This window comes from Somniosus microcephalus, chromosome 6 (assembly GCF_052327205.1).
Source record: "Somniosus microcephalus isolate GS21.2 chromosome 6, FLI_Smic_1.0, whole genome shotgun sequence".
Classification (NCBI taxonomy): Eukaryota; Metazoa; Chordata; class Chondrichthyes; order Squaliformes; family Somniosidae; genus Somniosus; species Somniosus microcephalus.
This window is the reverse complement of record NC_140992.1, coordinates 175876489-177024552: the sequence shown is the minus strand read 5'-3', so window position 1 is coordinate 177024552 and position 1148064 is coordinate 175876489. Positions and strand designations below refer to the sequence as shown.

General features: G+C 51.6%; 2 protein-coding genes across 18 annotated transcripts; one reads left to right on the top strand and one right to left on the bottom strand.

Annotated features, from left to right (window-relative positions):
• The first annotated feature begins 80853 nt into the window (after positions 1–80853).
• On the top strand, positions 80854–149920 carry LOC147116224 (protein MTSS 2-like). 15 transcript variants are annotated; one of them, XM_085990991.1, is made up of 12 exons: positions 81169–81344; positions 82690–82781; positions 83621–83695; positions 99020–99177; positions 100714–100821; positions 109387–109484; positions 112543–112753; positions 117352–117471; positions 119970–120161; positions 126460–126645; positions 137873–138077; positions 141604–149920. In XM_085990991.1, exons 1-12 carry the CDS (start codon positions 81295–81297, stop codon positions 142353–142355), a joined length of 2247 nt encoding a protein of 748 aa, XP_085847117.1. In that variant the 5' UTR covers positions 81169–81294; the 3' UTR covers positions 142356–149920. The 15 variants fall into 15 exon arrangements, with proteins under 15 accessions (XP_085847107.1, XP_085847104.1, XP_085847105.1 ...); XM_085990981.1 differs by lacking the exon at positions 117352–117471 and having other exon boundaries at positions 80854–81344; positions 112627–112753; positions 137873–138038; XM_085990978.1 differs by lacking the exon at positions 117352–117471 and having other exon boundaries at positions 80856–81344; positions 112546–112753; positions 137873–138038.
• Positions 149921–415521: 265601 nt separating this feature from the next.
• Positions 415522–905657, bottom strand: il34 (interleukin 34). Of its 3 annotated transcripts, none has more exons than XM_085990974.1 (7): positions 905556–905657; positions 876980–877121; positions 744005–744105; positions 742087–742164; positions 428045–428212; positions 418585–418723; positions 415522–416519 (listed from the first exon to the last, which is right to left on the bottom strand). In XM_085990974.1, exons 2-7 carry the CDS (start codon positions 877041–877043, stop codon positions 416503–416505), a joined length of 567 nt encoding a protein of 188 aa, XP_085847100.1. In that variant the 5' UTR covers positions 877044–877121; positions 905556–905657; the 3' UTR covers positions 415522–416502. The 3 variants fall into 3 exon arrangements, with proteins under 3 accessions (XP_085847100.1, XP_085847101.1, XP_085847102.1); XM_085990975.1 differs by having other exon boundaries at positions 877004–877121; XM_085990976.1 differs by lacking the exon at positions 428045–428212.
• Positions 905658–1148064: the final 242407 nt, after the last annotated feature.

Sequence of the window (1148064 nt, the reverse complement as noted above, 5' to 3'; positions counted from 1 at the left end):
ATCTCTCTCTCTCACTCCCAGTCTCTCTCTCTCTCACACTCCCAGTCTCTCTCTCTCTCACACTCCCAATCTCTCTCTCACACTCCCAATCTCTCTCTCTCTCACACTCCCGATCTCTCTCTGCTCTCACTCCCAATCTCTCTCTCTCTCACACTCCCAATCTCTCTCTCTCACACTCCCAATCTCTCTCTCTCACACTCCCAATCTCTCTCACACACTCCCAATCTCTCTCTCTCACACTCTCAATCTCTCTCTCTCACACTCCCAATCTCTCTCTCTCACTCCCAGTCTCTCTCTCTCTCACACTCCCAATCTCTCTCTCTCACACTCCCAATCTCTCTCTCTCACACTCCCAATCTCTCTCTCTCTCACACTCCCAATCTCTCTCTCTCTCACACTCCCAATCTCTCTCTGTCTCTCACACTCCCAATCTCTCTCTCTCACACTCCCAATCTCTCTCTCACACTCCCAGTCTCTCTCTCTCACACTCCCAATCTCTCTCTCTCTCACACTTCCAATCTCTCTCTCTCTCACACTCCCAGTCTCTCTCTCTCTCACACTCCCAATATCTCTCTCTCTCTCACACTCCCAATCTCTCTCTCTCACTCCCAGTCTCTCTCTCTCACACTCCCAGTCTCTCTCTCTCTCACACTCCCAGTCTCTCTCTCTCCCACACTCCCAATCTCTCTCTCACGCTCCCAATCTCTCTCTCTCTCACACTCCCAATCTCTCTCTCTCTCACACTCCCAGTCTCTCTCTCACACTCCCAATATCTCTCTCTCTCTCACACTCCCAATCTCTCTCTCTCTCACACTCCCAGTCTCTCTCTCTCTCACACTCCCAATCTCTCTCTCTCACACTCCCAATATCTCTCTCTCTCTCTCACTCCCAATATCTCACTCTCTGACATTCCCAATCTCTCTCTCTCTCACACTCCCAATCTCTCTCTCTCACACTCCCAGTCTCTCTCTCACACTCCCAATATCTCTCTCTCTCTCACACTCCCAATCTCTCTCTCTCACACACTCCCAGTCTCTCTCTCTCTCACACTCCCAATCTCTCTCCCACACTCCCAGTCTCTCTCTCTCTCACTCCCAGTCTCTCTCTCTCTCACACTCCCAATATCTCTCTCTCTCTCACACTCCCAATATCTCACTCTCTGACACTCCCAATCTCTCTCTCTCTCACACTCCGAATCTCTCTCTCTCTCTCACACTCCCAATCTCTCTCTCTCTCACACTCCCAATCAGATCAGTTCAGTTCAGTTCAAATGCTTTATTGGCATGAAAGTTTACAGAGAACCATATTGCCAAAGCTTACATAGCAAAAAGGTACAGTTTTCCAACATTCTGTAGGTGTCAATCGATTTGACATTTGTTGGGTACATACAATATTACTTTTAAACAATATTAATTTTAAACAGTCTTTGTACTTCATTTGGTACGTTCAATATTAATTTTAAACAGTCTTAATTTTAAACAGTCCTCAGGTTGTGACATGTTGTTACATATTTGGCCCCTAGGTATGGTCTGTCTCCTTCTCCTAGGACTAATCTCAATTTTGACAGGTCATCCAATTCCTTGAAATCTGGGGTTGTTTGGCTTAGCTTGTTGAATAATATGTTTCTTGATGTGTTGAATTTTTCGCATTTTAGGAGGAAATGCATCTCTGTTTCAACCTTGCCGGCCAGACATTGATCGCATATTCTATTCTCTCTAGGCTGCCAGGATTTCTTGTATCTGCCTTTTTCAATTTCCAGTTGGTGGTCGCTTAGTCTGTACCTGGTGAGGGTCTGTCTCTGTTTTGTGTCTCTGATGGTCGTGAGGTAGTCTGCCAGTTTATATTCTCTTTTTATGGCCCGGTAACATTCTAATCTGCTTTGGCTTTCGGTTATTTTGTTCCAATGTTCCAGGTAGGTTTCTTTGCATTTTTTAATGATTTGGTTCACTCGGATTGGTGTTTGGGCGGCTGTGTTGGTCTGGGGCTGGTCAGGGTCCGGCTGAGTACTTAGTTTCCGTAGCAGCTGACTCAGGGGACTCTTTTCTGGGTTTAGCTCTTGGGTCTGAAAGGCTTTGAAATGAAGGGTGTCTGGGGAGCTAGATTTGAGGTGATTTAGGAAGTTTAGTGCTCGTTTTTGGATGTTTATTATCAGTGGGTATCTGCCTAGTTCGGCTCTGCATGCATTTGTTGGCGTTTTCCTTTGGGTGCGAAGGATGCTTCGGCAGAATTCTGCATGTAGGGCTTCTATTGTATGTTTTTCCCATTTAGTGTAGCTTTGGTGATTTAGCGGGCCCCATACTTCACTACCGTACAGTGCAATGGGCAGGATTATGCTGTCAAATATTTTGAGCCAGATTTTGATTGGGATTTGGATGTTGTAGAATTTTCTTTTTATTGCATATAGGGCTCTTCGGGCTTTTTCTTTTAGTGCATTCACTGCTATGCTGAAGCTCCCTGATGCTGTAATAGTTAGACCAAGGTAGGTGTAGCTCATAGTGTGTCCTATAGTGATATCACTGAGGGTAAACTGGTATTTGTTTTCCTGACATCTGGGCCTTTTTTGAAAAATCATGATGTTGGTTTTCTTTAGATTTACTGTTAGAGCCCAATTTTGGCAGTATTTGTCGAGTAGGTCTAGTTGTTGCTGTCTCTCTCTCTCACTCCCAGTCTCTCTCTCTCACACTCCCAGTCTCTCTCTCTCTCTCTCTCTCACTCCCAGTCTCTCTCTCTCTCTCTCTCTCTCTCACTCCCAGTCTCTCTCTCACTCCCAGTCTCTCTCTCTCACACTCCCAATCTCTCTCTCTCTCACACTCCCAATCTCTCTCTCTCTCTCTCACACTCCCAGTCTCTCTCTCTCACACTCCCAATCTCGCTCTCTCACACTCCCAATCTCTCTCTCTCTCTCACACTCCCAATCTCTCTCTCACACTCCCAGTCTCTCTCACTCCCAGTCTCTCTCTCTCACACTCCCCATCTCTCTCTCTCACACTACCAATCTCTCTCTCTCTCACACTCCCAATCTCTCTCTCTCTCACACTCCCAATCTCTCTCCCTCTCACACTCCCAATCTCTCTCTCTCTCACACTCCCAATCTCTCTCTCTCTCACGCTCCCAATCTCTCTCTCTCTCACACTCCCAATCTCTCTCTCTCTCTCACTCCCAATCTCTCTCTCACACTCCCAATCTCTCTCTCTCTCACACTCGCAACCTCTCTCTCTCTCTCTCACACTCCCAATCTCTCACTCTCACGCTCCCAATCTCTCTTTCTCTCACGCTCCCAATCTCTCTCTCTCACACTCCCAATCTCTCTCTCTCTCTCACTCCCAATCTCTCTCTCTCTCACACTCCCAATCTCTCTCTCTCTCTCACACTCCCAATCTCTCCCTCTCTCACACTCCCAGTCTCTCTCTCTCTCTCTCTCACTCCCAATCTCTCTGTCTCTCTCACACTCCCAATCTCTCTCTCACACTCCCAATCTCTCTCTCTCTCTCACACTCGCAATCTCTCTCTCACACTCCCAATCTCTCTCGCTCTCACACTCCCAGTCTCTCTCTCTCTCACTCCCAGTCTCTCTCTCTCACACTCCCAATCTCTCTCTCTCTCTCACACTCCCAATCTCTCTCTCACACTCCCAATCTCTCTCTCTGACACTCCCAATCTCTCTCTCTCACACTCCCAATCTCTCTCTCTCACACTCCCAATCCAATTCCAATTCCAATTCCAATTAAAATGCTTTATTGGCATGAAAGTTTACAGAGAACCATATTGCCAAAGCTTACATAGCAAAAAGGTACAGTTTTCCAACATTCTGTAGGTGTCAATCGATTTGACATTTGTTGGGTACATACAATATTACTTTTAAACAATATTAATTTTAAACAGTCTTTCTACTTCATTTGGTACGTTCAATATTAATTTTAAACAGTCTTAATTTTAAACAGTCCTCAGGTTGTGACATGTTGTTACATATTTGGCCCCAAGGTATGGTCTGTCTCCTTCTCCTAGGACTAATCTCAATTTTGACAGATCATCCAATTCCTTGAAATCTGGGGTTGTTTGGCTTAGCTTGTTGAATAATATGTTTCTTGATGTGTTGAATTTTTCGCATTTTAGGAAGAAATGCATTTCTGTTTCAACCTCGCCAGCCAGACATTGATCGCATATTCTATTCTCTCTAGGCTGCCAGGATTTCTTGTATCTGCCTTTTTCAATTTCCAGTTGGTGGTCGCTTAGTCTGTACCTGGTGAGGGTCTGTCTCTGTTTTGTGTCTCTGATGGTCGTGAGGTAGTCTGCCAGTTTATATTCTCTTTTTAGGGCCCGGTAACATTCTAATCTGCTTTGGCTTTCGGTTATTTTGTTCCAATGTTCCAGGTAGGTTTCTTTGCATTTTTTAATGATTTGGTTCACTCGGATTGGTGTTTGGACGGCTGTGTTGGTCTGGGGCTGGTCAGGGTCCGGCTGAGTACTTAGTTTCCGTAGCAGCTGACTCAGGGGACTCTTTTCTGGGTTTAGCTCTTGGGTCTGAAAGGCTTTGAAATGAAGGGTGTCTGGGGAGCTAGATTTGAGGTGATTTAGGAAGTTTAGTGCTCGTTTTTGGATGTTTATTATCAGTGGGTATCTGCCTAGTTCGGCTCTGCATGCATTTGTTGGCGTTTTTCTTTGGGTGCGAAGGATGCTTCGGCAGAATTCTGCATGTAGGGCTTCTATTGTATGTTTTTCCCATTTAGTGTAGCTTTGGTGATTTAGCGGGCCCCATACTTCACTACCGTACAGTGCAATGGGCAGGATTATGCTGTCAAATATTTTGAGCCAGATTTTGATTGGGATTTGGATGTTGTAGAATTTTCTTTTTATTGCATATAGGGCTCTTCGGGCTTTTTCTTTTAGTGCATTCACTGCAATCTCTCTCTCTCTCACTCCCAATCTCTCTCTCACACTCCCAGTCTCTCTCTGACACTCCCAGTCTCTCTCTCTCTCTCACACTCTCAATCTTTCTCTCTCTCACACTCCTGATCTCTCTCTCTCACACTCCCAGTCTCTCTCTCTCACTCTCCCAATCTCTCTCACTCACACTCCCAATCTCTCTCTCTCTCACACTCCCAATCTCTCTCTCTCTCACACTCCCAATCTCTCTCTCTCTCACACTCCCAATCTCTCTCTCACACTCCCAATCTCTCTCTCTCACACTCCCAGTCTCTCTCTCTCACACTCCCAATCTCTCTCTCTCACACTCCCAATCTCTCTCTCTCACACTCCCAATCTCCCTCTCTCACACTCCCAATCTCTCTCTCTCTCACTCCCAATCTCTCTCTCTCTCACACTCCCAGTCTCTCTCTCTCACACTCCCAGTCTCTCTCTCTCACACTCCCAATCTCTCTCTCTCACACTCCCAATCTCTCTCTCTCACACTCCCAATCTCTCTCTCTCTCACACTCCCAATCTCTCTCTCTCTCACACTCCCAATCTCTCTCTCTCACACTCCCAATCTCTCTCTCTCACACTCCCAATCTCTCTCTCTCTCACTCCCAATCTCTCTCTCTCTCACACTCCCAATCTCTCTCTCTCTCACTCCCAATCTCTCTCTCTCTCACACTCCCAGTCTCTCTCTCTCACACTCCCAATCTCTCTCTCTCACACTCCCAATCACTCTCTCTCTCACTCCCAATCTCTCTCTCTCTCACACTCCCAGCCTCTCTCTCTCACAGTCCCAATCTCTCTCTCTCACACTCCCAATCTCTCTCTCTCACACTCCCAATCTCTCTCTCTCACACTCCCAATCTCTCTCTCTCTCACACTCCCCATCTATCTCTCTCTCACTCCCAATCTCTCTCTCACACTCCCAATCTCTCTCTCTCTCACTCCCAATCTCGCTCTTTCTCACACTCCCAATCTCTCTCTCTCTCACACTCCCAATCTCTCTCTCTCACCCTCCCAGTCTCTCTCTCACACTCCCAGTCTCTCTCTCTCACACTCCCAATCTCTCTCTCTCACACTCCCAATCTCTCTCTCTCACACTCCCAATCACTCTCTCTCACACTCCCAGTCTCTCTCTCTCACACTCCCAATCTCTCTCTCTCTCACACTCCCAATCTCTCTCTCTCTCACACTCCCAATCTCTCTCTCACACACTCCCAATCTCTCCCTCTCACACTCCCAATCTCTCTCTCTCTCACACTCCCAATCTCTCTCTCTCACACTCCCAATCTCTCTCTCACGCTCCCAACCTCTCTCTCTCTCACACTCCCAATCTCTCTCTCTCTCACACTCCCAGTCTCTCTCTCTCACACTCCCAGTCTCTCTCTCTCACACTCCCAATCTCTCTCTCTCACACTCCCAATCGCTCTCTCTCACACTCCCAATCTCTCTCTCTCACACTCCGAATCTCTCTCTCTCTCACACTCCCAATCTCTCTCTCTCTCACACACTCCCAATCTCTCTCTCTCTCACTCCCAATCTCTCTCTCTCTCACACTCCCAGTCTCTCTCTCTCACTCCCAATCTCTCTCTCTCTCTCACACTCCCAATCTCTCTCTCTCTCTCACACTCCCAATCTCTCTCTCACACTCCCAATCTCTCTCTCTTTCTCACACTCCCAATCTCTCTCTCACACTCCCAGCCTCTCTCTCTCTCACTCCCAGTCTCTCTCTCTCACACTCCCAATCTCTCTCTCACACTCCCAGTCTCTCTCTCTCTCACTCCCAGTCTCTCTCCCTCACACTCCCAGTCTCTCTCTCTCTCTCTCTCTCACTCCCAGTCTCTCTCTCTCTCTCTCTCTCTCACTCCCAGTCTCTCTCTCACTCCCAGTCTCTCTCTCTCACACTCCCAATCTCTCTCTCTCTCTCACACTCCCAATCTCTCTCTCTCTCTCTCACACTCCCAGTCTCTCTCTCTCACACTCCCAATCTCGCTCTCTCACACTCCCAATCTCTCTCTCTCTCTCACACTCCCAATCTCTCTCTCACACTCCCAGTCTCTCTCACTCACTCCCAGTCTCTCTCTCTCACATTCCCCATCTCTCTCTCTCACACTCCCAATCTCTCTCTCTCACACTCCCAATCTCTCTCTCTCAAACTACCAATCTCTCTCTCTCTCACACTCCCAATCTCTCTCTCTCTCACACTCCCAATCTCTCTCCCTCTCACACTCCCAATCTCTCTCTCTCTCACACTCCCAATCTCTCTCTCACGCTCCCAATCTCTCTCTCTCTCACACTCCCAATCTCTCTCTCTCTCTCACTCCCAATCTCTCTCTCACACTCCCAATCTCTCTCTCTCTCACACTCGCAACCTCTCTCTCTCTCTCTCACACTCCCAATCTCTCACTCTCACGCTCCCAATCTCTCTCTCTCTCACGCTCCCAATCTCTCTCTCTCACACTCCCAATCTCTCTCTCTCTCTCACTCCCAATCTCTCTCTCTCTCACACTCCCAATCTCTCTCTCTCTCTCACACTCCCAATCTCTCTCTCTCTCACACTCCCAGTCTCTCTCTCTCTCTCTCTCACTCCCAATCTCTCTGTCTCTCTCACACTCCCAATCTCTTTCTCACACTCCCAATCTCTCTCTCTCTCTCACACTCCCAATCTCTCTCTCACACTCCCAATCTCTCTCTCTCTCACACTCCCAGTCTCTCTCTCTCTCACTCCCAGTCTCTCTCTCACACTCCCAATCTCTCTCTCTCTCTCACACTCCCAATCTCTCTCTCACACTCCCAATCTCTCTCTCTGACACTCCCAATCTCTCTCTCTCACACTCCCAATCTCTCTCTCTCACACTCCCAATCTCTCTCTCTCACACTCCCAATCTCTCTCTCTCACACTCCCAATGTCTCTCTCTCTCACACTCCCAATCTCTCTCTCTCGCACTCCCAATCTCTCTCTCTCTCACACTCCCAATCTCTCTCTCTCACACTCCCAGTCTCTCTCTCTCTCTCACACTCCCAATCTCTCTCTCTCACACTCCCAGTCTCTCTCTCTCTCTCACACTCCCAGTCTCTCTCTCTCTCACACTCCCAATCTCTCTCTCTCTCACTCCCAATCTCTCTCTGACACTCCCAATCTCTCTCTCTCACACTCCCAATCTCTCTCTCTCTCACACTCCCAATCTCTCTCTCTCACACTCCCAATCTCTCTCTCTCTCACACTCCCAATCTCTCTCTCTCTCTGACACTCCCAATCTCTCTCTCTCTCACACTCCCAATCTCTCTCTCTCACACTCCCAATCTCTCTCTCTCTCACACTCCCAATCTCTCTCTCTCTCTCACTCCCAATCTCTCTCTCTCTCACACTCCCAGTCTCTCTCTCACACTCCCAGTCTCTCAGTTCAGTTCAGTTCAAATGCTTTATTGGCATGAAAGTTTACAGAGAACCATATTGCCAAAGCTTACATAGCAAAAAGGTACAGTTTTCCAACATTCTGTAGGTGTCAATCGATTTGACATTTGTTGGGTACATACAATATTACTTTTAAACAATATTAATTTTAAACAGTCTTTCTACTTCATTTGGTACGTTCAATATTAATTTTAAACAGTCTTACTTTTAAACAGTCCTCAGGTTGTGACATGTTGTTACATATTTGGCCCCAAGGTATGGTCTGTCTCCTTCTCCTAGGACTAATCTCAATTTTGACAGATCATCCAATTCCTTGAAATCTGGGGTTGTTTGGCTTTGCTTGTTGAATAATATGTTTCTTGATGTGTTGAATTTTTCGCATTTTAGGAGGAAATGCATTTCTGTTTCAACCTCGCCAGCCAGACATTGATCGCATATTCTATTCTCTCTAGGCTGCCAGGATTTCTTGTATCTGCCTTTTTCAATTTCCAGTTGGTGGTCGCTTAGTCTGTACCTGGTGAGGGTCTGTCTCTGTTTTGTGTCTCTGATGGTCGTGAGGTAGTCTGCCAGTTTATATTCTCTTTTTAGGGCCCGGTAACATTCTAATCTGCTTTGGCTTTCGGTTATTTTGTTCCAATGTTCCAGGTAGGTTTCTTTGCATTTTTTAATGATTTGGTTCACTCGGATTGGTGTTTGGACGGCTGTGTTGGTCTGGGGCTGGTCAGGGTCCGGCTGAGTACTTAGTTTCAGTAGCAACTGACTCAGGGGACTCTTTTCTGGGTTTAGCTCTTGGGTCTGAAAGGCTTTGAAATGAAGGGTGTCTGGGGAGCTAGATTTGAGGTGATTTAGGAAGTTTAGTGCTCGTTTTTGGATGTTTATTATCAGTGGGTATCTGCCTAGTTCGGCTCTGCATGCATTTGTTGGCGTTTTTCTTTGGGTGCGAAGGATGCTTCGGCAGAATTCTGCATGTAGGGCTTCTATTGTGTGTTTTTCCCATTTAGTGTAGCTTTGGTGATTTAGCGGACCCCATACTTCACTACCGTACAGTGCAATGGGCAGGATTATGCTGTCAAATATTTTGAGCCAGATTTTGATTGGGATTTGGATGTTGTAGAATTTTCTTTTTATTGCATATAGGGCTCTTCGGGCTTTTTCTTTTAGTGCATTCACTGCTATGCTGAAGCTCCCTGATGCTGTAATAGTTAGACCAAGGTAGGTGTAGCTCATAGTGTGTCCTATAGTGGTATCACTGAGGGTAAACTGGTATTTGTTTTCCTGACATCTGGGTCTTTTCTGAAAAATCATGATGTTGGTTTTCTTTAGATTTACTGTTAGAGCCCAATTTTGGCAGTATTTGTCGAGTAGGTCTAGTTGTTGCTGTAATCCCTGTTCTGTGGGAGACAGCAGAACCAGGTCGTCCGCATAGAACAGGGACTTCACTTCTCCATCCAGGAGACGGAGACCTGGTGACTCGCTTTGCTCCAGCATGTCTGCTAATTCATTTATGTATATGTTGAACAGGGTCGGGCTCAAATTGCAGCCCTGCCGGACGCCTCTTCTCTGGGTGAAGAAATCGGTGCGTTTGTCTCCAATTTTGACCCCGCATTTGTTTTTCAGATACATTGATTTAATAAGGTCATAGACTTTGCCCCCTATTCCACACTGAAGAAGTTTATAATAGAGCCCTTCGTGCCATATAGAGTTAAAGGCTTTCTTGAAGTCGATGAAACAGGCGAATATTTTCCCATTTTTTGTTTGGTGTTTATGTTTTTCAATGAGGGTGTGAAGGGTATAGATATGGTCGGCGGTGCGGTGTTTTGGAAGAAAGCCTATTTGGTTTTTTCTGAGGATATTATGTTTGTTAAGAAAATCAAGTAATCTACTATTTAGAATACTGCAGAATAACTTCCCTAGACAACTGTTGACACAGATGCCGCGGTAGTTATTTGGGTCTGATTTGTTTCCACTTTTATATATGGGGGAGATTAGTCCTTGGCACCAGATATCGGGAAAACAGCCTGAGCGTAATATGATGTTGAATAGTTTGAGTATCGCACCCTGCATCTCCATATTGCTGAACTTTAGCATTTCATTTTTGATGTTGTCTGGGCCACAGGCTTTCTTTAGGTGGAGAGATTTTGCTTTTGTGGCCAGTTCTTTCCATGTGATTGGGGAGTCTAGAGGGTTTTGGTTGTCTTTAATTGTTGCTTCTAATGTGTGGAGTTTTTCTGTGACCTGATGTTGACTTGGGTTTGTTTTGTTTATTGGGATGTCTTTGTAGAGGTTTTCAAAATGTGTTCTCCAGATGTCGCCATCTTGGATTGGTAATGCTTGCAATTGTGTTGTACTCAGGTTATTCCACATTTCCCAGAATTGTTTTGGATTGGTGGAGTTTTCAATTTCTTCGAGTACTTTGTGGGTATAGTTTTGTGTTTTGTTCCTAATGGTGTGTTTATATCTTTTGAGGGTTTCATTGTATCTAGTACGTAGGTCCGGATTGTTTGGTTGCCGATGTTTTTGGTTTGATATTTTTCTCAGGTCTTTTCTGGCATTTTTGCATTCGTGGTCAAACCATTTCATATTTTTATTTTGTCTTTTGTGACGCTTCCTCTTCTGTTTCACGAGGTCAGCTTTTACAGCTGCCTCATGGAAGATCATATTTATATCCTCTATGGCCGTGTTTACACCATCTCTGGTGATCTCATATAGATTTTCTTTAAATTTTGAAATTTTACTTGTGAGATCAGGTGAATTTAGTGCTGTGATGAATTTATCTCCACTGTCTGGGGCCCATCTGTATGTCTGGTTTATTTTATGTAGCTTACTGTGTTCCTTTTTTGTGTCTGTAGTTTGGGCAGAAAGTTTAAGGTACACATTTATTTGGTTATGGTCTGAGAGGGGGGATTGCTGCCTGACAGTGAATGCGTTGATATCGCAGGGGTCCAGGTCAGTGATTGTATAGTCCACCACACTAGACCCAAGAGTTGAGGAGTATGTGAGTCTCCCTTGGGAGTCCCCTCTGAACCTACCATTAACTATGTACAGGCCTAAGGCTCGGCAGAGTTGCACTACCTCCCTACCGCTTTTATTTATTTCACGATCAAGGTTGTTCCGATTTGCGATGGCTGGTGTGACATCTAAAGGGGTCTGGCCAAACACATGGTTGTTTCCCTGTGGGTCGATGAAGTCAGGTTCACAACCGGTCCTTGCATTTAGGTCCCCACCTATTATCACCTTTCCTTGGGCCTGGAAATGGCTGATTTCCATGTGGAGAGTATCAAATAACTCCTCTTCGAAATATGGCGAATCTATTGGAGGTATGTAGATCGCACATAAGTAAACATCTTTTTTTGCTATTCCTATATTTTTATCTAGTTTTAGCCATACGTGTGATTTCCCCTGTTTTACCGGTGAGATGTGTTTGTCCAGTTCTCCCTTATACCACACCAATATTCCCCCGGAGGTTCTGCCCTTGCGTGTTTTAGTGTTCTTTACTGAGGGCACAATGATTTCATGGTACATTGGAGGACAGTGGGCTCTCTCTCTCACACTCCCAATCTTTCTCTCTCTCACACTCCTGATCTCTCTCTCTCACACTCCCAGTCTCTCTCTCTCACACTCCCAATCTCTCTCTCTCTCACACTCCCAATCTCTCTCTCACACTCCCACTCTCTCTCTCTCTCACACTCCCAATCTCTCTCACTCACACTCCCAATCTCTCTCTCTCTCACACTCCCAATCTCTCTCTCTCTCACACTCCCAATCTCTCTCTCTCTCACACTCCCAATCTCTCTCTCTCACACTCCCAATCTCTCTCTCTCACACTCCCAATCTCTCTCTCTCTCACTCCCAATCTCTCTCTCTCTCACACTCCCAATCTCTCTCTCTCTCACTCCCAATCTCTCTCTCTCTCACACTCCCAGTCTCTCTCTCTCACACTCCCAATCTCTCTCTCTCACACTCCCAATCACTCTCTCTCTCACTCCCAATCTCTCTCTCTCTCACACTCCCAGCCTCTCTCTCTCACAGTCCCAATCTCTCTCTCTCACACTCCCAATCTCTCTCTCTCACACTCCCAATCTCTCTCTCTCACACTCCCAATCTCTCTCTCTCTCACACTCCCCATCTATCTCTCTCTCACTCCCAATCTCTCTCTCACACTCCCAATCTCTCTCTCTCTCACTCCCAATCTCGCTCTCTCTCACACTCCCAATCTCTCTCTCTCTCACACTCCCAATCTCTCTCTCTCACCCTCCCAGTCTCTCTCTCACACTCCCAGTCTCTCTCTCTCACACTCCCAATCTCTCTCTCTCACACTCCCAATCTCTCTCTCTCACACTCCCAATCACTCTCTCTCACACTCCCAGTCTCTCTCTCTCACACTCCCAATCTCTCTCTCTCTCACACTCCCAATCTCTCTCTCTCTCACACTCCCAATCTCTCTCTCACACACTCCCAATCTCTCCCTCTCACACTCCCAATCTCTCTCTCTCTCACACTCCCAATCTCTCTCTCTCACACTCCCAATCTCTCTCTCACGCTCCCAACCTCTCTCTCTCTCACACTCCCAATCTCTCTCTCTCTCACACTCCCAGTCTCTCTCTCTCACACTCCCAGTCTCTCTCTCTCACACTCCCAATCTCTCTCTCTCACACTCCCAATCGCTCTCTCTCACACTCCCAATCTCTCTCTCTCACACTCCGAATCTCTCTCTCTCTCACACTCCCAATCTCTCTCTCTCTCACACACTCCCAATCTCTCTCTCTCTCACTCCCAATCTCTCTCTCTCTCACACTCCCAGTCTCTCTCTCTCACTCCCAATCTCTCTCTCTCTCTCACACTCCCAATCTCTCTCTCTCTCTCACACTCCCAATCTCTCTCTCTCTCACACTCCCAGTCTCTCTCTCTCTCTCACACTCCCAATCTCTCTCTCACACTCCCAATCTCTCTCTCTCTCTCACACTCCCAATCTCTCTCTCACACTCCCAGCCTCTCTCTCTCTCACTCCCAGTCTCTCTCTCTCACACTCCCAATCTCTCTCTCACACTCCCAGTCTCTCTCTCTCTCACTCCCAGTCTCTCTCCCTCACACTCCCAGTCTCTCTCTCTCTCTCTCTCTCACTCCCAGTCTCTCTCTCTCTCTCTCTCTCTCACTCCCAGTCTCTCTCTCACTCCCAGTCTCTCTCTCTCACACTCCCAATCTCTCTCTCTCTCACACTCCCAATCTCTCTCTCTCTCTCTCACACTCCCAGTCTCTCTCTCTCACACTCCCAATCTCGCTCTCTCACACTCCCAATCTCTCTCTCTCTCTCACACTCCCAATCTCTCTCTCACACTCCCAGTCTCTCTCACTCACTCCCAGTCTCTCTCTCTCACATTCCCCATCTCTCTCTCTCACACTCCCAATCTCTCTCTCTCACACTCCCAATCTCTCTCTCTCAAACTACCAATCTCTCTCTCTCTCACACTCCCAATCTCTCTCTCTCTCACACTCCCAATCTCTCTCCCTCTCACACTCCCAATCTCTCTCTCTCTCACACTCCCAATCTCTCTCTCACGCTCCCAATCTCTCTCTCTCTCACACTCCCAATCTCTCTCTCTCTCTCACTCCCAATCTCTCTCTCACACTCCCAATCTCTCTCTCTCTCACACTCGCAACCTCTCTCTCTCTCTCTCACACTCCCAATCTCTCACTCTCACGCTCCCAATCTCTCTCTCTCTCACGCTCCCAATCTCTCTCTCTCACACTCCCAATCTCTCTCTCTCTCTCACTCCCAATCTCTCTCTCTCTCACACTCCCAATCTCTCTCTCTCTCTCACACTCCCAATCTCTCTCTCTCTCACACTCCCAGTCTCTCTCTCTCTCTCTCTCACTCCCAATCTCTCTGTCTCTCTCACACTCCCAATCTCTTTCTCACACTCCCAATCTCTCTCTCTCTCTCACACTCCCAATCTCTCTCTCACACTCCCAATCTCTCTCTCTCTCACACTCCCAGTCTCTCTCTCTCTCACTCCCAGTCTCTCTCTCACACTCCCAATCTCTCTCTCTCTCTCACACTCCCAATCTCTCTCTCACACTCCCAATCTCTCTCTCTGACACTCCCAATCTCTCTCTCTCACACTCCCAATCTCTCTCTCTCACACTCCCAATCTCTCTCTCTCACACTCCCAATCTCTCTCTCTCACACTCCCAATGTCTCTCTCTCTCACACTCCCAATCTCTCTCTCTCGCACTCCCAATCTCTCTCTCTCTCACACTCCCAATCTCTCTCTCTCACACTCCCAGTCTCTCTCTCTCTCTCACACTCCCAATCTCTCTCTCTCACACTCCCAGTCTCTCTCTCTCTCTCACACTCCCAGTCTCTCTCTCTCTCACACTCCCAATCTCTCTCTCTCTCACTCCCAATCTCTCTCTGACACTCCCAATCTCTCTCTCTCACACTCCCAATCTCTCTCTCTCTCACACTCCCAATCTCTCTCTCTCACACTCCCAATCTCTCTCTCTCTCACACTCCCAATCTCTCTCTCTCTCTGACACTCCCAATCTCTCTCTCTCTCACACTCCCAATCTCTCTCTCTCACACTCCCAATCTCTCTCTCTCTCACACTCCCAATCTCTCTCTCTCTCTCACTCCCAATCTCTCTCTCTCTCACACTCCCAGTCTCTCTCTCACACTCCCAGTCTCTCAGTTCAGTTCAGTTCAAATGCTTTATTGGCATGAAAGTTTACAGAGAACCATATTGCCAAAGCTTACATAGCAAAAAGGTACAGTTTTCCAACATTCTGTAGGTGTCAATCGATTTGACATTTGTTGGGTACATACAATATTACTTTTAAACAATATTAATTTTAAACAGTCTTTCTACTTCATTTGGTACGTTCAATATTAATTTTAAACAGTCTTACTTTTAAACAGTCCTCAGGTTGTGACATGTTGTTACATATTTGGCCCCAAGGTATGGTCTGTCTCCTTCTCCTAGGACTAATCTCAATTTTGACAGATCATCCAATTCCTTGAAATCTGGGGTTGTTTGGCTTTGCTTGTTGAATAATATGTTTCTTGATGTGTTGAATTTTTCGCATTTTAGGAGGAAATGCATTTCTGTTTCAACCTCGCCAGCCAGACATTGATCGCATATTCTATTCTCTCTAGGCTGCCAGGATTTCTTGTATCTGCCTTTTTCAATTTCCAGTTGGTGGTCGCTTAGTCTGTACCTGGTGAGGGTCTGTCTCTGTTTTGTGTCTCTGATGGTCGTGAGGTAGTCTGCCAGTTTATATTCTCTTTTTAGGGCCCGGTAACATTCTAATCTGCTTTGGCTTTCGGTTATTTTGTTCCAATGTTCCAGGTAGGTTTCTTTGCATTTTTTAATGATTTGGTTCACTCGGATTGGTGTTTGGACGGCTGTGTTGGTCTGGGGCTGGTCAGGGTCCGGCTGAGTACTTAGTTTCAGTAGCAACTGACTCAGGGGACTCTTTTCTGGGTTTAGCTCTTGGGTCTGAAAGGCTTTGAAATGAAGGGTGTCTGGGGAGCTAGATTTGAGGTGATTTAGGAAGTTTAGTGCTCGTTTTTGGATGTTTATTATCAGTGGGTATCTGCCTAGTTCGGCTCTGCATGCATTTGTTGGCGTTTTTCTTTGGGTGCGAAGGATGCTTCGGCAGAATTCTGCATGTAGGGCTTCTATTGTGTGTTTTTCCCATTTAGTGTAGCTTTGGTGATTTAGCGGACCCCATACTTCACTACCGTACAGTGCAATGGGCAGGATTATGCTGTCAAATATTTTGAGCCAGATTTTGATTGGGATTTGGATGTTGTAGAATTTTCTTTTTATTGCATATAGGGCTCTTCGGGCTTTTTCTTTTAGTGCATTCACTGCTATGCTGAAGCTCCCTGATGCTGTAATAGTTAGACCAAGGTAGGTGTAGCTCATAGTGTGTCCTATAGTGGTATCACTGAGGGTAAACTGGTATTTGTTTTCCTGACATCTGGGTCTTTTCTGAAAAATCATGATGTTGGTTTTCTTTAGATTTACTGTTAGAGCCCAATTTTGGCAGTATTTGTCGAGTAGGTCTAGTTGTTGCTGTAATCCCTGTTCTGTGGGAGACAGCAGAACCAGGTCGTCCGCATAGAACAGGGACTTCACTTCTCCATCCAGGAGACGGAGACCTGGTGACTCGCTTTGCTCCAGCATGTCTGCTAATTCATTTATGTATATGTTGAACAGGGTCGGGCTCAAATTGCAGCCCTGCCGGACGCCTCTTCTCTGGGTGAAGAAATCGGTGCGTTTGTCTCCAATTTTGACCCCGCATTTGTTTTTCAGATACATTGATTTAATAAGGTCATAGACTTTGCCCCCTATTCCACACTGAAGAAGTTTATAATAGAGCCCTTCGTGCCATATAGAGTTAAAGGCTTTCTTGAAGTCGATGAAACAGGCGAATATTTTCCCATTTTTTGTTTGGTGTTTATGTTTTTCAATGAGGGTGTGAAGGGTATAGATATGGTCGGCGGTGCGGTGTTTTGGAAGAAAGCCTATTTGGTTTTTTCTGAGGATATTATGTTTGTTAAGAAAATCAAGTAATCTACTATTTAGAATACTGCAGAATAACTTCCCTAGACAACTGTTGACACAGATGCCGCGGTAGTTATTTGGGTCTGATTTGTTTCCACTTTTATATATGGGGGAGATTAGTCCTTGGCACCAGATATCGGGAAAACAGCCTGAGCGTAATATGATGTTGAATAGTTTGAGTATCGCACCCTGCATCTCCATATTGCTGAACTTTAGCATTTCATTTTTGATGTTGTCTGGGCCACAGGCTTTCTTTAGGTGGAGAGATTTTGCTTTTGTGGCCAGTTCTTTCCATGTGATTGGGGAGTCTAGAGGGTTTTGGTTGTCTTTAATTGTTGCTTCTAATGTGTGGAGTTTTTCTGTGACCTGATGTTGACTTGGGTTTGTTTTGTTTATTGGGATGTCTTTGTAGAGGTTTTCAAAATGTGTTCTCCAGATGTCGCCATCTTGGATTGGTAATGCTTGCAATTGTGTTGTACTCAGGTTATTCCACATTTCCCAGAATTGTTTTGGATTGGTGGAGTTTTCAATTTCTTCGAGTATTTTGTGGGTATAGTTTTGTGTTTTGTTCCTAATGGTGTGTTTATATCTTTTGAGGGTTTCATTGTATCTAGTACGTAGGTCCGGATTGTTTGGTTGCCGATGTTTTTGGTTTGATATTTTTCTCAGGTCTTTTCTGGCATTTTTGCATTCGTGGTCAAACCATTTCATATTTTTATTTTGTCTTTTGTGACGCTTCCTCTTCTGTTTCACGAGGTCAGCTTTTACAGCTGCCTCATGGAAGATCATATTTATATCCTCTATGGCCGTGTTTACACCATCTCTGGTGATCTCATATAGATTTTCTTTAAATTTTGAAATTTTACTTGTGAGATCAGGTGAATTTAGTGCTGTGATGAATTTATCTCCACTGTCTGGGGCCCATCTGTATGTCTGGTTTATTTTATGTAGCTTACTGTGTTCCTTTTTTGTGTCTGTAGTTTGGGCAGAAAGTTTAAGGTACACATTTATTTGGTTATGGTCTGAGAGGGGGGATTGCTGCCTGACAGTGAATGCGTTGATATCGCAGGGGTCCAGGTCAGTGATTGTATAGTCCACCACACTAGACCCAAGAGTTGAGGAGTATGTGAGTCTCCCTTGGGAGTCCCCTCTGAACCTACCATTAACTATGTACAGGCCTAAGGCTCGGCAGAGTTGCACTACCTCCCTACCGCTTTTATTTATTTCACGATCAAGGTTGTTCCGATTTGCGATGGCTGGTGTGACATCTAAAGGGGTCTGGCCAAACACATGGTTGTTTCCCTGTGGGTCGATGAAGTCAGGTTCACAACCGGTCCTTGCATTTAGGTCCCCACCTATTATCACCTTTCCTTGGGCCTGGAAATGGCTGATTTCCATGTGGAGAGTATCAAATAACTCCTCTTCGAAATATGGCGAATCTATTGGAGGTATGTAGATCGCACATAAGTAAACATCTTTTTTTGCTATTCCTATATTTTTATCTAGTTTTAGCCATACGTGTGATTTCCCCTGTTTTACCGGTGAGATGTGTTTGTCCAGTTCTCCCTTATACCACACCAATATTCCCCCGGAGGTTCTGCCCTTGCGTGTTTTAGTGTTCTTTACTGAGGGCACAATGATTTCATGGTACATTGGAGGACAGTGGGCTCTCTCTCTCACACTCCCAATCTTTCTCTCTCTCACACTCCTGATCTCTCTCTCTCACACTCCCAGTCTCTCTCTCTCACACTCCCAATCTCTCTCTCTCTCACACTCCCAATCTCTCTCTCACACTCCCACTCTCTCTCTCTCTCACACTCCCAATCTCTCTCACTCACACTCCCAATCTCTCTCTCTCTCACACTCCCAATCTCTCTCTCTCTCACACTCCCAGTCTCTCTCTCTCTCACACTCCCAATCTCTCTCTCACACTCCCAATCTCTCTCTCTCACACACTCCCAGTCTCTCTCTCTCACATTCCCAATCTCTCTCTCTCACACTCCCAATCTCTCTCTCTCACACTCCCAATCTCTCTCTCTCACACTCCCAATCTCTCTCTCTCTCACTCCCAATCTCTCTCTCTCACACACTCCCAATCTCTCTCTCTCACACTCCCAATCTCTCTCTCTCACACTCCCTATCTCTCTCTCTCTCACTCCCAATCTCTCTCTCACACTCCCAATCTCTCTCTCTCACACTCCCAATCTCTCTCTCTCACTCCCAATCTCTCTCTCTCTCACACTCCCAGTCTCTCTCTCTCACACTCCCAATCTCTCTCTCTCACACTCCCAATCACTCTCTCTCTCACTCCCAATCTCTCTCTCTCTCACACTCCCAGCCTCTCTCTCTCACAGTCCCAATCTCTCTCTCTCACACTCCCAATCTCTCTCTCTCACACTCCCAATCTCTCTCTCTCACACTCCCAATCTCTCTCTCTCACACTCCCAATCTATCTCTCTCTCACTCCCAATCTCTCTCTCTCTCACACTCCCAATCTCTCTCTCTCTCACTCCCAATCTCGCTCTCTCTCACACTCCCAATCTCTCTCTCTCTCACACTCCCAATCTCTCTCTCTCACCCTCCCAGTCTCTCTCTCACACTCCCAGTCTCTCTCTCTCACACTCCCAATCTCTCTCTCTCACACTCCCAATCTCTCTCTCTCACACTCCCAATCTCTCTCTCACACTCCCAGTCTCTCTCTCTCACACTCCCAATCCCTCTCTCTCTCACACTCCCAATCTCTCTCTCTCTCACACTCCCAATCTCTCTCTCACACACTCCCAATCTCTCCCTCTCACACTCCCAATCTCTCTCTCTCTCACACTCCCAATCTCTCTCTCTCACACTCCCAATCTCTCTCTCACACTCCCAACCTCTCTCTCTCTCACACTCCCAATCTCTCTCTCTCTCACACTCCCAGTCTCTCTCTCTCTCACACTCCCAGTCTCTCTCTCTCACACTCCCAATCTCTCTCTCTCACACTCCCAATCTCTCTCTCTCACACTCCCAATCTCTCTCTCTCACACTCCCAATCTCTCTCTCTCTCACACTCCCAATCTCTCTCTCTCTCACACACTCCCAATCTCTCTCTCTCTCACTCCCAATCTCTCTCTCTCTCACACTCCCAGTCTCTCTCTCTCTCTCTCACTCCCAATCTCTCTCTCTCTCACACTCCCAGTCTCTCTCTCTCACACTCCCAGTCTCTCTCTCTCACTCCCAATCTCTCTCTCTCTCTCACACTCCCAATCTCTCTCTCTCTCTCACACTCCCAATCTCTCTCTCTCTCACACTCCCAGTCTCTCTCTCTCTCTCACACTCCCAATCTCTCTCTCACACTCCCAATCTCTCTCTCTCTCTCACACTCCCAATCTCTCTCTCACACTCCCAGTCTCTCTCTCTCTCACTCCCAGTCTCTCTCTCTCACACTCCCAATCTCTCTCTCACACTCCCAGTCTCTCTCTCTCTCACTCCCAGTCTCTCTCCCTCACACTCCCAGTCTCTCTCTCTCTCTCTCTCTCACTCCCAGTCTCTCTCTCTCTCTCTCTCTCTCACTCCCAGTCTCTCTCTCACTCCCAGTCTCTCTCTCTCACACTCCCAATCTCTCTCTCTCTCACACTCCCAATCTCTCTCTCTCTCACACTCCCAGTCTCTCTCTCTCACACTCCCAATCTCGCTCTCTCACACTCCCAATCTCTCTCTCTCTCTCACACTCCCAATCTCTCTCTCACACTCCCAGTCTCTCTCTCTCACTCCCAGTCTCTCTCTCTCACATTCCCCATCTCTCTCTCTCACACTCCCAATCTCTCTCTCTCACACTCCCAATCTCTCTCTCTCACACTTCCAATCTCTCTCTCTCTCACACTCCCAATCTCTCTCTCTCTCACACTCCCAATCTCTCTCCGTCTCACACTCCCAATCTCTCTCTCTCTCACACTCCCAATCTCTCTCTCTCTCACGCTCCCAATCTCTCTCTCTCTCACACTCCCAATCTCTCTCTCTCTCTCACTCCCAATCTCTCTCTCACACTCCCAATCTCTCTCTCTCTCACACTCGCAACCTCTCTCTCTCTCTCTCACACTCCCAATCTCTCACTCTCACGCTCCCAATCTCTCTCTCTCTCACGCTCCCAATCTCTCTCTCTCACACTCCCAATCTCTCTCTCTCTCTCACTCCCAATCTCTCTCTCTCTCACACTCCCAATCTCTCTCTCTCTCTCACACTCCCAATCTCTCTCTCTCTCACACTCCCAGTCTCTCTCTCTCTCTCTCTCACTCCCAATCTCTCTGTCTCTCTCACACTCCCAATCTCTCTCTCACACTCCCAATCTCTCTCTCTCTCTCACACTCCCAATCTCTCTCTCACACTCCCAATCTCTCTCTCTCTCACACTCCCAGTCTCTCTCTCTCTCACTCCCAGTCTCTCTCTCACACTCCCAATCTCTCTCTCTCTCTCACACTCCCAATCTCTCTCTCACACTCCCAATCTCTCTCTCTGACACTCCCAATCTCTCTCTCTCACACTCCCAATCTCTCTCTCTCACACTCCCAATCTCTCTCTCTCACACTCCCAATCTCTCTCTCTCACACTCCCAATGTCTCTCTCTCTCACACTCCCAATCTCTCTCTCTCGCACTCCCAATCTCTCTCTCTCTCACACTCCCAATCTCTCTCTCTCACACTCCCAGTCTCTCTCTCTCTCTCACACTCCCAATCTCTCTCTCTCACACTCCCAGTCTCTCTCTCTCTCTCACACTCCCAGTCTCTCTCTCTCTGACACTCCCAATCTCTCTCTCTCTCACTCCCAATCTCTCTCTGACACTCCCAATCTCTCTCTCTCACACTCCCAATCTCTCTCTCTCTCACACTCCCAATCTCTCTCTCTCACACTCCCAATCTCTCTCTCTCTCACACTCCCAATCTCTCTCTCTCTCTGACACTCCCAATCTCTCTCTCTCTCACACTCCCAATCTCTCTCTCTCACACTCCCAATCTCTCTCTCTCTCACACTCCCAATCTCTCTCACTCCCAATCTCTCTCTCTCTCACACTCCCAGTCTCTCTCTCACACTCCCAGTCTCTCAGTTCAGTTCAGTTCAAATGCTTTATTGGCATGAAAGTTTACAGAGAACCATATTGCCAAAGCTTACATAGCAAAAAGGTACAGTTTTCCAACATTCTGTAGGTGTCAATCGATTTGACATTTGTTGGGTACATACAATATTACTTTTAAACAATATTAATTTTAAACAGTCTTTCTACTTCATTTGGTACGTTCAATATTAATTTTAAACATTCTTACTTTTAAACAGTCCTCAGGTTGTGACATGTTGTTACATATTTGGCCCCAAGGTATGGTCTGTCTCCTTCTCCTAGGACTAATCTCAATTTTGACAGATCATCCAATTCCTTGAAATCTGGGGTTGTTTGGCTTAGCTTGTTGAATAATATGTTTCTTGATGTGTTGAATTTTTCGCATTTTAGGAGGAAATGCATTTCTGTTTCAACCTCGCCAGCCAGACATTGATCGCATATTCTATTCTCTCTAGGCTGCCAGGATTTCTTGTATCTGCCTTTTTCAATTTCCAGTTGGTGGTCGCTTAGTCTGTACCTGGTGAGGGTCTGTCTCTGTTTTGTGTCTCTGATGGTCGTGAGGTAGTCTGCCAGTTTATATTCTCTTTTTAGGGCCCGGTAACATTCTAATCTGCTTTGGCTTTCGGTTATTTTGTTCCAATGTTCCAGGTAGGTTTCTTTGCATTTTTTAATGATTTGGTTCACTCGGATTGGTGTTTGGACGGCTGTGTTGGTCTGGGGCTGGTCAGGGTCCGGCTGAGTACTTAGTTTCAGTAGCAGCTGACTCAGGGGACTCTTTTCTGGGTTTAGCTCTTGGGTCTGAAAGGCTTTGAAATGAAGGGTGTCTGGGGAGCTAGATTTGAGGTGATTTAGGAAGTTTAGTGCTCGTTTTTGGATGTTTATTATCAGTGGGTATCTGCCTAGTTCGGCTCTGCATGCATTTGTTGGCGTTTTTCTTTGGGTGCGAAGGATGCTTCGGCAGAATTCTGCATGTAGGGCTTCTATTGTGTGTTTTTCCCATTTAGTGTAGCTTTGGTGATTTAGCGGGCCCCATACTTCACTACCGTACAGTGCAATGGGCAGGATTATGCTGTCAAATATTTTGAGCCAGATTTTGATTGGGATTTGGATGTTGTAGAATTTTCTTTTTATTGCATATAGGGCTCTTCGGGCTTTTTCGTTTAGTGCATTCACTGCTATGCTGAAGCTCCCTGATGCTGTAATAGTTAGACCAAGGTAGGTGTAGCTCATAGTGTGTCCTATAGTGGTATCACTGAGGGTAAACTGGTATTTGTTTTCCTGACATCTGGGTCTTTTCTGAAAAATCATGATGTTGGTTTTCTTTAGATTTACTGTTAGAGCCCAATTTTGGCAGTATTTGTCGAGTAGGTCTAGTTGTTGCTGTAATCCCTGTTCTGTGGGAGACAGCAGAACCAGGTCGTCCGCATAGAACAGGGACTTCACTTCTCCATCCAGGAGACGGAGACCTGGTGACTCGCTTTGCTCCAGCATGTCTGCTAATTCATTTATGTATATGTTGAACAGGGTCGGGCTCAAATTGCAGCCCTGCCGGACGCCTCTTCTCTGGGTGAAGAAATCGGTGCGTTTGTCTCCAATTTTGACCCCGCATTTGTTTTTCAGATACATTGATTTAATAAGGTCATAGACTTTGCCCCCTATTCCACACTGAAGAAGTTTATAATAGAGCCCTTCGTGCCATATAGAGTCAAAGGCTTTCTTGAAGTCGATGAAACAGGCGAATATTTTCCCATTTTTTGTTTGGTGTTTATGTTTTTCAATGAGGGTGTGAAGGGTATAGATATGGTCGGCGGTGCGGTGTTTTGGAAGAAAGCCTATTTGGTTTTTTCTGAGGATATTATGTTTGTTAAGAAAATCAAGTAATCTACTATTTAGAATACTGCAGAATAACTTCCCTAGACAACTGTTGACACAGATGCCGCGGTAGTTATTTGGGTCTGATTTGTTTCCACTTTTATATATGGGGGAGATTAGTCCTTGGCACCAGATATCGGGAAAACAGCCTGAGCGTAATATGATGTTGAATAGTTTGAGTATCGCACCCTGCATCTCCATATTGCTGAACTTTAGCATTTCATTTTTGATGTTGTCTGGGCCACAGGCTTTCTTTAGGTGGAGAGATTTTGTTTTTGTGGCCAGTTCTTTCCATGTGATTGGGGAGTCTAGAGGGTTTTGGTTGTCTTTAATTGTTGCTTCTAATGTGTGGAGTTTTTCTGTGACCTGATGTTGACTTGGGTTTGTTTTGTTTATTGGGATGTCTTTGTAGAGGTTTTCAAAATGTGTTCTCCAGATGTCGCCATCTTGGATTGGTAATGCTTGCAATTGTGTTGTACTCAGGTTATTCCACATTTCCCAGAATTGTTTTGGATTGGTGGAGTTTTCAATTTCTTCGAGTATTTTGTGGGTATAGTTTTGTGTTTTGTTCCTAATGGTGTGTTTATATCTTTTGAGGGTTTCATTGTATCTAGTACGTAGGTCCGGATTGTTTGGTTGCCGATGCTTTTGGTTTGATATTTTTCTCAGGTCTTTTCTGGCATTTTTGCATTCGTGGTCAAACCATTTCATATTTTTATTTTGTCTTTTGTGACGCTTCCTCTTCTGTTTCACGAGGTCGGCTTTTACAGCTGCCTCATGGAAGATCATATTTATATCCTCTATGGCCGTGTTTACATCATCTCTGGTGATCTCATATAGATTTTCTTTAAATTTTGAAATTTTACTTGTGAGATCAGGTGAATTTAGTGCTGTGATGAATTTATCTCCACTGTCTGGGGCCCATCTGTATGTCTGGTTTATTTTATGTAGCTTACTGTGTTCCTTTTTTGTGTCTGTAGTTTGGGCAGAAAGTTTAAGGTACACATTTATTTGGTTATGGTCTGAGAGGGGGGATTGCTGCCTGACAGTGAATGCGTTGATATCGCAGGGGTCCAGGTCAGTGATTGTATAGTCCACCACACTAGACCCAAGAGTTGAGGAGTATGTGAGTCTCCCTTGGGAGTCCCCTCTGAACCTACCATTAACTATGTACAGGCCTAAGGCTCGGCAGAGTTGCACTACCTCCCTACCGCTTTTATTTATTTCACGATCAAGGTTGTTCCGATTTGCGATGGCTGGTGTGACATCTAAAGGGGTCTGGCCAAACACATGGTTGTTTCCCTGTGGGTCTATGAAGTCAGGTTCACAACCGGTCCTTGCATTTAGGTCCCCACATATTATCACCTTTCCTTGGGCCTGGAAATGGCTGATTTCCATGTGGAGAGTATCAAATAACTCCTCTTCGAAATATGGTGAATCTATTGGAGGTATGTAGATCGCACATAAGTAAACATCTTTTTTTGCTATTCCTATATTTTTATCTAGTTTTAGCCATACGTGTGATTTCCCCTGTTTTACCGGTGAGATGTGTTTGTCCAGTTCTCCCTTATACCACACCAATATTCCCCCGGAGGTTCTGCCCTTGCGTGTTTTAGTGTTCTTTACTGAGGGCACAATGATTTCATGGTACATTGGAGGACAGTGGGTCGGCATGTCCTTTTGGCACCATGTTTCTGTTAACACAATTATATCAATGTCTTTTATAGCTTTTAGGAATTCAGGGTCTGTACTCTTCATCCCAAAATTTGAGGAGCGGAGGCCCTGGATATTCCAGCAGCTTATGTGGAAAGAACGCATTTATATAGTTCAATAAAACGAAATAAAATGGACCTATTTTGTGGGATGAGTGTGGAAACACTATTTTCTATAATGCTAAATGATGATTTAGTATAAATTTCATGAGGCATGCACATATATCTATCTAATAATAGTAATAATACTGATAAGATAACAATAATGATAATGATAAATAACAATATTAATAATTTCTCCGGCTTTCTATCAGGCTGTTCAGCATCGTCATGATCTTTCTCAGTTCTTGGTCTACAGTCTGTGGTCTAGAGGGGGGTCTTGGGTCAGGTATAAAAGCACGGTTCTGTTGTTGGTTTTGTAAAGGGGGGTGGGGGACATTGGTGGTCCTGTTTGGGCTCCCAATGGTAGAGGGGGTGGGAGGGCTGCGTCTTTTGGCAGTGTTTATGAGGTTTCTTGCGAAGACCCACATCCGCTGTTTGAGTAGATGTATTTCGTCATAGAGGTCCCTTGTGTTGATGTTTGGATGATGGGCCAGGGAGACGTTGGGGAGGACAGAACATCTCGTGTCGATCTCCCTGTTGGTGTTGTGGATTATTTTGGCTGGGGTGTCCTTTCTGGGCAGTAGTGTGGAGATCACGATCCGCGCCTCGGGGAATTCCCTGCTGGCCTTTTCTGCCATCCTGCTCACCGCCCAAGCCGTGCCTTCCTGTAGGGTGCGTAGGTCGTTCGTGCCTGTGTGGATCACAATCCATTTGGGGCTTCCAAGGGATTCTTTGTTCAGGATCTTCATTGCTTGGCCTGTGTTGCTGCACCATTTTTTCAGGACTTGATGGTCTGGGAACAGCCTCTGGGGGTCCAGAAACTTTCCGTTGGAGTCGGTCAGCAGGACCGCCTGAGGGGCTGGTTTTTCAGACTGGGTAACAGTAGTCTGGGTAGGGCTCGCCTGGTGGCTGGTTGTTGGCTGGGTTTCTGGGATATGTTGTGTGGCAGGAGCGGGGTTTGGGGCTTTCGGTGTGTCATCGTTTGGGGGGGTATCTGTCGGTTTTTGTGTTCCTGTGTGTGAGGACTGGGTAGCAGTAGTCTGGGCATGACTCGACTGAGGGCTGGTTGGAGCGGGGTTTGTGGCTTTCGGTGTGTCTTCGTGTGGGGTGGCATCCGGCGGGTTCTGTGTCTTTGTGTGTGTTGTTTTTGTGTCCTCAGGTTTTTGGACCTTAAGAGGTTTGTGTTGCCTGCTGAGCCTTTCTACGGTCTCCTTCGTTTTGTTTTGTTGAGTACGGAGTTCTTTGATCTCATTTCTTTGCTCCTCTATGGTCTTTCTCATCTTGTGGATGGTGGACTCGTATTCCGTTTTTAGCTGTTTGAATTCCTCCTTCAAATTCTTGGCCAGTGTTTCTCTGTATTCGTTGAAATCAAGTTCTAGTTTGGCCAGATTCTCTTTCATCATTTTGTTTTCGTTGAGAGGTGTGGGGGGGGTGGAGATGTACAGGGAGGTGTTTTCCTCTGCTGGTCTCTCTTCTTCTTCCTCCACTTGGCTCTCATCATCCTCTGTTCGACTCTCTTTTGCTTCCTGTCCATTGGTCCTCTTTGTGTCTGCCTTAGTTTTCAACTGGGGGAATTCCTTTTCGAAGGTGTCCAGATTTTCCACATTCCCCTGTATCATGATCTTTCTATTTTTGTTGTAGTAGCTTATGGTTAGCAGGGGGTCATCTTTATCTAGGTTTCCATCTTTACATATTTTCAGTCTGCCTCCACTGCCAATACCTTCGCTGGAGACGTATGTGTAGTGTTTTTGTAAAGTCTCCTTCCAGGAGGTGACGTATTCGGTGTAGAATATGAGGTTGTTCTTCAGCTTAGTCCCTTTGTGTGTGGTATAGTCAACGTAGAGGATTTCTGGGTTATTTTTTAGTGTTGTGTACTTGTATTTTTCCTTTGCTTTATTTTTTGTGCATTGCTCAGGATATATCATTTCCCTGCTCATTGTAGTCGTTTGTTTTTTGTCTCAGATAGATAACTTTTTTTTTCTCTTTTTTGTGTCGTGTTCCACCTTAGCCCACTTTTAGGTCCAAAATTGGGAGTTTTTCAGGGGTTCATCTTTGATATAGCTGCTCTTAAAGGTTTATCTTTCTCTTTTTCTCACAGGCTCTTGGTTCGGGTAGTTTATCGTTTCTCTCGGGTTTCTATTCCTTTTCCTCGCGGGTTTGTTGTTCTTTTTTCAGGTTTTTTTTTTTTTTCGAGCTAAATTTAAATAAAATTAAACTTTTTCCGAACTAACTTTAACTAAAATGAAACTTAGGTAGAGTTAGGTAAAACTTATTTCTCCGGCTTTTTCTCTCCAGCTGGTGTTTCCTCTCCTCTCTCTCTCTCACGCTCTCTCTGTCTCTCGTTTCCTTCTCTCTGTCTCTCTTTTCCTTCTCTGTCTCTCTTTTCCTTCTCTGTCTCTCGTTTCCTTCTCTCCGTCTCTCTTTTCCTTCTCTCTGTCTCTCTTTTCCTCCTCTCTGTCTTTCTTTTCCTTCTCTCTGTCTCTCGTTTCCTTCTCTCTTTCTCTCGTTTCCTTCTCTCTGTCTCTCTTTTCCTTCTCTCTGTCTCTCTTTTCCTTCTCTGTCTCTCTTTTCCTTCTCTCTGTCTCTCTTTTCCTTCTCTCTGTCTCTCTTTTCCTTCTCTCTGTCTCCCATTTCCTTCTCTCTGTCTCTCTTTTCCTTCTCTGTCTCTCTTTTCCTTCTCTCTGTCTCTCTTTTCCTTCTCTCTGTCTTTCTTTTCCTTCTCTCTGTCTCTCGTTTCCTTCTCTCTGTCTCTCGTTTCCTTCTCTCTGTCTCTCTTTTCCTTCTCTCTGTCTCTCGTTTCCTTCTCTCTGTCTCTCTTTTCCTTCTGTGTCTCTCTCTTCCTTCTCTGTCTCTCGTTTCCTTCTCTCTGTCTCTCTTTTCCTTCTCTCTGTCTCTCTTTTCCTTCTCTGTCTCTCTTTTCCTTCTCTCTGTCTCTCTTTTCCTTCTCTCTGTCTCTCTTTTCCTTCTCTCTGTCTCTCGTTTCCTTCTCTGTCTCTCTTTTCCTTCTCTCTGTCTCGCTTTTCCTTCTCTCTGTCTCTCGTTTCCTTCTCTCTGTCTCTCTTTTCCTTCTCTCTGTCTCTCTTTTCCTTCTCTCTGTCTCTCGTTTCCTTCTCTCTGTCTCTCTTTTCCTTCTCTGTCTCTCGTTTCCTTCTCTGTCTCTCTTTTCCTTCTCTCTCTCTCTCTTTTCCATCTCTGTCTCTCTGTTCCATCTCTCTGTCTCTCTGTTCCATCTCTCTGTCTCTCTCTGCTCTCTTTTCCGTCTCTCTGTTCCTTCTCTCTGGGCTGGATTTTCTCAATGGGGGCGTGTTGGGGGTGGGACTGCTGGTTGTTGGGTTTTAGTCCTGCCCCCAACGACATCCGGCCAACCCACGCTATTTTCCCTTGATTGACCTTAGCTGGCCAATTAAGGGAAAGCCGGTGACAGAGGATGTCAGCATATGACGTTTCATCTGTCAAAAATTTTTGACAGATGAATTGTCAGCATTTGACAGCTTTGAGAAGCTGTCAAACACTGACAATCTCTGTTCTAAGGTGAGCCCTTGGACTGAAGACTCACCAAACCTCTCTCCTTAGCAGAAATCAGATGGCTGCTGCATCGGAGAATGCAGCAGCCATTCTGTCATCTCTGCCGTTGAGATGAGGCACCTCCGGATCCCCAAGGGTTGAAGCCTGCAGAAAGAAACAAAGGTAAGTAAACTTTTTCTAACACTTTGCACTCAACTCTCATAATTACCTGTCCACACTTACACCCATCACTCACCTCCACTGCGCACTTTTCGATCCCTCTCACCCCTGCAGACCCACTGCTCGCCTTGCTGACCCTGGCGAGGTTCGCAGCCGTCGGTATGCCCGCACTTGCGTGGGTAAAATGGGGATAAGTCTCTTGTTAACAGGTAGTTAAGTGGTTGTAATCACCTTCCCGCCCCAAGGAGACAGGTCTCTGCGCGAGTCAGGGACACGCCTCCTGGGAAGATGGCACGGAGGCGGGTTGAGAGTGGGGTTGGTACCGGCAGTCCCGTCTCCATACCCACCTCCCCAGGGCTGGCAAAATTCCCCCCCTCTGTCTCTCTTTTCCATCTCTCTTCCTACTCTCTGTCTCTCTTCCATCTCACTGCTCTCTCTTCCATCTCACTGCGCTCTTTTCCTTCTCACTGCTTTCTTTTCCTTCTCACTGCTCTCTTTTCCTTCTCTCTGTCTCTCTTTTCCTTCTCTCTGTCTCTCGTTTCCTTCTCTCTGTCTCTCTTCCTTCTCTCTGTCTCTCTTTTCCTTCACTGTCTCTCTTTTCCTTCTCTCTGTCTCTCGTTTCCTTCTCTCTGTCTCTCTTTTCCTTCTCTCTGTCTCTCTTTTCCTTCTCTCTCTCTCTCTTTTCCTTCTCTGTCTCTCTTTTCCTTCTCTCTGTCTCCCTTTTCCTTCTCTCTGTCTCTCTTTTCCTTCTCTCTGTCTCTCTTTTCCTTCTCTCTGCCTCTCTTTTCCTTCTCTCTGTCTCTCTTTTCCTTCTCTCTGTCTCTCTTTTCCTTCTCTCTGTCTCCCTTTTCCTTCTCTCTGTCTCTCTTTTCCTTCTCTCTGTCTCTCTTTTCCTTCTCTCTGTCTCTCTTTTCCTTCTCTCTCTCTCTCTTTTCCTTCTCTGTCTCTCTTTTCCTTCTCTCTGTCTCTCTTTTCCTTCTCTCTGTCTCTCTTTTCCTTCTCTGTCTCTCTTTTCCTTCTCTCTGTCTCCCTTTTCCTTCGCTCTGTCTCTCTTTTCCTTCTCTGTCTCTCTTTTCCTTCCCTCTGTCTCTCTTTTCCTTCTCTCTGTCTCTCTTTTCCTTCTCTGTCTCTCTTTTCCTTCTCTCTGTCTCTCATTTCCTTCTCTCTGTCTCTCTTTTCCTTTTCTCTGTCTCTCTTTTCCTTCTCTGTCTCTCTTTTCCTTCTCTGTCTCTCTTTTCCTTCTCTCTGTCTCTCTTTTCCTTCTCTCTGTCTCCCTTTTCCTTCTCTCTGTCTCTCTTTTCCTTCTCTCTGTCTCCCTTTTCCTTCTCTCTGTCTCCCTTTTCCTTCTCTCTGTCTCTCTTTTCCTTCGCTCTGTCTCTCTTTTCCTTCTCTGTCTCTCTTTTCCTTCTCTGTCTCTCTTTTGCTTCTCTGTCTCTCGTTTCCTTCTCTCTGTCTCTCGTTTCCTTCTCTCTGTCTCTCTTTTCCTTCTCTGTCTCTCTTTTCCTTCTCTGTCTCTCGTTTCCTTCTCTCCGTCTCTCTTTTCCTTCTCTCTGTCTCTCTTTTCCTTCTCTCTGTCTTTCTTTTCCTTCTCTCTGTCTCTCGTTTCCTTCTCTCTGTCTCTCGTTTCCTTCTCTCTGTCTCTCTTTTCCTTCTCTCTGTCTCTCTTTTCCTTCTCTGTCTCTCTTTTCCTTCTCTCTGTCTCTCTTTTCCTTCTCTCTGTCTCCCATTTCCTTCTCTCTGTCTCTCTTTTCCTTCTCTGTCTCTCTTTTCCTTCTCTCTGTCGCTCTTTTCCTTCTCTCTGTCAGTTCCAGTTCAGTTCAGTTCAAATGCTTTATTGGCATGAAAGTTTACAGAGAACCATATTGCCAAAGCTTACATAGCAAAAAGGTACAGTTTTCCAACATTCTGTAGGTGTCAATCGATTTGACATTTGTTGGGTACATACAATATTACTTTTAAACAATATTAATTTTAAACAGTCTTTCTACTTCATTTGGTACGTTCAATATTAATTTTAAACTCGTTTCCTTCTCTGTCTCTCTTTTCCTTCTCTCTGTCTCTCGTTTCCTTCTCTCTGTCTCTCTTTTCCTTCTGTGTCTCTCTCTTCCTTCTCTGTCTCTCGTTTCCTTCTCTCTGTCTCTCTTTTCCTTCTCTCTGTCTCTCTTTTCCTTCTCTGTCTCTCTTTTCCTTCTCTCTGTCTCTCTTTTCCTTCTCTCTGTCTCTCTTTTCCTTCTCTCTGTCTCTCGTTTCCTTCTCTGTCTCTCTTTTCCTTCTCTCTGTCTCGCTTTTCCTTCTCTCTGTCTCTCGTTTCCTTCTCTCTGTCTCTCTTTTCCTTCTCTCTGTCTCTCGTTTCCTTCTCTCTGTCTCTCTTTTCCTTCTCTGTCTCTCGTTTCCTTCTCTGTCTCTCTTTTCCTTCTCTCTGTCTCTCGTTTCCTTCTCTCTGTCTCTCGTTTCCTTCTCTCTGTCTCTCTTTTCCTTCTCTCTGTCTCTCTTTTCCTTCTCTCTGTCTCTCTTTTCCTTCTCTCGGTCTCTCGTTTCCTTCTCTCTGTTTCTCGTTTCCTCTCTCTGTCTCTCTTTTCCTTCCCTCTGTCTCTCGTTTCCTTCTCTCTGTCTCTCTTTTCCTTCTCTCTGTCTCTCGTTTCCTTCTCTATGTCTCTCTTTTCCTTCCCTGTCTCTCGTTTCCTTCTCTCTGTCTCTCGTTTCCTCCTCTCTGTCTCTCGTTTCCTTCTCTCTGTCTCTCGTTTCCTTCTCTCTGTCTCTCGTTTCCTTCTCTCTGTCTCTCTTTTCCTTCTCTCTGTCTCTCGTTTCCTTCTCTCTGTCTCTCGTTTCCTTCTCTCTGTCTCTCGTTTCCTTCTCTCTGTCTCTCGTTTCCTTCTCTCTGTCTCTCGTCTCCTTCTCTCTGTCTCACTTTTCCTTCTCTCTGTCTCTCTTTTCCTTCACTGTCTCTCGTTTCCTTCTCTCTGTCTCTCTTTTCCTTCTCTCTGTCTCTCGTTTCCTTCTCCCTGTCTCTCTTTTCCTTCTCTCTGTCTCTCTTTTCCTTCTCTCTGTCTCTCTTTTCCTTCTCTGTCTCTCTTTTCCTTCTCTGTCTCTCTTTTCCTTCTCTCTGTCTCTCTTTTCCTTCTCTGTCTCTCGTTTCCTTCTCTCTGTCTCTCGTTTCCTTCTCTCTGTCTCTCTTTTCCTTCTCTCTGTCTCTTTTCCTTCTCTCTGTCTCTCATTTCCTTCTCTCTGTCTCTCGTTTCCTTCTCTCTGTCTCTCGTTTCCTTCTCTCTGTCTCTCGTTTCCTTCTCTCTGTCTCTCGTTTCCTTCTCTCTGTCTCTCGTTTCCTTCTCTCTGTCTCTCTTTTCCTTCTCTCTGCCTCTCGTTTACTTCTCTCTGTCTCTCTTTTCCTTCTCTCTGTCTCTCTTTTCATTCTCTTTCTCTCATTTCCTTCTCTCTGTCTCTCTTTTCCTTCTCTCTGTCTCTCTTTTCCTTCTCTCTGTCTCTCTTTTCCTTCTCTGTCTCTCTCTTCCTTCTCTCTGTCTCTCTTTTCCTTCTCTCTGTCTCTCTTTTCAGTTCAGTTCAGTTCAGTTCAGTTCAAATGCTTTATTGGCATGAAAGTTTACAGAGAACCATATTGCCAAAGCTTACATAGCAAAAAGGTACAGTTTTCCAACATTCTGTAGGTGTCAATCGATTTGACATTTGTTGGGTGTATACAATATTACTTTTAAACAATATTAATTTTAAACAGTCTTTCTACTTCATTTGGTACGTTCAATATTAATTTTAAACAGTCTTACTTTTAAACAGTCCTCAGGTTGTGACATGTTGTTACATATTTAGCCCCAAGGTATGGTCTGTCTCCTTCTCCTAGGACTAATCTCAATTTTGACAGATCTTCCAATTCCTTGAAATCTGGGGTTGTTTGGCTTAGCTTGTTGAATAATATGTTTCTTGATGTGTTGAATTTTTCACATTTTAGGAGGAAATGCATTTCTGTTTCAACCTCGCCAGCCAGACATTGATCGCATATTCTATTCTCTCTAGGCTGCCAGGATTTCTTGTATCTGCCTTTTTCAATTTCCAGTTGGTGGTCGCTTAGTCTGTACCTGGTGAGGGTCTGTCTCTGTTTTGTGTCTCTGATGGTCGTGAGGTAGTCTGCCAGTTTATATTCTCTTTTTAGGGCCCGGTAACATTCTAATCTGCTTTGGCTTTCGGTTATTTTGTTCCAATGTTCCAGGTAGGTTTCTTTGCATTTTTTAATGATTTGGTTCACTCGGATTGGTGTTTGGACGGCTGTGTTGGTCTGGGGCTGGTCAGGGTCCGGCTGAGTACCTAGTTTCAGTAGCAGCTGACTCAGGGGACTCTTTTCTGGGTTTAGCTCTTGGGTCTGAAAGGCTTTGAAATGAAGGGTGTCTGGGGAGCTAGATTTGAGGTGATTTAGGAAGTTTAGTGCTCGTTTTTGGATGTTTATTATCAGTGGGTATCTGCCTAGTTCGGCTCTGCATGCATTTGTTGGCGTTTTTCTTTGGGTGCGAAGGATGCTTCGGCAGAATTCTGCATGTAGGGCTTCTATTGTGTGTTTTTCCCATTTAGTGTAGCTTTGGTGATTTAGCGGGCCCCATACTTCACTACCGTACAGTGCAATGGGCAGGATTATGCTGTCAAAAATTTTGAGCCAGATTTTGATTGGGATTTGGATGTTGTAGAATTTTCTTTTTATTGCATATAGGGCTCTTCGGGCTTTTTCTTTTAGTGCATTCACTGCTATGCTGAAGCTCCCTGATGCTGTAATAGTTAGACCAAGGTAGGTGTAGCTCATAGTGTGTCCTATAGTGGTATCACTGAGGGTAAACTGGTATTTGTTTTCCTGACATCTGGGTCTTTTCTGAAAAATCATGATGTTGGTTTTCTTTAGATTTACTGTTAGAGCCCAATTTTGGCAGTATTTGTCGATTAGGTCTAGTTGTTGCTGTAATCCCTGTTCTGTGGGAGACAGCAGAACCAGGTCGTCCGCATAGAACAGGGACTTCACTTCTCCATCCAGGAGACGGAGACCTGGTGACTCGCTTTGCTCCAGCATGTCTGCTAATTCATTTATGTATATGTTGAACAGGGTCGGGCTCAAATTGCAGCCCTGCCGGACGCCTCTTCTCTGGGTGAAGAAATCGGTGCGTTTGTCTCCAATTTTGACCCCGCATTTGTTTTTCAGATACATTGATTTAATAAGGTCATAGACTTTGCCCCCTATTCCACACTGAAGAAGTTTATAATAGAGCCCTTCGTGCCATATAGAGTCAAAGGCTTTCTTGAAGTCGATGAAACAGGCGAATGTTTTCCCATTTTTTGTTTGGTGTTTATGTTTTTCGATGAGGGTGTGAAGGGTATAGATATGGTCGGCGGTGCGGTGTTTTGGAAGAAAGCCTATTTGGTTTTTTCTGAGGATATTATGTTTGTTAAGAAAATCAAGTAATCTACTATTTAGAATACTGCAGAATAACTTCCCTAGACAACTGTTGACACAGATGCCGCGGTAGTTATTTGGGTCTGATTTGTTTCCACTTTTATATATGGGGGAGATTAGTCCTTGGCACCAGATATCGGGAAAACAGCCTGAGCGTAATATGATGTTGAATAGTTTGAGTATCGCACCCTGCATCTCCATATTACTGAACTTTAGCATTTCATTTTTGATGTTGTCTGGGCCACAGGCTTTCTTTAGGTGGAGAGATTTTGTTTTTGTGGCCAGTTCTTTCCATGTGATTGGGGAGTCTAGAGGGTTTTGGTTGTCTTTAATTGTTGCTTCTAATGTGTGGAGTTTTTCTGTGACCTGATGTTGACTTGGGTTTGTTTTGTTTTTTGGGATGTCTTTGTAGAGGTTTTCAAAATGTGTTCTCCAGATGTCGCCATCTTGGATTGGTAATGCTTGCAATTGTGTTGTACTCAGGTTATTCCACATTTCCCAGAATTGTTTTGGATTGGTGGAGTTTTCAATTTCTTCGAGTATTTTGTGGGTATAGTTTTGTGTTTTGTTCCTAATGGTGTGTTTATATCTTTTGAGGGTTTCATTGTATCTAGTACGTAGGTCCGGATTGTTTGGTTGCCGATGCTTTTGGTTTGATATTTTTCTCAGGTCTTTTCTGGCATTTTTGCATTCGTGGTCAAACCATTTCATATTTTTATTTTGTCTTTTTTGATGCTTCCTCTTCTGTTTCACGAGGTCGGCTTTTACAGCTGCCTCATGGAAGATCATGTTTATATCCTCTATGGCCGTGTTTACACCATCTCTGGTGATCTCATATAGATTTTCTTTAAATTTTGAAATTTTACTTGTGAGATCAGGTGAATTTAGTGCTGTGATGAATTTATCTCCACTGTCCGGGGCCCATCTGTATGTCTGGTTTATTTTATGTAGCTTACTGTGTTCCTTTTTTGTGTCTGTAGTTTGGGCAGAAAGTTTAAGGTACACATTTATTTGGTTATGGTCTGAGAGGGGGGATTGTTGCCTGACAGTGAATGCGTTGATATCGCAGGGGTCCAGGTCAGTGATTGTATAGTCCACCACACTAGACCCAAGAGTTGAGGAGTATGTGAGTCTCCCTAGGGAGTCCCCTCTGAACCTACCATTAACTATGTACAGGCCTAAGGCTCGGCAGAGTTGCACTACCTCCCTACCGCTTTTATTTATTTCACGATCAAGGTTGTTCCGATTTGCGATGGCTGGTGTGACATCTAAAGGGGTCTGGCCAAACACATGGTTGTTTCCCTGTGGGTCTATGAAGTCAGGTTCACAACCGGTCCTTGCATTTAGGTCCCCACATATTATCACCTTTCCTTGGGCCTGGAAATGGCTGATTTCCATGTGGAGAGTATCAAATAACTCCTCTTCGAAATATGGCGAATCTATTGGAGGTATGTAGATCGCACATAAGTAAACATCTTTTTTTGCTATTCCTATATTTTTATCTAGTTTTAGCCATACGTGTGATTTCCCCTGTTTTACCGGTGAGATGTGTTTGTCCAGTTCTCCCTTATACCACACCAATATTCCCCCGGAGGTTCTGCCCTTGCGTGTTTTAGTGTTCTTTACTGAGGGCACAATGATTTCATGGTACATTGGAGGACAGTGGGTCGGCATGTCCTTTTGGCACCATGTTTCTGTTAACACAATTATATCAATGTCTTTTATAGCTTTTAGGAATTCAGGGTCTGTACTCTTCATCCCAAAAGTTGAGGAGCGGAGGCCCTGGATATTCCAGCAGCTTATGTGGAAAGAACGCATTTATATAGTTCAATAAAACGAAATAAAATGGACCTTCTCTCTGTCTCTCTTTTCCTTCTCTCTGTCTCTCTTTTCCTTCTCTTTCTCTCGTTTCCTTCTCTCTGTCTCTCTTTTCCTTCTCTGTCTCTCTCTTCCTTCTCTCTGTCTCTCTTTTCCTTCTCTCTGTCTCTCTTTTCCTTCTCTCTGTCTCTCTTTTCCTTCTCTCTGTCTCTCTTTTCCTTCTCTCTGTCTCTCTTTTCCTTCTCTCTGTCTCTCTTTTCCTTCTCTGTCTCTCTCTTCCTTCTCTCTGTCTCTCTCTTCCTTCTCTCTGTCTCTCTTTTCCTTCTCTGTCTCTCTTTTCCTTCTCTCTGTCTCTCTTTTCCTTCTCTGTCTCTCTTTTCCTTCTCTCTGTCTCTCTTTTCCTTCTCTCTGTCTCTCTTTTCCTTCTCTGTGTCTCTTTTCCTTCTCTCAGTTCAGTTTTTTTTTTCAGTTCAAATGCTTTATTGGCATGAAAGTTTACAGAGAACCATATTGCCAAAGCTTACATAGCAAAAAGGTACATTTTTCCAACATTCTGTAGGTGTCAATCGATTTGACATTTGTTGGGTATATACAATATTACTTTTAAACAATATTAATTTTAAACAGTCTTTCTACTTCATTTGGTACGTTCAATATTAATTTTAAACAGTCTTACTTTTAAACAGTCCTCAGGTTGTGACATGTTGTTACATATTTAGCCCCAAGGTATGGTCTGTCTCCTTCTCCTAGGACTAATCTCAATTTTGACAGATCATCCAATTCCTTGAAATCTGGGGTTGTTTGGCTTAGCTTGTTGAATAATATGTTTCTTGATGTGTTGAATTTTTCGCATTTTAGGAGGAAATGCATTTCTGTTTCAACCTCGCCAGCCAGACATTGATCGCATATTCTATTCTCTCTAGGCTGCCAGGATTTCTTGTATCTGCCTTTTTCAATTTCCAGTTGGTGGTCGCTTAGTCTGTACCTGGTGAGGGTCTGTCTCTGTTTTGTGTCTCTGATGGTCGTGAGGTAGTCTGCCAGTTTATATTCTCTTTTTAGGGCCCGGTAACATTCTAATCTGCTTTGGCTTTCGGTTATTTTGTTCCAATGTTCCAGGTAGGTTTCTTTGCATTTTTTAATGATTTGGTTCACTCGGATTGGTGTTTGGACGGCTGTGTTGGTCTGGGGCTGGTCAGGGTCCGGCTGAGTACTTAGTTTCAGTAGCAGCTGACTCAGGGGACTCTTTTCTGGGTTTAGCTCTTGGGTCTGAAAGGCTTTGAAATGAAGGGTGTCTGGGGAGCTAGATTTGAGGTGATTTAGGAAGTTTAGTGCTCGTTTTTGGATGTTTATTATCAGTGGGTATCTGCCTAGTTCGGCTCTGCATGCATTTGTTGGCGTTTTTCTTTGGGTGCGAAGGATGCTTCGGCAGAATTCTGCATGTAGGGCTTCTATTGTGTGTTTTTCCCATTTAGTGTAGCTTTGGTGATTTAGCGGGCCCCATACTTCACTACCGTACAGTGCAATGGGCAGGATTATGCTGTCAAAAATTTTGAGCCAGAATTTGATTGGGATTTGGATGTTGTAGAATTTTCTTTTTATTGCATATAGGGCTCTTCGGGCTTTTTCTTTTAGTGCATTCACTGCTATGCTGAAGCTCCCTGATGCTGTAATAGTTAGACCAAGGTAGGTGTAGCTCATAGTGTGTCCTATAGTGGTATCACTGAGGGTAAACTGGTATTTGTTTTCCTGACATCTGGGTCTTTTCTGAAAAATCATGATGTTGGTTTTCTTTAGATTTACTGTTAGAGCCCAATTTTGGCAGTATTTGTCGAGTAGGTCGAGTATCTGTCTCTCTTTTCCTTCTCTCTGTCTCTCGTTTCCTTCTCTCTGTCTCTCGTTTCCTTCTCTCTGTCTCTCTTTTCCTTCTCTGTCTCTCGTTTCCTTCTCTCTGTCTCTCTTTTCCTTCTCTCTGTCTCTCTTTTCCTTCTCTCTGTCTCTCTTTTCCTTCTCTCTGTCTCTCGTTTCCTTCTCTGTCTCTCTTTTCCTTCTCTGTCTCTCTTTTCCGTCTCTCTGTCTCTCTTTTCCTTCTCTGTCTCTCTTTTCCTTCTCTGTCTCTCGTTTCCTTCTCTCTGTCTCTCGTTTCCTTCTCTCTGTCTCTCTTTTCCTTCTCTCTGTCTCTCTTTTCCTTCTCTCTGTCTCTCTTTTCCTTCTCTCTGTCTCTCTTTTCCTTCTCTCTCTGTCTCTCTTTTCCTTCTCTCTGTCTCTCTTTTCCTTCTCTTTCTTTCTTTTCCTTGTCTGTCTCTCTTTTCCTTCTCTGTCTCTCTTTTCCTTCTCTCTGTCTCTCTTTTCCTTCTCTCTGTCTCTCTTTTCCTTCTCTCTGTCTCTCTTTTCCTTCTCTCTGTCTCTCTTTTCCTTCTCTTTCTCTCGTTTCCTTCTCTCTGTCTCTCTTTTCCTTCTCTGTCTCTCTCTTCCTTCTCTCTGTCTCTCTTTTCCTTCTCTCTGTCTCTCTTTTCCTTCTCTCTGTCTCTCTTTTCCTTCTCTCTGTCTCTCATTTCCTTCTCAGTTCAAATGCTTTATTGGCATGAAAGTTTACAGAGAACCATATTGCCAAAGCTTACATTGCAAAAAGGTACAGTTTTCCAACATTCTGTAGGTGTCAATCGATTTGACATTTGTTGGGTATATACAATATTACTTTTAAACAATATTCATTTTAAACAGTCTTTCTACTTCATTTGGTACGTTCAATATTAATTTTAAACAGTCTTACTTTTAAACAGTCCTCAGGTTGTGACATGTTGTTACATATTTAGCCCCAAGGTATGGTCTGTCTCCTTCTCCTAGGACTAATCTCAATTTTGACAGATCTTCCAATTCCTTGAAATCTGGGGTTGTTTGGCTTAGCTTGTTGAATAATATGTTTCTTGATGTGTTGAATTTTTCACATTTTAGGAGGAAATGCATTTCTGTTTCAACCTCGCCAGCCAGACATTGATCGCATATTCTATTCTCTCTAGGCTGCCAGGATTTCTTGTATCTGCCTTTTTCAATTTCCAGTTGGTGGTCGCTTAGTCTGTACCTGGTGAGGGTCTGTCTCTGTTTTGTGTCTCTGATGGTCGTGAGGTAGTCTGCCAGTTTATATTCTCTTTTTAGGGCCCGGTAACATTCTAATCTGCTTTGGCTTTCGGTTATTTTGTTCCAATGTTCCAGGTAGGTTTCTTTGCATTTTTTAATGATTTGGTTCACTCGGATTGGTGTTTGGACGGCTGTGTTGGTCTGGGGCTGGTCAGGGTCCGGCTGAGTACTTAGTTTCAGTAGCAGCTGACTCAGGGGACTCTTTTCTGGGTTTAGCTCTTGGGTCTGAAAGGCTTTGAAATGAAGGGTGTCTGGGGAGCTAGATTTGAGGTGATTTAGGAAGTTTAGTGCTCGTTTTTGGATGTTTATTATCAGTGGGTATCTGCCTAGTTCGGCTCTGCATGCATTTGTTGGCGTTTTTCTTTGGGTGCGAAGGATGCTTCGGCAGAATTCTGCATGTAGGGCTTCTATTGTGTGTTTTTCCCATTTAGTGTAGCTTTGGTGATTTAGCGGGCCCCATACTTCACTACCGTACAGTGCAATGGGCAGGATTATGCTGTCAAAAATTTTGAGCCAGATTTTGATTGGGATTTGGATGTTGTAGAATTTTCTTTTTATTGCATATAGGGCTCTTCGGGCTTTTTCTTTTAGTGCATTCACTGCTATGCTGAAGCTCCCTGATGCTGTAATAGTTAGACCAAGGTAGGTGTAGCTCATAGTGTGTCCTATAGTGGTATCACTGAGGGTAAACTGGTATTTGTTTTCCTGACATCTGGGTCTTTTCTGAAAAATCATGATGTTGGTTTTCTTTAGATTTACTGTTAGAGCCCAATTTTGGCAGTATTTGTCGAGTAGGTCTAGTTGTTGCTGTAATCCCTGTTCTGTGGGAGACAGCAGAACCAGGTCGTCCGCATAGAACAGGGACTTCACTTCTCCATCCAGGAGACGGAGACCTGGTGACTCGCTTTGCTCCAGCATGTCTGCTAATTCATTTATGTATATGTTGAACAGGGTCGGGCTCAAATTGCAGCCCTGCCGGACGCCTCTTCTCTGGGTGAAGAAATCGGTGCGTTTGTCTCCAATTTTGACCCCGCATTTGTTTTTCAGATACATTGATTTAATAAGGTCATAGACTTTGCCCCCTATTCCACACTGAAGAAGTTTATAATAGAGCCCTTCATGCCATATAGAGTCAAAGGCTTTCTTGAAGTCGATGAAACAGGCGAATGTTTTCCCATTTTTTGTTTGGTGTTTATGTTTTTCGATGAGGGTGTGAAGGGTATAGATATGGTCGGCGGTGCGGTGTTTTGGAAGAAAGCCTATTTGGTTTTTTCTGAGGATATTATGTTTGTTAAGAAAATCAAGTAATCTACTATTTAGAATACTGCAGAATAACTTCCCTAGACAACTGTTGACACAGATGCCGCGGTAGTTATTTGGGTCTGATTTGTTTCCACTTTTATATATGGGGGAGATTAGTCCTTGGCACCAGATATCGGGAAAACAGCCTGAGCGTAATATGATGTTGAATAGTTTGAGTATCGCACCCTGCATCTCCATATTACTGAACTTTAGCATTTCATTTTTGATGTTGTCTGGGCCACAGGCTTTCTTTAGGTGGAGAGATTTTGTTTTTGTGGCCAGTTCTTTCCATGTGATTGGGGAGTCTAGAGGGTTTTGGTTGTCTTTAATTGTTGCTTCTAATGTGTGGAGTTTTTCTGTGACCTGATGTTGACTTGGGTTTGTTTTGTTTTTTGGGATGTCTTTGTAGAGGTTTTCAAAATGTGTTCTCCAGATGTCGCCATCTTGGATTGGTAATGCTTGCAATTGTGTTGTACTCAGGTTATTCCACATTTCCCAGAATTGTTTTGGATTGGTGGAGTTTTCAATTTCTTCGAGTATTTTGTGGGTATAGTTTTGTGTTTTGTTCCTAATGGTGTGTTTATATCTTTTGAGGGTTTCATTGTATCTAGTACGTAGGTCCGGATTGTTTGGTTGCCGATGCTTTTGGTTTGATATTTTTCTCAGGTCTTTTCTGGCATTTTTGCATTCGTGGTCAAACCATTTCATATTTTTATTTTGTCTTTTTTGATGCTTCCTCTTCTGTTTCACGAGGTCGGCTTTTACAGCTGCCTCATGGAAGATCATGTTTATATCCTCTATGGCCGTGTTTACACCATCTCTGGTGATCTCATATAGATTTTCTTTAAATTTTGAAATTTTACTTGTGAGATCAGGTGAATTTAGTGCTGTGATGAATTTATCTCCACTGTCCGGGGCCCATCTGTATGTCTGGTTTATTTTATGTAGCTTACTGTGTTCCTTTTTTGTGTCTGTAGTTTGGGCAGAAAGTTTAAGGTACACATTTATTTGGTTATGGTCTGAGAGGGGGGATTGTTGCCTGACAGTGAATGCGTTGATATCGCAGGGGTCCAGGTCAGTGATTGTATAGTCCACCACACTAGACCCAAGAGTTGAGGAGTATGTGAGTCTCCCTAGGGAGTCCCCTCTGAACCTACCATTAACTATGTACAGGCCTAAGGCTCGGCAGAGTTGCACTACCTCCCTACCGCTTTTATTTATTTCACGATCAAGGTTGTTCCGATTTGCGATGGCTGGTGTGACATCTAAAGGGGTCTGGCCAAACACATGGTTGTTTCCCTGTGGGTCTATGAAGTCAGGTTCACAACCGGTCCTTGCATTTAGGTCCCCACATATTATCACCTTTCCTTGGGCCTGGAAATGGCTGATTTCCATGTGGAGAGTATCAAATAACTCCTCTTCGAAATATGGCGAATCTATTGGAGGTATGTAGATCGCACATAAGTAAACATCTTTTTTTGCTATTCCTATATTTTTATCTAGTTTTAGCCATACGTGTGATTTCCCCTGTTTTACCGGTGAGATGTGTTTGTCCAGTTCTCCCTTATACCACACCAATATTCCCCCGGAGGTTCTGCCCTTGCGTGTTTTAGTGTTCTTTACTGAGGGCACAATGATTTCATGGTACATTGGAGGACAGTGGGTCGGCATGTCCTTTTGGCACCATGTTTCTGTTAACACAATTATATCAATGTCTTTTATAGCTTTTAGGAATTCAGGGTCTGTACTCTTCATCCCAAAAGTTGAGGAGCGGAGGCCCTGGATATTCCAGCAGCTTATGTGGAAAGAACGCATTTATATAGTTCAATAAAACGAAATAAAATGGACCTTCTCTCTGTCTCTCTTTTCCTTCTCTCTGTCTCTCTTTTCCTTCTCTTTCTCTCGTTTCCTTCTCTCTGTCTCTCTTTTCCTTCTCTGTCTCTCTCTTCCTTCTCTCTGTCTCTCTTTTCCTTCTCTCTGTCTCTCTTTTCCTTCTCTCTGTCTCTCTTTTCCTTCTCTCTGTCTCTCTTTTCCTTCTCTCTGTCTCTCTTTTCCTTCTCTCTGTCTCTCTTTTCCTTCTCTGTCTCTCTCTTCCTTCTCTCTGTCTCTCTCTTCCTTCTCTCTGTCTCTCTTTTCCTTCTCTGTCTCTCTTTTCCTTCTCTCTGTCTCTCTTTTCCTTCTCTGTCTCTCTTTTCCTTCTCTCTGTCTCTCTTTTCCTTCTCTGTGTCTCTTTTCCTTCTCTCAGTTCAGTTTTTTTTTTCAGTTCAAATGCTTTATTGGCATGAAAGTTTACAGAGAACCATATTGCCAAAGCTTACATAGCAAAAAGGTACATTTTTCCAACATTCTGTAGGTGTCAATCGATTTGACATTTGTTGGGTATATACAATATTACTTTTAAACAATATTAATTTTAAACAGTCTTTCTACTTCATTTGGTACGTTCAATATTAATTTTAAACAGTCTTACTTTTAAACAGTCCTCAGGTTGTGACATGTTGTTACATATTTAGCCCCAAGGTATGGTCTGTCTCCTTCTCCTAGGACTAATCTCAATTTTGACAGATCATCCAATTCCTTGAAATCTGGGGTTGTTTGGCTTAGCTTGTTGAATAATATGTTTCTTGATGTGTTGAATTTTTCGCATTTTAGGAGGAAATGCATTTCTGTTTCAACCTCGCCAGCCAGACATTGATCGCATATTCTATTCTCTCTAGGCTGCCAGGATTTCTTGTATCTGCCTTTTTCAATTTCCAGTTGGTGGTCGCTTAGTCTGTACCTGGTGAGGGTCTGTCTCTGTTTTGTGTCTCTGATGGTCGTGAGGTAGTCTGCCAGTTTATATTCTCTTTTTAGGGCCCGGTAACATTCTAATCTGCTTTGGCTTTCGGTTATTTTGTTCCAATGTTCCAGGTAGGTTTCTTTGCATTTTTTAATGATTTGGTTCACTCGGATTGGTGTTTGGACGGCTGTGTTGGTCTGGGGCTGGTCAGGGTCCGGCTGAGTACTTAGTTTCAGTAGCAGCTGACTCAGGGGACTCTTTTCTGGGTTTAGCTCTTGGGTCTGAAAGGCTTTGAAATGAAGGGTGTCTGGGGAGCTAGATTTGAGGTGATTTAGGAAGTTTAGTGCTCGTTTTTGGATGTTTATTATCAGTGGGTATCTGCCTAGTTCGGCTCTGCATGCATTTGTTGGCGTTTTTCTTTGGGTGCGAAGGATGCTTCGGCAGAATTCTGCATGTAGGGCTTCTATTGTGTGTTTTTCCCATTTAGTGTAGCTTTGGTGATTTAGCGGGCCCCATACTTCACTACCGTACAGTGCAATGGGCAGGATTATGCTGTCAAAAATTTTGAGCCAGAATTTGATTGGGATTTGGATGTTGTAGAATTTTCTTTTTATTGCATATAGGGCTCTTCGGGCTTTTTCTTTTAGTGCATTCACTGCTATGCTGAAGCTCCCTGATGCTGTAATAGTTAGACCAAGGTAGGTGTAGCTCATAGTGTGTCCTATAGTGGTATCACTGAGGGTAAACTGGTATTTGTTTTCCTGACATCTGGGTCTTTTCTGAAAAATCATGATGTTGGTTTTCTTTAGATTTACTGTTAGAGCCCAATTTTGGCAGTATTTGTCGAGTAGGTCGAGTATCTGTCTCTCTTTTCCTTCTCTCTGTCTCTCGTTTCCTTCTCTCTGTCTCTCGTTTCCTTCTCTCTGTCTCTCTTTTCCTTCTCTGTCTCTCGTTTCCTTCTCTCTGTCTCTCTTTTCCTTCTCTCTGTCTCTCTTTTCCTTCTCTCTGTCTCTCTTTTCCTTCTCTCTGTCTCTCGTTTCCTTCTCTGTCTCTCTTTTCCTTCTCTGTCTCTCTTTTCCGTCTCTCTGTCTCTCTTTTCCTTCTCTGTCTCTCTTTTCCTTCTCTGTCTCTCGTTTCCTTCTCTCTGTCTCTCGTTTCCTTCTCTCTGTCTCTCTTTTCCTTCTCTCTGTCTCTCTTTTCCTTCTCTCTGTCTCTCTTTTCCTTCTCTCTGTCTCTCTTTTCCTTCTCTCTCTGTCTCTCTTTTCCTTCTCTCTGTCTCTCTTTTCCTTCTCTTTCTCTCTTTTCCTTGTCTGTCTCTCTTTTCCTTCTCTGTCTCTCTTTTCCTTCTCTCTGTCTCTCTTTTCCTTCTCTCTGTCTCTCTTTTCCTTCTCTCTGTCTCTCTTTTCCTTCTCTCTGTCTCTCTTTTCCTTCTCTTTCTCTCGTTTCCTTCTCTCTGTCTCTCTTTTCCTTCTCTGTCTCTCTCTTCCTTCTCTCTGTCTCTCTTTTCCTTCTCTCTGTCTCTCTTTTCCTTCTCTCTGTCTCTCTTTTCCTTCTCTCTGTCTCTCATTTCCTTCTCAGTTCAAATGCTTTATTGGCATGAAAGTTTACAGAGAACCATATTGCCAAAGCTTACATTGCAAAAAGGTACAGTTTTCCAACATTCTGTAGGTGTCAATCGATTTGACATTTGTTGGGTATATACAATATTACTTTTAAACAATATTCATTTTAAACAGTCTTTCTACTTCATTTGGTACGTTCAATATTAATTTTAAACAGTCTTACTTTTAAACAGTCCTCAGGTTGTGACATGTTGTTACATATTTAGCCCCAAGGTATGGTCTGTCTCCTTCTCCTAGGACTAATCTCAATTTTGACAGATCATCCAATTCCTTGAAATCTGGGGTTGTTTGGCTTAGCTTGTTGAATAATATGTTTCTTGATGTGTTGAATTTTTCGCATTTTAGGAGGAAATGCATTTCTGTTTCAACCTCGCCAGCCAAACATTGATCGCATATTCTATTCTCTCTAGGCTGCCAGGATTTCTTGTATCTGCCTTTTTCAATTTCCAGTTGGTGGTCGCTTAGTCTGTACCTGGTGAGGGTCTGTCTCTGTTTTGTGTCTCTGATGGTCGTGAGGTAGTCTGCCAGTTTATATTCTCTTTTTAGGGCCCGGTAACATTCTAATCTGCTTTGGCTTTCGGTTATTTTGTTCCAATGTTCCAGGTAGGTTTCTTTGCATTTTTTAATGATTTGGTTCACTCGGATTGGTGTTTGGACGGCTGTGTTGGTCTGGGGCTGGTCAGGGTCCGGCTGAGTACTTAGTTTCAGTAGCAGCTGACTCAGGGGACTCTTTTCTGGGTTTAGCTCTTGGGTCTGAAAGGCTTTGAAATGAAGGGTGTCTGGGGAGCTAGATTTGAGGTGATTTAGGAAGTTTAGTGCTCGTTTTTGGATGTTTATTATCAGTGGGTATCTGCCTAGTTCGGCTCTGCATGCATTTGTTGGCGTTTTTCTTTGGGTGCGAAGGATGCTTCGGCAGAATTCTGCATGTAGGGCTTCTATTGTGTGTTTTTCCCATTTAGTGTAGCTTTGGTGATTTAGCGGGCCCCATACTTCACTACCGTACAGTGCAATGGGCAGGATTATGCTGTCAAATATTTTGAGCCAGATTTTGATTGGGATTTGGATGTTGTAGAATTTTCTTTTTATTGCATATAGGGCTCTTCGGGCTTTTTCTTTTAGTGCATTCACTGCTATGCTGAAGCTCCCTGATGCTGTAATAGTTAGACCAAGGTAGGTGTAGCTCATAGTGTGTCCTATAGTGGTATCACTGAGGGTAAACTGGTATTTGTTTTCCTGACATCTGGGTCTTTTCTGAAAAATCATGATGTTGGTTTTCTTTAGATTTACTGTTAGAGCCCAATTTTGGCAGTATTTGTCGAGTAGGTCTAGTTGTTGCTGTAATCCCTGTTCTGTGGGAGACAGCAGAACCAGGTCGTCCGCATAGAACAGGGACTTCACTTCTCCATCCAGGAGACGGAGACCTGGTGACTCGCTTTGCTCCAGCATGTCTGCTAATTCATTTATGTATATGTTGAACAGGGTTGGGCTCAAATTGCAGCCCTGCCGGACGCCTCTTCTCTGGGTGAAGAAATCGGTGCGTTTGTCTCCAATTTTGACCCCGCATTTGTTTTTCAGATACATTGATTTAATAAGGTCATAGACTTTGCCCCCTATTCCACACTGAAGAAGTTTATAATAGAGCCCTTCGTGCCATATAGAGTCAAAGGCTTTCTTGAAGTCGATGAAACAGGCGAATATTTTCCCATTTTTTGTTTGGTGTTTATGTTTTTGAATGAGGGTGTGAAGGGTATAGATATGGTCGGCGGTGCGGTGTTTTGGAAGAAAGCCTATTTGGTTTTTTCTGAGGATATTATGTTTGTTAAGAAAATCAAGTAATCTACTATTTAGAATACTGCAGAATAACTTCCCTAGACAACTGTTGACACAGATGCCGCGGTAGTTATTTGGGTCTGATTTGTTTCCACTTTTATATATGGGGGAGATTAGTCCTTGGCACCAGATATCGGGAAAACAGCCTGAGCGTAATATGATGTTGAATAGTTTGAGTATCGCACCCTGCATCTCCATATTGCTGAACTTTAGCATTTCATTTTTGATGTTGTCTGGGCCACAGGCTTTCTTTAGGTGGAGAGATTTTGTTTTTGTGGCCAGTTCTTTCCATGTGATTGGGGAGTCTAGAGGGTTTTGGTTGTCTTTAATTGTTGCTTCTAATGTGTGGAGTTTTTCTGTGACCTGATGTTGACTTGGGTTTGTTTTGTTTTTTGGGATGTCTTTGTAGAGGTTTTCAAAATGTGTTCTCCAGATGTCGCCATCTTGGATTGGTAATGCTTGCAATTGTGTTGTACTCAGGTTATTCCACATTTCCCAGAATTGTTTTGGATTGGTGGAGTTTTCAATTTCTTCGAGTATTTTGTGGGTATAGTTTTGTGTTTTGTTCCTAATGGTGTGTTTATATCTTTTGAGGGTTTCATTGTATCTAGTACGTAGGTCCGGATTGTTTGGTTGCCGATGCTTTTGGTTTGATATTTTTCTCAGGTCTTTTCTGGCATTTTCTCTGTCTCTCTTTTCCTTCTCTCTGTCTCTCTTTTCCTTCTCTGTCTCTCTCTTCCTTCTCTCTGTCTCTCTTTTCCTTCTCTGTCTCTCTTTTCCTTCTCTCTGTCTCTCTTTTCCTTCTCTCTCTCTCTTTTCCTTCTCTCTGTCTCTCTTTTCCTTCTCTCTGTCTCTCGTTTCCTTCTCTCTGTCTCTCGTTTCCTTCTCTCTGTCTCTCGTTTCCTTCTCTCTGTCTCTCTTTTCCTTCGCTGTCTCTCGTTTCCTTCTCTCTGTCTCTCTTTTCCTTCTCAATTCAATTCAATTCAATTCAATTCAAATGCTTTATTGGCATGAAAGTTTACAGAGAACCATATTGCCAAAGCTTACATTGCAAAAAGGTACAGTTTTCTAACATTCTGTAGGTGTCAATCGATTTGACATTTGTTGGGTACATACAATATTACTTTTAAACAATATTAATTTTAAACAGTCTTTGTACTTCATTTGGTACGTTCAATATTAATTTTAAACAGTCTTAATTTTAAACAGTCCTCAGGTTGTGACATGTTGTTACATATTTGGCCCCAAGGTATGGTCTGTCTCCTTCTCCTAAGACTAATCTCAATTTTGACAGATCATCCAATTCCTTGAAATCTGGGGTTGTTTGGCTTAGCTTGTTGAATAATATGTTTCTTGATGTGTTGAATTTTTCGCATTTTAGGAGGAAATGCATTTCTGTTTCAACCTCGCCAGCCAGACATTGATCGCATATTCTATTCTCTCTAGGCTGCCAGGATTTCTTGTATCTGCCTTTTTCAATTTCCAGTTGGTGGTCGCTTAGTCTGTACCTGGTGAGGGTCTGTCTCTGTTTTGTGTCTCTGATGGTCGTGAGGTAGTCTGCCAGTTTATATTCTCTTTTTAGGGCCCGGTAACATTCTAATCTGCTTTGGCTTTCGGTTATTTTGTTCCAATGTTCCAGGTAGGTTTCTTTGCATTTTTTAATGATTTGGTTCACTCGGATTGGTGTTTGGACGGCTGTGTTGGTCTGGGGCTGGTCAGGGTCCAGCTGAGTACTTAGTTTCAGTAGCAGCTGACTCAGGGGACTCTTTTCTGGGTTTAGCTCTTGGGTCTGAAAGGCTTTGAAATGAAGGGTGTCTGGGGAGCTAGATTTGAGGTGATTTAGGAAGTTTAGTGCTCGTTTTTGGATGTTTATTATCAGTGGGTATCTGCCTAGTTCGGCTCTGCATGCATTTGTTGGCGTTTTTCTTTGGGTGCGAAGGATGCTTCGGCAGAATTCTGCATGTAGGGCTTCTATTGTGTGTTTTTCCCATTTAGTGTAGCTTTGGTGATTTAGCGGGCCCCATACTTCACTACCGTACAGTGCAATGGGCAGGATTATGCTGTCAAATATTTTGAGCCAGATTTTGATTGGGATTTGGATGTTGTAGAATTTTCTTTTTATTGCATATAGGGCTCTTCGGGCTTTTTCTTTTAGTGCATTCACTGCTATGCTGAAGCTCCCTGATGCTGTAATAGTTAGACCAAGGTAGGTGTAGCTCATAGTGTGTCCTATAGTGGTATCACTGAGGGTAAACTGGTATTTGTTTTCCTGACATCTGGGCCTTTTTTGAAAAATCATGATGTTGGTTTTCTTTAGATTTACTGTTAGAGCCCAATTTTGGCAGTATTTGTCGAGTAGGTCTAGTTGTTGCTGTAATCCCTGTTCTGTGGGAGACAGCAGAACCAGGTCGTCTGCATAGAACAGGGATTTCACTTCTCCATCCAGGAGACGGAGACCTGGTGACTCGCTTTGCTCCAGCATGTCTGCTAATTCATTTATGTATATGTTGAACAGGGTCGGGCTCAAATTGCAGCCCTGCCGGACGCCTCTTCTCTGGGTGAAGAAATCGGTGCGTTTGTCTCCAATTTTGACCCCGCATTTGTTTTTCAGATACATTGATTTAATAAGGTCATAGACTTTGCCCCCTATTCCACACTGAAGAAGTTTATAATAGAGCCCTTCGTGCCATATAGAGTCAAAGGCTTTCTTGAAGTCGATGAAACAGGCGAATATTTTCCCATTTTTTGTTTGGTGTATATGTTTTCCAATGAGGGTGTGAAGGGTATAGATATGGTCGGCTGTGCGGTGTTTTGGAAGAAAGCCTATTTGGTTTTTTCTGAGGATATTATGTTTGTTAAGAAAATCAAGTAATCTACTATTTAGAATACTGCAGAATAACTTCCCTCGACTTCCTTCTCTCTGTCTCTCTTTTCCTTCTCTCTGTCTCTCGTTTCCTTCTCTCTGTCTCTCTTTTCCTTCTCTCTGTCTCTCGTTTCCTTCTCTCTGTCTCTCTTTTCCTTCTCTGTCTCTCTTTTCCTTCTCTGTCTCTCTTTTCCTTCTCTCTGTCTCTCTTTTCCTTCTCTGTCTCTCTTTTCCTTCTCTGTCTCTCGTTTCCTTCTCTCTGTCTCTCGTTTCCTTCTCTCTGTCTCTCGTTTCCTTCGCTCTGTCTCTCTTTTCCTTCTCTCTGTCTCTCTTTTCCTTCTCTCTGTCTCTCTTTTCCTTCTCTCTGTCTCTCTTTTCCTTCTCTCTCTGTCTCTCTTTTCCTTTTCTCTGTCTCTCTTTTCCTTCTCTGTCTCTCTTTTCCTTCTCTGTCTCTCTTTTCCTTCTCTCTGTCTCTCTTTTCCTTCTCTCTGTCTCTCTTTTCCTTCTCTCTGTCTCTCTTTTCCTTCTCTCTGTCTCTCTTTTCCTTCTCTCTGTCTCTCTTTTCCTTCTCTGTCTCTCTTTTCCTTCTCTCTGTCTCTCTTTTCCTTCTCGCTGTCTCTCTTTTCCTTCTCTCTGTCTCTCGTTTCCTTCTCTCTGTGTCTCGTTTCCTTCTCTGTCTCTCTTTTCCTTCTCTCTGTCTCTCTTTTCCTTCCCTCTGTCTCTCGTTTCCTTCTCTCTGTCTCTCGTTTCCATCTCTCTGTCTCTCGTTTCCTTCTCTCTGTCTCTCGTTTCCTTCTCTCTGTCTCTCGTTTCCTTCTCTCTGTCTCTCGTTTCCTTCTCTCTGTCTCTCGTTTCCTTCTCTCTGTCTCTCGTTTCCTTCTCTCTGTCTTTCTTTTCCTTCTCTCTGTCTCCCTTTTCCTTCTCTCTGTCTCTCTTTTCCTTCCCTGTCTCTCGTTTCCTTCTCTCTGTCTCTCGTTTCCTTCTCTCTGTCTCTCTTTTCCTTCTCTCTCTCTCTCTCTTTTCCTTCTCTGTCTCTCTCTTCCTTCTCTCTGTCTCTCTTTTCCTTCTCTCTGTCTCTCTTTTCCTTCTCTTTCTCTCGTTTCCTTCTCTCTGTCTCTCTTTTCCTTCTCTGTCTCTCTCTTCCTTCTCTCTGTCTCTCTTTTCCTTCTCTCTGTCTCTCTTTTCCTTCTCTCTGTCTCTCTTTTCCTTCTCTCTGTCTCTCTTTTCCTTCTCTCTGCCTCTCTTTTCCTTCTCTGTCTCTCTCTTCCTTCTCTCTGTCTCTCTCTTCCTTCTCTCTGTCTCTCTTTTCCTTCTCTGTCTCTCTTTTCCTTCTCTCTGTCTCTCTTTTCCTTCTCTCTGTCTCTCTTTTCCTTCTCTCTGTCTCTCTTTTCCTTCTCTGTCTCTCTTTTCCTTCTCTCTGTCTCTCTTTTCCTTCTCTCTGTCTCTCGTTTCCTTCTCTCTGTCTCTCGTTTCCTTCTCTCTGTCTCTCTTTTCCTTCTCTCTGTCTCTCGTTTCCTTCTCTCTGTCTCTCTTTTCCTTCTCTCTGTCTCTCTTTTCCTTCTCTGTCTCTCTTTTCCTTCTCTGTCTCTCGTTTCCTTCTCTCTGTCTCTCGTTTCCTTCTCTCTGTCTCTCTTTTCCTTCTCTCTGTCTCTCTTTTCCTTCTCTCTGTCTCTCTTTTCCTTCTCTCTGTCTCTCTTTTCCTTCTCTCTCTGTCTCTCTTTTCCTTCTCTCTGTCTCTCTTTTCCTTCTCTGTCTCTCTTTTCCTTCTCTCTGTCTCTCTTTTCCTTCTCTCTGTCTCTCTTTTCCTTCTCTCTGTCTCTCTTTTCCTTCTCTCTGTCTCTCTTTTCCTTCTCTTTCTCTCGTTTCCTTCTCTCTGTCTCTCTTTTCCTTCTCTGTCTCTCTCTTCCTTCTCTCTGTCTCTCTTTTCCTTCTCTCTGTCTCTCTTTTCCTTCTCTCTGTCTCTCTTTTCCTTCTCTCTGTCTCTCTTTTCCTTCTCTCTGTCTGTCTTTTCCTTCTCTCTGTCTCTCTTTTCCTTCTCTCTGTCTCTCTTTTCCTTCTCTCTGTCTCTCTTTTCCTTCTCTGTCTTTCTCTTCCTTCTCTCTGTCTCTCTCTTCCTTCTCTCTGTCTCTCTTTTCCTTCTCTGTCTCTCTGTTCCTTCTCTCTGTCTCTCTTTTCCTTCTCTGTATCTCTTTTCCTTCTCTGTCTCTCTTTTCCTTCTCTCTGTCTCTCTTTTCCTTCTCTCTGTCTCTCGTTTCCTTCTCTCTGTCTCTCGTTTCCTTCTCTCTGTCTCTCTTTTCCTTCTCTGTCTCTCGTTTCCTTCTCTCTGTCTCTCTTTTCCTTCTCTCTGTCTCTCGTTTCCTTCTCTCTGTCTCTCTTTTCCTTCTCTCTGTCTCTCGTTTCCTTCTCTCTGTCTCTCTTTTCCTTCTCTGTCTCTCTTTTCCTTCTCTGTCTCTCTTTTCCTTCTCTCTGTCTCTCTTTTCCTTCTCTGTCTCTCTTTTCCTTCTCTGTCTCTCTTTTCCTTCTCTCTGTCTCTCGTTTCCTTCTCTCTGTCTCTCTTTTCCTTCTCTCTGTCTCTCTTTTCCTTCTCTCTGTCTCTCTTTTCCTTCTCTCTGTCTCTCTTTTCCTTCTCTCTCTGTCTCTCTTTTCCTTCTCTCTGTCTCTCTTTTCCTTCTCTGTCTCTCTTTTCCTTCTCTGTCTCTCTTTTCCTTCTCTCTGTCTCTCTTTTCCTTCTCTGTCTCTCTTTTCCTTCTCTGTCTCTCTTTTCCTTCTCTCTGTCTCTCGTTTCCTTCTCTCTGTCTCTCTTTTCCTTCTCTCTGTCTCTCTTTTCCTTCTCTGTCTCTCTTTTCCTTCTCTGTCTCTCTTTTCCTTCTCTCTGTCTCTCTTTTCCTTCTCTCTGTCTCTCTTTTCCTTCTCTGTCTCTCTTTTCCTTCTCTCTCTGTCTCTCTTTTCCTTCTCTCTCTGTCTCTCTTTTCCTTCTCTCTGTCTCTCTTTTCCTTCTCTCTGTCTCTCTTTTCCTTCTCTCTGTCTCTCTTTTCCTTCTCTCTGTCTCTCTTTTCCTTCTCTCTGTCTCTCGTTTCCTTCTCTCTGTCTCTCGTTTCCTTCTCTCTGTCTCCCTTTTCCTTCTCTCTGTCTCTCTTTTCCTTCCCTGTCTCTCGTTTCCTTCTCTCTGTCTCTTTTCCTTCTCTGTCTCTCTTTTCCTTCTCTCTGTCTCTCTTTTCCTTCTCTCTGTCTCTCTTTTCCTTCTCTGTCTCTCTTTTCTTTCTCTGTCTCTCTTTTCCTTCTCTGTCTCTCTTTTCCTTCTCTCTGTCTCTCATTTCCTTCTCTCTGTCTCTCGTTTCCTTCTCTCTGTCTCTCTTTTCCTTCTCTCTGCCTCTCTTTTCCTTCTCTGTCTCTCTTTTCCTTCTCTCTGTTTCTCTTTTCCTTCTTTCTGTCTCTCTTTTCCTTCTCTGTCTCTCTTTTCCTTCTCTCTGTCTCTCGTTTCCTTCTCTCTGCCTCTCATTTCCTTATCTCTGTCTCTCTTTTCCTTCTCTCTGTCTCTCTTTTCCTTCTCTCTGTCTCTCTTTTCCTTCTCTCTGTCTCTCTTTTCCTTCTCTCTGTCTCTCGTTTCCTTCTCTCTATCTCTCTTTTCCTTCTCTCTGTCTCTCTTTTCCTTCTCTCTGTCTCTCTTTTCCTTCTCTTTCTCTCGTTTCCTTCTCTCTGTCTCTCTTTTCCTTCTCTGTCTCTCTCTTCCTTCTCTCTGTCTCTCTTTTCCTTCTCTCTGTCTCTCTTTTCCTTCTCTCTGTCTCTCTTTTCCTTCTCTCTGTCTCTCTTTTCCTTCTCTCTGTCTGTCTTTTCCTTCTCTCTGTCTCTCTTTTCCTTCTCTCTGTCTCTCTTTTCCTTCTCTCTGTCTCTCTTTTCCTTCTCTGTCTTTCTCTTCCTTCTCTCTGTCTCTCTCTTCCTTCTCTCTGTCTCTCTTTTCCTTCTCTGTCTCTCTGTTCCTTCTCTCTGTCTCTCTTTTCCTTCTCTGTATCTCTTTTCCTTCTCTGTCTCTCTTTTCCTTCTCTCTGTCTCTCTTTTCCTTCTCTCTGTCTCTCGTTTCCTTCTCTCTGTCTCTCGTTTCCTTCTCTCTGTCTCTCTTTTCCTTCTCTGTCTCTCGTTTCCTTCTCTCTGTCTCTCTTTTCCTTCTCTCTGTCTCTCGTTTCCTTCTCTCTGTCTCTCTTTTCCTTCTCTCTGTCTCTCGTTTCCTTCTCTCTGTCTCTCTTTTCCTTCTCTGTCTCTCTTTTCCTTCTCTGTCTCTCTTTTCCTTCTCTCTGTCTCTCTTTTCCTTCTCTGTCTCTCTTTTCCTTCTCTGTCTCTCTTTTCCTTCTCTCTGTCTCTCGTTTCCTTCTCTCTGTCTCTCTTTTCCTTCTCTCTGTCTCTCTTTTCCTTCTCTCTGTCTCTCTTTTCCTTCTCTCTGTCTCTCTTTTCCTTCTCTCTCTGTCTCTCTTTTCCTTCTCTCTGTCTCTCTTTTCCTTCTCTGTCTCTCTTTTCCTTCTCTGTCTCTCTTTTCCTTCTCTCTGTCTCTCTTTTCCTTCTCTGTCTCTCTTTTCCTTCTCTGTCTCTCTTTTCCTTCTCTCTGTCTCTCGTTTCCTTCTCTCTGTCTCTCTTTTCCTTCTCTCTGTCTCTCTTTTCCTTCTCTGTCTCTCTTTTCCTTCTCTGTCTCTCTTTTCCTTCTCTCTGTCTCTCTTTTCCTTCTCTCTGTCTCTCTTTTCCTTCTCTGTCTCTCTTTTCCTTCTCTCTCTGTCTCTCTTTTCCTTCTCTCTCTGTCTCTCTTTTCCTTCTCTCTGTCTCTCTTTTCCTTCTCTCTGTCTCTCTTTTCCTTCTCTCTGTCTCTCTTTTCCTTCTCTCTGTCTCTCTTTTCCTTCTCTCTGTCTCTCGTTTCCTTCTCTCTGTCTCTCGTTTCCTTCTCTCTGTCTCCCTTTTCCTTCTCTCTGTCTCTCTTTTCCTTCCCTGTCTCTCGTTTCCTTCTCTCTGTCTCTTTTCCTTCTCTGTCTCTCTTTTCCTTCTCTCTGTCTCTCTTTTCCTTCTCTCTGTCTCTCTTTTCCTTCTCTGTCTCTCTTTTCTTTCTCTGTCTCTCTTTTCCTTCTCTGTCTCTCTTTTCCTTCTCTCTGTCTCTCATTTCCTTCTCTCTGTCTCTCGTTTCCTTCTCTCTGTCTCTCTTTTCCTTCTCTCTGCCTCTCTTTTCCTTCTCTGTCTCTCTTTTCCTTCTCTCTGTTTCTCTTTTCCTTCTTTCTGTCTCTCTTTTCCTTCTCTGTCTCTCTTTTCCTTCTCTCTGTCTCTCGTTTCCTTCTCTCTGCCTCTCATTTCCTTATCTCTGTCTCTCTTTTCCTTCTCTCTGTCTCTCTTTTCCTTCTCTCTGTCTCTCTTTTCCTTCTCTCTGTCTCTCTTTTCCTTCTCTCTGTCTCTCGTTTCCTTCTCTCTATCTCTCTTTTCCTTCTCTCTGTCTCTCTTCCATCTCACTGCGCTCTTTTCCTTCTCACTGCTCTCTTTTCCTTCTCACTGCGCTCTTTTCCTTCTCTCTGTCTCTCTTTTCCTTCTCTCTGTCTCTCTTTTCCTTCTCTCTGTATCTCTTTTCCATCTCTCTGTCTCTCTTTTTCATCTCTCTCGCTCTTTTCCATCTCTCTCTCGCTCGCTCTCTGTTCCGTCTCCCTGATCTCTCTCTTTTCCTTCCCTCCGCTCTCTTCCATCTCACCGCTCTCTTCTTTTCCTCTGTCTCTGTTCCATCTCTCTGCTCTCTGTTCCATCTCTCCTGCACTTTTTCAGCTCCGCCTCTCTTTTTTCTATCTCTCTGGCTCTCTCTGCGCCCTTTTCCATGTCTTTCTCTGCCCTCTACCATCTCTCCATCTCTCTCTGTGCTCTTTTCCATCTCTCTGTCTCTCTCTTTTCCATCTCTGTCTCTTTTGCATCTCTCAGTCTCTGTTCGTGGTCGCTACCCTGTCTAATCAGCCTTCCTTTACAACGTAACCGAAACAAGGACCTGCATACACTGGTAGCTTTGTAATGACATGCCCCTTTGCTGAAGTATATTAACATTTCATGATTTCTGAGTTTGCTGAACAGACTGTGAGTGAAGTTGATGTTTAAAAGAACCGGATAATTCTGGTATGAATAATATATAACTGGATGCTCACGTTTCTTGGGAGACAAGCAGCAAAACAAATACAAGAGGAAAGTAATTAAAAAGTGTCCCCTGCAGGAGGGAGCTGGTGTATTGTAGGGGCAATTAGTGCAACCAGGGGATTTTCATGGCTTTCAAATTGGGTAAAGTGAAAAGTCAGCTGTTTGTGAAGTTGGGCCTGTCTGGGGCACAGCCTCAATTTTGAAGGCCCCTGTGCAGATTTGTACTCCTGTTACCATGGCGATGGCTGTCCCTAATTGTGTTGCTCAGTATTTTCAGCTTTTTTTGGGTCTTCCTTAACCCTTAAAACACTGAAATAAAAACAGAAAATGCCCAAAAATGTACAGGATGTCAATGGGCCTGCTGCTAGCTTGTTTTTGTGCATTGAGCGACAGCTACCTCACTCCATTCAGTTGTAACAGCATCTCAACTATCACCTGGGGTTGCCAACCCTCCAGGATTGTCCTGGAGTCTCCAGGACACTGCTAAGAGCAACCCAAGAGAAAAATCATAGGGACATTAAAAAAAGGTGTGATTTTATTTTTTAATTTTCTTTAAACACTTTCAATTATTAGTTATAAATATTGGAGACGAGATAAAATGGCTGTTTGGGTAATTAAAAGCCTGTTTGCTTTTCAAATGTGGTGGGAAGATGATGCACTGCGAGGATGAACATGTCGGCCGACCAATGCCGTGGGAGCAGGGTGGTGGGGCAGGAGAAAGTGTCATGAAACCTCCAGGAATACATCCAACCAGAGTTGGAAACCCTATTTTCAGCTCTTGATGAGTCTTCCCTGACAGTTCAGATGAGCTGGTTGGGTTAAAAAAAAAAATGAGGAAAATAACTGCTTTTAAAAAAAATTACTTCTGTTTGTTTCTTTGCTTCATTGAGCTTGAGGTAACCACATTGAAGGTCAACGGTTGCACGTTGTCACGGCTACAGACTTGATTGGGAGGTTCACAAAGTGATTGATTTCTTGGCTATTGAGGTGGTGTTTGGATACATGAAGAGAATGGAAAATAAATTTGACAAAAGAAGGATGCAGAGTTTCAAAAGTAACAGTGGAGATAAAAACCTTCAGTAAGACCGAGGTCAACGATTCGTACAGAATGTGACATCGCCTCTTGTGCATGTAGAAAACTGGACCATAAGTCTTTCACAGCCCCATGCCCCACCCACTGAAATTAGAGAGCCCAGCTCCTCAAATTCATTGGCTTGTATTTCCTGGAGTATTTCAGATTGTGAGGGGTGATCTAATCGAGGTGTTTAAAATGTTAAAAGGATTCAATAGGGTAGATAGAGAAAAACTATTTCCACTGGTGAGGGAATCAAGAACAAGAGGCATAATCTTAAAATTAGAGCTAGGCCCATTCAGGAGTGAAATCAGGAAGCACTTTTTCACACAAAGGGGTAGTAGAAATCTGGAATTCTCTCTGTGGATGCTGGGGGTCAACTGAAATGTTCAAGACTGAGATTAATAGATTCATCAACCTGAAACGTTAACTCTGTTTCTCTCTCCACAGATGCTGCCTGACCTGCTGAGTATTTCCACTGTTTTCTCTCTTTATTTCTACAGATTTTTGTTGGGTAAGGGGTATCAAGGGATATGGAGCAAAGGCGGGTAAATAGGGTTAAGGTACAGATCATCCATGAACTTAATTGAATGGCAGAGCAGGCTCGAGGGGCTGAATGGCCCACTCCTGTTTCCATGTTGATGGCTGTTGTGTGAAATCCTAGCGGGTGAGCCTGCCCTTTCTGTATCCCCAGATTATGTAGCGCGGTAAATCCATACTAAAGCAGTGACCCGACACCAAGAACTGTTAAACCAAGTTGTTTCAAGAAGACAGTGGGGTTAAGTCTCCACGAGCACCTGTCAGGCCCATTAGTTTCAACAACACAGTGCAGAGCCCCCTGTCAGCATCCCTGCTCACTCACTGTTAAAGCAAAATGGATTCTCCAAATGGAGCCAGCCACAAGCAGAGTAATATAAAGTGTTGAAAAATAGGCCACTGAGCAATTTTGTGAATTTGCCCAGGATTTCTAAAAGGGCCAGCACCCTATCTGAAGGAGAAGTTATTATAACTGAGTTTGGAACTGGTGTTTCTAGCTGGGAGGGCAGGAAGCTTTATGTTGTTACAAAAACTTTTTTTTAATGTTTAGTCCCCTATTTTCAGGTTTGTCCTGGGATTCATGGGAGTGAATATATTTATATAATGAATCTATGATTCTATTTTTTTTCACTCATTTTGGTCTGGAGTCTCTTCAGTAATTCTGGGGTATGGTTCCCCAGGAGGCCCTCGGGTACCTCACCCAGGTGGATATTATTCGCATGTGAGGCTGGGGCAGCGAGTGTTGGTGGGCTGCTCGACCACTGGGGCATCGCGTGCCTGATCCCGTTTTCACCTGATATCCATGCATGCTCACTTTCCAGCAGAGGGTCACTGAAAAGAATGAATAAAGAAAGACCTGCATTTATATACCACCTTTCACGATCTCAGGACGTCCCAAAATGCTTCACAGTCAATGAAATGTAGGAAATGCGGCACGCAAGGCCCCACAAACAGCAGTGAGATTGTAAAGTCCGCGCCTCAATAATACACGGACTTCGGGAGAACAGTTTAACAGGTACTTTACTGAACAAGAGGCAGCTTGAAACTGAAACTACAGAAGACTGCGAGGGCCTTTTATACAGGGGTGGTCACTGCCGGTACTGCAGTCTAAGACCAGTTATTCCCTTAAAGGTACATACACAACAATTCCTCCCCTTTTAGATAAACAGTACATAACATTCATTTAACAACTAAATAATAACTAATTACAATTACAATTACAATTTTCTCAGTAATATATACATCAACTGAAATAGTCATTTATAAGTTCAGTCTTTGAGGAGGCTTCCTGATCCGGACTGGATAGCGCCTTTCTCGAGTATCCTGTTCTGGCGGTGGAGTCAATTCTGGCTCATTGTCATTGGTTGGTTCGTCAGCTTCCAATGCCCCTGCTTCTGAGGTAGACGCAATCTGTACTTCGGGCTCATTACCAGGTGCACATGCTTGTGGTACAGGTTTGGCTTGTTCCTGTGACTCTAGAATCTGGTCAGCATGGCGTCTCACGATGCTCTCTCCAACGTCCACTGTGTACATTAGTGGTCCCTGCTGTGTGCATATCGTGCCTGGCTGCCATTTTTCTGTTCGGTAGTCACGGGCCAAGACTGGTTGCCCTATCTTGAAGCTCCTGGTTGGCTTCTCATTTATGTGCTGGAACTGCTTATCCTCAACATCTCGTCTTATGTTTGGTTTGAGCAAATCCAAGCGACAGCTTAGTCTCCGTTTAAAAAAAACAGTACGGCTGGAGTTTGGTTGGTTACTGCATGTGTTGCATTCCGGTAAGCAAACAGGAAGTTATCCACCTTGTGTTGCAGTGGTATGTCGTCATTATTGTTGTGTATGTAACCTGTTCCACCTTAAGAGAGCTTAAGCCTGTTCCACCTTAAGAGATGTACTACTTTCTCAGGCTGCTGTAGACGTAATACCGGGGGTGAACACACCGGTATATAAGCACTGTGCAGTAATCTTGTATTCAGTATAGTCCCTACCTCCAACCAGTAAAGACCTGTTTTTATTGTTACTCATTAGTCTGTTTTAATTAACTAAATAATTCACAGACTTAACACTGGCGACGAGTCAGGTTCTTACCCTGCGGCAGTTATTCCACGGCAGTTGAAGAGAGGTTTCAAACCTCACCACTCACCACCCCACTGGAAGTGACAGGCATTAGGACCCTGAAGCCTCCATCAGCTTGTGAACCGGAGTAGAAGACAGGACTGGGGGAAGAGAGAGGTACAGGGCGATAGCGATCGGCAGATAAGGGCCGGGCCGCTTTGAAGTGAGGGGCGCAGCCGGGCCATCGATCGCATCCGCTGATAAGGGCAGCACTCGGGGGCTGAAGGGAGACGGCGTCGGGGGACGGGTGAAGACCGCCAAGCGCGGGAAAACCGCCATTTTGTGGGCGGAGGACGACGGCAAGAGCGGGAAGCCGCCATCTTTGATAACAAGTAAAGAAAATAAAATCTGAGAAATTGCAAATCTACAATGCCTAAACACGGGAATATTAGCACCTTTGATAGTGACCTCGAAGATTGGGCCATATATGTTGAAAGAGTAAAAAATTATTGTAAGGCCAATAAAATTCGTGACCAAGATAAAGCTCTAACATTATTAAATTTAATGGGTGCGAAGACATACGGGCAATTGAAACACCTGTTATCACCAGATGAACCGGCGGATAAGACGTTCGATGAGATTGTTACTGTCCTGAAAGATCATCTAAACCCCACGCCGCTGATGCTAGCGGAACGATTTAAATTTTACGACAGAAGGCAGCTACAGCATGAAAGCAATGCTGAATATTTGCTGGAATTGCGTAAATTAGCGAAATATTGCCAGTTTGGAACGGGACTGACAGAGGCACTTCGAGACAAATTTGTGTGTGGTTTATTTAAACAGGATACACAAAAGCGACTGCTCGAGGAGAATGAGCTGACGCTTGAGAAGGCGGTCACTATGGCAGCAGCACACGAAGCCGCAGCGAGAGGCACGGCAGTAATGCAGCTACGGTCACCGGAGCTCAGTGCACACAAATTGGGTGTGAGTTCTGGCAAATGTTATCGTTGTGGAAAGACAACGCATGATCAGAACCAGTGTTGGTTTAAAAACCAAGAATGTAGAACTTGTGGTAGGCTTGGACATATAGCTAGAGTATGCAGGTCAGCGAAGAAGACCAGCAACAAGAAGTCACCGCAAGGGAAATACGCAAAGGTACACAAGGTGGCCGAACAGAAGTCCGATTCAGACGCAAGCAGTATTGAACTGGCTAGCTTAAGGGTACTCAACGTTGGTAAGGGTGCAGACCTCCAGACAATTTGGGTTACTCTTCAGATAGAAGGAGTCCAAGTAAAAATGGAATTGGACACTGGATCGGCATTGTCGGTCATGAATAAGAAAGATTACAGAAGGTTATTCCAACATATTCCCCTACAGGATACGGAGATTATATTGACAACCTACACGGGGCAGAGAGTGTACCCCATTGGGACAATAAAGGTTGCAGTGGCCAACAAGGGCGAAGGAAGTCAAATAATGGACTTATATGTGCTACCGGAGGGCGGTCCACCACTACTAGGCCGGGAGTGGTTTAGAAACATAAATATGGACTGGCATTCGCTAAAAGCCATAAAGAGTGAGAACTCGGTGCAGATAATCAGCCCAGACTCTAGAACTGATGATGGTAAGACCAACCCATGTGCAAAAGACAAAGTTTCAGCACAGAATTCCACTGAGCAACAACAACATAGTTTAACAGAGAATTCTGAGTCTGTCAAGTCTACTGATATGCACATTTTTGAGGGACACTGGGCTCGAACTCAACTCCATTTCAAACTACAACAGCAATTAGAACAAATGATTCGCCGTTTTGAGCAAGAGATGAATGAAATAAAAAAGTTCTTTGTTACAGAGTGGGAGAATCTGGAAAGTCAACAGAAGCAACTGATGGAGAAAATGGAGCAGGAGCACACCAACCATCTGCGCGAGGAGGCCGAACGAATCAAAGCTGATTCAGGTTCTGAAGGTGCGTGCCATAATCTGGTGTCAGAAGAGTTAACGGTCAGCCAACTCCTTCATATGCTGAGGGACAAGACTCTGAAATGGGAAAAACTTGAACACGAGCTGCGATCTTCAAAGGAAAAGGGTTCGGAGCTCTCAAAAGTCATTGAGATGGCTGATGTGACGACACAGACTGAAACGACTGCAACAGAGCAGCCATTGGATGCCAAAAGTACGCTGACTCACGTCAATGTAGAACAACAGACCGTTGAAACAGCTGCTCCGGTAGAGGGATTGCATAGTCCGATCAATCAATCTCCAAAGGAAGTTGAAGTATTAAAATCACAAATGAGGTCACTAGTAAACGACTTGCTGAAAGCCCAGAAAAAGCTGGATGCAGAGGTACACATGAAGAAGTCTCTTCAGGAAAGATGTCTGGATTTGGAACAAGAGCTGGCTAACGTCCAGCTGGGTATGGAGGAAATAGACGACCCTCTCACTGGTCTAGCTCAGGACGACACCGAATATTACCATGACCTGGTGGACGACACCGAATATTACGATGTCCTGTCCTGCCCAGCTTGTAACTTCGACTCCCAAAGTGCAGAAATCATGGAGGAGCACCAAAAGTCTACGGAACATCGGGAGAAGCTGGCTCTACGACGGAAACAGGAGGAAGAGAAGGAGGAACTGCGCATGCAGCTGGCAGCTGTGGCAGCTGACAATGGAGCCCAGAGAGTCTCCAAGAAGCAGAAAAGGAAAAGTAAAAACAGAAGATGACCCATCTGAACCATTATCACCTCTACCAGATCACACACGTGGTCCCTCCGAACGGAGCCAAATCAGTTCGGAAGTTCAAGCTGTTAAATCCATGAAAGGACTATTGAATGAGTAACGTGAACCGACTACACCACAGAGATTGAATCTGTGAACTGTTTTCCGCAGAGACTGAATCTGTGATATGTTACGTTAAACATGAAGTTATATATGAATATATGTTATTACGTTATGTTAAATGGGGGGGATGACTATAAAGCTAAGAAGGGAGGAGTGTTGTGTATGTAACCTGTTCCACCTTAAGAGAGCTTAAGCCTGTTCCACCTTAAGAGATGTACTACTTTCTCAGGCTGCTGTAGACGTAATACCGGGGGTGAACACACCGGTATATAAGCACTGTGCAGTAATCTTGTATTCAGTATAGTCCCTACCTCCAACCAGTAAAGACCTGTTTTTATTGTTACTCATTACTCTGTTTTAATTAACTAAATAATTCACAGACTTAACAATTATACATTGCCTTTATGGCCTTTTTAAAGGTCTGAACAAACCTCTCAGCCAATCCATTTGTGGCTGGATGATATGGGGCAGATGTGTAATGTTTCACCCCATTATTCTTCAAGAACCTCCGGAAATCCTCAGACACAAACTGTGGGCCATTGTCGGAACAGATCTGTTCTGGCAACCCATTCCTGGCGAAGATGGTTCTTAGGACTGCAATAGTTTTCTCCGTGGTGGTGGAGGACATTTTAATGACCTCTGGCCATTTCGAATGGGCGTCCACAGCAATTAGAAACATTGAGTCCATAAATGGACCAGCGAAATCAATGTGTACCCGTTGCCATGGAGATGAGGGCCACTCCCATGGATGTAGCAGGGCCTGTGGTGGAGCGTTTTGGAACTTCTGGCATCCTGTGCATCTCTTAGTCATATCCTCGATTTCTTTATCGATTCCCGGCCACCACACAAACGCCCTGGCTAGGCTCTTCATTTTTACGCCTCCCAGATGACCCTCGTGAAGCTCATTGAGTACTCTATCTCTCAACTTGGGTGGAATACCACTCGGGATCCACACATCAAGGTTCCCCGGCACACTGACAGCTGTTCCCTCCTTGGCGAGAATGCTGGCAACAGTGAATCGCCATATGCTGGCCATCCCTTCACCGTCAAATCATAGACCCGAGAGAGTGTCGGGTCATTTCGGGTTTCCTTCTCAATACTTGCGTTTGTAACAGGCAAACATTCGACTATGGTCGCATGGAATATCTCCACAGGGTCCACTGCAGGTGCTTCTTCCATCGTAGGCAACGGTAGGCGCGACAGCCCATCAGCGTTTCCATGTTGTTTCGTACCTTTGTACTCTATGTCATACTGATGTGCCCCTAGAAAAAGTGACCATCTTTGCAGCCGTTGCGCCGTCATCACCGGACCGCCCTTCTTTGGGTTAAAAATTGAGACCAGGGGTTGATGATCAGTCAGTAGGGTGAAATTTCTGCCCGTGCAGATAGTGATTGAACTTCTTCACCCCCCACACCAGGCTGAGGGCCTCGCTGTCAATCTGGGCGTAGTTACGCTCGGCTGAGGTTAGCGAGCGCGATGCAAAGGCTATTGGCCTCTCTGAACCGTCACGGAATTTGTGTGACAACACCGCTCCAATGCTGTAAGGTGACACATCACATGCCAACCGAATCGGTAGTGTTGGGTTGTAGTGGGCCAATACTTCTTTTGAAGTGATTTGGCATTTACATTCCTGAAAGGCACGCTTACACTCATCACTCCATTTCCATGTTACACCAGTTTGAAGGAGGGCGTTCAGTGGGTGCAGAATTGTAGATAAATTCGGCAAGAACTTATGGTAGTAGTTCACCAACCCGAGGAACGACCTCAGTTGCGACACATTTTCTGGTGCTGGAGCCTTGACTACAGCCTCAATCTTGTCTGGCGACTTATGCAACCCTTCCTCATCAATCATGTGGCCACAATACGAGATTTGTCTCCTGAAGAACTCGCATTTGGGACGGTTGGCTCGTAGCCCACATTCCTGCAATCTCGTGAGCACCTGTTCCAGGTTGGCAAGGTGTTCATTGTCATTTTCGCCCGTAACCAGGATGTCGTCCAAATAACACTGGGTCCCCGGGATCCCTTGCAGGACTTGTTCCATTGCCCTCTGCCACATAGCCGGGGCCGATGCTACCCCAAATACCAGTCGATTGTACTGGTAAAGGCATTTGTGAGTGTTTATCGTGAGGTATTTCCTAGATGCTTCTTCCACCTCCATTTGTAGATACGCTTGAGCCAGGTCAATCTTTGTAAAACGTTTCCCTCCAGATAGCGAGGCGAAAATATCTTCTAGCCGCGGAAGCGGATACTGTACTGTGTGCAGGACTGGGTTCACAGTCACCTTGAAGTCCCCACAGATGTGAACCTTCCTTGGCTCCCCAGGCGTGCTGCTCAATGCTTTCTTCATTACAGGAACGATGGGTGTGGCCCACTCGCTCCAGTCCACCTTAGACAGCACCCCCGAATGCTCCAGACTCTCCAGTTCAGTTTCCACAGCTGGGCGTATCGCGTATTGTGGTGTATGTAACCGTTCCACCTTTAAGAGAACTATTTTAAGAGATGCACTACTTTATCTTGGCTGCTGTATACTGTAATACCGGTGGTGACCACACCGGTATATAAGTGCTGTGTAATGATTTATTGGGCAGTTCAGCCTGACCTTCGACTAGTAAAGACCTGTTGAATTTATTCTTGTGGTCTGTGTGCAGTGATTCTTATTAACAATAACTAGAACACACAGACTTAACAGTGGCGACGATGACGATCTTACCCTGCGGCAGAGATATATCCAAGGCAGTTTAACGGGCGTCGAGAAGAGGCATCCGCCCTCATCATCCTGCTGAGAAAAGACTCGGGTCTGAAGAGCAAGGAAGAATCCTGACACGAAGCCTTCCATCAGCAACAGGCAGTGATCATCCCTTCTACCACGGTGGTGGGTAAGCCGATCAGCGACGAGCAGCAAGTCGGCCACGTTGGCTGTGAAGTAGGGGAGGGAAAAACGGAGGATATAAGGGCGGAGAACTCGACCACGGCCGGGGAAAAGAGCCGGACAGAAGTCGGGGCCAGAGGCGCTGAGACTGGGACAGCGTAAGGCACGGGAGCCGCGGTGAATGCAAACGCAGCCGGTGTAAAAGACCGGGCTGCAAGCGGGCTGGGAGACGCAACAGCGTCGAGAGAGAGCTCGACCGCGACCGGGGAAAAAGGCCGGGCAGCTACCGAGGCCGCGAGGCGCGGGAGAAAATAAAAATAATTTTAAAAAAACGCGGAGAACTCAGCCGCAGCCGGGGGAAAGGACCGGACTGCAAGAGGGGCTGGGAGGCACGATTTGAGAACCGCTGGGGAGGGCGAACGCAGCAATACGGCAATTGCCATTACAGCCAGCGGGGGAGAAAGGCAAATGCGGGAAGCCGCCATTTTCGTAGGCGGGGGAAGAAGACAAGCGCGGGAAACCGCCATTTTGAAAAAAAAAAAAAAAAAAATTCTTTTTGTTTCTCAAGAAGATTGCGAGGATGCCTAAGCGTGGTAACATCAACGATTTCGATGCCGATGTTGAAGATTGGGCCACGTATGTAGAACGCATAGAGATTTATTGTAAGGCAAATAAAATATCAGATGAAGATAAAGCACTAACCTTACTAAACTCAATGGGTGCGAAGACATACGGGCTATTGAAGCATCTTCTATCACCAGCTAAACCGGCGGATGAGGCTTTCGCTAATATTGTTGCTGTCCTGAGAAATCATTTGAACCCCACACCGCTGATGTTAGCGGAACGATTTAAATTTTATGCGAGAATGCAACTGAAAGAGGAAAGCAACGCGGAGTATTTAATTGAACTGCGTAAGCTAGCGAAATACTGTCAGTTTGGGGAAAGACTGACAGAGGCACTGAGAGACAAATTCGTGTGTGGATTGTCGAAAGAAGGAACACAAAAGCGGCTGCTTGAAGAGAATGATCTTACACTTGATAAGGCTGTCACTATTGCAGCATCGCACGAAGCCGCAGCGAGAGGCACTGCGGAAATGCAGCTGAAGGCAGCGGTACTCAGCGTAGATCAAATGGCTTTGTGTACAGCGAAATATTATCGTTGTGGAAAGACAACACACGATCAGAACTAATGCTGGTTTAAAAATCAGGAATGTAGAAAATGTGGCAAGCTTGGTCACATAGCTAAAGTATGCCGGTCAGGAAAGAAGACCAGCAACAAAAAGTCACCGCAGGAAAAGTGCAGAAAGGTACATAAGGTGGCTGAGAAGAGTTCGGATGAACAGAATTCGGATTCAGACTCCAACAGCAAGGAACTGGGTAGTCTGAGAATTCACAATGTGAGTAAGGAAGCTGACCTACAAACTATCTGGGTCACACTTCAGATAGCAGGAGTCCAAGTGAAGATGGAATTGGACACCGGATCGGCGTTGACGGTCATGAATAAGCAAGATTACAAAAGGTTATTCACACATATTCCCCTACGGGATACGGAGATAGTATTGCAGACATACACGGGGCAAAGAGTATACCCCATCGGAAAGATAAAAGTCAAGGTGGTACACAAGGGCAAAGAACACCAAGGAATGGACTTATATGTACTACCTGAGGGAGGTCCACCACTTCTGGGACGGGAGTGGATCAGGAAAATAAATATGGACTGGCACTCCCTAAAAGCAATAACGGTAGATTCCGGAAAAAAAGATGTCAAACCTGAACGATTGTCCAGAATATTGGATGAGGCTAAAGAGGTGTTCCAACAGGGACTGGGAACACTGAGAGGAATTACGGCAAAAATCAAGATTGCAGAACATGCAAACCCAAAATTTTTCAAAGCCAGACCGGTACCTTATGCGATACGACCTGCTGTGGAAGCTGAGCTGGAAGGGCTAGAACGTTCAGGAGTACTGTCTAAGGTGGACTGGAGTGAGTGGGCCACGCCCATTGTTCCCGTCATGAAGCGTTCATCGAGTAACAAGCCAGGGGAACCGGGGAAGGTCCGCATCTGTGGAGACTTCAAGATCACGGTTAATCCGGTGCTTCACACGGTGCAATATCTGCTTCCGCGGATTGAGGATATCTTTGCTTCATTGTCTGGCGGGAAACACTTCACCAAGATAGACCTGGCGCAAGCGTACTTACAGATGGAAGTTGAGGAAGAGTCGCGCCAGTATCTCACAATCAACACGCACAGAGGCTTGTATCGATATAATAGACTGGTTTTTGGAGTGGCTTCGGCTCCAGCAATTTGGCAGAGGGCCATGGAGCAGGTATTGCAGGGAATTCCAAGCACTCAATGTTACTTGGACGATATCCTGATTACAGGAGATGACGATGAGGAACACCTTGCAAATTTGAAACTGGTGCTCACCAGATTGAAGGAATATGGACTTCGAGTTAATCGCCAGAAATGTGAGTTCTTTCAGAAACGGATCTTGTACTGTGGTCATGTCATTGACCAGGAGGGGCTGCACAAGTCACCTGACAAGATCGAAGCTGTTGTGAAGGCTCCCGCTCCGGAAAATGTATCCCAGTTGAGGTCGTTCCTAGGGTTGATTAACTATTACCATAAGTTTCTGCCAAATCTATCCACGGTGCTGCACGCGCTGAATGCTCTTTTGCAGAAAGAAGTACCATGGAAGTGGAGCGAGGACTGTAAGAAGGCCTTTCGCAAAAGCAAGGCATTGATCACCTCAGAGGAAGTGTTGGCTCACTTCAACCCAACGCTACCTATTCGTTTAGCTTGTGATGCTTCTCCTTATGGTATTGGAGCAGTACTCTCACACAAGTTGCCAAATGGCTTGGAAAGGCCAGTCGCATTTGCATCCAGATCATTGACCTCCGCTGAGCGCAACTATGCTCAGATAGATAGGGAGGCTCTCAGCCTTGTGTGGGGAGTAAAGAAGTTTAATCATTACCTGCAGGGCCAGAAGTTTACACTGCTGACAGACCACCAGCCGTTGGTATCCATTTTTAACCCTAAGAAGGGTGTTTCGGTGATGACAGCACAGAGGCTCCAGAGATGGTCCCTTTTCCTAGGGGCACATCAATATCAGATAGAATTCAAAGGTACAAAGCAGCATGGTAATGCTGATGGGCTGTCGCGCCTGCCACTACCTACTGAGGTGGAGGCACCGACGGTTGACCCGGTGGAGTTATTTCACTCGACCATCATCGAATGTTTACCTGTCACCAATGCAAATATTGAAAGGGAGACTAGGAATGATCCGACACTGTCCCGGGTCTACGAATTGACAGTAAAGGGATGGCCAGCCCATGGTGATCCACTGTTACCGGCATTCTCAGCAAGCCGAGAACAGCTGTCCATCTGTCAGGGAACATTGATGTATGGAACAAGGGTGATTATCCCTCCTAAGTTAAGAGAGAGAGTTCTAAAAGAACTACATGAAGGTCATCTGGGGGGAGTCAAGATGAAAAGCCTTGCTAGGGCTTATGTGTGGTGGCCGGGTATCGACCAACAGATAGAGGATCTGACGAAAAGCTGCTCAGGGTGCCAAAAAGTCCAAAATGCACCTCCAATTGCACCGCTGCATCCATGGGAATGGCCTTCAACCCCATGGCAACGTGTACATATTGACTTTGCTGGTCCATTCATGGACTCCATGTTTTTAATTGCGGTGGACGCACATTCTAAATGGCCAGAAGTGATTAAAATGACTACCACTACCTCGGAGAAGACGATCGCGGTGCTAAGAACGATATTTGCAAGAAATGGATTGCCAGAGCAAATATGTTCAGACAACGGACCACAGTTCGTGTCAGAGGAATTCCAGAAATTCCTGAAGAAGAATGGGGTGAAACATTATACCTCTGCCCCATATCATCCAGCTACGAATGGGCTGGCCGAGAGGTTTGTACAGACGTTCAAAAAGGCAATAAAGGCCATGAGCGAAGATCAGATTCCACTGCAACACAAGGTGGACAATTTCCTACTGGCATATCGAAACGCCACCCATGCAACAACAAACCAAAGTCCTGCCCTGATGTTCTATAACAGGAGGTTGCGGTCCAGGTTGGACTTGTTAAAACCAAATGTGCGGAGGGAAGTTGAAAACAAACAGTTCCAGCATATCAATAACAAGCCCACTCGGAGTTTTGAAATAGGACAACCGGTGTTAGCCAGGGACTATAAAAATGAGAAATGACAATCTGGAACAATTCGGGCCAGACAAGGACCCCTGATGTACACGGTAGATGTTGGTGAAAATGTAATGCGACGTCATGCTGACCAACTGGTGGGATCGAGAACAAGGGTCGAGCCCATGGTTACGACAGAGACAACCATGGAGGAAGTTAGTGAACCTGAAGCATCTACCTCAGAAGTGAATATACCTGATGATGATGTCCTATCCATAGGGGATCAACTAGATGAGTCACCCCAACAACGAGAACCAGAGACCCCTGAAAGGCGTTATCCGTCTCGGATCAGGAGGCCTCCTCAGAGACTGCATCTGTGAACTGTTTTTACATGAAGTTGTGTATATATGTTATTATGTTATGTTAAATGGGGAATATATACCGTTAAGCTAAAAAGGGAGGATTGTGGTGTATGTAACCGTTCCACCTTTAAGAGAACTATTTTAAGAGATGCACTACTTTATCTTGGCTGCTGTATACTGTAATACCGGTGGTGACCACACCGGTATATAAGTGCTGTGTAATGATTTATTGGGCAGTTCAGCCTGACCTTCGACTAGTAAAGACCTGTTGAATTTATTCTTGTGGTCTGTGTGCAGTGATTCTTATTAACAATAACTAGAACACACAGACTTAACACGTATGGCACCGGTCTGGCTTTGAAAAATTTTGGGGTTGCGTTATCCTCAATCTTTATGGTTGCCTTTACTCCTTTTAGAGTCCCAAGTCCTTGTTGGAACATCTCTTCCGCGTCAGATAGAATTTGTGACAGACGTCCAGGTGCGACGTCATCATCTTTTTTTGTCAGTCACAGTTAGTGCCAGAATGGAATGCCAATCCAATTGTAGTCTTCGGATCCATTCACGTCCCAATAATGGTGGTCCTCCATCTTGTAGTATATACATGTATAGTTTCTGTGTTTCCTTTCCGTTATATTCAACTGGCACCCTTATTTTCCCTCTGTGGTAGACCTTTTGCCCCGTGTAAGTCTTCAATACAATGGACGTGTCCTTTAAGGGTATGTGTGAAAATAGCCGCTCATAGTCTCGTCGATTCATGACAGTTAGGGCTGATCCTGTGTCCAATTCCATCTTCACTGGGGATCCTGCTATCATGAGAGTGACCCAAATGGTTCGGTGATCTTCTTTTGCGATCACATTGTGTAACTTTAAACAACTTAGTCGCCTGCTCCCGGAGTCCTTATCACTCTCCTGATCTTCTGAACTACTATCTGTCAGTTTCTTTACTTTCCTGTACTGTTCCTTAGTAGTTCTTGTCGTGTTGGTCTTCTTTCCCGACCTGCAGACTCTTGCTATATGTCCCATTTTCCCGCATTGCCTGCATATTTTGCCTTTAAACCAGCAGTCCTTCTGCTCATGGGTTGTTCTGCCACAGCGATAGCACTTTTCGGCTCCGTACGCCATTTCGTTAGCGCTGTATTCTTGTGGTTTCTGTTGTATTTCCGCAGCTCCCCGTGCTGCTGCTTCGTAGGATACTGCCACGCTGAAAGCCTGTTCTAGCGTCAGGTCCTTTTTTGAAAGTAGTCGTTTCTGGGTTCCTTCACTCTGGAGCCCGCAGACAAACTTATCCCGTAAGGTGTCTGCCAGTCCTGCTCCGAACTGGCAGTGCTTCGATAACTTGCGTAGTTCCGTAAGATAGTCAGCATTGCTCTCATCTTTGTGCTGGTTTCTTTTATGGAACTTGAATCTTTCTGCTATCAGTAGTGGTGTAGGGCTTAGGTGTTCCTGTAAGATATGAACAATCTCCTCAAAACTTTTCTCCATTGGTTTAGCTGGGGTAATTAAATTCCGCAATAGGCCGTACGTACTCGCACCCATCAGATTTAATAATACCGACGCCCTCTTTCCATCAGCCACCTCATTTGCCTTGCAGTACACTTCAATTCTTTCCACATACGTGGTCCAGTCTTCTACCTCATTGTCGAAAGCAGTGATACTGCCACTTTTCGGCATCTTGGGCGATTTAAAATGGCGCCTCCCGTGCTTTTGCTTCTTCCCCAATGGAATAAAATGGCGCCTCCCGCGATTTTGCTTCTTCCCCAACGGGATAAAATGGCGCCTCCCGCGCTTTTGCTTCTTCCCCTTACTGCCACGCTGCTCCTAGCGTTCTACGGGGTAATGGCAGCGACCCGCAGCTTCGGCGCATCTCGCTTTCCTTCCCCCCCGTTTAGTTTCTCTCCGCTGTCCTGTTCTCGAGCACCGACCGCGCCCTGTGCGCTCCACCCTCTCTCTCTTGTTTTCTTTTCCCAGCGATGCTGCGCGGCCCGATTTGTAGAGCCGCTCGATCGAGCTTGAGCCCGCCGCAGTCCGGAAGGGTCAGCGCGCTACCTGCTACCAGCACGATTCGCTGGAACCACAGTCTCTCCCGCAATTCTCCAAACACCGATGGATTCTTTGGGCAGTTGCCCTCGGTCGACGCCCGTTGCTCAGACTACGACCTTCCAGGACCTTCCTTTCAGGCGAGATCCCCGTGAGATGATGCCACACTGCAGGTGAGTTCGAACTTACTCGTCGCCACTATAAAGTCCGCGCCTCAATAATACACGGACTTCGGGAGAACAGTTTAACAGGTACTTTACTGAACAAGAGGCAGCTTGAAACTGAAACTACAGAAGCCTGCTAGGGCCTTTTATACAGGGGTGGTCACTGCCGGTACTGCAGTCTAAGACCAGTTATTCCCTTAAAGGTACATACACAACAGAGATAACGAACAGATAATTTGTTTTAAGTGATGTTGGTTGAGGTATAAATATTAGCCAGGACACCGGAGAGAATTCCCCAGCTCTTGTTCGAATAGTGCCGTGGGATTTTTATGTCTACCTGAGAAAGCAGACGGGGTCTCAGTTTAATGTCTCATCCAAAAGACTGCAGCTCCGACAGTGCAGCACTCCCTCAATACTGCACAGATATGTCAACCTGGATTATATGCTCAAGTCCCTGGAATGGGACTTGAACCCACAACCTTCTGACTCAAAGGCAAGACTCCTGGCCAATATTAATCCCTCAACCAACATCTAAACCAGATTATCTGGTCGTTTATCTCATTGTTGTTCGTGGGAGTTTGCTGTGCACAAATTGGCTGCCGTGTTTCCTACATTACAAGAGTGACTACACTTCAAAAGTACTTCATTGGCATTGTTCAAGTAAAGCGCTTTGGGATGTCCGGAGGTTATGAAAAGCTCTATATAAATGCAAGTTCTTTCTTTTTAAAATAGCCACAGAAGTGTAAGCTGCTCCCAACCCTGTGGGTGCACCGTGGATGTGGTGAGCTAAGCCGGTCTGGAACAACTAGACCGTAATCCAACTACTTGAAGGTCCTTGAAATGTGGGCTAGAACTCTCTTCAAAGGGACTGCATTTGTATCCTGAAGGGTTGGGGTAGGGGTAGATGGGGGCGGGGGGTGCAGGTGGAGTTGAGGAATGATGTAAAGAGGAAAAGCAAACAGAAGTTCAATAATTTCAACAAACTATTTTGAGTTTTGCGGTGTTTCACTGGGGAGTTGGATTCTTTTTGAAACAATGACTAGGATGGTGGGAGGAAGCAGCAGGTGGAATGTGTTTGCTCTCCATTCAGTGCTGTGTAAATCCCCAGATAGGATTCTCTCTGTGAAGTCACTTCTCTGTGACCCGTTTGATTATTTTCCGACCCTTTGGAGATTTACTGGCCCGAGTCTGGGGCTCTAAGATGCTGCTAAAACTCGAAAGAGGCGTCTCTCTTCCTTTCTGATGGGTGGCTTCAACTGGATTTATATTGTCTTCTCCTCCCTCCCCCAACACCTTTCATGTTATTGGTCTCTCCTTCATAATGCGCAGTTGGACAATGCACAGAGGGAAGTTTCACTCCACTTGTGGCTTCAGAAGCCAAATTTGTGGCATTCAGCTTTGGAAAATTGAATGCACACCACAAGGATAAAACAAATGCAGTGCCTGTTAGCTGCTGGGTGTGGTACGGAGCCCTACAGAGCAGGAGGGATCTGGGATCAATGCTCAGTCAGCCCTGAGTTAATTGATCTTAGCTGGGGCTCTAGTCAGGGGCCCTCAGCACCACTACACCACAGAAGGATGAATTTGGCCAGATATCCATGGAACTGTATCCCAGCACGTCTCTCACTGTCTTCATCTGCTGGCCCGTCCATCCACCTTCTCTTACTACCCCTCTCTATCTCTCGCCCTTCCTCTCTCTCTCTCTCTTCCCCTCTGTCTGTCTCTCCTCTCTGTCTCCATGGATTTGAAATATGCTGAGGGATCTTAGCAAGTACTGAAGGATTGTGTCTGACATTCTTTCCCTTGCTATTTTACATAGAAACATAGAAGATAGGAGCAGGAGTAGGCCATTCGGCCCCTCGAGCCTGCTCCACCATTTAATGAGATCATGGCTGATCATCCAAATTCAGTACCCTGTCCCTGCCGTCTCCCCAGATCCCTTGATCCCTTTAGCCTTAAGAAATATATCTAACTCCTTCTTGAATATATTTAATGAATTGGCCTCAACTGCCTTCTGTGGTAGAGAATTCCACAGGTTCACCACTCTCTGGGTGAAGAAATTCCTCCTCATCTCAGTCCTAAATGGCTTACCCCTTATCCTTAGCCTGTGACTCCTGGTTCTGGACTCCCCCGCCATTGGGAACATCCTTCCTGCATCTAGTCTGTCTAGTCCTGTTAGAATTTTATAAGTTTCAATGAGATCCCCTCTCATTCTTCTAAACGCTAGCGAATATAAGCCTAATTGACCCATTCTCTCTTCATACGTCATTCCTGCCATCCCAGGTATCAGTCTGGTGAATCTTCGCTACACTCCCTCCATGGCAAGAACATCCTTCCTCAGATAAGGCGACCAAAACTGCACACAATACTCAAGGTGTGGTCTCACCAAGGCCCTGTACAACTGCAACAAGACATCCTTGCTCCTGTACTTGAACCCTCTCGCTATGAAGGCCAACACACCATTTGCCGCCTTAACCGCCTGCTGTACCTGCATGCTTACCTTCAGCGACTGGTGCACAAGGACACCCAGGTCTCGTTGCACTTCCCCTTTTCCCAATCTATTACCGTTCAGATAATAATCTGCCTTCCTGTTTTTGCCACCAAAGTGGATAACCTCGCAGTTATCCACATTGGGCAGATGCATGGCAGATGCAGTATAATCACCCAGCCTGTTCAAATCATACTGGAGTTTCTCTGCATCCTCCTCACAGCACACATGCCCACCCAGCTTTGTGTCGTTTGCAAGCTTGGAGATATTACATCTAGTTTCCTCGTCTAGATCATTAATATATATTGTGAATAGCTTGGGTCCTAGCACCGATCCCTGCGGTACCCCACAAATCACTGCCTGCCACTCGGAAAAAGACCCGTTTATTCCAACTCTTTGCTTCCTGTCTGCCAACCAGTTCTCTATCCAAGTCAGTACCTTACCCCCAATCCCATGTGCTTTAACTTTGCACGCTAATCTCTTTTGCGGGGCCTTATCGAAAGCCTTCTGAAAGTCCAAATACACCACATCCACTGATTCTCCCTTATCTATTCTACCAGTCACATCCTCAAAACATTCCGGTAGATTAGTCAAGCATGATTTACCTTTTGTTAATCCATGTTGACTTTGTCCGATCCTGTCGCTGTTTTCCAAGTGCTCTGCTATTACATCTTTTATAATGGACTCTAGTATTTTCCCCATAACTTCTACCCTTTGTATTCCAGCCCTCTTGAGATAAAGGCCAACATTCCATTCGCCTTTTAAATTATTTTTTGTACCTGAACACGAGCTTTTAGTGATTTCTGTCTATGAATCCCTAAATCTCTCTGTACATCCACAGTTCTGAGCTTCTCACCATTTAGAAAGTACTCTGATCTATCTGTTTTGGGTCAATTGTGGATGACCTCATACGTCCCCACATTGCACTCCATCTGCCACAATTTTGCCCACTCACTTAATCTATCAATGTCTCTTTGCAACTTTCCAATTCTATGTTCCAGAGGGGAAGAGAGATGGAGAGGAAGGAAGAGAGAGAGACAGGTACTGAGAAAGAAGTGGAGGAACAGACAAGCAGATGGATCAACAGTGAGAGACGTTCTGGGGTATAGTTCCATGGGTAGCTGTCCAAATTCTTCCTTCTGTGGTGCTGAGGGCCCTTGACTGGTGCCCGAGCTGAGATCAGTTAACTCGGGGCTGACTGAGCATTGATCCCAGGTCCTACCCAGCAGCTAATAAGTGTCCAATATGCTGAAGCAGTAGCTGGGCTAACATACCTGGAGAACCGGGTGTTGGTGATTCCTGGGAGCCAGGCTGGATTGTGTGAGCACTGTGCCCGTGGGGATCTGTCTTTCCACATATGAGCTGTGTAACACAAGTGAATAGAGAATTCAGGAGGTCATAAATATGGGTAAATGACCCTTGACTTGTGAGCAGGGAGACTTTATAATTCATTCGCCATCTCTCTTGGCAATTCACATCAGTTCCTTCACTGCTTGTCAGGTAGGGCGGGGTGGATCTTTTCAAATTCAAAGATTAAAAATGCTTTCTCGCATGTTCTTTGAAACTTCTCCTGGGTGTGGAGGGAATGCTTTAGACGCAGGAAGAAATTAAAATAACGCAAAGCTCCAATAGATAAATGAGCAGCCTCAGAGATCCGACTTGTAAAGGAAGAAAGACTTGCTTTTACATCGCGCCTTCCACAACCTCAGGACGTCCCAAATCTCTTTACAGCCAATGAAGTACCTTTTGAAGAGTAGTCACTGTTGTAATGTAGGAAACGTGGCAGCCAATTTGCACTCAGCAAGCTCCCACAAACAGCAATGTGATAATGATCAGATAATCTGTTTTTAGGTGTTGGTTGAGGGATAAATATTGGCCAGAACACCAGGGAGAACTCCCCTGCTCTTCTTCTAAATAGTGACTGTGCGATCTTTTACATCCACTTGAGAGGGCACTCAGTTTAACGTCTCAACTGAAAGATGGTACCTCCAACAGTGCAGCTTTCCATCATCATTTCACTGAAGTGTCAGCCTGGATATTTTGTGCTCAAGTCTCTGGAGTGGGGCTTGGAATCCAGACCTTCTGATTCAGAGGCGAGAGTGCTACCACTGGCCCAATTTAATCGGTTAGCTCTCGGGTATCCACTGCTCACTCATCAGATCTGCTTTTGGGCGGGAACTGGGTGCTGGCCAAATATTGGCACTGAATCTCAGGACTTGACGTTCAAAAGGACCTGGGATACCTTTACACAGCGAGGGTCGCTTTCATCCCATTGTCACGTAATCCGAAACGATTGCAATAAAATGTGAGATACTTGGACACGTCCTTTAGATCAGTTTTACTCCTCATCAAGGTGAACGAGATCGGTGCTGGAAAATGGACCACTTTCCATTACAACAAACACTCCCAGGACAGGTACAGCACGGGTTAGATATAGAGTAAAGCTCCCTCTACACTGTCCCATTAAACACTCCCAGGACAGGTACAGCACAGGTTAGATATAGAGTAAAGCTCCCTCTACACTGTCCCATTAAACACTCCCAGGACAGGTACAGCACAGGTTAGATATAGAGTAAAGCTCCCTCTACACTATCCCATTAAACACTCCCAGGACAGGTACAGCACGGGTTAGATATAGAGTAAAGCTCCCTCTACACTGTCCCATTAAACACTCCCAGGACAGGTACAGCACAGGTTAGATATAGAGTAAAGCTCCCTCTACACTGTCCCATTAAACACTCCCAGGACAGGTACAGCACGGGTTAGATATAGAGTAAAGCTCCCTCTACACTGTCCCATTAAACACTCCCAGGGCAGGTACAGCACGGGTTAGATATAGATACAATGGCCAAGACGCGTTCGTCTCAGCAACTTGAGTTATACGTAGATTAAGGAGGCTATGGATTTAAACTTTACTTGTGGCTCTCGAGGGTCAGTGATAGACACCTAAACAGACATAGAACTCGGGTAACCCTGTGCTACAGGAACTGCAGTAGTTTTGTCGCCAGTTATATTTAAACTTTTTTTAATGAATGCCACTGCTTATCTGGCTGTTTCTAGTACACAACGCCTTTGAATGATTTGGTTGAGATAGTAGCAGCCTGAGGCCTAACCCCATTCCTTCCCCTCCCAACATATCCTAAATCCAATTATGCATGGCGGGAACAGCTGCTTCTGATTTCCTTTGGAGTAATTCGGATCGCAATGGTTATTTATAACGTGAAAAAAAATTCCAGAATTCTTCTTCAACCACTTCCCCAGCGAATTGGAGGCACTTCCAGGAGAAGGCCCTGCGACTGCCAAGTCCCTAATTACTGACCATTTTCAGAGTGGGAGGGGCCTCGTTTTCCACATTAGCATATTCCTTTCACATCACTGAACATAGGTTTTTTACTGTCTTACAAAGCTTGTGGCAGCACATAAAGTACTTATTTAGATTTCAAGGAAAAAAGGAAATTATTCATTGTAATCCCAGCAAACGAGCCGCCACTATAATATATAAACACTCTGATCTTACTTCAGATGACCTCGATATCATCTCCAGGGGGGTGCACGAGGTATAATTAGGGATGAGAGCCAGAGCTTTGAGAGGTGTCAGGCATGGGAGTGACTGGCAGAAGATGATTGGTGTCAGAGCCAAATTGTCACAGTTGTACCTGAACTTTTCCCTCTCCATACTGACCTGTTGTCATTGGCTTCATGTACTTGGTGCATACTGGGATAGGTGAATTGTATACAGATAGAGGTATGGATAGAACTGTATATGGATAAAGGTGCAGATAGAACTGTATACAGAGAGGTGTAGATAGAACTGTATACAGATAGTGGTATATATTCAGATTAGATGCCAAAATTTATATCCATTTTGTAGAAATTTCTGTACAATGATAATAAAAACCTTTTCACTGTAAGTGAGAGGATTATATCATAGATACTGAATCGTACAATTTCCTACACACACATACATATATATGGAATTACATAGAATATACAGCATAGAAACAGGCCATTTGGCCCAACCAGTCCATGCCACTGTTTATGCTCCACTCGAGCCTCCTCTCACCCTTCCTCATCTAACTCAATCAGCATAACCCACTACTCCATTCTCCCTCGTATGTTTATCTAGCCTCCCTTTAAATACATCTATACTATTCGCCTCAACTACTCCCTGTGGTAGCGAGTTCCACATTCTCACCACTCTCTGGTATTTGATTTCTTGGTGACTATCTTGATGGCCTCTAGTTTTGCTCTTCCCCACAAGTGGAAATGCTCTCTCTCAAAACCTTTCATAATTTTAAAGACTTCTATTAGGGCACCCCTCAGCCTTCTCTTTTCTAGAACCAGCCTGTTCATCCTTTTCTGATGGGTGTACCCTCGCAGTTCTGATGTCATCCTTGTAACTTTTTTGCACCCTCTCCAGTGCCTCTATATCCTTTTATAATATGGCAACCAGAACTGTACACAGTACTCCAAGTGTGGTCTAACCAAGGTTCGATACAGGTTTAGCATAACTTCTCAACTTTTCAATTCTGTCCCTCTAGAAATAAACCCAAGTGCTTGGTTTGTTTTTGTTACGGCCTTGCTAACCTGTGTCGCAACTTTTAGTGATTTGTATATTTGTACTCCCAAGTCATGTTGCTCCTCTACCCCATTTAGATTCTTATTTACCATGTGATCTCCTTATTTTTCTTACCATAATGTATTATCTCACACTTATCTATGTTGAAGTTCATTTGCCAATATATGCCCATTCTGCAAGTTTATTAATGTCTTGTAATTTATTGCAGTCCTCCTCAGTATTGACTATCCCTCCCAATTTGGTGTCATCTGCAAATTTAGAAAAAACATTTTGATTCCAAAGTCTAAATTGTTAATATAAATTGTGAACAACAGTGGTCCCAGCACTGATCCTTGTGGGACCCCACTTTCCACCTTCTGCCACTCTGAATAGCTACCCTTTACCCCTACTCTCTGCTTTCTGTCTTGAAGCCAGTTGGGTATCCATTCTGCTACTTGTCCCCTGACTCTGCATTCTCTGACCTTATGCATTAGTCTATTATGTGGTACTTTATCAAAGGCCTTTTAGAAATCTAGATATATTACATCTACTACATCTCCCTTGTCTACTCTCTCTGTTACCTCTTCAAAGAATTCAGTGAGGTTAGTTGAGCAAGACTTTCCCTTTTGAAATCCATGTTAACTATTCATTATTATATTTTTGGTTTCTAGATGTTTTTCTGTTTTTTCCTTTAGTGGGGATTCCATTATCTATCTTACCACTGATGTTAAGCTGACTGGTCTATAGTTCCCAGGACATGTTCAACCTCCCTTCTTAAATATAGGTTTAACATTAGCAATATGCCAGTTCTCTGGCACTACACCTTTTCTAACAAATTATTAAATATGTGTACTAGTGCCTACAGTAATATTGCCTCTGCAGTCTCTTTCCTAGTTTCTTTCAAAATGCACGGATGCAATCCACCCAGACCAGGGGTTTTATCCTCTTTGAGTTTGATTAGTTTATTTAATATTTCTCCTTTTTATATAGTTAATAAATATAAACTTAATTTACCTTAAGCAATTATTTTAAAAGTTGATAAGGAATATAAGCCTAGACGTAACTGTGCAGGATATTCACACAACCTGTTTCTAGGACATTCTTTTGCCGTTTGTTCAATAGTGGCATCACCCAGTACAAGGATCACCCGTGCGTTGAAATCACACGCAAGGGATACTGGTATCAACCTTGGCTCACTGGGTAGCTCTCTGGCCTCTGAGTTAGTTCAATTCGCACTCCAGAAACTTGAGCACATAATGTAGGCCGACACTGCAGTGCAGTACTGAGGGAGTGCTGCACTGTCAGAGGTGCCGCCTTTCGAATGAGCCGTTAAACCGAGGCCTCATCGTTCATTCTTCCTTACACCAAACATCCACTTTCCAGCAGCAGTCACTCGATAAACTAACGGGTGCAGGGACCCTGGCAGATTTTCCCCTGCTGAGGCCAACTGTGACACCCGGCTGTTGCCCTGGCTGGGATCAGCTAACTCAGCACAGACTGGGTGGGAGTCAAAGCTGGGGGCTTGTGGTCTGTGTGCTCGAGCTTCTCGATGCCTTCACCAATTGAGAGGTGGGACAGGTGACTAAAAGCTTGGTCAACGATGCTGCCCCTTTAAGTGTGCATTGTATATGCACTGAGACTGTCCACACAATGGAACCATCAAGTAGACAGATTTTGAGCTATGAATCAAGTTAATTAAATCACTTTGGGGCAGTTTCTGTCTGATTTATTCTCCTTCCATAGGACTGAGGCGGTCCGTTGCTGACGTTGTCTGCTATTGCCCTCTGCTGGCCAGGGCTAGAAAGTGGACCTGCTGATTCAAATCATTTTCTTTTCCCAGGTGCCACACGGGATATCGGCTCGGCCCTGACTCGAATGTGCATGAGGCATCGGAGCATCGAAGCCAAGCTCCGACATTTCACCAAGTGAGTGTTTCATTATTTAGATTTAATGATTCAATAAATTATTTGGTCTGGGGTTCGACGGACAAAGGCTGCCCATTGTGGTACTGAGTCATACAGTAAGCTGAGTTAGTTGATCTCGGATTGGGCAATGGGTTTTACAATGGGTTTCAGTGCCTGGGGTTAGGGAGGAGTAGGGGTGCTACAATGGTTGCCCGGGGTGTTAGGGGTGCTACAATGGGTGCCCAGGGTGTTGGGGGTGCTCGGGGTGTTAGGGAGGGGTAGGGGTGCTACAATGGGTGCCCGGGGTGTTAGGGGTGCTACAATGGGTGCATGGGGTGTTAGGGGGGAATAGGGGTGCTACAATGGGTGCCTGGGGTGTTAGACGAAGTGCGATCCATACCAAGTCCTCAACGGTGGAACAGGCGGATGACGGTGGTAACTCTGAGTCACTTTGGTTCAGGGGCTGCGAGAAGCACCACAATGGCTGTGAAGGCGGAAGAAGGCTGCAGCAGAGAGGGGTCTCCAGTCGTCTCGGTTTTTCCTTGCCACTGGACCCTGGCCCCTTTTCTGTCAAGGATCGTGTGGTGGCTGGCTGTGCACCAACCACCCCACGCTAAAAGATACCACGCACAGGCGTCCTTCAGAGGGATCTACATTTACCTCTACAACACGCCAGCGTAAAGTCCTGTGGCGCTTACATGCCCACATTGTAGTAGAGTCTGTGGATCTCGGATTGGCCTCCACAGCCACCTGAAGACCCACAAGTAGATGACTGATGAAGGACATACCATACTCGAATTAGAGTGGTCGCTGATGATGATGAGGGGGGAGTAGGGGTGCTACAATGGGTGCCCGGGGTGTTAGGGGGAGTAGGGGTGCTACAATAGGTGCTCAGGGTGTTAGGGATGAGTAGGGGTGCTACAATGGGTGCCTGTTGTTAGGGAGGAGGAAATCGGTCAGAGCTCCCTCTTTCCGTTCACGTGCGTAGATGTCGGGCAAGATGAGTGTTGTATTTGACTATGATGTCCCCCATGGTTGAATAGTTGCCAATGCGGGCAAGGCTCACACATGAGGAATGTGCCCCGTAGAGAGGTGCTAGAGGGTGGCCAGCGCCCGTGAAACTGTATCCCAACAAGAGTTACATGCCTTCAGGAGAATGTTGAGGGGAAAAGAGAGATTCTCATCCTCAGTAAAAACAAAATGGTTTCATGAAAAGGTTGCACAGAGCAGCTAGGAATGTTTTCCGTATCATTGTCTGTTGGGAGCGATGTCTCTTTATAAAGTGATGGCATTGCCAGTGCTGCCAATGCTGCTTCTCTCTCCCCCTCTCTCTCATGGTCAGTACATTGCCATTTCCTTTCTTTAGTGCCCTGATGGAGAGCCTGATCAACCCTTTGCAGGAGAGGATAGAGGACTGGAAGAAATCCGCCAACCAGCTGGACAAGGACCATGCCAAAGGTACAACTGTGAACTCTCTCTCTCCCTCTCCTAATTTGTAGATTTGATCTTGGATGAGCGCCAAGATCCAAAACTTCAGCTCCTTATCGACCTCAGGGAATTCAGCAAAAGGCTGTGATGTTTTGCCATTTTCAGCCAGCAGTTGACACTGTGACGCTTTGTAAATCACTGAATAGTTCAGTGCAAAAAATGTTTGGAGATAATTTTCATTGTCTCTCCCTGGGCTGTGATCTGTGGGGTGGATCGCACGACCTTTATAGAACCCATTCCTATCAATGGACTGATTATCAGGCGGTTTCTATAAAGGGCGGGCAATCCAGAAGATGTAAAGCGACCACTTAGCTTTTGCTAAAAGCTCCCATGTAAATCTTATTTCTAATATTTGAATTTAATTTTATAAACGAAAATCCCCCATAACTCGATGCTCAATGCAGAAATATACAGTGTCTTCCTCCTCTGAAGTAGTATCCCATTCATCTGTTCCAGTGATGCAGTGTGGGCACACTTCATGAACAGCCATGGGATGGGAATTCATTGTGATATGTTATCACTCCAATCCAAATATGCCAAATTCCTCCATAATATTCCTAGTGTATAGAATCCCAATGGATTGAATCCACTCCCATTCATTCCCAGTGTATAGAATCCCAATCGATCTAATCCACTCCCATTCATTCCCAGTGTATAGAATCCTGTCTATGGAATGCCAGTCTGGGTACAAGATTTATGATGCTGATCCACGTGACACACTCTTGATGTTTCAGTGGTGTCAGAGCCCTGCGTGTTAGTCCGGACTGAACCCCTACGCAGAGTGAAACATTGCTTCTTCTCCCTCACAGAGTACAAGCGAGCTCGGCACGAGATCAAGAAGAAATCGTCCGACACCCTCAAACTTCAGAAGAAAGCCCGGAAAGGTGAGTGACCTGCTCATGGGCATCGGTCTGCCGTGACTTAACACCTGGATCAGATCCAACTCTCCAAAACAATGTCACAACTAATTTAAAGCTTGCAAACACTCGCATCATATCTGGATCACCGAAACAGTTGTAAATGTTCCTGTGCAGCTTCAAACATTATCCAGTTTCCTGATACTCAGCCCATCGCCCCTTTCTGGACACCAGACACTGCTCTATACTCAGCCCATCGCCCCTTTCTGGACACTGGACACTGCTCTATACTCAGCCCATCGCCCCTTTCTGGACACTGCTCTATACTCAGCCCATCGCCCCTTTCTGGACACTGGACACTGCTCTATACCCAGCCCATCGCCCCTTTCTGGACACTGGACACTGCTCTATACTCAGCCCATCGCCCCTTTCTGGACACTGGACACTGCTCTATACCCAGCCCATCGCCCCTTTCTGGACACTGGACACTGCTCTATACTCAGCCCATCGCCCCTTTCTGGACACTGCTCTATACTCAGCCCATCGCCCCTTTCTGGACACTGGACACTGCTCTATACTCAGCCCATCGCCCCTTTCTGGACACTGGACACTGCTCTATACTCAGCACATCTCCCCTTTCTGGACACTGCTCTATACTCAGCCCATCGCCCCTTTCTGGACACTGGACACTGCTCTATACTCAGCCCATCTCCCCTTACTGGACACTGGACACTGCTCTATACCCAGCACATCTCCCCTTTCTGGACACTGGACACTGCTCTACACTCAGCCCATCGCCCCTTTCTGGACACTGGACACTGCTCTATACTCAGCCCATCTCCCCTTTCTGGACACTGGACACTGCTCTATACTCAGCCCATCTCCCCTTACTGGACACTGGACACTGCTCTATACTCAGCCCATCGCCCCTTTCTAGACACTGGACACTGCTCTATACTCAGCACATCGCCCCTTTCTGGACACTGGACACTGCTCTATACTCAGCCCATCGCCCCTTACTGGACACTGGACACTGCTCTATACTCAGCCCATCTCTCCTTTCTAGACACTGGACACTGCTCTATACTCAGCCCATCGCCCCTTACTGGACACTGGACACTGCTCTATACTCAGCACATCGCCCCTTTCTAGACACTGGACACTGCTCTATACTCAGCACATCTCCCCTTTCTGGACACTGCTCTATACTCAGCCCATCGCCCCTTTCTGGACACTGGACACTGCTCTATACTCAGCCCATCTCCCCTTACTGGACACTGGACACTGCTCTATACCCAGCACATCTCCCCTTTCTGGACACTGGACACTGCTCTACACTCAGCCCATCGCCCCTTTCTGGACACTGGACACTGCTCTATACTCAGCCCATCTCCCCTTTCTGGACACTGGACACTGCTCTATACTCAGCCCATCTCCCCTTACTGGACACTGGACACTGCTCTATACTCAGCCCATCGCCCCTTTCTAGACACTGGACACTGCTCTATACTCAGCACATCGCCCCTTTCTGGACACTGGACACTGCTCTATACTCAGCCCATCGCCCCTTACTGGACACTGCTCTATACTCAGCCCATCTCCCCTTTCTAGACACTGGACACTGCTCTATACTCAGCCCATCGCCCCTTACTGGACACTGCTCTATACTCAGCCCATCTCTCCTTTCTAGACACTGGACACTGCTCTATACTCAGCCCATCGCCCCTTACTGGACACTGGACACTGCTCTATACTCAGCCCATCTCCCCTTTCTGGACACTGGACACTGCTCTATACTCAGCCCATCTCTCCTTTCTGGACACTGGACACTGCTCTATACTCAGCCCATCTCTCCTTACTGGACACTGGACACTGCTCTATACTCAGCACATCGCCCCTTTCTGGACACTGGGCACTGCTCTATACTCAGCCCATCGCCCCTTACTGGACACTGGACACTGCTCTATACTCAGCCCATCTCCCCTTTCTGGACACTGGACACTGCTCTATACTCAGCCCATCTCCCCTTACTGGACACTAGACACTGCTCTATACTCAGCACATCGCCCCTTTCTGGACACTGGACACAGCTCTATACTCAGCCCATCTCCCCTTACTGGACACTAGACACTGCTCTATACTCAGCACATCGCCCCTTTCTGGACACTGGACACAGCTCTATACTCAGCCCATCTCCCCTTACTGGACACTAGACACTGCTCTATACTCAGCCCATCTCCCCTTTCTGGACACTGGGCACTGCTCTATACTCAGCACATCTCCCCTTTCTGGACACTGGACACTGCTCTATACTCAGCACATCGCCCCTTTCTGGACACTGGACACTGCTCTATACTCAGCCCATCTCCCCTTTCTAGACACTGGACACTGCTCTATACTCAGCACATCTCCCCTTTCTGGACACTGGACACAGCTCTATACTCAGCACATCTCCCCTTACTGGACACTGGACACTGCTCTATACTCAGCACATCGCCCCTTTCTGGACACTGGGCACTGCTCTATACTCAGCCCATCGCCCCTTTCTGGACACTGGACACTGCTCTATACTCAGCCCATCGCCCCTTTCTGGACACTGGACACTGCTCTATACTCAGCCCATCGCCCCTTTCTGGACACTGCTCTATACTCAGCCCATCGCCCCTTTCTGGACACTAGACACTGCTCTATACTCAGCCCATCGCCCCTTTCTGGACACTGGACACTGCTCTATACTCAGCCCATCGCCCCTTTCTGGACACTGCTCTATACTCAGCCCATCGCCCCTTTCTGGACACTGGACACTGCTCTATACCCAGCCCATCGCCCCTTTCTGGACACTGGACACTGCTCTATACTCAGCCCATCGCCCCTTTCTGGACACTGGACACTGCTCTATACCCAGCCCATCGCCCCTTTCTGGACACTGGACACTGCTCTATACTCAGCCCATCGCCCCTTTCTGGACACTGCTCTATACTCAGCCCATCGCCCCTTTCTGGACACTGGACACTGCTCTATACTCAGCCCATCGCCCCTTTCTGGACACTGGACACTGCTCTATACTCAGCACATCTCCCCTTTCTGGACACTGCTCTATACTCAGCCCATCGCCCCTTTCTGGACACTGGACACTGCTCTATACTCAGCCCATCTCCCCTTACTGGACACTGGACACTGCTCTATACCCAGCACATCTCCCCTTTCTGGACACTGGACACTGCTCTACACTCAGCCCATCGCCCCTTTCTGGACACTGGACACTGCTCTATACTCAGCCCATCTCCCCTTTCTGGACACTGGACACTGCTCTATACTCAGCCCATCTCCCCTTACTGGACACTGGACACTGCTCTATACTCAGCCCATCGCCCCTTTCTAGACACTGGACACTGCTCTATACTCAGCACATCGCCCCTTTCTGGACACTGGACACTGCTCTATACTCAGCCCATCGCCCCTTACTGGACACTGGACACTGCTCTATACTCAGCCCATCTCTCCTTTCTAGACACTGGACACTGCTCTATACTCAGCCCATCGCCCCTTACTGGACACTGGACACTGCTCTATACTCAGCCCATCTCTCCTTTCTAGACACTGGACACTGCTCTATACTCAGCCCATCGCCCCTTACTGGACACTGGACACTGCTCTATACTCAGCCCATCTCCCCTTTCTAGACACTGGACACTGCTCTATACTCAGCCCATCGCCCCTTACTGGACACTGGACACTGCTCTATACTCAGCCCATCTCCCCTTTCTGGACACTGGACACTGCTCTATACTCAGCCCATCTCTCCTTTCTGGACACTGGACACTGCTCTATACTCAGCCCATCTCTCCTTACTGGACACTGGACACTGCTCTATACTCAGCACATCGCCCCTTTCTGGACACTGGGCACTGCTCTATACTCAGCCCATCGCCCCTTACTGGACACTGGACACTGCTCTATACTCAGCCCATCTCCCCTTTCTGGACACTGGACACTGCTCTATACTCAGCCCATCTCCCCTTACTGGACACTAGACACTGCTCTATACTCAGCACATCGCCCCTTTCTGGACACTGGACACAGCTCTATCCTCAGCCCATCTCCCCTTACTGGACACTAGACACTGCTCTATACTCAGCACATCGCCCCTTTCTGGACACTGGGCACTGCTCTATACTCAGACCATCTCCCCTTACTGGACACTAGACACAGCTCTATACTCAGCCCATCTCCCCTTACTGGACACTAGACACTGCTCTATACTCAGCCCATCTCCCCTTTCTGGACACTGGGCACTGCTCTATACTCAGCACATCTCCCCTTTCTGGACACTGGACACTGCTCTATACTCAGCACATCGCCCCTTTCTGGACACTGGACACTGCTCTATACTCAGCCCATCTCCCCTTTCTAGACACTGGACACTGCTCTATACTCAGCACATCTCCCCTTTCTGGACACTGGACACTGCTCTATACTCAGCCCATCTCCCCTTACTGGACACTGGACACTGCTCTATACTCAGCACATCGCCCCTTTCTGGACACTGGACACAGCTCTATACTTAGCCCATCTCCCCTTACTGGAAACTGGACACTGCTCTATACTCAGCACATCGCCCCTTTCTGGACACTGGGCACTGCTCTATACTCAGCACATCGCCCCTTTCTGGACACTGGACACTGCTCTATACTCAGCCCATCTCCCCTTTCTAGACACTGGACACTGCTCTATACTCAGCCCATCTCCCCTTTCTGGACACTGGGCACTGCTCTATACTCAGCACATCGCCCCTTTCTGGACACTGGGCACTGCTCTATACTCAGCACATCTCCCCTTTCTGGACACTGGACACTGCTCTATACTCAGCCCATCTCCCCTTACTGGACACTAGACACTGCTCTATACTCAGCCCATCTCCCCTTTCTGGACACTGGACACAGCTCTATACTCAGCCAATCTCCCCTTACTGGACACTGGACACTGCTCTATACTCAGCCCATCTCCCCTTTCTGGACACTGGACACTGCTCTATACTCAGCCCATCTCCCCTCACTGGACACTAGACACTGCTCTATACTCAGCCCATCTCCCCTTTCTGGACACTGGACACAGCTCTATACTCAGCCCATCTCCCCTTACTGGACACTAGACACTGCTCTATACTCAGCCCATCTCCCCTTTCTGGACACTGGACACAGCTCTATACTCAGCCCATCTCCCCTTACTGGACACTAGACACTTCTCTATACTCAGCCCATCTCCCCTTTCTGGACACTGGGCACTGCTCTATACTCAGCCCATCTCCCCTTACTGGACACTAGACACTGCTCTATACTCAGCCCATCTCCCCTTTCTGGACACTGGACACAGCTCTATACTCAGCCCATCTCCCCTTACTGGACACTGGACACTGCTCTATACTCAGCACATCTCCCCTTTCTGGACACTGGGCACTGCTCTATACTCAGCCCATCTCCCCTTACTGGACACTGGGCACTGCTCTATACTCAGCCCATCTCCCCTTACTGGACACTAGACACAGCTCTATACTCAGCCCATCTCTCCTTTCTAGACACTGGACACTGCTCTATACTCAGCCCATCTCCCCTTACTGGACACTGCTCTATACTCAGCCCATCTCTCCTTTCTAGACACTGGACACTGCTCTATACTCAGCCCATCTCCCCTTTCTGGACACTGGACACTGCTCTATACTCAGCCCATCTCCCCTTTCTGGACACTGGGCACTGCTCTATACTCAGGCCATCTCCCCTTACTGGACACTAGACACAGCTCTATACTCAGCCCATCTCCCCTTACTGGACACTGGACACTGCTCTATACTCAGCCCATCTCTCCTTTCTAGACACTGGACACTGCTCTATACTCAGCCCATCTCCCCTTTCTGGACACTGGACACTGCTCTATACTCAGCCCATCTCCCCTTTCTAGACACTGGACACTGCTCTATACTCAGCCCATCGCCCCTTTCTGGACACTAGACACTGCTCTATACTCAGCCCATCTCCCCTTTCTGGACACTGGACACAGCTCTATACTCAGCCCATCTCCCCTTTCTGGACACTAGACACTGCTCTATACTCAGCCCATCTCCCCTTACTGGACACTAGACACAGCTCTATACTCAGCCCATCTCCCCTTTCTGGACACTGGACACTGCTCTATACTCAGCCCATCTCCCCTTTCTGGACACTGGACACTGCTCTATACTCAGCCCATCTCTCCTTTCTGGACACTGGGCACTGCTCTATACTCAGCCCATCTCCCCTTTCTGGACACTGGACACTGCTCTATACTCAGCCCATCTCTCCTTTCTGGACACTGGGCACTGCTCTATACTCAGCACATCTCCCCTTTCTGGACACTGGACACTGCTCTATACTCAGCCCATCTCTCCTTTCTGGACACTGGGCACTGCTCTATACTCAGCCCATCTCCCCTTTCTGGACACTGGACACAGCTCTATACTCAGCCCATCTCCCCTTACTGGACACTGGACACTGCTCTATACTCAGCCCATCGCCCCTTTCTGGACACTGGACACTGCTCTATACTCAGCCCATCTCCCCTTACTGGACACTGGACACTGCTCTATACTCAGCCCATCTCCCCTTTCTGGACACTGGACACTGCTCTATACTCAGCCCATCTCTCCTTTCTGGACACTGGGCACTGCTCTATACTCAGCCCATCTCTCCTTTCTGGACACTGGGCACTGCTCTATACTCAGCCCATCTCCCCTTTCTAGACACTGGACACTGCTCTATACTCAGCACATCTCCCCTTTCTAGACACTGGACACTGCTCTATACTCAGCCCATCGCCCCTTTCTGGACACTGGACACTGCTCTATACTCAGCACATCTCCCGTTTCTAGACACTGGACATTGCTCTATACTCAGCACATCTCTCCTTACTGGACACTAGACACTGCTCTATACTCAGCCCATCTCCCCTTTCTGGACACTGGACACAGCTCTATACTCAGCCCATCGCCCCTTTCTGGACACTGGACACTGCTCTATACTCAGCCCATCGCCCCTTTCTGGACACTGGGCACTGCTCTATACTCAGCCCATCTCCCCTTTCTAGACACTGGACACTGCTCTATACTCAGCCCATCGCCCCTTTCTGGACACTGGACACTGCTCTATACTCAGCCCATCTCCCCTTTCTGGACACTGGACACAGCTCTATACTCAGCACATCTCTCCTTTCTGGACACTGGGCACTGCTCTATACTCAGCCCATCTCCCCTTACTGGACACTGGACACTGCTCTATACTCAGCCCATCTCTCCTTTCTGGACACTGGGCACTGCTCTATACTCAGCCCATCTCCCCTTACTGGACACTGGACACTGCTCTATACTCAGCCCATCTCTCCTTTCTGGACACTGGGCACTGCTCTATACTCAGCCCATCTCCCCTTACTGGACACTAGACACTGCTCTATACTCAGCCCATCTCCCCTTACTGGACACTGGACACTGCTCTATACTCAGCCCATCGCCCCTTTCTGGACACTGGGCACTGCTCTATACTCAGCCCATCGCCCCTTACTGGACACTGGGCACTGCTCTATACTCAGCCCATCTCCCCTTACTGGACACTGGACACTGCTCTATACTCAGCACATCTCTCCTTTCTGGACACTGGACACTGCTCTATACTCAGCACATCTCTCCTTTCTGGACACTGGACACTGCTCTATACTCAGCACATCTCCCCTTTCTGGACACTAGACACTGCTCTATACCCAGCCCATCTCTCCTTTCTGGACACTGGGCACTGCTCTATACTCAGCCCATCTCTCCTTTCTGGACACTGGACACTGCTCTATACTCAGCCCATCTCCCCTTACTGGACACTGGACACTGCTCTATACTCAGCACATCTCTCCTTTCTGGACACTGGGCACTGCTCTATACTCAGCCCATCTCTCCTTTCTGGACACTGGACACTGCTCTATACTCAGCCCATCTCCCCTTACTGGACACTGGACACTGCTCTATACTCAGCACATCTCCCCTTTCTGGACACTGGACACTGCTCTATACTCAGCACATCTCTCCTTTCTGGACACTGGGCACTGCTCTATACTCAGCACATCTCTCCTTTCTGGACACTGGGCACTGCTCTATACTCAGCACATCTCCCCTTTCTGGACACTGGACACTGCTCTATACTCAGCACATCTCTCCTTTCTGGACACTGGGCACTGCTCTATACTCAGCACATCTCTCCTTTCTAGACACTGGACACTGCTCTATACTCAGCCCATCGCCCCTTTCTGGACACTGGACACTGCTCTATACCCAGCACATCTCTCCTTTCTGGACACTGGACACTGCTCTATACTCAGGTGACACATTTGTCTACTATTAGAGGTAGTTTAGATATCAGTAGAACTGGACGTGACTGATGATTGTAAAATAACCCCAGCCTAGGCTCATTTGGGCTGTGGTGTTTGCAGGAGTGCGATGTTGTTTCAGAGTGCTGATACTCGATCCAATCCCGCTGTACAGGTTTGTTTTGGAGAGATGTGGTGGGGTACTTTGCCCAGATGTGCCCTCTCTTTTATGTGTCTGTTGTGACATGTCCTCAGTCACTAACACTGCTGTTCCCACTCAGGATATCTTCCTTCTCTGATGCTCTTCCTTTCTCCCTTTACTCCTCCCTGTAGAACTCCTCGGTAAGTCACATATCTGATGGACACGGCTTTTTCTCCTCTCTCTCTCATATTTGCTATTTTAATTTATTCCACCTTGCACAATCAGTGTCCGGGCAAGTGCTATGATTGGATAAACATTTAAGATCATCCTATGGCATTGAACTGATTCAATGTTGAGTGTTAGTCTCACTCGGAGAAATCGAGAGGTAATGGGTGGGGAGCAAAGTGTAAATGTGGGCTTAGTGTTTGATGGGACAGCATAGAGGGAGCTATACTCGATATCTAATTCAATCTGTACATTAGTGGGAGTGTTTGATGGGACAGTGTAGAGAGAGCTTTACTCTGTATCTAACCTGTGCTGTACCTGCCCTGGGAGTGTTTGATGGGAGAGTAAGGGGGAGCTTTACTCTGTATCTAACCTGTGCTGTACCTGCCCTGGGAGAGTTTGCTAGGACAGTGTAGAGGGAGCTTTACTCTGTATCTAACTCGGGCTGTACCTGCACTGGGAGTGTTTGATGGGACAGTGTAGAGGGAGCTTTACTCTGTATCTAACCCGTGCTGTACCTGCCCTGGGAGTGTTTGATGGGGCAGTGTAGAGGGAGCTTTACTCTGTATCTAACCTGTGCTGTACCTGCCCTGGGAGTGTTTGAATGGACAGTGTAGAGGGAGCTTTACTCTGTATCAAACTCAGGCTGTACATGACTGGGAGAGATTGATGGGACAGTGTAGAGGGAGCTTTACTCTGTATCAAACTCAGGCTGTACATGACTGGGAGAGATTGATGGGACAGTGTAGAGGGAGCTTTACTCTGTATCTAACCCGTGCTGTACCTGCCCTGGGAGTGTTTGATGGGACAGTGTAGAGGGAGCTTTACTCTGTATCTAACTCGTGCTATACCTGCCCTGGGGGTGTTTGATGGGACAGTGTAGAGGGAGCTTAACTCTGCATCTAATCCGTGCTGTACCTGCCCTGGAGATGTTTGGTGGCACAGTGCAGAGGGAGACGCAGGCTGTATTTGCCCTGTGAGTGTTTGATGGGAGAGTAAGGGGGAGCTTTACTCTGTATCTAACCCGTGCTGTACCTGCCCTGGGAGAGTTTGATGCGACAGTGTAGAGGGAGCTTTACCTCTGTATCTAACCCGTGCTGTACCTGCCCTGGACGTGTTTGATGGGACAGTGCAGAGGGAGCTTTACTCTGTATCTAATTCAGGCTGTACCTGCCCCGGGAGTGTTTGATGGGCCAGTGTACAGGGAGCTTTACTCTGTGTCTAACGCAGTCCGTACCTGCCGTGGGAGAGTTTGATGCGACAGTGTAGAGGGAGCTTTACTCTGTATCTAACCCATGCTGTACCTGCCCTGGGTGTGTTTGATGGGACAGTGTAGAGGGAGCTTTACTCTGTATCTAACTCAGGCTGTACGAGACTGGGAAAGTTTGATGGGGCAGTGTAGAGGGTGCTTTACTCTGTATCTAACTCAGGCTGTACAAGACTGGGAGAATTTGATGGGGCAGTGTAGAGGGTGCTTTACACTGTATCTAACTCAGGCTGTACCTGCCCTGGGAGTGTTTGATGGGGCAGTGTAGAGGGAGCTTTACTCTGTATCTAACCCGTGCTGTTCCCAGCCTGGGAGTGTTTGATGGGGCAGTGCAGAGGGAGCTTAACTCTGTACCTAACACGTGCTATACCTGCCCTGGGAGTGTTTGATGCGACAGTGTAGAGGAATCTATACTCTGAATCTAACCTGTGCTATACCTGCCCTGGGAGTGTTTGATGGGGCGGTGTAGAGGGAACTTTACTATGTATCTAACTCAGGCTGTACATGACCGGGAGTGTTTGATGGGACAGTGTAGAACATAAGAAGTAGGAGCCGGAGTAGGCCATTTGGCGCTTCGAGCCTCCTCCGCCATTCAGTAAGACCCTGGCTGTATCTAACTCTGATATCAAGAAATGACTGAGCACACTGGATACAGCAAAGGCTATGGGCCCTGACAACATCCCCGCTATCGTGCTGTAGACTTGTGCTCCAGGACTAGCCACAGCTCTAGCCAAACTGTTCCATTACAGCTACAACACTGGCATCTATCCGACAATGTGGAAAACTGCCCGGGTATGTCCTGTGACCCTGTCCACAAAAAGCAGGACAAATCCAATCCGGCCAATTACCGCTCCATCAGTCTACTCTCAATCATCAGCAAAGTGATGGAAGGTGTCATCGACAGTGCTGTCAAGCGGCACTTACTCACCAATAACCTGCTCTCTGATGCTCAGTTTGGGTTTGCCAAGATCACTCGGCTGCCGACCACGTTACAGCCTTGGCCCAAACATGGACAAAGGAGCTGAATTCCAGAGGTGAGGTGAGAGTGACTGCCCTTGACATCAAGGCAGCATTTGACCAAGTGTGGCATGAAGGAGCCCTAGTAAAACTGAAGTCAATGGGAATCGGGAAAACTCTCCACTGGCTGGAGTCATACCTAGCACAAAGGAAGATGGTTGTGGTGATTGAAAGTCAATCATCACAGCCCCAGGACATCGCTGCAGGAGTTCCTCAGGGCAGTGTCCTAGGCCCAACCATCTTCAGCTGCTTCATCAATGACCTTCCCTCCAACATAAGGTCAGAAATGGGAATGTTTGCTGATGACTGCACAGTGTTCAGCGCCATTCACAACTCCTCAGATAATGAAGCAGTCCATTGCCCGCATGCAGCAAGACCTGGACGACGCTCAGGCTTGGGCTGATAAGTGGCAGGTAACACTCGCGCCACAGAAGTGCCAGGCAATGACTATCTCCAACAAACGAGAGTCTTAACCACCGCCCCATGACATTCAATGGCATTACCATCGCCGAATCCCCCACCATCAACATCCTGGGGGTCACCATTGACCAAAAACTTAACTGGACCAGCCACATAAATACTGTGGAAACAAGAGCAGGTCAGAGGCTAGGTATTATGTGGCGAGTATCTCAGCTCCTGACTCCCCAAAGCCTTTCTACCATCTACAAGGCACAAGTCAGGAATGTGATGGAATACTCTCCACTTGCTTGGATGAGTGCAGCTCCAGCAACACTCAAGAAGCTCGACACCATCCAGAACGAAGTAGCCCGCTTGATTGGCACCCCCATCTACCACCTTAAACATTCACTCCCTCCACCACCAGCGTAACGTGGCTGCAGTGTGTACCATCTATAAGATGCACTGCAGCAACTCGCCAAGGCTTCTTTGGCAGCACCTCCCAAACCCGCGACCTCTACCACCTAGAAGGACAAGGGCAGTAGACTCATAGGAACGCCACCACCTCCAAGTTCCCTTCCAAGTCACACATCATCCTGACTTAGAAGTATATCGCCGATCCTTCATCGTCGCTTGGTCAAAATCCTGGAACTCCCTCCCTAAAAGCACTGTGGGAGTACCTTCACCAAATGGACTGCAGCGGTTCAAGAAGGCAGCGCACCGCCACCTTCTCAAGGGCAATTAGGGATGGACTTCTTCCAAGTGGTGTTCAACATGGAGGAGTACTGATTCATCAGCTGAGGGAAGGCGGTAGGTGGTAATCAGCAGGAGGTTTCCTTGCCCATGCTTGACCTGAAGCCATGAGACTTCACGGGGTCCGGAGTCAATGTTAAGGACTCCCAGGGCCACTCCTTCCCGACTGTATACCACTGTGCCACCACCCCTGGTGGGTCTCTCCTGCCGGTGGGACAGGACATACCCAGGAATGGTGATGGAGGAGTCTGGGACATTGGCTGAAAGGTATGATTCTGTGAGTATGACTGTCAGGCTGTTGCTTGACTAGTCTGTGGGACAGGCCTCCCAATTTTGGTACAAGTCCCCAGATGTTGGTGAGGAGGATTTTGCAGGGTTGACTGGGCTGGGTGTGCCGTTGCCGTGTCCGATGCTGAGGTCGATGCCGGGTGGTCTGTCCAGTTTCATTTTTATTATTTTGTTTCGTAGCGGTTTGTTCCAACTAAGTGGCTTGTTAGGCCATTTCAGAGGGCAGTTAAAAGTCAACCACACTGCTGTGGAGGGAGTGTAGAGGGAGCTTTACTCTGTATCTAACCCGTGCTGTACCTGCCCTGGGAGTGTTTGATAGAACAGTGTAAAGGGAGCTTTACTCTGTATCTAACCCGTGCTGTACCTTCCGTGAGAGTGTTTGATGGGACCGTGTAGAGGGAGCTTCACTCTGTATCTAACCCGTGCTGTACCTGCCCTGGGAGTGTTTGATGGGACAGTGTGGAGGGAGCTTTACTCTGTGTCTAACTCAGGCTGTACATGACTGGGAGTGTTTGCTGACTCTGAGAGCAGTCAATGGGAAAGTTTGATGGTGCTCGCTGAGGGTTGAGGGTTGTGTTGCACAACTGTGGCCATTAAGCTTTGCTTAACAGGCCCGTATTCTAGCACTTGCTCGCTGCATTGACTGTTCAATAGCGATTTCATTTGCCTGTGGACTGCTGCATCATGGGCGGACTGTCTGGCTTGCCGTTATTTTGTGCTACCCTGGTTCGTGTGGGCTTCGTGCTCTGGGGAAATCAAAGTTGTTGCATGACTGTCTCAGAATGCCTTGTGGTGCAGTGACTCTGTACAGTGTTTATAGTTGTCTTTTCAAGCTGTGAATGTGTCCAGTGCTTGTCAGAATTTTAATTTTGAACTGCTGGAGGAGTTTATGTGAGGTATTTTTGAATTGAAACCTGCATGATTTTCTACTGTTAAACGTGTCAATCTGTCCCCAGCCCAATTGGGGCTGCAATAGGAGTGTTATAATTAGCTTCATTGCCCCAGCGATGGGATGGTGGGGGCAGTCAGAACTCCACTGCCCCCTCCTGGTAGGTCTGGGTTTGTTGGTGTCGAATGAGGAGAGGACTGGCTTCTGTTGCGATGCCCTCCACAGTTGATTCGCCTGCCAGCACTCAGTGTCTGAGGTCACACTTGGGTGAGGTACACTGCTGTCTGTGGGACCGTACTCAAAAAAGGGAGTCCAGCACACCTTCAGGAGAGGAGGGGGAAAGACTGGGGAGAAATAAATAGCAAAACCTAAAAAAGATTGATCTGTAAAAAGAAAACATGAACTGAAATCCATCATCAATGAAAGAACTTGCTTTTATATAGCACCTTTCACGACCTCAGGATGTCCCAAAGCACATTACTGGACTTTTGAAGTGCAGTCACTATACTGAGGGGAGAAGGCAGTAGTGCCTGGCTGCCCCGGGGTAAGTGAGTGATAGTCAATCCATTCCCAGCACATTTAATTTGAGCCACTTTTTGCTCTTTCTCAAATTGTGATGGAAGGGTTCTGGGTGCACCAGTTAAGGGGACTGAAAGCTGTGCGTGGCTCAGAGTTGGTAGCAGCACTAGTAATGACCTGTGGGTGGCACTGCTGGCACATTACAGGGCCTCTTAATTCAAAGTCACTTAATTCAAATTATCTGTAAAATAATTCAAAATATCCAATAATTCAAATTTTGTTAGTGTAAAATACGATTTTAAATTACTGGTGGACTAAATAAATGTTCTTTCTTTTCCCTTTCCATCTCCCACCCCTATTTTTAATTGCTTGTGGTTATCTTGTTGCTTTTTCCCTTCCAATTCTCCTTGAGGAAGTTACTTCAGGAATTATTTTTAATTTTCTGACCTGCTTTTGAAACATAAAACTGTTTGATTATGATGGTGAAACATCAGCTACTGTGAGCTATATTCTCAGTGAAAATTCAACCCTGTCTAAGACCCTGTGCCATTTCCCTGCCTCTAACTGAGAGGACAGGCTGCCAGCCTGTCCCTAGGCCTCTGTTAGTGGTGTGTAACCGGTTGCCTGGGTTTTTTCAGCCCCTTCCTTCAGGGAGACCATCTGTGCTCCACCATTTTCTTCTGCGGCTGAAGTCACAACAAACATGCAGGTCCGCAACACTCCCAGGATGCAATGAGGCCTTGGTGCACACGCGCTCCGGTAAAACCACGCCATGGATAGAGTAGTTTTGGAGTGCAGTGGATTGTGGGTATTGCAGCAGCCATTGACTAATTGACGTATCGTGTGCCTTAGGGTAAGAGCATGGGGGCGGTTAGAGGCGGGAGGCCATGTGATGAAAACCACCCCCCCCCCCCCCCCCAAAATACGGTTCGACCAGATATCAAAATATTAAGGGGAACTGATAGGTTAGATAGAGAGAAATTATTTCCGCTGGTTGGGGATTCTTGGACTGGGGCATAGTCTAAAAATTAGAGCCAGATCTTTCAGGAGTGGGATTAGGAAACACTTCTACACACAAAGGGTGGAGGAAGTTTGGAACTCTCATCCGCAAATGACAATTGATTCTAGATCAATTGTTAATTTTAAAACTGAGATTGATAGCTTTTTGTTAACCAAAGTTATTAAGGGATATGGGCCAAATGTGGAGCTAGGTCACAGATCAGCAATGATCTCATTGAATGGCGGAACAGGTTTGAGGGGCTCAATGACCTACTCCTGTTCCTGCGTTCCTATTCACCCCCTGAACCCCCAGGCTGTGCACTAGCAATCCATAACAGCAGATTGGAGTGCCAGCAGATCAATTTAAACAGTTAAAACGCAATGAAAGGCCTTTGTTAAACTAAGCTTTGCATGCCACAGGGAATTGTTCCTCTCCGTATGTCTGCTGTGAAACCCTAGTGTTCTATGTTTCCGATCCAGGTAAAGGTGACCTGAGGCCGCAGGTGGAGAACGCGGTCCAGGATGTGAATGACATGTACCTGCTACTGGAGGAGACGGAGAAACAGGCTGTGCGAAAGGCCCTGATCGAGGAGAGAGGCCGATTCTGCACTTTCATCACTTTCTTACAGCCTGTGGTGGTAAGGACCTGTCGGGGCCCAGCTTGCTACTAAGGAGAAGGATTAAAAAAAACCTTTGAACAGGAAACGTTGCTCTGAATAAGCAGTGTTCATGGTCCGATGTGGGAGTTACCACATTGGCCCGTCATCTCTGAGCTGGATTCAAATCCAGCCCAAACTTAAGGGATAAAAGTCTCTCCCCTGTCCGCTGACTGCAGAGGGGCACCCATGAACTGAGCTTGACCCTGAACACAGCCTCAAGTGTGTCCCCTGGTACAGTACCGCAGTAATTTGGCACAAAATTGGCCCAGAGCGGTCATATCACGAGTGACGTAGGAATGGGAGGATATCACACTCCTAAGATTGGGACTTAAGGAAGATGTGGGAAGGTTTTCACTTGATCCCGAGGTGTAACTGAATCAGAAATCCGTTCTTTAAAAGCAGGAAATCGCCGCCTGTTAGCTGGGGCACAGTGGAGGCTGCTTTACTCTGCATTTAACCTGGGCTATAGCTGACCTGGGAATGCTCGATACTGTCACTGGGTGAAATGAGAAATGGTTCAATTCCCCAATAGTAACATTCCCCACCAATATATGAGGATTTCAGCACCTTTAATCTGACTTTGGTACCGACAGCTTATGCTAATTAATTCATTCTATCTGCCCTGACTCTCTGATCTCCCGGTCTGTAGATTATTACCCAATTACATTGCAGTGATTAAATCATAATCACCCACCCCTGACGAGATGTTGGCAAGTGTAAACCACTGACTGAAATTGGACTCTTGAGGGGTAATTGTGACATTGTGCAATAGTGTAAAACAGGTGATAGCAAGTTGGCCATTGCTTCAAGGGAAATAAAAATCAGGAGAGACGTAAAAGGGGCTGCTGACTGTCCACAAAGTCAACATTACCCCCTCGGTGTCCCCTGTTAAAGCTGCTGTCAGCAAAGGAATCAAAATGAAACAAACAATCTTCACTGTACCTTAATGAAATATTATCACCCAAATCCCTCGATTTAGATTCCAGCCTGTAACTCACCCACAGGTACCCATTATTCTATATATAAACCATCTGACCCCTCGATTAGATTCCAGCCTGTAACTCACTCCCGGGTATCCATTATTATTCTATATATAAACCATCTGACCCCTCGATTAGACTGCAGGAGATCACTCCCAGTGTACAGTGGAGATCCAATACACTGTACTCCATGCCCTAACCCTCCAGTGTACAGCGGAGCACCACTACACTGTACTCCGTGCCCTAAGAAGGGGAGGGGGGGTGGAGAAAAACCAGTCTGGTCTCCTCCTCCTGCTCGCTACTTAGGGACCCTATGCTGGACATGTGGGCATTGGGTGTGAGCAGGTTTGTTTTTGGCCATGATGCCCCCAAGGTTGAATTTATTCTGAAGTTTTGGAATGCTGCCCATTTCCATGGACATGTGCCCCTGTATGAGTCAGCATCATTGTGGGTGATCGGTGAGGGGAGGGGCAGGGTGCAGATATTGGAGTGATTTAACAAGCACTGGCAGGTTTAACCCGCTGTGTTTTTCTAGGATGGGGAGATTGCGATGCTTGGGGAGATCACACACCTCCAGGCGATCGTCGATGACCTCATTGTTCAGACCGCGGAACCCCACAAGCTGCCCCCGGCAAGCGAACAGGTAGGGAGAAACCGCAAAATGTACGGAGACCCCAGACTGTAAGCAATCCTCTCGCAACTTCCTGTATTTAACTTGTATGTTGTATGTCTGTGTATGTTATGTGTGTGTGTGTTCGATTTTAAGACATATGTGAAATGTGTTTGCAGGCTTAGCTCGGATCCGAGTGTGCGAGGGCTCACAAAACTGCCCCACGTTTGACACCAAGAGGTAGAGGTTCCACTATGGCAGGTCCTGTTTCACGCTGGGAGCACGTGGCTGGCATTGACGTAACCCCCAGCCCACAGTTTAATCAATGCCCAAACCACGTGTTCGGAGTGCGCAATTTCCCATTAAGCATCCTCCGTACGAGCTAAGGGCCGCACAACAGATGTTTTAACCCTGAATAGGCAGTCTTACTCACAGCACGGGTATGTGCGGATTGGATAGGACTCGAGGGCAGTAAGGGGGGCCCTCCTGTGCTTTTGAACAGTGTAGAGGGAGCTTTACTCTTTATCTAACCCGTGCTGTACCTGTCCTGGGAGTGTTTGATGGGACAGTGTAGAGGGAGCTTTACTCTTTATCTAACCCGTGCTGTACCTGTCCTGGGAGTGTTTGATGGGACAGTATAGAGGGAGCTTTACTCTGTATCTAACCCATGCTGTACCTGCCCCGGGAGTGTTTGATGGCATAGTGTAGAGGGAGCTTTACTCTATCTAACCCATGCTGTACCTGCCCTGGGAGTATTTGATGGGGCAGTATTGAGGGGGCTTTACTCTGTATCTAACCCGTACTATACATGGGGCTGTTTGATGTTGACAGTGGGTGCCTGAAATGGAAGCTCTTCCATTCCCAGCACCAACATTCCCACCGTGAAGAATATATAAGGTACATTATTTAGCTGCATCACCAGCCAGGAGCACATAGATACATTGGTAACACTTTACCCATGGGCTGGGCATGTGTACTTTTCAAATATCTGCTTCTAGTGGGCAGCAGACTTACTTTATAATTGCACAGGAGAATTTTTTTGGACACGTCTATAAGACATTAAATGACTTTGGTATTTTGGTAAAGCCTAAATCGTCTCTAACCTGGTGCATAACCGTGACTCACAGCACCTTGCCACCAACACCGGGGATACCAATGAATCACAGTGGTGCCAAATAATAGCACAGAATGATTTGGGCACAAATTTGGCGGAACGACAACTTGCATTTATAGCGCATCTTTAACATAGTAAAACGTCCCAAAGCGCTTCACAGGAGCGTTATCTATCTAAATTTGACTCCAAGCCACGTAAGGAGATATTAGGACAGGTGACTAAAAGCTTGGTCAAAGATGAGCGCCTTAAAAGAGGAGAGACGGGTAGAGAGGTGGAGAGGTTTAGGGAGGGAATTGCAGAACTTGGGGCCAAGGCAGCTGAAGGCACGGCCGCCAATGATGAAGCGAAGAAAATTGGGAATGGGTTAGAGGCCAGAATTGGAAGAGTGCAGAGATCTGAGGGTTGTGGGGTTGAAGGAGATTACAGAGATAGGGAGGGGCGAGGCCATGGAGGGATTTGAAAACAAGGATGAGAATTTTAAAATAATGGAGTTGTCAGACCAGGAACCTCTAGGTCAGCGAGCACAGGGGTGAATGGGACTTGGTGCGAGTTCGGATACGGGCAGCAGAGCTCAATTTATGCAGGGTGCAAAGAGAATAGCCAGCCAGGAGAGCGTTGGAATAGTCGAGACTAGAGATAACGGATGTACTGGAGCGCCACCATGTGCCCCAGCACATTGGACACAGGTTTGCTTATTGCCCTCACACCCCCTCGCTGCCCATCTGCATTCTGCCGAGCCCCTGATTTCACACACAGCACTGTGCACAACCAGCAGAGCCCAAGGGGCACGAGAGGTGAAGAGGCTGCTTTGCTGAAGGCCTGGGAGCTTGTAACAGTCTGGGGGTGTGGAAGACCATGGCCCAGAAAGGACAAGGGAGGCAGAGAAGCGAGAACAATACAAGTCAAAGCAGGTCACGTTCAAACTGAATGGTGATCTGATCAGGATACACCTTCAGTACTGTGTCCTGTTCTGCTTGCTGAGTCACAAGGGAGACATTCAAGCGCTGGGAGGTGGTTTGGAAAAAGCCACAAGATTGATCCCTCGCATGAGAGGTCTGGGGTGTGAGGAAGGACTGAAGAAACTTGGGCCTTTCAGCCTTGAAAGGAGGTCTGACGGGTGACTGTATAGAGGTTTATAAGATAGTAAATGGTATGGAAAGGTAGATCAGGAACGCTACTTCAAAATAAACCCTGAGAGTAGGCCAAGCTTCAAAATAATAACAGGCAAAGTTAGCGCTGATATCAGGAAACTCTTCTCACAGAGAGTGGTGAACATGTGGAATGGGCTTCAGGATGGAGCAGTGGAGGCAAAAACCCTCGAATCATTTAAGAAACAGTTGAATGCTGTGATGAGGTGTCTGTATCTGAATGTATGAGCTAAGATTGGTCAAATGGCCTTCTTCAGCTGTATCTGTCTTGTGATGGCAAGCTTATATTTAAAGGAGGAAAGGATAGACTGGAGGAAAGAAAGAAAGACTTGCATTTCTATAGCGCCTTTCACTACCACCGGACGTCTCAAAGCTCTTTGCAGCCAATGAAGTACTTTTGAAGTCACTGTTGTAATGTGGGAAACGCGGCAGCCAAATTGCGCACAGCAAGCTCCCACAAAGAGCAATGTGATAATGACCAGATAATCTGTTTTTGTTATGTTGGTTGAGGGATAAATATAGGCCAGGAGCACCATTTGGGGAAAGGATAGTCTGAGGGAGCACCCTGGGAGAAAAGGATAGTCTGAGGGAGCACCATTTGGGGAAAGGATAGTCTGAGGGAGCACCATTTGGGGAAAGGATAGTCTGAGGGAGCACCATTTGGGGAAAGGATAGTCTGAGGGAGCACCCTGGGAGAAAAGGATAGTCTGAGGGAGCACCATTTGGGGAAAGGATAGTCTGAGGGAGCACCCTTGGGGAAAATATAGTCTGAGGGAGCACCCTTGGGGAAAATATAGTCTGAGGGAGCACCCTTGGGGAAAATATAGTCTGAGGGAGCACCCTTGGGGAAAATATAGTCTGAGGGAGCACCCTTGGGGGAAATATAGTCTGAGGGAGCACCCTTGGGGGAAATATAGTCTGAGGGAGCACCCTTGGGGGAAAGGATAGTCTGAGGGAGCACCCTTGGGGAAAGGATAGTCTGAGGGAGCACCCTTGGGGGAAAGGATAGTCTGAGGGAGCACCCTGGGGGGAAATATAGTCTGAGGGAGCACCCTTGGGGGAAAGGATAGTCTGAGGGAGCACCCTTGGGGAAAGGATAGTCTGAGGGAGCACCCTTGGGGGAAAGGATAGTCTGAGGGAGCACCCTGGGGGGAAATATAGTCTGAGGGTGCACCCTTGGGGAAAATATAGTCTGAGGGAGCACCCTTGGGAGGAAGGATAGTCTGAGGGAGCACCCTTGGGGGAAAGGATAGTCTGAGGGAGCACCCTTATGGGAAAGGATAGTCTGAGGAAGCACCCTTGGGGAAAATATAGTCTGAGGGAGCACCCTTGGGGAAAATATAGTCTGAGGGAGCACCCTTGGGAGGAAGGATAGTCTGAGGGAGCACCCTTGGGGGAAAGGATAGTCTGAGGGAGCACCCTTGGGGAAAATATAGTCTGAGGGAGCACCCTTGGGGGAAAGGATAGTCTGAGGGAGCACCCTTGGGGGAAAGGATAGTCTGAGGGAGCACCCTTGGGGGAAAGGATAGTCTGAGGGAGCACCCTTGGGGAAAATATAGTCTGAGGGAGCACCCTTGGGAGAAAGGATAGTCTGAGGGAGCACCCTTGGGGAAAAGGATAGTCTGAGGGAGCACCCTTGGGGGAAAGGATAGTCTGAGGGAGCACCCTTGGGGAAAATATAGTCTGAGGGAGCACCCTTGGGGAAAATATAGTCTGAGGGAGCACCCTTGGGGAAAATATAGTCTGAGGGAGCACCCTTGGGGAAAATATAGTCTGAGGGAGCACCCTTGGGAGAAAGGATAGTCTGAGGGAGCACCCTTGGGAGGAAGGATAGTCTGAGGGAGCACCCTTGGGGGAAATATAGTCTGAGGGAGCACCCTTGGGAGAAAGGATAGTCTGAGGGAGCACCCTTGGGAGGAAGGATAGTCTGAGGGAGCACCCTTATGGGAAAGGATAGTCTGAGGAAGCACCCTTGGGGAAAATATAGTCTGAGGGAGCACCCTTGGGAGGAAGGATAGTCTGAGGGAGCACCCTGGGGGGAAAGGATAGTCTGAGGGAGCACCCTTATGGGAAAGGATAGTCTGAGGAAGCACCCTTGGGGAAAATATAGTCTGAGGGAGCACCCTTGGGGGAAAGGATAGTCTGAGGGAGCACCCTGGGGGGGAAAGGATAGTCTGAGGGAGCACCCTTATGGGAAAGGATAGTCTGAGGAAGCACCCTTGGGGAAAATATAGTCTGAGGGAGCACCCTGGGGGAAAGGATAGTCTGAGGGAGCACCCTTGGGGAAAATATAGTCTGAGGGAGCACCCTTGGGAGGAAGGATAGTCTGAGGGAGCACCCTTATGGGAAAGGATAGTCTGAGGAAGCACCCTTGGGGAAAATATAGTCTGAGGGAGCACCCTTGGGAGGAAGGATAGTCTGAGGGAGCACCCTGGGAGGAAGGATAGTCTGAGGGAGCACCCTTGGGGGAAAGGATAGTCTGAGGGAGCACCCTTATGGGAAAGGATAGTCTGAGGAAGCACCCTTGGGGAAAATATAGTCTGAGGGAGCACCCTTGGGAGGAAGGATAGTCTGAGGGAGCACCCTGGGGGGAAATATAGTCTGAGGGAGCACCCTTGGGAGAAGGGATAGTCTGAGGGAGCACCCTTGGGGAAAATATAGTCTGAGGGAGCACCCTTGGGAGGAAGGATAGTCTGAGGGAGCACCCTGGGGGGAAATATAGTCTGAGGGAGCACCCTTGGGGAAAATATAGTCTGAGGGAGCACCCTTGGGGAAAATATAGTCTGAGGGAGCACCCTTGGGAGAAAGGATAGTCTGAGGGAGCACCCTGGGGGGAAATATAGTCTGAGGGAGCACCCTTGGGAGGAAGGATAGTCTGAGGGAGCACCCTTGGGAGGAAGGATAGTCTGAGGGTGCACCCTTGGGAGGAAGGATAGTCTGAGGGAGCACCCTTGGGAGGAAGGATAGTCTGAGGGAGCACCCTTGGGAGAAAGGATAGTCTGAGGGAGCACCCTTGGGAGAAAGGATAGTCTGAGGGAGCACCCTTGGGAGAAAGGATAGTCTGAGGGAGCACCCTTGGGAGGAAGGATAGTCTGAGGGTGCACCCTTGGGAGAAAGGATAGTCTGAGGGAGCACCCTTGGGAGAAAGGATAGTCTGAGGGAGCACCCTTGGGAGAAAGGATAGTCTGAGGGAGCACCCTTGGGAGGAAGGATAGTGTAGGGGGAGCACCCTTGGGAGAAAGGATAATCTGAGGGAGCACCCTGGGGGAAAAGGATAATCTGAGGGAGCACCCTGGGAGAAAAGATAATCTGAGGGAGCACCCTTGGGAGGAAGGATAGTGTAGGGGGAGCACCCTGGGGGAAAAGGATAATCTGAGGGAGCACCCTGGGAGAAAAGATAGTCTGAGGGAGCACCCTTGGGAGAAAGGATAGTCTGCGGGTGCACCCTTGTGGGGAAGGATAGTCTGAGGGAGCACCCTTGGGAGAAAGGATAGTCTGCGGGTGCACCCTTGTGGGGAAGGATAGTCTGAGGGAGCATAGAAACATAGAAGATAGGAGCAGGAGTAGGCCATTCGGCCCTTCGAGCCTGCTCCGCCATTCAATGTGATCATGGCTGATCATCTAAATTCAGTACCCTGTCCCTGCCTTTTCCCCATATCCCTTGATCCCTTTAGCCTCAAGAAATATATCCAACTCTTTCTTGAATATATTTAATGAACTGTGGCAGAGAATTCCACAGGTTCACCACTCTCTGGGTGAAGAAATTCCTCCTCATTTCAGTCCTAAATGGCTTACCCCTTATCCTTAGACTATGACCCCTGGTTCTGGACTCCCCGGCCATCAGAAACATCCTTCCTGCATCTAGTCTGTCCAGACCTGACAGAATTTTATAGGTTTCGATGAGATCCCCTCTCAATCTTCTAAACTCCAGTGAGTATAAGCCCAATCGACACAATCTCTCCTCGTACGTCATTCCTGCCATCCCAGGTATCAGCCTGGTGAATCTTCGCTGCACTCCTTCCATGGCAAGAACGTCCTTCCTCAGGTAAGGTGACCAAAACTGCACACAGTACTCAAGGTGCGGTCTCACCAAGGCCCTGTACAACTGTAGCAAGACATCCTTGTTCCTGTACTCAAACCCTCTCGCTACAAAGGCCAACATACCATTTGCCTTCTTAACCGCCTGCTGCACCTGCATGCTTACCTTCAGCGACTGGTGCACAAGAACACCCAGGTCTCTTTGCACTTCCCCTTCTCCCAATCTATTGCCATTCAAATAATAATGTGCCTTCCTGTTTTTGCCACCAAAGTGGATAACCTCACATTTATCCACATTATAGTGCATTTGCCATGTTTCTGCCCAATCACCCAACCTGTCCAAATCGTACTGGAGTTTCCCGACATCCTCCTCACAGCTTACCCTCCCGCCCAGCTTTGTGTCGTCTGCAAATTTGGAGATATTGCATCCAATTCCCTCGTCCAGATCATTAATATATATTGTGAACAGCTGGGGTCCTAGGACCGATCCTTGCGGTACCCCACTAGTCACTGCCTGCCACTCGGAAAACGACCCATTTATTCCAACTCTTTGCTTTCTGTCCGCCAACCAGTTCTCTTGGGAGAAAGGATAGTCTGCGGGTGCACCCTTGTGGGGATGGATAGTCTGAGGGAGCACCCTTGGGAGAAAAGGATAGTCTGAGGGAGCACCCTTGGGAGAAGGGATAGTCTGAGGGAGCACCCTTGGGAGAAAAGGATAGTCTGAGGGAGCACCCTTAGGAGAAAAGGATAGTCTGAGGGAGCACCCTTAGGAGAAAAGGATAGTCTGAGGGAGCACCCTTGGGAGAAGGGATAGTCTGAGGGAGCACCCTTGGGAGAAGGGATAGTCTGAGGGAGCACCCTTGGGAGAAGGGATAGTCTGAGGGAGCACCCTTGGGAGAAAGGATAGTCTGAGGGAGCACCCTTGGGAGAAAGGATAGTCTGAGGGAGCACCCTTGGGAGAAAGGATAGTCTGAGGGAGCACCCTTGGGAGAAAGGATAGTCTGAGGGAGCACCCTTGGGAGAAAGGATAGTCTGAGGGAGCACCCTTGGGAGAAGGGATAGTCTGAGGGAGCACCCTTGGGAGAAGGGATAGTCTGAGGGAGCACCCTTGGGAGAAGGGATAGTCTGAGGGAGCACCCTTGGGAGAAAGGATAGTCTGAGGGAGCACCCTTGGGAGAAAGGATAGTCTGAGGGAGCACCCTTGGGAGAAAGGATAGTCTGAGGGAGCACCCTTGGGAGAAAGGATAGTCTGAGGGAGCACCCTTGGGAGAAAGGATAGTCTGAGGGTGCACCCTTGGGAGAAGGGATAGTCTGAGGGAGCATCCTTGGGAGAAGGGATAGTCTGAGGGAGCACCCTTGGGAGAAGGGATAGTCTGAGGGAGCACCCTTGGGAGAAAGGATAGTCTGAGGGAGCACCCTTGGGAGAAAGGATAGTCTGAGGGAGCACCCTTGGGAGAAGGGATAGTCTGAGGGTGCACCCTTGGGAGAAGGGATAGTCTGAGGGAGCACCCTTGGGAGAAAGGATAGTCTGAGGGTGCACCCTTGGGAGAAAGGATAGTCTGAGGGTGCACCCTTGGGAGAAAGGATAGTCTGAGGGTGCATCCTTGGGAGAAAGGATAGTCTGAGGAAGCACCCTTGGGAGAAAGGATAGTCTGAGGGTGCACCCTTGGGAGAAAGGATAGTCTGAGGGTGCATCCTTGGGAGAAGGGATAGTCTGAGGGTGCACCCTTGGGAGAAGGGATAGTCTGAGGGAGCACCCTTGGGAGAAGGGATAGTCTGAGGGAGCACCCTTGGGAGAAAGGATAGTCTGAGGGTGCACCCTTGGGAGAAGGGATAGTCTGAGGGAGCACCCTTGGGAGAAAGGATAGTCTGAGGGAGCACCCTTGGGAGAAAGGATAGTCTGAGGGAGCACCCTTGGGAGAAAGGATAGTCTGAGGGAGCACCCTTGGGAGAAAGGATAGTCTGAGGGTGCACCCTTGGGAGAAGGGATAGTCTGAGGGAGCACCCTTGGGAGAAAGGATAGTGTAGGGGGAGCACCCTTTGTTTAACGTTCTCCTCTAGTTTATAGACAGTAGTTGGCATTTACAGACCTCTTCTGTGGTGTGTTTTTTTTTGCAGAACAGGTGGTCAGAAAACTGATGTTTTTCAATAAAAAGCCTTAAAAGAGAATTTTGTTATTTAAAAAAAATGTTTTCAAATACTCAAATAAAAGGTACATTCCCTGGACTCTCCTTCCCTTTTAGGGCCTTATTTGTCCTGTATTCTCGGATGTAACTCCACCCTTTGTTTCTCATGCAGGTGATTAAAGACCTGAAGGGGTCTGACTATAGCTGGTCCTATCAGACCCCGCCATCTTCCCCCAGCAGCTCTAGCTCTCGAAAATCCAGCATGTGCAGGTATGTATGATTGACAGGTCAGCAGAGCACACCTGGTTAGGTAATATTTCCATTCCACCCTCTCTCCTTCGGGCATTTCACATCGCAAGGGCTTTGTGGTAAGCTTCATGGCTGCTCGGAGCACCAAGTGTGGAAGGGGAGGAAATCACAGCTCTTATGCTTTAGAAAGATGGCTCCCTGTGATTGGAAAAATGGGTGAGAAAGTGGTGGCTACAGTATTGCAATTAATTCACATGTGGGGATCCGTCCAAACATTTCTGATTTCTGTTGGTTGGGTCCATTTAAATATCGTACACGCGTAAATGGGGAGTTTGCTCGTGTACGATCCCGCAGGATTGCAGGAAAAGCCCGGGGAAATTCACCCCCATAGTCTGAAGTCCGAGCAGCGAGTGCCGGCATGCGATGGAATGGTGGGGAATCATTTCTCAACCAGCAGCCTCGGGAGCTCTTCACGATCAGACAGCTTGTGTCCACGAGTCCCGCGCAAGTTGCAGCATCACTGCGGGCCTTCAGAAAAGATCAGCATCTTTTCTGCTGCAAAGCTGCTGTGGTTTCAGTGGAACTTCTTACAGAAAAGTTGGCTAATTTTCCAAAAATAGAACTGAATTCTTACTGGGGGAAAGGGAGTGATAAACTTCTAATATAATCTATAAACTATTGTGAAGTGACTGAATATTTTGAAGCTTTTCCTGCATGCCAACATCAGCTAACTCTGGTCCATGGACCCTACAGTTTCCTGCAACAGACTGATCCACTGTTAGTTTGATTTTAATTGGTATACAACAACCACCAATCTAACCAATTAGAAAATGTATTCAACCCGTGGATTTTTTAAGCTAATTTATTTGGCAAGTGAGTGATAACCAGTCAATCATTTTACTGAACCACTTCCATTTGAACAGGTTACTGATTCAGTAAGAGGGCAGTTTGATTGCCTTTCTGGTTTACACCAGAAACTACAGGGGAGTGCTGCCAAATGGGGCTTGTAGTCGTGAGCGAGTCGTGGAAGTACACTAAACGTTACCTGAAGGATTCAGAGATCCATTAGTGGACAGTCCCTTGCACGACCAAGGCCCAAAGGTTAGGCTGATGCGTTGATGCCAAGCTGTGTCACTAGCCACATGCTCCACCTCCTGCAAGCTGCATTAGTTACTGCATGTTGGCTGAAGGTATTTTACTGGCGTCGATGTGCCCATCACCATTTAAAGAGCATGTTCTTCAGTGTTACATAGAATCATAGAATGATACAGCACAGAAGGAGGTAATTCAGCTCATCGTGCCTGTGCCGGCTCTTTGGTAGAGCTAGCCAATTAATCCCAGTTCCCTGCTCTTTCCCCATAACCCTGTAAATTTTTTCCCTTCAAGTATTTATCCAATTCTCTCTTGAATGTTACTATTGAATCTGATTCCACCACCCTTTCAGGCAGTGCATTCTAGATCACAACAACTCGCTGTGTAAAAAAAAAATGTTTCCTCATGTCACCTCTGGTTCTTTTGACAGTCACCTTAAACCTGTGTCCTCTGGTTACCAACCCTCCTGCCACTGGAAACAGTTTCTCCTTATTCTCCTCATCAAAACTGTTCATGATTTTAAACACCTTTATCAAATCTCCTCTTAACCATCTCTGCTCTAAGGAGAACAATCCCAGTCTCTCCACATAACTGAAGGGTGAATCTCCTCTGCACCCTTTCCAAGGCCTTGACATCCTTCCTAAAGTGTGGTGCCCAGAATTGAGCACAATACTCCAACTGAAGCCTAACCAGTGATTTAATAAAGGTTTAGCGTAACTTCCTTGTTTTTGTAGTCTATGCCTCTATTAATAAACCCCAGAATATATTTAAGAAGGAGATAGATAGATTTCTAGACACAAAAGGCATAACGAGGTATGGGGAGAGAGCGGGAATATGGTATTGAGATAGAGGATCAGCTATGATCATACTGAATAGTGGAGCAGGCTCGAAGGGCTGAAGGCCTACTCCTGCTCCTATTTTTCTATGGTGGAAAAATTTGGTTGCTTTGCGCCTCCCGTTAGCACCAAGCAACTAGCGCCCTGGCGTGGCACCAGCGCCTCCCGTGAAATTCAGCGGGAGGTTAGCGGCGGCGATAACCATTAGCGCCCCGTGGCGCTGCACCGCCGGCGATGACGTCATCACCGTATGCAGCGCCCTGGCCGCGATCTTCGGTAGCACCCCCTGAATTACCGCCGGACGCTACCTGCGGCCAGGGCAGCGCTAATTAAAGGTGAGGTGCCGGGGGGGCGGCCATTTTTGTTGCTGGCCGCCTGCCAGCACCTGCCCCCGTTGCTGACCCGGCCTCCTCAGCAGCACCCCCACGGAGTGCCGGCTGTGCTCCGTGAGCCCGGTACTTCTCTTGAGTGCTGGGCTCTTTTGCCGGCACTCTGATCCCTGGTGGCCCAGCTGGGCCCCGGGTCGCGCTGCGCAAGTCCCCTCCCCTTTAAGAAGGGGAGGAAGGCCTGCAGTACTGCGGCACGTAGCGCCGCGATATTCCCTCGCAGCGCCCCAAGAAGGAGGCTAAAAGTAGCGCCCTGGCGAAGTTAGCGCCCGACGGGGGCGCGACTCAATTTTTCCCCCTATGTTTCTAGAACATCTTCCCACCATCCCTGGGAGAGTGGGTTGGTAGCTTATCTGTACCCAGGCCTCGGCCAATATTGTTCTTTTGGACCGGGCTAGCTCTGCCTTTCTTTTCTTACCTACAAGGGAGCGGCCTGACAGGTTGGAAGAGATGACCTTTGGCGATTGGTGGCCATGGGACTGCGTTGTGCATTAGCGTTCATTTGAGATATCTCGCCAACCTGTGGAAGAAGTGTTATTTAGCTCTTGACATAAGTGGGGAGCTAAGGGAGGGGGAGAAGATAGCAAAAAAGTACCAAGTGAGAACCAGTGTGCATTGCACCAATGCTAACACCCTTGCCCACCCTTGTGTAGCCCTCCTGCTTTGTCTGTTTTTTTTTTGTAAATCTGATCTTATCTTAAATTGTCTCCCTCACCTTCCCTCCCTCACACCCTTCTACCCACCCCCCACACCCCTCCCCCCCAGCAGTGTAAACAGTACAAACAGTAGCACTTCCCGCTCCAGCGGTTCCCAAACTCACTCACCAAGTTCAAACTATCGCTACCGCAGCTTGGCCCAGCCTGCCAGTGCCAGCACCCGGCTCTCCAGTGTCTCCTCGCACGACTCCGGCTTCATATCCCAGGACGCCATGTACTCCAAACCACCATCCCCTATGCCATCGGATATAACCAGCCAGGTAAGTGCACCTTAGCTTATTGTCTATGCATTCATGCAGGTGAAATGTTCAACCGAACATAGGCCAATGTTGTCGTGCTGTGTGAAAAACATGGTTAAATGTGGGTGTGTAGATGAAATAAAGGACTTGCATTTATATAGTGCCTTTCACAGTCTCAATATGGCCCAAACGCTTTACAGACAATTAGGTACTTTTGAAGTGTAGTCACTGTTGTATTGTTAGGGAATGCGGAACCAATTGCCCAGAGCAAGATCCTACAAACAGCAATGAGATAATGACTAGATAATCTGTTTTTTTTTGTGTGCTGTAGATTGAGGAATAAATTTTGGCCAGGACACTAATGAGAACTCACCGGGCAGACTCGATTTAATGTCTTATCCAATAGGTGGAACCTCAGACAGTGCAGCACTCCCTCAGTACTGCAGTGGCGTGTCAGCCTGGATTTTGTGCTCAAGTCTCGACTTGAACCCACAATCTTCTGACTCAGAGGTGAGAGTGCTACCAACTGAGCCATGGCTGATAAATGGAATTTGTGGGGAAAAAAATTGTAACTGAAGCCACAGCAATAAGGGTTTTATCAAATAAATAATTGGTCACTGGAATAATTGTGCAATGTTTCTGATAGGCCCCAAAGGAGCAGGATCTATAAATATACGAATAGGCTGATTAGAGAAACCCACAGCTTTGGGATACAGTTTTTCAAATAGTTTAATTACAACCAGAGTCAGAAAGAACCATTTTACCAGGTCAGCTTTGCTTCATCAGGTGGTTGCCTGATAAAGAAAATTGGCGTCTAAGCTGCCCTTCATTAGGGGCAGATAGTGTGTTCTCCAGTGTTCGTTAAATTGGGACATGTATTGAAAGAAGAAAGAAAGAACTTGCATTTACGTAGTGCCTTTCACAACATCAGGACGTCTCAAAGTGCTTTACAACCAATTAACTACTGCAGTTACTGTTGTAATGTAGGAAACATTTCAACCAATTTGCGCACGGCAAGGTCCCACATCTGATAATGATTAGATAATCTGCTTTATTGATGTTGGGTGAGGGATAAATATTGCCCAGGACACTGGGGAGAACTCCTCTGCTCTTCTCCGAATAGTGCCATGGGATCTTTTACATCCATCTGAGAGGGCATAGGGTGCCTCGGTTTAATGTCTCATCTGAAAGACGGCACCTCCGACAGTGCAGCACTCCCACAGTACATCTAAGAGAAAACAGGTTAACATTTAGATAGAGATGATTCATCAGAACAGGGCTTCATCACGTACACACAGTTTGCACCATATACAGCAAGGCCATTTTGTTAAATACTTGCATATTTCTTGGAGGTAACATTACATCATATATTCACATTATTGGAACTTATCAAAAATTGATTTGAAGTGAATGTTCACAGTGCAAACATTGTAAACCCACAGCACACGATAGACAGAGAATGTCCACAGTGCAAACACTAAACCCACAGCACACGATAGACAGAGAATGTTCACAGTGCAAACACTGTAAACCCACAGCACACGATAGACAGAGAATGTTCACAGTGCAAACACTGTAAACCCACAGCACACGATAAACTGAGAATGTTCACAGTGCAAACACTGTAAACCCACAGCACACGATAAACTGAGAATGTTCACAGTGCAAACACTGTAAACCCACAGCACACGATAGACAGAGAATGTTCACAGTGCAAACACTGTAAACCCACAGCACACGATAAACTGAGAATGTTCACAGTGCAAACATTGTAAACCCACAGCACACGATAGACAGAGAGAATGTTAGAGTCATAGAGTTATACAGCACAGAAAGAGGCCCTTCTACCCATCGTGTCTGCGCCAGCCATCAAGCCTTGTCTATTCTAATCCCATTTTCCAGCACTTGATCCGTAGCCTTGTACGCTATGGCGTTTCAAGTGCTCATCTAAATGCTTCTTGAATGTTGTGAGGGTTCCTGCCTCTACCACCCTTTCAGGCAGAGTTTCAGATTCCAACCACCCTCTGGGTGAAAAAGCTTTTCCTCAAATCCCCTCTAAGCCTCCTGCCCCTTCCCTTGAAACTATGCCCCCTGGTTATTGACCCCTCTACTAAGGAGAAAAGTTCCTTTCCATCTACCCTATCTATGCCCCTCATAATTTTGTACACCTCAATCAGGTCCCCCCTCAGCCTTCTCTGCTCTTAAGGAAAACAACCCTAGCCTGTTCAGTCTCTCTTCATAGCTGAAGCGCTCCAGCCCAGGTAACATTCTGGTGAATCTCCTCTGCACCCTCTCCAATGCAATCACATCCTTCCTATAGTGTGGTGACCAGAACTGCACACAGTATTCCAGCTGTGGCCTAACTAGCGTTTTGTACAGCTCCACTATAACCTCCCTGCTCTTATATTCTGTGCCTCGGCTAATGAAGGCAAGTATCCCATATGCCTTTTTAACCACCTTATCTACCTGTCCTGCTGCCTTCAGGGATCTATGTACATGCACACCAAGGACCCTCTGATCCTCTGTCCTTCCTAGGGTCCTACCATTCATTGTGTATTCCCTTGCCTTGTTAGTCCTCCCAAAATGCATCACCTCACACTTTTCAGGGTTAAATTCCATTTGCCACTGTTCTGCCCATCTGACCAACCCATCTATATCGTCCTGTAGCCTGAGGCTTTCCTCCTCGCTATTTACCACTCCACCAATTTTTGTGTCATCTGCGAACTTACTGATCATACCTCCTACATTCATATCTAAATCATTAATGTACACTACAAACAGCAAGGGACGCAGCACCAATCCCTGTGGTACACCACTGGACACAGGCTTCCAGTCACAAAAACAACCTTCGACCATCACCCTCTGCCTCCTGCCACTAAGCCAATTTTGGATCCAATGTGCAAACACTGTAAACCCACAGCACACGATAGACAGAGAATGTTCACAGTGCAAACACTGTAAACCCACAGCACACGATAGACAGAGAATGTTCACAGTGCAAACACTGTAAACCCACAGCACACGATAGACAGAGAATGTTCACAGTGCAAACACTGTAAACCCACAGCACACGATAGACAGAGAATGTTCACAGTGCAAACACTGTAAACCCACAGCACACGATAGACAGAGAATGTTCACAGTACAAACACTGTAAACCCACAGCACACGATAGACAGAGAATGTTCACAGTACAAACATTCTAAAGCAGATCACATTGCAATAGGCTTCCACCATAAAATGTTCCATAATTCTGTTGTTGCTGGTGTGCCCCTATTACACTGCACAGTGGACTCATGACAATGCCAAAACTTATGCAAGTACAGTTACTGCAATTATCCAGGCATTTACCAGAAGAAAGGTTCATACAGGCCAGCAGTGGCAAAAGCACCATTAATTGCGTATGTTGCTTGGATTGTGTTTCGCTTATTGAAAATAAGCCTTCCTCAAGACCATTCTAAATTCCCATTAAAATATAATGTGGGGCCCACGAAAGAACACAATAGGTTATGGATTCATTCTGCTCAGACATTTGCTTTGGTTTGTTAAAACTTTAAAATATTGTAATACAGTTTGTGTTGAAACACAGCAAATGCTTCTTACAGAACATTAAGAAATGTTTATGGCTTAAGAAAGGTTCTCAACCTTTTAGGAACCCTGGCAACATGTAGGTTGATTGAAGTGTATAACATGCTGTTGCTGATTGCACTGTATAAGCCTGTATTAAAGTAGGCTGCTTCTTACCGATACCTAGTGAAACAGAGTCTTGACACAGTATTGTACACAAACTCATTTGACCCAATCCTACTGACATACAGTTGGCATTGAACCAGACTGTTTTAGCTGTGGACTTCATGGAATGGCCCCATGGTAGCATACTAAGATCAACCAGGGATGGGAATAACTGAAATTGGCCAACCTAGATAATGGCAGTGCCCTATCTTCCTCTCTGCTGTCTCCTTCCCACCTGTGACACTCCAGCTTGGTTCTGTGGAGGGCAGCGAGGTGCATAGCAGGAGCCAACATTAGCTTTAGAATTAAGCACAAAACCACTTTAAAGCCAATCCCTTCCCTACCTTTGGCCCCTCCTTTGCACTGTACAGATTGGATCTCGCAATTAATGCTTTGATGTTACATGTGATTGGTCATTTATACTCTCAATTACTGTCACTGCTCTTTTGATTTATAAAGAGGTATCTGGGAGATCAGCACGTTGACTCGGCTATTCAACTTGGAACTGAAGAGTTACCTTGGCTTCAGATATCTGATCATTAGGGCCCACTCCAGCACAGTTTTAGGATAATTAAGAGCTGAGTTGGAGCTAAAATTGTTGCAGTCGTTCGTTTGCTCGTCTCAGCTGCCTGAGAACTGGCAAAGTTGCTGAACTGATTCAACAGCTCTGAGGTAAACTCATGGCCATGTGGTTTGGAAGCTATCAATAGCCTAAGTTGTCCCCTCCCATTCAACTTGACAGCCTTCAGAACTAGAACTGTACAAACCAGCTGGTCCAGACTCTGTTCTTTGCAGGACATCCCTGCATGCTTGAAATTCTAACCAGATTTGCTCTCTTCCCCTTTTATTGCTCCTTATCGTGCCCTTTGACCCTGGATGCATGGCAGAAGTCGTCAAGCTCAGCTTCCTCTGAGGCATCGGAGACGTGTCAGTCGGTTAGCGAGTGTAGCTCACCCACTTCGGTTAGTTCTAGCTCCACAGCAGGAGCATGGTCAGGTGGCGAAAAGGTGAATCACCCATACTCATCGCCAATTCTTTCCCAACTGGGCCTGCAAAACCAGCAAGTAGAATCGTACAACATAGTCAGGATAAATGGGTTAATCTACATGCCATGATCATTTGTTTCAGTGTGTTTGGAGAGAACTTCTACTCCCCTTTTTGATACTGTAAGCCTTGAAGTTTTTGCTTTTTTAGATACGAAGGTGATTCAGTACATAGGCGAATTATGCTTCTGCCAGCACCTTGTTCAGTTGTTGCTAAACCACATTGGGCTCATTTCCTGTGAGTATCACACTTACTTCTTGTCACACTTTAGTCATCACACTTCAGAAACCACACATTAGTGTATCCACTGGTTCACCGTGGTTGATAATATGGGAGGTTTGCCGGTATTATGTTTAGAACAAAAATAAGTTTAAAAAAACCAATTGTTATTCAATTGGCAGTCTCACTCGGAGACTACATGTCAGTTGATGTGGAAAGTAAAACAGCTCTTTTGGGATTGGGACTAAATCATATTGTTGGGGTAGAGTAGAGCAAGCTTTACCCTTTAAGTGTATCATGCCTAACCTGGGAGTACTTGATAGTGACACTGGGGATATAGGAACAGGAGAAGGCCATTCAGCCCCTCAAGACTGTTCCGCCATTGATGTAGATCATGGCTGATCTGTACCTCAACTGCATTTACCTGCCTTTTCTCCATATCCCTTGATACCCTTACCTAACAAAAATCTAGTGATCTGTCTTGAAAGGTCCAATTGTCTCCCAGCATCCACAGCCTTTTGGGGGAGCGAGGTCCAGGTTTCCACTGCCCTTTGTGTGAAGAAGTGCTTCCTGATTTCACTCCTGAATGTCCATGCTCTAATTTTAAGATTGTGCCCCTTGTTCTGGACTCCTCCACCAGAAGAAATAGTTTCTCCCTGTCTACCCTATCAAATCGCTTTATCATTTAAAACACCTCAATTAAATCACCTCCCAAACGTCTAAACTCAAGGGAATATAAATCAAGTTTATGCTACCTGTGTTCTCATAATTTAACCCACTGTATCAATCTGGTGATTCTGTGCTTTATCCCCACCAAGGTTAAGATATCCTTCCTAAGGTTAAAATGTGAAGTGTTCCATTCCCCAGAACTGACATCCCTCACAAAATGCACAAAACAATCTCAAGTTCAGTCAGCTTGGAGGAAACCAAACAATTAGAGTATGCTTAGAAAAAAGAAAATACCTTACAGTGCAAGAGATTAACCGTTCAGTGAGAAACCTAATAGGAATAGCAAGTCAGACAATTGGCTTATTAGATTGGGTATGCAAATATATACGCCGTTGACTCCAACTATTTACATGCCCATTGCAAGGTTAAAGTGATGCGAGGAATACAGCTACAGCAACACATGACAGAAACATTCAGAGGGAGCCTGTTGGGTCCAAAGATTTGATCTTGGTGAATACTTTGAAAGCTTACAGTATTTATCCGTATATTTTGCCTAAATATTTCCATGGGGATGTGACTAAAAGGCTAAATACTTACAGAGCTGTATAGAGTTGGGAGAATGGATGAGCTTGTTGTTTCTCTGGTTTTGGAGGCCCAGTGCTTGTACCTGCATTTCAAGGGAATGCTCCAAAAAACACAACTTGTCATCAAAGCAAATTAAGACGGCTTTCTTATTCTGTTGCTGCGAACTGACTCAGAACGTTCGTCTCTTGTGTTGGTTTTAGTCGTTAGTGCTGTGATTGTAGATTACAGCCGCTTTGAAGGCACCTTGCTGCAATTTGCTTTAGATTTTAATACTTTGGTAGGTCGAAGCCAAGGACCTCTCGCCCTTTAGTGCTGAGAAGTCCCATCCTAGTTTGGGCATAAAATCACCCTCTGTGTGGAAGACCTCACTGAGATGCCGAAGACCTGATGTTGTGATTGAAGCAAGGATCAGGGGGTAGATTTTCAACTTGCTACCCTTGTGTAATGCTGGTGTTGCAGATTGTTTCAATGGATTCTATAATGGCGACCGTTTCTATACAATTGCAACCATCTGGCTGGAAGCACTCCCATCACTTTGTTACCAGGCCAATCATCCCTTAGTAGATGGACATATCAGTCCAGATGTCTATACCCAAGCCTGATGTGGGAGTGACCCAGGTTAACTAAGTCTCTGGGGAAGTGGGTCACTGCAGTGATGCTCACCCCTTACCCCGATAGCCCAGTTTCGATCAGGAACGTGTGTGTGGGAATTTGCTGGAAGAAACCTATCATTCAGTGACGCAGAAGGTTAGCATTTCAGTGGGTCGCACTACCGGTAAGCACCTTCTTCTACCATAAATTCAATATTTGGATTTTTGTGGTTGAACTATTGTACAGTACAAATTTGAACTGTTAGGCACTCATCCTGTGTAGGCTGTCCGATAGCTTATAATGTCATTAAGTTGTGTTTTGCTGGCATTTCCGTTGGAAACCCTCCAAAGGTTGTCCACTTATTGCCTGTGCTGATCTCGTGTTCTTCCATCTGCAGTTCATGCCTGGGTATGTGTATTGCCATATTCCTAGCGAGTGCTCTTCACCTGCGTTCTCTGGCTCTGCTCCCATCATCCCTGACACAAGGGCCTGCACTAGGCCTAACCCTGCTGTTTTCCCTGATATCCCTCCCTTTAACCATTCCCCTGGACCTGGCACTGCCCTCTCATCAACGATTCCTAGCTGGAAGGTTTGTTTTATCACCATTTTTTTTGTTAAATTTTGTTTAATTTTGGCTTGTCTCTCATCACATCCTTTTCATTAATTTGCTGTTCTTTCCGAATCATTTGCATGAATAACCTCACAATCGATTGTACGTTAACACCCCTCTTTTGGCAGCTTGTTTTACCGCGGTGCGCATAATGCAAGGCAACTTGGGATTGCATAAACCTGAAAGCTGGGACAAGGCAGAATTAACTGAGGGGCGTGGCCATTTTCAGTGGTTCGTGGTTGGGGGGGGGCGGCGCGCGATGGGGAGGAGACAGACAAAGGAAGATGCAGAGAAAAAAAAACAGCAAACAAGGGGAGAAAAAACCGAGAGAGAGGGAAAAAAAAGGTGTGGTGTTGAGATACCGCGGCAAACGTGGGAGTCGAGACCAGAGCTATTGAAAACACAACTGCTTTATTCCGACCACATGACAAACAGGAACTAGAAAAGCCCGCGCATCCACTTAAATACTTCCCAGACAGGAAGTGCTCCCGGCAGCCTGTCCCTGCGGGAAACAAGTTGCTGGAGGAAAGGGCCCCCGGCTGGGGGCTTCTGCTTAGACTGTCTGTGCCGCCGTGAGCGGATTATGTCCAGTGGTGGCGTGTCGCCACAGAGCTCCCCCCAGAATCCGCTTAGGAGGAGTGGACGAGTCGTGACGGTGGTCTAATGGTTCTGCCGCAGCGGCTCTGAGTGGTCGCCGGTCTGGTTGGTTGGGTCGGGCGGTTCGCCGCCGGCTGTGCTGGCTTGCCGGGGGGACGGCCTCTAGTTGGAGGCTGGGCCACGGGGACCTGTTCCCCTGGTTCTGTGTGTGCTGGTTTGAGCCGGTCGATGGAGACTGTCTCGACCCTGTCGCCGAGTCGCAGCTTGAAGACCTTGTCCCCGGTTTGTAGTACCTCGTACGGACCGTCGTACGGGGGTCGCAGGGGCCCGCGGTGCGCGTCGTGTCGCACGAAGACGAAGCGCGCCTGCTGTAAATTTGGCGGGACATGAGGTGCGAGTTCGTCGTGTCGGTTGACCGGAAGGGGGGCGAACTGCTGAGCGGAAGAGAAAGAGTCGAGCCGCTGCTGTTCGGCCGACCAAGGCTTGGTAGGCTCCGGAAGGAATTCGCCTGGGACGCGCAGCGGTTGTCCGTAGACTAACTCCGCTGCCGAGGACTGGAGGTCTTCCTTGACCGCGGTGCGTAGGCCGAGTAGCACCCACGGTAGGCGGTCAGTCCAGGTACTGTCCTGCAGGCCGGCGCGGAGTGAGGCCTTGAGTGACCTGTGGAAGCGTTCACAAAGTCCGTTGGCCTGCGGGTGGTACGCTGTGGTGCGGTGGAGCGTCACCCCGAGGTTGCGTGCTGTGGCCGTCCAGAGTTCGGAGGTGAACTGGGCGCCTCTGTCGGAGGTTATGTCGGCCGGTACGCCGAACCTCGCAACCCAGGTGTTAACGAACGCCCTGGCGATGTCGGCTGTGGTGGTGGAGGTCAGCGGCACTGCCTCAGACCAGCGTGTGTAGCGGTCGACCATCGTGAGGAGATAAGTTTGGCCTTGCGATGGCGGCAGGGGACCGACGATGTCGACGTGTACGTGGTCGAAGCGGCGGCTGGGTACCTCGAAGTCTCCCAGGGGTGCTTTGGTGTGCAGCTGTACCTTAGCCCGTTGGCAGGCGAGGCAGGGGGTGGCCCAAGTCCGAACATCTCTGCTGAGGCCGCGCCAGACGAAGCGCTTGGAGAGGAGTTTGACGGATGCGCGGGAACCCGGGTGAGAGAGCCCGTGGAGTGCGTCGAAGACGCGGCGGCGCCAGGTCTCAGGGACGACCGGCCTGGGTTGGCCGAGTGAGACGTCGCACGTCACTGCCGTGGCTTCGGGCCCGTGCGCGACCTTGGCTAGGCGTAGCCCTGGCAGGCTGGTAGCCGCCAAGAGGAGGTCTGGGTCTGTGAGCTGGGCCGCTGCTAGTTGTGCGTAGTCGACCGCGAGGTGATTCGCACAGACGGCGGGGCGGGAAAGGCAGTCGGCGACCACGTTGTCTCTACCGGAGACGTGCTGAATGTCCGTAGTAAACTCGGAGACGGCTGCGAGCTGGCGTTGCTGCCTAGCGGACCAGGGTTCGGTGTGCTTGGCCATCGCATATGTGAGTGGCTTGTGGTCCACATACGCGGTGAAGGGGCGGACTTCCAGGAGGAACCTGAAATGGCGGACCGACAGGTGGAGTGCGAGAAGCTCGCGGTCGAAAGTGGAGTATTTGACCTCCGGGGGGCGCAGTTGGCGGCTGTAGAAGGCAAGTGGCTGCCACGCGCCATTGACCCACTGCTCGAACACGGCCCCGACCGCGTGGTCGGAGGCGTCGGTGGTGAGCGCGACCCGGGCATCGGCCCTCGGGTGCGCGAGCAGAGTGGCGTCGGCGAGCGCGTTTTTGGTGGCGTCAAAGGCGGCTGCCGTGTCAGTGGTCCAGGCTACGTCCATCTTGCCGGATTTTCCTCGGAGGGAGTCGTATAGGGGCTTCATAAGGGCTGCGGCTCTGGGGATGAACCTGTTGTAGAAGTTCACCATCCCGAGGAACTCCTGGAGGCCCTTGATGGTTGTGGGGCGGGGGAATTGCTGGACGGCCTGCACCTTGTTGGGCAGGGGGACGGCCCCAGCAGGGGTGATGTGGTGACCGAGAAAATCGATCTCGGTTAGGCCGAATTGGCACTTCGCCGGGCTGAGGATGAGCCCGTGTTGGGCTAGGCGCCCGAACAGGATGCGAAGGTGTTCGAGGTGTTCCTGTTTGGAGGAGCTGGCCACGAGAATGTCGTCTAGATAGACGAATAGGAAGTTCAGGTCCCGGAGGACTGAGTCCATAAGGCGCTGGAAAGCCTGTGCTGCATTCTTGAGGCCGAAGGGCATCCTCAGGAACTCGAACAGGCCGAATGGGGTGATGACGGCCGTTTTGGGGATGTCCGCGGGGTGTACGGGGACTTGGTGGTAACCGCGCACCAGGTCGACTTTGGAAAAGACGGTTCGTCCGGCCAGTCGGGCCGAGAAGTCCTGGATGTGTGGCACCGGGTATCGATCGGGGGTGGTGGCGTCGTTGAGGCGGCGGTAGTCCCTGCAAGGGCGCCAGCCTCCGCCGGGCTTGGGGCGATGTGGAGGGGCGAGGCCCAAGGGCTGCTGGAGCGGCGGATGATGCCGAGTTGTTCCATGTTGGTGAACTCGGCCCGCGCGATTTCCAGCTTGGCCGGGTTGATTCTGCGGGCGTGAGCAGAAACTGGGGGGCCGGTGGTGGGGATATAGTGCTCCACACCGTGCTTGGCGGCTTTGGCCGAAAAGGTCAGTTTAGCGAGGGCGGGAAACTCAGCTAGGAGTGCCGAGTAGTCGTCCGTGGCTCTGGCGAGGAGGTAGGTCGTCAGGCCGGCCGAACGGGCCGGGGTAAAGGCGCCGGGGATGGGGGCTATAGTGTTGATGTCGACGAGGCGGTGCCTCGGAATGTCGACAAGGAGGCCGTGGGCGCGTAGGAAGTCGGCGCCGATGAGTGGGCAGAGGACCTTGGCTGTGAGGAACTCCCAGCGGTAGCGGCGGCCCGCGAGGTCGAGCGTGACCATGCGGGTGCCATATGTGCGGATTTCAGAGCCGTTGGCTGCAGCCAGTGTGATACTCCGTGTGCCGCGTTGGATTTCGAGGGCGGAGGCGGGGGTGATGCTGTGCTGGGCCCCTGTGTCGCACAGAAATCGGCGGTTGGTTCTGTCGTCAGTGACGTACAGTAGGGGCTCCTTCTGCCCCGCGGCCATCGCGGGGGCCGGTGCGGGGGGGGTTTGAAGGTACACGGTGGCGTGCAGCGTTGAGCCCTAGCGCCAAAACGGGTGTGGTAGTAGCAGTGACCCGGAGTGGTAGGGCGGTCGGGCCTAGCGGCCCGGGAAGACCGCGTGGTCGTTGCCGTGAGGTCGGGCGTGACGTCGCGAGCGGCCTGTGCAGAGAGCAGCCGGTCGGCCTTTTCGGCTATATCATTCAGGTCCGTGGAGTCAGACTCCACAATGAGCGGGCGGATGCTGGCGGGGAGCTGCCGAATGAAAAGCGTGCGAGAAAGGGCGCCGGGATTTTTGTCGTCTGAGAGGGACAGCATGTGGGAAAGCAGGTCTGATGGTGAAGCGTCACCAAGGCCGGGGAGGTCCAGGAGTTGGCAGTGGCGCTGGTAAGAGGACGTTTGAAATTTTTTAAGTAGCGCAGCCTTCAGATGTTCGTACTTGCCCTCCGTTGGTGGATTCTGCAGCGCTGCCCAAACCTTGGGGACTGTAGCGTAGGTGAGTGAGGCGACGAGGTAGTCGTACTTCGTGGCGTCGACTGTAATGCCTTTCAGCCGGAATCTGGACTCAGCTTGAACGAACCAGGCTTCGGCGAGGTTCTCCCAAAAGTCTGGTAATTTAACCGTGACTGCGTTTGTATCCGCCATGCTAGCTTAGGATTCGTCCTGAGCGTCGGGGTCACCAGTGTTGAGATACCGCGGCAAACGTGGGAGTCGAGACCAGAGCTATTGAAAACACAACTGCTTTATTCTGACCACATGACAAACAGGAACTAGAAAAGCCCGCGCATCCATTTAAATACTTCCCAGACAGGAAGTGCTCCCGGAAGCCTGTCCCTGCGGGAAACAAGTTGCTGGAGGAAAGGGCCCCCGGCTGGGGGCTTCTGCTTAGACTGTCTGTGCCGCCGTGAGCGGATTATGTCCAGTGGTGGCGTGTCGCCACAGTGGCAATGTAAAACAGCAGAGAAAATGAAGCAATAAAAGGCACTCCAGAGTAGAGAGAAAAATAAAGTGATTGTGGGACCAATGGCCAAGACTGATGGGAGGAAATTCTCTGGGGTGAAATTAAACTTTGGCGGGAGCACAAAACAGGCGTTGTTACACACGCCGCCCAATTTTCCTTTCCATTGACTTCATCCCCTCTGTCTCTGGCTGTAAGACTCCTACATGAAATAGGTTTGGACAATCTCAGCCCAGTTCTTGTTGAGAATGAGCTCAACAGAACAAAGCCTGCCTTTAATGACACCCAACGTGACCAGAAACTTAACTGGACCAGCCACATAAATACTGTGGCTACAAGGACAGGTCAGAGGCTGGGTATTCTGCGGCGAGTGTCTCACCTCCTGACTCCTCAAAGCCTTTCCAGCATCTACAAGGCACAAGTCAGGAGTGTGATGGAATACTCTCCACTTGCCTGGATGAGTGCAGCTCCAACAACACTCGAGAAGCTCGACACCATTCAGGACAAAGTAGCCCCACTTGATTGGCACCCCATCCACCACCTTAAACATTCACTGACTCCACCACCGGTGTACCGTGGCTGCAGTGTGTAGCACCTACAAGATGCACTGCAGCAACTCGCCAATGCTTCTTTGGCAGCACCTCCCAAACCCGTGACCTCTTCCACCTAGAAGGACGAGGGCAGCAGGCACATGGGAACACCACCACCTCCAAGTCACACATCATCTTGATTTGGAAATATATCGCCGTTCCTTCATCATCACTGGGTCAAAATCCTGGAACTCCCTCTGTAACAGCACTGTGGGAGCACCTTCACCACACGGACTGCAGCGGTTCAAGAAGGCGTCTCACCACCACCTTCTCAAGGGCAATTCGGGATGGGAAATAAATGCTGACCTTGCCAGTGACGCCCACATCCTATGAATGAATAACTAAAAAATAAACTTAAAAAACCCCTAAATAGCACTAACTAGTGTTTGGTTGCACCTCTCACACAATACAACATCCAAGGGCACTTTACAAGGAGGTTGGCGGATGCTTTGTTGGGAAGTGGGAGTAAAGGTCTGGGAGGTGAGGGAAGGCATGATCAGTGAGGTCAGTGTGAAAGCTCTTGCCACTGGGTGTGCAGTGGAGGGAAGGGGATGCGCAGTGTACCAGAGCTGGAAGAGTGGAGGTTGTGTACTGGGAAGTAAGGGAGGAGAAGATTCCAGAGACTGGGTGGGGTGAGGGGATGTAACATGAGGACAAGGATATTGAAGTCAATTCACTGAGAGACAGGAAGTCAGCGGGGATCGATGAGGGGTGATGGGCGAGCGGGACTTAGGGCAGGAGAGGACGTGGGTGGCAGAGTACTGGATGTCGGGTGAAGACGTTCACCGGAGCCATCTCTACTGAAACACTTTATGCAATCCCAGAATGCTGTCCTTCTGTAACTCTTCAATAGCTGCCTCGCTGTGATGTCTCAATCGAACTAAATGCTCCTCCCCCCCACCTGCTGTGAACGATTACTCTCCCCCGTCTCAACATTTCTATTCACTGGGCGCTTTCCTCGACTTTCTAGGACTGGTCGAAGCCTGGTCCTTATGACCAGCCAATGGTGAACACTTTACAGAGACGCAAGGAGGCAGCTGAACGTTATCGGGAGGCAGAGGCGGTCTCGGCCACCATGGTCTATCCGGGGATTAGCGTGGAGGAAGTTCAGAGGCCTCGCATGACAGCAGCATCACTTGCTGCTAAGGTACAGTATGTGAGTGTGCTATATTTACGGACTCCCCCCCCCATGTGCCAGGTTACATTGTGGCTTAAGGTGTCAGGATCTTGCTTTCAAGATGGACCAGTATTTATCCCTTAATATGGAATGGGATGGGCCAGTACCATTACCACAGTCATCCAATTGCACCTGCAGCACATAATTCAGCCCAGGAAATCCCCTGGAGTAAAAACATAGGAACAGAAGTAGGCCATTCAGCCCTTTGAGCCTGTACCGCCATTCAATTAAGACTACATCAGTGGCGGGCACAGAGATTTAAACTGCCTTTACAGTAACCGTTACAGCCCTGCTATTCCTTGTAGTGTGCTGCTGGTCCCTATTAGCTCTCTTGGAGAGCCCAGTCGGACTTCAGTACGCACGCCTATTTATTTCACCACCTCCATTGGCTGCTCTCAGCACCCATGATGTTTGCTGGATGACACCCGCCGGCAGTCCTTTATACAATCGGAGACCTCTGATGACAAGTTATCACGTTACCATCAGATTGGTGTTTACATTAAAATCTGGAGAAAAAAAAAACATGCCCCTGTTAGCTTCAGCCATAGAATTGTCAGATATTCCCAACCAGAAGGAGAGCATTCGAGTCTAGTTCTGACTGCCTGCTCCCGTCTCACAGTTCTAACCCGCTAAAGAGGGAAAGGATGGGCAAATGCCAATCCTTTAAAGGGGAGCAGAAAGGGCGAGTACTGGCCTCTTTAACATAAGAACATAAGAAATAGGAGCAGGAATAGGCCACTTGGCCCCTCGAGCCTGCTCCGCCATTCAATAAGACCATGGCTGATCTTGGGCTCAAAGCCACTTTGAGCCCGCTCCCCATAACTCTTCACTCCGTTATCTTGCAAAAATCTGTCTATCTCCACCTTAAATGTATTTAATGACCCAGCCTCCACAGCTCTCTGGGGCAGAGAATTCCACAGATTTATGACCCTCTGAGAGAAGAAATTCCTCCTCATCTCAGTTCCAAAAGGGCGACCCTTTATTCGAAAACTGTGCCCCCGAGTTCTCGATTACCCCACGAGGGAAAATGTCCTCTCTGCGTAGATGTTTCAATAAGATCACCTCTCATTCTTCTAAATTCCAATAAGTATAGGCCCAGCCTGCTCAACCTTTCCTCATAAGTCAACCCCCTCATCCCTGGAATTAACCTAGTGAATCGTCTCTGAACTGCCTCCAATGCAAGTATATCCTTCCTTAAATAAGGAGACCAAAACTACGCAGTACTCAAGGTGTGGTCTCACCAATACCCTGTACAGTTGTAGCAGGACTTCCCTGCTTTTATGCTCCAACCCCCTTGAAATAAAGGCCAACATTCCATTTGCCTTTTTGATTACTTGCTGTACCTGCATGCTAACTTTTTGTGTTTCATGCACAAGGACCCCCAGGTCCCTCTGAACTGTAGCATTTTGTAATCTCCATTTAAATAACAATTTGCTTTTTTATTTTCCCTGCCAAAGTGTATAACCTCGCACTTTCCCACATTATACACCATCTGCCAAATGTTTGCCCACTCAATTAGCCTGTCTATATCCCTTTGCAGGTTCTTTGACTCCTCTGCACAACTTGCTTTTCCACCCATCTTTGTATCATCTGCAAACTTGGCTACATTACATTCAGTCCCTTCATCCAAGTCATTAATGTAGATTGTAAATAGTTAAGGCCTCAGCACCGATCCCTGTGGCACCCCACTAATTACCGTTTGCCAACTGGAAAATGACCCATTTATCCCGACTCTCTGCTTTCTGTTAGTTAGTCAATTTTCTATCCATGCTAATATATTATCTCCAATTCTGTGAGCTCTTATCTTATGCAGTAACCTTTTATGTGGCACCTTATCGAAAGCCTTCTGGAAATCCAATACACCACATCCACTGGTTCACCTTTGTCCACCCTGCTCGTTACCTCCTCAAAGAACGCCAGCAAATTTGTTAAACATGATTTCCCTTTCATAAAACCATGCTGACTCTGCTTGACTGTATTATGATTTTCCAAATGCCCTGCTACTGCTTCCTTAATGAAGGACTCCAGCATTTTCCCAACGACAGATGTTAGGCTAACTGGTCTATAGTTTCCTGCTTTCTGTCTCCCTCCTTTCTTAAATAGGGGTGTTACATTTGCGGTTTTCCAATCCGCTGGGACCTTTCCAGAGTCCAGGGAATTTTGGTATATTGCAACCAATGCATCCACTCTCTCTGCAGCCACTTCTTTTAAGACCCTGGGATGCAGGCCATCTGATCCAGGGGACTTGTCATCTTTTAGTCCCATTATTTTACCAAGTACTATTTCCTTAGTTATAGTGATTGTCTTTAGTTGCCCCCTCCCTGTGGCCCCTTGATTATCCATTATTGGGATGTTGTTAGTGTCTTCTACCGTGAAAACAGATACAAAATATTTGTTCAGAGTCTCTGCCGTTTCCCCATTCCCCATTATTAATTCCCCAGTCTCATCCTCTAAGGGACCAAGGTTTACTTTAGCTACTCTCTTCCTTTTTATATACCTGTAGAAGCTCTTACTATCTGTTTTAATGTTTCTTGCCTGTTTACTCTCATAATTGATGATCTCCCTCTTTATTATTTTTTTAGTCATCCTTTGCTGGTTTTAAAAATTTCCCAATCCTCTGGTCTCCCACCAATCTTGGCAACATTGTATGCCTTTGTTTTCAATTTGATACCATCCTTTACTTCCTTAGTTAACCACGGATGGTGCTCCCTTCTCTTAAAATCTTTCTTTCTCACTGAAATATATTTTTGTTGAGAGTTATGAAATATCTCCTTAAATGTCCGCCACTGCATTTCAACTGTCTTACTCTTTAATTTATTTTTCCAGTCCACTTTAGCCAGTTCTGTCCTCATGCCATTGTAATTGCCTTTGTTTAAGATCAGGGCACTGGTTTGAGATACAACTTTCTCACCCTCCAACTGAATTTGAAATTTAACCATGCTATGATCACTCTTTCCGAGAGGATCCTTTACTATGAGATCATTTATTAATTCTGTCTCATTACACAGTACCAGATCCAAGATAGCCTGCTCCCTGGTTGGTTCCATTACATACTGTTCTCAGAAACCATCCCGGATGCACTCTATGAGCTCCTCCTCAAGGCTACCATGGCCAATTTGATTTGTCCAATCAATATGGAGATTAAAATCACCCATGATTATTACCGTACCTTTTTTACAGGCCTCCATTATTTGTTGATTTATACTCTGTCCAGCAGTATTGCTACTGTTCGGGGGCCTGCAGACAACACCCGCCAGAGACATTTTCCCTTTATTATTTTTTATCTCCACCCAAACCGATTCTATATCTTGATCTTCTGAGCCAGTATTACTTCTCACCACTGCACTGATCCCATCCTTTACCAACAAAGCCACCCCACCTCCCTTTCCTTTCTGTCTATCCTTCCGAATTGTCAAAATACCCTGGAATATTCAGTTCCCAGCCCTGATCACCTTGCAACCACGTCTCTGTAATGGCGATCAGATCATACCCATTTGTATCTATTTGTGCCGTCAACTCATCTATCTTGTTACGAATGCTGCGTGTATTCAGATATAGAGCTTTTAACTTTGTCTTTTTACCATTTCTCCTTGTTTTGGCCCCATTTTTTGTTGCATTCTTATTTTTAAACATTCTGTCCCTTCTTGTCACACTCTGGTTATTATTTCCCCCATCTCTATCCTGCACTATTGCTTTCTCATTTCTCATTAATTTTTATAAATTCCCGCTCACCTGGATCCTCTTCCCCCTCCCCTATTTAGTTTAAAGCCCTCTCTCCAGCCCTAGTTATTTGATTCACCAGGACTCTAGCCCCAGCACGGTTCAGGTGAAGTCCGCCCAAACGGAACAGCTCCCTGTACTGGTGCCAATGCCCCAGAAATCAAAACCCATTTCTCCCACACCAGCCTTTGAGCCACTTGTTCATTTCTCTGATCTTATTTACCCTATGCAAATTCGCTCGTGGCTCAGGTAGTAATCCAGAGATTATTACCTTTGTGGTTCTGCTTTTTAACTTAGCCCCAAGCTGCTCATACTCTCTCAGCAGAACCTCCTTCTTTGTCCTACCTATGTCATTGGTGCCTACGTGGACTATGACAACTGGATCCTCCCCCTCCCACTCCAAGTTTCTCTCCAGCCCAGAGGAGATGTCCTTAACCCTGGCACCGGGCAGGCAACACAGCCTTCGGGACTCACGCTTTCAGCTGCAGAGAACAGTGTCTATCCTTCCAACTGTACTATCCCCTATCACTACAACATTTCTTTTTACTACCCCAACTTGAATGGTTCCCTGTACCACGGTGCTGTGGTCAGATTGCTCATCCTCCCTGCAGTCCCTGCCCTCGTCCACACAGGGAGCAAGAATCTCGTGCCTGTTAGACAAGGCCAAGGGCTGAGGCTCCTCCATCACTGCCTCCTGGATCCCAATACCTGCCTCGCTTGTAGTCACACCCTCCTGTTCCTGACTATCAGCCAGATTGGAAGTAATTACTCTAGTGGGTGTGACTGCCTCCTGGAACTTGGTGTCCAGGTACCGCTCCGCCTCCCTAATGTGTCGTAGTGTCTGAATCTCGGACTCCAGCTCATCAACTCTGAGCCAAAGTTCCTCGAGCAGCCAACATTTGCTGCAGCTGTGGTCGCCTTGGACCTCAATGGTTTCCACCAGCTCCCACATGCACCAACAACACATTGCCTGGTCTCCTATCTCAATTAATTAATTAATTAATTTTAAAATTTGGAACACGTATATCTTTTAATCCACACCAAGGCACTTAAATTTAGAAGCCCAAGTTAGGAAAAAAAGCGAGAAATATAGAAATACTTACCAACCAATCACTTACCTGCTTTCTGGTGCCGTCACACTTCGATTACTTTTTACTTCTTTACACTCACTGGTCTGTTGCAGCTCAGCATCTCCCGCTGCTTTAATACTGCCGAACTCTCGCGCTCTCCTGGGCTCCCGCTGCTTTAATACTGCCGAACACTCGCGCTCTCCTTGGCTCCCGCTGCTTTAATACTGCCGAACTCTCGCGCTCTCCTGGGCTCCCGCTGCTTTAATACTGCCGAACTCTCGCGCTCTCCTGGGCTCCCGCTGCTTTAATACTGCCGAACTCTCGCGCTCTCCTGGGCTCCCGCTGCTTTAATACCGCCGAACTCTCGCGCTCTCCTGGGCTCCCGCCGAACTCTCGCGCTCTCCTGGGCTCCCGCCGAACTCTTGCGCTCTCCTGGGCTCCCGCTGCTTTAATACTGCCGAACTCTCGCGCTCTCCTGGGCTCCCGCTGCTTTAATACTGCCGCGCTCTCCTGGGCTCCCGCTGCTTTAACTACCGCCGAACTCTCGCGCTCTCCTGGGCTCCCGCTGCTTTAATACCGCCGAACTCTCGCGCTCTCCCGGGCTCCCGCTGCTTTAATACCACCGAACTCTCGCGCTCTCCTGGGCTCCCGCTGCTTTAATACCACCGAACTCTCACGCTCTCCTGGGCTCCCGCTGCTTTAATACCGCCGAAATCTCGCGCTCTCCTGGGCTCCCGCTGCTTTAATACCGCCGAACTCTCGCGCTCTCCTGGGCTCCCGCTGCTTTAATACCACCGAACTCTCGCGCTATCCTGGGCTCCCGCTGCTTTAATACCGCCGAACTCTCGCGCTCTCCTGGGCTCCCGCCGAACTCTCGCGCTCTCCTGGGCTCCCGCTGCTTTAATACCGCCGAAATCTCGCGCTCTCCTGGGCTCCCGCTGCTTTAATACCGCTGAACTCTCGCGCTCTCCTGGGCTCCCGCTGCTTTAATACCGCCGAACTCTCGCGCTCTCCTGGGCTCCCGCTGCTTTAATACCGCTGAACGCTCGTGCTCTCCTGGGCTCCCACTGCTTTATACCGCCGAACGCTCGCGCTCTCCTGGGCTCCCGCTGCTTTAATACCGCCGAACTCTCGCGCTCTCCTGGGCTCCCGCTGCTTTAATACCGCCGAACTCTCGCGCTCTCCTGGGCTCCCACTGCTTTATACCGCTGAACGCTCGCGCTCTCCTGCGCTCCTGCTGCTTTAAAAGCGCCGAACTCTCGCGCTCTCCTGGGCTCCCACTGCTTTATACCGCCGAACTCTCGCGCTCTCCTGGGCTCCCACTGCTTTATACCGCCGAACTCTCGCGCTCTCCTGGGCTCCCACTGCTTTATACCGCTGAACGCTCGCGCTCTCCTGGGCTCCCGCTGCTTTAATACTGCCGAACTCTCGCGCTCTCCTGGGCTCCCGCTGCTTTAATACTGCCGAACTCTCGCGCTCTCCTGGGCTCCCGCTGCTTTAATACTGCCGAACTCTCACGCTCTCCTGGGCTCCCGCTGCTTTAATACCGCCGAACTCTCTCGCTCTCCTGGGCTCCCGCCGAACTCTCGCGCTCTCCTGGGCTCCCGCCGAACACTCGCGCTCTCCTTGGCTCCCGCTGCTTTAATACTGCCGAACTCTCGCGCTCTCCTGGGCTCCCGCTGCTTTAATACTGCCGAACTCTCGCGCTCTCCTGGGCTCCCGCTGCTTTAATACTGCCGAACTCTCGCGCTCTCCTGGGCTCCCGCTGCTTTAATACCGCCGAACTCTCGCGCTCTCCTGGGCTCCCGCCGAACTCTCGCGCTCTCCTGGGCTCCCGCCGAACTCTCGCGCTCTCCTGGGCTCCCACTGCTTTATACCGCCGAACGCTCGCGCTCTCCTGGGCTCCCGCTGCTTTAATACCGCCGAACTCTCGCGCTCTCCTGGGCTCCCACTGCTTTATACCGCCAAACGCTCGCGCTCTCCTGGGCTCCCGCTGCTTTAAAAGCGCCGAACTCTCGCGCTCTCCTGGTCTCCTGCTGCTTTAATACCGCCGAACACTTGCGCTCTCCTGGGCTCCCGCTGCTTTAATACCGCCGAACTCCCGCGCTCTCCTGGGCTCCCGCTGCTTTAATACCACCGAACTCTCGCACCCTCCTGGGCTCCCGCTGCTTTAATACCGCCGAACTCTCGCGCTCTCCTGGGCTCCCGCTGCTTTAATAACGCCGAACACTCGCGCTCTCCTGGGCTCCCGCTGCTTTAATAACGCCGAACTCTCGCGCTCTCCCGGGCTCCCGCTGCTTTAATACCACCAAACTCTCGCGCTCTCCCGGGCTCCCGCTGCTTTAATACCACCGAACTCTCGCGCTCTCCTGGGCTCCCGCTGCTATAATACCGCCGAACTCTCGCACTCTCCCGGGCTCCCGCTGCTTTAATACCACCGAACTCTCGCGCTCTCCTGGGCTCCCGCTGCTTTAATACCGCCGAACTCTCGCGCTCTCCTGGGCTCCCGCTGCTTTAATACCACCGAACCCTCGCGCTCTCCTGGGCTCCCGCTGCTTTAATACCACCGAACTCTCGCGCTCTTCTGGGCTCCCGCTGCTTTAATACCGCCAAAATCTCGCCCTCTCCTGGGTTCCCGCTGCTTTAATACCGCCGAACTCTCGCGCTCTCCTGGGCTCCTGCTGCTTTAATACCACCGAACTCTCGCGCTCTCCTGGGCTCCCGCTGCTTTAATACCGCCGAACTCTCGCGCTCTCCTGGGCTCCCGCTGCTTTAATACCGCCGAACTCTCGCGCTCGCCTGGGCTACCGCTGCTTTAATACCGCCGAACTCTCGCACTGTCCTGGGCTCCCGCCGAACACTTGTGCTCTCCTGGGCTCCCGCTGCTTTAATACCGCCGAACTCTTGCGCTCTCCTGGGCTCCCGCTGCTTTAATACCGCCGAACTCTCGCACTGTCCTGGGCTCCCGCCGAACACTTGTGCTCTCCTGGGATCCCGCTGCTTTAACTACCGCCGAACCCTCGCGCTCTCCTGGGCTCCCGCTGCTTTAAAACTGCCAAACTCTCGCGCTCTCCTGGGCTCCCGCTGCTTTAATCCCGCTGAACTCTCGCGCTCTCCTGGGCTCCCGCTGCTTTAATACCGCCGAACTCTCGCGCTCTCCTGGGCTCCCGCTGCTTTAATGCCGCCGAACTCTCGCGCTCTCCTGGGTTCCCGCTGCTTTAATACTGCCGAACTCTCGTGCTCTCCTGGGTTCCCGCTGCTTTAATACCGCCGAACTCTCGCACTCTCCTGGGCTCCCGCTGCTTTAGTACCGCCGAACTCTCGCGCTCTCCTGGGCTCCCGCTGCTTTAATACCGCCGAACTCTTGCGCTCTCCTGGGCTCCCGCTGATGTAATACCGCCGAACTCTCGCGCTCTCCTGGGCTCCCGCTGCTTTAATACTGTCGAACTCTCGCGCTCTGCTGGGTTCCCGCTGGTTTAATACCGCCGAACTCTCATGCTCTCCTGGGCTCCCGCTGCTGTAATACCGCCGAACTCTCGTGCTCTCCTGGGCTCCCGCTGCTTTAATACCGCCGAACTCTCGCGCTCTCCTGGGCTCCCGCTGCTTTAATAGCACCGAACTCTCGCGCTCTCCTGGGTTCCCGCTGCTTTAATACCGCCAAACTCGCGCTCTCCTGGGCTCCCGCTGCTTTAATACCACCGAACTCTCGCGCTCTCCTGGGCTCCCGCTGCTTTAATACCACCGAACTCTCGCGCTCTCCTGGGCTCCCGCTGCTTTAATACTGCCGAACTCTCGCGCTCTCCTCAGCTCCCGCTGCTTTAATACCGCTGAACTCTCGCACTCTCCTGTGCTCCCGCTGCTTTAATACCGCTGAACTCTCGCGCTCTCCTGTGCTCCCGCTGCTTTAATACCGCCGAACTCTCGCTCTCTCCTGTGCTCCCGCTGCTTTAACTGCCGCCGAACTCTCGCGCTCTCCTGGGCTCCCGCTGCTTTAACTACCGCCGAACACTCGCGCTCTCCTGGGCTCCCGCTGCTTTAATACCGCCGAACTCTCGCGCTCTCCTGGGCTCCCGCTGCTTTAATACCGCCGAACTCTCGCACTCTCCTGGGCTCCCGCTGCTTTAATACCGCCGAACTCTCGTGCTCTCCTGGGCTCCCGCTGCTTTAATACCGCCGAACGCTCGCGCTCTCCTGGGCTCACGCTGCTTTAATACCGCCGAACGCTCGCACTCTCCTGGGCTCCCGCTGCTTTAATACCGCCGAACTCTCGTGCTCTCCTGGGCTCCCGCTGCTTTAATACCGCCGAACTCTTGCGCTCTCCTGGGCTCCCGCTGCTTTAAAACTGCCAAACTCTCGCGCTCTCCTGGGCTCACGCTGCTTTAATACCGCCGAACTCTTGCACTCTCCTGGGCACCCACTGCTTTAATGCCGCCAAACTCTCGCGCTCTCCTGGGCTCCCGCTGCTTTAATAACGCCGAACTCTCGCGCTCTCCTGGGCTCCCACTGCTTTAATACCGCCGAACTCTCGTGCTCTCCCGGGCTCCCGCTGCTTTAATACCGCCGAACTCTCGCGCTCTCCTGGGCTCCCACTGCTTTAATACCACCGAACTCTCGCGCTCTCCTGGGCTCCCGCTGCTTTAATACCACCGAACTCTCGCGCTCTCCCGGGCTCCCGCTGCTTTAATACCACCGAACTCTCGCGCTCTCCTGGGCTCCCGCTGCTTTAATACCGCCGAACTCTCGCGCTCTCCTGTGCTCACGCTGCTTTAATACCGCCGAACTCTCGCGCTCTCCTGGGCTCCCGCTGCTTTAATACCGCCGAACTGTCGCGCTCTCCTGAGCTCCCGCTGCTTTAATACCGCCGAACACTCGCGCTCTCCTGGGCTCCCGCTGCTTTAATACCGCCGAACTCTCGCGCTCTCCTGGGCTCCCGCTGCTTTAATACCGCCGAACTCTCGCACTCTCCTGGGCTCCCGCTGCTTTAATACCGCCGAACTCTCGCGCTCTCCTGATCTCCCAGTGCTTTAATACCGCCGAACTCTCGCGCTCTCCTGGGCTCCCGCTGATGTAATACCGCCGAACTCTCGCGCTCTCCTGGGCTCCCGCTGCTTTAATACCGCCGAACTCTCGCGCTCTCCTGGGCTCCCGCTGCTTTAATACCACCGAACTCTCGCGCTCTCCTGGGCTCCCGCTGCTTTAATACCGCCGAACTCTCGCGCTCTCCTGGGCTCCCACCGAACTCTCGCGCTCTCTTGGGCTCCCGCTGCTTTAATACCGCCGAACTCTCGCGCTCTCTTGGGCTCCCGCTGCTTTAATACCGCTGAACTCTCGCGCTCTCCTGGGCTCCCGCTGCTTTAATACCGCCGAACTCTCGCACTCTCCTGGGCTCCCGCTGCTTTTTTACCACCGAACTCTCGCGCTCTCATGGGCTCCCGCTGATGTAATACCGCCGAACTCTCGCGCTCTCCTGGGCTCCCGCTGCTTTAATACCGCCGAACTCTCGCGCTCTCCTGGGCTCCAGATGCTTTAATACCGCCGAACTCTCGCGCTCTCCTGAGCTCCCGCCGAACTCTCGCGCTCTCCTGGGCTCCCGCTGCTTTAATACCGCCGAACTCTCGCGCTCTCCTGGGCTCCCGCCGAACTCTCGCGCTCTCCTGGGCTCCCGCTGCTTTAATACCACCGAACTCTCGCGCTCTCGTGGGCTCCCGCTGCTTTAATACCGCCGAACTCTCGCACTCTCCTGGGCTCCCGCCGATCTCTCGCGCTCTCCTTGGCTCCCGCTGCTTTAATACCGCCAAAGTCTCGCGCTCTCCTGGGCTCCCGCCGAACTCTTGCGCTCTGCTGGGCTCCCGCTGCTTTAATACCGCCGAACTCTCGTGCTCTCCTGGGCTCCCGCTGCTTTAATACCGCCGAACTCTCATGCTCTCCTGGGCTCCCGCTGCTTTAATACCACCGAACTCTCGCGCTCTCCTGGGCTCCCGCTGCTTTCATACCGCCGAACTCTCGCGCTCTCCTGGGCTCCCGCTGCTTTAACTACCGCCGAACTATCATCCTCTCCTGGGCTCCCGCTGCTTTAATACCGCCGAACTCTCGCGCTCTCCTGGGCTCCCGCTGCTGTAATACCGCCAAACTCTCACGCTCTACTCGGCTCCCGCTGCTCTTTGTACCGTTGAACTCTCACGCTCTACTCGGCTCCCGCTGCTTTTTGTACCGTTGAACTCTCGCGCTCTCCTGGGCTCTTGCTGCTTTTTCTACCCTATGGAGGGAAATAGGGCAGCCCTGCCACCCTTAAAAGGGAGTGGAATCAGGCAGTAGCTATCTCTTAAAGGTTAGTTGAATGACCTAGTGCTGTTCCCTTAGAGGGGAGGGACATTCTGTTCATTTCCAGTAAGTCTTGTGTCTCATTTCTTTAACAGCATGGGGAGGAAATCTCCACAGCGGCCAGTGACCTGGCCATGGTGTTGACCCGTGGTCTGAGCCTGGAACACCAGAAAAGTAGCCGCGACTCTCTGCAGTACTCCAGTGGTTATAGCACCCAAACCACCACACCATCCTGCTCCGAAGACACCATTCCTTCCCAAGGTACTTCCATCAGGAGATCTCTCTGTGCCCCCTTTCCAGGTGTTTACCTTCTGCACAAGTATCACGCTAATCATCAACCGAAGACCATAGATACAGAGAACCAGGGTTGCTCACTTTCCATGTCACATGTTTCAGACATGTGTACTCTCCTAGTTCCGTACTGCAGATACTGCTGTGTGTCTGTAACCTGATGAAGAGAGATAAACTTGAATTTTGTGATCCAATGCATTGTAGCTTTATTTGTCTGGCAACACGTAATGAATACATTCTGGTTGTACTAACCTTGCTAATACTTTGTAGCTTTAGTGATCACATTAACACATGGTAGCATATTAGTGCGTTTTATGTCATTGTTGCTTTAGTGAACACACTAATGCATTGTTGCTTCAGTGAACACACTAATGCATTGTTGCTTCAGGGAACACACTAATGCATTGTTGCTCTAGTGAGCACTAATGCATTGTTTCTCTAGTGAACATGCTATTGCGTTGTTGCTCTAGTGAACATGCTAATGTGTTGTTGCTCTAGTGAACACGCTAATGTGTTGTTGCTCTAGTGAACACACTAATGCGTCGTTGCTCTAATGAACACACTAATGCGTCGTTGCTCTAGTGAACACACTAATGCGTCGTTGCTCTAGTGAACACACTAATGCGTCGTTGCTCTAGTGAACACGCTAATGCGTCGTTGCTCTAGTGAACACGCTAATGCGTCGTTGCTCTAGTGAACACGCTAATGCGTCGTTGCTCTAGTGAACACGCTAATGCGTCGTTGCTCTAGTGAACACGCTAATGCGTCGTTGCTCTAGTGAACACGCTAATGCGCCGTTGCTTTAGTGAACACGCTAATGCGCCGTTGCTTTAGTGAACACGCTAATGCATTGTTGCTCTAGTGAACACACTAATGCGTTGTTGCTCTAGTGAACACACTAATGCATTGTTGCTCTAGTGATCACAGTAATGTGTTGTTGAAAAAAAGAAAAGTAATGTGTTCTCAGAAAAAGAATCCCATGAAAGAGTTAAGAAGATGCCATAAATTGTAAGAATTTATTGTTATATAAAACTCAGCATTAGATTATTTTAATTGGAATTCTGACATGCCATAATTATTTGATAAGACTTGCAGCAGTGTCATTTTTACCGACTGAAGTTGAGAGATCTGTTGTTGCTGTCTGTGGAAGGCATTCTCTCATGTCAGGTGTCATGGCCAACAGCAATGATTAGGACACGGGTGATGACGTCCTCACTGAAGAGTTATAGTAAGCTACTGAATCGTCTGCTACTCGTGTCTCTCATGTTACCCCCGTTTTATGCATTCGGATTGCTGGTCAGTGACAGCCTGTGAGTAGCACATTTTGTAGAGGACTCTCCCTGCTGTGATATTTGACTCCCAAAAAGTCATGACCAAGCTTGGAAACATGTGATCACAACCTTGTCTTCTCTCCTACGCGTTCAACCTTGATAGTGATGTGTACTATTGGTCTTGGCCCTTCACCTAGGCTTCTCAATGTAATTTTTAAAGCACAATGAATTGTGGAAGCGGTACCTATTCATAATCTCATGGGAGATGAACTTTATGATGTCACGGCAGAAAGAAAGTCACATCAAAATGGCTACTTCTGGGTCCTGCATCACACAAAACAGTTGGCTTGGCTGAGGATAAGCGAGAGACCTAGAATTAGATTTCAACTTGCTGCCTGGGCAATGAAAATCAGGCGGTTTCTATAATGGGCAGCTGATCTGCAATGCCCGGGCAGCAAGTTGAAAATCTACCCTATGCAGTAAGAACACAGATATATCACTGAGGTTTAGAATTATGGGGCAATCCAGTAGACTTGAAAGCTATTTAAGTTTATGACGTGGTCATTGTAAGGGAAAGAGAGCAAAACCTGAGAACTATAGACCAATCAGCTTAACGTCAGTGATAAGAAAGGTGCTGGAGTTTATACTGAAAGAAGTGATAGAAGAGCATCTGAAGACAGAAAATATAATTTAAAAAACGCATGGATTCCAAAAGGCTAAGTCATGCTTAACTAACCTGATAGAATTCTTTGAAAAGGAAATGGAAAGAGTTATGTACTTGAAAGTCAGCAGATGTCATATGTCAGAGAAAAGGGTATAGAAAGATATGCTGAAAAGCTGAGATGAGGTAGATGGAATGGGAGGAGACTCGTGTGGAGTATGAACGACCGGCCTGGACTAGTTGGGCCGAATGGCCTGCTCCTGTGCTATAGATTCTATGTAATTCTAAGTAATTGCGAGGTAGCTGGATTGAATCTTTAGTAGATTAATGGAAAAGGGGGAGGACAATCTTGTTGCCCAATTCCTGGTGGCCGTGGTGGACTTCCCCTAACTAAAGCATTGAATTGAGAGGATGCAATCATCTGGTTTGATAATGCTTCTAACAGTTAAATCTGTCTGTAGGCATTTACTGGCCAGGGTGTCTAAAGATTGCCAGGTGATATTATTGTTGGCACGAGAGGTTATTAAATTGGCCCCAATTTACTAAAGATACCAGCCTCTAATTAGTGCTTGCATGGGTTCCTTAACCTTTCACCTCCTTTTCCTTCCTGAATAATCAGACCAACAAAATGACAGGAATATTGGAACCGAATACTGAGATACTTGAGACATTGGTCAACTCTGAGGGCACTCACAGGAAGATCCTTTGATGCAACATGGTTAAGAGCCAGTATTTTCATTCTTATTTTCACCCCTCTATTCTTGAAGACCCTTGCTGTGGCACAAGCCCACATGGACTGGCACCTCACCAAAGTGGCCTTTCTTCAAGTGTGAGCCAAAACAATAAAGCTATTTAACTGTGGGAGGTGTTAAGGTTCGGCCCAAATCGGTTCTCGCCTGCAGTTTCCGCACGTGCATTTACTGGAAGGGTAGTCACCGAATGGCGATCAGAAGTCAATCTCACAAGCTCAGGGTTAATAAGGCCATTTGCAGTGCCCCTTTCCACCACCCTGACTAAGATCACCCAACACTGCACAAACTGATGAAACCTGGCACCTTCCTGGACTACACGGCTCAATAATACACTGCCTGGTGGATTGATCCATTGAGCTATCAGTGACCGGAATGTGTTATCCAATCCTCCGCATACCCTCTGAACAGAAAACTAAGTGCCTTACTAGAGAAACAGGCGCCAATGGCTGAAATTGGCTTGGCGTCTGTGGTTTGTCAACTTGGGCTGGAGATGCTGGTTTCTTTTGCCGTGGTCTTTGCCCACAGTGCAGGAGGATTGGAGTTAGAAGACTAATTTGACTGTATTCATAGTGTGCCCAGCTGGTACCCGTTGTGCCCTGGTTATGGGCTTGTTTGACCACCATGAACTCATTACTGAGCTACCCAAATGTTACTGATTCTGGTTATCCATCTGTTGAGTACAGACTTGCCAGGTGAGTACTCCATCGCAGGGAGAAGTGACCAATCTTGGAGTCTGTATCTCTGGTCTCTGTGTTACCCATGCCCATTGCAAAAAAAGCTTACACATTGAAGTATTTACTGCAATGCTTCTGATGCCTGACTTAAGTATTAACCGTGCTTTTTGCGCACAGTTTCAGATTACGATTGCTACTCTGTGAATGGCGACGTGGAGGGAGACCACCAAAGCGAGTTTGACAGATCTTCGACCATACCGCGGAACAGCGATATTGCCCAGAGTTACCGGAGAATGTTCCAGACCAAACGCCCCGCATCGACAGCTGGACTGCCTTCGGGGAGCGCACAGAACGTTTCGGTTACCCCGGGTGTGGCCACCATCAGACGCACCCCGTCCACCAAGCCGTCTGTGCGCCGCGCCCTCTCCAGCGCGGGTCCAATTCCCATCCGTCCTCCGATTGTGCCGGTGAAAACACCCACTGTGCCGGATGCCCCGGGGCCAGTGAGGGTCGGCAGCGAGGAGTGCGTGTTCTTTAGCGATGACACATCGCCAAATGCCTTGGAGTACACCAAGGCCTCGCCGAAGCGGCTGAGCCTGCCCAACACTGCGTGGGGTGGCGGCACAATGGAGATCTCCGTGTACCCGGGAGGGCACATGTCGAGCGAGGAGGAGCAGCAGCTGGCTGCCAACCGCCACAGCCTGGTTGAGAAGATCGGCGAGCTCGTGGCCAGCGCCCAGGCTCTGGGTGACGGACAGTTCCCTTTTCCCGCAATGCTCCCCGGCACAGTGCCCGATGACGGCCTCGGCCTCCCGCTGCCCCCGGTGTCTCCCAGCGAGGCCCCCGAAGACATGCTCACCGCCATACGCCGAGGGGTGAAGCTTAGGAGGACCATCACCAACGACAGGTCTGCGCCAAGGATTTTGTGACAACGGAGCCGAGCTTCAAGACTGAGACATACTGAGGGGAAAGTAGGCCGATCCAGGCCGCATGTGTTATAAAATTAACTCTGTGAGGAATGATGAGAAGATTGAACCAAGAGACACTGAACTCTGACTCAACCAGGCTGGTTTCCAACGCAGTGCCATGAACTACCTTAAACCAAGCAAGAACGGCCTACTGGTGTGGTGGAGTGGAATATTTTAAATTAAGACGTGGCAGGTTTTAAATGAGTGTACTATGTTAGTTATAAAGAGGAATTTAACATTTTGTTCTTTACAGATATTCTATTGGCCATTTAACTGACTCACTGTTTTGTGGCATTTTCTTTTCAGCTTTCGTGGTATTTGGTGCACGAAAAAGTTCTATAACGTGCTGTGTGTAGCTTCAAACACCAAGGTGGTTTGCACTCGTCCTCAATGTGTGTCTCTGGCCTGCCTGACTGGGTCCTTCCTCAGCCACAACAACAAAAGAACAGGTTCCTCAAGAGAGCAGAGAGGGAGGTTTAGAAGGAAAGAAAAAGTAAGGAGTTATAGCAGGGAGAAGGGCAGGGTGATGGGATTCTTGGTGCGTCGTGCTCCTGATTTGTACTTGAGTTGCTCATTCATTCAAGTTGAAGGCGGTGTATCAAGGTTGTTTGTGAATTCCTATTCGGACTGGACAAACACTGGGGATTGGTGCTTACTTCTTGTCCTAACTACCGTTCACCCACTTTGAGCTGAAAGCTCACTATATATTTGATTATACTCAGAGATCTAACTTTCTTTTCCTAACTTCTGATCAGTGGAGTCCAGTGGCTCAGCTGCTGATACCAGATTACCACATCTCAATTGGCTCAATTCTAGTTTCCCATCTTGAAGCCACCTGAACCCCTAAAAGACAAAGTAAAGTGAGTTTTGGTGAGGGATCTTGTCGGAAACGTTAATCCGTCTTTTCTCCTTTCAGACGCTGACTTACCCTCTGCATAGTTCCCGAATTTTCTATTTATTTCAGAATTCCATCATTCACAGTTTCCATTTGAACCTGAGATATTATTGGTTAGCACTTTGCCTCAGTAACTTTAGAAGAAAAAGACATGTCCTAGAAATGATTGCAATAAGAGTGGAAGGTTGCTTAATGTGTTGATATAGAAAGAAAGACTTGCATTTACGACCTCAGAACGTCCCAAAGAGCTTCACAGCCAATGAAGCACTTTTGAATTGTACTCACTGTTATAAAGTAGGAAACGTGGCAGCCAATTTACACACAGCAGCTCCCACAAACAGCAGTGAGACAAATGACCAGATAATCTGTTTCAGTGATGTTAGTTAAACGATAAATATTGGCCAAGACACGGGAGAACGCCCCAACTCTCTTTTGAATCGCACCATGGGATGTTTTATGTCCACCTGAGAGGGCAGACTGGGCATCAGTTTAATGCATCATCCGAAAGACGGCACCTCCGACAGTGCAGCACTCCCTCAGTACTGCACTGGGGTGTCAGCCTAGATTTTGTGCTCAAGTCCCTGGAGTGGGACTTAAACTCAGAGGCGAGGGAGCTACCCACTGAGCCACGGCTGACACCAGTATCCCTTGCTTGTGATTTGAACACACGGGTGATCCGTGTACTGGGTGATGCTACTATTGAACGGCGGGCAAAAGAATGTTCTAGAAACAGGCTGTGTGAATATCCTGCACAGTTATGTCTCGGCTTATATTCTATATCAACTTTTAAAATAATTACTTAAGAGAAATGAAGTTTGTATTTATTAACTAGATATGTATGTGTGTGTAGGTAATCGTACAATTCAGTATTCATTGTATAATCCTCTAACTCGCAGGGAAAATGTTTTTAATATCTCATTATATAGGAATTTCTAGAAACTGATATAAATTGGGACATAATCTGAACAGCCTTTTAGATTTTTAAAATTCTGCAATTGAACATTTTGACATCTGTCTTTAAAGACACTTGTCTGTATTTTTGTGCAAAATTTCAAGTTTGTTTTAACGATCTAAGTCGATGCTCTTAAGCAATAATTTGAAAGGAGTATGCACCAGCAAGTTCCCAGGTTCGGTTCCCGGCCTGAGCAGAGCGGGATGATTTCAGCCAGGGTGACAGTGAGGACGGGGGAGGCTCAGGAGTGTTCCCATTCCTAATCATCATCCAGGGACTTCCCCCCCGCCCCCCGCCCCCTTCCCCCTTGCCGGAAATGCGCTATTGTGTGGGCAGAACTGAGCAATGATGGCTTCTGCAGTCGAATATCTTGCTGACATTTCCCCTACCTGAGCTCATATTCAGGCGAGCTACTAAAGAGCTGCTGCCACCAGTGACCATGCCCCAGCCCAGCCCAGCCCAGCCCAACCCAGCCCATGATGAGTTTGTCCACACTCGCCCCGGTCTAGATGACAGCACCTACTCTAATCTTAATGTGTGTTGTGTAAGGGGTACAAGTGAACCTGCATGCGCTCTGTGACATTAAGTGATGTTTTCTATTACTTTAGCAGAATTGCATAGGTCAGAAGATGTTAGAAGGTCATTTGTGATTTTAAATAACCTGCTCAGCACTTTAAAATTAATGGCTATTTAACATTTTTAAAAAATAATTCAGCGGGGGGGGAAAAAAATTATAAATGAAGTGCAGTAAAAATGAACCAACACAGGCAGGCATTGATGCAATAACTTAGTTGGCTGATCTTTGTGACATAGGGCCACTGTGATCATTTGGGAGTGAGGTGAAGCCGGTCCTTAATTAAAACTCACCGCAAGGCTTCAAATCCACATTAGCTCACTTTAAAACAACATATAGTTGTGCAATAATTTAATAAATACATCAGGATGAAAAATAATTGAGAGTTTTAGTTTGAACTGAATAGCAGCTGTTTGGAGTGTTGGAATGAAGGCACCTTGGCCCCATGGTGAAGGATTCGCTTAGGTTTTCTCTAATGGGATGTCTCCCCTGTTTCTCTGATCTAAAGCTTTGAATAATTTCTCTCAAATGTCGTTTCTCCTCCCGCTGTATTTAACTGATTCGCCCTGTTGCTGTGCTGTCATCACTCGTGGTCTCTCCGTTATTTATCAAGTTCAAATCAGGAGTGGAGTTTAGATAACCATGTACATCATCCCAAGGGAGGGCGAAGGGGACACCATGGGGGTTTGGGATGATCAGGAGAGGGGGTGGGAGGAGGAAATGAAGGAGATAGGAGGTTGAGACCGCAGTGTATCTCAGAAAGGGAGGGGAAACAGAGGAGGCACTGGGAGGAGGAATGGAGGTTGGTAGAAGTTGAGACATCACTGCCCTGGGGAAGGACCACAGAAGTGTGCTAGGTTTGAGATTCCTAGGAGGGACCACTGAGGAGAGCAGTGTTTTGAGATGGTAGAGTGTCCAAGATAAGGGCCACAGAGGAGAGCAGCGTTTTGAGATGGTAGAGTGTCCAGGGTAAGGGCCACAGAGGAGAGCAGTGTTTTGAGATGGTAGAGCGTCCAAGGTAAGGGCCACAGAGGAGAGCAGTGTTTTGAGATGGTAGAGTGTCCAGGGTAAGGGCCACAGAGGAGAGCAGTGTTTTGAGATGGTAGAGTGTCCAAGATAAGGGCCACAGAGGAGAGCAGCGTTTTGAGATGGTAGAGTGTCCAGGGTAAGGGCCACAGAGGAGAGCAGCGTTTTGAGATGGTAGAGTGTCCAGGGTAAGGGCCACAGAGGAGAGCAGTGTTTTGAGATGGATGGAAGAGAACTGGGCTCAATTGTGCTGCTGTCCATAGTTCAGTATCCTCCTGGCACTCAATGTTTGGGGAGATACATGAAAAATGGCCCCTTGGTTGAGATACTTTGGGGGGCAGTGAGAGTTACCACCTGCAATAGTAAAGCAGATAAAAACAATTTTTAAATGAAGTCTACCAAAATGCTTCCTGTAAAAACTGTACCGCCCCACCCCGTTTCTCAAACATATTTTTATTCCAGTTCTTATTTAATTTCCTTTTTGCTTCATTTGAGCTTATGAATGTGATTGTTGTTGAATCCAGCATCCCGAGACAATTGGATAGGAACAAAGTGGCATGGTGTCAGAGGTAGGGTTGGGAGAATGGGCAAGAGAGGAGTGTGTGATGGTCTCGGAGGTTTAAATGGAAGAGTAGGCAAAGGGGAAAAGGGAAAACTGTGATGGTATGGGAGAGGCGGAAGGAGCAAAGTGTGATGGATACAAGGATCAGGAAACAGGAAGAACTGCATTAGTAACTGCAGGGCCACCATCACTTCATCAAAAATAAATGTTTATGATATCACAAAACAAAGTAAGCACAACAGTTCTTCCCTCAGATTGTATGGTTCCACTTGCCTTTAAGGAGGTCCCTTTAAAAGCAATCATTAGTTTGCAGGAGCTGAACAAACCAAGTTCTGTTTTTATTATAATAACAGAAAATGTTGGAAATACTCAGCAGGCCAGGCAGCATTTGTGGAGAGAGAAACAGAGTTAACGTTTCAGGTCGATGACCTTTCACCAGAACTGGGAAAAGTTAGAGATGTAGCAGATTTTTAAGCAAGTGCAGGGGCAGGGAAAAGTGGGGGAGAGGAAAGAACAAAAGGGGAAGGTCTGTTTTTATTACATGAGATTTCAGGATTGTTGCCCGTGTTTTGGTCCATTGCCTTATTTGCGACTGGATAAGCCAGCTTTGGTTTTTATTGCACGGTGTTTTCAGGTGTTTAGGCTGTTGTGTTCTGTACAAATCGTAAATTGGTGGCCCTGATGATGAGGCCAAGCCGAACTAAAATGTGACCCATGCAGTACTGTTTCTCTGCCAGCGGTTGGCGCTGTTGTACCAGATTTGTTTCCTCACTCACCTCCTTTGAGGGCAAGTGAGCATTTAATGGAGTGAATGTTTAAATCTTTTAGCTCGCTATTAAGTGAGGATGAACACGAGGAGAAATGTAGCAGAGATAAGATAGTCTTGAGAGCTGTGTTGAAAAATACAAATTGCACCAAAATTGGCAAGGGGAAAGAAGCATAAAAGTGAGCGACCAGATTCATTTTTCTATTTAAAAGATGCATCTCAGATGGGTATGGCGGGAGAGTTTGAGGGAGGCTTCTGGTCTGCTGAGGTCAGTTCAAATTTTTTGAGGCTTGGGGAAAATACATAATTACCAAAAAAAAGGTAAAGGGCCAAACGAAACTTCAACTATCTGAAAACCCGAGCTCTGGAATTCCGTCCCTAAATCTCACATAGAAACATAGAAGATAGGAGCAGGAGTTGGCCATTCAGCCCCTCAAGCCTGCTCCGCCATTCAATGAGATCATGGCTGATCATCCAAATTCAGTACCCTGTTCCTGCCTTCTCTCCATATCCCTTGATCCCTTTAGCCTTAAGAAATATATCCATCTCCTTCTTGAATATATTTAATGAATTGGCCTCCACTGCCTTCTGTGGTAGAGAATTCCACAGGTTCACCACTCTCTGGGTGAAGAAATTCCTCCTCATCTCAGTCCTAAATGGCTTACCCCTTATCCTTAGACTATGACCCCTAGTTCTGGACTCCCCGGCCATCGGGAACATCCTTCCTGCATCTAGTCTGTCCAGGCCTGACAGAATTTTATAGGTTTCGATGAGATCCCCTCTCAATCTTCTAAACTCCAGTGAGTACAAGCCCAATCGACCCAATCTCTCCTCGTACGTCATTCCTGCTATCCCAGGTATTAGCCTGGTGAATCTTCGCTGCACTCCCTCCATGGCAAGAACGTCCTTCCTCAGATAAGGCGACCAAAACTGCACACAATACTCAAGGTGCGGTCTCACCAAGGCCCTGTACAACTGCAGCAAGACATCCTTGTTCCTGTACTCGAACCCTCTTGCTACGAAGGCCAACATACCATTTGCCTTCTTAACCACCTGCTGCACCTGCATGCTTACCTTCAGCGACTGGTGCACAAGAACACCCAGGTCTCTTTGCACTTCCCCTTCTCCCAATCTATTGCCATTCAAATAATAATCTGCTTTCCTGTTTTTGCCACCAAAGTGGATAACCTCACATTTATCCACATTATAGTGCATTTGCCATGTTTCTGCCCAATCACCCAACCTGTCCAAATCATACTGGAGTTTCACAACATCCGCCTCACAGCATACCCTTCCACCCAGCTTTGTGTCGTCTGCAAATTTGGAGATACTACATCCAATTCCCTCGTCTAGATCATTAATATATATTGTGAACTGCTGGGGTCCTAGGACCGATCCTTGCGGTACCCCACTAGTCACTGCCTGCCACTCGGAAAACGACCCGTTTATTCCAACTCTTTGCTTTCTATCTGCCAACCAGTTCTCTATCCAAGTCAATACCTTGCCCCCAATCCCATGTGCCTTAATTTTACAAGCTAATCTCTTATGCGGGACCTTATCGAAAGCCTTCTGAAAGTCCAAATACACCACATCTACTGGTTCTCCCTTATCTACTTTACCAGTTACATCCTCAAAAAATTCCAGTAGATTAGTCAAGCACGATTTACCTTTTTTAAATCCATGTTGACTTTGCCCGATCCTGTCACTGCTTTCCAAGTGCTCTGCTATTACATCTTTTATAATGGACTCTAGCATTTTCCCCACTACCGATGTCAGGCTTACCGGTCTACAATTCCCCGCTTTTTCTCTACCACCTTTTTTGAATAGTGGGGTAACATTAGCTACCCTCCAATCCATGGGTACTGTTCCAGACTCTATCGAGTTCTCACTACCTATCTCTCCTCCTTTAAGATGCTCGTTAAAATCTACCTCTTTGACCAAGCTTTTGGTCATCTGCCCTAATATCTCCTTATGTGGCTTGGTGTCAATGTTTGTCTGATAACACTCCTGTGAAGTGCCTTGGGACGTTCCACTACCTTAAAGGCACTATAGAAATGCAAGTTGCTGTTGTCGACAAAAGAAAAATAACTGCTCAGAGTAATTGTTGAGATGGGTCTAACTGACTGGGAATGGCATTTCCTGTCTGCTCAGGGGGAAGGAGTTATTTCAGATCGTGTGCTGTTTAGCGTATGTTCTGGATCATCTCTAATTCATCCTGGTTCATCTCTGGCTCGATTTCATTAACAAGAAAGTGAACCGACCGGACTCGGAGTCTCTCTCTCAGTCTCTGCTGCATTGGTTAGCCCCTTTTTTAAAGATTATCACTTGCTGGAATTAATTTTTTGGGTGTGGGGGGCATTGGGTGTTGAGCTGTGCTTTGTGGAACATCAAAGGAAGTCCTGAAAAAGTATCCCATAAGCGATGGCGAAGAAAAAAATGAAATAGCTATTAAATCTGTGCATAGACGCTTGTTAAACTAAGCAGCAACTTGCACTTGTAGAGTTAGAGAGAAAGACATCAGGGGGATGGTTGTGGCAGAAGGATTGGAATCAAGTGGGCAGACACTGCCAGGTAGCAGGCACACTGAGAAAGAGGCACAAACCTCCTTTTTCACTGCACATTTCTAACCCCCACTCACCCCACCCCCCCTCCCCTCACCCCACTCCTTTGTAACCTCTCTGTGATGTAATCTCAAGCACAGGTCGTTCCATGTGTGTATATATATATATTAATAAAGAGAGTCGATGATCACCAGTTGTGCAACTTGCTCTTGATTCCACTTTTATTGTCCAGACATTGACAAAGAACAGAAGATTTCTTTGCAATCACAGCATTCATTTATTCTCTCCCTCCTCCCCACCGCCCCTGCACCCTTCCATTTTTTTGTACAGACAAAAAAAATTGAGAAACGCTGAAGTGAAGTAATGTTACTGGTGCTGTTGGTAACTGTCATTTAATTTATTTTCAGTGCCTCCTCCCCTCCCGCCCACTTTTTGTAATAGTATAATCATGTAAATTTGTTTACTCTCTCACCGCCTGAAGCCTCAACGCACTGTGATGTTACCAGTATTAATAAAGCTGTACTGTACAAAACTGCCAGCCTATGTCTCTTCTCACCCATTGATGCAGCCATTGTTTGCTTTCCAAATCCGATTTTCTCTTCTCTCCTCTACCGCTCTCTTCTCTCTCCTGCAGGAGCATGGGTCTTGCCAATCTGCACGCAACTTCTCTGGGGTGAGGTAAGTGGGCTGTACCCTACAAGGTGATTTTGAGTCCACATCAGGCAACCACACTTTACTTAACATGGATTTCTCAATAGTTTGGAGACTCTTGAGCACATTGATGGGTTTCAGCATGCGCCAGACACCTGGTGGACCAAATAAATCGGAAGAATGTATCAGGGATAGATTTATGGATGTTGGCACTAACTGTTACTGAGATAGACCATTGGGCACTGGCACTGACTGTTCCTGGGATAAAGCCATGGACACTGGCCCTGGCAGTTACTGGAGTAGATCCATGGACACTGGCATTTCCTGGGGTAGATCCATGGACACAGGCACTGACTGTCCCTGGGGTAGATCCATGGACACTGCCACTGACTGTTCCTGGGGTAGGCCCATGGACACTGGCACTGACTGTTTCTGGGGTAGATCCATGGGCACTGACACTGACTTTTCCTTGGGTAGATCCATGGACACTGGCACTGACTGTTCCTGGTGTAGATCCATGGACACTGGCACTGACAGTTCCTGCGACAGATCCATGGACACTGGCACTGACTGTTGCTGGTATTGTTGCATGGACATTGGCACTGACTGTTCCTGGGATAGATCCATGGCCACTGGCACTGACTATTGCTGGGGTAGATCCATGGGCACCGGTACTGTCTGTTCCTGTGACAGATCCACTGGCACTGACTGTTCCTGGGAGAGATCCATGGACACTGGCACTGACCATTGCTGGGATTGTACCATGGATATTGGCACTGACTGTTCCTGCAATAGTTCCATGGACAGTGGCACTGACTGTTCCTGGTGTAGATCCATGGACACTGGCACTGATCGTTGCTGGTGTTGTTGCATGGACACTGGCACTGACTGTTCCTGCGACTGATCAATGGACACTGGCACTGACTGTTCCTGATGTAGATCAATGGCCACTGGCACTGACTGTTCCTGGGATAGATCCATGGACACTGGCACTGACTGTTCCTCAGGTAGATCCATGGACACTGGCACTGACTGTTCCTCAGGTAGATCTATGGACACGGGCACTGACTGTTCCTGATGTAGATCAATGGACACTGGCACTGACTGTTCCTGGGGTTGATCCATGGACAGTGGCACTGCTGATAACGGGGGTAGATCCATGGGCACTGGCACTGACTTCCTGGGATAGATCCATGGACACTGGCACTGACTGTTCCTCAGGTAGATGCATGGACACTGGCACTGACTGTTCCTCAGGTAGATCTATGGACACGGGCACTGACTGTTCCTGATGTAGATCAATGGGCACTGGCACTGACTGTTCCTGGTGTAGATGCATGGACAATGGTACTGACCGTTGCTGGGATTGTTCCAGGGACACTGGCAGTGACTGTTCCTGGGTTAGATCCATGGACACTGGCACTGACAGTTCCTGTGACAAATCAATGGACACTGGCACTGACTGTTCCTGGGGTAGGTCCATGGACATTGGCACAGACTGTTCCTGGGGTAGATCCATGGACACTAGTACTGATTGTTCCTGCGATAGATCCATGGACACTGGCACTGACTGTTCCTGTGATAAATTATGGACACTTGCACTGACTGTTCCTGGGATAGATCCATGGCCACTGGCACTGTTGTTCCTGTTACAGATCTATGAACAGTGGTACTGAATGTTCTTGGTGTAGATCCATGGACACTGGCATTGACGATTCCTGCGATAGATCCATGGACACTGGCACTGACGGTTCTTGCGACAGATCCATGGACACTGGCACTGACTGTTCCTGGTGTAGATCCATGGACACTGGCACTAACTGTTCCTTTGATAGATCCATTGACACTGGCACTGACTGTTGCTGGTATTGTTGCATGGACATTGGCACTGACTGTTCCTGGGATTGTTGTATGGGCACTGTTACTGACTGTTCCTGGGATAGATCCATGGCCACTGGCACTGTCTGTTCCTGGGATAGATCTATGAACAGTGGAACTGACTGTTGCTGGGGTAGGTCCATGGACACTGGTACTGTCTGTTCCTGCAAAAGATCCATGGACACAGGCACTGATTGTTCCTGGGGGAAATCCGTGCACACTGGCACTGATTGTTCCTGGGGTAGATCCGTGGACACTGGCACTGATTTGCTGGGATTTTTCCATGGACACTGGCACTGACTGTTCCTGGGGTACATCGATGGACACTGCCACTGACCATTGCTGGGATTGTACCATGATTATTTGCACTGACTGTTCGTGCGAAAGATCCATGGACAGTGGCACTGACTGTTCTTGGGATTGTTCCATGGGCACTGTTACTGACTGTTCCTGGGATAGATCCATGGCCACTGGCATTGACTGTTCCTGGGATAGATCCATGGTCACTGGCACTGACTTTTCTTGGGGTAGATCTATGAACAGTGGTACTGACTGTTGCTGGTGCAGATCCATGGACACTGGTACTGTCTGTTCCTGCAACTGATCCAAGGACACTGGCACTGACTGTTTCTTGGCAAAATCCGTGCACACTGGCACTGACTGTTCCTGGGGTAGATCCATGGACACTGGCACTGATCATTGCTGGGATTGTACCATGAATATTGGCACTGACTGTTCCTGCAATAGATACATGGACAGTGGCACTGACTTTTCCTGGGGTAGATCCATGCACACTGGCACTGACTGTTCCTCGGGTAGATCCATGGACACTGGCACTGACTGTTCCTGGTGAAGATCCAAGGACACTGGCATTGATGGTTCCTGCAAAAGATCCATGGACACTGGCACTGACAGTTCCTGTGACAGATCCATAGACACTGTTACTGACTGTTCCTGGGATAGATCCATGGCCACTGGCAGTGATTGCTCCTGCGACAGATCCATGGACACTGGAACTGATTGTACCTGGTGTAGATCCATTGACACTGGCACTATCTATTCCTGTGATAGATCCATTGACACTGGCACTGACTGTTGCTCGTATTGTTGCATGGACATTGGCACTGAGTGTTCCTGGGGTAGATCTATGAGCACTGTTACTGACTGTTCCTGGGACAGATCGATGGCCACTGGCACTGAATGTTGCTGGGGTAGATCCATGGACACTGGTACCGTCTGTTCCTGCAAGAGATCCATGGACACTGGTACTGACTGTTCCTGGGAGAGATTCGTGGACATTGGCACTGACTATTCCTGGGGTAGTTCCATGGACACTGGCACTGACCATTGCTGGGATTGTTCCATGGACACTGGCACTGACTGTTCCTGGGGTAGATCCATGGACACTGGCACTGACCATTGCTGAGATTGTACCATGAATATTGGCACTGACTGTTCCTGCGACAGATCCACGGACACTGGTACTGATTTTTCCTGTGATAGGTCCATGGGCACTGGCACTGACTGTTCCTGCAATAGTTCCATGGACAGTGGCACTGACTTTTCCTGGGGTAGATCCATGGGCACTGGCACTGACTGTTCCTGCAATAGTTCCATGGACAGTGGCACTGACTTTTCCTGGGGTAGATCCATGGACACTGGCACTAACTGTTCCTTTGATAGATCAGTGGACACTGTCATTGACTGTTCCTGGTCTAGATCCATAGACACTGGGACTAACTATTCCTGCGATAGATCCATGGACACTGGCATTGACTTTTCCTTGGGTAGATCCATGGACACTGGCATTGATGGTTTCTGCAATAGATCCATGGACACTGGCACTGACAGTTCCTGTGATAGATCCACGGACACAGTTACTGATTGTTCCTGGGGTAGAGCCATGGACACTGGCACTGACTGTTACTGGGATAGATCTATGAACAGTGGTACTGACTGTTCCTGGTGTAGATCCATGGAAACTTACATTGACAGTTCCTGTGCTAGATCCATGGACACTGGCACTGACAGTTCCTGTGACAGATCCAGGGGCACTGGCACTGACTGTTCCTGGTGTAGATCCATGTACACTGGCATTGATAGTTGCTGCAACAGATCCATGGACACTGGAACTGACTGTTCCTGGTGTAGATCCATGGACACTGGCACTAACTATTCCTGCGATAGATCCATTGACACTGGCACTGACCATTGCTGCTATTGTTGCATTGAAATTGGCACTGACTGTTCCTGGGATAGATCCATGGCCACTGGCATTGAATGTTCCTGGGATAGATCTATGAACAGTGGTACTGACTGTTCCTGCGATAGATCCATGGACAATTGCAATGACTGTTCCTGGGAGAGATCCATGCACACTGGCACTGACTGTTCCTGGGGTAGTTCCATGGACACTGGCACTGACCATTGCTGGGATTGTACCAGGATTATTTGCACTGACTGTTCGTGCGAAAGATCCATGGACAGTGGCACTGACTGTTCCTGGGGTAGATCCATGGACACTGGCAGTGACTGTTCCTGGTGTAGATCCATGGACACTGGCGCTGACCATTGCTGGGATTGTACCAGGATTATTTGCACTGACTGTTCGTGCGAAAGATCCATGGACAGTGGCACTGACTGTTCCTGGGGTAGATCCATGGACAGTGGCACTGACTGTTCCTGGGGTAGATCCATGGACACTGGCGCTGACTGTTCCCATTGTAGATCCATGGACACTGGTACTAGCTTTTCCTGTGACAGATACATGGATACTGGCACTGACTGTTCCTGGGGTTGATCCATGGACACTGGCACTAATTGTTCCTGCGATAGATCCATGGACACTGGCACTGACTGTTGCTGGTATTGTTGCATGTACACTGGCACTGACTGCTCCTGGGATTGATTCAAGGGGAATTTTACTGACAGTTTCTGGGATAGGTCCATGGCCACTGGCATTGACTGTTCCTGGGATAGAGCAATGAACAGTGGTACTGACTGTTGCTGGGGTAGATCTATGCAATCCGGTACTGATTGTTCCTGGGGTAGATCCATGGACACTGGCACTGACCATTACTGGGATTGTACAATGGATAATAGCACTGACTTTTCCTGCAATAGATCCATGGACATTGGCAATGACTGTTCCTGTGATAGATCCATGGACACTTGCACTGACTTTTCCTGTGATAGATGCATGGACACTGGCACTGACTGCTCCTGCTATAAATCATGGGCACTGGCACTAACACTTCCTGGGGTAGATCCATGTACACAGGCACTGACAGTTATTGCGAGAAATCCATGGACACTGGCACTGACTGTTCCTGATGGAGATCCATGGACACTGGCACTGACCATTGCTGGTATTGTTGCATGGACATTGGCTCTGACTGTTCCTGGGACTGTTCCATGGGCACGGTTATTGACTCTCCCTGGGATAGATCCATGGCCACTGGCACTGTCTGTTCCTGGAGTAGATCCATGGCCACTGGCACTGAATGTTCCTGGGATAGATCTATGAACAGCGGTACTGACTTTTCCTGGGGTAGATCCATGGACATTGGCATTGCCGGTTCCTTGTTTACATCCATGGGCACTGTTACTGACTGTTCCTGGGATAGATCCATGGCCACTGGCATTGACTGTTCCTGGGATAGATCCATGGTCACTGGCACTGACTTTTCTTGGGGTAGATCTATGAACAGTGGTACTGACTGTTGCTGGTGCAGATCCATGGACACTGGTACTGTCTGTTCCTGCAACTGATCCAAGGACACTGGCACTGACTGTTTCTTGGCAAAATCCGTGCACACTGGCACTGACTGTTCCTGGGGTAGATCCATGGACACTGGCACTGATCATTGCTGGGATTGTACCATGAATATTGGCACTGACTGTTCCTGCAATAGATACATGGACAGTGGCACTGACTTTTCCTGGGGTAGATCCATGCACACTGGCACTGACTGTTCCTCGGGTAGATCCATGGACACTGGCACTGACTGTTCCTGGTGAAGATCCAAGGACACTGGCATTGATGGTTCCTGCAAAAGATCCATGGACACTGGCACTGACAGTTCCTGTGACAGATCCATAGACACTGTTACTGACTGTTCCTGGGATAGATCCATGGCCACTGGCAGTGATTGCTCCTGCGACAGATCCATGGACACTGGAACTGATTGTACCTGGTGTAGATCCATTGACACTGGCACTATCTATTCCTGTGATAGATCCATTGACACTGGCACTGACTGTTGCTCGTATTGTTGCATGGACATTGGCACTGAGTGTTCCTGGGGTAGATCTATGAGCACTGTTACTGACTGTTCCTGGGACAGATCGATGGCCACTGGCACTGAATGTTGCTGGGGTAGATCCATGGACACTGGTACCGTCTGTTCCTGCAAGAGATCCATGGACACTGGTACTGACTGTTCCTGGGAGAGATTCGTGGACATTGGCACTGACTATTCCTGGGGTAGTTCCATGGACACTGGCACTGACCATTGCTGGGATTGTTCCATGGACACTGGCACTGACTGTTCCTGGGGTAGATCCATGGACACTGGCACTGACCATTGCTGAGATTGTACCATGAATATTGGCACTGACTGTTCCTGCGACAGATCCACGGACACTGGTACTGATTTTTCCTGTGATAGGTCCATGGGCACTGGCACTGACTGTTCCTGCAATAGTTCCATGGACAGTGGCACTGACTTTTCCTGGGGTAGATCCATGGGCACTGGCACTGACTGTTCCTGCAATAGTTCCATGGACAGTGGCACTGACTTTTCCTGGGGTAGATCCATGGACACTGGCACTAACTGTTCCTTTGATAGATCAGTGGACACTGTCATTGACTGTTCCTGGTCTAGATCCATAGACACTGGGACTAACTATTCCTGCGATAGATCCATGGACACTGGCATTGACTTTTCCTTGGGTAGATCCATGGACACTGGCATTGATGGTTTCTGCAATAGATCCATGGACACTGGCACTGACAGTTCCTGTGATAGATCCACGGACACAGTTACTGATTGTTCCTGGGGTAGAGCCATGGACACTGGCACTGACTGTTACTGGGATAGATCTATGAACAGTGGTACTGACTGTTCCTGGTGTAGATCCATGGAAACTTACATTGACAGTTCCTGTGCTAGATCCATGGACACTGGCACTGACAGTTCCTGTGACAGATCCAGGGGCACTGGCACTGACTGTTCCTGGTGTAGATCCATGTACACTGGCATTGATAGTTGCTGCAACAGATCCATGGACACTGGAACTGACTGTTCCTGGTGTAGATCCATGGACACTGGCACTAACTATTCCTGCGATAGATCCATTGACACTGGCACTGACCATTGCTGCTATTGTTGCATTGAAATTGGCACTGACTGTTCCTGGGATAGATCCATGGCCACTGGCATTGAATGTTCCTGGGATAGATCTATGAACAGTGGTACTGACTGTTCCTGCGATAGATCCATGGACAATTGCAATGACTGTTCCTGGGAGAGATCCATGCACACTGGCACTGACTGTTCCTGGGGTAGTTCCATGGACACTGGCACTGACCATTGCTGGGATTGTACCAGGATTATTTGCACTGACTGTTCGTGCGAAAGATCCATGGACAGTGGCACTGACTGTTCCTGGGGTAGATCCATGGACACTGGCAGTGACTGTTCCTGGTGTAGATCCATGGACACTGGCGCTGACCATTGCTGGGATTGTACCAGGATTATTTGCACTGACTGTTCGTGCGAAAGATCCATGGACAGTGGCACTGACTGTTCCTGGGGTAGATCCATGGACAGTGGCACTGACTGTTCCTGGGGTAGATCCATGGACACTGGCGCTGACTGTTCCCATTGTAGATCCATGGACACTGGTACTAGCTTTTCCTGTGACAGATACATGGATACTGGCACTGACTGTTCCTGGGGTTGATCCATGGACACTGGCACTAATTGTTCCTGCGATAGATCCATGGACACTGGCACTGACTGTTGCTGGTATTGTTGCATGTACACTGGCACTGACTGCTCCTGGGATTGATTCAAGGGGAATTTTACTGACAGTTTCTGGGATAGGTCCATGGCCACTGGCATTGACTGTTCCTGGGATAGAGCAATGAACAGTGGTACTGACTGTTGCTGGGGTAGATCTATGCAATCCGGTACTGATTGTTCCTGGGGTAGATCCATGGACACTGGCACTGACCATTACTGGGATTGTACAATGGATAATAGCACTGACTTTTCCTGCAATAGATCCATGGACATTGGCAATGACTGTTCCTGTGATAGATCCATGGACACTTGCACTGACTTTTCCTGTGATAGATGCATGGACACTGGCACTGACTGCTCCTGCTATAAATCATGGGCACTGGCACTAACACTTCCTGGGGTAGATCCATGTACACAGGCACTGACAGTTATTGCGAGAAATCCATGGACACTGGCACTGACTGTTCCTGATGGAGATCCATGGACACTGGCACTGACCATTGCTGGTATTGTTGCATGGACATTGGCTCTGACTGTTCCTGGGACTGTTCCATGGGCACGGTTATTGACTCTCCCTGGGATAGATCCATGGCCACTGGCACTGTCTGTTCCTGGAGTAGATCCATGGCCACTGGCACTGAATGTTCCTGGGATAGATCTATGAACAGCGGTACTGACTTTTCCTGGGGTAGATCCATGGACATTGGCATTGCCGGTTCCTTGTTTACATCCATGGACACTGGCACTGACTGTTCCTGGTGTAGATCCATGGACACTGGCACTAACTGTTCCTTTGACAGATCAATGGACACTGTCAGTGACTGTTCCTGGTCTAGATCCATAGACACCTGGACTAACTGTTCCTGCGATAGATCCATGGACACTGGCACTGACTGTTCCTCGGGTAGATCCATGGACACTTGCACTGACTTTTCCTGTGATAGATGCATGGACACTGGCACTGACTGCTCCTGCTATAAATCATGGGCACTGGCACTAACACTTCCTGGGGTAGATCCATGTACACAGGCACTGACAGTTATTGCGAGAAATCCATGGACACTGGCACTGACTGTTCCTGATGTAGATCCATGGACACTGGCACTGACCATTGCTGGTATTGTTGCATGGACATTGGCTCTGACTGTTCCTGGGACTGTTCCATGGGCACTGTTATTGACTCTCCCTGGGATAGATCCATGGCCACTGGCACTGTCTGTTCCTGGAGTAGATCCATGGCCACTGGCACTGAATGTTCCTGGGATAGATCTATGAACAGCGGTACTGACTTTTCCTGGGGTAGATCCATGGACATTGGCATTGCCGGTTCCTTGTTTACATCCATGGACACTGGCACTGACTGTTCCTGGTGTAGATCCATGGACACTGGCACTAACTGTTCCTTTGACAGATCAATGGACACTGTCAGTGACTGTTCCTGGTCTAGATCCATAGACACCTGGACTAACTGTTCCTGCGATAGATCCATGGACACTGGCACTGACTGTTCCTCGGGTAGATCCATGGACACTGGCACTGACTGTTCCTCGGGTAGATCCATGGGCACTGGCACTGACTGTTCCTGGAGAAGATCCATAGACACTGGCATTGACGGTTCCTGCAATAGATCCATGGACACTGTTACTGATTGTTCCTGGGTTAGATCCATGGACATTGGCATTGCCGGTTCCTTGTTTACATCCATGGACACTGGCACTGACTGTTCCTGGTGTAGATCCATGGACACTGGCACTGACAGTTCCTGCGCCAGATCCATGGACACTCTTACTGATTATTCCTGTGATAGATCCATGGCCACTGGCACTGACTGTTACTGGGATAGATCTATGAACAGTGGTACTGACTGTTCCTGGTGTAGATCCATGGAAACTGACATTGACAGTTCCTGTGACAGATCCAGGGGCACTGGCACTGACTGTTCCTGGTGTAGATCCATGGACACTGGCACTAACTTTTCCTGCGATAGTTCCATTCACACTGGCACTGACCGTTGCTGCTATTGTTGCATTGACATTGGCACTGACTGTTCCTGGGATTGTTCCATGGGCATTGTTACTGACTGTTCCTGGGATAGATCCATGGCCACTGGCACTGAATGTTCCTGGGGTAGATCCATGGACACTGGCACTGACCATTGCTGGGATTGTACCATGATTATTTGCACTCACTGTTCGTGCGAAAGATCCATGGACAGTGGGACTGACTGTTCCTGTGGTAGATCCATGGACACTGGCACTGACTGTTCCTGGTGTAGATCCATGGATACTGGCATTGACTGTTCCCATTGTAGATCCATGGACACTGGTACTAACTTTTCCTGTGACAGATACATGGATACTGGCACTGACTGTTCCTGAGGTTGATCCATGGACACTGGCACTGACCGTTGCTGGTATTGTTGCATGTACACTGGCACTGACTGTTCCTGGGATTGATTCAAGGGGTGTTTTACTGATGGTTTCTGGGATAGATCCATGGCCACTGGCATTGACTGTTCCTGGGATAGATCCATGAACAGTGGTACTGACTGTTGCTGGGGTAGATCTATGGAATCCGGTACTGATTGTTCCTGGGGTAGATCCATGGACACTGGCACTGACCATTACTGGGATTGTACCATGGATATTGGCACTGACTGTTCCTGCAAGAGATCCATGGAGGGTGGCACTGACTGTTCCAGTGGTAGATCCATGAACACTGCCACTGATTTTTCCTGGGGTAGATCTATGGGCACTGGCACTGACTGTTCCTGGGGTAGATCCATGGACATTGGCAATGACTGTTCCTGCGATAGATCCATGGACACTTGCACTGACTTTTCCTGTGATAGATCCATGGACACTGTCACTGACTGCTCCTGCTATAAATCATGGGCACTGGCATTAACACTTCCTGGGGTAGATCCATGTACACAGGCAATGACAGTTATTGTGACAAATCCATGGACACTGGCACTGACTGTTCCTGATGTAGATCCATGGACACTGGCACTGACCGTTGCTGGTATTGTTGCATGGACATTGGCTCTGACTGTTCCTGGGACTGTTCCATGGGCACTGTTATTGACTGTCCCTGGGATAGATCCATGGCCACTGGCACTGTCTGATCCCAAGATAGATCTATGCACAGTGGTATTGACTGTTCCTGGTGCAGATCCATGGAAACTGGCATTGATGGTTCCTGCGATAGATCCATGAACACTGGCACTGACAGTTCCTGTGACAGATCCAGGGGCACTGGCACTGACTGTTCCTGGGGTAGATCCATGGACACTGGCGCTGACTATTGCTGGGATTGTACCATGAATATTTGCACTGACTGTTCCTGCGAAAGTTCCATGGACAGTGGCAATGACTGTTCCTGGGGTAGATCCATGGACACTGGCACTGACTGCTCCTGGTGTAGATCCATGGAAACTGGTACTAACTTTTCCTGCGACAGATACATGGACACTGGCACTGATTGTTCCTGGGGTAGATCCATGGACACTGGCACTGACCATTGCTGGGATTGTTCCATGAACACTGGCACTGACCTTTACTGGGGTAGATCCATGCACATTGGCACTGACTGTTCCTGCGATAGATCCACGGACACTGGTACTGATTTTTCCTGTGATACATCCATGGACAGTGTCACTGACTTTTCCTGGGGTAGATCCATGGACATTGGCATTGAGGTTTCCTTGTGTACATCCATGCACACTGGCACTGACTGTTCCTTGGGTAGATCCATGGACACTGGCACTGACTGTTCTTGCTGAAGATCCATGGACACTGGCATTGACGTTTCCTGCAATAGATCCATGGACACTGGCACTGACAGTTCCTTTGACAGATCCATGGACACTGTTACTGACTGTTCCTGGGATAGATCCATGGCCACTGGCAGTGACTGTTCCTGCGACAGATCCATGGACACTGGAACTGATTGTACCTGGTGCAGATCCATGGACACTGGAACTGATTGTACCTGGTGCAGATCCATGGACACTGGAACTGATTGTATCTGGTGCAGGTCGATGGACACTGGAACTATCTATTCCTGTGATCGGTCCATTGACACTGGCACTGACTGTTGCTCGTATTGTTGCATGGACATTGGCACTGACTGTTCCTGGGATAGATCTATGAACAGCGGTACTGACTGTTGCTTGGGTAGATCCATGGACAGCGGTACTGACTGTTCCTGCAACAGATCCATGGACACCGGCACTGACTGTTCCTGGAAGAGATCCATGCACACTGGCACCGAATGTTCCTGGGGTAGATCCATGGACACTGACACTGACCATTGCTGGGATTGTACCATGAATATTTGCACTGACTGTTCATGCGAAAGATCCATGGACAGTGGCACTGACTGTTCCTGGGGTAGATCCATGGGCACTGGCACTGACTGTTCCTGGGGTAGATCCATGGGCACTGGCACTGACTGTTCCTGGGGTAGATCCATGGACACTTGCACTAACTTTTCCTGTGATAGATCCATGGACACTGGCACTGAGTGCTCCTGCTATAAATCATGGGCACTGGCACTAACACTTCCTGGGGTAGATCCATGTACACAGGCACTGACAGTTATTGCGACAAATCCATTGACACTGGCACTGGCCGTTGCTGGTATTGTTGCATGGACATTGGCTCTGACTGTTCCTGGGACTGTTCCATGGGCACTGTTATTGACTGTCCCTGGGATAGATCCATGGCCACTGGCACTGAATGTTCCTGGCATAGATCTATGAACAGCGGTACTGACTGTTGCTGGGGTCGATCCATGGACAGCGGTACTCACTGTTCCTGCGATAGATCCATGGACAATTGCACTGACTGTTCCTGGAAGAGATCCGTGCACACTGGCACTGACTGTTCCTGGGGTAGATCCATGGACACTGGCACTGACCATTGCTGGGATTGTTCCGTGGATATTGGCACTGACTGTTCCTGCGATAGATCAATGGACAGTGGCACTGACTGTTCCTGGGGTAGATCCATGGATATTGGCATTGACGGTTCATGGTGTAGATCCATGGACGCTGGCACTGACTTTTCCTGCGACAGATACATGGACACTGGCACTGACTTTTCCTGCGACAGATACATGGACACTGGCACTGACTTTTCCTGCGACAGATACATGGACACTGGCACTAACTGTTCCTGCGATAGATCCATGGACACTGGCACTGACCGTTGCTAGTATTGTTGCATGGGCACTGTTACTTACTGTTCCTGGGATAGATCCATGGCCACTGGCATTGACTGTTCCTGGGATAGATCCATGGCCACTGGCACTGTGTTCCTGGAGTAGATCCATGAACAGTGGTACTGACTGTTCCTGTGTAGATCCATGGAAACTGGCATTGATGGTTCCTGCGATAGATGCATGAACACTGTCACTGACAGTTCCTGTGACAGATCCAGCGGATCTGGCACTGACTGTTCCTGGGGTAGATCCATGGACACTGGCACTGACTGTTCCCGTTGTAGATCCATGGACACTGCTACTAACTTTTCCTGTGACAGATACATGGATACTGGCACTGACTGTTCCTGGGGTTGATCCATGGACACTGGCACTAATTGTTCCTGCGATAGATCCATGGACACTGGCACTGACCGTTGCTGGTATTGTTGCATGCACACTGGCACTGACTGTTCCTGAGATTGATTCAAGGGGAATTTTACTGACAGTTTCTGGGATAGATCCATGGCCACTGGCATTGACTGTTCCTGGGATAGATCCATGGACACTGGCACTGACTGCTCCTGCTATAAATCATGGGCACTGGCACTAACGCTTCCTGGGGTAGATCCATGGACACTGGCACTGACCATTGCTGGGATTGTTCCGTGGATATTGGCACTGACTGTTCCTGCGATAGATCAATGGACAGTGGCACTGACTGTTCCTGGGGTAGATCCATGGATATTGGCATTGACGGTTCATGGTGTAGATCCATGGACGCTGGCACTGACTTTTCCTGCGACAGATACATGGACACTGGCACTGACTTTTCCTGCGACAGATACATGGACACTGGCACTGACTTTTCCTGCGACAGATACATGGACACTGGCACTAACTGTTCCTGCGATAGATCCATGGACACTGGCACTGACCGTTGCTAGTATTGTTGCATGGGCACTGTTACTTACTGTTCCTGGGATAGATCCATGGCCACTGGCATTGACTGTTCCTGGGATAGATCCATGGCCACTGGCACTGTGTTCCTGGAGTAGATCCATGAACAGTGGTACTGACTGTTCCTGTGTAGATCCATGGAAACTGGCATTGATGGTTCCTGCGATAGATGCATGAACACTGTCACTGACAGTTCCTGTGACAGATCCAGCGGATCTGGCACTGACTGTTCCTGGGGTAGATCCATGGACACTGGCACTGACTGTTCCCGTTGTAGATCCATGGACACTGCTACTAACTTTTCCTGTGACAGATACATGGATACTGGCACTGACTGTTCCTGGGGTTGATCCATGGACACTGGCACTAATTGTTCCTGCGATAGATCCATGGACACTGGCACTGACCGTTGCTGGTATTGTTGCATGCACACTGGCACTGATTGTTCCTGAGATTGATTCAAGGGGAATTTTACTGACAGTTTCTGGGATAGATCCATGGCCACTGGCATTGACTGTTCCTGGGATAGATCCATGGACACTGGCACTGACTGCTCCTGCTATAAATCATGGGCACTGGCACTAACACTTCCTGGGGTAGATCCATGGACACTGGCACTGACAATTACTGGGATTGTACCATGGATATTGGCACTGACTGTTCCTGCAATAGATCAATGGAGAGTGGCACTGACTGTTCCTGTGGTAGATCCATGGACACCGCCACTGATTTTTCCTGGGGTAGCTCCATGGGCACTGGCACTGACTGTTCCTGGGGTAGATCCATGGACATTGGCAATGACTGTTCCTGCGATAGATCCATGGACCCTTGCACTGAATTTTCCTGCAGTAGATCCATGGACACTGGCACTGATTGCTCCTGCTATAAATCATGAGCACTGGCATTAACACTTCCTGGGGTAGATCCATGTACACAGGCACTGACAGTTATTGCGACAAATCCATGGACACTGGCACTGACTGTTCCTGGTGTAGATCCATGGACACTGGCACGGACAGTTCCTGTGACAGATCCATGGACACTGTTACTGACTGTTCCTGGGATAGATCCATGGCCACTGGCACTGTCTGTTCCTGGGATAGATCTATGAACAGTGGTACTGACTCTTCCTGGTGTAGATCCATGGAACCTGGCTCTGTCAGTTCCTGCGACAGATCCATGGACACTGGCACTGACTGTTCCTGGTGTAGATCCATGGACACTGGCACTAACTATTCCTGCGATAGATTCATTGACTCTGGCACTGAACGTTGCTGGGATTGTTGCATGGACATTGGCACTGACTGTTCCTGGGATTGTTCCATGGGCACTGTTACAGACTGTCCCTGGGATAGATCCATAGCCACTGGCACTGACTGTTCCTGGGAGAGATCTATGAACAGTGGTACTGACTGTTGCTGGTGTAGATCCATGGACACTGGTACTGTCTGTTCCTGCAACTGATCCATGCTGGCACTGACTGTTTCTGGGCGAAATCCGTGCACACTGGCACTGACTGTTCCTGGGGTAGATCCATGGACACTGGCACTGACCACTGCTGGGATTGTACCATGAATATTGGCACTGCGTGTTCCTGCAATAGATCCATGGCCAGTGGCACTGAATGTTCCTGGGGTAGATCCATGGACACTGAGATTGACGGTTCCTTGTGTACATCCATGGACACTAGCATTAACTGTTCCTGTGACAGATCAATGGACACTGTCAGTGACTGTTCCTGGTGTAGCTCCATGGACACTGGTACTGACTTTTCCTCAGGTACATCCATGGACACTGGCACTGACTGTTCCTGGTGAAGATCCATGGAAACTGGCATTGACGGTTCCTGCAATTGATCCATGGACACTGGCACTGACAGTTCCTGCGATAGATCCATGGACACGGTTACTGACTGTTCCTGGGATAGATCCATGGCCACTGGCACTGACTGTTCCTGCAACAGATCCATGGACACTGGCACTGATTGTTCCTGTGACAGATCCATGGACATTGGCACTGATTGTTCCTGGTGTAGATCCATGGACACTGGTACTATTTATTCCTGTGATTGACCCATTGAAACTGGCACTGATTGTTGCTCGTATTGTTGCATGGATATTGGCAATTACTGTTGCTGGTGTAGATCCATGGACACTGGTATTCTGTGTTCCTGCGACAGATCCATGGACACTGGCACTGACTGTTCCTGGGAGAGATTCGTGCCCATTGGCACTGACTGTTCCTGGTGTAGATCCATGGACACTTGCACTGACCATTGCTGGGATTGTTCCATGGACACTGGCACTGACTGTTCCAGGGGTAGATCCATGGACACTGGCACTGACTGTTCCTGGGGGAGATCCATGGACAATGGCTCTGACCAATGCTGGGATTGTTCCATGGACACTGGCACTGACTTTTCCTGGGCTAGATCCATGCATATTGGCACTGACTGTTCCTGCGATAGATCCATGGACACTGGTACTGATTTTTCCTGTGATTGATCCATGGACACGGGCACTGACTGTTCCTGGGGTAGATCCATGGACACTGGCATTGACGGTTCCTGCAATAGATCCATGGACACTGGCACTGACAGTTCCTGTGACAGATCCATGGACACTGTTACTGACTGTTCCTGGGGTAGATCCATGGACATTGGCACTATCTGTTCCTGCGACAGATCCATGGATACTGGAACTGGTTGTTCCCAGTGTAGATCCATGGACACTGGCACAGAATATTTCTGGTGTAGATCCATGGACACTGGCACTGACAGTTCCTACGACAGATCCATGGACACTGTTACTGACTGTTCCTGGGATAGATCCATGGACACTGGCACTGGCTATTCCTGGGATAGATCTATGAAGAGTGGTACCGACTGTTCCTGTTGTAGCTCCATGGAAACAGGCATTGACATTTCCTGCAATAGATCCATGGACACTGGCACTGACAGTTCCTGCAACAGATCTGGGGCACTGGCACTGACTGTTCCTGGTGTAGATCCATGGACACTGGCACTGGCAGTTGCTGCGACAAATCCATGGACACTAGCACTGACTGTTCCTGGTGTAGGTCCATGGACACTGGCACTAACAGTTCCTGCGATAGATCCATTGACACTGGCACTGGCCGTTGCTGGTATTGTTGCATTGACATTGGCACTGACTGTTCCTGGGATTGCTCCATGGGCACTGTTACTCTCTGTTCCTGGGATAGATCCATGGCCACTGGCACTGAATGTTCCTGGGATAGATCTATGAACAGCGGTACTGACTACTGCTGGGATTGTACCATGAATATTGGCACTGACTTTTCCTGCAATAGATCCATGGACAGTGGCACTGAATTTTCCTGGTGTAGATCCATGGACACTGGCACTGACCATTGCTGGTATTGTTGCATGTTGTGGTAAACCACTTTTATCGTTCACTATCGTTACACTATAGTTATCACTGTTATATCGTTATCACTGTTCACACTGTTGTATCACTATACGAGGTCGCCTCTTGTCACGCTGTTATACCTGGGCTGACCACTGCTGACTCCGCCCATGGCTCCACCTACCTGCCCAGGTATAAAGGTGGTCGACTGGCTGGTATTCCTCCTTGTTGGATCCGATCACCCACGAGGGTGGGCTCTGTTATTTAGCCAATAAAAACCTATAGTTACTTTCTTAACTCGTCGCTTTTCATTGGATGAATTGATAGGTATATCAATTTTATTGGCTAAATTTTAAAATGTCGACAACTGAGCAGTCAAACGACCAGCCAAGCGACCAGCCAGACGCCCAGCTACAACAGCCACAGCAGCCGGCCTGGCTGCGAGCCCTCAGACCACCGTACCTGGATCTAAACCCACAGGCAGCAAACTCAGCCCTCGACTTCGAACACTGGCTGAGCTGCTTCGAAGCCTACCTGGGAGAATCCGGCGTGCCTCAGAAATCCATGCTAAGAGTTCTGAACACCCAAGTGAGCCCTAAAGTATTCGCACTCATCCGGGACCTTAAAACATACGAGGACGCCATCAACCGGCTGAAAAGACAGTACCAAACCCCGGTAAATTCCATGTATGCCAGACACCTCCTAAGATCCCACCCGCAACAGCCAGGAGAGCCCGTGGAGGAATTTTTACGGGTGCTACAAGCACTCGGCAGAGACTGTAACTTTAAAGCGGTAACGGCGGCAGAAAATACTGAAGACAATGTCCGCGATGCCTTCGTGAAAGGCCTGCGGTCCGACTACTCACGGCAAAGACTACTGGAAGCAAGGGACCTCGACCTGGACAAAGCTGCAGCCCTCGCTCTCTCTCTAGAGGTGGCCCATCGTGACCTCGAGGCATACTCAAGGTACTGTAACTCGCGACCCTGGGACTTGGGACCGACCCCGACCGCGATACCCCCCGCAGCAACCCCCCTGGGACCTACCTCAGCGTCGGCGTCCCGGACCCAATCGAGACCGCCACCCCCGGTACCGGCTCCGACATCGGACCCCCGCGATCGGGCCGCCGGCTGCTTCTTCTGCGGCCAGGCGAAACACCCGAGGTCGCGCTGCCCAGCCAGGAACTCTACCTGCTCAAACTGCAGGAAGAAAGGCCACTTCGCTAAGGCCTGCAGAGGTGGATCATCAGAGGCCAGCAGTGCCTCATGCGAGCTGTGGGGGTGGCCATCTTCCTTCAAGGCAACAGAGGCCAGCATCCCCACATGTGAGTCATGGAGGTGGCCATCTTTGATACAGGCAACCGACACCAGCAGTGCCTCATGTGAGTTATGGGGGCAGCCATCTTCTCCGCCATTTTGTCCAACCTCGTGGGAGACGCCATTTTACCCACCACGCCCGACCGCCACCGTGCCTCTAGACCCGACTACCGCCTCAACCGCAGACTACAACAACTCGCTCAGCTATACACTAGCCTCCGTCACACTGGACCAGGCCCGCCCGCATCACCTGTCCAAGTCGATGATGGACATCAAAGTAAACGGCCACGCCACGACCTGCCTGTTCGACAGCGGAAGCACGGAGAGCTTCATCCACCCAGACACGGTGAGCCACTACTCCCTCCCTGTCCTGCCAATGCGCAACCGGATCTCGATGGCATCGAGGTCACACGCCACAGACATCAGCGGCTACTGTGTTGTGACCCTGTCGGTTAAGGGTACGGAGTATAAAAATTTTAAACTCCTCGTCCTGCCCCAGCTATGCGCTGCCGTCCTACTAGGCCTAGACTTCCAATCCCACCTCCAAAGCGTCACGCTAGCATACGGCGGACCCCTCAGTCGACAACCAGCAGATTTTAAACCGCCCACCGCGTAACACCTGCGGCCTATCCACCCTCAAGGTCCCGCCACCTTCCCTGTTCGCTAACCTCACCCCCGACTGCAAACCCGTCGCTACCAAGAGCAGACGGTACAGCGCCGGGGACAGAGCTTTCATTAGCTCTGAGGTGCAGCGTCTCCTGAAGGAGGGCATCATCGAGGGGAGCACCAGCCCCTGGTGTGCCCAGGTCGTGGTCGTTAAGACCGGCAATAAAAACCGCCTGGTCATCGACTACAGCCAGACCATAAACAGGTACACCCAGCTGGACGCATACCCCCTTCCCCGCATATCTGATATGGTCAATCAGATTGCGCAGTACCGGGTATTCTCCACCATCGACCTTAAGTCGGCCTATCACCAACTCCCTATCCGCCCCGAGGACCGCCAGTATACAGCCTTCGAGGCGAACGGCCGCCTCTACCGCTTCCTTAGGGTTCCCTTCGGCGTCACCAACGGGGTTTCGGTCTTCCAAAGGGAGATGGACCGGATGGTTGACCAGAACGGGCTGCATGCCACGTTCCCCTACCTAGATAACGTCACCATCTGCGGCCGCGACCGGCAGGACCATGACGTTAATCTGGAGAGATTCCTCCGTACGGCCCAACGGCTGAACCTCACCTACAATAAGGAGAAATGTGTGTTTAACACCTCGCGCCTTGCCATCCTTGGCTGTGTAGTAGAGAACGGAGTCATCGGCCCCGACCCCGAAAGAATGCATCCCCTCATGGAGCTACCCCTCCCCCACTGTCCAAAGGCTCTGAAGAGAACCCTGGGGCTCTTCGCCTACTATGCCCAATGGGTGCCCAATTATGCAGACAAAGCCAGACCCCTCATGAAGTCCACATCCTTCCCCCTTACGGAGGAAGCGTGCGCAGCCTTCTCCCTCATTAAGGGAGACATCGCCAAGGCCACAATGCACGCAGTGGACGAGTCCATCCCCTTCCAAGTGGAGAGCGATGCATCCGACTTCGCCCTAGCCGCTACCCTTAACCAGGAGGGGAGACCAGTGGCCTTCTTCTCAAGGACCCTACAGGGCCCTGAGATCCGACACTCGTCGGTCGAGAAGGAGGCCCAAGCGATTGTGGAGGCGGTACGACGCTGGAGGCATTACCTGGCAGGCAAACGATTTACCCTCCTCACCGACCAGCGTTCTGTCGCTTTTATGTTTAATAACAAGCTGAGGGGCAAAATCAAGAATGACAAGATATTGAGGTGGAGAATCGAACTATCCACCTATGATTATGATATCTTGTACCGGCCAGGTAAGCTGAACGATCCCCCTGATGCTCTGTCACGAATTACATGCGCCAGCGCGCAAAGTGATAGACTTCAGACCCTCCACAACGACCTCTGCCACCCCGGGGTCACCAGACTTTACCACTTCATTAAGGCCCGCAACCTGCCATACTCCATCGAGGAGGTCAGGACCGTGACCAGGAACTGCCAGACCTGTGCCGAGTGCAAACCGCACTTCTTTAGGCCGGACAGAGCAAGCCTGATCAAGGCCACCCGCCCCTTCGAGCGCCTGAGCATCGACTTTAACGGGCCCCTCCCGTCCTCTGACCGTAATGTGTACTTCCTCAACATCGTTGATGAGTACTCCCGTTTCCCCTTTGCCTTCCCCTGCCCAGACATGACCAGTACCACGGTCATCAAATGCCTGAACGACCTCTTCGCCTTGTTCGGGTTCCCAAACTATATACATAGTGACCGGGGCTCCTCCTTCATGAGCGAGGAACTCCGTCAGTTCCTACTAGCGAGAGGTATTGCTGCAAGCAGGACCACCAGCTACAACCCCCGAGGGAACGGCCAGGTAGAAAGAGAGAACGCGACGGTATGGAAGGCTGTCCTCTTAGCCTTAAAGTCTAAGGGCCTCCCAACCTCCCGCTGGCAGGAAGTCCACCCGGCAGCCCTGCACTCCATCCGGTCACTACTTTGCACTGCCATTAACGCCACCCCCCATGAACGAATGTTTGTTTTCCCCAGGAAGTCGACTACGGGAACCACACTACCAACCTGGTTGACCTCCCCGGGGCCTGTCCTGCTGCGAAAGCACGTGAGGACCCATAAAACGGACCCCCTGGTCGAGAAGGTGAACCTCCTGCACGCCAACCCCCAGTACGCCTATGTGGCTTACCCGGACGGGCGGGAGGACACAGTCTCCTTGCGCACCCTCGGGCATTCCGGAGACACCACCTTTACCCCCCCCACCCCCCCCCCCAATTCCAGCTCAGGTAGACGGCCTGCCGGAACCCCACGAGCCTTCGCCGACCACGCAGACACCAGCATCAACACCGGAGAATGCAACACCGCCGCTGCGACGATCAGAAAGGCTTACGAGGCCTCCGGACAGACTGACTTACCAGAACTGGTAGTACACTTCACCCCGCCGGACTCAAATCTAAACAAGGGGTGAATGTGGTAAACCACTTTCATCGTTCACTATCGTTACACTATAGTTATCACTGTTATATCGTTATCACTGTTCACACTGTTGTATCACTATACGAGGTCGCCTCTTGTCACGCTGTTATACCTGGGCTGACCACTGCTGACTCCACCCATGGCTCCACCTACCTGCCCAGGTATAAAGGTGGTCGACTGGCTGGTATTCCTCCTTGTTGGATCCGATCACCCACGAGGGTGGGCTCTGTTATTTAGCCAATAAAAACCTATAGTTACTTTCTTAACTTGTCGCTTTTCATTGGATGAATTGATAGGTATATCACATGTACACTGGCACTGACTGTTCCTGCGATTGTTCCATGGGCACTGTTACTGACTGTTCCTTGGATAGATCCATGGCCACTGGCACTGACTGTTCCTGGAATAAATCCATGAACAGTGGTACTGACTTTTGCTGGGGTAGATCCATGGAAACCGGTACTTATTGTTCCTGCGACAGATCCATGGATAGTGTCACTGACTCTTCCTGGCAGAGGTCCGTGCACACTGGCACTGACTGTTCCTGCGATAGATCCATGGAGAGTGGCACTGCCTGTCCCTGTGGTAGATCCATGGAAACTGGCACTGATTTTTCCTGGGAAAGATCCATAGGCACTGGCACTGACTTTTCCTGAGGTAGATCCATGGACATTGACAATGTCTGTTCCTGCGATAGATCCATGGAGAGTGGCACTGCCTGTCCCTGTGGTAGATCCATGGAAACTGGCACTGACTTTTCCTGTGATAGATCCATGGACACTGGCACTGACTGCTCCTGCTATAAATCATGGGCACTTGCACTAACTCTGCCTGGGGTAGATCCATGGACACTGGCACTGACAGTTATTGCAACAAATCCTTGGACACTGGCACTGACTGTTCCTGGTGTAGATCCATAGACACTGGCACTGACTGTTGCTGGTATTGTTGCATGGACATTGGCTCTGACTGTTCCTGGGATTGTTCCGTGGGCACTGTTATTGACTGTCCCTGGGATAGATCCATGGCCACTGGCACAGTCTGTTCCTGGGATAGATCTATGAACAGTGGTACTGACTGTTCCTGGTGTAGACCCATGGAAACTGGCATTGACGGTTCCTGCGATAGATCCATGGACACTGGCACTGACAGTTCCTGTGACAAATCCAGGGGCACTGGTACTGACTGTTCCTGGTGTAGATCCATGGACACTGGCTCTGACATTTCCTGCGACAGATCCATGGACACTGGCCCTGACTGTTCCTGGTGTAGATCCATGGACACTGGCACTAACTATTACTGCGATAGATCCATTGACACTGGCACTGACCGTTGCTGGTATTGTTGCATGGACATTAGCACTGACTGTTCCTGGGATTGTTCCATGGGCAATGTTACAGACTGTCCCTGGGATAGATCCATGGCCACTGGCACTGACTGTTCCTGGGATAGATCTATGAACAGTGGTACTGACTGTTGCTGGTGTAGATCCATGGACACTGGTACTGTCTGTTCCTGCAACTGATCCATGGACACTGGCACTGACTGTTTCTGGGCGAAATCCGTGCACACTGGCACTGACTGTTCCTGGGGTAGTTCCATGGACACTGGCACTGACCATTGCTGGGATTGTACCATGAATATTGGCACTGACTGTTCCTGCGATAGATCAATGGACAGTGGCACTGACTGTTCCTGGGGTAGATCTATGAACAGTGGTACTGACTACTGCTGGGATTGTACCATGAATATTGGCACTGACTTTTCCTGCAATAGATCCATGGACAGTGGCACTGAATTTTCCTGGGGTAGATCCATGGACACTGGTATTGGCGGTTCCTTGTGTACATCCATGGACACTGGCACTGACTGTTCCTGGTGTAGATACATGGACACTGGCATTAACTGTTCCTGTGACAGATCAATGGACACTGTCAGTGACTGTTACTGGTGTAGACCCATGTATACTGGCACTGACTGTTCCTCGGGTAGATCCATGGACAGTGGCACTGACTGTTCCTGGTGAAGATCCATGGAAACTGGCATTGACGGTTCCTGCAATTTATCCATGGACACTGGCACTGACAGTTCCTGCGACAGATCCATGGACACTGTTATTGACTGTTCCTGGGATAGATCCATGGTCACTGGCAGTGACTGTTCCTGCGACAGATCCATGGACACTGGCACTGATTGTTGCTGCGACAGATCCATGGACACTGGCACTGATTGTTCCTGGGGTAGATCCATGGACACTGGCACTATCTATTCCTGTGATAGTTCCATTGACACTGGCACTGATTGTTGCTTGTATTGTTGCATGGATATGGCACTGACTGTTGCTGGGGTAGATCCATGGACACTGGTATTCTGTGTTCCTGTGACAGATCCATGGACACTGGCACTGACTGTTCCTGGGAGAGATTCGTGCACATTGGCACTGACTGTTCCTGGTGTAGATCAATGGACACTTGCACTGACCGTTGCTCGGATTATTTCATGGACATTGGCACTTACTGTTCCGAGGGTAGATCCATGGACAGTGGCACTGACCGTTGCTGTGATTGTTTCATGGACACTGGCACTGACTGTTCCTGGGGTAGATCCATGGACAGTGGCACTGAATTTTCCTGGGGTAGATCCTTGGACATTGGCACTGACTGTTCTTGGGGTAGATCCATGGACACTGGCACTGACCGTTCCTGGGGTAGATCCATGGACATTGGCACTGACTGTTCCTTGTGTACATCCATGGACACTGGCAGTGACTGTTCCTGGTGTAGATCCATGGACACTGGCATTAACTGTTGCTGTGACAGATCAATGGACACTGCCAGTGACTGTTCCTGGTGTAGATGCATCTACACTGGCACTGACTGTTCCTCGGGTAGATCCATGGACAGTGGCACTGAATTTTCCTGGGGTAGATCCTTGGACATTGGCACTGACTGTTCTTGGGGTAGATCCATGGACACTGGCACTGACCGTTCCTGGGGTAGATCCATGGACATTGGCACTGACTGTTCCTTGTGTACATCCATGGACACTGGCAGTGACTGTTCCTGGTGTAGATCCATGGACACTGGCATTAACTGTTGCTGTGACAGATCAATGGACACTGCCAGTGACTGTTCCTGGTGTAGATGCATCTACACTGGCACTGACTGTTCCTCGGGTAGATCCATGGACACTGGCACTGACTGGTCCTGGTGAAGATCCATGGAAACTGGCATTGATGGTTCCTGCAATTTATCCATGGACACCGGCACTGACAGTTCCTGCGACAGATCCATGGACACTGTTACTGACTGTTCCTGGGGCAGATCCATGGACATTGGCACTGTCTGTTCCTGCGACAGATCCATGGACACTGTGTAGTGTATGTGCCTTTAAGAGCCCCAGGTATGCTGTAATGCCGGTAATTGCCACTCAGGCTATATAAGCCTGTATATTGTGTATATCCATTAGAACCCCCCCCCCAGACTTTGCTTAGTAAACACCTATGAACCAACTCCTGTCTTCAGTGTCTTTATCAACACACGGACACTACAGTGGCGATGAAGTGGAAACGGACTTACCTGCAATTTGGCAGCACCTCAAGGACATAGATTCCTCGGGCGTCCAGAAGACTCAAGAAAGTGAGAGAAGCTGTGGTTTCACCAGCTGGCCAAGCTGGTGGCAGGTACTGCGCTAATCCTTCCTGGGCGTCAGGCTGGGGCTCCAGCGGCTGGCTCTACAGCTGAGACAGGCAGCGAAATCGGAGGCAAGCAATAACGGACTGGGAGGGAGCACTCGGGAGACGGCCAGCACGGCAAGCAGGTCAGCGTTCAGAGCTGGAGAGAAAGTCCGGCGGGAACGAGTCTCCAACTGTAAATAAATAAATAAAAAAAAGAACGGAAACCACGGGAAACAGCGTTGTCATCGGCAGCAGCGGCGGGAAGCACCATATCTTTGCTGCAGAAAAGAAAGAAAAGCGCGGGAAGCGCCATATCTTTTCTGAAATGCCTAAGTCTAGCAATATTGATGCTTTTGATAGCGAAATAGAAGATTGGGCCACATACGTGGAAAGAGTAGAGGTATATTGCACTGCAAATGGAATAGAAGATGAAAAAAAAGCTTCAGTACTGCTGAACCTAATAGGCGCAAAGGCATACGGGCTGTTACAAAATTTAATCACTCCAGCCAAACCAAAGGACAAGAATTTTAAAGAAATTGTTGATACCCTGCAGGAGCACTTAAACCCAACACCGCTGCTGATAGCGGAATGATTCAAATTCTTCAAGAGAAATCAACACAAGAATGAAAGTAACGCTGATTACCTAACCGAATTAAGAAAGCTATCACAGTACTGCCAATTCGGGGCAGGACTATCAGATTATCTTCGAGACAAATTCGTTTGCGATCTCTTAAGTGAAGGAACACAAAAAAGGCTGCTTTCTGAAAAAGATTTAACATTGGACAAAGCTTTCAGTATGGCTGTATCATATGAAGCAGCAGCAAGAGGAGCTGCAGAGATACAACAAAAGACACAGGACTTTGGCACCCATGAAATGACACAGGGTTTCGAAAGATGTTATCGCTGCGGCAGATCCACCCATAACCAGAGGGACTGCTGGTTCAAGGACAAAGCATGCAGGCAATGCGGAAAGATTGGACACATTGCACGGGTATGCCGATCTGGACAAAATAAATCCACAGACAGAAAAAAAAAATCAATAAGGGAAAGTACAGGAAGGTACAAATGATGACGGACAGTAGCTCCGAAGACCAGAAGAGCGATAGGGACTCCGAAAACAAGAGACTAAGCTGTCTCAAATTACATAATGTACTTGCCAAAGATGATTACCAAACCATTTGGGTTACCCTCACGATAGCAGGGTCCCCAGTTAAAATGGAGCTAGATACAGGATCAGCTCTAACCGTAATAAATCGACGGGATTACGAGAGGCTATTTTTGCATATACCTCTAAAAGACACATCCATTATCTTAAAAACATATACGGGGCAGAAAGTATACCCCAAAGGAAAAATAAGGGTGCCTGTTGTATACAACGGCAAAGAAATACAAAAGTTGTATTTATACATTCTACAAGATGGTGGTCCACCGTTGTTAGGACGTGAAAGGATCAGAAAGATACGTTTAGACTGGCACTCCATTCAGGCACTGATGGTGACCAGTAAGAAAATAAACAATGATGACATCATACCTGAACGATTAAAAGACATCTTGGCCAACGCCAAAGAAGTGTTTCAAGAGAAACTAGGAACCTTGAAAGGCATCACCGCCTCAATAAAAGTGGAAGATGCAGCAATTCCCAAATTTTTTAAGGCAAGACCGGTGCCATACGCAATTCGTCCAGCAGTCGAGGCAGAGCTGGAGAATTTGGAAAAGGCAGGCGTATTATCCAAAATAGATTGGAGCGAGTGGGCAACACCCATCGTTCCAGTCATGAAAAAAGCATTGAATAATGATAAATCTGAAGAACAGAGAAAAATTTGCATCTGTGGAGACTTCAAGGTGACTGTAAACCCGGTCCTTCACACAGTACAGTATCCTCTTCCGAGGATAGAAGATATTTTCGCCTCACTATCCGGAGGGAAACGTTTCACCAAAATTGACTTGGCACAGGCATATCGACAGATGGAGGTTGAGGAGGCCTCTAAAAAGTATCTCACGATAAACACACACAAAGGCCTGTACCAGTCCAATCGACTGGTTTTTGGAGTAGCATCAGCTCCAGCTATCTGGCAAAGAGCTATGGAGCAAGTCCTGCAAGGGATTCCGGGGACTCAATGCTACCTAGACGACATCCTTGTAACAGGATAAAACGACAACGAGCACCTTGCCAATTTGGAGCAGGTGCTCACTAGGCTGAAAGAACGGGGCCTACGAGCAAATCGCCCCAAGTGCGAATTTTTCCAAAATCAGATATCATATTGTGGCCACATAATTAATAATGAAGGGTTGCATAAATCACCTGAAAAAATTGAAGCGGTCATAAAAGCCCCAGCACCTGAAAATGTTTCACAATTAAGGTCGTTCCTGGGATTAATAAATTACTATCATAAATTTTTACCGAACTTATCAACTCTTCTACACCCTCTTAATGAACTTCTACAAACAGGAGTGATTTGGAAATGGAACGAAGACTGTAAACGTGCCTTCCATAAATGCAAAGACTTAATCACATCCGAAGAAGTTTTGGCTCATTACAACCCATCACTGCCAATCAGACTGGCGTGCAATGCATCCCCTTACGGCATAGGAGCAGTATTATCCCATATATTCCCTGATGGCTCAGAATGGCCGATAGCTTTTGCGTCACGCTCATTAAACTCAGCTGAGCATAACTATGCCCAAATCGACAGGGAAGCACTCAGCCTGGCATGGGGAGTGAAGAAATTCAACCATTACCTACACGGACAAAAATTTACCTTGTTGGCTGACCATCAACCCCTCATCTTCATATTCAACCCTAAAAAGGGTGTTCCCATTATGACAGCGCAAAGGCTACAGAGGTGGTCCCTTTTTCTAGGGGCACACCAATACAACATAGAATACAAAGGATCAAAACAGCATGGGAATGCTAACGGTTTATCGCGCCTACTGTTGCCAACGGTAGAAGAGGCACCAACGGTAGATGTTCCACTCTACCATCGTGGAATGTCTACCAGCAACAAATTCTGCCATTGAAAGGGAGACGAGAAATGACCTGACTCTCTCACGGGTCTACGATTTAACAGTGAAGGGATGGCCAGCACATGGCGAACCACTGTTGCCAGCATTCTCGCAAAGAAGAGAACAGCTGTCAGTGTGCCGAGGAACCTTGATGTGTGGATCCAGAGTGGTGATTCCACCCAAACTCCAGGATAAAGTGCTAAAGGAGCTTCACGAGGGGCATCTGGGTGGAGTGAAAATGAAGAACCTAGCTAGGGCGTTTGTATGGTGGCCAGGTATCGATGGAGACATCAAAGAAATGACCAAGAGCTGCCTAGGATGCCAGAAGGTCCAAAACGCTCCACCACAAGCCCCTCTACATCCCTGGGAGTGGCCCTCATCTCCCTGGCAAAGGGTGCACATCGACTTTGCTGGTCCATTTATGGACTCAATGTTCTTAATCGCGGTTGATGCACACTCCAAGTGGCCGGAGGTAATAAAGATGTCCTCCACCACCACGGAAAAAACCATCACAGTATTAAGGACCATATTTGCCAGGAATGGGCTGCCGGAACAGATATGTTCTGATAATGGACCGCAATTTGTGTCCGAAGAATTCAGAAAGTTCTTAAAAAACAATGGGGTTAAGCACTACACGTCCGCCCCAAACCATCCCGTCACCAATGGATTGGCTGAAAGGTTTGTCCAGACCTTCAAGAAGGCCATAAAGGCCATGGGTAATGAAGACATAAAACTTCAGCACAAGGTGGATAACTTCTTATTCGCATACAGGAATGCAACACATATGGTTACCAACCAAACTCCCGCCATGATGTTCTTCAATAGAAACCTAAGATGCTGGCTGGATTTGGTCAAGCCCAACATCAGAAGGGACGTGGAGAACCGGCAGTTTCAAGGCATGAATGAAAGGCCAACTAGAACCTTCCAGATAGGTCAACAAGTTTTGGCCCGGGACTACCGTACCGAGAAATGGCAGCCTGGAACTATCTGCACACGACTAGGACCACTGATGTATACTGTGGACATCGGAGAAAGCATAATACGGCGCCATGCTGATCAAATCATAAAGTCATCCGAAAAGGGACAACGTACACCACAACTCTATACATCTAACGATGAAGTAGAGATACCCATATCTACCTCCGATCTGGTGATACTGGAACACGATGAACCCGACACTGGCATTCAAGCCGAATCAGCCTTGCCAAAAGAACCTACTACACCACCAGAAACTATTACACCCCCGAGGCGTTATCCGGACCGAGTCAGGAAGCCTCCTGAGAGACTGACTTATAATTAATTAACTACAGCAATGTGTATATTATTTTTCTTATAACATGTAATTAATAATTACTTAAAATATGATGTACTGGTTAGCTAAAAGGGGAGGAATTGTAGTGTATGTGCCTTTAAGAGTCCCATGTGTGCTGTAATGCCGGTAATTGCCACTCGGGCTATATAAGCCTGTATATTGTGTATATCCGTTAGAACCCCCCCCAGACTTTGCTTAGTAAACACCTATGAACCAACTCCTGTCTTCAGTGTCTTTATCAACACACGGACACTACACACTGTTACTGACTGTTCCTGGGTTAGATCCATGGCCACCGACACTGACTGTTCCTGCGACAGATCCATGGACACTGGCACTGATTGTTCCTGCGACAGATCAATGGACACTGGCACTGATTGTTCCTGCGACAGATCAATGGACACTGGCACTGATTGTTCCTGCGACAGATCCATGGACACTGGCACTGATTGTTCCTGCGACAGATCAATGGACACTGGCACTGATTGTTCCTGGTGTAGAGCCATGGACACTGGCACTATCTATTCCTGTGATAGATCCACTGACACTGGCACTGATTGTTGTTCGTATTGTTGCATGGATATGGCACAGACTGTTGCTGGGGTAGATCCATGGACACTGGTATTCTGTGTTCCTGTGACAGATCCATGGACACTGGCACTGACTGTTCCTGGGAGAGATTCGTGCCCATTGGCACTGACTGTTCCTGGTGTAGATCCATGGACACTTGCACTGACCGTTGCTGGGATTGTTCCATGGATACTGGCACTGACTTTTCCTGGGGTAGATCCATGCACATTGGCACTGACTGTTCCTGCGATAGACCCCCGGACACTGGTACTGATTTTTCCTGTGATAGTTCCATGGACACTGGCACTGACTGTTCTTGGGTTAGATCCATGGACACTGGCACTGACCATTGCTGGGATTGTACCATGAATTTTTGCACTGACTGTTCCTGCAATAGATCCATGGACAGTGGCACTGACTTTTCCTGGGGTAGATCCATGGACAGTGGCATTGCCGGTTCCTTGTGTACATCCATGGACACTGGCACTGACTGTTCCTGGTGTAGATCCATGGACTCTGGCACTAACTGTTCCTGTGACAGATCAATGGACACTGTCAGTGAATGTTCCTGGAGTTGATCCATAGACACTGGGACTAACCTTTCCTGTGATAGATCCATGGACACTGGCACTGACTGTTCCTCGGGTAGATCCATGGACACTGGCACTGACTGTTCCTGGTGTAGATCCATGGACACTGGTACTGAATGTTCCTCGGGTAGATCCATGGACACTGGCACTGACCATTGCTGGAATTGTACCATGGATATTTGCACTGACTGTTCCTGTGATAGATCCATGGACAGTGGCACTGACTGTTCCTGTGGTAGATCCATGGACACTGGCACTGACTTTTATTTGGGTAGGTCCATGGGCACTGGCACTGACTGTTCCTGGGGTAGATCCATGGACATTGGCAATGATTGTTCCTGCGATAGATCCATGGACACAGGCACTGACTGTTCCTGTAATGAACCATGGGCACTGGCACTAACTCATCCTGGGGTAGATCCATGGACACTGGACTGACAGTTATTGTGACAAATCCATGGACACTGGCACTAACTATTCCTGCGATAGATCCATGAACACTGGCACTGACCGTTGCTGGTATTGTTGCATGCACATTGGCACTGACTGTTCCTGGGATTATTCCATGGGCACTGTTACTGACTGTCCCTGGGACAGATCCATGGCCGCTGGCACCTACTGTTCCTGGGATAGATCAATGAACAGTGGTACTGACTGTTGCTGGTGTAATTCCATGGACACTGGTACTGTCTGTTCATGCAACTGATCCATGGACACTGGTACTGACCGTTCCTGGGCGAAATCCGTGCACACTGGCATTAACTGTTCCTGGGGTAGATCCGTGGACACTGGCACCGACCGTTGCTGGGATTGTTCCATGGACACTGGCACTGACTGTTCCTGGGGTAGATCCAGGGACACTGGCACTGACCATTGCTGGGATTGTACCATGAATATTGGCACTGATTGTTCCTTCAATAGATCCATGGACAATGGCACTGACTTTTCCTGGGGTAGATCCATGGACACTGGCATTGATGATTCCTTGTGTACATCCATGGCCACTGGCACTGACTGTTCCTGGTGTAGATCCATGGGCACTGGCACTAACTGTTCCTTTGACAGTTCAATGGAAACTGGCACAAACTGTTCCTGGTGTAGATCCGTGGAAACTGGCACTGACATTTCCTGCGATAGATCCATGGCCACTGGCACTGACTGTTCCTTGGGTAGATCCATGGACACTGGCACTGACTGTTCCTGGTGAAGATCCATGGACACTGGCATTGACGGTTCCTGCAATAGATCCATGGACACTGGCACTGACAGTTCCTGTGACAGATCCATGGACACTGTTACTGACTCTTCCTGGGATAGATCCATGGCCACTGGCAGTGACTGTTCCTGGGATAGATCTATGAACAGTGGTACTGACTTTTGCTGTGGTAGTTCCATGGACACTGGCATTGATGGTTGCTGTGATAGATCCATGGACACTGGCACTGACTGTTCCTGGGGTAGATCCATGTACACTGTTACTGACTGTTCCTGGAATTATTCCATGGGCACTGTCACTGGCTGCTCCTGGGATAGATCCATGGCCACTGGCACTGACTTTTCCTGGGATAGATCTATGAACATTGGTACTGACTGTTGCTGGTGTAGATCCATGGAGAGTGGCCCTGACTGTTCCTGTGGTAGATCCATGGACACTGGCACTGATTTTTCCTGGGGTGGATCCATGGGCACTGGCACTGACTGTTCCTGCGGTAGGTCCATGGACAATGGCAATGATTGTTCCTGCAATAGATCCATGGACACTTGCACTGACTTTTCCTGCAATAGATCCATGGACACTGGCACTGACCATTGCTAGGATTGTTCCATGGACACTGGCACTGACTGTTCCTGCAACAGGTCCATGGACACTGTTACTGGTTGTTCCTGTGATAGATCCATGGACACTGGCACTGACCATTGCTGGGATTGTTCCATGGACACTGACACTGACTATTCCTGGGGTAGATCCATGGACACTGGCACTGACCATTGCTGGGATTGTACCATGAATATTGGCACTGACTCTTCCTGCGATAGATCCATGGACAATGGCTCTGACCATTGCTGGGATTGTTCCATGGACACTGGCACTGGCTGTTCATGGGGTAGATCCATGCACATTCACACTGACTGTTCCTGCGATAGCTCCACGGACACTGGTACTGATTGTTCCTGCGATAGATCCATGGACACTGGCACTGACTTTTCCTGCAATTAATCATGGACGCTGGCACTGACTGTTCCTGGGGTAGATCCATTGTCACTGGCACTGACAGTTCCTGTGACAAATCAATGGACACTGGCACTGACTGTTCCTGGTGTAGATCCATGGACACTGGCACTGACAGTTCCTGCGACAGATCCATGGACACTGTTACTGTCTGTTCCTGGGATAGATCCATGGCCACTGGCACTGACTCTTCCTGGGATAGATCTATGAATAGTGGTACTTACTGTCCCTGGTGGAGATTCATGGACACTGGCATTGACGGTTCCTGCGACAGAGCCATGGACATTGGCACTGACTGTTCCTGGTGTAGATCCTTGGACACTGGCACTGACAGTTCTTGCGACAGGTCCATGGACACTGGCAATGAGAGTTGCTGGTATTGTTGCATGGATACTGGCACTGACTGTTCCTGGGATTGTTGCATGGGCACTGTTACTGGCTGTTCCTGGGATAGATCCATGGCCACTGGCACTGACTGTTCCTGGGATAGATCTATGAACAGTGGTACTGACTGTTGCTGGGGTAGTTCCATGGACACTGGCATTGACGGTTCCTGTGATAGATCCACGGACATTGGCACTGAGAGTTCCTGGTATAGATCGATGGACACTGTTACTGACTGTTCCTGGGTTAGATCCATGGAAATTGGCACTGACGGTTCCTGCGATAGATCCATGGACACTTGCACTGACTGTTCCTGGGGTAGATCCATGGACATTGGCACTGATTGTTCCTGGTGTAGATCCATGGACACTGGCAATCTCTATTCCTGTGATAGATACATGGACACTGGCAGTGACTGTTCCTGGGGTTGATCTATGGACACTGGCACTGACTGTTCCTGGGTTAGATACTTGGCCACTGGCAGTGACTGTTCCTGCGACAGATCCATGGACACCGGCACTGATTGTTGCGGGTGTAGATCCATGGACACTGGCACTATCTATTCCTGTGATAGATCCATTGACACTGGCACTGACCGTTGCTCGTATTGTTGCATGGACATTGACACTGACTGTTCCTGGGATTGTTCCATGGGCACTGTTACTGACTGTTCCTGGGATAGATCCATGGCCACTGGCACTGACTGTTCCTGGGATAGATCTGTGAACAGTGGTACTGACTGTTGCTGGGGTAGATCCATGGACACTGGTACTGTCTGTTCCTGCAACAGATCCATGGACACTGGCACTGACTGTTCCTGGGAGAGATTTGTGCACATTGGCACTGACTGTTCCTGGGGTAGATCCATGGACACTGGCACTGACCATTGCTGGGATTGTTCCATGGACACTGGCACTGACTATTCCTGGGGTAGAGCCATGGACACTGGCACTGACTGTTCCTGGGGTAGATGCATGGACACTGGCACAGACCATTGCTGGGATTGTACCATGAATATTGGCACTGACTGCTCCTGCGATAGATCCATGGACAGTGGCACTGACTGTTCCTGGGGTAGATCCATGGACACTGGCACTGACTGTTCCCGATGAAACTCCATGGACACTGGCATTGACGGTTCCTGCAATAGATCCATGGACACTGGCACTGACTGTTCCTGGGTTAGATCCATGTCCACTGGCAGTGACTGTTCCTGCGACAGATCCATGGACACTGGCACTGATTGTTCCTAGGATAGATCTATGAACAGTGGTACTGTCTGTTCCTGCAAAAGATCCATGGACACTGGCACTGACTGTTCCTGGGAGAGATTCGTGCACACTGGCACTGACTGTTCCTGGGGTAGATCCATAGACACTGGCACTGACCGTTGCTGGGATTGTTCCATGGACACTGGCACTGACTATTCCTGGGATAGATCCATGGACACTGGCACTGACCATTGCTGGGATTGTACCATGAATATTGGCACTGACTGTTCCTGCAATAGATCCATGGACAGTGTTAATGACTGTTCCTGGGTTAGATCCATGGACAATGGCTCTGACCATTGCTGGGATTGTTCCATGGACACTGGCACTGACTGTTCCTGGGGTAGATCCAAGGATATTGGCACTGACTGTTCCAGCGATAGATCCATGGACACTGGTACTGATTGTTCCTGCGATAGATCCATGGACACTGGCACTGACTGTTCCTGTGGTACATCTATTGTCACTGGCACTGACAGTGCCTGCGACAAATCAATGGACACTGGCACTGACTCTTTCCAGTGTAGATCCATGGACACTGGCACTGACAGTTCCTGCGACAGATCCATGGACCCTGGCACTGACAGTTGCTGGTATTGTTGCATGGATATTGGCACTGACTTTTCCTGGGATTGTTGCATGGGCACTGTTACTGTCTGTTCCTGGGATAGATCCATGGCCACTGACACTGACTGTTCCTGGGATAGATCTATGAACAGTGGTACTGACTGTTGCTGGGGTAGTTCCATGGACACTGGCATTGACGGTTCCTGCGATAGATCCATGGACATTGGCACTGACAGTTCCTGGGATAGATCCATGGGCACTGGCACTGTCTGTTCCTGGGATAGATCTATGAACAGTGGTACTGACTGTTCCTGGTTTAAATCCATGGACATTGGCATTGACGGTTCCTGCGATTGATCCATGGACACTGGCACTGACAGTTCCTGCCAGAGATCCATGGACACTGCTACTGACTGTTCCTGGGTTAGATCCATGGAAATTGGCAATGACTGTTCCTGCAATAGATCCATGGACACTTGCACTGACTGTTCCTGGGGTAGATCCCTGGACATTGGCACTGATTGTTCCTGGTGTGGATCCATGGACACTGGCACTGACCGTTGCTCATATTGTTGCATGGTTATTGGCACTGACTGTTCCTGGGATTGTTCCATGGGCACTGTTACTGACTGTTCCTGGGATAGATCCATGGCCACTGGCACTGACTGTTCCTGGGAGAGATTCGTGCACATTGGCACTGACTGTTCCTGGGGTAGATCCATGGACACTGGCACTGACCGTTGCTAGGATTGTTCCATGGACACTGGCACTGACTGTTCCTGGGGTAGATCCTTGGACACTGGCACTGACCATTGCTGGGATTGTACCATGATTATTGGCACTGACTGTTCCTGCGATAGATCCATGGACAGTGGCACTGACTGTTCCTGGGGTAGATCCATGGACACTGGCACTGACTGTTCCCGATGAAAATCCATGGACACTGGCATTGACAGTTCCTGCAATAGATCCATGGACACTGGCACTGAGTTTCCTGCGTTAGATCCATGGCCACTTGCGCTGACTGTTCCTGGGATAGATCTATGAACAGTGGTACTATCTGTTCCTGCAACAGATCCATGGACACTGGCACTGACTGTTCCTGGGAGAGATTTGTGCACACTGACACTGACTGTTCCTGGGGTAGATCCAAGGATATTGGCACAGACTGTTCCTGCGATAGATCCACGGGCACTGGTACTGATTGTTCCTGCGATAGATCCATGGACACTGGCACTGACTGATCCTGGGGTACATCCATTGTCACTGGCACTGACAGTGCCTGCAACAAATCAATGGACACTGGCACTGACTGTTCCCAGTGTAGATCCATGGACACTGGCATTGAATGTTCCTGGTGTAGATCCAATGGACACTGGCCCTGACAGTTCCTGCGACAGATTCATGGACACTGTTACTGACTGTTCCTGGGATAGATCCATTGCCACTGGCACTGACTGTTCCTGGGATAGATCTATGAATAGTGGTACTGACAGTTCCTGGTGTAGATCCATGGCCTCTGGCATTGTCGGTTCCTGCGATAGGTCCATGGACACTGGCACTAACTGTTCCTGGTGTTGATTCATGGACACTGGCACTAACTGTTCCTGCAATAGATGCATTGACACTTGCACTGACCATTGCTGGTATTGTTGCATGGACATTGGCACTGACTGTTCCTGGGATTGTTGCATGGGCACTGTTCCTGACTGTTCCTGGGATAGATTGATGGCCACTGGCACTGACTGTCCCTAGGAAAGATCTATGAACAGTGGTACTGACTGTTGCTGGGATTGTGCCATGGATATTGGTACTGACTGTTCCAGCGAAAGATTCATGGACCTTGGCACTGACTGTTCCTGGGGTAGATCCATGGACATTGGCACTTACGGTTCCTGGTGTAGATCCATGGACAATGGCACTGACTGTTCCTGGTGTAGATGCATGGACACTGGCACTAACTTTTCCTGCGATAGATCCTTGACACTGCTGGTATTGTTGCATGGACGTTGGCACTGACTGTTCCTGGGATTGTTCCATGGGCACTGTCACTGACTGTTCCTGGGATAGATCCATGGCCACTGGCACTGACTGTTCCTTGGATAGATCTATGAACAGTGGTACTGACTGTTGCTGGTATAGATCCATGGACACTGGTACTGTCTGTTCCTGCAACAGATCCATGGACACTGGCACTGAGTATTCCTGGGAGAAATCTGTGCACACTGGCACTGACTGTTCCTGGGGTAGATCCATGGACACGGGCACTGACCATTGCTGGGATTGTTCCATGGACACTGGCACTGACTGTTCCTGGGGTAGATCCATGGACACTGGCACTGACCATTGCTGGGATTGTACCATGAATATCAGCACTGACTGTTCCTGCGATAGATCCATGGACAGTGGCACTTACTGTTCCTGTGGTAGATCCATGGACACTGGCACTAACTGTTGCTGTGACAGATCCGTGGACACTGGCACTGACTGTTCCTGGTGTAGATCCACGGACACTGGCACTAACTGTTCCTGGGATAGATCCATGAACAGTGGTACTGACTGTTGCCGGGGTATATCCTTGGAAACCGGTACTGTCTGTTCCTGCGACAGATCCATGGACAGTGGCAGTGACTGTTCCTGGGAGAGATCCGTGCATACTGGCACTGACCGTTCCTGGGGTAGATCCATGGACACTGGTACTGATTGTCCCTCGGGTAGATCCATGGACACTGGCACTGACTTTTCCTGGGGAAGATCCATGGGCACCGATATTGTCTGTTCCTGTGACAGGTCCATGGACAGTGGCAGTGACTGTTCCTGGGAGAGATCCGTGCACACTGGCACTGACTGTTCCTGGGGTAGATCCATGGACACTGGTACTGACTATTCCCGGGGTAGATCCATGGACACTGGCACTGACTTTTCCTGGGGAAGATCCATGGGCATCGGTACTGTCTGTTCCTGCGACAGATCCATGGACAGTGGCAATGTCTGTTCCTGGGAGAGATCCATGCACACTGGCACTGACTGTTCCTGGGGCAGTGTCAGGGTTCCAGCTACACGTTCCTCTGCTGACCGCCAGAGGTCAGGCTAGGAGGCCTCAGTACACTGCTGCCAGTTCTCTGTACCTCTCTCCTCACCTGTGTCTCATTAGAGTAATTGTCTCATCAGTGTAATTAGGCCTGTTATTTAAGCTTCCTGTTTCCAGCCCCAGTGGCTCAGTCTTGAGTTCTCATGCTTGCAGGTCGCTATGTTTGGGAAACCTTCTTTTGGGTTTTGCTCCATCTTGGGTCTCACCCTCTGTTTGGGGAACCTTCTGGAGAAGCTCCTTTTGGGTTTTGCTCCATCTTGGGTCTCACCCTCTGTTTGGGGAACCTTCTGGAGAAGCTCCTTTTGGGTTTTGCTCCATCTTGGGTCTCACCCTCTGTTTGGGGAACCTTCTGGAGAAGCTCCTTTTGGGTTTTGCTCCATCTTGGGTCTCACCCTCTGTTTGGGGAACCTTCTGGAGAAGCTCCTTTTGGGTTTTGCTCCGTCTCGGGTCTCACCCTGTGTTTGGGGAACCTTCTGGAGAGGCTTCTTTTGGGTTTTGCTCCATCTTGGGTCTCACCTTGTGTTTGGGGAACCTTCTGGAGAAGCTCCTTTTGGGCTTTGCTCCATCTCGGGTCTCACCCTGTGTTTGGGGAACCTTCTGGAGAGGCTTCTTTTGGGTTTTGCTCCATCTCGGGTCTCACCCTGTGTTTTAGGGTTGCCTTCTGAAGAAGCATCTTTTGAGTTTTATGCCATCTCAAGTCTCTGGTTGTCTGTCTGTGCTTGGGTCCATTACCACAATCGTAACAGGTAGGTCCATGGACACTGGCACTGACCATTGCTGCGATTGTACCATGGACACTGGCACTGACTGTTTCTGTGACAGATCCATGGACACTGGTGTTAGATCCGTGTATCTTGATGTTATGTCCTTCAATAATTAGACAAGAGACTGCAGGGAACGATCAACAGGTGTTTACTGAATGAGGGTTACTCTAGAACTAATTGTACAGATCCCTACTCAGGGTTTATATACAGGTGTGGTCACTGCCGGTACTACAGTATACAGGAGCTGTAAAAAGTAGTTCACCCCTTAAAGGTACATACATTACAATTCCTCCCCTTTTAGATTAACAGTACCATAACACTCATTTAACAATTAAATATCAAACTAATCACAATTAACACTTTTAACATGCAACATTAGCTGAAAATAGTCTATTTATATATTCAGTCTTTGGGGAGGCTTCCTGATCCTTTCTGGATAGCGCCTTTCCCGAGTGTCTTGCTCTTGGTGCGGAGGCGATTCTGGCCCCCTGTCGTCGGTTGGTTCATCAGCTTCCGATGCTACTGTTTCTGTGGTAGATGCGACCTGTACATCGGGTTCATCACCAGGTATGTATGGGCGAGGCATGGGGTTGACTTGTTCCTATGACTCTAGGATCTGGTCAGCATGGCATCTCACAATGCTCTCCCCAACGTCCACTGTGTACATTAGTGGGCCCTGCCGTGTGCATGTCGTTCCTGGCTGCCATTTTTCTGTTCGGTAGTCGCGGGCCAAGACTGGTTGCCCTACATTGAAGCTCCTTGTCGGCTTCTCATGGATGCACTGGAATTGCTTACTCTCAACAGCTCTTCGCACGTTTCGCCTGAGCAAATCCAGGCAAGATCTTAACCTTCGGTTAAAGAACATCATGGCTGGGGCCTGGTTGGTGACTGCATGTGTCGCATTCCGGTAGGCGAACAGGAAATTGTCCACCTTGTGCTGCAGCGGAATATTGTCATTGCACATAGCCTTTATTGCTTTCTTAAAGGTTTGTACAAACCTCTCAGCCAATCCATTTGTGGCTGGATGATACGGGGCGGATGTGTAATGCCTTACCCCATTCTTTTTCAAGAACCTCCGGAACTCTTCGGACACAAACTGTGGTCCGTTATCAGAGCAAATCTGCTCTGGCAAGCCATTCCTGGCAAAAATGGTCCGTAGGACTGCAATAGTTTTCTCCGTGGTGGAGGACATTTTGATGACCTCAGGCCATTTCGAGTGCGCATCCACGGCTATTAAAAACATTGAGTCCATGAATGGACCAGCAAAATCAATATGCACCCGTTGCCATGGAGATGAGGGCCACTCCCATGGGTGTAGAGGGGCCTGTGGTGGTGCATTTTGGACTTTCTGGCATCCTGAGCAGCTCTTGGTCAGGTCCTCGATTTGTTTATCGATTCCCAGCCACCACACATAAGCCCTGGCTAGGCTTTTCATTTTTACCCCTCCCAGATGACCCTCATGAAGCTCATTGAGCACGCTATCCCTTAACTTGGGTGGAATTACCACTCGGAATCCACACATCAAGGTCCCCCGGCACACTGACAGCTGTTCTCTCCTTGTCGAGAATGCTGGCAACAGTGAGTCGCCATGTGCTGGTGATCCCTTCACCGTCAAATCATATACCTGAGACAGTGTCGGGTCATTTCGGGTTTCCTTTTCGATACAAGCGTTAGTTACCGGTAGGTATTCAACTATAGTCGAATGGAATATTTCGACAGGATCCACTGCTGGTGCTTCCTCCACAGTAGGCAGTGGCAGGCATGATAGCCCATCAGCATTTCCATGCTGTTTCATGCCCTTATATTCAATCTCATAGTGGTGCGCCACTAGAAAAAGTGACCATCTTTGTAGTCGTTGCGCAGTCATCACCGGAACGCCCTTCTTCGGATTAAAAATGGAGACAAGAGGCTGGTGATCAGTCAGCAAGGTGAATTTCTGCCCGTGCAGATAGTGATAGAACTTTTTCACTCCCCACACTAGGCTGAGGGCCTCCCTGTCAATCTGGGCGCAGTTACGCTCGGCTGAGGTTAGTGATCGTGACGCAAAGGCTATTGGCCTCTCTGAGCCATCCAAGAATTTGTGCGACAGCACCGCTCTAATGCCGTAGGGTGACGCATCACATGCCAACCGAATTGGTAATGCTGGGTTGTAATGGGCCAATACCTCTTTCGATGTGATTAGTGTTTTGCTCTTCTGGAAAGCTCGTCTACATTCGTCACTCCACTTCCATGGCACTCCAGTTTGCAGTAGGGTGTTCAGTGGGTGTAGTATTGTAGACAAATTTGGCAAGAACTTATGGTAGTAGTTTACCACCCCGAGGAACAACCTCAGTTGTGACACATTTTCCGGTGCTGGAGCCTTGTCTACTGCCTCAATCTTCTCTGGGGACTTAGGTAACCCCTCTTTTTCGATAACGTGGCCACAATACGAGATTTGTTTTCTAAAAAACTCGCATTTGGGGCGGTTAGCTCGGAGCCCATATTCCTGCAATCTAGTGAGCACCTGCTCCAGGTTGGCAAGGTGATCACTGTCATTTTCGCCCGTGACCAGGATGTCGTCCAAATAACACTGGGTTCCTGGGATCCCTTGCAGGACTTGTTCCATTGCCCTCTGCCAAATAGCCGGAGCTGATGCTACCCCGAATACCAGCCGGTTGTATTGGTAGAGACCTTTATGGGTGTTGATTGTGAGGTATTTTTTTGATGCTTCTTCTACCTCCATTTGCAGATACGCCTGGGCCAGATAGCGAGGCGAAAATATCTTCAATCCGCGGAAGTGGATATTGTATGGTGTGAAGGACCGGGTTCACTGTTACCTTAAAGTCCCCACAGATGCGAACCTTCCTTGGTTCCCCAGGCGTGCTGCTCAACGACTTTTTCATCACAGGAACGATGGGTGTAGCCCACTTGCTCCAGTCTACCTTGGACAGTAAACCTGAACGTTCCAGACTCTCCAGCTCTGCTTCGATGGCTGGGCGGATCGCATAAGGTACAGGTCTGGGCTTAAAAAAATTTGGGCTTGCGTTGTCTTCAATTTTAATCGTCGCTGTCATGCCTTTTAGTGTTCCGAGTCCTTGCTGGAATACTTCTTTCGCGTCAGTTAGGATCTTTGACAGTTGCCCAGGTGTGACGTCGTCATCCTTTCTGTCAGCCACAGTCATTGCCTGTATGGAATACCAATCCAGTTGTATTTTCCGGATCCGTTCACGTCCCAGTAATGGTGGTCCTCCATCTTGCAATACATACAGGTCTAGTTTTGGTGTTTCCTTACAGTTATATATAACGGTCACCCTTATTTTTCCTTTGGGGTAGACTTTTTGCCCCGTGTACGTCTTCAAAATAATTTTTGTGTCTCTCGGGTATGTGTGAGAATATCCGCTCGTAGTCCCGTCGGTTTATGACTGTTAGGGCTGATCCTGTGTCCAATTCCATCTTTACCTGGACTCCTGCTATCTTGAGAGTGACCCAAATGGTTCGGTGATCCTCCGTTGTGATCATATTATGTAGTTTCAGACAACTCAGTTCCCTGCTTTCGGAGTCGTTATCACTCTTTTGTTCGTCTGAACTATTCTCCGTTATCTTATGTACCTTCTTGTACTTTCCTTTGGTAGGTTTCTTATTGCTGGTTTTCTTTCCCGACCTGCAGACTCGTGCTATGTGTCCTACTTTTCCACACTGTCTGCACACTTTGTCTTTGAACCAGCAATCATTCTGGTCGTGTGTTGTTCTGCCGCAGTGATAGCACTTCTCTGTTCCATATGACATTTCGTTTGTGCCATATTCTTGCGGTCTCTGTTGTATCTCTGCAGTGCCCCGTGCTGCTGCTTCATATGATACCGCAATGCTGAAAGCCTTTTCCAGCGTAAGGCCCTTTTCAGATAAAAGCCGTTTCTGGGTTCCTTCACTTTGAAGCCCACACACAAACTTGTCCCTTAAGGTATCTGCCAGTCCCGCTCCAAGCTGGCAGTGTTTCGATAGTTTGCGCAGTTCTGTTAAATAATCAGCATTGCTTTCATCCTTATGCTGGCTCCATTTGTGAAACTTGAATCTTTCTGCTATCAGCAGCGGTGTGGGGTTTAAATGTTCTTTTAGTATCGTTACTATGTCTTCAAAACTCTTTTCCATTGGCTTCATTGGGGTTACTAGGTTTTGTAATAAACCATACGTCTTTGCACCCATTAAATTTAACAATACCGACGCTTTCTTGTCATCTGACACCTCATTTGCCTCACAGTACACCACTATTCGTTCGACATATGTAGTCCAATCTTCGACTTCATTGTCAAATGCGTTGATACTGCCACTCTTCGGCAGTTTGGGTGTGGTTTAAAATGGCGTCTCCCAATGGCTTAAAATGGCGTCTCCCGTGCTTTCCTTCCTCCCCCGCTGCTGCCGACGCCGCTCCCGGCAGTTCTCGTGGCAATGGCGGCGCCCTGTAGGTTTCGCGCGCTTCTCTCTCTCCCTCTCTCCAACGCTGCCCGGCCCCTGAACACCGGCTGCACCCTGTGCGCTCTGCCCTCTCTCTCTCTCTCTCTCCCCCATCGACGCTGCTCAGCCCTTTGCTGTGCCGCTCGGTCGGGCTCTAGCCCACCGCTGTCCGGGAAGGGTCTGTGCACTACCTGTTGCCAGCCCGTTTTGCTGGACCACCTCGACTGGAAAGCCAAGCCTGGCTCTCGACAGCCTGCCCCGCAATTTTCGAGTCTCTGCTGGATGACTGGGCGGATGCCCATGGTCGACACCCGAGTCTCTGGCCTTGACCTCCAAGCTACTGATCTCCAGGAATGAATCCCCGGGAAGTGATGCAGAGTTGCATGTCGGTTCGAACCTGCGTCGTTGCCAATGTTACATCCGTGTATAAGAAGACACAGACTGCGGAGAACGATACAATAGGTGTTTACTCAACGTGGCTCAGACTGCAACTGATCTGTACAGATTACTACTCAGTGTTATATACAGGTGTGGTCACTGCCAGTACTGCAGTATACATGAACTGTAAAACATAGTTCTCCCTCCTTAAAGGTACATACATTACAGGCACTGGCACTGACTGTTCCTGAGGTAGATCCATGGACATTGGCAATGACTGTTCCTGCGAGAGATCAATGGACACTGGCACTGACTGTTCCTGTGATAAATCATGAGCACAGGCACTAACTCTTCCTGCGTAGATCCATGGACAATGGCTCTGACATTTCTTGCGACAAATCCATGGACACTGGCACTGACTGTTCCTGGTGTAGATCCATGGACACTGGCATTGACGGTTCCTGCAATGGATCCATGGACAGTGGCTCTGACTGTTCCTGTGGTAGATCCATGGACATTGGCATTGACGGTTCCTTGTGTAGATCCATGGACACTGGCACTGACTGTTCCTGGTGTAGATCCATGGACACTGGCTCTGACAGTTGTTGCAACAAATCCATGGACACTGCAGTGACAGTTTGCAGTGTAGATCCATGGACACTGGCATTGACGGTTCCTGTGATTGATCCATGGACATTGGCACTGACCATTCCTGCGACAGATCCAGGGACACTGGCACTGACTGTTCCTGGTGTAGATCCATGAACACTGGCACTGACAGTTCCTGCTACAGATCCATGGACACTGGCACTGACAGTTCCTGTGACAGATCCAGGGGCACTGGCACTGAATGTTCCTGGTGTAGATCCATGGAAACTGGCATTGACGGTTGCTGTCTGTTCCTGGTGTAGATCCATGTACACTGGCACTGACAGTTGCTGCGACAGATCCACGGACACTGGCACTGACTGTTCCTGGTGTAGATCCATGTACACTGGCACTGACAGTTGCTGCGACAGATCCACGGACACTGGCACTGACTGTTCCTGGTGTAGATGCATGTACACTGGCACTGACAGTTGCTAAGACAGATCCACGGACACTAGCACTGACTGTTCCTGGTGTAGATCCATGAACACTGGCACTAGCTATTCCTGCGATAGTTTCATTGACACTGGCACTGACTGTTGCTGGTATTGTTTCATCGATATTAGCACTGACTGTTCCTGCGATTGTACCATGGGCACTGTTCCTGGGATAGATCGATGGCCACTGGCACTGAATGTTCCTGGGATAGATCTATGAACAGTGGTACTGACTGTTGCTGGGGTAGATCCATGGACAGCGGGACTCACTGTTCCTGTGATAGATCCATGGACAATGGCACTGACTGTTCCTGGGAGAGATCCATGCACACTGGCACTGACTGTTCCTGGGGTAGATCGATGGACACTGGCACTGACCATTGCTGGGATTGTACCATGAATATTGGCACTGAATTTTCCTGTGATAGATCCATGGACAGTGGCACTGGCTGTTCCGAAGGCAGATCCATGGACACTGGGATTGACTGTTCCTGGTGTAGATCCATGGACACTGGCACTAACTGTTCCTGTGATAGATCCATGAACACTGGCACTGACCGTTGCTGTTATTGTTGCATGCACACTGGCTATGACTGTTCCTGGGATTGTTCCATGGGCACTGGCACTGACTGTTCCTGGGGTAGATCCATGGAAACTGTCACTGACTGTTCCTGTGATAGATCCATGGACACTGGCCCTGCCTTTTCCTGGGGTAGATCCATGAGCACTGGCATGACTGTTACTGGAGTAGGACCATGAACAGTGGCACTGACTGTTCCTGCGATAGATCCATGGACACTGACTGTTCCTGGGGTAGATCCATGGACACTGGCACTAACTGTTCCTGGGGTAGACCATTGACACTGGTCCTGACTGTTCCTGGCATAGATCCATGGACACTGGCCCTGCCTTTTCCTGGGGTAGATCCATGAGCACTGGCATGACTGTTACTGGAGTAGGACCATGAACAGTGGCACTGACTGTTCCTGCGATAGATCCATGGACACTGACTGTTCCTGGGGTAGATCCATGGACACTGGCACTAACTGTTCCTGGGGTAGACCATTGACACTGGTCCTGACTGTTCCTGGCATAGATCCATGGACACTGGCACTGACTGTTCCTGTGATAGATCCTTGGATACTGGCACTGATTGTTCCTGGGGTAGATCCATGGTCACTGACAATCTCGGTTCCTGGGATAGATGCATGGAAAGTGGCACTGACTGTTCCTGCAATAGATCCATGGACACTGGCACTGACTGTTCCTGCAATAGATCCATGGATACTGGCACTGACTGTTCCTGGTGTAGTTGCATGGAAAGTGGCACTGATTGTTCCTGGGGTAGATCCATGGACACTGGCACTGACTGTTCCTGGTGCAGATCCATGGACACTGGCCCTGAATTTTCCTGGTGTAGTTCCAGGGACACTGGCACTAACTGTACCTGGCATAGATCCATTGTCACTGGCACTGACCATTTCTGGGGTCGATCCATGGACAATGGCTCTGGGGTCGATCCATGGACACTGGCACTGACTGTTCCTGGGATAAACCCATGGACATTGGCACTGACTGTTCCTAGGGTAGATCCATGGATACTGGCACTGACTGTTGCTGGGGTAGATCCATGGACACTGGCACTGACTGTTCCTGGGGTAGATCCATGCGCACTGGTATTGACTGTTCCTGGGGTAGATCCATGGACACTGGCATGACTTTTCTTGTGAAAGATCCATGGGCACTGGCATGACAGTTACTGGGGTAGATCCATGGACACTGGCACTGACTGCTCCTGCAATAGATCCATGGACACTGGCACTGACTGTTCCTGGGACACATTCATGGACACTGGCACTGACTGTTCCTGCGATACATCCATGGACACTGGCACTGACTGTTCCTGTGATAGATCCTTGGACACTGGCACTGAAAGTTCCTGGGGTAGATCCATGGTCACTGACAATCTCTGTTCCTGGGGTAGATCCATGCACACTGGCACTGACTGTTCCTGGGGTAGATCCATGGCCACTGGCCCTGAATTTTCCTAGTGTAGATCCAGGGACACTGGCACTAACTGTACCTGGCATAGATCCATTGTCACTGGCACTGACCATTTCTGGGGTAGATCCAGGGACAATGGCTCTGGGGTCGATCCATGGACACTGCCACTGACTGTTCCTGGGATAAACCCATGGACATTGGCACTGACTGTTCCTGGGGTAGATGCATGGACACTGGCATTATCTGTTCCTGGAGTAGATTCATGGGCAGTGGCACAGACATTTCCTGTGGTAGATCCATGAACAATGGCACTGATTGTTCCTGCAATAGATCCATGGACACTGGCAATGACTGTTCTTGCAATAGATCCATGGACACTATCCCTGAGGTAGATTCATGGAAACTGGCACTGACTGTTCCTGGGGTAGTTGCATGGACACTGGCACTGGCTGTTCCTGGGGTAGTTGCATAGACACTGGCACTGACTGTTCCTGTGATAGATCCATGGACACTGGCACTGACTGTTCCTGCGAAAGAAACATGGACACTGGCACTGACTTTTCTTGTGATAGATCCATGGGCACTGGCACTGACTGTTACTGAGGTAGATCCATGGAAACTGGCACTGACTGTTCCTGGGATAGATCCATGGACACTGGCCCTGACTTTTCCTGGGGTAGGTCCATGGACACTGGCATGACTGTTACTGGAATAGAGCCATGAACAGTGGCACTGACTGTTCCTGCGATAGATCCATGGACACTGACTGTTCCTGGTGTAGATACATGGACACTGGCCCTGACTATTCCTGGGGTAGTTGCATGGACACTGGCACTGACTGTTCCTGTGATAGATCCATGGACACTGGCACTGACTTTTCCTGTGAAAGAAACATGGACACTGGCACTGACTGTTCCTGTGATAGATCCATGGACACTGGCACTGACTGTTCCTGTGAAAGAAACATGGACACTGGCACTGACTGTTCCTGTGATAGATCCATGGACACTGGCACTGACTGTTCCTGTGAAAGTAACATGGACACTGGCACTGACTTTTCTTGTGATAGATCCATGGACAATCGCATTGACTGTTCCTGGGATAGATCCATGGACACTGGCCCTGATTTTTCCTGGGGTAGATCCATGGACAGTCATGACTGTTACTGAAATAGAACCATGAACAGTGGCACTGACTGTTCCTGCGATGGATCCATGGACACTGACTGTTCCTGATGTAGATACATGGACACTGGCCCTGACTGTTCCTGGGGTAGTTGCATGGACACTGGCACTGACTGTTCCTGTGATACATCCATGGACACTGGCACTGACTGTTCCTGTGAAAGAAACATGGACACTGGCACTGACTTTTCTTGTGATAGATCCATGGACACTGGCATTGACTGCTCCTGCGAAAGAAACATGGACACTGGCACTGATTAGAAACATAGAAACATAGAATATAGGAGCAGGAGTAGGGCATTCAGCCCCTCGAGCCTGCTCCGCCATTCAATGCGATCATGGCTGATCATCCAAATTCAGTACCCGGTCCCTGCTTTCTCCCCATACCCCTTGATCCCTTTAGCATTAAGAAATATATCCAACTCCTTCTTGAATATATTTAATGAATTGGCCTCTACTGCCTTCTGTGGTAGAGAATTCCACAGGTTCACCACTCTCTGGGTGAAGAAATCCCTCCTCATTTCTGTCCTAAATGGCCAACCCTTATCCTTAGACTGTGACCCCTGGTTCTGGACTCCCCGACCATTGGGAACATCATTCCTGCATCTAGTCTGTCCAGTCCTGTCAGAATTTTATAAGTTTCAATGAGATCCCCTCTCATTCTTCTAAACTCCAGCGAGTACAAGCCCAATCGACCCAATCTCTCCTCATATGTCATTCCTGCCATCCCAGGTATCAGCCTGGTGAATCTTCGCTGAACTCCTTCCATGGCAAGAACATCCTTCCTCAGATAAGGCGACCAAAACTGCACACAATACTCAAGATGTGGTCTCACCAAGGCCCTGTACAACTGCAGCAACACATCCTTGTTCCTGTACTCAAACCCTCTAGCTACGAAGGCCAACATACCATTTGCCTTCTTAACCGCCTGTTGCACCTGCATGCTTACCTTCAGCGACTGGTGCACAAGGACACCCAGGTCTTGTTGCACTTCCCCTTTATTACGTCCGTGAATGATTGAGACACGGACAGCAGGAGCTGAACAAAACAGCTCTTTACTGATGGAAGTCAATAGTGAAACTGAAACAACAGAGGCTCACTAGCGCCTTTTATACAGGGGTGGTCACTGCCGGTACTGCAGTCTGAGACCAGTTATTCTCTTAAAGGTACATACACAACAATTCCTCCCCTTTTAGATAAACAGTACATAACATTCATTTAACAACTAAATGATAACTAATTACAATCACAATTACGGTTGCTAGATACATTGGTTAAGTTTAAGCAATTATAAGTTCAGTCTTTGAGGAGGCTTCCTGATTCTGTCTGGATAATGCCTCTTTGGGGTATCAGGTTCTTCTGGCAATGTTGAGTCGGGATCAATGTCGTTGTTTGGTTCATCTGCTTCCAATATTACCGGTTCTGCGGTAGCTGCAATTGGTACGTCGATTTCATTACCAGGTGTATCAGATCGTGGTGTGGAGTTGACGTTTTCCAGTGACTCTAGAATCTGGTCAGCATGGCGTCTTACAATGCTCTCTCCAACGTCCACGGTATACATGAGAGGTCCTTGCCGTGTACAAATCGTTCCTGGCTGCCATTTCTCAGTGCGGTAGTCCCGGGCCAAAACTGGTTGACCTATCTTCAAACTCCTGGTCGGCCTTTCATTCATATTCTGAAACTACCTGTTCTCCACATCTCGTCGGACGTTTGGCTTAACCAAATCCAAGCGGCATCGTAGTCTTCGATTGAAGAACATCATGGCTGGAGTTTGGTTGGTAACCGCATGTGTCGCATTCCGGTAGGCAAACAAGAAGTTGTCCACCTTGTGTTGTAGGGGTATATCTTCATTACACATTGCCTTGATAGCCTTCTTGAATGTTTGGACAAACCTCTCGGCCAATCCATTAGTGGCTGGATGATATGGGGCAGATGTGTAATGCTTAACACCATTGTTCTTTAAGAACCTCCGGAACTCTTCAGACACAAACTGTGGTCCATTGTCAGAGCAAATCTGTTCAGGCAGCCCATTCCTGGCGAATATGGTTCGTAAAACTGTGATCGTTTTTTCCGTGGTGGTTGAGGACATTTTTATTACGTCTGGCCACTTTGAATGTGCATCCATCGCAATTAAAAACATCGAGTCCATGAAGGGACCAGCAAAATCAATGTGCACCCTTTGCCATGGAGATGAGGGCCACTCCCATGGATGCAGAGGAGCTTGTGGTGGGGCGTTTTGGACCTTCTGGCATCCTGCACAGCTCTTGGTCATCTCTTCGATTTCTCTATCGATTCCCGGCCACCACACAAACGCTCTGGCTAAGTTTTTCATTTTTACCCCACCCAGATGACCCTCATGAAGCTCATTGAGCACTCTATCCATCAACTTAGGTGGAATTACGACTCTGGATCCACACATGAAGGTTCCTCTGCACACTGACAGCTGTTCTCTTCTCAGCGAGAATGCTGGCAGCAGTGGTTCACCATGTGCTGGCCATCCCTTCACTGTTAAATCATAGACCCGTGATAGTGCCGGGTCATTCCGTGTTTCCTTTTCTATGTTTGCATTCGTCACAGGGAGACATTCGACTATGGTCGAGTGGAATAACTCCATTGGATCCACTGCAAGGTCTTCTTCTTCCACCGTCGGCAATGGTAGGCGTGACAATCCATCAGCATTTCCATGCTGTTTAGTTCCTTTGTCCTCGATGTCATATTGGTGTGCCCCTAGGAAAAGGGACCACCTCTGCAGCCGTTGTGCTGTCATTATCGGTACGCCCTTCTGAGGGTTGAAAATGGAGACAAGAGGTTGATGATCGGTTAGTAGAGTAAATTTTTGACCGTGCAGGTAGTGATTGAACTTCTTCACCCCCCACACTAGGCTGAGGGCGTCTCTGTCAATCTGAGCGTAGTTACGCTCGGCAGAAGTTAACGAGCGTGACGCAAAAGCTATCGGCCTCTCTAAACCATCAAGGAATTTATGTGACAGTACCGCCCCAATGCAGTAGGGAGACGCATCACACGCCAGTCTGATCGGCAGTGCTGGGTTGTAGTGAGCCAATACTTCCCTTGAAGTGATTAAGTCCTTACTCTTCTGGAAAGCCCGCTTACAATCATTGCTCCATTCCCATGCTACTCCCATTCGTAGCAGGGCGTTCAGTGGGTGCAGAATTGTCGACAAATTCGGCAAAAACTTATGGTAGTAATTCACCAATCCGAGGAATGACCTCAGTTGCGACACATTTTCAGGCGCTGGGGCCTTAACAACCGCTTCAATTTTGTCAGGGGACTTATGTAACCCCTCTTCATCAATCACGTGGCCACAATACGATATCTGTTTCTTAAAAAACTCGCACTTGGGGCGGTTGGCTCGCAGCCCATGTTCCCGTAGTCTAGTGAGCACCTGTTCTAGGTTGTTAAGGTGTTCACTGTCATCTTCACCTGTCACAAGGATGTCGTCCAAGTAACACTGAGTCCCCGGAATCCCTTGCAGGACTTGTTCCATCGCTCTTTGCCATATCGCCGGAGCCGATGCTACTCCGAATACCAATCGATGATACTGGTAAAGACCTTTGTGAGTGTTTATCGTGAGATACTTCCTAGAGGACTCTTCAACCTCCATCTGCAAATATGCTTGTGCTAGGTCAATTTTTGTAAAACGCTTCCCTCCAGACAGTGAGGCGAAGATGTCTTCTATCCTTGGAAGAGGATATTGTACTGTGTGAAGGACTGGGTTCACCATCACCTTGAAATCCCCACAGATGCGAATCTTCCTTGGCTCCCCGGACTTATTACTTAACATTTTCTTCATGACAGGAACGATGGGTGTCGCCCACTCGCTCCAGTCAACCTTAGACAACACGCCCGCCATCTCCAGATTCTCCAGCTCTGCCTCGACGGCTGGGCGAATTGCATATGGTACCGGTCTTGCTTTGAAAAACTTGGGAACTGCATTCTCTTCTATTTTTATCGAGGCGGTTACGCCTTTAAGCGTGCCCAGTTCTAGTTGAAATACCTCTTTGGCGTTAGCTAAGATTGTTGACAATCGTCCAGGAGTGACGTTTTCATCTTTTTTACCGTCCACCGTCATTGCATGAATGGAGTGCCAATCTAAGTTTATCTTCCTGATCCATTCCCGTCCCAATAACGGTGGTCCACCATTTGGCAGTATGTAGAGATATAATTTCCGTATTTTCTTGCCGTTGTATTCGACAGGCACCCTTATTTTTCCTCTGGGGTATACTTTTTGCCCTGTATACATCGTCAAGACGATGGATGTCTCTCTCAAGGGTATGTGTGAAAATAGCCGCTCGTAGTCTCGTCAATTCATGATGGTTAGCGCTGATCCTGTATCCAATTCCATTTTAACTTGGGACCCTGCTATCGTGAGGGTGACCCAAATGGTTCGGTGATCCTCTTTTGCGATTACATTGTGAAGTTTGAGACAGCTTAGTCTCCTGTTCCCAGATTCACTATCGCTCATCTGGTCTTTGGAACTACTGTCCGTCATCTTTTGTACTTTCTTGTACGGTTCCTTAGTAGCCTTTTTGTTCTCGCTGGTCTTCTTCCCAGACCTGCAAACTCATGCAATGTGTCCCATCTTCCCGCATTGCCTGCATATTTTGTCTTTGGACCAGCAGTCCTTCTGGTCATGGTTAGTTCTGCCGCAGCGATAACATTTTGCAAATCCCCGTGTCATTTCGTGGGTGCCGTATTCCTGTGGCTTTTGTTGAATTTCTGCAGCTCCCCTGGCTGCTGCTTCATACGATACTGCCACACTAAAAGCCTTATCTAGTGTCAGCTCTTTCTCTGATAGTAACTTCTTCTGTGTTCCTTCACTCAGGAGTCCACAGACAAATTTGTCCCGTAGGGTATCTGCCAGTCCTGCTCCGAACTGGTAATGCTTTGATAGCTTGCGTAGTTCCGTAAGGTACTCAGCATTGCTCTCACCTATATGCTGAGTTCTCCTGTGGAATTTAAATCTTTCTGCTATCAACAGCGGTGCAGGGTTTAGGTGTTCCTGTAGGACAGCAACAATTTCGTTAAAACTCTTTGCCTTCGGTTTGGCTGGAGTAATCAGGTCCCGCAATAGGCCGTACGTTCTAGCGCCCATTACATTTAGCAATATCGATGCCTTTTTCTCCTCAGTTATTTCGTTTGCCTCGAAATATACCTCGACTCTTTCCACATATGTGGTCCAGTCCTCTATTGTATTATCAAAAGCAGTGATACAGCCAGTCTTCGGCATCTTGCAAATCTAAAATGGCGCCTCCCGCGCTTTGCCTTCTTCTCCGATTTAACAAAATGGCACCTCCCACGCTTTGCCTTCTTCCCCGCTGATTAAGATGGCACCTCCCGCGCTTTGCCTTCTTCCCCGCTGTTGCTAGCGCTGCTTTCCGCGGTTCCCGTTGCAACCTGCAGCTCCTCGCGGTTTCTTGGGTGTTTAATATTTCTTCTTTTATTATTTTCCCGTCGTGGAACAACCCTGTGGAACTCTTGCCTCCCTCGTCGCGGGGCTATACGCAGCCCGGCTTCGTAGCACCGGCCGCGCCCTGTGTGCTCCACCCTCTCTCTCTCTTCTTCCCGACAACGCTGCTCGGCCCCGCTGCAAACCACCCGCTCGAGTTCGCGACCGCCGCAGCCCAGGAAGGATCTGTGCACTACCTGCCACCAGCCCGATTAGCTGAAGCACCGTCGACAGGAACCAGGCCCCGCTTCCGACAGCTTCTCCAGCAATCTTCAACTCCGCAACACAGGGCGGATGCCCACGGTCGACGCCCGTTTCTACTGCTTCTTACTTTTTTTTCTTTTCTTTCTGGCCTCGACCTCTGCTCACTTCGCTGTAGGAATGGATCCCAGGAGGTGGTGCAGACTGTAGGTAGGTTCGTATCTGCTCGTCGCCAGTATTACGTCCATGAATGATTGAGACACGGACAGCAGGAGCTGAACAAAACAGGCCTTTACTGATGGAAGTCAATAGTGAAACTGAAACAACAGAGGCTCACTAGCGCCTTTTATACAGAGGTGGTCACTGCCAGTACTGCAGTCTGAGACCAGTTATTCTCTTAAAGGTACATACACAACACCCTTCTCCCAATCTATTGCCATTCAGATAATAATCTGCCTTCCTTTTTATGCCACCAAAGTGGATAACCTCCCATTTATCCACATTATATTGCATCTGCCATGCTTCTGCCAAATCACCCAACCTGTCCAAATCATCCTGGAGTTTCTCGGCATCCTCCTCACAGCACACACGCCCACCCAGCTTTGTGTCGTCTGCAAATTTGGAGATATTACACCTAGTTCCCTTGTCTAGATCATTAATATATATTGTGAATAGCTGGGGTACAAGGACCGATCCCTACGGTACCCCACTAGTCATTGCATGCCACTCGGAAAAAGGCCCGTTTATTCCAACTCTTTGCTTTCTGTCTGCCAACCAGTTCTCTATCCAAATCAATACCTTGCCCCCAATCCCATGTGCCTTAACTTTACATGCTAATCTCTTATGCGGGACCTTTTTGAAAGCCTTCTGAAAGTCCAAATACATCACATCCACTGGTTCTCCCTTATCTATTTCACCAGTTACAGCATCAAAAAATTCCAGTAGATTAGTCAAGCACGATTTAACTTTTGTAAATCCATGTTGACTTTTTCCGATCCTGTCACTGCTTTCCAAGTGCTCTGCTATTACATCTTTTATAATGGACTCTAGCATTTTCCCCACTACCGATGTCAGGCTTACCGGACTGTAATTTCCCATTTTCTCTCTACCACCTTTTTTGAATAGTGGGGTAACATTAGCTACCCTCCAATCCATGGGTACTGTTCCAGATTCCATCAAATGTTGGAAGATGATCAGCAATGCATCTACTATTTCTAGGGCCACTTCCTTAAGTATCCTAGAATGTAGACTTTTCTTGTGATAGATCCATGGGCAGTGGCACTGACTGTTACTGAGGTAGATCCATGGAAACTGGCATTGACTGTTCCTGTGATAGATCCATGGACACTGGCCCTGACTTTTCCTGGGGTAGATCCATGGACACTGGCATAACTGTTACTGGAATAGAACCATGAACAGTGGCACTGACTGTTCCTGTGATAGATCCATGGACACTGACTGTTCCTGGTGTAGATACATGGACACTGGCCCTGACTGTTCCTGGGGTAGTTGCATGGACACTGGCCCTGACCGTTCCTGTGATAGATCCATGGACACTGGCACTGACTTTTCTTGTGATAGATCCAAGGGCACTGGCATTGACTGTTCCTGGGGTAGATCCATGGACACAGGAACTTACTGTTCCTGGGGTAGATCCATGGACACTGGCACTGACTGATCCATGGATAGATCCATGAACACTGGCCCTGAATGTTTCTGACGTAGATACATGGACACTGGCACTGACTGTTACTGGAATAGATCCATGGACACTGGCCCTGACTCTTCATGCCATAGATACATGGACACTGGCATCTGACTGTTGGGGTAGTTCCATGCGCACTGGTATTGACTGTTCCTGGGGTAGATCCATGGACACTGGCACTGAGTTTTCTTGTGAAAGACCCATGGGCACTGGCATGACTGTTACTGTGGTAGATCCATGGAAACTGACACTGACTGCTCCTGCAATAGATCCATGGACACTGGCAATGACGCTTACTGGGATAGATCCATGGACACTGGCACTGACTGTTCCTGGGACACATTCATGGACACTGGCACTGGCTGTTCCTGTGATACATCCATGGACACTGGCATTGACTGTTCCTGTGATAGATCCTTGGACACTGGCACTGAAAGTTCCTGGGGTAGATCCATGGTCACTGACAATCTCTGTTCCGGGGGTAGATGCATGGACACTGGCACTGACTGTTCCTGCAATAGATCCATGGACACTGGCACTGACTGTTCCTGGCATAGCTGCATGGAAAGTGGCACTGACTGTTCCTGGGGTAGATCCATGCACACTGGCACTGACTGTTCCTGGGGTAGATCCATGGACACTGGCACTGACTGTTCCTGGGGTAGATCCATGGCCACTGGCCCTGAATTTTACTTGTGTAGATGCATGGACACTGGCACTGACTGTTCCTTGATTGATCCATGGACACTGGCACTGACTTTTCCTGGTGTAGATCCATGGACAATGGCACTATTCATTTCTGGCATAGATCCATGGACAATTTCACTGACTGTTCAAGGGCTAGATTCATGAAAAGTGGCACTGACTGTTCCTGGGGTAGATGCATGGACAATGGCACTGACTGTTCCTAGGGTAGATCCATGGATACTGGCACTGACTATTACTTGCGTAGATGCATGGAAACTGGCACTGACTGTTCCTGCGATAGATCCATGGACACTGGCACTGACTGTTCCTGGTGTAGATCCATGGACACTGGCACTGACTGTTCCTGGTGTAGATCCATGGACACTGGCACTGACTGTTCCTGCGATAGATCCATGGACACTGGCACTGACTGTTCCTGGTGTAGATCCATGGACAATGGCACTGACTGTTCCTGCGATAGATCCATGGACAATTTCATTGACTGTTCGAGGGGTAGATACATGAAAAGTGGCACTGACTGTTCCTGGGGTAGATGCATGGACAATGGCACTGACTGTGCCTGTGGTAGTTCCATGGATAGTGGCACTGACTGTTTTCCGTTAGATCCATAAAACTGGCAATTACTGTCCCTCAGGTAGATGCATGGATATTTGCACTGAATTTTCCTGGTGTAGTTCCAGGGACACTGGCACTAACTGTACCTGGCATAGATCCATTGTCACTGGCACTGACCATTTCTGGGGTAGATCCATGGACAATGGCTCTGGGGTCGATCCATGGACACTGGCACTGACTGTTCCTGGGATATACCCATGGACATTGGCACTGACTGTTCCTGGGGTAGATGCATAGACACTGGCATTACCTGTTCCTGGAGTAGATTCATCGGCAGTGGCACAGAGGTTTCCTGTGGTAGATCCAAGAACACTGGCACTGATTGTTCCTGCAATAGATCCATGGACACTATCCCTGAGGTAGATTCATGGAGACTGGCACTGACTGTTCCTGGGGTAGTTGCATGGACACTGGCACTGACTGTTTCTGTGATAGATCCATGGACACTGGTACTGACTGTTCCTGGGGTAGTTGCATGGACACTGGCACTGACTGTTCCTGTGATAGATCCATGGACACTGGCACTGACTGTTCCTGCGAAAGAAACATGGACACTGGCACTGACTTTTCTTGTGATAGATCCATGGGCACTGGCACTGACTGTTACTGAGGTAGATCCATGGAAACTGGCACTGACTGTTCTTGTGATAGATCCATGGACACTGGTCCTGACTTTTCCTGGGGTTAGTCCATGGACACTGGCATGACTGTTACTGGAATAGAACCATGAACAGTGGCACTGACTGTTCCTGCGATAGATCCATGGACACTGACTGTTCCTGGTGTAGATACATGGACACTGGCCCTGACGACTCCTGGGGAAGTTGCATGGACACTGGCACTGACTGTTCCTGTGATAGATCCATGGACACTGGCACTGACATTTCCTGTGAAAGTAACATGGAAACTGGCACTGACTTTTCTTGTGATAGATCCGTGGACAATGGCATTGAATGTTCCTGGGATAGATCCATGGACACTGGCCCTGATTTTTCCTGGGGTAGATCCATGGACACTGGCATGACTGTTACTGGAATAGAACCATGAACAGTGGCACTGACTGTTCCTACGATAGATCCATGGACACTGACTGTTCCTGGTGTAGATACATGGACACTGGCCCTGACTGTTCCTGGGGTAGTTGCATGGACACTGGCACTGACTGTTCCTGTGATACATCCATGGACACTGGTACTGACTGTTCCTGTGAAAGAAACATGGACACTGGCACTGAATTTTCTTGTGATAGATCCATGGACACTGGCATTGACTGTTCCTGCAAAAGGAACATGGATACTGGCACTGACTTAGAAACATAGAATATAGGAGCAGGAGTAGGCCATTCGGCCCCTCGAGGCTGCTCCACCATTCAATGCGATCATGGCTGATCATTCAAATTCAGTACCTGGTCCCTGCTTTCTCCCCATACCCCTTGATCCCTTTAGCATTAAGAAATATACCCGACTCCTTCTTGAATATATTTAATGAATTGGCCTCTACTGCCTTCTGTGGTAGAGAATTCCACAGGTTCACCACTCTCTGGGTGAAGAAATTCCTCCTCATTTCTGTCCTAAATTGCCTACCCCTTATCCTTAGACTGTGACCCCTGGTTCTGGACTCCCCGACCATCGGGAACATCCTTGCTGCATCTAGTCTGTCCAGTCCTGTCAGAATTTTATAAGTTTCAATGAGATCCCCTCTCATTCTTCTAAACTCCAGCGAGTACAAGCCCAATCGACCCAATCTCTCCTCATACATCATTCCTGCCATCCCAGGTATCAGCCTGGTGAATCTTTGCTGAACTCCTTCCATGGCAAGAACATCCTTCCTCAGATAAGGCAACCAAAACTGCACACAATACTCAAGATGTGGTCTCACCAAGGCCCTGTACAACTGCAGAAAGACATCCTTGTTCCTGTACTCAAACCCTCTCGCTACGAAGGCCAACATACCATTTGCCTTCTTAACCGCCTGCTGCACCTGCATGCTTACCTTCAGTGACTGGTGCACAAGGACACCTAGGTCTCGTTGCACTTCCCCTCCTCCCAATCTATTGCCATTCAGATAATAATCTGCCTTCCTGTTTATGATGCCAAAGTGGATAACCTCACATTTATCCACGTTATATTGCATCTGCCATGCTTCTGCCCAATCACCCAACCTGTCCAAATCATCCTGGAGTTTCTCGGCATCCTCCTCACAGCACACATGCCCACCCAGCATTGTGTCGTCTGCAAATTTGGAGGTATTACATCTAGTTCCCTTGTCTAGATCATCAAATATATATTGTGAACAGCTGGGGGCCAAGGACCGATCCCTGCGGTACCCCACTAGTCACTGCCTGCCACTCGGAAAAAGGCCCGTTTATTCCAAGTATTTGCTTTATGTCTGCCAACCAGTTCTCTAATCAAGTCAATACCTTGCCCCCAATCCCATGTGCTTTAACTTTACACGCTAATCTCTTATGCGGGACCTTTTCGAAAGCCTTCTGAAAGTCCAAATACCACCTTTTTTGAATAGTGGGGTAACATTAGCTACCCTCCAAACCATGGGTACTGTTCCAGATTCCATCAAATGTTGGAAGATGATCAGCAATGCATCTACTATTTCTAGGGCCACTTCCTTAAGTACCCTAGGATGTAGACTTTTCTTGTGATAGATCCATGGGCACTGGCACAGACTGTTCCTGGGGTAGATCCATGGAAACTGGCACTGACTGTTCCTGTGATAGATCCATGGACACTGGCCCTGACTTTTCCTGGGGTAGATCCATGGACACTAGCATGACTGTTACTGGAATAGAACCATGAGCAGTGGCACTGACTGTTCCTGTGATAGATCCATGGACACTGACTATTCCTGGTGTAGATACATGGACACTGGCCCTGACTGTTCCTGGGGTAGTTGCATGGACACTGGCACTGACTGTTCCTGTGATAGATCCATGGACACTGGCACTGACTGTTCCTGCGAAAGAAACATGGACACTGGCACTGACTTTTCTTGTGATAGATCCATGGGCACTGGCATTGACTGTTCCTGGGGTAGATCCATGGAAACAGGAACTTACTGTTCCTGGGGTAGATGCATGGACAGTGGCACTGACTGTTCCTGCAATAGATCCATGGACACTGGCACTGACTGTTCCTGGCATAGTTGCATGGAAACTGGCACTGACTGCTCCTGGGACACATTCATGGACACTGGAACTGACTGTTCCTGCGATACATCCATGGACACTGGCACTGACTGCTCCTGGGGTAGATCCATGGGCACTGGCACTGACTGTTCCTGGGGTAGATCCATGGACACTGGCACTGAGTTTTCTTGTGAAAGATCCATGGGCACTGGCATGACTGTTACTCGGGTAGATCCATGGAAACTGACACTGACTGCTCCTGCAATAGATCCATGGACACTGGCAATGACTCTTACTGGGATAGATCCATGGACACTGGCACTGACTGTTCCTGGCACACTTTCATGGACACTGGCGCTGACTGTTCCTGCGATACGTCCATGGACACTGGCACTGACTGTTCGTGTGATAGATCCTTGGACACTGGCACTGAACGTTCCTGGGGTAGATCCATGGTCACTGACAATCTCTCTTCCTGGGGTAGATGCATGGACAGTGGCACTGACTGTTCCTGCAATAGATCCATGGACACTGGCACTGACTGTTCCTGGCATAGTTGCATGGAAAGTGGCACTGATTGTTCCTGGGGCAGATCCATGCACACTGGCACTGACTTTTCCTGGGGTAGATCCATGGACACTGGCACTGACTGTTCCTGGGGTAGATCCATGGCCACTGGCCCTGAATTTTACTTGTGTAGATGCATGGACACTGGCACTGACTGTTCCTTGAATGATCCATGGACACTGGCACTGACTGTTCCTGGTGTAGATCCATGGACAATGGCACTATTCATTTCTGGCATAGATCCATGGACAATGGCAATGACTGTTCCTGCGATAGATGCATGGACAATTTCACTGACTGTTCAAGGGGTAGATTCATGAAAAGTGGCACTGACTGTTCCTGGGGTAGATGCATGGACACCGGCACTGACTGTGCCCATGGTAGTTCCATGGACAGTATTACTGAATGTTCCTGAGGTAGATCATGGGCATGGGCACTGACTGTTCCTGGGGTATATCCATGGATAGTGGCACTGATTGTTTCTCTGTTAGATCCATAAAACTGGCAATTACTGTCCCTGGGGTAGATGCATGGGCACTGCCACTAACTGTACCTGGCATAGATCCATTGTCACTGGCACTGACCATTCCTGGGGTAGATCCATGGACAATGACACAGTGGTCGATCCATGGACAATGACACTGGCACTAACTGTTCCTGGGATAGACCCATGGACATTGGCACTGACTGTTCCTGGGGTAGATGCATGGACATTTGCATTATCTGTTCCTGGAGTAGATTCATGGGCAGTGGCACATACTTTTTCTGTGGTAGATCCATGAACACTGGCACTGATTGTTCCTGCAATAGATCCATGGACACTGGCAATGACTGTTCCTGCAATAGATCCATGGACACTATCCCTGAGGTAGATTCATGGAAACTGGCACTGACTGTTCCTGGGGTAGTTGCATGGACACTGGTACTTACTGTTCCTGGGTTAGTTGCATGGACACTGGCACTGACTGTTCCTGTGAAAGAAACATGGACACTGGCACTGACTTTCTTGTGATAGATCCATGGACACTGGCATTGACTGTTCCTGTGGTAGATCCATGGACACTGGCACTGACTGATCCTGGGATAGATCCATGGACACTGGCCCTGAATGTTTCTGGCGTAGATGCATGGACACTGGCACTGATTGTTACTGGAATAGATCCATGGACACTGGCACTGACTGCTCCTGGGGTAGATACATGGACACTGGCCGTGACTCTTCATGCCATGGATACATGGACACTGGCACTGACTTTTGCTGGGGTAGGTGCATGGCACTGGCATTGACTGTTCCTGGGGTAGATCCATGGACACTGGCACTAACTGATCCTGGGGTAGTTCCATGCACACTGGTATTGACTGTTCCTGGGGTAGATCCATGGACACTGGCATTAACTTTTCTTGTAAAAGATCCATGGGCACTGGCACTGACTCTTACTGGGATAGAGCCATGGAAACTGGCACTGACTGCTCCTGGGACAAATTCATGGACACTGGAACTGACTGTTCCTGCGATACATCCATGGACACTGGCACTGACTGCTCCTGCGATAGATCCATGCACACTGGCACTGACTGTTCCTGGTGTAGATTCATGGATATTGGCACTAACTGTATCTGGCGTCGATCCATTGTCAGTAGCACTGACCGTTCCTGCGGTAGATGCATGGATACTGGCACTGACTGTTCCTGGGGTGGATCCATGGACACTGGCACTGACTGTTCCTGCAATAGATCCATGGACACTGGCACTGACAGTTCCTGCAATAGATCCATGGACACTGGCACTGACTGTTCCTGCAATAGATCCATGGACACTGACTGTTCCTGGTTAGATCCATGGGCACTGGCATTGACTGTTCCTGGGGTAGATCCTTGGACACAGGAACTGACTGTTCCTGACATAGATGCATGGACACTGGCACCGACTATTACTGGAATAGATCCATGGGCACTGGCATTGACTGTTCCTGGGGTAGATCCATGGACACTGGCCCTGACTATTCCTGGCATAGATGCATGGACACTGGCACTGGCTGTTACTGGAATAGATGCATGGGAACTGGCAATGACTGTTCCTGGGGTACATCCATAGACACTGGCACTGACTCTTCATGGCATAGATGCATGGACACTGGCACTAACATTTGCTGGGGTAGATCCATGGACACTGGCACTGACTGTTCCTGGGTTAGATCCAAGGGCATTGGCCTTGACTGTTCCTGGGATAGGTCCATGGACACAGGCACTGACTCTTTGTGGGGCAGATCTATGGGCACTGGTATTTACTGTTCCAGGGGTAGATCCATGGCACTGGCACTGACTGTTCTTGTGCTAGATCTATGGGCACTGGCACTAACTGTTTCTATGGTCACTGGCACTAACTGTTTCTATGGTAGATCCATGGACACAGGCCCTGACTTTTCCTGGCGTAGATGCATGGACACCGGCACTGACTGTACCTGAGGTAGATTCATGGAAACTGGCACTGACTGATCCTGCGAAAGAAACATGGACACTGGCACTGACTGTTCCTGTGGTAGATCTGTGATAGATCTGTGGACACTGGCACTGACTGTTCCTGGGGTAGATCCATGGACACTGGGACTAACTTTACCTGGCATAGATCCATTGTCACTGGCACTGACCGTTCTTGCAGTAGATGCATGGAGACTGGCACTGACTGTTCCTAGTGTAGATCCATGGTCACTGGCAATCACTGTTCCTGGGGTAAATGCTCGACACTGGCACTGACTGTTACTGGAATAGATCCATGAACAGTGGCACTGATTGTTCCTGTGATAGATCCATGGACACTGACTACTCCTGGTGTAGATCCATGGGCACTGGCAATGACTGTTCCTGGGGTAGATCCTTGGACACAGGAACTGACTATTCCTGGCGTAGATGCATGGACACTGGCACTGGCTGTTACTGGAATAGATGCATGGGCACTGGCACTGACTATTCCTGGGCTAGGTCCATAGACACTGGCACTGAATCTTCATGGCACTGATGCATGGACACTGGCACTGACCTTTGCTGGGGTAGATCCATGGACACTGGCACTGACTGCTCCTGGGGTAGATCCATGGGCATTGGCCTAGACTGTTCCTGGGATAGGTCCATGGGCACTGGCACTGATTGTTCCTGGGGCAAATCCTTGGGCACTGGTATTGACTGTTCCTGGGGTAGATCCATGGACACTGGAACTGACTGTTCCTGCGATACATCCATGGACACTGGCACTGACTGCTCCTGTGATAGATCCATGGAAACTGGCACTGACTGTTCCTGGGGTAGATCCATGGATACTGGCACTAACTTTACCTGGCGTCGATCCATTGTCAGTGGCACTGACCGTTCCTCCGGTAGATGCATGGATACTGGCACTGACTGTTTCTAGTGTAGATCCATGGACAGTGGCACTGACTGTTCCTGGGATGGATCCATGGACACTGGCTGTGACTGTTCCTGCAATAGATCCATGGACACTGGCACTGAGAGTTCCTGCAATAGATCCATGGACACAGGCACTGACTGTCCCTGGGATATATCCATGGTCACTGGCACTCACTGTTCCTTGGGTAGATGCATCGACACTGGCACTGATTGTTACTGGAATAGATCCATGAACAGTGGCACTGACTGTTCCTGCAATAGATCCATGGACACTGACTGTTCCTGGTTAGATCCATGGGCACTGGCATTGACTGTTCCTGGGGTAGATCCTTGGACACAGGAACTGACTGTTCCTGACATAGATGCATGGACACTGGCACTGACTATTACTGGAATAGATCCATGGGCACTGGCATTGACTGTTCCTGGGGTAGATCCATGGACACTGGCCCTGACTATTCCTGGCATAGATGCATGGACACTGGCACTGGCTGTTACTGGAATAGATGCATGGGAACTGGCACTGACTGTTCCTGGGGTACGTCCATCGACACTGGCACTGACTCTTCATGGCATAGATGTATGGACACTGGCACTAACATTTGCTGGGGTAGATCCATGGACACTGGCACTGACTGTTCCTGGGGTAGATCCAAGGGTACTGGCCTTGACTGTTCCTGGGATAGGTCCATGGACATAGGCACTGACTCTTTGTGGGGCAGATCTATGGGCACTGGTATTTATTGTTCCAGGGGTAGATCCATGGCACTGACACTGACTGTTCTTGTGCTAGATCTATGGGCACTGGCACTAACTGTTTCTATGGTAAATCCATGGACACAGGCCCTGACTTTTCCTGGCGTAGATGCATGGACACCGGCACTGACTGTACCTGAGGTAGGTTCATGGAAACTGGCACTGACTGATCCTGTGAAAGAAACATGGACACTGGCACTGACTATTCCTGTGGTAGATCTGTGATAGATCTATGGACACTGGCATTGACTGTTCCTGGGGTAGATCCATGGACACTGGGACTAACTTTACCTGGCATAGATCCATTGTCACTGGCACTGATCGTTCTTGTGGTAGATGCATGGAGACTGGCACTGACTGTTCCTAGTGTAGATCCATGGTCACTGGCAATCACTGTTCCTGGGGTAAATGCATCGACACTGGCACTGACTGTTACTGGAATAGATCCATGAACAGTGGCACTGACTGTTCCTGCGATAGATCCATGGACACTGACTACTCCTGGTGTAGATCCATGAGCACTGGCAATGACTGTTCCTGGGGTAGTTCCTTGGACACAGGAACTGACTATTCCTGGTGTAGATGCATGGACACTGGCACTGGCTGTTACTGGAATAGATGCATGGGCACTGGCACTGACTATTCCTGGGGTAGGTCCATAGACACTGGCACTGACTCTTCATGGCATTGATGCATGGACACTGGCACTGACCTTTGCTGGGATAGATCCATGGACATTGGCACTGACTTTTGCTGGGGTAGATCCATGGGCATTGGCCTTGACTGTTCCTGGGATAGGTCCATGGACACTGGCACTGACTGTTCCTGGGGCAAATCCATGGGCACTGGTATTGACTGTTCCTGGGGTAGATCCATGGACACTGGCACTGACTGCTCCTGTGAAAGATCCATGCACACTGGCACTGACTGTTCCTGGGGTAGATCCATGGATACTGGCACTAACTGTACCTGGCGTCGATCCATTGTCAGTGGCACTGACCGTTCCTGCGGTAGATGCATGGATACTGGCACTGACTGTTTCTAGTGTAGATCCATGGACACTGGCACTGACTGCTCCTGTGAAAGATCCATGCACACTGGCACTGACTGTTCCTGGGGTAGATCCATGGATACTGGCACTAACTGTACCTGGCGTCGATCCATTGTCAGTGGCACTGACCGTTCCTGCGGTAGATGCATGGATACTGGCACTGACTGTTTCTAGTGTAGATCCATGGACAGTGGCACTGACTGTTCCTGGGATGGATCCATGGACACTGGCACTGACTGTTCCTGCAATAGATCCATGGACACTGGCACTGACAGTTCCTGCAATAGATCCATGGACACTGGCACTGACTGATCCTGCAATAGATCCATGGACACATGCACTGACTGTCCCTGGGGTATATCCATGGTCACTGGCACTCACTGTTCCTTGGGTAGATGCATCGACACTGGCACTGATTGTTACTGGAATAGATCCATGAACAGTGGCACTGACTGTTCCTATGATAGGTCCATGGACACTGACTACTCCTGGTGTAGATCCATGGGCACTGGCAATGACTGTTCCTGGGGTAGATCCTTGGACACAGGAACTGACCATTCCTGGCGTAGATGCATGGACACTGGCACTGGCTGTTACTGGAATAGATGCATGGGCACTGGCACTGACTATTCCTGGGGTAGGTCCATAGACACTGGCACTGACTCTTCATGGCATTGATGCATGGACACTGGCACTTACCTTTGCTGGGGCAGATCCATGGACACTGGCAATGACTGTTCCTGGGGTAGATCCATGGGCATTGGCCTTGACTGTTCCTGGGATAGGTCCATGGACACTGGCACTGACTGTTCCTGGGACAGATCCATGGGCACTGGTATTGACTGTTCCTGGGGTAGTTTCATGGACACTGGCACTGACAGTGTCTGGAGTAAATCCATGGACAATGGCACTGAATGTTCCTCGGATTGATGCATGGACACTGGCAGTGACTGTTCCTGTGATAGATCCATGGACACTGGCACTGACTTCCTGCGAAAGAAACATGGACACTGGCACTGACTTTTCTTGTGATAGATCCATGGGCACTGGCACTGACTTTTACTGGGATAGATCCATGGAAACTGGCACTGACTGTTCCTGTGATAGATCCATGGATACTGGCCCTGACTTTTCCTGGGGTAGATCCATGGACACTGGCATGACTGTTACTGGAATAGCACCATGAACAGTGGCACTGACTGTTCCTGCAATAGATCCATGGACACTGGCTGATCCTGGCGTAGATACATGAACACTGGCCCTGACTGTTCCTGGGGTAGTTGCATGGACACTGGCACTAACTGTTCCTGTGATAGATCCATGGACACTGGCATTGACTGTTCCTGGGTAGATCCATGGACACTGGCACTGATTTTCTTGTGATAGATCCATGGGCACTGGCACTGAATCTTACTGGGACACATTCATGGACACTGGCACTGACTGTTCCTGCGATACATCCATGGACACTGGCACTGACTATTCTGGTGATAGATCCATGGACACTGGCACTGACTGTCCCTGGGGTTGATTCATGCACACTGGCACTGACTGTTCCTGGGGTAGATCCATGGACACTTGCACTGACCATTCCTGGCATAGATCCATGGGCACTGGCACTGACTGTTCCTGGGGTAGATCCATGGACACTGGCACTGACTGCTCCTGTGATAGGTCCATGGACACTGGCACTGACTGTTCCTGCAATAGTTCCATGGAAACTGACACAGGCTGTTCCTGGTGTAGATCCATGGGCACTGGCATTGACTGTTCCTGGGATAGATCCATGGACGCTGGACCTGACTGTTCCTGGTGCAGATGCATGAACACTGGGATTGACTGTTCCTGGGGTAGATCCATGGCCACTCGCCCTGACTCTTCCTGGTGTAGATGCATGGACACTGGCACTGACTGTTCCTGCGATAGATCCATGGACACTGGCACTGACTGTTCCTGCAATAGATCCATGGACACTGGCACTGACTGTTCCTTGAATGATCCATGGATACTGACATTGACTGTTCTGATGTAGATCCATTGACACTGGCACTGTACATTTCTGGGTCAGATCCATGGACAATGGCACTGACTCTTTGAGGGGTAGATACATGAAAAGAGGCACTGACTGTTCCTGGGGTAGATGCATGGACACTGGCACTGACTGTGCCTCTGAGTGTTCCATGTACACTGGTACTGCCTGTTCCTGAGGTAGATCATGGGCACTGGCACTGACTGTCCCTTGGGTAGATCCATGGACACTGGCACTGACTTCCTGCGAAAGAAACATGGACACTGGCACTGACTTTTCTTGTGATAGATCCATGGGCACTGGCACTGACTTTTACTGGGGTAGATCCATGGAAACTGGTACTGACTGTTCCTGTGATAGATCCATGGACACTGGCCCTGACTTTTCCTGGGGTAGATCCATGGACACTGGCATGACTGTTACTGGAATAGCACCATGAACACTGGTACTGCCTGTTCCTGAGGTAGATCATGGGCACTGGCACTGACTGTCCCTTGGGTAGATCCATGGACACTGGCACTAACTGTACCTGGCGTAGATCCATTGTCACTGGCACTGACTGTTCCTGGGGTAGATGCATGGTGACTGGCACTAACTGTTCCTGGTGTAGATCCATTGACACTAGCACTGACTGTTCCTGCAATAGATCCATGGACACTGGCACTGACTGTCCCTTGGATATATCTATGTTCACTGGCACTCACGGTTCCTGGGGTAGATGCATCGACACTGGCACTGACTGTTACTGGAATAGATCCATGAACAGTGGCACTGACTGTTCCTGCGATAGATCCATGGACATGCCTCACAGCGCCAGGGACCCGGGTTCGAATCCGGCCTCGGGTGACTGTCTGTGTGGAGTTTGCACATTCTCCCCGTGTTTGCGTGGGTTTCCTCCGGGTGCTCCGGTTTCCCCCCACAGTCCAAAGATGTGCGGGTTAGGTTGATTGGCTACGATAAATTGACCCTTAGTGTTAGGGGGATTAAATATGTGGGGTTACGGGGATAGGGTGGGATATGTGTTGGTGTAGGGGTTACGGGGATCGGGTGGGATATGTGTCGGTGCAGGCCCGATGGGCCGAAATGGTCTCTATCTGCACTGTGGGGTTTCTGTGTGACACTGACTGTTCCTGGTGTAGATCCATGGGCACTGGCATTGACTTTTCCTGGGATAGATCATTGGACACAGGAACTGACTGTTCCTGGTGTAGATGCATGGACACTAGCGCTGACTGTTACTGGAATAGATCCATGGGCACTGGCACTGACTGTTCCTGGTGTAGATACATGGACACTGGCCCTGACTCTTCATTGAATAGATGCATGGACACTGCTACTGGCTGTTGCTGGAATAGATGCATGGGCACTGACACTGACTGTTCCTGGGGTAGATCCATGGACACTGGCACTGACTGTTCCTGTGATAGATCCATGGACACTGGCACTGACTGTTCCTGGGATAGCTCCATGGACACTGGCACTGACTGTTCCTGGGGTAGATCCATGGACACTGGCACTGACTGTTCCTGTGATAGATCCATGGACACTGGCACTGACTGTTCCTGGGATAGCTCCATGGACACTGGCACTGACTGTTCCTCCAATAGATCCATGGGCATCGGCACTGACTGTTACTGTGGTAGATCCATGGCCACTGGCACTGTCTGTTTCTGGGATAGATCCATGGAGACTGGCACTGATTGTTCCTGCAATAGATCCATGGACACTTGCACTGATTCTTCCTGCAATAGATCCATGGACACTGGCAATGACTCTTACTGGGATAGCTCCATGGACACTGGCACTGACTGTTCCTGGGACACATTCATGGACACCGGCACTGAGTGTTCCTGCGATACATCCATGGACACTGGCACTGATTGTTCCTGTGATAGATCCATGGGCACTGGCACTGACTTTTCTTGGGGTGTATCCATGCACACTGGCAGTGACTGCTCCTGTGATAGATCCATGGACACAAGCCCTGACTTTTCCTGGCGTAGATGCATGGACACTGGCCCTGACTGTTCCTGGTGTAGATCTATGGGCATTGGCATTGACTGTTCCTGGGGTAGATCCATGGACAATGGACCTGACTGTTCCTGGGGTAGATCCATGGACACTGGCACTGGCTATTCCTGGGATAGATCATTGGACACAGGAACTGACTGTTCCTGGTGTAGATGCATGGACACTAGCGCTGACTGTTACTGGAATAGATCCATGGGCACTGGCACTGACTGTTCCTGGTGTAGATACATGGACACTGGCCCTGACTCTTCATTGAATAGATGCATGGACACTGCTACTGGCTGTTGCTGGAATAGATGCATGGGCACTGACACTGACTGTTCCTGGGGTAGATCCATGGACACTGGCACTGACTGTTCCTGTGATAGATCCATGGAAACTGGCACTGACTGTTCCTGTGATAGATCCATGGACACTGGCACTGACTGTTCCTGGGATAGCTCCATGGACACTGGCACTGACTGTTCCTGCAATAGATCCATGGGCATCGGCACTGACTGTTACTGTGGTAGATCCATGGCCACTGGCACTGTCTGTTTCTGGGATAGATCCATGGAGACTGGCACTGATTTTTCCTGCAATAGATCCATGGACACTTGCACTGATTCTTCCTGCAATAGATCCATGGACACTGGCAATGGATCTTACTGGGATAGCTCCATGGACACTGGCACTGACTGTTCCTGGGACACATTCATGGACACCGGCACTGACTGTTCCTGTGATACATCCATGGACACTGGCACTGATTGTTCCTGTGATAGATCCATGGACACTGGCACTGACTTTTCTTGGGGTGTATCCATGCACACTGGCAGTGACTGCTCCTGTGATAGATCCATGGACACAAGCCCTGACTTTTCCTGGCATAGATGCATGGACACTGGCCCTGACTGTTCCTGGTGTAGATCTATGGGCACTGGCATTGACTGTTCCTGGGGTAGATCCATGGACAATGGACCTGACTGTTCCTGGGGTAGATCCATGGACACTGGCACTGGCTATTCCTGGGATAGATCCATCGCCACTGGCCATGAATCTTCCTGGCGTAGATGCATGGACACTGGCACTGACTGTTACTGGAATAGATCCATGAACAGTGGCACTGACTGTTACTTGCGTAGATGCATGGACACTGGCACTGGCTGTTCCTGCGATAGATCCATGGACACTAACACTGACTGTTCCTGGTGTAGATCCATGGACACTGGCACTGAACATCTCTGGGACAGATCCATGGACAATGGCACTGACTGTTCAAGGGGTAGATACATGAAAAGTGGCACTGACTGTTCCTGGAATAGATGCATGGGCACTGGCACTGACTGTTCCTGGGGTAGCTCCATAGACACTGGCACTGACTCTTTATGGCATAGATGCATGGACACTGGCACTGACTGTTGCTGGGGTTGTTCCATGGACACCGACACTGACTGTTCCTGGGGTAGATCCATGGGCACTGGCCTTGACTGTTCCTGGGTAGGTCCATGGATACTGGCACTGACTGTTCCTGGGGCAGATCCATGGGTACTGGTATTGACTGTTCCTGGGGTAGATCCATGGACAATCGCACTGACTATTCTTGTGATAGATCCATGGGCACTGACTGTTACTGGGGTAGACCCATGGCCACTGGCCCTGACTCTTCCTGGCATAGATGCATGGACACTAGCACTGACTTTTACTGGAATAGAGCCATGGACAGTGGCACTGACTGTTCCTGGGGTAGGTGCATGGACACTGGCACTGATTGTCACTGGGGTAGATCCATGGACACTGGCACTGACTTTTCCTGGGGTATTTCCATGGATAGTGGCACTGACTGTTCCTGGGGTAAATCCATGGCCACTGGCCCTGTCTGTTTCTGGCATAGCTGCATGGACACTGGCACTGACTGTTACCGGCGTAGATGCATGGACACTGTCACTGACTGTTACTGGAATATACCCATGGACACTGGCACTGACTGTTCTTGCAGTATATCCATGGACACTATCACTGACCGTTCCTGGGATAGATCCATGGACACTGGCACTGACTGTTCCTGGGATAGCTCCATGGACACTGGCACTGACTGTTCCTGGGGTAGATCCATGGACACTGGCACTGACTGTTCCTGTGATAGATCCATGGACACTGGCACTGACTGTTCCTGGGATAGCTCCATGGACACTGGCACTGACTGTTCCTCCAATAGATCCATGGGCATCGGCACTGACTGTTACTGTGGTAGATCCATGGCCACTGGCACTGTCTGTTTCTGGGATAGATCCATGGAGACTGGCACTGATTGTTCCTGCAATAGATCCATGGACACTTGCACTGATTCTTCCTGCAATAGATCCATGGACACTGGCAATGACTCTTACTGGGATAGCTCCATGGACACTGGCACTGACTGTTCCTGGGACACATTCATGGACACCGGCACTGAGTGTTCCTGCGATACATCCATGGACACTGGCACTGATTGTTCCTGTGATAGATCCATGGGCACTGGCACTGACTTTTCTTGGGGTGTATCCATGCACACTGGCAGTGACTGCTCCTGTGATAGATCCATGGACACAAGCCCTGACTTTTCCTGGCGTAGATGCATGGACACTGGCCCTGACTGTTCCTGGTGTAGATCTATGGGCATTGGCATTGACTGTTCCTGGGGTAGATCCATGGACAATGGACCTGACTGTTCCTGGGGTAGATCCATGGACACTGGCACTGGCTATTCCTGGGATAGATCATTGGACACAGGAACTGACTGTTCCTGGTGTAGATGCATGGACACTAGCGCTGACTGTTACTGGAATAGATCCATGGGCACTGGCACTGACTGTTCCTGGTGTAGATACATGGACACTGGCCCTGACTCTTCATTGAATAGATGCATGGACACTGCTACTGGCTGTTGCTGGAATAGATGCATGGGCACTGACACTGACTGTTCCTGGGGTAGATCCATGGACACTGGCACTGACTGTTCCTGTGATAGATCCATGGAAACTGGCACTGACTGTTCCTGTGATAGATCCATGGACACTGGCACTGACTGTTCCTGGGATAGCTCCATGGACACTGGCACTGACTGTTCCTGCAATAGATCCATGGGCATCGGCACTGACTGTTACTGTGGTAGATCCATGGCCACTGGCACTGTCTGTTTCTGGGATAGATCCATGGAGACTGGCACTGATTTTTCCTGCAATAGATCCATGGACACTTGCACTGATTCTTCCTGCAATAGATCCATGGACACTGGCAATGGATCTTACTGGGATAGCTCCATGGACACTGGCACTGACTGTTCCTGGGACACATTCATGGACACCGGCACTGACTGTTCCTGTGATACATCCATGGACACTGGCACTGATTGTTCCTGTGATAGATCCATGGACACTGGCACTGACTTTTCTTGGGGTGTATCCATGCACACTGGCAGTGACTGCTCCTGTGATAGATCCATGGACACAAGCCCTGACTTTTCCTGGCATAGATGCATGGACACTGGCCCTGACTGTTCCTGGTGTAGATCTATGGGCACTGGCATTGACTGTTCCTGGGGTAGATCCATGGACAATGGACCTGACTGTTCCTGGGGTAGATCCATGGACACTGGCACTGGCTATTCCTGGGATAGATCCATCGCCACTGGCCATGAATCTTCCTGGCGTAGATGCATGGACACTGGCACTGACTGTTACTGGAATAGATCCATGAACAGTGGCACTGACTGTTACTTGCGTAGATGCATGGACACTGGCACTGGCTGTTCCTGCGATAGATCCATGGACACTAACACTGACTGTTCCTGGTGTAGATCCATGGACACTGGCACTGAACATCTCTGGGACAGATCCATGGACAATGGCACTGACTGTTCAAGGGGTAGATACATGAAAAGTGGCACTGACTGTTCCTGGAATAGATGCATGGGCACTGGCACTGACTGTTCCTGGGGTAGCTCCATAGACACTGGCACTGACTCTTTATGGCATAGATGCATGGACACTGGCACTGACTGTTGCTGGGGTTGTTCCATGGACACCGACACTGACTGTTCCTGGGGTAGATCCATGGGCACTGGCCTTGACTGTTCCTGGGTAGGTCCATGGATACTGGCACTGACTGTTCCTGGGGCAGATCCATGGGTACTGGTATTGACTGTTCCTGGGGTAGATCCATGGACAATCGCACTGACTATTCTTGTGATAGATCCATGGGCACTGACTGTTACTGGGGTAGACCCATGGCCACTGGCCCTGACTCTTCCTGGCATAGATGCATGGACACTAGCACTGACTTTTACTGGAATAGAGCCATGGACAGTGGCACTGACTGTTCCTGGGGTAGGTGCATGGACACTGGCACTGATTGTCACTGGGGTAGATCCATGGACACTGGCACTGACTTTTCCTGGGGTATTTCCATGGATAGTGGCACTGACTGTTCCTGGGGTAAATCCATGGCCACTGGCCCTGTCTGTTTCTGGCATAGCTGCATGGACACTGGCACTGACTGTTACCGGCGTAGATGCATGGACACTGTCACTGACTGTTACTGGAATATACCCATGGACACTGGCACTGACTGTTCTTGCAGTATATCCATGGACACTATCACTGACCGTTCCTGGGGTAGATCCATGGACACTGGCACTGACTGTTCCTGGGGTCGATCCATGGACACTGGCACTGACTGTTCCTGCGATAGATCCATGGGCATTGGCACTGACTGTTACTGTGGTAGATCCATGGTCACTGGCACTGTCTTTTTCTTGGATAGCTCCATGGACAATGGTATTGACTGTTCCTGTGGTAGATCCATGGACACTGGCACTGACTGTTCCTACAATATATCCTTGGACACTGGCACTGATGATTCCTGGGGTAGATCCATGGACACTGGCACTGACTGTTCCTGGGGTAGGTCCGTCAACATTGGCAATGACTTTTCCTGTGGTAGATCCATGGACACTGGAACTGACTGTTCCTGGGGTAGAGCCATGTACACTGGCCCTGACTCTTCCTGGCGTAGATACATCAACACTGGCACTGACTGTTCCTGCAATAGATCCATGGACACTGGCACTGACCGTTACTGGGGTAGATCCATGGGCACTGGCATTGACTGTTCCTGGCGTAGATCAATGGATACTAGCACTGACTGTTCCTGCAATAGTCCCATGGACACTGGCACTGACTGTTACTGCAATAGATCCAAGGACACTGGCAGTGACTGTTACTTGGATAGATCCATGGTCACTGGCACTGTCTGTTTCTGGGATAGATCCATGGACAATGGCACTGACTGTTCCTGGGTTAGGCCCGTGAACATTGGCACTGAGTGTTCCTGCGATAGATCCATGGACAATTTCATTGACTGTTCCTGGGTTAGATCCATGGACACTGGCACTGACTGTTGCTGGTGTAGATCCATGGACGCTGGCACTATACATTTCTGGCAGAGATCCATGGACAATGGCACTGACTGTTCCTCCGATAGATCCATGGGCAATTTCACTGACTGTTCGAGGGGTAGATAAATGAAAAGTGGCACTGACTGTTCCTGGGGTAGATGCATGGACAATGGCACTGACTGTTCCTCCGTTAGATCCATAAAACTGGCAATTACTGTCCCTGGGGTAGAGGCATGGATATTTGCACTGAATTTCCTTGGTGTAGATCCATGGGCACTGGCACTAACTTTACCTGGCGTAGGTCCATTGTCAGTGGCACTGACCTTTCCTGGGGTAGATCCATGGACAATGGCACTGGGGTCGATCCATGGACACTGGCACTGACTGTTCCTGGGATAGACCCATGGGCATTGGCACTGACTGTTCCTGGAGTAGGTGCATGGACACTGGCATTATCTGTTCCTGGAGTAGATTCCTGGGCATTGGCACAGACTTTTCCTGGGGTAGATCCATGGACACTGGCACTGACTGTTACTGGAATAAATCCATGGGCACAGACACTGACTGCTCCTGCAATAGGTCCATGGACACCTGCACTGACTGTTACTGCGGTAGATCCATGGTCACTGGCACTGTCTGTTTCTGGGATAGATCCATGGACACTTGCACTGATTGTTCCTGCAATACATCCATGGACACTGGCATTGACTGTTCCTGGGGTAGATCCATGGACACTGGCAATGAATCTTACTGTGATAGCTCCATGGACACTGGCACTGACTGTTCCTGGGACACATTCATGGACACCGGCACTGACTGTTCCTGCGATACATCCATGGACACTGGCACTGACTGTTCCTGTGATAAATCCATGGACACTGGCACTGACTTTTCTTGGGGTGGATCCATGCACACTGGCAGTGACTGCTCCTGTGATAGGTCCATGAACACAAGCCCTGCCTTTTCCTGGCCTAGATGCATGGACACTGGCCCTGACTGTTCCTGGTGTAGATCCAAGGGCACTGGCATTGACTGTTCCTGGGGTAGATCCATGGACACAGGACCTGACTGTTCCTGGGGTAGATCCATGGACACTGGCACTGACTATTCCTGGGATAGATCAATGGCCACTGGCCCTGAATCTCCCTGGCATAGATGCATGGACACTGGCACTGACTGTTGCTGGGGTAGTTCAATGGACACTGGCACTGACTGTTCCTGGGGCAGTTCCATGGGTACTGGTATTGACTGTTCCTGGGGTAGGTCCATGGACAGTGGCACTGACTGTTCCTGTGATAGATTCATGGACACTGGCACTGACTGTTCCTGGGGTAGATCCATGGACACTGGCACTGACTGTTCCTGCGATAGATCCATGGGCATTGGCACTGACTGTTCCTGTGGTTGATTCATGGACACTGGCACTGACTGTTCCTGCAATATATCCTTGGACACTGGCACTGTCCACTCCTGGGGTAGATCCACGGGCACTGGCACTGACTGTTCTTGCGATAGATCCATGGACACTGGCACTGACTGTTCCTGGGGTAGGTCCATCAACATTGGCACTGACTTTTCCTGTGGTAGATCCATGGGCACTGGCACTGACTGTTCCTGCGATAGATCCATGGACAATTTCACTGATGTTCGAGGTGTAGTTACATGAAAAGTGGCACTGACTGTTCCTGGTGTAGATCCATGGACACTGGCACTGACTATTCCTGCAATAGATCCATGGACACTGGCACTGACTGTTCCTTGGGTAGATCCATGGGCACTGGCATTGACTGTTCCTGGCGTAGATCAATGGACACTAGCACTGACTGTTCCTGCGATAGCCCCATGGACACTGGCACTGACTGTTACTGCAATAGATCCAAGGACACTGGCAGTGACTGTTACTGGGATAGATCCATGGTCACTGGCACTGTCTGTTTCTGCGATAGATCCATGGACAATTTCACTGACTGTTCCTGGGTTAGATCCATGGACACTGGCACTGACTGTCCCTGGGGTAGATCCATGGACATGGGCACTGTGTGTTCCTCAGGGAGATCCATGAACAGTGGCACTGACTGTTCCTGGGGTAGATCGATGAACACTGGCACTGACTGTTCCTGGGGTAGATCCATGGGCACTGGCATTGACTGTTCCTGGGGTAGATCAATGGACACTAGCACTGACTGTTCCTGTGATAGTCCCATGGACACTGGCACTGACTGTTACTGCAATAGATCCAAGGACACTGGCAGTGACTGTTACTGGGATAGATCCATGGTCACTGGCATTGACTGTTCCTGGGGTAGATCAATGGACAATGGCACTGACTGTTCCTGTGGTAGATCCATGGACATGGGCACTGTGTGTTCCTCGGGGAGATCCATGAACAGTGGCACTGACTGTTCCTGGGGTAGATCGATGAACACTGGCACTGACTGTTGTGGGGTAGATCGATGAACACTGGCACTGACTGTTCCTGCGATAGATCCATGGACACTGGCGCTGACTGTTACTGGGGTAGATCCATGGACACTGGCACTGACTGTTCCTGGGGTAGGTCTATGGGCACAGGCACTGACTTTTCCTGGGGTGGATCCATGGACACAGGAACTGACTGTTCCTGGGGTAGATCCATGAACACTGGCACTGACTGTTAATGGAATAGATCCATGGGAACAGACACTGACTGCTCCTGCAATAGGTCCATGGACACCTGCACTGACTTTTCCTGTGGTAGATCTATGGGCCCTGTTACTGAGTGTTCCTCCGATAGATCCATGGACAATTTCACTGACTGTTCCTGGGGTAGATGAATGGAAACTGGCACTGACTGTTCCTGTGATAGTTCCATGGACACTGTTGTGGAAAGAAACCACTCGGAGTCTCGGGTAGGCTGCGATATGAGAGAAACTTTTTTACAAGCATGCAGTGGAGAGCCTTCAGCGTACCAAAGTCTCTCAAATTTACAATGGCTGTCGCAGTATATTTATATCCATAATCAATCTGCTACCGATAATTGTTCAACCGTTAATTACTGGTTACGTAGGCTTTGGCAGATGCTTCCCGCTATCTCAACTGTCCCAGACCCAAAGTCCTTACATCTGCCTTTCTGCAGTTTTGTTTATCTTATCTAGTCTCCAGTTACCATTATCTTTGTTCATTTTTCCTGATTCAAGGTTTCGTGGAGAAACTTTATTACAACTACTGCTACTGTTAAATGCTGACAATGCGCTTTGGTCTGGTTTTGGTCAAGCTTCCCATCATGCCTTGCAGTGACGTTACATTTTAATAGCATAGCTTCTAACGCAACTACAATACACATTTAAAGGTTATCAAAACCTACAGGTTACCCTATCAGTCCCTCCTGTTGGCCCCTGGTCAGACCTCTTCTGATCCAGGTAGGACATACCTAAATCCTTGAATTCTCTACCTGCTGGATTGTCCAGGGATCCAACTGGACTCCCACAAGTGTCAAATCCATAAATTATATGGTCCTCTTACAGCCTCACCGATGTCCCAGTGACATTGGCTGTGCTTGGGATCTAGTCTGCCAGATTTATATCGCAAACCCGTCCCACTTTCCCCCAGTCTCTGACAGTGGCACCTTGGCTACTGACACTGGGGCGTTTCCCTATTTGACATCTTCACTACTTGCACCGCTTGGGATATCATCCATTTTAGATAGCAACAGATGCATATACTGATGATAAGGACGAGCATGGAGGTGATGGCGGCTGCCATTCTACCTATGTCTCACCAGTCAGGCTGTCTTTGGCCTGGGCCTATAGCTGAAGGTCCCTGCCTTTTAGCTCCAAGCCTTCTAGCCATTCTTTTGGCCAAGTCCACCTCCACTCTTCCCCTTGTGATGACCTGTTTACTCCATGCAATGTATTCCATTGTGGTTTTCAAGGTCTGTTCCACCGCCACCCTAGCAGCCCTCCCTGGTGTATCATCCACACTCAACTCATCATCTCACCATGGGCTGAAGACCAGGCCAGCGAGAGTTCTGCCTGGTAGATGGAAATCTCCCAAGCTGAGAGAGTCTGAAACTTGAAGGCAAAACTGTAACATTTGCATATTGAATTATCATTGGCCCGCAGGCATCTGTAAGGAATACCTATTATATTCACATGTGATCACATGCTGAGTTGTCATTGGTCTGCAGGCTTCTATAAGGACTACTATTGTTTTGAAGACCCAGGCCAGGGGTTCTAATGCCAGGCTTCCCCCATGGTGCTGTTATGAGTAAGGTCAGACCTAATGCTTAATAAAAGAGTTAAACTCAGTTGTCCTGCAATTTATTATTTTTGTACAAAGTGTGCAAAACAAGACATGGTGTCAGAAGTGGGATTTGAAATGGACATCGTTGGAGCTTCCTTGCCTCGAATGAATTGGGAATCTTTGAACTTACCTAGAGAATGGCGCAAGTTCAAGCAACACGTGGAGTTGATGTACTCGGGTCCGCTGAAAAGCAAAGGGGAGGAAGAAAAATGCAGCTACCTACTCCTGTGGATCGGAGAAAAAGGGAGAGACATTTTTAACACATGGTCTCTCACCGCGGATGAAGCAAAGGTACTGAAAAGTTATTTTGACCGTTTTGAATCATATGTGATGCCCAAGACAAATATGCTATTTGGCAGGTACAAGTTTCAGGAGAAAGTACAAGGAGCTAGTGAGTCATTTGAACAGTTCGTGACTGAGTTATAACTGCTGGTAAAAGACTGTGAATATGCAGATAAAGATGAGATGGTCAGAGACCGCATCGTGTTTGGAATACATTCAGCTAAAGTGAGAGAGAAACTTTTGAATGTTGGGTCCGGGCTAACACTGGACAAAGCTATGGACATAGCTAGATTGCACGAGATAGCCCAAGCACAGTTGAAAACCTTAACCAGCACCACGAGCAGCTTGCATGAACAGACAGTGCACGCAGTTAATAGACACACACCAAAGAACACTGCCCAGAGAGCGTGTTTCAGAACAGAAATAACAGAGAGAGTTCTAAAAATGAGCGACACAGACATAAAACGCTTCAAAAACTGTGGATATTGTGGAAACAAGATGCATGGGGAAAAGGAGCACTGCCCTGCCAAAGGAAGGCAATGTGCTAAATGTGGTAAACGGAACCACTTTGCTAAAGTTTGCAGGACTGGCAATGTGCTAAATGTGGTAAACGGAACCACTTTGCTAAAGTTTGCAGGACTGGCAATGTGCTAAATGTGGTAAATGGAACCACTTTGCTAAAGTTTGCAGGACTGTTTATGTAATAGCAGTACACACAGTGAGTGACAGCCAAATGCCAGATAGAGAGCCAAATGCAGAGGAACTGTTTATTGATTCTGTGTCACAGAAAAAACAGATTTCAGAGACTGAGCAAGCCTTTGCAGATATTGAGATAGGAAAACAGGGCACAGAGCTTAGGTTTAAACTAGACACTGGAGCACAGGTTAATGTAATTCCTCTGAGTGAGTATCACAGCTTGAAGGATGAGTGTGAGCTACAGCCCACCTCACACAGACTGACCAGCTATGAGGGTGAGCAGCTCATTGTAAAAGGCACACGCGTGATGAAATGCAAGTACAAAGAAAGCGACATGATGTTGGACTTTTACACTATTGACACTCGAGCACCTCCAGTGCTAGGTCTAAAGGCATGTTTAGACATGGACCTCGTCAAGCTAGTGCTATCATTGACAGCACCAGTTGAGAAGTAAACAGTCATGGAGGAGTTTGCTGACGTTTTCAAAGGAATCGGACTATTCCCAGGTGAATGCACTATTCACCTTGACCCAGCAGCAACCCCTGTGGTTTGCCCACTGAGAAGGATACCCTTTGCTCTACATAGTCACCTGAAGGAGGAGCTGCAGAGCATGGAGAATACAGAAATCATCGTCAGGAAACAGAACCGACAGAGTGGGTCAACGCATTAGTAGTGGTTGAGAAACCGCGTACAGGCAAGCTCAGAGTCTGTCTCGACCCCAGAGATTTGAACAAGGCTATCAAACGCCCTCACTACCCTCTACCAACACTAGATGACATCACACCCAAGCTAGTGGGAGCACGTTACTTCAGTGTAATGGATGCACGATCAGGATACTGGACTATCAAGCTCACGGAAGAGTCATCTAAGCTAACAACGTTCAGCACACCATTTGGACGCTACCGATTTCTAAGTTTACTATTTGGTCTTAACTCAGCTCAGGATGAATTCCAGCGGAAGATCGACGAAACCTATGAAGGCCTCGACGGAGTAGTCGCAATCGTAGATGACATCCTCATCTATGGCAGGAATAGAGAGGAACATGACAGGAACGTCCATGCGATGCTACAAAGATCACTGGAGAAAGGCATCCAGCTCAACCCCGAGAAAAGCATAATCGAATCCACCGAGATCAGTTGTTTCGGGCATCGCCTCTCAACTGATGGCATTAAGCCGGATCCAGAGAAAATCTCCGCTATCAAGAAGATGGAGCCGCCGAAGAACCGCGCAGAGCTAGAGACAGCACTAGGCATGGTTAACTACTTAGCCAAGTTTGCCCCGAGCCCCTCCGAAATCAATGCACCCATGCGTCAGTTGCTCAAACAATCCAATGAGTTCCTGTGGGACAAACAACACGACACAACGTTTCAGAAAATGAAAGACCTAATCACCAGAGAACCAGAACCAGTTCTTGCCTACTTTGACCCCAACAAAGAGCTCAGACTACAAGTGGACGCGTCAAAGTACGGACTAGGTGCAGTATTACTGCAAGAAGGAAAGCCCATCGGCTACGCTCCCAGGTCTCTCACAGACAGTGAAATCAACTATGCTCAAATCGAGAAAGAGCTATATGCAATTCTGTTTGGATGTATGCGTTTCCACTAGTACATCTATGGCCGACAAGTCATTGTGGAATCCGACCACAAGCCCCTCGAGTCAATCATGAGGAAACCACTAGCCGCAGCCCCACCAAGGCTACAGAGAATGATCCTTCAGCTACAGAAGTAAGACTTCACAATCATTCACCGTCCAGGCAAAGACATTCCTGTTGCAGACACGCTCTCCAGAAAGTCTCTTAGCTACCAGGACAGCAGTCTCAGTGAAGGCATGGATGTGCAGGTGCACATGGTGTACAACAGCTTACCTGTGAGTGACTCAAAACTGAAGGAGATCCGAGCAGGAACAGAGAAAGATGCACAACTCACACTGCTGAGCAAAGTCATACATGAAGGATGGCCTGAGGAAAGGAGGAAATGCCCTCAGAGCATATCTGAATTCTGGAACCACAGAGACGAACTGTCACAAATCAGCAGAATCGTCTTCAAAGGGGAGAAAATCATCATTCCTACCAGTCTCAGAGAAGAGATGTTGACAAAAATTCATGCTGGACATATGGGCATGGAAAAATGCAAACAAAGAGCACGTGACATTATGTTTTGGCCCGGAATGTGCAAACACATTGAGGACATTGTTGGAAAATGTTCCATTTGTCTAGAACGCCGCCCATCAAATGTCAAAGAGCCCATGATACCTCACCATATCCCAGACAGGCCCTGGCAGGTCACGGCAATGGATCTGTTCACATGGAACAACGAGGACTACATAGTGACTGTTGAGTACTACAGCAGATTTTTGAACTGGACAAGCTTCACAGCACCACAGCTGCAGCTGTGATCCACAAGCTAAAGGCAGCCTTTGCCAGGCATGGCATGGTAGAGACTTTAGTCTCAGACAATGGCCCCCAATACAAATCAAAAGAGTTCGAGTCGTTTGCCAAGGCATGGGATTTCACACATGTCACATCAAGCCCACATTACCCTCAAAGTAATGGCCTTGCTGAAAAAACTGTCAAGATTGCAAAAACACTCATGGACAAAGCCAAAGCGGACAAAAGAGACCCCTACATCAGTCTCCTTGAGTACCGCAACACTCCGGTTGATAACTTCAAGTCACCAGCACAGCTGTTGATGAGCTGCAGACTTCGCTCAATCCTTCCAAGCACCAACCAGCAGCTGCAGCCAGAGGTCATCAGCTGCAAGCAAGTGCATGCAAAACATGTACAGAGACAGCAACACCAAAAGAGATACTATGACAGGTCAGCTAGACTACTGCCGCCGCTGCACAATGGAGAATCCGTCAGAATCCAGGAGCATGACTACTGGAAGCCAGCAGTCGTCATCCAGCCAGCTGACACTGAGCGATCGTATCACGTCCGCACCCCAGAAGGACAGGTGTACCGCCGCAATCGCAGGCACCTCCTGAACATGAAGGAACAACACCGTCATTCCGACGAGAGGATCAGTTCAACAGAGTGTGATGAACAGAGCAATACACAAAACACATCATATGTACCTGAACTTAAACCTGAACTTGAATTGTTGACCGATTCAGGAGCATGCAAAGTTCATACCACACAAGGTCGGGACAAGAGGTCAAGCCTAGAGTTATCCTTGACTTGTGAACTGTCAAAGGGTGTAGGCGGATCGCTGCCCTAAAAAAAAAACTGTACATCGTTATTGAAACATTGAGATGTTTTCAGTGCTAGTTAAATGCTAAGTTTACTTATATGTTTATGCTACCGAGAACATTATGTAGAAGAAAGGTTTAAAAGTGATGCATAACATTTTTCTTTTAAAAGGGGATGTAACATTTGCATATTAAATTATCATTGGCCCGCAGGCATCTGTAAGGAATACCTATTATATTCACATGTGATCGCCTCTCTTTCTCCCTCTTACCCCACCCCTCGTCCGCACCCCCCCCCACATATTCTGACCCCTCCATTCCCCGGCACTCCGACCTGCCATTCTCCTCCATTCCGATCCTCCTCATCGCAAGTAAAAAAGAAATAAAATTGCATCTTTAAAGGCCTGGTCGAGAACTGGATGAAGGCTGGTGCTGACCAGGGCTTGGACTCCCCCTTTGGTTTGGAGGCCAGCTCTCTGGTCGGGGAGTGGGGGGGGTTTGCTTTGACAACAGGCCGGGTTCCTCTAAGGTGCCATGTCCTGGAGGCACGATTGGTGCTCGAGGCTCGTATTATAGCTGTTCCCACTAAATATTCCAAAGCCTCATCATCATCCTGACCACTCCCAACCCCTCATAATTTAAAAAGATGTAAATATTTACAATGTTTCCCTTCACTGTTAATTGGCTGCACAGTTACTTCAGTGGGAACAAATTTGATGATTTTTTTCAATTTTTGCCTCTCCCCGTGTTCCACAATTCGTTATCTCATCGCACCAGTTTTGAAATTGAAGCTGTGCTAATTGGCCAAAGGGTGGATTGGGAAGGGTGTTGGCGTGAATCACTGGCGAGGCGGGCCGAAGCTCAGGTTTTTTTTCCTGTTTTTCTAAAATCGCAGAGTGTTGTGTGTTGAAGTGGCAGTAATGTGAGTGGATGTCCACTGGGTGGCAGTGTGGTCACAGCCTGCGGAGTAACTGGCGGCTCCGTACCACTGGGTGGCAGTGTGGTCACAGCCTGCGGAGTAACTGGCGGCCCCGCACCACTGGGAGGCAGTGTGGTCACAGCCCGCGGAGTGACTGGCGGCCCCGCACCACTGGGTGGCAGTGTGGTCACAGCCTGCGGAGTGACTGGCGGCCCCGCACCACTGGGTGGCAGTGTGGTCACAGCCCGCGGAGTGACTGGCGGCCCCGCACCACTGGGTGGCAGTGTGGTCACAGCCCGCGGAGTGGCTGGCGGCCCCGCACCACTGGGAGGCAGTGTGGTCACAGCCCGCGGAGTGACTGGCGGCCCCGCACCACTGGGAGGCAGTGTGGTCACAGCCCGCGGAGTGACTGGCGGCCCCGCACCACTGGGTGGCAGTGCTGTACATAAACCAACGCAGGTGCAGTTTAAAAGGTTCAAATCACCTTGTTTTTCAATGAGTTTTTAAAGGCTATTCCCACTAGTTGATGGTACAAGGACTAGGTAGGGGACACAGATTTAAGGTTTTGGGCAAGAGATACAGGGGGATGTGAGGAAAAGCTTTTTTCTGCAGCGAGTGGTGAGGACCTGGAATTCGCTGCCGATGGAAGTGGTGGAAGTGGAGACACTCAATGTTTTCAAGGGGAGACTGGATAGGTAATTGAGGGAAATAAACTTGCCGGGCTACGGGGATAGAGCAGAGGAATGGAACGGACTGGATTGCTCTACAGCGAGCCGGCACGGACTCGATGGGCTGAATGGCCTCCTTCTGTGCCATTATGACTCTGAATGCTGAGTTGTCATTGGCCTGCAGGCATCTGTAAGGACTACTATTGTTTTGAAGACCCAGGCTAGGGGTCCTAATGCCAGGCTTCCCCCATGGTGCTGTTATGAGTAAGATCAGACCTAATGCTTAATAAAAGAGTCAAACTGTAGTACTCAGTTGTCCTGCAATTTATTATTTTTGTACAAAGTGTGCAAAACAAGACAAAAACGTATGATTATTTGCACATACCAATCCTCCGTAGAGGTAGTTCTTCTCGTCGGTCAGAAAACACCACTGAGTCGGAGATGCCTGAATTGCCCTAAAGGCTCCTTCCAGAGCCCCTACCATCACCACCACTGCTGAGCCCTCATTTATCAATTTCAGGGTGTTACAGGTACACACTATGTCGTGCTCCGACTCAGTACAGCACTCATCCGTGGTCATCAGGAGGGTGCCATTCTTGCCAGGTGCTACGTATCCGCGGGTACCCACCCGGTACGCCGATTCACCTCTGACCACTCCCAGAGACTCTACATCCCCCCTGATATGTCCCATTCTTGTGCCCCTGTGGCACCATCATTAGAAATCTAAATGCATTCACAGCCCCCCCACCTGCTGGTTGGGTTACCAAGATCTCCTGTCTATCTTCCTCCCAGTTAATCAGATTGAGACTGCTGACTTGCTTCTGCGCATGCCGGGGCACTATCCCAAACCTGATGTCTTCAATGTCTGATTCAACATTATCAATCAAGTCCCAAGCCAACATGTCACATGCTCGGCCCTTGGACTGTAAATCAGTCGCCTTTATTACGGCTTTCCCTAGGACCTCTATACCTCTCTGTAACCCGGTTCTAAGCGAATATTCCATTCCCTGAGCTGTGAACCGCAGGCCCTTGGCACTTTCCTGCACCACCCAGGAAGCATAGCTATTCAGGCCTGTGATTTGCCATGAATTTAGGACCGAGTTGTCACTTCCAAACAAGCCCCCCACTTCCCCAAATATACTCCGTCTCCATGTCCCTTGGAGGCCCCTACTTCGGGGGCTATGTGGTCCTTATAATCACTAAGTAATCGCTGCAATTTATGCTTTGCCCAAGTAATTGATGCTGGGTGATCACCACAATTGGCCTCTAACGCCAGCACTATACTGCTCAGGTTATAGGTTACTTCTAAAGTGACCATAGTTACATCATGTAAGAGTGCCTTCGGGTCCCCGGCCCTGATCATGCCATCCGTTGGAGGTGGCACTGTGGTGGGACATCGCGACGGCTTTTGATATCCACATGTTGTTAAATCAAAGCATCTTATATCAGTACATCCCAATCGCTTAAGAACATCGCTACACAATTCTTGGCAATATTGTCCCTCAAGTCCTGGTTCCCAAATGAATGCGGGTAATTTAGTCCACTCTGCTATAATATTGACGGTACTGATCACCAAACCTATTGTTTTTCTGCGCTGCCCCTTGTGTGGCGAGCAGGAGTACAACCAACGTCTGAGTCCCGTGGCATCATCATATATGCCCGTGACCGTTATATCTTCATCAGTATCCACGCTAGTTTGTAGTTGTGCATAATTGTCACTTCTGGGTTCGATAACAGGGATCCAGACTGAGTTGAAAGGATCTGCTTGCGTGGTGCCGGGACGGACCTCAAGTTCATATGACCAACCGCCCGGGGCGCCGTACCCTGATCTTTCCCTTTGTGATGGGCAGGGAGGCCGTTCCAGTCGGACTGGTTGTCCGGGGGTGGACAGTTCATGGTTGCTGCCACAGATAGGGTCCCACTATCCTTGTCCCATATTTCATTTGGGATTTATTTTCCATACCTTGGTCGTATGGGTACGTGCGGTGACCCGGTCCATGATCCATATATTGGGTTTCTTTACCCATTCCCCTTTTTCCACCTGTGGCAGTTGCATGTATTGTCATGGATGCAAGCAAGTATTTTTATCGATGTGCACGTTGGGCGCCTCCCACGCTCCCGTAATTGTCAGGAGGGTGATCGCCATCACGGCCGTCCACCAGGCCGCCATTGTGAGGTAGGTTTATCTGAAGCAAAGTAATTAAGAGATCTGCTGCTAGCTTTCCTGTTGGTAGAAACAGAATGTGAGTCATACGGCTTAACCTGGGACCAATGTTTCCACCTACCCCCCTTTTGTATGTCCAAACACACACACGTATCGCTGGCCATTTTGACCGTGTAAGGGCCAGACTACCGAGGCACCAGTCCCGGTTTGGATGGTACCCCTAATTGTGGTGTATGTGCCTTTAAGAGCCCCTGTGTACTGTAATGCCGGTAATGGCCACTCGGGCTATATAAGCCTGTATAGTGTCTTGTATCTGTTAGTTCACCTCCAGACTTTGTTCAGTAAACACCTGTGAAACCAACTCCTGCCTTCCGTGTCTCCATTAACACACGGATACAACAGTGCCGACGAATTGGAAACGGACTTACCTGCAATTCGACAGCACCTCAAGGAGATCGATTCCTCAGACGAAAGTCGAAGAAAAACAAGAAAGGAAAGAGAAAAGGGAAAGACTGTGGTTTTGCCGGCTGGCCGAGCTGGTGGCAGGTACTGCAGTGGTCCTTCCTGGGCGGGCTGGGGCTCCATCGGCTGGCTCTGCAGCGGGGCTGAGCAGCGAAGGCGGAGGCAAACAGAGACAGAGGGGGGGAGCACTCGGGAGATGGCCGGCACTGCAAAGCAGATCGGCGTTCGGACCAAGCAGAGGCAGGGAAAAGTCCCAGAGAGTCCGGCGGGAACGAGTCTCCACCTATTGAAAAAAAAAACCTATGTAAATAAAAACTGCGGAGAACAGTGTTGTCAGTAGCAGCAGCGGCGGGAAAGCGCGGGAAGCGCCATTTTTTTTCTGCAGAGAAGAAAGGAAAGCACGGGAGGCGCCATTTTTTTTCAGGATGCCTAAGGCTAGCAATATTAATGCTTTCGATAGCGATATAGAGGATTGGACCACATATGTGGAAAGAGTGAAGGTATATTGCACAGCAAATGAAATAGAAGATGATAAAAAGGCATCAGTACTTCTAAATCTAATGGGCGCAAGGACATACGGGCTGTTACGAAACTTAATCACTCCCGCCAAACCAAAGGACAAGAATTTTAAGGAGATTGTTGATACCCTACAGGAGCACTTAAACCCAACACCGCTGCTGATAGTGGAACGATTCAAATTCTTCAAGAGGAATCAGCACAAGAATGAAAGTAACGCTGATTACCTCACCGAATTAAGGAAGCTGTCAAAGCACTGCCAATTCGGGGCAGGACTGGCAGATTCTCTTCGAGACAAATTCGTCTGCGGTCTCCTAAGTGAAGGAACACAGAAAAGGCCACTTTCTGAGAAAGATTTGACACTGGACAAGGCTTTCAGTATGGCTGTATCATACGAAGCAGCCGCAAGAGGAGCTGCAGAGATACAGCAAAAGCCACAGGACTTCGGCACCCATGAAATGACACAGGGTTTCGAGAGATGTTATCGCTGCGGCAGATCCACCCATGATCAGAGGGAGTGCTGGTTCAAGGACAAAGCATGCAGGCAATGCGGAAAGATTGGACATATTGCACGTGTATGCCAATCTGGACACAAAAAATCCACGGACAGGAAAAAAATCAATAAGGAAAAGTACAGAAAAGTACAAATGATGATGGACAGTAGCTCCGAAGACCAGAAGAGCGATAGCGACTCCGGAAACAAGAGACTAAGCTGTCTTAAATTACATAATGTAATTGCCAAAGAAGATTACCAGACCATTTGGGTTACCCTCACGATAGCGGGGTCCCCAGTTAAAATGGAGCTAGATACAGGATCAGCTCTGACCATCATAAGTCGATGGGATTACGAGCGGCTATTTCTGCATATACCTTTGAAAGACACATCCATTATCTTGAAAACATATACGGGGCAGAAAGTATACCCCAAAGGGAAAATAAAGGTGCCTGTTGTATACAACGGCAAGGAAATACAGAAGTTGTATTTATACGTTCTGCAAGATGGTGGTCCACCGCTGTTGGGACGTGAATGGATCAGGAAGATACGTTTAGACTGGCACTCCATTCAGGCACTGACGGTGACCAGTAAGAAAAAAACTGATGATGACGTCATACCTGAACGATTAAAAGACATCTTGGCCAATGCCGAGGAAGTGTTTCAACAGGAACTGGGAACCTTGAAAGGCGTCACCGCCTCAATAAAAGTGGAAGATGCGGCAATTCCCAAGTTTTTTAAGGCAAGGCCGGTGCCATACGCAATTCATCCAGCAGTCGAGGCAGAGCTGGAGAATTTGGAAAAGGCAGGCGTATTATCCAAGATAGATTGGAGCGAGTGGGCAACACCCATCGTCCCTGTGGTGTATGTAACCGTTCCACCTTTAAGAGAACTATTTTAAGAGTGGCACTACTTTATCTTGGCTGCTGTATACTGTAATACCGGTGGTGACCACACCGGTATATAAGTGCTGTGTAATGATTTTTTGGGCAGTTCCGCCCTGACCTTCGACTAGTAAAGACCTGTTAAAAGTTACTCTTGTGGTCTGTGTAGTAATTCTCATTATAACACACAGACTTAACAGTGGCGACGAGTACGATCTTACCCTGCGGCAGAGATACATCCAAGGCAGTTTAACGGGCGTCGAGAGGCGGCATCCGCCCTCATCATTCTGCTGAGAGAAGACTCGGGTCTGCAGAGCAAAGGAAGAATTCTGACATGAAGCCTTCCATCAGCAACAGGCAGTGATCATCCCTTCTATCACGGTGGTGGGTAAGCCGATCAGCGACGAGCAGCAAGTCGGCCACGGTGGCTGTGAAGTAGGGGAGGGAAAACGGAGGATATAAGGGCGGAGAACTCAACCACGGCCAGGGAAAAGAGCCGGACAGAAGTCGGGGCCAGAGGCGCTGAGACTGGGGCAGCGTAAGGCATGGGAGCCGCGGTGAATGCAAACGCAGCCGGTGCGAAAGACCAGGCTGCAAGCGGGCTGGGAGACGCAACAGCGTCGAGAGAGAGCTCGACCGCGACCGGTGAAAAAGGCCGGGCAGCTACTGAGGCCGCGAGGTGCAGCGACCGGGTCAGCGAAAGGCGCGGGAGAAAATAAAAAATAAAAAAACGCGGAGAACTCAGCCGCAGCCGGGGGAAAGGACCGGACTGCAAGGGGGGCTGGGAGGCACGATTTGAAAACTGCTGGGGAGGGCGAACGCAGCAATTCGGCAATCGCCATTACAGCCAGCGGGGGAGAAAGGCAAAACACGGGAAGCCGCCATTTTCGTAGGCGGGGGAAGAAGACAAGCGCGGGAAACCGCCATTTAAAAAAAAAATAATAATAAAAGAAAAATTTCTTTGTGTTTCTCAAGAAGGTTGCGAAGATGCCTAAGCATGGTAAGATCAACGATTTCGATCCCGATGTTGAAGATTGGGCCACGTATGTAGAACGCATAGAGATATATTGTAAGGCAAATAAAATATCAGATGAAGATAAAGCACTAACCTTACTAAACTCAATAGGTGCGAAGACATACGGGCTATTGAAGCATCTTCTATCACCAGCTAAACTGGCGGATCAGACTTTCGCTAAAATTGTGGCTGTCCTGAAAAATCATTTGAACCCCACACCGCTGATGTTAGCGGAACAATTTAAATTTTATGCGAGAACGCAACTGAAAGAGGAAAGCAACGCGGAGTATTTAATTGAACTGCGTAAGCTAGCGAAATACTGCCAGTTTGGGGAAAGCCTGACAGAGGCACTGAGAGACAAATTCGTGTGTGGATTGTCGAAAGAAGGAACACAAAAGCGGCTGCTTGAAGAGAATGATCTTACACTTGATAAGGCTGTCTCTATTGCAGCATCGCACGAAGCCGCAGCGAGAGGCACTGCGGAAATGCAGCTGAAGGCAGCGGTACTCAGCGTAGATCAAATGGCTTCGGGTACAATGAAATGTTATCGTTGTGGGAAGACAACACACGATCAGAACCAATGCTGGTTTAAAAACCAGGAATGTAGAAAATGTGGCAAGCTTGGTCACATAGCTAAAGTATGCCGGTCAGGAAAGAAGACCAGCAACAAAAAGTCACTGCAGGGAAAGTGCAGAAAGGTACATAAGGTGGCTGAGAAGAGTTCGGATGAACAGAATTCGGATTCAGACTCCAACAGCAAGGAACTGGGTAGTCTGAGAATTCACAATGTGAGTAAGGAAGCTGACCGACAAACTATCTGGGTCACACTGCAGATAGCAGGAGTCCAAATGAAGATGGAATTGGACACCAGATCGGCGTTGACGGTCATGAATAAGCAAGATTACAAAAGGTTATTCAAACATATTCCCCTACGGGATACGAAGATAGTATTGCAGACATACACGGGGCAAAGAGTATACCCCATCGGAAAGATAAAAGTCAAGGTGGTACACAAGGGCAAAGAACACCAAGGAATGGACTTATATGTACTACCTGAGGGAGGTCCACCACTTCTGGGACGGGAGTGGATCAGGAAAATAAATATGGACTGGCACTCCCTAAACGCAATAACGGTAGATTCCGGGAAAAAAGATGTCAAACCTGAATGATTGTCCAGAATATTGGATGAGGCTAAAGAGGTGTTCCAACAGGGATTGGGAACACTGAGAGGAATTAAGGCAAAAATCAAGATTGCAGAACATGCAAACCCAAAACTTTTCAAAGCCAGACCGGTACCTTATGCGATACGACCTGCTGTGGAAGCTGAGCTGGAAGGGCTAGAACGTTCAGGAGTACTGTCTAAGGTGGACTGGAGTGAGTGGGCCACGCCCATTGTTCCCGTCATGAAGCGTTCATCGAGTAACAAGCCAGGGGAACCGGGGAAGGTCCGCATCTGTGGAGACTTCAAGATCACAGTTAATCCGGTGCTTCACACGGTGCAATATCCGCTTCCGCGGATTGAGGATATCTTTGCTTCATTGTCTGGCGGGAAACGCTTCACCAAGATAGACCTGGCGCAAGCGTACTTACAGATGGAAGTTGAGGAAGAGTCGCGCCAGTATCTCACAATCAACACGCACAGAGGCTTGTATCGATATAATAGACTGGTTTTTGGAGTGGCTTCGGCTCCAGCAATTTGGCAGAGGGCCATGGAGCAGGTATTACAGGGAATTCCAAGCACTCAATGTTACTTGGACGATATCCTGATTACAGGAGATGACGATGAGGAACACCTTGCAAATTTGAAACTGGTGCTCACCAGGTTGAAGGAATATGGCCTTCGAGTTAATCGCCAGAAATGTGAGTTCTTTCAGAAACGGATCTCGTACTGTGGTCATGTCATTGACCAGGAGGGGCTGCACAAGTCACCTGACAAGATCGAAGCTGTTGTGAAGGCTCCCGCTCCGGAAAATGTATCCCAGCTGAGGTCGTTCCTAGGGTTGATTAACTATTACCATAAGTTTCTGCCAAATCTATCCACGGTGCTGCACCCGCTGAATGCTCTTTTGCAGAAAGAAGTACCATGGAAGTGGAGCGAGGACTGTAAGAAGGCCTTTCGCAAAAGCAAGGCATTGATCACCTCAGAGGAAGTGTTGGCTCACTTCAACCCAACACTACCTATTCGTTTAGCTTGTGATGCTTCTCCTTATGGTATTGGAGCAGTACTCTCACACAAGTGGCCAAATGGCTCGGAAAGGCCAATCGCATTTGCATCCAGATCATTGACCTCCGCTGAGCGCAACTATGCTCAGATAGATAGGGAGGCTCTCAGCCTGGTGTGGGGAGTAAAGAAGTTTAATCATTACCTGCAGGGCCAGAAGTTTACACTGCTGACAGACCACCAGCCGTTGGTATCCATATTCAGCCCTAAAAAGGGCGTTTCCATTATGACAGCGCAAAGGCTACAGAGGTGGTCCCTTTTCCTAGGGGCACACCAATATGACATAGAATACAAAGGATCAAAACAGCATGGGAATGCTGACGGGTTATCGCGCGTACCGTTGCCAACGGTAGAAGAGGCACCTACAGTGGACCCAGTGGAGATGTTCCACTCAACCATAGTGGAATGTCTACCAGTAACAAATTCTATGATCGAAAAGGAAACAAGAAATGACCTGACTCTCTCACGAGTCTACGATTTAACAGTGAAGGGATGGCCAGCACATGGCGAACCACTGTTGCCAGCATTCTCGCAAAGAAGAGAACAGCTGTCAGTGTGCCGAGGAACTTTGATGTGTGGATCCAGAGTGGTGATTCCACCCAAACTCCAGCATAAAGTGCTAAAGGAGCTTCACGAGGGGCATCTGGGTGGAGTGAAAATGAAGAACCTAGCCAGAGCGTTTGTGTGGTGGCCAGGTATCGATGGAGACATCGAAGAAATGACCAAGCGCTGTCTAGGATGCCAGAAGGTCCAAAACGCCCCACCACAAGCTCCTCTACATCCATGGGAGTGGCCCTCATCTCCATGGCAAAGGGTACATATCGACTTTGCTGGTCCATTTATGGACTCAATGTTCTTAATCGCGGTGGATGCACACTCCAAGTGGCCGGAGGTAATAAAGATGTCCTCCACCACCACGGAAAAAACCATCACAGTATTAAGGACCATATTTGCCAGGAATGGGCTGCCGGAACAGATCTGTTCTGATAATGGACCGCAATTTGTGTCCGAAGAATTCAGGAAGTTCTTAAAAAACAATGGATTTAAGCACTACACGTCCGCCCCATACCATCCCGCCACCAATGGATTAGCTGAAAGGTTTGTCCAGACCTTCAAGAAGGCCATAAAGGCCATGGGTAAGGAAGACATAAATCTACAACATAAGGTAGATAACTTCTTGTTGGTGTACAGGAATGCAACACATGCGGTTACAAACCAAAACTCCCGCCATGATGTTTTTCAATAGAAGACTAAGATGCCGGCTGGATTTGATCAAGCCAAACATCAGAAGGGACGTAGAGAACCGGCAATTTCAAGGCATGAATGAAAGGCCAACTAGAACCTTCCAGATAGGTCAACAAGTTTTGGCCCGGGACTACCGTACCGAGAAATGGCAGCCTGGAACTATTTGCACACGACTAGGACCGCTGATGTATTCCGTGGACATTGGTGAAAGCATAATAAGGCGCCATGTTGACCAGATCATAGAGTCATCTGAAAAGGGACAACCTACTCCACAACTCTATACGTCTAATGATGAAGCAGAGATACCCATAGGATCTACCTCCGATCCGGTGATACTGGAATCAGATGAACCCGACACTGGCATTCAAGCCGAATCAACCTTGCCAACAGAACCTACTACACCACCGAAAACTACTACACCACCGAGGCGTTATCCGGACCGAGTCAGGAAGCCTCCAGAGAGACTGAATCTGTGAACTGTTGTACATGAAGTTGTGTATATATGTTATGATGTTATGTTAATGGGGCATATATATACTGTTAAGCTAAAAAGGGAGGATTGTGGTGTATGTAACTGTTCCACCTTTAAGAGAACTATTTTAAGAGTGGCACTACTTTATCTTGGCTGCTGTATACTGTAATACCGGTGGTGACCACACCGGTATATAAGTGCTGTGTAATGATTTATTGGGCAGTTCCGCCCTGACCTTTGACTAGTAAAGACCTGTTAAAAGTTACTCTTGTGGTCTGTGTAGTAATTCTCATTATAACACACAGACTTAACAGTCCCGGTCATGAAGAAAACGTAGAATAATGATAAATCTGAAGAACAGAGAAAAATTCGCATCTGTGGGGACTTCAAGGTGACTGTAAACCCGGTCCTTCACATGGTACAGTATCCTCTTCCGAGGATAGAAGATATTTTTGCCTCACTATCCGGAGGAAAACGTTTCACCAAAATTGACTTGGCTCAGGCATATCTACAGATGGAGGTTGAAGAGGCCTCTAAAAAGTATCTCACGATAAATACACACAAACATAGAAACATAGAAGATAGGAGCAGGAGTAGGCCATTCGGCCCTTCGAGCCCACTCCGCCATTCAACGAGATCATGGCTGATCATCCAAACCCTAGCACCCGGTCCCTACACCGACAGCCATCCCACCCAAGCCCTATCCCCGTAACCCCGTAACCCCACGTATTTAATCCCCCCTAACATTAAGGGTCAATTTTTTTTATCATGGCCAATCAACCTAACCCGCACATCTTTGGACTGTGGGAGGAAACCGGAGCACCCGGAGAAAACCCACGCAAACACGGGGAGAATGTGCAAACTCCACACAGACAGTCACCCGAGGCCAGATTTGAACCCAGGTCCCTGGCGCAGTGAGGCAACGGTGCTAACCACTATGCCACCATGCAAAGGCCTGTACCAATACAATCGACTGGTTTTCGGAGTAGCATCAGCTCCAGCTATCTGGCAAAGAGCTATGGAGCAAGTCCTGCAAGGGATTCCGGGGACTCAATGCTACCTAGACGACATCCTTGTAACAGGAGAAAACGACAACGAGCACCTTGCCAATTTGGAGCAGGTGCTCACTAGGCTGAGAGAACGGGGCCTACGAGCAAATCGCCCCAAGTGCGAATTTTTCCAGAAACAAATATCATATTGTGGCCACATAATTAACGAGGAAGGGTTGCATAAGTCACCTGAAAAAATTGAAGCGGTCATAAAAGCCCCAGCACCTGAAAATGTCTCACAATTAAGGTCGTTCCTGGGATTGATAAATTACTATCATAAATTTTTAACGAACTTGTCAACTCTTCTGCACCCTCTTAACGAACTGCTACAAACGGGAGTAATTTGGAAATGGAGCGAAGACTGTAAACATGCCTTCCATAAATGCAAAGGCTTGATCACGTCCAAGGAAGTTTTGGCTCATTACAACCCATCACTGCCAATCAGACTGGCGTGCGATGCATCCCCTTACGGCGTAGGAACGGTATTATCGCATAGATTCCCTGATGGCTCGGAGCGGCCGATAGCTTTTGCGTCACGCTCATTGAACTCAGCTGAGCGTAACTATGCCCAGATCGACAGGGAAGCACTCAGCCTGGTATGGGGAGTGAAGAAATTCAACCATTACCTACACGGACAAAAATTTACCTTGTTGACTGACCATCAACCCCTCGTCTCCATATTCAACCCTAAAAAGGGTGTTCCCATTATGACAGCGCAAAGGCTACAGAGGTGGTCCCTTTTCCTAGGGGCACACCAATATGACATAGAATACAAAGGATCAAAACAGCATGGGAAAGCTGACGGTTTATCGCGCCTACTGTTGCCAACGGTAGAAGAGGCACCTACAGTGGACCCAGTGGAGATGTTCCACTCAACCATAGTGGAATGTCTACCAGTAACAAATTCTGCCATTGAAAAGGAAACGAGAAATGACCCGACTCTCTCACGAGTCTACGAGTTAACGGTGAAGGGATGGCCAGCACATGGCGAACCACTGTTGCCAGCATTCTCACAAAGAAGAGTACAGCTGTCAGTGTGCTGAGGAACCTTGATGTGTGGATCCAGAGTGGTGATTCCACCCAAACTCTAGGATAAAGTGCTAAAGGAGCTTCACGAGGGGCATCTGGGTGGAGTGAAAATGAAGAACCTAGCCAGAGCGTTTGTGTGGTGGCCAGGTATCGATGGAGACATCGAAGAAATGACCAAGAGCTGCCTAGGATGCCAGAAGGTCCAAAACGCCCCACCACAAGCCCCTCTACATCCATGGGAGTGGCCCTCATCTCCATGGCAAAGGGTACACATCGACTTTGCTGGTCCATTTATGGACTCAATGTTCTTAATCGTGGTTGATGCACACTCCAAGTGGCTGGAGGTAATAAAGATGTCCTCCACCACCACGGAAAAAACCATCACAGTATTAAGGACCATATTTGCCAGGAATGGGCTGCCGGAACAGATCTGTTCTGATAATGGACCGCAATTTGTGTCCGAAGAATTCAGGAAGTTCTTAAAAAACAATGGGGTTAAGCACTACACGCCCGCCCCATACCATCCCGCCACCAATGGATTGGCTGAAAGGTTTGTCCAGACCTTCAAGAAGGCCATAAAGGCCATGGGTAATGAAGACATAAAACTTCAGCATAAGGTAGATAACTTCTTGTTTGCATACAGGAATGCAACACATGTGGTTACAAACCAAACTCCTGCCATGATGTTCTTCAATAGAAGCCTAAGATGCCGGCTGGATTTGATCAAGCCAAACATCAGAAGGGATGTGGAGAACCGGCAATTTCAAGGCATGAATGAAAGGCCAACTAGAACCTTCCAGATAGGTCAACAAGTTTTGGCCCGGGACTACCGTACCGAGAAATGGCAGCCTGGAACTATTTGCACACGACTAGGACCGCTGATGTATACCGTGGACATTGGAGAAAGCATAGTAAGGCGCCATGCTGACCAGATCATAGAGTCATCCGAAATGGGACAACCTACACCACAACTCTATATGCCTAATGATGAAGCAGAGATGCCCATAGTATCGACCTCCGATCCGGTGATACTGGAACCAGATGAACCCGACACTGGCATTCAAGCCGAATCGACCTTGCCAAAAGAACCTACTACACCACCAAAAACTACTACACCACTGAGGCGTTATCCGGACCGAGTCAGGAAGCCTCCAGAGAGACTGACTTATAATTGATTAACTGCAGCAAATGTGTAGATTATTGTTCTTGTAATATGTTAACTAATGATTACTTAAAATGTTATGTACTGGTTGTCTAAAAGGGGAGGAATTGTGGTGTATGTGCCTTTAAGAGCCCCTGTGTACTGTAATGCCGGTAATGGCCACTCGGGCTATATAAGCCTGTATAGTGTCTTGTATCTGTTAGTTCACCTCCAGACTTTGTTCAGTAAACACCTGTGAAACCAACACCTGCCTTCCGTGTCTCCATTAACACACGGATACAACACTTTTACCATTACCCTGTCTCCCACCTTTGGGAGCCCTGATGATTCAGGTTCAGGCCCACGCTCGTGTCAATCTGTCGCTTCTTGCTGCTGCTTTACTTCCACTTTCCTCCCTTGAAGCTGTTTACATAGCTCTGATACATACCGTGTAATTCTATCCCTCAGCGGCCCTGTTTCACTACACCCTTCTATCACCCCTTCTGCTAATCTCACAGCCCTCCCAGTCATGAATTCATACGGAGTCAGTCCTATTGGCTGGTTGGGGGTTGCCCGCAACCTCATTAATGTGGTCGGGAGGACATCCACCCAGTCCTTACCCGTGCTCGCAATCGCTTTTACTATAGCCGTTTTCAGGTTTCTATTCATACGTTCCACCATTCTGGAACTCTGAGGGTGGTAAGGTATGTGGAACCTCTGCTTTACCCCCAGTAACTGACATGCCATCTTCATGACTGTAGTGTATGTAACTGTTTTACCTTTAAGAGAACTATTGTATGTAACCGTTCACCTTTAAGAGAACTATTTTAGGTGTGGCACTACTTTATCTTGGCTGCTGTATACTGTAATACCGACGGTGACCACACCGGTATATAAGTGCTGTGTCAGGATTTATTGGGCAGATTCGCCCTGACCTTCGAATAATAAAGTCCTGTTAAAGTTACTCTTGTAGTCTGTGTATTAATTCGCCATAATACCTACAGACTTTACAGTGGCGACGAGTTCGATCTTACCCTACGGCAACAATACTTCCAAAGCAGTTAAGGAGCGTCGAGAAGAGGCACCCGCCCTCGTCGTTCTGCTGAGAGAAAACTCGAGTCTGCAGAGCAAGGAAGAAGGAAGAATTCAGACACGAAGCCTTCCATCAGCAACAGGCACTGATTGTCCCTTCTGCCACGGTGGTGAGTGAGTCGATCAGCACGAGAAGCAAGTCGGCCACGGTGACTGTGAGTAAAGGGAAAATAAAAAAATAAACGGAGGATAAGGGCGGTGAACTCAACCACGGTCGGGGGAAAGGAGCCGGACAGAAGTCGGGCCCAGAGGCGCTGAGACTGGGGCAGCGTGGAGCATGGAAGCCGCGGTACAAGCGGGCTGGGAGACGCAACGGTGTCGTGAGACAGCTAGACCGCGACCGGCGAAAAAGGCCGGGCAGCTACCGAGGCCACGAGGCGCTGCGACCGGGATCGTAAGGCGCGGGAAGACATAAAAATAAATAAACCGCGGGGAACTCAGCCGCAGCCGGGGAGGAAAGCACCGGACTGCGAGAGGGCTGGGAGGCGCGATTGGAGTGAAAAAGGCCGGGCAGCGACCGAGGCCACGAAGCGCTGCGACCGGGATCGTAAGGCGCGGGAAGATATAAAAATAAATAAATCACGGAGAACTCAGCCGCAGCCGGGGAGGAAAGCACCGGACTGCGAGAGGCCTGGGAGGCGCGATTGGAAGCCGCTGAGGGAGAGACAGAGCCCGAGCGAGCGGGAGAGACAGAGCCCGAACGAGGGAGACTGAGCGAGATCCAGCCAGTGGCTGAAACTGTTCGCCGTCAACGGGTTGTACCCAGCGCCGGTTGCCCTGCCGAGAAAAGGGAACAACAGAGCCCGAGCGAGGGAGACTGAGCGAGATCCAGCCCAGCGGCTGAAACTGTTCGCCGTCAACGGGTTGTACCCAGCGCCGGTTGCCCTGCCGAGAAAAGGGAACAAGGACCGCACTGAAGCTGACGCGCAGGCTGCGAACCCCGAAAGCCAGCGGTCATCGCCCGAGGGAAAAGCTTACCCCTCCCGCCAGAGGAAGAAACGCGGGAAGCCGCCAGTAGGCGGGGAAGATGACAGAAGCGGGAAACCGCCATTTTGAAAGTGGGCGGGGGAAGAAGACAAGCGCGGGAAACCGCCATTTTGAAAAAAAAAGTTAAAGAAAAATTTCGTGTTTGTTTCGTAGAAAGATAGTGAGAGATAGTGAAGATGCCTAAGCATGGTAACATCAACAACTTCGATTCCGAGGTGGAAGATTGGGCCACGTACGTAGAACGTATCGAGATATATTGTGAGGCCAATAAGATAGCAGATGATGATAAAGCTCTCACCTTATTAAACGCAATGGGGGCAAAGACATACGGGCTATTGAAGCATCTTCTGTCACCAGCTAAACCGGCGGATCAGACTTTCGCTAATATTGTTGCTGTCCTGAAGGATCATTTGAACCCCACACCACTGATGTTGGCGGAACGATTCAAATTCTATGCGAGAACGCAATGGAAAGAGGAAAGCAACGCGGAATACTTGGTCGAACTGCGTAGACTAGCGAAATACTGCCAGTTTGGGGAAAATCTGACAGAGGCATTGAGAGACAAGTTCGTGTGCGGGTTGTCGAAGGAAGGAACACAAAAGCGTCTGCTAGAAGAGAACGATCTCACACTTGATAAGGCTGTCCTTATTGCAGCATCGCACGAAGCCGCAGCGAGAGGCACAGCGGAAATGCAGCTGAAGGCAGCGGTACTCAGTGTGGATCAAATTACTTCGGGTACATCGAAATGTTATCGTTGTGGGAAGACAACACACGACCAGAACCAATGCTGGTTTAAAAACCAGGAATGTAGAAAATGTGGCAAACTTGGTCACATAGCTAAGGTATGCCGGTCAGGAAAGAAGACCAACAACAACAAAAAAAAGTCACCGCAGGAAAAGTACAATAAGGTACACAAGGTGGCTGAGAAGAGTTCAGATGAACAGAATTCGGATTCAGACCCAACCATTCAGGAACTGGGTAGTCTGAGAATTCACAATGTGAGTAAGGAAGCTGACCTGCAAACTATCTGGGTCATGCTAAAAATAGCCGGAGTCCAAGTGAAAGTGGAATTGGACACAGGATCAGCCCTATCAGTCATAAATCGAAGGGATTACAACCAGCTATTCTCACACATACCCTTGAGAGATACCAAGATCGTATTGCAGACATACACGGGGCAGAAAGTATACCCCATGGGAGAGATAAAAGTCAAGGTGAGAGACAGGGGCAAAGAACACCAAGGAATGTATTTATATGTACTACCTGAGGGAGGTCCATCACTTCTGGGATGGGAGTGGATCTGGGAAATAAACATGGAATGGCACTATTTAAAAGCAATAATGAGTGAGAACTCGGTGAAGACAATCAGCTCAGACTCTGAAACGGATGGCGATAAGACCAGCCCAGGTGCGAAAGACAAGTTTAAAATGGACTTGCTGACTAAGGTTGGAAAAACGAAGGAGTGCATAAATGCTTATGCTTCAGAGGAGAACAAAGTTTCAGAACAGAATTCCACTGAACAACAACAACATAGTTTGACAGAGAATTCTGAGTCTGTCCAGTTTACAGATATGCACAATTCTGAGGAACACCGGGCTGGAACTCAACTCCATTTCAAATTACAACAGCAATTAGAACAATTGAGTTGCCGTCTCAAACAAGAGATGAAAGCAATGAAAAAGTTTTGTGACACAGAGTGGGAGAACCTGGAAAGACAACAGAAACAGCTGATGGAGAAAAAGGAGCAGGAGCACACAAACCGTCGGGGCAAGGAGGCCAAACGAATCAAAGCTGATTCGGTTTCAGAAGGTGCGTGCTTTAATCTGGTGGAGCAAGAGGTTCAGCAACTGAAAGCGCTTGTTAGCGGATTGCAGGCAGAAAAGACTGATTTGGTCGCCATGAACTCCGAGCTCCTACTGAAGTTGGGTGCAGCATCACCGGACGATTCAAGTGGGGAAATTCGAATGGTGGAGGCTGCGGATGATGGCGAAGTAGGATCAGCAAAGGAGCCCCAGGGCAAGGTTATAAACAGCCCTGCAGCTACTGGGAAACGTATGAGGTCAGAAGAGTTAACGGTCAGCCAACTCTTTCATATGCTGAAGGACAAGACTCTGAAATGGGAACAAATTGAACAGGAGTTTAAATCTTCAAAGGAGAGGGGTTTGGAGCTCCCAAAAGTTATTGAAATAGCTGAGGGTGCAACACAGACTGAGAAGATGGCAGCAGAGCAACCCTTGGATGCCAAAAGTACGCTGATTCACGTCAATGTTGAACAACAGAAGGTTGAAACAGCTGCTGCAGTAGAGGGATTGAATAGTTCGATCAACCAATCTCTGAATGAAGTTGAAGTATTGAAATCACAAATGACGTCATTAGTAAAAGACTTGCAGGAAGCCCAGAAAAAGCTGGATGAAGCTGAACGCCTGAAGAAGTCTCTTCAGGAAAGATGTCTGGATTTGGAACAAAAGCTGGCTAATGTCCAGCTGGGTATGGAGGAAATAGAAGACCCTCTCACTGGCCTAGCTCAAGATGACACCGAATATTACCATGACCTGTTGGACGACATCGAATATTACGATGACCTGTTCTGCCCAGCTTGTGATGAAAACTCCCAAAGTGCAGAAACCATGAAGAATCACAAAAAGTCTAAGGAACATCGGGAGATGGTGGCGCTACTACGGAAAAAGGAGGACGAGAAGGAGGAACTGTGCATGCAGCTGGCAGCTGACAGTGGAGCCCAGAGAGTCTCCAAGCAGCAGAAAAGGAAAAGACGAAGCAGAAGATGATGATCATCTGGACCATCATCATCACTACTAGATCACGCACGGGGTCCCTTCGAACAGAGCCAAATCAGTTTGGAAGTAGAAAAACTTCCCAAGGTACTCAAGTTTTTACAAGCCAACAATGCTGGTTCAGAAGGACGGAAGTTCAAGCTGTTAAGTCCAGTGAAGGACTATTGGATGAGTCACTCCAGCAACGTGAACCGACTACACCACAGGGAACTGCTACACCACTGAGGTGTTGTCAGGACCGAGTCAAGAAGCACGGAAGGCGCATCCACTGAGATTGAATCTGTGAACTGTTTTCCGCAGAGACTGAATCTATGAACTGTTTCCCGCAGAGACTGAATCTGTGAACTGTTTCCACAGAGACTACATCTGTGAACTGTTTTAACATGAAGTTGGATATATGTTATGATGTTATGTTTAATGGGGACTAAGTATGTTGTAAGCTAAAAAGGGAGGATTGTAGTGTATGTAACTGTTCTACCTTTAAGAGAACTATTGTATGTAACCGTTCACCTTTAAGAGAACTATTTTAGGTGTGGCACTACTTTATCTTGGCTGCTGTATACTGTAATACCGACGGTGACCACACCGGTATATAAGTGCTGTGTCAGGATTTATTGGGCAGATTCGCCCTGACCTTCGAATAGTAAAGTCCTGTTAAAGTTACTCTTGTAGTCTGTGTATTAATTCGCCATAATACCTACAGACTTTACAATGACCCTACCCGTAAAGTGGGTCCCCTGGTCTGAATCTATTTGTAGGGGGACCCCCCACCGGGGTATCACCTCCTCTGCCAAGATTCTTGCGGCCGTATCGGCGGTGCAATTTCATGTTGGGAAGGCCTCTACCTAGCGAGTGAAGTGATTCATTATCACCAGGCAGTAGTTCTTTCCCCTACTCTTTGGAGGAGGACCCGTGAAATCGATTAGTAGGCTTTCCCATGTTCCCTTTGGTCTCGGTTGATTTCCCATACAAACCTTTATCCCCTTTCCTGGGTTATACTGCGCACAGATCAGGCACCTCTGGTGGTGCTTTGTCACGTTCCTGCCCATGCCCGGCCACCACCAGCATCTCCTTAGTGAGTACAGCATTCCATGCTTTCCCTTGTGGCGGAGACCACATAGGGACAATAACACAATGTATAGCCAATGATGTTATATGTACCTAAACACAATTCACTATGTATAGCAATGTTGTGATATGTACATGCTGGGTCAGGTTATCGGTGCAGGGTCCCTTTAAGAGCATCGGTAGCGTGATGATGTCATGACATCAGTTGCATGATGACATCATAGCCCCTGCATGGGGCTGAGCCCTTCAGACCTTGTGGAGAGTGATTAAAGAAAGACACGTTTTGCCTTTGCTTAAACAAAAGCCTCTGCCTGTTGTTTTCTGTCGATCCCAACATTGGTGACCCCGCTGCTCTTTTGGACGATTCCAAAGACCTCATCTGAAAAGGCGACGAACGCCGTTTCCATCAAATTACCCGAGTTTTCGGAACAACAGGCTGCCGCTTGGTTCGCCCAGGCCGAGGCTCAATTTGCACTCCGGGACATCACCGCGGACAACACGAGGTATTACTACGTCGGCTCTGCTCTTGGCAGCTCTACCGCGGCCAGAGTCGTGAACCTGCTCGAAAACCCCCCGGAGCTCAACAAATACGGTATGCTGAAAGCGCACCTCTTACAAACTTTCAGACTCACCGAAGCCGAACGCGCACGCCGGCTTCTCTCTCTACCCGGGCTTGGCGACTCCAAGCCCTCAGAGCTGATGGACCGCATGCTGGCCCTCCTGGGCACACACATGCCGTGCTTCCTCTTCAACGAACTGTTCCTTCAACAGCTACCAGGTCAGGTACGGTCGGCTTTAGCCAACTCTTCCACTACCGATTTCGACGACCTGGCCAAGGAGGCCGACAAATTTTTCTCCGCCGGGCAACAGTACTGCGCGGCCACGTGGAGCCCTGCCCTCACTGATACAGCCCAATGGCGGCAACCCTCAAGCCTCTGCTTCTACCATGCGCAGTTCATCCCAAAGCCAGGAAGTGCCGGCCCCCGTGCAGTTTTCCCGCGTCGAAACAAACTAAAGACCACTCGTCGGCGGCTATGGCTGTCGGCCGTTCAGGCAGTTTGTTGTTTATTACAGACACCGACTCTGGACGTCGTTTCCTTTGCGACACGGGTGCCCAGGTGAGCGTCCTGCCCGCGTCAACCGTAGACATTCAAGGGGGGAACCACGGCCCCGGCCTCGAAGCCTCCAACGGCAGTTCCATCCGCACCTTCGGGAAACTGAACGTGGTGCTTTGTTTTGGCGGGCAGCGGTTCACCTGGGACTTTGTCACAGCAAAAGTGTCCACCCCCCTTCTCGGCGCTGACTTCCTCTGCGCCAATGGCCTTTTGGTGGACATCAAGAACTGACGTCTCATCAACGCGGAAACCTTCAGCTCGCTCCCATGTTCCCTCAGCGGGTCCAGCACGACACAGCTGTCCAGCACACTCACGGCCTCCGACGAGTTTTCCCGCCTCCTCGCCCAGTTCCTGGACCTCACGAAGCCCATGTTCTCGTCCGCCGCCACCAAACATGGGGTAGAACACCACATCTCGACCACCGGTCCGCCCGTCTACGCCTGCGCTCGGCGCCTCGACCCGGGGAAGCTCGCCATCACCAAAGCCGAGTTCGACACCATGGAGCATTTCAGCATCATCCGCTGGTCAAACAGTCCATGGGCTTCGCCCCTCCACATCGTCCCAAAACCAGGCGGCGGGTGGCGCCTGTGCGGAGATTACCGGCGCCTCAATGACGCGACGACCCCCGACCCCTATCCGATTCCACACATCCAGGACTTTTCCGCCCACCTGACCGGGAAAGTGGTATTCTCGAAAGTGGACCTTGTCCGGGGTTACCACCAGGTCCCTGTCCGGCTGCAGGATGTCCCAAAAACCGCGGTGATCACCCCGTTCGGGCTATTCGAATTTCTCCGCATGCCATTCGGCCTCAAAAACACTGCACAGGCTTTTCAATGCCTAATGGACACCGTGTTACGGGACCTGACACTCCTGTTCGTATACCTGGATGACATCCTCATCACCAGCGCCTCCAGGACGGAGAATGTGTCCCACCTCTGGACTCTCTTCGAACGACTCAGCCAACACGGCCTAATCGTCAACCCGCCCAAGTGCCAGTTCGGGCTGTCCTCAATCGACTTTCTCGGGCATCGCATCACGAAGGATGGGGCGGTGCCACTGCCATCGAAAGTGAAGGCCGTGATGGACTTCCCACAACCCCTCACCGTGAAGGTGTAGGGGGTTTCTCTTGCTCGTTCTGGTCTCCTACCAGGCTTCATGCAATAATTACCCTTGAGTGGTTCGACCCATTCTCCCCTACAGTTCTAGACCTTGGACTTAGGTGCAGGGAACTGTAGTGCAGAGAAAAACTCAATAGACCAGGTTGAATAGCACGAAATGGATGCTTTTATTATTAAACAGTTTGCAACATTATAAAATACATGTCATAAGCACAAATTAAAGTAACTACAAGCATGCACATATCTATAAACTTAACTCCATGGAAATGGGAAACACACGGCACATCGTAAAAGGGGAAACACATTACGATTACCCTTACCCCCTCCCCTAGACCTAGACTAAGTTTCGACTTGAGGAACTCGGAATCATGCTCACCACTTTCAGATTCGCAAAAGAGGGGTTCGCAGCCCCTTTGGCACAGCTTTCCGTCGTCACGTGGATTTGGAAACTTCTGGCACAGCTTGTTTTTCTCTCTCTCAGGCGATGAGGCAGCGGACACAGCCTCGATGAGCGCTCGTCATGACTGAATCCGTTAAAAGTTGTTGAAGAACTGGATGCACATGGGAAAGTCCATTCCTGGGAAGTTGAGAATGGTATGTTGAGGCACGGGAGTGCTAGGCCCGGAGTGTCTTTTATTTCTCGCTCCCGCCTGGCTCGTCGGTTTTCCTGAGGGTGTCTTCTCCTTCGGCCTGGGTCGTTGATGATCTCCCGACACCAGTACCCGGGCCACCCTCGTCGTCTTCCCGTCGTCACCGAGCCTTGCCTGGCTGAACACCGACCATGTCCTGAAAACGTCCTGGTCAAATTCCGAAGCTGCCGAGGTAGAAGAAGCGAGTTCCCGAAGCGAAGCGTAGAATCGTAGAAGAAGCGAAGCGTCCTGATGAAATTCTGAAGTGTTAAGCCTCCTGATGGACTTTTCAATCCATAGTTATACCTACTTGGGACAGTCTTATCTCCCGCCAAATCATAGTCCAGTCTTTGTAATATTTTTGGCGGGGAGAAATCTCTGCAGGGGTGCTTTGTCTTGTAACGGGAGCCGGTGATAGCTTAACTGGCCTTCCTGGCCGATAATGTCTTTTACTTTGTCACCGTAACTCGGTTCGCATATTGATCGGTCTGGAGTTTGCCCTTGATGGCTGTTAAACGGTCTTTCCTTTGTACAGTAAATGGGTTTAAGTGTTCATTCAATTGTCCGCCCATTTCTTGATGGGCCCCATCCTGTTACCTGAAACTGTCTTGTACTTAGAATCCAATTAATATGTATGCTCAGTTCCCTGAGTTTCGGTTTCCCGATACTGGCTTTCGCGGGCTTACTGTCCTCAATCCACAAGCCTGTCTGGCTTGCAGTAACCGAAATCAAATGGTCCCAGAAACTGATCACGAGGTCCGGTGGCCATTTTGTATGCCCCTTTTTATCAAAGGTTTTTCTGTACAAGCTTTCTCTTGGTCAATAAACTGTCTTATCAACCCTGTTTTGTTGCGTGATTGAATTCCTGAAAATTTCGAATCTTACAGTCCCCCCTGTGATACTGATAGCTTGCTTAAAGTATCAACAATCCTTGGTGAGCAAATTTTTTTGATTCCTCACGTCCAAACATTCCCGGTAATTAACTATCTATGACCCTCACGACACATGCAGTTCCCATTTCAGAAAAATTACCTTGTGTACAGTTGGACAATCATAGGCAGTATTACCTTATACTATAAGACATTCAGTTATTCAGATGTGAAGGGGGCCAATGCCCCTTGCACCACCTGCATACACCTTTTATTAATCAAACAAAACAAAACTTCACCAACGGCTATAACATTACCGTATTACACACTTAAATCATGCAGTGGCTGAAATCAAAAAATGGAGGGCTGCTTTAACTTTTAATACTAGCCGCTTACACTGGGGTGTCCTCTTCCCCCACTCGTACATAGCGTTCTCTCCATTCTCCTGTGTTCTCGTGCCTCTGGAGGCGTTTGCCTCTCTTGCAATGCACGAACAATAAAAATATTACAATAAAACCTGACACACTACTAGGATGTGGGATGCTATTCTAATCCAGGCCGGGATCTCTATATTGGTGAACAGGTCCCACCATGGTGGGGTGACTATGTCCAATATGTTCTTCCCTATCTCTAATGTCTTCTGCTCCAGTGTGTAGAAATGCTTCTGTGAAACTATAACGGCTTTTAAAATCTTGGTGAGGTGTTTGGGAAGAGGGGGAATGACATAACCAAAATGCACGACGAATCGCTGCAAGTCCGTGAAATTTTCTTTTACAGTGAGGTGAATGGTGGAGGGTGCAGGAATGGGGACAATCCGTTGTTGTGCCACTTGAACTTCAGCCCTGGGTTTGAAACAGAAACTGCTGTCACTGACCGGACACCACTCGTGCTGTCCGTGGCGGTAGTGAGGCGCTGCAGTGGTGACACAGTATGTCCCACCTCCGATATATGCCACCTGCGGGGGCACATGGTCCTTTGCCATTGCCTCCATGGTGCAATTTATCGGCTTCGCGCTAGCGGCTCTGAACCGGCACTGTGGTTTCAAAAAGGCATTCAAGTGCTGGGGACACAGGATGATGTGTGCTCCCCGGCTACGACACCCCGAGAGGTCGGTGCCTGTCATCGTATGCTCCCATCTGATGACATAAGGCGGGACCACTGCGTAACGAATGTGCGCACCCCCCTGAATGACTCCAATGTTTTCCACACTGTATACCGGGGCGGGCTTTGCTGCGGGACCCAACACCGGCATCCTTATCACTATTCCCATGATAGTGTGGTTTGAGCGTCCGCAGTCCACTGGGACTGGGTACGCCTCTGCAGCTAGTCTGAGCTGGCATGGGCTTAATGCGTTCTCGAAAGGGTGGAGCGCTTGCAAGTGCTTGTTGCTGATCCAGGACGGGACCAAACCTTGTTTTAAATCCTCCAGATTACTGCGGCCCTCGCCCAGTAACCACGCCCCGTATAGCACACAGGCCTCGTTCTGCGCAGCCTGATCGGCCGCATTCCGATCCTCCTTAATGAGTGCATTTACCGTTCTAGCGTGTTTCTCCAGCTCAGCAATTATTTCTTTTAAGTGTAGTGTCATGGCTTGGTCCTCATGTAGCTCAGAACCCACTACCTTATTCTCGCTTGTCAGTATGTTCCTTAACTGGGCCTTTAAACCATTGATCTGTGTCTGCAGCTCCACGTTGTCTAGAGCGTTGACAACAGACGTTCCGGTGTTAAAAGCAGTGAAAATGTCATTTACAGTACCCCTTCTTTGCCTTCCTACCCGATCCAAAACTTCCTGTGGTGTGGTATATAATTTGGCCTTGTCGATGTCGGCAAAGTCAAACTCGAAAAATTGTCTGAACATTCGGGTTAACAGGACCTGGTACAATTGTTCTGTTTCCCTGGGACACCACTCCGGCAATCGTACCTCAGTGAGGTTTAAAATCACTGAGGCCACCGTGTAGTGTACCCCTTGGTACAGCACCTGACCGGTGGGTACCAATACTAGACCGTTCCCGGGTCCCTTTGTGGTGGTGGGACACCCTTCCTTCTGGGCTAGTGCTACCGGAATCGTGGGCAGGGGCTTGCGTGGGCGGGTGATGAGTTCAGTGGCGTTTACTGGAATTGGGGAGTATGGGGCTCCGCACGCCCGAGTGCTGACATCCCATCTCATCCCCTTTCCTTCATCTTGCCACTGCCTCTGGAAAAAGATGGATACGTCCTTGGGGCAGACGCGTTTCGAACCCCACATACAGACATATATCCCTTCATCTGGTTCCCACCATTTGTCCCAACACACACGTAATTGTCCGTGAGTCCCCGTAATTGTCCGATGGGTATTGTTACCCAGTCGTTCCCACTCGATGGTAGAGTTCTTCATGTCCTTCCCCAGCTTTCGTAACCACCACCATCTACTTAACGGTACGTTCCCATTACACACCAAACAGATCCTCTTTCCCACGGTAACGCTGACTCTGGGTGCAAGGATCCTCACCTGAGGGCACATTAACGAAGTCTCTTGGTAGGCGAAACCGAAATTGCTGGAGTATTCCGTAGAATTCGTTCCCAGCCAACCTGGCCATCTCCCTTGGTGGAAGTATGTGGCGGTTTCCTCAACCTCTCGCTTCCCTGTCCCATCCGTCGCGATGGGGGCTGTGTCCCCGGAACATCCGAACACGATGACATCCTTGGTGCGGCCCCGGTAGGCCAGCCCGCACCCGATCGCCGTGAGCATCACGAGAATCCTCTCCATCGTATCCCTGGTTTCTGTAATCGATAAGATGATGTAGCCAGGCTCCCAACAGGTGCTGGCTTAATTAAACGGACGCGCGGATCCCTTGACCCCGCTTCCAAACAAAACACACATACTGGGCAGACTTCGAAAACTATCTTTTAAACATCCCCATCATCTTAAACTTTACACACCTTAAACTATCATTACAATTACCTAACTTAACTTATCATTACCTAACACCTATGTACAGCGCCGCCCTCCTTCGGGCGGCCTACCTAATTCCTGTGAGGGCTGTAGCGTGCCGCTTCCTGTGGCGGGGCTGCACTGACCTTCGACTTTGATCCCCCGCAGCCTGTCGCTGCTGAACGGGAATCGTGCCTTTCTCGGGCTGCTCTGTACCGAGGTTGGGGAAGATAGGGAGAATTGGGCCATTGCTTTCTGGGCTGGGGTGTTCGAGTCGACCTACGAGGGGCTGCCTTGGGTGAGGCTCCCAGGGCTGACGGACCGGGGGTTGGGACTTTCATCGTCACAGCCTGTGGTCCCACCACAGCTGCCGGCTCCGGCTCCCTTCCCTCAGGCTCTGCCCCCCCGGGGCCGGGATTTGTGGCATCCGACTTCACCTCACCTGTCCCTACAGGTAGTGAGTCTCCGCCCCCAATCCCTACCTCCCCTAAGCTTGAGTCGAGGGCGGGATCTTCGTCCTCTGACTCATCCTCCTCCGTGATCGGGTCAAGAGCGGGGTCGAGCTGTTCGGGCTCTTCCTCGTCCGAATCCCAAATTAGAGGGGAGACCTCCCACTCCATTGGGATGACTCCTCCCTTCACGCAGGCCACTGTTCCAGCCTGTGTGGTCTGTGACTCTGTCGCAGGCTGAGGATTTTTGTCCTCAGACCTGGCCACTGTTGTTGGCCCTTGTGCACCCGACTTAAACAGTTTACACTGGTTAATGTGAAACCATTTAGTACGTCGGGGCACCTTCACTGCATAAACCATGGGGCTGGCCTTGTCTACAATGCTGTAAGGCCCCATGTACAGTGGTTCAAAACTCCCCACCCAGGCATAGTTCCTAACCATTATCTGGTTTCCAACTTCCCACTCTTGTTGCTTATGAGGTTCCAGCAACAGTCGATTTCCCTGATGCTGTCTCCCCATGTTCCCAGCCGCCTGCCCATAAATCTGTTTCAGGCGCTCCAAAAGGGTTTGGACGAACTTGTCTCGTTTCACCTCTTGGAGCTGGCCCTCAGTGAGCACCGGGGCTAGTACATGGGTGGGTGTTCACATGATCCTTCCAGTCATTAATTCGTGCGGGGAGTACCCCGTACTTTTGGACTGGCTGGCCCGGATCCCCATGAGGACTAAAGGCAGGACCTCCGCCCATTTCTGGGGCGAGCCCATCATCTCTTTCCTCAGCTTTTCCTTGAGGGTCTGGTTCATGCGTTCAACAATCCCGGATGACTGGGGATTGTACGCTACGTGCCACTTCCCTTCAATGCCCAAGAGCATGAGGGTGTTCTGCATCACTTGACCGGTGAACTGACTCCCTTGGTCGGACTCAACAAAACGGGGGAGTCCCCACCGTGAGAACACTTCCCGGATCAAGATCTTGGCAGTACCCAGCGCCGTAGCTGTTCTGCACGGGAAAGCTTCTACCCATTTGGTGAACACATCCACCAGGACAAGGCAATACTTATAGCCGCCCTGGGCGGTGGGCAGGGGCCCTATGTAGTCGACCTGAATCGACTGCCATGGTCCCTCTACCCCCTCCTGATGTGTCCCATGGGCACTTTCCTTTTCTGGGGGTCTGGGTTGTTTGCAGCGCACACAAGACAGCTCGCACAGAACTCGCGGACCTTGTCTCTAAGTCCCGGCCACCATCCTGCCTGCTCTACCCGTTGCCAGGTAACCTCAGGCCCGGGGTGTCCTGCCCCTGGACCCTCATGGGCCAGTTGAAGGAATTCCCTCCGGTGCTGCTGCGGCACAACCCACTGTTCCTCTCGGAACAGCATGCCTTCCTTGACTGCGAGGGCTGCCGTACTGTATGGACCCTCTACCTGCTTGCCCTCAGTAATGGCTTTGAGGACTGTTTTAAGGGCGGGATCCAGGGTCTGGACGGTTTTTAGGTCCAGGGGTAGTGTCACCCCTGTGTTCCCTGGAGTTCTCTCCCCATCTCGGATCGCTGCCACGGGTCCGGGTCCATAGGGGTCCCAGAAAATGCCGTTGCGGGCACCCTCCCTGGCTAGCGCATCCGCCTGCTGGTTGCCCTGACTGCGGGGTTCTGTGGTGGAATGAGCCTTCACCTTGTGGATGAACACCTCCCCTTCCTCCCCTACAGCTGCCAGGATCTTTTCCAGCAAGGGCTTAACTGTTAAAGGCCGTCCGTCCGCGGAGGTATATCCACGGCGGGACCAGATGGCGAGGTATTCCGTACACGAATTGCACGTGAACATGCTCTCCGAGCAAATCGTGTATGGGGTTGGGAAGATCTCGGGGTGGGTAACCACGTACGCCACCGCGGACAGTTCAGCTTGCTGTGCGCTCATAGTGCTGGGGAGCTTAATTGCCAAGGCAATGTTTGCCGTAGGGTCATAAACTCCACACCCTGTGAGTCGTTCGCCAGCAGATACCGTGCTGGAACCGTCTACATAGATCTCACGGCCTGTGGGGTGTATCCCGGCCCGTAAACTTATGTTAACCTCCCATACCCCTTCGACGGAACACCGATGGGCTGTTCCGGGATATACCATGTTGGCTGCGAGCTTCAGCTCGCAGAGACCTTTAACTTTGAGATCCATCTGGGAAAGGAGGAGGGTCCAGCGCGCAATCCGGGCGCTGCTTACAGTCCCATCCTTAATCCTTCCATCCAGAAGCATCTTTGTGGGGGTGTGATGGGTGAGGAGAGTGATGGGAGAGGTTCCTGTGAAGATCACTGATCTGTTCACAGTCCAATGCGTGGCCAGGAGATGCCGTTCGCAATTGGAAAAACTCCTCTCCACATCTGTAAGCACCCTGGAGGAATAGACCACTGGTCTCAGCTTGCCGTGTCGCTCCTGGAGCAGCACAGCACTCAGGCTGTCCCCACTAGCGGCTACTTCCAGGAAAAACTCCTCCCCCCCATCTATGGCCCCTAGGGCTGGCGCGGTCTGCAGATCCCTTTTCAACTTCTCGAATGCTGCCTGACAACCCTCATCCCAAGACCACTCGACTCCCTTGTGTAAGAGTCGGAGTAGCGGGGCTGCTGTGGCTGCATAGTCCTCGATGAAATCCCTGCAGTACCCGGTCAGTCCCAAAAAGGACCTCATACCCGTTACTGTGTTAGGGATCGGTAGATCTTGCACCGATTCCCGTCTAGCCTTATCTATGGCTCTTTCTCCAGCGCGGATGGCCAGACCCAGGAATTTCACCTCCTGCTGGCCGATCTGTGCTTTCTTTGGGTTTACTTTAAAACCCTTTCTTTCCAGCAGCTCCAATAATTCGGCTAATAGTGGGCCGTGCTCCTCCCTTGAGTCCGTGAACAGGAGTAAGTCGTCCACATACTGCACTATCTGATTGGGCTGGCTAAATTCTTTTAAACTTCCCGCCATACATTGATGGAAAATGCTGGGGCTGTTGTGAAAACCCTGTGGCAAGCAGTTCCAGGTGTACTGTTGTCCTTTAAAAGTAAAGGCAAACTTGTACTGATCCTCCCGCCGCAGCGGAATGGACCAGAAACCGTTCGAGATATCCAGCACCGTGAACGTGGTCGCGGATGCTGGAATACTCCCTATTAGGTCGGCAACTGCTGCTACCGTGGGCGTGCAGGCTGGGATGTTACTGTTGAGGACTCTATAGTCCACCGTGGCCCTCCACGAATTGTCCGGCTTCTTTACCGGCCACAATGGGGAGTTCACGTGAGTGGCTATTGGTCTCAACACACCCTGCTGCACCAAGGAAGATATTGCTGTCTCCATGTCGGGTTCTGCCTCCTTGGGGAAGTTATATTGTTTTTGGGGTCGGATCATGGGGTCCCCGTCTACGCTGACCTCAAACCCGGTGACCCTCCCACAGTCGTGCTTGTGGGTGGAAAACGCGGTCAGATTGTCCGACACAAACGCTTGCAAGTCCGTTGGGACGTCCGCGACCAGAAGTTCGAGGTCGTAACCCCCTGACGGCTTCATGGTGCACAGGGTCCCCTTTTCTCCCTTCCCTGGGATCACAACTACCTTACCTAACCCATTCTCGGCTCCCCAGAGACAGTGATTTCTAAGGTCCACGAGGATTCCGTGTTCCACCAAGAAATCAGCCCCGAGGATGCCTTTCCCACCCCCCTCATTCCATTTCAATAGGATGCATGTCCATGTAGTGTGGAGTGCCCCCAAATGAATGGAGAGCGGGATGGAGTACGCGCCAGCCTGTTCTCTGCCTGTGAAACCCGCTACTGAGAATGGAGCCTGGGTAGATAGAGGTGAGGCAAAAGGCTTAGCTGTGTGGATCACGGTGCATGATGCTCCCGTATCCAACAGGTAACTACCCTTTTCCTTCTCCACCTCCATCTCCACAACGGGTCTTCTCCACGCGTCATAGCGGAGCGGACACAGGTAGACGGGCTGCGCGGGCTTCAGTCATTTGGGCATTTCGATTGGGGTTGGGGAAGCAACAGGGCTGTTGACGACTGCCACTTTCCCCTGCGAGGTCATTAGAGACCGCATTGCCTCTAAAACCGACTCGATCGTATCGGGATGGATCGACACATCGGCTCCCCTCTCCCGGATGGGCGCTTGGGCTGGGGCTGGGGAAGTTTTCCCTTTTAAATCCTTCCAGGGATTTTTACAGTCTCGGCACCAATGACCCTCCTTTCCACACCCGTAACAACTGCTCTTGGCTTGGGGGGCGCGATTCCCCTCCTGATGCCATTCCTTTTTAGCAGGAGCTGCTGGCCTTGCCTCATGCACCTTTCCCTTTGAGGAAGGCACATCCCTACTCTTGTTGTTCCTGTAACTTATCGTGAGCTGATCAAGTACTACGTCCTCCGTGGAGCGGGGGTTAGTGGGGTCAAACCATGCTTTGGCCTGCTCCCTCACCGGCGGCAAGCAATTGGCGACCAGACACCGGAGCCAATGAGCCCTTTGGTCATCATTTAGCGCGTTCCGGTCCGGTCCTCCCGGGCAGCTGCGCTGGTACACTGGCCACAACCTTCCGGCGAAAACCCGTGGGGGTTCTCCCTCTAGCTGTACCGTCCTTTCCAATCAGAGGAACGGAGTTCCGTCACCCTCCCCTATAATCTCCAGGATCTCGTCCCGTATCTCCTCATACGTCTTGCGCCCTCTCTTGCTCTCGTCAGGGAGACACTGGAGGAGCGAGCTGTCCAGGGAGAACAGCAGCATTTTGGACAGTTCGGCCCCGTCGCAGTCATTAACTGCTGCGGTTTGCTCCACGTCCCTAAAATGCACGGAGGGATCTCCTGACTCGGAGAGTTTTGGAATGTTACTGATCATTTCCCTTAGCTGTCGTGCGCTATGGGGCATTATGATCTGATTCACAAGGGGTCCGTCATCACCATTCTCTTCGTTCGGACCGAGCCTCTGGTGTCGCGTGGGACACATCGGCGCCGGTCCCGACCCTACTACCTGGTGTTGCTCTACCTCAAGAACCCCTGTGTCTGACTTCTCTGTTTCCTCCCCTGGAGTCCAAGACTCGGTATAGGCGGGAGGTGCTGAGGGCTCGGGGGTTGGTACCCTAACTGCCTCCTGTGGAATTGGTCTTTTTGATTCCTTGGCTAACAGTAACTGGCTCGCTGGCGGGTTTATGAGACACACCAAGCCAGTTGCCTTTGCTAGGGCCATTCTCAGGTCCTCTAGCTCCCTGTGGCAAGCGCTATGATCGGTGTTCTCAGACCTATCCTCCATGGCCATCTTATAAGCTGCCCTGGCCCCCAAGATTCTTTCCTCCTGTGTCGCTATCTGCTTAGCTAGGCGGAAACACCTCTCTCTCATTCTACCTTCACTGGCCTTGGCCTCAATGACCTGACATTCCAAATACTCTATCCGGGTCTCATGGCGGTGAGTTACGGATTGGCGTTCCTGATTCAGCGCGTTAAGCGATTCAATCAGTTTCTGACCTCCCGCAACCTTTTCCTCTACTTCTGTCAGTAGCTCTTTGATCTGGGCTGTCTGTGCTACAACGACCTGGTCCAAAAGCTGGACTTGCTTCTTGTAACACATCAGCCAGACCGCCTTTTCTACAGATCTTTTGTGCTCTTTACTTTCTGTCCACTTGATGGCTGCGTCTAGCGGGTGCCTATCTCTCAATAGGTCAGATATCCACTGTTTTGTAAGGTTTACCTTCCCAAAAACATAATCCGCTATCCTCTCATCCATTATATTTCACTTATTCAAACCTTGATCGAACACGCTACATTCCTGCTGCCAAGGTCCTGCCGCGGTTGCCATCTCTGTAGGGGGTTTCTCTTGCTCGTTCTGGTCTCCTACCAGGCTTCGTGCAATAATTACCCTTGAGTGGTTCGACCCACTCTCCCCTACGGTTCTAGACCTTGGACTTAGGTGCAGGGAACTGTAGTGCAGAGAAAAACTCAATAGACCAGGTTGAATAGCACGAAATGGATGCTTTTATTATTAAACAGTTTGCAACATTATAAAATACATGTCATAAGCACAAATTAAAGTAACTACAAGCATGCACATATCTATAAACTTAACTCCATGGAAATGGGAAACACACGGCACATCGTAAAAGGGGAAACACATTACGATTACCCTTACCCCCTCCCCTAGACCTAGACTAAGTTTCGACTTGAGGAACTCGGAATCATGCTCACCACTTTCAGATTCGCAAAAGAGGGGTTCGCAGCCCCTTTGGCACAGCTTTCCATCGTCACGTGGATTTGGAAACTTCTGGCGCAGCTTGTTTTTCTCTCTCTCAGGCGATGAGGCAGCGGACACAGCCTCGATGAGCGCTCGTCATGACCGAATCCGTTAAAAGTTGTTGAAGAACTGGATGCACATGGGAAAGTCCATTCCTGGGAAGTTGAGAATGGTATGTTGAGGCACGGGAGTGCTAGGCCCGGAGTGTCTTTTATTTCTCGCTCCCGCCTGGCTCGTCGGTTTTCCTGAGGGTGTCTTCTCCTTCGGCCTGGGTCGTTGATGATCTCCCGACACCAGTACCCGGGCCACCCTCGTCGTCTTCCCGTCGTCACCGAGCCTTGCCTGGCTGAACACCGACCATGTCCTGAAAACGTCCTGGTCAAATTCCGAAGCTGCCGAGGTAGAAGAAGCGAGTTCCCGAAGCGAAGCGTAGAATCGTAGAAGAAGCGAAGCGTCCTGATGAAATTCTGAAGTGTTAAGCCTCCTGATGGACTTTTCAATCCATAGTTATACCTACTTGGGACAGTCTTATCTCCCGCCAAATCATAGTCCAGTCTTTGTAATATTTTTGGCGGGGAGAAATCTCTGCAGGGGTGCTTTGTCTTGTAACGGGAGCCGGTGATAGCTTAACTGGCCTTCCTGGCCGATAATGTCTTTTACTTTGTCACCGTAACTCGGTTCGCATATTGATCGGTCTGGAGATTGCCCTTGATGGCTGTTAAACGGTCTTTCCTTTGTACAGTAAATGGGTTTAAGTGTTCATTCAATTGTCCGCCCATTTCTTGATGGGCCCCATCCTGTTACCTGAAACTGTCTTGTACTTAGAATCCAATTAATATGTATGCTCAGTTCCCTGAGTTTCGGTTTCCCGATACTGGCTTTCGCGGGCTTACTGTCCTCAATCCACAAGCCTGTCTGGCTTGCAGTAACCGAAATCAAATGGTCCCAGAAACTGATCACGAGGTCCGGTGGCCATTTTGTATGCCCCTTTTTATCAAAGGTTTTTCTGTACAAGCTTTCTCTTGGTCAATAAACTGTCTTATCAACCCTGTTTTGTTGCGTGATTGAATTCCTGAAAATTTCGAATCTTACAAAGGCCCTGCAGGAGTTTTTGGGCATGGTGAACTTCTACCATTGTTTCGTCCCCCGAGCAGTTCAGCTTATGCGGCCCCTTTACGAGGCCCTCAAAGGCAAGCCCGACAAACTCGCCATCGACTGGTCCGATGATATGGCCAATTCTTTCACAGACACGAAAAGGGCCCTGGCTAACGCGACCATGCTGGCGCATCCGTTACCTGATGCGCCGATCGCTCTCACCACCGACGCCTCAGACTATGTGGTCGGTGCCGTCCACGAACAGTGGGTCAACAGCGCCTGGCAGCCGCTCACCGTCTTCAGCCGGCAGCTCCGCCCCAATGAGTGGAAGTACAGCACCTTTGATCGCGAGCTTCTCGGCCTCTACCACGCCGTCCGACACTTCCGTTTCCTGCTGGAGGCCCGCCCGTTCACGGCGTTCGTGGACCACAAGCTGTTGCCCTTCGCCATGGCCAAAACCTCCAAGCCGTGGTCGGCCCGTCAGCAATGCCAGTTGGCCTTCATCTTGGAGTTTACAACGGACATTCAGCATGTTGCTGGGAAAGACAACCCCGTCGCCGACTGTCTCCCGAGCTGTCGCCAGCGCCGTACACCTCGGCATCGACTACACCCGCATGGCGGCCGACCAGGCCTCCGACCCGGATGTCCAGGCCTACAGGACGGCGGTCACGGGCCTTCAACTAGCGGACGTCACGTTCGACGTTGCTGGCGCCACACTCCTGTGCGACATCTCCATTGGGCAGCCATGTCCCGTCGTGCTCGAAGGGTGGAGACGGCAAGTTTCCGTCGCCGTCCATAATCTTTCCCACCCGGGCAGGAAGCCGTCACAGAAGCTGGTGGCGGCTAAGTTCGTCTGGCACGGGCTCAGGAAAGACGTTCGCGACTGAGCCAGCACCTGCGTGGTATGCCAACGCTCGAAAGTACATCGCCATACTAAGGCCCCGTTGGCGCCTTTCACGGTGCCCGAGAGGTGGTTCGACCACGTTAACGTGGACCTGGTGGGGCCCCTGCCGCCCTCCCGCGGGTTCACCCATCTCCTCACAATGGTCGACAGAACCACCCGATGGCCGGAAGCCGTCCCACTGTCTTCAACGATAGCCGGCGATGTGGCTCAGGCGTTCATCAGCACTTGGGTCGCCCGGTTCGGCGCCCCATCTGACATTTCCTCCAACCGGGGGCCCCAGTTCACGTCAGAGCTCTGGAACGTTGTCGCCCGAGGCCTCGGGTTGAGACTCCACCGCACCATGAAGGCCGCGCTCCGGGCCAGCCTCTGGGATGACAGCTGGATCGACAGACTCCCGTGGGTCATGCTGGGACTCAGGACCGCTCCCAAGGAGGACCTCCAGTCCTCGTCCGCTGAGCTCGTCTACGGACAGCCGCTACGGGTTCCCAGGGATTTTATCCCCAACACAACGGAACCTTAGTCCGCAGCCCGTCAGCGGCCCGACCTTCTGGACACCGCCAAGGTTTTCGCGCCGGTGCCCACGTCCCAGCACGGCCTCCCGCAGTCCCATGTTCCGCTCGACCTTCGTGAGGCGGAGTACGTTTTCGTCCGCCACGACGCCCACCGGGGACCTCTTCAGCCACCCTACGAGGGATCATTCCGCGTCCTGGAAACCTAGTGGATGTTGGCGGTAAGCCTGACTGCATTTCCGTGGACCGTCTTAAGCCAGCCCACCTGGATCTGGACCGACCCGTTGTGTTGGCACAGCCCCCGAGGCGGGGCCGACCTCCAGTTTCCGCACCCTCAGTCCACCACCGAGCGCCCGAGGTCCCTCCAACGAACCCCCCGGTACCCGCCCCGGAACTGAGGAGCCGTTCCGGCCGTGTGATCTGACCCCCCCAACAACTGACATTGCCAGTGCTAGTGAATTCTGGGGGGACGTAGACCACATAGGGACAATAACACATTGGGGCAGTAATTCCTCCCCAAACGCGTGAGTACGGAAGGGGTACTCACGCGTCTGGCCGGAGGAAATGCCGGTTTTCAGCATGCACAGCGCTTGCGCTGAAAACCGGCATTTCCTCTCCTAAACCCAAGAGGTGAAGAGGCTAGCGCGTGCGCTGTAGGGGGCAGCGTGTGCGTCTTGGATTTCCTCTGTTTTGGGGGATTTGCGCATGTGTAAAGGCCTCCGGTCTTTACGCTTGTAAAAAGCACACGTAAGTATTTATTTTTACACGTAAGTGGTGTTTTAGTGTAATTTAGAACTTTTTTCCCCACAGGTTTATTATTTTAAAGAATCTACAATAAGGTAAGTTTAGTTTTAGACCCTTTTTATTAAAAATTTATTTTTTTCAAAAAAAAAAATTATTGTTTAAATTCTTTTTTTAAACTTATTTATACTTAATTTAATGATTGGGATGTTTTTTTAAATTTTTATTTAAAGTATAAATAGTGTTTTGGGCCCCCGTAGTTTTCATGAGTTTGACAGTTCTTACTCTCAAACTCATGAATGAACCTTCCCCTCCCCTGATTGGTTGTACAGTGCTCACCTGATCCCAGCTGGCACATCGCACCAACTACGCCGCTGGATCAGGTAAGCACTGTGCGCTGACATCTGAACCGGGCCTGTGACAGGAAATGCAAGCAGGCCCGGGCTTCAGATGTCAGCGCGCAGGGTGAGTGCAGATCGGGGGCTTGCACGCGCGGCAAGCCCCTGACACCAAGTTCTGGGCCAATGTATAGCCAATGATGTTATATGTACCTAAACACAATTCACTATGTATAGCAATGTTGTGATATGTACATGCTGGGTTGGGTTATCGGTGCAGGGTCCCTTTAAGAGCGTCGGTAGCGTGATGACATCATGATGTCGGTTGCGTGATGACGTCATAGCCCCTGCACGGGGCTGAGCCCTTCAGACCTTGTGGAGAGTGATTAAAGAAAGACACGTTTTGCCTTTGCTTAAACAAAAGCCTCTGCCTGTTGTTTTCTGCCGATCCCAACACCCTGATGTATATCCCCGTGATAGATTTCGAGTAAATTCTGCCTGATACACTCGGGGGCTACCACCTGGTCTGCCCCTCCTAACTTCCGTACACCAGTCACATCTTCCTTTGCCCCGTGACTCTCCCATACCCCAGTCACATCTTCCTTTGCCCCATGTCTCTCCCATACCTCTCTCTCTTCCTTTGACGTATCTTTGGGCAGTTGCACCATATTTACTTCCTCTGGTCCGCTAGCGCAAGCTGCCACCGGGCCCGGAGAAGGGGGCATATTTTCAGCGGCCTCTTTGGCTGCCATATCAGCCCATTCGTTTCCTTTCTGTATCCAATCGTCCCCTTTCTGATGTGCTTTTACCTTGACTACTGCTACCTCCAGTGGGAGCCCTGCAGCCTTCACCAGTGCCTTTGCTAGCACTTCATGTTTAATGTGACCCCCCCGATGATGTTATAAACCCCCTTCGGGCTCATGAGGCCTTATAATCGTGGACTACACTGAACGCGTACCGACTATCGGTGTAAATATTCACTCGTTTCCCTTGACAAGCCCGTAATGCTTCAATAAAACCTACCAGTTCCACTACCTGGGCGGAGTCCCCTCCTTCCAGAGCCCCTTGTCGGACCACCCGACCATCCTTCCTCACAACTGCCCATCCCGTATGGGGTGTGTACCACTTGTAAGTTTCCTAGAACCATCGACAAACATTACTTCATATTCCCCTTCAAGTGGGCTATCTTTTACCCCACAACTTTCCTCATCCTCTACCGCTAGTTCACACTGATGTTCTTCTCCTTCCGTCAATATGCCGCCTGCAGGGTTTAATCCACCGTCTTTAACAATCTGTACAGACTTATCCTTTGGGATAAGTATCACTTCCCATGCTGCTCTTCGGCTATCTGATACTGCTCTTAACCTTCCAGTATTAAGTAGCTCTACCAGAGTGTGTTGGGTGTGCAAGATCAATTGTCCGGCCATCACCACCGGTTCACTCACCTAAGACCGCCCAAGCGGTGCAGTCCAGTGCTGCCATGCAGCGGGGGAATCCCGCCCCTACCGTGGATTGCCGCATTGAGTAATAGGCCACGGGCCGCCAGCAGTCACCGTGGGTTTGAGTCACTACTGCATTATAAAATCCCCCCTCACCATTGCAATGACTGTGAAAGGGTTTTGACATATCCAGGAGACCCAGTGCCGGGGTCGAGGTTAGAGCGAGTTTAATCATTCTGTATGCCTTTTCTTGCTCCCGTTTCCAGTCCACTGATTCTAGCGGGGCCTTACCCCCTTTTATCAAATGCTGTATTGGTGTCATCATCGCCGCAAAATTAGGTATAAAATTCCTACAGTAGTTGAACCTTCCGGACCCCCCTTACATTAATTGGACCAGGCATCTCACTAATTGCCTGTCTCCGATCTTCCGACATAGATTTGAGCCCTTGTGTAATTGTGTGTCCGAGGTACTGCACTGTCCCCTGCCTGATTTGTGATTTCTTTGGACTTAATCTTCAATCCTTGTTTCTGAAGGGCCTCTAGTATGCACACCAAGGCACCACTGTGCCTCTTTTTGGAGGTAGACGCGATCAGTAAACCATCCACGTACTGGAGCACTGTACTCCTGTACAGGGTCAATTCCACTCTGGCCAAAGCTTGGGCCATTGCTTTGTGGAATACAGTGGGACTCTTTAGAAATCGCAGGGGTCTTCTACCCCCAGAGAGACACCCACTAAGCTCTCTCCCCCGGCCTTCACCTGGCCGTCAGCGAAACCTAAACTCGCGGGGGCCTTCTGCCCCAGAGAAACACCCTTTAAGCTCTGTTGTGTATGTACCTTTAAGAGAATAACTGGTCTCAAACTGCAGTACCGGCAGTGACCACCCCTGTATAAAAGGTGCTAGTGAGCCTCTGTGTTTTTAGTTTCACTATGGACTTCCACCAGTAAAGACTTATTTTGTTCACTCCTGCTGTCCGTGTCTCAATTATTCACGGACGTAACACTGGCAACGAGTAAGAAACGAACTTACCTGCAACTCGGCAGCACCTAAGACGACGTTATTGAAGGTCGAAGCCAGAAGTAAAAAAAATAAAAAATAAATAAATAAAATCCAAAGAAACTCGAGAAATGGGCGCCGACTGTGGGCAACCGCCCTCCAAATCGTCGGATTGAAAACTTGCAGGAGAGACTGTCCAGAGCCAGGCTTGGTTCCTCGGTCTGTGGTTTCCCAGCTAATCGGGCTGGTGGCAGGTAGTGCACTGATCCTTCCTGGGCTGCGGCGGGCTAGAGCTCGATCGGGTGGCTTTTCAACGGGGCCGGGCAGCGAGTCGGGAAGCAAAGAGAGAGAGAGAGGGTGGAGCACACAGGGCACGGCCGGTGCTTCGAAGCCGGGCAGCGTTCGGACCTAAGAAGAGGGAGGGAAGTGTCCCAGAGGGTCCGCTCCACGACGGGAAAATAATAAAAGAAAAAAAATCAAAATTAAACGCGCAAGAAACCGTGGAAAGCAGCGCTAACAACAGCGGGGAAGAAGGCAAAGCGCGGGAGGCGCCATTTTGTTAAATCGGGGAAGAAGGCAAAGCACGGGAGGCGCCATTTTAGATTTGCAAGATGCCGAAGACTGGCTGTATCACTGCTTTTGATAATACAATAGAGGACTGGACCACGTATGTGGAAAGAGTCGAGGTATATTTCGAGGCAAACGAAATAGCGGAGGGGAAAAAGGCATCGATATTGCTAAACTTAATGGGCGCTAGAACGTACGGCCTATTGCGGGACCTGATTACTCCAGCCAAACCGAAGGCGAAGAGTTTTAACAAAATTGTTGCTGTCCTACAAGAACACTTAAACCCTGCACCGCTGTTGATAGCAGAAAGATTTAAATTCCACAGGAGAACTCAGCACAAAGATGAGAGCAATGCTGAGTATCTTACGGAACTACGCAAGCTATCAAAGCACTGCCAGTTCGGAGCAGGACTGGCAGATACCCTGCGGGACAAATTTGTCTGTGGACTCCTGAGTGAAGGAACACAGAAGAAGTTACTCTCAGAGAAAGAGCTGACGCTAGATAAGGCATTCAGCGTGGCAGTATCGTATGAAGCAGCAGCCAGGGGAGCTGCAGAAATTCAACAAAAGCCACAGGAATACGGCACCCACGAAATGACACGGGGATTTGCAAAATGTTATCGCTGCGGCAGAACTAACCATGACCAGAAGGACTGCTGGTCCAAAGACAAAATATGCAGGCAATGCGGGAAGATGGGACACATTGCACGAGTTTGCAGGTCTGGGAAGAAGACCAGCGACAACAAAAAGGCTACTAAGGAACCGTACAAGAAAGTACAAAAGATGACGGACAGTAGTTCCGAAGACCAGATGAGCGATAGTGAATCCGGGAACAGGAGACTAAGCTGTCTCAAACTTCACAATGTAATCGCAAAAGAGGATCACCGAACCATTTGGGTCACCCTCACGATAGCAGGGTCCCAAGTTAAAATGGAATTGGATACAGGATCAGCGCTAACCGTCATGAATCGACGAGACTACGAGCGGCTATTTTCACACATACCCTTGAGAGAGACATCCATCATCTTGACGACGTATACGGGGCAAAAAGTATACCCCAGAGGAAAAATAAGGGTGCCTGTCGAATAGAATGGCAAGAAAATACGGAAATTGTATCTCTACATACTGCCAAATGGTGGACCACCGTTATTGGGACGGGAATGGATCAGGAAGATAAACTTAGATTGGCATTCCATTCATGCAATGACGGTGGACGGTAAAAAAGATGAAGACGTCACTCCTGGACGATTGTCAACAATCTTAGCTAACGCCAAAGAGGTATTTCAACAAGAACTGGGCACGCTTAAAGGCGTAACCGCCTCGATAAAAATAGAAGAGAATGCAGTTCCCAAGTTTTTCAAAGCAAGACCGGTACCATATGCAATTCGCCCAGCCGTCGAGGCAGAGCTGGAGAATCTGGAGAAGGCGGGCGTGTTGTCTAAGGTCGACTGGAGCGAGTGGGCGACACCCATCGTTCCTGTCATGAAGAAAACGTTAAGCAATAAGTCCAGGGAGCCAAGGAAGATTCGCATCTGTGGGGGTTTCAAGGTGACGGTGAACCCAGTCCTTCACACAGTACAATATCCTCTTCCAAGGATAGAAGACATCTTCGCCTCACTGTCTGGAGGGAAGCGTTTTACAAAAATTGACCTAGCACAAGCATATTTGCAGATGGAGGTTGAAGAGTCCTCTAGGAAGTATCTCACGATAAACACTCACAAAGGTCTTTACCAGTATCATCGATTGGTATTCGGAGTAGCATCGGCTCCGGCGATATGGCAAAGAGCGATGGAACAAGTCCTGCAAGGGATTCCGGGGACTCAGTGTTACTTGGACGACATCCTTGTAACAGGTGAAGATGACAGTGAACACCTTAACAACCTAGAACAGGTGCTCACTAGACTACGGGAACATGGGCTGCGAGCCAACCGCCCCAAGTGCGAATTTGTTAAGAAACAGATATCGTATTGTGGCCACATGATTGATGAAGAGGGGTTACATAAGTCCCCTGACAAAATTGAAGCAGTTGTTAAGGCCCCAGCGCCTGAAAATGTGTCGCAACTGAGGTCATTCCTCGGATTGGTGAATTACTATCATAAATTTTTGCCGAATTTGTCGACAATTCTGCACCCACTGAACGCCCTGCTACGAACGGGGGTAGCATGGAAATGGAGCGATGATTGTAAGCGTGCTTTTCAGAAGAGTAAGGACTTAATCACTTCAAGGGAAGTTTTGGCTCACTACAACCTAGCACTGCCAATCAGGCTGGCGTGTGATGCGTCTCCCTACGGCATTGGGACGGTACTGTCACGTAAATTCCTTGATGGTTTAGAGAGGCCGATAGCTTTTGCATCACGCTCGTTAACTTCTGCCGAGCGTAACTACGCCCAGATTGACAGAGAGGCCCTCAGCCTAGTGTGGGGGGTGAAGAAGTTCAATCACTACCTGCACGGTCAAAAATTTACTCTACTAACCGATCATCAACCTCTTGTCTCCATTTTCAACCCTCAGAAGGGCGTACCGATAATGACAGCACAACGGCTGCAGAGATGGTCCCTTTTCCTAGGGGCACACCAATATGACATCGAGTACAAAGGAACTAAACAGCATGGAAATGCTGATGGATTGTCACGTCTACCGTTGCCGACGGTGGAAGAAGAAGACCTTGCAGTGGATCCAATGGAGTTATTCCACTCGACCATAGTCGAATGTCTCCCTGTGACGAATGCAAACATAGAAAAGGAAACACGGAATGACCCGACACTATCATGGGTCTATGATTTAACGGTGAAGGGATGGCCAGCACATGGCGAACCACTGCTGCCAGCATTCTCGCCGAGAAGAGAACAGCTGTCAGTGTGCAGAGGAACCTTGATGTGTGGATCCAGAGTAGTAATTCCACCTAAGTTGATGGATAGAGTGCTCAATGAGCTTCATGAGGGTCATCTGGCTGGGGTAAAAATGAAGAACTTAGCCAGAGCGTTTGTGTGGTGGCCGGGAATCGATAGAGAAATCGAAGCGATGACCAAGAGCTGTGCAGGATGCCAGAAGGTCCAAAACGCCCCCACCACAAGCTCCTCTGCATCCATGGGAGTGGCCCTCATCTCCATGGCAAAGGGTGCACATTGATTTTGCTGGTCCCTTCATGGACTCGATATTTTTAATTGCGGTGGATGCACATTCAAAGTGGCCAGAGGTAATAAAACTGTCCTCAACCACCACGGAAAAAACTATCACAGTTTTACGAACCATATTCGCCAGGAATGGGCTGCCTGAACAGATTTGCTCTGACAATGGACCACAGTTTGTGTCTGAAGAGTTCCGGAGGTTCTTAAAGAACAATGGTGTTAAGCATTACACATCTGCCCCATATCCTCCAGCCACTAATGGATTGGCCGAGAGGTTTGTCCAAATATTCAAGAAGGCTATCAAGGCAATGTGTAATGAAGATATACCCCTACAACACAAGGTGGACAACTTCTTGTTTGCCTACCGGAATGCGACACATGCGGTTACCAACCAAACTCCAGCCATGATGTTCTTCAATCGAAGACTACGATGCCGCTTGGATTTGGTTAAGCCAAACGTCCGAAGAGATGTGGAGAACAGGCAGTTTCAGAATATGAATGAAAGGCCGACCAGGAGTTTGAAGATAGGTCAACTAGTTTTGGCCCGGGACTACCGCACTGAGAAATGGCAGCCAGGAACGATTTGTACACGACAAGGACCTCTCATGTATACCATGGACGTTGGGGAGAGCATTGTAAGACGCCATGCTGACCAGATTCTAGAGTCACTGGAAAACGTCAACTCCACACCACGATCTGATACACCTGGTAATGAAATCGACGTTCCAATTGCAGCTACCGCAGAACCGGTAATATTGGAAGCAGATGAACCAAACAACGACATTGATCCCGACTCAACATTGCCAGAAGAACCTGATACCCCAAAGAGGCGTTATCCAGACAGAATCAGGAAGCCTCCTCAAAGACTGAACTTATAATTGCTTAAACTTAACCAATGTATCTAGCAACAGTAATTGTGATTGTAATTAGTTATCATTTAGTTGTTAAATGAATGTTATGTACTGTTTATCTAAAAGGGGAGGAATTGTTGTGTATGTACCTTTAAGAGAATAACTGGTCTCAGACTGCAGTACCGGCAGTGACTACCCCTGTATAAAAGGCGCTAGTGAGCCTCTGTGTTTTTAGTTTCACTATGGACTTCCACCAGTAAAGACTTATTTTGTTCACTCCTGCTGTCCGTGTCTCAATTATTCACGGATGTAACAAGCTCTCTCCCCCGGCCCTCACCTGGCCGTCGGCGACCACAGCCACTTTGCAACATTGCCCTCTCTCTCTCTCACATGACAGCCATTCTGACTCTGTATTGTTCGAGATCCCTGATAGTCCGAGGGACCGCTCCGTGCTAACAGACCTAACTACTGGGTGGTATAAATTAAAGTACTCACTCCAATTTGTCTGTTGGTCCCGGAATGGTGTCCTTCTTTCAGTACTAGCAGCGGATCCTGCCGACTACGTCAAGTTGTTGTGGAAAGAAACCACTCGGAGTCTCGGGTAGGCTGCGATATGAGAGAAACTTTATTACAAGCATGCAGGGGAGAGCCTTCAGCGTACCGAAGTCTCTCAAATTTACAATGGTTGTCACAGTATATTTATACATAATCAATCTGTTACCGATAATTGTTCAACTGTTAATTACCGGGTACGTAGGCTTTGGCAGATGCTTCCCGCTATCTCAACTGTCCCGGACCCAAGATCCTTATATCTGCCTTTCTGCAGTTTTGTTTATCTTATCCAGTCTCCAGTTACCATTATCTTTGTTCATTGTTCCTGATTCAAGGTTTCGTGGAGAAACTTTATTACAACTACTGCTACTGTTAACTGCTGACACTACGCTTTGGTCTGAGTTTGGTCAAGCTTCCCATCATACCTTGCAGTTACAGTTACATTTTAATAGCATAGCTTCTAACGCAACTACAATACACATTTAAGGTTATACAAACCTACAGGTTAACCTATCAGTGACACAGGAACTGACATCCATGGACAATGGCCTTGACGGTTCCTGTGATAGATCCATGGGCACTGTTACTGACTGTTTGAGGGGTAGATACATGAAAAGTGGCACTGACTGTTCCTGGGGAATATGCATGGACACTGGCACTGACTTTTCCTGTGATAGTTCCATGGACACTGACACTGACTGTTCCTGGGTTAGGTCCATGGACACTGGCACTGACTGTTCCTGGGGCATATCAATGGACAGTGGCACTGACTATTACTGAAGTAGATCCATGGACAGTGGTACTGACTGTGATAAAAATAATAACTTCCGGGAAGTTATGTCATCACTTCCTGTGAACTGTGAACTGTGAACTATGAACTATGAACTGTGTACATACCTCACTTCCTGTCATATGTCACTTCCTGTTGGACTGGTATAAATACTGGTCTGTTCAGTATTGTAAGAGGCTTCTACCAGAGGCATGGTAAAGACCTCTCTTGTATATAGTGTGTTTATAAGTTACTTAAAGCTTACTTTAAAGTTACTTGATGGTAAGTCTCCTTTTTCTTACATCAATTTAAGTAACTTAGTATTTACACTGACAAATACTAGACCTTCAGACAAACTCGGAAGTTAAGGATCCAGGGAACCACCCATCATGGAGAAAATCCTTAGACCTATTCGTCTGGACTTGGACCCGAATACACCAGCAGCTGGCAGGGTATGGAAGCATTGGTATCGTACTTTTGAGAATTTTCTGGATGAATGTAAAGCAGATGCTCCTGCTAAATTGAAGATACTTGTCAATTATGTGACCCCAAAAGTGTTCGAATATGTTGATGAATGGGATAATTACGAAGAGGTGATTCGGGCACTTAAGAAACTGTATGCGAAGACCCCAAATGAGGTCTATGCTAGACATCTACTGGCCACAGCCCGACAAGGGCCAGGGGAATCAATTGACGAATTCCTGCAAGAACTTCGCAGGCTCAGCGTAGATTGTAACTTTCAGGCAGCCTCAGCTGAGCTGTACCGCCAAGAAATGATTCGTGATGCTTTCATCTGCGGGATTGCCTCTCCATTTATACGCCAGCGTCTACTAGAAAGTAAAACACTTGAGCTACAAAAAGCTTTTGACCTAGCTTGTTCACTGGATTTGGCAAAGAGAAATGCAGACCTCTATCAGCTGCCCAGATCTCGATCTGCTGCTATAGCTGCAACCAGACAATTCAAGCGGTCTCAGGTGAACCCTATCATGGGGGAATCTAATTCTGATAATTCTGATGAAGAAGAGGAGGACGACCCCACTTTAGCAGCCTCTTGGCAATCTAGGAAGGAATGCTTCTTTTGTGGAGATGCTTTTCACCCGAGGAAAACCTGCCCTGCTCGCAATGCAATCTGCAGTTATTGCGGGAAAAAAGGACACTTTGCTAAAGTTTGCCTATCAAGGGCCTCTACGAGGGCCAATCCAGCTAAGGCCTACCGAACTGCCCCAATTAGGGCCTATCAAGATGCTCCAGCTAGGACCTATCAAGCTTCCTCTCGAGCTCTCTCCCGAAGAAGCACACCGAGAGTTTTAGCCACTCTCTGTGCAACGACACCAATTACAGCTGCTTGCCCACAGAACCTGTCTCATGGAGCCACAAAAATTTCAATTAAAGGGCATACCTTAGATGCCTTAATTGACTCAGGAAGTACTGATAGTTTCATTAAGGAACAGATTGTTGCGAAATTGAAACTACATGTCTTCCCATCGGACCAGGCAATTGCGATGGCCCAGTCATCACTTAATACCAGAATCTCCGGCTTTTGTGTTGTTGATATGACACTTCATGGTCGTATGTATCCCTCCACCCGACTTTCGGTGCTCAAGGACTTATGTAGTGATCTCCTCTTAGGGCTGGACTTCCAAAAACAGCATAAGAAACTCACCATTGAGTTTGGTGGATCCAAACCCAGACTTACTATTTCTAATATACCGTCTAAATTACCATTTTGTGCATTATCAGCAGCTTCACTTGATGAACCCTCATTATTTGCCAGTATTCCGCCTCAATGCAAACCGATAATAACGAAATCGCGGCGCTTTAATCAGGAAGACCAATCTTTTATTGCGGCTGAAATCTCTCGACTTCTAGCAGAGGATATCATTGAACCATGTTCGTCGCCCTGGCGGGCTCAAGTCGTCATTGTCAAGAACCCTCTAAAACCTCACAAACAGCGACTATGCATCGATTATTCGCAAACCATCAATCAATATACCGACTTGGACGCCTACCCATTGCCACGCATTGATGATATGGTTAATAAACTGGCCGAATACAAAGTGTTCTCAACTTACGATTTAAAAAGTGCCTATCATCAGTTACCCTTGAAGGTCTCAGATAAGCAGTACACAGCCTTTGAGGCTAATGGACGGCTGTACCAATTTCGTCGCCTCCCATTCGGGGTTACTAATGGAGTGGCTGTCTTTCAACGGGCAATGGATGGCCTGGTTAAGCAGGAAAACCTAAGGGACACTTTTCCCTATCTTGATAACATTACCATTGCAGGTCACGATCAACAGGAACACGACTCCAACCTCCAAAAATTTCGGGATGCCCTCCATCGCCGTAATTTGACCCTGAATGAATCCAAATCTGTTGAGTCGCAACCGACCATCAACATCCTTGGCTACTGCGTAGGCAATGGTATCATTAAGCCAGACCCAGAAAGACTTTGCCCGCTCCAAGAGCTCCCGTCACCTAAGAATCCGGCTTCTTTACGTCGGGCTCTCGGTCTGTTTGCATACTACGCGAAATGGATTCCTCATTTTTCGGACAAAATCCAACCCTTGCTGCATGCTAGATCATTTCCACTGGGAACAGCGGCTGTTGCAGCCTTTAACCTTCTCAAAAAACAGTTGGAGAAAGCGGCTCTTCACTCCATTGATGAGAATCTCCCTTTCATGGTTGAATGTGATGCCTCGGAGGTGGCGATCTCGGCTACTCTGAATCAGGAAGGTCGTCCTGTAGCATTTATGTCCAGGACCTTACAAGGTGCCGAGCTACATTATCCTCCGGTTGAGAAAGAAGCCACAGCCATCATAGAGGCAGTACGGAAGTGGAACCATTTTCTAGCTCACCAGCACTTTACATTGATCACGGACCAACGATCAGTCGCCTTCATGCTCGATAATCGAAAACGAACCAAAATTAAGAATAATAAAATACAACTTTGGAGGATGGAACTGGCCTCTTTTGGTTATACCATTCTCTATCGGCCTGGCAAGGAGAATGTGGCCCCGGACACCCTCACACGGGCATTCTGCTCCACTATGTCATCCTCCACTCTCATGGATGTCCACAATGGTTTGTGTCATCCTGGCGTTACGCGCATGCTACATTTCGTACGATCACGGAATCTCCCTTTTTCCACTGGAGATGTAAAGAAAATATGCTCAGAATGCCGGCTTTGTGCGGAATTAAAACCTCAGTTCTTCCGCCCCTCAGATGGTATACTCATACATGCAACCCAACCGATGCAACGACTTAGCATCGATTTTAAGGGCCCAGTGCCCTCTTCAACTCGGAACACATATTTGCTCACCATGATCGACGAATATTCACGTTTTCCGTTTGCCTTCCCCTGCTCCAATATGCTGGCGTCCACAGTAATCTGCTGCCTTGAGCAGGTATTTTCTCTCTGTGGCATGCCGGCTTATATTCACTCAGATCGGGGTCCATCCTTTATGTCAAGGGAACTCAAGGACTACCTCTCAGAACGGGGAATTGCTACAAGCAAAACAACACCATACCATCCCATCGGAAATGGGCAGGTAGAGAGGTATAACGGTATCATCTGGAATTCCGTACGTCTCGCTTTAAGATCTCGGGGCCTACCAGACCAGCAATGGGAAACAGTGCTTCCGGATGCATTGCACTCTATATGGTCCCTGCTTTCTACAGCCACAAATACTACACCTCATGAGTGGTTCTTTGGATTCCAGCGTCGCTCATCTCATGGGACATCACTCCCGTCATGGCTAACTACTCCTGGACCTGTATTACTCCGAAGATACGTTCGGACGTCTAAAAATGACCCTCTTGTAGACGAGGTCGAACTAACCGATGCCAACCCCACCTATGCAAACATACGCTATTCCGACGGCCGAGAATCTACCGTATCATTACGGGATCTGGCTCCCTGCCCACCAGGACCTAGTGGGACATCGGGTGATGGCATTTCACCAGGAAACTCTTGGGACCTATCGGGTACCCCTCTCCAGGATCCTGATCGGACACCAACTAGCTTGGTGCCGGTAGAACCCCGTGCTCAAGGTTGCGACCCTCCCAGTACCGCGCATGAAAGTACTGATCCACCACAGACCAGCTCTGCACCTCCCTCTGAACAGAGGCAGTCCGACTTTGAACCTATTGGGGCTCGTACTCGAAGCCATGATCTCCCCGACCCTTCACAGGGCAATCCAGGCCACACAGACTCTGACCAATGGCCCACTGCATGTAAGCGGACCAGCGACCCTCTACGACGGGAATCCAAACGGGTGCGACTCTTCCTTGTTCGGTGGCTGCGGACCAAAAGGTAGACCACAGCCTCCTAATCCTGCAGGAGGGAAGAATGTGATAAAAATAATAACTTCCGGGAAGTTATGTCATCACTTCCTGTGAACTGTGAACTGTGAACTATGAACTATGAACTATGAACTGTGTACATACCTCACTTCCTGTCATATGTCACTTCCTGTTGGACTGGTATAAATACTGGTCTGTTCAGTATTGTAAGAGGCTTCTACCAGAGGCATGGTAAAGACCTCTCTTGTATATAGTGTGTTTATAAGTTACTTAAAGCTTACTTTAAAGTTACTTGATGGTAAGTCTCCTTTTTCTTACATCACTGACTGTTCCTGGGATAGATCCATTGACACTGGCACTGACTGTTCCTGGGGTAGATCCATGGACACTGGCACTGACTGGCCCTGGGGTAGATCCATGGCCACTGGCACTAACATTTCTTGGGGTAGATCCATGGTCACTGGCACTGACTGTTCCTGGGGTAGATCCATGGTCACAGGCAATGTCTGTTCCAGGGGTAGATCCATGAACAGTGGTACTGACAGTACCTTGGGTAGATCCATGGGCAATGGCATTAACTGTTCGTGGGGTAGATCCATGGACACTGGCACTGACTGGCCCTGGGGTAGATCCATGGCCACTGGTACTGACCATTTCTGGGGTAGGTCCATGGCCACTGGCACTGACTGTTCCTGGGGTAGATTCATGGACACTGGCACTGACTGTTCCTCGGGTAGGTCTATGGACAGTAGCACTGACTGTTCCTGGGGTAGATCCATGGTCACAGGCAATGTCTGTTCCAGCGATAGATCCATGAACAGTAGTACTGACAGTACCTTGGGTAGATCCATGGGCAATGGCATTAACTGTTCGTGGGGTAGATCCATGGACACTGGCACTGACTGCTCCTGCGATAAATCATAGACAATTGTACTGACTGTTCCTGGGATAGATCCATGGACAATAGCACTGATTGTTCCTGCGACAGACCCATGGACACTGGCAGTGACTGTTACTGGGATAGATCCATGGTCACTGACGTAAGAAAACTACTAGGCACTTGGTCTAAGCCTTAAACAAAGCTTTCATCAACTGTTTTACAACATGGCGGTCTAGTTGTGTCCTTCACTAGTTCCTGTTAAGAATGTCCTGCGCAAGCTGGGCCCGTGCCAGAATATTTATACACTCCCTGGACAGTGCCACCCATAGGCCGCTCAGTATTATTTGATAAGTCTTTCTTTCATTAATGACTGATTCATGTCAGTCACTGGCACTGACCGTTCCTGTGGTAGATCCATGAACAGTGGCACTGACTGTTCCTGGGGTAGATGCATGAACAGTGGCACTAACTGTTCCTGGGGTAGATGCATGGACATTGGCATTGACTCTTCCTGGGGTAGATCCATGGAAGCTGCCACTGACTATTCCTGGAGTAGATCCATGGACGCTGGCACTGACTGTTCTCTTTAATTCATTTTTATGGGATGTGTGCATCGCTGGCAAGGCAAGCATTTAATGCCCAGTCCCAATTACCCTTGAGAAGGTGGTGGTTCCTGGGATAGATCCATGGGCACTTGCACTGAATTTTCCTGACGTAGATCTATGGCCACTGTTACTGACTGTTTCTGGTGTAGATCCATGGACACTGGCACTGACTGTTCCTAGGGTAGATCCATGGTCACTGGTACTGTCTGTTTCTGCGATAGATCCATGGACACTGGCACTGACTGTTCCTGGGATAGATCCATGGACACCTGCACTGACTGTTCCTGGGATAGATCCATGGACACCTGCACTGACTGTTCCTGGGATAGATCCATGGACACTGGCACTGACTGTTCCTGCGATAGATCCAAGCACACTGGCACTGACTGTTCCTGCAATAGATCCATAGACACTGGCACTGATTGTAACTGAGGGAGATCCATGCACACTGGCACTTACATTTTTTAATTGATTTTTAAGGGATGTGGGCATCGCTGGCAAGAATATATTGCCCATCCCCAATTACCCTTGAGAAGGTGGTGGCTCCTGGGATAGATCCATGGAAAATGGCACTGACCGGTCCTGGGATAGATGCATTGACAGTTGCACTGACTGTTCCTGGGATAGATCCATGGACACTGGCACTGACTGTTCCTGCGATAGATCCAAGCACACTGGCACTGACTGTTCCTGCAATAGATCCATAGACACTGGCACTGACTGTAACTGAGGGAGATCCATGCACACTGGCACTTACATTTTTTAATTGATTTTTAAGGGATGTGGGCATCGCTGGCAAGAATATATTGCCCATCCCCAATTACCCTTGAGAAGGTGGTGGCTCCTGGGATAGATCCATGGAAAATGGCACTGACCGGTCCTGGGATAGATGCATTGACAGTTGCACTGACTGTTCCTGGTGTAGATCCATGGACACTGGCACTGACTGTTTTTTAAATTCATATTTATGGGATGTGGGCATTGCTGGCAAGGCCAGCATTTATTGCCCATCCCCAATTACCCTCGAGAAGGCGGTGGTGAACCGCCTTTTTGAACCGTTGCAGTCCGTGTGGTGAAGGTACTCCCACAGTGCTGTTAGGGAGGGACTTCCAGGGTTTTGACCCAGCGTCGATGAATGATCGACAATATACTTCTAAGTCAGGATGGTGTGTGACTTGAAGGGGAACTTGGAGGTGGTGGTGTTCCCATGCACTTGCTGCCCTTGTCCTTCTAGGTGGAAGGGGTCGCTGGTTTGAGAGGTGCTGCCGAAGAAACCTCGGTGAGTTGCTGCAATGTATCTTGGTGATGGTGCACACTGCAGCCAAAGTACGCCGGTGGTGGAGGGAGTGAATGTTTAAGGTGGTGGATGGGGTGCCAATCAAGCGGGCTGCTTTGTTCTGGTTAGTATTGAGCTTCTTGAGTGTTGTTGGAGTTGAACTCATCCAGGCAAGTGGAGAGTATTCCATCACACTCCTGACTTGTGCCTTGTAGATGATGGACAGTCTTTGGCGAGTCAGGAAGTGAGACACTAGCCTCTGACCGGCTGTTGTTGCCACAGTATTTATGTGGCTGGTCCAGTTAAGTTTCTGGTCAATGGTGACCCCCCCAGGATGTTGATGGTGGGGGATTTGGCGATGGTACTGCCGTTGAATGTCAAGGGGCGATGGTTAGACTTACGCTTGTTGGAGATAGTCATTGCCTGGCACTTCTGTGGAGCGAATGTTACCTGCCACTTATCAGCCCAAGCCTGAACGTCGTCCAGGTCTTGTTGCTTGCGGGCATAGACTGCTTCATTATCTGAAGTCATCAGTGAACATCCCCATTTCTGACCATTTGTTGGAGGGAAGGTCATTGATGAAGCAGCTGATGATGGTTGGGCCTAGGACACTGCCCTGAGGAACTCCTGCAACGATGTCCTTGGGCTCTGATAATTGACCTTTAACCACCACACCCATCTTCTTTTGTGCTAGCTATGACTCCAGCCAGTGGAGAATTTTCCCCCCGATTCCCATTGACTTCAGTTTTACTAGGGCTCCTTGATGCCACACTCGGTCAAATGCTGCCTGATGTCAAGGGCAGTCACTCTCACCTCACCTCTGGAATTCAGCTCCTTTGTCCATGTTTGAACCAAGGCTGTAATGAGGTCGGGAGCCAAGTTTCTTGGCGGAACCCAAACTGGGCATCAGTGAGCAGGTTATTGGTGAGTAAGTGCTGCTTGACAGCACTGTTGATGACACCTTCCATCATTTTGCTGAAGATTGAGAGTAGATTGATGGGACAGTAATTGGCTGGATTGGATTTGTCCTGCTTTTTGTGGACAGGACATACCTGGGCAGTTTTCCACATTGTCGGATAGATGCCAGTATTGGTTGGCAGAACTGCTTGGCTAGAAGCACGGCTAGTTCTGGAGCACAAGTCTTCAGTACGATAGCCGAAATGTTGTCGGGGCCCATAGCCTTTGCAGTATCCAATGCGCTCAGCAATTTCTTGATATCACGTGGAGTCAATCGAATTGGCTGAAGACTGGCCTCTATGATGGTGGTGACCTCAGGAGGAGGCCGATATGGATCATCGACTCAACACTTCTGGCTGAGGATGGTTGCAAACTCTTCAGCCTTGTCTTTTGCACTCACGTGCTGGGCTCCACCATCATTCAAGATGGGGATATTCTTGGAGCCTCCTCCTCCCGTTAGTTGTTTAATGGTCCACCACCATTCACGACTGGATGTGACAGGACTGCAGAGCTTTGATCTGCTCCATTGATTGTGGGATCACTTAGCCCTGTCTATAGCATGCTCCTTCCACTTTTTAGCATGCATGTAATCCTGTGTTGCAGCTTCCCCAGGTTGACATCTCATTTTTAGGTACACCTGGTGCTGCTCCTGGCATGCTCTTCTACACTCCTTATTGAATCAGGGTTGATCCCCTGGCTTGGTGGTAATGGTAGAGTGAGGGATATGCCGGGCCATGAGGTTACAGATTGTGGTGTAATACATTTCTGCTGCTGCTGATAGCCCACACCGCCTCATGGATGGCCAGTTTTGAGCTGCTAGATCTGTTCTGAATCTACCCCATTTAGCACAGTGGTAGTGCCACACAACACGATGGAGGGTGTCCTCAGTGTGAAGATGGGACTTCGTCTCCACAATGACAGTGCGGTCGTCACTACTACCAATACTGTCATGGACAGATGCATCTGCGACAGGTAGATTGGTGAGGACGAGGTCAAGTAAGTTTTTCCCTCATGTTGGTTCTCTCACCACCTGTCGCAGGCCTAGACTGGCAACTATATCTTTCAGGACTCGGCCAGCTCAGTCAGTCGTGGTGCTACCGAGCCACTCTTGGTGATGGACATTTAATTCCCCCACCCAGAGTACATTCTGTGCCCTTGCTACTCTCAGTGCTTCTTCCAAGTGGTGTTCAACATGGAGGAGTACTGATTCATCAGCCGAGGGAGGGCGGTAGGTGGTAATCAGCAGGAGGTTTCCTTGCCCATGCTTGACCTGATGCCATGAGACTTCATGGGGTCCGGAGTCAATGTTGAGGACTCCCAGGGCCACTCCTTCCCGACTGTATACCACTGTGCCGCCACCCCTGGTGGGTCTGTCCTGCCGGTGGGACAGGACATACCCAGAGATGGTGATGGAGGAGTTTGGGTCATTGGCTGAAAGCTATGATTCTGTGAGTATAACTATTTCAGGCTGTTGCTTGACTAGTCTGTGGGACAGCTCTCCCAATTTTGGCACAAGTCCCCAGATGTTGGTGAGGAGGACTTTGCAGGGTTGACTGGGCTGGGTGTGCCATTGTCGTGTCGGTAGCCGGTGTCGTGTCTGTATGTTGATGCCGGATGGTCCATCCGGTTTCATCCTTATTATTGTGTTTCATAGCGGTTTGTTACAACTGAATGGCTTGCTGGGCCATTTCAGGGGGCAGTTAAGAGTCAACCACATTGCTGTGGATCTGGAGTCACATACCAGGTAAGAACAGCAGATTTCTTTCGCTAAAGGACATTAGTGAACCAGATGGGTTCCTGGAGTATATCCATGGACACTGACTGTTCCTGGGGTAGGTCCATGGGCACTGGCACTGACTGTTCCTGGGGTAGATCCATGGGCACTGGCACTGACTGTTCCGGGGATAGATCCATTGGCACTGGCACTGACTGTTCCAGGGCTTTTTCCGTGAACACTGGCACTGACTGTTCCTGGGATAGATCCATGGACACTGGTACTGACTGTTCCTGGGGTAGATCCATGGACACCGGCAATGACTGTTCCTGGTGTAGATCCATGGACACTGGCACTGACTGTTCCTGGGGTAGATCCATGGACATTGGCACTGACTGTTCTTGGGGTAGATCCATGGACACTGGCACTGACCGTTCCTGGGGTAGATCCATGGACATTGGCACTGACTGTTCCTGGGGTAGATCCATGGACTCTGGCACTGACTGTTCTTGGGGTAGATCCATGGACACTGGCACTAACTGTTCCTGGGGTAGATCCATGGATACTGGCACTGACTGTTCCTGGGGTAGATCCATGGACACTGGAATTGACTATTACTGGGATAGATCCATGGAAACTGGCACTGACTGTTCCTGGGGTAGATCCATGGACACTGGAATTGACTGTTACTGGGATAGATCCATGGACACTGGCACAGACAGTTACTGGGATAGATCCATGGGCTCTCGCACTGACTGTTACTGTGTAGATCCATGGTCATTAGCACTGTAACTGGGGTAGTTGTATGGACTCTATGATGTCTTGCATTTTCACTCCAAGTATTCCTGCCAATAATGAGTTTTTTCCAGCTTGCATTGTAATGTTAATTTGCAGGACACCAGTTGCTGCTTTCCTTTGCAATATTTTATAACATTTTATATAACACACTTAAGCACCATGCCGAGCTATACAACTGGATACTTCAGTTTACAGTATGAGCTATACCAAATACAAGAATGAAAACTGTCCACATTTTCACAGGATTTGATCTCCAGTTCTCTATCAAATTAGGAAACATTAGCTTGTTGTTGTTGGGCATGTTAGTGCGTTAAGAGTTAATAATCAAACTGAACTGGTCGATCGATCAGCAGATTGTCTGTGAAACACCAAGAAAATGAAACATGAACAAAGGGGTCTTGTTCCTTCTTCTCTTCTTAGGCAGTCCCTCGGAACCGAGGATGACTTGCTTCCACAGTAAAAATGAGTTTGCAGGTGATTGATGAGTCCAATACGGGACCTACAGTCTCTGTCACAGGTGGGGCAGACGGTGGTTGAAGGGGCAGGTGGGTGGGGTGCTTGGGTTGACGTGCGCTCCTGTTCCACTCCAGGTGTCACAGGAACATAAAAACAGGAATAGGCCATTCAGCCCCTCGAGCTTGGTCGGCCATTCAATGAGATCATGGCTAATCTGTATCTTAACTTCATCTACCTGCCTTGGCTCCATACCCCTTAATACATTTGGCTAGCAGAAATCTATCAATCTCAGATTTAAAATTATGAATTGAGCAACCATCTGCTGCTTTTTGTGAGAGAGAGTTCCACACTTGTACCACCCTTTGCAGGAAGAAGTGTTTCCTAACTTCTCCCCTGAATGGCCTGGCTCTGATTTTAAGGTTATGTTCCCTTGTCCTAGATTCCCCACCAGCAGAGAAAGTTTCTCTCTATTTACCCTATCAAATCCTTTCAAAATCCTAAAAACCTGAATCAAATCACCTCTTAACCTTCTCTATTCCAGGGAATACAAGCCTAGTTTATGTTATCTCTTCTCATAATCTAACCCTTAGAGCCCTGGTAACATTCTGGTAAACCTACACTGCACTCCTTCCAAGGCCAATATATCCTTTCTAAGGTGTGATGCCCAGAACTGTACACAGTACTCCAGGTGTGGTCTGACCAGGGTTTTGTATAGTTGTAGCATAACTTCCACCCCTTTATATTCTATTCCTCTAGATATAAAGACTAACATTCCATTCGCCTTTTTGATTATTTTTGTACCTGACTACATTTTAGTGATCTGTGTACAAGAACCTCTAAATCTCTTTGGACCTCCACTGTTCCTAGCTTTTCACCATTTAAAAAATACTCGGATCGATCCTTTTTTGGTTCAAAATGCATGATCTCACACTTGCCTGCATTGAATTCCACCTGCCACAGTTTTGCCCGCTTACTTAATCTATCAATGTCTCTTTGTAATTTTATTCTCGCGTCTACACTACTTACTGTGCCACCAATTTTTGTCTCATCGGCAAACTTGGATATAAGGCTCTCTATTATGTTATCTAAGTCATTAATAAATATAGTGAATAGTTGAGGCCCCAGCACAGATCCTTGTGGGACACCACTAGTCACTTCCTTCCAATTCGCGTGCATACCCATTATCCCTACTCTCTGTCTTCTACCGCCTAGCCAATCTCCTAACCAGGTCAATAATTTTGCTTCAATTCCATGAGCTTTAATTTTAGCTATCAGTCTCTTATGTGGAACCTTATTGAATGCCTTCTGGAAGTCCATATAAATTACATCCATAGACATGTGTTAACTGCTTTAGTTACTTCCTCAAAAAATTCAATTAGGTTAGTTAGGCATGACCTACCCTTTACAAATCCATGCTGGTTCTCTCTAATCAGCTCAAATTTCTCTACGTGCTCAGTCACTCTGTCCTTAAATTATAGATTCCAATAACTTTCCTACAACAGATGTTAGACTAATAGGTCTATAATTTCCTGGTTTCTCTCTCTCACCTTTTTTAAGTAATGGAGTTACATTTGCAATTTTCCAATCTAAAGGGACAATTCCTGAAACGAGAGAGTTTTGGAAGATGATGGCAAAAGAATCTGCAGTTTAATCACCTACTTCCTTTTAAAAACCCTGGGGTGGATGCCCCATCTGTTTTTAAAGGGATCTCATTACCCTTGACTACCCTTTCTCTTCTAATATAATTGTAAAAACATTTTGGGAGAAAAATTCAGTTGCTTTGCGCCTCCCGCTAGCGTCCTAATGGGGCACAAAGCAACTAGCACCTGGGCGCGATGATGTTTGCGCCACTCGTGAAATTGACCAGACATTTTGCGGGGGTGCTAAACACTACCGCCACGATCTCCTGTGCCCACAGAGCATGATGTCAGTCGAGCGTGCAACACCCCGGTAGCACCACGGACTGGATATTGAGTGGCGCCCCCTGCCTTACCGCCTGCCGCTAGCAATGACAGGTTGAGGGGAACGTTTTGCAGTCAGGAAGGGACTGGGGGAGTGCTATTTAAAGGCGACCGCTTCCTGCCTTTTTTTGTCGGCGACATTTTTGCACCACGCATTCTGAGAGCGAGAGAGAGAGAGAGACTTCTGGAGAGATTCAACGCTGTGTGAAGGTGTTTTGGGTACTGAGCAGCACTTTGCAGGTTCATTTTGATTTGACCTACCTTGTATCGATTTAGAAGAGACTGTGGGGGCTGCACTCTGAGCTCTTTCCCTGGGTCTCTCCATTGTTCTTTCCAGCAGATTTGATGTACAGGTCTCTGCAGGCCGAGATTCAAGGCTGCAATGACCAGGGTGTGGATGGAGAGCAAGCTCAACCCTCCCCTTTAAGAACTGGCTGGCACCAGTGTGTCTGTGTTCCATTGCTGACTGACATCACATGAGCTTCGCCAGCGCTCTGAGGTAGCGCCTCGCTCCTCGGCGTTAGCGCCTTAAGACAGGTGTGTAGCGCCTGATTTAGTGCTCCAATCACCTCCAGGGGTGATAGAAGCCAAGTTTGCAGTCGGAGGCGATAATTAGCGCCAGGCACTAAACTTTGCACCCGGCCGATAATTGCGCCCCAAATGGGGCGATACTGAATTTCTCCCCCTTAATATCCCTCGCAAGTTTCTTTTCGTATTCCCTAATTGCAGCTCCTACTATCATTTTTGTCTTCCTTTCCTGTTCTTTGTATCTCTCCCAGTCCTTGGGATCCACAATATTCTTTTCACTTTTTCATGCTCTTTCTTTTAGTTTTGTTATCTCACCTCTTTTGTCGACCATGGCTGCTTTATTTGGTAAAGTAGTGCTCTTTCCCCTTATGGGTATATACTGGACCTGTGTTAAGCTACATTCTTTTTTGAACACCTCCCACTGTTCATCTGCAGTTTTACCCAATAACACTTTTGACCAGTTTGCTGTGGTCAGTCTCCCTCACCCTGTTAAAGTTAGCCTTACCAAAAGTTAGCATCTTGGTAACTGTGTTAAGTTTCTATTTTTCAAACCCAACATTGAATTTGATCATATTATGATCACTGTTAGATAAATGTTTGCTTCTCAACTGGAATGCAAGGGTATGCTGGCTAGAATGTACATTGACCATGAGTAATTAATGTAGAACTATAGTCCATAGTATAGATGCTTTGAAATAAACAATCAGTGTAATCATAAGTCGGGGGGTATCCCATAAGGGAGTTAGAAGGAGTTGACAGTCCGAAGGTCTGTCTATGCATGAAATATCATCTTGTGGTAAACAGTCAGTGTATAAAAGAGGATGAGGTTGCAGGGCTAAGTCAGGTGGTTGGAGCGAGAGGAGGCCGAATTGCCTCCCTTTGTACTGTATGGATTGATCACCTATACTGTATAAATAAAGTCTGTTCCGTACACTCAGCTGTCTGGTGCTTACACGAAGTGTGCTGCCAGGGAAGGAGGTTGACTAACAGTAATTTGGAATGGTGCCAGGAGAGTTGCCAACATAACATTATGTTCAGAAATAATTAAAGCTGCTTCTGTGGCAGAACCACTGAATGACTTTGGCTAACTGTATATAATTCTCTTTAACGATGTTCTAACACCAGCCTAAACCTGCACTATTGTGTTAGGCATTACTGTGTTTTGTATATAGAGTTTGCATGTACGGGGCATGGCCCCTTTAAGAGCGCGGGAAAACGCGGGTAAATGCGATGACGTCACTTCGCAAACCACGGGACTGCCCAGTCAGTCCTCGTGGCATCTCCGTTGAGTAAAGACCCGTTTAATTGTTCTCTTGTGTCGATCTCCGTTATTCGTAGGAATTAGTTAATTCCTACATTGGTGATCCCATTTTTGTGAACGTTTTCACAAAAGAAGAGCACAGCATGGAAGCAAACGTCGTTTCGCTAAAGCTACCGTAGTTCTGGGAGCAGCAAGCGCCCTCGTGGTTTATTCAGGTCGAGGCCCAGTTCGCCCTGAGGAACATCGATGCGGATCAGACTAAGTACCTTTATGTGGTCTCCACACTCGACAGCTCTACCGCCTCTCGGATCATCAGCCTCCTTGAAAACCCCCCAATGGAGCGCAAGTATGAAACCCTCAAAGCGCGGTTACTGCAGGTTTTCGGGCTCACAAAATCGGAGCGCGCCCGTCGATTACTCGCTATGTCCGGGCTCGGGGACTCCAAGCCTTCAGAGTTGATGAGCCAAATGCTCACACTCCTGGGCTCAGAACGGGAATGTTTCCTATTCCGCGAGATTTTCCTCAGCCAACTGTCTGAACAGGTACAAGCTGCCCTGGCCAGATCTGACATTGAAGACTGCGCAACACTCGCTGCGGAGGCTGACAAAATTTTCGCTGTAACTCGGCAGTACTGCGCCGCCACGAGGCACCCATCCCCCGCAGACGCCGCCCCAGCTCGTCAGCCTGCTGGGCTGTGTTTCTACCACGCACAATTCGGCGCGAAGGCGAAGCGTTGCCGCCCTCCCTGCAGTTTTCCCCAACAAAACAAACAACAACTGACACTGCGACCACCGAGGAACGGGTCTAACGGGCACCCCGCGGCCGCGATGGCGATCGGCAATGCGGGAAAATTGCTGTTCATCACTGATACTCTCTCTGGTCGTCGTTTTCTGTGCGACACCGGAGCGCAGTGCAGCATTTTACCCACGTCCGCCCTTGATGTGCAGACGGGGAATCATGGCCCCACCCTTGAAGCGGCCAATGGCGGAACAATTCGGACCTTCAGCAGACGGCGAGTGGAGGTGTGCCTCGGGGGGCAACGTTTTCACTGGGTGTTTGTTACGGCCAAAGTTTCCCAGCCCCTCCTCGGCGCGGATTTCCTGTGCACCAACAGCCTCCTGGTCGACGTTAGGAACCGGCGGCTGATCAACGCAGCAACTTTTAATTCTCTTCCGTGTTACCGCAGTAACACTACATCGCGCACCGTCTCCTGAGCGTTCCCGACTCCTGATGAGTTCGCTCGCCTGCTCGGCGAATTCCCCGACCTGACAAGACCCACGTTCTCCTCCACAGCCACAAAACATGGTGTGGAACACCACATCACCATCAACGACCCCCGGTCTACGCGCGGACCCGGCGCCTGGAACCTGGCAAGCTGGCGGTCGCAAAGGCGGAGTTCGCAACCATGGAACAGTTAGGGATTATTCGCCGGTCAAATAGTCCCTGGTCTTCACCCCTCCATATCATCCCAAAGCCTGGTGGTGGATGGCGGCCATGCGGTGACTATCGACGCCTAAACGACGCCACCACTCCTGATCGGTACCCGATCCTCCACATTCAGGATTTCTCTGCCCATTTGGCAGGGAACACCGTGTTCTCAAAAGTTGACCTCGTCCGGGGCTACCACCAGGTCCCAGTTCATCCACAAGACGTCCAGAAGACTGCAGTCATCACCCCATTCAGCCTCTTCGAGTTTTTACGAATGCCGTTTGGGTTAAAGAACGCTGCCCAGGCTTTCCAACGCCTGATGGACTCCGTGCTGTGGGACCTCAAGTTCCTCTTCGTCTACCTAGATGATATTCTAATTGCCAGTCCTACTAAGGAAGAACATACCTGTCACCTACGCACCCTTTTTCGATGCCTCAGCCAACACGGCCTGATTATCAACCCGGCCAAGTGTCAGTTTGGCCTGCACCAAATTGACTTCCTGGGGCATTGCAGCACCTCAGAGGGAGCGGTTCTTTTACCTTCGAAAGTAGAGGCGGTGACATCCTTTCCACGCCCGCAGAACGTAAAGGCCCTGCAGGAATTCCTAGGCATGGTAAACTTTTACCACCGTTTCGTGCCTAAGGCGGCACTACTCATGCAGCCCCTGTACGAGGCCCTCAAGGGCAAGACTGGCAAGAACCCGGTAGACTGGATGGATGACATGGCCCGAGCGTTCGCCGACACCAAAAGCGCGTTAGCCAACACGGCTATGCTGGTGCACCCGCTGCCAGGAGCCACCATCGCCCTCACCACCGTCGGACTACGCAGTCGGTGCCGTGCAAGAGCAGTGGGTGAACGGGACGTGGCAGCCATTGGCATTCTTCAGCCGTCAACTACAGAATAACGAGAGAGCATACAGCACGTTCGACCGGGAGTTGCTCGCCCTTTTTCTGGCCATCCGCCATTTTCAGTTCCTACTGGAAGGATGTCCTTTCACCGCCTTTGTGGACCATAAGCCGCTAACCTTTGCAATGGCCAAGACCGCTGAACTGTGGTCAGCCCGACAGCAGCGTCAACTGACCTACATATCCGAATTCACCACGGATATACAGCATGTGGCCGGTAAGGACAATCTGGTGGCAGACTGCCTCTCCCACGCGATCGTCAATTCATTTGGGCATCGACTACGCCCTCATGGTAGCGGACCAAGCCTCAGACCCGGAAGTCCAAGCTTACAGAACGGCCATCACTGGCCTTCAGTTGGCTGTCGTCAAGTTCCATTCGGCAGCTACCACGCTGTTGTGTGACGTCTCCATACAGGATCCTCGCCCTGTCGTGCCAGTCGTCTGGCGCCGCAAAGTGTTCGACGCCATACATGGGTTGTCACACCCAGGAATGAAGGCCTCTCAGAAACTGATGTCAGTGAAATTTGTATGGCATGGCATGCATAAAGGTGTCCGCGACTGGGCCAACACCTGCGTGGTCTGCCAAAAGGCCAAGGTACAGCGCTACATCAAAGCTCCGTTGGCCACCTTCACAGTTCCGGAGCGACGTTTTGACCATGTCAACGTGGGCCTGGTAGGACCACTCCCACCCTCCCATGGTTTTTCACACATCCTGACCATGGTTGACCGCACCACCAGATGGCCGGAGTTGGTCCCCCTGTCATCCACTACTGGCCAAGGCGTTCATTTCCTCCTGGATCGCCCGTTTCGGAGTGCCCGCAGATATTTCGTCAGACAGGGGACTGCAGTTTTCCTCCGAACTCTGGAATGCAGTGGCCCAAGGACTCGGTGTCAAATTGCACCGCACCACAGCCTACCACCCACAGGCGAATGGCCTCTGCCAATGCTTCCACCGGTCAATGAAAGCCGCCCTGAGGGCCAGTCTCCAGGACACTGGATGGGCAGACAAGCTACCGTGGGTCCTGTTGGGCCTTTGCACGGCCCCCAAAGAAGACCTTCACTCTTCATCAGCGGAGCTTGTGTATGGTCAGCCGCTGCGGGTCCCAGGGGGCTTCCTACCAACATCGACGGAGCCATGGTCCACGTCTGCCCAGCTTGCTAGTCACCAAGAGGCGGCCAGATGTTTCGCACCGGTGCCCACTTCGCCTCACGGGCTGCAGAGATCACACGTTCCCACGGAGCTTCACAAGGCTGAATACATTTTTATTCGCCATGACGCACATAGGGATCCGCTCAAGGCCCCATATACCGGTCCCTTCCGTGTGTTGGAAGCAGGGGACAAAACCTTCACGGTAGATGTCGGTGGTAAGCTGGACCACATTTCGGTCGACCGCTTAAAGCCAGCACATTTAGACCTCGACCGCCCCGTCGAGACAGCACAACCGCCGAGACGGGGTCGGCCACCCGTCGTCGTTACGGCAGACCAAGTGCGACCGGCCGCCAGACCGCCAGCCGACCAGCAGCCTCCGCCTCGAGAGTACAGGAGTCATTCTGACAGGCTCGTCAGACCCCCTCACCATTTGACTTTGTCCGTTAAAGCGAATTCTGGGGGGGCGCATGTGGCAGAACCACTGAATGACTCTGGCTAACTGTATATAATTCTCTTTAATGATGTTCCAACACCAGCCTAAACCTGTACCATTGTGTTAGGCATTACTGTGTTTTGTATATAGAGTTTGCATGTACGGGGCGTGGCCCCTTTAAGAGCGCGGGAAAATGCGGGTAAACGCGATGACGTCACGTCGCAAACCACGGGGCTGCCCAAGCAGTCCTCGTGGCATCCCCGTTGAGTAAAGACCTGTTTAATTGTTCTCTTGTGTCGGTCTCCGTTATTCGTAGGAATTCGTTAATTCCTACACTTCCAAATTTTCACAATGTGGCAATTGATCGTATGTCCCTCGTGGACCGCAACTCCTGAATGCCTTTTATCAGCACTTTATACATCTCCCTGTGAACACTCAGCAAGTTCGATACCATCCAGGGCAAAGCAGTCCACTTGATCAGTATCACATCCATCAGATTAAACATCCACTCCCTCCACCACCGACGTACCGTGGCTGCAGCGTGTACTATCCACAGGATTCACTGCAGCAGCTCGCCAAGGCTTTTTCGGCAGCACCTCCCAAACCCATAACCTTCATTTCCTAGAAGGACAAAGAGAGCAGGTGCATGGGGACTCCCTTCAAGTCACACACCATCCCGACTTGGACACATATCGGCGTTCATTCATTGCCGCTGGGTCAAAATCCTGGAACTCCCTACCTAACGACATTGTGGGAGTACCTTCACCACACAGACTTTTCTTTTTATAAAGGCCGAGGACTACAGTGGTTTAAGAAGATGCCCCACCTTCTCAAGGTCAACTAGGGCTGGGCAATAAATGCTGGCCTTGCCAGTGACGCCCACATCCCGAGAATGAATGAATAAAAATAAAGGCTGCCCTTAGTGAGACCACCCGGTGTAATTAACAAGATTTGTAGTGGCACCATCTTGAAGTTAGAGGACAATAATCACCCAACACTTTGCCTGGAATCTGTAACTTGCTTTAGTCAACAGTACCGGGGTTTACTCATCGAATCATAGAATGATACAGCGCAGAAGGAGGACATTCCGCCCATCGTGCCTGTGCCGGCTCTTTGAAAGAGCGATCCAATTAGTCCCAGTCCGCTGTTCTTTCCCTTTAGCCCTGCAGATTTTTCCCCGTCAAGTATTTATCCAATCCACTTTTGAAAGTTATTATTGACTTTGCTTCCACCGCTCTTTCAGGCAGTGCATTCCAGATCATCATAACTCACTGCATAAAATAGATGGAGGTGGGTGATGTGCCAGAGGAGGAAACAGATGGCTTGGTGGTGGCTAGAGGTGGAGTTTGAAGCAGAGCTTTGAGTCAGTCGGGACATTGAGAATACAGACCATTGGGCTCAGCCTGATCAATCGGGACATTGAGAATACAGATCATTGGGCTCAGTCTGATCAATCGGGACATTGAGAATACAGACCATTGGGCTCAGTCTGATCAATCGAGACATTGAGAATACAGACCATTGGGCTCAGCCTGAACAACCGAGACATTGAGAATACAGACCATTGGGCTCAGCCTGAACAATCGAGATATTGAGAATACAGACCATTGGGCTCGGTCTGATCAATTGGGACGTTGAGAATACAGACCATTGGGCTCGGTCTGATCGATCGGGACATTGAGAATACAGACCATTGGACTCGGTCTGATCAATCGGGACATTGAGAATACAGACCATTGGACTCGGTCTGATCAATCGGGACATTGAGAATACAGACTATTGGGCTCAGTCTGATCAGTCGGGACATTGAGAATACAGACCATTGGGCTCAGTCTGATCAATCGGGACATTGAGAATACAGACCATTGGGCTCGGTCTGATCAATCGGGACATTGAGAATACAGACCATTGGGCTCAGTCTGACCAATCGGGACATTGAGAATACAGACCATTGGGCTCAGTCTGATCAATCGAGACACTAAGAATACAGACCATTGGGCAAAGCCTAATCAATCGGGACATTGAGAATACAGACCATTGGGCAAAGCCTAATCAATCGGGACATTGAGAATACAAACCATTGGGCAAAGCCTGATCAATCGGGACATTGAGAATACAGACCATTGAGCTCGGTCTGATCAGTCAGGACATTGAGAATACAGACCACTGGGCTCGGCCTGATCAGTCAGGACATTGAGGATACAGGCCATTGGGCTCGGCCTGGTCAATCTGGACATTGAGAATACAGACATAACATAAGAACATAAGAACATAAGAAGTAGGAGCAGGAGTAGGCCATACGACCCCTCGGGCCTGCTCCGCCATTCAATAGGATCATGGCTGATCCGAATCTAGACTCACATCCACTTCCCTGCCCTCTCCCCATAACCCCTAATTCCCTTATCTGCTAGGAAACTGTCTATCTCCATTTTAAATTTATTTAATGTTGCAGCTTCCACAGCTCTCTGGGGTAGCAAATTCCATAGATTTACTACCCTCTGAGTGAAGAAGTTTCTCCTCATCTCAGTTTTGAAAGGGCAGCCCCTTATTCTTAGATTATGCCCCCTAGTTCTAGTCTCACCCATCAGTGGAAACATCCTCACCGCATCCACCCGATCAAGCCCCCTCACAATCTTATATGTTTCGATAAGATCGCCTCTCATTCTTCTGAACTCCAATGAGTAGAGTCCCAACCTATTCAACCTTTCCTCATACGTCAACCCCCTCATCTCCGGAATCAACCGAGTGAACCTTCTCTGAACCGCCTCGAGAGCAAGTATATCTTTTCTTAAATATGGAAACCAAAACTGTACGCAATATTCCAGGAGTGGCCTCACCAATACCCTGTATAACTGCAGCAAGACTTCCCTGTTTTTATACTCCATCCCCCTTGCAATAAAAGCCAAGATTCCATTGGCCTTCCTGATCACCTGCTGCACCTGCATACTAACTTTTTGTGTTTCATGCACAAGGACCCCCAGATCCCTTTGTACTGTAGCACTTTGCAGTTTCTCTCCATTTAGATAATAACTTGCTCTTTGATTTTTTCTGCCAAAGTGCATAACCTCACACTTTCCAACATTATATTGCATCTGCCAAATCTCTGCCCACTCACTTAGCCTGTCTATGTCCTTTTGCAGGTTTTTTATGTCCTCCTCACTCACTGCTTTCCCTCCCATCTTTGTATCGTCGGCAAACTTGGATATGTTGCACTCGGTCCCTTCCTCCAAATCTTTAATATAGATTGTAAAGAGTTGGGGTCCCAGCACTGACCCCTGCGGAACACCACTAGTTACTGATTGCCAGCCCGAGAATGAACCATTTATCCCAACTCTTTGTTTTCTGTTAGATAGCCAATCTTCCACCCATGCCAGTATATTACCATTGGGCTCGGTCTGATCAATCGGGACATTGAGAATACAGACCATTGGGCTCGGCCTGAACAATCGAGACATTGAGAATATAGACCATTGGGCTCGGCCTGATCAATCGGGACATTGAGAATACAGACCATTGGAATGGTCTGATCAATCGGGACATTGAGAATACAGACCATTGGGCTCGGCCTGATTAATCGGGACATTGAAATTACAGACCATTGGGCTCGGTCTGATCAATTGAGACATTGAGAATACAGACCACTGGGCTCGGTCTGATCAATCTGGACATTGAGAATACAGACCATTGGGCTTGGTCTGATCAATCAGGACATTGAGAATACAGATCACTGGGCTCGGTCTGATCAATCGGGACATTGAGAATACAGGCCATTGGGCTCGGCCTGATCAATCGGGACATTGAGAATACAGACCACTGGGCTCGGCCTAATCAATCGAAACATTGAGAATACAGACCATTGGACTCGGTCTGATCAATCGGGACATTGAGAATACAGACCATTGGGCTCAGCCTGATCAATCGGGACATTGAGAATACAGACCATTGGAATGGTCTGATCAATCGGGACATTGAGAATACAGGCCATTGGGATTGGTCTGATCAGTCAGAACATTGAGAATACAGACCATTGGGCTCGGTCTGACCAATCGGGACATTGAGAATACAGACCATTGGGCTCGGCCTGATCAATCGGGACATTGAGAATACAGGCCATTGGGCTCGGCCTGATCAATCGGGACATTGAGAATACAGACAATTGGGCTCGGCCTAATCAAGCTGGGAAGGGATGGAATTAGGGGTTAGGGCATGGAGATTTGGTGGAGGCCAACCAGGATGCTTAGGTATTGGCGACGTGAAACATAGAAGATAGGAGCAGGAGTAGGCCATTCGGCCCCTCCAGCCTGCTCCGCCATTCAATGAGATCATGGCTGATCATCCAAATTCAGTACCCTGTTCCTGCCTTCTCTCCATATCCCTTGATCCCTTTAGCCTTAAGAAATATATCCAACTCCTTCTTGAATATATTTAATGAATTGGTCTCTACTGCCTTCTTTGGCAGAGAATTCCACAGGTTCACCACTCTCTGGGTGAAGAAATTCCTCCTCATCTCTGTCCTAAATGGCTTACCCCTTATCCTTAGACTCTGCCCCTGGTTCTGGACTCCCCGACCATCGGGAACATCCTTCCAGCATCTAGCCTGTCTAGTCCTGTTAGAATTTTATAAGTTTCGATGAGATCCCCTCTCATTCTTCTAAACTCCAGCGAGTACAAGTCCAATCAACCCAATCTCTCCTCATACGTCATTCCTGCCATCCCAGGTATCAGCCTGGTGAATCTTCGCTGCACTCCTTCCATGGCAAGGACATCCTTCCTCAGATAAGGCGACCAAAACTGCACACAATACTCAAGATGTGGTCTCACCAAGGCCCTGTACAACTGCAGCAAGACATCCTTGTTCCTGTACTCAAACCCTCTCGCTACGAAGGCCAACATACCATTTGCCTTCTTAACCGCCTGCTGCACCTGCATGCTTACTTTCAGTGACTGGTGCACAAGGACGCCCAGGTCTCGTTGCACTTGCCCTTCTCCCAATCTATTGCCATTCAGATAATAATCTGCCTTCCTGTTTTTAACACCAAAGTGGATAACCTCGCATTTATCCACGTTATATTGCATCTGCCATGCTTCTGCCCAATCACCCAACCTGTCCAAATCATACTGGAGTTTCTCGGCATCCTCCTCACAGCACACACGCCCACCCAGCTTTGTGTCATCTGCAAACTTGGAGATATTACATCTAGTTCCCTCGTCCAGATCATTAATATATATTGTGAATAGCTGGGGTCCAAGGATCGATCCCTGCGGTACCCCACTAGTCACTGCTTGCCACTCGGAAAAAGAGCCGTTTATTCCAACTCTTTGCTTTCTGTCTGCCAACCAGTTCTCTATCCAAGTCAATACCTTGCCCCCAATCCCATGTGTCTTAATCTCTTACGCGGGACCTTATCGAAAGCCTTTTGAAAATCCAAATACACCACATCCACTCGTTCTCCCTTATCTATTTTACCAGTTACATCCTCAAAAAATTCCAGTAGATTAGTCAAGCACGATTTACCTTTTGTAAATCCATGTTGACTTTGTCCGATCCGGCCACTTTTTTCCATTGGGTTGAAGAAAAAGTCTTTTTTGATGTTAGATAATCAGCTGGACAGCAGAGTGGTGGTCCTGGAGTCAAGGGTACTCAAGCTCGGTGTCATTAGCAGATGGATAAAGGCTGACCCTATGTCTATCATTGATGTCGGAAAGGGGTAGCATATAGTTGAGGAAGAGACCGGGAAAGTGTAATGTATATACCTTTAAGGGGGGAACTATCTTATACAGCTCATGTATACTGCAGTACTGGCAGTGACCACACCTGTATATAGCACTGAGTAGTAATCTGTACAGATCAGTTCCCATGTGAGCCACGTTGAGTAAACACCTGTTGTACCATTCTCCTGCAGTCTGTTTCTTATTATACACGGACACAACATTGGCGACGAGGCAAGTTCGAACCTACCTGCAACTCTGCATCACCTCCCGGGGATTCGTTCCTGGAGATCGGTGGATTGGAGGTCAAGGCCAGAGACTCGGGCGTTGACCACGGGCAACCGCCCAGTCATCCAGCAGAGACTCGAGAATTGCGGGGGAGGCTGTCGAGAGCCTGGCTTGGCTTTCCAGTCGAGGTGGTCCAGCGAAACGGGCTGGCAACAGGTAGTGCACAGACCATCCCCGGACAGCGGCGGGCTAGAGCCCAACCGAGCGGCACAGCAAATGGCCGAGCAGCGTCGACGGGGGAGGGAGAGAGAGGGCAGAGCGCACATGGCGCAACCGGTGTTCAGGGGCCGAGCAGCGTCGAAGAGAGGGAGAGAGAGACGTGCATAAACCCGCGAGGCGCTGCCATTGCCACGAGGACCGCCGAGAGCGGCATTGGCAGCAGTGCAGGAGAAGCACGCGAAACCTACAGGGCACCACCATTGCCACGAGAACCGCCAGGAGCGGCGTTGGCAGCAGCGGGGGAGGAAGGAAAGCGCGGGAGACGCCATTTTAAGCCATTGGGAGACGCCATTTTAAACCACACCCAAAATGCCGAAGAGTGGCAGTATCACCGCATTTGACAATGAAGTTGAAGATAGGACTACATATGTCGAACGAATAGAGGTATACTGCAAGGCAAATGAGGTGTCAGATGACAAGAAAGCGTCGGTATTGTTAAATTTAATGGGGGCAAAGACGTATGGTTTATTACGAAATCTAGTAACCCCAACAAAGCCAATGGAAAAGAGTTTTGAAGACGTAGTAACGATACTACAGGAACATTTAAACCCCACACCGCTGCTGATAGCAGAAAGGTTCAAGTTTCACAAACGGAACCAGCATAAGGATGAAAGCAATGCTGATTATTTAACAGAACTGCGCAAACTATTGAAACACTGCCAGTTTGGAGCAGGACTGGCAGATACCTTAAGGGACAAGTTTGTGTGTGGGCTTCAAAGTGAAGGAACCCAGAAACGGCTTTTATCTGAAAAGGACCATACGCTGGAAAAGGCTTTCAGCATTGCGGTATCATATGAAGCAGCAGCACGGGGTGCTGCAGAGATACAACAGAGACCGCAAGAATATGGCACAAACGAAATGTCATATGGAACAGAGAAGTGCTATCGCTGTGGCAGAACAACACACGACCAGAATGATTGCTGGTTCAAAGACAAAGTGTGCAGGCAGTGTGGAAAAGTAGGACACATAGCACGAGTCTGCAGGTCGGGAAAGAAAACCAGCAATAAGAAACCTACCAAAGGAAAGTACAAGAAGGTACATAAGATGACGGAGAATAGTTCAGATGAACAAAAGAGTGATAACGACTCCGAAAGCAGGGAACTGAGTTGTCTAAAACTACATAATGTGATCACAATGGAGGATCACCGAAACATTTGGGTCACTCTCAAGATAGCAGGAGTCCAGGTAAAGATGGAATTGGACATAGGATCAGCCCTAACAGTCATAAACCGACGGGACTACGAGCGGCTCTTCTCACACATACCCTTGAGAGACACAAAAATTATTTTGAAGACGTACACGGGGCAAAAAGTCTACCCCAAAGGAAAAATAAGGGTGACTGTTGTATATAACGGTAAGGAAACACCAAAACTAGACCTGTATGTATTGCAAGATGGAGGACCACCATTACTGGGACGTGAATGGATCCGGAAAATACAACTGGATTGGCATTCCATACAGGCACTGACTGTGGCTGACAAAAAGGATGATGATGTCACACCTGGGCGACTGTCAAAGACCCTAACTGACGCGAAAGAAGTGTTCCAGCAAGGACTCGGAACACTAAAAGGCATGACAGCGACGATTAAAATTGAAGAAAACGCAAGCCCAAAATTTTTTAAGGCCAGACCTGTACCTTATGCGATCCACCCAGCCGTCGAAGCAGAGCTGGAGAGTCTGGAACGTTCAGGTGTACTGTCCAAGGTAGACTGGAGCGAGTGGGCTACACCCATCATCCCTGTGATGAAAAAGTCGTTGAGCAGCACGCCTGGGGAACCAAGGAAGGTGCGCATCTGTGGGGACTTTAAGGTAACAGTGAACCCGGTCCTTCACACCGTACAATATCCACTTCCGTGGATTGAAGATATTTTCGCCTCGCTATCTGGAGGGAAACGCATCACTAAGATTGATCTGGCCCAGGCATATCTGCAAATGGAGGTAGAAGAAGCATCAGAAAAATACCTCACAATCAACGCCCATAAAGGTCTCTACCAATACAACCGGATGGTATTCGGGGTAGCATCAGCTCCGGCTATTTGGCAGAGGGCAATGGAACAAGTCCTGCAAGGGATCCCAGGGACCCAGTGTTATTTGGACGACATCCTGGTCACGGGCGAAAATGACAGTGATCACCTTGCCAACCTGGAGCAGGTGCTCACTAGATTGCAGGAATATGGGCTCCGAGCTAACCGCCCCAAATGCGAGTTTTTTAGAAAACAGATCTCGTATTGTGGCCACGTTATCAATAAAGAGGGGTTACATAAGTCCCCAGAGAAGATTGAGGCAGTAGTCAAGGCTCCAGCACCGGAAAATGTGTCACACCTGAGGTTGTTCCTCGGGCTGGTAAACTACTACCATAAGTTCTTGCCAAATTTGTCTACAATACTACACCCACTGAACACCCTACTGCAAACTGGGGTGCCATGGAAGTGGAGTGACGAATGTAGACGAGCTTTCCAGAAGAGCAAAACACTAATCACATCGAAAGAGGTATTGGCCCATTACAACCTGGCATTACCAATTCGGTTGGCATGTGATGCGTGGGCTTATGTGTGGTGGCCGGGAATCGATAAACAAATCAAGGACCTGACCAAGAGCTGCTCAGGATGCCAGAAAGGCCAAAATGCACCGAAATGACACCGACTCCGACTCCGGCACCGACTCTGACACCGACACCGACACCGACAGTGACAGCGACTCCGACACCAACTGCGACTCCGACACCGACTGCGACTGCAACTCCGACACCGACTGCGACACCGACTGCGACTCCGACACCGACTGCGACTCCGACACCGACTGCGACTTTGAAACCGACTGCGACTCTGAAACTGACACCGACACCGACACCGACTCCGACACCGACACCGACTCCGACACCGACTCCGACACCGACAGCGACTCCGACACCGACATCGACAGCGACTCCGACACCGACTGCGACTCCGACACCGACTGCGACACCTACACCGACACCGACTGCGACTCCAGCACCGAATCTGACACCGACACCGACTCCAACAATGACTCCGACACTGACACCGACACCGACACCGACTCCGACACCGACTCCGACACCGACTCCGAAACCGACTCCGACACCGACCCCGACACCGAAACCGACACCGACACCGACACCGACTCCGACACCGACACCGACACCGACTCCGACACCGACACCGACTCCGACACCGACTCCGACACCGACTCTGACACCGACTCCGACACCGACTCCGACACCGACTCCGACACCGACTCGGACACCGACAGCGACTCCGACACCGACCGCGACTCCGAAACCGACACCGACTCCGACTCCACCGACAGCGACTCCAGCACCGAATCTGACACCGACACCGACTCCGACAATGACTCCGACACCGACTCCGACACCGACTCCGACACCGACTCCGACACCGACACCGACACCGACTCCGCCACCGACTCCGACACCGACACCGACTCCGACACCGACACCGACTCCGACACCGACACCGACTCCGACACCGACACCGACTCCGACAGCGACTCCGACACCGACTCCGACACCGACTGCGACTCTGAAACTGACACCGACACCGACTGCGACTCCAGCACCGAATCTGACACCGACACCGATTCTGACAATGACACCGACTCCGACGCCGACTCCAACTCCGACACCGACTCCAACACTGACTCCGACACCGACACCGACTCCGACACCGACACCGACTCCGACACCGACACCGACTCCGACACCGACACCGATTCGGACACCGACAGCGACTCCGACACCGACTGCGACTCCGAAACCGACACCGACTCCGACACCGACACCGACTCTGACTCCACCGACAGCGACTCCAGCACCGAATCTGACACCGACACCGACTCCGACAATGACTCCGACACCGACACCGACTCCGACACCGACTCCGACACCGACACCGACTCCGACACCGACTCCGACACCGACTCCGACTCAGACACCGACACCGACTCCGACACCGACTCCGACACCGACACCGACTCCGACTCCGACACCGACACTGACTCCGACTCCGACACCGACACCGACTCCGACACCGACTCCGACACCGACTCTGACACCGACACCGACTCCGACACCGACTCCGACTCCGACTCCGACTCCGACTCCGACACCGACTCCGACTCCGACACCGACACCGACTCCGACACCGACTCCGACACTGACTCTGACACCGACACCGACTCCGACTCCGACACCGACTCCAACACCGACACCGACTCCGACACCGACTCTGACACCGACTCCGACTCCGAAACCAACACCGACTCCGACTCCGACACCGGCTCCGACACCGACACCGACTCCGACACCGACTCCGACACCGACTCCGACACCGGCTCCGACACCGACACCGACTCCGACACGGACTGCGACACCGACTGCGACACCGACACAGACTCTGACACAGACTCTGACACAGACTCCGACACAGACTCCGACACAGACTCTGACACAGACTCCGACACAGACTCCGACACTGACACCGACTCTGACTCTGACTCTGACACCGACACCGACTCCGACACAGACTCCGACACAGACACCGACTCCGACACCGACTCTGACACCGACTCCAACACCGACTCCGACACCGAAACCGACACTGACACTGACTCCGACTCTGACACCGACTCCGAGAACGACACCGAATCCGACACCGACACCAAATCCGACACCGACTCTGAATCAGACTCCGACACCGACACTGAATCTGATTGCAACACCAACACTGACTCCGACTCCGACACTGACACCGACTCCGACAGCGACTTCGACACCGACACCGACTCCGACACCGACTCCGACTCCGACACCGACTCCGACACCGACTCCGACTCCGACACTGACTCCGACACTGACACCGACTCCGACACCGACTCCGACACCGACACTGACACCGAATCCGACACCAACTCTGACTCCGACACCGACACCAAATCCGACACCGACTCCGACACCGAATCCGACACCGACTCTGACTCTGACACTGAATCCGACACCGACTCTGACTCCGACACCGAATCCGACTCCGACTCTGACACCGAATCCGACTCCGACAACGAATCCGACACCGACTCTGACACCGAATCCGACACCGACTCTGACTCCGACACCGACACTGAATCCGACACCGAATCCGACACCGACTCTGACTCCGACACCGAAACTGAATCCAACACCGACTCTGACTCCGACACCGAATCCGACACCGAATCCGACACCGACTCTGACTCTGACTCCGACACCGAATCCGACACCGACTCCGACACCGACTCTGACTCCGAATCCGACTCCGAATCCGACACGGACTCTGACACGGACTCCGACACGGACTCCGACACGGACTCCGACACGGACTCCGACACCGACTCTGACACCGACTCCGGCACCGACTCCGGCACCGACTCCGACACCGACTCTGACACCGACACCGACTCCGACACCGACACCAACTCCGACACCGACACCGACTCCGACACCGAGTCTGACACCGACACCGACACCGATTCCAACACCAACACCGACTCCGACATGGATTCCGACACTGACACCGACTCCGACACCGACTCCGACACCGACACCGACTCTGACACTGACTCCGACACCGACTCCGACTCCGAAACCGACACCGACTCTGACTCCGACACCGAATCCGACACCGACTCCGACACCGAATCCGACACCGACTCTGACTCCAACACCGAATCCGACACCGACACCGACTCCGACACCGAATCCGACACCGACTCCGAATCCGATACGGACTCTGACACGGACTCCAACAGAGACTCCGACACAGACTCCGACACAGACTCCGACACAGACTCTGGCACCGACTCCGGCACAGACTCCGGCACCGACTCCGACACCGACTCCGACACCGACACCGACACCGACTCCGACACAGACTCCGACACCGACACAGACACCGACACCGACTCCGACACTGACACTGACACCGACTCCGAATCCGAAACCTACTCCGATTCCGACTCTGACACCGACTCCGTCACCGACTCCGACACCGACTGACACCGACACCGACTCCGACACCGACACCGAATCTGACACCGACTCCGACTCCGACACCGAATCCGACACCGACTCTGACTCCGACACCGACACCGAATCCGACACCGACTCTGACACCGAATCTGACACCGACACCGAATCCGACACCGACTCTGACTCCGACACCGAATCCGACACCGACACCGACTCCTTCACCGACTCCAACACCGACTCCGAAACCGACACTGACTCCGAAACCGACACCGACTCCGAAACCGACACCGACTCCGAAACCGACACCGACTCCGACACCAACTCCGACACCGACTCCGACACCGACACCGACTCCGACACCGACACCGACTCTGACACCGACTCTGACACTGACTCCGACACCGACTCCGACACTGACACCGACTCCGACACCGACTCCGACACTGACACTGACACCGACTCCGAATTCGAAACCTACTCCGATTCCGACTCCGACACCGACTCCGTCACCGACTCCGACACTGACTGACACCGACACCTACACCGACTCCACCACCGACACCGAATCCGACACCAACTCCGACTCCGACACCGAATCCGACACCGACTCTGACACCGAATCCGACACCGACTCTGACTCCGACACAGACACCAAATCCGACACCGACTCCTTCACCGACTCCAACACCGACTCCAACACTGACACCGACTCCGAAACTGACACCGACTCCGAAACCGACACCGACTCCGAAACCGACACAGACTCCGACACCGACTCCGTCACCGACTCCGACACTGACACTGAGTCCGACACCGACTCCGACATGGATTCTGACACGGAATCCGACACCGACTCCGACACCGACACCGACACCGACTCCGACACCGACTCCGACACCGACTCCGACACTGACACCGACTCCGACACCGACTCCGACACTGACACTGACACCGACTCCGAATTCGAAACCTACTCCGATTCCGAATCCAACACCGACTGACACCGACACCGACTCCGACACCGACACCGAATCCGACACCGACTCCGACACCGACACCGACTCCGACACCGACACCGACTCTGACACCGACTCCGACACCTACACCTACTCCGACACCGGCTCCGACACCGACTCCGACACCGACTCCGACTCCGTCACCGACACCTACACCGACTCCGACACCGACACCTACACCGAAACCGACTCCGACTGACACCGACTCCGACTCCGACACCGACTCCGTCACCGACACCTACACTGACTCCGACACTGACTCTGAATCCGACTCCGACTCCGACACCGACTCCGTCACCGACACCGACTCCGACACCGACTCCGACTCCGACACCGAGTCTGACACCGACACCGACTACAACACCGACACCGATTCCAACACCAACACCGACTCCGACATGGATTCCGACACCGACACCGACACCGATACCGATTCCGACTCCGAAACCGACACCGATTCCGACACCGAATCCGACACCGACTCTGACTCCGACACCGAATCCGACACCGACTCCGACACCGAATCCGACACCGACACCGACACCGACTCCGACACCGAATCCGACACCGACTCCGACACGGACTCTGGCATGGACTCCGACAGAGACTCCGACACAGACTCCGACACAGACTCCGGCACCGACTCCGGCACCGACTCCGGCACCGACTCTGACACCGACTCCGACACCGACACCGACACCGACTCCGACACCGAAACCGACACCGACACTGACTCCGACTCTGACACCGACTCCGAGAACGACACCGAATCCGACACCGACACCGAATCCGACACCGACTCTGAATCAGACTCTGACACCGACACTGAATCTGATTGCAACACCAACACTGACTCCGACTCCGACACTGACACCGACTCCGACACCGACTTTGACACCGACACCGACTCCGACACCGACTCCGACTCCGACACCGACTCCGACACCGACTCCGACACCGACTCCGACACCGACTCCGACTCCGACACTGACTCTGACACCGACACCGACACCGACTCCAACACCGACACTGACACCGACTCCGAAACTGAATCCGACACCGACTCCGACACCGAATCCGACACCAACTCTGACTCCGACACCGACACCAAATCCGACACCGACTCCGACACCGAATCCGACACCGACTCTGACTCTGACACTGAATCCGACACCGACTCTGACTCCGACACCGAATCCGACTCCGACTCTGACACCGAATCCGACTCCGACAACGAATCCGACACCGACTCTGACACCGAATCCAACACCGACTCTGACTCCGACACCGACACTGAATCCGACACCGAATCCGACACCGACTCTGACTCCGACACCGAAACTGAATCCGACACCGACTCTGACTCCGACACCGAATCCGACACCGAATCCGACACCGACTCTGACTCTGACTCCGACACCGAATCCGACACCGACTCCGACACCGACTCTGACTCCGAATCCGACTCCGAATCCGACACGGACTCTGACACGGACTCCGACACGGACTCCGACACGGACTCCGACACGGACTCCGACACCGACTCTGACACCGACTCCGGCACCGACTCCGGCACCGACTCCGACACCGACTCCGACACCGACACCGACTCCGACACCGACACCAACTCCGACACCGACACCGACTCCGACACCGAGTCTGACACCGACACCGACACCGATTCCAACACCAACACCGACTCCAACATGGATTCCGACACTGACACCGACTCCGACACCGACTCCGACACCGACACCGACTCTGACACCGACTCCGACACCGACTCCGACTCCGAAACCGACACCGACTCTGACTCCGACACCGAATCCGACACCGACTCCGACACCGAATCCGACACCGACTCTGACTCCAACACCGAATCCGACACCGACACCGACTCCGACACCGAATCCGACACCGACTCCGAATCCAATACGGACTCTGACATGGACTCCAACAGAGACTCCGACACAGACTCCGACACAGACTCCGACACAGACTCCGACACAGACTCCGGCACCGACTCCGGCACCGACTCCGGCACCGACTCCGACACCGACTCCGACTCCGACACAGACTCCGACACCGACACAGACACCGACACCGACTCCGACACTGACACTGACACCGACTCCGAATCCGAAACCTACTCCGATTCCGACTCTGACACCGACTCCGTCACCGACTCCGAATCCGATACGGACTCTGACACGGACTCCAACAGAGACTCCGACACAGACTCCGACACAGACTCCGACACAGACTCCGACACAGACTCCGGCACCGACTCCGGCACCGACTCCGGCACCGACTCCGACACCGACTCCGACACCGACACCGACTCCGACACAGACTCCGACACCGACACAGACACCGACACCGACTCCGACACTGACACTGACACTGACTCCGAATCCGAAACCTACTCCGATTCCGACTCTGACGCTGACTCCGTCACCGACTCCGACACCGACTGACACCGACACCGACTCCGACACCGACACCGAATCTGACACCGACTCCGACTCCGACACCGAATCCGACACCGACTCTGACTCCGACACCGACACCGAATCCGACACCGACTCTGACACCGAATCTGACACCGACACCGAATCCGACACCGACTCTGACTCCGACACCGAATCCGACACCGACACCGACTCCTTCACCGACTCCAACACCGACTCCGAAACCGACACTGACTCCGAAACCGACACCGACTCCGAAACCGACACCGACTCCGAAACCGACACCGACTCCGACACCGACTCCGACACCGACTCCGACACCGACACCGACTCCGACACCGACACCGACTCCGACACCGACTCCGACACCGACTCCGACACCGACTCCGACACTGACACCGACTCCGACACCGACTCCGACACTGACACTGACACCGACTCCGACACTGACTGACACCGACACCTACACCGACTCTGACACCGACACCGAATCCGACACCAACTCCGACTCCGACACCGAATCCGACACCGACTCTGACACCGAATCCGACACCGACTCTGACTCCGACACAGACACCAAATCCGACACCGACTCCTTCACCGACTCCAACACCGACTCCAACACTGACACCGACTCCGAAACCGACACCGACTCCGAAACCGACACCGACTCCGAAACCGACACAGACTCCGACACCGACTCCATCACCGACTCCGACACTGACACTGAGTCCGACACCGACTCCGACATGGATTCTGACACGGACTCCGACACCGACTCCGACACCGACACCGACTCCGACACTGACACCGACTCCGACACCGACTCCGACACCGACTCCGACACTGACACCGACTCCGACTCCGACACTGACACTGACACCGACTCCGAATTCGAAACCTACTCCGATTCCGAATCCAACACCGACTGACACCGACACCGACTCCGACACCGACACCGAATCCGACACCGACTCCGACACCGACACCGACTCCGACACCGACACCGACTCTGACACCGACTCCGACACCTACACCTACTCCGACACCGGCTCCGACACCGACTCCGACACCGACTCCGACTCCGTCACCGACACCTACACCGACTCCGACACCGACACCTACACCGAAACCGACTCCGACTGACACCGACTCCGACTCCGACACCGACTCCGTCACCGACACCTACACCAACTCCAACACCGACTCCGAATCCGACACCGACTCCGACACCGACTCCGTCACCGACACCGACTCCGACACCGACTCCGACACCGACTCCGACACCGAGTCTGACACCGACACCGACTACAACACCGACACCGATTCCAACACCAACACCGACTCCGACATGGATTCCGACACCGACACCGACACCGATACCGATTCCGACTCTGAAACCGACACCGATTCCGACACCGAATCCGACACCGACTCTGACTCCGACACCGAATCCGACACCGACTCCGACACCGAATCCGACACCGACACCGACACCGACTCCGACACCGAATCCGACACCGACTCCGACACGGACTCCGGCACGGACTCCGACAGAGACTCCGACACAGACTCCGACACAGACTCTGGCACCGACTCCGGCACCGACTCCGGCACCGACTCTGACACCGACTCCGACACCGACACCGACACCGACTCCGACACCGACTCCGACACCGAAACCGACACCGACACTGACTCCGACTCTGACACCGACTCCGAGAACGACACCGAATCCGACACCGACACCGAATCCGACACCGACTCTGAATCAGACTCCGACACCGACACTGAATCTGATTGCAACACCAACACTGACTCCGACTCCGACACTGACACCGACTCCGACACCGACTTCGACACCGACACCGACTCCGACACCGACTCCGACTCCGACACCGACTCCGACACCGACTCCGACACCGACTCCGACTCCGACACTGACTCCGACACCGACACCGACTCCGACACCGACTCCAACACCGACACTGACACCGACTCCGAAACTGAATCCGACACCGACTCCGACACCGAATCCGACACCAACTCTGACTCCGACACCGACACCAAATCCGACACCGACTCCGACACCGAATCCGACACCGACTCTGACTCTGACACTGAATCCGACACCGACTCTGAATCCGACACCGAATCCGACTCCGACTCTGACACCGAATCCGACTCCGACAACGAATCCGACACCGACTCTGACACCGAATCCGACACCGACTCTGACTCCGACACCGACACTGAATCCGACACCGAATCCAACACCGACTCTGACTCCGACACCGAAACTGAATCCGACACCGACTCTGACTCCGACACCGAATCCGACACCGAATCCGACACCGACTCTGACTCTGACTCCGACACCGAATCCGACACCGACTCCAACACCGACTCCGAATCCGACACCGACTCCGACACGGACTCCGACACGGACTCCGACACGGACTCCGACAGAGACTCCGACCAAGACTCCGACACAGACTCCGACACAGACTCCGACACAGACTCCGACACAGACTCCGGCACCGACTCCGGCACTGACTCCGGCACCGACTCCGGCACCGACTCCGACACCGACTCCGACACCGACTCCAGCACTGACTCCGACACCGAATCCGACACCGACTCCAGCACTGACTCCGACACCGAATCCGACACTGACTCTGACTCCGACACCGAATCCGACACCGACTCCGAAACCGAATCCGACACCGACTCTGACTCCGACACCGAATCCAACACCGACACCGATTCCGACACCGAATCCGACACCGACTCCGAATCTGACATGGACTCCGACACAGCCTCCGACACGGACTCCGACAGAGACTCTGACACAGACTCCGGCACAGACTCCGGCACCGACTCCGGCACCGACTCCGGCACCGACTCCGACACCGACACCGACTCCGACACAGACTCCAACACTGACACTGACACCGACTCCGAATCCGAAACCTACTCCGATTCCGACTCCGACACCGACTCCGTCACCGACTCCGACACCGACTGACACCGACACCGACTCCGACACCGAATCCGACACCGACTCCGACACCGAATCCGACACCGACTCTGACTCCGACACCGACACCGAATCCGACACTGACACCGACTCCGACACCGAATCCGACACCGACTCCGACACCGAAACCGACACCGACTGACACCGACACCGACTCCGACACCAACACCGAATCCGACACCGACTCCGACACCGACACCGACTCCGACAACGACACCGACTCTGACACCGACTCCGACACCTACACCTACACCGACTCCGACACCGACACCTACACCGAAACCGACTCCGACTGACACCGACTCCGACTCCGACACCGACTCCGTCACCGACACCTACACCGACTCCAACACCGACTCCGAATCCGACACCGACTCCGACACCGACTCCGTCACCGACACCGACTCCGACACCGACTCCGACACCGACTCCGACACCGAGTCTGACACCGACACCGACTACAACACCGACACCGATTCCAACACCAACACCGACTCCGACATGGATTCCGACACCGACACCGATACCGATTCCGACTCCGAAACCGACACCGATTCCGACACCGAATCCGACACCGACTCTGACTCCGACACCGAATCCGACACCGACTCCGACACCGAATCCGACACCGACACCGACACCGACTCCGACACCGAATCCGACACCGACTCCGACACGGACTCCGGCACGGACTCCGACAGAGACTCCGACACAGACTCCGACACAGACTCTGGCACCGACTCCGGCACCGACTCCGGCACCGACTCTGACACCGACTCCGACACCGACACCGACACCGACTCCGACACCGACTCCGACACCGAAACCGACACCGACACTGACTCCGACTCTGACACCGACTCCGAGAACGACACCGAATCCGACACCGACACCGAATCCGACACCGACTCTGAATCAGACTCCGACACCGACACTGAATCTGATTGCAACACCAACACTGACTCCGACTCCGACACTGACACCGACTCCGACACCGACTTCGACACCGACACCGACTCCGACACCGACTCCGACTCCGACACCGACTCCGACACCGACTCCGACACCGACTCCGACTCCGACACTGACTCCGACACCGACACCGACTCCGACACCGACTCCAACACCGACACTGACACCGACTCCGAAACTGAATCCGACACCGACTCCGACACCGAATCCGACACCAACTCTGACTCCGACACCGACACCAAATCCGACACCGACTCCGACACCGAATCCGACACCGACTCTGACTCTGACACTGAATCCGACACCGACTCTGAATCCGACACCGAATCCGACTCCGACTCTGACACCGAATCCGACTCCGACAACGAATCCGACACCGACTCTGACACCGAATCCGACACCGACTCTGACTCCGACACCGACACTGAATCCGACACCGAATCCAACACCGACTCTGACTCCGACACCGAAACTGAATCCGACACCGACTCTGACTCCGACACCGAATCCGACACCGACTCTGACTCTGACTCCGACACCGAATCCGACACCGACTCCGACACCGACTCCGAATCCGACACCGACTCCGACACGGACTCCGACACGGACTCCGACACGGACTCCGACAGAGACTCCGACCGAGACTCCGACACAGACTCCGACACAGACTCCGACACAGACTCCGACACAGACTCCGGCACCGACTCCGGCACTGACTCCGGCACCGACTCCGGCACCGACTCCGACACCGACTCCGACACCGACTCCAGCACTGACTCCGACACCGAATCCGACACCGACTCCAGCACTGACTCCGACACCGAATCCGACACTGACTCTGACTCCGACACCGAATCCGACACCGACTCCGAAACCGAATCCGACACCGACTCTGACTCCGACACCGAATCCAACACCGACACCGACTCCGACACCGAATCCGACACCGACTCCGAATCTGACATGGACTCCGACACAGCCTCCGACACGGACTCCGACAGAGACTCTGACACAGACTCCGGCACAGACTCCGGCACCGACTCCGGCACCGACTCCGGCACCGACTCCGACACCGACACCGACTCCGACACAGACTCCAACACTGACACTGACACCGACTCCGAATCCGAAACCTACTCCGATTCCGACTCCGACACCGACTCCGTCACCGACTCCGACACCGACTGACACCGACACCGACTCCGACACCGAATCCGACACCGACTCCGACACCGAATCCGACACCGACTCTGACTCCGACACCGACACCGAATCCGACACTGACACCGACTCCGACACCGAATCCGACACCGACTCCGACACCGAAACCGACACCGACTCCGAAACCGACACCGACTCCGAAACCGACACTGACACCGACTCCGACACCAACTCCGACACCGACTCCGTCACCGACTCCGACACTGACACCGAGTCCGACACCGACTCCGACATGGATTCCGACACGGACTCCGACACCGACTCCAACACCGACACCGACTCCGACACCGACACCGACTCCGACACCGACTCCGACAGCGAGTCTGACACCGACACCGACTCCGACACCGACACCGACTCCGACACCGACTCCGACACCGACTCCGACTCCGACTGACACCGACTCCGACACCAACTCCGTCACCGACACCTACACCGACTCCGACACCGACTCCGACAGCGAGTCTGACACCGACTCCAACACCGACACCGATTCCAACACCGACACCGACTCCGACATGGATTCCGACACCGACACCGACTCCGACACCGACACCGACTCCGACACCGACTCCGACTCCGAAACCAACACCGACTCCGACACCGAATCCGACACAGACTCTGACTCCGACACCGAATCTGACACCGACTCCGACACCGAATCCGACACCGACTCTGACTCCGACACCGAATCTGACACCGACTCCGAATCCGACACCGACTCCGACACGGGCTCCGACACGGACTCCGACACAGACTCCGACACAGACTCCGACACAGACTCCGGCACAGACTCCGGCACAGACTCCGGCACCGACTCCGACACCGACTCCGGCACCGACTCCGACACCGACTCCGACACCGACTCCGACACCGACACCGACACCGACTCCGACACCGACTCCGACACTGACACTGACACTGACACCGACACCGACACCGAATCTGACACCGACACCGAATCAGACACCGACTCCGTCACCGACTCCGAAACCGACACCGACACCGAATCCGACACCGACACTGACTCCGACACCGACACCGACTCCGACACCGACTCCGACACCGACTCCGACACTGACACCGAATCCGACACCGACTCCGACACCGACTCCGACTCCGACACCGACTCCGTCACCGACTCCGACACCGAATCCGACACCGACACCGACTCCGACTCCGACACCGACTCCGACTCCGACACGGACACGGACACCGACACCGACTCCGACTCCGACACCGAATCCGACACCGACTCCGACACCGACACCGACTCCGACACCGACTCCGACTCCGACTCCGACACCGAATCTGACACCGACTCCGACTCCGACACCGACACCGACTCCGACACCGACTCCGACTCCGACACCGACTCCGACACCGACTCCGACTCCGACTCCGACACCGAATCCGACACCGAATCCGACACCGACACCGAATCCGACACCGAATCCGACACCGACTCTGACTCCGACACCGAATCCGACACCGACTCCGACACCGACACCGACTCCGACACCGACTCCGACACCGACTCTGACACCGAATCCGACACCGACTCCGACTCCGACACCGACACCGACTCCGACACCGAGTCCGACTCCGACACCGACTCCGACACCGACTCCGACTCCGACTCCGACACCGAATCCGACACCGAATCCGACACCGACTCCGACACCGAATCCGACACCGAATCCGACACCGACTCTGACTCCGACACAGACTCCGACACAGACTCCGACACAGACTCCGACACCGAATCTGACACCGACTCCGACACCGACACCAACTCCGAATCCGAAACCTACTCCGATTCCGACTCCGACACCGACTCCGTCACCGACTCCGACACCGACTGACACCGACACCGACACTGAATCCAACACCGACTCCGACTCCGACACCGAATCCGACACCGACTCTGATACCGAATCTGACACCGACACCAAATCCGACACTGACACCGAATCCGACACCGACACCGAATCCGACACCGACTCCGTCACCGACTCCGTCACCGACTCCGAAACCGACACCGACTCCGAAACCGACACCGACTCCGACACCGACACCGACTCCGACACCAACTCCAACTCCATCACCGACTCCGACACTGACACCGAGTCCGACACCGACTCCGACACGGATTCCAACACGGACTCCAACACCGACTCCGACACCGACTCCGACTCCGACACCGACTCCGACACCGACTCCGACTCCGACTCCGACACCGACTCCGTCACCGACTCCGACATCGAATCCGACACCGACACCAACTCCGACTCCGACACCGACACCGACTCCGACTCCGACACCAACTCCGACACTGACACCGACACCGACTCCGACTCCAACACCGAATCCGACACCGACTCCGACACCGACACCGACACCGACTCCGACACCGACTCCGACTCCGACACCGAATCCGACACCGACTCCGACACCGACACCGACTCCGACACCGACTCCGACTCCGACACCGACACCGACTCCGACACCGACTCCGACTCCGACTCCGACACCGAATCCGACACCGAATCCGACACCGACTCCGACTCCAACACCGAATCCGACACCGAATCTGACACCGACTCTGACTTCGACACAGACTCCGACACAGACTCCGACACAGACTCCGACACCGACTCCGACACTGACACCAACTCCGAATCCGAAACCTACTCCGATTCCGACTCCGACACCGACTCCGTCACCGACTCCAACACTGACTGACACCGACACCGACACTGAATCCAACACCGACTCCGACTCCGACACCGAATCCGACACCGACTCTGATACCGAATCTGACACCGACACCAAATCCGACACCGACACCGAATCCGACACCGACTCCGACACCGACTCCGACACCGACTCTGACACCGAATCCGACACCGACTCCGACTCCGACACCGACACCGACTCCGACACCGAGTCCGACTCCGACACCGACTCCGACACCGACTCCGACTCCGACTCCGACACCGAATCCGACACCGAATCCGACACCGACTCCGACACCGAATCCGACACCGAATCCGACACCGACTCTGACTCCGACACAGACTCCGACACAGACTCCGACACAGACTCCGACACCGAATCTGACACCGACTCCGACACCGACACCAACTCCGAATCCGAAACCTACTCCGATTCCGACTCCGACACCGACTCCGTCACCGACTCCGACACCGACTGACACCGACACCGACACTGAATCCAACACCGACTCCGACTCCGACACCGAATCCGACACCGACTCTGATACCGAATCTGACACCGACACCAAATCCGACACTGACACCGAATCCGACACCGACACCGAATCCGACACCGACTCCGTCACCGACTCCGTCACCGACTCCGAAACCGACACCGACTCCGAAACCGACACCGACTCCGACACCGACACCGACTCCGACACCAACTCCAACTCCATCACCGACTCCGACACTGACACCGAGTCCGACACCGACTCCGACACGGATTCCAACACGGACTCCAACACCGACTCCGACACCGACTCCGACTCCGACACCGACTCCGACACCGACTCCGACTCCGACTCCGACACCGACTCCGTCACCGACTCCGACATCGAATCCGACACCGACACCAACTCCGACTCCGACACCGACACCGACTCCGACTCCGACACCAACTCCGACACTGACACCGACACCGACTCCGACTCCAACACCGAATCCGACACCGACTCCGACACCGACACCGACACCGACTCCGACACCGACTCCGACTCCGACACCGAATCCGACACCGACTCCGACACCGACACCGACTCCGACACCGACTCCGACTCCGACACCGACACCGACTCCGACACCGACTCCGACTCCGACTCCGACACCGAATCCGACACCGAATCCGACACCGACTCCGACTCCAACACCGAATCCGACACCGAATCTGACACCGACTCTGACTTCGACACAGACTCCGACACAGACTCCGACACAGACTCCGACACCGACTCCGACACTGACACCAACTCCGAATCCGAAACCTACTCCGATTCCGACTCCGACACCGACTCCGTCACCGACTCCAACACTGACTGACACCGACACCGACACTGAATCCAACACCGACTCCGACTCCGACACCGAATCCGACACCGACTCTGATACCGAATCTGACACCGACACCAAATCCGACACCGACACCGAATCCGACACCGAATCCGACACCGACTCCGTCACCGACTCCGTCACCGACTCCGAAACCGACACCGACTCCGAAACTGACACCGACTCCGACTCCGACACCGAATCTGACACCGACTCCGACTCCGACACCGACACCGACTCCGACACCGACTCCGACTCCGACACCAACTCCGACACTGACTCCGTCACCGACTCCGACTCCGACTCCGACACCGACTCCGACACCGACTCCGACTCCGACACCGACTCCGTCACCGACTCCGACACCGAATCCGACACCGACACCGACTCCGACTCCGACACCGACTCCGACTCCGACACCGACTCCGACTCCGACATGGACACCGACACCGACACCGACTCCGACTCCGACACCGAATCCGACACCGACTCCGACACCGACACCGACTCCGACACCGACTCCGACTCCGACTCCGACACCGAATCTGACACCGACTCCGACTCCGACACCGACACCGACTCCGACACCGACTCCGACTCCGACACCGACTCCGACACCGACTCCGACTCCGACAACGAATCCGACACCGAATCCGACACCGACACCGAATCCGACACCGAATCCGACACCGACTCTGACTCCGACACCGAATCCGACACCGACTCCGACACCGACACCGACTCCGACACCGACTCCGACTCCGACTCCGACACCGAATCCGACACCGACTCCGACTCCGACACCGACACCGACTCCGACACCGAGTCCGACTCCGACACCGACTCCGACACCGACTCCGACTCCGACTCCGACACCGAATCCGACACCGAATCCGACACCGACTCCGACACCGAATCCGACACCGAATCCGACACCGACTCTGACTCCGACACAGACTCCGACACAGACTCCGACACCGAATCTGACACCGACTCCGACACCAACACCAACTCCGAATCCGAAACCTACTCCGATTCCGACTCCGACACCGACTCCGTCACCGACTCCGACACCGACTGACACCGACACCGACACTGAATCCAGCACCGACTCCGACTCCGACACCGAATCCGACACCGACTCTGATACCGAATCTGACACCGACACCAAATCCGACACTGACACCGAATCCGACACCGACACCGAATCCGACACCGACTCCGTCACCGACTCCGAAACCGACACCGACTCCGAAACCGACACCGACTCCGACACCGACACCGACTCCGACACCGACTCCAACTCCATCACCGACTCCGACACTGACACCGAGTCCGACACCGACTCCGACACGGATTCCAACACGGACTCCGACACCGACTCCGACACCGACTCCGACTCCGACACCGACTCCGACACCGACTCCGACTCCGACACCGACTCCGTCACCGACTCCGACATCGAATCCGACACCGACACCAACTCCGACTCCGACACCGACACCGACTCCGACTCCGACACCAACTCCGACACTGACACCGACACCGACTCCGACTCCAACACCGAATCCGACACCGACTCCGACACCGACACCGACACCGACTCTGACTCCGACACCGAATCCGACACCGACTCCGACACCGACACCGACTCCGACAAGGACTCCGACTCCGACACCGACACCGACTCCGACACCGACTCCGACTCCGACACCGAATCCGACACCGAATCCGACACCGACTCCGACTCCAACACCGAATCCGACACCGAATCTGACACCGACTCTGACTCCGACACAGACTCCGACACAGACTCCGACACAGACTCCGACACAGACTCCGACACCGACTCCGACACCAACTCCGAATCCGAAACCTACTCCGATTCCGACTCCGACACCGACTCCGTCACCGACTCCAACACCGACTGACACCGACACCGACACTGAATCCAACACCGACTCCGACTCCGACACCGAATCCGACACCGACTCTGATACCGAATCTGACACCGACACCAAATCCGACACCGACACCGAATCCGACACCGAATCCGACACCGACTCCGTCACCGACTCCGTCACCGACTCCGAAACCGACACCGACTCCGAAACTGACACCGACTCCGACACCGACACCGACTCCGACACCGACTCCTACTCCGTCACCGACTCCGACACTGACACCGAGTCCGACACCGACTCTGACACGGATTCCGACACGGACTCCGACACCGACTCCGACACCGACTCCGACTCCGACTCCAGCACTGACTCCGACACCGAATCCGACACTGACTCTGACTCCGACACCGAATCCGACACCGACTCCGAAACCGAATCCGACACCGACTCTGACTCCGACACCGAATCCAACACCGACACCGACTCCGACACCGAATCCGACACCGACTCCGAATCTGACATGGACTCCGACACAGCCTCCGACACGGACTCCGACAGAGACTCTGACACAGACTCCGGCACAGACTCCGGCACCGACTCCGGCACCGACTCCGGCACCGACTCCGGCACCGACTCCGACACCGACACCGACTCCGACACAGACTCCAACACTGACACTGACACCGACTCCGAATCCGAAACCTACTCCGATTCCGACTCCGACACCGACTCCGTCACCGACTCCGACACCGACTGACACCGACACCGACTCCGACACCGAATCCGACACCGACTCCGACACCGAATCCGACACCGACTCTGACTCCGACACCGACACCGAATCCGACACTGACACCGACTCCGACACCGAATCCGACACCGACTCCGACACCGAAACCGACACCGACTCCGAAACCGACACCGACTCCGAAACTGACACTGACACCGACTCCGACACCAACTCCGACACCGACTCCGTCACCGACTCCGACACTGACACCGAGTCCGACACCGACTCCGACATGGATTCCGACACGGACTCCGACACCGACTCCAACACCGACACCGACTCCGACACCGACACCGACTCCGACACCGACTCCGACACCGACTCCGACACTGACACCGACACTGGCTCCGACACCGTCACCGACTCCGACTCCGTCACCGACACCTACACCGACACCGACACCTACACCGAATCCGACTCCGACACCGACTCCGACACCGACTCCGACTCCGACTGACACCGACTCCGACACCAACTCCGTCACCGACACCTACACCGACTCCGACACCGACTCCGACAGCGAGTCTGACACCGACACCGACTCCAACACCGACACCGATTCCAACACCGACACCGACTCCGACATGGATTCCGACACCGACACCGACTCCGACACCGACACCGACTCCGACACCGACTCCGACTCCGACACCGACTCCGACACCGACACCGACTCCGACACCGACTCCGACTCCGACACCGAATCTGACACCGACTCCGACTCCGACACCGACACCGACTCCGACACCGACTCCGACTCCGACACCGACTCCGACACCGACTCCGACTCCGACTCCGACACCGAATCCGACACCGAATCCGACACCGACACCGAATCCGACACCGAATCCGACACCGACTCTGACTCCGACACCGAATCCGACACCGACTCCGACACCGACACCGACTCCGACACCGACTCCGACTCTGACACCGAATCCGACACCGACTCCGACTCCGACACCGACACCGACTCCGACACCGAGTCCGACTCCAACACCGACTCCGACACCGACTCCGACTCCGACTCCGACACCGAATCCGACACCGAATCCGACACCGACTCCGACACCGAATCCGACACCGAATCCGACACCGACTCTGACTCCGACACAGACTCCGACACAGACTCCGACACAGACTCCGACGCCGAATCTGACACCGACTCCGACACCGACACCAACTCCGAATCCGAAACCTACTCCGATTCCGACTCCGACACCGACTCCGTCACCGACTCCGACACCGACTGACACCGACACCGACACTGAATCCAACACCGACTCCGACTCCGACACCGAATCCGACACCGACTCTGATACCGAATCTGACACCGACACCAAATCCGACACTGACACCGAATCCGACACCGACACCGAATCCGACACCGACTCCGTCACCGACTCCGTCACCGACTCCGAAACCGACACCGACTCCGAAACCGACACCGACTCCGACACCGACACCGACTCCGACACCAACTCCAACTCCATCACCGACTCCGACACTGACACCGAGTCCGACACCGACTCCGACACGGATTCCAACACGGACTCCAACACCGACTCCGACACCGACTCCGACTCCGACACCGACTCCGACACCGACTCCGACTCCGACTCCGACACCGACTCCGTCACCGACTCCGACATCGAATCCGACACCGACACCAACTCCGACTCCGACACCGACACCGACTCCGACTCCGACACCAACTCCGACACTGACACCGACACCGACTCCGACTCCAACACCGAATCCGACACCGACTCCGACACCGACACCGACACCGACTCCGACACCGACTCCGACTCCGACACCGAATCCGACACCGACTCCGACACCGACACCGACTCCGACACCGACTCCGACTCCGACACCGACACCGACTCCGACACCGACTCCGACTCCGACTCCGACACCGAATCCGACACCGAATCCGACACCGACTCCGACTCCAACACCGAATCCGACACCGATTCTGACACCGACTCTGACTCCGACACAGACTCCAACACAGACTCCGACACAGACTCCGACACCGACTCCGACACTGACACCAACTCCGAATCCGAAACCTACTCCGATTCCGACTCCGACACCGACTCCGTCACCGACTCCAACACCGACTGACACCGACACCGACACTGAATCCAACACCGACTCCGACTCCGACACCGAATCCGACACCGACTCTGATACCGAATCTGACACCGACACCAAATCCGACACCGACACCGAATCCGACACCGAATCCGACACCGACTCCGTCACCGACTCCGAAACCGACACGACTCCGAAACTGACACCGACTCCGACTCCGACACCGAATCTGACACCGACTCCGACTCCGACACCGACACCGACTCCGACACCGACTCCGACTCCGACACCGACTCCGACACCGACTCCGTCACCGACTCCGACTCCGACACCGACTCCGACACCGACTCCGACTCCGACACCGACTCCGTCACCGACTCCGACACCGAATCCGACACCGACACCGACTCCGACTCCGACACCGACTCCGACTCCGACACCGACTCCGACTCCGACACGGACACCGACACCGACACCGACTCCGACTCCGACACCGAATCCGACACCGACTCCGACACCGACACCGACTCCGACACCGCATCCGACTCCGACTCCGACACCGAATCTGACACCGACTCCGACTCCGACACCGACACCGACTCCGACACCGACTCCGACTCCGACACCGACTCCGACACCGACTCCGACTCCGACTCCGACAACGAATCCGACACCGAATCCGACACCGACACCGAATCCGACACCGAATCCGACACCGACTCTGACTCCGACACCGAATCCGACACCGACTCCGACACCGACACCGACTCCGACACCGACTCCGACTCCGACTCCGACACCGAATCCGACACCGACTCCGACTCCGACACCGACTCCGACACCGAATCCGACACCGACTCCGACACCGACACCGACTCCGACACCGAGTCCGACTCCGACACCGACTCCGACACCGACTCCGACTCCGACACCGAGTCCGACACCGAATCCGACACCGACTCCGACACCGAATCCGACACCGAATCCGACACCGACTCTGACTCCGACACAGACTCCGACACAGACTCCGACACAGACTCCGACACCGAATCTGACACCGACTCCGACACCGACACCAACTCCGAATCCGAAACCTACTCCGATTCCGACTCCGACACCGACTCCGTCACCGACTCCGACACCGACTGACACCGACACCGACACTGAATCCAACACCGACTCCGACTCCGACACCGAATCCGACACCGACTCTGATACCGAATCTGACACCGACACCAAATCCGACACTGACACCGAATCCGACACCGACACCGAATCCGACACCGACTCCGTCACCGACTCCGTCACCGACTCCGAAACTGACACCGACTCCGAAACCGACACCGACTCCGACACCGACACCGACTCCGACACCGACTCCAACTCCATCACCGACTCCGACACTGACACCGAGTCCGACACCGACTCCGACACGGATTCCAACACGGACTCCGACACCGACTCCGACACCGACTCCGACTCCGACACCGACTCCGACACCGACTCCGACTCCGACTCCGACACCGACTCCGTCACCGACTCCGACATCGAATCCGACACCGATACCAACTCCGACTCCGACACCGACACCGACTCCGACTCCGACACCAACTCCGACACTGACACTGACACCGACTCCGACTCCAACACCGAATCCGACACCGACTCCGACACCGACACCGACACCGACTCCGACTCCGACACCGAATCCGACACCGACTCCGACACCGACACCGACTCCGACAACGACTCCGACTCCGACACCGACACCGACTCCGACACCGACTCCGACTCCGACACCGAATCCGACACCGAATCCGACACCGACTCCGACTCCAACACCGAATCCGACACCGAATCTGACACCGACTCTGACTCCGACACAGACTCCGACACAGACTCCGACACAGACTCCGACACCGACTCCGACACCGACACCAACTCCGAATCCGAAACCTACTCTGATTCCGACTCCGACACCGACTCCGTCACCGACTCCAACACCGACTGACACCGACACCGACACTGAATCCAACACCGACTCCGACTCCGACACCGAATCCGACACCGACTCTGATACCGAATCTGACACCGACACCAAATCCGACACCGACACCGAATCCGACACCGAATCCGACACCGACTCCGTCACCGACTCCGTCACCGACTCCGAAACCGACACCGACTCCGAAACTGACACCGACTCCGACACCGACACCGACTCCGACACCGACTCCTACTCCGTCACCGACTCCGACACTGACACCGAGTCCGACACCGACTCTGACACGGATTCCGACACGGACTCCGACACCGACTCCGACTCCGACACCGACACCGACTCCGACACCGACACCGACTCCGACACCGACTCTGTCACCGACTCCGACACCGACACCGACGCCGACACCGACTCCGACACTGACACTGACACCGACTCCGAATCCGAAACCTACTCCAATTCCGACTCCGACACCGACTCCGTCACCGACTCCGACACCGACTGACACTGACACCGACTCCGACACCGACACCGAATCCGACACCGACTCCGACACCGAATCCGACACCGACTCTGACACTGAATCTGACACTGACACCGAATCCGACACCGACTCTGACACCGAATCTGACACCGACACCGAATCCGACACCGACACCGACTCTGACTCCGACACCGACACCGAATCTGACACTGACACTGACTCTGACACCGACTCCGACACCTACACCTACTCCGACACCGGCTCCGACACCGACTCCTACACCGACTTCGACACCGACTCCGTCACCGACACCTACACCGAATCCGACTCTGACACCGACACCGACTCCGACTCCGACTGACACCGACTCCGACTCCGACACCGACTCCGTCACCGACACCTACACCGACTCCAACTCCGACACCGACTCCGAATCCAACTCCGACTCCGACACCGACTCCGTCACCGACTCCGACACCGACTCCGACACCGACTCCGTCACCGACTCCGACACCGACTACGACACCGACACCGACTCCGAAACCGACACCGACTCAGACACTGAATCCGACTATGACACCAACTCTGACTCCGACATCGACTCCGACACCGACTCAGACTCAGACTCCGACACTGAATCCGACTATGACACCGACTCTGACTCCGACACCGACACCGACACCGACTCCGAATCCGATTCCAACTCCGACAGTGACAAAGACACCGGCTCCGACACCGACACCGACTCCGACACCGACTCCGACTCCGACACCGAATCCGACACCGACTCCGACTCCGACACCGACACCGACTCCGACACCGACTCCGACTCCGACACCGACACCGACTCCGACACCGACTCCGACTCCGACTCCGACACCGAATCCGACACCGAATCCAACACCGACTCCGACTCCGACACCGAATCCGACACCGAATCCGACACCGACTCTGACTCCGACACAGACTCCGACACAGACTCCGACACCGACTCCGACACCGACTCCGACACCGACACCAACTCCGAATCTGAAACCTACTCCGATTCCGACTCCGACACCGACTCCGTCACCGACTCCGACACCGACTGACACCGACACCGACACTGAATCCAACACCGACTCCGACTCCGACACCGAATCCGACACCGACTCTGATACCGAATCTGACACCGACACCAAATCCGACACCGACACCGAATCCGACACCGACTCCGACTCCGACACCGACACCGACTCCGACTCCAAAACCGAAACTGACTCCGACACCGACACCGACTCCGACACCGACTCCGACACTGACTCCGAAACCGACACCGACTCCGACTCCGACACCGACTCCGACACCGACACCGACTCCGACACCGACTCCGACACCGACACCGACTCCGACACCGACTCCGTCACCGACTCCGACACCGACTACAACACCGACACCGACTCCGAAACCGACACCGACTCAGACACTGAATCCGACTATGACACCAACTCTGACTCCGACACCGACTCCGACACCGACTCAGACTCAGACTCCGACACTGAATCCGACTATGACACCGACTCTGACTCCGACACCGACACCGACACCGACTCCGAATCCGATTCCAACTCCGACAGTGACAAAGACACCGATTCCGACACCGACTCCGACACCGACACCTACACCGACAACGAATCCAACTCCGACACTGACTCCGACAACGACACCGACTCCAACACTGACTCCGACACCGACTCCGACAACGACACCGACTCTGACTCCGACTCCGACGCCGACTCCGACTCCGACGCCGACTCCGACGACGCCGACTCCGACGCCGACTCTGACACCGACACCGACTCCGACAACGACACCATCTCCAACGCCAACTCGGACTCCGACGACGCCGACGCCGACTCCGACAATGACTCCGACGACGACTCCGACGCCGACGCCGACGCCGACTCCGACTCCGACGCCAACGACACCGACTCCGACGCCGACGCCGACTCCGACTCCGACGCCAACGACACCGACTCCGACAACGACACCGACTCCGACAATGACACCGACTCCGACAACGACACCGACTCTGACTCCGACAACGACACCGACACCGACTCCGACACCGACACCGACTCCGACACCGAATCCGACACCGACTCCGACACCGAATCCGACACCGACTCTTACTCCAACACCGAATCCGACACCGACTCCGACTCCGACACCGAATCCGACACCGACTCCGAATCCGACACCGACTCCGACACGGACTCTGACAGAGACTCCGACAGAGACTCCGACAGAGACTCCGACACAGACTCCGACACCGACTCCGACACCGACTCCGACAATGACTCCGACACCGACTCCGACACCGACACCGACACCAACTCCGACACCGACTCCGACACTGACTCCGACAACGACACCGACTCCGACAACGACACCGACTCCGACAACGACACCGACTCCGACAACGACACCGACTCCGACACCGACTCCGACACCGACTCCGACACCGACTCCGACTCCGATAACGACACCGACACCGACACCGACTCCGACAACAACTCCGAATCCGACACCGACACATGACACCGACTCCGACAGCGACTCCGACACCGACTCCGACACCGACAACCACACCGACTCCGACACCGACAACGACACCGACTCCGACACCGACACCGACTCCAACACCGACTGACACCAACACCGACACCGAATCCAACACCGACTCTGACACTGACTCTGACACCGACTCCGACACCGAATCCGACACCGAATCAAACACCGACTCTGACTCTGACTGACACCGACTCTGACTCTGACGCCGACACCGACTCCGACACCAACACCGACACCGACTCGGACACCGACTCTGACACCGACTCCGACACCGACTCCGACACCGACTCCGACACCGACTCCGACATCGACACCGACTCCGACACTGACTCCGACACCGAATCCAACACCGACACCGACTCCGACACCGACACCGACTCCGACACCGACTCCGACACCGACACCGACTCCGGCACCGACGACGACACCGACGACGACTCCGACTCCGACGACGACTCCAACACCGACTCCGACTCCGACGCTGACGACGCCGACTCCGACGCCGACTCCGACGCCGCCGACTCCGACGCCGACTCCGACGCCGACTCCGACGCCGACACTGACTCCGACAACGACACCGACTCCGACAACGACACCGACTCCGACAACGACACCGACTCCGACACCGACTCCGACACCGACTCCGACACCGACTCTGACACCGACACCAACTCCGACACCGACACATGACACCGACTCCAACAGCGACTCCGACACCGACTCCGACACCGACAATGACACCGACAGCGACACCGAAAACAACACCGACTCCGACACCGACAACGACACCGACTCCGACACCGACTCCGACAATGACACCGACACCGACTCCAACACCGACTCCGGCACCGACACCGACTCCGACTCCGACACCGACTCCGACACCGACAACGACGCCGACTCCGACGCCGACTCCGACGCCGACTCCGACACCGACTCCGACACCGACTCCGACAACGACACCGACTCCGACACCGACTCCGACACCGACTCCGAAACCGACTCCGACTCCGACAACGACACCGACTCCGACACCGACAACGACACCGACTCCGACACCGACACCGACTCCGACACCGACTCCGACACCGACTCCGACACCGACTCCGACAACGACACCGACTCCGACAACGACACCGACGCCGACACCGACAACGACACCGACTCCGACACCGACACCGACTCCAACACCGACTGACACCAACACCGACACCGAATCCAACACCGACTCTGACTCTGACACCGACTCCGACACCGAATCCGACACCGAATCCGACACCGACTCTGACTCTGACTGACACCGACTCTGACTCTGACGCCGACACCGACTCCGACACCAACACCGACACCGACTCGGACACCGACTCTGACACCGACTCCGACACCGACTCCGACGACGCGGACTCCGACGCGGACTCCGACGCCAACTCCGACGACGACTCCGACGCCGACACCGACACCGACTCCGACACCGACTCCGACAACGACACCGACTCCGACACTGACAACGACACCGACACCGACTCCGACACTGACACCAACTCCGACTCCGACACCGACTCCGAAACCGACTCCGACTCCGAATCCGACTCCGACTACGACTCCGACGCCGACTCCGACGACGCCGACTCCGACGCCGACTCCGACGCCGACTCCGACGACGACTCCGACGCCGACACCGACACCGACTCCGACACCGACTCCGACAACGACACCCACTCCGACACTGACAACGACACCGACACCGACTCCGACACCGACACCGACTCCGACTCCGAAACCGACTCCGACACCGACTCCGACTCCGACACCGACTCCGACGACGCCGACTCCGACACCGACTCCGACACCGACTCCGACACCGACTCCGACACTGACGACGCCAACTCCGACGCCGATTCCGACGCCGCCGACTCCGACGCCGACTCCGACGCCGACTCCGACGCCGACACTGACTCCGACAACGACACCGACTCCGACAACGACACCGACTCCGACACCGACTCCGACACCGACTCCGACACCGACACCAACTCCGACACCGACACATGACACCGACTCCAACAGCGACTCTGACGCCGACTCCGACGCGGACTCCGACGCCGACTCCGACGACGACTCCGACGCCGACACCGACACCGACTCCGACACCGACTCCGACAATGACACCGACTCCGACACTGACAACGACACCGACACCGACTCCGACACCGACACCAACTCCGACTCCGACACCGACTCCGACACCGACTCCGAATCCGACTCCGACTACGACTCCGACGCCGACACCGACACCGACTCCGACACCGACTCCGACAACGACACCCACTCCGACACTGACAACGACACCGACACCGACTCCGACACCGACACCGACACCGACTCCGACACCGACTCCGACAACGACACCGACTCCGACACCGACTCCGACACCAACACCGACTCCGACACCGACTCCGACAACAACACCGACTCCGACACCGACTCCGACGCCGACTCCGACGCCGACTCCGACGACGACTCCGACGCCGACACCGACACCGACTCCGACACCGACTCCGACAACGACACCCACTCCAACACTGACAACGACACCGACACCGACTCCGACACCGAATCCGACACCGACTCCGACACCGACTCCGACAACGACACCGACTCCGACACCGACTCCGACACCGACTCCGACACCGACTCCGACAACGACACCGATTCCGACACCGACAACGACACCAACTCCGACACCGACACCGACTCCGACACCGACTCCGACACCGACTCCGACACCGACTCCGAATCCGACACCGACTCCGACACGGGCTCCGACACGGACTCCAACAGAGACTCCGACACAGACTCCGACACAGACTCCGGCACAGACTCCGGCACAGACTCCGGCACCGACTCCGACACCGACTCCGGCACCGACTCCGACACCGACTCCGACACCGACTCCGACACCGACACCGACTCCGACACCGACTCCGACACTGACACTGACACCGACACCGACACCGAATCTGACACCGACACCGAATCAGACACCGACTCCGTCACCGACTCCGAAACCGACACCGACACCGAATCCGACACCGACACTGACTCCGACACCGACACCGACTCCGACACCGACTCCGACACCGACTCCGACACTGACACCGAATCCGACACCGACTCCGACACCGACTCCGACACCGACTCCGACACCGACTCCGTCACCGACTCCGACACCGAATCCGACACCGACACCGACTCCGACTCCGACACCGACTCCGACTCCGACACGGACACGGACACCGACACCGACTCCGACTCCGACACCGAATCCGACACCGACTCCGACACCGACACCGACTCCGACACCGACTCCGACTCCGACTCCGACACCGAATCTGACACCGACTCCGACTCCGACACCGACACCGACTCCGACACCGACTCCGACTCCGACACCGACTCCGACACCGACTCCGACTCCGACTCCGACACCGAATCCGACACCGAATCCGACACCGACACCGAATCCGACACCGAATCCGACACCGACTCTGACTCCGACACCGAATCCGACACCGACTCCGACACCGACACCGACTCCGACACCGACTCCGACTCCGACTCTGACACCGAATCCGACACCGACTCCGACTCCGACACCGACACCGACTCCGACACCGAGTCCGACTCCAACACCGACTCCGACACCGACTCCGACTCCGACTCCGACACCGAATCCGACACCGAATCCGACACCGACTCCGACACCGAATCCGACACCGAATCCGACACCGACTCTGACTCCGACACAGACTCCGACACAGACTCCGACACAGACTCCGACGCCGAATCTGACACCGACTCCGACACCGACACCAACTCCGACACCGACTCCGACTCCGACACCGACACCGACTCCGACACCGACTCCGACTCCGACTCCGACACCGAATCCGACACCGAATCCGACACCGACTCCGACTCCAACACCGAATCCGACACCGAATCTGACACCGACTCTGACTCCGACACAGACTCCAACACAGACTCCGACACAGACTCCGACACCGACTCCGACACTGACACCAACTCCGAATCCGAAACCTACTCCGATTCCGACTCCGACACCGACTCCGTCACCGACTCCAACACCGACTGACACCGACACCGACACTGAATCCAACACCGACTCCGACTCCGACACCGAATCCGACACCGACTCTGATACCGAATCTGACACCGACACCAAATCCGACACCGACACCGAATCCGACACCGAATCCGACACCGACTCCGTCACCGACTCCGTCACCGACTCCGAAACCGACACGACTCCGAAACTGACACCGACTCCGACACCGAATCTGACACCGACTCCGACTCCGACACCGACACCGACTCCGACACCGACTCCGACTCTGACACCGACTCCGACACCGACTCCGTCACCGACTCCGACTCCGACTCCGACACCGACTCCGACACCGACTCCGACTCCGACACCGACTCCGTCACCGACTCCGACACCGAATCCGACACCGACACCGACTCCGACTCCGACACCGACTCCGACTCCGACACCGACTCCGACTCCGACACGGACACCGACACCGACACCGACTCCGACTCCGACACCGAATCCGACACCGACTCCGACACCGACACCGACTCCGACACCGACTCCGACTCCGACTCCGACACCGAATCTGACACCGACTCCGACTCCGACACCGACACCGACTCCGACACCGACTCCGACTCCGACACCGACTCCGACACCGACTCCGACTCCGACTCCGACAACGAATCCGACACCGAATCCGACACCGACACCGAATCCGACACCGAATCCGACACCGACTCTGACACCGAATCCGACACCGACTCCGACACCGACACCGACTCCGACACCGACTCCGACTCCGACTCCGACACCGAATCCGACACCGACTCCGACTCCGACACCGACTCCGACACCGAATCCGACACCGACTCCGACACCGACACCGACTCCGACACCGAGTCCGACTCCGACACCGACTCCGACACCGACTCCGACTCCGACACCGAATCCGACACCGAATCCGACACCGACTCCGACACCGAATCCGACACCGAATCCGACACCGACTCTGACTCCGACACAGACTCCGACACAGACTCCGACACAGACTCCGACACCGAATCTGACACCGACTCCGACACCGACACCAACTCCGAATCCGAAACCTACTCCGATTCCGACTCCGACACCGACTCCGTCACCGACTCCGACACCGACTGACACCGACACCGACACTGAATCCAACACCGACTCCGACTCCGACACCGAATCCGACACCGACTCTGATACCGAATCTGACACCGACACCAAATCCGACACTGACACCGAATCCGACACCGACACCGAATCCGACACCGACTCCGTCACCGACTCCGTCACCGACTCCGAAACCGACACCGACTCCGAAACCGACACCGACTCCGACACCGACACCGACTCCGACACCGACTCCAACTCCATCACCGACTCCGACACTGACACCGAGTCCGACACCGACTCCGACACGGATTCCAACACGGACTCCGACACCGACTCCGACACCGACTCCGACTCCGACACCGACTCCGACACCGACTCCGACTCCGACTCCGACACCGACTCCGTCACCGACTCCGACATCGAATCCGACACCGATACCAACTCCGACTCCGACACCGACTCCGACTCCGACACCAACTCCGACACTGACACCGACACCGACTCCGACTCCAACACCGAATCCGACACCGACTCCGACACCGACACCGACACCGACTCCGACTCCGACACCGAATCCGACACCGACTCCGACACCGACACCGACTCCGACAACGACTCCGACTCCGACACCGACACCGACTCCGACACCGACTCCGACTCCGACACCGAATCCGACACCGAATCCGACACCGACTCCGACTCCAACACCGAATCCGACACCGAATCTGACACCGACTCTGACTCCGACACAGACTCCGACACAGACTCCGACACAGACTCCGACACCGACTCCGACACCGACACCAACTCCGAATCCGAAACCTACTCTGATTCCGACTCCGACACCGACTCCGTCACCGACTCCAACACCGACTGACACCGACACCGACACTGAATCCAACACCGACTCCGACTCCGACACCGAATCCGACACCGACTCTGATACCGAATCTGACACCGACACCAAATCCGACACCGACACCGAATCCGACACTGACACCGAGTCCGACACCGACTCTGACACGGATTCCGACACGGACTCCGACACCGACTCCGACACCGACTCCGACTCCGACACCGACACCGACTCCGACACCGACACCGACTCCGACACCGACTCTGTCACCGACTCCGACACCGACACCGACGCCGACACCGACTCCGACACTGACACTGACACCGACTCCGAATCCGAAACCTACTCCAATTCCGACTCCGACACCGACTCCGTCACCGACTCCGACACCGACTGACACTGACACCGACTCCGACACCGACACCGAATCCGACACCGACTCCGACACCGAATCCGACACCGACTCTGACACTGAATCTGACACTGACACCGAATCCGACACCGACTCTGACACCGAATCTGACACCGACACCGAATCCGACACCGACACCGACTCTGACTCCGACACCGACACCGAATCTGACACTGACACTGACTCTGACACCGACTCCGACACCTACACCTACTCCGACACCGGCTCCGACACCGACTCCTACACCGACTTCGACACCGACTCCGTCACCGACACCTACACCGAATCCGACTCTGACACCGACACCGACTCCGACTCCGACTGACACCGACTCCGACTCCGACACCGACTCCGTCACCGACACCTACACCGACTCCAACTCCGACACCGACTCCGAATCCAACTCCGACTCCGACACCGACTCCGTCACCGACTCCGACACCGACACCGACTCCGACACCGACTCCGTCACCGACTCCGACACCGACTACGACACCGACACCGACTCCGAAACCGACACCGACTCAGACACTGAATCCGACTATGACACCAACTCTGACTCCGACATCGACTCCGACACCGACTCAGACTCAGACTCCGACACTGAATCCGACTATGACACCGACTCTGACTCCGACACCGACACCGACACCGACTCCGAATCCGATTCCAACTCCGACAGTGACAAAGACACCGGCTCCGACACCGACACCGACTCCGACACCGACTCCGACTCCGACACCGAATCCGACACCGACTCCGACTCCGACACCGACACCGACTCCGACACCGACTCCGACTCCGACACCGACACCGACTCCGACACCGACTCCGACTCCGACTCCGACACCGAATCCGACACCGAATCCAACACCGACTCCGACTCCGACACCGAATCCGACACCGAATCCGACACCGACTCTGACTCCGACACAGACTCCGACACAGACTCCGACACCGACTCCGACACCGACTCCGACACCGACACCAACTCCGAATCTGAAACCTACTCCGATTCCGACTCCGACACCGACTCCGTCACCGACTCCGACACCGACTGACACCGACACCGACACTGAATCCAACACCGACTCCGACTCCGACACCGAATCCGACACCGACTCTGATACCGAATCTGACACCGACACCAAATCCGACACCGACACCGAATCTGACACCGACTCCGACTCCGACACCGACACCGACTCCGACTCCAAAACCGAAACTGACTCCGACACCGACACCGACTCCGACACCGACTCCGACACTGACTCCGAAACCGACACCGACTCCGACTCCGACACCGACTCCGACACCGACACCGACTCCGACACCGACTCCGACACCGACACCGACTCCGACACCGACTCCGTCACCGACTCCGACACCGACTACAACACCGACACCGACTCCGAAACCGACACCGACTCAGACACTGAATCCGACTATGACACCAACTCTGACTCCGACACCGACTCCGACACCGACTCAGACTCAGACTCCGACACTGAATCCGACTATGACACCGACTCTGACTCCGACACCGACACCGACACCGACTCCGAATCCGATTCCAACTCCGACAGTGACAAAGACACCGATTCCGACACCGACTCCGACACCGACACCTACACCGACAACGACTCCAACTCCGACACCGACTCCGACACTGACTCCGACAACGACACCGACTCCAACACTGACTCCGACACCGACTCCGACAACGACACCGACTCTGACTCCGACTCCGACGCCGACTCCGACGCCGACTCCGACGACGCCGACTCCGACGCCGACTCTGACACCGACACCGACTCCGACAACGACACCGTCTCCAACGCCAACTCGGACTCCGACGACGCCGACGCCGACTCCGACAATGACTCCGACGACGACTCCGACGCCGACGCCGACGCCGACTCCGACTCCGACGCCAACGACACCGACTCCGACGCCGACGCCGACTCCGACTCCGACGCCAACGACACCGACTCCGACACCGACTCCGACAACGACACCGACTCCGACAATGACACCGACTCCGACAACGACACCGACTCTGACTCCGACAACGACACCGACACCGACTCCGACACAGACTCCGACACCGAATCCGACACCGACTCCGACACCGAATCCGACACCGACTCTTACTCCAACACCGAATCCGACACCGACTCCGACTCCGACACCGAATCCGACACCGACTCCGAATCCGACACCGACTCCGACACGGACTCCGACACGGACTCCGACAGAGACTCCGACAGAGACTCCGACAGAGACTCCGACACAGACTCCGACACCGACTCCGACACCGACTCCGACAATGACTCCGACACCGACTCCGACACCGACACCGACACCAACTCCGACACCGACTCCGACACTGACTCCGACAACGACACCGACTCCGACAACGACACCGACTCCGACAACGACACCGACTCCGACAACGACACCGACTCCGACACCGACTCCGACACCGACTCCGACACCGACTCCGACACCGACTCCGACTCCGATAACGACACCGACACCGACACCGACTCCGACAACAACTCCGAATCCGACACCGACACATGACACCGACTCCGACAGCGACTCCGACACCGACTCCGACACCGACAACCACACCGACTCCGACACCGACAACGACACCGACTCCGACACCGACACCGACTCCAACACCGACTGACACCAACACCGACACCGAATCCAACACCGACTCTGACACTGACTCTGACACCGACTCCGACACCGAATCCGACACCGAATCCGACACCGACTCTGACTCTGACTGACACCGACTCTGACTCTGACGCCGACACCGACTCCGACACCAACACCGACACCGACTCGGACACCGACTCTGACACCGACTCCGACACCGACTCCGACACCGACTCCGACACCGACTCCGACATCGACACCGACTCCGACACTGACTCCGACACCGAATCCAACACCGACACCGACTCCGACACCGACACCGACTCCGACACCGACTCCGACACCGACACCGACTCCGGCACCGACGACGACACCGACGACGACTCCGACTCCGACGACGACTCCAACACCGACTCCGACTCCGACGCTGACGACGCCGACTCCGACGCCGACTCCGACGCCGCCGACTCCGACGCCGACTCCGACGCCGACTCCGACGCCGACACTGACTCCGACAACGACACCGACTCCGACAACGACACCGACTCCGACAACGACACCGACTCCGACACCGACTCCGACACCGACTCCGACACCGACTCTGACACCGACACCAACTCCGACACCGACACATGACACCGACTCCAACAGCGACTCCGACACCGACTCCGACACCGACAATGACACCGACAGCGACACCGAAAACAACACCGACTCCGACACCGACAACGACACCGACTCCGACACCGACTCCGACAATGACACCGACACCGACTCCAACACCGACTCCGGCACCGACACCGACTCCGACTCCGACACCGACTCCGACACCGACAACGACGCCGACTCCGACGCCGACTCCGACGCCGACTCCGACGCCGACTCCGACACCGACTCCGACACCGACTCCGACAACGACACCGACTCCGACACCGACTCCGACACCGACTCCGAAACCGACTCCGACTCCGACAACGACACCGACTCCGACACCGACAACGACACCGACTCCGACACCGACACCGACTCCGACACCGACTCCGACACCGACTCCGACACCGATTCCGACAACGACACCGACTCCGACAACGACACCGACGCCGACACCGACAACGACACCGACTCCGACACCGACACCGACTCCAACACCGACTGACACCAACACCGACACCGAATCCAACACCGACTCTGACTCTGACACCGACTCCGACACCGAATCCGACACCGAATCCGACACCGACTCTGACTCTGACTGACACCGACTCTGACTCTGACGCCGACACCGACTCCGACACCAACACCGACACCGACTCGGACACCGACTCTGACACCGACTCCGACACCGACTCCGACGACGCCGACTCCGACGCGGACTCCGACGCCAACTCCGACGACGACTCCGACGCCGACACCGACACCGACTCCGACACCGACTCCGACAACGACACCGACTCCGACACTGACAACGACACCGACACCGACTCCGACACTGACACCAACTCCGACTCCGACACCGACTCCGACACCGACTCCGACTCCGAATCCGACTCCGACTACGACTCCGACGCCGACTCCGACGACGCCGACTCCGACGCCGACTCCGACGCCGACTCCGACGACGACTCCGACGCCGACACCGACACCGACTCCGACACCGACTCCGACAACGACACCCACTCCGACACTGACAACGACACCGACACCGACTCCGACACCGACACCGACTCCGACTCCGAAACCGACTCCGACACCGACTCCGACTCCGACACCGACTCCGACGACGCCGACTCCGACACCGACTCCGACACCGACTCCGACACCGACTCCGACACTGACGACGCCAACTCCGACGCCGACTCCGACGCCGCCGACTCCGACGCCGACTCCGACGCCGACTCCGACGCCGACACTGACTCCGACAACGACACCGACTCCGACAACGACACCGACTCCGACACCGACTCCGACACCGACTCCGACACCGACACCAACTCCGACACCGACACATGACACCGACTCCAACAGCGACTCTGACGCCGACTCCGACGCGGACTCCGACGCCGACTCCGACGACGACTCCGACGCCGACACCGACACCGACTCCGACACCGACTCCGACAATGACACCGACTCCGACACTGACAACGACACCGACACCGACTCCGACACCGACACCAACTCCGACTCCGACACCGACTCCGACACCGACTCCGAATCCGACTCCGACTACGACTCCGACGCCGAATCCGACGACGCCGACTCCGACGCCGACTCCGACGCCGACTCCGACGACGACTCCGACGCCGACACCGACACCGACTCCGACACCGACTCCGACAACGACACCCACTCCGACACTGACAACGACACCGACACCGACTCCGACACCGACACCGACACCGACTCCGACACCGACTCCGACAACGACACCGACTCCGACACCGACTCCGACACCGACTCCGACACCAACACCGACTCCGACACCGACTCCGACAACGACACCGACTCCGACACCGACTCCGACGCCGACTCCGACGCCGACTCCGACGACGACTCCGACGCCGACACCGACACCGACTCCGACACCGACTCCGACAACGACACCCACTCCGACACTGACAACGACACCGACACCGACTCCGACACCGAATCCGACACCGACTCCGACACCGACTCCGTCAACGACACCGACTCCGACACCGACTCCGACACCGACTCCGACACCGACTCCGACTCCGACAACGACACCGACTCCGACACCGACAACGACACCGACTCCGACACCGACACCGACTCCGACACCGACTCCGACACCGACTCCGACACCGACTCCGACACCGACTCCGAATCCGACACCGACTCCGACACGGGCTCCGACACGGACTCCGACAGAGACTCCGACACAGACTCCGACACAGACTCCGGCACAGACTCCGGCACAGACTCCGGCACCGACTCCGACACCGACTCCGGCACCGACTCCGACACCGACTCCGACACCGACTCCGACACCGACACCGACACCGACTCCGACACCGACTCCGACACTGACACCGACACCGACACCGAATCTGACACCGACACCGAATCAGACACCGACTCCGTCACCGACTCCGAAACCGACACCGACACCGAATCCGACACCGACACTGACTCCGACACCGACACCGACTCCGACACCGACTCCGACACCGACTCCGACACTGACACCGAATCCGACACCGACTCCGACACTGACTCCGACAACGACACCGACTCCGACAACGACACCGACTCCGACAACGACACCGACTCCGACACCGACTCCGACACCGACTCCGACACCGACTCTGACACCGACACCAACTCCGACACCGACACATGACACCGACTCCAACAGCGACTCCGACACCGACTCCGACACCGACAATGACACCGACAGCGACACCGAAAACAACACCGACTCCGACACCGACAACGACACCGACTCCGACACCGACTCCGACAATGACACCGACACCGACTCCAACACCGACTCCGGCACCGACACCGACTCCGACTCCGACACCGACTCCGACACCGACAACGACGCCGACTCCGACGCCGACTCCGACGCCGACTCCGACGCCGACTCCGACACCGACTCCGACACCGACTCCGACAACGACACCGACTCCGACACCGACTCCGACACCGACTCCGAAACCGACTCCGACTCCGACAACGACACCGACTCCGACACCGACAACGACACCGACTCCGACACCGACACCGACTCCGACACCGACTCCGACACCGACTCCGACACCGATTCCGACAACGACACCGACTCCGACAACGACACCGACGCCGACACCGACAACGACACCGACTCCGACACCGACACCGACTCCAACACCGACTGACACCAACACCGACACCGAATCCAACACCGACTCTGACTCTGACACCGACTCCGACACCGAATCCGACACCGAATCCGACACCGACTCTGACTCTGACTGACACCGACTCTGACTCTGACGCCGACACCGACTCCGACACCAACACCGACACCGACTCGGACACCGACTCTGACACCGACTCCGACACCGACTCCGACGACGCCGACTCCGACGCGGACTCCGACGCCAACTCCGACGATGACTCCGACGCCGACACCGACACCGACTCCGACACCGACTCCGACAACGACACCGACTCCGACACTGACAACGACACCGACACCGACTCCGACACTGACACCAACTCCGACTCCGACACCGACTCCGACACCGACTCCGACTCCGAATCCGACTCCGACTACGACTCCGACGCCGACTCCGACGACGCCGACTCCGACGCCGACTCCGACGCCGACTCCGACGACGACTCCGACGCCGACACCGACACCGACTCCGACACCGACTCCGACAACGACACCCACTCCGACACTGACAACGACACCGACACCGACTCCGACACCGACACCGACTCCGACTCCGAAACCGACTCCGACACCGACTCCGACTCCGACACCGACTCCGACGATGCCGACTCCGACACCGACTCCGACACCGACTCCGACACCGACTCCGACACTGACGACGCCAACTCCGACGCCGACTCCGACGCCGCCGACTCCGACGCCGACTCCGACGCCGACTCCGACGCCGACACTGACTCCGACAACGACACCGACTCCGACAACGACACCGACTCCGACACCGACTCCGACACCGACTCCGACACCGACACCAACTCCGACACCGACACATGACACCGACTCCAACAGCGACTCTGACGCCGACTCCGACGCGGACTCCGACGCCGACTCCGACGACGACTCCGACGCCGACACCGACACCGACTCCGACACCGACTCCGACAATGACACCGACTCCGACACTGACAACGACACCGACACCGACTCCGACACCGACACCAACTCCGACTCCGACACCGACTCCGACACCGACTCCGAATCCGACTCCGACTACGACTCCGACGCCGAATCCGACGACGCCGACTCCGACGCCGACTCCGACGCCGACTCCGACGACGACTCCGACGCCGACACCGACACCGACTCCGACACCGACTCCGACAACGACACCCACTCCGACACTGACAACGACACCGACACCGACTCCGACACCGACACCGACACCGACTCCGACACCGACTCCGACAACGACACCGACTCCGACACCGACTCCGACACCGACTCCGACACCAACACCGACTCCGACACCGACTCCGACAACGACACCGACTCCGACACCGACTCCGACGCCGACTCCGACGCCGACTCCGACGACGACTCCGACGCCGACACCGACACCGACTCCGACACCGACTCCGACAACGACACCCACTCCGACACTGACAACGACACCGACACCGACTCCGACACCGAATCCGACACCGACTCCGACACCGACTCCGACAACGACACCGACTCCGACACCGACTCCGACACCGACTCCGACACCGACTCCGACTCCGACAACGACACCGACTCCGACACCGACAACGACACCGACTCCGACACCGACACCGACTCCGACACCGACTCCGACACCGACTCCGACACCGACTCCGACACCGACTCCGAATCCGACACTGACTCCGACACGGGCTCCGACACGGACTCCGACAGAGACTCCGACACAGACTCCGACACAGACTCCGGCACAGACTCCGGCACAGACTCCGGCACCGACTCCGACACCGACTCCGGCACCGACTCCGACACCGACTCCGACACCGACTCCGACACCGACACCGACACCGACTCCGACACCGACTCCGACACTGACACCGACACCGACACCGAATCTGACACCGACACCGAATCAGACACCGACTCCGTCACCGACTCCGAAACCGACACCGACACCGAATCCGACACCGACACTGACTCCGACACCGACACCGACTCCGACACCGACTCCGACACCGACTCCGACACTGACACCGAATCCGACACCGACTCCGACACCGACTCCGACACCGACTCCGACACCGACTCCGTCACCGACTCCGACACCGAATCCGACACCGACACCGACTCCGACTCCGACACCGACTCCGACTCCGACACGGACACGGACACCGACACCGACTCCGACTCCGACACCGAATCCGACACCGACTCCGACACCGACACCGACTCCGACACCGACTCCGACTCCGACTCCGACACCGAATCTGACACCGACTCCGACTCCGACACCGACACCGACTCCGACACCGACTCCGACTCCGACACCGACTCCGACACCGACTCCGACTCCGACTCCGACACCGAATCCGACACCGAATCCGACACCGACACCGAATCCGACACCGAATCCGACACCGACTCTGACTCCGACACCGAATCCGACACCGACTCCGACACCGACACCGACTCCGACACCGACTCCGACTCCGACTCTGACACCGAATCCGACACCGACTCCGACTCTGACACCGACACCGACTCCGACACCGAGTCCGACTCCAACACCGACTCCGACACCGACTCCGACTCCGACACCGAATCCGACACCGAATCCGACACCGACTCCGACACCGAATCCGACACCGAATCCGACACCGACTCTGACTCCGACACAGACTCCGACACAGACTCCGACACAGACTCCGACGCCGAATCTGACACCGACTCCGACACCGACACCAACTCCGAATCCGAAACCTACTCCGATTCCGACTCCGACACCGACTCCGTCACCGACTCCGACACCGACTGACACCGACACCGACACTGAATCCAACACCGACTCCGACTCCGACACCGAATCCGACACCGACTCTGATACCGAATCTGACACCGACACCAAATCCGACACTGACACCGAATCCGACACCGACACCGAATCCGACACCGACTCCGTCACCGACTCCGTCACCGACTCCGAAACCGACACCGACTCCGAAACCGACACCGACTCCGACACCGACACCGACTCCGACACCAACTCCAACTCCATCACCGACTCCGACACTGACACCGAGTCCGACACCGACTCCGACACGGATTCCAACACGGACTCCAACACCGACTCCGACACCGACTCCGACTCCGACACCGACTCCGACACCGACTCCGACTCCGACTCCGACACCGACTCCGTCACCGACTCCGACATCGAATCCGACACCGACACCAACTCCGACTCCGACACCGACACCGACTCCGACTCCGACACCAACTCCGACACTGACACCGACACCGACTCCGACTCCAACACCGAATCCGACACCGACTCCGACACCGACACCGACACCGACTCCGACACCGACTCCGACTCCGACACCGAATCCGACACCGACTCCGACACCGACACCGACTCCGACACCGACTCCGACTCCGACACCAACACCGACACCGACTCGGACACCGACTCTGACACCGACTCCGACACCGACTCCGACGACGCCGACTCCGACGCGGACTCCGACGCCAACTCCGACGACGACTCCGACGCCGACACCGACACCGACTCCGACACCGACTCCGACAACGACACCGACTCCGACACTGACAACGACACCGACACCGACTCCGACACTGACACCAACTCCGACTCCGACACCGACTCCGACACCGACTCCGACTCCGAATCCGACTCCGACTACGACTCCGACGCCGACTCCGACGACGCCGACTCCGACGCCGACTCCGACGCCGACTCCGACGACGACTCCGACGCCGACACCGACACCGACTCCGACACCGACTCCGACAACGACACCCACTCCGACACTGACAACGACACCGACACCGACTCCGACACCGACACCGACTCCGACTCCGAAACCGACTCCGACACCGACTCCGACTCCGACACCGACTCCGACGACGCCGACTCCGACACCGACTCCGACACCGACTCCGACACCGACTCCGACACTGACGACGCCAACTCCGACGCCGACTCCGACGCCGCCGACTCCGACGCCGACTCCGACGCCGACTCCGACGCCGACACTGACTCCGACAACGACACCGACTCCGACAACGACACCGACTCCGACACCGACTCCGACACCGACTCCGACACCGACACCAACTCCGACACCGACACATGACACCGACTCCAACAGCGACTCTGACGCCGACTCCGACGCGGACTCCGACGCCGACTCCGACGACGACTCCGACGCCGACACCGACACCGACTCCGACACCGACTCCGACAATGACACCGACTCCGACACTGACAACGACACCGACACCGACTCCGACACCGACACCAACTCCGACTCCGACACCGACTCCGACACCGACTCCGAATCCGACTCCGACTACGACTCCGACGCCGAATCCGACGACGCCGACTCCGACGCCGACTCCGACGCCGACTCCGACGACGACTCCGACGCCGACACCGACACCGACTCCGACACCGACAACGACACCCACTCCGACACTGACAACGACACCGACACCGACTCCGACACCGACACCGACTCCGACACCGACTCCGACAACGACACCGACTCCGACACCGACTCCGACACCGACTCCGACACCAACACCGACTCCGACACCGACTCCGACAACGACACCGACTCCGACACCGACTCCGACGCCGACTCCGACGCCGACTCCGACGACGACTCCGACGCCGACACCGACACCGACTCCGACACCGACTCCGACAACGACACCCACTCCGACACTGACAACGACACCGACACCGACTCCGACACCGAATCCGACACCGACTCCGACACCGACTCCGACAACGACACCGACTCCGACACCGACTCCGACACCGACTCCGACACCGACTCCGACTCCGACAACGACACCGACTCCGACACCGACAACGACACCGACTCCGACACCGACACCGACTCCGACACCGACTCCGACACCGACTCCGACACCGACTCCGACACCGACTCCGAATCCGACACCGACTCCGACACGGGCTCCGACACGGACTCCGACAGAGACTCCGACACAGACTCCGACACAGACTCCGGCACAGACTCCGGCACCGACTCCGACACCGACTCCGGCACCGACTCCGACACCGACTCCGACACCGACTCCGACACCGACACCGACACCGACTCCGACACCGACTCCGACACTGACACCGACACCGACACCGAATCTGACACCGACACCGAATCAGACACCGACTCCGTCACCGACTCCGAAACCGACACCGACACCGAATCCGACACCGACACTGACTCCGACACCGACACCGACTCCGACACCGACTCCGACACCGACTCCGACACTGACACCGAATCCGACACCGACTCCGACACCGACTCCGACACCGACTCCGACACCGACTCCGTCACCGACTCCGACACCGAATCCGACACCGACACCGACTCCGACTCCGACACCGACTCCGACTCCGACACGGACACCGACACCGACTCCGACTCCGACACCGAATCCGACACCGACTCCGACACCGACACCGACTCCGACACCGACTCCGACTCCGACTCCGACACCGAATCTGACACCGACTCCGACTCCGACACCGACACCGACTCCGACACCGACTCCGACTCCGACACCGACTCCGACACCGACTCCGACTCCGACTCCGACACCGAATCCGACACCGAATCCGACACCGAATCCGACACCGACACCGAATCCGACACCGAATCCGACACCGACTCTGACTCCGACACCGAATCCGACACCGACTCCGACACCGACACCGACTCCGACACCGACTCCGATTCCGACTCTGACACCGAATCCGACACCGACTCCGACTCCGACACCGACACCGACTCCGACACCGAGTCCGACTCCAACACCGACTCCGACACCGACTCCGACTCCGACTCCGACACCGAATCCGACACCGAATCCGACACCGACTCCGACACCGAATCCGACACCGAATCCGACACCGACTCTGACTCCGACACAGACTCCGACACAGACTCCGACACAGACTCCGACGCCGAATCTGACACCGACTCCGACACCGACACCAACTCCGAATCCGAAACCTACTCCGATTCCGACTCCGACACCGACTCCGTCACCGACTCCGACACCGACTGACACCGACACCGACACTGAATCCAACACCGACTCCGACTCCGACACCGAATCCGACACCGACTCTGATACCGAATCTGACACCGACACCAAATCCGACACTGACACCGAATCCGACACCGACACCGAATCCGACACCGACTCCGTCACCGACTCCGTCACCGACTCCGAAACCGACACCGACTCCGAAACCGACACCGACTCCGACACCGACACCGACTCCGACACCAACTCCAACTCCATCACCGACTCCGACACTGACACCGAGTCCGACACCGACTCCGACACGGATTCCAACACGGACTCCAACACCGACTCCGACACCGACTCCGACTCCGACACCGACTCCGACACCGACTCCGACTCCGACTCCGACACCGACTCCGTCACCGACTCCGACATCGAATCCGACACCGACACCAACTCCGACTCCGACACCGACACCGACTCCGACTCCGACACCAACTCCGACACTGACACCGACACCGACTCCGACTCCAACACCGAATCCGACACCGACTCCGACACCGACACCGACACCGACTCCGACACCGACTCCGACTCCGACACCGAATCCGACACCGACTCCGACACCGACACCGACTCCGACACCGACTCCGACTCCGACACCGACACCGACTCCGACACCGACTCCGACTCCGACTCCGACACCGAATCCGACACCGAATCCGACACCGACTCCGACTCCAACACCGAATCCGACACCGAATCTGACACCGACTCTGACTCCGACACAGACTCCAACACAGACTCCGACACAGACTCCGACACCGACTCCGACACTGACACCAACTCCGAATCCGAAACCTACTCCGATTCCGACTCCGACACCGACTCCGTCACCGACTCCAACACCGACTGACACCGACACCGACACTGAATCCAACACCGACTCCGACTCCGACACCGAATCCGACACCGACTCTGATACCGAATCTGACACCGACACCAAATCCGACACCGACACCGAATCCGACACCGAATCCGACACCGACTCCGTCACCGACTCCGTCACCGACTCCGAAACCGACACCGACTCCGAAACTGACACCGACTCCGACACCGAATCTGACACCGACTCCGACTCCGACACCGACACCGACTCCGACACCGACTCCGACTCCGACACCGACTCCGACACCGACTCCGTCACCGACTCCGACTCCGACTCCGACACCGACTCCGACACCGACTCCGACTCCGTCACCGACTCCGACACCGAATCCGACACCGACACCGACTCCGACTCCGACACCGACTCCGACTCCGACACCGACTCCGACTCCGACACGGACACCGACACCGACACCGACTCCGACTCCGACACCGAATCCGACACCGACTCCGACACCGACACCGACTCCGACACCGACTCCGACTCCGACTCCGACACCGAATCTGACACCGACTCCGACTCCGACACCGACACCGACTCCGACACCGACTCCGACTCCGACACCGACTCCGACACCGACTCCGACTCCGACTCCGACAACGAATCCGACACCGAATCCGACACCGACACCGAATCCGACACCGAATCCGACACCGACTCTGACTCCGACACCGAATCCGACACCGACTCCGACACCGACACCGACTCCGACACCGACTCCGACTCCGACACCGACTCCGACTCTGACACCGAATCTGACACCGACTCCGACACCGACACCAACTCCGAATCCGAAACCTACTCCGATTCCGACTCCGACACCGACTCCGTCACCGACTCCGACACCGACTGACACCGACACCGACACTGAATCCAACACCGACTCCGACTCCGACACCGAATCCGACACCGACTCTGATACCGAATCTGACACCGACACCAAATCCGACACTGACACCGAATCCGACACCGACACCGAATCCGACACCGACTCCGTCACCGACTCCGTCACCGACTCCGAAACCGACACCGACTCCGAAACCGACACCGACTCCGACACCGACACCGACTCCGACACCGACTCCAACTCCATCACCGACTCCGACACTGACACCGAGTCCGACACCGACTCCGACACAGATTCCAACACGGACTCCGACACCGACTCCGACACCGACTCCGACTCCGACACCGACTCCGACACCGACTCCGACTCCGACTCCGACACCGACTCCGTCACCGACTCCGACATCGAATCCGACACCGACACCAACTCCGACTCCGACACCGACACCGACTCCGACTCCGACACCAACTCCGACACTGACACCGACACCGACTCCGACTCCAACACCGAATCCGACACCGACTCCGACACCGACACCGACACCGACTCCGACTCCGACACCGAATCCGACACCGACTCCGACACCGACACCGACAACGACTCCGACTCCGACACCGACACCGACTCCGACACCGACTCCGACTCCGACACCGAATCCGACACCGAATCCGACACCGACTCCGACTCCAACACCGAATCCGACACCGAATCTGACACCGACTCTGACTCCGACACAGACTCCGACACAGACTCCGACACCGACTCCGACACCGACACCAACTCCGAATCCGAAACCTACTCTGATTCCGACTCCGACACCGACTCCGTCACCGACTCCAACACCGACTGACACCGACACCGACACTGAATCCAACACCGACTCCGACTCCGACACCGAATCCGACACCGACTCTGATACCGAATCTGACACCGACACCAAATCCGACACCGACACCGAATCCGACACCGAATCCGACACCGACTCCGAAACCGACACCGACTCCGAAACTGACACCGACTCCGACACCGACACCGACTCCGACACCGACTCCTACTCCGTCACCGACTCCGACACTGACACCGAGTCCGACACCGACTCTGACACGGATTCCGACACGGACTCCGACACCGACTCCGACACCGACTCCGACTCCGACACCGACACCGACTCCGACACCGACACCGACTCCGACACCGACTCTGTCACCGACTCCGACACCGACACCGACGCCGACACCGACTCCGACACTGACACTGACACCGACTCCGAATCCGAAACCTACTCCAATTCCGACTCCGACACCGACTCCGTCACCGACTCCGACACCGACTGACACTGACACCGACTCCGACACCGACACCGAATCCGACACCGACTCCGACACCGAATCCGACACCGACTCTGACACTGAATCTGACACTGACACCGAATCCGACACCGACTCTGACACCGAATCTGACACCGACACCGAATCCGACACCGACACCGACTCTGACTCCGACACCGACACCGAATCTGACACTGACACTGACTCTGACACCGACTCCAACACCTACACCTACTCCGACACCGGCTCCGACACCGACTCCTACACCGACTTCGACACCGACTCCGTCACCGACACCTACACCGAATCCGACTCTGACACCGACACCGACTCCGACTCCGACTGACACCGACTCCGACTCCGACACCGACTCCGTCACCGACACCTACACCGACTCCAACTCCGACACCGACTCCGAATCCAACTCCGACTCCGACACCGACTCCGTCACCGACTCCGACACCGACACCGACTCCGACACCGACTCCGTCACCGACTCCGACACCGACTACGACACCGACACCGACTCCGAAACCGACACCGACTCAGACACTGAATCCGACTATGACACCAACTCTGACTCCGACATCGACTCCGACACCGACTCAGACTCAGACTCCGACACTGAATCCGACTATGACACCGACTCTGACTCCGACACCGACACCGACACCGACTCCGAATCCGATTCCAACTCCGACAGTGACAAAGACACCGGCTCCGACACCGACACCGACTCCGACACCGACTCCGACTCCGACACCGAATCCGACACCGACTCCGACTCCGACACCGACACCGACTCCGACACCGACTCCGACTCCGACACCGACACCGACTCCGACACCGACTCCGACTCCGACTCCGACACCGAATCCGACACCGAATCCAACACCGACTCCGACTCCGACACCGAATCCGACACCGAATCCGACACCGACTCTGACTCCGACACAGACTCCGACACAGACTCCGACACCGACTCCGACACCGACTCCGACACCGACACCAACTCCGAATCCGAAACCTACTCCGATTCCGACTCCGACACCGACTCCGTCACCGACTCCGACACCGACTGACACCGACACCGACACTGAATCCAACACCGACTCCGACTCCGACACCGAATCCGACACCGACTCTGATACCGAATCTGACACCGACACCAAATCCGACACCGACACCGAATCCGACACCGACTCCGACTCCGACACCGACACCGACTCCGACTCCAAAACCGAAACTGACTCCGACACCGACACCGACTCCGACACCGACTCCGACACTGACTCCGAAACCGACACCGACTCCGACTCCGACACCGACTCCGACACCGACACCGACTCCGACACCGACTCCGACACCGACACCGACTCCGACACCGACTCCGTCACCGACTCCGACACCGACTACGACACCGACACCGACTCCGAAACCGACACCGACTCAGACACTGAATCCGACTATGACACCAACTCTGACTCCGACACCGACTCCGACACCGACTCAGACTCAGACTCCGACACTGAATCCGACTATGACACCGACTCTGACTCCGACACCGACACCGACACCGACTCCGAATCCGATTCCAACTCCGACAGTGACAAAGACACCGATTCCGACACCGACTCCGACACCGACACCTACACCGACAACGACTCCAACTCCGACACCGACTCCGACACTGACTCCGACAACGACACCGACTCCAACACTGACTCCGACACCGACTCCGACAACGACACCGACTCTGACTCCGACTCCGACGCCGACTCCGACTCCGACGCCGACTCCGACGACGCCGACTCCGACGCCGACTCTGACACCGACACCGACTCCGACAACGACACCGTCTCCAACGCCAACTCGGACTCCGACGACGCCGACGCCGACTCCGACAATGACTCCGACGACGACTCCGACGCCGACGCCGACGCCGACTCCGACTCCGACGCCAACGACACCGACTCCGACGCCGACGCCGACTCCGACTCCGACGCCAACGACACCGACTCCGACACCGACTCCGACAACGACACCAACTCCGACAATGACACCGACTCCGACAACGACACCGACTCTGACTCCGACAACGACACCGACACCGACTCCGACACCGACACCGACTCCGACACCGAATCCGACACCGACTCCGACACCGAATCCGACACCGACTCTTACTCCAACACCGAATCCGACACCGACTCCGACTCCGACACCGAATCCGACACCGACTCCGAATCCGACACCGACTCCGACACGGACTCCGACACGGACTCCGACAGAGACTCCGACAGAGACTCCGACAGAGACTCCGACACAGACTCCGACACCGACTCCGACACCGACTCCGACAATGACTCCGACACCGACTCCGACACCGACACCAACTCCGACACCGACTCCGACACTGACTCCGACAACGACACCGACTCCGACAACGACACCGACTCCGACAACGACACCGACTCCGACAACGACACCGACTCCGACACCGACTCCGACACCGACTCCGACACCGACTCCGACACCGACTCCGACTCCGATAACGACACCGACACCGACACCGACTCCGACAACAACTCCGAATCCGACACCGACACATGACACCGACTCCGACAGCGACTCCGACACCGACTCCGACACCGACAACCACACCGACTCCGACACCGACAACGACACCGACTCCGACACCGACACCGACTCCAACACCGACTGACACCAACACCGACACCGAATCCAACACCGACTCTGACACTGACTCTGACACCGACTCCGACACCGAATCCGACACCGAATCCGACACCGACTCTGACTCTGACTGACACCGACTCTGACTCTGACGCCGACACCGACTCCGACACCAACACCGACACCGACTCGGACACCGACTCTGACACCGACTCCGACACCGACTCCGACACCGACTCCGACACCGACTCCGACATCGACACCGACTCCGACACTGACTCCGACACCGAATCCAACACCGACACCGACTCCGACACCGACACCGACTCCGACACCGACTCCGACACCGACACCGACTCCGGCACCGACGACGACACCGACGACGACTCCGACTCCGACGACGACTCCAACACCGACTCCGACTCCGACGCTGACGACGCCGACTCCGACGCCGACTCCGACGCCGCCGACTCCGACGCCGACTCCGACGCCGACTCCGACGCCGACACTGACTCCGACAACGACACCGACTCCGACAACGACACCGACTCCGACAACGACACCGACTCCGACACCGACTCCGACACCGACTCCGACACCGACTCTGACACCGACACCAACTCCGACACCGACACATGACACCGACTCCAACAGCGACTCCGACACCGACTCCGACACCGACAATGACACCGACAGCGACACCGAAAACAACACCGACTCCGACACCGACAACGACACCGACTCCGACACCGACTCCGACAATGACACCGACACCGACTCCAACACCGACTCCGGCACCGACACCGACTCCGACTCCGACACCGACTCCGACACCGACAACGACGCCGACTCCGACGCCGACTCCGACGCCGACTCCGACGCCGACTCCGACACCGACTCCGACAACGACACCGACTCCGACACCGACTCCGACACCGACTCCGAAACCGACTCCGACTCCGACAACGACACCGACTCCGACACCGACAACGACACCGACTCCGACACCGACACCGACTCCGACACCGACTCCGACACCGACTCCGACAACGACACCGACTCCGACAACGACACCGACGCCGACACCGACAACGACACCGACTCCGACACCGACACCGACTCCAACACCGACTGACACCAACACCGACACCGAATCCAACACCGACTCTGACTCTGACACCGACTCCGACACCGAATCCGACACCGAATCCGACACCGACTCTGACTCTGACTGACACCGACTCTGACTCTGACGCCGACACCGACTCCGACACCAACACCGACACCGACTCGGACACCGACTCTGACACCGACTCCGACACCGACTCCGACGACGCCGACTCCGACGCGGACTCCGACGCCAACTCCGACGACGACTCCGACGCCGACACCGACACCGACTCCGACACCGACTCCGACAACGACACCGACTCCGACACTGACAACGACACCGACACCGACTCCGACACTGACACCAACTCCGACTCCGACACCGACTCCGACACCGACTCCGACTCCGACTCCGACTCCGACTCCGACGCCGACTCCGACGACGCCGACTCCGACGCCGACTCCGACGCCGACTCCGACGACGACTCCGACGCCGACACCGACACCGACTCCGACACCGACTCCGACAACGACACCCACTCCGACACTGACAACGACACCGACACCGACTCCGACACCGACACCGACTCCGACTCCGAAACCGACTCCGACACCGACTCCGACTCCGACACCGACTCCGACGACGCCGACTCCGACACCGACTCCGACACCGACTCCGACACCGACTCCGACACTGACGACGCCAACTCCGACGCCGACTCCGACGCCGCCGACTCCGACGCCGACTCCGACGCCGACACTGACTCCGACAACGACACCGACTCCGACAACGACACCGACTCCGACAACGACACCGACTCCGACACCGACTCCGACACCGACTCCGACACCGACACCAACTCCGACACCGACACATGACACCGACTCCAACAGCGACTCTGACGCCGACTCCGACGCGGACTCCGACGCCGACTCCGACGACGACTCCGACGCCGACACCGACACCGACTCCGACACCGACTCCGACAATGACACCGACTCCGACACTGACAACGACACCGACACCGACTCCGACACCGACACCAACTCCGACTCCGACACCGACTCCGACACCGACTCCGAATCCGACTCCGACTACGACTCCGACGCCGAATCCGACGACGCCGACTCCGACGCCGACTCCGACGCCGACTCCGACGACGACTCCGACGCCGACACCGACACCGACTCCGACACCGACTCCGACAACGACACCCACTCCGACACTGACAACGACACCGACACCGACTCCGACACCGACACCGACACCGACTCCGACACCGACTCCGACAACGACACCGACTCCGACACCGACTCCGACACCGACTCCGACACCGACACCGACTCCGACACCGACTCCGACAACGACACCGATTCCGACTCCGACACCGACTCCGACACCGACTCCGACTCCGACTCCGACTCCGACGCCGACTCCGACGACGCCGACTCCGACGCCGACTCCGACGCCGACTCCGACGACGACTCCGACGCCGACACCGACACCGACTCCGACACCGACTCCGACAACGACACCCACTCCGACACTGACAACGACACCGACACCGACTCCGACACCGACACCGACTCCGACTCCGAAACCGACTCCGACACCGACTCCGACTCCGACACCGACTCCGACGACGCCGACTCCGACACCGACTCCGACACCGACTCCGACACCGACTCCGACACTGACGACGCCAACTCCGACGCCGACTCCGACGCCGCCGACTCCGACGCCGACTCCGACGCCGACACTGACTCTGACAACGACACCGACTCCGACAACGACACCGACTCCGACAACGACACCGACTCCGACACCGACTCCGACACCGACTCCGACACCGACACCAACTCCGACACCGACACATGACACCGACTCCAACAGCGACTCTGACGCCGACTCCGACGCGGACTCCGACGCCGACTCCGACGACGACTCCGACGCCGACACCGACACCGACTCCGACACCGACTCCGACAATGACACCGACTCCGACACTGACAACGACACCGACACCGACTCCGACACCGACACCAACTCCGACTCCGACACCGACTCCGACACCGACTCCGAATCCGACTCCGACTACGACTCCGACGCCGAATCCGACGACGCCGACTCCGACGCCGACTCCGACGCCGACTCCGACGCCGACACCGACGCCGACTCCGACACCGACTCCGACAACGACACCCACTCCGACACTGACAACGACACCGACACCGACTCCGACACCGACACCGACACCGACTCCGACACCGACTCCGACAACGACACCGACTCCGACACCGACTCCGACACCGACTCCGACACCGACACCGACTCCGACACCGAATCCGACACCGACACCGACTCCGACACCGACTCCGACAACGACACCGACTCCGACACCGACTCCGACGCCGACTCCGACGCCGACTCCGACGACGACTCCGACGCCGACACCGACACCGACTCCGACACCGACTCCGACAACGACACCCACTCCGACACTGACAACGACACCGACACCGACTCCGACACCGAATCCGACACCGACTCCGACACCGACTCCGACAACGACACCGACTCCGACACCGACTCCGACACCGACTCCGACACCGACTCCGACTCCGACAACGACACCGACTCCGACACCGACAACGACACCGACTCCGACACCGACACCGACTCCGACACCGACTCCGACACCGACTCCGACACCGACTCCGACAACGACACCGACTCCGACAACGACACCGACTCCGACACCGACAACGACACCGACTCCGACACCGACACCGACTCCAACACCGACTGACACCAACACCGACACCGAATCCAACACCGACTCTGACTCTGACTCTGACACCGACTCCGACACCGAATCCGACACCGAATCCGACACCGACTCTGACTCTGACTGACACCGACTCTGACTCTGACACCGACACTGACTCGGACACCGACTCTGACACCGACTCCGACACCGACTCCAACGACGCCGACTCCGACGCCGACTCCGACGACGACTCCGACGCCGACACCGACACCGACTCCGACACCGACTCCGACAACGACACCGAATCCGACACTGACAACGACACCGACACCGACTCCGACACCGACACCGACTCCGACTCCGACACCGACTCCGACTCCGACTCCGACTCCGACTACGACTCCGATGCCGACTCCGACGATGCCGACTCCGACGCCGACTCCAACGCCGACTCCGACGACGACTCCGACGCCGACACCGACACCTACTCCGACACCGACTCCGACAACGACACCGACTCCGACACTGACAACGACACCGACACTGACTCCGACACCGACACCGACTCCGACTCCGACACCGACTCCGACACCGACACCGACTCCGACTCCGACACCGACTCCGACGACACCGACTCCGACACCGACTCCGACACCGACTCCGACACCGACTCCGACTCCGACAACGACACCGACTCCGACACCGACAACGACACCGATTCCGACACCGACACCGACTCTGAAACCGACTCCGACACCGACTCCGACACCGACGCCGACAATGACACCGACTCCGACAATGACACCGACTCCGACACCGACAACGACACCGACTCCGACACCGACACCGACTCCAACACTGACTGACACCAACACCGACACCGAATCCAACACCGACTCTGACTCTGACTCTGACACCGACTCCGACACCGAATCCGACACCGAATCCGACACCGACTCTGACTCTGACTGACACCGACTCTGACTCTGACGCCGACACCGACTCCGACACCAACACCGACACCGACTCGGACACCGAATCTGACACCGACTCCGACACCGACTCCGACACCGACTCCGACACCGACTCCGATATCGACACCGACTCCGACACCGACTCCGACACCGACTCCGACACGGAATCCAACACCGACACCGACTCCGACACCGACACCGACTCTGACACCGACTCCGACACCGACACCGACTCCGACAACGACACCGACTCCGACAACGACACCGACTCCGACAACGACACCGACTCCGACACCGACTCCGACACCGACTCCGACACCGACTCTGACACCGACACCAACTCCGACACCGACACATGACACCGACTCCAACAGCGACTCCGACACCGACTCCGACACCGACAATGACACCGACAGCGACACCGAAAACAACACCGACTCCGACACCGACAACGACACCGACTCCGACACCGACTCCGACAATGACACCGACACCGACTCCAACACCGACTCCGGCACCGACACCGACTCCGACTCCGACACCGACTCCGACACCGACAACGACGCCGACTCCGACGCCGACTCCGACGCCGACTCCGACGCCGACTCCGACACCGACTCCGACACCGACTCCGACAACGACACCGACTCCGACACCGACTCCGACACCGACTCCGAAACCGACTCCGACTCCGACAACGACACCGACTCCGACACCGACAACGACACCGACTCCGACACCGACACCGACTCCGACACCGACTCCGACACCGACTCCGACACCGACTCCGACAACGACACCGACTCCGACAACGACACCGACGCCGACACCGACAACGACACCGACTCCGACACCGACACCGACTCCAACACCGACTGACACCAACACCGACACCGAATCCAACACCGACTCTGACTCTGACACCGACTCCGACACCGAATCCGACACCGAATCCGACACCGACTCTGACTCTGACTGACACCGACTCTGACTCTGACGCCGACACCGACTCCGACACCAACACCGACACCGACTCGGACACCGACTCTGACACCGACTCCGACACCGACTCCGACGACGCCGACTCCGACGCGGACTCCGACGCCAACTCCGACGACGACTCCGACGCCGACACCGACACCGACTCCGACACCGACTCCGACAACGACACCGACTCCGACACTGACAACGACACCGACACCAACTCCGACACTGACACCAACTCCGACTCCGACACCGACTCCGACACCGACTCCGACTCCGACTCCGACTCCGACTACGACTCCGACGCCGACTCCGACGACGCCGACTCCGACGCCGACTCCGACGCCGACTCCGACGACGACTCCGACGCCGACACCGACACCGACTCCGACACCGACTCCGACAACGACACCCACTCCGACACTGACAACGACACCGACACCGACTCCGACACCGACACCGACTCCGACTCCGAAACCGACTCCGACACCGACTCCGACTCCGACACCGACTCCGACGACGCCGACTCCGACACCGACTCCGACACCGACTCCGACACCGACTCCGACACTGACGACGCCAACTCCGACGCCGACTCCGACGCCGCCGACTCCGACGCCGACTCCGACGCCGACTCCGACGCCGACACTGACTCCGACAACGACACCGACTCCGACAACGACACCGACTCCGACAACGACACCGACTCCGACACCGACTCCGACACCGACTCCGACACCGACACCAACTCCGACACCGACACATGACACCGACTCCAACAGCGACTCTGACGCCGACTCCGACGCAGACTCCGACGCCGACTCCGACGACGACTCCGACGCCGACACCGACACCGACTCCGACACCGACTCCGACAATGACACCGACTCCGACACTGACAACGACACCGACACCGACTCCGACACCGACACCAACTCCGACTCCGACACCGACTCCGACACCGACTCCGAATCCGACTCCGACTACGACTCCGACGCCGAATCCGACGACGCCGACTCCGACGCCGACTCCGACGCCGACTCCGACGACGACTCCGACGCCGACACCGACACCGACTCCGACTCCGACAACGACACCCACTCCGACACTGACAACGACACCGACACCGACTCCGACACCGACACCGACACCGACTCCGACACCGACTCCGACAACGACACCGACTCCGACACCGACTCCGACACCGACTCCGACACCGACACCGACTCCGACACCGACTCCGACAACGACACCGACTCCGACACCGACTCCGACGCCGACTCCGACGCCGACTCCGACGACGACTCCGACGCCGACACCGACACCGACTCCGACACCGACTCCGACAACGACACCCACTCCGACACTGACAACGACACCGACACCGACTCCGACACCGAATCCGACACCGACTCCGACACCGACTCCGACAACGACACCGACTCCGACACCGACTCCGACACCGACTCCGACACCGACTCCGACAACGATACCGACTCCGACAACGACACCGACTCCGACACCGACAACGACACCGACTCCGACACCGACACCGACTCCAACACCGACTGACACCAACACCGACACCGAATCCAACACCGACTCTGACTCTGACTCTGACACCGACTCCGACACCGAATCCGACACCGAATCCGACACCGACTCTGACTCTGACTGACACCGACTCTGACTCTGACACCGACACTGACTCGGACACCGACTCTGACACCGACTCCGACACCGACTCCAACGACGCCGACTCCGACGCCGACTCCGACGACGACTCCGACGCCGACACCGACACCGACTCCGACACCGACTCCGACAACGACACCGACTCCGACACTGACAACGACACCGACACCGACTCCGACACCGACACCGACTCCGACTCCGACACCGACTCCGACTCCGACTCCGACTCCGACTACGACTCCGATGCCGACTCCGACGATGCCGACTCCGACGCCGACTCCGACGCCGACTCCGACGACGACTCCGACGCCGACACCGACACCTACTCCGACACCGACTCCGACAACGACACCGACTCCGACACTGACAACGACACCGACACTGACTCCGACACCGACACCGACTCCGACTCCGACAACGACTCCGACACCGACACCGACTCCGACTCCGACACCGACTCCGACGACACCGACTCCGACACCGACTCCGACACCGACTCCGACACCGACTCCGACTCCGACAACGACACCGACTCCGACACCGACAACGACACCGATTCCGACACCGACACCGACTCTGAAACCGACTCCGACACCGACTCCGACACCGACGCCGACAATGACACCGACTCCGACAACGACACCGACTCCGACACCGACAACGACACCGACTCCGACACCGACACCGACTCCAACACTGACTGACACCAACACCGACACCGAATCCAACACCGACTCTGACTCTGACTCTGACACCGACTCCGACACCGAATCCGACACCGAATCCGACACCGACTCGGACACCGAATCTGACACCGACTCCGACACCAACACCGACACCGACTCGGACACCGAATCTGACACCGACTCCGACACCGACTCCGACACCGACTCCGACACCGACTCCGATATCTACACCGACTCCGACACCGACTCCGACACCGACTCCGACACGGAATCCAACACCGACACCGACTCCGACACCGACACCGACTCCGACACCGACTCCGACACCGACACCGACTCCGACAACGACACCGACTCCGACAACGACACCGACTCCGACAACGACACCGACTCCGACACCGACTCCGACACCGACTCCGACACCGACTCTGACACCGACACCAACTCCGACACCGACACATGACACCGACTCCAACAGCGACTCCGACACCGACGACGACTCCGACGACGACTCCAACACCGACTCCGACTCCGACGCCGACTCCGACGACGCCGACTCCGACTCCGACGCCGACTCCGACGCCGACTCCGACGCCGACACGGACTCCGACAACGACACCGACTCCGACAACGACACCGACTCCGACAACGACACCGACTCCGACAACGACACCGACTCCGACACCGACTCCGACACCGACTCCGACACCGACTCCAACTCCGACAACGACACCGACACCGACACCGACTCCGACAATGACTCCGAAACCGACTCCGACACCGACTCCGACACTGACTCCGACACCGACTCCGACACCGACAACGACACCGCCTCCGTCAACGACACCGACACCGACAACGACACCGACTCCGACACCGACAACGACACCGACTCCGACAACGACACCGACTCTGACAACGACTCTGACACCGACACCGACACCGACTCCGACACCGACACCGACTCCGACACCGACACATGACATCGACTCTGACAGCGACTCCGACACCGACTCCGACACCGACAATGACACCGACTCCGACACCGACAACGACACCGACTCCGACACCGACAACGACACCGACTCCGACACCGACAACGACACCGACAACGACACCGACACCGACTCCGATACCGACACCGACTCCGACACCGACTCCGACAACGACACCGACACCGACTCCGACACCGACACCGACTCCGACACCGACTCCGACGACGCCGACTCCGAAGCCGACTCCGACACCGACTCTGACAACAACACCGACTCCGACACCGACACCGACTCCAACACCGACACTGACTCCGTCTCCGATGATGCCGACTCCGATGCCGACTCCGATGCCGACTCCGACGCCAACACCGACTCCGACGACGCCGACTCCGACGCCGACTCCGACACCGACTCCGACAGCGACACCGACTCCGACACCGACACCGACTCCAACACCGACACCGACTCCGACGACGCCGACGCCGACTCCGACGCCGACTCCGACGCCGCCGACTCCGACTCCGACGCCGACTCCGCCACCGACTCCGACACCGACTCCGATGACACAGACTCCGACTCCGACGACGCCGACTCCGACGCCGACTCCGACGCTGACACCGACACCGACTCCGACACCGACTCCGACAAAGACACCGACTCCAACACCGACACTGACTCCGACTCCGACGACGCCGACTCCGACGCCGACTCCGACGCTGACTCCAACGCCGACACTGGCTCCGACGACGCCGACTCCGACGCCGACTCCGACACCGACTCCAACAACGACACCGACTCCGACACCGACACCGACTCCAACACCGACTCCGACTCCGACGACGCCGACGCCGACTCCGACGCCGACGCCGACTCCGACGCCGACTCCGACGCCGACTCCGACGCCGCCGACTCCGACTTCGACGCCGACTCCGCCACCGACTCCGACACCGACTCCGATGACACCGACTCCGACTGCGATGACGCCGACTCCGACTCCGACGCCGACACCGACACCGACTCCGACACCGACACTGACTCCGACAACGACACCGACTCCGACACCGACTCCGACACCGACTCTGACAATGACGCCAACTCCGACTCTGACGCCAACGCCGACTCCGACTACGACTCCGACGCCGACTCCGACGACGCTGACTCCGATGCTGACTCCTACGCCGACTCCGACGACGACTCCGACGCCGACACCGACACCGACTCCGACACCGACTCCGACAACGACACCGACTCCGACACTGACAACGACACCGGCACCGACTCCGACACCGACACCGACTCCGACTCCGACACCGACTCCGACACCGACTCCGACTCCGACTCCGACACCGACTCCGACGACGCCGACTCCGACACCGACACCGACACCGACTCCGACACCGACTCCGACACCGACTCCGACACCGACTCCGACACCGACTCCGACACCGACTCCGACACCAACTCCGACTCCGACAACGACACCGACTCCGACACCGACAACGACACCGATTCCGACACCGACACCGACTCCGACACCGACTCCGACACCGACTCCGACAAAGACACCGACTCCGACAACGACACCGACTCCGACACCGACAACGACACCGACTCCGACACCGACACCGACTCCAACACCGACTGACACCAACACCGACACCGAATCCAACACCGACTCTGACTCTGACTCTGACACCGACTCCGACACCGAATCCGACACCGAATCCGACACCGACTCTGACTCTGACTGACACCGACTCTGACTCTGACGCCGACACCGACTCCGACACCAACACCGACACCGACTCGGACACCGACTCTGACACCGACTCCGACACCAACTCTGACACCGACTCCGACATCGACACCGACTCCGACACAGACTCCGACACCGAATCCAACACCGACACCAACACCGACTCCGACACCGACTCCGACACCGACACCGACTCCGGCACCGACGACGACTCCGACGACGACACCGACGACGACTCCGACTCCGACGACGACTCCAACACCGACTCCGACTCCGACGCCGACTCTGACGACGCCGACTCCGACGCCGCCGACTCCGACACCGACTCCGACACCGACAACGACACCGACTCCGACACCGACTCCGACAACGACACCGACACCGACTCCGACACCGACTCCGGCACCGACACCGACTCCGACTCCGACACCGACTCCGACACCGACTCCGACACCGACAACGACGCCGACTCCGACGCCGACTCCGACGCCGACTCCGACGCCGACACCGACTCCGACACCGACTCCGACACCGACTCCGACAACGACACTGACTCTGACACCGACTCCGACACCGACTCCGACACCGAATCCAACACCGACACCGACTCCGACACCGACACCGACTCCGACACCGACTCCGACACCGACACTGACTCCGGCACCGACGACAACTCCGACTCCGACGACGACACCGACGACGACTCCGACGACGACTCCAACACCGACTCCGACTCCGACGCCGACTCCGACGACGCCGACTCCGACGCCGACACCGACACCGACTCCGACACCGACTCCGACACCGACTCCGACACCGACTCCGACACCAACTCCGACTCCGACAACGACACCGACTCCGACACCGACAACGACACCGATTCCGACACCGACACCGACTCCGACACCGACTCCGACACCGACTCCGACAACGACACCGACTCCGACAACGACACCGACTCCGACACCGACAACGACACCGACTCCGACACCGACACCGACTCCAACACCGACTGACACCAACACCGACACCGAATCCAACACCGACTCTGACTCTGACACCGACTCCGACACCGAATCCGACACCGAATCCGACACCGACTCTGACTCTGACTGACACCGACTCTGACTCTGACGCCGACACCGACTCCGACACCAACACCGACACCGACTCGGACACCGACTCTGACACCGACTCCGACACCAACTCTGACACCGACTCCGACATCGACACCGACTCCGACACAGACTCCGACACCGAATCCAACACCGACACCAACACCGACTCCGACACCGACTCCGACACCGACACCGACTCCGACACCGACTCCGACACTGACGACGCCAACTCCGACGCCGACTCCGACGCCGCCGACTCCGACGCCGACTCCGACGCCGACACTGACTCCGACAACGACACCGACTCCGACAACGACACCGACTCCGACAACGACTCCGACTCCGACACCGACTCCGACGACGCCGACTCCGACACCGACTCCGACACCGACTCCGACACCGACTCCGACACTGACGACGCCAACTCCGACGCCGACTCCGACGCCGCCGACTCCGACGCCGACTCCGACGCCGACTCCGACGCCGACACTGACTCCGACAACGACACCGACTCCGACAACGACACCGACTCCGACAACGACACCGACTCCGACACCGACTCCGACACCGACTCCGACACCGACACCAACTCCGACACCGACACATGACACCGACTCCAACAGCGACTCTGACGCCGACTCCGACGCGGACTCCGACGCCGACTCCGACGACGACTCCGACGCCGACACCGACACCGACTCCGACACCGACTCCGACAATGACACCGACTCCGACACTGACAACGACACCGACACCGACTCCGACACCGACACCAACTCCGACTCCGACACCGACTCCGACACCGACTCCGAATCCGACTCCGACTACGACTCCGACGCCGAATCCGACGACGCCGACTCCGACGCCGACTCCGACGCCGACTCCGACGACGACTCCGACGCCGACACCGACACCGACTCCGACACCGACTCCGACAACGACACCCACTCCGACACTGACAACGACACCGACACCGACTCCGACACCGACACCGACACCGACTCCGACACCGACTCCGACAACGACACCGACTCCGACACCGACTCCGACACCGACTCCGACACCAACACCGACTCCGACACCGACTCCGACAACGACACCGACTCCGACACCGACTCCGACGCCGACTCCGACGCCGACTCCGACGACGACTCCGACGCCGACACCGACACCGACTCCGACACCGACTCCGACAACGACACCCACTCCGACACTGACAACGACACCGACACCGACTCCGACACCGAATCCGACACCGACTCCGACACCGACTCCGACAACGACACCGACTCCGACACCGACTCCGACACCGACTCCGACACCGACTCCGACTCCGACAACGACACCGACTCCGACACCGACAACGACACCGACTCCGACACCGACACCGACTCCGACACCGACTCCGACACCGACTCCGACACCGACTCCGACAACGACACCGACTCCGACAACGACACCGACTCCGACACCGACAACGACACCGACTCCGACACCGACACCGACTCCAACACCGACTGACACCAACACCGACACCGAATCCAACACCGACTCTGACTCTGACTCTGACACCGACTCCGACACCGAATCCGACACCGAATCCGACACCGACTCTGACTCTGACTGACACCGACTCTGACTCTGACACCGACACTGACTCGGACACCGACTCTGACACCGACTCCGACACCGACTCCAACGACGCCGACTCCGACGCCGACTCCGACGACGACTCCGACGCCGACACCGACACCGACTCCGACACCGACTCCGACAACGACACCGAATCCGACACTGACAACGACACCGACACCGACTCCGACACCGACACCGACTCCGACTCCGACACCGACTCCGACTCCGACTCCGACTCCGACTACGACTCCGATGCCGACTCCGACGATGCCGACTCCGACGCCGACTCCAACGCCGACTCCGACGACGACTCCGACGCCGACACCGACACCTACTCCGACACCGACTCCGACAACGACACCGACTCCGACACTGACAACGACACCGACACTGACTCCGACACCGACACCGACTCCGACTCCGACACCGACTCCGACACCGACACCGACTCCGACTCCGACACCGACTCCGACGACACCGACTCCGACACCGACTCCGACACCGACTCCGACACCGACTCCGACTCCGACAACGACACCGACTCCGACACCGACAACGACACCGATTCCGACACCGACACCGACTCTGAAACCGACTCCGACACCGACTCCGACACCGACGCCGACAATGACACCGACTCCGACAATGACACCGACTCCGACACCGACAACGACACCGACTCCGACACCGACACCGACTCCAACACTGACTGACACCAACACCGACACCGAATCCAACACCGACTCTGACTCTGACTCTGACACCGACTCCGACACCGAATCCGACACCGAATCCGACACCGACTCTGACTCTGACTGACACCGACTCTGACTCTGACGCCGACACCGACTCCGACACCAACACCGACACCGACTCGGACACCGAATCTGACACCGACTCCGACACCGACTCCGACACCGACTCCGACACCGACTCCGATATCGACACCGACTCCGACACCGACTCCGACACCGACTCCGACACGGAATCCAACACCGACACCGACTCCGACACCGACACCGACTCCGACACCGACTCCGACACCGACACCGACTCCGACAACGACACCGACTCCGACAACGACACCGACTCCGACACCGACTCCGACACCGACTCCGACACCGACTCTGACACCGACACCAACTCCGACACCGACACATGACACCGACTCCAACAGCGACTCCGACACCGACTCCGACACCGACAATGACACCGACAGCGACACCGAAAACAACACCGACTCCGACACCGACAACGACACTGACTCCGACACCGACTCCGACAATGACACCGACACCGACTCCAACACCGACTCTGGCACCGACACCGACTCCGACTCCGACACCGACAACGACACCGACAACGACGCTGACTCCGACGCCGACTCCGACGCCGACTCCGACGCCGACTCCGACACCGACTCCGACACCGACTCCGACAACGACACCGACTCCGACACCGACTCCGACACCGACTCCGAAACCGACTCCGACTCCAACAACGACACCGACTCCGACACCGACAACGACACCGACTCCGACACCGACACCGACTCCGACACCGACTCCGACACCGACTCCGACACCGACTCCGACAACGACACCGACTCCGACAACGACACCGACGCCGACACCGACAACGACACCGACTCCGACACCGACACCGACTCCAACACCGACTGACACCAACACCGACACCGAATCCAACACCGACTCTGACTCTGACACCGACTCCGACACCGAATCCGACACCGAATCCGACACCGACTCTGACTCTGACTGACACCGACTCTGACTCTGACGCCGACACCGACTCCGACACCAACACCGACACCGACTCGGACACCGACTCTGACACCGACTCCGACACCGACTCCGACGACGCCGACTCCGACGCGGACTCCGACGCCAACTCGGACGACGACTCCGACGCCGACACCGACACCGACTCCGACACCGACTCCGACAACGACACCGACTCCGACACTGACAACGACACCGACACCAACTCCGACACTGACACCAACTCCGACTCCGACACCGACTCCGACACCGACTCCGACTCCGACTCCGACTCCGACTACGACTCCGACGCCGACTCCGACGACGCCGACTCCGACGCCGACTCCGACAACGACTCCTACGCCGACACCGACACCGACTCCGACACCGACTCCGACAACGACAGCCACTCCGACACTGACAACGACACCGACACCGACTCCGACACCGACACCGACTCCGACTCCGAAACCGACTCCGACACCGACTCCGACTCCGACACCGACTCCGACGACGCCGACTCCGACACCGACTCCGACACCGACTCCGACACCGACTCCGACACTGACGACGCCAACTCCGACGCCGACTCCGACGCCGCCGACTCCGACGCCGACTCCGACGCCGACTCCGACGCCGACACTGACTCCGACAACGACACCGACTCCGACAACGACACCGACTCCGACAACGACACCGACTCCGACACCGACTCCGACACCGACTCCGACACCGACACCAACTCCGACACCGACACATGACACCGACTCCAACAGCGACTCTGACGCCGACTCCGACGCGGACTCCGACGCCGACTCCGACGACGACTCCGACGCCGACACCGACACCGACTCCGACACCGACTCCGACAATGACACCGACTCCGACACTGACAACGACACCGACACCGACACCGACACCAACTCCGACTCCGACACCGACTCCGACACCGACTCCGAATCCGACTCCGACTACGACTCCGACGCCGAATCCGACGACGCCGACTCCGACGCCGACTCCGACGCCGACTCCGACGACGACTCCGACGCCGACACCGACACCGACTCCGACACCGACTCCGACAACGACACCCACTCCGACACTGACAACGACACCGACACCGACTCCGACACCGACACCGACACCGACTCCGACACCGACTCCGACAACGACACCGACTCCGACACCGACTCCGACACCGACTCCGACACCGACACCGACTCCGACACCGACTCCGACAACGACACCGACTCCGACACTGACAACGACACCGACACTGACTCCGACACCGACACCGACTCCGACTCCGACAACGACTCCGACACCGACACCGACTCCGACTCCGACACCGACTCCGACGACACCGACTCCGACACCGACTCCGACACCGACTCCGACTCCGACAACGACACCGACTCCGACACCGACAACGACACCGATTCCGACACCGACACCGACTCTGAAACCGACTCCGACACCGACTCCGACACCGACGCCGACAATGACACCGACTCCGACAACGACACCGACTCCGACACCGACAACGACACCGACTCCGACACCGACACCGACTCCAACACTGACTGACACCAACACCGACACCGAATCCAACACCGACTCTGACTCTGACTCTGACACCGACTCCGACACCGAATCCGACACCGAATCCGACACCGACTCGGACACCGAATCTGACACCGACTCCGACACCAACACCGACACCGACTCGGACACCGAATCTGACACCGACTCCGACACCGACTCCGACACCGACTCCGATATCTACACCGACTCCGACACCGACTCCGACACCGACTCCGACACGGAATCCAACACCGACACCGACTCCGACACCGACACCGACTCCGACACCGACTCCGACACCGACACCGACTCCGACAACGACACCGACTCCGACAACGACACCGACTCCGACAACGACACCGACTCCGACACCGACTCCGACACCGACTCTGACACCGACACCAACTCCGACACCGACACATGACACCGACTCCAACAGCGACTCCGACACCGACGACGACTCCGACGACGACTCCAACACCGACTCCGACTCCGACGCCGACTCCGACGACGCCGACTCCGACTCCGACGCCGACTCCGACGCCGACTCCGACGCCGACACGGACTCCGACAACGACACCGACTCCGACAACGACACCGACTCCGACAACGACACCGACTCCGACAACGACACCGACTCCGACACCGACTCCGACACCGACTCCGACACCGACTCCAACTCCGACAACGACACCGACACCGACACCGACTCCGACAATGACTCCGAAACCGACTCCGACACCGACTCCGACACTGACTCCGACACCGACTCCGACACCGACAACGACACCGCCTCCGTCAACGACACCGACAACGACACCGACTCCGACACCGACAACGACACCGACTCCGACAACGACACCGACTCTGACAACGACTCTGACACCGACACCGACACCGACTCCGACACCGACACCGACTCCGACACCGACACATGACACCGACTCCGACACCGACAACGACACCGACTCCGACACCGACAACGACACCGACTCCGACACCGACAACGACACCGACAACGACACCGACACCGACTCCGATACCGACACCGACTCCGACACCGACTCCGACAACGACACCGACACCGACTCCGACACCGACACCGACTCCGACACCGACTCCGACGACGCCGACTCCGAAGCCGACTCCGACACCGACTCTGACAACAACACCGACTCCGACACCGACACCGACTCCAACACCGACACTGACTCCGTCTCCGATGATGCCGACTCCGATGCCGACTCCGACGCCGACTCCGACGCCAACACCGACTCCGACGACGCCGACTCCGACGCCGACTCCGACACCGACTCCGACAGCGACACCGACTCCGACACCGACACCGACTCCAACACCGACACCGACTCCGACAACGACACCGACGCCGACACCGACAACGACACCGACTCCGACACCGACACCGACTCCAACACCGACTGACACCAACACCGACACCGAATCCAACACCGACTCTGACTCTGACACCGACTCCGACACCGAATCCGACACCGAATCCGACACCGACTCTGACTCTGACTGACACCGACTCTGACTCTGACGCCGACACCGACTCCGACACCAACACCGACACCGACTCGGACACCGACTCTGACACCGACTCCGACACCGACTCCGACGACGCCGACTCCGACGCGGACTCCGACGCCAACTCCGACGACGACTCCGACGCCGACACCGACACCGACTCCGACACCGACTCCGACAACGACACCGACTCCGACACTGACAACGACACCGACACCAACTCCGACACTGACACCAACTCCGACTCCGACACCGACTCCGACACCGACTCCGACTCCGACTCCGACTCCGACTACGACTCCGACGCCGACTCCGACGACGCCGACTCCGACGCCGACTCCGACAACGACTCCTACGCCGACACCGACACCGACTCCGACACCGACTCCGACAACGACAGCCACTCCAACACTGACAACGACACCGACACCGACTCCGACACCGACACCGACTCCGACTCCGAAACCGACTCCGACACCGACTCCGACTCCGACACCGACTCCGACGACGCCGACTCCGACACCGACTCCGACACCGACTCCGACACCGACTCCGACACTGACGACGCCAACTCCGACGCCGACTCCGACGCCGCCGACTCCGACGCCGACTCCGACGCCGACTCCGACGCCGACACTGACTCCGACAACGACACCGACTCCGACAACGACACCGACTCCGACAACGACACCGACTCCGACACCGACTCCGACACCGACTCCGACACCGACACCAACTCCGACACCGACACATGACACCGACTCCAACAGCGACTCTGACGCCGACTCCGACGCGGACTCCGACGCCGACTCCGACGACGACTCCGACGCCGACACCGACACCGACTCCGACACCGACTCCGACAATGACACCGACTCCGACACTGACAACGACACCGACACCGACACCGACACCAACTCCGACTCCGACACCGACTCCGACACCGACTCCGAATCCGACTCCGACTACGACTCCGATGCCGAATCCGACGACGCCGACTCCGACGCCGACTCCGACGCCGACTCCGACGACGACTCCGACGCCGACACCGACACCGACTCCGACACCGACTCCGACAACGACACCCACTCCGACACTGACAACGACACCGACACCGACTCCGACACCGACACCGACACCGACTCCGACACCGACTCCGACAACGACACCGACTCCGACACCGACTCCGACACCGACTCCGACACCGACACCGACTCCGACACCGACTCCGACAACGACACCGACTCCGACACTGACAACGACACCGACACTGACTCCGACACCGACACCGACTCCGACTCCGACAACGACTCCGACACCGACACCGACTCCGACTCCGACACCGACTCCGACGACACCGACTCCGACACCGACTCCGACACCGACTCCGACTCCGACAACGACACCGACTCCGACACCGACAACGACACCGATTCCGACACCGACACCGACTCTGAAACCGACTCCGACACCGACTCCGACACCGACGCCGACAATGACACCGACTCCGACAACGACACCGACTCCGACACCGACAACGACACCGACTCCGACACCGACACCGACTCCAACACTGACTGACACCAACACCGACACCGAATCCAACACCGACTCTGACTCTGACTCTGACACCGACTCCGACACCGAATCCGACACCGAATCCGACACCGACTCGGACACCGAATCTGACACCGACTCCGACACCAACACCGACACCGACTCGGACACCGAATCTGACACCGACTCCGACACCGACTCCGACACCGACTCCGATATCTACACCGACTCCGACACCGACTCCGACACCGACTCCGACACGGAATCCAACACCGACACCGACTCCGACACCGACACCGACTCCGACACCGACTCCGACACCGACACCAACTCCGACAACGACACCGACTCCGACAACGACACCGACTCCGACAACGACACCGACTCCGACACCGACTCCGACACCGACTCTGACACCGACACCAACTCCGACACCGACACATGACACCGACTCCAACAGCGACTCCGACACCGACGACGACTCCGACGACGACTCCAACACCGACTCCGACTCCGACGCCGACTCCGACGACGCCGACTCCGACTCCGACGCCGACTCCGACGCCGACTCCGACGCCGACACGGACTCCGACAACGACACCGACTCCGACAACGACACCGACTCCGACAACGACACCGACTCCGACAACGACACCGACTCCGACACCGACTCCGACACCGACTCCGACACCGACTCCAACTCCGACAACGACACCGACACCGACACCGACTCCGACAATGACTCCGAAACCGACTCCGACACCGACTCCGACACTGACTCCGACACCGACTCCGACACCGACAACGACACCGCCTCCGTCAACGACACCGACAACGACACCGACTCCGACACCGACAACGACACCGACTCCGACAACGACACCGACTCTGACAACGACTCTGACACCGACACCGACACCGACTCCGACACCGACACCGACTCCGACACCGACACATGACACCGACTCCGACACCGACAACGACACCGACTCCGACACCGACAACGACACCGACTCCGACACCGACAACGACACCGACAACGACACCGACACCGACTCCGATACCGACACCGACTCCGACACCGACTCCGACAACGACACCGACACCGACTCCGACACCGACACCGACTCCGACACCGACTCCGACGACGCCGACTCCGAAGCCGACTCCGACACCGACTCTGACAACAACACCGACTCCGACACCGACACCGACTCCAACACCGACACTGACTCCGTCTCCGATGATGCCGACTCCGATGCCGACTCCGACGCCGACTCCGACGCCAACACCGACTCCGACGACGCCGACTCCGACGCCGACTCCGACACCGACTCCGACAGCGACACCGACTCCGACACCGACACCGACTCCAACACCGACACCGACTCCGACTCCGACGACGCCGACGCCGACTCCGACGCCGACTCCGACGCCGCCGACTCCGACTCCGACGCCGACTCCGCCACCGACTCCGACACCGACTCCGATGACACAGACTCCGACTCCGATGACGCCGACTCCGACGCCGACTCCGACGCTGACACCGACACCGACTCCGACACCGACTCCGACAAAGACACCGACTCCAACACCGACACTGACTCCGACTCCGACGACGCCGACTCCGACGCCGACTCCGACGCTGACTCCAACGCCGACACCGGCTCCGACGACGCCGACTCCGACGCCGACTCCGACACCGACTCCAACAATGACACCGACTCCGACACCGACACCGACTCCAACACCGACTCCGACTCCGACGACGCCGACGCCGACTCCGACGCCGACGCCGACTCCGACGCCAACTCCGACGCCGACTCCGACGCCGCCGACTCCGACTTCGACGCCGACTCCGCCACCGACTCCGACACCGACTCCGATGACACCGACTCCGACTGCGACGACGCCGACTCCGACTCCGACGCCGACACCGACACCGACTCCGACACCGACACTGACTCCGACAACGACACCGACTCCGACACCGACTCCGACACCGACTCTGACAATGACGCCAACTCCGACTCTGACGCCAACGCCGACTCCGACTACGACTCCGACGCCGACTCCGACGACGCTGACTCCGATGCTGACTCCTACGCCGACTCCGACGACGACTCCGACGCCGACACCGACACCGACTCCGACACCGACTCCGACAACGACACCGACTCCGACACTGACAACGACACCGGCACCGACTCCGACACCGACACCGACTCCGACTCCGACACCGACTCCGACACCGACTCCGACTCCGACTCCGACACCGACTCCGACGACGCCGACTCCGACACCGACACCGACACCGACTCCGACACCGACTCCGACACCGACTCCGACACCGACTCCGACACCAACTCCGACTCCGACAACGACACCGACTCCGACACCGACAACGACACCGATTCCGACACCGACACCGACTCCGACACCGACTCCGACACCGACTCCGACAACGACACCGACTCCGACAACGACACCGACTCCGACACCGACAACGACACCGACTCCGACACCGACACCGACTCCAACACCGACTGACACCAACACCGACACCGAATCCAACACCGACTCTGACTCTGACTCTGACACCGACTCCGACACCGAATCCGACACCGAATCCGACACCGACTCTGACTCTGACTGACACCGACTCTGACTCTGACGCCGACACCGACTCCGACACCAACACCGACACCGACTCGGACACCGACTCTGACACCGACTCCGACACCAACTCTGACACCGACTCCGACATCGACACCGACTCCGACACAGACTCCGACACCGAATCCAACACCGACACCAACACCGACTCCGACACCGACTCCGACACCGACACCGACTCCGGCACCGACGACGACTCCGACGACGACACCGACGACGACTCCGACTCCGACGACGACTCCAACACCGACTCCGACTCCGACGCCGACTCTGACGACGCCGACTCCGACGCCGCCGACTCCGACACCGACTCCGACACCGACAACGACACCGACTCCGACACCGACTCCGACAACGACACCGACACCGACTCCGACACCGACTCCGGCACCGACACCGACTCCGACTCCGACACCGACTCCGACACCGACTCCGACACCGACAACGACGCCGACTCCGACGCCGACTCCGACGCCGACTCCGACGCCGACTCCGACACCGACTCCGACACCGACTCCGACACCGACTCCGACAACGACACTGACTCTGACACCGACTCCGACACCGACTCCGACACCGAATCCAACACCGACACCGACTCCGACACCGACACCGACTCCGACACCAACTCCGACACCGACACTGACTCCGGCACCGACGACAACTCCGACTCCGACGACGACACCGACGACGACTCCGACGACGACTCCAACACCGACTCCGACTCCGACGCCGACTCCGACGACGCCGACTCCGACGCCGACACCGACACCGACTCCGACACCGACTCCGACACCGACTCCGACACCGACTCCGACACCAACTCCGACTCCGACAACGACACCGACTCCGACACCGACAACGACACCGATTCCGACACCGACACCGACTCCGACACCGACTCCGACACCGACTCCGACAACGACACCGACTCCGACAACGACACCGACTCCGACACCGACAACGACACCGACTCCGACACCGACACCGACTCCAACACCGACTGACACCAACACCGACACCGAATCCAACACCGACTCTGACTCTGACTCTGACACCGACTCCGACACCGAATCCGACACCGAATCCGACACCGACTCTGACTCTGACTGACACCGACTCTGACTCTGACGCCGACACCGACTCCGACACCAACACCGACACCGACTCGGACACCGACTCTGACACCGACTCCGACACCAACTCTGACACCGACTCCGACATCGACACCGACTCCGACACAGACTCCGACACCGAATCCAACACCGACACCAACACCGACTCCGACACCGACTCCGACACCGACACCGACTCCGGCACCGACGACGACTCCGACGACGACACCGACGACGACTCCGACTCCGACGACGACTCCAACACCGACTCCGACTCCGACGCCGACTCCGACGACGCCGACTCCGACGCCGCCGACTCCGACACCGACTCCGACACCGACAACGACACCGACTCCGACACCGACTCCGACAACGACACCGACACCGACTCCGACACCGACTCCGGCACCGACACCGACTCCGACTCCGAAACCGACTCCGACACCGACTCCGACACCGACAACGACGCCGACTCCGACGCCGACTCCGACGCCGACTCCGACGCCGACTCCGACACCGACTCCGACACCGACTCCGACACCGACTCCGACAACGACACTGACTCTGACACCGACTCCGACACCGACTCCGACACCGAATCCAACACCGACACCGACTCCGACACCGACACCGACTCCGACACCGACTCCGACACCGACACTGACTCCGGCACCGACGACAACTCCGACTCCGACGACGACACCGACGACGACTCCGACGACGACTCCAACACCGACTCCGACTCCGACGCCGACTCCGACGACGCCGACTCCGACGCCGACTCCGACGCCGCCGACTCCAACGCCGACTCCGACGCCGACTCCGACGCCGACACTGACTCCGACAACGACACCGACTCCGACAACGACACCGACTCCGACAACGACACCGACTCCGACAACGACACCGACTTCGACACCGACTCCGAAACCGACTCCGACACCGACTCTGACACCGACACCAACTCCGACACCGACACATGACACCGACTCCAACAGCGACTCCGACACCGACTCCGACACCGACAATGACACCGACAACGACACCGAAAACGACACCGACTCCGACACCGACAACGACACCGACTCTGACACCGACACCGACAATGACACCGACAACGACACCGAAAACGACACCGACTCCGACACCGACTCCGACACCGACAATGACACCGACAACGACACCGACTGCGACACCGACTCCGGCACCGACACCGACTCCGACTCCGACACCGACTCCGACACCGACTCCGACACCGACAACGACGCCGACTCCGACGCCGACTCCGACGCCGACTCCGACGCCGACTCCGACGCCGACTCCGACACCGACTCCGACAACGACACCGACTCCGACACCGACTCCGACACCGACTCCGACACCGACTCCGACACCGACTCCGACTCCGACAACGACACCGACTCCGACACCGACAATGACACCGACTCCGACACCGACACCGACTCCGGCACCGACTCCGACAACGACACCGACTCCGACACCGACAACGACACCGACTCCGACACCGACACCGACTCCAACACCGACTGACACCAACACCGACACCGAATCCAACACCGACTCTGACTCTGACTCTGACACCGACTCCGACACCGAATCCGACACCGAATCCGACACCGACTCTGACTCTGACTGACACCGACTCTGACGCCGACACCGACTCCGACACCAACACCGACACCGACTCGGACACCGACTCTGACACCGACTCCGACACCGACTCCGACGACGCCGGCTCCGACGCCGACTCCGACGACGACTCCGACGCCGACACCGACACCGACTCCGACACCGACTCCGACAACGACACCGACTCCGACACTGACTCCGACACCGACAACGACACCGACACCGACACCGACTCCGACTCCGACACCGACTCCGACACCGACTCTGACTCCGACTCCGACTCCGACTACGACTCCGACGCCGACTCCGATGACGCCGACTCCGACGCCGACGCCGACTCCGACACCGACTCCGACACCGACAACGACGCCGACTCCGACGCCGACTCCGACGCCGACTCCGACGCCGACTCCGACACCGAATCCGACACCGACAACGACACCGACTCCGACACCGACTCCGACACCGACTCCGACACCGACTCCGACACCGACTCCGACTCCGACAACGACACCGACTCCGACACCGACAACGACACCGACTCCGACACCGACACCGACTCCGGCACCGACTCCGACAACGACACCAACTCCGACAACGACACCGACTCCGACACCGACAACGACACCGACTCCGACACCGACACCGACTCCAACACCGACTGACACCAACACCGACACCGAATCCAACACCGACTCTGACCCTAACTCTGACACCGACTCCGACACCGAATCCGACACCGAATCCGACACCGACTCTGACTCTGACTGACACCGACTCTGACGCCGACACCGACTCCGACACCAACACCGACACCGACTCGGACACCGACTCTGACACCGACACCGACTCCGACACCGACAACGACACCGCCTCCGACAACGACACCGACACCGACAATGACACCGACTCCGACCTCCGACACCGACAACGACACCGACTCCGACAACGACACCGACTCTGACAACGACTCCGACACCGACTCCGACACCGACTCCGACACCGACTCCGACACCGACTCCGACATCGACACCGACTCCGACACCGACTCCAACACCGAATCCAACACCGACACCAACACCGACTCCGACACCGACTTCGACACCGACACCGACTCCGGCACCGACGACGACTCCGACTCCGACGACGACACCGACGACGACTCCGAATCCGATGACGACGCCAACACCGACTCCGACTCCGACGCCGACTCCGACGACGCCGACTCCGATGCCGACTCCGATGCCGCCGACTCCGACACCGACTCCGACACCGACAACGACACCGACTCTGACACCGACTCCGACAACGACACCGACACCGACTCCGACACCGACTCCGGCACCGACACCGACTCCGACTCCGACACCGACTCCGACACCGACTCCGACACCGACAACGACGCCGACTCCGACGCCGACTCCGACGCCGACTCCGACGCCGACTCCGACACCGACTCCGACACCGACTCCGACAACGACTCCGACAACGACACCGACTCCGACACCGACTCCGACACCGACTCCGACTCCGACAACGACACCGACTCCGACACCGACAACGACACCGACTCCGACACCGACACCGACTCCGACACCGACTCCGACACCGACACCGACTCCGGCACCGACGACGACTCCGACTCCGACACCGACTCCGACACCGACTCCGACACCGACACCGACACCGACTCCGACACCGACACCGACTCCGACACCGACTCCGACACCGACTCCGACTCCGACGCCGACTCCGACGATGCCGACTCCGACTCCGATGCCGACTCCGACGCCGACTCCGACGCCGACACTGACTCCGACAACGACACCGACTCCGACAACGACACCGACTCCGACAACGACACCGACTCCGACAACGACACCGACTCCGACACCGACTCCGACACCGACTCCAACACCGACTCCGACACCGACTCCAACTCCGACAACGACACCGACACCGACACCGACTCCGACAATGACTCCGAATCCGACACCGACTCCGACACCGAATCCGACACTGACTCCGACACCGACTCCGACACCGACAATGACACCGCCTCCGACAACGACACCGACAACGACACCGACTCCGACACCGACAACGACACCGACTCCGACAACGACACCGACTCTGACAACGACTCCGACACCGACACCGACACCGACACCGACACCGACTCCGACACCGACACATGACACCGACTCTGACAGCGACTCCGACACCGACTCCGACACCGACAACGACACCGACACCGACTCCGACACCGACACCGACTCCGACACCGACTCCGACGACGCCGACTCCGACGCCAACTCCGACACCGACTCCGACAACAACACCGACTCCGACACCGACACCGACTCCAACACCGACACTGACTCCGACTCCGATGACGCCGACTCCGATGCCGACTCCGACGCCGACTCCGACGCCGACACCGACTCCGACGACGCCGACTCCGACGCCGACTCCGACACCGACTCCGACAACGACACCGACACCGACACCGACACCGACTCCAACACCGACACCGACTCCGACTCCGACGACGCTGACGCCGACTCCGACGCCGACTCCGACGCCGACTCCGACGCCGCCGACTCCGACTCCGACGCCGACTCCGCCACCGACTCCGACACCGACTCCGATGACACCGACTCCGACTCCGACGACGCCGACTCTGACGCCGACTCCGACGCCGACACCGACACCGACTCCGACACCGACTCCGACAACGACACCGACTCCAACACCGACACTGTCTCCGACTCCGACGACGCCGACTCCGACGCCAACTCCGACGCTGACTCCGACGCCGACACCGACTCCGACGACGCCGACTCCGACGCCGACTCCGACACCGACTCCGACAACGACACCGACTCCGACACCGACACCGACTCCAACACCGACACCGACTCCGACTCCGCCGACGCCGACGCCAACTCCGACGCCGACGCCGACTCCGACGCCGACTCCGACGCCGACTCCGCCACCGACTCCGACACCGACTCCGATGACACCGACTCCGACTCCGACGACGCCGACTCGGACGCCGACTCCGACGCCGACACCGACACCGACTCCAACACCGACACTGACTCCGACAACGACACCAACTCCGACACCGACTCTGACACTGACTCCGACACCGACGCCGACTCCGACGACGACGACGACGCCGACTCCGACTACGACTCCGACGCCGACTCCGACGACGCCGACTCCGATGCCGACTCCGACGACGACTCCGACGCCGACACCGACACCGACTCCGACACCGACTCCGACAACGACACCGACTCCGACACTGACAACGACACCGGCACCGACTCCGGCACCGACACCGACTCCGACTCCGACACCGACTCCGACACCGACTCGACTCCGACTCCGACACCGACTCCGATGACGCCGACTCCGACACCGACTCCGACACCGACTCCGACACCGACTCCGACACCGACTCCGACACCGACTCCGACTCCGACACCGACTCCGACACCGACAACGACACCGATTCCGACTCCGACACCGACTCCGACACCGACTCCGACTCCGACTACGACTACGACTCCGACGCCGACTCCGACGACGCCGACTCCGACGCCGACGCCGACTCCGATGACGACTCCGACGCCGACACCGACACCGACTCTGACACCGACTCCGACAACGACACCGACTCCGACACTGACAACGACACCGACACCGACTCCGACACCGACACCGACTCCGACTCCGACACCGACTCCGACACCGACTCCGACTCCGACTCCGACACCGACTCCGACGACGCCGACTCCGACACTGACTCCGACACCGACTCCGACACCGACTCCGACACCGACTCCGACTCCGACAACGACACCGACTCCGACACCGACAACGACACCGATTCCGACACCAACACCGACTCCGACACCGACTCCGACACCGACTCCGACAACGACACCGACTCCGACAACGACACCGACAACGACACCGACTCCGACACCGACACCGACTCCAACACCGACTGACACCAACACCGACACCGAATCCAACACCGACTCTGACTCTGACTCTGACACCGACTCCGACACCGAATCCGACACCGAATCCGACACCGACTCTGACTCTGACTGACACCGACTCTGACTCTGACGCCGACACCGACTCCGACACCAACACCGACACCGACTCGGACACCGACTCTGACACCGACTCCGACACCGACTCCGACACCGACTCCGACATCGACACCGACTCCGACACCGACTCCGACACCGACTCCGACACCGACTCCGACACCGACTCCGACACCGACTCCGACTCCGACACCGACTCCGACACCGACAACGACACCAATTCCGACTCCGACACCGACTCCGACACCGACTCCGACTCCGACTCCGACTCCGACTACGACTCCGACGCCGACTCCGACGACGCCGACTCCGACGCCGACGCCGACTCCGACGACGACTCCGACGCCGACACCGACACCGACTCCGACACCGACTCCGACAACGACACCGACTCCGACACTGACAACGACACCGACACCGACTCCGACACCGACACCGACTCCGACTCCGACACCGACTCCGACACCGACTCCGACTCCGACTCCGACACCGACTCCGACGACGCCGACTCCGACACTGACTCCGACACCGACTCCGACACCGACTCCGACACCGACTCCGACTCCGACAACGACACCGACTCCGACACCGACAACGACACCGATTCCGACACCGACACCGACTCCGACACCGACTCCGACACCGACTCCGACAACGACACCGACTCCGACAACGACACCGACAACGACACCGACTCCGACACCGACACCGACTCCAACACCGACTGACACCAACACCGACACCGAATCCAACACCGACTCTGACTCTGACTCTGACACCGACTCCGACACCGAATCCGACACCGAATCCGACACCGACTCTGACTCTGACTGACACCGACTCTGACTCTGACGCCGACACCGACTCCGACACCAACACCGACACCGACTCGGACACCGACTCTGACACCGACTCCGACACCGACTCCGACACCGACTCCGACATCGACACCGACTCCGACACCGACTCCGACACCGACTCCGACACCGAATCCAACACCGACACCGACTCCGACACCGACACCGACTCCGACACCGACTCCGACACCGACACCGACTCCGGCACCGACGACGACTCCGACTCCGACGACGACACCGACGACGACTCCGACGACGACTCCAACACCGACTCCGACGCCGACTCCGACGACGCCGACTCCGACTCCGACTCCGATGCCGACTCCGACGCCGACACTGACTCCGACAACGACACCGACTCCGACAACGACACCGACTCCGACAACGACACCGACTCCGACAACGACACCGACTCCGACACCGACTCCGACACCGACTCCAACACCGACTCCGACACCGACTCCGACACCGACTCCAACTCCGACAACGACACCGACACCGACTCCGACAACGACTCCGAATCCGACACCGACTCCGACACCGACTCCGACACTGACTCCGACACCGACTCCGACACCGACAACGACACCGCCTCCGACAACGACACCGACACCGACAACGACACCGACTCCGACACCGACAACGACACCGACTCCGACAACGACACCGACTTTGACAACGACTCCGACACCGACTCCGACACCGACTCCGACACCGACTCCGACACCGACTCCGACATCGACACCGACTCCGACTCCAACACCGAATCCAACACCGAAACCAACACCGACTCCGACACCGACTCCGACACCGACACCGACTCCGGCACCGACGACGACTCCGACTCCGACGACGACACCGACGACGACTCCGACTCCGACGACGACTCCAACACCGACTCCGACTCCGACGCCAACTCCGACGACGCCGACTCCGATGCCGACTCCGACGCCGCCGACTCCGACACCGACTCCGACACCGACAACGACACCGACTCCGACACCGACTCCGACAACGACACCGACACCGACTCCGACACCGACTCCGGCACCGACACCGACACCGACTCCGACAACGACACCGATTCCGACTCCGACACCGACTCCGACACCGACTCCGACTACGACTCCGACTCCGACTACGACTCCGACTCCGACGACACCGACTCCGACGCCGACTCCAACACCGACACCGACTCCGACTCCGACGACGCTGACGCCGACTCCGACGCCGACTCCGACGCCGACTCCGACGCCGCCGACTCCGACTCCGACGCCGACTCCGCCACCGACTCCGACACCGACTCCGATGACACCGACTCCGACTCCGACGACGCCGACTCCGACGCCGACTCCGACGCCGACACCGACACCGACTCCGACACCGACTCCGACAACGACACCGACTCAAACACCGACACTGTCTCCGACTCCGACGACGCCGACTCCGACGCCGACTCCGACGCTGACTCCGACGCCGACACCGACTCCGACGACGCCGACTCCGACGCCGACTCCGACACCGACTCCGACAACGACACCGACTCCGACACCGACACCGACTCCAACACCGACACCGACTCCGACTCCCCCGACGCCGACGCCAACTCCGACGCCGACGCCGACTCCGACGCCGACGCCGACTCCGACGCCGACTCCGACGCCGACTCCGCCACCGACTCCGACACCGACTCCGATGACACCGACTCCGACTCCGACGACGCCGACTCGGACGCCGACTCCGACGCCGACACCGACACCGACTCCAACACCGACACTGACTCCGACAACGACACCAACTCCGACACCGACTCTGACACTGACGCCGACACCGACGCCGACTCCGACTCCGACGACGACGCCGACTCCGACTACGACTCCGACGCCGACTCCGACGACGCCGACTCCGACGCCGACTCCGACGACAACTCCGACGCCGACACCGACACCGACACCGACACCGACTCCGACAACGACACCGACTCCGACACTGACAACGACACCGGCACCGACTCCGACACCGACACCGACTCCGACTCCGACACCGACTCCGACACCGACTCCGACTCCGACTCCGACACCGACTCCGACGACGCCGACTCCGACACCGACTCCGACACCGACTCCGACACCGACTCCGACACCGACTCCGACACCGACTCCGACTCCGACACCGACTCCGACACCGACAACGACACCGATTCCGACTCCGACACCGACTCCGACACCGACTCCGACTCCGACTCCGACTACGACTCCGACGCCGACTCCGACGACGCCGACTCCGACGCCGACGCCGACTCCGACGACGACTCCGACGCCGACACCGACACCGACTCCGACACCGACTCCGACAATGACACCGACTCCGACACTGACAACGACACCGACACCGACTCCGACACCGACACCGACTCCGACTCCGACACCGACTCCGACACCGACTCCGACTCCGACTCCGACACCGACTCCGACGACGCCGACTCCGACACAGACTCCGACACCGACTCCGACACCGACTCCGACACCGACTCCGACTCCGACAACGACACCAACTCCGACACCGACAACGACACCGATTCCGACACCGACTCCAACACCGACTCCGACACCGACTCCGACAACGACACCGACTCCGACAACGACACCGACAACGACACCGACTCCGACACCGACACCGACTCCAACACCGACTGACACCAACACCGACACCGAATCCAACACCGACTCTGACTCTGACCGACTCCGACACCGAATCCAACACCGAATCCAACACCGACTCTGATTCTGACTGACACCGACTCTGACTCTGACGCCGACACCGACTCCAACACCGACACCGACTCGGACACCGAATCTGACACCGACTCCGACACCGACTCCGACACCGACTCCGACATCGACACCGACTCCGACACTGACTCCGACACCGACTCCGACACCGACTCCGACACCGACTCCGACACCGACTCCGACACCGACTCCGACTCCGACACCGAGTCCGACACCGACAACGACACCGATTCTGACTCCGACACCGACTCCGACACCGACTCCGACTCCGACTCCGACTCCGACGCCGACTCCGACGACGCCGACTCCGACGCCGACGCCGACTCCGACGACGACTCCGACGCCGACGCCGACGACGACTCCGACGCCGACACCGACACCGACTCCGACACCGACTCCGACAACGACACCGACTCCGACACTGACAACGTCACCGATACCGACTCCGACACCGACACCGACTCCGACTCCGACACCGACTCCGACACCGACTCCGACTCCGACTCCGACACCGACACCGACTCCGACACCGGCTCCGACAACGACACCGACTCCAACACCGACACTGTCTCCGACTCCGACGACGCCGACTCCGACGCCGACTCCGACGCTGACTCCGACGCCGACACCGACTCCGACGACGCCGACACCGACGCCGACTCCGACACCGACTCCGACAACGACACCGACTCCGACACCCACACCGACTCCAACACCGACACCGACTCCAACTCCCCCGACGCCGACGCCAACTCCGACGCCGACGCCGACTCCGACGCCGACGCCGACTCCGACGCCGACTCCGACGCCGACTCCGCCACCGACTCCGACACCGACTCCGATGACACCGACTCCGACTCCGACGACGCCGACTCGGACGCCGACTCCGACGCCGACACCGACACCGACTCCAACACCGACACTGACTCCGACAACGACACCAACTCCGACACCGACTCTGACACTGACTCCGACACCGATGCCGACTCCGACTCCGACGACGACGCCGACTCCGACTACGACTCCGACGCCGACTCCGACGACGCCGACTCCGACGCCGACTCCGATGACGACTCCGACGCCGACACCGACACCGACACCGACACCGACTCCGACAACGACACCGACTCCGACACTGACAACGACACCGGCACCGACTCCGACACCGACACCGACTCCGACTCCGACACCGACTCCGACACCGACTCCGACTCCGACTCCGACACCGACTCCGACGACGCCGACTCCGACACCGACTCCGACACCGACTCCGACACCGACTCCGACACCGACTCCGACTCCGACACCGACTCCGACACCGACAACGACACCGATTCCGACTCTGACACCGACTCCGACACCGACTCCGACTCCGACTCCGACTACGACTCCGACGCCGACTCCGACGACGCCGACTCCGACGCCGACGCCGACTCCGACGACGACTCCGACGCCGACACCGACACCGACTCCGACACCGACTCCGACAACGACACCGACTCCGACACTGACAACGACACCGACACCGACTCCGACACCGACACCGACTCCGACTCCGACACCGACTCCGACACCGACTCCGACTCCGACTCCGACACCGACTCCGACGACGCCGACTCCGACACCGACTCCGACACCGACTCCGACACCGACTCCGACTCCGACAACGACACCGACTCCGACACCGACAACGACACCGATTCCGACACCGACTCCGACACCGACTCCGACAACGACACCGACTCCGACAACGACACCGACAACGACACCGACTCCGACACCGACACCGACTCCAACACCGACTGACACCAACACCGACACCGAATCCAACACCGACTCTGACTCTGACTCTGACACCGACTCCGACACCGAATCCGACACCGAATCCGACACCGACTCTGACTCTGACTGACACCGACTCTGACTCTGACGCCGACACCGACTCCGACACCAACACCGACACCGACTCGGACACCGACTCTGACACCGACTCCGACACCGACTCCGACACCGACTCCGACATCGACACCGACTCCGACACTGACTCCGACACCGACTCCGACACCGACTCCGACACCGACTCCGACACCGACTCCGACACCGACTCCGACTCCGACACCGACTCCGACACCGACAACGACACCGATTCCGACTCCGACACCGACTCCGACACCGACTCCGACTCCGACTCCGACTCCGACGCCGACTCCGACGACGCCGACTCCGACGCCGACGCCGACTCCGACGACGACTCCGACGCCGACACCGACACCGACTCCGACACCGACTCCGACAACGACACCAACTCCGACACTGACAACGACACCAATACCGACTCCGACACCGACACCGACTCCGACTCCGACACCGACTCCGACTCCGACTCCGACACCGACTCCGACACCGACTCCGACTCCGACTCCGACACCGACTCCGAAGACGCCGACTCCGACACTGACTCCAACACCGACTCCGACACCGACTCCGACTCCGACAACGACACCGACTCCGACACCGACAACGACACCGATTCCGACACCGACACCGACTCCGACACCGACTCCGACAACGACACCGACTCCGACAACGACACCGACAACGACACCGACTCCGACACCGACACCGACTCCAACACCGACTGACACCAACACCGACACCGAATCCAACACCGACTCTGACTCTGACTCTGACACCGACTCCGACACCGAATCCGACACCGAATCCGACACCGACTCTGACTCTGACTGACACCGACTCTGACTCTGACGCCGACACCGACTCCGACACCAACACCGACACCGACTCGGACACCGACTCTGACACCGACTCCGACACCGACTCCGACACCGACTCCGACATCGACACCGACTCCGACACCGACTCCGACACCGACTCCGACACCGAATCCAACACCGACACCGACTCCGACACCGACACCGACTCCGACACCGACTCCGACACCGACACCGACTCCAGCACCGACGACGACTCCGACTCCGACGACGACACCGACGACGACTCCGACGACGACTCCAACACCGACTCCGACTCCGACGCCGACTCCGACGACGCCGACTCCGACTCCGACTCCGATGCCGACTCCGACGCCGACACTGACTCCGACAACGACACCGACTCCGACAACGACACCGACTCCGACAACGACACCGACTCCGACAACGACACCGACTCCGACACCGACTCCGACACCGACTCCAACACCGACTCCGACACCGACTCCAACTCCGACAACGACACCGACACCGACACCGACTCCGACAACGACTCCGAATCCGACACCGACTCCGACACCGACTCCGACACTGACTCCGACACCGACTCCGACACCGAGAACGACACCGCCTCCGACAACGACACTGACACCGACAACGACACCGACTCCGACACCGACAACGACACCGACTCCGACAACGACACCGACTCTGACAACGACTCCGACACCGACTCCGACACCGACTCCGACACCGACTCAGACACCGACTCCGACATCGACACCGACTCCGACACCGACTCCAACACCGAATCCAACACCGACACCAACACCGACTCCGACACCGACTCCGACACCGACACCGACTCCGGCACCGACGACGACTCCGACTCCGACGACGACACCGACGACGACTCCGACTCCGACGACGACTCCAACACCGACTCCGACTCCGACGCCGACTCCGACGACGCCGACGACGCCGACTCCGATGCCGACTCCGACGCTGCCGACTCCGACACCGACTCCGACACCGACAACGACACCGACTCCGACACCGACTCCGACAACGACACCGACACCGACTCCGACACCGACTCCGGCACCGACACCGACTCCGACTCCGACAACGACACCGATTCCGACTCCGACACCGACTCCGACACCGACTCCGACTCCGACTCCGACTCCGACTACGACTCCGACGCCGACTCCGACGACGCCGACTCCGACGCCGACGCCGACTCCGACGACGACTCCGACGCCGACACCGACACCGACTCCGACACCGACTCCGACAACGACACCGACTCCGACACTGACAACGACACTGACACCGACTCCGACACCGACTCCGACTCCGACACCGACTCCGACACCAACTCCGACTCCGACTCCGACACCGACTCCGACGACGCCGACTCCGACACTGACTCCGACACCGACTCCGACACCGACTCCGACACCGACTCCGACTCCGACAACGACACCGACTCCGACACCGACAACGACACCGATTCCGACACCGACACCGACTCCGACACCGACTCCGACACCGACTCCGACAACGACACCGACTCCGACAACGACACCGACAACGACACCGACTCCGACACCGACACCGACTCCAACACCGACTGACACCAACACCGACACCGAATCCAACACCGACTCTGACTCTGACTCTGACACCGACTCCGACACCGAATCCGACACCGAATCCGACACCGACTCTGACTCTGACTGACACCGACTCTGACTCTGACGCCGACACCGACTCCGACACCAACACCGACACCGACTCGGACACCGACTCTGACACCGACTCCGACACCGACTCCGACACCGACTCCGACATCGACACCGACTCCGACACCGACTCCGACACCGACTCCGACACCGAATCCAACACCGACACCGACTCCGACACCGACACCGACTCCGACACCGACTCCGACACCGACACCGACTCCGGCACCGACGACGACTCCGACTCCGACGACGACACCGACGACGACTCCGACGACGACTCCAACACCGACTCCGACTCCGACGCCGACTCCGACGACGCCGACTCCGAATCCGACTCCGATGCCGACTCCGACGCCGACACTGACTCCGACAACGACACCGACTCCGACAACGACACCGACTCCGACAACGACACCGACTCCGACAACGACACCGACTCCGACACCGACTCCGACACCGACTCCAACACCGACTCCGACACCGACTCCAACTCCGACAACGACACCGACACCGACACAGACTCCGACAACGACTCCGAATCCGACACCGACTCCGACACCGACTCCGACACTGACTCCGACACCGACTCCGACACCGACAACGACACCGCCTCCGACAACGACACCGACACCGACAACGACACCGACTCCGACACCGACAACGACACCGACAACGACACCGACTCTGACAACGACTCCGACACCGACTCCGACACCGACTCCGACACCGACTCCGACATCGACACCGACTCCGACACCGACTCCAACACCGAATCCAACACCGACACCAACACCGACTCCGACACCGACTCCGACACCGACACCGACTCCGGCACCGACGACGACTCCGACTCCGACGACGACACCGACGACGACTCCGACTCCGACGACGACTCCAACACCGACTCCGACTCCGACGCCGACTCCGACGACGCCGACTCCGATGCCGACTCCGACGCCGCCGACTCCGACACCGACAACGACACCGACTCCGACACCGACTCCGACAACGACACCGACACCGACTCCGACACCGACTCCGGCACCGACACCGACTCCGACTCCGACACCGACTCCGACACCAACTCCGACACCGACAACGACGCCGACTCCGACGCCGACTCCGACGCCGACTCCGACGCCGACTCCGACTCCGACAACGACACCGACTCCGAAACCGACTCCGACACCGACTCCGACACCGACTCCGACTCCGACAATGACACCGACTCCGACACCGACAACGACACCGACTCCGACACCGACACCGACTCCGACACCGACTCTGACACCGACACCGACTCCGGCACCGACGACGACTCCGACTCCGACGACGACACCGACGACGACTCCAACTCCGACAACGACACCGACACCGACACCGACTCCGACAACGACTCCGAATCCGACACCGACTCCGACACCGACTCCGACACTGACTCCGACACCGACTCCGACACCGAGAACGACACCGCCTCCGACAACGACACCGACACCGACAACGACACCGACTCCGACACCGACAACGACACCGACTCCGACAACGACACCGACTCTGACAACGACTCCGACACCGACTCCGACACCGACTCCGACACCGACTCAGACACCGACTCCGACATCGACACCGACTCCGACACCGACTCCAACACCGAATCCAACACCGACACCAACACCGACTCCGACACCGACTCCGACACCGACACCGACTCCGGCACCGACGACGACTCCGACTCCGACGACGACACCGACGACGACTCCGACTCCGACGACGACTCCAACACCGACTCCGACTCCGACGCCGACTCCGACGACGCCGACGACGCCGACTCCGATGCCGACTCCGACGCTGCCGACTCCGACACCGACTCCGACACCGACAACGACACCGACTCCGACACCGACTCCGACAACGACACCGACACCGACTCCGACACCGACTCCGGCACCGACACCGACTCCGACTCCGACAACGACACCGATTCCGACTCCGACACCGACTCCGACACCGACTCCGACTCCGACTCCGACTCCGACTACGACTCCGACGCCGACTCCGACGACGCCGACTCCGACGCCGACGCCGACTCCGACGACGACTCCGACGCCGACACCGACACCGACTCCGACACCGACTCCGACAACGACACCGACTCCGACACTGACAACGACACTGACACCGACTCCGACACCGACTCCGACTCCGACACCGACTCCGACACCAACTCCGACTCCGACTCCGACACCGACTCCGACGACGCCGACTCCGACACTGACTCCGACACCGACTCCGACACCGACTCCGACACCGACTCCGACTCCGACAACGACACCGACTCCGACACCGACAACGACACCGATTCCGACACCGACACCGACTCCGACACCGACTCCGACACCGACTCCGACAACGACACCGACTCCGACAACGACACCGACAACGACACCGACTCCGACACCGACACCGACTCCAACACCGACTGACACCAACACCGACACCGAATCCAACACCGACTCTGACTCTGACTCTGACACCGACTCCGACACCGAATCCGACACCGAATCCGACACCGACTCTGACTCTGACTGACACCGACTCTGACTCTGACGCCGACACCGACTCCGACACCAACACCGACACCGACTCGGACACCGACTCTGACACCGACTCCGACACCGACTCCGACACCGACTCCGACATCGACACCGACTCCGACACCGACTCCGACACCGACTCCGACACCGAATCCAACACCGACACCGACTCCGACACCGACACCGACTCCGACACCGACTCCGACACCGACACCGACTCCGGCACCGACGACGACTCCGACTCCGACGACGACACCGACGACGACTCCGACGACGACTCCAACACCGACTCCGACTCCGACGCCGACTCCGACGACGCCGACTCCGAATCCGACTCCGATGCCGACTCCGACGCCGACACTGACTCCGACAACGACACCGACTCCGACAACGACACCGACTCCGACAACGACACCGACTCCGACAACGACACCGACTCCGACACCGACTCCGACACCGACTCCAACACCGACTCCGACACCGACTCCAACTCCGACAACGACACCGACACCGACACAGACTCCGACAACGACTCCGAATCCGACACCGACTCCGACACCGACTCCGACACTGACTCCGACACCGACTCCGACACCGACAACGACACCGCCTCCGACAACGACACCGACACCGACAACGACACCGACTCCGACACCGACAACGACACCGACAACGACACCGACTCTGACAACGACTCCGACACCGACTCCGACACCGACTCCGACACCGACTCCGACATCGACACCGACTCCGACACCGACTCCAACACCGAATCCAACACCGACACCGACACCGACTCCGACACCGACTCCGACACCGACACCGACTCCGGCACCGACGACGACTCCGACTCCGACGACGACACCGACGACGACTCCGACTCCGACGACGACTCCAACACCGACTCCGACTCCGACGCCGACTCCGACGACGCCGACTCCGATGCCGACTCCGACGCCGCCGACTCCGACACCGACAACGACACCGACTCCGACACCGACTCCGACAACGACACCGACACCGACTCCGACACCGACTCCGGCACCGACACCGACTCCGACTCCGACACCGACTCCGACACCAACTCCGACACCGACAACGACGCCGACTCCGACGCCGACTCCGACGCCGACTCCGACGCCGACTCCGACTCCGACAACGACACCGACTCCGAAACCGACTCCGACACCGACTCCGACACCGACTCCGACTCCGACAATGACACCGACTCCGACACCGACAACGACACCGACTCCGACACCGACACCGACTCCGACACCGACTCTGACACCGACACCGACTCCGGCACCGACGACGACTCCGACTCCGACGACGACACCGACGACGACTCCGACTCCGACGACGACTCCAACACCGACTCCGACTCCGACGCCGACTCCGACGACGCCGACTCCGACTCCGACTCCGATGCCGACTCCGACGCCGACTCCGACGCCGACACTGACTCCGACAACGACACCGACTCCGACAACGACACCGACTCCGACAACGACACCGACTCCGACACCGACTCTGACACCGACTCCAACACCGACTCCGACACCGACTCCAACTCCGACAACGACACCGACACCGACACCGACTCCGACAACGACTCCGAATCCGACACCGACTCCGACACCGACTCCGACACTGACTCCGACACCGACTCCGACACCGACAATGACACCGCCTCCGACAACGACACCGACACCGACAACGACACCGACTCCGACACCGACAACGACACCGACTCCGACAACAACACCGACTCTGACAATGACTCCGACACCGACACCGACACCGACTCCGACACCGACACCGACTCCGACACCGACACATGACACCGACTCTGACAGCGACTCCGACACCGACTCCGACACCGACAATGACACCGACTCCGACACCGACAACGACACCGACTCCGACAACGACACCGACTCCGACTCCGACGACGACTCCAACACCGACTCCGACTCCGACGCCGACTCCGACGACGCCGACTCCGATGCCGACTCCGACGCTGCCGACTCCGACACCGACTCCGACACCGACAACGACACCGACTCCGACACCGACTCCGACAACGACACCGACACCGACTCCGACACCGACTCCGGCACCGACACCGACTCCGACAACGACACCGATTCCGACTCCGACACCGACTCCGACACCGACTCCGACTCCGACTCCAACTCCGACTACGACTCCGACGCCGACTCCGACGACGCCGACTCCGACGCCGACGCCGACTCCGACGACGACTCCGACGCCGACACCGACACCGACTCCGACACCGACTCCGACAACGACACCGACTCCGACACTGACAACGACACTGACACCGACTCCGACACCGACACCGACTCCGACTCCGACACCGACTCCGACACCAACTCCGACTCCGACTCCGACACCGACTCCGACGACGCCGACTCCGACACTGACTCCGACACCGACTCCGACACCGACTCCGACACCGACTCCGACTCCGACAACGACACCGACTCCGACACCGACAACGACACCGATTCCGACACCGACACCGACTCCGACACCGACTCCGACACCGACTCCGACAACGACACCGACTCCGACAACGACACCGACAACGACACCGACTCCGGCACCGACACCGACTCCAACACCGACTGACACCAACACCGACACCGAATCCAACACCGACTCTGACTCTGACTCTGACACCGACTCCGACACCGAATCCGACACCGAATCCGACACCGACTCTGACTCTGACTGACACCGACTCTGACTCTGACGCCGACACCGACTCCGACACCAACACCGACACCGACTCGGACACCGACTCTGACACCGACTCCGACACCGACTCTGACACCGACTCCGACATCGACACCGACTCCGACACCGACTCCGACACCGACTCCGACACCGAATCCAACACCGACACCGACTCCGACACCGACACCGACTCCGACACCGACTCCGACACCGACACCGACTCCGGCACCGACGACGACTCCGACTCCGACGACGACACCGACGCCGACTCCGACGACGACTCCAACACCGACTCCGACTCCGACGCCGACTCCGACGACGCCGACTCCGAATCCGACTCCGATGCCGACTCCGACGCCGACTCCGACGCCGACACTGACTCCGACAACGACACCGACTCCGACAACGACACCGACTCCGACAACGACACCGACTCCGACACCGACTCCGACACCGACTCCAACACCGACTCCGACACCGACTCCAACTCCGACAACGACACCGACACCGACACCGACTCCGACAACGACTCCGAATCCGACACCGACTCCGACACCGACTCCGACACCGACTCCGACACCGACTCCGACACCGACAACGACACCGCCTCCGACAACGACACCGACACCGACAACGACACCGACTCCGACACCGACAACGACACCGACTCCGACAACGACACCGACTCTGACAATGACTCCGACACCGACTCCGACACCGACTCCGACACCGACTCCGACACCGACTCCGACATCGACACCGACTCCGACACCGACTCCAACACCGAATCCAACACCGACACCAACACCGACTCCGACACCGACTCCGACACCGACACCGACTCCGGCACCGACGACGACTCCGACTCCGACGACGACACCGACGACGACTCCGACTCCGACGACGACTCCAACACCGACTCCGACTCCGACGCCGACTCCGACGACGCCGACTCCGATGCCGACTCCGACGCCGCCGACTCCGACACCGACAACGACACCGACTCCGACACCGACTCCGACAACGACACCGACACCGACTCCGACACCGACTCCGGCACCGACACCGACTCCGACTCCGACACCGACTCCGACACCAACTCCGACACCGACAACGACGCCGACTCCGACGCCGACTCCGACGCCGACTCCGACACCGACTCCGACAACGACACCGACTCCGAAACCGACTCCGACACCGACTCCGACACCGACTCCGACTCCGACAATGACACCGACTCCGACACCGACAACGACACCGACTCCGACACCGACACCGACTCCGACACTGACTCTGACACCGACACCGACTCCGGCACCGACGACGACTCCGACTCCGACGACGACACCGACGACGACTCCGACTCCGACGACGACTCCAACACCGACTCCGACTCCGACGCCGACTCCGACGACGCCGACTCCGACTCCGACTCCGATGCCGACTCCGACGCCGACTCCGACGCCGACACTGACTCCGACAACGACACCGACTCCGACAACGACACCGACTCCGACAACGACACCGACTCCGACACCGACTCTGACACCGACTCCAACACCGACTCCGACACCGACTCCAACTCCGACAACGACACCGACACCGACACCGACTCCGACAACGACTCCGAATCCGACACCGACTCCGACACCGACTCCGACACTGACTCCGACACCGACTCCGACACCGACAATGACACCGCCTCCGACAACGACACCGACACCGACAACGACACCGACTCCGACACCGACAACGACACCGACTCCGACAACAACACCGACTCTGACAATGACTCCGACACCGACACCGACACCGACTCCGACACCGACACCGACTCCGACACCGACACATGACACCGACTCTGACAGCGACTCCGACACCGACAATGACACCGACTCCGACACCGACAACGACACCGACTCCGACAACGACACCGACTCCGACACCGACAACGAAACCGACAACGACACCGACACCGACTCCGACACCAACACCGACTCCGACACCGACTCCGACAACGACACCGACACTGACTCCGACACCGACTCCGACACCGACTCCGACGACGCCGACTCCGACGCCGACTCCGACAACAACACCGACTCCGACACCGACACCGACTCCAACACCGACACTGACTCCGACTCCGACGACGCCGACTCCGATGCCGACTCCGACTCCGACTCCGACGACGACACCGACGACGACTCCGACTCCGACGACGACTCCAACACCGACTCCGACTCCGACGCCGACTCCGACGACGCCGACTCCGACTCCGACTCCGATGCCGACTCCGACGCCGACTCCGACGCCGACACTGACTCCGACAACGACACCGACTCCGACAACGACACCGACTCCGACAACGACACCGACTCCGACACCGACTCTGACACCGACTCCAACACCGACTCCGACACCGACTCCAACTCCGACAACGACACCGACACCGACACCGACTCCGACAACGACTCCGAATCCGACACCGACTCCGACACCGACTCCGACACTGACTCCGACACCGACTCCGACACCGACAATGACACTGCCTCCGACAACGACACCGACACTGACAACGACACCGACTCCGACACCGACAACGACACCGACTCCGACAACAACACCGACTCTGACAATGACTCCGACACCGACACCGACACCGACTCCGACACCGACACCGACTCCGACACCGACACATGACACCGACTCTGACAGCGACTCCAACACCGACTCCGACACCGACAATGACACCGACTCCGACACCGACAACGACACCGACTCCGACAACGACACCGACTCCGACACCGACAACGAAACCGACAACGACACCGACACCGACTCCGACACCAACACCGACTCTGACACCGACTCCGACAACGACACCGACACCGACTCCGACACCGACTCCGACACCGACTCCGACGACGCCGACTCCGACGCCGACTCCGACACCGACTCCGACAACAACACCGACTCCGACACCGACACCGACTCCAACACCGACACTGACTCCAACTCCGACGACGCCGACTCCGATGCCGACTCCGACGCCGACTCCGACGCCGACACCGACTCCGACGACGCCGACTCCGACGCCGACTCCGACACCGACTCCGACAACGACACCGACTCCGACACTGACACCGACTCCAACACCGACACCGACTCCGACTCCGACGACGCTGACGCCGACTCCGACGCCGACTCCGACGCCGACTCCGACGCCGCCGACTCCGACTCCGACGCCGACTCCGCCACCGACTCCGACACCGACACCGATGACACCGACTCCGACTCCGACGACGCCGACTCCGACGCCGACTCCGACGCCAACACCGACACCGACTCCGACACCGACTCCGACAACGACACCGACTCCAACACCGACACTGATTCCGACTCCGACGACGCCGACTCCGACGCCGACTCCGACGCTGACTCCGACGCCGACACCGACTCCGACGACGCCGACTCCGACGCCGACTCCGACACCGACTCCGACAACGACACCGACTCCGACACCGACACCGACTCCAACACCGACACCGACTCCAACTCCGCCGACGCCGACGCCGACTCCGACGCCGACGCCGACTCCGACGCCGACTCCGACGCCGACTCCGACGCCGACTCCGACACCGACTCCGATGACACCGACACCGACTCTGTTGTTATTTCGGATTTCCAGCATCTGCAGTATTTTGCTATCGTACAGAGAGCAGAGCTAAGTCCTCAGTCTGGGCTGGGTTTGAATCTAGGCTCAATGCTCTAACCCACTGCCCCAGACAGCTCCCCGCCCCTGATTCTACTTTCTAATACACTCACTTCATTTAACAACAAATTTGATCCATGCATAAAATTCCAACATGCACACCAATTCCCATTCACTGGCATTGCTTAGAATTAACAATTCAAGCTTGGAATGTTGGCAGATGTCCATTTAGCAGTTTTTTATCCTTGGCTGGCTTTACATGTTTTAAAGGGTTGGTTTGTGTTCAGCATTGGAAGTGGATCAAGACGATCCTTATTTCAAAGGCACTTTGCATCTGTGATCCACACAGTCCAGGGCAGTCCCAGGTCCCATCATCAGGCTGTGCAGGCTTATCACATCTATGCCAGGTTGGCCATTGGGACAATGGCCCCGAGCACCCCTGGTTAGTCAGGGGGAAAGTGGCCAGGTTTTCAGCACCCCAATGTTATCTAGTAATTCCTCCTGAGAGCATGGATGCCGGTTGAGGACATGGTCAAGCTCAACTGCAAGGTCTTGCACGGTTGGATAGCTTGCCAGCTCACACATGAATAGTAACCATTGGGCCCATGGAACTGTACCCAGGAAGGGAGGGGGGATCACAGGTCTCTGGAGAGGAGGGGAGACGAAGAAGAAGAAAAGCATAGGAAGCCGATTGGCTTGGAAGAGTAATGGGCAGTGCCACAGAGGAGAAGGGTGGTGGAGTGATAGTTGGCACTCCCCATTCCCACCTCGACCAGCACCTTCAGAGAATAAGCTTTCCTACAGGAAAGGAAGAAAGGGACAAAGGGCAAAGGACAAAGGGCAAGTTAACTCTCCCCCCCTCCCCACTATAGGGATCTCTCCCAAACATCCCATAGGGTGTGTGGTAAACCACTGTAGTTCACTGTGTTCACTGTTGTTGTTGTTGTTGTTGTCGTTCACTCTTGTTTCACTGTTGTGCCTGACTATGCCTCAGCTGACTCCGCCCCTGGGCTACCGAGTATAAGAGCGGCCGCATGGCAGCTCCTGGCATTCGGTCGTCCACTAGAGGCATAGTCCTGATCTGTCTGAAGTGCAATTCAGTAGTTAATAAAAGCCTGTCGTTCTGAACTCTGCCCAGCCTTTTATTAGAATTGATAGCGCATCAATTTTATTAACTACTGAAAAAAAAAAACGATGCTGCAGATTCTTAAGATCAAGTGCCTGGAACTCGACCCGCAAGAACCGGACTCGACTGCTAAGTTCTCGCACTGGCTGAACTGTTTTGAGTCCTTTCTGACTGCATCCGGCGAGACCGTCGCCGCCGAGGCTGACAAGCTCAGGGTGCTGAACTCTAAAGTAAACCACCGAGCTTTTGCCCTTATCCGGGACGCTACGAGCTACCAGGGGGCTATCGACATCTTGAAGGAGCAATACGCACGCCCGGTCAACTATGTTTACGCAAGACATCTCCTGGGGTCTCGCAAACAACAGCCCGGGGAACCCACAGAAGCATACATACGGGCGCTGAAGGAACTCGGCCGAGCCTGCGAATGCAAGCAAGTAACAGCCACGGAACATACGGAGGAGCTCATCCGGGACGCCCTCGTGGCGGGCCTCAGGTCCACTCACACACGGCAGCGACTGCTGGAAAGTAGCGAGCTCGACCTGAAGAAGGCGATTTCACTCACCCTCTCGTTGGACATAGCCCACCGGAACATGGAGGCCTACTCCCCGGACCGCGCGGCCGCCTCATGGATGCCGCAGCCGCCGCCACCTTGGGACGCGGCGCCGCCACGGGCCCTGGCCTCAACTGCTGCAGCGATGTCCCACCCGAGCCAGAAATGTTATTTCTGTGGCCAAACCAAACACCCCAGGGTGCGCTGCCCGGCGAAAAACGCGGTCTGCTCTGCCTGCGGTAAGAAGGGACACTACGCTGGCATCTGCAGAAGTCAGAAGACCCCTACCTCCAGCAGCGCCGCGTGCGATTCGTTGGAGCGGCCATCTTGCCTCCCTCCAGCCTCGTGGGGATCAGGATCGTCATGGGCGCCGCCATTTTGTCCTTCCTCTCCGACGCCGCCATCTTGTCCGCCATTCTGCCAACGGGCCCCCGACTCACCCACCGCCGCCTCACCGGGGTTCTACAGCGACGCTACCGACTCCACAGCGGCCTCCATCACGCTGGATCAATCCAGACCCCACCAGCTAGCCAGGTCCACGATGGACATCCAGGTAAATGGCCGCGCCACAACTTGCCTTTTTGATTCCGGGAGCACGGAGAGCTTCATACACCCTGATACAGTACGGCGCTATTCCCTCTCGGTCCGGCCAACGCGCCATCGGATCTCCATGGCCTCGAAATCCCACTCAGCAGACGTCGGCGGCTACTGCGTAGTGACCCTCTCGGTGAAGGGCTCCGTATATAAAAATGTAAAGCTATTCGTCCTGCCACATCTCTGCGCTGCCGTTCTACTGGGGTTGGACTTTCATTGTCACTTTAAGAGTGTCACCTTGACATACGGTGGACCTCTTCCCCCGCTCACTGTCTGCAACCAGCAGTTTTTAAACTGCCCGCCGCGCCCCACCTGTAGTCTCTCCACCCTCAAAATCACCCCCCCCCCGCTGTTCGCCAACCTCACCCGCGACTGCAAGCCTATCACCACAAAGAGCAGGCGATACAGCACCGGGGACAGATCCTTCATAAGATCTGAGGTGACGCGGCTCCTGAAAGAGGGGATTATTGAGGATAGTACCAGCCCCTTGCGAGCCCAGGTGGTAGTCATTAAGACTGGCAACAAGCAGCGCCTAGTCATCGACTACAGCCAGACTATCAACAAGTACACCCAGTTGGACGCATACCCCCTCCCCCGCATAGCCGACATGGTTAATAAGATAGCGCAATACCGCGTTTTCTCGACCATTGACCTCAAGGCAGCATACCACCAAATCCCTATCCGCCCTGAGGACCGCCAGTACACAGCTTTCGAGGCAAACGGCCGCCTTTTTCACTTCCTCAGGGTTCCTTTTGGCGTCACCAACGGTGTCTCCATCTTCCAGAGGGAGATGGACCGGATGGTCGACGAGAATGCGTTACAGGCCACGTTTCCCTACCTGGACAACGTGACCATCTGCGGCCATGACCTGCAGGACCATGACGCCAATCTTGATAAGTTCCTCCGCACGGCCCAACTCCTGAACCTCACGTACAACAAGGAAAAGTGCATATTCCGCACAGCCCGCCTCGCTGTCCTTGGTTGCGTGGTGAAACACGGAGTCATCAGTCCTGACCCTGACCGGATGCGCCCATTGATGGAACTTCCCCTGCCCCACTGTCTCAAGGCCCTCAAAAGGTGCCTGGGCTTCTTTTCCTATTACGCCCAGTGGGTCCCTCATTATGCGGACAAAGCCCGTCCACTTATCAAGTCCACTTCCTTCCCCCTGACGGCGGAGGCCCGCTTAGCCTTTCACCGTATAAAAGATGACATTGCCAAGGCCACCATGCACTCGGTAGACGAGTCCATCCCCTTCCAGGTGGAGAGCGATGCATCCGACTTTGCCTTGGCCGCCACCCTTAACCAGGCGGGAAGACCCGTGGCCTTCTTTTCACGAACCCTCCAGGGCTCCGAACTCAGACACTCCTCTGTGGAAAAAGAGGCCCAGGCCATTGTGGAGGCGGTGCGCCACTGGCGGCACTACCTGGCTGGAAAACGATTTACCCTGCTTACTGACCAGCGTTCAGTTGCTTTCATGTTCAACAACAAGCAGAGGGGTAAAATCAAAAATGACAAGATTTTGAGGTGGAGAATCGAACTTTCCACCTACAATTATGACATCTTGTACCGGCCAGGGAAACTCAACGAACCCTCAGACGCTCTATCGCGAGGCACATGCGCCACTGCGCAGATCGATAGACTACGGGGCCTCCACAACGACCTCTGCCACCCGGGGGTCACCAGGTTCTTCCATTTCATTAAGGGCCGCAACCTGCCTTACTCCATCGAGGAGGTCAGGACCATGACCAGGAGCTGCTCAGTCTGTGCAGAGTGCAAGCCGCGCTTCTATAGGCCTGACAGAGCAAACCTGATCAAGGCCACCCGCCCTTTTGAGCGCCTGAGTATCGACTTTAAAGGGCCCCTCCCCTCCTCTGACCGCAATGTGTACTTCCTCAACATAGTTGATGAGTACTCCCGTTTCCCTTTTGCCATCCCCTGCCCGGACATGACCACCGCTACGGTCATTAAATGCCTGCACAACCTCTTTGCTCTGTTCGGTTTTCCCAGCTATATTCATAGCGACCGGGGCTCGTCCTTCATGAGCGACGAACTCCGTCAGTACCTGCTCATGAGAGGTATTGCCTCAAGCCGGACCACCAGCTACAACCCCCGGGGGAACGGACAGGTTGAAAGAGAGAACGCGACGGTCTGGAAGGCGGCCCTCCTAGCCTTAAAATCTAGGGGCCTTCTGACCTCCCGTTGGCAGGATGTCCTACCCGATGCGCTCCACTCCATCCGGTCACTGCTGTGTACAGCCACCAACGCCACCCCCCATGAGCGAATGTTTGTTTTTCCCCGGAGGTCCACATCCGGTAACTCACTACCACACTGGCTGACGTCCCCAGGGCCCGTCCTGCTGAGGAAGCATGTAAGGTCCCACAAAACGGCTCCCCTGGTAGAGAAGGTTCACCTCCTCCATGCCAACCCCCAGTACGCCTACGTGGCATACCCGGACGGGCGGGAGGATACAGTCTCCATTAGAGATCTGGCACCCTCGGGGTCCACTGACCCGCCACCATTGCCCCCCACCACGACCCCCTCCGACACGGCCCAAAATTCAGCAGACCCAATTCTCACCCCTGTCCATTCCACCCCAGTAGACGGCATGCCGCGCCCCCAGGACCAGCCGGAGTCCACTCGCCCACCCAACACCAAAGGGGACGATACGCCGGTGCTGGACCCCGCTCAAGACGCGTCGTGGGAAGCTGCACCATCGCAACCGTCGCCACGAAGATCTCGACGGCAAACGAGGCCGCCCGACAGACTCGCCTACTCGAACTTTTGATACACTTCACCCCGCCGGACTTAATTTTAAACGAGGGGTGAATGTGGTAAACCACTGTAGTTCACTGTGTTCACTGTTGTTGTTGTTGTTCACTCTTGTTTCACTGTTGTGCCTGACTATGCCTCAGCTGACTCCGCCCCTGGGCTACCGAGTATAAGAGCGGCCGCATGGCAGCTCCTGGCATTCGGTCGTCCACTAGAGGCATAGTCCTGATCTGTCTGAAGTGCAATTCAGTAGTTAATAAAAGCCTGTCGTTCTGAACTCTGCCCAGCCTTTTATTAGAATTGATAGCGCATCAGGGTGGCACTGACTGATCCCAGCAACGGGCTGCCAGTCCACTGTGGGAGTGGAAGCTAAACAAGGGAGGAAACAATGTGGGATTTCTAAATAATTAAAATTGTGACAAAGAATGTTTTGTTTTCATCTGTGTTGCACGTTGTGTCACCGAGCCATATGCCCCATAATTACCCCAGCTCCAATGTATGCTGAGTCATCTGAGGAGGCAATGATGGCAAAAGAATTGGCCTCCTTCCCCTTTGGGTGGTGGAGGGAGGGGAGTAAGCCCAAGTTCCTGCTTCTACTCACCCTCCAACAGCCTCTGCTATGTGACTGGATAGCGAGCTTGGCTGTGCTCCATTAGCCACCAATACTCATTGTTCTGGTTTATACTTGAAGAATGGATATTTGGACAAAGCACCAGAGGGTAGTTCCAGCTGAGTATCCAGCAATTTTAAAATTCCCATCCTTGTGTTCAAATCTCTCCATGGCTTTGCCCCTCCCTATCTCTGTAACCTCCTCCAGCCCTACAACTCTCTGAGAACTCTGCGCTCCTCCAACTCTGGCCTCTTGTGCAGTATGAGGCCAACCCATGAGGGTGGGCTCTGTTATTTAACCAATAAAATTGATATACCTATCAATTCATCCAATGAAAAGCGACGAGTTAAGAAAGTAACTATAGGTTTTTATTGGCTAAATAACAGAGCCCACCCTCGTGGGTGATCGGATCCAACAAGGAGGAATACCAGCCAGTCGACCACCTTTATACCTGGGCAGGTAGGTGGAGCCATGGGCGGAGTCAGCAGTGGTCAGCCCAGGTATAACAGCGTGACAAGAGGCGACCTCGTATAGTGATACAACAGTGTGAACAGTGATAACCATAGAGTAACGATACAACAGTGATAACTATAGTGTAACGATAGTGAACGACAAAAGTGGTTTACCACAAGTATCCATTCTCTTCGCCCCACCATTGGCGGCTGTGCCTTCAGCTGACTGGGTCATAAGCTCTAGAATTCCCTCTCCGCCTCTCTGCTTCCCTTCCCTCCTTTTAGAGGCTCCTTTAAACCTACCTCTCTGACCAAGCTTTTAGTCACCCGTCCTAATATCTCCTTCTATGGCTCGTGTGTCAATGTTTGTCTGATTACGCTCCTGTGAAGCGCCTTGTGGCGTTTTACTACGTTAAAGGCGCTATAGAAAGGCAAACTTGTTATTGAGTACCCGTACCAGTGACTGAATCCCCAACTTCAGCCGACGAGAGGGGGGAGAATGCTCCATTCTCCAAAGGGTTAAAGATCAGGGTTAATTTTTCAGACTGCTTGTTCAAGTTGATTCTGTTAAGTGTAAATCTTGAGTAACAGCTGAGAAACATTAAGCCAAGCCCGCGGGCTAATCTGCACATCAGGGATTCATTATGCAAAATCAATCCATTTGGTTTCAATAACTTTGGAAAGCAATTAAAGAGCTCTTATGTCTGCTGCTCTTTGCATTTTGAATGCTTGATCTGTAGCCTTTGTCAATATTTGTCCTGGGCTTTGTGAGGTGGCAGCGTGTGGGGCAGGCAGATACCACCAGAGTTAACAGTGCTGTCCTGTACAAGCTTACTGATAATTTAAAACCCCGAGCTCACTTCTTGAAAGTGTTTCCCTGTTTCTGTCTCAGAGTAAAATATCCTCATGACCGTCATCTCTTGGTGCCATCACCTCAACAGTTTCCAAGTTGGACATAAGGCTGAGCTTTTCATAGAACCATAGAGGTTTTACAGCACAGAAGGAGGCCATTCGTCCCATCTGTGCCAGCTCTTTGCTAGAGTAATCCAAAACTAATCCCGCTGCCTCGTTTTCTCCCCACAACTCGGTATCTTCCTCTGCTTCAATTAATTATTCACTTTTCCCTTAAAAGATATGCAGTGGTCTCTGCATCACCGCATTCTAGGCTTCAATAATTCTTTGCATAAAGAAATCTCCTCTAATAACTCTCCTCACGTTTAGTGACAACTTAAAATTGACCCGTCACTGATCGTCCGATCTGAGGACTCTATGGATCAGTACAACTGGTCATGGACTCAACGGCCTAGAAATTGGTTCCCGGTTAGCCTGCTGGCACAGACTGGGTGCAGGGAATAAACAGGTAGGCCTAAGGCATACCCTATTATTGGGCCTCGGGCCACATTTAAATGAGACCTGCAAGCTGCGGACACCTGCCTTGTATCCCCAGGTAGCTTGACGATGAAGAGGCTTCAAATTTTGGTCTGCAGTGTCACCAGTGACCCTACGAGCAGGTGCCCGTCCAGTGACCCTACGGCCAGGTGTCCGTCCAGTGACCCTACGGGGAGGTGTCCGTCCAGTGACCCTACGGCCAGGTGCCCGTCCAGTGACCCTATGGCCAGGTGTCCGTCCAGTCACCCTATGGCCAGGTGTCCGTCCAGTCACCCTACGGGCAGGTGTCCGTCCAGTCACCCTACGGGCAGGTGTCCGTCCAGTCACCCTACGGGCAGGTGTCCGTCCAGTCACCCTATGGCCAGGTGTCCGTCCAGTCACCCTACGGGCAGGTGTCCGTCCAGTCACCCTACGGGCAGGTGTCCGTCCAGTCACCCTACGGCCAGGTGTCCGTCCAGTCACCCTATGGCCAGGTGTCCGTCCAGTCACCCTACGGGCAGGTGTCCGTCCAGTCACCCTACGGGCAGGTGTCCGTCCAGTCACCCTACGGCCAGGTGTCCATCCAGTCACCCTATGGCCAGGTGTCCGTCCAGTCGTCACCCTACGGCCAGGTGTCCATCCAGTCACCCTACGGGCAGGTGTCCGTCCAGTCACCCTATGGCCAGGTGTCCGTCCAGTCACCCTATGGCCAGGTGTCCGTCCAGTCACCCTATGGCCAGGTGTCCGTCCAGTCACCCTATGGCCAGGTGTCCGTCCAGTCACCCTATGGCCAGGTGTCCGTCCAGTCACCCTACGGGCAGGTGTCCGTCCAGTCACCCTACGGGCAGGTGTCCGTCCAGTCACCCTACGGCCAGGTGTCCGTCCAGTCACCCTATGGCCAGGTGTCCGTCCAGTCACCCTACGGGCAGGTGTCCGTCCAGTCACCCTACGGCCAGGTGTCCATCCAGTCACCCTATGGCCAGGTGTCCGTCCAGTCACCCTACGGGCAGGTGCCCGTCCAGTCACCCTACGGGCAGGTGCCCATCCAGTCACTCTACGGGCAGGTGCCCGTCCAGTGACCCTACAGCCAGGTGTCCGTCCAATGACCCTACGGGCAGGTGTCCGTCCAGTCACCCTACGGGCAGGTGTTGGTCAAGTCACCCTACGGGGAGGTGTCCGTCCAGTCACCCTACGGCCAGGTGTCCGTCCAGTGACCCTACGGCCAATTGTCCGTCCAGTGACCCTACGGGCAGGTGTCCATCCAGTGACCCTACAGGCAGGTGTCCGTCCAGTGACCCTACAGCCAGGTGCCTGTCCAGTCACCCTACGGCCAGGTATCCGTCCAGTCACCCTACAGCCAGGTGCCTGTCCAGTCACCCTACGGCCAGGTATCCGTCCAGTGACCCTACGAGCAGGTGTCCGTCCAGTCACCCTACGGGGAGGTGCCCGTCCAGTCACCCTACGGGCAGGTGCTCGTCCAGTCACCCTACGGGCAGGTGCCCGTCCAGTCACCCTACGGGCAGGTGCCCATCCAGTCACTCTACGGGCAGGTGCCCGTCCAGTGACCCTACAGCCAGGTGTCCGTCCAATGACCCTACGGGCAGGTGTCCGTCCAGTCACCCTACGGGCAGGTGTTGGTCAAGTCACCCTACGGGGAGGTGTCCGTCCAGTCACCCTACGGCCAGGTGTCCGTCCAGTGACCCTACGGCCAATTGTCCGTCCAGTGACCCTACGGCCAATTGTCCGTCCAGTGACCCTACGGGCAGGTGTCCGTCCAGTGACCCTACAGGCAGGTGTCCGTCCAGTGACCCTACAGCCAGGTGCCTGTCCAGTCACCCTACGGCCAGGTATCCGTCCAGTGACCCTACGAGCAGGTGTCGGTCCAGTGACCCTACGGGCAGGTGTCCGTCCAGTGACCCTATGGGCAGGTGTCCGTCCAGTGACCCTACGGGCAGGTGTCCATCCAGTCACCCTACGGGCAGGTGTCCATCATGTGACCCTACGGCCAGGTGCCTGTCCAGTCACCCTATGGCCAGGTGTCCATCCAGTGACCCTACGGGCAGGTGTCCCTCCAGTGACCCTACGGCCAGGTGCCTGTCCAGTGACCCTACGGCCAGGTGTCCGTCCAGTGACCCTACGGCCAGGTGTCCGTCCAGTGACCCTATGGGCAGGAGTCCATCCAGTGACCCTACGGTCAGGTGTCCGTCCAGTGACCCTACGGTCAGGTGTCCGTCCAGTCACCCTATGGGCAGGTGTCCATCCAGTCACCCTATGGGCAGGTGTCCGTCCAGTGACCCTATGGGCAGGAGTCCATCCAGTGACCCTACGGTCAGGAGTCCATCCAGTGACCCTACGGTCAGGTGTCCGTCCAGTGACCCTACGGTCAGGTGTCCGTCCAGTCACCCTATGGGCAGGTGTCCGTCCAGTGACCCTATGGCCAGGTGTCCGTCCAGTGACCCTACGGGCAGGTGTTCATCCAGTCACCCTACGGCCAGATGCCCGTCCAGCAGTCCCACGGGTGTCAGTGCTGCACTCTATTGGCGAGTATTTAAGGACCCTATGGTTAGTGCTTATCTGCAGACCCAACGGCAAGTGTCTAGGTAAGATAGTATTTAGCCATAGTTATTTCGCCTTGATGTGCACTGAATTTTATTCATATCCGGATGTGCTAAGTGTACTTGGCTGCTGTACACCACAGGCTGAGGTCACAGCATCATTGTTACATACAGAATGGAAGACACTAGAAATATTCAGACATTTATTTTTCAGTACGTCACCTGATCACCACATACAAGAAGTAGTAAGAAGAATATTGAATGAATATTTTCGGGACAGTTAAACGTGCACACAATATCTCCTGGTCTCCGACACCAAGGCCAATCCGTTATGGTGGAAGTGGGGCTGAGGCAGGAGTGATAAACATTTGATTATCTGACGTTGAAAGAATGGAAACCCCTTGCAGTGAATTGGAGCTTGCTGAGGCGACTGAGATCAGTGCTGGAGAATGAAAATGAAGGAACTTCAATGCATTGTCTCTGGCGTCCTTGTGCAGATTTATTGGAGATATTTGCTTCAAATGGTTGAATGTTTCCTCCGTATTGTGACTTCTCCCAATACCTGATTGGGCAGACGGGGCCTTCCCACGAACTGGCCGGCCTCCAGCTCACACCCCTACATGTCATGCTCTGCCTGAGACTCTGCGTCCAATCCGAGTTTTCAACATCGTTCCCTCTCAGAGCCGCATAGCGTTTCATTTCCTCATTGCTCTCTTCCTTGTATTGTGTGCTGCGAAGACTCCAGCTGTGACACACAACTGGGTTTATTTTTTTCCTGATTTTTTTTGGGAGGGTGGGTTGGGGGGGGGGGGGTGGGTGTGGAGGGTGTGAGCTTGCCAACTGGGTTATGGATGGAAAATCGTGTGGGACTTGCCCAGGTCGAACACTCAGACAAAAGGAAAGCAACTGAAGGGTAAGAGGGAGTGAGCAAGCTGGTCGCCGTTGTCCGCAGGTATGCTTCAACATGTCCATTCTGATCCTCCAGCCAATGGCGACTCCATCCTGCATCTCTACTCACAAGGAGCTGGGTGAGAGTGGGCGATATTGTTCCGGATACTTCCGATGGCGATGAGGGAGGTGCGTGCACATGGAGAAGCAGGTGTTAGTTGCTGTTTTTTTCAGCAGCAGGCAGCAATGATGGAAGTCATTCGTCCCTGCAGAAGCCGGGTGGTCAAGGTCCCCAGTTACCTGTAATAAAGCACCACAACGAAGAAAGCCGATCACCAGGCCGCAACAACTCAACTCGCACTATAGATGATTGCAAGGTTCCAGCGCTCTTAAAATATCAATATAATCTACCAAACAAGATAACAGAGGCAAAAACCATTGGGTTCGCAATACAGCCAAAGGCTGCCCTGTCTCTCTATTTACTCGGCCTCAGCTATCGCTCTGTGGGAAGCACTCTCACCACTGAGTCAGAAGGTTGTGGGTTCAAGTCCCACTCCAGAGACTTGAGCACATAAAGCTAGGCTGACGTTCCAGTGCAGTGCTGAGGGAGTGCTGCACTGTCGGGGGTGCCGTCTTTCGGATGAGTCATTAAACCGAGGCCCCGGCTGCCCTCTCAGGTAAACATAAAAGATCCCATGGCAGATGTTCGAAGAAGAGCAGGGGGCGTTCTCCCCCGGTGTCCTGGCCAGTATTTATCCCTCAACCAGCACCACTAAAAAAGATTGTTTGGTTATGTATCACATTGCTGTTTGTGGGACCTTGCTGTGTGTAAATTGGCTGCCGCGTTCCCTACATTATAACAGTGGCTACACTTCAGAAGTACTTCAAAGGGCTTTGGGTCGTCCTGAGGTCATGAAAAGTGCTACAAAAATGCAATCTTTCTTTTCAATGATGAGCTAAGCCGCAAGGTTTTGATCCCCATCCTGTATCGTCTCAGCATTAAGGGTGCTCCATATTGGCCTCAGTGTCACAGGTTTGGGGGGAGGGGGACGGAGGGGATGAAATCAGTCGGCGTTCCCACTCCTGGTTGCTATGCAGTGACCCCTGCTGGTCATAACTTATGTGGACATCAGGAGCGTGAATAGAGCTTTCAGCCTATCGGGAATTTGGGCAGGGAGGCCAATAAAATGAATGTTGTGAAAAATCCCAGTCCCCGGGAGTGTGAATTTGTGAAAAGCTACTTAGATGAGGAAGGAACAGGCTTGGCTGTGATTCTCCCCACAGGTCAACAGCCTCACGCCCACCGGCCATTCATTTTAATGCATGACCGTGATTTTCCAAGACGCACTGCTTTCTGGGAGCATCGAACCACGGGATTCCCCCCTCCCCCGCTCCGTGTACCTCCCGAGTACACTATTTTGGAATGTTTTATACACATCCATCACAATACTCTTTGTAACTTTGAAGCGTCAAAAACAATACTCCGAGGTCTGGTCTACCTCCCCGTACATGATCCCAATCATGTGGCGGGAGGTAGATCTGACCTAGGAGTAGCCTCATTGGAGACCCTTGCTCTCACCACTACATAGAATTTTACAGCACAGAAACAGGCCATTCGGCCTAACTGGTCTGTGCCGGTGTTTATGCTCTACACGCGCCTCCTCCACCCTACTTCATCTCACCCATTCTGCATATCCTTCTATTTCTTTCTCCCTCATGTGCTTATCTAGCTTTCTCTTAAATGCATCTATGCTATTCGCCTCAACTACTCCCTGTGGTAGCGAGTTCTACATTCTAACCACTCACTGGGTAAAGAAGTTTCTCCTGAATTCCCTATTGGATTTATTAGTGACTATCTTATATTTATGGCCCCTAGTTTTGGACTCCTCCACAAGTGGAAACATCTTCCCTACCTCTAACCAATCAAGCCCTTTCAATATCTTAACGACCTCTATCGGGTCACCCCCTCAGCCTTCCCCTTTCCAGAGAAAGGAGCCCCAGCCTGTTCAGTCTTTCCTGATAGTTATAACCTCTCAGTTGTGGTATCATCCTTGTAAATCTTTTTTGCACCTTCTCCAGTGCCTCTATAAGCCTTTTTATAATATGGAGACCCGAACTGTGCACGGTACTCCGTGCAAGTATGGTCTATAATATATGGCCATAAATATAAGATAGTCACTAATAAATCCAATAGGGAATTCAGGAGAAACTTCTTTACCCAGAGTGTGGTTAGAATGTACAAGTTTAACATAACTTCCCTGCTTCCCAATTCTATTTTACACACATGTCTCTTCTTTTCAGTTCTTCAAAGAACCTGTTTGGCAAACAAATGCCTTGAATTGAGGACGATTCTGCCACTACTTACAGCGGAAGAGCTGTTTCATGACCCGGTAACAGTTATCGAATAAAGCCTTGGGCCTGATCGACTTTCTCTTGTTCTGTGAGTCCATGTCACTAATACGAGATAGTATTTCCTCCACTCGCTCGTCTTCAATATCTCCAACCTAAACATTCAAAGAAAAGAGAAGGAAGGATTCACCAAACAGTGACAGAGAAGTCGAGAAATTTGGGCAATATTTACAGTCCAGGTTTCTATTTTGGTATTTCTGGGTAGGTTTTCCAATCGGTTATACCCAATTAACTGGATGGAGATCCATAATGCCAGATTTCCGACCATTTAGCGCCTCATCCAATGCTCCAGTTGGAATTTGCGCTGGCACCAGAAGCGACCCCCTAAAATTAGGCCCCGGTGATGTCATCTAGATCAGTGTTGTCCAATAGAAAGCACTGACGATCCACAGGTGTGGCTGCAGCGAGAACGTTTTAGCCCATGCGCTAATTTCAGTGGAAAACACTTTATACACAATGCAAGTAAATGACCTTCACATGTGTATATTTACTTAACACACTTCTAGCAGCATTCAGTAACTAAGGCCGGAATTTTGCTGGTCCTCAGTGTGCGGGATTGGAGGCGGGACCGCTGTCAAAATCGCAAAGATTGACAGCGGGCAGGAAACCCGCTGTCAACCCGCCTCCAATCAATCTTCCCAAGTGTCGGATCCCCGATTTGGGCATGGACCCGACACCTAGCAGCGGGAAGAGGATTATAGCCACTTACCTGGCTGTTAACAGGTACTTGATACTTGTTAACAGGCTGTTTTTGAATTTTGCCGCTTCTGCCTCAGGTTCCCCGACATCCGGACACCAAGCCAGGCAAGTGTGGCCTGTTGTTATGTTTCTGCATTGATGACAGCTGCAGAAGTGGTGTGAAGGATCCGATGGTGCACTGGTGAGTTTCAGAGGTAAGGAAATGTTGGGAAAATCATTTTTAAGGTATTTACTCTTTTCTGGAGGTAACAAGTTTTGAATTGGCTGTCTAGTCCCACCTCATTGGGAGAACCTCTCCCACCAGTGACAGATCACTTCTGTAACCTCACCTGCAGCTGCCATCTGTTCTAGCCTAACAAGGGAGTCATTGGAGAGCCTGGGTGCAAGAGCTCAGCTTTGTAGAGACATTGTCAGTGTTTGCAGCACCTCAATGCTGTCAAACACTGAGAAATGAGCTGTCAAAGAAAAATTGTGCGTGGTCCCTTTCAGGAAACCGGCAGATGACGTGTCATCAAATGACGTCAGCTGACCGGCTTCTTCTTAATTGGCCAGCAAGCCCGCAGGGTGGGCTTAACAAGGTCAATCAACGTAAAATCACGTCCGTTGGCCAGATGCAGTTGGGGGCAGGACTGGAACCCGGAAACCGCTCCCAAGCCACATCCATTTGCAAAATCGCAGCCTAAGTGTGTAAAGCACTCACAATGTCCTAAAAACACTCACACATTCTGCTTTTTGTCTTACCATTTTACCAGCAAACACGCAAAAAGGTTAAAATATACGTGCAAACGCCGTGTATATATCAGCATTAAGATCACATGTTCAACGGTGGAGCTTATTTTTCATTTTTTATTTACTGATCAGAGATGCAATTAGCCACCTCTGGATTCCCAATTAGCCACATGTGGCTCGTGGCTAACGTATTGGACATCACTAACCTGAGTCGCAAGCTCCATTACCATCGCCTAGTTCCCCCACCCCCACCCCATCAACATCCTCGGGTCTGTTAAGTCTGTGAATTATTTAGTTAATTAAGACACAGACTAATGAGTAACAATAAAAACAGGTCTTTACTGGTTGGAGGTAGGGACTATACTGAATACAAGATTACTGCACAGTGCTTATATACCGGTGTGTTCACCCCCGGTATTACGTCTACAGCAGCCTGAGAAAATAGTACATCTCTTAAGGTGGAACAGGCTTAAGCTCTCTTAAGGTGGAACAGGTTACATACACAACACTCCTCCCTTCTTAGCTTTATAGTCATCCCCCCCATTTAACATAACGTAATAACATATATACATATATAACTTCATGTTTAACGTAACATATCACAGATTCAGTCTCTGCAGAAAACAGTTCACAGATTCAATCTCTGTGGTGTAGTCAGTTCACGTTACTCATTCAATAGTCCTTTCATGGATTTAACAGCTTGAACTTCCGAACTGATTTGGCTCCGTTCGGAGGGACCACGTGTGTGATCTGGTAGAGGTGATAATGGTTCAGATGGGTCATCTTCTGTTTTTACTTTTCCTTTTCTGCTTCTTGGAGACTCTCTGGGCTCCATTGTCAGCTGCCACAGCTGCCAGCTGCATGCGCAGTTCCTCCTTCTCTTCCTCCTGTTTCCGTCGTCGAGCCAGCTTCTCCCGATGTTCCGTAGACTTTTGGTGCTCCTCCATGATTTCTGCACTTTGGGAGTCGAAGTTACAAGCTGGGCAGGACAGGACATCGTAATATTCAGTGTCGTCCACCAGGTCATGGTAATATTCGGTGTCGTCCTGAGCTAGACCAGTGAGAGGGTCGTCTATTTCCTCCATACCCAGCTGGACGTTAGCCAGCTCTTGTTCCAAATCCAGACATCTTTCCTGAAGAGACTTCTTCATGTGTACCTCTGCATCCAGCTTTTTCTGGGCTTTCAGCAAGTCGTTTACTAGTGACCTCATTTGTGATTTTAATACTTCAACTTCCTTTGGAGATTGATTGATCGGACTATGCAATCCCTCTACCGGAGCAGCTGTTTCAGCGGTCTGTTGTTCTACATTGACGTGAGTCAGCGTACTTTTGGCATCCAATGGCTGCTCTGTTGCAGTCGTTTCAGTCTGTGTCGTCACATCAGCCATCTCAATGACTTTTGAGAGCTCCGAACCCTTTTCCTTTGAAGATCGCAGCTCGTGTTCAAGTTTTTCCCATTTCAGAGTCTTGTCCCTCAGCATATGAAGGAGTTGGCTGACCGTTAACTCTTCTGACACCAGATTATGGCACGCACCTTCAGAACCTGAATCAGCTTTGATTCGTTCGGCCTCCTCGCGCAGATGGTTGGTGTGCTCCTGCTCCATTTTCTCCATCAGTTGCTTCTGTTGACTTTCCAGATTCTCCCACTCTGTAACAAAAAACTTTTTTATTTCATTCATCTCTTGCTCAAAACGGCGAATCATTTGTTCTAATTGCTGTTGTAGTTTGAAATGGAGTTGAGTTCGAGCCCAGTGTCCCTCAAAAATGTGCATATCAGTAGACTTGACAGACTCAGAATTCTCTGTTAAACTATGTTGTTGTTGCTCAGTGGAATTCTGTGCTGAAACTTTGTCTTTTGCACATGGGTTGGTCTTACCATCATCAGTTCTAGAGTCTGGGCTGATTATCTGCACCGAGTTCTCACTCTTTATGGCTTTTAGCGAATGCCAGTCCATATTTATGTTTCTAAACCACTCCCGGCCTAGTAGTGGTGGACCTCCCTCCGGTAGCACATATAAGTCCATTATTTGACTTCCTTCGCCCTTGTTGGCCACTGCAACCTTTATTGTCCCGATGGGGTACACTCTCTGCCCCGTGTAGGTTGTCAATATAATCTCCGTATCCTGTAGGGGAATATGTTGGAATAACCTTCTGTAATCTTTCTTATTCATGACCGACAATGCCGATCCAGTGTCCAATTCCATTTTTACTTGGACTCCTTCTATCTGAAGAGTAACCCAAATTGTCTGGAGGTCTGCACCCTTACCAACGTTGAGTACCCTTAAGCTAGCCAGTTCAATACTGCTTAAGCCAGCCAGTTCATTACTGCTAGCGTCTGAATCGGACTCCTGTTCGGCCACCTTGTGTACTTTTGCGTATTTTCCTTGCGGTGACTTCTTGTTGCTGGTCTTCTTCCCTGACCTGCATACTCTAGCTATATGTCCAAGCCTACCACAAGTTCTACATTCTTGGTTTTTAAACCAACACTGGTTCTGATCATGCGTTGTCTTTCCACAACGATAACATTTGCCAGAACTCACACCCAATTTGTGTGCACTGAGCTCCAGTGACCGTAGCTGCATTACTGCCGTGCCTCTCGCTGCGGCTTCGTGTGCTGCTGCCATAGTGACCGCCTTCTCAAGCGTCAGCTCATTCTCCTCGAGCAGTCGCTTTTGTGTATCTTGTTTAAATAAACCACACACAAATTTGTCTCGTAGTGCATCTGTCAGTCCCGTTCCAAACTGGCAATATTTCGCTAATTTACGCAATTCCAGCAAATATTCAGCATTGCTTTCATGCTGTAGCTGCCTTCTGTCGTAAAATTTAAATCGTTCCGCTAGCATCAGCGGCGTGGGGTTTAGATGATCTTTCAGGACAGTAACAATCTCATCGAACGTCTTATCCGCCGGTTCATCTGGTGATAACAGGTGTTTCAATTGCCCGTATGTCTTCGCACCCATTAAATTTAATAATGTTAGAGCTTTATCTTGGTCACGAATTTTATTGGCCTTACAATAATTTTTTACTCTTTCAACATATATGGCCCAATCTTCGAGGTCACTATCAAAGGTGCTAATATTCCCGTGTTTAGGCATTGTAGATTTGCAATTTCTCAGATTTTATTTTCTTTACTTGTTATCAAAGATGGCGGCTTCCCGCTCTTGCCGTCGTCCTCCGCCCACAAAATGGCGGTTTTCCCGTGCTTGGCGGTCTTCACCCGTCCCCCGACGCCGTCTCCCTTCAGCCCCCGAGTGCGGCCCTTATCTTCGCCGCGATCGCCCGAGTGTGGCCCTTATCAGCGGATGCGATCGATGGCCCGGCTGCGCCTCGCACTTGAAAGCGGCCCGGCCCTTATCAGTGCTTGCGATCGATGGCCCGGCTGCGCCTCGCACTCCAAAGCCCTTATCTCCCGATCGCGATCGATGGCCCGCGCTGTGCACCGCGGCTCTCGCGCCTTCAATTTCTGCAGCCGCTGCCCTTTCAGCCCGAGTGCGGCCCTTATCGGTGGTTGCGATCGATGGCCCGGCTGCGCCCCTCACTTCAAAGCGGCCCGGCCCTTATCTGCCGATCGCTATCGCCCTGTACCTGTCTTCCCCAGCCCTGTCTTCTACTCCGGTTCACAAGCTGATGGAGGCTTCAGGGTCCTAATGCCTGTCGCTTCCAGTGGGGTGGTGTGGTTTGAAACCTCTCTTCAACCGCCGTGGAATAACTGCCGCAGGGTAAGAACCTGACTCGTCGCCAGTGTTAAGTCTGTGAATTATTTAGTTAATTAAGACACAGACTAATGAGTAACAATAAAAACAGGTCTTTACTGGTTGGAGGTAGGGACTATACTGAATACAAGATTACTGCACAGTGCTTATATACCGGTGTGTTCACCCCCGGTATTACGTCTACAGCAGCCTGAGAAAGTAGTACATCTCTTAAGGTGGAACAGGCTTAAGCTCTCTTAAGGTGGAACAGGTTACATACACAACAGGGTCATCGTTGACCAGAAACTCAACTGGACCAGTCACATAAATGCCGTGGCTACTAGAACAGGTCAAAGACACAAGTCAGGAGTGTGATGGAATCCTCTTCACTTGCTCCAACAATACTCAAGATGCTCGAGGCTATCCAGGACAAAGCAGTCCGCTTGATCATCACCCCATCCACTGGCTTAAACATCTACTCCTTCCATCACCGGCGCACCGTGGCTGCAGTATGTACCATCTACAAGATGCACTGCAGCAATTCGCCAAGGCCTCTTCAGCAGCACCGCCCAAACCAGTGACTGCCACCACTTAGAAGGACAAGGTCGGCAGGAGCATGGGAACACCATCACCTCCAAATCACACACCATTCCAACTTGGACGTATATCGTCATTTCTTCATCGTTGCTGGATCAAAATCCTGGAACTCCCTAACTAACGGCCCTGTGGGAGCACCTTCACCACACGGACTGCAGCGGTTCAAGAAGGTGGCTCACCACCACCTTCTCAAGGGCAACTTAGGGATGGGCAATAAACTTGCCAGCGACATCCACATCCAGCGAATTACAGTATATATATTTTTAAACACTCTTGCCCGATGTTTACAGCAGTGCAGTCCTTAGTCATCCACCTGCCCGTATAAAATGGTTGCCCAAGGCTGGGAGGGAACATTAAAGGGTCACAGAGTGTGATTTGGAGCAGTATTTTGAGGCCTTTCCTGAACCTTTTACTTTGTTATTTTCCTATTTTCACCAGGTTGATCAGGATGTGTTGTGCCAAATGTCCCAACACTGCCATTTTATTTGGCTGTCCACAATATGAAAACAATGGATTTCCCATTGGGAATCATCCTTTAGTTAGGTCTTGTTGCTCGGAGGAAGAGCAGCAAAGGGTATGCCTTCAAATTCTTTCCCACTTTCCCCACCGCCTCCTTCCAGGCATGCTGCAATACTGTCCTATGGGGTGGGTGCCCTGGTGTGGCAAACAGTGCCGCCCTCTTCACTACCATCTCATTCTGCACCACCATCCCCATCGTCAACCATCAGACAGAACAATGCAGTCTGCTTACTTCCCTGTTATTTCTGCCTCTCAGTACTTCAAAGACCTAGATCATGTTCCCTCACCATCTTTTTTCCCCCCAAACATAGGAACAGGAGTCAGCCATTCAGCCCCTCGAGCCTGTTCCGCCATTCAATTAGATCATGGCTGATCTGTACCTCAACGCCATCTACCCGCCTTGGTTCCGTAGCCCTTACCGAATAAAAATCTACCCTATCGAATCCTTTTTGATTTTAAACACCTCGATTAGATCACCCCTCAACCTTCTAAACTCAAGAATTGAGCCTGGGATTAATTTTGATGTATTTATTCTAACCTGAGCTAAAGCATCTCCACCCCTGCAGGTTGGTGAAAGCTACCAGCGCATCTACAACACCATGGAGGACTTCTACCTGAAGCTGCTCAGCAAGGGGCTCTGCGCGCTGGGGACACTACAATGGTAATCTTAAATACCTTTACCTGACAAAAATCAATCAATCTCAATTTTTAAATTTTCAATTGACCCACTGCCTCAACAACTTTTTTAGGGAAAAGAGTTCCCAATTTCCACCACCCTTTGTGTGAAGAAGTGCTTCCTGACATCACCCCTGAACGGCCTAGCTTTAATTTTAAGGTTATGCCCCCTTGTTCTGGACTCTCCTACCAGGGAAATAGTTTCTCTCTATCTAACCTACAAATTATTTAATCATTTTAAACACCTCAATTAGATCACCCCTTAATCTTCTATACTCAATGGAATACAAGCCTAGTCTATGCATACTGTCCTCATAATTTAGCCCCTTTTAGCCCCAGTATCATTCTGGTGAACCTGCGCCGCTGATACGCTTATCAATTACTCCATAAAAGGCGATGAATTAGGAAAGTAATGAAGAGGTTTTTATTAACTAAAGAACAGAGCATGCCTCTCGTGGCCAACTGGTTCCAAGAAGGAAGTGGGTTGCCGAAACACCCACCTTTATACCTGGTCATGTGGGCGGAGCCAGCTGAGGCATGCATTGGTACACAGCGCCAACCAGAGGTAACAATATGCAATAACGATAACAGTAGGATACAATAACAGTGGTTTACCACAGCCGCACAATCTCCAAGGCCAATATATCCTTCCTGAGGTGCGGTGTCCAGAGCTGAATGCAAACTTGGATATATGCCTCTCTATTCCTTCATATAAGTCATTTATAAATATAGCGGAAAGCTAAGTATAGATAATTTGGAGACACCACTGGTCACATCCTACCAATTTGAGTACATCCCCATTATCACTACTCTCTGTGTCCTACCTCCTAACCAATCCCATACCCAAGCCAATAGGTTGCCTCCAATTCCACGTGCGCTCATTTTTAACTTTAGGCCCATTTCAGTCTCTTATGTGGAACCTTGTTGAATGCCTTCTGGAAGTCGATATAAATAACATCTGTAGACACTCCCTTATCTATCACGTTAGTAATCTCCTCAAAAAAATCAATCAGGTTTGTTAGACATGACTTACGCTTTACAAATCCACGCTGGCTCTCTCTGATCAGCTCATATTTATCCGAGTGTTCAGTCACTCTGTCCCTAATAACAGATTCTAGTAACTTCTCCACAACAGACGGTAAATTAATAGGCCTATAGTTTCCTAGTTTACCTCTCCTACCTTTTGTAAATAATAGTGACATTGGCACTTTTCCAATCCAAGGGGACAATTCCTGAATCGAGAGAGATTTGGAAGATCATGACTAACGCATCTGCAATTTCCTCACCACCTTTTAATACCCTGGGTGGAAACTATCGGGCCCTGGAGATATGTCTATATGTCTATATTTAATCTCATTATTTTCTCTATTTCCATGTTTTTTCCCAGTAAGTTTCTCCCCTTGATTTATTTTTAGTTTTCCTCATATCTCTGGTACTTTTCCTCTTCCTCTACCGATACAAAGTAAGTATTTAGCAAAGAGAAATACAATTCTATGAGTCTCTCCTCGTAACTCCAGTTGCTCTGAGAGCATTAAGAGACAACCACATAATGTGGGACTGAAGTCACATGTAGGCCGGACCGGGTAGTGATGGCAGGTATGGCGCCAGCTGCAAATGACCAGATTTACTGAATTCAATTCAACTCACAACTACTTGGTTGCTAGTCCAGTACCATGACTATTAGGCTACTGTGCCCAACTAAATTGTTAATATTCACACTTGCATTCTTTTCCTTTTCCACCTTTGCTAATGCACATCCCTTCATTGTGTCCAAGTTTTCCATTCCATTGTACACTACCATATATTTATTTACATTAAAGTCCACCTCCCATGAGGTATCCCATCATTTCAAGTGCCCCAGGTCCATTTGAATGCCAATCTCTTTTATACAACAATACTTGCATTTATATAAAGCTTTTCACGTAATAAAACGTGCCAAGGTGCTTCACAGGAGCATTATCAAACAAATTTTGACACTGAGCCACATAAGGAGATATTAGAACAGATGACTAAAAGCTTGGTCAAAGAGGTAGGAGCATCTTAAAGGAGGAGAAAGAGGTAGAGAGTTGGAGAGGTTTATGGAGGGAATTCCAGAGCTTAGGGTCTCGGCAGCTGAAGGCACAGCCACCAATGGTGGAGCGATTAAAATCGAGGTTGCGCAAGAAGCCAGAATTAGAGAAGCGCAGAGATCTCAGAGGGTTGTAGAGCTGGAGGAGATTACAGAGATAGGGAGGGGGCGAGGACATGGAGGGATTTGAAAACAAGGATGAGAATTTTAAAATTGAGGCGTTGCCAGACCAGGAGCCATTGTAGGCCAGTGAGCACAGGGGTGATGGGTGAACGGGACTTGGTGCGAGTTAGGATACGGGCAGCAGAGTTTTGGATGAGCTCAAGTTTAGAGGGTGCAAAGACGGTGCACCATTCATGCAAGTACACTTTTGCAGTTATTGTTCATGTACTTCAACCTATCACAGGTCACTGTTTTGCCTTCTAAGTAGAACTTACCATTTGTTCCACATCCATCCTCAAATAATTAAACAGCGTGGAAATGCCTTGCACATAACTTCTGGACGGATGTCTTTTTGGAAGAACTTCAAGGACTGTCTCCAAGACTTGAGAATTGATATAAACCCATAACAACGTCAGGTCCATTTCAGTAAAACTTCTGTTTTTCTATTTAGAATGAAAGAAGACAGACATTATATCGGAGGGTGGGTGAATCGAGTGATCTGCATGCAAGCCTTCCAATCACCCTCATTTTTCAACAATCTCTCACACACACGTACCTCATTGCTTAATTTCCTGGGACGTTTTGTATATAACAGAATAAGTAAAGGGTTTGGGGCAGCCCAAAGCTTCTGGTGGCCTAAAGCAGCCTGAATCACCAGCAAAACTGGCACTCCTTGTGCCTTCAGGACTCGAGTATTCTCCACAATAAAACGTTCCCTCAGGTGGGTCATGTTTGTATTACATATTTGGAAAGCGCCTTATCCCTTGTCGGAAAATGAAATCCAAGTGGCCAGATTTTGAATTGCTAACGCCAAGCTGTAGGGTTAACGCGCTCGCAGTTCATCATTCCCGATAGCCTCCACGATACAAATCCAGGATCAGGAGTAAGAGGAGGAATCCCTCACTTTTATTTGAGGCACCGTTTGTCACTCAAAGTGTGGCCAGTTTAAAGGGTTAAACAGCACTGGTTTGAGGATGGAGCCACAGTCTAAATTCACCAGTCCCACAGCCAGGAGGGAGCTGCTCCTCCACTCTAGTCGGGTCCTGCCTCAGGGATGCGCCAGACTGCAGGTCCCAACTGGAAAGGCTCCAACAGGTTGAACCGCCCACTCCACTAAACTACAGATCATTATGTCCATTTCCTAAGGACGGAGTGATGCGACAGTCTATACATGTTATTGAGTGCCCCATTAATTATCGGCTTATAAGTCAAGACTCTGGAAAGCAAAGCTTGATTACCAATACTTGTACTGGTATCGCACCTTTTCACGCCAAGCCCCTGAGATCTTCACACAATGAATGAATCTTTGACTGAGATTACTGTCATGTCGGTAACAGTATGGAAGCTCCCTCAAGGACTCGTCTAATCATTTAAGTTACAGAGGAGCAAAGGCCGCAATGGTCATCCCAGCCAGGGAAAGGAGGGGAGGGTGAGATGCTGGCAGTCAGTGCCAGAGGTGTGGGCTGGCACATCTGAAGCTCGCTCCTCCCCAGCCCGCCCTCGGGTGATGGGGGGAGTGAAGCCAGGTCCGCAAAGGCGGTCAAGTCCAAGTAGTTCTGTCAGTCGGGGCCGCTGGTGAGTGGCGGAAACCTGCCCTTTATACCTTCCCATGCTGAGCTCCGGTGCTCCCTGTCTCTACCAGGTAGTAAGAGCTGGTGGATGACTCTGCCGGGGTTTCAGCTGCACTACCAGCGGGGGAACGGGAGAATCTCTGAGGACAAAGTACCGACTAAAGTTTCAGAGGCAGGGCCCAGCATAAAGGGCGCTAAAGCGGATCGAATCCCGTGCTTTGTTAAGGACAGATCTACTGACCCCCCTATAAAGTCCGCGCCTCAATAATACACGGACTTCGGGAGAACAGTTTAACAGGTACTTTACTGAACAACAGGCAGGTTGAAACTGAAACTACAGAAGCCTGCTAGGGCCTTTTATACAGGGGTGGTCACTGCCGGTACTGCAGTCTAAGACCAGTTATTCCCTTAAAGGTACATACACAATTCCTCCCCTTTTAGATAAACAGTACATAACATTCATTCAACAACTAAATAATAACTCATTACAATTACAATTTTCTCAGTAATATATACATCAACTGAAATAGTCATTTATAAGTTCAGTCTTTGAGGAGGCTTCCTGATCCGGACTGGATAGCGCCTTTCTCGAGTATCCTGTTCTGGCGGTGGAGTCAATTCTGGCTCATTGTCATTGGTTGGCTCGTCAGCTTCCAATACCCCTGCTTCTGAGGTAGACGCAATCTGTACTTCGGGCTTGTTGTGTATGTAATATGTGTGCTACTTTGAACCTATGGACAGGACTGCACTACTTGTAGGGCGTAGTGATACGCAGTACCACTCCTGGCCTTAGGGGTATAAATAGTACTGTGGGTACTGATCTCCCCTCAGTTCCCGCCTGTGGGCATGAAGTAAAGACCTACGTGTAGTCCCTACCTCCAACCAGTAAAGACCTGTTTTATTGTTACTGATTAAGTCTGAGTATTAATTACTTGAACAACTCACAGACTTAACACTGGCGACGAGTCTGATTCGGACCCTGCGGCAGTCACTCCACGGCAGCTTCGTCCACAGCCAGGACGTTGCAGAGAGGTTTCCACCCTCTCCACCCCACTGGAAGACATCCTGACCTCGGAGCCTCCATTGGCGACCGTCAGCTTCTTCTCCAGCTTGGTGGTGGGTAAGCCGTTGTCTGAGCCGGGCAGCGACGCGACAGGCAGTTGGCCGCACGAACGGGGCTGGGGGAGCTGGAGGAATAGGGTGCGAGAGCCGCTTCGAGCGGGAGGCGTTTCAACAGAGCGATCGCATCTCCTGATAAGAGCCGAGAGCCGCTTCGCGATCCAGCGATCGCATCCGCTGATAAGGGCAGCACTCGGGCGATCGCGGCGAAGGTAAGGGCCGCACTCGAGGGCTGAAGGGAGACGGCGTCGGGGGACGGGTGAAGACCGCCAAGCGCGGGAAAACCGCCATTTTGTGGGCGGAGGACGACGGCAAGAGCGGGAAGCCGCCATCTTGGATAGCAGTAAAAAAATAAAAAAAATCTGAGAAATTGCAAATCTACAATGCCTAAACACGGGAATATTAGCACCTTTGATAGTGACCTCGAAGATTGGGCCATATATGTTGAAAGAGTAAAAAATTATTGTAAGGCCAATAAAATTCGTGACCAAGATAAAGCTCTAACATTATTAAATTTAATGGGTGCGAAGACATACGGGCAATTGAAACACCTGTTATCACCAGATGAACCGGCGGATAAGACGTTCGATGAGATTGTTACTGTCCTGAAAGATCATCTAAACCCCACGCCGCTGATGCTAGCGGAACGATTTAAATTTTACGACAGAAGGCAGCTACAGCATGAAAGCAATGCTGATTATTTGCTGGAATTGCGTAAATTAGCGAAATATTGCCAGTTTGGAACGGGACTGACAGAGGCACTTCGAGACAAATTTGTGTGTGGTTTATTTAAACAGGATACACAAAAGCGACTGCTCGAGGAGAATGAGCTGACGCTTGAGAAGGCGGTCACTATGGCAGCAGCACACGAAGCCGCAGCGAGAGGCACGGCAGTAATGCAGCTACGGTCACCGGAGCTCAGTGCACACAAATTGGGTGTGAGTTCTGGCAAATGTTATCGTTGTGGAAAGACAACGCATGATCAGAACCAGTGTTGGTTTAAAAACCAAGAATGTAGAACTTGTGGTAGGCTTGGACATATAGCTAGAGTATGCAGGTCAGGGAAGAAGACCAGCAACAAGAAGTCACCGCAAGGAAAATACGCAAAGGTACACAAGGTGACCGAACAGGAGTCCGATTCAGACGCTAGCAGTAATGAACTGGCTAGCTTAAGCTGTAATGAACTGGCTAGCTTAAGAGTACTCAACGCTGGTAAGGGTGCAGACCTCCAGACAATTTGGGTCACTCTTCAGATAGAAGGAGTCCAAGTAAAACTGGAATTGGACACTGGATCGGCATTGACGGTCATAAATAAGAAAGATTACGGAAAGTTATTCCAACATATTCCCCTACAGGATACGGGGATTATATTGAAAACATACACGGGGCAAAGAGTGTACCCCATCGGGAAAATAGAGGTTGCAGTGGTCCACAAGGGCGAAGACAGTCAAATAATGGACTTATATGTGATATCTGAAGGAGGTTCTCCACTACTAGGACGGGAGTGGATTAGGAAAATGAATATGGACTGGCATTTCCTACAAACAATAACGAGTGAGAACTCGGTGAAGATAGTCGGCCCAGACTCTGGAACGGATGATGGTAAGCCCAACTCAGGTGCAAAAGACAAAGTTTCAGCACAGAATTCCACTGAGCAACAACAACATAGTTTAACTGTGGATTCTGAGTCTGGCAAGTCTACTGATGTGCCCATTTCTGAGGGACACCGGGCTCGAACTCAACTCCATTTCAAACTACAACAGCAATTAGAACAAATGCTTCGCCGTTTTGAGCAAGAGTTGAATGCAACGAAAGAGTTCTTTGATATAGAGTTGGAGAATCTGGAAAGACAACAGAAGCAGCTGATGGAGAAAATGGAGCAGGAGCACACAAAACGTCTGATGTCAGAGGAGTTAACGGTCAGCCAACTCCTGCATATGCTGAAGGACAGGACTCTGAAATGGGAAAAACTTGAACACGAACTTCAATATTCAAACGAAAGGGGTTCGGAGCTCTCAAAGGTTATTGGAAGAGCTGAGGTGGCAACACAGACTGAGATGACTGCAACAGAGCAGCCCTTGGATGCCAAAAGTACGCTGACTCACGTCAACGTAGAACAACAGACCGCTGAAACAGCTGCTCCGGTAGAGGGATTGAATAGTCCGATCAATCAATCTCCAAAAGAAGTTGAAGTAGTAAAATCTCAAACGAGGTCATTAGTAAACGACTTGCTGAAAGCCCAGAAAAAGCTGGATGAAGAGGTACGCATGAAGAAGTCTCTTCAGGAAAGATGTCTGGACTTGGAACAAAAGCTGGCTAACGCCCAGCTGGGTATGGAGGAAATAGAAGACCCTCTCGCTGGCCTAGATCAGGACGACACCGAATATTACTATGTCCTGTCCTGCCCAACTTGTAACTTCGACTCCCACCATACAGAAATCATGGAGGAGCACCGAAAGTCTACGGAACATCGGGAGAAGGTGGCTCTACTACGGAAAAAGGAGGAAGAGAAGGAGGAACTGCGCATGCAGCTGGCAGCTGACAGTGGAGCCCAGAGAGTCTCCAAGAAGCAGAAAAGGAAAAGTCGAAACAGAAGATGACCCATCTGAACCATTATTACCTCTACCAGATCACACACGTGGTCCCTCCGAACGGAGCCAATTCAGTTCGGAAGTTCAAACTGTTAAATCCATGGAAGGACTATTGAATGAGTCACTCCAGCAACGTGAACCGACTACACCACAGAGATTGAATCTGTGAACTGTTTTCCGCAGAGACTGAATCTGTGATCTGTTTTGACATGAAGTTATCTATGTATCTATGTTATTCTGTTATGTAAACCTGAAGTTATATATGTATATATGTTATTACGTTATGTTAAATGGGGAGATGACTGTAAAGCTAGGAAGGGAGGAATGTTGTGTATGTAATATGTGTGCTACTTTGAACCTATGGACAGGACTGCACTACTTGTAGGGCGTAGTGATACGCAGTACCACTCCTGGCCTTAGGGGTATAAATAGTACTGTGGGTACTGATCTCCCCTCAGTTCCCGCCTGTGGGCATGAAGTAAAGACCTACGTGTAGTCCCTACCTCCAACCAGTAAAGACCTGTTTTATTGTTACTGATTAAGTCTGAGTATTAATTACTTGAACAACTCACAGACTTAACAGGGCTCATTACCAGGTGCACATGTTTGTGGTACAGGTTTGGCTTGTTCCTGTGACTCTAGAATCTGGTCAGCATGGCATCTCACGATGCTCTCTCCAACGTCCACTGTGTACATTAATGGTCCCTGCTGTGTGCATATCGTGCCTGGCTGCCATTTTTCTGTTCGGTAGTCGCGGGCCAAGACTGGTTGCCCTATCTTGAAGCTTCTGGTTGGCTTCTCATTTATGTGCTGGAACTGCTTATCCTCAACATCTCGTCTTATGTTTGGTTTGAGCAAATCCAAGCGACATCTTAGTCTCCGGTTGAAAAACAGTACGGCTGGAGTTTGGTTGGTTACTGCATGTGTCGCATTCCGGTAAACAAACAGGAAGTTATCCACCTTGTGTTGCAGTGGTATGTCGTCATTATACATTGCCTTTATGGCCTTTTTAAAGGTCTGAACAAACCTCTCAGCCAATCCATTTGTGGCTGGATGATATGGGGCAGATGTGTAATGTTTCACCCCATTATTCTTCAGGAACCTCCGGAAATCCTCAGACACAAATTGTGGGCCATTGTCGGAACAGATCTGTTCTGGCAACCCATTCCTGGCGAAGATGGTCCTTAGGACTGCGATAGTTTTCTCCGTGGTGGTGGAGGACATTTTAATGACCTCTGGCCATTTCGAATGGGCGTCCACAGCGATTAGAAACATTGAGTCCATAAATGGACCAGCGAAATCAATCTGTACCCATTGCCATGGAGATGAGGGCCACTCCCATGGATGTAGTGGGGCCTGTGGTGGAGCATTTTGGACCTTCTGGCATCCTGTGCATCTCTTGGTCATATCCTCGATTTCTTTATTGATTCCCGGCCACCACACAAACGCCCTGGCTAGGCTCTTCATTTTTACCCCTCCCAGATGACCCTCGTGAAGCTCATTGAGTACTCTATCTCTCAACTTGGGTGGAATTACCACTCAGGATCCACACATCAAGGTTCCCCGGCACACTGACAGCTGTTCCCTCCTTGGCGAGAATGCTGGCAACAGTGAGTTGCCATATGCTGGCCATCCCTTCACCGTCAAATCATAGACCCGAGAGAGTGTCGGGTCATTTCGGGTTTCCTTCTCAATACTTGCGTTTGTAACAGGCAAACGTTCGACTATGGTCGCATGGAATATCTCCACCGGGTCCACTGCAGGTGCTTCTTCCGCCGTAGGCAACGGTAGGCGCGACAGCCCATCAGCGTTTCCATGTTGTTTCGTACCTTTGTACTCTATGTCATACTGATGTGCCCCTAGAAAAAGTGACCATCTTTGCAGCCGTTGCGCCGTCATCACCGGAACGCCCTTCTTTGGGTTAAAAATTGAGACCAGGGGTTGATGATCAGTCAGTAGGGTGAATTTCGGCCCGTGCAGATAGTGATTGAACTTCTTCACTCCCCCACACCAGGCTGAGGGCCTCCCTGTCAATCTGGGCGTAGTTACGCTCGGCTGAGGTTAGCGAGCGCGATGCAAAGGCTATTGGCCTCTCTGAACCGTCACGGAATTTGTGTGACAGCACCGCTCCAATGCCGTAAGGTGACGCATCACATGCCAACCGAATCGGTAGTGTTGGGTTGTAGTGGGTCAATACTTCTTTTGAAGTGATTTGGCATTTACATTCCTGAAAGGCACGCTTACACTCATCACTCCATTTCCATGTTACACCAGTTTGAAGGAGGGTGTTCAGTGGGTGCAGAATTGTAGATAAATTCGGCAAGAACTTATGGTAGTAGTTCACCAACCCGAGGAACGACCTCAGTTGCGACACATTTTCTGGTGCTGGAGCCTCGACTACAGCCTCAATCTTGTCCGGCGACTTATGCAACCCTTCCTCATCAATCATGTGGCCACAATACGAGATTTGTCTCCTGAAGAACTCGCATTTGGGACGGTTGGCTCGTAGCCCATATTCCTGCAATCTCGTGAGCACCTGTTCCAGGTAGGCAAGGTGTTCATTGTCATTTTCGCCCGTAACCAGGATGTCGTCCAAATAACACTGGGTCCCCGGGATCCCTTGCAGGACTTGTTCCATTGCCCTCTGCCACATAGCCGGGGCCGATGCTACCCCAAATACCAGTCGATTGTACTGGTAAAGGCCTTTGTGAGTGTTTATCGTGAGGTATTTCCTAGATGCTTCTTCCACCTCCATTTGTAGATATGCTTGAGCCAGGTCAATCTTTGTAAAACGTTTCCCTCCAGATAGTGAGGTGAAAATATCTTCTAGCCGCGGAAGCGGATACTATACTGTGTGCAGGACTGGGTTCACAGTCACCTTGAAGTCCCCACAGGTGTGAACCTTCCTTGGCTCCCCAGGCGTGCTGCTCAATGCTTTCTTCATTACAGGAACGATGGGTGTGGCCCACTCGCTCCAGTCCACCTTAGACAGCACCCCCGAACGCTCCAGGCTCTCCAGCTCAGCTTCCACAGCTGGGCGTATCACGTATGGCACCGGTCTGGCCTTGAAAAATTTTGGGGTTGCGTTATCCTTAATCCTTATGGTTGCATTTACTCCTTTTAGAGTCCCAAGTCCTTGTTGGAACACCTCTTCCGTGTCAGATAGAATTTGTGACAGACGTCCAGGTGCGACATCATCATCTTTTTTGTCAGTCACAGTTAGTGCCAGAATGGAATGCCAATCCAATTGTAGTCTTCGGATCCATTCACGTCCCAATAATGGTGGTCCTCCATCTCGTAGTATATACATGTATAGTTTCTGTGTTTCCTTTCCGTTATATTCAACTGGCACCCTTATTTTTCCTCTGGGGTAGACCTTTTCCCCCGTGTATGTCTTCAATACAATGGACGTGTCCTTTAAGGGTATGTGTGAGAATAGCCGCTCATAGTCTCGTCGATTCATGACAGTTAGGGTTGATCCTGTGTCCAATTCCATCTTCACTGGGGACCCTGCTATCATGAGGGTGACCCAAATGGTTCGGTGATCTTCTTTTGCGATCACGTTGTGTAACTTTAAACAATTTAGTCGCCTGCTCCCGGAGTCCTTATCACTCTCCTGATCTTCTGAACTACTATCTGTCAGTTTCTTTACTTTCCTGTACTGTTCCTTAGTAGTTCTTGTCGTGTTGGTCTTCTTTCCCGACCTGCAGACTCTTGCTATATGTCCCATTTCCCCGCATTGCCTGCATATTTTGTCTTTAAACCAGCAGTCCTTCTGCTCATGGGTTGTTCTGCCGCAGCGATAGCACTTTTCGGCTCCATACACCATTTCGTTAGCGCTGTATTCTTGTGGTTTCTGTTGTATTTCCGCAACTCCCCGTGCTGCTGCTTCGTAGGATACTGCCACGCTGAAAGCCTGTTCTGGCATCAGGTCCTTTTTTGAAAGTAGTCGTTTCTGGGTTCCTTCACTCTGGAGCCCGCAGACAAACTTATCCCGTAAGGTGTCTGCCAGTCCTGCTCCGAACTGGCAGTGCTTCGATAACTTGCGTAGTTCCGTAAGATAGTCAGCATTGCTCTCATCTTTGTGCTGGTTTCTTTTATGGAACTTGAATCTTTCTGCTATCAGCAGTGGTGTAGGGCTTAGATGTTCCTGTAAGATATGAACAATCTCCTCAAAGCTTTTCTCCATTGGTTTAGCTGGGGTAATTAAATTCCGCAATAGGCCGTACGTACTCGCACCCATCAGATTTAATAATACCGACGCCCTCTTTCCATCAGCCACCTCATTTGCCTTGCAGTACACTTCAATTCTTTCCACATACGTGGTCCAGTCTTCTACCTCATTGTCGAAAGCAGTGATACTGCCACTTTTCGGCATCTTGGGTGATTTAAAATGGCGCCTCCCGCGCTTTTGCTTCTTCCCCAATGGAATAAAATGGCGCCTCCCACGCTTTTGCTTCTTCCCCAACGGGATAAAATGGCACCTCCCGTGCTTTTGCTTTTTCCCCTTACTGCCACACTGCTCCTAGCATTCTACGGGGTAATGGCGGCGACCCGCAGCTTCGGCGTGTCTCGCTTTCCTTCCCCCCCGTTTAGTTTCTCTCCGCTGTCCTGTTCTCGAGCACCGACCGCGCCCTGTGCGCACCACCCTCTCTCTCTTGTTTTCTTTTCCCGGCGACGCCACGCAGCCCAATTTGTAGAGCCGCTCGATCGAGCTTGAGCCCGCCGCAGTCCGGAAGGGTCAGCGCGCCACCTGCTACCAGCACGATTCGCTGGAACCACAGTCTCTCCCGCAATTCTCCAAACACCGATGGATTCTTTGGGCGGTTGTCCTCGGTCGACACCCATTGCTCAGACTACGACCTTCCAGGACCTTCCTTTCAGGCGAGATCCCCGTGAGATGATGCCACACTGCAGGTGAGTTCGAACTTACTCGTCGCCACTGTAAAGTCCGCGCCTCAATAATACACAGACTTCGGGAGAACAGTTTAACAGATACTTTACTGAACAAGAGGCAGCTTGAAACTGAAACTACAGAAGCCTGCTAGGGCCTTTTATACAGGGGTGGTCACTGCCGGTACTGCAGTCTAAGACCAGTTATTCCCTTAAAGGTACATACACAACACCCCCGACTGCACCTTAAAGCGGTGTGTAATAATCCATCAGAATATGAAGCCAAAAGAGGGGTCCGGCTGTGTGTTTGGAAAGTTGGGCTACAAGGCCACAGGTCCTTCATCACACATCCCCTCCACTCCACTCCACTCCCCCACTCACAAATGTGCAGCACCTGCAAAGAAATTAGATGGCCTTCTGATAGGCAACAATCCAAAGTACCCATGGAATATATTTCTTTTATTCATTCATTCTCGGGATGTGGGCGTCGCTGGCAAGGCCGGTATTTATTGCCCATCCCTATTGCCCTTGAGAAGGTGGTGGTGGCCCTTCATCTTGAACCACTGCAGTCCACCTTTGTAGCAGTTTGATACAACTGAGTGTCCACTCCAGAGGGCAGTTAAGAATCAACCACGTTAAGGTGTGGGATTGGAGTCACATATAGGCCAGATCAGATAGGGACGGCAGGTTTCCTTCCCTAAAGGGAACATTAGTGAACCAGATGGGGAATTATGACAATCCGATAGTTACCTGGTCACTTTTTACTGATACCAGCTTTTAAATTTCCAGATATTTAAAAACTGAATTCCAATTCTCAACCTGCCAAGGTAGGGATTTGAACTCACGTTCTCAGGATTATTCGCCCAGTAACATAACGATTATGCTACCGAACCCACTTGCTGCTGCCCAAACGCCTCCATGTTCTGGGATTGAACACACAGCTGGGAGGGGTTCTGTGCAGGGACACCGTAGCTCTGTTTGTGAGGCCTTCTGCTCAGAATTTCTAGTGAAATTATTTGGACGAATATTAACCTTCACTAATTTGCAACAAACATATATTCCTCTAGTGCACAGAAATCCAAAAGGTAAAGTGATCCAACCATGGATAACAAAAGAAATTAAAACTAGTATTAAATCAAAGGAGGAAGCTTATAAAGTTGACAGAAAAAGCGGTCAGCCTGAGGATTGGGATCTTTTTAGAAATCAGCAAAGGGGGACCAAGAAATTGACAAAGAAAGGGAAAATGGAATATGAGCACAAACTAATGAAAAATATAAAAACGGATTGGCCCAGAAATTCGGGTCTCCACGGCTGAGTACGCACGGGGTACTCACCCGTAGGCCCAATGGAAGTGCCGGTTTCCTGCATGCACTGCGCATGCGCGGGAAACCGGTACTTCCGTTCCCCTGAACGAAGGGGTTCAAAGTTCGAACGCGTGCGCGGGAGAGGCTGCGCGTGCGCATCGAACTTAGGTTTTTTTACAGGTTTTCCCGGGAGGGTAAGTCTGCAGAATTTACACATTTAAAAAGCAGGCGTAAGGCCTACTTTTTACAAGGTAAGTGGTGAATTAATTAAAATTAAAACATTTTTTCCACAGTTTTATTATTTTTAAATACTTTAAAGCAAGGTAAGTTTATTTTTAGCCCCGTTAGAAAATAAAATTATTTTTTTCAAAAATTTAAATTGTTTAAAATAGTTATTTCATGTAATTTATAGTTTATTTTAAAAATTTGATTTAAAAAAAAATGTATTTGAAGATTTAGTGATGTTTTGGGGCCCGTAGTATTTATAAGTTTTGACAGCTCTTCCTGTCAATCTTATGAATGGAGCATTCCCTGCTCCGATTGGCTCCCCATGGCCCACGTAATCCCAGGGGCTGCATCGAACTAACTGCGCCCCTGGGATACGCAAGCACTGCGCGCCAGCAGCTGGAGCAGGCCCAGGATCGGAATTCCACGGGGGCCCACAGCTCAACGGCCGGCGCGCAAGGTAAGTGCAGGTTGGAGGCTTGCACCCGCGGGAAGCCCCCGACCCGAATTTCTGGGCCATTGTAAAAGCTTCGATAGGTATGTGAAAAGGAAAAGACTGGTGAAGGTAAATATAGGTCCTTTAAAGTCAGAGATGGGAGAATTTATAATGGGGAATGAGGAAATGACAGAAATTAAATAAATACTTTGTTTCTGTATTCACGGGGGGAGACACAAAAAACCTCCCAGAAATACAAGAAAACCAAGGGTGTGGCGAGAATGAGGATCTTAAAGAAATTATTATTAGTAAAAAACCAGTACTAGCAAAATTATTGGGACTAAAAGTCAATAAATCCAAAGGACCAGATGACCTACATCCTAGGGTTTTGAAAGAGGTGGCCATTGGGATAGTGGACGCATTGGTTGTCATCTTCCAAAATTCTATAGATTCTGGAACGGTTCCTGCAGATTGGAGGATAGCAAATGTTACCCTGCTATTTAAGAAAGGCGGGAGAGAGAAAATGGGGAACTACAGACCTGTTAGCCTCACATCAGTAGTTGGGAAAATGCTAGAATCTATTATAAAGGATGCAATAACTAGGCACTTAGAAACTAATAGTAAGATTGGGCAAAGTCAACATGGATTTATGAAAGGGAAGTCCTGTTTGACAAACCTATTGGAGTTTTTTGTCTACTCCACTAGTTGCATCCTCAAAGGGGAACTGGTAGATGAGGTGTATCTGGATTTTCAGGAGGCCTTCGATAAGGTCCCACACAAGAGGTTGGTTTTCAAAATTAGGGCACATGGAATTGGGGGTAATATACTAGCATGCATTGAGAATTGGTTAACAGACAGAAAACAAAGAGTAGAGATAAACGGGTCTTTTTCAGGGTGGCAGGCTGTGACTAGTGGGGTACCGCAAGGATCGGTGCTTGGGCACCAGCTATTCACAATCTATATCAATGATTTGGATGAGGGGACTAAATGTAACATTTCCAAATTTGCTGATGATACAAAGCTAGGTGGCAGTGTCAGTTGTGAAGAGGCTTCAAGCGGATCTCGACAGACTCAGTGACTGGGCGAGAACATGGCAGATGGAATATAATGTGGATAAATGTGAAGTTATCCACTTTGGTAGAAAAAACAGAAAGGCAGAGTATTTCCTAAATGGTGAAAGTTTGGGGAATGCAGATGCTCAAAGGGACCTAGGTGCCCTTGTACATGAGTCACTGAAAGAGAATGTGCAGGTGCAGCAAGCTATTAGGAAGGCAAATGGTATGCTGGCCTTCATTACAAGAGGATTTGAATACAGGAGTAAAGAAGTCTTACTCCAATTATATAGGGCCTTGGTGAGACCACACCTGGAGTACTGTGTACAATTTTGGTCTCCTTACCTAAGGAAGGATATACTTGCCATAGAGGGAGTGCAACGAAGGTTCACGAGATTGATTCCTGGGATGGCGAGACTGTCGAATGAGAAGAGATTGAGTAAACTAGGCCTGTATTCTCTTGAATTCAGAAGAATGAGAGGGGATCTCATTGAAGCATACAAAATGATTACAGGGCTTGATAGGGTGGATGCTGGGAGAATGTTTCCCTTGGCTGGAGAGTCTAGAACCAGGGGCCACAGCCTCAGGATAAAGGGAAGGCCATTCAGGACTGAGATGAGAAGAAATTTCTTCACACAGAGGGTGGTGAATCTTTGGAATTCTCTACCCCAGAGGGCTGTGGAGGCTCAGTCATTGGGTATATTCAAAACAGAAGTCGATAGATTTCAGACTAGTAAAGGCATCAATGGATATGGCGATAGGGCCGGTAAATGGAGTTGAGGCAGAAGATCAGCCATGATCTCATTGAATGGCAGAACAGGCTCGAAGGGCCAAATGGCCTGCTCCTACTCCTATTTCTTATGTTCTAACAACAGCAGAGGAAACCTTTAACGAATTTACAATGTCACTACACACAAGTCAGCAGGGGAATTCTTACTTTAGACTTTATTTTGAACAATACACTTTACTTCTGAAAAAGGAACAAAAGGAGTGCGACAGCCAATGCCAGGATATATCTGTGACCTGGCTCTGTGCAGTTTCGCTGACCTCTCTGTATAAAATGTCACTCCATTCCCAGGCTGTTTGAAGGCCCCATCACCAGCTGCATTCTTCGGTATAAAATATGCAAATTCAAAGCAAATTTTCTTTCCCACAAGCTCTTTCATTTGCTTTTGAGGGACTTGTCTATTTTACATTGCTGGACATCCAGCCAGCTCCCCCAATCTAACAAAGTCAGCGCGCCACAGGGGAGAGGAGGCAATTTTTTAATTTTTTTACGCAGCGAGATGTTCCGATCTGGAATGCACGGCCTGAAAGGCTCGTGGGTCAGGTTCCCAGTAATTAGGCTGGCGGTTCGGGTTCCCAGTAATTAGGCTGGTGGTTTGGGTTCCCAATAATTAGGCTGGTGGTTCGGGTTCCCAGTAATTAGGCTGGTGGTTCGGGTTCCCAGTAATTAGGCTGGTGGTTCGGGTTCCCAATAATCAGGCTGGTGGTTCGGGTTCCCAGTAATTAGGCTGGTGGTTCGGGTTCCCAGTAATTAGGCTGGTGGTTCGGGTTCCCAATAATTAGGCTGGTGGTTCGGGTTCCCAGTAATTAGGCTGGTGGTTCGGGTTCCCAGTGATTAGGCTGGTGGTTCGGGTTCCCAGTAATTAGGCTGGTGGTTCGGGTTCCCAGTAATTAGGCTGGTGGTTCGGGTTCCCAGTAATTAGGCTGGTGGTTCAGGTTCCCAGTAATTAGGCTGGTGGTTCGGGTTCCCAGTAATTAGGATGGTGTTCGGGTTCCCAGTAATTAGGCTGGTGGTTTGGGTTCCCAGTAATTAGGCTGGTGGTTTCGGTTCCCAGAAATTAGGCTGGAGGTTCGGGTTCCCAGTAATTAGGCTGGTGGTTCGGGTTCCCAGTAATTAGACTCGTGGTTCGGGTTCCCAGTAATTAGGCTGGTGGTTCGGAGTCCCAGTGATTAGGCTGGTGGTTCAGGTTCCCGGTAATTAGGCTGGTGGTTCGGGTTCCCGGTAATTAGGCTGGTGGTTCGGGTCCCTATAATTAGGCTGGTGGTTCGGGTTCCCGGTAATTAGGCTGGTGGTTCGGGTTCCCGGTAATTAGGCTGGTGGTTCGGATTCCCAGTAATTAGGCTGGTGGTTCGTGTTCCCGGTAATTAGGCTGGTGATTCGGTTTCCAGTAATTAGGCTGGTGGTTCGGAGTCCCAGTGATTAGGCTGGTGGTTCAGGTTCCCGGTAATTAGGCTGGTGGTTCAGGTTCCCGGTAATTAGGCTGGCGGTTCGGTTTCCCGGTAATTAGGCTGGTGGTTCGGGTTCCCGGTAATTAGGCTGGTGGTTCGGGTTCCCAGTGATTAGGCTGGTGGTTCGGGTTCCCAGTAATTAGGCTGGTGGTTCGGAGTCCCAGTGATTAGGCTGGTGGTTCAGGTTCCCGGTAATTAGGCTTGTGGTTCGGGATCACAGTGATTAGGCTGGTGGCTCGGGCTCCCAGTGATCAGGCTGGTGGTTCGGGTTCCCAGTAATTAGGCTGGTGGTTCGGATTCCCGGTAATTAGGCTAGTGGTTCGGGTTCCCGGTGATTAGGCTGGTGGTTAGGGTTCCCGGTAATTAGGCGGGTGGTTCAGGTTCCCGGTAAATAGGCTGGTGGTTCGGGTTCCCAGTAATTAGGCTGGTGGTTCGTGTTCCCAGTTATTAGGCTGGTGGTTCGGGTTCCCAGTAATTAGGCTGGTGGTTCGGGTTCCCGGTAATTAGGCTGGTGGTTCGGGTTCCCAGTAATTAGGCTGGTGGTTCGGGTTCCCAGTGATTAGGCTGGTGGTTCGGGTTCCCAGTAATTAGGCTGGTGGTTCGGGTTCCCAGTAATTAGGCTGGTGGTTCGGGTTCCCAGTAATTAGGCTGGTGGTTCGGGTTCCCAGTAATTAGGCTGGTGGTTCGGGTTCCCAGTAATTAGGCTGGTGGTTCGGGTTCCCGGTAATTAGGCTGCTGGTTCGGATTCCCTGTAATTAGGCTGGTTGTTCGGGTTCCCTGTAATTAGGCTTGTGGTTCGGGTTCCCAGTAATTAGGCTGGTGGTTCGGGTTCCCAGTAATCAGGCTGGTGGTTTGGGTTCCCAGTAATTAGGCTGGTGGTTCATGTTCCCAGTAATTAGGCTGGTGGTTCGGGTTCCCGGTAATTAGGCTGGTGGTTCGGGTTCCCGGTAATTAGGCTGGTGGTTCGGGTTCCCAGTAATTAGGCTGGTGGTTCGTGTTCCCAGTAATTAGGCTGGTGGTTCGGGTTCCCAGTAATTAGGCTGGTGGTTCGGGGTCCCAGTGATTAGGCTGGTGGTTCAGGTTCCCGGTAATTAGGCTGGTGGTTCAGGTTCCCGGTAATTAGGCTGGTGATTCGGGTTCCCGGTAATTAGGCTGGTGGTTCGGGTTCCCGGTAATTAGGCTGGTGGTTCGGGTTCCCAGTAATTAGGCTGGTGGTTCGGTTTCCCAGTAATTAGGCTGGTGGTTCGGGTTCCCAGTAATTAGGCTGGTGGTTCGGGTTCCCAGTAATTAGGCTGGTGGTTCGGGTTCCCAGTAATTAGGCTGGTGGTTCGGGTTCCCGGTAATTAGGCTGGTGGTTCGGATTCCCTGTAATAAGGCTGGTTGTTCCGGTTCCCTGTAATTAGGCTGGTGGTTCGGGTTCCCAGTAATTAGGCTGGTGGTTCGGGTTCCCAGTAATTAGGCTGGTGGTTTGGGTTCCCAGTAATTAGGCTGGTGGTTCGTGTTCCCAGTAATTAGGCTGGTGGTTCGGGTTCCCAGCGATTAGGCTGGTGGTTCATGTTCCCAGTAATTAGGCTGGTGGTTCGGGTTCCCGGTAATTAGGCTGGTGGTTCGGGTTCCCAGTAATTAGGCTGGTGGTTCGTGTTCCCAGTAATTAGGCTGGCGGTTCGGGTTCCCAGTAATTAGGCTGGTGGTTCAGGTTCCCGGTAATTAGGCTGGTGGTTCAGGTTCCCGGTAATTAGGCTGGTGGTTCGGGTTCCCGGTAACTAGGCTGGTGGTTCGGGTTCCCGGTAATTAGGCTGGTGGTTTGGGTTCCCAGTGATTAGGCTGGTGGTTCGGGTTCCTTGTAATAAGGCTGGTGGTTCGGGTTCCCAGTAATTAGGCTGGTGGTTCGGGTTCCCTGTAATAAGGCTGGTGGTTCGGGTTCCCAGTAATTAGGCTGGTGGTTCGGGTTCCCAATAATTAGGCTGGTGGTTCGGGTTCCCAGTAATTAGGCTGGTGGTTCGGGTACCCTGTAATTAGGCTGGTGCTTTGGGTTCCCTGTAATTAGGCTGGTGGTTTGGGTTCCCCGTAATTAGGCTGGTGGTTCGGGTTCCCAGTAATTAGGCTGGTTGTTCGGGTTCCCAGTAATTAGGCTGGTGGTTCAGGTTCCCGGTAATTAGGCTGGTGGTTCGGGTTCCCGGTAATTAGGATGGTGGTTCGGGTTCCCGGTAATTAGGCTGGTGGTTCGGGTTCCCAGTGATTAGGCTGGTGGTTCGGGTTCCCAGTAATTAGGCTGGTGGTTCGGAGTCCCAGTGATTAGGATGGTAGTTCAGGTTCCCGGTAATTAGGCTGGTGGTTCGGGTTCCCAGTAATTAGGCTGGTGGTTCGGATTCCCAGTAATTAGGCTGGTGGTTTGGGATCCCAGTAATTAGGCTGGTGGTTCGGGTCCCAGTAATTAGGCTGGTGGTTCGGTTTTCCGGTAATTAGGCTGGTGGTTCGGTTCCCTGCAATTAGGCTGGTAGTTCGGGTTCCCAGTAATTAGGCTGGCAGTTCGTGTTCCCAGTAATTAGGCTGGTGGTTCAGCTTCCCAATGATTAGGCTGGTGGTTCGGGTTCCCAGTAATTAGGCTGGTGGTTCGGCTTCCCAATAATTAGGCTGGCGGTTCGGGTTCCCAGTAATTAGGCTGGCGGTTCGGGATCCCAGTAATTAGGCTGGTGGTTCGGGTTCCCAGAGATTAGGCTGGAGGTTCGGGTTCCCAGTAATTAGGCTGGCCGTTCGGGTTCCCAGTAATTAGGCTGGTGGTTCGGGTTCCCAGTAATTAGGCTGGTGGTTCGGGTTCCCAGTAATTAGGCTGGTGGTTCGGGTTCCCAGTAATTAGGCTGGTGGTTCGGGTTCCCGGTAATTAGGCTGGTGGTTCGGGTTCCCGGTAATTAGGCTGGTGGTTCGGGTTCCCGGTAATTAGGCTGGTGGTTCGGGTTCCCAATGATTAGGCTGGTGTTTCGGGTTCCCAATAATTAGGCTGGTGGTTCGGGTTCCCAGTAATTAGGCTGGTGGTTCGGGTCCCCAGTAATTAGGCTGGTGGTTTGGGTTCCCAGTAATTAGGCTGGTGGTTCGGGTTCCCAGTGATTAGGCTGGTGCTTCAGGTTCCCAGTAATTAGGCTGGTGGTTCGGGTTCCCGGTAATTAGGCTGGTGCTTTGGGATCCCAGTAATTAGGCTGGTGGTTTCGGTTCCCAGTAATTAGGCTGGTGGTTCGGATTCCCAGTAATTAGGCTGGTGGTTTGGTTTCCCTGTAATAAGGCTGGTGGTTCGGGTTCCCGGTAATTAGGCTGGCGGTTCAGGTTCCCGGTAATTAGGCGAGTGGTTCGGGTTCCCGGTAATTAGGCTGGTGGTTCAGGTTGCCGGTAATTAGGCTAGTGGTTCGGGTTCCCGGTAATTAGGCTGCTGGTTCGGGTTCCCGGTAATTAGGCTGGTGGTTCGGGTTCCCTGCAATTAGGCTGGTGGTTCGGAGTCCCAGTGATTAGGCTGGTGGTTCAGGTTCCCGGTAATTAGGCTGGTGGTTCGAGTTCCCAGTAATTAGGCTGGTGGTTCGGGTTCCCGGTAATTAGGCTGGTGGTTCGGGTTCCCGGTAATTAGGCTGCTGGTTCAGGTTCCCGGTAAATAGGCTGGTGGTTCGGGTTCCCGGTAATTAGGCTGGTGGTTCGGGTTCCCTGCAATTAGGCTGGTGGTTCGGAGTCCCAGTGATTAGGCTGGTGGTTCGGGTTGCCAGTGATTAGGCTGGTGGTTCGGGTTCCCGGTAATTAGGCTGGTGGTTCGGGTTCCCGGTAATTAGGCTGGTGGTTCGGGTTCCCGGTAATTAGGCTGGTGGTTCAGGTTCCCGGTAAATAGGCTGGTGGTTCGGGTTCCCGGCAATTAGGCTGGTGGTTCGTGTTCCCAGTAATTAGGCTGGTGGTTCGGGTTCCCAGTGATTAGGCTGGTGGTTCGGGTTCCCAGTAATTAGGCTGGTGGTTCGGGTTCCCGGTAATTACGCTGGTGGTTCGGGTTCCGTGTCATTAGGCTGGTGGTTCGGGTTCCCAGTGATTAGGCTGGTGCTTCGGGTTACCAGTAATTGGGCTGGTGGTTCGGGTTCCCAGTAATTAGACTGGTGCTTTGGGTTCCCTGTAATTAGGTTGGTGGTTCGGGTTCCCTGTAATTAGGCTGGTGCTTCTGGTTCCCAGTAATTAGGCTGGTGGTTCGGGTTCCCAGTAATTAGGCTGGTGGTTTGGGTTCCCTGTAATTAGGCTGGTGGTTCGGGTTCCCAGTGATTAGGCTGGTGGTTCGAGTTCCTTGTAATTAGGTTGGTGGTTCGGGTTCCTGGAAATTAGGCTGGTGGTTCGGGTTCCCAGTAATTAGGCTGGTGGTTCGGGTTCCCAGTGATTAGGCTGGTGGTTCGGGTTCCCAGTAATTAGGCTGGTGGTTCGGGTTCCCAGTAATTAGGCTGGTGGTTCGGTTTCCCAGTGATTAGGCTGGTGCTTCGGGTTCCCAGTAATTAGGCTGGTGGTTCGGGTTCCCAGTAATTAGGCTGGTGGTTCGGGTTCCCAGTAATTAGGCTGGTGGTTCGGGTTCCCAGTAATTAGGCTGGTGGTTCGGTTTCCCAGTGATTAGGCTGGTGCTTCGGGTTCCCAGTAATTAGGCTGGTGGTTCGGGTTCCCAGTAATTAGGCTGGTGGTTCGGGTTCCCAGTAATTAGGCTGGTAGTTCGGATTCCCTGTAATTAGGCTGGTTGTTCGGGTTCCCTGTAATTAGGCTGGTGGTTCGGGTTCCCAGTAATTAGGCTGGTGGTTCGGGTCCCCAGTAATTAGGCTGGTGGTTCGGGTTCCCAGTAATCAGGCTGGTGGTTTGGGTTCCCAGTAATTAGGCTGGTGGTTTGTGTTCCCAGTAATTAGGCTGGTGGTTCGGGTTCCCAGCGATTAGGCTGGTGGTTCATGTTCCCAGTAATTAGGCTGGTGGTTCGGGTTCCCGGTAATTAGGCTGGTGGTTCGGGTTCCCGGTAATTAGGCTGGTGGTTCGGGTTCCCAGTAATTAGGCTGGTGGTTCGTGTTCCCAGTAATTAGGCTGGTGGTTCGGGTTCCCAGTAATTAGGCTGGTGGTTCGGGGTCCCAGTGATTAGGCTGGTGGTTCAGGTTCCCGGTAATTAGGCTGGTGATTCGGGTTCCCGGTAATTAGGCTGGTGGTTCAGGTTCCCGGTAATTAGGCTGGTGATTCGGGTTCCCGGTAATTAGGCTGGTGGTTCAGGTTCCCGGTAATTAGGCTGGTGATTCGGGTTCCCGGTAATTAGGCTGGTGGTTCGGGTTCCCGGTAATTAGGCTGGTGGTTCGGGTTCCCAGTAATTAGGCTGGTGGTTCGGTTTCCCAGTAATTAGGCTGGTGGTTCGGGTTCCCAGTAATTAGGCTGGTGGTTCGGGTTCCCAGTAATTAGGCTGGTGGTTCGGGTTCCCAGTAATTAGGCTGGTGGTTCGGGTTCCCGGTAATTAGGCTGGTGGTTCGGATTCCCTGTAATTAGGCTGGTTGTTCCGGTTCCCTGTACTTAGGCTGGTGGTTCTGGTCCCCAGTAATTAGGCTGGTGGTTCGGGTTCCCAGTAATTAGGCTGGTGGTTCGGGTTCCCAGTAATCAGGCTGGTGGTTTGGGTTCCCAGTAATTAGGCTGGTGGTTCGGGTTCCCAGAAATTAGGCTGGTGGTTCGGGTTCCCAGTAGTTAGGCTGGTGGTTCGAGTTCCCTGTAATTAGGCTGGTGCTTTGGGTTCCCTGTAATTAGGCTGGTGGTTCGGGTTCCCAGTAATTAGGCTGGTGGTTCGGGTTCCCAGTAATTAGGCTGGTGGTTCGGGTTCCCTGTAATAAGGCTGGTGGTTCGGGTTCCCAGAAATTAGGCTGGTGGTTCGGGTTCCCAGTAATTAGGCTGGTGGTTCGGGTTCCTTGTAATAAGGCTGGTGGTTCGGGTTCCCAGTAATTAGGCTGGTGGTTCGGGTTCCCTGTAATAAGGCTGGTGGTTCGGGTTCCCAGTAATTAGGCTGGTGGTTCGGGTTCCCAATAATTAGGCTGGTGGTTCGGGTTCCCAGTAATTAGGCTGGTGGTTCGGGTACCCTGTAATTAGGCTGGTGCTTTGGGTTCCCTGTAATTAGGCTGGTGGTTTGGGTTCCCAGTAATTAGGATGGTGGTTCGGGTTCCCAGTAATTAGGCTGGTGGTTCGGGTTCCCAGTAATTAGGCTGGTTGTTCGGGTTCCCAGTAATTAGGCTGGTGGTTCAGGTTCCCGGTAATTAGGCTGGTGGTTCGGGTTCCCGGTAATTAGGATGGTGGTTCGGGTTCCCGGTAATTAGGCTGGTGGTTCGTGTTCCCAGTAATTAGGCTGGTGGTTCGGGTTCCCAGTAATTAGGCTGGTGGTTCGGGGCCCCAGTGATTAGGCTGGTGGTTCAGGTTCCCGGTAATTAGGCTGGTGGTTCAGGTTCCCGGTAATTAGGCTGGTGATTCGGGTTCCCGGTAATTAGGCTGGTGGTTCGGGTTCCCGGTAATTAGGCTGGTGGTTCGGGTTCCCAGTAATTAGGCTGGTGGTTCGGTTTCCCAGTAATTAGGCTGGTGGTTCGGGTTCCCAGTAATTAGGCTGGTGGTTCGGGTTCCCAGTAATTAGGCTGGTGGTTCGGGTTCCCAGTAATTAGGCTGGTGGTTCGGGTTCCCGGTAATTAGGCTGGTGGTTCGGATTCCCTGTAATAAGGCTGGTTGTTCCGGTTCCCTGTAATTAGGCTGGTGGTTCGGGTTCCCAGTAATTAGGCTGGTGGTTCGGGTTCCCAGTAATCAGGCTGGTGGTTTGGGTTCCCAGTAATTAGGCTGGTGGTTCGTGTTCCCAGTAATTAGGCTGGTGGTTCGGGTTCCCAGCGATTAGGCTGGTGGTTCATGTTCCCAGTAATTAGGCTGGTGGTTCGGGTTCCCGGTAATTAGGCTGGTGGTTCGGGTTCCCAGTAATTAGGCTGGTGGTTCGTGTTCCCAGTAATTAGGCTGGCGGTTCGGGTTCCCAGTAATTAGGCTGGTGGTTCAGGTTCCCGGTAATTAGGCTGGTGGTTCAGGTTCCCGGTAATTAGGCTGGTGGTTCGGGTTCCCGGTAACTAGGCTGGTGGTTCGGGTTCCCGGTAACTAGGCTGGTGGTTTGGGTTCCCAGTGATTAGGCTGGTGGTTCGGGTTCCTTGTAATAAGGCTGGTGGTTCGGGTTCCCAGTAATTAGGCTGGTGGTTCGGGTTCCCTGTAATAAGGCTGGTGGTTCGGGTTCCCAGTAATTAGGCTGGTGGTTCGGGTTCCCAATAATTAGGCTGGTGGTTCGGGTTCCCAGTAATTAGGCTGGTGGTTCGGGTACCCCGTAATTAGGCTGGTGCTTTGGGTTCCCTGTAATTAGGCTGGTGGTTTGGGTTCCCCGTAATTAGGCTGGTGGTTCGGGTTCCCAGTAATTAGGCTGGTTGTTCGGGTTCCCAGTAATTAGGCTGGTGGTTCAGGTTCCCGGTAATTAGGCTGGTGGTTCGGGTTCCCGGTAATTAGGATGGTGGTTCGGGTTCCCGGTAATTAGGCTGGTGGTTCGGGTTCCCAGTGATTAGGCTGGTGGTTCGGGTTCCCAGTAATTAGGCTGGTGGTTCGGAGTCCCAGTGATTAGGATGGTAGTTCAGGTTCCCGGTAATTAGGCTGGTGGTTCGGGTTCCCAGTAATTAGGCTGGTGGTTCGGATTCCCAGTAATTAGGCTGGTGGTTTGGGATCCCAGTAATTAGGCTGGTGGTTCGGGTCCCAGTAATTAGGCTGGTGGTTCGGTTTTCCGGTAATTAGGCTGGTGGTTCGGTTCCCTGCAATTAGGCTGGTAGTTCGGGTTCCCAGTAATTAGGCTGGCAGTTCGTGTTCCCAGTAATTAGGCTGGTGGTTCAGCTTCCCAATGATTAGGCTGGTGGTTCGGCTTCCCAATAATTAGGCTGGCGGTTCGGGTTCCCAGTAATTAGGCTGGCGGTTCGGGATCCCAGTAATTAGGCTGGTGGTTCGGGTTCCCAGAGATTAGGCTGGAGGTTCGGGTTCCCAGTAATTAGGCTGGCCGTTCGGGTTCCCAGTAATTAGGCTGGTGGTTCGGGTTCCCAGTAATTAGGCTGGTGGTTCGGGTTCCCAGTAATTAGGCTGGTGGTTCGGGTTCCCAGTAATTAGGCTGGTGGTTCGGGTTCCCGGTAATTAGGCTGGTGGTTCGGGTTCCCGGTAATTAGGCTGGTGGTTCGGGTTCCCGGTAATTAGGCTGGTGGTTCGGGTTCCCAATGATTAGGCTGGTGTTTCGGGTTCCCAATGATTAGGCTGGTGGTTCGGGTTCCCAGTAATTAGGCTGGTGGTTCGGGTCCCCAGTAATTAGGCTGGTGGTTTGGGTTCCCAGTAATTAGGCTGGTGGTTCGGGTTCCCAGTGATTAGGCTGGTGCTTCAGGTTCCCAGTAATTAGGCTGGTGGTTCGGGTTCCCGGTAATTAGGCTGGTGCTTTGGGTTCCCAGTAATTAGGCTGGTGGTTTCGGTTCCCAGTAATTAGGCTGGTGGTTCGGATTCCCAGTAATTAGGCTGGTGGTTTGGTTTCCCTGTAATAAGGCTGGTGGTTCGGGTTCCCGGTAATTAGGCTGGCGGTTCAGGTTCCCGGTAATTAGGCGAGTGGTTCGGGTTCCCGGTAATTAGGCTGGTGGTTCAGGTTGCCGGTAATTAGGCTAGTGGTTCGGGTTCCCGGTAATTAGGCTGCTGGTTCGGGTTCCCGGTAATTAGGCTGGTGGTTCGGGTTCCCTGCAATTAGGCTGGTGGTTCGGAGTCCCAGTGATTAGGCTGGTGGTTCAGGTTCCCGGTAATTAGGCTGGTGGTTCGAGTTCCCAGTAATTAGGCTGGTGGTTCGGGTTCCCGGTAATTAGGCTGGTGGTTCGGGTTCCCGGTAATTAGGCTGCTGGTTCAGGTTCCCGGTAAATAGGCTGGTGGTTCGGGTTCCCGGTAATTAGGCTGGTGGTTCGGGTTCCCTGCAATTAGGCTGGTGGTTCGGAGTCCCAGTGATTAGGCTGGTGGTTCGGGTTGCCAGTGATTAGGCTGGTGGTTCGGGTTCCCGGTAATTAGGCTGGTGGTTCGGGTTCCCGGTAATTAGGCTGGTGGTTCGGGTTCCCGGTAATTAGGCTGGTGGTTCAGGTTCCCGGTAAATAGGCTGGTGGTTCGGGTTCCCGGCAATTAGGCTGGTGGTTCGTGTTCCCAGTAATTAGGCTGGGGGTTCGGGTTCCCAGTGATTAGGCTGGTGGTTCGGGTTCCCAGTAATTAGGCTGGTGGTTCGGGTTCCCGGTAATTACGCTGGTGGTTCGGGTTCCGTGTCATTAGGCTGGTGGTTCGGGTTCCCAGTGATTAGGCTGGTGCTTCGGGTTACCAGTAATTGGGCTGGTGGTTCGGGTTCCCAGTAATTAGACTGGTGCTTTGGGTTCCCTGTAATTAGGTTGGTGGTTCGGGTTCCCTGTAATTAGGCTGGTGCTTCTGGTTCCCAGTAATTAGGCTGGTGGTTCGGGTTCCCAGTAATTAGGCTGGTGGTTTGGGTTCCCTGTAATTAGGCTGGTGGTTCGGGTTCCCAGTGATTAGGCTGGTGGTTCGAGTTCCTTGTAATTAGGTTGGTGGTTCGGGTTCCTGGAAATTAGGCTGGTGGTTCGGGTTCCCAGTAATTAGGCTGGTGGTTCGGGTTCCCAGTGATTAGGCTGGTGGTTCGGGTTCCCAGTAATTAGGCTGGTGGTTCGGGTTCCCAGTAATTAGGCTGGTGGTTCGGTTTCCCAGTGATTAGGCTGGTGCTTCGGGTTCCCAGTAATTAGGCTGGTGGTTCGGGTTCCCAGTAATTAGGCTGGTGGTTCGGGTTCCCAGTAATTAGGCTGGTGGTTCAGGTTCCCAGTAATTAGGCTGGTGGTTCGGTTTCCCAGTGATTAGGCTGGTGCTTCGGGTTCCCAGTAATTAGGCTGGTGGTTCGGGTTCCCAGTAATTAGGCTGGTGGTTCGGGTTCCCAGTAATTAGGCTGGTAGTTCGGATTCCCTGTAATTAGGCTGGTTGTTCGGGTTCCCTGTAATTAGGCTGGTGGTTCGGGTTCCCAGTAATTAGGCTGGTGGTTCGGGTCCCCAGTAATTAGGCTGGTGGTTCGGGTTCCCAGTAATCAGGCTGGTGGTTTGGGTTCCCAGTAATTAGGCTGGTGGTTTGTGTTCCCAGTAATTAGGCTGGTGGTTCGGGTTCCCAGCGATTAGGCTGGTGGTTCATGTTCCCAGTAATTAGGCTGGTGGTTCGGGTTCCCGGTAATTAGGCTGGTGGTTCGGGTTCCCGGTAATTAGGCTGGTGGTTCGGGTTCCCAGTAATTAGGCTGGTGGTTCGTGTTCCCAGTAATTAGGCTGGTGGTTCGGGTTCCCAGTAATTAGGCTGGTGGTTCGGGTTCCCAGTAATTAGGCTGGTGGTTCGGGTTCCCAGTAGTTAGGCTGGTGGTTCGGGTTCCCAGTAATTAGGCTGGTGGTTCGGGTTCCCGGTAATTAGGCTGGTGGTTCGGATTCCCTGTAATTAGGCTGGTTGTTCCGGTTCCCTGTACTTAGGCTGGTGGTTCTGGTCCCCAGTAATTAGGCTGGTGGTTCGGGTTCCCAGTAATTAGGCTGGTGGTTCGGGTTCCCAGTAATCAGGCTGGTGGTTTGGGTTCCCAGTAATTAGGCTGGTGGTTCGGGTTCCCAGAAATTAGGCTGGTGGTTCGGGTTCCCAGTAGTCAGGCTGGTGGTTCGAGTTCCCTGTAATTAGGCTGGTGCTTTGGGTTCCCTGTAATTAGGCTGGTGGTTCGGGTTCCCAGTAATTAGGCTGGTGGTTCGGGTTCCCAGTAATTAGGCTGGTGGTTCGGGTTCCCTGTAATAAGGCTGGTGGTTCGGGTTCCCAGAAATTAGGCTGGTGGTTCGGGTTCCCAGTAATTAGGCTGGTGGTTCGGGTTCCTTGTAATAAGGCTGGTGGTTCGGGTTCCCAGTAATTAGGCTGGTGGTTCGGGTTCCCTGTAATAAGGCTGGTGGTTCGGGTTCCCAGTAATTAGGCTGGTGGTTCGGGTTCCCAATAATTAGGCTGGTGGTTCGGGTTCCCAGTAATTAGGCTGGTGGTTCGGGTACCCTGTAATTAGGCTGGTGCTTTGGGTTCCCTGTAATTAGGCTGGTGGTTTGGGTTCCCAGTAATTAGGATGGTGGTTCGGGTTCCCAGTAATTAGGCTGGTGGTTCGGGTTCCCAGTAATTAGGCTGGTTGTTCGGGTTCCCAGTAATTAGGCTGGTGGTTCAGGTTCCCGGTAATTAGGCTGGTGGTTCGGGTTCCCGGTAATTAGGATGGTGGTTCGGGTTCCCGGTAATTAGGCTGGTGGTTCGTGTTCCCAGTAATTAGGCTGGTGGTTCGGGTTCCCAGTAATTAGGCTGGTGGTTCGGGGCCCCAGTGATTAGGCTGGTGGTTCAGGTTCCCGGTAATTAGGCTGGTGGTTCAGGTTCCCGGTAATTAGGCTGGTGATTCGGGTTCCCGGTAATTAGGCTGGTGGTTCGGGTTCCCGGTAATTAGGCTGGTGGTTCGGGTTCCCAGTAATTAGGCTGGTGGTTCGGTTTCCCAGTAATTAGGCTGGTGGTTCGGGTTCCCAGTAATTAGGCTGGTGGTTCGGGTTCCCAGTAATTAGGCTGGTGGTTCGGGTTCCCAGTAATTAGGCTGGTGGTTCGGGTTCCCGGTAATTAGGCTGGTGGTTCGGATTCCCTGTAATAAGGCTGGTTGTTCCGGTTCCCTGTAATTAGGCTGGTGGTTCGGGTTCCCAGTAATTAGGCTGGTGGTTCGGGTTCCCAGTAATCAGGCTGGTGGTTTGGGTTCCCAGTAATTAGGCTGGTGGTTCGTGTTCCCAGTAATTAGGCTGGTGGTTCGGGTTCCCAGCGATTAGGCTGGTGGTTCATGTTCCCAGTAATTAGGCTGGTGGTTCGGGTTCCCGGTAATTAGGCTGGTGGTTCGGGTTCCCAGTAATTAGGCTGGTGGTTCGTGTTCCCAGTAATTAGGCTGGCGGTTCGGGTTCCCAGTAATTAGGCTGGTGGTTCAGGTTCCCGGTAATTAGGCTGGTGGTTCAGGTTCCCGGTAATTAGGCTGGTGGTTCGGGTTCCCGGTAACTAGGCTGGTGGTTCGGGTTCCCGGTAACTAGGCTGGTGGTTTGGGTTCCCAGTGATTAGGCTGGTGGTTCGGGTTCCTTGTAATAAGGCTGGTGGTTCGGGTTCCCAGTAATTAGGCTGGTGGTTCGGGTTCCCTGTAATAAGGCTGGTGGTTCGGGTTCCCAGTAATTAGGCTGGTGGTTCGGGTTCCCAATAATTAGGCTGGTGGTTCGGGTTCCCAGTAATTAGGCTGGTGGTTCGGGTACCCTGTAATTAGGCTGGTGCTTTGGGTTCCCTGTAATTAGGCTGGTGGTTTGGGTTCCCCGTAATTAGGCTGGTGGTTCGGGTTCCCAGTAATTAGGCTGGTTGTTCGGGTTCCCAGTAATTAGGCTGGTGGTTCAGGTTCCCGGTAATTAGGCTGGTGGTTCGGGTTCCCGGTAATTAGGATGGTGGTTCGGGTTCCCGGTAATTAGGCTGGTGGTTCGGGTTCCCAGTGATTAGGCTGGTGGTTCGGGTTCCCAGTAATTAGGCTGGTGGTTCGGAGTCCCAGTGATTAGGCTGGTGGTTCAGGTTCCCGGTAATTAGGCTGGTGGTTCGGGTTCCCAGTAATTAGGCTGGTGGTTCGGATTCCCAGTAATTAGGCTGGTGGTTTGGGATCCCAGTAATTAGGCTGGTGGTTCGGGTCCCAGTAATTAGGCTGGTGGTTCGGTTTTCCGGTAATTAGGCTGGTGGTTCGGTTCCCTGCAATTAGGCTGGTAGTTCGGGTTCCCAGTAATTAGGCTGGCAGTTCGTGTTCCCAGTAATTAGGCTGGTGGTTCAGCTTCCCAATGATTAGGCTGGTGGTTCGGCTTCCCAATAATTAGGCTGGCGGTTCGGGTTCCCAGTAATTAGGCTGGCGGTTCGGGATCCCAGTAATTAGGCTGGTGGTTCGGGTTCCCAGAGATTAGGCTGGAGGTTCGGGTTCCCAGTAATTAGGCTGGCCGTTCGGGTTCCCAGTAATTAGGCTGGTGGTTCGGGTTCCCAGTAATTAGGCTGGTGGTTCGGGTTCCCAGTAATTAGGCTGGTGGTTCGGGTTCCCAGTAATTAGGCTGGTGGTTCGGGTTCCCGGTAATTAGGCTGGTGGTTCGGGTTCCCGGTAATTAGGCTGGTGGTTCGGGTTCCCGGTAATTAGGCTGGTGGTTCGGGTTCCCAATGATTAGGCTGGTGTTTCGGGTTCCCAATAATTAGGCTGGTGGTTCGGGTTCCCAGTAATTAGGCTGGTGGTTCGGGTCCCCAGTAATTAGGCTGGTGGTTTGGGTTCCCAGTAATTAGGCTGGTGGTTCGGGTTCCCAGTGATTAGGCTGGTGCTTCAGGTTCCCAGTAATTAGGCTGGTGGTTCGGGTTCCCGGTAATTAGGCTGGTGCTTTGGGTTCCCAGTAATTAGGCTGGTGGTTTCGGTTCCCAGTAATTAGGCTGGTGGTTCGGATTCCCAGTAATTAGGCTGGTGGTTCGGAGTCCCAGTGATTAGGCTGGTGGTTCAGGTTCCCGGTAATTAGGCTGGTGGTTCGAGTTCCCAGTAATTAGGCTGGTGGTTCGGGTTCCCGGTAATTAGGCTGGTGGTTCGGGTTCCCGGTAATTAGGCTGCTGGTTCAGGTTCCCGGTAAATAGGCTGGTGGTTCGGGTTCCCGGTAATTAGGCTGGTGGTTCGGGTTCCCTGCAATTAGGCTGGTGGTTCGGAGTCCCAGTGATTAGGCTGGTGGTTCGGGTTGCCAGTGATTAGGCTGGTGGTTCGGGTTCCCGGTAATTAGGCTGGTGGTTCGGGTTCCCGGTAATTAGGCTGGTGGTTCGGGTTCCCGGTAATTAGGCTGGTGGTTCAGGTTCCCGGTAAATAGGCTGGTGGTTCGGGTTCCCGGCAATTAGGCTGGTGGTTCGTGTTCCCAGTAATTAGGCTGGTGGTTCGGGTTCCCAGTGATTAGGCTGGTGGTTCGGGTTCCCAGTAATTAGGCTGGTGGTTCGGGTTCCCGGTAATTACGCTGGTGGTTCGGGTTCCGTGTCATTAGGCTGGTGGTTCGGGTTCCCAGTGATTAGGCTGGTGCTTCGGGTTACCAGTAATTGGGCTGGTGGTTCGGGTTCCCAGTAATTAGACTGGTGCTTTGGGTTCCCTGTAATTAGGTTGGTGGTTCGGGTTCCCTGTAATTAGGCTGGTGCTTCTGGTTCCCAGTAATTAGGCTGGTGGTTCGGGTTCCCAGTAATTAGGCTGGTGGTTTGGGTTCCCTGTAATTAGGCTGGTGGTTCGGGTTCCCAGTGATTAGGCTGGTGGTTCGAGTTCCTTGTAATTAGGTTGGTGGTTCGGGTTCCTGGAAATTAGGCTGGTGGTTCGGGTTCCCAGTAATTAGGCTGGTGGTTCGGGTTCCCAGTGATTAGGCTGGTGGTTCGGGTTCCCAGTAATTAGGCTGGTGGTTCGGGTTCCCAGTAATTAGGCTGGTGGTTCGGTTTCCCAGTGATTAGGCTGGTGCTTCGGGTTCCCAGTAATTAGGCTGGTGGTTCGGGTTCCCAGTAATTAGGCTGGTGGTTCGGGTTCCCAGTAATTAGGCTGGTGGTTCGGGTTCCCAGTAATTAGGCTGGTGGTTCGGTTTCCCAGTGATTAGGCTGGTGCTTCGGGTTCCCAGTAATTAGGCTGGTGGTTCGGGTTCCCAGTAATTAGGCTGGTGGTTCGGGTTCCCAGTAATTAGGCTGGTAGTTCGGATTCCCTGTAATTAGGCTGGTTGTTCGGGTTCCCTGTAATTAGGCTGGTGGTTCGGGTTCCCAGTAATTAGGCTGGTGGTTCGGGTCCCCAGTAATTAGGCTGGTGGTTCGGGTTCCCAGTAATCAGGCTGGTGGTTTGGGTTCCCAGTAATTAGGCTGGTGGTTTGGGTTCCCAGTAATTAGGCTGGTGGTTCGGGTTCCCAGCGATTAGGCTGGTGGTTCATGTTCCCAGCAATTAGGCTGGTGGTTCGGGTTCCCGGTAATTAGGCTGGTGGTTCGGGTTCCCGGTAATTAGGCTGGTGGTTCGGGTTCCCAGTAATTAGGCTGGTGGTTCGTGTTCCCAGTAATTAGGCTGGTGGTTCGGGTTCCCAGTAATTAGGCTGGTGGTTCGGGGTCCCAGTGATTAGGCTGGTGGTTCAGGTTCCCGGTAATTAGGCTGGTGATTCGGGTTCCCGGTAATTAGGCTGGTGGTTCAGGTTCCCGGTAATTAGGCTGGTGATTCGGGTTCCCGGTAATTAGGCTGGTGGTTCAGGTTCCCGGTAATTAGGCTGGTGATTCGGGTTCCCGGTAATTAGGCTGGTGGTTCGGGTTCCCGGTAATTAGGCTGGTGGTTCGGGTTCCCAGTAATTAGGCTGGTGGTTCGGTTTCCCAGTAATTAGGCTGGTGGTTCGGGTTCCCAGTAATTAGGCTGGTGGTTCGGGTTCCCAGTAATTAGGCTGGTGGTTCGGGTTCCCAGTAATTAGGCTGGTGGTTCGGGTTCCCGGTAATTAGGCTGGTGGTTTGGATTCCCTGTAATTAGGCTGGTTGTTCCGGTTCCCTGTACTTAGGCTGGTGGTTCTGGTCCCCAGTAATTAGGCTGGTGGTTCGGGTTCCCAGTAATTAGGCTGGTGGTTCGGGTTCCCAGTAATCAGGCTGGTGGTTTGGGTTCCCAGTAATTAGGCTGGTGGTTCGGGTTCCCAGAAATTAGGCTGGTGGTTCGGGTTCCCAGTAGTTAGGCTGGTGGTTCGAGTTCCCTGTAATTAGGCTGGTGCTTTGGGTTCCCTGTAATTAGGCTGGTGGTTCGGGTTCCCAGTAATTAGGCTGGTGGTTCGGGTTCCCAGTAATTAGGCTGGTGGTTCGGGTTCCCTGTAATAAGGCTGGTGGTTCGGGTTCCCAGAAATTAGGCTGGTGGTTCGGGTTCCCAGTAATTAGGCTGGTGGTTCGGGTTCCTTGTAATAAGGCTGGTGGTTCGGGTTCCCAGTAATTAGGCTGGTGGTTCGGGTTCCCTGTAATAAGGCTGGTGGTTCGGGTTCCCAGTAATTAGGCTGGTGGTTCGGGTTCCCAATAATTAGGCTGGTGGTTCGGGTTCCCAGTAATTAGGCTGGTGGTTCGGGTACCCTGTAATTAGGCTGGTGCTTTGGGTTCCCTGTAATTAGGCTGGTGGTTTGGGTTCCCAGTAATTAGGCTGGTGGTTCGGGTTCCCAGTAATTAGGCTGGTTGTTCGGGTTCCCAGTAATTAGGCTGGTGGTTCAGGTTCCCGGTAATTAGGCTGGTGGTTCGGGTTCCCGGTAATTAGGATGGTGGTTCGGGTTCCCGGTAATTAGGCTGGTGGTTCGGGTTCCCAGTGATTAGGCTGGTGGTTCGGGTTCCCAGTAATTAGGCTGGTGGTTCGGAGTCCCAGTGATTAGGATGGTAGTTCAGGTTCCCGGTAATTAGGCTGGTGGTTCGGGTTCCCAGTAATTAGGCTGGTGGTTCGGATTCCCAGTAATTAGGCTGGTGGTTTGGGATCCCAGTAATTAGGCTGGTGGTTCGGGTCCCAGTAATTAGGCTGGTGGTTCGGTTTTCCGGTAATTAGGCTGGTGGTTCGGTTCCCTGCAATTAGGCTGGTAGTTTGTGTTCCCAGTAATTAGGCTGGTGGTTCAGCTTCCCAATGATTAGGCTGGTGGTTCGGGTTCCCAGTAATTAGGCTGGTGGTTCGGCTTCCCAATAATTAGGCTGGCGGTTCGGGTTCCCAGTAATTAGGCTGGCGGTTCGGGATCCCAGTAATTAGGCTGGTGGTTCGGGTTCCCAGAGATTAGGCTGGAGGTTCGGGTTCCCAGTAATTAGGCTGGCCGTTCGGGTTCCCAGTAATTAGGCTGGTGGTTCGGGTTCCCAGTAATTAGGCTGGTGGTTCGGGTTCCCAGTAATTAGGCTGGTGGTTCGGGTTCCCAGTAATTAGGCTGGTGGTTCGGGTTCCCGGTAATTAGGCTGGTGGTTCGGGTTCCCGGTAATTAGGCTGGTGGTTCGGGTTCCCGGTAATTAGGCTGGTGGTTCGGGTTCCCAATGATTAGGCTGGTGTTTCGGGTTCCCAATAATTAGGCTGGTGGTTCGGGTTCCCAGTAATTAGGCTGGTGGTTCGGGTCCCCAGTAATTAGGCTGGTGGTTTGGGTTCCCAGTAATTAGGCTGGTGGTTCGGGTTCCCAGTGATTAGGCTGGTGCTTCAGGTTCCCAGTAATTAGGCTGGTGGTTCGGGTTCCCGGTAATTAGGCTGGTGCTTTGGGTTCCCAGTAATTAGGCTGGTGGTTTCGGTTCCCAGTAATTAGGCTGGTGGTTCGGATTCCCAGTAATTAGGCTGGTGGTTTGGTTTCCCTGTAATAAGGCTGGTGGTTCGGGTTCCCGGTAATTAGGCTGGCGGTTCAGGTTCCCGGTAATTAGGCGAGTGGTTCGGGTTCCCGGTAATTAGGCTGGTGGTTCAGGTTGCCGGTAATTAGGCTAGTGGTTCGGGTTCCCGGTAATTAGGCTGCTGGTTCGGGTTCCCGGTAATTAGGCTGGTGGTTCGGGTTCCCTGCAATTAGGCTGGTGGTTCAGAGTCCCAGTGATTAGGCTGGTGGTTCAGGTTCCCGGTAATTAGGCTGGTGGTTCGAGTTCCCAGTAATTAGGCTGGTGGTTCGGGTTCCCGGTAATTAGGCTGGTGGTTCGGGTTCCCGGTAATTAGGCTGCTGGTTCAGGTTCCCGGTAAATAGGCTGGTGGTTCGGGTTCCCGGTAATTAGGCTGGTGGTTCGGGTTCCCTGCAATTAGGCTGGTGGTTCGGAGTCCCAGTGATTAGGCTGGTGATTCGGGTTGCCAGTGATTAGGCTGGTGGTTCGGGTTCCCGGTAATTAGGCTGGTGGTTCGGGTTCCCGGTAATTAGGCTGGTGGTTCGGGTTCCCGGTAATTAGGCTGGTGGTTCAGGTTCCCGGTAAATAGGCTGGTGGTTCGGGTTCCCGGCAATTAGGCTGGTGGTTCGTGTTCCCAGTAATTAGGCTGGTGGTTCGGGTTCCCAGTGATTAGGCTGGTGGTTCGGGTTCCCAGTAATTAGGCTGGTGGTTCGGGTTCCCGGTAATTACGCTGGTGGTTCGGGTTCCGTGTCATTAGGCTGGTGGTTCGGGTTCCCACTGATTAGGCTGGTGCTTCGGGTTACCAGTAATTGGGCTGGTGGTTCAGGTTCCCAGTAATTAGACTGGTGCTTTGGGTTCCCTGTAATTAGGTTGGTGGTTCGGGTTCCCTGTAATTAGGCTGGTGCTTCTGGTTCCCAGTAATTAGGCTGGTGGTTCGGGTTCCCAGTAATTAGGCTGGTGGTTTGGGTTCCCTGTAATTAGGCTGGTGGTTCGGGTTCCCAGTGATTAGGCTGGTGGTTCGAGTTCCTTGTAATTAGGTTGGTGGTTCGGGTTCCTGGAAATTAGGCTGGTGGTTCGGGTTCCCAGTAATTAGGCTGGTGGTTCGGGTTCCCAGTGATTAGGCTGGTGGTTCGGGTTCCCAGTAATTAGGCTGGTGGTTCGGGTTCCCAGTAATTAGGCTGGTGGTTCGGTTTCCCAGTGATTAGGCTGGTGCTTCGGGTTCCCAGTAATTAGGCTGGTGGTTCGGGTTCCCAGTAATTAGGCTGGTGGTTCGGGTTCCCAGTAATTAGGCTGGTGGTTCGGGTTCCCAGTAATTAGGCTGGTGGTTCGGTTTCCCAGTGATTAGGCTGGTGCTTCGGGTTCCCAGTAATTAGGCTGGTGGTTCGGGTTCCCAGTAATTAGGCTGGTGGTTCGGGTTCCCAGTAATTAGGCTGGTAGTTCGGATTCCCTGTAATTAGGCTGGTTGTTCGGGTTCCCTGTAATTAGGCTGGTGGTTCGGGTGCCCAGTAATTAGGCTGGTGGTTCGGGTCCCCAGTAATTAGGCTGGTGGTTCGGGTTCCCAGTAATCAGGCTGGTGGTTTGGGTTCCCAGTAATTAGGCTGGTGGTTTGTGTTCCCAGTAATTAGGCTGGTGGTTCGGGTTCCCAGCGATTAGGCTGGTGGTTCATGTTCCCAGTAATTAGGCTGGTGGTTCGGGTTGCCGGTAATTAGGCTGGTGGTTCGGGTTCCCGGTAATTAGGCTGGTGGTTCGGGTTCCCAGTAATTAGGCTGGTGGTTCGTGTTCCCAGTAATTAGGCTGGTGGTTCGGGTTCCCAGTAATTAGGCTGGTGGTTCGGGGTCCCAGTGATTAGGCTGGTGGTTCAGGTTCCCGGTAATTAGGCTGGTGATTCGGGTTCCCGGTAATTAGGCTGGTGGTTCGGAGTCCCAGTGATTAGGCTGGTGGGTCAGGTTCCCGGTAATTAGGCTGGTGGTTCGGGTTCCCAGTAATTAGGCTGGTGGTTCGGATTCCCAGTAATTAGGCTGGTGGTTTGGGTTCCCAGTAATTAGGCTGGTGGTTCGGGTTCCCAGTAATTAGGCTGGTGGTTCGGATTCCCAGTAATTAGGCTGGTGGTTCGGGTTCCCAGTAATTAGGCTGGTGGTTCGGGTTCCCGGTAATTAGGCTGGTGGTTCGGGTTCCCGGTAATTAGGCTGGTGGTTCGGGTTCCCAGTGATTAGGCTGGTGGTTCGGGTTCCCAGTGATTAGGCTGGTGGTTCGGGTTCCCAGTGATTAGGCTGGTGGTTCGGCTTCCCAGTAATTAGGCTGGTGGTTCGTGTTCCCGGTAATTAGGCTGGCGGTTCGGGTTCCCAGTAATTAGGCTGGTGGTTCGGGGCCCCAGTGATTAGGCTGGTGGTTCAGGTTCCCGGTAATTAGGCTGGTGGTTCAGGTTCCCGGTAATTAGGCTGGTGGTTTGGGTTCCCCGTGATTAGGCTGGTGGTTCGGGTTCCCTGTAATTAGGCTGGTGGTTCGGGTTCCCAGTAATTAGGCTGGTGGTTCGGAGTCCCAGTGATTAGGCTGGTGGGTCAGGTTCCCGGTAATTAGGCTGGTGGTTCGGGTTCCCAGTAATTAGGCTGGTGGTTCGGATTCCCAGTAATTAGGCTGGTGGTTTGGGTTCCCAGTAATTAGGCTGGTGCTTCGGGTTCCCAGTAATTAGGCTGGTGGTTCGGATTCCCAGTAATTAGGCTGGTGGTTCGGGTTCCCAGTAATTAGGCTGGTGGTTCGGGTTCCCAGTGATTAGGCTGGTGGTTCGGGTTCCCGGTAATTAGGCTGGTGGTTCGGGTTCCCAGTGATTAGGCTGGTGGTTCGGGTTCCCAGTGATTAGGCTGGTGGTTCGGGTTCCCAGTGATTAGGCTGGTGGTTCGGGTTCCCAGTGATTAGGCTGGTGGTTCAGGTTCCCAGTGATTAGAGTGGTGGTTCGGGTTCCCAGTGACTAGGCTGGTGGTTCGGGTTTCCGGTAAATAGGCTGGTGGTTCAGGTTCCCGGTAAATATGCTGGTGGTTCGGGTTCCCAGTGATTAGGCTGGTGCTTCGGGTTCCCAGTAATTAGGCTGGTGGTTCGGGTTCCCAGTAATTAGGCTGGTGGTTTGGGTTCCCTGTAATTAGTCTGGTGGTTCCGGTTCCCAGTGATAAGGCTGGTGGTTCGAGTTCCCTGTAATTAGGCTGGTGCTTTGGGTTCCCTGTAATTAGGCTGGTGGTTCGGGTTCCCAGAAATTAGGCTGGTGGTTCGGGTTCCCAGTAATTAGGCTGGTGGTTCGGGTTCCCTGTAATAAGGCTGGTGGTTCGGGTTCCCAGAAATTAGGCTGGTGGTTCGGGTTCCCAGTAATTAGGCTGGTGGTTCGGGTTCCTTGTAATAAGGCTGGTGGTTCGGGTTCCCAGTAATTAGGCTGGTGGTTCGGGTTCCCAATAATTAGGCTGGTGGTTCGGGTTCCCAGAAATTAGGCTGGTGGTTCGGGTTCCCAGTAATTAGGCTGGTGGTTCGGGTTCCTTGTAATAAGGCTGGTGGTTCGGGTTCCCAGTAATTAGGCTGGTGGTTCGGGTTCCCAGTAATTAGGCTGGTGGTTCGGGTTCCCAATAATTAGGCTGGTGGTTCGGGTTCCCAGTAATTAGGCTGGTGGTTCGGGTACCCTGCAATTAGGCTGGTGCTTTGCGTTCCCTGTAATTAGGCTGGTGGTTTGGGTTCCCAGTAATTAGGCTGGTGGTTCGGGTTCCCAGTAATTAGGCTGGTTGTTCGGGTTCCCAGTAATTAGGCTGGTGGTTCAGGTACCCGGTAATTAGGCTGGTGGTTCGGGTTCCCGGTAATTAGTATGGTGGTTCGGGTTCCCGGTAATTAGGCTGGTGGTTCGGGTTCCCAGTGATTAGGCTGGTGGTTCGGGTTCCCAGTAATTAGGCTGGTGGTTCGGAGTCCCAGTGATTAGGATGGTAGTTCAGGTTCCCGGTAATTAGGCTGGTGGTTCGGGTTCCCAGTAATTAGGCTGGTGGTTCGGATTCCCAGTAATTAGGCTGGTGGTTTGGGATCCCAGTAATTAGGCTGGTGGTTCGGGTCCCAGTAATTAGGCTGGTGGTTCGGTTTTCCGGTAATTAGGCTGGTGGTTCGGTTCCCTGTAATTAGGCTGGTGGTTCGGGTTCCCAGTAATTAGGCTGGCAGTTCGTGTTCCCAGTAATTAGGCTGGTGGTTCAGCTTCCCAATGATTAGGCTGGTGGTTCGGGTTCCCAGTAATTAGGCTGGTGGTTCGGCTTCCCAATAATTAGGCTGGCGGTTCGGGTTCCCAGTAATTAGGCTGGCGGTTCGGGATCCCAGTAATTAGGCTGGTGGTTCGGGTTCCCAGAGATTAGGCTGGAGGTTCGGGTTCCCAGTAATTAGGCTGGCGGTTCGGGTTCCCAGTAATTAGGCTGGTGGTTCGGGTTCCCAGTAATTAGGCTGGTGGTTCGGGTTCCCAGTAATTAGGCTGGTGGTTCGGGTTCCCAGTAATTAGGCTGGTGGTTCGGGTTCCCAGTAATTAGGCTGGTGGTTCGGGTTCCCAGCGATTAGGCTGGTGGTTCATGTTCCCAGTAATTAGGCTGGTGGTTCGGGTTGCCGGTAATTAGGCTGGTGGTTCGGGTTCCCGGTAATTAGGCTGGTGGTTCGGGTTCCCAGTAATTAGGCTGGTGGTTCGTGTTCCCAGTAATTAGGCTGGTGGTTCGGGTTCCCAGTAATTAGGCTGGTGGTTCGGGGTCCCAGTGATTAGGCTGGTGGTTCAGGTTCCCGGTAATTAGGATGGTGATTCGGGTTCCCGGTAATTAGGCTGGTGGTTCAGGTTCCCGGTAATTAGGCTGGTGATTCGGGTTCCCGGTAATTAGGCTGGTGGTTCAGGTTCCCGGTAATTAGGCTGGTGATTCGGGTTCCCGGTAATTAGGCTGGTGGTTCGGGTTCCCGGTAATTAGGCTGGTGGTTCGGGTTCCCAGTAATTAGGCTGGTGGTTCGGTTTCCCAGTAATTAGGCTGGTGGTTCGGGTTCCCAGTAATTAGGCTGGTGGTTCGGGTTCCCAGTAATTAGGCTGGTGGTTCGGGTTCCCAGTAATTAGGCTGGTGGTTCGGGTTCCCGGTAATTAGGCTGGTGGTTCGGATTCCCTGTAATTAGGCTGGTTGTTCCGGTTCCCTGTACTTAGGCTGGTGGTTCTGGTCCCCAGTAATTAGGCTGGTGGTTCGGGTTCCCAGTAATTAGGCTGGTGGTTCGGGTTCCCAGTAATCAGGCTGGTGGTTTGGGTTCCCAGTAATTAGGCTGGTGGTTCGTGTTCCCAGCAATTAGGCTGGTGGTTCGGGTTCCCAGCGATTAGGCTGGTGGTTCATGTTCCCAGTAATTAGGCTGGTGGTTCGGGTTCCCGGTAATTAGGCTGGTGGTTCGGGTTCCCGGTAATTAGGCTGGCGGTTCGGGTTCCCAGTAATTAGGCTGGTGGTTCGGGGCCCCAGTGATTAGGCTGGTGGTTCAGGTTCCCGGTAATTAGGCTGGTGGTTCAGGTTCCCGGTAATTAGGCTGGTGGTTCGGGTTCCCGGTAATTAGGCTGGTGGTTCGGGTTCCCGGTAATTAGGCTGGTGGTTTGGGTTCCCCGTGATTAGGCTGGTGGTTCGGGTTCCCTGTAATTAGGCTGGTGGTTCGGGTTCCCAGTAATTAGGCTGGTGGTTCGGAGTCCCAGTGATTAGGCTGGTGGGTCAGGTTCCCGGTAATTAGGCTGGTGGTTCGGGTTCCCAGTAATTAGGCTGGTGGTTCGGATTCCCAGTAATTAGGCTGGTGGTTTGGGTTCCCAGTAATTAGGCTGGTGGTTCGGGTTCCCAGTAATTAGGCTGGTGGTTCGGATTCCCAGTAATTAGGCTGGTGGTTCGGGTTCCCAGTAATTAGGCTGGTGGTTCGGGTTCCCAGTGATTAGGCTGGTGGTTCGGGTTCCCGGTAATTAGGCTGGTGGTTCGGGTTCCCAGTGATTAGGCTGGTGGTTCGGGTTCCCAGTGATTAGGCTGGTGGTTCGGGTTCCCAGTGATTAGGCTGGTGGTTCGGCTTCCCAGTAATTAGGCTGGTGGTTCGTGTTCCCGGTAATTAGGCTGGTGGTTCGGGTTCCCAGTAATTAGGCTGGTGGTTCGGGGCCCCAGTGATTAGGCTGGTGGTTCAGGTTCCCGGTAATTAGGCTGGTGGTTCAGGTTCCCGGTAATTAGGCTGGTGGTTTGGGTTCCCCGTGATTAGGCTGGTGGTTCGGGTTCCCTGTAATTAGGCTGGTGGTTCGGAGTCCCAGTGATTAGGCTGGTGGGTCAGGTTCCCGGTAATTAGGCTGGTGGTTCGGGTTCCCAGTAATTAGGCTGGTGGTTCGGATTCCCAGTAATTAGGCTGCTGGTTTGGGTTCCCAGTAATTAGGCTGGTGGTTCGGGTTCCCAGTAATTAGGCTGGTGGTTCGGATTCCCAGTAATTAGGCTGGTGGTTCGGGTTCCCAGTAATTAGGCTGGTGGTTCGGGTTCCCAGTGATTAGGCTGGTGGTTCGGGTTCCCGGTAATTAGGCTGGTGGTTCGGGTTCCCAGTGATTAGGCTGGTGGTTCGGGTTCCCAGTGATTAGGCTGGTGGTTCGGGTTCCCAGTGATTAGGCTGGTGGTTCGGGTTCCCAGTGATTAGGCTGGTGGTTCAGGTTCCCAGTGATTAGAGTGGTGGTTCGGGTTCCCAGTGACTAGGCTGGTGGTTCGGGTTTCCGGTAAATAGGCTGGTGGTTCAGGTTCCCGGTAAATATGCTGGTGGTTCGGGTTCCCAGTGATTAGGCTGGTGCTTCGGGTTCCCAGTAATTAGGCTGGTGGTTCGGGTTCCCTGTAATTAGTCTGGTGGTTCCGGTTCCCAGTGATAAGGCTGGTGGTTCGAGTTCCCTGTAATTAGGCTGGTGCTTTGGGTTCCCTGTAATTAGGCTGGTGGTTCGGGTTCCCAGAAATTAGGCTGGTGGTTCGGGTTCCCAGTAATTAGGCTGGTGGTTCGGGTTCCCTGTAATAAGGCTGGTGGTTCGGGTTCCCAGAAATTAGGCTGGTGGTTCGGGTTCCCAGTAATTAGGCTGGTGGTTCGGGTTCCTTGTAATAAGGCTGGTGGTTCGGGTTCCCAGTAATTAGGCTGGTGGTTCGGGTTCCCAATAATTAGGCTGGTGGTTCGGGTTCCCAGAAATTAGGCTGGTGGTTCGGGTTCCCAGTAATTAGGCTGGTGGTTCGGGTTCCTTGTAATAAGGCTGGTGGTTCGGGTTCCCAGTAATTAGGCTGGTGGTTCGGGTTCCCAGTAATTAGGCTGGTGGTTCGGGTTCCCAATAATTAGGCTGGTGGTTCGGGTTCCCAGTAATTAGGCTGGTGGTTCGGGTACCCTGCAATTAGGCTGGTGCTTTGCGTTCCCTGTAATTAGGCTGGTGGTTTGGGTTCCCAGTAATTAGGCTGGTGGTTCGGGTTCCCAGTAATTAGGCTGGTTGTTCGGGTTCCCAGTAATTAGGCTGGTGGTTCAGGTACCCGGTAATTAGGCTGGTGGTTCGGGTTCCCGGTAATTAGTATGGTGGTTCGGGTTCCCGGTAATTAGGCTGGTGGTTCGGGTTCCCAGTGATTAGGCTGGTGGTTCGGGTTCCCAGTAATTAGGCTGGTGGTTCGGTGTCCCAGTGATTAGGATGGTAGTTCAGGTTCCCGGTAATTAGGCTGGTGGTTCGGGTTCCCAGTAATTAGGCTGGTGGTTCGGATTCCCAGTAATTAGGCTGGTGGTTTGGGATCCCAGTAATTAGGCTGGTGGTTCGGGTCCCAGTAATTAGGCTGGTGGTTCGGTTTTCCGGTAATTAGGCTGGTGGTTCGGTTCCCTGTAATTAGGCTGGTGGTTCGGGTTCCCAGTAATTAGGCTGGCAGTTCGTGTTCCCAGTAATTAGGCTGGTGGTTCAGCTTCCCAATGATTAGGCTGGTGGTTCGGGTTCCCAGTAATTAGGCTGGTGGTTCGGCTTCCCAATAATTAGGCTGGCGGTTCGGGTTCCCAGTAATTAGGCTGGCGGTTCGGGATCCCAGTAATTAGGCTGGTGGTTCGGGTTCCCAGAGATTAGGCTGGAGGTTCGGGTTCCCAGTAATTAGGCTGGCGGTTCGGGTTCCCAGTAATTAGGCTGGTGGTTCGGGTTCCCAGTAATTAGGCTGGTGGTTCGGGTTCCCAGTAATTAGGCTGGTGGTTCGGGTTCCCAGTAATTAGGCTGGTGGTTCGGGTTCCCAGTAATTAGGCTGGTGGTTCGGGTTCCCGGTAATTAGGCTGGTGGTTCGGGTTCCCGGTAATTAGGCTGGTGGTTCGGGTTCCCAATGATTAGGCTGGTGTTTCGGGTTCCCAATAATTAGGCTGGTGGTTCGGGTTCCCAGTAATTAGGCTGGTGGTTCGGGTCCCCAGTAATTAGGCTGGTGGTTTGGGTTCCCAGTAATTAGGCTGGTGGTTCGGGTTCCCAGTGATTAGGCTGGTGCTTCAGGTTCCCAGTAATTAGGCTGATGGTTCGGGTTCCCGGTAATTAGGCTGGTGGTTCGGGTTCCCAGTAATTAGGCTGGTGGTTCGGGTTCACAGTAATTAGGCTGGTGGTTTGGGTTCCCAGTAATTAGGCTGGTGGTTCGGGTTCCCAGTGATTAGGCTGGTGCTTCAGGTTCCCAGTAATTAGGCTGGTGGTTCGGGTTCCCGGTAATTAGGCTGGTGGTTCGGGTTCCCAGTGATTAGGCTGGTGCTTCAGGTTCCCAGTAATTAGGCTGGTGCTTTGGGTTCCCAGTAATTAGGCTGGTGGTTTGGGTTCCCAGTAATTAGGCTGCTGGTTCGGATTCCCAGTAATTAGGCTGGTGGTTTGGTTTCCCTGTAATAAGGCTGGTGGTTCGGGTTCCCGGTAATTAGGCTGGCGGTTCAGGTTCCCGGTAATTAGGCTGGTGGTTTGGGTTCCCCGTGATTAGGCTGGTGGTTCGGGTTCCCTGTAATTAGGCTGGTGGTTCGGGTTCCCAGTAATTAGGCTGGTGGTTCGGAGTCCCAGTGATTAGGCTGGTGGGTCAGGTTCCCGGTAATTAGGCTGGTGGTTCGGGTTCCCTGTAATTAGGCTGGTGGTTCGGGTTCCCAGTAATTAGGCTGGTGGTTCGGAGTCCCAGTGATTAGGCTGGTGGGTCAGGTTCCCGGTAATTAGGCTGGTGGTTCGGGTTCCCAGTAATTAGGCTGGTGGTTCGGATTCCCAGTAATTAGGCTGGTGGTTTGGGTTCCCAGTAATTAGGCTGGTGGTTCGGGTTCCCAGTAATTAGGCTGGTGGTTCGGATTCCCAGTAATTAGGCTGGTGGTTCGGGTTCCCAGTAATTAGGCTGGTGGTTCGGGTTCCCAGTGATTAGGCTGGTGGTTCGGGTTCCCGGTAATTAGGCTGGTGGTTCGGGTTCCCAGTGATTTGGCTGGTGGTTCGGGTTCCCAGTGATTAGGCTGGTGGTTCGGGTTCCCAGTGATTAGGCTGGTGGTTCGGGTTCCCAGTAATTAGGCTGGTGGTTCGTGTTCCCGGTAATTAGGCTGGCTGTTCGGGTTCCCAGTAATTAGGCTGGTGGTTCGGGGCCCCAGTGATTAGGCTGGTGGTTCAGGTTCCCGGTAATTAGGCTGGTGGTTCAGGTTCCCGGTAATTAGGCTGGTGGTTCGGGTTCCCGGTAATTAGGCTGGTGGTTCGGGTTCCCGGTAATTAGGCTGGTGGTTCGGTTTCCCAGTGATTAGGCTGGTGGGTCAGGTTCCCAGTAATTAGGCTGGTGGTTCGGGTTCCCAGTAATTAGGCTGGTGGTTCGGTTTCCCAGTGATTAGGCTGGTGCTTCGGGTTCCCAGTAATTAGGCTGGTGGTTCGGGTTCCCAGTAATTAGGCTGGTGGTTCGGGTTCCCAGTAATTAGGCTGGTAGTTCGGATTCCCTGTAATTAGGCTGGTTGTTCGGGTTCCCTGTAATTAGGCTGGTGGTTCGGGTTCCCAGTAATTAGGCTGGTGGTTCGGGTCCCCAGTAATTAGGCTGGTGGTTCGGGTTCCCAGTAATCAGGCTGGTGGTTTGGGTTCCCAGTAATTAGGCTGGTGGTTTGTGTTCCCAGTAATTAGGCTGGTGGTTCGGGTTCCCAGCGATTAGGCTGGTGGTTCATGTTCCCAGTAATTAGGCTGGTGGTTCGGGTTCCCGGTAATTAGGCTGGTGGTTCGGGTTCCCGGTAATTAGGCTGGTGGTTCGGGTTCCCAGTAATTAGGCTGGTGGTTCGTGTTCCCAGTAATTAGGCTGGTGGTTCGGGTTCCCAGTAATTAGGCTGGTGGTTCGGGGTCCCAGTGATTAGGCTGGTGGTTCAGGTTCCCGGTAATTAGGCTGGTGATTCGGGTTCCCGGTAATTAGGCTGGTGGTTCAGGTTCCCGGTAATTAGGCTGGTGATTCGGGTTCCCGGTAATTAGGCTGGTGGTTCAGGTTCCCGGTAATTAGGCTGGTGATTCGGGTTCCCGGTAATTAGGCTGGTGGTTCGGGTTCCCGGTAATTAGGCTGGTGGTTCGGGTTCCCAGTAATTAGGCTGGTGGTTCGGTTTCCCAGTAATTAGGCTGGTGGTTCGGGTTCCCAGTAATTAGGCTGGTGGTTCGGGTTCCCAGTAATTAGGCTGGTGGTTCGGGTTCCCAGTAATTAGGCTGGTGGTTCGGGTTCCCGGTAATTAGGCTGGTGGTTTGGATTCCCTGTAATTAGGCTGGTTGTTCCGGTTCCCTGTACTTAGGCTGGTGGTTCTGGTCCCCAGTAATTAGGCTGGTGGTTCGGGTTCCCAGTAATTAGGCTGGTGGTTCGGGTTCCCAGTAATCAGGCTGGTGGTTTGGGTTCCCAGTAATTAGGCTGGTGGTTCGGGTTCCCAGAAATTAGGCTGGTGGTTCGGGTTCCCAGTAGTTAGGCTGGTGGTTCGAGTTCCCTGTAATTAGGCTGGTGCTTTGGGTTCCCTGTAATTAGGCTGGTGGTTCGGGTTCCCAGTAATTAGGCTGGTGGTTCGGGTTCCCAGTAATTAGGCTGGTGGTTCGGGTTCCCTGTAATAAGGCTGGTGGTTCGGGTTCCCAGAAATTAGGCTGGTGGTTCGGGTTCCCAGTAATTAGGCTGGTGGTTCGGGTTCCTTGTAATAAGGCTGGTGGTTCGGGTTCCCAGTAATTAGGCTGGTGGTTCGGGTTCCCTGTAATAAGGCTGGTGGTTCGGGTTCCCAGTAATTAGGCTGGTGGTTCGGGTTCCCAATAATTAGGCTGGTGGTTCGGGTTCCCAGTAATTAGGCTGGTGGTTCGGGTACCCTGTAATTAGGCTGGTGCTTTGGGTTCCCTGTAATTAGGCTGGTGGTTTGGGTTCCCAGTAATTAGGCTGGTGGTTCGGGTTCCCAGTAATTAGGCTGGTTGTTCGGGTTCCCAGTAATTAGGCTGGTGGTTCAGGTTCCCGGTAATTAGGCTGGTGGTTCGGGTTCCCGGTAATTAGGATGGTGGTTCGGGTTCCCGGTAATTAGGCTGGTGGTTCGGGTTCCCAGTGATTAGGCTGGTGGTTCGGGTTCCCAGTAATTAGGCTGGTGGTTCGGAGTCCCAGTGATTAGGATGGTAGTTCAGGTTCCCGGTAATTAGGCTGGTGGTTCGGGTTCCCAGTAATTAGGCTGGTGGTTCGGATTCCCAGTAATTAGGCTGGTGGTTTGGGATCCCAGTAATTAGGCTGGTGGTTCGGGTCCCAGTAATTAGGCTGGTGGTTCGGTTTTCCGGTAATTAGGCTGGTGGTTCGGTTCCCTGCAATTAGGCTGGTAGTTCGGGTTCCCAGTAATTAGGCTGGCAGTTTGTGTTCCCAGTAATTAGGCTGGTGGTTCAGCTTCCCAATGATTAGGCTGGTGGTTCGGGTTCCCAGTAATTAGGCTGGTGGTTCGGCTTCCCAATAATTAGGCTGGCGGTTCGGGTTCCCAGTAATTAGGCTGGCGGTTCGGGATCCCAGTAATTAGGCTGGTGGTTCGGGTTCCCAGAGATTAGGCTGGAGGTTCGGGTTCCCAGTAATTAGGCTGGCGGTTCGGGTTCCCAGTAATTAGGCTGGTGGTTCGGGTTCCCAGTAATTAGGCTGGTGGTTCGGGTTCCCAGTAATTAGGCTGGTGGTTCGGGTTCCCAGTAATTAGGCTGGTGGTTCGGGTTCCCGGTAATTAGGCTGGTGGTTCGGGTTCCCGGTAATTAGGCTGGTGGTTCGGGTTCCCGGTAATTAGGCTGGTGGTTCGGGTTCCCAATGATTAGGCTGGTGTTTCGGGTTCCCAATAATTAGGCTGGTGGTTCGGGTTCCCAGTAATTAGGCTGGTGGTTCGGGTCCCCAGTAATTAGGCTGGTGGTTTGGGTTCCCAGTAATTAGGCTGGTGGTTCGGGTTCCCAGTGATTAGGCTGGTGCTTCAGGTTCCCAGTAATTAGGCTGGTGGTTCGGGTTCCCGGTAATTAGGCTGGTGCTTTGGGTTCCCAGTAATTAGGCTGGTGGTTTCGGTTCCCAGTAATTAGGCTGGTGGTTCGGATTCCCAGTAATTAGGCTGGTGGTTTGGTTTCCCTGTAATAAGGCTGGTGGTTCGGGTTCCCGGTAATTAGGCTGGCGGTTCAGGTTCCCGGTAATTAGGCGAGTGGTTCGGGTTCCCGGTAATTAGGCTGGTGGTTCAGGTTGCCGGTAATTAGGCTAGTGGTTCGGGTTCCCGGTAATTAGGCTGCTGGTTCGGGTTCCCGGTAATTAGGCTGGTGGTTCGGGTTCCCTGCAATTAGGCTGGTGGTTCAGAGTCCCAGTGATTAGGCTGGTGGTTCAGGTTCCCGGTAATTAGGCTGGTGGTTCGAGTTCCCAGTAATTAGGCTGGTGGTTCGGGTTCCCGGTAATTAGGCTGGTGGTTCGGGTTCCCGGTAATTAGGCTGCTGGTTCAGGTTCCCGGTAAATAGGCTGGTGGTTCGGGTTCCCGGTAATTAGGCTGGTGGTTCGGGTTCCCTGCAATTAGGCTGGTGGTTCGGAGTCCCAGTGATTAGGCTGGTGATTCGGGTTGCCAGTGATTAGGCTGGTGGTTCGGGTTCCCGGTAATTAGGCTGGTGGTTCGGGTTCCCGGTAATTAGGCTGGTGGTTCGGGTTCCCGGTAATTAGGCTGGTGGTTCAGGTTCCCGGTAAATAGGCTGGTGGTTCGGGTTCCCGGCAATTAGGCTGGTGGTTCGTGTTCCCAGTAATTAGGCTGGTGGTTCGGGTTCCCAGTGATTAGGCTGGTGGTTCGGGTTCCCAGTAATTAGGCTGGTGGTTCGGGTTCCCGGTAATTACGCTGGTGGTTCGGGTTCCGTGTCATTAGGCTGGTGGTTCGGGTTCCCACTGATTAGGCTGGTGCTTCGGGTTACCAGTAATTGGGCTGGTGGTTCAGGTTCCCAGTAATTAGACTGGTGCTTTGGGTTCCCTGTAATTAGGTTGGTGGTTCGGGTTCCCTGTAATTAGGCTGGTGCTTCTGGTTCCCAGTAATTAGGCTGGTGGTTCGGGTTCCCAGTAATTAGGCTGGTGGTTTGGGTTCCCTGTAATTAGGCTGGTGGTTCGGGTTCCCAGTGATTAGGCTGGTGGTTCGAGTTCCTTGTAATTAGGTTGGTGGTTCGGGTTCCTGGAAATTAGGCTGGTGGTTCGGGTTCCCAGTAATTAGGCTGGTGGTTCGGGTTCCCAGTGATTAGGCTGGTGGTTCGGGTTCCCAGTAATTAGGCTGGTGGTTCGGGTTCCCAGTAATTAGGCTGGTGGTTCGGTTTCCCAGTGATTAGGCTGGTGCTTCGGGTTCCCAGTAATTAGGCTGGTGGTTCGGGTTCCCAGTAATTAGGCTGGTGGTTCGGGTTCCCAGTAATTAGGCTGGTGGTTCGGGTTCCCAGTAATTAGGCTGGTGGTTCGGTTTCCCAGTGATTAGGCTGGTGCTTCGGGTTCCCAGTAATTAGGCTGGTGGTTCGGGTTCCCAGTAATTAGGCTGGTGGTTCGGGTTCCCAGTAATTAGGCTGGTAGTTCGGATTCCCTGTAATTAGGCTGGTTGTTCGGGTTCCCTGTAATTAGGCTGGTGGTTCGGGTGCCCAGTAATTAGGCTGGTGGTTCGGGTCCCCAGTAATTAGGCTGGTGGTTCGGGTTCCCAGTAATCAGGCTGGTGGTTTGGGTTCCCAGTAATTAGGCTGGTGGTTTGTGTTCCCAGTAATTAGGCTGGTGGTTCGGGTTCCCAGCGATTAGGCTGGTGGTTCATGTTCCCAGTAATTAGGCTGGTGGTTCGGGTTGCCGGTAATTAGGCTGGTGGTTCGGGTTCCCGGTAATTAGGCTGGTGGTTCGGGTTCCCAGTAATTAGGCTGGTGGTTCGTGTTCCCAGTAATTAGGCTGGTGGTTCGGGTTCCCAGTAATTAGGCTGGTGGTTCGGGGTCCCAGTGATTAGGCTGGTGGTTCAGGTTCCCGGTAATTAGGCTGGTGATTCGGGTTCCCGGTAATTAGGCTGGTGGTTCAGGTTCCCGGTAATTAGGCTGGTGATTCGGGTTCCCGGTAATTAGGCTGGTGGTTCAGGTTCCCGGTAATTAGGCTGGTGATTCGGGTTCCCGGTAATTAGGCTGGTGGTTCGGGTTCCCGGTAATTAGGCTGGTGGTTCGGGTTCCCAGTAATTAGGCTGGTGGTTCGGTTTCCCAGTAATTAGGCTGGTGGTTCGGGTTCCCAGTAATTAGGCTGGTGGTTCGGGTTCCCAGTAATTAGGCTGGTGGTTCGGGTTCCCAGTAATTAGGCTGGTGGTTCGGGTTCCCGGTAATTAGGCTGGTGGTTCGGATTCCCTGTAATTAGGCTGGTTGTTCCGGTTCCCTGTACTTAGGCTGGTGGTTCTGGTCCCCAGTAATTAGGCTGGTGGTTCGGGTTCCCAGTAATTAGGCTGGTGGTTCGGGTTCCCAGTAATCAGGCTGGTGGTTTGGGTTCCCAGTAATTAGGCTGGTGGTTCGTGTTCCCAGCAATTAGGCTGGTGGTTCGGGTTCCCAGCGATTAGGCTGGTGGTTCATGTTCCCAGTAATTAGGCTGGTGGTTCGGGTTCCCGGTAATTAGGCTGGTGGTTCGGGTTCCCGGTAATTAGGCTGGCGGTTCGGGTTCCCAGTAATTAGGCTGGTGGTTCGGGGCCCCAGTGATTAGGCTGGTGGTTCAGGTTCCCGGTAATTAGGCTGGTGGTTCAGGTTCCCGGTAATTAGGCTGGTGGTTCGGGTTCCCGGTAATTAGGCTGGTGGTTCGGGTTCCCGGTAATTAGGCTGGTGGTTTGGGTTCCCCGTGATTAGGCTGGTGGTTCGGGTTCCCTGTAATTAGGCTGGTGGTTCGGGTTCCCAGTAATTAGGCTGGTGGTTCGGAGTCCCAGTGATTAGGCTGGTGGGTCAGGTTCCCGGTAATTAGGCTGGTGGTTCGGGTTCCCAGTAATTAGGCTGGTGGTTCGGATTCCCAGTAATTAGGCTGGTGGTTTGGGTTCCCAGTAATTAGGCTGGTGGTTCGGGTTCCCAGTAATTAGGCTGGTGGTTCGGATTCCCAGTAATTAGGCTGGTGGTTCGGGTTCCCAGTAATTAGGCTGGTGGTTCGGGTTCCCAGTGATTAGGCTGGTGGTTCGGGTTCCCGGTAATTAGGCTGGTGGTTCGGGTTCCCAGTGATTAGGCTGGTGGTTCGGGTTCCCAGTGATTAGGCTGGTGGTTCGGGTTCCCAGTGATTAGGCTGGTGGTTCGGCTTCCCAGTAATTAGGCTGGTGGTTCGTGTTCCCGGTAATTAGGCTGGCGGTTCGGGTTCCCAGTAATTAGGCTGGTGGTTCGGGGCCCCAGTGATTAGGCTGGTGGTTCAGGTTCCCGGTAATTAGGCTGGTGGTTCAGGTTCCCGGTAATTAGGCTGGTGGTTTGGGTTCCCCGTGATTAGGCTGGTGGTTCGGGTTCCCTGTAATTAGGCTGGTGGTTCGGGTTCCCAGTAATTAGGCTGGTGGTTCGGAGTCCCAGTGATTAGGCTGGTGGGTCAGGTTCCCGGTAATTAGGCTGGTGGTTCGGGTTCCCAGTAATTAGGCTGGTGGTTCGGATTCCCAGTAATTAGGCTGGTGGTTTGGGTTCCCAGTAATTAGGCTGGTGGTTCGGGTTCCCAGTAATTAGGCTGGTGGTTCGGATTCCCAGTAATTAGGCTGGTGGTTCGGGTTCCCAGTAATTAGGCTGGTGGTTCGGGTTCCCAGTGATTAGACTGGTGGTTCGGGTTCCCGGTAATTAGGCTGGTGGTTCGGGTTCCCAGTGATTAGGCTGGTGGTTCGGGTTCCCAGTGATTAGGCTGGTGGTTCGGGTTCCCAGTGATTAGGCTGGTGGTTCGGGTTCCCAGTGATTAGGCTGGTGGTTCAGGTTCCCAGTGATTAGAGTGGTGGTTCGGGTTCCCAGTGACTAGGCTGGTGGTTCGGGTTTCCGGTAAATAGGCTGGTGGTTCAGGTTCCCGGTAAATATGCTGGTGGTTCGGGTTCCCAGTGATTAGGCTGGTGCTTCGGGTTCCCAGTAATTAGGCTGGTGGTTCGGGTTCCCAGTAATTAGGCTGGTGGTTTGGGTTCCCTGTAATTAGTCTGGTGGTTCCGGTTCCCAGTGATAAGGCTGGTGGTTCGAGTTCCCTGTAATTAGGCTGGTGCTTTGGGTTCCCTGTAATTAGGCTGGTGGTTCGGGTTCCCAGAAATTAGGCTGGTGGTTCGGGTTCCCAGTAATTAGGCTGGTGGTTCGGGTTCCCTGTAATAAGGCTGGTGGTTCGGGTTCCCAGAAATTAGGCTGGTGGTTCGGGTTCCCAGTAATTAGGCTGGTGGTTCGGGTTCCTTGTAATAAGGCTGGTGGTTCGGGTTCCCAGTAATTAGGCTGGTGGTTCGGGTTCCCAATAATTAGGCTGGTGGTTCGGGTTCCCAGAAATTAGGCTGGTGGTTCGGGTTCCCAGTAATTAGGCTGGTGGTTCGGATTCCTTGTAATAAGGCTGGTGGTTCGGGTTCCCAGTAATTAGGCTGGTGGTTCGGGTTCCCAGTAATTAGGCTGGTGGTTCGGGTTCCCAATAATTAGGCTGGTGGTTCGGGTTCCCAGTAATTAGGCTGGTGGTTCGGGTACCCTGCAATTAGGCTGGTGCTTTGCGTTCCCTGTAATTAGGCTGGTGGTTTGGGTTCCCAGTAATTAGGCTGGTGGTTCGGGTTCCCAGTAATTAGGCTGGTTGTTCGGGTTCCCAGTAATTAGGCTGGTGGTTCAGGTACCCGGTAATTAGGCTGGTGGTTCGGGTTCCCGGTAATTAGTATGGTGGTTCGGGTTCCCGGTAATTAGGCTGGTGGTTCGGGTTCCCAGTGATTAGGCTGGTGGTTCGGGTTCCCAGTAATTAGGCTGGTGGTTCGGAGTCCCAGTGATTAGGATGGTAGTTCAGGTTCCCGGTAATTAGGCTGGTGGTTCGGGTTCCCAGTAATTAGGCTGGTGGTTCGGATTCCCAGTAATTAGGCTGGTGGTTTGGGATCCCAGTAATTAGGCTGGTGGTTCGGGTCCCAGTAATTAGGCTGGTGGTTCGGTTTTCCGGTAATTAGGCTGGTGGTTCGGTTCCCTGTAATTAGGCTGGTGGTTCGGGTTCCCAGTAATTAGGCTGGCAGTTCGTGTTCCCAGTAATTAGGCTGGTGGTTCAGCTTCCCAATGATTAGGCTGGTGGTTCGGGTTCCCAGTAATTAGGCTGGTGGTTCGGCTTCCCAATAATTAGGCTGGCGGTTCGGGTTCCCAGTAATTAGGCTGGCGGTTCGGGATCCCAGTAATTAGGCTGGTGGTTCGGGTTCCCAGAGATTAGGCTGGAGGTTCGGGTTCCCAGTAATTAGGCTGGCGGTTCGGGTTCCCAGTAATTAGGCTGGTGGTTCGGGTTCCCAGTAATTAGGCTGGTGGTTCGGGTTCCCAGTAATTAGGCTGGTGGTTCGGGTTCCCAGTAATTAGGCTGGTGGTTCGGGTTCCCAGTAATTAGGCTGGTGGTTCGGGTTCCCAGCGATTAGGCTGGTGGTTCATGTTCCCAGTAATTAGGCTGGTGGTTCGGGTTGCCGGTAATTAGGCTGGTGGTTCGGGTTCCCGGTAATTAGGCTGGTGGTTCGGGTTCCCAGTAATTAGGCTGGTGGTTCGTGTTCCCAGTAATTAGGCTGGTGGTTCGGGTTCCCAGTAATTAGGCTGGTGGTTCGGGGTCCCAGTGATTAGGCTGGTGGTTCAGGTTCCCGGTAATTAGGATGGTGATTCGGGTTCCCGGTAATTAGGCTGGTGGTTCAGGTTCCCGGTAATTAGGCTGGTGATTCGGGTTCCCGGTAATTAGGCTGGTGGTTCAGGTTCCCGGTAATTAGGCTGGTGATTCGGGTTCCCGGTAATTAGGCTGGTGGTTCGGGTTCCCGGTAATTAGGCTGGTGGTTCGGGTTCCCAGTAATTAGGCTGGTGGTTCGGTTTCCCAGTAATTAGGCTGGTGGTTCGGGTTCCCAGTAATTAGGCTGGTGGTTCGGGTTCCCAGTAATTAGGCTGGTGGTTCGGGTTCCCAGTAATTAGGCTGGTGGTTCGGGTTCCCGGTAATTAGGCTGGTGGTTCGGATTCCCTGTAATTAGGCTGGTTGTTCCGGTTCCCTGTACTTAGGCTGGTGGTTCTGGTCCCCAGTAATTAGGCTGGTGGTTCGGGTTCCCAGTAATTAGGCTGGTGGTTCGGGTTCCCAGTAATCAGGCTGGTGGTTTGGGTTGCCAGTAATTAGGCTGGTGGTTCGTGTTCCCAGCAATTAGGCTGGTGGTTCGGGTTCCCAGCGATTAGGCTGGTGGTTCATGTTCCCAGTAATTAGGCTGGTGGTTCGGGTTCCCGGTAATTAGGCTGGTGGTTCGGGTTCCCGGTAATTAGGCTGGCGGTTCGGGTTCCCAGTAATTAGGCTGGTGGTTCGGGGCCCCAGTGATTAGGCTGGTGGTTCAGGTTCCCGGTAATTAGGCTGGTGGTTCAGGTTCCCGGTAATTAGGCTGGTGGTTCGGGTTCCCGGTAATTAGGCTGGTGGTTCGGGTTCCCGGTAATTAGGCTGGTGGTTTGGGTTCCCCGTGATTAGGCTGGTGGTTCGGGTTCCCTGTAATTAGGCTGGTGGTTCGGGTTCCCAGTAATTAGGCTGGTGGTTCGGAGTCCCAGTGATTAGGCTGGTGGGTCAGGTTCCCGGTAATTAGGCTGGTGGTTCGGGTTCCCAGTAATTAGGCTGGTGGTTCGGATTCCCAGTAATTAGGCTGGTGGTTTGGGTTCCCAGTAATTAGGCTGGTGGTTCGGGTTCCCAGTAATTAGGCTGGTGGTTCGGATTCCCAGTAATTAGGCTGGTGGTTCGGGTTCCCAGTAATTAGGCTGGTGGTTCGGGTTCCCAGTGATTAGGCTGGTGGTTCGGGTTCCCGGTAATTAGGCTGGTGGTTCGGGTTCCCAGTGATTAGGCTGGTGGTTCGGGTTCCCAGTGATTAGGCTGGTGGTTCGGGTTCCCAGTGATTAGGCTGGTGGTTCGGCTTCCCAGTAATTAGGCTGGTGGTTCGTGTTCCCGGTAATTAGGCTGGCGGTTCGGGTTCCCAGTAATTAGGCTGGTGGTTCGGGGCCCCAGTGATTAGGCTGGTGGTTCAGGTTCCCGGTAATTAGGCTGGTGGTTCAGGTTCCCGGTAATTAGGCTGGTGGTTTGGGTTCCCCGTGATTAGGCTGGTGGTTCGGGTTCCCTGTAATTAGGCTGGTGGTTCGGAGTCCCAGTGATTAGGCTGGTGGGTCAGGTTCCCGGTAATTAGGCTGGTGGTTCGGGTTCCCAGTAATTAGGCTGGTGGTTCGGATTCCCAGTAATTAGGCTGGTGGTTTGGGTTCCCAGTAATTAGGCTGGTGGTTCGGGTTCCCAGTAATTAGGCTGGTGGTTCGGATTCCCAGTAATTAGGCTGGTGGTTCGGGTTCCCAGTAATTAGGCTGGTGGTTCGGGTTCCCAGTGATTAGGCTGGTGGTTCGGGTTCCCGGTAATTAGGCTGGTGGTTCGGGTTCCCAGTGATTAGGCTGGTGGTTCGGGTTCCCAGTGATTAGGCTGGTGGTTCGGGTTCCCAGTGATTAGGCTGGTGGTTCGGGTTCCCAGTGATTAGGCTGGTGGTTCAGGTTCCCAGTGATTAGAGTGGTGGTTCGGGTTCCCAGTGACTAGGCTGGTGGTTCGGGTTTCCGGTAAATAGGCTGGTGGTTCAGGTTCCCGGTAAATATGCTGGTGGTTCGGGTTCCCAGTGATTAGGCTGGTGCTTCGGGTTCCCAGTAATTAGGCTGGTGGTTCGGGTTCCCTGTAATTAGTCTGGTGGTTCCGGTTCCCAGTGATAAGGCTGGTGGTTCGAGTTCCCTGTAATTAGGCTGGTGCTTTGGGTTCCCTGTAATTAGGCTGGTGGTTCGGGTTCCCAGAAATTAGGCTGGTGGTTCGGGTTCCCAGTAATTAGGCTGGTGGTTCGGGTTCCCTGTAATAAGGCTGGTGGTTCGGGTTCCCAGAAATTAGGCTGGTGGTTCGGGTTCCCAGTAATTAGGCTGGTGGTTCGGGTTCCTTGTAATAAGGCTGGTGGTTCGGGTTCCCAGTAATTAGGCTGGTGGTTCGGGTTCCCAATAATTAGGCTGGTGGTTCGGGTTCCCAGAAATTAGGCTGGTGGTTCGGGTTCCCAGTAATTAGGCTGGTGGTTCGGGTTCCTTGTAATAAGGCTGGTGGTTCGGGTTCCCAGTAATTAGGCTGGTGGTTCGGGTTCCCAGTAATTAGGCTGGTGGTTCGGGTTCCCAATAATTAGGCTGGTGGTTCGGGTTCCCAGTAATTAGGCTGGTGGTTCGGGTACCCTGCAATTAGGCTGGTGCTTTGCGTTCCCTGTAATTAGGCTGGTGGTTTGGGTTCCCAGTAATTAGGCTGGTGGTTCGGGTTCCCAGTAATTAGGCTGGTTGTTCGGGTTCCCAGTAATTAGGCTGGTGGTTCAGGTACCCGGTAATTAGGCTGGTGGTTCGGGTTCCCGGTAATTAGTATGGTGGTTCGGGTTCCCGGTAATTAGGCTGGTGGTTCGGGTTCCCAGTGATTAGGCTGGTGGTTCGGGTTCCCAGTAATTAGGCTGGTGGTTCGGAGTCCCAGTGATTAGGATGGTAGTTCGGGTTCCCAGTAATTAGGCTGGTGGTTCGGATTCCCAGTAATTAGGCTGGTGGTTTGGGATCCCAGTAATTAGGCTGGTGGTTCGGGTCCCAGTAATTAGGCTGGTGGTTCGGTTTTCCGGTAATTAGGCTGGTGGTTCGGTTCCCTGTAATTAGGCTGGTGGTTCGGGTTCCCAGTAATTAGGCTGGCAGTTCGTGTTCCCAGTAATTAGGCTGGTGGTTCAGCTTCCCAATGATTAGGCTGGTGGTTCGGGTTCCCAGTAATTAGGCTGGTGGTTCGGCTTCCCAATAATTAGGCTGGCGGTTCGGGTTCCCAGTAATTAGGCTGGCGGTTCGGGATCCCAGTAATTAGGCTGGTGGTTCGGGTTCCCAGAGATTAGGCTGGAGGTTCGGGTTCCCAGTAATTAGGCTGGCGGTTCGGGTTCCCAGTAATTAGGCTGGTGGTTCGGGTTCCCAGTAATTAGGCTGGTGGTTCGGGTTCCCAGTAATTAGGCTGGTGGTTCGGGTTCCCAGTAATTAGGCTGGTGGTTCGGGTTCCCAGTAATTAGGCTGGTGGTTCGGGTTCCCGGTAATTAGGCTGGTGGTTCGGGTTCCCGGTAATTAGGCTGGTGGTTCGGGTTCCCAATGATTAGGCTGGTGTTTCGGGTTCCCAATAATTAGGCTGGTGGTTCGGGTTCCCAGTAATTAGGCTGGTGGTTCGGGTCCCCAGTAATTAGGCTGGTGGTTTGGGTTCCCAGTAATTAGGCTGGTGGTTCGGGTTCCCAGTGATTAGGCTGGTGCTTCAGGTTCCCAGTAATTAGGCTGATGGTTCGGGTTCCCGGTAATTAGGCTGGTGGTTCGGGTTCCCAGTAATTAGGCTGGTGGTTCGGGTTCCCAGTAATTAGGCTGGTGGTTTGGGTTCCCAGTAATTAGGCTGGTGGTTCGGGTTCCCAGTGATTAGGCTGGTGCTTCAGGTTCCCAGTAATTAGGCTGGTGGTTCGGGTTCCCGCTAATTAGGCTGGTGGTTCGGGTTCCCAGTGATTAGGCTGGTGCTTCAGGTTCCCAGTAATTAGGCTGGTGCTTTGGGTTCCCAGTAATTAGGCTGGTGGTTTGGGTTCCCAGTAATTAGGCTGGTGGTTCGGATTCCCAGTAATTAGGCTGGTGGTTTGGTTTCCCTGTAATAAGGCTGGTGGTTCGGGTTCCCGGTAATTAGGCTGGCGGTTCAGGTTCCCGGTAATTAGGCTGGTGGTTTGGGTTCCCCGTGATTAGGCTGGTGGTTCGGGTTCCCTGTAATTAGGCTGGTGGTTCGGGTTCCCAGTAATTAGGCTGGTGGTTCGGAGTCCCAGTGATTAGGCTGGTGGGTCAGGTTCCCGGTAATTAGGCTGGTGGTTCGGGTTCCCTGTAATTAGGCTGGTGGTTCGGGTTCCCAGTAATTAGGCTGGTGGTTCGGAGTCCCAGTGATTAGGCTGGTGGGTCAGGTTCCCGGTAATTAGGCTGGTGGTTCGGGTTCCCAGTAATTAGGCTGGTGGTTCGGATTCCCAGTAATTAGGCTGGTGGTTTGGGTTCCCAGTAATTAGGCTGGTGGTTCGGGTTCCCAGTAATTAGGCTGGTGGTTCGGATTCCCAGTAATTAGGCTGGTGGTTCGGGTTCCCAGTAATTAGGCTGGTGGTTCGGGTTCCCAGTGATTAGGCTGGTGGTTCGGGTTCCCGGTAATTAGGCTGGTGGTTCGGGTTCCCAGTGATTTGGCTGGTGGTTCGGGTTCCCAGTGATTAGGCTGGTGGTTCGGGTTCCCAGTGATTAGGCTGGTGGTTCGGGTTCCCAGTAATTAGGCTGGTGGTTCGTGTTCCCGGTAATTAGGCTGGCTGTTCGGGTTCCCAGTAATTAGGCTGGTGGTTCGGGGCCCCAGTGATTAGGCTGGTGGTTCAGGTTCCCGGTAATTAGGCTGGTGGTTCAGGTTCCCGGTAATTAGGCTGGTGGTTCGGGTTCCCGGTAATTAGGCTGGTGGTTCGGGTTCCCGGTAATTAGGCTGGTGGTTTGGGTTCCCCGTGATTAGGCTGGTGGTTCGGGTTCCCTGTAATTAGGCTGGTGGTTCGGGTTCCCAGTAATTAGGCTGGTGGTTCGGAGTCCCAGTGATTAGGCTGGTGGGTCAGGTTCCCGGTAATTAGGCTGGTGGTTCGGATTCCCAGTAATTAGGCTGGTGGTTCGGATTCCCAGTAATTAGGCTGGTGGTTTGGGTTCCCAGTAATTAGGCTGGTGGTTCGGGTTCCCAGTAATTAGGCTGGTGGTTCGGGTTCCCAGTGATTAGGCTGGTGGTTCGGGTTCCCGGTAATTAGGCTGGTGGTTCGGGTTCCCAGTGATTAGGCTGGTGGTTCGGGTTCCCAGTGATTAGGCTGGTGGTTCGGGTTCCCAGTGATTAGGCTGGTGGTTCGGGTTCCCAGTGATTAGGCTGGTGGTTCAGGTTCCCAGTGATTCGACTGGTGGCTCGATTTCCCAGTGACTAGGCTGGTGGTTCGGGTTTCCGGTAAATAGGCTGGTGGTTCAGGTTCCCGGTAAATATGCTGGTGGTTCGGGTTCCCAGTGATTAGGCTGGTGCTTCGGGTTCCCAGTAATTAGGCTGGTGGCTCGGGTTCCCAGTAATTAGGCTGGTGGTTTGGGTTCCCTGTAATTAGTCTGGTGGTTCCGGTTCCCAGTGATAAGGCTGGTGGTTCGAGTTCCCTGTAATTAGGCTGGTGCTTTGGGTTCCCTGTAATTAGGCTGGTGGTTCGGGTTCCCAGAAATTCGGCTGGTGGTTCGGGTTCCCAGTAATTAGGCTGGTGGTTCGGGTTCCCTGTAATAAGGCTGGTGGTTCGGGTTCCCAGAAATTAGGCTGGTGGTTCGGGTTCCCAGTAATTAGGCTGGTGGTTCGGGTTCCTTGTAATAAGGCTGGTGGTTCGGGTTCCCAGTAATTAGGCTGGTGGTTCGGGTTCCCAATAATTAGGCTGGTGGTTCGGGTTCCCAGAAATTAGGCTGGTGGTTCGGGTTCCCAGTAATTAGGCTGGTGGTTCGGGTTCCTTGTAATAAGGCTGGTGGTTCGGGTTCCCAGTAATTAGGCTGGTGGTTCGGGTTCCCAGTAATTAGGCTGGTGGTTCGCGTTCCCAATAATTAGCCTGGTGGTTCGGGTTCCCAGTAATTCGGCTGGTGGTTCGGGTACCCTGCAATTAGGCTGGTGCTTTGCGTTCCCTGTAATTAGGCTGGTGGTTTGGGTTCCCAGTAATTAGGCTGGTGGTTCGGGTTCCCAGTAATTAGGCTGGTTGTTCGGGTTCCCAGTAATTAGGCTGGTGGTTCAGGTACCCGGTAATTAGGCTGGTGGTTCGGGTTCCCGGTAATTAGTATGGTGGTTCGGGTTCCCGGTAATTAGGCTGGTGGTTCGGGTTCCCAGTGATTAGGCTGGTGGTTCGGGTTCCCAGTAATAAGGCTGGTGGTTCGGAGTCCCAGTGATTAGGATGGTAGTTCAGGTTCCCGGTAATTAGGCTGGTGGTTCGGGTTCCCAGTAATTAGGCTGGTGGTTCGGATTCCCAGTAATTAGGCTGGTGGTTTGGGATCCCAGTAATTAGGCTGGTGGTTCGGGTCCCAGTAATTAGGCTGGTGGTTCGGTTTTCCGGTAATTAGACTGGTGGTTCGGTTCCCTGTAATTAGGCTGGTGGTTCGGGTTCCCAGTAATTAGGCTGGCAATTCGTGTTCCCAGTAATTAGGCTGGTGGTTCAGCTTCCCAATGATTAGGCTGGTGGTTCGGGTTCCCAGTAATTAGGCTGGTGGTTCGGCTTCCCAATAATTAGGCTGGCGGTTCGGGTTCCCAGTAATTAGGCTGGCGGTTCGGGAGCCCAGTAATTAGGCTGGTGGTTCGGGTTCCCAGAGATTAGGCTGGAGGTTCGGGTTCCCAGTAATTAGGCTGGCGGTTCGGGTTCCCAGTAATTAGGCTGGTGGTTCGGGTTCCCAGTAATTAGGCTGGTGGTTCAGGTTCCCAGTAATTAGGCTGGTGGTTCGGGTCCCCAGTAATTAGGCTGGTGGTTTGGGTTCCCAGTAATTAGGCTGGTGGTTCGGGTTCCCAGTAATTAGGCTGGTGGTTTGGGTTCCCAGTAATTAGGCTGGTGCTTCAGGTTCCCAGTAATTAGGCTGATGGTTCGGGTTCCCGGTAATTAGGCTGGTGGTTCGGGTTCCCAGTAATTAGGCTGGTGGTTCGGGTTCCCAGTAATTAGGCTGGTGGTTCGGAGTCCCAGTGATTAGGATGGTAGTTCAGGTTCCCGGTAATTAGGCTGGTGGTTCGGGTTCCCAGTAATTAGGCTGGTGGTTCGGATTCCCAGTAATTAGGCTGGTGGTTTGGGATCCCAGTAATTAGGCTGGTGGTTCGGGTCCCAGTAATTAGGCTGGTGGTTCGGTTTTCCGGTAATTAGGCTGGTGGTTCGGTTCCCTGTAATTAGGCTGGTGGTTCGGGTTCCCAGTAATTAGGCTGGCAGTTCGTGTTCCCAGTAATTAGGCTGGTGGTTCAGCTTCCCAATGATTAGGCTGGTGGTTCGGGTTCCCAGTAATTAGGCTGGTGGTTCGGCTTCCCAATAATTAGGCTGGCGGTTCGGGTTCGCAGTAATTAGGCTGGCGGTTCGGGATCCCAGTAATTAGGCTGGTGGTTCGGGTTCCCAGAGATTAGGCTGGAGGTTCGGGTTCCCAGTAATTAGGCTGGCGGTTCGGGTTCCCAGTAATTAGGCTGGTGGTTCGGGTTCCCAGTAATTAGGCTGGTGGTTCGGGTTCCCAGTAATTAGGCTGGTGGTTCGGGTTCCCAGTAATTAGGCTGGTGGTTCGGGTTCCCAGTAATTAGGCTGGTGGTTCGGGTTCCCGGTAATTAGGCTGGTGGTTCGGGTTCCCGGTAATTAGGCTGGTGGTTCGGGTTCCCAATGATTAGGCTGGTGTTTCGGGTTCCCAATAATTAGGCTGGTGGTTCGGGTTCCCAGTAATTAGGCTGGTGGTTCGGGTCCCCAGTAATTAGGCTGGTGGTTTGGGTTCCCAGTAATTAGGCTGGTGGTTCGGGTTCCCAGTGATTAGGCTGGTGCTTCAGGTTCCCAGTAATTAGGCTGATGGTTCGGGTTCCCGGTAATTAGGCTGGTGGTTCGGGTTCCCAGTAATTAGGCTGGTGGTTCGGGTTCCCAGTAATTAGGCTGGTGGTTTGGGTTCCCAGTAATTAGGCTGGTGGTTCGGGTTCCCAGTGATTAGGCTGGTGCTTCAGGTTCCCAGTAATTAGGCTGGTGGTTCGGGTACCCGGTAATTAGGCTGGTGGTTCGGGTTCCCAGTGATTAGGCTGGTGCTTCAGGTTCCCAGTAATTAGGCTGGTGCTTTGGGTTCCCAGTAATTAGGCTGGTGGTTTGGGTTCCCAGTAATTAGGCTGGTGGTTCGGATTCCCAGTAATTAGGCTGGTGGTTTGGTTTCCCTGTAATAAGGCTGGTGGTTCGGGTTCCCGGTAATTAGGCTGGCGGTTCAGGTTCCCGGTAATTAGGCTGGTGGTTTGGGTTCCCCGTGATTAGGCTGGTGGTTCGGGTTCCCTGTAATTAGGCTGGTGGTTCGGGTTCCCAGTAATTAGGCTGGTGGTTCGGAGTACCAGTGATTAGGCTGGTGGGTCAGGTTCCCGGTAATTAGGCTGGTGGTTCGGGTTCCCTGTAATTAGGCTGGTGGTTCGGGTTCCCAGTAATTAGGCTGGTGGTTCGGAGTCCCAGTGATTAGGCTGGTGGGTCAGGTTCCCGGTAATTAGGCTGGTGGTTCGGGTTCCCAGTAATTAGGCTGGTGGTTCGGATTCCCAGTAATTAGGCTGGTGGTTTGGGTTCCCAGTAATTAGGCTGGTGGTTCGGGTTCCCAGTAATTAGGCTGGTGGTTCGGATTCCCAGTAATTAGGCTGGTGGTTCGGGTTCCCAGTAATTAGGCTGGTGGTTCGGGTTCCCAGTGATTAGGCTGGTGGTTCGGGTTCCCGGTAATTAGGCTGGTGGTTCGGGTTCCCAGTGATTTGGCTGGTGGTTCGGGTTCCCAGTGATTAGGCTGGTGGTTCGGGTTCCCAGTGATTAGGCTGGTGGTTCGGGTTCCCAGTAATTAGGCTGGTGGTTCGTGTTCCCGGTAATTAGGCTGGCTGTTCGGGTTCCCAGTAATTAGGCTGGTGGTTCGGGGCCCCAGTGATTAGGCTGGTGGTTCAGGTTCCCGGTAATTAGGCTGGTGGTTCAGGTTCCCGGTAATTAGGCTGGTGGTTCGGGTTCCCGGTAATTAGGCTGGTGGTTCGGGTTCCCGGTAATTAGGCTGGTGGTTTGGGTTCCCCGTGATTAGGCTGGTGGTTCGGGTTCCCTGTAATTAGGCTGGTGGTTCGGGTTCCCAGTAATTAGGCTGGTGGTTCGGAGTCCCAGTGATTAGGCTGGTGGGTCAGGTTCCCGGTAATTAGGCTGGTGGTTCGGGTTCCCAGTAATTAGGCTGGTGGTTCGGATTCCCAGTAATTAGGCTGGTGGTTTGGGTTCCCAGTAATTAGGCTGGTGGTTCGGGTTCCCAGTAATTAGGCTGGTGGTTCGGGTTCCCAGTGATTAGGCTGGTGGTTCGGGTTCCCGGTAATTAGGCTGGTGGTTCGGGTTCCCAGTGATTAGGCTGGTGGTTCGGGTTCCCAGTGATTAGGCTGGTGGTTCGGGTTCCCAGTGATTAGGCTGGTGGTTCGGGTTCCCAGTGATTAGGCTGGTGGTTCAGGTTCCCAGTGATTCGACTGGTGGCTCGATTTCCCAGTGACTAGGCTGGTGGTTCGGGTTTCCGGTAAATAGGCTGGTGGTTCAGGTTCCCGGTAAATATGCTGGTGGTTCGGGTTCCCAGTGATTAGGCTGGTGCTTCGGGTTCCCAGTAATTAGGCTGGTGGCTCGGGTTCCCAGTAATTAGGCTGGTGGTTTGGGTTCCCTGTAATTAGTCTGGTGGTTCCGGTTCCCAGTGATAAGGCTGGTGGTTCGAGTTCCCTGTAATTAGGCTGGTGCTTTGGGTTCCCTGTAATTAGGCTGGTGGTTCGGGTTCCCAGAAATTCGGCTGGTGGTTCGGGTTCCCAGTAATTAGGCTGGTGGTTCGGGTTCCCTGTAATAAGGCTGGTGGTTCGGGTTCCCAGAAATTAGGCTGGTGGTTCGGGTTCCCAGTAATTAGGCTGGTGGTTCGGGTTCCTTGTAATAAGGCTGGTGGTTCGGGTTCCCAGTAATTAGGCTGGTGGTTCGGGTTCCCAATAATTAGGCTGGTGGTTCGGGTTCCCAGAAATTAGGCTGGTGGTTCGGGTTCCCAGTAATTAGGCTGGTGGTTCGGGTTCCTTGTAATAAGGCTGGTGGTTCGGGTTCCCAGTAATTAGGCTGGTGGTTCGGGTTCCCAGTAATTAGGCTGGTGGTTCGGGTTCCCAATAATTAGCCTGGTGGTTCGGGTTCCCAGTAATTCGGCTGGTGGTTCGGGTACCCTGCAATTAGGCTGGTGCTTTGCGTTCCCTGTAATTAGGCTGGTGGTTTGGGTTCCCAGTAATTAGGCTGGTGGTTCGGGTTCCCAGTCATTAGGCTGGTTGTTCGGGTTCCCAGTAATTAGGCTGGTGGTTCAGGTACCCGGTAATTAGGCTGGTGGTTCGGGTTCCCGGTAATTAGTATGGTGGTTCGGGTTCCCGGTAATTAGGCTGGTGGTTCGGGTTCCCAGTGATTAGGCTGGTGGTTCGGGTTCCCAGTAATAAGGCTGGTGGTTCGGAGTCCCAGTGATTAGGATGGTAGTTCAGGTTCCCGGTAATTAGGCTGGTGGTTCGGGTTCCCAGTAATTAGGCTGGTGGTTCGGATTCCCAGTAATTAGGCTGGTGGTTTGGGATCCCAGTAATTAGGCTGGTGGTTCGGGTCCCAGTAATTAGGCTGGTGGTTCGGTTTTCCGGTAATTAGACTGGTGGTTCGGTTCCCTGTAATTAGGCTGGTGGTTCGGGTTCCCAGTAATTAGGCTGGCAATTCGTGTTCCCAGTAATTAGGCTGGTGGTTCAGCTTCCCAATGATTAGGCTGGTGGTTCGGGTTCCCAGTAATTAGGCTGGTGGTTCGGCTTCCCAATAATTAGGCTGGCGGTTCGGGTTCCCAGTAATTAGGCTGGCGGTTCGGGATCCCAGTAATTAGGCTGGTGGTTCGGGTTCCCAGAGATTAGGCTGGAGGTTCGGGTTCCCAGTAATTAGGCTGGCGGTTCGGGTTCCCAGTAATTAGGCTGGTGGTTCGGGTTCCCAGTAATTAGGCTGGTGGTTCGGGTTCCCAGTAATTAGGCTGGTGGTTCGGGTCCCCAGTAATTAGGCTGGTGGTTTGGGTTCCCAGTAATTAGGCTGGTGGTTCGGGTTCCCAGTAATTAGGCTGGTGGTTTGGGTTCCCAGTAATTAGGCTGGTGCTTCAGGTTCCCAGTAATTAGGCTGATGGTTCGGGTTCCCGGTAATTAGGCTGGTGGTTCGGGTTCCCAGTAATTAGGCTGGTGGTTCGGGTTCCCAGTAATTAGGCTGGTGGTTTGGGTTCCCAGTAATTAGGCTGGTGGTTCGGGTTCCCAGTGATTAGGCTGGTGCTTCAGGTTCCCAGTAATTAGGCTGGTGGTTCGGGTTCCCGGTAATTAGGCTGGTGGTTCGGGTTCCCAGTGATTAGGCTGGTGCTTCAGGTTCCCAGTAATTAGGCTGGTGCTTTGGGTTCCCAGTAATTAGGCTGGTGGTTTGGGTTCCCAGTAATTAGGCTGGTGGTTCGGATTCCCAGTAATTAGGCTGGTGGTTTGGTTTCCCTGTAATAAGGCTGGTGGTTCGGGTTCCCGGTAATTAGGCTGGCGGTTCAGGTTCCCGGTAATTAGGCTGGTGGTTTGGGTTCCCCGTGATTAGGCTGGTGGTTCGGGTTCCCTGTAATTAGGCTGGTGGTTCGGGTTCCCAGTAATTAGGCTGGTGGTTCGGAGTCCCAGTGATTAGGCTGGTGGGTCAGGTTCCCGGTAATTAGGCTGGTGGTTCGGGTTCCCAGTAATTAGGCTGGTGGTTCGGATTCCCAGTAATTAGGCTGGTGGTTTGGGTTCCCAGTAATTAGGCTGGTGGTTCGGGTTCCCAGTAATTAGGCTGGTGGTTCGGATTCCCAGTAATTAGGCTGGTGGTTCGGTTTCCCAGTAATTAGGCTGGTGGTTCGGGTTCCCAGTGATTAGGCTGGTGGTTCGGGTTCCCGGTAATTAGGCTGGTGGTTCGGGTTCCCAGTGATTAGGCTGGTGGTTCGGGTTCCCAGTGATTAGGCTGGTGGTTCGGGTTCCCAGTGATTAGGCTGGTGGTTCGGGTTCCCAGTGATTAGGCTGGTGGTTCGGGTTCCCAGTGATTAGGCTGGTGGTTCGGGTTCCCAGTGATTAGGCTGGTGGTTCCGGTTCCCAGTGATTAGACTGGTGGTTCGGGTTCCCAGTGACTAGGCTGGTGGTTCGGGTTCCCGGTAATTAGGCTGGTGGTTCGGGTTTCCGGTAAATAGGCTGGTGGTTCAGGTTCCCGGTAAATATGCTGGTGGATCGGGTTCCCAGTGATTAGGCTGGTGCTTCGGGTTCCCAGTAATTAGGCTGGTGGTTCGAGTTCCCTGTAATTAGGCTGGTGCTTTAGGTTCCCTGTAATTAGGCTGGTGGTTCGGGTTCCCAGTAATTAGGCTGGTGGTTCGGGTTCCCAGTAATTAGGCTGGTGGTTCGGGTTCCCTGTAATAAGGCTGGTGGTTCGGGTTCCCAGAAATTAGGCTGGTGGTTCGGGTTCCCAGTAATTAGGCTGGTGGTTCGGGTTCCTTGTAATAAGGCTGGTGGTTCAGGTTCCCAGTAATTAGGCTGGTGGTTCGGGATCCCTGTAATAAGGCTGGTGGTTCGGGTTCCCAGTAATTAGGCTGGTGGTTCGGGTTCCCAATAATTAGGCTGGTGGTTCGGGTTCCCAGAAATTAGGCTGGTGGTTCGGGTTCCCAGTAATTAGGCTGGTGGTTCGGGTTCCTTGTAATAAGGCTGGTGGTTCGGGTTCCCAGTAATTAGGCTGGTGGTTCGGGTTCCCAGTAATTAGGCTGGTGGTTCGGGATCCCAATAATTAGGCTGGTGGTTCGGGTTCCCAGTAATTAGGCTGGTGGTTCGGGAACCCTGCAATTAGGCTGGTGCTTTGGGTTCCCTGTAATTAGGCTGGTGGTTTGGGTTCCCAGTAATTAGGCTGGTGGTTCGGGTTCCCAGTAATTAGGCTGGTTGTTCGGGTTCCCAGTAATTAGGCTGGTGGTTCAGGTTCCCGGTAATTAGGCTGGTGGTTCGGGTTCCCGGTAATTAGTATGGTGGTTCGGGTTCCCGGTAATTAGGCTGGTGGTTCGGGTTCCCAGTGATTAGGCTGGTGGTTCGGGTTCCCAGTAATTAGGCTGGTGGTTCGGAGTCCCAGTGATTAGGATGGTAGTTCAGGTTCCCGGTAATTAGGCTGGTGGTTCGGGTTCCCAGTAATTAGGCTGGTGGTTCGGATTCCCAGTAATTAGGCTGGTGGTTTGGGATCCCAGTAATTAGGCTGGTGGTTCGGGTCCCAGTAATTAGGCTGGTGGTTCGGTTTTCCGGTAATTAGGCTGGTGGTTCGGTTCCCTGTAATTAGGCTGGTGGTTCGGGTTCCCAGTAATTAGGCTGGCAGTTCGTGTTCCCAGTAATTAGGCTAGTGGTTCAGCTTCCCAATGATTAGGCTGGTGGTTCGGGTTCCCAGTAATTAGGCTGGTGGTTCGGCTTCCCAATAATTAGGCTGGCGGTTCGGGTTCCCAGTAATTAGGCTGGCGGTTCGGGATCCCAGTAATTAGGCTGGTGGTTCGGGTTCCCAGAGATTAGGCTGGAGGTTCGGGTTCCCAGTAATTAGGCTGGCGGTTCGGGTTCCCAGTAATTAGGCTGGTGGTTCGGGTTCCCAGTAATTAGGCTGGTGGTTCGGGTTCCCAGTAATTAGGCTGGTGGTTCGGGTTCCCAGTAATTAGGCTGGTGGTTCGGGTTCCCAGTAATTAGGCTGGTGGTTCGGGTTCCCAGTAATTAGGCTGGTGGTTCGGGTTCCCAGTAATTAGGCTGGTGTTTCGGGTTCCCGGTAATTAGGCTGGTGGTTCGGGTTCCCAGTAATGAGGCTGGTGGTTCGGGTTCCCAATGATTAGGCTGGTGTTTCGGGTTCCCAATAATTAGGCTGGTGGTTTGGGTTCCCAGTAATTAGGCTGGTGGTTCGGGTTCCCAGTGATTAGGCTGGTGCTTCAGGTTCCCAGTAATTAGGCTGATGGTTCGGGTTCCCGGTAATTAAGCTGGTGGTTCGGGTTCCAGTAATTAGGCTGGTGGTTCGGGTTCCCAGTAATTAGGCTGGTGGTTTGGGTTCCCAGTAATTAGGCTGGTGGTTCGGGTTCCCAGTGATTAGGCTGGTGCTTCAGGTTCCCAGTAATTAGGCTGGTGGTTCGGGTTCCCGGTAATTAGGCTGGTGGTTCGGGTTCCCAGTGATTAGGCTGGTGCTTCAGGTTCCCAGTAATTAGGCTGGTGCTTTGGGTTCCCAGTAATTAGGCTGGTGGTTTGGGTTCCCAGTAATTAGGCTGGTGGTTCGGATTCCCAGTAATTAGGCTGGTGGTTTGGTTTCCCTGTAATAAGGCTGGTGGTTCGGGTTCCCGGTAATTAGGCTGGCGGTTCAGGTTCCCGGTAATTAGGCTAGTGGTTCGGGTTCCCGGTAATTAGGCTGGTGGTTCAGGTTGCCGGTAATTAGGCTAGTGGTTCGGGTTCCCGGTAATTAGGCTGCTGGTTCGGGTTCCCGGTAATTAGGCTGGTGGTTCGGGTTCCCTGCAATTAGGCTGGTGGTTCGGAGACCCAGTGATTAGGCTGGTGGTTCAGGTTCCCGGTAATTAGGCTGGTGGTTCGAGTTCCCAGTAATTAGGCTGGTGGTTCGGGTTCCCGGTAATTAGGCTGGTGGTTCGGGTTCCCGGTAATTAGGCTGCTGGTTCAGGTTCCCGGCAAATAGGCTGGTGGTTCGGGTTCCCGGTAATTAGGCTGGTGGTTCGGGTTCCCTGCAATTAGGCTGGTGGTTCGGAGTCCCAGTGATTAGGCTGGTGGTTCGGGTTGCCAGTGATTAGGCTGGTGGTTCGGGTTCCCGGTAATTAGGCTGGTGGTTCGGGTTCCCGGTAATTAGGCTGGTGGTTCGGGTTCCCGGTAATTAGGCTGGTGGTTCAGGTTCCCGGTAAATAGGCTGGTGGTTCGGGTTCCCGGCAATTAGGCTGGTGGTTCGTGTTCCCAGTAATTAGGCTGGTGGTTCGGGTTCCCAGTGATTCGGCTGGTGGTTCGGGTTCCCAGTAATTAGGCTGGTGGTTCGGGTACCCGGTAATTACGCTGGTGGTTCGGGTTCCGTGTCATTAGGCTGGTGGTTCGGGTTCCCAGAGATTAGGCTGGTGCTTCGGGTTACCAGTAATTAGGCTGGTGGTTCGGGTTCCCAGTAATTAGGCTGGTGGTTTGGGTTCCCTGTAATTAGGCTGGTGGTTCGGGTTCCCAGTGATTAGGCTGGTGGTTCGAGTTCCTTGTAATTAGGCTGGTGGTTCGGGTTCCTGGAAATTAGGCTGGTGGTTCGGGTTCCCAGTAACTAGGCTGGTGGTTCGGGTTCCCAGTAATTAGGCTGGTGTTCGGGTTCCCAGTAATTAGGCTGGTGGTTCAGGTTCCCGGCAATGAGGCTGGTGGTTCGGAGTCCCAGTGATTAGGCTGGTAGTTCAGGTTCCCGGTAATTAGGCTGGTGGTTCGGGTTCCCAGTAATTAGGCTGGTGGTTCGGATTACCGGTAATTAGGCTGGTGGTTCGGGATCCCAGGAATTCGGCTGGTGGTTCGGGTTCCCAGTGATTCGGCTGGTGGTTCGGGTTCCCGGTAAGTAGGCTGGTGGTTCAGTTTCCCTGTACTTAGGCTGGTGGTTCGGCTTCCCAGTAATTCGGCTGGTGGTTCGTGTTCCCAGTAATTAGGCTGGTGGTTCAGGTTCCCAGTGATTAGGCTGGTGCTTCAGGTTCCCAGTAATTAGGCTGGTGGTTCGGGTTCCCGGTAATTAGGCTGGTGCTTTGGGTTCCCAGTAATTAGGCTGGTGGTTTGGGTTCCCAGTAATTAGGCTGGTGGTTCGGATTCCCAGTAATTAGGCTGGTGGTTCGGGTTCCCTGTAATAAGGCTGGTGGTTCGGCTTCCCGGTAATTAGGCTGGTGGTTCAGGTTCCCGGTAATTAGGCTAGTGGTTCGGGTTCCCGGTAATTAGGCTGGTGGTTCGTGTTCCCAGTAATTAGGCTGGTGGTTCAGGTTCCCAGTGATTAGGCTGGTGGTTCAGGTTCCCAGTGATTAGGCTGGTGCTTTGGGTTCCCAGTAATTAGGCTGGTGGTTTGGGTTCCCAGTAATTAGGCTGGTGGTTCGGATTCCCAGTAATTAGGCTGGTGGTTCGGGTTCCCTGTAATAAGGCTGGTGGTTCGGGTTCCCGGTAATTAGGCTGGTGGTTCAGGTTCCCGCTAATTAGGCTAGTGGTTCGGGTTCCCGGTAATTAGGCTGCTGGTTCGGGTTCCTGGTAATTAGGCTGGTGGTTCGGGTTCCCTGTAATTAGGCTGGTGGTTCGGAGACCCAGTGATTAGGCTGGTGGTTCAGGTTCCCGGTAATTAGGCTGGTGGTTCGAGTTCCCAGTAATTAGGCTGGTGGTTCAGGTTCCCGGAAATTAGGCTGGTGGTTCGGGTTGCCAGTGATTAGGCTGGTGGTTCGGGTTCCCGGTAATTAGGCTGGTGGTTCGGGTTCCCGGTAATTAGGCTGGTGGTTCGGGTTCCCAGTAATTAGGCTGGTGGTTCGGATTCCCAGTAATTAGGCTGGTGGTTTGGTTTCCCTGTAATAAGGCTGGTGGTTCGGGTTCCCGGTAATTAGGCTGGCGGTTCAGGTTCCCGGTAATTAGGCTAGTGGTTCGGGTTCCCGGTAATTAGGCTGGTGGTTCAGCTTGCCGGTAATTAGGCTAGTGGTTCAGGTTCCCGGTAATTAGGCTGCTGGTTCGGGTTCCCGGTAATTAGGCTGGTGGTTCGGGTTCCCTGCAATTAGGCTGGTGGTTCGGAGTCCCAGTGATTAGGCTGGTGGTTCAGGTTCCCGGTAATTAGGCTGGTGGTTCGAGTTCCAGTAATTAGGCTGGTGGTTCGGGTTCCCGCTAATTAGGCTGGTGGTTCGGGTTCCCGGTAATTAGGCTGCTGGTTCAGGTTCCCGGTAAATAGGCTGGTGGTTCGGGTTCCCGGTAATTAGGCTGGTGGTTCGGGTTCCCTGCAATTAGGCTGGTGGTTCGGAGTCCCAGTGATTAGGCTGGTGGTTCGGGTTGCCAGTGATTAGGCTGGTGGTTCGGGTTCCCGGTAATTAGGCTGGTGGTTCGGGTTCCCGGTAATTAGGCTGGTGGTTCGGGTTCCCGGTAATTAGGCTGGTGGTTCGGGTTCCCAGTGATTAGGCTGGTGCTTCGGGTTACCAGTAATTAGGCTGGTGGTTCGGGTTCCCAGTAATTAGGCTGGTGCTTTGGGTTCCCTGTAATTAGGTTGGTGGTTCGGGTTCCCTGTAATTAGGCTGGTGCTTCTGGTTCCCAGTAATTAGGCTGGTGGTTTGGGTTCCCAGTAATTAGGCTGGTGGTTTGGGTTCCCTGTAATTAGGCTGGTGGTTCGGGTTCCCGGTAATTAGGCTGCTGGTTCAGGTTCCCGGCAAATAGGCTGGTGGTTCGGGTTCCCGGTAATTAGGCTGGTGGTTCGGGTTCCCTGCAATTAGGCTGGTGGTTCGGAGTCCCAGTGATTAGGCTGGTGGTTCGGGTTGCCAGTGATTAGGCTGGTGGTTCGGGTTCCCGGTAATTAGGCTGGTGGTTCGGGTTCCCGGTAATTAGGCTGGTGGTTCGGGTTCCCGGTAATTAGGCTGGTGGTTCAGGTTCCCGGTAAATAGGCTGGTGGTTCGGGTTCCCGGCAATTAGGCTGGTGGTTCGTGTTCCCAGTAATTAGGCTGGTGGTTCGGGTTCCCAGTAATTAGGCTGGTGGTTCGGGTACCCGGTAATTACGCTGGTGGTTCGGGTTCCGTGTCATTAGGCTGGTGGTTCGGGTTCCCAGTGATTAGGCTGGTGCTTCGGGTTACCAGTAATTAGGCTGGTGGTTCGGGTTCCCAGTAATTAGGCTGGTGGTTTGGGTTCCCTGTAATTAGGCTGGTGGTTCGGGTTCCCAGTGATTAGGCTGGTGGTTCGAGTTCCTTGTAATTAGGCTGGTGGTTCGGGTTCCTGGAAATTAGGCTGGTGGTTCGGGTTCCCAGTAACTAGGCTGGTGGTTCGGGTTCCCAGTAATTAGGCTGGTGTTCGGGTTCCCAGTAATTAGGCTGGTGGTTCAGGTTCCCGGCAATGAGGCTGGTGGTTCGGAGTCCCAGTGATTAGGCTGGTAGTTCAGGTTCCCGGTAATTAGGCTGGTGGTTCGGGTTCCCAGTAATTAGGCTGGTGGTTCGGATTACCGGTAATTAGGCTGGTGGTTCGGGATCCCAGGAATTCGGCTGGTGGTTCGGGTTCCCAGTGATTCGGCTGGTGGTTCGGGTTCCCGGTAAGTAGGCTGGTGGTTCAGTTTCCCTGTACTTAGGCTGGTGGTTCGGCTTCCCAGTAATTCGGCTGGTGGTTCGTGTTCCCAGTAATTAGGCTGGTGGTTCAGGTTCCCAGTGATTAGGCTGGTGCTTCAGGTTCCCAGTAATTAGGCTGGTGGTTCGGGTTCCCGGTAATTAGGCTGGTGCTTTGGGTTCCCAGTAATTAGGCTGGTGGTTTGGGTTCCCAGTAATTAGGCTGGTGGTTCGGATTCCCAGTAATTAGGCTGGTGGTTCGGGTTCCCTGTAATAAGGCTGGTGGTTCGGCTTCCCGGTAATTAGGCTGGTGGTTCAGGTTCCCGGTAATTAGGCTAGTGGTTCGGGTTCCCGGTAATTAGGCTGGTGGTTCGTGTTCCCAGTAATTAGGCTGGTGGTTCAGGTTCCCAGTGATTAGGCTGGTGGTTCAGGTTCCCAGTGATTAGGCTGGTGCTTTGGGTTCCCAGTAATTAGGCTGGTGGTTTGGGTTCCCAGTAATTAGGCTGGTGGTTCGGATTCCCAGTAATTAGGCTGGTGGTTCGGGTTCCCTGTAATAAGGCTGGTGGTTCGGGTTCCCGGTAATTAGGCTGGTGGTTCAGGTTCCCGCTAATTAGGCTAGTGGTTCGGGTTCCCGGTAATTAGGCTGCTGGTTCGGGTTCCCGGTAATTAGGCTGGTGGTTCGGGTTCCCTGTAATTAGGCTGGTGGTTCGGAGTCCCAGTGATTAGGCTGGTGGTTCAGGTTCCCGGTAATTAGGCTGGTGGTTCGAGTTCCCAGTAATTAGGCTGGTGGTTCAGGTTCCCGGAAATTAGGCTGGTGGTTCGGGTTGCCAGTGATTAGGCTGGTGGTTCGGGTTCCCGGTAATTAGGCTGGTGGTTCGGGTTCCCGGTAATTAGGCTGGTGGTTCGGGTTCCCAGTAATTAGGCTGGTGGTTCGGATTCCCAGTAATTAGGCTGGTGGTTTGGTTTCCCTGTAATAAGGCTGGTGGTTCGGGTTCCCGGTAATTAGGCTGGCGGTTCAGGTTCCCGGTAATTAGGCTAGTGGTTCGGGTTCCCGGTAATTAGGCTGGTGGTTCAGCTTGCCGGTAATTAGGCTAGTGGTTCAGGTTCCCGGTAATTAGGCTGCTGGTTCGGGTTCCCGGTAATTAGGCTGGTGGTTCGGGTTCCCTGCAATTAGGCTGGTGGTTCGGAGTCCCAGTGATTAGGCTGGTGGTTCAGGTTCCCGGTAATTAGGCTGGTGGTTCGAGTTCCAGTAATTAGGCTGGTGGTTCGGGTTCCCGCTAATTAGGCTGGTGGTTCGGGTTCCCGGTAATTAGGCTGCTGGTTCAGGTTCCCGGTAAATAGGCTGGTGGTTCGGGTTCCCGGTAATTAGGCTGGTGGTTCGGGTTCCCTGCAATTAGGCTGGTGGTTCGGAGTCCCAGTGATTAGGCTGGTGGTTCGGGTTGCCAGTGATTAGGCTGGTGGTTCGGGTTCCCGGTAATTAGGCTGGTGGTTCGGGTTCCCGGTAATTAGGCTGGTGGTTCGGGTTCCCGGTAATTAGGCTGGTGGTTCGGGTTCCCAGTGATTAGGCTGGTGCTTCGGGTTACCAGTAATTAGGCTGGTGGTTCGGGTTCCCAGTAATTAGGCTGGTGCTTTGGGTTCCCTGTAATTAGGTTGGTGGTTCGGGTTCCCTGTAATTAGGCTGGTGCTTCTGGTTCCCAGTAATTAGGCTGGTGGTTTGGGTTCCCAGTAATTAGGCTGGTGGTTTGGGTTCCCTGTAATTAGGCTGGTGGTTCGGGTTCCCAGTGATTAGGCTGGTGGTTCGAGTTCCTTGTAATTAGGTTGGTGGTTCGGGTTCCTGGAAATTAGGCTGGTAGTTCGGGTTCCCAGTAATTAGGCTGGTGGTTCGGGTGCCCAGTGATTAGGCTGGTGGTTCGGGTTCCCAGTAATTAGGCTGGTGGTTCGGGTTCCCAGTAATTAGGCTGGTGGTTCGGTTTCCCAGTGATTAGGCTGGTGGTTCGGGTTCCCAATAATTAGGCTGGTGGTTCGGTTTCCCAGTAATTAGGCTGGTGGTTCGGGTTCCCAGTAATTAGGCTGGTGGTTCGGTTTCCCAGTAATTAGGCTGGTGGTTCGGGTTCCCAGTAATTAGGCTGGTGCTTCGGGTTCCCAGTAATTAGGCTGGTGGTTCGGGTTCCCAGTAATTAGGCTGGTGGTTCGGGTTCCCGGTAATTAGGCTGCTGGTTCGGATTCCCTGTAATTAGGCTGGTTGTTCGGGTTCCCTGTAATTAGGCTGGTGGTTCGGGTTCCCAGTAATTAGGCTGGTGGTTCGGGTCCCCAGTAATTAGGCTGGTGGTTCGGGTTCCCAGTAATCAGGCTGGTGGTTTGGGTTCCCAGTAATTAGGCTGGTGGTTTGTGTTCCCAGTAATTAGGCTGGTGGTTCGGGTTCCCAGCGATTAGTCTGGTGGTTCATGTTCCCAGTAATTAGGCTGGTGGTTCGGGTTCCCGGTAATTAGGCTGGTGGTTCGGGTTCCCGGTAATTAGGCTGGTGGTTCGGGTTCCCAGTAATTAGGCTGGTGGTTCGTGTTCCCAGTAATTAGGCTGGTGGTTCGGGTTCCCAGTAATTAGGCTGGTGGTTCGGGGTCCCAGTGATTAGGCTGGTGGTTCAGCTTCCCGGTAATTAGGCTGGTGATTCGGGTTCCCGGTAATTAGGCTGGTGGTTCGGGTTCCCGGTAATTAGGCTGGTGATTCGGGTTCCCGGTAATTAGGCTGGTGGTTCAGGTTCCCGGTAATTAGGCTGGTGATTCGGGTTCCCGGTAATTAGGCTGGTGGTTCGGGTTCCCGGTAATTAGGCTGGTGGTTCGGGTTCCCGGTAATTAGGCTGGTGGTTCGGTTTCCCAGTAATTAGGCTGGTGGTTCGGGTTCCCAGTAATTAGGCTGGTGGTTCGGGTTCCCAGTAATTAGGCTGGTGGTTCGGGTTCCCAGTAATTAGGCTGGTGGTTCGGGTTCCCGGTAATTAGGTTGGTGGTTCGGATTCCCTGTAATTAGGCTGGTTGTTCCGGTTCCCTGTAATTAGGCTGGTGGTTCTGGTTCCCAGTAATTAGGCTGGTGGTTCGGGTTCCCAGTAATTAGGCTGGTGGTTCGGGTTCCCAGTAATCAGGCTGGTGGTTTGGGTTCCCAGTAATTAGGCTGGTGGTTCGTGTTCCCAGCAATTAGGCTGGTGGTTCGGGTTCCCAGCGATTAGGCTGGTGGTTCATGTTCCCAGTAATTAGGCTGGTGGTTCGGGTTCCCGGTAATTAGGCTGGTGGTTCGGGTTCCCGGTAATTAGGCTGGTGGTTCGTGTTCCCAGTAATTAGGCTGGCGGTTCGGGTTCCCAGTAATTAGGCTGGTGGTTCGGGGCCCCAGTGATTAGGCTGGTGGTTCAGGTTCCCGGTAATTAGGCTGGTGGTTCAGGTTCCCGGTAATTAGGCTGGTGGTTCGGGTTCCCGGTAATTAGGCTGGTGGTTCGGGTTCCCGGTAATTAGGCTGGTGGTTTGGGTTCCCCGTGATTAGGCTGGTGGTTCGGGTTCCATGTAATTAGGCTGGTGGTTCGGGTTCCCAGTAATTAGGCTGGTGGTTCGGAGTCCCAGTGATTAGTCTGGTGGGTCAGGTTCCCGGTAATTAGGCTGGTGGTTCGGGTTCCCAGTAATTAGGCTGGTGGTTCGGATTCCCAGTAATTAGGCTGGTGGTTTGGGTTCCCGGTAATTAGGCTGGTGGTTCGGGTTCCCGGTAATTAGGCTGGTGGTTCGGGTTCCCGTTAATTAGGCTGGTGGTTTGGGTTCCCCGTGATTAGGCTGGTGGTTCGGGTTCCCTGTAATTAGGCTAGTGGTTCGGGTTCCCGGTAATTAGGCTGGTGGTTCAGGTTCCCGGTAAATAGGCTGGTGGTTCGGGTTCCCGGCAATTAGGCTGGTGGTTCGTGTTCCCAGTAATTAGGCTGGTGGTTCGGGTTCCCAGTGATTAGGCTGGTGGTTCGGGTTCCCAGTAATTAGGCTGGTGGTTCGGGTTCCCGGTAATTACGTTGGTGGTTCGGGTTCCGTGTCATTAGGCTGGTGGTTCGGGTTCCCAGTGATTAGGCTGGTGCTTCGGGTTACCAGTAATTAGGCTGGTGGTTCGGGTTCCCAGTAATTAGGCTGGTGCTTTGGGTTCCCTGTAATTAGGTTGGTGGTTCGGGTTCCCTGTAATTAGGCTGGTGCTTCTGGTTCCCAGTAATTAGGCTGGTGGTTCGGGTTCCCAGTAATTAGGCTGGTGGTTTGGGTTCCCTGTAATTAGGCTGGTGGTTCGGGTTCCCAGTGATTAGGCTGGTGGTTCGAGTTCCTTGTAATTAGGTTGGTGGTTCGGGTTCCTGGAAATTAGGCTGGTAGTTCGGGTTCCCAGTAATTAGGCTGGTGGTTCGGGTTCCCAGTGATTAGGCTGGTGGTTCGGGTTCCCAGTAATTAGGCTGGTGGTTCGGGTTCCCAGTAATTAGGCTGGTGGTTCGGTTTCCCAGTGATTAGGCTGGTGGTTCGGGTTCCCAATAATTAGGCTGGTGGTTCGGTTTCCCAGTAATTAGGCTGGTGGTTCGGGTTCCCAGTAATTAGGCTGGTGGTTCGGTTTCCCAGTAATTAGGCTGGTGGTTCGGGTTCCCAGTAATTAGGCTGGTGCTTCGGGTTCCCAGTAATTAGGCTGGTGGTTCGGGTTCCCAGTAATTAGGCTGGTGGTTCGGGTTCCCGGTAATTAGGCTGCTGGTTCGGATTCCCTGTAATTAGGCTGGTTGTTCGGGTTCCCTGTAATTAGGCTGGTGGTTCGGGTTCCCAGTAATTAGGCTGGTGGTTCGGGTCCCCAGTAATTAGGCTGGTGGTTCGGGTTCCCAGTAATCAGGCTGGTGGTTTGGGTTCCCAGTAATTAGGCTGGTGGTTTGTGTTCCCAGTAATTAGGCTGGTGGTTCGGGTTCCCAGCGATTAGTCTGGTGGTTCATGTTCCCAGTAATTAGGCTGGTGGTTCGGGTTCCCGGTAATTAGGCTGGTGGTTCGGGTTCCCGGTAATTAGGCTGGTGGTTCGGGTTCCCAGTAATTAGGCTGGTGGTTCGTGTTCCCAGTAATTAGGCTGGTGGTTTGGGTTCCCAGTAATTAGGCTGGTGGTTCGGGGTCCCAGTGATTAGGCTGGTGGTTCAGGTTCCCGGTAATTAGGCTGGTGATTCGGGTTCCCGGTAATTAGGCTGGTGGTTCAGGTTCCCGGTAATTAGGCTGGTGATTCGGGTTCCCGGTAATTAGGCTGGTGGTTCAGGTTCCCGGTAATTAGGCTGGTGATTCGGGTTCCCGGTAATTCGGCTGGTGGTTCGGGTTCCCGGTAATTAGGCTGGTGGTTCGGGTTCCCAGTAATTAGGCTGGTGGTTCGGTTTCCCAGTAATTAGGCTGGTGGTTCGGGTTCCCAGTAATTAGGCTGGTGGTTCGGGTTCCCAGTAATTAGGCTGGTGGTTCGGGTTCCCAGTAATTAGGCTGGTGGTTCGGGTTCCCGGTAATTAGGCTGGTGGTTCGGATTCCCTGTAATTAGGCTGGTTGTTCCGGTTCCCTGTAATTAGGCTGGTGGTTCTGGTTCCCAGTAATTAGGCTGGTGGTTCGGGTTCCCAGTAATTAGGCTGGTGGTTCGGGTTCCCAGTAATCAGGCTGGTGGTTTGGGTTCCCAGTAATTAGGCTGGTGGTTCGTGTTCCCAGCAATTAGGCTGGTGGTTCGGGTTCCCAGCGATTAGGCTGGTGGTTCATGTTCCCAGTAATTAGGCTGGTGGTTCGGGTTCCCGGTAATTAGGCTGGTGGTTCGGGTTCCCGGTAATTAGGCTGGTGGTTCGGGTTCCCAGTAATTAGGCTGGTGGTTCGTGTTCCCAGTAATTAGGCTGGCGGTTCGGGTTCCCAGTAATTAGGCTGGTGGTTCGGGGCCCCAGTGATTAGGCTGGTGGTTCAGGTTCCCGGTAATTAGGCTGGTGGTTCAGGTTCCCGGTAATTAGGCTGGTGGTTCGGGTTCCCGGTAATTAGGCTGGTGGTTCGGGTTCCCGGTAATTAGGCTGGTGGTTTGGGTTCCCCGTGATTAGGCTGGTGGTTCGGGTTCCATGTAATTAGGCTGGTGGTTCGGGTTCCCAGTAATTAGGCTGGTGGTTCGGAGTCCCAGTGATTAGGCTGGTGGGTCAGGTTCCCGGTAATTAGGCTGGTGGTTCGGGTTCCCAGTAATTAGGCTGGTGGTTCGGATTCCCAGTAATTAGGCTGGTGGTTTGGGTTCCCGGTAATTAGGCTGGTGGTTCGGGTTCCCGGTAATTAGGCTGGTGGTTCGGGTTCCCGTTAATTAGGCTGTTGGTTTGGGTTCCCCGTGATTAGGCTGGTGGTTCGGGTTCCCTGTAATTAGGCTAGTGGTTCGGGTTCCCGGTAATTAGGCTGCTGGTTCGGGTTCCCGGTAATTAGGCTGGTGGTTCGGGTTCCCTGCAATTAGGCTGGTGGTTCGGAGTCCCAGTGATTAGGCTGGTGGTTCAGGTTCGTGGTAATTAGGCTGGTGGTTCGAGTTCCAGTAATTAGGCTGGTGGTTCGGGTTCCCGGTAATTAGGCTGGTGGTTCGGGTTCCCGGTAATTAGGCTGCTGGTTCAGGTTCCCGGTAAATAGGCTGGTGGTTCGGGTTCCCGGTAATTAGGCTGGTGGTTCGGGTTCCCTGCAATTAGGCTGGTGGTACGGAGTCCCAGTGATTAGGCTGGTGGTTCGGGTTGCCAGTGATTAGGCTGGTGGTTCGGGTTCCCGGTAATTAGGCTGGTGGTTCGGGTTCCCGGTAATTAGGCTGGTGGTTCGGGTTCCCGGTAATTAGGCTGGTGGTTCAGGTTCCCGGTAAATAGGCTGGTGGTTCGGGTTCCCGGCAATTAGGCTGGTGGTTCGTGTTCCCAGTAATTAGGCTGGTGGTTCGGGTTCCCAGTGATTAGGCTGGTGGTTCGGGTTCCCAGTAATTAGGCTGGTGGTTCGGGTTCCCGGTAATTACGCTGGTGGTTCGGGTTCCGTGTCATTAGGCTGGTGGTTCGGGTTCCCAGTGATTAGGCTGGTGCTTCGGGTTACCAGTAATTAGGCTGGTGGTTCGGGTTCCCAGTAATTAGGCTGGTGCTTTGGGTTCCCTGTAATTAGGTTGGTGGTTCGAGTTCCCTGTAATTAGGCTGGTGCTTCTGGTTCCCAGTAATTAGGCTGGTGGTTCGGGTTCCCAGTAATTAGGCTGGTGGTTTGGGTTCCCTGTAATTAGGCTGGTGGTTCGGGTTCCCAGTGATTAGGCTGGTGGTTCGAGTTCCTTGTAATTAGGTTGGTGGTTCGGGTTCCTGGAAATTAGGCTGGTAGTTCGGGTTCCCAGTAATTAGGCTGGTGGTTCGGGTTCCCAGTGATTAGGCTGGTGGTTCGGGTTCCCAGTAATTAGGCTGGTGGTTCGGGTTCCCGGTAATTAGGCTGGTGGTTCGGATTCCCTGTAATTAGGCTGGTTGTTCCGGTTCCCTGTAATTAGGCTGGTGGTTCTGGTTCCCAGTAATTAGGCTGGTGGTTCGGGTTCCCAGTAATTAGGCTGGTGGTTCGGGTTCCCAGTAATCAGGCTGGTGGTTTGGGTTCCCAGTAATTAGGCTGGTGGTTCGTGTTCCCAGCAATTAGGCTGGTGGTTCGGGTTCCCAGCGATTAGGCTGGTGGTTCATGTTCCCAGTAATTAGGCTGGTGGTTCGGGTTCCCGGTAATTAGGCTGGTGGTTCGGGTTCCCGGTAATTAGGCTGGTGGTTCGGGTTCCCAGTAATTAGGCTGGTGGTTCGTGTTCCCAGTAATTAGGCTGGCGGTTCGGGTTCCCAGTAATTAGGCTGGTGGTTCGGGGCCCCAGTGATTAGGCTGGTGGTTCAGGTTCCCGGTAATTAGGCTGGTGGTTCAGGTTCCCGGTAATTAGGCTGGTGATTCGGGTTCCCGGTAATTAGGCTGGTGGTTCAGCTTCCCGGTAATTAGGCTGGTGATTCGGGTTCCCGGTAATTAGGCTGGTGGTTCAGGTTCCCGGTAATTAGGCTGGTGATTCGGGTTCCCGGTAATTAGGCTGGTGGTTCGGGTTCCCGGTAATTAGGCTGGTGGTTCGGGTTCCCAGTAATTAGGCTGGTGGTTCGGTTTCCCAGTAATTAGGCTGGTGGTTCGGGTTCCCAGTAATTAGGCTGGTGGTTCGGGTTCCCAGTAATTAGGCTGGTGGTTCGGGTTCCCAGTAATTAGGCTGGTGGTTCGGGTTCCCGGTAATTAGGCTGGTGGTTCGGATTCCCTGTAATTAGGCTGGTTGTTCCGGTTCCCTGTAATTAGGCTGGTGGTTCTGGTTCCCAGTAATTAGGCTGGTGGTTCGGGTTCCCAGTAATTAGGCTGGTGGTTCGGGTTCCCAGTAATTAGGCTGGTGGTTCGGAGTCCCAGTGATTAGGCTGGTGGGTCAGGTTCCCGGTAATTAGGCTGGTGGTTCGGGTTCCCAGTAATTAGGCTGGTGGTTCGGATTCCCAGTAATTAGGCTGGTGGTTTGGGTTCCCGGTAATTAGGCTGGTGGTTCGGGTTCCCGGTAATTAGGCTGGTGGTTCGGGTTCCCGTTAATTAGGCTGGTGGTTTGGGTTCCCCGTGATTAGGCTGGTGGTTCGGGTTCCCTGTAATTAGGCTAGTGGTTCGGGTTCCCGGTAATTAGGCTGCTGGTTCGGGTTCCCGGTAATTAGGCTGGTGGTTCGGGTTCCCTGCAATTAGGCTGGTGGTTCGGAGTCCCAGTGATTAGGCTGGTGGTTCAGGTTCGTGGTAATTAGGCTGGTGGTTCGAGTTCCAGTAATTAGGCTGGTGGTTCGGGTTCCCGGTAATTAGGCTGGTGGTTCGGGTTCCCGGTAATTAGGCTGCTGGTTCAGGTTCCCGGTAATTAGGCTGGTGGTTCGGGTTCCCGGTAATTAGGCTGGTGGTTCGGGTTCCCGGTAATTAGGCTGGTGGTTCGGGTTCCCAGTAATTAGGCTGGTGGTTCGGATTCCCAGTAATTAGGCTGGTGGTTTGGGTTCCCGGTAATTAGGCTGGTGGTTCGGGTTCCCGGTAATTAGGCTGGTGGTTCGGGTTCCCAGTAATTAGGCTGGTGGTTCGGATTCCCAGTAATTAGGCTGGTGGTTCGGGTTCCCGGTAATTAGGCTGGTGGTTCGGATTCCCTGTAATTAGGCTGGTTGTTCCGGTTCCCTGTAATTAGGCTGGTGGTTCTGGTTCCCAGTAATTAGGCTGGTGGTTCGGGTTCCCAGTAATTAGGCTGGTGGTTCGGGTTCCCAGTAATCAGGCTGGTGGTTTGGGTTCCCAGTAATTAGGCTGGTGGTTCGTGTTCCCAGCAATTAGGCTGGTGGTTCGGGTTCCCAGCGATTAGGCTGGTGGTTCATGTTCCCAGTAATTAGGCTGGTGGTTCGGGTTCCCGGTAATTAGGCTGGTGGTTCGGGTTCCCGGTAATTAGGCTGGTGGTTCGGGTTCCCAGTAATTAGGCTGGTGGTTCGTGTTCCCAGTAATTAGGCTGGCGGTTCGGGTTCCCAGTAATTAGGCTGGTGGTTCGGGGCCCCAGTGATTAGGCTGGTGGTTCAGGTTCCCGGTAATTAGGCTGGTGGTTCAGGTTCCCGGTAATTAGGCTGGTGGTTCAGGTTCCCGGTAATTAGGCTGGTGGTTCGGGTTCCCGGTAATTAGGCTGGTGGTTTGGGTTCCCCGTGATTAGGCTGGTGGTTCGGGTTCCATGTAATTAGGCTGGTGGTTCGGGTTCCCAGTAATTAGGCTGGTGGTTCGGAGTCCCAGTGATTAGGCTGGTGGGTCAGGTTCCCGGTAATTAGGCTGGTGGTTCGGGTTCCCAGTAATTATGCTGGTGGTTCGGATTCCCAGTAATTAGGCTGGTGGTTTGGGTTCCCGGTAATTAGGCTGGTGGTTCGGGTTCCCGGTAATTAGGCTGGTGGTTCGGGTTCCCGTTAATTAGGCTGGTGGTTTGGGTTCCCGGTAATTAGGCTGGTGGTTCGGGTTCCCGGTAATTAGGCTGGTGGTTCAGGTTCCCGGTAAATAGGCTGGTGGTTCGGGTTCCCGGCAATTAGGCTGGTGGTTCGTGTTCCCAGTAATTAGGCTGGTGGTTCGGGTTCCCAGTGATTAGGCTGGTGGTTCGGGTTCCCAGTAATTAGGCTGGTGGTTCGGGTTCCCAGTAATCAGGCTGGTGGTTTGGGTTCCCAGTAATTAGGCTGGTGGTTCGTGTTCCCAGCAATTAGGCTGGTGGTTCGGGTTCCCAGCGATTAGGCTGGTGGTTCATGTTCCCAGTAATTAGGCTGGTGGTTCGGGTTCCCGGTAATTAGGCTGGTGGTTCGGGTTCCCGGTAATTAGGCTGGTGGTTCGGGTTCCCAGTAATTAGGCTGGTGGTTCGTGTTCCCAGTAATTAGGCTGGCGGTTCGGGTTCCCAGTAATTAGGCTGGTGGTTCGGGGCCCCAGTGATTAGGCTGGTGGTTCAGGTTCCCGGTAATTAGGCTGGTGGTTCAGGTTCCCGGTAATTAGGCTGGTGATTCGGGTTCCCGGTAATTAGGCTGGTGGTTCAGCTTCCCGGTAATTAGGCTGGTGATTCGGGTTCCCGGTAATTAGGCTGGTGGTTCAGGTTCCCGGTAATTAGGCTGGTGATTCGGGTTCCCGGTAATTAGGCTGGTGGTTCGGGTTCCCGGTAATTAGGCTGGTGGTTCGGGTTCCCAGTAATTAGGCTGGTGGTTCGGTTTCCCAGTAATTAGGCTGGTGGTTCGGGTTCCCAGTAATTAGGCTGGTGGTTCGGGTTCCCAGTAATTAGGCTGGTGGTTCGGGTTCCCAGTAATTAGGCTGGTGGTTCGGGTTCCCGGTAATTAGGCTGGTGGTTCGGATTCCCTGTAATTAGGCTGGTTGTTCCGGTTCCCTGTAATTAGGCTGGTGGTTCTGGTTCCCAGTAATTAGGCTGGTGGTTCGGGTTCCCAGTAATTAGGCTGGTGGTTCGGGTTCCCAGTAATTAGGCTGGTGGTTCGGAGTCCCAGTGATTAGGCTGGTGGGTCAGGTTCCCGGTAATTAGGCTGGTGGTTCGGGTTCCCAGTAATTAGGCTGGTGGTTCGGATTCCCAGTAATTAGGCTGGTGGTTTGGGTTCCCGGTAATTAGGCTGGTGGTTCGGGTTCCCGGTAATTAGGCTGGTGGTTCGGGTTCCCGTTAATTAGGCTGGTGGTTTGGGTTCCCCGTGATTAGGCTGGTGGTTCGGGTTCCCTGTAATTAGGCTAGTGGTTCGGGTTCCCGGTAATTAGGCTGCTGGTTCGGGTTCCCGGTAATTAGGCTGGTGGTTCGGGTTCCCTGCAATTAGGCTGGTGGTTCGGAGTCCCAGTGATTAGGCTGGTGGTTCAGGTTCGTGGTAATTAGGCTGGTGGTTCGAGTTCCAGTAATTAGGCTGGTGGTTCGGGTTCCCGGTAATTAGGCTGGTGGTTCGGGTTCCCGGTAATTAGGCTGCTGGTTCAGGTTCCCGGTAATTAGGCTGGTGGTTCGGGTTCCCGGTAATTAGGCTGGTGGTTCGGGTTCCCGGTAATTAGGCTGGTGGTTCGGGTTCCCAGTAATTAGGCTGGTGGTTCGGATTCCCAGTAATTAGGCTGGTGGTTTGGGTTCCCGGTAATTAGGCTGGTGGTTCGGGTTCCCGGTAATTAGGCTGGTGGTTCGGGTTCCCAGTAATTAGGCTGGTGGTTCGGATTCCCAGTAATTAGGCTGGTGGTTCGGGTTCCCGGTAATTAGGCTGGTGGTTCGGATTCCCTGTAATTAGGCTGGTTGTTCCGGTTCCCTGTAATTAGGCTGGTGGTTCTGGTTCCCAGTAATTAGGCTGGTGGTTCGGGTTCCCAGTAATTAGGCTGGTGGTTCGGGTTCCCAGTAATCAGGCTGGTGGTTTGGGTTCCCAGTAATTAGGCTGGTGGTTCGTGTTCCCAGCAATTAGGCTGGTGGTTCGGGTTCCCAGCGATTAGGCTGGTGGTTCATGTTCCCAGTAATTAGGCTGGTGGTTCGGGTTCCCGGTAATTAGGCTGGTGGTTCGGGTTCCCGGTAATTAGGCTGGTGGTTCGGGTTCCCAGTAATTAGGCTGGCGGTTCGGGTTCCCAGTAATTAGGCTGGTGGTTCGGGGCCCCAGTGATTAGGCTGGTGGTTCAGGTTCCCGGTAATTAGGCTGGTGGTTCAGGTTCCCGGTAATTAGGCTGGTGGTTCAGGTTCCCGGTAATTAGGCTGGTGGTTCGGGTTCCCGGTAATTAGGCTGGTGGTTTGGGTTCCCCGTGATTAGGCTGGTGGTTCGGGTTCCATGCAATTAGGCTGGTGGTTCGGGTTCCCAGTAATTAGGCTGGTGGTTCGGAGTCCCAGTGATTAGGCTGGTGGGTCAGGTTCCCGGTAATTAGGCTGGTGGTTCGGGTTCCCAGTAATTATGCTGGTGGTTCGGATTCCCAGTAATTAGGCTGGTGGTTTGGGTTCCCGGTAATTAGGCTGGTGGTTCGGGTTCCCGGTAATTAGGCTGGTGGTTCGGGTTCCCGTTAATTAGGCTGGTGGTTCGGGTTCCCGGTAATTAGGCTGGTGGTTCGGGTTCCCGGTAATTAGGCTGGTGGTTCAGGTTCCCGGTAAATAGGCTGGTGGTTCGGGTTCCCGGCAATTAGGCTGGTGGTTCGTGTTCCCAGTAATTAGGCTGGTGGTTCGGGTTCCCAGTGATTAGGCTGGTGGTTCGGGTTCCCAGTAATTAGGCTGGTGGTTCGGGTTCCCGGTAATTACGCTGGTGGTTCGGGTTCCGTGTCATTAGGCTGGTGGTTCGGGTTCCCAGTGATTAGGCTGGTGCTTCGGGTTACCAGTAATTAGGCTGGTGGTTCGGGTTCCCAGTAATTAGGCTGGTGCTTTGGGTTCCCTGTAATTAGGTTGGTGGTTCGAGTTCCCTGTAATTAGGCTGGTGCTTCTGGTTCCCAGTAATTAGGCTGGTGGTTCGGGTTCCCAGTAATTAGGCTGGTGGTTTGGGTTCCCTGTAATTAGGCTGGTGGTTCGGGTTCCCAGTGATTAGGCTGGTGGTTCGAGTTCCTTGTAATTAGGTTGGTGGTTCGGGTTCCTGGAAATTAGGCTGGTAGTTCGGGTTCCCAGTAATTAGGCTGGTGGTTCGGGTTCCCAGTGATTAGGCTGGTGGTTCGGGTTCCCAGTAATTAGGCTGGTGGTTCGGGTTCCCGGTAATTAGGCTGGTGGTTCGGATTCCCTGTAATTAGGCTGGTTGTTCCGGTTCCCTGTAATTAGGCTGGTGGTTCTGGTTCCCAGTAATTAGGCTGGTGGTTCGGGTTCCCAGTAATTAGGCTGGTGGTTCGGGTTCCCAGTAATCAGGCTGGTGGTTTGGGTTCCCAGTAATTAGGCTGGTGGTTCGTGTTCCCAGCAATTAGGCTGGTGGTTCGGGTTCCCAGCGATTAGGCTGGTGGTTCATGTTCCCAGTAATTAGGCTGGTGGTTCGGGTTCCCGGTAATTAGGCTGGTGGTTCGGGTTCCCGGTAATTAGGCTGGTGGTTCGGGTTCCCAGTAATTAGGCTGGTGGTTCGTGTTCCCAGTAATTAGGCTGGCGGTTCGGGTTCCCAGTAATTAGGCTGGTGGTTCGGGGCCCCAGTGATTAGGCTGGTGGTTCAGGTTCCCGGTAATTAGGCTGGTGGTTCAGGTTCCCGGTAATTAGGCTGGTGATTCGGGTTCCCGGTAATTAGGCTGGTGGTTCAGGTTCCCGGTAATTAGGCTGGTGATTCGGGTTCCCGGTAATTAGGCTGGTGGTTCAGGTTCCCGGTAATTAGGCTGGTGATTCGGGTTCCCGGTAATTAGGCTGGTGGTTCGGGTTCCCGGTAATTAGGCTGGTGGTTCGGGTTCCCAGTAATTAGGCTGGTGGTTCGGTTTCCCAGTAATTAGGCTGGTGGTTCGGGTTCCCAGTAATTAGGCTGGTGGTTCGGGTTCCCAGTAATTAGGCTGGTGGTTCGGGTTCCCAGTAATTAGGCTGGTGGTTCGGGTTCCCGGTAATTAGGCTGGTGGTTCGGATTCCCTGTAATTAGGCTGGTTGTTCCGGTTCCCTGTAATTAGGCTGGTGGTTCTGGTTCCCAGTAATTAGGCTGGTGGTTCGGGTTCCCAGTAATTAGGCTGGTGGTTCGGGTTCCCAGTAATCAGGCTGGTGGTTTGGGTTCCCAGTAATTAGGCTGGTGGTTCGTGTTCCCAGCAATTAGGCTGGTGGTTCGGGTTCCCAGCGATTAGGCTGGTGGTTCATGTTCCCAGTAATTAGGCTGGTGGTTCGGGTTCCCGGTAATTAGGCTGGTGGTTCGGGTTCCCGGTAATTAGGCTGGTGGTTCGGGTTCCCAGTAATTAGGCTGGTGGTTCGTGTTCCCAGTAATTAGGCTGGCGGTTCGGGTTCCCAGTAATTAGGCTGGTGGTTCGGGGCCCCAGTTATTAGGCTGGTGGTTCAGGTTCCCGGTAATTAGGCTGGTGGTTCAGGTTCCCGGTAATTAGGCTGGTGGTTCAGGTTCCCGGTAATTAGGCTGGTGGTTCGGGTTCCCGGTAATTAGGCTGGTGGTTTGGGTTCCCCGTGATTAGGTTGGTGGTTCGGGTTCCATGTAATTAGGCTGGTGGTTCGGGTTCCCAGTAATTAGGCTGGTGGTTCGGAGTCCCAGTGATTAGGCTGGTGGGTCAGGTTCCCGGTAATTAGGCTGGTGGTTCGGGTTCCCAGTAATTATGCTGGTGGTTCGGATTCCCAGTAATTAGGCTGGTGGTTTGGGTTCCCGGTAATTAGGCTGGTGGTTCGGGTTCCCGGTAATTAGGCTGGTGGTTCGGGTTCCCGTTAATTAGGCTGGTGGTTTGGGTTCCCCGTGATTAGGCTGGTGGTTCGGGTTCCCTGTAATTAGGCTAGTGGTTTGGGTTCCCGGTAATTAGGCTGCTGGTTCGGGTTCCCGGTAATTAGGCTGGTGGTTCGGGTTCCCTGCAATTAGGCTGGTGGTTCGGAGTCCCAGTGATTAGGCTGGTGGTTCAGGTTCGTGGTAATTAGGCTTGTGGTTCGAGTTCCAGTAATTAGGCTGGTGGTTCGGGTTCCCGGTAATTAGGCTGGTGGTTCGGGTTCCCGGTAATTAGGCTGCTGGTTCAGGTTCCCGGTAAATAGGCTGGTGGTTCGGGTTCCCGGTAATTAGGCTGGTGGTTCGGGTTCCCTGCAATTAGGCTGGTGGTTCGGAGTCCCAGTGATTAGGCTGGTGGTTCGGGTTGCCAGTGATTAGGCTGGTGGTTCGGGTTCCCGGTAATTAGGCTGGTGGTTCGGGTTCCCGGTAATTAGGCTGGTGGTTCGGGTTCCCGGTAATTAGGCTGGTTGTTCAGGTTCCCGGTAATTACGCTGGTGGTTCGGGTTCCGTGTCATTAGGCTGGTGGTTCGGGTTCCCAGTGATTAGGCTGGTGCTTCGGGTTACCAGTAATTAGGCTGGTGGTTCGGGTTCCCAGTAATTAGGCTGGTGGTTCGGGTTCCGTGTCATTAGGCTGGTGGTTCGGGTTCCCAGTGATTAGGCTGGTGCTTCGGGTTACCAGTAATTAGGCTGGTGGTTCGGGTTCCCAGTAATTAGGCTGGTGCTTTGGGTTCCCTGTAATTAGGTTGGTGGTTCGAGTTCCCTGTAATTAGGCTGGTGCTTCTGGTTCCCAGTAATTAGGCTGGTGGTTCGGGTTCCCAGTAATTAGGCTGGTGGTTTGGGTTCCCTGTAATTAGGCTGGTGGTTCGGGTTCCCAGTGATTAGGCTGGTGGTTCGAGTTCCTTGTAATTAGGTTGGTGGTTCGGGTTCCTGGAAATTAGGCTGGTAGTTCGGGTTCCCAGTAATTAGGCTGGTGGTTCGGGTTCCCAGTGATTAGGCTGGTGGTTCGGGTTCCCAGTAATTAGGCTGGTGGTTCGGGTTCCCAGTAATTAGGCTGGTGGTTCGGTTTCCCAGTGATTAGGCTGGTGGTTCGGGTTCCCGGTAATTAGGCTGGTGGTTCGGATTCCCTGTAATTAGGCTGGTTGTTCCGGTTCCCTGTAATTAGGCTGGTGGTTCTGGTTCCCAGTAATTAGGCTGGTGGTTCGGGTTCCCAGTAATTAGGCTGGTGCTTCGGGTTCCCAGTAATCAGGCTGGTGGTTTGGGTTCCCAGTAATTAGGCTGGTGGTTCGTGTTCCCAGCAATTAGGCTGGTGGTTCGGGTTCCCAGCGATTAGGCTGGTGGTTCATGTTCCCAGTAATTAGGCTGGTGGTTCGGGTTCCCGGTAATTAGGCTGGTGGTTCGGGTTCCCGGTAATTAGGCTGGTGGTTCGGGTTCCCAGTAATTAGGCTGGTGGTTCGTGTTCCCAGTAATTAGGCTGGCGGTTCGGGTTCCCAGTAATTAGGCTGGTGGTTCGGGGCCCCAGTGATTAGGCTGGTGGTTCAGGTTCCCGGTAATTAGGCTGGTGGTTCAGGTTCCCGGTAATTAGGCTGGTGGTTCGGGTTCCCGGTAATTAGGCAGGTGGTTCGGGTTCCCGGTAATTAGGCTGGTGGTTTGGGTTCCCCGTGATTAGGCTGGTGGTTCGGGTTCCATGTAATTAGGCTGGTGGTTCGGGTTCCCAGTAATTAGGCTGGTGGTTCGGAGTCCCAGTGATTAGGCTGGTGGGTCAGGTTCCCGGTAATTAGGCTGGTGGTTCGGGTTCCCAGTAATTATGCTGGTGGTTCGGATTCCCAGTAATTAGGCTGGTGGTTTGGGTTCCCGGTAATTAGGCTGGTGGTTCGGGTTCCCGGTAATTAGGCTGGTGGTTCGGGTTCCCGTTAATTAGGCTGTTGGTTTGGGTTCCCCGTGATTAGGCTGGTGGTTCGGGTTCCCTGTAATTAGGCTAGTGGTTCGGGTTCCCGGTAATTAGGCTGCTGGTTCGGGTTCCCGGTAATTAGGCTGGTGGTTCGGGTTCCCTGCAATTAGGCTGGTGGTTCGGAGTCCCAGTGATTAGGCTGGTGGTTCAGGTTCGTGGTAATTAGGCTGGTGGTTCGAGTTCCAGTAATTAGGCTGGTGGTTCGGGTTCCCGGTAATTAGGCTGGTGGTTCGGGTTCCCGGTAATTAGGCTGCTGGTTCAGGTTCCCGGTAAATAGGCTGGTGGTTCGGGTTCCCGGTAATTAGGCTGGTGGTTCGGGTTCCCTGCAATTAGGCTGGTGGTACGGAGTCCCAGTGATTAGGCTGGTGGTTCGGGTTGCCAGTGATTAGGCTGGTGGTTCGGGTTCCCGGTAATTAGGCTGGTGGTTCGGGTTCCCGGTAATTAGGCTGGTGGTTCGGGTTCCCGGTAATTAGGCTGGTGGTTCAGGTTCCCGGTAAATAGGCTGGTGGTTCGGGTTCCCGGCAATTAGGCTGGTGGTTCGTGTTCCCAGTAATTAGGCTGGTGGTTCGGGTTCCCAGTGATTAGGCTGGTGGTTCGGGTTCCCAGTAATTAGGCTGGTGGTTCGGGTTCCCGGTAATTACGCTGGTGGTTCGGGTTCCCTGTCATTAGGCTGGTGGTTCGGGTTCCCAGTGATTAGGCTGGTGCTTCGGGTTACCAGTAATTAGGCTGGTGGTTCGGGTTCCCAGTAATTAGGCTGGTGCTTTGGGTTCCCTGTAATTAGGTTGGTGGTTCGAGTTCCCTGTAATTAGGCTGGTGCTTCTGGTTCCCAGTAATTAGGCTGGTGGTTCGGGTTCCCAGTAATTAGGCTGGTGGTTTGGGTTCCCTGTAATTAGGCTGGTGGTTCGGGTTCCCAGTGATTAGGCTGGTGGTTCGAGTTCCTTGTAATTAGGTTGGTGGTTCGGGTTCCTGGAAATTAGGCTGGTAGTTCGGGTTCCCAGTAATTAGGCTGGTGGTTCGGGTTCCCAGTGATTAGGCTGGTGGTTCGGGTTCCCAGTAATTAGGCTGGTGGTTCGGGTTCCCGGTAATTAGGCTGGTGGTTCGGATTCCCTGTAATTAGGCTGGTTGTTCCGGTTCCCTGTAATTAGGCTGGTGGTTCTGGTTCCCAGTAATTAGGCTGGTGGTTCGGGTTCCCAGTAATTAGGCTGGTGGTTCGGGTTCCCAGTAATCAGGCTGGTGGTTTGGGTTCCCAGTAATTAGGCTGGTGGTTCGTGTTCCCAGCAATTAGGCTGGTGGTTCGGGTTCCCAGCGATTAGGCTGGTGGTTCATGTTCCCAGTAATTAGGCTGGTGGTTCGGGTTCCCGGTAATTAGGCTGGTGGTTCGGGTTCCCGGTAATTAGGCTGGTGGTTCGGGTTCCCAGTAATTAGGCTGGTGGTTCGTGTTCCCAGTAATTAGGCTGGCGGTTCGGGTTCCCAGTAATTAGGCTGGTGGTTCGGGGCCCCAGTGATTAGGCTGGTGGTTCAGGTTCCCGGTAATTAGGCTGGTGGTTCAGGTTCCCGGTAATTAGGCTGGTGATTCGGGTTCCCGGTAATTAGGCTAGTGGTTCAGCTTCCCGGTAATTAGGCTGGTGATTCGGGTTCCCGGTAATTAGGCTGGTGGTTCAGGTTCCCGGTAATTAGGCTGGTGATTCGGGTTCCCGGTAATTAGGCTGGTGGTTCGGGTTCCCGGTAATTAGGCTGGTGGTTCGGGTTCCCAGTAATTAGGCTGGTGGTTCGGTTTCCCAGTAATTAGGCTGGTGGTTCGGGTTCCCAGTAATTAGGCTGGTGGTTCGGGTTCCCAGTAATTAGGCTGGTGGTTCGGGTTCCCAGTAATTAGGCTGGTGGTTCGGGTTCCCGGTAATTAGGCTGGTGGTTCGGATTCCCTGTAATTAGGCTGGTTGTTCCGGTTCCCTGTAATTAGGCTGGTGGTTCTGGTTCCCAGTAATTAGGCTGGTGGTTCGGGTTCCCAGTAATTAGGCTGGTGGTTCGGGTTCCCAGTAATTAGGCTGGTGGTTCGGAGTCCCAGTGATTAGGCTGGTGGGTCAGGTTCCCGGTAATTAGGCTGGTGGTTCGGGTTCCCAGTAATTAGGCTGGTGGTTCGGATTCCCAGTAATTAGGCTGGTGGTTTGGGTTCCCGGTAATTAGGCTGGTGGTTCGGGTTCCCGGTAATTAGGCTGGTGGTTCGGGTTCCCGTTAATTAGGCTGGTGGTTTGGGTTCCCCGTGATTAGGCTGGTGGTTCGGGTTCCCTGTAATTAGGCTAGTGGTTCGGGTTCCCGGTAATTAGGCTGCTGGTTCGGGTTCCCGGTAATTAGGCTGGTGGTTCGGGTTCCCTGCAATTAGGCTGGTGGTTCGGAGTCCCAGTGATTAGGCTGGTGGTTCAGGTTCGTGGTAATTAGGCTGGTGGTTCGAGTTCCAGTAATTAGGCTGGTGGTTCGGGTTCCCGGTAATTAGGCTGGTGGTTCGGGTTCCCGGTAATTAGGCTGCTGGTTCAGGTTCCCGGTAATTAGGCTGGTGGTTCGGGTTCCCGGTAATTAGGCTGGTGGTTCGGGTTCCCGGTAATTAGGCTGGTGGTTCGGGTTCCCAGTAATTAGGCTGGTGGTTCGGATTCCCAGTAATTAGGCTGGTGGTTTGGGTTCCCGGTAATTAGGCTGGTGGTTCGGTTTCCCGGTAATTAGGCTGGTGGTTCGGGTTCCCAGTAATTAGGCTGGTGGTTCGGATTCCCAGTAATTAGGCTGGTGGTTCGGGTTCCCGGTAATTAGGCTGGTGGTTCGGATTCCCTGTAATTAGGCTGGTTGTTCCGGTTCCCTGTAATTAGGCTGGTGGTTCTGGTTCCCAGTAATTAGGCTGGTGGTTCGGGTTCCCAGTAATTAGGCTGGTGGTTCGGGTTCCCAGTAATCAGGCTGGTGGTTTGGGTTCCCAGTAATTAGGCTGGTGGTTCGTGTTCCCAGCAATTAGGCTGGTGGTTCGGGTTCCCAGCGATTAGGCTGGTGGTTCATGTTCCCAGTAATTAGGCTGGTGGTTCGGGTTCCCGGTAATTAGGCTGGTGGTTCGGGTTCCCGGTAATTAGGCTGGTGGTTCGGGTTCCCAGTAATTAGGCTGGTGGTTCGTGTTCCCAGTAATTAGGCTGGCGGTTCGGGTTCCCAGTAATTAGGCTGGTGGTTCGGGGCCCCAGTGATTAGGCTGGTGGTTCAGGTTCCCGGTAATTAGGCTGGTGGTTCAGGTTCCCGGTAATTAGGCTGGTGGTTCAGGTTCCCGGTAATTAGGCTGGTGGTTCGGGTTCCCGGTAATTAGGCTGGTGGTTTGGGTTCCCCGTGATTAGGCTGGTGGTTCGGGTTCCATGTAATTAGGCTGGTGGTTCGGGTTCCCAGTAATTAGGCTGGTGGTTCGGAGTCCCAGTGATTAGGCTGGTGGGTCAGGTTCCCGGTAATTAGGCTGGTGGTTCGGGTTCCCAGTAATTATGCTGGTGGTTCGGATTCCCAGTAATTAGGCTGGTGGTTTGGGTTCCCGGTAATTAGGCTGGTGGTTCGGGTTCCCGGTAATTAGGCTGGTGGTTCGGGTTCCCGTTAATTAGGCTGGTGGTTCGGGTTCCCGGTAATTAGGCTGGTGGTTCGGGTTCCCGGTAATTAGGCTGGTGGTTCAGGTTCCCGGTAAATAGGCTGGTGGTTCGGGTTCCCGGCAATTAGGCTGGTGGTTCGTGTTCCCAGTAATTAGGCTGGTGGTTCGGGTTCCCAGTGATTAGGCTGGTGGTTCGGGTTCCCAGTAATTAGGCTGGTGGTTCGGGTTCCCGGTAATTACGCTGGTGGTTCGGGTTCCCTGTCATTAGGCTGGTGGTTCGGGTTCCCAGTGATTAGGCTGGTGCTTCGGGTTACCAGTAATTAGGCTGGTGGTTCGGGTTCCCAGTAATTAGGCTGGTGCTTTGGGTTCCCTGTAATTAGGTTGGTGGTTCGAGTTCCCTGTAATTAGGCTGGTGCTTCTGGTTCCCAGTAATTAGGCTGGTGGTTCGGGTTCCCAGTAATTAGGCTGGTGGTTTGGGTTCCCTGTAATTAGGCTGGTGGTTCGGGTTCCCAGTGATTAGGCTGGTGGTTCGAGTTCCTTGTAATTAGGTTGGTGGTTCGGGTTCCTGGAAATTAGGCTGGTAGTTCGGGTTCCCAGTAATTAGGCTGGTGGTTCGGGTTCCCAGTGATTAGGCTGGTGGTTCGGGTTCCCAGTAATTAGGCTGGTGGTTCGGGTTCCCGGTAATTAGGCTGGTGGTTCGGATTCCCTGTAATTAGGCTGGTTGTTCCGGTTCCCTGTAATTAGGCTGGTGGTTCTGGTTCCCAGTAATTAGGCTGGTGGTTCGGGTTCCCAGTAATTAGGCTGGTGGTTCGGGTTCCCAGTAATCAGGCTGGTGGTTTGGGTTCCCAGTAATTAGGCTGGTGGTTCGTGTTCCCAGCAATTAGGCTGGTGGTTCGGGTTCCCAGCGATTAGGCTGGTGGTTCATGTTCCCAGTAATTAGGCTGGTGGTTCGGGTTCCCGGTAATTAGGCTGGTGGTTCGGGTTCCCGGTAATTAGGCTGGTGGTTCGGGTTCCCAGTAATTAGGCTGGTGGTTCGTGTTCCCAGTAATTAGGCTGGCGGTTCGGGTTCCCAGTAATTAGGCTGGTGGTTCGGGGCCCCAGTGATTAGGCTGGTGGTTCAGGTTCCCGGTAATTAGGCTGGTGGTTCAGGTTCCCGGTAATTAGGCTGGTGATTCGGGTTCCCGGTAATTAGGCTGGTGGTTCAGGTTCCCGGTAATTAGGCTGGTGATTCGGGTTCCCGGTAATTAGGCTGGTGGTTCAGGTTCCCGGTAATTAGGCTGGTGATTCGGGTTCCCGGTAATTAGGCTGGTGGTTCGGGTTCCCGGTAATTAGGCTGGTGGTTCGGGTTCCCAGTAATTAGGCTGGTGGTTCGGTTTCCCAGTAATTAGGCTGGTGGTTCGGGTTCCCAGTAATTAGGCTGGTGGTTCGGGTTCCCAGTAATTAGGCTGGTGGTTCGGGTTCCCAGTAATTAGGCTGGTGGTTCGGGTTCCCGGTAATTAGGCTGGTGGTTCGGATTCCCTGTAATTAGGCTGGTTGTTCCGGTTCCCTGTAATTAGGCTGGTGGTTCTGGTTCCCAGTAATTAGGCTGGTGGTTCGGGTTCCCAGTAATTAGGCTGGTGGTTCGGGTTCCCAGTAATCAGGCTGGTGGTTTGGGTTCCCAGTAATTAGGCTGGTGGTTCGTGTTCCCAGCAATTAGGCTGGTGGTTCGGGTTCCCAGCGATTAGGCTGGTGGTTCATGTTCCCAGTAATTAGGCTGGTGGTTCGGGTTCCCGGTAATTAGGCTGGTGGTTCGGGTTCCCGGTAATTAGGCTGGTGGTTCGGGTTCCCAGTAATTAGGCTGGTGGTTCGTGTTCCCAGTAATTAGGCTGGCGGTTCGGGTTCCCAGTAATTAGGCTGGTGGTTCGGGGCCCCAGTTATTAGGCTGGTGGTTCAGGTTCCCGGTAATTAGGCTGGTGGTTCAGGTTCCCGGTAATTAGGCTGGTGGTTCAGGTTCCCGGTAATTAGGCTGGTGGTTCGGGTTCCCGGTAATTAGGCTGGTGGTTTGGGTTCCCCGTGATTAGGCTGGTGGTTCGGGTTCCATGTAATTAGGCTGGTGGTTCGGGTTCCCAGTAATTAGGCTGGTGGTTCGGAGTCCCAGTGATTAGGCTGGTGGGTCAGGTTCCCGGTAATTAGGCTGGTGGTTCGGGTTCCCAGTAATTATGCTGGTGGTTCGGATTCCCAGTAATTAGGCTGGTGGTTTGGGTTCCCGGTAATTAGGCTGGTGGTTCGGGTTCCCGGTAATTAGGCTGGTGGTTCGGGTTCCCGTTAATTAGGCTGGTGGTTTGGGTTCCCCGTGATTAGGCTGGTGGTTCGGGTTCCCTGTAATTAGGCTAGTGGTTTGGGTTCCCGGTAATTAGGCTGCTGGTTCGGGTTCCCGGTAATTAGGCTGGTGGTTCGGGTTCCCTGCAATTAGGCTGGTGGTTCGGAGTCCCAGTGATTAGGCTGGTGGTTCAGGTTCGTGGTAATTAGGCTTGTGGTTCGAGTTCCAGTAATTAGGCTGGTGGTTCGGGTTCCCGGTAATTAGGCTGGTGGTTCGGGTTCCCGGTAATTAGGCTGCTGGTTCAGGTTCCCGGTAAATAGGCTGGTGGTTCGGGTTCCCGGTAATTAGGCTGGTGGTTCGGGTTCCCTGCAATTAGGCTGGTGGTTCGGAGTCCCAGTGATTAGGCTGGTGGTTCGGGTTGCCAGTGATTAGGCTGGTGGTTCGGGTTCCCGGTAATTAGGCTGGTGGTTCGGGTTCCCGGTAATTAGGCTGGTGGTTCGGGTTCCCGGTAATTAGGCTGGTTGTTCAGGTTCCCGGTAAATAGGCTGGTGGTTCGTGTTCCCAGTAATTAGGCTGGTGGTTCGGGTTCCCAGTGATTAGGCTGGTGGTTCGGGTTCCCAGTAATTAGGCTGGTGGTTCGGGTTCCCGGTAATTACGCTGGTGGTTCGGGTTCCGTGTCATTAGGCTGGTGGTTCGGGTTCCCAGTGATTAGGCTGGTGCTTCGGGTTACCAGTAATTAGGCTGGTGGTTCGGGTTCCCAGTAATTAGGCTGGTGCTTTGGGTTCCCTGTAATTAGGTTGGTGGTTCGAGTTCCCTGTAATTAGGCTGGTGCTTCTGGTTCCCAGTAATTAGGCTGGTGGTTCGGGTTCCCAGTAATTAGGCTGGTGGTTTGGGTTCCCTGTAATTAGGCTGGTGGTTCGGGTTCCCAGTGATTAGGCTGGTGGTTCGAGTTCCTTGTAATTAGGTTGGTGGTTCGGGTTCCTGGAAATTAGGCTGGTAGTTCGGGTTCCCAGCAATTAGGCTGGTGGTTCGGGTTCCCAGTGATTAGGCTGGTGGTTCGGGTTCCCAGTAATTAGGCTGGTGGTTCGGGTTCCCAGTAATTAGGCTGGTGGTTCGGTTTCCCAGTGATTAGGCTGGTGGTTCGGGTTCCCGGTAATTAGGCTGGTGGTTCGGATTCCCTGTAATTAGGCTGGTTGTTCCGGTTCCCTGTAATTAGGCTGGTGGTTCTGGTTCCCAGTAATTAGGCTGGTGGTTCGGGTTCCCAGTAATTAGGCTGGTGCTTCGGGTTCCCAGTAATCAGGCTGGTGGTTTGGGTTCCCAGTAATTAGGCTGGTGGTTCGTGTTCCCAGCAATTAGGCTGGTGGTTCGGGTTCCCAGCGATTAGGCTGGTGGTTCATGTTCCCAGTAATTAGGCTGGTGGTTCGGGTTCCCGGTAATTAGGCTGGTGGTTCGGGTTCCCAGTAATTAGGCTGGTGGTTCGGTTTCCCAGTGATTAGGCTGGTGGTTCGGGTTCCCGGTAATTAGGCTGGTGGTTCGGATTCCCTGTAATTAGGCTGGTTGTTCCGGTTCCCTGTAATTAGGCTGGTGGTTCTGGTTCCCAGTAATTAGGCTGGTGGTTCGGGTTCCCAGTAATTAGGCTGGTGCTTCGGGTTCCCAGTAATCAGGCTGGTGGTTTGGGTTCCCAGTAATTAGGCTGGTGGTTCGTGTTCCCAGCAATTAGGCTGGTGGTTCGGGTTCCCAGCGATTAGGCTGGTGGTTCATGTTCCCAGTAATTAGGCTGGTGGTTCGGGTTCCCGGTAATTAGGCTGGTGGTTCGGGTTCCCGGTAATTAGGCTGGTGGTTCGGGTTCCCAGTAATTAGGCTGGTGGTTCGTGTTCCCAGTAATTAGGCTGGCGGTTCGGGTTCCCAGTAATTAGGCTGGTGGTTCGGGGCCCCAGTGATTAGGCTGGTGGTTCAGGTTCCCGGTAATTAGGCTGGTGGTTCAGGTTCCCGGTAATTAGGCTGGTGGTTCGGGTTCCCGGTAATTAGGCAGGTGGTTCGGGTTCCCGGTAATTAGGCTGGTGGTTTGGGTTCCCCGGGATTAGGCTGGTGGTTCGGGTTCCATGTAATTAGGCTGGTGGTTCGGGTTCCCAGTAATTAGGCTGGTGGTTCGGAGTCCCAGTGATTAGGCTGGTGGGTCAGGTTCCCGGTAATTAGGCTGGTGGTTCGGGTTCCCAGTAATTAGGCTGGTGGTTCGGATTCCCAGTAATTAGGCTGGTGGTTTGGGTTCCCGGTAATTAGGCTGGTGGTTCGGGTTCCCGGTAATTAGGCTGGTGGTTCGGGTTCCCGTTAATTAGGCTGGTGGTTTGGGTTCCCCGTGATTAGGCTGGTGGTTCGGGTTCCCTGTAATTAGGCTAGTGGTTCGGGTTCCCGGTAATTAGGCTGGTGGTTCAGGTTCCCGGTAAATAGGCTGGTGGTTCGGGTTCCCGGCAATTAGGCTGGTGGTTCGTGTTCCCAGTAATTAGGCTGGTGCTTTGGGTTCCCTGTAATTAGGTTGGAGGTTCGGGTTCCCTGTAATTAGGCTGGTGCTTCTGGTTCCCAGTAATTAGGCTGGTGGTTCGGGTTCCCAGTAATTAGGCTGGTGGTTTGGGTTCCCTGTAATTAGGCTGGTGGTTCGGGTTCCCAGTGATTAGGCTGGTGGTTCGAGTTCCTTGTAATTAGGTTGGTGGTTCGGGTTCCTGGAAATTAGGCTGGTAGTTCGGGTTCCCAGTAATTAGGCTGGTGGTTCGGGTTCCCAGTGATTAGGCTGGTGGTTCGGGTTCCCAGTAATTAGGCTGGTGGTTCGGGTTCCCAGTAATTAGGCTGGTGGTTCGGTTTCCCAGTGATTAGGCTGGTGGTTCGGGTTCCCAATAATTAGGCTGGTGGTTCGGTTTCCCAGTAATTAGGCTGGTGGTTCGGGTTCCCAGTAATTAGGCTGGTGGTTCGGTTTCCCAGTAATTAGGCTGGTGGTTCGGGTTCCCAGTAATTAGGCTGGTGCTTCGGGTTCCCAGTAATTAGGCTGGTGGTTCGGGTTCCCAGTAATTAGGCTGGTGGTTCGGGTTCCCGGTAATTAGGCTGCTGGTTCGGATTCCCTGTAATTAGGCTGGTTGTTCGGGTTCCCTGTAATTAGGCTGGTGGTTCGGGTTCCCAGTAATTAGGCTGGTGGTTCGGGTCCCCAGTAATTAGGCTGGTGGTTCGGGTTCCCAGTAATCAGGCTGGTGGTTTGGGTTCCCAGTAATTAGGCTGGTGGTTTGTGTACCCAGTAATTAGGCTGGTGGTTCGGGTTCCCAGCGATTAGTCTGGTGGTTCATGTTCCCAGTAATTAGGCTGGTGGTTCGGGTTCCCGGTAATTAGGCTGGTGGTTCGGGTTCCCGGTAATTAGGCTGGTGGTTCGGGTTCCCAGTAATTAGGCTGGTGGTTCGTGTTCCCAGTAATTAGGCTGGTGGTTCGGGTTCCCAGTAATTAGGCTGGTGGTTCGGGGTCCCAGTGATTAGGCTGGTGGTTCAGGTTCCCGGTAATTAGGCTGGTGATTCGGGTTCCCGGTAATTAGGCTGGTGGTTCAGGTTCCCGGTAATTAGGCTGGTGATTCGGGTTCCCGGTAATTAGGCTGGTGGTTCAGGTTCCCGGTAATTAGGCTGGTGATTCGGGTTCCCGGTAATTAGGCTGGTGGTTCGGGTTCCCGGTAATTAGGCTGGTGGTTCGGGTTCCCAGTAATTAGGCTGGTGGTTCGGTTTCCCAGTAATTAGGCTGGTGGTTCGGGTTCCCAGTAATTAGGCTGGTGGTTCGGGGTCCCAGTAATTAGGCTGGTGGTTCGGGTTCCCAGTAATTAGGCTGGTGGTTCGGGTTCCCGGTAATTAGGCTGGTGGTTCGGATTCCCTGTAATTAGGCTGGTTGTTCCGGTTCCCTGTAATTAGGCTGGTGGTTCTGGTTCCCAGTAATTAGGCTGGTGGTTCGGGTTCCCAGTAATTAGGCTGGTGGTTCGGGTTCCCAGTAATCAGGCTGGTGGTTTGGGTTCCCAGTAATTAGGCTGGTGGTTCGTGTTCCCAGCAATTAGGCTGGTGGTTCCGGTTCCCAGCGATTAGGCTGGTGGTTCATGTTCCCAGTAATTAGGCTGGTGGTTCGGGTTCCCGGTAATTAGGCTGGTGGTTCGGGTTCCCGGTAATTAGGCTGGTGGTTCGGGTTCCCAGTAATTAGGCTGGTGGTTCGTGTTCCCAGTAATTAGGCTGGCGGTTCGGGTTCCCAGTAATTAGGCTGGTGGTTCGGGGCCCCAGTGATTAGGCTGGTGGTTCAGGTTCCCGGTAATTAGGCTGGTGGTTCAGGTTCCCGGTAATTAGGCTGGTGGTTCGGGTTCCCGGTAATTAGGCTGGTGGTTCGGGTTCCCGGTAATTAGGCTGGTGGTTTGGGTTCCCCGTGATTAGGCTGGTGGTTCGGGTTCCATGTAATTAGGCTGGTGGTTCGGGTTCCCAGTAATTAGGCTGGTGGTTCGGAGTCCCAGTAATTAGGCTGGTGGTTTGGGTTCCCGGTAATTAGGCTGGTGGTCCGGGTTCCCGGTAATTAGGCTGGTGGTTCGGGTTCCCGTTAATTAGGCTGGTGGTTCGGGTTCCCGGTAATTAGGCTGGTGGTTCGGGTTCCCGGTAATTAGGCTGGTGGTTCGGGTTCCCGTTAATTAGGCTGGTGGTTCGGGTTCCCAGTAATTAGGCTGGTGGTTCGGATTCCCAGTAATTAGGCTGGTGGTTTGGGTTCCCGGTAATTAGGCTGGTGGTTCGGGTTCCCGGTAATTAGGCTGGTGGTTCGGGTTCCCGTTAATTAGGCTGGTGGTTTGGGTTCCCCGTGATTAGGCTGGTGGTTCGGGTTCCCTGTAATTAGGCTAGTGGTTCGGGTTCCCGGTAATTAGGCTGCTGGTTCGGGTTCCCGGTAATTAGGCTGGTGGTTCGGGTTCCCTGCAATTAGGCTGGTGGTTCGGAGTCCCAGTGATTAGGCTGGTGGTTCAGGTTCGTGGTAATTAGGCTGGTGGTTCGAGTTCCAGTAATTAGGCTGGTGGTTCGGGTTCCCGGTAATTAGGCTGGTGGTTCGGGTTCCCGGTAATTAGGCTGCTGGTTCAGGTTCCCTGTAAATAGGCTGGTGGTTCGGGTTCCCGGTAATTAGGCTGGTGGTTCGGGTTCCCTGCAATTAGGCTGGTGGTTCGGAGTCCCAGTGATTAGGCTGGTGGTTCGGGTTCCCGGTAATTAGGCTGGTGGTTCGGGTTCCCGGTAATTAGGCTGGTGGTTCAGGTTCCCGGTAAATAGGCTGGTGGTTCGGGTTCCCGGCAATTAGGCTGGTGGTTCGTGTTCCCAGTAATTAGGCTGGTGGTTCGGGTTCCCAGTGATTAGGCTGGTGGTTCGGGTTCCCAGTAATTAGGCTGGTGGTTCGGGTTCCCGGTAATTACGCTGGTGGTTCGGGTTCCGTGTCATTAGGCTGGTGGTTCGGGTTCCCAGTGATTAGGCTGGTGCTTCGGGTTACCAGTAATTAGGCTGGTGGTTCGGGTTCCCAGTAATTAGGCTGGTGCTTTGGGTTCCCTGTAATTAGGTTGGTGGTTCGAGTTCCCTGTAATTAGGCTGGTGCTTCTGGTTCCCAGTAATTAGGCTGGTGGTTCGGGTTCCCAGTAATTAGGCTGGTGGTTTGGGTTCCCTGTAATTAGGCTGGTGGTTCGGGTTCCCAGTGATTAGGCTGGTGGTTCGAGTTCCTTGTAATTAGGTTGGTGGTTCTGGTTCCTGGAAATTAGGCTGGTAGTTCGGGTTCCCAGTAATTAGGCTGGTGGTTCGGGTTCCCAGTGATTAGGCTGGTGGTTCGGGTTCCCAGTAATTAGGCTGGTGGTTCGGGTTCCCAGTAATTAGGCTGGTGGTTCGGTTTCCCAGTGATTAGGCTGGTGGTTCGGGTTCCCAATAATTAGGCTGGTGGTTCGGTTTCCCAGTAATTAGGCTGGTGGTTCGGGTTCCCAGTAATTAGGCTGGTGGTTCGGTTTCCCAGTAATTAGGCTGGAGGTTCGGGTTCCCAGTAATTAGGCTGGTGCTTCGGGTTCCCAGTAATTAGGCTGGTGGTTCGGGTTCCCAGTAATTAGGCTGGTGGTTCGGGTTCCCAGTAATTAGGCTGGTGGTTCGGGTTCCCGGTAATTAGGCTGCTGGTTCGGATTCCCTGTAATTAGGCTGGTTGTTCGGGTTCCCTGTAATTAGGCTGGTGGTTTGGGTTCCCAGTAATTAGGCTGGTGGTTTGTGTTCCCAGTAATTAGGCTGGTGGTTCGGGTTCCCAGCGATTAGTCTGGTGGTTCATGTTCCCAGTAATTAGGCTGGTGGTTCGGGTTCCCGGTAATTAGGCTGGTGGTTCGGGTTCCCAGTAATTAGGCTGGTGGTTCGTGTTCCCAGTTATTAGGCTGGTGGTTCGGGTTCCCAGTAATTAGGCTGGTGGTTCGGGGTCCCAGTGATTAGGCTGGTGGTTCAGGTTCCCGGTAATTAGGCTGGTGATTCGGGTTCCCGGTAATTAGGCTGGTGGTTCAGGTTCCCGGTAATTAGGCTGGTGATTCGGGTTCCCGGTAATTAGGCTGGTGGTTCAGGTTCCCGGTAATTAGGCTGGTGATTCGGGTTCCCGGTAATTAGGCTGGTGGTTCGGGTTCCCGGTAATTAGGCTGGTGGTTCGGGTTCCCAGTAATTAGGCTGGTGGTTCGGTTTCCCAGTAATTAGGCTGGTGGTTCGGGTTCCCAGTAATTAGGCTGGTGGTTCGGGTTCCCAGTAATTAGGCTGGTGGTTCGGGGTCCCAGTGATTAGGCTGGTGGTTCAGGTTCCCGGTAATTAGGCTGGTGATTCGGGTTCCCGGTAATTAGGCTGGTGGTTCAGGTTCCCGGTAATTAGGCTGGTGATTCGGGTTCCCGGTAATTAGGCTGGTGGTTCAGGTTCCCGGTAATTAGGCTGGTGATTCGGGTTCCCGGTAATTAGGCTGGTGGTTCGGGTTCCCGGTAATTAGGCTGGTGGTTCGGGTTCCCAGTAATTAGGCTGGTGGTTCGGTTTCCCAGTAATTAGGCTGGTGGTTCGGGTTCCCAGTGATTCGGCTGGTGGTTCGGGTTCCCAGTAATTAGGCTGGTGGTTCGGGTTCCCGGTAATTACGCTGGTGGTTCGGGTTCCGTGTCATTAGGCTGGTGGTTCGGGTTCCGAGTGATTAGGCTGGTGCTTCGGGTTACCAGTAATTAGGCTGGTGGTTCGGGTTCCCAGTAATGAGGCTGGTGGTTTGGGTTCCCTGTAATTAGGTTGGTGGTTCGGGTTCCCTGAAATTAGGCTGGTGCTTTTGTTTCCCAGCAATTAGGCTGGTGGTTCGGGTTCCCAGTAATTAGGCTGGTGGTTTGGGTTCCCTGTAATTAGGCTGGTGGTTCGGGTTCCCAGTGATTAGGCTGGTGGTTCGAGTTCCTTGTAATTAGGCTGGTGGTTCGGGTTCCTGGAAATTAGGCTGGTGGTTCGGGTTCCCAGTAATTAGGCTGGTGGTTCGGGTTCCCAGTAATTAGGCTGGTGTTCGGGTTCCCAGTAATTAGGCTGGTGGTTCAGGTTCCCGGCAATTAGGCTGGTGGTTCGGAGTCCCAGTGATTAGGCTGGTAGTTCAGGTTCCCGGTAATTAGGCTGGTGGTTCGGGTTCCCAGTAATTTGGCTGGTGGTTCGGATTACCGGTAATTAGGCTGGTGGTTCGGGATCCCAGGAATTAGGCTGGTGGTTCGGGTTCCCAGTGATTCGGCTGGTGGTTCGGGTTCCCGGTAAGTAGGCTGGTGGTTCAGTTTCCCTGTACTTAGGCTGGTGGTTCGGGTTCCCAGTAATTAGGCTGGTGGTTCGTGTTCCCAGTAATTAGGCTGGTGGTTCAGGTTCCCAGTGATTAGGCTGGTGCTTCAGGTTCCCAGTAATTAGGCTGGTGGTTCGGGTTCCCGGTAATTAGGCTGGTGCTTTGGGTTCCCAGTAATTAGGCTGGTGGTTTGGGTTCCCAGTAATTAGGCTGGTGGTTCGGATTCCCAGTAATTAGGCTGGTGGTTCGGGTTCCCTGTAATAAGGCTGGTGGTTCGGCTTCCCGGTAATTAGGCTGGTGGTTCAGGTTCCCGGTAATTAGGCTAGTGGTTCGGGTTCCCGGTAATTAGGCTGGTGGTTCGTGTTCCCAGTAATTAGGCTGGTGGTTCAGGTTCCCAGTGATTAGGCTGGTGGTTCAGGTTCCCAGTGATTAGGCTGGTGCTTCAGGTTCCCAGTAATTAGGCTGGTGGTTCGGGTTCCCGGTAATTAGGCTGGTGCTTTGGGTTCCCAGTAATTAGGCTGGTGGTTTGGGTTCCCAGTAATTAGGCTGGTGGTTCGGATTCCCAGTAATTAGACTGGTGGTTCGGGTTCCCTGTAATAAGGCTGGTGGTTCGGGTTCCCGGTAATTAGGCTGGTGGTTCAGGTTCCCGCTAATTAGGCTAGTGGTTCGGGTTCCCGGTAATTAGGCTGCTGGTTCGGGTTCCCGGTAATTAGGCTGGTGGTTCGGGTTCCCTGTAATTAGGCTGCTGGTTCGGGTTCCCGGTAATTAGGCTGGTGGTTCAGGTTCCCGGTAATTAGGCTGGTGGTTCGAGTTCCCAGTAATTAGGCTGGTGGTTCAGGTTCCCGGTAATTAGGCTGCTGGTTCGGGTTGCCAGTGATTAGGCTGGTGGTTCGGGTTACCGGTAATTAGGCTGGTGGTTCGGGTTCCCGGTAATTAGGCTGGTGGTTCGGGTTCCCGGTAATTAGGCTGGTGGTTCAGGTTCCCGGTAAATAGGCTGGTGGTTCGGGTTCCCGGTAATTAGGCTGGTGGTTCGTGTTCCCAGTAATTAGGCTGGTGGTTCGGGTTCCCAGTAATTAGGCTGGTGGTTCGGGTTCCCGGTAATTAGGGTGGTGGTTCGGGTTCCGTGTAATTAGCCTGGTGGTTCGGGTTCCCAGTGATTAGGCTGGTGGTTTGGGTTCCCAGTAATTAGGCTGGTGGTTCGGGTTCCCAGTAATTAGGCTGGTGGTTTGGGTTCCCTGTAATTAGGCTGGTGGTTCGGGTTCCCTGTAATTAGGCTGGTGCTTCGGGTTCCCAGTAATTAGGCTGGTGGTTCGGGTTCTCAGTAATTAGGCTCGTGGTTCGGGTTCCCAGTAATTAGGCTGGTGGTTCGGGTTCCCAGTAATTAGGCTGGTGGTTTGGGTTCCCTGTAATTAGGCTGGTGGTTCGGGTTCCCTGTAATTAGGCTGGTGCTTCGGGTTCCCAGTAATTAGGCTGGTGGTTCGGGTTCCCAGTAATTAGGCTGGTGGTTCGGAGTCCCAGTGATTAGGATGGTAGTTCAGGTTCCCGGTAATTAGGCTGGTGGTTCGGGTTCCCAGTAATTAGGCTGGTGGTTCGGATTCCCAGTAATTAGGCTGGTGGTTTGGGATCCCAGTAATTAGGTTGGTGGTTCGGGTCCCAGTAATTAGGCTGGTGGTTCGGTTTTCCGGTAATTAGGCTGGTGGTTCGGTTCCCTGTAATTAGGCTGGTGGTTCGGGTTCCCAGTAATTAGGCTGGCAGTTCGTGTTCCCAGTAATTAGGCTGGTGGTTCAGCTTCCCAATGATTAGGCTGGTGGTTCGGGTTCCCAGTAATTAGGCTGGTGGTTCGGCTTCCCAATAATTAGGCTGGCGGTTCGGGTTCCCAGTAATTAGGCTGGCGGTTCGGGATCCCAGTAATTAGGCTGGTGGTTCGGGTTCCCAGAGATTAGGCTGGAGGTTCGGGTTCCCAGTAATTAGGCTGGCGGTTCGGGTTCCCAGTAATTAGGCTGGTGGTTCGGGTTCCCAGTAATTAGGCTGGTGGTTCGGGTTCCCAGTAATTAGGCTGGTGGTTCGGGTTCCCAGTAATTAGGCTGGTGGTTCGGGTTCCCAGTAATTAGGCTGGTGGTTCGGGTTCCCGGTAATTAGGCTGGTGGTTCGGGTTCCCGGTAATTAGGCTGGTGGTTCGGGTTCCCAATGATTAGGCTGGTGTTTCGGGTTCCCAATAATTAGGCTGGTGGTTCGGTTTCCCAGTAATTAGGCTGGTGGTTCGGGTCCCCAGTAATTAGGCTGGTGGTTTGGGTTCCCAGTAATTAGGATGGTGGTTCGGGTTCCCAGTGATTAGGCTGGTGCTTCAGGTTCCCAGTAATTAGGCTGGTGGTTCGGGTTCCCGGTAATTAGGCTGGTGCTTTGGGTTCCCAGTAATTAGGCTGGTGGTTTGGGTTCCCAGTAATTGGGCTGGTGGTTCGGATTCCCAGTAATTAGGCTGGTGGTTTGGTTTCCCTGTAATAAGGCTGGTGGTTCGGGTTCCCGGTAATTAGGCTGGCGGTTCAGGTTCCCGGTAATTAGGCTAGTGGTTCGGGTTCCCGGTAATTAGGCTGGTGGTTCAGGTTGCCGGTAATTAGGCTAGTGGTTCGGGTTCCCGGTAATTAGGCTGCTGGTTCGGGTTCCCGGTAATTAGGCTGGTGGTTCGGGTTCCCTGCAATTAGGCTGGTGGTTCGGAGTCCCAGTGATTAGGCTGGTGGTTCAGGTTCCCGGTAATTAGGCTGGTGGTTCGAGTTCCCAGTAATTAGGCTGGTGGTTCGGGTTCCCGGTAATTAGGCTGGTGGTTCGGGTTCCCGGTAATTAGGCTGCTGGTTCAGGTTCCCGGCAAATAGGCTGGTGGTTCGGGTTCCCGGTAATTAGGCTGGTGGTTCGGGTTCCCTGCAATTAGGCTGGTGGTTCGGAGTCCCAGTGATTAGGCTGGTGGTTCGGGTTGCCAGTGTAGGCTGGTGGTTCGGGTTCCCGGTAATTAGGCTGGTGGTTCGGGTTCCCGGTAATTAGGCTGGTGGTTCGGGTTCCCGGTAATTAGGCTGGTGGTTCAGGTTCCCGGTAAATAGGCTGGTGGTTCGGGTTCCCGGCAATTAGGCTGGTGGTTCGTGTTCCCAGTAATTAGGCTGGTGGTTCGGGTTCCCAGTGATTCGGCTGGTGGTTCGGGTTCCCAGTAATTAGGCTGGTGGTTCGGGTTCCCGGTAATTACGCTGGTGGTTCGGGTTCCGTGTCATTAGGCTGGTGGTTCGGGTTCCGAGTGATTAGGCTGGTGCTTCGGGTTACCAGTAATTAGGCTGGTGGTTCGGGTTCCCAGTAATGAGGCTGGTGGTTTGGGTTCCCTGTAATTAGGTTGGTGGTTCGGGTTCCCTGAAATTAGGCTGGTGCTTCTGTTTCCCAGCAATTAGGCTGGTGGTTCGGGTTCCCAGTAATTAGGCTGGTGGTTTGGGTTCCCTGCAATTAGGCTGGTGGTTCGGGTTCCCAGTGATTAGGCTGGTGGTTCGAGTTCCTTGTAATTAGGCTGGTGGTTCGGGTTCCTGGAAATTAGGCTGGTGGTTCGGGTTCCCAGTAATTAGGCTGGTGGTTCGGGTTCCCAGTAATTAGGCTGGTGTTCGGGTTCCCAGTAATTAGGCTGGTGGTTCAGGTTCCCGGCAATTAGGCTGGTGGTTCGGAGTCCCAGTGATTAGGCTGGTAGTTCAGGTTCCCGGTAATTAGGCTGGTGGTTCGGGTTCCCAGTAATTTGGCTGGTGGTTCGGATTACCGGTAATTAGGCTGGTGGTTCGGGATCCCAGGAATTAGGCTGGTGGTTCGGGTTCCCAGTGATTCGGCTGGTGGTTCGGGTTCCCGGTAAGTAGGCTGGTGGTTCAGTTTCCCTGTACTTAGGCTGGTGGTTCGGGTTCCCAGTAATTAGGCTGGTGGTTCGTGTTCCCAGTAATTAGGCTGGTGGTTCAGGTTCCCAGTGATTAGGCTGGTGCTTCAGGTTCCCAGTAATTAGGCTGGTGGTTCGGGTTCCCGGTAATTAGGCTGGTGCTTTGGGTTCCCAGTAATTAGGCTGGTGGTTTGGGTTCCCAGTAATTAGGCTGGTGGTTCGGATTCCCAGTAATTAGGCTGGTGGTTCGGGTTCCCTGTAATAAGGCTGGTGGTTCGGCTTCCCGGTAATTAGGCTGGTGGTTCAGGTTCCCGGTAATTAGGCTAGTGGTTCGGGTTCCCGGTAATTAGGCTGGTGGTTCGTGTTCCCAGTAATTAGGCTGGTGGTTCAGGTTCCCAGTGATTAGGCTGGTGGTTCAGGTTCCCAGTGATTAGGCTGGTGCTTCAGGTTCCCAGTAATTAGGCTGGTGGTTCGGGTTCCCGGTAATTAGGCTGGTGCTTTGGGTTCCCAGTAATTAGGCTGGTGGTTTGGGTTCCCAGTAATTAGGCTGGTGGTTCGGATTCCCAGTAATTAGACTGGTGGTTCGGGTTCCCTGTAATAAGGCTGGTGGTTCGGGTTCCCGGTAATTAGGCTGGTGGTTCAGGTTCCCGCTAATTAGGCTAGTGGTTCGGGTTCCCGGTAATTAGGCTGCTGGTTCGGGTTCCCGGTAATTAGGCTGGTGGTTCGGGTTCCCTGTAATTAGGCTGCTGGTTCGGGTTCCCGGTAATTAGGCTGGTGGTTCAGGTTCCCGGTAATTAGGCTGGTGGTTCGAGTTCCCAGTAATTAGGCTGGTGGTTCAGGTTCCCGGTAATTAGGCTGCTGGTTCGGGTTGCCAGTGATTAGGCTGGTGGTTCGGGTTACCGGTAATTAGGCTGGTGGTTCGGGTTCCCGGTAATTAGGCTGGTGGTTCGGGTTCCCGGTAATTAGGCTGGTGGTTCAGGTTCCCGGTAAATAGGCTGGTGGTTCGGGTTCCCGGTAATTAGGCTGGTGGTTCGTGTTCCCAGTAATTAGGCTGGTGGTTCGGGTTCCCAGTAATTAGGCTGGTGGTTCGGGTTCCCGGTAATTAGGGTGGTGGTTCGGGTTCCGTGTAATTAGCCTGGTGGTTCGGGTTCCCAGTGATTAGGCTGGTGGTTTGGGTTCCCAGTAATTAGGCTGGTGGTTCGGGTTCCCAGTAATTAGGCTGGTGGTTTGGGTTCCCTGTAATTAGGCTGGTGGTTCGGGTTCCCTGTAATTAGGCTGGTGCTTCGGGTTCCCAGTAATTAGGCTGGTGGTTCGGGTTCTCAGTAATTAGGCTCGTGGTTCGGGTTCCCAGTAATTAGGCTGGTGGTTCGGGTTCCCAGTAATTAGGCTGGTGGTTTGGGTTCCCTGTAATTAGGCTGGTGGTTCGGGTTCCCTGTAATTAGGCTGGTGCTTCGAATTCCTTGTAATTAGGCTGGTGCTGCGGGTTCCCAGTAATTAGGCTCGTGGTTCGGGTTCCCAGTAATTAGGCTGGTGGTTCGGGTTCCCAGTAATTAGGCTGGTGGTTCGGGTTCCCTATAATTAGGCTGGTGGTTCGGGTTCCCGGTAATTAGGCTTGTGGTTCGGGTTCCTGGAAATTAGGCTGGTGGCTCGGGTTCCCGGTAATTAGGCAGGTGGTTCGGGTTCCCCGTAATTAGGCTGGTGGTTCGGGTTCCCAGTAATTAGGCTGGTGTTCTGGTTCCCAGTAATTAGGCTGGCGGTTCGGGTTCCCGGTAATTGGGATGGTGGTTCGGGTTCCCGGTAATTAGGCTGGTGGTTCAGGTTCCCAGTGATTAGGCTGGTGGTTCGGGTTCCCAGTAATTGGGCTGGTGGTTCGGAGTCCCAGTGATTAGGCTGGTAGTTAAGGTTCCCGGTAATTAGGCTGGTGGTTCGGGTTCCCGGTAATTGGGATGGTGGTTCGGGTTCCCGGTAATTAGGCTGGTGGTTCGGGTTCCCAGTAATTAGGCTGGTGGTTCGGATTCCCAGTAATTAGGCTGGTGGTTCGGGATCCCAGTAATTAGGCTGGTGGTTCGGGTTCCCAGTGATTCGGCTGGTGGTTCAGTTTCCCTGTAATTAGGCTGGTGGTTCGGGTTCCCAGTGATTAGGCTGGTGGTTCAGGTTCCCAGTAATTAGGCTGGTGGTTCGGTTTCCCGGTAATTAGGATGGTGGTTCGGTTCCCTGTAATTAGGGTGGTGGTTCGGGTTCCCAGTGATTAGGCTGGTGGTTCGGGTTCCCAGTAATTAGGCTGGTGGTTCGGATTCCCAGTAATTAGGCTGGTGCTTCGGGTTCCCAGTGATTAGGCAGGTGCTTCGGGTTCCCAGTAGTTAGGCTGGTGGTTCGGGTTCCCAGAAATTAGGCTGGCGGTTCGGGTTCCCAGTAATTAGGCTGGTGGTTCGGGTTCCCAGTAGTTAGGCTGGCGGTTCGGGTTCCCAGAAATTAGGCTGGTGGTTTGGGTTTCCAGTAATTAGGCTGGTGGTTCGGGTACCCAATAATTAAGCTGGAGGTTCGGGTTCCCATTGATTAGGCTGGTGGTTCGGGTTCCCAGTGACTAGGCTGGTGGTTCGGGTTCCCAATAATTAGGCTGCTGGTTCGGGTACCCAATAATTAGGCTGGTAGTTCGGGTTCCCAGTAATTAGGCAAGTGGCTCGGGTTCCCAGTAATTAGGCTGGTGGTTCGGGTTCCCAGTAATTAGGCTGGTGGTTCGGGTTCCCAGTAATTAGGCTGGTGGTTCGGGTTCCCTGTAATTAGGCTGGTGCTTCGGGTTCCCAGTTATTAGACTGGTGGTTCGGGTTCCCAGTGATTAGGCTGGTGCTTCGGCTTACCAGTAATTAGGCTGGTGGTTCGGGTTCCCAGTAATTAGGCTGGTGGTTTGGGTTCCCTGTAATTAGGCTGGTGGTTCGGGTTCCCTGTAATTAGGCTGGTGCGTCGGGTTCCCATGAATTAGGCTGGTGGTTCGGGTTCCCAGCAATTAGGCTGGTGGTTTGAGTTCCCTGTACTTAGGCTGGTGGTTCGGGTTCCCAGTGATTAGGCTGGTGGTTCGGGTTCCTTGTAATTAGGCTGGTGCTTCGGGTTCCCAGTAATTATGCTGGTGGTTCGGGTTCCCAGTAATTAGGCTGGTGGTTCTGGTTCCCAGTAATTAGGCTGGTGGTTCGGGTTCCCAGTAATTAGGCTGGTGGTTCGGGTTCCCAGTAATTAGGCTGGTGGTTCGGGTAACCAGTGATTAGGCTGGTGCTTCGGGTTCCCAGTAATTAGGCTGGTGCTTCGGGTTCCCTGTAAATGGGCTGGTGGTTCGGGTTCCCAGTAATTAGGCTGGTGGCTCGGGTTCCCAGTAATTAGGCTGGTGGTTCGGGTTCCCAGGAATTAGGCTGGTGGTTCGGCTTCCCAGTAATTAGGCTGGTGGTTCGGGTTCCCAGTAATTAGGCTGGTGGTTCGGGTTCCCGGTAATTAGGCTGGTGGTTCGGGGTCCCAGTGATTAGGCTGGTGGTTCGGGTTCCCAGTAATTAGGCTGGTGGTTCGGGTTCCCGGTTATTAGGCTGGTGGTTCGGGTTCCCGGTAATTAGGCTGGTGGTTCGGGTTCCCGGTAATTAGGCTGGTGGTTCAGGTTCCCGGTAGTTAGGCTGGTGGTTCGGGTTCCCAATGATTAGGCTGGTGTTTCGGGTTCCCAATAATTAGGCTGGTGGTTCGGGTTCCCAGTAATTAGGCTGGTGGTTCAGGTTCCCGGTAATTAGGCTGGTGGTTCGGGTTCCCGGTAATTAGGCTGGTGGTTCGGGTTCCCGGTAATTAGGCTGGTGGTTCGGGTTCCCGGTAATTAGGCTGGTGGTTCGGAGTCCCAGTGATTAGGCTGGTGGTTCGGGTTCCCTGTAATAAGGCTGGTGGTTCGGGTTCCCGGTAATTAGGCTGGTGGTTCGGGTTCCCGGTACTTAGGCTGGTGGTTCGGGTTCCCGGTAATTAGGCTTGTGGTTCTGGTTCCCGGTAAATAGGCTGGTGGTTCGGGTTCCCGGTAATTAGGCTGGTGGTTCGTGTTCCCAGTGATTAGGCTGGTGCTTCAGGTTCCCAGTAATGAGGCTGGTGGTTCGGGGTCCCGGTAATTAGGCTGGTGCTTTGGGTTCCCAGTGATTAGGCTGGTGGTTCGGGTTCCCTGTAATAAGGCTGGTGGTTCGGGTTCCCGGTAATTAGGCTGGTGGTTCGGGTTCCCGGTAATTAGGCTGGTGGTTCGGGTTCCCGGTAATTAGGCTGGTGGTTCTGGTTCCCAGTAATTAGGCTGGTGGTTTGGTTTCCCAGTAATTAGGCTGCTGGTTCGGGTTCCCAGTGATTAGGCTGGTGCTTCAGGTTCCCAGTAATGAGGCTGGTAGTTCGGGTTCCCGGTAATAAGGCTGGTGCTTTGGGTTCCCAGTAATTAGGCTGGTGGTTTGGGTTCCCAGTAATTAGGCTGTTGCTTCGGATTCCCAGTAATTAGGCTGGTGGTTCGGGTTCCCTGCAATAAGGCTGGTGGTTCGGGTTCCCGGTAATTAGGCTGGTGGTTCGGGTTCCCGGTAATTAGGCTGGTGGTTTGGGTTCCCGGTAATTAGGCTGGTGGTTCTGGTTCCCGGTAAATAGGCTGGTGGTTCGGGTTCCCGGTAATTAGGCTGGTGGTTCGTGTTCCCAGTAATTAGGCTGGTGGTTCGGGTTCCCAGTGATTAGGCTGGTGGTTCGGGTTCCCAGTAATTAGGCTGGTGGTTCGGGTTCCCGGTAATTAGTCTGGTGGTTCGGGTTACCAGTAATTAGGCTGCTGGTTCGGGTTCCCAGTGATTAGGCTGGTGGTTCGGGTTCCCAGTAATTAGGCTGGTGGTTCGGGTTCCCAGTGATTTGGCTGGTGCTTCGGCTTCCCAGTAATTAGGCTGGTGGTTCGGGTTCCCGGTAATTAGGCTGGTGGTTCGGGTTACCAGTAATTAGGCTGCTGGTTCGGGTTCCCAGTGATTAGGCTGGTGGTTCGGGTTCCCAGTAATTAGGCTGGTGGTTCGGGTTCCCAGTGATTTGGCTGGTGCTTCGGCTTCCCAGTAATTAGGCTGGTGGTTCGGGATCCCAGTAATTAGGCTGGTGGTTCGGGTTCCCAGTGATTCGGCTGGTGGTTCGGGTTCCCGTTAAGTAGGCTGGTGGTTCAGTTTCCCTGTAATTAGGCTGGTGGTTCGGGTTCCCAGTGATTAGGCTGGTGGTTCAGGTTCCCAGTAATTAGGCTGGTGGTTCGGTTTCCCGGTAATTAGGATGGTGGTTCGGTTCCCTGTAATTAGGGTGGTGGTTCGGGTTCCCAGTGATTAGGCTGGTGGTTCGGGTTCCCAGTAATTAGGCTGGTGGTTCGGATTCCCAGTAATTAGGCTGGTGCTTCGGGTTCCCAGTGATTAGGCAGGTGCTTCGGGTTCCCAGTAGTTAGGCTGGTGGTTCGGGTTCTCAGAAATTAGGCTGGCGGTTCGGGTTCCCAGTAATTAGGCTGGTGGTTCGGGTTCCCAGTAGTTAGGCTGGCGGTTCGGGTTCCCAGAAATTAGGCTGGTGGTTTGGGTTTCCAGTAATTAGGCTGGTGGTTCGGGTACCCAATAATTAAGCTGGAGGTTCGGGTTCCCATTGATTAGGCTGGTGGTTCGGGTTCCCAGTGACTAGGCTGGTGGTTCGGGTTCCCAATAATTAGGCTGCTGGTTCGGGTACCCAATAATTAGGCTGGTAGTTCGGGTTCCCAGTAATTAGGCAAGTGGCTCGGGTTCCCAGTAATTAGGCTGGTGGTTCGGGTTCCCAGTAATTAGGCTGGTGGTTCGGGTTCCCAGTAATTAGGCTGGTGGTTCGGGTTCCCTGTAATTAGGCTGGTGCTTCGGGTTCCCAGTTATTAGACTGGTGGTTCGGGTTCCCAGTGATTAGGCTGGTGCTTCGGCTTACCAGTAATTAGGCTGGTGGTTCGGGTTCCCAGTAATTAGGCTGGTGGTTTGGGTTCCCTGTAATTAGGCTGGTGGTTCGGGTTCCCTGTAATTAGGCTGGTGCGTCGGGTTCCCATGAATTAGGCTGGTGGTTCGGGTTCCCAGCAATTAGGCTGGTGGTTTGAGTTCCCTGTACTTAGGCTGGTGGTTCGGGTTCCCAGTGATTAGGCTGGTGGTTCGAGTTCCTTGTAATTAGGCTGGTGCTTCGGGTTCCCAGTAATTAGGCTGGTGGTTCGGGTTCCCAGTAATTAGGCTGGTGGTTCTGGTTCCCAGTAATTAGGCTGGTGGTTCGGGTTCCCAGTAATTAGGCTGGTGGTTCGGGTTCCCAGTAATTAGGCTGGTGGTTCGGGTAACCAGTGATTAGGCTGGTGCTTCGGGTTCCCAGTAATTAGGCTGGTGCTTCGGGTTCCCTGTAAATGGGCTGGTGGTTCGGGTTCCCAGTAATTAGGCTGGTGGCTCGGGTTCCCAGTAATTAGGCTGGTGGTTCGGGTTCCCAGGAATTAGGCTGGTGGTTCGGCTTCCCAGTAATTAGGCTGGTGGTTCGGGTTCCCAGTAATTAGGCTGGTGGTTCGGGTTCCCGGTAATTAGGCTGGTGGTTCGGGGTCCCAGTGATTAGGCTGGTGGTTCGGGTTCCCAGTAATTAGGCTGGTGGTTCGGGTTCCCGGTTATTAGGCTGGTGGTTCGGGTTCCCGGTAATTAGGCTGGTGGTTCGGGTTCCCGGTAATTAGGCTGGTGGTTCGGGTTCCCGGTAATTAGGCTGGTGGTTCAGGTTCCCGGTAGTTAGGCTGGTGGTTCGGGTTCCCAATGATTAGGCTGGTGTTTCGGGTTCCCAATAATTAGGCTGGTGGTTCGGGTTCCCAGTAATTAGGCTGGTGGTTCAGGTTCCCGGTAATTAGGCTGGTGGTTCGGGTTCCCGGTAATTAGGCTGGTGGTTCGGGTTCCCGGTAATTAGGCTGGTGGTTCGGGTTCCCGGTAATTAGGCTGGTGGTTCGGAGTCCCAGTGATTAGGCTGGTGGTTCGGGTTCCCTGTAATAAGGCTGGTGGTTCGGGTTCCCGGTAATTAGGCTGGTGGTTCGGGTTCCCGGTACTTAGGCTGGTGGTTCGGGTTCCCGGTAATTAGGCTTGTGGTTCTGGTTCCCGGTAAATAGGCTGGTGGTTCGGGTTCCCGGTAATTAGGCTGGTGGTTCGTGTTCCCAGTGATTAGGCTGGTGCTTCAGGTTCCCAGTAATGAGGCTGGTGGTTCGGGGTCCCGGTAATTAGGCTGGTGCTTTGGGTTCCCAGTGATTAGGCTGGTGGTTCGGGTTCCCTGTAATAAGGCTGGTGGTTCGGGTTCCCGGTAATTAGGCTGGTGGTTCGGGTTCCCGGTAATTAGGCTGGTGGTTCGGGTTCCCGGTAATTAGGCTGGTGGTTCTGGTTCCCAGTAATTAGGCTGGTGGTTTCGTTTCCCAGTAATTAGGCTGCTGGTTCGGGTTCCCAGTGATTAGGCTGGTGCTTCAGGTTCCCAGTAATGAGGCTGGTAGTTCGGGTTCCCGGTAATAAGGCTGGTGCTTTGGGTTCCCAGTAATTAGGCTGGTGGTTTGGGTTCCCAGTAATTAGGCTGTTGCTTCGGATTCCCAGTAATTAGGCTGGTGGTTCGGGTTCCCTGTAATTAGGCTGGTGGTTTGGGTTGCCTGTAATTAGGCTGGTGGTTCGGGTTCCCAGTGATTAGGCTGGTGGTTCGAGTTCCTTGTAATTAGGCTGGTGCTTCGGGTTCCCAGTAATTAGGCTGGTGGTTCGGGTTCCCAGTAATTAGGCTGGTGGTTCGGGTTCCCAGTAATTAGGCTGGTGGTTCGGGTTCCCAGTAATTAGGCTGGTGGTTCGGGTTCCCAGTAATTAGGCTGGTGGTTCGGGTTCCCAGTAATTAGGCTGGTGTTCGGGTTCCCAGTAATTAGGCTGGTGGTTCAGGTTCCCGGTAATTAGGCTGGTGGTTCGGGTTCCCGGTAATTAGGATCGTGGTTCGGGTTCCCGGTAATTAGGCTGGTGGTTCGGGTTCCCAGTAATTAGGCTGGTGGTTCGGGTTCCCAGTAATTAGGCTGGTGGTTCGGATTACCGGTAATTAGGCTGGTGGTTCGGGATCCAAGGAATTAGGCTGGTGGTTCGGGTTCCCGGTAATTAGGCTGGTGCTTTGGGTTCCCAGTAATTAGGCTGGTGGTTTGGGTTCCCAGTAATTAGGCTGGTGGTTCGGATTCCCAGTAATTAGGCTGGTGGTTCGGGTTCCCTGTAATACGGCTGGTGGTTCGGCTTCCCGGTAATTAGGCTGGTGGTTCAGGTTCCCGGTAATTAGGCTGGTGGTTCGGGTTCCCGGTAATTAGGCTGGTGGTTCAGGTTCCCGGTAATTAGGCTAGTGGTTCGGGTTCCCGGGAATTAGGCTGGTGGTTCGGGATCCCAGGAATTAGGCTGGTGGTTCGGGTTCCCAGTGATTCGGCTGGTGGTTCGGGTTCCCGGTAAGTAGGCTGGTGTTTCAGTTTCCCTGTAATTAGGCTGGTGGTTCGGGTTCCCAGTAATTAGGCTGGTGGTTCGTGTTCCCACTAATTAGGCTGGTGGTTCAGGTTCCCAGTGATTAGGCTGGTGGTTCAGGTTCCCAGTGATTAGGCTGGTGCTTCAGGTTCCCAGTAATTAGGCTGGTGGTTCGGGTTCCCGGTAATTAGGCTGGTGCTTTGGGTTCCCAGTAATTAGGCTGGTGGTTTGGGTTCCCAGTAATTAGGCTGGTGGTTCAGATTCCCAGTAATTAGGCTGGTGGTTCGGGTTCCCTGTAATAAGGCTGGTGGTTCGGGTTCCCGGTAATTAGGCTGGTGGTTCAGGTTCCCGGTAATTAGGCTAGTGGTTCGGGTTCCCGGTAATTAGGCTGGTGGTTCAGGTTCCCGCTAATTAGGCTAGTGGTTCGGGTTCCCGGTAATTAGGCTGCTGGTTCGGGTTCACGGTAATTAGGCTGGTGGTTCGGGTTCCCTGTAATTAGGCTGGAGGTTCGGAGTCCCAGTGATTAGGCTGGTGGTTCAGGTTCCCGGTAATTAGGCTGGTGGTTCGAGTTCCCAGTAATTAGGCTGGTGGTTCAGGTTCTCGGTAATTAGGCTGGTGGTTTGGGTTGCCAGTGATTAGGCTGGTGGTTCGGGATCCCGGTAATTAGGCTGGTGGTTCGGGTTCCCGGTAATTAGGCTGGTGGTTCGGGTTCCCGGTAATTAGGCTGGTGGTTCAGGTTCCCGGTAAATAGGCTGGTGGTTCGGGTTCCCGGTAATTAGGCTGGTGGTTCGTGTTCCCAGTAATTAGGCTGGTGGTTCGGTTTCCCAGTGATTTGGCTGGTGGTTCGGGTTCCCAGTAATTAGGCTGGTGGTTCGGGTTCCCGGTAATTAGGGTGGTGGTTCGGGTTCCGTGTAATTAGCCTGGTGGTTCGGGTTCCCAGTGATTAGGCTGGTGGTTTGGGTTCCCAGTAATTAGGCTGGTGGTTCGGGTTCCCAGTGATTAGGCTGGTGGTTTGGGTTTTCTGTAATTAGGCTGGTGGTTCGGGTTCCCTGTAATTAGGCTGGTGCTTCGGGTTCCCAGTAATTAGGCTGGTGGTTCGGGTTCTCAGTAATTAGGCTGGTGGTTTGGGTTCCCTGTAATTAGGCTGGTGGTTTGGGTTCCCAGTGATTAGGCTGGTGGTTCGAATTCCTTGTAATTAGGCTGGTGCTGCGGGTTCCCAGTAATTAGGCTGGTGGTTCGGGTTGCCAGTAATTAGGCTGGTGGTTCGGGTTCCCAGTAATTAGGCTGGTGGTTCGGGTTCCCTATAATTAGGCTGGTGGTTCGGGTTCCCAGTAATTAGGCTGGTGGTTCGGGTTCCTGGAAATTAGGCTGGTGGTTCGGGTTCCCGGTAATTAGGCAGGTGGTTCGGGTTCGCAGTAATTAGGCTGGTGGTTCGGGTTCCCCGTAATTAGGCTGGTGGTTCGGGTTCCCAGTAATTAGGCTGGTGTTCTGGTTCCCAGTAATTAGGCTGGTGGTTCAGGTTCCCGGTAATTAGGCTGGTGGTTCGGGTTCCCGGTAATTGAGATGGTGGTTCGGGTTCCCGGTAATTAGGCTGGTGGTTCGGGTTCCCAGTGATTAGGCTGGTGGTTCGGGTTCCCAGTAATTAGGCTGGTGGTTCGGAGTCCCAGTGATTAGGCTGGTGGTTCGGTTTCCCGGTAATTAGGATGGTGGTTCGGTTCCCTGTAATTAGGGTGGTGGTTCGGGTTCCCAGTGATTAGGCTGGTGGTTCGGGTTCCCAGTGATTAGGCTGGTGGTTCGGGTTCCCAGTAATTAGGCTGGTGGTTCGGATTCCCAGGAATTAGGCTGGTGCTTCGGGTTCCCAGTGATTAGGCAGGTGCTTCGGGTTCCCAGTAGTTAGGCTGGTGGTTCGGGTTCCCAGAAATTAGGCTGGCGGTTCGGGTTCCCAGTAATTAGGCTGGTGGTTCGGGTTCCCAGTTGTGAGGCTGGCGGTTCGGGTTCCCAGAAATTAGGCTGGTGGTTTGGGTTTCCAGTAATTAGGCTGGTGGTTCGGGTACCCAATAATTAAGCTGGTGGTTCGGGTTCCCATTGATTAGGCTGGTGGTTCGGGTTCCCAGTGATTAGGCTGGTGGTTCGGGTTCCCAATAATTAGGCTGCTGGTTCGGGTACCCAATAATTAGGCTGGTAGTTCGGGTTCCCAGTAATTAGGCAAGTGGCTCGGGTTCCCAGTAATTAGGCTGGTGGTTCGGGTTCCCTGTAATTTGGCTGGTGGTTCGGGTTCCCAGTAATTAGACTGGTGGTTCGGGTTCCCAGTGATTAGGCTGGTGCTTCGGCTTACCAGTAATTAGGCTGGTGGTTCGGGTTCCCAGTAATTAGGCTGGTGGTTTGGGTTCCCTGTAATTAGGCTGGTGGTTCGGGTTCCCTGTAATTAGGCTGGTGCGTCGGGTTCCCATGAATTAGGCTGGTGGTTCGGGTTCCCAGCAATTAGGCTGGTGGTTTGAGTTCCCTGTACTTAGGCTGGTGGTTCGGGTTCCCAGTGATTAGGCTGGTGGTTCGAGTTCCTTGTAATTAGGCTGGTGCTTCGGGTTCCCAGTAATTAGGCTGGTGGTTCGGGATCCCAGTAATTAGGCTGGTGGTTCTGGTTCCCAGTAATTAGGCTGGTGGTTCGGGTTCCCATTAATTAGGCTGGTGGTTCGGGTTCCCAGTAATTAGGCTGGTGGTTCGGGTAAACAGTGATTAGGCTGGTGCTTCGGGTTCCCAGTAATTAGGCTGGTGCTTCGGGTTCCCTGTAAATGGGCTGGTGGTTCGGGTTCCCAGTAATTAGGCTGGTGGCTCGGGTTCCCAGGAATTAGGCTGGTGGTTCGGGTTCCCAGTAATTAGGCTGGTGGTTCGGGTTCCCAGTAATTACGCTGGTGGTTCGGGTTCCCAGTAATTAGGCTGGTGGTTCGGGTTCCCGGTAATTAGGCTGGTGGTTCTGGATCCCAGTAATTAGGCTGGTGGTTCGGGTTCCCAGTAATTAGGCTGGTGTTTGTGTTCCCAGTAATTAGGCTGGTGGTTCGGGTTCCCGGTAATTAGGCTGGTGGTTTGGGTTCCCAGTAATTAGGCTGGTGGTTCGGGTTCCCGGTAATTAGGTTGTCGGTTCGGGTTCCCAATAATTAGGCTGGTGGTTCGGGTTCCCGGTAATTAGGCTGGTGGTTCGGGTTCCCAATAATTAGGCTGGTGGTTCGGGTTCCCAGTAATTAGGCTGGTGGTTCGGGTTCCCGGTAATTAGGCTTGTGGTTCGGGTTCCCAGTGATTAGGCTGCTGGTTCGGGTTCCCAGTAATTAGGCTGGTGGTTCGGGTTCCCGGTTATTAGGCTGGTGGTTCGGGTTCCCGGTAATTAGGCTGGTGGTTCGGGTTCCCGGTTATTAGGCTGGTGGTTCGGGTTCCCGGTAATTAGGCTGGTGGTTCGGGTTCCCAGTAATTAGGCTGGTGGTTCGGGTTCCCGGTAATTAGGCTGGTGGTTCGGGTTACCAGTAATTAGGCTGCTGGTTCGGGTTCCCAGTGATTAGGCTGGTGGTTCGGGTTCCCAGTAATTAGGCTGGTGGTTCGGGTTCCCAGTGATTTGGCTGGTGCTTCGGCTTCCCAGTAATTAGGCTGGTGGTTCGGGTTCCCGGTAATTAGGCTGGTGGTTCGGGTTACCAGTAATTAGGCTGCTGGTTCGGGTTCCCAGTGATTAGGCTGGTGGTTCGGGTTCCCAGTAATTAGGCTGGTGGTTCGGGTTCCCAGTGATTTGGCTGGTGCTTCGGCTTCCCAGTAATTAGGCTGGTGGTTCGGGATCCCAGTAATTAGGCTGGTGGTTCGGGTTCCCAGTGATTCGGCTGGTGGTTCGGGTTCCCGTTAAGTAGGCTGGTGGTTCAGTTTCCCTGTAATTAGGCTGGTGGTTCGGGTTCCCAGTGATTAGGCTGGTGGTTCAGGTTCCCAGTAATTAGGCTGGTGGTTCGGTTTCCCGGTAATTAGGATGGTGGTTCGGTTCCCTGTAATTAGGGTGGTGGTTCGGGTTCCCAGTGATTAGGCTGGTGGTTCGGGTTCCCAGTAATTAGGCTGGTGGTTCGGATTCCCAGTAATTAGGCTGGTGCTTCGGGTTCCCAGTGATTAGGCAGGTGCTTCGGGTTCCCAGTAGTTAGGCTGGTGGTTCGGGTTCTCAGAAATTAGGCTGGCGGTTCGGGTTCCCAGTAATTAGGCTGGTGGTTCGGGTTCCCAGTAGTTAGGCTGGCGGTTCGGGTTCCCAGAAATTAGGCTGGTGGTTTGGGTTTCCAGTAATTAGGCTGGTGGTTCGGGTACCCAATAATTAAGCTGGAGGTTCGGGTTCCCATTGATTAGGCTGGTGGTTCGGGTTCCCAGTGACTAGGCTGGTGGTTCGGGTTCCCAATAATTAGGCTGCTGGTTCGGGTACCCAATAATTAGGCTGGTAGTTCGGGTTCCCAGTAATTAGGCAAGTGGCTCGGGTTCCCAGTAATTAGGCTGGTGGTTCGGGTTCCCAGTAATTAGGCTGGTGGTTCGGGTTCCCAGTAATTAGGCTGGTGGTTCGGGTTCCCTGTAATTAGGCTGGTGCTTCGGGTTCCCAGTTATTAGACTGGTGGTTCGGGTTCCCAGTGATTAGGCTGGTGCTTCGGCTTACCAGTAATTAGGCTGGTGGTTCGGGTTCCCAGTAATTAGGCTGGTGGTTTGGGTTCCCTGTAATTAGGCTGGTGGTTCGGGTTCCCTGTAATTAGGCTGGTGCGTCGGGTTCCCATGAATTAGGCTGGTGGTTCGGGTTCCCAGCAATTAGGCTGGTGGTTTGAGTTCCCTGTACTTAGGCTGGTGGTTCGGGTTCCCAGTGATTAGGCTGGTGGTTCGAGTTCCTTGTAATTAGGCTGGTGCTTCGGGTTCCCAGTAATTAGGCTGGTGGTTCGGGTTCCCAGTAATTAGGCTGGTGGTTCTGGTTCCCAGTAATTAGGCTGGTGGTTCGGGTTCCCAGTAATTAGGCTGGTGGTTCGGGTTCCCAGTAATTAGGCTGGTGGTTCGGGTTCCCAGTAATTAGGCTGGTGGTTCGGGTTCCCAGTAATTAGGCTGGTGGTTCGGGTTCCCAGTAATTAGGCTGGTGGTTCGGGTTCCCAGTAATTAGGCTGGTGGTTCGGGTTCCCAGTAATTAGGCTGGTGCTTCGGGTTCCCTGTAAATGGGCTGGTGGTTCGGGTTCCCAGTAATTAGGCTGGTGGCTCGGGTTCCCAGTAATTAGGCTGGTGGTTCGGGTTCCCAGGAATTAGGCTGGTGGTTCGGCTTCCCAGTAATTAGGCTGGTGGTTCGGGTTCCCAGTAATTAGGCTGGTGGTTCGGGTTCCCGGTAATTAGGCTGGTGGTTCGGGGTCCCAGTGATTAGGCTGGTGGTTCGGGTTCCCAGTAATTAGGCTGGTGGTTCGGGTTCCCGGTTATTAGGCTGGTGGTTCGGGTTCCCGGTAATTAGGCTGGTGGTTCGGGTTCCCGGTAATTAGGCTGGTGGTTCGGGTTCCCGGTAATTAGGCTGGTGGTTCAGGTTCCCGGTAGTTAGGCTGGTGGTTCGGGTTCCCAATGATTAGGCTGGTGTTTCGGGTTCCCAATAATTAGGCTGGTGGTTCGGGTTCCCAGTAATTAGGCTGGTGGTTCAGGTTCCCGGTAATTAGGCTGGTGGTTCGGGTTCCCGGTAATTAGGCTGGTGGTTCGGGTTCCCGGTAATTAGGCTGGTGGTTCGGGTTCCCGGTAATTAGGCTGGTGGTTCGGAGTCCCAGTGATTAGGCTGGTGGTTCGGGTTCCCTGTAATAAGGCTGGTGGTTCGGGTTCCCGGTAATTAGGCTGGTGGTTCGGGTTCCCGGTACTTAGGCTGGTGGTTCGGGTTCCCGGTAATTAGGCTTGTGGTTCTGGTTCCCGGTAAATAGGCTGGTGGTTCGGGTTCCCGGTAATTAGGCTGGTGGTTCGTGTTCCCAGTGATTAGGCTGGTGCTTCAGGTTCCCAGTAATGAGGCTGGTGGTTCGGGGTCCCGGTAATTAGGCTGGTGCTTTGGGTTCCCAGTGATTAGGCTGGTGGTTCGGGTTCCCTGTAATAAGGCTGGTGGTTCGGGTTCCCGGTAATTAGGCTGGTGGTTCGGGTTCCCGGTAATTAGGCTGGTGGTTCGGGTTCCCGGTAATTAGGCTGGTGGTTCTGGTTCCCAGTAATTAGGCTGGTGGTTTCGTTTCCCAGTAATTAGGCTGCTGGTTCGGGTTCCCAGTGATTAGGCTGGTGCTTCAGGTTCCCAGTAATGAGGCTGGTAGTTCGGGTTCCCGGTAATAAGGCTGGTGCTTTGGGTTCCCAGTAATTAGGCTGGTGGTTTGGGTTCCCAGTAATTAGGCTGTTGCTTCGGATTCCCAGTAATTAGGCTGGTGGTTCGGGTTCCCTGTAATTAGGCTGGTGGTTTGGGTTGCCTGTAATTAGGCTGGTGGTTCGGGTTCCCAGTGATTAGGCTGGTGGTTCGAGTTCCTTGTAATTAGGCTGGTGCTTCGGGTTCCCAGTAATTAGGCTGGTGGTTCGGGTTCCCAGTAATTAGGCTGGTGGTTCGGGTTCCCAGTAATTAGGCTGGTGGTTCGGGTTCCCAGTAATTAGGCTGGTGGTTCGGGTTCCCAGTAATTAGGCTGGTGGTTCGGGTTCCCAGTAATTAGGCTGGTGTTCGGGTTCCCAGTAATTAGGCTGGTGGTTCAGGTTCCCGGTAATTAGGCTGGTGGTTCGGGTTCCCGGTAATTAGGATCGTGGTTCGGGTTCCCGGTAATTAGGCTGGTGGTTCGGGTTCCCAGTAATTAGGCTGGTGGTTCGGGTTCCCAGTAATTAGGCTGGTGGTTCGGATTACCGGTAATTAGGCTGGTGGTTCGGGATCCAAGGAATTAGGCTGGTGGTTCGGGTTCCCGGTAATTAGGCTGGTGCTTTGGGTTCCCAGTAATTAGGCTGGTGGTTTGGGTTCCCAGTAATTAGGCTGGTGGTTCGGATTCCCAGTAATTAGGCTGGTGGTTCGGGTTCCCTGTAATACGGCTGGTGGTTCGGCTTCCCGGTAATTAGGCTGGTGGTTCAGGTTCCCGGTAATTAGGCTGGTGGTTCGGGTTCCCGGTAATTAGGCTGGTGGTTCAGGTTCCCGGTAATTAGGCTAGTGGTTCGGGTTCCCGGGAATTAGGCTGGTGGTTCGGGATCCCAGGAATTAGGCTGGTGGTTCGGGTTCCCAGTGATTCGGCTGGTGGTTCGGGTTCCCGGTAAGTAGGCTGGTGTTTCAGTTTCCCTGTAATTAGGCTGGTGGTTCGGGTTCCCAGTAATTAGGCTGGTGGTTCGTGTTCCCACTAATTAGGCTGGTGGTTCAGGTTCCCAGTGATTAGGCTGGTGGTTCAGGTTCCCAGTGATTAGGCTGGTGCTTCAGGTTCCCAGTAATTAGGCTGGTGGTTCGGGTTCCCGGTAATTAGGCTGGTGCTTTGGGTTCCCAGTAATTAGGCTGGTGGTTTGGGTTCCCAGTAATTAGGCTGGTGGTTCAGATTCCCAGTAATTAGGCTGGTGGTTCGGGTTCCCTGTAATAAGGCTGGTGGTTCGGGTTCCCGGTAATTAGGCTGGTGGTTCAGGTTCCCGGTAATTAGGCTAGTGGTTCGGGTTCCCGGTAATTAGGCTGGTGGTTCAGGTTCCCGCTAATTAGGCTAGTGGTTCGGGTTCCCGGTAATTAGGCTGCTGGTTCGGGTTCACGGTAATTAGGCTGGTGGTTCGGGTTCCCTGTAATTAGGCTGGAGGTTCGGAGTCCCAGTGATTAGGCTGGTGGTTCAGGTTCCCGGTAATTAGGCTGGTGGTTCGAGTTCCCAGTAATTAGGCTGGTGGTTCAGGTTCTCGGTAATTAGGCTGGTGGTTTGGGTTGCCAGTGATTAGGCTGGTGGTTCGGGATCCCGGTAATTAGGCTGGTGGTTCGGGTTCCCGGTAATTAGGCTGGTGGTTCGGGTTCCCGGTAATTAGGCTGGTGGTTCAGGTTCCCGGTAAATAGGCTGGTGGTTCGGGTTCCCGGTAATTAGGCTGGTGGTTCGTGTTCCCAGTAATTAGGCTGGTGGTTCGGTTTCCCAGTGATTTGGCTGGTGGTTCGGGTTCCCAGTAATTAGGCTGGTGGTTCCGGTTCCCGGTAATTAGGGTGGTGGTTCGGGTTCCGTGTAATTAGCCTGGTGGTTCGGGTTCCCAGTGATTAGGCTGGTGGTTTGGGTTCCCAGTAATTAGGCTGGTGGTTCGGGTTCCCAGTGATTAGGCTGGTGGTTTGGGTTTTCTGTAATTAGGCTGGTGGTTCGGGTTCCCTGTAATTAGGCTGGTGCTTCGGGTTCCCAGTAATTAGGCTGGTGGTTCGGGTTCTCAGTAATTAGGCTGGTGGTTTGGGTTCCCTGTAATTAGGCTGGTGGTTTGGGTTCCCAGTGATTAGGCTGGTGGTTCGAATTCCTTGTAATTAGGCTGGTGCTGCGGGTTCCCAGTAATTAGGCTGGTGGTTCGGGTTGCCAGTAATTAGGCTGGTGGTTCGGGTTCCCAGTAATTAGGCTGGTGGTTCGGGTTCCCTATAATTAGGCTGGTGGTTCGGGTTCCCAGTAATTAGGCTGGTGGTTCGGGTTCCTGGAAATTAGGCTGGTGGTTCGGGTTCCCGGTAATTAGGCAGGTGGTTCGGGTTCGCAGTAATTAGGCTGGTGGTTCGGGTTCCCCGTAATTAGGCTGGTGGTTCGGGTTCCCAGTAATTAGGCTGGTGTTCTGGTTCCCAGTAATTAGGCTGGTGGTTCAGGTTCCCGGTAATTAGGCTGGTGGTTCGGGTTCCCGGTAATTGAGATGGTGGTTCGGGTTCCCGGTAATTAGGCTGGTGGTTCGGGTTCCCAGTGATTAGGCTGGTGGTTCGGGTTCCCAGTAATTAGGCTGGTGGTTCGGAGTCCCAGTGATTAGGCTGGTGGTTCGGTTTCCCGGTAATTAGGATGGTGGTTCGGTTCCCTGTAATTAGGGTGGTGGTTCGGGTTCCCAGTGATTAGGCTGGTGGTTCGGGTTCCCAGTGATTAGGCTGGTGGTTCGGGTTCCCAGTAATTAGGCTGGTGGTTCGGATTCCCAGGAATTAGGCTGGTGCTTCGGGTTCCCAGTGATTAGGCAGGTGCTTCGGGTTCCCAGTAGTTAGGCTGGTGGTTCGGGTTCCCAGAAATTAGGCTGGCGGTTCGGGTTCCCAGTAATTAGGCTGGTGGTTCGGGTTCCCAGTTGTGAGGCTGGCGGTTCGGGTTCCCAGAAATTAGGCTGGTGGTTTGGGTTTCCAGTAATTAGGCTGGTGGTTCGGGTACCCAATAATTAAGCTGGTGGTTCGGGTTCCCATTGATTAGGCTGGTGGTTCGGGTTCCCAGTGATTAGGCTGGTGGTTCGGGTTCCCAATAATTAGGCTGCTGGTTCGGGTACCCAATAATTAGGCTGGTAGTTCGGGTTCCCAGTAATTAGGCAAGTGGCTCGGGTTCCCAGTAATTAGGCTGGTGGTTCGGGTTCCCTGTAATTTGGCTGGTGGTTCGGGTTCCCAGTAATTAGACTGGTGGTTCGGGTTCCCAGTGATTAGGCTGGTGCTTCGGCTTACCAGTAATTAGGCTGGTGGTTCGGGTTCCCAGTAATTAGGCTGGTGGTTTGGGTTCCCTGTAATTAGGCTGGTGGTTCGGGTTCCCTGTAATTAGGCTGGTGCGTCGGGTTCCCATGAATTAGGCTGGTGGTTCGGGTTCCCAGCAATTAGGCTGGTGGTTTGAGTTCCCTGTACTTAGGCTGGTGGTTCGGGTTCCCAGTGATTAGGCTGGTGGTTCGAGTTCCTTGTAATTAGGCTGGTGCTTCGGGTTCCCAGTAATTAGGCTGGTGGTTCGGGATCCCAGTAATTAGGCTGGTGGTTCTGGTTCCCAGTAATTAGGCTGGTGGTTCGGGTTCCCATTAATTAGGCTGGTGGTTCGGGTTCCCAGTAATTAGGCTGGTGGTTCGGGTAAACAGTGATTAGGCTGGTGCTTCGGGTTCCCAGTAATTAGGCTGGTGCTTCGGGTTCCCTGTAAATGGGCTGGTGGTTCGGGTTCCCAGTAATTAGGCTGGTGGCTCGGGTTCCCAGGAATTAGGCTGGTGGTTCGGGTTCCCAGTAATTAGGCTGGTGGTTCGGGTTCCCAGTAATTACGCTGGTGGTTCGGGTTCCCAGTAATTAGGCTGGTGGTTCGGGTTCCCGGTAATTAGGCTGGTGGTTCTGGATCCCAGTAATTAGGCTGGTGGTTCGGGTTCCCAGTAATTAGGCTGGTGTTTGTGTTCCCAGTAATTAGGCTGGTGGTTCGGGTTCCCGGTAATTAGGCTGGTGGTTTGGGTTCCCAGTAATTAGGCTGGTGGTTCGGGTTCCCGGTAATTAGGTTGTCGGTTCGGGTTCCCAATAATTAGGCTGGTGGTTCGGGTTCCCGGTAATTAGGCTGGTGGTTCGGGTTCCCAATAATTAGGCTGGTGGTTTGGGTTCCCAGTAATTAGGCTGGTGGTTCGGGTTCCCGGTAATTAGGCTTGTGGTTCGGGTTCCCAGTGATTAGGCTGCTGGTTCGGGTTCCCAGTAATTAGGCTGGTGGTTCGGGTTCCCGGTTATTAGGCTGGTGGTTCGGGTTCCCGGTAATTAGGCTGGTGGTTCGGGTTCCCGGTAATTAGACTGGTGGTTCGGGTTCCCGGTAATTAGGCTGGTGGTTCAGGTTCCCGGTAGTTAGGCTGGTGGTTCGGGTTCCCAATGATTAGGCTGGTGTTTCGGGTTCCCAATAATTAGGCTGGTGGTTCGGGTTCCCAGTAATTAGGCTGGTGGTTCAGGTTCCCGGTAATTAGGCAGGTGGTTCGGGTTCCCGGTAATTAGGCTGGTGGTTCGGGTACCCGGTAATTAGGCTGGTGGTTCGGGTTCCCGGTAATTAGGCTGGTGGTTCGGAGTCCCAGTGATTAGGCTGGTAGTTCAAGTTCCCGGTAAATAGGCTGGTGGTTCGGATTCCCAGTAATTAGGCTGGTGGTTCGGGTTCCCAGTAATTAGGCTGGTGGTTCGGGATCCCAGTAATTAGGCTGGTGGCTCAGTTTCCTTGTAATTAGGCTGGTGGTTCGGGTTCCCAGTAATTAGGCTGGTGGTTCGTGTTCCCAGTAATTAGGCTGGTGGTTCAGGTTCCCAGTGATTAGGCTGGTGGTTCGGGTTCCCAGTAATTAGGCTGGTGGTTCGGGTTCCCAGTAATTAGGCTGGTGGTTTGGTTTCCCAGTAATTAGGCTGGTGGTTTGGTTTCCCAGTAATTAGGCTGGTGGTTCGGGTTCCCTGTAATAAGGCTGGTGGTTCGGGATCCCGGTAATTAGGCTGGTGGTTCGGGTTCCCGGTAATTAGGCTGGTGGTTCAGGTTCCCGGTAATTAGGCTGGTGTTTCAGGTTCCCGGTAAATAGGCTGGTGGTTCGGGTTCCCGGTAATTCGGCTGGTGGTTCGTGTTCCCAGTAATTAGGCTGGTGGTTCGGGTTCCCAGTAATTAGGCTGGTGGTTCGGGTTCCCGGTAATTAGGCTGGTGGTTCGGGTTCCCAGTAATTAGGCTGGTGGTTCGGGTTCCCAGTAATTAGGCTGGTGGTTCGGGTTCCCAGTAATTAGGCTGGTGGTTCGGGTTCCCAGTGATTAGGCTGGTGGTTCGGGTTCCCAGTAATTAGGCTGGTGGTTCGGGTTCCCAGTGATTAGGCTGGTGCTTCGGCTTCCCAGTAATTAGGCTGGTTGTTCGGGTTCCCAGTAATTAGGCTGGTGGTTTGGGTTCCCTGTAATTAGGCTGGTGCTTCGGGTTCCCAGTAATTAGGCTGGTGGTTCGGGTTCCCAGTATTTAGGCTGGTGGTTCGGGTTCCCAGTAATTAGGCTGGTGGTTCGGGTTCCCAGTAATTAGGCTGGTGGTTCGGGTTCCCAATAATTAGGCAAGTGGTTCGGGTTCCCAGTAATTAGGCTGGTGGTTCGGGTTCCCAGTAATTAGGCTGGTGGTTCGGGTTCCCAGTAATTAGGCTGGTGGTTCGGGTAACCAGTGATTAGGCTGGTGCTTCGGGTTCCCAGTAATTCGGCTGGTGCTTCGGGTTCCCTGTAATTAGGCTTGTGGTTCGGGTTCCCAGTAATTAGGCTGGTGGCTCGGGTTCCCAGTAATTAGGCTGGTGGTTCGGGTTCCCAGCAATTAGGCTGGTGGTTCGGGTACTCTGTAATTGGGCTGGTGCTTTGGATTCCTTGTAATTAGGCTGGTGGTTCGGGTTCCCAGTAATTAGGCTGGTGGTTCGGGTTCCCAGTAATTAGGCTGGTGGTTCGGGTTCCCAATGATTAGGCTGGTGGTTCAGGTTCCCAATGATTAGGCTGGTGGTTCGGGTTCCCAGTGATTAGGCTGGTGGTTCGGGTTCCCAATAATTAGGCTGGTGGTTCGGGGTCCCAATAATTAGGCTGGTGGTTCGGGTTCCCAGTAATTAGGCTGGTGGTTCGGGTTCCCAGTGATTAGGCTGGTGGTTCGGGTTCCCGGTAATTAGGCTGGTGGTTCGGGTTCCCAATAATTAGGCTGGTGGTTCGGGTTCCCGGTAATTAGGCTGGTGGTTCGGGTTCCCAATAATTAGGCTGGTGGTTCTGGATCCCAGTAATTAGGCTGGTGGTTCGGGTTCCCAGTAATTAGGCTGGTGGTTCGGGTTCCCAGTAATTAGGCTGGTGGTTCGGGTTCCCGGAAATTAGGCTGGTGGTTTGGGTTCCCAGTAATTAGGCTGGTGGTTCGTTTTCCAATAATTAGGCTGGTGGTTTGGGTTCGCTGTAATTAGGCTGGTGGTTCGGGTTCCCAGTAATTAGGCTGGTGGTTTGGGTTCCCAGTAATTAGTCTGGTGGTTCGGGTTCCCAGTAATTAGGCTGGTGGTTTGGGTTCCCTGTAATTAGGCTGGTGATTCGGGTTCCCAGTGATTAGGCTGGTGGGGTTCCTTGTAATTAGGCTGGTGGTTCGGGACCCCAGTAATTAGGCTGGTGGTTCGGGTTCCCAGTAATTAGGCTGGTGGTTCGGGTTCCCAGTAATTAGGCTGGTGGTTCGGGTTCCCAGTAATTAGGGTGGTGGTTCGGGTTCCCAGTAATTAGGCTGGTGGTTCGGATAATCAATGATTAGGGTGGTGCTTCGGGTTCCCAGTAATTACGCTGGTGCTTCGGGTTCCCTGTAATTAGGCTGGTGGTTCGGGATCCCAGTAATTAGGCTGGTGGCTCGGGTTCCGAGTAATTAGGCTGGTGGTTCGGGTTCCCAGTAATTAGGCTGCTAGTTCGGGTACTCTGTAATTAGGCTGGTGCTTTGGATTCCCTGTAATTAGGCTGGTGGTTTGGGTTCCCAGTAATTAGGTTTGTGGTTCGGGTTCCCAGTAATTAGGCTGGTGGTTGGGTTCCCAATAATTAGGCTGGTGGTTCAGGTTCCCAGTAATTAGGCTGGTGGTTCGGGTTCCCAATGATTAGGCTGGTGGTTCAGGTTCCCAACGATTAGGCTGGTGGTTCGGGTTCCCAGTGATTAGGCTGGTGGTTCGGGTTCCCAATAATTAGGCTGGTGGTTCGGGTTCCCAATAATTAGGCTGGTGGTTCGGGTTCCCATTAATTTGGCTGGTGGTTCGGGTTCCCAGTAATTAGGCTGGTGGTTCGGGTTCCCAGTAATTAGGCTGGTGGTTCGGGTTCCCAGTGATTAGGCTGGTGCTTCAGGTTCCCAGTAATTAGGCGGGTGGTTCGTGTTCCCAGTAATTAGGCTGGTGGTTCAGGTTCCCAGTGATGAGGCTGGTGGTTCGGGTTCCCAGTGATTAGGCTGGTGGTTCGGGTTCCCAGTGATTAGGCTGGTGGTTCGGGTTCCCAGTGATTAGGCTGGTGGTTCGGGTTCCCAGTAATTAGGCTGGTGGTTCGGGTTCCCATTAATTTGGCTGGTGGTTCGGGTTCCCAGTAATTAGGCTGGTGGTTCGGGTTCCCAGTAATTAGGCTGGTGGTTCGGGTTCCCAGTGATTAGGCTGGTGCTTCAGGTTCCCAGTAATTAGGCGGGTGGTTCGTGTTCCCAGTAATTAGGCTGGTGGTTCAGGTTCCCAGTGATGAGGCTGGTGGTTCGGGTTCCCAGTGATTAGGCTGGTGGTTCGGGTTCCCAGTGATTAGGCTGGTGGTTCGGGTTCCCAGTGATTAGGCTGGTGGTTCGGGTTCCCAGTAATTAGGCTGGTGGCTCGGGTTCCCAGTGATTAGGCTGGTGCTTCGGGTTCCCAGTAATTAGGCTGGTGGTTTGGGTTCCCTGTAATTAGGCTGGTGGTTCGGGTTCCCAGTGATTAGGCTGGTGGTTCGAGTTCCTTGCAATTAGGCTGGTGCTTCGGGTTCCCAGTAATTAGGCTGTTGGTTCGGGTTCCCAGTAATTAGGCTGGTGGTTCGGGTTCCCAGTAATTAGGCTGGTGGTTCGGGTACCCAATAATTAGGCTGGTGGTTCGGGTTCCCAGTAATTAGGCTGGTGGTTCGGGTAACCAGTGATTAGGCTGGTGCTTCGGGTTCCCAGTAATTAGGCTGGTGCTTCGTGTTCCCTGTAATTAGGCTGGTGGTTCGGGTTCCCAGTCATTAGGCTGGTGGCTCGGGTTCCCAGTAATTAGGCTGGTGGTTCGGGTTCCCAGTAATTAGGCTGGTGGTTCGGGTACTCTGTAATTAGGCTGGTGCTTTGGATTCCCTGTAATTAGGCTGGTGGTTTGGGTTCCCAGTAATTAGGCTGGTGGTTCGGGTTCCCAGTAATTAGGCTGGTGGTTCGGGTTCCCAATAATTAGGCTGGTGGTTCAGGTTCCCCGTAATTAGGCTGGTGGTTCGGGTTCCCAATGATTAGGCTGGTGGTTCAGGTTCCCAATGATTAGGCTGGTGGTTCGGGTTCCCAGTGATTAGGCTGGTGGTTCGGGTTCCCAATAATTAGGCTGGTGGTTCGGGTTCCCAGTAATTAGGCTGGTGGTTCGGGTTCCCAGTAATTAGGCTGGTGGTTCGGGTTCCCAGTGATTAGGCTGGTGGTTCGGGTTCCCGGTAATTAGGCTGGTGGTTCGGGTTCCCAATAATTAGGCTGGTGGTTCGGGTTCCCGGTAATTAGGCTGGTGGTTCGGGTTCCCAATAATTAGGCTGGTGGTTCGGGTTCCCAATAATTAGGCTGGTGGTTCTGGATCCCAGTAATTAGGCTGGTGGTTCGGGTTCCCAGTAATTAGGCTGGTGGTGCAGGTTCCCAGTAATTAGGCTGGTGGTTCGGGTTCCCGGTAATTAGGCTGGTGGTTTGGGTTCCCAGTCATTAGGCTGGTGGTTCGGGTTCCCAGTAATTAGGCTGGTGGTTTGGGATCGCTGTAATTAGGCTGGTGGTTTGGGATCCCTGTAATTAGGCTGGTGGTTCGGGTTCCCTGAATTAGGCTGGTGCTTCGGGTTCCCAGTAATTAGGCTGGTCGTTCGGGTTCCCAGTAATTAGGCTGGTGGTTTGGGTTCCCTGTAATTAGGCTGGTGGTTCGGGTTCCCAGTGATTAGGCTGGTGGTTCGACTTCCTTGTAATTAGGCTGGTGCTTCGGGTTCCCAGTAATTAGGCTGGTGGTTCGGGTTCCCAGTAATTAGGCTGGTGGTTCGGGTTCCCAGTAATTAGGCTGGTGGTTCGGGTTCCCAGTAATTAGACTGGTGGTTCGGGTTCCCAGTAATTAGGCTGGTGGTTCGGGTTCCCAGTAATTAGGCTGGTGGTTCGGGTCACCAGTGATTAGGCTGGTGCTTCGGGTTCCCAGTAATTAGGCTGGTGCTTCAGGTTCCCTGTAATTAGGCTGGTGGTTCGGGATCCCAGTAATTAGGCTGGTGGCTCGGGTTCCCAGTAATTAGGCTGGTGGTTCGGGTTCCCAGTGATTAGGCTGGTGTTTCGGGTTCCCGGTAATTAGGCTGGTGGTTCGGAGTCCCAGTGATTAGGCTGGCAGTTCAGGTTCCCAGCAATTAGGCTGTTGGTTCGGGTTCCCAATAATTAGGCTGGTGGTTCGGGTTCCCAGTAATTAGGCTGCAGGTTCGGGTTCCCAATAATTAGGCTGGTGGTTCGGGTTCCCAGTGCTTAGGCTGGTGGTTCGGGTTCCCAGTAATTAGGCTGGTGGTTTGGGTTCCCAATAATTAGGCTGGTGGTTCGGGTTCCCAGTAATTAGGCTGGTGGTTCGGGTACCCGGTAATTAGGCTGGTGGTTCGGGTTCCCAGCGGTTTAGCTGGCGGTTCGGGTTCCCAGCGATTAGGCTGGTGGTTCGGGTTCCCGGTTATTAGGCTGGTGGTTCGGGTTCCCGGTAATTAGGCTGGTGGTTCGGGTTCCCGGTAATTAGACTGGTGGTTCGGGTTCCCGGTAATTAGGCTGGTGGTTCAGGTTCCCGGTAGTTAGGCTGGTGGTTCGGGTTCCCAATGATTAGGCTGGTGTTTCGGGTTCCCAATAATTAGGCTGGTGGTTCGGGTTCCCAGTAATTAGGCTGGTGGTTCAGGTTCCCGGTAATTAGGCAGGTGGTTCGGGTTCCCGGTAATTAGGCTGGTGGTTCGGGTTCCCGGTAATTAGGCTGGTGGTTCGGAGTCCCAGTGATTAGGCTGGTAGTTCAAGTTCCCGGTAAATAGGCTGGTGGTTCGGATTCCCAGTAATTAGGCTGGTGGTTCGGGTTCCCAGTAATTAGGCTGGTGGTTCGGGATCCCAGTAATTAGGCTGGTGGCTCAGTTTCCTTGTAATTAGGCTGGTGGTTCGGGTTCCCAGTAATTAGGCTGGTGGTTCGTGTTCCCAGTAATTAGGCTGGTGGTTCAGGTTCCCAGTGATTAGGCTGGTGGTTCGGGTTCCCAGTAATTAGGCTGGTGGTTCGGGTTCCCAGTAATTAGGCTGGTGGTTTGGTTTCCCAGTAATTAGGCTGGTGGTTCGGGTTCCCTGTAATAAGGCTGGTGGTTCGGGATCCCGGTAATTAGGCTGGTGGTTCGGGTTCCCGGTAATTAGGCTGGTGGTTCAGGTTCCCGGTAATTAGGCTGGTGTTTCAGGTTCCCGGTAAATAGGCTGGTGGTTCGGGTTCCCGGTAATTCGGCTGGTGGTTCGTGTTCCCAGTAATTAGGCTGGTGGTTCGGGTTCCCAGTAATTAGGCTGGTGGTTCGGGTTCCCGGTAATTAGGCTGGTGGTTCGGGTTCCCAGTAATTAGGCTGGTGGTTCGGGTTCCCAGTAATTAGGCTGGTGGTTCGGGTTCCCAGTAATTAGGCTGGTGGTTCGGGTTCCCAGTGATTAGGCTGGTGGTTCGGGTTCCCAGTAATTAGGCTGGTGGTTCGGGTTCCCAGTGATTAGGCTGGTGCTTCGGCTTCCCAGTAATTAGGCTGGTTGTTCGGGTTCCCAGTAATTAGGCTGGTGGTTTGGGTTCCCTGTAATTAGGCTGGTGCTTCGGGTTCCCAGTAATTAGGCTGGTGGTTCGGGTTCCCAGTATTTAGGCTGGTGGTTCGGGTTCCCAGTAATTAGGCTGGTGGTTCGGGTTCCCAGTAATTAGGCTGGTGGTTCGGGTTCCCAATAATTAGGCAAGTGGTTCGGGTTCCCAGTAATTAGGCTGGTGGTTCGGGTTCCCAGTAATTAGGCTGGTGGTTCGGGTTCCCAGTAATTAGGCTGGTGGTTCGGGTAACCAGTGATTAGGCTGGTGCTTCGGGTTCCCAGTAATTAGGCTGGTGCTTCGGGTTCCCTGTAATTAGGCTTGTGGTTCGGGTTCCCAGTAATTAGGCTGGTGGCTCGGGTTCCCAGTAATTAGGCTGGTGGTTCGGGTTCCCAGCAATTAGGCTGGTGGTTCGGGTACTCTGTAATTGGGCTGGTGCTTTGGATTCCTTGTAATTAGGCTGGTGGTTCGGGTTCCCAGTAATTAGGCTGGTGGTTCGGGTTCCCAGTAATTAGGCTGGTGGTTCGGGTTCCCAATGATTAGGCTGGTGGTTCAGGTTCCCAATGATTAGGCTGGTGGTTCGGGTTCCCAGTGATTAGGCTGGTGGTTCGGGTTCCCAATAATTAGGCTGGTGGTTCGGGGTCCCAATAATTAGGCTGGTGGTTCGGGTTCCCAGTAATTAGGCTGGTGGTTCGGGTTCCCAGTGATTAGGCTGGTGGTTCGGGTTCCCGGTAATTAGGCTGGTGGTTCGGGTTCCCAATAATTAGGCTGGTGGTTCGGGTTCCCGGTAATTAGGCTGGTGGTTCGGGTTCCCAATAATTAGGCTGGTGGTTCTGGATCCCAGTAATTAGGCTGGTGGTTCGGGTTCCCAGTAATTAGGCTGGTGGTTCGGGTTCCCAGTAATTAGGCTGGTGGTTCGGGTTCCCGGAAATTAGGCTGGTGGTTTGGGTTCCCAGTAATTAGGCTGGTGGTTCGTTTTCCAATAATTAGGCTGGTGGTTTGGGTTCGCTGTAATTAGGCTGGTGGTTCGGGTTCCCAGTAATTAGGCTGGTGGTTTGGGTTCCCAGTAATTAGTCTGGTGGTTCGGGTTCCCAGTAATTAGGCTGGTGGTTTGGGTTCCCTGTAATTAGGCTGGTGATTCGGGTTCCCAGTGATTAGGCTGGTGGGGTTCCTTGTAATTAGGCTGGTGGTTCGGGACCCCAGTAATTAGGCTGGTGGTTCGGGTTCCCAGTAATTAGGCTGGTGGTTCGGGTTCCCAGTAATTAGGCTGGTGGTTCGGGTTCCCAGTAATTAGGGTGGTGGTTCGGGTTCCCAGTAATTAGGCTGGTGGTTCGGATAATCAATGATTAGGGTGGTGCTTCGGGTTCCCAGTAATTACGCTGGTGCTTCGGGTTCCCTGTAATTAGGCTGGTGGTTCGGGATCCCAGTAATTAGGCTGGTGGCTCGGGTTCCGAGTAATTAGGCTGGTGGTTCGGGTTCCCAGTAATTAGGCTGCTAGTTCGGGTACTCTGTAATTAGGCTGGTGCTTTGGATTCCCTGTAATTAGGCTGGTGGTTTGGGTTCCCAGTAATTAGGTTTGTGGTTCGGGTTCCCAGTAATTAGGCTGGTGGTTGGGTTCCCAATAATTAGGCTGGTGGTTCAGGTTCCCAGTAATTAGGCTGGTGGTTCGGGTTCCCAATGATTAGGCTGGTGGTTCAGGTTCCCAACGATTAGGCTGGTGGTTCGGGTTCCCAGTGATTAGGCTGGTGGTTCGGGTTCCCAATAATTAGGCTGGTGGTTCGGGTTCCCAATAATTAGGCTGGTGGTTCGGGTTCCCATTAATTTGGCTGGTGGTTCGGGTTCCCAGTAATTAGGCTGGTGGTTCGGGTTCCCAGTAATTAGGCTGGTGGTTCGGGTTCCCAGTGATTAGGCTGGTGCTTCAGGTTCCCAGTAATTAGGCGGGTGGTTCGTGTTCCCAGTAATTAGGCTGGTGGTTCAGGTTCCCAGTGATGAGGCTGGTGGTTCGGGTTCCCAGTGATTAGGCTGGTGGTTCGGGTTCCCAGTGATTAGGCTGGTGGTTCGGGTTCCCAGTGATTAGGCTGGTGGTTCGGGTTCCCAGTAATTAGGCTGGTGGTTCGGGTTCCCATTAATTTGGCTGGTGGTTCGGGTTCCCAGTAATTAGGCTGGTGGTTCGGGTTCCCAGTAATTAGGCTGGTGGTTCGGGTTCCCAGTGATTAGGCTGGTGCTTCAGGTTCCCAGTAATTAGGCGGGTGGTTCGTGTTCCCAGTAATTAGGCTGGTGGTTCAGGTTCCCAGTGATGAGGCTGGTGGTTCGGGTTCCCAGTGATTAGGCTGGTGGTTCGGGTTCCCAGTGATTAGGCTGGTGGTTCGGGTTCCCAGTGATTAGGCTGGTGGTTCGGGTTCCCAGTAATTAGGCTGGTGGCTCGGGTTCCCAGTGATTAGGCTGGTGCTTCGGGTTCCCAGTAATTAGGCTGGTGGTTTGGGTTCCCTGTAATTAGGCTGGTGGTTCGGGTTCCCAGTGATTAGGCTGGTGGTTCGAGTTCCTTGCAATTAGGCTGGTGCTTCGGGTTCCCAGTAATTAGGCTGTTGGTTCGGGTTCCCAGTAATTAGGCTGGTGGTTCGGGTTCCCAGTAATTAGGCTGGTGGTTCGGGTACCCAATAATTAGGCTGGTGGTTCGGGTTCCCAGTAATTAGGCTGGTGGTTCGGGTAACCAGTGATTAGGCTGGTGCTTCGGGTTCCCAGTAATTAGGCTGGTGCTTCGTGTTCCCTGTAATTAGGCTGGTGGTTCGGGTTCCCAGTCATTAGGCTGGTGGCTCGGGTTCCCAGTAATTAGGCTGGTGGTTCGGGTTCCCAGTAATTAGGCTGGTGGTTCGGGTACTCTGTAATTAGGCTGGTGCTTTGGATTCCCTGTAATTAGGCTGGTGGTTTGGGTTCCCAGTAATTAGGCTGGTGGTTCGGGTTCCCAGTAATTAGGCTGGTGGTTCGGGTTCCCAATAATTAGGCTGGTGGTTCAGGTTCCCCGTAATTAGGCTGGTGGTTCGGGTTCCCAATGATTAGGCTGGTGGTTCAGGTTCCCAATGATTAGGCTGGTGGTTCGGGTTCCCAGTGATTAGGCTGGTGGTTCGGGTTCCCAATAATTAGGCTGGTGGTTCGGGTTCCCAGTAATTAGGCTGGTGGTTCGGGTTCCCAGTAATTAGGCTGGTGGTTCGGGTTCCCAGTGATTAGGCTGGTGGTTCGGGTTCCCGGTAATTAGGCTGGTGGTTCGGGTTCCCAATAATTAGGCTGGTGGTTCGGGTTCCCGGTAATTAGGCTGGTGGTTCGGGTTCCCAATAATTAGGCTGGTGGTTCGGGTTCCCAATAATTAGGCTGGTGGTTCTGGATCCCAGTAATTAGGCTGGTGGTTCGGGTTCCCAGTAATTAGGCTGGTGGTGCAGGTTCCCAGTAATTAGGCTGGTGGTTCGGGTTCCCGGTAATTAGGCTGGTGGTTTGGGTTCCCAGTCATTAGGCTGGTGGTTCGGGTTCCCAGTAATTAGGCTGGTGGTTTGGGATCGCTGTAATTAGGCTGGTGGTTTGGGATCCCTGTAATTAGGCTGGTGGTTCGGGTTCCCTGAATTAGGCTGGTGCTTCGGGTTCCCAGTAATTAGGCTGGTGGTTCGGGTTCCCAGTAATTAGGCTGGTGGTTTGGGTTCCCTGTAATTAGGCTGGTGGTTCGGGTTCCCAGTGATTAGGCTGGTGGTTCGACTTCCTTGTAATTAGGCTGGTGCTTCGGGTTCCCAGTAATTAGGCTGGTGGTTCGGGTTCCCAGTAATTAGGCTGGTGGTTCGGGTTCCCAGTAATTAGGCTGGTGGTTCGGGTTCCCAGTAATTAGACTGGTGGTTCGGGTTCCCAGTAATTAGGCTGGTGGTTCGGGTTCCCAGTAATTAGGCTGGTGGTTCGGGTCACCAGTGATTAGGCTGGTGCTTCGGGTTCCCAGTAATTAGGCTGGTGCTTCAGGTTCCCTGTAATTAGGCTGGTGGTTCGGGATCCCAGTAATTAGGCTGGTGGCTCGGGTTCCCAGTAATTAGGCTGGTGGTTCGGGTTCCCAGTGATTAGGCTGGTGTTTCGGGTTCCCGGTAATTAGGCTGGTGGTTCGGAGTCCCAGTGATTAGGCTGGCAGTTCAGGTTCCCAGCAATTAGGCTGTTGGTTCGGGTTCCCAATAATTAGGCTGGTGGTTCGGGTTCCCAGTAATTAGGCTGCAGGTTCGGGTTCCCAATAATTAGGCTGGTGGTTCGGGTTCCCAGTGCTTAGGCTGGTGGTTCGGGTTCCCAGTAATTAGGCTGGTGGTTTGGGTTCCCAATAATTAGGCTGGTGGTTCGGGTTCCCAGTAATTAGGCTGGTGGTTCGGGTACCCGGTAATTAGGCTGGTGGTTCGGGTTCCCAGCGGTTAGGCTGGTGGTTCGGGTTCCCAATAATTAGGCTGGTGGTTCAGGTTCCCAGTGATTAGGCTGGTGGTTCGGGTTCCCAGTAATTAGGCTGGTGGTTCGGGTTCCCGGTAATTAGGCTGGTGGTTCGGGTTCCCAGTAATTAGGCTGGTGGTTCGGGTTCCCAGTAATTAGGCTGGTGGTTCGGGTTCCCAGTAATTAGGCTGGTGGTTCGGGTTCCCAGTAATTAGGCTGGTGGTTCGGGTTCCCAGTGATTAGGCTGGTGGTTCGGGTTCCCAGTGATTAGGCTGGTGGTTCGGGTTCCCAGTGATTAGGCTTGTGCTTCGGGTTCCCTGTAAATAAGCTGGTGGTTCGGGTTCCTAGTAATTAGGCAGGTGGTTCGGGTTCCCAGTGATTAGGCTGGTCGTTCAGGTTCCCGGTAATTAGGCTGGTGGTTCGGGTTCCCGGTGATTAGGCTGGTGCTTCGTGTTCCCAGTAATTAGATTGGTGCTTCGGGTTCCCCGTAATTAGGCTGGTGGTTCAGGTTCCCAGTAATTAAGCTGGCGGTTCGGGTTCCCCGTAATTAGGCTGGTGGTTCGGGTTCCCAGTAATTAGGCTGGTGGTTCGGGTTCCCAATGATTAGGCTGGTGGTTCAGGATCCCAATGATTAGGCTGGTGGTTCGGGTACCCAGTGATTAGGCTTGTGGTTCGGGTTCCCAATGATTAGGCTGGTGGTTCGGCGTCCCAATAATTAGGCTGGTGGTTCGGGTTCTCAGTAATTAGGCTGGTGGTTCGGGTTCCCAGTAATTAGGCTGGTGGTTCAGGTTCCCAGTGATTAGGCTGGTGGTTCGTGTTCCCGGTAATTAGGCTGGTGGTTCGGATTCCCAGTAATTAGGCTGGTGGTTCGGGATCCCAGTCATTAGGCTGGTGGTTCGGGTTCCCAGTGATTAGGCTGGTGCTTCGGGTTCCCAGTAATTAGGCTGGTGGTTCGAGTTCCCGGTAATTAGGCTGGTGCTTCGGGTTCCCGGTAATTAGGCTGGTGGTTCGGGTTCCCAGTGATTAGGCTGGTGGTTCGGGTTCCCAGTGATTAAGCTGGTGCTTCGGGTTCCCAGTAATTAGACTGGTGGTTCGGGTTCCCGGTAATTAGGCTGGTGGTTCGGGTTCCCAGTAATTAGGCTGGTGGTTCGGGTTCCCAGAAATTAGGCTGCTGGTTCGGGTTCCCAATAATTAGGCTGGTGGTTCGAGTTCCCAGTAATTAGGCAGGTGCTTCGGGTTCCCAGTAGTTAGGCTGGTGGTTCGGGTTCCCAGTAATTAGGCTGGTGGTTCGGGTTCCCGGTAATTAGGCTGGTGGTTCGGGTTCCCAGTAATTAGGCTGGTGGTTCGGGTTCCCGGTAATTAGGCTGGTGGTTCGGGTTCCCAGTAATTAGGCTGGTGCTTCGGGTCCCCTGTAATTAGGCTGGTGGTTCGGGTTCCCAGTAATTAGGCTGGTGGTTCGGGTTCCCAGTAATTAGGCTAGTGGTTCGGGTTCCCAGTAGTTAGGCTGGCGGTTCGGGTTCCCAGTAATTAGGCTGGCGGTTCGTGTTCCCAGTAATTAGGCTGGCGGTTCGGCTTCCCAATGATTAGGCTGGTGGTTCGGGTTCCCAGTAATTAGGCTGGTGGTTCGGGTTCCCAGTAATTAGGCTGGTGGTTCGGGTTCCCAGTAATTAAGCTGGTGGTTCGAGTTCCCAATAATTAGGTTGGTGGTTCAGGTTCCCAATAATTAGGCTGGTGGTTCGGGTTCCCGGTAATTAGGCTGGTGGTTCGGGTTCCCAATAATTAGGCTGGTGGTTCGGGTTCCCCGTAATTAGGCTGGTGGTTCGGGTTCCCCGTAATTAGGCTGGTGGTTCGGTTTCCCAGTAATTAGGCTGGTGGTTCGGGTTCCCAGTAATTAGGCTGTTGGTTCGGGTTCCCAGTAATTAGGCTGGTGGTTCAGGCTCCCAATAATTAGGCTGGTGGTTCAGGTTCCCAATAATTAGGCTGGTGGTCCAGATTCCCAGTAATTAGGCTGGTGGTTCGTGTTCCCAGTAATTAGGCTGGTGGTTCGGGTTCCCAGTAATTAGGCTGGTGGTTCAGGTTCCCAATAATTAGGCTGGTGGTTCAGGTTCCCAGTAATTAGGCTGGTGCTTCGGGTTACCAGTAATTCGGCTGGTGCTTCGGGATGCCAATAATTAGGCTGGTGGTTCGGGTTCCCAGTAATTAGGTTGGTGGTTCGGGTTCCCAGTAATTAGGCTGGTGGTACGAATTCCCAGTGATTAGGCTGGTGGTTCGGGTTCCCAGTAATTAGGCTGGTGGTACGGATTCCCAGTGATTAGGCTGGTGGTTCGGGTTCCCAGTAATTAGGCTGGTGGTTTGGGTTCCCAATAATTAGGCTGGTGGTTCGGGTACCCGGTAATTAGGCTGGTGGTTCGGGTTCCCAGCAATTAGGCTGTTGGTTCGGGTTCCCAATAATTAGGCTGGTGGTTCGGGTTCCCAGTAATTAGGCTGCAGGTTCGGGTTCCCAATAATTAGGCTGGTGGTTCGGGTTCCCAGTGCTTAGGCTGGTGGTTCGGGTTCCCAGTAATTAGGCTGGTGGTTTGGGTTCCCAATAATTAGGCTGGTGGTTCGGGTTCCCAGTAATTAGGCTGGTGGTTCGGGTACCCGGTAATTAGGCTGGTGGTTCGGGTTCCCAATAATTAGGCTGGTGGTTCAGGTTCCCAGTGATTAGGCTGGTGGTTCGGGTTCCCAGTAATTAGGCTGGTGGTTCGGGTTCCCAGTAATTAGGCAGGTGGTTTGGGTTCCCAATAATTAGGCTGGTGGCTCGGGTACCCGGTAATTAGGCTGCTGATTCGGGTTCCCAATAATTAGGCTGGTGGCTCGGGTACCCGGTAATTAGGCTGGTGGTTCGGGTTCCCAGTAATTAGGCTGCTGGTTCGGGTTCCCAATAATTAGGCTGGTGGTTCGGGTTCCCAGCGATTGGGCTGGTGGTTCGGGTTCCCGGTAATTAGGCTGGTGGTTCGGGTTCCCAGCAATTCGGCTGGTGGTTCGGGTTCCCAGTAATTAGGCTGGTGGTTCGGATTCCCAGTAATTAGGCTGGTGGTTCGGGTTCCCATTAATTAGGCTGGTGGTTCAGTTCCCAATAATTAGGCTCGTGGTTCGGGTTGCCAATAATTAGGCTGGTGGTTCGGGTTCCCGGTAATTAGGCTGGTGGTTCGGGTTCCGAATAATTAGGCTGGTGGTTCGGGTTCCCAGTAATTAGGCTGGTGGTTCGGGTTCCCAATAATTAGGCTGGTGGTTCGGGTTCCCAGTAATTAGGCTGGTGGTTCGGGTTCCCAGTAATTAGGCTGGCGGTTCGGTTTCCCAGTAATTAGGCTGGTGGTTCGGGTTCCCAGTAGTTAGGCTGGCGGTTCGGGTTCCCAGTAATTAGGCTGGCGGTTCGTGTTCCCAGTAATTAGGCTGGTGGTTCGGCTTCCCAATGATAAGGCTGGTGGTTCGGGTTCCCAGTAATTAGGCTGGTGGTTCGGCTTCCCAATAATTAGGCTGGTGGTTCGGGTTCCCAGTGATTAGGCTGGTGGTTTGGGTTTACAGTAATTAGGCTGGTGGTTCGGGTACCCAATAATTAGGCTGGTGGCTCAGGTTCCCAATAATTAGGCTGGTGGTTCGGGTTCCCAGTAATTAGGCTGGTGGTTCGGGTTCCCAATAATTAGGCTGGTGGTTCGGGTTCCCAGTAATTAGGCTGGTGGTTCGGGTTCCCAGTAATTAGGCTGGCGGTTCGGGTTCCCAGTAATTAGGCTGGTGGTTCGGGTTCCCAGTAGTTAGGCTGGCGGTTCGGGTTCTCAGTAATTAGGCTGGCGGTTCGTGTTCCCAGTAATTAGGCTGGTGGTTCGGCTTCCCAATGATTAGGCTGGTGGTTCGGGTTCCCAGTAATTAGGCTGGTGGTTCGGCTTCCCAATAATTAGGCTGGTGGTTCGGGTTCCCAGTGATTAGGCTGGTGGTTTGGGTTTACAGTAATTAGGCTGGTGGTTCGGGTACCCAATAATTAGGCTGGTGGCTCAGGTTCCCAGTAATTAGGCTGGTGGTTCGGAGTCCCAGTGATTAGGCTGGTAGTTCAGGTTCCCGGTAATTAGGCTGGTGGTTCGGGTTCCTGGTAATTAGGCTGGTGGTTCGGACTCCCAGTAATTAGGCTGGTGGTTCGGGATCCCAGTGATTAGGCTGGTGGTTCGGGTTTCCAGTAATTAGGCTGGTGGTTCGAGTTCCCAATAATTAGGCTGGTGGTTCGGGGATCCCAGTGATTCGGCTGGTGGTTCGGGTTCCCAATGATTAGGCTGGTGGTTCAGGTTCCCAATAATTAGGCTGGTGGTTCGGGTTCCCGGTAATTAGGCTGGTCGTTCGGGTTCCCAGTAATTAGGCTGGTGGTTCAGGTTCCCAACAATTAGGCTGGAGGTTCGGGTTCCCAGTAATTAGGCTGGTCGTTCGGGTTCCCAGTAATTAGGCTGGTGGTTCAGGTTCCCAATAATTAGGCTGGTGGTTCGGGTTCCCGGTAATTAGGCTGGTCGTTCGGGTTCCCAGTAATTAGGCTGGTGGTTCAGGTTCCCAATAATTAGGCTGGTGGTTCGTGTTCCCAGCAATTAGGCTGGTGGTTCGGGTTCCCAACAATTAGGCTGGTGGTTCGGGTTCCCAGTAATTAGGCTGGTGGTTCGGGTTCCCAGTAATTAGGCTGGTGGTTCAGGCTCCCAACAATTAGGCTGGTGGTTCGGTTTCCCAGTGATTAGGCTGGTGCTTCGGGTTCCCAGTGATTAGGCTGGTGGTTCGGGTTCCCAGTAATTAGGTTGGTGGTTCGGGTTCCCAGTAATTAGGTTGGTGGTTCGGGTTCCCAGTAATTAGGCTGGCGGTTCGTGTTCCCAGTAATTAGGCTGGTGCTTCGGCTTCCCAATAATTAGGCTGGTGGTTCGGGTTACCAGTAATTAGGCTGGTGGTTCGGTTTCCCAATAATTAGGCTGGTGGCTCGGGTTCCCAGTGATTAGGCTGGTGGTTCGGGTTCCCAGTAATTAGGCTGGTGCTTCGGGTTCCCAGTAATTAGGCTGGTGGTTCGAGTTCCCAGTAATTAGGCTGGTGGTTCGGGTTCCCAGTAATTAGGCTGGTGGTTCGGGTTCCCAGTAATTAGGCTGGTGGTTCGGGTTCCCAGTAATTAGGCTGGTGGTTCGGGTTCCCAGTGATTAGGCTGGTGGTTCGGGTTCCCAGTGATTAGGCTGGTGCTTCGGGTTCCCTGTAACTAAGCTGGTGGTTCGGGTTCCCAGTAATGAGGCAGGTGGTTCGGGTTCCCAGTGATTAGGCTGGTCGTTCGGGTTCCCGGTAATTAGGCTGGTGGTTCGGGTTCCCAGTGATTAGGCTGGTGCTTCGTGTTCCCAGTAATTAGTTTGGTGCTTCGGGTTCCCAGTAATTAGGCTGGTGGTTCAGGTTCCCAGTAATTAAGCTGGCGGTTCGGGTTCCCCGTAATTAGGCTGGTGGTTCGGGTTCCCAGTAATTAGGCTGGTGGTTCAGGTTCCCAGTGATTAGGCTGGTGGTTCGGGTTCCCGGTAATTAGGCTGGTGGTTCGGGTTCCCAATAATTAGGTTGGTGGTTCGGGTTCCCAATAATTAGGCTGGTGGTTCGTGTTCCCAGTAATTAGGCTGGTGGTTCGGGTTCCCAGTAATTAGGCTGGTGGCTCGGGTTCCCTGTAATTAGGCTGGTGGTTCGGGTTCCCAATAATTAGGCTGGTGGCTCGGGTTCCCGGTAATTAGGCTGGTGGTTCGGGTTCCCAGTAATTAGGCTGGTGGTTCGGGTTCCCGGTAATTAGGCTTGTGGTTCGGGTTCCCAGTGATTTGGCTGGTGGTTCGGGTTCCCAGTAATTAGGCTGGTGGTTCGGGTTCCCGGTAATTAGGCTGGTGGTTCGGGTTCCCGGTAATTAGGCTGGTGGTTCGGGTTCCCGGTAATTAGGCTGGTGGTTCGGGTTCCCAGTAATTAGGCTGGTGGTTCGGGTTACCAGTAATTAGGCTGGTGGTTCGGGTTCCCAATAATTAGGCTGGTGGTTCGGGTTCCCAATAATTAGGCTGGTGGTTCGGGTTCCCAGTAATTAGGCTGGTGGTTCAGGTTCCCAATAATTAGGCTGGTGGTTCAGGTTCCCAGTAATTAGGCTGGTCGTTCGGGTTACCAGTAATTAGGCTGGTGCTTCGGGATGCCAATAATTAGGCTGGTGGTTCGGGTTCCCAGTAATTAGGTTGGTGGTTCGGGTTCCCAGTAATTAGGCTGGTGGTACGGATTCCCAGTGATTAGGCTGGTGGTTCGGGTTCCCAGTAATTAGGCTGGTGGTGCGGATTCCCAGTGATTAGGCTGGTGGTTCGGGTTCCCAGTAATTAGGCTGGTGGTTTGGGTTCCCAATAATTAGGCTGGTGGTTCGGGTTCCCAGTAATTAGGCTGGTGGTTCGGGTACCCGGTAATTAGGCTGCTGGTTCGGGTTCCCAGCAATTAGGCTGTTGGTTCGGTTTCCCAATAATTAGGCTGGTGGTTCGGGTTCCCAGTAATTAGGCTGCAGGTTCGGGTTCCCAATAATTAGGCTGGTGGTTCGGGTTCCCAGTGCTTAGGCTGGTGGTTCGGGTTCCCAGTAATTAGGCTGGTGGTTTGGGTTCCCAATAATTAGGCTGGTGGTTCGGGTACCCGGTAATTAGGCTGGTGGTTCGGGTTCCCAACGGTTTAGCTGGTGGTTCGGGTTCCCAGCGATTAGGCTGGTGGTTCGAGTTCCCAATAATTAGGCTGGTGGTTCAGGTTCCCAGTGATTAGGCTCGTGGTTCGGGTTCCCAGTAATTAGGCAGGTGGTTCGGGTTCCCAGTAATTAGGCTGCTGATTCGGGTTCCCAATAATTAGGCTGGTGGTTCGGGTTCCCAGCGATTGGGCTGGTGGTTCGGGTTCCCGGTAATTAGGCTGGTGGTTCGGGTTCCCAGTAATTTGGCTGGTGGTTCGGGTTCCCATTAATTAGGCTGGTGGTTCGGTTCCCAATAATTAGGCTCGTGGTTCGGGTTGCCAATAATTAGGCTGGTGGTTCGGGTTCCCGGTAATTAGGCTGGCGGTTCGTGTTCCCAGTAATTAGGCTGGTGGTTCGGCTTCCCAATGATTAGGCTGTTGGTTCGGGTTCCCAGTAATTAGGCTGGTGGTTCGGCTTCCCAATAATTAGGCTGGTGGTTCGGGTTCCCAGTGATTAGGCTGGTGGTTTGGGTTGACAGTAATTAGGCTGGTGGTTCGGGTACCCAATAATTAGGCTGGTGGCTCAGGTTCTCAGTGATTAGGCTGGTGGTTCGGGTTCCCAGTAATTAGGCTGGTGCTTCGGGTTCCCAGTAATTAGGCTGGTGGTTCGGGTTCCCAGTAATTAGGCTGGTGGTTCGGGTTCCCAGTGATTAGGCTGGTGGTTCGGGTTCCCAGTAATTAGGCTGGTGGTTCGGGTTCCCAATGATTACGCTGGTGGTTCAGGATCCCAATGATTGGGCTGGTGGTTCGGGTTCCCAGTAATTAGGCTGGTGGTTCGGGGTCCCAATAATTAGGCTGGTGGTTCGGGTTCCCAGTAATTAGGCTGGTGGTTCGGGTTCCCAGTAATTAGGCTGGTGGTTCAGGTTCCCAGTGATTAGGCTGGTGGTTCGGGTTCCCGGTAATTAGGCTGGTGGTTCGGGTTCCCGGTAATTAGGCTGGTGGTTCGGGTTCCCAATAATTAGGTTGGTGGTTCGGGTTCCCGGTAATTAGGCTGGTGGTTCGGGTTCCCGGTAATTAGGCTGGTGGTTCGGGTTCCCAATAATTAGGTTGGTGGTTCGGGTTCCCAATAATTAGGCTGGTGGTTCGTGTTCCCAGTAATTAGGCTGGTGGTTCGGGTTCCCAGTAATTAGGCTGGTGTTCGGGTTCCCAGTAATTAGGCTGGTGGCTCGGGTTCCCGGTAATTAGGCTGGTGGTTCGGGTTCCCAGTAATTAGGCTGGTGGTTCGGGTTCCCGGTAATTAGGCTGGTGGTTCGGGTTCCCAGTTATTAGGCTGGTGGTTCGGGTTCCCAGTAATTAGGGTGGTGGTTCGGAGTCCCAGTGATTAGGCTGGTGGTTCATGTTCCCGGTAATTAGGCTGGTGGTTCAGGTTCCCGGTAGTTAGGCTGGTGGTTCGGGTTCCCAGTAATTAGGCTGGTGTTCGGGTTCCCAGTAATTAGGCTGGTGGTTCAGGTTCCCGGTAATTAGGCTGGTGGTTCGGGTTTCCGGTAATTAGGCAGGTGGTTCGGGTTCCCGGTAATTAGGCTGGTGGTTCGGGTTCCCGGTGATTAGGCTGGTGGTTCGGGTTCCCAGTAATTAGGCTGGTGGTTCGGAGTCCCAGTGATTAGGCTGGTAGTTCAGGTTCCCGGTAATTAGGCTGGTGGTTCGGGTTCCCGGTAATTAGGCTGGTGGTTCGGACTCCCAGTAATTAGGCTGGTGGTTCGGGATCCCAGTGATTAGGCTGGTGGTTCGGGTTTCCAGTAATTAGGCTGGTGGTTCGAGTTCCCAATAATTAGGCTGGTGGTTCGGGGATCCCAGTGATTCGGCTGGTGGTTCGGGTTCCCAATGATTAGGCTGGTGGTTCAGGTTCCCAATAATTAGGCTGGTGGTTCGGGTTCCCGGTAATTAGGCTGGTCGTTCGGGTTCCCAGTAATTAGGCTGGTGGTTCAGGTTCCCAATAATTAGGCTGGAGGTTCGGGTTCCCAGTAATTAGGCTGTTGGTTCAGGTTCCCAATAATTAGGCTGGTGGTCCGGATTCCCAGTAATTAGGCTGGTGGTTCGGGTTCCCAGTAATTAGGCTACTGGTTAGGGTTACCAGTAATTAGGCTCGTGGTTCGGGTTCCCAATAATTAGGCTGGTGGTTCGGGTTCCCGGTAATTAGGCTGGTGGTTCGGGTTCCGAATAATTAGGCTGGTGGTTCGGGTTCCCAGTAATTAGGCTGATGGTTCGGCTTCCCAATAATTAGGCTGGTGGTTCGGGTTCCCAGTGATTAGGCTGGTGGTTTGGGTTTACAGTAATTAGGCTGGTGGTTCGGGTACCCAATAATTAGGCTGGTGGCTCAGGTTCCCAATAATTAGGCTGGTGGTTCGGGTTCCCAGTAATTAGGCTGGTGGTTCGGGTTCCCTATAATTAGGCTGGTGGTTCGGGTTCCCAGTAATTAGGCTGGTGGTTCGGGTTCCCAGTAATTAGGCTGGCGGTTCAGGTTCCCAGTAATTAGGCTGGTGGTTCGGGTTCCCAGTAGTTCTGCTGGCGGTTCGGGTTCCCAGTAATTAGGCTGGCGGTTCGTGTTCCCAGTAATTAGGCTGGTGGTTCGGCTTCCCAATGATTAGGCTGGTGGTTCGGGTTCCCAGTAATTAGGCTGGTGGTTCGGCTTCCCAATAATTAGGCTGGTGGTTCGGGTTCCCAGTGATTAGGCTGGTGGTTTGGGTTTACAGTAATTAGGCTGGTGGTTCGGGTTCCCAGTAATTAGGGTGGTGGTTCGGAGTCCCAGTGATTAGGCTGGTGGTTCATGTTCCCGGTAATTAGGCTGGTGGTTCAGGTTCCCGGTAGTTAGGCTGGTGGTTCGGGTTCCCAGTAATTAGGCTGGTGTTCGGGTTCCCAGTAATTAGGCTGGTGGTTCAGGTTCCCGGTAATTAGGCTGGTGGTTCGGGTTTCCGGTAATTAGGCAGGTGGTTCGGGTTCCCGGTAATTAGGCTGGTGGTTCGGGTTCCCGGTGATTAGGCTGGTGGTTCGGGTTCCCAGTAATTAGGCTGGTGGTTCGGAGTCCCAGTGATTAGGCTGGTAGTTCAGGTTCCCGGTAATTAGGCTGGTGGTTCGGGTTCCCGGTAATTAGGCTGGTGGTTCGGACTCCCAGTAATTAGGCTGGTGGTTCGGGATCCCAGTGATTAGGCTGGTGGTTCGGGTTTCCAGTAATTAGGCTGGTGGTTCGAGTTCCCAATAATTAGGCTGGTGGTTCGGGGATCCCAGTGATTCGGCTGGTGGTTCGGGTTCCCAATGATTAGGCTGGTGGTTCAGGTTCCCAATAATTAGGCTGGTGGTTCGGGTTCCCGGTAATTAGGCTGGTCGTTCGGGTTCCCAGTAATTAGGCTGGTGGTTCAGGTTCCCAATAATTAGGCTGGAGGTTCGGGTTCCCAGTAATTAGGCTGTTGGTTCAGGTTCCCAATAATTAGGCTGGTGGTCCGGATTCCCAGTAATTAGGCTGGTGGTTCGGGTTCCCAGTAATTAGGCTACTGGTTAGGGTTACCAGTAATTAGGCTCGTGGTTCGGGTTCCCAATAATTAGGCTGGTGGTTCGGGTTCCCGGTAATTAGGCTGGTGGTTCGGGTTCCGAATAATTAGGCTGGTGGTTCGGGTTCCCAGTAATTAGGCTGATGGTTCGGCTTCCCAATAATTAGGCTGGTGGTTCGGGTTCCCAGTGATTAGGCTGGTGGTTTGGGTTTACAGTAATTAGGCTGGTGGTTCGGGTACCCAATAATTAGGCTGGTGGCTCAGGTTCCCAATAATTAGGCTGGTGGTTCGGGTTCCCAGTAATTAGGCTGGTGGTTCGGGTTCCCTATAATTAGGCTGGTGGTTCGGGTTCCCAGTAATTAGGCTGGTGGTTCGGGTTCCCAGTAATTAGGCTGGCGGTTCAGGTTCCCAGTAATTAGGCTGGTGGTTCGGGTTCCCAGTAGTTCTGCTGGCGGTTCGGGTTCCCAGTAATTAGGCTGGCGGTTCGTGTTCCCAGTAATTAGGCTGGTGGTTCGGCTTCCCAATGATTAGGCTGGTGGTTCGGGTTCCCAGTAATTAGGCTGGTGGTTCGGCTTCCCAATAATTAGGCTGGTGGTTCGGGTTCCCAGTGATTAGGCTGGTGGTTTGGGTTTACAGTAATTAGGCTGGTGGTTCGGGTACCCAATAATTAGGCTGGTGGGTCAGGTTCTCAGTGATTAGGCTGGTGATTCGGGTTCCCAGTAATTAGGCTGGTGGTTCGGGTTCCCAGTAATTAGGCTGGTGGTTCGGGTTCCCAGTAATTAGGCTGGTGGTTCAGGATCCCAATGATTGGGCTGGTGGTTCGGGTTCCCAGTGATTAGGCTGGTGGTTCAGGTTCCCAATGATTAGGCTGGTGGTTCGGGGTCCCAATAATTAGGCTGGTGGTTCGGGTTCCCAGTAATTAGGCTGGTGGTTCGGGTTCCCAGTGATTAGGCTGGTGGTTCGGGTTCCCGGTAATTAGGCTGCTGGTTCGGGTTCCCAGTCATTAGGCTGGTGGTTCGGGTTCCCAGTAATTAGGCTGGTGGTTCAGGTTCCCAGTGATTAGGCTGGTGGTTCGGGTTCCCGGTAATTAGGCTGGTGGTTCGGGTTCCCAATAATTAGGTTGGTGGTTCGGGTTCCCAATAATTAGGCTGGTGGTTCGTGTTCCCAGTAATTAGGCTGGTGGTTCGGGTTCCCAGTAATTAGGCTGGTGTTCGGGTTCCCAGTAATTAGGCTGGTGGTTCGGGTTCCCAACAATTAGGCTGGAGGTTCGGGTTCCCAGTAATTAGGCTGGTCGTTCGGGTTCCCAGTAATTAGGCTGGTGGTTCAGGTTCCCAATAATTAGGCTGGTGGTTCGGGTTCCCGGTAATTAGGCTGGTCGTTCGGGTTCCCAGTAATTAGGCTGGTGGTTCAGGTTCCCAATAATTAGGCTGGTGGTTCGTGTTCCCAGTAATTAGGCTGGTGGTTCGGGTTCCCAATAATTAGGCTGGCGGTTCGGGTTCCCAGTAATTAGGCTGGTGCTTCGGGTTCCCAGTGATTAGGCTGGTGGTTCGGGTTCCCAGTAATTAGGTTGGTGGTTCGGGTTCCCAGTAATTAGGTTGGTGGTTCGGGTTCCCAGTAATTAGGCTGGCGGTTCGTGTTCCCAGTAATTAGGCTGGTGGTTCGGCTTCCCAATGATTAGGCTGGTGGTTCGGGTTCCCAGTAATTAGGCTGGTGGTTCGGCTTCCCAATAATTAGGCTGGTGGTTCGGGTTCCCAGTGATTAGGCTGGTGGTTTGGGTTTCCAGTAATTAGGCTGGTGGTTCGGGTACCCAATAATTAGGCTGGTGGCTCGGGTTCCCAGTGATTAGGCTGGTGGTTCGGGTTCCCAGTAATTAGGCTGGTGCTTCGGGTTCCCAGTAATTAGGCTGGTGGTTCGGGTTCCCAGTAATTAGGCTGGTGGTTCGGGTTCCCAGTAATTAGGCTGGTGGTTCGGGATCCCAGTAATTAGGCTGGTGGTTCGGGTTCCCAGTAATTAGGCTGGTGGTTCGGGTTCCCAGTGATTAGGCTGGTGGTTCGGGTTCCCAGTGATTAGGCTGGTGCTTCGGGTTCCCTGTAAATAAGCTGGTGGTTCGGGTTCCCAGTAATTAGGCAGGTGGTTCGGGTTCCCAGTGATTAGGCTGGTCGTTCGGGTTCCCGGTAATTAGGCTGGTGGTTCGGGTTCCCAGTGATTAGGCTGGTGCTTCGTGTTCCCAGTAATTAGTTTGGTGCTTCGGGTTCCCAGTAATTAGGCTGGTGGTTCAGGTTCCCAGTAATTAAGCTGGCGGTTCGGGTACCCCGTAATTAGGCTGGTGGTTCGGGTTCCCAGTAATTAGGCTGGTGGTTCAGGTTCCCAATGATTAGGCTGGTGGTTCAGGATCCCAATGATTAGGCTGGTGGTTCGGGTTCCCAGTGATTAGGCTGGTGGTTCGGGTTCCCAATGATTAGGCTGGTGGTTCGGCGTCCCAATAATTAGGCTGGTGGTTCGGGTTCTCAGTAATTAGGCTGGTGGTTCGGGTTCCCAGTAATTAGGCTGGTGGTTCAGGTTCCCAGTAATTAGGCTGGTGGCTCGGGTTCCCTGTAATTAGGCTGGTGGTTCGGGTTCCCAATAATTAGGCTGGTGGCTCGGGTTCCCGGTAATTAGGCTGGTGGTTCGGGTTCCCAGTAATTAGGCTGGTGGTTCGGGTTCCCGGTAATTAGGCTTGTGGTTCGGGTTCCCAGTGATTAGGCTGGTGGTTCGGGTTCCCAGTAATTAGGCTGGTGGTTCGGGTTCCCGGTAATTAGGCTGGTGGTTCGGGTTCCCGGTAATTAGGCTGGTGGTTCGGGTTCCCGGTAATTAGGCTGGTGGTTCGGGTTCCCAGTAATTAGGCTGGTGGTTCGGGTTCCCAGTAATTAGGCTGGTGGTTCGGGTTACCAGTAATTAGGCTGGTGGTTCGGGTTCCCAATAATTAGGCTGGTGGTTCGGGTTCCCAATAATTAGGCTGGTGGTTCGGGTTCCCAGTAATTAGGCTGGTGGTTCAGGTTCCCAATAATTAGGCTGGTGGTTCAGGTTCCCAGTAATTAGGCTGGTCGTTCGGGTTACCAGTAATTAGGCTGGTGCTTCGGGATGCCAATAATTAGGCTGGTGGTTCGGGTTCCCAGTAATTAGGTTGGTGGTTCGGGTTCCCAGTAATTAGGCTGGTGGTACGGATTCCCAGTGATTAGGCTGGTGGTTCGGGTTCCCAGTAATTAGGCTGGTGGTTCGGGTTCCCAATAATTAGGCTGGTGGTTCGGGTTCCCAGTAATTAGGCTGGTGGTTCGGGTACCCGGTAATTAGGCTGGTGGTTCGGGTTCCCAGCAATTACGCTGTTGGTTCGGTTTCCCAATAATTAGGCTGGTGGTTCGGGTTCCCAGTAATTAGGCTGCAGGTTCGGGTTCCCAATAATTAGGCTGGTGGTTCGGGTTCCCAGTGCTAAGGCTGGTGGTTCGGGTTCCCAGTAATTAGGCTGGTGGTTTGGGTTCCCAATAATTAGGCTGGTGGTTCGGGTTCCCGGTAATTAGGCTGGTCGTTCGGGTTCCCAGTAATTAGGCTGGTGGTTCAGGTTCCCAATAATTAGGCTGGAGGTTCGGGTTCCCAGTAATTAGGCTGTTGGTTCAGGTTCCCAATAATTAGGCTGGTGGTCCGGATTCCCAGTAATTAGGCTGGTGGTTCGGGTTCCCAGTAATTAGGCTACTGGTTAGGGTTACCAGTAATTAGGCTCGTGGTTCGGGTTCCCAATAATTAGGCTGGTGGTTCGGGTTCCCGGTAATTAGGCTGGTGGTTCGGGTTCCGAATAATTAGGCTGGTGGTTCGGGTTCCCAGTAATTAGGCTGATGGTTCGGCTTCCCAATAATTAGGCTGGTGGTTCGGGTTCCCAGTGATTAGGCTGGTGGTTTGGGTTTACAGTAATTAGGCTGGTGGTTCGGGTACCCAATAATTAGGCTGGTGGCTCAGGTTCCCAATAATTAGGCTGGTGGTTCGGGTTCCCAGTAATTAGGCTGGTGGTTCGGGTTCCCTATAATTAGGCTGGTGGTTCGGGTTCCCAGTAATTAGGCTGGTGGTTCGGGTTCCCAGTAATTAGGCTGGCGGTTCAGGTTCCCAGTACTTAGGCTGGTGGTTCGGGTTCCCAGTAGTTCTGCTGGCGGTTCGGGTTCCCAGTAATTAGGCTGGCGGTTCGTGTTCCCATTAATTAGGCTGGTGGTTCGGCTTCCCAATGATTAGGCTGGTGGTTCGGGTTCCCAGTAATTAGGCTGGTGGTTCGGCTTCCCAATAATTAGGCTGGTGCTTCGGGTTCCCAGTGATTAGGCTGGTGGTTTGGGTTTACAGTAATTAGGCTGGTGGTTCGGGTACCCAATAATTAGGCTGGTGGGTCAGGTTCTCAGTGATTAGGCTGGTGATTCGGGTTCCCAGTAATTAGGCTGGTGGTTCGGGTTCCCAGTAATTAGGCTGGTGGTTCGGGTTCCCAGTAATTAGGCTGGTGGTTCAGGATCCCAATGATTGGGCTGGTGGTTCGGGTTCCCAGTGATTAGGCTGGTGGTTCAGGTTCCCAGTGATTAGGCTGGTGGTTCGGGTTCCCGGTAATTAGGCTGCTGGTTCGGGTTCCCAGTCATTAGGCTGGTGGTTCGGGTTCCCAGTAATTAGGCTGGTGGTTCAGGTTCCCAGTGATTAGGCTGGTGGTTCGGGTTCCCGGTAATTAGGCTGGTGGTTCGGGTTCCCAATAATTAGGTTGGTGGTTCGGGTTCCCAATAATTAGGCTGGTGGTTCGTGTTCCCAGTAATTAGGCTGGTGGTTCGGGTTCCCAGTAATTAGGCTGGTGTTCGGGTTCCCAGTAATTAGGCTGGTGGCTCGGGTTCCCAACAATTAGGCTGGAGGTTCGGGTTCCCAGTAATTAGGCTGGTCGTTCGGGTTCCCAGTAATTAGGCTGGTGGTTCAGGTTCCCAATAATTAGGCTGGTGGTTCGGGTTCCCGGTAATTAGGCTGGTCGTTCGGGTTCCCAGTAATTAGGCTGGTGGTTCAGGTTCCCAATAATTAGGCTGGTGGTTCGTGTTCCCAGTAATTAGGCTGGTGGTTCGGGTTCCCAATAATTAGGCTGGCGGTTCGGGTTCCCAGTAATTAGGCTGGTGCTTCGGGTTCCCAGTGATTAGGCTGGTGGTTCGGGTTCCCAGTAATTAGGTTGGTGGTTCGGGTTCCCAGTAATTAGGTTGGTGGTTCGGGTTCCCAGTAATTAGGCTGGCGGTTCGTGTTCCCAGTAATTAGGCTGGTGGTTCGGCTTCCCAATGATTAGGCTGGTGGTTCGGGTTCCCAGTAATTAGGCTGGTGGTTCGGCTTCCCAATAATTAGGCTGGTGGTTCGGGTTCCCAGTGATTAGGCTGGTGGTTTGGGTTTCCAGTAATTAGGCTGGTGGTTCGGGTACCCAATAATTAGGCTGGTGGCTCGGGTTCCCAGTGATTAGGCTGGTGGTTCGGGTTCCCAGTAATTAGGCTGGTGCTTCGGGTTCCCAGTAATTAGGCTGGTGGTTCGGGTTCCCAGTAATTAGGCTGGTGGTTCGGGTTCCCAGTAATTAGGCTGGTGGTTCGGGATCCCAGTAATTAGGCTGGTGGTTCGGGTTCCCAGTAATTAGGCTGGTGGTTCGGGTTCCCAGTGATTAGGCTGGTGGTTCGGGTTCCCAGTGATTAGGCTGGTGCTTCGGGTTCCCTGTAAATAAGCTGGTGGTTCGGGTTCCCAGTAATTAGGCAGGTGGTTCGGGTTCCCAGTGATTAGGCTGGTCGTTCGGGTTCCCGGTAATTAGGCTGGTGGTTCGGGTTCCCAGTGATTAGGCTGGTGCTTCGTGTTCCCAGTAATTAGTTTGGTGCTTCGGGTTCCCAGTAATTAGGCTGGTGGTTCAGGTTCCCAGTAATTAAGCTGGCGGTTCGGGTACCCCGTAATTAGGCTGGTGGTTCGGGTTCCCAGTAATTAGGCTGGTGGTTCAGGTTCCCAATGATTAGGCTGGTGGTTCAGGATCCCAATGATTAGGCTGGTGGTTCGGGTTCCCAGTGATTAGGCTGGTGGTTCGGGTTCCCAATGATTAGGCTGGTGGTTCGGCGTCCCAATAATTAGGCTGGTGGTTCGGGTTCTCAGTAATTAGGCTGGTGGTTCGGGTTCCCAGTAATTAGGCTGGTGGTTCAGGTTCCCAGTGATTAGGCTGGTGGTTCGGGTTCCCGGTAATTAGGCTGGTGGTTCGGGATCCCAATAATTAGGTTGGTGGTTCGGGTTCCCAATAATTAGGCTGGTGGTTCGTGTTCCCAGTAATTAGGCTGGTGGTTCGGGTTCCCAGTAATTAGGCTGGTGGCTCGGGTTCCCTGTAATTAGGCTGGTGGTTCGGGTTCCCAATAATTAGGCTGGTGGCTCGGGTTCCCGGTAATTAGGCTGGTGGTTCGGGTTCCCAGTAATTAGGCTGGTGGTTCGGGTTCCCGGTAATTAGGCTTGTGGTTCGGGTTCCCAGTGATTAGGCTGGTGGTTCGGGTTCCCAGTAATTAGGCTGGTGGTTCGGGTTCCCGGTAATTAGGCTGGTGGTTCGGGTTCCCGGTAATTAGGCTGGTGGTTCGGGTTCCCGGTAATTAGGCTGGTGGTTCGGGTTCCCGGTAATTAGGCTGGTGGTTCGGGTTCCCAGTAATTAGGCTGGTGGTTCGGGTTACCAGTAATTAGGCTGGTGGTTCGGGTTCCCAATAATTAGGCTGGTGGTTCGGGTTCCCAATAATTAGGCTGGTGGTTCGGGTTCCCAGTAATTAGGCTGGTGGTTCAGGTTCCCAATAATTAGGCTGGTGGTTCAGGTTCCCAGTAATTAGGCTGGTCGTTCGGGTTACCAGTAATTAGGCTGGTGCTTCGGGATGCCAATAATTAGGCTGGTGGTTCGGGTTCCCAGTAATTAGGTTGGTGGTTCGGGTTCCCAGTAATTAGGCTGGTGGTACGGATTCCCAGTGATTAGGCTGGTGGTTCGGGTTCCCAGTAATTAGGCTGGTGGTTCGGGTTCCCAATAATTAGGCTGGTGGTTCGGGTTCCCAGTAATTAGGCTGGTGGTTCGGGTACCCGGTAATTAGGCTGGTGGTTCGGGTTCCCAGCAATTAGGCTGTTGGTTCGGTTTCCCAATAATTAGGCTGGTGGTTCGGGTTCCCAGTAATTAGGCTGCAGGTTCGGGTTCCCAATAATTAGGCTGGTGGTTCGGGTTCCCAGTGCTTAGGCTGGTGGTTCGGGTTCCCAGTAATTAGGCTGGTGGTTTGGGTTCCCAATAATTAGGCTGGTGGTTCGGGTTCCCAGTAATTAGGCTGGTGGTTCGGGTACCCGGTAATTAGGCTGGTGGTTCGGGTTCCCAACGGTTTAGCTGGTGGTTCGGGTTCCCAGCGATTAGGCTGGTGGTTCGGGTTCCCAATAATTAGGCTGGTGGTTCAGGTTCCCAGTGATTAGGCTCGTGGTTCGGGTTCCCAGTAATTAGGCAGGTGGTTTGGGTTCCCAATAATTAGGCTGGTGGTTCGGGTTCCCAGTAATTAGGCTGCTGATTCGGGTTCCCAATAATTAGGCTGGTGGTTCAGGTTCCCAGTGATTAGGCTCGTGGTTCGGGTTCCCAGTAATTAGGCAGGTGGTTTGGGTTCCCAATAATTAGGCTGGTGGTTCGGGTTCCCAGTAATTAGGCTGCTGATTCGGGTTCCCAATAATTAGGCTGGTGGTTCGGGTTCCCAGCGATTGGGCTGGTGGTTCGGGTTCCCGGTAATTAGGCTGGTGGTTCGGGTTCCCAGCAATTAGGCTGGTGGTTCGGGTTCCCAGTAATTAGGCTGGTGGTTCGGTTCCCAATAATTAGGCTCGTGGTTCGGGTTGCCAATAATTAGGCTGGTGGTTCGGGTTCCCGATAATTAGGCTGGCGGTTCGTGTTCCCAGTAATTAGGCTGGTGGTTCGGCTTCCCAATGATTAGGCTGTTGGTTCGGGTTCCCAGTAATTAGGCTGGTGGTTCGGGTTCCCAGTGATTAGGCTGGTGGTTTGGGTTTACAGTAATTAGGCTGGTGGTTCGGGTACCCAATAATTAGGCTGGTGGCTCAGGTTCTCAGTGATTAGGCTGGTGGTTCGGGTTCCCAGTAATTAGGCTGGTGCTTCGGGTTCCCAGTAATTAGGCTGGTGGTTCGGGTTCCCAGTAATTAGGCTGGTGGTTCGGGTTCCCAGTGATTAGGCTGGTGGTTCAGGTTCCCAATAATTAGGCTGGAGGTTCGGGTTCCCAGTAATTAGGCTGGTGGTTCGGGTTCCCAATGATTACGCTGGTGGTTCAGGATCCCAATGATTGGGCTGGTGGTTCGGGTTCCCAGTGATTCGGCTGGTGGTTCGGGTTCCCAATGATTAGGCTGGTGGTTCGGGGTCCCAATAATTAGGCTGGTGGTTCGGGTTCCCAGTAATTAGGCTGGTGGTTCGGGTTCCCAGTAATTAGGCTGGTGGTTCAGGTTCCCAGTGATTAGGCTGGTGGTTCGGGTTCCCGGTAATTAGGCTGCTGGTTCGGGTTCCCAATAATTAGGCTGGTGGTTCGTGTGCCCGGTAATTAGGCTGGTGGTTCGGGTTCCCAATAATTAGGTTGGTGGTTCGGGTTCCCAATAATTAGGCTGGTGGTTCGGGTTCCCAGTAATTAGGCTGGTGTTCGGGTTCCCAGTAATTAGGCTGGTGGCTCGGGTTCCCGGTAATTAGGCTGGTGGTTCGGGTTGCTAGTAATTAGGCTGGTGGTTCGGGTTCCCGGTAATTAGGCTGGTGGTTCATGTTCCCGGTAGTTAGGCTGGTGGTTCAGGTTCCCGGTAGTTAGGCTGGTGGTTCGGGTTCCCAGTAATTAGGCTGGTGGTTCAGGTTCCCGGTAATTAGGCTGGTGGTTCGGGTTTCCGGTAATTAGGCAGGTGGTTCGGGTTCCCGGTAATTAGGCTGGTGGTTCGGGTTCCCAGTAATTAGGCCGGTGGTTCGGGTTCCCAGTAATTAGGCTGGTGGTTCGGGTTCCCAGTGATTAGGCTGCTGGTTCGGGTTCCCAATAATTAGGCTGGTGGTTCGGGTGCCCGGTAATTAGGCTGGTGGTTCGGGTTCCCAATAATTAGGTTGGTGGTTCGGGTTCCCAATAATTAGGCTGGTGGTTCGTGTTCCCAGTAATTAGGCTGGTGGCTCGGGTTCCCGGTAATTAGGCTGGTGGTTCGGGTTGCTAGTAATTAGGCTGGTGGTTCGGGTTCCCGGTAATTAGGCTGGTGGTTCGGGTTCCCAGTAATTAGGCTGGTGGTTCGGGTTCCCAGTAATTAGGCTGGTGGTTCGGAGTCCCAGTGATTCGGCTGGTGGTTCATGTTCCCGGTAGTTAGGCTGGTGGTTCAGGTTCCCGGTAGTTAGGCTGGTGGTTCGGGTTCCCAGTCATTAGGCTGGTGTTCGGGTTCCCAGTAATTAGGCTGGTGGTTCAGGTTCCCGGTAATTAGGCTGGTGGTTCGGGTTTACGGTAATTAGGCAGGTGGTTCGGGTTCCCGGTAATTAGGCTAGTGGTTCGGGTTCCCAGTAATTAGGCTGGTGGTTCGGGTTCCCAGTAATTAGGCTGGTGGTTCGGGTTCCCAGTGATTAGGCTGGTGGTTCAGGTTCCCAATAATTAGGCTGGAGGTTCGGGTTCCCAGTAATTAGGCTGGTGGTTCGGGTTCCCAATGATTAGGCTGGTGGTTCGGGGTCCCAATAATTAGGCTGGTGGTTCGGGTTCCCAGTAATTAGGCTGGTGGTTCGGGTTCCCAGTAATTAGGCTGGTGGTTCAGGTTCCCAGTGATTAGGCTGGTGGTTCGGGTTCCCGGTAATTAGGCTGCTGGTTCGGGTTCCCAATAATTAGGCTGGTGGTTCGGGTGCCCGGTAATTAGGCTGGTGGTTCGTGTTCCCAGTAATTAGGCTGGTGTTCGGGTTCCCAGTAATTAGGCTGGTGGCTCGGGTTCCCGGTAATTAGGCTGGTGGTTCGGGTTGCTAGTAATTAGGCTGGTGGTTCGGGTTCCTGGTAATTAGGCTGGTGGTTCGGGTTCCCAATAATTAGGTTGGTGGTTCGGGTTCCCAATAATTAGGCTGGTGGTTCGTGTTCCCAGTAATTAGGCTGGTGGTTCGGGTTCCCAGTAATTAGGCTGGTGTTCGGGTTCCCAGTAATTAGGCTGGTGGCTCGGGTTCCCGGTAATTAGGCTGGTGGTTCGGGTTGCTAGTAATTAGGCTGGTGGTTCGGGTTCCTGGTAATTAGGCTGGTGGTTCGGGTTCCCAGTAATTAGGCTGGTGGTTCGGGTTCCCAGTAATTAGGCTGGTGGTTCGGAGTCCCAGTGATTCGGCTGGTGGTTCATGTTCCCGGTAATTAGGCTGGTGGTTCAGGTTCCCGGTAGTTAGGCTGGTGGTTCGGGTTCCCAGTCATTAGGCTGGTGTTCGGGTTCCCAGTAATTAGGCTGGTGGTTCAGGTTCCCGGTAATTAGGCTGGTGGTTCGGGTTTCCGGTAATTAGGCAGGTGGTTCGGGTTCCCGGTAATTAGGCTGGTGGTTCGGGTTCCCGGTGATTAGGCTGGTGGTTCGGGTTCCCAGTAATTAGTCTGGTGGTTCGGAGTCCCAGTGATTAGGCTGGTAGTTCAGGTTCCCGGTAATTAGGCTGGTGGTTCGGGTTCCCGGTAATTAGGCTGGTGGTTCGGACTCCCAGTAATTAGGCTGGTGGTTCGGGATCCCAGTGATTAGGCTGGTGGTTCGGGTTTCCAGTAATTAGGCTGGTGGTTCGAGTTCCCAATAATTAGGCTGGTGGTTCGGGGATCCCAGTGATTCGGCTGGTGGTTCGGGTTCCCAATGATTAGGCTGGTGGTTCAGGTTCCCAATAATTAGGCTGGTGGTTCGGGTTCCCGGTAATTAGGCTGGTCGTTCGGGTTCCCAGTAATTAGGCTGGTGGTTCAGGTTCCCAATAATTAGGCTGGAGGTTCGGGTTCCCAGTAATTAGGCTGTTGGTTCAGGTTCCCAATAATTAGGCTGGTGGTCCGGATTCCCAGTAATTAGGCTGGTGGTTCGGGTTCCCAGTAATTAGGCTACTGGTTAGGGTTAATAGTAATTAGGCTGGTGGTTCGGGTTCCCAATAATTAGGCTGGTGGTTCGGGTTCCCAATAATTAGGCTGGTGGTTCGGGTTCCCAGTCATTAGGCTGGTGGTTCAGGTTCCCAATAATTAGGCTGGTGGTTCGTGTTCCCAGTAATTAGGCTGTTGGTTCGGGTTCCCAATAATTAGGCTGGCGGTTCGGGTTCCCAGTAATTAGGCTGGTGCTTCGGGTTCTTAGTGATTAGGCTGGTGGTTCGGGTTCCCAGTAATTAGGTTGGTGGTTCGGGTTCCCAGTAATTAGGTTGGTGGTTCGGGTTCCCAGTAATTAGGCTGGCGGTTCGTGTTCCCAGTAATTAGGCTGGTGGTTCGGCTTCCCAATGATTAGGCTGGTGGTTCGGGTTCCCAGTAATTAGGCTGGTGGTTCGGCTTCCCAATAATTAGGCTGGTGGTTCGGGTTCCCAGTGATTAGGCTGGTGGTTTGGGTTTCCAGTAATTAGGCTGGTGGTTCGGGTACCCAATAAATAGGCTGGTGGCTCGGGTTCCCAGTGATTAGGCTGGTGGTTCGGGTTCCCAGTGATTAGGCTGGTGCTTTGGGTTCCCAGTAATTAGGCTGGTGGTTCGGGTTCCCAGTAATTAGGCTGGTGGTTCGGGTTCCCAGTAATTAGGCTGGTGGTTCGGGTTCCCAGTAATTAGGCTGGTGGTTCGGGTTCCCAGTAATTAGGCTGGTGGTTCGGGTTCCCAGTAATTAGGCTGGTGGTTCGGGTTCCCAGTGATTAGGCTGGTGGTTCGGGTTCCCAGTGATTAGGCTGGTGCTTCGGGTTCCCTGTAAATAAGCTGGTGGTTCGGGTTCCTAGTAATTAGGCAGGTGGTTCGGGTTCCCAGTGATTAGGCTGGTCGTTCGGGTTCCCGGTAATTGGCTGGTGGTTCGGGTTCCCGGTGATTAGGCTGGTGCTTCGTGTTCCCAGTAATTAGTTTGGTGCTTCTGGTTCCCAGTAATTAGGCTGGTGGTTCAGGTTCCCAGTAATTAAGCTGGCGGTTCGGGTTCCCCGTAATTAGGCTGGTGGTTCGGGTTCCCAGTAATTAGGCTGGTGGTTCGGGTTCCCAATGATTAGGCTGGTGGTTCAGGATCCCAATGATTAGGCTGGTGGTTCGGGTTCCCAGTGATTAGGCTGGTGGTTCGGGTTCCCAATGATTAGGCTGGTGGTTCGGCGTCCCAATAATTAGGCTGGTGGTTCGGGTTCCCAGTAATTAGGCTGGTGGTTCAGGTTCCCAGTGATTAGGCTGGTGGTTCGGGTTCCCGGTAATTAGGCTGGTGCTTCGGGTTCCCAATTATTAGGTTGGTGGTTCGGGTTCCCAATAATTAGGCTGGTGGTTCGTGTTCCCAGTAATTAGGCTGGTGGTTCGGGTTCGCAGTAATTAGGCTGGTGGCTCGGGTTCCCTGTAATTAGGCTGGTGGTTCGGGTTCCCAATAATTAGGCTGGTGGCTCGGGTTCCCGGTAATTAGGCTGGTGGTTCGGGTTCCCAGTAATTAGGCTGGTGGTTCGGGTTCCCGGTAATTAGGCTTGTGGTTCGGGTTCCCAGTGATTAGGCTGGTGGTTCGGGTTCCCAGTAATTAGGCTGGTGGTTCGGGTTCCCGGTTATTAGGCTGGTGGTTAGGGTTCCTGGTAATTAGGCGGGTGGTTCGGGTTCCCGGTAATTAGGCTGGTGGTTCGGGTTCCCAGTAATTAGGCTGGTGGTTCGGGTTCCCAGTAATTAGGCTGGTGGTTCGGAGTCCCAGTGCTTAGGCTGGTGGTTCATGTTCCCGGTAATTAGGCTGTTGGTTCGGGTTCCCAGTAATTAGGCTGGTGTTCGGGTTCCCAGTAATTAGGCTGGTGGTTCAGGTTCCCGGTAATTAGGCTGGTGGTTCGGGTTCCCGGTAATTAGGCTGGTGGTTCGGGTTCCCGGTAATTAGGCTGGTGGTTCGGGTTCCCGGTGATTAGGCTGGTGGTTCGGGTTCCCAGTAATTAGGCTGGTGGTTCAGAGTCCCAGTGATTAGGCTGGTAGTTCAGGTTCCCGGTAATTAGGCTGGTGGTTCGGATTCCCAGTAATTAGGCTGGTGGTTCGGGATCCCAGTGATTAGGCTGGTGGTTCGGGTTCCCAGTGATTAGGCTGGTGCTTCGGGTTCCCAGTAATTAGGCTGGTGGTTCGGGTTCCCGGTAATTAGGCTGGTGGTTCTGGTTCCCAGTAATTAGGCTGGTGGTTCGGGTTTCCTGTAATTAGGCTGGTGCTTCGGGTCCCCTGTAATTAGGCTGGTGGTTCGGGTTCCCAGTAATTAGGCTGGTGGTTCGGGTTCCCAGTAATTAGGCTGGTGGTTCGGGTTTCCTGTAATTAGGCTGGTGCTTCGGGTCCCCTGTAATTAGGCTGGTGGTTCGGGTTCCCAATAATTAGGCAGGTGCTTCGGGTTCCCAGTAGTTAGGCTGGTGGTTCGGGTTCCCAGTAATTAGGCTGGTGGTTCGGGTTCCCGGTAATTAGGCTGGTGGTTCGGGTTCCCAGTAATTAGGCTGGTGGTTCGGGTTCCCGGTAATTAGGCTGGTGGTTCGGGTTCCCAGTAATTAGGCTGGTGCTTCGGGTCCCCTGCAATTAGGCTGGTGGTTCGGGTTCCCAGTAATTAGGCTGGTGGTTCGGGTTCCCAGTAATTAGGCTAGTGGTTCGGGTTCCCAGTAATTAGGCCGGCGGTTCGGGTTCCCAGTAATTAGGCTGTTGGTTCGGGTTCCCAGTAGTTAGGCTGGCGGTTCGGGTTCCCAGTAATTAGGCTGGCGGTTCGTGTTCCCAGTAATTAGGCTGGCGGTTCGGCTTCCCAATGATTAGGCTGGTGGTTCGGGTTCCCAGTAATTAGGCTGGTGGTTCGGGTTCCCAGTAATTAGGCTGGTGGTTCGGGGTCCCAGTAATTAAGCTGGTGGTTCGAGTTCCCAATAATTAGGCTGGTGGTTCAGGTTCCCAATAATTAGGCTGGTGGTCCGGGTTCCCGGTAATTAGGCTGGTGGTTCGGGTTCCCAATAATTAGGCTGGTGGTTCGGGTTCCCAGTAATTAGGCTGGTGGTTCGGGTTCCCCGTAATTAGGCTGGTGGTTCGGTTTCCCAGTAATTAGGCTGGTGGTTCGGGTTCCCAGTAATTAGGCTGCTGGTTCGGGTTCCCAGTAATTAGGCTGGTGGTTCAGGTTCCCAATAATTAGGCTGGTGGTTCAGGTTCCCAGTAATTAGGCTGGTGGTTCGGGTTACCAGTAATTAGGCTGGTGCTTCGGGATGCCAATAATTAGGCTGGTGGTTCGGGTTCCCAGTAATTAGGTTGGTGGTTCGGGTTCCCAGTAATTAGGCTGGTGGTACGGATTCCCAGTGATTAGGCTGGTGGTTCGGGTTCCCGGTAATTAGGCTGGTGGTACGGATTCCCAGTGATTAGGCTGGTGGTTCGGGTTCCCAGTAATTAGGCTGGTGGTTTGGGATCCCAATAATTAGGCTGGTGGTTCGGGTTCCCAGTAATTAGGCTGGTGGTTCGGGTACCCGGTAATTAGGCTGGTGGTACGGATTCCCAGTGATTAGGCTGGTGGTTCGGGTTCCCAGTAATTAGGCTGGTGGTACGGATTCCCAGTGATTAGGCTGGTGGTTCGGGTTCCCAGTAATTAGGCTGTTGGTTCGGGTTCCCAATAATTAGGCTGGTGGTTCGGGTTCCCAGTAATTAGGCTGGTGGTTCGGGTACCCGGTAATTAGGCTGGTGGTTCGGGTTCCCAGCGGTTTAGCTGGTGGTTCGGGTTCCCAGCGATTAGGCTGGTGTTTCGGGTTCCCAATAATTAGGCTGGTGGTTCAGGTTCCCAGTGATTAGGCTCGTGGTTCGGTTTCCCAGTAATTAGGCAGGTGGTTTGGGTTCCCAATAATTAGGCTGGTGGTTCGGGTTCCCAGTAATTAGGCTGGCGGTTCGGGTTCCCATTAATTAGGCTGGTGTTTCGGTTCCCAATAATTAGGCTCGTGGTTCGGGTTGCCAATAATTAGGCTGGTGGTTCGGGTTCCTGGTAATTAGGCTGGTGGTTCGGGTTCCGAATAATTAGGCTGGTGGTTCGGGTTCCCAGTAATTAGGCTGGTGGTTCGGGTTCCCAATAATTAGGCTGGTGGTTCGGGTTCCCAGTAATTAGGCTGGTGGTTCGGGTTCCCAGTAATTAGGCTGGCGGTTCGGGTTCCCAGTAATTAGGCTGGTGGTTCGGGTTCCCAGTAGTTAGGCTGGCGGTTCGGGTTCCCAGTAATTAGGCTGGCGGTTCGTGTTCCCAGTAATTAGGCTGGTGGTTCGGCTTCCCAATGATTAGGCTGGTGGTTCGGGTTCCCAGTAATTAGGCTGGTGGTTCGGCTTCCCAATAATTAGGCTGGTGGTTCGGGTTCCCAGTGATTAGGCTGGTGGTTTGGGTTTACAGTAATTAGGCTGGTGGTTCGGGTACCCAATAATTAGGCTGGTGGCTCAGGCTCCCAATAATTAGGCTGGTGGTTCGGGTTCCCAGTAATTAGGCTGGTGGTTCGGGTTCCCAATAATTAGGCTGGTGGTTCGGGTTCCCAGTAATTAGGCTGGTGGTTCGGGTTCCCAGTAATTAGGCTGGCGGTTCGGGTTCCCAGTAATTAGGCTGGTGGTTCGGGTTCCCAGTAGTTAGGCTGGCGGTTCGGGTTCCCAGCAATTAGGCTGGCGGTTCGTGTTCCCAGTAATTAGGCTGGTGGTTCGGCTTCCCAATGATTAGGCTGGTGGTTCGGGTTCCCAGTAATTAGGCTGGTGGTTCGGCTTCCCAATAATTAGGCTGGTGGTTCGGGTTCCCAGTGATTAGGCTGGTGGTTTGGGTTTACAGTGATTAGGCTGGTGGTTCGGGTTCCCAGTAATTAGGCTGGTGGTTCGGGTTCCCAGTCATTAGGCTGGTGGTTCGGGTTCCCAGTGATTAGGCTGGTGGTTCGGGTTCCCAGTAATTAGGCTGGTGGTTCGGGTTCCCAATGATTACGCTGGTGGTTCAGGATCCCAATGATTGGGCTGGTGGTTCGGGTTCCCAGTGATTAGGCTGGTGGTTCAGGTTCCCAATGATTAGGCTGGTGGTTCGGGGTCCCAATAATTAGGCTGGTGGTTCGGGTTCCCAGTAATTAGGCTGGTGGTTCGGGTTCCCAGTAATTAGGCTGGTGGTTCAGGTTCCCAGTGATTAGGCTGGTGGTTCGGGTTCCCGGTAATTAGGCTGCTGGTTCGGGTTCCCAATAATTAGGCTGGTGGTTCGGGTTCCCGGTAATTAGGCTGGTGGTTCGGGTTCCCAATAATTAGGTTGGTGGTTCGGGTTCCCAATAATTAGGCTGGTGGTTCGTGTTCCCAGTAATTAGGCTGGTGGTTCGGGTTCCCAGTAATTAGGCTGGTGTTCGGGTTCCCAGTAATTAGGCTGGTGGCTCGGGTTCCCGGTAATTAGGCTGGTGGTTCGGGTTCCCAGTAATTAGGCTGGTGGTTCGGGTTCCCGGTAATTAGGCTGGTGGTTCGGCTTCCCAGTAATTAGGCTGGTGGTTCGGGTTCCCAGTAATTAGGCTGGTGGTTCGGAGTCCCAGTGATTAGGCTGGTGGTTCATGTTCCCGGTAATTAGGCTGGTGGTTCAGGTTCCCGGTAGTTAGGCTGGTGGTTCGGGTTCCCAGTAATTAGGCTGGTGTTCGGGTTCCCAGTAATTAGGCTGGTGGTTCAGGTTCCCGGTAATTAGGCTGGTGGTTCGGGTTCCCGGTAATTAGGCAGGTGGTTCGGGTTCCCGGTAATTAGGCTGGTGGTTCGGGTTCCCGGTGATTAGGCTGGTGGTTCGGGTTCCCAGTAATTAGGCTGGTGGTTCGGAGTCCCAGTGATTAGGCTGGTAGTTCAGGTTCCCGGTAATTAGGCTGGTGGTTCGGGTTCCCGGTAATTAGGCTGGTGGTTCGGACTCCCAGTAATTAGGCTGGTGGTTCGGGATCCCAGTGATTAGGCTGGTGGTTCGGGTTTCCAGTCATTAGGCTGGTGGTTCGAGTTCCCAATAATTAGGCTGGTGGTTCGGGGATCCCAGTAATTAGGCTGGTGGTTCGGGTTCCCAATGATTAGGCTGGTGGTTCAGGTTCCCAATAATTAGGCTGGTGGTTCGGGTTCCCGGTAATTAGGCTGGTCGTTCGGGTTCCCAGTAATTAGGCTGGTGGTTCAGGTTCCCAATAATTAGGCTGGCGGTTCGGGTTCCCAGTAATTAGGCTGTTGGTTCAGGTTCCCAATAATTAGGCTGGTGGTCCGGATTCCCAGTAATTAGGCTGGTGGTTCGGGTTCCCAGTAATTAGGCTGCTGGTTAGGGTTACCAGTAATTAGGCTGGTGGTTCGGGTTCCCAATAATTAGGCTGGTGGTTCGGGTTCCCAATAATTAGGCTGGTGGTTCGGGTTCCCAGTAATTCGGCTGGTGGTTCAGGTTCCCAATAATTAGGCTGCTGGTTCGTGTTCCCAGTAATTAGGCTGGTGGTTCGGGTTCCCAATAATTAGGCTGGCGGTTCGGGTTCCCAGTAATTAGGCTGGTGCTTCGGGTTCCCAGTGATTAGGCTGGTGGTTCGGGTTCCCAGTAATTAGGTTGGTGGTTCGGGTTCCCAGTAATTAGGTTGGTGGTTCGGGTTCCCAGTAATTAGGCTGGCGGTTCGTGTTCCCAGTAATTAGGCTGGTGGTTCGGCTTCCCAATGATTAAGCTGGTGGTTCGGGTTCCCAGTAATTAGGCTGGTGGTTCGGCTTCCCAATAATTAGGCTGGTGGTTCGGGTTCCCAGTGATTAGGCTGGTGGTTTGGGTTTCCAGTAATTAGGCTGGTGGTTCGGGTACCCAATAATTAGGCTGGTGGCTCGGGTTCCCAGTGATTAGGCTGGTGGTTCGGGTTCCCAGTAATTAGGCTGGTGCTTCGGGTTCCCAGTAATTAGGCTGGTGGTTCGGGTTCCCAGTAATTAGGCTGGTGGTTCGGGTTCCCAGTAATTCGGCTGGTGGTTCGGGTTCCCAGTAATTAGGCTGGTGGTTCGGGTTCCCAGTAATTAGGCTGGTGGTTCGGGTTCCCAGTAATTAGGCTGGTGGTTCGGGTTCCCAGTGATTAGGCTGGTGGTTCGGGTTCCCAGTGATTAGGCTGGTGCTTCGGGTTCCCTGTAAATAAGCTGGTGGTTCGGGTTCACAGTAATTAGGAAGGTGGTTCGGGTTCCCGGTGATTAGGCTGGTGCTTCGTGTTCCCAGTAATTAGTTTGGTGCTTCGGGTTCCCAGTAATTAGGCTGGTGGTTCAGGTTCCCAGTAATTAAGCTGGCGGTTCGGGTTCCCCGTAATTAGGCTGGTGGTTCGGGTTCACAGTAATTAGGCTGGTGGTTCGGGTTCCCAATGATTAGGCTGGTGGTTCAGGATCCCAATGATTAGGCTGGTGGTTAGGGTTCCCAGTGATTAGGCTGGTGGTTCGGGTTCCCAATGATTAGGCTGGTGGTTCGGCGTCCCAATAATTAGGCTGGTGGTTCGGGTTCTCAGTAATTAGGCTGGTGGTTCGGGTTCCCAGTAATTAGGCTGGTGGTTCAGGTTCCCAGTGATTAGGCTGGTGGTTCGGGTTCCCGGTAATTAGGCTGGTGGTTCGGGTTCCCAATAATTAGGTTGGTGGTTCGGCTTCCCAATAATTAGGCTGGTGGTTCGTGTTCCCAGTAATTAGGCTGGTGGTTCGGGTTCCCAGTAATTAGGCTGGTGGCTCGGGTTCCCTGTAATTAGGCTGGTGGTTCGGGTTCCCAATAATTCGGCTGGTGGCTCGGGTTCCCGGTAATTAGGCTGGTGGTTCGGGTTCCCAGTAATTAGGCTGGTGGTTCGGGTTCCCGGTAATTAGGCTTGTGGTTCGGGTTCCCAGTGTTTAGGCTGGTGGTTCGGGTTCCCAGTAATTAGGCTGGTGGTTCGGGTTCCCGGTAATTAGGCTGGTGGTTCGGGTTCCCGGTAATTAGGCTGGTGGTTCGGGTTCCCGGTAATTAGGCTGGTGGTTCGGGTTCCCAGTAATTAGGCTGGTGGTTCGGAGTCCCAGTGATTAGGCTGGTGGTTCATGTTCCCGGTAATTAGGCTGTTGGTTCAGGTTCCCGGTAATTAGGCTGGTGGTTCGGGTTCCCAGTAATTAGGCTGGTGTTCGGGTTCCCAGTAATTAGGCTGGTGGTTCAGGTTCCCGGTAATTAGGCTGGTGGTTCGGGTTCCCGGTAATTAGGCTGGTGGTTCGAGTTCCCGGTAATTAGGCTGGTTGTTCGGGTTCCCGGTGATTAGGCTGGTGGTTCGGGTTCCCAGTAATTAGGCTGGTGGTTCGGAGTCCCAGTGATTAGGCTGGTAGTTCAGGTTCCCGGTAATTAGGCTGGTGGTTCGGGTTCCCGGTAATTAGGCTGGTGGTTCGGATTCCCTGTAATTAGGCTGGTGGTTCGGGATCCCAGTGATTAGGCTGGTGGTTCGGGTTCCCAGTGATGAGGCTGGTGCTTCGGGTTCCCAGTAATTAGGCTGGTGGTTCGGGTTCCCGGTAATTAGGCTGGTGGTTCGGGTTCCCAGTAATTAGGCTGGTGGTTCGGGTTCCCTGTAATTAGGCTGGTGCTTCGGGTCCCCAGTAATTAGGCTGGTGGTTCGGGTTCCCAGTAATTAGGCTGGTGGTTCGGGTTCCCAGAAATTAGGCTGGTGGTTCGGGTTCACAGTGATTAGGCAGGTGCTTCGGGTTCCCAGTAATTAGGCTGGTGGATCGGGTTCCCGGTAATTAGGCTGGTGGTTCGGGTTCCCAGTAATTAGGCTGGTGCTTCGGGTCCCCTGTAATTAGGCTGGTGGTTCGGGTTCCCAGTAATTAAGCTGGTGGTTCGGGTTCCCAGTAATTAGGCTAGTGGTTCGGGTTCCCAGTAATTAGGCTGGCGGTTCGGGTTCCCAGTAATTAGGCTGTTGGTTCGGGTTCCCAGTAGTTAGGCTGGCGGTTCGGGTTCCCAGTAATTAGGCTGGCGGTTCGTGTTCCCAGTAATTAGGCTGGCGGTTCGGCTTCCCAATGATTAGGCTGGTGGTTCGGGTTCCCAGTAATTAGGCTGGTGGTTCGGGTTCCCAGTAATTAGGCTGGTGGCTCGGGTTCCCTGTAATTAGGCTGGTGGTTCGGGTTCCCGGTAATTAGGCTGGTGGTTCGGGTTCCCAATAATTAGGCTGGTGGCTCGGGTTCCCGGTAATTAGGCTGGTGGTTCGGGTTCCCAGTAATTAGGCTGGTGGTTCGGGTTCCCGGTAATTAGGCTTGTGGTTCGGGTTCCCAGTGATTAGGCTGGTGGTTCCGGTTCCCAGTAATTAGGCTGGTGGTTCGGGTTCCCGGTTATTAGGCTGGTGGTTCGGGTTCCTGGTAATTAGGCTGGTGGTTCGGGTTCCCGGTAATTAGGCTGGTGGTTCGGGTTCCCAGTAATTAGGCTGGTGGTTCGGGTTCCCAGTAATTAGGCTGGTGGTTCGGAGTCCCAGTGATTAGGCTGGTGGTTCATGTTCCCGGTAATTAGGCTGTTGGTTCAGGTTCCCGGTAATTAGGCTGGTGGTTCGGGTTCCCGGTAATTAGGCTGGTGTTCGGGTTCCCAGTAATTAGGCTGGTGGTTCAGGTTCCCGGTAATTAGGCTGGTGGTTCGGGTTCCCGGTAATTAGGCTGGTGGTTCGGGTTCCCGGTAATTAGGCTGGTGGTTCGGGTTCCTGGTGATTAGGCTGGTGGTTCGGGTTCCCAGTAATTAGGCTGGTGGTTCGGAGTCCCAGTGATTAGGCTGGTAGTTCAGGTTCCCGGTAATTAGGCTTGTGGTTCGGGTTCCCGGTAATTAGGCTGGTGGTTCGGATTCCCAGTAATTAGGCTGGTGGTTCGGTATCCCAGTGATTAGGCTGGTGGTTCGGGTTCCCAGTGATTAGGCTGGTGCTTCGGGTTCCCAGTAATTAGGCTGGTGGTTCGGGTTCCCGGTAATTAGGCTGGTGGTTCGGGTTCCCAGTAATTAGGCTGGTGGTTCGGGTTCCCTGTGATTAGGCTGGTGGTTCGGGTTCCCAGTAATTAGGCTGGTGGTTCGGGTTCCCAGAAATTAGGCTGCTGGTTCGGGTTCCCAATAATTAGGCTGGTGGTTCGGGTTCACAGTGATTAGGCAGGTGCTTCGGGTTCCCAGTAGTTAGGCTGGTGTTTCGGGTTCCCAGTAATTAGGCTGGTGGTTCGGGTTCCCGGTAATTAGGCTGGTGGTTCGGGTTCCCAGTAATTAGGCTGGTGGTTCGGGTTCCCGGTAATTAGGCTGGTGGTTCGGGTTCCCAGTAATTAGGCTGGTGCTTCGGGTCCTCTGTAATTAGGCTGGTGGTTCGGGTTCCCAGTAATTAGGCTGGTGGTTCGGGTTCCCAGTAATTAGGCTCGTGGTTCGGGTTCCCAGTAATTAGGCTGGCGGTTCGGGTTCCCAGTAATTAGGCTGTTGGTTCGGGTTCCCAGTAGTTAGGCTGGCGGTTCGGGTTCCCAGTAATTAGGCTGGCGGTTCGTGTTCCCAGTAATTAGGCTGGCGGTTCGGCTTCCCAATGATTAGGCTGGTGGTTCGGGTTCCCAGTAATTAGGCTGGTGGTTCGGGTTCCCAGTAATTAGGCTGGTGGTTCGGGTTCCCAGTAATTAAGCTGGTGGTTCGAGTTCCCAATAATTAGGCTGGTGGTTCAGGTTCCCAATAATTAGGCTGGTGGTTCGGGTTCCCGGTAATTAGGCTGGTGGTTCGGGTTCCCAATAATTAGGCTGGTGGTTCGGGTTCCCAGTAATTAGGCTGGTGGTTCGGGTTCCCCGTAATTAGGCTGGTGGTTCGGGTTCCCAGTAATTAGGCTGGTGGTTCAGGCTCCCAATAATTAGGCTGGTGGTTCAGGTTCCCAATAATTAGGCTGGTGGTCCAGATTCCCAGTAATTAGGCTGGTGGTTCGTGTTCCCAGTAATTAGGCTGGTGGTTCGGGTTACCAGTAATTAGGCTGGTGGTTCGGGTTCGCAATAATTAGGCTGGTGGTTCGGGTTCCCAGTAATTAGGCTGGTGGTTCAGGTTCCCAATAATTAGGCTGGTGGTTCAGGTTCCCAGTAATTAGGCTGGTGGTTCGGGTTACCAGTAATTAGGCTGGTGCTTCGGGATGCCAATAATTAGGCTGGTGGTTCGGGTTCCCAGTAATTAGGTTGGTGGTTCGGGTTCCCAGTAATTAGGCTGGTGGTACGGATTCCCAGTGATTAGGCTGGTGGTTCGGGTTCCCAGTAATTAGGCTGGTGGTACGGATTCCCAGTGATTAGGCTGGTGGTTCGGGTTCCCAGTAATTAGGCTGGTGGTTTGGGTTCCCAATAATTAGGCTGGTGGTTTGGGTTCCCAGTAATTAGGCTGGTGGTTCGGGTACCCGGTAATTAGGCTGGTGGTTCGGGTTCCCAGCAATTAGGCTGTTGGTTCGGGTTCCCAATAATTAGGCTGGTGGTTCGGGTTCCCAGTAATTAGGCTGGTGGTTCGGGTACCCGGTAATTAGGCTGGTGGTTCGGGTTCCCAGCGATTAGGCTGGTGTTTCGGGTTCCCAATAATTAGGCTGGTGGTTCAGGTTCCCAGTGATTAGGCTCGTGGTTCGGGTTCCCAGTAATTAGGCAGGTGGTTTGGGTTCCCAATAATTAGGCTGGTGGTTCGGGTTCCCAGTAATTAGGCTGCTGATTCGGGTTCCCAATAATTAGGCTGGTGGTTCGGGTACCCGGTAATTAGGCTGGTGGTTCGGGTTCCCAGTAATTAGGCTGCTGGTTCGGGTTCCCAATAATTAGGCTGGTGGTTCGGGTTCCCAGCGATTGGGCTGGTGGTTCGGGTTCCCGGTAATTAGGCTGGTGGTTCGGGTTCCCAGCAATTAGGCTGGTGGTTCGGGTTCCCAGTAATTAGGCTGGTGGTTCGGATTCCCAGTAATTAGGCTGGTGGTTCGGGTTGCCATTAATTAGGCTGGTGGTTCGGTTCCCAATAATTAGGCTGGTGGTTCGGGTTCCCAGTAATTAGGCTGGTGGTTCGGATTCCCAGTAATTAGGCTGGTGGTTCGGGTTGCCATTAATTAGGCTGGTGGTTCGGTTCCCAATAATTAGGCTCGTGGTTCGGGTTGCCATTAATTAGGCTGGTGGATCGGTTCCCAGTAATTAGGCAGGTGGTTTGGGTTCCCAATAATTAGGCTGGTGGTTCGGGTTCCCAGTAATTAGGCTGCTGATTCGGGTTCCGAATAATTAGGCTGGTGGTTCGGGTTCCCAGTAATTAGGCTGGTGGTTCGGGTTCCCAATAATTAGGCTGGTGGTTCGGGTTCCCAGTAATTAGGCTGGTGGTTCGGGTTCCCAGTAATTAGGCTGGCGGTTCGGGTTCCCAGGAATTAGGCTGGTGGTTCGGGTTCCCAGTCGTTAGGCTGGCGGTTCGGGTTCCCAGTAATTAGGCTGGCGGTTCGTGTTCCCAGTAATTAGGCTGGTGGTTCGGCTTCCCAATGATTAGGCTGGTGGTTCGGGTTCCCAGTAATTAGGCTGGTGGTTCGGCTTCCCAATAATTAGGCTGGTGGTTCGGGTTCCCAGTGATTAGGCTGGTGGTTTGGGTTTACAGTAATTAGGCTGGTGGTTCGGGTACCCAATAATTAGGCTGGTGGTTCGGGTTCCCAATAATTAGGCTGGTGGTTCGGGTTCCCAGTGATTGGGCTGGTGGTTTGGGTTTACAGTAATTAGGCTGGTGGTTCGGGTACTTAATAATTAGGCTGGTGGGTTAGGTTCCCAATAATTAGGCTGGTGGTTCGGGTTCCCAGTAATTAGGCTGGTGGTTCGGGTTCCCAATAATTAGGCTGGTGGTTCGGGTTCCCAGTAATGAGGCTGGTGGTTCGGGTTCCCAGTAATTAGGCTGGCGGTTCGGGTTCCCAGTAATTAGGCTGGTGGTTCGGGTTCCCAGTAGTTAGGCTGGCGGTTCGGGTTCCCAGTAATTAGGCTGGCGGTTCGTGTTCCCAGTAATTAGGCTGGTGGTTCGGCTTCCCAATGATTAGGCTGGTGGTTCGGGTTCCCAGTAATTAGGCTGGTGGTTCGGCTTCCCAATAATTAGGCTGGTGGTTCGGTTTCCCAGTGATTAGGCTGGTGGTTTGGGTTTACAGTAATTAGGCTGGTGGTTCGGGTACCCAATAATTAGGCTGGTGGCTCAGGTTCTCAGTGATTAGGCTGGTGGTTCGGGTTCCCAGTAATTAGGCTGGTGGTTCGGGTTCCCAGTGATTAGGCTGGTGGTTCGGGTTCCCAGTAATTAGGCTGGTGGTTCGGGTTCCCAATGATTAGGCTGGTGGTTCAGGATCCCAATGATTGGGCTGGTGGTTCGGGTTCCCAGTGATTAGGCTGGTGGTTCGGGTTCCCAGTAATTAGGCTGGTGGTTCGGGTTCCCAGTAATTAGGCTGGTGGTTCAGGTTCCCAGTGATTAGGCTGGTGGTTCGGGTTCCCGGTCATTAGGCTGCTGGTTCGGGTTCCCAATAATTAGGCTGGTGGTTCGGGTTCCCGGTAATTAGGCTGGTGGTTCGGGTTCCCAATAATTAGGTTGGTGGTTCGGGTTCCCAATAATTAGGCTGGTGGTTCGTGTTCCCAGTAATTAGGCTGGTGGTTCGGGTTCCCAGTAATTAGGCTGGTGTTCGGGTTCCCAATAATTAGGCTGGTGGTTCGTGTTCCCAGTAATTAGGCTGGTGGCTCGGGTTCCCGGTAATTAGGCTGGTGGTTCGGGTTCCCAGTAATTAGGCTGGTGGTTCGGGTTCCCGGTAATTAGGCTGGTGGTTCGGGTTCCCAGTAATTAGGCTGGTGGTCCGGGTTCCCAGTAATTAGACTGGTGGTTCGGAGTCCCAGTGATTAGGCTGGTGGTTCATGTTCCCGGTAATTAGGCTGGTGGTTCAGGTTCCCGGTAATTAGGATGGTGGTTCGGGTTCCCGGTAATTAGGCTGGTGTTCGGGTTCCCAGTAATTAGGCTGGTGGTTCAGGTTCCCGGTAATTAGGCTGGTGGTTCGGGTTCCCGGTAATTAGGCTGGTGGTTCGGGTTCCCAGTAATTAGGCTGGTGTTCGGGTTCCCAGTAATTAGGCTGGTGGTTCAGGTTCCCGGTAATTAGGCTGGTGGTTCGGGTTCCCGGTAATTAGGCAGGTGGTTCGGAGTCCCAGTGATTAGGCTGGTAGTTCAGGTTCCCGGTAATTAGGCTGGTGGTTCGGGTTCCCGGTAATTAGGCTGGTGGTTCGGACTCCCAGTAATTAGGCTGGTGGTTCGGAGTCCCAGTGATTAGGCTGGTAGTTCAGGTTCCCGGTAATTAGGCTGGTGGTTCGGGTTCCCGGTAATTAGGCTGGTGGTTCGGACTCCCAGTAATTAGGCTGGTGGTTCGGGATCCCAGTGATTAGGCTGGTGGTTCGGGTTTCCAGTAATTCGGCTGGTGGTTCGAGTTCCCAATAATTAGGCTGGTGGTTCAGGTTCCCAATAATTAGGCTGGAGGTTCGGGTTCCCAGTAATTAGGCTGTTGGTTCAGGTTCCCAATAATTAGGCTGGTGGTCCGGATTCCCAGTAATTAGGCTGGTGGTTCGGGTTCCCAGTAATTAGGCTGCTGGTTAGGGTTACCAGTAATTAGGCTGGTGGTTCGGGTTCCCAATAATTAGGCTGGTGGTTCGGGTTCCCAATAATTAGGCTGGTGGTTCGGGTTCCCAGTAATTAGGCTGGTGGTTCAGGTTCCCAATAATTAGGCTGGTGGTTCGTGTTCCCAGTAATTAGGCTGGTGGTTCGGGTTCCCAATAATTAGGCTGGCAGTTCGGGTTCCCAGTAATTAGGCTGGTGCTTCGGGTTCCCAGTGATTAGGCTGGTGGTTCGGGTTCCCAGTAATTAGGTTGGTGGTTCGGGTTCCCAGTAATTAGGCTGGTGGTTTGGGTTTACAGTAATTAGGCTGGTGGTTCGGGTACTTAATAATTAGGCTGGTGGGTTAGGTTCCCAATAATTAGGCTGGTGGTTCGGGTTCCCAGTAATTAGGCTGGTGGTTCGGGTTCCCGGTAATTAGGCTGGTGGTTCGGGTTCCCGGTAATTAGGCTGGTGGTTCGGGTTCCCGGTAATTAGGCTGGTGGTTCGGGTTCCCAATAATTAGGCTGGTGGTTCGGGTTCCCAGTAATGAGGCTGGTGGTTCGGGTTCCCAGTAATTAGGCTGGCGGTTCGGGTTCCCAGTAATTAGGCTGGTGGTTCGGGTTCCCAGTAGTTAGGCTGGCGGTTCGGGTTCCCAGTAATTAGGCTGGCGGTTCGTGTTCCCAGTAATTAGGCTGGTGGTTCGGCTTCCCAATGATTAGGCTGGTGGTTCAGGTTCCCAATGATTAGGCTGGTGGTTCGGGGTCCCAATAATTAGGCTGGTGGTTCGGGTTCCCAGTAATTAGGCTGGTGGTTCGGGTTCCCAGTAATTAGGCTGGTGGTTCAGGTTCCCAGTGATTAGGCTGGTGGTTCGGGTTCCCGGTCATTAGGCTGCTGGTTCGGGTTCCCAATAATTAGGCTGGTGGTTCGGGTTCCCGGTAATTATGCTGGTGGTTCGGGTTCCCAATAATTAGGTTGGTGGTTCGGGTTCCCAATAATTAGGCTGGTGGTTCGTGTTCCCAGTAATTAGGCTGGTGGTTCGGGTTCCCAGTAATTAGGCTGGTGTTCGGGTTCCCAGTAATTAGGCTGGTGGCTCGGGTTCCCGGTAATTAGGCTGGTGGTTCGGGATCCCAGTAATTAGGCTGGTGGTTCGGGTTCCCGGTAATTAGGCTGGTGGTTCGGGTTCCCAGTAATTAGGCTGGTGGTCCGGGTTCCCAGTAATTAGACTGGTGGTTCGGAGTCCCAGTGATTAGGCTGGTGGTTCATGTTCCCGGTAATTAGGCTGGTGGTTCGGGTTCCCGGTAATTAGGCAGGTGGTTCGGAGTCCCAGTGATTAGGCTGGTGGTTCAGGTTCCCGGTAATTAGGCTGGTGGTTCGGAGTCCCAGTAATTAGGCTGGTGGTTCAGGTTCCCGGTAATTAGGCTGGTGGTTCGGGTTCCCGGTAATTAGGCAGGTGGTTCGGAGTCCCAGTGATTAGGCTGGTAGTTCAGGTTCCCGGTAATTAGGCTGGTGGTTCGGGTTCCCGGTAATTAGGCTGGTGGTTCGGACTCCCAGTAATTAGGCTGGTGGTTCGGGATCCCAGTGATTAGGCTGGTGGTTCGGGTTTCCAGTAATTCGGCTGGTGGTTCGAGTTCCCAATAATTAGGCTGGTGGTTCAGGTTCCCAATAATTAGGCTGGTGGTTCGGTTCCCGGTAATTAGGCTGGTCGTTCGGGTTCCCAGTAATTAGGCTGGTGGTTCAGGTTCCCAATAATTAGGCTGGAGGTTCGGGTTCCCAGTAATTAGGCTGTTGGTTCAGGTTCCCAATAATTAGGCTGGTGGTCCGGATTCCCAGTAATTAGGCTGGTGGTTCGGGTTCCCAGTAATTAGGCTGCTGGTTAGGGTTACCAGTAATTAGGCTGGTGGTTCGGGTTCCCAATAATTAGGCTGGTGGTTCGGGTTCCCAATAATTAGGCTGGTGGTTCGGGTTCCCAGTAATTAGGCTGGTGGTTCAGGTTCCCAATAATTAGGCTGGTGGTTCGTGTTCCCAGTAATTAGGCTGGTGGTTCGGGTTCCCAATAATTAGGCTGGCAGTTCGGGTTCCCAGTAATTAGGCTGGTGCTTCGGGTTCCCAGTGATTAGGCTGGTGGTTCGGGTTCCCAGTAATTAGGTTGGTGGTTCGGGTTCCCAGTAATTAGGTTGGTGGTTCGGGTTCCCAGTAATTAGGCTGGCGGTTCGTGTTCCCAGTAATTAGGCTGGTGGTTCGGCTTCCCAATGATTAGGCTGGTGGTTCGGGTTCCCAGTAATTAGGCTGGTGGTTCGGCTTCCCAATAATTAGGCTGGTGGTTCGGGTTCCCAGTGATTAGGCTGGTGGTTCGGGTTCCCAATGATTAGGCTGGTGGTTCGGGTTCCCAGTGATTAGGCTGGTGCTTCGGGTTCCCTGTAAATAAGCTGGTGGTTCGGGTTCCTAGTAATTAGGCAGGTGGTTCGGGTTCCCAGTGATTAGGCTGGTCGTTCGGGTTCCCGGTAATTGGCTGGTGGTTCGGGTTCCCGGTGATTAGGCTGGTGCTTCGTGTTCCCAGTAATTAGTTTGGTGCTTCTGGTTCCCAGTAATTAGGCTGGTGGTTCAGGTTCCCAGTAATTAAGCTGGCGGTTCGGGTTCCCCGTAATTAGGCTGGTGGTTCGGGTTCCCAGTAATTAGGCTGGTGGTTCGGGTTCCCAATGATTAGGCTGGTGGTTCAGGATCCCAATGATTAGGCTGGTGGTTCGGGTTCCCAGTGATTAGGCTGGTGGTTCGGGTTCCCAATGATTAGGCTGGTGGTTCGGCGTCCCAATAATTAGGCTGGTGGTTCGGGTTCCCAGTAATTAGGCTGGTGGTTCAGGTTCCCAGTGATTAGGCTGGTGGTTCGGGTTCCCGGTAATTAGGCTGGTGCTTCGGGTTCCCAATTATTAGGTTGGTGGTTCGGGTTCCCAATAATTAGGCTGGTGGTTCGTGTTCCCAGTAATTAGGCTGGTGGTTCGGGTTCGCAGTAATTAGGCTGGTGGCTCGGGTTCCCTGTAATTAGGCTGGTGGTTCGGGTTCCCAATAATTAGGCTGGTGGCTCGGGTTCCCGGTAATTAGGCTGGTGGTTCGGGTTCCCAGTAATTAGGCTGGTGGTTCGGGTTCCCGGTAATTAGGCTTGTGGTTCGGGTTCCCAGTGATTAGGCTGGTGGTTCGGGTTCCCAGTAATTAGGCTGGTGGTTCGGGTTCCCGGTTATTAGGCTGGTGGTTAGGGTTCCTGGTAATTAGGCGGGTGGTTCGGGTTCCCGGTAATTAGGCTGGTGGTTCGGGTTCCCAGTAATTAGGCTGGTGGTTCGGGTTCCCAGTAATTAGGCTGGTGGTTCGGAGTCCCAGTGCTTAGGCTGGTGGTTCATGTTCCCGGTAATTAGGCTGTTGGTTCGGGTTCCCAGTAATTAGGCTGGTGTTCGGGTTCCCAGTAATTAGGCTGGTGGTTCAGGTTCCCGGTAATTAGGCTGGTGGTTCGGGTTCCCGGTAATTAGGCTGGTGGTTCGGGTTCCCGGTAATTAGGCTGGTGGTTCGGGTTCCCGGTGATTAGGCTGGTGGTTCGGGTTCCCAGTAATTAGGCTGGTGGTTCAGAGTCCCAGTGATTAGGCTGGTAGTTCAGGTTCCCGGTAATTAGGCTGGTGGTTCGGATTCCCAGTAATTAGGCTGGTGGTTCGGGATCCCAGTGATTAGGCTGGTGGTTCGGGTTCCCAGTGATTAGGCTGGTGCTTCGGGTTCCCAGTAATTAGGCTGGTGGTTCGGGTTCCCGGTAATTAGGCTGGTGGTTCTGGTTCCCAGTAATTAGGCTGGTGGTTCGGGTTTCCTGTAATTAGGCTGGTGCTTCGGGTCCCCTGTAATTAGGCTGGTGGTTCGGGTTCCCAGTAATTAGGCTGGTGGTTCGGGTTCCCAGTAATTAGGCTGGTGGTTCGGGTTTCCTGTAATTAGGCTGGTGCTTCGGGTCCCCTGTAATTAGGCTGGTGGTTCGGGTTCCCAATAATTAGGCAGGTGCTTCGGGTTCCCAGTAGTTAGGCTGGTGGTTCGGGTTCCCAGTAATTAGGCTGGTGGTTCGGGTTCCCGGTAATTAGGCTGGTGGTTCGGGTTCCCAGTAATTAGGCTGGTGGTTCGGGTTCCCGGTAATTAGGCTGGTGGTTCGGGTTCCCAGTAATTAGGCTGGTGCTTCGGGTCCCCTGCAATTAGGCTGGTGGTTCGGGTTCCCAGTAATTAGGCTGGTGGTTCGGGTTCCCAGTAATTAGGCTAGTGGTTCGGGTTCCCAGTAATTAGGCCGGCGGTTCGGGTTCCCAGTAATTAGGCTGTTGGTTCGGGTTCCCAGTAGTTAGGCTGGCGGTTCGGGTTCCCAGTAATTAGGCTGGCGGTTCGTGTTCCCAGTAATTAGGCTGGCGGTTCGGCTTCCCAATGATTAGGCTGGTGGTTCGGGTTCCCAGTAATTAGGCTGGTGGTTCGGGTTCCCAGTAATTAGGCTGGTGGTTCGGGGTCCCAGTAATTAAGCTGGTGGTTCGAGTTCCCAATAATTAGGCTGGTGGTTCAGGTTCCCAATAATTAGGCTGGTGGTCCGGGTTCCCGGTAATTAGGCTGGTGGTTCGGGTTCCCAATAATTAGGCTGGTGGTTCGGGTTCCCAGTAATTAGGCTGGTGGTTCGGGTTCCCCGTAATTAGGCTGGTGGTTCGGTTTCCCAGTAATTAGGCTGGTGGTTCGGGTTCCCAGTAATTAGGCTGCTGGTTCGGGTTCCCAGTAATTAGGCTGGTGGTTCAGGTTCCCAATAATTAGGCTGGTGGTTCAGGTTCCCAGTAATTAGGCTGGTGGTTCGGGTTACCAGTAATTAGGCTGGTGCTTCGGGATGCCAATAATTAGGCTGGTGGTTCGGGTTCCCAGTAATTAGGTTGGTGGTTCGGGTTCCCAGTAATTAGGCTGGTGGTACGGATTCCCAGTGATTAGGCTGGTGGTTCGGGTTCCCGGTAATTAGGCTGGTGGTACGGATTCCCAGTGATTAGGCTGGTGGTTCGGGTTCCCAGTAATTAGGCTGGTGGTTTGGGATCCCAATAATTAGGCTGGTGGTTCGGGTTCCCAGTAATTAGGCTGGTGGTTCGGGTACCCGGTAATTAGGCTGGTGGTACGGATTCCCAGTGATTAGGCTGGTGGTTCGGGTTCCCAGTAATTAGGCTGGTGGTACGGATTCCCAGTGATTAGGCTGGTGGTTCGGGTTCCCAGTAATTAGGCTGTTGGTTCGGGTTCCCAATAATTAGGCTGGTGGTTCGGGTTCCCAGTAATTAGGCTGGTGGTTCGGGTACCCGGTAATTAGGCTGGTGGTTCGGGTTCCCAGCGGTTTAGCTGGTGGTTCGGGTTCCCAGCGATTAGGCTGGTGTTTCGGGTTCCCAATAATTAGGCTGGTGGTTCAGGTTCCCAGTGATTAGGCTCGTGGTTCGGTTTCCCAGTAATTAGGCAGGTGGTTTGGGTTCCCAATAATTAGGCTGGTGGTTCGGGTTCCCAGTAATTAGGCTGGCGGTTCGGGTTCCCATTAATTAGGCTGGTGTTTCGGTTCCCAATAATTAGGCTCGTGGTTCGGGTTGCCAATAATTAGGCTGGTGGTTCGGGTTCCTGGTAATTAGGCTGGTGGTTCGGGTTCCGAATAATTAGGCTGGTGGTTCGGGTTCCCAGTAATTAGGCTGGTGGTTCGGGTTCCCAATAATTAGGCTGGTGGTTCGGGTTCCCAGTAATTAGGCTGGTGGTTCGGGTTCCCAGTAATTAGGCTGGCGGTTCGGGTTCCCAGTAATTAGGCTGGTGGTTCGGGTTCCCAGTAGTTAGGCTGGCGGTTCGGGTTCCCAGTAATTAGGCTGGCGGTTCGTGTTCCCAGTAATTAGGCTGGTGGTTCGGCTTCCCAATGATTAGGCTGGTGGTTCGGGTTCCCAGTAATTAGGCTGGTGGTTCGGCTTCCCAATAATTAGGCTGGTGGTTCGGGTTCCCAGTGATTAGGCTGGTGGTTTGGGTTTACAGTAATTAGGCTGGTGGTTCGGGTACCCAATAATTAGGCTGGTGGCTCAGGCTCCCAATAATTAGGCTGGTGGTTCGGGTTCCCAGTAATTAGGCTGGTGGTTCGGGTTCCCAATAATTAGGCTGGTGGTTCGGGTTCCCAGTAATTAGGCTGGTGGTTCGGGTTCCCAGTAATTAGGCTGGCGGTTCGGGTTCCCAGTAATTAGGCTGGTGGTTCGGGTTCCCAGTAGTTAGGCTGGCGGTTCGGGTTCCCAGCAATTAGGCTGGCGGTTCGTGTTCCCAGTAATTAGGCTGGTGGTTCGGCTTCCCAATGATTAGGCTGGTGGTTCGGGTTCCCAGTAATTAGGCTGGTGGTTCGGCTTCCCAATAATTAGGCTGGTGGTTCGGGTTCCCAGTGATTAGGCTGGTGGTTTGGGTTTACAGTGATTAGGCTGGTGGTTCGGGTTCCCAGTAATTAGGCTGGTGGTTCGGGTTCCCAGTCATTAGGCTGGTGGTTCGGGTTCCCAGTGATTAGGCTGGTGGTTCGGGTTCCCAGTAATTAGGCTGGTGGTTCGGGTTCCCAATGATTACGCTGGTGGTTCAGGATCCCAATGATTGGGCTGGTGGTTCGGGTTCCCAGTGATTAGGCTGGTGGTTCAGGTTCCCAATGATTAGGCTGGTGGTTCGGGGTCCCAATAATTAGGCTGGTGGTTCGGGTTCCCAGTAATTAGGCTGGTGGTTCGGGTTCCCAGTAATTAGGCTGGTGGTTCAGGTTCCCAGTGATTAGGCTGGTGGTTCGGGTTCCCGGTAATTAGGCTGCTGGTTCGGGTTCCCAATAATTAGGCTGGTGGTTCGGGTTCCCGGTAATTAGGCTGGTGGTTCGGGTTCCCAATAATTAGGTTGGTGGTTCGGGTTCCCAATAATTAGGCTGGTGGTTCGTGTTCCCAGTAATTAGGCTGGTGTTCGGGTTCCCAGTAATTAGGCTGGTGTTCGGGTTCCCAGTAATTAGGCTGGTGGCTCGGGTTCCCGGTAATTAGGCTGGTGGTTCGGGTTCCCAGTAATTAGGCTGGTGGTTCGGGTTCCCGGTAATTAGGCTGGTGGTTCGGCTTCCCAGTAATTAGGCTGGTGGTTCGGGTTCCCAGTAATTAGGCTGGTGGTTCGGAGTCCCAGTGATTAGGCTGGTGGTTCATGTTCCCGGTAATTAGGCTGGTGGTTCAGGTTCCCGGTAGTTAGGCTGGTGGTTCGGGTTCCCAGTAATTAGGCTGGTGTTCGGGTTCCCAGTAATTAGGCTGGTGGTTCAGGTTCCCGGTAATTAGGCTGGTGGTTCGGGTTCCCGGTAATTAGGCAGGTGGTTCGGGTTCCCGGTAATTAGGCTGGTGGTTCGGGTTCCCGGTGATTAGGCTGGTGGTTCGGGTTCCCAGTAATTAGGCTGGTGGTTCGGAGTCCCAGTGATTAGGCTGGTAGTTCAGGTTCCCGGTAATTAGGCTGGTGGTTCGGGTTCCCGGTAATTAGGCTGGTGGTTCGGACTCCCAGTAATTAGGCTGGTGGTTCGGGATCCCAGTGATTAGGCTGGTGGTTCGGGTTTCCAGTCATTAGGCTGGTGGTTCGAGTTCCCAATAATTAGGCTGGTGGTTCGGGGATCCCAGTAATTAGGCTGGTGGTTCGGGTTCCCAATGATTAGGCTGGTGGTTCAGGTTCCCAATAATTAGGCTGGTGGTTCGGGTTCCCGGTAATTAGGCTGGTCGTTCGGGTTCCCAGTAATTAGGCTGGTGGTTCAGGTTCCCAATAATTAGGCTGGCGGTTCGGGTTCCCAGTAATTAGGCTGTTGGTTCAGGTTCCCAATAATTAGGCTGGTGGTCCGGATTCCCAGTAATTAGGCTGGTGGTTCGGGTTCCCAGTAATTAGGCTGCTGGTTAGGGTTACCAGTAATTAGGCTGGTGGTTCGGGTTCCCAATAATTAGGCTGGTGGTTCGGGTTCCCAATAATTAGGCTGGTGGTTCGGGTTCCCAGTAATTCGGCTGGTGGTTCAGGTTCCCAATAATTAGGCTGCTGGTTCGTGTTCCCAGTAATTAGGCTGGTGGTTCGGGTTCCCAATAATTAGGCTGGCGGTTCGGGTTCCCAGTAATTAGGCTGGTGCTTCGGGTTCCCAGTGATTAGGCTGGTGGTTCGGGTTCCCAGTAATTAGGTTGGTGGTTCGGGTTCCCAGTAATTAGGTTGGTGGTTCGGGTTCCCAGTAATTAGGCTGGCGGTTCGTGTTCCCAGTAATTAGGCTGGTGGTTCGGCTTCCCAATGATTAAGCTGGTGGTTCGGGTTCCCAGTAATTAGGCTGGTGGTTCGGCTTCCCAATAATTAGGCTGGTGGTTCGGGTTCCCAGTGATTAGGCTGGTGGTTTGGGTTTCCAGTAATTAGGCTGGTGGTTCGGGTACCCAATAATTAGGCTGGTGGCTCGGGTTCCCAGTGATTAGGCTGGTGGTTCGGGTTCCCAGTAATTAGGCTGGTGCTTCGGGTTCCCAGTAATTAGGCTGGTGGTTCGGGTTCCCAGTAATTAGGCTGGTGGTTCGGGTTCCCAGTAATTCGGCTGGTGGTTCGGGTTCCCAGTAATTAGGCTGGTGGTTCGGGTTCCCAGTAATTAGGCTGGTGGTTCGGGTTCCCAGTAATTAGGCTGGTGGTTCGGGTTCCCAGTGATTAGGCTGGTGGTTCGGGTTCCCAGTGATTAGGCTGGTGCTTCGGGTTCCCTGTAAATAAGCTGGTGGTTCGGGTTCACAGTAATTAGGAAGGTGGTTCGGGTTCCCGGTGATTAGGCTGGTGCTTCGTGTTCCCAGTAATTAGTTTGGTGCTTCGGGTTCCCAGTAATTAGGCTGGTGGTTCAGGTTCCCAGTAATTAAGCTGGCGGTTCGGGTTCCCCGTAATTAGGCTGGTGGTTCGGGTTCACAGTAATTAGGCTGGTGGTTCGGGTTCCCAATGATTAGGCTGGTGGTTCAGGATCCCAATGATTAGGCTGGTGGTTAGGGTTCCCAGTGATTAGGCTGGTGGTTCGGGTTCCCAATGATTAGGCTGGTGGTTCGGCGTCCCAATAATTAGGCTGGTGGTTCGGGTTCTCAGTAATTAGGCTGGTGGTTCGGGTTCCCAGTAATTAGGCTGGTGGTTCAGGTTCCCAGTGATTAGGCTGGTGGTTCGGGTTCCCGGTAATTAGGCTGGTGGTTCGGGTTCCCAATAATTAGGTTGGTGGTTCGGGTTCCCAATAATTAGTCTGGTGGTTCGTGTTCCCAGTAATTAGGCTGGTGGTTCGGGTTCCCAGTAATTAGGCTGGTGGCTCGGGTTCCCTGTAATTAGGCTGGTGGTTCGGGTTCCCAATAATTAGGCTGGTGGCTCGGGTTCCCGGTAATTAGGCTGGTGGTTCGGGTTCCCAGTAATTAGGCTGGTGGTTCGGGTTCCCGGTAATTAGGCTTGTGGTTCGGGTTCCCAGTGTTTAGGCTGGTGGTTCGGGTTCCCAGTAATTAGGCTGGTGGTTCGGGTTCCCGGTAATTAGGCTGGTGGTTCGGGTTCCCGGTAATTAGGCTGGTGGTTCGGGTTCCCGGTAATTAGGCTGGTGGTTCGGGTTCCCAGTAATTAGGCTGGTGGTTCGGAGTCCCAGTGATTAGGCTGGTGGTTCATGTTCCCGGTAATTAGGCTGTTGGTTCAGGTTCCCGGTAATTAGGCTGGTGGTTCGGGTTCCCAGTAATTAGGCTGGTGTTCGGGTTCCCAGTAATTAGGCTGGTGGTTCAGGTTCCCGGTAATTAGGCTGGTGGTTCGGGTTCCCGGTAATTAGGCTGGTGGTTCGAGTTCCCGGTAATTAGGCTGGTTGTTCGGGTTCCCGGTGATTAGGCTGGTGGTTCGGGTTCCCAGTAATTAGGCTGGTGGTTCGGAGTCCCAGTGATTAGGCTGGTAGTTCAGGTTCCCGGTAATTAGGCTGGTGGTTCGGGTTCCCGGTAATTAGGCTGGTGGTTCGGATTCCCTGTAATTAGGCTGGTGGTTCGGGATCCCAGTGATTAGGCTGGTGGTTCGGGTTCCCAGTGATGAGGCTGGTGCTTCGGGTTCCCAGTAATTAGGCTGGTGGTTCGGGTTCCCGGTAATTAGGCTGGTGGTTCGGGTTCCCAGTAATTAGGCTGGTGGTTCGGGTTCCCTGTAATTAGGCTGGTGCTTCGGGTCCCCAGTAATTAGGCTGGTGGTTCGGGTTCCCAGTAATTAGGCTGGTGGTTCGGGTTCCCAGAAATTAGGCTGGTGGTTCGGGTTCACAGTGATTAGGCAGGTGCTTCGGGTTCCCAGTAATTAGGCTGGTGGATCGGGTTCCCGGTAATTAGGCTGGTGGTTCGGGTTCCCAGTAATTAGGCTGGTGCTTCGGGTCCCCTGTAATTAGGCTGGTGGTTCGGGTTCCCAGTAATTAAGCTGGTGGTTCGGGTTCCCAGTAATTAGGCTAGTGGTTCGGGTTCCCAGTAATTAGGCTGGCGGTTCGGGTTCCCAGTAATTAGGCTGTTGGTTCGGGTTCCCAGTAGTTAGGCTGGCGGTTCGGGTTCCCAGTAATTAGGCTGGCGGTTCGTGTTCCCAGTAATTAGGCTGGCGGTTCGGCTTCCCAATGATTAGGCTGGTGGTTCGGGTTCCCAGTAATTAGGCTGGTGGTTCGGGTTCCCAGTAATTAGGCTGGTGGCTCGGGTTCCCTGTAATTAGGCTGGTGGTTCGGGTTCCCGGTAATTAGGCTGGTGGTTCGGGTTCCCAATAATTAGGCTGGTGGCTCGGGTTCCCGGTAATTAGGCTGGTGGTTCGGGTTCCCAGTAATTAGGCTGGTGGTTCGGGTTCCCGGTAATTAGGCTTGTGGTTCGGGTTCCCAGTGATTAGGCTGGTGGTTCCGGTTCCCAGTAATTAGGCTGGTGGTTCGGGTTCCCGGTTATTAGGCTGGTGGTTCGGGTTCCTGGTAATTAGGCTGGTGGTTCGGGTTCCCGGTAATTAGGCTGGTGGTTCGGGTTCCCAGTAATTAGGCTGGTGGTTCGGGTTCCCAGTAATTAGGCTGGTGGTTCGGAGTCCCAGTGATTAGGCTGGTGGTTCATGTTCCCGGTAATTAGGCTGTTGGTTCAGGTTCCCGGTAATTAGGCTGGTGGTTCGGGTTCCCGGTAATTAGGCTGGTGTTCGGGTTCCCAGTAATTAGGCTGGTGGTTCAGGTTCCCGGTAATTAGGCTGGTGGTTCGGGTTCCCGGTAATTAGGCTGGTGGTTCGGGTTCCCGGTAATTAGGCTGGTGGTTCGGGTTCCTGGTGATTAGGCTGGTGGTTCGGGTTCCCAGTAATTAGGCTGGTGGTTCGGAGTCCCAGTGATTAGGCTGGTAGTTCAGGTTCCCGGTAATTAGGCTTGTGGTTCGGGTTCCCGGTAATTAGGCTGGTGGTTCGGATTCCCAGTAATTAGGCTGGTGGTTCGGTATCCCAGTGATTAGGCTGGTGGTTCGGGTTCCCAGTGATTAGGCTGGTGCTTCGGGTTCCCAGTAATTAGGCTGGTGGTTCGGGTTCCCGGTAATTAGGCTGGTGGTTCGGGTTCCCAGTAATTAGGCTGGTGGTTCGGGTTCCCTGTGATTAGGCTGGTGGTTCGGGTTCCCAGTAATTAGGCTGGTGGTTCGGGTTCCCAGAAATTAGGCTGCTGGTTCGGGTTCCCAATAATTAGGCTGGTGGTTCGGGTTCACAGTGATTAGGCAGGTGCTTCGGGTTCCCAGTAGTTAGGCTGGTGTTTCGGGTTCCCAGTAATTAGGCTGGTGGTTCGGGTTCCCGGTAATTAGGCTGGTGGTTCGGGTTCCCAGTAATTAGGCTGGTGGTTCGGGTTCCCGGTAATTAGGCTGGTGGTTCGGGTTCCCAGTAATTAGGCTGGTGCTTCGGGTCCTCTGTAATTAGGCTGGTGGTTCGGGTTCCCAGTAATTAGGCTGGTGGTTCGGGTTCCCAGTAATTAGGCTCGTGGTTCGGGTTCCCAGTAATTAGGCTGGCGGTTCGGGTTCCCAGTAATTAGGCTGTTGGTTCGGGTTCCCAGTAGTTAGGCTGGCGGTTCGGGTTCCCAGTAATTAGGCTGGCGGTTCGTGTTCCCAGTAATTAGGCTGGCGGTTCGGCTTCCCAATGATTAGGCTGGTGGTTCGGGTTCCCAGTAATTAGGCTGGTGGTTCGGGTTCCCAGTAATTAGGCTGGTGGTTCGGGTTCCCAGTAATTAAGCTGGTGGTTCGAGTTCCCAATAATTAGGCTGGTGGTTCAGGTTCCCAATAATTAGGCTGGTGGTTCGGGTTCCCGGTAATTAGGCTGGTGGTTCGGGTTCCCAATAATTAGGCTGGTGGTTCGGGTTCCCAGTAATTAGGCTGGTGGTTCGGGTTCCCCGTAATTAGGCTGGTGGTTCGGGTTCCCAGTAATTAGGCTGGTGGTTCAGGCTCCCAATAATTAGGCTGGTGGTTCAGGTTCCCAATAATTAGGCTGGTGGTCCAGATTCCCAGTAATTAGGCTGGTGGTTCGTGTTCCCAGTAATTAGGCTGGTGGTTCGGGTTACCAGTAATTAGGCTGGTGGTTCGGGTTCGCAATAATTAGGCTGGTGGTTCGGGTTCCCAGTAATTAGGCTGGTGGTTCAGGTTCCCAATAATTAGGCTGGTGGTTCAGGTTCCCAGTAATTAGGCTGGTGGTTCGGGTTACCAGTAATTAGGCTGGTGCTTCGGGATGCCAATAATTAGGCTGGTGGTTCGGGTTCCCAGTAATTAGGTTGGTGGTTCGGGTTCCCAGTAATTAGGCTGGTGGTACGGATTCCCAGTGATTAGGCTGGTGGTTCGGGTTCCCAGTAATTAGGCTGGTGGTACGGATTCCCAGTGATTAGGCTGGTGGTTCGGGTTCCCAGTAATTAGGCTGGTGGTTTGGGTTCCCAATAATTAGGCTGGTGGTTTGGGTTCCCAGTAATTAGGCTGGTGGTTCGGGTACCCGGTAATTAGGCTGGTGGTTCGGGTTCCCAGCAATTAGGCTGTTGGTTCGGGTTCCCAATAATTAGGCTGGTGGTTCGGGTTCCCAGTAATTAGGCTGGTGGTTCGGGTACCCGGTAATTAGGCTGGTGGTTCGGGTTCCCAGCGATTAGGCTGGTGTTTCGGGTTCCCAATAATTAGGCTGGTGGTTCAGGTTCCCAGTGATTAGGCTCGTGGTTCGGGTTCCCAGTAATTAGGCAGGTGGTTTGGGTTCCCAATAATTAGGCTGGTGGTTCGGGTTCCCAGTAATTAGGCTGCTGATTCGGGTTCCCAATAATTAGGCTGGTGGTTCGGGTACCCGGTAATTAGGCTGGTGGTTCGGGTTCCCAGTAATTAGGCTGCTGGTTCGGGTTCCCAATAATTAGGCTGGTGGTTCGGGTTCCCAGCGATTGGGCTGGTGGTTCGGGTTCCCGGTAATTAGGCTGGTGGTTCGGGTTCCCAGCAATTAGGCTGGTGGTTCGGGTTCCCAGTAATTAGGCTGGTGGTTCGGATTCCCAGTAATTAGGCTGGTGGTTCGGGTTGCCATTAATTAGGCTGGTGGTTCGGTTCCCAATAATTAGGCTGGTGGTTCGGGTTCCCAGTAATTAGGCTGGTGGTTCGGATTCCCAGTAATTAGGCTGGTGGTTCGGGTTGCCATTAATTAGGCTGGTGGTTCGGTTCCCAATAATTAGGCTCGTGGTTCGGGTTGCCATTAATTAGGCTGGTGGATCGGTTCCCAGTAATTAGGCAGGTGGTTTGGGTTCCCAATAATTAGGCTGGTGGTTCGGGTTCCCAGTAATTAGGCTGCTGATTCGGGTTCCGAATAATTAGGCTGGTGGTTCGGGTTCCCAGTAATTAGGCTGGTGGTTCGGGTTCCCAATAATTAGGCTGGTGGTTCGGGTTCCCAGTAATTAGGCTGGTGGTTCGGGTTCCCAGTAATTAGGCTGGCGGTTCGGGTTCCCAGGAATTAGGCTGGTGGTTCGGGTTCCCAGTCGTTAGGCTGGCGGTTCGGGTTCCCAGTAATTAGGCTGGCGGTTCGTGTTCCCAGTAATTAGGCTGGTGGTTCGGCTTCCCAATGATTAGGCTGGTGGTTCGGGTTCCCAGTAATTAGGCTGGTGGTTCGGCTTCCCAATAATTAGGCTGGTGGTTCGGGTTCCCAGTGATTAGGCTGGTGGTTTGGGTTTACAGTAATTAGGCTGGTGGTTCGGGTACCCAATAATTAGGCTGGTGGTTCGGGTTCCCAATAATTAGGCTGGTGGTTCGGGTTCCCAGTGATTGGGCTGGTGGTTTGGGTTTACAGTAATTAGGCTGGTGGTTCGGGTACTTAATAATTAGGCTGGTGGGTTAGGTTCCCAATAATTAGGCTGGTGGTTCGGGTTCCCAGTAATTAGGCTGGTGGTTCGGGTTCCCAATAATTAGGCTGGTGGTTCGGGTTCCCAGTAATGAGGCTGGTGGTTCGGGTTCCCAGTAATTAGGCTGGCGGTTCGGGTTCCCAGTAATTAGGCTGGTGGTTCGGGTTCCCAGTAGTTAGGCTGGCGGTTCGGGTTCCCAGTAATTAGGCTGGCGGTTCGTGTTCCCAGTAATTAGGCTGGTGGTTCGGCTTCCCAATGATTAGGCTGGTGGTTCGGGTTCCCAGTAATTAGGCTGGTGGTTCGGCTTCCCAATAATTAGGCTGGTGGTTCGGTTTCCCAGTGATTAGGCTGGTGGTTTGGGTTTACAGTAATTAGGCTGGTGGTTCGGGTACCCAATAATTAGGCTGGTGGCTCAGGTTCTCAGTGATTAGGCTGGTGGTTCGGGTTCCCAGTAATTAGGCTGGTGGTTCGGGTTCCCAGTGATTAGGCTGGTGGTTCGGGTTCCCAGTAATTAGGCTGGTGGTTCGGGTTCCCAATGATTAGGCTGGTGGTTCAGGATCCCAATGATTGGGCTGGTGGTTCGGGTTCCCAGTGATTAGGCTGGTGGTTCGGGTTCCCAGTAATTAGGCTGGTGGTTCGGGTTCCCAGTAATTAGGCTGGTGGTTCAGGTTCCCAGTGATTAGGCTGGTGGTTCGGGTTCCCGGTCATTAGGCTGCTGGTTCGGGTTCCCAATAATTAGGCTGGTGGTTCGGGTTCCCGGTAATTAGGCTGGTGGTTCGGGTTCCCAATAATTAGGTTGGTGGTTCGGGTTCCCAATAATTAGGCTGGTGGTTCGTGTTCCCAGTAATTAGGCTGGTGGTTCGGGTTCCCAGTAATTAGGCTGGTGTTCGGGTTCCCAATAATTAGGCTGGTGGTTCGTGTTCCCAGTAATTAGGCTGGTGGCTCGGGTTCCCGGTAATTAGGCTGGTGGTTCGGGTTCCCAGTAATTAGGCTGGTGGTTCGGGTTCCCGGTAATTAGGCTGGTGGTTCGGGTTCCCAGTAATTAGGCTGGTGGTCCGGGTTCCCAGTAATTAGACTGGTGGTTCGGAGTCCCAGTGATTAGGCTGGTGGTTCATGTTCCCGGTAATTAGGCTGGTGGTTCAGGTTCCCGGTAATTAGGATGGTGGTTCGGGTTCCCGGTAATTAGGCTGGTGTTCGGGTTCCCAGTAATTAGGCTGGTGGTTCAGGTTCCCGGTAATTAGGCTGGTGGTTCGGGTTCCCGGTAATTAGGCTGGTGGTTCGGGTTCCCAGTAATTAGGCTGGTGTTCGGGTTCCCAGTAATTAGGCTGGTGGTTCAGGTTCCCGGTAATTAGGCTGGTGGTTCGGGTTCCCGGTAATTAGGCAGGTGGTTCGGAGTCCCAGTGATTAGGCTGGTAGTTCAGGTTCCCGGTAATTAGGCTGGTGGTTCGGGTTCCCGGTAATTAGGCTGGTGGTTCGGACTCCCAGTAATTAGGCTGGTGGTTCGGAGTCCCAGTGATTAGGCTGGTAGTTCAGGTTCCCGGTAATTAGGCTGGTGGTTCGGGTTCCCGGTAATTAGGCTGGTGGTTCGGACTCCCAGTAATTAGGCTGGTGGTTCGGGATCCCAGTGATTAGGCTGGTGGTTCGGGTTTCCAGTAATTCGGCTGGTGGTTCGAGTTCCCAATAATTAGGCTGGTGGTTCAGGTTCCCAATAATTAGGCTGGAGGTTCGGGTTCCCAGTAATTAGGCTGTTGGTTCAGGTTCCCAATAATTAGGCTGGTGGTCCGGATTCCCAGTAATTAGGCTGGTGGTTCGGGTTCCCAGTAATTAGGCTGCTGGTTAGGGTTACCAGTAATTAGGCTGGTGGTTCGGGTTCCCAATAATTAGGCTGGTGGTTCGGGTTCCCAATAATTAGGCTGGTGGTTCGGGTTCCCAGTAATTAGGCTGGTGGTTCAGGTTCCCAATAATTAGGCTGGTGGTTCGTGTTCCCAGTAATTAGGCTGGTGGTTCGGGTTCCCAATAATTAGGCTGGCAGTTCGGGTTCCCAGTAATTAGGCTGGTGCTTCGGGTTCCCAGTGATTAGGCTGGTGGTTCGGGTTCCCAGTAATTAGGTTGGTGGTTCGGGTTCCCAGTAATTAGGCTGGTGGTTTGGGTTTACAGTAATTAGGCTGGTGGTTCGGGTACTTAATAATTAGGCTGGTGGGTTAGGTTCCCAATAATTAGGCTGGTGGTTCGGGTTCCCAGTAATTAGGCTGGTGGTTCGGGTTCCCGGTAATTAGGCTGGTGGTTCGGGTTCCCGGTAATTAGGCTGGTGGTTCGGGTTCCCGGTAATTAGGCTGGTGGTTCGGGTTCCCAATAATTAGGCTGGTGGTTCGGGTTCCCAGTAATGAGGCTGGTGGTTCGGGTTCCCAGTAATTAGGCTGGCGGTTCGGGTTCCCAGTAATTAGGCTGGTGGTTCGGGTTCCCAGTAGTTAGGCTGGCGGTTCGGGTTCCCAGTAATTAGGCTGGCGGTTCGTGTTCCCAGTAATTAGGCTGGTGGTTCGGCTTCCCAATGATTAGGCTGGTGGTTCAGGTTCCCAATGATTAGGCTGGTGGTTCGGGGTCCCAATAATTAGGCTGGTGGTTCGGGTTCCCAGTAATTAGGCTGGTGGTTCGGGTTCCCAGTAATTAGGCTGGTGGTTCAGGTTCCCAGTGATTAGGCTGGTGGTTCGGGTTCCCGGTCATTAGGCTGCTGGTTCGGGTTCCCAATAATTAGGCTGGTGGTTCGGGTTCCCGGTAATTATGCTGGTGGTTCGGGTTCCCAATAATTAGGTTGGTGGTTCGGGTTCCCAATAATTAGGCTGGTGGTTCGTGTTCCCAGTAATTAGGCTGGTGGTTCGGGTTCCCAGTAATTAGGCTGGTGTTCGGGTTCCCAGTAATTAGGCTGGTGGCTCGGGTTCCCGGTAATTAGGCTGGTGGTTCGGGATCCCAGTAATTAGGCTGGTGGTTCGGGTTCCCGGTAATTAGGCTGGTGGTTCGGGTTCCCAGTAATTAGGCTGGTGGTCCGGGTTCCCAGTAATTAGACTGGTGGTTCGGAGTCCCAGTGATTAGGCTGGTGGTTCATGTTCCCGGTAATTAGGCTGGTGGTTCGGGTTCCCGGTAATTAGGCAGGTGGTTCGGAGTCCCAGTGATTAGGCTGGTGGTTCAGGTTCCCGGTAATTAGGCTGGTGGTTCGGAGTCCCAGTAATTAGGCTGGTGGTTCAGGTTCCCGGTAATTAGGCTGGTGGTTCGGGTTCCCGGTAATTAGGCAGGTGGTTCGGAGTCCCAGTGATTAGGCTGGTAGTTCAGGTTCCCGGTAATTAGGCTGGTGGTTCGGGTTCCCGGTAATTAGGCTGGTGGTTCGGACTCCCAGTAATTAGGCTGGTGGTTCGGGATCCCAGTGATTAGGCTGGTGGTTCGGGTTTCCAGTAATTCGGCTGGTGGTTCGAGTTCCCAATAATTAGGCTGGTGGTTCAGGTTCCCAATAATTAGGCTGGTGGTTCGGTTCCCGGTAATTAGGCTGGTCGTTCGGGTTCCCAGTAATTAGGCTGGTGGTTCAGGTTCCCAATAATTAGGCTGGAGGTTCGGGTTCCCAGTAATTAGGCTGTTGGTTCAGGTTCCCAATAATTAGGCTGGTGGTCCGGATTCCCAGTAATTAGGCTGGTGGTTCGGGTTCCCAGTAATTAGGCTGCTGGTTAGGGTTACCAGTAATTAGGCTGGTGGTTCGGGTTCCCAATAATTAGGCTGGTGGTTCGGGTTCCCAATAATTAGGCTGGTGGTTCGGGTTCCCAGTAATTAGGCTGGTGGTTCAGGTTCCCAATAATTAGGCTGGTGGTTCGTGTTCCCAGTAATTAGGCTGGTGGTTCGGGTTCCCAATAATTAGGCTGGCAGTTCGGGTTCCCAGTAATTAGGCTGGTGCTTCGGGTTCCCAGTGATTAGGCTGGTGGTTCGGGTTCCCAGTAATTAGGTTGGTGGTTCGGGTTCCCAGTAATTAGGTTGGTGGTTCGGGTTCCCAGTAATTAGGCTGGCGGTTCGTGTTCCCAGTAATTAGGCTGGTGGTTCGGCTTCCCAATGATTAGGCTGGTGGTTCGGGTTCCCAGTAATTAGGCTGGTGGTTCGGCTTCCCAATAATTAGGCTGGTGGTTCGGGTTCCCAGTGATTAGGCTGGTGGTTTGGGTTTCCAGCAATTAGGCTGGTGGTTCGGGTACCCAATAATTAGGCTGGTGGCTCGGGTTCCCAGTGATTAGGCTGGTGGTTCGGGTTCCCAGTAATTAGGCTGGTGCTTCGGGTTCCCAGTAATTAGGCTGGTGGTTCGGGTTCCCAGTAATTAGGCTGGTGGTTCGGGTTCCCAGTAATTAGGCTGGTGGTTCGGGTTCCCAGTAATTAGGCTGGTGGTTCGGGCTCCCAGTAATTAGGCTGGCGGTTCGGGTTCCCAGTAATTAGGCTGGTGGTTCGGGTTCCCAGTCGTTAGGCTGGCGGTTCGGGTTCGCAGTAATTAGGCTGGCGGTTCGTGTTCCCAGTAATTAGGCTGGTGGTTCGGCTTCCCAATGATTAGGCTGGTGGTTCGGGTTCCCAGTAATTAGGCTGGTGGTTCGGCTTCCCAATAATTAGGCTGGTGGTTCGGGTTCCCAGTGATTAGGCTGGTGGTTTGGGTTTACAGTAATTAGGCTGGTGGTTCGGGTACCCAATAATTAGGCTGGTGGTTCGGGTTCCCAATAATTAGGCTGGTGGTTCGGGTTCCCAGTGATTAGGCTGGTGGTTTGGGTTTACAGTAATTAGGCAGCTGGTTCGGGTTCCCAATAATTAGGCTGGTGGTTCGGGTTCCCAGTAATTAGGCTGATGGTTCGGGTTCCCAATAATTAGGCTGGTGGTTCGGGTTCCCAGTAATTAGGCTGGTGGTTCGGGTTCCCAGTAATTAGGCTGGCGGTTCGGGTTCCCAGTAATTAGGCTGGTGGTTCGGGTTCCCAGCAGTTAGGCTGGCGGTTCGGGTTCCCAGTAATTAGGCTGGCGGTTCGTGTTCCCAGTAATTAGGCTGGTGGTTCGGCTTCCCAATGATTAGGCTGGTGGTTCGGGTTCCCAGTAATTAGGCTGGTGGTTCGGCTTCCCAATAATTAGGCTGGTGGTTCGGGTTCCCAGTGATTAGGCTGGTGGTTTGGGTTTACAGTAATTAGGCTGGTGGTTCGGGTACCCAATAATTAGGCTGGTGGCTCAGGCTCTCAGTGATTAGGCTGGTGGTTCGGGTTCCCAGTAATTAGGCTGGTGCTTCGGGTTCCCAGTAATTAGGCTAGTGGTTCGGGTTCCCAGTCATTAGGCTGGTGGTTCGGGTTCCCAGTGATTAGGCTGGTGGTTCGGGTTCCCAGTAATTAGGCTGGTGGTTCGGGTTCCCAATGATTAGGCTGGTGGTTCAGGATCCCAATGATTGGGCTGGTGGTTCGGGTTCCCAGTGATTAGGCTGGTGGTTCAGGTTCCCAGTGATTAGGCTGGTGGTTCGGGGTCCCAATAATTAGGCTGGTGGTTCGGGTTCCCAGTAATTAGGCTGGTGGTTCGGGTTCCCAGTAATTAGGCTGGTGGTTCGGGTTCCCGGTAATTAGGCTGGTGGTTCGGGTTCCCAATAATTAGGTTGGTGGTTCGGGTTCCCAATAATTAGGCTGGTGGTTCGTGTTCCCAGTAATTAGGCTGGTGGTTCGGGTTCCCAGTAATTAGGCTGGTGTTCGGGTTCCCAGTAATTAGGCTGGTGGCTCGGGTTCCCGGTAATTAGGCTGGTGGTTCGGGTTCCCAGTAATTAGGCTGGTGGTTCGGGTTCCCAGTAATTAGGCTGGTGTTCGGGTTCCCAGTAATTAGGCTGGTGGTTCAGGTTCCCGGTAATTAGGCTGGTGGTTCGGGTTCCCGGTAATTAGGCAGGTGGTTCGGGTTCCCGGTAATTAGGCTGGTGGTTCGGGTTCCCGGTGATTAGGCTGGTGGTTCGGGTTCCCAGTAATTAGGCTGGTGGTTCGGAGTCCCAGTGATTAGGCTGGTAGTTCAGGTTCCCGGTAATTAGGCTGGTGGTTCGGGTTCCCGGTAATTAGGCTGGTGGTTCGGACTCCCAGTAATTAGGCTGGTGGTTCGGGATCCCAGTGATTAGGCTGGTGGTTCGGGTTTCCAGTAATTAGGCTGGTGGTTCGAGTTCCCAATAATTAGGCTGGTGGTTCAGGTTCCCAATAATTAGGCTGGTGGTTCGGGTTCCCGGTAATTAGGCTGGTCGTTCGGGTTCCCAGTAATTCGGCTGGTGGTTCAGGTTCCCAATAATTAGGCTGGAGGTTCGGGTTCCCAGTAATTAGGCTGTTGGTTCAGGTTCCCAATAATTAGGCTGGTGGTCCGGACTCCCAGTAATTAGGCTGGTGGTTCGGGTTCCCAGTAATTAGGCTGCTGGTTAGGGTTACCAGTAATTAGGCTGGTGGTTCGGGTTCCCAATAATTAGGCTGGTGGCTCAGGTTCTCAGTGATTAGGCTGGTGGTTCGGGTTCCCAGTAATTAGGCTGGTGCTTCGGGTTCCCAGTAATTAGGCTCGTGGTTCGGGTTCCCAGTAATTAGGCTGGTGGTTCGGGTTCCCAGTGATTAGGCTGGTGGTTCGGGTTCCCAGTAATTAGGCTGGTGGTTCGGGTTCCCAATGATTAGGCTGGTGGTTCAGGATCCCAATGATTGGGCTGGTGGTTCGGGTTCCCAGTGATTAGGCTGGTGGTTCAGGTTCCCAGTGATTAGGCTGGTGGTTCGGGGTCCCAATAATTAGGCTGGTGGTTCGGGTTCCCAGTAATTAGGCTGGTGGTTCGGGTTCCCAGTAATTAGGCTGGTGGTTCAGGTTCCCAGTGATTAGGCTGGTGGTTCGGGTTCCCGGTAATTAGGCTGCTGGTTCGGGTTCCCAATAATTAGGCTGGTGGTTCGGGTTCCCGGTAATTAGGCTGGTGGTTCGGGTTCCCAATAATTAGGTTGGTGGTTCGGGTTCCCAATAATTAGGCTGGTGGTTCGTGTTCCCAGTAATTAGGCTGGTGGTTCGGGTTCCCAGTAATTACGCTGGTGTTCGGGTTCCCAGTAATTAGGCTGGTGGCTCGGGTTCCCGGTAATTAGGCTGGTGGTTCGGGTTCCCAGTAATTAGGCTGGTGGTTCGGGTTCCCGGTAATTAGGCTGGTGGTTCGGGTTCCCAGTAATTAGGCTGGTGGTTCGGGTTCCCAGTAATTAGGCTGGTGGTTCGGAGTCCCAGTGATTAGGCTGGTGGTTCATGTTCCCGGTAATTAGGCTGGTGGTTCAGGTTCCCGGTAGTTAGGCTGGTGGTTCGGGTTCCCAGTAATTAGGCTGGTGTTCGGGTTCCCAATAATTAGGCTGGTGGTTCAGGTTCCCGGTAATTAGGCTGGTGGTTCGGGTTCCCGGTAATTAGGCAGGTGGTTCGGGTTCCCGGTAATTAGGCTGATGGTTCGGGTTCCCGGTGATTAGGCTGGTGGTTCGGGTTCCCAGTAATTAGGCTGGTGGTTCGGAGTTCCAGTGATTAGGCTGGTAGTTCAGGTTCCCGGTAATTAGGCTGGTGGTTCGGGTTCCCGGTAATTAGGCTGGTGGTTCGGACTCCCAGTAATTAGGCTGGTGGTTCGGGATCCCAGTGATTAGGCTGGTGGTTCGGGTTTCCAGTAATTAGGCTGGTGGTTTGAGTTCCCAATAATTAGGCTGGTGGTTCAGGTTCCCAATAATTAGGCTGGTGGTTCGGGTTCCCGGTAATTAGGCTGGTCGTTCGGGTTCCCAGTAATTAGGCTGGTGGTTCAGGTTCCCAATAATTAGGCTGGAGGTTCGGGTTCCCAGTAATTAGGCTGTTGGTTCAGGTTCCCAATAATTAGGCTGGTGGTCCGGATTCCCAGTAATTAGGCTGGTGGTTCGGGTTCCCAGTAATTAGGCTGCTGGTTAGGGTTACCAGTAATTAGGCTGGTGGTTCGGGTTCCCAATAATTAGGCTGGTGGTTCGGGTTCCCAATAATTAGGCTGGTGGTTCGGGTTCCCAGTAATTAGGCTGGTGCTTCGGGTTCCCAGTTATTAGTCTGGTGGTTCGGGTTCCCAGTAATTAGGTTGGTGGTTCAGGTTCCCAGTAATTGGGTTGGTGGTTCGGGTTCCCAGTAATTAGGCTGGCGGTTCGTGTTCCCAGTAATTAGGCTGGTGGTTCGGCTTCCCAATGATTAGGCTGGTGGTTCGGGTTCCCAGTAATTAGGGTGGTGGTTCGGCTTCCCAATAATTAGGCTGGTGGTTCGGGTTCCCAGTGATTAGGCTGGTGGTTTGGGTTTCCAGTAATTAGGCTGGTGGTTCGGGTACCCAATAATTAGGCTGGTGGCTCGGGTTCCCAGTGATTAGGCTGGTGGTTCGGGTTCCCAGTAATTAGGCTGGTGCTTCGGGTTCCCAGTAATTAGGCTGGTGGTTCGGGTTCCCAGTAATTAGGCTGGTGGTTCGGGTTCCCAGTAATTAGGCTGGTGGTTCGGGTTCCCAGTAATTAGGCTGGTGGTTCGGGCTCCCAGTAATTAGGCTGGTGGTTCGGGTTCCCAGTAATTAGGCTGGTGGTTCGGGTTCCCAGTGATTAGGCTGGTGGTTCGGGTTCCCAGTGATTAGGCTGGTGCTTCGGGTTCCCTGTAAATAAGCTGGTGGTTCGGGTTCCCAGTAATTAGGCAGGTGGTTCGGGTTCCCAGTGATTAGGCTGGTGGTTCGGGTTCCCGGTGATTAGGCTGGTGCTTCGTGTTCCCAGTAATTAGTTTGGTGCTTCGGGTTCCCAGTAATTAAGCTGGCGGTTCGGGTTCCCCGTAATTAGGCTGGTGGTTCGGGTTCCCAGTAATTAGGCTGGTGGTTCGGGTTCCCAATGATTAGGCTGGTGGTTCAGGATCCCAATGATTAGGCTGGTGGTTCGGGTTCCCAGTGACTAGGCTGGTGGTTCGGGTTCCCAATGATTAGGCTGGTGGTTCGGGTTCTCAGTAATTAGGCTGGTGGTTCGGGTTCCCAGTAATTAGGCTGGTGGTTCAGGTTCCCAGTGATTAGGCTGGTGGTTCGGGTTCCCGGTAATTAGGCTGGTGGTTCGGGTTCCCAATAATTAGGTTGGTGGTTCGGGTTCCCAATAATTAGGCTGGTGGTTCGTGTTCCCAGTAATTAGGCTGGTGGTTCGGGTTCCCAGTAATTAGGCTGGTGGCTCGGGTTCCCTGTAATTAGGCTGGTGGTTCGGGTTCCCAATAATTAGGCTGGTGGCTCGGGTTCCCGGTAATTAGGCTGGTGGTTCGGGTTCCCAGCAATTAGGCTGGTGGTTCGGGTTCCCGGTAATTAGGCTTGTGGTTCGGGTTCCCAGTGATTAGGCTGGTGGTTCGGGTTCCCAGTAATTAGGCTGGTGGTTCGGGTTCCCGGTAATTAGGCTGGTGGTTCGGGTTCCCGGTAATTAGGCTGGTGGTTCGGGTTCCCGGTAATTAGGCTGGTGGTTCGGGTTCCCGGTAATTAGGCTGGTGGTTCGGAGTCCCAGTGATTAGGCTGGTGGTTCATGTTCCCGGTAATTAGGCTGTTGGTTCAGGTTCCCGGTAATTAGGCTGGTGGTTTGGGTTCCCAGTAATTAGGCTGGTGTTCGGGTTCCCAGTAATTAGGCTGGTGGTTCAGGTTCCCGGTAATTAGGCTGGTGGTTCGGGTTCCCGGTAATTAGGCTGGTGGTTCGGGTTCCCGGTAATTAGGCTGGTGGTTCGGGTTCCCGGTGATTAGGCTGGTGGTTCGGGTTCCCAGTAATTAGGCTGGTGGTTCGGAGTCCCAGTGATTAGGCTGGTAGTTCAGGTTCCCGGTAATTAGGCTGGTGGTTCGGGTTCCCGGTAATTAGGCTGGTGGTTCGGATTCCCAGTAATTAGGCTGGTGGTTCGGGATCCCAGTGATTAGGCTGGTGGATCGGGTTCCCAGTGATTAGGCTGGTGCTTCGGGTTCCCAGTAATTAGGCTGGTGGTTCGGGTTCCCGGTAATTAGGCTGGTGGTTCGGGTTCCCAGAAATTAGGCTGCTGGTTCGGGTTCCCAATAATTAGGCTGGTGGTTCGGGTTCACAGAGATTAGGCAGGTGCTTCGGGTTCCCAGTAGTTAGGCTGGTGGTTCGGGTTCCCAGTAATTAGGCTGGTGGTTCGGGTTCCCGGTAATTAGGCTGGTGGTTCGGGTTCCCAGTAATTAGGCTGGTGGTTCGGGTTCCCGGTAATTAGGCTGGTGGTTCGGGTTCCCAGTAATTAGGCTGGTGCTTCGGGTCCCCTGTAATTAGGCTGGTGGTTCAGGTTCCCAGTAATTAGGCTGGTGGTTCGGGTTCCCAGTAATTAGGCTGGCGGTTCGGGTTCCCAGTAATTAGGCTGTTGGTTCGGGTTCCCAGTAGTTAGGCTGGCGGTTCGGGTTCCCAGTAATTAGGCTGGCGGTTCGTGTTCCCAGTAATTAGGCTGGCGGTTCGGCTTCCCAATGATTAGGCTGGTGGTTCGGGTTCCCAGTAATTAGGCTGGTGGTTCGGGTTCCCAGTAATTAGGCTGGTGGTTCGGCTTCCCAGTAATTAAGCTGGTGGTTCGAGTTCCCAATAATTAGGCTGGTGGTTCAGGTTCCCAATAATTAGGCTGGTGGTTCGGGTTCCCGGTAATTAGGCTGGTGGTTCGGGTTCCCAATAATTAGGCTGGTGGTTCGGGTTCCCAGTAATTAGGCTGGTGGTTCGGGTTCCCCGTAATTAGGCTGGTGGTTCGGTTTCCCAGTAATTAGGCTGGTGGTTCGGGTTCCCAGTAATTAGGCTGGTGGTTCGGGTTCCCAGTAATTAGGCTGGTGGTTCAGGCTCCCAATAATTAGGCTGGTGGTTCAGGTTCCCAATAATTAGGCTGGTGGTCCAGATTCCCAGTAATTAGGCTGGTGGTTCGTGTTCCCAGTAATTAGGCCGGTGGTTCGGGTTACCAGTAATTAGGCTGGTGGTTCGGGTTCCCAATAATTAGGCTGGTGGTTCAGGTTCCCAATAATTAGGCTGGTGGTTCAGGTTCCCAGTAATTAGGCTGGTGGTTCGGGTTACCAGTAATTAGGCTGGTGGTACGGATTCCCAGTGATTAGGCTGGTGGTTCGGGTTCCCAGTAATTTGGCTGGTGGTACGGATTCCCAGTGATTAGGCTGGTGGTTCGGGTTCCCAGTAATTAGGCTGGTGGTTTGGGTTCCCAATAATTAGGCTGGTGGTTCGGGTTCCCAGTAATTAGGCTGGTGGTTCGGGTACCCGGTAATTAGGCTGGTGGCTCGGGTTCCCAGCAATTAGGCTGTTGGTTCGGGTTCCCAATAATTAGGCTAGTGGTTCGGGTTCCCAGTAATTAGGCTGGTGGTTCGGGTACCCGGTAATTAGGCTGGTGGTTCGGGTTCCCAGCGGTTTAGCTGGTGGTTCGGGTTCCCAGCGATTAGGCTGGTGTCTCGGGTTCCCAATAATTAGGCTGGTGGTTCAGGTTCCCAGTAATTAGGCAGGTGGTTTGGGTTCCCAATAATTAGGCTGGTGGTTCGGGTTCCCAGTAATTAGGCTGGTGGTTCGGGTACCCGGAAATTAGGCTGGTGGTTCGGGTTCCCAGTAATTAGGCTGCTGGTTCGGGTTCCCAATAATTAGGCTGGTGGTTCGGGTTCCCAGCGATTGGGCTGGTGGTTCGGGTTCCTGGTAATTAGGCTGGTGGTTCGGGTTCCCAGCAATTAGGCTGGTGGGTCGGGTTCCCAGTAATTAGGCTGGTGGTTCGGATTCCCAGTAATTAGGCTGGTGGTTCGGGTTCCCATTAATTAGGCTGGTGGTTCGGTTCCCAATAATTAGGATCGTGGTTCGGGTTGCCAATAATTAGGCTGGTGGTTCGGGTTCCCGGTAATTAGGCTGGTGGTTCGGGTTCCGAATAATTAGGCTGGTGGTTCGGGTTCCCAGTAATTAGGCTGGTGGTTCGGGTTCCCAATAATTAGGCTGGTGGTTCGGGTTCCCAGTAATTAGGCTGGTGGTTCGGGTTCCCAGTAATTAGGCTGGCGGTTCGGGTTCCCAGTAATTAGGCTGGTGGTTCGGGTTCCCAGTCGTTAGGCTGGCGGTTCGGGTTCCCAGTAATTAGGCTGGCGGTTCGTGTTCCCAGTAATTAGGCTGGTGGTTCGGCTTCCCAATGATTAGGCTGGTGGTTCGGGTTCCCAGTAATTAGGCTGGTGGTTCGGCTTCCCAATAATTAGGCTGGTGGTTCGGGTTCCCAGTGATTAGGCTGGTGGTTCGGGTTCCCAGTGATTAGGCTGGTGGTTCGGGTTCCCGGTGATTAGGCTGGTGCTTCGTGTTCCCAGTAATTAGTTTGGTGCTTCGGGTTCCCAGTAATTAAGCTGGCGGTTCGGGTTCCCCGTAATTAGGCTGGTGGTTCGGGTTCCCAGTAATTAGGCTGGTGGTTCGGGTTCCCAATGATTAGGCTGGTGGTTCAGGATCCCAATGATTAGGCTGGTGGTTCGGGTTCCCAGTGATTAGGCTGGTGGTTTGGGTTCCCAATGATTAGGCTGGTGGTTCGGGTTCTCAGTAATTAGGCTGGTGGTTCGGGTTCCCAGTAATTAGGCTGGTGGTTCAGGTTCCCAGTGATTAGGCTGGTGGTTCGGGTTCCCGGTAATTAGGCTGGTGGTTCGGGTTCCCAATAATTAGGTTGGTGGTTCGGGTTCCCAATAATTAGGCTGGTGGTTCGTGTTCCCAGTAATTAGGCTGGTGGTTCGGGTTCCCAGTAATTAGGCTGGTGGCTCGGGTTCCCTGTAATTAGGCTGGTGGTTCGGGTTCCCAATAATTAGGCTGGTGGCTCGGGTTCCCGGTAATTAGGCTGGTGGTTCGGGTTCCCAGTAATTAGGCTGGTGGTTCGGGTTCCCGGTAATTAGGCTTGTGGTTCGGGTTCCCAGTGATTAGGCTGGTGGTTCGGGTTCCCAGTAATTAGGCTGGTGGTTCGGGTTCCCGGTAATTAGGCTGGTGGTTCGGGTTCCCGGTAATTAGGCTGGTGGTTCGGGTTCCCGGTAATTAGGCTGGTGGTTCGGGTTCCCGGTAATTAGGCTGGTGGTTCGGGTTCCCAGTAATTAGGCTGGTGGTTCGGAGTCCCAGTGATTAGGCTGGTGGTTCATGTTCCCGGTAATTAGGCTGTTGGTTCAGGTTCCCGGTAATTAGGCTGGTGGTTCGGGTTCCCAGTCATTAGGCTGGTGGTTCGGAGTCCCAGTGATTAGGCTGGTGGTTCATGTTCCCAGTAATTAGGCTGGTGGTTCAGGTTCCCGGTAATTAGGCTGGTGGTTCGGGTTCCCGGTAATTAGGCTGGTGTTCGGGTTCCCAGTAATTAGGCTGGTGGTTCGGAGTCCCAGTGATTAGGCTGGTAGTTCAGGTTCCCGGTAATTAGGCTGGTGGTTCGGGTTCACGGTAATTAGGCTGGTGGTTCGGATTCCCAGTAATTAGGCTGGTGGTTCGGGATCCCAGTGATTAGGCTGGTGGATCGGGTTCCCAGTGATTAGGCTGGTGCTTCGGGTTCCCAGTAATTAGGCTGGTGGTTCGGGTTCCCGGTAATTAGGCTGGTGGTTCGGGTTCCCAGTAATTAGGCTGGTGGTTCGGGTTCCCTGTAATTAGGCTGGTGCTTCGGGTCCCCTGTAATTAGGCTGGTGGTTCGGGTTCCCAGTAATTAGGCTGGTGGTTCGGGTTCCCAGAAATTAGGCTGCTGGTTCGGGTTCCCAATAATTAGGCTGGTGGTTCGGGTTCACAGAGATTAGGCAGGTGCTTCGGGTTCCCAGTAGTTAGGCTGGTGGTTCGGGTTCCCAGTAATTAGGCTGGTGGTTCGGGTTCCCGGTAATTAGGCTGGTGGTTCGGGTTCCCAGTAATTAGGCTGGTGGTTCGGGTTCCCGGTAATTAGGCTGGTGGTTCGGGTTCCCAGTAATTAGGCTGGTGCTTCGGGTCCCCTGTAATTAGGCTGGTGGTTCAGGTTCCCAGTAATTAGGCTGGTGGTTCGGGTTCCCAGTAATTAGGCTGGCGGTTCGGGTTCCCAGTAATTAGGCTGTTGGTTCGGGTTCCCAGTAGTTAGGCTGGCGGTTCGGGTTCCCAGTAATTAGGCTGGCGGTTCGTGTTCCCAGTAATTAGGCTGGCGGTTCGGCTTCCCAATGATTAGGCTGGTGGTTCGGGTTCCCAGTAATTAGGCTGGTGGTTCGGGTTCCCAGTAATTAGGCTGGTGGTTCGGGTTCCCAGTAATTAAGCTGGTGGTTCGAGTTCCCAATAATTAGGCTGGTGGTTCAGGTTCCCAATAATTAGGCTGGTGGTTCGGGTTCCCGGTAATTAGGCTGGTGGTTCGGGTTCCCAATAATTAGGCTGGTGGTTCGGGTTCCCAGTAATTAGGCTGGTGGTTCGGGTTCCCAGTAATTAGGCTGGTGGTTCGGGTTCCCAGTAATTAGGCTGGTGGTTCGGGTTCCCAGTAGTTAGGCTGGCGGTTCGGGTTCCCAGTAATTAGGCTGGCGGTTCGTGTTCCCAGTAATTAGGCTGGCAGTTCGGCTTCCCAATGATTAGGCTGGTGGTTCGGGTTCCCAGTAATTAGGCTGGTGGTTCGGGTTCCCAGTAATTAGGCTGGTGGTTCGTGTTCCCAGTAATTAAGCTGGTGGTTCGAGTTCCCAATAATTAGGCTGGTGGTTCAGGTTCCCAATAATTAGGCTGGTGGTTCGGGTTCCCGGTAATTAGGCTGGTGGTTCGGGTTCCCCGTAATTAGGCTGGTGGTTCGGGTTCCCAATAATTAGGCTGGTGGTTCGGGTTCCCAGTAATTAGGCTGGTGGTTCGGGTTCCCCGTAATTAGGCTGGTGGTTCGGTTTCCCAGTAATTAGGCTGGTGGTTCGGGTTCCCAGTAATTAGGCTGGTGGTTTGGGTTCCCAGTAATTAGGCTGGTGGTTCAGGCTCCCAATAATTAGGCTGGTGGTTCAGGTTCCCAATAATTAGGCTGGTGGTCCAGATTCCCAGTAATTAGGCTGGTGGTTCGTGTTCCCAGTAATTAGGCCGGTGGTTCGGGTTACCAGTAATTAGGCTGGTGGTTCGGGTTCCCAATAATTAGGCTGGTGGTTCGGGTTCCCAATAATTAGGCTGGTGGTTCAGGTTCCCAATAATTAGGCTGGTGGTTCAGGTTCCCAATAATTAGGCTGGTGGTTCAGGTTCCCAGTAATTAGGCTGGTGGTTCGGGTTACCAGTAATTAGGCTGGTGGTACAGATTCCCAGTGATTAGGCTGGTGGTTCGGATACCCAGTAATTAGGCTGGTGGTTTGGGTTCCCAATAATTAGGCTGGTGGTTCGGGTTCCCAGTAATTAGGCTGGTGGTTCGGGTACCCGGTAATTAGGCTGGTGGTTCGGGTTCCCAGCAATTAGGCTGTTGGTTCGGGTTCCCAATATTTCGGCTGGTGGTTCGGGTTCCCAGTAATTAGGCTGCAGGTTCGGGTTCCCAATAATTAGGCTGGTGGTTCGGGTTCCCAGTGCTTAGGCTGGTGGTTCGGGTTCCCAGTAATTAGGCTGGTGGTTTGGGTTCCCAATAATTAGGCTGGTGGTTCGGGTTCCCAGTAATTAGGCTGGTGGTTCGGGTACCCGGTAATTAGGCTGGTGGTTCGGGTTCCCAGCGGTTTAGCTGGTGGTTCGGGTTCCTAGCGATTAGGCTGGTGGTTCGGGTTCCCAATAATTAGGCTGGTGGTTCAGGTTCCCAGTAATTAGGCAGGTGGTTTGGGTTCCCAATAATTAGGCTGGTGGTTCGGGTTCCCAGTAATTAGGCTGGTGGTTCGGGTACCCGGTAATTAGGCTGCTGATTCGGGTTCCCAATAATTAGGCTGGTGGTTCGGGTTCCCAGCGATTGGGCTGGTGGTTCGGGTTCCCGGTAATTAGGCTGGTGGTTCGGGTTCCCAGCAATTAGGCTGGTGGTTCGGGTTCCCAGTAATTAGGCTGGTGGTTCGGATTCCCAGTAATTAGGCTGGTGGTTCGGGTTCCCATTAATTAGGCTGGTGGTTCGGTTCGCAATAATTAGGCTCGTGGTTCGGGTTGCCAATAATTAGGCTGGTGGTTCGGGTTCCCGGTAATTAGGCTGGTGGTTCGGATTCCCAGTAATTAGGCTGGTGGTTCGGAATCCCAGTGATTAGGCTGGTGGTTCGGGTTCCCAGTGATTAGGCTGGTGCTTCGGGTTCCCAGTAATTAGGCTGGTGGTTCGGGTTCCCGGTAATTAGGCTGGTGGTTCGGGTTCCCAGTAATTAGGCTGGTGGTTCGGGTTCCCTGTAATTAGGCTGGTGCTTCGGGTCCCCTGTAATTAGGCTGGTGGTTCGGGTTCCCAGTAATTAGGCTGGTGGTTCGGGTTCCCAGAAATTCGGCTGCTGGTTCGGGTTCCCAATAATTAGGCTGGTGGTTCGGGTTCACAGTGATTAGGCAGGTGCTTCGGGTTCCCAGTAGTTAGGCTGGTGGTTCGGGTTCCCAGTAATTAGGCTGGTGGTTCGGGTTCCCGGTAATTAGGCTGGTGGTTCGGGTTCCCAGTAATTAGGCTGGTGGTTCGGGTTCCCGGTAATTAGGCTGGTGGTTCGGGTTCCCAGTAATTAGGCTGGTGCTTCGGGTCCCCTGTAATTAGGCTGGTGGTTCGGGTTCCCAGTAATTAGGCTAGTGGTTCGGGTTCCCAGTAATTAGGTTGGCGGTTCGGGTTCCCAGTAATAAGGCTGTTGGTTCGGGTTCCCAGTAGTTAGGCTGGCGGTTCGGGTTCCCAGTAATTAGGCTGGCGGTTCGTCTTCCCAGTAATTAGGCTGGCGGTTCGGCTTCCCAATGATTAGGCTGGTGGTTCGGGTTCCCAGTAATTAGGCTGGTGGTTCGGGTTCCCAGTAATTAGGCTGGTGGTTCGTGTTCCCAGTAATTAAGCTGGTGGTTCGAGTTCCCAATAATTAGGCTGGTGGTTCAGGTTCCCGGTAATTAGGCTGGTGGTTCGGGTTCCCGGTAATTAGGCTGGTGGTTCGGACTCCCAGTAATTAGGCTGGTGGTTCGGGTTTCCAGTAATTAGGCTGGTGGTTCGAGTTCCCAATAATTAGGCTGGTGGTTCGGGGATCCCAGTGATTCGGCTGGTGGTTCGGGTTCCCAATGATTAGGCTGGTGGTTCAGGTTCCCAATAATTAGGCTGGTGGTTCGGGTTCCCGGTAATTAGGCTGGTCGTTCGGGTTCCCAGTAATTAGGCTGGTGGTTCAGGTTCCCAATAATTAGGCTGGAGGTTCGGGTTCCCAGTAATTAGGCTGTTGGTTCAGGTTCCCAATAATTAGGCTGGTGGTCCGGATTCCCAGTAATTAGGCTGGTGGTTCGGGTTCCCAGTAATTAGGCTGCTGGTTAGGGTTACCAGTAATTAGGCTGGTGGTTCGGGTTCCCAATAATTAGGCTGGTGGTTCGGGTTCCCAATAATTAGGCTGGTGGTTCGGGTTCCCAGTAATTAGGCTGGTGGTTCAGGTTCCCAATAATTAGGCTGGTGGTTCGTGTTCCCAGTAATTAGGCTGGTGGTTCGGGTTCCCAATAATTAGGCTGGCGGTTCGGGTTCCCAGTAATTAGGCTGGTGCTTCGGGTTCCCAGTGATTAGGCTGGTGGTTCGGGTTCCCAGTAATTAGGTTGGTGGTTCGGGTTCCCAGTAATTAGGTTGGTGGTTCGGGTTCCCAGTAATTAGGCTGGCGGTTCGTGTTCCCAGTAATTAGGCTGGTGGTTCGGCTTCCCAATGATTAGGCTGGTGGTTCGGGTTCCCAGTAATTAGGCTGGTGGTTCGGCTTCCCAATAATTAGGCTGGTGGTTCGGGTTCCCAGTGATTAGGCTGGTGGTTTGGGTTTCCAGTAATTAGGCTGGTGGTTCGGGTACCCAATAATTAGGCTGGTGGCTCGGGTTCCCAGTGATTAGGCTGGTGGTTCGGGTTCCCAGTAATTAAGCTGGTGCTTCGGGTTCCCAGTAATTAGGCTGGTGGTTCGCGTTCCCAGTAATTAGGCTGGTGGTTCGGGTTCCCAGTAATTAGGCTGGTGGTTCGGGTTCCCAGTAATTAGGCTGGTGGTTCGGGTTCCCAGTAATTAGGCTGGTGGTTCGGGTTCCCAGTGATTAGGCTGGTGGTTCGGGTTCCCAGTGATTAGGCTGGTGCTTCGCGTTCCCTGTAAATAAGCTGGTGGTTCGGGTTCCCAGTAATTAGGCTGGTGGTTCGGGTTCCCGGTGATTAGGCTGGTGCTTCGTGTTCCCAGTAATTAGTTTGGTGCTTCGGGTTCCCAGTAATTAAGCTGGCGGTTCGGGTTCTCCGTAATTAGGCTGGTGGTTCGGGTTCCCAGTAATTAGGCTGGTGGTTCGCGTTCCCTGTAAATAAGCTGGTGGTTCGGGTTCCCAGTAATTAGGCTGGTGGTTCGGGTTCCCGGTGATTAGGCTGGTGCTTCGTGTTCCCAGTAATTAGTTTGGTGCTTCGGGTTCCCAGTAATTAAGCTGGCGGTTCGGGTTCTCCGTAATTAGGCTGGTGGTTCGGGTTCCCAGTAATTAGGCTGGTGGTTCGGGTTCCCAATGATTAGGCTGGTGGTTCAGGATCCCAATGATTAGGCTGGTAGTTCGGGTTCCCACTGATTAGGCTGGTGGTTCGGGTTCCCAATGATTAGGCTGGTGGTTCAGCGTCCCAATAATTAGGCTGGTGGTTCGGGTTCTCAGTAATTAGGCTGGTGGTTCGGGTTCCCAGTAATTAGGCTGGTGGTTCAGGTTCCCAGTGATTAGGCTGGTGGTTCGGTTTCCCGGTAATTAGGCTGGTGGTTCGGGTTCCCAATAATTAGGTTGGTGGTTCGGGTTCCCAATAATTAGGCTGGTGGTTCGTGTTCCCAGTAATTTGGCTGGTGGTTCGGGTTCCCAGTAATTAGGCTGGTGGCTCGGGTTCCCTGTAATTAGGCTGGTGGTTCGGGTTCCCAATAATTAGGCTGGTGGCTCGGGTTCCCGGTAATTAGGCTGGTGGTTCGGGTTCCCAGTAATTAGGCTGGTGGTTCGGGTTCCCGGTAATTAGGCTTGTGGTTCGGGTTCCCAGTGATTAGGCTGGTGGTTCGGGTTCCCGGTAATTAGGCTGGTGGTTCGGGTTCCCGGTAATTAGGCTGGTGGTTCGGGTTCCCGTTATTAGGCTGGTGGTTCGGGTTCCCAGTAATTAGGCTGTTGGTTCAGGTTCCCGGTAATTAGGCTGGTGGTTCGGAGTCCCAGTGATTAGGCTGGTGGTTCATGTTCCCGGTAATTAGGCTGGTGGTTCGGGTTCCCGGTAATTAGGCTGGTGGTTCAGGTTCCCGGTAATTAGGCTGGTGGTTCGGGTTCCCAGTAATTAGGCTGGTGTTCGGGTTCCCAGTAATTAGGCTGGTGGTTCAGGTTCCCGGTAATTAGGCTGGTGGTTCGGGTTCCCGGTAATTAGGCTGGTGGTTCGGGTTCCCGGTAATTAGGCTGGTGGTTCGGGTTCCCGGTGATTAGGCTGGTGGTTCGGGTTCCCAGTAATTAGGCTGGTGGTTCGGAGTCCCAGTGATTAGGCTGGTAGTTCAGGTTCCCTGTAATTAGGCTGGTGGTTCGGGTTCCCGGTAATTAGGCTGGTGGTTCGGATTCCCAGTAATTAGGCTGGTGGTTCGGGATCCCAGTGATTAGGCTGGTGGTTCGGGTTCCCAGTGATTAGGGTGGTGCTTCGGGTTCCCAGTAATTAGGCTGGTGGTTCGGGTTCCTGGTAATTAGGCTGGTGGTTCGGGTTCCCAGTAATTAGGCTGGTGGTTCGGGTTCCCTGTAATTAGGCTGGTGCTTCGGGTCCCCTGTAATTAGGCTGGTGGTTCGGGTTCCCAGTAATTAGGCTGGTGGTTCGGGTTCCCAGAAATTAGGCTGCTGGTTCGGGTTCCCAATAATTAGGCTGGTGGTTCGGGTTCACAGTGATTAGGCAGGTGCTTCGGGTTCCCAGTAGTTAGGCTGGTGGTTCGGGTTCCCAGTAATTAGGCTGGTGGTTCGGGTTCCCGGTAGTTAGGCTGGTGGTTCGGGTTCCCAGTAATTAGGCTGGTGGTTCGGGTTCCCGGTAATTAGGCTGGTGGTTCGGGTTCCCAGTAATTAGGCTGGTGCTTCGGGTCCCCTGTAATTAGGCTGGTGGTTCGGGTTCCCAGTAATTAGGCTGGTGGTTCGGGTTCCCAGTAATTGGGCTAGTGGTTCGGGTTCCCAGTAATTAGGCTGGCGGTTCGGGTTCCCAGTAATTAGGCTGTTGGTTCGGGTTCCCAGTAGTTAGGCTGGCGGTTCGGGTTCCCAGTAATTAGGCTGGCGGTTCGTGTTCCCAGTAATTAGGCTGGCGGTTCGGCTTCCCAATGATTAGGCTGGTGGTTCGGGTTCCCAGTAATTAGGCTGGTGGTTCGGGTTCCCAGGAATTAGGCTGGTGGTTCGTGTTCCCAGTAATTAAGCTGGTGGTTCGAGTTCCCAATAATTAGGCTGGTGGTTCAGGTTCCCAATAATTAGGCTGGTGGTTCGGGTTCCCGGTAATTAGGCTGGTGGTTCGGGTTCCCCGTAATTAGGCTGGTGGTTCGGGTTCCCAATAATTAGGCTGGTGGTTCGGGTTCCCAGTAATTAGGCTGGTGGTTCGGGTTCCCCATAATTAGGCTGGTGGTTCGGTTTCCCAGTAATTAGGCTGGTGGTTCGGGTTCCCAGTAATTAGGCTGGTGGTTTGGGTTCCCAGTAATTAGGCTGGTGGTTCAGGCTCCCAATAATTAGGCTGGTGGTTCAGGATCCCAATAATTAGGCTGGTGGTCCAGATTCCCAGTAATTAGGCTGGTGGTTCGTGTTCCCAGTAATTAGGCCGGTGGTTCGGGTTACCAGTAATTAGGCTGGTGGTTCGGGTCCCCAATAATTAGGCTGGTGGTTCGGGTTCCCAATAATTAGGCTGGTGGTTCGGGTTCCCAATAATTAGGCTGGTGGTTCAGGTTCCCAATAATTAGGCTGGTGGTTCAGGTTCCCAGTAATTAGGCTGGTGGTTCGGGTTACCAGTAATTAGGCTGGTGGTACGGTTTCCCAGTGATTAGGCTGGTGGTTCGGGTTCCCAGTAATTAGGCTGGTGGTTTGGGTTCCCAATAATTAGGCTGGTGGTTCTGGTTCCCAGTAATTAGGCTGGTGGTTCGGGTACCCGGTAATTAGGCTGGTGGTTCGGGTTCCCAGCAATTAGGCTGTTGGTTCGGGTTCCCAATAATTAGGCTGGTGGTTCGGGTTCCCAGTAATTAGGCTGCAGGTTCGGGTTCCCAATAATTAGGCTGGTGGTTCGGGTTCCCAGTGCTTAGGCTGGTGGTTCGGGTTCCCAGTAATTAGGCTGGTGGTTTGGGTTCCCAATAATTAGGCTGGTGGTTCGGGTTCCCAGTAATTAGGCTGGTGGTTCGGGTACCCGGTAATTAGGCTGGTGGTTCGGGTTCCCAGCGGTTTAGCTGGTGGTTCGGGTTCCCAGCGATTAGGCTGGTGGTTCGGGTTCCCAATAATTAGGCTGGTGGTTCAGGTTCCCAGTAATTAGGCAGGTGGTTTGGGTTCCCAATAATTAGGCTGGTGGTTCGGGGATCCCAGTGATTCGGCTGGTGGTTCGGGTTCCCAATGATTAGGCTGGTGCTTCAGGTTCCCAATAATTAGGCTGGTGGTTCGGGTTCCCGGTAATTAGGCTGGTCGTTCGGGTTCCCAGTAATTAGGCTGGTGGTTCAGGTTCCCAATAATTAGGCTGGAGGTTCGGGTTCCCAGTAATTAGGCTGTTGGTTCAGGTTCCCAATAATTAGGCTGGTGGTCCGCATTCCCAGTAATTCGGCTGGTGGTTCGGGTTCCCAGTAATTAGGCTGCTGGTTAGGGTTACCAGTAATTAGGCTGGTGGTTCGGGTTCCCAATAATTAGGCTGGTGGTTCGGGTTCCCAATAATTAGGCTGGTGGTTCGGGTTCCCAGTAATTAGGCTGGTGGTTCAGGTTCCCAATAATTAGGCTGGTGGTTCGTGTTCCCAGTAATTAGGCTGGTGGATCGGGTTCCCAATAATTAGGCTGGCGGTTCGGGTTCCCAGTAATTAGGCTGGTGCTCCGGGTTCCCAGTGATTAGGCTGGTGGTTCGGGTTCCCAGTAATTAGGTTGGTGGTTCGGGTTCCCAGTAATTAGGTTGGTGGTTCGGGTTCCCAGTAATTAGGCTGGCGGTTCGTGTTCCCAGTAATTAGGCTGGTGGTTCGGCTTCCCAATGATTAGGCTGGTGGTTCGGGTTCCCAGTAATTAGGCTGGTGGTTCGGCTTCCCAATAATTAGGCTGGTGGTTCGGGTTCCCAGTGATTAGGCTGGTGGTTCGGGTTCCCGGTGATTAGGCTGGTGCTTCGTGTTCCCAGTAATTAGTTTGGTGCTTCGGGTTCCCAGTAATTAAGCTGGCGGTTCGGGTTCTCCGTAATTAGGCTGGTGGTTCGGGTTCCCAGTAATTAGGCTGGTGGTTCGCGTTCCCTGTAAATAAGCTGGTGGTTCGGGTTCCCAGTAATTAGGCTGGTGGTTCGGGTTCCCGGTGATTAGGCTGGTGCTTCGTGTTCCCAGTAATTAGTTTGGTGCTTCGGGTTCCCAGTAATTAAGCTGGCGGTTCGGGTTCTCCGTAATTAGGCTGGTGGTTCGGGTTCCCAGTAATTAGGCTGGTGGTTCGGGTTCCCAATGATTAGGCTGGTGGTTCAGGATCCCAATGATTAGGCTGGTAGTTCGGGTTCCCAGTGATTAGGCTGGTGGTTCGGGTTCCCAATGATTAGGCTGGTGGTTCAGCGTCCCAATAATTAGGCTGGTGGTTCGGGTTCTCAGTAATTAGGCTGGTGGTTCGGGTTCCCAGTAATTAGGCTGGTGGTTCAGGTTCCCAGTGATTAGGCTGGTGGTTCGGTTTCCCGGTAATTAGGCTGGTGGTTCGGGTTCCCAATAATTAGGTTGGTGGTTCGGGTTCCCAATAATTAGGCTGGTGGTTCGTGTTCCCAGTAATTTGGCTGGTGGTTCGGGTTCCCAGTAATTAGGCTGGTGGCTCGGGTTCCCTGTAATTAGGCTGGTGGTTCGGGTTCCCAATAATTAGGCTGGTGGCTCGGGTTCCCGGTAATTAGGCTGGTGGTTCGGGTTCCCAGTAATTAGGCTGGTGGTTCGGGTTCCCGGTAATTAGGCTTGTGGTTCGGGTTCCCAGTGATTAGGCTGGTGGTTCGGGTTCCCGGTAATTAGGCTGGTGGTTCGGGTTCCCGGTAATTAGGCTGGTGGTTCGGGTTCCCGTTATTAGGCTGGTGGTTCGGGTTCCCAGTAATTAGGCTGTTGGTTCAGGTTCCCGGTAATTAGGCTGGTGGTTCGGAGTCCCAGTGATTAGGCTGGTGGTTCATGTTCCCGGTAATTAGGCTGTTGGTTCAGGTTCCCGGTAATTAGGCTGGTGGTTCGGGTTCCCAGTAATTAGGCTGGTGTTCGGGTTCCCAGTAATTAGGCTGGTGGTTCAGGTTCCCGGTAATTAGGCTGGTGGTTCGGGTTCCCGGTAATTAGGCTGGTGGTTCGGGTTCCCGGTAATTAGGCTGGTGGTTCGGGTTCCCGGTGATTAGGCTGGTGGTTCGGGTTCCCAGTAATTAGGCTGGTGGTTCGGAGTCCCAGTGATTAGGCTGGTAGTTCAGGTTCCCTGTAATTAGGCTGGTGGTTCGGGTTCCCGGTAATTAGGCTGGTGGTTCGGATTCCCAGTAATTAGGCTGGTGGTTCGGGATCCCAGTGATTAGGCTGGTGGTTCGGGTTCCCAGTGATTAGGGTGGTGCTTCGGGTTCCCAGTAATTAGGCTGGTCGTTCGGGTTCCTGGTAATTAGGCTGGTGGTTCGGGTTCCCAGTAATTAGGCTGGTGGTTCGGGTTCCCTGTAATTAGGCTGGTGCTTCGGGTCCCCTGTAATTAGGCTGGTGGTTCGGGTTCCCAGTAATTAGGCTGGTGGTTCGGGTTCCCAGAAATTAGGCTGCTGGTTCGGGTTCCCAATAATTAGGCTGGTGGTTCGGGTTCACAGTGATTAGGCAGGTGCTTCGGGTTCCCAGTAGTTAGGCTGGTGGTTCGGGTTCCCAGTAATTAGGCTGGTGGTTCGGGTTCCCGGTAGTTAGGCTGGTGGTTCGGGTTCCCAGTAATTAGGCTGGTGGTTCGGGTTCCCGGTAATTAGGCTGGTGGTTCGGGTTCCCAGTAATTAGGCTGGTGCTTCGGGTCCCCTGTAATTAGGCTGGTGGTTCGGGTTCCCAGTAATTAGGCTGGTGGTTCGGGTTCCCAGTAATTGGGCTAGTGGTTCGGGTTCCCAGTAATTAGGCTGGCGGTTCGGGTTCCCAGTAATTAGGCTGTTGGTTCGGGTTCCCAGTAGTTAGGCTGGCGGTTCGGGTTCCCAGTAATTAGGCTGGCGGTTCGTGTTCCCAGTAATTAGGCTGGCGGTTCGGCTTCCCAATGATTAGGCTGGTGGTTCGGGTTCCCAGTAATTAGGCTGGTGGTTCGGGTTCCCAGGAATTAGGCTGGTGGTTCGTGTTCCCAGTAATTAAGCTGGTGGTTCGAGTTCCCAATAATTAGGCTGGTGGTTCAGGTTCCCAATAATTAGGCTGGTGGTTCGGGTTCCCGGTAATTAGGCTGGTGGTTCGGGTTCCCCGTAATTAGGCTGGTGGTTCGGGTTCCCAATAATTAGGCTGGTGGTTCGGGTTCCCCGTAATTAGGCTGGTGGTTCGGTTTCCCAGTAATTAGGCTGGTGGTTCGGGTTCCCAGTAATTAGGCTGGTGGTTTGGGTTCCCAGTAATTAGGCTGGTGGTTCAGGCTCCCAATAATTAGGCTGGTGGTTCAGGATCCCAATAATTAGGCTGGTGGTCCAGATTCCCAGTAATTAGGCTGGTGGTTCGTGTTCCCAGTAATTAGGCCGGTGGTTCGGGTTACCAGTAATTAGGCTCGTGGTTCGGGTCCCCAATAATTAGGCTGGTGGTTCGGGTTCCCAATAATTAGGCTGGTGGTTCGGGTTCCCAATAATTAGGCTGGTGGTTCAGGTTCCCAATAATTAGGCTGGTGGTTCAGGTTCCCAGTAATTAGGCTGGTGGTTCGGGTTACCAGTAATTAGGCTGGTGGTACGGTTTCCCAGTGATTAGGCTGGTGGTTCGGGTTCCCAGTAATTAGGCTGGTGGTTTGGGTTCCCAATAATTAGGCTGGTGGTTCTGGTTCCCAGTAATTAGGCTGGTGGTTCGGGTACCCGGTAATTAGGCTGGTGGTTCGGGTTCCCAGCAATTAGGCTGTTGGTTCGGGTTCCCAATAATTAGGCTGGTGGTTCGGGTTCCCAGTAATTAGGCTGCAGGTTCGGGTTCCCAATAATTAGGCTGGTGGTTCGGGTTCCCAGTGCTTAGGCTGGTGGTTCGGGTTCCCAGTAATTAGGCTGGTGATTTGGGTTCCCAATAATTAGGCTGGTGGTTCGGGTTCCCAGTAATTAGGCTGGTGGTTCGGGTACCCGGTAATTAGGCTGGTGGTTCGGGTTCCCAGCGGTTTAGCTGGTGGTTCGGGTTCCCAGCGATTAGGCTGGTGGTTCGGGTTCCCAATAATTAGGCTGGTGGTTCAGGTTCCCAGTAATTAGGCAGGTGGTTTGGGTTCCCAATAATTAGGCTGGTGGTTCGGGGATCCCAGTGATTCGGCTGGTGGTTCGGGTTCCCAATGATTAGGCTGGTGCTTCAGGTTCCCAATAATTAGGCTGGTGGTTCGGGTTCCCGGTAATTAGGCTGGTCGTTCGGGTTCCCAGTAATTAGGCTGGTGGTTCAGGTTCCCAATAATTAGGCTGGAGGTTCGGGTTCCCAGTAATTAGGCTGTTGGTTCAGGTTCCCAATAATTAGGCTGGTGGTCCGCATTCCCAGTAATTCGGCTGGTGGTTCGGGTTCCCAGTAATTAGGCTGCTGGTTAGGGTTACCAGTAATTAGGCTGGTGGTTCGGGTTCCCAATAATTAGGCTGGTGGTTCGGGTTCCCAATAATTAGGCTGGTGGTTCGGGTTCCCAGTAATTAGGCTGGTGGTTCAGGTTCCCAATAATTAGGCTGGTGGTTCGTGTTCCCAGTAATTAGGCTGGTGGTTCGGGTTCCCAATAATTAGGCTGGCGGTTCGGGTTCCCAGTAATTAGGCTGGTGCTCCGGGTTCCCAGTGATTAGGCTGGTGGTTCGGGTTCCCAGTAATTAGGTTGGTGGTTCGGGTTCCCAGTAATTAGGTTGGTGGTTCGGGTTCCCAGTAATTAGGCTGGCGGTTCGTGTTCCCAGTAATTAGGCTGGTGGTTCGGCTTCCCAATGATTAGGCTGGTGGTTCGGGTTCCCAGTAATTAGGCTGGTGGTTCGGCTTCCCAATAATTAGGCTGGTGGTTCGGGTTCCCAGTGATTAGGCTGGTGGTTTGGGTTTCCAGTAATTAGGCTGGTGGTTCGGGTACCCAATAATTAGGCTGGTGGCTCGGGTTCCCAGTGATTAGGCTGGTGGTTCGGGTTCCCAGTAATGAGGCTGGTGGTTCGGGTTCCCAGTAATTAGGCTGGTGGTTCGGGTTCCCAGTAATTAGGCTGGTGGTTCGGGTTCCCAGTAATTAGGCTGGTGGTTCGCGTTCCCAGTAATTAGGCTGGTGGTTCGGGTTCCCAGTAATTAGGCTGGTGGTTCGGGTTCCCAGTGATTAGGCTGGTGGTTCGGGTTCCTAGTGATTAGGCTGGTGCTTCGCGTTCCCTGTAAATAAGCTGGTGGTTCGGGTTCCCAGTAATTAGGCTGGTGGTTCGGGTTCCCGGTGATTAGGCTGGTGCTTCGTGTTCCCAGTAATTAGTTTGGTGCTTCGGGTTCCCAGTAATTAAGCTGGCGGTTCGGGTTCTCCGTAATTAGGCTGGTGGTTCGGGTTCCCAGTAATTAGGCTGGTGGTTCGGGTTCCCAATGATTAGGCTGGTGGTTCAGGATCCCAATGATTAGGCTGGTGGTTCGGGTTCCCAGTGATTAGGCTGGTGGTTCGGGTTCCCAATGATTAGGCTGGTGGTTCGGCGTCCCAATAATTAGGCTGGTGGTTCGGGTTCTCAGTAATTAGGCTGGTGGTTCGGGTTCCCAGTAATTAGGCTGGTGGTTCAGGTTCCCAGTGATTAGGCTGGTGGTTCGGGTTCCCGGTAATTAGGCTGGTGGTTCGGGTTCCCAATAATTAGGTTGGTGGTTCGGGTTCCCAATAATTAGGCTGGTGGTTCGTGTTCCCAGTAATTAGGCTGGTGGTTCGGGTTCCCAGTAATTAGGCTGGTGGCTCGGGTTCCCTGTAATTAGGCTGGTGGTTCGGGTTCCCAATAATTAGGCTGGTGGCTCGGGTTCCCGGTAATTAGGCTGGTGGTTCGGGTTCCCAGTAATTAGGCTGGTGGTTCGGGTTCCCGGTAATTAGGCTTGTGGTTCGGGTTCCCAGTGATTAGGCTGGTGGTTCGGGTTCCCGGTAATTAGGCTGGTGGTTCGGGTTCCCGGTAATTAGGCTGGTGGTTCGGGTTCCAGGTAATTAGGCTGGTGGTTCGGGTTCCCAGTAATTAGGCTGGTGGTTCGGGTTCCCAGTAATTAGGCTGGTGGTTCGGAGTCCCAGTGATTAGGCTGGTGGTTCATGTTCCCGGTAATTAGGCTGTTGGTTCAGGTTCCCGGTAATTAGGCTGGTGGTTCGGGTTCCCAGTAATTAGGCTGGTGTTCGGGTTCCCAGTAATTAGGCTGGTGGTTCGGGTTCCCGGTAATTAGGCTGGTGGTTCGGGTTCCCGGTAATTAGGCTGGTGGTTCGGGTTCCCGGTGATTAGGCTGGTGGTTCGGGTTCCCAGTAATTAGGCTGGTGGTTCGGAGTCCCAGTGATTAGGCTGGTAGTTCAGGTTCCCGGTAATTAGGCTGGTGGTTCGGGTTCCCGGTAATTAGGCTGGTGGTTCGGATTCCCAGTAATTAGGCTGGTGGTTCGGGATCCCAGTGATTAGGCTGGTGGTTCGGGTTCCCAGTAATTAGGCTGCTGGTTCGGGTTCCCAATAATTAGGCTGGTGGTTCGGGTTCACAGTGATTAGGCAGGTGCTTCGGGTTCCCAGTAGTTAGGCTGGTGGTTCGGGTTCCCAGTAATTAGGCTGGTGGTTCGGGTTCCCGGTAATTAGGCTGGTGGTTCGGGTTCCCAGTAATTAGGCTGGTGGTTCGGGTTCCCGGTAATTAGGCTGGTGGTTCGGGTTCCCAGTAATTAGGCTGGTGCTTCGGGTCCCCTGTAATTAGGCTGGTGGTTCGGGTTCCCAGTAATTAGGCTGGTGGTTCGGGTTCCCAGTAATTGGGCTAGTGGTTCGGGTTCCCAGTAATTAGGCTGGCGGTTCGGGTTCCCAGTAATTAGGCTGTTGGTTCGGGTTCCCAGTAGTTAGGCTGGCGGTTCGGGTTCCCAGTAATTAGGCTGGCGGTTCGTGTTCACAGTAATTAGGCTGGCGGTTCGGCTTCCCAATGATTAGGCTGGTGGTTCGGGTTCCCAGTAATTAGGCTGGTGGTTCGGGTTCCCAGTAATTAGGCTGGTGGTTCGTGTTCCCAGTAATTAAGCTGGTGGTTCGAGTTCCCAATAATTAGGCTGGTGGTTCAGGTTCCCAATAATTAGGCTGGTGGTTCGGGTTCCCGGTAATTAGGCTGGTGGTTCGGGTTCCCCGTAATTAGGCTGGTGGTTCGGGTTCCCAATAATTAGGCTGGTGGTTCGGGTTCCCAGTAATTAGGCTGGTGGTTCGGGTTCCCCGTAATTAGGCTGGTGGTTCGGTTTCCCAGTAATTAGGCTGGTGGTTCGGGTTCCCAGTAATTAGGCTGGTGGTTTGGGTTCCCAGTAATTAGGCTGGTGGTTCAGGCTCCCAATAATTAGGCTGGTGGTTCAGGTTCCCAATAATTAGGCTGGTGGTCCAGATTCCCAGTAATTAGGCTGGTGGTTCGTGTTCCCAGTAATTAGGCCGGTGGTTCGGGTTACCAGTAATTAGGCTGGTGGTTCGGGTTCCCAATAATTAGGCTGGTGGTTCGGGTTCCCAATAATTAGGCTGGTGGTTCAGGTTCCCAATAATTAGGCTGGTGGTTCAGGTTCCCAATAATTAGGCTGGTGGTTCAGGTTCCCAGTAATTAGGCTGGTGGTTCGGGTTACCAGTAATTAGGCTGGTGGTACGGATTCCCAGTGATTAGGCTGGTGGTTCGCGTACCCAGTAATTAGGCTGGTGGTTTGGGTTCCCAATAATTAGGCTGGTGGTTCGGGTTCCCAGTAATTAGGCTGGTGGTTCGGGTACCCGGTAATTAGGCTGGTGGTTCGGGTTCCCAGCAATTAGGCTGTTGGTTCGGGTTCCCAATATTTCGGCTGGTGGTTCGGGTTCCCAGTAATTAGGCTGCAGGTTCGGGTTCCCAATAATTAGGCTGGTGGTTCGGGTTCCCAGTGCTTAGGCTGGTGGTTCGGGTTCCCAGTAATTAGGCTGGTGGTTTGGGTTCCCAATAATTAGGCTGGTGGTTCGGGTTCCCAGTAATTAGGCTGGTGGTTCGGGTACCCGGTAATTAGGCTGGTGGTTCGGGTTCCCAGCGGTTTAGCTGGTGGTTCGGGTTCCCAGCGATTAGGCTGGTGGTTCGGGTTCCCAATAATTAGGCTGGTGGTTCAGGTTCCCGGTAATTAGGCAGGTGGTTTGGGTTCCCAATAATTAGGCTGGTGGTTCGGGTACCCGGTAATTAGGCTGCTGATTCGGGTTCCCAATAATTAGGCTGGTGGTTCGGGTACCCGGTAATTAGGCTGCTGATTCGGGTTCCCAATAATTAGGCTGGTGGTTCGGGTTCCCAGCGATTGGGCTGGTGGTTCGGGTTCCCGGTAATTAGGCTGGTGGTTCGGGTTCCCAGCAATTAGGCTGGTGGTTCGGGTACCCGGTAATTAGGCTGCTGATTCGGGTTCCCAATAATTAGGCTGGTGGTTCGGGTTCCCAGCGATTGGGCTGGTGGTTCGGGTTCCCGGTAATTAGGCTGGTGGTTCGGGTTCCCAGCAATTAGGCTGGTGGTTCGGGTTCCCAGTAATTAGGCTGGTGGTTCGGATTCCCAGTAATTAGGCTGGTGGTTCGGGTTCCCATTAATTAGGCTGGTGGTTCGGTTCGCAATAATTAGGCTCGTGGTTCGGGTTGCCAATAATTAGGCTGGTGGTTCGGGTTCCCGGTAATTAGGCTGGTGGTTCGGATTCCCAGTAATTAGGCTGGTGGTTCGGAATCCCAGTGATTAGGCTGGTGGTTCGGGTTCCCAGTGATTAGGCTGGTGCTTCGGGTTCCCAGTAATTAGGCTGGTGGTTCGGGTTCCCGGTAATTAGGCTGGTGGTTCGGGTTCCCAGTAATTAGGCTGGTGGTTCGGGTTCCCTGTAATTAGGCTGGTGCTTCGGGTCCCCTGTAATTAGGCTGGTGGTTCGGGTTCCCAGTAATTAGGCTGGTGGTTCGGGTTCCCAGAAATTCGGCTGCTGGTTCGGGTTCCCAATAATTAGGCTGGTGGTTCGGGTTCACAGTGATTAGGCAGGTGCTTCGGGTTCCCAGTAGTTAGGCTGGTGGTTCGGGTTCCCAGTAATTAGGCTGGTGGTTCGGGTTCCCGGTAATTAGGCTGGTGGTTCGGGTTCCCAGTAATTAGGCTGGTGGTTCGGGTTCCCGGTAATTAGGCTGGTGGTTCGGGTTCCCAGTAATTAGGCTGGTGCTTCGGGTCCCCTGTAATTAGGCTGGTGGTTCGGGTTCCCAGTAATTAGGCTAGTGGTTCGGGTTCCCAGTAATTAGGTTGGCGGTTCGGGTTCCCAGTAATAAGGCTGTTGGTTCGGGTTCCCAGTAGTTAGGCTGGCGGTTCGGGGTCCCAGTAATTAGGCTGGCGGTTCGTGTTCCCAGTAATTAGGCTGGCGGTTCGGCTTCCCAATGATTAGGCTGGTGGTTCGGGTTCCCAGTAATTAGGCTGGTGGTTCGGGTTCCCAGTAATTAGGCTGGTGGTTCGTGTTCCCAATAATTAGGCTGGTGGTTCAGGATCCCAATAATTAGGCTGGTGGTCCAGATTCCCAGTAATTAGGCTGGTGGTTCGTGTTCCCAGTAATTAGGCCGGTGGTTCGGGTTACCAGTAATTAGGCTGGTGGTTCGGGTCCCCAATAATTAGGCTGGTGGTTCGGGTTCCCAATAATTAGGCTGGTGGTTCGGGTTCCCAATAATTAGGCTGGTGGTTCAGGTTCCCAATAATTAGGCTGGTGGTTCAGGTTCCCAGTAATTAGGCTGGTGGTTCGGGTTACCAGTAATTAGGCTGGTGGTACGGTTTCCCAGTGATTAGGCTGGTGGTTCGGGTTCCCAGTAATTAGGCTGGTGGTTTGGGTTCCCAATAATTAGGCTGGTGGTTCTGGTTCCCAGTAATTAGGCTGGTGGTTCGGGTACCCGGTAATTAGGCTGGTGGTTCGGGTTCCCAGCAATTAGGCTGTTGGTTCGGGTTCCCAATAATTAGGCTGGTGGTTCGGGTTCCCAGTAATTAGGCTGCAGGTTCGGGTTCCGAATAATTAGGCTGGTGGTTCGGGTTCCCAGTGCTTAGGCTGGTGGTTCGGGTTCCCAGTAATTAGGCTGGTGGTTTGGGTTCCCAATAATTAGGCTGGTGGTTCGGGTTCCCAGTAATTAGGCTGGTGGTTCGGGTACCCGGTAATTAGGCTGGTGGTTCGGGTTCCCAGCGGTTTAGCTGGTGGTTCGGGTTCCCAGCGATTAGGCTGGTGGTTCGGGTTCCCAATAATTAGGCTGGTGGTTCAGGTTCCCAGTAATTAGGCAGGTGGTTTGGGTTCCCAATAATTAGGCTGGTGGTTCGGGTTCCCAGTAATTAGGCTGGTGGTTCGGGTACCCGGTAATTAGGCTGCTGATTCGGGTTCCCAATAATTAGGTTGGTGGTTCGGGTTCCCAGCGATTGGGCTGGTGGTTCGGGTTCCCGGTAATTAGGCTGGTGGTTCGGGTTCCCAGCAATTAGGCTGGTGGTTCGGGTTCCCAGTAATTAGGCTGGTGGTTCGGATTCCCAGTAATTAGGCTGGTGGTTCGGGTTCCCATTAATTAGGCTGGTGGTTCGGTTCGCAATAATTAGGCTCGTGGTTCGGGTTGCCAATAATTAGGCTGGTGGTTCGGGTTCCCGGTAATTAGGCTGGTGGTTCGGATTCCCAGTAATTAGGCTGGTGGTTCGGGATCCCAGTGATTAGGCTGGTGGTTCGGGTTCCCAGTGATTAGGCTGGTGCTTCGGGTTCCCAGTAATTAGGCTGGTGGTTCGGGTTCCCGGTAATTAGGCTGGTGGTTCGGGTTCCCAGTAATTAGGCTGGTGGTTCGGGTTCCCTGTAATTAGGCTGGTGCTTCGGGTCCCCTGTAATTAGGCTGGTGGTTCGGGTTCCCAGTAATTAGGCTGGTGGTTCGGGTTCCCAGAAATTAGGCTGCTGGTTCGGGTTCCCAATAATTAGGCTGGTGGTTCGGGTTCACAGTGATTAGGCAGGTGCTTCGGGTTCCCAGTAGTTAGGCTGGTGGTTCGGGTTCCCAGTAATTAGGCTGGTGGTTCGGGTTCCCGGTAATTAGGCTGGTGGTTCGGGTTCCCAGTAATTAGGCTGGTGGTTCGGGTTCCCGGTAATTAGGCTGGTGGTTCGGGTTCCCAGTAATTAGGCTGGTGCTTCGGGTCCCCTGTAATTAGGCTGGTGGTTCGGGTTCCCAGTAATTAGGCTAGTGGTTCGGGTTCCCAGTAATTAGGCTGGCGGTTCGGGTTCCCAGTAATTAGGCTGTTGGTTCGGGTTCCCAGTAGTTAGGCTGGCGGTTCGGGTTCCCAGTAATTAGGCTGGCGGTTCGTGTTCCCAGTAATTAGGCTGGCGGTTCGGCTTCCCAATGATTAGGCTGGTGGTTCGGGTTCCCAGTAATTAGGCTGGTGGTTCGGGTTCCCAGTAATTAGGCTGGTGGTTCGTGTTCCCAGTAATTAAGCTGGTGGTTCGAGTTCCCAATAATTAGGCTGGTGGTTCAGGTTCCCGGTAATTAGGCTGGTGGTTCGGGTTCCCGGTAATTAGGCTGGTGGTTCGGACTCCCAGTAATTAGGCTGGTGGTTCGGGATCCCAGTGATTAGGCTGGTGGTTCGGGTTTCCAGTAATTAGGCTGGTGGTTCGAGTTCCCAATAATTAGACTGGTGGTTCGGGGATCCCAGTGATTCGGCTGGTGGTTCGGGTTCCCAATGATTAGGCTGGTGGTTCAGGTTCCCAATAATTAGGCTGGTGGTTCGGGTTCCCGGTAATTAGGCTGGTCGTTCGGGTTCCCAGTAATTAGGTTGGTGGTTCAGGTTCCCAATAATTAGGCTGGAGGTTCGGGTTCCCAGTAATTAGGCTGTTGGTTCAGGTTCCCAATAATTAGGCTGGTGGTCCGGATTCCCAGTAATTAGGCTGGTGGTTCGGGTTCCCAGTAATTAGGCTGCTGGTTAGGTTTACCAGTAATTAGGCTGGTGGTTCGGGTTCCCAATAATTAGGCTGGTGGTTCGGGTTCCCAATAATTAGGCTGGTGGTTCAGGTTCCCAATAATTAGGCTGGTGGTTCGTGTTCCCAGTAATTAGGCTGGTGGTTCGGGTTCCCAATAATTAGGCTGGCGGTTCGGGTTCCCAGTAATTAGGTTGGTGCTTCGGGTTCCCAGTGATTAGGCTGGTGGTTCGGGTTCCCAGTAATTAGGTTGGTGGTTCGGGTTCCCAGTAATTAGGTTGGTGGTTCGGGTTCCCAGTAATTAGGCTGGCGGTTCGTGTTCCCAGTAATTAGGCTGGTGGTTCGGCTTCCCAATGATTAGGCTGGTGGTTCGGGTTCCCAGTAATTAGGCTCGTGGTTCGGCTTCCCAATAATTAGGCTGGTGGTTCGGGTTCCCAGTGATTAGGCTGGTGGTTTGGGTTTCCAGTAATTAGGCTGGTGGTTCGGGTACCCAATAATTAGGCTGGTGGCTCGGGTTCCCAGTGATTAGGCTGGTGGTTCGGGTTCCCAGTAATTAAGCTGGTGCTTCGGGTTCCCAGTAATTAGGCTGGTGGTTCGGGTTCCCAGTAATTAGGCTGGTGGTTCGGGTTCCCAGTAATTAGGCTGGTGGTTCGGGTTCCCAGTAATTAGGCTGGTGGTTCGGGTTCCCAGTAATTAGGCTGGTGGTTCGGGTTCCCAGTAATTAGGCTGGTGGTTCGGGTTCCCAGTGATTAGGCTGGTGGTTCGGGTTCCCAGTGATTAGGCTGGTGCTTCGCGTTCCCTGTAAATAAGCTGGTGGTTCGGGTTCCCAGTAATTAGGCTGGTGGTTCGGGTTCCCGGTGATTAGGCTGGTGCTTCGTGTTCCCAGTAACTAGTTTGGTGCTTCGGGTTCCCAGTAATTAAGCTGGCGGTTCGGGTTCTCCGTAATTAGGCTGGTGGTTCGGGTTCCCAGTAATTAGGCTGGTGGTTCGGGTTCCCAATGATTAGGCTGGTGGTTCAGGATCCCAATGATTAGGCTGGTGGTTCGGGTTCCCAGTGATTAGGCTGGTGGTTCGGGTTCCCAATGATTAGGCTGGTGGTTCGGCGTCCCAATAATTAGGCTGGTGGTTCGGGTTCTCAGTAATTAGGCTGGTGGTTCGGGTTCCCAGTAATTAGGCTGGTGGTTCAGGTTCCCAGTGATTAGGCTGGTGGTTCGGGTTCCCGGTAATTAGGCTGGTGGTTCGGGTTCCCAATAATTAGGTTGGTGGTTCGGGTTCCCAATAATTAGGCTGGTGGTTCGTGTTCCCAGTAATTAGGCTGGTGGTTCGGGTTCCCAGTAATTAGGCTGGTGGCTCGGGTTCCCTGTAATTAGGCTGGTGGTTCGGGTTCCCAATAATTAGGCTGGTGGCTCGGGTTCCCGGTAATTAGGCTGGTGGTTCGGGTTCCCAGTAATTAGGCTGGTGGTTCGGGTTCCCGGTAATTAGGCTTGTGGTTCGGGTTCCCAGTGATTAGGCTGGTGGTTCGGGTTCCCGGTAATTAGGCTGGTGGTTCGGGTTCCCGGTAATTAGGCTGGTGGTTCGGGTTCCCGGTAATTAGGCTGGTGGTTCGGGTTCCCAGTAATTAGGCTGGTGGTTCGGGTTCCCAGAAATTAGACTGGTGGTTCGGAGTCCCAGTGATTAGGCTGGTGGTTCATGTTCCCGGTAATTAGGCTGTTGGTTCAGGTTCCCGGTAATTAGGCTGGTGGTTCGGGTTCCCAGTAATTAGGCTGGTGTTCGGGTTCCCAGTAATTAGGCTGGTGGTTCAGGTTCTCGGTAATTAGGCTGGTGGTTCGGGTTCCCGGTAATTAGGCTGGTGGTTCGGGTTCCCGGTAATTAGGCTGGTGGTTCGGGTTCCCGGTGATTAGGCTGGTGGTTCGGGTTCCCAGTAATTAGGCTGGTGGTTCGGAGTCCCAGTGATTAGGCTGGTAGTTCAGGTTCCCGGTAATTAGGCTGGTGGTTCGGGTTCCCGGTAATTAGGCTGGTGGTTCGGATTCCCAGTAATTAGGCTGGTGGTTCGGGATCCCAGTGATTAGGCTGGTGGTTCGGGTTCCCAGTGATTAGGCTGGTGCTTCGGGTTCCCAGTAATTAGGCTGGTGGTTCGGGTTCCCGGTAATTAGGCTGGTGGTTCGGGTTCCCAGTAATTAGGCTGGTGGTTCGGGTTCCCTGAAATTAGGCTGGTGGTTCGGGTTCCCAGAAATTAGGCTGCTGGTTCGGGTTCCCAATAATTAGGCTGGTGGTTCGGGTTCCCAGTAATTAGGCAGGTGCTTCGGGTTCCCAGTAGTTAGGCTGGTGGTTCGGGTTCCCAGTAATTAGGCTGGTGGTTCGGGTTCCCGGTAATTAGGCTGGTGGTTCGGGTTCCCAGTAATTAGGCTGGTGGTTCGGGTTCCCGGTAATTAGGCTGGTGGTTCGGGTTCCCAGTAATTAGGCTGGTGCTTCGGGTCCCCCGTAATTAGGCTGGTGGTTCGGGTTCCCAGTAATTAGGCTGGTGGTTCGGGTTCCCAGTAATTAGGCTAGTGGTTCGGGTTCCCAGTAATTAGGCTGGCGGTTCGGGTTCCCAGTAATTAGGCTGTTGGTTCGGGTTCCCAGTAGTTAGGCTGGCGGTTCAGGTTCCCAGTAATTAGGCTGGCGGTTCGTGTTCCCAGTAATTAGGCTGGCGGTTCGGCTTCCCAATGACTAGGCTGGTGGTTCGTGTTCCCAGTAATTAAGCTGGTGGTTCGAGTTCCCAATAATTAGGCTGGTGGTTCAGGTTCCCAATAATTAGGCTGGTGGTTCGGGTTCCCGGTAATTAGGCTGGTGGTTCGGGTTCCCCGTAATTAGGCTGGTGGTTCGGGTTCCCAATAATTAGGCTGGTGGTTCGGGTTCCCAGTAATTAGGCTGGTGGTTCGGGTTCCCCGTAATTAGGCTGGTGGTTCGGTTTCCCAGTAATTAGGCTGGTGGTTCGGGTTCCCAGTAATTAGGCTGGTGGTTTGGGTTCCCAGTAATTAGGCTGGTGGTTCAGGCTCCCAATAATTAGGCTGGTGGTTCAGGTTCCCAATAATTAGGCTGGTGGTCCAGATTCCCAGTAATTAGGCTGGTGGTTCGTGTTCCCAGTAATTAGGCCGGTGGTTCGGGTTACCAGTAATTAGGCTGGTGGTTCGGGTTCCCAATAATTCGGCTGGTGGTTCGGGTTCCCAGCGGTTTAGCTGGTGGTTCGGGTTCCCAGCGATTAGGCTGGTGGTTCGGGTTCCCAATAATTAGGCTGGTGGTTCAGGTTCCCAGTGATTAGGCTCGTGGTTCGGGTTCCCAGTAATTAGGCAGGTGGTTTGGGTTCCCAATAATTAGGCTGGTGGTTCGGGTTCCCAGTAATTAGGCTGGTGGTTCGGGTTCCCGGTAATTAGGCTGGTGGTTCGGGTTCCCAGTAATTAGGCTGCTGATTCGGGTTCCCAGTAATTAGGCTGGTGGTTCGGGTTCCCGGTAATTAGGCTGGTGGTTCGGGTTCCCAGCAATTAGGCTGGTGGTTCGGGTTCCCAGTAATTAGGCTGGTGGTTCGGATTCCCAGTAATTAGGCTGGTGGTTCGGGTTCCCATTAATTAGGCTGGTGGTTCGGTTCGCAATAATTAGGCTCGTGGTTCGGGTTGCCAATAATTAGGCTGGTGGTTCGGGTTCCCGGTAATTAGGCTGGTGGTTCGGATTCCCAGTAATTAGGCTGGTGGTTCGGGATCCCAGTGATTAGGCTGGTGGTTCGGGTTCCCAGTGATTAGGCTGGTGCTTCGGGTTCCCAGTCATTAGGCTGGTGGTTCGGGTTCCCGGTAATTAGGCTGGTGGTTCGGGTTCCCAGTAATTAGGCTGGCGGTCCGGTTCCCGGTAATTAGGCTGGTGGTTCAGGTTCCCAATAATTAGGTTGGTGGTTCGGGTTCCCAATAATTAGGCTGGTGGTTCGGGTTCCCAATAATTAGGCTGGTGGTTCGTGTTCCCAATAATTAGGCTGGTGGTTCGTGTTCCCAGTAATTAGGCTGGTGGTTCGGGTTCCCAGTAATTAGGCTGGTGTTCGAGTTCCCAGTAATTAGGCTGGTGGCTCGGGTTCCCTATAATTAGGCTGGTGGTTCGTGTTCCCGGTTATTAGGCTGGTGGTTCGGGTTCCCAGTAATTAGGCTGGTGTTCGAGTTCCCAGTAATTAGGCTGGTGGCTCGGGTTCCCTATAATTAGGCTGGTGGTTCGTGTTCCCGGTTATTAGGCTGGTGGTTCGGGTTCCCGGTAATTAGGCTGGTGGTTCGGGTTCCCAGCAATTAGGCTGGTGGTTTGGGTTCCCAGTAATTAGGCTGGTGGTTCGGATTCCCAGTAATTAGGCTGGTGGTTCGGGTTCCCATTAATTAGGCTGGTGGTTCGGTTCGCAATAATTAGGCTCGTGGTTCGGGTTGCCAATAATTAGGCTGGTGGTTCGTGTTCCCAATAATTAGGCTGGTGGTTCGTGTTCCCAGTAATTAGGCTGGTGTTCGAGTTCCCAGTAATTAGGCTGGTGGCTCGGGTTCCCTATAATTAGGCTGGTGGTTCGTGTTCCCGGTTATTAGGCTGGTGGTTCGGGTTCCCGGTAATTAGGCTGGTGGTTCGTGTTCCCAGTAATTAGGCTGGTGTTCGAGTTCCCAGTAATTAGGCTGGTGGCTCGGGTTCCCTATAATTAGGCTGGTGGTTCGTGTTCCCGGTTATTAGGCTGGTGGTTCGTGTTCCCGGTTATTAGGCTGGTGGTTCGGGTTACCGGTAATTAGGCTGGTGGTTTGGGTTCCCAGTAATTAGGCTGGTGGTTCGGATTCCCAGTAATTAGGCTGGTGGTTCGGGTTCCCATTAATTAGGCTGGTGGTTCGGTTCGCAATAATTAGGCTCGTGGTTCGGGTTGCCAATAATTAGGCTGGTGGTTCGGGTTCCCGGTAATTAGGCTGGTGGTTCGGGTTCCGAATAATTAGGCTGGTGGTTCGGGTTCCCAGTAATTAGGCTGGTGGTTCGGGTTCCCAATAATTAGGCTCGTGGTTCGGGTTCCCAGTAATTAGGCTGGTGGTTCAGGTTCCCAATAATTAGGCTGGTGGTTCGCGTTCCCAGTAATTAGGCTGGTGGTTCCGGTTACCAGTAATTAGGCTGGTGGTTCGGGTTCCCAATGATTAGGCTGGTGGTTCGAGTTCCCGGTAATTCGGCTGGTGGTTCGGGATCCAAATAATTAGGCTGGTGGTTCGGGTTCCCGGTAATTAGGCTGGTGGTTCGGGTTCCCAATAATTAGGTTGGTGGTTCGGGTTCCCAATAATTAGGCTGGTGGTTCGTGTTCCCAGTAATTAGGCTGGTGGTTCGGGTTCCCAGTAATTAGGCTGGTGGTTCGGGTTCCCAGTAATTAGGCTGGTGGTTCGGGTTCCCCGTAATTAGGCTGGTGGTTCGGTTTCCCAGTAATTAGGCTGGTGGTTCGGGTTCCCAGTAATTAGGCTGGTGGTTTGGGTTCCCAGTAATTAGGCTGGTGGTTCAGGCTCCCAATAATTAGGCTGGTGGTTCAGGTTCCCAATAATTAGGCTGGTGGTCCAGATTCCCAGTAATTAGGCTGGTGGTTCGTGTTCCCAGTAATTAGGCCAGTGGTTCGGGTTACCAGTAATTAGGCTGGTGGTTCGGGTTCCCAATAATTAGGCTGGTGGTTCGGGTTCCCAGCAATTCGGCTGTTGGTTCGGGTTCCCAATAATTAGGCTGGTGGTTCGGGTTCCCAGTAATTAGGCGGCAGGTTCGGGTTCCCAATAATTAGGCTGGTGGTTCGGGTTCCCAGTAATTAGGCTGGTGGTTCGGGTTCCCAGTAATTAGGCTGGTGGTTTGGGTTCCCAATAATTAGGCTGGTGGTTCGGGTTCCCAGTAATTAGGCTGGTGGTTCGGGTACCCGGTAATTAGGCTGGTGGTTCGGGTTCCCAGCGGTTTAGCTGGTGGTTCGGGTTCCCAGCGATTAGGCTGGTGGTTCGGGTTCCCAATAATTAGGCTGGTGGTTCAGGTTCCCAGTGATTAGGCTCGTGGTTCGGGTTCCCAGTAATTAGGCAGGTGGTTTGGGTTCCCAATAATTAGGCTGGTGGTTCGGGTTCCCAGTAATTAGGCTGGTGGTTCGGGTTCCCGGTAATTAGGCTGGTGGTTCGGGTTCCCAGTAATTAGGCTGCTGATTCGGGTTCCCAGTAATTAGGCTGGTGGTTCGGGTTCCCGGTAATTAGGCTGGTGGTTCGGGTTCCCAGCAATTAGGCTGGTGGTTCGGGTTCCCAGTAATTAGGCTGGTGGTTCGGATTCCCAGTAATTAGGCTGGTGTTTCGGGTTCCCATTAATTAGGCTGGTGGTTCGGTTCGCAATAATTAGGCTCGTGGTTCGGGTTGCCAATAATTAGGCTGGTGGTTCGGGTTCCCGGTAATTAGGCTGGTGGTTCGGATTCCCAGTAATTAGGCTGGTGGTTCGGGATCCCAGTGATTAGGCTGGTGGTTCGGGTTCCCAGTGATTAGGCTGGTGCTTCGGGTTCCCAGTCATTAGGCTGGTGGTTCGGGTTCCCGGTAATTAGGCTGGTGGTTCGGGTTCCCAGTAATTAGGCTGGCGGTCCGGTTCCCGGTAATTAGGCTGGTGGTTCGGGTTCCCAATAATTAGGTTGGTGGTTCGGGTTCCCAATAATTAGGCTGGTGGTTCGGGTTCCCAATAATTAGGCTGGTGGTTCGTGTTCCCAATAATTAGGCTGGTGGTTCGTGTTCCCAGTAATTAGGCTGGTGGTTTGGGTTCCCAGTAATTAGGCTGGTGTTCGAGTTCCCAGTAATTAGGCTGGTGGCTCGGGTTCCCTATAATTAGGCTGGTGGTTCGTGTTCCCGGTTATTAGGCTGGTGGTTCGGGTTCCCAGTAATTAGGCTGGTGTTCGAGTTCCCAGTAATTAGGCTGGTGGCTCGGGTTCCCTATAATTAGGCTGGTGGTTCGTGTTCCCGGTTATTAGGCTGGTGGTTCGGGTTCCCGGTAATTAGGCTGGTGGTTCGGGTTCCCAGCAATTAGGCTGGTGGTTTGGGTTCCCAGTAATTAGGCTGGTGGTTCGGATTCCCAGTAATTAGGCTGGTGGTTCGGGTTCCCATTAATTAGGCTGGTGGTTCGGTTCGCAATAATTAGGCTCGTGGTTCGGGTTGCCAATAATTAGGCTGGTGGTTCGGGTTCCCGGTAATTAGGCTGGTGGTTCGGGTTCCGAATAATTAGGCTGGTGGTTCGGGTTCCCAGTAATTAGGCTGGTGGTTCGGGTTCCCAATAATTAGGCTCGTGGTTCGGGTTCCCAGTAATTAGGCTGGTGGTTCAGGTTCCCAATAATTAGGCTGGTGGTTCGGGTTCCCAGTAATTAGGCTGGTGGTTCCGGTTACCAGTAATTAGGCTGGTGGTTCGGGTTCCCAATGATTAGGCTGGTGGTTCGAGTTCCCGGTAATTCGGCTGGTGGTTCGGGATCCAAATAATTAGGCTGGTGGTTCGGGTTCCCGGTAATTAGGCTGGTGGTTCGGGTTCCCAATAATTAGGCTGGTGGTTCGTGTTCCCAGTAATTAGGCTGGTGGTTCGGGTTCCCAGTAATTAGGCTGGTGTTCGAGTTCCCAGTAATTAGGCTGGTGGTTCGGGTTCCCAGTAATTAGGCTGGTGGTTCGGGTTCCCCGTAATTAGGCTGGTGGTTCGGTTTCCCAGTAATTAGGCTGGTGGTTCGGGTTCCCAGTAATTAGGCTGGTGGTTTGGGTTCCCAGTAATTAGGCTGGTGGTTCAGGCTCCCAATAATTAGGCTGGTGGTTCAGGTTCCCAATAATTAGGCTGGTGGTCCAGATTCCCAGTAATTAGGCTGGTGGTTCGTGTTCCCAGTAATTAGGCCAGTGGTTCGGGTTACCAGTAATTAGGCTGGTGGTTCGGGTTCCCAATAATTAGGCTGGTGGTTCGGGTTCGCAGCAATTAGGCTGTTGGTTCGGGTTCCCAATAATTAGGCTGGTGGTTCGGGTTCCCAGTAATTAGGCGGCAGGTTCGGGTTCCCAATAATTAGGCTGGTGGTTCGGGTTCCCAGTAATTAGGCTGGTGGTTCGGGTTCCCAGTAATTAGGCTGGTGGTTTGGGTTCCCAATAATTAGGCTGGTGGTTCGGGTTCCCAGTAATTAGGCTGGTGGTTCGGGTACCCGGTAATTAGGCTGGTGGTTCGGGTTCCCAGCGGTTTAGCTGGTGGTTCGGGTTCCCAGCGATTAGGCTGGTGGTTCGGGTTCCCAACAATTAGGCTGGTGGTTCAGGTTCCCAGTGATTAGGCTCGTGGTTCGGGTTCCCAGTAATTAGGCAGGTGGTTTGGGTTCCCAAGAATTAGGCTGGTGGTTCGGGTTCCCAGTAATTAGGCTGGTGGTTCGGGTTCCCGGTAATTAGGCTGGTGGTTCGGGTTCCCAGTAATTAGGCTGCTGATTCGGGTTCCCAGTAATTAGGCTGGTGGTTCGGGTTCCCGGTAATTAGGCTGGTGGTTCGGGTTCCCAGCAATTAGGCTGGTGGTTCGGGTTCCCAGTAATTAGGCTGGTGGTTCGGATTCCCAGTAATTAGGCTGGTGGTTCGGGTTCCCATTAATTAGGCTGGTGGTTCGGTTCGCAATAATTAGGCTCGTGGTTCGGGTTGCCAATAATTAGGCTGGTGGTTCGGGTTCCCGGTAATTAGGCTGGTGGTTCGGATTCCCAGTAATTAGGCTGGTGGTTCGGGATCCCAGTGATTAGGCTGGTGGTTCGGGTTCCCAGTGATTAGGCTGGTGCTTCGGGTTCCCAGTCATTAGGCTGGTGGTTCGGGTTCCCGGTAATTAGGCTGGTGGTTCGGGTTCCCAGTAATTAGGCTGGTGGTTCGGGTTCCCTGTAATTAGGCTGGTGCTTCGGGTCCCCTGTAATTAGGCTGGTGGTTCGGGTTCCCAGTAATTAGGCTGGTGGTTCGGGTTCCCAGAAATTAGGCTGCTGGTTCGGGTTCCCAATAATTAGGCTGGTGGTTCGGGTTCACAGTGATTAGGCTGGTGGTTCGGGTTCCCGGTAATTAGGCTGGTGGTTCGGGTTCCCAGTAATTAGGCTGGTGGTTCGGGTTCCCGGTAATTAGGCTGGTGGTTCGGGTTCCCAGTAATTAGGCTGGTGCTTCGGGTCCCCTGTAATTAGGCTGGTGGTTCGGGTTCCCAGTAATTAGGCTAGTGGTTCGGGTTCCCAGTAATTAGGCTGGCGGTTCGGGTTCCCAGTAATTAGGCTGTTGGTTCGGGTTCCCAGTAGTTAGGCTGGCGGTTCGGGTTCCCAGTAATTAGGCTGGCGGTTCGTGTCCCCAGTAATTAGGCTGGCGGTTCGGCTTCCCAATGATTAGGCTGGTGGTTCGGGTTCCCAGTAATTAGGCTGGTGGTTCGGGTTCCCAGTAATTAGGCTGGTGGTTCGTGTTCCCAGTAATTAAGCTGGTGGTTCGAGTTCCCAATAATTAGGCTGGTGGTACAGGTTCCCAATAATTAGGCTGGTGGTTCGGGTTCCCGGTAATTAGGCTGGTGGTTCGGGTTCCCCGTAATTAGGCTGGTGGTTCGGGTTCCCAATAATTAGGCTGGTGGTTCGGGTTCCCAGTAATTAGGCTGGTGGTTCGGGTTCCCCGTAATTAGGCTGGTGGTTCGGTTTCCCAGTAATTAGGCTGGTGGTTCGGGTTCCCAGTAATTAGGCTGGTGGTTTGGGTTCCCAGTAATTAGGCTGGTGGTTCAGGCTCCCAATAATTAGGCTGGTGGTTCAGGTTCCCAATAATTAGGCTGGTGGTCCAGATTCCCAGTAATTAGGCTGGTGGTTCGTGTTCCCAGTAATTAGGCCAGTGGTTCGGGTTACCAGTAATTAGGCTGGTGGTTCGGGTTCCCAATAATTAGGCTGGTGGTTCGGGTTCCCAGCAATTAGGCTGTTGGTTCGGGTTCCCAATAATTAGGCTGGTGGTTCGGGTTCCCAGTAATTAGGCGGCAGGTTCGGGTTCCCAATAATTAGGCTGGTGGTTCGGGTTCCCAGTAATTAGGCTGGTGGTTCGGGTTCCCAGTAATTAGGCTGGTGGTTTGGGTTCCCAATAATTAGGCTGGTGGTTCGGGTTCCCAGTAATTAGGCTGGTGGTTCGGGTACCCGGTAATTAGGCTGGTGGTTCGGGTTCCCAGCGGTTTAGCTGGTGGTTCGAGTTCCCAGCTATTAGGCTGGTGGTTCGGGTTCCCAATAATTAGGCTGGTGGTTCAGGTTCCCAGTGATTAGGCTCGTGGTTCGGGTTCCCAGTAATTAGGCAGGTGGTTTGGGTTCCCAGTAATTAGGCTGGTGGTTCGGGTTCCCAGTAATTAGGCTGCTGATTCGGGTTCCCAATAATTAGGCTGGTGGTTCGGGTTCCCAGCGATTGGGCTGGTGGTTCGGGTTCCCGGTAATTAGGCTGGTGGTTCGGGTTCCCAGCAATTAGGCTGGTGGTTTGGGTTCCCAGTAATTAGGCTGGTGGTTCGGATTCCCAGTAATTAGGCTGGTGGTTCGGGTTCCCATTAATTATGCTGGTGGTTCGGTTCGCAATAATTAGGCTCGTGGTTCGGGTTGCCAATAATTAGGCTGGTGGTTCGGGTTCCCGGTAATTAGGCTGGTGGTTCGGGTTCCGAATAATTAGGCTGGTGGTTCGGGTTCCCAGTAATTAGGCTGGTGGTTCGGGTTCCCAATAATTAGGCTCGTGGTTCGGGTTCCCAGTAATTAGGCTGGTGGTTCAGGTTCCCAATAATTAGGCTGGTGGTTCGGGTTCCCAGTAATTAGGCTGGTGGTTCCGGTTACCAGTAATTAGGCTGGTGGTTCGGGTTCCCAATGATTAGGCTGGTGGTTCGAGTTCCCGGTAATTCGGCTGGTGGTTCGGGATCCAAATAATTAGGCTGGTGGTTCGGGTTCCCGGTAATTAGGCTGGTGGTTCGGGTTCCCAATAATTAGGTTGGTGGTTCGGGTTCCCAATAATTAGGCTGGTGGTTCGTGTTCCCAGTAATTAGGCTGGTGGTTCGGGTTCCCAGTAATTAGGCTGGTGTTCGAGTTCCCAGTAATTAGGCTGGTGGTTCGGGTTCCCAGTAATTAGGCTGGTGGTTCGGGTTCCCCGTAATTAGGCTGGTGGTTCGGTTTCCCAGTAATTAGGCTGGTGGTTCGGGTTCCCAGTAATTAGGCTGGTGGTTTGGGTTCCCAGTAATTAGGCTGGTGGTTCAGGCTCCCAATAATTAGGCTGGTGGTTCAGGTTCCCAATAATTAGGCTGGTGGTCCAGATTCCCAGTAATTAGGCTGGTGGTTCGTGTTCCCAGTAATTAGGCCAGTGGTTCGGGTTACCAGTAATTAGGCTGGTGGTTCGGGTTCCCAATAATTAGGCTGGTGGTTCGGGTTCCCAGCAATTAGGCTGTTGGTTCGGGTTCCCAATAATTAGGCTGGTGGTTCGGGTTCCCAGTAATTAGGCGGCAGGTTCGGGTTCCCAATAATTAGGCTGGTGGTTCGGGTTCCCAGTAATTAGGCTGGTGGTTCGGGTTCCCAGTAATTAGGCTGGTGGTTTGGGTTCCCAATAATTAGGCTGGTGGTTCGGGTTCCCAGTAATTAGGCTGGTGGTTCGGGTACCCGGTAATTAGGCTGGTGGTTCGGGTTCCCAGCGGTTTAGCTGGTGGTTCGAGTTCCCAGCTATTAGGCTGGTGGTTCGGGTTCCCAATAATTAGGCTGGTGGTTCAGGTTCCCAGTGATTAGGCTCGTGGTTCGGGTTCCCAGTAATTAGGCAGGTGGTTTGGGTTCCCAGTAATTAGGCTGGTGGTTCGGGTTCCCAGTAATTAGGCTGCTGATTCGGGTTCCCAATAATTAGGCTGGTGGTTCGGGTTCCCAGCGATTGGGCTGGTGGTTCGGGTTCCCGGTAATTAGGCTGGTGGTTCGGGTTCCCAGCAATTAGGCTGGTTGTTTGGGTTCCCAGTAATTGGGCTGGTGGTTCGGATTCCCAGTAATTAGGCTGGTGGTTCGGGTTCCCATTAATTAGGCTGGTGGTTCGGTTCGCAATAATTAGGCTGGTGGTTCGGGTTCCGAATAATTAGGCTGGTGGTTCGGGTTCCCAGTAATTAGGCTGGTGGTTCGGGTTCCCAATAATTAGGCTCGTGGTTCGGGTTCCCAGTAATTAGGCTGGTGGTTCAGGTTCCCAATAATTAGGCTGGTGGTTCGGGTTCCCAGTAATTAGGCTGGTGGTTCCGGTTACCAGTAATTAGGCTGATGGTTCGGGTTCCCAATGATTAGGCTGGTGGTTCGAGTTCCCGGTAATTCGGCTGGTGGTTCGGGATCCAAATAATTAGGCTGGTGGTTCGGGTTCCCGGTAATTAGGCTGGTGGTTCGGGTTCCCAATAATTAGGTTGGTGGTTCGGGTTCCCAATAATTAGGCTGGTGGTTCGTGTTCCCAGTAATTAGGCTGGTGGTTCGGGTTCCCAGTAATTAGGCTGGTGTTCGAGTTCCCAGTAATTAGGCTGGTGGCTCGGGTTCCCTATAATTAGGCTGGTGGTTCGTGTTCCCGGTTATTAGGCTGGTGGTTCGGGTTCCCGGTAATTAGGCTGGTGGTTCGGGTTCCCGGTAATTAGGCTGGTGGTTCGGGTTCCCAGTAATTAGGCTGGTGGTTCGGGTTCCCAGTAATTAGGCTGGTGGTTCGGAGTCGCAGTGATAAGGCTGGTGGTTCAGGTTCCCGGTAATTAGGCTGGTGGTTCAGGTTCCCGGTAGTTAGGCTGGTGGTTCGGGTTCCCAGTAATTAGGCTGGTGGTTCAGGTTCCCGGTAATTAGGCTGGTGGTTCGGGTTCCCGGTAATTAGGCTGGTGGTTCGGGTTCCCAGTGATTAGGCTGGTGGTTCGGCTTCCCAGTAATTAGGCTAGTGGTTCGGAGTCCCAGTGATTAGGCTGGTAGTTCAGGTTCCCGGTAATTAGGCTGGTGGTTCGGGTTCCCGGTAATTAGGCTGGTGGTTCGGATTCCCAGTAATTAGGCTGGTGGTTCGGGATCCCAGTGATTAGGCTGGTGGTTCGGGTTCCCAGTGATTAGGCTGGTGGTTCGGGTTCCCAGTAATTAGGCTCGTGGTTCGGGTTCCCGGTAATTAGGCTGGTGGTTCAGGTTCCCGGTAAATAGGCTGGAGGTTCGGGTACCCGGTAATTAGGCTGGTGGTTCGGTTTCCCAGTGATGAGGCTGGTGGTTCGGGTTCCCAGTAGTTAGGCTGGTGGTTCGGGTTCCCGGTAATTAGGCTGGTGGTTCGGGTTCCGTGTAATTAGCCTGGTGGTTCGGGTTCCCAGTGATTAGGCTGGTGGTTTGGGTTCCCAGTAATTAGGCTGGTGGTTCGGGTTCCCAGTAATTAGGCTGGTGGTTTGGGTTCCCTGTAATTAGGCTGGTGGTTCGGGTTCCCTGTCATTAGGCTGGTGCTTCGGGTTCCCAGTAATTAGGCTGGTGGTTCGGGTTCTCAGTAATTAGGCTGGTGGTTTGGGTTCCCTGTAATTAGGCTGGTCCTTCGGGTTCCCAGTGATTAGGCTGGTGGTTCGAATTCCTTGTAATTAGGCTGGTGCTGCGGGTTCCCAGTAATTAGGCTGGTGGTTCGGGTTCCCAGTAATTAGGCTGGTGGTTCGGGTTCCCAGTAATTAGGCTGGTGGTTCGGGTTCCCTGTAATTAGGCTGGTGGTTCGGGTTCCCAGTGATTAGGCTGGTGGTTCAGGTTCCCAGTAATTAGGCTGGTGGTTCGCTTTCCCGGTAATTAGGATGGTGGTTCGGTTCCCTGTAATTAGGGTGGTGGTTCGGGTTCCCAGTGATTAGGCTGGTGGTTCGGGTTCCCAGTAATTAGGCTGGTGGTTCGGATTCCCAGTAATTAGGCTGGTGCTTCGGGTTCCCAGTGATGAGGCAGGTGCTTCGGATTCCCAGTAATTAGGCTGGTGCTTCGGGTTCCCAGTGATGAGGCTGGTGGTTCGGGTTCCCGGTAATTAGGCTGGTGGTTCGGGTTCCCAGCAATTAGGCTGGTGGTTTGGGTTCCCAGTAATTAGGCTGGTGGTTCGGATTCCCAGTAATTAGGCTGGTGGTTCGGGTTCCCATTAATTAGGCTGGTGGTTCGGTTCGCAATAATTAGGCTCGTGGTTCGGGTTGCCAATAATTAGGCTGGTGGTTCGGGTTCCCGGTAATTAGGCTGGTGGTTCGGGTTCCGAATAATTAGGCTGGTGGTTCGGGTTCCCAGTAATTAGGCTGGTGGTTCGGGTTCCCAATAATTAGGCTCGTGGTTCGGGTTCCCAGTAATTAGGCTGGTGGTTCAGGTTCCCAATAATTAGGCTGGTGGTTCGGGTTCCCAGTAATTAGGCTGGTGGTTCCGGTTACCAGTAATTAGGCTGGTGGTTCGGGTTCCCAATGATTAGGCTGGTGGTTCGAGTTCCCGGTAATTCGGCTGGTGGTTCGGGATCCAAATAATTAGGCTGGTGGTTCGGGTTCCCGGTAATTAGGCTGGTGGTTCGGGTTCCCAATAATTAGGTTGGTGGTTCGGGTTCCCAATAATTAGGCTGGTGGTTCGTGTTCCCAGTAATTAGGCTGGTGGTTCGGGTTCCCAGTAATTAGGCTGGTGTTCGAGTTCCCAGTAATTAGGCTGGTGGTTCGGGTTCCCAGTAATTAGGCTGGTGGTTCGGGTTCCCCGTAATTAGGCTGGTGGTTCGGTTTCCCAGTAATTAGGCTGGTGGTTCGGGTTCCCAGTAATTAGGCTGGTGGTTTGGGTTCCCAGTAATTAGGCTGGTGGTTCAGGCTCCCAATAATTAGGCTGGTGGTTCAGGTTCCCAATAATTAGGCTGGTGGTCCAGATTCCCAGTAATTAGGCTGGTGGTTCGTGTTCCCAGTAATTAGGCCAGTGGTTCGGGTTACCAGTAATTAGGCTGGTGGTTCGGGTTCCCAATAATTAGGCTGGTGGTTCGGGTTCCCAGCAATTAGGCTGTTGGTTCGGGTTCCCAATAATTAGGCTGGTGGTTCGGGTTCCCAGTAATTAGGCGGCAGGTTCGGGTTCCCAATAATTAGGCTGGTGGTTCGGGTTCCCAGTAATTAGGCTGGTGGTTCGGGTTCCCAGTAATTAGGCTGGTGGTTTGGGTTCCCAATAATTAGGCTGGTGGTTCGGGTTCCCAGTAATTAGGCTGGTGGTTCGGGTACCCGGTAATTAGGCTGGTGGTTCGGGTTCCCAGCGGTTTAGCTGGTGGTTCGAGTTCCCAGCTATTAGGCTGGTGGTTCGGGTTCCCAATAATTAGGCTGGTGGTTCAGGTTCCCAGTGATTAGGCTCGTGGTTCGGGTTCCCAGTAATTAGGCAGGTGGTTTGGGTTCCCAGTAATTAGGCTGGTGGTTCGGGTTCCCAGTAATTAGGCTGCTGATTCGGGTTCCCAATAATTAGGCTGGTGGTTCGGGTTCCCAGCGATTGGGCTGGTGGTTCGGGTTCCCGGTAATTAGGCTGGTGGTTCGGGTTCCCAGCAATTAGGCTGGTTGTTTGGGTTCCCAGTAATTGGGCTGGTGGTTCGGATTCCCAGTAATTAGGCTGGTGGTTCGGGTTCCCATTAATTAGGCTGGTGGTTCGGTTCGCAATAATTAGGCTGGTGGTTCGGGTTCCGAATAATTAGGCTGGTGGTTCGGGTTCCCAGTAATTAGGCTGGTGGTTCGGGTTCCCAATAATTAGGCTCGTGGTTCGGGTTCCCAGTAATTAGGCTGGTGGTTCAGGTTCCCAATAATTAGGCTGGTGGTTCGGGTTCCCAGTAATTAGGCTGGTGGTTCCGGTTACCAGTAATTAGGCTGATGGTTCGGGTTCCCAATGATTAGGCTGGTGGTTCGAGTTCCCGGTAATTCGGCTGGTGGTTCGGGATCCAAATAATTAGGCTGGTGGTTCGGGTTCCCGGTAATTAGGCTGGTGGTTCGGGTTCCCAATAATTAGGTTGGTGGTTCGGGTTCCCAATAATTAGGCTGGTGGTTCGTGTTCCCAGTAATTAGGCTGGTGGTTCGGGTTCCCAGTAATTAGGCTGGTGTTCGAGTTCCCAGTAATTAGGCTGGTGGCTCGGGTTCCCTATAATTAGGCTGGTGGTTCGTGTTCCCGGTTATTAGGCTGGTGGTTCGGGTTCCCGGTAATTAGGCTGGTGGTTCGGGTTCCCGGTAATTAGGCTGGTGGTTCGGGTTCCCAGTAATTAGGCTGGTGGTTCGGGTTCCCAGTAATTAGGCTGGTGGTTCGGAGTCGCAGTGATAAGGCTGGTGGTTCAGGTTCCCGGTAATTAGGCTGGTGGTTCAGGTTCCCGGTAGTTAGGCTGGTGGTTCGGGTTCCCAGTAATTAGGCTGGTGGTTCAGGTTCCCGGTAATTAGGCTGGTGGTTCGGGTTCCCGGTAATTAGGCTGGTGGTTCGGGTTCCCAGTGATTAGGCTGGTGGTTCGGCTTCCCAGTAATTAGGCTAGTGGTTCGGAGTCCCAGTGATTAGGCTGGTAGTTCAGGTTCCCGGTAATTAGGCTGGTGGTTCGGGTTCCCGGTAATTAGGCTGGTGGTTCGGATTCCCAGTAATTAGGCTGGTGGTTCGGGATCCCAGTGATTAGGCTGGTGGTTCGGGTTCCCAGTGATTAGGCTGGTGGTTCGGGTTCCCAGTAATTAGGCTCGTGGTTCGGGTTCCCGGTAATTAGGCTGGTGGTTCAGGTTCCCGGTAAATAGGCTGGAGGTTCGGGTACCCGGTAATTAGGCTGGTGGTTCGGTTTCCCAGTGATGAGGCTGGTGGTTCGGGTTCCCAGTAGTTAGGCTGGTGGTTCGGGTTCCCGGTAATTAGGCTGGTGGTTCGGGTTCCGTGTAATTAGCCTGGTGGTTCGGGTTCCCAGTGATTAGGCTGGTGGTTTGGGTTCCCAGTAATTAGGCTGGTGGTTCGGGTTCCCAGTAATTAGGCTGGTGGTTTGGGTTCCCTGTAATTAGGCTGGTGGTTCGGGTTCCCTGTCATTAGGCTGGTGCTTCGGGTTCCCAGTAATTAGGCTGGTGGTTCGGGTTCTCAGTAATTAGGCTGGTGGTTTGGGTTCCCTGTAATTAGGCTAGTCCTTCGGGTTCCCAGTGATTAGGCTGGTGGTTCGAATTCCTTGTAATTAGGCTGGTGCTGCGGGTTCCCAGTAATTAGGCTGGTGGTTCGGGTTCCCAGTAATTAGGCTGGTGGTTCGGGTTCCCAGTAATTAGGCTGGTGGTTCGGGTTCCCTGTAATTAGGCTGGTGGTTCGGGTTCCCAGTGATTAGGCTGGTGGTTCAGGTTCCCAGTAATTAGGCTGGTGGTTCGCTTTCCCGGTAATTAGGATGGTGGTTCGGTTCCCTGTAATTAGGGTGGTGGTTCGGGTTCCCAGTGATTAGGCTGGTGGTTCGGGTTCCCAGTAATTAGGCTGGTGGTTCGGATTCCCAGTAATTAGGCTGGTGCTTCGGGTTCCCAGTGATGAGGCAGGTGCTTCGGGTTCCCAGTAGTTAGGCTGGTGGTTCGGGTTCCCAGAAATTAGGCTGGCGGTTCGGGTTCCCAGTAATTAGGCTGGTGGTTCGGGTTCCCAGTAGTTAGGCTGGCGGTTCGGGTTCCCAGTAATTAGGCTGGTGGTTTGGGTTCCCAGTAATTAGGCTGGTGGTTCGGGTTCCCAGTGATTAGGCTGGTGGTTCGGGTTCCCAATAATTAGGCTGCTGGTTCGGGTACCCAATAATTAGGCTGGTAGTTCGAGTTCCCAGTAATTAGGCAAGTGGCTCGGGTTCCCAGTAATTAGGCTGGAGGTTCGGGTTCCCAGTAATTAGGCTGGTGCTTCGGGTTCCCAGTTATTAGACTGGTGGTTCGGGTTCCCAGAGATTAGGCTGGAGGTTCGGGTTCCCAGTAATTAGGCTGGTGGTTCGGGTTCCCAGTAATTAGGCTGGCGGTTCAGAGTCCCAGTGATTAGGCTGGTGGTTCAGGTTCCCGGTAATTAGGCTGGTGGTTCGAGTTCCCAGTAATTAGGCTGGTGGTTCAGGTTCCCGGTAATCAGACTAGTGGTTCGGGTTCCCAGTGATTAGGCTGGTGGTTCGGGTTCCCGGTAAATAGGCTGGTGGTTCGGGTTCCCGGTAATTAGGCTGGTGCGTCGGGTTCCCAGTAATTAGGCTGGTGGTTCGGGTTCCCAGTGATTAGGCTGGTGCTTCGGCTTACCAGTAATTAGGCTGGTGGTTCGGGTTCCCAGTAATTAGGCTGGTGGTTTGGGTTCCCTGTAATTAGGCTGGTGGTTCGTGTTCCCAGTAATTAGGCTGGCGGTTCGGCTTCCCAATGATTAGGCTGGTGGTTCGGGTTCCCAGTAATTAGGCTGGTGGTTCGGGTTCCCAGTAATTAGGCTGGTGGTTCGTGTTCCCAGTAATTAAGCTGGTGGTTCGAGTTCCCAATAATTAGGCTGGTGGTTCAGGTTCCCAATAATTAGGCTGGTGGTTCGGGTTCCCGGTAATTAGGCTGGTGGTTCGGGTTCCCCGTAATTAGGCTGGTGGTTCGGGTTCCCAATAATTAGGCTGGTGGTTCGGGTTCCCAGTAATTAGGCTGGTGGTTCGGGTTCCCCGTAATTAGGCTGGTGGTTCGGTTTCCCAGTAATTAGGCTGGTGGTTCGGGTTCCCAGTAATTAGGCTGGTGGTTTGGGTTCCCAGTAATTAGGCTGGTGGTTCAGGCTCCCAATAATTAGGCTGGTGGTTCAGGTTCCCAATAATTAGGCTGGTGGTCCAGATTCCCAGTAATTAGGCTGGTGGTTCGTGTTCCCAGTAATTAGGCCGGTGGTTCGGGTTACCAGTAATTAGGCTGGTGGTTCGGGTTCCCAATAGTTAGGCTGGTGGTTCGGGTTCCCAATAATTAGGCTGGTGGTTCGGGTTCCCAATAATTAGGCTGGTGGTTCCGGTTCCCAATAATTAGGCTGCTGGTTCAGGTTCCCAGTAATTAGGCTGGTGGTTCGGGTTACCAGTAATTAGGCTGGTGGTACGGATTCCCAGTGATTAGGCTGGTGGTTCGGGTTCCCAGTAATTAGGCTGGTGGTTCGGGTACCCGGTAATTAGGCTGGTGGTTCGGGTTCCCAGCAATTAGGCTGTTGGTTCAGGTTCCCAATAATTAGGCTGGTGGTTCGGGTTCCCAGTAATTAGGCGGCAGGTTCGGGTTCCCAATAATTAGGCTGGTGGTTCGGGTTCCCAGTGCTAAGGCTGGTGGTTCGGGTTCCCAGTAATTAGGCTGGTGGTTTGGGTTCCCAATAATTAGGCTGGTGGTTCGGGTTCCCAGTAATTAGGCTGGTGGTTCGGGTACCCGGTAATTAGGCTGGTGGTTCGGGTTCCCAGCGGTTTAGCTGGTGGTTCGGGTTCCCAGCGATTAGGCTGGTGGTTCGGGTTCCCAATAATTAGGCTGGTGGTTCAGGTTCCCAGTGATTAGGCTCGTGGTTCGGGTTCCCAGTAATTAGGCAGGTGGTTTGGGTTCCCAATAATTAGGCTGGTGGTTCGGGTTCCCAGTAATTAGGCTGCTGATTCGGGTTCCCAATAATTAGGCTGGTGGTTCGGGTTCCCAGCGATTGGGCTGGTGGTTCGGGTTCCCGGTAATTAGGCTGGTGGTTCGGGTTCCCAGCAATTAGGCTGGTGGTTTGGGTTCCCAGTAATTAGGCTGGTGGTTCGGATTCCCAGTAATTAGGCTGGTGGTTCGGGTTCCCATTAATTAGGCTGGTGGTTCGGTTCGCAATAATTAGGCTCGTGGTTCGGGTTGCCAATAATTAGGCTGGTGGTTCGGGTTCCCGGTAATTAGGCTGGTGGTTCGGGTTCCGAATAATTAGGCTGGTGGTTCGGGTTCCCAGTAATTAGGCTGGTGGTTCGGGTTCCCAATAATTAGGCTCGTGGTTCGGGTTCCCAGTAATTAGGCTGGTGGTTCAGGTTCCCAATAATTAGGCTGGTGGTTCGGGTTCCCAGTAATTAGGCTGGTGGTTCGAGTTCCCGGTAATTCGGCTGGTGGTTCGGGATCCAAATAATTAGGCTGGTGGTTCGGGTTCCCGGTAATTAGGCTGGTGGTTCGGGTTCCCAATAATTAGGTTGGTGGTTCGGCTTCCCAATAATTAGGCTGGTGGTTCGTGTTCCCAGTAATTAGGCTGGTGGTTCGGGTTCCCAGTAATTAGGCTGGTGTTCGAGTTCCCAGTAATTAGGCTGGTGGCTCGGGTTCCCTATAATTAGGCTGGTGGTTCGTGTTCCCGGTTATTAGGCTGGTGGTTCGGGTTCCCGGTAATTAGGCTGGTGGTTCGGGTTCCCGGTAATTAGGCTGGTGGTTCGGGTTCCCAGTAATTAGGCTGGTGGTTCGGGTTCCCAGTAATTAGGCTGGTGGTTCGGAGTCGCAGTGATAAGGCTGGTGGTTCAGGTTCCCGGTAATTAGGCTGGTGGTTCAGGTTCCCGGTAGTTAGGCTGGTGGTTCGGGTTCCCAGTAATTAGGCTGGTGGTTCAGGTTCCCGGTAATTAGGCTGGTGGTTCGGCTTCCCGGTAATTAGGCTGGTGGTTCGGGATCCCAGTGATTAGGCTGGTGGTTCGGCTTCCCAGTAATTAGGCTAGTGGTTCGGAGTCCCAGTGATTAGGCTGGTAGTTCAGGTTCCCGGTAATTAGGCTGGTGGTTCGGGTTCCCGGTAATTAGGCTGGTGGTTCGGATTCCCAGTAATTAGGCTGGTGGTTCGGGATCCCAGTGATTAGGCTGGTGGTTCGGGTTCCCAGTGATTAGGCTGGTGGTTCGGGTTCCCAGTAATTAGGCTCGTGGTTCGGGTTCCCGGTAATTAGGCTGGTGGTTCAGGTTCCCGGTAAATAGGCTGGTGGTTCGGGTTCCCGGTAATTAGGCTGGTGGTTCGTGTTCCCAGTAATTAGGCTGGTGGTTCGGTTTCCCAGTGATGAGGCTGGTGGTTCGGGTTCCCGGTAATTAGCCTGGTGGTTCGGGTTCCCAGTAATTAGGCTGGTGGTTCGGGTTCCCGGTAATTAGGCTGGTGGTTCGGGTTCCCAGTAATTAGGCTGGTGCTTCGGGTCCCCTGTAATTAGGCTGGTGGTTCGGGTTCCCAGTAATTAGGCTGGTGGTTCGGGTTCCCAGTAATTAGGCGAGTGGTTCGGGTTCCCAGTAATTAGGCTGGCGGTTCGGGTTCCCAGTAATTAGGCTGTTGGTTCGGGTTCCCAGTAGTTAGGCTGGCGGTTCGGGTTCCCAGTAATTAGGCTGGCGGTTCGTGTTCCCAGTAATTAGGCTGGCGGTTCGGCTTCCCAATGATTAGGCTGGTGGTTCGGGTTCCCAGTAATTAGGCTGGTGGTTCGGGTTCCCAGTAATTAGGCTGGTGGTTCGTGTTCCCAGTAATTAAGCTGGTGGTTCGAGTTCCCAATAATTAGGCTGGTGGTTCAGGTTCCCAATAATTAGGCTGGTGGTTCGGGTTCCCGGTAATTAGGCTGGTGGTTCGGGTTCCCCGTAATTAGGCTGGTGGTTCGGGTTCCCAATAATTAGGCTGGTGGTTCGGGTTCCCAGTAATTAGGCTGGTGGTTCGGGTTCCCCGTAATTAGGCTGGTGGTTCGGTTTCCCAGTAATTAGGCTGGTGGTTCGGGTTCCCAGTAATTAGGCTGGTGGTTTGGGTTCCCAGTAATTAGGCTGGTGGTTCAGGCTCCCAATAATTAGGCTGGTGGTTCAGGTTCCCAATAATTAGGCTGGTGGTCCAGATTCCCAGTAATTAGGCTGGTGGTTCGTGTTCCCAGTAATTAGGCCGGTGGTTCGGGTTACCAGTAATTAGGCTGGTGGTTCGGGTTCCCAATAGTTAGGCTGGTGGTTCGGGTTCCCAATAATTAGGCTGGTGGTTCGGGTTCCCAATAATTAGGCTGGTGGTTCCGGTTCCCAATAATTAGGCTGCTGGTTCAGGTTCCCAGTAATTAGGCTGGTGGTTCGGGTTACCAGTAATTAGGCTGGTGGTACGGATTCCCAGTGATTAGGCTGGTGGTTCGGGTTCCCAGTAATTAGGCTGGTGGTTCGGGTACCCGGTAATTAGGCTGGTGGTTCGGGTTCCCAGCAATTAGGCTGTTGGTTCAGGTTCCCAATAATTAGGCTGGTGGTTCGGGTTCCCAGTAATTAGGCGGCAGGTTCGGGTTCCCAATAATTAGGCTGGTGGTTCGGGTTCCCAGTGCTAAGGCTGGTGGTTCGGGTTCCCAGTAATTAGGCTGGTGGTTTGGGTTCCCAATAATTAGGCTGGTGGTTCGGGTTCCCAGTAATTAGGCTGGTGGTTCGGGTACCCGGTAATTAGGCTGGTGGTTCGGGTTCCCAGCGGTTTAGCTGGTGGTTCGGGTTCCCAGCGATTAGGCTGGTGGTTCGGGTTCCCAATAATTAGGCTGGTGGTTCAGGTTCCCAGTGATTAGGCTCGTGGTTCGGGTTCCCAGTAATTAGGCAGGTGGTTTGGGTTCCCAATAATTAGGCTGGTGGTTCGGGTTCCCAGTAATTAGGCTGCTGATTCGGGTTCCCAATAATTAGGCTGGTGGTTCGGGTTCCCAGCGATTGGGCTGGTGGTTCGGGTTCCCGGTAATTAGGCTGGTGGTTCGGGTTCCCAGCAATTAGGCTGGTGGTTTGGGTTCCCAGTAATTAGGCTGGTGGTTCGGATTCCCAGTAATTAGGCTGGTGGTTCGGGTTCCCATTAATTAGGCTGGTGGTTCGGTTCGCAATAATTAGGCTCGTGGTTCGGGTTGCCAATAATTAGGCTGGTGGTTCGGGTTCCCGGTAATTAGGCTGGTGGTTCGGGTTCCGAATAATTAGGCTGGTGGTTCGGGTTCCCAGTAATTAGGCTGGTGGTTCGGGTTCCCAATAATTAGGCTCGTGGTTCGGGTTCCCAGTAATTAGGCTGGTGGTTCAGGTTCCCAATAATTAGGCTGGTGGTTCGGGTTCCCAGTAATTAGGCTGGTGGTTCGAGTTCCCGGTAATTCGGCTGGTGGTTCGGGATCCAAATAATTAGGCTGGTGGTTCGGGTTCCCGGTAATTAGGCTGGTGGTTCGGGTTCCCAATAATTAGGTTGGTGGTTCGGCTTCCCAATAATTAGGCTGGTGGTTCGTGTTCCCAGTAATTAGGCTGGTGGTTCGGGTTCCCAGTAATTAGGCTGGTGTTCGAGTTCCCAGTAATTAGGCTGGTGGCTCGGGTTCCCTATAATTAGGCTGGTGGTTCGTGTTCCCGGTTATTAGGCTGGTGGTTCGGGTTCCCGGTAATTAGGCTGGTGGTTCGGGTTCCCGGTAATTAGGCTGGTGGTTCGGGTTCCCAGTAATTAGGCTGGTGGTTCGGGTTCCCAGTAATTAGGCTGGTGGTTCGGAGTCGCAGTGATAAGGCTGGTGGTTCAGGTTCCCGGTAATTAGGCTGGTGGTTCAGGTTCCCGGTAGTTAGGCTGGTGGTTCGGGTTCCCAGTAATTAGGCTGGTGGTTCAGGTTCCCGGTAATTAGGCTGGTGGTTCGGCTTCCCGGTAATTAGGCTGGTGGTTCGGGATCCCAGTGATTAGGCTGGTGGTTCGGCTTCCCAGTAATTAGGCTAGTGGTTCGGAGTCCCAGTGATTAGGCTGGTAGTTCAGGTTCCCGGTAATTAGGCTGGTGGTTCGGGTTCCCGGTAATTAGGCTGGTGGTTCGGATTCCCAGTAATTAGGCTGGTGGTTCGGGATCCCAGTGATTAGGCTGGTGGTTCGGGTTCCCAGTGATTAGGCTGGTGGTTCGGGTTCCCAGTAATTAGGCTCGTGGTTCGGGTTCCCGGTAATTAGGCTGGTGGTTCAGGTTCCCGGTAAATAGGCTGGTGGTTCGGGTTCCCGGTAATTAGGCTGGTGGTTCGTGTTCCCAGTAATTAGGCTGGTGGTTCGGTTTCCCAGTGATGAGGCTGGTGGTTCGGGTTCCCGGTAATTAGCCTGGTGGTTCGGGTTCCCAGTAATTAGGCTGCTGGTTCGGGTTCCCGGTAATTAGGCTGGTGGTTCGGGTTCCCAGTAATTAGGCTGGTGCTTCGGGTCCCCTGTAATTAGGCTGGTGGTTCGGGTTCCCAGTAATTAGGCTGGTGGTTCGGGTTCCCAGTAATTAGGCTAGTGGTTCGGGTTCCCAGTAATTAGGCTGGCGGTTCGGGTTCCCAGTAATTAGGCTGTTGGTTCGGGTTCCCAGTAGTTAGGCTGGCGGTTCGGGTTCCCAGTAATTAGGCTGGCGGTTCGTGTTCCCAGTAATTAGGCTGGCGGTTCGGCTTCCCAATGATTAGGCTGGTGGTTCGGGTTCCCAGTAATTAGGCTGGTGGTTCGGGTTCCCAGTAATTAGGCTGGTGGTTCGTGTTCCCAGTAATTAAGCTGGTGGTTCGAGTTCCCAATAATTAGGCTGGTGGTTCAGGTTCCCAATAATTAGGCTGGTGGTTCGGGTTCCCGGTAATTAGGCTGGTGGTTCGGGTTCCCCGTAATTAGGCTGGTGGTTCGGGTTCCCAATAATTAGGCTGGTGGTTCGGGTTCCCAGTAATTAGGCTGGTGGTTCGGGTTCCCCGTAATTAGGCTGGTGGTTCGGTTTCCCAGTAATTAGGCTGGTGGTTCGGGTTCCCAGTAATTAGGCTGGTGGTTTGGGTTCCCAGTAATTAGGCTGGTGGTTCAGGCTCCCAATAATTAGGCTGGTGGTTCAGGTTCCCAATAATTAGGCTGGTGGTCCAGATTCCCAGTAATTAGGCTGGTGGTTCGTGTTCCCAGTAATTAGGCCAGTGGTTCGGGTTACCAGTAATTAGGCTGGTGGTTCGGGTTCCCAATAATTAGGCTGGTGGTTCGGGTTCCCAGCAATTAGGCTGTTGGTTCGGGTTCCCAATAATTAGGCTGGTGGTTCGGGTTCCCAGTAATTAGGCGGCAGGTTCGGGTTCCCAATAATTAGGCTGGTGGTTCGGGTTCCCAGTAATTAGGCTGGTGGTTCGGGTTCCCAGTAATTAGGCTGGTGGTTTGGGTTCCCAATAATTAGGCTGGTGGTTCGGGTTCCCAGTAATTAGGCTGGTGGTTCGGGTACCCGGTAATTAGGCTGGTGGTTCGGGTTCCCAGCGGTTTAGCTGGTGGTTCGAGTTCCCAGCTATTAGGCTGGTGGTTCGGGTTCCCAATAATTAGGCTGGTGGTTCAGGTTCCCAGTGATTAGGCTCGTGGTTCGGGTTCCCAGTAATTAGGCAGGTGGTTTGGGTTCCCAGTAATTAGGCTGGTGGTTCGGGTTCCCAGTAATTAGGCTGCTGATTCGGGTTCCCAATAATTAGGCTGGTGGTTCGGGTTCCCAGCGATTGGGCTGGTGGTTCGGGTTCCCGGTAATTAGGCTGGTGGTTCGGGTTCCCAGCAATTAGGCTGGTGGTTTGGGTTCCCAGTAATTAGGCTGGTGGTTCAGATTCCCAGTAATTAGGCTGGTGGTTCGGGTTCCCATTAATTAGGCTGGTGGTTCGGTTCGCAATAATTAGGCTCGTGGTTCGGGTTGCCAATAATTAGGCTGGTGGTTCGGGTTCCCGGTAATTAGGCTGGTGGTTCGGGTTCCGAATAATTAGGCTGGTGGTTCGGGTTCCCAGTAATTAGGCTGGTGGTTCGGGTTCCCAATAATTAGGCTCGTGGTTCGGGTTCCCAGTAATTAGGCTGGTGGTTCAGGTTCCCAATAATTAGGCTGGTGGTTCGGGTTCCCAGTAATTAGGCTGGTGGTTCCGGTTACCAGTAATTAGGCTGGTGGTTCGGGTTCCCAATGATTAGGCTGGTGGTTCGAGTTCCCGGTAATTCGGCTGGTGGTTCGGGATCCAAATAATTAGGCTGGTGGTTCGGGTTCCCGGTAATTAGGCTGGTGGTTCGGGTTCCCAATAATTAGGTTGGTGGTTCGGGTTCCCAATAATTAGGCTGGTGGTTCGTGTTCCCAGTAATTAGGCTGGTGGTTCGGGTTCCCAGTAATTAGGCTGGTGTTCGAGTTCCCAGGAATTAGGCTGGTGGTTCGGGTTCCCAGTAATTAGGCTGGTGGTTCGGGTTCCCCGTAATTAGGCTGGTGGTTCGGTTTCCCAGTAATTAGGCTGGTGGTTCGGGTTCCCAGTAATTAGGCTGGTGGTTCAGGCTCCCAATAATTAGGCTGGTGGTTCAGGTTCCCAATAATTAGGCTGGTGGTCCAGATTCCCAGTAATTAGGCTGGTGGTTCGTGTTCCCAGTAATTAGGCCAGTGGTTCGGGTTACCAGTAATTAGGCTGGTGGTTCGGGTTCCCAATAATTAGGCTGGTGGTTCGGGTTCCCAGCAATTAGGCTGTTGGTTCGGGTTCCCAATAATTAGGCTGGTGGTTCGGGTTCCCAGTAATTAGGCGGCAGGTTCGGGTTCCCAATAATTAGGCTGGTGGTTCGGGTTCCCAGTAATTAGGCTGGTGGTTCGGGTTCCCAGTAATTAGGCTGGTGGTTTGGGTTCCCAATAATTAGGCTGGTGGTTCGGGTTCCCAGTAATTAGGCTGGTGGTTTGGGTACCCGGTAATTAGGCTGGTGGTTCGGGTTCCCAGCGGTTTAGCTGGTGGTTCGAGTTCCCAGCTATTAGGCTGGTGGTTCGGGTTCCCAATAATTAGGCTGGTGGTTCAGGTTCCCAGTGATTAGGCTCGTGGTTCGGGTTCCCAGTAATTAGGCAGGTGGTTTGGGTTCCCAGTAATTAGGCTGGTGGTTCGGGTTCCCAGTAATTAGGCTGCTGATTCGGGTTCCCAATAATTAGGCTGGTGGTTCGGGTTCCCAGCGATTGGGCTGGTGGTTCGGGTTCCCGGTAATTAGGCTGGTGGTTTGGGTTCCCAGCAATTAGGCTGGTGGTTTGGGTTCCCAGTAATTAGGCTGGTGGTTCGGATTCCCAGTAATTAGGCTGGTGGTTCGGGTTCCCATTAATTAGGCTGGTGGTTCGGTTCGCAATAATTAGGCTCGTGGTTCGGGTTGCCAATAATTAGGCTGGTGGTTCGGGTTCCCGGTAATTAGGCTGGTGGTTCGGGTTCCGAATAATTAGGCTGGTGGTTCGGGTTCCCAGTAATTAGGCTGGTGGTTCGGGTTCCCAATAATTAGGCTCGTGGTTCGGGTTCCCAGTAATTAGGCTGGTGGTTCAGGTTCCCAATAATTAGGCTGGTGGTTCGGGTTCCCAGTAATTAGGCTGGTGGTTCCGGTTACCAGTAATTAGGCTGGTGGTTCGGGTTCCCAATGATTAGGCTGGTGGTTCGAGTTCCCGGTAATTCGGCTGGTGGTTCGTGTTCCCAGTAATTAGGCTGGTGGTTCGGTTTCCCAGTGATGAGGCTGGTGGTTCGGGTTCCCAATAATTAGGCTGGTGGTTCGTGTTCCCAGTAATTAGGCTGGTGTTCGAGTTCCCAGTAATTAGGCTGGTGGCTCGGGTTGCCAATAATTAGGCTGGTGGTTCGGGTTCCCGGTAATTAGGCTGGTGGTTCGGGTTCCGAATAATTAGGCTGGTGGTTCGGGTTCCCAGTAATTAGGCTGGTGGTTCGGGTTCCCAATAATTAGGCTCGTGGTTCGGGTTCCCAGTAATTAGGCTGGTGGTTCAGGTTCCCAATAATTAGGCTGGTGGTTCGGGTTCCCAGTAATTAGGCTGGTGGTTCCGGTTACCAGTAATTAGGCTGGTGGTTCGGGTTCCCAATGATTAGGCTGGTGGTTCGAGTTCCCGGTAATTCGGCTGGTGGTTCGGGATCCAAATAATTAGGCTGGTGGTTCGGGTTCCCGGTAATTAGGCTGGTGGTTCGTGTTCCCAGTAATTAGGCTGGTGGTTCGGTTTCCCAGTGATGAGGCTGGTGGTTCGGGTTCCCAATAATTAGGCTGGTGGTTCGTGTTCCCAGTAATTAGGCTGGTGGTTCGGGTTCCCAGTAATTAGGCTGGTGTTCGAGTTCCCAGTAATTAGGCTGGTGGCTCGGGTTCCCTATAATTAGGCTGGTGGTTCGTGTTCCCGGTTATTAGGCTGGTGGTTCGGGTTCCCGGTAATTAGGCTGGTGGTTCGGGTTCCCGGTAATTAGGCAGGTGGTTCAGGTTCCCAGTAATTAGGCTGGTGGTTCGGGTTCCCAGTAATTAGGCTGGTGGTTCGTTGTCGCAGTGATAAGGCTGGTGGTTCAGGTTCCCGGTAATTAGGCTGGTGGTTCAGGTTCCCGGTAGTTAGGCTGGTGGTTCGGGTTCCCAGTAATTAGGCTGGTGGTTCAGGTTCCCGGTAATTAGGCTGGTGGTTCGGGTTCCCGGTAATTAGGCTGGTGGTTCGGGTTCCCAGTGATTAGGCTGGTGGTTCGGCTTCCCAGTAATTAGGCTAGTGGTTCGGAGTCCCAGTGATTAGGCTGGTAGTTCAGGTTCCCGGTAATTAGGCTGGTGGTTCGGGTTCCCGGTAATTAGGCTGGTGGTTCGGATTCCCAGTAATTAGGCTGGTGGTTCGGGATCCCAGTGATTAGGCTGGTGGTTCGGGTTCCCAGTGATTAGGCTGGTGGTTCGGGTTCCCAGTAATTAGGCTCGTGGTTCGGGTTCCCGGTAATTAGGCTGGTGGTTCAGGTTCCCGGTAAACAGGCTGGTGGTTCGGGTTCCCGGTAATTAGGCTGGTGGTTCGTGTTCCCAGTAATTAGGCTGGTGGTTCGGTTTCCCAGTGATGAGGCTGGTGGTTCGGGTTCCCAGTAGTTAGGCTGGTGGTTCGGGTTCCCGGTAATTAGGCTGGTGGTTCGGGTTCCGTGTAATTAGCCTGGTGGTTCGGGTTCCCAGTGATTAGGCTGGTGGTTTGGGTTCCCAGTAATTAGGCTGGTGGTTCGGGTTCCCAGTAATTAGGCTGGTGGTTTGGGTTCCCTGTAATTAGGCTGGTGGTTCGGGTTCCCTGTCATTAGGCTGGTGCTTCGGGTTCCCAGTAATTAGGCTGGTGGTTCGGGTTCTCAGTAATTAGGCTGGTGGTTTGGGTTCCCTGTAATTAGGCTGCTCCTTCGGGTTCCCAGTGATTAGGCTGGTGGTTCGAATTCCTTGTAATTAGGCTGGTGCTGCGGGTTCCCAGTAATTAGGCTGGTGGTTCGGGTTCCCAGTAATTAGGCTGGTGGTTCGGGTTCCCAGTAATTAGGCTGGTGGTTCGGGTTCCCTGTAATTAGGCTGGTGGTTCGGGTTCCCAGTGATTAGGCTGGTGGTTCAGGTTCCCAGTAATTAGGCTGGTGGTTCGGTTTCCCGGTAATTAGGATGGTGGTTCGGTTCCCTGTAATTAGGGTGGTGGTTCGGGTTCCCAGTGATTAGGCTGGTGGTTCGGGTTCCCAGTAATTAGGCTGGTGGTTCGGATTCCCAGTAATTAGGCTGGTGCTTCGGGTTCCCAGTGATGAGGCAGGTGCTTCGGGTTCCCAGTAGTTAGGCTGGTGGTTCGGGTTCCCAGAAATTAGGCTGGCGGTTCGGGTTCCCAGTAATTAGGCTGGTGGTTCGGGTTCCCAGTAGTTAGGCTGGCGGTTCGGGTTCCCAGTAATTAGGCTGGTGGTTTGGGTTCCCAGTAATTAGGCTGGTGGTTCGGGTTCCCAGTGATTAGGCTGGTGGTTCGGGTTCCCAATAATTAGGCTGCTGGTTCGGGTACCCAATAATTAGGCTGGTAGTTCGGGTTCCCAGTAATTAGGCAAGTGGCTCGGGTTACCAGTAATTAGGCTGCAGGTTCGGGTTCCCAGTAATTAGGCTGGTGCTTCGGGTTCCCAGTTATTAGACTGGTGGTTCGGGTTCCCAGAGATTAGGCTGGAGGTTCGGGTTCCCAGTAATTAGGCTGGTGGTTCGGGTTCCCAGTAATTAGGCTGGCGGTTCAGAGTCCCAGTGATTAGGCTGGTGGTTCAGGTTCCCGGTAATTAGGCTGGTGGTTCGAGTTCCCAGTAATTAGGCTGGTGGTTCAGGTTCCCGGTAATCAGACTGATGGTTCGGGTTCCCAGTGATTAGGCTGGTGGTTCGGGTTCCCGGTAAATAGGCTGGTGGTTCGGGTTCCCGGTAATTAGGCTGGTGCGTCGGGTTCCCAGTAATTAGGCTGGTGGTTCGGGTTCCCAGTGATTAGGCTGGTGCTTCGGCTTACCAGTAATTAGGCTGGTGGTTCGGGTTCCCAGTAATTAGGCTGGTGGTTTGGGTTCCCTGTAATTAGGCTGGTGGTTCGTGTTCCCAGTAATTAGGCTGGCGGTTCGGCTTCCCAATGATTAGGCTGGTGGTTCGGGTTCCCAGTAATTAGGCTGGTGGTTCGGGTTCCCAGTAATTAGGCTGGTGGTTCGTGTTCCCAGTAATTAAGCTGGTGGTTCGAGTTCCCAATAATTAGGCTGGTGGTTCAGGTTCCCAATAATTAGGCTGGTGGTTCGGGTTCCCGGTAATTAGGCTGGTGGTTCGGGTTCCCCGTAATTAGGCTGGTGGTTCGGGTTCCCAATAATAAGGCTGGTGGTTCGGGTTCCCAGTAATTAGGCTGGTGGTTCGGGTTCCCCGTAATTAGGCTGGTGGTTCGGTTTCCCAGTAATTAGGCTGGTGGTTCGGGTTCCCAGTAATTAGGCTGGTGGTTTGGGTTCCCAGTAATTAGGCTGGTGGTTCAGGCTCCCAATAATTAGGCTGGTGGTTCAGGTTCCCAGTAATTAGGCTGGTGGTTCGTGTTCCCAGTAATTAGGCCGGTGGTTCGGGTTACCAGTAATTAGGCTGGTGGTTCCGGTTCCCAATAATTAGGCTGCTGGTTCAGGTTCCCAGTAATTAGGCTGGTGGTTCGGGTTACCAGTAATTAGGCTGGTGGTACGGATTCCCAGTGATTAGGCTGGTGGTTCGGGTTCCCAGTAATTAGGCTGGTGGTTCGGGTACCCGGTAATTAGGCTGGTGGTTCGGGTTCCCAGCAATTAGGCTGTTGGTTCGGGTTCCCAATAATTAGGCTGGTGGTTCGGGTTCCCAGTAATTAGGCGGCAGGTTCGGGTTCCCAATAATTAGGCTGGTGGTTCGGGTTCCCAGTGCTAAGGCTGGTGGTTCGGGTTCCCAGTAATTAGGCTGGTGGTTTGGGTTCCCAATAATTAGGCTGGTGGTTCGGGTTCCCAGTAATTAGGCTGGTGGTTCGGGTACCCGGTAATTAGGCTGGTGGTTCGGGTTCCCAGCGGTTTAGCTGGTGGTTCGGGTTCCCAGCGATTAGGCTGGTGGTTCGGGTTCCCAATAATTAGGCTGGTGGTTCAGGTTCCCAGTGATTAGGCTCGTGGTTCGGGTTCCCAGTAATTAGGCAGGTGGTTTGGGTTCCCAATAATTAGGCTGGTGGTTCGGGTTCCCAGTAATTAGGCTGCTGATTCGGGTTCCCAATAATTAGGCTGGTGGTTCGGGTTCCCAGCGATTGGGCTGGTGGTTCGGGTTCCCGGTAATTAGGCTGGTGGTTCGGGTTCCCAGCAATTAGGCTGGTGGTTTGGGTTCCCAGTAATTAGGCTGGTGGTTCGGATTCCCAGTAATTAGGCTGGTGGTTCGGGTTCCCATTAATTAGGCTGGTGGTTCGGTTCGCAATAATTAGGCTCGTGGTTCGGGTTGCCAATAATTAGGCTGGTGGTTCGGGTTCCCGGTAATTAGGCTGGTGGTTCGGGTTCCGAATAATTAGGCTGGTGGTTCGGGTTCCCAGTAATTAGGCTGGTGGTTCGGGTTCCCAATAATTAGGCTCGTGTTTCGGGTTCCCAGTAATTAGGCTGGTGGTTCAGGTTCCCAATAATTAGGCTGGTGGTTCGGGTTCCCAGTAATTAGGCTGGTGGTTCGAGTTCCCGGTAATTCGGCTGGTGGTTCGGGATCCAAATAATTAGGCTGGTGGTTCGGGTTCCCGGTAATTAGGCTGGTGGTTCGGGTTCCCAATAATTAGGTTGGTGGTTCGGCTTCCCAATAATTAGGCTGGTGGTTCGTGTTCCCAGTAATTAGGCTGGTGGTTCGGGTTCCCAGTAATTAGGCTGGTGGCTCGGGTTCCCTATAATTAGGCTGGTGGTTCGTGTTCCCGGTTATTAGGCTGGTGGTTCGGGTTCCCGGTAATTAGGCTGGTGGTTCGGGTTCCCGGTAATTAGGCTGGTGGTTCGGGTTCCCAGTAATTAGGCTGGTGGTTCGGGTTCCCAGGAATTAGGCTGGTGGTTCGGAGTCGCAGTGAAAAGGCTGGTGGTTCAGGTTCCCGGTAATTAGGCTGGTGGTTCAGGTTCCCGGTAGTTAGGCTGGTGGTTCGGGTTCCCAGTAATTAGGCTGGTGGTTCAGGTTCCCGGTAATTAGGCTGGTGGTTCGGGTTCCCGGTAATTAGACTGGTGGTTCGGGTTCCCAGTGATTAGGCTGGTGGTTCGGCTTCCCAATAATTAGGCTAGTGGTTCGGAGTCCCAGTGATTTGGCTGGTAGTTCAGGTTCCCGGTAATTAGGCTGGTGGTTCGGGTTCCCGGTAATTAGGCTGGTGGTTCGGATTCCCAGTAATTAGGCTGGTGGTTCGGGATCCCAGTGATTAGGCTGGTGGTTCGGGTTCCCAGTGATTAGGCTGGTGGTTCGGGTTCCCAGTAATTAGGCTCGTGGTTCGGGTTCCCGGTAATTAGGCTGGTGGTTCAGGTTCCCGGTAAATAGGCTGGTGGTTCGGGTTCCCGGTAATTAGGCTGGTGGTTCGTGTTCCCAGTAATTAGGCTGGTGGTTCGGTTTCCCAGTGATGAGGCTGGTGGTTCGGGTTCCCAGTAGTTAGGCTGGTGGTTCGGGTTCCCGGTAATTAGGCTGGTGGTTCGGGTTCCGTGTAATTAGCCTGGTGGTTCGGGTTCCCAGTGATTAGGCTGGTGGTTTGGGTTCCCAGTAATTAGGCTGGTGGTTCGGGTTCCCAGTAATTAGGCTGGTGGTTTGGGTTCCCTGTAATTAGGCTGGTGGTTCGGGTTCCCTGTAATTAGGCTGGTGCTTCGGGTTCCCAGTAATTAGGCTGGTGGTTCGGGTTCTCAGTAATTAGGCTGGTGGTTCGGGTTCCCAGTGATTAGGCTGGTGGTTCGGGTTCCCAGTAATTAGGCTGGTGGTTCGGAGTCCCAGTGATTAGGCTGGTAGTTAAGGTTCCCGGTAATTAGGCTGGTGGTTCGGGTTCCCAGTAATTAGGCTGGTGGTTCGGATTCCCAGTAATTAGGCTGGTGGTTCGGGATCCCAGTAATTAGGCTGGTGGTTCGGGTTCCCAGTGATTCGGCTGGTGGTTCGGGTTCCCGGTAAGTAGGCTGGTGGTTCAGTTTCCCTGTAATTAGGCTGGTGGTTCGGGTTCCCAGTGATTAGGCTGGTGGTTCAGGTTCCCAGTAATCAGGCTGGCGGTTCGGGTTCCCAGTAATTAGGCTGGTGGTTCGGGTTCCCAGTAGTTAGGCTGGCGGTTCGGGTTCCCAGTAATTAGGCTGGTGGTTTGGGTTCCCAGTAATTAGGCTGGTGGTTCGGGTTCCCAGTGATTAGGCTGGTGGTTCGGGTTCCCAATAATTAGGCTGCTGGTTCGGGTACCCAATAATTAGGCTGGTAGTTCGGGTTCCCAGTAATTAGGCAAGTGGCTCGGGTTCCCAGTAATTAGGCTGGTGGTTCGGGTTCCCAGTAATTAGGCTGGTGGTTCGGGTTCCCAGTAATTAGGCTGGTGGTTCGGGTTCCCTGTAATTAGGCTGGTGCTTCGGGTTCCCAGTTATTAGACTGGTGGTTCGGGTTCCCAGAGATTAGGCTGGAGGTTCGGGTTCCCAGTAATTAGGCTGGTGGTTCGGGTTCCCAGTAATTAGGCTGGCGGTTCAGAGTCCCAGTGATTAGGCTGGTGGTTCAGGTTCCCGGTAATTAGGCTGGTGGTTCGAGTTCCCAGTAATTAGGCTGGTGGTTCAGGTTCCCGGTAATCAGACTGGTGGTTCGGGTTCCCAGTGATTAGGCTGGTGGTTCGGGTTCCCGGTAAATAGGCTGGTGGTTCGGGTTCCCGGTAATTAGGCTGGTGCGTCGGGTTCCCAGTAATTAGGCTGGTGGTTCGGGTTCCCAGTGATTAGGCTGGTGCTTCGGCTTACCAGTAATTAGGCTGGTGGTTCGGGTTCCCAGTAATTAGGCTGGTGGTTTGGGTTCCCTGTAATTAGGCTGGTGGTTCGGGTTCCCTGTAATTAGGCTGGTGCGTCGGGTTCCCAGTAATTAGGCTGGTGGTTCGGGTTCCCAGCAATTAGGCTGGTGGTTCGAGTTCCCAGTGATTAGGCTGGTGGTTCGAGTTCCTTGTAATTAGGCTGGTGCTTCGGGTTCCCAGTAATTAGGCTGGTGGTTCGGGTTCCCAGTAATTAGGCTGGTGGTTCGGGTTCCCAGCAATTAGGCTGGTGGTTCGGGTTCCCAGTAATTAGGCTGGTGGTTCGGGTTCCCAGTAATTAGGCTGGTGGTTCGGGTTCCCAGTAATTAGGCTGGTGGTTCGGGTAACCAGTGATTAGGCTGGTGCTTCGGGTTCCCAGTAATTAGGCTGGTGGTTCGGGTTCCCAGTAATTAGGCTGGTGGTTCGGGTTCCCGGTAATTAGGCTGGTGGTTCTGGATCCCAGTAATTAGGCTGGTGGTTCGGGTTCCCAGTAATTAGGCTGGTGGTTCGGGTTCCCAGTAATTAGGCTGGTGGTTCGGGTTCCCGGTAATTAGGCTGGTGTTTGTGTTCCCAGTAATTAGGCTGGTGGTTCGGGTTCCCGGTAATTAGGCTGGTGGTTTGGGTTCCCAGTAATTAGGCTGGTGGTTCGGGTTCCCGGTAATTAGGTTGTCGGTTCGGGTTCCCAATAATTAGGCTGGTGGTTTGGTTCCCAGTAATTAGGCTGGTGGTTCGGGTTCCCAGTAATTAGGCTGGTGGTTCGGGTTCCCAGTAATTAGGCTGGTGTTCGGGTTCCCAATAATTAGGCTGGTGGTTCGGGTTCCCAGTAATTAGGCTGGTGGTTCGGGTTCCCGGTAATTAGGCTTGTGGTTCGGGTTCCCAGTGATTAGGCTGGTGGTTCGGGTTCCCAGTAATTAGGCTGGTGGTTCGGGTTCCCGGTTATTAGGCTGGTGGTTCGGGTTCCCGGTAATTAGGCTGGTGGTTCGGGTTCCCGGTAATTAGGCTGGTGGTTCGGGTTCCCGGTAATTAGGCTGGTGGTTCAGGTTCCCGGTAGTTAGGCTGGTGGTTCGGGTTCCCAATGATTAGGCTGGTGTTTCGGGTTCCCAATAATTAGGCTGGTGGTTCGGGTTCCCAGTAATTAGGCTGGTGGTTCAGGTTCCCGGTAATTAGGCTGGTGGTTCGGGTTCCCGGTAATTAGGCTGGTGGTTTGGTTTCCCGGTAATTAGGCTGGTGGTTTGGTTTCCCAGTAATTAGGCTGGTGGTTCGGGTTCCCAGTGATTAGGCTGGTGGTTTGGTTTCCCAGTAATGGGGCTGGTGGTTCGGGTTCCCGGTAATTAGGCTGGTGGTTTGGGTTCCCAGTAATTAGGCTGGTGGTTTGGGTTCCCAGTAATTAGGCAGCTGGTTCGGATTCCCAGTCATTAGGCTGGTGGTTCGGGTTCCCTGTAATAAGGCTGGTGGTTCGGGTTCCCGGTAATTAGGCTGGTGGTTCAGGTTCCCGGTAATTAGGCTGGTGGTTCGGGTTCCCGGTAATTAGGCTGGTGGTTCGGGTTCCCGGTAATTAGGCTGGTGGTTCGGGTTCCCTGTAATTAGGCTGGTGGTTCGGAGTCCCAGTGATTAGGCTGGTGGTTCAGGTTCCCGGTAATTAGGCTGGTGGTTCGAGTTCCCAGTAATTAGGCTGGTGGTTCAGGTTCCCGGTAATTAGGCTGGTGGTTCGGGTTCCCAGTGATTAGGCTGTTGGTGCGGGTTCCCGGTAATTAGGCTGGTGGTTCGGGTTCCCGGTAATTAGGCTGGTGGTTCGGGTTCCCGGTAATTAGGCTGGTGGTTCAGGTTCCCGGTAAATAGGCTGGTGGTTCGGGTTCCCGGTAATTAGGCTGGTGGTTCGTGTTCCCAGTAATTAGGCTGGTGGTTCGGGTTCCCAGTGATTAGGCTGGTGGTTCGGGTTCCCGGTAATTAGGCTGGTGGTTCGGGTTCCCAGTAATTAGGCTGGTGGTTCGGGTTCCCAGTAATTAGGCTGGTGGTTCGGGTTCCCAGTGATTAGGCTGGTGCTTCGGCTTCCCAGTAATTAGGCTGGTTGTTCGGGTTCCCAGTAATTAGGCTGGTGGTTTGGTTTCCCTGTAATTAGGCTGGTGGTTCGGGTTCCCAGTGATTAGGCTGGTGGTTCGAGTTCCTTGTAATTAGGCTGGTGGTTCGGGTTCCCAATAATTAGGCTGGTGGTTCGGGTTCCCAATAATTAGGCTGGTGGTTCGGGTTCCCAGTAATTAGGCTGGTGGTTCGGGTAACCAGTGATTAGGCTGCTGCTTCGGGTTCCCAGTAATTAGGCTGGTGCTTCGGGTTCCCTGTAATTAGGCTTGTGGTTCGGGTTCCCAGTAGTTAGGCTGGTGGCTCGGGTTCCCAGTAATTAGGCTGGTGGTTCGGGTTCCCAGTAATTAGGGTGGTGGTGCGGGTACTCTGTAATTAGGCTGGTGCTTTGGATTCCCTGTAATTAGGCTGGTGGTTTGGGTTCCCAGTAATTAGGCTGGTGGTTCGGGTTCCCAGTAATTAGGCTGGTGGTTCGGGTTCCCAATAATTAGGCTGGTGGATCAGGTTCCCAGTAATTAGGCTGGTGGTTCGGGTTCCCAATGATTCGGCTGGTGGTTCAGGTTCCCAATGATTAGGCTGGTGGTTCGGGTTCCCAGTGATTAGGCTGGTGGTTCGGGTTCCCAATAATTAGGCTGGTGGTTCAGGGTCCCAATAATTAGGCTGGTGGTTTGGGTTCCCAGTAATTAGGCTGGTGGTTCGGGTTCCCAGTAATTAGGCTGGTGGTTCGGGTTCCCAGTGATTAGGCTGGTGGTTCGGGTTCCCGGTAATTACGCTGGTGGTTCGGGCTCCCAATAATTAGGCTGGTGGTTCGGGTTCCCGGTAATTAGGCTGTTGGCTCGGGTTCCCAATAATTAGGCTGGTGGTTCGGGTTCCCAATAATTAGGCTGGTGGTTCTGGATCCCAGTAATTCGGCTGGTGGTTCGGGTTCCCAGTAATTAGGCTGGTGGTTCGGGTTCCCAGTGATTAGGCTGGTGCTTCGGCTTACCAGTAATTAGGCTGGTGGTTCGGGTTCCCAGTAATTAGGCTGGTGGTTTGGGTTCCCTGTAATTAGGCTGGTGGTTCGGGTTCCCGGTAATTAGGCTGGTGGTTCGGGTTCCCGGTAATTAGGCTGGTGGTTCAGGTTCCCGGTAGTTAGGCTGGTGGTTCGGGTTCCCAATGATTAGGCTGGTGTTTCGGGTTTTTAAGAATTAGGCTGGTGGTTCGGGTTCCCAGTAATTAGGCTGGTGGTTCAGGTTCCCGGTAATTAGGCTGGTGGTTCGGGTTCCCGGCAATTAGGCTGGTGGTTCTGGATCCCAGTAATTAGGCTGGTGGTTTGGGTTCCCAGTAATTAGGCTGGTGGTTCGGGTTCCCAGTAATTAGGCTGGTGGTTCGGGTTCCTGGTAATTAGGCTGGTGTTTGTGTTCCCAGTAATTAGGCTGGTGGTTCGGGTTCCCGGTAATTAGGCTGGTGGTTTGGGTTCCCAGTAATTAGGCTGGTGGTTCAGGTTCCCGGTAATTAGGTTGTCGGTTCGGGTTCCCAATAATTAGGCTGGTGGTTTGGTTCCCAGTAATTAGGCTGGTGGTTCGGGTTCCCAGTAATTAGGCTGGTGGTTCGGGTTCCCAATAATTAGGCTGGTGGTTCGGGTTCCCGGTAATTAGGCTGGTGGTTCGGGTTCCCAATAATTAGGCTGGTGGTTCGGGTTCCCAATAATTAGGCTGGTGGTTCTGGATCCCAGTAATTAGGCTGGTGGTTCGGGTTCCCAGTAATTAGGCTGGTGGTTCAGGTTCCCGGTAATTAGGCTGGTGGTTCGAGTTCCCAGTAATTAGGCTGGTGGTTCAGGTTCCCGGTAATCAGACTGGTGGTTCGGGTTCCCAGTGATTAGGCTGGTGGTTCGGGTTCCCGGTAAATAGGCTGGTGGTTCGGGTTCCCGGTAATTAGGCTGGTGCGTCGGGTTCCCAGTAATTAGGCTGGTGGTTCGGGTTCCCAGTGATTAGGCTGGTGCTTCGGCTTACCAGTAATTAGGCTGGTGGTTCGGGTTCCCAGTAATTAGGCTGGTGGTTTGGGTTCCCTGTAATTAGGCTGGTGGTTCGGGTTCCCTGTAATTAGGCTGGTGCGTCGGGTTCCCAGTAATTAGGCTGGTGGTTCGGGTTCCCAGCAATTAGGCTGGTGGTTTGAGTTCCCTGTACTTAGGCTGGTGGTTCGGGTTCCCAGTGATTAGGCTGGTGGTTCGAGTTCCTTGTAATTAGGCTGGTGCTTCGGGTTCCCAGTAATTAGGCTGGTGGTTCGGGTTCCCAGTAATTAGGCTGGTGGTTCGGGTTCCCAGTAATTCGGCTGGTGGTTCGGGTTCCCAGTAATTAGGCTGGTGGTTCGGGTTCCCAGTAATTAGGCTGGTGGTTCGGGTTCCCAGTAATTAGGCTGGTGGTTCGGGTAACCAGTGATTAGGCTGGTGCTTCGGGTTCCCAGTAATTAGGCTGGTGCTTCGGGTTCCCTGTAATTAGGCTGGTGGTTCGGGTTCCCAGTAATTAGGCTGGTGGCTCGGGTTCCCAGTAATTAGGCTGGTGGTTCGGGTTCCCAGTAATTAGGCTGGTGGTTCGGGTTCCCAGTAATAAGGCTGGTGGTTCGGGTTCCCAGTAATTAGGCTGGTGGTTCGGGTTCCCGGTAATTAGGCTGGTGGTTCTGGATCCCAGTAATTAGGCTGGTGGTTCGGGTTCCCAGTAATTAGGCTGGTGGTTCGGGTTCCCAGTAATTAGGCTGGTGGTTCGGGATCCCGGTAATTAGGCTGGTGTTTGTGTTCCCAGTAATTAGGCTGGTGGTTCGGGTTCCCGGTAATTAGGCTGGTGGTTTGGGTTCCCAGTAATTAGGCTGGTGGTTCGGGTTCCCGGTAATTAGGTTGTCGGTTCGGGTTCCCAATAATTAGGCTGGTGGTTTGGTTCCCAGTAATTAGGCTGGTGGTTCGGGTTCCCAGTAATTAGGCTGGTGGTTCGGATTCCCAGTAATTAGGCTGGTGTTCGGGTTCCCAGTAATTAGGCTGGTGGTTCGGGTTCCCGGTAATTAGGCTGGTGGTTCGGGTTCCCAATAATTAGGCTGGTGCTTCGGGTTCCCAGTAATTAGGCTGGTGGTTCGGGTTCCCGGTAATTAGGCTTGTGGTTCGGGTTCCCAGTGATTAGGCTGGTGGTTCGGGTTCCCAGTAATTAGGCTGGTGGTTCGGGTTCCCAGTAATTAGGCTGGTGGTTCAGGTTCCCGGTAATTAGGCTGGTGGTTCGGGTTCCCGGTAATTAGGCTGGTGGTTCGGGTTCCCGGTAATTAGGCTGGTGGTTCGGGTTCCCGGTAATTAGGCTGGTGGTTCGGAGTCCCAGTGATTAGGCTGATAGTTCAGGTTCCCGGTAATTAGGCTGGTGGTTCGGATTCCCAGTAATTAGGCTGGTGGTTCGGGTTCCCAGTAATTAGGCTGGTGGTTCGGGTTCCGAATGATTAGGCTGGTGGTTCAGGTTCCCAACGATTAGGCTGGTGGTTCGGGTTCCCAGTGATTAGGCTGGTGGTTCGGGTTCCCAATAATTAGGCTGGTGGTTCGGGTTCCCAATAATTAGGCTGGTGGTTCGGGTTCCCAGTAATTTGGCTGGTGGTTCGGGTTCCCAGTAATTAGGCTGGTGGTTCGGGTTCCCGGTAATTAGGCTGGTGGTTCGGGTTCCCAGTGATTAGGCTGGTGCTTCAGGTTCCCAGTAATTAGGCTGGTGGATCGTGTTCCCAGTAATTAGGCTGGTGGTTCAGGTTCCCAGTGATTAGGCTGGTGGTTCGGGTTCCCAGTGATTAGGCTGGTGGTTCGGGTTCCCAGTGATTAGGCTGATGGTTCGGGTTCCCAGTGATTAGGCTGGTGGTTCGGGTTCCCAGTAATTAGGCTGGTGGTTCGGGTTCCCAGTGATTAGGCTGGTGCTTCGGGTTCCCAGTAATTAGGCTGGTGGTTCGGGTTCCCAGTAATTAGGCTGGTGGTTTGGGTTCCCTGTAATTAGGCTGGTGGTTCGGGTTCCCAGTGATTAGGCTGGTGGTTCGAGTTCCTTGTAATTAGGCTGGTGCTTCGGGTTCCCAGTAATTAGGCTGGTGGTTCGGGTTCCCAGTAATTAGGCTGGTGGTTCGGGTTCCCAGTAATTAGGCTGGTGGTTCGGGTTCCCAGTAATTAGGCTGGTGGTTCGGGTTCCCAATAATTAGGCTGGTGGTTCGGGTTCCCAGTAATTAGGCTGGTGGTTCGGGTAACCAGTGATTAGGCTGGGGCTTCGGGTTCCCAGTAATTAGGCTGGTGCTTCGGGTTCCCTGTAATTAGGCTGGTGGTTCGGGTTCCCAGTAATTAGGCTGGTGGCTCGGGTTCCCAGTAATTAGGCTGGTGGTTCGGGTTCCCAGTAATTAGGCTGGTGGTTCGGGTACTCTGTAATTAGGCTGGTGCTTTGGATTCCCTGTAATTAGGCTGGTGGTTTGGGTTCCAGTAATTAGGCTGGTGGTTCAGGTTCCCAGTAATTAGGCTGGTGGTTCGGGTTCCCAATGATTAGGCTGGTGGTTCGGGTTCCCAGTGATTCGGCTGGTGGTTCGGGTTGCCAATAATTAGGCTGGTGGTTCGGGTTCCCAGTAATTAGGCTGGTGGTTCGGGTTCCCAGTAATTAGGCTGGTGGTTCGGGTTCCCAGTGATTAGGCTGGTGGTTCGGGTTCCCGGTAATTAGGCTGGTGGTTCGGGTTCCCAATAATTAGGCTGGTGGTTCGGGTTCCCGGTAATTAGGCTGGTGGTTCGGGTTCCCAATAATTAGGCTGGTGGTTCTGGATCCCAGTAATTAGGCTGGTGGTTCGGGTTCCCAGTAATTAGGCTGGTGGTTCAGGTTCCCAGTAATTAGGCTGGTGGTTCGGGTTCCCGGTAATTAGGCTGGTGGTTTGGGTTCCCAGTAATTAGGCTGGTGGTTCGGGTTCCCAGTAATTAGGCTGGTGGTTTGGGATCCCTGTAATTAGGCTGGTGGTTTGGGATCCCTTTAATTAGGCTGGTGGTTCGGGTTCCCTGAATTAGGCTGGTGCTTCGGGTTCCCAGTAATTAGGCTGGTGGTTCGGGTTCCCAGTAATTAGGCTGGTGGTTTGGGTTCCCTGTAATTAGGCTGGTGGTTCGGGTTCCCAGTGGTTAGGCTGGTGGTTCGAGTTCCTTGTAATTAGGCTGGTGCTTCGGGTTCCCAGTAATTAGGCTGGTGGTTCGGGTTCCCAATAATTAGGCTGGTGGTTCGGGTTCCCGGTAATTAGGTTGGCAGTTCGGGTTCCCAATAATTAGGCTGGTGGTTTGGTTCCCAGTAATTAGGCTGGTGGTTCGGGTTCCCAGTAATTAGGCTGGTGGTTCGGGTTCCCAGTAATTAGGCTGGTGTTCGGGTTCCCAGTAATTAGGCTGGTGGTTCGGGTTCCCAATAATTAGGCTGGTGTTTCGGGTTCCCGGTAATTAGGCTTGTGGTTCGGGTTCCCAGTGATTAGGCTGGTGGTTCGAGTTTCCAGTGGTTAGGCTGGTGGTTCGGGTTCCCGGTTATTAGGCTGGTGGTTCGGGTTCCCGGTAATTAGGCTGGTGGTTCGGGTTCCCGGTAATTAGGCTGGTGGTTCGGGTTCCCAGTAATTAGGCTGGTGGTTCGGGATCCCAGTAATTAGGCTGGTGGTTCGGAGTCCCAGTGGTTAGGCTGCTGGTTCAGGTTCCCGGTAATTAGGCTGGTGGTTCAGCTTCCCGGTAGTTAGGCTGGTGGTTCGGGTTCCCAGTAATTAGGCTGGTGTTCGGGTTCCCAGTAATTAGGCTGGTGGTTCAGGTTCCCGGTAATTAGGCTGGTGGTTCGCGTTCCCGGTAATTAGGCTGGTGGTTCGGGTTCCCGGTAATTAGGCTGGTGGTTCGGAGTCCCAGTGATTAGGCTGGCAGTTCAGGTTCCCGGTAATTAGGCTGGTCGTTCGGGTTCCCGGTAATTAGGCTGGTGGTTCGGATTCCCAGTAATTAGGCTGGTGGATCGGGATCCCAGTAATTAGGCTGGTGGTTCGGGTTCCCAGTGATTAGGCTGGTGGTTCGGGTTCCCGGTAATTAGGCTGGTGGTTCGGGTTCCCAGTGATTAGGTTGGTGGTTCGGGTTCCCAGTAATTAGGCTGGTGGTTCGGGTTCCCAGTAGTTAGGCTGGTGGTTCGGGTTCCCAGTAATTAGGCTGGTGGTTCGTGTTCCCAGTAATTAGGCTGGCGGTTCGGGTTCCCAGTAATTAGGCTGGCGGTTCGGGTTCCCAGTAGTTAGGCTGGCGGTTCGTGTTCCCAGTAATTAGGCTGGCGGTTCGTGTTCCCAGTGATTAGGCTGGTGGTTCGGGTTCCCAGTAATTAGGCTGGTGGTTCGGGTTCCCAGTGATTAGGCTGGTGGTTCGGGTTTCCAGTAATTAGGCTGGTGCTTCGGGTTCCCTGTAATTAGGCTGGTGGTTCGGGTTCCCAGTAATTAGGCTGGTGGCTCGGGTTCCCAGTAATTAGGCTGGTGGTTCGGGTTCCCAGTAATTAGGCTGGTGGTTCGGGTACTCTGTAATTAGGCTGGTGCTTTGGATTCCCTGTAATTAGGCTGGTGGTTTGGGTTCCCAGTAATTAGGCTGGTGGTTCGGGTTCCCAGTAATTAGGCTGGTGGTTCGGGTTCCCAATAATTAGGCTGGGGGTTCAGGTTCCCAGTAATTAGGCTGGTGGTTCAGGTTCCCAATGATTAGGCTGGTGGTTCAGGTTCCCAATGATTAGGCTGGTGGTTCGGGTTCCCAGTGATTAGGCTGGTGGTTCGGGTTGCCAATAATTAGGCTGGTGGTTCGGGTTCCCAATAATTAGGCTGGTGGTTCGGGTTCCCAGTAATTAGGCTGGTGGTTCGGGTTCCCAGTAATTAGGCTGGTGGTTCGGGTTCCCAGTGATTAGGCTGGTGGTTCGGGTTCCCGGTAATTAGGCTGGTGGTCCGGGTTCCCAATAATTAGGCTGGTGCTTCGGGTTCCCGGTAATTAGGCTGGTGGTTCGGGTTCCCAATAATTAGGCTGGTGGTTCTGGATCCCAGTAATTAGGCTGGTGGTTCGGGTTCCCAGTAATTAGGCTGGCGGTTCAGGTTCCCAGTAATTAGGCTGGTGGTTCGGGTTCCCGGTAATTAGGCTGGTGGTTTGGGTTCGCAGTAATTAGGCTGGTGGTTCGGGTTCCCAGTAATTAGGCTGGTGGTTTGGGATCCCTGTAATTAGGCTGGTGGTTTGGGATCCCTGTAATTAGGCTGGTGGTTCGGGTTCCCTGAATTAGGCTGGTGCTTCGGGTTCCCAGTAATTAGGCTGGCGGTTCGGAGTCCCAGTGGTTAGGCTGCTGGTTCAGGTTCCCGGTAATTAGGCTGGTGGTTCAGCTTCCCGGTAGTTAGGCTGGTGGTTCGGGTTCCCAGTAATTAGGCTGGTGTTCGGGTTCCCAGTAATTAGGCTGGTGGTTCAGGTTCCCGGTAATTAGGCTGGTGGTTCGCGTTCCCGGTAATTAGGCTGGTGGTTCGGGTTCCCGGTAATTAGGCTGGTGGTTCGGAGTCCCAGTGATTAGGCTGGCAGTTCAGGTTCCCGGTAATTAGGCTGGTCGTTCGGGTTCCCGGTAATTAGGCTGGTGGTTCGGATTCCCAGTAATTAGGCTGGTGGATCGGGATCCCAGTAATTAGGCTGGTGGTTCGGGTTCCCAGTGATTAGGCTGGTGGTTCGGGTTCCCGGTAATTAGGCTGGTGGTTCGGGTTCCCAGTGATTAGGTTGGTGGTTCGGGTTCCCAGTAATTAGGCTGGTGGTTCGGGTTCCCAGTAGTTAGGCTGGTGGTTCGGGTTCCCAGTAATTAGGCTGGTGGTTCGTGTTCCCAGTAATTAGGCTGGCGGTTCGGGTTCCCAGTAATTAGGCTGGCGGTTCGGGTTCCCAGTAGTTAGGCTGGCGGTTCGTGTTCCCAGTAATTAGGCTGGCGGTTCGTGTTCCCAGTGATTAGGCTGGTGGTTCGGGTTCCCAGTAATTAGGCTGGTGGTTCGGGTTCCCAGTGATTAGGCTGGTGGTTCGGGTTTCCAGTAATTAGGCTGGTGCTTCGGGTTCCCTGTAATTAGGCTGGTGGTTCGGGTTCCCAGTAATTAGGCTGGTGGCTCGGGTTCCCAGTAATTAGGCTGGTGGTTCGGGTTCCCAGTAATTAGGCTGGTGGTTCGGGTACTCTGTAATTAGGCTGGTGCTTTGGATTCCCTGTAATTAGGCTGGTGGTTTGGGTTCCCAGTAATTAGGCTGGTGGTTCGGGTTCCCAGTAATTAGGCTGGTGGTTCGGGTTCCCAATAATTAGGCTGGGGGTTCAGGTTCCCAGTAATTAGGCTGGTGGTTCAGGTTCCCAATGATTAGGCTGGTGGTTCAGGTTCCCAATGATTAGGCTGGTGGTTCGGGTTCCCAGTGATTAGGCTGGTGGTTCGGGTTGCCAATAATTAGGCTGGTGGTTCGGGTTCCCAATAATTAGGCTGGTGGTTCGGGTTCCCAGTAATTAGGCTGGTGGTTCGGGTTCCCAGTAATTAGGCTGGTGGTTCGGGTTCCCAGTGATTAGGCTGGTGGTTCGGGTTCCCGGTAATTAGGCTGGTGGTCCGGGTTCCCAATAATTAGGCTGGTGCTTCGGGTTCCCGGTAATTAGGCTGGTGGTTCGGGTTCCCAATAATTAGGCTGGTGGTTCTGGATCCCAGTAATTAGGCTGGTGGTTCGGGTTCCCAGTAATTAGGCTGGCGGTTCAGGTTCCCAGTAATTAGGCTGGTGGTTCGGGTTCCCGGTAATTAGGCTGGTGGTTTGGGTTCGCAGTAATTAGGCTGGTGGTTCGGGTTCCCAGTAATTAGGCTGGTGGTTTGGGATCCCTGTAATTAGGCTGGTGGTTTGGGATCCCTGTAATTAGGCTGGTGGTTCGGGTTCCCTGAATTAGGCTGGTGCTTCGGGTTCCCAGTAATTAGGCTGGTGGTTCGGGTTCCCAGTAATTAGGCTGGTGGTTTGGGTTCCCTGTAATTAGGCTGGTGGTTCGGGTTCCCAGTGATTAGGCTGGTGGTTCGAGTTCCTTGTAATTCGGCTGGTGCTTCGGGTTCCCAGTAATTAGGCTGGTGGTTCGGGTTCCCAGTAATTAGGCTGGTGGTTCGGGTTCCCAGTAATTAGGCTGGTGGTTCGGGTTCCCGGTAATTAGGTTGGCAGTTCGGGTTCCCAATAATTAGGCTGGTGGTTTGGTTCCCAGTAATTAGGCTGGTGGTTCGGGTTCCCAGTAATTAGGCTGGTGGTTCGGGTTCCCAGTAATTAGGCTGGTGTTCGGGTTCCCAGTAATTAGGCTGGTGGTTCGGGTTCCCAATAATTAGGCTGGTGTTTCGGGTTCCCGGTAATTAGGCTTGTGGCTCGGGTTCCCAGTGATTAGGCTGGTGGTTCGAGTTTCCAGTGATTAGGCTGGTGGTTCGGGTTCCCGGTTATTAGGCTGGTGGTTCGGGTTCCCGGTAATTAGGCTGGTGGTTCGGGTTCCCGGTAATTAGGCTGGTGGTTCGGGTTCCCAGTAATTAGGCTGGTGGTTCGGGATCCCAGTAATTAGGCTGGTGGTTCGGAGTCCCAGTGATTAGGCTGGTGGTTCAGGTTCCCGGTAATTAGGCTGGTGGTTCAGCTTCCCGGTAGTTAGGCTGGTGGTTCGGGTTCCCAGTAATTAGGCTGCTGTTCGGGTTCCCAGTAATTAGGCTGGTGGTTCAGGTTCCCGGTAATTAGGCTGGTGGTTCGGGTTCCCGGTAATTAGGCTGGTGGTTCGGGTTCCCAGTAATTAGGCTGGTGGTTCGGAGTCCCAGTGATTAGGCTGGCAGTTCAGGTTCCCGGTAATTAGGCTGGTCGTTCGGGTTCCCGGTAATTAGGCTGGTGGTTCGGATTCCCAGTAATTAGGCTGGTGGTTCTGGATCCCAGTAATTAGGCTGGTGGTTCGGGTTCCCAGTAATTAGGCTGGCGGTTCAGGTTCCCAGTAATTAGGCTGGTGGTTCGGGTTCCCGGTAATTAGGCTGGTGGTTTGGGTTCGCAGTAATTAGGCTGGTGGTTCGGGTTCCCAGTAATTAGGCTGGTGGTTTGGGATCCCTGTAATTAGGCTGGTGGTTTGGGATCCCTGTAATTAGGCTGGTGGTTCGGGTTCCCTGAATTAGGCTGGTGCTTCGGGTTCCCAGTAATTAGGCTGGTGGTTCGGGTTCCCAGTAATTAGGCTGGTGGTTTGGGTTCCCTGTAATTAGGCTGGTGGTTCGGGTTCCCAGTGATTAGGCTGGTGGTTCGAGTTCCTTGTAATTCGGCTGGTGCTTCGGGTTCCCAGTAATTAGGCTGGTGGTTCGGGTTCCCAGTAATTAGGCTGGTGGTTCGGGTTCCCAGTAATTAGGCTGGTGGTTCGGGTTCCCGGTAATTAGGTTGGCAGTTCGGGTTCCCAATAATTAGGCTGGTGGTTTGGTTCCCAGTAATTAGGCTGGTGGTTCGGGTTCCCAGTAATTAGGCTGGTGGTTCGGGTTCCCAGTAATTAGGCTGGTGTTCGGGTTCCCAGTAATTAGGCTGGTGGTTCGGGTTCCCAATAATTAGGCTGGTGTTTCGGGTTCCCGGTAATTAGGCTTGTGGCTCGGGTTCCCAGTGATTAGGCTGGTGGTTCGAGTTTCCAGTGATTAGGCTGGTGGTTCGGGTTCCCGGTTATTAGGCTGGTGGTTCGGGTTCCCGGTAATTAGGCTGGTGGTTCGGGTTCCCGGTAATTAGGCTGGTGGTTCGGGTTCCCAGTAATTAGGCTGGTGGTTCGGGATCCCAGTAATTAGGCTGGTGGTTCGGAGTCCCAGTGATTAGGCTGGTGGTTCAGGTTCCCGGTAATTAGGCTGGTGGTTCAGCTTCCCGGTAGTTAGGCTGGTGGTTCGGGTTCCCAGTAATTAGGCTGCTGTTCGGGTTCCCAGTAATTAGGCTGGTGGTTCAGGTTCCCGGTAATTAGGCTGGTGGTTCGGGTTCCCGGTAATTAGGCTGGTGGTTCGGGTTCCCAGTAATTAGGCTGGTGGTTCGGAGTCCCAGTGATTAGGCTGGCAGTTCAGGTTCCCGGTAATTAGGCTGGTCGTTCGGGTTCCCGGTAATTAGGCTGGTGGTTCGGATTCCCAGTAATTAGGCTGGTGGTTCGGGATCCCAGTAATTAGGCCGGTGGTTCGGGTTCCCAGTGATTAGGCTGGTGGTTCGGGTTCCCGGTAATTAGGCTGGTGGTTCGGGTTCCCGGTAATTTGGCTGGTGGTTCGGGTTCCCAGTGATTAGGTTGGTGGTTCGGGTTCCCAGTAATTAGGCTGGTGATTCGGGTTCCCAGTAGTTAGGCTGGTGGTTCGGGTTCCCAGTAATTAGTCTGGTGGTTCGTGTTCCCAGTAATTAGGCTGGCGGTTCGGGTTCCCAGTAATTAGGCTGGCGGTTCGGGTTCCCAGTAGTTAGGCTGGCGGTTCGTATTCCCAGTAATTAGGCTGGCGGTTCGTGTTCCCAGTAATTAGGCTGGTGGTTCGGCTTCCCAATGATTAGGCTGGTGGTTCGGGTTCCCAGTGATTAGGCTGGTGGTTCGGGTTCCCAGTAATTAGGCTGGTGGTTCGGGTTCCCAGTGATTAGGCTGGTGGTTCGGGTTTCCAGTAATTAGGCAAGTGGTTCGGGTTCCTAGTAATTAGGCTGGTGGTTCGGGTTTCCAGTAATTAGGCTGGTGGTTCGGGGATCCCAGTGATTCGGCTGGTGGTTCGGGTTCCCAACGATTAGGCTGGTGGTTCAGGTTCCCAATAATTAGGCTGGTGGTTCGGGTTCCCGGTAATTAGGCTGGTCGTTCGGGTTCCCAGTAATTAGGCTGGTGGTTCGGGTTCCCAGTAATTAGGCTGGTGGTTCGGGTTCCCAATAATTAGGTTGGTGGTTCGGGTTCCCAATAATTAGGCTGGTGGTTCGTGTTCCCAGTAATTAGGCTGGTGGTTCGGGTTCCCAGTAATTAGGCTGGTGTTCGGGTTCCCAGTAATTAGGCTGGTGGCTCGGGTTCCCGGTAATTAGGCTGGTGGTTCGGGATCCCAGTAATTAGGCTGGTGGTTCGGGTTCCCGGTAATTAGGCTGGTGGTTCGGGTTCCCAGTAATTAGGCTGGTGGTTCGGGTTCCCAGTAATTAGGCTGGTGGTTCGGAGTCCCAGTGATTAGGCTGGTGGTTCATGTTCCCGGTAATTAGGCTGGTGGTTCAGGTTCCCGGTAGTTAGGATGGTGGTTCGGGTTCCCAGTAATTAGGCTGGTGTTCGGGTTCCCAGTAATTAGGCTGGTGGTTCAGGTTCCCGGTAATTAGGCTGGTGGTTCGGGTTCCCGGTGATTAGGCTGGTGGTTCGGGTTCCCAGTAATTAGGCTGGTGGTTCGGAGTCCCAGTGATTAGGCTGGTAGTTCAGGTTCCCGGTAATTAGGCTGGTGGTTCGGGTTCCCGGTAATTAGGCTGGTGGTTCGGACTCCCAGTAATTAGGCTGGTGGTTCGGGATACCAGAGATTCGGCTGGTGGTTCGGGTTTCCAGTAATTAGGCTGGTGGTTCGAGTTCCCAATACTTAGGCTGGTGGTTCGGGGATCCCAGTGATTCGGCTGGTGGTTCGGGTTCCCAATGATTAGGCTGGTGGTTCAGGTTCCCAATAATTAGGCTGGTGGTTCGGGTTCCCGGTAATTAGGCTGGTCGTTCGGGTTCCCAGTCATTAGGCTGGTGGTTCAGGTTCCCAATAATTAGGCTGGAGGTTCGGGTTCCCAGTAATTAGGCTGTTGGTTCAGGTTCCCAATAATTAGGCTGGTGGTCCGGATTCTCAGTAATTAGGCTGGTGGTTCGGGTTCCCAGTAATTAGGCTAGTGGTTAGGGTTACCAGTAATTAGGCTGGTGGTTCGGGTTCCCAATAATTAGGCTGGTGGTTCGGGTTCCCAATAATTAGGCTGGTGGTTCGGGTTCCCAGTAATTAGGCTGGTGGTTCAGGTTCCCAATAATTAGGCTGGTGGTTCGTGTTCCCAGTAATTAGGCTGGTGCTTCGGGTTCCCAGTGATTAGGCTGGTGGTTCGGGTTCCCAGTAATTAGGTTGGTGGTTCGGGTTCCCAGTAATTCGGTTGGTGGTTCGGGTTCCCAGTAATTAGGCTGGCGGTTCGTGTTTCCGGTAATTAGGCTGGTGGTTCGGCTTCCCAATGATTAGGCTGGTGGTTCGGGTTCCCAGTAATTAGGCTGGTGGTTCGGCTTCCCAATAATTAGGCTGGTGGTTCGGGTTCCCAGTGATTAGGCTGGTGGTTTGGGTTTCCAGTAATTAGGCTGGTGGTTCGGGTACCCAATAATTAGGCTGGTGGCTCGGGTTCCCAGTGATTAGGCTGGTGGTTCGGGTTCCCAGTAATTAGGCTGGTGGTTCGGGTTCCCAGTAATTAGGCTGGTGGTTCGGGTTCCCAGTAATTAGGCTGGTGGTTCGTGTTCCCAGTAATTAGGCTGGTGGTTCGGGTTCCCAGTAATTAGGCTGGTGGTTCGGGTTCCCAGTAATTAGGCTGGTGGTTCGGGTTCCCAGTAATTAGGCTGGTGGTTCGGGTTCCCAGTGATTAGGCTGGTGGTTCGGGTTCCCAGTCATTAGGCTGGTGCTTCGGGTTCCCAGTAATTAGGTTGGTGCTTCGGGTTCCCAGTAATTAGGCTGGTGGTTCAGGTTCCCAGTAATTAAGCTGGCGGTTCGGGTTCCCCGTAATTAGGCTGGTGGTTCGGGTTCCCAATGATTAGGCTGGTGGTTCAGGATCCCAATGATTAGGCTGGTGGCTCGGGTTCCCAGTGATTAGGCTGGTGGTTCGGCTTCCCAATGATTAGGCTGGTGGTTCGGCGTCCCAATAATTAGGCTGGTGGTTCGGGTTCCCAGTAATTAGGCTGGTGGTTCGGGTTCCCGGTAATTAGGCTGGTGGTTCGGGTTCCCAATAATTAGGTTGGTGGTTCGGGTTCCCAATAATTTGGCTGGTGGTTCGTGTTCCCAGTAATTAGGCTGGTGGTTCGGGTTCCCAGTAATTAGGCTGGTGGCTCGGGTTCCCGGTAATTAGGCTGGTGGTTCGGGTTCCCAATAATTAGGCTGGTTGCTCGGGTTCCCGGTAATTAGGCTGGTGGTTCGGGTTCCCAGTAATTAGGCTGGTGGTTCGGGTTCCCGGTAATTAGGTTTGTGGTTCGGGTTCCCAGTGATTAGGCTGGTGGTTCGGGTTCCCAGTAATTAGGCTGGTGGTTCGGGTTCCCGGTAATTAGGCTGGTGGTTCGGGTTCCCGGTAATTAGGCTGGTGGTTCGGGTTCCCGGTAATTAGGCTGGTGGTTCGGGTTCCCAGTAATTAGGCTGGTGGTTCGGGTTCCCAGTAATTAGGCTGGTGGTTCGGAGTCCCAGTGATTAGGCTGGTGGTTCATGTTCCCGGTAATTAGGCTGTTGGTTCAGGTTCCCGGGAATTAGGCTGGTGGTTCGGGTTCCCAGTAATTAGGCTGGTGTTCGGGTTCCCAGTAATTAGGCTGGTGGTTCAGGTTCCCGGTAATTAGGCTGGTGGTTCGGGTTCCCGGTAATTAGGCTGGTGGTTCGGGTTCCCGGTAATTAGGCTGGTGGTTCGGGTTCCCGGTGATTAGGCTGGTGGTTCGGGTTCCCAGTAATTAGGCTGGTGGTTCGGAGTCCCAGTGATTAGGCTGGTAGTTCAGGTTCCCGGTAATTAGGTTGGTGGTTCGGGTTCCCAGCGGTTTAGCTGGTGGTTCGGGTTCCCAGCGATTAGGCTGGTGGTTCGGGTTCCCAATAATTAGGCTGGTGGTTCAGGTTCCCAGTGATTAGGCTCGTGGTTCGGTTTCCCAGTAATTAGGCAGGTGGTTTGGGTTCCCAATAATTAGGCTGGTGGTTCGGGTTCCCAGTAATTAGGCTGCTGATTCGGGTTCCCAATAATTAGGCTGGTGGTTCGGGTACCCGGTAATTCGGCTGGTGGTTCGGGTTCCCAGTAATTAGGCTGCTGGTTCGGGTTCCCAATAATTAGGCTGGTGGTTCGGGTTCCCAGCGATTGGGCTGGTGGTTCGGGTTCCCGGCAATTAGGCTGGTGGTTCGGGTTCCCAGCAATTAGGCTGGGGGTTCGGGTTCCCAGTAATTAGGCTGGTGGTTCGGATTCCCAGTAGTTAGGCTGGTGGTCGGGTTCCCAGTAATTAGGCTGGTGGTTCGGGTTCCCAGTAATTAGGCTGGTGGTTTGGGTTCCCATTAATTAGGCTGGTGGTTCGGTTCCCAATAATTAGGCTCGTGGTTCGGGTTGCCAATAATTAGGCTGGTGGTTCGGGTTCCCGGTAATTAGGCTGGTGGTTCGGGTTCCCAATAATTAGGCTGGTAGTTCGGGTTCCCAGTAATTAGGCTGGTGGTTCAGGTTCCCAATAATTAGGCTGGTGGTTCGGGTTCCCAGTAATTAGGCTGGTGGTTCCGGTTACCAGTAATTAGGCTGGTGGTTCGGGTTCCCAATGATGAGGCTGGTGGTTCGAGTTCCCGGTAATTAGGCTGGTGGTTCGGGATCCCAATAATTCGGCTGGTGGTTCGGGTTCCCGGTAATTAGGCTGGTGGTTCGGGTTCCCAATAATTAGGTTGGTGGTTCGGGTTCCCAATAATTAGGCTGGTGGTTCGTGTTCCCAGTAATTAGGCTGGTGGTTCGGGTTCCCAGTAATTAGGCTGGTGTTCGGGTTCCCAGTAATTAGGCTGGTGGCTCGGGTTCCCTATAATTAGGCTGGTGGTTCGTGTTCCCGGTTATTCGGCTGGTGGTTCGGGTTCCCGGTAATTAGGCTGGTGGTTCGGGTTCCCGGTAATTAGGCTGGTGGTTCGGGTTCCCAGTAATTAGTCTGGTGGTTCGGAGTCCCAGTGATTAGGCTGGTGGTTCAGGTTCCCGGTAATTAGGCTGGTGGTTCAGGTTCCCGGTAATTAGGCTGGTGGTTCGGGGTCCCGGTAATTAGGCTGGTGGTTCGGGTTCCCGGTAATTAGGCTGGTGGTTCGGGTTCCCAGTGATTAGGCTGGTGGTTCGACTTCCCAGTAATTAGGCTAGTGGTTCGGAGTCCCAGTGATTAGGCTGGTAGTTCAGGTTCCCGGTAATTAGGCTGGTGGTTCGGGTTCCCGGTAATTAGGCTGGTGGTTCGGATTCCCAGTGATTAGGCTGGTGGTTCGGGATCCCAGTGATTAGGCTGGTGGTTCAGGTTCCCAGTGATTAGGCTGGAGGTTCGGGTTCCCGGTAATTAGGCTGGTGGTTCGGGTTCCCAGTAATTAGGCTGGTGGTTTGGGTTCCCGGTAATTAGGCTGGTGGTTCGGTTCCCTGTATTTAGGCTGGTGGTTCGGGTTCCCAGTGATTAGGTTGGTGGTTCGGGTTCCCAGTAATTAGGCTGGTGGTTCGGGTTCCCAGTAATTAGGCTGGTGGTTCGGGTTCCCAGTGATTAGGCTGGTGCTTCGGGTTCCCAGTAATTAGGCTGGTGGTTCGGGTTCCCAGTAATTAGGCTGCTGGTTCGGGTTCCCAATAATTAGGCTGCTGGTTCGGGTTCCCAGTGATTAGGCAAGTGGTTCGGGTTCCCAGTAATTAGGCTGGTGGTTCGGGTTCCCAGTAATTAGGCTGGTGGTTCGGGTTCCCAATAATTAGGCTGGTGGTTCGGGTTCCCAGTAATTAGGCTGGTGGTTCGGGTTCCCAATAATTAGGCTGGTGGTTCGGGTTCCCAGTAATTAGGCTGGTGGTTCGGGTTCCTTGTAATTAGGCTGGTGGTTCAGGTTCCCAATAATTGGCTGGTGGTCCAGGTTCCCAGTAATTAGGCTGGTGGTTCGGGTTCCCAGTAATTAGGCTGGTGGTTCGGGTTCCCAATAATTAGGCTGGTGGTTCGGGTTCCCAATAATTAGGCTGGTGGTTCGGGTTCCCAGTAATTAGGCTGGTGGTTCAGGTTCCCAGTAATTAGGCTGGTGGTTCGGGTTCCCAATAATTAGGCTGGTGGTTCGGGATGACAATAATTAGGTTGGTGGTTCCGGTTCCCAGTAATTAGGTTGGTGGTTCGGGTTCCCAGTAATTAGGCTGGAGGTTCGGGTTCCCAGTAATTCGGCTGGTGGTACGGATTCCCAGTGATTAGGCTGGTGGTTCGGGTTCCCAGTAATTAGGCTGGTGGTACGGATACCCAGTGATTAGGCTGGTGGTTCGGGTTCCCAGTAATTAGGCTGGTGGTTTGGGTTCCCAATAATTAGGCTGGTGGTTCGGGTTCCCGGTAATTAGGCTGGTGGTTTGGGTTCCCAATAATTAGGCTGGTGGTTCGGGTTCCCAGTGATTAGGCTGGTGGTTCGAGTTCCCTGTAATTAGGCTGGTGCTTCGGGTTCCCAGTAATTAGGCTGGTGGTTCGGGCTCCCAGTAATTAGGCTGGTGGTTCGGGTGCCCAGTAATTAGGCTGGTGGTTTGGGTTCCCAGTAATTAGGCTGGTGGTTCGGGCTCCCAGTGATTAGGCTGGTGGTTCGGGTTCCCAGTGATTAGGCTGGTGCTTCGGGTTCCCAGTAATTAGGCTGGTGGTTCGGGTTCCCAGTAATTAGGCAGAAGCTTCGGGTTCCCTGTAATTAGGCTGGTGGTTCAGGTTCCCAGTAATTAGGCTGGTGGCTCGGGTTCCCAGTAATTAGGCTTGTGGTTCGGGTTCCCAGTAATTAGGCTGGTGGTTCCGGTACCCTGTAATTAGGCTGGTGCTTTGGGTTCCCTGTAATTAGGCTGGTCGTTTGGGTTCCCAGTAATTAGGCTGGTGCTTCGGGTTCCCAGTAATTAGGCTGGTGGTTCGGGTTCCCAGTAATTAGGCTGATGCTTCGGGTTCCCTGTAATTAGGCTGGTGGTTCAGGTTCCCAGTAATTAGGCTGGTGGCTCGGGTTCCCAGTAATTAGGCTTGTGGTTCGGGTTCCCAGTAATTAGGCTGGTGGTTCGGGTACCCTGTAATTAGGCTGGTGCTTTGGGTTCCCTGTAATTAGGCTGGTGGTTTGGGTTCCCAGTAATTAGGCTGGTGGTTCGGGTTCCCAGTAATTAGGCTGGTGGTTCGGGTTCCCAGTAATTAGGCTGCTGGTTCGGGTTCCCAGTAATTAGGCTGGTGGTTCGGTTCCCTGTAATTAGGCTGGTGTTCGGGTTCCCAGTAATTAGGCTGGTGGTTCGGGTTCCCAGTGATTAGGCTGGTGGTTCGGGTTCCCAGTGATTAGGCTGGTGCTTCGGGTTCCCAGTAATTAGGCTGGTGGTTCGGGTTCCCAGTAATTAGGCTGATGCTTCGGGTTCCCTGTAATTAGGCTGGTGGTTCAGGTTCCCAGTAATTAGGCTGGTGGTTCGGGTTCCCAGTAATTAGGCTTGTGGTTCGGGTTCCCAGTAATTAGGCTTGTGGTTCGGGTTCCCAGTAATTAGGCTCGTGGTTCGGGTTCCCAGTAATTAGGCTTGTGGTTCAGGTTCCCAGTAATTAGGCTGGTGGTTCGGGTTCCCAGTAATTAGGCTCGTGGTTCGGGTTCCCAGTAATTAGGCTTGTGGTTCGGGTTCCCAGTAATTAGGCTGGTGGTTCGGGTACCCTGTAATTAGGCTGGTGCTTTGGGTTCCCTGTAATTAGGCTGGTGGTTTGGGTTCCCAGTAATTAGGCTGGTGGTTCGGGTTCCCAGTAATTAGGCTGGTGGTTTGGGTTCCCAGTAATTAGGCTGGTGGTTTGGGTTCCCAATAATTAGGCTGGTGGTTCGGGTTCCCAGTAATTAGGCTGGTGGTTTGGGTTCCCAACAATTAGGCTGGTAGTTCGGGTACCCGGTAATTAGGCTGGTGGTTCGGGTTCCCAGTAATTAGGCTGCTGGTTCGGGTTCCCAATAATTAGGCTGGTGGTTCGGGTTCCCAGTAATTAGGCTGCTGGTTCGGGTTCCCAATAATTAGGCTGCTGGTTCGGGTTCCCAGTAATTAGGTTGGTGGTTCGGGTTCCCAGTAATTAGGCTGGTGGTTTGGGTTCCCAGTAATTAGGTTGGTGGTTCGGGTTCCCAATAATTAGGCTGGTGGTTCGGGTTCCCAGTAATTAGGCTGGTGGTTCGGCTTCCCAATAATTAGGCTGGTGTTTCGGGTTCCCTGTAATTAGGCTGGTGGTTCGGGTTCCCTGTAATTAGGCTGGTGCTTCGGGTTCCCAGTAATTAGGCTGGTGGTTCGGGTTCCCAGTAATTAGGCTGGTGGTTTGGGTTCCCTGTAATTAGGCTGGTGGTTCGGGTTCCCAGTGATTAGGCTGGTGGTTCGAGTTCCCTGTAATTAGGCTGGTGCTTCGGGTTCCCAGTAATTAGGCTGGTGGTTCGGGTTCCCGGTAATTAGGCTGGTGGTTCGGGTTCCCGGTAATTAGGCTGGTGGTTCGGGTTCCCGGTAATTAGGCTGGTGGTTCGGGTTCCCAGTAATTAGGCTGGTGGTTCGGGTTCCCAGTAATTAGGCTGGTGGTTCGGAGTCCCAGTGATTAGGCTGGTGGTTCATGTTCCCGGTAATTAGGCTGTTGGTTCAGGTTCCCGGGAATTAGGCTGGTGGTTCGGGTTCCCAGTAATTAGGCTGGTGTTCGGGTTCCCAGTAATTAGGCTGGTGGTTCAGGTTCCCGGTAATTAGGCTGGTGGTTCGGGTTCCCGGTAATTAGGCTGGTGGTTCGGGTTCCCGGTAATTAGGCTGGTGGTTCGGGTTCCCGGTGATTAGGCTGGTGGTTCGGGTTCCCAGTAATTAGGCTGGTGGTTCGGAGTCCCAGTGATTAGGCTGGTAGTTCAGGTTCCCGGTAATTAGGTTGGTGGTTCGGGTTCCCAGCGGTTTAGCTGGTGGTTCGGGTTCCCAGCGATTAGGCTGGTGGTTCGGGTTCCCAATAATTAGGCTGGTGGTTCAGGTTCCCAGTGATTAGGCTCGTGGTTCGGTTTCCCAGTAATTAGGCAGGTGGTTTGGGTTCCCAATAATTAGGCTGGTGGTTCGGGTTCCCAGTAATTAGGCTGCTGATTCGGGTTCCCAATAATTAGGCTGGTGGTTCGGGTACCCGGTAATTCGGCTGGTGGTTCGGGTTCCCAGTAATTAGGCTGCTGGTTCGGGTTCCCAATAATTAGGCTGGTGGTTCGGGTTCCCAGCGATTGGGCTGGTGGTTCGGGTTCCCGGCAATTAGGCTGGTGGTTCGGGTTCCCAGCAATTAGGCTGGGGGTTCGGGTTCCCAGTAATTAGGCTGGTGGTTCGGATTCCCAGTAGTTAGGCTGGTGGTCGGGTTCCCAGTAATTAGGCTGGTGGTTCGGGTTCCCAGTAATTAGGCTGGTGGTTTGGGTTCCCATTAATTAGGCTGGTGGTTCGGTTCCCAATAATTAGGCTCGTGGTTCGGGTTGCCAATAATTAGGCTGGTGGTTCGGGTTCCCGGTAATTAGGCTGGTGGTTCGGGTTCCCAATAATTAGGCTGGTAGTTCGGGTTCCCAGTAATTAGGCTGGTGGTTCAGGTTCCCAATAATTAGGCTGGTGGTTCGGGTTCCCAGTAATTAGGCTGGTGGTTCCGGTTACCAGTAATTAGGCTGGTGGTTCGGGTTCCCAATGATGAGGCTGGTGGTTCGAGTTCCCGGTAATTAGGCTGGTGGTTCGGGATCCCAATAATTCGGCTGGTGGTTCGGGTTCCCGGTAATTAGGCTGGTGGTTCGGGTTCCCAATAATTAGGTTGGTGGTTCGGGTTCCCAATAATTAGGCTGGTGGTTCGTGTTCCCAGTAATTAGGCTGGTGGTTCGGGTTCCCAGTAATTAGGCTGGTGTTCGGGTTCCCAGTAATTAGGCTGGTGGCTCGGGTTCCCTATAATTAGGCTGGTGGTTCGTGTTCCCGGTTATTCGGCTGGTGGTTCGGGTTCCCGGTAATTAGGCTGGTGGTTCGGGTTCCCGGTAATTAGGCTGGTGGTTCGGGTTCCCAGTAATTAGGCTGGTGGTTCGGAGTCCCAGTGATTAGGCTGGTGGTTCAGGTTCCCGGTAATTAGGCTGGTGGTTCAGGTTCCCGGTAATTAGGCTGGTGGTTCGGGGTCCCGGTAATTAGGCTGGTGGTTCGGGTTCCCGGTAATTAGGCTGGTGGTTCGGGTTCCCAGTGATTAGGCTGGTGGTTCGACTTCCCAGTAATTAGGCTAGTGGTTCGGAGTCCCAGTGATTAGGCTGGTAGTTCAGGTTCCCGGTAATTAGGCTGGTGGTTCGGGTTCCCGGTAATTAGGCTGGTGGTTCGGATTCCCAGTAATTAGGCTGGTGGTTCGGGATCCCAGTGATTAGGCTGGTGGTTCAGGTTCCCAGTGATTAGGCTGGAGGTTCGGGTTCCCGGTAATTAGGCTGGTGGTTCGGGTTCCCAGTAATTAGGCTGGTGGTTTGGGTTCCCGGTAATTAGGCTGGTGGTTCGGTTCCCTGTATTTAGGCTGGTGGTTCGGGTTCCCAGTGATTAGGTTGGTGGTTCGGGTTCCCAGTAATTAGGCTGGTGGTTCGGGTTCCCAGTAATTAGGCTGGTGGTTCGGGTTCCCAGTGATTAGGCTGGTGCTTCGGGTTCCCAGTAATTAGGCTGGTGGTTCGGGTTCCCAGTAATTAGGCTGCTGGTTCGGGTTCCCAATAATTAGGCTGCTGGTTCGGGTTCCCAGTGATTAGGCAAGTGGTTCGGGTTCCCAGTAATTAGGCTGGTGGTTCGGGTTCCCAGTAATTAGGCTGGTGGTTCGGGTTCCCAATAATTAGGCTGGTGGTTCGGGTTCCCAGTAATTAGGCTGGTGGTTCGGGTTCCCAATAATTAGGCTGGTGGTTCGGGTTCCCAGTAATTAGGCTGGTGGTTCGGGTTCCTTGTAATTAGGCTGGTGGTTCAGGTTCCCAATAATTAGGCTGGTGGTCCAGGTTCCCAGTAATTAGGCTGGTGGTTCGGGTTCCCAGTAATTAGGCTGGTGGTTCGGGTTCCCAATAATTAGGCTGGTGGTTCGGGTTCCCAATAATTAGGCTGGTGGTTCGGGTTCCCAGTAATTAGGCTGGTGGTTCAGGTTCCCAGTAATTAGGCTGGTGGTTCGGGTTCCCAATAATTAGGCTGGTGGTTCGGGATGACAATAATTAGGTTGGTGGTTCCGGTTCCCAGTAATTAGGTTGGTGGTTCGGGTTCCCAGTAATTAGGCTGGAGGTTCGGGTTCCCAGTAATTCGGCTGGTGGTACGGATTCCCAGTGATTAGGCTGGTGGTTCGGGTTCCCAGTAATTAGGCTGGTGGTACGGATACCCAGTGATTAGGCTGGTGGTTCGGGTTCCCAGTAATTAGGCTGGTGGTTTGGGTTCCCAATAATTAGGCTGGTGGTTCGGGTTCCCGGTAATTAGGCTGGTGGTTTGGGTTCCCAATAATTAGGCTGGTGGTTCGGGTTCCCAGTGATTAGGCTGGTGGTTCGAGTTCCCTGTAATTAGGCTGGTGCTTCGGGTTCCCAGTAATTAGGCTGGTGGTTCGGGCTCCCAGTAATTAGGCTGGTGGTTCGGGTGCCCAGTAATTAGGCTGGTGGTTTGGGTTCCCAGTAATTAGGCTGGTGGTTCGGGCTCCCAGTGATTAGGCTGGTGGTTCGGGTTCCCAGTGATTAGGCTGGTGCTTCGGGTTCCCAGTAATTAGGCTGGTGGTTCGGGTTCCCAGTAATTAGGCAGAAGCTTCGGGTTCCCTGTAATTAGGCTGGTGGTTCAGGTTCCCAGTAATTAGGCTGGTGGCTCGGGTTCCCAGTAATTAGGCTTGTGGTTCGGGTTCCCAGTAATTAGGCTGGTGGTTCCGGTACCCTGTAATTAGGCTGGTGCTTTGGGTTCCCTGTAATTAGGCTGGTGGTTTGGGTTCCCAGTAATTAGGCTGGTGCTTCGGGTTCCCAGTAATTAGGCTGGTGGTTCGGGTTCCCAGTAATTAGGCTGATGCTTCGGGTTCCCTTTAATTAGGCTGGTGGTTCAGGTTCCCAGTAATTAGGCTGGTGGCTCGGGTTCCCAGTAATTAGGCTTGTGGTTCGGGTTCCCAGTAATTAGGCTGGTGGTTCGGGTACCCTGTAATTAGGCTGGTGCTTTGGGTTCCCTGTAATTAGGCTGGTGGTTTGGGTTCCCAGTAATTAGGCTGGTGGTTCGGGTTCCCAGTAATTAGGCTGGTGGTTCGGGTTCCCAGTAATTAGGCTGCTGGTTCGGGTTCCCAGTAATTAGGCTGGTGGTTCGGTTCCCTGTAATTAGGCTGGTGTTCGGGTTCCCAGTAATTAGGCTGGTGGTTCGGGTTCCCAGTGATTAGGCTGGTGGTTCGGGTTCCCAGTGATTAGGCTGGTGCTTCGGGTTCCCAGTAATTAGGCTGGTGGTTCGGGTTCCCAGTAATTAGGCTGATGCTTCGGGTTCCCTGTAATTAGGCTGGTGGTTCAGGTTCCCAGTAATTAGGCTGGTGGTTCGGGTTCCCAGTAATTAGGCTTGTGGTTCGGGTTCCCAGTAATTAGGCTTGTGGTTCGGGTTCCCAGTAATTAGGCTCGTGGTTCGGGTTCCCAGTAATTAGGCTTGTGGTTCAGGTTCCCAGTAATTAGGCTGGTGGTTCGGGTTCCCAGTAATTAGGCTCGTGGTTCGGGTTCCCAGTAATTAGGCTTGTGGTTCGGGTTCCCAGTAATTAGGCTGGTGGTTCGGGTACCCTGTAATTAGGCTGGTGCTTTGGGTTCCCTGTAATTAGGCTGGTGGTTTGGGTTCCCAGTAATTAGGCTGGTGGTTCGGGTTCCCAGTAATTAGGCTGGTGGTTTGGGTTCCCAGTAATTAGGCTGGTGGTTTGGGTTCCCAATAATTAGGCTGGTGGTTTGGGTTCCCAATAATTAGGCTGGTGGTTCGGGTTCCCAGTAATTAGGCTGGTGGTTTGGGTTCCCAACAATTAGGCTGGTGGTTCGGGTACCCGGTAATTAGGCTGGTGGTTCGGGTTCCCAGTAATTAGGCTGCTGGTTCGGGTTCCCAATAATTAGGCTGGTGGTTCGGGTTCCCAGTAATTAGGCTGCTGGTTCGGGTTCCCAATAATTAGGCTGCTGGTTCGGGTTCCCAGTAATTAGGTTGGTGGTTCGGGTTCCCAGTAATTAGGCTGGTGGTTTGGGTTCCCAGTAATTAGGTTGGTGGTTCGGGTTCCCAATAATTAGGCTGGTGGTTCGGGTTCCCAGTAATTAGGCTGGTGGTTCGGCTTCCCAATAATTAGGCTGGTGTTTCGGGTTCCCTGTAATTAGGCTGGTGGTTCGGGTTCCCTGTAATTAGGCTGGTGCTTCGGGTTCCCAGTAATTAGGCTGGTGGTTCGGGTTCCCAGTAATTAGGCTGGTGGTTTGGGTTCCCTGTAATTAGGCTGGTGGTTCGGGTTCCCAGTGATTAGGCTGGTGGTTCGAGTTCCCTGTAATTAGGCTGGTGCTTCGGGTTCCCAGTAATTAGGCTGGTGGTTCGGGCTCCCAGTAATTAGGCTGGTGGTTCGAGTTCCCAGTAATTAGGCTGGTGGTTCGGGTTCCCAGTAATTAGGCTGGTGGTTCGGGTTCCCAGTAATTAGGCTGGTGGTTCGGGTTCCCAGTGATTAGGCTGGTGGTTCGGGTTCCCAGTGATTAGGCTGGTGCTTCGGGTTCCCAGTAATTAGACTGGTGGTTCGGGTTCCCAGTAATTAGGCTGATGCTTCGGGTTCCCTGTAATTAGGCTGGTGGTTCAGGTTCCCAGTAATTAGGCTGGTGGCTCGGGTTCCCAGTAATTAGGCTTGTGGTTCGGGTTCCCAGTAATTAGGCTGGTGGTTCGGGTACCCTGTAATGAGGGTGGTGCTTTGGGTTCCCTGTAATTAGGCTGGTGGTTTGGGTTCCCAGTAATTAGGCTGGTGGTCGGGTTCCCAGTAATTAGGCTGGTGGTTCGGGTTCCCAGTAATTAGGCTGCTGGTTCGGGTTCCCAGTAATTAGGCTGGTGGTTCGGTTCCCTGTAATTAGGCTGGTGTTCGGGTTCCCAGTAATTAGGCTGGTGGTTCGGGTTCCCAGTGATTAGGCTGGTGGTTCGGGTTCCCAGTGATTAGGCTGGTGCTTCGGGTTCCCAGTAATTAGGCTGGTGGTTCGGGTTCCCAGTAATTAGGCTGATGCTTCGGGTTCCCTGTAATTAGGCTGGTGGTTCAGGTTCCCAGTAATTAGGCTGGTGGTTCGGGTTCCCAGTAATTAGGCTTGTGGTTCGGGTTCCCAGTAATTAGGCTTGTGGTTCGGGTTCCCAGTAATTAGGCTCGTGGTTCGGGTTCCCAGTAATTAGGCTTGTGGTTCAGGTTCCCAGTAATTAGGCTGGTGGTTCGGGTTCCCAGTAATTAGGCTCGTGGTTCGGGTTCCCAGTAATTAGGCTTGTGGTTCGGGTTCCCAGTAATTAGGCTGGTGGTTCGGGTACCCTGTAATTAGGCTGGTGCTTTGGGTTCCCTGTAATTAGGCTGGTGGTTTGGGTTCCCAGTAATTAGGCTGGTGGTTCGGGTTCCCAGTAATTAGGCTGGTGGTTCGGATTCCCAGTAATTAGGCTGCTGGGTCGGGTTCCCAGTAATTAGGCTGGTGGTTCGGTTCCCTGTAATTAGGCTGGTGTTCGGGTTCCCAGTAATTAGGCTGGTGGTTCGGGTTCCCAGTAATTAGGCTGGTGGTTCGGGATCCCAGTAATTAGGCTGGTGGTTCGGGTTCCCAATAATTAGGCTGGTGGTTCGGGATGCCAATAATTAGGCTGGTGGTTCGGGTTCCCAGTAATTAGGTTGGTGTTTCGGGTTACCAGTAATTAGGCTGGTGGTTCGGGTTCCCAGTAATTAGGCTGGTGGTACGGATTCCCAGTGATTAGGCTGGTGGTTCGGGTTCCCAGTAATTAGGCTGCTGGTACGGATTCCCAGTGATTAGGCTGGTGGTTCGGGTTCCCAGTAATTAGGCTGGTGGTTTGGGTTCCCAATAATTAGGCTGGTGGTTCGGGTTCCCAGTAATTAGGCTGGTGGTTCGGGTTCCCAGTAATTAGGCTGGTGGTTTGGGTTCCCAATAATTAGGCTGGTGGTTCGGGTTCCCAGTAATTAGGCTGGTGGTTTGGGTTCCCAACAATTAGGCTGGTGGTTCGGGTACCCGGTAATTAGGCTGGTGGTTCGGGTTCCCAGTAATTAGGCTGCTGGTTCGGGTTCCCAATAATTAGGCTGGTGGTTCGGGTTCCCAGTAATTAGGCTGCTGGTTCGGGTTCCCAATAATTAGGCTGCTGGTTCGGGTTCCCAGTAATTAGGTTGGTGGTTCGGGTTCCCAGTAATTAGGCTGGTGGTTTGGGTTCCCAGTAATTAGGTTGGTGGTTCGGGTTCCCAATAATTAGGCTGGTGGTTCGGGTTCCCAGTAATTAGGCTGGTGGTTCGGGTTCCCAATAATTAGGCTGGTGTTTCGGGTTCCCTGTAATTAGGCTGGTGGTTCGGGTTCCCTGTAATTAGGCTGGTGCTTCGGGTTCCCAGTAATTAGGCTGGTGGTTCGGGTTCCCAGTAATTAGGCTGGTGGTTTGGGTTCCCTGTAATTAGGCTGGTGGTTTGGGTTCCCTGTAATTAGGCTGGTGGTTCGGGTTCCCAGTGATTAGGCTGGTGGTTCGAGTTCCTTGTAATTAGGCTGGTGCTTCGGGTTCCCAGTAATTAGGCTGGTGGTTCGGGTTCCCAGTAATTAGGCTGGTGGTTCGGGTTCCCAGTAATTAGGCTGGTGGTTCGGGTTCCCAGTAATTAGGCTGGTGGTTCGGGTTCCCAGTAATTAGGCTGGTGGTTCGGGTTCCCAGTAATTAGGCTCGTGGTTCGGGTTCCCAGTGATTAGGCTGGTGGTTCAGGTTCCCAGTAATTAGGCTGGTGGTTTGGGTTCCCAATAATTAGGCTGGTGGTTCGGGTACCCGGTAATTAGGCTGGTGGTTCGGGTTCCCAGTAATTAGGCTGCTGGTTCGGGTTCCCAATAATTAGGCTGGTGGTTCGGGTTCCCAGTAATTAGGCTGCTGGTTCGGGTTCCCAATAATTAGGCTGCTGGTTCGGGTTCCCAGTAATTAGGTTGGTGGTTCGGGTTCCCAGTAATTAGGCTGGTGGTTTGGGTTCCCAGTAATTAGGTTGGTGGTTCGGGTTCCCAATAATTAGGCTGGTGGTTCGGGTTCCCAGTAATTAGGCTGGTGGTTCGGGTTCCCAATAATTAGGCTGGTGTTTCGGGTTCCCTGTAATTAGGCTGGTGGTTCGGGTTCCCTGTAATTAGGCTGGTGCTTCGGGTTCCCAGTAATTAGGCTGGTGGTTCGGGTTCCCAGTAATTAGGCTGGTGGTTTGGGTTCCCTGTAATTAGGCTGGTGGTTCGGGTTCCCAGTGATTAGGCTGGTGGTTCGAGTTCCCTGTAATTAGGCTGGTGCTTCGGGTTCCCAGTAATTAGGCTGGTGGTTCGGGCTCCCAGTAATTAGGCTGGTGGTTCGAGTTCCCAGTAATTAGGCTGGTGGTTCGGGTTCCCAGTAATTAGGCTGGTTGTTTGGGTTCCCAGTAATTAGGCTGGTGGTTCGGGTTCCCAGTGATTAGGCTGGTGGTTCGGGTTCCCAGTGATTAGGCTGGTGCTTCGGGTTCCCAGTAATTAGGCTGGTGGTTCGGGTTCCCAGTAATTAGGCTGATGCTTCGGGTTCCCTGTAATTAGGCTGGTGGTTCAGGTTCCCAGTAATTAGGCTGGTGGCTCGGGTTCCCAGTAATTAGGCTTGTGGTTCGGGTTCCCAGTAATTAGGCTGGTGGTTCGGGTACCCTGTAATTAGGCTGGTGCTTTGGGTTCCCTGTAATTAGGCTGGTGGTTTGGGTTCCCAGTAATTAGGCTGGTGGTTCGGGTTCCCAGTAATTAGGCTGGTGGTTCGGGTTCCCAGTAATTAGGCTGCTGGTTCGGGTTCCCAGTAATTAGGCTGGTGGTTCGGTTCCCTGTAATTAGGCTGGTGTTCGGGTTCCCAGTAATTAGGCTGGTGGTTCGGGTTCCCAGTGATTAGGCTGGTGGTTCGGGTTCCCAGTGATTAGGCTGGTGCTTCGGGTTCCCATTAATTAGGCTGGTGGTTCGGGTTCCCAGTAATTAGGCTGATGCTTCGGGTTCCCTGTAATTAGGCTGGTGGTTCAGGTTCCCAGTAATTAGGCTGGTGGTTCGGGTTCCCAGTAATTAGGCTTGTGGTTCGGGTTCCCAGTAATTAGGCTGGTGGTTCGCATTCCCAGTAATTAGGCTGCTGGGTCGGGTTCCCAGTAATTAGGCAGGTGGTTCGGTTCCCTGTAATTAGGCTGGTGTTCGGGTTCCCAGTAATTAGGCTGGTGGTTCGGGTTCCCAGTAATTAGGCTGGTGGTTCGGGTTCCCAATAATTAGGCTGGTGGTTCGGGATGCCAATAATTAGGCTGGTGGTTCGGGTTCCCAGTAATTAGGTTGGTGTTTCGGGTTACCAGTAATTACGCTGGTGGTTCGGGTTCCCAGTAATTAGGCTGCTGGTACGGATTCCCAGTGATTAGGCTGGTGGTTCGGGTTCCCAGTAATTAGGCTGGTGGTTTGGGTTCCCAATAATTAGGCTGGTGGTTCGAGTTCCCAGTAATTAGGCTGGTGGTTCGGGTTCCCAGTAATTAGGCTGGTGGTTTGGGTTCCCAATAATTAGGCTGGTGGTTCGGGTTCCCAGTAATTAGGCTGGTGGTTTGGGTTCCCAACAATTAGGCTGGTGGTTCGGGTACCCGGTAATTAGGCTGGTGGTTCGGGTTCCCAGTAATTAGGCTGCTGGTTCGGGTTCCCAATAATTAGGCTGGTGGTTCGGGTTCCCAGTAATTAGGCTGCTGGTTCGGGTTCCCAATAATTAGGCTGCTGGTTCGGGTTCCCAGTAATTAGGTTGGTGGTTCGGGTTCCCAGTAATTAGGCTGGTGGTTTGGGTTCCCAGTAATTAGGTTGGTGGTTCGGGTTCCCAATAATTAGGCTGGTGGTTCGGGTTCCCAGTAATTAGGCTGGTGGTTCGGGTTCCCAATAATTAGGCTGGTGTTTCGGGTTCCCTGTAATTAGGCTGGTGGTTCGGGTTCCCAGTGATTAGGCTGGTGGTTCGAGTTCCCTGTAATTAGGCTGGTGCTTCGGGTTCCCAGTAATTAGGCTGGTGGTTCGGGCTCCCAGTAATTAGGCTGGTGGTTCGAGTTCCCAGTAATTAGGCTGGTGGTTCGGGTTCCCAGTAATTAGGCTGGTGGTTTGGGTTCCCAGTAATTAGGCTGGTGGTTCGGGTTCCCAGTGATTAGGCTGGTGGTTCGGGTTCCCAGTGATTAGGCTGGTGCTTCGGGTTCCCAGTAATTAGGCTGGTGGTTCGGGTTCCCAGTAATTAGGCTGATGCTTCGGGTTCCCTGTAATTAGGCCGGTGGTTCAGGTTCCCAGTAATCAGTCTGGTGGCTCGGGTTCCCAGTAATTAGGCTTGTGGTTCGGGTTCCCAGTAATTAGGCTGGTGGTTCGGGTACCCTGTAATTAGGCTGGTGCTTTGGGTTCCCTGTAATTAGGCTGGTGGTTTGGGTTCCCAGTAATTAGGCTGGTGGTTCGGGTTCCCAGTAATTAGGCTGGTGGTTCGGGTTCCCAGTAATTAGGCTGCTGGTTCGGGTTCCCAGTAATTAGGCTGGTGGTTCGGGTTCCCAGTGATTAGGCTGCTGGTTCGGGTTCCCAGTAATTAGGCTGGTGGTTCGTGTTCCCAGTAATTAGGCTGGTGGTTCGGGTTCCCAGTGATTAGGCTGGTGCTTCGGGTTCCCAGTAATTAGGCTGGTGGTTCGGGTTCCCAGTAATTAGGCTGATGCTTCGGGTTCCCTGTAATTAGGCTGGTGGTTCAGGTTCCCAGTAATTAGGCTGGTGGTTCGGGTTCCCAGTAATTAGGCTTGTGGTTCGGGTTCCCAGTAATTAGGCTCGTGGTTCGGGTTCCCAGTAATTAGGCTTGTGGTTCAGGTTCCCAGTAATTAGGCTGGTGGTTCGGGTTCCCAGTAATTAGGCTCGTGGTTCGGGTTCCCAGTAATTAGGCTTGTGGTTCGGGTTCCCAGTAATTAGGCTGGTGGTTCGGGTACCCTGTAATTAGGCTGGAGCTTTGGGTTCCCTGTAATTAGGCTGGTGGTTTGGGTTCCCAGTAATTAGGCTGGTGGTTCGGGTTCCCAGTAATTAGGCTGGTGGTTCGGATTCCCAGTAATTAGGCTGCTGGGTCGGGTTCCCAGTAATTAGGCTGGTGGTTCGGTTCCCTGTAATTAGGCTGGTGTTCGGGTTCCCAGTAATTAGGCTGGTGGTTCGGGTTCCCAGTAATTAGGCTGGTGGTTCGGGATCCCAGTAATTAGGCTGGTGGTTCGGGTTCCCAATAATTAGGCTGGTGGTTCGGGATGCCAATAATTAGGCTGGTGGTTCGGGTTCCCAGTAATTAGGTTGGTGTTTCGGGTTACCAGTAATTAGGCTGGTGGTTCGGGTTCCCAGTAATTAGGCTGGTGGTACGGATTCCCAGTGATTAGGCTGGTGGTTCGGGTTCCCAGTAATTAGGCTGCTGGTACGGATTCCCAGTGATTAGGCTGGTGGTTCGGGTTCCCAATAATTAGGCTGGTGGTTCGGGTTCCCAGTAATTAGGCTGGTGGTTCGGGTTCCCAGTAATTAGGCTGGTGGTTTGGGTTCCCAATAATTAGGCTGGTGGTTCGGGTTCCCAGTAATTAGGCTGGTGGTTTGGGTTCCCAACAATTAGGCTGGTGGTTCGGGTACCCGGTAATTAGGCTGGTGGTTCGGGTTCCCAGTAATTAGGCTGCTGGTTCGGGTTCCCAATAATTAGGCTGGTGGTTCGGGTTCCCAGTAATTAGGCTGCTGGTTCGGGTTCCCAATAATTAGGCTGCTGGTTCGGGTTCCCAGTAATTAGGCTGGTGGTTCGGGTTCCCAGAAGTTAGGCTGGCGGTTCGGGTTCCCAGTAATTAGGCTGGCGGTCCGTGTTCCCAGTAATTAGGCTGGTGGTTCGGCGTCCCAATGATTAGGCTGGTGGTTCGGGTTCCCAGTGATTAGGCTGGTGGTTCGGGTTCCCAGTAATTAGGCTGGTGGTTCGGGTTCCCAATGATTAGGCTGGTGGTTCGGGTTCCCAGTAATTAGGCAAGTGGTTCGGGTACCCAGTCATTAGGCTGGTGGTTCAGGTTCCCAGTAATTAGGCTGGTGGTTCGAGTTCCCAATAATTAGGCTGGTGGTTCGGGTTCCCAACGATTAGGCTGGTGGTTCGGGTTCCCGGTAATTAGGCTGGTGGTTCGGGTTCCCAATAATTAGGCTGGTGGTTCGGGTTCGCAGTAATTAGGCTGGTGGTTCGGGTACCCCGTAATTAGGCTGGTGGTTCGGGTTCCCCGTAATTAGGCTGGTGGTTCGGGTTCCACGTAATTAGGCTGGTGGTTCGGGTTCCCAGTAATTGGGCTGGTGGTTCAGGTTCCCAATAATTAGGCTGCTGGTTCGGGTTCCCGGTAATTAGGCTGGTGGTTCGGGTTCCCAATAATTAGGCTGGTGGTTCGGGTTCCCAGTAATTAGGCTGGTGGTTCGGGTTCCCCGTAATTAGGCTGGTGGTTCGGTTTCCCAGTAATTAGGCTGGTGGTTCGGGTTCCCAGTAATTAGGCTGGTGGTTCGGGTTCCCAGTAATTAGGCTGGTGGTTCAGGCTCCCAACAATTAGGCTGGTGGTTCGGATTCCCAGTAATTAGGCTGGTGCTTCGGGTTCCCAGAAATTAGGCTGGTGGTTCGGGTTCCCAGTAATTAGGCTGGTGGTTCGGGTTCCCAACAATTAGGCTGGTGGTTCGGGTTCCCAGTAATTAGGCTGGTGGTTCGGGTTCCCAGTAATTAGGCTGGTGGTTCGGGTTCCCAACAATTAGGCTGGTGGATCGGGTTCCCAGTAATTAGGCTGGTGGTTCGGGTTCCCAATAATTAGGCTGGTGGTTTGGGTTACCAATAATTAGGCCGGTGGTTCGGGATGCCAATAATTAGGCTGGTGGTTCGGGTTCCCAGTAATTAGGTTGGTGGTTCGGGTTCCCAGTAATTAGGCTGGTGGTACGGATTCCCAGTGATTAGGCTGGTGGTTCGGGTTCCCAGTAATTAGGCTGGTGGTTTGGGTTCCCAATAATTAGGCTGGTGGTTCGGGTTCCCAGTAATTAGGCTGGTGGTTCGGGTACCCGGTAATTAGGCTGGTGGTTCGGGTTCCCAGTAATTAGGCTGCTGGTTTGGGTTCCCAATAATTAGGCTGGTGGTTCGGGTTGCCAGTAATTAGGCTGCTGGTTCGGGTTCCCAATAATTAGGCTGCTGGTTCGGGTTCCCAGTAATTAGTTTGGTGGTTCGGGTTCCCAGTAATTAGGCTGGTGGTTCGGGTTCCCAGTAATTAGGCTGGTGGTACGGATTCCCAGTGATTAGGCTGGTGGTTCGGGTTCCCAGTAATTAGGCTGGTGGTACGGATTCCCAGTGATTAGGCTGGTGGTTCGGGTTCCCAGTAATTAGGCTGGTGGTTCGGGTTCCCAATAATTAGGCTGGTGGTTCGGGTTCCCAGTGCTTAGGTTGGTGGTTCGGGTTCCCAGTAATTAGGCTGGTGGTTTGGGTTCCCAATAATTAGGCTGGTGGTTCGGGTTCCCAGTAATTAGGCTGGTGGTTCGGGTTCCCAGCTATTTAGCTGGTGGTTCGGGTTCCCAGCGATTAGGCTGGTGGTTCAGGTTCCCAGTGATTAGGCTGGTGGTTTGGGTTCCCAATAATTAGGCTGGTGGTTCGGGTTCCCAATAATTAGGCTGGTGGTTCGGGTTCCCAGTAATTAGGCTGGTGGTTTGGGTTCCCAATAATTAGGCTGGTGGTTCGGGTTCCCAGTAATTAGGCTGGTGGTTTGGGTTCCCAGTAATTAGGCTGGTGGTTCGGGTTCCCAGTAATTAGGCTGGTGGTTCGGGTTCCCAGTAATTAGGCTGGTGGTTTGGGTTCCCAATAATTAGGCTGGTGGTTCGGGTTCCCAGTAATTAGGCTGCTGATTCGGGTTCCCAATAATTAGGCTGGTGGTTCGGGTTCCCAGTAATTAGGCTGCTGATTCGGGTTCCCAATAATTAGGCTGGTGGTTCGGGTACCCGGTAATTAGGCTGGTGGTTCGGTTTCCCAGTAATTAGGCTGCTGGTTCGGGTTCCCAATAATTAGGCTGGTGGTTCGGGTTCGCAGTAATTAGGCTGCTGGTTCGGGTTCCCAATAATTAGGCTGGTGGTTCGGGTTCCCAGCGATTGGGCTGGTGGTTCGGGTTCCCGGTAATTCGGCTGGTGGTTCGGGTTCCCGGTAATTAGGCTGGTGGTTCGGATTCCCAGTAATTAGGCTGGTGGTTCGGGATCCCAGTGATTAGGCTGGTGGTTCGGGTTCCCAGTGATTAGGCTGGTGGTTCGGGTTCCCGGTAATTAGGCTGGTGGTTCGGGTTCCCAGTAATTAGGCTGGTGGTTTGGGTTCCCGGTAATTAGGCTGGTGGTTCGGTTCGTTGTAATTAGGCTGGTGGTTCGGGTTCCCAGTGATTAGGTTGGTGGTTCGGGTTCCCAGTAATTAGGCTGGTGGTTCGGGTTCCCAGTAATTAGGCTGGTGGTTCGGGTTCCCAGTGATTAGGCTGGTGGTTCGGGTTCCCAGTGATTAGTCTGGTGCTTCTGGTTCCCAGTAATTAGGCTGGTGGTTCGGGTTCCCGGTAATTAGGCTGGTGGATTGGGTTCCCAGTAATTAGGCTGGTGTTTCGGGTTCCCTGTAATTAGGCTGGTGCTTCGGGTTCCCTGTAATTAGGCTGGTGGTTCGGGTTCCCAGTAATTAGGCTGGTGGTTCGGGTTCCCAGTAATTAGGCTGGTGGTTCGGGTTCCCAATAATTAGGCTGGTGGTTCGGGTTCACAGTGATTAGGCAGGTGCTTCGGGTTCCCAGTAGTTAGGCTGGTCGTTCGGGTTCCCAGTAATTAGGCTGGTGGTTCGGGTTCCCAGTAATTAGGCTGGCGGTTCGGGTTCCCAGTAATTAGGCTGGTGGTTCGGGTTCCCAGTAGTTAGGCTGGCGGTTCGGGTTCCCAGTAATTAGGCTGGTGGTTCGGGTTCCCAGTAATTAGGCTGGTGGTTCGGCTTCCCAATGATTAGGCTGGTTGTTCGGGTTCCCAGTGATTAGGCTGGTGGTTCGGGTTCCCATTAATTAGGCTGGTGGTTCGGGTTCCCAATGATTATGCTGGTGGTTCGGCTTCCCAGTAATTAGGCAAGTGGTTCGGGTTCCCAGTAATTAGGCTGGTGGTTCGGGTTCCCAGTAATTAGGCTGGTGGTTCGAGATCCCAATCATTAGGCTGGTGGTTCGGGTTCCCAACGATTAGGCTGGTGGTTCAGGTTCCCAATAATTAGGCTGGTGGTTCGGGTTCCCAGTGATTAGGCTGGTGGTTCGGCTTCCCAGTAATTAGGCAAGTGGTTCGGGTTCCCAGTAATTAGGCTGGTGGTTCGGGTTCCCATTAATTAGGCTGGTGGTTCGAGTTCCCAATAATTAGGCTGGTGGTTCGGGTTCCCAGTAATTAGGCTGGCGGTTCGGGTTCCCCGTAATTAGGCTGGTGGTTCGGTTTCCCAGTAATTAGGCTGGTGGTTCGGGTTCCCAGTAAGTAGACTGGTGGTTCGGGTTCCCAGTAATTAGGCTGGTGGTTCAGGCTCCCAATAATTAGGCTGGTGGTTCGGATTCCCAGTAATTAGGCTGGTGGTTCAGGTTCCCAATAATTAGGCTGGTGGTCCAGATTCCCAGCAATTAGGCTGGTGGTTCGGGTTCCCAGTAATTAGGCTGGTGGTTCGGGTTACCAGTAATTAGGCTGGTGGTTCGGGTTCCCAATAATTAGGCTGGTGGTTCGGGTTCCCAATAATTAGGCTGGTGGTTCAGGTTCCCAATAATTAGGCTGCTGGTTCGGGTTCCCAATAATTAGGCTGCTGGTTCGGGTTCCCAGTAATTAGGCTGGTGGTTCGGGTTCGCAGCGATTAGGCTATTGGTTCGGGTTCCCAATAATTAGGCTGGTGGTTCAGGTTCCCAGTGATTAGGCTGGTGGTTCGCGTTCCCAGTAATTAGGCTGCTGATTCGGGTTCCCAATATTTAGGCTGGTGGGTCGGGTACCCGGTAATTAGGCTGGTGGTTCGGGTTCCCAGTAATTAGGCTGCTGGTTCAGGTTCCCAATAATTAGGCTGGTGGTTCGGGTTCCCAGCGATTGGGCTGGTGGTTCGGGTTCCCGGTAATTAGGCTGGTGGTTCGGGTTCCCAGTAATTTGGCTGGTGGTTCGGGTTCCCAGTGATTAGGCTGGTGGTTCGGGTTCCCAGTAATTAGACTCGTGGATCGGGTTCCCGGTAATTAGGCTGGTGGTTCGGGATCCCAGTAATTAGACTCGTGGTTCGGGTTCACAGTAATTAGGCTGGTGGTTCTGGTTCCCAGTAATTAGGCTGGTGGTCAGGTTCCCAGTAATTAGGCTGGTGGTTCGGGTTCCCAGTAATTAGGCTGGTGGTTCGGGTTCCCATTAATTAGGCTGGTGGTTCGGCTTCCCAATAGTTAGGCTGGTGGTTCGGGTTGCCAATAATTAGGCTGGTGGTTCGGGTTCCCGGTAATTAGGCTGGTGGTTCGGGTTCCGAATAATTAGGCTGGTGGTTCGGGTTCCCAGTAATTAGGCTGCTGGTTCGGGTTCCCAATAATTAGGCTGGTGGTTCGGGTACCCAGTAATTAGGCTGGTGGTTCAGGTTCCCAATAATTAGGCTGGTGGTTCGGGTTCACAGTAATTAGGCTGGTGGTTCGGGTTACCAGTCATTAGGCTGGTGGTACGGGTTCCTAGTAATTAGGCTGGTGGTTCGGGTTCCGAATAATTAGGCTGCTGGTTCGGGTTCCCAGTGATTAGGCTGGTGGTTCGGGTTCCCAGTAATTAGGCTGGTGGTACGGATTCCCAGTGATTAGGCTGGTGGTTCGGGTTCCCAGTAATTAGGCTGGTGGTTTGGGTTCCCAATAATTAGGCTGGTGGTTCGGGTTCCCAGTAATTAGGCTGGTGGTTCGGGTACCCGGTAATTAGGCTGGTGGTTCGGGTTCCCAGTAATTAGGCTGCTGGTTTGGGTTCCCAATAATTAGGCTGCTGGTTCGGGTTGCCAGTAATTAGGCTGCTGGTTCGGGTTCCCAATAATTAGGCTGCTGGTTCGGGTTCCCAGTAATTAGGTTGGTGGTTCGGGTTCCCAGTAATTAGGCTGGTGGTTCGGGTTCCCAGTAATTCGGCTGGTGGTTCGGGTTCCCAGTAATTAGGTTGGTGGTTCGGGTTCCCAGTGATTAGGCTGGTGGTTCGGGTTCCCAGTAATTAGGCTGGTGGTACGGATTCCCAGTGATTAGGCTGGTGGTTCGGGTTCCCAGTAATTAGGCTGGTGGTTCGGGTTCCCAATAATTAGGCTGGTGGTTCGGGTTCCCAGTGCTTAGGTTGGTGGTTCGGGTTCCCAGTAATTAGGCTGGTGGTTTGGGTTCCCAATAATTAGGCTGGTGGTTCGGGTTCCCAGTAATTAGGCTGGTGGTTCGGGTACCCGGTAATTAGGCTGGTGGTTCGGGTTCCCAGCTGTTTAGCTGGTGGTTTGGGTTCCCAGCGATTAGGCTGGTGGTTCAGGTTCCCAGTGATTAGGCTGGTGGTTCACGTTCCCAGTAATTAGGCTGGTGGTTTGGGTTCCCAATAATTAGGCTGGTGGTTCGGGTTCCCAGTAATTAGGCTGCTGATTCGGGTTCCCAATAATTAGGCTGGTGGTTCGGGTTCCCAGTAATTAGGCTGGTGGTTCGGGTTCCCAGTAATTAGGCTGCTGATTCGGGTTCCCAATAATTAGGCTGGTGGTTCGGGTACCCGGTAATTAGGCTGGTGGTTCGGGTTCGCAGTAATTAGGCTGCTGGTTCGGGTTCCCAATAATTAGGCTGGTGGTTCGGGTTCCCATCGATTGGGCTGGTGGTTCGGGTTCCCGGTAATTCGGCTGGTGGTTCGGGTTCCCGGTAATTAGGCTGGTGGTTCGGATTCCCAGTAATTAGGCTGGTGGTTCGGGATCCCAGTGATTAGGCTGGTGGTTCGGGTTCCCAGTGATTAGGCTGGTGGTTCGGGTTCCCGGTAATTAGGCTGGTGGTTCGGGTTCCCAGTAATTAGGCTGGTGGTTTGGGTTCCCGGTAATTAGGCTGGTGGTTCGGTTCGTTGTAATTAGGCTGGTGGTTCGGGTTCCCAGTGATTAGGTTGGTGGTTCGGGTTCCCAGTAATTAGGCTGGTGGTTCGGGTTCCCAGTAATTAGGCTGGTGGTTCGGGTTCCCAGTGATTAGGCTGGTGGTTCGGGTTCCCAGTGATTAGTCTGGTGCTTCTGGTTCCCAGTAATTAGGCTGGTGGTTCGGGTTCCCGGTAATTAGGCTGGTGGATTGGGTTCCCAGTAATTAGGCTGGTGTTTCGGGTTCCCTGTAATTAGGCTGGTGCTTCGGGTTCCCTGTAATTAGGCTGGTGGTTCGGGTTCCCTGTAATTAGGCTGGTGGTTCGGGTTCCCAGTAATTAGGCTGGTGGTTCGGGTTCCCAATAATTAGGCTGGTGGTTCGGGTTCACAGTGATTAGGCAGGTGCTTCGGGTTCCCAGTAGTTAGGCTGGTCGTTCGGGTTCCCAGTAATTAGGCTGGTGGTTCGGGTTCCCAATAATTAGGCTGGTGGTTCGGGTTCACAGTGATTAGGCTGGTGGTTCGGGTTCCCAGTAACTAGGCTGGTGGTTCGGGTTCCCAGTAGTTAGGCTGGCGGTTCGGGTTCCCAGTAATTAGGCTGGTGGTTCGGGTTCCCAGTAATTAGGCTGGTGGTTCGGCTTCCCAATGATTAGGCTGGTGGTTCGGGTTCCCAGTGATTAGGCTGGTGGTTCGGGTTCCCATTAATTAGGCTGGTGGTTCGGGTTCCCAATGATTATGCTGGTGGTTCGGCTTCCCAGTAATTAGGCAAGTGGTTCGGGTTCCCAGTAATTAGGCTGGTGGTTCGGGTTCCCAGTAATTAGGCTGGTGGTTCGAGATCCCAATCATTAGGCTGGTGGTTCGGGTTCCCAACGATTAGGCTGGTGGTTCAGGTTCCCAATAATTAGGCTGGTGGTTCGGGTTCCCAGTGATTAGGCTGGTGGTTCGGGTTCCAAGTAATTAGGCTGGTGGTTCGGGTTCCCAGTGATTAGGCTGGTGGTTCGGGTTCCCAGTAATTAGGCAAGTGGTTCGGGTTCCCAGTAATTAGGCTGGTGTTTCGGGTTCCCATTAATTAGGCTGGTGGTTCGAGTTCCCAATAATTAGGCTGGTGGTTCGGGTTCCCAGTAATTAGGCTGGTGGTTTGGGTTCCCAATAATTAGGCTGGTGGTTCGGGTTCCCAGTAATTAGGCTGGTGGTTTGGGTTCCCAGTAATTAGGCTGGTGGTTCGGGTTCCCAGTAATTAGGCTGGTGGTTCGGGTTCCCAGTAATTAGGCTGGTGGTTTGGGTTCCCAATAATTAGGCTGGTGGTTCGGGTTCCCAGTAATTAGGCTGCTGATTCGGGTTCCCAATAATTAGGCTGGTGGTTCGGGTTCCCAGTAATTAGGCTGCTGATTCGGGTTCCCAATAATTAGGCTGGTGGTTCGGGTACCCGGGAATTAGGCTGGTGGTTCGGGTTCCCAGTAATTAGGCTGCTGGTTCGGGTTCCCAATAATTAGGCTGGTGGTTCGGGTTCGCAGTAATTAGGCTGCTGGTTCGGTTCCCAATAATTAGGCTGGTGGTTCGGGTTCCCAGCGATTGGGCTGGTGGTTCGGGTTCCCGGTAATTCGGCTGGTGGTTCGGGTTCCCGGTAATTAGGCTGGTGGTTCGGATTCCCAGTAATTAGGCTGGTGGTTCGGGATCCCAGTGATTAGGCTGGTGGTTCGGGTTCCCAGTGATTAGGCTGGTGGTTCGGGTTCCCGGTAATTAGGCTGGTGATTCGGGTTCCCAGTAATTAGGCTGGTGGTTTGGGTTCCCGGTAATTAGGCTGGTGGTTCGGTTCGTTGTAATTAGGCTGGTGGTTCGGGTTCCCAGTGATTAGGTTGGTGGTTCGGGTTCCCAGTAATTAGGCTGGTGGTTCGGGTTCCCAGTAATTAGGCTGGTGGTTCGGGTTCCCAGTGATTTGGCTGGTGGTTCGGGTTCCCAGTGATTAGTCTGGTGCTTCTGGTTCCCAGTAATTAGGCTGGTGGTTCGGGTTCCCGGTAATTAGGCTGGTGGATTGGGTTCCCAGTAATTAGGCTGGTGTTTCGGGTTCCCTGTAATTAGGCTGGTGCTTCGGGTTCCCTGTAATTAGGCTGGTGGTTCGGGTTCCCAGCAATTCGGCTGGTGGTTCGGGTTCCCAGTAATTAGGCTGGTGGTTCGGGTTCCCAATAATTAGGCTGGTGGTTCGGGTTCACAGTGATTAGGCAGGTGCTTCGGGTTCCCAGTAGTTAGGCTGGTCGTTCGGGTTCCCAGTAATTAGGCTGGTGGTTCGGGTTCCCAGTAATTAGGCTGGCGGTTCGGGTTCCCAGTAATTAGGCTGGTGGTTCGGGTTCCCAGTAGTTAGGCTGGCGGTTCGGGTTCCCAGTAATTAGGCTGGTGGTTCGGGTTCCCAGTAATTAGGCTGGTGGTTCGGCTTCCCAATGATTAGGCTGGTTGTTCGGGTTCCCAGTGATTAGGCTGGTGGTTCGGGTTCCCATTAATTAGGCTGGTGGTTCGGGTTCCCAATGATTATGCTGGTGGTTCGGCTTCCCAGTAATTAGGCAAGTGGTTCGGGTTCCCAGTAATTAGGCTGGTGGTTCGGGTTCCCAGTAATTAGGCTGGTGGTTCGAGATCCCAATCATTAGGCTGGTGGTTCGGGTTCCCAACGATTAGGCTGGTGGTTCAGGTTCCCAATAATTAGGCTGGTGGTTCGGGTTCCCAGTGATTAGGCTGGTGGTTCGGCTTCCCAGTAATTAGGCAAGTGGTTCGGGTTCCCAGTAATTAGGCTGGTGGTTCGGGTTCCCATTAATTAGGCTGGTGGTTCGAGTTCCCAATAATTAGGCTGGTGGTTCGGGTTCCCAGTAATAAGGCTGGCGGTTCGGGTTCCCCGTAATTAGGCTGGTGGTTCGGTTTCCCAGTAATTAGGCTGGTGGTTTGGGTTCCCAGTAATTAGACTGGTGGTTCGGGTTCCCGGTAATTAGGCTGGTGGTTCAGGCTCCCAATAATTAGGCTAGTGGTTCGGATTCCCTGTAATTAGGCTGGTGGTTCAGGTTCCCAATAATTAGGCTGGTGGTCCAGATTCCCAGCAATTAGGCTGGTGGTTCGGGTTCCCAGTAATTAGGCTGGTGGTTCGGGTTACCAGTAATTAGGCTGGAGGTTCGGGTTCCCAATAATTAGGCTGGTGGTTCGGTTTCCCAATAATTAGGCTGGTGGTTCAGGTTCCCAATAATTAGGCTGGTGGTTCGGGTTCCCAGTAATTAGGCTGGTGGTTCGGGTTCCCAGTAATTAGGCTGGTGGTTCGGGTTCCCAATAATTAGGCTGAAGGTTCGGGTTCCCAGTAATTAGGCTGGTGGTACGGATTCCCAGTGATTAGGCTGGTGGTTCGGGTTCCCAGTGATTAGGCTGGTGCTTCTGGTTCCCAGTAATTAGGCTGGTGGTTCGGGTTCCCGGTAATTAGGCTGGTGGTTCGGGTTCCCAGTAATTAGGCTGGTGTTTCGGGTTCCCTGTAATTAGGCTGGTGGTTTGGGTTCCCAATAATTAGGCTGGTGGTTCGGGTTCCCAGTAATTAGGCTGGTGGTTCGGGTACCCGGTAATTAGGCTGGTGGTTCGGGTTCCCAGTAATTAGGCTGCTGGTTCGGGTTCCCAATAATTAGGCTGGTGGTTCGGGTTCCCAGTAATTAGGCTGCTGGTTCGGGTTCCCAATAATTAGGCTGCTGGTTCGGGTTCCCAGTAATTAGGCTGGTGGTTCGGGTTCGCAGCGATTAGGCTATTGGTTCGGGTTCCCAATAATTAGGCTGGTGGTTCAGGTTCCCAGTGATTAGGCTGGTGGTTCGCGTTCCCAGTAATTAGGCTGCTGATTCGGGTTCCCAATATTTAGGCTGGTGGGTCGGGTACCCGGTAATTAGGCTGGTGGTTCGGGTTCCCAGTAATTAGGCTGCTGGTTCAGGTTCCCAATAATTAGGCTGGTGGTTCGGGTTCCCAGCGATTGGGCTGGTGGTTCGGGTTCCCGGTAATTAGGCTGGTGGTTCGGGTTCCCAGTAATTTGGCTGGTGGTTCGGGTTCCCAGTGATTAGGCTGGTGGTTCGGGTTCCCAGTAATTATACTCGTGGTTCGGGTTCCCGGTAATTAGGCTGGTGGTTCGGGATCCCAGTAATTAGACTCGTGGTTCGGGTTCCCAGTAATTAGGCTGGTGGTTCGGGTTCCCAGTAATTAGGCTGGTGGTCAGGTTCCCAGTAATTAGGCTGGTGGTTCGGGTTCCCAGTAATTAGGCTGGTGGTTCGGGTTCCCATTAATTAGGCTGGTGGTTCGGCTTCCCAATAGTTAGGCTGGTGGTTCGGGTTGCCAATAATTAGGCTGGTGGTTCGGGTTCCCGGTAATTAGGCTGGTGGTTCGGGTTCCGAATAATTAGGCTGGTGGTTCGGGTTCCCAGTAATTAGGCTGCTGGTTCGGGTTCCCAATAATTAGGCTGGTGGTTCGGGTTCCCAGTAATTAGGCTGGTGGTTCAGGTTCCCAATAATTAGGCTGGTGGTTCGGGTTCACAGTAATTAGGCTGGTGGTTCGGGTTACCAGTAATTAGGCTGGTGGTACGGGTTCCTAGTAATTAGGCTGGTGGTTCGGGTTCCGAATAATTAGGCTGGTGGTTTGGGTTCCCTGTAATTAGGCTGGTGGTTCGGGTTCCCAGTGATTAGGCTGGTGGTTCGGGTTCCCAGTAATTAGGCTGGTGGTACGGATTCCCAGTGATTAGGCTGGTGGTTCGGGTTCCCAGTAATTAGGCTGGTGGTTTGGGTTCCCAATAATTAGGCTGGTGGTTCGGGTTCCCAGTAATTAGGCTGGTGGTTCGGGTTCCCAGTAATTAGGCTGCTGGTTCGGGTTCCCAATAATTAGGCTGCTGGTTCGGGTTCCCAGTAATTAGGCTGGTGGTTCGGGTTCGCAGCGATTAGGCTATTGGTTCGGGTTCCCAATAATTAGGCTGGTGGTTCAGGTTCCCAGTGATTAGGCTGGTGGTTCGCGTTCCCAGTAATTAGGCTGCTGATTCGGGTTCCCAATATTTAGGCTGGTGGGTCGGGTACCCGGTAATTAGGCTGGTGGTTCGGGTTCCCAGTAATTAGGCTGCTGGTTCAGGTTCCCAATAATTAGGCTGGTGGTTCGGGTTCCCAGCGATTGGGCTGGTGGTTCGGGTTCCCGGTAATTAGGCTGGTGGTTCGGGTTCCCAGTAATTTGGCTGGTGGTTCGGGTTCCCAGTGATTAGGCTGGTGGTTCGGGTTCCCAGTAATTATACTCGTGGTTCGGGTTCCCGGTAATTAGGCTGGTGGTTCGGGATCCCAGTAATTAGACTCGTGGTTCGGGTTCCCAGTAATTAGGCTGGTGGTTCGGGTTCCCAGTAATTAGGCTGGTGGTCAGGTTCCCAGTAATTAGGCTGGTGGTTCGGGTTCCCAGTAATTAGGCTGGTGGTTCGGGTTCCCATTAATTAGGCTGGTGGTTCGGCTTCCCAATAGTTAGGCTGGTGGTTCGGGTTGCCAATAATTAGGCTGGTGGTTCGGGTTCCCGGTAATTAGGCTGGTGGTTCGGGTTCCGAATAATTAGGCTGGTGGTTCGGGTTCCCAGTAATTAGGCTGCTGGTTCGGGTTCCCAATAATTAGGCTGGTGGTTCGGGTTCCCAGTAATTAGGCTGGTGGTTCAGGTTCCCAATAATTAGGCTGGTGGTTCGGGTTCACAGTAATTAGGCTGGTGGTTCGGGTTACCAGTAATTAGGCTGGTGGTACGGGTTCCTAGTAATTAGGCTGGTGGTTCGGGTTCCGAATAATTAGGCTGGTGGTTTGGGTTCCCTGTAATTAGGCTGGTGGTTCGGGTTCCCAGTGATTAGGCTGGTGGTTCGGGTTCCCAGTAATTAGGCTGGTGGTACGGATTCCCAGTGATTAGGCTGGTGGTTCGGGTTCCCAGTAATTAGGCTGGTGGTTTGGGTTCCCAATAATTAGGCTGGTGGTTCGGGTTCCCAGTAATTAGGCTGGTGGTTCGGGTACCCGGTAATTAGGCTGGTGGTTCGGGTTCCCAGTAATTAGGCTGCTGGTTTGGGTTCCCAATAATTAGGCTGCTGGTTCGGGTTGCCAGTAATTAGGCTGCTGGTTCGGGTTCCCAATAATTAGGCTGCTGGTTCGGGTTCCCAGTAATTAGGTTGGTGGTTCGGGTTCCCAGTAATTAGGCTGGTGGTTCGGGTTCCCAGTAATTCGGCTGGTGGTTCGGGTTCCCAGTAATTAGGTTGGTGGTTCGGGTTCCCAGTGATTAGGCTGGTGGTTCGGGTTCCCAGTAATTAGGTTGGTGGTTCGGGTTCCCAGTAATTAGGTTGGTGGTTCGGGTTCCCAGTAATTAGGTTGGTGGTTCGGGTTCCTAGTGATTAGGCTGGTGGTTCGGGTTCCCAGTAATTAGGCTGGTGGTACGGATTCCCAGTGATTAGGCTGGTGGTTCGGGTTCCCAGTAATTAGGCTGGTGGTTCGGGTTCCCAATAATTAGGCTGGTGGTTCGGGTTCCCAGTGCTTAGGTTGGTGGTTCGGGTTCCCAGTAATTAGGCTGGTGGTTTGGGTTCCCAATAATTAGGCTGGTGGTTCGGGTTCCCAGTAATTAGGCTGGTGGTTCGGGTTCCCAGCTGTTTAGCTGGTGGTTCGGGTTCCCAGCGATTAGGCTGGTGGTTCAGGTTCCCAGTGATTAGGCTGGTGGTTCGCGTTCCCAGTAATTAGGCTGGTGGTTTGGGTTCCCAATAATTAGGCTGGTGGTTCGGGTTCCCAGTAATTAGGCTGGTGGTTCGGGTACCCGGTAATTAGGCTGGTGGTTCGGGTTCCCAGTAATTAGGCTGGTGGTTCGGGTACCCGGTAATTAGGCTGGTGGTTCGGGTTCCCAGTAATTAGGCTGGTGGTTCGGGTTCCCATTAATTAGGCTGGTGGTTCGGGTTCCCAATAATTAGGCTGGTGGCTCGGGTTGCCAATAATTGGGCTGGTGGTTCGGGTTCCCGGTAATTAGGCTGGTGGTTCGGGTTCCGAATAATGAGGCTGGTGATTCGGGTTCCCAGTAATTAGGCTGGTGGTTCGGGTTCCCATTAATTAGGCTGGTGGTTCGGGTTCCCAATAATTAGGCTGCTGGTTCGGGTTGCCAATAATTAGGCTGGTGGTTCGGGATCCCGGTAATTAGGCTGGTGGTTCGGGTTCCGAATAATTAGGCTGGTGGTTCGGGTTCCCAGTAATTAGGCTGGTGGTTCGGGATCCCAGTAATTAGGCTGGTAGTTCGGGTTCCCAGTAATTAGGCTGGTGCTTCGGGTTCCCAGTAATTAGGCTGGTGGTTCGGGTTCCCAGTAATTAGGCTGGTGGTTCGGGTTCCCAATAATTAGGCTGGTGGTTCGGGTTCCCAGTAATTAGGCTGGTGGTTCGGGTTCCCAATAATTAGGCTGGTGGTTCGGGTTCCCAGTAATTAGGCTGGTGGTTCGGGTTCCCAGTAATTAGGCTGGAGGTTCGGGTTCCCAGTAATTAGGCTGGTGGTTCAGGTTCCCAGTAATTAGGCTGGTGGTTCGGGTTCCCAATAATTAGGCTGCTGGTTCGGGTTCCCAGTGATTGGGCTGGTGGTTCGGGTTCCCAGTAATTAGGCTGGTGGTTCGGGTTCCCAGTGGTTTAGCTGGTGGTTCGGGTTCCCAGCGATTAGGCTGGTGGTTTGAGTTCCCAATAATTAGGCTGGTGGTTCGGGTTCCCAGTAATTAGGCTGGTGGTTCAGGTTCCCAATAATTAGGCTGGTGGTTCAGGTTCCCAGTAATTAGGCTGGTGGTTCGGGTTCCCAATAATTAGGCTGGTGGTTCGGGGATCCCAGCGATTAGGCTGGTGGTTCGGGTTCCCAGCGATAAGGCTGGTGGTTCGGGTTCCCAGTAATTAGGCTGGTGGTTCGGGTTCCCAGTAATTAGGCTGGTGGTTCGGGTTCCCAGTGATTACGCTGGTGGTTCGGGTTCCCAATAATTAGGCTGGTGGTTCGGGTTCCCAGTAATTAGGCTGGTGGTTCGGGTTCCCAATAATTAGGCTGGTGGTTCGGGTTCCCAGTGATTAGGCTGGTGGTTCGGGTTCCCTATAATTAGGCTGGTGGTTCGGGTTCCCATTAAGCTGCGCGGCCGCAATCTGGTGGTCCCGCGCAGGCCGGTTACCGGCTTTTGAATGGAAAAACCGCATGTGCTTGGACATTTGAATGGGCCGCGCAGTCCGTTAGAAAGGGGCCACACCCCCCCGAAAGAAACTGCGTAAACAGTGTTCGCAACCCTCCCGCTTTGGGCGGGAGTCTACCGGAATGGGCGATTGGTCTCCCGGGCGATGCTGTTGGCGACACGGGAGAAACGGTCATGGAATACGCGATTCACACGCGCGCAGAACCCCGGCTGTCGTGTCTTATCGTGTCTTACAAACAAACCGCGCGGCTCTGCTCTGCTGTCTGGGCCCTGCTCGTTCCCCCGCGATTGGGAACGCACCGCTTCACTGCCGGTTGTGAGGATGCTGGCAACCGGGCCGTTAATATTACCGGGAAACGCCGTGAGTCCTGAGAGAGCAACACAAACTGAGGGAGAGAGAGTGAAACACAAACTGAGGGAGAGAGAGTGAAACACAAACTGAGGGAGAAAGAAAAACAAACTGAGGGAGGGAGAGAAAACCAAACAGGGAGAGAGAGAGAAACAAACTGAGGGAGGTAGAGAAAATCAACCGGAGGAAGGGAAAAACAAACACAAACACAAACTGGGGGGAGAGAGAGAGAAACACAAACTGGGGGGGAGAGAGAAACAAACTGGGGGGAGAGAGAGAGAAACACAAACTGGGGGGGAGAGAGAAACAAACTGGGGGGGAGAGAGAGAAACACAAACTGGGGGGAGAGAGAGAGAGAAACACAAACTGGGGGGGAGAGAGAGAGAAACACAAACTGGGGGGAGAGAGAGAGAGAAACACAAACTGGGGGGGGAGAGAGAGAGAAACACAAACTGGGGGGAGAGAGAGAGAGAAACACAAACTGGGGGGAGAGAGAGAAACACAAACTGGGGGGAGAGAGAGGGAAACACAAACTGGGGGGGAGAGAGAAACACAAACTGGGGGGAGAGAGAAACACAAACTGGGGGGGAGAGAAACACAAACTTGGGGGAGAGAGAGAAACACAAACTGCGGGGGGGGAGAGAGAGAAACACAAACTGGGGGGAGAGAGAGAGAAACACAAACTGGGGGGGAGAGAGAAACACAAACTGGGGGGAGAGAGAGAAACACAAACTGGGGGGGAGAGAGAGAAACACAAACTGGGGGGAGAGAGAGAGAAACACAAACTGGGGGGGGAGAGAGAGAAACACAAACTGGGGGGAGAGAGAAACACAAACCGGGGAGAGGGAGAGAAACACAAACTGGGGGGGAGAGAGAAAAACAAACTGAGGGAGGGAGAGAAACACAAATTGATGGAGCGAGGGAGAAAAACAAACTGAGGGAGAGAGAGAAAAACTTGGGGGGGGGAGAGAAAAACTGGGGAGAGAGAAAAAAAACTGGGGAGAGAGAGAAACAAACTGGGGGAGAGTGAGAGAAACACAAACGGGGGGTGGGGGAGAGAGAGAAACACAAACTGGGGGGAGAGAGAAAAACACAAACTGGGGGGAGAGAGAGTAAAACACAAACTGGGGGGAGAGAGAAAAACACAAACTGGGGGGAGAGAGAGAGAAACACAAACTGGGGGGGAGAGAGTAAAACACAAACTGGGGGGAGGGAGAGAGAAAAACACAAACTGGGGGGAGAGAAAAACACAAACTGGCGGGGAGAGAGTAAAACACAAACTGGGGGGAGGGAGAGAGAAAAACACAAACTGGGGGGAGAGAGAGAGAAACACAAACTGGGGTAGAGAGAGATGTTGTGTATGTACCTTTAAGGGAATAACTGGTCTTAGACTGCAGTACTGGCAGTGACCACCCCTGTATAAAAGGCCCTAGCAGGCTTCTGTAGTTTCAGTTTCAAGCTGCCTCTTGTTCAGTAAAGTACCTGTTAAACTGTTCTCCCGAAGTCCGTGTATTATTGAGGCGCAGACTTTACAGTGGCGACGAGTAAGTTCGAACTCACCTGCAGTGTGGCATCATCTCACGGGGATCTCGCCTGAAAGGAAGGTCCTGGAAGGTCGTAGTCTGAGCAACAGGCGTCGACCGAGGGCAACCGTCCAAAGAATCCATCGGTGTTTGGAGAATTGCGGGAGAGACTGTGGTTCCAGCGAATCGTGCTGGTAGCAGGTAGCGCGCTGACCCTTCCGGACTGCGGCGGGCTCAAGCTCGATCGAGCGGCTCTACAAATCGGGCCGCGCAGCATCGCCGGGAAAAGAAAACAAGAGAGGGTGGAGCGCACAGGGCGTGGTCGGTGCTCGAGAACAGGACAGCGGAGAGAAACTAAACGGGGGGGGGAAGGAAAGCGAGACGCGCCAAAGCTGCGGGTCGCCGCCATTACCCCGTAGAACGCTAGGAGCAGCGTGGCAGTAAGGGGAAGAAGCAAAAGCGCGGGAGGCGCCATTTTATCCCGTTGGGGAAGAAGCAAAAGCGCGGGAGGCGCCATTTTAAATCGCCCAAGATGCCGAAAAGTGGCAGTATCACTGCTTTCGACAACGAGGTAGAAGACTGGACCACGTATGTGGAAAGAATTGAAGTGTACTGCAAGGCAAATGAGGTGGCTGATGGAAAGAGGGCGTCGGTATTATTAAATCTGATGGGTGCGAGTACGTACGGCCTATTGCGGAATTTAATTACCCCAGCTAAACCAATGGAGAAAAGTTTTGAGGAGATTGTTCATATCTTACAGGAACATCTAAGCCGTACACCACTGCTGATAGCAGAAAGATTCAAGTTCCATAAAAGAAACCAGCACAAAGATGAGAGCAATGCTGACTATCTTACGGAACTACGCAAGTTATCGAAGCACTGCCAGTTTGGAGCAGGACTGGCAGACACCTTACAGGATAAGTTTGTCTGCGGGCTCCAGAGTGAAGGAACCCAGAAACGACTACTTTCAAAAAAGGACCTGACGCCAGAACAGGCTTTCAGTGAGGCAGTATCCTACGAAGCAGCAGCACGGGGAGCTGCGGAAATACAACAGAAATCACAAGAATACAGCGCTAACGAAATGGCGTATGGAGCCGAAAAGTGCTATCGCTGTGGCAGAACAACCCATGAGCAGAAGGACTGCTGGTTTAAAGACAAAATATGCAGGCAATGCGGGGAAATGGGACATATAGCAAGAGTCTGCAGGTCGGGAAAGAAGACCAACACGACAAGAACTACTAAGGAACAGTACAGGAAAGTAAAGAAACTGACAGATAGTAGTTCAGAAGATCAGGAGAGTGATAAGGACTCCGGGAGCAGGCGACTAAGTTGTTTAAAGTTACACAACGTGATCGCAAAAGAAGATCACCGAACCATTTGGGTCACCCTCATGATAGCAGGGTCCCCAGTGAAGATGGAATTGGACACAGGATCAGCCCTAACTGTCATGAATCGACGAGACTATGAGCGGTTATTCTCACATATACCCTTAAAGGACACGTCCATTGTATTGAAGACATACACGGGGCAAAAGGTCTACCCCAGAGGAAAAATAAGGGTGCCAGTTGAATATAACGGAAAGGAAACACAGAAACTATACATGTATATACTACGAGATGGAGGACCACCATTATTGGGACGTGAATGGATCCGAAGACTACAATTGGATTGGCATTCCATTCTGGCACTAACGGTGACTGACAAAAAAGATGATGACGTCGCACCTGGACGTCTGTCACAAATTCTATCTGACGCGGAAGAGGTGTTCCAACAAGGACTTGGGACTCTAAAAGGAGTAAAGGCAACCATAAAGATTGAGGATAACGCAACCCCAAAATTTTTCAAGGCCAGACCGGTGCCATACGAGATACGCCCAGCTGTGGAAGCTGAGCTGGAGAGTCTGGAGCGTTCGGGGGTGCTGTCTAAGGTGGACTGGAGCGAGTGGGCCACACCCATCGTTCCTGTAATGAAGAAAGCATTGAGCAGCACGCCTGGGGAGCCAAGGAAGGTTCGCATCTGTGGGGAATTCAAGGTGACTGTGAACCCAGTCCTGCACACAGTACAGTATCCGCTTCCGCGGATAGAAGATATTTTCGCCTCACTAGCTGGAGGGAAACGTTTTACAAAGATTGACCTGGCTCAAGCGTATCTACAAATGGAGGTGGAAGAAGCATCTAGGAAATACCTCACGATAAACACTCACAAAGGCCTTTACCAGTACAATCGACTGGTATTTGGGGTAGCATCGGCCCCGGCTATGTGGCAGAGGGCAATGGAACAAGTCCTGCAAGGGATCCCGGGGACCCAGTGTTATTTGGACGACATCCTGGTTACGGGCGAAAATGACAATGAACACCTTGCCTACCTGGAACAGGTGCTCACGAGATTGCAGGAATATGGGCTACGAGCCAACCGTCCCAAATGCGAGTTCTTCAGGAGACAAATCTCGTATTGTGGCCACATGATTGATGAGGAAGGGTTGCATAAGTCGCCGGACAAGATTGAGGCTGTAGTCAAGGCTCCAGCACCAGAAAATGTGTCGCAACTGAGGTCGTTCCTCGGGTTGGTGAACTACTACCATAAGTTCTTGCCGAATGTATCTACAATTCTGCACCCACTGAACGCCCTCCTTCAAACTGGTGTAACATGGAAATGGAGTGATGAGTGTAAGCGTGCCTTTCAGGAATGTAAATGCCAAATCACTTCAAAAGAAGTATTGGCCCACTACAACCCAACACTACCGATTCGGTTGGCATGTGATGCGTCACCTTACGGCATTGGAGCGGTGCTGTCACACAAATTCCGTGACGGTTCAGAGAGGCCAATAGCCTTTGCATCGCGCTCGCTAACCGCAGCCGAGCGTAACTACGCCCAGATTGACAGGGAGGCCCTCAGCCTCGTGTGGGGGGTGAAGAAGTTCAATCACTATCTGCACGGGCAGAAATTCACCCAACTGACTGATCATCAACCCCTGGTCTCAATTTTTAACCCAAAGAAGGGCGTTCCGGTGATGACGGCGCATAGGCTGCAAAGATGGTCACTTTTTCTAGGGGCACATCAGTATGACATAGAGTACAAAGGTACGAAACAACATGGAAACGCTGATGGGCTGTCGCGCCTACCGTTGCCTATGGCGGAAGAAGCACCTGCAGTGGACCCGGTGGAGATATTCCATGCGACCATAGTCGAATGTTTGCCTGTTACAAACGCAAGTGTTGAGAAGGAAACCCGAAATGACCCGACACTCTCTCGGGTCTATGATTTGACGGTGAAGGGATGGCCAGCACATGGCGACTCACTGTTGCCAGCATTCTCGCCAAGGAGGGAACAGCTGTCAGTGTGCCGGGGAACCTTGATGTGTGGATCCCGAGTGGTAATTCCACCCAAGTTGAGAGATAGAGTACTCAATGAGCTTCACGAGGGTCATCTGGGAGGGGTAAAAATGAAGAGCCTAGCCAGGGCATTTGTGTGGTGGCCAGGAATCGATAAAGAAATCGAGGATATGACCAAGAGATGCACAGGATGCCAGAAGGTCCAAAATGCTCCACCACAGGCCTCGCTACATCCATGGGAGTGGCCCTCATCTCCATGGCAACGGGTACACATTGATTTCGCTGGTCCATTTATGGACTCAATGTTTCTAATCGCTGTGGACGCCCATTCGAAATGGCCAGAGGTCATTAAAATGTCCTCCACCACCACGGAGAAAACTATCGCAGTCCTAAGGACCATCTTCGCCAGGAATGGGTTGCCAGAACAGATCTGTTCCGACAATGGCCCACAGTTTGTGTCTGAGGATTTCCGGAGGTTCCTGAAGAATAATGGGGTGAAACATTACACATCTGCCCCATATCATCCAGCCACAAATGGATTGGCTGAGAGGTTTGTTCAGACCTTTAAAAAGGCAATAAAGGCAATGTATAATGACGACATACCACTGCAACACAAGGTGGATAACTTCCTGTTTGCTTACTGGAATGCGACACATGCAGTAACCAACCAAACTCCAGCCGTACTGTTTTTCAACCGGAGACTAAGATGTCGCTTGGATTTGCTCAAACCAAACATAAGACGAGATGTTGAGGATAAGCAGTTCCAGCACATAAATGAGAAGCCAACCAGAAGCTTCAAGATAGGGCAACCAGTCTTGGCCCACGACTACCGAACAGAAAAATGGCAGCCAGTCACGATATGCACACAGCAGGGACCATTAATGTACACAGTGGACGTTGGAGAGAGCATCTTGGGACGCCATGCTGACCAGATTCTAGAGTCACAGGAACAAGCCAAACCTGTACCACAAGCATGTGCACCTGGTAATGAGCCCGAAGTACAGATTGCGTCTACCTCAGAAGCAGGGGTATTGGAAGCTGACGAACCAACCAATGACAATGAGCCAGAATTGACTCCACCGCCAGAACAGGATACTCGAGAAAGGCGCTATCCAGTCCGGATCAGGAAGCATCCTCAAAGACTGAACTTATAAATGACTATTTCAGTTGATGTATATATTACTGCGAAAATTGTAATTGTAATTAGTTATTATTTAGTTGTTAAATGAATGTTATGTACTGTTTATCTAAAAGGGGAGGAATTGTTGTGTATGTACCTTTAAGGGAATAACTGGTCTTAGACTGCAGTACCGGCAGTGACCACCTCTGTATAAAAGGCCCTAGCAGGCTTCTGTAGTTTCAGTTTCAAGCTGCCTCTTGTTCAGTAAAGTACCTGTTAAACTGTTCTCCCGAAGTCTGTCTATTATTGAGGCGGGAATTTTAAAGAGAGAAACACAAACTGGGGGAGAGAGAGAGAAACACAAACTGGGGGGAGAGAGAAACACAAACTGGGGGGAGAGAGATAGAGAGAAACAAACGGGGGAGAGAGAGAAACAGAAACGGGGAGAGAGAGAAACACAAACGGGGAGAGAGAAACACAAACTGGGGGGAGAGAGAGAGAAACACAAACTGGGGGGGCAGAAACAAACTGGGGGGGGAGAAACAAACTGGGGGGAGAGAGAGAAACAAACTGGGGGGAGAGAGAGAAACAAACTGGGGGAGAGAGAGAAAATCAAACTGTGGGAAGGAGAGAAACATAAACTGAGGGAGAGAGAGAAACACAAACGGGAGAGAGAAACACAAACTGGTGGGAGAGAGAGAGAAACACAAACTGGGGGGAGAGAGAGAAACAAACTGGGGGAGGGAGAGAAACAAACTGAGGGAGAGAGAGAGAGAAACACAAACTGTGGGAGAGAGAGAAACACAAACTGAGGGAGGGAGAGAAACCAAACTGAGGGAGGGAGAGAAACACAAACCGAGGGAGGGAGAGAAACACAAACCGAGGGAGGGAGAGAAACACAAACTGAGGGAGAGAGAGAAACACAAACTGAGGGAGGGAGAGAAACACAAACTAAGGGAGGGAGAGAAACACAAACTGAGGGAGGGAGAGAAACACAAACTGAGGGAGGGAGAGAGAAAAACACAAACTGAGGGGAGAGAGAGAGAGAAACACAAACTGAGGGAGGGAGAGAAACAAACTGAGGGAGGCAGAGAGAAAAACACAAACTGAGGGGGAGAGAGAAACACAAACTGAGGGGGAGAGATAAACACAAACTGAGGGGGAGAGAAAAACACAAACTGAGGGGGAGAGAAAAACACAAACTGAGGGGGAGAGAAAAACACAAACTGAGGGAGGGAGAGAAACACAAACTCAGGGAGGGAGAGAGAAAAACACAGAGGGGAGAGAGAGAGAGAGAGAGAAACACAAACTGAGGGGGAGAGAAAAACACAAACTGAGGGAGGGAGAGAAACACAAACTCAGGGAGGGAGAGAGAAAAACACAGAGGGGAGAGAGAGAGAGAGAAACACAAACTGAGGGAGGGAGAGAAACACAAACTGGGGGGGAGAGAGATACACAAACTGGGGGAGAGAGAGAAACACAAACTGAGGGGGGGAGAGAGAAACAAAATGGGGGAGAGAGAGAAACACAAAGTGAGGGGGGGAGAGAACAACAAAATGGGGGAGAGAGAGAAACACAAACTGAGGGAGGGAGAAACAAACTGAGGGAGAGAAACACAAACTGGGAGAGAGAGAGAGAAACAAACTGAGGGAGAGAGAGAAACACAAACTGGGAGAGAGAGAGAGAAACAAACTGAGGGAGAGAGAGAAACACAAACTGGGGGGAGAGAGAGAAACACAAACTGGGGGAGAGAGATAGAGAAACACAAACTGGGAGAGAGAGAGAGAAACAAACTGGGGAGAGAGAGAAACACAAACTGGGGGGAGAGAGAGAAACACAAACTGGGGGGAGAGAGATAGAGAACCACAAACTGGGAGAGAGAGAGAGAAACAAACTGGGGGAGAGAGAGAAACACAAACTGGGGGGGGGAGAGAGAGAAACACAAACTGGGGGGGAGAGAGAAACACAAACTGGGGGGGAGAGAGAAACACAAACTGGGGGGGAGAGAGAAACACAAACGGGGGGGAGAGAGAAACACAAACTGGGGGAGGGAGAGAAACACAAACTGGGGGGGAGAGAGAAAGACAAACTGGGAGGGAAAGAGAAACACAAACTGGGGGAGAGAGAGAAACACAAACTGGGGGAGAGAGAGAAACACAAACTGAGGGGGGGAGAGAGAGAAACAAAATGGGGGAGAGAGAGAAACACAAACTGAGGGAGGGAGAGAAACACAAACTGGAGAGAGAGAGAAACACAAACCGGGGAGAGAGAGAGAGAGAGAGAAACACAAACTGGGGGGAGAGAGAGAAACACAAACTGGGGGGGGGGAGAAACAAACTGGGGGGGAGAGAGAAACACAAACTGAGGGGGGGAGAAACAAACTGGGGGAGGGAGAGAAAAACAAACTGAGGGAGGAAGAGAAACAAACTGAGGGAGGGAGAGAGAGAAACAAACTGAGGGAGGGAGAGAGAGAAACACAAACTGAGGGAGGGAGAGAGAGAGAAACACACACTGAGGGAGGGAGAGAGAGAGAGAAACGCACACTGAGGGAGGGAGAGAAACACAAACTGAGGGAGGGAGAGAAACACAAACTGAGGGCGGGAGAGAAACACAAACTGAGGGAGGGAGAGAAACACAAACTGAGGGAGGGAGAGAAACACAAACTGAGGGAGGGAGAGAAACACAAACTGAGGGAGGGAGGGAGAGAAACACAAACTGAGGGAGGGAGAGAAACACAAACTGAGGGAGAGAGAGAAACACAAACTGAGGGAGGGAGAGAAAAACAAACTGAGGGAGGGAGAGAAAAACAAACTGAGGGAGAGAGAGAAACACAAACTGAGGGAGAGAGAGAAACACAAACTGAGGGAGGGAGAGAAACACAAACTGAGGGAGGGAGAGAAACACAAACTGAGGGAGGAAGAGAAACACAAACTGAGGGAGGGAGAGAAACACAAACTGAGGGAGAGAGAGAAACACAAACTGAGGGAGGGAGAGAAACACAAACTGAGGGAGGGAGAGAAACACAAACTGAGGGAGGGAGAGAAACACAAACTGAGGGAGGGAGAGAAACACAAACTGAGGGAGGGAGAGAAACACAAACTGAGGGAGGGAGAGAAACACAAACTGAGGGAGGGAGAGAAACACAAACTGAGGGAGGGAGAGAAACACAAGCTGAGGGAGGGAGAGAGAGAAACACAAACTGAGGGAGGGAGAGAAACACAAACTGAGGGAGGGAGAGAAACACAAACTGAGGGAGGGAGAGAAACACAAACTGAGGGAGGGAGAGAAACACAAACTGAGGGAGGGAGAGAAACACAAACTGAGGGAGGGAGAGAAACACAAACTGAGGGAGGGAGAGAAACACAAACTGAGGGAGGGAGAGAAACACAAGCTGAGGGAGGGAGAGAAAAACAAACTGAGGGAGGGACAGAAACACAAACTGAGGGGGAGAGAAAAACAAACTGAGGGAGAGAGAAACACAAACTGAGGGAGGGAGAGAAACACAAACTGAGGGAGGGAGAGAAACACAAACTGAGGGAGGGAGAGAAACACAAACTGAGGGAGGGAGAGAAACACAAACTGAGGGAGGGAGAGAAACACAAACTGAGGGAGGGAGAGAAACACAAACTGAGGGAGGGAGAGAAACACAAACTGAGGGAGGGAGAGAAACACAAACTGAGGGAGGGAGAGAGAGAAACAAACTGAGGGAGGGAGAGAAACACAAACTGAGGGAGGGAGAGAGAGAAACACAAACTGAGGGAGGGAGAGAAACACAAACTGAGGGAGAGAGAAACACAAACTGAGGGCGGGAGAGAAACACAAACTGAGGGAGGGAGAGAAACACAAACTGAGGGAGGGAGAGAAAAACAAACTGAGGGAGGGAGAGAAAAACAAACTGAGGGAGGGAGAGAAAAACAAACTGAGGGAGAGAGAGAAAAACAAACAGGGAGGGAGAGAAACACAAACTGAGGGAGGGAGAGAAACACAAACTGAGGGAGGGAGAGAAACACAAACTGAGGGAGGGAGAGAAACACAAACTGAGGGAGGGAGAGAAACACAAACTGAGGGAGGGAGAGAAACACAAACTGAGGGAGGGAGAGAAACACAAGCTGAGGGAGGGAGAGAAAAACAAACTGAGGGAGGGACAGAAACACAAACTGAGGGGGAGAGAAAAACAAACTGAGGGAGAGAGAAACACAAACTGAGGGAGGGAGAGAAACACAAACTGAGGGAGGGAGAGAAACACAAACTGAGGGAGGGAGAGAAACACAAACTGAGGGAGGGAGAGAAACAGAAGCTGAGGGAGGGAGAGAAACACAAACTGAGGGAGGGAGAGAAACACAAACTGAGGGAGGGAGAGAAACACAAACTGAGGGAGGGAGAGAGAGAAACACAAACTGAGGGAGGGAGAGAAACACAAACTGAGGGAGGGAGAGAGAGAAACACAAACTGAGGGAGGGAGAGAAACACAAACTGAGGGAGAGAGAAACACAAACTGAGGGCGGGAGAGAAACACAAACTGAGGGAGGGAGAGAAACACAAACTGAGGGAGGGAGAGAAAAACAAACTGAGGGAGAGAGAGAAAAACAAACTGAGGGAGAGAGAGAAAAACAAACTGAGGGAGGGAGAGAAACACAAACTGAGGGAGGGAGAGAAAAACAAACTGAGGGAGGGAGAGAAAAACAAACTGAGGGAGAGAGAGAAAAACAAACAGGGAGGGAGAGAAACACAAACTGAGGGAGGGAGAGAAACACAAACTGAGGGAGGGAGAGAAACACAAACTGAGGGAGGGAGAGAAACACAAACTGAGGGAGGGAGAGAAACACAAACTGAGGGAGGGAGAGAAACACAAACTGAGGGAGGGAGAGAGAGAAACACAAACTGAGGGAGGGAGAGAAACACAAACTGAGGGAGGGAGAGAGAGAAACACAAACTGAGGGAGGGAGAGAAACACAAACTGAGGGAGAGAGAAACACAAACTGAGGGCGGGAGAGAAACACAAACTGAGGGAGGGAGAGAAACACAAACTGAGGGAGGGAGAGAAAAACAAACTGAGGGAGAGAGAGAAAAACAAACTGAGGGAGAGAGAGAAAAACAAACTGAGGGAGGGAGAGAAACACAAACTGAGGGAGGGAGAGAAAAACAAACTGAGGGAGGGACAGAAACACAAACTGAGGGGGAGAGAAAAACAAACTGAGGGAGAGAGAAACACAAACTGAGGGAGGGAGAGAAACACAAACTGAGGGAGGGAGAGAAACACAAACTGAGGGAGGGAGAGAAACACAAACTGAGGGAGGGAGAGAAACACAAACTGAGGGAGGGAGAGAAACACAAACTGAGGGAGGGAGAGAAACACAAACTGAGGGAGGGAGAGAAACACAAACTGAGGGAGGGAGAGAGAGAAACACAAACTGAGGGAGGGAGAGAAACACAAACTGAGGGAGGGAGAGAGAGAAACACAAACTGAGGGAGGGAGAGAAACACAAACTGAGGGAGAGAGAAACACAAACTGAGGGCGGGAGAGAAACACAAACTGAGGGAGGGAGAGAAACACAAACTGAGGGAGGGAGAGAAAAACAAACTGAGGGAGAGAGAGAAAAACAAACTGAGGGAGAGAGAGAAAAACAAACTGAGGGAGGGAGAGAAACACAAACTGAGGGAGGGAGAGAAAAACAAACTGAGGGAGGGAGAGAAAAACAAACTGAGGGAGAGAGAGAAAAACAAACAGGGAGGGAGAGAAACACAAACTGAGGGAGGGAGAGAAACACAAACTGAGGGAGGGAGAGAAACACAAACTGAGGGAGGGAGAGAAACACAAACTGAGGGAGGGAGAGAAACACAAACTGAGGGAGGGAGAGAAACACAAACTGAGGGAGGGAGAGAAACACAAACTGAGGGAGGGAGAGAAAAACAAACTGAGGGAGGGAGAGAAAAACAAACAGGGAGGGAGAGAAACACAAACTGAGGGAGGGAGAGAAACACAAACTGAGGGAGGGAGAGAAACACAAACTGAGGGAGGGAGAGAAACACAAACTGAGGGAGGGAGAGAAACACAAACTGAGGGAGGGAGAGAGAGAAACACAAACTGAGGGAGGGAGAGAAACACAAACTGAGGGAGGGAGAGAAACATAAACTGAGGGAGGGAGAGAGAGAAACACAAACTGAGGGAGGGAGAGAAACACAAACTGAGGGAGGGAGAGAAACACAAACTGAGGGAGAGAGAAACACAAACTGAGGGAGGGAGAGAGAGAAACACAAACTGAGGGAGAGAGAGAAACACAAACTGAGGGAGGGAGAGAAACACAAACTGAGGGAGGGAGAGAAACACAAACTGAGGGAGGGAGAGAAACACAAACCGGGGAGAGAGAGAAACACAAACTGGGGGAGGGAGAGAAACACAAACTGAGGGAGGGAGAGAAACACAAACTGAGGGAGGGAGAGAGAGAGAAACACAAACTGGGGGAGAGAGAGAAACACAAACTGGGGGAGAGAAATACAAACTGGGGGAGAGAGAGAAACACAAGCTGAGGGAGAGAAAAACAAACTGAGGGAGAGAGAAACACAAACTGGGGAGAGAGAGAAACACAAACTGGGGAGAGAGAGAAACAAACGGGGGAGAGAGAGAAACACAAGCTGAGGGAGAGAAAAACAAACTGGGGAGAGAGAAACAAACTGGGGAGAGAGAGAAACAAACGGGGGAGAGAGAGAAACAAACTGGGGAGAGAGAGAGAAACACCAACTGGGGGGAGGGAGAGAGAGAGAAACACCAACTGGGGGGAGGGAGAGAGAGAGAAACACAAACTGGGGGCGAGAGAGAAACAGACTGGGGAGGGGGAGAGAGAGACACACAAACTGGGGAGAGAAACACAAACTGGGGCCGAGAGAGAAACAGACTGGGGTAGGGGGAGAGAGAGAGAGACAGAAGCTGGGGGAGAGAGAGAGAAACACAAGCTGGGGGAGGGAGAGTTCATGTCGGCCAGTGAGGTGCGCTGTTGTATAATCTGCTTTGTTCTGGGAGTCAGACAGCTTTGGTGCTTCTCTCTGGGACGGAGCCTCACCTCCCTGAAGCTGGGCTTCAGCGGTGGACTGTGGAAGTCAGTGAATTGATTTAGGTTTATTTTGGTTTTATTTATTGTTTTTATAACTTATGTATTGTAAAAAGTCATCGAACTGTCTGAAAACTTTAGTTAGAAGTTATTTATATCGATGATATTTTTTGTTGAATCAGTGGTATTCTTGGTGTTTCTCATTGCAGTCGATACTGTAGAAACATCACAGAAGTAATTTTTATTTAAACATTACTTATCCTTAAATCTTCATTACTCTGTGTTCTTTCTTTGATTTATAAATTGTGTTATTCATCTCACTATAAAACAGTCAAATTTTATTTGGAGCTCAATAATGAGATACTCAACTAAGGTAAATGCAATAATATTTGCAAACAGTGGGCAAATATCACGTGATCAAATGTCACATGATCAAATCTCCAGGAAAACATCAAACCCAAGTTGGCAATCCTAGTGTTGGAAGCAGATTCAATATTAACTTTCAAAAGGGAATTGGATAAATACTTGAAAAGGAAACATTTGTCGGGCTAATGGATAGCTCTTTCAAAGAGCCAGTACAGGCACGATGGACTGAATGGCCTCCTTCTGCTGTGTGAGAAGGTTTGGCGGAGGGGAGCAGATTTGTGTGTTTACGTTTCTCTTCAATCTTCAGTTAGTATTTCGGGAGTGTCGGTATATTCAGGCTTTTTTTTGGAAGTGAATACTGGCGATGCTGAAGTACAAGTTCTGATAAAGGCTCTCCATCTGAATCAGTAACCTGTTCCCTCTCTCAAACAGAAACAGGAAATGCCGAAAATATACAGCAGGTCAGTCAGCATCTGTCCCGAGGTTAGGGTTTTGGGCAGAACCCTTCGACAGATGCTGAGTGACCTGCTGTGTATTTACTGGGGTGGGGGGGGGAGGTTTCAGATTTGCGGCACTCTAAGTGACTCGGGTGCCATTCCTGGTCTCATGCCGAGTTAGGCGATCCCAGCTTTAGCAGGTGGGAAGTGTAATGATGGATCAGTATAAAAATTTTGAAGTATTTCCTTAACATCGGAGAGTGCTGCATCAATGTTGAAGTTTAAGCAACTGGTTGGCTGCAGACTGGACAAGGCAGGCAGTCTGCAAGATGAAGATCATAATGCATCAGTGGTGCAATTTAGTCCGGAGCTAACCAGTCACTTAAACAGGTCAGGCAGTCTGCACGATCTTAAGCTAGCGGAACCTACTGAATGCTCCTGTATGGCAAGTTGTTTTAAACCTTAATAAATCAGACCTTGCTGTGTGCAAATTGGCTGCTGCGTTTTGTACATTAACAACAGTGACTGCACTTCAAAAGTACTTCATTGGCTGTAAAGCGCTTTGGGATGTCCTGAGGTCGTGAAAGGTGCAATTATAAATGCAAGTTGTTTCTTTCATTCTACATCCAATCCACTGCGATTAGTGGAACTGCAAACAGTCAGCTCCTCATTCTACTCCCAATTTCACAACACTAGCAGGAGTCAATGCCTTCAGGAGAGGAGAGTGGAGTGATTTGGAGAGAAACATCTGTGCCACAGAATAAGGTAAAAAACACACCAACATGGGTTCTGGGTAATTCTGCGCAGGAAATAGGGAAGAGAGGAAAGGGGAAATCTCCCCAACACAGCTCGTGTACCCCAACTCAGTTGTGGCACTGATGAAGACCTGTGAGCAAAAGGTCTGGTTGGCCTCTCATCCAGCAAAGGACTCGTGGCCCAGAGTGACCTTGGGCTAAGCGGGAAAGAATGGGATAGAAAGAGAATGAACTTGCTGCACTCAAACCTACCATGCGAGTAACGTTTTTCATTCTATAAATAGCTTCATAGTGAACCTTCACGGTGTAGTTAACTGGAAAGTAATCCTTCTGTAAATAAAACACAACCAACCATTAATCCCACATACAGGCCACTCAGTTTCATTTTCCAACTCTTTTCAATATGCCACTGCTCTTACACCAACCCCGAGATCTTTCACCTGAGTGCAACCTCCATCCTCAAGCTAGGCACCTGAGCAGGAAAGGAAGCTCCTCAAGCTGCTTTACACCAACATCCCTTTATGATCAGCCAGTGTGGAACATGCTTGTTCTGGGCAAGCGTGCTCGGAGTGCATTTCCTCATCACAGATTGTGGGAATTCCCTCTGACCACATGGGAACCTATCCCCAAGGCTCATCCCAAAACTGTGGAATATCAAAAACCCAGTCTACATCAGCGTGAAACGCGTCTTCTGATGTGCAGTAAACGAGCAGGGAGAGAGGAAGGCTCCTGAACTTCAAGCCTCGCAGTGGGAAGTGCAAATGCTGGAGAGTGAGCTCCTCCCACTTTCAACACTGGCCCAGTGCCACTATCAAATGTCAGATTGGGTACAGTACAGGCAAACTATCTCCTTCACTCTAGCCCCAACATGTTAGATTGGGTAAGGATGAAGTGACCGTACTACCCCGCTGGAAAATGCACTTGTCCGGATGTTGGGAGTTACATAGGATATACGGCACAGAAACAGGCCATTCGGCTCAACCAGTCCATGCCGGCGTTTATGCTCCAATCGAGCCTCCTCCCATCTTTCCTCGTCTAACTCTATCAGCGTAACCCTCTATTCCCTTCTCCCTCATATGCTTATCCAGCCGCCCTTAAATGCATCTATACTACTCGCTTCAACCACTCCCTGCAGTAGCGAGTTCCACATTCTCACCACTCTGGGTAAAGAAGTTTCTTCTGAATTCACTATTGGATTTCTTGGTGACTATCTTATATTGATGGCCTCTAGTTATGCTCTTCCCCACAAGTGGAAACATTCTCTCTGTATCCACTCTATCAAAACCTCTCAATTTTAAAGACCTCTATTAGGTCACCCCTCAGCCTTCTTTTTTCAAGTGAAAAGAGACCCAGCCTGTTCATCCTTTCCTGATATGTATACCCTCATATTTCTGGTATCATCCTTGTAAATCTTCTCTGCACTCTCTCCAGTGCCTCTATATCCTTTTTATAAAATGCCAACCAGAATTGTACGCAGTACTGTAAGTGTGGTCTAACCAAGGTTCGATACAGGTTTAGCATAACTTCCCTACTTTTCAATTCTATCCCATTAGAAATAAACCCAAGTACCTGGTTTGCTCTTTTTATGGGCTTGTTAACCTGTGTCACTACTTTTAGTGATTTGTGTATTTGTACTCCAAGATCCCTTTGCTCTTCTACCCCACCTAGACTTGCACCCTCCAAGTGATAAGTGACCTCCCTATTCTTCCGACCTAAATGTAATATCTCACATTTATCTGTGTTGAATTTCATTTGCCAACTGTATGCCCATTCTGCAAGTTTATTAGTGTCTTCCTGTAATTTGTTGCAATCCTCTTCAGTATTGACTATTCCCCCCAATTTGGTGTCATCCGCAAATTTAGAAATTGTGTTTTTGATTCCAAAGTCTTCAGGGCCAAGATTGGCTATCGTGTTCAAATAGCCTAACGACATCATGTAAAATGGCCACTCGAGTAGGTACATGAGGGATGCTGGCAACCATAGAACTGTACCCCAGCAGGAGACTGCGTCTTCAGGTGAGGAGGGCCAATAGGTAGATGGGGAAAAAGGAGCTGAAATTCAATCAAAGGCCAGCGATATAGACCATTTCTCCAGCAGGAGAATTACTGGACTAAAATGTCTATGGGAGCCCCAGCAGTTTGCGTGGGAGTCTGTGCAAAGTCCCACTTACCATATACCTGACCCGCTGTCTGTACTGCAGGTTATTGTGTAGCTCCTCCATATGGACACACATAGAGTCCACAGTGACAAGTACTCCGAGAAGACTTAAATCTGCAAGGAAAGAGGCGAGACACTTTGAGAAATCGCAGTAACTGCGCGGAAACCGAGTTCAAATACTGGTAATCAAACACAGCCCATTGTTGTAACCCAATCAAATGAAACCAGCACAATCTGCTCTAACCCAACTGAACCCAGCACACGCTGCTCAAACCCAAGCAACTGAACCAACACACTCTGCTCAAACCCAACTGAACCCAGCACACACTGCTCAAACCCAACTGAACCCAGCACACTCTGCTCAAACCCAACTGAACCCAGCACACTCTGCTCAAACCCAACTGAACCCAGCACACTCTGCTCAAACCCAATTTTAAACAGCACACTCTGCTCAAACCCAACTGAACTCAGTACACTCTGCTCTAACCCAACGGAACCCAGCACACTCTGCTCTAACCCAACTGAACCCAGCACACACTGCTCTAACCCAACTGAACCCAGCACATTCTGCTGAAACCCAACTGAACCAAGCACACTCTTCTCAAACCCAACTGAACACAGCACACTCTGCTCAAACCCGACTGAACCCAGCACACTCTGCTCAAACCCCCATCAACTGAACCCAGCACACTCTGCTCTAACCCAACTGAACCCAGCACACTCTGCTCAAACCCAACTGAACCCAGCACACTCTGCTCTAACCCAACTGAACCCAGCACACTCTGCTCTAACCCAACCGAACCCAGCACACTCTTCTCTAACCCAACTGAACCCAGCACACTCTGCTCTAACCCAACTGAACCCAGCACACTCTGCTGAAACCCAGCTTAACCCAGCACACTCTGCGCTAAACCAACGGAACCCAGCAGACTCTGCTCAAACCCGATCGACTGATCCCGGCACACTCTGCTCAAACCCAACTGAATCCAGCACACTCTGCTCAAACCCGACTGAACCCAGCACACTCTGCTCCAACCCGACTGAACCCAGCACACTCTGCTCTAACCCAATTGAACCCAGCACACTCTTCCCTAACCCAACTGAACCCAGCACACGCTGCTCAAACCCGATTGACTGAACCCAGCACACTGTGCTCTAACCCAACTGAACCCAGCACACTCTGCTCAAACCCAACTGAACCCAGCACACACTGCTCTAACCCAACTGAACCCAGCACACTCTGCTCAAACCCAACTGAACCCAGCACAGTCCTCAAACCCAACTGAACTCAGCACACACTGCTCAAACCCAACTGAACCCAGCACACTCTGCTCAAACCCAACCGAACCCAGCACACTCTGCTCAAACCCAACTGAACCCAGCACACTCTGCTCAAACCCAACTGAACCCAGCACACACTGCTCTAACCCAACTGAACCCAGCACACTCCGCTCAAACCCCCATCAACTGAACCCAGCACACTCTGCTCAAACCCCCATCAACTGAACCCAGCACACACTGCTCCAACCCAACTGAACCCAGCACACTCTGCTCAAACCCAACTGAACCCAGCACACTCTGCTCAAACCCAACTGAACCCAGCACACTCTGCTCAAACCCAACTGAACCCAGCACACACTGCTCTAACCCAACTGAACCCAGCACACTCCGCTCAAACCCCCATCAACTGAACCCAGCACACTCTGCTCTAACCCAACTGAACCCAGCACACTCTGCTCTAACCCAACTGAACCCAGCACACTCTGCTCAAACCCAACTGAACCCAGCACACTCCGCTCAAACCCCCATCAACTTAACCCAGCATACTCTGCTCAAACCCAACTGAACCCAGCACACTCTGCTCAAAACCTCATCCACTGACCCCAGCACACTCTGCTCTACCCCAACTGAACCCAGTACACTCTGCTCAAACCCCCATCAACTGAACCCAGCAGACTCTGCTCTAACCCAACTGAACCCAGCACACTCTGCTCAAACCCAACTGAACCCAGCACACTCTGCTCAAACCCGACTGAACCCAGCACACTCTGCTGAAACCCCCATCAACTGAACCCAGCACACACTGCTCCAACCCAACTGAACCCAGCACACTCTGCTCAAACCCAACCGCACCCAGCACACTCTGCTCAAACCCAACTGAACCCAGCACACTCTGCTTAAACCCAACTGAACCCAGCACACTCTGCTCTAACCCAACTGAACCCAGCACACTCCGCTCAAACCCCCATCAACTGAACCCAGCACACTCTGCTCTAACCCAACCGAACCCAGCACACTCTGCTCTAACCCAACTGAACCCAGCGCACTCTGCTCTAACCCAACTGAACCCAGCTCACTCTGCTCAAACCCAACTGAACCCAGCACACTCCGCTCAAACCCGCATCAACTGAACCCAGCATACTCTGCTCAATCCAAACTGAACCCAGCACACTCCGCTCAAACCCCCATCAACTGAACCCAGCACACTCTGCTCTAACCCAACTGAACCCAGTACACTCTGCTCAAACCCCCATCAACTGAACCCAGCAGACTGCTCTAACCCAACTGAACCCAGCACACTCTGCTCTAACCCAACTGAACCCAGCACACTCTGCTCAAACCCAACTGAACCCAGCACACACTGCTCTAACCCAACCGAACCCAGCACACTGTTCTAACCCAACCGAAACCAGCACACTCTGCTCTAACCCGGCTGAACCCAGCACACTCTGCGCTAACCCAACTGAGCCCAGCACACTCTGATCTAACCCAACTGAACCCAGCACACACTGCTGAAACCCAACTGAACCCAGCACACTGCTCAAACCCTCATCAACGGAACCCGGCACACACTGCTCAAACCCAACTGAACCGAGCACACTCTGCTCTAACCTAACTGAACCCAGCACACTCTGCTCAAACGCAACTGAACCCAGCACAGTCCTCCTACCCAACTGAACTCAGCACACACTGCTCAAACCCAACTGAACCCAGCACACACTGCTCAAACCCAACTGAACCCAGCACACACAGCTCAAACCCAACTAAACCCAGCACACTCTGCTCAAACCCGACTGAACCCAGCACACTCTGCTCAAACCCGACTGAACCCAGCACACTCTGCTGAAACCCCCATCAACTGAACCCAGCACACACTGCTCCAACCCAACTGAACCCAGCACACTCTGCTCAAACCCAACCGCACCCAGCACACTCTGCTCAAACCCAACTGAACCCAGCACACTCTGCTCAAACCCAACTGAACCCAGCACACTCTGCTCTAACCCAACTGAACCCAGCACACTCCGCTCAAACCCCCATCAACTGAACCCAGCACACTCTGCTCTAACCCAACCGAACCCAGCACACTCTGCTCTAACCCAACTGAACCCAGCGCACTCTGCTCTAACCCAACTGAACCCAGCTCACTCTGCTCAAACCCAACTGAACCCAGCACACTCCGCTCAAACCCCCATCAACTGAACCCAGCATACTCTGCTCAAACCAAACTGAACCCAGCACACTCCGCTCAAACCCCCATCAACTGAACCCAGCACACTCTGCTCTAACCCAACTGAACCCAGTAAACTCTGCTCAAACCCCCATCAACTGAACCCAGCAGACTCTGCTCTAACCCAACTGAACCCAGCACACTCTGCTCTAACCCAACTGAACCCAGCACACTCTGCTCAAACCCAACTGAACCCAGCACACACTGCTCTAACCCAACCGAACCCAGCACACTGTTCTAACCCAACCGAAACCAGCACACTCTGCTCTAACCCGGCTGAACCCAGCACACACTGCGCTAACCCAACTGAGCCCAGCACACTCTGATCTAACCCAACTGAACCCAGCACACACTGCTGAAACCCAACTGAACCCAGCACACTGCTCAAACCCTCATCAACGGAAACCGGCACACACTGCTCAAACCCAACTGAACCTAGCACACTCTGCTCTAACCTAACTGAACCCAGCACACTCTGCTCAAACGCAACTGAACCCAGCACAGTCCTCCTACCCAACTGAACTCAGCACACACTGCTCAAACCCAACTGAACCCAGCACACACTGCTCAAACCCAACTGAACCCAGCACACACAGCTCAAACCCAACTAAACCCAGCACACTCTGCTCAAACCCGACTGAACCCAGCACACTCTGCTCAAACCCGACTGAACCCAGCACACTCTGCTCAAACCCGACTGAATCCAGCACACTCTGCTCTAACCCAATTGAACCCAGCACACTCTTCCCTAACCCAACTGAACCAAGCACACTCTGCTCAAACCCAACTGAATCCAGCACACACAGCTCAAACCCAACTGAACCCAGCACACACTGCTCAAACCCAACTGAACCCAGCACACACTGCTCAAACCCAACTGAACCCAGCACACACTGCTCATACCCAACTGAATCCAGCACACACAGCTGAAACCCAACTGAACCCAGCACACTCTGCTCAAAGCCAACTGAACCCAGCACACTCTGCTCTAACCCGACTGAACACAGCACACTCTGCTCTAACCCGACTGAAGCCAGCACACTCTGCTCTAACCCGACTGAACCCAGCACACTCTGCTCAAACCCGACTCAACCCAGCACACTCTGCTCAAACCTCCATCAACTGAACCCAGCACACACTGCTCTAACCCAACCAAACCCAGCACACTCTGCTCTAACCCAACCGAACCCAGCACACACTGCTCTAACCCAACTGAACCCAGCACACACTGCTCAAACCCAACTGAAACCAGCACACTCTGCTCAAACCCCCATCAACTGAACCCAGCACACTCTGCACTAACCCAACTGAACCCAGTACACTCTGCTCAAACCCCCATCAACTGAACCCAGCACACACTGCTCTAGCCCAACCGAACCCAGCACACACTGCTCTAACCCAACTGAACCCAGCACACTCTGCTCTAACTGAACTGAACCCAGCACACTCGGCTCTAACCCAACTGAACCCAGCACACTCTGCTCAAACCCAACTGAACCCAGCACACTCTGCTCAAACCCCTGTCAACTGAACCCAGCACACTCTGCTCTAACCCAACTGAACCCAGCACACTCTGCTCAAACCCAGCTGAACCCAGCACACTCTGCGCTAAACCAACTGAACCCAGCAGACTGTGCTCAAACCCGATCGACTGAACCCGGCACACTCTTCTCAAACCCAACTGAACCAAGCACACACTGCTCAACCCTGGCTGAACCCAGCACACTCTGCTCAAACACAACTGAACGCAGCATACTCTGCTCAAACCCAACTGAACCAGCACACTCTGCTCTAACCCAACGGCACCCAGCACATTCTGCTCTAACGCAACTGAACCCAGCACACTCTACTCAAACCTCCATCAACTGAACCCAGCACACACTGCTCTAACCCAATTGAACCCAGCACACTCTGCTCAAACCCAACTGAACCCAGCCCACACTGCTCTAACCCAACTGAACACAGCCCACTCTGCTGTAACCGAACTGAATCCAGCACACTCTGCTCAAACCCAACTAAACCCAGCACACTCTCTTCAAACCCCCATCAACTAAACACAGCACACTCTGCTCTAACCCAACTGATCCCAGCACACTCTGCTCAAAAACCATCAACTGAACCCAGCACACTCTGCTCAAACCGAATTAAACCCAGCACACCCTGCTCAAACCCAACTGAACCCAGCATACTCTGCTCAAACCCAACTGAACCCAGCACACTCTGCTGTAACCCAACTGAACCCAGCACACTCTGCTCAAACACAACTGAACCCAGCACACTCTGCTGTAAACCAACTGAACCCAGCACTCTCTGCTGTAACCCAACTGAACCCAGCACACTCTGCTCAAACACAACTGAACCCAGCACACAGCTCAAACCCAACTAAACCCAGCACACTCTGTTCAAACCCGACTGAACCCAGCACACTCTGCTCTAACCCGACTGAATCCAGCACACTCTGCTCAAACCTGACTGAACCCAGCACACTCTGCTGAAACACAACTGAAAGCAGCACACTCTGCTCAAACCTCCATCAACTGAACCCAGCACACACTGCTCTAACCCAACTGAATCCAGCACACTCTGCTCAAACCCGATTGACTGAACCCAGCACACTCTGCTCTAACCCAACTGAACCCAGCACACTCTGCTCAAACCCAACTGAACCCAGCACACACTGCTCAAACCCAACTGAACCCAGCACACTAGGCTCAAACCCGATCAACTGAACCCAGCACACTCTGCTCAAACCCAACTGAACCCAGCACAGTCCTCAAACCCAACTGAACCCAGCACACACTGCTCAAACCCAACTGAACCCAGCACACAGCTCAAACCCAACTAAACCCAGCAGACTCTGCACAAACCCAACTTAATCCCGCACACACAGCTCAAAGCCAACTGAACCCAGCACACACTGCTCAAACCCAAATAAACCCAGTACACACTACTCAAACCCAACTGAATCCAGCACACACAGCTCAAACCCAACTAAACCCAGCACAATCTGCTCAAACCCGACTGAACCCAGCACACACTGCTCTAACCCAACTGAACCCAGCACACTCCGCTCAAACCCCCATCAACTGAAACCAGCATACTCTGCTCAAACCCAACTGAACCCAGCACACTCTGCTCAAAACCTCATCCACTGACCCCAGCACACTCTGCTCTAACCCAACTGAACCCAGTACACTCTGCTCAAACCCCCATCAACTGAACCCAGCAGACTCTGCTCTAACCCAACTGAACCCAGCACACTCTGCTCAAACCCAACTGAACCCAGCACACTCTGCTCAAACCTGACTGAACCCAGCACACTCTGCTCAAACCCCCATCAACTGAACCCAGCACACACTGCTCCAAACCAACTGAACCCAGCAAACTCTGCTCAAACCCAACCGCACCCAGCACTCTCTGCTCAAACCCAACTGAACCCAGCACACTCTGCTCAAACCCAACTGAACCCAGCACACTCTGCTCTAACCCAACTGAACCCAGCACACTCCGCTCAAACCCCCATCAACTGAACCCAGCACACTCTGCTCTAACCCAACTGAACCCAGCACACTCTGCTCTAACCCAACTGAACCCAGCGCACTCTGCTCTAACCCAACTGAACCCAGCTCACTCTGCTCAAACCCAACTGAACCCAGCACACTCCGCTCAAACCCCCATCAACTGAACCCAGCATACTCTGCTCAAACCAAACTGAACCCAGCACACTCCGCTCAAACCCCCATCAACTGAACCCAGCACACTCTGCTCTAACCCAACTGAACCCAGTACACTCTGCTCAAACCCCCATCAACTGAACCCAGCAGACTCTGCTCTAACCCAACTGAACCCAGCACACTCTGCTCTAACCCAACTGAACCCAGCACACTCTGCTCAAACCCAACTGAACCCAGCACACACTGCTCTAACCCAACCGAACCCAGCACACTGTTCTAACCCAACCGAAACCAGCACACTCTGCTCTAACCCGGCTGAACCCAGCACACTCTGCGCTAACCCAACTGAGCTCAGCACACTCTGATCTAACCCAACTGAACCCAGCACACACTGCTGAAACCCAACTGAACCCAGCACACTGCTCAAACCCTCATCAACGGAACCCGGCACACACTGCTCAAACCCAACTGAACCTAGCACACTCTGCTCTAACCTAACTGAACCCAGCACACTCTGCTCAAACGCAACTGAACCCAGCACAGTCCTCCTACCCAACTGAACTCAGCACACACTGCTCAAACCCAACTGAACCCAGCACACACTGCTCAAACCCAACTGAACCCAGCACACACAGCTCAAACCCAACTAAACCCAGCACACTCTGCTCAAACCCGACTGAACCCAGCACACTCTGCTCAAACCCGACTGAACCCAGCACACTCTGCTCAAACCCGACTGAATCCAGCACACTCTGCTCTAACCCAATTGAACCCAGCACACTCTTCCCTAACCCAACTGAACCAAGCACACTCTGCTCAAACCCAACTGAATCCAGCACACACAGCTCAAACCCAACTGAACCCAGCACACACTGCTCAAACCCAACTGAACCCAGCACACACTGCTCAAACGCAACTGAACCCAGCACACACTGCTCATACCCAACTGAATCCAGCACACACAGCTCAAACCCAACTGAACCCAGCACACTCTGCTCAAAGCCAACTGAACCCAGCACACTCTGCTCTAACCCGACTGAACCCAGCACACTCTGCTCAAACCCGACTCAACCCAGCACACTCTGTTCAAACCTCCATCAACTGAACCCAGCACACACTGCTCTAACCCAACCGAACCCAGCACACACTGCTCTAACCCAACTGAACCCAGCACACTCTGCTCAAACCCAACTAAAACCAGCACACGCTGCTCAAACCCCCATCAACTGAACCCAGCACACTCTGCACTAACCCAACTGTACCCAATACACTCTGCTCAAACCCCCATTAACTGATACCCAGCACACACTGCTCTAACCCAACCGAACCCAGCACACTCTGTTCTAACCCAACCGAACCCAGCACACTCTGCTCTAACCCGACTGAGCCCAGCACACTCTGCTCTAACCCGACTGAACCCAGCGCACTCTGCTCTAACCCGACTGAACCCAGCACACTCTGCTCAAACCCGACTGAACCCAGCACACTCTGCTGAAACCCGACTCAACCCAGCACACTCTGCTCAAACCTCCATCAACTGAACCCAGCACACACTGCTCTAACCCAACCGAACCCAGCACACTCTGCTCTAACCCAACCGAACCCAGCACACACTGCTCTAACCCAACTGAACCCAGCACACTCTGCTCAAACCCAACTGAAACCAGCACACTCTGCTCAAACCCCTATCAACTGAACCCAGCACACTCTGCACTAGCCCAACTGAACCCAGTACACTCTGCTCAAACCCCCATCAACTGAGCCCAGCACACACTGCTCTAACCCAACCGAACCCAGCACACTCTGTTCTAACCCAACCGAACCCAGCACACACTGTTCTAACCCAACTGAACCCAGCACACTCTGCTCTTACTGAACTGAACCCAGCACACTCCGCTCTAACCCAACTGAACCCAGCACACTCTGCTCAAACCCAACTGAACCCAGCACACTCTGCTCAAACCCCCATCAACTGAACCCAGCACACTCTGCTCTAACCCAACTGAACCCAGCACACTCTGCTCAAACCCAGCTGAACCCAGCACACTCTGCGCTAAACCAACTGAACCCAGCAGACTCTGCTCAAACCCGATCGACTGAACCCGGCACACTCTTCTCAAACCCAACTGAACCAAGCACACACTGCTCAACCCTGGCTGAACCCAGCACACTCTGCTCAAACACAACTGAACGCAGCATACTCTGCTCAAACCCAACTGAACCCAGCACACTCTGCTCTAACCCAACGGAACCCAGCACATTCTGCTCTAACGCAACTGATCCCAGCACACTCTGCTCAAAAACCATCAACTGAACCCAGCACACTCTGCTCAAACCCAATTAAACCCAGCACACACTGCTCAAACCCAACTGAACCCAGCATACTCTGCTCAAACCCAACTGAACCCAGCACACTCTGCTGTAAACCAACTGAACCCAGCACACTCTGCTGTAATCCACCTGAACCCAGCACACTCTGCTCAAACACAACTGAACCCAGCACACTCTGCTGTAAACCAACTGAACCCAGCACACTCTGCTGTAACCCAACTGAACCCAGCACACTCTGCTCAAACACAACTGAACCCAGCACACAGCTCAAACCCAACTAAACCCAGCACACTCTGCTCAAACCCAACTGAATCCAGCACACACAGCTCAAACCCAACTGAACCCAGCACACTCTGTTCAAACCCGACTGAACCCAGCACACTCTGCTCTAACCCGACTGAACCCAGCACACTCTGCTCAAACCTGACTGAACCCAGCACACTCTGCTGAAACACAACTGAAAGCAGCACACTCTGCTCAAACCTCCATCAACTGAACCCAGCACACACTGCTCTAACCCAACTGAATCCAGCACACTCTGCTCAACCCTGATTGACTGAACCCAGCACACTCTGCTCTAACCCAACTGAACCCAGCACACTCTGCTCAAACCCAACTGAACCCAGCACACACTGCTCAAACCCAACTGAACCCAGCACACTAGGCTCAAACCCGATCAACTGAACCCAGCACACTCTGCTGTAACCCAACTGAACACAGCACAGTCCTCAAACCCAACTGAACCCAGCACACACTGCTCAAACCCAACTGAACCCAGCACACAGCTCAAACCCAACTAAACCCAGCAGACTCTGCACAAACCCAACTTAATCCCGCACACACAGCTCAAACCCAACTGAACCCAGCACACTCTGCTCAAAGCCAACTGAACCCAGCACACACTGCTCAAACCCAAATAAACCCAGCACACGCTACTCAAACCCAACTGAATCCAGCACACACAGCTCAAACCCAACTAAACCCAGCACAATCTGCTCAAACCCGACTGAACCCAGCACACTCTGCTCTAACCCAATTGAACCCAGCACACTCTGCTCAAACCCAACTGAACCCAGCCCACTCTGCTCTAACCCAACTGAACACAGCCCACTCTGCTGTAACCGAACTGAATCCAGCACACTCTGCTCAAACCCAACTAAACCCAGCACACACTCTTCAAACCCCCATCAACTGAACACAGCACACTCTGCTCTAACCCAACTGATCCCAGCAGACTCTGCTCAAACCCAATTAAACCCAGCACACACTGCTCAAACCCAACTGAACCCAGCATACTCTGCTCAAACCCAACTGAACCCAGCACACTCTGCTGTAAACCAACTGAACCCAGCACACTCTGCTGTAACCCAACTGAACCCAGCACACTCTGCTCAAACCCAACTGAACCCAGCTCACTCTGCTGTAAACCAACTGAACCCAGCACACTCTGCTGTAACCCAACTGAACCCAGCACACTCTGCTCAAACACAACTGAACCAGCACACAGCTCAAACCCAACTAAACCCAGCACACTCTGATCTCACCTAACTAAACCCAGCACAGTCCTCAAACCGAACTGAACCCAGCACACACTGCTCAGACCCAACTGAACCCAGCACACACTGCTCAAACCCAACTGAACCCAGCACACTCTGCTCTAACCCAACTGAACCCAGCACACTCTACTCAAACCCAACTGAACCAAGCACACTGCTCTATCCCAACCGAACCCAGCACACTCTGCTCTAACTCAACTGAACCCAACACACACTGCTCTAACCCAACTGAACCCAGCACACTCTGCTCTAACCCAACTGAACCCAGCACGCTCTGCTCTAACCCAACTGAACCCAACACACACTGCTCTAACCCAACTGAACCCAGCACACTCTGCTCTAACCCAACTGAACCCAGCACGCTCTGCTCTAACCCAACTGAACCCAGCAGACTCTGCTCTAACCCAACTGAATCCAGCCCACTCTGCTGTAACCCAACTGAACCCAGCACACTCCGCTCAAACCCCCATCAACTGAACCCAGCACACTCTGCTCTAACCCAACTGAACCCAGCACACTCTGCTCTAACCCAACTGAACCCAGCACACTCTGCTCAAACCCCCATCAACTGAACCCAGCACACACTGCTCCAACCCAACTGAACCCAGCACACTCTGCTCAAACCCAACCGCACCCAGCACACTCTGCTCAAACCCAACTGAACCCAGCACACTCTGCTCAAACCCAACTGAACCCAGCACACTCTGCTCTAACCCAACTGAACCCAGCACACTCCACTCAAACCCCCATCAACTGAACCCAGCACACTCTGCTCTAACCCAACTGAACCCAGCACACTCTGCTCTAACCCAACTGAACCCAGCGCACTCTGCTCTAACCCAACTGAACCCAGCTCACTCTGCTCAAACCCAACTGAACCCAGCACACTCCGCTCAAACCTCCATCAACTGAACCCAGCATACTCTGCTCAAACCAAACTGAACCCAGCACACTCCGCTCAAACCCCCATCAACTGAACCCAGCACACTCTGCTCTAACCCAACTGAACGCAGTACACTCTGCTCAAACCCCCATCAACTGAACCCAGCAGACTCTGCTCTAACCCAACTGAACCCAGCACACTCTGCTCTAACCCAACTGAACCCAGCACACTCTGCTCAAACCCAACTGAACCCAGCACACACTGCTCTAACCCAACCGAACCCAGCACACTGTTCTAACCCAACCGAAACCAGCACACTCTGCTCTAACCCGGCTGAACCCAGCACACTCTGCGCTAACCCAACTGAGCTCAGCACACTCTGATCTAACCCAACTGAACCCAGCACACACTGCTGAAACCCAACTGAACCCAGCACGCTGCTCAAACCCTCATCAACGGAACCCGGCACACACTGCTCAAACCCAACTGAACCTAGCACACTCTGCTCTAACCTAACTGAACCCAGCACACTCTGCTCAAACGCAACTGAACCCAGCACAGTCCTCCTACCCAACTGAACTCAGCACACACTGCTCAAACCCAACTGAACCCAGCACACACTGCTCAAACCCAACTGAACCCAGCACACACAGCTCAAACCCAACTAAACCCAGCACACTCTGCTCAAACCCGACTGAACCCAGCACACTCTGCTCAAACCCGACTGAACCCAGCACACTCTGCTCAAACCCGACTGAATCCAGCACACTCTGCTCTAACCCAATTGAACCCAGCACACTCTTCCCTAACCCAACTGAACCAAGCACACTCTGCTCAAACCCAACTGAATCCAGCACACACAGCTCAAACCCAACTGAACCCAGCACACACTGCTCAAACCCAACTGAACCCAGCACACACTGCTCAAACGCAACTGAACCCAGCACACACTGCTCATACCCAACTGAATCCAGCACACACAGCTCAAACCCAACTGAACCCAGCACACTCTGCTCAAAGCCAACTGAACCCAGCACACTCTGCTCTAACCCGACTGAACCCAGCACACTCTGCTCAAACCCGACTCAACCCAGCACACTCTGTTCAAACCTCCATCAACTGAACCCAGCACACACTGCTCTAACCCAACCGAACCCAGCACACACTGCTCTAACCCAACTGAACCCAGCACACTCTGCTCAAACCCAACTGAAACCAGCACACGCTGCTCAAACCCCCATCAACTGAACCCAGCACACTCTGCACTAACCCAACTGAACCCAATACACTCTGCTCAAACCCCCATTAACTGATACCCAGCACACACTGCTCTAACCCAACCGAACCCAGCACACTCTGTTCTAACCCAACCGAACCCAGCACACTCTGCTCTAACCCGACTGAGCCCAGCACACTCTGCTCTAACCCGACTGAACCCAGCACACTCTGCTCTAACCCGACTGAACCCAGCACACTCTGCTCAAACCCGACTGAACCCAGCACACTCTGCTGAAACCCGACTCAACCCAGCACACTCTGCTCAAACCTCCATCAACTGAACCCAGCACACACTGCTCTAACCCAACCGAACCCAGCACACTCTGCTCTAACCCAACCGAACCCAGCACACACTGCTCTAACCCAACTGAACCCAGCACACTCTGCTCAAACCCAACTGAAACCAGCACACTCTGCTCAAACCCCTATCAACTGAACCCAGCACACTCTGCACTAGCCCAACTGAACCCAGTACACTCTGCTCAAACCCCCATCAACTGAGCCCAGCACACACTGCTCTAACCCAACCGAACCCAGCACACTCTGTTCTAACCCAACCGAACCCAGCACACACTGTTCTAACCCAACTGAACCCAGCACACTCTGCTCTTACTGAACTGAACCCAGCACACTCCGCTCTAACCCAACTGAACCCAGCACACTCTGCTCAAACCCAACTGAACCCAGCACACTCTGCTCAAACCCCCATCAACTGAACCCAGCACACTCTGCTCTAACCCAACTGAACCCAGCACACTCTGCTCAAACCCAGCTGAACCCAGCACACTCTGCGCTAAACCAACTGAACCCAGCAGACTCTGCTCAAACCCGATCGACTGAACCCGGCACACTCTTCTCAAACCCAACTGAACCAAGCACACACTGCTCAACCCTGGCTGAACCCAGCACACTCTGCTCAAACACAACTGAACGCAGCATACTCTGCTCAAACCCAACTGAACCCAGCACACTCTGCTCTAACCCAACGGAACCCAGCACATTCTGCTCTAACGCAACTGATCCCAGCACACTCTGCTCAAAAACCATCAACTGAACCCAGCACACTCTGCTCAAACCCAATTAAACCCAGCACACACTGCTCAAACCCAACTGAACCCAGCATACTCTGCTCAAACCCAACTGAACCCAGCACACTCTGCTGTAAACCAACTGAACCCAGCACACTCTGCTGTAATCCACCTGAACCCAGCACACTCTGCTCAAACACAACTGAACCCAGCACACTCTGCTGTAAACCAACTGAACCCAGCACACTCTGCTGTAACCCAACTGAACCCAGCACACTCTGCTCAAACACAACTGAACCCAGCACACAGCTCAAACCCAACTAAACCCAGCACACTCTGCTCAAACCCAACTGAATCCAGCACACACAGCTCAAACCCAACTGAACCCAGCACACTCTGTTCAAACCCGACTGAACCCAGCACACTCTGCTCTAACCCGACTGAACCCAGCACACTCTGCTCAAACCTGACTGAACCCAGCACACTCTGCTGAAACACAACTGAAAGCAGCACACTCTGCTCAAACCTCCATCAACTGAACCCAGCACACACTGCTCTAACCCAACTGAATCCAGCACACTCTGCTCAACCCTGATTGACTGAACCCAGCACACTCTGCTCTAACCCAACTGAACCCAGCACACTCTGCTCAAACCCAACTGAACCCAGCACACACTGCTCAAACCCAACTGAACCCAGCACACTAGGCTCAAACCCGATCAACTGAACCCAGCACACTCTGCTGTAACCCAACTGAACACAGCACAGTCCTCAAACCCAACTGAACCCAGCACACACTGCTCAAACCCAACTGAACCCAGCACACAGCTCAAACCCAACTAAACCCAGCAGACTCTGCACAAACCCAACTTAATCCCGCACACACAGCTCAAACCCAACTGAACCCAGCACACTCTGCTCAAAGCCAACTGAACCCAGCACACACTGCTCAAACCCAAATAAACCCAGCACACGCTACTCAAACCCAACTGAATCCAGCACACACAGCTCAAACCCAACTAAACCCAGCACAATCTGCTCAAACCCGACTGAACCCAGCACACTCTGCTCTAACCCAATTGAACCCAGCACACTCTGCTCAAACCCAACTGAACCCAGCCCACTCTGCTCTAACCCAACTGAACACAGCCCACTCTGCTGTAACCGAACTGAATCCAGCACACTCTGCTCAAACCCAACTAAACCCAGCACACTCTCTTCAAACCCCCATCAACTGAACACAGCACACTCTGCTCTAACCCAACTGATCCCAGCACACTCTGCTCAAACCCAATTAAACCCAGCACACACTGCTCAAACCCAACTGAACCCAGCATACTCTGCTCAAACCCAACTGAACCCAGCACACTCTGCTGTAAACCAACTGAACCGAGCACACTCTGCTGTAACCCAACTGAACCCAGCACACTCTGCTCAAACCCAACTGAACCCAGCACACTCTGCTGTAAACCAACTGAACCCAGCACACTCTGCTCAAACACAACTGAACCCAGCACACAGCTCAAACCCAACTAAACCCAGCACACTCTGATCTCACCTAACTAAACCCAGCACAGTCCTCAAACCGAACTGAACCCAGCACACACTGCTCAGACCCAACTGAACCCAGCACACACTGCTCAAACCCAACTGAACCCAGCACACTCTGCTCTAACCCAACTGAACCCAGCACACTCTACTCAAACCCAACTGAACCCAGCACACTGCTCTATCCCAACCGAACCCAGCACACTCTGCTCTAACTCAACTGAACCCAGCACACTCTACTCAAACCCAACTAAACCCAGCACACTCTGCTCAAACCCAACTGAACCCAGCACACTCTGCTCAAACCCAACTGAACCCAGCACACTCTGCTCTAACCCAACTGAACCCAGCACACTCCGCTCAAACCCCCATCAACTGAACCCAGCACACTCTGCTCTAACCCAACTGAACCCAGCACACTCTGCTCTAACCCAACTGAACCCAGCACACTCTGCTCAAACCCCCATCAACTGAACCCAGCACACACTGCTCCAACCCAACTGAACCCAGCACACTCTGCTCAAACCCAACCGCACCCAGCACACTCTGCTCAAACCCAACTGAACCCAGCACACTCTGCTCAAACCCAACTGAACCCAGCACACTCTGCTCTAACCCAACTGAACCCAGCACACTCCACTCAAACCCCCATCAACTGAACCCAGCACACTCTGCTCTAACCCAACTGAACCCAGCACACTCTGCTCTAACCCAACTGAACCCAGCGCACTCTGCTCTAACCCAACTGAACCCAGCTCACTCTGCTCAAACCCAACTGAACCCAGCACACTCCGCTCAAACCTCCATCAACTGAACCCAGCATACTCTGCTCAAACCAAACTGAACCCAGCACACTCCGCTCAAACCCCCATCAACTGAACCCAGCACACTCTGCTCTAACCCAACTGAACGCAGTACACTCTGCTCAAACCCCCATCAACTGAACCCAGCAGACTCTGCTCTAACCCAACTGAACCCAGCACACTCTGCTCTAACCCAACTGAACCCAGCACACTCTGCTCAAACCCAACTGAACCCAGCACACACTGCTCTAACCCAACCGAACCCAGCACACTGTTCTAACCCAACCGAAACCAGCACACTCTGCTCTAACCCGGCTGAACCCAGCACACTCTGCGCTAACCCAACTGAGCTCAGCACACTCTGATCTAACCCAACTGAACCCAGCACACACTGCTGAAACCCAACTGAACCCAGCACGCTGCTCAAACCCTCATCAACGGAACCCGGCACACACTGCTCAAACCCAACTGAACCTAGCACACTCTGCTCTAACCTAACTGAACCCAGCACACTCTGCTCAAACGCAACTGAACCCAGCACAGTCCTCCTACCCAACTGAACTCAGCACACACTGCTCAAACCCAACTGAACCCAGCACACACTGCTCAAACCCAACTGAACCCAGCACACACAGCTCAAACCCAACTAAACCCAGCACACTCTGCTCAAACCCGACTGAACCCAGCACACTCTGCTCAAACCCGACTGAACCCAGCACACTCTGCTCAAACCCGACTGAATCCAGCACACTCTGCTCTAACCCAATTGAACCCAGCACACTCTTCCCTAACCCAACTGAACCAAGCACACTCTGCTCAAACCCAACTGAATCCAGCACACACAGCTCAAACCCAACTGAACCCAGCACACACTGCTCAAACCCAACTGAACCCAGCACACACTGCTCAAACGCAACTGAACCCAGCACACACTGCTCATACCCAACTGAATCCAGCACACACAGCTCAAACCCAACTGAACCCAGCACACTCTGCTCAAAGCCAACTGAACCCAGCACACTCTGCTCTAACCCGACTGAACCCAGCACACTCTGCTCAAACCCGACTCAACCCAGCACACTCTGTTCAAACCTCCATCAACTGAACCCAGCACACACTGCTCTAACCCAACCGAACCCAGCACACACTGCTCTAACCCAACTGAACCCAGCACACTCTGCTCAAACCCAAGTGAAACCAGCACACGCTGCTCAAACCCCTATCAACTGAACCCAGCACACTCTGCACTAACCCAACTGAACCCAATACACTCTGCTCAAACCCCCATTAACTGATACCCAGCACACACTGCTCTAACCCAACCGAACCCAGCACACTCTGTTCTAACCCAACCGAACCCAGCACACTCTGCTCTAACCCGACTGAGCCCAGCACACTCTGCTCTAACCCGACTGAACCCAGCACACTCTGCTCTAACCCGACTGAACCCAGCACACTCTGCTCAAACCCGACTGAACCCAGCACACTCTGCTGAAACCCGACTCAACCCAGCACACTCTGCTCAAACCTCCATCAACTGAACCCAGCACACACTGCTCTAACCCAACCGAACCCAGCACACTCTGCTCTAACCCAACCGAACCCAGCACACACTGCTCTAACCCAACTGAACCCAGCACACTCTGCTCAAACCCAACTGAAACCAGCACACTCTGCTCAAACCCCTATCAACTGAACCCAGCACACTCTGCACTAGCCCAACTGAACCCAGTACACTCTGCTCAAACCCCCATCAACTGAGCCCAGCACACACTGCTCTAACCCAACCGAACCCAGCACACTCTGTTCTAACCCAACCGAACCCAGCACACACTGTTCTAACCCAACTGAACCCAGCACACTCTGCTCTTACTGAACTGAACCCAGCACACTCCGCTCTAACCCAACTGAACCCAGCACACTCTGCTCAAACCCAACTGAACCCAGCACACTCTGCTCAAACCCCCATCAACTGAACCCAGCACACTCTGCTCTAACCCAACTGAACCCAGCACACTCTGCTCAAACCCAGCTGAACCCAGCACACTCTGCGCTAAACCAACTGAACCCAGCAGACTCTGCTCAAACCCGATCGACTGAACCCGGCACACTCTTCTCAAACCCAACTGAACCAAGCACACACTGCTCAACCCTGGCTGAACCCAGCACACTCTGCTCAAACACAACTGAACGCAGCATACTCTGCTCAAACCCAACTGAACCCAGCACACTCTGCTCTAACCCAACGGAACCCAGCACATTCTGCTCTAACGCAACTGATCCCAGCACACTCTGCTCAAAAACCATCAACTGAACCCAGCACACTCTGCTCAAACCCAATTAAACCCAGCACACACTGCTCAAACCCAACTGAACCCAGCATACTCTGCTCAAACCCAACTGAACCCAGCACACTCTGCTGTAAACCAACTGAACCCAGCACACTCTGCTGTAATCCACCTGAACCCAGCACACTCTGCTCAAACACAACTGAACCCAGCACACTCTGCTGTAAACCAACTGAACCCAGCACACTCTGCTGTAACCCAACTGAACCCAGCACACTCTGCTCAAACACAACTGAACCCAGCACACAGCTCAAACCCAACTAAACCCAGCACACTCTGCTCAAACCCAACTGAATCCAGCACACACAGCTCAAACCCAACTGAACCCAGCACACTCTGTTCAAACCCGACTGAACCCAGCACACTCTGCTCTAACCCGACTGAACCCAGCACACTCTGCTCAAACCTGACTGAACCCAGCACACTCTGCTGAAACACAACTGAAAGCAGCACACTCTGCTCAAACCTCCATCAACTGAACCCAGCACACACTGCTCTAACCCAACTGAATCCAGCACACTCTGCTCAACCCTGATTGACTGAACCCAGCACACTCTGCTCTAACCCAACTGAACCCAGCACACTCTGCTCAAACCCAACTGAACCCAGCACACACTGCTCAAACCCAACTGAACCCAGCACACTAGGCTCAAACCCGATCAACTGAACCCAGCACACTCTGCTGTAACCCAACTGAACACAGCACAGTCCTCAAACCCAACTGAACCCAGCACACACTGCTCAAACCCAACTGAACCCAGCACACAGCTCAAACCCAACTAAACCCAGCAGACTGCACAAACCCAACTTAATCCCGCACACACAGCTCAAACCCAACTGAACCCAGCACACTCTGCTCAAAGCCAACTGAACCCAGCACACACTGCTCAAACCCAAATAAACCCAGCACACGCTACTCAAACCCAACTGAATCCAGCACACACAGCTCAAACCCAACTAAACCCAGCACAATCTGCTCAAACCCGACTGAACCCAGCACACTCTGCTCTAACCCAATTGAACCCAGCACACTCTGCTCAAACCCAACTGAACCCAGCCCACTCTGCTCTAACCCAACTGAACACAGCCCACTCTGCTGTAACCGAACTGAATCCAGCACACTCTGCTCAAACCCAACTAAACCCAGCACACTCTCTTCAAACCCCCATCAACAGAACACAGCACACTCTGCTCTAACCCAACTGATCCCAGCACACTCTGCTCAAACCCAATTAAACCCAGCACACACTGCTCAAACCCAACTGAACCCAGCATACTCTGCTCAAACCCAACTGAACCCAGCACACTCTGCTGTAAACCAACTGAACCGAGCACACTCTGCTGTAACCCAACTGAACCCAGCACACTCTGCTCAAACCCAACTGAACCCAGCACACTCTGCTGTAAACCAACTGAACCCAGCACACTCTGCTGTAACCCAACTGAACCCAGCACACTCTGCTCAAACACAACTGAACCCAGCACACAGCTCAAACCCAACTAAACCCAGCACACTCTGATCTCACCTAACTAAACCCAGCACAGTCCTCAAACCGAACTGAACCCAGCACACACTGCTCAGACCCAACTGAACCCAGCACACACTGCTCAAACCCAACTGAACCCAGCACACTCTGCTCTAACCCAACTGAACCCAGCACACTCTACTCAAACCCAACTGAACCCAGCACACTGCTCTATCCCAACCGAACCCAGCACACTCTGCTCTAACTCAACTGAACCCAGCACACTCTACTCAAACCCAACTGAACCCAACACACACTGCTCTAACCCAACTGAACCCAGCACACTCTGCTCTAACCCAACTGAACCCAGCACGCTCTGCTCGAACCCAACTGAACCCAGCAGACTCTGCTCTAACCCAACTGAATCCAGCCCACTCTGCTGTAACCCAACTGAATCCAGCACACTCTGCTCAAACCCAACTAAACCCAGCACACTCTGCTCAAACCCAACTGAACCCAGCACACTCTGCTCAAACCCAACTGAACCCAGCACACTCTGCTCTAACCCAACTGAACCCAGCACACTCCGCTCAAACCCCCATCAACTGAACCCAGCACACTCTGCTCTAACCCAACTGAACCCAGCACACTCTGCTCTAACCCAACTGAACCCAGCACACTCTGCTCAAACCCCCATCAACTGAACCCAGCACACACTGCTCCAACCCAACTGAACCCAGCACACTCTGCTCAAACCCAACCGCACCCAGCACACTCTGCTCAAACCCAACTGAACCCAGCACACTCTGCTCAAACCCAACTGAACCCAGCACACTCTGCTCTAACCCAACTGAACCCAGCACACTCCACTCAAACCCCCATCAACTGAACCCAGCACACTCTGCTCTAACCCAACTGAACCCAGCACACTCTGCTCTAACCCAACTGAACCCAGCGCACTCTGCTCTAACACAACTGAACCCAGCTCACTCTGCTCAAACCCAACTGAACCCAGCACACTCCGCTCAAACCTCCATCAACTGAACCCAGCATACTCTGCTCAAACCAAACTGAACCCAGCACACTCCGCTCAAACCCCCATCAACTGAACCCAGCACACTCTGCTCTAACCCAACTGAACGCAGTACACTCTGCTCAAACCCCCATCAACTGAACCCAGCAGACTCTGCTCTAACCCAACTGAACCCAGCACACTCTGCTCTAACCCAACTGAACCCAGCACACTCTGCTCAAACCCAACTGAACCCAGCACACACTGCTCTAACCCAACCGAACCCAGCACACTGTTCTAACCCAACCGAAACCAGCACACTCTGCTCTAACCCGGCTGAACCCAGCACACTCTGCGCTAACCCAACTGAGCTCAGCACACTCTGATCTAACCCAACTGAACCCAGCACACACTGCTGAAACCCAACTGAACCCAGCACGCTGCTCAAACCCTCATCAACGGAACCCGGCACACACTGCTCAAACCCAACTGAACCTAGCACACTCTGCTCTAACCTAACTGAACCCAGCACACTCTGCTCAAACGCAACTGAACCCAGCACAGTCCTCCTACCCAACTGAACTCAGCACACACTGCTCAAACCCAACTGAACCCAGCACACACTGCTCAAACCCAACTGAACCCAGCACACACAGCTCAAACCCAACTAAACCCAGCACACTCTGCTCAAACCCGACTGAACCCAGCACACTCTGCTCAAACCCGACTGAACCCAGCACACTCTGCTCAAACCCGACTGAATCCAGCACACTCTGCTCTAACCCAATTGAACCCAGCACACTCTTCCCTAACCCAACTGAACCAAGCACACTCTGCTCAAACCCAACTGAATCCAGCACACACAGCTCAAACCCAACTGAACCCAGCACACACTGCTCAAACCCAACTGAACCCAGCACACACTGCTCAAACGCAACTGAACCCAGCACACACTGCTCATACCCAACTGAATCCAGCACACACAGCTCAAACCCAACTGAACCCAGCACACTCTGCTCAAAGCCAACTGAACCCAGCACACTCTGCTCTAACCCGACTGAACCCAGCACACTCTGCTCAAACCCGACTCAACCCAGCACACTCTGTTCAAACCTCCATCAACTGAACCCAGCACACACTGCTCTAACCCAACCGAACCCAGCACACACTGCTCTAACCCAACTGAACCCAGCACACTCTGCTCAAACCCAACTGAAACCAGCACACGCTGCTCAAACCCCCATCAACTGAACCCAGCACACTCTGCACTAACCCAACTGAACCCAATACACTCTGCTCAAACCCCCATTAACTGATACCCAGCACACACTGCTCTAACCCAACCGAACCCAGCACACTCTGTTCTAACCCAACCGAACCCAGCACACTCTGCTCTAACCCGACTGAGCCCAGCACACTCTGCTCTAACCCGACTGAACCCAGCACACTCTGCTCTAACCCGACTGAACCCAGCACACTCTGCTCAAACCCGACTGAACCCAGCACACTCTGCTGAAACCCGACTCAACCCAGCACACTCTGCTCAAACCTCCATCAACTGAACCCAGCACACACTGCTCTAACCCAACCGAACCCAGCACACTCTGCTCTAACCCAACCGAACCCAGCACACACTGCTCTAACCCAACTGAACCCAGCACACTCTGCTCAAACCCAACTGAAACCAGCACACTCTGCTCAAACCCCTATCAACTGAACCCAGCACACTCTGCACTAGCCCAACTGAACCCAGTACACTCTGCTCAAACCCCCATCAACTGAGCCCAGCACACACTGCTCTAACCCAACCGAACCCAGCACACTCTGTTCTAACCCAACCGAACCCAGCACACACTGTTCTAACCCAACTGAACCCAGCACACTCTGCTCTTACTGAACTGAACCCAGCACACTCCGCTCTAACCCAACTGAACCCAGCACACTCTGCTCAAACCCAACTGAACCCAGCACACTCTGCTCAAACCCCCATCAACTGAACCCAGCACACTCTGCTCTAACCCAACTGAACCCAGCACACTCTGCTCAAACCCAGCTGAACCCAGCACACTCTGCGCTAAACCAACTGAACCCAGCAGACTCTGCTCAAACCCGATCGACTGAACCCGGCACACTCTTCTCAAACCCAACTGAACCAAGCACACACTGCTCAACCCTGGCTGAACCCAGCACACTCTGCTCAAACACAACTGAACGCAGCATACTCTGCTCAAACCCAACTGAACCCAGCACACTCTGCTCTAACCCAACGGAACCCAGCACATTCTGCTCTAACGCAACTGATCCCAGCACACTCTGCTCAAAAACCATCAACTGAACCCAGCACACTCTGCTCAAACCCAATTAAACCCAGCACACACTGCTCAAACCCAACTGAACCCAGCATACTCTGCTCAAACCCAACTGAACCCAGCACACTCTGCTGTAAACCAACTGAACCCAGCACACTCTGCTGTAATCCACCTGAACCCAGCACACTCTGCTCAAACACAACTGAACCCAGCACACTCTGCTGTAAACCAACTGAACCCAGCACACTCTGCTGTAACCCAACTAAACCCAGCACACTCTGCTCAAACACAACTGAACCCAGCACACAGCTCAAACCCAACTAAACCCAGCACACTCTGCTCAAACCCAACTGAATCCAGCACACACAGCTCAAACCCAACTGAACCCAGCACACTCTGTTCAAACCCGACTGAACCCAGCACACTCTGCTCTAACCCGACTGAACCCAGCACACTCTGCTCAAACCTGACTGAACCCAGCACACTCTGCAGAAACACAACTGAAAGCAGCACACTCTGCTCAAACCTCCATCAACTGAACCCAGCACACACTGCTCTAACCCAACTGAATCCAGCACACTCTGCTCAACCCTGATTGACTGAACCCAGCACACTCTGCTCTAACCCAACTGAACCCAGCACACTCTGCTCAAACCCAACTGAACCCAGCACACACTGCTCAAACCCAACTGAACCCAGCACACTAGGCTCAAACCCGATCAACTGAACCCAGCACACTCTGCTGTAACCCAACTGAACACAGCACAGTCCTCAAACCCAACTGAACCCAGCACACACTGCTCAAACCCAACTGAACCCAGCACACAGCTCAAACCCAACTAAACCCAGCAGACTCTGCACAAACCCAACTTAATCCCGCACACACAGCTCAAACCCAACTGAACCCAGCACACTCTGCTCAAAGCCAACTGAACCCAGCACACACTGCTCAAACCCAAATAAACCCAGCACACGCTACTCAAACCCAACTGAATCCAGCACACACAGCTCAAACCCAACTAAACCCAGCACAATCTGCTCAAACCCGACTGAACCCAGCACACTCTGCTCTAACCCAATTGAACCCAGCACACTCTGCTCAAACCCAACTGAACCCAGCCCACTCTGCTCTAACCCAACTGAACACAGCCCACTCTGCTGTAACCGAACTGAATCCAGCACACTCTGCTCAAACCCAACTAAACCCAGCACACTCTCTTCAAACCCCCATCAACTGAACACAGCACACTCTGCTCTAACCCAACTGATCCCAGCACACTCTGCTCAAACCCAATTAAACCCAGCACACACTGCTCAAACCCAACTGAACCCAGCATACTCTGCTCAAACCCAACTGAACCCAGCACACTCTGCTGTAAACCAACTGAACCCAGCACACTCTGCTGTAACCCAACTGAACCCAGCACACTCTGCTCAAACCCAACTGAACCCAGCACACTCTGCTGTAAACCAACTGAACCCAGCACACTCTGCTGTAACCCAACTGAACCCAGCACACTCTGCTCAAACACAACTGAACCCAGCACACAGCTCAAACCCAACTAAACCCAGCACACTCTGATCTCACCTAACTAAACCCAGCACAGTCCTCAAACCGAACTGAACCCAGCACACACTGCTCAGACCCAACTGAACCCAGCACACACTGCTCAAACCCAACTGAACCCAGCACACTGCTCTATCCCAACCGAACCCAGCACACTCTGCTCTAACTCAACTGAACCCAGCACACTCTACTCAAACCCAACTGAACCCAACACACACTGCTCTAACCCAACTGAACCCAGCACACTCTGCTCTAACCCAACTGAACCCAGCACGCTCTGCTCGAACCCAACTGAACCCAGCAGACTCTGCTCTAACCCAACTGAATCCAGCCCACTCTGCTGTAACCCAACTGAATCCAGCACACTCTGCTCAAACCCAACTAAACCCAGCACACTCTGCTCAAACCCAACTGAACCCAGCACACTCTGCTCAAACCCAACTGAACCCAGCACACTCTGCTCTAACCCAACTGAACCCAGCACACTCCGCTCAAACCCCCATCAACTGAACCCAGCACACTCTGCTCTAACCCAACTGAACCCAGCACACTCTGCTCTAACCCAACTGAACCCAGCACACTCTGCTCAAACCCCCATCAACTGAACCCAGCACACACTGCTCCAACCCAACTGAACCCAGCACACTGCTCAAACCCAACCGCACCCAGCACACTCTGCTCAAACCCAACTGAACCCAGCACACTCTGCTCAAACCCAACTGAACCCAGCACACTCTGCTCTAACCCAACTGAACCCAGCACACTCCACTCAAACCCCCATCAACTGAACCCAGCACACTCTGCTCTAACCCAACTGAACCCAGCACACTCTGCTCTAACCCAACTGAACCCAGCGCACTCTGCTCTAACCCAACTGAACCCAGCTCACTCTGCTCAAACCCAACTGAACCCAGCACACTCCGCTCAAACCTCCATCAACTGAACCCAGCATACTCTGCTCAAACCAAACTGAACCCAGCACACTCCGCTCAAACCCCCATCAACTGAACCCAGCACACTCTGCTCTAACCCAACTGAACCCAGTACACTCTGCTCAAACCCCCATCAACTGAACCCAGCAGACTCTGCTCTAACCCAACTGAACCCAGCACACTCTGCTCTAACCCAACTGAACCCAGCACACTCTGCTCAAACCCAACTGAACCCAGCACACACTGCTCTAACCCAACTGAACCCAGCACACTGTTCTAACCCAACCAAAACCAGCACACTCTGCTCTAACCCGGCTGAACCCAGCACACTCTGCGCTAACCCAACTGAGCTCAGCACACTCTGATCTAACCCAACTGAACCCAGCACACACTGCTGAAACCCAACTGAACCCAGCACGCTGCTCAAACCCTCATCAACGGAACCCGGCACACACTGCTCAAACCCAACTGAACCTAGCACACTCTGCTCTAACCTAACTGAACCCAGCACACTCTGCTCAAACGCAACTGAACCCAGCACAGTCCTCCTACCCAACTGAACTCAGCACACACTGCTCAAACCCAACTGAACCCAGCACACACTGCTCAAACCCAACTGAACCCAGCACACACAGCTCAAACCCAACTAAACCCAGCACACTCTGCTCAAACCCGACTGAACCCAGCACACTCTGCTCAAACCCGACTGAACCCAGCACACTCTGCTCAAACCCGACTGAATCCAGCACACTCTGCTCTAACCCAATTGAACCCAGCACACTCTTCCCTAACCCAACTGAACCAAGCACACTCTGCTCAAACCCAACTGAATCCAGCACACACAGCTCAAACCCAACTGAACCCAGCACACACTGCTCAAACCCAACTGAACCCAGCACACACTGCTCAAACGCAACTGAACCCAGCACACACTGCTCATACCCAATTGAATCCAGCACACACAGCTCAAACCCAACTGAACCCAGCACACTCTGCTCAAAGCCAACTGAACCCAGCACACTCTGCTCTAACCCGACTGAACCCAGCACACTCTGCTCAAACCCGACTCAACCCAGCACACTCTGTTCAAACCTCCATCAACTGAACCCAGCACACACTGCTCTAACCCAACCGAACCCAGCACACACTGCTCTAACCCAACTGAACCCAGCACACTCTGCTCAAACCCAACTGAAACCAGCACACGCTGCTCAAACCCCCATCAACTGAACCCAGCACACTCTGCACTAACCCAACTGAACCCAGTACACTCTGCTCAAACCCCCATTAACTGATACCCAGCACACACTGCTCTAACCCAACCGAACCCAGCACACTCTGTTCTAACCCAACCGAACCCAGCACACTCTGCTCTAACCCGACTGAGCCCAGCACACTCTGCTCTAACCCGACTGAACCCAGCACACTCTGCTCTAACCCGACTGAACCCAGCACACTCTGCTCAAACCCGACTGAACCCAGCACACTCTGCTGAAACCCGACTCAACCCAGCACACTCTGCTCAAACCTCCATCAACTGAACCCAGCACACACTGCTCTAACCCAACCGAACCCAGCACACTCTGCTCTAACCCAACCGAACCCAGCACACACTGCTCTAACCCAACTGAACCCAGCACACTCTGCTCAAACCCAACTGAAACCAGTACACTCTGCTCAAACCCCCATCAACTGAGCCCAGCACACACTGCTCTAACCCAACCGAACCCAGCACACTCTGTTCTAACCCAACCGAACCCAGCACACACTGCTCTAACCCAACTGAACCCAGCACACTCTGCTCTTACTGAACTGAACCCAGCACACTCCGCTCTAACCCAACTGAACCCAGCACACTCTGCTCAAACCCAACTGAACCCAGCACACTCTGCTCAAACCCCCATCAACTGAACCCAGCACACTCTGCTCAAACCCAGCTGAACCCAGCACACTCTGCGCTAAACCAACTGAACCCAGCAGACTCTGCTCAAACCCGATCGACTGAACCCGGCACACTCTTCTCAAACCCAACTGAACCAAGCACACACTGCTCAACCCTGGCTGAACCCAGCACACTCTGCTCAAACACAACTGAACGCAGCATACTCTGCTCAAACCCAACTGAACCCAGCACACTCTGCTCTAACCCAACGGAACCCAGCACATTCTGCTCTAACGCAACTGATCCCAGCACACTCTGCTCAAAAACCATCAACTGAACCCAGCACACTCTGCTCAAACCGAATTAAACCCAGCACACACTGCTCAAACCCAACTGAACCCAGCATACTCTGCTCAAACCCAACTGAACCCAGCACACTCTGCTGTAAACCAACTGAACCCAGCACACTCTGCTGTAATCCACCTGAACCCAGCACACTCTGCTCAAACACAACTGAACCCAGCACACTCTGCTGTAAACCAACTGAACCCAGCACACTCTGCTGTAACCCAACTGAACCCAGCACACTCTGCTCAAACACAACTGAACCCAGCACACAGCTCAAACCCAACTAAACCCAGCACCCTCTGCTCAAACCCAACTGAATCCAGCACACACAGCTCAAACCCAACTGAACCCAGCACACTCTGTTCAAACCCGACTGAACCCAGCACACTCTGCTCTAACCCGACTGAACCCAGCACACTCTGCTCAAACCTGACTGAACCCAGCACACTCTGCTGAAACACAACTGAAAGCAGCACACTCTGCTCAAACCTCCATCAACTGAACCCAGCACACTCTGCTCTAACCCAACTGAACCCAGCACACTCTGCTCAAACCCAACTGAACCCAGCACACACTGCTCAAACCCAACTGAACCCAGCACACTAGGCTCAAACCCGATCAACTGAACCCAGCACACTCTGCTGTAACCCAACTGAACACAGCACAGTCCTCAAACCCAACTGAACCCAGCACACACTGCTCAAACCCAACTGAACCCAGCACACAGCTCAAACCCAACTAAACCCAGCAGACTCTGCACAAACCCAACTTAATCCCGCACACACAGCTCAAACCCAACTGAACCCAGCACACTCTGCTCAAAGCCAACTGAACCCAGCACACACTGCTCAAACCCAAATAAACCCAGCACACGCTACTCAAACCCACCTGAATCCAGCACACACAGCTCAAACCCAACTAAACCCAGCACAATCTGCTCAAACCCGACTGAACCCAGCACACTCTGCTCTAACCCAATTGAACCCAGCACACTCTGCTCAAACCCAACTGAACCCAGCCCACTCTGCTCTAACCCAACTGAACACAGCCCACTTTGCTGTAACCGAACTGAATCCAGCACACTCTGCTCAAACCCAACTAAACCCAGCACACTCTCTTCAAACCCCCATCAACTGAACACAGCACACTCTGCTCTAACCCAACTGATCCCAGCACACTCTGCTCAAACCCAATTAAACCCAGCACACACTGCTCAAACCCAACTGAACCCAGCATACTCTGCTCAAACCCAACTGAACCCAGCACACTCTGCTGTAAACCAACTGAACCCAGCACACTCTGCTGTAACCCAACTGAACCCAGCACACTCTGCTCAAACCCAACTGAACCCAGCACACTCTGCTGTAAACCAACTGAACCCAGCACACTCTGCTGTAACCCAACTGAACCCAGCACACTCTGCTCAAACACAACTGAACCCAGCACACAGCTCAAACCCAACTAAACCCAGCACACTCTGATCTCACCTAACTAAACCCAGCACAGTCCTCAAACCAAACTGAACCCAGCACACACTGCTCAGACCCAACTGAACCCAGCACACACTGCTCAAACCCAACTGAACCCAGCACACTCTGCTCTAACCCAACTGAACCCAGCACACTCTACTCAAACCCAACTGAACCCAGCACACTGCTCTATCCCAACCGAACCCAGCACACTCTGCTCTAACCCAACTGAACCCAGCACACTCTACTCAAACCCAACTGAACCCAACACACACTGCTCTAACCCAACTGAACCCAGCACACTCTGCTCTAACCCAACTGAACCCAGCACGCTCTGCTCTAACCCAACTGAACCCAGCAGACTCTGCTCTAACCCAACTGAATCCAGCCCACTCTGCTGTAACCCAACTGAATCCAGCACACTCTGCTCAAACCCAACTAAACCCAGCACACTCTGCTCAAACCCCCATCAACTGAACACAGCACACTCTGCTCTAACCCAATTGATCCCAGCACACTCTGCTCAAAAACCATCAACTGAACCCAGCACACTCTGCTCAAACCCAACTAAACCCAGCATACACTGCTCAAACCCAACTGAACCCAGCATACTCTGCTCAAACCCAACTGAACCCAGCACACTCTGCTGTAACCCAACTGAACCCAGCACACTCTGCTGTAACCCAACTGAACCCAGCACACTCTGCTGTAACCCAACTGAACCCAGCACACTCTGCTGTAACCTAACTGAACCCAGCACACTCTGCTGTAACCCAACTGAACACAGCACACTCTGCTGTAACCCAACTGAACCCAGCACCTCAATCAACATCACTAAACAGATTATCTGGTCATTATCACATTGCTGTTTGTGGGAGCTTGCTGTGCGCAAATTGGGTGCCGCGTTTCCTACATCAAACAGTGACCACACCTCAGAAGTACTTCATTGGGTGTAAAGCACTTTGAAACGTCCAGTGGTCATGAAATGCGCTACATAAATGCAAATCTGTCCGTCTTTCTTTCTAACCCAAGCAACTGAACCAAGCACTCTCTGCTCTAACCCAACTGAACCAAGCACACGCTGCTCTAACCCAACTGAACCCAGCACACTCTGCTCTAACCCAACTGAACCCAGCACACTCTGCTCTAACCCAACTGAACCAAGCACACTCTGCTCTAACACAACTGAACCAAGCACACTCTGTTCTAACCCAACTGAACCAAGCACACTCTGCTCTAACCCAACTGAACCAAGCACACTCTGCTCTAACCCAACTGAACCAAGCACACTCTGCTCTAACCCAACTGAACCAAGCACACTCTGCTCTAACCCAACTGAACCAAGCACACTCTGCTCTAAGAATGTAAAAATATAATTAATAGGAGCTGAAGTAGGTCATTTGGCCCTTCGAGCCTGCTCCGCCATTCAATAAGGTCATGGCTGATCGTCTACCTCATCTCCACCCTCCTGCACTATCACCGTATCCCTTGATTCCCTTAATATTCAAAAATCTATCGATCTCTGTCTTGAATATACTCAACGACCGAGCCTCCACATCCCTCTGGGGTAAAGAATTCCAAAGATTCACCACACTGAGTGAAGAAATTTCTCCTCATCTCAGTCCTAACTGGTCGACCCTTATTCTGAGACTGTGACCCCTTGTTCTAGACTCCCCAGCCAGGGGAAACATTCTCCCTGCATCTACCCTGTCAAGCCCTGTAAGAATTTTGTATGTTTCAATGAGATCACATCTCATTCTTCTAAACTCCAGAGAATATAGGCCTACTCTACTTAATCTCTCCTCATAGGACAATCCCCCCATCCCAGGAAGCAGTCTGGTGAACCTTTGTTGCACTCCCTCTATGGCAAGTATATCCTTCCTTCGGTAAGGAGACCAAAACTGTACCCAATACTCCAGGTGTGGTCTCACCAGGGCCCTATATAATTGCAGTAAGACCTCTACTCTTATACTCCAATCCTCTTGTAATAAAGGCCAACATACCATTTGATTTCCTAATTGCTTGTTGTACCTGCATGTTAACTTTGAGTGTTCGTGTACAAGAACACCCAGGTCCTTCTGAACACCAACGTGTCCCAATCTCTCACCATTTAAAAAATATTCTGCTTTTCTATTTTTCCTACCAAAGGTGGATAACTTCACATTTCTCCACATTATATTCCATTTGCATGTTCTTGCCCACTCATTTAGCCTGTCTATATCCCCATGAAGAATGGTGCAAGGGGGAGGGATTCAAATTCCTGGGACATTGGTACCAGTTCTGGGGGAGGTGTGACCAGTACAAACTGGACGGTTTGCACCTGGGCAGGACTGGAACCGATGTTCTAGGGGGAGTGTTTGCTAGTGCTGTTGAGGAGGGTTTAAACTAAAATGGCAGGGGGTTGGGAACCTGTGCAGGGAGACAGAGGAAAGGGAAGCAAGGATAGAAGCAAAAGACAGGAAGGAGAAAAGCAAAAGTGGAAGTCAAAGAAATCAAGGGTGTAAATCAAACATGGCCGCAGTAAACAATAATTCTAAAAGGTCTAAGAGTGTTAAAAAAACAAGCCTGAAGGCTTTGTGTCTTAATGCGCGGAGCATTCGTAATAAGGTGGATAAATTAGCTGCGCAAATAGATGTAAACTGATGATACAATTGGGATTACGCAGACATGGCTCCAGGGTGACCAAGGCTGGGAATTCAACATCCAGGGGTATTCAATATTCAGGAAGGACAGGCAAAAAGGAAAAGGCGGTGGGGTAGCAGTGCTGGTTAAAGAGGACATTAACACAATAGTAAGGAAGAATATTAGCTCTGATGATGTGGAATCTGTATGGGTAGAGCTGAGAAATACCAAGGGGCAGAAAACGTTAGTGAGAGTTGGATACAGACCCCCCAAACAGTAATGCTGAGGTTGGCAATGGCATTAAACGGAAAATTAGAGATACGTGCAATAAGGCCACAGCAGTTATCATGGGTGATGTTAATCTACTTATAGATTGGTCTAACCAAATTAGTAACAATAGTATGGAAGAGAAATTCCTAGAGTGTATACAGGATGGTTTCCTGGACCAATATGTCGAGGAACCAACTAGAGATCAGGCCATTATGTAATGAGAAAGTAATTAGCAATCTTGTTGTGCGAAGCCGCTTGGGAGAGGAGCGATCATAATATGGTAGAATTCTTCATTAAGTTGGAGAGTAAAGTAGTTGATTCAGAGACTTGGGTCCTGAATTTAAATAAAGGAAACTACGATGGTATGAGGCGCGAGTTGGCTAGGATGGATTGGGGAATGTTACTTAAAGGGTTGATGGTGAATAGGCAATGGCAAACATTTAAAGATCGCATGGATGAACTACAGAATTTGTTCATCCCTGTTTGGCATAAAAATAAAACAAAAAAGGTGACTCAACATTGGCTAACAAGGGAAATTAGGGACAGCATAAGATCCAAGGAGAGGACATATAAATTGGCCAGAAAAAGCAGCAAACTTGAGGATTGGGAGTAGTTTAGGATTCAGCAAAGGAGGACAAAGGGATTAATTAAGAGGGGGGAAATAGAATATGAGAGTAAGCTTACAGGGAACATAAAAACTGACTGTAAAAGCTTCTATAGATATGTGAAGAGAAAAAGATTGGTAAAGTCAAGCATAGGTCCCTTGCAGTCAGAATCAGGGGAATTTATAATGGGAAACAAAGACATAGCAGACAAACTAAATACATACTTTGGTTCTGTCTTCACAAAGGAGGACACAAATAAACTCCCAGAGCTGTCGGGGAACATAGGGTCCAATGAGAGGGAGGAACTGAATGAAGTCAGTTTTTGTAGGGAAATGGCGTTAGGGAAATTGACGGGATTGAAGGCCAATAAATCCCCAGGGTCTGATAATCTACATCCTAGGGCACTTAAGGAAGTGGCCCTAGAAATAGTAGATGCATTGCTGATCATCTTCCAACATTCGATGGAATCTGGAACAGTACCCATGGATTGGAGGGTAGCTAATGTTATCCCACTATTCAAAAAAGGTGGTAGAGAGAAAACGGGGAATTACAGACGAGTAAGCCTGACATCGGTAGTGGGGAAAATGCTAGAGTCCATTATAAAAGATGTAATAGCAGAGCACTTGGAAAACAGTGACAGGATCGGACAAAGTCAACATGGATTTACAAAAGGTAAATTATGCTTGACTAATCTACTGGAATTTTTTGAGGATGTAACTGGTAGAATAGATAAGGGAGAAGCAGTGGATGTGGTGTATTTGGACTTTCAGAAGGCTTTCGATAAGGTCCCGCATAAGAGACTAGCATGCAAAGTTAAAGCACATGGGATTGGGGGTAAGGTACTGACTTGGATAGAAAACTGGTTGGCAGACAGGAAGCAAAGAGTTGGAATAAACGGGTCTTTTTCCGAGTGGAGGGCAGTGACTAGTGGGGTACCGCAGGGATCGGTGATAGGATCTCAGTTATTCACAATATATATTAATGATCTAGACGAGGGAACGAGATGTAATATCTCCAAATTTGCAGACGACACAAAGCTGGGTGGGCGTGTGTGCTGTGAGGGGGATGCAGAGAAACGTCAGTGTGATTTGGACAGGTTGGGCGATTGGGCAGAAGCATGGCAGATGCAGTATCATGTGGATAAATGTGAGGTTATCCACTTTGGTGGCAAAAACAGGAAGGCAGATTATTATCTGAACTGCAATAGATTGGGAAAAGGGGAAGTGCAACGAGACCTGGGTGTCCTTGTGCAGCAGTCGCTGAAGGTAAGCATGCAGGTGCAGCAGGTGGTTAAGAAGGCAAATGGTATGCTGGCCTTCATAGCGAGAGGATTCGAGTACAGGAGCAAGGATGTCTTGCTGCAGTTGTACAGGGCCTTGGTGAGACCATACCTTGAGTATTTTGTGCAGTTTTGGTCGCCTTATCTGAGGAAGGATGTTCTTGCCATGGAGGGAGTGCAGCAAAGATTCACCAGACTGATACCTGGGATGGCAGGAATGACGTATGAAGAGAGATTGGGTCAATTAGGCTTATATTCACTAGAGTTTAGAAGAATGAGAGGGGATCTCATTGCAACTTTTAAAATTCTAACAGGGCTAGACAGACTAGATGCAAGAAGGATGTTCCCGATGGCGGGGGCGTCCAGAACCAAGGGTCACAGTCTAAGGATAAGGGGTAAGCCATTTAGGACTGAGATGAGGAGGAATTTCTTCACCCAGAGAGTGGTGAACCTGTCGAATTCTCTAGCACAGAAGACAGTTGAGGCCAATTCATTAAATATATTCAAGAAGGAGTTGGATATATTTCTTAAGGCTAAAGGGATCAAGGGATATGGGGAGAAAGCAGGGACCGGGTACTGAATTTGGATGATCAGCCATGATCGCATTGAATGGCGGAGCAGGCTCGAGGGGCCGAATGGCCTACTCCTGCTCCTATCTTCTATGTTTCTATGTTTCCTTGCATCCTCCTCACAACGTACATTCCCACCCAGCTTTGTATCATCAGCAAACTTGGATATATTACATTTGGTCCCCTCATCCAAATCATTGATGTAGATTGTGAATAGCTGAGGCCCAAGCATTGATCCTTGCGGAACCCCACTAGTTACAGCCTGCCAACTTGAAAATTACCCATTTATTCCTACTCTCTGTTTTCTATCATTTAACCAATCTTCAATCCATGCTATTATATTACCCCCCAATCCCATGAACTCTAATTTGGTTTAATAACCTCTTGTCCTATTATTAATTTCTATGTGCCCTGTTTCCACGACCTTAATAATAGATTCTAGCATTTTCTCTACTACTGATGTCAGGCTAACTGGTCTGTATTTCCCCATTTTCTCTCTCCCTCCTTTCTTAAATAGTGGGGTTACATTTGTACCTTCCAATCCACGGGAACCATTCTAGAATCTATGGAATTTTGGAAAATGACAACCAATGCATCCACTATCTCTATAGCCACCTCTTTCAAAACCCTAGGATGTAGGCCATCAGGTCCAGGGGATTTATTGGCTTTCAGTCCCATTAATTTCTCCAGTACTATTGTTTTTACTAATACTAATTTCTTTCAGTTTTTCATTCTCGCTAGACCCTTGGTTCTCCATTATTTCCAGGAAGGTTTTTGCGTCTTCTTCCGTGAAAACAGACACAAAGTATTTGTTTAATTTCTCTGCCATTTCATTATTCCCCATTATAATTTCTCCTGTCTCAGCCTGTAAGGGACCCACATTTACTTTCGCTAATCTTTTCCTTTTTACATACCTATAGAAACTTTTACAGTCTTTTTTTTATATCTCTCGCTAGTTTACTCTCATATTCTGTTTTCCCTTTCTTTATCAATTTCTTGGTCCTCCTTTGGCTGAATTCTAAAATCCTCCCAATCCTCAGGCTTACTACTCTTTTTGGCAGCATTATAAGACTCTTCCTTTGATCTAATACTATCTTTAACTGCTCGTTAGCCACGGTTGGACCACTTTTCTGTGGGGTTTTGTGACTTAACAGAATGTATATTTGTTGTAAATTATGTATTAATTCTTTAAATTCTAGCCATTGCTTATCTACCGTCATACCGACATGTAGTTTCCAAATCTACCTTACCGAACTCGCCCCTCATACCTACGTAGTTTGCTTTGTTTAGATTTAAGACCCTAGTTTCGGATTTAACTAAATCACTTTCAAACTCAATATAAAATTCTATCATATTACGGTCACTCTTCCCTAAAGGCCCCTTTACTACAAGGTTATTAATTAACCCTTTCTCATTGCAAAATAAACCAAGCAGCTGAACCCAGCACACTATGCTCTAACCCAACTGAACCCAGCGCACTCTGCTTTAGCCCGAGTGACCGAACCCAGCACACTCTGCTCTAGCCCGAGTGAACCCAGCACACTCTGCTCTAGCCCGAGTGACCGAACCCAGCACACTCTGCTCCAGCCCGAGTGAACCCAGAACACTCTGCTCTAGCCCGAGTGACCGAACCCGGCACACTCTGCTCTAGCCCGACTGACTGAACCCAGCACACTCTGCTCTAGCCCAAGTGACAGAACCCAGCACACTCTGCTCTAGCCCGAGTGAACCTAGCACACTCTGCTCTAGCCCGAGTGAACCCAGCACACCCTGCTGTAGCCCGAGTGAGCCCAGCACACTCTGCTGCAGCCCGAGCGACCGAACCCAGCACACTCTGCTCTACCCGAGTGACTGAACCCGGCACACTCTAGCCTGAGTGAACCAACCCAGCACACTCCGCTCTAGCCCGAGTGAACCCAGCACACTCTGCTCTACCCCGAGTGAACCCAGCACACTCTCCTCTAGCCCGAGTGACCGAACCCAGCACACTGCTCTAGCCCGAGTGACGGAACCCAGCACACTCTGCTCTAGCTCGAGTGAACACAGCACACTCTGCTCTAGCTCGAGTGAACCCGGCACACTCTGCTCTAGCCTAAGTTACCGAACCCAGCACACTCTGCTCTAGCTCGAGTGCACCCAGCACACTCTGCTCTAGCCTGAGTGACCGAACCCAGCACACTCTGCTCTAGCCCGAGTGAACCCAGCACACTCTGCTCTAGCCCGAGTGAACCCAGCACACTCTGCTCTAGCCCGAGTGAAACCAGCACACTCTCCTCTAGACCGAGTGAGCGAACGCAGCAAACTCTGCTCTAGCCCGAGTGACCGAACCCAGCACACTCTGCTCTAGCCCGAGTGAACCCAGCACACTCTGCTCTAGCCCGAGTGACCGAACCCAGGACACTCTGCTCTAGCCCGAGTGAACCCAGCACACTCCGCTCTAGCCCGAGTGACTGAACCCAGCACACTCTGCTCTAGCCCGAGTGAACCCAGCACACTCTGCTCCAGCCCGAGTGACCGAACCCAGCACATTCTGCTCTAGCCCGAGCGACCGAACCCAGCACACTCTGCTCTAGCTCGAGTGAACCCAGCACACTCTGCTCTAACCCGAGTGAACCCAGCACACTCTGCTCTAGCCCGAGTGAACCCAGCACACTCTGCTCTAGCCCGAGTGACCGAACCCAGCACACTCTGCTCTAGCCCGAGTGACTGAACCCGGCACACTCTGCTCTAGTCCGAGTGAACCCAGCACACTCTGCTCTAGCCCAAGTGAACCCAGCACACTCTGCTGTAGCCCGAGTGAACCCAGCACACTCTGCTCTAGCCTGAGTGAACCCAGCACACTCTGCTCTAGCCCGAGTGAACCCAGCACACTCTGCTCTTGCCCGAGTGAACCCAGTACACTCTGCTCTAGCCCGAGTGACCAAACCCAGCACACTCTGCTCTAGCCCGAGTGAACCCAGCACACTCTGCTCTAGCCCGAGTGACAGAACCCAGCGCACTCTGCTCTAGCCCGAGTGAACCCAGCACACTCTGCTCTAGCCGAGTGATTGAACCCAGCACACTCTGCTCTAGCCCAAGTGAACCCAGCACACTCTGCTCTAGCCCGAGTGAACCCAGCACACTCTGCTCTAGCCCGAGTGAACCCAGCACCCTCTGCTCTAGCCCGAGTGAACCCAGCACCCTCTGCACTAGCCCGAGTGAACCCAGCACACTCTGCTCTAGCCCGAGTAAGCCCAGCACACTCTGCTCTAGCCCGAGTAAACCCAGCACACTCTGCTCTAGCCCGAGTGAACCCAGCACACTCTGCTCTGGCCCGAGTGACCGAACCCAGCACACTCTGCTCTAGCCCGAGTGAACCCAGCACACTCTGCTCTAGTCCGAGTGAACCCAGCACACTCTGCTCTAGCCCGAGTGAACACAGCACACTCTGCTCTAGTCCGAGTGAACCCAGCACCCTCTGCTCTAGCCCGAGTGAACCCAGCACACACTGCTCTAGCCCCAGTGAACCCAGCACACTCTGCTCTAGCCCGAGTGAACCCAGCACACTCTGCTCCAGCCCGAGTGACCGAACCCAGCACACTCTTCTCTAGCCCGAGTGAACCCAGCACACTCTGCTCTAGCCCGAGTGACTGAACCCGGCACATTCTGCTCTAACCCGAGTGAACCCAGCACACTCTGCTCTAGCCCGAGTGTACCCAGTACACTCTGCTCTAGCCCGAGTCAACACAGCACACTCTGCTCTAGCCCGAGTGAACCCAGCACACTCTGCTTTAGCCCGAGTGATTGAACCCAGCACAATCTGCTCTAGCCCGAGTGACTGAACCCAGCACACTCTGCTCTAGCTCAAGTGAACCCAGCACACTCTGCTCTAGCCCGAGTGAACCCAGCACACTCTGCTCTAGCCCGAGTGACCGAACCCAGCACACTCTGCTCTAGACCGAGTGAACCCAGCACACTCTGCTCTAGCCCGAGTGACAGAACCCAGCGCACTCTGCTCTAGCCCGAGTGAACCCAGCACACTCTGCTCTAGCCCGAGTGAACCCAGCACACTCTGCTCTAGCCCGAGTGATCCCAGCACACTCTGCTCTAGCCCGAGTGAACCCAGCACACTCTGCTCTAGCCCGAGTGAACCCAGCACACTCTGCTCTCGCCCGAGTGAACCCAGCACACTCTGCTCTACCCGAGTGATTGAACCCAGCACACTCTGCTCTACCCGAGTGAACGCAGCACACTCTGCTCTAGGCCGAGTGAACCGAGCACACTCTGCTCTAGCCCGAGTGAAGCCAGCACACTCTGCTCTAGCCCGAGTGAACCCAGCACACTCTGCTCTAGCCCGAGTGAACCCAGCACACTCTGCTCTAGCCCGAGTGAACCCAGCACACTCTGCTATAGCCGAGTGAACCCAGCACACTCTGCTCTAGCCTGAGTGACGGAACCCAGCACACCCTGCTCTTGCCCGAGTGACTGAACCCAGCACACTCTGCTCTAGCCCGAGTGAACCCAGCACACTCTGCTCAAGCCCGAGTGACTGAACCCAGCACACTCTGCTCTAGCCCGAGTGACTGAACCCAGCACACTCTGCTCTAGCCCGAGTGAACCCAGCACACTCTGCTCTAGCCCGAGTGACTGAACCCAGCACACTCTGCTCTAGCCCGAGTGACTGAACCCAGCACACTCTGCTGTAGCCCGAGTGAACCCAGCACACTCTGCTCTAACCCGAGTGACTGAACCCAGCACACTCTGCTCTAGCCCGAGTGGCTGAACCCAGCACACTCTGCTCTAGCCCGAGTGACCGAACCCAGCACACTCGGCTCTAGCCCGAGTGACCGAACCCAGCACACTCTGCTCTAGCACGAGTGACTGAACCCAGCACACGCTGCTCTAGCCCGAGTGACCGAAACCAGCACACTCTGCTCTAGCCCGAGTGAACCCAGCAGACACTGCTCCAGCCCGAGAGACTGAACCCAGCACACTCTGCTCTAGCCCGAGTGACTGAACCCGGCACACTCTGCTCTAGCCCGAGTGACTGAACCCAGCACACTCTGCTCTAGCCCGAGTGAACCCAGCACACTCTGCTCTAGCCCGAGTGACTGAACCCACCACACTCTGCTCTAGCTCGAGTGACTGAACCCAGCACACTCTGCTCTAGCCCGAGTGAACCCGGCACACTCTGCTCTAGCCCGAGTGACCGAACCCAGCACACTCTGCTCTAGCCCGAGTGAACCCAGCACACTCTGCTCTAGCCCAAGTGAAGCCAGCGCACTCTGCTCTAGCCCGAGTGAACCCAGCACACTCTGCTCTAGCCCGAGTGAACCCAGCACACTCTGCTCTAGCCCGAGTGAACCCAGCACACTCTGCTCTAGCCCGAGTGAACCCAGCACGCTCTGCTCTAGCCCGAGTGAACCCAGCACACTCTGTTCTAGCCGAGTGATTGAACCCAGCGCACTCTGCTCTACCCGAGTGAACCCAACACACTCTGCTCTTACCCGAGTGAACCCAGCACACTCTGCTCTAGCCCGAGCGAACCCAGCACACTCTGCTCTAGCCCGAGTGAACCCAGCACACCCTGCTCTAGACCGAGTGAACCCAGCACACTCTACTCTAGCCCGACTGAACCCAGCATACTCTGCTCTAGCCCGAGTGAACCCAGCACACTCTGCTCTAGCCCGAGTGAACCCAGCACACTCTGCTCTAGCCCGAGTGACTGAACCCAGCACACTCTGCTCTAGCCCGAGTGAACCCAGCACACTCTGCTCTAGCCCGAGTGAACCCAGCACACTCTGCTCTAGCCCGAGTGACCGAACCCAGCACACTCTGCTCTGGCCCGAGTGAACCCAGCACACTCTGCTCTAGCCTGAGTGAACCCAGCACACTCTGCTCTAGCCGAGTGAACCCAGCACACTCTGCTCTAGCCGAGTGAACCCAGCACACTCTGCTCTAGCCCGAGTGAACCCAGCACACTCTGCTCTAGCCCGAGTGAACCCAGCACACTCTGCTCTAGCCGGAGTGACTGAACCCAGCACACTCTGCTCTAGCCCGAGTGAACCCAGCACACTCTGCTCTAGCCCGAGTGAACCCAGCACACTCTGCTCTAGCCCGAGTGAACCCAGCACACTCTGCTCTAGCCCGAGTGAGCCCAGCACACCCTGCCCTAGCCCGAGAGAACCCAGCACACTCTGCTCTAGCCCGAGTGAACCCAGCACACTCTGCTCTAGCCCGAGTGAACCCAGCACACTCTGCTCTAGCCCGAGTGAACCCAGCACACTCTGCTCTAACCCGAGTGAACCCAGCACACTCTGCTCTAGCCCGAGTGAACCGAGCATACTCTGCTCTAGCCGAGTGATTGAACCCAGCACACTCTGCTCTACCCGAGTGAACCCAGCACACTCTGCTCTAGCCCGAGTGAACCCAGCACACTCTGCTCTAGCCCGAGTGAACCCAGCACACTCTGCTCTAGCCCGAGTGAACCCAGCACACTCGGCTCTAGCCCGAGTGACCGAACCCAGCACACTCGGCTCTAGCCCGAGTGACTGAATCCAGCACACTCTGCTCTAGCCCGAGTGAACCCAGCACACTCTGGTCTAGCCCGAGTGACTGAACCCAGCACACTCTGCTCTAGCCCGAGTGACCGAACCCAGCATATTCTGCTCTACCCTGAGTGAACCCAGCACACTCTCCTGTAGCCCGAGTGAACCCAGCACACTCTGCTCTAGCCCGAGTGAACCCAGCACACTCTGCTCTAGCCCGAGTGACTGAACCCAGCACACTCGGCTCTAGCCCAAGTGACTGAACCCAGCACACTCTGCTCTAGCCCGAGTGAACCCAGCACACTCTGCTCTAGCCCGAGTGACTGAACCCAGCACACTCTGCTCTAGCCCGAGTGACTGAACCCAGCACACTCTGCTGTAGCCCGAGTGAACCCAGCACACTCTGCTCTAACCCGAGTGACTGAACCCAGCACACTCTGCTCTAGCCCGAGTGGCTGAACCCAGCACACTCTGCTCTAGCCCGAGTGACCGAACCCAGCACACTCGGCTCTAGCCCGAGTGACCGAACCCAGCACACTCTGCTCTAGCCCGAGTGACCGAAACCAGCACACTCTGCTCTAGCCCGAGTGACTGAACCCAGCACACTCTGCTCTGGCCCGAGTGAACCCAGCACACTCTGCTCTAGCCTGAGTGAACCCAGCACACTCTGCTCTAGCCGAGTGAACCCAGCACACTCTGCTCTAGCCGAGTGAACCCAGCACACCCTGCTCTAGCCCGAGTGAACCCAGCACACTCTGCTCTAGCCCGAGTGAACCCAGCACACTCTACTCTAGCCCGACTGAACCCAGCATACTCTGCTCTAGCCCGAGTGAACCCAGCACACTCTGCTCTAGCCCGAGTGAACCCAGCACACTCTGCTCTAGCCCGAGTGACTGAACCCAGCACACTCTGCTCTAGCCCGAGTGAACCCAGCACACTCTGCTCTAGCCCGAGTGAACCCAGCACACTCTGCTCTAGCCCGAGTGACCGAACCCAGCACACTCTGCTCTGGCCCGAGTGAACCCAGCACACTCTGCTCTAGCCTGAGTGAACCCAGCACACTCTGCTCTAGCCGAGTGAACCCAGCACACTCTGCTCTAGCCGAGTGAACCCAGCACACCCTGCTCTAGCCCGAGTGAACCCAGCACACTCTGCTCTAGCCCGAGTGAACCCAGCACACTCTGCTCTAGCCGGAGTGACTGAACCCAGCACACTCTGCTCTAGCCCGAGTGAACCCAGCACACTCTGCTCTAGCCCGAGTGAACCCAGCACACTCTGCTCTAGCCCGAGTGAACCCAGCACACTCTGCTCTAGCCCGAGTGAGCCCAGCACACCCTGCTCTAGCCCGAGAGAACCCAGCACACTCTGCTCTAGCCCGAGTGAACCCAGCACACTCTGCTCTAGCCCGAGTGAACCCAGCACACTCTGCTCTAGCCCGAGTGAACCCAGCACACTCTGCTCTAACCCGAGTGAACCCAGCACACTCTGCTCTAGCCCGAGTGAACCGAGCATACTCTGCTCTAGCCGAGTGATTGAACCCAGCACACTCTGCTCTACCCGAGTGAACCCAGCACACTCTGCTCTAACCCGAGTGAACCCAGCACACTCGGCTCTAGCCCGAGTGACCGAACCCAGCACACTCGGCTCTAGCCCGAGTGACTGAATCCAGCACACTCTGCTCTAGCCCGAGTGAACCCAGCACACTCTGGTCTAGCCCGAGTGACTGAACCCAGCACACTCTGCTCTAGCCCGAGTGACCGAACCCAGCATATTCTGCTCTACCCTGAGTGAACCCAGCACACTCTGCTCTAGCCCGAGTGAACCCAGCACACTCTGCTCTAGCCCGAGTGAACCCAGCACACTCTGCTCTAGCCAGAGTGACCGAACCCAGCACACTCTGCTCTAGCCCGAGTGAACCCAGCACACTCTGCTCAAGCCCGAGTGACCGAACCCGGCACACTCTGCTCTAGCCCGAGTGAACCCAGCACACTCTGCTCTAGCCCGAGTGACCGAACCCAGCACACTCTGCTCTAGCCCGAGTGAACCCAGCACACTCTGCTCTAGCCCGAGTGACCGAACCCAGCACACTCTGCTCTAGCCCGAGTGACTGAACCCAGCACACTCTGCTCTAGCCCGAGTGACCGAACCCAGCACACTCGGCTCTAGCCCGAGTGACTGAACCCAGCACACTCTGCTCTAGCCCGAGTGAACCCAGCACACTCTGCTCCAGCCCGAGTGACCGAACCCAGCACATTCTGCTCTAGCCCGAGTGACCGAACCCAGCACACTCTGCTCTAGCTCGAGTGAACCCAGCACACTCTGCTCTAACCCGAGTGAACCCAGCACACTCTGCTCTAGCCCGAGTGAACCCAGCACACTCTGCTCTAGCCCGAGTGACCGAACCCAGCACACTCTGCTCTAGCCCGAGTGACTGAACCCGGCACACTCTGCTCTAGTCCGAGTGAACCCAGCACACTCTGCTCTAGCCCAAGTGAACCCAGCACACTCTGCTGTAGCCCGAGTGAACCCAGCACACTCTGCTCTAGCCTGAGTGAACCCAGCACACTCTGCTCTAGCCCGAGTGAACCCAGCACACTCTGCTCTTGCCCGAGTGAACCCAGCACACTCTGCTCTAGCCCGAGTGACCAAACCCAGCACACTCTTCTCTAGCCCGAGTGAACCCAGCACACTCTGCTCTAGCCTGAGTGAACCCAGCGCACTCTGCTCTCGCCCGAGTGATGCCAGCACACTCTGCTCTAGCCCAAGTGACCGAACCCAGCACACTCTGCTCTAGCTCGAGTGAACCCAGCATACTCTGCTCTAACCCGAGTTAACCCAGCACACTCTGCTCTAGCCCGAGTGAACCCAGCACACTCTGCTCTAGCCCGAGTGACCGAACCCAGCACACTCTGCTCTAGCCCGAGTGAACCCAGCACACTCTGCTCTAGCCCGAGTGACAGAACCCAGCGCACTCTGCTCTAGCCCGAGTGAACCCAGAACACTCTGCTCTAGCCGAGTGATTGAACCCAGCACACTCTGCTCTAGCCCAAGTGAACCCAGCACACTCTGCTCTAGCCCGAGTGAACCCAGCACACTCTGCTCTAGCCCGAGTGAACCCAGCACCCTCTGCTCTAGCCCGAGTGAACCCAGCACCCTCTGCTCTAGCCCGAGTGAACCCAGCACACTCTGCTCTAGCCCGAGTAAGCCCAGCACACTCTGCTCTAGCCCGAGTAAACCCAGCACACTCTGCTCTAGCCCGAGTGAACCCAGCACACTCTGCTCTGGCCCGAGTGACCGAACCCAGCACACTCTGCTCTAGCCCGAGTGAACCCAGCACACTCTGCTCTAGTCCGAGTGAACCCAGCACACTCTGCTCTAGCCCGAGTGAACACAGCACACTCTGCTCTAGTCCGAGTGAACCCAGCACCCTCTGCTCTAGCCCGAGTGAACCCAGCACACACTGCTCTAGCCCCAGTGAACCCAGCACACTCTGCTCTAGCCCGAGTGAACCCAGCACACTCTGCTCCAGCCCGAGTGACCGAACCCAGCACACTCTTCTCTAGCCCGAGTGAACCCAGCACACTCTGCTCTAGCCCGAGTGACTGAACCCGGCACATTCTGCTCTAACCCGAGTGAACCCAGCACACTCTGCTCTAGCCCGAGTGTACCCAGTACACTCTGCTCTAGCCCGAGTCAACACAGCACACTCTGCTCTAGCCCAAGTGAACCCAGCACACTCTGCTGTAGCCCGAGTGAACCCAGCACACTCTGCTCTAGCCTGAGTGAACCCAGCACACTCTGCTCTAGCCCGAGTGAACCCAGCACACTCTGCTCTTGCCCGAGTGAACCCAGCACACTCTGCTCTAGCCCGAGTGACCAAACCCAGCACACTCTTCTCTAGCCCGAGTGAACACAGCACACTCTGCTCTAGCCTGAGTGAACCCAGCGCACTCTGCTCTAGCCCGAGTGATGCCAGCACACTCTGCTCTAGCCCAAGTGACCGAACCCAGCACACTCTGCTCTAGCTCGAGTGAACCCAGCATACTCTGCTCTAACCCGAGTGAACCCAGCACACTCTGCTCTAGCCCGAGTGAACCCAGCACACTCTGCTCTAGCCCGAGTGACCGAACCCAGCACACTCTGCTCTAGCCCGAGTGAACCCAGCACACTCTGCTCTAGCCCGAGTGACAGAATCCAGCGCACTCTGCTCTAGCCCGAGTGAACCCAGCACACTCTGCTCTAGCCGAGTGATTGAACCCAGCACACTCTGCTCTAGCCCAAGTGAACCCAGCACACTCTGCTCTAGCCCGAGTGAACCCAGCACACTCTGCTCTAGCCCGAGTGAACCCAGCACCCTCTGCTCTAGCCCGAGTGAACCCAGCACCCTCTGCTCTAGCCCGAGTGAACCCAGCACACTCTGCTCTAGCCCGAGTAAGCCCAGCACACTCTGCTCTAGCCCGAGTAAACCCAGCACACTCTGCTCTAGCCCGAGTGAACCCAGCACACTCTGCTCTGGCCCGAGTGACCGAACCCAGCACACTCTGCTCTAGCCCGAGTGAACCCAGCACACTCTGCTCTAGTCCGAGTGAACCCAGCACACTCTGCTCTAGCCCGAGTGAACACAGCACACTCTGCTCTAGTCCGAGTGAACCCAGCACCCTCTGCTCTAGCCCGAGTGAACCCAGCACACACTGCTCTAGCCCCAGTGAACCCAGCACACTCTGCTCTAGCCCGAGTGAACCCAGCACACTCTGCTCCAGCCCGAGTGACCGAACCCAGCACACTCTTCTCTAGCCCGAGTGAACCCAGCACACTCTGCTCTAGCCCGAGTGACTGAAGCCGGCACATTCTGCTCTAACCCGAGTGAACCCAGCACACTCTGCTCTAGCCCGAGTGTACCCAGTACACTCTGCTCTAGCCCGAGTCAACACAGCACACTCTGCTCTAGCCCGAGTGAACCCAGCACACTCTGCTCTAGCCGAGTGATTGAACCCAGCACACTCTGCTCTAGCCCAAGTGAACCCAGCACACCCTGCTCTAGACCGAGTGAACCCAGCACACTCTACTCTAGCCCGAGTGTACCCAGTACACTCTGCTCTAGCCCGAGTCAACACAGCACACTCTGCTCTAGCCCGAGTGAACCCAGCACACTCTGCTCTAGCCCGAGTGACTGAACCCACCACACTCTGCTCTAGCTCGAGTGACTGAACCCAGCACACTCTGCTCTAGCCCGAGTGAACCCGGCACACTCTGCTCTAGCCCGAGTGACCGAACCCAGCACACTCTGCTCTAGCCCGAGTGAACCCAGCACACTCTGCTCTAGCCCAAGTGAAGCCAGCGCACTCTGCTCTAGCCCGAGTGAACCCAGCACACTCTGCTCTAGCCCGAGTGAACCCAGCACACTCTGCTCTAGCCCGAGTGAACCCAGCACACTCTGCTCTAGCCCGAGTGAACCCAGCACACTCTGCTCTAGCCCGAGTGAACCCAGCACACTCTGTTCTAGCCGAGTGATTGAACCCAGCGCACTCTGCTCTACCCGAGTGAACCCAACACACTCTGCTCTTACCCGAGTGAACCCAGCACACTCTGCTCTAGCCCGAGCGAACCCAGCACACTCTGCTCTAGCCCGAGTGAACCCAGCACACCCTGCTCTAGACCGAGTGAACCCAGCACACTCTACTCTAGCCCGACTGAACCCAGCATACTCTGCTCTAGCCCGAGTGAACCCAGCACACTCTGCTCTAGCCCGAGTGAACCCAGCACACTCTGCTCTAGCCCGAGTGACTGAACCCAGCACACTCTGCTCTAGCCCGAGTGAACCCAGCACACTCTGCTCTAGCCCGAGTGAACCCAGCACACTCTGCTCTAGCCCGAGTGACCGAACCCAGCACACTCTGCTCTGGCCCGAGTGAACCCAGCACACTCTGCTCTAGCCTGAGTGAACCCAGCACACTCTGCTCTAGCCGAGTGAACCCAGCACACTCTGCTCTAGCCGACTGAACCCAGCACACTCTGCTCTAGCCCGAGTGAACCCAGCACACTCTGCTCTAGCCCGAGTGAACCCAGCACACTCTGCTCTAGCCGGAGTGACTGAACCCAGCACACTCTGCTCTAGCCCGAGTGAACCCAGCACACTCTGCTCTAGCCCGAGTGAGCCCAGCACACCCTGCCCTAGCCCGAGAGAACCCAGCACACTCTGCTCTAGCCCGAGTGAACCCAGCACACTCTGCTCTAGCCCGAGTGAACCCAGCACACTCTGCTCTAGCCCGAGTGAACCCAGCACACTCTGCTCTAACCCGAGTGAACCCAGCACACTCTGCTCTAGCCCGAGTGAACCGAGCATACTCTGCTCTAGCCGAGTGATTGAATCCAGCACACTCTGCTCTACCCGAGTGAACCCAGCACACTCTGCTCTAACCCGAGTGAACCCAGCACACTCGGCTCTAGCCCGAGTGACCGAACCCAGCACACTCGGCTCTAGCCCGAGTGACTGAATCCAGCACACTCTGCTCTAGCCCGAGTGAACCCAGCACACTCTGGTCTAGCCCGAGTGACTGAACCCAGCACACTCTGCTCTAGCCCGAGTGACCGAACCCAGCATATTCTGCTCTACCCTGAGTGAACCCAGCACACTCTGCTCTAGCCCGAGTGAACCCAGCACACTCTGCTCTAGCCCGAGTGAACCCAGCACACTCTGCTCTAGCCCGAGTGACTGAACCCAGCACACTCTGCTCTAGCCCAAGTGACTGAACCCAGCACACTCTGCTCTAGCCCGAGTGAACCCAGCACACTCTGCTCTAGCCCGAGTGACTGAACCCAGCACACTCTGCTCTAGCCCGAGTGACTGAACCCAGCACACTCTGCTGTAGCCCGAGTGAACCCAGCACACTCTGCTCTAACCCGAGTGACTGAACCCAGCACACTCTGCTCTAGCCTGAGTGGCTGAACCCAGCACACTCTGCTCTAGCCCGAGTGACCGAACCCAGCACACTCGGCTCTAGCCCGAGTGACCGAACCCAGCACACTCTGCTCTAGCACGAGTGACTGAACCCAGCACACGCTGCTCTAGCCCGAGTGACCGAAACCAGCACACTCTGCTCTAGCCCGAGTGAACCCAGCAGACACTGCTCCAGCCCGAGAGACTGAATCCAGCACACTCTGCTCTAGCCCGAGTGACTGAACCCGGCACACTCTGCTCTAGCCCGAGTGACTGAACCCAGCACACTCTGCTCTAGCCCGAGTGAACCCAGCACACTCTGCTCTTGCCCGAGTGACTGAACCCACCACACTCTGCTCTAGCTCGAGTGACTGAACCCAGCACACTCTGCTCTAGCCCGAGTGAACCCGGCACACTCTGCTCTAGCCCGAGTGACCGAACCCAGCACACTCTGCTCTAGCCCGAGTGAACCCAGCACACTCTGCTCTCGCCCAAGTGAAGCCAGCGCACTCTGCTCTAGCCCGAGTGAACCCAGCACACTCTGCTCTAGCCCGAGTGAACCCAGCACACTCTGCTCTAGCCCGAGTGAACCCAGCACACTCTGCTGTAGCCCGAGTGAACCCAGCACACTCTGCTCTAGCCCGAGTGAACCCAGCACACTCTGTTCTAGCCGAGTGATTGAACCCAGCGCACTCTGCTCGACCCGAGTGAACCCAACACACTCTGCTCTTACCCGAGTGAACCCAGCACACTCTGCTCTAGCCCGAGTGAACCCAGCACACTCTGCTCTAGCCCGAGTGACTGAACCCAGCACACTCTGCTCTAGCCCGAGTGACTGAACCCAGCACACTCTGCTGTAGCCCGAGTGAACCCAGCACACTCTGCTCTAACCCGAGTGACTGAACCCAGCACACTCTGCTCTAGCCCGAGTGGCTGAACCCAGCACACTCTGCTCTAGCCCGAGTGACCGAACCCAGCACACTCGGCTCTAGCCCGAGTGACCGAACCCAGCACACTCTGCTCTCGCACGAGTGACTGAACCCAGCACACGCTGCTCTAGCCCGAGTGACCGAAACCAGCACACTCTGCTCTAGCCCGAGTGAACCCAGCAGACACTGCTCCAGCCCGAGAGACTGAACCCAGCACACTCTGCTCTAGCCCGAGTGACTGAACCCGGCACACTCTGCTCTAGCCCGAGTGACTGAACCCAGCACACTCTGCTCTAGCCCGAGTGAACCCAGCACACTCTGCTCTTGCCCGAGTGACTGAACCCACCACACTCTGCTCTAGCTCGAGTGACTGAACCCAGCACACTCTGCTCTAGCCCGAGTGAACCCGGCACACTCTGCTCTAGCCCGAGTGACCGAACCCAGCACACTCTGCTCTAGCCCGAGTGAACCCAGCACACTCTGCTCTCGCCCAAGTGAAGCCAGCGCACTCTGCTCTAGCCCGAGTGAACCCAGCACACTCTGCTCTAGCCCGAGTGAACCCAGCACACTCTGCTCTAGCCCGAGTGAACCCAGCACACTCTGCTGTAGCCCGAGTGAACTCAGCACACTCTGCTCTAGCCCGAGTGAACCCAGCACACTCTGTTCTAGCCGAGTGATTGAACCCAGCGCACTCTGCTCTACCCGAGTGAACCCAACACACTCTGCTCTTACCCGAGTGAACCCAGCACACTCTGCTCTAGCCCGAGCGAACCCAGCACACTCTGCTCTAGCCCGAGTGAACCCAGCACACCCTGCTCTAGACCGAGTGAACCCAGCACACTCTACTCTAGCCCGACTGAACCCAGCATACTCTGCTCTAGCCCGAGTGAACCCAGCACACTCTGCTCTAGCCCGAGTGAACCCAGCACACTCTGCTCTAGCCCGAGTGACTGAACCCAGCACACTCTGCTCTAGCCCGAGTGAACCCAGCACACTCTGCTCTAGCCCGAGTGAACCCAGCACACTCTGCTCTAGCCCGAGTGACCGAACCCAGCACACTCTGCTCTGGCCCGAGTGAACCCAGCACACTCTGCTCTAGCCTGAGTGAACCCAGCACACTCTGCTCTAGCCGAGTGAACCCAGCACACTCTGCTCTAGCCGAGTGACCCCAGCACACCCTGCTCTAGCCCGAGTGAACCCAGCACACTCTGCTCTAGCCCGAGTGAACCCAGCACACTCTGCTCTAGCCGGAGTGACTGAACCCAGCACACTCTGCTCTAGCCCGAGTGAACCCAGCACACTCTGCTCTAGCCCGAGTGAACCCAGCACACTCTGCTCTAGCCCGAGTGAACCCAGCACACTCTGCTCTAGCCCGAGTGAGCCCAGCACACCCTGCTCTAGCCCGAGAGAACCCAGCACACTCTGCTCTAGCCCGAGTGAACCCAGCACACTCTGCTCTAGCCCGAGTGAACCCAGCACACTCTGCTCTAGCCCGAGTGAACCCAGCACACTCTGCTCTAACCCGAGTGAACCCAGCACACTCTGCTCTAGCCCGAGTGAACCGAGCATACTCTGCTCTAGCCGAGTGATTGAACCCAGCACACTCTGCTCTACCCGAGTGAACCCAGCACACTCTGCTCTAACCCGAGTGAACCCAGCACACTCGGCTCTAGCCCGAGTGACCGAACCCAGCACACTCGGCTCTAGCCCGAGTGACTGAATCCAGCACACTCTGCTCTAGCCCGAGTGAACCCAGCACACTCTGGTCTAGCCCGAGTGACTGAACCCAGCACACTCTGCTCTAGCCCGAGTGACCGAACCCAGCATATTCTGCTCTACCCTGAGTGAACCCAGCACACTCTGCTCTAGCCCGAGTGAACCCAGCACACTCTGCTCTAGCCCGAGTGAACCCAGCACACTCTGCTCTAGCCAGAGTGACCGAACCCAGCACACTCTGCTCTAGCCCGAGTGAACCCAGCACACTCTGCTCAAGCCCGAGTGACCGAACCCGGCACACTCTGCTCTAGCCCGAGTGAACCCAGCACACTCTGCTCTAGCCCGAGTGACCGAACCCAGCACACTCTGCTCTAGCCCGAGTGAACCCAGCACACTCTGCTCTAGCCCGAGTGACCGAACCCAGCACACTCTGCTCTAGCCCGAGTGACTGAACCCAGCACACTCTGCTCTAGCCCGAGTGACCGAACCCAGCACACTCGGCTCTAGCCCGAGTGACTGAACCCAGCACACTCTGCTCTAGCCCGAGTGAACCCAGCACACTCTGCTCCAGCCCGAGTGACCGAACCCAGCACATTCTGCTCTAGCCCGAGTGACCGAACCCAGCACACTCTGCTCTAGCTCGAGTGAACCCAGCACACTCTGCTCTAACCCGAGTGAACCCAGCACACTCTGCTCTAGCCCGAGTGAACCCAGCACACTCTGCTCTAGCCCGAGTGACCGAACCCAGCACACTCTGCTCTAGCCCGAGTGACTGAACCCGGCACACTCTGCTCTAGTCCGAGTGAACCCAGCACACTCTGCTCTAGCCCAAGTGAACCCAGCACACTCTGCTGTAGCCCGAGTGAACCCAGCACACTCTGCTCTAGCCTGAGTGAACCCAGCACACTCTGCTCTAGCCCGAGTGAACCCAGCACACTCTGCTCTTGCCCGAGTGAACCCAGCACACTCTGCTCTAGCCCGAGTGACCAAACCCAGCACACTCTTCTCTAGCCCGAGTGAACCCAGCACACTCTGCTCTAGCCTGAGTGAACCCAGCGCACTCTGCTCTCGCCCGAGTGATGCCAGCACACTCTGCTCTAGCCCAAGTGACCGAACCCAGCACACTCTGCTCTAGCTCGAGTGAACCCAGCATACTCTGCTCTAACCCGAGTTAACCCAGCACACTCTGCTCTAGCCCGAGTGAACCCAGCACACTCTGCTCTAGCCCGAGTGACCGAACCCAGCACACTCTGCTCTAGCCCGAGTGAACCCAGCACACTCTGCTCTAGCCCGAGTGACAGAACCCAGCGCACTCTGCTCTAGCCCGAGTGAACCCAGAACACTCTGCTCTAGCCGAGTGATTGAACCCAGCACACTCTGCTCTAGCCCAAGTGAACCCAGCACACTCTGCTCTAGCCCGAGTGAACCCAGCACACTCTGCTCTAGCCCGAGTGAACCCAGCACCCTCTGCTCTAGCCCGAGTGAACCCAGCACCCTCTGCTCTAGCCCGAGTGAACCCAGCACACTCTGCTCTAGCCCGAGTAAGCCCAGCACACTCTGCTCTAGCCCGAGTAAACCCAGCACACTCTGCTCTAGCCCGAGTGAACCCAGCACACTCTGCTCTGGCCCGAGTGACCGAACCCAGCACACTCTGCTCTAGCCCGAGTGAACCCAGCACACTCTGCTCTAGTCCGAGTGAACCCAGCACACTCTGCTCTAGCCCGAGTGAACACAGCACACTCTGCTCTAGTCCGAGTGAACCCAGCACCCTCTGCTCTAGCCCGAGTGAACCCAGCACACACTGCTCTAGCCCCAGTGAACCCAGCACACTCTGCTCTAGCCCGAGTGAACCCAGCACACTCTGCTCCAGCCCGAGTGACCGAACCCAGCACACTCTTCTCTAGCCCGAGTGAACCCAGCACACTCTGCTCTAGCCCGAGTGACTGAACCCGGCACATTCTGCTCTAACCCGAGTGAACCCAGCACACTCTGCTCTAGCCCGAGTGTACCCAGTACACTCTGCTCTAGCCCGAGTCAACACAGCACACTCTGCTCTAGCCCAAGTGAACCCAGCACACTCTGCTGTAGCCCGAGTGAACCCAGCACACTCTGCTCTAGCCTGAGTGAACCCAGCACACTCTGCTCTAGCCCGAGTGAACCCAGCACACTCTGCTCTTGCCCGAGTGAACCCAGCACACTCTGCTCTAGCCCGAGTGACCAAACCCAGCACACTCTTCTCTAGCCCGAGTGAACCCAGCACATTCTGCTCTAGCCTGAGTGAACCCAGCGCACTCTGCTCTAGCCCGAGTGATGCCAGCACACTCTGCTCTAGCCCAAGTGACCGAACCCAGCACACTCTGCTCTAGCTCGAGTGAACCCAGCATACTCTGCTCTAACCCGAGTGAACCCAGCACACTCTGCTCTAGCCCGAGTGAACCCAGCACACTCTGCTCTAGCCCGAGTGACCGAACCCAGCACACTCTGCTCTAGCCCGAGTGAACCCAGCACACTCTGCTCTAGCCCGAGTGACAGAACCCAGCGCACTCTGCTCTAGCCCGAGTGAACCCAGCACACTCTGCTCTAGCCGGGTGATTGAACCCAGCACACTCTGCTCTAGCCCAAGTGAACCCAGCACACTCTGCTCTAGCCCGAGTGAACCCAGCACACTCTGCTCTAGCCCGAGTGAACCCAGCACCCTCTGCTCTAGCCCGAGTGAACCCAGCACCCTCTGCTCTAGCCCGAGTGAACCCAGCACACTCTGCTCTAGCCCGAGTAAGCCCAGCACACTCTGCTCTAGCCCGAGTAAACCCAGCACACTCTGCTCTAGCCCGAGTGAACCCAGCACACTCTGCTCTGGCCCGAGTGACCGAACCCAGCACACTCTGCTCTAGCCCGAGTGAACCCAGCACACTCTGCTCTAGTCCGAGTGAACCCAGCACACTCTGCTCTAGCCCGAGTGAACACAGCACACTCTGCTCTAGTCCGAGTGAACCCAGCACCCTCTGCTCTAGCCCGAGTGAACCCAGCACACACTGCTCTAGCCCCAGTGAACCCAGCACACTCTGCTCTAGCCCGAGTGAACCCAGCACACTCTGCTCCAGCCCGAGTGACCGAACCCAGCACACTCTTCTCTAGCCCGAGTGAACCCAGCACACTCTGCTCTAGCCCGAGTGACTGAACCCGGCACATTCTGCTCTAACCCGAGTGAACCCAGCACACTCTGCTCTAGCCCGAGTGTACCCAGTACACTCTGCTCTAGCCCGAGTCAACACAGCACACTCTGCTCTAGCCCGAGTGAACCCAGCACACTCTGCTTTAGCCCGAGTGATTGAACCCAGCACAATCTGCTCTAGCCCGAGTGACTGAACCCAGCACACTCTGCTCTAGCTCAAGTGAACCCAGCACACTCTGCTCTAGCCCGAGTGAACCCAGCACACTCTGCTCTAGCCCGAGTGACCGAACCCAGCACACTCTGCTCTAGACCGAGTGAACCCAGCACACTCTGCTCTAGCCCGTGTGACAGAACCCAGCGCACTCTGCTCTAGCCCGAGTGAACCCAGCACACTCTGCTCTAGCCCGAGTGAACCCAGCACACTCTGCTCTAGCCCGAGTGATCCCAGCACACTCTGCTCTAGCCCGAGTGAACCCAGCACACTCTGCTCTAGCCCGAGTGAACCCAGCACACTCTGCTCTCGCCCGAGTGAACCCAGCACACTCTGCTCTACCCGAGTGATTGAACCCAGCACACTCTGCTCTACCCGAGTGAACGCAGCACACTCTGCTCTAGGCCGAGTGAACCAAGCACACTCTGCTCTAGCCCGAGTGAAGCCAGCACACTCTGCTCTAGCCCGAGTGAACCCAGCACACTCTGCTCTAGCCCGAGTGAACCCAGCACACTCTGCTCTAGCCCGAGTGAACCCAGCACACTCTGCTATAGCCGAGTGAACCCAGCACACTCTGCTCTAGCCTGAGTGACGGAACCCAGCACACCCTGCTCTTGCCCGAGTGACTGAACCCAGCACACTCTGCTCTAGCCCGAGTGAACCCAGCACACTCTGCTCTAGCCCGAGTGACTGAACCCAGCACACTCTGCTCTAGCCCGAGTGACTGAACCCAGCACACTCTGCTCTAGCCCGAGTGAACCCAGCACACTCTGCTCTAGCCCGAGTGACTGAACCCAGCACACTCTGCTCTAGCCCGAGTGACTGAACCCAGCACACTCTGCTGTAGCCCGAGTGAACCCAGCACACTCTGCTCTAACCCGAGTGACTGAACCCAGCACACTCTGCTCTAGCCCGAGTGGCTGAACCCAGCACACTCTGCTCTAGCCCGAGTGACCGAACCCAGCACATTCGGCTCTAGCCCGAGTGACCGAACCCAGCACACTCTGCTCTAGCACGAGTGACTGAAACCAGCACACGCTGCTCTAGCCCGAGTGACCGAAACCAGCACACTCTGCTCTAGCCCGAGTGAACCCAGCAGACACTGCTCCAGCCCGAGAGACTGAACCCAGCACACTCTGCTCTAGCCCGAGTGACTGAACCCGGCACACTCTGCTCTAGCCCGAGTGACTGAACCCAGCACACTCTGCTCTAGCCCGAGTGAACCCAGCACACTCTGCTCTAGCCCGAGTGACTGAACCCACCACACTCTGCTCTAGCTCAAGTGACTGAACCCAGCACACTCTGCTCTAGCCCGAGTGAACCCGGCACACTCTGCTCTAGCCCGAGTGACCGAACCCAGCACACTCTGCTCTAGCCCGAGTGAACCCAGCACACTCTGCTCTCGCCCAAGTGAAGCCAGCGCACTCTGCTCTAGCCCGAGTGAACCCAGCACACTCTGCTCTAGCCCGAGTGAACCCAGCACACTCTGCTCTAGCTCGAGTGACTGAACCCAGCACACTCTGCTCTAGCCCGAGTGAACCCGGCACACTCTGCTCTAGCCCGAGTGACCGAACCCAGCACACTCTGCTCTAGCCCGAGTGAACCCAGCACACTCTGCTCTAGCCCAAGTGAAGCCAGCGCACTCTGCTCTAGCCCGAGTGAACCCAGCACACTCTGCTCTAGCCCGAGTGAACCCAGCACACTCTGCTCTAGCCCGAGTGAACCCAGCACACTCTGCTCTAGCCCGAGTGAACCCAGCACACTCTGCTCTAGCCCGAGTGAACCCAGCACACTCTGTTCTAGCCGAGTGATTGAACCCAGCGCACTCTGCTCTACCCGAGTGAACCCAACACACTCTGCTCTTACCCGAGTGAACCCAGCACACTCTGCTCTAGCCCGAGCGAACCCAGCACACTCTGCTCTAGCCCGAGTGAACCCAGCACACCCTGCTCTAGACCGAGTGAACCCAGCACACTCTACTCTAGCCCGACTGAACCCAGCATACTCTGCTCTAGCCCGAGTGAACCCAGCACACTCTGCTCTAGCCCGAGTGAACCCAGCACACTCTGCTCTAGCCCGAGTGACTGAACCCAGCACACTCTGCTCTAGCCCGAGTGAACCCAGCACACTCTGCTCTAGCCCGAGTGAACCCAGCACACTCTGCTCTAGCCCGAGTGACCGAACCCAGCACACTCTGCTCTGGCCCGAGTGAACCCAGCACACTCTGCTCTAGCCTGAGTGAACCCAGCACACTCTGCTCTAGCCGAGTGAACCCAGCACACTCTGCTCTAGCCGAGTGAACCCAGCACACTCTGCTCTAGCCCGAGTGAACCCAGCACACTCTGCTCGAGCCCGAGTGAACCCAGCACACTCTGCTCTAGCCGGAGTGACTGAACCCAGCACACTCTGCTCTAGCCCGAGTGAACCCAGCACACTCTGCTCTAGCCCGAGTGAAGCCAGCACACTCTGCTCTAGCCCGAGTGAACCCAGCACACTCTGCTCTAGCCCGAGTGAGCCCAGCACACCCTGCCCTAGCCCGAGAGAACCCAGCACACTCTGCTCTAGCCCGAGTGAACCCAGCACACTCTGCTCTAGCCCGAGTGAACCCAGCACACTCTGCTCTAGCCCGAGTGAACCCAGCACACTCTGCTCTAACCCGAGTGAACCCAGCACACTCTGCTCTAGCCCGAGTGAACCGAGCATACTCTGCTCTAGCCGAGTGATTGAACCCAGCACACTCTGCTCTACCCGAGTGAACCCAGCACACTCTGCTCTAACCCGAGTGAACCCAGCACACTCGGCTCTAGCCCGAGTGACCGAACCCAGCACACTCGGCTCTAGCCCGAGTGACTGAATCCAGCACACTCTGCTCTAGCCCGAGTGAACCCAGCACACTCTGGTCTAGCCCGAGTGACTGAACCCAGCACACTCTGCTCTAGCCCGAGTGACCGAACCCAGCATATTCTGCTCTACCCTGAGTGAATCCAGCACACTCTGCTCTAGCCCGAGTGAACCCAGCACACTCTGCTCTAGCCCGAGTGAACCCAGCACACTCTGCTCTAGCCCGAGTGACTGAACCCAGCACACTCTGCTCTAGCCCAAGTGACTGAACCCAGCACACTCTGCTCTAGCCCGAGTGAACCCAGCACACTCTGCTCTAGCCCGAGTGACTGAACCCAGCACACTCTGCTCTAGCCCGAGTGACTGAACCCAGCACACTCTGCTGTAGCCCGAGTGAACCCAGCACACTCTGCTCTAACCCGAGTGACTGAACCCAGCACACTCTGCTCTAGCCCGAGTGGCTGAACCCAGCACACTCTGCTCTAGCCCGAGTGACCGAACCCAGCACACTCGGCTCTAGCCCGAGTGAACCCAGCACACTCTGCTCTAGCCCGAGTGAACCCAGCACACTCTGCTCTAGCCCGAGTGAACCCAGCACACTCTGTTCTAGCCCGAGTGAACCCAGCACACTCTGCTCTAGCCCGAGTGAACCCAGCACACTCTGCTCTAGCCCGAGTGAACCCAGCACACTCTGTTCTAGCCGAGTGATTGAACCCAGCGCACTCTGCTCTACCCGAGTGAACCCAACACACTCTGCTCTTACCCGAGTGAACCCAGCACACTCTGCTCTAGCCCGAGCGAACCCAGCACACTCTGCTCTAGCCCGAGTGAACCCAGCACACCCTGCTCTAGACCGAGTGAACCCAGCACACTCTACTCTAGCCCGACTGAACCCAGCATACTCTGCTCTAGCCCGAGTGAACCCAGCACACTCTGCTCTAGCCCAAGTGAACCCAGCACACTCTGCTCTAGCCCGAGTGACTGAACCCAGCACACTCTGCTCTAGCCCGAGTGAACCCAGCACACTCTGCTCTAGCCCGAGTGAACCCAGCACACTCTGCTCTAGCCCGAGTGACCGAACCCAGCACACTCTGCTCTGGCCCGAGTGAACCCAGCACACTCTGCTCTAGCCTGAGTGAACCCAGCACACTCTGCTCTAGCCGAGTGAACCCAGCACACTCTGCTCTAGCCGAGTGAACCCAGCACACCCTGCTCTAGCCCGAGTGAACCCAGCACACTCTGCTCTAGCCCGAGTGAACCCAGCACACTCTGCTCTAGCCGGAGTGACTGAACCCAGCACACTCTGCTCTAGCCCGAGTGAACCCAGCACACTCTGCTCTAGCCCGAGTGAACCCAGCACACTCTGCTCAAGCCCGAGTGAACCCAGCACACACTGCTCTAGCCCGAGTGAGCCCAGCACACCCTCCTCTAGCCCGAGAGAACCCAGCACACTCTGCTCTAGCCCGAGTGAACCCAGCACACTCTGCTCTAGCCCGAGTGAACCCAGCACACTCTGCTCTAGCCCGAGTGAACCCAGCACACTCTGCTCTAACCCGAGTGAACCCAGCACACTCTGCTCTAGCCCGAGTGAACCCAGCACACTCTGCTCTAGCCCGAGTGACCGAACCCAGCACACTCTGCTCTAGCCCGAGTGAACCCAGCACACTCTGCTCTAGCCTGAGTGAACCCAGCGCACTCTGCTCTAGCCCGAGTGATGCCAGCACTCTGCTCTAGCCCAAGTGACCGAACCCAGCACACTCTGCTCTAGCTCGAGTGAACCCAGCATACTCTGCTCTAACCCGAGTGAACCCAGCACACTCTGCTCTAGCCCGAGTGAACCCAGCACACTCTGCTCTAGCCCGAGTGACCGAACCCAGCACACTCTGCTCTAGCCCGAGTGAACCCAGCACACTCTGCTCTAGCCCGAGTGACAGAACCCAGCGCACTCTGCTCTAGCCCGAGTGAACCCAGCACACTCTGCTCCAGCCGAGTGATTGAACCCAGCACACTCTGCTCTAGCCCAAGTGAACCCAGCACACTCTGCTCTAGCCCGAGTGAACCCAGCACACTCTGCTCTAGCCCGAGTGAACCCAGCACCCTCTGCTCTAGCCCGAGTGAACCCAGCACCCTCTGCTCTAGCCCGAGTGAACCCAGCACACTCTGCTCTAGCCCGAGTAAGCCCAGCACACTCTGCTCTAGCCCGAGTAAACCCAGCACACTCTGCTCTAGCCCGAGTGCACCCAGCACACTCTGCTCTGGCCCGAGTGACCGAACCCAGCACACTCTGCTCTAGCCCGTGTGAACCCAGCACACTCTGCTCTAGTCCGAGTGAACCCAGCACACTCTGCTCTAGCCCGAGTGAACACAGCACACTCTGCTCTAGTCCGAGTGAACCCAGCACCCTCTGCTCTAGCCCGAGTGAACCCAGCACACACTGCTCTAGCCCCAGTGAACCCAGCACACTCTGCTCTAGCCCGAGTGAACCCAGCACACTCTGCTCCAGCCCGAGTGACCGAACCCAGCACACTCTTCTCTAGCCCGAGTGAACCCAGCACACTCTGCTCTAGCCCGAGTGACTGAACCCGGCACATTCTGCTCTAACCCGAGTGAACCCAGCACACTCTGCTCTAGCCCGAGTGTACCCAGTACACTCTGCTCTAGCCCGAGTCAACACAGCACACTCTGCTCTAGCCCGAGTGAACCCAGCACACTCTGCTTTAGCCCGAGTGATTGAACCCAGCACAATCTGCTCTAGCCCGAGTGACTGAACCCAGCACACTCTGCTCTAGCTCAAGTGAACCCAGCACACTCTGCTCTAGCCCGAGTGAACCCAGCACACTCTGCTCTAGCCCGAGTGACCGAACCCAGCACACTCTGCTCTAGACCGAGTGAACCCAGCACACTCTGCTCTAGCCCGAGTGACAGAACCCAGCGCACTCTGCTCTTGCCCGAGTGAACCCAGCACACTCTGCTCTAGCCCGAGTGAACCCAGCACACTCTGCTCTAGCCCGAGTGATCCCAGCACACTCTGCTCTAGCCCGAGTGAACCCAGCACACTCTGCTCTAGCCCGAGTGAACCCAGCACACTCTGCTCTCGCCCGAGTGAACCCAGCACACTCTGCTCTACCCGAGTGATTGAACCCAGCACACTCTGCTCTACCCGAGTGAACGCAGCACACTCTGCTCTAGGCCGAGTGAACCGAGCACACTCTGCTCTAGCCCGAGTGAAGCCAGCACACTCTGCTCTAGCCCGAGTGAACCCAGCACACTCTGCTCTAGCCCGAGTGAACCCAGCACACTCTGCTCTAGCCCGAGTGAACCCAGCACACTCTGCTATAGCCGAGTGAACCCAGCACACTCTGCTCTAGCCTGAGTGACGGAACCCAGCACACCCTGCTCTTGCCCGAGTGACTGAACCCAGCACACTCTGCTCTAGCCCGAGTGAACCCAGCACACTCTGCTCTAGCCCGAGTGACTGAACCCAGCACACTCTGCTCTAGCCCGAGTGACTGAACCCAGCACACTCTGCTCTAGCCCGAGTGAACCCAGCACACTCTGCTCTAGCCCGAGTGACTGAACCCAGCACACTCTGCTCTAGCCCGAGTGACTGAACCCAGCACACTCTGCTGTAGCCCGAGTGAACCCAGCACACTCTGCTCTAACCCGAGTGACTGAACCCAGCACACTCTGCTCTAGCCCGAGTGGCTGAACCCAGCACACTCTGCTCTAGCCCGAGTGACCGAACCCAGCACACTCGGCTCTAGCCCGAGTGACCGAACCCAGCACACTCTGCTCTAGCACGAGTGACTGAACCCAGCACACGCTGCTCTAGCCCGAGTGACCGAAACCAGCACACTCTGCTCTAGCCCGAGTGAACCCAGCAGACACTGCTCCAGCCCGAGAGACTGAACCCAGCACACTCTGCTCTAGCCCGAGTGACTGAACCCGGCACACTCTGCTCTAGCCCGAGTGACTGAACCCAGCACACTCTGCTCTAGCCCGAGTGAACCCAGCACACTCTGCTCTAGCCCGAGTGACTGAACCCACCACACTCTGCTCTAGCTCGAGTGACTGAACCCAGCACACTCTGCTCTAGCCCGAGTGAACCCGGCACACTCTGCTCTAGCCCGAGTGACCGAACCCAGCACACTCTGCTCTAGCCCGAGTGAACCCAGCACACTCTGCTCTAGCCCAAGTGAAGCCAGCGCACTCTGCTCTAGCCCGAGTGAACCCAGCACACTCTGCTCTAGCCCGAGTGAACCCAGCACACTCTGCTCTAGCTCGAGTGACTGAACCTAGCACACTCTGCTCTAGCCCGAGTGAACCCGGCACACTCTGCTCTAGCCCGAGTGACCGAACCCAGCACACTCTGCTCTAGCCCGAGTGAACCCAGCACACTCTGCTCTAGCCCAAGTGAAGCCAGCGCACTCTGCTCTAGCCCGAGTGAACCCAGCACACTCTGCTCTAGCCCGAGTGAACCCAGCACACTCTGCTCTAGCCCGAGTGAACCCAGCACACTCTGCTCTAGCCCGAGTGAACCCAGCACACTCTGCTCTAGCCCGAGTGAACCCAGCACACTCTGTTCTAGCCGAGTGATTGAACCCAGCGCACTCTGCTCTACCCGAGTGAACCCAACACACTCTGCTCTTACCCGAGTGAACCCAGCACACTCTGCTCTAGCCCGAGCGAACCCAGCACACTCTGCTCTAGCCCGAGTGAACCCAGCACACCCTGCTCTAGACCGAGTGAACCCAGCACACTCTACTCTAGCCCGACTGAATCCAGCATACTCTGCTCTAGCCCGAGTGAACCCAGCACACTCTGCTCTAGCCCGAGTGAACCCAGCACACTCTGCTCTAGCCCGAGTGACTGAACCCAGCACACTCTGCTCTAGCCCGAGTGAACCCAGCACACTCTGCTCTAGCCCGAGTGAACCCAGCACACTCTGCTCTAGCCCGAGTGACCGAACCCAGCACACTCTGCTCTGGCCCGAGTGAACCCAGCACACTCTGCTCTAGCCTGAGTGAACCCAGCACACTCTGCTCTAGCCGAGTGAACCCAGCACACTCTGCTCTAGCCGAGTGAACCCAGCACACTCTGCTCTAGCCCGAGTGAACCCAGCACACTCTGCTCTAGCCCGAGTGAACCCAGCACACTCTGCTCTAGCCGGAGTGACTGAACCCAGCACACTCTGCTCTAGCCCGAGTGAACCCAGCACACTCTGCTCTAGCCCGAGTGAAGCCAGCACACTCTGCTCTAGCCCGAGTGAACCCAGCACACTCTGCTCTAGCCCGAGTGAGCCCAGCACACCCTGCCCTAGCCCGAGAGAACCCAGCACACTCTGCTCTAGCCCGAGTGAACCCAGCACACTCTGCTCTAGCCCGAGTGAACCCAGCACACTCTGCTCTAGCCCGAGTGAACCCAGCACACTCTGCTCTAACCCGAGTGAACCCAGCACACTCTGCTCTAGCCCGAGTGAACCGAGCATACTCTGCTCTAGCCGAGTGATTGAACCCAGCACACTCTGCTCTACCCGAGTGAACCCAGCACACTCTGCTCTAACCCGAGTGAACCCAGCACACTCGGCTCTAGCCCGAGTGACCGAACCCAGCACACTCGGCTCTAGCCCGAGTGACTGAATCCAGCACACTCTGCTCTAGCCCGAGTGAACCCAGCACACTCTGGTCTAGCCCGAGTGACTGAACCCAGCACACTCTGCTCTAGCCCGAGTGACCGAACCCAGCATATTCTGCTCTACCCTGAGTGAATCCAGCACACTCTGCTCTAGCCCGAGTGAACCCAGCACACTCTGCTCTAGCCCGAGTGAACCCAGCACACTCTGCTCTAGCCCGAGTGACTGAACCCAGCACACTCTGCTCTAGCCCAAGTGACTGAACCCAGCACACTCTGCTCTAGCCCGAGTGAACCCAGCACACTCTGCTCTAGCCCGAGTGACTGAACCCAGCACACTCTGCTCTAGCCCGAGTGACTGAACCCAGCACAGTCTGCTGTAGCCCGAGTGAACCCAGCACACTCTGCTCTAACCCGAGTGACTGAACCCAGCACACTCTGCTCTAGCCCGAGTGGCTGAACCCAGCACACTCTGCTCTAGCCCGAGTGACCGAACCCAGCACACTCGGCTCTAGCCCGAGTGACCGAACCCAGCACACTCTGCTCTAGCACGAGTGACTGAACCCAGCACACGCTGCTCTAGCCCGAGTGACCGAAACCAGCACACTCTGCTCTAGCCCGAGTGAACCCAGCAGACACTGCTCCAGCCCGAGAGACTGAACCCAGCACACTCTGATCTAGCCCGAGTGACTGAACCCGGCACACTCTGCTCTAGCCCGAGTGACTGAACCCAGCACACTCTGCTCTAGCCCGAGTGAACCCAGCACACTCTGCTCTAGCCCGAGTGACTGAACCCACCACACTCTGCTCTAGCTCGAGTGACTGAACCCAGCACACTCTGCTCTAGCCCGAGTGAACCCGGCACACTCTGCTCTAGCCCGAGTGACCGAACCCAGCACACTCTGCTCTAGCCCGAGTGAACCCAGCACACTCTGCTCTAGCCCAAGTGAAGCCAGCGCACTCTGCTCTAGCCCGAGTGAACCCAGCGCACTCTGCTCTAGCCCGAGTGAACCCAGCACACTCTGCTCTAGCCCGAGTGAACACAGCACACTCTGCTCTAGCCCGAGTGAACCCAGCACACTCTGCTCTAGCCCGAGTGAACCCAGCACACTCTGTTCTAGCCGAGTGATTGAACCCAGCGCACTCTGCTCTACCCGAGTGAACCCAACACACTCTGCTCTTACCCGAGTGAACCCAGCACACTCTGCTCTAGCCCGAGCGAACCCAGCACACTCTGCTCTAGCCCGAGTGAACCCAGCACACCCTGCTCTAGACCGAGTGAACCCAGCACACTCTACTCTAGCCCGACTGAACCCAGCATACTCTGCTCTAGCCCGAGTGAACCCAGCACACTCTGCTCTAGCCCGAGTGAACCCAGCACACTCTGCTCTAGCCCGAGTGACTGAACCCAGCACACTCTGCTCTAGCCCGAGTGAACCCAGCACACTCTGCTCTAGCCCGAGTGAACCCAGCACACTCTGCTCTAGCCCGAGTGACCGAACCCAGCACACTCTGCTCTGGCCCGAGTGAACCCAGCACACTCTGCTCTAGCCTGAATGAACCCAGCACACTCTGCTCTAGCCGAGTGAACCCAGCACACTCTGCTCTAGCCGAGTGAACCCAGCACACCCTGCTCTAGCCCGAGTGAACCCAGCACACTCTGCTCTAGCCCGAGTGAACCCAGCACACTCTGCTCTAGCCGGAGTGACTGAACCCAGCACACTCTGCTCTAGCCCGAGTGAACCCAGCACACTCTGCTCTAGCCCGAGTGAACCCAGCACACTCTGCTCAAGCCCGAGTGAACCCAGCACACTCTGCTCTAGCCCGAGTGAGCCCAGCACACCCTGCTCTAGCCCGAGAGAACCCAGCACACTCTGCTCTAGCCCGAGTGAACCCAGCACACTCTGCTCTAGCCCGAGTGAACCCAGCACACTCTGCTCTAGCCCGAGTGAACCCAGCACACTCTGCTCTAACCCGAGTGAACCCAGCACACTCTGCTCTAGCCCGAGTGAACCCAGCACACTCTGCTCTAGCCCGAGTGACCGAACCCAGCACACTCTGCTCTAGCCCGAGTGAACCCAGCACACTCTGCTCAAGCCCGAGTGACCGAACCCGGCACACTCTGCTCTAGCCCGAGTGAACCCAGCACACTCTGCTCTAGCCCGAGTGACCGAACCCAGCACACTCTGCTCTAGCCCGAGTGAACCCAGCACACTCTGCTCTAGCCCGAGTGACCGAACCCAGCACACTCTGCTCTAGCCCGAGTGACTGAACCCAGCACACTCTGCTCTAGCCCGAGTGACCGAACCCAGCACACTCGGCTCTAGCCCGAGTGACTGAACCCAGCACACTCTGCTCTAGCCCGAGTGAACCCAGCACACTCTGCTCCAGCCCGAGTGACCGAACCCAGCACATTCTGCTCTAGCCCGAGTGACCGAACCCAGCACACTCTGCTCTAGCTCGAGTGAACCCAGCACACTCTGCTCTAACCCGAGTGAACCCAGCACACTCTGCTCTAGCCCGAGTGAACCCAGCACTCTGCTCTAGCCCGAGTGACCGAACCCATCACACTCTGCTCTAGCCCGAGTGACTGAACCCGGCACACTCTGCTCTAGTCCGAGTGAACCCAGCACACTCTGCTCTAGCCCAAGTGAACCCAGCACACTCTGCTCTAGCCCGAGTGAACCCAGCACACTCTGCTCTAGCCTGAGTGAACCCAGCACACTCTGCTCTAGCCCGAGTGAACCCAGCACACTCTGCTCTTGCCCGAGTGAACCCAGCACACTCTGCTCTAGCCCGAGTGACCAAACCCAGCACACTCTTCTCTAGCCCGAGTGAACCCAGCACACTCTGCTCTAGCCTGAGTGAACCCAGCGCACTCTGCTCTCGCCCGAGTGATGCCAGCACACTCTGCTCTAGCCCAAGTGACCGAACCCAGCACACTCTGCTCTAGCTCGAGTGAACCCAGCATACTCTGCTCTAACCCGAGTGAACCCAGCACACTCTGCTCTAGCCCGAGTGAACCCAGCACACTCTGCTCTAGCCCGAGTGACCGAACCCAGCACTCTCTGCTCTAGCCCGAGTGAACCCAGCACACTCTGCTCTAGCCCGAGTGACAGAACCCAGCGCACTCTGCTCTAGCCCGAGTGAACCCAGAACACTCTGCTCTAGCCGAGTGATTGAACCCAGCACACTCTGCTCTAGCCCAAGTGAACCCAGCACACTCTGCTCTAGCCCGAGTGAACCCAGCACACTCTGCTCTAGCCCGAGTGAACCCAGCACCCTCTGCTCTAGCCCGAGTGAACCCAGCACCCTCTGCTCTAGCCCGAGTGAACCCAGCACACTCTGCTCTAGCCCGAGTAAGCCCAGCACACTCTGCTCTAGCCCGAGTAAACCCAGCACACTCTGCTCTAGCCCGAGTGAACCCAGCACACTCTGCTCTGGCCCGAGTGACCGAACCCAGCACACTCTGCTCTAGCCCGAGTGAACCCAGCACACTCTGCTCTAGTCCGAGTGAACCCAGCACACTCTGCTCTAGCCCGAGTGAACACAGCACACTCTGCTCTAGTCCGAGTGAACCCAGCACCCTCTGCTCTAGCCCGAGTGAACCCAGCACACACTGCTCTAGCCCCAGTGAACCCAGCACACTCTGCTCTAGCCCGAGTGAACCCAGCACACTCTGCTCCAGCCCGAGTGACCGAACCCAGCACACTCTTCTCTAGCCCGAGTGAACCCAGCACACTCTGCTCTAGCCCGAGTGACTGAACCCGGCACATTCTGCTCTAACCCGAGTGAACCCAGCACACTCTGCTCTAGCCCGAGTGTACCCAGTACACTCTGCTCTAGCCCGAGTCAACACAGCACACTCTGCTCTAGCCCGAGTGAACCCAGCACACTCTGCTTTAGCCCGAGTGATTGAACCCAGCACAATCTGCTCTAGCCCGAGTGACTGAACCCAGCACACTCTGCTCTAGCTCAAGTGAACCCAGCACACTCTGCTCTAGCCCGAGTGAACCCAGCACACTCTGCTCTAGCCCGAGTGACCAAACCCAGCACACTCTGCTCTAGACCGAGTGAACCCAGCACACTCTGCTCTAGCCCGAGTGACAGAACCCAGCGCACTCTGCTCTAGCCCGAGTGAACCCAGCACACTCTGCTCTAGCCCGAGTGAACCCAGTACACTCTGCTCTAGCCCGAGTGATCCCAGCACACTCTGCTCTAGCCCGAGTGAACCCAGCACACTCTGCTCTAGCCCGAGTGAACCCAGCACACTCTGCTCTCGCCCGAGTGAACCCAGCACACTCTGCTCTACCCGAGTGATTGAACCCAGCACACTCTGCTCTACCCGAGTGAACGCAGCACACTCTGCTCTAGGCCGAGTGAACCGAGCACACTCTGCTCTAGCCCGAGTGAAGCCAGCACACTCTGCTCTAGCCCGAGTGAACCCAGCACACTCTGCTCTAGCCCGAGTGAACCCAGCACACTCTGCTCTAGCCCGAGTGAACCCAGCACACTCTGCTATAGCCGAGTGAACCCAGCACACTCTGCTCTAGCCTGAGTGACGGAACCCAGCACACCCTGCTCTTGCCCGAGTGACTGAACCCAGCACACTCTGCTCTAGCCCGAGTGAACCCAGCACACTCTGCTCTAGCCCGAGTGACTGAACCCAGCACACTCTGCTCTAGCCCGAGTGACTGAACCCAGCACACTCTGCTCCAGCCCGAGTGAACCCAGCACACTCTGCTCTAGCCCGAGTGACTGAACCCAGCACACTCTGCTCTAGCCCGAGTGACTGAACCCAGCACACTCTGCTGTAGCCCGAGTGAACCCAGCACACTCTGCTCTAACCCGAGTGACTGAACCCAGCACACTCTGCTCTAGCCCGAGTGGCTGAACCCAGCACACTCTGCTCTAGCCCGAGTGACCGAACCCAGCACACTCGGCTCTAGCCCGAGTGACCGAACCCAGCACACTCTGCTCTAGCACGAGTGACTGAACCCAGCACACGCTGCTCTAGCCCGAGTGACCGAAACCAGCACACTCTGCTCTAGCCCGAGTGAACCCAGCAGACACTGCTCCAGCCCGAGAGACTGAACCCAGCACACTCTGCTCTAGCCCGAGTGACTGAACCCGGCACACTCTGCTCTAGCCCGAGTGACTGAACCCAGCACACTCTGCTCTAGCCCGAGTGAACCCAGCACACTCTGCTCTAGCCCGAGTGACTGAACCCACCACACTCTGCTCTAGCTCGAGTGACTGAACCCAGCACACTCTGCTCTAGCCCGAGTGAACCCGGCACACTCTGCTCTAGCCCGAGTGACCGAACCCAGCACACTCTGCTCTAGCCCGAGTGAACCCAGCACACTCTGCTCTAGCCCAAGTGAAGCCAGCGCACTCTGCTCTAGCCCGAGTGAACCCAGCACACTCTGCTCTAGCCCGAGTGAACCCAGCACACTCTGCTCTAGCCCGAGTGAACCCAGCACACTCTGCTCTAGCCCGAGTGAACCCAGCACACTCTGCTCTAGCCCGAGTGAACCCAGCACACTCTGCTCTAGCCCGAGTGAACCCAGCACACTCTGTTCTAGCCGAGTGATTGAACCCAGCGCACTCTGCTCTACCCGAGTGAACCCAACACACTCTGCTCTTACCCGAGTGAACCCAGCACACTCTGCTCTAGCCCGAGCGAACCCAGCACACTCTGCTCTAGCCCGAGTGACTGAACCCAGCACACTCTGCTCTAGCCCGAGTGAACCCAGCACACTCTGCTCTAGCCCGAGTGAACCCAGCACACTCTGCTCTAGCCCGAGTGACCGAACCCAGCACACTCTGCTCTGGCCCGAGTGAACCCAGCACACTCTGCTCTAGCCTGAGTGAACCCAGCACACTCTGCTCTAGCCGAGTGAACCCAGCACACTCTGCTCTAGCCGAGTGAACCCAGCACACTCTGCTCTAGCCCGAGTGAACCCAGCACACTCTGCTCTAGCCCGAGTGAACCCAGCACACTCTGCTCTAGCCGGAGTGACTGAACCCAGCACACTCTGCTCTAGCCCGAGTGAACCCAGCACACTCTGCTCTAGCCCGAGTGAACCCAGCACACTCTGCTCTAGCCCGAGTGAACCCAGCACACTCTGCTCTAGCCCGAGTGAACACAGCACACTCTGCTCTAGCCCGAGTGAACCCAGCACACTCTGCTCCAGCCCGAGTGACCGAACCCAGCACACTCTTCTCTAGCCCGAGTGAACCCAGCACACTCTGCTCTAGCCCGAGTGACTGAACCCGGCACATTCTGCTCTAACCCGAGTGAACCCAGCACACTCTGCTCTAGCCCGAGTGTACCCAGTACACTCTGCTCTAGCCCGAGTCAACACAGCACACTCTGCTCTAGCCCGAGTGAACCCAGCACACTCTGCTTTAGCCCGAGTGATTGAACCCAGCACAATCTGCTCTAGCCCGAGTGACTGAACCCAGCACACTCTGCTCTAGCTCAAGTGAACCCAGCACACTCTGCTCTAGCCCGAGTGAACCCAGCACACTCTGCTCTAGCCCGAGTGACCAAACCCAGCACACTCTGCTCTAGACCGAGTGAACCCAGCACACTCTGCTCTAGCCCGAGTGACAGAACCCAGCGCACTCTGCTCTAGCCCGAGTGAACCCAGCACACTCTGCTCTAGCCCGAGTGAACCCAGTACACTCTGCTCTAGCCCGAGTGATCCCAGCACACTCTGCTCTAGCCCGAGTGAACCCAGCACACTCTGCTCTAGCCCGAGTGAACCCAGCACACTCTGCTCTCGCCCGAGTGAACCCAGCACACTCTGCTCTACCCGAGTGATTGAACCCAGCACACTCTGCTCTACCCGAGTGAACGCAGCACACTCTGCTCTAGGCCGAGTGAACCGAGCACACTCTGCTCTAGCCCGAGTGAAGCCAGCACACTCTGCTCTAGCCCGAGTGAACCCAGCACACTCTGCTCTAGCCCGAGTGAACCCAGCACACTCTGCTCTAGCCCGAGTGAACCCAGCACACTCTGCTATAGCCGAGTGAACCCAGCACACTCTGCTCTAGCCTGAGTGACGGAACCCAGCACACCCTGCTCTTGCCCGAGTGACTGAACTCAGCACACTCTGCTCTAGCCCGAGTGAACCCAGCACACTCTGCTCTAGCCCGAGTGACTGAACCCAGCACACTCTGCTCTAGCCCGAGTGACTGAACCCAGCACACTCTGCTCCAGCCCGAGTGAACCCAGCACACTCTGCTCTAGCCCGAGTGACTGAACCCAGCACACTCTGCTCTAGCCCGAGTGACTGAACCCAGCACACTCTGCTGTAGCCCGAGTGAACCCAGCACACTCTGCTCTAACCCGAGTGACTGAACCCAGCACACTCTGCTCTAGCCCGAGTGGCTGAACCCAGCACACTCTGCTCTAGCCCGAGTGACCGAACCCAGCACACTCGGCTCTAGCCCGAGTGACCGAACCCAGCACACTCTGCTCTAGCACGAGTGACTGAACCCAGCACACGCTGCTCTAGCCCGAGTGACCGAAACCAGCACACTCTGCTCTAGCCCGAGTGAACCCAGCAGACACTGCTCCAGCCCGAGAGACTGAACCCAGCACACTCTGCTCTAGCCCGAGTGACTGAACCCGGCACACTCTGCTCTAGCCCGAGTGACTGAACCCAGCACACTCTGCTCTAGCCCGAGTGAACCCAGCACACTCTGCTCTAGCCCGAGTGACTGAACCCACCACACTCTGCTCTAGCTCGAGTGACTGAACCCAGCACACTCTGCTCTAGCCCGAGTGAACCCGGCACACTCTGCTCTAGCCCGAGTGACCGAACCCAGCACACTCTGCTCTAGCCCGAGTGAACCCAGCACACTCTGCTCTAGCCCAAGTGAAGCCAGCGCACTCTGCTCTAGCCCGAGTGAACCCAGCACACTCTGCTCTAGCCCGAGTGAACCCAGCACACTCTGCTCTAGCCCGAGTGAACCCAGCACACTCTGCTCTAGCCCGAGTGAACCCAGCACACTCTGCTCTAGCCCGAGTGAACCCAGCACACTCTGCTCTAGCCCGAGTGAACCCAGCACACTCTGTTCTAGCCGAGTGATTGAACCCAGCGCACTCTGCTCTACCCGAGTGAACCCAACACACTCTGCTCTTACCCGAGTGAACCCAGCACACTCTGCTCTAGCCCGAGCGAACCCAGCACACTCTGCTCTAGCCCGAGTGACTGAACCCAGCACACTCTGCTCTAGCCCGAGTGAACCCAGCACACTCTGCTCTAGCCCGAGTGAACCCAGCACACTCTGCTCTAGCCCGAGTGACCGAACCCAGCACACTCTGCTCTGGCCCGAGTGAACCCAGCACACTCTGCTCTAGCCTGAGTGAACCCAGCACACTCTGCTCTAGCCGAGTGAACCCAGCACACTCTGCTCTAGCCGAGTGAACCCAGCACACTCTGCTCTAGCCCGAGTGAACCCAGCACACTCTGCTCTAGCCCGAGTGAACCCAGCACACTCTGCTCTAGCCGGAGTGACTGAACCCAGCACACTCTGCTCTAGCCCGAGTGAACCCAGCACACTCTGCTCTAGCCCGAGTGAACCCAGCACACTCTGCTCTAGCCCGAGTGAGCCCAGCACACCCTGCTCTAGCCCGAGAGAACCCAGCACACTCTGCTCTAGCCCGAGTGAACCCAGCACACTCTGCTCTAGCCCGAGTGAACCCAGCACACTCTGCTCTAGCCGGAGTGACTGAACCCAGCACACTCTGCTCTAGCCCGAGTGAACCCAGCACACTCTGCTCTAGCCCGAGTGAACCCAGCACACTCTGCTCTAGCCCGAGTGAACCCAGCACACTCTGCTCTAGCCCGAGTGAACACAGCACACTCTGCTCTAGCCCGAGTGAACCCAGCACACTCTGCTCCAGCCCGAGTGACCGAACCCAGCACACTCTTCTCTAGCCCGAGTGAACCCAGCACACTCTGCTCTAGCCCGAGTGACTGAACCCGGCACATTCTGCTCTAACCCGAGTGAACCCAGCACACTCTGCTCTAGCCCGAGTGTACCCAGTACACTCTGCTCTAGCCCGAGTCAACACAGCACACTCTGCTCTAGCCCGAGTGAACCCAGCACACTCTGCTTTAGCCCGAGTGATTGAACCCAGCACAATCTGCTCTAGCCCGAGTGACTGAACCCAGCACACTCTGCTCTAGCTCAAGTGAACCCAGCACACTCTGCTCTAGCCCGAGTGAACCCAGCACACTCTGCTCTAGCCCGAGTGACCAAACCCAGCACACTCTGCTCTAGACCGAGTGAACCCAGCACACTCTGCTCTAGCCCGAGTGACAGAACCCAGCGCACTCTGCTCTAGCCCGAGTGAACCCAGCACACTCTGCTCTAGCCCGAGTGAACCCAGTACACTCTGCTCTAGCCCGAGTGATCCCAGCACACTCTGCTCTAGCCCGAGTGAACCCAGCACACTCTGCTCTAGCCCGAGTGAACCCAGCACACTCTGCTCTCGCCCGAGTGAACCCAGCACACTCTGCTCTACCCGAGTGATTGAACCCAGCACACTCTGCTCTACCCGAGTGAACGCAGCACACTCTGCTCTAGGCCGAGTGAACCGAGCACACTCTGCTCTAGCCCGAGTGAAGCCAGCACACTCTGCTCTAGCCCGAGTGAACCCAGCACACTCTGCTCTAGCCCGAGTGAACCCAGCACACTCTGCTCTAGCCCGAGTGAACCCAGCACACTCTGCTATAGCCGAGTGAACCCAGCACACTCTGCTCTAGCCTGAGTGACGGAACCCAGCACACCCTGCTCTTGCCCGAGTGACTGAACTCAGCACACTCTGCTCTAGCCCGAGTGAACCCAGCACACTCTGCTCTAGCCCGAGTGACTGAACCCAGCACACTCTGCTCTAGCCCGAGTGACTGAACCCAGCACACTCTGCTCCAGCCCGAGTGAACCCAGCACACTCTGCTCTAGCCCGAGTGACTGAACCCAGCACACTCTGCTCTAGCCCGAGTGACTGAACCCAGCACACTCTGCTGTAGCCCGAGTGAACCCAGCACACTCTGCTCTAACCCGAGTGACTGAACCCAGCACACTCTGCTCTAGCCCGAGTGGCTGAACCCAGCACACTCTGCTCTAGCCCGAGTGACCGAACCCAGCACACTCGGCTCTAGCCCGAGTGACCGAACCCAGCACACTCTGCTCTAGCACGAGTGACTGAACCCAGCACACGCTGCTCTAGCCCGAGTGACCGAAACCAGCACACTCTGCTCTAGCCCGAGTGAACCCAGCAGACACTGCTCCAGCCCGAGAGACTGAACCCAGCACACTCTGCTCTAGCCCGAGTGACTGAACCCGGCACACTCTGCTCTAGCCCGAGTGACTGAACCCAGCACACTCTGCTCTAGCCCGAGTGAACCCAGCACACTCTGCTCTAGCCCGAGTGACTGAACCCACCACACTCTGCTCTAGCTCGAGTGACTGAACCCAGCACACTCTGCTCTAGCCCGAGTGAACCCGGCACACTCTGCTCTAGCCCGAGTGACCGAACCCAGCACACTCTGCTCTAGCCCGAGTGAACCCAGCACACTCTGCTCTAGCCCAAGTGAAGCCAGCGCACTCTGCTCTAGCCCGAGTGAACCCAGCACACTCTGCTCTAGCCCGAGTGAACCCAGCACACTCTGCTCTAGCCCGAGTGAACCCAGCACACTCTGCTCTAGCCCGAGTGAACCCAGCACACTCTGCTCTAGCCCGAGTGAACCCAGCACACTCTGCTCTAGCCCGAGTGAACCCAGCACACTCTGTTCTAGCCGAGTGATTGAACCCAGCGCACTCTGCTCTACCCGAGTGAACCCAACACACTCTGCTCTTACCCGAGTGAACCCAGCACACTCTGCTCTAGCCCGAGTGAACCCAGCACACTCTGCTCTAGCCCGAGTGAACCCAGCACACTCTGCTCTAGCCCGAGTGACTGAACCCACCACACTCTGCTCTAGCTCGAGTGACTGAACCCAGCACACTCTGCTCTAGCCCGAGTGAACCCGGCACACTCTGCTCTAGCCCGAGTGACCGAACCCAGCACACTCTGCTCTAGCCCGAGTGAACCCAGCACACTCTGCTCTAGCCCAAGTGAAGCCAGCGCACTCTGCTCTAGCCCGAGTGAACCCAGCACACTCTGCTCTAGCCCGAGTGAACCCAGCACACTCTGCTCTAGCCCGAGTGAACCCAGCACACTCTGCTCTAGCCCGAGTGAACCCAGCACACTCTGCTCTAGCCCGAGTGAACCCAGCACACTCTGCTCTAGCCCGAGTGAACCCAGCACACTCTGTTCTAGCCGAGTGATTGAACCCAGCGCACTCTGCTCTACCCGAGTGAACCCAACACACTCTGCTCTTACCCGAGTGAACCCAGCACACTCTGCTCTAGCCCGAGCGAACCCAGCACACTCTGCTCTAGCCCGAGTGACTGAACCCAGCACACTCTGCTCTAGCCCGAGTGAACCCAGCACACTCTGCTCTAGCCCGAGTGAACCCAGCACACTCTGCTCTAGCCCGAGTGACCGAACCCAGCACACTCTGCTCTGGCCCGAGTGAACCCAGCACACTCTGCTCTAGCCTGAGTGAACCCAGCACACTCTGCTCTAGCCGAGTGAACCCAGCACACTCTGCTCTAGCCGAGTGAACCCAGCACACTCTGCTCTAGCCCGAGTGAACCCAGCACACTCTGCTCTAGCCCGAGTGAACCCAGCACACTCTGCTCTAGCCGGAGTGACTGAACCCAGCACACTCTGCTCTAGCCCGAGTGAACCCAGCACACTCTGCTCTAGCCCGAGTGAACCCAGCACACTCTGCTCTAGCCCGAGTGAGCCCAGCACACCCTGCTCTAGCCCGAGAGAACCCAGCACACTCTGCTCTAGCCCGAGTGAACCCAGCACACTCTGCTCTAGCCCGAGTGAACCCAGCACACTCTGCTCTAGCCCGAGTGAACCCAGCACACTCTGCTCTAACCCGAGTGAACCCAGCACACTCTGCTCTAGCCCGAGTGAACCGAGCATACTCTGCTCTAGCCGAGTGATTGAACCCAGCACACTCGGCTCTAGCCTGAGTGACTGAATCCAGCACACTCTGCTCTAGCCCGAGTGAACCCAGCACACTCTGGTCTAGCCCGAGTGACTGAACCCAGCACACTCTGCTCTAGCCCGAGTGACCGAACCCAGCATATTCTGCTCTACCCTGAGTGAACCCAGCACACTCTGCTCTAGCCCGAGTGAACCCAGCACACTCTGCTCTAGCCCGAGTGAGCCCAGCACACCCTGCTCTAGCCCGAGTGACTGAACCCAGCACACTCTGCTCTAGCCCGAGTGAACCCAGCACACTCTGCTCTAGCCCGAGTGACTGAACCCAGCACACTCTGCTCTAGCCCGAGTGACTGAACCCAGCACACTCTGCTGTAGCCCGAGTGAACCCAGCACACTCTGCTCTAACCCGAGTGACTGAACCCAGCACACTCTGCTCTAGCCCGAGTGGCTGAACCCAGCACACTCTGCTCTAGCCCGAGTGACCGAACCCAGCACACTCGGCTCTAGCCCGAGTGACCGAACCCAGCACACTCTGCTCCAGCACGAGTGACTGAACCCAGCACACGCTGCTCTGGCCCGAGTGGCTGAACCCAGCACACTCTGCTCTAGCCCGAGTGACCGAACCCAGCACACTCGGCTCTAGCCCGAGTGACCGAACCCAGCACACTCTGCTCCAGCACGAGTGACTGAACCCAGCACACGCTGCTCTAGCCCGAGTGACCGAAACCAGCACACTCTGCTCTAGCCCGAGTGAACCCAGCAGACACTGCTCCAGCCCGAGAGACTGAACCCAGCACACTCTGCTCTAGCCCGAGTGACTGAACCCGGCAAACTCTGCTCTAGCCCGAGTGACTGAACCCAGCACACTCTGCTCTAGCCCGAGTGAACCCAGCACACTCTGCTCTAGCCCGAGTGACTGAACCCACCACACTCTGCTCTAGCTCGAGTGACTGAACCCAGCACACTCTGCTCTAGCCCGAGTGAACCCGGCACACTCTGCTCTAGCCCGAGTGACCGAACCCAGCACACTCTGCTCTAGCCCGAGTGAACCCAGCACACTCTGCTCTAGCCCAAGTGAAGCCAGCGCACTCTGCTCTAGCCCGAGTGAACCCAGCACACTCTGCTCTAGCCCGAGTGAACCCAGCACACTCTGCTCTAGCCCGAGTGAACCCAGCACACTCTGCTCTAGCCCGAGTGAACCCAGCACACTCTGCTCTAGCCCGAGTGAACCCAGCACACTCTGCTCTAGCCCGAGTGAACCCAGCACACTCTGTTCTAGCCGAGTGATTGAACCCAGCGCACTCTGCTCTACCCGAGTGAACCCAACACACTCTGCTCTTACCCGAGTGAACCCAGCACACTCTGCTCTAGCCCGAGCGAACCCAGCACACTCTGCTCTAGCCCGAGTGAACCCAGCACACCCTGCTCTAGACCGAGTGAACCCAGCACACTCTACTCTAGCCCGACTGAACCCAGCATACTCTGCTCTAGCCCGAGTGAACCCAGCACACTCTGCTCTAGCCCGAGTGAACCCAGCACACTCTGCTCTAGCCCGAGTGACTGAACCCAGCACACTCTGCTCTAGCCCGAGTGAACCCAGCACACTCTGCTCTAGCCCGAGTGAACCCAGCACACTCTGCTCTAGCCCGAGTGACCGAACCCAGCACACTCTGCTCTGGCCCGAGTGAACCCAGCACACTCTGCTCTAGCCTGAGTGAACCCAGCACACTCTGCTCTAGCCGAGTGAACCCAGCACACTCTGCTCTAGCCGAGTGAACCCAGCACACTCTGCTCTAGCCCGAGTGAACCCAGCACACTCTGCTCTAGCCCGAGTGAACCCAGCACACTCTGCTCTAGCCGGAGTGACTGAACCCAGCACACTCTGCTCTAGCCCGAGTGAACCCAGCACACTCTGCTCTAGCCCGAGTGAACCCAGCACACTCTGCTCTAGCCCGAGTGAACCCAGCACACTCTGCTCTAGCCCGAGTGAGCCCAGCACACCCTGCTCTAGCCCGAGAGAACCCAGCACACTCTGCTCTAGCCCGAGTGAACCCAGCACACTCTGCTCTAGCCCGAGTGAACCCAGCACACTCTGCTCTAGCCCGAGTGAACCCAGCACACTCTGCTCTAACCCGAGTGAACCCAGCACACTCTGCTCTAGCCCGAGTGAACCGAGCATACTCTGCTCTAGCCGAGTGATTGAACCCAGCACACTCTGCTCTACCCGAGTGAACCCAGCACACTCTGCTCTAACCCGAGTGAACCCAGCACACTCGGCTCTAGCCCGAGTGACCGAACCCAGCACACTCGGCTCTAGCCCGAGTGACTGAATCCAGCACACTCTGCTCTAGCCCGAGTGAACCCAGCACACTCTGGTCTAGCCCGAGTGACGGAACCCAGCACACTCTGCTCTAGCCCGAGTGACCGAACCCAGCATATTCTGCTCTACCCTGAGTGAACCCAGCACACTCTGCTCTAGCCCGAGTGAACCCAGCACACTCTGCTCTAGCCCGAGTGAACCCAGCACACTCTGCTCTAGCCCGAGTGACCGAACCCAGCACACTCTGCTCTAGCCCGAGTGAACCCAGCACACTCTGCTCTAGCCCGAGTGACCGAACCCGGCACACTCTGCTCTAGCCCGAGTGAACCCAGCACACTCTGCTCTTGCCCGAGTGAACCCAGCACACTCTGCTCTAGCCCGAGTGACCGAACCCAGCACACTCTGCTCTAGCCCGAGTGAACCCAGCACACTCTGCTCTAGCCCGAGTGACCGAACCCAGCACACTCTGCTCTAGCCCGAGTGACTGAACCCAGCACACTCTGCTCTAGCCCGAGTGACCGAACCCAGCACACTCGGCTCTAGCCCGAGTGACTGAATCCAGCACACTCTGCTCTAGCCCGAGTGAACCCAGCACACTCTGCTCTAGCCCGAGTGACTGAACCCAGCACACTCTGCTCTAGCCCGAGTGACTGAACCCAGCACACTCTGCATTAGCCCGAGTGAACCCAGCACACTCTGCTCTAGGCCGAGTGAACCCAGCACTCTCTGCTCTAGCCTGAGTGAACCCAGCACACTCTGCTCTAGCCCGAGTGAACCCAGCACACTCGGCTCTAGCCCGAGTGACCGAACCCAGCACACTCTGCTCTAGCCCGAGTGAACCCAGCACACTCTGCTCTAGCCCGAGTGACCGAACCCGGCACACTCTGCTCTAGCCCGAGTGAACCCAGTACACTCTGCTCTAGCCCGAGTGAACCCAGCAAACTCTGCTCTAGCCCGAGTGAACCCAGCACACTCTGCTCTAGCCCGAGTGACTGAACCCAGCACACTCTGCTCTAGCCCGAGTGAACCCAGCACACTCTGCTCTCGCCCGAGTGACCGAACCCAGCACACTCTGCTCTAGCCCGAGTGAACCCAGCACACTCTGCTCTAGCCTGAGTGAACCCAGCACACTCTGCTCTAGCCCGAGTGACCGAACCCAGCACACTCGGCTCTAGCCCGAGTGACTGAATCCAGCACACTCTGCCCATTGCCCGAGTGAACCCAGCACACTCTGCACTAGCCCAAGTGAACCCAGCACACTCTGCTCTAGCCCGAGTGACTGAACCCAGCACACTCTGCTCTAGCCCGAGTGACTGAACCCAGCACACTCTGCTCTAGCCCGAGTGAACCCGGCACACCCTGCTCTAGGCCGAGAGAACCCAGCACACTCAGCTCCAGCCCGAGTGACCGAACCCAGCACACTCTGCTATAGCCCGAGTGAACCCAGCACACTCTGCTCTAGCCCGAGGGAACCCAGCACACTCTGCTCTTGCCCAAGCGACTGAACCCAGCACACTCTGCTCTAGCCCGAGTTACCGAACCCAGCACACTCTGCCCTAGCCCGAGTAAACCCGGCACACTCTGCTCTAGCCCGAGTGAACCCAGCACACTCATCTCTAGCCGGAGAGACTGAACCCAGCACACTCTGCTCCAGCCCGAGTGAACCCAGCACACTCTGCTCTAGCCCGAGTGAACCCAGCACACTCTGCTCTAGCCCGAGAGACTGAACCCAGCACACTCTGCTCTAGACCGAGGGAACCCAGCACACTCTGCTCTAGCCCAAGAGAACCAAGCACACTCTGCTCTAGCCCGAGTGACCAAACCCAGCACACTCTGCTCTAGCCCGAGTGAACCCAGCACACTCTGCTCTAGCCCGGGTGAACCCAGCACACTCTGCTCTAGCCCCAGTGACCGAACCCAGCACATTCTGCTCTAGCCTGAGTGAACCCAGCACACTCTGCTCTAGCCCAAGTGAACCCAGCACACTCTGCTCTAGCCCGAATGAACCCAGCACACTCTGCTCTAGCCCGAGTGACCGAACCCAGCACACTCTGCTAGAGCCCGAGTGAACCCAACACACTCTGCTCTAGCCCGAGTGACCGAACCCAGCACAATCCGCTCTATCCCGAGTGAACCCAGCACACTCTGCTCTAGCCCGAGTGATCGAACCCAGCACACCCTGCTCTAGCCCGAGTGAACCCAGCACACTCTGCTCTAGCCCGAGTGAACCCAGCACACTCTGCTCTAGCCCGAGTGAACCTAGCACTCTGCTCTAGCCCGAGTGAACCCAGCACACTCTGCTCTAGCCTGAGTGACCGAACCCAGCACTCTCTGCTCTACCCGAGTGAACCCAGCACACTCTGCTCTAACCCGAGTGAACCCAGCACACTCGGCTCTAGCCCGAGTGACCGAACCCAGCACACTCGGCTCTAGCCCGAGTGACTGAATCCAGCACACTCTGCTCTAGCCCGAGTGAACCCAGCACACTCTGCTCTAGCCCGAGTGACTGAACCCAGCACACTCTGCTCTAGCCCGAGTGACTGAACCCAGCACACTCTGCATTAGCCCGAGTGAACCCAGCACACTCTGCTCTAGGCCGAGTGAACCCAGCACTCTCTGCTCTAGCCTGAGTGAACCCAGCACACTCTGCTCTAGCCCGAGTGAACCCAGCACACTCGGCTCTAGCCCGAGTGACCGAACCCAGCACACTCTGCTCTAGCCCGAGTGAACCCAGCACACTCTGCTCTAGCCCGAGTGACCGAACCCGGCACACTCTGCTCTAGCCCGAGTGAACCCAGTACACTCTGCTCTAGCCCGAGTGAACCCAGCAAACTCTGCTCTAGCCCGAGTGAACCCAGCACACTCTGCTCTAGCCCGAGTGACTGAACCCAGCACACTCTGCTCTAGCCCGAGTGAACCCAGCACACTCTGCTCTCGCCCGAGTGACCGAACCCAGCACACTCTGCTCTAGCCCGAGTGAACCCAGCACACTCTGCTCTAGCCTGAGTGAACCCAGCACACTCTGCTCTAGCCCGAGTGACCGAACCCAGCACACTCGGCTCTAGCCCGAGTGACTGAATCCAGCACACTCTGCCCATTGCCCGAGTGAACCCAGCACACTCTGCACTAGCCCAAGTGAACCCAGCACACTCTGCTCTAGCCCGAGTGACTGAACCCAGCACACTCTGCTCTAGCCCAAGTGACTGAACCCAGCACACTCTGCTCTAGCCCGAGTGAACCCGGCACACCCTGCTCTAGGCCGAGAGAACCCAGCACACTCTGCTCTAGCCCGAGGGAACCCAGCACACTCTGCTCTTGCCCAAGCGACTGAACCCAGCACACTCTGCTCTAGCCCGAGTTACCGAACCCAGCACACTCTGCCCTAGCCCGAGTAAACCCGGCACACTCTGCTCTAGCCCGAGTGAACCCAGCACACTCTGCTCTAGCCCGGGTGAACCCAGCACACTCTGCTCTAGCCCCAGTGACCGAACCCAGCACATTCTGCTCTAGCCTGAGTGAACCCAGCACACTCTGCTCTAGCCCAAGTGAACCCAGCACACTCTGCTCTAGCCCGAATGAACCCAGCACACTCTGCTCTAGCCCGAGTGACCGAACCCAGCACACTCTGCTCGAGCCCGAGTGAACCCAACACACTCTGCTCTCGCCCGAGTGACCGAACCCAGCACAATCCGCTCTATCCCGAGTGAACCCAGCACACTCTGCTCTAGCCCGAGTGATCGAACCCAGCACACCCTGCTCTAGCCCGAGTGAACCCAGCACACTCTGCTCTAGCCCGAGTGAACCCAGCACACTCTGCTCTAGCCCGAGTGAACCTAGCACTCTGCTCTAGCCCGAGTGAACCCAGCACACTCTGCTCTAGCCTGAGTGACCGAACCCAGCACACTCTGCTCCAGCCCGAGTGAACCCAGCATACTCTGCTCTAGCCCGAGTGAACCCAGCACACTTTCCTCTAGCCCGAGTGAACCCAGCACACTCTGCTCCAGCCCGAGGGAACCCAGCACTCTAGCCCTAGTGAACCCAGCACACTCTGCTCTAGCCCGAGTGAACCCAGCACACTCTGCTCTAGCCCGAGTGAACCCAGCACACTCTGCTCTAGCCTGAGTGAACACGGCACACTCTGCTCTAGCCCAAGTGACCGAACCCAGCACACTCTGCTCTAGCCCGAGTGAACCCAGCACACTCTGCTCTAGCCCGAGTGAACCCAGCGCACTCTGCTCTAGCCCGAGTGAACCCAGCACACTCTGCTCTAGCCCGAGTGACTGAACCCAGCACACTCTGCTCTAGCCCGAGTGAACCCAGCACACTCTGCTCTCGCCCGAGTGAACCCAGCACACTCTGCTCTAGCCCGAGTGAACCCAGCACACTCTGCTCTAGCCCGAGTGAACCCAGCACACTCTGCTCTAGCCCGAGTGACCGAACCCAGCACACTCTGCTCTAGCCTGAGTGAACCCAGCACACTCTGCTCTAGCCCGAGTGAACCCAGCACACTCTGCTCTAGCCCGAGTGAACCCAGCACACTCTGCTCTAGCCCGAGTGAACCCAGCACACTCTGCTCTAGCCCGAGTGACCGAACCCAGCACACTCTGCTCTAGCCCAAGTGAACCCAGCACACTCTGCTCTAGCCCGAGTGACCGAACCCGGCACACTCTGCTCTAGCCCGAGTGAACCCAGCACACTCTGCTCTAGCCCGAGTGACTGAATCCAGCACACTCTGCTCTAGCCCGAGTGAACCCAGCACACTCTGGTCTAGCCCGAGTGACTGAACCCAGCACACTCTGCTCTAGCCCGAGTGACCGAACCCAGCATATTCTGCTCTAGCCTGAGTGAACCCAGCACACTCTGCTCTAGCCCGAGTGAACCCAGCACACTCTGCTCTAGCCCGAGTGAACCCAGCACACTCTGCTCTAGCCCGAGTGACTGAATCCAGCACACTCTGCTCTAGCCCGAGTGAACCCAGCACACTCTGGTCTAGCCCGAGTGACTGAACCCAGCACACTCTGCTCTAGCCCGAGTGACCGAACCCAGCATATTCTGCTCTAGCCTGAGTGAACCCAGCACACTCTGCTCTAGCCCGAGTGAACCCAGCACACTCTGCTCTAGCCCGAGTGAACCCAGCACACTCTGCTCTAGCCCGAGTGACCGAACCCAGCACACTCTGCTCTAGCCCGAGTGAACCCAGCACACTCTGCTCTAGCCCGAATGAACCCAGCACACTCTGCTCTAGCCTGAGTGAACCCAGCACACTCTGCTCCAGCCCAAGTGAACCCAGCACACTCTGCTCTAGCCCGAATGAACCCAGCACACTCTGCTCTAGCCTGAGTGAACCCAGCACACTCTGCTCCAGCCCAAGTGAACACAGCACACTCTGCTCTAGCCCGAGTGACTGAACCCAGCACACTCTGCTCTAGCCCGAGTGACCGAACCCAGCACACTCGGCTCTAGCCCGAGTGACTGAACCCAGCACACTCTGCTCTAGCCCGAGTGAACCCAGCACACTCTGCTCTCGCCCGAGTGAACCCAGCACACTCTGCTCTAGCCCAAGTGACTGAACCCAGCACACTCTGCTCTAGCCCAAGTGAACCCAGCACACTCTGCTCCAGCCCGAGTGACCGAACCCGGCACACTCTGCTCTAGCCCGAGTTACCGAACCCAGCACACTTTGCTCTAGCCCGAGTGACTGAACCCAGCACTCTCTGCTCTAGCCCGAGTGAACCCAGCACACTCTGCTCTAGCCCGAGTGAACCCAGCACACTCTGCTCTAGCCCGAGTGAACCCAGCACACTCTGCTCTAGCCCGAGTGAACCCAGCACACTCTGCTCTAGCCCAAGTGACTGAACCCAGCACACTCTGCTCTAGCCCGAGTGAACCCAGCACACTCTGCTCTAGCCCGAGTGACTGAACCCACCCCTCCTTGACTCTCTTATCATGGCGTCTGGTCGCACTTTGTATAAACAATGTTTCTATTACTTTGATTGATTATTGCAAACATTCATCACTGAGTGGAGAACTTACTCTTCACTAATTTCCATTTATTTCCTCTGATCCTGATTTACATTACTTTGAAGTAATAATCAAAGTTTACTTCAGCTGTACACTTAAAATGTTCTATTAGTCGATGTGATCACCCCTCAACTTCCCCCTTTCTAGACTGTAAAGTTTAAAGGTGGAAGGTAAGTCTCGGGTGTAGGGAGTTGCCTCACGTTGTCTCCCTTTTTATACTCTTACCTGAAACTTCCTTGCTGTGTTTTCCCCAGGAGTGCTAGTTTTACCCTGGAGACCCATGTCAATAACCAAGTCTCTCCATTGCAAGGGGCAGGGTTGCCAACCCTCCAGCATTGTCCTGGAGTCGGCAAGAATTACAGATTAATTTCCCAGACACTGCTGCGAGCAACTCCGGGAGAAATATCATTGGGGCTTTGAAAGAAAATTATGTGTTTTAAAATTTTCTTTGAACACTGAGTTACTAAAATATTGGCGATGGGAAAAAGGCTGTTTGACTGTGTGAGGCAGTCAGAGGCAGGTCATGTAATGAAACCTCCAGGAATACATCCAATCAGAGTTGGCGATCCTAGGTGGAGGGGCCACGACTTCAGACCAGCCCGAAAGCTGCCTGACCCTGAAAGGGAAACACAGCTTTCCTCAGATCTCAACGTTGCCAAGGCCAACCGGCCTTTGGGCCTGTTGGAAGTCACATCCCCGCCGTTTCCTACAGAGCTGTTGTAGGACTCAGGGACATCCCCCAAGAGCAGCCTAGCAGAGTGAGAGGGTCAACACAGCGAGCAAGAAGTTTCTGGTAAGACAGTCATTTTTCTGATGTAAAATGGAGAGTACTTTGAAAAAAAAAGTGACCCGCCAGACTTTCCAACCTCTTGAAGCTTCTTTGATCTTTCCTAATCACTCGTTCCCTTCAACGTTTCTTCTGAAATCCTGTGGCTAAAACACTCCATTCATCCATGAGTTGTGGTTTTCTTGTATGAAGTATTAAGTTACTTCATTTAAATGTGCTCTTTATTTTTTTAATGCATTTATTTATGTGCTGACACATGGGAATTGTAGCTTTGTGCTGCTTTCAGCCCGATTACCCGTCAGACCTTTTAGAAACTCATTTGTCTGGAAACCAAGGATAGAAATTATCACTACAAGTATAGTCAGTACGTGGTGGAGATTCGCCTGTATCTTTCAAACTGTTGGAAAAGGTGACATTTCCACAACTAGTTCCACAGAAGAGGAGAAAAAAAATTGAAAGCAAATGTTATTGTGTGGTCTCTAGTCTACCCTCCCCCCACCCCGGTCCCATTACATCTCTTCTCAGCCAGTGACATGCTGGGTTGCAATTCCAAGGGCACTCGGTGGTGGTGGGGTTGGGGGGCTTCTGGTAGCTATGCCAAATGACTATTCTACCATTGGGATCTCAACCCGGTATCCACGCCGCACGCCCGTGTAAAAAAAAAGCACGCACGCACACACATTCCAGCACGGTCCACCTGGCTATGAAAAAATGTGGTAATGGTCATTATCTCATTGCTGTTTGTGGGATCTCGCTGTGCACAAACTGGCTGCCGCGTTTCCTACACTGCAACAGCGGCTACACTTCAAAAAGGACCTCGTTGGCTGTAAGGTGCTTTGGGACGTCCCGAGCTCATGAAAGGCGCTGGAGAAATGCTCATTCTTTCCTTTTCTATGTTGGATGATTTCCCAGATTCTCTGATTTTGTATCGTTGTTATTTGAACAAGAGGCTTGAAACCGGCCACTGAATCCAGTTCTGACGAAGGGGTTCATCGACCTGAAACGTTAACTCTGTTTCTCTCTCTCCGCAGATGCTGCCTGACCTGCTGAGTATTTCCAGCATTTTCAGTTTTTAATCACTGGATCTTTGGTTTGGTGCTTTCCTCATGCCGTAGATACAAGGGGTTGAAACTGCATCAAACTTCTATCCGCCTATAATTGCCATGAATTACAATATACTTTCCAAAGTTAGTAATTATAGTTGAGGAGTCCAACTCATAAATCTCGGGACCCCACAGGAGAATTTCAACCCAGCTCCAGGACTCAACATGCAGCACAATGGAGAAGGCCAAGTTATGTTTTAAGTTGTATTTTTAGATGCCTTGATTGATTAGACAGTGCACAACATCGCTGGTTCTACACAGCAGCACTTGCCATGGAATTCGTCACCTCTCAGAGGATGCCTCGCAGGACTGTAAAGAGCAGGCAGCGAGATTTACTTGGCTCTGGAGACCATTCAAGTCCAGATGTAACCAGGGCCGATGTATTACAACACGGTGCCTCAGCACTTTTGGTTTCAACGACAAAGAGTTGCAGCGAACGAGGAGAGCCCTTAATCTGGAGATTAAACCAAATGTGCCCTTTCCAGGTTTCTACAGTGCCTTCTGAACGCGGTTTCTATTTGGCCCCCTTAAGTTTCATTTACAGTCAATGTTTTTGGCCTCACCATCTCCTCTCCTCTTGGCAGTAGGGCCTGACATCTGTTGTCAATGTTCTCATCAGCCTTTATGTAACTTACGTGGGGGGGGGGGGGGCAATTTGTGTTACTGCCACCAGGGTTACATAAGGGGAAAAAAATCCATTAGAACAGTAATTTGCATCTAAAGCTTTATTTACAAAAATGACGAAACTTCAATCTTCTTTTAATTGGGTAGAAGTTAGGGTCCAGACTATTACATCAGAACATAGGAAATAGGAGCAGGAGTAGGCCCTTCGAGCCTGCTCTGCATTCAATGAGATCATGGCTGATCTTCTGTCTCAATTCCATTCACCAGCCTTATCGCCATATCCCTTGATGCCCTTACGAGTCAGAAATCTATCGACTTCTGTTTTGAATATACCCAATGACTGAGCCCCCACAGCCCTCTGGGGTAGAGAATTCCAAAGATTCACCACCCTCTGTGTGAAGAAATTTCTTCTCATCTCAGTCCTGAATCTCCTACCCTTTATCCTGAGGCTGTGGTCCCTGGTTCTAGACTCCCCAGCCAAGCGAAACATTCTCCCAGCATCCACCCTATCAAGCCCTGTAATAATTTTGTATGCTTCAATGAGATCCCCTCTCATTCTTCTGAATTCAAGAGAATACAGGCCTAGTTTACTCAATCTCTTCTCATACGACAGTCTCGCCATCCCAGGAATCAATCTCGTGAACCTTCGTTGCATTCCCTCTATGGCAAGTATATCCTTAGGTAAGGAGACCAAAATTGTACACAGTACTCCAGGTGTGGCCTCACCAAGGCCCTATATATTTGGAGTAAGATTTATTTACTCCTGTACTCAAATCCTCTTGTAATGAAGGCCAGCATACCATTTGCCTTCCTAATAGCTTGCTGCACCTGCACATTCACTTTCAGTGACTCTTGTACACCCAGGTCTCTCTGAGCATCTGCATTCCCCAATCTTTCACCATTTAGGAAATACTCTGCCTTTCTGTTTTTTCTACCAACGTGGATAACTTCACATTTATCCACATTATATTCCATTTGCCATATTCTCGCCCACTCACTGAGCCTGTCGAGATCTCCTTGAAGCCTCTTCACATCCTCTTCGCAACTGACACTGCCACCTAGCTTTGTGTCATCAGCAAATTTGGAAATGTTACATTTAGTCCCCTCATCCAAATCATTGATATAGATTGTGAATAGCTGGGGCCCAAGCACCGATCCTTGCGGTACCCCACTAGCCACAGCTTGCCATCCTGAAAAAGACCCGTTTATCCCTACTCTTTGTTTTCTGTCTGTTAACCAATATCTCAATCCATGCTAGTATACTACCCCCAATTCCACGTGCCCTAATTTTGATCACTAACCTCTTGTGTGGGACCTTATCGAAGGCCTTCTGAAAATCCAAATACACATCTACCGGTTCCCCTTTGTCTACTTCACTAGTTACATCCTCAAAGAACTCCAATAGGTTTGTCAAACAGGACTTCCCTTTCATAAATCCATGTTGACTCTGCCCAATCTTACTATTGGTTTCTAAGTGCCCAGTTATTGCATCCTTTATAATAGATTCCAGCTTTTCCCAACTACTGATGTGGGGCTAACAGGTCTGTAGTTCCCCATTTTCTCTCTCCCTCCTTTCTTAAATAGCGGGGTTACATTTGCTATCCTCCAATCTACAGGAACCGTTTCAGAATCTGTAGAATTTTGGAAGATGACAACCAATGCGTCCACTATCCCAATGGCCACCTCTTTCAAAACCCTAGGATGTAGGTCATCCGGTCCTTGAGATTTATCGACTTTTAGTCCCATTAATTTTGCTAGTACAGTAAACTCTTGTTTAAACGGCACTTCATCATCCAGAATTCTTTAATAACTGGTGATGTGCCTTCAATAACCACAAAACTAGAAGTTATAGACTTTAACAAGTTGGCTTTTAATCACTAAGATCAGAGCTTACATCTCAACACACCGACTGGCTCACAGGAATGAGTCATACAGATCCTGGGATCTTTAAGTAAGAGAAGTCAGGGGCGGAGCCAAGAGCCAAGACCTGGAACCTTCCAGGTTAGTCAGGAAAGAGGAAGTGAAACTGTACACCGTGTGGGGGAGGGTAATATACATGAGTGCAAAACGAATACAGGCAAGACAAACAGATTTCATTACATTCACCCCTTCTTTAGATTTAGTCCATCGGGGTGATGTTTCTTAAAAGTTGGTATAAGTGAGTCTGTCAGGAGGTTTTGCGGTTCTCAGTGATCGGCGCAAAGCCGGTTGGGGTGCCTCTAGGGGAGTGGATTCTGGTTCCTCCGCTGTCCGGGCCTCCGCAGTGTCTTCCAGGTTATCTGCAGTGTCCTCCAGGTTAAAGTTGGGTATTGATACCTCTGGGCGTCCTGTCTTTTTGGTGTAGGTCTTCCTCTGGTAGTCTCTCATCGTTCTCTCCGCTCCCCGAGGGAGCGAGGTCTTTTATGGAAACAGTGTCCTCTCGCCCGTCAGAGTATTCGATATAGGCGTACTGAGGGTTTGCATGGAGGAGCTGTACCTTTTCCACAAGGGGGTCCGTTTTATGACCTCTCACGTGCTTCCGCAATAGTACTGTCCCCGGAGACGTCAGCCACGCAGGTAGAGATATGCCCGAGGTTGATTTCTGGGGGAAAACGAACATCTTTTCGTGAGGGGTAGCGTTAGTGGCTGTACATAACAGAGACCTTATGGAGTGGAGCACGTCTGGGAGGACTTCCTGCCAGCGGGAGGTCGGAAGGCCTTTTGACTTTAAGGCTAACGTGACAGCCTTCCAAACAGTAGCATTCTCCCTTTCCACTTGCCCATTACCCCAGGGGTTGTAGCTAGTGGTTCTGCTAGTGGCTATCCCCTTTGAGAGCAAGAACTGGCGCAGTTCGTCACTCATAAATGACGTCCCCCTATCGCTGTGTATGTAGTTCAGCATGCCAAACATGCAGAATAGATTACAGAGACACTTGATGACCGTGGCACTGGTCATGTCTGGGCAGGGAATGGTGAAGGGGAAGCGGGAATATTCATCGATGATATTGAGGAAGTATACATTACGGTCGGCAGAGGGAAGGGGTCCCTTGAAGTCCAGACTTAGGCGCTCGAATGGCCGTGTGGCTTTGATAAGGTGTGCACGGTCAGGCCTGTAGAAACGAGGCTTGCATTCCGCACAGATGCGGCAGGCTCTGGTCATTGCCCTGACCTCCTCGATGGAGTGGGGCAGATTGCGGGACTTTATAAAATGGTATAGTCGGGTGACCCCTGGGTGACAGAGGTCATTGTGGAGACCCTTTAATTTGTCCGTATGAATGCTGGCACACATTCCCTGCGATAGGGCGTCTGGGGGTTCATTAAGGGCTCCCGGCCTGTACATAATATCATAGTCGAACGTGGATAGTTCGATCCTCCACCTGAGTATTTTGTCATTCTTGATTTTCCCCCTTTGTTTGTTATTAAACATGAAAGCCACCGACCGCTGGTCGGTGAGCAGGGTGAAACGTTTGCCGGCTAGGTAGTGTCTCCAGTGCCGCACTGCCTCCACTATAGCCTGTGCCTCCTTCTCGACAGAAGAGTGCCTGATTTCAGGTCCCTGAAGGGTTCGGGAGAAGATGGCCACAGGTCTCCCAGCCTGATTGAGGGTCGCAGCTAAAGCAAAGTCTGACGCATCGCTTTCGACTTGAAAGGGAATGCTTTCGTCCACTGCACACAGTGCAGCCCTTTCAATGTCCTGTTTGATACTGGTGAAAGCCTCCCGAGCTTCAGCTGATAGTGGGAAGGACGTCGATTTAATGAGGGGTCGGGCCTTATCAGAGTAATTGAGCACCCATTGGGCATAATACGAAAAAAATCCCAGGCACCTTTTTAAAGCTTTGGGATTGTGTGGCAGGGGCAGTTCCTTTAGGGGGCGTAATCGGTCAGGGTCCGGTCCAATTACCCCATCTTCCACCACACAGCCGAGGATACAGAGACAGGTTGTGTTGAAGACACATTTGTCTTCGTTGTAGGTTAGATTCAGCTTTAGGGCAGTTTTTAAAAATCTCGCAAGATTTAGATCGTGGTCTTGCTGGTTGTGCCCGCAGATAGTGACATTGTCCAGATAGGGGTAGGTAGCTTGTAGTTTATTCTCGTCAACCATGCGGTCCATCTCGCGTTGGAAGACCGAGACCCCATTTGTTACCCCGAAGGGCACTCTGAGAAAATGGTAGAGGCGTCCGTTCGCCTCAAAGGCGGTGTATGGGCGGTCCTCCGTCCTAATGGGGAGCTGGTGATACGCGGATTTGAGGTCGATAGTCGAGAAGACTCGGTATTGCGCAATCTGGTTGACCATTTCTGATATGCGGGGTAAAGGGTAGGTGTCCAGCTGGGTATAAATATTAACAGTCTGGCTGTAGTCAATTACCATCCGTTTCTTTTCGCTATTTTTAACTATGACTACTTGGGCATGCCACGGACTGGTACTGCATTCAATAATGCCTTCCCGCAGGAGTCTGTCCACTTCCGCCTTGATAAAGTGTCTGTCTTCCAGACTGTACCGTCTACTTTTGGTTGCTATGGGCCTACAGTTCGGAGCGAGATTAGCGAATAAAGAGGGCGGGCTGATTTTTAAGGTTGATAGGCCACAGACTGTGAGTGGCGGCTGGGACCCGCCATATGTTAACGTGACACTTTGGTGGTGGCACTGGAAGTCCAGGCCCAAGATTACATTAACACAGAGTTCTGGCATCACGAGGAGTTTAAAATCCTTGTAGTCCATGCCTTTTACAGTCAGTGTTACCACACAGTAGCCCAAAATGTCCGAAGTGTGGGGCTTAGCAGCCATAGCAATTCTGCTCCGTGTAGGGGTTACCGTTAATGAGTGCCAGCGTACCAGGCTAGGGTGGATAAAACTCTCGGTACTCCCACAGTCAATTAAACATTTCGTTAAATTCCCGTTTACCTGTATGTCCATCATAGATTTTGTCAACGGGTGTGGCCTGGATTGATCCACCGTGATCGAAGCCACTGTTGGGCCCTGGGCGGCCGTTGAGTCGGGAAAAGATGGCGGATCCCAAGATGGCGGCCCGCACGGCACGCACGAGGCGGTGACGGAGTTGGAAATCGGATTCCCCCTGCAGACTTTGCTAAAATGCCCCTTTTTCTTACATTTGAAGCATGTAGCATCCTTCGCTGGGCATCGTTGTCTGGGGTGCTTGGCCTGGCCGCAGAAGTAGCATTTCGGGCCTCGAGACATTGCCGCTGTAGTAGGACTCCTGGGTGAACTTCTGTGTGGGGACTCCGGCGGTGTAGAGCTGGTCTGAGACCTGGATGGGGAAGATGGCTGATTCCAAGATGGCGGCCCGCTCGGCGCGCACGAGGCGGTGAGGGCCGCATGGCCGGAAGAATAAGAGTCAGAGTTTTTCTGGGCCACGTCCAGCGATCGCGCAGTGGCCACTGCCTTTTTTAAGTCCAGGACCTCCTTCTCCAGCAGTCTCTGCCGGATATAATTCGATTTGAGGCCCGTGATGAAGGAATCGCGGACCAATTCGTCAGAGTACACGTTGGCCGTCACGGCCTTGCAGTTACAGTCCCGGACCAAGTCCTTTAGGCCCTGTAAGAAATCGTCCATTGATTCCTCAGGTCGCTGCTTGCGTGTAGCCAACAGATGTCTGGCGTACACTTCGTTTACCGGCCTCTGGTATTGGGCCTTCAGGATAGTGATGGCCTCCGTGTAAGAGGTGGCGTCCCGGATGAACGAATAAATCCGATGACTAACGCGAGTAGTCAGTAGACTCAGTTTATCTACCTCGCTAGCGGATGAGGCCCCCGCAAAGAGTTCGAAGCATTTGAGCCAGTGTCCAAATTGATTTGATGCTTCAGCAGAATGTGGATCCAAGTCCAGACGCTCTGGTTTTAGGAGTCGATCCATCCTAGTATTCTTTAGTGATTAAAATTGATGTGCCTTCAATAACCACAAAGCTAGAAGTTATAGACTTTAACAAGTTGGCTTTTAATCACTAAGATCAGAGCTTACATCTCAACACACCGACTGGCTCAGAGGAATGAGTCATACAGATCCTGGGATCTTTAAGTAAGAGAAGTCAGGGGCGGAGCCAAGAGCCAAGACCTGGAACCTTCCAGGTTAGTCAGGAAAGAGGAAGTGAAACTATACACCGTGTGGGGGAGGGTAATATACATGAGTGCAAAACGAATACAGGCAAGACAAACAGATTTCATTACAACTGGCAAAATAGATAACCGGTAATCTTGCTGAATCCATCCATTTTTCGTTTTTCCGAGTCCGCGTTTCCCGCAGTGGCCAAGTTAGTCAGTGGTTTTTATTTTTTTTGTGTTAAAAATTGCCTACCTCTCTGTTATCCGGAATTTTTCATCAACCAGCACCATCCCGATCCCGTAGGTGCCGGATACAAAAGAGTTTACTGTACTTTTTATTTTACTAATAATAATTTCTTTAAGTTCCTCATTCTCGTCACACCCTTGGTTTTCTCGTATTTCTGGGAGGTTTTTTGTGTCTTCCTCCGTGAAGACAGAAACAAAGTATTTATTTAATTTCTCTGCCATTTCCTCATTCCCCATTATAAATTCTCCCGTCTCTGACTGTAAAGGACCTACATTTACCTTCACCAGTCTTTTCCTTTTCACATACCTATCGAAGCTTTTACAATCCGTTTTTATATTTTGCTAGTTTGTGCTCATATTCCATTTTCCCTTTCTTTATCAATTTCTTGGTCCCCCTTTGCTGATTTCTAAAAAGATCCCAATCCTCAGGCTGACCCCTTTTTTCTGGCAACTTAATACGCTTCCTCCTTTGACTTAACACTAGCTTTAATTTCTTTTGTTAGCCATGGTTGGATCACTTTTCCTTTTGGGTTTTTATGCCCTAGAGGAATATATGTTTGTTGCAAATTATCCATTATTTCCTTGAATGTTAGCCACTGTATGTCCACCTTCATACCTTTTAGTGTAGTCTCCCAATCTACCATAGCCAACTTGTCCCTCACCCTTGTAGTTTCCTCTGTTTAGATTGAAGACCTTAGTTGCAGATTGGACTACATCACTCTCAAACTTGATATAAAATTCAATCATATTATGGTCACTTTACCACAAGATTATTGATTAGTCCCTTCTCATTACACAGTACCAGATCCAGAATAGCCTGTTCCCTGGTTGGTTCCTCCACATGCTGATCCAGGAAACCATCTCGCATGCATTCCAAGAATTCGTCCTCCACACCATTAGTAGTCATTTGATCTGCCTAGTCAATATGTAGATTAAAGTTGCAGTGTATGTACCTTTAAGAGCCCCTGTGTACTGTAATACCGGTAGTGACCACTCGGGTATATAAGCCTGTATAGTGTCTTGTATCTTTTAGTTCACCTCCAGATTTTGTTCAGTAAACACCTGTTAAACCAACTCCTGCATTCCGTGTCTCCATTAATACACGGATACAACAGTGGCGGCGAATTGGAAACGGACTTACCTGCAATTCGGCAGCACCTCAAGGAGATCGATTCCTCAGACGAAGGTCAAAGAAAAAAAAAAACTGTGGTTTCACCAGCTAGCCGGGCTGGTGGCAGGTACTGCACTAATCCTTCCTGGGCGGCGGGCTGGGGCTCGATCGGGTGGCTCTGCAGCGGGGCCGAGCAGCGAGTCGGAAGGCGGAGGCAAACAGAGACGGAGGGTGGAGCACTCGGGAGACGGCTGGCGCTGCAAAGCAGGTCGGCGTTCGGACCAAGCAGAGGGAGGGAAAAATCCCGGAGAGTCCGGCGGGAACGAGTCTCCAACTATTAAAAATATCTGTGTAAATAAAAACCGCGGAGAACAGCGTTGTCAGCAGCGGCAGCGGCGGGAAAGCGCAGAAGGCGACATTTTTTCTCGGCAGGGAAGAAAGGAAAGCGCGGGAGGCGCCATTTTTGATTTTCAGGATGCCTAAGACTGGCAATATTACTGCTTTCGATAGTGATATAGAGGATTGGACCACATATGTGGAAAGAGTGGAGGTATATTGCACAGCGAATGAAGTAGAGGATGATAAAAAGGCATCGGCACTTCTAAATCTGATGGGCGCAAGGACATACGGGCTGTTACAAAACATAATCACTCCAGCCAAACCGATGGACAAGAATTTTAAGGAGATTGTTGATACCCTACAGGAGCACTTAAACCCAACACCGCTGCTGATAGCGGAACAATTCAAATTCTTCAGGAGGAATCAGCACAAGAATGAAAGTAACGCTGATTACCTCACCGAATTAAGAAAGCTGTCAAAGCACTGCCAATTCGGGGCAGGACTGGCAGATTCTCTACGAGACAAATTCGTCTGCGGTCTCCTAAGTGAAGGAACACAGAAAAGGCTACTTTCTGAGAAAGATTTGACACTGGACAAGGCTTTCAGTGTGGCTGTATCATACGAAGCAGCAGCAAGAGGAGCTGCAGAGATACAGCAAAAGCCACAGGACTTCGGCACCCATGAAATGACACGGGGTTTCGAGAGATGTTATCGCTGCGGCAGATCCACCCATGACCAGAGGGACTGCTGGTTCAAGGACAAAGCATGCAGGTAATGCGGAAAGATAGACACATTGCACGTGTATGCCGATCTGGAAACAAAAAATCCACTGACAGAAAAAAAATCAATAAGGAAAAGTACAGAAAGGTACAAATGATGATGGACAGTAGCTCCGAAGACCAGAAGAGCGATAGCGACTTCGGAAACAAGAGACTAAGCTGTCTCAAATTACATAATGTAATTGCCAAAGAAGATTACCAGACCATTTGGGTTACCCTCACAATAGCGGGGTCCCCAGTTAAAATGGAGCTAGATACAGGATCAGCTCTGACCGTCATAAGTCGACGGGATTACGAGCGGCTATTTCCGCATATACCTTTGAAAGACACATCCATTATCTTGAAGACATATACGGGGCAGAAAGTATACCCCAGAGGGAAAATAAGGGTGCCTGTTGTATACAACGGCAAGGAAATACAGAAGTTGTATTTATACGTTCTGCAAGATGGTGGTCCACCACTGTTGGGACGTGAATGGATCAGGAAGATGCGTTTAGACTGGCACTCCATTCAGGCACTGACGGTGACCAGTAAGAAAAAAAAATGATGATGACGTCATACCTGAACGATTAAAAGACATCTTGGCCAACGCCAAAGAAGTGTTTCAACAGGAACTAGGAACCTTGAAAGGCGTCACCGCCTCAATAAAAGTGGAAGATGTGGCAATTCCCAAGTTTTTTAAGGCAAGGCCGGCGCCATACGCAATTCGTCCAGCAGTCGAGGCAGAGCTGGAGAATTTGGAAAAGGCAGGTGTGTTATCCAAGGTAGATTGGAGCGAGTGGGCAACAACCATCGTCCCGGTCATGAAGAAAACATTGAATAATGATAAATCTGAAGAACAGAGAAGGATTCGCATCTGTGGGGACTTCAAGGTGACTGTAAACCCGGTCCTTCACACGGTACAGTATCCTCTTCCAAGGATAGAAGATATTTTCGCCTCACTATCCGGAGGGAAACTTTTCACCAAAATTGACTTGGCACAGGCATATCTACAGATGGAGGTTGAAGAGGCCTCTAAAAAGTATCTTACGATAAATACACACAAAGGCCTGTACCAGTACAATCGACTGGTTTTCGGAGTAGCATCAGCTCCAGCTATCTGGCAAAGAGCTATGGAGCAAGTCCTCCAAGGGATTCCGGGGACTCAATGCTACCTAGACGACATCCTTGTAACAGGAGAAAACGACAACGAGCACCTTGCCAATTTGGAGCAGGACTGAGAGAGCGGGGCCTACGAGAAAATTGCCCCAAGTGCGAATTTTTCCAGAAACAAATATCATATTGTGGCCATATAATTAACGAAGAAGGGTTGCATAAGTCACCTGAAAAAATTGAATCGGTCATAAAAGCCCCAGCACCTGAAAATGTCTCACAATTAAGGTCGTTCCTGGGATTGATAAATTACTATCATAAATTTTTACCGAACTTGTCAACTGTTTTGCACCCTTTTAACGCACTGCTACAAACGGGAGTAATTTGGAAATGGAGCGAAGACTGTAAACGTGCCTTCCATAAATGCAAAGGCTTGATCACGTCCAAGGAAGTGTTGGCTCATTACAACCCATCACTGCCAATCAGACTGGCGTGCGATGCATCCCCTTATGGCGTAGGAGCGGTATTATCGCATAGATTCCCTGATGGCTCGGGGCGGCCGATAGCTTTTGTGTCACGCTCATTGAACTCAGCTGAGCGTAACTACGCCCAGATCGACAGGGAAGCACTCAGCCTGGTGTGGGGAGTGAAGAAATTCAACCATTACCTACACGGACAAAAATTTATCTTGCTGACTGACCATCAACCCCTCGTCTCCATATTCAACCCTAAAAAGGGCGTTCCCATTATGACAGCGCAAAGGCTACAGAGGTGGTCCCTTTTCCTAGGGGCACACCAATATGACATAGAATACAAAGGATCAAAACAGCATGGGAATGCTGACGGTTTATCGTACCTACCGTTGCCAATGGTAGAAGAGGCACCTACAGTGGACCCAGTGGAGATGTTCCACTCAACCATAGTGGAATGTCTACCAGTAACAAATTCTACCATTGAAAAGGAAACGAGAAATGACCCGACTCTCTCACGAGTCTACGATTTAACGGTGAAGGGATGGCCAGCACATGGCGAACCACTGTGGCCAGCATTCTCGCAAAGAAGAGAACAGCTGTCAGTGTGCCGAGGAACCTTGATGTGTGGATCCAGCGTGGTGATTCCACCCATACTCCAGGATAAAGTGCTAAAGGAGCTTCACGAGGGGCATCTGGGTGGAGTGAAAATGAAGAACCTAGCCAGAGCGTTTGTGTAGTGGCCAGGTATCGATGGAGACATCGAAGAAATGACCAAGAGCTGTCTAGGATGCCAGAAGGTCCAAAACGCCCCACCACAAGCCCCTCTACATCCATGGGAGTGGCCCTCATCTCCATGGCAAAGGGTACACATCGACTTTGCTGGTCCATTTATGGACTCAATGTTCTTAATCGCGGTTGATGCACACTCCAAGTGGCCGGAGGTAATAAAGATGTCCTCCACCACCACGGAAAAAACCATCACAGTATTAAGGACCATATTTGCCAGGAATGGGCTGCCTGAACAGATCTGTTCTGATAATGGACTGCAATTTGTGTCCGAAGAATTCAGGAAGTTCTTAAAAAACAATGGGGTTAAGCACTACACATCCGCCCCATACCACCCCGCCACCAATGGACTAGCTGAAAGGTTTGTCCAGACCTTCAAGAAGGCCATAAAGGCCATGGGTAATGAAGACATAAATCTACAACATAAGGTAGATAACTTCTTGTTTGCGTACAGGAATGCAACACATGTGGTTACAAACCAAACTCCCGCCATGATGTTTTTCAATAGAAGACTAAGATGCCGGCTGGATTTGATCAAGCCAAACATCAGAAGGGACGTAGAGAACCGGCAATTTCAAGGCATGAATGAAAGGCCAACTAGAACCTTCCAGATAGGTCAACAAGTTTTGGCCCGGGACTACCGTACCGAGAAATGGCAGCCTGGAACTATTTGCACACGACTAGGACCGCTGATGTATACCGTGGACATTGGTGAAAGCATAATAAGGCGCCATGCTGACCAGATCATAGAGTCATCCGAAAAGGGACAACCTACACCACAACTCTATATGCCTAATGATGAAGCAGAGATACCCATAGTATCTACCTCCGATCCGGTGATACTGGAACCAGGTGAACCCGACACTGGCATTCAAGCCGACTCGACCTTGCCAAAAGAACCTACTACACCACCGAAAACTACTGCACCACCGAGGCGTTATCCAGACCGAGTCAGGAAGACTCCAGAGAGACTGACTTATAATTGATTAACTGCAGCAAATGTGTAGATTATTGTTCTTGTAAACATGTTAATTAATGATTACTTAAAATGTTATGTACTAATTATCTAAAAGGGGAGGAATTGTAGTGTATGTACCTTTAAGAGCCCCTGTGTACTGTAATACCGGTAGTGACCACTCGGGTATATAAGCCTGTATAGTGTCTTGTATCTTTTAGTTCATCTCCAGACTTTGTTCAGTAAACACCTGTTAAACCAACTCCTGCATTCCGTGTCTCCATTAATACACGGATACAACAAAAGTCCCCCATGATTACTGTATTGCCCTTGTTACATGCACTTCTAATCTCTTGATTGATACTGTGCCCTACCTTACCACTACTGTTTGGTGGCCTATACACAACTCCCACCAATGTTTTCCACCCTTTGCTGTTCCTTAGCTCCACCCAAACTGATTCCATTTCTACATCACAATCTGTCAAGCCAAGATCTTTTATCTCTATCGTACCGATCTCATCCCTTATTAACAGCGCTACGCCACCTTCTTTTCCTTTTTGTCTGTCCTTTCTAAATGTTGAGTACCCTTGTTGTGTCTCGAGGGGTTTTATACCCTTACCTATATAACAATTAAGGACGACTCCGGGGTGGAGAGCTAAGTTAACGGCCATTTTATTTACAATGTGCTTCTTCACTCAATGCACTACATTTCCCATAGTGCATTGCAAATCACCACTACGGTATCCCATGTGGGACAATTCTAATATACATTCAAAATACACAACATATTCTGCCCCATGCACACCGGTTAGCACTAACTGTAACTAAGGCGCTCTGGAGGCTGCCTTTCTCTTTGGGGGTAACGCCTAGTCTCAGGAGCAGGCTCTGGCTGGCTCTCCCGTGACCCTGCAGGCGTGGCTTCCTCCCTCGATGGCACAAGAGTGGATGGTGCCACCGTCTCAGGGTCGGACGACCAGTCCCTGCTGGAGCCCCCAGCAGGTCCTTGATCCTGTTTCTTGGGTTACCTGTGGCGACTGTCTTGGCAGTAACTGGTCTACATGCCGTCTCCATGTTCGGTCGTCTCCGGTGCGGACTTGGTATGAAACGGGGCCCGTCTTTTGAATGACCGTAGCCGGGACCCACCGCTCCAGGGTGGTGTAGTTATGCACGAGGACTTTGCCCCCCACCACAAAGTGTCGTTCTTTGGACCTCTGAGCTCGTCTGCTGACTTGATCCTGCTGATTGGTGTGCACCACTGCTTCTGTGGACGTTGGCCTCAGCAGGTCAAGGCGTGTCCGTAGCTACCTTCCCATGAGTAGGTAAGCAGGAGATGCTCCAGTCGTAGCATGAGGCGTGTTTCTGTATTTCAGCAAGAAAGCATTCAGGTGCTGCTTTAGAGGAGCATCACTTTTTGCCGCTTTCAACGCGCGTTTCAGCGTTCTGACAAATCTCTCCGCCAATCCATTCGTGGATGGATGATAAGGCGTGGAGAATGTGTGCTGGCTTCCATTGCTCTTGAGGAACTCCTCCACCTCCTGGGATGTGAACTGTGTTCCATTGTCGGTTACGATCTGCTCCGGCAGACCAAATCGCCCGAACATCTCTCTGAGTCTCGATGGTTTTCTCCGTAGTGGTAGTGGACATTACTGCAACCTCTGGCCATTTGGAATGGGAGTCCACCGCGACCAGGGACATCGCTCCTTCCACTGGTCCCGTGAAGTCCAGATGAATCCATTGCCACGGTGTCGCCGGCCATTCCCATGGATGCAGTGGCGCTGCTCTTGGCGTATCCCTGATTGTCTCGCATGATGGGCATGATTTCGCTTCAACTTCAATTTCATGATCCAGACCGGGCCACCAGAAGTAGCTTCGTGCCAGCTCCTTCATCCGGACAATACCACAATGTCCTGAGTGCAGCTCGTTGAGGACATGTTTCCGCAGCTTTGGTGGTATGATCACTCGCATGCCCCAAAGGAGGCATCCTGACGTGACAGACAACTCCTTCCCTCTTGACAGGTAAGGTAGGAGCTCAGGTGGTGCATCTGACACCCGTGATCCGTCTCCTCGCATCACCCGATCCAGCTCCTTGGTTAGCGTAGGGTCCACTCTGGTCTCTTTCTTGACCTGCCGGGCCGTGACAGGGGCATTGCTCACCATGTCAAAGTAGAAAATCTTCTGCTCACAGCCTTCAGAGGGCACAGGCAGCGGAAGTCTTGACAATCCGTCCGCATTACCATGTGCTGCTGACCTCCGGTATTTGATGTTGTAATTGTGAGCGCTTAACATCAGCACCCAGCACCGCATCCTGCACGCTGCCAGGGAGGATATTCCTGTGTGTGGACCAAAGGTCGATGTCAGAGGACGATGATCCGTCAGCAAGGTGAATTTCCTTCCGAACAAGTAGTGATGGAACTTTTTGATTCCAAAGATGATGCCCAAAGCCTCTTTTTCGATCTGCGGGTATTTCACCTCCGCCTTGCTCAGGGACCTTGACGCGAATGCAATCGGCTTCTCTTCGCCTGAGGGAAAGATGTGGGACACGACCGCGCCGACGCCATAAGGCGACGCGTCACAAGCCAGCTGAATCTGCAGCGATGGGTCAAAGTGCATCAACACTCTGGGGTCAGTCAAAGCTGCTTTGGCTTTCTTGAATGCAGCTTCGCACTCCTTCGTCCACGCCCAGGCCTTGCCCTGACACAGCAACTCATGTAATGGCTTCAACAGTGATGCCAGCTGTGGAATAAACTTTCCGTAATAGTTCAGGAGACCTAAGAATGACCGCAGCTGGCCGACATTTGTAGGTGCAGGAGCGTCGGCAATGGCTTTCACTTTCGACGGTGCTGTGTGTAGGCCGTCCGCGTTGATGACATGGCCTAGGTACTCCACAGATGGCTTGAAAAATTCACATTTGTCCTTGCGAATGCGTAAGCCATATTCTTCAAGTCTTCCCAGTGTCTTCGTCAGGTTCTGCAGATGCTTGTTGTTGTCCTTTCCTGTGACAAGGATATCGTCGAGTTAACATTGTACCCCTGGAATGCCGCTTAAGATCTGGTCCATAGCCTGCTGAAACAATGCTGGTGCTGATGTTATACCAAAGGGTAGGCGGCAGTACCTGTAGAGGCCCTTGTGGGTGGTGATGGTGAGGTACTTCTGTGAGTCCTCTTCTACATGCATCTGCAAGTAGGCTTGGCATAGATCAATCTTGCTAAACTTCTGACCGCCTGCTAAACCCGCGAAAAGATCTTCAATGATGGGGAGGGGGTACTGTTCAGCTGAGAGCACAGGATTCACTGTTACTTTGAAATCTCCACATAAGCGAACCGCACCGTCACTCTTCATCACTGGTACCACGGGCGTGGCCCACTCACTGTGCGAAACCGGCACCAGGACCCCTATCTTGACCAGACTCTCCAGGTCAGCCTCCACCTTTGGCTTCACCTTGAGTTTGACCGTAATCCCCTTCATACTCCCCAATTCTCCGTCAAAGACAGCCGCATGCTTTGTCAACACTGCCGCTAGCCCCGCCTCTTCGACTGACACCGCATTCACTTTTTTCCAATCCAGATTAATTTTCTCCAACCATGGCCTGCCCATCAGGGATGGATAGTCACCCTTGACCACGTAAACTGGCAGCATCACGGTTTGTCCATTAAGCTCCACCTTGACCTCCGTCTTATCCAGCATTGGGACTGTTTCTCCAGTGTAGGTCTTTAAGATGACGTCAGTGATAGGTGGTTCAGTTTTTCTTTGAATAGCTTCTCTGAAATCAAGGAGACAGCTGCCCCCGTATCCAGCTCCATTTTGACCGGTATTCCCTCTAGTAGTGGAGTGACTCCATAGCCTGATGAGAATCCATTCACCGTTAACACATGGAGATTCAGCTCCCCATCAGCGTCTGTGTCACTGTCTTCCTGTTCGTGTTTCACCATGTGTAGGTTTTTCTTTTTAGAATGCCAGTTGGATGTGTTTCCTTGTTTGTTTTTGTGTGTCTCTGTGTAGGATTGTTTGCTTTGCCCTTTACACACACGTTCAATGTGTCCTTTCTTTTCACATTTCCGACAGGTCAGGTCTTTACACCAGCAGTCAGATGGCTGATGACCTGACCTTCCACATCTGTGACACTCTCTGGCGCCCCTTGCATGCTTATCCGGTGTAGCTGCTACCCTGTGCACTCTTGTTGCAGCCCCCAACAGCTGTGCATCTTTAGCTGCTAACTCCATAGACACAGCGAGCTCCACTGCTGATTTAAGCGTCAGTTTGTCAGTCGTGAGCAAGCGCTTCAGTGTTGCTTCACATCTTAATCCACACACAAACCTATCACGGACAGTGTCATTTAGAGTTTCACCAAACTCACAATGCTCAGTTAGCTTCTTTAGCACTGCAACATATTCAGCTATGGACTCACCCTCCCCTTGGTTTCATTTGTGAAACCTGAACCTCTCGGCAATCAGCAGCGGCTTGGGTGCGAAATGTGTTTCCAAAACTTCCACAATCTGATCATATGTCTTAACGCCGGGCTTATCCGGGTGCATCAAACTCCGTAACAAGCCAAATGTTTTTGCTCTGATCACACTGAGGAATGTCGCCACTTTCACGTCATCTTTAATGCCATTTGCAGTCACGAAAAATCCGAAATGCTCGGTGTAAGCACTCCATTGCTCTGCCGTTTCATCAAATGGTCCAAACGCTCCGGTTAGCATAGCCATTTTGTTATTTTTTTTTTTCTTTACAGTCCTTTTCCTCCACTTCATTTCACTGTATCGTTACTCTCCCCCTTCTTATTTGTGTAACACACGAACCACCACCTTTACAAGGTGATTGTATCAGCACTAAACTGCGGGTGCGCCATTAAGAAAAGACAGGAACTTCTTACTTTAAACATCGCCGATTCCAGTGCAAAGTGATGCGCAAGTCCGTTGTCCTCATCGCCAGTTTTGTTGTATCTCAAGGGGTTTTATACCCTTACCTATATAACAATTATTAAGAAGGACTCCGGGGTGGAGAGTTTAGTTAACGGCCATTTTATTTACAATGTGCTTCTTCACTCAATGCACTACATTTCCCATAGTGCATTGCAAATCACCACTACGGTATCCCATGTGGGACAATTCTAATACACATTCAAAATACACAACAACCTTGGAACATTCAGGTCCCAGCTTTGGTTACCCTGCAACCATCTCTCTGTAATGGCAATTACATCATACCCATTTACTTCTACTTGTGCCATTAATTCATCCACCTTGTTGCGAATGCCACGTGCATTTAGATAATGTGCCTTCAACTTTGCCTGTTTAATATTTTTCTACACTTTGACCCTCTTCACTGCTGCCCTTGGAATAGATGTTTCATAGCCTTGCTTGTACTGGCAGAATTTGGTGGGGGCACAAAGCTTTCAGAGACGGGGAGGGGGAGGCACATAGTTGTTGAGTTTCCTCACTGGCCTGGATCGATGTTCTCTTGCTTGCCAACGATTCCTGAAACTCTCCTGGAATTATTTACCCAGCTGCATTTGACGGTTTTGATTGATTTATTAAAAAAGACATCTGGCTAACGCAGAATGACCAGGTCCAGACTGGATGGAGCCGTGCCAACTCTGTCCCAGTCTGTAAGGAGACTCTAAAATGACTGTGTGGGAATTCACCACTTCGCAGTACGGTTGTATATTTGGCCAAACACCTTTCTTTGGGGCTCAGGAGCTGGTTGGTTAAAGATATCTCCAAGTGTGATGATGCAGAGGTGATCCAAAACTTGTAGGCTCCCTTTACCCAATGCACACTGTAAATGTAGTGTATGTAACCTGTACCACCTTAAGAGACTACCTTAAGGTGATGAACTACTTTCTGATGGCTCCTGTATATTATAGTACCGGTGGTGGCCACACCGGTATATAAACCCTGTGGAGCAATTTGTATTTCAGTTCAGCCCTGACCCTCAATTACTAAAGACCTGTTTAAGTATTCTGTTGTCTGTGTCCAGTTATTCAGCATAACTACATTTGGGAAACACAGACTCAACAGTGGCGACGAGTCTGATCGTACCTAGCGGCAGTTTTGCATCCAAGGAAGCTTCGTCCTCAGAACGGGCGTCGACAAGGGGCATCCGCCCTCATCATCCTGCTGAGCACCGCATCGCACGGGAGGCATCGAGAACCCGGTTTGGATTTGCTGGCCACGAAGTCCACCATCAGCAACAGGCAGTGATCATCCCTTCTACGACAGCGGCGGGTAAGCCCGATCTAGTAACACGGAGAGAAAGTCGGCCGAGTTGTCAGTGGGGGAAGGGGAGGGAAACCGAAGAAAAGGGCGGACTGCAATCGGGCAGAGACGCGCAACAGCCAGAAAAGCGTTAATGTCCACGAGGACCGCGGGAGCGGCGGGGAACAAGAGCAGCAGCGTCGGGGGAAATAAGGACCGCTGGGAGGCGAGAACGGCAACAGCGCGGTAATCGCCATTTTAGTCGGCGGGGGAAGATAAGAGTGGGAAAAGCCGCCAAGCGCGGGAAGCCGCCATTTTGAAAAAATAAATAAAATAAAGGAAACTCAACAAGATGCCAAAAACGGGTAACATCACTGCTTTTGATAGCGATGTAGAAGATTGGGCCACTTATGTGGAACGCGTTGAAGTTTACTGTACAGCGAATGAGGTACCGGCGGATAAGAAAGCACTAACCATATTAAACTCGATGGGTGCGAAGACGTACGGGTTATTAAGGCACCTTGTAACACCAGATAAACCGGTAGGAAAGAGTTTCGCTGAGATTGTTACTATCCTGCAAGAGCATTTAAACCCCACGCCGCTGCTGATAGCGGAACGATTTAAATTTTACGAAAGAATTCAGCTTAAAGAGGAAAGCAACGCTGAATTCTTAATCGAACTGCGCAAGTTATCAAAGTACTGTCAGTTCGGTACAGGACTAGCAGGCACTCAGAGATAAGTTCGTGTGTGGGCTACTAAAGGAAGGAACCCAGAAGCGACTGCTAAAGGAAAAGGATCTTACGCTGGACAAAGCTTTCAGCATTGCAGCATCGCACGAGGCAGCAGCACGAGGCACTGCGGAAATGCAGCAAAGGCCATCGGAATTCAGCACCAATGAAATGGCATTGGGTGCAGCAAAGTGTTATCGTTGCGGAAGGACAACGCATGATCAGAACCAGTGCTGGTTCAAAGATAAAGAATGCAGGAAATGTGGCAGACTTGGTCACATAGCGAAAGTATGCCGGTCAGGAAAGAAGACCAGCAACAAAAAGTCGCCGCAGGAGAAGTACAAGAAAGTACACAAGGTGACAGAGAATAGTTCAGATGAACAAAAGACGGATTCAGACTCCAGCAGTAAGGAACTGGGTTGTCTAAAAATACATAATGTGGGTAACACAGCAGACCACCAAACTATCTGGGTCATGCTTCGGATAGCAGGAGTCCAAGTGAAGATGGAATTGGACACTGGATCAGCATTGACGGTCATGAATAAGCAAGAGTACAAAAGGTTATTCTCACACATTCCCCTGAGGGATACGGAGATTGTATTGAAAACATACACGGGGCAAAGAGTATACCCCATCGGAAAGATAAAGGTAAAGGTGGTCTACAATGGTAAAGAAAGTCAGGGAATGGACTTGTATGTGTTAACTGAGGGAGGTCCACCACTACTGGGACGGGAATGGATCCGGAGAATAAATATGGACTGGCATTCCTTACAAGCACTAACTGTAGATTCCTGTAAAGAGGACGATGTCAAACCTAAACGACTGTCCAAAATATTGGACGATGCTAAGGAGGTGTTCCAACAGGGACTGGGAACACTGAAAGGAATTACGGCAAACATCAAGGTTGAAGAACATGCAAACCCAAAATTTTTCAAAGCCAGACCGGTACCTTATGCGATACGACCTGCTGTGGAAGCAGAGCTGGAAGGGCTAGAACGTTCAGGAGTACTGTCAAAGGTGGACTGGAGCGAATGGGCCACGCCCATTGTTCCCGTCATGAAGCGTTCGTTGAGCAACAAGCTGGGGGAACCTGGGAAGGTTCGCATCTGTGGCGATTTCAAGATCACTGTTAATCCGGTTCTTCACACGGTGCAATATCTGCTTCCGCGGATTGAGGATATCTTCGCTTCGCTGTCTGCCGGGAAACACTTCACCAAGATAGACCTGGCGCAGGCGTACTTACAGATGGAAGTTGATGAAGCGTCACGCCAGTATCTCACGATCAACACACATAAGGGCTTATATCGGTATAATAGACTGGTTTTTGGAGTGGCATCGGCTCCAGCGATTTGGCAAAGGGCCATGGAGCAGGTATTGCAGGGAATTCCAGGCACACAATGCTACCTGGACGACATTCTGATTACAGGAGATGATGATAAGGAACACCTCGCGAATTTGGAGCAGGTGCTCACCAGATTGAAAGAATATGGACTCAGAGTTAATCGCCAGAAATGTGAGTTCTTTCAGAAGCGAATCTCGTACTGCGGTCACGTCATTGACCAGGAGGGGCTTCATAAGTCACCTGACAAGATCGAAGCTGTTGTGAAAGCTCCCGCTCCGGAAAATGTATCCCAGTTGAGGTCGTTCCTTGGGTTGATTAACTATTACCACAAGTTTCTTCCAAATTTATCCACGGTGTTACACCCGCTGAACACTCTTTTGCAAATGGGAGTACCATGGAAGTGGAGCGAGGACTGTAAGCGGGCTTTTCAAAAAAGCAAGGCACTGATCACCTCTAAGGAAGTGTTGGCTCACTTTAACCCAACGCTGCCTATTCGTTTAGCTTGTGATGCTTCTCCATATGGTATCGGGGCAGTGCTCTCACATAAGTTGCCAAATGGCTTGGAAAGGCCAGTCGCGTTCGCATCCAGATCATTTACCTCTGCTGAGCGCAACTATGCTCAGATAGATAGGGAGGCTCTCAGCCTCGTGTGGGGAGTTAAGAAATTTAACCATTACCTGCAAGGCCAAAGGTTTACGCTGCTGACAGATCACCAGCCGTTGGTTTCCATCTTTAACCCTAAGAAGGGTGTTCCGGTTATGACGGCGCAGAGGTTTCAGAGGTGGTCCCTTTTCCTAGGGGCACATCAATATGATATCGAATTCAAAGGTACAAAGCAACATGGTAATGCTGATGGGCTGTCGCGCCTGCCACTACCTACAGCGGAAGAGGCACCGGCAGTTGACCCTGTCGAGATATTTCACTCGACCATCATCGAATGCTTACCAGTCACCAATGCGAGTATTGAGAGAGAGACCAGAAACGACCCGACACTGTCTCGGGTCTACGATTTGACAGTGAAGGGATGACCAACACATGGCGAACCACTGTTACCGGCATTCTCAGCCAGACAAGAGCAGCTGTCCGTCTGTCAAGGAACATTGATGTATGGAACAAGAGTGATTATTCCTCCTAAATTAAGGGAGAGAGTTCTGAAGGAACTGCATGAAGGTCATCTGGGGGGGAGTCAAGATGAAAGGCCTTGCTAGGGCTTATGTGTGGTGGCCAGGTATCGACAAACAAATAGAGGATCTGACTAAAAGCTGCGCAGGGTGCCAAAAAGTTCAAAATGCACCTCCAATTGCACCGCTGCATCCGTGGGAATGGCCTTCAACCCCATGGCAACGTGTGCATATCGACTTTGCAGGTCCATTCATGGATTCCATGTTTTTGATAGCGGTAGACGCACATTCTAAATGGCCAGAAGTGATTAAGATGTCGACCACTACCTCTGAAAAGACAATCACAGTTCTAAGAACCATATTTGCAAGGAATGGGCTGCCGGAACAAATATGTTCAGACAACGGACCACAGTTCGTGTCAGAAGAATTCCAGAAATTCATGAAGAAGAATGGGGTGAAACACTATACATCTGCCCCATATCATCCGGCTACAAATGGGTTGGCCGAGAGATTTGTACAAACGTTCAAAAAGGCGATAAAGGCCATGAGCGAATACCATATTCCACTACAACACAAGGTGGACAATTTCCTGATGGCATATCGAAACGCCACGCATGCAGTGACAAATCAAAGCCCTGCCATAATGTTCTATAACAGGAGGTTGCGGTCCCGATTGGATTTGTTAAAACCCAATGTGCGTAGGGAAGTCGAAAACAAACAATTCCAGCATGTAAATAACAAGGGCACTCGGAGTTTCAAAATAGGACAACCAGTGTTGGCCAGGGACTATAGGAATGATAAATGGCAATCTGGAACAATTCGTGCCCGACAAGGACCCTTGATGTACACGGTAGACGTTGGTGAGAACGTAATACGACGTCATGCTGACCAACTTGTGGAATCGAGAACAAGGGTCGACCCCATGTCTACGGCAGAGACACCAGTTGAAGAAGTTATTGAGCCTGTAGCATCTACCTCAGACTCGAACGTACATGATGATGTTCAATCCATAAGAGATCAAATGGCTGAGTCACCCCAGCAACGAGAACCAGAGACCCCTGAAAGGCGTTATGCGGCCCGGATCAGGAGGCCTCCTCAGAGACTGAATCTTTGAACAGTTTTGAATGAAAGTTGTATATATGTTATCCATGTTATGTTTAAATTGGGGTGTACACTGTTAAGCTAAAAGGGGAGGAATTGTAGTGTATGTAACCTGTACCACCTTAAGAGACTACCTTAAGGTGATGAACTACTTTCTGATGACTCCTGTATATTGTAGTACCGGTGGTGACCACACCGGTATATAAACCCTGTGGAGCAGTTTGTATTTCAGTTCAGCCCTGACCCTCAATTACTAAAGACCTGTTTAAGTATTCTGTTGTCTGTGTCCAGTTATTCAGCATAACTACATTTGGGAAATCATAGACTCAACAGTAAACCAACATGACTGGCCCTATCCCTCATGTAGACTTTCCCAGAATTCCCCTCCTTCAAAGTCACAGCCGGTTGAGTTGGACTCAGAGTCCCCTAACCCTGAAGATCCTCACTAGTTAGTGGATTGGTTGGTTGCAAGAATTTCAAATGAGCTCCCTGTATCTGTGACACAAAACATTTGCAGAAGAATCAAGTCTTCAGCATACGAACCATCTCTCCCTGCCAGTAAATTGTTCCGCATCTCTTGTGAAGTTGGTGATTCCACAGCAGCTCGACAATATCTTCCCCCCTGGCAGCCAATCTTCAGGTGTGAGCCTAGACATTGAGTACTGGCCTTTTAAAAATAGAAAGACAGACTTGCATTTCTATAGCGCCTTGCACGACCACCAGATGTCTCAAAAGCACTTTACAGCCAATGAAGTACTTTTGAAGTGGTCACTGTTATAATGTGGGGAAAGCAGCAGCCAATTTGTGCACAGCAAGCTCCCACAAACAGCAATGTGATAATGACCAGATAATGTTTTTGTGATGTTGAGTGAGGAATAAATATTGGCCCAGGAAACCGGGGAGAATGCCCCTGCTCTTCTTCGAAATAGTGCCATGGGATCTTTTACATCCATCTGAGAGGGCAGACGGGGCCTCGGTTTAATGACTCATCCGAAAGAAGAGATCTAACAAGAGTAATGTCAATGAAATTGGCATTTGGCGGTAGCGCAAAACGGGCAAAATCGAATCGGCAGCATGTTTTACACCCTGCCCGATTTTCTTTCCCATTGGCTTCAATGGATGAGGAAGTCGAGCGAGATGTAAAATGGGCTCCCGATTCACTAATGCCCATGTCGCATTACCACTAAAGACCAATTCCACCCCCATGCTTACTAAAATTAAGAACATAAGAAAGCAGGGAACAAGTGAAGGATGTTTGGCCCAACCAGCCTGCTCCCTCCCTAGACCAGGTCCAATCTGTATAGACTCTACCCCCACCCAGTTAATCTCTTAACAAACAAAAACTGAAGAAGGTGTGTACCTATTACTTATAGATAACTCAGCATTGCTCAGATGATTTCTGTAGCCCAATAGCTAAACTTGGGGGGGGGGGGAAACGATGATTGAGGGGAGAAGGGTCTCTGAAGTACAAGGGACCAGAGATTATATAATCCAAGCATGCTACAATGTGGAACTGGAGTATATGGGTTCAAAATGAACAAGCCCGAAATAGGACTAGAACCAAGAAGAAAGTTTCTTCCCACAAAGCAGATATTTTTAAAATTTGATCTTGGGGTGTGTATGACACTGACACGGCTACATTGACTGACCATCATCTTCGCAGGGCAACCAGGGATTGTGGGCCTTCCCCTTGAGCTGGTGCAGTCCTTCTGGCGGATGGTGCTCCCACAATGGCATTAGGCAAGGAACTCCAGGATATTGAGCCAGTGACTATGATGAATAGGGCCTCATCAGGAGGGTGTGTGACTTGGAGGCAATACCCACAACATCGCTGCATGTACTTCTGCGTCAGAACAGGTTTCACCATTCTGCGCCAAGCATTGTTTGGACGGACTGCCACATTCAGCGGATTGCATGGTTCGCAGAATTTAGGGCTCAACTTTACATCAACACCTTCCACCCACTCATTACAAAACACTTGTGTGGGTTCGAGAGGGCATGCTGAGATTCCTCAGAAGATGTACCACAAGTTTCGATTTGTCACCACTGTCACTGAATTCCCTCACTGACTAGTCTGCTTTTCTCTTTGGTCATTGACATTAGAATTTATAGGAACAGGAAAAGCCCCAAGACTCAACAAACCCATTCCCTTTTCCGTGGATCAGTCCCATCTTCCCACCTTCTTGCCATGTCGCCCAATTCCTTCTCTCTGCAAATTCTCTCCCTCCATGGCCTCACCACTCACTGGCCCAGAAATTTGGGTCCCAACGCGTGAGTACGGACGGAGTACCCACGCGTGGACCCGATGGAAGTGCCGGTTTCTTGCATGCACTACGCATGCGCAGGAAACCGGCATTTCCGATCCTCTGAACGAAGGGGTTCAGAGGTCGAACATGTGCGCGCAGGAGTCTGCGCGTGCGCGTTGAACTTCCGCTTTTTTTTTTATAGGTTGGCCCGTGCGTGAAGGCCTGTACTTTTTGCACATTTAAAAACCAGACGTAAGGACTTCATTTTAAAAGGTAAGTGGTCAATTAATTAAAATTAGAACATTTTTTCCACAGGTTTATTATTTTTAAATACTTTACAGTAAGGTAAGTGTATTTTTAGCCCCGATTTTTTATAAAATTCTTTTTTTCAAAAATTTAAATTATTGTTTAAAATAGTTATTTACTGTTATTTATAGTTGATTTAAATAGTGTGATTTTTTTTCAAATCTACTGTTTTGGGTGCCCGGAGTTTTCATGAGTTTGACAGTTCACACACCGCATCACACTAACTACGCTGCTGGATCACGCAAGCACAGCGTGCCGGGAGCTGGAGCGGGCCACAGACCCAGGCCTCAACTGCCGGCACGCTAGGTAAGTGCAGGTCGGGGGCTTGTACCCGCAGGAAGCCCCCGACCCGAATTTCTGGGCCACTATCTCTGTATCCTCCTCCAGCCCTACAACCCTCAGAGAGCTCTGCATTCCTACAATTCTGGCCTTTTGTGTAGCTCCGATTTCCTTCGACCCACCATTGGTGGCCGTGCCTTCAGCTGCCTAGACCCCAAGCTCTGGAATTCCTTCCCTAAACCTCTCTCTCTTCCTTTAAGATACTTCTTAAAATCTACCTCTTTGACCAAGCTTTTGGTCACCTGTCCCAATATCTCCTTCTGATGAAAGATTATTGACCTGAAATGTTAAATTTGTTTCTCTCTGCACAGATGCTGCCTGATCTGCTGAGTACTCCAAAATTTTCTTTTATTTTTAATATCTCCTTATGTGGTTCGATGCCAGATTTTGTCTGACAACGTTCCTGTGAAGCACCGAGACATTTTACTCTGCTAAAGGCGCTATAGAAATGAAAGTTGTTGTAGCTCCCCCATTATTCCTATTTATGCGGGGGGAGATTTTCTTGGGTTGTCTGGTCCCAACGAATGCTGGAAAAACAGCTGGGTTGGAGCATATGCCAGTTAAGGAACCCTCCCGTGGTTTTCCGATATTAGCTGCACGTAGATATTCCAGTGACATACTATTCTATGAGAGAGGCTTTTAAATGGTTTTTGAAGGAAGGCGGAGAGCTGACCAACAGGGATGGTTTTAGGAGGGCATTCCAAAGAGCAGGAGTCAGTGACCGAGAACTATCTCCGTGATGGAGCAGAGGATGGAGAGGGGGCCAGAACTGGGGGAGAATCGCAGATGGCAAGGTTAGACGTGCGGCTGGATATGATCAGCGACACCAGGCAGAGCAAGGCTGTGGAGGGGCCATTTTAATATGAGGAGCTTGAGGTCGATAAGCTGGGATGGGTTTGGAGAAGGGAACCAGTGAGGTGGTTGAAGACAGTGATGAGTGCGACAGGACACTGTGTGAGAGAGGACTTGACTCCAGAGACCTGGATTCATTGAAAAGTGAAGAGTGCAGACCCAGGCAAATCTCCCTGTAATCTCCACTTCAATTACCTTTCCTGGTTTCTAACGTGCAAACAAAGCCAGGTGGGCTGCTAGACATGTTAACTGGAGATTGGGTAGAAACAAACCTGACACGCAAGAGATGGGAGGCCGCTGAGCCAGGCCCAGTCAAAGCCTTGCCCAACTCCATCACCGTGTGTGCTGGGAGTAAAAGGTGGCTGCTTCCTCTTGTACTGTAATAAAAGTAAAGGCAAATACTGCAACCTCATGTTCAGTAGAAACACAACATGAATATAGGCATCTCTCTTCTTCCATTCCCAGATCCAGTCCATCTCATAGCCTGCACTTCTGCAGCAATGCTTGCCTCTTCCCTCTCTGTTGCCAGAACTCTACACCAAACCTTTTGTCGCTACTGTAATGATATCAGCAAATAGAGATGGTATTTGCCTGTTTGATTATGATGCCTTACCAGCATGTTTGCATGTATTGATTGCTTGTGCCTGACCAGCAGAGGGCATGTGACCGAGACAAGCAAGGCAGTTTTAGTTTAGTTTCAGTTTCGTTCTAGATGCATCACTAGCATGATGTCTCCTGTAAATGCTGTTAAAAGAGTTGAACAAGCTTTAGATTAAAAGACATTCTCTTTCATAAATGTCTCGTCATTGAACCCACAAAGAAATCAACACATGGTGTCAGAAGCGATTGAAAGAGATGAAGAGGAAAAATCTGAAGTTAAATCAGCTCTCCACAGATTAGCAAGCCAAAAGAGAACATCGTTACTTACCATTAGAGAATAGCTAACAAAGTGAAAAATGGAAGGTTTACTCCCACCGGCAACGCTTCAGTTGACAGGTAATGTGGCTGAAAATTGGAGAAGGTTCAAACAACGTGTGGGGCTGTATTTATCAGCAATCGGAGCTGACGAGAAAAGTAATAAAAGGAAATCGTCACTGTTCTTACATGTCGTGGGTGATGAAGCGCTGGAGGTGTATAATAACTTCACATTCGCTGCTGATGGAGACAAAATGAAGCTAGATAAAATAATGGAACAGTTTGAGGCCTACTGCATACCTAAACGTAACGTGACGTTTGAGAGGCACAGATTTTTCACATGTGTTCAGAAAACAGGTGAGATTATTGATCAGTATGTGACTGAACTGAGAAACAGAAGCAAATCGTGTGAATTTGGGGGACTGACAGACTCGCTGATAAAAGACAGACTGGTGTGTGGTATTCCGGATAATGGTCTAAGGGAAAGACTGCTAAGAGAGCAAGATCTAGACCTGGGAAAAGCCATAGCACTGTGTAGGGCTACAGAGACTGTGAAGTTGCAGGCAAAGGAGCTGTTCAGTGACAATAGCTGCAACGTGGATGCAGTGAGAATGAACGGACATAAACCGTTTAACAAAAAAAGAGCGCCAATGTGAAAAAAGAGGCGTGGCCAGTGAACGAAAATGAAAGGGACAATCGAAAGACATGTAGTCGATGCAGTACACAGCATCCACCAAAAAAGTGTCCAGCATATGGTAAAACATGCAATAGTTGCAACAAAAACAACCATTATGCCCGTTGCTGCAAGAACCAAGTGCAACAAAGCAAGGTCCATGCAGTAGATGAAAGCGACATAGAGGAGTTCTATGTAGATGTTGTGTCTGAAAACAAAAAAAGAAGAAAGAGACTGGATGTTGACACTAAAAGTGAATGACATACACATTCCATTTAAATTGGATACTGGAGCACAAGTTAATGTGATATCAGAGACTGGTTTTAAGAAAATTAGACCCAGACCAAAGATACATGGAATAAAAGTGAAAGTGACAGGATACTCAGGTACTAATATACCAGTGAAAGGAAGATGCATTATCAAAGTAACACACAAGGACAGAGAGCACACGTTAGCATTAATCGTGGTACCAAAGGATGTGCAAGCCATACTAGGTTTAAAAGCCTGTGAGAGACTGAACCTGGTAAAGAGAGTCCTCGTTGTGGAAAGTGAAGGAGAGACAGTCTATGATGAACTCATGAAAGAGTACAAAGACCTATTTAAGGGTCTAGGCTGCATTCCAGGAGAACACACGATCAGAGTAGATAAAAGTATGACACCGGTCATACATCCATGCAGAAAAGTTCCGTTTGCTCTTCAAAAGCAACTGAAGGCAGAGTTGGACAGGATGGAAAGCCTGAACGTGATTCAGAAGATAGATGAGCCAACTGAGTGGGTGAGTTCCCTCGTCGTAGTGGACAAAAAGAATGGAAAGCTCAGAATTTGCCTGGATCCAAGAGATCTAAACAGAGCAATAAAGAGAGAGCACTTCAAGCTTCCTACACGTGAGGAAATCATGGCACAGTTTGCAAATGCAAAATATTTCAGCAAGTTAGATGCATCATCAGGATTTTGGCAGATGAAGCGGGACGAAGCAAGTTCAAGACTGTGCACGTTCAACAGTCCATTTGGCAGATACAGATTCCTAAGGTTACCATTTGGCATTGCCTCAGCTCCTGAAGTGTATCACAAGACTATCCATATGATCTATGAGCACCTGGAGGGAGTTGATACATCAATGGATGACATCATAGTATGGGGAACCACGAGAACTGAGCATGACGAGAGACTGAAAAAAGTGCTGGAAGCAACAAGGAAAACAAACCTGAAGCTGAATAGAGAGAAATGCCAGCTCGGGGTGACAGAACTGACATTCGTGGGAGATATCCTTAGCAGTGAGGGCATCAGACCAGATCCCAGAAAGGTGTCCGCCATTGAGAATATGCCAAAGCCACAATGCAAAAAGGATGTGCAGAGGTTTAATGGAATGATCAACTACATGGGTAAATTCATATCCAACCTCTCAGAAAAGATGGCGCCACTGAGAAGACTAACTGAAAGAACATAGAATGGGAATGGAATCATGAGTATGAGAAGTCATGGAGCGATCTAAAGAAACTGCTCACAGAGGAACCAGTTCTGAGGTTTTATGACCCAGCGAGACCCATCAAGATATCATCAGATGCATCACAGAGTGGGCTCGGTGCCGTTCTTCTGCAAAAATATGACTACTGGCAACCTATTGCATATGCATCGCGCTCGATGACAGACGCGGAGACGCGATATGCTCAAATAGAAAAGGAGCTGCTCAGCATCACATACGCCTGTGAAAGATTTCACCAGTTTGTGGCAGGACAAGCAATCAGTGTAGAGACTGACCATAAGCCCTTGATTGCATTGTTCCAAAAGCCACTAAATAGCTGTCCGCTTAGAATACAAAGAATGATGATCAGGCTGCAACGCTATACACTGAATGTTGCGTACACACCGGGTAAGCTGATGTATACAGCAGACACGTTGTCCAGAGCTGTTGACCCAAGAGAGCCCACAAACACCACAATGGATGAAAAAGTGAACACCTACGTGGACATGATCACAAGTGCACTGCCCATAGCAGATGCAAAAATGGAGCTCATAAAGACTGAGACAAACAAAGATGAAACAATGAGACGACTGAGGAAAAGCATCTTGGATGGATGGCCCAACATGAAGCAAGACTGCTCACCTGACATGGCAGAGTACTGGAACTGCAGGGCGGAACTATCAGTGGTCGAAGACATCATCTACAAAGGAAGTAAAATCGTTATCCCAAAGAGTCTGAGAAAAGAGATGCTAAAAAGGATCCATGGAGGACATCTGGGAATCGAAAAGTGTAAGAAAAGAGCACGAGAGGTGATGTACTGGCCACGAATCAACCAAGATGTGACAAATGAGGTGTCAAACTGCACAATATGCCTGAAATATCGAGCAAGCAATCCGGTAGAACCACTAAAGCCACACCCAGCGCCAGACAGACCTTACCAGAAGGTAGGCGCTGACCTATTTGTATGTCAAGGGAAGGACTATCTTGTAGTCACAGACTATTACTACCTGTATCCAGAGGTTTGTAGACTGTACACCACCACTGCAGATGCTGTGATAACATGTATGAAAGCCATATTCTCCAGACATGGCATGGCAAGCGAGGTCTTCACAGACAACGGACCCCAGTTTTACAATGCAAGTTTCCGACACTTTGCCAAAGAGTGGGACTTTGTCCACACAACGTCAAGTCCTCACTATCCACAGTCCAATGGACTAGTGGAAAAATCGGTCCAGACAGTGAAAAGACTGATGTACAAGGCAAAAGACAGTGGAACTGACTTCTACCAAAGCATGCTTATATACCGCACAACGCCGCTCGAGTGTGGTAAGTCACCAGCCCAACTCCTGATGGGACGTCGGCTAAGGTCAAACCTACCCATCCCGGAGAACCTCCTGAAAACAAAAGAGGGGGAGAAAGTGAGGAAGTTCAAAGAACAGAAAGAAAAGCAAAAGTACTACTATGACAGAGGAACACAAAACCTACCTGAACTCCACACTGGTGACCAAGTAAGGTTGAAAGACAAAACAAACACATGGACTCAGAAGGGAACTGTCCTGAGTGAAGTTCAACCAAGATCATACACCATTCAGACAGATGAGGGTGCTGTTCTGAGAAGAAATCGTCGAGATCTTCTCATGGGACCAGCCACAGCAGGTCAAGAGGCTGATACTGTTGAACAACCTGATCACACAGCTGAGAACCAATCATCTGAGGCAACAACTCAGATTCAAGGACAATCAATCAGAAAATCCTCAAGACACGTGAAGCCTCCTGAGAGACTCATTGAGCAAATTTAAGGACTATTGTTATAGAAGGAAGTAATGTTATCTTATTCTTTCTTCAAGTTCTAGTGTATTGACATATTTCATGTGAACACACAAAGTAAGGTTAAAAAACCTTGATCATGATAATGATAATGTAAGTTCATTAAGTGTTACAGTTAAAATGCAGATTAATACAAAGAAAACATGTTGTTAGTTAAAAGTAAAATACTTTTGTTTTAAGAAAAGGAGATGTAATGATATCAGCAAATAGAGATGGTATTTGCCTGTTTGATTATGATGCCTTACCAGCATGTTTGCATGTATTGATTGCTTGTGCCTGACCAGCAGAGGGCATGTGACCGAGACAAGCAAGGCAATTTTAGTTTAGTTTCAGTTTCGTTCTAGATGCATCACTAGCATGATGTCTCCTGTAAATGCTGTTAAAAGAGTTGAACAAGCTTTAGATTAAAAGACATTCTCTTTCATAAATGTCTCGTCATTGAACCCACAAAGAAATCAACACAGCTACAAGCATTGATTACCCAAATGCTCTCCTCACCACCCTTCCCTTCTCAATGAATCCAGGTCTCTGGAGTCAAGTCCTCTCTCACAGTGTCCTGTCGCACTCATCACTGTCTTCAACCACCTCACTGGTTCCCTTCTCCAAACCCATCCCAGCTTATCGACCTCAAGCTCCTCATATTAAAATGGCCCCTCCACAGCCTTGCTCTGCCTGGTGTCACTGATCATCTCCAGCCGCACGTCTAACCTTGCCGTCTGCGATTCCCCCTCAGTTCTGGCCCCCTCTCCATCCTCTGCTCCATCACGGAGATAGTTCTCGGTCACTGACTCCTGCTCTTTGGAATGCTCTCCTAAAACCATCCCTGTTGGTCAGCTCTCCGCCTTCCTTCAAAAACCACTTAAAAGTCTCTCTTTCATAGAATAGTATGTCACAGAAGGAGGCCATTCGGCCCATCGAGTCTGTGCCGGCTCTTGAAGAGTAATCGAGTTAGTCCCACTCCCCTACTCTTTCCCTGTATCTCTGCAATTGTTTCTCCTGCGTAAATCCACATTGGGTTTTTTCCTCTCTTTCTTTTTTCCCATCCTCTCTTTCCCTGCCCCACCCCTCCCAAACCGCCGTTTCCACAGATCACCTGTTTTTTCTCACTGGCCCTGTAGTTTTAAGAGTTTTCAGTACTGCTGTGGATGCTGGGATAGCCCCGCCTCCATAGCAATCTTTTGCTTCTTCTTGGTCTCCGGCCACATTTCACATCAGCTGCCAAACCACATAAAAATGTTGCGAGAGGGAGCCAGGGCTGCAAGTGCTAAGCCAAAGGAGGCCCAGCTAAGGTTAACCCCAGAGGGAACGGGGAACCACTCAGCAGGAAAGCCGCTTCCTTTACCTTGTAGCTACCCCTTTGCTGTGATGTGGTTAGAGACTCACACGACGGTCGCTGCGCTGGGTTCGCTTGGGACCAGGACTGCACAGCAGTCATGCATCCAGAGTCTGGTGGAGTGTTCAGGAAGTAACGGATTCACTGGACGATCAGCCGGTGAGTAGGGATCCCAACCCTCCCGGTGTCGGCGGGAGTCTACCGAAATTGGTGCCTGCAGCCCCCCCACACCCCAATCCTCACCAGGGGCAGTTACAGCACGTGGTGGAGCTGCTCACTGGGTTGGCAATTTGCGGCAGGGGAGGCGGGGGTAAGAGAGAGAGATGGAGACTGGATCAGATGTCATGTGGTCAGAACATCACGTCATCAAACCTCCAGGAATGCCTCCAACCGGAGAGGACAACCCTAGGAGTTACACCGCCACCTGCTCTTTCCCAGATCTGTCTGCTGTTACCAGCAGAGCAGAACCATCAGCTCCCTCCAGCACCCACCACCCCCTCCCCCAGCACCTTCCTGTACAGAAAACAGAGCAGATTTTACAAACCTGCCCTCCCAGCAGTATCGGGCACGGAGATCTGTGCGAGCACAGAATTCTGTCCAATAAAATTAATGCCCCTTTAAGAAAGCCCTGCTGTGATAATAAGAAAAGTGTCCCACGTGTAATTTTTCTAAAGGCAAACCAGCGTCCCCTCCAAGTCATCAGCTTACATCTGTTTCTTTTCTGGTTTTGTTTTAAAATTACATTCTTACTGAGCGACTCATAAATTATATTCAGAGCGAAGTCATATTCTACCAGAGTGCTGTAATCCAATGCTGGGACCTGTGCTCCATCCATAACACTGTATCCTGTGCAGAGGGAACGAGACTGCCAGCAGTGTGCAGCATTAGCTTATTACCAGCTGGTTAAGAATCAGTCTGCACTTAAAAAGAGCCTGACTGCATCTCTCAAACGTGCCAAAACGCTTTAAATACAGTGAATTACATTTATGACTGTGGTTTATGTGGGTACATGCAGCAGCCACTTTGCACCAACAGTATCTAGCTGAACAATCAATTAATCTCTGACATAGTTGACTCTTAACCTGCCCTCTGAAGTGGCCTGGCTCAGTTGTTTCAAAGCGCAGCCAGCGGTTCAAGTAGAGGGCCCACAACCACCTTCCTGGAAACCAGGGATGGGAAAATGCCAGTCTTGCCAGCGACACCCACATCCCGAGAATTAATAAAAGAAAAAAATGGTGTTGGTTGAAGGAGAAATCCCTGCTCTTCTTTGAATGGTGCCATGTGATCCTCAATGCCCACCTGAGCTAATGGAACAGGCAGACATTTCATCTGAAGTGTGGCGTGACGCCTTAGTACTGCACTGGAGTGTCAGCCTGGATTATGAGCAGAGTATAGCTCAACATTTGGCGGGCAGGGTGTGGGAGCAGGTCTGGAGTTCTGGTGGCTGGACTTTCTAGGCCATTCCAATGGACGTCCCCCATAGCTCCAGCAGGAGTCCAGTGGAATGGCTTGGAAGTAGGACAGATCCTGGATGTGTTGGGTCCCTACCGCAGGTGGGACTTCCCACTCGGCTTTGTAAGGATCGGAACTTGCAACCACAATACCAGCCTATCCCTGAAGGCTGATCGCGCAAAGATGGAGGCGGTTTGCCTTTGAACTGCCATTGAAGGAAATGTGGGTGCTGTTAAATCTGTGAGTTGTTCAAGTAATTAATACTCAGACTTAATCAGTAACAATAAAACAGGTCTTTACTGGTTGGAGGTAGGGACTATACGTAGGTCTTTACTTCATGCCCACAGGCGGGAACTGAGGGGAGATCAGTACCCACAGTACTATTTATACCCCTATGGCCAGGAGTGGTACTGCGTATCACTACACCCAACAAGTAGTGCAGTCCTGTCCATAGGTTCAAAGTAGCACACATATTACATACACAACATTCCTCCCTTCCTAGCTTTACAGTCATCTCCCCATTTAACATAACGTAATAACATATATACATATATAACTTCAGGTTTACATAACAGAATAACATAGATACTTCATGTCAAAACAGATCACAGATTCAGTCTCTGCGGAAAACAGTTCACAGATTCAATCTCTGTGGTGTAGTCGGTTCACGTTGCTGGAGTGACTCATTCAATAGTCCTTCCATGGATTTAACAGTTTGAGCTTCCGAACTGAATTGGCTCCGTTCGGAGGGACCACGTGTGTGATCTGGTAGAGGTAATAATGGTTCAGATGGGTCATCTTCTGTTTCAACTTTTCCTTTTCTGCTTCTTGGAGACTCTCTGGGCTCCACTGTCAGCTGCCAGCTGCATGCGCAGTTCCTCCTTCTCTTCCTCCTTTTTCCGTAGTAGAGCCACCTTCTCCCGATGTTCCGTAGACTTTCGGTGCTCCTCCATGATTTCTGTATGGTGGGAGTCGAAGTTACAAGTTGGGCAGGACAGGACATAGTAATATTCGGTGTCGTCCTGATCTAGGCCAGCGAGAGGGTCTTCTATTTCCTCCATACCCAGCTGGGCGTTAGCCAGCTTTTGTTCCAAGTCCAGACATCTTTCCTGAAGAGACTTCTTCATGCGTACCTCTTCATCCAGCTTTTTCTGGGCTTTCAGCAAGTCGTTTACTAATGACCTCATTTGAGATTTTACTACTTCAACTTCTTTTGGAGATTGATTGATCGGACTATTCAATCCCTCTACCGGAGCAGCTGTTTCAGCGGTCTGTTGTTCTACGTTGACGTGAGTCAGCGTACTTTTGGCATCCAAGGGCTGCTCTGTTGCAGTCATTTCAGTCTGTGTTGCCACCTCAGCTCTTCCAATAACCTTTGAGAGCTCCGAACCCCTTTCGTTTGAATATTGAAGTTCGTGTTCAAGTTTTTCCCATTTCAGAGTCCTGTCCTTCAGCATATGCAGGAGTTGGCTGACCGTTAACTCCTCTGACATCAGACGTTTTGTGTGCTCCTGCTCCATTTTCTCCATCAGCTGCTTCTGTTGTCTTTCCAGATTCTCCAACTCTATATCAAAGAACTCTTTCGTTGCATTCAACTCTTGCTCAAAACGGCGAAGCATTTGTTCTAATTGCTGTTGTAGTTTGAAATGGAGTTGAGTTCGAGCCCGATGTCCCTCAGAAATGGGCACATCAGTAGACTTGCCAGACTCAGAATCCACAGTTAAACTATGTTGTTGTTGCTCAGTGGAATTCTGTGCTGAAACTTTGTCTTTTGCACCTGAGTTGGGCTTACCATCATCCGTTCCAGAGTCTGGGCCGACTATCTTCACCGAGTTCTCACTCGTTATTGTTTGTAGGAAATGCCAGTCCATATTCATTTTCCTAATCCACTCCCGTCCTAGTAGTGGAGAACCTCCTTCAGATATCACATATAAGTCCATTATTTGACTGTCTTCGCCCTTGTGGACCACTGCAACCTCTATTTTCCCGATGGGGTACACTCTTTGCCCCGTGTATGTTTTCAATATAATCCCCGTATCCTGTAGGGGAATATGTTGGAATAACTTTCCGTAATCTTTCTTATTTATGACCGTCAATGCCGATCCAGTGTCCAATTCCAGTTTTACTTGGACTCCTTCTATCTGAAGAGTGACCCAAATTGTCTGGAGGTCTGCACCCTTACCAGCGTTGAGTACTCTTAAGCTAGCCAGTTCATTACAGCTTAAGCTAGCCAGTTCATTACTGCTAGCGTCTGAATCGGACTCCTGTTCGGTCACCTTGTGTACCTTTGCGTATTTTCCTTGCGGTGACTTCTTGTTGCTGGTCTTCTTCCCTGACCTGCATACTCTAGCTATATGTCCAAGCCTACCACAAGTTCTACATTCTTGGTTTTTAAACCAACACTGGTTCTGATCATGCGTTGTCTTTCCACAACGATAACATTTGCCAGAACTCACACCCAATTTGTGTGCACTGAGCTCCGGTGACCGTAGCTGCATTACTGCCGTGCCTCTCGCTGCGGCTTCGTGTGCTGCTGCCATAGTGACCGCCTTCTCAAGCGTCAGCTCATTCTCCTCTAGCAGTCGCTTTTGTGTATCCTGTTTAAATAAACCACACACAAATTTGTCTCGAAGTGCCTCTGTCAGTCCCGTTCCAAACTGGCAATATTTCGCTAATTTACGCAATTCCAGCAAATAATCAGCATTGCTTTCATGCTGTAGCTGCCTTCTGTCGTAAAATTTAAATCGTTCCGCTAGCATCAGCGGCGTGGGGTTTAGATGATCTTTCAGGACAGTAACAATCTCATCGAACGTCTTATCCGTCGGTTCATCTGGTGATAACAGGTGTTTCAATTGCCCGTATGTCTTCGCACCCATTAAATTTAATAATGTTAGAGCTTTATCTTGGTCACGAATTTTATTGGCCTTACAATAATTTTTTACTCTTTCAACATATATGGCCCAATCTTCGAGGTCACTATCAAAGGTGCTAATATTCCCGTGTTTAGGCATTGTAGATTTGCAATTTCTCAGATTTTTTTTTATTTTTTACTGCTATCCAAGATGGCGGCTTCCCGCTCTTGCCGTCGTCCTCCGCCCACAAAATGGCAGTTTTACCGCGCTTGGCGGTCTTCACCCGTCCCCCAACGCCGTCTCCCTTCAGCCCCCGAGTGCGGCCCTTATCTTCGCCGCGATCGCCCGAGTGCGGCCCTTATCAGCGGATGCGATCGCTGGATCGCGAAGCGGCTCTCGGCTCTTATCAGGAGATGCGATCGCTCTGTTGAAACGCCTCCCGCTCGAAGCGGCTCTCGCGCCCTATTCCTCCAGCTCCCCCAGCCCCGTTCGTGCGGCCAACGCGGTGGACTGCCTGTCGCGTCGCTGCCCGGCTCAGACAACGGCTTACCCACCACCAAGCTGGAGAAGAAGCTGACGGTCGCCGATGGAGGCTCCGAGGTCAGGATGTCTTCCAGTGGGGTGGAGAGGGTGGAAACCTCTCTGCAACGTCCTGGCTGTGGACGAAGCTGCCGTGGAGTGACTGCCGCAGGGTCCGAATCAGACTCGTCGCCAGTGTTAAATCTGTGAGTTGTTCAAGTAATTAATACTCAGACTTAATCAGTAACAATAAAACAGGTCTTTACTGGTTGGAGGTAGGGACTATACGTAGGTCTTTACTTCATGCCCACAGGCGGGAACTGAGGGGAGATCAGTACCCACAGTACTATTTATACCCCTATGGCCAGGAGTGGTACTGCGTATCACTACGCCCAACAAGTAGTGCAGTCCTGTCCATAGGTTCAAAGTAGCACACATATTACATACACAACAGGTGCAAAGCCCTCTGGCAATCATTTGCACCCTCTTCAGACATCAGGAAAGTCAGAGAAAGTTTGGGTGTAGCGCTATTCAGGAGCAGAATGGGAGCAAAGGATTAGTGCCCATTTTGCCTCTACATTGCACCCATTTTCTGGATGCTAATTTGGGAGCATGGCAGAGGAAAATTGGCCCTATGGTGTGACATTACATAACGATCGACAAACAGATGGGGGAAGGGAACACACTGTCCCGTTGGTCATTGTTTGCAGAATTAGGAAACTTGCATAAGAAAGCTGAACGTTTCATGGTGGGTCAGTGAAAGGAGCCAATCAACACTTTTGATCACATCCTTCCAAAATATCAGTCCTGCCGACTTCCCTTTACAGCATCGGCTTCTCCAGTGAGTGACTGGCCTCGATTAAGCTGCTGAGCACTCTGTTCCCGCTGATAATCACCGTGTACGGAAAAACGCTTCCAGACATCTGTCTTGCATTTGCCCTTCACAGCCCTGTACCTGTGCCCTCTTAATCTGCTGTTCCAGGTTTATCCCATAAATGCCGTACATACCTCTCTATAAAGTCCCTCTCTTTTCAAAGCTGAAGTACCCTAGCTTAGTCATAGCACATCCTTAGTAGGTGATCAGCATTAAAAAGCACCCACTTGGGGAAAGTGAGGAGAAGCCTACCGAGGGAGTCAGTCATGGAAAAACTATAGAATGATATGGCACAGAAGGAGACCATTTGGCCCATGGTGCCTGTGCCGGCTCTTTGAAAGAGCTATCCAGTTAAACCCATTCCCCTGCTCTTTCCCCATAGCCCTGCAAATCTTTCTTCAAGTAAATATCCAATTCCCTTTTGAAAGTTATTATTGAAGCATTGGTTGACAGTTAGCTGAAAAAGTCTTTGTTGTCATTTCCTGTTTTTGTTGAAAGCTGTATTTTTTTGAAGATGAGACCATCTCTCTCTCGCACACACAGCTGGTTGTCTCCACGACTGGAGACTGACAATGTGGCACTTCTCTTCAGCGAGTGCAGCCCAGCTGTTTTCTGGAAACTCTCCAGCGGCGTCTCAATTTGGTTTTCAAACACAACTTTAATTCTAAACAGAGCCCACGTCCTTAGTTTGGTTGCTGCGGTTACCTTTCACAACGACTGTGCCTAGATTCACCGCTCTCCCTCAGCAATGAAAAGGCACAACATGATCTTCATCATCAGAGACTTCTACTTGAACAGAATAGAAATTCCAGACAATCTAAGACATCTCGGACAGTAGACGACTCCGATAGCTGGTACTGAATTGAGAGTCTGGCTCTCCACCCTAATCCAATGCTATCCCTTATTCTGGAGGCAACCAGGCAATCATTGTCAGTTTGAGAAACTTCCAATTTTCTTAGAGCTGTGGAGTTATGAGCCTTGACACCATTGCCAAATAATTACATTGAGTCTACAGCACAAAACCAGGCCATTCGGCCCAACTGGGCTATGCCAGAATTTGTGCTCCACACAAGCCTCCTGCCACCACTCTTCAACTCACCTCATCAGCAAATCCTTCCATTCTGTGCTTGTCTAGCTTCCCCTTAAATGCATCTCTGCTATTCGCCTCAACCACTCCCTGTGGTAGCAAGTTCCACATTCTAACCACTCTCTGAGTAAAGAAGTTTGTCCTGAATTCCCTATTGGATTTATTAGTGACTATCTTATATTTATGGCCTCTAGTTTTGGATTTCTCCACAAGTGGAAACATCTTCTCTACATCTACCCTATTAAACCCTTTCACAATTTTAAAGGCCTCCATCAGGTAATCCCTCAGCCTTCTCCCTTCTTGAGAAAAGAGCCCCAGCCTGTTCAATCTTTCCTCATAGGTATAACCTCTCAGTTCTGGTATCATCCTTGTAAATCTTTTTTGCACCTTCTCCAGTGCCTCTATATCCTTTTTATAATATGGAGACCAAAGTATGGTCTATCCAAGGATTTACCCACGATGTCTTCCGTCCCTGTAAATCTGACCAGCTGGTCAGCGGGCAGCAGCAGAAGTTCAGGAGGGAAGTGCCGAAGAGTGCAGGGCAGTGAAGGCTGAGAGTCTCCTCCTGGGACACTGGGAGCGCACCTGCTCCTCCTGGTCGCACAAAGGAAAGATTTCCATTTACCTCAGTCGTTTCTGACGTGACGGGAAAGCCATTGGCATGATGGGACTCTGATTTACATAGAGTTACGAGGCTCTGGCCTGCTTCTTAGCCTTTAAATGACAGTCATCAGTTAAAATGGTGGCCAGCATGAATGGGGCGCTAACCCAGGGGCTCTGAAGCCAATTCTAACACTCGTCCAGTTGCCCCTGTTCCCATCAGGCGGTTGGGGGGGGGGGGGGGGGAAAGGGTGATAAAATTCTCTCCTGCCCCCCCAGGGATTTTCAGGGATCTGGAAAAAGTCCATTAAGTGCATTTTTTAATCACATGCATCTACCCGCATCCTCACCATATATGGCAATGCCTTCTCTCTCCAGAAACACACCTAATGGTCTCTCCAACCCATTTACACCACTCACTTCAACGTCCTTCCCCACCAACATCATTCCACAATTCTCCTACACTATGGCAGGAGAAATAATGCTCGACTTCAGCCGTAGCTCAGTGGTAGGACTCTGGCCACAAAGTCAGACAGGTCGTGGGTTCAAGTCCCACTCCAGAAACGGAGCACAAAATTCAGGGCAGCACTGTCGGATGAGACGTTAAAGCGAGGCCCCATTTGCTCTCAAGTGGATGTAAAAGATCACGTGGCACTATTCGAAGAAGAGTGGGGAGTTCTTCCCGGTGTCCTGGCCAATATTTATCCCTCAACCAACACAGACTATCTGGTCATTTATCTCATTGCTGTTTGTGGGATCTTGCCGTGTGCAAATTGGCTGCCGCGTTTACAACAGAGACTGCACTTCAAAGTACCTCATTGGCTGGGAAGCCTTTTGGGACGTCCAGAAGTTGCGAAAGGTGCTACAGAAATGCAAGTCTTTTAAGTCTTTCTATCCTCCTCTCTCCTTCATTTTGTACCTGCATCCCCTAGAATTTCAACTCTTCACCATAGTCAACGCTTTTCCTGGATCAATTCCCTTCACAATCTCAAAGTTCAATTAGATTACCTGAAGTCTCCTCTTTCCCTTCCTCCTCTCCCCCCACCCCCCACCCCATGTTCCCGCTAAGCTGCATGCGTGTACGGCTGTGCGGTGATCAGAATGGTCCCGCACAGGCCGCTCACCGGATTTTCCATTATCATTACCGCGCACGCACAGAAACGTAAAGGGACCGCGCATTAACAGAAACAGGCCGCGCAGAACAAAGCGCAGCTCACAGGGAGTGTTGCCCCCCGCCCAGGACAATAATCCCAACTTCCTTCACCAAGCGACCATAACTCAAACCTCGGAGACTAAGGATCAATTTGCAGCTCCTCTCTGCCCTGCCTCCAGAGCTCGACTGTCTCTCTTGATAGTTCGATGACCAGAACTGAACGTAGTATTCAAGGTGCGGTCAAACCAGATAACTGCAGTTTGACCACGTCCTCTGTTTTGACAATGTCAGTCAAGATTCACCCTACTGCATGATGTAACTTTATAAAGCAAGGTTAAGATAACGTGCAGCATGTTTCAACACATGTGCAAGGCTACAGAAGCATCCAACAGCAGAATCCTTGCTTGAGGACACCAATGATGTGCTCCAAGGCAATTCTGATTGAGGCCTGTGCCACACTGTATTCTGCTGCTGTTTAGGGGTTTCTCTGGGATGCTCATCAACTATGGGCCTGAACACCCAGCAACTAAAGGCCCAACCCACATAAGCCTTCAAATGGCACAGGCATCATGGACTGCTGTCAGATGAAAGCATTGTGAGCCCTTCCTGGATTAACAGGCATTGACTTGCTTCTGTGATCAGATACCACCTGAGCAGCAATTAGATGGAAGCCCTTTGTGATCATGTAAACCACAGACCTGATGTGAGGAGCCCTGATGTCCACAGGGGTGACTCCTAGCAAGTGCTGTGTGCCGGAGAATCCTGCCACCCAGTGATAGTTCTGTGCTGTCCAGCAGGGCCTGTAAACCTGTGTCTTGGGGTACTGACGGGCATCAATATATAGTGTTACTTTGACTCATTAGTAGCGCCTCTGAGTCAGAAGGTCGTGGGTTCAAGTCCCACTCCAGAGACTTGAACACATAATCCAGGCCAGCACTCCAGTCCAGTGCTGAGGGAGTGCTGCACTGTCAGATGAGATGTTAAACTGAGGCCCCGTCTGACCTCTCAGGTGGCTGTAACAGATCCCACGGCACTATTTCGAGGAGAAGCAGGGGAGGTTCTCCCCATGTGTCCTGGCCGATATTTTTCTCATAACTAACTCCTCCACAGCCTCCCGCCATCCCACTTTTTTTTCCTGCTGTAAGTGAGGGGCACACAGCAACTTCGGCTCGCACCAATGCTTCTCCAAAAATCCCGAGCCGTGCTTACCCACGCCAAAGCCTCGTACCACCCAGCCTGTGCTGGGACAGTCAGCTCAACGGTGCGGGCTGCAATTATATTATTGCTTCTAGAAACACACTCTTTTGCTTTTACATTTAGAGGTTGCCCGGCTTCCAACGATTAATATGGACTCTAACCCTGGTCAGATTCCAAACCTTTAAAACGCTCGGGCCCCGGAAATCCACAAGGCTCCCCCGGTCTCCCGCCATTTCTTAGGGAGTTCTGCCAGTCTCTCCCCTAAAATTACAACGGGAGATCGGGAGAAGACCCGCGGAGAGTCTAGAGATGCTGGGATTGTTCTCCTTAGAGCAGAGAAGGTTAAGAAGAGATTTCATTGAGGGGTTTTGATAGAGTAAATAAGGAGAAACTGTTTCTACTGGTGGAAGGGTCAGTAACCAGAGGACACAGATTTAAGGTGATTAGCAAAAGAACCAGAGGGCAGTTGAGATTTTTTTTTTAATGTTCTGGAATGCACTGCCTGAAAGGGTGGCGGAAGCAGATTCAATAGTAACTTTCAAAAGTGAAATGGATATGTAATTGAAACAGAAAAATGTACAGGGTTATGGGGAAAAAGTAGGGGAATGTGACTAATTGGATAGCTCTTTCAAAGAGCCAGCATAGGCACGGTGGGCTGAATGGCCTCTTTCTGTGCTGTATCATTCTGTGATTCTAGGGCCTCTGCATCTCACAATGATGTCACGGGGAGTGCATTCCCATTGGGTGGGGGGGGGGGGGTTCTCCCGCTTGTTTACACCAGTTTCTCCACCACCACCCCCCACCCCTTGCGGTTTCCAATGCCCTTCTGCCCAAGTTACACCGGACAGAAGGGGACAACCTCTGTGCAAATTCACCCCTTCCCCCCCAATGATGTCTAAGTCCCCGTTCACCTTTTTCCAAAAACACACGTCTTTGTTTAGTCTCCTGGTACTAGTGTGCGAGAGCTGCAATGTAAACAAGGCTGATTCAGCAACACTGCGAGCCCCAGCGCATCACACATCTTAAAATGGTTCGGTACTGTACAGGGATTATCACACTCCCCGTGCTACACACAATCCCTTGACAGAGAGGGATGGTGGGTGAGTAATTCGCAGGTATGCCGAGCCGTGAGTAAGCCAATTCCGTCACCTTCTCTGTCAGAAATAGCTCAGTTGGCAGCACTCTTGCCATGGAATCAGAAGGTCGTGGGTTCAAGTACCGCTCCAGGGATTTGAACACATAATCCAGGCGGAGGGAGTGCTGCACTGTCAGAGATGCCGCCTTTCGGATGCGACGTTAAACCGAGGCCCCATCTGCCCTTAAAGGTGGACATAAAAGTTCCCATGGCATTACAACAGCGACTACATTTCAAAAGAAAAAGGTCCTTTGATGGCTGTAAAGCACTTTGGGATGTCCGGAGGTTGTTAAAAGCGTTATATTGTGACGGAGCCACTAAAGGACTCAGACCGTTTGTATATAATTCCCTTTAACAACATGTTAACTACAGCCTGAGTCTGTATCTTTATTTATACTGTTTACTTGTATTGAGCGTGATTACTTTAACAGCGCGGTTAAACGCGATGACGTCACGCTGTACATCACGTGATCCCCACTGGCAGGAAGAACGTGATGACGTCATGACGTCAACCACGGGACCAGCCAGCAGTCCTCGTGGAGCCTCCGAACTGAATAGACCTACACTCGATGTTCTCCTGCAGTTACTTGTTTAAACCTGTTAGTTTCCATTAAACTTCGTTTTGTTTAAGCGCCTGAGTGGACCTCAGTCTTTGGATAGGAACTAGACATTCATACAATATAACTTTATGGAGCCTTTCTTTATGAAGTTATTTCGAAGAAGAGCAGGGGAGTTCTCCCCAGTGTCCTAGCCAATGTTTATCCCTCAACCAACCCCTAAAAATCAAATTATCTGATCATTATCACATTGCTGTTTGTGGGACCTTGCTGTGTGCAAATTGGCTGCTGCATTCATAGAATCATAAAATGATACAGCACAGAAGGAGGCCCATCGTGCCTGTGCTGGCTCTTTGGTAGAGCTATCCAATTAGTCCCACTCCCCCCTGCTCTTTCACCAATCGCCCTGTAAATTTTTCCCCTTCAAGTATTTATCCAATTCTCTTCGGAATATTACTACTGAATCCGCTTCCACCAGCCTTTCAGGCAGCGCATTCCAGATCACAACAACTCGCTGTGTAAATAAATGTCGCCTCTGGTTCTTTTACCAATTACCTTAAATCTGTTACCAATCCTTCTGCCACTGGAAACAGTTTCTCCTTATTTTACCCTATAAAACCCAGTCACGATTTTGAATGCTTCTAACAAATGGTATCAAACCAGTTTTCTTACATTACAACAGTGACTACACTTCAAAAAGTACTTCACTGGCTGTAAAGCGCTTTGGGTCATGCAAGGCGCTATATAAATTAAAGTCCTTTCTTTCCTGTTGTGAGCCTTCGCATGCCTGTGAAGTGCCTTGGGACGTTTTACTCCATTAAAAAGTCGCTCTATAAATACAAGTTGTTGCTGTTGTCCTCCTGTCAAGAGAGCACCTGCAGTGACACCCATTGCCAGGCAACTAGGAAGTGGTGGCGTTGGCAGCCACACAGCAGGGCCTGAGGCGGAGAAATGAAACTATTCCACGTTGGGTTCGAGCTGGGAGTGTGGCCAGGACAGAGCACCTGAACCTGACCAGAAGGAACAAGAGTCGGCAGCCACGGACCCAATCGCTCCCCTTTCCGCATCCCCCAATGGAACCCGAGGCCCAAACCTCAAACAGACTGCTGTTATTAAAAACTGGCTCAAAAAACAGTAATACTCCTTAAAGCGTTCACCCCGAACATGCCTCGGACCCCGAGCGCTCGGTATGTGCTATTCGTTGGGTCACGGTCTGCGGAGGGCGGCCGTGACATGCATCACAAACGGAATTAATCAGCAATTTACAGATGGTAACAGAGGCACGATCACACAAACTATTTTGCCCTCAAAGCCAAAAGGCCCATTTGTAATTTGGCTATAAAGAATGCAAATTAAAGTCAAGGCCTTCCTGTTGTGTAAATCTATATTTAAGGGAACCAAACTCCAATGAAGCAGCTTCGGCCTATTTACAGGGAGTGGGGATGAGGAGACAGATATTGGGCCTGCTCCAAGTGAAAGAAGCTGGGGCAAGCCTGCACCCCCCTCCCCTAGCATGTACCTCCAGTGATGACCCCCTCCCCCAGCAATAACCCCCTCCCCCAGCATGTACCTCCAGTGATGACACCCCTCCCCCAGCCTGTACCTCCAGTGATGACCCCCCTCCCCCAGCGTGTACCTCCAGTGATGACCCCCTCCCCCAGCGTGTATCTCCAGTGATGACTCTCCTCCCCCAGCGTGTACCTCCAGTGATGACCCCCTCCCCCAGTGTGTACCTCCAGTGATGACCCCCTCCCCTAGTGTGTACCTCCAGTGATGACCCCCTCCCCCAGCGTGTATCTCCAGTGATAACCCCCTCCCCCAGCGTGTATCTCCAGTGATGATTTCTCTCCCCCAGCAATGACCCCCTCCCCCAGCGTGTACCTCCAGTGATGACTCTCCTCCCCCAACGTGTACCTCCAGTGATGACCCCCTCCCCCAGCGTGAACCTCCAATGATGGCCCCCTCCCCCAGCGTGTGCCTCCAGTGATGACCCCCTCCCCCAGCGTGTGCCTTCAGTGATGACCCCCTCCTCCAGCATGTACATCGAGCGCCCGTCTCTTTCTCCCCATCACGTGGAGTGGCAGTGCTCAGAATACTGCCAGTCACCCCTCACCCTTAGCGGATTTCCAGTTCCACCTGGGCCTGGCTTTAGGGTCGACGCCAGGTTGGGATTAGGAGTGCCTCCCTCTCCGTCTCTTGCTGCAAGGAAGGCAGGCTGTTATTACAAGGCAGGGTTACCCCACCTTCCATATAGCAAGTGAAGGGGCCTGGTTAAAATAGGATGTCATAGAACCACATTTGATATAATTTTTCCCCCAATCGCTGTCAGTAGATGTGTTTGGCCTTCATATGGCAGGTGCACTCAGCGAAATAGAATAACAGAAACAACTTGCATTTCTATATCGCTTTTAAACATAGTAAAACGTCCCAAGGCGCTTCACTGGAGTATTATAAAACAAAATTTGACACCGAGCCACATAAGGAGAGATTAGGTCAGGTGGCCAAAAGCTTGGTTAAAGAGGTAGATTTTAAGGAACGTCTCAAAAAAAGGAGAGGGAGGTAGAGAGGTTTAGGGAAGGAATTCCAGAGCTTGGCGCCTATACAGCTGAAGGCACGGTCAAAAATGGTGGAGCGCAAGAGGCCAGAATTGGATGAGCGCTGAGATCTCGAAGGGTTGTAGGGCTGGAGAAGGTTACAGCGATTAATCTAAATGTACACTCTCGGGAGCCGCAAGCCTACATTTCGTTGTACTGCACTTGTGCACTAACAATGACAATAAAAGTTGATTTGATTTGATTTGATTTGATTTAAGGAGGGGCGAGGCCATGGAGGGATTTGAACACGAGGATGAGAATTTTAAATAGAGCACAGAAGAAAGTTATTCGGCCCATCGTGCTTACACCAGCTCTTTCAAACAGCTATCCAATTAGTCAAAATTGAACTCAGGGGCTCAGGGTGTGGGAGGAAAAAAAATGGTGGGCACAGACCCCAATCCCATCACCCTGTGGCGAGCCATGCCTGATAGGCTCTCAATGCTAGCTGGGATTGTGACCCTTCACAAACTGTTACTAAAACTGATCTGGACTTCAAATCAAAACCACTTGCTAACCGGAGTTAAATCGTATCCACTCACAGATGGCTCTGGTGGAGTCCCTCAGCATTTTCGGTGTCATAAGTGCAGATCCCAGTGGCAGATTTTGTTATGACATTGTCCTCATGACATTCAATCACTGGTCCCAACCTTCCATCATCTGCAGGAAGACAAAACACAACAGTGAGTTCAGGCTTATTTGGGACTTTTGCCCCTCATAAAAGTGTGGGATATTAGAGCTGGGGAATCGAACACTTTCCCATTTCAGCATCCCAGGGCAGGTACAGCACAAATTAGATACAGAGTAAATCTCCCTCACTGTCTCATCAAACACTCCCAGGGCAGGTACAGCACGGGTTAGATACACAGAGTGGGGCTCCCTCTACACAGTGCCAACAAACACTCCCAGGGCAAGTACAGCACAGGTTACATACAGAGTGAAGCTCCCTCCACACTGTGCCAACAAACAGGAGATCCCTTGAGGTCTCTTGTTCCGCCCAAGACCCAAATACACTGTCTTACACCTTCTTCCCTCTGTGCTGAAATCAACACTCATCGCAGTCTCCTACTCCAACTCATTGTTGCCAGGGCCTCAAATTGTGGAATTCTTCACCTGCTTTGGTCGTTCCTGCCTCCGACAGTCCGCAGGTTTTGAAAACTCTAGCCTGCTGTCACCCCATCACTTCTGCCTGATTGCACTGGCAGATGAATGGGACACAAGTCCAAGAAAGCATTGTATAGTTATACAAGATGCTGCTCAGACCCGACTGGGGAAGTGTGTGCAGTTCTAATCAGCTCCAGAGGGACAGAGATAAGCAATAATCATGATGATTCCAGGTGTCTGGAATTTATAAGAAATGGTGAAGGAAGATTGGTGACTCCTCACAATCACAGGCATGATGGGCCGAATGGACGCCTTCTGTACTATATATTCTATGATTCTTTGGAAAAACAGACTTTGAGGTGAACTGACCAAAGCTTCGAAGATAAAGAAGGGACTGATCCAAGTCAATAGGGGTAAGTTAGTGTAATGTTTATGTTACTGGACTAGTAATCCAGAGGCCTGAAGCAATAATTCAGAGAATGTGGGTTCAAATCCCATCATGGCAGTTTGAGTTTTAAATCATTTTTAAAAAGCTGGTACCAGTATAAGGACCATGAAGTGGTCAGATTGATTTGCTAGAGGGGTTTAAAATTATAAAAGGGGCAGGGCAGAGTCGATAGAAACAGACTGTTTCCAGTGGTTCAGGGGTCTAGAATGAAGGGACACAGATAAAATTAAATGCAAGAGGTTTAGGACAGAGAGCAGGAGAAACTGTCACACAGAGGGTTGAGGGGCTGTGGAATGCGGTACTGGAGTTAGTGATTAAAACAGAGACCATGTCAACATTTAAGAAGATAGATAGGCGAGTGAAGAGATTTGGAAACAGACTGGCCACATGAGATTAGGAGTACGGAAAATAAAAAAGACTTGCATTTATATAGCGCCTTTCACAACCTCAGGATGTCCCAAAGTGCTTTACAGACAATGAAGTACGTTTGAAGTGTAGTCACTGTTATAATGTAGGAAAAGCAGCAGCCAATTTGCATACAGCAAGCTCCCACAGACAGCATTGTGATAACGACCAGATAATCTGTTTTTTGGGTGTAGGTTGTTGTGCCTCCTTGTGTTCTTATTACTATGTAATACAGGCACTTTTAACTCATTTTTAGTTTACGACTTTCTCAGTTGTATTCTTGCTTTTATGATGTTGCTGCCGCATGGTGCGGAGTGATACAAGATGTCCGACCTTGCACTGCGTACTGCCTTTCACAGTGTGCCACATAGCAATATAAATACACTAACCAAAGTAGTTCCATATAACGATGTAACAAGTAGTTCCATTTAACGATGTAATAATATAACGATGTAACATCCCTCTCTCAAAAAAACTAAAACATGAAATTTAATTTTTAAAAATATTGTATCTAAACTATTATTATCATATACAAATCATCTTTGCTAGTCTCATCTCTGATTTGACTGAGCTTTGTAGGGGTAACACTCACTAGGTGGTGGATTTTTATTGTTAGACCCTCCACCTCATGTTTCTCATATGGTGACAATCGAGACAACACATCTGCTAGCACCATTTCCTTTCCTGGCTTATATTTAAGCGTGAGGTCGTAGCTTTGGAGCCTTAGAAGTAGTCTTTGCAGTCTTGTAGGTGCTTTGCACAGATTCTTCTTGTAGATCTGTTCTAGTGGACGATGGTCACTCTCTATTGTAAACTGCCTTCCATACAGGTATGTATGGAATTTCTCGCATCCATACACTACTGCTAATAGTTCTCTTTCTATGTTGGCGTATCTCGTCTCGGCTGACGTCAAGGCCTTTGATGCGAAAGCTATTGGCGTTCCTTCCTGCACAAGAGCTGCCCCTAGTACTCTGGTAGAAGCGTCTACTTGTAGAGTGACTGGTCTTCTTCTGTCATAATATGACAGACTTGTTCTTTTGCACAACAGTTCTTCAAGTTGTCTGAAATTCCTTTCATGTTGTAGGGGTTCGCAAAAATCCCCTCAGCCCCAAAGATCGTGAAATATTAATCTACATCGTGGACGAAGACTTTGCGTGTTTTAAATTGCCTCTGGGTTGGACAATGTTTTAAAACATACCCAGAATCGCAGAAAGGCTGCGTTGAGCTGGGCGGCGCGTGGACAACACCGGAATCGAGGAACTTTGTGGAAAAATTCGCACACTTTAAGACAGTACATTTTATTAAAATTTGTACCCTTGAGTTTGGTAAATTGCAAAGGGGTCTAAAAATGGCCGTCAGAAAAGCATGGCCAAGGACAAAGAGGCTTGCAAGCAGCTCGTGGATGTCTGTGAAAAGGGGGAGGATCGAAGCAGTGGCAGTCAGATTCTGTCAATCAAAAAGGAAGTTTCCCCTCCCTTCAGAGGCAATCGATGCTTGTTTACCGAAACTGCTGCAGGGATGTTGACACAAAGAATTATCCACTTAGGCTGTGGTTTCAGTGACCGCAGGACAAAGGGCTTCTGTTTACCTAGTAATCCAACTCCATTCAAAACCCATCACACACCATGAGACACACCTAAACTACGGAAGAGACCGTTTAGACTAAGAAATGGAACAATTTAAGATTGAATGGGTTTGAATCACCCATCCCAGACAATAGGGGACGGTTTGAATCCTTTTGTTTTAGCCCAGAAAACTCTGGGTGTGGGCGGGAGCGTTTCGGCCCCAGAATGAAGACACATTCAAACCACTCCAAGCTTTATTCAAAACCCATTCCAGACAATGGAAGCAGTTTGGCCACTGGGAAATAGCCCGTTTGAATCAGCCAATCATGGCCTTTCTCTTGTGTATTCGAACTTTTCGGCGCGAATTTGCACACAGACCTTATCAGTGCCAAAACAGCAGGAGCTCCCAGGATATAAAGATAGCTTCTCAGAAGCATATCTCTCTCTTATTCCTTGGACCACAGGTGAGCAGGTTTCTGACTCCTCAACAAGGCAACCTAGTGAGAAGTAAAGGGGTGGTAATTTAAGGGAAATGTTGCTAAGATTGTAAGGTTAACATTGTAGCCATTTATTCCTCGTTTTTGCCGTCTGCCTTCCCCTGTTAAGCAATTTTAACTGTTGTACTAAAATCGTGTGGTGTAGTTTATTTAGTTTAATAAAATTTGACTTTCTCACATCCAGATCATTTGTCCGTTTTAATATATCATTAATTATAAGTTCCTCCAGTCAGAACTGGAAGGGTGGGTTTAGCGAATCGAAACCGCTGTTTGGGATTGGTCAGAGTGCAACAGCAAAAGGCTGCTTGACCAGGTAAAGGAAGGTAAATTACCGTAAACCAGGTAAAAGATGCCCCCCTACAATGTGATTCAGACCACTGGTATTCGGCGTCTTCTTTCAGTAACTCGCTAAGATTTGTTGTATGTTCCGACATGTTTGGGATGAAAGAACTCATGTATTGGCCCAAGCTGAGGTAACTCCTCAGCTCTTTCTTATCTCTGGGTGGTTTCATTTCAGCAATCGCCGCAATCTTCTCAGGACTTGGCTTGACTCCCTCTGGTGTGTAAATCATACCAAAGAATTGGCATTCCTTGACTTTAACTATGCACTTATCAGCATTTAACTTGATGCCAGCAATCCTGGTACGCTCCATGGCATCATGTAGGTGCATATCATGGTCTCTTTCATCTGCTCCATAGATCTGAATATCATCAGCTATTCCTATAGCTCCTCCACAGCCTCTGTATGTCTCATCTACTTTCTGTTGAAAGATATCTTGACTGACCTTTAACCCGAATGGTAGCCGCAGGAATTTGTAATGCCCAAATGGTGTGCTGAATGTTGTCAGTGTTGTTGATTCCTCATCCAACTTCACGTTCCAATATCCATTTCTGGCATCTAGTTTTGAGAAAACCTTGGCTCCTGCCAGTGATGGCGTAATCTCCTCTAGCGTTGGGGTGGGATAGTGGTCCCTCTTTATCGCCTGGTTGAGATCTTTGGGGGTCCAAACATATTCTGAGACGCCCGTTTAGCTTTTCTCGTATCACAATTGAGTTTACCCAGTCTGTGGGTTCAGTGACCTTTACGATCACTCCCTTTTCTTCCATCTCCTTTAGCTCTCTTTCAAGCTTTGTCTTCAGCTCGATGGGTACTTTTCGTGGAGCATGGATAACGGGCTTTACCTCTGGATCGATGGTGATGTGGTATTGGAAATCTCCGAAACATCCCACTGTATCATCGAAACATTCCGGATACATGTCTATCAAGTCTTTTTTACTCTTGATTTGTGGGTGATTCTCCAGCGGAGTGTTGCTGTCTATCCTCAGTGATGTTTCCGTCAGCTCCTGATTCACTGAGATCAATCTCAGCTTCTCGCAGCTCTTCAATCCCAGGATCGCTGGCCCCTCAGTGTCGGTGACATACAACATGCAGTTGATGTTCTTTCTTTTATGTGTCCCTTTGACAAAGGTTATTCCGAGTTGTTTAATCTCACTCCCCCCCGTATGCTGTCAGCGTGACATTACTTGCCTTTAAACAACCATTTTTCGGGTAGTCATCTCTCAAGTTTTCGGGAAAGATCTGCTGGTACAGTCTCAATGGGAGAATGTTGCTCTGAGCCCCTGTGTCCAGCTTCAACTTTTAAGTTGATGGTTGTGGGCTGACCTTTGACCCTCTTTTCGATTTGGATGATGGTGTGCAATTCTCTCTTCGGAGTATTTTCCGCTCTGGACATCTCGTGAAGCTGTACCTTTATGGTTTCGATGTTTAGTGTATTATCATGACCATAATCATCATCATCCTGTTCATCCATGGCATGGATATTGTGTTTCTTTCCCTGGTTCTACTGTCTGCCTTTGTTTTTGATGTATGTTTCTTCTTTCTTCGTTCTACACCTCTTTTCCCAGTGGTTTAGTTTGCCACATGCATTGCAGCTTGTTCCATATGCTGGACATTTCCTCCTGTCTGTATAATTGTGCGGTCTTCCACAGTTTCTGCACGTTTCTCCCGTTGTCATGTGCATGTCCTTGTGTGTTGTACTTTCTCACTGTATCCACTCTGTTGTCCGTCTCAGAAGCCGTCCGCATGTCAGCCGTTTGAGAAATCAGTGTTCTCATTTGCTGCTTCATGAGCTCTCGCAGTATCTAGCCTCTGTTATTTTGAGCTTTTCCTTCCCTATCAGGGCTTTTTGTACCTCTGCATGCGCTGACCCCCATATCAGCTGATCCACAAGCCTTTCCTCCATTTCCTTAAATGCACACTTGCTGGCTTCATTTCTCAGCCTTGTCAGGAAATTATCAGCTGTTTCACTGGGTTCCTGTCTTAGACTCTGGAATTTGTATCTGTGTATACGGTGATTGGATTTAGGCTCTAGATGGTTGCTGAATTTCTCAAAGATTGTCGCAGGGTGTTCCTGTACCTCTTCAGTCAAACTCCAGCTACTATACAAATCTAGACCTTTTTCTCCTGTCCACAACAGAATGTAACTAACCTCCTCATTGGCAGTACCCTTCAGGAAGCTTTTGAATGTAAGGTCACATTTCTGTTTGAACTTGCGGAATGCCTCTACTATATCGTCGGCTTCCCAGTTCATGAGGGGTTGCATTTGCGCAGTCAGTGCAGCAGCAGCCGCCATCTTAGTTGCCCGTACGATTCACACTCAATCACCGCAGACACCGGCACTCACGATCAGCTCATATATTCACTTTTCGTCTTATTCGTAGTTCGTATGGCACAAGTTGTACTCACTTATACCGCTGCCACCATGTTGTGTCTCCTTGTGTTCTTATTACTATGTTGTAGGAACGGAGGATCCTATCAAAAAGACTGAGTACGACTCAGGTAATTAAATTAATGAACATTAATGAAACCAAACGGGTTTAAACTGGAAACTGCTAGAACACATCAATAACAGGTCTACTCTCCTTGAGGGCTCCACGAGGACTGATCCTCCGGTCAGAAGACTGACGTCATGACGTCATGACGTTCTTCCCGCCATTGGGGCATCACGTGACTAACGGCATGACGTCATCACGTTGAAACCGTGCTGTAAAGGTAACTAGGCATTGTACAGTCAAACAGTGTAATTAAAGGTACTGGCACAGACAGTAACTACATTGCTGTTAAAGGAATTATGTACAACCGCTCTGAGTCCTTTGGTGGCTCCGCCACATGCGCCCCCCCAGAACTGTCTTTAACAGAAAAGGTGAGGCGAGGAGGGGGCCTGATGAGCCTGTCCGATTGACTTCGATACCCTGGTAGAGGAAGTTGACGACCGGTGGTCAAGTTGGCAGTCGGTTGCAGCTGAGCAGGCGCGGCGAGCGCGGTTGAGTTGTCAGCCGGCTTTGGTTGATCTGGTGCGGCGGCAACGGGCGGTCGGCCACGTTTGGGTGGTTGAGCGACTACGACAGGGTGGTCCAGGTCCAGGTGAGCCGGCTTCAAGCGGTCCACCGAGATGTGATCCGGCTTCCCTCCGACGTCGACCGAAAAGGATTTGTCTCCTGGTTCGATGACGCGGAAAGGACCAGTGTAAGGGGGCTTGAGCGGATCCCGGTGAGCATCATGGCGGATGAAAACATACTCCGCATTCTTCAGTCCCGGTGGCATGTACGAGGTCTGCAAACCGCGATTGGACGTAGGTATCGGAGCAAAGCATCTGGCCGCTTCTTGGTGGCGAACGAGTTGCCGGGAGGCGGACCGTGGCTCTGTGGGAGAAGGGAGGAAATCTCCTGGTACACGGAGCAGCTGGCCATAGACGAGTTCAGCCGAAGACGATTGTAGATCGACTTTGGGCACCGTACGGAGACCCAACAGGACCCATGGGAGTCTGTCCACCCATCCTGCGCCTTGAAGACTGGCCCAAAAAGAGGCTTTAAGCGACCTGTGGAATCGCTTGCAAAGGCCGTTTGCCTGCGGATGATAGGCGGTGGTGCGATGAAGTTTGGTACCGAGCCCCTGAGCCACAGCGTTCCAAAAGATCCGAGGAAAATTGTGGCCCGCGGTCAGAAGAGATGTCCGCCGGTACCTCGAAACGGGCAACCCAACAGGAGATGAAAGCTCTAGCGACGTCTGCCGACGTGGTGGAAACCAAAGGAATTGCCTCTGGCCACCTAGTGGTGCGGTCCACTATGGTGAGGAGATGAGTATAACCCTGAGAAGGCGGAAGCGGCCCCACGACGCTCCGGAACAGTGAACACAGCCACTGGAGCCTTGACGTGATGCTGGACTTTGGCCTTCTGGCATATGACGCAGGTATTAGCCCAGTCACGGACATCAATGTGCATACCTTTCCAGACGAACTTGGCTGACATAAGCCGTTGCGAAGCCTTCATCCCTGGGTGCGACAACCCGTGTATGGCATCAAAAACCTTCCGGCGCCATGCGACTGGCACGATGGGACGAGGGACTCCTATGGAAACGTCACAAAGGAGCGTGGCACCTGCGGCCTGGAAGACAACGTCGGTCGCTTGGAAGCTAGAGGGAACGGTTCTATATGATTGGACCTGAGTCCGAAACCTGATCTGCCGCCATGAGGGCGTAGTCGATTCCCAGGTGCACCGCTTGGACCATCGCACGGGAGAGGCAATCTGCCACCAGGTTGTCCTTACCAGACACATGTTGAATGTCCGTGGTAAATTCGGAAATGAACGTCAAGTGACGTTGTTGACGAGCGGAGCACGGTTCGGCGGTCTTGGCCATGTCGAACATAAGGGGTTTGTGGTCGACAAAAGCCGTGAAGGGACGCCCCTCCATTAAAAACCGGAAATGGCGAATGGCGAGAAAAAGGGCCAGTAGCTCCCTATCGAAGGTGCTGTACTTTTTTTCCATTCCTTCGTAATTGACGGCTGAAAAACGCCAGCGGTTGCCACGTGCCGTTGACCCACTGTTCTTGCACTGCACCGATGGCATAGTCTGACGCGTCGGTGGTAAGGGCGATAGTAGCACCTGGAAGTGGGTGCGCCAGCATGGTTGCGTTGGCCAAAGCGTTCTTGGTGTCGCCAAATGCCTGGATAATTTCAGCTGTCCAGCTGATTGGATCTTTACCGGACTTGCCCTTGAGGGCCCCGAACAAAGGTTGCATGAGTTGAGCCGCCTTGGGGACGAAACGGTGGTAGAAGTTGACCATCCCCAGGAACTCCTGCAAGGCCTTGACTGTCGACGGCCGCGGGAAAGAAGTAACCGCCTCAACCTTCGTCGACAAAGGGACGGTGCCGTCCGATGTTATGCGATGTCCCAGGAAGTCGATTTGTTGCAGGCTGAACTGGCACTTGGCCAGGTTGATGATTAAACCATGTTGGCTGAGGCGCGTAAAGAGGGAACGCAAATGGGAGATGTGCTCCTCCTTGCTGGCACTGGCGATGAGTAGGTCGTCAAGGTAGACGAAAAGGAAACGCAGGTCTCGAAGAACGGAGTCCATTAAACGCTGGAACGCCTGTGCTGCGTTCTTTAAGCCAAACGGCATCCGCAGGAACTCAAAGAGGCCAAAAGGGGTGATGACTGCGGTTTTCGGGACGTCTTGTGGGTGCACTGGAACCTGGTGATATCCACGGACGAGGTCGACTTTAGAGAAGATAGAATTTCCCGCCAAGTGGGCCGAGAAGTCCTGGATATGCGGGATCGGGAACCGATCCGGAGTGGTGGTGTCGTTGAGGCGTCAGTAGTCACCGCATGGCCGCCAGCCACCGCCTGGTTTCGGCACGATGTGGAGAGGCGAGGACCAGGGACTCTTCGATCGCCTAATGATCCTGAGCCGCTCCATTGTGGTGAACTCCGCCTTCGCGGCTGCGAGCTTGCCGGGTTCGAGCCTTCTAGCCCGCGCATAAACCGGGGAGCCAGTAGTGGTGATGTGATGTTCAACACCATGTTTCGTCGCCGAAGAGGAGAAGGTGGGCCTTGTCAGCTCCGGAAACTCCCCGAGGAGCCGCGTGAAGTCATCTGGAGGAGGGAAAGCACAGGCAATGGAGCTCGCCACGGAGGTACCGTGGAAGCACGGAATCGAGTGGAAGGTGGCCGCGTTGATCAGCCGGCGGTGCCGGACAGCGACTAATAGGCTGTTGGCACACAGAAAATCTGCCCCTAGGATAGCCTGTGAGGCTGTAACCATAACGAATTCCCAAAAGAAGCGCTGACCACCGAAACAGACTTCAACCCGCCGCTTTCGGAACGTTCGAATAGCTGCGCCATTAGCTGCTACGAGGAAAAAACCGAGGTTCCCAGTCTGCATGTCGAGCTTCGACGCAGGTAGAATGCTACACTGCGCCCCGGTGTCACAAAGGAAATGGCGGCCCAAGAGGGAATCAGTGATATAGAGGAGTTTCCCCGTAGAACTGATGGCCATCGCCACCGCGGAACGCCCGTTAGACTTGGTCATCCGTCGCCACGGACGCCGCCTGCGCCTTCCTGTTTTTTTTGGGGGCGAAAAACTGCAAGGGGAACAGCAGCATCGTGCTTTCGCGCCAAAACGGGTGTGGTAGGAGCACCAGCCCGCTATAGGAGAAGCCGGGGCCGCGTCTGTGTGGGGTGGGCGCCTCGTGGCCGCGCAGCACTGCTGGGTAACCGTGAAAATCTTATCGGCTTCGGCCGCAAGCTTGGCGCAGTCAGTAATGTCGAAGCTGGCTAGGGCAGCCTGGACCTGTTCAGGCAGTTGATAGAGGAAAAGCTCCCGGAAGAGGAAACATTCCGGTTCAGCATCCAAGAGCGTGAGCATTTGGCTCATGAGCTCGGACGGTTTTGGAGTCCCCGAGGCCGGGCAGCGTGATGAGCCGGCGAGCACGCTCCGACTTTGATAGCCCGAAAACCTGAAGCAACCGCGCCTTAATTGCATCATACTTGCTGTCAGTAGGAGGACTACCGATGAGGCTGATGATCCGTGATGCAGTTGCACTGTCGAGGGCGGAGACCACGTAATAATAACGGGTCTGATCCGCGATGATGTTCCGAATGGTGAACTGGGCTTCAGCCTGGATGAACCAGGCGTCTGGTTGTTGCTCCCAGAACTGTGGCAGTTTCAGCGTGACGGCGTTCGTGTCCATGTCGAATCTTCCACGAAAATCGTTCGTAGAAGTCGGGGTCACCAATGTAGGAACAGAGGTTCCTATCAAAAAGACTGAGTTCGACTCAGGTAATTAAATTAATGAACTTTAATGAAACCAAACGAATTTAAACTGGAAACTGCTAGAACACATCAATAACAGGTCTACTCTCCTTGAGGGCTCCATGAGGACTGATCCTCTGGTCAGAAGACTGACGTCATGACGTCATGACGTTCTTCCCGCCATTGGGGCATCACGTGACTAACGGCATGACGTCATCACGTTGAAACCGTGCTGTAAAGGTAACTAGACATTGTACAGTCAAACAGTGTAATTAAAGGTACAGGCACAGACAGTAACTATATTGCTGTTAAAGGAATTATGTACAACCGCTCTGTCCTTTGGTGGCTCCGCCACAATGTAATACAGACACTTTTAACTCATTTTTAGTTTACGACTTTTACTCAGTTGTATTCTTGCTTTTATGATGTTGCTGCCGCATGGTGCGGAGTGATACAAGATGTCCGACCTTGCACTGCGCACTGCCTGTCACAGTGTGCCACATAGCAATATAAATACACTAACCAAAGTAGTTCCATATAACGATGTAACAAGTAGTTCCATTTAACGATGTAATAATATAACGATGTAACATAGGTTGAGAGATAAATATTGCCCAGGACACCGGGGAGAACTTGCCTGCTCTTCAAATAGTGCCGTGGGATCCATTTATGTCCACCTGAGAGGGTAGACAGGGCCTCAGTTTAACATCTCATCTGAAAGACAGCTCCTCCAACAGTGCAGCACTCCCTCTGTACTGCATTGCAGTGTCAGCCTAGGGTAAACACCAAAAGGTTGAACCAAATGGCCCATTTCCATGTTGTCATTTTTATGCCATTCTACATAAATATAGAAGGCCCATACTGAGAGGGGGCACGGAATGCTGATTAATACATACAGTGATGCTGGAATACTGGCAATACTAGAGTTTCAGGATAGCCAGATACAAAGGGAATTGTAACTTGGCTGCCCTCCAATAACAACTTGCATTTCTAGAATACCGTTAATGTAGATAAACATCCCAAGGCACTTCACGGGAGGATTAGTCAAAAAAATCCTTGTGTGTTGGTGTGAAGTTGTTTTGGGTCTGTGCTTTAGCTCAGGAGGATTATCCAATTCACTAGAGCCCTGAGGTATCAGATACACTGTCGAAGGCCCTCTCTCACTGGCTTGAGGCCGCACCATGTGCAGTATAACTTCAGTCTGAACCAGCTGCAACTCAAATGTCCCTGTTATGTAATATAGAAACAAGGAGGACATAATCCCTGTAATACAACATGCCAAAGTTATCAGAGAAAAAGCACCAGACTGCAGCAGTGCATCGTTCCAAAGTATCAGGTGTCCACAGCCCCGATACCTCACAGCAGTGTCTGTTCTATTAACAAGTTGGTAAATCTTGAAGCACAGGTAGTTGTGATCTCTCTGGGTTACTTGTACAGACTTGTTATTATATTAAGTATAGACCTGGGGCCTAGCATTTAAAAATGACAGCCAGCTACCAAAAAAAAGTCACCATGTGCGTGACACAGACAGCGAGATTTCATCAGAATTAATATTGAACAAACTAATGTCCATTTGCACACAGGAAAGAGAAACTCATGGTTGAAAAACACATGGATCGCTTTGGAATAGGGTTGCCAACCCTCCAGGCATTGAAAATTAATCTCCAGGACATTGCTGCGAGCAACACCCAAGATCAAAATCACAGGGGCATCAAAAAATAAAATGAAGAGGCCTTGAAAGAGGAGATGGTTCAGGTACAGAGCAGACACATGCCCACGAGGGGGAAAGGAAGGGCTTCCAAAGCTAGCGCTCCCTGGATTACTAATGATAGAGATTCAAATGAATCAGAAAAAGGAGGCTTTTGACAATTGTATGGTTCATAATACAGCAGAGAACCAAGCTGAATATAGAAAGCACAGAGTAGATCCAAAAAAGGGACGAAGGGGGGAAAATTGAGAGAGTATGAGAACAGATTAACGGCTAACATAAACGTGAACCCAAAAGTCTTTTATAGACATACTAATAGTAAAAGGGTAGTCAAAGAAAGGGTGGAGATGATTAGGGACCAAAAGAGATCATCTTGTGGAGGCAGAGGGCATGGCTGAGGTACTAAATGAGTACTTTTCCACTGGAGAAGAGGATGCTGCCAATGTAGCAGTAAAGGAGGAGGCAGTAGCGACTTCAGGGGTCGTTATTAGGACCACTGCTCTTTTTGATGAACATTAATGACCTGAACTTGGGTGTACAGGGCAAAATGTCAAAGTTTGCAGATAACACAACACTCAGAGATGTAGTAAACAAGGAGAAGGATAATAACAGACTTCAGGAGGACACAGCCAGACTGGTGAAATGGGCAGACACATGGCAGATGAAATTCAACGCAGAGAAGTGTGAAGTGATACATTTCAGTTGGAAGAATGAGGAGAGGCAATATGAACTAAGTGGTACAATTTTAAATGGGGTGTCGGAACAATGAGATCTGGGGGTGTATGTAGACACATCTTTGAAGGTGGCAGGACAAGTTGAGAAGGCTGTTAAAAAGGCATACGGGATCTTTGGTTTTATTAATAGAGGCATAGACTACAAAAGCAAGGAAAGTATGCTAAACCTTTATAAAATACTGGTTAGGCCTCCGCTGGAGTACTGTGGCCAATTCTGGGCACCACACTTTAGGAAGAATGTCAAGGCCTTGGAGAGGGTGCAGAGGAGATTTACGAGAATGGTACCAGGGATGAGGGACTTCAGTTATCTGGAGAAGCTGGGATTGTTCTCCTTAGAGCAGAAAATGTTAAGGGGAGATTTAATAGAGGTGTTCAAAATCATGAACAGTGGCAGAAGGGTCGGTAACCGGAGGACACAGATTTAAGGTGATTGGCAAAAGAACCAGGTAACATGAGCAAACTTGTTTTTAAAAAACAAACACAGCAGGTTATGATGACCTGGAATGCACTGCCTGAAAGGGTGGCGGAAGCAGATTCAATAGCAACTTTCCAAAAGGGAATTGGAAAAATACTTGATGGGGCAAAATTTACAGGGGCATGGGACTAGTTGGATAGTTCTTTCAAACAGCTGACACGGGTACGTTGGGCCGAGTGACTTCCTCTTGTGCTGTATCATTCTATGATTCCTTGAACCTTACTCAAGTGAGAGAGTCAACACCTTCATGGGAGAGGGGAAGAAAACTGGGGGGTTAAAGTGACCAGCGAACTGATCTCCATTCCCTTGGAGTCAGTTGATAAACGTTATTAGTGTTACCTGTTCATGGAGATGCATATATGATCAGATTAAATAAGGGGATTGCGACATCTGGAGGGGTAAACCGGTTTTATTTTGCAGTCTATACTGTACGGGTATAGCTTCCAATGGTTGATGCCCACACAAGAAGGCTCAACAAGCTCATACTTCATTCCGCTGTTTCAAGGCTAGGTGTCGACATGTTTATTTTAAAAACACAAACAGGAATGCAGCACCAGCGCATTGAGCCTTTAGATGTGAACCCCACTGATCCCACGGAAACCAGCAATGAGACAAATGACTGGTCAAGCTGTTTAGTGATGTTGGTCAGGGCACCGGGGAGAATGCCCTGCTCTTCTTCAGTTAGTGCCGTGGGATTTTGCATCCACCAGAGAGCAGACGGGGCCTCGGTTTAACATCTCATCCAAAAGATGGCACCTCCGACAGTGCAGCACTCCCTCAGCACTGCACTGGAGCATTAGCCTGGATTATGTCTCTGGAGTGGGACTTGAACCCACAACCTTATAACTCAGAGGCCAAAGTGCTACCACTGAGCCAAGTGGTGTTTCATTTCCTCCCCCACCCTCTTTCATTCCCTTTCTCTCTCTCTTTCCCATTCCGCTCCGCTCTCACACGGTCACTGGCAGTGGCGCTTTGTTTCATGAACCAGATTGGTGCCTCTCCCCCAAGTAATGCCATCTGACAGTGCCAAAGGTTTGGGCTGGTGGCAGTATGAGTGGCGGCATTCCCAGTTTACTCTTCTACTGAGCTCCAGGCCCAGTGACTGCTTCTAACAACCGTGTGTAGGCCCCTTCTCCCCAAAATGGTGCATTCAGGCTAAAATCAGATGAGGAGAAAAAAAAAATCCCACAAGATACAAACAGAAACTGGTTCAATTTGTGGCAGCTCCATTCTAGAATTATTATAAATCATTAAGAAGTGAAATCACAGACTCATTGCTGTTATATCCGTGTATCTTAATGTTGTGTCCTTCAATAATCACAACAGACTGCAGGGAACGATTCAACAGGTGTTTACTGAATGAGGGTTACTCTAGAACTAACAATACAGAGCACTACTCAGGGTTTATATACAGGTGTGGTCACTGCCGGTACTACAGTATACAGGAGCTGTAAAAAGTAGTTCTCTCCCTTAAGGTATATATACACACATTACAATTCCTCCCCTTTTAGATTAACAGTACCATAATACTCATTTAACAATTAACATTTTTAATATACAATGTTATATGAAAATAGTCCATTCATATATTCAGTCTCTGGGGAGGCTTCCTGATTCTTTCTGGATAACGCCTTTCTCGAGTGTCTCGCTCTTGGTGCGGAGGCGATTCTAGCACCCTGTCGTCAATTGATTCATCAGCTTCCAATGCTATTGTTTCTGAGGTAGATGCGACCTGTACGTCGGGTTCCTCACCAGGTACGTATGGCCGAGACATGGGGTTGACTCGTTCCTGTGACTCTAGGATCTGGTCAGCATGGCGTCTCACAAATGTTCTCTCCAACATCCACTGTGTACATTAGTGGCCCCTGCCGTGTGCATATCGTTCCTGGTTGCCATTTCTCTGTTCGGTAGCCGCGGGCCAAGACTGGTTGCCCTACATTGAAGCTCCTTGTCGGCTTCTCATTGATGTGCTGGAATTGCTTACTCTCAACATCTCTTCGTACATTTGGTCTGAGCAAATCCAGACGAGATCTCAACCTTCGGTTAGAGAACATCATGGCCGGGGCCTGGTTGGTGACTGCATGTGTCGCATTTCTGTAGGCTAACAGGAAATTGTCCACCTTATGCTGCAGTGGAATGTCGTCATCGCACATGGCCTTTACTGCCTTTTTAAAGGTTTGTACGAACCTCTCAGCCAATCCATTTGTGGCTGGATGATACGGGGCGGATGTGTAATGCCTTACCCCATTCCTTTTCATAAATCTTCGAAACTCTTCGGACACAAACTGTGGTCCGTTATCAGAGCAAATCTGCTCTGGCAAGCCGTTCCTGGCAAAAATGGTCCGTAGGACTGCAATAGTTTTCTCCGTGGTGGTGGAGGACATTTTGATCACCTCAGGCCATTTCGAGTGCGCATCCACGGCTATTAAAAACATTAAGTCCATGAATGGACCAGCAAAATCAATATGCACCCGTTGCCATGGAGATGAGGGCCACTCCCATGGGTGTAGAGGGGCATGTGGTGGTGCATTTTGGACCTTCTGGCATCCTGAGCAGCTCTTTGTCAGGTCCTCGATTTGCTGATCGATCCCCGGCCACCACACAAGCCCTAGCAAGGCTTTTCATTTTCACCCCTCCCAGATGACCTTCGTGAAGCTCATTGAGCACTCTCTCCCTTAACTTGGGTGGAATTACCACTCGGGATCCACACATCAAGGTCCCCTGGCATACTGACAGCTGTTCTCTTCTGGATGAGAATGCTGGCAACAGTGAGTCGCCATGTGCTGGCCATCCCTTCACCGTCAAATCATATACCCGAGACAGTGTCGGGTCATTTCGGGTCTCCTTCTCTATACCAGTGTTAGTTACTGGCAAGCATTCAATTATAGTCGAATGAAATATTTCGACAGGGTCCACTGCTGGTGCTTCCTCCGCAGTAGGCAGTGGCAGGCGTGATAGCCCATCAGCGTTTCCATGCTGTTTCGTGCCCTTATACTCGATTTCATATTGGTGCGCCCCTAGAAAAAGGGACCATCTTTGTAGCCGTTGCGCAGTCATCACCGGAACGCCCTTCTTTGGATTAAAGATGCAGACAAGTGGTTGGTGGTCAGTCAGCAAGGTGAACTTCTGCCCGTGCAGATAGTGATTAAACTTTTTCACTCCCCACACTAGGCTGAGGGCCTCCCTGTCAATCTGGGCGTAGTTACGCTCGGCTGAGGTTAGTGACCAAGACGCAAAGGCTACTGGCCTCTCCGAGCCGTCCGGGAATTTGTGCGACAGCACCGCTCCAATGCCATAGGGTGATGCATCACACGCCAACCGAATTGGTAGTGCTGGGTTGAAATGAGCCAACACCTCTTTTGATGTGATCAATGCTTTGCTCTTCTGGAAAGCTCGTTTACATTCGTCACTCCACTTCCATGGTACCCCCGTTTGCAGTAGGGTGTTCAGTGGGTGTAGTACGGTAGACAAATTCGGCAAGAACTTATGGTAGTAGTTCACCAGCCCGAGGAATGACCTCAGTTGTGACACATTTTCCGGTGCTGGAGCCTGGACTACTGCCTCAATCTTTTCAGGGGACTTATGTAACCCCTCTTTATCAATAACGTGGCCACAATACGAGATCTGCTTCTGGAAAAACTCGCATTTGTGGCGATTAGCTCGGAGCCCATATTCCTTCAATCTAGTGAGCACCTGCTCCAGGTTGGCGAGGTGATCACTGTCATTTTCGCCCGTGACCAGGATGTCGTCCAAATAACACTGGGTCACTGGAATCCCTTGCAGGACTTGTTCCATTGCCCTTTGCCAAATAGCCGGAGCTGATGCTACCCCGAACACCAGCCGGTTGTATTGGTAGAGACCTTTATGAGTGTTGATCGTTGTTGTGTCGGTACCTTTCTACCTAGACACAATTTAGGACTCAGAACTCAGAGATTCAAACATGAAGTGCTTTATTGGAAGGAAAGGAAGTTCTGGAGAGTTCCGAACAAAGAGAGCTAAACTTAACAGAGAACACCCAACCATAACGGCTGAACATCGCTGGCTTCCACAGCAGTAGGCATTGACACAGGCCTGGATGGAGAAGGTGCCTGTGTCAGTCGAAAGTCAGGAGTTTGCAGAGGTGGAACAGTCTCTTTGACTTCCTGTGTTGGAAAAGAGCACTGTGGCAAAGGATGCTGGTTTGCGGTATCATCCTGAAACAGTTCAGGCCAACCAGCCGTTGGAGCCTCTGTGGCTGTCTCTGCTCCTAGCAACAGTTGATCTGTGTGTCTTCTCCAGACGACGTCCTCAGCAGTCTCAACCGTGTAAGACACAGGGCCCATCTGCGCGATCACCGTAGCAGGAACCCATTTCGGTCCAGTGTTGTAGTTTCGAGCTAGGACGTGCTCTCCAGGGTGAAACCGTCTCTCCTTGGCTCTTTTCTCTCTCTTTTCAACTTGAGCTTGTTGTTGACAACGGACAACCTGTTCTGCCCTTGGAGGTTTGAGTAAGTCAAAACTTGTCCGCAACTGCCTCTTCATCATAAGCAAAGCGGGGGAAGTTTTGGTTGTGGCATGCGGCTCGTTCCTGTAGGACAACAGGAAGCTGTTCAGACGTTGGTGGATTGAGCCCTGACCTTGCGATGCCTTCAAGGCATGCTTCAAAGTTTGCACAAACCTTTCTGCCTGGCCGTTAGTAGAGGGATGATAGGGCGCAGACCTGATGTGTTGGACACCATTCACATGCAGGAAGGTTGCAAACTCCTGTGATACAAATTGTGGACCGTTGTCACTTACGAGTTGTTCCGGTGAGCCATAACGGCTGAACATCTCACCAAGTTTCTCAATTGTTTTCTCTACCATGGTAGACCTCATCACAGCGACCTCCGGCCACTTGCTACGAGCGTCCACAACCACCATAAACATCTTCTCTTCGAAAAGGACCGGCGAAGTCCACATGTACTCACTGCCACACTTCTGCAGGCCAATCCCAGGGGTGTAGGGTTGCCAGCTGTGGAACATTCCGGACCCTTTGACATGGGGAACATGTTTTGGCTTTCTCCTCAATATTCCCATCGAGACCTGGCCACCAGAAGTAGCTACTTGCCATTTCTTTCATCCGAACCATCCCACTGTGGCCTGTATGAAGTTGTTGCAGTATTAGGTTCCCTCAGAGGTGGCGGAATGATGACATGGCGTCCCCAAAGAAGACAACCTGCCTGGACGGAGAGCTCATTTCTTTTTGAAACGTAAGGTTTCAAACTAGGAGAATCTCCTATAGCTCTCTCTCGAATGACATCGTCCATTACCTCAGACAGGACTGGATCGTTGCGGGTGTACCTTCGCACCTGAACTGCAGTGACAGGTGCTCCCTCCACTTGTCTAAATACAGACATTTTGCTTCCATGCTTCCCAGCTCTGTCTGTTCTTTTTTTACCTCTACAGGCGCGTTCAATGTGACCCTTTTTGCCACAATTTCAGCATTCCAGCTTCGTACACCAGCAGTCATTAGCGTGATGGCCCGTTTTCCCACAACGGTAACATGTGCCGTTCCGCGCACCTTTAGGCTCAGACGACACCTTGTGAACTCTCCCTGTTGAACGCAACTGGTGAGCATCCTTTTCCGCCATCTCCATGGAGACACTAACTTCAATGGCCTTTTCAAGAGTAAGGTTGTCCTTAGTAAGAAGGCGCTTCTGTGTGGCTGCATTTTGCAGACCACACACAAGTCTGTCTCTAATGGTGTCATTCAGCACCTCCTTGAACTGGCAGTGCTCTGACAACCTTTTTAAAGCAGCAATAAACATTGTCACTGATTCCCCCTCCTCTTGATTCCGTTTATGAAATCTAAATCTCTCAGCAATAACCAGAGGTTTTGGTGAAAAATGTGCTCCAAGAATTTCCACTAGTTGCTTATATGTTTTAGTTCCTGGCTGATCTGGCTGCACGAGGCTGCAAAGTAAATTGAATGTCTTCGGCCCGATTACACTCAAAAAGGTAGGCACGCCCTTTTCATTTGCCACCGCATTCGCCAATACAAAATAGTCAAAACTTTCCGTATATGCGCTCCATTGCTCCACATTTTCATCAAAATCACCGATGTTTCCTAATATAGTAGCCATCTCACGTTTCAAATTAAATTTTATGTTTACTCACTGCACCCGTAACGTACGCAGATTCGTCCGCTCCTCGTCACCACTTGTTGTGTCGGTACCTTTCTACCTAGACACAATTTAGGACTCAGAACGCAGAGATTCAAACATGAAGTGCTTTATTGGAAGGAAAGGAAGTTCTGGACAGTTCCGAACAAAGAGAGCTAAACTTAACAGAGAACACCCAACCATTTATCTCCTGTGACAGTGCCACCACAGGTGGGAGGAGAACACACAATAGAACACACACAATACATAACAATCGTGGGGTATTGTTTCGAGGCTTCTTCTACCTCCATTTGCAGGTACGCCTGGGCCAGATCAATCTTAGTGAAGCGTTTCCCTCCAGATAGCGAGGCGAAAATATCTTCAATCCGCGGAAGCGGATATTGTACAGTGTGAAGGACTGGGTTCACTGTCAGCTTAAAGTCCCCACAGATGCGAACCTTCTTTGGTTCCCCAGGCGTATTAATCAACGACCTCTTCATTACAGGAACGATGGGTGTAGCCCACTCGCTCCAGTCCACTTTGGACAGTACTCCTGAACATTCCAAACCTTCCAGCTCTGCTTCGACGGCTGGGCGGATCGCATAAGGTACCGGTCTGGCCTTAAAAAACTTTGGGCTTGCATTTTCCTCTATTTTGACCATCGCTGTTATGCCTTTTAGTATTCAGAGTCCCTGCTGGAACACTTCTTGTGCATCAGTTAGCATTTTTGACAGTCGTCCAGGTGTGACGTCGTCATCCTTTTTGGCATCTACAGTCAGTGCTTGTATGGAATGCCAATCTAGCTGTATCTTCCGGATCCATTCACGTCATAGTAGTGGTGGTCTTCCATCTGGCAATACATATAGGTCCATTTTTGGTGTTTGCTTGCCGTTATATATAACGTTCACCCTTATTTTTCCTTTGGGGTAGACTTTTTGCCCCGTGTACGTCTTCAAGACAATCTTTGTATCTCTCAAGGGTATATGTGAGAATAGCCGCTTGTAGTCCCTTCTGTTTATGACTGCTAGGACTGATCATGTGTCCAATTCCATTTTCACTTGGACTCCTGCTATCTTGAGCGTGACCCAGATAGTTTGGTGATCCTCCGTTTTGATCACATTATGTAGTTTCAGACAACCCAGCTCCTTGCTTCCGGAGTCTGTATCACTCTTTTGTTCGTCTGAACTACTCTCCGTCACCTTATGTACCTTCTTGTACTTCTCCTGTGGAGATTTCTTGCTGCTGGTTTTCTTTCCCGACCTGCAGACTCTTGCTATGTGTCCTACTTTTCCACACTGTCTGCACACTTTGTCCTTGAACCAGCAATCATTATGGTCGTGTGTTGTTCTGCCGCAGCGATAGCACTTCACTGTTCCGTATGACATTTCATTTGTGCCATATTCTTGCGGCCTCCGTTGTATCTCTGCAGTGCCCCGTGCTGCTGCTTCCTGTGATACTGCAATGCTGAAAGCCTTGTCCAGCGTAAGATCCTTTTCTGATAGAAGCCGTTTCTGGGTTCCTTCACTTTGAAGCCCACACACAAACTTGTCCCTTAAAGTATCTGCTAGTCCCGTTCCAAACTGGCAGTGTTTCGATAGCTTGCGCAGTTCCGTTAAATACTCAGCATTACTTTCATCTTTATGCTGGTTCCTTTTGTGAAACTTAAATCTTTCTGCTATCAGCAGCGGTGTGGGGTTTAAGTGGTCCTGTAGGATTGACACTATGTTTTCAAAATCCTTTTCTACTGGCTTCTCTGGGGTTACTAGGTTTCGTAGTAAGCCATACGTTTTTGCACCCATTGAATTCAACAATACCAGCGCCTTCTTGTCATCTGGCACTTCATTCGCCTTGCAGTATACTTCTATGCGTTCGACATATGTCGTCCAATCTTCGACTTCATTGTCGAACGCTGTGATACTGCCACTCTTCGGCATTTTTGGGTGTGGTTAGACTGGCTTAAAATGGTGTCTCCCACGCTTTCCTTTCTTCCCCGCTGCGGCTTAAAATGGCGTCTCCCGCGCTTTCCTTTCTTCCCCGCTGCGGCTTAAAATGGCGTCTCCCGCGCTGCTGCCAACGCCGCTCTCGGTGGTCCTCGTGGCAAATGGCGATGCCCTGTGGGTTTCGTGCGCTGCTGCCAATGCCGTTCTCTGCGGTCCTCATGGCAATGGCAGCGCCTCGTGTTTTCCTGCGCGCCTCTCTCCCCCATTGACGCTGCTCGGCCCTTGAACACCGGCTGCGCTCTGCTCTCTCTCGTCTCTCTCCCCGTTGACGCCGCTCGGTCCTGAACACCGGCTGCGCCCTGTGCGCTCTGCCCTCTCTCTCTCTCTCCCCAGTCAACGCTGCTCGGCCTTTTTCTGTGCCGCTTGGTCGGGCTCTAGCCGCCGCTGTCTGGGAAGGGTCTGCGCAGTACCTGTTGCCAGCCTGTTTCGCTGGACCACCATGACTGGAAAGCCAAGCCTGGCTCTCGACAGCCTCCCCTGCGATGCTCAAATCTCCGCTGGATGACTGGGCGGTTGCCCGTGGTCGACGCCCGTGCTTCTGGACTCGACCTCCTTCCACTGTTCTCCAGGAGCGAATCCCTGGGAGGTGATGCAGAGTTGCAGGTAGGTTCGAATCCGCGTCGTCGCCAATGTTATATCCGTGTATCTTAATGTTGTGTCCTTCAATAATCACAACAGACTGCAGGGAACGATCAACAGGTGTTTACTGAATGAGGGTTACTCTAGAACTAACTGTACAGATCACTACTCAGGGTTTATATACAGGTGTGGTCACTGCCGGTACTACAGTATACAGGAGCTGTAAAAAGTAGTTCTCTCCCTTAAAGGTATATATACACATTACATACATTACAATTGCCAAACAGGTGTCAGCCGTGGCTCAGTTGGAAGCACTCTCCCCTCTGAGTCAGAAGGTTGTGGGTTCAAGTCCCACTCCAGAAACTTGAGCACAAAATCCAGGCTTACACTCGAGTGCTGCACTGAGGGTGTGCTGCACTGTTGGAGGGGCTGTCTTTCAGATGAGAGGATGTAAAAGATCCAATGGCACTATTTGAAGAAGAGCAGGGGAGTTCACCCCAGTACCTGGATAATATGTATCCCTCAACCAACATCACTAAAACAGATTATCTGGTCATTATCATTTTGCTGTTTGTGAGACCTTGCTGCGCACAAATTGGCTACTGCGTTTCCTACATTACAACAGTGACTACACTTCAAAAAGTACTTCATTGGCTGTAAAGTGCTTTGGTATGTCCCGAGGTCATGAAAGGTGCTACAGAAATGGAATTCATTCTTTCATGATAATGAAAGGCAAGAACGTTTGGTAATTTATCTCTTTATGATGCTTGGTAAGCAGGTTGTTCGCCCATCGGCTATCACCAATGAAACATCCCATAATTCCCAGATTCTAAATTTAGCAGCCTCAGTTGCCCAACCTCCCTTGCACTCATGACTCTACCGTGCTACTTGTCCCAAGAATAGATCTGGAGAGTCCCATTTTTCCAAGGTTTTCAATTTCTCCCCCACCACAAACCCATAACACCTTTTAGTTCATTCTGCGGAATTCAGAAATCCGACCTAAATCTAGGCTGCCTCCCCCGCCCCAACAAAGCACTTCCCCCATCAAGAGCTACTCTCCCACCTTCTGAAGCCTCACAACCTGAACACTGGGCTGGCAGTTTCTATCAACAACAACAACTTATATAGCGCCTTTAACGTAGTAAAACGTCCCAAAGCGCTGCACAGGAGTATTTTAAGACAAAAAATTTGACACCGAGCCACATAAGAAGAAATTAGGGCAGGTGACCAAAAGCTTGGTCAAAGAGGTAGGTTCTTAAAGCAAGAATTTCTCAGTCTACGTGATATTCTGGAACCAGTCTCACCTTAAGTCACACACAGAATTATACTTTCAGGGTGAATTTTGTCAATAAAAATGATGGAGATATACAATTGCAGCCAATAAAATTTTGCAGGAAAAACTGAACCGCTCATCTCTACTTCTGGAGAACATTCGATACTCTAGATTAAATCTGGAAAGCAGAACCCAACACAAAATTCATCACTGAATGCTGAAGTGAAACATCTAACATTGGATATTATATCAAAAAGTCCTATTTATTAACACTTCCCCAACTGCTAGAAAAGAATCAATTTAAAGGAACCATAGGTTGAGTGAAATTAGGAAATTACCCTTACGTTTAAATAAAATTACAATTCTTGATAAGTATTTATACAAGCACCTTTCATGGCTTCAGGATGTCGCAGCCAATGAAGTACTTTTGAAGTGTAGTCACGGTTATGTAGGGAAATGCAGCAGCCAATTTGCGCACAGCAAGATCCCACAAACAGCAATGAGATAAATGACCAGATAATCTGTTTCAGCGACATTGGTTGAAGAATAAATGCTGGTCAGAACATCTCCCCTGTCACTGGCGTGGGGCTTGACCCCACAACCGTCTGACTCAGATGGCAAGAGTTGCACACCTGAGCCAAGGTTGCCACTGACTAAACCATGTAAGGGAAAAGCTACTTAATCCAACATTAACTTTCAAGGGGGTATAGTTAAGAGACAAAGTTTATTTCCTTATTTTTAAAAAATCAAAAAGTTATTTTTCAGAAATCTAGAATAGTCTCAAGTTTACACTTTCGATCTTTATCACTGTGTTGTAACTTAGTTGCAGATTAACTAGGAAGGAGGCATTGCTGGATCTGGTGCTGGGAAATGAGGTGGGCCAGGTCGACCAAGTGTCTGTGGGAGAACACTTGGGTACGAGTGATCACCATATTATAAGATTTAGATTAGCAATGGAGAGGAGCAAGGAACAATCTAGGAGTGGAACTTCTAAAGTTGAATAGGGCTAACTTCAATGGAATGCGAAAGGATCTAGCCAGGGTAAAATGGAACCAGCTAGATCCTAAGACTGACAGGAAAAACTGTAACTGAACAATGGGTGATCTTTAAGGAGATGATGTTCCAAGTACAGGCTAGGTACATTCCAACAAGAGGGAAGGGTATGGGAACCAAAGCAAGGGCTCCTTGGATGACGAGGGAGATAGAGAAGATGATGAAACAAAAAAAAGGAGGGTGTATAATGCAGGTCAGGTGAATTCTTCAAGGGAGAACCAGGCCAAATACAATAAGTTGAGAGGGGAAGTGAAGATGAAAATAAGATTGGCTAAGAAAGAATATGAGAGTAGAATGGCGGTTAACATAAAAAGGGAACCCAAAAATCTTCTAGCGGCATGTAAACAGTAAGTGGGTAGTAAGAGGCAGGGTGGGGTCCATTAGGGACAAAGAAGGTTATATATGCTTAGAGGCGCAGGGCAAGGCTAGAATACTCAATGACCCAGTAATTTGGGTCCCAACACGTGAGTAAGCACGGAGTACTCACGCGTGGACCCGATGGAAGTGCCGGTGTCTTGCATGCACAGCGCATGCGTGGGAAAACGGCACTTCCGGTCCCCTGAAAGCAGGGGTTAAGAGGTGAAACGCGTGCGACGTATGAGGCAGCGCGTGCACGTTGAACTTCCTTTTTTTTGACAGGTTTGCCCGTGCGTGAAGGCCTCCACTTTTTACACATTAAAAAAGCAGACGTAAGGACTTCATTTTAAAAGGTAAGTGGTCAATTAATTAAAATTAGAACATTTTTTCCACAGGCTTATTATTTTTAAATACTTTACAGTAAGGTAAGTGTATTTTTAGCTCCGATTTTTTATAAAATTATTTTTCAAAAATTTTAATTATTGTTTAAAATGGTTATTTATAGTTGATTTAAATAGTGTGATGTTTTTTAAAAATTTATTTCAAGGTTTTGTTTTGGGCGCCCGGAGTTTTCATGAGTTTGACAGGTCTTCTGTCAAACTCATGAATGGACTTTTCCCTCCTCCGATTGGTTGCCCAGTGCTCACGTGATCCCAGCCGACGCATCGCACTAAGTACGCCGCTGGGTCACGCAAGCACAGCGCGCCGGGAGCTGGAACGGGCCACAGACAGGAAATCCACGCAGGGCCAGGCTTCAACTGCCGGCGAGCTAGGTAAGTGTAGGTCGGGGGCTTGCACCCGCGGGAAGCCCCCGACATGAATTTCTGGGCCAATGAGTACTTTGTATCAGTGTTTACTAAGGAGGTGGATGCTGACAAAATATCGGTAGAAGTGGAAAAGGTAAAAGCAATGGAAGGGGTGAAAATTGATAGACAGGACGTACTAGAAAGTCTGGGTATGCTTAGAGTGGATAAGTCGCCTGGTCCAGATGGCTTGCATTCCAGGTTGCTATGGGAATTGGGGGAGGAGATAGCGGCAGGGCTTGCCATAATTTTCCAATCTACCCTAGATGTGGGGGAGGTGCCTGAGGATTGGAAAGTGGCAAATGTGACACCATTGTTCAAGAAAGGGTGTAAGGACAAGCCTAGTAACTACAGGCCGGTCAGTTTAACATCAGTGGTGGGTAAAGTTTTAGAAACAATAATCAAGGAAAAAATTAACGGACACTTGGAGAGGTTTAAGCTAATTAAGGAGAGACAACACAGATTTGTAAAAGGCAAGATCGTGTGTGACTAATCTAATGGAATTTTTTGATGAATTAACGGAGGATTGATGAAGGGAATGCAATGGATGTTGTCTACATGGATTTTAGGAAGGCGTTTGACAAAGTACCACATAGAAGGCTGGTTAACAAAATTGAGGTTCATGAAATAGGTGGGTCAGTGGTAGCTTGGATAAGGAATTGGCTTAAGGTCAGAAAACAGCGAGTTGTGGTAAATGGCTGTTTTTCAGACTGGAGGATGGTAGACAGTGGTGTTCCCCTAGGGTCAGTGCTGGGGCAACTGCTTTTTTTGATATATATAAATAAATGATCTGGATATTGGAATACAGAATAGAATTTCTAAATTTGCCAATGACACCAAACTTGGGGGTGTTGCAAACAGTGACAATGATACCAATCGACTGCAACAGGACATAGAAAGGCTAGCAGAATGGGCAGACAAGTGGCAGAACAGGGAGAGGCAATATACACTTAATGGCACAGTTTTAAAGACTGTGTAGGGACAGAGGGACCTGGGAGTTAATGTGCATAGGTCCCTGAAGGTGGCTGGACACATTGAGAGAGTGGTTAGCAAAGCATATGGGATCTTGGGCTTCATAAATAGAGGTATTAAAGTACAAAAGTAGAGAAATTATGCTGAACTTTTATAAAATGCTGGTTAGGCCAAAACTGGAGTATTGCATCCAGTTCTGGTCACCACACTTTAGGAAGGATGTGAAGGCCCTTGAGAGGGTGCAATTGAAATTTACCAGAATGGTTCCGGGGATGGGGGATCTTAGTTACAAGGACAGGTTGGAGAAGCTGGATTTGTTTTCATTAGAGCAAAGGAGGTTGAGGGGTGATTTGATAAAGGTGTACAAGGTTATGACGGGTTTGGATAGGCTAGATGGGGAAAGGCTGTTCCCGCTAGTTGATGGTACAAGGACTAGGGGACACAGATTTAAGGTTTTGGGCAAAAGATACAGGGGGGGGGGATGTGAGGAAAAACTTTTTTACGCAGCGAGTGGTGAGGTTCTGGAACTCGCTGCTGACGGAAGTGGAGACACTCGATGTTTTCAAGGGGAGACTGGATAGGCACTTGAGGGAAATAAACTTGCAGGGCTACTGTGATAGAGCGGGGGAATAGGACTGACTGGATTGCTCTACCGAGAGCCGGCATGGACTCAATGGGTTGAATGGCCTCCTTCTGTGCCGTTATGATTCTATGATTAGGCCAGTTCTTATTACACGGCGAGCAGTAAATAGTCAATATACATGGTGTTCCAAAACATATAGGTTAGCAGAGTCAGAATACAAAGACGACATCACATTTCATGGCTGATTGAGGCTCAGTGCCTGGGCGTGAGGCCACGCTTCACCCACAAGAGGCCTGTGCAGTGCAAGTGGCGTATCTAGCTGAACACCAATTAGGAATGGGCTATCCAAACAAACACTTCCCTACATTCAGTGTACAGTACATTCTGTGGGTTGACTGGTGCAACAGAGCTGTGAGCAACGCCACAGGAGAGTCTAAGCCTTCGCCTGAAGGCACAACACTGCCACCCTGCGGCAGTTTAATACAAGATCCGATAAACTCCCTCAGCACTTTCTAAAATCAGTGCCAAATTACTATTACTATCATGGAAATTGAACGCACACCTCAGATCAGGGTGGGGCTGAGAAATTCAAATGAAAATGACACTAAAGATAAAGTAAACATTCCAATACTGCTGAGTAACAACTGGTTCCCTTTCATAGTAACAGCATACTGTAATTCCATTTTATATTAAACTGTATTGCATTTAATTATTGCACTAGAATCCACTTGATGCAAAAAATAACAGCGCATCGTTCATTAAGCTTTACTTAAATTGTGTTTTATTGCAACATTAAGTAGGAAATTCTTAATTGAAAATAATGTTAGCAGACCACAGTGACAGTTGGATTGCTAAATTAGAAGGTCGCGTCTATAACAACACATAAAATGAAAATTAAACTATATTTGTTGCAATATTTTCCAAAGTGTAATCAGGTGCACAGAAGTTAATATTTGTTTTTTTAAACAGCGCAGGCTGATATGATAACCGCAGCAATAATGAGTACCCCCCCCCCCCCCAAAAGAAGCATATTGGAGACAGAACTAATGCACTTTCTCAACAAATCCTGTCCAGTCCGAATGCAAACTGCCCTGTTTCTCTATGTCGGGATCTGGTTTGATAGTACTCTGGCATGCAAGTTAAAGTCTTGACTGCTAATTTATAAAATCGCGCTATAATTTTACCTAAAGAGATTGCAAACCAAATCAAAAGGTGTTACTTCCCACAAAAGGCGGGTGGAATTGTCATTATTCCAAAAGAAAGTGTCATTTGGGAAAAGAAAAGTTGTTAATTAACTTGCAATGCTCCTTTACACAGTGATTCACTTACTCTGCCTGTTGCTGGACAGTGTTGCCGCTCCTGTTGCTGCTGCCACTGTCTGCTGTGCTGCGGCTCCTTTAAGGCAGCGCTCCAGCTCGCGGGCCGGCACAAACGCTGGCAAACCTGATCACGTGCATTCCGGGACACTCTTCCGCCCCCCCCCCGCCCGCCACTGGGCATGCGCCAGCGCAGGGCACGCCGGGGATTGTAGTCCAGAGGCGAAATCAAACAGGCTTTGCGCCTGCGTTGGACTATCCTTCTCCCCACACACACACACCTCAACACCACCTGGGCCATGTGCAGCAGGATGCTGTCAGCTCACAGCCATCTGCTTCAAACAGTGACCTAAAAATAAGCATGGTGTGGAGATGCCGGAGTTGGACTGGGGTGGACAAATGTAAGAAATCACACAACACCAGGTTATAGTCCAACAGCTTTATTTGAAATCACAAGCTTTCGGAGCGCTGCTCCTTTGTCAGGTGAAGTGGAGAAATGCATAAAGACACAGTTTATACAGTCAGAGAATCATGTCAGATGTTTGCAGGTAATGTTTCCAACTGCCATTTATCACACCTCGGCAGAGAGATAATCACAGCAATCAAAGGTGTGAATGGTGTCCAAACAGGTCAGTCAGGAAAACATTACATCAAAGAACAATGAGGTGGGGTCACAAGGGGTCAAATATTGCAGATGCTGGGGTCTGTATGAAAAACAAAAAAACAGACAAACATTTTTTTTGCTGGAAATCACAGCAGGTCTGGCCGCATCTGTGTAGAGAGAACAAGCCAATATCGACTCGAGTCTGGATGACCCTGCGTCAGGTGGGGTTACATGTAGCGTGACATGAACCCAAGATCCCGGTTGACCTGTTTGGACACCATTCACACCTTTGATTGCTGTGATTATCTCTCTGCCAAGGTGTGATAAATGGCAGTTAGAAACATTACCTGTAAACATCTGACATGATTCTCTGACTATATAAGCTGTGTCTTTATGCATTTCTCCACTTCACCTGATGAAGGAGCAGCGCTCCGAAAGCTTGTGATTTCAAATAAAGCTGTTGGACTATAACCTGGTGTTGTGTGACTTCTTACATAAAAATAAGCAGGGTTCCCTGTAAAAGAAAGACTTGCATTTCGACAGCGCCTTGAATATTAAGGGAATGAAGGGATATGGGGATAGTGCAGGAAAGTGGAGTTGAGGTCGATGATCAGCCATGATCTTATTGAATGGCGGAGCAGGCTCGAGGGGCCGAATGGTCTACTCCTGCTCCTATTTCTTATGTTCTTTCACAACCTCAGGATGTCCCAAAGCAATTTACAGCCAATGAAGTTCTTTTGAAGTGTTGTCACTGCTGTAATGTAGGAAACACGGCAGCCAATTTATGCACAGCAAGATCCCACAAACAGCATTGTTATAATGACCAGATAATCTGCATTTAGTGATGTTGAATGAGGGATAAATATTGGTCACTGGGGATAACTCCCCTGCTCTTCTTCGGAATAGCGTCGTGGGATCTTTTACATTCACCTGAGAAAGCACACTGGGCCTCGGTTTAACGTCTCATCTGAAAGTCAGCACCTCCAACAGTGCAGCGCTCCCTCAGTATTACACTGGAGTGTCAGCCTAGGTTTTGTGTTCAAATCCCGGGAGTGGGACTTGAACCCGCGACCTTCTGTATTGTGGCCGGTCTCCCCTCTCATTGATAACACAATAGAATCCATTTCAGGACTCAGGGGCTGGGACCAGAGGATCTTGTGCTGAACCTGCAGCCAGCCCACCTCATGTCCCCGAACCCTCGAAATAGCACCTACAAAAAACACAAGGCCAGGCCCTGGGCTTCCGGCAGGAAACTTTCCCACGGAAATTAATTTCCCGCCCACATGCGGTAGAATGAATCCCAGCTCATTTTAACACCATTTAAATGCCACCGAATTACCTTTCTGCCCGGAACAGGCGGGAAGAGGCGGAAAATCGTGCGGGCCACAGGGAAGTGGGTGGGGAGCCCCGGGCAAGGGAGGCCTAAACTTTCCTTGAGTGACTCCTGCTCTTCTTGGCTCTACCAAGGAAAGGATAACACTTAGCTTTTTCAGCCTATTCTCGGACTGATCCCCTTCTGTCCCTTGTTGGATGCAGTGGCTTCCTGACTCAGGCCTGATAACATCCCCCCATCCTGCCCCACCCCCTCCAGTCTTGGACGGGTGACCATACCGCTCGCTCATGAGAGCAGGTTAAAATTCCAGACAGCCTGTTCCAGGCGGCTCCAGGGAGGGCAAATAACTCCGGGCATTTTGACTGCCCACCTGCACGGTTCCCGCCAGGCATGTAGGGTTAAAACCACTCCTAGCGTATTTAAGAGGACGTACATCGCACAGATGTAGCAGTGAGAGGGGAGCAGGACCGACCTCTGACCTGTGTCCAATCAGCTGAACTGGGGCAGCAGTCAAGATGCTGCAACTGACCCCACGGCTGTCCCTGAGCTGGAGAAGGGAAAAATCATCCCGAGTTACTGCTCCTGATAGCAATCCTCCTGGAAAGTGTCTGTGTATGTATGTGTTTATGTGAATTTGTGCATATGTGTGTTTGTATGCAATGTTCCCCCTAATTTTTTTTGGATGCACGGCCCCTTAAAGGGGCTGGCCAGCCCCCTCACAGCTTCGTACATGCACAAAATTTAACATGGGAAAAGCCGGTCCCGGGCTGCGCGGGACCAGCAGAGAACTGTGCAGCCACGTAGCTTAGCAGGAACGTTGTTTATGGGTGTGTGTGTAGTGTGTTTATGTGTGTGTGTGTGTTTATGCGTGTGTGTGTGTGTATTTTTGTGTGAGCGTAGTGTGTTTCTGTGTTTGTGTATGTGTGAGTGTGTGTTTTTTTTATTCGTTTATGGGATGTGGGCATCACTGGCAAGGCCAGCATTTATTGCCCATCCCTAATTGCCCTTGAGAAGGTGGTGGTGAGCTGCCGTCTTGAACTGCTGCAGTCCGTGTGGTGAAGGTACTCCCACAGTGGTGTTAGGTAGGGAGTTCCAGGATTTTGACCCAGCGACATTGAAGGATCGGCAATTTACTTCCAAGTCAGGATGGTGCGTGACTTGGAGGAGAACTTGGAGGTGGTGGTGTTCCCATGCGCCTGCTGCTCTTGTCCTTCTAGGTGGAAGAGGTCGCGGGTTTGGGAGGTGCTGCCGAAGAAGCCTTGGCGAGTTGCTGCAGTGCATCTTGTAGATGGCATACACTGCAGCCACGGTGTGCTGGTGGTGGAGGGAGTGAATGTTTAATGTGGTGGATGGGGTGCCAATCAAGCGGGCTGCTTTGTCCTGGATGATGTCTGTAGTGTATGTACTTTGCAGAAGGAACTATATTCTGCAGCCCCTGTATACTGCAGTACCAGTAGTGACCACCCCTGTATATAAGCCTGTGTAGTAACGTTTGCATAGTAGTTCCAGGTTGTCTCCATTCAGTAAAGACCTGTTATAACCAACTCCTGTATTCCGTGTCTCAATTATACACGGACATAATACTGGCGATGAGCAGATACGAAGTTACCTACAGTCTGCACCACCTCATGGGGATCCATCCCTGAAGCGAAGTTATCAGAGGTCGAGGCCAGAAGGAAGAAAGAAACAGAAGAAATGGGCGTCGACCGTGGGCATCCGCCTCTGAGTCAGTGGAGTTGAAGATTTGCAGGAGAGGCTGTCGAGAGCGGGGCTTGGTTATCCTGTCGATGGTGCTTCAGCTAATCGGGCTGGTGGCAGGTAGTGCACTGATCCTTCCTGGGCTGCGGCGGTCAAGAGCTCGAGCGGGTGGCTTTGCAATGGGGCCAAGCAGCGTTGTCGGGAAGAGGCGAGAGAGGGTGGAGCACACAGGGCGCGGCCGGTGCTACGAAGCCGGGCAGCGTACAGACCCGAGAAGAGGGAGGCAAGAGTCCCGCAGGGTTGTTCCGACGACGGGGAAAGAATAAAAATTAAACGCGCAGAAAGCCACGAGGAGCTGCAGTTTGCCACGGGAACCGCGGAGAGCGGCATTAGCAGCAGTGCAGGGGGAAGTGCGCGAAGACCATAGGGCATCGCCATCAAGGCATAAAATGCCAGCAACAGCGCTAGCAACAGCGGAGAAGACAGAAAGCGCAGGAGGCGCCATCTTAATCCAGCGGGGAAGAAGGCAAAGCGCGGCAGGCGCCATTTTGTTCAATCGGGGAAGAAGGCAAAGCACGGGAGGCGCCATCTTAGATTTCCAAGATGCCGAAGACTGGCTATATCACTGCCTTCGATAATGCAATAGAAGACTGGACCACATATGTGGAAAGAGCCGAGGTATATTGCGAGGCAAACGAAGTAGCCGATGAGAAAAAGGCAACGGTACTGCTAAACTTAATGGGCGCAAGAACGTACGGCCTATTGCGGGACCTGATTACTCCAGCCAAACCGAAGGTGAAGAGTTTTAACGAAATTGTTGCTATCCTACAGGAACACCTAAATCCTACACCGCTGCTGATAGCAGAAAGATTTAAATTCCACAGGAGAAATGAGCATAAAGATGAGAGCAATGCTGATTACCTTATGCAAGCTATCAAAGTACTGCCAGTTCGGAGCAGGACTGGCAGATACCTTATGGGACAAATTTGTCTGTGGACTCCTGAGTGAAGGAACCCAGAAGAGGTTACTCTCAGAGAAAGAGCTGACGCTAGGTAAGGCTTTCAGCGTGGCAGTATCGTACGAAGCAGCAGCAAGGGGAGCTGCGGAAATACAGCAAAATCCACAGGAATACGGCACCCACGAAATGACACGGGGATTTGCAAAATGTTGTCGCTGCGGCAGAACAACCCATGACCAGAAGGACTGCTGGTCCAAGGACAAAATATGCAGGCAATGCGGAAAGATGGGACAGCACGGTGGCATAGTGGTTAGCACTGTTGCCTCACAGCGCCAGGGACCCGGGTTCGAATCCGGCCTCGGGTGACTGTCTGTGTGGAGTTTGCACATTCTCCCCGTATTTGCGTGGGTTTCCTCCGGGTGTTCCGGTTTCCTCCCACAGTCCAAAGATGTGCGGGTTAGGTTGATTGGCTATGATAAATTGACCCTTAGTGTTAGGGGGATTAAATACGTGGGGTTACGGGGATAGGGTGGGATATGTGTTGGTGTAGGGGTTACGGGGATCGGGTGGGATATGTGTCGGTGCAGGCTCGATGGGCCGAAATGGCCTCTATCTGCACTGTGAGGTTTCTGTGATTTCTGTGATTTCTGTGATTGCACGAGTTTGCAGGTCTGGGAAGAAGACCAACAACAACAAAAAGGCTACGAAGGAACCGTACAGGAAAGTACAAAAGATGACGGACAGTAGTTCCGAAGACCAGATGAGCGATAGTGAATCCGGGAACAAGAGACTAAGCTGTCTCAAACTTCACAACGTAATCGCAAAAGAGGATCACCGAACCATTTGGGTCACCCTCACGATAGCAGGGTCTCAAGTCAAAATGGAATTGGATACAGGATCAGCTCTAACCGTCATGAATCGACGAGACTACGAGCGGCTATTCTCACACATACCCTTGAAAGAGAAATCCATTGTCTTGAAGACGTATACAGGGCAAAAAGTATACCCCAGAGGAAAAATAAGGGTGCCTGTCGAATACAACGGCAAGGAAATACGGAAATTGTATCTCTACATTCTGCAAGATGGTGGACCACCGTTATTGGGACGTGAATGGATCAGAAAGATAAGTTTAGACTGGCACTCCATTCAGGCACTGACGGTGGCTGGTAAAAAGGATGAAGACGTCACTCCTGGACGATTGTCAACAATCTTAGCTAAAGCCAAAGAGGTATTTCAACAAGAACTGGGAACTCCTAAAGGCATAACCGCCTCGATAAAAATAGAAGAGAATGCAATTCCCAAGTTTTTCAAAGCAAGACCGGTACCATATGCAATTCGCCCAGCCGTCGAGACAGAGCTGGAGAATCTGGAGAATGCAGGCGTGTTATCTAAGGTAGACTGGAGCGAGTGGGCGACACCCATCGTTCCTGTCATGAAGAAAACGTTAAACAATAAGTCTGAGGAGCCAAGGAAGGTTCGCATCTGTGGGGACTTCAAGGTGACGGTGAACCCAGTCCTTCACACAGTACAATATCCTCTTCCAAGGATAGAAGATATCTTCGCCTCACTATCTGGAGGGAAGCGTTTTACAAAAATTGACCTAGCACAAGCATATTTGCAGATGGAGGTTGAAGAATCCTCCAGGAAGTATCTCACGATAAACACTCACAAAGGTTTTTACCAGTATAATCCACTGGTATTCGGAGTAGCATCAGCTCCGGCGATATGGCAAAGAGCGATGGAACAAGTCCTGCAAGGGATTCCGGGGACTCAGTGTTACTTGGACGACATCCTAGTGACAGGTGAAGATGACAGTGAACACCTTGCCAACCTAGAGCAGGTGCTCACTAGACGACGTGAACATGGGCTACGGGCCAATCGCCCCAAGTGCGAGTTTTTTAAGAAACAGATATCATATTGTGGCCACGTGATTGATGAAGAGGGGTTACATAAGTCCCCTGACAAAATTGAAGCGGTAGTTAAGGCTCCAGCGCCTGAAAATGTGTCGCAACTGAGGTAATTCCTCGGATTGGTGAATTACTACCATAAGTTTTTGCCGAATTTGTCCACAATTCTGCACCCACTGAACACCCTACTACAAACGGGAGTAGCATGGAAATGGAGCGATGAATGTAAGCGGGCCTTTCAGAAGAGTAAGGACCTAATCACTTCAAGAGAAGTATTGGCTCACTACAACCCATCACTACCGATAAGACTGGCGTGTGATGCGTCTCCCTACGGCATTGGGGCAGTACTGTCACATAAATTCCTTGATGGTTCAGAGAGGCCAATAGCTTTTGCATCACGCTCGTTAACTTCAGCCGAGCGTAACTACGCCCAGATTGACAGAGAGGCCCTCAGCCTGGTGTGGGGGGTGAAGAAGTTCAATCACTACCTGCACGGTCAGAAATTTACTCTACTTACTGATCATCAACCTCTTGTCTCCATTTTCAACCCTCAGAAGGGCGTACCGATAATGACAGCACAACGGCTACAGAGGTGGTCCCTTTTCCTAGGGGCACACCAATATGACATCGAGTACAAAGGAACTAAGCAGCATGGGAATGCTGATGGATTGTCGCGCCTACCATTGCCGACGGTGGAAGAAGAACTTGCAGTGGATCCAGTGGAGATATTCCACTTGACCATAGTCGAATGTCTCCCTGTGACGAATGCAAATATAGAAAAGGAAACACGAAATGACCCGACACTCTCCTGGGTCTATGATTTAACGGTGAAGGGATGGCCAGCACATGGTGAACCACTGCTGCCAGCATTATCGCTGAGAAGAGAACAGCTGTCAGTGTGCAGAGGAGCCTTGATATGTGGATCCAGAGTAGTAATTCCACCCAAATTGAAGGATAGAGTGCTCAATGAGCTTCATGAGGGTCATCTGGGAGGGGTAAAAATGAAGAACTTAGCCAGAGCGTTTGTGTGGTGGCCGGGAATCGATAGAGAAATCGAAGAGATGGCCAAGAGCTGTACAGGATACCAGAAGGTCCAAAACGCCCCACCACAAGCCCCTCTACATCCATGGGAGTGGCCCTCATCTCCATGGCAGAGGGTGCAGATTGATTTTGCTGGTCCATTTATGGACTCGATGTTTTTAATTGCGGTGGATGCACATTCAAAGTGACCAGAGGTAATAAAAATGTCCTCAACCACCACAGAAAAAACTATCACAGTCTTACGAACCATATTCGCCAGGAATGGGCTGCCTGAACAGATTTGCTCCGACAATGGACCACAGTTTGTGTCTGAAGAGTTCCGGAGGTTCTTAAAGAACAATGGTGTTAAGCATTACACATCCGCCCCATATCATCCAGCCACTAATGGATTGGCCAAGAGGTTCGTTCAAACACTCAAGAAGGCTATCAAGGCAATGTGTAATGAAGATATACCCCTACAACACAAGGTGAATAACTTCTTGTTTGCCTACCGGAATGCGACACATGCGGTTACCAACCAAACTCCAGCCATGATGTTCTTCAATCGAAGACTACGATGCCGCTTGGATTTGGTTAAGCCAAACATCAGAAGAGATGTGGAGAACAGACAGTTTCAGAATATGAATGAAAGGCTGACCAGGAGTTTTAAGATAGGTCAACCAGTTTTGGCCCGGGACTACCGCACAGAGAAATGGCAGCCAAGAACGATCTGTACACGGCAAGGACCTCTAATGTATACCGTGGACGTTGGAGAGAGCATTGTAAGACGCCATGCTGACCAGATTCTAGAGTCACTGGGAAACGTCAACTCCACACCACGATCTGATACACCTGGCGATGAAACCGAAGTACCAATTGCATCTACCTCAGAATCGGTGATATTGGAAGCAGACGAACCAAACAACGACATTGATCCCGACTCATCTTTGCCAGAATAACCTGATACCCCAAAGAGGCGTTATCCAGACAGAATCAGGAAGCCTCCTCAAAGACTGAACTTATAATTGCTTAACTTCAACTAATGTATCTAGCAACTGTAATTGTAAATATGTTATTTCATTGTTAATCGAATGTTATGTACTGTTTAGCTAAAAGGGGAGGAATTGTAGTGTATGTACTTTGCAGAAGGAACTATATTCTGCAGCCCCTGTATACTGCAGTACCAGTAGTGACCACCCCTGTATATAAGCCTGTGTAGTAACGTTTGCATAGTAGTTCCAGGTTGCCTCCATTCAGTAAAGACCTGTTATAACCAACTCCTGTAGTCCGTGTCTCAATTATACATGGACATAATAATGTCGAGCTTCTTGAGTGTTGTTGGAGCTGCACTCACCAAGGCAAGTGGAGAGTATTCGATCACACTCCTTAATTGTGCCTTGTAGATGGTGGAAAGGCTTTGGGGAGTCAGGAGGTGAGACATTCACCACAGAATACCCAGCCTCTGACCTGCTCTTGTTGCCACAGTATTTATGTGGCTGGTCCAGTTAAGTTTCTGGTCAATGGTGACCCCCAGGATGTTGATGGTGGGGGATTCGGTGATGTTAATGCCATTGAATGTTAAAGGGAGGTGGTTAGACTCTCGCTTGTTGGAGATAGTCATTGCCTGGCACTTGTGTGGCGCGAATGCTACCTGCCACTTATCAGCCCAAGTCTGAACGTCATCCAGGTCTTGTTGCATGTGGGCATGGACTAATTCATTATCTGAGGAGTTGTGAATAGCGCTGAACACTGTGCAGTCATCAGTGAACATCCCCATTTCTGACCTTATGTTGGAGGGAAGGTCATTGATGAAGCAGCTGAAGATGGTTGGGCCTAGGACACTGCCTTGAGGAACTCCTGCAGCGATGTCCTGGGGCTGTGATGATTGACCTTCAACCACCACAACCATCTTCCTTTGTGCTAGGTATGACTCCAGCCAGTGAAGAATTTCCCCTCCATGCCCATTGACTTCAGTTTTACTAGGGCTCCTTGATGCCACACTCGGTCAAATGCTGCCCTGATGTCAAGGGCAGTCACTCTCACCTCACAACTGGCATTCAGCACCTTTGTCCATGTTTGGGCCAAGGCTGCAATGAGGTCGGGAGCCGAGTGGTCTTGGCGGAACCCAAACTGCATCAGTGAGCAGGCTATTGGTGAGTAAGTGCCGCTTGTAGCACTGTCCATGACACCTTCCATCACTTTGCTGATGATTGAGAGTAGACTGATGGGGTGGTAATTGGCCGGGTTGGATTTGTCCTGCTTTTTGTGGACAGGACATACCTGGGCAGTTTTCCACATTGTCGGATAGATGCCAATGTTGTAGCTGTACTGAAACAACTTGGCTAGAGGCGCGGCTAGTTCTGGAGCACAAGTCTTCAGCACGATAGCCGGGATGTTGTCGGGGCCCATAACCTTTTCAGTATCCAATGCGCTCAGCCGTTTCTTGATATTACGTGGAGTGAATCGAATTGGCTGAAGGCTGGCTTTTGTGATGGTGGGGACCTCAGGAATAGGCCGATATGGATCATCCACTCGGCACTTCTGGCTGAAGATGGTTGCAAATGCTTCAGCCTTGTCTTTTGCACTCACGATCTGGGCTCCACCGTCATTGAGGATGGAGATATTCATGGAGCCTCCTTCTCCTGTTAGTTGTTTAATGGTCCACCACCATTCACGACTGGATATGGCAGGACTGCAGAGCTTTGATCTGATCCGTTGATTGTGGGATCGCTTAGCCCTGTCTATAGCATGCTGCTTCCACTTTTTAGCATGTATGTAGTCGTGTGTTGCAGCTTCCCCAGGTTGGCACCTCATTTTTAGGTACACCTGGTGCTGCTCCTGGCATGCTCTTCTACACTCCTTATTGAACCAGGGTTGGTCCCCTGGCTTGATGGTAATGGTAGTGAGGGATATGCCGGGCCATGAGGTTACAGATTGTGGTGGAATACAGTTCTGCTGCTGCTGATGGCTCACAGCGCCTCATGGATGCCCAGTTTTGAGTTGCTAGATCTGTTCTGAATCTATTCCATTTAGCACGGTTGTTGTGCCACACAACACGATGGAGGGTGTCCTCAGTGTGAAGGCAGGACTTCGTCTCCACAATGACTGTGTGGTGGTCACTGCTACCAATACTGTCATGGACAGATGCATCTGCGACAGGTAGATTGGTGAGGACGAGGTCAAGTAGGTTTTCCCCTCGTGCTGGTTCTCTCACCACCTGTCGCAGGCCTTAACTGGCAGTTATGTCCTTCAGGACTCAGCCAGTTCGGTCAGTAGTGGTGCTACCGAGCCACTCTTGGTGCTGGACATTGAAGTCCCCCACCCAGAGTACATTCTGTGCCCTTGCTACTCTCAGTGCTTCTTCCAAGTGGTGTTCAACATGGAGGCGTACTGATTCATCAGCTGAGGGAAGGCAGTAGGTGGTAATCAGCAGGAGGTTTCCTTCCCCATGCTTGACCTGAAGCCTTGAGACTTCATGGGGTCCGGAGTCAATGTTGAGGACTCCCAGGGCCACTCCTTCCCGACTGTATACCACTGTGCCGCCACCCCTGGTGGGTCTCTCCTGCCGGTGGGACAGGACATACCCAGGAATGGTGATGGAGGAGTTTGGGTCATTGGCTGGAAGGTATGATTCTGTGAGTATGACTATGGCAGGCTGTTGCTTGACTAGTCTGTGGGACAGCTCTCCCAATTTTAGCACAAGTCCCCAGATGTTGGCGAAGAGGACTTTGCAGGGTCGACTGGGCTAGGTGTGCCATTGCCGTGTCTGTAGCTGGTGCCGAGGCCGTCCAGTTTCATTCTTATTAAATAAAAACAGAAAATGCTGGAAATATGGAAATACTCAGCAGGTCAGGCAAAATCTGTGGAGAGAGAAACAGGGTTAACGTTTCAGGTCAATGACCCTTCATTCTTATTATTGTGTTTCGTAGCAATGAGTGGCTTGTTTGGCCATTTTAGAGGGCAGTTAAAAGTCAACCACATTGCTGTGGGTCTGGAGTCACATATAGGCCAGACCGGCAAATTTCCTTCCCTAAAGGACATTAGTGAATCAGATGGGTTTTTACAACAATCCAATAATTTCATGGTTACTATTACTGATATTAGCTTTTTATTCCAGATTTATTTAATTAACTGAATTTAAATTCCCCAGCTGTCATGGTGGGATTTGAACTCACATCTCTGGATTACTAGCCCAGTGACAATACCACGATGTTACCATTACTCTGTGTAGGGTGTATGTGTGTTTGTGTGAATGTGTTTGTGTGTGAGTGTGTATGTGTTGTGTATGTAATATGTGTGCTACTTTAAACCTATGGACAGGACTGCACTGCTTGTAGGGCGTAGTGATACGCAGTACCACTCCTGGCCATAGGGGTATAAATAGTACTGTGGGTACTGATCTCCCCTCAGTTCCCGCCTGTGGGCATGAAGTAAAGACCTACGTATAGTCCCTACCTCCAACCAGTAAAGACCTGTTTTTATTGTTACTCATTAGTCTGTGTCTTAATTAACTAAATAATTCACAGACTTAACACTGGCGACGAGTCAGGTTCTTACCCTGCGGCAGTTATTCCACGGTGGTTGAAGAGAGGTTTCAAACCACCCCACCCCACTGGAAGCGACAGGCATTAGGACCCTGAAGCCTCCATCAGCTTGTGAACCGGAGTAGAAGACAGGGCTGGGGAAGACACAGGTACAGGGCGATAGCGATCGGCAGATAAGGGCCGGGCCGCTTTGAAGTGAGGGGCGCAGCCGGGCCATCGATCGCAACCACCGATAAGGGCCGCACTCGGGCTGAAAGGGCAGCGGCTGCAGAAATTGAAGGCGCGAGAGCCGCGGTGCACAGCGCGGGCCATTGATCGCGATCGGGAGATAAGGGCTTTGGAGTGCGAGGCGCAGCCGGGCCATCGATCGCAAGCACTGATAAGGGCCGGGCCGTTTTCAAGTGCGAGGCGCAGCCGGGCCATCGATCGCATCCGCTGATAAGGGCCGCACTCGGGCGATCGCGGCGAAGATAAGGGCCGCACTCGGGGGCTGAAGGGAGACGGCGTCGGGGGACGGGTGAAGACCGCCAAGCGCGGGAAAACCGCCATTTTGTGGGCGGAGGACGACGGCAAGAGCGGGAAGCCGCCATCTTTGATAACAAGTAAAGAAAAGAAAATCTGAGAAATTGCAAATCTACAATGCCTAAACACGGGAATATTAGCACCTTTGATAGTGACCTCGAAGATTGGGCCATATATGTTGAAAGAGTAAAAAATTATTGTAAGGCCAATAAAATTCGTGACCAAGATAAAGCTCTAACATTATTAAATTTAATGGGTGCGAAGACATACAGGCAATTGAAACACCTGTTATCACCAGATGAACCGGCGGATAAGACGTTCGATGAGATTGTTACTGTCCTGAAAGATCATCTAAACCCCACGCCGCTGATGCTAGCGGAACGATTTAAATTTTACGACAGAAGGCAGCTACAGCATGAAAGCAATGCTGAATATTTGCTGGAATTGCGTAAATTAGCGAAATATTGCCAGTTTGGAACGGGACTGACAGATGCACTACGAGACAAATTTGTGTGTGGTTTATTTAAACAGGATACACAAAAGCGACTGCTCGAGGAGAATGAGCTGACGCTTGAGAAGGCGGTCACTATGGCAGCAGCACACAAAGCCGCAGCGAGAGGCACGGCAGTAATGCAGCTACGGTCACCGGAGCTCAGTGCACACAAATTGGGTGTGAGTTCTGGCAAATGTTATCGTTGTGGAAAGACAACGCATGATCAGAACCAGTGTTGGTTTAAAAACCAAGAATGTAGAACTTGTGGTAGGCTTGGACACATAGCTAGAGTATGCAGGTCAGGGAAGAAGACCAGCAACAAGAAGTCACCGCAAGGAAAATACGCAAAAGTACACAAGGTGGCCGAACAGGAGTCCGATTCAGACGCTAGCCGTAATGAACTGGCTGGCTTAAGCAGTATTGAACTGGCTAGCTTAAGGGTACTCAACGTGGGTAAGGGTGCAGACCTCCAAACAATTTGGGTCACTCTTCAGATAGAAGGAGTCCAAGTAAAACTGGAATTGGACACTGGATCGGCATTGACGGTCATAAATAAGAAAGATTATGGAAGGTTATTCCAACATATTCCCCTACAGGATACGGAGCTCATATTGAAAACATACACGGGGCAAAGAGTGTACCCCATCGGGAAAATTGAGGTCACAGTGGTCCACAAGGGCGAAGAAAGTCAAATAATGGACTTATATGTGCTATCTGAAGGAGGTCCTCCACTACTAGGACGGGAGTGGATTAGGAAAATGAATATCGACTGGCATTTCCTACAAACAATAACGAGTGAGAACTCGGTGAACATAATCAACCCAGACTCTGGAACTGATGATGGTAAGACCAACCCGTGTGCAAAAGACAAAGTTTCAGCACAGAATTCCACTGAGATAGAGAATTCTGAGTCTGTCCAGTCTACTGACATGCACATTTCTGAGGGACACCGGGCTCGAACTCAACTCCATTTCAAACTGCAACAGCAATTAGAACAAATGATTCGCCGTTTTGAGCAAGAGATGAATGCGACGAAAGAGTTCTTTGATATAGAGTGGGAACATCTGGAAAGACAACAGAAGCAGCTGCTGGAGCAAATGGAGCAGGAGCACACAAAACGTCTGATGTCAGAGGAGTTAACGGTCAGCCAACTCCTGCATATGCTGAAGGACAGGACTCTGAAATGGGAAAAACTTGAACACGAACTTCAATATTCAAACGAAAGGGGTTCGGAGCTCTCAAAGGTTATTGGAAGAGCTGAGGTGGCAACACAGACTGAGATGACTGCAACAGAGCAGCCCTTGGATGCCAAAAGTACGCTGACTCACGTCAACGTAGAACAACAGACCGCTGAAACAGCTGCTACGGTAGAGGGATTGAATAGTCCGATCAATCAATCTCCAAAAGAAGTTGAAGTAGTAAAATCTCAAATGAGGTCATTAGTAAACGACTTGCTGAAAGCCCAGAAAAAGCTGGATGAAGAGGTACGCATGAAGAAGTCTCTTCAGGAAAGATGTCTGGACTTGGAACAAAAGCTGGCTAACGCCCAGCTGGGTATGGAGGAAATAGAAGACCCTCTCGCTGGCCTAGATCAGGACGACACCGAATATTACCATGACCTATTGAGTGACACTGAATATTATAGTGACCTGGTCTGCCCAGCTTGTGATGAAAACTCCCAAAGTGCAGAAATCAGGATGAATCACTTAAAGTCTAAGGAACATAGGGAGATGGTGGCGCTACAGCTGGCAGCTGACAGGGGAGTCCAGAGAGTCTCTAAGAAGCAGAAAAGGAAAAGACGAAGCAGAAGATGATAACCATCTGAACCATTATCACCCCTACCAGATCACACACGTGGTCCCTCCGAACGGAGCCAAATCAGTTCGGAAGTTCAAGCTGTTAAATCCATGGAAGGACTATTGAATGAGTCACTCCAGCAACGTGAACCGACTACACCACAGAGACTGAATCTGTGAACTATTTTCCGCAGAGATTGAATCTGTGAACTGTTTTCCGCAGAGACTGAATCTGTGATCTGTTTTGACATGAAGTTATCTATGTATCTATGTTATTCTGTTATGTAAACCTGAAGTTATATATGTATATATGTTATTACGTTATGTTAAATGGGGAGATGACTGTAAAGCTAAGAAGGGAGGAATGTTGTGTATGTAATATGTGTGCTACTTTAAACCTATGGACAGGACTGCACTACTTGTAGGGCGTAGTGATACGCAGTACCACTCCTGGCCATAGGGGTATAAATAGTACTGTGGGTACTGATCTCCCCTCAGTTCCCGCCTGCGGGCATGAAGTAAAGACCTACGTATAGTCCCTACCTCCAACCAGTAAAGACCTGTTTTTATTGTTACTCATTAGTCTGTGTCTTAATTAACTAAACAATTCACAGACTTAACAGTATGTAGTGTGTTTATGTGTTTTTACGTGTTTCTGTGTGTGTGTGTGTGTGTTTCTCTGTGTGTGTGTTTCTCTGTGTTTGTGTGTGTGTGTTTTTGTGTGTAGTGTGTATGTGTGTTTTTGTGTATGTGTATGTGTGCTTATGTGAGTGTGTGTGTGTGTGTGTGTGTGTGTGTGGTGTGTGCGTTTGTGTGTGAATGTGTATGTGTTTGTGTGTGTGTGCATGTGTTTGTGTGTGAGTGTGTGTTTATGTGTTTGTGTGTGAGTGTGTATGTGAGTGTGTGTATGTAGTGTGTTTGTGTGTGTTTTATGTGTTTCTGTGTGTGTGTGTGTGTTTCTCTGTGTGTGTTTCTCTGTGTTTGTGTGTGTGTTTTTGTGTGTAGTGTGTATGTGTGTTTTTGTGTATATGTGTGTGTGCTTATGTGAGTGTGTGTGTGTGTATGTAGTGTGTTTGTGTGTGTTTTTACGTGTTTCTGTGTGTGTGTGTGTTTCTCTGTGTGTGTGTTTCTGTGTGTTTGTGTGTGTGTGTTTTTGTGTGTAGTGTGTATGTGTGTTTTTGTGTATGTGTGTGTGCTTATGTGAGTGTGTGTGTGTGGTGTGTGCGTTTGTGTGTGTGAATGTGTATGTGTTTGTGTGTGTGTGCATGTGTATGTGTGTGAGTGTGTATGTGAGTGTGTGTGGTGTGTGTTTGTGAGTGTGTGTGGTGTGTGTTTGTGTGTGAGTGTGTATGTGTGTGAGTGTGTATGTGTTTGTGTGTGAGTGTGGTGTGTATGTGTGAGTGTGTATGTGTGTGTGGTGTGTGTTTGTGAGTGTGTGTGGTGTGTGTTTGTGTGTGAGTGTGTATGTGTGTGAGTGTGTATGTGTTTGTGTGTGAGTGTGGTGTGTATGTGTGAGTGTGTATGTGTGTGTGAGTGTGTATGTGAGTGTGTGTGGTATGTGTTTGTGAGTGTGTGTGGTGTGTGTTTGTGTGTGAGTGTGTGTGTGGACATCGAGTGAGAACAGAATTGCCCTCACAGTGGAACAATCTGCTGGCTCTCACTAACTCAGCTTACTCGTTAAGAATGGCCATTCGGACGAGGTGCTAGTGCCTGTGGAATCACAGTCCAGTATGATGCAGTTCCTTCAGTGGCAGAAGCAGAGAAGAAAGATGGGGAGAAAATATACAGCAGAGGAGGCCATTCAGCCCATCATGCCTGTGCCGGCTCTTTGAAGGAGCTCTCCAATTAGTCCCACTCCCTGCTCTATATCCATAGCCCTGCAAATTGTTCCCCTTCAAATAATTATCCAATTTCTTCCAAGCTCGCCTGTAATAAAAAAACCTTGTCCAATCTCCACCACCAATGTCCTTTCCCTCTTTTACCCTGATAAATCCGTGTTCTGTGATTTGGAGAAAATTCACAACTGAATTTGGTGCCTCTGCCGCTGCTGTATGTCCAAGTTTACAGACGAGACTAAGTTAGGAGGCACCGTGAGTCGTGTAGATGGGAGCAGGAAGTTGCAAAAGAGACACAGACAGATTAAGTGAGTGGGCAAAACTGTGACAGATGGAGTTCAGTGTGAGGACGTCCACTTGTGACCCAAGAAAGACAAATCAGTGTATTTTCTAAATGATGAGAAACTAGGAACTGTGGAGGAGCAAAGTGATTTGGGAATCCAAAAACATAAGAAAATAAGAAATAAGAGCAGTAGGCCATACAGCCCCTCAAGCCTGCTCCGCCATTCAATAAGAGCATGGCTGATCATCGACCTCAACTCTCAACTCCACTTTCCCGCCCGATCTCCATAGCCCTTGATTCCCCTAGAGTCCAAAAATCTATCTCTCAGCCTTGAAGATACTCAAAGACTCAGCATTCACAGCCCTCTGGGGCAGAGAATTCCAAAGATTCACAACCCTCTGAGTGAAGAAATTCCTCCTCATCTCAGTCCTAAATGGCCTGCCCCTTACCCGGAGACTATGCCCCCTAGTTCTAGACACTCCAGCCAGGGGAAACAACCTCTCAGCATCTACCCTGTCAATCCCCTTCAGAATCTTGTATGTTTCAATGAGATCACCTCTCATTCTTCTAAACTCCAGAGAGTATAGGCCCATTCTACACAATCTCTCCTCATAGGACAGTCCTCTCATCCCAGGAATCAATCTAGTGAACCTTCTTTGCACCGCCTCCAAGGCAAGTATATCCTTCCTTAAATAAGGAGACCAAAACTGTGCACAGTACTCCAGGTGTGGTCTCACCAGGCCCTGTACAATTGTAGCAAGACGTCCTTACTCTTATACCCCAACCCCCTTGCAATAAAGGCCAACATGCCATTTGCCTTCCTTATTGCTTGCTGTACCTGCATGCTAGCTTTCTGTGTTTCTTGCACGAGGACACCCAAATTTCTCTGAACACCAACATTTGAAAGTTTCTCACCATTTAAAAAATATTCTGTTTTTCTATTCTTCCTACCAAAGTGAATAACCTCACATTTCCCTACATTATACTCCATCTGCCACCTTACTGCCCACTCACTTAGTCTATCTATATCCTGTTGCAGACTCTTTGGCCTAGAAATTCAGCTGCGTGCGCCAGCCGTTAGTGCCTTAGGAGGAGTAGATCTCGAGCGCTAGGCGCTTAGCGACCAGGCGCAGCGCGATCTGCGCCTCCCCCCAACTTCAGTAGACATTTAGCGCCGGCGCAAAGTCTTTGCGCGCGCTCAGCTACGTGCGCAGATCATGACGTAATTTCCTCGTGCAACGCCCTTTGGGCGCCCCAAACCGGAACTTCAGTCGCGCCGCCCCATTGTGCGCCTGGCGGCCCTAAGGACTGTGGAGTGGAACGGTGCACAGCCGATGCGGGCCGCGGGGAGCGCAAATTAAAGGGCACTTCCCCTGCACTATAAAGGCCAGCCATTTTGCAGCACTCACTCTTTTGAGACGGATTTTTGGAGAGAGACCAAGGTAGAGAGCTTACTGCTTTGGCCCAACACTAGGACAGGTATTTCTGGCTTCAGGCCACAGCTTTGTAATTCTCTTTGCCTTCATTGAGATTTCATTGTTTGCCAGCATATTATGGGGGCTGTCAACGCTGGCTTTCAGCATTACGTCCAAAGGGCTCACAGACGCCGTGAGAGAGTGGCAGCCCTGGCTAGACGCAGAGGGGGCAACAGGCATCGGCAAGGGACGCCTTACCCACTCAGGGTATACCGCCAGCAGTTCTCCTATGTCAACATGTCTGACGAGCAGTGTGTTAGGAGGCTGCGATTCAGAAGGGAGGTGGTCACAGAGATCTGCCAGCTGCTTCACAGAGATCTCCGGCCACAGCTGAGGTGCAGGACGTCTCTGTCGGTGGCAGTGAAGGTGACGGTGGCTCTGAACTTCTATGCCACCGGCTCCTTCCAATCCGCTGCTGGGGACATTGCTAACATCTCCCAGTTCGCCGTGCATTGCTGCATCCGTCAGGTGACCAATGCCCTTTTCAGAAGGAGACGTCAATTCATCTCCTTCCCCATGACCCTGGAGAAGCAGCAGCAGCGGGCAATGGGATTTGCAAGAATAGCGGACTTCCCCATGGTGCAGGGCGCCATTGACTGCACGCATGTGGCTTTGCGGGCACCGCTGGAGAATGCCGAGGATTACCGCAACCGGAAGGGCTACCATTCCCTCAACATACAGCTGGTGTGTGACCACAGGCAGCACATCCTAGCTGTCAATGCCTGCTTTCCAGGCAGCAGCCACGATGCCTTTATCCTGAGACAGAGAACTGTGGCTGACATGTTCCAGGCACAGCCTCACCCAAGAGGATGGCTTATCGGGGACAAAGGCTATCCTTTGTGTACCTGGCTCATGACCCCGCTCCGCGCGCCCAGGACCCCTGCTGAAGAGGCATACAACAAGAGCCATCAAGCGACCAGGAACATCATCGAACAAACAATTGGCGCCCTGAAGCAACGGTTCCGCTGCCTGGATCGTTCCAGCGGAGCCCTGCAGTATTCGCCGGAGCGAGTCTCCCATTTCGTCGTCGTTTGCTGCATGCTGCACAACCTGGCTATCCGCAGGACTCAGGCACTGCCACCTCAGGTTGGAGCACCACCTCAGGAGGAGGAGCAGGAGGAGCAGGAGGAGGAGGAGGACCAGCACAGGAGGGATGCACAAGGTGCAAGGGCCACCCGTCGGCGGCTTATTGAACGTAGGTTCTAGGCCCCCTGTCAGGGAATGGCTTGTGCCAATGAAAGAACATGAATGCAGCCGCTCCGCAAGCCCTCAGCCGGTTAAGGCAACCAAAACTTTAACGTTCAAACATGGACAATATGAATAAGGAAAATTGTTTATTGCACAAACTCAGAGCCCTTCCCACATGAAAAACAAAAACAGAAGAAACCCCCAAAAAACATTCAGACACATTACTCGCTCCCACAACCTGGAGAGGATTAACAAAAGTGTGTAACAAAAATGGCCGTCATCCTTGGCCTTCGTAAAAAACAAACATCACAGCCTCGGCCTTCAAACAACTAACATCAAATTCTCGGCCTCCAAAAACAAACACAACTGGGCACACATTCTACTCTTTGGCCCGCGAGGGCGATGCCTTGGGCATCTTTGTGTGGCCCCTGCCCACCCTGCTGCTCCTCCTCAAAGTGAGCCCAGTGGCTGCAGCAAGGCTGGGGGAAGGCTCCTGAGGGGCACATGGCGTGACGGCAGATGCCCTTGGGGGTCGGCCTAGACGAGCTCTGGCCCTCGAGGGGCCGGCTGGTGACTGCTGCAGCTGTGGCTGGGCAGCATCAGTCTGTCCAGCAGCTCGTGGCAGCTCCACTGGGGGAGTGGCAGTGGCGGCAGCAGGAATGGGGGCAAGCTGGCTGATGGCAGGCGCTTGCTGGTCGCCTGAGACACTGGCACTCACCCGGGCCAGCACTGCAGCATGCGCAGCAATCTGCTGAAGGACAGACCGCTGTGCTGCTGCAGCGCGGCAGGTGCCCTGGCGATGCCTGGCTGACGGAGCGAGTGTGGCAGCAGTTAGTGCCCGTGTTGCCCTGGTCTGTGACCGCATCAGACCAGCCAGTGACTGGACGGCACCACTGATCATTTGGCTACTAGCGGCCTGAGCTGCCCTGACTTCCTCCAGACTCCTGGCCTGAGCTGCCCCGAATTGCTGCAGACTCCTGTCATGAGCTGCGCCGAATTGCTGCAGACTTCTGGCCTGTGATGCCCTGAATTGCTCCAGACTTCTGGCCTGTGATGCCCCGAATTCCTTGACACTCTTCGCCAATGACTCTATGGCGTCAGGCATCCGTGCCACTACCCCCATGAGCTCCATGTGCCTGCGCTCCGAGTCGACCGCCATTTCCTCGAGGAGGCGCACCTCCTCTGCGCTGACCGTCGCCGGACTGGAGGCCGCACTCACCCTCTGGGGAGAAGGCCGCCGAGCTTCCCCACCCCTCCCGCGTTGCTGCAGGCCGCTGGGCCCAGGACCTGCACTCCCCACCGACCCTTCCCCCAGGCTCCCCTCCAGGGAAGACGTGTCCCCTACATCGCCATGGGTTGGCGCGGCTGAGGGTGCCACTGATGGCCCGCCTTCCTCCTCCTCCTCCTCTTCCTCCTCCTCCTCCGACGACGACGAGGGGCTGACACTGGCAGCTTCGGGGACATCCTCCTCACCTGGCGCCTCACCATCTGAAAGCAGGAAGGCACAAGAGTAGCTTTAGAGTGAGGACAGGGCGTCAGCGAGGGAGGCATGAGTGGTGCCATTCACCGCATTGGTCGGACAGTGGCAAAGGATGTTGATCTGATGCGCAAGTGGAACGAGAGAGGTCCAAAAGGTCAGGTCCTTACCATTGGTGCCCAGAACAGGGTCGGCATCTCCAGTGGCAACGGGGCCAATGACACGGACTCCCATGATGCGCTCCACGCGCTGGTCTAGGTCGGTCAGCTCCTGGTGCCGAGGACCGCCTCCCCCGGTGGCAAGCTGGCTACGCTTATTGTTAGCCAGCTTGGCCTGCAAGAGAAAGGATGGCCTCTAAGTACGGTGTGTATCCCTGATCTTGTCTGCACAGCCTCCCATGGTGGAATAGCTTGGACAGTGTGTAAAGTGCAGAATGTGCAATTGATGGTCATGCCAGTCCCATAGCTGCGGGATGAGGGCTGGCCATTAGGGCTTTCAGGTCCCTTTGCCCATAATGTGAGGTGCACATGCAAGGATGAGGAGGACACTGGAAAGGGTACTCACCCTGACAATCCTAGTGAGGTCATTAAACTTCTTCATGCATTGTACAGGAGTCCTGCCAACCACACTGTTGGATGTCACCCTGTTGGAGACATCCCTCCAGGCTTTGCGGAAGACGCTGGTCACCGGTTTCTTGCCAGTGTCTGGAAACAAAATATGGCGTCTTCGCTCCACAGCGCGAACCAGCAGCCCCAGGTCAGCTTCAGTAAAGCGCTGCGCTCTTTCCCGGGCCTTCTGCATCGTCCTGGTCGCTAAATAGGTGCAGCAGCAGTGCTCAGGCCTAGCTGGAGGGCTGCAGTGTCCAGGGCGTGGCAGCCAAACAACTCGACCCTTCCCCCTTTAAGAGATGGCCGGCGCCAGCGTGTCTGCTGTCAATCAACAAATGACCGCACCTGCGCTGCGCCCGGCCTCGGTGGTATCGCTCAGCACCGCCGGCTTTGCGCCTAAAGATAGTCGTGCATCGCCAGTTTTAGCGCTGCAGCAACCTCTTAGGGCGATGCAACTGAATATCGGCGAAGTGGCCTCGACTTTGCACCGGGCGCAAACTTCAGCGGCCGCCCGACTTTACCGCCCCAAAAGTGGCGATACTGAATTTCTAGCCCTTTGTGTTCTCCTCACAGCTTACTGTCCCACCTAGCTTTATATCATCAGCAAACTTGGATATATTACACTCAGTCCCTTCATCTAGGTCATTAATATAGATTGTAAATAGCTGATGCCCCAACACTGATCCTTGCGGCACCCCACTAGTTACAGCCTGCCAAGCTGAAAAAGATCCACTTATCCCTACTCTCTGTTTTCTGTCCATTAACCAATCTTCTATCCATGCTATTATATTACCCCCAACCCCATAAGCCCTAATCTTGTGTAATAACCTTTTATGTGGCACCTTATCGAATGCCTTTTGGAAATCCAAATATACTACATCCACTAGTTCCCCTTTATCTACCCTGCTAGTTACATCCTCAAAAAGCTCTAATAAATTTGTCAAACACGATTTCCCTTTCATAAAGCCATGTTGACTCTGCCTAATCATGTTATGATTTTCTAAGTGACTTGATACCACTTCCTTAACAATGGATTCCAGCATTTTCCCGATGACTGATGTCAGGCTAATTGGCCTGTAGTTCCCCATTTTTGAATAGCGGTGTTACATTTGCGACCTTCCAATCCGCTGGGTCCATTCCAGAATCTAGGGAATTTTGGAAGATCAAAACCAATGAATCCACTATCTCTTCAGCCACCTCTTTTAGAACCCTAGGATGTAGGCCATCAGGTCCAGGGGATTTGTCGGCTTTTAGTCCAAATCATTAAATATTAGTGCACAGGTACAAAAAGTAATCAGAAATGCTAATGGAATGTTTGGCTGGATTACAAAGGGGTAGATGTTATGCTTCAGTTGTACAGAGCCTTGGTCAGACACCATCTGGAGCACTGTGTTCAGCTTTGGGCACCGCACCTCAGGAAGGATATATTGGCCTTGGAAGGGGTGCAGTACAGATTTACAAGATGATACCGGGAGCTTAGAGGGTTAAATTATGAGGACAGGCTGCATAAACTTGGCTTGTATTCCCTTGAGTTTAGATGGAGGGGTGATCTGATTGAGGTGTTTAGTTAAAAGGATTCGATAGGGCAGATACGGAGAAACTATTTTGTCTGGTGGGGGAATCAAGAACAAGGGGACATAATCTTACAATTAGAGCCAGGCCATTTAGGAGTTTGTTTTGTTTGATCAAATTAAATTTTGTTTGATAACGCTCCTGTGAAGTGCCTTGGAACGTTTTACTACGTTAAAAATGCTATGGAAATTCAAGTTGTTGTTGTTGAGCGAAATCAGGAAGCACTTCCTCACACAAAGGGTAGTGGAAATCTGGAACTCTCTCCCCCAAAAAGCTGTTGAGGCTGGGGGTCAATTGGAGCTTTCAAGACTGAGATCGATAGAGTTTTGTTTAATAAGGGTATGAAGGGATTATGGAGCAAAGGTGGGTCGATGGAGTTGAGGTGCAGAGCAGCCATGATCTGATGAAATGGTGGAGCAGGTTCGAGGGGCTGAATGGCCTCCTCCTGTTCCTATGTTGCCCTTAGTCTGTATTTATTAGAAGTGAGCACGGATGGAATACACTGCTGACACACTGAAATCACATCCCAGTCTGTGCATGGATATCAATCAAACATATTTTTCAGGTCGTGGTTTCCAGAGGGAATCCTCTGGCACATCTTCAAAGGAAATTCCTCAGTTGAACGAACTTCCAACAAGTTGCTATTTTTCCCTTCCACATCCTTCCATCCGATTGGTGCAGTGACCCTGATTCTGTGTGAAAGCTAAGTCTGCATTCTGGATTTTGGAGAAATGGTTGGCCAGACTCCGGCATTATTGGTGTGGGGGGAGGTTGGGGAAATATTGGAAGGGGCAGGGTCTCTCAGACTTTTTGGGAAGGAGGCCAGCAGAATGGAATCCAAACTTTTGTTGGTCTTTTTCGAGCCATCAAGCCTCAACCCCCCACCCCACCATTTTCCCAACCATCATCCTCCTTCCCTAACTTAGCCACAGCCTCTTTCGCCCTCTGAGGTCTCCCCATTACTACTTGCCCTTTTGTAAGCCAGTTTCTGTCTGTATGTTCCCACCTTGCAGCATCTAAGTGTAAGTTTTCCGCTTCTTAAAATTAATGGATGGTAAATCTCCCAAAACCCACGACCTCCGCCACCTAGAAGGACAAGGGCAGCAGGCACCTGGGAACACCGCCACCTGCAAGTTCCCCTCCAAGTCACAAACCATCCCGACATATATCACCGTTCCTTCATCGTCGCTGGGTCATAATCCTGGAACAGCACTGTGGGAGTACCTTCACCACACGGACTGCAGCGGTTCAAGAAGAAGGGGTGCCACCACCTTCTCAAGGACAACTAAGGCTGGGCAATAAATGCCGGCCTTGCCAGTGACGCCCAAGGATTATTTTTTAAATTGCAGGCTGAGCATGCGCAGTTTCCTGGTGCGCAAACTGATGTGTTGGGGCACTCAAGCAGAAACTTTACCCTTTAGTGAACTAACAAATTTTGCTGACATATACAATCCTTAAAAAACATAAATTCCCATTAACAGTAAAACTGACCTCATGAAATTCCCCAAAAGTCCACTGTTTATACAGTTTCCAAATTTTTATATATAAATATAATTCCTTAACGATCAAAATAAGGTCAAAAAAGAGATTTTTTAACTGGACTTTCAACAGTGAAACATCGCAATTCTCTGAATTCTGTGGGGTTGAAACTGAACTCCTGCCCAAACACCGCGGGACCCCAGAGAAACTGCATCAAGGGCTGAGAGCTGGTGCTTCACATTGGGCCCAGAAATTTGGGTCGGGGGCTTCCCGCGGGTGCAAGCCCCCAATCTGCACTTACCTTGCGCGCCGACCGTTGAGCTGTAGGGCCCCGTGGAATTCCGATCCAGTGCTTGGTCCAGCTGCCGGCGCGCAGTGCTTGCGTATCCCAGGGGCGCAGTTAGTTTGATTCGTCCCCTGGGATCACGTGGGCCATGGGCAGCCAATCGGAGCAGGGAATGCTCCATTCATAAGTCTGACAGGAAGTGCTGTCAAGACTTATAAATACTACGGCCCCAAAATAGTACTAAACCTTCAAATAATTTTTTTTTTTAAATCACATTTTGTAAATAAACTATAAATTACATTAAATAACTATTTTAAACAATAATTTACATTTTTGAAAAAAATAATTTTATATTCTAACGGGGCTAAAAATAAACTTACCTTGCTTTAAAGTATTTAAAAATAATAAACCTGTGGAAAAAATGTTTTAATTTTAATTAATTCACCACTTACCTTGTAAAAAGCAGGCCTTACGCCTGCTTTTTATATTTCTAAATTCTGCAGGCTTACGTTCCCGGAGAAGCCTGTAAAAAAAACCTAAGTTCAAAGCGCACGTGCAGCCTCCCCCGCGCACGCGTTCGACCTCTGAACCTCTTCGTTCAGAGGAACAGAAGTGCCGGTTTCCCGCACATGCGCAGTGCATGCAGGAAACCGGCACTTCCATCGGGCCTAGGGGTGAGTACCCCGTGCGTACTCACCCGTGGAGACTCGAATTTCTGGGCCATTGTTTCTCTGGGGGTTTTACGCCAGCTCCCGCTGAAGTCACAGCAGGAAACCGAGAGAATCCTGGCGGAATGTTAGGGGCAATCTTTATTTCCCTTACTAACCATCAACAAAAGAGACCCCACAATAACAGCATAGTGCAGTTAGCGGGGGCTGCCTGTCGCTGGTTTGTTTGTGAGCCAAGCACAGTTGTTAAAACATTTATAGAAGTACCATCGCTCACCTGAAATAAAAGCTTTGAGGATTCAATCAATTCAATCTTTCAAAGTCTCCTGGGGAAAACAAGCAAAAGAAATTCTCCAATCCCCCTGAGGAGATTCAACTCCCGGAGATGGTTACAATTTCTGAAAACTGTGCCTACTCACAATGCACAGATGTTATGAGGTAAAAGAAAGGCAAGGAAAGCACTTGGAGTTATATTGCACCATTCACGGCCTCAGGACGTCTGAAAGCACTTCACAGCCGATGCAGTCACTGTGCAGTGCAGTTGCTGTAGTAATGTAGGGGTAATATGCAGTCAGAGCCCAGGATTATCAGACTGGCTGAGACCGTGAAGCAAAAACTTTAATGAAGGTATCCAAAGTCAAAAAAGACATTGCAGTGGGTAAATTACATCGTGCTACTGTGAAATGTGTCTTGTTTAAGAGTAGAAATGTTAGGAGCACGGTAGTGCAGTTAGCGTCATCAACTCTGGTTGAACGTACTCCTAGAGGTTTATAGAAACATAGAAGATAGGAGCAGGAGTAGGCCATTTGGCCCCTCGTGCCTGCTCCGCCATTCAATGCGATCATGACTGATCATCCAAATTCAGTACCCGGTCCCTGCTTTCTCCCCAAACCCCTTGATCCCTTTAGCCTTAAGAAATATATCCAAATCCTTCTTGAATATAATTAATGAATTGGCCTCTACTGCCTTCTGTGGTACAGAATTCCACAGGTTCCCCACTCTCTGGGTGAAGAAATTCCTCCTAATTACTGTCCTAAATGGCCTACCCCTTATCCTTAGACTGTGACCCCTGGTTCTGGATTCCCCGACCATCGGGAACATCCTTCCTGCATCTAGCCTGTCCAGTCCTGTCAGAATTTTATAAGTTTCAATGAGATCCCCTCTCATTCTTCTAAACTCCAGCGAGTACAAGCCCAATCGACCCAACCTCTCTTTATACGTCATTCCTGCCATCCCAGGTATCAGCCTGGTGAATCTTTGCTGAACTCCTTCCATGACAAGAACATCTTTCCTCAGATAAGGCGACCAGAACTGCACACAATACTCCAGATGTGGTCTCACCAAGGCCCTGTACAACTGCAGCAAGACATCCTTGTTCCTGTACTCAAACCCTCTCGCTACGAAGGCCAACATACCATTTGCCTTCTTAACCGCCTGCTGCACCTGCATGCTTACCTTCAGCGACGGGTGCACAAGAACACCCAGGTCTCGTTGCACTACCCCTTCTCCCAATCTATTGCCATTCAGATAATAATCTGCCTTCCTGTTTTTGCCACCAAAGTGGATAACCCCACATTTATCCACGTTATATTGCACCTGCCATGCTTCTGCCCAATCACCCAACCTGTCCAAATCATCCTGGAGATTCTCGGCATCCTCCTCACAGCACACACGCCCACCCAGCTTTGTGCCGTCTGCAAATTTGGAGATATTACATCTAGTTCCCTTGTCTAGATCATTAATATATATTGTGAATAGCTGGGGTCCAAGGACCGATCCCTGCGGTACCCCACTAGTCACTACCTACCACTCAGAAAAAGACCCGTTTATTCCAACTCTTTGCTTTCTGTTTGCCAACCAGTTCTCTATCCAAGTCAATACCTTGCCCCCAATCCCATGTGCCTTAACTTTACACGCTAATCTCTTATGCGGGACCTTATCGAAAGCCTTCTGAAAGTCCAAATACACCACATCCACTGGTTCTCCCTTATCTATTTTACCAGTTACATCCTCAAAAAATTCCAGTAGATTAGTCAAGCATGATTTACCTTTTGTAAATCCATGTTGACTTTGTCCGATCCTGTCACTGTTTTCCAAGTGCTCTGCTATTACATCTTTTATAATGGACTCTAGCATTTTCCCCACTACCGATGTCAGGCTTACCGGTCTGTACTTCCCCGTTTTCTCTCTACCACCTTTTTTGAATAGTGGGGTAACATTAGCTACCCTCCAATCCATGGATACTGTTCCAGATTCCATCGAATGTTGGAAGATGATCAGCAATGCATCGACTATTTCTAGGGTCACTTCCTTAAGTACCCTAGGATGTAGATTATCAGGCCCTGGGGATTTATCGGCCTTCAATCCCATCAATTTCCCTAACACCATTTCCCTACAAATACTGATTTCTTTCAGTTCCTCCCTTTCATCAGACCCTATGTTCCTCGACATCTCTGGGAGGTTATTTGTGTCCTCCTTTGTGAAGACAGAACCAAAATATGTATTTAATTGGTCTGCCATTTCTTTGTTCCCCATTATAAATTCCCCTGATTCTGATTGCAAGGGACCTACGCTTGCCTTCACCAAGCTTTTTCTCTTCACATATCTATAAAAGCTTTTACAGTCAGTTTTTATGTTCCCAGCAAGCTTACTCTCATATTCTATTTTCCCCTTCTTAATTAATCCCTTTGTCCTCCTTTGTTGAATCCTAAACTGCTCCCAATCCTCAGGTTTACTGCTTTTTCTGGCCAATTTATATGTCCTCTCCTTGGATCTTATGCTATCCCTAATTTCCCTTGTTAGCCACGGATGAGTCACCTTTTTTGTTTTATATTTATGCCAAACTGGGATGAACAAATTCTGTAGTTCATCCATGCGGTTTCATCACACGATCTCTCACCTCCCACTGTCTCGCCGCACCGCACCCCCCCCCGCCATAAACAAAAGTGTTCAAAGAAAATGAATAAACCACACAATTGTAGGAGTCTATGCACTCCTAACAAAAACACTGTGAACTAAACTGGTAGTTAACAAACTTAGTTTAATGCACTGAAAGTATTACAAAACAAGAAACGCAGGAGAAACTCCAAACAGGTCTGTACACTAGCTCACTCCACGAGGACTAACTGGAAACGCCCTCCAACCCTGACGTCATGACATCATCACGTTTCCCGCCGTTGGGAACGTCACGTGACCCACGTGATGACGTCATCGCGTCAGATCGCGATTTTATCGATCCCGCGCTGTTTAAACTGGGCAAACATTAAAAGGTAACAATAATGATTAAAGACAATTGTACAAGTTACTGTGAGACTCTCTTTGGTGGCTTTGCCACACAATCTCCTTTTAATGCCTCTATGATTTTTCTCTTGCACCAGTGTTCAAGAGATTAATTATTAATTCCTGGAGCCTCCTGGACAATCCTCGATAGTTGGCAACTCTAAGTGTAGTTGTTTTGTGACTAGTCTAGTACTCCAATGTGCTTGACTCTTAGCTGCCCTCTGAAGTGAACTAGGAAGCCACTCAGTTGTATCAAACCAATTCAAAGAATAACGAGCATAAAACTGGACAGACAACTCGGCTACGACATAGACATCAAATCAGGACATGACAAAGGCACACCCAGCCCAGTCAACTCTGCAAAGTCTTCCTCATTAACATCTGGGACTGGTGCCAAACCTGGGAGAGCTGTCCCACAGACTAGCCAAGCAAAAGCCTGACACAGTCATACTCGCAGAATCGTAACTGTCAACCAATGTCCCAGACTCCTCCATCACCATCCCTGGGTATGTCCTGTCCCACCAGCAGGACAGACCCACAGACGTGGGGACACAGTGATATACAGTTGGGAGTGAGTGACCCGGGCATTCCTCAACATTGACTCTGGACCACTCATGGGTTGAATAGACAGCAATGAGATGAATTAATTTATTTTTCTCAGGTTTAGTTGAGAGAGGAAAGTTGGCCAGGATATCAGGAGAACTCCCTTCTCTTCTTCGAACAGTGCTGTGGGATGTTTAATGTCCATTTGATCAGGCAGACAAGCCACAGATAAACATTCATTAGAATGGCAGCAATGTTGCACCCCCTCAAGAATGGTGTGGAGATGCCGGTGTTGGACTGGGGTGGACAAATGTAAGAAGTCACACAACACCAGGTTATAGTCCAACAGTTTTATTTGAAATCACAAGCTTTCGGAGCGCTGCTCCTTCGTCAGGTGAAGTGGAGAGATGCATAAAGACACAGCTTGTATAGTCAGAGAATAATGCCAGCTGATTACAGGTAATCTTTCTAACTACCATTTATCACACCTCGGCAGAGAGATAATCACAGCAATCAAAGGTGTGAATGGTGTCCAAACAGGATGGTCAGGAAAACATTACATCAAAGAAGAATGAGATGGGGTCACAAGGGGTCAAATGTTGCAGATGCTGGGGTCTGTATGAAAAACAAAAAACAGACAAAAAAACATTTTTTTTGCTGGAAATCACAGCAGGTCCAGCCGCATCTGTGTAGAGAGAACAAACCAACGACGACTCGAGTCTGGATGACCCTACGTCAGGTGGGGTTACATGTAGCATGACATGAACCCAAGATCCCGGTTGAGGCCATCCTTATGAGTGCGGATGGTCGTTGGCTTGTTCTCTCTACACAGATGCGGCCGGACCTGCTATGATTTCCAGCAAAAAAAATGTTTTTTGTCTGTTTTTTGTTTTTCATACAGACCCCAGCATCTGCAACATTTGACCCCTTGTGACCCCACCTCATTGTTCTTTGATGTAATGTTTTCTTGACTAACCTGTTTGGACACCTTTCACACCTTTGATTGCTGTGATTATCTCTCTGCCGAGGTGTGATAAATGGCAGTTAGAAAGATTACTTGTAATCATCTGGCATTATTCTCTGACCATATAAGCTGTGTCTTTATGCATCTCTCCACTTCACCTGACGAAGGAGCAGCGCTCCGAAAGCTTGTGATTTCAAATAAAACTGTTGGACTATAACCTGGTGTTGTGTGACTTCTTACATTTACCCCTCAAGAATGGACTGGATGGTGCTGTTTCTCTATTGAGGTTTAAATCTCCCTCTTTTATATTTTGTTCTTTTCCCTTTGTTCTGAAAGAGATGGAGTGGCTGAACTTGCATTTGATTGATATAGTGGGAGTACTATATCATTGCAAATTGGATTGTCCTTCCAGTTCATTTTTTTTAAAGAAAAGTTGGAAGTAAAATCCTGTAAATTATGGAGCACGGCCAAAACCTACAAGACATCTAGACCAGGAAATAAAGTGGGGTCTGTTGCAAAGGAAGCAAGTGAAAAGCAATTAAAGAGAGCAGAGAAACTAAATCTGTCGCAATGAGTTTATGAAAGGCAGGTCATGCCAAGCGCAGTAACATTGAGGAGCAAGTAAAGAAGTCAGGCCCAACAAGTCCCATCCTTTTTATGAGATCAACCCCATCCCCTAGAAGAATATTTATTTAATATCAAGATGCTTCACAAGTTGTTTCATAGAAACAGACCTTGAGCAGTAGGGGGAAGAGTTGGAAAGGTGACTGAAAGCATGACCAAATGGAAAGGTCCTGAGGAGCGGTTAAAGGCGCGGAGAGAGGCAGAAAGGTCAAGGGGGTCTAGGAAAAGAGTTCCAGATGTTAGGGCTGAAACATCCCGAATGTTCTGCTACCGATGGTGGAGTGGGAGGGAGGGGGGCGTTGCACAGCTGAAGTTAGAGGACTAAAGGACAATGGATTGGAATGTAAGACTGGAAGAGGCTACGGAGACAGAGTGGAGTGCGGCCGTGGAGGGACCTGTAATAAGGATGCACTGGGAACAGAGAAACAGGGAGATACTGGAGGTCAACAAGGACAGGACATTGAGACTAGTGCAAGTCAGGATGTGGATGATGCTGTTTTGGACAAGCCTTGCCCTATTACCATATCCCTAAATCCCTACTCTCTCCAGAAAAATGTCATTGTCTCTCGAACCTATTTATACTTTCCAGTTCTGCATCCTTCCCTGGTAACTTACTACAAATCTCAGTTACATTTTACTTCAACATAACGTAAGGACAGATTTTTCACTCTGGCAGTCCTGCCAGAAACTGCTCAAGTCCAGCTGGGAATTCTTGGTCCATTAAGAATAATGGGGTTGGGAGTACGCAATTTCACGAGATGTGCACCAAGTGTGTGCTAGTGGAAAATCTGCCCCGTACTCCTCACTGTCCTCACACGTCAACTTTGTGCTGCCTGGTAAATTACATGATTGCTGCGTGGAGCCAGTGCTAACCACGCTGTTGAGTGGCTGCACGCCTCAGCAGGGGGCCCAAGATTGTGCGAGGCTAGAACCACTTAAAGCTAACCTGCACTTCTTAAAGGGGAGGTGCATTGTGGCTGGAGCAGGTGCTGGAAGTGGCTGTGGAAGACATTCTGACTTGGAAGAAGATGTAATAATGGCACACAACAGGGGAGAGAGCGTGCTCCAAGATTTTCCAATGCTGCACTGAAGGTTTTGCTGGAGGAGGCGGGAAGGAGGACAGAGGTCCTCTATCCACAGAGGGCCAGGAGGCCCAGCAGACAAACCGTCAGAAGGCAATGGGAGCAGATAGCCATGGCGGTCAATGCCAGGAGTCAAGCCCCAATTACCTGGATACAGTGCTGCAAAAAGTTCAATGACCTCACACGTGTGGTCAAGGTCAGTGAATGTATCTTCAAATGCCATATCCCACCAACTGCACCACTAGCCTCACACACTGCTCAATGCACCACACCCCACTCATTCACCTACCAACAATCCCTATCAATCACGACTCATACCTCACATTCATAGCTTCACCTCACCCTCACACACTTAGCACTGCTGCAAGCCTCACACCCACATCTCACAGCTTGCACACACTGCCAGCTACTCAATCATGACATCCACATCAGCCAAACAGATTGCACCACACTCACTCATACACTACCCTCTCTCTTGCAGGACAAGATGGCGTATAACCAGAGGCAAACAGACCTAACCAGTGGGAGACAGGCATACCTGCTTGTCCTTACCCCCTTGGAGGAGACAGAACTTGCCATCATGTCAGCTGTGGCTCAGTGGGTAGTACAGGTGCCTCTGAGTCAAAAGGTTGTGGGTTCAATTCCCACTCCAGAGACTTGAGCACATAAATCTAGGCTGACACTCCAGTGCAGTGCTGAGGGAGTGCTACATTATCAGAGGTGCCGTCTTTCAGATGAGACGTTAAACTGAGGCCCCGTCTGCTCTCTCAGGTGGATGTAAAAGATCCCATGGCACTATTTTGAAGAGCAGGGGAGTTATCCCCGGTGTCCTAGCCACTATTTATCCCTCAATCAACATAACAAAAAAAACAAAGATTATCTGGTCAGTATCACGTTGCTGTTTGTGGGAGCTTGCTGTGCACAAATTGGCTGCCGCTTATCCAACATTACAACAGTGACTACACTCCAAAAGTACTTCATTGGCTGTAAAGCATTTTGAGATGTCCGGTGGTTGTGAAAGGCGCCATATAAATGCAAGTCTTTTTTTCTATCATTGGAGCGGCCATTTCTGAGGCCATGGCCAGTGACGGGGCTGAAACTATGGAAGATGACGGTATCCTCATACATAATCCTCCTTCTCATATCCCACTTCCCCCTCATCCCACAAACTCTTCTGATTTACAAGCTGCAGATGGTGTAAGCACACACCTCTTACTTTCCCCCCTTCCCCTCACAACCCTACCCTTGTGCCTTTCGCCTTTCAGATACCCAAGAACTGCAATCTGGCCAGGCAATGGTGGATGAGCAACGGGTGCAGGAGCAAGGAGATATGTGATGATGAAGAAACACCGTCACTTGATTTCACACTCGCAGCCACCAGCTCAGATACTGACACTGCGCGTTGTCGTGTCCGCGTATCAATAACACACGGACTGCAGGAGAACGGTAATAACAGGTGTTTACTGAACAGAGGGTATGCTGGAACTGAGAGTACAGAAGCCTGCTACGGCTTTATATACAGGTGTGGTCACTGCCGGTACTACAGTATAAAAGCAGTTCTTTCTTAAAGGTACATACAAAACAATTCCTCCCCTTTTAGATAAACAGTACATAACATTCATTTAACAATTAAATAATAACTAATTACAATTACAATTTTCTTTGTACTATATACATCAGCTGAAAGTAATCATTTATAAATTCAGTCTTTGAGGAGGCTTCCTGATCCTGTCTGGATAGCGCCTTTCTTGAGTATCCTGTACTTGCGGCAGAGTCGATTCTGGCTCATTGTCATTGGTTGGTTCATCAGCTTCCAATACCACTGATTCTGAGGTAGACGCAATCTGTACTTCAGGTTCATCACCAGGTGCGCATGCTCGTGGTATGGGTTTGACTTGTTCCTGTGACTCTAGAATCTGGTCAGCATGGCGTCTCACGATGCTCTCTCCAACGTCCACTGTGTACATTAGTGGTCCCTGCCGTGTGCATATAGTTCCTGGCTGCCATTTTTCTGTTCGGTAGTCGCGGGCCAAGACTGGTTGCCCTATTTTGAAGCTCCTGGTTGGCTTCTCATTGATGTGCTGGAATTGCTTATTCTCAACATCTCGTCTTATGTTTGGTTTGAGCAAATCCAGGCGACATCTTAACCTTCGGTTAAAGAACATCATGGCTAGAGCTTGGTTGGTGACTGCATGTGTCACATTCCGGTAAGCAAACAAGAAATTATCCACCTTGTGTTACAGTGGTATGTTGTCGTTATACATCGCCTTTATTGCTTTTTTAAAGGTTTCTCCAACCTCTCAGCCAATCCATTTGTGGCTGGATGATATGGGGCGGATGTGTAATGCTTTACCCCATTATTCCTCAAAAACCTCCGGAAATCCTCGGACACAAACTGTGGTCCATTGTCGGAGCAAATCTGTTCTGGTAAGCCATTCCTGGCAAAGATGGTCCATAGGACTGCAATAGTTTTCTCCGTGGTGGTGGAGGACATTTTGATGACCTCTGGCCATTTCAAATGTGCATCCATGGCGATTAAAAACATTGAGTCCATAAATGGACCAGCAAAATCAATGTGTACCCGTTGCCATGGAGATGAGGGCCACTCCCATGGGTGTAGCGGGGCCTGTGGTGGAGCATTTTGGACTTTCTGGCATCCTGTGCAACACTTGGTCATTTCCTCGATTTCTTTATCAATTCTCGGCCACCACACAAACGCCCTGGCTAGGCTCTTCATTTTTACCCCTCCCAGATGACCCTCATGAAGCTCATTGAGCACTCTATCTCTCAACTTGGGTGGAATTACCACTCGGGATCCACACATCAAGGTTCCCCGGCACACTGACAGCTGTTCTCTCCTTGGCGAGAATGCTGGCAACGGTGAGTCGCCATGTGCTGGCCATCCCTTCACCGTCAAATCATAGACCCGAGAGAGTGTTGGGTCATTTCGGGTTTCCTTCTCTATACTTGAGTTTGTAACAGGTAGACATTCGACTATGGTCGAATGGAATATCTCAACAGGGTCCACTGCAGGTGCTTCCTCCACCATAGGCAGCGGCAGGCGCGACAGCCCATCAGCGTTTCCATGCTGTTTCGTGCCCTTATACTCTATGTCGTATTGATGTGCCCCTAGAAAAAGGGACCATCTTTGCAGCCGTTGCGCCGTCATCACCGGAACGCCCTTCTTTGGGTTAAAAATGGAGACAAGAGGCTGGTGATCAGTCAGTAAGGTGAATTTCTGCCCGTGCAGATAGTGATTGAACTTCTTCACCCCCCACACCAGGCTGAGGGCCTCCCTGTCAATCTGGGCGTAGTTACGCTCAGCTGAGGTTAACGAGCATGACGCAAAGGCTATTGGCCTCTCTGAACCGTCAAGGAATTTGTGCGACAGCACCGCTCCAATGCCGTAGGGAGACGCATCACATGCCAACCGAATCGGTAGTGTTGGATTGTAGTGGGCCAATACTTCTTTTGAAGTGATTAGGCATTTACATTTCAGAAAGGCACGCTTACACTCATCACTCCATTTCCATGTTACTCCAGTTTGCAGCAGGGCGTTCAGTGGGTGCAGAATTGTAGACAAATTTGGCAAGAACTTATGGTAGTAGTTCACCAACCCGAGGAACGACCTCAGTTGCGACGCATTTTCCGGTGCTGGAGCCTTGACTACTGCCTCAATCTTGTCTGGGGACTTATGTAACCCCTCTTCATCAATCACGTCGCCACAATACGAGATTTGTTTCCTGAAAAACTCGCATTTGGGGCAGTTGGCTCGTAGCCCATATTCTTGTAATCTAGTGAGCACCTGCTCCAGGTTGGCAAGGTGTTCACTGTCATTTTCGCCCGTAACCAGGATGTCGTCCAAATAACACTGGGTCCCCGGGATCCCTTGCAGGACTTGTTCCATCGCCCTCTGCCAAATAGCCAGAGCTGATGCTACCCCGAATACCAGTCGGTTGTACTGGTAAAGACCTTTGTGAGTGTTTATCGTGAGGTATTTTCTAGATGCTTCTTCTACCTCCATTTGTAGATACGCTTGGGCCAGATCAATCTTCATAAAGCGTTCCCCTCCAGATAGTGAGGCGAAAATATCTTCTCTCCGCGGAAGTGGATATTGTACTGTGTGAAGGACTGGGTTCACAGTTACCTTAAAGTCCCCACAGATGCGAACCTTCTTCGGTTCCCCAGGCGTGCTGCTCAATGATTTCTTCATTACAGGAATGATGGGTGTGGCCCACTCGCTCCAGTCCACCTTGGACAGCACACCCGAATGCTCCAGACTCTCCAGCTCTGCTTCGACGGCTGGGCGGATCGCATACGGTACCGGTCTGGCCTTAAAAAATTTTGGGTTTGCGTTATCTTCAATTTTTACCGTTGCCGTTACGCCTTTTAGAGTCCCAAGTCCTTGCTGGAACACTTCTTTCGCGTCAGTTAGAATTTTTGACAGTCGTCCAGGTGTGACGTCGTCATCCTTTTTGTCAGCCACAGTTAGCGCCTGAATGGAATGCCAATCCAATTGTATTTTTCGGATCCATTCATGTCCCAATAATGGTGGTCCTCCATCTTGTAGTATATATAGATACAGTTTCTGTGTTTCCTTGCCGTTGTATTTAACGGGAACCCTTATTTTTCCTCTGGGATGGACTTTTTGCCCCGTATATGTCTTCAAGACAATGGACGTGTCCTTCAAGGGTATGTGTGAGAATAGCCGTTCGTAGTCTCGTCGATTCATGACTGTTAGGGCTGATCCTGTGTCCAATTCCATCTTTACTTGGGACCCTGCTATCATGAGGGTGACCCAAATGGTTCAGTGATCCTCCTTTGCGATCACGTTGTGTAACTTTAGACAACTTAGTCTCCTGCTCCCGGAGTCATTATCACTCTTCCGATCTTCTGAACTACTGTCCGTCATCTTTTGTACTTTCTTGTACTTTTCCTTAGTAGTTCTTTTAGTGTTGGTTTTCTTTCCCAACCTGCAGACTCGTGCTATGTGTCCCACTTTTCCACATTGCCTGCATACTTTGTCCTTAAACCAGCAATCCTTCTGGTCATGGGTTGTTCTGCCGCAGCGATAGCACTTTTCTGCTCCATATGCCATTTCATTGGTGCTATATTCTTGCGGTTTCTGTTGTATTTCCGCAACTCCCCGTGCTGCTGCTTCATAGGATACTGCAACGCTGAAAGCCTTTTCTAGCGTAAGGTCCTTTTCCGAAAGTAGTCGTTTCTGGGTTCCTTCACTCTGGAGCCCGCAGACAAACTTATCCCTTAAGGTATCTGCCAGTCCTGCTCCGAACTGGCAGTGTTTCGATAACTTGCGTAGTTCCGTAAGATAGTCAGCATTACTCTCATCTTTGTGCTGGTTTCTTTTATGGAACTTGAATCTTTCTGCTATCAGCAGCGGTGTAGGGTTTAGATGTTCCTGTAAGATATTGACAATCTCTTCAAAGCTTTTCTCCATTGGTTTAGCTGGGGTAATTAAATTCCGCAAAAGGCCGTACATTCTCGCGCCCATCAAATTCAATAATACCGACGCCTTCTTTTCATCGGCCACCTCCTTTGCTTTGCAGTACACTTCAATTCTTTCCACATACATGGTCCAGTCTTCTATTTCGTTGTCGAAAGCAGTGATGCTGCCACTCTTCGGCATCTTGGGTGGTTTAAAATGGCGCCTCCCGCGCTTTTCCTTCTTCCCCAATGGATTAAAATGACGCCTCCCGCGCTTTTCCTTCTTCCCCTTGCTGCCAATGCTGCTCCTAGCATTCTAACTAGTAATGGCGGCGCCCCGCGGCTTTCTGCGCTTCTCTCTTTTGTTAATTAATTTTCTTAGTTTTATTCTTCTTCGACGCTGTCCACTGCGCGTCTCTTTTCCTTCCCCTTTTTTTATTTTCTTTAACGCTGCCCGACTCTTGAGTACCAGCCGTGCCCTGTGCGCTCCACCCTCTCTCTCTCTTTTTCTTCCCGACGATGCTGCTCGGCCCCCTTGCAGAGCCGCTCGATCGAGCTCTAGCCCGCCACAGTCCGGGAAGGGTCAGCGCACTACCTGCTACCAGCCCGATTTGCTGGGACACCTTGACTGGAGAACCAAGCCCAGCTCTCCACAGCTTCCCCTGCGATTCTCTGAACTCCGATGGATCACTGGGCGGTTGCCCACGGTCGACGCCCGTTGCTCTGGCTTCGACCTCCAAGAAGCTTCTTTTCAGGGATGGATCCCCGTGAGGTGATGCAGTACTGCAGGTGAGTTTGAACCTGCTCGTCGCCACTGTAGTGTCCGCGTATCAGTAACACACGGACTGCAGGAGAACGGTAATAACAGGTGTTTACTGAACAGAGGGTATGCTGGAACTGAAAGTACAGAAGCCTGCTACGGCTTTATATACAGGTGTGGTCACTGTCGGTACTACAGTATAAAAGCAGTTCTCTCTTAAAGGTACATACACAACACGCGTAATTTACAGGATAGCTTAAAGGTGGGATCTGCACATGGTGAGACACCGGGCACAAGTGGCCTGCAGCCAGAGCAGGGGGCAAGGATAGCGCAGATGCCAGCTCACCAGAGGGCAAAGTCACATAGGAGTTCTGCTGCAGACGACTCAGATGGGCACTTCGATGGGCAGGCTACAGAAGAAGGCTAACGGGTATGCACAATGAAATGCTTGGTGCATTGGGAAGCCTGTCAGAAAGCCTACGTGCAATGTCAAGGAGCATAGGGGGGCCAGCACCAATGTGGCACAAGGCTTTGCGCAGAGCTTGCAGCCCACCCTTTCCAGCATGGAAGTGGTGGCCAACTCCATTAGCACACTTGTGGACCCAACCATGATGCAGTGTCTGATGGCCGAGGTTTCAGCTTCCATTGCAGCACAAACAGCAGCCACCCAACGTCTGAGTGCTGCAGTGGAAGTTCAGACTGAAGTCATGCAAGCTCAGCTTGCTCCATGCAAGCTCTGACTGCTGCCATCATGGCTGGGTTTACCGGTGTTAAAAGGGGCTTGCAGGGTGTCAGAGCAATCCAGCAATCTGTCCTCCAACAAATTACTAGGATTGCTGAGGCGCCACCCCAGGGGAGTAGCAGTGGCTCTGTGGAGCATGAACCTGCTGTCCTGTCTCAGGATGACAGCATTCGTCCTCCCACCACTGCCACTCCGCCAGTGCCCTTGCTGTTGCCTGTCGTCTAGACTGCTGCCGCTCGTGCCGAGACAGTGCATTTGAAATCGGGGCTTCTAGGCCCAGACCTGTTCGAGGTCACTCTGCAAGCACATCTGCAGTCTCCCCCACTGAAATTCAGCAGTCTTCCACCAGCCATGCTGCAGCCATTGGCAAACTCAATTGCTACTTGGCCCTAAACAGACAATACAACATAGCTGATTACCTGACCATGGTAAAGGACAGCAAACTGAGAAAAATCCTGACAATGTACAGACTTAGTGAACATAGCCTGGCGATCGAAAAAGGTAGACACAGGCAGACCCGGCTACCAAGGGAGGACAGGATATGCTCTCACTGCAGCCAGGGAATGGTGGAGACAGAGATGCACTTCCTCACAGCTTGTAGAAAATATCAGGGCATAAGGGAGAATTTCTACCCAAAATTTACAAAAATATGCCCGGAATTCAGAAAATTGAATGGCGACCAAAAACTCCCATACCTACTAGGGGAAGAGAGAAGTTGCATAACACTGGCGGCACACTATGTTACAGCTTGCCATAAACAGAGGGACAACCACTAAAGATAAGATAAGAGTATATATAAATTATATGAAAGTATATTTATACACTCAGGGATATATCTGTTTATACACTGTATGGATAGATCTGTATTTTTGTGAACAAACATGAATGTTTTCCAATGCTTTGGCAACATAAGATGTAACTTGTCATGCCAATAAAGCGATTTGAATTGAATTGAATGGGGAAGTGGGATTGCAGTTACTGGTATCGCTCTCGGATGAGTTGTTCATGGACAGCCTGGCCAGAAAGGAGCAGTCTAGAGTCTAGGTTGCCTCCTCCCTGCTCTTCCTCCTCCTTCTCCTCCTCCTGCTCCTCAGCTGGTCACCTTATTGCTAGTGGCAAGGGCTGTATTCTCATGATGGTGAGGTTGTGCAGCATGAACCACCACGAATCTGGACACCCACTCTGCCTCAGTTCATCTGCTGCTGAAACCCTCATCCACGCCTTTGTTACTTCTAGACTTGACTATTCCAACGCACTCCTGTCTGGCCTCCCACGTTCTACCCTACTTAAACTTGAGGTCATCCAAAACTCGGCTGCCCATGTCCTAACTCGCACCAAGTCCCGTTCGCCCATCACCCTGTGCTCGCTGACCTACATTGGCTCCCAGTTAAGCAACACCTCGATTTCAAAATTCTCATCCTTGTTTTCAAATCCCTCCATGGCCCCTCCCCTCCCTATCTCTGTTATCTCCTCCAGCCCCACAATCCCCACCCGCCCCCACCCCCGAGATATCTGCACTCCTCTAATTCTGCCCTCTTGAGCACCCCTGATTATAATCGCTCAACCATTGGTGGCCGTGCCTTCTGTTGCTTAGGCCCTAAGTTCTGGAATTCCCTGCCTAAACCTGTCCACCTCGCTACCTCTCTTTCCTCCTTTAAGACACTCATTAAAACCTACCTCTTTGACCAAGCTTTTGGTCATCTGCGCTAATTTCTTCTTATGTGGCTCGGTGTCAAATTTTTGTCTTACAATACTCCTGTGAAGCGCCTTGGGATGTTTTACTACGTTAAAGGTGCTATATAAATACAAGTTGTTGTTATTGTTGTAGTACTGCAGGGCTCCCCCAGAGAGGTCCAGGCAGCGGAAGTGTCGTTTCAACACACCAATGGTGTGCTCTATGACATTTCGTATGACAGCATGGCTTTTGTTGTATGCATGCTGCCCACATATGCTTGGGTTGCACACCAGAGTCATGGGCCATGTTGTCAGCGGATAGCCCTCGTCGCCCAATAGCCACCCTTTGGTTTGTCGTGGTGGCTCAAATGCAGCTGGCACAGCGGACTGCTGCAGAATGAGGGCATTGTGACTGCTGCCAGGATACCGGGCACTGACCTGCATGATTCGCTGCCTATGGTCACACACCAGCTGGACGTTGAGTGAGTGGAATCCCTTTCGGTTGCAGTACATCTCAGAGTTGACATGCGGCGCCCGCAAAGCGATGGGCGAGCAGTCAATGGCATCCTGCACCACAGGGAAGTCTGCAATTCTCACGAAGCTGTGTGCTCGCTTCACTTGCTGCTCTCTTGCAAGAGAGAATGAAATGTAGTCAGCTCTCTTGGAGTACAGAGCCTCAATGACCTCACTTATGCAACAGTGGAGATGTTGCAAATACCTCCTGCTCCAGCATGGAAGGAGCCCGATGCATAAAAGTTCATCGCCACGGTCACAGCTACTGGCAATGCGGTGCTCGCCCTGCTCTGAGGTTGCAGTTGTGGCTGCAACAGGTGGCAGATTTCAGTGAAGACGTCCTTACTGAAACACAGACGTCTCACACACTGTTCCTCGCTGAGGCTCAGGTAGGTGAATTGGTTTTGGAACACTCTGAGCGGATATGGCCTCCTGCTGAGAGCCTTCTTCACGCCCCCCCCCCGCGCCCCCCCCTCTGCCAGTAGGTTGTCCTGCCCTGCGTGACCTCTGTTCATTCTCCAAGTCATGCTGTATTCCAAGGGGAATTCCTACTAGTGCACCCATCTCTGGGAGCGACTGGTTTGTGCAGAAGCCTTGAAGTCAGGAGAAAGTCTTCCAGCACCTGTCACACCCTGTAGACTTTAGCAACTTCAAACAACTCTAGAAAGCACCAAACACTTGTACAATCGTAGCAACAGCCAATAGAAATCAATCAGCAACTAACCTGAAAGTAGTTGATGATTCCTTTAAATAGCGCTGGTTGGGGGGTCCTTTCTGCTGCTGAACACGTGTTCAGCTGTGCGAGTTTAAGCGAGGGCGTTAGCTGGAGCGTTGAGCTCCAAAATGGCAGCGCTGACATCAACTCAACGATTGACGTCATGATCTGTCTGCTCTGCATATTTTTGCCGGACGCTCCCTGCGTGCACTAACGCCCTCACCAAGATGGTGTCCGGCGCAACTCAAACCAGAAGCGTGCGCGTGCACTGTGGACGGCACTTTAGAGCCAAAACAGCACACATAATGCTGAAACAGCGGGCGCTCAGGAGCCGAATTTTGCGGCCCTGGTGTTGGTATCAGAAAATGATCGTAAAAGCAGCCAGATTGTCATAAAGACGCAACCTGTCACCCTTACCCATGGTTGACTTCAGTCACGCCCCCTTTGGAGTGCTAACTTCGCCGGGCGCCCCTGCAGTATAAATTGAGTGGTAGCACCCCAAGCAGGAGACAGGGCGGGGCGCTACTGGAAGCGCCACCGTTGAATATTGTGGCACTACGCGCAACAGCACCAGTGCTACAGGTCTCCCTCCCCTGATTAAAGAGGAGGGGCCTAGCGCAGTGTGCACCGAGGCCCTGCTGGACCACCGGGGAGCGGGGTGCCGGGAAAACAGCCCAGCACTCAAGAGGAGCGCCGGGCTGACCGATCGCGGCCGGCACCCCGCATGAAGAAGTGAAAGGGAGCAGGTGCTGGCAGGCGGCCCAAAAAAAAGGCCACCCGGCACCTGCCCTTTAATTTGTTCAGCCGCAAAAACGCCACCCTGACCTTGTCGGACATATCATCCGGCGATAGGTCAGGGAGCGCGACCGAAATTTGTGGCCGGGACGCAAGCAGATGATGACAGCGCCGGAGGCGCGACCGGTTACCGCCGCGAGGCGCGACCGGTTACCGCCACGAGGCGCGACCGGCTACCGCCGCGAGGCACGACCGGCTATCACCGCCGCTAACCTCCTGCCGAATTTCGCGGGGGGCATTAGCGGCACCATGCCCAGGCGCTAGGGGCTTTGCAGGCGCTAACGGGAGGCGCAAAGCAACCCAATATTTCCCCCTTAATGCCTTCAGGACAGCGAAGGATGGGCAAGAAATATTGCCTCCTCAGTGTTGCTGACGTCCTAAGATCAAATAAAAAAACAGGAAACTGTGTCCAATTTTTATAACTGAGAAACAACTGAAAAATAGAAAGACTTTCAAACCATTTAGATTAGCACATCAGTTGAAGAGAGCCTGGATTAGAGATGGAGCGACAACACTGTAACCTTGATACTCCATCCCACGCTACCTGCATCTGCTCTCTCAGGTGGACGTAAAAGATCCCATGGCACTATTCAAAGAGCAGGGGAGTTCTTCCCGGTGTCCTGGCCAATATTTCTCCCTCAACCAACATCACTGGTCATTATCACATTGCTGTTTGTGGGAGCTTGCTGTGCGCAAACTGGCTGCCGCATTTCGTACATTACAACAGTGACTACACTTCAAAAGTGCTTCATTGGCTGTAAAGCGCTTTGGGACAGTCTGAGGTCGTGAAAGGTGCTATAGAAATGCAAGTTCTTTCTTTTTATTCAACAAGCTTAACTATTAGAACTGAGCCACTCGACCTGTGCACATTTTTCTAAACTGCACACAGGCAGCGAGGAATGGAAAATGATGTCTAGTGTCAACGCACAGCGGAAACCGGAGCTTGCCAATGTCTCGCTGAACACAATTATAAAAGTTTGTTGAAAGGCCAAGAATCCTCCCAACCAGCAACAGCTGCTGGGATATGAGGGGAGATTTTCCATTTGAGCCGCTCTGCGAAATTACAGACCACAGCCAAGATTATTGGACCATTAAAATGAACGGATGGAATATCACAGGTTTGGGGTATCTGAGATTTTCTGAAATGCTCACCTGGCTTACTCCAGGAGCGTCAAAGTGGAAAATCCAGCCTATTGTCACAAAGAAGTATTTCTAACGTTACAAACACAGGAGTTTTTAACAACAACATCTTCACATGTACCTCTTGTTAAGTCTAGGAATGCTTTACAGGCCGAAGGAGAGTGAGTGGACGACGGGGAGAAAAGAAAGAGGGTTGGGGGAGGGGTGGGCGCCACGATAAGGTCTCCAGGATGCCTTTTGAGCTCAGAGGGAGGTGGATTGATGGTTGAATGGAAGGAGCAGGGAGTGAGAAGTGGCTCGGAGCTCGAGGAGCAGATGGTGTGCACAAGGTGTTAGGGCTGGAGGGGACTACAGAGCGAGGGAGGGGTGAAGCTGTGGAAGGAATGGAAGGTGAGGGCAAGAATCTTAAAGGTGAAACAGGGATCCAGTGTGGCTCAGTGAGGTCAGGGGTGATGGGGATGCAGGCCTTAGTACAGGGGCTTTGACATTCTAGATGACTTGTGGTTTATGGATGGTTGAAGCAGGGAGAGGTTTGGAGGAATCCAGCCACAAGGTAAAAAAGGCAACGATTAGGGTTCTGGTGGCTTGGGGGGGTGGGTAGGTAGAGGCGGAATTTGGAGACATTAGAAGACGTCATCAAAATGCGACAACCAATTTGTGTATAGCAAGATCCCACAAACAACTATGAAATAAACCAGATAATGTTTTTAGGTATAACAACAGAAAATGCTGGAAAAACTCAGCAGGCCAGGCAACATCTGTGGAGAGAGAAATAGAGTCAACGTTTCAGGTCGAAACCCTTCGTCGGGTTTCGACCTGAAACGCTGACTCCATTTCTCTCTCCACGGATGTTGCCTGGCCTGCTGAGTTTTTCCAGCATTTTCTGTTGTTATTTCGGATTTCCAGCATCCGCAGTATTTTGCTATTGTACTAATGTTTTTAGGTATTGGTTGAGGGATAAATATTGGCCAGGACACCGGAAGAATTCTCCTCCAACAGTGCCACTTCAGAGGGCAGACGGGGCTTCAGTTTAACGTCTCATCCAAAAGTCGGCACCTTCGACAGTGCAGCACTGCCTCAGCACTGCACTGGCAATGTCAGGCTGAATTATTGGCTCAAAGTCCCTGGGCTGGGACTTGAACCCACAACCTTCTGACTCAGAGGCGAGAGCGCTAACCACTGAGGCATGGCTGACAAGCCGCCTGTGGAAGATGGTGCCATGGGGTTGCCTGTAGGCAGGGAGGGTAGCGACAGCGGTGGAATCGCTGACCCAGTGCTTCCAAGTGATGTCACTGAGGGAGGGGGTTGCCAACTCTGGTTGGGTGTATCCCTGGAGGTTTCATCACATGGCCTCCTGCCCAGCTACCACATCTAGTCATTGGTCCATCCTTCAGGCTGTGCTGCCATCCCACGCTAATTGGAAAAGGAACAGACTCTTTGGGGGGAATTATAATGCTCCAGGGCGGGTGCAGGGGGCTTAAAAATTTTTTAATGGGCAACCGGAGCCCAACCCACCCACTCCCGGTTTTAATGGTGGTGGGTTGGGGGGTGAGGGGGGGGAGTGAGCGGCCAATCCACTCTCAGGAGGCGGGTCAGTCACTAATCTATTTTAAGGAGGCTGCGTGCCCCCAATTTAGCATATCTTTTTTTTTAACGCCTGCAGGCTGGGCCTCAGGAAAACCTAGCAGCTGAAGGTTGCGAAAGGCGCTATAGAAATGCAACTCTGTCTTTCTTCCTAGCCCCAGGACCTGCCTGCTGCCTCAGAAGCCACATAAAACGGAGCTTGTTGCTGCAGCCGATGTTACTATTGTTCTGGACCAGCTCAGCTCCTCTGGCCTGACTCCAAGCTACCACCAAAGCTTTGCTCCCTCAAAGCTAAACTAATCATAGAGACCTCACCCATCAGATCCCTTGCTGAACCTTGGATGGGAAAAGAAAGACTTGCATTTATATAGCGCCTTTCACAACCTCAGGATGTCCCAAAGTGTTTTACAGCCAATTAAGTACTTTTGATGTGTTGCAGACCACCAGGTTCCCCAAACAGCAATGTGACAATGACCAGATAATCTTTTCTTTTTAATGGTGTCAGTTGAGGGTTAAATGTTGGCCACAACACCGGGGAGAACTCCCCTGCTCTTCTTCGAAATAGTGCCATGGGATCTTTAACTTCCACCTGAGAGAGCAGGTAGAGCCTCAATATTATGTCCCATCAGAAAGACATCACCTCTGACAGTGCAGCACTCCCTTAGTACTACAGTGGAGAGCCAGCCTAGATTTTGTGACCAAGTATCTGGAGTGGGGCTTGAAAACCACAACTTTCTCACGCAGGGCCAAGAGTGCTACCCACTGAGCCATGGCTGACAGACTTCTGGTACAAGCATAGACACTTCTACTTTCTTTACTCCAGACCATGTGCGGTATTCATGTCAGTCCTTGGTACATCGACTGACCCAGTCAGACTGACCGCAGATGATCCCCATGTTAGTCTCGGGGGTGATGTCAAGACCGTGTGACGTAATAAAACTCACTACGCACTTGGTTTGAGCATAAAGCAAGGCTTTAATCAACTTGTTTCAGAACATGGAGGCCTAGTTGTACTTCACTAGTTCCTTGTCTTACAAAATGTCCCTGATAAGGTGGGGCCGACGCCCGAGTATTTATACTCCTTGGATGGCACCACCGGCTGGCCGTCCAGCGTTATTTCACGAGTAGTTTCTTGATGAATGATGAGATTTATAACATTCTTCCTGCCTAAAAGATTTGGAAGTCCGACGACTTCCTCTTAGCGGATTAGGCGGACCACGAATAGCCGCAGTCTTTTAGATTTTTGTTTATGGCTAGAAGGCACGTGTCCACGGATATAGAAACATAGAAGATAGGAGCAGGAGTAGGCCATTCGGCCCCTCGAGCCTGCTCCACCATTCACTGCGATCATGGCTGATCATCCAAATTCAGTACCCAGTCCCTGCTTTCTCCCTATACCCCTTGATCCCTTTAGCCTTAAGAAATATATCCAACTCCTTCTTGAATATATTTAATGAATTGGCCTCTACTGCCTTCTGTGGTACAGAATTCCACAGGTTCACCACTCTCTGGGTGAAGAAATTCCTCCTCATTTCTGTCCTAAATGGCTTACCCCTTATCCTTAGACTGTGACCCCTGGTTCTGGACTCCCCGACCATCGGGAAGATCCTTCCTGCATCTAATCTGTCCAGTCCTGTCAGAATTTTATAAGTTTCAATGAGATCCCCTCTCATTCTTCTAAACTCCAGCGAGTATAAGCCCAATCGACCCAATCTCTCCTCATACATAATTCCTGCCATCCCAGGTATCAGCCTGGTGAATCTTCACTGAACTCCTTCCATGGCAAGAACATCCTTCCTCAGATAAGGCAACCAAAACTGCACACAATACTCAAGATGTGGTCTCACAAAGGCCCTGTACAACTGCAGCAAGACATCCTTGTTCCTGTACTCAAGCCCTCTCGCTGCGAAGGCCAACATACCATTTGCCTTCTTCACCACCTGCTGCACCTGCATGCTTACCTTCAGCGACTGGTGCACAAGGACACCCAGGTCTCGTTGCACTTCCCCTTCTCCCAATCTATTGCTATTCAGATAATAATCTGCCTTCCAGTTTTTGCCATCAAAGTGGATAACCCCACATTTATCCATGTTATATTGCATCTGCCATGCTTCTGCCCAATCACCCAACCTGTCCAAATCATCCTGGAGTTTCTCGGCATCCTCCTCACAGCACACACACCCACCCAGCTTTGTATCGTCTGCAAATTTGGAGATATTACATCTAGTTCCCTCGTCTAGATCATTAATATATATTGTGAATAGCTGGGGTCCAAGGACCGATCTCTGTGGTACCCCACTAGTCACTGCCTGCCACTCGGAAAAAGACCCGTTTATTCCAACTCTTTGCTTTCTGTCTGCCAACCAGTTCTCTATCCAAGTCAATACCTTGCCCCCAATCCCATGTGCCTTAACTTTACACGCTAATCTCTTATGCGGGACCTTATCGAAAGCCTTCTGAAAGTCCAAATACACCACATCCACTGGTTCTCCCTTATCTATTTTACCAGTTACATCCTCAAAAAATTCCAGTAGATTAGTCAAGCACGATTTACCTTTTGTAAATCCATGTTGACCTTGTCCGATCCTGTCACTGTTTTCCAAGTGCTCTGCTATTACATCTTTTATAATGGACTCTAGCGTTTTCCCCATTACCGATGTCAGGCTTACTGGTCTGTAATTCCCCGTTTTCTCTCTACCACCTTTTTTGAATAGTGGGGTAACATCAGCTACCCTCCAATCCATGGGTACTGTTCCAGATTCCATCGAATGTTGGAAGATGATCAGCAATGCATCTACTATTTCTAGGGCCACTTCTTTAAGTACCCTAGGATGTAGATTATCAGGTCCTGGGGATTTATCAGCCTTCAATCCCATCAATTTCCCTAACACCATTTCCCTACAAATACTGATTTCTTTCAGTTCCTCCCTTTCATCAGACCCTATGTTCCTCGACATCTCTGGGAGGTTATTTGTGTCCTCCTTTGTGAAGACAGAACTAAAATATGTATTTAATTGGTCTGCCATTTCTTTGTTCCCCATTATAAATTCCCCTGATTCTGACTGCAAGGGACCTATGCTTGACTTCACCAATCTTTTTCTCTTCACATATCTATAAAAGCTTTTACAGTCAGTTTTTATGTTCCCAGCAAGCTTACTCTCATATTCAATTTTTCCCTTCTTATCCCTTTGTCCTCCTTTGTTGAATCCTATACTGCTCCCAATCCTCAGGTTTACTGCTTTTTCTGGCCAATTTATATGTCCTCTCCTTGGATCTTATGCTATCCCTAATTTCCCTTGTTAGCCACGGTTGAGTCACCTTTTTTGTTTTATTTTTATGCCAAACTGGGATGAACAAATTCTGTAGTTCATCCATGCGGTCTTTGACTGTTTGCCATTGCCTATCCACCATCAACCCTTTGAGTGACATTCCCCAATCAACCCTACCCAACTCGCGCCTCAGATCATCGTAGTTTCCTTTATTTAAATTCAGGACCCTAATCTCTGAGTCAACTACTTCATTCTCCATCTTAATGAAGAATTCTATCATATTATGATCGCTGTGACCCAAGGGGCCTCGTACAACAAGATTGCTAATTAATCCTTTCTCGTTACATAATACCCAGTCTAAGATGGCCTGATCTCTGGTTGGTTCCTCGACATATTGGTCCAGGAAACCATCCTGTAAACACTCCAGGAATTCCTCCTCCACAGTATTGTTACTAATTTGGTTAGCCCAATCTATATGTAGATTAAAGTCACCCATGATGCCTACTGTGCCCTTATTGCACGTTTCTCTAATTTCCCTTTTAATGCCATCCCCAACCTCCGCATTACTGTTTGGTGGTCTATATACCACTCCCACTAACGTTTTCTGCCCCTTGGTATTTCTCAGTTCTACCCATACAGATTCCACATCATCAGAGCTAATATCCTTCCTTACAATTGTGTTAATCCCTTCTTTAACCAGCAATGCTACCCCACCTCGCTTTCCTTTTTGCCTATCTTTCCTGAATATTGAATACCCCTGGATGTTAAGTTCCCAGCCTTGGCCAACCTGGAGCCATGTTTCCGTAATCCCAATCAAATCATATTCGTTCACCTCTATTTGCGCAGCTAATTCATCCACCTTATTACGAATGCTGCTCGCATTAAGACACAAAGCCTTCAGGCTTGTTTTTTTAATGCTCTTAGACGTATTAGAATTATTATTTGCTGTGGCCATGTGTCTTGGTCCCTGGGCCGCTTGATCCGTACTGGTGGATCGACAGGGCCCGTGTTGCTCTGATCAACCCGAGGGAAGCTGGGGAGATCGTGACTCTGGGTGCGGGTCCCCACAGGTGCAGAACTGGCTTCATCCTGTTGGGTAGCCAGGGATTGACCGGCGTCCTGGCCTCGGGTGGCCATCCCACGGGGAGCGCTCGGCTCCCCGAGTGGATCCGGTGGGGCAGCTGGCAGATCTCTTGATGCCCCAGGTAGGGCATCATCTTCGGGGGAGCGCAGAGTGTCGGCATCATCCCCGTGGGTCCCTCTATCGGTTGGGTCCGTGGAACCGGCCGGACAGGGAGCCAGGTCCCAGAGCGAAACGGTGGACTCCCGGCCATCAGGGTACTGCACGTGCGCGTACATGGAGTTGACGTCCGTGAGTTCTACCTTGTCGACGAGGGGATCGTTTTTAGATGATTGGACGAATCTTCGGAGCAGCACGGGGCCTGGAGCTGCCAACCATGACGGTAGAGACGTCCCATGGATGGAGCGACGCTGGAAGCTGAAGAATTGCTCGTGAGGTGTGACATTGGTAGACGTAGAAAGGAGAGATCTGATGGAATGCAACACGTCAGGGACCATAGTTTCCCACTGCTGGTCTGGTAGGTTGCGTGACCTCAGCGTTCCAAATGATAGCGCTGTATCTCTCAACCTGTCTGTTACCGATGGGATGGTACGGTGTCGTTTTACTTGTGGCGATTCCCCATTGGGAGAAATAACTTTTGAGTTTGCTTGACATGAAGGAGGGACCCCGATCAGAGTGGATGAAATTGGCCGTACCGCAAAGGGAAAAGACTTGATCAAGGCATTTCATCACTGTGGAAGTAAGCATATTGGGACAGGGGAAAGCAAAGGGAAAGCGTGAATATTTGTCCACCATAGTAAGTAAGTAGGTGTTTCGCGTTGAGGAAGGCAATGGCCCTTTAAAGTCAATACTGAGTAGCTGCATAGGCTGCATAGCGTGTATGAGCGAGCCATCCGATGGACGGAAGAATTGCGGTTTTAATTCCGCACAAATTCTACAGGAGGAGCACGTTCTTTTCACATCTTCCGTAGAAATGGGAGATTTTTAGATCACACAAAGTGCAACATACGGGTAGCGCCAGGATGGCATAAGTCAGTATGAAGATCCGCCAGAGTCGAAGTTGACATAGAAGAGCAGAATGCCCGCGTGAGGGTATCTGGGGCCACATTCTCTTTGCCGGGTCGATAATGTATGGTGTATCCAAAGGCGGCCAATTCCATCCTCCAGAGTTGTATTTTGTTATTCTTGATCTTAGTGCGTTTCCGGTTATCCAGCATAAAGGCCACGGAGCGCTGATCGGTTAAAAGTGTGAAATGGCGACGAGCGAGAAAATGGCTCCATTTACGTACCGCTTCAATGATGGGCGTAGCCTCCTTCTCGACAGGAGGATAATGGAGCTCGCTATTCTGCAAAGTTCTGGACAGAAATGCAACGGGTCGACCAACTTGATTCAAGGTAGCCGAGATCGCCACCTCCGATGCATCGCACTCGACCACAAAAGGAAAATTTTCATCAATGGAACGAAGCGTGGCTTTTTCCAGTTGTCGCTTGAGGAGGTTGAAAGCTGAAATAGCCGTTGTCTCCAATGGAAATGACTTTGCGTGAAGCAGGGGTTGGATCTTGTCGGAGAAGTGGGGTATCCATTTCGCATAATAGGCGAACATGCCGAGTGCCCGACGAAGAGAGCCGAGATTCGAAGGGGGAGGGAGCTCCTGAAGCGGACGAAGTCGCTCCGGATCAGGTTTGATGACACCATTGCCCACCCAGTAGCCAAGGATGTTGACTGATGGTACTGATTTCGCAGATTTGGACTCATTTAAGGTTAAGTTGCGATGAGGGAGAACGTCAAAAAATTTCTGGAGGTTGGCATAATGCTCCTTCTGGTCATGACCAGCAATGGTGATATTATCCAGATATGGAAAAGTGTCCGTTAAGTTCTCCTGTTTGACTAGGTTATCCATTGCCCGTTGAAAGATGGCCACCCCATTGGTGACCCCAAATGGAAGGCGACAAAACTGGTAAAGCCGACCATTGGCCTCAAAGGCCGTATACTTCTTGTCAGAGTCCTTTAACGGCACTTGATGATATGCGCTCTTTAAATCAAAAGTTGAAAATACCTTGTAGTTGGCAAGGTTGTTGACCATGTCATCGATGTGTGGTAGTGGGTAGGCAACCAGGTCAGTATACTGGTTAATAGTTTGCGAGTAATCGATGCAAAGACGTTTCTTGTGTTGCTTCAGAGGATCTTTAACAATGACGACTTGAGCCCGCCAGGAAGATGAACATGGCTCAATGATACCGTCAGCTAGAAGGTGAGAGATTTCTGTCTCGATAAAGGATCGATCATCTTGGCTGAAACATCGTGATTTAGTGACTATGGGCTTACATCGGGGGGAAAGATTGGCAAACAAGGAGGGCTCGTCGAGCGAAGCCACCGAAAGCGCACAAAACGGTACTTTGGAAATAGTAAGCTCTGGCTTTGACCCTCCAAACTCAAAAGTGAGCCTTTTGTGTTGTTTCTGGAAATCCTGTCCCAGGAGCACATCACTGCATAGGTTCTTGAGCACCCCAAGCCGGGTGGAGAAATAAGTGCGGCCATTAAGAATAAGGTTGACAAGACAAAAGCCAGAAGAATTGGTGGTCAGTGTCGTCAGAGCCATTGCAATTTCCCTGTCCGAGGGGTAAATACGCAGTTTTAACTTACTGACAGCCCGCTCACTAATGAAGGTGTCAGAGCTGCATGAGTCGATTAGTGCACTCAAAATGTGTCCATTTACCGAAACCTTCGTGGCTGCATGGGACAGACTTTGGGGGAAAACAGCGATGGGAGGAGGGGCAATTTTACCCTTGACAGCTGTAACCTTAGTAGTGGTTCTTGGGTGAGGAGCAGTTTTATAGATTACAGCTGTAACCTTAGTAGTGTCTCTTGGGGGAGGAGCAGTTTTATAGATAGTAGCTGCAAAACTAACAGGAGCTCTCGACCGGTATACCTTAGAAAAGTGGCCTTTCTTACTAACAGCGGCTCTTGACTGGCATACCTTAGAAAAGTGACCTTTCTTGCTGCAATGATTGCAGGTCGCGTTACGAGCAGGACAAAATTTCTTATAATGGAATGCACCTCCACAGAAGAAACACTTCCTTCCAGATTGCCAAAATGCCACTAGGGCAGGGTCATCATCAGTGTAGGTTTCTAGGGTAGGGTTGTCATCAGCCAGGTTGGAGTCATCATCCAGGAGGGCTTCCGCCCGAGGCCTATCGAAAGAGTCACTAAAAGTGATAGCAGCAGCCCGTGCACATGGTGAAAGATAGGTGTCTGCATTCCTCTTTGCTAAGTCCAGAGAACATGCCTGGTCATAGGCAGCCTGTAACTTGAGGGTTTTATTTTCCAACAGGCGCTGACATATGAAGGGAGACACAATCCCATTAATAAAGGAATCACGAATTAACTCCTCCTGGTACTGCTCAGCTGTAACAGCTTTAAGATTACAATACTTGCTGAGCCTGCAAAGTTTCTGAAGGAATTCGTCAAGTGATTCCTCAGGTTGTTGTCGAGTTGTGGCCAGTAGATGCGGAGCAAAAATTTCATTTGGGGACTTGACATATAACTGCTGTAGTATTTGGATAGCGGCGTCATAGAAACATAGAAGATAGGAGCAGGAGTAGGCCATTCGGCCCCTCCAGCCTGCTCCGCCATTCAATGAGATCATGGCTGATCATCCAAATTCAGTACCCTGTTCCTGCCTTCTCTGCATATCCCTTGATCCCTTTAGCCTAAGAAATATATCCAACTCCTTCTTGAATATATTTAATGAATTGGCCTCTACTGCCTTCTTTGGCAGAGAATTCCACAGGTTCACCACTCTCTGGGTGAAGAAATTCCTCCTCATCTCTGTCCTAAATGGCTTACCCCTTATCCTTAGACTGTGACCCCTGGTTCTGGACTCCCCGACCATCGGGAACATCCTTCCAGCATCTAGTCTGTCTAGTCCTGTTAGAATTTTATAAGTTTTGATGAGAGCCCCTCTCATTCTTCTAAACTCCAGTGAGTACAAGCCCAATCGACCCAATCTCTCCTCATACGTCATTCCTGCCATCCCAGGTATCAGCCTGGTGAATCTTCGCTGCACTCCTTCCATGGCAAGAACATCCTTCCTCAGATAAAGCGACCAAAACTGCACACAATACCCAAGATGTGGCCTCACCAAGGCCCTGTACAACTGCAGCAAGACATCCTTGTTCCTGTACTCGAACTCTCTCGCTACGAAGGCCAACATACCATTTGCCTTCTTAACCGCCTGCTGCACCTGCAAGCTTACTTTCAGCATGTCATAGTCTACACAGTCTTCGATATAACAAACACATGAGGGGATACATAATTAGCTAGTATTCGTAACTTGTTAGGAACATTCTCACCACACTCCTCAAGGAAGTTGCTAAAGGTACAATACCAGTGTTTCCATACCTTAGCGGCTGTAAGTGAATTCGGGTCCAGGTCGAGACGGGCGGGTCTGGGTAGTTTCTCCATGATGGATTGATTACTTGTTTGAGTTCCCTTCTACGGTTCGAGTCGTAGCTGACTGTTCCTGAATCACCCAAAGCGTGGAGTCGATATCAAGTTGATTAAATTGATGTAATAAAACTCACTACGTACTTGGTTTGAGCATAAAGCAAGGCTTTAATCAACTTGTTTCAGAACATGGAGGTCTAGTTGTACTTCACTAGTTCCTTGTCTTACAAAATGTCCCTGACAGCTAGGGCCGACGCCCAAGTATTTATACTCCTTGGATGGCGCCACCAGCTGGCCATCCAGCGTTATTTCACGAGTAGTTTCTTGATGAATGATGAGATTTATCATTTGCATGGGGGCCCCGAGCAGATCAACAACAACTTGCATTTATATAGCATCTTTAAAGTAGTAAGATTCCACAAGGTGCTTCACAGGAGTGTCAATGATACAAAAACTGACACCGAGCCACATAAGGAGATATTAGGACAGGTGACCAAAAGCTTGGTCAAAGAGGTAGGTTTTAAGGAGTGTCTTAAAGGAGGAAAGCGAGGTAGAGAGGCGGAGAGATTTAGGGATCCAGTGATAAGTTTGTCTCCTAAAATATAGAGGCCCCAAACTGAACGTGTTCGAGGGCCTCACCCCCGAAGGCAACCGCCGCCCTTGGTTACATTACACCAGCTGCACTGGAAGCAATCACACCCTTATGCTCTTAGCACAGAACATAATACAATAATAGCACTGAGATTATTTTCATTATATTGTACTTAACAGGCACTTGGTTTACCCCCGCGCTCCAATGATCCGTAATGGATATATTGTATGCTGGTGGTTAGAATACAGATAAACAATTACAGAGCATGAGACCCAGCATGAGCTAGTCACACTGTATCAAGTCTTAATGGTCTATTCTGAATCTAGGGAGAAAAACGAGTTTGTCCACAGTCTGCCAAGTATAACTACTATATTTGGCAGAGCACTGACATCAACGGTAGAGTTGGGAGGGGGGTTAGATGAAAATCAGCCGTGTTCTATAAGGGGTGGATGACCCACTTCACCAGATGACCACCCAGGTGGTCAAGACGAAAGCCTACCCCATGGTATCTTGACAATTCCCACTCTTTTTGCTGATCTTTCCAACCAGCTTCGCCACCATTTACCTGTCTCTGAAAGGACTAACTTATGTCCAGATATGGGAATCATTTTTTTGCTTTTCCGCTCCCAGTTTAGAGCATCACATGCCAGGATCACATGTGGGAGCCCCGGGCATAGAGGGCAGAGTGTAATCTAGTACCACCACACACCCCAGTCCCTCCCCTCCCCCCCGGACCGCGATTCTCCATCCATTAATGGGTGAGGGGTGCACTATCCTCCACGGTCACTATTCCGGCATGTGATCCCGCCATGCGATGGTCTGCGCAAAGGCGTGCGGTCGGGAATATTACCGTCACACTTCCATGGGCACCAGCCAGCCTCCAGTCCCTCACCCAACTGGCAGTTCTTCATGTGGCAGGATGGGCATCGGAGATGGGATTTTCCACTAGGACTGTGCCCATTTGTGGGTGGGCAGGAGGCAGGCATTTAGTGAGGGGACTTATTCCGTAAGAACGCAAGAAATAGGAGCAGGATTAGGCCATATGGCCCCTTGAGCCTGCTCCTCCATTCAATAAGATCATGACTGATCTTGTACCTCAACACCACCTTCTCGCACTATCTCCATATCCCTTAATTCCCTTAGTTCCCAAAAACCTATCGATCTCAGTCTTGAATATACTCAATGACTGAGCATCTACAGCCCTCCGGGGTAGAGAATTCTAAAGATTCACATCCCTCTGAGTGAAAAAATTTCTCCTTGTTTCAGTCCTAAATAGCCAACCCCCTCATTCTTCTATACTCCAGAAAATATAGGCCCGTTCTGCTCAATCTCTCCTCATAGGACAACCCTCTCATCCCAGGCATCAGTCTGGTGAACCTTTGTTGCACCCCCTCTATGACAAGTATATCCTTCCTTAGTTAAGGAGAGCAAAACTGTACACAATACTCCAAGTGTGGTCTCACCAGGGCCCTGTATAATTGCAGCAAGACTTCTTACACTTGTACCCCCTTGCAATAAAGGCTAAAATACCATTTGCCTTCCTAATTGCTTGCTGTACCTACATGTTAACTTTCTGAGTTTCATCCCTCTGCATACCAACATTTCCTGGTCTCTCACCTTTTAAAAAATATTCTGCTTCTCTATTCTTCCTACCAAAGTGGATAGCCCCACATTATATTCCATCTACCACCTTCTTGCCCACTCACTTAACTGGTCTATACAAGAGGATTTGAGTACAGGAGTGAATAAGTCTTACTCCAATTATATAGGACCTTGGTGAGACCACACCTGGAGTACTGTGTGCAATTTTGGCCTCCTTACCTAAGGAAGGATATACTTGCCATAGAGGGAGTGCAACGAAGGTTCATGAGATTGATTCCTGGGATGGCGGGACTGTTGTATGAGAGAAGATTGAGTAAACTAGGCCTGTATTCTCTTGAATTCAGAAGAATAAGAGGAGATCTCATTGAAGCATACAGAATTATTACAGGGCTTGATAGGGTGGATACTGGGAGAACGTTTCCCTTGGCTGGGGAGTCAAGAACCAGGGGCCACAGCCTCAGGAAAAAGGGTAGGCCATTCAGGACTGAGATGAGAAGAAATTTCTCCACACAGAGGTGGTGAATCTTTGGAATTCTCTACCCCAAAGGGCTGTGGAGGCTCAGTCATTGGGTATATTCAAAACAGAAGTTGATAGATTTCTGACTAGTAAAGGCATCAAGTGATATGACGATAGGGCCGGTGAATGGAGTTGAGGCAGAAGATCAGCCATGACCTCACTGAATGGTGGAGCAGGCTCGAAGGGCTGAATGGCCTACTCCTGCTCCTATTTCTTATGTTCTTATATCCCTTTGCAGCCTCTTTAGTGTCCTACTCACAGCTTACTTTCCCACCTAGGTTTGCATCATCAGCAAACTTGGATACACTACACTCGGTCCCCTCATCCAAATCATTGATGTAGATTGTGAATAGCTGAGTCCCAAGCATGATTCCAGCATCTCCCCACCCATTGCCAACACTTCTGGGATCTTCCCCCAGATATGACGGCAACGGTATTCAAGGGACGGCAGCATGTTCTTGATGCCCATTGTTGCACATGGCGCACGGGGGAGGTGCAAATCCCCGAGTCCTGCTCCGCTGCTGGCAGCAGCCATCGTCTTCTCTCCCCACTCCCCACCCGCCCATGCTGGTGGGTTCCCCAGTGCAGGTGGGCATCCTGCAGTGAGCCCACCAAATTTATGTCAACTGGGCGGAGGGGTTGGGTGAGTCCAAAGCATGCCATGCCGACTTCCCACCAGAAAGGAAGAGTGGGCCCGAGTCTTGGCGAGCTGTTCAATCGTTAGTAGAATGACTAGACTGTGTTGGTCAGGAGACTGAATTTGAGTCCTTAGCTTAGACCCAAAAAATGAAGAGGACTTTTTTTTCCCTTTGATATCCCTATGTTCGCCCATCAACCCTGTGCTCGCTAACCTACATTAGCTCCCGGTCCAGCAACGTCTCGATTTTAAAATTCTCATCCCTCTATGGCCTCGTCCCTCCCCATCTCTGCAACTTCCTCCAGCTCTTCAGCCCTCCAAGATCTCTGCGCTCCTCCAATTCTAGCCTCTTGCGCATCCCCAATTTGCTTCGCTCCACCATTGGCGGCTGTGCCTTCAGCTGCCTAGGCCCTAAGCTCTGGAATTCCCTCCCTAAATCTCTCCCACTCTCTCCTCCTTTAAGACGCTCCTTAAAACCTACCTCTTTGACCAAGCTTTTGCTGAGCTGTCCTAATATCTCTATGTGGCTTGGTGTCAGTTTTTATCTGATCGACGCTCCTGTGAAGTGCCGTGGGATGTTTTACTACATTAAATGCGCTATATAAATGCAAGTTGTTGTTGTTATTTTATGTTCCGTCTTTCAGATGAGACATTAAATGGAGGCACCGTCTGCCCTCTCAAGTGATGTAAAAGATCCCAGGGCACTATTTGAAGAGCAGGGGAGTCCTGTCCGATATTTTTCCCTCAACCAACATCACTAACATGCTGCCGCATTTCCTACATTACAACAGTGACTACACTTCAAAAAAAGTACTTAATTGGCTGTAAAACACTTTGAGACATCCTGAGGTCATGAAAGGTGCTATAGAAATGCAAGTTCTTTCTTTCTTTATGTGCGTTTTATCACCGAGACTTAGCTGGAGAGCACCAACTAGGTTGAAAAATAAGAAATCACACAACACCAGGTTATAGTCCAACAGCTTTATTTGAAATCACAAGCTTTCGGAGCGCTGCTCCTTCGTCAGGTGAAGTGGAGAGATGCATAAAAACACAGCTTATATAGTCAGAGAATAATGTCAGATGTTTACAGGTAATCTTTCTAAATACCATTTATCACACCTCGGCAGAGAGATAATCACAGCAATCAAAGGTGTGAATGGTGTCCAAACCGAGATCTTGGGTTCATGTCACGCTACATGTAACCCCACCTGACGTAGGGTCATCCAGACTCGAGTCGTCATTGGCTTGTTCTCTCCACACGTGCGGCCGGACCTGCTGTGATTTTCAGCAAAAAAAGTGTTTTTTATCTGTTTTTTTGTTTTTCATACAGACCCCAGCATCTGTAACATTTGACCCCTTGTGACCCCACCTCATTGTTCTTTGATGTAATGTTTTCCTGACTGACCTGTTTGGACACCATTCACACCTTTGATTGCTGTGATTATCTCTCTGCCGAGGTGTGATAAATGGTAGTTAGAAAGATTACCTATAAACATCTGACATTATTCTCTGACTATATAAGCTGTGTTTTTATGCATTTCTCCACTTCACCTGACGAAGGAGCAGCGCTCCGAAAGCTTGTGATTTCAAATAAAGCTGTTGGACTATAACCTGGTGTTGTGTGATTTCTTACATTTGTCCACCCCAGTCCAACACCGGCATCTCCATACCATAGGTTGAAAAGGAAAGAGAAGAGGAGATAAATCAGGAGGTAGTGATTGCAAGATTTTATAATAGTGGAGGTAGATAAGGACAATGCGGCAGTAAGAATGTCTAGGCCATAAGCTAAGAATAGTCTGGCACTCATGCCAGGAACACGGATCCACTCCTGTAATGTTTTCAAATTTGGGTTTGTTGAATTCGGATTGTGGGAAATCATCTGCATACAGTTTTGGTGTCCATACTTAAGAAAAGACATACTTGCTCTCGAGTCAGTACAAAGAAGGTTCACTCGGTTAATCCCGGGGATGAGGGGATGGACATATGAGGAGAGGTTGAGTAGATTGGGACTCTACTCATTGGAGTTCAGAAGAATGAGAGGCGATCTTATTGAAACATATAAGATGGTGAAGGGGTTGGATCGGGTGGATGCGGGGAGGATGTTCCCGATGATGGGTGAAACTAGAACTATGGGGCATAGTCTTAGAATAAGGGGCTGCTCTTTCAAAACTGAGATGAGGAGGAACTACTTCACTCAGAGGGTGGTAGATCCATGGAATATGCTGCCCCAAAAAGCTGTAGAAGCTACATCATTACATAAATTTAAAACAGAAATAGACAGTTTCCTAGAAGTAAAGGGAATAAAGGGTTATGGGGAGCGGGCAGGAATTTGGACATGAGTCTAGGTTCGGATCGGTCATGGCCCTGTGGTTAACGGAGCGGGCCCAGGGGCCGTGTTGCCTGATCCTGCTCCTATTTCAGGTGTCTAATTCTGTTAGATTCAGGAGATGGTTCTGTGATAGTAGATTGGCGGTTAGGATCAGGTCAGCCATGATCTTATTGAATGGCGGAGCAGGCTCGAGGGGCCGATTGGCCTACTCCTGCTTCTATTTCTTATGTTCTTATGTTCTTATCTGTGTGCCAGCTACTCGCACTTGCGTTGCTAAAATTGCTACCTTTATCCCCATGGCAGAATTGCAGATCCACGAAAATGTGGGTCTATGGTTCTGTCCTGGGGATAAGGAAGCTGGGTTTAGCAGTGTAAAGGTGGGGGAGGCACTGCTTTCCCATGAGTGCAACCAGGCTTGTACCCGTTAGGGAGGTGGTGGTCAGCTGACCTAATAGCGCTTTATGTGGCTCGGTGTCAAATGTTGTCTGATTACTCTCCTGTGAAGGACCCTTGGATGTTTCCACTATGTTAAAGGAGCTATATAAATGCAAGTTGTTGTTAGAGGCAAACTTGGAGGTGATGGTGTTACCCTGACAATGCTGCTCTTGTCCCAAGGAGCTTCAGCAAGGGATATAAAGGATTGGCAATGTAATCCAAAATGCTTGGCTTGTAGAAATGTACAATGCAAGAGGGGTTAAGGAAGCCCCAACAGCTCACAGCACTACTGCCCAACAGTGTGATGTGACATTGGGCTCACTGTGACTGCAAACACCTCCTTCAGAGAGCGAGAGATACTCAACAGTTTCAGCCCCTTTATTCCCCATCTTATTTTGTGACAAAGAAATCTTGCCAAAATCCGAATGAAAATTTTTAAATTTAATTTACAAAAACATAATGGATAGACTGGAGAAGCCGAGGTTTTTCTTCTTAGATCAGAGAAGGTTAAGAGGAGATTTGATAGAGGTGTTTAAAATCATGAAGGGTTTAGATAGAGTAAATAAAGGGAAGCTGTTTCCAATGGCTGAAGGGTCGATAACCAGTGGGCACAGATTGAAGGTGGTTTCCAGAAGAACCAGAGGCGAGATGAGGAGCTTTTTTACTCAACGAGTGGTTAGGATTTGGAATGCACTGCCTGATAGGGTGGTGGATACAGATTCAATAGTAGCCTTCAAAAGGGAACTGGATAAATACTTGAAGGAGAAAAAATTGCAGGGATATGGGGAAAGAGCGGGGAAGTGGGACTAACTGGATTGCTCTTCAAACGAGCCGGCACAGACTCAATGGGCCTCCTTCTGTGCTGTCCTATTCTATGATTCTAAGTGAGTCAGACCAGTGTTGTTGGGATACAGAACACTTGTTGCGTTTTGCTGTGTCTGAAGGTCTTTCGGTCTTGAAGGAGTTAAAGCAGAGAAGTCACATTGGAACTTTCTTCTCATTAGAATAAAACCTCTCTTGAAAGTCGCACTCTGTAATCCAGTATCTTTGCTCTGCTCCCTTACGTACTGTGCATGCATCTCCACTGGGTTTCATCTCATAACAAAAAGAGATTCAAAAGGGTGGCAGGACGGGAGGGGTCTGCAGTGGGAAGACCCATAGGATGAGACTGAGAATAAAAGTAAGCGCTGTCCTATATTGAGCTGAGCCACGCACATCAGAGGTCCCAGGTTCAAGTTTTGTTCTGTGCTGAATTAGTTGATCTCAGATGGGGCAGTATGTTGGAGCCTCTGAGACAGGGAGAGAAAGAAAAGCAGCCAGAATTTCTATTCCTCAATTGCTGTGCAGTTGCTGTGTGGATACTTGTTGAGGATCAGTCTCGGCGGTGATGCCCCTGTGCGCGAATAGCCTGCCAAAACTCACTGTCCAGACTCAGGGATGAAGAATAGATACTTTGTTGAGGTACCAAAGGGTTACAGACACCCCTTGGAACCAAACCCCATCCTTTTGTCTTAAAAAGGAAACAAATAACATTTAGAATTCTGCCCTTCCTAATCACCTCCCAGAGCAAGAATGGATGTTAAACAACTAATTAGTCTTTACTGCTTTTAAAGCCAAACTGATTGAGTAACAAATCAATGAGGAATGTGAACTGTATAAATCAGAAGCAGACAAACAACATTCATTCATTGGAAAGGGAGTTTCCAGTCTGGCATGCTGTTCGAAGAAAAATACTTTTGTCTTACATCTGAACAGCCGCATCTAACTTTGTGCCAATATTTTACGGTCCAGGGGATAGAGTAGCACAATGGAATGAGCTTTCATTCTGGCAAATGTCTGCTGGTTATATTTGGCCCTTGCTGCTATCCACAGCAAATGGTTTGGACGTTTGAGACGTCCCACTTGTACTTATCACAACCCGTGCAGCTGGATTGAACAATATTTTCCCCGCGCCATTTTGTGGGATTTCAGGCATCGAACCTTGCAGTAATCCAGCCATTTCCCACCTACAGGACTGATTGGAGTTGACTTAGTGGCCCCGATTTTCGGCTTGTGTGGGAAATGGTCGGGTTTCCCTGAATGCGGGGTTTCTGACACACATAAAAAAGTGTCAGCCAGCTCCACGCAATTTTCCCTCAAGTGGCCAATTAATTCCCAGCATGTGGGAAGCCTTGCTAATTGTCCAATTCAAGTCAGAAATCCCCACACTATGATGTCATCATTCAAAGTGTCCAGCTAGCTTCTCCACCTCCGCAGGCTTCTCAGCCACTCTTGCACAATGGCAGAGGAGCCTGCACCAGCTGCTGCCAGCGGCAGAGGCCGAGCTGCCTTCAAATTCGACGAGGCTTCACTGCAGGCATTATTGGATGGAGTTAGGGCCCACAGGGAGGTCCTCTTCCCTAGGTCAGGGAGGAAGAGGCCTCCCACTGAGACCAATGCTGCATGGATGCAGGTGTCAGCAGATCCCAACTCGCTGGGAGTCACCAAAAGAACCTTGGCATTACATCTCTAACTCCTTCCTTAACTCCCCCACAGTACCATCCAGAGCCCCCGTCCTCACTGTGGAGGAGGAAGAGGCTGTGCAGCCAGACTCCTCAGAGGAAACTCCAACCTCTGAGGGCGCAGCATCAGCAGAAGTAAGCGCACCCAGCACCAGCGCAGACACTCACACCTCGGGGGGACCTTCGGGACATAGAGTAGTGTTGTCACCTGGTGTTTCACAGCTCACAAGTGAGCCTCAGCAGATTCTGGAGACAGGGACAGCAGTGGAGAGTCCTCGGCGGATGGCGCAGGACTCTGCCAGCTCAGCTCAGCTGCGCTGCATGTCGACCCTCTGCCTCCGGGTCCATCCGCAAGAGAAGAGGTGATGGATCTCCATGCACAGATGCAGGAGTCTCTGGCAGGTTTTGTCTCCAGGGTCGCTGCAAGTGTGGAGCGAATGGAGGAGTCCATAGCGACCATGAGCAGAGCCTTTGTGGAGTCATTGGTGCATGAACGCATCACCATGGAAAGGTTGGCAACCTCCATGGAGGAGATAACTTGCCGGGGTACGGAAAACATGGTGAGTGCTCATAAGAGAATGACATCTCTTGAGGAGCGTTGGCCATCTATTGAACAGAGAAACCAGGCCTTCATGGAAGTCCTTCTGAGTAGGACTGCCAGTGCAGATACGGGTCCCCATGGCCCCCTAAAGCGCAGCAAGGTGCTCTCAAACCACTTCCAAGCACTGGCCCCTTCTGGCCTGTGCAGCTTCAGGTGAGCGAGCAGCAGCCTGGTGCTCCTGTTGCTGATCCTGCTGTTCCTGGTTCTGCTGCTGCCACCTCTGCTGCTGGAGATCCTCTAATGGCAAGAAGGGAAGGAAAAAAAGGCATCCCATGTGTAATGATCAATAACATGTCATTCTAGAGTGGTACACTAGATGGAGCCGTAGAGCTGTATAGAGCTGTATATTTAGTTGTATGTGTTTAAGACTACACTACCCACGATGCACTAGGCTACCCAGAAGGTGGTAGTCAAGATGGCTGCCTGCACACAGAAGTACACATGTTGAATCTCTACAGATGCTGTACCTAGAGAATGTGTACTGAATAAATGTCTAGCTAGAAGCTAGCTGTTCATAATAAGAATGTCTAGTTATTAATGAACATAACATGGTACCAGGAGTTGTGAAAATCTGCTAAACATTGTGAAACGTGACATGGAGTCTTTGAAGCCACCAGGAGGTTTGAACCTCACGGGAAATGTCGACTACAATTGGCGGGCTTTCAAACAACAATTCGAACTCTACATTACTGCCATCGGGTTCGGTACGAAGCCAGACGCAAGGAAAGTAGCATTGCTGCTTACGGTTGCAGGCCCACAGGCGATAGAGGTATTTAATACATTTGTATTTAATCCAGAGAAGAACAGAGAAAAATTAGAAGATGTGCTAAAGAAATTTGATACACATTGTTCTCCCAAAAAGAATGAGACCTATGAAAGGTACGTGTTCTGTTCTCGGACACAGCAGCAAAATGAGGCTTTTGATAGCTTTTTGACTGATCTGAAACTGAAAGCACAGACATGTAATTTCTCTGAGCTGAAAGCATCCATGATTCATGACCAAATTGTGTATGGTATTCATGATAAAAGGGTCGGGGAACATCTGTTGAGAGAAACCGAACTAACATTGGAAAATGCTGTGAAAATATGCCAAGCCAGCGAGCTAGCTCAAAAGCATGCGAAGACTTTCAGTGAAATCAATAATGATGCAATTGTAGTAAGTGCTGCTGTCGGTGCTGAGTCCTACAAGGGGAAGAAACATGGGCAGAACAGAAATGAAAAGCAATCGGAGGAAGGAAATTTTAATTGTAAACGCTATGGTCACAAACACCAGTTAAGACAATGCCCAGCGTTTGGAAAAATGTGCACAAAATGTCATGGAAAGAATCACTTTGCCAAACAATGCTTTTCAAAAGTAAAAACTAAGAAAGGGCAACGAGTTAAAGTGAGACATTTTTTGTAGGAATGGTGTCATGTGACAATATCAAAAAGGGCAGAAAATGTGCAGCCCTCAGGAATAAACAATGCTGAACATAAAGTTAATGCAGTAAAAGAGGACAAATGGATGATCCCACTGCAGGTAAATGGAGCATTAGTTACATTGAAACTGGACACTGGGGCAAAAGCAAACTTAATCAGTATGAGTGACATTAAAAATATGAAAGAAAAGCCCAAAATACAGAAAAAGTCAGTACTACTGAAGGACTATAATGGACAGAAAATAGATAGCTTGGGTGTATGCAGACTTAAAGTGACAGTCAAAGACAAAGTGCATCATCTCATGTTTTCTGTTGTGGCTGAAGGACTTGATTCACTACTGGGTGACAAAGCTTGTGAGGACTTAGAACTGGTCAAGAGAGTATACCATATAAACTGTGCCATAAACAGATGAGATGACTCAGTGGATTCTGTAGTAAATAATTTCCAGAATGTGTTCAAAGGATTTGGAGTTCTACCATTCACTTACAAGATCCAGCTAAAGGAGGATGCTCAGCCAGTGGTACATGCTCCACAAAGAGTTCCAGCACCCCTGCGTGACCGGCTCAAGAATGAACTGGACAGAATGACCACACTAGGAATCATCAGGAAAGTCGAAGAGCCAACAGACTGGGTTAACTCCATGGTATGTGTAAAGAAAAAGAACAATGATCTAAGAATATGCATGGATCCAAAGGACTTAAATGCAAACATAAAACGTGAACACTACCAGATTCCCAAGTGAGAAGAAATCACCAGTGAAATGTCAGGTGCCAGATACTTTACAAAGCTCGATACCTCACAAGGATTTTGGCAACTAAAACTGGATGAAGAGAGCACCAAATACTATACCTTCAACACACCATTTGGCAGGTATTGTTTCCTCAGAATGCCTTTCGGGATAATATCTGCATCTGAAATCTTTCATAGAGCGATGGAACACATAATTGAAGGTCTGGAAGGAGTCCGGGTCTATGTTGATGACATCATCATCTGGGGCTCCACACTGAAAGAACACAATGAGAGACTGACTAAAGTGCTACAGAGCATACGCCGGAATGGACTGAAGCTCAACAAAGTGTCAGTTTGGCGTCCAGGAAGTCACTTTCCTAGGAGATAATCTATCTGGTAAAGGAATAGAGCCAGATATGGAAAAAGTAAACGCCATATTCAACATGCCCCGACCCACTGACAAAAAAGGAGTGCTACGCATCATGGGGATGATAAACGTCATTGCAAAGTTATTCCTAACTTGTCAGCCAAGACAGCCTGTCTGCGAGACCTGCTACATAAAACAAATGAGTTCGCATGGACAGAAAGACATGAACAAGAGTGGATGAACCTCAAAACAGTGCTGACAACCACACCTGTACTTACTTTCTTTGAGCCGACAAAAAGAATCAAAGTGTCAACGGATGCATCAAAAGATGGCCTAGGCGCTGTCTTGCTACAAGCAGAGGGTGAAGATTGGAAGCCTGTTGCCTATGCCTCCAGGTCTATGACTGATTCTGAGTGTCGATACGCCCAGATTGAAAAGGAATGTCTAGGCTTGGTAGTTGGATTTGAAAAGTTCCATGGTTACATATATGGACTTCCCACCTTCACAGTTGAGACAGACCGCAGCCCACTGGTTGCCATCATTAAAAAAAACTGAATGAGATGTCTCCAAGGATTCAACGACTCATGATGAAGCTGCAAAGATATGACTTTGAACTGATATACACACCAGGCAAATACATAGGCCCCGATTTTCGGCTGATGTGGGGAATGGTCGGATTTCCCCGAATGTGGGGTTTCTGACACACTTAAAAAAAGTGTCAGCCAGCTCCACGCAATTTTCCCTCAAGTGGCCAATTAATTCCCAGCATGTGGGAAGCCTTGCTAATTGTCCAATTCAAGTCAGAAATCCCCACACTATGATGTCATCATTCGTGGTGCTTTCAAAGTGTCCAGCAAGCTTCTCCACCTCTGCAGGCTTCTCAACCACTCTTGCACAATGGCAGAGGAGCCTGCACCAGCTGCTGCCAGCGGCAGAGGCCGAGCTGCCTTCAAATTCGACGAGGCTTCACTGCAGGCATTATTGGGTGGGGTTAGGGCCCACAGGGAGGTCCTCTTCCCTAGGTCAGGCAGGAAGAGGCCTCCCACTGAGACCAATGCTGCATGGATGCAGGTGTCAGCAGATGCCAACTCGCTGGGAGTCACCAGAAGAACCTTGGCATTACATCTCTATCTCCTTCCTTTACTCCCCCACAGTACCATCCAGAGCCCCCGTCCTCACTGTGGAGGAGGAAGAGGCTGTGCAGCCAGACTCCTCAGAGGAAACTCCAACCTCTGAGGGCGCAGCATCAGCAGGAGTAAGCGCACCCAGCACCAGCGCAGACACTCACACCTTGGGGGGACCTTCGGGACATAGAGTAGTGTTGTCACCTGGTGTTTCACAGCTCACAAGTGAGCCTCAGCAGAATCTGGAGACAGGGGCAGCAGTGGAGAGTCCTCGTCGGAGGGTGCAGGACTCTGCCAGCTCAGCTCAGCTGTGCTGCATGACGACCCTCTGCCTCTGGGTCCATCCGCAAGAGAAGAGGTGATGGATCTCCATGCACAGATGCAGGAGTCTCTGGCAGGTTTTGTCTCCAGGGTCACTGCGAGTGCTGAGCAAATGGAGGAGTCCATAGCGACCATGAGCAGAGCCTTTGTGGAGTCATTGACGCATGAACGCATCACCATGGAAAGGTTGGCAACCTCCATGCAGGAGATAACTCGCCAGGGTACAGAAAACATGGTGAGTGCTCATAAGAGAATGACATCTCTTGAGGAGCGTTGGCCATCTGTTGAACAGAGAAACCAGATCTTCATGGAAGTCCTTCTGAGTATGACTGCCAGTGCAGAAACAGGTCCCAGAGACCAGGTAAGGCCTCAGTGCGTCAGCGGGAATTCAGCGGCAGCAGCGGGGCTATAAAAGTCCCAGAGACCAGGTAAGGCCTCAGTGCGTCGGCGGGAATTCAGCGGCAGCAGCGGGGCTATAAAGGTCCCAGAGACCAGGTAAGGCCTCAGTGCATCGGTGGGAATTCAGCGGCAGCAGCGGGGCTATAAAAGTCCCAGAGACCAGGTAAGGCCTCAGTGCGTTGGCGGGAATTCAGTGGCAGCAGCGGGGCTATAAAAGTCCCAGAGACCCAGGTAAGGCCTCAGTGCGTTGGCGGGAATTCAGCGGCAGCAGCGGGGCTATAAAAGGCCCCAGAGACCAGGTAAGGCCTCAGTGCGTTGGCGGGAATTCAGCGGCAGCAGCGGGGCTATTAAAGTCCCAGAGACCAGGTAAGGCCTCAGTGCGTCGGCGAGAATTCAGCGGCAGCAGCGGGGCTATAAAAGGCCCCAGAGACCAGGTAAGGCCTCAGTGCGTTGGCGGGAATTCAGCGGCAGCAGCGGGGCTATAAAAGTCCCAGAGACCAGGTAAGGCCTCAGTGCGTCGGCGGGAACTCAGCGGCAGCAGCGGGGCTATAAAAGGCCCCAGAGACCAGGTAAGGCCTACCAGTCTCCGGTCTGGGAACTCGGAGGGAAGGAGAGAGGTAAAAAGTAATCCAAGTGTGACATCACCAGAAAGCGGGTAAGTGATTGGTTGGTAAGTATTTCTCCCTTTTTAAGCTTAAATCTCTTTGTTTTATAGTTTCTAAGGTGCGATATTCATCATCTAGAATCGGGACAGAGGGTATTTAAAAATAATATCAAATTTAATTAATTACATAGAATGGGAGATCAGGTGATGTGTTGCTGCTGCAATATGTGGGAGCTGGTGGACACCATTGATGCTCACGGTGATCACATTTGCAGTAAGTGTTGGCTGCTCGAGGAATTCCGGCTCCGTGTTGAAGAGCTGGAGTCCGAGCTTCAAACACTGAGACACATCAGGGAGGGGGAGAGTTACCTGGACTCTGTGTATCACGAGGTAGTCACACCAATTAGATTAATTAATTCAGATGTAGTCCGTGGCCAGGGTCAGGATGGTGTGACTAGAAGTGAGGCAGGTACGGAGATTCAGGAGGTAGTGTTGGAGGAGTCGCAGCCCTTGCACTTGTCCAACAGGCTCGAGGCTCTTACTCCCTGTGAGGATGGGAACAGGGACTGCGGGGAGGATGAGCAACCTGGCCACAGCACCGTGGAGCGGGGGGCCATTCAAGTGGGGGCAGTTAAAAGAAATGTTGTAGTGGTAGGGGATAGTATCGTTAGGGGGATAGATAGAGTTCTTTGCAGCCGAGAGCGAGAGTCCCGAAGGCTGTGTTGACTGCCCGGTGCCAGGGTTAAGGACATCTCCTCTGGACTGGAGAGAAACTTGGAGTGGGAGGGGGAGGATCCAGTTGTCGTGGTCCATGTTGGTACCAATGACATAGATATGACAAGGAAGGAGGTTCTGCTGAGGGAGTTTGAGCAGCTCGGGGCCAAATTAAAAAGCAGAACCACAAGGGTAATAATCTCGAGCCACGAGCGAATTTGGCTAGGACAAATAAAATTAGAGAGTTAAATGCGTGGCTCAAAGACTGATGTGGGAGAAATGGGTTTTGCTTCCTGGGACACTGGCACCAGTACTGGGGCAGGAGGGAGCTGTTCCGTTGGGACGGGCTTCACTTGGCCAGTGCTGGGACTAGAGTCCTGGCGGATCATATAACTAGGGCTGTAGAGAGGGCTTTAAACTAACTAGTGGGGGGGAGGTTCCTAGAGAGCAAATAATAAAAATGACAACAGAGAAGGTCATAGACTTAGGTAGCAGTGGGGAAATAAAAAACCAGAGCGTGTCAGGAAGGGGCAGAAGGTATGGAGTAAAAGGTAAAGTAATAAAAAGGGCAAAAGCAGGAACTAAGTGTCACAAAATATATTTGAAAGTTCTTTATCTGAATGCACATAGCATTCGTAACAAAATAGACGAGTTAATGGCACAAATAACTACATATGGGTATGATCTTGTGGCCATTACAGAAACATGGCTGCAGGGTGACAATGCCTGGGAATTAAACATACCAGGTTATTTAACGATCAGGAAGGACAGGCAGGAAGGAAGGGGAGGTGGGGTGGCTATGTTAATAAAGGAAGGAATCACTGTAATACAGAGAAATGATATTGGGTCAAAAGATCAGGATAATGAAACAGTTTGGGTGGAGATAAGGAATAATAAGGGGAAAAAAACACTAGTGGATGTAGTCTATAGGCCTCCGAACAGTTGCAACTCTGTTGGACGGAGTATCAATCAGGAAATAGTTGAGGCTTGTAATAAGGGAACATCTATAATTATGGGGGATTTAACTATCATATTAATTGGACAAATCAAATTGGGCAGGGCTGCCTTGAGGATGAGTTCATTGAGTGTATTAGGGATGGGTTTCTTGAGCAGTATGTAATTGAACCGACCAGGGGGCAAGCAACCTTAGATCTGGTCCTGTGTAACGAGACAGGATTAATTAAAAATGTCCTAGTAAAGGATCCCCTTGGAATGAGTGACCATAACATGGTTGAATTTCATATTCAATTAGAGGGTGAGAAGGTTGGATCTCAAACAAGCGTGCTAAGCTTGAATAAAGGAGACTATGAAGGTATGAGAGCGGAATTGAGTAGAGTGGATTGGGAAAATAGATTAAAGGGTAAGACGATACATGATCAGTGGTGTACATTTAAGGAGTTATTTTATAACTTCCAAAAAATATATATTTCACTGAGAAGAAAAGGGTGTAAAAGAAAAGACAGCCATCCGTGGCTAAGTAAAGAAATTAAGGATAGTATTCAAATAAAAACAAGGGCATATAAGGTAGCCAAATCCAGTGGGAGGATAGAGGATTGGGAAAACTTTAAAAGACAGCAAAAAATAACAAAAAGATTAATTAAGAAAGGGAAGATAGATTATGAAAGTAAATTAGCAAAAAATATAAAAACAGATAGTAAGAGTTTTTATAGTTATATAAAAAGAAAAAGGGTGGCTAAAGTAAATGTTGGTCCCTTAGAGGATGAGACCGGGAAATTAATAGTGGGAAATATGGAGATGGCAAAAACACTGAATGAATATTTTATATCAGTCTTTACAGTAGAAGACACTAAGAATATCCCAACACTGGACAAACAGGGGGCTGAAGGGGGGGAGGAGCTAAACACGATCAAAATCACTAAGGAAGTGGTACTAGGTAAAATAATGGGACTCAAGGCGGATAAATCACCTGGACCTGATGGCTTACATCCTAGGGTCTTGAGGGAAGTGGCAGTAGGGATTGTGGATGCATTGGTAATAATCTTCCAAAACTCCCTGGACTCAGCAAAGGTCCTGGCAGACTGGAAAGCTGCTAATGTAACACCCTTATTTAAAAAGGGCAGTAGACAGAAGGCTGGAAACTATAGACCGGTTAGCCTAACATCTGTGGTAGGTAAAATTTTGGAGTCCATTATTAAGGAGACAGTAACAGGACATTTGGATAATCATAATTTAATAGGACAAAGTCAGCATGGTTTTATGAAGGGGAAGTCATGTTTGACAAATTTGCTGGAGTTCTTTGAGGAAGTAACATATAGGGTGGATAAAGGGGAACCAGTGGACGTAGTGTATTTAGACTTCCAAAAGGCATTTGACAAGGTGCCACACAAAAGATTATTGCTTAAGATAAAAAATCACGGGATTGGGGGTAATATTCTGGCATGGATAGAGGATTGGCTATCTAACAGAAGGCAGAGAGTTGGGATAAATGGTTAATTCTCAGACTGGCAATCAGTAACAAGTGGTGTTCCGCAGGGGTCACTGCTGGGTCCCCAACTCTTTACAATCTATATTAACGATTTGGAGGAGGGGACCGAGTGTAACATATCAAAGTTTGCAGATGATACTAAGATGGGAGGGAAAGTAGTGAGTGAGGAGGACATAAAAAACCTGCAAGGGGACATAGACAGGCTAAGTAAGTGGGCAGAGATTTGGCAGATGGAATACAATACTGGAAAGTGTGAGGTTATGCACTTTGGCAGGAAAAATCGTAGAGCAAGTTATTATCTTAATGGCAAGAAACTGGAAAGTACTGAAGTACAAAGGGATCTGGGGGTCCTGGTGCACGAAACTCAAAAGGTTAGTATGCAGGTGCAGCAAGTGATTAAGAAGGCCAATGGAATGTTGGCTTTCATTGCTAGGGGGATAGAATATAAAAATAGGGAGGTATTGCTTCAGTTGTACAAGGTATTGGTGAGACCGCACCTGGAATACTGCGTACAGTTTTGGTGTCCATACTTAAGAAAGGACATACTTTCTCTCGGGTTAGTACAAAGAAGGTTCACTCGGTTAATCCCGGGGATGAGGGGATGGACATATGAGGAGAGGTTGAGTAGATTGGGACTCTACTCATTGGAGTTCAGAAGAATGAGAGGCGATCTTATTGAAACATATAAGATGGTGAAGGGGTTGGATCGGGTGGATGTGGGGAGGATGTTCCCGATGATGGGTGAAACTAGAACTAGGGGGCATAGTCTTAGAATAAGGGGCTGCTCTTTCAAAACTGAGATGAGGAGGGACTACTTCACTCAGAGGGTGGTAGGTCCATGGAATATGCTGCCCCAAAAAGCTGTAGAAGCTACATCATTACATAAATTTAAAACAGAAATAGACAGTTTCCTAGAAGTAAAGGGAATTAAGGGTTACGGGGAGCGGGCAGGAATTTGGACATGAGTCTAGGTTCGGATCGGTCATGGCCCTGTGGGTAGCGGAGCGGGCCCAGGGGCCGTGTAGCCTGATCCTGCTCCTATTTCGTGTGTCTAATTCTGTTAGATTCAGGAGATGGTTCTGTGATAGTAGATTGGCGGTTAGGATCAGATCAGCCATGATCTTATTGAAAGGCGGAGCAGGCTCGAGGGGCCGATTGGCCTACTCCTGATCCTATTTCTTATGTTCTTATGTTCTTATGTTCACTGGCCCCCTAAAGCGCAGCAAGGTGCTCTCAAGCCACTTCCAAGCGCTGGCCCCTTCTGGCCTGTGCAGCTTCAGGTGAGTGAGCAGCAGCCTGGTGCTCCTGGTGCTCATCCTACTGTTCCTGGTTCTGCTGCTGCCGCCTCTGCTGTTGGAGATCCTCTAATGCCAGGAAGGGAACGTCCCAAAGGCCTCCCATGCTTCTGGCAGATGCCTCTGTTGAGGGGGTGCTGAGTTAGGGTGGTGAGAGGGGCTTCCCAGGAGCTCACACTGGAGAAGTGTGTGAGGCTCCAACTTTCTGCAGCTGCTCCTAAGGCTTCAAAAAGTTCCCCCAAGCCTTGATCAACAAGGTCCTGCAGCCTGCAAATGCTGCCTATTTAAATCTCTTCAGCCCTCAGCGACCTGCTGCCGCAAGCAAGCAAGCCAGCTGTTTTCACGCCAGCTCTCAGCAGCGGGGTTCCCCGCAGGCGGGTTTCAGTTGGGGAAAGCCCCAAAGTCGCAACAGCATGGGAAAATCCACTTCAACAAGCAGATAATTACTTGTTAGTGCTCCGACGACCAGTCCCGCCAGCGGCGGCCGGGACTGAAGCGGGGCGCGCGGAAACGGCAGTCTGAAAGTAGGACAGGGCAGGGAATCAGGCGGGGGTTCCCTACCCGCTTTTTCGCCGATTTTCGGCCCCCGGCAGCATGAAAAGCCGCCCGACGGCGGCCAGAAAATCGGGGCCATAATGTTAGCAGATGCACTATCCCAAGCGCCCACAATGAGTCATGTGAGCTCTACTGAAGAAGACGTGGATGTTCATGTGAGTATGGTCACTGCTGCGCTGCCCGTGTCAGACACAAAATCAAAGCAAATAGCAGAAGAAACAGTAAAAGATACAGTATTACAAACAGTAATAGAGAACATTCATCATGGTTGGCCAAAATTTTCCTGTCCAAAATACTTTCACATAAGGTCAGAATTGAGTGTCGCAAGTGGACTATTACTAAAACAGAACAGAATAGTCATTCCACAGGCTTTACGTCAAGACATGCTCAAAAGGATTCATGAGGGACACCTCGGAATTGAAAAATGCAAAAGGAGAGCAAGAGACACTGTTTATTGGCCTGGCATAAATAAGGACATTGAGAACATTATAGGCAGATGTGAGACATGTCATTCACCACCAGAACAATCTCATGAAAACACATCAGACTTACCCGTGCTGAGAAGATCCACACGTGAAGTAAAAAAAGCCTGATAGACTTAATCTTTGAGTACAAAGAAAAACTATATTGAAAATGTATTGACTGTTGTGAAAATGTTTATGTTTATAGAGCACTAACAAAAGTGTTACTGATATCATCTTTATTGTTTTTCTTGAAAGTTGATTGATATTGATTTTGTTAACCTCAAAGAAAGGGGGATGTAATGATCAATAACATGTCATTCTAGAGTGGTACACTAGATGGAGCCGTAGAGCTGTATAGAGCTGTATATTTAGTTGTATGTGTTTAAGACTACACTACCCACGATGCACTAGGCTACCCAGAAGGCGGTAGTCAAGATGGCTGCCTGCACACAGAAGTACACATGTTGAATCTCTACAGATGCTGTACCTAGAGAACGTGTACTGAATAAATGTCTAGCTAGAAGCTAGCTGTTCATAATAAGAATGTCTAGTTATTAATGAACATAACACCATGCTTCTCGTAGATGCCTCCGCTGAGGAAGCGCTGAGTGAGGGTGGCGAGAGGGGCTTCCCAGGAGATCGCATTGGAGAAATGTGTGAGGCTGCAACCTTACACAGCTGTGCCTGAGCCTTGAAGAAGTAGCCCCAAACCTGCAACAACAAGGTCCTTCCAACATACAAGTGCTGTCCCTTTAAATCGCAGCTTCTCCGATTGACCTGCAGCTGACAGCAAGCAAGCTGGCAAGCTTCACGCCAGGTCTCAGCAGCGGGGTTCCCCGCAGGCGGGTTTGATGTGGGGAAAGCCCCAAAGTTGCAACGGCCCCGGAAAACCTACCTCAACAAGCTGATAATTGCTTATTAGTGCTCCGACGACCAGTCCCGCCAGCGGCGGCCGTGACTGAAGCGGGTCGCGGGGAAACGGCGGTCCGAAAGTCGGACGGGGCGGGGAATCAGGCGGGGGGGGGTCCCGACCCACTTTTTTGCCGATTTTCGGCCCCCGGCCGCATGAAAAGCCGTCCGACGGCGGCCAGGAAATTGACCCCAGAGAACATAGATCACATGGCGCACATTTTGTAGATGTCCGTGTGGTGTAATAATACGGCAACAGAACAGTGTCAGACTCTCAGTTCTGCTAATTCCACTTCATTTTAATTGCCTCAAAATTGTTTACACGTAGCAAGTTTTACTGTTTGTAGCTAAGTATGTAACGATAGTTCGAGTGGAGCCTTCTTATACACTGCAGCTCGCACAAAGTCAGCACCAACATTTGTGTCAGCAGTGGTGGTAGATCTGCCATGGGCACTACTATAGTGTCAGCCATGGCTCAGTGGTAGCCCTTTCACCTCTGAGTCAGAAAATCATGGGTTCAAATCCCAGTCCAGAGACTTAAGCACAAAACCTAGGCTGAGGCTTCAATGCAGTAATGAGGGAGTGCTGCACTACTGGAGGAGCTGTCTTTCAGATGAGACCTTAAACCAAGGGCCAGTCTGCCCTCTCAGGTGGATGTAAAAGGTCCCCTGGAATTATTTGGATGAAGAGCAGGGGAGTTCTCCCTGGTGTTCTGGGTCAATACTTATCCCTGAACTAACATCACAAACAGATTATCTGGTCATTATCTCATTGCTCTTTGTGGGACCTTGCTGTGCCTAAATTGGCTGTTGCGTTTCCTACAGTACAAAAGTGACTACATTTCAAAAATATTTAATCTGCTTTGGGATGTCTTGAGGTCATGAAAGGCGCTATAGAAATGCAATTCTTTCCTTTTCTTTTTTCTTGATCTTCTGAAGTGAGGCCGTTAATACTTGGCTTCCTAAAAGTATGCAAGACTTTTCTCAGTTAGTTTACAAGATTTCTTTTCATATATATTGCTTGATCTGCTTTTCCATTGGTCCATCACATTTTGTTGCCATTCAGGCCTAGGTTTATTTTTGCATTGCATGCCTTTTATTCATTCAACAGTCTTGCTTCCAGTGGGCAGGTTGCCTTCAGAACACAGGACAACCCTTCCCTTTTGATACGTGTCTTGGAGAGAGTGAGGTGTGGCCTTCTGGCTTTAGGCTGGAAAGATCCCAAGCAGTCTCGGCACCTTCCTGGAGGCCTACACAAGATTCTCCTCCTCCTGCCAACTCCACAATGCAAGCCCGAAGAGGGAGATGGGAGTAGACCACCATCAGCTGCAGGCACCACGAGAAGAAAATGCCTCATGTGGCGGGTAGGGGAAGAGTGGACGGTGACGGTCCGAGCAGGGGCGGAGGAGGGAAATCCTGATGGGGGCTTTGAGGCGGGAGTAGGCCTTGCCGCCTGAATATTCCCTCATTCTCCACCCACTTTCACGAACGGGTTAGAAAACACGGTGACCAGAGGAGCCCTCACCACAGTGCATCAGTGTGCACCTGGAGATACCGTGCAAGAAAATTGCACAACATGGAAACCAGTGTAAAGCTCTGAAAGCACAACGACTCATTCAAATCGACCGTTTCTATCCAGCGAGGTGTTGTACAAGATGGCTCCGCTGATATGTTTAACTTGCACCCCTCCCCCACGTTATTATTTAACATATCTTGTACAAAACGAAAGGAATAGTCGCGTTCCCACTCAGAAAATAAATTCTCCCAGTTCAGACAGCAGACGCCTAATTGGCCCGGTACGTAAATTATCTGATTGCCTGATCTCTTGGTCTAAAGCCTCATTGAAATATATATGGGACAAAAATTCGGTGGCGCCCCCTTTGGGGTGCTAACTTCGCCGTGGCCGTGAAAAAGTTATCGCCCCCGCACCCGAAATTCAATGGTAGCACCCAAGCAGGAGGCGGGGCGCTACGGGAAGCGCTCCCCCTCCCTCTTGGGGCGCTCCAGCCCAACATTGCGGCGCTACATGCTGCAGTGCCACGCGCTCAGGCATGTAGCGCCGCTGTACTGTAGGCCTCCCTCCCCTTATTAAAGTGCGACCCGGGGCCCAGCGGAGCCACCAGGGATCGGGGTGCCAGCAAAAGAGAGGGGGGACGGCTGAGGGGGCAGGTGCTGGCAGGTAGCCAGCAAAAAAAATGGCCACCTGGAACCTCCCCTTTAAATATCGCCACCCCGGTCGCACGTACGACCCCCCCCCCCCGGACCCTGTCGGAAACAGCATCAGGGGGCGCTTTGTGGGCGGGGCGCTGCGCACGGCGATGATGTCATCGCCAGAGGCGCTACCGGCTACTGCCACCGCTAACCTCCCACTGAATTTCGCGGGAGGCATTAGCGGCGCCGCGCCTGTGCGCTAGAAGATTTGTGCCCCGTTAGCGCCCTTGGGAGGTGCAAAGCCACCGAATTTTGCCCCCTGGCTTTTCAACCAGGAAAAGAGACAGCTGAGTGTTGATCTTTTTGAGGGGCATAACATAGTGATTGGTACAGAGAAGGTTAATCCGAAATATTACTTTAAGTTAACCAGTAGGAGTAGGGAAAGGGGGCACAGGCTCAAATTAGTCAGAGGTACCTGCGGGACTGATATCAGGAGGTTCTTCACACAGAGAGCAATCACTACTTGGGCAGTGTGGTGGAGAGGAAAGACCCTGGAATCATTTAAGAAACAACTTGATGCGGCTATAGCGGGAGTGTAGGGTTGATCTGGATGAATTAAGATGGGCCGGGTGGCCTTCCTCCTCCAGAAGTATCTTGTGGACCTTGTATTTGCACTAAAGGTTTAAGCCAGATATCCGAGGCTAGCACTGAATTATTAAATCCCAACATCCATTGCCTTTTCCCCAGTTCCCTCCTCTCCTTGGCGGGCTTTTGCTGGATTACAGCTCTACAGCACTGATTGTCTACTTCCTCACCCAAATGCCCACTCATTGGGCTCAATTTTGCCAGGCCCAAGGAGGTGGGATTGGAGGCGTGTGAGGTGGTAAAATCGCAAAAAAGGGTGGGCGGGCCCGATCCCGCCTCCATCCCACCTCCATCCCGCCTCCGAGCAATTTTCCCACTTGCTTGTTTTCTGACCCCATTTCCATCCCGCCTCCAAGAGGCGAGATAGGCCCTTAAGGCCATTAACAACCACTTAATTGCCTCTACAATCCTATTTTGAGAGGCCTTTCTGATTTTAACAGTTTTCCCACGTGCTGCACGCCTCCTCTGGAACACGCCAGTGAATACTGGCGGATTCACAAGTGGGCTGCTTACGAACAGCTGCAGCTCCACCATTAAAAAGAAGTTTTCAGCAATCATCATTTGCAGGTGGCAGAACTTTGTTGTTTCAGGTCTGGGGGAACTTTTAGCAGGCATACCCATTCTTGCAGAAGTTTGGAGTCTGACACCCATCTCCAGTGTGAACTCCTGGGAAACCCCTCGCGCCACCTTGACTGAGCGCCTCCTCAACTGAGGCACATACCAGAAGCATGGGAACCATATATTTCCTTTCCTTCTGGACATCAGATTCGGACGAAGACCAGCTGTGGCAGCAGCAGAACCATGAACAAGAGCAGCACCAACAACAGGAACGCCAAGCTACTGCTCACCCACCTGAAGCTGCACAGGACAGAAGGCACCAGCACGTGACTACATTGCTGCCCGGGATGCAAGGGACACACTCATGTTGGCCAGATTTGCTTAGCCTGCACAATCAAACACTTTTGCCTCGCGCCTTCTTATCAGATGATCGACAATGGCCAAGAACCTGCGGATTCCTATCATTCTGACCACCATACTAACAATTGCAAGTCGCCCTAAGCCCTCAATGTGGAAGTCCCATTAGTGAAATGACACACGCCACAACTTCAACAGTTTGCCATCAGAATTTTTTATGACAACAAGCAACTGATGGCATTTCAAAAATAAACACAATATTACACCCAAGTGACTACCCTTGTGACTACTTGTGCATTATCTTCCTCTTACGCGTGCTCCTACGTGGTGCTTCCCCTGTGGCTTCAGCAGATGTGGAGGCCCCTTGCTCACTTTCTTGCTGCTCCTGTCTTGACACCTTTGGCGGGCGTCCTCTGGGGTTCCGAGCCTGTGAGGGCTTGGCAACAGTCTGCTGCTCCTGCGGCTGTGCAGGGGTTGAGATGCCGATCTCAGTTGGGTGGGGACCCTGGTGTGGCTCTGACAGAGGGCTCTGCAGTGGCATGGTCATGTGAGCACTTGGAGAGGAGCCCCCACTTCCTTGTTGTCTGCCACCAACATCCCTCTCATGGGTCAGCCCCACTTCAGAGCTGACAAGTGGCTGGACAGCACTTTGCTTCACTGCAGGTGGGCCATGAGGACCCGTTTCTGCACTGGAAGTCTTACTCCAGAAGACTTGCATGAAGGTCTGGTTTTTTGCTCAATAGCTGACCATCGCTCCTCAAGAGATGTCAGTCTATTCTGAACAATTACCATGCTTTCCATACCCTGGCGACTAAGCTCCTCCATGGATGTAGCCATCCTCTCCTCCACCTTAGCCATCCTCTACTCTACGGTAGCCAGCCTTACCCTGGAGGTAGCTGTAATGTATATACCTTTAAGGGGGGAACTATCTTTTACAGCTCATGTATACTGCAGTACCGGCAGTGACCACACCTGTATATAGCACTGAGTAGTAATCTGTACAGATCAGTTCCCGTGTGAGCCACTTTGAGTAAACACCTGTTATACCGTTCTCCTGCAGTCTGTGTCTTACTATACACGGACACAACATTGGCGACAAGGCAAGTTCGAACCTACCTGCAACTCTGCATCACCTCCTGGGGATTCGTTCCTGGAGATCAGTGGATTGGAGGTCAAGGCCAGAGACTCGGGCGTCAACCACGGGCAACCGCCCAGTCATCCAGCAGAGACTCGAGAATTGCGGGGGAGGCTGTCGAGAGCCAGGCTTGGCTTTCCAGTTGAGGTGGTCCAGCGAAACGGGCTGGCAACAGGTAGTGCGCAGACCCTTCCCGGACAGCGGCGGGCTAGAGCCCGATCGAGCGGCACAGCAAAGGGCCGAGCAGCGTTGACGGGGGAGAGAGAGAGAGGGCAGAGCGCTCAGGGCGCAGCCGGTGTTCAGGGGCCGAGCAGCGTCGAAGAGAGGGAGAGAGAGACGCGCAGAAATCGCGAGGCGCCGCCATTGCCACGAGGACCGCCGAGAGCGGTATTGGCAGCAGCGCAGGAGAAGCGTGCGAAACCTACAGGGCGCCGCCATTGCCACGAGAACCGCCGGGAGCGGCGTTGGCAGCAGCGGGGGAGAAGCACGTGAAACCTACAGGGCGCCGCCATTGCCACGAGAACCGCCAGGAGCGGCGTTGGCAGCAGCGCAGGAGAAGCGCGCGAAACCTACAGGGCGCCGCCATTGCCATCAGGACCGCCGAGAGCGGCGTTGGCAGCAGCGCAGGAGAAGCACGCGAAACCTACAGGGTGCCGCCATTGCCACGAGAACCGCCGGGAGCGGCGTTGGCAGCAGCGGGGGAGGAAGGAAAGCGCGGGAGATGCCATTTTAAGCCATTGGGAGACGCCATTTTAAACCACACCCAAAGTGCCGAAGAGTGGCAGTATCACCGCGTTTGACAATGAAGTCGAAGATTGGACTACATATGTCGAACGAATAGAGGTATACTGCAAGACAAATGAGGTGTCAGATGACAAGAAAGCGTCGGTATTGTTAAATTTAACGGGTGCAAAGACGTATGGGTTATTACAAAATCTAGTAACCCCAACGAAGCCAATGGAAAAGAGTTTTGAAGACATAGTAACGATACTACAGGAACATTTAAACCCCACACCGCTGCTGATAGCAGAAAGATTCAAGTTTCACAAACGGAACCAGCATAAGGATGAAAGCAATGCTGATTATTTAACAGAACTGCGCAAACTATCGAAACACTGCCAGTTTGGAGCGGGACTGGCAGATACCTTAAGGGGCAAGTTTGTGTGTGGGCTTCAAAGTGAAGGAACCCAGAAATGGCTTTTATCTGAAAAGGACCTTACGCTGGAAAAGGCTTTCAGCATTGCGGTATCATATGAAGCAGCAGCACGGGGCGCTGCAGAGATATAACAGAGACGCAAGAATATGGCACAAACGAAATGTCATATGGAACAGAGAAGTGCTATCGCTGCGGCAGAACAACACATGACCAGAATGATTGCTGGTTCAAAGACAAAGTGTGCACAGTGTGGAAAAGTAGGACACATAGCACGAGTCTGCAGGTCGGGAAAGAAAACCAGCAATAAGAAACCTACCAAAGGAAAGTACAAGGAGGTACATAAGATAACGGAGAATAGTTCAGATGAACAAAAGAGTGATAACGACTCCGAAAGCAGGGAACTGAGTTGTCTGAAACTACATAATGTGATCACAACGGAGGATCACCGAACCATTTGGGTCACTCTCAAGATAGCAGGAGTCCAGGTAAAGATGGAATTGGACACAGGATCAGCCCAAACAGTCATAAACCGACGGGACTATGAGCGGCTATTCTCACACATACCCTTGAGAGACACAAAAATTATTTTGAAGACGTACACGGGGCAAAAAGTCTACCCCAAAGGAAAAATAAGGGTGACCGTTATATATAACGGTAAGGAAACACCAAAGCTAGGCCTGTATGTATTGCAAGATGGAGGACCACCATTACTGGGACGTGAATGGATCCGGAAAATACAACTGGCTTGGCATTCCATACAGGCACTGACTGTGGCTGACAAAAAGGATGATGACGTCACACCTGGGCGACTGTCAAAGATCCTAACTGACACGAAAGAAGTGTTCCAGCAAGGACTCGGAACACTAAAAGGCATGACAGCGATGATTAAAATTGAAGAAAACGCAAGCCCAAAATTTTTTAAGACCAGACCGGTAACTTATGCGATCCGCCCAGCCGTCGAAGCAGAGCTGGAGAGCCTGGAACGTTCAGGTGTACTGTCCAAGGTAGACTGGAGCGAGTGGGCTACACCCATCGTCCCTGTGATGAAAAAGTCATTGAGCAGCACGCCTGGGGAACCAAGGAAGGTTCGCATCTGTGGGGACTTTAAGGTAACAGTGAACCCGGTCCTTCACACCGTACAATATCCACTTCTGCGGATTGAAGATATTTTCGCCTCGCTATCTGGAGGGAAACGCTTCACTAAGATTGATCTGGCCCAGGCGTATCTGCAAATGGAGGTAGAAGAAGCATCAAAAAATACCTCACAATCAACACCCATAAAGGTCTCTACCAATACAATTGGCTGGTATTCGGGGTAGCATCAGCTCTGGCTATTTGGCAGAGGGCAATGGAACAAGTCCTGCAAGGGATCCCAGGGACCCAGTGTTATTTGGACGACATCCTGGTCACGGGCAAAAATGACAGTGATCACCTTGCCAACCTGGAGCAGGTGCTCACTAGATTGCAGGAATATGGGCTCCGAGCTAACCGCCCCAAATGCGAGTTTTTTAGAAAACAGATCTCGTATTGTGGCCATGTTATCGATAAAGAGGGGTTATATAAGTCCCCAGAGAAGATTGAGGCAGTAGTCAAGGCTCCAGCACCGGAAAATGTGTCACAACTGAGGTCGTTCCTCGGGCTGGTAAACTACTACCATAAGTTCTTGCCAAATTTGTCTACAATACTGCACCCACTGAACACTCTACTGCAAACTGGGGTGCCATAGAAGTGGAGTGACGAATGTAGACGAGCTTTCCAGAAGAGCAAAACACTAATCACATCGAAAGAGGTATTGGCCCATTACAACCCGGCATTACCAATTCGGTTAGCATGTGATGCGTCACCCTACGGCATTGGAGCGGTGCTGTCGCACAAATTCTCGGACGGCTCAGAAAGGCCAATAGCCTTTGCGTCACGATCACTAACCTCAGCCGAGCGTAACTACGCCCAGATTGACAGGGAGGCCCTCAGCCTAGTGTGGGGAGTGAAAAAGTTCAATCACTATCTGCACGGGCAGAAATTTACCTTGCTGACTGATCACCAGCCTCTTGTCTCCATTTTTAATCTGAAGAAGGGCGTTCCGGTGATGACTGCTCAGCGACTACAAAGATGGTCACTTTTTCTAGGGGCGCACCACTATGAGATTGAATATAAGGGCACGAAACAGCATGGAAATGCTGATGGGCTATCACGCCTGCCACTGCTTACTGCGGAGGAAGCACCAGCAGTGGATCCTGTCGAAATATTCCATTCGACTATAGTTGAATACCTACCGGTAACTAACGCTTGTATCGAAAAGGAAACCCGAAATGACCCGACACTGTCTCGGGTATATGATTTGACGGTGAAGGGAAGGCCAGCACATGGCGACTCACTGTTGCCAGCTTTCTCGACAAGGTGAGAACAGCTGTCAGTGTGCCGGGGAACCCTGATGTGTGGATCCCGAGTGGTAATTCCACCCAAGTTAAGGGATAGAGTGCTCAATGAGCTTCATGAGGGTCATCTGGGAGGGGTAAAAATGAAAAGCCTAGCCAGGGCTTATGTGTGGTGGCCGGGAATCGATAAACAAATCGAGGACCTGACCAAGAGCTGCTCAGGATGCCAGAAAGTCCAAAATGCACCACCACAGGCCCCTCTACACCCATGGGAGTGGCCCTCATCTCCATGGCAACGGGTACATATTGATTTTGCTGGTCCATTCATGGACTCAATGTTTTTAATAGCCGTGGATGCGCACTCGAAATGGCCTGAGGTCATCAAAATGTCCTCCACCACCACGGAGAAAACTATTGCAGTCCTACGGACCATTTTTGCCAGGAATGGCTTGCCAGAACAGATTTGCTCCGACAATGGACCACAGTTTGTGTCCGAAGAGTTCCGGAGGTTCTTGAAAAAGAATGGGGTAAGGCATTACACATCCGCCCCGTATCATCCAGCCACAAATGGATTGGCTGAGAGGTTCGTACAAACCTTTAAGAAGCCAATAAAGGCTATGTACAATGACAACATTCCGCTGCAGCACAAGGTGGACAATTTCCTGTTCGCCTACCGGAATGCGACACATGCAGTCACCAACCAGGCCCCAGCCATGATGTTCTTTAACCGAAGGTTAAGATCTCGCCTGGATTTGCTCAGACCAAACGTACGAAGAGATGTTGAGAGTAAGCAATTCCAGCACATCCATGAGAAGCCAACAAGGAGCTTCAATGTAGGGCAACCAGTCTTGGCCCGCGACTACCGAACAGAAAAATGGCAGCCAGGAACGATATGCACACGGCAGGGCCCCCTAATGTACACAGTGGACGTTGGGGAGAGCATCGTGAGATGCCATGCTGACCAGATCTTAGAGTCACAGGAACAAGTCAACCCCATGCCTCGCCCATACGTACCTGGTGATGAACCCGACGTACAGATCGCATCTACCCCAGAAACAGTATCATCGGAAGCTGATGAACCAACCGACGACAGGGGGCCAGAATCGCCTCCACACCAAGAGCAAGACACTCGGGAAAGGTGCTATCCAGAAAGGATCAGGAAGCCTCCCCAAAGACTGAATATATAAATAGACTATTTTCAGCTAATGTTGCATGTTAAAAGTGTTAATTGTAATTAGTTTGATATTTAATTGTTAAATGAGTGTTATGGTACTGTTAATCTAAAAGGGGAGGAATTGTAATGTATATACCTTTAAGGGGGGAACTATCTTTTGCAGCTCATGTATACTGCAGTACCGGCAGTGACCACACCTGTATATAGCACTGAGTAGTAATCTGTACAGATCAGTTCCCGTGTGAGCCACGTTGAGTAAACACCTGTTATACCGTTCTCCTGCAGTCTGTGTCTTATTATACACGAACACAACAGTAGCCATCCTTTCCACGGAGGTTGCCATCCTTTCTGTGGTGATGCGTTCATGCGCCAACGCCTCCACAAAGGCTCTGCTCATGTTAGCGATGGACTCCTCCATTCGCTCCACACTCGAAGCGACCCTGGAGACAAAACCTGCCAGAGACTCCTGCACCTGTTCCTGGAGTTCCAGCACCGGTCTCCTTCTGGGTGGACCCGGAGGCACAGGGTCGACATACAGCGGAGCCGAGCTGGGAGCGTCCTGTGCCCTCCGACGAGGACTCTCCACTGCTGTCCCTGTCTCCACCATCTGCTGATGCTCACTTGTGAGCTGTGATACACCAGGTGACAACTCTACTTTATGTCCCGAAGGTCCCACCGAGGTGTGAGTGTCTGCGCTGGTGATGTGTGCGCTTAATTCTGCTGATGCAGCGCCCTCAGAGGTTGCAGCTTCTTCTGAGGAGTCTGGAAGCTCAGGCTCTTCCACCTGGACAGTGGAGATGGGGGCTCTCGATGGTCCTGTAGGGGAGTAAAGGAAAGAGTGAGAGATGTGAGGTCAAGGTTACATGCACATTGAATAGTGCAGATGATCATAAGTCAATCTGTTAGAGCATCAAATTCATTATCAGTGATTCATGTAATGTCAATGAGAGAGATGCCAAACTATTCTGTCACCAGCTTGCTGTGATGCGCCCGCCTGTCCATCCCTCACTTGGGAATCCTCCTTGATCCCGGCAATTTCCAGGGCCGCCTCCTCCAAGGTGGTGAGCTGGGCTACTGAGGGTGGCCCTCCTCCTGTCCTTGCTCTTTCCTTCTTATTGTGGGCTCTCTTTTCCTGCAATGAGGAACAAAAGTGGAGTTTGAGTGAGAATGAAGGAGTGAGTGTAGAGAATCCATAGCATAGATGTGTGTTGTAAGTTGTTGTCATTGCATCACAGTGATAGGGAGTGTGAGGGCTGCATGGTCGAATAGTTAAATGAATGTGACCATAGAGAGAGAGGGAATGGGTAAGGGTGCAGGGATGTCAGTGTCAAATGGGATGTGGAGGAAGAGGTTGGCAAAGCAGAGTGCTGGTGAGGAGAGGCGATGGGGATCAGATTGAGGGTGATGGGAAAATCATACTCACTTTTCTTGCGGCCATGAAACCTCTTCCTGCACTGCAGCCAGGTTCTGCGGCACATAGAGATGGCATTGGCCTCCTGGGCCACTTGCAGCCACAGAGCTTTAGTCTGTTGTGGTGGCTTTTTTCTCCCTGAGGAAGGGAAGAGCACCTTATTATTAGATTGTAGGAATGGCTAGATTCCTAACTAAAAGACTGAGGTCGAGTCAGTCTATCAAACAAACGATGTTTAATACTAATCAACAGAGTTTAAAACGAAAACACAGGAGAACTACATTACAGGTCTGTACTCTTTGCTGGCTCCACGAGGACTGGCTAGGGCGGCTCCCCAGCCTGACGTCATGACGTCATCATGTTTTCCCACCGCTGGAGGATCACATGATCAACGTGATGACGTCATCGCGTTTGGTCTCATTCTTAAAGGGACCGCGCTATGTACATGCAATGATATGAACAAAGATACAGATTCATTCTGTAGCTAATAATTTGTTAAAGATAATTATGTACATTAGATTAGAGCCCCCCTGGTGGCTCCGCCACATGCGCCCCCCCCAGAATTGTCTTTAACAGCAAAAGTCAATCGAGTAGGAGGTCTGACAAGCCTGTCAGAGCGACTCCTGTATTCTTGGAGTGGACGTTGTTGAACAGCGGGCGGGCTGGCGGATGGAAGCCTTCGGTCTGACGTGGATGCAGCGGGAGGTCGACCATGTCATGCTGGCTGCGCAATCTCTACTGGCCAGTCGATGTCCAGGTGTGCCGGTTTGAGACAGTCAATGGATATGTGGTCAGGTTTACCACCGATGTCTACAGAGAAACTCTTGTCGCCTGTCTCCAGTACGCGAAAAGGGCCTGTGTAAGGGGCCTTGAGCGGATCCCTATGGGCATCATGACGAATGAATACAAATTCAGCATTCTTTAGCTCCGCTGGTACGTGTGAAGATGGAAGGCCGTGACGCAAAGTTGGGATAGGCGCAAAAGGCCTGGCTGTTTCCCGGTGGCTGCTGAGTTGTTCGGCTGCGGATCACGGCTCAGTTGGAAGCGGCAGGAAATCTCCCGGTACGCGGAGTGGCTGACCGTACACGAGCTCCACGGCGGATGATTGCAGGTCCTCTTTGGGTGCCGTGCGGAGACCCAACATGACCCACGGAAGCTTATCCACCCATCCGGCGCCTTGGAGACTGGCCCTCAGCGACGTCTTTAACGATCTGTGGAAACGTTCACACAAACCGTTTGCTTGCGGGTGATAGGCCGTGGTGCGGTGAAGCTTGGTGCCGAGACCCTGGGCCACAGCATTCCAGAGCTCAGAAGAGAACTGTGGACCGCGGTCTGAAGAAATGTCCGCCGGAACGCCGAAACGTGTGACCCACGAGGAGAGGAATGCTCTGGCGACATCAGCGGACATAGTAGACGCCAAAGGAACTGCCTCTGGCCATCTAGTAGTACGATCGACCATGGTGAGGATGTGTGTGAACCCCTGCGATGGTGGAAGCAGCCCGACGAGGTCCACGTTGACATGGTCGAATTGACGTTCTGGTACTGTGAACGTGGCCAATGGGGCCTTAACGTGACGTTGCACCTTAGACGTTTGACAGACGACGCAGGCGTTAGCCCAGTCGCGGATATCCTTACGCATTCCTCTCCAGACGAACTTAGCCGACATTAATTTTTGAGATGCCTTCACGCCAGGATGCGAAAGCCCATGTATGGCGTCGAAAACTTTGCGGTGCCAGGCGACTGGAATGATCGGGCGGGGATCTCCCATGGAGACATCGTAGAGTAACGAGGTGCCTGCAGTGTGGAATTGCACATCGGTCGGTTGGAGGCTAGAGGTGTCGGTGCGATACGCCTGTGTTTCAGGGTCGGATGCCTGATCAGTAGCCATGAGGGCATAATCGATGCCCAGCTGGACCGCCCGTACGGTCGCGCGAGAAAGGCAATCAGCTATCAAGTTGTCCTTGCCAGCTACGTGTTGGACGTCTGTCGTGAATTCTGAAATGAAAGTTAGCTGTCGCTGCTGTCGAGCCGACCACGGTTCGGCGGTCTTGGCCATGGCGAAGGTCAGTGGTTTGTGATCTACAAACGCAGTGAAGGGACGTCCTTCTAACAAAAAATGGAAATGGCGGATAGCCAGGAACAGCGCCAGCAACTCCCGGTCGAAAGTGCTGTATTTGCGTTCGTTGCGCCGGAGTTGGCGGCTGAAAAATGCCAGTGGTTGCCACGTCCCGTTGACCCACTGTTCCTGCACAGCACCTATGGCACAGTGGGAAGCGTCAGTGGTAAGGGCGATGGTGGCACCTGGCAGAGGGTGCGCCAACATAGTTGCATTGGCTAGAGCAGTTTTTGTGTTGTCGAAAGCGTTGTCCATTTCGACCGTCCAGGCTATTGTATCCTTTCCGGCCTTGCCTTTGAGGGCCTCGTAGAGGGGCTGCATGAGTTGTGCTGCCTTGGGCACAAAGCGGTGGTAGAAATTCACCATGCCCAGGAATTCTTGAAGAGCCTTGGTGGACTGCGGCCTTGGGAATGCCGTAATTGCTTCGACCTTTGACTGCATCGGAATTGCACCCTCCGAAGTAATGCGGTGGCCCAAGAAGTCAATCTGTTGTAGGCCGAACTGACACTTGGCCGGGTTGATTATGAGGCCATGTTGGCTGAGGTGCAGAAAGAGGGTGCGGAGATGGCAGATGTGTTCCTCTTTGGTAGAGCTGGCTATCAGGATGTCGTCAAGGTAGACAAATAAAAAGGGAAGATCCCGCAGGACCGAGTCCGTTAGTCGTTGAAAAGCCTGTGCGGCGTTCTTGAGCCCAAATGGCATCCGTAGAAACTCGAACAGTCCAAAGGGAGTGATGACAGCCATTTTCTGGACATCCTGCGGGTGTACGGGAACTTGGTGGTAGCCACGGATGAGGTCGACCTTGGAGAAGATTGAGTTTCCCGCCAAATGGGCGGAGAAATCCTGTATATGCGGGATCGGGTACCGGTCGGGAGTAGTGGCGTCATTAAGGCGTCGGTAGTCCCCGCATGGTTGCCATCCACCACCGGGCTTCGGGACGATGTGGAGAGGCGAGGACCAGGGACTATTCGACCGGCGAATAATCCCCAGCCATTCCATCGTGGCAAACTCTGCCTTCGCAGCCGCGAGCTTGCTGGGTTCCAGGCGCCGAGCTCGTGCGTAAACTGGAGAGCCAGTCGTAGTAATGTGGTGTTCGACACCATGCTTAGTGGCTGAGGAGGAGAAAGTGGGCTTGGTCAGCTCCGGGAATTCACCCAATAGGCGAGTGAACTCGTCCGGCGAGGGCAACGTGCAGGAGACAGTGTGCGATGTTGCGGAACTGCAGAAGCAAGGGATGGAGTGGAAGGTGGCCGCGTTGACTAATCGACGATTTCTTACATCCACCAAGAAGCTGTTGGCGCATAAGAAATCCGCGCCGAGGATGGCTTGCGAAACCTTGGCTGTAATAAATTCCCACTGAAACTGTTGCCCGCCGAAGCACACCTGGACCCGCCGTTTGCCAAAGGAACGAATGGCCCCGCCATTAGCTGCCACGAGGGAGTGGCCGTCCATCCCAAACTGAATATCGAGTGCTGAGGCAGGAATGATGCTACACTGCGCCCCAGTATCGCATAAAAAGCGCCGGCCTGAGAGGGAATCTGTAATGTAGAGGAGCATCCCGGAATTCCCAATCCCCATCGCGGCTGCGGAACGTCCCTCAGACTCGGTCCTCCTTTTCTGGAGCTGCTGCTGGTGTTGATGTCGTTTTTTTTTCTTAGGCACGAAACTGCAGGGAGGGCAGCAGCCTATGGCTTTCGCGCCGAAGCGGGCGTGGTAAAAATACAAGCTGGGGGATGGAGGTGTCGGGGCAGCGTTCGCAGGGGAGGGGTGCCTTGTGGCGGCGCAGGCTTGCTGCGTGACCGCATAAATCGTATCTGCTTCTGCAGCAAATGCTGCGCAATCTGTGGCTTCCGATCTGGCGAGGGCAGCCTGAACCTACTCGGGTAGTTGACTCAGGAATAACTCCCGAAAGAGGAAACATTGTGGTTCTGAGCCAAGGAGCGTGAGCATCTGGCTCATTAACTCAGATGGCTTGGAATCGCCAAGCCCGGGCAAAGCGAATAGCCGGCGGGCACGCTCCGCCTTCGTGAGCCCGAAGACCTGTATTAACCGCGCTTTGAGTGTATTATACTTGCTGTCAACCGGGGGGGTTTTCGAGCAGGCTGATGATCCGTGAGGCCGTGGAGCTGTTGGAGACCACGTAAAGGTAATGGGTCTGATCCACAATGATGTTTCGGAGATCGAATTGTGCTTCTGCTTGGACGAACCAGGAGGCCGCCTGTTGTTCCCAAAACTGTGCGAGCTTCAAAGCCACGGCGTTCGCATCCATGTTTTGTCGTGCTTCACTTCTTCCGCGAAAATTGTTCACGAAAATTCGGGGTCACCACTGTAGGAATGGCTAGATTCCTAACTAAAGGACTGAGGTCGAGTCAGTCTATCAAACAAACGATGTTTAATACTAATCAACAGAGTCTAAAACGAAAACACAGGAGAACTACATTACAGGTCTGTACTCTTTGCTGGCTCCACGAGGACTGGCTAGGGCGGCTCCCCAGCCTGACGTCATGACGTCATGACGTTTTCCCACCGCTGGAGGATCACGTGATCAACGTGATGATGTCACCGCGTTTGGTCTCATTCTTAAAGGGACCGTGCTATGTACATGCAATGATATGAACAAAGATACAGATTCATTGTGTAGCTAATAATTTGTTAAAGATAATTATGTACATTAGATCAGAGCCCCCCTGGTGGCTCCGCCACAAGATGTTGCTTGTTGCACCAGAGCTTGGAGGGAGGGCTCATCAAAGCGAGGTGCACACTTTTGCTTGCTGGTGGACATGGTCGGTAAATGAAGTCCTTCATACAATGTCCAAAGCGTTTTCAGTCTCCAGAAGAAGCAAGACTGCTTGCTGGCCTTAAATCCAGCAGCACTGATCACGTCATTGGGGGCGACTTTCTGGATGGAAAGATTAATTCGGCCAGGAGTTCCCACACGCTGGAAATCAAGTGCCCAATTAGGGGAAATTCGCACTTTTTTCCCACTTCACATCGGAGTCGGGGTCCTGACACGCCCCAGCCCGACCCCAATGGCAAAATCGAGCCCTTTGTGTCAGCCCCGAAAGTGGTTGTTTGCTGGCTATTCAGCCATGCAAGCCGCCACAGCCGATCCTCATCCAGTTCTCACTTGACATCGACTTTCCAGCAGGTGTCAGTGGATTCCTAGCAGGACTTTGAACGCTGGCTGATTTGTCTTATCCTTAGACCAGAGTCATTCAGGCCAGTTGTACCACTTCAACTAATGCCCACCCCCAGATCAGGTAGCTCAGTACAGACTGGGAATCGAACTTGTGACCTTTCGCCTCAATTCTACACCAGGCAGTGCAATTAACCCACTGAACCATCAAAGGGTGCGACCAACAGTAAGCTAAGTCATTCAAAAGGGTCTGACTTGCAATTGGTTGAACATACTGTCGTAACAACTTGCCGCTCCCTTTGATGGTTCAAGGCGGACAAAAGACATTCACCTAGTGAAATGAGCAATGTAGACTGGGGCTGAATTGTCTGTTACTCTAATGATTTCATTGTGGCATTAACTCTAATGATTCATTTATTGGAAGTGAAACACAGTGTTTGAAGGCCTCAGACAATTGGCACAAAAGCATGACAATGTTTCCAAAGTCTGCATTGTACGGAGGACAGTATTAACTCTTAGATTGCGATGTTCTCAGCTCATGAACTCAAAGGGCTGTGTGGGAGTCATCCAGGGTTTCAGCAGCAGATGAGCTGAGACAGGGCGGAGATGAGTGATGTTACGGTGCTGGAAGTGGGTGGTCTTTGTGGGGGACACGATAAAGGGCCGGAAGGTCAGCTCAGGGTCAAGTAGGACGCCAAGGTTGCGAACGGTCTGGTTCAGCCTCAGACATTGGCCAGGGAATGGAGTTTGTGGTGGTGACCGAAGGTCGCTTCAGTCTTCCCAATAATTAATTGGAGGAAGTTTCTGCTCTTCTAATACTGGATGTTAGACAAGCAGTGACACAAATCAGAGGCAGTGGAGGGGTCGAGCGAGGTGGTGGTGAGGTAGACCTGGGTGTCGTCAGCATACATGTGGAAGCTGACACTGTGTTTTCGAATGATGTCACGGAGGGGCAGCATGTAGATGAGAAATAGGAGGGTGCCAAGGATAGATCCTTGGGTGACCCTAGAGATAACGATACGGGAGCGGGAAGAGAAGCCATTGCAGATGATTCTCTGGCTGTGACTGGATGGATTGGAATGGAACCAGGCGAGTGCAGTCCCACTAGTGCTAGACATTGGAGGAGAGGTGTTGGAGGAGGAAGACATTGGACATGGCATGAGTGCTAGACATTGGAGGAGGAAGTGTGGTCAACCCTGTCAAAGGCTGCAGACAGGTCGTGAAGGATGAGGGGGGATAGTTTATCACAGTTACAGTCACATAGGATGTATGTAATTTGTGACTTTGATAAGGTTCGTTTCAGTGTTGTGGCAGGGCGGAAACCTGATTGGAGGGATTAAAACATGGAGTTGCGGGAAAGATGGGCGCAGATTTTGGAGGCGACAACACGTTCAGGGACTTTGAAGAGGAAGGGAGATTGCAGATGGCATGGTAGCTTACAAGGACAGAGGGGTCATGGGTGTTTTTTTTGAGAATGGGGTGATGACCGCAGGTTTGAAGGGGAGGGGGACAGTACCTGAGGAGAGGGAACCATTAACATCAGCTAACACGGGGGATAGGAAGGGACATTAGGTGGTCAGCAGTTTGGTGGGAAGAGGGTCAAGGGAGCAGGAGGTGGGTTTCATGAACAAGTTGAGCACGGAGAGGGCATGAGGTGAGACAGGAAAGAAACTAGAGAAACATGCAAGTTCAGGGCTAGGGCAGAGAATAGGAACAAGAGTAGGCCATTTAGCCTCTCGAGCCTGTTCTGCCATTCAATGAGATCATGGCTGATCTGTGACCAAACTCCATATACCTGCCTTTGCCCCATATCCCTTAATACCTTTGATTAACAAAAATCTATCAATCTCAAATTTAAAATTAACAATTGACCTAGCATCAATTGCTGTTTGCAGAAGAGAGTTCCAAACTTCTACCACCCTTTGTGTGTAGAAGTGTTTCCGAATTTCACTCCTGAACGGTCTTGTTGTGTATGTCCCTTTAAGGGAATAACTGGTCTCAGACTGCAGTACCGGCAGTGACCATCCCTGTATAAAAGGCCCTGGCAGGCTTCTGTAGTTTCAGTTTCCAGATTGTCTCCATTCAGTAAAGGCTTGTTAAACCAACTCCTGCATTCGGTGTCTCTATTAACACACGGATTTAATACTGGCGACGAGTAAGAAACGAACTTACCTGCAACTCGGCAGCACCTCAGACAACGTTATTGAAGGTCGAAGCCAGAAAAGAAAAAAAAAAAATAATCCAAAGAAACTCGAGAAACGGGCGTCGACTGTGGGCAACCGCCCTCCAAATCATCGGATTGAAAACTTGCAGGGGAGACTGTCAAGAGCCAGGCTTGGTTCCCTAGTCTGTGGTTTCCCAGCTAATCGGGCTGGTGGCAGGTAGTGCACTGATCCTTCCTGGGCTGCGGCGGGCTAGAGCTCGATCGGGTGGCTCCACAACGGGGCCGGGCAGTGAGTCGGGAAGCAAAGAGAGAGAGAGAGGGTGGAGCACACAGGGCGCAGCCAGTGCTTCGCAGCCGGGCAGCGTTCGGACCTAAGAAGAGGGAGGGAAGTGTCCCAGAGGGTCCGCTCCACGACGGGAACGGATAAAAATAAAAATACCGCGGAGAGCGGCGTTGACAGCAGCGGCAGCGGCGGGAAAGTGCGGGAGGTGCCATCTTAACTCGGCGGGGAAGAAGGAAAAGCGCGGGAGACGCCATCTTAGATTTTCAAGATGCCAAAGACTGGCGATATCACTGCCTTCGATAATGCAATAGAAGACTGGACCACGTATGTGGAAAGAGTCGAGGTATATTGCGAGGCAAACGAAATAGCCGAGGGGAAAAAGACATCGGTATTGCTAAATTTAATGGGCGCAAGAACGTACGGCCTATTGCGGGACCTGATTACTCTAGCCAAACCGAAGGCGAAGAGTTTTAATGAAATTGTTGATATCCTACAGGAACACCTAAATCCTACACCGCTGCTGATAGCAGAAAGATTTAAATTCCACAGGAGAAATCAGCATAAAAATGAGAGCAATGCTGATTACCTTACGGAACTATGCCAGTGCTGCCAGTTCGGAGCAGGACTGGCAGATACCTTACGGGACAAATTTGTCTGTGGACTCCTGAGTGAAGGAACCCAGAAGAGGTTACTCTCAGAGAAAGAGCTGACGCTAGATAAGGCTTTCAGCGTGGCAGTATCGTACGAAGCAGCAGCAAGGGGAGCTGCGGAAATACAACAAAAGCCACAGGAATACGGCACGCACGAAATGACACGGGAATTTGCAAAATGTTATCGCTGCGGCAGAACAAACCATGACCAGAAGGACTGCTGGTACAAGGACAAAATATGCAGGCAATGCGGAAAGATGGGACACATTGCACGAGTTTGCAGGTCTGAGAAGAAGACCAACGACAATAAAAAGGCTACGAAGGAACCGTACAGGAAAGTACAAAAGATGACGGACAGTAGTTCCGAAGACCAGATGAGCGATAGTGAATCCGGAAACAAGAGACTAAGCTGTCTCAAACTTCACAACGTAATCGCAAAAGAGGATCACCGATCCATTTGGGTCACCCTCACGATAGCAGGGTCTCAAGTCAAAATGGAATTGGATACAGGATCAGCTCTAACCGTCATGAATCGACGAGACTACGAGCGGCTATTCTCACACATACCCTTGAGACAGACATCCATTGTCTTGAGGACGTATACGGGGCAAAAAGTATACCCCAGAGGAAAAATAAGGGTGCCCGTCGAATACAACGGCAAGAAAATACGGAAATTGTATCTCTACATTCTGCAAGATGGTGGACCACCGTTATTGGGACGTGAATGGATCAGAAAGATAAGTTTAGACTGGCACTCCATTCAGGCACTGACGGTGGCTGGTAAAAAGGATGACGACGTCACTCCTGGACGATTGTCAACAATCTTAGCTGACGCAAAAGAGGTATTTCAACAAGAACTGGGCACTCTTAAAGGCGTAACCGCCTCGATAAAAATAGAGGAGAATGCAATTCCCAAGTTTTTCAAAGCAAGACCGGTACCCTATGCAATTCGCCCAGCCGTCGAGGCAGAGCTGGAGAATCTGGAGAATGCAGGCGTGTTATCTAAGGTAGACTGGAGCGAGTGGGCGACACCCATCGTTCCTGTCATGAAGAAAACGTTAAACAATAAGTCTGAGGAGCCAAGGAAGGTTCGCATCTGTGGGGACTTCAAGGTGACAGTGAACCCAGTCCTTCACACAGTACAATATCCTCTTCCAAGGATAGAAGATATCTTCGCCTCACTATCCGGAGGGAAGCGTTTTACAAAAATTGACCTAGCGCAAGCATATTTGCAGATGGAGGTTGAAGAATCCTCTAGGAAGTATCTCACGATAAACACTCACAAATGTCTTTACCAGTATAATCGACTGGTATTCGGAGTAGCATCAGCTCCGGCGATATGGCAAAGAGCGATGGAACAAGTCCTGCAAGGGATTCCAAGGACTCAGTGTTACTTGGACGACATCCTAATGACAGGTGAAGATGACAGTGAACACCTTGCCAACCTAGAGCAGGTGCTCACTAGACTACGTGAACATGGGCTACGAGCCAATCGCCCCAAGTGCGAGTTTTTTAAGAAACAGATATCGTATTGTGGCCACGTGATTGATGAAGAGGGGTTGCATAAGTCCCCTGACAAAATTGAAGCGGTAGTTAAGGCTCCAGCGCCTGAAAATGTGTCACAACTGAGGTCATTCCTCGGATTGGTGAATTACTACCATAAGTTTTTGCCGAATTTGTCCACAATTCTGCATCCACTGAACGCCCTACTACGAACGGGATTAGCATGGAAATGGAGCAATGAATGTAAGCGGGCCTTTCAGAAGAGTAAGGACCTAATTACTTCAAGAGAAGTATTGGCTCACTACAACCCATCACTACCGATAAGACTGGCGTGTGATGCGTCTCCCTACGGCATTGGGGCGGTACTGTCACATAAATTCCTTGATGGTTCTGAGAGGCCGATAGCTTTTGCGTCACGCTTGTTAACTTCAGCCGAGCGTAACTATGCCCAGATTGACAGAGAGGCCCTCAGCCTGGTGTGGGGGGTGAAGAAGTTCAATCACTACCTGCACGGTCAGAAATTTACTCTACTTACTGATCATCAACCTCTCGTCTCCATTTTCAACCCTCAGAAGGGCGTACCGATAATGAGAGCACAACGGCTACAGAGGTGGTCCCTTTTCCTAGGGGCACACCAATATGACATCGAGTACAAAGGAACTAAACAGCATGGGAATGCTGATGGATTGTCGCGCCTACCGTTGCCGACGGTGGAAGAAGAACTGGCAGTGGATCCAGTGGAGTTATTCCACTCGGCTATTGTCGAATGTCTCCCTGTGACGAATGCAAACATAGAAAAGGAAACACGAAATGACCTGACACTCTCCAGGGTCTATGATTTAACGGTGAAGGGATGGCCAGCACATGGCGAACCAGTGCTGCCAGCATTCTCGCCGAGAAGAGAACAGCTGTCAGTGTGCAGAGTAACCTTGATGTGTGGATCCAGAGTAGTAATTCCACCCAAATTGAAGGATAGACTGCTCAATGAGCTTCATGAGGGTCATCTGGGAGGGTTAAAAATGAAGAACTTAGCCAGAGCGTTTGTGTGGTGGCCGGGAATCGATAGAGAAATTGAAGAGATGACCAAGAGCTGTACAGGATGCCAGAAGGTCCAAAACGCCCCACCACAAGCCCCTCTACATCCATGGGAGTGGCCCTCATCTCCATGGCAAAGGGTGCACATTGATTTTGCTGGTCCCTTTATGGACTCGATGTTTTTAATTGCGGTGGATGCACATTCAAAGTGGCCAGAGGTAATAAAAATGCCCTCAACCACCACAGAAAAAACTATCACAGTCTTATGAACCATATTCGCCAGGAATGGGCTGCCTGAACAGATTTGCTCTGACAATGGACCACAGTTTGTGTCTGAAGAGTTCCGGAGGTTCTTAAAGAACAATGGTGCTAAGCATTACACATCCGCCCCATATCATCCAGCCACTAATGGATTGGCCGAGAGGTTTGTTCAAACATTCAAGAAGGCTATCAAGGCAATGTGTAATGAAGATATACCCCTACAACACAAGGTGGATAACTTCTTGTTTGCCTACCGAAATGCGACACATGCGGTTACCAACCAAACTCCAGCCATGATGTTCTTCAATCGAAGACTACGATGCCGCTTGGATTTGGTTAAGCCAAACGTCAGAAGAGATGTGGAGAACAGGCAGTTTCAGAATATGAATGAAAGGCCGACCAGGAGTTTTAAGATAGGTCAACCAGTTTTGGCCCGGGACTACCGCACAGAGAAATGGCAGCCAGGAACGATCTGTACACGGCAAGGACCTCTAATGTATACCGTGGACGTTGGAGAAAGCATTGTAAGACGCCATGCTGACCAGATTCTAGAGTCACTGGAAAACCTCAACTCCACACCACGATCTGATACACCTGGCGATGAAACCGAAGTACCAATTGCATCTACCGCAGAATCGATGATATTGGAAGCAGACGAACCAAACAACGACATTGATCCCAACTCAACCTTGCCAGAAGAACCTGATATCCCAAAGAGGCGTTCTCCAGACAGAATCAGGAAGCCTCCTCAAAGACTGAACTTATAATTGCTTAACTTCAACTAATGTATCTAGCAAACGTAATTGTAATTGTAATTAGTTATTATTTAGTTGTTAAATGAATGTTATGTACTGTTTATCTGAAAGGGGAGGAATTGTTGTGTATGTCCCTTTAAGGGAATAACTGGTCTCAGACTGCAGTACCGGCAGTGACCATCCCTGTATAAAAGGCCCTGGCAGGCTTCTGTAGTTTCAGTTTCCAGATTGTCTCCATTCAGTAAAGACTTGTTAAACCAACTCCTGCATTCCGTGTCTCCATTAACACACGGATTTAATAGGTCTGGCTCTAATTTTTAGACTATGCGCCCCTAGTCCTAGACACCCGAACCAACGGAAATAGTTTCTCTATATCTACCCTATCTGTTCCCTTTAATATCTTGAAAACTTCGATCAAATCACTCCTTAACCTTCTAAATTCCAGGGAATATAACTCTAGTTTGTGTAATCTCTCCTAGTAATTTACCCTACGGAGGGAGGGGGAGAAATTCAGTATCGTCCCAATTGGGGCGCAATTATCGGCCGGGCGCAAAGTTTAGTGCCTGCTGCTAATTATCGCCTCCGACTGTAAACTTGGCTTCTATCGGCCCTGGAGATGATTGGAGCGCTAAATCAGGCGCTACACACCTCGAAGGCGCTAACGCCAAGGAGCAAGACACTCCCTCAGAGCGCTGGCGAAGCTCATGTGATGTCAGTCAGCAATGGAACACAGACACACTGGCGCCAGCCAGTTCTTAAAGGGGAGGGTTGATCTTGCTCTCCATCCACACTCTGCTCATTGCAGCCTTGAATCTCGGCCTGGAGAGACTTGTACATCAAATTTGCTGGAAAGAACAATGGAGAGGCCCAGGGAAAGAGCTCAGAGTGCAGCCGCCATAGTCTCTTCTAAATCGATGCAAGGAAGGTCAAATCAAAATGAACCTGCAAAGTGCTGCTCAATACCCAAAATTCCTTCACACAGCGTTGAATCTCTCCAGAAGTCTCTCCCTCTCTCTCTCAGAATGTGTGGTGCAAAAATGTCGCAGACAAAAAAGGCATGAAGCGGTCACCTTTAAATAGTGCTCCCCCAGTCCCTTCCCGACTGCAAAATGCTCCCCTCAACTTGTCGTTGCTAGCGGCAGGCAGTAAGGCAGGGGGCGTCACTCAATATCCAGTCCGGGGCGTTGCACGCTCGACTGACGTCACGATCTGCGGGCGCAGGAAATCGTGGCGGTAGTGTTTAGCGCCGCCGCAAAATGTCTGGTCAATTTCGCGAGCAGAGCGCCCAGGTGCTAGTTGCTTTGCGCCCCGTTAGCACCCTCTTAGGGCGCGAACGAGAGGCACAAAGCAACCGAATTTTTCCCCATGGAGTCCGAGTATCATTCTGGTAAACCTACGCTGCACTCCCTCCAAGGCCAATATGTCCTTCTTAAGGTGCAGCACCCAGAATTGCTCACAGTAGTCCAGGTATGGTCTATCCAGGGCTTTGTATAGCTGCAGCATAACTTCTACCCCCTTGTATTCTAGTCCAGCATTCCATTAGCCTTTTTCTGTACCTGTTCATGACACTGTAATGAGCTGTGTACCAGGAACCCCAAGTCTCTTTGGGCATCTAGGCCTAGAAATTCAGGTGGCTGTGCCACCCGTTAGCGCCTTAAGAGGGCGCTAAGTGGGTCGCAAGCCACTGGCCACGCCTCCCGCCAAATTCAGCGGGACGCTAATGGTGGCGCTAGCCGTTAGCACTGCACCGCTACCGATGATGTCATCGGTGTGCGCAGCGCCCCGCTGACACCCCGGCCACGATATTAGGAAGCGCCCCCTGCTTTACCGCCGGACGCTATGTGCGACCGGTTCAGGGGGGCCTACCTGCGGCGGTAGAGGCGCAAATTAAAGGAGAGGTGTGGGGTGACCATCTTTGTTATTGGCCGCCTGCCAGCACCTCTCTGCGCTCCCGTCCCCGGCCTCCTAACCCCGCCCCCCCCGCGGAGTGCAGGCTGCGTTGCAAGAGCCCGGCACTTCTCCTCGGTGTCAGGCTCTTTTGCCGGCACTCGCGATCCTCGGTGGCCCAGCTTGGCCCCAGATCGCACAGAACAAGGCCCCTCCCCTTTAAGAAGGGGAGGAAGGCCTGCAGTACCGCAGCGCGACGTGCCGCAGCGTGTGGCGCTGCGGCACATTGCGCAACGATATTCAGTTACTGCGCCCCAAGAGGGATGCGGGGTGCCTCCAGTAGCGCCGCGCTTCCCTTTGGGGCGCTCCAACTGAATTTCCGGCAGGCGGCTGTGAATGCTTCCGGGGTGCTACTTTTAGCACCCTGGTGAGGCGCTACTGAATTTCTAGGCCCTACTGTTTTTAGCCTTTCAACATTTAGAAAGTTCCCTGTTCTACACTTTTTAGCTCCAAAGTGGATGACCTCACATTGAAATCCATTTGCCATAGTTTTGCCCATTCACTTAATCTATCAATATCTCTGTAATTTTATGCTTTCATCTACACTGCCTACAATGCCGCCTATCTTTGTTTCATCAGCAAATTTGGACATGTGGCTTTCTATCCCATCATCCAAGTCGTTAATAAATACTGTGAATAGTTGAGGCCCCAACACAGATCCCTGTGGGACATCACTAGTCACATCCTGCCAATTAGAGTACCTGCCCATTATCCCTATTCTCTGTCTCCTGCTGCTCAGCCAATTTCCTAACCAGGTCAATAATTTGCCTTCAATTCCATGGGCTTTAACCTTAGTTAACAGTCTCTTATGAGGGACTTTATCAAATGCCTTCTGGAAGTCCATATAAATAACATCCATAGACATTCCCCTGTCCACTACTTTAGTCACCTCTTCAAAAAATTCAATCAGGTTCGTCAGGCATGACCTACCCTTTACAAATCCAAGCACGGTAGCAAAATACTGCAGATGCTGGAAATCCGAAATAACAACAGAAAATGCTGGAAAAACTCAGCAGGCCAGGCAACATCCGTGGAGAGAAAATAGAGTCAACGTTTCGGGTAAACCCTTTGACAAGACTGAAGAAGCACAGGAAATGAAATAGATTAAAAGGCCAGTATGGGGGCTGGGAGAGAACAAAAGAGAAGTGAAGAGACATTAAGAGGTATTCAAAACAAGACGAGAGGGTTTACCCGAAACGTTGACTATTTTCTCTCCACGGACGTTGCCTGGCCTGCTGAGTTTTTCCAGCATTTTCTGTTGTTATTTACAAATCCATGTTGGCTCTCTGATCAACTGAAAATTTTCAAGATGTTCAGTCACTCTATCCTTAATTATAGACTCTAGTAATTTCCCAACAACAGATATTAGGCTAACTGGTCTATAATTCCCTGGTTTTCCTCTCATCATTCTTAAATGGCGGAGTGACATGTACAATTTTCCAATCTAAAGGAATGGTTCCTGAATCGAGAGAACTTTGGAAAATTAAAATTAAGGCATCTGCAATGTGCTCACCTATTTATTTTAAAACCTTGGGATGGAAACCATCTTGTCCTGGGGATTTGTCACTCTTTAGTGCCATTATTTTCTTCATTACTGTTATTTTGCTTACGTTAATTTTATTGAGTCTCTGTCCCTGATTCAATATTAGTTTCCATGGGATTTCCAGCATGCTATCCTCTTCCTCTACTGACGCAAAGTAATTATTCAGCATGTCCGCCATTTCCTTATCATTGACAATATCAATGACAAAACTGTTATCAGTTTTTAAGGATCCAACATTGCTCCTGACCACCCTCTTTGTCTAATATAATTGTAAAAATGTTTTGTGTTGATTTTGATATCCCTTATACATTTCTTTTCATACTCCCTATTTGTAGCTCTTACCATCTATTTTGTCACCCTTTGCTGTTCTTTGTACCTTTCCCATTCGTCAGGATCTGTGCTATTTTTTGCATTTTGTATGCTTTTTCTTTTAGTTTTATGTTGTCCCTTACCTCTTTAGTCGTCCATAGCTGGGTTTTGCTTGGCAAGTAGGGCTCTTGCCCCTCAGGGGCTTAAACTGGTTCTGTATCACATTGAATTTTTTTTTAACATCACCCACTGATCTTCTGTCATTGTACCCATCAACAGATTTGCCCAGTTTACTGTGGACAGTCTCTGTCTCATCGCATTGAAATCAGCCTTACCTAAATCTAGAATCTTAGGGCTGAATTTTGTCGGTGTCACGAGGGCAGGTTCGGAGGCAGGTCCACTGTCAAAATCAAAAAGATTAACAGCGGGGCGGTATCCCGCTCTGAACCCGCCTGCTTGTGGGTTTCCCTAGAGCCGGCTCTGCCTGCACTTTGCAGACACGGCACTAAACGGCAGGTCAGACAATTGTGCTGGTTAAGAGGGTGTTTAAAGCAATTTAATCACCATTTTACCAGGTATAAAGCATTTTCCCAAGTTGTCGGTGAGGTTTCCGTCGCTCGGTGGTCACGCCAGGTAAGTATGTCGGGTTCTGAACAACGCTCCATTTCTTTGAATAGATGACAGTAAAAGCTACCATTTCACAGCTGGCCACTTTCCAATGTCAGAAGCTGGAGCATTAATGATTTGGAACCCACTTTTGAGCTTTATGCAATTTTGAAGTGTTTGTAGTATTCTCTCTATCCACTGGCACCTCCTTGAAACAACCTCTCTCACCACTGACAGATTACTTCTGTCATTTCAACCTCACCTGCCATCTATTCCATCAGTGTCAGTGCCCTTGAAAAAATCTCACTTTGATCCTCAGTATCCCAACACGATCAGCCCCAACACCAGCATCACCGGGCACACCAGCAGCACCAACATCCACACCAACCTTCTCCGCAATCAACTAATGCTGCACTGGACACAGGGCATCATCACTCATGCACATTGCTGCCCGGGACTCCAGCGATGGCCTCACCATGTCCAGATTTGCTTCACTTAACACTGTACACCCTGGCTGCCACATGATGTACCAGGTTGGCACCACCCCACACCAGCACCATAAAGCATCCCTACGATGTCCAAGCCATTCCTTTCACACCAATGGGGAGTGGGGGATGTTATGTTTCACCATTCACTGCAACTAGCCCACTTCCAAAGGTGCACACAAATCTGTCCAAGAAGGCAAAGTGTTCAAAATAAAGATTTCAATGTTTGACAGCACATTACCAGAAACTTCACATGACCATTGGCTAAATCACCCAAGTGCCTATGCTTGTGTGTTGTTAGTTGGTATGCTTGAACTAGGATGAGGGTGAGTGTGAGTGTGAGGGGTGGCTAGTGAGATGGGGAAGTGATAATATAGGTAGAGAGGGGGATGGGTGGGGGTGCAAGGTAAGTTGGTGTAAAGATGTGCAGGAGTAGGGTAGGGAAGGCAGAGTGATGGGGATGTGATGAGTGGCACAGCAGGATGACGTTCAGCGTGGCTTCCTCTTCTGCGTCTTCCTCTTCTGCGTCTTCCTCTTCCCTCTGCGAACAGCTTGTCCCCTTTGTTGCCTCTGCTTCATCTCCATGTGCCCCCCAGGACTGTGAGCAAGTGGTTTTCTCAGAGGCCAAATACTGCAGATGCTGGAAATCTGAAATAAAAGCAGAAAATGCTGGAAATACTCAGCAGGTCAGGCAGCACCTTGACCTGAGACGTTAACTCTGTTTCTCTCTCCACGGATGCTGCCTGACCTGCTGAGTATTTTCAGCATTTTCTGTCTTCTCAGAGGCCTTCCTTGACCATCCGAATCCTTGCAAGAGTCCAGCAGTACTCCCTGCATTATTTAACAACTTTTTTAATGCATTGCATCCAGCCACTACTTAAATAAAACATTTAAAAATCCAGTGCAAAAGCTGAAATACAAATTACCTGAAAGATGTGTGTGTCCCTTTAAGAAGCGCTGACAGCGTCTCTGCAGGGCTGCTTCACGCGTGGAGAGCGAGAACGTCCAAATTAGCAGTCGTGGCATCAAATCAGGTGCTGCAATCTGCTTATTTAAATTCGAGAGGCCAGCGCTGTCAACAGCCCTTACCAAAATGGCGGCCGCTTTGACTCGCACCAGCAGATGCCATTTTTTTTACAAACAGCATTGGATTTCCAGGCCTATGTAAAGTGAAAACTGGATGAGGATCGTTTGTGGCAACTTGCATGTCCGAATAGCCAGCAAACAGCCACTTTCAAGGCTGACACAAAGGGTTCGATTTTGCCACTGGGGCAGGCTGGGGGCGTGTCAGGTGTTTTTCGAATCCGGAACCCGACTCCAGTGTGATGTGGGAAAAAGTGCAATTTTCCCCTAATTGGGCAATTGATTTCCAGCGTGTGGGAACCCCTGGCCCAATTAGTCTTTCCATCCTGAAAGTCGCCTCCGATGACGTCAACAATGCTGCTGGATTTAAGGCCTGCAAGCAGCCTTGCTTCTTCTGGAGACTGCAAACTTTATGCCCATTGCTGTGATCGCTTCATGCAGCAACTATGTCCAGCAGTAGGCCAAAGTGTGCTCCATGGTTCGATGACGCCGCCCTGCAAGCTCTGGTGGAGGGAGCAAAAGCAAATAAGGAGGTGCTCTTCCCTTCCTCAGGGAGGAAGAAGCCTCCCCAGCAGACCAAAGCTATGTGGATGCAAGTGGCCCAGGGGGTCAACTCTATGTCTATGTTCCGCAGAATTAAGCTCCTCCATAGACGTAGCCATCCTCTCCTCTACGGTATCCATCCTCTCCTCTACGGTAGCCAGCCTTACCATGGAGGTAGCCATCCTTTCCACGGAGGAAAGTGCAGGAAGAAGTTTCATGACCTTCTGCGTACAGGAAAAGTGAGTATGACTTTCTCATCACCCTCAATCTGATCCCCATCGCCGCTCCTCACCAGCACTCTGCCTTGCCAACCTCTTCCTCCACATCCCACTTGACACTTACATCCCTGCACCCTTACCCATACCCTCTCTCTCTATGGTCACATTCACTTAACTATTCGACCATGCAGCCCTCACACTCTCTATCACTGTGATGCAATGACAACTTACAACACACAGGCAGGGCCCTTTGTCTCCTTCTAAGCATCTATGCTATGCATTCTCTACACTCACTCCTTCATTCTCACTCAAACAACACTTGTGTCTGTTAAGTCTGTGTGTTCTAGTTGTAATTACTAACACAGACTACAAGATTAAAGTTCAACAGGTCTTTACTGGTTGGAGGTCAGGACTACTACTAAATACAATATTACTACACAGTGCTTATATACCGGTGGTCACCACCGGTATTACGTATACAGCAGCCAGAGAAAGTAGTACATCTCTTAAGGTGGAACAGGCTTAAGTTCTCTTAAGGTGGAACAGGTTACATACACCACAATCCTCCCTTTTTAGCTTAACAGTCATATCCCCATTTAACATAACATAATAACATATATAACTTCAGGTATAAACAGTTCAAAGGTTCAGTCTCTCAGGAGGCCTTCTGATTCGGTTTGGATAACGCCTTTCAGTGGTCTCTGATTCCTGTTGCTGAGGTGACTCCTCTAGTTGGTCTCCCATGCATTGGGTGTTATCATCATCAGGTACATTCCCTGCCGAGGTAGATGCTTCAGGTTCATTAACGTCTTCCACAGTTGTCTCTGTCGCAACCATGGGTTCGACCCTTGCTCTCGATTCTACCAGTTGATCCGCATGACGCCTTATCACATTGTTACCAATATCTACTGTGTACATCAGAGGTCCTTGTCTGGCCCGAATTGTTCCGGACTGCCATTTTTCGTTTCCATAGCCCCTTGTCAACACTGGTTGTCCTACGTCGAAACTTCGAGTGGTCTTGTTATTAATATGCCGGAACTGTTTGTTTTCCACTTCCCTCCGCACATTTGGTTTTAACAAGTCCAACCTGGACCGCAACCTCCTGTTATAAAACATCATGGCAGGACTTTGGTTAGTCACTGCATGAGCGGCGTTTCGATATGCCATTAGGAAATTGTCCACCTTGTGCTGTAGCGGAATCTGATCATCGTTCATGGCCTTTATTGCCTTTTTGAATGTTTGGACAAATCTCTCGGCCAACCCGTTTGTCGCCGGATGATATGGGGCAGAGGTATAATGTTTCACCCCATTCTTCTTTAAGAATTTTTGGAATTCTTCCGACACGAACTGTGGTCCGTTGTCCGAACAGATCTGTTCTGGCAATCCGTTCCTTGCGAATATTGTTCTTACCACCGCAATTGTCTTTTCTGAAGTAGTGGCATTCATCTTGATCACTTCTGGCCATTTGGAATGTGCGTCCACCGCAATTAGGAACATGGAGTCCATGAATGGACCAGCAAAGTCAATATGTACGCGTTGCCATGGGGCTGAAGGCCTTTCCCATGGGTGTAGTGGTGCGATCGGAGGTGCATTTTGCACTTTTTGGCACCCAGCGCAGCTTTTCGTCAACTCCTCTATCTGTTGGTCAATACCCGGCCACCATACATAAGCCCTAGCAAGACTTTTCATCTTAACTCCCCCCAGATGACCTTCATGCAGTTCTTTTAGAACTCTTTCCCTTAACTTGGGAGCACGGTGGCATAGTGGTTAGCACTGTTGCCTCACAGCGCCAGGGACCCGGGTTCGAATCCGGCCTCGGGTGACTGTCTGTGTGGAGTTTGCACATTCTCCCTGTGTTTGCGTGGGTTTTCTCCGGGTGCTCCGGTTTCCTCCCACAGTCCAAAGATGTGCGGGTTAGGTTGATTGGCTATGATAAATTGACCCTTAGTGTTAGGGGGATTAAATACGTGGGGTTACGGGGATAGGGTGGGACATGTGTTGGTGTAGGGGTTACAGGGATCGGGTGGGATATGTGTCGGTGCAGGCTCGATGGGCCGAAATGGCCTCTATCTGCACTGTGGGGTTTCTGTGATTCTGTGATTCTGTGAAATAATCACTCTTGTCCCGTACATCAAAGTACCATGGCAGACGGACAGCTGGTCTCGCCTTGCCGAGAATGCCGGTAACAGAGGATCACCACGTGTTGGCCATCCTTTCATTGTCACCTCGTAGACTCTGGACAGTGTCGGGTCGTTCCTGGTTTCTCTTTCAATACTTGCATTGGTGACTGGTAAACACTCGATGATGGTCGAATGAAATAACTCAACAGGGTCAACTTTCGTCGTTTCTTCTTCTTCAGGTAGTGGCAGGTGCAACAGCCCATCAGCGTTGCCATGCTGCTTCGTACCTTTGAATTCTATTTGATATTGATGTGCCCCTAGGAAAAGGGACCATCTCTGGAGACGCTGTGCTGTCATCACTGAAACACCCTTCTTAGGGTTAAAAATGGATACCAACGGCTGATGGTCTGTCAGAAGTGCGAATTTTTGGCCCTGCAGGTAATGATTAAACTTCTTCACTCCCCATACAAGGCTGAGAGCCTCCCTATCGATCTGCGCATAGTTGCGCTCAGCGGAGGTCAATGATCTGGATGCAAATGCGACTGGCCTTTCCAAGCCATTTGGCAACTTGTGTGAGAGTACTGCCCCAATACCATATGGAGAAGCATCACAAGCCAACCAAATAGGCAGTGTCGGGTTGAAGTGAGCCAACACTTCCTCTGAGGCGATCAATTCTTTGCTTTTGCGAAATGCCTTCTTACAGTTTTCGCTCCATTCCCATGGTACCCCCTTCTGTAAAAGAGCGTTTAGCGGGTGCAGTACCGTGGATAGATTTGGTAGAAATTTATGGTAATAGTTAATCAATCCTAGAAACGACCTCAACTGAGAGACATTATCCGGAGCGGGAGCCTTTACAACTGCCTCTATCTTGTCAGGAGACTTATGAAGCCCCTCCCGGTCAATGACATGACCACAGTACGAGATCCGCTTCTGGAAGAACTCACATTTCTGCCGATTAACTCTAAGTCCATACTCTTTCAGTCTGTTGAGCACCAGTTCCAAGTTTGCGAGGTGTTCTTCATCACCATCACCTGTAATCAGAATATCGTCCAGGTAACATTGTGTGCCTGGAATTCCCTGTAATACCTGCTCCATGGCCCTCTGCCAAATTGCTGGAGCCGCTGCCACTCCAAAAACCAGCCTATTGTACCGGTACAAACCTCGATGCGTGTTGATCGTGAGGTATTGGCGTGACTCTTCTTCAACCTCCATCTGCAAGTACGCCTGCGCCAGGTCTATCTTGGTGAAGTGTTTCCCGCCAGACAACGAAGCAAAAATATCCTCAATCCGCGGAAGCGGATACTGCACCGTGTGAAGCGCCGGATTAACGGTGATTTTGAAATCTCCACAGACGCGAACCTTCCCTGGTTCTCCTGGCTTGTTGCTCGAAGGACGTTTCATAACGGGAACAATGGGCATAGTCCACTCACTCCAATCTACCTTAGACAGTACACCTGAACATTCTAGCGCTTCCAGTTCCGCTTCTACAGTAGGTCGTATTGCATAGGGTACCGGTCTGGCTTTAAAAAATTTTGGGTGTGCATGTTCATCAATCTTGATGTTTGCCGTAATTCCTCTCAGTGTTCCCAGTCCCTGCTGGAACACCTCTTTAGCATCATCCAATATTTTGGACAATCGTTTAGGTTTGACATCTGTTTCCCCGGAATCTACCGTTAGTGCCTTCAAGAAGTGCCAGTCCATATTCATTTTCCTAATCCACTCCCGTCCCAGTAGTGGTGGACCTCCTTCAGGTAGCACATATAAGTCCATTACTTGGCTTTCTTCGCCCTTGTGGACCACTTTTACCTCTATCTTTCCGATGGGGTACACTCTTTGCCCCGTGTATGTTTTCAATATAATCTCCGTATCCCGTAGGGGAATATGTTGGAATAACCTTTTGTAATCTTTCTTATTCATGACCGTCAATGCCGATCCAATGTCCAATTCCATCTTTACTTGGACTCCTGCTATCTGAAGGGTGACCCAAATTGTCTGGAGATCTGCATCCTTACCAACGTTGTGTACTCTTAAGCTACCCAGTTCATTACTGCTAGCGTCTGAATCTGACTTCTGTTTGGTCGAACTGTTCTTTGTCACCTTGTGTACCTTTATGTATTTTCCTTGCGGTGACTTTTTGTTGCTGGTCTTCTTTCCTGACCGGCATACTTTAGCTATGTGGCCAAGCCTGCCACACGTTCTGCATTCTTGGTTTTTAAACCAACACTGGTTCTGATCGTGCGTTGTCTTTCCACAACGATAACATTTTACAGTACTCAAACCCAATTTATTTGTACTGAGTTCCGGTGACCGTAGCTGCATTACTGCCGTGCCTCTCGCTGCGGCTTCGTGTGCTGCTGCCATAGTGACCGCTTTCTCAAGCGTCAGCTCATTCTCCTCGAGCAGTCGCTTTTGTGTATCTTCTTTTAATAAACCACACACAAATTTATCTCGTAGCGCCTCTGTCAGTCTCGTTCCAAACTGACAGTACTTTGCTAGCTTACGCAATTCCATTAAATATTCAGCATTGCTTTCATCCTTCAGCTGCCTTCTGCTGTAAAATTTAAATCGTTCCGCTAGCATCAGCGGCGTGGGGTTTAGATGATTTTTCAGGACAGTAACAATCTCCTCGAACGTCTTATCCGCCGGTTCATCTGGTGATAAAAGGTGTTTCAATTGCCCGTATGTCTTCGCACCCATTAAGTTTAATAATGTTAGTGCTTTCTCTTCATCTGGGATTTTATTTGCTTTACAATAATTTTGTATGCGTTCTACATACATGGCCCAATCTTCGATGTCGCTATCAAAGGTATTAATGTTCCCATGTTTAGGCATCGTTGCAATTTAATTTATTTTTATTTTCATCCAAGATGGCGGCTTCCCGCTCTTGTTTTCGTCCTCCGCCTACAAAATGGCGGCTTTCCCGCGCTTGGCGGTCTTCACCCGTCCCCCGACACTGTCTCCGCTTCACCGCGGCTCTCGCGCCTTCAGTTGCCCCAGACGCTGCGCCTTTTTAGCCCGAAAGTGGCCCGGCCCTTATCACCAGCCGCGATCGATGTCCCCGCGCTGCGCCTTTCGGCCCGAATGCGGCCCGGCCCTTATCTCCGGTCGCGATCGATCTCACCGCCCTTATTCCTCCGTCTTCCCTCCCCGTCTGTACAGCCAACGCGGCCGACTTTCTGGTCGCGTCGCTGCCCGGCTTACCCACCACCGAGGTAGAAAGAAGATAGCTGACAGCCGCTGATGGAGGCTTCGAGTTCAGGATGTCTTCTGCACTCTGGTTTCTCGATGTCTGCCACGCGACGTGTCTTCCAGCAGGGTGATGAGGGTGGAAGCCTCTCTTCGACGTCCGTTCTGTGGACGAAGCCGCCGTGGATATAAACTGCCGCAGGGTAAGAATCGGACTCGTCGCCACTGTTAAGTCTGTGTGTTCTAGTTGTAATTACTAACACAGACTACAAGATTAAAGTTCAACAGGTCTTTACTGGTTGGAGGTCAGGACTACTACTAAATACAATATTACTACACAGTGCTTATATACCAGTGGTCACCACCGGTATTACGTATACAGCAGCCAGAGAAAGTAGTACATCTCTTAAGGTGGAACAGGCTTAAGTTCTCTTAAGGTGGAACAGGTTACATACACCACAGTGTCCCTCATTGCAGGAAAAGAGAGCCCACAATAAGGGGGAAAGAGCAAGGACAGGAGGAGGGCCACCCTCAGTAGCCCAGCTCACCAACTCAGAGGAGGCGGCCCTGGAAATTGCCGGGATCAAGGAGGATTCCCAAGTGGGGGACGGACAGGCGGGCGCATCACAGCAAGCTGGTGACAGAATAGTTTGGCATCTCTCTCATTGACAGTGCATGAGTCACTGATAATGAATCTGATGCTCTAACAGATTGACTTATGATCATCTGCACTATTCAATGTGCATGTAACCTTGACCTCACATCTCTCACTCTTTCCTTTACTCCCCCACAAGACCATTGACAGCCCCCGTCCCCACTGTCCAGGAGGAAGAGCCTGAGCTTCCAGACTCCTCAGAGGAAGCTGCAACCTCTGAGGGCGCTGCGTCAGCAGAATTAAGCGCACACATCACCAGCGCAGACACTCACACCTCGGTGGGACCTTCGGGACATAGAGTAGAGTTGTCACCTGGTGTATCACAGCTCACAAGTGAGCATCAGCAGATGGTGGAGACAGGGACAGCAGTTGAGAGTCCTCGTCGGAGGGCACAGGACGCTCCCAGCTTGGCTCCGTTGCATGTCGACCCTGTGCCTCCGGGTCCAGAAGGAGAGCGGTGCTGGAACTCCAGGAACAGGTGCAGGAGTCTCTGGCAGGTTTTATCTCCAGGGTCGCTGCGATGTGGAGCGAATGGAGGAGTCCATCGCTAACATGAGCAGAGCCTTTGTGGAGGCGTTGGCACATGAACGCATCACCATGGAAAGGATGGCAACCTCCGTGGAAAGGATGGCTACCTCCATGGTAAGGCTGGCTACCGTAGAGGAGAGGGTGGCTACCGTAGAGAAGAGGATGGCTACGTCCATGGAGGAGCTTTGTCGCCAGGGTATGGAAAACATGGCAGTAGTTCAGAATAGACTGACATCTCTTGAGGAGCGATGGTCAGCCATTGAGCAAACAAACCAGACCTTCATGCAAGTCCTTGGGTGTAGGACTTCCAGTACAGAAACGGGTCCTCATGGCCCCCCTGAAGTGCAGCAAGGTGCTGTCAAGCCACTTGCTAGCTCTGAAGTGGGGCTGACCCATGAGAGGGATGTTGGTGACAGACAACAAGTAAGTGGGGACTCCTCTCCAAGTGCTCACACGACTATGCCACTGCAAAGCCCTCTGTCAGAGCCCCACCAGAGTCCCCACCCAACTGAGATCGGCGTCTCAACCCCTGCACAGCCGCAGGAGCAGCAGACTGTTGCCGAGCCTTCACAGGTTAGCAACCCCAGAGGACGCCCGCCAAAGGTGTCGAGACAGGAGCAGCAAGAAAGTGAGCAAGGGGCCTCCACATCTACTGAAGCCACAGGAGAAGCACCACGTAGGAGCACGCATAAGAGGAAGATACTGCACAAGTGGTCACAAGGGTAGTCACTTGGGTGTAATGTTATGTTTAATTTTGAAAAGCCATCAGTTGGTTATTGTCATTAAAAATTCTGATGGCAAACTGCTGCAGCTGTGGCGTGTGTCATTTCGCTAATGGGACTTCCACATTGAGGACTTAAGATGACTTGCAATTGTCAGTATGGTGGTCAGAGTGATAGGAATCCGCAGGTTCTTGGCCATTGTCGATGGTCTGATAAGAAGGTGCGAGGCAAAAGTGTTTGATTGTGCAGGCTAAGCAAATCTGGCCAAGATGAGTGCGTGCCTTGCATCCCAGGCAGCAATGTGCTCGCATGCTGCTGGCGCTGGTTGATGCGCCTTTGCAAGTTGGTCGTTCTCGCTCTCCTCCTCCTCCTCATCTGAGGAGGCTATGTGATAAGTCACTTGTTCCTCAGGCATCTGCAAGCCACGCTGCTGTGCCATGTTGTGAAGTGCATAGCAAACCACGACCATTCTGGAGACCCTTGCTGCTGAGTACTGCAGGGCTCCACCTGATCTATCAAGGCATCTGAAGCGCATCTTCAGCAAGCCGATGGTTTGCTCGATTATGGATCTGGTGGAAATGTAGCTGGAGTTGCAGCGCTCCTCAGCTTCGGTGGATGGGCTCCTCAACGGCGTCATTAGCCATGTCTTCAAGGGATAGCCCTTGTCTCCAAGTAGCCATCCAAAAAGTTGGTCTGGCGGACTGAAGAGCAGAGGCACACTAGACTGGCGCAGGATGAAGGAGTCATGGCAACTGCCAGGGTACTTGGCACAAACATGCAAAATTTCCTTCTTGTGGTCACACACCAGCTGTACGTGGAGGGAGTGGAAGCTCTTGCGGTTGACAAAAATACCTGGATTGTGATGGGGTGCCTTAAGGGCCACATGTGTGCAGTCAACGATGCCCTGCTCCCTTGGAAAGCCTGCCAGATTGTCGAACCCAACCACACGCGCAGTTACACTGGCTTGATTCTTGGAGAAATTGATGTCATTGTGCGTGATGGCAAAGAGGGCATCGGTTACCTGTGTGATGCAAGTGTGTGCGGCCGCCTGGGAGATGCCGCTATGTCGGCTGCTGATCCCTGGAATGAGCCTGAAGCAAAAAAGTTGAGTGCGGTGGTAACTTTGACGGCCACTGGTAAGGGGTGTCCACCTGCTCCTCTGGGCTCCAGGTCTTGCTGCAGCATTGCGCAGATGTCACCCACTACCTCTCGAGAAAGTCGGAGCCGCCTTTGGCACTGCTGCTCAGTCATGTTGAGGTAGCTGTCTGTAGGCCCTGTTTTGGGGGTATCTCCTGCGCCGACTTGCTTCCATGCGCTGGCGCCTTCTGGCCTGTGCAGCTTCAGGTGGGTGAGCAGCAGCTTGGAGCTCCTGCTGTTGCTCCTGCAGTTGCTGCTGCTGTTGGCCAGGGTTCTGCTGCGGCCGCGGCTGGTCTTCGTCCGAATCTGATGTTCAGGAGGAAAGGAAATAAGTAGTTCCCATTCTTCTGGTATATACCTCAGTTGAGGAAGTGCTCATTCAAGATGGGGAGAGGGGTTTCCCAGGAGGTCACACTGGAGATGGGTGTCAGGCTCCAAACTTCCACAACAATGAGTATGCCTGCTAAAAGTTCCCCCAGACCTGAGACAACAAAGTTCTGCCACCTGCAAATGAGGATTGATGAAAACTCCTTTTTAATGGTGGAGCTGCAGCTGTTGGTAAGCAATCCACTTGTGATGGCACCAGGATTCACTGGCGTGTTCCAGAGGAGGCGTGCTTCACGTGGGAAAAGTGGGAAAATCAGAAAGGCCTCTCAAAATGGGATTATAAAGGCAATTAAGTGGTTAAGGGTGTTAAGGGCCTATCCCGCCTCTTGGAGGCGGGGTGGAAACGGGGTCAGAAAACTCGCATGTGGGAAAATTGCTCGGAGGCGGGATCGGGCCCGCACGCCATTTTTTTGCGATTTTACCACCTCACACGCCTCCAATCCCGCCTCCTTGGGCCTGGCAAAATCGAGCCCATAGAGTGGGCACTTGGGTGAGGAAGCCTTAGGGGGTGGCGTGTGCCCAGTCAGCTCTGCCCCTGACTGTCTCTGAGCGGTTCGAATCACTCCCACACCCCTGGGTTCTAGACACCGGACCTAGGTACTGTAGTGTATGTGCCTTTAAGAGCCCCCTGTGTACTGTAATGCCGGTAATGGCCACTCGGGCTCTATAAGCCTGTATATTGTGTTGTATCAGTTAGTTCCCCTCCAAACTTTGTTCAGTAAACACCTGTGAAACCAACTCCTGTCTTCAGTGTCTCTATTAACACACGGATACAACAGTGGCGATGAATTGGAAACGGACTTACCTGCAATTCGGCAGCACCTCAAGGACATCGATTCCTCTGGCGTCCAAAGTCGAAGAAAATCACGAAAAAGTAAAAGCTGTGGTTTCACCAGCTAGCCAAGCTGGTGGCAGGTACTGCAATAATCCTTCCTGGGCATCGGGCTGGGGCTCCAGCGGCTGGCTCTGCAGCTAGGCCAAGCAGCGAAGGCGGGGAGGGAGCACTCGGGAGACGGCCGGCGCTGCAAGCAAGTCGGCGTTCAGACCTAGCAGAGAGAGTCCGGCGGGAACGAGTCTCCACCTGTAAATAAATAAATAAAAAGAAGGGAAACCCATGGGAAACAGCGTTGTCATCGGCAGCAGCGGCGGGGAAGCGCGGGAAGCGCCATATCTTTTCTGCAGAAAAGAAAGAAAAGCGCGGGAAGCGCCATTTTTTTCTAGGATGCCTAAATCTGGCAATATTGATGCTTTTGATAACGAGATAGAGGATTGGACCACATATGTGGAAAGAGTGGAGGTATATTGCACCGCAAATGGAATAGAAAATGAAAAAAAAGCGTCAGTACTTCTAAAGTTAATGGGCGCAAAGACATACGGGCTGTTACGAAACTTAATCACTCCAGCCAAACCAAAGGACAAGAATTTTAAAGAAATTGTTGCTACCCTACGAGAGCACTTAAACCCAACACCGCTGCTGATAGCGGAACGATTCAAATTCTTCAAGAGGAATCAACACAAGAATGAAAGTAACGCTGATTACCTCACCGAATTAAGAAAGCTATCAAAGCACTGCCAATTCGGGGCAGGACGAGCAGATTATCTTCGAGACAAATTCGTCTGCGGTCTCCTAAGTGAAGGAACACAGAAAAGGCTGCTTTCTGAAAAATATTTAACACTGGACAAGGCTTTCAGTATGGCTGTATCATACGAAGCAGCCGCAAGAGGAGCTGCAGAGATACAACAAAAGACACAGGACTTCGGCACCCATGAAATGACACAGGGTTTCGAGAGATGTTATCGCTGCGGCAGATCCACCCATGACCAGAGGGACTGCTGGTTCAAGGACAAAGCATGCAGGCAATGCGGAAAGATTGGGCACATTGCATGGGTATGCCGAACTGGACAAAAAAAATCCACGGACAGGAAAAAAAAAATCAATAAAGAAAAGTACAGAAAGGTACAAATGATGACAGACAGTAGCTCCGAAGACCAGAAGAGCGATAGCGACTCCGAAAACAAGAGACTAAGCTGTCTCAAATTACATAATGTAATTGCCAAAGAAGATTACCAGACCATTTGGGTTACCCTCACGATAGCAAGGTCCCCAGTTAAAATGGAGCTAGATACAGGATCAGCTCTGACCGTCATAAATCGATGGGATTACGAGCGGCTATTTCCGCATATACCTTTAAAAGACACATCCATTATCTTGAAAACATATACGGGGCAGAAAGTATACCCCAAAGGAAAAATAAGGGTGCCTGTTGTATACAACGGCAAGGAAATACAAAAGTTGTATTTATACGTTCTACAAGATGGTGGTCCACCACTGTTGGGACGTGAATGGATCAGGAAAATACGTTTAGACTGGCACTCCATTCAGGCACTGATGGTGACCAGTAAGAAAAAAAAGCGATGATGACGTCATACCTGAACGATTAAAAGGCATCTTGGCCAACGCCAAAGAAGTGTTTCAAGAGAAACTAGGAACCTTGAAAGGCATCACCGCCTCAATAAAAGTGGAAGATGCGGCAATTCCCAAGTTTTTTAAGGCAAGACCGGTGCCATACGCAATTCGTCCAGCAGTCAAGGCAGAGCTGGAGAATTTGGAAAAGGCAGGCGTATTATCCAAAATAGATTGGAGCGAGTGGGCAACACCCATTGTCCCAGTCATGAAGAAAGCGTTGAATAATGATAAATCTGAAGAACAGAGAAAAATTCGCATCTGTGGAGACTTCAAGGTGACTGTAAACCTGGTCCTTCACATGGTACAGTATCCTCTTCCGAGGATAGAAGATATTTTCGCCTCACTATCCGGAGGGAAACGTTTCACTAAAATTGACTTGGCACAGGCATATCTACAGATGGAGGTTGAAGAGGCCTCTAAAAAGTATCTCACAATAAATACACACAAAGGTCTGTACCAGTACAATCGACTGGTTTTCGGAGTAGCATCCGCTCCAGCTATTTGGCAAAGAGCTATGGAGCAAGTCCTGCAAGGGATTCTGGGGACTCCATGCTACCTAGACGACATCCTTGTAACAGGAGAAAACGACAACAAGCACCTTGCCAATTTGGAGCAGGTGCTCACTAGGCTGAGAGAACGGGGCCTACGAGCAAATCGCCCCAAGTGCGAATTTTTCCAGAATCAAATATCATATTGTGGCCACATAATTAATAAGGAAGGGTTGCATAAGTCACCTGAAAAAATTGAAGCGGTCATAAAAGCCCCAGCACCTGAAAATGTTTCACAATTAAGGTCGTTCCTGGGATTAATAAATTACTATCATAAATTTTTACCGAACTTATCAACTCTCCTGCACCCTCTTAATGAACTGCTACAAACAGGAGTAATTTGGAAATGGAGCGAAGACTGTAAACGTGCCTTCCATAAATGCAAAGACTTAATCACGTCCAAAGAAGTTTTGGCTCATTACAACCCATCACTGCCAATCAGACTGGAGTGCGATGCATCCCCTTACGGCGTAGGAACAGTATTATCGCATAGATTCCCTGATGGCTCGGAACGGCCGATAGCTTTTGCGTCACGCTCATTGAACTCAGCTGAGCGTAACTATGCCCAAATCGACAGGGAAGCACTCAGCCTGGTATGGGGAGTGAAGAAATTCAACCATTATCTACACGGACAAAAATTTACCTTGTTGACTGACCATCAACCCCTCATCTCCATATTCAACCCTAAAAAGGGTGTTCTCATTATGACAGCGCAAAGGCTACAGAGGTGGTCACTTTTTCTAGGGGCACATCAATATGACATAGAATACAAAGGATCAAAACAGCATGGGAATGCTGACGGTTTATCGCGCCTACCGTTGCCAACGGTAGAAGCCTACCGTAGACCCAGTGGAGATTTTCCACTCTACCATAGTCGAATATCTACCAGTAACAAATTCTGCCATTGAAAGGGAAACTAGAAATGACCCGACTCTCTCATGACTCTACGATTTAACAGTGAAGGGATGGCCAGCACATGGCGAACCACTGTTGCCAGCATTCTCGCAAAGAAGAGAACAGCTGTCAGTGTGCCGAGGAACCTTGATGTGTGGATCCAGAGTGGCGATTCCACCCAAACTCCAGGATAAAGTTCTAAAGGAGCTTCACGAGGGGCATCTGGGTGGAGTGAAAATGAAGAACCTAACCAGGGCGTTTGTATGGTGGCCAGGTATCGATGGAGACATCGAAGAAATGACCAAGAGCTGCCTAGGATGCCAGAAGGTCCAAAACGCTCCACCACAAGCCCCTCTACATCCATGGGAGTGGCCCTCATCTCCCTGGCAAAGGGTACACATCGACTTTGCTGGTCCATTTATGGACTCAATGTTCTTAATCGCGGTTGATGCACATTCCAAGTGGCCGGAGGTAATAAAGATGTCCTCCACCACCACAGAAAAAACCATCACAGTATTAAGGACCATATTTGCCAGGAATGGGCTGCCTGAACAGATCTGTTCTGATAATGGACCGCAATTTGTGTCCAAAGAATTCAGGAAGTTCTTAAAAAACAATGGGGTTAAGCACTACACGTCCGCCCCATACCATCCCGCCACCAATGGATTGGCTGAAAGGTTTGTCCAGACCTTCAAGAAGGCCATAAAGGCCATGGGTAATGAAGACATAAAACTTCAGCACAAGGTGGATAACTTCTTGTTTGCATACCGGAATGCCACACATATGGTTACAAACCAAACTCCCGCCATGATGTTCTTCAATAGAAGCCTAAGATGCCGGCTGGATTTGATCAAGCCAAACATCAGAAGGGACGTGGAGAACCGACAATTTCAAGGCATGAATGAAAGGCCAACTAGAACCTTCCAGATAGGTCAACAAGTTTTGGCCCGGGACTACCGTACCGAGAAATGGCAGCCTGGAACTATCCGCACACGACTAGGACCGCTGATGTATACCGTGGACATCGGAGAAAGCATAATAAGGCGCCATGCTGACCAAATCATAGAGTCATCCGAAAAGGGACAACCTACACCACAACTCTATACGCCTAATGATGAAGTAGAGATACCCATATCTACCTCCGATCCAGTGATACTGGAACCCGATGAACCCGACACTGGCATTCAAGCTGAATCAGTCTTGCCAAAAGAACCTACTACACCACCAGAAACTACTACACCACCGAGGCGTTATCCGGACCGAGTCAGGAAGCCTCTAGAGAGACTGACTTATAATTAATTAACTGCAGCAATGTGTAGATTATTTTTCTTGTAACATGTAATTAATGATTACTTAAAATATTATGTACTGGTTGGCTAAAAGGGGAGGAATTGTAGTGTGTGTGCCTTTAAGAGCCCCCTGTGTACTGTAATGCCGGTAATGGCCACTCGGGCTATGTAAGCCTGTATATTGTGTTGTATCAGTTAGTTCCCCTCCAGACTTTGTTCAGTCAACACCTGTGAAACCAACTCCTGTCTTCAGTGTCTCTATTAACACACGGATACAACAGGTACAGGCGGCGATACAGAAATAGAGTAGACAACTGGTTTGGTGCAAGAAAACCGTAAATTTTATTAAAGGCACAATAAAATCACAACACTGAAAATTACTAGAATAATTACAGTCATATAAAAGTACACTTATTTGGGAAGGGGGAACACATGGCACATCGAGGGAACAAACACATTAAAAATCCCCCTACCCGTGTCCCACCCCCAATGTCTAACTAGATTGAGCTACGAGGGGCCAGGGATTTATGCTCACCAATGGGGTTCCTTTTACAGTTTGAAACCTGTCGATTAAGCTGGTTGTGGTTCTGGGGTTCGCTCTTTGTGTCCTTTGGGGCCTGCCGTTGTCACGTAGTCCCAGGGCGCGGCGGTGGAGTCGTCTGAGTAAAGTACCCTGTTTTCCTCCGTTAGAGATAGGGAGTAAAGTCTTTGTTGGGTACTTTACCTTGCAGAATGGTTGTTCTTCTGGTAGTGGTCTGGTCGTCGAAGGTTTTTTTGCGGTTGGGGTTCGGTTGGCAGTCTATGGTGTTGGCTTGAGTCTGTTACCGCAGTGCTCGTGGTTGTCAGCTGCTCCTTCTACCCATGCTTCGAACACCAACTTATACCTGGACCGGGGTGTGTGCCCGCTCATCCCCAACGCTTCTTTACACTGCCCTTCTCTGCTTATCGGCCTTGCCGTTTGTCTCGTCTCGCCTGCCCACTTGCGGCCCCGCGTGCCCTGTGTGTGTGTTGAGTCGGCTCCCGTTCTCCTCCCACGTTTGGCCCCCGGTGTTGTAATGGGCGTCCTTGGTGTCAAGCAGCACGGGGAGGGAGGAGAGGAAGAAGAGGAAGAGAGCTTGGCTACTGGTGGGCCTACAATTATACCGGTTCTTCACCCCTTATCTGCGCGCCAAATCAGGTCAGTTCTTTGTCTAATTTTGGCGGGCTTGTCTAAAGTGATTACAGTCATTCATCTTAATGGCTTTTGGGGTGGTTGTCTCCTTGCTTAACAGCTTCAGTATCCTGGCTGTTTGTCATTTATGAAGTTTAATCGTCTTTTCCTGGCTTGGTAGCTACTTTGAGCTGTTACCGATTATTTATGCAGAAAGTTAATGGCCTCAAGATTAGGTCTATCCTGAGTTGATCCGTTTCAAGATGAAGAATGCATATTCTGTGTTTACCTAGCTGTCTGGTTTTAGAAAATGACAAAGTCTTTCACAGATCCATGCATGTTAGGTTTCATTTCAGGATTTGAATGGGCCTGCCTTTGCAGGGCCTTGCTTTTTAAAATCCTGCAGGCTTCTGTCACAGGGTTGCAGGAGCCATTTTCTTTTGGTACCCTTTTTAATAACTTGTCCATACAGGGTCCCTTTATCCATAACTTTTGGGAAATGTGGGAATTCTGAGAACCCTACAAAGCAGGCAGTCAGTGCTGTAGAGCTGTAATCCAGCAAAAGCCCGCCCAGGTGAGGAGGGAACTGGGGAAAAGGCACAACTGGCCTGAATGACTCTGGTCTAAGGATAAGACAGATCAGCCAGCGTTCAAAGTCCTGCTAGGAATCCACTGACACTGCTGGAAAGTCCATGTCAAGTGAGAACTGGATGAGGATCGGCTGTGGCGACTTGCATGGGTGAATAGCCAGCAAACAACCACTTTCGGGGCTGACACAAAGGGGTCGATTTTCCTGCAGGTGCGGGGAATTGTCAGGTTCCCCGAATGTCGGGGTTCCCACACAAATGTAAATGGGTCTGCCAGATTGATGCAATTTTCCCTCAATTGGCCAATTCATTTCCAGCGTGTAGGAACCCTTGCTAATTGACTATTTCCAGTCAGAAAGCCCCACAGTATGATGTCATCATTCGTGGTGCTTTTAAAGTCTATAGCAAGCATTGCAACCTCTGCAGGCTTCCATACGAACCACATAGGATGGCAGAGGAGCCTGCAGCAGCTGTGGCCAGTGCCAGACCCCGAGCTGGCAGCAAATTCGACGAGGCTTCACTGCAGGCATTATTGGATGGGGTGAGGGCTCACAGGGAGGTCCTCTTCCCTAGGTCAGGGAGGAAGAGGCCTCCTACTGAGACTAAGGCTGCATGGATGCAGGTAGCAGCTGATGTCAACTCACTGGGAGTCACCAGAGGAACCTGGATACAGCGTCGGAAGCGATTCCATGACCTTCACCGTACAGGAAAAGTAAGTATGAAGTTTCCATCACCCTCAAACTGATCCCCATTGCCTTTCCCCACCAGCACTCAGCTTTAGCACTCTCTTCCTCCACATCCCACTTCACAGCCACATCCATGCACCCTTACCCATTCCCTCTCTCTCTATGCTCATGTTCACATAACTATTCCACCATGCAGCCCTCACACTCCCTCTCACTCTGATGCTTTGAGCACAACTGACAACACACAGGGAGGACCCTTGGTCTTGCAGCCTCACACCATCTTTGTCTCCCTCTAAGTATCTATGCTATGCAATCTCTACACTCACTCCTTCATTCTCACTCAAACTCCACTTGTCTCCCTCATTGCAGGAAAAGAGAGCTCACAACAACAGAGTGTGAGCCAGGACTGGAGGAGGCCCACCCTCAGTAGCCCACCTGACCCCCTGGGAGGAAGGAGTCCTGGAAATTGTCGGGGCTGATGTGGCTGCGGAAGCTGGGGAAGGAGAGACAGGGGCAGGCCCGCAAGCTGGTGACAGAATAGTTTTCCACCTCTCTCATTGACATAGCATGAGTCGCTGTTATGATTCTGAAGCTACACCATTTGGACTTATGAACATCTGCAAAATCCAATGTGCATGTAACCTTGGCATCACATCTCTAACTCTTTCCTTTACTCCCCCACAGGACCATCCTGTTATGTCTGACATTGGTGATAGGTACTCGATTGCCTTGGCCTGAGCACATGGAGTTTGATAGTGCTGTTATCATTGTATTGTGTATAGGTATTCGATTGCTTGTGCCTGGAAGTGTGTGTGTGTGGCAGCCATTATAAAAGCAACATGAACTGAACTCTACTTACAGTCTCTGGATTATCTTTGCAAACGCAACATTTGGCGACAAGGATGGCTGAAATCTCTCTTCCACCACCTCCTCCCTTCCTTGCACTACCAGGTGAGCCCCCGATCCCATGGGCTCGCTGGTTACAGTCCTTTGAAACCTATCTCATTGCTCTTGGACTAGAAACTGTGAGTACATCACGGAAAAAGGCAATGTTATCCCATTGCTTGGGAGCGGAGGGCCAGCGTGTTCTTGGGACATTATGCACAGCAGACTCAATCCAAACATATGATGAGGCTGTGGCTCTGTTAAGCACACACTTCTCTGCCCCACAAAGTGCCCTCCTGCGGCGATTCATTTTTAGACAGCGTCACCAACTCCTCAGCGAGTCTGTGCATCAATACATGGCTAATTTGAGGGGGTTAGCTAGCTCGTGCAAGTTCGGTGCACTACAAGATGAGATGGTGCGTGATCAACTAATAGAGCACACAAACAATGTGAGAGTGCGTGAAAGACTGTTACTCGAGTTCGATGATCTGTCGTTGTCACAGGCAGTCAACATTGCCTTTCAAGTGGAGTCTGCAGCCGAATGTGCAGCGAAACTAGCACACACACCCAGTGACAGCGCCCTCGGCCCCGACAGCTCTGACACGGTAATGCTCGCGCGACGGCAGCAATGCACGCTACCGCGGCAACAGTGTGGAAACTGCGGATCTCGTTCACATGCTACCAGAGCGCAGAATTGCCCCACGCGCGGCCAAGCCTGTCGCAATTGTGGAAAACAAAATCACTTTGCTAATGTCTGCCGGTCTGCCCTGGTTGCTACAAATGAACACTCTCAGTCCTCAAGCACTATAATTCACAACGTGAGCTCTGGGCCAGTAGTGGCTTTCAATTCATGCACAATTAACCTGAATGATGTGTGCATCCCGCTGTTGTTGGATACCGGTGCCAGCGTCTCACTGCTGAATGTGGACACATTCAAACGCTTTTTCAGCTCCCTCCCACTCTCTGCGCCCTCCACTACCCTTTGCGGGTATGGTAATTGATGTGCCTCAATAAATCCGAGACTCAATGTTAGCGGAACAAAACAAGGCTTTTATTAACTTAGAAGGTAACACACAGTGGAGAGGTGTCTTCCATCCAGAGGTCTGCAGTACTGGATGTGAGGCACGCTGAGCCTGCTTACATAGGGGCCAGGTATGGGCGGAGCCCTACACACAATACAATACAAGGTGAGGAAACGGAACTGAGGTAAGGGAAATGAAACTGAAACTAAACCACAGTCACAGGCACAATCACACAGAGAATACAGATGAATGATGAATGGCATATTTCATCACATTCACCCCTTCTATAGATTTAGTCTGTTCGGGGGTTTGATAGTCCTCTGTGACCGACGTGGCTGTTGTGGTGCCGCGGGTGTCGGCTGGGTGTCCCCGGTGGCCTCCTGGGTCTCTGCCGGGGGCGCCGCCAGGGTTGTTGAAGGGGTAGTTGGTGGGGGTACCGTTGGTCGATGTTCTTCCGGGGGTGATGAAAGAGTAGTGGGTGGGTAAGAGTTGCTGTGATCGTTGTTGCTGCTGTTGTCGTGGTTGTTGTCGTTACCGGCTGGGGCGACGTCTTTTATGGACACGGTGTCCTCCCTTCCGTCGGCGTGCCGGGCATACGCGTATTGGGGGTTGGCGTGGAGTAGGTGCACTGACTCCACGAGAGGGTCCGTCTTGTGGCCCCTCACATGCCTTCGCACGAATACCGGACCTGGGGTGGAGAGCCATGACGGCATGGATACGCCTGAGGTGGATTTCCGGGGAAAGACAAACATTCGTTCATGAGGCGTGGCATTAGTGGCAGTACACAATAGCGACCGTATCGAATGGAGCACATCTGAGAGGACTTCCTGCCAGCAGGAGATAGGGAGGCCCTTGGTCCTTAGAGCTAGAGTGACTGCTTTCCATACTGTCCCGTTCTCTCGCTCCACTTGACCGTTACCCCGGGGGTTGTAGCTGGTGGTACGGCTCGTGGCAATCCCCCTGGACAGCATGTACTGGCGTAGCTCTTCACTCATGAAGGACGCCCCCCTATCCGTATGGATGTAGCTCGGCATACCGAACAGGCAGAACAGGCTGTTGAGGCATTTAATGACCGTGGCGCTGGTCATGTCTGGGCAGGGGAAGGCGAATGGGAAACGGGAGTATTCATCCACAATGTTCAGGAAGTAAACATTGCGGTCGACGGATGGGAGGGGGCCCTTGAAATCTAAGCTGAGCCGCTCAAAGGGCCGTGTAGCTTTGATTAAGTGGGCTCTATCTGGGCGGTAGAACCGAGGCTTGCACTCAGCGCAAGTGCGGCAGTTCCTGGTCAGAGACCGAACTTCCTCAATCGAGTAGGGTAAGTTACGGGACTTTATGAAGTGGAACAGCCGCGTGACCCCTGGGTGGCAGAGGTCGTTGTGGAGGGTCTGTAGCCGATCCCCGGTGGCGCTGGCACACATCCCTCGTGAGAGGACGTCGGGGGATTCGTTAAGGGCCCCTGGCCGGTAAATGATGTCATAATCGAAGGTGGAGAGCTCGATCCGCCACCTAAGAATCTTATCATTTTTAATCTTCCCCCTCTGTTTATTATTGAACATAAACGCTACCGACCGCTGGTCGGTAAGTAGGGTGAAGCGTTTGCCGGCTGGGTAGTGGCGCCAGTGGCACACTGCCTCCACGATGGCTTGGGCCTCCTTTTCCACGGAGGAGTGCCTGATCTCGGGCCCTTGGAGGGTCCTCGAGAAGAAAGCTACGGGCCGCCCCGCCTGGTTGAGGGTGGCCGCCAAGGCAAAGTCATCACTTTCCACTTGAAAGGGAGTGTTCTCGTCCACTGCCTGTAGCGTGGCCCGCTCAATATCCCACTTAATGCTTTTGAAGGCGGCGTGGGCCTCAGCAGAGAGCGGAAAAGAGGATGCTTTCAAGAGGGGGCGGGCTTTGTCGGAGTAGTTGGGGACCCATTGGGAATAATAAGAAAATAACCCCAGGCACCTTTTCAGGGCTTTGGGAGTGTTGGGCAGGGGCAGCTCCCGTAGGGGGCTCAATCGGTCGGGGTCTGGTCCGATTTCCCCATTCTCCACCACGCTGCCTAGTATGCAGAGGTGCGTGGTGTTGTAAACACACTTGTCCTCGTTGTAAGTGAGGTTGAGTTTTTGTGCGGTTTTCAGGAACCTCTCGAGGTTCGAGTCGTGATCCTGCTGGTTGTGACCGCAGATGGTGACGTTGTCGAGGTAGGGGAAGGTTGCCTGCAAGTGGTGGTCATCGACCATGCGGTCCATCTCCCTCTGGAAGACCGAGACCCCATTCGTCACCCCAAAGGGGACTCTGAGGAATTGGTAGAGGCGTCCGTTCGCCTCGAAGGCGGTGTACGGGCGGTCCTCTGGTCTGATAGGGAGCTGGTGGTACGCTGACTTGAGGTCGATGGTGGAGAACACCCGGTATTGGGCGATTTGGTTCACCATTTCTGATATGCGGGGTAGCGGGTAGGCGTCTAGTTGGGTGTACCTGTTGATCGTTTGGCTATAGTCGATCACCATCCGTTTCTTCTCGCTACCCCTTACCACCACCACTTGGGCGCGCCACGGGCTGTTGCTGCGTTCAATAATGCGCTCCTTCAGGAGCCTGTCTACCTCGGTCGCGATAAACCGCCTGTCCTCCCAGCTGTACCTCCTGCTTTTGGTCGCTATTGGCCGGCAGTTAGGGGTAAGGTTCGCGAATAGCGAAGGCGGCTTTACCTTCAGGGTAGCCAGACCGCACACTGTGAGGGGCGGCTGGGACCCACCGTAATTGAACGTGCTGCTTTGGTGGTGGTACTGGAAATCCAGGCCAAAGATCATGCTCGCACATAGATTCTTCATGATTAGCACTTTAAAATTATCGTATACAGTTCCGTTAACGGACAATTGTACCGTGCAGTAACCCATAATGGTCGATGTCTGGGTTTTATCAGCCATAGAGATGGTACCCCGAGTAGGGACCACCTTTAGGGAGAGTTGTTGTGCTAGTTCAGGGTGGATAAAACTCTCCGTGCTTCCACTGTCAATTAAACATTTAACCCCGCACCCGTTTACCTCGATGTCCACCATTGATTTGGATAGCGGGTGCGGCCTGGTCTGGTCCACTGTGACCGATGCCACTGTAGGGCCCTGATCGAGACAAGATGGCGTCCACGCTGTCTGCTCACAAGATGGCGGACCCCACGAGGTCGGGCAAGATGGCGTCCAAGATGGCTGCTCCCACGGCGCACACGCGGCGGTGGCGGGTTTTCCGGCGGGGTTCCCTCTGCACACCTTCCCGAAGTGCCCCTTCTTACCGCACTTAAAGCAGGTGGTGCCTTTTGCCGGGCACAGGTTTCTGGTGTGCTTCGACTGCCCGCAGAAGTAGCAGTTGGGTCCCCGACGCGTCGCGGCTGTCGTAGGGCTTCTGGGGGGAGAGCGGGGCCCCGACGGTGTCGGGCTGCCGGGCGGGGAAGATGCCTTCCAAGATGGCGGCACCCTTGGTGCACACGTGGCGGCGTGGGCGGCGCGGGCTGAAGAGTAGGCGTCCGAGTTTCTCTGGGCCACATCCAGGGATCGCGCTGTGTCCACAGCCTGTTTCAGGTCCAATCCCGTTTTTTCCAGCAGTCTCTGCCGGATGTAAGTGGAGCTGAGGCCTGTGATGAAGGCATCGCGAACAAGCTCGTCAGTGTACACTGCGGCTTTTACATCTTGGCACTTGCAGTCTTTGCCAAGCGTTTTCAGGGTGACTAGGAACTCATCCAGCGATTCCCCAGGTCACTGTGCGCGAGTAGCGAGCAGATGCCTAGCATACACCTCATTCGTAGGCTGCTGGTAATGCGCCTTTAAGATGTCGCAGGCGGCCGGGTACGTGTCGGCATCTTGGATGAGGGGGTAAACCCTGTGGCTTACCCAATTCCGCAGGATTCCGAGTTTCATACTTTCAGCGTCCGTAGCGCCTGTGACGGCTGCGGAATTGTCCAGGAAGAATTCCATACACATAAACCAGTGTCCGAAGCGTGCCGATGCGTCCGAAGCATGCTGGTCCAAATCCAAACGTTCGGGTTTCAAGAGTTGATCCATTGTGTTGAAAAGTAAGTTAATAAAATTGATGTGCCTCAATAAATCCGAGACTCAATGTTAGCGGAACAAAACAAGGCTTTTATTAACTTAGAAGGTAACACACAGTGGAGAGGTGTCTTCCATCCAGAGGTCTGCAGTACTGGATGTGAGGCACGCTGAGCCTGCTTACATAGGGGCCAGGTATGGGCGGAGCCCTACACACAATACAATACAAGGTGAGGAAACGGAACTGAGGTAAGGGAAATGAAACTGAAACTAAACCACAGTTGCAGGCACAATCACACAGAGAATACAGATGAGTGATGAATGGCATATTTCATCACAGTAATTCAAAAATTGGACTAGTGGGCTCAGTCAACCTCACTGTACGCTATGGAACAAAAGTTTTGCCAGATTTTTGTTTTCATGTGGCACGCCAAGGAGCTAACCTGATGGGACTGGATCTTTTCACTGACCTGGGTTTTTCTCTCTTGGACACCGGCAGGTCTGCGATTCTGCACGTCGCCTCACCGTGGCGCCAAACATGGCCAGCACTCTTCGAGGGTCTGGGCTGCCTGACTGCCTTCACCCACCAGCCCATGGTTGACTCCACTGTTACCCCTGTCATTCAGCTACTGCGCCGCATCCCGCTTGCTCTCCGTGACGGGGTCACAGCTAAACTAAAGCAGCTACTGGAAGCCGGCATCATCGAACCAGTTGATGCCTCCCCATGGGTCTCCAACCTGGTGGTCGCAACGAAAAAGTCAGGTGGTCTGCGCGTCTGTGTCGATCTTCGAGCAGTGAATAAGGCCGTAATCACTGAAAAGTATCCACTGCCCACGTCAGAGGAACTCACAGCGCAGTTCTATGGTTCCATCCTGTTCTTGAAACTGGACCTTCAACAGGGCTATCTACAGGTTCCCCTCCACCCCAGCAGCAGGGACCTCAGTGTTTTTGTGACACATGCTGGCGTCTTTCGGTACACCAGGATGCCATTTGGACTTAGCTCTGCACCCAGCTGCTTCCAAAAGGTGATGTCCTCTGTGCTCGCTGGCATTCCTGGGGTGGCCATCTACCTGGATGACATTGTCGTGCATGGGCCCTCAACCTCCACTCACGACGAACGCCTTCACAGAGTTTTCACAGCTCTAGCAAAACACAAGCTCACACTGAATGGCGAAAAGTGTGTCTTTGCTGTTTCAGAGATCGAATTTGTGGGGTTTCGGTTGTCGGCTGACGGTATATCCCCACTCCAGTCAAACATGGATGCCATTCACAGCATCCCAGAACCCAGCTCTGCAGCACAGGTTGCCTCCTTCCTTGGCATGACTGGGTACTACCTGAAGTTTTTGCCCCAGTACTCAGCCACCACAGCCCCACTGCGCCAGCTCCTGCGAAAGGATGAGCCCTGGGTGTGGTCACAAGCCTGTACAGAAGCTGTTCACCTCCTCAAATCGCAGCTCACGTCGCCTCCAGTGTTGGCTCACTTTGACGTCGCCAGCCCCACCCTCGTCACCTGCGACGCGTCCGCTGCAGCTGTGGGGGCGGTGTTATTGCAGATACAGAATGGAGTGGAGAAACCAATCGCCTTTGCCTCCCGAGCCCTTAGCCCCACCGAACAGAAGTACTCAGTAGGCGAGCGTGAGGTGCTGGCGTGCATCTGGGCATGTGAGCGGTGGCACCTGTACACGTATGGCCGTGCCTTCACCCTGCGAACCGATCACCAGGCTTTCACTGCCCTGCTGTCGACATCCGGCACGGGCCACAGACCACTGCGTCTACACCGCTGGTCTGACCGCCTCCACCAATACAATTTCAGTTTCCAGTTCACACCAGGACGTGACAATGTTGTTGCAGATCTGCTCTCCCGCACTGTCTCTGCCCCAGCCCCACTCGTCGGGTCTGAACATGTGGAACAGGATATCATCCAGATGCTGCACACGCCTCTCCAAACCACAGTCTCTCTCCAGGAGCTCAAAGAGGCCTCTGAACAGGATCCGGCCCTCTCCCAGCTGTGCATCTTCATCAGAGATGGCTGGCCTCGCAAGGTGCCTGAGGAACTGTCTGCCTACTCCAGAGTTAAAGAGGAGCTCATCTGCTGGAATGACTCCTGTGTTGCACGTGGGCTCTGCACTGTGGTCCCAAGTGCCCTTCGTGCGCGTGTTTTATCCATGGCGCATGAGGGCCACTTGGGCACAGTGAAGCTCAAACAACGATGCCGAGACCTAGTGTGGTGGCCGGGTATCGACAGGGAAATCGAGGCCCTGGTCAAGGACTGTGCAGCCTGCCTTGTAAGTGGCAAGACTGGCCACCAAGCTCCCCCACCCCTGCAACCCCTTGCCTGGCCCTCTCAGCCCTGGGAGCACCTGCAGCTGGACGTCTGCGGGGCGATCCATGGTGTCCCCCACCATCAACGGTTCCTAGTGGTGACCTATTGTTGCGTATGTAATATGTGTGCTACTTTGAACCTATGGACAGGACTGCACTACTTGTAGGGCGTAGTGATACGCAGTACCACTCCTGGCCATAGGGATATAAATAGTACTGTGGGTACTGATCTCCCCTCAGTTCCCGCCTGTGGGCATGAAGTAAAGACCTACGTATAGTCCCTACCTCCAACCAGTAAAGACCTGTTTGAGTTATACGTTTAAGTCTTTGTGTTAATTGTTCAATACAATACACATACTTAACACTGGCGACGAGTCAGGTTCTTACCCTGCGGCAGTTGAAGAGAGGTTTCAAACATCACCACCCCACTAGAAGCGACAGGCTTTAGGACTCTGAAGCCTCCATCACCGACTGAGCACTGGAGTGCAGCAGCCATCCTGACAGCTTCCAGCGACTGACAGAAGTCTTTCTGCAGTTTCCTTGTTCAACCTAGGTGGTGGGGTAAGCCGTGCAGCGTTGGCTGCAAAGACAGGGCTGGGGAAGTTGGAGAAGATAAGGGCGATCGCAATCCCTGATAAGAGCCGCGGTGAAACACGCGAGCGGGTAAGCCAGAGCCCGGGAGGGAGCGAGCAAGAGCCGCTTCGGTCGGGAGCCACTTCGCGATCCAGCGATCGCATCCGCTGATAAGGGCTGCACTCGGGCGATCGCGGCGAAGATAAGGGCCGCACTCGGGGGCTGAAGGGAGACGGCGTCGGGGGACGGGTGAAGACCGCCAAGCGCGGGAAAACCGCCATTTTGTGGGCGGAGGACGACGGCAAGAGCGGGAAGCCGCCATCTTTGATAACAAGTAAACAAAATAAAATCTGAGAAATTGCAAATCTGATAAAATACTACAATGCCTAAACACGGGAATATTAGCAACTTTGATAGTGACATCGAAGATTGGGCCATATATGTTGAACGAGTTAAAAATTATTGTAAGGCCAATAAAATTCGTGAGGCTGATAAAGCACTAACATTATTAAATTTAATGGGTGCGAAGACATACGGGCAATTGAAACACCTGTTATCACCAGATGAACCGGCGGATAAGACGTTCGATGAGATTGTTACTGTCCTGAAAGATCATCTAAACCCCACGCCGCTGATGCTAGCGGAACGATTTAAATTTTACGACAGAAGGCAGCTACAGCATGAAAGCAATGCTGAATATTTGCTGGAATTGCGTAAATTAGCGAAATATTGCCAGTTTGGAACGGGACTGACAGATGCACTACGAGACAAATTTGTGTGTGGTTTATTTAAACAAGATACACAAAAGCGACTGCTCGAGGAGAATGAGCTGACGCTTGAGAAGGCGGTCACTATGGCAGCAGCACACGAAGCCGCAGCGAGAGGCATGGCAGTAATGCAGCTACGGTCACCGGAGCTCAGTGCACACAAATTGGGTGTGAGTTCTGGCAAATGTTATCGTTGTGGAAAGACAACGCATGATCAGAACCAGTGTTGGTTTAAAAACCAAGAATGTAGAACTTGTGGTAGGCTTGGACATATAGCTAGAGTATGCAGGTCAGGGAAGAAGACCAGCAACAAGAAGTCACCGCAAGGAAAATACGCAAAAGTACACAAGGTGGCCGAACAGGAGTCCGATTCAGACGCTAGCAGTAATGAACTGGCTGGCTTAAGCAGTATTGAACTGGCTAGCTTAAGGGTACTCAACGTTGGTAAGGGTGCAGACCTCCAGACAATTTGGGTTACTCTTCAGATAGAAGGAGTCCAAGTAAAAATGGAATTGGACACTGGATCGGCATTGTCGGTCATGAATAAGAAAGATTACAGAAGGTTATTCCAACATATTCCCCTACAGGATACGGAGATTATATTGACAACCTACACGGGGCAGAGAGTGTACCCCATCGGGACAATAAAGGTTGCAGTGGCCAACAAGGGCGAAGGAAGTCAAATAATGGACTTATATGTGCTACCGGAGGGAGGTCCACCACTACTAGGCCGGGAGTGGTTTAGAAACATAAATATGGACTGGCATTCGCTAAAAGCCATAAAGAGTGAAAACTCGGTGCAGATAATCAGACCAGACTCTAGAACTGATGATGGTAAGACCAACCCATGTGCAAAAGACAAAGTTTCAGCACAGAATTGCACTGAGCAACAACAACATAGTTTAACAGAGAATTCTGAGTCTGTCAAGTCTACTGATATGCACATTTTTGAGGGACACTGGACTCGAACTCAACTCCATTTCAAACTACAACAGCAATTAGAACAAATGCTTCGCCGTTTTGAGCAAGAGTTGAATGCAACGAAAGAGTTCTTTGATATAGAGTTGGAGAATCTGGAAAGACAACAGAAGCAGCTGATGGAGAAAATGGAGCAGGAGCACACAAAACGTCTGATGTCAGAGGAGTTAACGGTCAGCCAACTCCTGCATATGCTGAAGGACAGGACTCTGAAATGGGAAAAACTTGAACACGAACTTCAATATTCAAACGAAAGGGGTTCGGAGCTCTCAAAGGTTATTGGAAGAGCTGAGGTGGCAACACAGACTGAGATGACTGCAACAGAGCAGCCCTTGGATGCCAAAAGTACGCTGACTCACGTCAACGTAGAACAACAGACCGCTGAAACAGCTGCTCCGGTAGAGGGATTGAATAGTCCGATCAATCAATCTCCAAAAGAAGTTGAAGTAGTAAAATCTCAAATGAGGTCATTAGTAAACGACTTGCTGAAAGCCCAGAAAAAGCTGGATGAAGAGGTACGCATGAAGAAGTCTCTTCAGGAAAGATGTCTGGACTTGGAACAAAAGCTGGCTAACGCCCAGCTGGGTATGGAGGAAATAGAAGACCCTCTCGCTGGCCTAGATCAGGACGACACCGAATATTACTATGTCCTGTCCTGCCCAACTTGTAACTTCGACTCCCACCATACAGAAATCATGGAGGAGCACCGAAAGTCTACGGAACATCGGGAGAAGGTGGCTCTACTACGGAAAAAGGAGGGAGAGAAGGAGGAACTGCGCATGCAGCTGGCAGCTGACAGTGGAGCCCAGAGAGTCTCCAAGAAGCAGAAAAGGAAAAGTCGAAACAGAAGATGACCCATCTGAACCATTATTACCTCTACCAGATCACACACGTGGTCCCTCCGAATGGAGCCAATTCAGTTCAGAAGTTCAAACTGTTAAATCCATGGAAGGACTATTGAATGAGTCACTCCAGCAACGTGAACCGACTCCACCACAGAGATTGAATCTGTGAACTGTTTTCCGCAGAGACTGAATCTGTGATCTGTTTTGACATGAAGTTATCTATGGATCTATGTTATTCTGTTATGTAAACCTTAAGTTATATATGTATATATGTTATTACGTTATGTTAAATGGGGAGATGACTGTAAAGCTAGGAAGGGAGGAATGTTGTGTATGTAATATGTGTGCTACTTTGAACCTATGGACAGGACTGCACTACTTGTAGGGCGTAGTGATACGCAGTACCACTCCTGGCCATAGGGGTATAAATAGTACTGTGGGTACTGATCTCCCCTCAGTTCCCGCCTGTGGGCATGAAGTAAAGACCTACGTATAGTCCCTACCTCCAACCAGTAAAGACCTGTTTGAGTTATACGTTTAAGTCTTTGTGTTAATTGTTCAATACAATACACATACTTAACACCTATGACCTGCACTCAAAATGGCCAGAGGTCACTGCCGTGGGCTTCGTCACCTCTCGGGTCATCATTGATATCCTTGAGTCCCTCTTCTCCCGCTGGGGGCATCCAAAGGCCATCACCACAGACAATGGCCCCCAAATGGTCTCTTCAGAACTCTCCTCTTACCTTGAGAGCAAGGGCATCCGTCACATTCGCACAGCGTACTACCACTCCGAGTCAAATGGGGGGGTGGAGCGTTTTAACCAGACACTGAAAAATAGCCTCAGAGCACACCTATCCCAGGGGTGTGCGTTTGACAAGGCCCTCCTCCACACACTGCTGCACTACAAAGCCTCCCAGCATTCCACTACAGGGGTCTCACCCGCATCCCTCATGCTAGGTCGTGAGCTCATGCTGCCCCTTGGCAGGCTGCGCCCCTCGCTAGCTCAGAGCCCTGCTCCACCGGCTCAAGCCACAGTCGCTAGACAGCAGGAGAAGCTGAAACTCCGCTTCGATCAGTCGAAGAGGGCCAAGGTGCCCAACATCTCAGTCTCCGATTGGGTCAGAGTCCGCAGGCCTCACCGCAATAATAAGATGGTGTAGGTATTCGTGTTGACCTCTCGGGACGAATGTCCACTAAATAATTTAGTTCGAGTTCGGATGAATAATCACTAAGTTGTTTATTAACTGGAACTGACAAAATACAACAGGTAAGCTGGCTTTATACAGGAGCAATGCGAGATAGGTCTTACCCCGACAGGGACTCCACGAGGACTGAGTTCGTAGTCCTCGGGTGAGCGTGATGACATCATCACACTTAGTCGCGTTTTCCCGCTCTTCGGATGTCATGTGACCGCGTCCTGATGCTAGCACGTTGGCCCGCGCTTGGGGCGGTCACGTGACCTGCGCCGATACGTCGGTGCATTCACCCGGTGCGGAGGCTGGCCGTTGAGGCCAAAGTCGCGACCGCGGTAGCAGGAGCTGGAGGCCGAGCTGAGCCGGCGCTTGCCGCGGGGGATCGCGTCGCTCATGTCTGCCGCTGATGCGGCCAAAGTCGCGGTAGGCCGGGCTGTGCCGGCGGCTGTCGCGCGTACGTCACGCAATGCGTGACGTGACGTCAGCGCGCTAGGGTGCGGCTTAAAGGGGCAACGGCCCCCACAGGTAAGTTAAAGGGGCAATGGCCCAAACAGGTAAGTAATACACGTACAGTTAGGTTAAAGTGAATTATATACATTATATGTGTAAGGGACACCCGGTGGAATCGCCACATGCGCCCCCCCAGAATTAGCTTTAACGAAAGTCCAAAGATGAGATGGTCTGACGAGCAGTTGGTCTCAGTGGGCATGCTGTCTCGACTTGGCGGGCGAGGTCTGAAGATGCTGGTCGTCAGCGGATCCTTACGCACGTCATGGCAAATAAAACGTATCCGTCAGGCGAAGGACCATGGAAACGTGCGAAACAGCAGGCCATGTCAGAGTGACGGGCAGGTCGGGCGGACGCGGGCGTTCGCTCTGTTGATGGTAGAAGTCCTTATTCTGACGAACTCTGCAGGAACGCGAACCGGGCGATCCAGAAGGACTTTACGGGCGAGGTTGGTGAACTCGCCGACAGGTGAGCATACTCGTTGGGAGCCTGGCACGCACAGAACGGTGCATACCATAGTGCTACGACGATCGCACAATGGAGAGTGAGCCATTGCTACGCAGAGCAGTGCTCGGTGCGGACCGCAACTTTCACGTGGCCGATCGCGGGCTGTCCGTTGGACCCGTCCTCGATGTTTGCTGCCTCAGTAGATGTTTACGTTTATTAAGGGGGGCTGGGCGGCTGCAGCGAGCGAGTGGCTGAAAAACAGCATCGGCATGTAACGGGCTAGAATGGCAAATGTCGGCCCGCGTCAGGTGCTGTCCGAACGTCAGAGTTGGAGACGGGCAGGCCCTTAGTTCCTAGTTCTGATCATTCTGTTGATTCGGTCTTTTCTGTTACCAGCAGCACCACCCTCAACAAAAGGTATTGGCCTAGAAATTCAGTGGGTTGCGCCAGCCGCTAACGCCATAAAAGGGCTATATTTCCGGCGCTAGACACTTAGCGCCTGAACGCAGTCCGATCTGCGCCGACGCCCAAATTCAGTTGACATTTAGCGCCGGCGCAAAGTGTTTGCGCCCGCTCAGGTGCGCGCGCAGCTTATGACGTCATATCGTCGCGCAACGCTGTTAGTGCGCCCCAAACCGGAAATTCAGTGGCGCCCGCCCAATGTGGGCGTGGCGCTGCTAAGAACTGTGAGGTGGAACGCAAAAGAGGCCCTGTGGGCCTCGGGGAGCGCAAATTAAAGGGCACTTACACTGACCTATAAAGCCCAGCCATTTTGCTGCAATGCCTTTACTGCTTTGGATTTCTGGACAGAGACCAAGGGACAGAGGTTACAGATTTGGGACAACATAGGAGAGGTATTTTTGGCTTCTGGCCAGTGCTTTGACATTTGATTCATTGTGATTTATCTGTTCTCAACTTTATTATGGGGGCTGTATGGGGGGCCAACCCTCAGTTGCAGCATTATGTGCGAAGGGCTCGCAGACGCTGTGAGAGAGGGCCAGCCATGCCTAGACGCAGAGGGGCCATCAGGCGTCGGCAACGTAGGCCTTACCCACTCAGGCAATATCGGCAGCAGGTGTCCTATCTCACCATGACTGCGGCGCATTGTGTGAAGAGGCTGCGCTTCAGAAGGGAGGTGGTTGCAGAGATCTGCCAGCTGCTTCACACAGATCTGCGTCCACAGCTGATGTGCAGGACGTCTCTCTCGGTGGAAGTGAAGGTCACGGTGGCTCTGAACTTTTATGCAAGCGGCTCCTTCCAAGCCGCTGCTGCGGACATAGCGAACATCTCCCAGTTCGCCGCGCATCGCTGCATCCAGCAGGTCACCGATGCACTTTACGCGAGGAGACACCAATTCATCTCCTTCCCCATGACCCGACAGAGGCAGGAGCAGCGTGCACTCGGATTTGGCAGGATCGCGGGCTTCCCCATGGTGCAGGGCGCCATTGACTGCACGCATGTGGCTATGCGGGCACCTATCCACAATGCCGAGGATTACCGCAACCGGAAGGGCTACCATTCCCTAAATGTACAGCTGGTGTGTGACCACAGGCAGCGCATCCTAGCTGTCAATGCCCGCTTCCCAGGAAGCAGCCACGATGCATTTATCCTGCGCCAGACTACTGTGGCTGACATGTTCGAGGCACAGCCTCCACCAAGGGGATGGCTTATCGGGGACAAGGGCTACCCTTTGTGTACATGGCTCATGACCCCGCTCCGCGCGCCCAGGACCCCAGCGGAGGAGGCATACAACGAAAGCCATCAAGCCACAAGGAACATCATCGAGCAAACGATAGGCGTCCTCAAGCAACGGTTCCGCTGCCTGGATCGTTCCGGAGGATCTCTTAAGTATTCGCCGGATAGAGTCTCCCAGTTCGTCGTCGTGTGCTGCATGCTGCACAACCTGGCTATCCGCAGGACTCAGGCACTGCCACCTGGCATTGCACCACCACCTCAGGAGGACGAGCAGGAGGAGGAGGAGGAGGAGGAGGAGGACCAGCCCAAGAGGGAGCGACAAGGGCCAAGGGCCGTCCGCCGGGGGCTTATTGATCGACACTTCTAGGCCCCCTGTCAGGGAATGGCCTGTGGCAATGAACGCACCTGAGGCAGCCGCTCCGCAAGCCCTCAGCCGGTTAACGCAACAACCACTTCAAACATGACACCTGGACATGCTGAATAAATCAAAAGCTTTATTTCACAAACTCAGGGCCCTTCCCACATGAAACAGAAAAACAGACAAGACCCCCAAAAAACAGTCAAAAACATCTGTCACTCCCAAAACCTGGGGAGGACTAACAAAACTTGCCCATCCAAAAGGCCTTCAACAGCGGCCTTACAAAAATAAGCCCCCCCCCACAACAGGGACACCCCCATGAAAACAAAAAATGCCTTGATCCTCGGCCTTAACAAAATAATGCCCCCCACAACACAAGCCCCCCAATATAAAAGAAACCACTCTCACCACACTCTAATGGGTGTGCCGAGAGGGTGAGTCCTTAGACAGGCTTCTCCGGCCCCTGGCCGACCTGCTGCTCCGCCTCAACCTGGGCCCTGTGGGTGTGGCGAGGCTGGGGGAAGGCTCATGAGGGCCACAAAGCGTGTCGGCAGATGCCCTTGGGGGTCGGCCTAGACGAGGCCTGGCCCGGGAGGGGCCGGCTGCTGACTGCTGCAGCTGTGGCTGGGCAGCATCAGTCTTAGCAGCAGCTCGTTGCACCTTGGCTGGGGGAGTGGCAGTGTCGGCAGCACCATTGGGGGCAAGCTGGCTGATGGCAGGTGCGCGCTGCTCGCCAGAGACACTGGCACTCGGCCGGGCTGGCAGTGTAGCAAGCGCAGCAATCTGGGGGAGGCCAGACCGCTGTGCTGCAGCAGGGCGGCGGGTGCCATGGCGATGCCTCCGTGCCACAGCAAGTGTGGCAGAAGTGAGTGCCCGAACTGCCCTGGTATGTGCCCGCATCAGCTCTGCCAGTGTGTGGACGGCACCACTCATCTCGCGAGTCGCGTCCTGCGCTGCCGCCAGTTGCTGCACACCCGCGTCCTGCGCTGCCGCGAGTTGCTGCACACCCCTGTCGTGCGCTGCGGCCAGTTGCTGGACACCCCTGTAGTGCGCTGCCGTGAGTTGTTCGAACCCCCTGGCCTGTGATTCCCCGAAAGCCACCACACTCTGAGCCAGGGACTCAATGGCGTGAGGCATCTGTTCGACCACCCCCATGAACTCTTGGTGGCGCCGCTCAGACGCCGCCGACATCTCATCGAGGACGCGCACCTCCTGGGCGAGGACCGTGTCCGGACTGGAGGGCGGACTCTCCCTCCGGGGAGAAGGCTGCCGAGCTGGCCGACCCTTCCCGCGTGCGTCGACCCCACTTGGGCCAGGTTCTGCCCTCCCCTCCAACACCTCCCCCCTCTGGGCAGAAGGCCGGCGTGCTGCCGGACCCTTCCCGCGTGCGTCCACCCTACTGGGACCAGCTTCGGCCCTCCCCTCCAACACCTCCCCCTGGCTCTCCTGCAGGCCAGACGTCTCCCCTCCATTGCCATCCCCTGGCGCGGAGGAGGGTTCCCCCGATGTGCCGCCTTCCTCCTGGTCCTCAACGTCCTCCTCCTCCAAGGGCCTGGCTCTCTGCACTTCAGGGACCACCTCCTCCTGACCAGCTGAAAGCAGGAAGGCACAAGAGTAGCTTTAGAGTGAGGACAGGCCGTCAGCGAGGGAGGCCTGAGTGGTGCATTATGCGCATTTGTCGGTCAGTGGGAAAGGATGTAGATCTGAAGCGCGAGGGCAACGAGAGAGGTGCAACCGGTCATGTCCTTACCAGTGGGTACCAGTACAGGGTCCGCCTCGCCGATCGCGACAGGGCCAGTCACCCGGCCACGCATGAGTCATGCCACGCTCTCCTCCAGATCAGTGAGCGCCTGGTACTCGGGACGGCCTCCACCAGTGACAGCCTGGCTCCTTACATTGCTCGCCAGCTTGGCCTGCAAGAGAAAGGACGGCCTCTAAGTACAGTGTGGTGCCCTGTCGCTGTGTGCACTGCCTCCCATGGTGGAATAGCTTGGCCAGTGTGGTGCCCTGTCGCTGGGTGCACTGCCTTCCATGGTGGAATAGCTTAGCCAGTGTGGTGCCCTGTTGCTGGGTGCACTGCCTCCCATGGTCGAATAGCTTGGCCAGTGTGTTAAGTGCAGAAAGTGCTATTGATGAACATGCAAGTGCCATTGCTGCGGGAGGAGGGCTGCCCATTAGGCCTTTGAGGTCCCTTTGCCCATAATGTGAGGTGCACATGCAAGGATGAGGGGGACACTGGAAAGGGTACTCACCTTCACCATCCGAGTGAGGTCGTTGAACTTCTTGCGGCATTGGTCCGCACTCCTGGGGACATCACAGGTGGATGACACCCTGCGGGCGATTTTGCCCCAGGCTCTCCTGTACTGGCTCCTGGGAGCCTTCCTGCCACTGTTCGGGCACAGGATCTCTCTTCTCTTCTCCACACCATGAATGAGCACACTCAGAGCATGCTCTGAAAAGCGCTGCGCTCGCTCACGGGCCCTCTCCATTGCTCCAGGCGCTATTTTGGCACACCAATAGTGCTGAGGCCTAGCTGCAGGGCTCCAGTATGCAGGGCGTGGCAGCAGTCAAAGTTGACCCTTCCCCCTTTAAGAGCTGGCCTGCGTCAGGGTGTCTGCTGTCAATGAAAACATGACCGCACCTGCGCTGCGCCCGGCTTCGGCGTTATTAGGCCGCATCGCCGGCTTAGCGCCGGAACACAGCATTTCAACGCCAGTTTCAGCGCTCGGCCAAACTTAGGGCCAACTCTACTGAATTTCGGCGATGTGGCCTACACTTTCCGGCGGGCGCTAACTTTAGCGAGCGCCCGACTTTAGCGCCCCAAAAGTGTCCAGACTGAATTTCTAGGCCCCAGTCTTTTCGTTCATGCCACAACATGACGAGGACAGTTTGAAGGGTCACAAGACATCATTGGCCATGTTGAAGTTCTTGCCGACTGTGTAGATCCCATGGATCAGATCGCCAGTACAAATTATGTCATACTTTCCAAGCTGCTTTGCAATCAAGGCATTGGCAGTGAAAGCAATGCGCTGGTGTTGGATCTGTCAAAACCACGTTTGTAAATCAATTCACGGACAGACTTCAGATTTGGATATTCCCATGTAATGTATGGCTCTGCAATACGGAGCATGTTGATTGAAGCTTTATTCGTTTTTGAATTTCAGCTGCTTCGAAGTGGGAAGGAGCGTTTAGGATGATAGTAGGACTGAAAGGTTCACTGGCCTGTGTTGAGCCGCATTTTTTCGAATCCTCATCACTGATGGGAGTGACCGAATCGAGTCCTTCATGAGGAAGGCAATTAGAAAAGCCACTGTCCACCGGGTGACGCAACAATTTTACCCCTTGAGTGCCCCTGCCAAAGCGTTTGAAACGAAAAACTGGTGAGGCAGCAACATTGAGGAAGCGATTGAGCAAGGGGGTGTGCATCTTGAGCACCGTCTCTGAATCTTACCCTACTTGTCTGTTGAGGACTGGGCAATCAATCACACGTATGTCAAAGGCAGATCCTAAAAAGGATGGTTTGTGAGTCTCGTTGGCTGTAGCCATGGTGTAAGGAGGCTGAGCCACAGAGTCATCGCAATATTTCCCAAACAAGCCAACCGGAAGGATTCACTGAGCGAGACTGCTACGTAGACGCTCTTTTGGGCAATTAACGTTCCGAGTGTGTCTTCCGAAGAAAATGGTCACCGTCATTGCATTAAGTCTCTGAGAGGCTTCCGGGAACGCCATTTTAAACAGTAGAGCGGACAGAAGTCATCGGTGATGTCTCATCTCAACATTACGTTCAAATCTGTGCCTTGCGGTGCTAAAGGAACTGGAAGTTAACTAAGCAGACGAGGAAACATTTGTTATTTATTGTCAATTGACGTGCAGCTGTGCTTCAAATCCTTGATGGGTACAGCTTCGCACGAATCCTGTGTCCCCTAGCCCTGGTAGGCAGGTTACTGCTGGACTTGGCACGGACCATGCCACTGTTTCAATGAGCACAAGTCTTGTGTGGTTTACCACCAGGAGTGACAGTGCTGTTCTTAGCTTTGTAGACGTAGGCACCTCTCGTGCCCAGGTAAAGGTCCATTTTAGCGCGGCAAGAAACTCCCTCAATCTGCAGGAGAGCAGTGTGCTCTCTTTGGTTGCGAAAGCCTCGTTTATAGCCAGTAAACGCAGTTTTGCAGAACATATGGATATTACAAGTCCTGATATCAGTAATGAAACAGTAGAAGGAATAGTAACCTGCTTTCGGTAGGTTTTCTTTCACTGTTCCTGTAGGAAGGCTATTCGCTCGGCTCTTGTCAGGTCGTTAAAATCAGAGTGCAGGTTTTCGACCTTCTGTAGCTTAAAACCTGTTTCTAGCACGTGCTCTATGGAGAGGAATCGCTTCCGGACCCTTGTGTTGATGGACCAGAGAAAGGGTGGGTAGTCGTCGCGGTTGGTGGGGGGAAACTGCCGGAAGGGCGGCAACACTGCTTGTAGTTTCTGTTGACTTAGTGAAACTACTGCCGAGAAGGCGGCACGCTTCTCTTACTCGCCGGCAAGTATGAGAGGTAACACAACCAGCAGGCCGACGGGCTGGTGCGTCGTCGGCGGGGGAACGAGTCTTCGTGTTGCACGAGGGGTGGAGCCTCGTGGCTTGCGAGGGATGGCTCCTCGAGGTTTGCGAGGGGTGGGTCCTCGTGGTTCACGAGGGATGTGTCCTTGCGTTTCAAGAGGAGCGAGTCCTCGTGTTTGGGGAGGAGTGAGTCCTCGTGGTTCGCGGGGGTGAGTCCTCGTGGTATCCCCGCCGGGCGCGCTCCGATCTTGTGGGCCCAAACATGCTGTACCCCACGCTTGGAGAGATTTATACTTGCCGTTGCGTTGGACGTAGGGGCGGACGACCCGCATGGCGGTAGAAAAGTCGACCACGGGGGCAGTAAGCAAATGCGTGGTCTGCTCCGCGTCGATGGTCCCGGCGAACTGGGCTTCTGCCTTGCCAAAGCACGAGGGCGGTTGTTTCTCCCTGAAGTGCGGCAGCGACAGCAAAACGGCTGGTGCTTCCAGGGCATGCTTCTTTTGCGAAAAACGTTCGCAAAATCGAGGGCCGGCTGGTTTTTTTGTCCATGAAAAACGTGATCACCTCCAGGCTGTGCTGCCCTTGCGAATACGTTCGCAAAGACGGGGTCACCAGGTTCAGGCTGCGTGCTTCCTCCGTGAAAACCATCCACGGAGTCGGTTGTTCGTCGGTTGTTCGCCGGTCGTCGTCTGTGAAGACGCGGTTCAGGATGCGCGTTTCTTCCGTGAAAAACGTTCACGGATACGGGGTCACCAATTGTAGGTATTTGTGTTGACCTCTCAGGACGAATGTCTACTAAATAATTTAGTTCGAGTTCGGATGAATAATCACTAAGTTGTTTATTAACTGGAACTGACGAAATACAACAGGTAAGCTGGCTTTATACAGGAGCAATGCGAGATAGGTCTTACCCCGACGGGGACTCCACGAGGACTGAGTCCGCAGTCCTCGGGTGAGCGTGATGACATCATCACGCTTACTCGCGTTTTCCCGCTCTTTGGATGTCATGTGACCGTGTCCTGACGCTAGCGCGTTGGCCCGCGCTTGGGGCGGTCACGTGACCCGCGCCGATACGTCAGCGCATTCACCCGGTGCGGAGGCTGACCTTTGAGGCTGAAGTCGCTACCGCGGTTGCAGGAGCTGGAGGCCAAGCTGGGGATCGCGCCGCTCATGTCTGCCGCCGATGCGGCCGAAGTCGCGGTAGGCCGGGCTGTGCCGGCGGCTGTCGCGCGTACATCACGCAATGTGTGACGTGACGTCAGCGCACTAGGGCGTGTCTTAAAGGGGCAACGGCCCCCACAGGTAAGTTAATGGGGCAATGGCCCAAACAGGTAAGTAATACACGTACAGTTAGGTTAAAGTGAATTATATACATTATATGTGTAAGGGACACCCGGTGGAATCGCCACAATGGCGTCATTCTGGTCCTCCCCTCTCCAAATCAGCCGCCAACTTGGACCAGCCACTTTCTGCCTCACTGGCGGCTCTCGGTGGCATGCCAGCCGCCTTCGGAAGGTGCCAGCACCCCCTGATGCGGGATTATACAGATATAACCCCCAAGCCTTACCCCCAGAGTGGCGGGATGCACATGTGACTCAACCAGCCAACCCCCAAGCAGATGTTGTGCCTCAGCCTGCTCCTCAGCAGTCCCCACTTCGGCCTGCTCTTCACCAGTCCACACCTCGGCCTATTCGTACACGTTCTCGCCCTGGCCACCTACAGGACTTTGTCACTACATTTCATGTTTGAAATTCTGTGAGGGGGGAGGAAATGTTATGTCTGACATTGGTGATAGGTACTCGATTGCCTTGGCCTGAGTACATGGAGTTTGATAGTGCTGTTATCATTGTATTGTGTATAGGTATTCGATTGCTTGTGCCTGGAATTGTGTGTGTGTGGCAGCCATTATAAAAGCAACATGAACTGAACTCTGCTTACAGTCTCTGGATTATCTTTGCAAATGCAACACATGTGAAGCCCCCATCCCCACTGCGGAGGAGGAAGAGGATGAGCAGCCAGACGCCTCAGAGGAAGCTCCTGTAATGATCAGTAACCTGTCATTCTGGAATGGTACACTAGGTGGTGCTGTATGTATATAAGAGTGGGCTACCCAGGATGCACTAGGCTACCCACAAGGCAGCAGTCAAGATGGAGACCTCTACAGATACTGTACCTAGTCCACATGTGCTCAATAAAGTGTCTCACAAAAGCTAGCTGTTCTTAATAAAAACGATTAGTTATTAATGAACATAACATGGTACCAGGATTGGTAAGATCTGCTGAATATTGTGCAACGCGACATGGAGAATTTGAAGCCACCAGAGCGTTTGAAACTCACAAGAAATATCGACTACAATTGGCAGACTTTTAAACAACAATTCGAACTCTACATTGCTGCCATCGGGTACGGTACGAAGCCAGACGCAAGGAAAATAACGTTGCTGCTCACGGTTGCAGGCCCACAGGCGATAGAGGTATTTAATACATTTGTATTTAATCCAGAGGAGAACAGAGGAAAATTAGACGATGTGCTAAAGAAGTTTGATACTCATTGTTCTCCCAAAAAGAATGAAACCTATGAGAGGTACATCTTCTGTTCTCGGACACAGCAGCAAAATGAGACTTTTGATAGCTTTATAACTGATCTGAAACTGAAAGCACAGACATGTAATTTCTCTGAGCTGAAAGCATCCATGATTCGTGACCAGATTGTGTTTGGTATTCATGATAAAAAAGTCAGGGAACGTCTGTTGAGAGAAACCGAACTAACATTGGAAATTGCTGTGAAAATATGCCAAGCCAGCAAGCTAGCTCGAAAGCACGCGAAGACTTTCAGTGAAATCAATGATGATGCGATTGCAGTAAGTGCTGCTGTCGGTGCTGTGTCCTACAAGGGGAAGAAACATGAGCAGAACAGAAATGAAAAGCAATCGGAGGAAGGAATTTTTAATTGTAAATGCTGTGGTTACAAACACCAGGTACTGGACCTAATTCTAGGGAATGTGGCCGGCCAAGTGGAAAAAGTGCTAGTAGGTGAGCACTTTGGTGACAGTGACCATAATATGGTGAGATTTAAGGTGGTCATGGAAAAGGCCAGGATGGGCCGGAAATAAAGGTTCTAAATTGGGGGAAGGCCGATTTTAATAGGATAAGGTAGGATCTGGCCAAAATGGACTGGGATCAGCTACTTGTAGGAAAATCCGCATCGGAGCAATGGGAGGCTTTCAGAAGGGAGATTGAGATCATACAATGGCAACATGTTCCCGTAAAGGTCAAGGGTGGTTCCAAAAACCACAGGGAACCTTGGATGTCAGGGGATATACGAGAATGGATTAGGAAAAAAAGGAGGGCTTTTGGCAGATACAAAAGGCTAAAGATGGAGGAAGCCCTAGAGGAGTACAAAAAGTGCAGGGGGATACTTAAAAAAGAAATTAGGAGATCAAGGAGGGGCCATGAAATAACACTGGCGAGCAAAATAAAGGTAAATCCTAAGATGTTTTATAAGTATATTAAGGGTCAGAGGATAACTAGGGAAAAAATAGGGCCCATTAGGGACAAAAGTGGCAATCTGTGTGTGGAGCCGGAAGATGTAGGAGGGGATCTAAATGAATTTTTTGCATCTGTTTTCGCTATGGAGAAGGACGATGTAGACATAGAAATAGGGTGGGGGGACTGTGATATGCTCGAACATATTAACATCGAGAGGGAGGAGGTATTGGTGGTTTTAGCTGGCCTAAAAATGGATAAATCCCCAGGCCCGGACGAAATGTATCCCAGGCTGCTGTGTGAGGCAAAGGAAGAGATTGCGGGGGCTCTAACACATATATTCAGGACCTCTCTGGCCACAGGGGATGTGCCAGAGGACTGGAGAACCGCTAATGTAGTACCATTATTCAAGAAGGGAAGTAGGGAAAAACCGGGGAACTACAGGCCAGTGAGCCTAACATCAGTGGTAGGAAAATTATTGGAAAAAATTCTGAGGGACAAAATTTGTCTCCACTTGGAGAGGCAAGGATTAATCAGGGATAGTCAACATGGCTTTGTCAAGGGAAGATCATGTCTGACTAATTTGATTGAATTTTTTGAGGGGGTGACTAGGTGTGTGGATGAGGGTAACGCAGTGGATGTGGTATACATGGATTTCAGTAAGGCCTTCGATAAAGTCCCGCACAGGAGACTGGTCAAGAAGGTAAGAGCCCATGGAATCCAGGGTGCCTTGGCACATTGGATACAAAACTGGCTTAGTGGCAGAAGGCAGAGGGTGATGGTCGAAAGTTGTTTTTGTGACTGGAAGCCTGTGGCCAGTGGGGTACCACAGGGATCGGTGCTGGGTCCCTTGCTGTTTGTGGTCTACATTAGTGACTTGGATATGAATGTAAAAGGTATGATCAGTAAGTTCGCGGATGATACAAAAATTGGTAGGGTGGTTAATAGCGAGGAGGGTAGCCTCAGTCTGCAGGACGATATAGATGGGTTGGTCAGATGGGCGGAACAGTGGCAAATGGAATTTAACCCGGAAAAGTGCGAGGTGATGCACTTTGTGGGGACTAACAAGGCAAGGGAATACACAATGAATGGTAAGACACTAGGCAAGACGGAGGGTCAGAGGGATCTGGGTGTGCAAGTACACAGATCCCTGAAGGCGGCGGAACAGGTGGATAAGGTGGTAAAAAAGGCATATGGGATACTTGCCTTCATTAGCTGAGGCATAGAATATAAGAGCAAGGAGGTTATGATGGAGCTGTATAAAACACTGGTTAGGCCACAGCTGGAATACTGTGTGCAGTTCTGGTCGCCACACTACAGGAAGGATGTGAACGCTTTGGAGAGGGTGCAGAGGAGATTCACCAGGATGTTACCAGGGCTGGAGCGCTTCAGCTATGAAGAGAGACTGGGCAGATTGGGTTTGTTTTCCTTGGAGCAGAGGAGGCTGAGGGGGGACATGATTGAGGTGCACAAAATTATGAGGGGCATAGATAGGATAGATACTGAGGAGCTTTTTCCCTTAGTAGAAGGGTCAATAACTAGGGGGCATAGATTCAAGGTAAAGGGCGGGAGGTTTAGAGGGGATTTGAGAAAGAACTTTTTCACCCAGAGGGTGGTTGGAGTCTGGAACTCACTGCCTGAAAGGGTTGTGGAGGCAGGAACCCTCACAACATTTAAGAAGCATTTGGATGAGCACTTGAAATGCCATAGCATACAAGGCTACGGACCAAATGCTGGAATATGGGATTAGATTAGACAGGGCTTGATGGCCGGCGCGGACACGATGGGCCGAAGAGCCTCTATCCGTGCTGTATAACTCTATGACTCCATGACTCTAATGTCCAGCGTTTGGAAAAATGTGCACAAAATGTCATGGAAAGAATCACTTTGCCAAACAATGCTTTTCAAAAGTAAAAACTAAGAAAGGGCAACGAGTTAATGTAATTGAGGACACTGATTTAAGTGAGACATGTTTTGTAGGAATGGTGTCATGTGACAATATCAAAAAGGATACAGAAAATGTGCAGCCCTCAGGAATTAACAATGCTGAACATAAAGTTAATGCAGTAAAAGAGGACAAATGGATGATCCCACTGCAGGTAAATGGAGCATTAGTTACATTGACACTAGACACTGGGGCAAAAGCAAACTTAATCAGTATGAGTGACATTAACAATATGAAAGAAAAGCCCAAAATACAGAAAAAGTCAGTACTACTGAAGGACTATAATGGACAGAAAATAGATAGCTTAGGTATATGCAGACTTAAAGTGACAGTCAAAGACAAAGTGCATCATCTCATGTTTTCTGTTGTGCCTGAAGGACTTGATTCACTACTGGGTGACAAAGCTTGTGAGGACTTAGAACTGGTCAAGAGAGTCTACCGTATAAACTGTGCCATAAACAGATGAGATGACTCGGTGGATTCTGTAGTAAATAATTTCCAGGATGTGTTCAAATGATTTGGAGTTCTACCATTCACTTACAAGATCCAGCTAAAGGAGGATGCTCAGCCAGTGGTACATGCTCCATGAAGAGTTCCAGCACCCCTGCGTGATCGGCTCAAGAATGAACTGGACAGAATGACCACACTAGGAATCATCAGGAAAGTCGAAGAGCCAACAGACTGGGTTAACTCCATGGTATGTGTAAAGAAAAAGAACAATGATCTAAGAATATGCATGGATCCAAAGGACTTAAATGCAAACATAAAACGTGAACACTACCAGATTCCCAAGCGAGAAGAAATCACCAGTGAAATGTCAGGTGCCAGATACTTTACAAAGCTCGATGCCTCACAAGGATTTTGGCAACTAAAACTGGATGAAGAGAGCACCAAATACTATACCTTCAACACACCATTTGGCAGGTATTGTTTCCTCAGAATGCCTTTCGGGATAATATCTGCATCTGAAATCTTTCATAGAGCGATGGAACACATAATTGAAGGTCTGGAAGGAGTCCGGGTCTATGTTGATGACATCATCATCTGGGGCTCCACACTGAAAGAACACAATGAGAGACTGACTAAAGTGCTACAGAGCATACGCCGGAATGGACTGAAGCTCAACAAAGCCAAGTGTCAGTTTGGCGTCCAGGAAGTCACTTTCCTAGGAGATAATCTAGCTGGTAAAGGAATAGAGCCAGATATGGAGAAAGTAAACGCCATACTCAAAATGCCCCGACCCACTGACAAAAAAGGAGTGCTACGCATCATGGGGATGATAAACTTCATTGGAAAGTTCATTCCTAACTTGTCAGCCAAGACAGCCTGTCTACGAGACCTGCTACGTAGAACAAATGAGTTCGCATGGACAGAAAGCCATGAACAAGAGTGGATAAACCTCAAAACAGTGCTGACAACCACACCTGTACTCACCTTCTTTGACCCAACAAAAAGAATCAAAGTGTCAACAGATGCATCAAAAGATGGCCTAGGTGCGGTCTTGCTACAAGCAGAGGGTGAAGATTGGAAGCCTGTTGCCTATGCCTCCAGGTCTATGACTGATTCTGAGTGTCGATACGCCCAGATTGAAAAGGAATGTCTAGGCTTGGTAGTTGAACTAGAAAAGTTTCATGGCTACATATATGGACTTCCCACCTTCACAGTTGAGACAGACCACAGCCCACTGGTTGCCATCATAAAAAAGAACCTTAATGAGATGTCTCCAAGGATTCAACGACTCATGATGAAGCTGCAAAGATATGACTTTGAACTGATCTACACACCAGGCAAATACATAGTGTTAGCAGATGCACTATCCCGAGCACCCACAATGAGTCATGTGAGCTCTACTGAAGAAGACGTGGATGTTCATGTGAGTATGATCACTGCTGCGCTGCCCGTGTCAGACGCAAAATCAAAGCAAATAGCAGAAGAAACAGTAAAAGATAGAGTATTACAAACAGTAATAGAGAACATTCATCATGGTTGGCCAAAATGTTCCTGTCCGAAATATTTCCACATAAGGTCAGAATTGAGTGTCGCAAGTGGACTATTACTAAAACAGAACAGAATAGTAATTCCACAGGCTCTACATCAAGACATGCTCAAAAGGATTCATGAGGGACACCTCGGAATTGAAAAATGCAAAAGGAGAGCAAGAGACACTGTTTATTGGCCTGGCATAAATAAGGACATTGAGAACATGATAGGCAAATGTGAGACATGTCAGAAACACCAAAACAAACAAGCAAAGGAACCAATGATAGTAGCTGACATACCAACAGCACCATGGCAAAAGGTTGGTATGGACCTTTTTCATTTAAATGTTAAAGACTATCTAATAGTGATTGACTACTATTCTAACTATCCTGAGATGACGCTGCTCTCAAGCACCACAGCAAGCAGTGTCATAATGCATGTGAAATCCATCTTCGCCAGACATGGAATTCCCAGGATTGCTGTTAGCGACAATGGTCCGTGCTTCAACTGTAAGGAGTGGCAACAGTTTGCAGCACATTATGACTTTCAACACATCACATCCAGTCCTTTGTATACTCAGTCGAATGGTAAGGCAGAGAAAGGTGTTCAAGTTCTCAAGCAGCTACTGAAGAAAGCGACAGACAGCAAGTCTGATCCTTATCTCGCCCTGCTGAGCTACCAAGCCTCACCTTTAGACTCTGGTTCTTCACCTGCTGAACTCCTAACGGGTCACAAGTTGCGTACCACGCTACCCTGCTGTGCAAAAGAAAAGCAGAGTAAGGAACTGAGACAGAGGCCTAGAAATTCGGTTTTGGCGCAGCGAGGGCATTAGCACCGGAAGTTAGTGCCGGCGCTAAGTCCCCCTGCGCGCGCCAAAAATTCAGTAGCGCCGCGCCCAAACGGCTGCCGGCGCTACTGAGGGGTCTCAGCGCCTCAAAACTGGCGCCACGCGCCGCATTGCGGCGCTATTCCGGCGCTGCGGCGCCCGCTGCGGTGCGGCAGGCTCGGGAAGTGCAGGCCTCCTCCTTCCGTTAAGGAGGAGCTGCCTGCACCCGGCCGCGGCCCGCGATAATCTTTTTAAAAATGAGCCCGGCACCTCGGACAAGTGCCGGGCTTGCTTCTGTTCCGGGGGGGGGGGGAAGTCCGGGGAGGGAGCTGCGGCCAGGCGGCCGGCGGGAAAGTGGCCGGCCGCCGCGGGGCCTTTAATGCGCCGGCGCAAAGTTCTGTAAGGCACCTCTGCCAGAACGTTGCTTGCGGCTGCCACGGGCGAGGCGGCCGCAACTCAATTTCCGAGTTCGGGCGGGTTACCATGGCAACCGGGACGCTGCGCACACCGATGACGTCATCGGTGCCGGTGCAGCGCTACCGGCCTAACGCCGATTTAGGGCCCCTGTCAATTTCTAAACTGGCCATAACTTCGGCGCTAGGCCCTCTAGCGCCTCAAAAGCGGCGCTAAGGCCAGTGAATTTCTAGGCCAGAGACTTCAACTGTTAAAGCTGAAACAGAAATCATACTATGACAAGTCATCCAAAACTCTGAAACCATTGACAAGGGATGATGTTGTCAGGATTGAGGATCCAGCTGCATGGAACAGGAAAGCTACAGTTCTTGAGGATGTAGGACCAAGGTCATACACTGTTAGAACTGAGGAAGGACAGATTCTCAGGAGGAACCGCCGTTCCCTCCTAAAAACACAAGAGACTATCGAAGAGCAAATCGATGACAATGCCGCAACTGAATCTTGTCACTCACCACCAGAACAATCTAACACAAATACACGTACAGGCTCTCATGAAAACACATCAGACTTACCTGTGCTGAGAAGATCCACACGTGAAGTAAGAAAGCCTGATAGACTTAATCTTTGAGTACAAAGAAAATTACATTGAAAATGTATTGACTGTTGAAGATGTTTATGTTGTTATTGATTGATATTGATTGATACTGATTTTGTTTAACCTCAAAGAAAGGGGGATGTAATGATCAGTAACCTGTCATTCTGGAATGGTACACTAGGTGGTGCTGTATGTATATAAGAGTGGGCTACCCAGGGTGCACTAGGCTACCTACAAGGCAGCAGTCAAGATGGAGGCCTCTACAGATACTGTACCTAGTCCACATGTGCTCAATAAAGTGTCTAGCAAAAGCTAGCTGTTCTTAATAAAAATGACTAGTTATTAATGAACATAACAGCTCCCACCTCTGAGGGCGCAGCGTCAGCAGAATTCAGCACACCCAGCACCAGCGCAGACACTCACACCTCAGTGGGACCTTCGAGTAGTGTTGTCACCTGGTGTATCACAGCTCACAAGTGAGCATCAGCAGATGGTGGAGACAGGGACAGCAGTGGAGAGTCCTCGGCGGAGGGTGCAGGACTCTGCCAGCTCAGCTCTGCTGCATGTCGACCCTCTGCCTCTGGATCCATCCGCAAGAGAAGAGGTGATGGATCTCCATGCACAGATACAGGAGTCTCTGGCAGGTTTTGCCTCCAGGGTCGCTGCAAGTGTGGAGCGAATGGAGGAGTCCATAGCGAACATGAGCAGAGCCTTTGTGGAGTCATTGGCGCATGAACGCATCACCACGGAAAGGATGGCAACCTCCGCGGAAAGGATGACCACAGTAGAGGAGAGGATGGCTATGGCCATGGAGGAGCTAAGTCGCCAGAGTGTTGAAAACATGGTGAGTGTTCAGAATAGACTTACATCTCTGGAGGAGCGATGGTCAGCTATTGAGCAGAGAAACCAGACCTTCATGGCAGGCCCTCTGAGTAGGACTACCATTGTAGAAATGGGTCCCCATGGCCCCCTGATGTGCAGCAATCTGCTCTCAAGCCACTTGCAGGCACTGAGGGGGACCTAACCCATGAGAAGGAGGTTGGTAGCAGACCTCAAGGAAGTGGGGGCTCCTCTCCAAGCGCTCACACTTCCATGCCACTGCAGAGCCCTCGGTCAGAGCCCCGCCGGAGTCCACACCCAACGGAGATAGAGGTCTCAACCCCTGCACAGCCGCAGGAGCAGCAGACTGCTGGCGAGCCCTCACAGGCTCGCCACCCCAGAGGACACCCGCCAAAGGTGTCGAGACAGGAGCAGCAGGAAAGTGAGCAAGGGGCCTCCACATCTGCTGAAGCCACAGGGGAACCACTACGTAGGAGCACGCGTAAGAGAAAAATAAAGCACCACTAATCACAAGGGTAGTCACTTGGGTGAAATGTTGTGTTTATTTTTAAAATGCCATCAGTTGGTTATTGTAAATAAAATTTCAGATGGCAACTTCTACAGTTGTGGCGTGTGTCATTTCGTGATTGGGGCTGGAGGTCCTCTAATGCCAAGAGGGGAAGGAACAAAAGGCCTCCCATGCTTCTGGTAGGTGCCTCAGTTGAAAGTAAGCAAGCCGACATTGTTCACGCCAGGTTTCATCAGCGGGGTTCCCACCAGGCATGTTTAGTGTGGCAAAAGGCTGAAAATAGCAAGGGCCCCTTAAAATGGCATTAAAGATGCCAATTATTGGTGATTAGGCTCCCGACGTCCAGTCCCGCCAGCTGCGAGCGGGACTGATTCGGGTTGGATTGAAACGCCGGGGTGAAAGTCGGACGGGGCGGGGAATCAGGCCGGGGGTGGGGGGTCGCGATCCCCTATCTTTGCGATTTTCCCCCCCCACACGCCTGAAACCCCGCCTGATGGCTCCAGGAAAATCGACCCCAAAGAGTGGGCACTTAGGTGAGGAAGCAGACAGTCAGTGCTGTAGAGCTGTAATCCAACAAAAGTCTGCCCAGGAGAGGAGGGAACTGGGGAAAAGGCAGTGGATGTTGGGATTTAATAATTCAGTGCTAGCCTTGGATATCTGGCTTAAACCTTTAGTGCAAATACAAGGCCCACAAGATACTTCTGGAGGAGGAAGGCCACTCGGCCCATCTTAATTCATCCAGACCAACCCTACACTCCCCCCCATGGCTGCATCGAGTTGTTTCTTAAATGATTCCAGGGTCTTTCATCTCCACTACACTGCCCAAATAGTGATCGCTCTCTGTGTGAAGAACCTCTTGATATCAGTCCCGCAGGTACCTCTGACTGGTTTGAGCCTGTGCCCCCTCTCCCTACTCCGACTGGTTAACTTAAAGTAATATTACGGATTAACCTTCTCTGTACCATTCACTATGTTATGCCCCTCTATAAGATCACCTCTCAGCTGTCTCTTTTCCAGGCTGAAAAATCCATGTATCTCGAGCCTTTCCTCATAACTCAGACCGCTGCCACTGGAGATCAAAGCTTGTGCTCTTCTCTGCACAACCTCCAGTGCTTGAATGTCTCCCTTGATTCACAGTGACCAGAACTGGACACAGTACTCAAGGTGGGTCTGACCAGAACTGGACACAGTACTCAATGTTGTGTTGGTACCTTTCTACCTAGACACAATTTAGGACTCAGAACTCAGAGATTCAAACATGAAGTGCTTTATTCAGGAAGGAAAGGAAGTTCTGGAAAGTTCCGAACAAAGAGAGCTAAACTTAACCAAGAGAACACCCAACCATTTATCTGCTGTGACAGCGCCACCACAGGTGGGAGGAGAACACACAATACATAACATATTCCTCCCCTCTTAAATGAAAGGTCCACATTATTCCTCAACAGGTAAGTTACTTTCAATGCACTCACTAACCAAGGGTAGAGGTAGACTGCCTCAAACCCTGGCTTTACCCTGGGGTTTATTCTGCCCCAGTCTTGTGGGTAAGTCACTAAGCCTACAGATCCAAGCGTCTTGGAGGCCGCCGCTCCCTGACAGGATACCGGCGGTCATCGCTGGCTTCCACAGCAGTAGGCATTGACACAGGCCTGGATGGAGAAGGTGCCTGTGTCAATCGAAAGTCAGGAGTTTGCACAGGTGGAACAGTCTCTATGACTTCCTGTATTGGAGAAGAGCACTGTGGCAAAGGATGCTGGTTTGCAGTATCATCCGTAAACAGTTCAGGCCAACCAGCCGTTGGAGCCTCTGTGGCTGTCTCTGCTCCTAGCAACAGTTGATCTGTGTGTCTTCTCCAGACGACGTCCTCAGCAGTCTCAACCGTGTAAGACACAGGGCCTGTCTGCGCGATCACCGTAGCAGGAACCCATTTCGGTCCAGTGTTGTAGTTTCGAGCTAGGACGTGCTCTCCAGGGTGAAACCGTCTCTCCTTGGCTCTTTTCTCTCTCTTTTCAACTTGAGCTTGTTGTTGACAATGGACAACCTGTTCTGCCCTTGGAGGTTTGAGTAAGTCAAAACTTGTCCGCAACTGCCTCTTCATCATGAGCGAAGCGGGGAAAGTTTTGGTTGTGGCATGCGGCTCGTTCCTGTAGGACAACAGGAAGCTGTTCAGACGTTGGTGGATGGAGCCCTGACCTTGCGATGCCTTCAAGGCGTGCTTCAAAGTTTGCACGAACCTTTCTGCCAGGCCGTTAGTAGAGGGATGATAGGGCGCAGACCTGATGTGTTGGACACCATTCACATGCAGGAAGGTTGCAAACTCCTGTGATACAAATTATGGACCGTTGTCACTTACGAGTTGTTCCGGTGAGCCATAACGGCTGAACATCTCACCAAGTTTCTCAATTATTTTCTCTGCCGTGGTAGACCTCATCACAGCGACCTCCGGCCACTTGCTACGAGCGTCCACAACCACCATAAACATCTCTTCGAAAGGACCGGCGAAGTCCACATGTACTCGCTGCCACACTTCTGCAGACCAATCCCAGGGGTGTAGGGTTGCCAGCTGTGGAACATTCCGGACCCTTTGACATGGGGAACATGTTTTGGCTTTCTCCTCAATATTTCCATCAAGACCTGGCCACCAGAAGTAGCTTCTTGCCATTTCCTTCATTCGAACCATCCCACTGTGACCTGTGTGAAGTTGTTGCAGTATAGGTTCCCTCAGAGGTGGCGGAATGATGACACGGCGTCCCCAAAGAAGACAACCTGCCTGGACGGAGAGCTCATTTCTTTTTGAAATGTAAAGTTTCAAACTAGGAGAATCTCCTATAGCTCTCCCTCGAATGACATTGTCCATTACCTCAGACAGGACTGGATCGTTGCGGGTGTACCTTCGCACCTGAACTGCCGTGACAGGTGCTCCCTCCACTTGTCTAAAGTAGAAGATGTCTATCTGACGAGGCTCTGGGGGAGTAACAGGCAAGGGTAGCCTCGAGAGACCGTCTGCGTTGCCGTGCAAGTCTGATTTGCGATATTTGATGTCGTATGTGTGTCCTGACAACAGTAAAGCCCACCTTTGCATCCTGCTTGCAGCAAGAGATGGAATTCCGGTGTGGGGCCCGAAGATTGAAGTCAATGGACGGTGGTCCGTCAGGAGTGTGAACCTTCTCCCAAACAGGTACTGATGAAATTTTCGAATTCCAAAAACGATTCCCAAGGCCTCGCGCTCAATCTGTGCATAGTTACTCTCGGCCTTGTTCAAGGTGCGTGATGCGAAGGCGATAGGTTTCTCTTCACCAGAAGGCATGATGTGGGATATGACTGCTCCCACACCATATGGTGACGCATCACATGCTAGCTGCACGGGTAGCTTTGGGTCGAAGTGTGTCAGGACCTCCGATTTCAGCAATGCTTCCTTTGCTTGGGCGAAAGCTTCATTACACAGTTCAGTCCATTTCCATGTTTTGCCCTGACATAGCAACTGATGTAACGACTTCAGCAATGTTGCTAAGTCTGGAATAAACTTCCCATAGTAGTTAAGTAGCCCCAGAAATGAACGTAACTGGCTCACATTCTGGGGTGCTGGGGCCTCCACTATCGCCTTGACCTTTGACGGCGCCTTATGCAGGCCAGTAGCGTCAATCACATGCCCCAGGTACTCAACTGAAGACTGAAAGAATTCACATTTGTCTTTACGAACTCTGAGTCTGTACTCTTTCAGTCGTTGTAGTGTCGCATCCAAGTTCAGAAGATGATCCTCCTCATTTGTCCCAGTGACAAGGATGTCGTCCAGGTAGCACTGGACTCCTGGCAGTCCACTCAAAATCTGATCCATTGCCCTTTGGAATAGAGCAGGGGCCGACGTAATTCCAAACGGAAGGCGGCAGCACCTGTATAGCCCCTTGTGTGTCACAATTGTCAGCAGCTCCTTTGATTTGTCATCGACATGCATTTGTAGATAAGTCTGGCATAAGTCTATTTTGCTGAACTTTTGCCCTCCGGCCAGGCCCGTAAAAAGATCATCAATGAGGGGAAGAGGGTACTGTTCCGCAGACAGCACCGGGTTAATAGTCACTTTAAAATCCCCGCAGATTCGAACAGATCCATCCTTTTTCAGGACAGGAACAATGGGTGTGGCCCATTTGCTCACGCTCACAGGCTCCAGGACTCCATTCTTGACTAAGGCCTCCAAGTTAGCCTCAACTTTTGGCCTAATTGCATAGGGTACAGGTCGGGCTTTGTGAAACTTTGGCTTGCTGTCAGGTTTAATGTCCAGTCTCACGCTGATCTTTTTCATGCTCCCAAGTTCCCCATTGAAGAGTTCTGCATGTTTGTTTAACACTGCAGTCAGACCTGACTCCCCTTTTGACACCATGCGGACTGCAGGCCAGTCCAGCGTGATTTTCTCTAGCGACGCACATCCCAGTAGCGATGGGTAATTTCCCTTTACCACATATAGTGGCAGTTTCGCAGTCTGTCCGTTCAATTTAACTGTCACCTCAATGGCGCCTCTCATGGCCACAGGTTCGCCGGTATACGTCTTTAGCACAATGTTTGTTGGCTGAAGGGTAAGATGCTTTAGCATTTTGTTGTAGACAGTGTCTGAAACAAGGGACACAGCCGCGCCTGTGTCCACCTCCATCCGCACTGATTGTCCCTCCACCAGTGGTGATACCCAGTAGCCATTTGAACCACCTGCAACCGTCAGTATGTGCACCTCTTCCTCCTCAGAGGTGTCGCTCCCCTCTGTTTTGCTTGTTCCATCATACTGCACTGAATGAACACTCCTTTTCCTCTCTTGTCCAAATACAGACATTTTGCTTTCATGCTTCCCAGCTCTGTCTGTTCTTTTTTACCTCTACAGGCACGTTCAATGTGACCCTTTTTGCCACAGTTTCGGCATTCCAGCTCCATACACCAGCAGTCATTAGCGTGATGGCCCGTTTTCCCACAACGGTAACACGGGATGAGCAATAAATGCTGGCCTTGCCAGCGACATCCTCATCCCACAAATGAAGTTTTAGAAAAGGTGGGTCTGACTAGAACTGGACACAGTACACAAGGTCAGTCTGACCAGTAATACAAAAGCAAAATACTGCGGATGCTGGAAATCTGAAATAGAAACAGAAAATGCTGGAAATACTCAGCAGGTCAGGCAGTATCTGTGGAGAGAGAAACAGAGTTAACGGGGTCGATTTTAACTCAGGTGCGGGGAATTGTCGGGTTCCCCGAATTTGATGTTTCCCACACGAATCTAAATGGGTGTGTGAGATTGATGCAATTTTAACTCAATTGGCCAATTGATTTCCAATGTGTGGGAACCCTTGGCAAATGAGTATTTCCAGTCAGAAAGTCGCATAACATGACATCATTATTGCTGCTGCATTTAGGGTCTGCAACAAGCCTTGCTTCTTCTGCAGGCTGCCAACCTTTTGGCATTTGCTGATACACTGAGCTGGAAGCAGAATGGCAAGAGAAAGACCGAGGTCTGCACCCCGTTTTGACGACGTTGCCCTGCAGGCTTTAGTGGAGGGAGCAAGAGCTCACAAGGGGGTGCTCTTCCCTTCATCAGGGAGGAAGATGCCTCCCCAGCAGACAAAGGCTGCGTGGCTGCAAGTGTCAGAGGAGGTCAACTCCTTATCGGCTACCCGCAGAACCTGGATACAGTGCAGGAAGAGATTTCATGACCTTCAGCACACTGGAAAAGTGAGTATGAAGTTCCCACCACTCTCAATCTGATCTCCATTGCCTCTCCTCACCAGCACTTAGCTTTAGCAATCTCTTCCTCCACATCCCACTTGACACTGACATCCATGCACCCTTACCCATTCCCTCTCTCTATGCTCACATTAACCTAACTATTCGACTATGCAGCTATTATGTCCGTGTGTAATTGAGACACGGACTGCAGGAGTTGGTTACAACAGGTGTTTACTGAGTGGAGACAAAACTGGAACTACTATGCAAAGTTACTACACAGGCTTATATACAGGGGTGGTCACTACTGGTACTGCAGTATACAGGGGCTGCAGAATGTAGTTCCTTCTGCAAAGTACATACACTACAATTCCTCCCCTTTTAGCTAAACAGTACATAACATTCGATTAATAATTGAATAACATATTTACAATTACAGTTGCTATATACATTAGCTGAAGTTAAGCAATTATAAGTTCAGTCTTTGAGGAGGCTTCCTGATTCTGTCTGGATAACGCCTCTTTGGGGTATCAGGTTCTTCTGGCAAAGTTGATTCGGGATCAATGTCGTTGTTTGGTTCGTCTGCTTCCAATATCACCGATTCTGAGGTAGATGCAATTGGTACTTCGGTTTCATCACCAGGTGTATCGGATCGTGGTGTGGATTTGAAGTTTTCCAGTGACTCTAGAATCTGGTCAGCATGGCGTCTTACAATGCTCTCTCCAACATCCACGGTATACATTAGAGGTCCTTGCCGTGTGCAGATCGTTCCTGGCTGCCATTTCTCTGTGCGGTAGTCCCGGGCCAAAACTGGTTGACCTATCTTAAAACTCCTGGTCGGCCTTTCATTCATATTCTGAAACTGCCTGTTCTCCACATCTCTTCTGATGTTTGGCTTAGCCAAATCCAAGCGGCATCGTAGTCTTCGATTGAAGAACATCATGGCTGGAGTTTGGTTGGTAACCACATGTGTCGCATTCCGGTAGGCAAACAAGAAGTTATCCACCTTGTGTTGTAGGGGTATATCTTCATTACACATTGCCTTGATAGCCTTCTTGAATGTTTGAACGAACCTCTCGGCCAATCCATTAGTGGCTGGATGATATGGGGCGGATGTGTAATGCTTAACACCATTGTCCTTTAAGAACCTCCGGAACTCTTCAGACACAAACTGTGGTCCATTGTCAGAGCAAATCTGTTCAGGCAGCCCATTTCTGGCGAATATGGTTCGTAAGACTGTGATAGATTTTTCTGTGGTGGTTGAGAACATTTTTATTACCTCTGGCCACTTTGAATGTGCATCCACCGCAATTAAAAACATCGAGTCCATAAATGGACCAGCAAAATCAATGTGTACCCTTTGCCATGGAGATGAGGGCCACTCCCATGGATGTAGAGGGGCTTGTGGTGGGGCGTTTTGGACCTTCTGGCATCCTGTACAGTTCTTGGTCATCTCTTCGATTTCTCTATCGATTCCCGGCCACCACACAAACGCTCTGGCTAAGTTCTTCATTTTTACCCCACCCAGATGACCCTCATGAAGCTCATTGAGCACTCTATCCTTCAATTTGGGTGGAATTACTACTCTGGATCCACACATCATGGTTCCTCTGCACACTGACAGCTGTTCTCTTCTCGGCGAGAATGCTGGCAACAGTGGTTCGCCATGTGCTGGCCATCCCTTCACCGTTAAATCATAGACCCTGGAGAGTGTCGGGTCATTTCGTGTTTCCTTTTCTATGTTTGCATTCGTCACAGGTAGACATTCGACTATGGTCGAGTGGAATATCTCCACAGGGTCCACTGCAGGTGCTTCTTCCACCGTCGGCAACGGTAGGCGCGACAATCCATCAGCATTCCCATGCTGTTTAGTTCCTTTGTACTCGATGTCATATTGGTGTGCCCATAGGAAAAGGGACCACCTCTGTAGCCGTTGTGCTGTCATTGTCGGGACGCCCTTCTGGGGGTTGAAAATGGAGACAAAAGGTTGATGATCAGTTAGTAGAGTAAATTTCTGACCGTGCAGGTAGTGATTGAACTTCTTCACCCCCCACACCAGGCTGAGGGCCTCTCTGTCAATCTGGGCGTAGTTACGCTCGGCTGAAGTTAACGAGCGTGACGCAAAAGCTATAGGCCTCCCTGAACCATCAAGGAATTTATGTGACAGTACCGCTCCAATGCCGTAGGGAGACGCATCACACGCCAGTCTTATCGGTAGTGATGGTTGTAGTGAGCCAATACTTCTCTTGAAGTGATTAGGTCTTTACTCTTCTGAAAGGCCCGCTTACATTCATCGCTCCATTTCCATGCTACTCCAGTTTGTAGTAGGGCGTTCAGCGGGTGCAGAATTGTGGACAAATTCGGCAAAAACTTACGATAGTAATTCACCAATCCGAGGAATGACCTCAGTTGCGACACATTTTCAGGCGCTGGAGCCTTAACTACCGCTTCAATTTTGTCAGGGGACTTATGTAACCCCTCTTCATCAATCACGTGGCCACAACACGATATCTGTTTCTTAAAAAACTCGCACTTGGGGCGATTGGCTCGTAGCCCGTGTTCTCTTAGTCTAGTGAGCACCTGCTCTAGGTTGGCAAGGTGTTCACTGTCATTTTCACCTGTCACTAGGATGTCGTCCAAGTAACACTGAGTCCCCGGAATCCCTTGCAGGACTTGTTCCATTCGCTCTTTGCCATATCGCCGGAGCTGATGCTACTCCGAATACCAGTCGATTATACTGGTAAAGACATTTGTGAGTGTTTATCGTGAGATACTTCCTGGAGGATTCTTCAACCTCCATCTGCAAATATGCTTGTGCTAGGTCAATTTTTGTAAAATGCTTCCCTCCAGATAGTGAGGCGAAAATATCTTCTATCCTCGGAAGAGGATACTGTACTGTGTGAAGGACTGGGTTCACCATCACCTTGAAGTCCCCACAGATGCGAACCTTCCTTGGCTCCTCAGACTTATTGTTTAACTTTTTTTTCATGACAGGAACGATGGGTGTCGCCCACTCGCTCCAGTCCACCTTAGATAACATGCCTGCATTCTCCAGATTCTCCAGCTCTGCCTCGACGGCTGGGCGAATTGCATACGGTACCGGTCTTGCTTTGAAAATCTTGGGAATTGCATTCTCTTCTGTTTTTATTGAGGCGGTTATGCCTTTAAGAGTTCTCAGTTCTTGTTGAAATACCTCTTTAGCGTTAGCTAAGATTTTTGACAATCGTCCAGGTGTGACGTCGTCATCCTTTTTACCAGCCACAGTCAGTGCCTGAATGGAGTGCCAGTCTAAACTTATCTTTCTGATCCATTCATGTCCCAATAACGGTGGTCCACCATCTTGCAGTATGTACAGATACAATTTCTGTATTTCTTTGCCATTGTATTCGACAGGCACCCTTATTTTCCCTCTGGGGTATACTTCCTGCCCTGTATACGTCTTCAAGACAATGGATGTCTCTTTCAAGGGTATGTGTGAGAATAGCCGCTCGTAGTCTCGTCGATTCATGATGGTCAGGGCTGATCCTGTATCCAATTCCATTTTGACTTGGGACCCTGCTATCGTGAGGGTGACCCAAATGGTTCGGTGATCCTCTTCTGTGATTACGTTGTGAAGTTTGAGACAACTTAGTCTCTTGTTCCCGGATTCACTATCGCTCTTCTGGTCTTCGAAACTACTGTCCGTCATCTTTTGTACTTTCCTGTACTGTTCCTTAGTAGCCTTTTTGTTGTCGTTAGTCTTCTTTCCAGACCTGCAAACTCGTCCAATGTGTCCCATCTTTCCGCATTGCCTGCATATTTTGTCCTTGGACCAGCAGTCCTTCTGGTCATGGGTTGTTCTGCCGCAGCGATAACATTTTTCAAATCCCCGTGTCATTTCATGGGTGCCGTATTCCTGTGGCTTTTGCCGTATTTCCGCAGCTCCCCTTGCTGGATCAGGGAATTGGATGCAATATTTCCAAATTCGCTGACGACACTAAACTAGGAGGAGGGGTGGGCTCTGATGAGGATGTCAGGAGGCTACAGTGCGATTTGGACAGGTTGGGGGAATGGGCGGATACGTGGCAGATGCACTATAATGTGGATAAATGCGAGGTTATCCACTTTGGGGGTAAAAACAGGAGGGTGGATTATTATCTAAATGGCAATAGATTGGGAGATGGGGAAGTGCAGAGGGACCTGGGTGTTCTTGTGCACCAGTCACTGAAGGAGAGCATGCAGGTGCAACAGGCGATTAAGAAGGCAAATGGTATGTTGGCCTTCATATCAAGGGGGTTCGAGTATAGGAATAGGGATACCTTACTACAGCTGTACAAGGTGCTGGTGAGACCGCATCTGGAGTATTGTGTACAGTTTTGGTCGCCCCATCTGCGGAAGGATGTTCTTGCCATGGAAAGAGTGCAGCGGCGATTCACCAGGCTGATACCTGGAATGGCGGGAATGACCTACGAGGAGAGATTGAATAGTTTGGGCTTGTACTCACTGGAGTTTAGAAGATTGAGAGGGGATCTCATCGAAACATATAAAATTATGGCAGGCCTGGACAGGCTGAATTCAGAGAGAATGTTTCCAATGGCAGGGGAGCACAGAACCAGGGGTCACAGTCTAAAAATAGCGGGCAAATCATTTAAAACAGAGATGAGGAAGAATTTCTTCACTCAAAGAGTGGTGAGCCTGTGGAATTCCCTGCCACAGAGGGCTGTGAAGGCTAATTCAATAAATATTTTCAAGAGAGAATTGGATATATTTCTGAAGGCTAAGGGGATTAAGGGTTACGGAGAAAAGGCGGGGACGGGGTACTGAACTGGTAAGATCAGCTATGATCTCAGACGAAGATCAGCCATGATCTCATTGAATGGCGGAGCAGGCTCGAAGGGCCGAATGGCCTACTCCTGTTCCTATCTCTATGTTTCTATGTTTCTATGCTTCGTACGATACTGCCACGCTGAAAGCCTTATCTAGCGTCAGCTCTTTCTCTGAGAGTAACCTCTTCTGGGTTTCTTCACTCAGGAGTCCACAGACAAATTTGTCCCGTAGAGTATCTGTCAGTCCTGCTCCGAACTGGCAGCGCTTTGATAGCTTGCGTAGTTCCGTAAGGTAATCAGCATTGCTCTCATCTTTATGCTGATTTCTCTTGTGGAATTTAAATCTTTCTGCTATCAGCAGCGGTGTAGGATTTAGGTGTTCCTGTAGGATATCAACAATTTCGTTAAAACTCTTCGCCATCGGTTTGGCTGGAGTGATCAGGTTCCGCAATAGGCCGTATGTTCTTGCGCCCATTAAGTTTAGTAGTACCGATGCCTTTTTCTCATCGGCTACTTTGTTTGCCTTGCAATATACTTCGACTCTTTCCACATATGTGGTCCAGTCTTCTATTGCATTATCGAAGGCAGTGATATTGCCAGTCTTCGGCATCTTGGAAATCTAAGATGGCGCCTCCCGCGCTTTGCCTTCTTCCCCGCTGGATTAAGATGGCGCCTCCCGTGCTTTCTGTCTTCTCCGCTGCTGCTAGCGCTGTTGCTGGCGTTTTTATACCTTGATGGCGACACCCTCTGGTCTTCGCGCACTTCCCCCCCCCGCGCTGCTGCTAACGTCGCTCTCCGCGGTCCCCGTGGCAAACTGCAGCTCCTCGCGGCTTTCTGCGCTTCTAATTTCTTTTATTTTCCCGTCGTCAGAGCAAACCCTACGGGACACTTTCCTCCCTCTTCTTGGGTCTGTACGCTGCCCGGCTTCATAGCACCGGCCGCGCCCTGTGTGTTCCACCCTCTCTCTCTCTCTCCTCTTCCCGACAACGCTGCTCGGCCCCGTTGAAAAGCCACCCGATCGAGCTCTAGCCCGCCGCAGCCCAGGAAGGATCAGTGTACTACCTGCCACCAGCCCGATTAGCTGGAACACCATAGACAGGATAACCAAGCCCCGCTCTCGACAGCCTCTCCTGCAAATCTTCAAATCCAATGAATCAGAGGCGGTTGCCCACGGTCGACGCCCGTTTCTTCTGTTTGTTTTTTTTTTCCTTCTGGCCTCGACCTCTAACAACTTCGCTTCAGGGATGGATCCCCATGAGGTGGTGCAGAACTGTCGGTAAGTTCGGATCTGCTCGTCACCAGTATTATGTCCGTGTGTAATTGAGACACGGACTGCAGGAGTTGGTTACAACAGGTGTTTACTGAGTGGAGACAAAACTGGAACTACTATGCAAAGTTACTACACAGGCTTATATACAGGGGTGGTCACTACTGGTACTGCAGTATACAGGGGCTGCAGAATATAGTTCCTTCTGCAAAGTACATACACTACAGCAGCCTTCACACTCCCTATCACTCTGATGCTATGAAAACAACTGACAACACACAGGGAGGGCCCTTGGTCTTGCCACCTCACTCCATCTTTGTCTCCTTCTAAGCATCTATGCTATGGATTCTCTACACTCACTCCTTCATTCTCACTCAAACTCCACTTGTCTCCCTCATTGCAGGAAAAGAGAGCTCACATTAAAAGAGAACGAGCGAGGACAGGAGGAGGGCCACCCTCAGTAGCCCACCTCACCCCCTGGGAGGAGGCGGTCCTGGAAATCGTAGGACTGGAGGATGAGGCGCAAGTGGGGGACGGACAGACGGGTGCATCACAGCAAGCTGGTGACAGAATAGTTTTCTATCTCTCTCATTGACATTGCATGAGTCGCTGATAATGATTCTGAAGCTATAACAGATGGACCTATGATCATCTGCAATGTGCATGTAACCTTGGCCTCACATCTCTAACTCTTTCCTTTACTCCCCCACAGGACCATCGAGAGCCCCCGTCCCCACTGTCCAGGAGGAAGAGCCTGAGCTTCCAGACTCCTCAGAGGAATCTGCAACCACTGAGGGCGCAGCGTCAGCAGAATTCAGCACACCCAGCACCAGCGCAGACACTCACACCTCGGTGGGACCTTCAGGACATAGAGTAGTGTTGTCACCTGGTGTATCACAGCTCACAAGTGAGCATCAGCAGATTGTGGAGACAGGGACAGCAGTGGAGAGTGCTAGTCAGAGGGCGCAGGACTCTGCCAGCTTGGCTCAGCTGCATGTCGACCCTCTGCCTCTGGGTCCATTCATAAGATCAGCGGGGCTGGAACTCCAGGAACAGATGCAGGAGTCTCTGGCAGGTTTTGTCTCCAGGGTCGATGTGAGTGTGGAGCGAATGGAGGAGTCCATAGCGAACATGAGCAGAGCCTTTGTGGAGTCATTGGCGCATGAACGCATCACCATGGAAAGGATGGCAACCTCCATGGAGGAGATAACTCACCAGGGTATGGAAAACATGGTGAGTGTTCATAATAGAATGACATCTCTTGAGGAGCGATGGACATCTATTGAACAGAGAAACCAGACCTTCATGGAAGTCCTTTTGAGTAGGACTGCCAGTGCAGATACGGGTCCCCATGGCCCTCTGATGTGCAACAAGGTGCTCTCAAGCCACTTCCAAGCGTTGGGCCCTTCTGGCCGGTGCAGCTTCAGGTGGGTGAGCAGCAGCCTGGCGCTCCTGTTGCTGCTGCTGTTGTTCCTGGTTCTGCTGGTGCCGCAGCTGGTGTTCGAGCTCATCTAATGCCCAGAAGGGAAGGAAATAAATGGCTCCCATGCTTCTGGTATATGCCTCCGTTGAGGAAGCGCTGAGTGAAGGTGGTGAGCAGGGTTTCCCAGGAGTTCACACTGGAGAGGTGTGTGAGGCTCCAACCTTCCACAGGTGTGGTTAAGCCTGGTAAAAGTTGCCCCAGGCCTGAAACAACAAAGTCCTGCCACCTGCAAATGATGACTGATCAAATCTCCTCTTTAATGGTTGACCTGCAGCTGATAGTCAGCAAGCCAATAGTGCTCATGCCAGGTTTCACAGGCGTGATCCCCACCAGGCGTGTTTTACGTGGGAAAAGGGTTAAAAATGCAAGGGCCTGTTAAATTGGGATTATAAAGGCCACTTATTGCTGATTAAGGGCCTTAAAGACCAGTCCCACCTGTTGGAGGCGGGACTGATTCGGGACCATCAGACACGCCTGGGTTAAAATGGCTCGGGGTCGGGAACCAGGCGGGGGGCGGTCCCGACCCCCAGTTTTTGTGATTTTAACCCCCCACACGCCTCAAAGCCCGCCTCACGGCTGAGTTAAAATCGACCCCAACGTTTCAGGTCGATGACCCTTCATCAGAACTGGGCCACAGTACTCAAGGTTCAGTCTGACCAGAGCTGGGCACGGTACCCAAGGTGGGTCTGACCAGAGCTGGACACGGTACCCGAGGTGGATCTGACCAGAGCTGGACACGGTACCCGAGGTGGGTCTGACTAGAACTAGACACGGTACCCGAGGTGGGTCTGACCAGAGCTGGGCACGGTACCCGAGGTGGGTTTGACCAGAGCTGGACACGGTACCCAAGGTGGGTCTGACCAGAACTGGACACGGTACCCAAGGTGGGTCTGACCAGAGCTGGACACGGTACCCGAGGTGGGTCTGACCAGAGCTGGACACGGTACCCAAGGTGGGTCTGACCAGAACTGGGCACGGTACCCGAGGTGGGTCTGACCAGAACTGGACACAGTTCCCAAGGTGGGTCTGACCAGAGCTGGACATGGTGCCCAAGGTGGGTCTGACCAGAGCCGGACACAGTACCCAAGGTGGGTCTGACCAGAGCTGGACACAGTTCCCAAGGTGGGTCTGACCAGAGCCGGACACAGTACCCAAGGTGGGTCTGACCAGAGCTGGACACAGTGCCCAAGGTGGGTCTGACCAGAGCTGGACACGGTACCCAAGGTGGGTCTGACCAGAGCTGGACACGGTACCCGAGGTGGGTCTGACCAGAGCTGGACACGGTACCCAAGGTGGGTCTGACCAGAACTGGACACGGTACCCGAGGTGGGTCTGACCAGAACTGGACACAGTTCCCAAGGTGGGTCTGACCAGAGCTGGACACGGTACCCAAGGTGGGTCTGACCAGAGCTGGACACAGTACCCAAGGTGGGTCTGACCAGAGCTGGACACAGTACCCAAGGTGGGTCTGACCAGAGCTGGACACGGTACCCAAGATGGGTCTGACCAGAGCTGGACACAGTGCCCAAGGTGGGTCTGACCAGAGCTGGACACGGTACCCAAGGTGGGTCTGACCAGAGCTGGACACAGTACCCAGGGTGGGTCTGACCAGAGCTGGACATGGTACCTAAGGTGGGTCTGACCAGAGCTGGACACAGTACCCAAGGTGGGTCTGACCAGAGCTGGACACGGTACCCAAGGTGGGTCTGACCAGAGCTGGACACAGTACCCAAGGTGGGTCTGACCAGAGCTGGACACGGTACCCAAGGTGGGTCTGACCAGAACTGGACACAATACTCAAGGTGGGTCTGACTAGAACTAGACACAGTACTCAAGGTCAATCTGAACAAAATTGGACACAGTACTCAAGATGGGTCTGACCAGAACTGGACACAATACCCAAGGTGGGTCTGACCAGAGCTGGACACAGTACCCAAGATGGGTCTGACCAGAGCTGGACACAGTGCCCAAGGTGCGTCTGACCAGAACTTGGCACAGTGCCCAAGGTCGGTCTGACCAGAACTGGACACTGTACTCAAGTTCAGTCTGACCAGTAATACAAAAGCAAAATACCAAGGGTGCTGGAAATCTGAAATAAAAACAGAATATACTGGAAATACTCAGCAGGTCAGGCAGCATCTGTGGAGAGAGAAACAGAGTTAACGTTTCAGGTCACTGACCCTTCGTCAGAACTGGGCCACAGTACTCAAGGTTTGCTCTGACCACAACTGGACACAGTACTCAAGGTGGGTCTGACCAGAACTGGACACAGTGCTCAAAGTACAGTCTAACTAAAGCGCTGTACGATTTGATCACAACCTCCTCTGAGTTGTACTCTACTGTTTGGCCTATTGTAGTTCAATATTAAGAGGTGATGTAACTGAGGTGTTTAAGATGATCTAAGGATTGGATAGGGTACATGGAGAGAAACTATTTCCTCTGGTGGGGGATTCCAGAGCAAGGGGGCACCACCTTATTATTAGAGCCAGGCTGTTATGGGATGCTATCTGGAAACATTTTTTCACAGAAAGGGTAGTGGAATTCTGGAACACACTCCCCAAAAAGCTGTTGATGCTGAGGGTCAATTGATAGGTTTTCATTAGGCAAGGGTATGAAGGATGATGGAACCAAGGTGACTAGATGGAGTTAAGATACAGATCAGCCCTGATCTAATTGAATGGCAGAAGAGGATCGAGGGGTTGAATGGCCTCCTCCTGTTCCTATGGTCCTAAAACTATCGGATTTGTTGATTGCTGCTCTGCATTGGCTGTACTCAAATTTTGAGCGTCAAGTCTACTAAAACCCATAGGTCTCATACAGATTTATCCTCAGCTGTTTCAACATCATTCATGAAGTATACATGTTGTCCATTTTCCTTTGAATGTGCAATACTTTGCACTTGTTTGAGTTCAGTCGTTTTCTGCAGTTTCGATTCCATTGTCCCTCCAAGTCTGATATTATCTTCAAAGTGAACCAATTTACATTGAGTTTCAGAATCCAAGTTATTGATGTAAATTAGAAGAAGCAGTGGGCTCACCATTGAGCTCCCGGCCAGGGGTTCCCAACCGGGGGTCTCCGGCCTCCCAGGGATCCGCGAGAAGATTTCAAGGGGTCTGAAATAGGGTCGATGTTCAGTCTGTGTTTCCCAAATGTAGTTATGCTGAATAACTGGACACAGACAACAGAATACTTAAACAGGTCTTTAGTAACTGAGGGTCAGGGCTGAACTGAAATAAAATTTGCTCCACAGGGTTTATATACCGGTGTGGTCACCACCGGTACTACAATATACAGGAGCCATCAGAAAGTAGTTCATCACCTTAAGGTAGTCTCTTAAGGTGGTACAGGTTACATACACTACAATTCCTCCCCTTTTAGCTTAACAGTGTACACCCCAATTTAAACATAACATGGATAACATATATACAACTTTTATACAAAACTGTTCAAAGATTCAGTCTCTGAGGAGGCCTCCTGATCCGGGCCGGATAACGCCTTTCAGGGGTCTCTGGTTCTCATTGCTGGGCTGACTCATCCATTTGATCTCTTATGGATTGAACATCATCGTGTACGTTCGAGTCTGAGGTAGATGCTACAGGCTCAATAACTTCTTCAACTGGTGTCTCTGCCGTAGACATGGGGTCGACCCTTGTTCTCGATTCCACAAGTTGGTCAGCATGACGTCGTATTACGTTCTCACCAACGTCTACCGTGTACATCAAGGGTCCTTGTCGGGCACGAATTGTTCCGGATTGCCATTTATCATTCCTATAGTCCCTGGCCAACACTGGTTGTCCTATTTCGAAACTCCGAGTGGCCTTGTTATTTACGTGCTGGAATTGTTTGTTTTCGACTTCCCTACGCACATTGGGTTTTAACAAATCCAACCGGGAACGCAACCTCCTGTTATAGAACATTATGGCAGGGCTTTGATTTGTCACTGCATGCGTGGCGTTTCGATATGCCATCAGGAAATTGTCCACCTTGTGTTGTAGTGGAATATGGTCTTCGCTCATGGCCTTTATCGCCTTTTTGAACATTTGTACAAATCTCTCGGCCAACCCATTGGTAGCCGGATGATATGGGGCAGATGTATAGTGTTTCACCCCATTCTTCTTCATGAATTTCTGGAATTCTTCTGACACGAACTGTGGTCCGTTGTCTGAACATATTTGTTCCGGCAAGCCATTCCTTGCAAATATGGTTCTTAGACCTGCGATCATCTTTTCAGAGGTAGTGGTCGACATCTTAATCACTTCTGGCCATTTAGAATGTGCGTCTACCGCTATCAAAAACATGGAATCCATGAATGGACCTGCAAAGTCGATGTGCACACGTTGCCATGGGGTTGAAGGCCATTCCCACGGATGCAGCGGTGCAATTGGAGGTGTATTTTGAACTTTTTGGCACCCTGAGCAGCTTTTAGTCAGATCCTCTATTTGTTTGTCGATACCTGGCCACCACACATAAGCCCTAGCAAGGCCTTTCATCTTGACTCCCCCCAGATGACCTTCATGCAGTTCCTTCAGAACTCTCTCCCTTAATTTAGGAGGAATAATCACCCTTGTTCCATACATCAATGTTCCTTGACAGACGGACAGCTGTTCTCGTCTGGCTGAGAATACAGGTAACAGTGGTTCGCCATGTGCTGGCCATCCCTTCACTGTCAAATCGTAGACCCGAGACAGTGTCGGGTCATTTCTGGTCTCTCTCTCAATACTCGCATTGGTGACTGGTAAGCATTCGATGATGGTCGAGTGAAATATCTCGACAGGGTCAACTGCCGGTGCCTCTTCCGCTGTAGGTAGTGGCAGGCACGACAGCCCATCAGCATTACCATGTTGCTTTGTACCTTTGAATTCGATATCATATTGATGTGCCCCTAGGAAAAGGGACCATCTCTGAAGCCTCTGCGCCGTCATAACCGGAACACCCTTCTTAGGGTTAAAAATGGAAACCAACGGCTGGTGATCTGTCAGCAGCGTAAACCTCTGGCCTTGCAGGTAATGGTTAAATTTCTTAACTCCCCACACAAGACTGAGAGCCTCCCTATCTATCTGAGCATAGTTGCGCTCAGCGGAGGTCAATGATCTGGATGCGAACGCGACTGGCCTTTCCAAGCCATTTGGCAACTTATGTGAGAGCACTGCCCCGATACCATATGGAGAAGCATCACAAGCTAAACTAATAGGCAGCGTTGGGTTAAAGTGAGCCAACACTTCCTTAAAGGTGATAAGTGCCTTGCTTTTTTGAAAAGCCCGCTTACAGTCCTCGCTCCACTTCCATGGTACTCCCATTTGCAAAAGAGTGTTCAGCGGGTGTAACACCGTGGATAAATTTGGAAGAAACTTGTGGTAATAGTTAATCAACCCAAGGAACGACCTCAACTGGGATACATTTTCCGGAGCGGGAGCTTTCACAACAGCTTCGATCTTGTCAGGTGACTTATGAAGCCCCTCCTGGTCAATGACGTGACCGCAGTAGGAGATTCGCTTCTGAAAGAACTCACATTTCTGGCGATTAACTCTGAGTCCATATTCTTTCAATCTGGTGAGCACCTGCTCCAAATTCGCGAGGTGTTCCTTATCATCATCTCCTGTAATCAGAATGTCGTCCAGGTAGCATTGTGTGCCTGGAATTCCCTGTAATACCTGCTCCATGGCCCTTTGCCAAATCGCTGGAGCCGATGCCACTCCAAAAACCAGTCTATTATACCGATATAAGCCCTTATGTGTGTTGATCATGAGATACTGGCGTGACGCTTCATCAACTTCCATCTGTAAGTACGCCTGCGCCAGGTCTATCTTGGTGAAGTGTTTCCCGCCAGACAGCGAAGCGAAGATATCCTCAATCCGCGGAAGCGGATATTGCACCGTGTGAAGAACCGGATTAACAGTGATCTTGAAATCGCCACAGATGCGAACCTTCCCAGGTTCCCCCGGCTTGTTGCTCAACAAACGCTTCATGACGGGAACAATGGGTGTGGCCCATTCGCTCCAGTCCACCTTTGACAGTACTCCTGAACGTTCTAGCCCTTCCAGCTCTGCTTCCATAGCAGGTCGTATCGCATAAGGTACCGGTCTGGCTTTGAAAAATTTTGGGTTTGCATGTTCTTCAACCTTGATGTTTGCCGTAATTCCTTTCAGTGTTCCCAGTCCCTGTTGGAACACCTCCTTAGCATCGTCCAATATTTTGGACAGTCGTTTAGGTTTGACGTCGTCCTCTTTACAGGAATCTACAGTTAGTGCTTGTAAGGAATGCCAGTCCATATTTATTCTCCGGATCCATTCCCATCCCAGTAGTGGTGGACCTCCCTCAGGTAACACATACAAGTCCATTCCCTGACTTTCTTTACCATTGTAGACCACCTTTACCTTTATTTTTCCGATGGGGTATACTCTTTGCCCCGTGTATGTTTTCAATACAATCTCCGTATCCCTCAGGGGAATGTGTGAGAATAACCGTTTGTAATCTAGCTTATTCATGACCATCAATGCCGATCCAGTGTCCAATTCCATCTTCACTTGGACTCCTGCTATCCGAAGCATGACCCAGATAGTTTGGTGGTCTGCTGTGTTACCCACATTATGTATTTTTAGACAACCCAGTTCCTTACTGCTGGAGTCTGAATCCGTCTTCTGTTCATCCGAACTGTTCTCTGTCACCTTGTGTACTTTTTTGTACTTCTCCTGCGGCGACTTTTTGTTGCTGGTCTTCTTTCCTGACCGGCATACTTTCGCTATGTGACCAAGTCTGCCACATTTCCTGCATTCTTTATCTTTGAACCAGCACTGGTTCTGATCATGCGTTGTCCTTCCGCAACGATAGCACTTTACTGCGCCCAATGCCATTTCATTGGTGCTGAATTCCGATGGCCTTTGCTGCATTTCTGCAGTGCCTCATGCTGCTGCCTCGTGCGATGCTGCAATGCTGAAAGCTTTGTCCAGCGTAAGATCCTTTTCCTCTAGCAGTCGCTTCTGGGTTCCTTCCTTTAGTAGCCCACACACGAACTTATCTCTCTGAGCGTCTGCTAGTCCTGTACCGAACTGACAGTACTTTGATAACTTGCGCAGTTCGATTAAGAATTCAGCGTTGCTTTCCTCTTTAAGCTGAATTCTTTTGTAAAATTTAAATCGTTCCGCTATCAGCAGCGGCGTGGGGTTTAAATGCTCTTGCAGGATAGTAACAATATCCGCGAAACTCTTTCCTACCGGTTTATCTGGTGTTACAAGGTGCCTTCCTAACCCATACGTCTTCGCACCCATCGAGTTTAATAGGGTTAGTGCTTTCTTATCCGCCGGTACCTCATTCGCTGTACAGTAAACTTCAACGCGTTCCACATAAGTGGCCCAATCTTCTACATCGCTATCAAAAGCAGTGATGTTACCCGTTTTTGGCATCCTTGTTGAGTTTCCTTTATTTTATTTATTTTTCAAAATGGCGGCTTCCCGCGCTTGGCGGTTTTTCCCGTGCTTGTCTTCTTCCCCCGCCGACTAAAATGGCGATTACCGCGCTGTTGCCGTTCTCGCCTCCCAGCGGTCCTTTATTTCCCCCGACGCTGCTGCTCTTGTTCCCCGCCGCTCCCGCGGTCCTCGTGGACATTAACGCTTTTCTGGCTGCTGCGCGTCTCTGCCCCGATTGCAGTCCGGCCCCTTACACTGGCTGCGGTCGTGTTCTCCGCCCTTTTCTTCGGTTTCCCTCCCCTTCTCCCACTGACAACTCGGCCGACTTCCCCTCTGTGCCGCTCGATCGGGCTTACCCACCACTGTCGTAGAAGGGATGATCACTGCCTGTTGCTGATGGTGGACTTCGTGGCCAGCAAATCCAACCCGGGTTCCCGATGCCTCCCGTGCGATGCGGTGCTCAGCAGGATGATGAGGGCGGATGCCCCTTTTCGACGCCCGTTCTGAGGACGAAGCTTCCTTGGATGCAAAACTGCCGCTAGGTACGATCAGACTCGTCGCCACTGTTGAGTCTGTGTTTCCCAAATGTAGTTATGCTGAATAACTGGACACAGACAACAGAATACTTAAACAGGTCTTTAGTAACTGAGGGTCAGGGCTGAACTGAAATACAATTTGCTCCACAGGGTTTATATACCGGTGTGGTCACCACCGGTACTACAATATACAGGAGCCATCAGAAAGTAGTTCATCACCTTAAGGTAGTCTCTTAAGGTGGTACAGGTTACATACACTACAGTCGAGGGGTGGGGTGGGGTGGGGTAGGTGGAGGAGGGAAGAGAAGGAGCCGTCACTGTCCCTGCACCGTTTGCAAAGGCTCCATTCGCTGGATCCAGACTGCCTCCTCTGAGAAGGGGCTTCGAGTGAAGTTAAACTTAGTTTGAAATTAAAATGACACTAAAGCGGTTTTAAATATAAATGGGCCTGGTGCAAAACTGTCCCCCCCCCCTCCAACCCCGAGCCTCGAGCCTAAATAGAAAAGAGGGAGGTGCTGAAAGGTACGCCCTTCCCTTTGATAGACAGTAATGTTGTCCAATCAGAAGGCGCATCGTTTTGTGACATTATGCAGAGGTGTGCTGGGAGTAATCGAGCACCTGGCAGGTGCTGTTGTGACTCTTTTTATGGTATCATTGGTGTCAGGTGACTGCAGGTTGCAGGTGCTGTTGTAGCGCGGATTTGTGGTTAAACACTGGCACCACTAGGGCACCCACAAACCCTTCATGTTCTGTTACAAGGGCAGGGCAGCAATGCCCCGGGGGATGCAAGCATTGCCAAGAAAAATGATTAATGCTCTGAACTCAGTGGACCCCGTGAGGGTGCCTGTTTTCCAGTGCACTCTCTGATCCAGCATGTTTATTTCGGGCTGGTTGCAGTAGAAAAAAAATTCTTGTTTTATGTTACAGGTTGTGACATTTTTATAACATGGGAGTGGGGCCTCAGAAGCGAAATGGTTGTGAACCCTGTTGTGTATGTAATATGTGTGTTACTTTGAACCTATGGACAGGACTGCACTACTTGTTGGGCGTAGTGATACGCAGTACCACTCCTGGCCATAGGGGTATAAATAGTACTGTGGGTACTGATCTCCCCTCAGTTCCCGCCTGTGGGCATGAAGTAAAGACCTACGTATAGTCCCTACCTCCAACCAGTAAAGACCTGTTTTATTGTTACTGATTAAGTCTGAGTATTAATTACTTGAACAACTCACAGATTTAACAAACCCGTGCCCCAGGGCACCCCACTCAGTACTCACACCCCCACCCTGACAGTACCCCACTAACCAATAAATGCCCATAGTTTTCTGCCCTTCAACCAGTTTCTTATCAGGGTAGACACAGAGAAACTATTTCCTCTGGTCGGGGAATCTAGAACTGGAGGGCATAACCTTAAACTTAGAGCTTGGCCATTCAGGGGTGATGTCAGGAAGCATTTCTCCACACAAAGGGGAATGGAAATCTGGAACTCTCTCCCCCAAAAAGCTGTTGAGGCTGGGGGACAATTGAAAATTTCAAAACTGAGATTGAAAGATTTTTGTTCGGCGAGGGTATTAAGGGCTTTCGAACCAAGGTGGGTAAATGGAGACTGTTAAATCCGTGAATCTTGATGTATGGTGTCCTTCAACAAATAGACAGAGACTGCAGAGGAACAATCAACAGGTGTTTACTGGATGAGGGTCTCTCAAAAACTAACAGTACAGATCCCTACTCAGGGTTTATATACAGATGTGGTCACTGCCGGTACTACCGTATACAGGAGCTGTAAAAAGTAGTTCTCCCCTTAAAGGTACATACACTACAATTCCTTCCCTTTTAGATTAACAGAACCATAACATTCATTTAACAATTAACACTTTTAACATGCAACATTAACTGAAAATAGTCCATTTATAAATTCAGTCTTTGGGGCGGTTTCCTGATCCTTTCTGGATAGCGCCTTTCCTGAGTGTCTTGCTCTTGGTGCGGAGGTGATTCTGGCCCCCTGTCGTCGGTTGGTTCATCAGCTTCCGATGCTACTGTTTCTGGGGTAGATGCTACCTGTATGTCGGGTTCATCACCAGGTACGCGAGACATGGGGTTGACTCTGTAAAGTCTGTAGGTATTATGGCGAATTAATACACAGACTACAAGAGTAACTTTAACAGGACTTTACTATTCGAAGGTCAGGGCGAATCTGCCCAATAAATCCTGACACAGCACTTATATACCGGTGTGGTCACCGTCGGTATTACAGTATACAGCAGCCAAGATAAAGTAGTGCCACACCTAAAATAGTTCTCTTAAAGGTGGACGGTTACATACAATAGTTCTCTTAAAGGTAGAACAGTTACATACACTACAATCCTCCCTTTTTAGCTTACAACATACTTATTCCCCATTAACATAACATCATAACATATATACAACTTATGCAAAACAGTTCACAGATTCAGTCTCTCTGGAGGCTTCCTGACTCTGTCCGGATAACGCCTCGGTGGTGTAGTAGTTTTCGGCGGGGTAGTAGGTTCTTCTGGCAAGGTCGATTCGGCTTGAAGGACAGTGTCAGGTTCATCTGATTCTAGTATTACCAGATCGGAGGTAGGCGCTCTGGGTATCTCTGCTTCAACATTAGCCGTGTAAGGTTGTGGAGTAGGTTGGTCCTTTGTGGATGACCCTATGATCTGGTCAACATGTCGCCTTATGATGCTGTCACCAATGTCCACGGTATACATCAGCGGCCCTAGCCTTTTCCCAATAGTTCCAGGCTGCCATTTCTTGGTACGGCAGTCCCGGGCCAAAACTTGTTGACCTATCTGAAAGGATCTAGTTGGCCTTTCATTCATGCCCTGAAATTGCCGGTTCTCTACGTCCCTTCTGACGTTTGGCTTAATCAAATCCAGCCGGCATCTTAGTCTTCTATTGAAAAACATCATGGCGGGAGTTTGGTTTGTGACCGCATGTGTTGCATTCCTGTACGCCAACAAGAAGTTATCTACCTTATGTTGTAGGTTGATGTCTTCATTACCCATGGCCTTTATGGCCTTCTTGAAGGTCTGGACAAACCTTTCAGCTAATCCATTGGTGGTGGGATGGTATGGGGCTGACGTGTAGTGCTTGACCCCATTCCTTTTTAAGAACTTCCTGAATTCTTCGGACACAAATTGCGGTCCATTATCAGAACAGATCTGTTCCGGCAGGCCATTCCTAGCAAATATGGTCCGTAATACTGTGATGGTTTTTTCCGTGGTGGTGGAGGACACCTTTATTACCTCCGGCCACTTGGAGTGTGCATCCACCGCGATTAGAAACATTGAGTCCATAAATGGACCAGCAAAGTCGACGTGTACCCTTTGCCAAGGAGGTGAGGGCCACTCCCATGGATGCAGAGGAGCTTGTGGTGGCGCGTTTTGGACCTTCTGGCATCCTAGACAGCTCTTGGTTATTTCTTTGATGTCTCCATCAATACCTGGCCACCACACAAACGCTCTTGCTAGGTTCTTCATTTTCACTCCACCCAGATGCCCCTCATGAAGCTCCTTTAGCACCTTATGCTGAAGTTTGGGTGGAATCACCACTCTAGATCCACACATCAAGGTTCCTCGGCACACTGACAGCTGTTCTTTTCTTTGCGAAAATGCGGGCAGCGTTGGTTCGCCATGTGCTGGCCATCCCTCCACCATTAAATCGTAGACTCGTGAGAGAGTCGGATCATTTCTTGTTTCATTTTCGATCATCGAATTTGTTACTGGTAGACATTCCACTATGGATGAGTGGAACATCTCTACCGGGTCCACTGTAGCCGCCTCTTCTACTACTGGCAACGGTAGGCGCGATAACCCATCAGCATTTCCATGCTGTTTGGACCTTTTGTATTCGATGTCATATTGGTGTGCCCCAAGTAACACGGACCACCTCTGTAGCCTTTGCGCTGTCATAGTGGAAACGGCCTTGTTAGGGTTGAATATGGACACCAACGGCTGGTGGTCTGTCAGTAATGTGAACTTCTTGCCCTGCAGGTAATGATTGAATTTCTTTACTCCCCACACAAGGCTGAGGGCCTCCCTATCTATCTGAGCATAATTTCGCTCAGCGGAGGTCAATGATCGGGACGCAAATGCGACTGGCCTTTCCGAGCCATTTGGTAACTTGTGTGAAAGTACTGCTCCAATTCCATAAGGGGAAGCATCACAAGCTAGACAAAGAGGTAACGTTGGGTTGAAATGAGCCAACACTTCCTCAGAGGTAATCAACGCCTTGCTTCTGCGAAAGGCCTTCTTACAGTCCTCGCTCCACTTCCATGGTACTTCTTTCCACAACAGAGCATTCAGCGGATGCAGCACCGTGGATAGATTTGGCAGAAACTTGTGGTAATAATTAATCAACCCCAGAAACGATCTCAACTGTGATACATTTTCCGGAGCGGGGGCCTTCACGACAGCTTCTATCTTGTCAGGTGACTTGTGCAGCCCCTCTCGGTCAATGACATGACCGCAGTACGAGATCCGTTTCTGGAAGAACTCACATTTCTGGCGATTAACCCGAAGGCCATATTCCTTCAACCTGGTGAGCACCAGTTTCAAATTTGCGAGGTGTTCCTCCTCGTCCTCTCCTGTAATCAGGATATCGTCCAAGTAACACTGAGTGCTTGGAATCCCCTGTAAGACCTGCTCCATGGCCCTCTGCCAAATTGCTGGAGCCGAAGCTACTCCAAAAACCAGTCTATTATAATGATACAAGCCTCTGTGTGTGTTGATTGTGAGATACTGGCGCGACTCTTCCTCGACTTCCATTTGTAAGTATGCTTGTGCCAGGTCTATCTTGGTGAAGTGTTTCCCGCCAGACAATGAAGCAAAGATATCCTCAATCCGCGGAAGCGGGTATTGTACGGTGTGAAGCACCGGATTAACTGTGATCTTGAAGTCTCCGCAGATGCGGACCTTTCCCGGTCCCCCTGGCTTGTTACTTGATGAAGACTTCATGACGGGAACAATGGGCGTGGCCCACTCACTCCAGTCCACCTTAGACAGTACCCCTGAACGTTCAAGCTCTTCCAGTTCTGCCTCCACAGCAGGTCGTATCGCGTAAGGTACCGATCTGGCTTTGAAAAATTTTGGGCTTGCATGTTCTGCAATCTTGATTTTTGCCTTAATTCCTCTCAGTGTTCCCAGTCCTTGCTGAAATACCTCTTTAGCTTCGTCCAATATTCTGGACAACCGTTCAGGTTTGACATCTTCCTTTCCGGAATCTACCGTCATTGTGTTTAGTGAGTGCCAGTCTATCTTTATTTTCCTGATCCACTCCCGTCCCAGAAGTGGTGGACCTCCCTCGGGTAGCACATACATGTCCATTCCTCGGTGATCTTTGCCCTTGTGTCTCACCTTGACTTTTATCTTTCCGATGGGGTATACTTTATGCCCCGTGTATGTCTGCAATACTATCTCCGTATCCCGTAGGGGAATATGTTTGAACAACTTTTTGTAATCTTGCTTATTCATGACCGTCAACGCCGATCCGGTGTCCACTTCCATTTTCACTTGGACTTTTGCAATCTGTAGTGTGACCCAGATAGTTTGTCGGTCAGCTTCTTTACTCACATTGTGAATCCTCAGACTACCCAGTTCCTTGCTGTTGGAGTCTGAATCCGAATTCTGTACATCTGTACTCTTCCCAGTCACCTTATGTACCTTTCTGTACTTCTTCTGCGGTGACTTATTATTGCTGGTCTTCTTTCCTGACCGGCATACTTTAGCTATGTGACCAGGCTTGCCACATTTCCTACATTCCTGGTTTTTAAACCAGCATTGGTTCTGATCGTGTGTTGTCTTCCCACAACGATAACATTTCATTGTACCCGAAGTCATTTGATCCATACTGAGTACCGCTGTCTTCCGCTGCATTTCCGCCGTGCCTCTCGCTGCGGCTTCGTGCGATGCTGCAATAAGGATAGCCTTCTCAAGTGTAAGATCGTTCTCTTCGAGCAGTCGCTTTTGTATTCCTTCCTTCGACATTCTGCACACGAACTTGTCTCTCAGTGCCTCTGACAGATTTACCCCAAACTGGCAGTATTTTGCTAGTCTACGCAGTTCAACCAGGTACTCTGCGTTGCTTTCCTCTTTTAGTTGCGTTCTCACGTAAAATTTAGATCGTTCCGCTAACATCAGCGGTGCGGGGTTCAAATGATCCTTCAGGACAGCAACAATATAAGCGAAAGACTGATCCGCCAGTTTAGCTGGTGATAGAAGATGCTTCAATAACCCGTATGTCTTCGCACCCATTGAGTTTAGTAAGGTTAGAGCTTTGTCATAATTTGCTATCTTATTGACCTTACAATATATCTCGATGCGTTCTACACACGTGGCCCAATCTTCCACATCGGAGTCGAAACCGTTGATGTTACTACGCTTAGGCATCTTCACCCTCTTCCTGAGAAACAACAACGAAATATTTCTTTAACTTTTTTTTTTCCAAAATGGCGGTTTCCCGCGCTTGTCTTCTTTCCCCGCCCACTTTCAAAATGGCGGTTTCCCGCTTCTGTCTTCTTCCCCGCCTACTGGCGGCTTCCCGCGTTTCTTCCCCTGGCGGGAGGGGTAAGCTTTTCCCTCGGGCGACGACCGCTGGCTTTCGGGGTTCGCAGCCTGCGCGTCGGCTTCAGTGCGTTCCTTGTTCCCTTTTCTCGGCAGGGCAACCGGCGCTGGGTACAACCCGTTGACGGCGAACAGTTTCAGCCGCTGGGCTGGATCTCGCTCAGTCTCCCTCGCTCGGGCTCTGTCTCTCCCACTCGCTCGGGCTCTGTCTCTCCCTCAGCGGCTTCCAATCGCGCCTCCCAGCCCTCTCGCAGTCCGGTGCTTTCCTCCCCGGCTGCGGCTGAGTTCTCCGCGATTTATTTATTTTTATATCTTCCCGCGCCTTACGATCCCGGTCGCAGCGCTTCGTGGCCTCGGTCGCTGCCCGGCCTTTTTCGCTGGTCGCGGTCTAGCTGTCTCACGACGCCGTTGCGTCTCCCAGCCCGCTTGTACCGCGGCTTCCGTGCTCCACGCTGCCCCAGTCTCAGCGCCTCTGGGCCCGACTTCTGTCTGGCTCCTTTCCCCCGACCGTGGTCGAGATCACCGCCCTTATCCTCCGTTTATTTTTTTATTTTCCCTTTACTCACAGTCACCGTGGCCGACTTGCTTCTCGTGCTGATCGGCTCACTCACCACCGTGGCAGAAGGGACAATCAGTGCCTGTTGCTGATGGAAGGCTTCGTGTCTGAATTCTTCCTTCTTCCTTGCTCTGCAGACTCGAGTTTTCTCTCAGCAGAACGACGAGGGCGGGTGCCTGTTCTTGACGCTCGTTAACTGCTTCGGAAGTATTGTTGCCGCAGGGTAAGATCGAACTCGTCGCCACTGTAAAGTCTGTAGGTATTATGGCGAATTAATACACAGACTACAAGAGTAACTTTAACAGGACTTTACTATTCGAAGGTCAGGGCGAATCTGCCCAATAAATCCTGACACAGCACTTATATACCGGTGTGGTCACCGTCGGTATTACAGTATACAGCAGCCAAGATAAAGTAGTGCCACACCTAAAATAGTTCTCTTAAAGGTGGACGGTTACATACAATAGTTCTCTTAAAGGTAGAACAGTTACATACACTACAGACTCGTTCCTGTGACTCTAGGATCTGGTCGACATGGCATCTCACAATGTTCTCCCCAACATCCAATGTGTACATTAGTGGCCCCTGCTGTGTGCAAATCGTTCCTGGTTGCCATTTCTCTGTTCGGTAGTCGCAGGCCAAGACTGGTTGCCCTACATTGAAGCTCCTTGTCGGCTTCTCATTGATGTGCTGGAATTGCTTATTCTCAACATCTCTTCGTACATTTGGTCTGAGCAAATCCAGACGAGATCTCAACCTTCGGTTAAAGAACATCATGGCCGAGGTCTGGTTGGTGACTGCATGTGTCGCATTTCTGTAGGCTAACAGGAAATTGTCCACCTTATGCTGCAGTGGAATGTCGTCATCGCACATGGCCCTTACTGCCTTTTTAAAGGTTTGTACAAACCTCTCAGCCAATCCATTTGTGGCTGGATGATACGGGGCGGATGTGTAATGCCTTACCCCATTCCTTTTCATAAATTTCCGAAACTCTTCGGACACAAACTGTGGTCCGTTATCAGGGCAAATCTGCTCTGGCAAGCCATTCCTGGCAAATATGGTCCGTAGGACTGCAATCGTTTTCTCCGTGGTGGTGGAGGACATTTTGATCACCTCAGGCCATTTCGAGTGCGCATCCACGGCTATTAAAAACATTGAGTCCATGAATGGGCCAGCAAAATCAATATGCACCCGTTGCCATGGAAAGGAGGGCCACTCCCATGGGTGTAGAGGGGCTTGTGGTGGTGCATTTTGGACCTTCTGGCATCCTGAGCAGCTCTTTGTCAGGTCCTCGATTTGCTGATCGATCCCCGGCCACCACACATAAGCCCTAGCAAGGCTTTTCATTTTCACCCCTCCCAGATGGCCTTCGTGAAGCTCATTGAGCACTCCCTCCCTTAACTTGGGTGGAATTACCACTCGGGATCCATACATCAAGGTCCCCTGGCATACTGACAGCTGTTCTCTTCTGGATGAGAATGCTGGCAACAGTGAGTCATAGAGTCATAGAGTCATAGCCATGTGTTGGCCACCCCTTCACCGTCAAGTCATATACCCGAAACAGTGTTGGGTCATTTCGGGTCTCCTTCTCTATATCCGCGTTAGTTACTGGCAAGCGTTCAATTATAGTCGAATAAAATATTTCGACAGGGTCCACTGCTGGTGCTTCCTCCGCAGTAGGCAGTGGCAGGCGTGATAGCCCATCAGCGTTTCCATGCTGTTTTGTGCCCTTATACTCTATTACATATTGGTTCGCCCCTAGAAAAAGGGACCATCTTTGTAGCCGTTGCGCAGTCATCACCGGAACGCCCTTCTTTGGATTAAAGATGGAGACAAGTGGTTGGTGGTCAGTCAGCAAGGTGAACTTCTGCCCGTGCAGATAGTGGTTGAGCTTTTTCACTCCCCACACTAGGCTGAGGGCCTCCCTGTCAATCTGGGCGTAGTTACGCTCGGCTGAGGTTAGTGACCGAGACGCAAAGGCTACTGGCCTCTCCGAGCCGTCCGGGAATTTGTGCGACAGCACCGCTCCAATACCATAGGGTGATGCATCACACGCCAACCGAATCGATAGTGCTGGGTTGAAATGAGCCAACACCTCTTTTGATGTGATCAATTCTTTGCACTTCTGGAAAGCTCGTTTACATTCGTCACTCCACTTCCATGGTACCCCCGTTTGCAGCATTGTGTTCAGTGGGTGTAGTACTGTAGACAAATTCGGCAAGAACTTATGGTAGTAGTTCACCAGCCCGAGGAACGACCTCAGTTGTGACACATTTTCCAGTGCTGGAGCCTTGACTACTGCCTCAATCTTTTCAGGGGACTTATGTAACCCCTCTTCATCAATAACGTGGCCACAATACGAGATCTGCTTCTGGAAAAACTCGCATTTGTGGCGATTAGCTCGGAGCCCATATTCCTTCAATCTAGTGAGGACATGCTCCAGGTTGGCGAGGTGATCACTGTCATTTTCGCCAGTGACCAGGATGTCGTCCAAATAACACTGGGTCCCTGGAATCCCTTGCAGGACTTGATCCATTGCCCTTTGCCAAATAGCCGGAGCTGATGCTACCCCGAACACCAGCCGGTTGTATTGGTAGAGACCTTTATGAGTGTTGATCGTGAGGTACTGTTTCGAGGCTTCTTCTAACTCCATTTGCAGGTACGCCTGTGCCAGATCAATCTTAGTGAAGCGTTTTCCTCCAGATAGCGAGGTGAAAATATCTTCAATCCGCGGAAGCGGATATTGTACCGTGTGAAGGATTGGGTTCACTGTCACCTTAAAGTCCCCACAGATGCGAACCTTCTTTGGTTCCCCAGGCATATTACTCAACGACCTCTTCATTACAGGAACGATGGGTGTAGCCCACTCGCTCCAGTCCACTTTGGACAGTACTCCTGAACGTTCCAAACCTTCCAGCTCTGCTTCGACGGCTGGGCGGATCGGATAAGGCACCGGTCTGGCCTTAAAAAACTTTGGGCTTGCATTTTCCTCTATTTTGATCGTCGCTGTTATGCCTTTTAGTGTTCCGAGTCCCTCCTGGAACACTTCTTGTGCGTCAGTTAGCATTTTTGACAGTCGTCCAGGTGTGACGTTGTCATCCTTTTTGGCATCTACAGCCAGTGCTTGTATGGAATGCCAATCTAACTGTATCTTCTGGATCCATTCACGTCCTAGTAGTGGTGGTCCTCCATCTGGCAATACATATAGGTCCATTTTTGGTGTTTCCTTGCCGTTGTATATCACGTTCACCCTTATTTTTCCTTTCGGGTAGACTTTTTGCCCCGTGTACGTCTTCAAGACAATCTCTGTATCTCTCAAGGGTATATGTGAGAATAGCCGCTTGTAGTCCCTTCGGTTTATGACTGTTAGGGCTGATCCTGTGTCCAATTCCATTTTCACTTGGACTCCATCTATCTTGAGCATGACCCAGATAGTTTGGTGATCCTCCATTTTGATTACATTATGTCATTTCAGACAACCCAGCTCCTTGCTTCCGGAGTCTGTATTACTTTTCTGTTCATCTGAACTACTCTCCGTCACCTTATGTACCTTTTTGTACTTCTCCTGTGGAGATTTCTTGCTGCTGGTTTTTTTTCCCGACCTGCAGACTCTTGCTATGTGTCCTACTTTTCCACACTGTCTGCACACTTCGTCCTTGAACCAACAATCCTTATGGTCGTGTGTTGTTCTGCCGCAGCGATAACACTTCACTGCTCCATATGACATTTCATTTGTGCCACATTCTTGCGGTCTCCGTTGTATCTCTGCAGCGCCCCGTGCGGCTGCGTCATGTGATACCGCCATGCTGAAAGCCTTGTCCAGCGTAAGATCCTTTTCTGATAGAAGCCGTTTCTGGGTTCCTTCACGTTGAAGCCCACACACAAACTTGTCCCTTAAAGTATCTGCTAGTCCCGTTCCAAACTGGCAGTGTTTCGATAGCTTGCGCAGTTCCGTTAAATACTCAGCATTACTTTCATCTTTATGCTGGTTCCTTTTGTGAAACTTAAATCTTTCTGCTATCAGCAGCGGTGTGGAGTTTAAGTGGTCCTGTAGGATTGCCACTATGCTTTCAAAATCCTTTTCCACTGGCTTCTCTGGGGTTACTAGGTTTCGCAGTAAGCCATACGTTTTTGCACCCATGGAATTCAACAATACCAGTGCTTTCCTGGCATCTGGCACTTCATTCGCCTTGCAGTACACTTCTATGCGTTCTACATATGTTGCCCAATCTTCGACTTCATTGTCGAATGCTGTGACACTGCCACTCTTCGGCCTCCCTGGGTGTGGTTAGACTGGCTAAAAATGGCATCTCCCGCGCTCTCCCTTCTTCTCCGCTGCGGCTCAAAAATGGCGTTTCCCGCGCTCTCCCTTCTTCTCCGCTGCGGCTCAAAAATGGCATCTCCCGCGCTCTCCCTTCTTCTCCGCTGCGGCTCAAATGGCGTCTCCCGCGCTTTACTTTCTTCCCCCGCGGACGCTGCTCAGCCCTTGAACACCGGCCGCGCTCTGCGCGTTTTCCTGCACGCCTCTCTCGTTGACGCCGCTCGGTCTTCAACCCCGGCTGCGCCCTGTGCGCTTTACCCTCTCTCTTACCCCGTCGACGCTGCTCGGCCTTCCCCTGTGCCGTCGGTCGGCTCCAGCCGCCGCCGTCCGGGAAGGGTCTGCACTGTACCTACTGCCAGCCCGTCTCGCTGGAGTCTCCACCAGATGGTCGACGCCCGTGCCCCTGGAATCGGCCTTCTTCTGCAGAGTTGCAGGTAGGCTCGAATCTACTCGTTGCCAATGTTAAATCCGTGAATCTTGATGTATGGTGTCATAGAGTCATAGAGTTATACAGCACGGATAGAGGCCCTTCGGCCCATCGTGTCCGCACCGGCCATCAAGCCCTGTCTAATCTAATCCCATATTCCAGCATTTGGTCCGTAGCCTTGTATGCTATGGCATTTCAAGTGCTCATCCAAATGCTTCTTAAATGTTGTGAGGGTTCCTGCCTCCACAACCCTTTCAGGCAGTGAGTTCCAGACTCCAACCACCCTCTGGGTGAAAAAGTTCTTTCTCAAATCCCCTCTAAACCTCCCGCCCTTTACCTTGAATCTATGCCCCCTAGTTATTGACCCTTCTACTAAGGGAAAAAGCTCCTCAGTATCCATCCTATCTATGCCCCTCATAATTTTGTACACCTCAATCATGTCCCCCCTCAGCCTCCTCTGCTCCAAGGAAAACAAACCCAATCTGCCTAGTCTCTCTTCATAGCTGAAGCGCTCCAGCCCTGGTAACATCCTGGTGAATCTCCTCTGCACCCTCTCCAAAGCGTTCACATCCTTCCTGTAGTGTGGCGACCAGAACTGCACACAGTATTCCAGCTGTGGCCTAACCAGTGTTTTATACAGCTCCATCATAACCTCCTTGCTCTTATATTCTATGCCTCGGCTAATGAAGGCAAGTATCCCATATGCCTTTTTTACCACCTTATCCACCTGTTCCGCCGCCTTCAGGGATCTGTGTACTTGCACACCCAGATCCCTCTGACCCTCCGTCTTGCCTAGGGTCTTACCATTCATAGTGTATTCCCTTGCCTTGTTAGTCCCCCCAAAGTGCATCACCTCGCACTTTTCCGGGCTAAATTCCATTTGCCACTGTTCCGCCCATCTGACCAACCCATCTATATCGTCCTGCAGACTGAGGCTACCCTCCTCGCTATTTACCACCCTACCAATTTTTGTATCATCCGCGAACTTACTGATCATACCTTTTACATTCATATCCAAGTCACTAATGTAGACCACAAACAGCAAGGGACCCAGCACCGATCCCTGCGGTACCCCACTGGACACAGGCTTCCAGTCACAAAAACAACCTTCGACCATCACCCTCTGCCTTCTGCCACTAAGCCAGTTTTGTATCCAATGTGCCAAGGCACCCTGGATTCCATGGGCTCTTACCTTCTTGACCAGTCTCCTGTACGGGACTTTATCGAAGGCCTTACTGAAATCCATGTATACCACATCCACTGCGTTACCCTCATCCACACACCTAGTCACCCCCTCAAAAACTTCAATCAAATTAGTCAGACATGATCTTCCCTTGACAAAGCCATGTTGACTATCCCTGATTAACCCTTGCCTCTCCAAGTGGAGACAAATTTTGTCCCTCAGAATTTTTTCCAATAATTTTCCGACCACTGATGTTAGGCTCACTGGCCTGTAGTTCCCCGGTTTTTCCCTACTTCCCTTCTTGAATAATGGTACTACATTAGCGGTTCTCCAGTCCTCTGGCACATCCCCTGTGGCCAGAGAGGTCCTGAATATATGTGTCCTTCAACAAATAGACAGAGACTGCAGAGGAACAATCAACAGGTGTTTAATGGATGAGGGTCTCTCAAAAACTAACAGTACAGATCCCTACTCAGGGTTTATATACAGGTGTGGTCACTGCCGGTACTACAGTATACAGGAGCTGTAAAAAGTAGTTCTCCCTTTAAAGGTACATACACTACAGAGACAAGATACAGATCAGCCATGATCTAATTGAATGGCGGGACAGGCTCGAGGGGCTGAATGGCCTCCACCTGTTCCTACGCTCCTATGTTCCTATTATCTATTCCCAAATTATGCCCTGAATCCCACAGCTTTGAGCTTAATTAATCATCTTTTCCAGAGGAGCTTAAGGAGTTAATAAACAATAGATTCTACAACTGCATGTGGGTGGCCCAGCTGTCAGGGATGAATGAGCATGTCAATGGGATGAAGCTGAAGGAAATTCCAATAGAGTTGTGTCAGTTATACCAAATGTTTAAAAAATCTGCTTGGTCCAGTCCAGCTGGTAAAATCAGCACAAAACCTCGACTTTACCTCAACAGTGGGGATGAGTGGAGGGGGAGCTGGGAAAGTGCACACACACACACACACATATTTGCTTTGTCCACAAAATGGCAGTCGTTACTGAGGCCTAAACTTTATCACATAGAATTTACAACAAAGAAACAGGCCAATCGGCCCAACAGGTCTGTTCCAGTGTTTATACTCCACACGAGCCTCCTCCCACCTTATCAGCATAGCCTTCTATTCCTTTCTCCCTCATGATTTTATCCAGTTTCCCCTTATATGCATCTGTGCTATTCGCCTCAACCACTCCTGGGTAGCGAGTTCCGCATGCCAACCAGTCTCTGGGTAAAGAAGTTTCTCATTAATTCCCTATTGGATTAATTGGTGACTATCTTATATTTATGGCCTTTGGTTTTGGTCTTCCCCACAAGTGGAAACATCTTTTCTCTGTCCACTCTGTCAAACCCCTTTATCATCCTAAAGACTTCTATCAGGTCACCACTCAGCCTTCTCTTTTCTGGAGAGTCCAAAAACAAGGAAGTTAAACTAAATCTTTATTAAATCACTGGTTAGGCCTCAGCTGGAGTATTGTGTTCAATTCTGGACACTACACTTTAGGAGGGATGTCAAGGCCTTAGAGAGGGTGCAGAGGAGGTTTACCATGCCCCGATCTTTTCTGATTGCCTGTCAATCCGGCCTTCTGCCAGGCGGGAAACGGAGTAAAAAAATGAAAATGAAGTGCTGCTGTTAAATTGGGCAGGATATCCACCAAACACGTTCCCCTGCTCCCTCCCCACCTCCCCGTAAATATCGAGGTCATGATGCCTGTGTTACTAGTTCAGTACCTTAACTAATAGTCTACCATACCTCTATTGCTCTATGTGTTCACACTCCTCTACATTCTCACTGCTGTAACTAAGACTCAGTGCACTTTCACCTGCTCTTCACAGCACCTGAGAACGGTGCAACTCCTCACCATTCCTTTCCCCCACAATTCGTGGGCTTTTCAAACCCAGATTATAATAAGGATATAGAGGCCTTGGTGGAGGTGCAAAAAAGATTTAAAATGAAGATGTCAGAACTGAGAGGTTGTAACTATCAGGAAAGGCTGAACAGGCTGGGGCTCTTTTCTCTAGAAAAGAGAAGGCTGAGGGGTGATCTAATAGAGGTTATGAAGGGGTTTGATTGGGTAGACGTAGAGAAAATGTTTCCACTTGCAGGGGGGAATTCTAAACTAGGTGCCATAAATATAAGATAGTCACTAATAAATCCAATAGAGAATTCAGGAGAAACTTCTTCACCCAGAGAGTGGTTGGAATGTGGAACTCACTACCATAGGGAGTGGTTGAGGTAAATAGCATAGATCAGGGGTGGGTAATGATTTGGGCTGGAGGGCCATTTAACAAATTTTGATGAGCTATTGAGGGCTGCACACCAATGCTCCCCCCCCACAAGGTGCGCACTAATAACGAGGCCCCGCGCAGGCCACACACCAGCTCCTGCCGCTGGAAGAGATACCGCGCAGGAAATTTAAAGGGACCGCGCACGTTGGTGACAGCAAAGTGTTAAATCTGTCAATTTGAGACAGGCCAACTCAATTTACCTGGAGTCCTTGTGCTCCGGGATCCACTCCCATATCTAAGACGGTGATGAGAACCCCCCCATCCGTTGTACTCTGGGTACCAGGAGAGGAAAGACGCAGACTCTTACTTCTGTAAAAGAGTCATTGTAGGAACGGAGGTTCCTATCAAAAAGACTGAGTTCGACTCTGGCAATTAAAATAACGAACTTTAATGAAATGAAACGAGTTTAAACTGGAAACTGCTAGAACACATCAATAACAGGTCTACTCTCCTTGAGGGCTCCACCAGGACTGATCCTCTGGTCAGAAGACTGACGTCATGACATCATCGCGTTCTTCCCGCCACTGGTGCATCACGTGACTAACGGCATGACGTCATCACGTTGAAACCGCGCTGTAAAGGTAACTAGACATTGCACAGTCAAACAGTGTAATTAAAGGTACAGGCACAGACAGCAACTACATTGATGTTAAAGGAATTATGTACAACCGCTCTGAGTCCTTTGGTGGCTCCGCCACATGCGCCCCCCCAGAATTGTCTTTAACAGAAAAAGTGAGGTGAGGAGGAGGCCTGACAAGCCTGTCCGATCTACTTCGATACCCTGGTAGAGGAAGTTGACGACCGGTGGTCGAGTTGGCAGTCGGTTGTGGCTGAGCAGGCGCGGTGAGCGCGGTCGAGTTGGCAGGCGGCTTTGGTTGATCTGCTGCAGCGGCTGCGGGCGGTCGGCCACGTTTGGGCGGTTGAGCAACTACGACAGGGTGGTTCAGGTCCAGGTGAGCCGGCTTCGAGTGGTCCACCGAGATGTGATCCGGCTTCCCTCCGACGTCGACCGAAAAGGATTTGTCTCCTGGATCGATGACGCGGAAAGGACCAGTGTAAGGGGGCTTGAGCGGATCCCGGTGAGCGTCATGGCGGATGAAGACATACTCCGCATTCTTCAGTCCCGGTGGCACGTAGGAGTTCTGCAAACCATGATTGGACGTAGGTATCGGAGCGAAGCATCTGGCCGCTTCCTGGTGGCGAACGAGTTGCTGGGAGGCGAACCATGGCTCTGTGGGAGAAGGGAGGAAATCCCCTGGTACACGGAATGGCTGGCCATAGACGAGTTCAGCTGAAGACGATTGTAGGTCGTCTTTGGGCGCCATACGAAGACCCAAAAGGACCCATGGGAGTCTGTCCACCCATCCTGCACCTTGAAGACTGGCCCGAAGAGAGGCTTTAAGCGACCTGTGGAATCGCTCGCAAAGGCCGTTTGCCTGTGGATGATAGGCGGTGGTGCGATGAAGTTTGGTGCCAAGCCCCTGAGCCACAGCGTTCTAAAGCTCCGAGGAAAATTGCGGCCCGCGGTCAGAAGAGATGTCCGCCGGAACCCCGTAACGGGCAACCCAACAGGAGATGAAAGCTCTAGCGACATCTGCCGAAGTGTTGGAAACCAAAGGAATTGCCTCTGGCCACCTAGTGGTGCGGTCCACTATGGTGAGGAGATGAGTATAACCCTGAGAAGGCGGAAGCGACCCCACGAGGTCCACATGCACGTGGTCGAAACGACGCTCCGGAACAGTGAACGCAGCCACTGGAGCCTTGACATGACACTGGACTTTGGCCTTCTGGCATACGACGCAGGTATTAGCCCAGTCATGGACATCGATGTGCATACCTTTCCAGATGAACTTAGCCGACATAAGCCATTGCGAAGCCCTCATCCCCGGGTGCGACAACCCATGTATGGCATCAAAAACCTTCCGGCGCCATGCAACTGGCATGATAGGTCGAGGAAATCCCATGGAAACGTCACAAAGGAGCGTGGCACCTGCGGCCTGGAAGATGACGTCGGTCGCTCGGAAACTAGAGGGAACGGTTCTATATGATTGGACCTCTGAGTCCGAGGCCTGATCTGCAGCCATGAGGGTGTAGTCGATTCCCAGGTGCACCTCGTGGACCGTCGCATGGGAGAGGCAATCTGCCACCAGGTTGTCCTTACCAGACACATGTTGAATGTCCGTGGTAAATTCGGAAATGAACGTCAAGTGACGTTGTTGACGAGCAGACCACGGTTCGGCGGTCTTGGCCATGGCGAACGTAAGGGGTTTTGGTCGACAAAAGCCGTGAAGAGACGCCCCTCCAATAAAAGCCGAAAACGGCGAATGGCGAGGAAAAGGGCCAGTAGCTCCCTATCAAAGGTGCTGTACTTTTTTCATTCTTTCGTAGTTGACGGCTGAAAAATGCCAGCGGTTGCCACGTGCCGTTGACCCACTGTTCTTGCAGTGCACCGATGGCGTAGTCTGATGCATCGGTGGTAAGGGCAATGGTGGCACCTGGAAGTGGGTGCGCCAGCATGGTTGCGTTGGCCAAAGCGTTCTTGGTGTCGCCGAACGCCTGGGCCATCTCAGCTGTCCAGCTGACTGGATCTTTACCGGACTTGCCCTTGAGGGCCCCGAACAAAGGTTGCATGAGTTGAGCCACCTTGTGGACAAAACGGTGGTAGAAGTTGACCATCCCCAGGAACTCCTGCAAGGCCTTGACTGTCGATGGCCGCGGGAAAGAGGTAACCGCCTCAACCTTCGTCGACAAAGGGACGGCACCGTCCAATGTTATGCGATGTCCCAGGAAGTCGATCTGTTGCAGGCCGAACTGGCACTTGGCCGGGTTGATGATTAAACCGTGTTGGCTGAGGCGCGTAAAGAGGGAACGCAAATGGGAGATGTGCTCCTCTTTGCTGGCACTGGCGATGAGAATGCCGTCAAGGTAGACGAAGATAAAACGCAGGTCTCGAAGAACGGAGCCCATTAAACGCTGGAACGCCTGTGCTGCATTCTTTAAGCCAAACGGCATCCGCAGGAACTCAAAAAGGCCAAAAGGGGTGATGACTGCGGTTTTCAGGACATCTTGTGGGTGCACTGGAACCTGGTGATATCCACGGATGAGGTCGACTTTAGAGAAGATAGAATTTCCCACCAAATGGGCCGAGAAATCCTGGATATGCGGGATCGGGTACCGATCCGGAGTGGTGGCGTCTTTGAGGCGTCGTAGTCACCGCATGGCCGCCAGCCGCCGCCTGGTTTCGGCACAATGTGGAGAGGCGAGGACCAGGGACTCTTGGATCACCGAATGATCCCGAGCCGCTCCATCGTGTTGAACTCCGCCTTCGCAGCTGCGAGCTTGCCGGGTTCGAGCCTTCTAGCCCGCGCATAAACCGGGGAGCCAGTAGTGGTGGTGTGATGTTCAACACCATGTTTCATTGCCGAAGAGAAGGTGAGCCTTGTCAGCTCCGGAAACTCCCCGACGAGCCGCGTGAAGTCATCCGGAGGAGGGAAAGCACAGGCAATGGAGCGCACCACGGAGGTACCGTGGTAGCACGGAATCGAGTGGAAGGTGGCCGCGTTGATCAGCCGGCGGTGCTGGACATTGACTAGTAGGCTGTTGGCACACAGAAAATCCGCCCCTAGGATAGCCTGTGAGACTGTGGCCGTGACGAATTCCCAAAAGAAGCGCTGACCGCCGAAACAGACTTTGACCCGCCGCTTTCGGAACATTCGAATTGCTGCGCCATTAGCCGCTACGAGGGAAAAACCGAGGTTCCCGGTCTGCATGTCAAGCTTCGACGCAGGTAGAATGCCACACTGCGCCCCGGTGTCACAAAGAAAACGGCGGCCCGAGAGGGAATCGGTGATATAGAGGAGTTTCCCCGTAGAACTGACGGCCATCGCCACCGTGGAACACCCGTTAGACTTGGTCATCCGTCGCCAGGGATGCCGCCTGCGCTTTCTTGTTTTTTTTGGGGGCAAAAAACTGCAGGAGGAACGGCAGCATCGTACTTTCGCGCCAAAACGGGTGTGGTAGGAGCACCAGCCCGCTGTAGGAGAAGCCGGAACCGCGTCTGTGGGGGATGGGCGCGTCGTGGCTGCACAGCACTGCTAGGTAACCGTGAAAATCTTATCAGCTTCGGCCGCAAGGTTGGCGCAGTCAGTAATGTCGGAGCTGGCCAGGGCAGCCTGAACCTGTTCAGGCAGTTGATAGAGGAAAAGCTCCCGGAAGAGGAAACATTCTGGTTCAGCACCCAAGAGCGTGAGCATTTGGCTCATGAGCTCGGACGATTTGGAGTCCCCGAGGCCGGGCAGCGTGATCAGCCGGCGAGCACGCTCCAACTTTGATAGCCCAAAAACCTGAAGCAACCGTGCCTTAATTGCATCATACTTGCTGTCAGTAGGAGGACTACCGAGGAGGCTGATGATCCATGATGCAGTTGCGCTGTCGAGGGCGGAGGCCACGTAATAATAACAGGTCTGATCCGCGATGATGTTCCTAATGGCGAACTGGGCTTCAGCCTGGATAAACCAGGCATCTGGTTGTTGCTCCCAGAACTGTGGCAGTTTCAGCGTGACGGCATTCGTCTCCATGTCGAATCTTCCACGAAAATCGTTTGTAGAAGTCGGGGTCACCAATGTAGGAACGGAGTGTCCTATCTATTATGTCCGTGTATAATTGAGACACGGACTGCAGGAGTTGATTATAACAAGTCTTTACTGAATGGAGACAACCTGGAAACTGAAACTACAGAAGCCTGCTAGGGCCTTTTATACAGGGGTGGTCACTGCCGGTACTGCAGTCTGAGACCAGTTATTCCCTTAAAGGTACATACACAACAATTCCTCCCCTTTTAGATAAACAGTACATAACATTCATTTAACAACTAAATAATAACTAATTACAATTACGGTTGCTAGATACATTGGCTGAAGTTAAGCAATTATAAGTTCAGTCTTTGAGGAGGCTTCCTGATTCTGTCTGGATAACGCCTCTTTGGGATATCAGGTTCTTCTGGCAAGGTTGAGTCGGGATCAATGTCGTTGTTTGGTTCGTCTGCTTCCAATATCACCGATTCTGCGGTAGATGCAATTGGTACTTCGGTTTCATCGCCAGGTGTATCAGATCGTGGTGTGGAGTTGACGTTTTCCAGTGACTCTAGAATCTGGTCAGCATGGCGTCTTACAATGCTCTCTCCAACGTCCATGGTATACATTAGAGGTCCTTGCCGTGTATAGATCGTTCCTGGCTGCCATTTCTCAGTGCGGTAGTCCCGGGCCAAAACTGGTTGACCTATCTTAAAACTCCTGGTCGGCCTTTCATTCATATTCTGAAACTACCTGTTCTCCACATCTCTTCTGACGTTTGGCTTAACCAAATCCAAGCGGCATCGTAGTCTTCGATTGAAGAACATCATGGCTGGAGTTTGGTTGGTAACCACATGTGTCGCATTCCGGTAGGCAAACAAGAAGTTATCCACCTTGTGTTGTAGGGGTATATCTTCATTACACATTGTCTTGATAGCCTTCTTGAATGTTTGAACGAACCTCTCGGCCAATCTATTAGTGGCTGGATGATATGGGGCGGATGTGTAATGCTTAACACCATTGTTCTTTAAGAACCTCCGGAACTCTTCAGACACAAACTGTGGTCCATTGTCAGAGGAAATCTGTTCAGGCAGCCCATTCCTGGCGAATATGGTTCGTAAGACTGTGATAGTTTTTTCTGTGGTGGTTGAGGACATTTTTATTACCTCTGGCCACTTTGAATGTGCATCCACCGCAAATAAAAACATCGAGTCCATAAAGGGACCAGCAAAATCAATGTGCACCCTTTGCCATGGAGATGAGGGCCACTCCCATGGATGTAGAGGGGCTTGTGGTGGGGCGTTTTGGACCTTCTGGCATCCTGTACAGCTCTTGGTCATCTCTTCGATTTCTCTATCGATTCCCGGCCACCACACAAATGTTCTGGCTACGTTCTTCATTTTTAACCCTCCCAGATGACCCTCATGAAGCTCATTGAGTACTCTATCCTTCAATTTGGGTGGAATTACTACTCTGGATCCACACATCAAGGTTCCTCTGCACACTGACAGCTGTTCTCTTCTCGGCGAGAATGCTGGCAGCACTGGTTCGCCATGTGCTGGCCATCCCTTCACCGTTAAATCATAGACCCAGGAGAGTGTCGGGTCATTTCGTGTTTCCTTTTCTATGTTTGCATTCGTCACAGGGAGACATTCGACTATAGTCGAGTGGAATAACTCCACTGGATCCACTGCCAGTTCTTCTTCCACCGTCGGCAACGGTAGGCGCGACAATCCATCAGCATTCCCATGCTGTTTAGATCCTTTGTACTCGATGTCATATTGGTGTGCCCCTAGGAAAAGGGACCACCTCTGTAGCCGTTGTGCCGTCATTATTGGTACGCCCTTCTGAGGGTTGAAAATGGAGACGAGAGGTTGATGATCAGTTAGTGGAGTAAATTTCTGACCGTGCAGGTAGTGATTTAACTTCTTCACCCCCCACACCAGGCTGAGGGCCTCTCTGTCAACCTGGGCGTAGTTATGCTCGGCTGAAGTTAACGAGCGTGACGCAAAAGCTATCGGCCTCTCTGAACCATCAAGGAATTTATGTGACAGTACCACCCCAACACCGTAGGGAGACGCATCACACGCCAGTCTTATCGGTAGTGATGGGTTGTAGTGAGCCAATACTTCTCTTGAAGTGATTAGGTCCTTACTCTTCTGAAAGGCCCGCTTACATTCATCGCTCCATTTCCATGCTACTCCCGTTCGTAATAGGGCGTTCAGTTGATGCAGAATTGTGGACAAATTCAGCAAAAACTTATGGTAGTAATTCACCAATCCGAGGAATGACCTCAGTTGCGACACATTTTGAGACGCTGGACCCTTAACTACCGCTTCAATTTTGTCAGGGGACTTATGCAACCCCTCTTCATCAATCACGTGGCCACAATACGATATCTGTTTCTTTAAAAACTCGCACTTAGGGCGATTGGCTCGTAGCCCATGTTCACGTAGTCTAGTGAGCACCTGCTCTAGGTTGGCAAGGTGTTCACTGTCATCTTCACCTGTCACTAGGATGTCGTCCAAGTAACACTAAGTCCCCGGAATCCCTTGCAGGACTTGTTCCATCGCTCTTTGCCATATCGCCGGAGCTGATGCTACTCCGAATACCAGTCGATTATACTGGTAAAGACCTTTGTGAGTGTTTATCGTGAGATACTTCCTAGAGGATTCTTCAACCTCCATCTGCAAATATGCTTGTGCTAGGTCAATTTTTGTAAAACGCTTCCCTCCAGATAGTGAGGCGAAGATATCTTCTATCCTTAGAAGAGGATATTGTACTGTGTGAAGGACTGGGTTCACCGTCACCTTGAAGTCCCCACAGATGCGAACCTTCCTTGGCTCCTCAGACTTATTGTTTAACGTTTTCTTCATGACAGGAATGATGGGTGTCGCCCACTCGCTCCAGTCTACCTTAGATAACACGCCTGCCTTCTCCAGATTCTCTAGCTCTGCCTCGACGGCTGGGCGAATTGCATATGGTACCGGTCTTGCTTTGAAAACTTGGGAATTGCATTCTCCTCTATTTTTATCGAGGCGGTTACGCCTTTAAGAGTTCGCAGTTCTTGTTGAAATACCTCTTTGGCGTCAGCTAAGATTGTTGACAATCGTCCAGGAGTGACGTCGTCATCCTTTTTACCAGCCACCGTCAGTGCCTGAATGGAGTGCCAGTCTAAACTTATCTTTCTGATCCAGTCACATCCCAATAACGGTGGTCCACCATCTTGCAGAATGTAGAGATACAATTTCCGTATTTTCTTGCCGTTGTATTCGACAGGCACCCTTATTTTTCCTCTGGGGTATACTTTTTGCCCCGTATACGTCCTCAAGACAATGGATGTCTCTCTCAAGTGTATGTGTGAGAATAGCCGCTCGTAGTCTCGTCGATTCATGACGGTTAGAGCTGATCCTGTATCCAATTCCATTTTGACTTGAGACCCTGCTATCGTGAGGGTGACCCAAATGGTTCGGTGATCCTCTTTTGCGATTACGTTGTGAAGTTTGAGACAGCTTAGTCTCTTGTTCCCGGATTCACTATCGCTCATCTGGTCTTCGGAACAACTGTCCGTCATCTTTTGTACTTTCCTGTACGGTTCCTTAGTAGCCTTTTTGTTGTCGTTGGTCTTCTTCCCAGACCTGCAAACTCGTGCAATGTGTCGCATCTTTCCGCATTGCCTGCATATTTTGTCCTTGGACCAGCAGTCCTTCTGGTCATGGTTTGTTCTGCCGCAGCGATAACATTTTGCAAATCCCCGTGTCATTTCGTGGGTGCCGTATTCCTGTGGCTTTTGTTGTATTTCCGCAGCTCCCCTTGCTGCTGCTTCATACGATACTGCCACGCTGAAAGCCTTATCTAGCGTCAGCTCTTTCTCTGAGAGTAACCTCTTCTGGGTTCCTTCACTCAGGAGTCCACAGACAAATTTGTCCCGTAAGGTATCTGCCAGTCCTGCTCCGAACTGGCAGTGCTTTGATAGCTTGCGTAGTTCCGTAAGGTAATCAGCATTGCTCTCATTTTTATGCTGATTTCTCCTGTGGAATTTAAATCTTTCTGCTATCAGCAGCGGTGTAGGATTTAGGTGTTCCTGTAGGATAGCAACAATTTCGTTAAAACTCTTCGCCTTCGGTTTGGCTGGAGTAATCAGGTCCCGCAATAGGCCGTACGTTCTTGCGCCCATTAAATTTAGCAATTCCGATGCCTTTTTCTCATCGGCTATTTCGTTTGCCTCGCAATATACCTCGGCTCTTTCCACATACGTGGTCCAGTCTTCTATTGCATTATCGAAGGCAGTGATATCGCCAGTCTTTGGCATCTTGAAAATCTAAGATGGCGCCTCCCGCGCTTTGCCTTCGTCCCCGATGGATCAAAATGGCGCCTCCCGCGCTTTTTCTTCTTCCCGGCCGATTTAAGATGGCGCCTCCCGCGCTTTCCCACCGCTGCCGCTGCTGCCAACGCTGTTGCTGGCGATTATATTTATTTTACTATCCTGTAATGGCGACGCCCTATGGTCTTCGCGCCTCCCCGATCGCTGCTGCCAACGCCGCTCTCCGCGGTATTTTTATTTTTCTATCGCGCTTCAATATTTGCTCCGTTAATTGAAGAACTGTTCCTGTCGTGCAGCGTACCCTCTGGGACACTTCCCTCCCTCTTCTTAGGTCCGAACGCTGCCCAGCTGCGAAGCACCGGCCGCGCCCTGTGTGCTCCACCCTCTCTCTCTCTCTTTGCTTCCCGACTCGCTGCCCGGCCCCGTTGCACAGCCACCCGATCGAGCTCTAGCCCGCCGCAGCCCAGGAAGGATCAGTGCACTACCTGCCACCAGCCCGATTAGCTGGGAAACCACAGACTGGAGACCAAGCCTGGCTCTCGACAGTCTCTCCTGCACTTTTCAATTCGATGATTTGGAGGGCGGTTGCCCACGGTCGACGCCCGTTTCTCGAGTTTCTTTGGATTTTTTTTTTTTCTTTCTTCTGGCTTCGTCCTTCAATAATGTCGTCTGAGGTGCTGCCGAGTTGCAGGTAAGTTCGTTTCTTACTCGTCGCCAGTATTATGTCCGTGTATAATTGAGACACGGACTGCAGGAGTTGATTATAACAAGTCTTTACTGAATGGAGACAACCTGGAAACTGAAACTACAGAAGCCTGCTAGGGCCTTTTATACAGGGGTGGTCACTGCCGGTACTGCAGTCTGAGACCAGTTATTCCCTTAAAGGTACATACACAACACTATCAAAAAGACTGAGTTCGACTCAGGCAATTAAAATAATGAACTTTAATGAAATGAAACGAGTTTAAACTGGAAACTGCTAGAACACATCAATAACAGGTCTACTCTCCTTGAGGGCTCCACGAGGACTGATCCTCTGGTCAGAAGACTGACGGCATGACGTCATCACGTTCTTCCCGCCACTGGTGCATCACGTGACTAACGGCATGACGTCATCACGTTCTTCCCGCCGTTGGGGCATCACGTGACTAATGGCATGACGTCATCACATTCTTCCTGCCGTTGGGGCATCACGTGACTAACGGCATGACGTCATCACGTTGAAACCGCGCTGTAAAGGTAACTAGACATTGTACAGTCAAACAGTGTAATTAAAGGTACAGGCACAGACAGTAACTACATTGCTGTTAAAGGAATTATGTACAACCGCTCTGAGTCCTTTGGTGGCTCCGCCACATCATCGAGATGAGCAGCCATGACTTGACTAGTGCAGCTCGAGCTCCGGCTCGCGTTCTATGTCTGTCCTGTCCAGCGGGCCCGTGGGCCGTATTCTGATCACCACTGGGCTAGAAGCTCCCCCGCTCTTTACTGAGGAAACTCCCAGAAACAGCAGGGACCCGACGTAACCGGGTCTGCACCAGAGTTACGCCGGGAGACAGGCGGTACCCCCTCGGAACTCAGACAACACCTTTCACCCAATTGTACCAACAAAGATAAATAACATTTTATAACTCACTGGAATGAAATCAAGCCGGGAATCATTTTGAATTAGTCGTTAAAATTCCTTCAGAGACGAGTTGAGACTAAAAACTCGCTGCAAGTTTGAAAAAAAGTTCAAAATAAACAATCTCCCAATCGATTGGATTGTGTCCATTCTGAGTCATGCTGCCAATGGTGTTGTTTTATATATTTAAAGTATTTATGTTATCGTGCATTTATCTGGAAAGTCTGCACAGATTTATGGAAACTGAACCCACAAACTATGAGTAACTCACCTTTCACGTTGCAGTGATGGAGCAGAAACTGAGGTTTCGGGTGTGAATAACGTTGTTGATTTACAAGCTGCAGATAATGCAGTAAGTTTCTATTTTCCCGTAATCCGAGTCTGGTGCGGCAGATACCGCTGTAAACAGCAGATGGTGTCCCACACCGCACAGTGTTAATATTGTTCATTTAGTTTTGCAAACTTGAAAGGGGAGGTTAGAGCAACAACACATTAATGCAGCGAATGGCAGATTCGATTTGCCCACCTCGGTTTTTGGCTATGACTCCCCTGCTGCCTCGGAGACAATGACCCACCCACTGATGGTACGTGGGGTGGGGTCAGGCTAGGGGGTCAGGTGCAGCGGTCGTTCGGCTTTGAAGCCAGGCCTTGGTGGGCCGGATTGAATCATTGGTGGGCCGGATACGGCCATATTTTGCCCGCCGCTGGTATAGATGCATTTAAGGAGAAACTAGATAAGTACATGAAGGAGAAAGGAATAGAAAGGTATGCTGATAGGGTGAGATGAAGTAGGGTGGGAGGAGGTTTCTCCTGAATTCCCTATTGGATTTATTAGTGATTTTCTTATATTCATGATGACCTCTAGTTTTGGACACCCCCACAAGTGGAAACATTTTCTCTAAGTCTACCCTATTAAACCCTTTCATTATCTTAAAGACCTCTATTAGTTCACCCTTCAGCCTTCCCCTTTCTGAGGAAAGAGCCCCAGCCTGTTCAGCCTTTCCTAATAGGTATATCCTCTCAGTTCTGTCCCTTACCTGCTGGTTCTGTGGTCTTCTGTGTGAGCTGGCTGGATGGGGCAGGTGGGCCATCACTTGTCCTTGTCTGAAGACCTTGCCTGTGCCTCTCCCATGCCCCAGCTGTCAGGTGCACCTTGAGGTTGACCAGTGATTTGCTTGGCTACTGTTAAGAACCGTGAAGCCATCCATTTACGTCATCTCAATCTGGTCCTTTAGACTCTTGGAAAATGAAAGCCCCAGAGCTCGAGAGCAGCAGACACAGTACGGACAGAAAAACTGCACCTGTCCGAACAATTTGGACGTTTACAGTGATGGATGAAAAACATTCACGCAAGGAAATGAGCGATGCAGACTAGGGCTGAATCCTTTGTTGATCTAGTGATTCATTGTGACGTTAACTCTAATGATTCCTTTCTTGGAAGTGAAACACCAGCAGGTGTTTGAAGGCCTCAGGTAATTAGAGCAAAGGATGACAGTGAGGGGCCATTATAACCCCCCAAAAACTTGTGGGATGTAACGAATCTCAAACCTGAACCCAACCCGCCTCAAACCTTTCCACTTCCGGTTTTAATGAAGGTGGGATGGGGACGGACAACCAACTCACTCCCAGGAGGCGGGTCCATCGTTTAAATATTTTTATGCGTGCCTCATATTTTATCTTTGTTCCAGCTTTATTGCTGGCCGACCTGGTTTCCCGGGCCTTGTGATCCCGGCAGCTAAAGGGAGGCGAGGACTGCTACGTGGAAGAGCTAAGTGCTTTTCCAGCACTGCTTGTGGGCCAGGAGGCGCAGGTGTGCTTCACCCGGCCCCCAGAAGCAAATCTGTTAACCTCCCCAGCGATCGGAAACCACGACTCCCCACTCCCATGATCTGATGCCCTCCTGATGTCCTCAACAGCCTGCGATCTCCTCCCGACCACCTTCCCATGTCCTACACGGGACCCCCGCGATCTTCTGCCCTCAATCCCCGATCTCTGTCCCCCCATCGATGTTCCCCCCGAGCCCCGATCTCTCTGTCCCCCCATCGATGCCCCCCGAACCCTGATCTCTCCGTCCCACCATCAATGCCTCCCTGACCCCCGATCTCTCCATCCCCCCATCGATGCCCCCCGATCCCTGATCTCTCCGTCCCCCCATCAATGTCCCCCCGATCTCTCCAGCCCCCTGTCAATATCCCCTCTGACCCCCCCAATCTATCTGGCCCCCCATTGATGCCCCCTCCTCCCCTGATCTCTCTGCACCCCCCCAATCAACGCCCCCCTGACCCCCGATCTCTTCAGCCCCCCGTCGATGCCCCCACTGACCCCCGATTTCTCCGCACCCCCAATCTCTCCCTCCCACCTCTCCGATCCTGGCTGCGGCCTGCTGCCGAAGACCTACCCGTCTGTCAGTCAGTTTCTCAATCTGACTGGCTATGGTTGGGAAACGGATTCCAAAAATGTTAATCAGGTCCTGCCATTAAATTCAGCAGCACCTGAGGGAATCCCGTTCTTCCCCCACCCCACCCCTCCTGACCCCACTCCCTGCCTCCCCATTATATGAGGGCCAATGTTTACATTGTACGGAGGACAGTTTTAGACTGTGAGCCGGACGATGTTCGCAGCTCATGAACTCAAACTGGCTCCTGAGGGCTGTGTGGGTGGAATCCGGAGGTGACTATTTCTCGCGGTTTTCCTTCCCTCCTTGCTGGGGAATCCCCAGCCTCTGCTCAGCAGGGCCGAGGTTGGGACCTCGCTGTAGTGGGACAAGGTTGTACCTACACCCCACCACTCGGTGACTCCGCGTGACAGTGCTCCAGCGCGATGGCCATGTATAAAACCTTACCAGAGCTGTACCTAGTCACCCCCCAGTGGTCCAGCGGCCAATGCACTGTGGAAGGCCCGAGCGTGGAATTGCAGCCTGTGCTAAGTCAGCTGATCTCAGTCAGGGCGGCAGTTGGGATGTGCAGCCGATTCCGGGCTATGAAAGGAAAAATCAGCCAGGGCTCCAGGTCATTGCTCAATGACCTCTGCTGAAAAGTGCAGACCAGTGAGTGAGGTAAGAACACGATTAGGTTTGGCTGTGAGGCTCTCCACAATCAAATGACGCTCACTGTGTAGGCTTAGACATGAAGGATGGCGGCTGGGTGAGGTACCACAGGATGCCTGGTGCCTGTGGACCAGTACCCCAGCAAGAGTCAGCAAATGAAATGAATGACCAGTTAATCTGTTTTGATGGTGTTGGTCGAGGGATAAGTTTTGGTCAGGATTAGGGTTCCCAATTCCCCAGGAATTGAAGATTAATCTCCAGAACACTGCTGGGAGCAACATCGGGAGAAAAATAATTTTAAAAACTGCGTGGTATTTTTTATTTTCTTTGAACACTTTCTTTCATTAGTTATAAAAATATTGAAGACGGGAAAAGAAGCTTTACAACTGACAGTCAAGAATCACCCAATCGGCTTTCAGATTGGCATGGGAAGGCAGTGCGCTGGACGTGCTGACTGACCAATGGCGGGAATGTGGGGGCGGGGCAGTTGAAAGCAGGCGTTCAGATGATGGAACCTCCAGGAATACATGCAACCAAAGCTGGCAACCCAAGCCAGGACAGCAGGAGGACGGCCCTGCTCTTCCTTGAACAGAGCCATGAGATCTTTTTTCATCCACTTGAACAGCACCTCATCTGGAAAGCAGCAACTCTGGCTGCACAGCACCTCCGTGATGCTGCACTGGTCGGCCTCGTACGTGTGCTCAAGGCCAGGAGTGGAGCTTGAACCCCACAACCTGCTCAGAGACAATGGCCCCGATATTTCAGAGCTGGGGCTGAAGAGTTACGGCCTGAACACCGTGGAGTTTTAGCTCCAGGACGTGTGTCATTCTTTTTCATAGGGTCCCCACCTGAAAGCCAGCCTGATTCACAGGCTTGGTTGCCTGTCGGACAAGGAAATCCTGCGACATAAGGCCGCAGCCAAGGGGCAGGTAGGTTTAGTGGTAGTGGGGGAGAGCTTGCCAGGGAAGGTGGGTAGAGCATGGTTTGGTGGATCAGTGATTGCGGGGTGGGGAGGTGGGAGGTGGCGGTTAGTGATCGAGGGGGGGCGGTTGTGGAGGAGGTGGGGGGTTTACTTGGGTAGCTTGTCGGGGCGGGGGAAACACTCCTGCTACTCCTGGCCCACGAGCAGTGCTGTAAAGGGACTTACCTCATGGTTCCGGCCCTTCTTGCTTCCTTTTACCTGCCAGAGTTCCCAAGGCCAGGTTAAAAATAGAAAGCTTGTTAAAATGGAGGCATGCAGCCTCATTAAAAGGTTTCCACACCCGATCCACCTCCTGGGAGCAGATTGGCCGCCTGCTCCTCGTCCCGCCTTCGTTAAATCCAGAAGTGGGCGGGTTTGAGGCGGGTCTGGGTCGGGCTTGAAGTTTCTAACATTTTTACTCCCCACCTGACCCCAAACCCACCCATTTTTGGGGGTTAAAATTCCCCCCATTGATGCTATGAACAGCCAAACTGGCAGCCAATAGCATTGAACTTCTCAAAGTTTTTCAAAATCTCCTGCAATCATCTCCCAAGTGAGCAATCTGAGCCCTCCCTCTTGGATAAAACACATTTTATGGCAATGGTTCCTCCAGCCTGTGATCCAAGAGAATAAAAAAAACAGCTGCACCTCTACATCATATCGCAGCAATCTAATAGACAGGCAAGATCGGAGTGTGACTGTAGCAGCTCCCAGTGATGAAGTGCCTCGTGACAGTTTGATGGAGACTTAGTTGCCTTGTGTCACCAAATCTAATGAATAATCTGATTAGCTCTGATGGTTATTCTCTTTCCATTTAAAACTAGCAGCAAGGTAAACAAACTATATTCACTAGCACACCCTTTGACACATACCTTACCTACATCAGGTACAAAAAGCAATCAAAAAAGCGAATGGAATGTTGGCCTTTATCTCAAGGGGTTTGGAATACAAAGGGGAGGAAGTGATGCTTCAGTTGTACAGAGCCTCTGGAGCACTGCGTTCCGTTCTGGGCACCGCACCTCAGGAAGGATATATTGGCCTTGGAGGGGGTGCAGCACAGATTCACCAGAATGATACCAGGGCTAAAAGGGTTATATTATGAGGACACATTGCATAAACTTGGGTTGTATTTCCTTGAGTTTAGATGCTTAAGGGTGAGATAATCAAAGTGTTCAAAATGATAAAAGAATTCGATAGAGTATATGCAACAACAACAACAACAACTTGTATTTATACAGCGCCTTTAACGTAGTAAAACGTCCCAAGGTGCTGCACAGGTGTATTATAAGACAAAAAATTTGACACCGAGCCACATAAGGAGAAATTAGGGCAGGTGACCAAAAGCTTGGTCAAAGAGGTAGGTTTTAAGGAGCGTCTTAAAAGAGGAACGAGAGGTGGAGAGGTTTAGGCAGGGAATTCCAGAGCTTAGGGCCGAGGCAACAGAAGGCACGGCCGTCAATGGTTGAGCGATTATAATCAGGGATGCTCAAGAGGGCAGAATTAGAGGAGCGCAGATATCTCAGGGGGTTGTGGGGCTGGAGGAGGTAACAGAGATGGGGAGGAGCGAGGCCATGGAGGGATTTGAAAACAAGGATGTGAATTTTGAAATCGAAGCATTGCTTAACTGGGAGCCAATGTACATACAAACATACGAATTAGGAGCAGGAGTAGGCTACTCGGTCATTCGAGCCTGCTCCGCCATTCAATAAGATCCTGGCTGATCCGATTACTTCACATTCCCATCTACCCCCGATATCCTTTCAACCCCTTGCTTACCAAAAATCTATCTACCTCTGCCTTAAAAATATCCAAAGACTGCTTCCACCGCCCTCTGAGGAAGAGAGTTCCAAAGACTCACGACCCTCTGAGAGAAAAAATTTCTCCTCATCTCTGTCTTATATGGGCGACCCCTTATTTTTAAACAGTCACCAATGCCCTGTATAACTGAAGCATAACCTCCCTACTTTTGTATTCAATTCCCCTCGCAATAAACGATAACATTCTATTAGCTTTCCTAATTACTTGCTGTACCTGTATAGTAACCTTTTGCGATTCATGCACTAGGACACCCAGATCCCTCTGCATCTCAGAGCTCTACAATCTCTCACCATTTAGATAATATGCTTATTTTTTAATCTCCCTGCCAAAATGGACAATTTCACATTTTCCCACATTATTCTCCATTTGCCCACTCACTTAACCTATCTATATCCCTTTGTAGCCTCCTTATGTCCTCTTCACAATTTACATTCCTACCTGTCTTTGTGTCATCAGCAAATTTAGCAACCATACCTTCGGTCCCTTCATCCAAGTTATTTATATAAATTGTAAAAAGTTGAGGCCCCAGCACTGATTCTGGGATGTTATTTTTTATTCTTCCTGCCAAAATGGACAACTTCACATTTTCCCACATTATACTCCATTTGCCAGATCTTTACCCACTCACTTAACCTATCTATATCCCTCTGTAGCCTCCTTATGTCTTCTTCACAATTTATTTTCCTACCTACCTTTGTGTTATCAGCAAATCTAGTTCTAGATTCTCCCACAAGAGGAAACATCCTCTCCACATCCACCCTGTCCAGACCCCTCAGGATCTTATATGTTTCAATCAAGTCACCTCTTACTCTTCTAAACTCCAGCAGATACAAGCTTAGCCTGTCCAACCTTTCCTCATAAGACAACCTGCCAATTCCAGGTATTAGTCTAAGAAACCTCCTCTGAACTGCTTCCAATGCATTTACATCCTTCCTTAAATAAGGAGACCAATACTGTACACAGTACTCCAGATGTGGTCTCACCAATGTCCTGTATAACTGAAGCATAACCTCCCTACTTTTGTATTCAATTCCCCTCGCAATAAACGATAACATTCTATTAACTTTCCTAATTACTTGCTGTACCTGTATAATAACCTTTTGCGATTCATGCACTAGGACATCCAGATCCCTCTGCATCTCAGAGCTCTGCAACCTTTCACCATTTAGATAATATGCTTCATTTTTATTCTTCCTGCCAAAATGGACAACTTCACATTTTCCCACATTATACTCCATTTGCCAGATCTTTGCCCACTCAATTAACCTATCTATATCCCTTTGTAGCCTCCTTATGTCCTCGTCACAATTTATTTTTCTACCTATCTTTGTGTCATCAGCGAATTTAGCAACCATACCTTCGGTCCCTTCATCCAAGTCATTTATAAATTGTAAAAAGTTGAGGCCCCAGCAACGATCCCTGTGGCACACCTCTCATTACATCTTGCCAATCAGAAAATTACTCATTTATGCCTACTCTCTGTTTCCAGTTAGCTAGCCAATCTTCTATCCATGCCAATATGTTACCCCCCACACCATGAGCTTTTATTTTCCGCAATAACGTTTGATGTGGCACCTTATCAAATGCCTTCTGAAAATCTAAGTACGGTATATCCACCGGTTCCCCTTTATCCACAGCTTATGTTACTTCTTCAAAGAACTCCAATAAATTGATTAAACACGATGGGGGGAAAATTCAGTTGCTTTACGCCTCCTGTTAGTTCCTTAAGAGGGCGCTAATGGGGCGCAAAGCAACTAGCGCCTGGGCGCGGCGATATCTGCGCCTCTCGCGAAATTGACCAAACATTTTGCGGCGGCGCTAAACAATACCACCCGATCTCCTGCGCACGCAGATGTTGACGTCATTCGAGCGTGCAACGCCCTTGCGGCACCCCGGAACGGATATTGAGTGGCGCCCCCTCCCTTCCGCCTGGCGCAAGCAACGACAGGCAGACTGGAACGTTTCCCAGTCGCTGTGGGGCTGGGGGGGCGCTATTTAAAGGCGGCCTCTTCCTGGCTTTTTCTGTGGTAGACATTTTTGCACCACTCGTTCTGACAGAGAGAGATTCTGAGAGAGAGAAGGAGAGACTTCTGCATAGAGTCAACGCTGTGTGAAGTAGTTTTGGCTACTGAGCATCACTTTGCAGGTACTTTTGTATTTGACCTTCATTCCTTGATTGTCAAGAGACTATGGGGGCTGCACTGATTGGGGGCGTCGTCCTGTGCCTGCAGATTTGGAGGCCACAGAGACGCAGAGAGAGAGTGGCAATCATGGCCAGACAGAGGAGGGCCAACAGGCCTCTGTACAGGAGATCTTACCCTCCCAGGGTATTTCGCCAACAATCCTCCTACGTTAATATGTCTGATGAGCAGTGTTTGCGAAGGCTGCGCTTCAGCAAGGAGGTCGTCATTGAGCTCTGCCACCTGCTGCAGCCAGATCTGCAGCCTCTACTGAGGACCTGGATGTCTCTGTCGGTGGCAGTGAAGATCACAGTGGCTCTGAACTTTTATGCCACAGGCTCCTTTCAAGCAGCTACTGGGGACATCGCCAATATCTTCCAGTTCGCGGTCCATTCCTGCATCCGTCAGGTCACAAATGCCCTCTATAAAAGGAGACGACAGTACATGACTTTCCCGATGACCCGGGCCAAACAGCATGAACACGCATTGGGCTTTGCGAGGATAGCGAGCTTCCCCATGGTGCAGGGCACCATTGACTGCACGCATGTGGCATTGCGTGCACCGCATGAGAATACAGAGGATTTCCACAACCGAAAGGGATTCCACTCCTTAAACGTCCAGTTGGTCTGTGACCACAGACAGCTGATACTGTCAATGCCCACTATCCTGCCAGCAGCCACGATGCATTCATCCTGCGCCAGACTGCTGTGGCAGAACTTTTCCAGGCACCGCATCACCCAAGTGGTTGGCTTCTCGGGGACAAGGGTTACCCACTGTGCACCTGACTGATGACATAGCTCCATACCCCCAACACCTCTGCTGAGCTGCGGTACAACGAGAGCCATCTCGCCACCAGGAACATCGTTGAGCACACAATTGGCGTGCCCAAGCAACGGTTCCGCAGTCTGGACCACTCAGGAGGAGCCCTGCAGTAATCGCCTGAGCGAGTCTCCCTCTTCATAGTTGTGTGCTGCATGCTGCATAACCTGGCAATCCTCAGGACCCAGCCAATGCCACCAGGCCTTGGAGCACCACCGGAGGAGGAGGAGGAAGAGGAGGAGGATGATCATCAGCAGCACCAAGGCGGGAGGGAGACCCACAATGTAGAAACTGGAAGGGCCATCCGGCAACAGCTGATAGCAAGCCGCTTCTAGGCCCCTGCTGAAGAAATGGCTTCTGCCATTGAGAACAACATGAATGAAACCAACCTGCAACCCCTAAGCCAGCCAATGATTCCAAAGACCAAACATGTACATTTTGAATACAAAAACTTATTTATTTTACAAACTCTGTGTGTGTCATTTCCTCATGACAAACTAATAGAAAGAAACACAAAAAAAGTCATTAACATAACTGGTTCTCACAACCTGGAGATAATGTCCAAAACACTAAACAAAAGTTTGAACATGAACCTTGGCCTTTAATAAAAAATTGACCAATATTTTGTCACACCTACTTTTTGCCCTTCGAGGGTGATCTCCTTCCCTTGCGCACTTCCCCCCTTCCCACCCTACTGCTCCTCCGTAATGGGGCCCCAGTGGCTGCAGCAAGGCTGGTGGAAGGCTGCTGATTGTCAGAACCTGAGACTGCAGATGCCCTTGAAGGACGCCCTCGACCAGCTCTGGGCCTGGAGGGCCCGACTGCAGATTGCACCAACTCTGCATGGGCAGCAGCAGTCTGGCCTACAGGCGGTGGCAAGTGCAATGGAGAAGTGACAGTGGTGGCAGCAGGAATGCTGTCATCTTGAGAGAGGACAGCAACTCCCTGCTCGACCAACACACTGGCACTCCCACGGGGCAGCACTTCAGCTTCCGGAGCAATCTGCTGGAGCACAGATTGCTGGCCTGCTGCGGCGCGGTGAGAGCCCCGGGGAAATGTGTCCGAACCAGCGAGGATGGCAGCAGTCAGCGCTTGCGTGGCCTCAATCTGAGTCTGCATGAGAGCAGTCTGAGATGGGGTCATGGCAGCCAGTGACTGAATTGCAGCACTAAGCATTAGCATGGCATCCGCCTGTGCTACAACAAAGTGCTCCAAACTCGCCAGTGATTCAATGCATTCGGGCACCCTTCCCACTGCACCCATGAGCTCAGTGTGCATGTCCACCGCCTGGGTGTTCATTTCAGCGATGAATCGCTCCTCCTCTGCGTCCAGTGCAGCAGGACTCACTGGCCTACGCTCCCTCCGGGGAGAAGGCCCCCAAGCTTCCCTACCCCCATCGCGTTGCTGCAGCCCGCTGGGTCCTGGAGCTTCACCCTCATCAGACCCTTCCCCCCTGCTCCCCTCCAGGGAAGGCATGTTCTCAGTGTGGGCATGGGCTTCCTCGGGAGAGGTTGGCGCTGATGCTCTGGCTTCATCTTCCTCCTCGCCTGCAGCTTCACTCCCACTGGCAGCTTGAGGGCCCGTCTCCTCAGCTGGTGAATCACCATCTGAAAGCAGGGAGGTATACAGTGGCTTTAGCGTGAGGACAGGGGGGCAGTAAGGGAGGAATGAGTGCAGCGATTTAGTAAGTTGGATTGAAAGTGTCAAAGGCTGGTGTTGTGAGGGACAAGTGGAAGGAGAGAGGACAAAAAGATGATGACCTTACCATTGCTGTCCAGAATGGGGTCGGCCTCTCCAGGGGCGACTGGACCGATCACCTGGCTTGCCACAATCCTGTGGACGCGCGCCTCAAGATCGCTGAGGGGTTGCAGCTGAGGCCGCCCTCCACCCATCCGTTGCTGCTGTCTCCTATTATGAGATAACTTGGCCTGCAAGAAAAAGGACGGCATCTGAGTAAATATACAGCCATGGTCTTGCCTGATGTGCCTCCCATAATTGAATAGCCCTTACTGTATGCAGTCATGGTCTTGCCTGATGTGCCTCCCATAGGTGAATAGCCCTTACTGTATGCAAAATGTGGAATGTGCGTGTGTGTTTCATGAGAGGGCCATAGGTGTTGGATTAGTGTTGGGCATTGGGGTTTTAAGACCCTCTGGCCATAGAGTGAGGTTGAGATGGAGGGAAGGAGAGGTATTTGTGACTTTGATGAGAGTCGTTTCGGTACTGTGGCAAGGGCGGAAACCTGATTGGAGGGATTCAAACATGGAGTTGCGGGAAAGATGGGCACGGATTTGGAGGCTGTAGGGGGTGGCGGGTGGTGTGTGCGCCCAGTCAGTTATGCCCCTGACTGCCTGTGAGCGGTTCGAATCATTCCCACGCCCCTGGGTTCTAGACACCGGACTTAGATGCAGGCGGCGATACAGAAAAAATTGAGTAGACAAGTGGTTTGGTGTAAGAAAACCAAGATTTTATTAAAGCAGAAATAAAACACAGTCTGATGAGAAATTACTGGTAAACAATTACAGGCATAAACGAATAACTATACTTACTTATACAGGGAATGGGGAACACACGGCACATCGAGGGAAAAACAACGACATTAACAATCCCCTTATCCTTATCCCACCCCCTATACCTAACTAGATTAAGCTATGAGGGGCCAGGAATTCATGCTCACCAATCCAAGGCCTGTTGCTTTAACAGTTGCGAGTTTTGAGGTTTAGCCTCCTGTCCTTTGGGGTACTCTGTCGCCACGTGGTCTCGGCGCGGTGCTGGAGCTGCTGCTGCGGCACACCTTTCCTCTCCTCAGCTACCGTCTTCGTCTCGTCGCGATGGGTTCTCTTCTTCTTCCCCCTCGGGCGGTCGGCGGCAGTAACGTTGTGTTTATGGGACGGTTGGCAGTCTTCGCTGCTTAGATTTTTCTACCCATTCTTGAAACACCGGTATTATTCGTCTCAAATTCTTCCCCAAATGCCAGCTTATAACTAGATGCTTGGTCTTTTATCAATGCGTCTTTGCTGCCCTTCTCTGCTCTTGTCGGGTCTCTACCTTGTTCTTCGTCTCGTTTTGTTTCGCCTCGTTTCGTCTGCCCTCTTTCGTGGCCCGTGTGTCCTGGGTGACTTTGGACTCGGGTCTCGTTCCCCTCCTCCGCGCTTGGTATGGATGTCCTTGGTTGTTAAACAAAGCGGAGAGCGAGAAGAGAACCCACCACGAGGCCAGGGCACGAGTGCGGGCGGCAGCAGCCCAAGAGGTCAGAGCAGAGCAAGAGAGAGATTGATACTGATGGGCCTACAATTATACTCCTTCGGATGGCCCTTATCTGCGCGCCAAATCAGGTCAGTCCATTGTTTAACTTTTGGCGGGCTGTTTTTAAATGATTATACCAATCTAAACTAACTGGCTTTAGATGGCCGTTTATCGCACCTGATGGCCTGATGTCCGAGTTGTATTGTCATTAATGCACTTTAATCGACCTGTCCAGCCTTGGTGGCTTCCTTAAGCTGTTTCTGATTATTCATGCGGACAAACTAATGGCCTCGTGCTTAGGCCTAACTGGGTTGATCTGTTCCAATCTGACGAAATGCATATTCAGTGTTTGACTAGCTGTCTGGTTTTTCAAACACAAAGTCCTTTTCACAGAAATGCATTTTAAGTTTCGGTTTCCCAAAACTGCCTGCTCTGTGCTGCAGAGTCCAAGCTTTTAAAATCTTACAGGCTTTTGGTCACGAGGTACGTACGCCATCTTTTGGGTACCCTTTTTAAATTGTCCATGCAGGGTCCCTTTTATTAATAACCTTGGGGGAATGTGGGAATTTTGCAAATCTTACACTCCCCCCTGTGATACTAAAACTTGCTTGAAGTATCATCCTTACAAGGTGAGCAAAATTCTGACCCTCCATAGTCAACCTTCCCCTGTAATTACCTATCTAATATATCCACGACACATGCACTTCCCATTCCGCAAAAATGTAGTGTACATAAGTATACATAGAATAACTACAGTCTTTTACACACATCCAAGCATGGAGGGGGTCCAACACCCCTGCACCACTTGGTACACATACATCTTTATTAGCAACGCATTGCAAAATCTTTATTAAAAACAACAAACAGACAAAAAACAACAATCTTTAATCAAAAATACAAAAACTCAAGCAGGTGTATCTCCCTCCACCTTCACATAATGTTCCTTCCAGATCCTCTGTTTTCGGAATTCTAGCATCTGACCTTTTCCCTTGCACTGAACGCAGACGAGATACAACACTATCCCTAACTGGCAAACCACGAGAATGTGGGAAGCCAGTCTGATCCACGAAGGGACCTCTATGTTATTGAAAATGTCCCACCAGGGTTGAATCACAATATCCAATATCTTAGCCCCTATCTCTACTGTTTTCTGCTCTAGAGTGTAAAAGTGTTTCTGTGAAATTATAACAGCTTTGAGTATTTTGGTACGGTGTTCAGGGAGAGGGGGAATTTCGTAGCCGAAATGCGCTACGTACTTTTGTAAATTGGTAAAATTCTCCTTCACAGTGAGGTTTAAAACAGAAACTGCTGTCACTTACCGGACACCAGCTATGCTGTCCATGCTGGTAGTGGGGCACACCTGTGGTGACACAATATGTCCCACCTCCTATATATGCTACCTGCGGGGGAACATGGCCTTGTGCCATTGCCTCCATGGTGCAATTTATAGGTTTCGCTCCAGCAGCTCTGAACCCGCACTACGGTTTTGAATAGGCACTCAAGTGCTGGGGACACAGGATTATGTGTGCTCCCCAGCTCCGGCACCCTGAGAGGTCAGTACCTGTCATAGCATGCTCCCACTTTATGATGTAAGGTGGGACCGCTGTGAAACGAATGTGTGCACCCCCTTGAATGACTCCAATGTTCTCTACCCTGTATACCGGTGTGGGTCGGGCTGTCCTACCCATGACCGGCATCCTAACTACTATTCCCATGGTGGTGTGGTTAGACCATCCACAATCCATTGGGACTGGGTAGGCTTCGGAAGCTAGCCGGAGTTGGCACGGGCTTAATGCATTCTCAAATGGATGGAGGGCTGCGAGGTGCTTGTTGCTGATCCAGGAGGGGACTAAACCCTGTTTTAAATCCTCCAGATTACTGCGGCCCTCGCCCAGCAACCACGCCCCATACAGCACGCACATCTCATTCTGCGCAGCCTGGTCAGAAGCATTTCTGTCCTCCCTTATGAGGGCATTTACCGTCTTTGCGTGCTTCTCCAGCTCCGCTATAATCTCCTTTAAATGGACCGTCATTGCCTGGTCCACATGCAACTCTGAGCCCACTACCTTGTTCTCATCCATTAATATCTTCCTTAACTGTGTTTTTAAACCATTTATCTGGGTTTGCAGCTCTATATCATCCAGACTGTTGATGACAGAGGACCCAGTGTTAAACGCTGTAAAAACATCATTCCATACTCCCCTTCTTTGTCCCCCTGCGTTACCCAAAAGCTCACGGTGTGTGGTGTACAGTTCGGTTTTGTCAACATTGGCGAAATTGAACTCATAAAACTTCTTGAACATGTCCTTTAATAGGGCCTGGTATAGCTGCTCTGTTTCTTTGGGACACCACTCCGGCAAATGTACCTCGGTGAGATTTAAAATCACGGAGGCTACCGCGTAGTGTACCCCCTGGTATAGCATCTGGTCGGTAGGCACTAGTACCACCCCATTCCCTGGTCCCTTGGTGGTGGTGGGGCACCCTTCCCTGGGTAACCTCGCCGCCTGCGCCGTGGGCGCGGCACAAGATCAGTGGCATTGACAGGGATCGGGGTGTATGGGACCGCACACACTTTCAGGCTGGTATCCCACTTCATCCCTCCCCGGTGTCTTGCCACTGCCGGTGGAAAACAATGGATATGCCTGAGGGGCAGGCCCTCTCTGACCCACACATACAGATGTAAATCCCTTGATCCGGTTCCCACCACTTGTCCCAACACACGCTTAATCCCCCATGAGTCCCTGTAATCATCCGGTGGGTATTGTTCCCCAACTGTTCCCACTTGACTGCGGGGTTTCTCATATCCTTGCTCAGCTTTCTGAGCCACCACCACCTATCCAGAGGAATGTGTCCCTTACACGTTAAACATACACACTTCCCTATGGTGATGCTGGCCCTTGTGGTAACGACCCGTACCCTGGGGCACAGGAGGGAGGCCTCCCCGTACGTGAACCCGGTCTGGCTGGAGTACTGAGACGAATTGGACCCCAGCCACCCCGGCCACCTTCCCTCGTGGACGTAGACGGTGGTCTCCTCTGCATCCCGTTCGCCGCTTCCATCGGTTGCTATCGGCGCTCTACCTCCGGAGCACCCATAGATATGGGAGTCCTCTACATCGCCCCTCTTTCCCAGGCTCTGTCTCATCAGGGCGAGTAGGATTACAATCCCCTTCATCCTGAAAGTCTTTCTACAACAGATACAAAAACATGCAGCCAGGTCCCCAAGAGATTCTCTGGCTTGGGTGAAGCATAGTCGAGCCTTGCAGCCTCAACTCAAATACACACACTCTTAGCAGATTACTACTTAGTTAAAACTACCTATCACCTTTCTTAACTTAAGCTAAAAACACCCAAACTTAAGCTAAATACCTAACTTAAATTATAAACTTACATTACCTAAACTATATACATCCGCCGTCCGTCTCTGGGCGGCCAGGCTAATTCCTGGTTTGACTGCGGCATACCGCTTCCTCCAGCGTGGCCGCACTGCCCTGCACTGTTGGTCCCTCGCCGCCCATGGCTGCTGGCTGGGGACCTCTGTCCTTGGACTTCCCCCTGACTCGGGAGGCTGTCCCTTTAAACTGGGAAGCTGGTGACCATGGCTTCCTTGGCTGGGGCGTCCATGGAGACCTTCTAGGGGCTTTGGCAGGTGGGGCTTTTTGGCTGATGGGCCTTGAACCCGAACCACTGCTCCCTCAGGTTTGATCTCTCCCGAACCTGGGCTAGGGGCAGGTAACTCTCCGCAGCCTGTTGCTGCAAGCTGAGAGTCTCCGCCCCCAGGTCCCATGGCTGGGTCCGGGTTTTCGACCTCAGGTCCCTCCTCCTCTATACCTGGATTAGGGGCGGGGTTTTTGCCCTCAGGTCCCTCCTCATCTGGATCCCAGAAGAGTGGGGGAGTGTCCCAATCGATGGGCTGGATGGCCCCTCCCTTTAAGCAAGCCACAGTGCCTGCCTGTGCAGTCTGTACACTCGCTCCTGCTGCAGGCTGAGGATTTCCGTGAGCATCAGGGCTAGTACATGGGTGGGGGTTCACATAACCCTGCCAGTCATCAACTCGTACGGGGAGTACCCCGTGCTTTTAGACTGGCTGGCCCGGATCCCCATCAGAACCAACGGTAGGACCTCGGCCCATTTTCAAGGCGAGTCCACCGTTTCCTTCCTCAACCTTTCCTTTAGGGTCCTATTCATTCTTTCCACAATCCCTGATGATGGCGGGTTGTGGGCCACATGCCATTTCCTCTCAATGCCTAGCAGCATAAGGGTATTCTGCATCACCTGTCTGGTGAAATGAATCCCTTGGTCGGACTCCACATACTTGATGCGCTATCAATTACTCATAAAAGACTGAGAGTTAAGAGAGTAACTAAAGGCTTTTATTAACAAAAGAATGAAGGTCTGCCTCGAGTGGTCGACCGGTCCAGAAATACAAAGGGCTGGGGAGCAGTCACCTTTATACTAGGACTTGTGGGAGGAGTCAGCCGAGGCATGTCCAGGCATGTACATAGTGGAATACAAACAGTGGTTTACCACATTCACCCCTTGTTTAAAATTGAGTCCGGCGGGGTGAAGTGTATTAAAAGTTAGTGTATTGGAGTCTCTCCGGAGGTCTTGTCTGCCGCTGTGATCGGCGTGGCGACGGCAGGGGTAGTGGAGCTTCCGGCGTCGAGTCCTGCGTAGGCTGTGGCACAGGCGTGTCGTCCTCGTAGATGTCGAGCGGGTCGCGGGGCCCAGGCCTGGCGTCTGCTGGGGCTGGATATCGGATCGTGGCGGGGGGTGGTAGTGAGTAGTGGGTTACTGCGGCCCCCGAGGGTGCAAGGTCTCTTATGGAGACTGTGTCCTCCCGCCCGTCCGGGTATGCAATGTAAGCATACTGGGGGTTGGCGTGGAGGAGGTCGACCCTCTCGACCAGGGGGTCCATTTTATGGGTCCTCACGTGTCTTCTCAGTAGGACCGGCCCTGGGGACATCAGCCATGGCGGTAGCGATGTCCCCGATGTGGACTTCCTTGGGAAGACAAACATTTTCTCATGAGGGTGGCGTTAGTGGCAGTGCAGAGCAGTGACCGAATAGAGTGGAGCGCATCGGGGAGCACATCCTGCCAGCAGGAGGTTGGAAGGCCCCTAGACTTTAAGGCTAGCAGGGCAGCCTTCCAAACTGTCGCATTTTCTCTTTCCACCTGTCCGTTCCCCCGGGGGTTGTAACTGGTGGTCCTGCTTGTGGCAATACCCCTAGTTAGCAGGTACTGACGGAGTTCGTCGCTCATAAATGATGAGCCCCGGTTGCTATGGATATAGCTGGGGAAACCGAACAGGGTGAAGAGGTCGTTCAGACATTTAATGACCGTGGCACTGGTCATGTCCGGGCAGGGGATGGCGAACGGGAAACGGGAGTACTCATCAATAATATTGAGGAAGTACACATTGCGGTCGGAGGAGGGGAGAGGCCCTTTAAAATCAACGCTCAGGCGCTCGAAGGGGCGAGTGGCTTTTATCAGGTGGGCCCTGTCCGGTCTATAAAAGTGCGGTTTGCACTCAGCGCAGACTTGGCAGTTTCTGGTCATGGTCCTGACCCCCTCAATAGAGTAAGGCAGGTTGCGGGCCTTGATGAAGTGGAAGAACCTGGTGACCCCCGGGTGGCAGAGGTCATTGTGGAGGGCCCGCAGTCTATCGATCTGTGCGCTGGCGCAGGTGCCACGCGATAGCGCATCCGGGGGTTCATTGAGCTTCCCGGGCCAGTACAAGATCTCGTAATTGTAGGTGGAAAGTTCGATTCTCCACCTCAAGATCTTGTCATTTTTGATTTTGCCCCTCTGCTTGTTGTTAAACATGAAAGCAACTGAACGCTGGTCAGTGAGCAGGGTAAATCGTTTTCCGGCCAGGTAGTGCCTCCAATGACGCACAGCCTCCACAATTGCCTGGGCCTCCTTCTCAACAGCGGAGTGTCTGGTCTCCGGGCCTTGGAGGGTTCGTGAAAAGAAGGCCACGGGTCTCCCCGCCTGATTGAGGGTAGCGGCCAGGGCAAAGTCGGACGCGTCGCTTTCCACCTGGAAGGGGATGGATTCGTCCACTGCGTGCACGGTGGCTTTGGCAATGTCCTCCTTGATACGGTGGAAGGCTAAGCGGGCCTCTGCCGTCAAGGGAAAAGAGGTGGACTTGATCAGCGGACGGGCCTTGTCCGCATAGCAGGGGACCCACTGGGCGTAATAGGAGAAAAACCCTAGGCACCTCTTCAGGGCCTTGAGGCAGTGGGGCAGTGGGAGTTCCATAAGGGGACGCATCCGGTCAGGGTCGGGGCCGATGACTCCGTGTTCCACAACACAGCCAAGGATGGCGAGGCGGTTTGTGCGGAATATGCACTTCTCCTTGTTATATGTCAGGTTCAGGAGTTGGGCGGTGCGGAGGAATTTTTCGAGGTTTGCGTCATGGTCCTGCAAGTCACGGCCGCAGATGGTCACATTGTCCAGATATGGGAAAGTGGCCTGCAACGCATTTTGATCCACCATCCGGTCCATCTCCCTTTGGAAGACGGAGACCCCGTTGGTGACGCCAAAGGGAACCCTAAGGAAGTGATAGAGGCGGCCGTTTGCCTCAAAGGCGGTATACTGGCGGTCCTCAGGGCGGATAGGGAGCTGGTGGTGCGCTGATTTCAGGTCAATGGTCGAGAAGACGCGGTACTGCGCGATCTGGTTGACCATATCAGCTATGCGGGGGAGTGGGTAGGCGTCCAGCAGGGTGTAGCGATTTATTGTCTGGCTGTAGTCGATGACCAGGCGCTGCTTCTCGCCGGTCTTAACGACCACAACCTGGGCTCGCCAGGGGCTGGTGCAGCCCTCAATAATCCCTTCCTTCAGGAGCCGCTCCACTTCGGTTTTAATGAAAACCCTGTCCCCGGCACTGTATCGCCTGCTCTTTGTGGCGATGGGCTTACAGTCGGGGGTGAGGTTAGCAAACAGTGGGGGGGGGTGACTCTGAGTGTGGAGAGGTTGCACCTGGTGCGCGGCGGGCAATTTGGAAGCTGCTGGCTGCGGACTGTGAGTGGGGGTAGGGGTCCACCGTACGCCATCGTAACACTTTTAAGGTGGCACTGAAAATCTAACCCCAGCAGGGCGGCAGCGCAGAGGTCGGGCAGGACCAGAAGTTTAAAATGATCGTACACAGTCCCGTCTACTACGAGTGTCACCACGCAGTAGCCGCCGATGTCCGCCGACTGGGACTCGGAGGCCATAGAAATCCGCTGGTGCGCAGGCAGGACTGGGAGAGAGCAACGCCGCACCGTGTCAGGGTGGATGAAGCTCTCCGTGCTCCCAGAGTCAAAAAGGCAGATTGTATCGTGACCATTTACCTTAATGTCCATTGTGGAACTGGCCAGCTGGTGCGGTCTCGCTTGGTCCAGTGTAACGGATGCCAGCGTAGGGGTCGGTGTGTCGCTGCGGGTATCAGATGAGGCGGTGTTGGGGGCCTGCTGCGTTCCGGCTGTCGTCCAAGATGGCGGCGTCCATGATCCCCATGTGGCTGGAGGCGTCCAAAATGGCTGCTGTACCGGTGGTTCGCACATGGCCGGGGAGGCCCAAGATGGCGGCCCGCATGGCCCACACGCGGCGCTGCTGGGGTTCGGGTGGCTTTGGCCCTGCAGACGCTAGCGTAGTGTCCCTTCTTCCCGCAGCCCGAGCAGATCGCGTTTTTCGCCGGGCAGCGTGCTCTGGGGTGTTTTGCCTGGCCACAGAAGTAGCATTTCTGGCCTTGGGGCACTGCTGTCTGGCCTTGGGACACTGCTGTGGTAGTTGGGCCGTTGCTGGGGTGTGGCTGGGGTGGCACGGCGCTATGAGGTGGTCCTACCGTGTCCCAGGCTGTCATTCCCCGCGGCGTCCATGGTGCAGAGGAGTAGGCATCCATGCCCCGGTAGGCTGCATCCAATGATAGTGCGAGTTCAGAGGCCTTGTTGAGGTCGAGGTCACTCTGCTCCAACAGTCGCTGTCGGGTGTAATTGGATCTGTGGCCCGCTACAAAAGCGTCCCGGATAAGTTCCTCTGTGTACACGGCGGCCTTTACATCCTTACAACCACAGGCCCGGCCAAGCACAGACAGTGCCTGAAGGTATTCCACGGTCGATTCCCCAGGTTGTTGTTTACGACTCCCCAGAAGGTGCCTGGCGTACACTTCGTTCACTGGGCGCGTGTACTGGTCCTTGAGGAGCTTGATAGCATCCGCGTACGAGGTCGCGTCTTGGATGACCGAGTACACTCGGTGGTTCACTTTGGAGGTCAGGACATCCAGTTTGTCCTTGTCCAATTTGATTGCTGCGGAGGCGGTCAGGAATTTTTCGAAACACTTAAGCCAGTGAGTAAACTTGGTGGATGAGTCCGCCTCCCGATGATCTAAGTCCAGGCATGCTGGTGTGAGGATCTTCTCCATTATAAAAATTTTGTTAATAAAATTGATGCGCTATCAATTACTCATAAAAGACTGAGAGTTAAGAGAGTAACTAAAGGCTTTTATTAACAAAAGAATGAAGGTCTGCCTCGAGTGGTCAACCGGTCCAGAAATACAAAGGGCTGGGGAGCAGTCACCTTTATACTAGGACTTGTGGGAGGAGTCAGCCGAGGCATGTCCAGGCATGTACACAGTGGAATACAAACAGTGGTTTACCACAATACTGTGGTAGTTCCCACCGCGAGAACACTTCCCGGACCAGGATCCTGGCAGTACCTAGAGCTGTGGCTGTTCTGCAGGGGAAGGCCTCTACCCATTTGGTTAACACGTCCACCAGGACTAGGCAGTACTTATAGCCTCCTTGGGCGGTGGGCAGGGGCTCGATGTCGTCGACTTGTATCGACTGCCATGGTCCCTCTACCCTCCTGATGTGTCACATGGGTACCTTCCTTTTGTGGGGGTCAGGGTTGTTAGCAGTGCACACAAGACAGCCTGCAGAGAACTCGCGGACATCTTCCTGAGTCCCATCCACCATCCCGCCTGTTCCACCCACTGCCAGGTGGTCTCAGGCCCGGGGTGTCCCGCTGCTGGACCCTCATGGGCCAGTTGAAGGAATTCCCTCCGGTGCTGCTGCGGCACAACCCACTGTTCCCCCCGGAACAGCATGCCCGCTTTTACGGAGAGGGTTGCTGTGCCGTACGGACCCTCTACCCTTTTTCCCTCAGTCACTGCACTGAGGACTGCTTTGAGGACGGGGTCTTGGGCTTGGACCGTCTTAAGGTCCAGGGCTAACGCTACCCCTGCACTCCCTTGGGTCCCGTCCCTACCTCTGACCGCCGCCATGGGTCTGGACCCAAATGGGTCCCAGAAAGTGCCTGTGCGGGCACCCTCCTTGGCGAGCAAGTCAGCCTGCTGGTTGCCTTGGCCACGGGGTTCTGTGGAGGAATGGGCCTTCACCTTGTGGATGAGAACCTCCCCTTCCTCCCCCACTGCGGCCAGGATCTTTTCCAGCAGGGGTTTTACTGTGAGGGGTCTCCCGTCGGCGGAGGTGTATCCGCGGCGGGACCAGATGGCCAGGTACTCCGTACACGAATTGCACGTGAACATGCTGTCCGAGCAAATCGTGTCGGGGCTGGGGAAGATTTCGGGGTGTGTAACGACGTACACTACCCCAGACAGTTCAGCCTGCTGGGCGCTCATGGTGCTGTGGAGCCTAATCGCCAGGGCAATGTTTGCCGCTGGGTCATAAACTCCACACCCCGTGAGGTGCTCACCCGCAGATACCGTGCTGGAACCATCTACATAGATCTCGCGGCCCGTGGGATGTATCCCAACCCGTAAACCTATGTTCACTTCCCAAACCCCTTCAATGGAACACCGGTGGGCTGTTCCAGGATATACCAAGTTGGCTGCGAGTTTTGGCTCGCAGAGACCCTTCACTCTAAGATCCATCTGTGAGAGGAGCAAGGTCCAGCGGGCAATGCGGGCACTGCTCACTGTTCCATCCTTGATCCTCCCGTCCAGAAGCATCTGGATGGGTGTGTGATGGGTGAGGAGGGTGATGAGAGAGGTGCCTGTGAAGATCAACGATCTTTTCACAGCCCACTGTGTGGCCAAGAGGTGCCGCTCACAGTTGGAGTAGCTCCTCTCCACATCCGTGAGTATCCTGGAGGAGTAGACCACCGGCCTCAGCCTGCCGTGCCGCTCTTGGAGCAGCACAGCACTCAGGCTGTCCCCGCTGGCTGCTACCTCCAGGAAAAATTCTTTCCCCCCATCTATGGCCCCTAGAGCTGGTGCGGTGTGCAAGTCCTTCTTGAGCGTGACAAATGTTGCCTGGCAGCCCTCATCCCAAAGCCACTCCACTCCCTTGTGTAAGAGTCGGAGCAGAGTGGCTGCTGTGGCTGCATAGTCCTCAATAAAGTCTCTACAGTACCCGGTTAGCCCTAGAAACGACCTCACACCCGTCACTGTGTTGGGGACTGGTAACTCTTGTACCGCTTCTCTCCTAGCCTTATCTATGGCCCTTTCTCCAGCGCGCACGGTCAGGCCTAGGAATTTCACCTCCTGCTGGCCGATCTGCGCTTTCTTGGGGTTTACCTTAAAACCCTTCTGCCCAAGCAGCTCCAGCAGTTCAGCCAATAGTGGGTCATGCTCCTCTCTCGAATCGGTGAAGAGAAGCAGGTCATCCACATATTGTACCAACTGTCTGGGCTGGCTGAACTCCTTTAAACTGTTTGCCATGCACTGATGCAAAATGCTGGGGCTGTTGTGGAAGCCCTGAGGCAGGCAGTTCCACGTGTACTGTTGCCCTTTAAACGTAAAGGCAAACTTGTACTGATCCTCCCTCCTTAAAGGGATGGACCAAAACCCGTTGGAAATATCCAGCACCATGAAAGTGGTCGCGGATGCTGGAATACTTCCTATCAGGTTGACAACTGCTGCTACCATGGGGGCACAGGCTGGGATGTTACTATTGAGCACCCGATAGTCCACCGTGGCCCTCCAGAAATTGTCCGGCTTTCTAACCGGCCACAATGGAAAGTTCATGTGGGTGGCTATCGGTCTCAGAAAACTCCCTGCTGTACTAACGAGGACATGGCTGCTTCCATGTCTGGCTCTGCTTCCCTAGGGAAGTTATACTGTTTCTGTGGTCGGGCCATGGGGTCCCCGTCTACGCTGACCTCAAATCCGTTGACCCTCCCGCAGTCATGTTTGTGTGTGGCAAATGTGGCCAGGTGGGCCTGCACAAATGCCTGGAACTCCCGTGGGGTGTTACTGACCATAAGCTTGAGGTTATAACCCTCTTTGGGCTTCATGGTGCATAGGGTCCCCTTCCCTTCCTTTCCTGGGATCACTACTACCTCACCATTCTTTCCTTTACCTGCCCCCCATAGGCAATGATTTCTCAAATCCACTAGGATCCCGTGGCCTACAATAAAGTCGGCTCCCAGGACCCCTCTTCCACCCTCCACTTCCTCTTATGTTCATTAATAAATGGACATTCTTATTATGAACACAGCTAGCTTTTGCTAGACACTTTTATTGAGCACATGTGGACTAGGTACAGTATCTGTAGAGGCTTCCATCTGGACTGCTGCCTTGTGGGTAGCCTAGTGCCTCATGGGTAATGTAGTCTTAATGTACATACAGCTGGGTAGTGTAGTCTTATACATACAGCTATATACAGCTCTACACAGCTCTACGGCTCCACCTAGTGTCCACTATAGAATGGCATGTTATTGATCATTACATCCCCCTTTCTTTGAGGTTTAACAAAATCAATATCAATCAACTTTCAAGAAAACAATAAAGATAATATCAGTAACACTTTTGTTAGTGCTCTATAAACATAAACATTTTCAAAACAGTCAACACATTTTCAAAGCTTTACATTGTACTCAAAGATTAAGTCTATCAGGCTCTTTTACTTCACGTGTGGATCTTCTCAACATGGGTAAGTCTGATGTGTCTTCATGAGATTGTTCTAGCAGTGAATGACAAGATGCAGTTGCGGCATTGTCGTCAATCTGCTCTTGTATAGATCGAGGTCTCCTTGTGATCTTTGCTTGGAGAGGGTTTCAGTGTTTCCTTCACTCTTCATGCCATAACTCTCAATGTAGTCAATGCACTCTCGAAAAACTGCTGGCAGCTGGATCCCATCATACAGCATAGTCCTCTCAGCAGCCTCGGCTAATGGAACACCAAAGATTGGCCTGAGGGAAGAAGGAGTATCCACCGGAACTGCTTCCTGCTCTGGTGCAGGCTTCTTCTTTTTCTTTTTCTCTTTCCACTGCTTAACAACATCTGCTCCAGTTATATCTTTGGACTTTTTCTCCTTGTGTTTTTCCTCTTTGTGCTTTTCTTCCTTTGGCTTCTCTTTGACCTTAAAGTCTTTTTCTTTCTTCTTGGAGAAACTAGGCTTTTTGAAGACATGGATACCCTTTGGCCCTTTCATCCTTGATGGGCTCTCTGCTTCATCACCTGAGTCATCTGGTCTGCTTATGGCACAGTTTATACGGTAGACTCTCTTGACCAGTTCTAAGTCTTCACAAGCTTTGTCACCTAGTATCGAATCAAGTCCTTCAGCCACAACAGAAAACATGAGATGATGCACTTTGTCTTTGACTGTCACTTTAAGTCTGCATACACCTAAGCTATCTATTTTCTGTCCATTATAGTTCTTCAGTAGTATTGACTTTTTCTGTATTTTGGGCTTTTCTTTCATGTTTTTAATGTCACTCATACTGATTAAGTTTGCTTTTGCCCCAGTGTCCAGTTTCAATGTAACTAATGCTCCATTTATCTGCAGTGGGATCATCCATTTGTCCTCTTTTACTGCATTGACTTTATGTTCAGCATTGTTTATTCCTGAAGGCTGCACATTTTCTGTATCCTTTTTGATATTGTCACATGACACCATTCCTACAAAAAATGTCTCACTTAAATCAGTGTCCTCAATTACATTAACTCGTTGCCCTTTCTTAGTTTTTACTTTTGAAAAGCATTGTTTGGCAAAGTGATTCTTTCCATTACACTTTGTGCACATTTTTCCAAATGCTGGGCATTGTCTTAACTGGTGTTTGTAACCACAGCGTTTACAATTAAAAATTTCATCCTCCGATTGCTTTTCATTTCTGTTCTGCCCATGTTTCTTCCCCTTGTAGGACACAGCACCGACAGCAGCATTATCACTCATTACAATCGCATCATTATTGATTTCACTGAAAGTCTTCGCGTGCTTTCGAGCTAGCTCGCTGGCTTGGCATATTTTCACTGCATTTTCCAAATTTAGTTCAGTTTCTCTCAACAGACGTTCCCTAACTTTTTTATCATGCATACCAAACACAATCTGGTCACGAATCATGGATGATTTCAGCTCAGAGAAATTACATGTCTGTGCTTTCAGTTTCAGATCAGTTATAAAGCTATCAAAAGTCTCATTTTGTTGCTGTGTCCTTGAACAGAACATGTATCTTTCATAGATCTCATTCTTTTTGGGAGAGCAATGTGCATCAAATTTCTGTAGCACATCGTCTAATTTGTCTCTGTTCTCCGCTGGATTAAATACAAATGTATTAAATACCTCTATCGCCTGTGGGCCTGCAACCATAAGCAGCAACGCTATCTTCCTTGCATCTGGCTTCGTACCGAATCTGATGGCTGCAATGTAGAGTTCGAATTGTTGTTTAAAAATCCGCCAATTGTAGTCGACATTTCCCTCGAGATTCAAACGCTCTGGTGGCTTCAAATTCTCCATGTCGCTTTTCACAATTTTTTAGCAGATATTTACAACTCTTGGTAGCCTGGTACCATCTTATGTTCATTAATAAATAGACATTCTTATTATGAACACAGCTAGCTTTTGCTAGACACTTTTATTGAGCACATGTGGACTAAGTACAGTATCTGTAGAGGCTTCCATCTTGACTGCTGCCTTGTGGGTAGCCTAGTGCCTCATGGGTAATGTAGTCTTAAACACATACAGCTGGGTAGTGTAGTCTTATACATACAGCTATATACAGCTCTACACCACTCTACGGTTCCACCTAGTGTCCACTATAGAATGACATGTTATTGATCATTACACTTCCCATTTCATCAGGACACAGGTCCACTTAGAGCAGAGCGGTCCTAAATGAATGGCGAGCGGGATGGAAAACGAGCCAGCCTGTTCTTTGCCTGTGAACCCCGACAGACTGTATGGGACCCCGTTAGATAGAGGCGAGGTGGTGGGGTTAGCTGAGTAGACCACGGTGCATGATGCCCCCATGTCCAACAGATAGGTCCCCGTCTCCTTTTCCACCTCCATCTCCAAGAGGGGTCTTTTCCATTCATCATACCGGAGAGAACACAGGTAAACAGGCTGCGCTGGCTCTAGTCAGGGCTGTGGGTTGGATGGGGCTCACGGGGTCAGCGCACTGGTAGCGACTGCTACTCTCCCCTGGCCAGTCAATAAGGACCTCATGGTGTCCAAAAGTGATTCAACTGCTGCGGGAGTGATTCCCGCCTCCGCCTTTTGGGCTGGGGCTGTGGAATTCTTTCCCTTGTTATCCTTCCAAGGGTTTTTGCACTCCTTCCGCCAGTGACCATACTTCCCGCACCCGTAACAATTCGTCTTTGTGCTGGGGGTGTTATTCCCTTCCTGGTGCCACTCTTTCCTACCCGGTTCGGGTTTTACCTCATGCACCTTTGCCTTAGGTGGGTGTGCATCAGCTCCCCTACCGTTTTTATAGGCTAGAGTCAACTGTCTGATCACCGTAAGTTCAGTGGTCTGGGGGTTCTTGGGGTAGCTAATGTTACCCCACTATTTAAAAAAGGTGGTAGAGAGAAAACGGGGAATTATAGACTGGTAAGCCTGACATCGGTAGTGGGGAAAATGCTGGAGTCCATTATAAAAGATGTAATAGCAGAGCACTTGGAAAACAGTGACAGGATCGGACAAAGTCAACATGGATTTACAAAAGGTAAATCATGCTTGACTAATCTACTGCAATTTTTGGAGGATGTAACTGGTAGAATAGATAAGGGAGAACCAGTGGATGTGGTGTATTTGGACTTTCAGAAGGCTTTCGATACGGTCCCGCATAAGAGATTAGCGTGTAAAGTTAAAGCACATGGGATTGGGGGTAAGGTACTGAATTGGACAGAGAACTGACTTGGCAGGCAGTGACTAGTGGGGTACCGCAGGGATCAGTGCTAGGACCCCAGCTATTCACAATATATATTAATGATCTAGACGAGGGAACTAGATGTAATATCTCCAAGTTTGCAGACAACACAAAGCTGGGTGGGCGTCTGTGCTGTGAGGAGGATGCAGAGAAACTCCAGTATGATTTGGACAGATTGGGTGATTGGGCAGATGCATGTCAGATGCAGTATAATGTGGATAAATGGGAGGTTATCCACTATGGTGGCAAAAACAGGAAGGCAGATAATTATCTGAACAGCAATAGATTGGGAGAAGGGGAAGTGCAACGAGACCTGGGTGTCCTTGTCCACCAGTCGCTGAAGGTAAGCATGCAGGTGCAGCAGGCGGTTAAGAAGGCAAATGGTATGTTGGCCTTCGTAGCGAGAGGATTCGAGTACAGGAGCAAGGATGTTTTGCTGCAGTTGTACAAGGCCTTGGTGAGACCACACCTTGAGTATTGAGTGCAGTTTTTGTCGCCTTATCTGAGGAAGGATGTTCTTGCCATGGAGGGAGTGCAGCGAAGATTCACCTGGGATGGCAAGAATGACGTATGAAGAGAAATTGATTTGATTGGGCTTATATTCGCTGGAGTTTAGAAGAATGAGAGGGGATCTCATTGAAACTTATAAAATTCTAACAGGACTAGACAGACTAGATGCAGGAAGGATGTTCCCGATGGCGGGGGAGTCCAGAACCAGGGGTCACAGTCTAAAGATAAGGGGTAAGCCATTTAGGACAGAGATGAGGAGGAATTTCTTCACCCAGAGAGTGGTGAACCTGTGGAATTCTCTACCACAGAAGGCAGTTGAGGCCAATTCATTAAATATATTCAAGAAGGAGTTAGATATATTTCTTAAGGCTAAAGGGATCAAGAGATATGGGAAAAAGGCAGGGACAGGGTACTGAATTTGGATGATCAGCCATGATCTCATTAAATGGTGGAGCAGGCTCGAGGGGCCGAATGGCCTACTCTTGCTCCTATCTTCTATGTTTCTATGTTTCTATGAACAGCCAGGATGAGAGAGAGTAATTGTTTTAATAAGGTCTAGGGCAACAAAGGTGGCAGTGAAGGTGTGGTTGAACAGATCGGTAGCTGCAGAAATGTCATGGTGAATGGAGGGCCAAAGGCTGGACAGCTGGGATTTTATAAGTGCAGTTGTAAGGGAGTTGGGAGAGAGTTTTTTCCAGTGGCGGACACAGAAGGAAGTGGGGGGTGGTGGTGGAAGGGGGATGTGGGTGGAGAGCGATACAAGGAAGTGGTCAGAGATGGCCTTTTCTGCGATTGACACAATGGGAGTAGCGAGGCCACGAGAGGTGGCGAGGTCGAGGGAGTTGCTATGAATATGGGTTGGGGAGTTTACATGGAGGGAGAGATTAAGGGAGGATAGGAGGCTAGTGAACTCAAAGGAGAGAGAGCATGATGAATTGAGATGGAGGTTGAAATCACAGAGGATGTGAAGTCGTTCAGTGCAGTGGCTGAGGGAGGAAAGCAGTGAAGATATCTCGGTAATAAAATTTTTATGGTACTTGGGTGGGCGGTAGAGAATGAGAATTTTAAATGAGAGGTGAGAAGGGTGGAATAAGGTTAGATGCTCAAAGGAGGAGAAAGTGCCGGGGGAGTAGGGGGAAAAGGCCAAGGCATGATTTGGTGATGAGATCCACACCACCACCACCACCACTGTGGTCTGAGCGGGGTAAGTGGTGGAAGGTATAGCCAGGCAGGGAGGCTTCATTTAAGGGTAAGGTTTCATCACCCCTCAACTAAGTTTCCGTCAGGGGCCATGGTGTCGATGCAAACATCCACAATAAGCTCATGGATGGCAAGGGCCTTGTTCGCAAGTGAACTGACATTCTGGAGGGAGATGCAGAGAGGGTCAGTGATGGCTGACCCACTGCCAGCGTCCACAAGGTCAGCGCTGGGGTGGGGGGGGTGGGGGCGGGGAATGAGTTGGATGGGAGAAGATTGGCAAGATTTGCCCCCAGTGGGCACGCTGGGTGGAAAGGTCGGCGTGAGAGTCGGATGGGACAGTTGGGGTTGCTGCTCGTAAGGCGGCAGCGACAAGTGCCTCAATGGGCCCTTCGTAGGATGCCAAGAGAGTCATAGGGAAGCTGTGGGCTTATCCAAGAGTAAATCAAGCCTGGGACAGCAGCAGGAGAGTAGGAAGGTCGAAGAGTAATGAAGGATTGGGGTAGGGATTTAGGAGGGCAGAGTATTCGAGAGAGGAGAGATGAAAGGAAGCATAACGACAGGAGAGAGCGGTCAGGGATGTATTGGTTTGTATGTGGGTTCAATGACGACACATTGATGAAAGAGAATGTCTTTTAATCTACAGTTTCTTCAAGCATGTTAACAGCCTTACAGGAGACACCATCTTAGAGATCCATCTAAAACGAAACTAAAACTAAACTAAACTGCCTCTCTCACATGCCCTCTGCTGGTCAGGCATAAATAATCAATACATGCAAATATGCTGGTAAGGCATAATAATCAAACAGGCAAATACCATCACTATTTGCTGATGTCATTACATCTCCCTTTCTTAAAACAAAAGTATTTGGCCTAGAAATTGAGTGGGCTTTGCGCCCATTTTGCGGCGCTAGAGGTCATTGCGCTGGACTTACAGCCGGTTCAGAAATTCCCTGGGGCCCTACCATCGGCGGTAGACCGGTTGCGCTGCGCCGGCACCGATGACGTCATCGGTGTGCGCAGCGTCCCGGTTGCCGTGGTGACGGGCCCCAGCGCCGAAATTGAGTTGCGGCCGCCTCGCCCGTGGCAGCCGCAACTAAGACTCTGGCAACCGAGTCTTACAGGAGTTTGCGCCGGCGCATTAAGGTCGCGCGGCGGCCGGCCGCTTTCCCGCCGGCCGCCTGCCCGCACCTCCCTCCCCGGACTCCTCCACCCCCCCCCGCGGAACAGATGCTTCTGGGCTGCGAGCCCGGCACTTCCCCGAGGTGCCGGGCTCATTTTTGTGAAGATTTTACCGGCCAGCGGGCGGGTGCAGGCAGCTCCTCCTTAACTGAAGGAGGAGGCCTGCACTTCCCGAGCCTGCCGCACCGCATCGGGCGCCGCAGCGCCAGAATAGCGCCGCAATGCGGCAGGTAGCGCCCATTTTCAGGCGCAAACACCCTTCAGTAGCGCCGGCAGCCGTTTGGGTGCGGCGCTACTGAATTTTTGGCGCGCGCAGGGTGACTTAGCGCCGGCGCTAACTTTCCGTCGCTAAAGCCCTGGCGCGGCGCCAACTGAATTTCTAGGCCTTTTACTTTTATCTAACAACATGTTTTCTTTGTATTACTCTGCATTTTAACTGTAACACTTAATGAACTTACATTATCATTATCATTGTCAAGGTTTTTTAACCTTGCTTTGTGTGTTCACATGAAATATGTAAATACACTAGAACTTGAAGAGAGAATAAGATAACATTACTTCCTTCTATAACAACAGTCCTTAAACTTGCTCAATGAGTCTCTCAGGAGGCTTCACGCGTCTTGAGGATTTTCTGATTGATTGTCCTTGAATCTGAGTTGTTGCCTCAGATGATGATTTCTCAGCTGTGTGATCAGGTTGTTCAACAGTATCAGTCTTTTGACCTGCTGTGTGATCAGGTTGTTCAACAGTATCAGTCTTCTGACTTGCTGTGGCTGGTCCCATGAGAAGATCTCGACGATTTCTTCGCAGAACAGCACCCTCATCTGTCTGAATGGTGTATGATCTTGGTTGGACTTCACTCAGGACAGTTCCCTTCTGAGTCCATGTGTTTGTTTTGTCTTTGAACCTTACTTGGTCACCAATGTGGAGTTCAGGTAGGTTTTGTGTTCCTCTGTCATAGTAGTACTTTTGCTTTTCTTTCTGTTGTTCTTTGAACTTCCTCACTTTCTCCCCCTCTTTTGTTTTCAGGAGGTTCTCCGGGATGGGTAGGTTTGACTTTAGCAGACGTCCCATAAGGAGTTGGGCTGGTGACATACCACACTCGAGCGGCGTTGTGCGGTATACAAGCATGCTCTGGTAGAGGTCAGTTCCACTGTCTTTTGCCTTGTACATCAGTCTTTTCACTGTCTGGACCGATTTTTCCACTAGTCCATTGGACTGTGGAAAGTGAGGACTTCACGTTGTGTGGACAAAGTCCCACTCTTTGGCAAAGTGTCGGAAACTTGCATTGTAAAACTGGGGTCCGTTGTCTGTGAAGACCTCGCTTGCCACGCCATGTCTGGAGAATATGGCTTTCATACATGCTATCACAGCATCTGCAGTGGTGGTGTGCAGTCTACAAACCTTTGGATACAGGGAGTAATAGTCTGTGACTACAAGATAGTCCTTCCCTTGACATACGAATAGGTCAGCGCCTACCTTCTGGTAAGGTCTGTCTGACACTGGGTGTGGCTTTAGTGGTTCTACCGGATTGCTTGCTCGATATTTCAGGCATATTGTGCAGTTTGACACCTCATTTGTCACATCTTGGTTGATTTGTGGCCAGTACATCACCTCTCGTGCTCTTTTCTTACACTTTTCGATTCCCAGATGTCCTCCATGGATCCTTTTTAGCATCTCTTTTCTCAGACTCTTTGGGATAACTATTTTACTTCCTTTGTAGATGATGTCTTCGACCACTGATAGTTCCGCCCTGCAGTTCCAGTACTCTGCCATGTCAGGTGAGCAGTCTTGCTTCATGTTGGGCCATCCATCCAAGATGCTTTTCCTCAGTCGTCTCAGTGTTTCATCTTTGTTTGTCTCAGTCTTTATGAGCTCCATTTTTGCATCTGCTATGGGCAGTGCACTTGTGATCATGTCCACGTAGGCGTTCACTTTTTCATCCATTTTGGTGTTTGCGGGCTCACTTGGGTCAACAGCTCTGGACAACGTGTCTGCTGTATACATCAGCTTACCCGGTGTGTACGCAACATTCAGTGTATAGCGTTGCAGCCTGATCACCATTCTTTGTATTCTAAGTGGACAGCTATTTAGTGGCTTTTGGAACAATGCAATCAAGGGCTTATGGTCAGTCTCTACACTGATTGCTTGTCCTGACACAAACTGGTGAAATCTTTCACAGGCGTATGTGATGCTGAGCAGCTCCTTTACTATTTGAGCATATCGCGTCTCCGTGTCTGTCATTGAGCGCGATGCATATGCAATAGGTTGCCAGTCATCATATTTTTGCAGAAGAACGGCTCCGAGCCCACTCTGTGATGCATCTGATGATATCTTGATGGGTCTCGCTGGGTCATAAAACCTCAGAACTGGTTCCTCTGTGAGCAGTTTCTTTAGATCGCTCCATGACTTCTCATGCTTATGATTCCATTCCCATTCTATGTTCTTTTCAGTTAGTCTTCTCAGTGGCGCCATCTTTTCTGAGAGGTTGGATATGAATTTACCCATGTAGTTGATCATTCCATTAAACCTCTGCACGTCCTTTTTGCATTGTGGCTTTGGCATATTTTCAATGGTGGACACCTTTCTGGGATCTGGTCTGATGCCCTCACCGCTAAGGATATCTCCCACGAATGTCAGTTCTGTCACCCCGAGCTGGCATTTCTCTCTATTCAGCTTCAGGTTTGTTTTCCTTGTTGCTTCCAGCACTTTTTCAGTCTCTCATCATGCTCAGTTCTCGTGGTTCCCCATACTATGATGTCATCCATTGATGTATCAACTCCCTCCAGGTGCTCATAGATCATATGGATAGTTTTGTGATACACTTCAGGAGCTGAGGCAATGCCAAATGGTAACCTTAGGAATCTGTATCTGCCAAATGGACTGTTGAACGTGCACAGTCTTGAACTTGCCTCGTCCAGTTTCATCTGCCAAAATCCTGATGCTGCATCTAACTTGCTGAAATACTTTGCATTTGCAAACTGTGACATGATTTTCTCACGTGTAGGAAGCTTGAAGTGCTCTCTCTTTATTGCTCTGTTTAGATCTCTTGGATCCAGGCAAATTCTGAGCTTTCAATTCTTTTTGTCCACAATGACGAGGGAACTCACCCACTCAGTTGGCTCATCTATCTTCTGAATCACGTTCAGGCTTTCCATCCTGTCCAACTCTGCCTTCAGTTGCTTTTGAAGAGCAAACAGAACTTTTCTGCATGGATGTATGACCGTTGACATACTTTTATCTACTCTGATCGTGTGTTCTCCTGGAAGGCAGCCTGGACCCTGAAATAGGTCATTGTACTCTTTCATGAGTTCATCATAGACTGTCTCTCCTTCGCATTCCACAACGAGGACTCTCTTTACCAGGTTCAGTCTCTCACAGGCTATTAAGCCTAGTATGGCCTGCACATCCTTTGGCACCACAATTAATGCTAGCGTGTGCTCTCTGTCCTTGTGTGTCACTTTGACAATGCATTTTCCTTTCACTGGTATATCAGTATCTGAGTATCCTGTCACTTTCACTTTTATTCCATTTATCTTTGGTCTGGGTCTAATTTTCTTAAAATCAGTCTCTGATATCACGTTAATTTGTGCTCCAGTATCCAATTTAAATGGAATGTGTATGTCATTCACTTTTAGTGTCAACATCCAGTCTCTTTTTTCTTTTTTGTTTTCAGACACAACATCCACATAGAACTCCTCTATCTCGCCTTCATCTACTGCATGGACCTTGCTTTGTTGCGCTTGGTTCTTACAGCAACGGGCATAATGGTTGTTTTTGTTGCAACTATTGCATGTTTTACCATATGCTGGACACTTTTTTGGTGGATGCTGTGTACCGCATCGACTACATGACTTTCGATTGCCCCTTTCATTTTTGTTTGCTGGCCACGCCTCTTTTTTCACATTGGCGCTCTTTTTGTTAAACGGTTTGTGTCCGTTCTTACTCACTGCATCCACGTTGCAGCTACTGTCACTGAACAGCTCCTTTGCCTGCGACTTCACAGTCTCTGTGGCCCTACACAGTGCTATGGCTTTTCCCAGGTCTAGATTTTGCTCTCTTAGCAGTCTTTCCCTTAGACCATTATCTGGAATACCACACACCAGTCTGTCTTTTATCAGCGAGTCTGTCAGTCCCCCAAATTCACACGTTTTGCTTCTGTTTCTCAGTTCAGTCACATACTGATCAATAGTCTCTCCCGTTTTCTGTACACATGTGAAAAATCTGTGCCTCTCAAACGTCACGTTACGTTTAGGTATGCAGTAGGCCTCAAACTGTTCCATTATTTTATCCAGCTTCATTTTGTCTCCATCAGCAGCGAATGTGAAGTTATTATACACCTCCAGCGCTTCATCACCCACGACATGTAAGAACACTGACGCTTTCATTTTATCACTTTTCTCGTCAGCTCCGATTGCCGCTAAATACAACTCCAAATGTTGTTTGAACCTCCTCCAATTTTCAGCCACATTACCTGTCAACTGAAGCTTCGCCGGTGGGTGTAAACCTTCCATTTTTCACTTCGTTAGCTATTCTCCAATGGTAAGTAACGATGTTCTCTTTTGGCTTGCTAATATGTGGAGAGCTGATTTAACTTCAGATTTTTCCTCTTCATCTCTTTCAATCACTTCTGACTTCTGACACCATGTATTGGTTTGTATGTGGGTTCAATGACGACACATTGATGAAAGAGAATGTCTTTTAATCGACAGTTTCTTCAAGCATGTTAACAGCCTTACAGGAGACACCATCTTGGAGATCCATCTAAAACAAAACTAAAACTAAACTAAACTGCCTCTCTCACATGCCCTCTGCTGGTCAGGCATAAATAATCAATACATGCAAATATGCTGGTAAGGCATAATAATCAAACAGGCAAATACCATCACTATTTGCTGATATCATTACAAGGGAGGGATCGAGAGAAAAGGAAAAGAGGGGGAAAAAGTGGAAAAGTATTGAATGGCTCAGGTCCAGAGCGGCAGCCAAACTATTTCCTCTGGTGGTAGAATCCAGAACAAGGAGGCATAATATGTTGGAGGTGCTGTCTTTCAGATGAGACGTTAAACCGAGGTCCCGTCTGCCCTCTCAGGTGGATGTAAAAGATCCCATGGTGCTATTTTGAAGAAGAGCAGGGGTGTTCTCCCCGGTGTCCTGGCCAATATTTATCTCGCAATCAACACCACAAAATAAACAGTTTATGCGGTCATTATCTCATTGCTATTTGTGGGAGCTTGCTGTGCGCAAACTGGCTGCTGCGTTTCCTACATTATAGCAGTGACTTCACTTCCAAAATACTTCATTGGCTGTAAAGTGCTTTGGGACGTCCTGAGGCCGTGAAAGGCGCTATATAAATGCAAGACTTTCTTTTTCTTTTTAGGGTGGAGGCAGGAGACTGAGTCTACTGACCATGTGACGGGGCTGGAATTTTCTGGAACGGTGCGAGAAGAGACATGCGCCATTAATCAGGCATTTGCGCTCTCCATTCATCTCGCACTCTACATTTTCTGGAGATTCGATCTGACCACAGCACAGCACTGCTGAATGACACATTGGGAACCTTGTTCATGGCCCAGCTATTGGCTTACCTCGCACACCAACCACAGCACAATAAAAAGCTGAGAGCAGACACCATAAGTAGTGCGATCGTGGAACTCGCTACCACAGGGAATAGTTGAGGCGAATAGCATAGATGCATTTAAGGGGAAACTAGATAAGTACCTGAGGGAGAAAGAAATAGAAGGATATGTTGATAACGTGAGATGAAGTGAATAGAGTAGGAGGCTCATGTGGAGCATAAACACCTGTTGGCCGAATGTTTCTGTACTGTTAATTCTATAGAATAGCTCAGATTAAGGCTTGGTACTGAGAGGTAAATCAGCTGTGTGATCTGAAATCAACTTAAATCAACTTGTAAAAATTTATATCCAGTGTCTGCACATCCTCTTTTCCACAGAGATGTCGCGAGACGACGCAGAGAAACACGTTGGCCCACAACTGTGGGGACAAGGTCCTGATTGCCCAACTGGGTGAGGTGGACCTGCTACTGAGGACACCGAGGTCGAGGGCTCCCCACAAGGTCAGCCAGGCGGCGTGGAGGGAGGGTGGCAGCTGGGGCCCTGAGCCCCATGTTTGGTGGCCTAGCGCCAGAAGAAGTACAATGACCATACCAGAGCAGGCAAGGTAAGCATTCCCTGGACATTTTAGTTAAAAATGTAATCAAAAGTTGTCTTTCTCTGTAACAGTTTCCTTTAAAGAAGGGGTTTGAGCTGGAAAGGAGTTGTCTGATGTTTTAAGTCAGTGTTTGGAGTGGCAGGGGACAATCAGCTGCTTTCGGTCTGAGATGTGTTTGTATACCCAGGGCAGAACACAAAGACAATTTAAAGTCATAAAGGTCTGTTGCCAGGGCAACACCCTTTTCAAAGTGGGTTGCTGATGAATTTGACAGCTTCATGCCTCTGCTGAAGAAAACATTGCAATGTCTGCAAGGGCCCTTTGACACCTCAGCCTCTCGCACACCAACCTGCCTAACCTGTCATCTGTATTCTCCCTGCAGGGCAAATTGGCGCAAAACTCGCAGGAGCACAAAGAGCCGGAGGAGGCACCCCCTACTTTAAGGACCTCACCCAACATGAGGAGAGGGGCCTGCAGCTGCAGGGATTTCTGGCGCAGGGCCTGTGGGCCAGGCGGAGGCTGGCATCACCAGGTGAGTTTCACGGCCTCTTGCTTTGTCTCCTGGGTAGCGATCCACCCAAAGATGGGACTAAAAGGAAGGACGATGGAGATATTTGAAATTATGCAGGAGGAGGAGGAATAGTGGGAGCAGGAGGAAGATGAGAAAGACTGAGCAGCCCTGGTGGGGGAGGCGGGACAAGCAGCTCAGACTTTCCCAAACCCACACCGCACCATGAGGGTGCTGACGTGGAGGGGATGCGTGACTGTGACCATCTTGCTCGCACCACACCCAGCCCCCCACCCCCGAGAGCACAGCTTCCTCACCCACTTCCGGCCCCTCCCCACTCGCAGGCAGCTACGATGTACAGACGGGGCTGACAGAGGCCGTGGTCAGAATCTGACCTGTCAGGGGGATCACGGGGGGGGGCATTGAGGATGCACCCCGGTCCCCTGTGTTGCAGGGTCGCCGTGAGGTTCAGAGTGCAAGCAGGACTACAGAGGCCCCCCGCCTGCGAGGATGATGCAGGAGCATCGTAGGACTCTGCAACATCTAGGGTCCATCGACCGCCATTTGAGCCTTACCTGCGGTGAGCTGATACAATTGGGCGGAAACTCGACAACCTCTGCCGGGGGGTAGTCAACTCGGTTTAGAGGTATCCCTGGAGGTTTCATCACATGACCTCCTGCCTCCAAATGCCCCGCCCAGTCAAACACCCTTTTCTCGTCAGCTCCAATATTTCTATAATTAATAAATTAACCTCTTCCAAGGAAATGAGAAACGCACACGATTTTAGCTTGATACGATAGCAAAATACTGCGGATGTTGGAAATCCGAAATAACAACAGAAAATGCTGGAAAAACTCAGCAGGTCAGGCAATATCTGTGGACAGAAATTTGAGTTGACGTTTCGGGTCGAACCCTTCTTCAAAACTGGAAAGAAAAGATAGATCGGAGGCAGGGCTGCGATCGGACAAAAGAATAAAAGAAACAAAAGAAGTAAAAAAGAGACAATAAAAAGTGTTAGAAGCTAGACGAGATGGTAATAGGCTGAGATTGGGTGTAAAGTGTACTGGCAGGGCAAGGGATAGCTGCCAGGTGTGAGAGCGAAACAAAAGGAAAGGGGGGGGGGTGGAAAGGAGTGGAAAAGCTTAATGTCCTATGAGTTTTCTCCCGGGTTGCTGGCAGCAGTGTCCAGGAGATTGATCTTTCATTCCTGGAGACTCCAGGGCAATCCTGGAGAGTTGGTGACTCCTAGGTTGAGTGGGGAGCCCAGCTGATTGCGGAGCCGCCCTGCAGCTGATGCCCACGTCCACCCAGCCAGCGCCGCCAGTGCCACAACTGTAGCGGCCCCCCGAGGGACATGCCGCTGACGAGCAAGATAGCGGCGCTTCCTAGGGATTTTGTGCCAGTCGCACAAGCCTCGAGCGACCAGGCTTCTGAGGATCACCCTCCACTGAGGCAGCTAGCAGCAGCCCCGGCATGAGAGGCAGCAGCCAGCAGCGAGATAATACCTCCGCCCTGTGTCCCTTCAGAACAGCATCGGACTACCCCCCCACCCCCCTCCCCACTTCCCAGTGGTAGCTCTCTCGCCTCCGAGTCTGAAGGTCATGGGTTCAAATCCCACTCCAGAGGCTTTAGCCCATAATCCAGGCTGATACTCCAGTGCAGTGCTGAGGGAGTGCTGCTCTGTTGGATGAGGCATTAAACTGTCTGTCCTCTCAGGTGGATGAAGACAATCCCATGGCACTATTCAAAGAGGAGCAGGGGTTTCCTCCCCGGTGTCCTGGCCAATATTTATCCCTCACCCAAAATCACTAAAAATAGATTATCTGGTTATTTATTTTATTTGTTTGTGGGAGCTTGCTGTGAACAAATTGGCTGCTGCATTTCCTACATTTTTTGAGGATGTAACTGGTGGAATAGATAAGAGAGAACCAGTGGATGTGGTGTATTTGGACTTTCAGAAGGCTTTCGATAAGGTCCCGCAGAAGAGATTGGCGTGCAAAGCTAAAGCACATGGGATTGGGGGTAAGGTACTGACTTGGATAGAGAACTGGCTGGCAGACAGGAAGCAAAGAGTTGGAATAAACGGGTCTTTTTCCGTGTGGCAGGCTAGGGCCCCAGCTATTCACAATATATATTAATGATCTAGATGAGGGAACTAGATGTAATATCTCCAAGTTTGCAGACAACACAAAGCTGGGTGGGCGTGTGTGCTGTGAGGAGGATACAGAGAAACTCCAGTATGATTTGGACAGGTTGGGTGATTGGGCAGATGCATGGCAGATACAGTATAATGTGGATAAATGCGAGGTTATCCACTTTGGTGGCAAAAACAGGAAGACAGATTATTATCTGAACAGCAATAGATTGGGAAAAGGGGAAATGCAACGAGACCTGGGTGTCCTTGTGCACCAGTCGCTGAAGGTAAGCATGCAGGTGCAGCAGGCGGTTAAGAAGGCAAATGGTATGTTGGCCTTCATAGCGAGAGGATTCGAGTACAGGAGCAAGGATGTCTTGCTGCAGTTGTACAGGGCCTTGGTGAGACCACACCTTGAGTATTGTGTGCAGTTTTGGTCACCTTATCTGAGGAAGGATGTTCTTGCCATGGAGGGAGTGCAGCGAAAATTCACAAGACTGATACCTGGGATGGCAGGAATGACGTATGAAGAGAGATTGAGTCGATTAGGCTTATATTCGTTAGAGTTTAGAAGAATGAGAGGGGATCTCATTGAAACTTATAAAATTCTAACAGGACTAGACAGACTAGATGCAGGAAGGATGTTCCCGATGGCGGGGGAGTCCAGAACCAGGGGTCACAGTCTAAGGATAAGGGGTAAGCCATTTAGGATTGAGATGAGGAGGAATTTCTTCACCCAGAAAGGGCCAGAAATTGAGTTCCTTTGCGCCTCCCATTAGTGCCTCCGGGGGCGCTAACAGGACAGAAATGGGTTTGCGACCGGGCGCGGCGATATCAACACCCCCGCTAAATTCGGTGGGAGTTTTGCGGTGGCGGTAAAACGTTGCATCCCGATGTCCTGCACCCAGAGATCATGATGTCATTGCCGTGTGCAGCGCCGCGGTAGCGCCCCGGATGAAAAATTCCCTCTCGCCCCCTGCTTGTGTGCCTGCCGTTAACAATGACCAGTACAGGAGGCGGCTTTCAGTCGGATGTCCGCTGGAGGAGCACTATTTAAAGGTGTCCACATCCGGTGTAGTTTTCATTAGCCAACAATACTGCGTTGTTAGTTTCACATCGGCAGAGGCCTTTTGACCGATTTGAGTGTTTTGCATTTCAATGAGTGTTCTGTCACATAAAGATTATTCAGTTTCATTGAGGGGAGATTTGAAATATTTGTATCCTCTCATGGGGGCTGCACTGGCACTGGACCTCGCTCTCCAGCGTCAACGTCAGGTGCAACTGAGGCACAGGGAAAGAGTGCAAAATGTGGCCCGAGGTAGGAGGGCCAACAGGGCTCTCAACAGGAGGCCTTACCCACCCAGGGAATTCCGGCAGCAGTTCTCCTACATGAATTTCACTAAGGACCAGTGTGTTGGAAGACTCTGCTTCAGCAAGGACATGGTCACAGAGCTCTGCCACCTCCTGCAGCCAGACCTCGAGCCTGAGATCAGGAGCACCACAGCTCTCTCAGTGGCAGTCAAGGTCACCATCGCCCTCAATTTCTAGCTCAGCAGATCATTCCAGTCTGCAACAGCTGACATCTCCAACATCTCCCAGTTCGCCATCCATTGCTCCATCCGGCAGGTCACAGATGCTCTGTACAGAAGGAGAAGGGAATATATTTCCTTCCCCATGACCAGAGAGAAGCAGCACGAGCATGCATGTGGCTTTGCCAGGATAGCGGGCTTCCCCATGGTGCAGGGTGCCATTGACTGCACCCATGTCGCTTTGCTGAGTAACAATCCTGAGATATTCCGTAACTGCAAAGGCTACCTCTCACTTAATGTGCAATTGGTGTGCGACCACACACAGCGAATCCTGACCATCAATGCCCGTTATCCTGGCAACAGCCACGATGCCTTCATCCTGCGCCAGACCGGTGTGCCAGCTCTATTCCAGCCACCACATGAAGCTTGCGGCTGGCTGCTGGGAGACAAGGGCTATCCACTCTGCACCTGGCTCATGACTCCCCTCTACAAACCCAACACTTGTGCCCAGCACATATTATGAGAGCCATGCTGCCACCAGGAACATCATCGAGCAGACCATCAGAGTGCTCAAGCAACGGTTCCGCTGCCTTGACCACTCAGGAGGAGACCTCCAGTACTCGCCAGAGCAGGTGTCACTTTTAGTCGTCATCTGTTGCATGCTCCACAACTTGACCATCATGAGGGCACGGCCATTGCCACCAGGGATAGCGGCACCACCTCAGGAGGAGGAGGGGGACGAGGATGAGGAGGACGAGGATGAGGACGAGGAAGAAGAGGAGCAGGAGGACAAATAGCAGCGATGGAGGAGGCAGCCACTCAATCGGCGTTCTGCAAGGTCGGTCCGTTTCCAGTGACTTCGAGTCCTCGTTCCGGTTGCTGAGCACATCGCCATCATTCCATCACTGTGATTCCACACCACACCCCAGAACTGAAATGAGACGCAGCACCAAATCTGCAACATTCCAGTAATACATTTATCAAAAACCATTAACCACATATATACAACAATATTGACTAATCACCCTTGTGCAAACCCTTGCCTCCCCTCTTTACAATCCCTTTTCCTAATCTACTGCTCCTACGTAGTGTCTCCCAGTGGTTGCAGCAGGGCTGGTGGAAGGCTGTTGATTGTCGGTGCCTGAGACTACAGATGGTCTTGCGGGATGCCCTCGACCAGCTCTGAGCCTGGAAGGCCCAGCTGTAGACTGCACCACCTCAGGCTGGGCGGCGGCAGTCTGGCCTGGCAGGATGACAGACAGCGACAATGGCAATGGCGGAGTGGCAGTGGTGGGAGCAGGACAGCAGCTACCCTTTCCGCCAGCCTTGCTGCAGCCCGCTCGTCCCCGGTGCCTCACTCAGTGCAAACCCTCTACTAGATTTGCCTCTAAAGATCGCATAGTGCCAGTATCTGAGGTGGTGCCTGCAGATGAGAGATGCAGTGGCGCGGTGCTTTGCTCCTCCTCCTCTTCTTCTTCCTCACTCTCAGTGGGGGGCTCAGGGACAGGCTGGTCATCTGGTTGCTCATTCTCTGAAAGCATAAAGGCACAAGACTCGTGTTAAGGTGAGGGCAGGGGGGCAGGAATGGAGCAAGGAATGCAGACATTCTCAGGAGGTGGAAAGTGAGAAAGGTTTGTGGTGTGAGGGGGAACTGGGATGAGAGAAGGAGAGGGGCTGAAGATATCGTTTTTGCCCCCAATGGGGTCAACGTTGCCGATAGCCATGCCACCCACCACCTGCTGCCCAATGAGTCGCAGCACTTGCTCCTCAAGGTCTGAGAGCTGCTGGAGCTGCGCATCACCCCCGCCTGTTCGCGGCTGCTTCCTCCTATGTGTGCCATCTTGGCTTGGAAGAGAAACAAATGTGTTTGAGTCAGAATTGAGCAATGTGTTTGGGAGATATGCCTGCCATTGTTGAATAGCTGTGATTGCAGGCAAGGTGTGAGATGTGGATGTGAGTTTGAGGAGGTGAAGATGTTTGGTGGGTGAGTGGTGGCGGTGTGGTTCTTTGCACAGTGTGCACAGACTGAGGTTCAGATGCTGGTATGTAAGAGCTGCTGAAGCGTGTACTCACCTTGACCAGCCGAGTGAGGTTGAATTTCTTGCGGCACTGTGTCAGGCTGCGTCCCACCACACTACTGGCCGAGACCTCCTGAGCCACTTCCCTCCACATTGCCCGGAACACCTGAGGCGATGGCTACCTTCCAGTGGCCGGGAACAGCATTGCCCTCCTTCGCTCCACTCCAGCCACCAATGCCTCCAATGCCACGTCTGTGAACCGACGAGCACTCTCCCTGAGAGTGGGAACAGCCATAGCCATCAGGGGATTCACTTGCTTGCAGGTCGCCTCAAAGCCAGCAATGCTGAAAATGAGCATCTGCACAATGATGCAACCTCCCTTTAAGAGCTGGAATGAACCAATGTGAAGGATCATTGCTGAATGCACTGCACCTGAAATTCATTAGCGCTCTGCTGGTAGCGCCCCACTGAGGTCATTAGCGCTTGATTTAGCGCCTCACCTCCTTCCTGGGGCGCTAACACCCAATTTAGTAGAAGTTCAGAATCCTTAGCGCCTGGCGCTAAATTTTCAAAATTTCAAAAGTTAGCGCCCCAAACGGGTCGATACCCAGTTTCACCCAAAGTGTTGTAACAGGTGTTTTTGCACAGTTTCTAATACAACATACTACTTTATAGCTGACCATCTCAACACAGTATTCCCACTGTCGGCCTTGTAGTCCTCGGCTACCTTCACTGTTACGCCTGTTGCAAGGCTGCTCAGCAATGCTGCTGTGTGTAGAGGGTGTGCACCTTGCCATTTGTGTCTGCCGGTTTTAAGTCAGTTCCATTTTTTCGTTGAGTTTTCCTAATGAGAGTTCACTGCTCCTCGTCTGCTGTTGCTCTGCTGTTGTTTGCTGACTGTAGGTTATTGTACTGTTGTACTGAATAAAAGTTCAAGGGGGGGGGCAATTTAACCCAACCCAATATTCGGGAAACTGACGGGCTCGGGTGCAATGCTGGTTTTTAAACCCCGCCCGATTTCACTCTCCATTGAAGTGAATTAGAGAGTAACATTGTGCGGGGTGTAAAACCAGCGTTCCACCCAATCCCGTTGCTTTAAAAAGAGGAATATTGAAGGTATGGTTGAGCAAGCAGGAGAGTGGGATTAGATGAGGTGGTTCATATGGAGAAAAACACCGGCACAGACTTGATGGGTGGAATGGCCCGTTTCTGCTTTGAAATATTGAATGATTCTATGAACAGTGTTGGGATATCTAAGGGGAAAATAAATATTTGGCAAGGAATACAATTCAATGGCATGAGATTGAGTAACGTAATGTATTTTTTGAACCTTAGAACTGGCTTGACAGACTGTATTGG

Excerpts from the sequence above, each read along its gene's own strand:
- LOC147116224 (XM_085990991.1), top strand. The coding sequence starts at position 81,295 with ATGTGCATGAGGCATCGGAGCATCGAAGCCAAGCTCCGACATTTCACC. Across the intron at positions 81,345-82,689 it reads AAGCTCCGACATTTCACCAA|TGCCCTGATGGAGAGCCTGA; the intron begins GTGAGTGTTTCA and ends TCCTTTCTTTAG. Across the intron at positions 109,485-112,542 it reads CGAAAATCCAGCATGTGCAG|CAGTGTAAACAGTACAAACA; the intron begins GTATGTATGATT and ends CCTCCCCCCCAG.
- il34 (XM_085990974.1), bottom strand. The coding sequence starts at position 877,043 with ATGACACCGAAAATGCTGAGGGACTCCACCAGAGCCATCTGTGAGTGG. Across the intron at positions 428,213-742,086 it reads TGAAAAACGTTACTCGCATG|AAAAACAGAAGTTTTACTGA; the intron begins GTAGGTTTGAGT and ends CATTCTAAATAG. Across the intron at positions 418,724-428,044 it reads GGATGGATGTGGAACAAATG|GTTGGAGATATTGAAGACGA; the intron begins GTAAGTTCTACT and ends TTGAATGTTTAG.